Source organism: Canis lupus, chromosome 21 (genome assembly GCF_048164855.1).
Source record: "Canis lupus baileyi chromosome 21, mCanLup2.hap1, whole genome shotgun sequence".
Classification (NCBI taxonomy): Eukaryota; Metazoa; Chordata; class Mammalia; order Carnivora; family Canidae; genus Canis; species Canis lupus.
Window position 1 is genome coordinate 40,462,524 of NC_132858.1, and position 836,754 is coordinate 41,299,277.

Sequence of the window (836,754 nt, forward strand, 5' to 3'; positions counted from 1 at the left end):
TATGTCTCTAGCACATTGACTTTTGGTTTCTGCATATGATGTGTGTTGGTCAATGGAATATGAGATGACATGCTATATTTGAGCAGAAGTTTTAGATACAGTTTTATAATTTCCCTCCGCCTCTTATACTTCTGTCCTTATGCCAACACATCCCAGGTAGGAGAGTGCTCCTTCAACTTGGACCTCAGAATTACAAGACAAGCAGACCTGAAGTTAGGTCCACTGCCTAGAGCAGAACCTTAGCCAACTGGCGACCATCATGCGCTGTAGGGTGGAGGTAAATGTTTGTGGATAGAGGCCGTGAATCTGGGTGCCCTTCTGTGGTTAAAGCTGACTAAAATTGGCATAAAAATGTGCCTCTTCAACAAAAGCACCAAATCATCAAAATTAATATTTCTGTATTGCTATAGCAGTAAAAGAAAGCATGTGGGTGGGTTTCCTTTACATTTAGAGGGGTATCTGGGGTGATAAGACTTAAAATACATGCTTTGTGGATTGGGGATATTCTCAGAAAGGCTGAAACTGAGGTTTGAGAGACTCAAGTGATTGTCAAGGGGGAGAGACAAGGTTTCTGAATAAAGATGTGTCTAGCAGAGAATCCAAGCAGTGGTTTCAAATAAGAGCTCAAAACTGAAAGCACAAGGGTACATGTTCCAAATGAAGGTGTTGATTGTCAATCAAAGTGCACACATTGAATGGAAACTCCATAAAGCAGTTTCAGAATTAACAGCAGATACAATTTTTTTAAAGATCAGGAAGATGAAATGAGTGCGAGATGGAAAGAGAATAGAACACACATACCAAACTGAAAACTTTAATATAATTGCTTCATTACAGACTTAAAAAGTCATACTTCAAATGATGATTACATACCTATAGTCTTTTATTCAATAGAGGTCACTACTTAACCTCAGATAGAATTGTTCAGAAATCATCTTTAAAAGGTTAACGGAGAAATGGTTCTTCCAGCACAGGCTGTAGAGGTGTTCAGCCTATGAGAAAACAACTTCTGTTCTTTGCTGGGATCTGGAAAAGTGGAAAGAACTTATAAAAGGACTGATTCTTACATAGAATACAATTCAAAAGAGAAGAAAAAGGGGGAGGCATTGTGGTGCATAAACAGAGGAAAAGTGAAAGAAGAATGATTGATATTCCTATTTCCCATTTCTTCCCATACGTGGAACTCATATCTCTTTGCAAGTGGTATTTTCTAAGGTGCCATGAAATCAGAGCCTTGTGATCAATGTGATCTTGATTTGCAGGGGGCGTTGAAACACTCAACGCTTCTGATTGCCACTACTGACCTAGTAACTGATGAACTAAGAGGTGTTTCCAGACATCTGAAAAGCCCTAAAAGAGAACTGAGAGGGGGCAGGGACAGAGAGAAATCCCTGGTCAGTGAAAAGAGATTCAATATTAGAATCTATATATTCTGGAGTGGGATCTGATACTGACCTTGGTAATAGCCCTAGAAATTGATGAAATATCAGATTTTAGAAATCATCTCTTTCTCCATTTTCCAAGGTCACAGTAATGAGTTACCCGAAAACACTCAGTACCGATTGCCTGAAAAATGATCACAGTTGGACTTCAGGACGGATTTTCAGTTTCAAATAAAATGTCTGCATCTCGAGTCTGATATCTCTGTTAGGTCTCGCCTCATTTTTCTGCAAGTACTGGGTTTTATCTTTTTATTTATTTATTTATTTATTTTGCAAAGTCAGCCTAGAATGGTCTTTGTAGAACAGAATAGAATTCTACTGAGGAAAGGGACCTTGGAATTCATCTGATATCCTCTTTCCCTCATCATAATTGTAAAGATGAGAAAATGGAGCCCCAAGAGCTTCAGGCTCTCCCAGCTAGGCAGAGATGACAATTGCATCTGGATCCTGTCTTTTGTCATCCAAGGCTTTCACACTTTCCCAAGCCGTCGCAGATTAGTTTGGGATCAAAACATCTCATTCTTTAACTTACCCAGAATCTTTTCAGTTGTGTTACACAATCCAACTATTCTTCTTTTGTTGTTTTCTGTTTTATGGTCCTCTCGTTCATTAACACACAGTTTGGGAAAAGAGTGGGTCTCACTACTGACTCTTTGTGGCAGTAAGGGAAAAGCATTTTTAACAGTCAGGTTTGAGATTTGAATGTTCAGTGTGTCTAATTTGAGGCTGTCAGTGACACTGACTTCTACTAGTTATTTAGCACATATGAATCATATTATAGTTTCAAAATACTCTTCTATCAATAGTAACTTCTTAGCATGAATCAGGCTAATTTTATTATTTCCTCTTCCCCAAAACAGCTTTCCTGGTCACATCATATTTGATAAATGTAATGAGCTGCCCAGGTGCTTAGGTGTCTGAAGTCCTAAAGTCTACATGGTGCCAGACAAAAGCTTTACATTCATTTTAGGGACGGTGCGACCTCTGGGCTTTCTGGTTGCAAAGGGCAAGATTGAGATGGGCAATGGAAGGCTCTGGGAAGATGGGGAAGGATAATCTGCATTCACGGATGGGAACTGAAGAGTTTACAGGAGTTCTGGCTCATTCTTAGTTCCAAGAATCTTGGGAACTCCTGCTCATCCTGGAAATCTGCTGTGGTACAGGGCAGGATAAAGTTCCAGAGAACAGCCATTGGCAGCATTCAGTTCATCCCTGATGGACACCACATCTCAAGGAGCAAGAACTCAAATTCTCAGGGGAATCCATGGACGCACTTAAGTTCATCAATACACCAACACCAGTCTGTTTCTAGTTGCCATTGACCAGAGTAGACACCTTGAGTGTGTCCCCTGGTGTAGTGATTCTGAGCACGAACCTAGAGGCATTTCTGAACCTGGAATAAGAATAAGGCTCTCCTTGGGTATGACTCAAATAGAAAAGCTCTTTGAATCACAACATTTGAATCTGAGTCACTCGCCAGTCTTTTCTCTGTCCTATAAAGGCAATTTAAGCACTGAGGTCTAAACTAGGCTTTCTGATTCTCCGCCTTTCCCCTCTCAGCAACCTTCTATCTCAACTACCCCATGGGAGCAGTAAGATCTCTTTTAGGCATTGATTTTAAAGAAAGACCACTTCATACAAGCAAGTTTGGGGGGATTTGAGGGCTTGGGAGAATCGTTAGAAATTATTGTCAGTTCATGTTGTAAAGCTATGTCTGCCCCTGGGAACCATGGCCTGCCAGATGGCCCCATAAATCTGATTACCCTCACCTTTCGTCTTCTTTCTTCCATGCTAAAACTCTTCTGATTTTCTGATATACCAGCAACTTCAGGGGAGTTAAAACAAATAAAACCTAACAGAAGTTCTGACCCTCCATTGCCACCAATGCACTGATGATGCATCATTGTGAATTATATTTTTAGAGGCTTGCAAGTGTTATATTGGGCTGGCTGATATTTAGGTCATCTTCCCACCTCCTCCAAATCCCTCTGATTTTTTAAAGACCTTCTGAGAATCTACGACCATACTTGCAAAAAAATTCTTAGCCTCCTAAACTTACAAGTCTCACTCATGCTTCTGTTTAATTCTGTCCCCTTAATCTCCAAAGACCTGCCTAAAGGACCTGGAACTGTAATACCTGAACATCATGCTTATAGGACACACCAGATGTAAGATTCCAACACTAATCCTTTTATTTATTTATTTATTTATTATTTATTTATTATTTTATTTTTTTTAACAGTAATCCTTTTAGATTCTTTCCCAGTTCCAACAACTGCCCCTTCATTATTTCTTGCCTCTCATATCCCTATTTCCACTTCCTCTCTCTCCCCATACAATCTCAAATCTTCAGGTTATCAAATGATGGGCATGGTTGGTCTTCATCATTTAGGGTACATCTGAATCCTCTTCCATATGATAGGTGCGTAAGTAGCCCAGTACCTTTTGGAACTTGCCTGCCTGCCTTCTCCCCTTCCTTCCTCCCCAACACCCTCTGCCCCTCATTGAACCGTTTTAGCTTTCTTATCCGTTCCTAGTAGTTTCAAATTCCACCTGGTACTCCCCGTTACTCACTGCTCTTGTAAGGTGGTCAATTTGGGCATAATGGCAAGATGAGGTCCAGGAGCTTTTATATGTTTTTCATCATAGTAAATTGTGGAAGTGAGTGGAGACTTATGGGTCAAATTCTAACAGAATCCTCTCCTTTCTGCTTAGAGAATTCAACGGTCATATGGCCCGAAATGGTTTATTACCAATGGGGTCGCTGCTATTGCGCATTCTGGTTTCATTGCTTTGAGTGCAGGTTGCCTATTTCTTTACATCGGAATCCGAAAGAATCAGAAAAGGAGCCAACTGAAATAAAGGAATGGAGATGGAAAGGCAGGAACTGTTAAAAGAGCAACAGAATGACTGTAAAGGGAAAACATTAAGCTAAGGAAATAGTACGAAGTGCAGGTGTAAAACGGCAATGCTACACGAGAGTGTAAGGAATTACACTGTGGCTGCTTCACGGGGAAATTGCTCTGAAGACAACTCTCGGGGTCGCTGGAACTTTGGGGTGCGAGGGAGGGGAGGGACCCGGACGGTGCAAACGATCACCTGCCTCCTCCTCACTGGAGCCTTGGCACCCCAGCACCGCGCCTCGACACGGAACAGTTGCCAGGGAGTATCTGCTTAAGAAACACAACAGCAGCCCAAGTCCCCGGTGTTTTCAGACAAACTACACATTCCCGTGACACAGTCACTTGCACGCCCCGCAGTCTCCATCTAAGGCAGGATTCCTGGGGGAAATGACCTGACTTCCAGGAGAGCGTAGGGCCTCCGCGGGCTACAGTTCTTTGGGCTGCGTGTTGGGGCTCGGGGCAGGGTGGGGGGTGCAGAGAGGGCATAGCTCGGTGGAGCAGATACGGAGCGCCCTGCAGGTGTGCCTCTGCTCCTCCGCCCGGCGGGCCCCTGCGCACTCCTGCCCCCGCCGCGGGCAGCTCTGCGGGGGTCACCGGGAGGCTCTCGGGGGCCGCACGTCCCCTGTGCCTGGCGCCTCTCGCCTGCACCCGCCGCCCCTGCAAGGATGCCGAGGTCCAGGCACGTTGCCGTGCGGCGCCCAAGTGCTCCCCAACACCAGCCGGGGGCCGGGGATCCCCAAGTCCAGGCCCGCCGGTCGGGCCCCCGCCCGCCGCTGCCGGGGGGAGGTCGGGGTGGGGGGGGAAGGCGGGAAGCGGAGCGGGGGCCCCGGAGCCCCGCTGCCCCGCTGCCCCGCGCGGGATCCGGCGCCCCGGCTGCCGCAGCTGCAGGGTGGAGGGCGGCGCGGCGGGCCGGAGCCGGGGAGGGGGGGGGCGGGGGGAGGGGGCCGCGCCCCGCGAGCCCGGGGGCCCGCGCTCCCCGCCCTCCTTCCGGCGCCGCGGGGCTGGGGCTGAGGCCGAGGCCGGGCAGGGGCGGCGCGCGCGGCTCGGCGAGGGCGTCTCGGGAGCGCCGAGGGGCGGGGGGAGGCGCAGGCCGCGGAGGAGGCGGAGGAGGGGGAGCCGCGGGAGGAGGGGGAGATGCCCGGAGCCGCCGCCGCCGCCGCCGCCGCCGCGATGCTCCCGGCCCAGGAGGCTGCCAAGCTGTACCACAGCAACTATGTGCGGAACTCGCGGGCCATCGGCGTGCTGTGGGCCATCTTCACCATCTGCTTTGCCATCGTCAACGTGGTGTGCTTCATCCAGCCCTACTGGATCGGCGACGGCGTGGACACCCCGCAAGCCGGCTATTTCGGGCTCTTCCACTACTGCATCGGCAACGGCTTCTCCCGGGAGCTGACCTGCAGGGGCAGCTTCACGGACTTCTCCACGCTGCCCTCGGGCGCCTTCAAAGCCGCCTCCTTCTTCATCGGCCTCTCCATGATGCTCATCATCGCCTGCATCGTCTGCTTCACCCTCTTCTTCTTCTGCAACACGGCCACGGTGTACAAGATCTGCGCCTGGATGCAGCTCACCTCCGGTGAGTGCGCGCTGCCCCGGGGGCGGCGGGAGCGGCGGGGGGAGCCCCGGGGTTCCCCAGCCCGGCCCCGGCGCCCTGTCCCGGGCTTCCCACAAGCTCTGGAGCGCGGGGGCCGCGCGGGAGGCGGGGCGCCTGCTGGGCCGGGGGGTGCGACCCCCGGGCGCCCGGGGCGCGAGCGGGAGGCGGGGGGGGGGGCGGCTGGGGGAGCCCGCCGTGGAGCAGGGCCCGGCCGCGCCCCGGGAGCCGCTGGCGCGGGAGGGAAACTGTTTCACTCCGTCCCGGGCAGTTATGCAAAAAAAAAAATAAAAATCAAAAAATAAAATAAATAATAAATAATAATAATAATGCATCCTCCACCTGGAAGGGAGTAAATGCCGATTCTGCTTTGGGTTCCGCTCTTTGAAGAACAGAGCAGCTTAGACCGTCCCTTCGCAGTTCCCCAGGTGTCACGTCCTCCGCTTGCTCCCTTGTCCGCGAAGGTCCTCACCTGAAATCCTCCAACGGAGAGCCCCAGGGGGTCAGGACGTCTCGGGGTCTCATCCCGGGGAAGGGGCTGTAGGGACATGGGTTCACAGGGAAGGTCTCGTTTCTGTAGCGTTTCTGATCACTTTTTTTTTTTTTTTTGCCCGTGCATGCGAGATTGTTGCGAGCTGGAGGATATGAAAGTACTTTTTTTCCCTGAGCATCAAAGTTACTTTTAACCCAGGAAGGATGGGAGGTGCATTTCTCGGTGGCTCTGGAGACGCCCGGGGCCAAACGGACGCCCCTCTCGGCTGCCCATTCTGCCTGGCACCTTGGGTGTCCTGCCCTCTAAGGGCAGCCTCGTCCCTCGGGCACTGGACACCCTCCTGTTCCGACACCGCGGGGGTCTTTTGGTTTTATGGATGGTCTGGTTGTGGAAGACCGTAGGATATCTCAGGCAGTCAGGCTGTCTAATTTGTGTCCTGTTTTATTGCCCCCCCCCCCCCCCTTTAAAAGCTGTTACCTTCAAAGATTTTGTACTTCTGCCTGGAGAGGTTTTTTGGGGGAGAAGGGATCTGATCCCTGAGTTTACCAGTGTTGTAGGATGATCAAGTCCTTTTAGAGGTGCTGGGTGAGAGCATTAAGGTCCCTGATCTTCTATTGCTGGTTGATATAAGAGAAACTTGTGGGAGACTAAGCTTGGGTTATGGAAGTATTTGCTTTGTATGAAGTGTGTCTCAGCTGATTGTGATTTGCCGTGTTCTTTCTGAGAACACGTGCAGGTGAAAGGCAAGAAGTGAGCACCAGCTGAGAAACATGCGTCCCCCCCTTCTCCAGACTGCTATCCTCCCGAAATGCTCCAAGCACTCCATGGACACCCTGTGTTTTTATCTATAATGTTAACTTCTATGGCAATTTCAGGAGCAGACTAACTTTGACATTGGGAATGAATTCATTTATTACAGTTCTTGACATTTGGCTCCGGTTTGACTTTGAAGACAATAAGACATTGAGGATGCAGATGCTTTAGAAAAAGAATTGACCCTGCACAGCTAATTTTAATTTTTCTAAGTTAAATGACCTATTTAGACTGATGATTCAAATTAGATTGTTTTTTGAAGGTTTAAAAGAAATTTGCAGGTGATTTCTGAACAACATGTCCTTATTTTATTTTAATGAGTTTTTGTACTCTAAACCCAAGCTTTTTTTTTGTTTTTAGTTTATTTTCAAAAGGAAAGAAAACAATCTTTGGGAAAGAATGACCAGTTTTGGAGTAATACAACTGTAACTATGATAGAGTTTTTTTTTTTTTCTTTCCTTTTTCTGGAATAGAGCACACAGGAATCATTCTGGGGTAGTTGAAATGCGATGTCATGTTTTCAGAAGTTTCACATAAATATACTATCCTGTTTCCCATATGTCAACATCAAATGTGATGATGGCCTTTGTACTAATGAAGATATTTGGATGTTTGCCTCATTTTTGGAAGAGTCCAGGTCGTTAAGTTCTAGGCATACTTTCTAAAACCTTTATTTGCAACTTATTTTGTATTTATTCCTCAATAAGCCACAGAAGAGCATAATTTTATTTATTAATACAATTTATTAAGGAAGAATGATTATGATGATGGGCAGTTAAGAGTCAAAGTCAGCTATATCCACAGATTTTGAAAGAGTGGGATATAGAGGATATTTTTGAAGGATATCTCATTTACCGTGGTTCTCTTTTTTAAAGTCTCATGGCACTAATGAGAAATCTCGCATGATGGAAGTTATTTTCAGAGTTTTGGTTCTAACCTTTAGACTGTAATGTTAAGCTTTCCTCATAATTTAACTGTACCTAGGCTGATCTCAAGTGTAATTTGCATGCTGTGAAAGATGAGACTTAATGTGCTATTTGCTTATTAGAGACTATTTAACCCTCACTGGAGGTCAAAGGATTAACTTGTGTATTTAGGTATCTAAGCATTTTCATGTAGTAACATTGTAAACCAGAGCCAAGTAGAACATAAAATCCCATATGAAATGATAAGAAGATGATGAAGCAGGAGACTTTTTTGGGGGCATTACAGTACCAAGAGTGATCCTTTTTGTGATTCTGAACAATGAATAGAAAAAGTACTTAATTTATTGGACCTGAAAATGATGTTGCTCTTCTAGCTAGATATGTGAAGCACATATAATTAATGGTGCTATTATGAACACCTTGCCCTGTCCCTCTTGCTCTCCCCTGTAAATCATTATTAACCTCAGTAGAGTGAAGCTGCTGAATTAGGATCTAATATGTTATACTACTTCTGGTTATAATCCTATACTTATGGGCCATGCCTAATATAAAGACTGAAGACAAAAATATATAAAATAAGTAATAACAATCAGAGATGCAAACCTTTCCTAATCTACAGAGAAACAACTTGAGAAGAAAAGAGACTTTTCTTTTTTTCTGTATGATGTCTCTAACGTTAACAGGAAAGAGGTAGATCTGTAATTGGTCAAGTAGGGTAATAAAGTCCAGATTTTTTTTTTTTTTTTTTTTTTTTTTTTTTTTTTTTACTTATAATCAGGATGGAAAGGGAATTTTGTTGCTCTGGGAACTTGGTTCTCTGTTTCCATGTTCTCGTTTAAGTCAGTGAGTTTTGGTCGGTTTGCAAGTCTATTAATAGCCAAGTCTCATAAAGGTGTTGTTTTGTTTATTTGTTTTATTGACTATAAACCATGTCTGGAATTGTTTCTAGATGCCCAAGTGTTAGCCATTATAGACCAAAGAAATCGTTCCTTCCTTCCTTCCTTCCTTCCTTCCTTCCTTCCTTCCTTCTTCTTTCTTCTTCTTCTTCTTCTTCTTCTTCTTCTTCTTCTTCTTCTTCTTCTTCTTCTTCTTCTTCTTCTTCTTCTCCTCCTCCTCCTCCTCCTCCTTCTCCTTCTCCTTCTCCTCCTTCTCCTTCTCCTTCTCTTCCTCCTCCCCCTCCCCCTCCCCCTCCCCCTCCTCCCCCTCCCCCTCCCCCTCCCCCTCCCCCTCCCCCTTCTTCTTCTTCTTCTTCTTCTTCTTCTTCTTCTTCTTCTTCTTCTTCTTCTTCTTCTTCTTCTTCTTCTTCTTCTTCTTCTTCTTTTAATAAGCTAAAGCATTAAGGGGATCCTGGCTGGCTCCATCAGTAGAGCAGGCGACTCTTGATCTTGAGGTTGTAAGTTCAAGTCCCACACTGGGTGTAGAGATTACTTAAAAATAATAAAAAAAAATCTTAAAAAAACTAAATAAGCTAAAGCATTAAGGTACAATATAAGGTTTTCTAGGCATCCACCATGGGCTTCTTGGTCAAAAGCAGCAGATGGGGAGGTAATTTCTTTCACCTGTGAAGAAGGGGCACCAGATCCAGGTTGGATTTCTTTATTCAGGAGGGATAAGGTTAGGAGAAGGGATTGCATTTGCCACATCCCTCCCCTCTTGTCATTTAGAGTATACCAACAAGAAGAGCCACCAAGATGGCAAGGTTCCATGGCAAGGGCTGAATTGCTTCGTCACTTTCCCCGGCTTCCCACCCTTAGTTTTTCCCAGCTCTTTTTAGCCAACTTGATTTCTTAAATTTTATGACTTAGTTGTTTAGGTGAGATGAGGATCATCAGAGGTAATCCCTGCATTTCTTAGCCTGCAAGAAGAGCCTTTATACAGTGTTATATGATACTGTCTCATGGCACCTCCTCTTTTCTTTGATATCTTAATCAACATTTGAGATGATAAACTTGTTTGTGCGTCTGTCATCTCTAGTGCATGGAAAGTTCCACAAAGCCATCTCTGTTTTTCTTCATATCGTATAAAGGTCATGATCGTGGACACTGGAGTAAAAATATGTGGGTTTCAACCCTGGCTCTGACACTCACTGACTGTATGACCCAGGGAATTAATTTCTTTATACTTCAATTGCTCATCTTCAAAGTGGACACGTACTTGGACTTACCTCAGGAGATTGGTGCAAGGGTTAAAGAGCTAATGTGTCTACTGAGTTCGGTACCTGGTACACTTAGTAAGCAAGCACTATATGAGTGTTAGTTGTGGTTACTGTTCTTGTGCTATTACTTCTTGGTCTTGGCACACTGTAGTGTGTGTATGCCATATACTGAATAGCAGATATTCAATAAATTGTTGTTACTGAATAGAAGAAAGAATGATTAATGGAGTGAAGAATGAAAGGAGAGATTTAACATTTCCCACATGTCATGTTGAGAAGTAAATCTTGTATATTCTTTGAAGTCACGACGCTCATCTTTCTCATTGGTTTGTGGCATCGGCAGTAATTGCACTAAAGGATCTCTTCCAACATTCTTTGACAGCAATGATTGTGACTTGACAGCCTAATTTGTGATGAACTTATTTCCAAGTGGAGGTCTCTTCTGATGTGGGCATAACAACCTTTATTGCAACCATAGGACATAATCATAACTCAGGATTCAGCAGGTTTTTCTTTACCATTTGATCTCTCATGAAAAAAATAATTCAAAATGGAGGTTTTATGTAAGAATCAAAAGATCAGGCTTTCATAAGAGCAAGGACCCCATTAGAGATTGACTTTTCTTACATACCTTCAGGAGCAATTCAGATGGAGGAGGATGTATCGTCTAGGCTTTCCTTTTGTCTTTCTGTAAGACAAATGATGTAGCACATCATTGTAGATGTGTTCTTGGACTTGCTAGAGGTCCTGCCAGACTGCTCAGATGGGTGGCCTTTGTGTTCAGAGCTATGATGCTGGTTTCCAAAGAGGGGACCAGGTTGGGATTTACTGGCCCTCAGGACCATCATCAGTTTTTTTTCAAAGATTTTATTTATTCGTTTATTCATGAAAGATACACAGAGAGAGAGAGAGGCAGAGGCACAGGCAGAGGGAGAAGCAGGCTCCATGCTGGGAGCCCGAAGTGGGACTGGATCCTGGGACTCCAGGATCACGCCCTGGGCTGAAGGTGGAGCTAAACCCCTGAGCCACCCAGGGATCCCCACCATCACCAGTTTTTACTGTTAGGCTGGTACTGGGCATCTGAGAGAATGAGGTCTGCCTCAAAGAGCTGCAAATCCATTCTATGTTCAGAGTTGCAGGATGACCTTAAAAGGGGGTTTTCCTCTGTCGAGGCATTCCAAACACTAGCCCAGATGCAGAGGGAAGAGTGTACAACTGCTGAGGGCAGTTTTCATTTTCTAACGACATGTTCTACTTCTAAGAATTTTCTGTTTACCAAGTCAGACTTACAAGAAAGTGAGTTGAAATGAGAATTTAGAAACTGTTTTTTTTTTTTTGCTTTTATGCAGTGTGACAAGGGATGTGACAATTGAAGAGATGTTGAAAAATATATTAATGCGAATGTCAAAACAAATGATTTTTATAACAGATTTTAAGTGAACATCTGTTAAAAATAACAGACCCTGTATAACCCCATGCAGTGTATTATTGGGTGTTTTTTTCCTTTGGTGCAGGGCTGCATATTAAATGGCTTTTTTACCCATTGAAAAATATGAACAAAGGTGCCTCGTCCCTCCCTTCACTTAGAGTATACCAACAAGAAGAGCCACCAAGATGACAAGTTACCCATTGAAATTTTTTTTACCCATTGAAAAAATGTTAACAAGGTGCTCACATACTTCTGTTACGTAATAAATAAATAAATACTTAACCAGAATGTGGAATCAGATGCTTAACATGAAAACAATTATTTAGTGATTACGTTTGGTATGACGTTTAGTCATACGTTTAGTGCTTACGTTTGGTATGACGTTGTATCAGAGAATCCAGATGGCCAGGCCAGTGTATTATGTTCCTACCTTAGAAATCTTTCAAAGTGAGTAAGAAATTTTAAGTGGAGAAAAGAGCAGAGCAGAGCATATAGCTGTGGGTGGCGTGTGTAGGTCTGGGCACTTGTGTGTGTGATGTGAGGCTATGGAGAAAGTAGTAGAGAGAACTTCACATCACACTGGCATGAAGCAAAGAGCAAACGCCCTGAGAGAATTCTAATTTGGGGGCTTAATAGCATGATAACTGGGAGAGTTTTAAAGCATAATTTCCATAATACATTTGAACTTTGGGGGTCAGCACCAGCTTTAATTAATGTGATTTTTGCTTATCATAAGTCAACTGGAATTTTTATTTGATACGAGGGAAGACCAAGGAGTTGACCTTTATTCTTAATAATAACAAGAAGGTATAAATAATGACAGAAAATAAGAGGCTGGTTCATATAGCAAATAGTAGGTAAGTTGTTTGATGGCTTAAACAGAACACTATTATGAAGAGTCACTGGGGCGATTCAAAAAAGAAATAAGCAAAACAACCTCCGCTAGCATTCTTAATGTTCATGTAATTAATTTTACGCAGCTCTCCAATTGTGACTATGATTCTGTGATGCTCCTACTGCTCCGGGTCAGAGCATCTTCCTAGATTAAACCATCCTAACTGTAATCTTAAACACATTTTGCATCTCTTCTGCTGAAATGGAACAGAAAAATGGGTGGTTGCAAGAGAAAGATAAATTTTGGACCACCAGAGACATGAACCCTGTCTAACTACTTTTGGACAGAATGAAAGAAGAAAGTAAACCTTTCTGAAGTGGAGTTGCTGGCCTTTGATGACCGTACTAGGTCTCACGTACCTGGATTCTGACGTCTTTCCCACACTAGTGAAACCAGGTCTGCAGCACCATAGAGGCCGTCTCTATATGCCGAATAGGACCTGAAATTAGGCTAATTGCATGGAATTTTGAGATTATGACTTATCAATAAAAGAGCTAGTAGCAGAGGCATGAAAGGTAGTGAAATTAGTGGTAAATGATGGTCAATTAGAAAAGAGGCCTTAGCTCCAAACAGAGAGATCTTAATGAATCAAGAGAGTTCTCCTCATTCTTTGTCCACTTAGAAAACAATGGCTTACCTTAGTTTTGGTATATAGAATCATCACAGGCCCATTTGCCTAAGTGTCTGGAGATGCCTTGTGGAAATAGTCTGGGGGGCAGGGTGCTCTGCATCTCCCTTTTTTGCTTTAATGAAGATCAGGAGTGAGGTTGCAGAAATCAAAATGAGAAACGTGTATCATCATTGACAGAAGGCTCAGCCTTTGAGAAACGGGCAAATAGATCCAGCTGTGGAGAATGACAGGGAAAGCAAAGAGTGACACCAATAAATGAAATATGAATAGAAAAGACGAGAAGAAATTCAGGGTTGCAAAGCCTGTGGAATTTGACAACACTAAAAGCCTGTTGAGGCTGGTATCATCAATGGCTTAAAAATATATTGGCACAGGACAAGCAGAGAGCTGGAATATGCATTTGTAGGGCAAAGCTGTGTGCAAATCCCAATTCCCAAGAAGGAAAGATTAAGGCTGTGCTGTACACCCCCCTACCTCTCAGGAGTCATAATAGATTCTAATATCAAGCTATTCAAAGAGAGAGATGATCGAACTTCCTGTAGCAGATGAAAATATGGAGGATTAAAATAAGCCAACCAAAGAAAGAAAAGGTCATTGTGAAACTTGATAAATAGAATTCCTATAGTTTCTCTTTGAAAATCTGGTTACAGATTGTGAAGCTAAATGGATTTCTATAATGCCCTTAATGGGGAAAGGGAACTTACAGGCGGTATTTAGGATAAATATATTTACAGAGCATTTTAAGAACATGGAGAGTTGCAAGCTAGACTAATTAAATTTAAGATTCAGGTGATTAAGACCCAGCAATATTATGAATCTCTGTAATGCCAAATATCAGTTAATAGAAGTTCTACACTTTAACCAGTTGGCTGAGCAAGATGTAGCACTGAATAGTTAGCATTTCTTAAAAACCTTTGTAGAGAAAGGAAGGCTGCCCTGCAGCGTTTTGCAAATTATGGTTGGTGACCTTTTGATGGGTCATTATGTTGATATTGAATTAAAACAATAGAAAATATGAACATAATGTAAATAGTAAGGATTTTGTGAAACCTCTATTTCTTACGATATTTACATATGTGTATGTGGACTAGATCACAATATATAATGTATTGCTTACCTGTGGGCTGGATTCAAAATGTTTGAAAGATGCTATTCTAGAGGAAAGACGATTGGATCGGTTTAGAAAAATAATGATCTCTTCTTGGAAAATTGTGGAAGTTTGGCACCAATTCATAGGTAATTTTGTATTTAGAGAGTAGATTAGGTAAAATATACTTAACCTAAGTATATTTGAGATATTTTTCTTTGCTTTTCTTTTTTCTATCAATGACCTTGATTACTGATGTGTCCCAATTAGATTGTGGGTGGATTGAAAAAGAGAATTATTTTTCCAGCTGTGATTGACTGGCCATTCATGCTATGAGAAATGACACAGTCCATCTCTAAGCAAACATTTAAACGAGTGTACTTAACCCAGTGCCAAATGGATATAGACTCAAAAGCTTTTAGGAGTTGGAAGGATATTAATAATTATTTAGCAGCTTCTTCATTTTCTAGATAAAGAAAAAGTTATAGAAAATACTACTGAGCAACTACCATTTGCAAAAACCTTTTGTTTAGTATATTTAGCTTTCACAGTAGTTGTATAAGGTTAGTATTATTATACCCATTTTGCGGATGAAGAAATTGAGGCCTGAAAAATTGTTCAAGGGCTTGTGCCAGTGAGTGGTTTGAGCCAAAATCAGACTTTCCCCCTTTCCTGCAGAATGTTGCCTCTGAATCTGAGAGAGGAGTCTTGCCAAAATTACATTTTGGTAGAATTAAAACTAACACATCTGATTCCCAGTGCAGTTTTATTTCTACTATTTTTCTTTTGTTTCCCAACTTGACATGTATTTGCGTAGTATATGCCTCCAGTATGCATTTTCATCATGCCGTGTCAAGGGAAGAGGCTGGTCTTTATAGGGAAAATAATTGCCAAATGTTTACCAGACTTCTCTTCAAGCCTGCTTAGGAGTGCGGAGGTGTTCCTCATCTCTTCCTTTTCATTTTCCTAACCTAGAGACTGGGTGGTTCTTTGCCCACAGCATCCTCTTGGTTATGCCTCTGGGCTCATTGCTATTATCCTTAGACTGAATTCGTATGGACCAAGGGCTCTGTTACCCATTCCTGCCCTGGCTCAAACACAGAAATGTTCTTAGTAGATTTGCTTACCAATGGTGGTGTCGAAGGTGGTGATGCCCCTGGACAGGATTGCCAAGTCACAGACACAATTCCAGGAAGGTTAATAATAGATGTGGACAGCTTCTAGAGGCATCAGGGTGGGGAAGGGGAACTGGTGTGTGGTCAGAAGATGTCTATCTTGACCTGTCCACTTAGCAAGTCATCTGATTACTCTTGGCTTTTCATTTTCTTCACTCCTTTCATTTTTCTAAGGTGTATATAACTGTGTTACAGATACATAAAAAGAGATTGCAAGTTATGGACATTAAAAATACATCATCTGCTAACTAGTTGTTGCTGTGCATTTACTGACAAAGTAACTGGTAGGGAAACCACCAAAGGTAGGGTGCACTTAAAAGAGAAAGCAAATATAGAACAATCCTAGACGATAGGTATCCAGAATTAGATTTCCTCAATGTAATGAAACTTTAAATAAAATTACCTATCTACGAGGATTCTTAGGATTATTGAATTAATGCATGTGAAATGTATAACTAGACCTGGCACACAGTAAGCACTCTATAAATACTGGCTGAGTCTACTGTTGTTACTGTTACTCTATTACTATTAAAGAGAGCAGGGCTGGAGCAATGGGTAGGATTCAGAAAATTTAGTAGACAGAAGAACTGAACTCCAAATACACAACGTAAAGAAGGACAATTTCATTTCACAACTTGTGTATGTCAGACCTAACTTGTTCTGAGGATCCAGTAAGATAATGGCAGTGAAAGCCTTTTAGAAACAGCACGGTGTTATATATAAATGCCATTGTGCTTCCTGTAATGGCTTTTCTACATCACTAACAAAACACCATCTTCAGCTTAGAGTTTAAGTTTGTGTTAACAGTGTCTAGTTCTTCCATTTTATTTATCTAGAGTGATGGCTCAAAGTAACAAAAATGTATTTTGGAGATAATTTTGAATGCTTAATAACTTAAGCTAAACAAACTTATCACAAGAAGCCATGTTTTGAAGGCAATGTGGACAATCTTTCATGTCAAGACCTAAGTACTTAGGCATTCTTATTAAGTTCCCCCCCAAATGATAGGGAAATATTATCAGATATTACTCAAAATATTTCCTCTTGACAGTTATCAAAAGCAACACTGAATATTCTTGATCTTTAGTAACGTCCTGGAACAGGAACAATTTAGAAGTAGCATTTTTTTCCTGTACGGTTTTAAATGTAGCTGCAATATGTTGAAAATTAGGTTTCTCAATGTTATGTGTGTGTCTTTATTTTTTTCTTCCTAAGCAAAGAAAGAAGTGATTTAAGATGCTCAGATTAATAGTCAAATGGTGATTGTTGTTCTCTTTTTCATTAACATGTTAATTCCTTGAATTTCTTTAGCTTTCCTAAAGAAGGTAAGAAAAACAAACTCAACATTGCTTCTTATTAATATTTTTAGTTCAAGTTTAAAGTCATCAACTTTTATAAAAGGAGAATAGCAGTTTGTTATGGCTACACGTATGACTTGACCCAAACCACTGAATCGAATACTTAACAAATGAACATTCTCTGCTCCACATAGTATCAAGATGCCTTTTGTAGTAAATATCTAGAGTTGAGGTTGACAAGAGAATTTATTAAATGGTGATGCTCCATCAGACTCTGCTTTTAGACCGCTGGTGAAGAGATATTTGGTGAGCACTGCCGGGCAGTATCCCAACTGTGTCCTGGAGGTCATAATGAATAACTCTTTTCTTCCCGACCTCTCAGTCTTCTGGAAAGGGCTCTCCAGCAAGATGAACTCAGATGGGGAAATGGGCCAGGTTCTACGGAGCCCTACTTCACTTTACTGAGACCCCTCCATTGAGTGCAGGATGGGCTCTAGAGGGAGCTCCAGCCCTGTCATCTTGTGTTTCTCAGAACTTTCCCTTTTATAAGGTCAGGTCCAGAGTCATTTTCCCCCTGATACTACTTGCAAGATAACATTTTAGAGGGTAGAGAGTGGAGGATAAAATATGAAGGGTGCAAAAGAATAAGAAAATGGATTCACTCGGAATACATGCAATAGAACAAAAAGTTCCTTTACCTACCAAGAAAAAGCCAACTCCTCCTAGACTTTTCTGTAGTCCTTTGTCTTTATATAAATTTTTTGAAATTATTCTCTGTAATTTCTCTGACCTTTTAAAAAGCTGTTTTGACTTTCCAGTGACCTACTTTTGTAGAGGACTCATTGGGATGGTCTTTCCCCATCAGAACATTTTGGCTAATTTTTCTTAGTCTGGAGATGGACACTTTGGAATAACTTGGACATCACCTGGAGAATAGGCAGGTCCCTGGAGACCTGGTATAGTAGGTTACTGGAAAATTCAAAAGAAATAGAAGAATACAGAACTGCAGAATTTGAAATAGCTGTTTGATCTTGGTGGTCATGAACTATGCATTATGGCTGCCTCTCTGCAGCAGCCTGAGCACATTTTGAAAATGAGAAAAGCAGAATTGCAAATTACATTCCTTGGGAAACTTTAGGGACTGTTCAGAATTTAAAAATAATGTTTACAGTAACTCAGAACACAGACCCCAGCCATAGGCAAATGGGCACCTAATTGCATTACGAGCTCCTACCTATACATCCTAGTTTCCATTTCCTTAAATACAGCAAAATGAAAAGAAGGAGTGAGTGCCTACTATACTCACACATACTGTTCTCCACTGGAAGCACCCAAAGAACACAAATTCCAAATTCCTTTCTTCTTTTCTTTTCTTTCTTTCCTTTTTTTTTTTTTAAGTGGGACCTGAACTCAGTCTGGTTTCTATTTTATCTCTTTAGGAACCCGAAGTGCAGAAAGTTCTTTAGAGGAAAACTCAAAAAGCACACTGCCTGCTCAACATAAAGCCTTTTTTCCATCTCATACTCAAAAAGCATTTTTAAAAAACCTCACCAGAATTCCCCCTACCTAGCCCCGAGGCCCCCACTCTGGCCCTAGTGCCTGACAAAGTGTCTGTTCCTGAACAGGCCAAGCAGAAAATCTGGAATTGTACTGGTCATATGGTTTAATATGGCACACTAGCATCACTGTGGGACCTGTTAGGATTTGGGGCTGCGTTTCATGTGCATCGAACAAAGGGGAAATGTTCTGCAATCAATAGGAGTTCATTTGACAAGAGCTGTTCCCTTCCTCTGTGTACTATTAAAGAATTGATTTTTTTTACAAAAGGTTTCTAAAAAACTAACCTAATGATTGTGAGAAGTAGTCCCTGAACACTAAAGTTTTAATCGTGATAGATGTATTTAGGAAATAGAGTAAGTCTCACATACGGTTCTAATTCTGTAAGTCTCATGGTGACATGAGCAGTTCATTTGGAATTTATTCCTAAATATGTTAAAATATTATTTAAGTTTAGTGTAGAAATATGACTTATACGGAGGCAAGCTTGAACTTGTCCAATGAAAAGAGGAGGTGATTTAAATTTCTACTGTAGGGGCGCCTGGGTGGCTCAGTGGTTGAGCATCTCCCTTTGGCTCAGGTCATGATCCCAGGGTCCTGGGATCGAGTTCAGCATCAGGCTCCCTGTGGGAGCCTCCTTCTCCCTCTGCCTGTGTCTCTGCCTCTCTCTGTGTGTCTGTCATGAATAAATAAATAAAATAAAAAAAATAAATTTTTATTGCAGTTACCACATTATTTAGACTAGCTATCATTCCGGTTTTGCTTAACATTTGCAGAATGAATCGTTTCAGTTTATCTGCGAACGCGTTATGGATAATATACTTTATATTTGTGTGTACATACCTGTGTGTTTTTATGTGTACAGTTTAAAAAATATTAACAAAATGACCACTTGTGTATCCACTAACCACTCTCCTGATGATATCTGCCCAGAGGTAGCTACTTCCCTGAGTTTTGTGTTATTAACCTACATTCCTTATAGTTAGCATTAATACTAAATATACTGAATATATATCCAATATATTCCCAAGTAACAAGTTAATGTTTTACTGTTTCTGTTTTTAAAAGAAATGTTTTCAATATTTCACTGTTCAGTATGACATGTGCAATAGGTGCAAATACTGTTTAATAGGTTATGAAAGTTCACTTAACATTCCTCCATTGATAAGAAGTTTTTAGATTTTGAATGTATGTTGAATTTATTAAATGTACTTTCTTGTACCTACTGAGATGGTCAAATGACTTTTTGGAATTAATACTGATGATAGGGATCCCTGGGTGGCGCAGCGGTTTGGCGCCTGCCTTTGGCCCAGGGCGTGATCCTGGAGACCCAGGATCGAATCCCACGTCGGGCTCCCGGTGCATGGAGCCTGCTTCTCCCTCTGCCTATGTCTCTGCCTCTCTCTCTCTCTCTGTGACTATCATAAATAAATAAAAAAAAAAAAAAAATACTGATGATATGAGTTATAATACTGGGTTTTCTAATGTTAATACATTTTAAAACCAAAGCCAACTTTCACACCCATCATGAGAGTCTCTTGTATTGTATTATTTTTTAAGGTATTTTCATGTGTGAGGTTGTGTGGATGGTAGAGTTTTTTTGTTTATTTTTTTTCAATTTTTAATTTTTTGCATTGTCACATATCTTCATCTAGTTTAAGTATCAGGGTTATGTAAGATCCATAAAAGTAGTTGAGAAGTCTCTTTTTCTGTTCTTTGAAAGAATTTGTGTATTCTTGGAATTATCTGTTCCTTGAGTATTTAATAGAATTCTATTGTAAAAATGTCTGGGCCTGATATTTCTTTATAGGAAGATTTTTAAACTACTTATTACATATATTTAATTGTCTTAGAATCAGGTTTTTAATTTTGTCTTCAGTCAGTTTATAAAGATATATTTTTCTAAGAATTTGTCCATTTCATCTATATTGTCAAATTTAGTGGCATAAAGCTGTTTATACTATACTCTTTTTTTTTAAAATTTTTATTTATTTATGATAGTCGCACAGAGAGAGAGAGAGAGAGGCAGAGACACAGGCAGAGGGAGAAGCAGGCTCCATGCACTGGGAGCCCGACGCGGGATTTGATCCCGGGTCTCCAGGATCGCGCCCTGGGCCAAAGGCAGGTGCCAAACCGCTGCGCCACCCAGGGATCCCTGTTTGTACTATACTCTTATAATTGTGTTTGTCTCCTCTTTTCTTTAGATCAATTTTGCCAAAAGTTTGTCAGGTTTACTAGTTTTTTTAATTTTTAAAGACTTTTTTAATTTATTCATGAGAGACAGAGAGAGAGAGGCAGAGACACAGGCAGAAGGAGAAGGTTCCCTGTGGGGAGGCTGATGCAGGACTCGATCCCGGGTCTCCAGGATCACGACCTGAGCTGAAGGCAGATAGTCACTGAGCCACCCATGCCTCCCTATTAATTTTTTTTTAAGAACCTGCTTTATCTCTGTTATTCTTCTGCATTACATTTCTCTGTTCAATAGCATTAATTTTTGCTTTTATTTTTTACTTTTTTCCCCTTCTATCTTCTCTAGGTTTATTCTCTTGTTCTTTTCCTAACTTCTTAATTGGTTACCAAGCTCATTAATTCTTATCTGTTACAAGCTTATGGAAAAAACTCCTTTATCTCTAGTGAGACTTTTGAAGAGACCATCCTTAAAAATTTTGATCGGGAATTGTATGCAACCATCTCAAGCATTACACAAAATAAAGAATATATGTTCTTCATGAAAGAAAGCTCAAATTACATATTTATATTTAATACTGGATATATATTCAATATATTTTGTATTAATACTTTATATTCTATGTGTCTTCTATGAAGTAAATTTGAATGTTTTTACAAAATCACATATAGATGCTCCCATTTATTCTAGCAATTGCTATTGTAATAATATTTTCTGTGTGCATCATGATATGAAAAATATAAGAAAAACTCAAGATCACTAAAGATCAGTGGATGCCACCAAGGTCAGTATTTGCTATAGAGCTCAGTTGCTTCTCTGGATTTTTGTTTTCTTTTTTTCCTTACCTATAAAGGACTTTTCTTACTTTACTATTGCTGAGCCATGCACATGAAAAAAAAGTTTTGAATTTTTATCCAACATTTTTAGGTATTCTATGTGGGAGTGTTTTTTGGGTCATCTTATCTGCCATGTTTCCCAAAATGTAGATCCCATGGGTAATATTCAGTTGACTTTGTTTAGTTCTATGGCCACATGGACTCTAAACTTCCAAGTGCCAAGTCACCAATTTATGCCATTGCTGAAAGGGGGAACGATCAAAAGAGTGTGTGTGGATTGATGCATATAATTTAATTATACTTTCTGAATCTACTACTCAAAATTCATGAATGTCCCATAGTGAGTTAGTGTCATATTTTTTTTCTTCTTCTTCTTCTTTTTTTTTTTTTTTTTTTTTTGAGGGAGAGAGAAAGAAAGGACAGAGGGGTGGGAGTGGGGGGAAAAGAGAGAATCAAATGCAGACTCCATGCCCATGCCCAGTGCAGAGCCTGATGTGAGGCTTGATCTCACAACCCTAAGATCATGACCTGAGCCAAAACCAAAAATTGGATGTTCAATCAATTGAACTGCCCAGGTGCCCCAGAGTCATATTTTTCTAAGATAAGCCATGTAGTAAAAGCAAAAGAATGAGTCTCTACTTCCAGTGACATATGCATGTAATATAGATTCCTCTCAGCTTTTTTAAAAAATATTTTTTAATTTATTTATGAGAGACACACAGAGAGAAAGAGAGAGAAACAGAGAGAGAGAGACAGAGAGAGAGGCAGAGACACAGGCAGAAGGAGAAGCAGGCTCCATGTAGGGAGCCCGACATGGGACTCGATCCCTGGTCTCCAGGATCACACCCTGGGCCGAAAGCAATGCTAAATTGCTGAGCCACTCGGGATGCCCTCCTCTCAGCTTTAATATAAAAATACCAAATTACCTGACATAAATATTGTCATTGGGTTCTCAGTTCTTTTATTCTTTCATTCATTCATTTATCTTTCCCTATTGCATGCCTAGTATGTGTATTAGAGAAGATATGGGGCCTAAAGCACTTCTAATATTAAATACTAAATATCTCTTCGTGATTGATTTTTCTTCTTAGGATTGGAAAGAGTTCTGAATTCCTAAGAAGAAAAATGTGGAGGCAGCTATCACATACTAGAGAAGTGCATGAGCTCTGAAACCAAAACTAGGTTTGTGTGATGGCTGCGTCATTTACAAGGTCGTTGTATGACCTTGGACCAGTTCTTTAGCATATCTATGCCTTAGTTTCCTCATCTGTAAAGTGAGCATAAATACAGAACCCATCTCAAGTCTGGAACACAGAAGACACTCATAAATATTAGGAATGCATATGACCATCATCAGTGTTGTCATCATCATCATTAGAAATTGGTCCCAGAAGGAACAAAAGAAAGTATAAGGTACTGCTGTTCTATAGAAACCCCATATCACCTCAGATTATTTATTTTATTTTATTTATTTTATTTATTTTAACATTATTTCTCTTTTAATCTAGAAAAGAAATCATGTACATTTTGAAGGTGTAAATTCGTTGCTACCCCATTTTTTATTGGGTGAGGTTAGCCCTTTCCATTCTTGGTCTATGTGGGAATTTTATAACAGAGAATGAAGGAAGCTGTGGAACTTCTGTGAAGTGGGTGCCTTTTCAGTCCTCTTCTTGGGTTGAAGATTGGGGTTCTGTAGAATGATATTACTAGGGCTCAGAGAAGAAGTGTAGCAGTTAAGAGATTGTGATTCCTTGTGCCCTACGTACTGGAAGCTTCCTGAGGGCAGGGATCATGGTGGTTTAATTTACTGTTGTACATTTAATGCTTAGGGTGGTTTTGTTGCAGTTTGCCTCCTCTTTCAATGCCTTAATTTCTCAGCTCTTTTTAGAGAAGGAGTCAACATAGTGATTTTCCCACAGAGTCAGTGCATCCGGAGATCTTCTCATTTTCATATGATTTAAGCTCTACTTAAGAAAACAAGGTCCTATTTTTATTTCAAGTTTCAAAATCATGAACTGTGAACCAAACTTGATTATACTTTAATATCTTATATACATAAATATAGAATGGCACATTCTAAATGGCTCACCTTGACTGGAGAAATTTGGCATTGAAAAGCAGATGTTTTGTTAAAACTGGATACGTGAGTCCCATGGCTTGTAATTTTTTACCTTAACACAAAGAATAAAAATGTTGTAGAACCCAGGAGACACTAAACACATTTGAATATAAACTTTGTTTTTAAACAGATTATTTTCCAAAATGAATTCTTTTAATTCTCTGCCTTTACCGTAACAACCACAAAATCTGAGAGTCAAGCAAGGTGGGAAAGGACAGGAATAAGACAAGACACAGGGGAGTACAGGTCAAGGCGCTAAGCAGAGGGAACTGGCATGCAGGGACAAAGCAGCCGTAATCTTGACATTCAAATTCTCTGAGAAGGGTGACAAATTGAAACGTTTATAAAAGAAAAAAAAAAAAAAAAAAACACCTGTGTAGGTAGGGAGAGAACATTTTATTTGGAGGCTAAAACGAAGACAATACAAAATAATAAAAAATTAATTCAAGTCTCCTTCAAAATACAATAACATCAGTTTGCTGCTTCCCAGAGCAATAAGAAAGTGGTGTCATAAGATACACTCTCTAACCATTTTCTTCTTATAAAATAGTTGTTTTCTTTTTCACTGTTGTGAGTTTTTTTTTAAAGATGTATTTATTTATTTTTAGAGAGAGAGAGTTCATGTACATGAGGGGGGGAGGAGCAGAGGAAGAGAATCTATGAAGCAGACTTCCCGCTGAGCAAGGAGCCCCACACGGGGGCTCAGTCCCATGACCCATGAGATCATGACCAGAACTGAAACCAGGATTTGGATGCTTCACCGACTGAGCTACCTGGGTGCCCCACCGTTTGGACTTTTTAAAAACACATAAATAAATCTTCAGACATGAGCAAAATGTGTCAAATCTTGCATGCAGTAAAATCGATCTGGAAAACTAGGGGCAAGTGCTAGGGAGTGAATTATTCCCTATGATCAACCCCAGGCAGACAGGGGAGCCCTTTCCTTATATTGCTCCATTACATTGTTCACAAGGATTCTTTTAAGAAGATGCTCATTGTCTCTGATTTTGAAATGACTTTGCGATGTCTGGCTGCTATGGTAACTGCTATTTTATTAAAGAGTAACGTTGATCGTCAACTAAAATCGTCAGCTTGTTGGCACGCTATTCCAGATGTCCCTTAACATTTACCAGTTTTCTGACTTAAAACATATTTGATATATTCTTACTTTTTGGAACCGCACCTATTTCCCTATGTCTATTGATATATTAGATTAATATTGTTGCTGTGTCCGAGTAAGGATCCAGTGCTATTGCAAAGCCTGCTGCTTTTGTTTGCAGTGGAGCTACTGGTGAACAGGGAGCTCACTATGTGCCAGGTGCAGTTTTAGCGCTCTGCGTGTTGCCCAATCCAGTCCTCACTAAATCCTTTGGGGTGCTGCTGCTGTGTTGTTATTATGATGATTACTACCACCCTCTCACTGATGGAGATGGAGAATCGGAGGCATAAGGAGATTGGGAAGTGTTGCCCAGGATCACACAGTTAGAACTGTACTTTTGAATACTGTAACTTCTAGCCACGTGCTGCTGGTTAAATGTAAATTTAAGTTGAACTAAAAATTCACTTCCTCGGTTACACTGGGCAAACTTCAAGGGTCCATGTGGGTAGTTGCTACTGTGTTGGATTGTGTAGGATGGAGAAATGGAGACCGTCTATCATTGCAGAAAGTTCCATTGGTTAGTGCTGTTGAAGGAAGCAGTGAAGCCAGGGTAAGGCGAGGTGGTGTGGTTCCAGAGTCCAAACTCATCACTGCGATGCTGCACTTTCTTATTTTCTCCTTCTATTAATAATAGAAGGATTTGTACTGACAGTTGATGAGTTAATGTTAAAATGAAGGATAAAGAGCAAGACTAATGACTAAAGACTGAATGAGGGATTCATTCATTCATTCCACGGATATTTCTAGAGCCCCTGTGGAGTGAGAGACACTGTTCTAGGTCATCCTTGACATAATTGAGTGCCACAGAAGAGGGTGGGCACCCACAGACATTCCTTCTCTTCCTGATTCTCATACAACTCTTCAGCCTTCCTTGCCCTTGGCATGGTGTCACCTTTCTTGCCCAGTTCCTGTACCTCTTCCTTTGTGCCATCGGAGCCCGTTGCATTTCTCTTGCAAATATTATCAGTTTTGGATGTTGCAGACTTTGGAACATAAAAGAAAATCTTAGGCCCCTTGTGTGAGTGACCTTGTCTTCATGGGATCACAGGATCATATTGGATGGAAAAGTCTTTCTGCCTTCCATGGCCCTCTTCCCTTTCTAAACAGAGTCGACCCTCTCGGATCAAAAGCTATTGTATGTAAAGCCAGGACAATAACGTCAGTTTTAGAAGAAAATTAAGATGAAAAGAAACTAACCCGTGGTCTAAAATTTTATTCCTAGACCCAAGAAACAGTCTTATGAATCTAATTTTTCACTGTTAATGGTTTAACATGGAAAATGAATCCCGTCTTTGAGTAAATTTAAATCTTTCCAGATGGCAACTATGTTGGCAACTCGTAAGGATACATTGAACCTTCCGTTTGCCAAGTGTTAGGAAAGCTTTGCTCCATAGGACAATATCTAGGAATTTGCCTGCACTGTCCTCCCTGACTGTAGCACTTCCCCTCCCTGTTTCTACATCCTGTAAGTGGTGCAAGTCCATGTCTCCTTTTCTCTGTTATGATCTAGTACAACTTTCTCATCTTAGCTGTGAGGACAAAATTAATGAAAGACTGTAAAATATTACTTTTATATTTGTATTCTAAGCACTTTACCCACAGAATACTTTTACGTGTAAAATTCTTAGAATAGTACCAAGTACATGGTGAGCACTCCCTAAATGGTAGCTGCTATTACTGTTATTCCCAGTACCCTCCTCTCTTTGTTTATGCCGTCTTGCCTGAGTGCGTCCTACTTTGCTCTGCTCTGCGTGTTGCCCAATCCAATCCTCACTAAATCACCCACCTGTCTCTTCCAGTCCCACCTCTGTATTCCCAGCAGCTCACACAAAGTACGCACCTCCTTTGGTGAGCGCTGATTGCCCTCCTCTTCCTTTGAATCCGTCCTGCAGATGGAAGTTCCTCCACCCTCACAACTTTCAAAAATTCTGTGCTAGGTCCTGTTGAGATTTCATTTATTCACAAGCATTTTATAATCTAAAGGGAAGGCCTCAAGGCAGAAGATAATATAAGCTTGTTTCTTCAGGGACAGAGCTTTCTTCCTCCTTTTCTCTCAATGTAGGGTGGGTCATGTGGGCCCACCACTGAGTCTCCAGCCAAGAATCTGGGTCCAGTGGGTGTGAGCGGGATCCAGGGAGAACCAGTCTGTTGTGCTCCTTACTAATCTTCCAGTGACAGCTGAGGCTCCCACCCTATTTCAATACAACCCAGAAAAGCTTGAAAGTTGGCAGCTGAGCAGGAGTGAGTCTTCAGCTGCACTGGGTAGGTACCTGATTTCAAGGGAGGGGGGAGCCTGTGAGTGTGACACAGAAAGGCTGCTTTCCCTCTGCAGTTCTGGACGCCTCACAGAAATTTGAAATTTCCTGATTTCTGTTTGTAATGTGCTGAGGAGGGAGCACTGAAAGCTCTGACATGTTCACAAAGCCAGGCATTTTGTCTATTTTATATTACCAAAAGAATAGGAGAGAGAGAGAGAGAAAGAGAGAGAGAGAAATATAGCACACTGCGGGCCACTCTGTGAGGAAATGTAAGATATTTAGCAGTAGCCAATGTTGGAGGAATTTACATTTTATTTTTTATAGATTTTATTTATTTATTCATGAAAGACGCAGAGAGAGGGAGAGAAACAGAGACACAGGCAGAGGGAGAAGCAGGCTCCATGCAGGGAGCCCGACATGGGACTCGATCCTTGGTCTCCAGGATCACGACCTGGGCCAAAGGTAGACGCTCAACCGCTGAGCCACCCAGCTGCTCCAGAATTCACATTTTATTTATTTATTTTTATTTTTTATTTTTTAGGAATTCACATTTTAAAATTAGCTGAGCTTATAGGCAACTGCCCCAAGGAGGAGTGAATTCAAGTACCCTATGCCATTGTGGTGTGATGTGCAATGAGAGGAAATAAATGACGGAATGTATGGGAGGGATCACAGTTTTCTTAGAACTTCTTAATATTCTGACATTGAATCATGTTAGTTCTTTTTATTTATGTTTCTGCAGGCCTTAATTTAGGTCTGTGTTCCTGATAGATACAGTGATAAATTATTCATCTGTATATAAATAAAGAGCACACTCTGGATGCAAGAAGTATTTGCAAAGTGGGAGTAATTTCTGTAAGATAAAGGATAATCCTTTATAACTACCTAAACACTGAATGATGGCACCTTATTTCCTCCATCGATGCCTGGTTAGCCAGAGATTAAGTAAGCTGTGAGCATCACTGCCTGATAGAGGAGGAAGGATTTGCTTCAAATGGCGAGCGGAACCTGCATGAACCCCAAGTGATAATGGCTGTTGTCGTTGAAGAAACCCTGGGATAGGCCAGCACTGTGCCGGGGGCTTTACACACCACACATTTGCTTCTCTTCACACTCTTCAGGGGGGATGTTGTTATTTTGCTGATGATGCGACCAAAGCTCAGAGAGGTTATGTGACTTGTCCAGGGCCACCAAGCGGAAAAGCAAGGCTCTGTTCTGTGTCTTTCCCCTTTTGTGTATTTTTTTCTTTTTCTTTGCAAAAAAAAAAAAAAAAAAAAAAAAAAGATTTATTTATTTATTTTAGAGAGAGACACAGAGATTGCTTGAGCAGGAGGAGGGGCAGAGGGAGAGGGAGAGAGAATCCTCCTGGGGACTCCCCGCTGAGGGCGGAGCTGGAAACAGATGTGTGGGCTTGACCCAGGACCCTGAAATCATGACCTGAGCTGAAGTCAAGAGTTGGACACTTAACCAACTGAGCCACCCAGGCACCCCCATGTATTTTTTCTGGTTAATTCCTTTTCTCCTCATTTCCCACTCACATTGCCTTCCCACTGACAAACCATTAGAATGAGTCTGCTGTGTATCCTTTTGTTCGTGTGGATTCTTATAAGAAAAAAAAGCTTTCTCTTTTGTCTTCCTGTATTTTAAGTTTCAGTCAATGGTATTTTGCTATAGATTTCTTTTTCATTTTGTTATCCATTTATTTATTTAAAACATTTGTGTGTGTGTGTGTGTGTGTGTGTGTGTGTAGCACTAGGTTTTAAAGATCCATCTGTGGGGCTTTATGTACTTCAGGCCCACTATTGCCAGCTGCACAGGACTCCAGAGTAGCATCCACCACATTTCATCTGGTGACAGACCTCAGGTTGCCCCTGGGTCTCCACCACACCAAATAACCCCACAGTGAATACTCTGTCCACATCCCTTGATGAATGTGAGGGAGATTGTTTGAGAATTGCTGGGCCAGAGGGAACACATACACTGGCTTTGACCACATGGGATCAGTGTGCTGTCCAGGCTGGCTGCTCCATCCACATGACCACTGGCCACGGAGGAGCACCCCAAATCCTCTCATCCCCACTGACGCTTCCAGCTGTCGAATTTTTCTAATTCTCTACCTCTGCTCAGCCTGTATGTATAAAGTGATATCTTAGTTTTTAGTTTGTATTTCTCTAAAATTTTGAAGTTTTTCAAAAATCATCTCTTCAGAGGTTTGTTAGCCACACTCTTTTCTGTTGCTACATTGTATTCCCGTTGAAGGGAGGAAGATCGTAGTCAGGGCCCTGCCGCTCTCTCCAGACCATTCAAAATATAATACAAACCACCTATATAATTTCAAATTTTCTAGTAGCCACCTTAAAGAAGGTAAAAAGAAATAGGCGAAATTATTTTTTATGACATGTCTTATTTAATGCAATAGATGGAAGTTATTATTTCCATATGTAAGTAATAAATAACAATTATTAATGATATATTTTACATATTTTTTCAAACGAAGTCTGAAACATTGCACATCCCCTGGTTATACCTCACATGACATAGTTCCTTCATTTAATCACTCTGAGTCCTTGGGCTGATTGCATTACAGGTTGTCCATATCTTTCTAAGATGGGGCACCAGAAGCAGCATGTTTCTTCAGATGTAGTCTATACATTGGGTGGTGTTCAGATGAGTTTTAGCTTCCTCTGACCCAGACACTCTGCTACCACCAGTGTAACATGAAACTAAGTTAGCTTTTTGGAGTCACATTTGGACTTGGTCGGCCATTGCATCTTGTCTGGTAATTCATCTGTTGATGTTCTTCAGGTATCCGGTGTATGTTTAATATGCCTCTAAGGGTACAGATCAGATGTGACCTCCTACTTCCAGTAATTTCTAAGCAAAGAGAATCAAGCTTATAAAAATAAAATTTCTTTAAGTAAAATAGTCCTTCTCCACTGTAACTCCTCCCCAAAAGCCCTCAGAGACCCATCTTCAGAAATAACTGTAGCATATCTTAAGTACGGGAGAAATTTTTTATACCTGAAATTGGTGGAAAGCATCTTCTCCCATTAGTACCCATTCAGCCAAGAGTCTAGATCCAGTGGATAGGACAGTCTTTGAATGTCCTGTTAACCTGATATAAGGATTAGCATATTTTACTGCAAAGGGAAAGCCAACACAATCTCATTTTAATAAGAAAAATATGATATGGAAAGATAAATTTTCATCTTGATGCCGATATAGTTCATTACACAGATGAACCAAATTAAGAGATAATGATATGCAATATGGTAGGCATAATAATAAAGATAATGTGAAAGATTGTAGGAAAATGTAGCATCATTAAAATGATCATATTAGGATAGAGCTTTTTTAACAGGAGGAAACATGCTATAACAAAGGAAAGAAAAATGTGGTTGCTTGAAACATACAGTCACATATGCAGACTTGGTCACTGCTCAGTCCAGGGGATGGAAGAGAAAGACAACAATATAGCAGACAAAAGAACCTTCTGTGTTTTCTCTGCTCCTTAGTGTTGACCACTGATTTCCCCTGACCGTATATCCAGAGAAAGGGATAACGGCATTCATCCTTAAATCAGATGAGGACCAGGATGAGAAACACATGGTGGAAAGGAATAATTAAAGAAATGTGAAGATATGTAGGCCTAAAATCATTTTTATGTGAACCTTTTCAATTCCCATTTCCTATCATTTCTAGGAAGAGTTTCATTCAGACCATGGAAGCCATGGAGTTCCTTTAGCTTTGATAAACAGAGGAAGAGGAAAGGTGTTTGGGAGAAAACAATAAAGAAAAACCTAGCTCTGACCCTAAAAGATTCAAGATGGACTCTGGCCCTCATGTCTCCCTACATTCTTAGGACTTAATTCACTTCAGCAAACAGTCTCCTAGCAGACACTGTGCTAGTCTGTATAGGATCTTAAAGATGAATGGTCCATTGCCCCCACAATCTAATGGAGGAGAGATGGCACAAACACATGGACATGAAATCAAGGGCAGAGTGTGCTCAGTGGCCTACGAGAGACACCGAATACTATAGGAGTTCAAAGGGGGAAGCCTTCATATTTAATTTAATTTGGGGACTTGGGGTGAGCTATCAAGTAGATAGTCTTCTAGGTGAACTTTAAAGGATTTCCACAGACAAAATGAGCTGGAAAAAGTATGCTAGGCTCTTCCTTCAGAGGGGGGTCCCAAATGGTATTAGGCAGGCAGTTTCTTGCCCGTTATACTTAAAGGTCTAAGTAGTAAAGGTGTCTGCGGCCATGCTCTACGGCCTCATACATTGTGAAGATTACCCAGAGCTGTGAGACAAGGGCTTCCTTGCTTCTTTGACAAGTCATGTGCAGTATCGGCCAGATACCTGGTCAGCACGTATGAGTCTGAACCTGGATACAAGTGGAATAAGGCCTTTTCCCTGCTCTTAATGGTAATTAATAGGTATTGACTAGGGCATCAGGGGCAAATGACTAAAGTGACCTTTAAAATAGGTCATTAAGATAAGCACTAACTTTTAGGGAGCCAACTTCAGTGGACTAGACAAATTGGAATATTATGTAGTTAAGTCTTTTTCTTTCTGCATCAGTCAGGGTTCAACCAGAGAAACAAAACCAATGGGAGATAAGATATTAAGAGATGTATTCCAGAAAATTAGCTTACACAGTTGTGGGGAACTTGCTGGGCAAGTCTGAGATCTGTAGGTTAGGCTGTCAGGAAGGGCAGGTGGGCACTCTCGGCATGAGTGGAAGCTGCTGTCCATAAATGGAAGTTCTTCGACCTCAGATTCTCTCTTAATGCCTTCTGATTATGGACTTCTTCACATCTACAAAATACCTAAGTGGATTAACCTAGACTCATGTTTGATGAATAACTGGGGCCTCTAGCCTAGACAAATTGACATTGGTAAAATGGATCATCATCCCTCCCACAGACCAACCCTGATGTTAAGGTGAGGGCTCTTAACAACAGGATCAAGCAGGTTACGGCAAAGGCAGAGGGGAATCTATCAAAGGTATAAAATGCCACATATTATGTGAATCTATGCAGAGGACAGTCCAGAATAGACGAATCCAGAGACAGTAGATTATGGCTTAGGCTAAGGGGGAAGTGGGGTGACTGTTTAATAAGTGTGTGATCTCTATTTATTTATTATTTTTAAAGATTTATTTATGTATTTGAGAGAGAGAGGGAGGGAAAAAGTCAGGGAAAAGCAGAGGGAGAGGAAGAGGAGCAGGTTCCCCAATGAGTGCAGAGCCTGAGGTGGGGCTTGATCCCAAAAACCTGAGATCATGACCTGAGCCAAAATCAGAGCTGGATGGGACACTTAATGCACTGAGCCACCAGGCACCCCTCCCCTCCTTGCCCCTTTTAATAGCTTTATTTATTCGAGAGAGAGGAGTGTGGAGTTTCCATTTAGAAATGAAGTAAGAATTCTGGGACTGGACGGTGGTGATGGCTGCATGACATTGTGAATGTACTTAGTACCATTGAATTATACACTTTAAAATAGTGAACTTTGGGCAGCCCGGGTGGCTCAGTGGTTTGAGTATCTGCCTTCGGCCCAGGGCCTGATCCTGGAGCCCCGGGATCGAGTTCCACATCGGGCTCCCGGCATGGAGCCTGCTTCTCCCTCTGCCTGTGTCTCTGCCTCTCTCTCTCTCTCTCTCTCTCTCTCTCTCTGTGTGTCTATCATGAATAACTAAGTACAATCTTTAAAAAATAAAATAATAAAATAAAATAAAATAAAATAGTGAACTTTATGGTTTGTGTATTTTTACCATAATAGAAAAATAACCAAATGTAACTGTCATTAAACAATTTTCTGTACATCCAACTGCACCGGCCCCGAAATTGGAACACATCTCCTACTGAGGGTCACCAGGCTGTGATTTAAAAGTGTCAATTTCGTGTGTTTACCTTTGTTTTAGCAAGGGATTCAGGGGCTTGACAAGTGGCAACCCCAGCTGCCTTAGACACTTGAGGTGGACATCGTTCAAACCTGTTGTTCTGAATCCCCACTTGTAATGTGAGGGCACAGGCAGGCTTTGCTTAGATGACCTGAGAGTGAATCGAGGAATAAAGATAATAGAGGACGGGGTGGCTTTCACAGAGCTGGTGGTGGAGATCTTCAGGTACAGGGAGCTTTTGTTTAGAGTGTGCTGATCGGGAAGATGGTCATGAAGCTCTGGCCTGTCAGAAAGAAAACGGAGATTTAGCTTGACTGGTGTACTTGGGTTCCTGGGAATATTTTACTGCCATGGCTCTTTTCTCGATAAATGCTTTTCAGACTTGCTCTTTATTGGGAGCTGTGACGTGTGGGTCCCCTCCTCTGTGTATAGCATACGCTCTCGCTCAGTGTATGGAGGATGTCAGCATAATGATCCTTTTGCAGTGATGACAGTTCAGAGAAATGTTTTTCAAATTTGTCGCTACTGACAGACACAGATGAATTCCCAACTAGAGTTACGGATCGCCAAGAAAATGGGCTGTGACAGTGCCCTGGAGCCAGGGAGTGAAATGGACCTTCCTTGGAAGAGGCTGCGTTGGGCATATGTTCACGGTGGCACAGAGGGGAGAGAGGGCCAGACTGGCATGTTTATGTTCTGTTTGTGTCCATGCTTCTTCCTTCTCAACTGGAAACAACATGTTGCATGTTTAATGCCCTCAATACAGAGCCCTCTCCTTGGACATATGTTCAGCACTTTTTATTTATTTATTTTTATTTTTATTTTTATTTTTAAAATACATTTATTTTTTATTGGTGTTCAATTTGTCAACATATAGAATAGCACCCAGTGCTCATCCCATCAAGTGCCCACCTCAGTGCCCGCCACCCAGTCACCCCCACCCCCCACCCACCTCCCCTTCCACCACCCCTAGTTCGTTTCCCAGAGTTAGGAGTCTTTCATGTTCAGCACTTTTTAAAGCAACGTTAAGTATCTGAAGTCACTAAGGAAGATTTTATTTAGTGGCATCAGAGGGACTTAAGTCAACTGAAAGGATCGGTGTTGAGCTTTGTCTATGTCATTTTACAAATTAAAAATGAAATTTAAAAGTTACTAGAAACCATCATTTATGTTGATTTCACATGACTGATTTTAGCCTTTATTTATTATTTGTTTTTATTTTTTTTAAAGATTTTATTTATTAATATATTTGAGAGAGAGAGAGAGAGAGAGAGCATAAGCAGGGGTTAGGGGCAGAGGGAGAGGGAGAAGCAGACCCCCAGCTGAGCAGGGAGCCCAACGCAGGGCTCCATCCCAGGACACCGAGATCATGCATGACCAGAGCTGAAGGCAGACGCTTGGCCCACTGAACCACCCAGGCGCCCCTGGTTTCAGCCTTTAAGAAACAGATTTTAGACAAAATTAATATTTTGAGGTGTAAATATTCCCATCCTTAATGACTCAATAAATGTGTGAAAAACTAACAGTTTGATGTGGTTCTTTCCACAAAATAGAATCAGCCAACTTACCTAGCTCAGGCATCCTCTGACTTACTCAGGTCCCTGAGTCCTACACACGAGGGTCTTGGACAGCTTTGTATTTATGGGAGGAACAATTCTACCGAGCTTTGTATACCAAAGGCCTAGTGCAGTGCTCAGATGGCCACTGTCAGAATCCTCACTTCAGGCTGTCCTCTCTCGAGGAGACACCTGTTGGAAGACAGTTATTTAGGAGTGTGACGTAAGTATGTGAGATGTTGAAGATGTGCTGGGCACTCCATACACAGGACGTATCTTTCTGACAGTTCTGTGCAGTATGTGTCATATCATGAAACCGACAGTCAGAAAGGTTAGGAACTTGCTCAGCGCCGCCCCATAGGTATTAAGTGACAAGAGCTGACTTCAGACTTAGGAGAGTCTGATCCTCCACCTGGAAGAGTCACTTCCATTGCACCATGCTAAAGTAACAAGGGTTTCAGAACTTTTAGCCACAGAGCTGATGTCGGGGTCTGTTCTGGCTACTAGAATAAAATACCACAGAGTCAGTCACTTATAACCAACAGAAATTTATTACTCACAGTTCTGGACTCTGAGAGCAGGGTGTCAGCATGGTTGGGTGAGAGCTCTTTGGGGTCATGGACATCTTATATCCTCACATTGTAGAATGGGCCAGCAAGCTCCCTAGGGCCTCTTTTATAAGGACACTAATCCTATCCGTGAGGGTTCCTCATGCGTTAAGTAACTTCCAAAGGCCCCACCTCCTATACTATCACCTTTGGGGATTAGGATTCCAACATATGAATTTTAGGGGCATAAACATTCAAACCGTAGCAGCTAATCGCCAGGAAACAGCACAAAAGGCACCTACAGTTTAAGAGGAGAGAGGCCAATCCAGGGAAGTTTCCTGATTAAGATCTGGGCAATGGCAAGTAATTCACCTGAAGAGCTTCTGGGCTCTGAGAAAATACAACTTAAGCATAATCTCCTCCGCTCAGAGCCCTGTGCTCCCACACATCCTGTTCCACGGTTAACCGTGTCTTCTGTGCTTGCTGTACACCTGCCCATATGTCTCTACTCACAGTTGTCATACTTTATTGTGTCTGGCACAGAACCTGGCATAGAGTGAGACCTTAATGAGTGCTGATTGAATTAATCAGGTTTAAGGCATCCAGGCTCATTTCAGAGTGTGGGAGAGCCAGAAGATGAGCCACTCTTTACTGTGTTTTCCTGAGAATAGGTCACCTGGCACCTGAAATGTAAATATGGTGACAGACATGATGATACAGCCAGGCTTTCTTTTAAAAAAAAGTTTTTATTTATTTATTCATGATACAGAGAGAGGCAGAGACATAGGCAGAGGGAGAAGCAGCCTCCCTGTGGGGAGCCCGATGTGGGACTCGATCCCAGGACCTCAGGATCATGCCCTGAGCCAAAGGCAGATGCTTAACCACTGAGCTACCCCTGAGGTACCCAGGTGTCCCTACAGCTAGGCTTTCTATTCATTGTATTTTCAGCTTTAGGGAGGTTGATTTCTACAGCAGACTTGTTTTCTTAAGTAAGGGCTTTCTCGTGTGTGTGTGTGTGTGTGTGTGTGTGTAGGTGTGTGTGTGTGTGTGCATGTGCACGCTTGCACTCATATTCATCCATTCACATGCCTTCTTGCCCAAGATGAAAACCAAGAAAGAATATGGATAAAGACTTCAGGGAGAGTGAAAATGGGGAGGTCATCTGCTCTGAAGATTCAAAAACCCCCATTTTGGTTTATAAGCTAAAGGATTGGGTAGCTGTAAGCTCTAGACCAAGCCCCGCTAGCTGTCTGGTTTTTATGGTCCTCCAAAAACCAAAGTAAGAACAATTTTTACATATTTTAGTGGTTGAAAAAAGTCAAAAGAGGAATATTTCATGATATGTGAAAATTATGCGAAATCCAAACATCAGTGTTCATAAGTAAAGTTTCATTGGAACCGAGTGACACCTATTCACTTATGTATTATTTATGGCTGCTGTTGTGCTACAACCACAGAGCTAAGTAGTTGCAACAGAGACCACATGGCCCACAAAGCCTAAAATATTTACTGTCAGCTTCTCTGCTGAAAAAGTTTGCCACCTAGCTCTACGCCATAGTAGTGTCACCCCTTTTAAGGCTGGTGGGAAAACAAAATAACGTTTCCATTGTTTCAGGAGCCTTTTAGAGGAGCATATGAATTTTATTTATAGATGCCTATTGATTTTTGGTCTTACTTGAATCTGTGTTGATGTGAAGGGACTGGAGTAATTGCTGTACATTGTGAAGGTACATTCTAATAGCATCTGGAAAATCTCTCATGATTGATTTTGGTAAAGAAGTTTTAATTTATAAATTGCTTTTGAACCATTGCATCTGAGAGTGGGAGCTGAGGGAAAAGGGTGGGATGGGAATAGCAGCCTTTGGCCCTGGGCCACCTCATGGGCTGCCATGAGATAATATATAGGCAGGATTTTGTGCTTCTCGAGGAAAGGTGCTACATAAGACATTATTATTAATAACACACAGAGGGCCTTGAGGGAGTGATCTTCATCTCTGACTCACAAAATAATAGGTTTCTACTAAAACCGTTTAGATTTGATGATTAAGTGTGTGTTTGTGATGGAGCTAAGGTAGCAAGGAAATCTTGGAGCAATGAGCGAGATCATAGTGACTTCAAGATATATAAATCTGTTTTGATTTTTAAAAAGACAATTTGGGGGAGGTGCTGCTGAGAAAGAAAAGTGTGGGAGCAGAGAGAGGATAAGGAAGAGGAACAGACAGTAGAGGGTGTGTTCCTTTGGTGATTAACTTATGGACAACCAAGGCTCTGGCTCCGTCACTGAGGACACTTTGAGCCACTGGGCAGAGTAAGCCTCAATTGTCCTTTTGAAGGAAGTTGGGGTTAGTCAACTCATTATATAAGAAAAATGACCATTGTCAGGTATTGAGGTCTACATTGTGCCAAGAGCTTTGTCTAAGTAGTTTTATTTAAAAAATTTTTTTAAAGATTTTATTTATTTATTTATGAGAGACACATAGAGAGGCAGTGACATAGGCAGAGGGAGAAACAGGGTCCCCACAAGAAGCATGATGTGGGACTCAATCCCAGGAACCTAGGATCATGAACTGAGCCAAAGGCAGATGCTCAACCACTGAGCCACCCAGGTGCCCCTAAGTAGTTTTGTTTAAATCTGAAAAAGATCTGGAAAGGCACCTTTAGTCACATTTTACAATAAGAACCTAGTATAAATTACATAAAGTCATTTAGCTGGCAAGTATTAGGTCTAGGATACATACAGATCCAGGTGTGCCTAACTGCCCTGCTCATGCTCTTTCCTCTATGTTCTATAAGAATGTAACTGCTTCCTACTACAATTTATGTTGTTTCTAATTTGTAATGTTGGGAAGATGGGTGTATATTGGGGAAGTTCTGCTGCAGTTACAGATAACCCCCAAATCTCAGTGATTTAACTACAGCTTTTTTCTCTTAGTACGTGTCCATGTGTGTGGCAAGGGTGGCTTCATGTTAAGAGCATCTTCAGTTGAGGTTTCAGACTGATGGGATAGCCACTGTCTTGGCAGTTCTGGCTTCGGGGTATGGCAAGCGAGGCACCTCTGGCACTCGTTCTCAGGGTCATGCAAGTGGTGACCCTACATTCATATGACCTTGGGAATGAGTGCTTCCTAAAATTTGTACCATAGGTGCCTTGCTTCCTAGTCTAATCCAAGCAGTGGAGGGAAGAGGGCCTGGGGAAGTATGCATAGCCTCTTAAAACTTTCACCCAGGGGGACATGCTGTTTCTGTTCACATTTCATTGAGAAAGCAGGAAGGACATCGGATATTGGTGAGCAGTAATGGAGTCTCCCTGAGTAGGTTTGACTTAAATCATTTTTACAGGCCTCTTCCTTTTCTTGTGAACAGATGAACAAGTTTAAGCTATGAAGCAGATCATTATGACTTGGAATATGTTTAATTTAAATGTTGACTTTCCTTTTGTGGTCTTATGGAAAATTCAGAGTACCAAGTGCTGTAGCTGAAACTTTTTGGATTTGGGTATTTGAGTAACAAGGCAGGTGCTCTGTAAAAGTTCCTACTACCAAATCAGCAGTCAAAAGCTAATCTTGGGATTTAGCCATTTCCTAGATGGCCTGTGGAGGCAGAGGAGACAGACAGGCAATTATTACACAAAGATTTTTGTCTTGAACATGTAATAATAGCCTTTGGCAATAGGCACAGTTTGATATTATAACAGCGTGATAGTGGTGGGGGCTCATTTGTGAGTTGTTGTCCTTTTCAGCATGTGGCTCAGCAACTTCTTTTGTTGTAGTCTACATTTTCTCTGTGAGCTGGACACACAACCAGAGTAAATGTAGAAGGAACATTAGCTGCACGCACACATGCATTTCAAAGAGGTATTGCAAGGAGAAAAATGGCTTTGAACAAATAATAGTAAAGCCGATCACAGATGTTAGGTATTTATGTCTGCTCATCCCTGTTCAGAAGTCCAGATCCTCTACCAAAATTCTACTTTTGTTTTGGGGCCAAGTTCTGGTGGTGAAAAATAGTGTGGTACCGTTAAGATTGGAATTTAAGCACTCATCAGAACCCCAAATAATCCAATTGAAAATGGGCAGAGGACCTGAATTTTTCCAAAGAAGACATACACATGGCCAACAGGCATATGAAAAGATGCTCAGCATCACTAATCATGAGGGAAATGCAGATCAAAATCACAAAGAGCTGCCACCTTGCACCAGTCAGCATGGCTAATAACAAAAAGACATGAAATGCAAGTTTTGATGAGGAATTGGAGAAAAAGGAACTCTTGTGCACTGTTGGTAAGAATGTAAATTGGTACAGCCACTGTGGAAGATAGTATGGAGGCTCCTCAAAAAATTGAAACTGGGAATACCATGTGATCCAGTAATTCCACTGCTGGGTATTTACCCAAAGAAAAGTAAAACACTAATGGGAAAAGATATCTGTACCCCTAGGTTTATAGCAGCTATATTTACAATGGCCAAGATACAGAAGCAACACAAGTATCCATCGATACATGAATGGATAAAGTAAATATATATACTTTGTATATATAATAATATGTAATATATACATATACATGTATATATAATAAAGTGTATATATAATATTCCATTGTATATATATTATATATATAATACATATAATAACCAGTTATAAAAAGAATGAAATCTTGCCATTTGTGACAACATGGATGGACCTAGAGGATATTATGCTAAGTGAAATAGGTCCGACAGAGAGACCATGATTTCACTTATATGTGGGATCCAAAAAAAAAAAAAAAAAAGGAACAAACAAACAGAAACAGAGTCATGAATATAGAGAACAAAGTAGTGGTTGCCAGAGGAAGAAGGGGATGGAAGTGGGCAAAATAAGTGAAGGGGATTAAGAGGCACCAACCTCCAGTTATCAAATAAGTAAGTTGTGGGGATGAAAAATAAAGCACAGGGAATATAGTCAATAATATCGCGGTGACATGATGACAGATGGTGACTGCACCTATCATGGTGAACATAGACTAATGTACAGAATTGTCGAATCACTGTGTTGTACACCTGAAACTAATACAACATGTCAACTAAAAGAATTTAGATGTTGGGGAGATGTTGGGGAATTTAGGTGTTGGGGAGATGTTGGGAATTTAGATGTCGGGGGGAGGTTGGGGAATTTAGATGTTGGGGAGAGGGCAGGGTATTAGGAGGAAGGGAATTGTATCACGGTGAAAAAGTATTGCATCCTCCCATTTTGTCCACTGTAGCACGCACATTTGTGTCACCATTTAACTTTGCTTCCTTCCCTTGTAAGATGAAACTGGAGGAAAGGACTGTAGCTCTGAATTTGGTGATGAAAGTAAAGGAAGAGATTTGTCAGTTCAGAAGGGATAGCAGGACCGAGAAACTTCTTTCTTACGTTAGAAGTTTGTAGAGAGGAAAGGCTGAGTGAAGGAGTTGGTTGAGAGAGTTTCTGAAGGGTTGAGGGAAGGAGAATTTGTGCTGTAGCAAGGTTGCGGAGGAGGTGAAAGAGAATTGCATTAGGAGGCCAGGGTGGAAGATTCAGTCCTGAGGGGCTGGGATGCCCCTCCCTCTATGACAGGCTGGAGTGAGGATGCCACGGGTGGGGGTACAGATGTTGAGAAAGATGAGGGAGCATCCAGGGGATAAAAAGCCTCATGCCAGCTTGATCATCTACCTAGAATGTGTTGGTGGGGTGGACAGAGGGACATGTTAAGGAGTAGAGAAGAAGTGCGGAACACCTGTGTGGAGAGCCATCAAGACAGTTACTCAGAGAGCAGTGGAAACAAGTGGTAACATAGCAAGGACTCAAATGAAGTCGAACGACAGGAATTGTGCTGGAGCCGGTTGCCATGTTTTTCATAATTTAATGCCCCAGGACAAGGGATGAGGGAGTCCAGGTGTAAGACGGGGCCATCTTGGAATGAGGGCCCTTGGCAACTTGGCTTGAGAGGAAAACGGAAGAGTTGAAGGTTTCCTGTGGTTTCTGTGAGGAAACAGAAAAGGTTTAGTAGGCACCGGAGTGTGGGAAAGATGGAGGGACAGAAGCTTTGGACACACAGGGAACGCCGGAGGAAAACCGATAGTTGGCAAGGAGGTACTAAGATCTGTGAGTGATTGAAGTGGGGTGGGAATTAAACTCTTTTTGTGAGAAGGATGAGGAAGGGGGAGGCAGAATGCCAGACCGTGAGCCCAGTGAGGCCGGGGCCAAAGACTCCTTTACCTGGATATCCTAGCCCTTGGCATGTCATCAAGCACGTTGGGGACGCTCAATCTTCGTAGAGTCAATTAAGCTAATGTTATCCAGGAGATGGTGGCAAAAGGTGGAGTCAGGAGGTAAATTCCTCAGTGATGGGGCTGTACACATGGTTGGAGTATGCTGGCTTCATCTCATTCAGAGGAGGTGACCTAATTTCTCTCGTCAGGCAGCCCCTCGAAGGCTTTCCTTAACAACTGTTAAACAGCTGGTTCCACAAATAAGGGGTAGCCTCCTTAACTATGCCAAATTTCCATGAATACGTGAATACGTTTTATGGTCATGACTTTGACGATATTCTTGTTAAAGAGTCACTCGTCGAGGCTTGGTAAATACACTACAGAGAAGATGAAACAAAAAATGAGAAGCCAGCTAATTTGTATTAGAGATGGGTGAGTCCATTTGTGGATTGCTCAATTTTGAAAAATAGCCAAGAAATAGAAAAGAAATAAACAACTAGCCCTGACGAATGTAGGGTTTCTTTTTTTTTTTCTTTTTTTCATTTATTTTGCTAAGTGTGGATGGCTGTTAATTACATATTTATGATAATACTTCATAGCTTAGTTGTGGATATCCTGAAGCATGTTTTCTAAATGTAATAAAGTCTGGACTGCATGGTGCCGTCTTGTTCCACTGTTCTGCTATTAAATTTGACCTAGGAAGTGGTTTAAATTTGCTATGGTCTTTGTGGATTAATTATATTGGGGTGGGTGTAGCTGGGCTATGATGATCAAACTAAAATACCAGACAGACGTTCTTAATTTTTGAGAAGTTCTATAAAGTTTCTAGCTTTACGACACACAAATAATGCATTTAATTATCAGAGAGAACTATTTCGGTGTTGAGTTCTGAGGGCCTTATGGGCTATAAGTGTCCAGACAACCCTTTTATTGCCAGCTTGGGAATGGGATACCCTCTGTTTCACTCATAACCTGAGTGAACATCTTTCTTATTCTCCTCTTTCCAAATTAAAGAACTGGTATGTTGTTATAGTCAAGCTTCTGTGTTGTAAGGTGGGATTCAGTGGTAACCCCTACCTAGTATCGATGTTGTTGGGATACAGACTGTCAGATTATAAGCAGGTAGAAGTGGGAAGACTGCTATCTTATTGACAACCAGAACAAAAAATAATGGATTTGGAAACATCAGCACAATGGATACGTGTTTTCTAATTTAGAAATTCTAAAGCTGCTCACAAAGTATTAGAAAAAAAAAAAAAAGTATGTGATAGCACCTGGGTGGCTCAGTTGATTAAGCGTCAGACTCTTGATTTTGGCTCAGGTCATGATCTCAGTTCATGAGATCAAGCCCTGGGTCAGGCTCTGTGCTCAGCAGTCTCCTTGAGATTCTTTTCCTCTGCCTTTCTCCCCACTTAATAAATCCTTTTTTTTTTTTCTTAAAGAAAAAAACTGTGTGTGTATTTTGATTTATTTGTTTTTAGTTTTGCCACCCAGACAAATAAAATTGAGTTGTCATTACTTGCAGATGAACATAGCTGCTGCTAGGGGATTACTGGGCCTTGAGTTTGGGGGAGTATCTCACAGTAAACATATTTTTTTAAAAAATTTCAATTGACGCAAGAAAAAAAATGCTTCTCTGTAATGGTCCATTTACTTTAAGTAGCTGTATCATCAAGACTTACTTTCCCCTCATACCTCTGAACTTTGAGCTGTTAGCTCAGAAGCACTCAGAAATTTGTCATTGTAATTCTTTGGCTATCATTTCTTGTCTATGAAGCCAGCTTTCCTCTGTTGGGTGTTCGGTGCTCTTGCTGGGTTGTTTATCCGCAGAGAGTGGTACTGAATGGAGCTGTCAGCTCATTAGCAGCAGGGTGTGGGCTTTAGGTGTACTTGGAATTCAGGAGGGCTGAATTTAGGAGGCCTTGCCAGGCAGGCTTTGCTGTGGGTCCTGCACTTCATTTTCCCCAGCAGGATAATCTGGATTTGAATAACGTTTTCCTTGTTGTGAAAACCCCTGTCCAGCATATTTTGAAAGGAGGTGTGAGGGGGAAAAAGGAAGGAAGGAAACGGAATGGTTCAGTTTGGGACTTTTAAGACAAATTTTAGCTTAGCAAGAAGCTTCCAGACCTTGGCCAAGGCAAGATGCTTGTAGACACCCAACTACCTGAATGGGGTGGAGGAGGTGGGGACCGACTTATTTGGCTTATCATCTCTTCCTTTATGCTCACTACCACCTCCTGACTTTCATGTATTTCTTTGTTCCTGCCTCTGTCTCTTTCCTTTTCATTTCTGCCCCTGATTCCCAGCCACAGCATCTTTGCCCTGTTTCCAGACATATGTGTGTGTTGTTTTGCTTTGTTTTTATTTTTCTTTGCATAGCATTTCCATAGACTGACGGTTCTGTTATTTCCAAATGGATACCTCCTTTTGGATACTCTCTGCTGACCTCCTAGGAGGGCATGGACAGCTTATTCTTTGCTGATGCTAATATTTATTAAGCACCTGGTATGTGTCAAGCATTGTGTCAAGTGCTATGTACACATAATATTCAATTTGCAATAGGCAAAGTAATAATGACGCAAGCGTTAACACTTATGTAACCCTATGTGCCAAGCACCACTGTACATACCTTCTGTGTATTGACTTGTTTTCTATTCACAGCAACCCTATGAGAGTTACATCAGGCAGCGTCTATCCAGGAGACAGAACCCACACTGCTTAAAAAATAGTTTTATTGGGTATAATTTGTATAACATAAAATTTGTAATTATACACTTCAATGACTTTTAGTAAATTGGTAGATTGTGAAATCATTACCATAAGCCAGTTTTAGAGCATTTCCGTCATTCCCTAGAATCCCCTGGAGCCTGTTTGCAGTTAATTCTGGCTCCCATTCCCAGCCTCATGCAACCACTCATTTGTTTTATATCTCTATCGGTTTACTTCTCCTGGACATTTCATAGAAATGGACCCTATACCATATGGTATTTTGTGTCTGGGGTCTTTCACTTGCATCATGCTTTGAACATTATACTTGTTGCGTGTATCAAAGTTCATTCCTTTTGATTGCTAAGTAGGACTTCATTGTATGGATGCAATACATTTTGTTTATAAATCCAGTTGATGGACACTTTCATTTTTCCCAGCTTTGACTACTATAAAAAATATGTGGACATATATTTCTTTTCTTTTGGATAGATCCTAGGACTAGAGTTACTTGGTTGTATGAGAAGTTTATGCATAACTTAAGAAACTACCAAACTGTTTTTTTTCCAGAGTGAATGTACCATTTCACATTCTTACAAGCAATATAAGAGTGCTCCAGTTTCTCCGCATCCTTGTCCACACTAGGTATTATTTGTCCTTTTGATGATAGCTATATGAATAGGTGTGCAATGGCATCTCGTGGTGGTTTTAATTTGCACTTCTCAAATGAATAATGGTTCTGAGCACTTTTTTTCATGTGCCTATTAGCCATTCTCATGTCTTACTTGGAAAATTGTCCATTCATGTTTTTTGTTTATTGTTTTCTTATTTTTGACTTATAAGACGTCTTTATATATTTTGGATATATATTCTCTGAGATATATAATTTGCAAATGTTTTCTCCCAACTCATAGCTGGTTTTTTTCTGCACACTAATTATTTTAGTAGAGAAAATTTAATATGAAGGATTATTAACCATGTGGACATACATGTCAACCATATGTGGAAGTCTTGAAAAGGCAAAAAAAAGAACATAAAAGTTTCACGGAGGCAACCACTGCAAGAGGCAGCTAACACCTCTAAGGATGGAGGAACAGAGGGCAGAGGTTGAAAGCACAGGACTTAGAAGCATGAAGAAAGAACTAAAACTTAATCCTTTGAGGAGAGGATGCTGTCCAGTTGGTGCTGGTGGCTCTGAGGACAATGAGGCTGGTTCTTGCAGTGTTGGGAAAACTGCAAACCAGAGTCAAGTGCTGTCCCTGGAACTAACTGCCACTGATGGGAAGAAGGGTGGACCACTGGCTAAAGAACAAGAAGTTCCTCTTTCCTCCTCCAGCCTTCCTGTCTCCATCCAGCACCCCGCCCACCCAAGGGGAACGAGATGGCAAAAGCAGAAATGTGGTAGGCAGAGCCAGCATCAAAGCATAGAGCACAGAGGGAGGGATTGGAGCTGATAGACTGTGGCGTAATGACCAACATGAGTAGGTGCCGCCACTCTTCCCGTTTTACAGGGGAGTATACTGAGGGATAAAGAAGTTATATAACTTTGCTAGGATGTTCAAGCTGATAAGTAACAGCTGGGATCTGAACTCACGTGTCTGGCTCCAGAGCTCCTTTTCTTAACTGCTACTTAGTCTGCCTTTCCCATCCGGCCATATGTTGTAGTAAAACAAATGCAAACAGTGCTCCTTCCTGTTGAATTCTTGGCTCTTCTGTGGTCCTGTGGTCTTGTTAGTTGAGAGAGACCACAGTTTTTTTGAATTCTTGAAAGTGTAGGAGAACAGTAGCGTTCTTGATTCTACTCAGATCCGGTCTTCAACAGAAGCCAATCTACACGATTTATGTTGTTTTCTCCCCCATACCTTTGTCTCCCAGTTTTGATTTTCCACTTCCTACAATATTAAAATGGTTTACTATCAAGGGCACATGGTTTTTCTCCCTATTGTTACCCATGAGGGGTGGAGGTATTTGGCATTAGAGGACAATCATTAGGATACAGTTCTCTCTTATGATAAGATTCTAATTCACCTGATTCCATGCTTTCTAGTTGAGTATACCCTTCTCTCCTAATTTTTAGTTGCTTTTAGTTCTACGAGTTTCAAAACGCGGCTCACTGTTTTAACTTTGGGCTTGAATTTGATGCTTTCGTTGCCTAGCTTGCAAGTACTGGAATAGTTATATTTTTCCCAATTGAGAAATTAAGCACATTTTCTTTCTTTCTTTTTTTTTTTTTTCCAAATGAGTCACAATATGGATGTTACACAGGCACAATCGGTTCAGTAGTCTGTGTGGTACTCCTTTGCTTAGCATTTGAAAGTGACATTTTAGAATTCTTGTATGAGTATAGGCACAGAACTTTGCATAGACAAATAGTGTTGCAACAAAATAAAGTCAGCTGCCTGGGATATGCACATAGCATATGAGTATTTCCCCATTTTATGGATAGACAGGAGATAGATATTTTCCTTCACAGATGTATCCAGACCAAAAGGCTGGCCCACAATATTTAAGCACACATTGAGAACATCAGAGAAGATAACGTTTTTTGGTGGGTGGATTGTTGATTATCAGTTAATTTCAGCAAACATTATGGCATATTTAGGAGTAATCTAGCCCTTGGGGTGCCTGGATGGTTTAGTCAGTTGAGTGTCTGACTCTTGATTTTGGCTCAGGTCTTAATCTCAGGGTTATGAGTTCAAGCCCTGTGTTTGGCTCCACGAGAACCATTGCTCTTTGATGATAATTTGTTACTGTTTCAAACAGCCACTAAAAACAGTGTGAATTCATCCAGAGTGGTCAGGACCTAAACTGGACTTCAGTATTGTAGCTGGAAGGATGCGTGGGTCCACCCACAACACAAAAATCCAGCCTCTGATGGTCCAGGAGATGGTGAGGAAGCTACTTTCTCACATACGTTTGGTCTTCTAGGCTCTTGTTCTTTTCTGATCAGGGAGCTTATAAAATGGAAATTCAAGGTCACAGTTCTATTTTTTTTAATTTTTAAAATTTTTAAAATTTTTAAATTTTAAATTTAAATTTAAATTTTTTTTGAGGTCACAGTTCTAAATGTATGATGTTGATGAGAGAACAACAGGAGCAATAAATCTGATACTTGCATTTAGGTATTAGTATAGTTCTTGATTCATCTGTGACTTCAATGTTCCCAGGATGCTATTTACATCCTATTATTTCTAGCATTAGCTGTTTGTGATTTTATTATACATTATCTAGTGAATGGTCGAATAATGAATGAAAATAAATAAAACACTGTATCTGTCATTGATATGCTTCTGAGTAAAGGAAAATGTCTATGATTTAAACATGTATTTCCCAAAGTTTTCCCGAGAGATGCTTTTTTAAAAAAAGATTCCATAGGCAAATAAGTTTGTGAAATGCTGTATGCCCTAGTCTTCTACTAAAGATTCATAAAGCTTATTAGCATATTAAAGGTTTTGAGAAGCCCCACAATAAATAATGCTGGTGAACTTTGTTAATCCAACATGTTCTACTTATGTGACTGTTAGATCTTCTTCTCATGTAACATCTAATGGAATAGTGTATCCATTTGGTATATTCTGCTTTAAGCAAAATTTTCAAGACAAGGTGCTTGAATTTTACTTGGAAATAACATCAAAGGAAAAAATCTTTCCGTACATATTTGCACAGTAGAAGCCCCATTTCAGGACAAATTATGAAGTGAATGAAATGGACCTTTGATTAGATGAACCTAGGAAGCACTTGGTTTGAAAGTATTATGTAAGTTTTTAATATTTGTGAAGTTATTTTTGGTTTCTATTTATTGATGGTATATTATAACCTGCCATCCCTTCAACTCCCATGCTGGAATAAACATGTCCTGAATATTTGTTGATTTGGAGGATAAATCCCTTATCTATGAATGGATATTAAAGTCTCTTTTCAGACTAGGGTCGGAGAGGCAAAAGACATATATTAAAAATGAACATTAAGACAGCATGAGAAGCACTAGGTGGGGGTTGCTTGAGATATAACAAATACACAGATCCCTGTCTTGATCTAATGGGAAATATTGGTAACAAGCTCCTATGATTGGCCATCACAGGCACTAATGTTATTGCAAATAATTTTGGAGGCCACTAGAAGTGTGGGCTCCTCCGCCAGACTATGAGCTTCTTAGGATGGACTTTGTGTTTTTCCATTCTTAGGTCCTGGGCACATGGTAAACATGATTTTTTTTTTTACTCTTCAGTGCACTGGTAGGATTAGAAGCAGAATGTTTTGACCCCACCTGTCACTCAGGTTCTATTTCTTTGCCTTGCTAATGCTACTTGCTTCAAGCACTAAATACAAACTATGTGTTTACTTTAAATGCAATTCATAATAATTTTATTGAAATGATAATGCAAAATAAGAATGAAGATGTGCATGGTAAAACTTGGTATGTTTGGAAAGCTGGTTTTAAAACCAAATCTGTGTGATAAAGTTGAATCTGTGAAAACTTGACCTGGGAGAAATTAGACTTGATGAAGAGTAATCAAAGTGATATAAAATTAACAAGACTCAGAATCACACATGGTCAAATTTATTATTGGCGAAGAGTTCACATGACAGTATTTAGATGTGCAAGATTTGACCCCAGGAAAATAACTGAATATGGTAGAAACAATGGATGTAAAGGAAATCTCATAGACACTAACCTGAATCCTTCACTTTGGTAATGGGTTTCTGGAGGCAAACCTGCAAAGGCTGGTGTTTCTCTCACTTTGTTTTCTAGAAAATGCAATATTATAGTTCTCTAGCATCATTATAGTTGCTGCTTTCATCTCCTGTATTAAACTGTTTGCCATCCTCTCTTCCCTAGCTCACTGTTTCCCAAAGTGCTTTAGCATCATCTAAAATACTTGCTAATAATCTGGATTCTTGAGTTTCTTCCTAAACTACTAAATCTGAAATTATAGGGTTTGTCTTAAGAATCTGCATCTTTACTGCATATTACATTGTACTGACCCTTACGCAGATTAAAGTTTGGGAACTACTGGTTAATATGTAGGGTTTGTGATATTGGGTATGGCAAAGGACAAAAAATAGTACCAATGGTGGCAGGATGTTAGGACAGCACAAAGTCATCTATTCACTGATTTATCCAATCATTCAGCACACAGTTTGTGGACACTTTTATGTGGTAGTCTCTGCTCCCCATGCTGGAGTTATGTGAGGTATTCAACAAGATCAAGACCCTACCCCTATTAAGTGTACATCTTAATGTGAAAGACTGACTACACAAGTAAAAAGCATGTATTTTCAGATAGTTTTTGCTTTTTAAAGATGTACTTATTTATTTCAGAGAGAAAGTGAGTGAATGGGAGGAGGGGTAGAGGGAGAGAGAGAGAATCCTGAAGCAGTCTCTGCCCTGAGTACTGAGCCCTACTTGGGGCTCTGTCCAAGGATCCCAAGATCATGACCTGAGCCACCCAACCAACTGAGCCACCCAGGCACCCCTTTTCAGATAGTTTTAATTGCAATGAATAAAGAGTAAAGAAATTTTTCATACATAACTTTTCCCTGCATCCTTCAGGGCCAGGAGCCCATAGGAAGGGAGATGGTTGATGAGATCCTTGACATCAGCCAACTCCCCAGCAGGGGCAAGGGTAACACTGGAAATTTTCTCCTTTCCATTCTCCTGATAGGATCTCTGCTACTTTTCTTGGAATGTAGGTTATCATGGTGGTAACTTGGTGCTGAACTGGTAGGGGGTTGTGAAAAGTTGAATCCAGAGAAGGAATCTCTACGCTACTAAAGTTTTTGTTAAAGTATACTTCTTGGTGAACATCAATAAAGTAATAAAGTTGGTGAAACTTCTGCTCTTGGCTGGCAAGGAAGCTGTGGCTAGAGTCCTCCTCCTCATTGCTAGAATATATTGGTAAATTATGTTATTTTAGTCATTTTACCAGTGATATTTCTACATCTACGGTTCATAATATATTGTTTTTTTCCCTTGAAAGTTCTAGGAGTCCTGCAAAACGTTAGCACTGTTGTTGGTAGATAGCATACCTGGGTGATCCCTTTAAAATTTCAATGTGTGTTGCAGTATAAAGTTTAATTTTGGGGACGCCTGGGTGGCTCTGTGGTTGAGTGTCTACCTTTGGCTCAGGTCGTGATCCTGGGGTCCTGGGATAGAGTCCTGCATCAGGCTCCCCTGCAGAGAGCCTGCTTCTCCCTCTGCCTATGTCTCTGCCTCTCTCTCTCTCTGTCTTTTGTGAATAAATAAATATGACCTTTAAAAAAAGTTTAATTTTCATGGTGGTAATTTTGCTTGGTAAGGACAAAAAGGAAACATCACAAATTGGCCACATTTTCCCAAATATCTGGACAGTTGCCAGCTTTCCACTAACTCCATTAGGACTGCAGGAAGGTCAAAAATATCCCAGTTGTGGGTGGCAGGGAACTGGATGCATTGTGACATCTTGTAAAGTTCCATGCCTTGTGTAATCGCGGGATAGGAGGAAGGAATTTGCTGACTCATCTGTCATCCTCCAGGTGCGTGAAAGGTGACCAAGACAGGGATCACGGGGTGCTGTAAAATGCTGAATACCTCTTGCAAAACACTATTTTTATTTCCCTGCTTGTTTGTTACTTGGAGGGAGATATAGTTCCATCGTTTATAGGCAAAGGAGGGAAATCAGGTTTTGATGCCTCACAAAGGCACATGTAATTTGGAAAAGGAAGAATTTTTGGAGAGAGAAGGGGTACTTCAAACTGAATGCCTGGAAAAGCATCTCTTCATCATAATATCCTTTCACTCTTTGGATTCAGTTTTTAAAGAAACAACAGAATCCTCATTGCTTGGAAGACTTAGAACCTTCTATTGGTGTCTCTGAAGAATCAACTTGCACCTGTAAGGAACTGGGTCAATTAACATAAGTTGACTCCCTGCTTTCCGTGACAGTTGGTAAAACAGTGATTGCTCCACATTTCACCTCCATCCCCACCCTAATCATTGCAGCGCCTCCTCAGCATTACATAACCTCTGGGAAGGACAAATCTGCATAGTAAAAAAATTAAGAATGCTTCCCACATTTCCCTGTCTTCTCAATAATAATAGATAAGTTTTTGTTTGCCTTAAACTTGGAGACTTAGAGTTTACGTGCCTGTGGCTTCTTCAAATCTTGAAAAAAATTCCATCATGTGAAAATAAAATGGATGCAGCACTGCACTAGAATTTTAAACTTTTCCCAAATTAAAATTTTTTTCAGTTTAATCTTTTAAATATATCAACTCTTTGGGGAGTATAATTTCCATTTAAAAAATACACTCACTTCATGTGTGCAGTTGAGAGTTTTGACAAACTGTACCCCTAGGTTTTGACAAACTACACCACCCCTCAGGTTTTTCTCCTGCTACTTTGCCATCATTCCTCTCACTCTGGACCCAGGCAACCACTGATCTACTTTTTGTCATTATAGATTAGTTAACATTTTATTTTTAGAGAATTGGAATATGCAATGTGTAGTCTTCTGCTTCTTTTTCAGATTCGTCAGTTCATTACATTTATCAGTAGTTCATTTCTTTTCATCATTGAATGATATTCTGTTGCATGGCTGTACAATATTTGTTCATCTGTTGATAAGGATGTTGTTTCCAGGCTCTAGCTATTACGAATAAAGCTGTCATGACATTCATGTACAAGTCTTTGTCAACACAAAGAAAACATGTTTTCTTGGGCAAATATGTAGGAATGGAATTTCTTGGACATGGGTTAAGTCCATGTTTAACTTCCAAGAAATTGCTGCACTGTTTTCTACACTGGCTGCATCATTTCACATCCTTACCAGCAATGTGTGAGAGTCCCTCTTTCTCTTTGTTCACACTTGGTATTGCCCGTCCTTTGATTATAGCTATTCAAGGGATGTAATGGTGGTATCTCATTGTTTTAATTTGCATTTCTCTGATGACTAGTGATGATGTTAAACATCTTCTCATGTGCTTATTGGCCACTAGTGTATCTTCTTCGGTGAAGTGTCTTTTCAAATCTTCTGTAAGATTTTGTTGTGAGAGTTCTTCATATATCCCTGATACCAGTCCTTTGATATATATGTAGATCTTGAATATCCAACCTCCCCCCACCCCAGTCTGTGAGTCACCTTTTCATTTTTCTTAATGGAGTCTTTCAAAGTATTCAATTTGTCAATGTGTTTCTTTATACTTTAGATCAATTTATCATTTTTAAAATTTTTTCTTTGAAATGAAAAGACACAGCTAGTTGTTTACTAGAGACAGGGCCATACTGTTCAGGCACAGGCTTTGAGCAGACCAGATTGTTAATCTTGTATTGGATTTTGAGAAAGTGGTGAGTTTAGGGATTGGTGAACTTTCAGAGCTCTAAATATGTTGACGTTATCTAGAGGAGTGATAACTTGGGTGAGACTACTGCTGATTGGTTGGCACTCAGAGGCATGGTTATTGAAGTGAGTCTCTTTTTGGTTGGCTGATTTTCAGAATCAAGGGGTTGTCTTAATTGGGCTTGCAAAAGCATGTTCAGCGGGGTGAGTTATCATTGATCCATTGAACTGAAAACTGGCTCTGATTTCTGGCAATTATCATTGGAATGTGGGAACTTCTATTCTTAAGTCTCCCAACACATCATCCATTGTATTGCTCCTAAATTCTGAAACCAGGAACCAATCACATCGGGTGAGAGTGCTGACTTCTGGTTTATAAACTTTGCACAGAACTTTTGAAAGAAATGGTGCCAGGTGGCTTCTCCAGGCCTACGGACCTTGCTGTTTTCTGCCTGGTTTCCTTCAGTCCAACCAGGTCCACGTCTAGGGCAAGCTGGGAAATCTAGGTTGATTGGCAGATTGTTGGTGCTGCTCCAGGACTGAGCCAGGTCTCCAAATTGGTCTCTCAGGGAATTTGAGGTAATCTGGAGGAACAGTCCACACTTTCTGGGTGTTCCTCAGTGTGGATCAGCTTGAACCAGACCAAACTCACTGCTGATATTTGGGAATTTCCCTTTTAAGTTTGTTAGTGTTCCTGTCCATTATTGATGCTTTCTTGAACATGACAATGGAGTTCCTCCCTTATTCCAAGAAGCTAGAAAAAGGAGTTTTTTTTTTTAATATCATGATGCATCTGAGAGAAGTGCTATATCTAAAATAATAAACTGCTTGTTTTTTTTTTTTTTTCAAATCTTGGACAAGTCAACTATTGTCCAAGCTGGCAGTAAGGAAGTGGGGCATCTCAGGAGGAAGTTGGCTGATGGACTTTCCTGTAGGTGCACCAGTTAATGCTCCTAGGACAAGATCTAACAGAGCAAAAGCCACTGAACCTCTTTGGAAGGAAGTCACAAAGTTTCATGTAAATGTGCAGATCCATTTGGAACTTAAGGGGAGGTAGAGATGGGGAGAAAGTGTTTGCCATAGTCTGGGACTCTTGGTCACAGTACCAGCCCAGATTTCACCAAATCTCGTGCTTATCATGATGGGAAATGCCGTATTCCACTATTTATTGGACTGCTTATATGAAAATTCTTTGACTAGAACAGACAATTGAATTCTGTCCATGGCATGGATTTAATGAGAAAAATATACTTTCTAGGGGATCCTGGGGGGGTTCCATTGGTTAAGCGTTTTCCTTCAGCTCAGGTCATGATCTTGGGGTCTTGGAGTAGAGTGCCTAATCAGGCTAACTGCTGAGTGGGGAGTCTGTTTCTCCCTTTCCCCTGTTCCAGGCTCTTTCATGTTCTCTTGCTCTCTCTGAAATAAACAAACAAACAAACAACTAGCTTTCTATTTGTTGGTATATTAAAACTTTATCTGTTTCATTATGATACATATCATATTCTTTTTGGTAAGCCTGGTGGTTAAGGGCATATTAATAACTACTATTTTATTTAAAATTAATATGCTTGTAGAGATATATTTATATCTATATGGAGAGATGAAAATTAAGAGATATTAGATGTGGAGATGGGAAAAAATAATCCAGCACGTGGTAACTGACTTTTCTTTCTTTCTTTCTTTTTTTTTTTTTTTTTGGTAACTGACTTTTCTAACAGAAGGTTCAAGAAGAAATGGAACATAAGCAGAATTTATAGTATAAGTAAAGGAAAGCATTCCAGGGCTTCAGGAAGACTTGAATCTGCAGATTGAGTTTGCCATGTTTCAGGAAAAATTAATGGAAATAGCTGTAATCTAAACACAATCTGTGTGACATTTTTGAATTTCAAGAGTAAGAAGAAATTCTGGCAAGCATTCAGTAAGGGAAAAAGGTTTCATACAATGGCATAAAAAGCCAAGTTAATCTTAGACATCTCCTTAAGATGAAGACCATGTGTCAACAGGATTTTAGGAAAAACATTTGTGACAGAGGAATTCTAAACTATATATGTCTGAAGGAATCAGAAAGACATTCTCAGATTTGGAAGGGCTTAGAAAATATGTCATTTATATACAATCCTGAAAATTTTACTTAAAGGCATTCTCTAGCCAAGAAAGAAATGAATAAAAACAAAGAAAGCAAGAAGCTTGGGGAATTCATGTCATGAAAGGCATCATTGTGAACATTGAAATCGCTGTATAGACTTCATTCTTAATTGTTGAAAATTTGTTTATTGAGTAGAATGTAATCGTAATAAATAATTATGAGAGAAAATAAATGCTAGTTTAGAATGTATAAACTTGGAAAAATCTTAAATTATTTTTTAAAATAGCAAGTGTGAGAAGTGGTAAGGAGAAAAATAGTAAATACATTCATTTTTTAATGTCAAGAGAGGGAGTTAATAAGTATTGTTTGACTCTCCTGCTGCTAATTAGTGTCATAGGCTCAATGAATTGTTTAAGGTATGCGTAAGTAGAATTTGAAGTAGAACTGTATCTTCCAAACAGCATAGAGACTGCCAATAGGCATGTATAATGGGTGAATTTTAAGGCCTATAAATTATACTAAAATAAAGATGCTTTTAAAAAGTATAGAAAAATAAAATATAATCCATGTTGTTAAAAAGACAGACTGCCAAGGAAAGAGCAAGGTACTATACGGAATAAAAAACATGAAGCATGACACGATTAAAACCCAGTGTTTATTGATGACTATATTTAGTTCTGACTGTAAGTTCCAATGGGTGCTGCTAGTCTATGTACTAACCAAGATTCACAGATCAAGTCCAGAATGCTCTATATAAGAGCACATGTGACTCAAAAAGCTCTACTACTATTGAGCTTCTAGCATTTCTGCCATTTATTTATTTATTTATTTATTTATTTATTTATTTATTTATTTATTTATTTAAAAGAGCACGCACGTGCAGGAGTGGGGGAAAGGGCAGATGGAGAGAGGAAAGCAGACTCCCCACTAAACAGGGAGCCCCCCACAGGCCTCAGTCTTTTCCATGTTGCCATGTTATACTTTTCAATAGATAAAGATAATGACTATTATCTCTCTACTGTAGACTATGTCCACTTAATCCCCCTTGCCCACTTATTATTTTTCTGCCTTGCGTGACGTTATGATTTCTTTTTCCCTCTCCCCTTCCTCCCCTCTTAACCTCCTCTCTTCTTCATTTTTTTTGTTCAACATGCAGCTTATTGAATCTTTAGTAGATATCAGGCACTGTACTTATCCTGTATATAAAGTTGTAAGTAAAACAACTGTGTTCTTGCTCTCACAGAACGTAAAACCTAATGACAAATTAAGTTGTGACTCCCGTTTTCATTATTTGCCTGATGAATCTCTGCTCATCCATTTACCATAAAATATTTTTGTAAATGGATAACGGTAAGTCAACTTTGACTTAAAAATCCAATCTCTTTCATTGTAAGCTCAGTGTTGGGTGAAATCTCACTGCTTCCACTGGAACAGACTCAGCGGCATGATGAAAGACATTAATTTGATTAAAACTCCCAAAGATAGGCCCAAAATGCAAACCCTTGTTTATCATTTGAGTGAGCCTTTGTAAGGAAATTGTGAGTTTTGTTCCCCAGTGTGTGTTCCCTGACTCCATTCTGGTATACTTTGCTTTCCCTATCTCTCCATATATTTGCTGTCCTACAATATTCTGGCTCCTGAGACTCATCCAGGTGCCTGGAAGCAGAAGAGATTCTTGATGATCTAGGACGGTGGTTCTTCAAGGATTTTCCTGAACCAGCAATATGAGCATTACCAGGGAATTGTGTTAGAAATGCAAATTCTCAAGCTCTATCCCATCTCTAACTGAATCAGAAACCCTGGGGGTGGGGCCTAGAAGTTTGTATTTAGGGGCACCTGCATGACTCAGTCAGTTAAGCATCTGACTCTTGGTTTTGGTCCAGGTCCTGATCTCAAGGTCATGGTATCAAGCCCCGCATTGGGCTACATGCTCAGTGGGGAGTCTGCTTGAGATTCTCTCTCTTTCCTGCTGCCTCGCCTCCTGCTCACTCTTTTCTGTGTGTCAAATAAATACGTAAATCTTAAAAAAAACAAAAAGAGAAGTTTGTAGTTAACAAGTTCTCCAGGTGGTTATGATCTGGCGGTCTTCAAGATGGCTGCACAGTGGAATCACCTGGGGAGTTTAGCCACTTACTGATTGAGTCTCACCTCCAAGATGCTGAATTTAATTGTTCTTGGATGTGGCCTGAGCATCAGGAATTTTGAATTTGTACAGACAAGGTTGAGTGCCACTGGCCTTGTTCTTTATAGACTGTCATTCTCTTTCTGTCCCATTTCTGATCACAGTTTGCATATTTATATCCCATTTCCACAAAGAAATCTGAAAAACAAAACAGCCAGCTTCATTAAGATCTTACTGTGGTGAGATGGTAGGCAAAGTGCATGCCTGGGCTTCGAGGCAGATGGCCTTGATTGCTGTTGAAGGCTCTGGCACTTTACCTTCTATGACTGTCAGCAGGTTACCTCATTTCCTTATGGTTGAGTCTTCTCATCTGAAAAATACTAATCAAGATACCTGTTCCATACTTACCACGTGCCAGCCACTCTTAAAGGCTGCCTATGTGCCATCAGTAATCTACTGTTCACAGCAGTCTTATGAGATCAGTATATTAGTTGCCCCCTTTCACAGATGAAAAAGACGAGGCCCAGTGAGACACTAGTGCACGACAGAGCCAGACTTTGAGTCAGTGAGTGTAATTCTACAGGCCCTGCTCCTTACCACCATGCCTTGAATGTCTCAGTGTCACAACTGTCAGTTAGACCTCGTGAGATTTTGGTGAGGAGTGTACCTAGTACCGAATGTGGGAAACGCTAGCGGTACTTTAATATCTGTGCTCTTCCTCCCGTTCCTTTCCTCTTGTGAACAGTGCATGATTTAGTTCAGTCCTTACGGAGGCTTCTAACACAGTGACAACCATGTTGAGGCTTCTGGTGCCAAGACAAACTTTAGATGGGGTCTTGGCCGCAGGATGGTCTATGCCTGTCACAAATTCGTGGCTTCCTAATTGGCTCAGACATAGGCTGGCCTTGTCAGTCATCATTAAAGTTAATTTTTTTTAAATGAACATGCTAATTGACCCCTGTGGGTCTACTTCCTTTAACCACATATTCAGATGAACCAACATTTCAAGATCTTCTGTTCAGCAGTTTTTGTGTTCAGATCTTAGCATTTCATTAGCATTTGATGATTGAATACACAGCACCTGGCTTCTCTTTCAAAGTGTTACTCTGAAAGAAATGGTCTTCTAAGGAGCAGCCTTTTAAATTCATTTGATTTCTGGATGGAAAAATGTTGGTCTCTGAAAGCCTGGACCTTGTTGTGAGTTTGCTGCTCTTTTTGACAGTATTTATTAATATTTTTAAAGATTTTATTTATTTATTCCTGAGAGAGAGAGAGAGAGAGAGAGAGAGAGGGAGGCAGAGACACAGGCAGAGGGAGAAGCAGGCGCCCCATGGGGAGCCTGATGTAGGACTCAATCCCAGGACCCTGGGATCACGAACCTGAGTCAAGGGGCAGATGCTCAACCACTGAACCACCCAGGTGCCCCTCTTTTTGACAGTATTTAAAGCCTCAAGGTAAAATTATAGGAATTGCATGTAGTGCTTAGAAAAAAAGCTTTAAATATGCAAGAAAGGAGTGGCACTGTGTTTTGTTTTTTAATTTGTCTCCTAATCAAAGGGCATGGAGGAGGTCTTATGGTCCCTCATTAAAGTTTAGGGTTTTTTTTTTTAAGATTTTATTTATTTATTCATGAGAGACACACAGAGAGAGGCAGAGACACAGGCAGAGGGAGAAGCAGGCTCCATTCGAGGACCCCAAAATGGGACTCGATCCCGGGTCTCCAGGATCAACCCTGGGCTGCAGGCAGCACTAAACTGCTGAGCCACCGAGGCTGCCCTAAAGTTTAGTTTTGAATCTTCAAGATCAAGAGAGCTTGTTTCTTCTGCCTTGTGGAATTACTTTTAAGCACATTCTCCATTGTCTGATCTCTAGTGTTAACCATTCAGTTCTCAAAAAGAGGATCTGGTGAATCCTGGAAGGTTGGTGGACGTATTATTCACCTGCCTTTACTTTTTCCACCTGTAACCAATAAGGGGGGGGCAGAATAGAAATGAGAGAAAGAATAATTAGAGAAGAGTACATGGGAACAGTAAGTTAAACCAGTAATAATGAAAAAGGAGGCTAAATGAAACCAACCATGTGGCATATTGAGGATGGAAGAAGCGGAGGTTCTGAGTAGATAAGCCTGTCAAAAAATGTTTTTAACTCTAGAAATTGAGGGGGATTGAATTGAGGGGGATTGAAGAATATAAGGGGGATAGCCAACAGAGGGTGTAGGGGAGAAGAGAAGGATCAGGGGATTTGGACACAAAATACCACAGTAACCTGTTCAGTGCAGACCCCATAAATACAAAACAATGGTAGTCAAGAGGTGGTGGCAAAACTAAGATGTCTCCCCGAAATTGGGTCAGGGCAGCTGTCTCTAAAGTTGATTGGAGAACCTTGAATAAAGCTAACATAAGCCTAAAGAGTTAACCATATCAAAAGGGGGGTGGGTGTTCAGAAACAGCATCTGTTAAAAGGGAAGTCGGCACAGGGGGTCTGAGGGTACCATCAAGCCTTGCCCATGAGAGGGAAGTCCTTGGCCCCAGAAGGGTAAGGAACAGCTGGGAGATTAAATCTTTGTCGTGTTTTGTGGTGGGGAGTTGTGTGGGGTCCCCAGGCTAGACCAGAGGGTCTCTGGTTTTCAGTAGGCCTTCGTTCTGTGGCTGGAATGGTCCATTTGAGAACCTGGGGCTGCTGAGAAGACAGGCACTGAATGTCTAGCTTTCAAAAGGACAGCTGTAGACTACTGTCCCAAACTCTGTCCTTCTCACCCTTCTCAAGCTCAGGGAAACCGTGTACTCCCTGGTTCAGGCCACTTCCTCATTGTGTTTAAAGATTTAATTAATTAATTAATTAATTAATCTATCTTTCCATTCATTCATTCATTCATTCATGAGAGACACAGAGAGAGGCAGAGACACAGGCAGAGGGAGAAGCAGGCTCTATGTAGGGAGCCCGACATGGGACTCAATCCCAGGACTCTAGGATCATGCCCTGAGCCAATATCAGGCGCTAATCTGCTGAGCCCCCCAGGGATCCCCCTCATCGTGTTTAAACATCTATCTCTCCTTCCCAGTGTGGCTGTTCCGGGCTTGACTCCCTGCTGAGCTCAGCCTACTGCACCAAGGCTGGGAGTGGCCCAAAGGAGCATAAAGAGGGTGCTTTTTCCCCTCTGTCTCTTCTACCTCCCTGCCTGTTATTCCTCTAGATAAGAGGAGCATGAGATATTGCTTGGGAAGATTACCTTTTTATAATTCCCAGTCTCCTAAAACAACAGGAACAAGGCAGAAGTTAAGATTTTAATACATTTTTAGACCTCAATAGCTCAATTATCATTAAACATTTGAATTCTCTAACATTTCTCACTGTCCTTTTCTCAGTGTGCTCATCTGGCAGACTTCTCAAAAGGATTTGTGTTCCCATGTAGGTCTATCTACAGGGGGAAAAGGCACTAGACCTGCTGATATTATGGTCCTCATGGCATTTATAGTTCCTATTGTAAATTAATATGTTGGCATTCCGATCTCTCTGAGCTGGGTTAATGAGAAGCTGTCTGAGAGATGTGGCCCCACTTACAGGCTGACAGACTGGCTTTAGGCTGAGTCTGCAGCTCTGAAGGCCAGACTTGGCACCAGAGTAAAATCACCAAGATAATGATTGTCTCTCTAGAAGGCATTTTGGGAGGCAGCCAACCTGCCTCTCCTGATGACACTTGAAATCCCTAGGAGGATAGATATTCATCATTTATGCGTATGTTCACTCATTCATTCACCCACTCCTGTACCAATTCACTTATTCATTCAAGAAATAGAGTGAGTTTTACTTTAATGCTAGGATGAATTAAGGTAACTACACTTTCCTGCCTACATTTTAATACTGTGACCTACAAGTGCTTCTAAACTGAAGATCAGTGCAAGAAATGTCACATTCTGTTCTTTTGTGGTTTTTTTTTTAGTGTAGAAGTAAGTACTAAAATACTTATTTTTAAAAGTTTGAAAGGAGGAAACACTTCTGGAATGGACTTTCAAAAATTGCACTTCCTTAAAAGCAATGAGAGCACTGGTAAAAGTAATCAAAATCAACTTTTTCAGAGTCCTGGAAATTTACCAGCGGCTTGCCAAAAGCTGAGAAGCATCTATTCAAGAAAAATTGTTGAATCTTAGAACAGTGAGATTTATGGCATTTTTACTTGTCCTATACCCATCTTCTGTTCCCAGCTCTGTGATGGCCTTGTGGAAAATGGCAGCCTACCAGTCTCTGCACTGGGTATCATAAGTTTTGAACTCTTTAAGAAGTCCCATCTCCAGAGCATTGTCATTGTTTGACTTGTCTTACAGTTCCTTAGAAAAACTTTATTCGCAGGGCATTGTTCTTATTTGACCTGATTTGGAGCTCGTCCTGCAGGTAAAAAATAATCACTGACAATTGTTTAGTATCACAGCTTTCTGAAGCTGCAAGTGCCAACTGGAGTAGACAAGAGTATGGTAGAAAATTTACAAGGAAGATGCAAGAAGCAAGATGTCCATAGGACTTTTTTGAAAAGCTCTGCTGTAGTCCAGGGGACCTAGAAGGCCACATATACATGCAAGGTTGTAATCATGTCAAAAAAAGACCAGAGAATCTCCTAATTTCTCATGTTTGGCTGACCTTGAGGCTCTGTACAAGCAGGAAGGGAAGGCACTAAGCAGCTTTGTAAACTTTCAGAGAATTATAAATGTGCCCCAATACACACATAGAGTCCCTCAGCAAAGGCCAGGAGATTGTTGGTTCAAGGCAATTAAAATCCTTGTCCAATCATTGGCTGGCTATTAAGGTCATGAACAAGACAAGAAGGTCCACTCCCACAACTGCTATTCATCATTGTACAGTACTTTCTAGCCAGGGTAATTAGGCAGGAAAAAGAAATAGAAGACACCAGGATTAGAAAAGAAGAGGTAAAACTATCTGTTTGCAGGTGACATAAACTTGTATCATAAACTTGTATTTAGAAAATCCTAAGGAATCCATTAAAAAAAGGATTAGCACTAATAAATGAGTTTATCATGTTTGCAAAATAAAAAAAAACTAATATACAATGATCAAATTGTATTTCTGTACACTATCAATGAACAATATGAAAATTAAATTAAGAAATCAACTCCACTGGGATGCCTGGTGGCTCAGCAGTTGAGCGTCTGCCTTCAGCTCAGGGTGTGATCCTGGGGTCCCAGATTGAGTCCCACATGGGGCTCCTTGTGGGGAGCCTGCTTATCCCTCTGCCTATGTCTCTGCCTCTCTATGTGTGTCTTTCATGAATAAATAAATAAAATCTTAAAAAAAAAAGAAATCAATTCCACTTATATCAAAAAGAAAAAATGCTTAGGAATAAATTAAAAAAAGAAATGTAAGGCTTGTACACTGAAAATTATAAGACAGTGTGAAAAAAATTGAAAAGCTAAATAAGTATAAGGACTTCCTATAATTCATGGACTGGAAGGCATATTATTATTAAGATGGCAATAGTCCTCAAATTAATCTATAGACTCAATGCAACCCCTATCAAAATCTCAGCTTGCTTCTTTGCAGCAATCAGCACATTGCTCCTAAAATGCCTGTGAAAATGTAAGGGATTCAAAATAACCAAAAAATCTTGAAAACAAATAACAGAAGTTATTTGGAGGATTCACATTTCTCAATTTCAAAACTTACTGCAAAGCTACATTATTTAAACCAATGGAAGACTGGTCTAAGAATTGACACCTTGACCAGGAAATAGGACTGAGAATCCAGAAATATACATTTCCTTAATTAACTATCTGCAATTGTTTTGTTAATTATCTTTTATTTTTAAATTTTTAATTCCAGTATAATTCACATACAGTGTTGTATTAATTTTAGGTGTACAATGTAGTGATTCAACAATTCTATACATTACTCAATGCTCATCGTGGCAAATTACTCTTAATTTCTTTCACTTGTTTCACTCATCCCCCCCATCCTCCTCCCCTATGGTAACCATCAGTGTATTCTCTATAGTTAAGAGTCTGTTATTGCTGTTGTTTTTTTTGTCTCTTTTTTTCTTTGTTCATTTGTTTTGTTTCTTAAATTAGTGCAATCATATGATATTTGTCTTTCTCTGACCTATTTCACTTAACATTATAATACCTTCTAGATCCATCCATGTTGTTGCATATGTTGTCAACTGATTTTTTAACAAGGATGCTAAGACCATTCAATGGGGGAAAGAATAGTCTTTTCAACAAGTGGTAATACAACAATTGGATATCTACATGCAAAAGAATGAAATTGGAAAAAAAAAAAAGAATGAAATTGGTCCCTCTCCCTTACACTGTATAAAATAATTAACTCACACAAGATCCCAGACCTAAATGTTAAAACTATAAAGCTCTTAGAAGAAAATATAGCTATAAATCTTCCTGACCTTGGGTAATGATTGCTTTGTAAACACACCAAAAGCACAAACAAGAGAAAAAAATAGATGTTAGATTTCATCAAAGATAAAATTTAAACCTTTTGGGCTTCAAAGGACATCAGTAAGAAGTGAAAACACAACCCACAGAATGAGAGACAATATCATATATTTGTTAAGGATCTATATGTGGCATATATAAAGAACTCTTGTAAGTCAGTGATAAAAAGACAATCCAATTTAAGTAAAGGATCAGAAGAGACACTGCTCTAAGAAAGATATACAAATGGCCAATGAACACATGAAAACATACTCAACATCATTAATCATCAGTGAAATGCAAATCAGATCCACAGTGAGATACCACTTCACATCTAGTAGGATGGCTAGAATCAGAAAGTCAGATAATAACAAGTGCTGTTGAGGATTTAGGAAATCAAAACTCTCATATCCTGCTGATAGGAATGTAAGATGGTGGCACTACTTTGGAAAAATGTCTGGACTTCAAACAATTAAACAGATATTTACCATTATGACCCCGTAATTCCATTCCTAGCTATGTACCAAAGGGAAATGAAAATATATGTCCATACAAAAACATGCACATGAATATCATAATAGCCCAAAAGGTGAAAAGAAAGTTCATCAACTAAAAAAAAAAAAAAAAAAAGAAAGTTCATCAACTGATAAATTGATAAACAAAATGTCATATATCTATACAACGGAATATTATTTAGCTAAAAGAGGAAATGAAGTACTGATATATCTGATGTATGCTGTAACATGATCAATATTGAAAACATTATACTAAGTAAAAGAAGCCAGCCACAAAAGACCACATATTGTATGATTCCATTTATATAAAATTTCCAAAATAGCCAAATCCTTAGAGACAGAAAATAGATTAATGATTGCTGGAGTCTTGGTGGAAAGCAGGAGTGGGGACTAGCTCCTAATGGGTATGGGCTTTTTGGGAGGATGATGACAATGTTATAGAATCTGATAGTAGTGATGGTTACAAAAGGCTATGAATATACTAAAAACTGATTTACTGATACTTTATTTTTTATTTATTTATTTATTAAAAAATTTTGTTTATTAGAGAGAGAGCATGAGTAAGAGGAGGTGGGAAGAGGGAGAGGGAGAAACAGACTCTCCACTGAGCAGGGAGCCTGATGTGGGGCTTGATCCCAGGACCCCAAGATCATGACCTGAGCTGAAGGCAGATGTTTAACCAACTGAGCCACCCAGGTACCCCAATTTGTATACTTTAAATGGGTGAATCCTATGGTATGTGAATTATATCTCAATAAAACTGTTACAAAAAAAGTTCTGGTTCAACATTATAGTAAAGCAAACTAAGAGTCTACCTAGTAAGTAGTTCTCCACTTTAGTGTACATCAAATCACTTGGAGAATCTTATTAAAATTCTGATTCAGTAGGTATGGGCTGGGGTCCGAGATTCAACATTTCAAATGAGTTCCAGGTGACATAGATGCTTCCAGTCCCCAAAGTATTAGACTTGCAAACAGAAAAAAAAATGTCTAGAAAGAACTTTTGAAATATTATTAATGGGTGTGGTATAATTTAGATCATTTTAATTTTTTTATACCTTTCTAAGTTTTCTGATTCTTTGAATGTTCTTTAAAAAAAAAATCAGACGGGCACTTAGCTAGCTATCAGTAGACCATGTGACTTGATCTTGGGGTCATGAATTCAAGCCCCACGTTAGGGATAGAGATTAAAAAGAATCAGAAAGAAGTAAATAACCATTTCTAAAAAAGGAAAAGAAATTATTTGTGAGTATGTTATGTTTGTTTTATGCTAGAGTTATTTTTCTATCCTACATTTCTGCCAGGAGAATTAATTTTGTAAAGCAATTATGGGTGAAAATCTAAATATATACGTTCATATTATTATTGATTTTATATTTCCTTCTTAAACATTCTCGTTAGCTTTAATAAGGCAATTGAGATTAGTTATAATTACTACTGTTATCTGCTAAGGATCAACACTACCATATACTATGACTGGTTCTTGCCCAGAGAACTAGAAAATTAGCTAAAATATATCACAATTACCAACACCTATTATGCTACATTGCTATGAAAGACACCAAAGAAGAAGGGATTCTAAAGATTTGATTTATGAGAAGCTTATAGTTATTTATTAACCCCTGGATACCTTGTTAAATAACAAGCCTTATTTTATTTTTATTTTTTTAAAGATTTTATTTATTTATTTGAGAGAGAGAGCACAAGCAGAGGAAGGGGCAGAGGAAGAAGTAGACCCCCCCTGTTGAGCAGGGAACCCGACTGGGGACTTGATACCAGGACCCTGAGATCATGACCCGAGCGAAGGTAGATGCTGAAGCGATTGGGCCACCCAGCTGCCCCAAGGCTCATTTTAACATGATGGACAAACATGGAGGTTTTCAGATTATATCTGATGTGTCCATAGGCATTTTGCAAGGCTGACCCCTGGTTTGTCACTTCAGAGCAGGTCAGCTGTTGCAGGAGCTGAATCCCCCTGCCTTCACGCGCACACACATCCTTGAGTATGTTCAGTGACGTACCTGTGTGCTCCAGCCAGTCTGCCACTTGTGTCACTTGTATCATTACAGGGAATAATTTTTTCTGAAACTGGAAGCCAATTTTCTTTGCCACCTACTCTCAGACTTTCTCCTCTACTCTTACCCCAGAGACATTCTCCACAGTTTCTATTTACTTAGTTATCAGAAGAGCCCACTGACTGGCAGTGGTGAGGACAGGTGGGAGTAATTGCATAACAAGTGGAAGAAATAAATTGTCAGCTGCGGAGCTACTGACTGTCTTCCATATTTTTATGTCTCAATTTCTCTCAGTCCCAAACATACTTTATGAGAATAAATTTCAATACTTTATGAGAGTAGATTTTCTCAGCCTGGTTTTTTTTTTTTTTCTAGGACACTAGGTTATTTCTCATATTGGATGAAGTCAGAGTGACAATTTCTCTTTATTTCCTAATGTTTATGGTCTTTGGCTAGCTTTAGATTTTCAACATCCTCCAAAATAAAACCTTGATTTTGATGAATGTGTGTTTATTAATAAAGGCTCTTTCTGGCTAAAAGTGAGAGAAATAGGCAACATAAACCTAAGTCCTAAAGGGGAAATCCAGGTTGTCTCACTGGCTTCAAGAACAAGAAGGCTGGTATGTCTGAAGGCAGGAATATTGGAAGACCACCCAAGACTCACTCCTTCATTCTTCTCTCTCTGTAGAGCAACTTTCCCTGCCCTTGAGTCCACGTGATAGAAAACTTCACTACTCCCATCACCTCTGAATTTGTATTCATAAGCCTATAGGTTTAGTCACACTAAGAGGGACCAACTTTCCCTTAGACCTATTTTCGATTCTTAAGGAAGGGAATTGGCCCATTTCTTTTCAGTTGCCCACCTTATGTCAGGTTTGTACAAAATGGCTTCCTCAAACCCACTGCCACATGGGGCTGTTGAAGGAGGTCAAATATAGGAAGATGGAAAGGGCACAAAATGACATGAAATGGCATTGACAGTAGAGATAATGGCCCAGGAATGAAGGACTTCGGAGGAGTGGATATTCTAGGATACCAGAGAAATGTGACAGATCAACAGACTGACCAGAAGCACTTGTGGTGGGTGGCAGTGGTAAAGTTATGGTGCTTTACTCGGAGCTCCTCCAGAGAAGGAATGAGTGATAGGGCTATCGAATGAAAGGTTCGTCACTGCTCAATCTAGGGAAATCAGGAGCATCCTCTTTTCTCCAACCCATATTTTTCATTAGATCTTCTGTTTTTATCCTGAAATATGGATATAAAAGCATGATAATAAAGAATTAAGAAAGGGAAAAGAAGGTAAAAAAATGTGCAGAGGTTTTCTTTCAGTGTTAGCCATAGTGTTTTGCTTGGTTTGGTTGAAAAACATCAGATTAATATATTCGAGGAGTCCCAGTAAAAAGTTGAAATCAGAGAAGATCGAAAATAAGATCAAAGGTGAAAACATATGTTAGAATATAAAGAACATTCTTATAGATTTTGGGGTGCATTTAATTTAAAGTAATTAGTAACAAATGACTTTTCCTGGGACTGCCTGCCTTTGGCTCAGGTTGTGATTCTGGGATCCTGGGATCGAGTCCCACATCGGGCTCCCTGCAGGGAGCCTGCTTCTCCCTCTGCCTATGTCTCTGCCTCTCTCTGTGTGTCTCTCATAAATAAAATATAAAAAAAAGTGAGTTTTTCAATAAAATTATACAAATCATATTAAAGTAAAAATTAGAGGCTATAATTTTACATCATCTAACATTCTAAAAAATACTCTATATAGCTGCAATACCAAGAGTAGAGAATCTTGCTGGTTTTTTGGGTTTCATTACCCAACAGACCATTTCACTAGGTTCCTACTAACTTCCACAGTCATTAAAAAATTTATATAAATTGGGATTAAGTTTATACTTGATTTTTGACCTTCTCACCACACCGCCTAAGGAAACCCAAGAGACATTCCTGGGAATTCCGGGGAGGTGGTGGCCACGTCCTCAGTGGTAGCAGGGAAAGAAAACTGTAACTACTGGTAAAGTCTTCACCTACTTTTTCACATTGCCTTCTAGTTTTTCCCGAGTGACAGCACTTTCCTTTACCCCTTCTCTGGAAGCAGTATGTCCTCCCACTGCACCTGCTCAGATCAGAAGGCATATTTGTTACCCTCCAATAACCCACTTATTTAGCAAACAGTTACTGAGCATCTACTAATTGAAAGGCAGATGGGGTGTGTGTGTGAACAAGCCAAAAAGAAGCAGTGTTCATGGGAATAAACCAGCATGTGTAGTTCAAAAAGGAGATGAAATAGATTTGGGTGTCGAAGGGAGAGTGGGCATATGATAGTGAGCAGAGAATAGGCGTTCCATGTTAAGCTAACAGCACAAGTAAAGGCTTCTGTGGGTAAACAATTTATCTTGAGCTCCATGGAGATAGCAAAAACCCGAAAACACTTCTACATCCAGTTTCTCATAATAGAAAGAATGAATGTTTATTTTAAATTTCTCTCTTCCACGATGAGAAACCAATCCCTTTTAATTTTTAACATGGGTATATTTTTTCTATTCATTGAAAAGTGAGTGGGTTTTGTTTTGTTTCATTTTGGTTTTTGGGTTTTTGGTTTTTGATAAGCCTTTTCAGCTTTTCCTCAATTGTTTTTTAAACATAAGTTTCACAACTATGCAAGATCCTCCTATAAAGGTTTTACTACCAGTCATCATACCAGGGTGAATTGTATGAGTGAATGAGTTGTTGCCAGTTTGTAAAAAGCTCACAGGAGTCTTTTCACTGGATCAGAGTTCAGTCCCTTTCCTTGGGAAGCAACTCTGGATTATCTTCCATGTGAAAAGCATGAGGAAGCAGAGCTTTAGGGATCACTCTCTAATTTTCAAATATTCCCTGAACAGAGGGACAACAAGTGTTGCGCATGCAAAAGGAATTTTGGTCAGCATCAGCAATCTATTGCTGTTCCACCTAGATCATTTTTTCACGCTATTTATGCATCTCCCTTTTCTCATTTTGTGGCAAAATTAGGGCAAAGTGAGGAGGCTGGGGAAGAACTGTCCCAGTGACAGCAGTAACATTTTTAAAAAAATTTTTATTTATTTATTCACGAGACACACACACACACACACACAGAGAGAGAGAGAGAGAGAGAGAGAGAGAGGGAGAAGCAGGCTCCATGCAGGGAGCCTGATGTGGGATTCGATCCCAGGTCTCCAGGATCACGCCCTGTGCTGAAGGCGGCACTAAACCACTGAGCCACCCGGGCTGCCCAAGCAGTAACATTTTTAAAGCTTTTCAGTTTACAGAGCTTTTCCAGTGTATCACCTCATTAATTCTCACATCCATCCTGTGTTTATTATCCCATTTTACAGAAGAAAAAAGTGAGACACGGAGAGATTAGGCAACTTCTCAGTATCCTCCAGCTGTTAGCAAGTTCAAGCCCAGTCTTCCTGCCCTTTGCAGCTTCTTACAGTCTAGTGGACAGCTGCTGTAACCCCATACTTCACTCCTACTCTTCTGTTCTTCGCTGGCGAGCTTCTATTTTCCCTCCTTCAGGAAACTCTCCGACAGAAGAGTGTCCCCCCTGGTGCTGTCGTAGAAGCCCTGCACCCCTGTATCGCAGCCCCTGTCACACAGTCTTACAAGGATTTGTTTGCAGGGTTTTCTCCCATGTTGGTCTCAGCATCTTGAGAACAGGGAGTGAGTCTTACTTGTTTTGTTACCCTCGATGCTTACCATAGGGTCTGATGTACAGTAGGTGCTGAAAACTGGTCCATTCCTTTCTACTGACTGGGGTAATAGTCATGGTTGGAGTAAAGGCACCAGTTTCCAGGAGCTTCTGTGTGCAGCTGCAGGTGGCAAGGAGTGGTGAAGAAGGATGTCGCTTCCAGAGCAGTTTTTTTTTTGTTTTTTTGGGGGGTTTTTTAATAAAGATTTTATTTATTTATTCATGAGAGACACACAGAGAGAGACAGAGACATAGGCTTAGGAAGAAGCAGGCCCCATGCAGGGAGCCCGATGTGGGACTTGATCCCGGGACCCCAGGATCACTCCCTGAGCCAAAGGCAGACACACTTAACTGCTGAGCCACCCAGGCGTCCCCCAGCAGTTTCCTGAGGGATGGTTTCTGTGTGCTGGTCCAGAAGCTGCTACTCCTGATGTCCATTCACTTCCCTGGACATCCTGGGTTCTTGACTGCTGGACTGAGACACCAGATTGTTTGGAGTTACAACAGATGTTGGTATTTTGTGCAGTTTTACTTTTGCTGAGTAACTTAAGATTTTTATTTATCATTTCTTATTGCTCGGATGGTTTTTTTCACACCTATCCCTGGGTGAAATCAGAGTCAACTGTCTGAGAGTTCCATTTCATTCTTCTGTTCGTAAGACGGTTACGTTAGCCTGGAAGAGTATCTTACGTACGTTGTTTTGAGGGCTGTATAAAGACTCCATGAGAAAATCGCCAACTTGTCTTGCCATACATTTATTCAGAATAATATCTTCGAGCAGTCTTCCAGTGTTGAGTTACTTATTGAAGTTCAAAGAAGACATGCATTCTCAGCAGTGATGATGAGACGAGAAGTGTCTGAACCTACAATTAACTTGTTAGAACAGTTTGGCATACATTATATTACAACTATACTATTGTCCGACACTCAACGGGAGAATATTATTAACCCTATCAGGTACATCAATTTTTTTCAGCTACCTAGGGGAATATTCTTAAAATTGCTCGTGATAAGTCATTTGATTGCCATTTTACTAAAGAAAAGAAAATAGATCATATACACAGAACATATGAGGTTGTTCAGTTTATCAGTAGTGTTTGCCCAATAATGTCCATTTTCTGTTACCTGTCATCTGATTTTTGCCAGGTTGCATAAGTGGTAAATTAAAAACTCCAGAGAATTGAACCCAAAGACAATATGCTTTCCACTCAGCCAAACCAACAAACTTAAATACCCTTTAACACTATCTAAATGGCCTACTCTCCTCTACAATTCCTGTGAAAACCACAGGCATTTAAAAACTTTTCTCAATCTTTTCATCTAAAAATTTTCAACCTCCTTCTCCAAACCTTTCTCTCTCTCTTTTTTTAAAAATATTTTATTTATTTATTCATGAGAGACACAGAGAGTGAGAGAGGCAGAGACACAGGCAGAGGGAGAAGCAGGCTCCATGCAGGGAGCCCGACGTGGGACTCGATCCCGGGTCTCCAGGATCACGCCCTGGGCTGAAGGTGGCGCTAAACCGCTGAGCCACCCAGGGATCCTCTCCAAACCTTTCATAAGGAACTGTTTATGAATTTCCCATTATACATCATTTGGAATTATTTTGTAAATACTCCCCATTGGTGAGGAGAGCCACCATCTGTAAAGATGTGCTGACCTCTCAGTGTGCCTTATTACATTGTTCTAATTTAGGGCTATGAATTTTACATTGACATCTACATGGAATCCTACAGAAGGGGCAAAATGTATGTAATTGTCTTGTTTGTTAGATAGAAGAGAAGCCCTAGAACCAGTTCTAGTCTGGGGTAGGCCCTGGTCCTGGGCTTGGCCGTTGGGTCACTTTACCTCTCCCCTGTCAGTGGCAAAGGCTCTCATCCCTACATAGTGATGAGAAGTAGCACAACTATTGAGTTTTGTGTGGAGAAAATCAAGATCCTCAGCTGTCAACTCTAAACATGATAGAACACGGCTATTCTAAGCCCATTCCTAATATTTACCCCAAGTTGGTTTATAAAGATCTTTGAGATTCTTGAGGAAACGAGGACTTTATTTTTGTGAAAATAAGAAAATACTATTTTTATGCATTTTTCAAAGACTGTAGGATGGAATTTTTAAAAATGTGTTTGGCATAACATTTAAGCGAATATTTTCATTAAATAAAAACAGCCAAATCAATTTCAGCAGTGTTCAGAAGACCAGAAAATAATTTGTATTTACCAAACAGAAAAGGACAGAGACCAATGGAGAAGAAAAAAAAATATATGAGTGTAACCTTTTGGGTGACTTAGAATTAAAAAACAAAAACAAAAACAAAAGCAGAAGTCCTAAACGCAAATGAATTTTATTGAAGGAAAAAGAAGATACCTTGTACCAGATATTTTTTCAAAATTCAATTTGGGAAAGAGAATATTTAGAAAATAAAAGTCAAGACAAATTAGATTTATAAAAACAGCCATAATTAAACTAATACATTCTCTGTTTTTATTGTTAATATGAGTGGCTCAATTGTGGACCTTTCATTAAGAGAAAGATTCAGAAAATTGAAAAAAGAATCCAGTGAGGAGAAAATAAATAATACAAATTATTAAGGGAACAATGGAATTAATTTATGAGGAAAGATTAAAGTAGCAAAGGACGTCTAGCTTTGCTTACAAGTGACTCAGGGGAGTGATAATAACAGTCTACAAACATTTAAAAGGTGTAAAACACCGAGAAGAAAGAGGAATTATATAGTATGATGCCACATGGGTAAAATCAAAAATAACAGGATAAACGCAAAAAGGCTATCAAAACGGCTTCCAACCAGTGAATACTTCAGCGACTGAATATTTACTCCCACTAGAAGTGCTGTAGGTTTTAAACATTGGGCTTTTTGATCAAATAAAACATAAAAAGGCCCTCTTTGTTATTACTTATTAGTCTCCTCACTTAGTCCATGAACATCCCAGATCCAAATTCCAGGGAGGTGGATCCCACAACCTACTTAAGGTAAATTTATACAGAAGTTTAAATTAGGAAATTGTGTCAGGCTTACTTAGCCAAGGGCTTTTGCCAGTAATCTTAGCTGATGCTGCTCTAGCTCACCTTTATCTGTCACATTTGATTCTTTCCTTGAGACCCAGTGTAGATATTATACTGGAGAACCCTTTGGCACCAGGTGAGGGCTGGGCCTTTGACTTGGGTCCTCCCGAGATGGAATGAGGATGGCTGTACCCTAGGATGACAGCACAGTGTGGTGGAGTCCTGAGTCTACCTGTCTGTCTCCCCTGCGAGACTCTTTACTCCTTCAGGGCAAGAACTGTGTCTTATTCATCTCTGCATCCCCAGCATGTCTCAGGGCACTGTGCACAAAACAGGCACCCTAAAAGTCTACTACATGAATGAATGAATGAATCAATGAATCAATGAATGAAGAGAAAAAGATATAAGTAATGACAATATTATTCAGTTCTTCTTTTGAATGCATTAGTTTGGTCTCTGGGTAAGTTTTTGATTATTAGATTCTTTGTAGCATTGTTTGCGTTTAAAGATACCTTTGAAGGAAAAAAAAAAAAAAGAAGGAGAGAAAGACTTTAAGGTAACCCTCCAGGATTTTGCTACAATTTGTGGTTTTGGTGGCACTGGGGTTCCAAGCATGTCCTCTTGCGAGCATAGGATCCCCTCTCTCTTTATATGGCAATATGCCTAGGGTAGAGGTGCCATACCTGTGCTGTGGCTAGAACAGGAGTTGGCTAAAGCAGAGCTTTGGCCTGCCACCTTGTTTTATATAGCTTATTATCTAAGAGTTATATTCATATTTTTAAATGGTTGAAGAAAAGCAAAGGAAGAATAATATTTTGTGGATCCGTAAAAATATAAGAAATTCTAATCTCAATGTCCATTGATAAAGTTTTATTGGAACACAGCCATGCTCATTTGTGTACATATTATCTATGGCTGCTTTGGTGCTACAACAGCATAATTTGAGAAGTTGAGAGAGATCTATGGCCCATACACCTACAATGTCTACCTGGCTGTTTAAAGAAAAAGTTTGCTGATCCTTGCTCTAGGGAGATAATAGAGTTCTACAAACTGTTGTGAAGAATGGTATCTTGATTAATAAGCTAAATCTTTAAAGATTTTATTTATTTATTTGAGAGAGAGAGTACAAGCAGGGTGAGGGGCAGAGGGACAAGCAGAGTCTCTGATGCATGAGAGCCCGACCTGGGGCTCTATTCCAGGACCCTGAGATCCTGACCTGAGCTGAAGGCAGATGCTGAACTGACTGAGCCACCCCAGGCATCCCAGTAAGCTCAATCATTAAATAGTTATTTAAATGAGATCACTTAGTTAATTGTTTTTGGATTTTCTTACTTTCTGTGATAGTTATTGGTGAAATAGGCATGGTTTAAATATTTGAAACTAAACATTTTTTCATTTTCAAAATGTAATTACATTTAATGAAGAATCTCTGAAGTTGGACTCTTAGCCAAATGAAGCAAAGATTTGTTCTTTAATGCTTAAATTTTTTTTTAAATGATCAATGATGATTTGATTATACGTTCATTTTTACTCATGTCAAGTTGTTTGGAAAATGCATCATTTTAGAGACAGTGTTTTGAGGCACAAAGTCTGGCTTGAGAATCAAGGTTACTGACTTTTGAGTCTGGTTAGTAGCAATAAATCACAGTAGTCACCTCTCCTGTCATAAAGAAAGAATCTGAATTGAGCCATAAAAGTGCAAGACAAACTACACTAGTTCAAACTAGCAGGTTCTGTCGCCTTGATGTTTTGCCTCTGCCTGTGTCAGAGAGGAGCCTTTTTAAGAGGCAAAGTAGCTGAGCTCCATGATTCTGACCTGAAAAATTCGGGTGAGTAGGTGGTACCTTTCTTGCCAGTAATGGGCCACCTAGGAACCTAGCTAAATATTTATTGAGCCATTTTGTATTTTCATCCTATGCTATCTTATAGGGACCATACATGCCTCGATTTCATAGCTTATTCTCCAGGTCATTTAAACAAAAATAATCAAAGAAACATCTGTGGAATTACCTAGATAAAGGGCAGGAAAGTTATGTTGTTCCCAAATTTGTAGTTTCACCCTGGTGTATTGCTGATAGTTGGCATTGACTGATCAAGTCCATATAACCTACTCAACAAGTAGTTCCATCTACTTTAGTTATTTTTGTTTTTCAGGAGAGATGTGTGAGGGAGTGAGTGTGTGTGTGTGTGTGTGTGTGTGTGTGTGTACATGCATATGTGTGTCCATGTGATTGTTTCTAATAAATTCAGATAGGTAGTTTTCAAGATAGTGTTGATACTATTTGTGAGATACTACTTTTTACTTAAGGTAAAATCAAGATGGGATTTGTCAGTCTGTTTTTCTAATGAGTAGATTTTTGAGCCTACAAAAACAATTTCAGTGGGATGGAATTAGAGAGTGAGGTGAAACTGACATTTGAAATATTATTTTCAAAAAAAAGAGAAATATTATTTTCTCCTAATGAATATTTTATGGTGTAAAAACAGTTATTTCTCCCCCCTGTACTTTTACTTATAAATAATGTAGAATTGACTGAGACTAAAATGTTTTTCATTGCTGACTTCAGCAGTACATTTAATACCTAATTTATCAGATGACCAGCAAAGGAAAATAAAATTCAGATGTTCCCGAGTAATGATAGCTATCATTTACTGGGGAATTCTGTGCCTGGCATTCTCTAATGCGTTCCATTAAAATTTCTCCCTTCATCCTGTCAACAGTCTAATGAAGTAGATACTGTGATTATTCTCATTCTATAAACTGGGGCAAAGAGAGGGTAAGTTGTTTAAAGTAACTGTGGATTTAGGATTCAAATTCAGACTGTTTAAATCAGAAGTCTGTGATTTTAACACTATGCTATGCTGCCTCCTAATCATTATCTTGCTGGCAACTTTTTTTTTTTTTTTTAAAGTAAACTCCACTCCTGGTGCAGGACTCAAACTCACAACCCTGAGATCAAGGGTTGTGTGTTCTACCCACTGAGCCAGGCAGGGTCCCCTTCCTGGCAACTTTTTAATTACAAATTTTGTTTTTAGAATTTTGGAACAAAACATTTAAAGCATGGTTATATTTGAGACCATTTGGATTCAGCCTGCATTAATTGTTTTTAACATGTTAGATAGACCCTAGGCCAGTGATGTTCGCTTCCTGTAATTCCCTTTAATCCTCATAAGAGTGTTGAGATATAAGATTCATTATTCTTGTTTTATAAAATAGGAAACCAAATTTTAAGGACATTAGCGGGTTTCCCTGTGTTAAACAGGTAAAGCAACAGCCGGAATTCTCACACACAGCAACTCTCAATGCATCTGGCTGGGGATCTCTTTTTCCTTTATTGTCTTCTAGATAAGGATTCATTACTTTCAACAAGTATGCTGTCAAGTTGGAGTCGTTCATAATTTAAAGCTTTCCATTTATTATGTAGCCATTCTCCACCTAGATCCTTGCCAGTTGAGAGCTGTTTAGTGAGCTGGGACCTGTATGAACAGAAGCATAATTGTGCTACAGATACATTCCTATTTGTCTGGAGAAGACGGTGAATCTGAAGATTGCAGACTTGGACCAGTGAAGCTTCCTTGCATGCAGGAGATAGGGGGAGCGCTTTACCTGTGGAATCCAGGTGGAGGTAAACTTGTTTACCTTTACAGAATTTCGGACGTGACACTAGCAGCAGTTGTCCAAGAAAGGGTCAAAGTGATAATCGATTATGAATTGCTGCCATAGATTAAATGTCTGTCCCCATCCATGCCCCAGATTCATGTTAAAACATAATCCCCAATGTGATGGTGTTAGGAGGTGGGGCCTTTGGAGGTGATTAGGTCATAAAGGAGACTCCAGAGAGCTCCCTCACCCCTTCAGACATATGAGGACACAGCGAGAAGATGGCTATCTATGAACTGGGAATTGGGCCCTTACCACACACTGAATCTACTGGTGCCTTGACCTTGGACTTCCCAGTCTTCAAAACTGTGGGAACTTCTGTTGTTTATAAGTCACCCTATTAATGGTATTCTGGTATAGCAGCCTGTACAGACTATTGCCTATTTACTATATGCCAGGAAATTCATGTTGAGTCTTCAAAATCATTGTGGGATGTTATAACTATTTCTATTTTAACTGACATATTATCACAGAGTCAGAGGGTGAATAATATGCCCATAGTTATATAGTAGAATTCAAACTATAGTTGCACTATTTGATTCTATGAATTTGATTTTAGATACCTCATATAGGTGAAATTATGTAGTATTTATCTTTCTATGACAGGCTTATTTCACTTATTATAATGTCCTCAGGGTTTATTCATGTTGTCACTGATTACAGGATTTCCTCCTTTTTAAAAGCTTAATAATAAATAATATTCCATTGTGGTATAAACCACATGTTCTTTATCCATTCATCTGTTTTTTATTTTTATTTTTATTTATTTATGATAGTCACACAGAGAGAGAGAGAGAGGCAGAGACACGGGTAGAGGGAGAAGCAGGCTCCATGCACCGGGAGCCCGACGTGGGATTCGATCCCGGGTCTCTAGGATTGCGCCCTGGGCCAAAGGCAGGCGCCAAACCGCTGCGCCACCCAGGGATCCCCATTCATCTATTTTTTTTTTAAAAGATGCTATTTATTTATTTTTGAAAGGGAGAGAGCAGGAGCAGAGGGAGAGGGAGAAGCAGATTCCCCGCTGAGTGGGAGCCCAAGGCAGGAGTCAATTCCAGGACCTCAGGATCATGACCCAAGCCGAAGGCAGACACTCAACTGATTGAGCCACCCAGGCGCCCCTCTATTCATCTGTTGATGGGTGTTTAGGTTGTTTCCACATCTTGGTTATTGTGAATTATGGGAGGAAATATGGGAGGAAAATATGGGAAATATGGGAGTGCTAATATCTTTTTGAGATACTAATTTTAGTTCTTTTTTTTAAGAGTTTTGTTTGTTGATTTGAGAGACAGAGAATGCATGAGCAAGGGAAGGGGTAGAGGGAAAAGGAGACAAGCAGACTCCCCGCTAACATGGGGCTTGATCCCAACACCCTGAGATCATAACCTGAGCCAAAATCAAGAATTGGATGCTGAGCTAGCCACTGACTGAGCCACCTAGGTGCCCCACTAATTTTAGTTCTTTTAATAAATATACAGAAGCAGTAGTTCTATTTTTAATATTTTGAGGAACCTCCATACTGTTTTCCATAATGGTTTGCCATTTTGCATTCCCACTAACAGCACACCAGGGTTCTGATTTCTTTATATCCTTGATAACATTTGCCTTTTGTTTTTTGGTCATAGCCATCCTGGTAGATGTGTGGTGATATCTCATTGTCTTTTAATTTGCATTTCCCTGATGATTCGTGATATTGACCAATCTTTTCTATTTCAATTGGTCATTTGCATGTTTTCTTTGGAGTTACTGTTCAAAGAACAGAAAGTTTCAGTTAAGCAAGATAAATAAGCTCTAGAGATCTGCTGTATCACATTGTATATACAGTCAACAATAATGTATCCTTAAAAATTTGTTAAGAGGGTAGATCTCATGTTATGTTCTTACCATAAAATAAGTTTACAAAAGAAAATTAGGTGATTTAAAAAAAATTATTTACTTATGGGGTGCTTGGGTGGCTCAGTTGGTTGAGTGTCGGACTCTTGGTTTCCGCTCAGGTCATGATCTCAGGGTTGTGGAATTGAGCGCTGTGTGGGGTCCCACACTCAGTGCAGAGTCTGCTTGTCACTCTCTCTACCCCTGCTGGTGGTTTCTCTCTCTAAAATAAATATATACATACAATCTTTTTTTAAAAGATTTTATTTATTTATTCACGGGAGACAGAGGCAGAGACATAGGCAGAGGGAGAAGTAGGCTCCCTGTGGGAAGCCTAATACAGGACTTGATCCCAGGACCACAGGTTCATGCTCTGAGCCAAAGGCAGATCATACCCTTAAAATCTTAAATTTTTTTTTAAAGTTTATTTATTTAAGCAGTCTCTGCCCTTCCAGGTGGGGCTCAAACTCATGACCCCATGATAAAGAGTTGCATGCTCTTCTGACTGAGCCAGCCAGGTGCCCCCCAAAATTCAGTGATTTCAGTAGAAAAACAAGAAAGGAGCAACAGTTTAAAGGGGAAATAGATAAAAAACACAAATGTGGAACATGTAGAAGTCTAAGATGTGATCAGAGAGGAAAAAACAACAACAAAAAAGACGTACTAGGAAAGAGTGATGTTAATAAATTCAAGGATAAAAGGCGGCAAAATGAAGATACAAAGTCAAAAGGTGACCAGCTGGTGTAGTGAGGAAAGAAAGAGCATATAACATTGTTACACCGGGGAAGGGAAAGGAAGTAGTGGGGGGCAAAACAGGAGTTCTGCTTTGTTTTTAGGTAATATAACCAAGCTGTTTTACAATTTTCATCTTTTTTTAAAAGATTTTATTTATTTATTAGTGAGAGAGAGAGAGAGAGAGAGAGAGAGAGAGGCAGAGACATAGGCAGAGGGAGAAGCAGGCTCCATGCAGGGAACTTGATGCGGAACTCGATCCCATGACTCAGGATCACGCCCTAGGCCAAAGACAGATGTTCAACCATTGAGCCACCCAGGCGTCCCCAATTTTCATCCTTTTAAACGGAGGATAATAGGCTCATCATTCAAGAAATTTAATGTATATTTTTCAGATATGCTGAAACATGGATGTATACTAAATTTAAATTTAATTTAAAATTCAGGGCAATTTTTCATTATCCAAGTCTAAACTACTCTTGGCATAAAACTTAGCTTTGACCCAGCTACAGCTTAAAAGAATTACTATTTATTTATTTATTTATTTATTTATTTATTTATTTATTTATTTCTGCAAAATGAAGTAAGGCAGCCCAGACAGCTTACAAAGTAGCTATGAGCTTTTATAAAAAGGTAGATTAACTCACAGAAGGAGCTTACAGTACAGCTTGATTCTTCTCAATCCTTGGCTACATTATGTAATTTGAAATAAATTAAGATTAACTATTTCTCTTTACCTTATTAAAAACAGAATCTTTAATCTCTTTGCTAAATTGTGTCCTCAAAGTGCTGATGTTCAGATTTAATTTCTAAGATTTACATAATTCCTAACAATAAAGAGCATACATTTCTTTTGTCTAAAAAAAAAAAAAAAAAAAAAAAAAGCTGAACACCCAGTAAGTGGAGCAGCCTGCAGTTGGACCCAGATGGTATTATAATTCTAAATCCAGTGATGTTTGTTTCAACATCCTGGTTGTCATCTTATTCACTCTCTGGCTGTGGAACTCCAATCGGTTACTTCTGACTTGTTCTTCTTTTGAGCCCTCTTCTCAAATGGGATGGTCTAGGAAACCCAGAAATTCCTTGCTGCATATGGTTGACCCATCTGCTTGGCTCAGCTAACCCAGAGACTTTTCTTAACCAATGCTGTTTTCCAACAGTATGCAATGACTCAGACCATTATTTTGAGTCTTGAACCCCCCCCCCTTTTTTGGCTGTAATGGCATTTCTAATCTATATAAGAGTAGTGTGTTTAAAATATATTTTTTTCTCATTTGTTATTTTAGATTCCCTTTATTATTCAATTTTAGCCAATGACAAGGGTTAATTTTTGAGCCATCTGGTTCTTGTGGGACAGGTTTTCCCCAGGTTGGATTTAACTTTCACATGTGAATTTGTAGTGTTTATACATACCAGCTAGTAGATTTGCTTGCCAAATCTTAAGATATCTGGAATAAATTTGATGTGGTCTTCTGCATCTCTGAAATATTGATCAATGTTGGACAATGTGATACAACTCTGATGTTCTAACCATCGTGTCATGTGAATTGAACAGATTACCTCCATGAGCCCTATCTTTGGAGATAAGCTCTTGAACCAGACAGTCAACTATCTGGTCAAATTAATTGTATCACAGATTAATAATGCTGATCAATAGAGTCTGTCTCAGAAAGAGCAAATTTGTTACAATACACATGCCAATTCTGAACAATGGGATAGGGGCTATCAGGCTACTTGAGGCAGAAGGCTGAAACATGTCCCCCATTCATTGGAATGAGTGCTGTGACAAACTGACAATATCTACCTTTTTTTTTTTTTTTTTTTTTTTTTGCTGTGAGGGGAGGGAGGAAGAAAGAATGAGTGGCAGCTCTAGTCAGGTAATTGTTTAACCCTGTTGAAAGGGAGGAAAGTAGTTCCCAAACCCTACTCTTTGGTCTTCCTACATCTTGCTTTCATAAAATCTACCAAAAAGTTTAAAACTTATGTGTGTGTGTATGTCTGAAAGTCATTGTCTTACAAATATAAGAGAATTTTGGGTGAGCCCTTGGCATTGCTCTGATTCTTGGAAGATTTGTTTCTGATGAAGCATAGACTTAAAAAATATATTTATTTATTTATTTGAGAGAAAGCGAAACAGCACCCGTGGGGTTATGAGGGGGAGGGCAGAGGAGAGAGAGAAGGAGACTCCCTGCTGAGCAGGGAGCCCAATACAGGACACTATCCCAGGACCCTGGGATCATGACCTGAGTCAAAGGCAGACACTTAGGTGACTGAGCCACCCAGGTGCCCCCAAAATAGACTTTTTAAGAAATGGAAAATGCTGGAAAGTTAAGGGAAATTAAAAATCTTTCATAATTTCACTACCCAGGGATAAGCACTGTTGGCAGATGTTATCCTCTGAGCAGATTGCAAGCATTTTCCTGTTGTTCAGTAGTCTTGAAAATAAAATGAATGCATACTATTTCACTGTATTTAAATAATTGAAATATTTTAAATCTCACCTTCTTTTTGGATGTTTAGGTGCTTTTTTTTTTAAAAAAGAATTTTATTTATTTATTCATTTTATTTATTTATTCACAGAGTGGGGGGGCGCAGAGACACAGGCAGAGGGAGAAGCAGGCTCCACGCAGGGAGCCCGACGTGGTACTTGATCCCGTGTCTCCAGGATCACAACCTGGGCTGAAGGCAGTGGCTAACCCACTGAGCCACCCAGGCTGCCCCCTAGGTGATTTTCAATTAGTTGCTCTTACAAATAATGTGACAAATATCTTTGAACATAAATATTTGCTTGTATGTCTGACAATTTTTCTTGACTCCTAGAAATGGAATTAGTGGGGTGTTATAAATGAGCAGGTTCTTATTACAGACCAACAAATTTCTTTTAGAGAGGTTGTATCGATTTGCTCTCCTGCCAAGTTCCTTAGGACTTACACCTCTCAGAAAGCAATGCACGGCTGGTATGCTTCCTTTCTCTTCCCATTCCTCCCTTCCTGGTTCCTGTGGTTTTCTGCCTGTAAGAATTTCCAAATGAATGTAGCAGGAAGCACCTGAAGAGAAAGGATGGAGCCAGTGCTTGGTGACAGTAGGCACATGCGGCAAGTACATGGCAGAGAGATAGTACAAAGATTTTGGGTTGATTCAGATGCTGGATTATTGAAGCCAGGTGGCAAGGGTAGTGGGGGCAGGAGCTCAGTTGTGGGGACAACATCCCTCTTGTCTTCCCGGAGTCCGTGGTTATCTCAGTGGGAGGTGTGTGGCAAGCTCCATTTCTGGAGCCATTTCATGGCCCTATGAGGTCTCTCTGTCTCTCTATCTCTCCCTTCCTTCTTCTCCCCACTGTGTGTGTGTGTGTGTGTGTGTAGAAATGTAAGAGGGATAAAGAAAGACAATCAGTCAAGGATTGATAACCAGATACTATTTCAAGCAAAATATTGGTGTATGTCTTCCTTCCTTCCTTCCTTCCTTCCTTCCTTCCTTCCTTCCTTCCTTCCTTCCTTCCTTCCTTCCTTCCTTCCTTCTTTCCTTCCTTCCTTCTTCCCTCCTTTTTTATAATGTTGAGGGGAACACTTATTTCCTACCCCAGCTTTTTCCATGTGGAGGGACCTCTTTTTTTTGTTTTGTTTTCCTTTTTTTAAGGATTCTATTTATTTATTCATGAGAGACACAGAGAGGCAGAGACACAGGCAGAAGAAGAAGCAAGCTCCCTGCAGGGAGCCTGATGTGGGACTCCATCCTGGGACCCCGGAATCACACCCTGAGCCAAAGGCAGACACTTAGCCACTGAGCCACCTAGGTGCTCCATCTTTTTTGTTTTCAATACCCATTTTTTAAACAATGTTCATTAAGTTTAACCCCCACCTCTGCACCTGGCTTTTTTGAGATATAATTGACAGATAACATTGTGTAAAGTTAAGGTGTACAACATGATTTGACACATTTAGGTATTATGAACTGAGTACCACAGTAAGGTTAGATAACTCTTTCATTACATTGCATAATCGCCTTTTTTTTTTTTTTTTGGTGGTGACAGCACTTAAGATCCACCCTCTTAGCAAATTACAAGTTTATAATAAAGCTTTGTTAACTATAGTAACCATACTATACGTTAGATCCCCAGAGTTTATTCATCTTGTAACTGGAAATTTGTACCCTTTGGGGAACCTCTTTCCATTTCCCCTACCTCCCAGCCACTGGCAACCACTCTTCTATTCCTTGTTTCTATGAGTTTGGCATCTTTAGATTTCACATGTAAGTGAGATGCAGTATTTGCCTGTATCTGACTTATTTCATTTAGTGTAATGCTTCAAGGTCCATTCATATTTTCCCAAATGGCAGGATTTCCTTTGTTTTTATGGCTGAGTAAGATTCCATTGTGTATATATACTACAACCTCTTTATCCATTTATGTTAGTTGACACTTGGATTGTTATCATGTTTTGACTATTGTGAATAATGCTGCATACTGCATGAATAACGAGGTGCAGATACCTCTTTCAGTTAGTGATTTTATTTCCTTTAGATATATACCCAGAAGTGGGCTTGCTGGATCATATGGTAGTTCTCTTTTTAATTTTTTAAGGGACCTCTGTACTGTTTTCCATATTGGCTGCACTGATTTACATTTCCCCCAACAGTGCACCAGGGTTCCCTTTTCTTTACATCTTGCCAGTACTTGTTATCTCTCATCTTTTTGATAATAGCCATCCTATCAGATGTGAGGTGGTATCTTCTGATTTTTAGGAATAGCATTTGAACCCAAACCAGGAGACTTGGTCCGGATTACTTCACTAACCAGCTACATGACTTGAACAAATTATGTAACGTGTGTCTGTGTTATTCATTGAAAAACCTATCCTACCTCCACAGGGTTGTTATGAGAATCAGCTGGATGACATAAAAGTAATGAATGTGAAAGCAAGTCAAAAGTTAACATAAATATAGGTCTGTTAAGTGACTAAAGAAAGTAGCAATCCACAAGTTGAAATATTTTGCCGTTAAACTGACCCACCAAATCATTCATAGCTATAACACATCGTATTAAAGATTCAAACAAGGTCATGCAAAGGACATGAGTAGTGCATTATTTTGTAGCACCGAGGAAAATATTAATATCGTGTTGATTAATATGGATCATACAAAGATAATCACCAAATGATCTTAATAACTCAACAAGGAAGCAGCTAAGAAGCATTATTAGTAAACATGTAAATTAAAACACTTGAAATACGGATTGGCAAAGCAAAATGTCTAATGCTGATAAAGCTTGAGTGTCTCAATGTGATTCTGAATGATTTTTCAGAAATGTGATTCATCTTTTCAACCATCCGGGCAAAATAGGACCCAACCAGGAATTATTTTAATGGAAAGTACCTCCTCCTGTGATTGAAAGACTGAGGAAGAGAAAAGACATATTGACTATGCCTTCATAAAAGTAGATGCTTTCTAAGTGGATTAATTTCAGTGAGGGTATTTTAATTAAAAGATAATATGAGCTTAGTTGTGTGGAACATGTTATAGCTGTTCTCATGCTTGTCGGTGATCAGTTGGTTTTGAATGTATTTAACTTTTTGATGTATGACTTAGAAGTTCAGTTCTGAGTGCCAGTAGTCTTTTTTTTTAACTGATAAGAGTGCTGATTACTTATCTTTATATGTGAGAGGATTAACAAGATATAGCTACAGTGCCAATGACTGTTTTATGAACCTTGAAGTCATTCCTTGGTATGAGGTTATTTTGCTCTGATGTGTTTATGTTTTTTGCAGTGTAACAACCAGAAGGGTTGATTGGTAGACCTCTAGGTAGACCTAGAGATGGCTGGAGGGGAAACAGTTGGTGTCAGTTTTTGGAATTCGATAGTCTTAATTCTTTGGGACATGCAGGGGAAATGTCTGTCCTTTAAGCAGCCTTCCTACTTTCCTCCTAAAATCATCCATCGTAAATCTAATTGAGGTTGAGAATAATAATTTTGTACTCAGAAAACAAAATTTGCTCTTTCCAACTCCTTTCTTTAATGGTTGTGAGTTTGTTCTAATTTCATTTCAGGCTCTCAGAATATCAGCAGGACAAATAGCACACATGTGAAAAGAAGTTCAGACAAGGGTCGTATTGTAAATAAACCAAAGGATTATTTTCCTTTTAGAAGTGGTACTGCAATACTGCAAGTCAGCTGTTAAAAAGTAAAACAAAAACCAAAAAAAACAACAATTCTTTAAATTGGTGCAGTCTATAGACCTGGATTTGCTAACTCCAAAAAACACACAAAGCAAGAAGCAATATTTTAGATTCTTTTTAAAAAATCTATTTCAGAAAATGTGGCTGTAGTTCTTTGTGCAAATCTCTTTCAGACCGTTCAGATCAGAATAGGAAAACATTGGCAAAAAATTAAGGCAAAAGAAACGAGGTTGTTCTCATTTTATTGTCTTGGTCCCCTCTCTTATCTGCCAGCAAACGGCACTGATCTAATATTTAGTCAGATCTCCCCTTAATTTTAACAGGAGGTGTGATTTAGCCACACCTACTGTGGTTTTTGAGCACTGTATTAAACTTTCAATATACTCCGTTGTTCATTTAATCCTTGCAGCAATTCCAGAGCGGGCATGGTTCTCCCCATTTGATAAATGAGAAAGCTGAAGTGAAGACAGGCTGGATACTCGCCCGTAGCTTTGCAAACACTGAGGGATAGAGTTCACACCCAGAGCCCTGCTCTTTACCAGTCCTCTCCACTCCCCTGCCTTCCTGTGTGAAGATTGTCACAGAGGGGGGGCACTAGAAACTAGAATTCCTCATCAATTATTCAGAATAAGCCTAGATAACACAAAGCATCAGATAGTGAAATCATACTCACACATTTTACATTTTTATTTAAAATGTTTTAATTAAAGATTTTAAGGATTTTATTTATTTATTTGAGAGAGAGCACAAACAGTTGGGAGGGGCAGAGGGAAAGGGAGAAGCAGGCTCCCCACTGAGCAATAAGCCCATGTGGGGCTCCATCCCAGGATCCTGGGATCATGACCTGAGCAGAAGCTAGACACTTAACCACCTGAACGAGCCAGGCGCCCCATTACAAACAATTTTTTAAGGCAATCTTTATGGCCAACTCATGACCCTGAGATTAAGAGTCACATGCTCTATGGCCTGAGCCAGCCAGATGCCCCCATCCATACTCACACATTTTGAAGATGCTAATCCAGTGTTAAGCTTCACTAGTAATTTCAACGATATATAATTGCAGGGCCCAGGCTGAGCTGGGAGTGGTGTTGGACCTCCAGTGTGGCACCCTGGGTCATTTCTTGCTCCACCAAGATATACTCTTAGACAGGGTCAACACAGGAGGTTTATAAGTGATGGGTAGAGTTCACATCACTTGCACAGAAGAAGGATCTCCATTTTTATACTAGAGAGTTCCATAGCTTATGTGACATTTTCTATTTCATGCCCCATAAATCTGCAGATTCCAGGTATGGGAATTCTAGGTAGCTGCTGGTCCCTTTTCAAAATCAGAAATATGCCAGACAAACAGAAGGAGAGAGGGCCTTGTTTGTTGCTACCTGCAGATTCCTTCCCCAACAGACCAGTCAGCGTGGTAGCCAATATCAGCCAGCAGAGTGAGACCCCAGGTGGGACTGTCCTGCTTCTTCCCTTGGATGAATTAGTTATTATTGAACCCATGTTGCCATAAATGTCATGATGTAGGTAACCCCTCCCCCACCATGTTTGTCTCTGCCCAGGTTATGCCTATTCCCCCAGTAGGCCCTTGCCCTTTGGTTCTGCTTCTCTGAATCATCACCATCTACAAATAGTTACAGTGGTTAAAACTTAGAAAGTTATTTATCTGGAACTCTTCCAAGGTCTTTTTATATTAATTCATTTAATCTTCAGAGGAACCCTAGCATACCTGTTTTGTAGTTGAGGAAACTGAGGTACAAGCAGCAAGATAACTTGCTCATGATCACATAGTCTGTCCAGGGTAGAGTGGAAATGGGAACCCAAATGATATGGTGCCAGAGTCCATGTTCTTGACCATTAAAGGAATTCTACTCCACATCCCTGACCTCCAGTGAAACCTTTCTGGGATGCTCCAAATGGTGGTTCTGCGTGGCAAACCTTCTGCGTGTACTCATAGAAATACCATCTCACATTGTTTTTAGTATCCCAAGGTCATCATTGGTGACCCCTCTTCTCTTCCCATCATGGTCAAACAACAGGCAAAGCTTCCAGTACATGGGATCACCTATTTTTTGCCAGGAACCCTATTTTTACTTTCCATTTGACCCACTGTCCAGATGAATTTCTTTTCTGCAGATAAAATGATTTAAAATATAAGAATCTCTCATTCATTAGAAAAGGTAGGCTTTTAAAGGTACGATATTACAGTATAGATGAATACTTAAGTGAATTCTTTTATCTCTTCTAAATGTGGCACTATATTTTTTCATTATTTCAGTGAAAGAGAACTGTATCACACAAAAGTTTTTCTTTAAAACCTGCTCATTGGCATTTAGCATGAATAGTAGATAGGGAATCAAAGTTATGCCAAAAATGATTAACCATCAGTCACAGTGACTTTCATATTTTACCCACGTAAAAAATATGCTCTTAATTAGAATTTCCCTTTTGCTTTTTAAGAAAAATACAGAGCTTCAGGAATAAGAAGAGGAAATTGCCACTGATGAGTTTTTCATGATCCCTAGCAGAGGAATTTCTGTGTTGATTTTTAAAAGAATCCTACAGAAGGAGAACATTGTTAGGCATCTCCTAGAGTTCTGGGGAGCCTCTATAGTCTGAGCAACGTATGATTGTGCCCAGCTCTGAGGACAGGGAACTCTGAAATGAAACACAGCTGTGATATTTTTAAGAAAATTGTGAGGGAGACACTATGTGCAATCAATTAAATTGTTCTTTTCCCCTTTCAGAAGACAGAAACAATTTGTAAATGCAGAGTTGCTGTTAAGACTGTAAATTGGCTAGAGTATCTGTTTATGCTGTTAGATTTATGCACAACCTGTAGATGGCACAAACAAGGTCTTATTGACCTTAGCGGCCAAGCGGTGATCCAAAAACAGGCTCATTGCCTTCAATTTCATGCTGCCAACCAGCGGTCTTAACTTTTTGGTATTGAGGGTTGAATTCTCTTACTAATTTAAAAAGGACTTTGACAAATTCAGAACATGTTGCCATCTAAAAGTTGTATCCACCATTCCAAATGGGTGTATTTCCAATATTTAATAATGGCATTGCTTAGTGTGTTTGGATTTAATGATAGCATTCATTCAGAAAACAAATTGCCCCATGTAGCTAGACTACCAGTAAATGTTAACTCTGATTAGCATATAATTGAGATCATGCCAGAAAACAATAAATTCAGAAATTGATTTAAGAGCATAACTTAAAAAATCATCAATTGGTATCAGTTTGAGCGGAGCCAAGAAATTGGAAATAGAAAAATGGGAGAATAAATTCTTAATCCTACATCAAGTATACTTGCTTATTTGTGCAATTATCAATGATTTAACCATTCAACAACAAATATATGTTGAGCATGGTTCTGTTTGTGTTGTCCATACTAGATGCTAACAACAAAACAGTTAACATATAATCTTTGCCTTGAGAGCTTGGTTGGTTGGCTGTCACTCCTTACTATTCTATGAATGATGCTTCATATTTTATTTCTCAATACTAGAGTGTTGGTATTCCCTATGTCCAAACACTATTATGAAATTCCTGCTAAGAAAATAATAAATTACAGTATCAGATTAAAGGCAGACTTTGGATCATTTATTTTTTCTTTTCTACCTCTTCTGCAGTTTTTGAAAATTAAGAGACTCATATAATGTGAAAGATAGTTGTGAAAAACTAATAAACCACGGCTATTCCCTCACCCCAACCAATACAACACGGTGTTCTCCTAGTGTTACTTCCCTTTTCTTGGCTACCTAAGTACATATTTTCATATGCCTACAACCCTGAAATGCATTCCATTTTATGGTCTCTTTCAGTGAGCCATCAATATATTTTTAGGTAACAGATTTTGGGGGAACAGTTAGTTCTATGTTAACAGAAGAACTGGACGGAAAGTACAGTGAATTCCCCTGTTAACCCCCACCCCCTGACCTGCAGACAGTTTCTTCTCTTAATATCCTGTATCTCGTGGCATGCTTGCTTGTTAGGGTTGATAAGTCAACATTGACGCACTGATAGTAACTAAAGTTTACAATATACCTTGGAGCTCATTCAACAAATGTTGTACATTTGTCCTTTAATAAATGAATGGATATGGGCAGCCCCGGTGGCTCAGTGGTTTAGCGCCGCCTGCAGCCCGGGGTGTGATCCTGGAGACCCGGGATCGAGTCCCACATCGGGCTTCCTTATGGAGCCTGCTTCTCCCTCTGCCTGTGTCTCTGCCCCTCTCTCTCTGTCTCTATGAATAAATAAAATCTTAAAAAAAATGAATGGATAAACTGTGGTACATCTAGAAAAGAGAATATTATTCGATGATAAAAAGAAATGAGCTATCAAGATGAGAAAAGATATAGAGGAACCTTAAATGCATATTGTTAAGTGCAAGAAGTCGGTCTGAGAAGGCTACATACTGTATGATTCCAACTATATGACCTTCTGGAAAGGCAAAACTATGGAGACAAAAAAAGATCGGTGGTTGCCATGGTTAGTGGGGAGGGGAAGATGAATAGGTGGAACAGGGATTTTTAAGGCAGTGAAACTATTCTGTATGGTACTGTAAGAGTCGATATATTAGACATTTGTCAAAACCTATAGATATGTAAGTTGTTTGGGGATTTTTTTTTTTTTAATGGAGAGAGACAGAGGGGAGAGACAAAGGGAGAGGGAGGAGAGAGAGAAGCAGGCTCCATTCCTAGTGCAGAGCCCAGTGCCTAGTCCAGTGACGGGCATGATACAAGGACTCAATCTCATGACCCTGAGATCATAACCTGAGCCAAAATCAAGAGTCAGCTACTTAACCAACTGAGCCAGCCAGGGACCCCGATATATAAATATTTTTATACTTTTGAATAGTTGTAGAACATTCTTTTTTGGAAGCAATAGAAATATAGCCAATTCAAGTAGAAAAAGATTTATTAAGGGACAGTAGGTGGCTTCTAGAATTTCCAGAAGGGCTATAGTTGACCTGAGACTCCAAGGCAATGTTCCGGTCAGGTTACAACCATTAGGAGTAAGGATGCCCTACCACCTGCCACCAAGCGCTAGACATTGCAGCTTGCATTGGAGATATGCTGGCGTGCTTCGAGTAGATACTAGGTATGGTTGCATTGTGTCCCTCCAAAAAGGTAGATTGACATCCTAACCTCTGGTACTTCAGAATGTGACCTCATTTGGAAATAGTTGCAGAGGTAATTAGTTAAATTGAGATTATACTGGGATAGGGCAGGTCCTTAATCCCACATGACCAATAGTATCCTTGTAAGAGGAGAAAGACATGCAAGGAGGAGATGGCCATGTAATGAGAAAGGCAGATCGTGGTGTGATGCAGCTACAAGCCAAAGAATGCCAACGACTGGCAGCACACATCAGAAGCTAAAAGAACAAGGAATGATCCTCCCTTGCATGTTTCAGAAGGACTGTAGCTCTGTTGACACCAATTTTGGACATCTGGCTTTGGGACCATGGGATAATAAATTTCTGTTGTTTTAAGCCATCTGGCTTGTGGTATTTGGTTATAGTAGCCCTAGCAAACTACTAAACCACCTACCACCATATCACCTACTCACTGCCCACCCTCCTCATACCCCTCTTCCCCTGTTAGCTCCAGAAAGAAACTGGGCCTCTTCCCTCTTTTGGGATCATCTGCTCTCCTCGACAGCATGGCAGGAGCATCTGAGCAGTGAATTCTAGGGCATATGCTCAAATGCCAGGCAACCAAAAAGAGTGACAAATGTCCAATATAATTGACTTCATAATTATGAATTGTATTATTTATTTATTTGAGAGCGAATGAGTGTGTGTGCATGTTGGAGGGGAGGGGTAGATGGAGAAGGAGAGTCCTAAGCAGACTGCATTGAGCATGGAGCCCAACATGGGGCGTGATCTCACAACCTTGAGATTATAATCTGAGTTGAAGAGTCACATGCTTAACCAACTGAGCCACCCAAGCGCCCCTATATTTATAATTTTTAAGGGCTGCATAATATTCCATTGTGTTGATACCATTAATAAAAAGTTTTTTCCACTTTAATCGAGAAGTTAGAGTAACTTTCAGATTGCTGGTTTTTACATGGTGACATTTGAGGACCTGTAAGCTTTTGCTACTATTGAGCTTTATCTTGAGTGGAATATTAGAGCCTTCATGACTACCACTGCATATTCATAGATTCTATTTTGAAAGCAGTTTCTCAGTTTACAACTTCATAAATAGTATAAATGTGTGCCTGCTTCTTCATAATTCCAGTATTAAATGATTTTTTAAAAAAATATTTTTTTAACTGGTAAAAATAGGTATAAAGTGGTACCTTCCAGTTGATTTGATTTAATTTGGTTGATCTTTAAAAGAAATAAATATTTTCTACATGTAGTTTACAATTTGCATTTCTGGACAGCAGACCATGTGCTAACTGTGCACTGCACATGCATTATCAGTTTAAATCCCATGAGATAAATACCCTTATTTTTTTTGGTTTTATTGATGAAAAGCTATATCTCAGAGAGGTTATGTAATTTACCCAAGAACACACAGGCACAATTGGCAGAATTTATAGCTTGAATCCTTGTTTTCCTGACTCTAGAGCCCAGGCTCTTTACCATATTTGAGGAAACTGTCTCACACAGTAAAACTAGCAGATCCCATTTGGTTGCAGTTTAGAATGCAAGTTGGAAACTGATGAAAGATAAACCAGAAGAAGAGGTATATTGACGAAAAACTATGGAGTGTTGGATGAAGGATTTTGAGCTCTAGTAGGGACTAGAGTGCTGCTGGTATTCTAAAGCAGGAGAGCGAGAGGTTCGGAGTGTTGCTTTGGAAGGATGATCTGGTGACATTGTATAGGATTTATTGGAAAGAGAAATACCAGAGTTCAGGAGTTCACTTAAAGAAATAATAATCATTGACTAGTAAGGTAACAAGAACTTAGATATAGTCAAGAGATTCATATAGAACAACTGTGAATTTGAAAGACATTTCCAAGATGAGTGAACAGAATTTAGTGACCCATGGAAAAATGGAGAAAAGAAAATGAAAGTCAAATGAAGTCAAAGATGTACCAGTGTCTCAGATCTGGGTCACTGGAGGATTATGATACCATTAAAATCACTTACATAGATGTTAGAAGGAGAGTGGGTTTTAGGGGGAATATTATAATCTTGCCTTTAAACATGTTGATTTTCATGTGGATGTCTTTATCAAAAAGTTTAAGAATTCAGAACTAGACCTTGGGGGAGGAATGAAGCTAATGCCACAGATTTGAGGGTCCTCTGAGTAGAAATATTAGTTGAAGACAGTGGCCATATGCATTGACTGAAGGCAAAGCAGTAGGGGATGAGCTGGAGGCTGGAAGCTGGGAAATATACTGAATGGAAGGGAGGAAGGAAAGGGGGCAGGGAGGGATACAAACAATACCTGAAAATACCCCAGTCATAACCCTTGACAAATTTACTCTCATCTTCAGGCCTCAAAGTGGAAAAAAACAAGTTCAAGAAAGGCAAAGGCAGAGGAGCACTTACTAGTCGAAGACTTTGGCTCCAACCCCAGAAAAAGTCCAGGGGCCTAGACTCGGCCATGTGGAGGATTCCATCTGCCCAGGCTGGATAAGTCTTAGAGGCCAGAGGCAAAGCAGGATGGAAAACACTTTTCTGGGCTTTCTTCCAATTGTTACCACCAGGCCTTCTTACTGCTTTACCACACAGAAGGAAGAAAACCAGAGGGCCACACTAGCAGTGGAGCCCATCCCACATGCACAGCGAGCGGTTAGCAGAGTCCACGGCAGCCTTCCCTCTGCTTGTAGATGAAGGAAGCAGGACATAGAACAGTTAAAGCTACACTCTGCCTTCTGCTTAAGAAAGAGACAAGACATGGGGACAGCTGGGTAACAAAGAAGCTCATCAGAGAGGAAAGAAGAGCTGAGAGACAGAGAAGTGGTAAGTGTCAGCTCCATAGAAGGACGGAGGAAGGCCAGCCCTGAAGACAGGTACACATTTAAGTTTTAGATGGTTACTGGTGGCCTTCCAAAGGGTGGGTTTAGTAGAACAGTAGGTTTGAATCAAATGGCTAGGATCGAAACATAGGGAGGTGGGAGGCATGGAAAAGAATCAATGTCAACCATACTTGGGAGTAATTCTGGATCCAAAGGAATGAGATGGGCTAACGACCCCAGGACCTAGCCAGCCTGAGACTTCAAAGACGTTATTACTGTATGTTGTTTGAAAGGTGGGGAAGGCTGGCCAAGAGAGGAACCTACAAGTAGAGTAAGTTTATGCGAAAGGGAAATGTGTACCTATTAAAGTATGATCCTGAAGGATGTGAGAAAGAATAATGCTTATGGTGCAGATGTGCTGATGGCCTCCTGTTAGCAGGTGATTGTTAGGGAAAAGACCCAAAGAAACACAATGGGGAGGAAGAAATGGGCTGAACAGGCCTGATACAGTGGAGGAGCATTGCATTGGATGGGGGAAAGGCATATAGAAGTCTTCTTGGGGAGAGGCCAAGAAAGGATTTTTTTTCCCCCAGAGCATCTTGGATGAGAGGAAATGAAGTCTTCACCAGGGTTAAGAGGCTTGGCCAGGAAAGTCAAAGAGAAGATGATAGCTGTCAACACTGGAAATAGAGAGTTAAAGTACTGCAAGAGAAAAAAAAGCTCAGCAGAAAAATACAAGGGGGGAAGAATAATGTAAGTCATCAAGACACATTGGAGGGAGAGATGGATTTTGAAATTGTTTAGACGTGGAAAGCAAAATTGCCATAGTCTTCTTAATGATGGTCTCTCTAATTTCCAACTACCCCCAAATAATGAGGTTAGGCTATGTGACTTGTAGAGATTCACTTCACTTCACCTCTCATTTATTGCAAAAATAATTAAGCAAGAATTCTAGAGTTGAACTACTCTGACTTGCCTGGGCCTGAATCCCAGCTCCATGGTGTACTGTTTCTCTGTGACTTGGGTAAGTTATTCTTTCTCTAAGCCTCAGTTTGCTCCCCTGTACAAAGGGGATCATAGTACACTGCCTCCCTCATGATGAAGATTAAATATGGTGTTACACCAAAAAGAAGGGTCACAGAACTGGCAACTAGTACACAGTTGTTAATACTCCCGGTTACCATGATGACGGTGGTGGTGATGGCCAACTACACTGGAAGCTCAGAGATGGATAAAACATAGTCCCTGTTCTCAAGGACTCAGTTACATGAAAATTAACTGATTCTTTGAGCAAATAGTTATTGAGGCCCTCTCGATGTTCCTGGTGCTGGGGATATGTTGGTGAGTGAAAATCCCAAGATTCCTTACCCTCAGGTAGTTTGCATTAGGGGAAGGGGAGAGAAGAATAATAAATAAATGGTAGAGCAAATAATTACAGTCTATTAGGAGGCTATCTGTGTAAATGGTAATGGAAATGAATGATAATGGAAGCTAATGGTAATGATAATTAGGATGAGGAGCAGTGATGGGTTTGCCTGTTAAAATAGAGAAATAGTGATGAAGGTAGGCCTTGTTGAGCAAGATGTGTGGGGGTTGTGATGCACAGTTATAATGAAGTCATCAGATGGGTTAGTGCTTCTGGAAGTACAGACGTAGGCTGTCCAACTTGACCTGGCCATGAGAGAAATTAAAGGGTTCCCAGTCTAGAGGATGTCTGTTCTAGAAAGGGCCAGCAGCCATCATCAGAAAGGCTGAAAGAATGTGCAAAACAGCACCGAGGTTCCTCAAAAAATTAAAAATAGAAGTATCATATGATCCATCAATTCTACTTCTGGCCATAAACAAAAGAAAATGAAGTCACCAACTCAAAGAGATATCTGCACTCTCATGTTCATGGAAGCATTATTTATAGTAGCCAAGACACGGAAAAACCTAAGTGTACATGCATGGCTAAAGAGAATGAGGTATATACAGGCAACAGAATATTATTTAGCCATAAAAAGAAGGAAATCCTGTGTCATTCCCAACATCATGGCTGTACCTTAAAGATATTATGCTAAGTGAAAGAAGTCAGAGAAAGACAAACTCTGTATGATCTCACTTATACAAGGAATCTGAAAAAAGCAAACTCATAGAAACAGCGAACAGATTGGTGGTTGTCGGAGGTGGGGGTGAGTAGGAAAAGACTGGCCAAAGGATATAAATTTCTAGTTCTAAGATGAATAAGTTCTGGAGATCTAGTGTACAGCATGGTGACTGTAGTTAATGATACTGTGCTGTATTTGTGCAAATTGCTAAGAGAATAGATTTTAAAAGTTTTCAACACATGTATACACACACACATATGCACACACACACACTAAATCTGTGAGGTGGTGGATGTGTTAACTAACCTTATTTGATAATCATTTTGTAATAAGATATATAAAATTACGTCGTTGTACACTTGGAACTTAGGTGATGTTGTGTATCCATTGTATCTCAACAAAGCTAGGAGTAAAAAGTGAAAGAAAAGCTGCGTAGAACTGGCCCATGGAGAAGGAGTAGTCTGGGAGGGCTTTAATTTTGTTAATAAAAGAAGCAATACGATACACCCTAATGTGCTCTCCTAAAACAGAACATAGTAAAAAAAAAAAAAATCACTCAACTAGTACTTTAGATATGAAGCGATCCTGTGAATGCTTTTCTCCTGTACGAAAAGGGGGGGGGGGGCTTTAGTTTATAGTGTTTTTCACATTAAGTTTATTCAGACTGTGGCTACCTTACCAAGTGTGTGATTTACTGGTATTATTACAGAGAAATTGGTTTTGTGATTTAGCTATCTCTTGGTAGGCATTTGCTTGCTGTGCAAGAGAGGGCAAGACCCACTTGGCTTGAGGTACTTCTGCTGGGGAGCCTGAGAATTGTCTGTTGTAATTCACAGAAATGCTGCTGAATGAAGATCCCGAAAGAAAGAAGGCCTTCCACTGAGGCACAGAAGAGACTCATGGGGTCTGCACCAGAACTAGCCAGCCTTTGAATTTGTTCAGAATGCTCACAGCTTTCCCTTACAGAGGAGGTTATGTAAAACCAAAGAAAGATACATAATAAAAGGCTAGACTACCTGAATAAATCCATTGTAGCCTCCCAAGCCACACATCCAAATATTGGTTTATCTAAAAGGTCAGTCAGCCAGGTCTGGAGACATTTTTGGTTGGATGTCAGTTACTGACGTCTGGTGCGTAGAGGCTAACCCTAGGGTATATAGATGTCAGGGATGCTGCTGAATTGCCTGCAGTGCACCAGACAGCCCCCATCACAAGGAATTGTCCAGCCCCAGTCATCCTCCTGCCAAGGCTAAGGATGTGAAGCTGGGAAAGGAGTGAGCAAGACATGGAGTACACACGGGGCAGTGAAGAGTGGTGGAGTGACTTGATTGTAGAGTCCAGTAAGGGGGAAAGTGTCCTGGAATTGTGGAAAGCAGATGCGGGGGTGGAGAGTGGGAATGCTTCAAAGGATTTTGTGTGTGTGGGGGAGTGTTCCAGTTATTGATATCGACAAAGAACATTGGTAGATGTGAACTTGAGCATTCATTCCAACGTGTAGTGACTTTGTGATCTTCATCAATTTCTCTGGGCCTGTCTTATCTGCAAAAACTGGATGTTTTCCTCATTTGTCTCCTAGAAATATTGAATGAGATGGTATACGTAAGCTCTTTCCTTTTGTTTAGATGCTGATGATTTATTAGGTGTTGAAAATGACTTTGGCAGAATACAAAGAGAGGAAAAGCATGGCCATCTTTTAGAGATTCTGATGAATTCCGACTTAGAGGTTTCTACTTTTCTTTTTTTTTTTTTTTTTCACTTTAAGAATGCTGGAGCAACAGTGGAGCTCCCAGGCATCATCCACACGTCTTAGGTCTGATTGGATTTATGAGGACAAGAGATCATGGCCATAAATGCATGAAGGAAACAAGCCTTTCAAACTGGCCTGCTTAGCAGTGTATTATTTCTCCCAAGCTCAAATTGTACAAGTTGGGTTTCTTTCATTTTACTACCTGTATTCTTTATGCAGCAGGAGCAGTACAGTGTTTATTGCTTGCAATTAAATTGCTTATTGCAGGAGAAATGACATTCTTTGATAAAGAATACATACATTCTGTGGTACCATACATTAATAGTTCACTGTAGGGTTTTTTTTGTTTGTTTGTTTGTTTTGTTTTTTTGGTAGGGAAGGGAGAGTATGTGTAAGTGGGGGTTTGGAATGGGGTTGGGGGAGCAGAGGAGAGAGAAAGAATCTTAAGCAGGCTCTACATCCAGAGCTAGACTTGGGGCTTGAACTCATAACCCTGAGATTATGACCAGAGCCGAAATCATGAGTTGGATGCTTAACCATTTGAACCACTCAGGCACCCCAGTTCACTGTATTTTTAGACATAGGATTAAATGATCATACTACACTTCTTTTAATTGAAGTATAATTAATATACAATATTCTGTTTCATGTGTACAGCATAGTGGTTCCACATTTGTGTGCATTGCAAATTGATCATCATAATAAGTCCAGTTACCATCTGTCACCATGCAAAGTTAATACAATATTATTGGCTATATTCCCTGTGCTGTACATTACTTATCCATGACTTATTTATTTTATAACTGAAAGTTTGTGCCTCTTGATGCCTTTTATCCATTTCATTTCCCTCAAACCCATTCCCCTCTGGCAATTACCACACTGCTCTGTATCTATGAGTCTGAGTTTTCTTTTGCTGTTTTTTGGATTCTACTTATAAGTGAAATCATGTGGTATTTGTCTTTCTCTGTCTTACTTCACTTAGCATAATACCCTCTAGGTCCATCCATGTTGTTGCAAATGGAAAAAATCATTTTTATGGCTACATAGTATTACATTATATAGAACTAGGTATAGATCTAGATATTTTCACATCTTCTTTATCTGTTCATCCATGGATGGACTCTTAGATTGTTTCCTATCTTGGCTGTTGTAAATAGTGCTGCAGTAAACATAGAGGTACATGTATGTTTTCAAATTAGTGTTTTCATTTTCTTTGGGTAAATATTCAGGAGTGGAATTCCTCGATCATATATGGTTTTTGAGGAAGCTCCATACTGTTTTCTATAGTGGTTGTACCAATATACAGTGTATAGGGGTTCCCTTTTCTGTGCATCCTCTCCAACCCTTGTTAGTTCTTGTCTTTCTGATAATAGCCATTCTGACGGGTGTGAAGTGGTGCAGCATTGTGGTTTTGATTTACTTTCTTCTAATGATTATTGACGTTGAGCATATTTTTATATATCTGTTGTCCATTTCTATGTCTTCTCTGGAAAAATATTTATTTAGGTTATCTGTCTATTTTATAATTGGATTGGGGTTTTTTGTTACTGAGTTGTATGATTTCTTTATATATTTTGGATATAAACCCCTATCAGCTATATGATTTGCAAATGGTTTTTTCCTGTTAATGAGGTTGACTTTCATTTATTGTTGGCTTCCTTGACTGAGCAGAAGCTTTTCAGTTTTGATTAAGGCCCCTCTTGTTTATTTTTGCTTTTGTTGCCCTTGCCTTTGCAGTCAGATGAGCGTTGCTAAGACCTATATCAAGGAGCTTACCGCCTGTTTTCTTCTAGGAGTTTTATGGTTTCACATCTTACATTCAAGTCTGTTAACCATATTGAGTTAATTTTTGTATATGATATAGGAAAGTGGTCCAGTTTCATTCTTTTGAATATAGCTGTCCAATTTTCTCAACATCACTTGTATATTCTTGCCCCCTTTGTCATAAATTAATTGACCATATATGTATAGATTTATTTCTAGGCTCTATTCCATTACATTGGTTTATAGGTGTTTTTTTTTTTTAATGTGTACTAGCATACTGTTTTGAGTACTCTATCTTTGTACTGTAGTTTGAAATCAGGGAACATGATACTTCTGACTTTGTTCTTCCTTCTCAAGATTTCTTTGCCTCTTTGGAGTCTTTTGTGGCTACAAATATATTTTATACTTATTTGTTCTAGATCTGTGAAAAATAAAACTGGAATTTTGATAGAGATTACATTTAATGTGTAGATTTTTGTATAATATGGACATGTTAGCAATATTTATCCTTCTAACCCATGAACATGGAATATCTTTCCATTTTTTTGTGTCATCTCTAATTTCTTTGATCAGTATCATATATTTTTCAGTGTACAGTTCCCTGGTTAAATTTATTCCTAGATATTTTATTTTTTATGATGCAGTTATAAATGAGATTGTTTTCTTGGTTTCTCTTTCTGATAGCTTTTTGTTAGTGTATAGAAATGCAGTGGATTTTTGTATATTAATTTTGTGTCCTGCTACTTTACTGAAGTTATTAGATCCAACAGGTTTTTTTCATGGAATTTTTAGAGTTTTCTATGTAAAGGATCATATCATCTGCAAATAGTGACAGTTTTACTTCTTCCTTTCCAATTTGTATGCCTTTTATTTTTTTCTCTTGTCTAATTTCTCTGGATAGGATTTCCAATACTGTGTTGAGTAAAAGTGGCAAAAGTGATCATCCTTGTCTTATTCCTGTTCCTGTGAATTTGTCATATATCACCTTATTATATTGAGGTACATTGCTCTGTATCCACTTGTTGAAAGCTTTATTATGAGCAAATTTGAATTTTATTATATGCTTTTTCTTCATCTACTGAGATGATCATATGATTTTTATCCTTCATTTTGTTGATGTGGTGTATCACATTGATGGATTTGCAGATGTTAAACTATCCTTGAATCCCTGGAATGAATCTTACTTGATCATGGTGTATGGTCTTTTAAAAATATTATTGAATTTGATTTGCTAATATTTTGTTGAAGATTTTTGCATCTTTATTTATCATAGACCTGTATTTTTCTTTTTTTTCTGGTGTCCTTCTCTAGCTTTGGTATCAGGGTAATGCTAGCCTCATAAAATGAGTTTTTTTTCAATTTTTGGGAAGATTTTGAGAAGGATAGATATTAAATGTTAGAATGTTTGGTAGAATTCACCAGTGAAGCCATTTGGTCCTGGACTTTTGTTTGTTGGGAGGTTTTTGATTACTGACTCAATCTTCATACTAGTATTGGTCTATTCAGATTTTCTATTTCTTCATGAATAGTCTTAGAAAATTGTATGTTTCTAGGAATTTATTTTTTCTAGGTTGTATAATTTGTTGGTATATAATTGTTTATCAGTATCTCTTATGTTCTTTTGTATTTCTGTGTTGTCAGTTGTAATTTCTCTTTCATTTCTAATTTGGTGATTTGGGCCCTCTCCCTTCTTTTTTTCTTTGGTTTTCTAGCTAATGTTTTGTCAATTTTGTTTATCTTTTCAAAGAACCAGTTCTTAATTTCAATGATATTTTCCTCTTTTTTTAAAGTCTTTATTTATGTTCAGGTCTTTATTTAATTTCCTTCCTTCTACTAACTTTGGGTTTCATTTGTTCTTTTTTATTTCCTTTGGGAGCAGAGTTCAATTGTTTTGTTTATATTTTTCTTGTTTATTGAGGTAAGCCTATTTTGCTATGAACTTCCTTCTTATAACTGTGTTTTCTATATCTCATAGATTATGGCACTTCATATTTGTTTTCATTTATCTCTAGGTATTTTTAATTTGTCCTTTGATTTCTCTGTTGATTCTTGGTTGTTTAGTAGCATGTGTTTAATTTCCCTATTAAAAATTTTTAGGTTTTCTTCTTATAATTGATTGCTAGTTTGATCCCCTTGTAGGCAGAAAAGATCCTTGATATGATTTCAGCCTTCTCGAATTTATTCAGGTTGGTTTTGTGGCTTAACATATCATCTGTCCTGGAGAATGTTCCATATATATTTGAAGAGAATATGTATTCTGCAGCCTTTGAGTGAAATGTTCTGTTAGGTATCTTTTAAGTCTTACCGGTCTAAGGTGTTGGTTAAGGCCAATTTCTATAGGTTTTCTGTATGGATGATCTATCTGTTTATGTAAGTGGAGTGTTAAAGTCTTCTACTTGGGGCACTTGGGTGGCTTGGTGGTTGAGTGCCTGCCTTTGGCTCAGGTTGTGATCCCGGGGTCCTGGGATTGAGTCCCACAATGGGTTCCCCATAGGGAGCCTGCTTCTCCCTCTGCCCATCTCTCTGTCTCTCTCTCTCTGTTTCTCATGAATAAATAAATAAAATCTTAAAAAAAATAAAATCCCCTATTTATTAGGGTATTGCTATCAATTTCTCCCTTTAGGTCTGTTATTATTCATTTTTTACATTTTGGTACTCCTATATTGGGTGCATTTATATTTATAATGGTATATCAGCTTTCTAGATTAACCCCTTTATCATAAGGAAATGCCCTTCTTCATCTTTTATTGATTTTTTTAATAGGATTTTGTTTTGGTCTAATATAACACCAGCTTTCTTTTCATGTCTATTTGCATAGAATATTTTTTCCATCCCTTCACCTTCATCCCATCATCAACTTCATTCTGTGAATATCCTTACTTCTGAAATGAGTCTCTTGTAGGCAGCATAAAGATGAGTCTTGCTTTTTTTAATCCATTCAGCAATTCTCTGTGTTTTGATTAGAGAATTTAGTCCATGTACACTTAAAGTAATTATTGATAGGTATGTGGTTATTGCCATTTTTTTAATTGATTTTTTTTTGTCTTTTTTTCATTTCTCTGGTCCTTTTGCTTTCTTTCTCTCTTTCTTTATGGTTTGGTGACTTCCTTTACTATTATATTTAGATTCCTTTCTCATTTTCTTTAGTGTATTCCCTATAAGTTTTTGCTTGTCGTTACTGTGAGGTTCACCTATATTATCTTAAGTTTATTATCCTATGTATACATATCCTATGTATATATAACTGTCTATGCTAAGTTGACAGCAACTTAAATTTGAACATACTCCAAATCCTTACATTTTTATCCAACCCCCAGCACATTTTGTGTTTTTACATCTTTTTATTTTATATATCCATTTACTAATTGTAATTTTTGTTAATTTTGCTACTTTTGTAGTTTTGATCTTCATACTAGCTTTATAAATGATTACTACTTTATTATATCTATTCTATATTTACTTTTTCCAGTGATATTTTTATTTTCATATGTTCTCTGGTTATTAATGAGTACCATTTCTTTTCAGCTTAATGAAGTCCCTTGAAGATTTTTTGTAAGGCCAGTTTAGTGGTGATTAACTCCTTTAGCTTTTGCTTATCTTGAAAACTTTTTATTTCTCTTTTAACTTAAGTGATAACCTCGCTGGGAAGAGTATTCTTGGAAGTTTTTCTTTTCAGTGTTTTGAATACTTCCTACCCTTCTCTTCTGGCCCACAAACTTTTTGCTGAAAAATTTGCTGGTAGCTTTATGGGGTTTCCCTTGTAACATAGCAAGTTGTTTTTCTCTTCCTGCTCTTAAGATTCTCTCTTTAACTATTGACATTTTAATTATGTATCTTGGTATGCATCTCTCTGAGTTCATCTTATTTGGAACTCTCTGCGCTTCTGGGACTGAGAGTCTTTTCACTTCCCAAGATTATGGAAATTTTCAGCCATTATTTATTCAAAAAAACTTGTTTGCTTCTTTCTCTCTTGCTCTTCTTCTGGGACTCCTATAGTGCAGATATCATTTCACTACATGTCCCATAGGCCTCCCAAAGGTATTGCCTCTTTCTAAAATATATTTTCTTGTGGGGCTTTATCTTTCTGAGTTCTATTGCTTTGTCTTCCAGTTTTCTGATCCATTATTTTACTTTATCTAGTTTGCTGTTAAAACCTTCAAGTGTAATTTTTCAGTTCAAATACTATATTTTTCAGTTCTGTGACTTCTGTTTGGTACTTTCTTATACTTTCTATCTCTTTGTTGAAACTCTTAACTAAGCTCATCTGTTCTCCTGAGCTTGTGACTGTTACTTTGAATTGTATATCAGGTTGATTACTTATCTCCATTTTATTAATGCCTTTTTGGAAGTTTTGCCTTGATCTTTTGTTTGAAACATACTTCTTTGTCTCCTCATTTTGCCTCATTCTCTGTGTTTAATTTTATGTATTAGGTAATGTAACTATTTCTCCCAGTTTTAAAGGAGTGGCCTTGTGTAGGAGATGACTTATGAGGCCTAGAAGTACAACACCTCTACCCACCAGGTGCTCAGGTGCTTAGGAGGTCTGTGGGCTACCCTTGCTTATGTGCTAGTTGTGCCTCAGGGAGCATATGGAGCACTCATCCAGCTGGTTATGGTGCAGCTACAGCACAGGGTATGGGATAGGAGGGATGAGGCTAGGTGCTAACCCTGCTCCCTCTGGCACTCTGGCATGGGAATGGAGGAGCTTGCTTGACCCATTTTGGTGTGGCTACAGGATGGATGTGGGTCATGGAGGTTAGAAGGAGATTGCCAAAATGGTGCCCAATCCCACTAGCATTAGCAGAGTAGAGCGAGATCACAGAATGGTGCTTACCAGTGCTTTTGTCCTGGAGAGCATCCCATCAGGTTCCTGCCTCCCCCACAGTCACTTTAAGATTAGTAAGTGTGTCTCATTCACATATGGTGTAGACACTTTTCAAACTGCTGCTTTTGCATTGGACCCCAGGATGGGTAGGTGATTCTGCAAACCAGGCCTCTAAAAGTAGGTTCTCTATTCCCTATAGATCTGTGGTTCTCCTCATTCATTTTCAAAGCCAAACATTTGAAGGAGCTCTTCCCTCCAGTGCAGGACCCAAGCATTGGGGTGCATGATATGGAGGCTAAACCACTTTTCCTCAGAAGGAAAAGTTCTGTACTTTTGAGATCCCTGTAACTGTGGGTTGTCATGCCTATGGTGAGATTTTTGGCAAGAGCACTTCTCTGCCTCTGCCCTTTTATCCTTGTTATGGAGGCACTATACATTTAGCTTTCAGGACTTTTTCAGAGGATATTATTCCATATGTATCTGCGGATTTGTTGTATCTGTAGGAGGGTATAAGTTCAGGATCTTCCTACAAGGCTATCTTGAATTGCTTCCTATATAAGCTCTAAATATAGTGCTGTGTAGTACACATTGGGTACACAATAAATGTTATCATTATTATGTTGATGGTTAGAAAGAAGACAGCTATGGTTATTTGCTATATTGTTACCTGAGGGGGAAAAGAGGGGCAAGAAATGAAAGAAAAAGGAAAAGAGTCTAGGTGAAATGCTTTTCTTGAAGATTTGGCTTCCCTCTTAGTTTTAATGTTACATCTGTAGGTGACTAATTATATTACTAATTTATATTTTTGTGTGATGAAATTATATTTTTATTTTCACAGTTGGGAATGCCTGAGGAATTCTTTTAACTCTGGGAAGAAATGATTTGGTGAAATTTATTTCTTCAAGACTTTTTGGAAGATTTTTATGTAGAAGACCAAATTAAGTATTTCTTTCATCTTCCCATTTTTAACCTTTTACTTAGAAAATAGATAGGCTCTTATCTTTTCCCAGCTCTCCTTTATATTGGGCTAAATACTCTGAAAGTATTATACGTAGAAGATAAATTTCAGGGAAACTTCTCCGTCATTTGAAAATTGTTCCATCAACACTACCTATTACTTCTGTTCACAATGGCAAAATTGTAGTTAAGTACCCATACTGTAGTGTAAAATGCCTTACTATACCTCAGGTGATGCAAGTGGCATTAGGGTAGCCTCTAGTTTATTGTTAAGGCATTTTCAACACTGTCCATTTAAGCAATGTATTCTATTGTATGGTGGGATTTAAATTCTTTTTTATTTTTTGCTTTTTAAGGATTGGGATTTTAGTTTGACTTATATATGATATTTTTATTCCTATGTCCTATACTATGTTTCGAAACATGGTGAAAGTCTCAAAAAAACAAATTCAGTGTTTATAAAATGAACCAAATTAAGAACAGATCAAAGAATTTAAAAATAGGTGTACCAGGGAGTAACTTTGTACTGATGGTTTTCTACCATGTATATATTTTGTGAATAATAATTTTCTTTCCCTAAGACATCCTTTATTCTTTGTACCAACTCATGCTTTCATTTACATTAGTAGGTTAAAATAAACTGCATGATGAATGTCTTAGCATTGAACCTCTACACTGCTTTTTTTTTTTAAATTTAAAAAATTTTTTTAATTTTTATTTATTTATGATAGTCACACAGAGAGAGAGAGAGGCAGAGACACAGGCAGAGGGAGAAGCAGGCTCCACGCACCGGGAGCCTGATGTGGGATTCGATCCCGGGTCTCCAGGATTGCGCCCTGGGCCAAAGACAGGCGCTAAACCGCTGTGCCACCCAGGGATCCCTCTACACTGCTTTATAATTATTTGCTATGGTATTTTTTCTTTACTAGTTGTGATTCCTTGAGAGAGGGGAAATCATGTATTTTTCATTACTCTCACTGTTGTCCCAGCTGACACTAGCCTAATTCATGACATGTAATAAGCATTCAAAAAATGTGTGAATAGAAGTAAATTAATGAATAATTAGTAAATACTTATAGAGTAACTATTGTGTTCTAGGTACTTTGCTAAATTATAGGGATCAAAATATTATATTTTAAGGTGTTCAGAGTCTGTCTAGTCAAATCCAGACTATGGTTCATGGCCAATAGTCAGTGGTGTTTATGGAAGGGTGAGAGGCAAGATGGAAGAAGGAGAAGATGAGAGGGAAACAGCATTCGATGTCCTTGAATCTCTTCAAGAAGACCAGTCTAGTTCTTATTTGAAACCTCTGTGAACTTGGGCACCTGGGTGGCTCAGTGGTTGAGCATCTGCCTTTGACCCAGGTCATGATCCCGGGGTCCTGGGATAGAGTCCCACATTGGGCCCCCTGCGGGGAGCCTGCTTCTCCTGCTGCCTGTGTCTCTACCTCTCTCTGTGTGTCTCTCATGAATAGTAAATAAAATCTTTAAAAACAGAAAAGAAACCTCTGTGAACTTGAAAAGCTAACTTTGTGGATGAGTGAAATATCATTATTCCTAAATCTATCCCAGCCTACACTAAACTATCTAAGTAGAGGTTATGCTAAAAAATAAGAGGTGAATCGATGTAGAGCTTCTGCTCCACTTCCTAAAGGAAGCAAATTATTCTTTTTAATCTGTTAAATTGCTTGTATAAAAACAGATGGTATTGGTGTCAGATCATTCTTTAAAGCAGGTCTGGCAGGGTCTTTACTTGAAAATGTTTTGTCAATATGTAGTTTGAATTACTGTGTAAATTTGAAAGAGGTAAGCCTCATATCTGAAAAAAACATCCTACGTTCATGCTTTGTACTGATGCAGCCTGCCTGATTCGATCCACATTAGGGCTCTTCTTTGCTGTAAGTTGAAATCATTTGTGCTCTCTCCATCTGAAGTTATAAGCAGACCTGTGGTTTATGTGGAATCAGAAGTTCTGAACTCTTATTTTAGATTCAAATCATCTAGTTCTTCAAGTACTTGACATTTTTATACGCAAGGTCATGGACAAAGTAGCTTGGATTGTTCAATTCAAGCAATCACAACTTGAAACACCTCATGAATCAGTTTTTGCTGTGATGAGCATCATGAATGAGAACTATCACCAGCAGTCTAAACTGCTTCTTCAAAATATGAAAGACGAGATTATATAGCACACACTGGGATAGAACTTGTCTAATTAAAATAGATGGAAAGTGCTATCATAATGCACCAGTAGGTAATGGTAACATTTCACCTTGGTCATGTAGTTTTTAAATGGACATTTAATGCGCAGATATTTCTCCAAAAAAGATATCCAGATGGTCAACAGACACATGAAGACCTGCTCATCATCACCTATTATCAAGGAGATGCAAAACAAAACTAAAATGAGATATCATCTCACACCTATCAGAATGGCTAAAATCAACAACATAAGAAATGAGGTATAGATATGAATGTGGAAAAAAAGGAATACTCACTCACTGTTGGTGGGTAAGCAAACTGGTGCAGCCCTGTGGAAACCAGTATGGAGGTTCCTCAAGAAGTTAAAAACAGAACTACCTTATGATCCAGCACTCAAACTACTGAGTATTTACCCAAAGAATATGAGAGCACTAATTCAAAAGGATACATGCATCCCTGTGTTTATAGCAGCATTATTTACAACAGCCCAAGTGTCCATCAATTTGATTGATGAATGGATAAAGAAGATGTGATATATACATAGATGTGAAATGTATTTACACATACATGTACACACACACATACATACACACAGTGGAACATTAGCCATAAAAAAGAATGAATTCTTGCCATTTACAATAGCATGGATGGAGCTAAAGAATATTAATGCTAAGTGAAAAAAAGTCTGAGAAAGACAAATACCATATGATTTCAGTCGTATATGGATTTTAAGAAACAAAACAAAGGCAAAAAAAAAAAAGAGGGAGAGAGATAGAGAGAAAATCAGAAACAGACTCTTAATTAATAGAGAACAAACTGATGGTTACCAGAGGAGAGGTGGTTGGAGAATGGATGAAATAGGTGATGGAATTAAGGCATGCACTTGTCATGATGAGCCCAGCGTGATGTATGGAAGTATTGAATCACTGTATTGAACACCTGAAGCTAGTATGACACAGTATGTTAGCTAACTGGAATTAAAATTTAAAAAAATAAATGGTCATTTAGCGACTTAGACACTGCAGTCACATTATCCTGTCTTTGCCTACTAGCATCCTAAATGATAGTAATTTTACAGATGTCTGTCTACAATTAGTTAAAATCTACATGTATAATGTGGCCTTTTTCCTATAGAAATAGTTTTCAACACCTACTGATGTGCTCCCAGGGGCTTTATTTATTTATTTGAGAGAGAGAATGAGCAGGAGAGAGGCAAAGGAAGAAGCAGACTCCCCACTGAGCTCGATCCCAGGACCCTGAGATCATGACCCGAACTGAAGGCAGACGCTTAGCCGACTGAACCACCCAGCTGCCCCTTTGCTCAGCTTTCTAAAGGAAACAAATTTCCTCTGAATCAGTCAAGGGATGGAAATTTTCCCTACATGCCCTTGCTAGGCACTTGGAAATAGATTTGCACTCCTAGCCAGAAGTTTATATGTTAATCATATCTGATGGTACTTAAAAACAAAAATAAAAACAAAAATAGACAAACAAAATATTGTGGAAAATACCAGAGAAGAGCAATAGACATTTAAAGATTCAGGGAAGGATCAAGAACACACACATGTATGGGTCTTTTTTGTGACATTTAAAAATTATTTCTAATGAAAAGGTTGGATTCTTAGCACCACTACTTGGGCTATAAGCAGTGCAACTTGGGCAAATTCTTTGACTTTATTTTTCCTTATCTATAAAGGTAGGGTAATAATACATAATAGGGTTGTTTTGAAGCTTAAACAAAATTATGTGTGTATATGAATTTGAAACAGGACTGAAGCAAATCAACAAAGAACAATGAAGTAAGTCTACAGATCTAGGAAAGAAAGAAGAGTGACAGAAGTAGACTTGTGGTTTATGAAAAGCGATGTGTCTGTTGATGTTTGAACTGTTCTTTAAAGGCAAGCTTATGGGGATCCCCTGGTGGCTTAGCCCTTTAGCGCCTGCCTTAGGCCCAGGGCGTGATCCTGGGGTCCTGGGATCAAGTCCCACATCGGGCTCCCTGCATGGAGCCTGCTTCTCCCTCTGCCTGTGTCTCTGCCTCTCTCTCCCCCTGTGTTTCTCATGAATGAATAAAAAACAAAACAAAACAAAACAAAAACAAAAACAAACAAACTTTAAAAAAATAAAGGCAAGCTTATTTTACTTGAGATACAGGAGGACAAAATCAGGGAGAAACAGCCTAGTGGCTCTTCAGGCTGCTCTGGCCATTACTCCTGGCAGGGCTTCAATTTCAATGTAATGTGACAGTGACAGTCATTTGGAAAACATGAAGGAATAAATGAGACAATGGAAAGATTAAAAAAAAACTAAATTCAAGACATTCTTTAAAAGATCAGGTTTGCAGAAAACATCCTTTCAATCTTTGTCCTGTCTGCTTTCAAGTGGGAGTAATTGATCCTTTATCCAGGAGACATCTGTTCTCTGTGGAAGCTAATGAGGACATTAGAGTAGAAAAATGATGGACCAAGGTAAGGATTTAGCCAGCTTTCCAGATCCTGTGGCAGCATCTTGTGTGAAGGCAGACCTGTGTTCTAGTTAAAAATCGTGTTTAAGCAGGTTGATTTTTAAGCCGAGGGTTCTCGGCTTTGCGTTGGCTGCTAGGAAGCCCGGCACCCACCTCTGCCCCATTTTTGCAAGTGCATTTTGGGTGTGCATTTTTGTATATCCCTTGGTTCAAGGTTTTTCCATGTTCCTTTCCCCTTTATCCTAACTTGCTCATCTGGTTTGTATGTATCGCAAAACCACCTCACATTTATTTTATGATGATAAATAAAATGAATAAAAATGTTCAATTCCTTCTTGTCTGAGATGCCCTCCCACAACCTGTTATTTCACCTGTCTGTGGTTTCCTCTCTTTTCCTTTAGAGACAATTTTAAAAGATTTTTCTATAACTTCTGTTTGTGTTTATGTCTCACTCCTAAATTCATGACTGTCTGGCTTTAGCCTCCCCCCCCCCACCTTTTTTTTTTTTAAAGATTTTATTTGTTTATTCATGAGAGACACAGAGAGAGAGAGAGAGAGAGAGAGAGAGAGAGGCAGAGACATAGGCAGATGGACAAGGAGGCTCCCCACAAGGAGCCCGATGTGGGACTTGATCCAGCATCCTGGGATCACGCCCTGGGCCAGAGGCAGATGCTCAACCACTAGAGCCACCCAGGTGTTCCCCCCCCCCCCCCCCCCGCCCGCCTTTAAAAAACTGATTAACATGATAGTCAAGAATGACCTCCATCAGTAGATACTTCTTATGGTTTCTCTTGGCCTCTGTCATAATTGTGAGATCACTATTTTCATTGTTATCAAATTATTATTTTTTTTTAAAGTAGGCTCCATACCCAGCATGGAGTCCAACCATGGGGCTTGATCTCTCGATCCTGAGATCAAGACCTGAGCTGAGATCAAGAGTCGGACACTTAAGTGACTGAGCCACCCAGGGTCCCCAAGGATTCTATGTTTTTATAATTTATTTGATTATTCTTGTTTCCTGTTTCTCTTGTCTGATTCTCCTGAATTTATTTCTTGTCTTTTTAAAGCACTTCTTTTAAAGAAAAATTATTTATTTATTTATTTGAGAGAGAAGCAAGCACATGAGTGCGGGAGAGAGGTACAGACGAAGAGATCCACACAGACTCCACTGAGCACAGAGCCCCACTCGGGGACCCAATCTCATGACCCTGAGATCATGACTTGAGCAAAAATCAAGGGCCAGAAGCTTAACCTACTGAGCCACCTAGGCACCCCTTAAGCAGTTCTAAAAATCTTTCCAAAGTAGGCCTTTGTGTGGCAAACGTATAAACCGAGGGTATATTTATTTCACCATCACAAGTATATAATAATTTGTTGGACATAAAATTGTAGGTTTGAAGATTTTTTTCTTCAGCATTTAAAAATATTACCTAATTATATTTTGGCATCCAATTTTTCTATTGAGAGAGATGTTTTCATTCAAATTTTTACCCCTTTGGAGACGATAAGCTGTTTCTGCAAGGTTCTTTGTTTTCTCTTGCCTTACAGTTCACTCTCCCGCCAGTCTTCTTGGCTTCTGGTCTCCTGGTCTGGAAGCTTGCAAGGGAGAAGGGGTGGAGGAGAAAATGTTCCAGGGGTTGGTCAGCTGCGCTGGTATATTCCAGCACCCCCCCCCCACACACACACCCTTGGCTCTTGGGCTGCTGTTACCTTACCACAGGAGAAGGCTACTGCTTGCTGGCTCTGTCATCAGAAAGGTGATGGAGATTAGAGCAGAATTTAAAAACTCCCCCTCAATAAAGGGAAAGGAGAAAAAATGAGTGAAAATATCAGTGAGGGTGACAAAACATGAGAGACTCCTAACTCTGGGAAATGAACAAGGGGTAGTAGAAGGGGAGGTGGTTGGGGGGTGGGGGTGACTGGGTGTCGGACACTGAGGGGGGCACTTGGCGGGATAACACTGGGTATTATGCTATATGTTGGCAAATTGAGCTCCAATAAAAAAAAAAATTAAATAAATAAATAAAAGCTCCCCCTCAGGGATGCCTGGGTGGCTCCGTGGGTTGGGCGTCTGCCTTTAGCTCAGGCCCTGATCTCAGGGTCCTGGGATCGAGCCCAGCATCGGGCTCCCTGCTCAGAGGACAGTCTGCTTCTGTCTCTCCCTCTGCCTGCCACTCCTCCTACTCTCTTTCTCTCAAATAAATAAATAAAATCTAGAAAATAAAATAAACGCTCCCCTTCAGTCTGTTCTCCCACTGCACCAGGCTGTACTTGACCTTGCTGATTCATGGCAGACTTTGGCTAAGCCAGGATCTTCTCAGTTTTTGTGTTGCTGCTTCTTTCTGTCTGTGCATCCGCTTGCTTCTCTAGTTTCTCCAGTGTTGATCCTGGGAAGGAAGGCAGCAACCAGGTTTGGTTCGCCATCTTGACAGGCCCCCGAGACCCCTCTCAGCGGTGCTTGACACGGTTGACTCATGCCTTTTTCCTCAAACACAATTGCCTTACCTTCCTGACAGTGCATTTAGGGGATACTTTCTTCTCCAAGAGTCCTTCTCTTCTGCCCACGTCTCTTTTTGGAATCCTGCTTTCTTGTCACCCTCCCCAGTCCTCAGAGATGATCTCCTTTCCTTTAAAGACCTCAGGTGAGGGGATCCCTGGGTGACTCAGCGTTTAAGCATCTGCCTTTGGCCCAGGCATGATACTGGAGTCCCAGGATCGAGTCCCGCGTCGGGCTCCCTGCATGGAGCCTGCTTCTCCCTCTGCCTGGGTCTCTGCCTCTCTCTCTCTCTCTCTCTCTCTCTCTGTGTCTCTCATGAGTGAATAAATAAAAGCTTAAAAAAAAAAGACCTCAGGTGAGAGCACAAGCAGGACTCAAGGGGCAGAGGGAGAGGGAGAAGCAGACTGAGCAGGGAGCCCGATGTGGGGCTTGATCCCAAGACCAGGAGATCATGACCCAAGCCCAAGGCAGATGCTAACCCCTGAGCCACCCAGGTGCCCCGCCCCCCTTTCTCTACTCTACGTTAATCTTTAAGCCAGGCCACAGTCATCACTTACCCAAAATGGAAATGATCCTCTTAACTGTCCCAGCTTTGCCCTCTGTCTCCCTGTATCCATTCAGTTCTGTTAAAGTGAAACCTTTATTTTTTTAAAATTTGTATTTATTTATTTTTTTAAGTGGGCTCCATGTGCAGTGTGGGGCTTGAACTCACGACTCTGAGATCAAGAGTCAGATGCTCCACCAACTGAGCCAGCCCGGGGCCCCTGAAGCAACACTTAATTCAGTGGTTCTGAAACTTTTTGTCTCAGGCAACCTTGGCATTCTTAAAATTTGCAGAGGGCCCCAAAGAGCTTCACGTATGTGGTCTACATAGATGCGCAGACGTAAACATAGATGCAGCTATAGATCCAGACATTATAGATATAGATAGAGACATTTACTTCATTAGAAATTAAAACAGAAAATTTAACACCAGCATCTATTCTGAGAGCCATCAGACCAGTGGCATCATCACTCCAGGAGTAGCCCCTGGAAAGCTCTACTGTACACTCTTCAGAGCATGAGAGTGAGAAAGGTAAATGGTATCTTACTATTATTCTTTTTAAGATTTTATTTATTTATTTAAGATGGGGGGTGGTGGGGGACAGTGAGCGCACAGCAGGGAGGAGGGCCAGAGGGAGAGGGAAAAGCAGACCCCCCTTAGCAGGGAGCCCGATGAGGGGCTTGACCCCAGGACTCTGAGATCACGACCTGAGTCAAAGGCAGAAGCTTAACCCACTGAGCTACCCAGGTGCCCTGATGTCTTACTATTATTATGAAAATGTCGTTGACCTCGCGGACCTCCTGAAAGTCTTGGGAGTCCCCCAGAGCATTCTGTGGGCCACACTTTGGGAACCACTCTTAATTGTTCCATCTTACCCCTTTGCTTCCTAGTTTAAATCACTTTAAGCCTTGCCACTGTCTCTCTGGATGACGTCTGGAAAATCCAGCCAGACATGCAAGACCCTTCAGTCTCTGCTCATCTCTCCAGACTCCCCTCCTGCGATGCCTGCCCTCTGAACTCTGCTTCCTCTGCCCTGAAAGGCTTTTGAGCCTCAAGCACTGACTTGCCTGTTGGTCTCTCTTCTCCTGGCTGTGGCTCCTGCTTTTCTCTTGGCCTGAGATGCCCGTACCCCTCCTCATTCTTTGGCATTCAGCTTTATCTTCAACATGCTTGAGGCCCTCCCTGAAAACCAGGCCCTTCCTCTGCTTTCTTTGAACTTAGACCCATTTCAGCATTTATCCACTTCTTTTGTAACTTGTTCATTTGCACCTTCCTCTCTGGACTGTAAGATCCTTGGGTCTTCCTCGGGAGTGGCTAGCACAGTGCCAGGCACGTAGTAGATGTATTAATAGCATTATTGAATCAGTGGCTAAAAAGTATATGTATAGTGTAGTAGGGGACATTTATAACTGACTTATGTATTTTTCCTTTAATTTCTTCGCAAGCTAGGGTTATGGCTTTCTATTACATATATATTAAAATTCATTCCTTTTGTTTAAAAAATTCAAATTTGAAAACACTGGTGAGGTGTTAGTTGTGGATGCTACTGGATATATGCTGTGGATCAGCTTATTGGATGGTGCCGGGGGGGGCTAGCTGTCCGCCTTCACCCTAGCCACCAGGAAATCCGTGTGGTGGGGTTAGGACATCAAAAGAGGATGTGTGACTCTTTTAAGTATGTGCGACTGCTTTCTAAGGGCCACTAGACCTATGGACTCTTTGCCTGTGGGGTGTCTTTCTGTGCCAGTGATAGATTAATCTAGGGGCAGAGGACCAGAGGAGACACTATGGAAATTGCATGGAAAACCTTTTGAAGATGTGAATTTTTCTGAGAAGGAGACACACGGCTTTTACCTTTGAAAGCTTTTGGGAATTCAGAGAAGTGTAGGAGTTCCTTCACGATTAATTACTTGTTTTCCGTATGTAATGGGCTATACTATTTTCTATGAAAACTAGTGAGCTTAGGTGCAAGTTCAGTCAGGGTCCCAAGTGCGTTTTACAATGGCATGTTTGTACTTACAACGACTCTCTGAGAATTTTTTATTGAATATGTGGGATTCTGTACTGTATCTAATAGGAACTGAGGGTGTGAATCTTTCTAAATCAGACAGCTGCTGTGCAAATAGACTGTGCACAGCTACTCTGCAAATGGAAAGTGATTAGAGGTAAATTCAGACCCAAAATTTCAGGTTATGTGAATAAATCACATCCAAGATAGCCTCATGCTCCAAAAGCTATTTTGTAAGATCTTATTTCAGTTGCTGACCAATTCAGTAGACAGTTTTAAAAACACCAATATTTTTCATATAGATACTCATTAATAATATGATTCATTTTATCAAGTGTTTAATTGACGGTTCCATTTATTGTTTAATAAGTATTTTGTTTGCATCTGGGATACATCTTTCTTGTTAAAGATGTGACTTCCATATTTAATACCAGTGTTAAAGGAAAAGCAAACATTTAAAAGTGAAAATGAAATGAAAAGTGAGATTAAGTGCTTTTCATAATATTCTAATATTCATTTGTTAAAAGGTGACTTTGATATTTTTTTCTTCCAGATTAGAGTTTTAAAAAAAATTTTTATCACCCCCCCCCTCCTAAAATACACATACTTGTACTCATTATTGTAGGACATACTCTGTATTTTTGTTTAAGATTTTGTTTTTAAGTAACCTCTCTACCAGCTGTGGGGCTTGAACTCATAACCCCGAGATCAAGAGTTGCACACTCCACGACTCAGCCAGCCAGGCGCCCCATATTCTGTATTTTTTAGAGCATAAATGTGTCCCCAGTTAAAGGCCCCTTGCTTGGCTTGTTGAATATCTTTTCTTTTTTTTCCTCTATTTTGAAAGTTCACCTCCAGAAAGTATGTTTCTTGTTGAATTCTTGTTCAACTGTACATTTCTTCCTGCATTCATTTTATGTTTTAGGTAATTATAAAATGACTGAAAAAAAAATGACTGATTATTTATAGACTGGCCTTATAGTCTGTGATTTCATTTAATAAGGTCAAATGCATACCTTATGATTTTTAAACAACAAAAATAAGGTCATTTCCAAGATTCTAGGAGATAAATGGCAAAAATAATACTATTATATTTGATCTAGGAATATAGTTTGATTTGCATTTGAATGTAAGGATATCTGATATTTGGGCAATTTTAGTAGTGGTCATAATAATAAAAATATTTCAAATAATAGCCATTATACATATTTATTATATTCTAGATTTGCACTGGCCAATGTGGTAGCCCCTGGCCACACGTGGCTACTGATCACTTGAAATGTGACCGATGCCACATGTTGAAAGACAGTATTTTGGAGATACAGGGTTAAAAAGAGTACATTATTAAAATTGGTTTCATCTGTTTCTTTTTGTTTTTTTAATGAATCTACTAGAATATTTAATGTTACATATGTGGCTTGTATTATTTATTATATAAAATTGTATTGTTATTGTTATGACTATAATAATATAATGTAATATTATTGCACAATATTATTATATAAAGTTATATAAGTGGCCAGCATGGGTGTAGGCACTTTGTATACATTTTAGTTTCATTTAATCCTTGTGACAATTCTATGAGTCATGTATCTTTAATATTCTCATTTTTCATAGAAACTGATAATCAGACAGATTAAATACTTATCCCAAGTGATTCATGGTAAAGCCAATACTCAAACCTAGTTTATGTTCTTAACCAGTAGTCTCCAGCCTTTCTGGTAGCATGCCTGTCAGTTCTTTTTTGCCACCAGGGACAGCAATGTGATTGAATATCCTTCTTTATTTTTTAAAATCTTGGTTTCTTACTTTGCGATAAAGCAGTTTGAAGGTCTCATTCATTTTTAAATGCATGCATTTAATGGATCCGATGGCTGAAATACATACCCTACAAAGATCTGTGCATCGTAGAAGGAAAAGCATCATTGACTGCATATATTAAATCATGATGCTCAATCTTTTTATCCACTCATTAATTATTCAGAGGTTTTTATTGAAATTCAGCTAGTAGATTTCTATTTCGCCTCATGTCATTAAGTTGTTCTTGCAAACTAATTGCATGATGTTGCATTTTTATATTATCAAATGGGTCCTACTAAAACTCTTTGTTTGAAAGATTTTAAACAGGCTTAAAATGATGTGAGATTTTAGAGGCAATTTTTTTGAAGTGGAAACATTTCCATATGTTTATCTTTAAAATTCCGTATGTTTAAATATTTCCATATGCTTATGTTTTAAATCTTTCTTTCCTTTTTGCAAAAAATGACACCTTTACTTTTAAGGACAAATAAAGTATGATTACATTTTTTCAAAATATCTATGACCATAGCATACTACTGTTAACCACTTGTCATCACAGATAAGTTCAGAAAATTTATAGCACTTGTCCTTTCTCAAAAAAGGTGTGACGTCTTTAAGTTCAACAATTTTATTAAGTTCTGTACTTTGTCACAAGATACCAGAGATAAAACAATTTTTATAATTAGCAACAATCTTATTTGAAAGTATTGTAAAGATTCTATAAGATTTTACTTTATTTTTTATTTATTTTTTATCGGAATTCAGTTTGCCAGCGTATAGCATAACACCCAGTGCTCATCTGATCAAGTGCCCCTACTTTAAAATATGATACAAAATGAACTAAATTGATGATACTCTCTCACATTGTACACTTTTATCTTCCTTTCCACTTGACTGCAGTGAATGACCACATGTGGTGCTTTCTCTGTAACTTTACCTTGGAAGTACTTTTAAAAAATAATCCTTACTTAAAAAGTTACTTAGGGGCGCCTGGGTGGCCAAGTCAGTTAAGCATCTGCCTTTGGCTCGGGTCATGATCTTGGGGTCCTGGAATCAAGCCCCGAGTTGAACTCCCTTTTCATCTGGAAGTCTGCTTATCTTTCTCCCCTTGCCCCTCCCCCCACTACTCATGCTCTGTCTCTCCCAAATAAATAAATAAAACCTTTTTTATAAAAGTTAACTTTACTACATGTTACACTTCACAGATTTTCCGTAAAACATTGTTCTCGTCAAATAATTCATGTACTGTGAGCATATAAATTTTCTGATATATCTTTTATTTAGAGGTTTACAAAAATATTTCTTTATGATTTTGTTATTGAGGTGTATTTTGTGTATGGGATATTAGAAAATATTTTATTTTATTTTTATTTTTATTTTTTTTTTTAGAGAGAGTGTATGCACAAGTGGTGGGAAAGAGAGAGGGAGAGAGAGAATCCTAAGCAGACTCCATGTTCAGTGCAGAGCCCTATGTGGGGCTTGATCCCATGACTATGGTATCATGACTTGAGTGGAAATCAAGAGTCTGACCAACTGAGCTACCCAGGTGCCCCAAAAATATTTTGAACTAAATGACAACAGAATACAATGTATCAAAATTTGGAGATACAATATCTAAGAGAAATTTGTAGCTTCTAATGCTTATATTAGAAAGGAGTAAATGCTTAAAAATCAGTGATTTAAGTTTCCTTGTTAAGGTAGAAAAAGATGAGCAAACTAACCCAAAAGTAAGTAGAAGAAAGAAAAAAGGAGGCAAGAAATAAATGAAATGGAATGCACACAACAAGAAAATTAACATAGCTAAAAGTTGGGTTTTAAACACATTAACAAAATTATTAATCTCTAGTAAAATCGTTCAAGAAAAAAAGAGAAAATATAAATTACCAATATCAAGGAAAAGGTTTATCACTAGAAATTCTATAAACTAAAAATAATAATGAAGAAATAGTATACACACAAGTCTATGCCAATAAACAACTTAGGTGAAATGGACAATCTCCTGAAAAATACAATTTATCAAAATTGACATAAGATGAAGTAGAAAATATGAATAGGCTTATTTCAATAAACAGTCTTAAATTTATTAACAGAGGTCCCTTTACAAAGTGAACTTCAGGTCTGGTAGTTTCACTGTTGAATTATGTCAAAGAAATAAAGAAAAAAAATACTCTTACATGAATTCTTTTAGAAAACAGAGGAAGAAGAAATACTTTGTAATTAATTTTATAAGGCCAGAATAACCCTGGATACCAAAACCAGGTAAAGAGACAACAAATGAATATCCCTCATAAACATAGACATGAAATCCTTTAAAAATTGGAAAGTCAAATCCATCAACACTTATAAAAACATTATACATATGATATATATTTTAAATAAATTCCAGATACATTTATCCCAGGAATTAAAAAATTTAGCATTTAACAATTAAACAATTTAACTTGCCGTATTAACAGACTACAAATTAAATATCATACAATGATCTCAAATGATGCAGAAAAATCATTTGGCAAAACTTGATGTTCATTCATGATTTTTAAAAAAGCGACTATCGTAAATGAGGAATGGAAGTAAACTTCCATAATCTGGTAAAGGGCATTTACAAAAAGCCTACAGCTAAATAGCAATGGTGACAGATTGAATGCTTTCCCCTTTAGATCAAAAACAAAGCAATGATATCTATTCTCATTATTTTTATTCAACAATAGTGGTAGAGATCCTAACCAATGAATAAGGCAAAAAAAAAAAAAAAGAATTAAAAATTGGTGAGAGAGTAAAACTGTCCCTATTTATAAACAACATAATTGCACCCAGGGCACCTGAGTGGCTCAGCTGGTTAAGGGTTGGTTAAGCCTTCAGCTCAGAGCATGATCTCAGGGTCTTGAGGTGGAGCCCTGTGTTGGGTTTCCTGCTCAGTGGAGAGTCTGCTTCTCCCTCTGCCCCTCCCCATGTCCTCTCTTTCTCTCTAATAGATAAATAAAATCTTCCCCCCAAAAATAAATAAATAAATAAACAACACAATTGCATAGAAATTTCTAAAGTAAAAAAAAAAAAAAAAAAAAGAAATTTCTAAAGTAGTCCCAACCTCAACCACCACAACAAAACACACTAGAAATAAAGTGAGTTTCAGAATACAAGGCCAGTATACAATACAAATTTGAATATTTATTTATTCAAATAAATAAGTGAGTTTCAGAATACAAGGTCAGTATACATACAAAATCATAAACTTGTCACCCATAGATTATGGTTTTAAATGAAACAATAAAGTATTTGTTTGGCCATATGAAATTTTGACCCATTTGAACTACAGTTATCTGGAATGGCCTAATGAAACGGGAAAGGAAAATTTGAGTAATTTAAGTTCCTATATAGCTAATAAATACTTATATACATATGCAAATGATTGTCAACCTTCAGTTTAAACATTCTGTCTTTGGACATTCATCATTTGAAGAGAACACTTCATTGGCTTATTTTCTCTTTGCTCCAGTTTATTTCACAGTAGCACTAATTAGCACAGAAACGGTTGGAGAGGGAAAGGGGGAAAGGGAAAAGGAAGAGAAGGTGAGGCTTTTTAGTAGCATGGCATACGATTGCTTGTTGACTGAATTAGAATGCTGGGGGGCAGAGGTCAGGAGGGATCATCACCCCAGACACCTTCTGTTTGGTTTAAGACATACGGACTATGGGACTCTCTTTATAAGGAATTGTGTGATCACCTGGATTAACCATCAATCCTAAGGAAGATGGTATATCTTCTTGTAGGATATCTCCATATATGCCAATGTCTGATTTGTGACCTCAATCATATGAGTGTTTGTTTCAATTATTTTTTTAAAGTTTTTAAAACAGATTTATTGAGTTATAATTGATATACAAAACAACAGCATATACTTAATATACACAATTTGATGAGTTTAGACATTTATATATATATCTGTGAAATCATCACCACAATCAAGGTAAGATGTATTCATCACCTACAAAAGTTACCTTGTGCCTCTTCTTTCCTTCTTTTCCTTCCCTCTCTACCTCCCTCTTTCTCTCTCTCCCTCTTTTTCTTCAGTGCTAACTATAGGTACTATGTTGTATAGCAGACCTGTGCAGGTTATTCATCTTGCATAACTGAAACCTTATACCCATTAAACAACACCCCTCCATTTTCCCTTCACGAAATCCTTGACAACCATCATTCTACTCTTCTATTGTATGAATTTGATTTTAGTTACCTCCTATAAGTGGAATCATGCAATATTTGCCCTTCTTTGACTGGCTTATTTTACTTGACGCAAATTCCAGGTTTAACCATGTTATCATATATGGCGAGATTTCCTTATTTTAAAGGCTAAGTAACATTTCAATGTATGTATATGCCATGTTTTCTTTTTCTTTGTTAAAATTTTTTATTTATTTATTTACTCATGAGAGATACAGAGACATAAGCTCCCCCTGGGAAACCTGACGTGGAACTCAATTCCAGGACCCTGAGATCATGACCTGAGGCAAAGGCAGATGCTCAACATTGAGTCATCCAGGTGCCCCTATACCATGTTTTCTTTATCTATTTATCCTTCAATGAATATTTGGGCTGTTTTCCATATCTTGGCTAATGTGAATAACAATGCAGTGAACATGGGAGTGCTGACATCTCTTTGAGATCCTGGTTTCAGTTCTTTTGGATATACACCCAGAATTAGGATCGCTGGATCATACGGTTGTTGTATTTTTAATTTTTTTTTGTATTTTTAATTTTTGAAGAACCTCCATACTATTTTCCGTAGTAGTGGCACCATTTAGCATTCCCATCAACAGTGTACAAGGGTTTCAGTTTCTCCACATTCTCACCAACACTTCTTTTTTTATAATAGCTTTTCTAAGAGTTGTGAAATAATTTATAATTGTGGTTTTGATTTGCATTTTTCTGATGATTAGTTGAGAACCTTTTCATATACCTGCTGGTCATTTGTGTGTCATCTTTGGAGAAATGTCTATTTCAATGTCCTGAGCCAGTTTTTCAGTTGGATTATTTACACTTTTTGCTATGAAGTTGTAGGAGTTCCTTGTCTGTTTTCAATATTAACCCCTTATCTGCTTCAGTTCTTTTTGGAAAATCCTAGTCTGACTGTAATTCTTCTCCATTTCAGCCTATGCTGATGGACATCAACTTGACGCTTTGATACAGGGATTCTTGCTTTTTATTTTTTTAAGATTTTATTTATTAGAAAGAGAGAGAAAGAATGAGAGGTAGAGAACACAAGTGTGGGTCGGGGGGAAGGCAGAGGCAGAGAGGCAGAAGGAGAAAGAGAAGCAGACTCCCCCACTGAGCAGGGCCCTGAGATCCTGACCTGAGCCAAAGGCAGACGCTTAACTGACTGAGTCACCCAGGTGCTCCGGGGTTCATATATATATATATATATATATAAAATATTTATTTATTTATTATTTTTGTTAAAATTTTTATTTATTTGACAGAGAGAGAGAGAGGTAGCACAAACAGAGGGAGCAGCAGAGGAAGAGGAAGAAGCAAGCTCCTTGCTGAGCAGGGAGCCCAATATTGGGCTTGATCCCAGGACCCCTGAGATCATGACCTGAACTGGAGGCAGATGCTTAACCAACTGAGCCACCCAGGTGCCCCTGGGATTCTTGCTTTTTAAAAGATAAAACGGGGGGATCCCTGGGTGGACCAGCTGTTTAGCACCTGCCTTTGGCCCAGGGTGCGATCCTGGAGTCCCGGGATCGAGTCCCGCATCGGGCTTCCGGCATGGAGCCTGCTTCTCCCTCTGCCTCTCTCTCTCTCTCTCTCTCTCTCTGTCTATCATGAATGAATAAATAAATCTTCAAAAAAAATAAAAGATAAAATGGATAACACATCATATGTTGAATTGAATGAGAAGTTTATGGAGGCTGAGGAAAAAAGTATACAAAATTTAGAAGAAAATATCTAAAAGAATAGGTTGCTAGGCTTTTTTGTATCATCTTTTCATGAAGCAATTTATATCTAGGAGCCTAGATTTGTGGCCTACAGGTAGAATCTGGGTTTTTAGGTTGATAATTCTCTATTTCTTTAGCCAGATGGTTCTGCAGGCTGGGTGCCATCTGACCAGGCAGTGTTTAGTTAGATTATTTAATTGTGTGTTTATTACAGCTTGCTCTTTCTGGCAACAATACTGTACCTTTTTAGTGTCTCCATGGCAAACTGCTGAGTTTGGGGTGGTGATTGTTTTTTTAAGTATATAACTGGGGCTGCCAGAGTTCACTACTTACTCTCCCATGCTCTAGAATGCCAAAGAACAGGGCTTCCTTACCTTTGGACTTCACTGTACTCCTGCAAAGGTTACTTTTGATTTTTAAGTCTTAATTTTTGCAATATGTAGAGCTCCTTTGGAGTGATTGTTGTAGATGATCTAATGATTGGTGATTTGGACCTCAAGTCCCTTCATTGATTCGAGTCATCTTGAGGAGTAGAAATAAGTTTTACCTGGACAGTTAGTAACCATGTCAGAATCCCATTTTCAGAAAGTGTGGTTAGGGTTAACCTAAGAAGACATAGACCAGTGTGGCTGGTAGATGCCTGAGAGACTTGATTTTGTGGTCCTTTGTGGCCATTTAAGGGGATGAAAGACAGGCAAGATGTAGCCCCAAGCCTCTCCCCAAATTGAATAGCACAGTGTCACACAATACTAGCATCCCATCCCCATACTAGGACTATACCCACACTGGATGGCACAGTTTAGGGTGAACAATTTGTCAGGCGAGACAGGAGGAGTGGAGTCCATGACCATTATTTCCAGTGTACGGGCAGTTGACCTGCAGGTCTGTGTTCTCCTGTGAGTTCTAATTATTTTGTGTTAGCACTGGTTGTAAGCACTGTTAGACATCTTGGCACGAACCCCTCTACCCACCAGGTCCATACTCATAGATCAAGCACATGACTCAGAAATGTCGAACATTTAAAGAGATCCTCTATAACAGCCAAGAGAAAATTCAGGAAGATTCAAGACAAAAGAAAAGGAGGTTGACCCCAACTGTTGCTGTTTAACCAATAGGAACATGTAATTATAGAATTCCTTAATCCCAGAGCAGCTCTGACTCCTGGCCCCTGGCAGGTGGCTTAAATGAGGAATCTGGAACTCCATCCTCATGTCAGACTAAGGCTGCCCTAACAGTATTCTGTAGATGCTGGTAGCCTATACAGAAGCAATTATAGAGATGTTCTTCAGTGGCCAGAAAAAAGCAGAATGGGTGTGTTTCTTTTGACAATGGAAAGAGAGTAATAGAGGAACATACAGAAAGCACAAGAGAAATGATAGTGATAAAAGGATGATTTATCAAAGTCTGGCACCTTGATGGACCTATTGAACCAAAATGTAGATTAATGCAATATTCATCCCTCAAAAGTCAGCTCATCATTACTATGTAATTTGCGTTGTTTGCAAATTAACACCACCTTTGGGCATTTCATACAGGGTAGGAAACCTGTCATTCCACAAGCAGTTAAATACTGTGAAACTGAGTCCCCTCTCAGGCCTGGTTCAGTATAGAGAGGCAGATGCCATCAAAGGGGCCACTTGTGACCCCATTTCCCCATCACCATTCATTAAAAGACATCCATGCCTGGTGACTCTGGCTGGGTACACATCCCTGTAGAAAGCAAACAATAAATATCATTGTTTTTTTTTGTGTTGTCAGGACAATAATATGTGTGTCAGCTAAAGGAGTGCTAGTTTGTGATTGCTCTGAAATCCCTTCCCTGAGTGTTACCTACCTTGTGCATGCCTTAGAAGCCACTCCTCAGTATATTTAGAGATCTGTTGCATATGGATTATGTTTAAAGGACTTTTCAAATTCTTCATTGAAGATTCTAGGCACCACTACTGTTAGTACCTTCTGTCAACCTCACATAGATTGTTTGTCCTTTAATTAATTTAACACTAACTGTTGGTCCTTTTCCAAAGATTCTTAACCATGATTTGCAATCACCATATTTATTGAATCATAAACATGGACTGGCAGGATCAAACTGCAAGGAACCTGATAAGGGTAGCTTGGTAATTTTTTTTTTTTAGATTTTATTTATTTATTCATGAAAGACACAGAGAAAGAGAGGCAGAGACACAGGCAGAGGGAGAAGCAGGCTCCATGCAGGGAGCCCGACACGGGACTCGATCCCGGGTCTCCAGGATCATGCTCTGGGCTGAAGGCAGGCGCTAAACTGCTGAGCTACCCAGGGATCCCCTCATTTCTTTTAAAGAGTACCATAGATGTGGCAATCCTTCTGGATCTCTGTTAATTTGAATGTACTCTATAGTTGATCTGAAGTTTTGTGTTGTCTGGGAAGTTTTTCGTTTGTTTATGGTAGCTGTTGTTTTTGTTTTTAGTACAATATTGGTCACCTGGCCAAGACGTGGTAGTCTTGTGTATCTGTTTGTTCTTAGCAAAACTTAAACACCTTATGTTATTAAAACACAGGTTGATGGTTTTTTTTTTTTTTGGAAAAATCAATTTTGCAAGCTTTAGTATATGGGGAAATAGGGTAGCATGATGGATGAGAGCACTAGTTCTGAAGTCAGAGTCCTTGTGGTTAGCTCCTGCTTTGCTTCTTCCTAGGTGTTCTTGTGCAAGCACTTAATCTTTGTAATCTTTGATTTCTTCACTGTTAAATGGATATTGAATACATACCTTATAGGGTTGTTGTGAAGATTGAATGAAGTAATCCACTAAACACAGGACCTAGCACTCAGTAGACATTCACGAAACTTTTATCATCTCATCTGTTAACCTACTCATGGGCTTGAGAAATGGTGCCTGCCCCTGGAGTTAATGCTTCCTTATCTGGGTGCTGCATTTATCTTAAAGAAGTGACACAGAATGGTCAGATATCTAGCCTAGAGCTCCTATTTTATATAGAGATACTTTTTCCCCCATCTATAACAATCAAATTTTTGCCCAGGAAAAGTTGAATATATAAGACTTAGAAACCGTTAATTTCATTATTTTATATGTAGTTTTAAAAATTTATTTATTTATTTATTTATTTATTTATTTATTTATTTATTTACGAGAGACACACAGAGAGAGAAGCAGAGACACAGGCAGAGGGAGAGGCAGGTTCCACACAGGGACCCCGATGTGGGACTTGATCCCGGGACTCTGGGATCACGACCTGAGCTGAAGGCAGATGCTCAACCACTGAGCCACCCAGACATCCCATTTTATATGTAACTTAAAAGGGGATTTTGCACATTGCAATACTCCACCAATTTTTTGGACCCCAGCCCTCTTAATATCTCTCCTGCAGATAGTAGCAAAGCAAGGAGAGAACCAAGACCATTTTTTCTGTCCTTTGATTTAATCTGAGCCACTTGACCCTCATCCGTAAAGCAATACCTTTCATCTTCTGCAGGAGCCACTAATGAAAGTCAAGTGTTATAAGACATTGTTCTCATCACCAGGAAGGCTTATTAGTCAGTACCTTTTCAGAGGGACACAGGGTAATTGGACAAAGCTGGATATTTATTTGATAAAACGCCTCATAGGTCAGTTTCTATGATTTTTCCTCAAGAGGCCTAGGAATTATCCCAAAAACGAATAAAAAAAATCTTTGGACTTGAGACGTAATTTTCAGTAGAAATTGACTTAAGTGAAATCAGTTCTGTTTGTGTTTTCTGCTCTCTGATCATTTGGAATGGCCTTTTAGATTACAGGAGGAAGGGAGCAGTGGAGAAATAATGATAAAAACCATCACTGAAGATGTGGCCAGCAGAAGATCAGTCAGGGCTATGTAATATTTTTTCTTTATCTACGACCTTTTGAGTAGGAAGATTCTTCATCAGAGAAAACAGAAAACAGTTGTATTTGGCACTGTTTTTTTCTTTTAACTATCAGTGACAAAATAATGCTTGCTCTGATTAACTCATGCTAATAGATAAGTGAATTCTTAACTTTAGGAAAACTTCAGTTTTGAAAAACACAGATAGGAAAACTATGTCACTTGAGGGGCAGTATTGAAATCTGTACTTGTTGTTGTGCATTGGGTCCTGACTGCAATTTTCTGATACATTTTGCCTTTTTTTTACAACTCTTGTTCTAGTGTATTATATAGATAGCTGAATATCAAATTGAGCTTGGGTCTGAGACTGCAGAGTATGGGGACTTGCCCATGTTTCTGGGGTAGGGTTCTTTCTTTCTCTGAAAACCTCCAATGGTAACTTTAATCTGCAGTGAACAAAAAGTTACAAATTTCCCTTCCTGGTGGTCTTCGGGACTCACTTTCTAAATCCTGAATTTAAAAAAAATAATACTTTCTCTAATTGGTCAAAGCACTTAATGGATGCAGACGTTGGTACTAGGTGAATGATTGAAAAAACTGCAGGTTTCAAAATTTTAAAGACAAGTATTGTATCCCTGGGGCTGAAATGACAGGAAGGCCGATTTAACTCCTTACTATATAAGGAAGATACGCTTAATATTTGGCTTCACGTAGAAATAGAATGGGATGCCTCCTAAAGTCATGATCTCTGTTAGTGGAAGTAATCAGAGAAAGTCTAGGTTATTTTCTGTCCAATCTGTTGTGAAATAGATGTCTCTAGTGAGAGAAGGGATTACTGGATTATCTTCAAGTTTCAAGTTTAAGATTCTGTGATCTGATTTCTAAGATTCTGTGATCTAATTACATGACTAAAAAGTTCACGATTCTTTTTGTTGAGAACAGAACCTATTGCCAGTTTCTTACTTTCAAGAAGTTTCTCATCTACTTTGCGGTACAAGTCAAAAAGCCAGTCAGGTTCTTTATAAATCAAGGCCACCGATGGTCTCTAAATGTTGAAGTCCAATGACATTTTCTTGAGTACTGTTTTCTTTAGCTCCAGTAGTGTTTAGCATCATCCAGCCCCTCATTCTGGGAACCCTAGGCTGGTACTCTACTTACCCTTTGACTTCTGTGTTCCCTGAAGAGAGATTTTTATCAAGGTTCATGTCTCAGGCATTTCTATTCCCTCTGAAGCGTTCATTTTTATAAAAAAGCTTTTAGAACATTACTTTATACTTTTTACATCTTTCTATCAGTCAGTTTGAATAAATGAAAATAGCCACTTATCTGCGAGTAAATGTTCAGGACACATGTACAATATTAAGTTGGACCATATGAAATTACTATTTTTGTAGGTCAAAAATGGTCACATATTTGTAATTTCCTTTTATATTTTATTTGCTTTCTCTACTACCATGTAGGAAATCCATCTTCTACTTTATAAATTGAGATACGATTTACCTTGAGGCTTTCCAATACGTTTTAATGAAAAAATTCTCATTTTCAACTAAATTGATTTATTTTGATGTTATATTTCCCTCCTCAAGTCATGTGGATAACTTCCACTATCATTAATATGGTATAAATATTGCAAGAGAAAAGGGCATCCTTGAGTTCTTTTCCAGTAAAATAATTTATTGGACTCAGATTTAAACCAGTAGACTTTTTTGTCTTCTCCTGAGTAATACTGAATAGTGAAAAAGACAGGAAAATTCTTTTCCTTCCTTTGTTTTTCTTTACTATGTAGTTTATTCATTCTTGTCTGCAGTGCCAGAGTTAGAAATAATCATAGCCAAATTTCAAGGTCTCACCCTGTAGCAGGTTCATCGTGCTCCTTGGCAGGCACAGACAGTGCTTTATATGATGACTCTATAATTACCCAGTTTTGGTAAACACACATTATTTAGCCAATACAGCAAAATGGCTCCTTCAGAGCCATTACATTGCAGTTCATCAAGTAAATAGTGATTTAGCCATTTTCATGAAAAATGTGTGTTATTTCGTTGATAGCCTGTCAATCCACAGCATTCAGCTAATTCCCTATCACCCCTTATGAATTTTTGGAACCTCTTTGTGAAAACTATCACTGTACTATATGAAGCCCATACAGTGGTCTATTCCAGTGTAAAAATCACTTAGCATGATTGATTTTATAGGTATTTCTGGTATGAACGGTCCCCCTTCGTGTTCTAACACCTGATACCTGGACTGATACCAGTCCTGATACCAGGACTCAGCATTGGGGCTATTAATGTGAATTGCTTTGATAGAAAAGAAAATGGCTTGATTGCTTTTAAGGAATGAAAAGAAATGATTTTATAATGTTTAGGGCCCAGCCAAATTTTTACTTGATCATTTAAATCTAGGGTCATTTAATGACAGAATTATCAAACCCATTTAGGAGGGTATGCTGATGTGTCTGTTGTCACTGTCTCCAAGCCGGTGTGCACTGATGAGGCTGAGTGTTAACGCTTGTAGTCAGTTCCACAGAGATGCCTTTCAGGTTAAAATTAAGATGATGTTGGAGTGCCTGAGTGGCTCAGTGGTTGAGTGTCTGCCTCAGCTCAGGTCGTGATCCCGGGGTCCTGGGATCGAGTCCCGCATCGGGCTCCCTGCAGGGAGCCTGCTTCTCCCTCTGTCTGTGTCTCTTATGAATACATAAAATAGAATCTTAAAAAAAAATTAAGGTGATGTTTTTATGTATCTTTTGAAAGGCTTTAGTTCCTCCACGATAAAATAACAGTGTAGGGTTTTTGGCCTGCCTTCCTGAGGGACAAACACCCAAGAAGTAGAGTTCAGACCTCAAAGACAGAATTCCCATAGAGAGAGATGCTGGTAAGGATCCTATGCTTATTTCTTTTAGTGATGCGTCATGCAAGGCTTTCTAACAAAGCAACGCATTAGGATGTAGACCGAGTTCCTACCCACTGTAATGATTTTTTTTTTCCTGAAAGACAAAAATAGCTTCCTTGCCACACGGTGCTGCCGGGCCCTGATGGAAAATATCATGCTGTTTCTTGCTTCTTTCCCTGATGGCATGATATGTATATTGAGTACAGGTGCAACAATGTAAGTATATTTAGCAAATCTCTGCAGGGTACAGGAGTGGGAAATTAGGATGGAATCACATAAGGACTTCAGATTGGAATCCCACAAACCACATCAAGCTTTGCTGCATTCCATAACTCTATGAGGACAAGGACAGAGAAGAAAATCTTGATTGCTCCTCACCTAGTGGTTCCTAGTTCAGTGTGTCTTTTAGGTCTTAGCTGTACAGTTTGCCTTAATCCACCAACATTCCTGAGAATATTCTTTCAGTCCATCTTGCTAATCCAGGTGTGATTTAATCAGAATCCAGGCAGAAAATGGAGTTTGAGGACAAAGGACATCTCCCCATGGTGCTCTCCTGTCATCCCCTGCGGGTACACCTTCTCTCTCCAGCCAACGACTGTAGGCTGTCTTCCCTAAGCATGGTGAAATATTAGTAGCGATTTCCATCTTGCACAGTCACTTGTTTGATAATCAAAAGATCCTTCCTGGATTCTCTTGGCCTCTGACACATGGGGAGGACAGTTTGTGACACTTCAACCTTTTCCTTCAGTGCATAAAACTTTCTGTTTTTTTTTTTTTTTTCACATTTTAATCCCTTGTTTTAATGGATCTATTCAGGGAAAAGGGCAAAAAAAAAAAAAAAAATCCCTTTATGATGGTTACTATATGGCAATGATCTTTCTGTGCTCCTTCCCCACCAAGCCCCCAGAAAGATCTGTGGTCTAATGAGTTTCCCTGAGAACTCCTTAGGAAGAAGAATCTCCTGAACCTTTCAGAGAGAAATCTAGAAAGTAGGGATAGGCAGAGAAAAAAAAGCTTTGCTATGGTGCTTGGCATCAAAAGTGCCATCCTTGGGACGCCTGGGTGACTCAGTCGGTTATGCATCTGCCTTTGACTCAGATCATGGTCCTGGGACCTGCCTCCGGCTTCCTGCTCAGCAGGGCGTCTGCTTCTCCTTCACCCTCTGCTCCTCCCCATTGCTTGTGTGCTCTCGCGCACGCGCGCTCTCTCTCTCTCTCTCTCATAAATAAATAAATAAATATATATATATATATATTTTTTTTTTTTAAAGTGCTATCCTTAGCATTAAAAGACCCTTCTCTCCTGACTTCTAAATTTCAAGTAGTACCTTTTAAAAAGTAGTGCTAGGAAATGAAATTACCCTTCTAAATAGAGACAAAAGACAAAGAATGGTGGTCTGTGCTCTGCCTCTGCCTCATGGCTTGACCTTTGGATGTCTTATTCCCATTCTGCAGTGAGTCTTCTTACTCTCTCCCTCTGAAAAGCCTTCACTGAAGAGACAGACTGGAAATGGATGAATAAAGCTTCTATAAACCCTGCTTTAAGTCTTCCCTGTTCCATCCAGTGGGGCCCTCGTGAGTGGGAGGCTCATAGGTGGACCAGTGTCCTGAGCAAGGAGCCCAGAGCTCCTCCTAAAAATCTAGTAGGACTAGGACCAGAGAGAAGTGAAACTGCAATTGGAATCATAGACCTAGATTTTGTTTTTCTGGATGTCAAATTAATGTAATGGCTAATTTGATGGTTCATGGAGAATGTCAGAGTGTTAACAGAGGGGACACCACTCATACAGATGACGACCTTTATAATGTCTTCTTGGTGAGAAGATGGCAAGGCTGGAAAGTGAACTTGGCTGCCATGTTTAAAGTTAAGACAACACAGTAACACAGTGGATGGTGGGGGGAAAAGGATTAAGAGGAATCAGGGAAGACCCCAGCCCTGTAAGACTGGGAAATTGGGACTGAGATGGGATAGCCATGGGGCGAGATTGATTGATTGATTGATTGATTTAAAGATTTATTTATTGGGGCACCTGGGTGGCTCAGTGGTTGAGCATCTGTCTTGGTAGATCACCTGAGCATTCAGCTCAGATGGTGATCCCGGGGTCCTGGGATCGAGTTCCGCATCGGGCTCCCCAGAGGGAGACTGCTTCTCCCTCTGCCTATGTCTCTGCCTATGTCTCAAATAAATAAAGAAATAAATAAATAAATAAATAAATAAATAAATAAATAAATAAAATATCTTTAAAAAATAAAGTTAAGACAACAGAAGGAATTGGAATCAGCAAGGCAAGCTAATCAATTACAAATTGATTAAACATGTCTAATATGCAAACTAGTGGGGTATTAGGGAAGGAAGAATGCCTTGATGCTGGTGATGCAGCTTTTTTCTGTTTTCTAATGCAATAGCTTTTCCTGATTTTAAAAGTAATATATATGAAAACAACACAGAAAAATTATGAAAAAAGTAAAAATTGGTAATAACCATCTAGTACACATAGATAATAGCTGTCAACATTTTGGTAAAAATGTCTTTCTATGCCTAAATATATATGATAAAATTGGTTTTAGAGTTTGTTTTCTTTTAATTTTATTTATTTTGAGAGAGAGAGAGAGAGAAGCTGTGTGTGTAAACTAGTGTAGGGGCAGAGCGAGAGGGAGAGAGAGAGAATCTCAAGCAGAATCCATACTGAATGCAGAGCTGGATGTGGGGTTCCATCCCACGCCCCTGAGATCATGACTGAGCCAAAAGCAAAAGTTAGATGCTTAACTGATTCAGCCACCAGGGTCCCCCTAGAATATGTATTTTATGTTTAAAATATTTTACTGTTTTGATAAAAATGACACATGTTCCTTGTTTAACATCTTCAAATAATATGGCCAAGTACCCAAAATAAAGAAAATTTCTCCCAAATTATCACCCAGCAATAGCTACTACTAACATTTTGGTGTTCTTTTCTTAGAAGCATGTCTCTCTGCAAGCATGGGTGTGGATTGATTATGTGACTTTTATGTGAAGGACATCTGCTTATTTATTAGAAATATAATAGCATGGGTACTTTTCAAATCAAACATCAATTTTAATGGCTACATTGTATCTCCTTCTGGGGGTGAGTTTTATTTTACCATTGCTTTATTGATGGGCGTTGAAGTTGTTTATAAGTTTTCACAGTGGTACAGTAACATTTTTGTACCTGGAACTTTTGTTCACTTGTTCAATTTATTTCCTTAGGGCCAATTCCAGAAGTGTAGTTTCCAGGTCAGTGCCTATTTTAAAGACGTTTTATAGCTAATGACAAACTGGTATTTTATAGTTTCAGTTTACATTTCTTTGTTTACTGGATGGACTTAACCTTTTCATATATTAACTATCCACTTGCATGTTTTTCTTTTATTTATATTTTAGTGATGTTTTGCTTATCCTTTTATTTGTATCCTTTTTAATGAATTGCCTATTTTGTACCTTTTGATTTGTAAAAGTTCTTTAAAGAAGTAGATATTAACCCGGTTTTGTTTTTCAATTACTTCTCCAGTTAGCGATCGGTCTTTAAAAACCTACGTAATAATGCCTTTAGAGTCGGCTGGTTCTTGATCTGCAACTTGCTTGTGAACCAGAAAAATTGCACTGGATCGGTTAAACAGGCAAGGAAGACTTTATTTAAGACTATTGTTATAGGCAGAGATTGAATTCACCGAAACAGAAGGTGGTGTTTTAAGTACTTGAATCAAGTAGTACAAAAGTACTGGAGGATCTTTAGACTAGGGGGAGTGCAGTCAATGCAATTGAGGCTATGTGTGTTTATTAATCAGCAGTTATGGAAGCTAGGTTCCTATCTTGCTCACCAGGGGATGGTCATAGCCTTCTCAGAAATAGGGAAGGTGATCAAAGAGAGAGATGGGGGAGAAATGAAGAGGTCTGGTTTTTCCGTGTACCAACGGAAGCACTTCTCAGGCAGGAGCTAGGATTGGAATTCATGTCCTGTATGTACCAAAGTAAAAGGAACATGGTCGGGACATCAGTGGGATCATAGGTAACCCCTTGTTTTATCTCCCTGAAGCCCTCCGTCAAGGTCAAGTTGTGGCAAATTAAGCAGGCAGTCAAATGTTTTAAGATTAGTCTTCATGTGTGAGAAATGGGAATTATTACTGGACACTCAGAACTGGGGTTCTGCAATTTCCTACTGGACTTACTGTATCCTTACTTGCCACAAATTTTGGTGGTAAAGGATATCTAGAGTTGGTACCCATAACATTAAGGAACAGCAAGAGCCTTTAGGCACGCAGGCCTGGGTTCTAATCACAGCTCTATTATTTAGTAGTACCCTGTAGACAGGTAATTTAACCTGTGAGGCTCAGCAGCCTTTCCTCTAAGATGGGGGTAATAACTCTATTCAAGATCATTGATATAGTTCATGAAGATCATGTATGCAAAATGCACGGTCCATGTATCTCCCATAGAATGAACTCAATTTTTGTTTCCTTCCCTACCATATGGCCTTCTCAACCCCATAAGTGGCACTCCTATTTTGATTAAAAGACATGAAGAGCATAATTGCCTGTCTGATTCTTTAATTCCTGTAGTGCCCATCTATAAAGTTACACATTACTTGGAAATCCTATCCTTTGATTTCATGGCCCAGTCTGTAGTGTATATGGATGCTGAATGAACAGAAAACAAGAGTGTTACCTGCTTCTTCCATCCCGTCTTATTAGCTGTGATGAATTAGTTGATGTCCTCGTCTTGCGTCTGTCATTTTGCCTCAGAGCCTCCTCAGTGTTTTTCCTTTATAGTTTCGTTTAATCTTGATGCACGACCTAGGTGTAGATCACAACTTTTCACTTCATCACCAGTATCAACATTGACTTATAAGTAGCCTGATTTGCCAAAAATGGATCTTGTGATTTAAAAATGCACATTAATTAGCATTTTGCATTTAATGAGTTATTGGTGATGAGGCAAATTAATTGAGTCACAAAAAGCTTAGCCCAGGTCTGTAATGTGCAAATTAGTTGATTCACAACTAGTTGAAAAAATTCTGTTCTTAAAATTTGGGCAATGAATAGCAGGCCCTTCAGAAAACAGAATCTAAAACTTGAGCCGTAAAAAAAAAAGAGACTTAAACTTTGAATTCTGTATATTTAATAGTTACTTCTCTTAAGCTGCTTGAGAAAGTATATTCCTTATAAGATTGTACAAATATTTTGTAAGAAAAATATTCAAGAAGTCAGAGCAACCTCTAGTTTCATAAATCATTGCATGTAATTATCCAGTGGTAATTACTTTATATTTTAAGTCAATTTAGTTAGTTGATTATGAAGTTTTTTGTTTTTGTTTCTTTCTGTCATCTAACACAGCATAGAACACCTAAGTGCCAGGAATACTCTTGTCATCTGTACTTATTAATATGATCAAGGAGTCAGTTTTCAGAAAGTTGATTATTATAGTCATGCGTATATAGATGAAAAGTGTCTTTTACAGTTTTATGCACTCCACGAATAAAAAAAGAATAATACATATATATACACCTATGCATACATATTTCATTTATAAAATTGTATTTTATATAGTCTGATGCTTTATGTTTTTGAAGTTCAAAAATGATGATGCAGTAGTTAACTCCAGATGGAGTTATTAAGAAGCTCTCAGGGGCACCTGGGTGGCTCAGTTGGTTAAGCATCACTCTTGATCTCAGCTCGTCTTGATCTCAGGGTCATGAGTTCAAGCCCCATGTTGGGCTCTGTGCTTGGCATGAAGCCTACTTAAAAAATTGTTTAATAAGCAGACAAATGCACCAGAACAAAAACCTCTTAGAAGAGCTTTGATTTACCTGAAAGATTGAAGGGTGGACAGAGGAAATGCACAGAGAACTAATGTACACCTTTCTAAAAAAAGGTTACTTAAGAAATTAAAACAATAAAGAGATATATTATGTAAGTGTATTCAGACTATAATTTAAAAAAAAAACCCAATATATAAAAACAAAGTTAGAAGATGTTGCCAAAGACCTGGTAGGAAATATATAGTGGCTTCACATTGTAGTTTTCAATATTTCAGGATTGTTCTCAGCTTTCATCCCCAACTCATTTTTGAAAGAGTCTTCTATTTTTTTCAAACCCTGTGTGCTCTGTTGCCTCTTTGCTCTCAGCTATCCTGTGCTCTGCTCCATCCCAGAGCTCTCAGACTGTGTTTCTCACACCCTGTTGTCAGTGGCCTTTTCACAGGAGTCTACTAATGAAAGGCATTAGCAGGAGGAGGGAAGATAAGGAGATGGGAGGCATCCTGGTTTGGGAGCATTTCCAGCAGGGCAACAGAGGTAACAGCGCTGTGTGTCCTGGTGATGGGAGTGGGGGTGGGACGGGGGCCTGGGGAGCAGAGCTTTCCCCCAGCAGGTGCACAAAACCAGGCTGTGCCAGATGGCCCTGGCCTCCCAGTATTTCTATTCCTCCACCCAGGGGCACAGTGGTTTCCTACAGTTACTGATCTTTGAATAACTTGACCTTGTTGGCTTTGGCTTCTTAAATGTTTCCAACACCCGTGTAACCAATTCCTCTATTAAATTTCTTCTTTGTGAAATATCTAGAGTGGTTCCTTTTTCCATTCAGTTCCTAATGCATGGCATTCAATCCTACATTTAAGTACCACTTGTTACTTGTTAATGTGTCCAAATCCTAGTATGCTAATGCACCCTGAGTTTTACCTGAAGTAACAGATTTAAATGCAAATGAATTGCAGCCTTGGGCATTAGACTTCACCGTGAGTATTCTTCAAAGAAGTCCGTATAACAGGGTGAGGTGGACAGAAATACTGGTCTGAGGAGATCAAAATTCATGATGCAAACTGCCACCATTGACCACCCAAAGAATACTTTATTGAATGTTTTACTGTGGAGGATGTGGAAGGCAGGAGGTATAGGGACCCAAGTACTTTTATGGCTGGCTCTACCCATCTTGTTTGTAGCTACATCACACCCGCTCCAAGCAATTGCCTTGAAAAGTGGCAAAAGGAGAAGGGTCTCATTGGTGACTGCCACCAGAGAGGAAATAAGTAGTTAGGTGTCTATATGCTTGTCTTTTTGTTCCAGGATTAATAATGAGATCTAACATTTGAGCAGGGTATCCTCCTTTTTGTATATGATTTTCCAGTAGAGTATTAGAGTGTTAACCTTGATTTTAAAAAACCTTTTTTGCTTAAATAGATTTACCAAAAAAAAAAAAAGCGTCAGTAACACCTTTATTCAGCAACAATTTACATATCTAAAAATCTCTAACTTTTGCTATTAATGTGCAAAAACCAAACAAAACCCTGATATTGTTGAAATGTGCAGGTACGTTTCTGATTCCAGTCTTCTAAAAATGTGGTTATTGAAGACCTCCTAGAAGTTAGGGATACATTTGAATTGAAAGGATAACTGAAGGACATACATATATATTTTTTAAAGACAGTATGTAACATCTTTGCCCTTTCCCAGCTGAGCAGAAAATATCAACATTGGAAACGAGAATAAGTAGACTGTGTTACACAGACAACTGTGCGTATATTCTAGTCCATTCAGGCTGTCATAACAACGTACCAGAGACTGCATGACTTACAAACAACGGAAATCACTTCCCACAGTTCTAGCGGCGGGGAAGGCCAGGCGAAGGCACTGGCAGATTTTGAGTTTGGAGACTTTGGCTTCCCGATTCACAGCATCTTCATGTCCTCAGATGGCAGAAAGTTTGAGGGAGCTCTATGGCATCTTTTTTTTGAGAGCCCTGATCCCATTTCATGAGGGTTTAGCCCTCATAATCTAACCACCTCCTAAGGGCCCACCTCCTAATAAATCACATTGGGGGGTTAGTATCCTAACATATGAATTTTGGGGAGACAAAATTATTCTATAGCATTATACTAATGCTACTACTACAAATACCTAATACAAATACCTAGGTCATCTGGGAATAATCTGCTCTTCCACTGTTAAAAAGCGACTTTTTAAATTTTTTTGCTTTTTCTTTCTTTTTTCCCCAAATTCTATACCATCAAGTTAAGTTCCCGTGTTGTTGTCAGTTCTTTGGGTATGGCCCTGCTAATATTTCTATCAGTTCTATCCAGCTGAAGCAAACTGGCTTTTATGTCACCTTTCATTTGTTGGGCTGAGACTTTATGATAAGTGGAGTTAGATGTTTGACCTAGCTATAATCCCTGCCTATGGATTAAAAGGGATTTTGTTTGGAATTCAGATCTTCTGATGAGAGTCCATGATGCCATGTTGCAGGACTCCACATGTCCCGACAGCATATAGCATTTGCCCGGAATCAGCATCTAAGTTTTGGTTACTATTCTCATGGTTTCATTTCTCAAGGACGGTATTTCTGATGCTTCCCTTTAATTTTATCTCCCTCACTTCTGCTAGGAACCTACTCATCATAACGATTCTCCAGTGTTCAACTCCTTCATTTACATCAGTTTCATCTCTGGCTTCATCTTAGTGTCCTTCCTTCCCAGCATTCTCTCTAGAACAAAATGGTTTTCATTTTTGTGTTTGCATCTACAAAGTCAAATAGTGTCTAACATTGGTCATTAGTCAGTGCAAGGGCCATGATTTCAGTTTATTATTCTTGGGTGGGATCATATGATTCATTTAGAAGTGGGAAGGGAGGCGTTGCTTGGCCTCCCTTATCTCGCGTGGCTGGTGTGGCACTCAGACAAGAGTCATAGGAGGCAGCGGGGGGAAGGATGGGGGGTATCAGAAAGGTCCTAGGACTGAGGGAGGGGCAGAAAACTGTAGCTTGACTTACAGCTCTGTAACTCAGTCACATGGGGTCTTCCTGAGTGTCAGTTTCCTACACTGGAGAACAAGAGTGATAATAATTCCTACCCGTCCATTTCAGAAAAGTGTATCGGGAGCAAATGAGATATGATATGTAAATATAGCTCGTACACTGTGAAGTGCAATACAGGGTAGGTTATACAGGCTTATCTCTGTTTAAGAAGAAAGTGGCAAATTGACTATGGGGGATTAATCTGTTTCATTATCCCTGCATTAGATTGTGTTGCATGACAAACAGGCTATCTTCTGTGATTTGGCAAACTGTGTATAGATGCATAACCAATTTAATAACATTTCTTGGGTTGGTTTCTCTTCACCCAATCACGAAATTAGATACGTTTGGATAGGACCATATTTGAGGACAGAAAGATTGAAAGCAGGGATTTGCTCTGAGCAAATTAGCAATTTAGACATTAAGTCATTTGGTTTTTTTCTTTATCCCTCCCGCTCATTCTGCTCTACGTTCTCCTCCTCCTCCTCCTCCTCCTCCTTTTCTCTCGCCTTCCCTCCTTCTCTCTCTCCCTCTCCTCTCCCCAGGTCTCTGTATTGTTTACCATGTCTTTCAACTGTAGGCTGACTCATGGATTTCCTTCCTGTTTAGTGTTTTTCTTTCCTATAACATTAGCAGTATTGGGCAGATCGTTCTCTGATTCTCACCCAGGAAAGATGGATCTGTCAGTTTTCAGTGCATTCAAGATATTATATTTTATTTATTTATTTATTTATTTATTTATTTATTTATTTATATCATTTAAAAATTTTAAATTTATCAATTAACATACAATGTATTATTGGTTTCAGAGTAGAGGTCAGTGATTCATATATAACATGATTCATTCATCATTTTCATTCTTATGGTTTGTCTCCCTTTCTGATTTTGTCTTGTTTTATTTTTTCCTCTCTTCCCCTGTGATCCTGTTTTGTTTAAATTCCACATATGACTGAGATCATGTGATGATTGTCTTTCTCTGATTAACTTATTTCACGTAGCATAGTATCCTCTAGTTCCAAACACATTGTTGCAAATAGCAAGATTTCTTTTTTTTCCCCCATAGCCGAGTAATATTCCATTGTGTATATATATATATATATATATATATATATATATATACATATATATATATATATATATATATATGCACCACATCTTCTTTATCCATTCATCTGTTGATGGACATCTGGGCTCTTTCCACAGTTTGGCTATTGTGGACACTGCTGCTATAAACATTGGGGGGTGCCGGTGGCCCTTCGGATCACTACATTTATACCTTAGGGGTAAATACCCAGTAGTGCAACTGCTGCATCGTAGGTAGCTTTGTTTTCAACTTTTTGAGTTTTCCAGAGTGGCTGCACCAACTTGCATTCCCTCCAACAGTATACAAGGGTCCCCCTTTCTCCACATTTTTGCCAACATCTGTTGTTTTCTGAGTTGTTCATTTTAGCCATTCTGACTGGTGTGAAGTGGTGTCTCATTGTTTTGATTTGTATTTCCCCGATGCCAAGTGCTGTGGAGCATTTTGTCATGTGTCTGTTCACATTTGTATGTCTCCTTTGGAGAAATGTCTCTTCATGTCTTCTGCCCATTTCTTGATTGGATTATTTGTTCTTTGAGTGTTGAGTTTGATAAGTTCTTTATAGATTTTGGATACTAACCCTTTATCTGATATGTCATTTGGAAGTATCTGTCATTTGTCTTTTGGTTTTGCCAACTGTTTCCTTTACTGTGCAAAAGCCTTTTATCTTGATGAAGTCCCAATAGTTCATTTTGCTTTTGTTTTCCTTGCCTTTGGGGACCATTTGAGATATTTTAAACAGAAGGATTTGATAGAGAGAATTAGATATTCACAAAATTATTGAAAGGGCTGGAGGAGCAGAAATCTGGTCTATTGATTTCAAGGTTTAACTACCTTAACTGCAAGCCAGAGGTCAGGAAGCTGCTAGTATCCTCTCTCTGCCCCTACTCCCTCCTCCCTTTGCCTTAATTGGCTTGTACCCTGAAAGTTGGTAACTGGACACCAGAATATGAAATCCAGCTATTGAGGCTGTAAGTACCTATCTTGCCAGCCAGAACTCACATGAGGACATCTCATTGGCAGAACATACACTGCATCCAGAAACCTCATTGCTATAGAATCTAAAAACGCAGTTTTTAAATTCCCATCCTCTACAAGAATGGGGTGAGAATGAAAACTATTGCCAATAGTTTCAGCTTGAGAAGCTGGCTGGCTTACGTTGCCAGGTCATTCTAAAGTTTTCAGAAATGAAAGGGCGAAAATAAGGGCTTTGAGTTATAGAAAACCAATAAAATGGATGCATCACTAGGTACCCTTGTGAGTAAGAGCAAAGACAGGAAGATCTGCCACCAGCGTGAGAGTGCTGTAGGCATGTTTCAGCATGGAATGGTTTCCATGGAGAATGACAAATTCCCTAAGTAGGAAGCACTTGTGAAAACATTTCCTACCTTTAACCATTGAGGTGCTTCCCAGGGAAGGACCCTTTGATTCCCTTGGCTCTTGTGTGATTCATTCTATGGGGACTCCAATTTATCAAGCTCACATCAGACCTTTGCCCTGTGGACATATGGACCGTTTGATCCAGCCTCTAGACACTGGAGTAAATAAAGAGTGCCAACAGCTTCTGAGCTGACGGATTTATTTCTGAAATGGCTGCTGTGGATCATTATAAGTGCTTTCTAGAAACAGAGAAGCATTGTCATGCAGGGGGGCTAAAAGTAGATGGTGCTTCTCCTGGCTCAGCAGCAGTGTTTCATGGCCATGGGCAAAGGTCAGGGACTGTCTAAACCTCTGCCACCCTTTGTGGCAGGACCTATATGATCAGCATATTTGATGATGTAGACTTGAAGCACCTGTGCAATGGTATTCATTTTGTGAATACTTCCTGGTAGGCATTAATTGGGAGTGGTGTCAAACTGGATTTTGTTTGTGCCTGTTTTTTTCTTTCTTGTGTATGCAAAAGTTTCCTCCTCAAATAAATACCCTATTAACCATCCTTAATGTTATTTACCCAGTTTACAGAACTCCTAAGACTTGGTATAAATCTCCGAAGGACGGCAGTATGACAGAGGTAGCTGGTAACTGAAAATTTGCATTTCCCATCAATTTTCTTGCCTACTCTAATTGAATTCAGCTCTTGGAGATTTCCAGGATTCATGATGCCCCCCCCTTCTAAATTACCTTTAATAGTGGTAGAACTCTGTTCCCTAATAGTAAGCATTAAATTTTGTTTCTTGTTTCCTAAAGGTCTATGAAAAATGGTTGTCAGAGAAACTTTAACCGAATTGAATCAAAGTAGCATTTTTTGGTTGGTTAGACAAAGGTGACATTTCTTAACTTCCACAGCATGAATGAAGTACAGTTATCATCCTAAATGTGAGACAAATAGTGTGTTAATATCTACCCCTAGTCTACCATTTCCTCTGAACACAATTGTAGCATAATAACAGAAAAGTGTAGGAAAGTAGGTGGCTGCATTTAAAATGCCACACTTGGGATCCCTGGGTGGCTCAGCGGTTTAGCAACTGCCTTTGGCCCAGGGCCTGATCCTGGAGCCCCGGGATCAAGTCCCGCATCGGGCTCCCTGCAATGGAGCCTGCTTCTCCCTCTGCCTGTCTCTGCCTCTCTCTCTTTCTGTCTCTCACGAATAAATGAATAAAATCTTTAAATAAATAAATAAAATGCCACACTCTGAGGAGCACCTGTGTGGCTCAGTTGGTTGAGCATCTGACTCTTGATCTGGGCTCAGGGCATGATCTCAGGGTCGTGAAGTCGGGCCCTGCATCAGGTTTTGTGCTGGGCATGGACCCTGCTGAAGATTCTTTCTCTCCCTCTCCTTCTGCCTCCCTACCCTTCCTCTCAATCAATCAATCGATCAATAAAATGCCGTACTCTGAGAATGCCCAGACCCTAGGTAAGTGTGTCATGTGGGCGTTCAGATGTTAGATTAGAGCATACATTGCCTTATGTTTCCTTCTGAAAGGAAAGACCAGTACTGAGAGGTTAAAGAATGAACCAGCAGGTTGGTACTCAGAAAAGAAAATGAATATTATTAGGAATTCTTCCCCTCTGTTCTTTGTACCTGGCCCCATATTTTCAAAAGCAAGAAAAGGGAAAATGATCAATTTGGGTGGCTTTGGCCAGAATTGTCTACTTCTCTCTGGTGGGATAATTCTGAATGTGAGAAAATGAACTATTTCACAAACAGGAATTAATCCATATTAAATAACTACTCCTTTGTGACCCTCTGTTTCCCACTCAGGTAATGCAGTGTGTAAGACAGGATTTTAAGGCATCTGTAGTGTCTCAGCTGAAACTAACCTGGCTTAGATAGAGCGGCTCATCTTCATGAGCACCTGCCCAGGAACAGAACCAGGGGGTTATATCTAGCGAGCACTTGTTGTGCTTGCTTTGTGCGACTACAGACAGCTCTACAAATATGACCTCTCCGAACTCTCGTAACAACCCTGTTGTTCCCTGTGGGACAGATGAGGAAGCCAAGGAACAAAGAGGATAAGGAACTGATCGAGGTCATGCATCTAGTGAGTCCTGAAGCAAAATCTGCACCCAGGTCCTCTGGCCCTAGAGTCCATGTTCTGAACCAGGCCGTGTCTGCAACACTACCACATGGACAAATGCTTGTAATTTATCTTCATGGGTGCTTTCTCTTCACAGCAACTCCTCTGGCTTCTCCTCTTCTTCCATTTTACTCCAACTCTCATCCCGTTTCTGGTGGGAGCTTTTCTGTGCAGAGGTAGAGGCAGAGAGAGAGAGAGAGAAGCAGACTCCCTGCTGAGCAGGGAGCCCGATGTGGGGCTCCATCCTAGGACCTTAAGATTATGACCCAAGCTGAAGGCAGACACCCAATGAACTGAGCCCCCAGGTGCCTCTTGTTGGTGCTTTCTTAGTTTCCGAGGAGTCTGACAGATCTCAGCTTTTCCGCAGAGGTATCCCTGACCAATAAAAAGACAGTTTGTCTTTATAAACACATTTCCATGGATTCCCATGGAGAATTCCCATGGTTTTCTCATTCATCATATTCCTGATGTGTGATTATCATGCTGCATACATTAAGACAGTTAAATATTTCTTTCCATCAGGTATGCCCTTTTACTGTTGGTAGTATATTTTCTATGTGTGTTAATGGTCTTGTAGACTCTAGAAATCAGGAACAGTACTGGTAATTCAGCTCAAAGCATCCCATGGAGTGTTCTTAATAAATACCTTTGATGGCTGTGGTAACAGTTACTGACAATGACAAAATTTACCTGCCAGATGGGAACGTGATGTTTTGCTGTTACTGTTGATACAAAGCGAGATGGCTTCATTGCTGTCTTCTTCCTCCCTCTCCTCCATCCTTGTGACTATGTTTTACACTGTACCAGCCACAGTTCTGATACACGTTGCTTCATCTAAGCCTCCTCAACAGTGTACAACAGATGTTTAGATAACTTGCCCTGCTCATAGATGGGAATACCAGGAATCAAAATGAAGACAATGACTTCAGAATCTGTGGTCTTGATAATTACTGTATTTAGCTTACAGAAGCCTTGATGAACCTCAGATAAAAGGTTCTCTACTCTGTGACTTTGGGGAAATTACATAACCACTCTCTGCCCCATTTTTCCTAGATACACTTTGTTTTAATTAATAGAATCAGAAAGCAGCATAATGCAGTTTCACACTCAGTACTTTCCATTTCGATTCATACTTAGAAATTGAATTACATTAACAAATAGATGCTATGAAAAATCTCACACTGAAGTTGGTTCATTAATGCTTTGATCAAGTGTTTTACTCCAGGTAAAATTTTCATTACTCAAGATTACTGAATGTATGCTATTTTAGTCACTATCATTGAGCAAAATAATATAGAACAGCCTCTTGCCACTGATGAATTTTATATGCTTTTATGAAGGAAAGGTAGGAAGTGGAGGGAAGCTGCATTTTTAAGAAGCTAACTTCCCTTTTCATCAAATGGATATGAAGTACTGTCCTCAAAAGTTACTTTCTTCTATTTTCAGTAACGTTTAAATACTACATGTGTTTTGTAGAATATTAGAAAATATAGGCAAGCAAAAATAAAGAATACAAGAAATCATTACATTTCTACTACTCAGAGATCATAACTGTAGCATTCTGTGGATCTTTTCATATACCTTATATGAATATAGGTATGTGAGTATTTGTGACTATTTTTTTAATTAATCAAAATGTTAATACTCCTATGCATACAATCAGGTGATCTGGTTTTTCAACCAAAGATTTCCTTTCCATTTAGGTAAAGTTTCATGTCATCTCAGTCAGGTCCATATTCCTATTTTCCCAAATGACCCAGGATTTTTCTGTACTTTGGTTTTTTTCAAACCTGTATCATTATATTTGGTTATTATCCCTTTAAGTCTCTTTTAATTTAACACAGTCCATTTTTATGACACTGGCTTGTTTAAAAAAAAATGTAGTTTCATTGTGAAATGTCACAATCCAATCCTTGATTGAGGATTTCAAACCTGATCAAAATAAAATTTGAAGTGGCATTACAGAAGCCTCCTTCATTAGAGCCTCTACATGATTGGTAACAAATATTAACGATACTAATAAAAGAAATTCCTAATTTCAAATAGCTGTAAATTTTAATGAAATTATGATTTTATTCTTGGTGGAACTAGAGGCAGTGAAATGGAGAACTATTTTCAAACAAATGGTTCAGAATTATACTCACATATTTATATGTGTGAAATATATGATTATGAAATATAAATCCTACCATCACATTGTCAGCATTCAGAACAACTATTGGAACTCTGTAGGGAATACATGCTTCTTTCAAACTTAAGTTTTACCACCTGTTAAAATGTTTTCCTGTGTATTTTGTGATTAGTCTTTGTAAAATTTTCTCTTAATGAAGATAAAGATTTTCTTTATGTAGAGTCTTCTCAGTAGGACTTCTTCTCAGTGGAACACCTACATACCCTACATTTTTTTTTCACTTGTGTCTACTACACAATGAATAGCAAATGGTGACTAAGTCAACTAACATTATCAGAGCTTTACTGCAATTATGCTTGGTTCTTATAATCTTCCTATCATCAGTTGCTTTCACCATTTGCCAAGAAAACAGATATTTATTGAATTCTAACTTTGTGCCTATCTATCCATTGCACTGTGGTGGAGAACTGGAGCTCTGGAGTCAGAACATCATGTTTTTAAATCCCTTCTCTATAGTGTAACCTTGGGCAAATTACATGACCACTTTGTACCTCATTCTTCTTGATTGTAAAATTAGACTAAAACAGTCTACATCTCATGTGGTTGTTGTGGGAATTCGGTGAGAAACTCATGTCAATCATATAGAGTAGTGGCTAACACCTGGAAAGGACTAAATAAATTTTAGAGTAAGTTTGTTTTAAAAATTGAGTTTGACAAATAGGATCTGAAGGCGCTGCACTGAAACATATTTCTTGATATTTATCCTTCACTATGAGAAGAAAGAAAACTAAAACATTTATTTGCAAAAAAAGTGTTTATAAAACTGCATGACACATATATCCTCCTTATCTTACACACACACACACACACACACACACACACACACACACACAAACGCGCGCACATGGTGTACTTTTTGTCCATAAGCTCACCATTCAACCCTCAAACCTACCTCTATAAGGAAGCAGGAAAACCTCCCAAGCCAGGAAGCACATATGATCTACTCAGCAGAGAAGTTTGGGTAAAATTAATCCAAAGATCTCTTGCTTCTTCCCCAATTCACCACAGTACAATAAAATCATTGTAGCCCAGTTTAGCTTGTTCCTGGCCTTCTGGAAAGCACAGATATAAGTCATCCCTGAACAATTAGAATTTGATCTGCTTCTAAAGACCTTTTTTTGAAGGCCTATTCAGCTCAATTCAGTTGGACAAATATTTGAATATTTCTTATAAAAAAGACACCTCGCTAGGGCTAAGGTGAATGAAAATATTAAGAAATTACCCTTGACCTCCAAGATCCTGCAGCTTTAGAATAAGGATGTAGATAGCAGACATATATGCTGAAAAGACATAAGCAAGGAGTTATATAAATAGAGGTTTTATTTTCTGGAATGGAGAGAGAAGGTAAGTTCATCTTTTTAGCAATTTTATTTATTTGAGAGAGAGAAGAGAGAGAGCACAAGCAGGGGGAGGGGCTGAGGGAGAGGAAGAAGCAGGCTCCCTGCTGAGAAGGGTACCCTAAGTGAGGCTTGATCCCAGGATCCTCAGATCATGACCTGAGCCTCAGTCAGACACTTAGCTGACTGAGCCACTCAGGGGCCCCAAAGATGAGTTCTTCTTTAGTGGAAAGCATGGGGGAAGCACATTCCAAGATAAAATCATAAAAGGGTACAAGGGTTTAAAAATAACATACAGTGTGGTGGGGAATAGCAGTATGTCTGCAGCACTGAGTATTGAAAAAAAAAGAACTGTAAACCAGGACCAAATCACAACGGGCACAGACCCTTGCAAAGAAACTTGAACTTCGTCTTTTAGGCTATGAGAACCACCGTTAAGAAGTCATTATTTGATCAACTGAAACATACAGGCATGCCTCATAGATATTGCAGGTTTGGTTCAAGACCACTTCAATAATGCAAATATTGCAGTAAAGTGAGTCAAATGAATGTTTTGCTTTCCCAGTGCCTATAAAAGTTATAGTTACACTGTACTGTGGTCTATTCAATGTGCAATAGCAATAGCAATTGTCTAAAAACATGTGTGTACCTTAATTTAAAAAATAATACTAAAATACTAAAATAATACTAAAAAGTGCTATCATCTGAGCTTTCAGCTCAGATCATCTTTTTGCTGGTGAAGGGTCTTGCTTCAGTGTTGATGGCTGCTGGCTGATCAGGGTTGTTGAAGGTTGGAGTGGTTGTGACAATTAAAGTAAGACAGCAATGATATTTGCTGTATCAATTGACTTCCTTTCACAAATGATTTCTCTGTAGCATGTGATGCTGTTTGCTAGCATTTTACATATTCTATATATTTTGGATATTATGTTTTAAGATATATATCATGTATTTTGGGTATTAACTTATTATTGGTTATATTCTTTGCAAATATTTGCTCCCATTCAGTACATTGCCTTTTTGGATTTTTTGATGGTTTCCTTCACTGTGCGAAAGCTTTTAGTTTGATGTAAGTTTTTAGTTTGACGTAGTCCCAATTTTTGATTTTTGCTTTTGTTGCTCTTGCCTGAGGACACAGATCCAAAAAATATTGCTAAGTTTTCTTAGCAATATTTAGCCTATGTTTTCTTCCAGGAGTTTTATGGTTTCAGGTTTTACATTTAGGTCTTTAATCCATTTAAAGTTGTTTTTTTTTTTTTTTTTTGTATATGGTGTAAAAAAGTTATTCAATTTCATTCTTTTGTGTATAACTGTTTTCCCAAAACTATTTATTGAAGAGACTCTCTTTGCCCCATTGTATAATCTTGTCTCCTTTGTTATAGATTAATTGGCCATGTAAGCATGGGTTTATTTCTGGGTTCACTATTCTGTTCTGTTGATCTGTATGTCTATTTTTGTGCCAGTATCATACTGTTTGGATGACTATAGCTTTGTAATATAGTTTGAAATCTGGGATTGTAATCCCTTCAGTTTTGTTCTTCTTTCTCAAGATATCTTTGACTATTCAGGGCCTTTTGTGATTCTATACAAATTTTAGGGTTGTTTTAGTTCTGTGCAAAATGCTGTTAGTATTCTGATGGGGATTGCATTCAATCTGTAGATTGCTTAGGATGGTATGAACATTTTCATGATATTAATTCTTCTAATCCATGAGCATGGTATATCTTTCCATTTATTTGTGTCATCTTCAATTTCTTTTATCAGAGTCTTACAAGTTTCATAGTATAGATCTTTTACCTCCTTGGTTAAATTTATTCCTAGGTATTTTATTCTTTTTGATGCAATACAATTGCAAATGACATTATTTTCTTACCTTCTCTTTCTGTTAGTTTGTTATTTTTGTATAGGAACACAACAGATTTCTTTTTTTTAAGCTGTACTTTTTTTCATTAAAGATTTTATTTATTTATTCATGAGAGACAGAGAGAGAGAGAGAGAGAGAGAGAGAAGCAGAGAGACAGGCAGAGGGAGAAGCAGGCTCCATGCAGGGAGCCCGATGTGGGACTTGATCCCGGGACTCCAGGATCAGGCCCTGGTCTGAAGTTGGTGCTAAACTGCTGAGCCACCCAGGCTACCCCAAAGCTGTACTTTTTAAAAGATTTTATTTATTTATTTGATAGATCACAGCAGGGGGTAGAGGCAGAGGGAGAGGGACAAGCAGACTCCCCAATGAGTGGGGTTCCTGATGTGGAGCCCAGTCCCAAGACTCTGAGATCATGACCTGAATTGAAGTCAGATGCTTAACTGACTGAGCTTCCCAGGTGCCCTCAGATTTCCATATATAAATTTTTGTCCTGTAAATTTATTGAATTTATATACTAGTTCTAATATATAAATTTTGTATCCTACAAGTTTACTGAATTTATTTACTAGTTCTAAAGACTCTAAGAGTCTTTAGGGTTTTTCCATATATGGTATCATGTTATGTACAAATAGTGAGTTTTAGTTTTAGTTTAGTTTTGTTTTTACCAGTTTGGATGCCTTTTATTTCTCTATCTTGTCTGATTGCTATGGGCAATATGACTTCCAGTATTATGCTGAATAAAAATGGTGAGCCTGGACATCCTTTTTTGTTCCTGATCTTAGGAGGAAAGTTTTCAGCTTTTCACTATTGAGTATAATATTAACTGAGTTTGTTATATATGGCCTCTATCCTGTTGAAGTATGTTCCCTCTATACTCACTTTGTTGGGAGTTTTTATCGTGAATGGATGGTGAATTTTATCAAATGTTTTTGAACTATACACCTTAAAATATTTAAGATGATACATCTTATGTTATGTGTTTTTAACCCAATTAAACATTTTAAAATTAAAAGTTAAAAAACACCTTACAGAAAGGGCTGTGTGGTCTAATATGCTTTTGAAACATGCATACTTCTGATATCATTCTGGTGACTTAACAGTTCACAAAGACACTGAGAACTCCTGCAATAAAGGAACCCATTTAACTTTGTTTAGAGCTAAATTTCTAAACATAGTAGTATACATTAGTTTTTCTCATGACAGTATTTGGAAATGCTTGTCTAGTCTATATAACTAGAAAATGGTGGATGATTTCTTTTGTATTTCTTGAATGGAATAATATGAAATTCATAAAACAGTGTTTTTTTTGTTTTTTTTTTTTTTTGCTATTGATTCTTAGGCTCTTATTTTTGAGAAAAACTTCAAACAGGTATTCTCACTGACATTAGTCTATTTAAGAAATAATTTTCTTCTTGCCTTAGGGTAGCCTGTCTTGAACCTGTGCATACTGAGCCTAGAGAAATTGGAGTGATAGCATTTGTTTACTTTCAAAAACCCTTATTAGAGGGTCTTCCAAGCATTTTTCACTGACAGATGTCTACTTACTTCTATCTAAAATGGCATGCCCAGGGGTACCTGGGTGGCTCAGTCGGTTAAGCATTTGCCTTTGGCTTAGATGGTGATATCAGGGTCCTAGGATGGAGTCCCACATAAGGCTCCCTGCTCAACCAAGAGTTTGCTTCTCTCTCTCTATCCTTCCCCTCACCCCACTTCTGTTCTCTCTCTCTCTCTCCAATAAATAAGTAAAAGCTTAAAAAAATTAAAATGGACATGCCCAAAGGAGCCTCTTTCTCAATGATTATCATAGAAAAATAAAAAATTAAACAAATGCAAAATCCCATCAAAGATTTTCCAACTTGGAGATCCCACACAAGAGATGTTAACTAACAAGGTAATGTCACAGAACTGTTCCGGTGTAAGGATTGGGAAACTAGATTTCAGATGTCAACTGTTGATACTACTCCTGATTTTTGTCACCCATGGGGTGACAAGACCCAAATGTTGGAGGAAATGGGAATATGACTTCTAAAAGCCTGATATGACTCCTTACCTTCCCTCTTCTTTTATTGCTAAATGAAAAAAAAAAAGAAAAGAAAGGAAATGTTTTGGAAGAATTCTTTTCACTAAAGTCTTATTATTAGATAAGTTAGAGACAAATATACTGCATGGGATCACACATCTGGGCAATTGCTGTTTTAAGGCAGGAAAGGGACCATTTGACGACTTTCTGTTGATCTGTGTTATATAGTTCATTGTGATACTGGTCTCTACAGAATATAATTTCTTTCTTTCTTCATTTATTCACTCATTCAGTAAATATTTATCAAATATCCCTGTGTGCCAGGCACTGTGCTTGGCTATAGGCATAAAGTGGTGAACAAATCCAGCGTGGTTTCTGCTCTCATGCAGCCTACCATTAGGAAGAGAAGATAAATATTAATCAAATAATCACATGGATGGGTGAATGGTTATGAACGTAATGATGTGGCTTTTTATAAAGGAATGCTGTCCTATAAGGGAATTAACAAAAGAACATGATAGGTCGAGGAGGATTTCATTGAGGAAATTCACTTAACTGGGATCTGAAGGATGACCAGAAAGTAACCAGATGTTGAGAGAGAGGAAAAGCTCTAGAAACATATGAAGAGCTTATGAAAAGCAGTAGGGACTGGTCCATGGTGACCCCTTTCCCATGGGGAAATAATACTGAAATCTCTGAAGCTTTCTTTCCATTTTGCATTGAGGAAAGATTGGAAGAATAAGGATAAAAATGTTAAATGTCAGTGCTTTGTGTGTGTGTGTGTGTGTATGTGTGTGTGTGTATTATTGCCTTTCTGTTTTTATTCCCCACTTTATTTTATTTTTTAAAGATTTTATTTATTTATTCATAAGACACACAGAAAGAAAGAGAGACAGAGACACAGGCAGAGGGAGAAGCAGGCTCCATGCAGGGAGCCCGGTGTGGGACTCGATCCCAGGTCTCCAGGATCAGGCCCTGGGCTGAAGGCGATGCTAAACCACTGAGCCACCCAGGCTGCCCTATTCCCCACTTTAACAATGAAGATAAAATATTTTTAAAGTTAAGAGGTTATAAAGGGATCCCTGGGTGGCGCAGTGGTTTAGTGCCTGCCTTTGGCCCAGGGCGCGATCCTGGAGACCCGGGATCAAATCCCATGTCGGGCTCCCGGTGCATGGAGCCTGCTTCTCCCTCTGCCTATGTCTCTGCCTCTCTCTCTCTCTCTCTCTCTCTGTGTGTGACTATCATAAATAAATAAAAATTAAAAAAAAAGAGGTTATAAAAATCCCCTTGAATCAAAAACGACTTTATCAGATTGAAGGTTTTATAGAAACCCTTTTATGAGGCTCCATTATTTTAATAAAACTCATGACTGGTTGAGAAATGAATTCAACTTGCACAAAATTATCTAGCATGGGAAGATGTTTGGTCTGTGGGGTTCTGGAGCTTCAGTCATCAGGGGTTCCTGGAAATCATAGCTCCTAAAGGAGGAAAGAGCCAAGATCATGGCCCTGGGGGGTGGTTCTTGGAACAGTTTTGGTGTTTGCTTTTTGGTCCTTTGTCCTTTTTTCTCCATTGCTCCACTCACTTGGACACAGAAGGTCTTAATGAGGCATGGAGTCCTCCAGTGGGAACATGGCAGCAGGGTGGAGGTGAAGACACTTCTGCTCATCTTGGCCCATCACTGGTCAGTGGTTTACCTTTTTCATTCTTCTTGTATCATGCATGTCCCCGGTGTGAGGCTCCCATGCAACAGGCAATATATGCGTCCTCTAAGTGCTATATACAAGTGGGTTCTGTCCATGAGTTCTGTCCTTGCAGCTTAAATCTCTCTCTTAGGAAGACTTAGATAAATACTAAGGGTACTAATCAAAGAGCCTTCCCAAGTCTCAGGCACTCCTTAGTGTGTTGCTGCAATCGGTTCTTAAGAATTAGTCTCATCTCTAAATCACAAAGAAAGTGCAAGACTATCCTATGGAGATAGTGAACACTGCCTGAGGGCAAGTGGTAACAGGACAACACTGTCCCAGAACCAAATTAGGGGACAGTGATCTAGTTAAAACAGTCTTTTGTGGGGTGCCTGGGTAGCAGAGTCTATTGAGCATCCAGCTCAGTTTCGGGTCAGTTCGTGATCTTAGTTTCTGCTCAGGTCACGATCTTGGGTCATGAAATGGAGCCCCAAGTAGGCTCCGGGCTCAGCATAGAGTCTGCTTAGAGATTCTCTCACCCTCTGCCCCTCCCCCCCAACAAATAAATAAATCTAAAAAAAATTGTTTAAAAATACAATGATCTTTTAAGAGCTGTGCAGAAAAACTGGTGAAGCCACATGCTGGTGCTGTAATGGGAAATTTCCCTTCATCGTCGAGGAGAACCACTCCCAAGCAAACCTGTCTTGACTGGAGTCTGCAGTGAGCTGGAGTTGGTGAAGCTGGGATTGCCAGTTGGCTTCAGCTCACCTGGTAAAGGACTTCATGCCAGAAGAAATCTCCAAGAGCCCACAGGACCCTTATCTGGAAGCAGAGAAAAGAGTGGGCTCTGTTTATCTAAATCTAGTCATTGTGTGTCCTTCATAGTAAGCTCTAACGTATTAGCACTAACAGTCTTCATTAGGGAATTATTATTTTCCTCAGGTGTTTAACTGTCTAATGGCCACTCTAAGGATCCCTTAGGGGTTCTTAGGTTTACTAGCTCTGCAGCACACCAAACTACCAGGAAATGTTGAGAGGACATACAGGGCACTTCTTCCACTGGTACCAACATTAAACAGCCCCAAGAAGGAAATGTGTTCAGTTCCCAGACTCTGTGTCTGCCAAACCTGCATGATTTTTGAAGTCTTTCAGCCCTAGCATCTGTTTTCTACCCTCAAATTTCACAGTTGTACTTATTATATGCCACACATATAATAATACTTTCTGTTTGTGTAGCAGTTGATTATTTTCTAGAACTTTTCTTGTTGATCAAAAGTAAATCTGTTACTCAGAGTTATTCTGTAAGATTAGGTTTTATTATCTTCATAAACAGAACAGAAAATGGAACTTTAGAGTGAAGTTTATTGCTTGAGTTGTATTTACTCGTCACAATTTTATACCACACAAGACTTTGAAGCATTCCATCATGGATACAAGTATGGAAAGAAAAAAGGACTGCGTAGTAGGTAAATCAAGACCTTTGAAGAAAAAAGACTCCAATGTGAATCATGGTGCCATGAGAACTTGATTAATCATTTAACCTCTCTGAGCCTCTCTCCTTCACTATAAAATAGGAAATAAGATTTTACCTCACAGAATTGTGAAGATTAAATGAGATTACATACGCAAGTCATCTAGTTCAGTACTTGATGCATAGCAGGTGCTCGACGAATGTCACCCCCCCACAATTATCCAAAGGCATAAAATGAAATGGTACTCAGATTAACACCTAATTGTGAGTAGACTAATGGTGACACATCCCTGCCCACCTGCAGATGAAAACTGGCAGAGAAAATGCCCTTCCATGAAATGGAAAATATATTTGGAATAGAAAAGAAAATAAATGACTTTCCTTAGACAATTGGAGTGGACTGTTCTCAGAATATTTCAAGGATGTGTGATTTTAAGGCTTGGACATTAGTTATTTATGCCCAGTTGGCAAGTTGAGAGTCGCCTCTTTGTACAACTTTCCATCGTAAGCTGTTTTGAAACACTTCATTAGAAAGTTAAGTGTCTGAAAAAAATAACAAATTGTGGAACATATCCTATTGCTATTGTACACAGAGCATCCCAGAGCTGAAATTTTGGCCCAGACAAGATGTTTGGTATGCAAATAAGCCAACAGTAATGAAATCTTGAATAACCTGTGGGCAAAATCAGGAATTTAGGTAAGTAGGTATTTGTGCTGGCTCTTAAACTAGAATGGCTGAGGGTTGGGTGGTGGGAATTCTGATTTATTTAGAAAAGTGTGAGACTTAAATTCTCATGAAATAAAAGCACCAGATCTGGCCTTTTAAGAAACAACGTGTCAGGAAACACTGGGATGAAGCAAGAAAACCAGATTCGGGTCTCATTTCTGCCACTGGTCAGTCATGTCACTTGTCTTACTGGGCAATATAATTCTCATCTATTAAATGCTGGTTTATTCTCACACAGGCATTCTACATGTCCATGAGTAAGGCCTTGAATAAGGACATGCAAGGCTCTCCATGATCACGCTCTGCTTGTCATTCCTGCCTGATCTCTCACAGTAGGCTCCAGCCATAAACAATATTTGCAGGGCTCCAGCACACCTGGATCCGTAAAAATGGCAATTCGGAATCCAGAAACCCAATGCAGTTAATTTTGGGGAGATCACTGGTACAGACAGGCAACTCCTTGTTCTCTGAGGGAGAAGTTCTAAGCTTGGGTCACTTGTGCTTCCTTTTAGAAAGCATAGATACCATCAGTCTGGAGGAGGAAGGGCAGGACCTGAGAAGTCTTATGGCTACAAAAGGAGATGGGAAAAGAGATATGGTTGGAGACTAGGAATCAGAAAAGAGAATGAGGGCGTGGGAACTTGGTGAGGGATGTAGTGTGTTCATGGAAATATTTTTAAAGAGACTATCGTTATGCGTAATGGGAAGCTGAAATTTTTAAATGTCTCCTAAATACAAGAAATATGGCACCCCACTCCAGGCCTTTTTTTAGCAATATAAGAGCCATAACTTATGAAGATAGATAGCTATTTTAGAAAGGATGTAGACTTGAGCACTAAGTGGTTGATCTTGTAGTCAAGGCTATGCCACCGTGTGGTAGCAGCTATTATGCCCTGCACACACTTGCTAGGGCGCACCCACCTACCCCTCCTGCTCCATGAACGTTGGCTGCTGTGGGCTCACACATGTAGCTGTCACTGCAGAGTTGTCTATATTAAAGGGTCATTGTCCTGCCTGAATGGTTACACACTTCCCTCCTTCCAGAGGGGACCTGCAACTGATGAGTTGTACCAGGGATACAAAAGCCCAGCTCCTTTTTCTCAAGGTGAAAGAACTCTGCTGTGCATCTGTTTGCACTCTAGAGCCCTTCAGGGGATCACACTGAGATTAGATTTCAGTGGACTCCTATCTTTGCTTTATCCTTCCCCTGGCATCTCCTTCTTCCCTCACTTCCTTACAAGTTTGTCTCTTGAGAACACTGCCTCACAAATCACTTGCATAATTACTTGGCAAGGCCTCTGCTTCCAAGAAGAGCCAGTCTAAGCCCCATGGGTGGCCTGGAAGTCCTCTCTGGAGCCAGATCTTTCTGAATAAGGGGTTCCTAAGTGTTGCTGCTGCAAGTCGTGCATTTACCCAGATGGAGCCTCTTTCAAGCCACTCTTCTCGCGCTGAATAAATGTGCCATCGGTGGGGTAGTTAGCAAAACCTTCTTTACATTGGATCTGTCCTTTTAGACTCCCATGTGTTTACACCCTGCTTTGCTGTGTGTAGGAGGCAGACTGAGTCAGTCATTTGGCCACATCTGGGACTAAAAGAAGATATTGCCTTTCTAAGCTTTGCTTTTCATGTTGTTCCTTCTCCCTGCCACCTCCTCACACCCTAAAAGAGCAACTGTTTGCATCCCATGGACATTGAGCAGATCTAGAACCTAGAAGGCAGCTGTCAACGTTCCCCAGTGTGTACACATGTCCCCTGTTTCCATTATAGGTATTTTGCCTCTTGACTGGCCGCTCATAGGCTGGTTAATGGTCCAGTCCGAGGAGAAGACCTGGGAAAATATACTTCACAAAATTTTTTACAAAGCCAAGTCTTCATTTGGGTTAGTTCATTGGACAGTGTTTATTTCCTACCCATATGGAAATGAACATGGGATTATAAGAAGTATGTTGGATGTACTTCGTGCCTTGATGATATGGACATATATGGAACCACATGGATGCTCTCAACCTTGGTATTGTAGAGAGTTTGAAGTGATCACAGCATATAGACTCCAAAATAGATGAAAGTCATTAAATTCTGTAAAAATATACTCCTTGTAATCACAACAAAAGTCTGAGAGCAGTTATTTGTTCTCACTCTTACTCCTGATTTGTTTTTGCAAAATTGATTCCTTTCTCTTAGATGCCCTTCTTGTCCTAAAGTAGGATAGAAACAACCTCCAGCTAGTAGTGTTGCTTAATTAAGTCTTGAAAAACTGGTTTTGGGTACTGAGATTAAACAGGAAAGATATAAATCACTATGACTACCACTGTAATTCACCATCTTATAAATTTCATGTTCAGTTGTAATTTCCTTTCTTTCCTTAACCAAAGGGCAAGGTTTTAAAATTGATGATCCACAGACTTTTAAAACTACACAGTAATTTTTACTGTTGGTCTCAGGGAAAAAAAAGGTATATCATGTAAAGAAGATATGAAAGTAAGATATGTGAGTGAGATACTGTGGGCACATTTGATATATTTGTAGCTCTTCCAAGCAACTTAGTAAAAAATCTTAAACTTGTATTTTAGACATGTAATCATTTTACACAAGATATTGATTTAAGTAGATGAGCAGAGTTGGCTTATGTAACAACTGATATGTCTTTGCAGTATCCTTGAGATTTTCAATTCTTATTACTCAGAATAGGTCTGGAGAGTAGCATTTTTAATATCTTTCCCTTCTTTTTCAATGATTTGGGGCTCCTTAAGCTCTTATGTCCTTTCTCTAATAAGATAACTCACCTGGCTGTGTTCTACTTCTTCCCTCATCAGATTGGAATGGTACCTCTGGCTCTGAAAGGGAAGCTAGACAAGTATACCTCAATGTACAGAGGGCCTCAAAGCACACTCCCCACTGTACTCAGCCTGACATGACGAAGGGTCATCTTCCATCTCCTCCCCTCCTTCACTTTATCTCTCAGAGCATGGACATTTCTGGGCCAAAGTGCTGGGGATGGAGAATCATGGGGCAGGAGGAAAGAGGGGAAGGTAAAAACTCTAAAGCCCACAAGGAGTGATTCCTTTTGATCTCATTGGCTTCTTGATTTTTATTTATTTATTTATTTATTTATTTATTTATTTATTTATTTATTTATTTATTTAGGATTTACCTTCATGAAGTCTCTCTTCTCTCTGGTGAGGTAAAGAATTTAAGGTACCTCACACATAGTAGGAAGTGTTCTCCCCGAGGTGATGAGCTAAGGAATAAAAGCCCGATTAGGAGGGGCAAATGGCAGAAGAGTAGGGTCCCCAAGTCACCTGTCCCCACCAAATTACCTAGAAAACCTTCAAATTATCCTGAAAATCTACGAATTCGGCCTGAGATTTAAAGAGAGACCAGCTGGAATGCTACAGTGAGAAGAGTTTGCGCTTCTATCAAGGTAGGAAGACGGGGAAAAAGAAATAAAGAAACAAAGGCCTCCAAGGGGGAGGGGCCCCGCGAGGAGCCGGGCTGAGGCCGGGGCGAGTGTCCCCAGGACAGGAGAGCCCCGGCCCGGAGACGCAGGAGCTGCACCGACCTTCCCGGGCGGAAAGGGGCTCGCGGGGAGTTGGAGCAGGACCCAGGAGGGGTGGGGATGCCCTCGGGCTCCCCGGGACAGTAACAGACACCTGCGCCCCGGGAGAGCCCCACACCCCGCGGCAGAGCTCCCTAAGGGCTGCAGCGCGCACGGCGGGACCCGGAGCAGCTCGGGGGGGCTCGGGGGCGGCTCCGCGGAGGGGGCTGCGGGGCGGGAGCAGCTCCGGGGGGCTCAGAGGGGGCTGCGGGGCGGGAGCAGCTCGGAGGGCCACATACTGGGTCACAAATCGGGTCTGAACTGATACCAAAAGATTGGGATCGTCCCCTGCATATTCTCAGACCATAATGCCTTGAAATTAGAACTAAATCACAAGAAGTTTGGAAGGACCTCAAACACGTGGAGGTTAAGGACCATCCTGCTAAAAGATGAAAGAGTCAACCAGGAAATTAAGGAAGAATCGAAAAGATTCGTGGAAACTAATGAGAATGAAGATACAACCGTTCAAAATCTTTGGGATGCAGCAAAAGCAGTCCTAAGGGGGAAATACATCGCAATACAAGCATCCATTCAAAACCTGGAAAGAACTCAAATACAAAAGCTAACCTTACACGTAAAGGAGCTAGAGAAAAAACAGCAGATGGACCCTACACCCAGCAGAAGAGAGTTAATTAAAATTCGAGCAAAACTCAACGAAATCGAGACCAGAAGAACTGTGGAACAGATCAACAGAACCAGGAGTTGGTTCTTTGAAAGAATTAATAAGATAGATAAACCATTAGCCAACCTTATTAAAAAGAAGAGAGAGAAGACTCAAATTAATAAAATCATGAATGAGAAAGGAGAGATCACTACCAACACCAAGGAAATACAAACGATTTTAAAAACATATTATGAACAGCTATACGCCAATAAATTAGGCAATCTAGAAGAAATGGACGCATTCCTGGAAAGCCACAAACTACCAAAACTGGAACAGGAAGAAATAGAAAACCTGAACAGGCCAATAACCAGGGAGGAAACTGAAGCAGTCATCAAAAACCTCCCAAGACACAAGAGTCCGGGCCAGATGGCTTCCCAGGGGAATTCTATCAAACGTTTAAAGAAGAAACCATATCTATTCGCCTAAAGCTGTTTGGAAAGATAGAAAGAGATGGAGTACTTCCAAATTCGTTCTATGAGGCCAGCATCACCTTAATTCCAAAACCAGACAAAGACCCCACCAAAAAGGAGAATTACAGACCAATATCCCTGATGAACATGGATGCAAAAATTCTCAACAAGATACTGGCCAATAGGATCCAACAGTACATTAAGAAAATTATTCACCATGACCAAGTACGATTTATCCCTGGGACACAAGGCTGGTTCAACACCCGTAAAACAATCAATGTGATTCATCGTATCAGCAAGAGAAAAACCAAGAACCATATGATCCTCTCATTGGATGCAGAGAAAGCATTTGACAAAATACAGCATCCATTTCTGATCAAAACTCTTCAGAGTGTAGGGATAGAGGGAACATTCCTCAACATCTTAAAAGCCATCTACGAAAAGCCCACAGCAAATATCATTCTCAATGGGGAAGCACTGGGAGCCTTTCCCCTAAGATCAGGAACAAGACAGGGATGTCCACTCTCACCACTGCTATTCAACATAGTACTGGAAGTCCTAGCCTCAGCAATCAGACAACAAAAAGACATTGAAGGCATCCAAATTGGCAAAGAAGAAGTCAAACTCTCCCTCTTCGCTGATGACATGATACTCTACATAGAAAACCCAAAAGCCTCCACCCCAAGATTGCTAGAACTCATACAGCAATTCGGTAGCGTGGCAGGATACAAAATCAATGCCCAGAAGTCAGTGGCATTTCTATACACTAACAATGAGACTGAAGAAAGAGAAATTAAGGAGTCAATCCCATTTACAATTGCACCCAAAAGCATAAGATACCTAGGAATAAACCTAACCAAAGAGGTAAAGGATCTATACCCTAAAAACTATAGAACACTTCTGAAAGAAATTGAGGAAGACACAAAGAGATGGAAAAATATTCCATGCTCATGGATTGGCAGAATTAATATTGTGAAAATGTCAATGTTACCCAGGGCAATTTACACGTTTAATGCAATCCCTATCAAAATCCCATGGACTTTCTTCAGAGAGTTAGAACAAATTATTTTAAGATTTGTGTGGAATCAGAAAAGACCCCGAATAGCCAGGGGAATTTTAAAAAAGAAAACCATATCTGGGAGCATCACAATGCCAGATTTCAGGTTGTACTACAAAGCTGTGGTCATCAAGACAGTGTGGTACTGGCACAAAAACAGACACATAGATCAGTGGAACAGAATAGAGAACCCAGAAGTGGACCCTGAACTTTATGGTCAACTAATATTTGATAAAGGAGGAAAGACTATCCAGTGGAAGAAAGACAGTCTCTTCAATAAATGGTGCTGGGAAAATTGGACATCCACATGCAGAAGAATGAAACTAGACCACTCCCTTTCACCATACACAAAGATAAACTCAAAATGGATGAAAGATCTAAATGTGAGACAAGATTCCATCAAAATCCTAGAGGAGAACACAGGCAACACCCTTTTTGAACTTGGCCACAGTAACTTCTTGCAAGATACATCCAGAAGGCAAAAGAAACAAAAGCAAAAATGAACTATTGGGACTTCATCAAGATAAGAAGCTTTTGCACAGCAAAGGATACAGTCAACAAAACTCAAAGACAACCTACAGAGTGGGAGCAGATATTTGCAAATGACATATCAGATAAAGGGCTAGTTTCCAAGATCTATAAAGAACTTATTAAACTCAACACCAAAGAAACAAACAATCCAATCATGAAATGGGCAAAAGACATGAAGAGAAATCTCACAGAGGAAGACATAGACATGGCCAACATGCACATGAGAAAATGCTCTGCATCACTTGCCATCAGGGAAATACAAATCAAAACCACAATGAGATCCCACCTCACACCAGTGAGAATGGGGCAAATTAACAAGGCAGGAAACCACAAGTGTTGGAGAGGATGCGGAGAAAAGGGAACCCTCTTACACTATTGGTGGGAATGTGAACTGGTGCATCCACTCTGGAAAACTGTGTGGAGGTTCCTCAAAGAGTTAAAAATAGACCTGCCCTACGACCCAGCAATTGCACTGCTGGGGATTTACCCCAAAGATACAGATGCAATGAAACGCCGGGACACCTGCACCCCGATGTTTATAGCAGCAATGGCCACGATAGCCAAACTGTGGAAGGAGCCTCGGTGTCCATCGAAAGATGAATGGATAAAGAAGATGTGGTTTATGTATACAATGGGATATTCCTCAGCCATTAGAAATGACAAATACCCACCATTTGCTTCAACGTGGATGGAACTGGAGGGTATTATGCTGAGTGAAGTAAGTCAATCGGAGAAGAACAAACATTATATGGTCTCATTCATTTGGGGAATATAAATAATAGTGAAAGGGAATATAAGGGAAGGGAGAAGAAATGTGTGGGAAATATCAGAAAGGGAGACAGAACGTAAAGACTGCTAACTCTGGGAAACGAACTAGGGGTGGTAGAAGGGAAGGAGGGCGGGGGGTGGGGGTGAATGGGTGACGGGCACTGGGGGTTATTCTGTATGTTGGTAAATTGAACACCAATAAAAAATAAATTAAAAAAAATAAATTGAAAAAAAAATAAAAGCCCGATTAAAAGGTCTTTCCTATTTAACATATTATTTGTAGTTTTTAATTGGTAATTTATTCATGTGATTTGAACATCATGAGATATATATATAAAAATACACAGTGAAAACGCTTTCTCCTTTTTTTAAAAATTTTTATTTATTTATGATAGTCACACACATAGAGAGAGAGAGAGAGAGAGAGGCAGAGACATGGGCAGAGGGAGTAGCAGGCTCCATGCACCGGGAGCCCGACGTGGGATTCAATCCCCGGTCTCCAGGATCGCGCCCTGGGCCAAAGGCGGGTGCCTAACCGCTGTGCCACCCAGGGATCCCTTTTTTTTTTTTAATTTTTATTTATTTATGATAGTCACACACACACAGAGAGAGAGACAGAGACAGAGACATAGGCAGCACTTTCTCCTTTATGTTATTCTCATTGTATCAGTTCCTAGGCATTATGTTCACTTTTGCACTAAGAATAATATATTTTAGGGATCCCTGGGTGGCGCAGCGGTTTAGCGCCTGCCTTTGGCCCAGGGCGCGATCCTGGAGACCCGGGATCGAATCCCACGTCGGGCTCCCGGTGCATGGAGCCTGCTCCTCCCTCTGCCTGTGTCTCTGCCTCTCTCTCTCTCTCTGTGTGTGTGACTATCATAAATAATAAATTAAAAAAAAATAAATTTCTAAAAAAAAAAAAAAGAAAGAAAAATATATTTTATTATACAGAGGTGATGTCTCTTAATTCTCATTTTATGATGCATTCTTCAAAAAAATTTTTTAATGGTGATCATCTGTTTTTATTTTCTTGAAACTACTGGTGGTGGATTATATTAATATGATTCTAAACACTAGACCATCCTTTGGTCGTTTTCCTTAATGTACTGTTGGATTCCATTTACTAGTATTTTATTTAGGATTTTCTGAATGATATCCATGAGTGATACTGACCTATAGTTTGAGAATGTTTTTCGTGGACTCTTCATCATCTTTTGGTATTAATATTATGATTGCTATATAAAAATATTAAGCGTGTGTTTCTTAATTATTTTTTTCCTCTGGGACAGTTTATATAACAGTATAATTATATTCCTTTTAAAGACTTGGTAAAATTTTCCTTTGGTAGCAACTCTTTTTAGGAGTTGGGGTGGGGATCCCTTGATAGTGTCTTCCTCTATTTCATTTATGGAAATTAGACACTTTAGATTTTCTTTCTTTTTTTTTTTATTTATGTTAGTCACAGAGAGAGAGAGAGAGAGAGAGAGAGGCAGAGACACAGGCAGAGGGAGAAGCAGGCTCCATGCACTGAGAGCTCGACGTGGGATTCGATCCCGGGTCTCCAGGATCACGCCCTGGGCCAAAGGCAGGCGCTAAACCGCTCCGCCACCCAGGGATCCCCACTTTAGATTTTCTATCACTTTTTTTTTTTTTTAACTGAAGGCAGGAAGGGGCAAGGGTAGTTTTGCATGCAGCTGGGATTCAGAAACCTGAGGCTCTCTGCTTTTTGGCTTCCATCAAGACAGGCTGCTTCCTGCAAATATGGCTTGTCTTTGTGATTCGTCATGTAATTCATTCTCCTTTGCTTCTCTGAACCAAATCAGGTCGCCTCACTCTCACTTCCATCCCCACTGTTGCAGGCAAGGTCTCCTTGGAATGGACCTCCTGATATCCAAGAGTCTATTTTTGCCAGTTCTTTGCGAGACCTCCCACAGCTGTGTTCTTGCCATAGTAATCTCTGTTTGGCTTCTCTCCAGTATCCTCCATGAAGCTCCTGAGTGAACTTGATTGCTTTTGGCAACCCTTAACAAGTATTTTAGAGTTTCTTCTAGTTTTGCCAGAAATTGAGTATGTTTTTGGATGATTTTCAAGAGGAGAAAGGGAGAATGCTGAATTATGCAGCTATGTTCAAACCAGAATTCCTTGTTGATCTTTAGGGAGCAATGCTATTCATACCGGCTCATTTTTCCTTGGAGAGTGGTAAGGTCTTTGATATCAAAGGGCCAGGAAAGCAGTCATGTTCCTTTCATCTGATCCACTACAGTTTGGGATCCTGGGACAACTCTTTTCACCATAGGGTTATGATTTCACTATCTGTCATACTTCCAGAGCCGGACTAAGAATTTGGAAGGTCCAGAACTTGCCCTTTCAGCCCCTTAGGGAGGATGTCAGATGATCAGGGGATGAGAGGAAGTCCAGCTGACCATAAGTGGAGGTCCTATTGATTGGGCAACATAGGGCATCTAGACATATGGCAAAAGTTTGAAGGCATAGTTCAGGTAGGAATGTGGTATCCTCAACCCCTGCTGCAGTGACACTGCGTGTTGAGAGTCCACAGCATACAACAGTGTTCTAGGCAGCCAGTAACGTCTCCCAGCACTTAGTAGGGTGCAGACTCCACCACTCAGAGTGAGTGGAAAGTGGTAAAAGGCAGGTTCCAAATTCCTGGGAGTCTGGGGTTTTAGGCAAAGAAAATAAGGTTGTGTAGCCGCGGCTTGCTTCGTGAGCATTTAGCCAGTGCTGCAGTCACAGGATTCCATGCTCAGAAGGGGCTCCCAGGTGATCAACTGGGGGCCCCTTCAACTGCTCTACTGTCACAGTCTTGAAATACTTAATAGTTTTGGAACAAGGAGCCCTGGATTTTCTGCAAATTCTAGTGAGTGTTTTGTGTAAGTCAGGATAGAGCCCTGGGAATTCCTGTTTATTCTTTACATTTCAGTTCAAACACTCTACTATATCCTCTCTTACCTTTGTGGCCTCTGATGTGTCATTGAGTGTACCACTGTAAATATTTAATTAGTGTGATGGTCACCAGAGGGGAGCTTAAGGTTCAAGTAATTGACCTTGGGTTCTTTCAGTTCCCCCTTTGTCAAGAGTAAGATGGAATTCAGAACCTGAGGAGGGAATAGAAGCACGGGTTTCTCAACTCTAGGCATCGTGACGTGTGGGAACAGGGGGCTGGGCTGTTGAAGACCTTGGGTGGGTGATGCAGGGTAGTACCACATGGGTGGTACCATAGTACCTTGGTGAGCCCCTCCTACCCCGAAATCCAGGTAGGTATGACCTTGCAGTTCATTGGAATACTTGGGAGCTGAGGGATTGTTGTTGAGGGTCTGTTCACTCTTACTTGCCTTGTGGCAGAGCGTAAACAGCTCTGCAGTTTGCTGCCTCCTTACTGCTGTCACCTTAGGCTTTTTTGATTTCTCCCACTGCTTCACTCTGTGCCCACTGCAGGGTCACTATGTGCTTATCAGGTGAGTCTTGCTGTATATGCCAGCCACCTGCCAGCCACCTGCCAGCCTAGTGTAGGAGCTTGTACCAAGAGCTGTGTGTTTACCTCATCATCAAGCCCTTATTAGGCCATTTTGTGGCTAATTTTCAGACCTCTTATATAGTTTATCATCAGTCCCACTTTTAACCTTCCTAGTGGTCCACATTTTTTTTTTTTATTTAGAAACTAGACTTTTTAAAAAAGATTTTATTTATCTGTTTGACAGAGAAAGAGGGAGAGAACAAGCAGGGGGAATGGCAGGCAGAGGGAGAGGGAAGAGCAGGCTCCCCACTGAGTAGGGAGCCCAATGCTGGGCTCGATCCCAGGATCCTGGGATCATGGTGTGAGCCGAAGGCAGACGCTTAACCAACTGAGCTACCTAGGAGCCCCTAAAACTAGACTTTTCTTGATCAACCCTCTTTTCCTAATCCCCTTACTAAATAAGATGAAAATAAAAAAAAATAAGATGAAAATAATCCACAAATGAGTGACCAACATTCCTTCATCCTTTTAGGTACTTCCCTCTTATTCCCATGCTAGTAGGTGATTTTTACATGAAATCAGCCACGTCACCCCAGGTAGAGTGATACCTCTTTCTAATTCATAAGAAATGTACACGTAAATAATGCTCCCTCTCCAGACAGACTGGAGGGTGTAGCAAATGTGTGGGGATATTAATTCTTTTTGACCTGCAGCAGAATATCTGACAATCAGCCCGTGGGGACTCAGATCCAAGAAGTATCCCTGGTCACATTAAGCAGCCCTGAAACACACGGGCATCGAGCTCTCCACTCTCCATTGGGTACATAGAAAGCCATGGAAGGGCCTAAAGATCTAAAGCTTCTAATATAAAAACTTCAATCTCTATGTTTAAGACATAATAATAATCAGAAAAATAACCAGGAAAAAATGGATTCAACTGTTTTGCCAAAACTCTTGCTCTAATTCTTTTTCCAGATAGAACAATGTACAATGTAAACACTGATTCTCTTCTATCTAAATACTACTCTCTGAAATTCACTCTTTCCTCCTCCTCTCACATGCTTCTTTTTGGGGTGCCACCTCCTATTTTTAAGGCCTTCTTAGGGGGCTACATTTAAAATAGCCACAGCCACCCATGCTTGGTCCTTTTCCTGCCTTGTTCTAGACCCTGTGGTCCCTGTGGAATTTTCATAAGAGTGCTTTTACATACTAAATTCATTTGAGCCTCAGAGGAGCCTCAATCCTGTAAGGATTGGTAGTTAGATTCCAGAGGCTCAAAAAAAAAAAAAAAAAAAAAAAGATTCCAGGGGCCCAGGATTTACCCTTAGGAGTGCTCAGGTCCAGAAGAGCAGACCCCAGAGAGAAGGAGCCATGGCCTCACTTCAGCTGTGGCTCTAGGAGACAACCTAGGGTTTAGATTAGACCAGAGACTCAGACATGCCATGCTGATGTTTCATTTTTTCCCAACTCCAAAAATTTACCTTTTATATCAGTGATCAGTTCACTAGGAATTCTGCGGAATAGTACTTCCCCACTGAAGAGTTAGAGGAAATGGAATGGAAAACGATCCCTTTTATTCAAGCTTTAGAGGGTTTTTCACGTGTGCCTAGGTATCTCCCCTTGTAGATCAGGATATGTTCCTGCTGAAGTTCCACATTCATATTCCTTTCTGGGTATTTTCATTTAGTATTACAAATGAGAAGATGACCCTGTCAGGCTTGGCAAAGTAATAGTAACTTTTCCATGGAAAAAATTATATAGATGGAGTGAGAGGAGCTAGACATAAAAACAAGCTCTTTAACAGCCCACATCTTGCCTCAGGCTGGGCAGGGAGATATCAGGGCAGGAGAGTAGCTCGAATCACAGTAGACGAAGGCTGATTGACCAGCCGTGCAAGGTTCTCCCACCATTTCTCTCGGCACCAAAAATCCTAAGCAATGTAGGAGGAAGCATGGAGGCATGAAATAAACAAAAGTACAGAATTATAATTCTTTTCTACTTAAAAAGTGATTTCTATTGCAGTGTGTGTTTATATCATCCAAATTAAATGTTATATCCAAAACCATCTAAAGTTTTCCCATCCAAATTAAAATGACCAACACAGAACACAAAATATAAATTTTCTAATCAGAAACTTCTTTATACTTACTAATTTATTGTAAGTATTGTATTTATCTATACCAACTTAATTCCCATCACATTTTTAACAGACATTATTTGTTCAAAAATCACACACACAGATTAGGTCTGTGTTCGAAGGAAACGTGTGTGTGTGTGTACTACTGTTAGAATGTGTGTGTAGAATATGTTAAGTGGGTTTGAATGTTTCTTTCCTGTAGTATGTGCTGATTCACCAGGCGTTAACTTATTTTAAAATTATTAATTTTTTTTCTGTTCTGCCATAAATTCTCAACCAGTAGATTAAAAATTACAGGATTGTTTGAGTAATGATGCTATTAGGAATTGGATTTTATTTTTATTTTTATTTTTGTTTTTTTTTGTTTTTTTTTAAATTTTTTATTTATTTATGATAGTCACACAGAGAGAGAGAGAGAGAGGCAGAGACATAGGCAGAGGGAGAAGCAGGCTCCATGCACCGGGAGCCTGATGTGGGATTCGATCCCGGGTCTCCAGGATTGCGCCCTGGGCCAAAGGCAGGCACCAAACCGCTGTGCCACCCAGGGATCCCAGATTTTATTTTTAAATGTTGGTTTTATGTTTGTTGTTTCATTAAATGATTATTCTCCTTACTTACAAGTAGGCAACAGGAGACAACATCAAAATTTCTACAACTGAAGCAGGATACTAGTGCGCTGAAGCACTGGTCCCTTTAATCTCTGAGGAGGAGATTGACTTGACCCAACTTATTCATTTTAGGAAGAATGTTTCGAACTGGGTATCTCTGAGATGAGTTCATTGAAAACATGCCTGAAACTGGGGGTCAGACCCTAGACTATATTGAATTTACCAAAGAAAGCTACCATGAGAGGAGCATTGGGCAATAGCTCTGTATTCAGGCTTTGGCTAGCACATTCCAACTCTTCCGTTGGCTGTGTTTTCCATTTGGAACCTTCAACAGTTAGCAGAGGAGAGCTTAATAAATATTGTAAATTAATAAATATTCAAGACATGGGTTCCAGATTCTTATGTAAATTCTTATGAAAATCTATTCTGGGGATCCCTGGGTAGTGTAGTGGTTTAGTGCCTGCCTTTGGCCCAGGGCGCGATCCTGGAGACCCGGGATTGAATCCCACGTCGGGCTCCCAGTGCATGGAGTCGGCTTCTCCCTCTGCCTATGTCTCTGCCTCTCTCTCTCTCTCTCTGTGTGTGACTATCATAAATAAATAAAAATTAAAAGAAAAACTTAAAAAAAAAGAAAATCTATTCTGCTCACATTCATTTGTAACTACTGTGCCCACTAATTGAAAAGATATTTGACTTATAAGAGCCTCATTGTTTTCCAATTTAAAGTGTGTTATTTTACTCTACCCCCTGTCCTTTCCTCTCTGACCTAGAGGAGGATGTTCCCTCTGTTTGAATCTTTGATCCTATTCCCTCCAGCCTCCTCGGGAGCCTTCATCCATCCATTATCACTCCCTGCTTTCATCCCTCCTTTTCCACCAGCCCCTTCTCCTGAGTCTATAAACAAGGATGACTCTCACTGATCCTAGAAGACAAAGCATCAAAAACTTCACTTTCTCCTTCAAGCTGTTCTCCCTTATTCCTCACTTATTTATTTTTCAAATGTATTAAAATAGTAATATTTGCACTGTTCCACTTCATTTTGCACACGCTCTTTAACCCCATGTAATTAGTTACTATTCCCAGTATGCCCTGGAATCTGGAAAGTTCACAACAGTGACCTCATTAAAACCCCTCTCAGGTGTAGGTGCTCATCCTCCTCCCCTTCTCTGCAGAATCTGACCCCTTCTCTTCTCAAAGTGTGCTTCACCTTGGATATAAGGCTCTCCCAGTTCTCCTTTGAACTTTTTTGATTGCTCCTTCTCCATCTCTTCTTCCTCTCCCACTCCTCCCTGTTTATGTGTAGGTGGGATTTTTAATCTTTGGCTCCTTTCTCTCTCCACAAAGCTCCCCATCAGAGGAGATGTCACTTCTGGGTTTAAGTGTCTCCTCTGGGTGATGAGCTCCTGATCTACCTTTCAGTGCCCATCCTCTCTCTAGAACCCTCGTATCCCCAGAGCCCGCTGGCCTTTTCAACTTATGTGTCCTTCAGATACATTCAAAACTAAACTTGCCATCCAACTCCCCTCCCAAGCCACTAGTCCTGTTGCATTCCTAGTCCTGCTGACACCCCCACCATCCCAGGCCTGGAGCCCTTAGGATCAACGTTGGCTGCTCCCTAGCCCTTGATCCCATTGTCAAGTTAATTTTCAGGTGCCCATTGGTTTTACTTCTGCAGCAATTCTAGCAGCTATCTTTTGTTTTTGCTGTTGTCTATCCAGATTCAGGCCCTTGTTACTCCCGTGCTGCTTCAGCCATCTCCTGATTATTCTTCTCTCCTGGTCTCTTACTTCTCCACATCATCCTAGAGACCTGTGCCACCTATAAGGAGCCATTGGTCACAAGTGCTACTGAACACTTGAAATGTGGGTCATCCCTAGTGAGATATTCAGTAAGTGTGAAATCCGTACCTGGTATTGAGTACCTAATTCTGAAAGAATCATGTAAAATATCTCATCAATAATTTTGGTATTATTACATGTTGAAATGATAATATGATATATTAAAATTAATTTCATCTTTTTATGGTGGTAATTCAGAAGTTTAAAATTACATAGGTGGCCTTAAATCTATTTCTATTAGGGAGCATCACCGCAGCACACAGTGAAGCTGATGTTTTTCACCAACTTTGTGTCTCCTTACCATGAAATGATATTGGCAGTAGAAGCATACGTTGTGTATGCTTTTATGTAATGCTTCCTTTAGTATTGGATCCAAATCATTTCTTTCAATATTCCATCCCCTGAACCATGTGGTCCCAACCCATGTTTCCCATTCATTCATTTATTCATGCGTTCCTGCAGCAGTAGTGCACCATCCCCCTATTCCTTGTTTGTACCCTCCATAGTCAACACCTTGCCGGCCATGTACTTCCCATCTGTGCCCTTGCATTCCCAATCCCCTGTTTATAATGTTCCCTCTATTTAGAACTCTCTTCTCATTTTCACATATCCATACCTTCGCATCCTTCACTATCCGTAATAGTGAATCTGCCCGGCCTGAAAAAGACTCCTCCATCCACTCTCAACTTCCTTAGCACTCTGCATAGTATGCACAAAGTTGTTCCACGAGCCTCAGGAAAATTGTGCTTGCTTGATCCCCTTCCTCTTTTAAAATCTGTAGTAAGAGGTGGAAGCCAGTATTACAGTTGATTTCCCAATGTGTTACCTTATCTCCCTGCACTGCTAGCCATCCTACAGCATTTCTACAGTTCAAACATCTTCTCAGGGAAGGCTCAACACCTTCCTCTTCTATCCCCCACCAGCCACACAGCCTCTACCCTATTTGGATTTTCACAGCACCTTTATTTGAGCAGTGTTTTATTTCATTTTGTTGTCAGTGCACGCCAGATACTCTGTGTGTTATCTCATTTAATCCTCATTTATTACTTCACTTTGCAACAATAAGTTAATAGCCTGAAATTGCATAGCTACTAAATGGAGGAACCAGGATTTTTAACAAAGTCTTACTGATTCCAAAGTCTGTATTTAGCCATTAATCTGTACTTCCTTCAGCTTAAATGTAACTGAACCCATGCCCTTGACTGTGTATCTCATCATCACTGCTAGATGCTGAGCCCACGGAGGGCAGAAGCAGTGCTCTTTCTCCATGCCTTGCATAGAGCAGTGCAGGTAGGATGTGAATCCAAAACATTCATGGAAAGGGGTGGAGGGGAATGTGGAGAAATTGTAGCATAAGTTCTTATAAACTTTTCAAATCTTAGGAGCTTTTCCAAAACATTTCCCAGATGTCATTTGTACCTTTTATGATATAAAATTCAAGGCCTAAATGAAGAACAAGGTTTCTTTTGCTCAATCTATCATTCCTCCCCTAAACATCTCCCAGTCTCCCTAGAACCAGATGAAATCATCCCTCGGCCTATTTTGTGGTTAGAGACTCTGGTTGTTACAGGTGATTTACGGGGAGGCTGAGGTGCCAGGAGAGAGTGGAAGACTAGATTATCTGATTACCACTATTATGGTCATCAAGTATGATTGACAAAGCAAAAAACAAAAGCATTTTTCCAGGAGCATGTTTTATGCATTTACAGTGTTTATTTATGTGTCGGAACAAAGCATTGCTAATTGACTAGATAAAGAATATTCTTAGGTAAGTAAAATTTCTTTTTGAACATTGTTAATTTAAAAAATAAACACACATCATATGAAGGTATATATATTTTCAAAGCTTTGCTCATTTATCTGATGAATAAGATTCTTCATTTTCAATCTCAAAAAGCAAAATTTCCCTTTGAACATTAACAACAACAACAACAAAAACCCCTACACATGTATAATGTGGAGGCATCTGTACTGAAGGTAGGATGATGATAAAGCCAACTGGAAGCCACATTAGAAGCCTTTGTCTTCAGCTGAGAGACCTGACAGCTCTGCCACTTTTAGTAAACAGCCTATGATATGCATTTTGGGGGTGAAATCTCATTTCTCTTATTCTGTTGTTACTATGGTTACCATCCTACAGGATCCTTGTGCACACCAATAGAAAAGAGAGGAAAAGAGCACAAACATACATTTCAATATTAACATCCTTCCTTAACTATGCAAAACCAGACACGGGATACGCTGGGGTGTGGAAAGAGCTGGCCATAGGTCTCTCCACCGCTGGGAACCTGCCTGGAGCCTGGTTAGAAATCCCTTGGCACGGATTGCCACTGTTGCTCTCTGACCCCATCTCCAGTGCCCCTGTGGAAGGCAGCAGACACCCGAAGGGCTGACGAGGCCAAGCCAGAGCCCTGCATGGCTCATTTTGATAATGGACGCTGGGCCCCTGAGGCCCAGAGTCCTAACCTGTCATAGTCTGGCACAGATGACAAGAGAGAAGCCAGAACCCAAAGGCCTGGGTTTTAAGGAAGTCAAGAGCGCTAGGCATGGATATGGGCCAGGCATAGGTGCCCAAGGCCTGCCTGATTTTTGCCAAGTTTTTTGTTGTTGTTGTTTTGGTTTGGTTTTTGTTTTAAGACAGATTTATCTTTGATGCTCCATTTCCTAATCTCTAACGTGAAGACAAAAAAATAATACCCCACAGAGTTATTGTGAAGATTAGATGGGATAACCATTGTGGATATATTTTGTGGGCTCACAGTGCTGTAAAATACCGTTTTTAATCATTGTGGTTATGGTTATTACTATGACGACACAATCAACCATGACAACCATGAACTGGATAAAAAATCCCTATGTGTCTGTCAAACCATCTGAAGCTTTGACAGAGAAGCCTGAGGTCTCTCCTGTGACCCGCTTCTGCACTTGTTCTGGGTATCTTACCTTTGCACTAGAAGACAATTGGGCCAAGAATTTTTCATCTGAAATGAATTTTAATCTTCATTTGTTGCATTCCCTATGTTTCACTCTCCATACATGGAAAGAATTTTTAATAAAGTTTTCTTTTCCCTTGGCAATAAGAACATTTAGAAATGCCAGCTGTTAGGATGAAAATGGGTCCACAGTCAATTCTAAGCTAAAAATGGAACATTTAAGTAAATTTTTAAATGGAAAGATGTATTCATCTATTTCTCCTTTGAGGACCACTTCCAACAATGGGCAGTGAATTTCCTTCCATGACGACAGTGGGTCTGAGCTTTGGTCCTGGCCATTCCCAGCTATAGTCAGTCACTCATGGAAGCTGAAATGAAGCAAAGCATGACTGAAAATAATTTTTACTCCAAGAGTGATGGCATAGAACATGGTTAAGAGGGCTTTGTATTCCCTTACTTTTGTTCCCAAGGGAAGCAATGTCATCTTAACTACTTTGGGAGGAAAAGAAGAACACAGAGCTAAGAGTCAGGAGACATGGCATCCAGCTTTACTTTGCTATCAACTTGATGGGTGATCTTGGCCAACCCACTTAACCCTCATGTCCTGCAAAATGAATCACACCTCCCCCACTTGTCTTAGCAGAGCTCTTACTATAAAAGGAAGTGATTGATGTCAGTGAGCTTTGAAAAAAGGTGGCGTTTTTTTGTTTTGTTTTTTTGGATTTTTGTTTTTTAGTGCTAGCCCAAACTTGGATTGTTCACATTTTTGTTAGTTATTTGCTCATAAGGGAGGAAACCTGTTAAAGTTACAATGAAGTATGACTCAGGTCTTACCCTTTAAGTAACTACTTTGGTGTCACCTTGTACAGGCCCTATTGGAAATATATACCACCAGCTAGTCTTGGTGGCTCCTAGGCCTTTATGAAAATGAGGGAATTCTTGGTGTTTGTGTTAGCTTTCAGTGCACCAGTGCTGTATCATTAATTACAGAGTGTTTTCCCTCTCCGAAGAGGCCTGGTGACTAGTAATAAGATGAATTGGCTTGATCTGTTACGTTAATTTCTTTTTATTGGGAGGTTTAAATCATTAAACTAATGATCTCATCCATATTTTGAAGCAAGATAATAAAACACATGCAGTTATAATTACATTTAACCCCAAAACTCTACTGAACTTGGTAAATTGCTTTAAAAGATTCCATTATATTTTTAATAATGCTTTCTTAACAGCAGAAGCAAAAACACTGCCAGAAATAAAATAACAAAATGAACCAACAGATTAGAAAGACGTTTTACAACTTTTATTTTTCCAAATGCAGTAAATGTGTTATCCTATTAAAGACTTATTAAACACAATAATATATTTGAAGGGATTATGAATCCTTTTAACAGAGGATTGAATCATAAAGATGAGTATGGTATGTAGCTGGGTAAATGTTTACATTGATTGTGTCATCCTTGATTGGGTGGCCATTTCCAGGAATGACTGAGTCCAAGAAGTGGGAATATGGGTGAATATTGGCACCTCAGAGGTTTCACAGGTGATCCTAAACCTCTAGTTTTAATGGTGATATAGTTGTTTTGAGAGTTGTTCTTTTCAGAGACAGGTGAGGGGGTTAGTCAGCTTCTGGAAAGGTATTCCAGCAGTCTGCTGATTTTATCAACATCTTTGTAACCCTTCTTATCAACTGGAGATAAGTATTAGATATTTTGAAAAACAAAATAGAATTTGCTATAGCTATTACTTACTGAATTTTGCTTTATAAAGCTGGAGATATGCTAATGTTTCACCTGTATGAAGGTAGCAAAAAGATGATTGGTGAAATTTATATGAAAGTGAAATATATATATGAAGTGAAATACATATATCTATAATCTTTACAATTTCATCATTGAGCATTTTGTGCAGTGATGCGGGATTGAGATCTCTGTGGTTTGTGCTGTCTCTTAAATCTACCCACTGTGTCTCTTTCCACATTATTTCTGGGCTCCTCAAGACTCATCCTGTCTCACCAGGACCATTGTAAATGAGCGCCTTTTGGTCCTTCATACTTATATCTTTCCCTCTTCCACACTCTTCCCTCCCCACAGAAGATTGTGAATTTTCTAAGTACAAATCAGATTATTCACCAGCCTGAAATTCCTTAGCAAACCCCTGCCTGTAGAATAAATTGTCTCTTCTGTTCATATGTGTGTGCAGTTCTTTGACTACTCCATGCTCCTTCATGTCTTCTAACCTCCTCTCCCAGGAATAGCCCTACTGACCTTTTAAATGTGTTGTTATCCTTTAAGTGTCTTGTGTCCCCAAGATGCTCTCTTAGACCTAACCCATCTTTCCTATATTTCCAGGCAGCTTCACCCACTAGCTTATCCGGTATATAGTTATCTTGGTATGTACCCTTGTCATTTTGTGCAACTTTGTATTTACCTCTTGCCTCCTCATCTTTCTCATTTGTATATCCCTAAGATTTATCACAGGGTCTGCCAGAAGTACTCAATAAATGTTTATTGATTGAAGGAAGAAGAGAATAAAAAAAAGGAAGGAATAAGCAACTTTTGAATTTCAAATACTATTCTTTGGTTAATCAGAAGTATGTTTTTGCACTCTTTACAATATAATAACCCAATACTATATGTCACTTTAATGCTGCTTTTCTTTCAACAATATTTGTTCTACTAATTTAAAAGCTATTATGCAAGACGAAGCCTTCAAAACCAGTCAACTAAACTGCTCCTGTCAGTTGGGAGCAGTTAGTGCTCTATAAAATTGCTAATATGATTTAAACTGAAGGCAAACATTTTTAGATTTGAAGTAAGAGCAAATACTATGTTAATAAAATTTGGGCTCCATCTAAATAGAATATTTTACATGTGGTTTTATCGTGAATTGTAGAACTCAAGATTATCCCTGTCCCTTAAGTGTCATGGTGAATCATACTGGACAAGCCCTCACTCCTTTTCTGGGGGCTTGGGGATTATTACCCAGGCCCTGTTCTTCTCTGAGGTCGACCATAAAATACCCTGAATTAAAAAAAAATACCCTGAGTTCAGAGGTTCTGGGCTAGTTGACTTGATGATACACCTAAGGCTCAGGTATGTTAAGAGAAATTTCTGAAAGGGAGTTCTAAAAATGATATTTCTGTTTGAAATAGGAGAGAAAGGAAACCTTGTAACTCAAGAAAAATCTCAAAGAAAACCAAATATATTCTGCAGCTAGGTCTAGCTCTGCTATTGAATTAGCTGTAACATAGTTGATTTGATGGTTATTGTCCTTTTTCTTTTCTTTTTCTTTTTCTGGCTATAATAACTGGATTTCTGACAGTAAATTAGATCAATTGTACTGTGCTATGTATCAAACTAACTGAATGGAATTTCAAAATCATCAGATTGTGGTCTATTTATTGTAAATACATGTGATCAAAGGAGTGAAAATTAGATTCCTAGAGATACCTATAAGGAAAATGATTCAGTGCAAATAGACATGAATTATCAAACCTTCACATATTATTATTGAGATTTTATGGATATTGAAACAATTAATTCAGAATGGTTCATGTCCACAAGAACTATAGACCTGGTGTCCTAAATGTATAGCACATTATTTTCTGTGTTACATATAAAATGTAATAGTGCAAAGCACAGTTGTTTTTGGTAATGCTTGAACTAGTTAAAATTTGTTGTCTTTGTTTGGAATTTGAAAATACATTCCACTTTTACCTAAATAGTAGGGAAGAAGTCAATATTTCGGGCTTCAGTTCTTAAAAGATATAATGGTTACCACCAAATAAAAGAAATGATTTTATAACCTTCTTATTTGAAGTCAAAAAGATATGCAGGAAAAGATCACAAAAAGAGTGTTTTGTCTGCTTGTTGACTAAGCCATCTGGCCAGTAAGGTATGTTATGTACAGAGCTCTTGATTCTGACAACATGAATTATTGCTCAACATTAAGATTACAGAAGATTATACCTGTTGTACCTGGTAGATTTAGGAGGCCAGTGTTCCACCTACCCCATTATAGGCATCATCTCCTGAAGAATTTGGGTATGCTCTTGGTAAAGAAGGTGAAATACACTTAGGCAGTGTAACTTGCACAAAGTGCTTTTCTAACCCTTACAACCAAAGAGAACTATTTATTTTTCCAATGTCAGTATTGTTGGGCCATAAATAGTATTTTTTTCCTTTATTCAACTCTCCATACCAACTGGGTTTTAGGGCGGTTCTGGGTAGGTCTAGTTTTAAAAGGTTGCTTTATGTTCATTATGTTTTAAAATGATAATACCCAGTTATATCTGAGTCCTTAGAAAAGGGCATTCTTTCAGACTTCAGTGATAGTGTAAGCCATTTCAAGTTTTCTGGAATATAATGAAAAAAGAGTTAATAACAGTTTTAGAATTCTACAAACCCTTGGTCCAGCAATTGCTTCTAGAAATTTATATTAAAAATGTAATTACATATGTTTGCAAATACTTAATGATATAAACATGTTTGTAAAAATAAAAACTAGAAATACTTTAGATACCCCAGATATGGAATTGGTTAACTAAAGTAGGCTTTATAGGACAGTGGAATACTATGAAGTTATGAAAAGATGATCACATATAATTTTACATGGAAAAATCAGGTTAAAAAATTGAATGAATAAAGTATCTCATTATGGTAAAATAAACATGGATATGCACACACATACATATATGTGAATAAAAGACTGGAATAATTTAGCTCTTTCTGGCTTGTGGGATTATAGATGCTTTGCATATTTATCTCTTTGCTCATCAATTTTTTCCAGATTTTCTATAATGAACATTCATTTTATAAGAAACAATCATTTTTTAAAAGATTTTATTTATTTATTTTAGAGAGAGTGAGAGAGCATACATGCACATGCTTCTGCATGCTCATGAGATGGTGAGGGAGAAGGACAAGCAGACTCCACACTGAGTGCAGAGCAGAGGCAGGGCTACGTCCCACAACCCTAAGATCACCACCAGAGCTGAAGCCAAGACTTGGATACCCAACTGACTGTGCCAACTATGCGCCCCCAACAGTAAAATCACTTTTACATGTTCAAGGCAGTGATTTCCAAGATGCTTTCAAGTATTCTATTTTGTAGTCTGATGGTGTCCCTATTTAGGAAATTTTTTCTTAAGTCTCAACCAACATTTTGCTTCATTAGGCTCTTGTTTTATAGGTCTTGTTTTGTCTTTATTTGATTGATAATGAAAAATAACTCTTCAGCACAGTTGCATGATCCATCCTGTAGTTGAAGATAGTAATCAAGTCACCTGTTACTCATATTTCTCCCCAGGCCTACAAAGACTCCATTCCTTTTATCTTTCTTCATGAACTGATTTTCTATTCCTTTAATCTTTATTTGCTGTTCACCTCTGAACCTTCTCAACTCTTTTTGTGTAGAATTTAAAATGCAGTGAGCAAATTGGAGACAATCATAGAAAAACGTAGCTAAGACTGACTACAGAGGAAGGAGCTGTTCTCAACCATTAGCTATTCAAGAATATGATATGGGTTTTTTCCCATAGTCATAGTTCATTGTGTATTCACTTTACGCTTAGAAGTAGTTAATATTTCCCAGGATTTTCTCTTTTTTTGCTATATTTTTATCTTATTATATTTTATCCCGATTTTTAATCTCTGCTGTTAGATTTTTGTCCAAAATGTCTTCTCACTTATATGCTTACTCTATGTCATTAAGTTGCATTCTTTTGACACTGAACTATCTCAAAAAATGCCAAAGTCATTTTGAATGCTGTCAGTGGCGTTAAGAGCTGTAACAACCCTTCTGATTGAGAATTCTCCACAGATTTGGTAAATGTATTCCTCATTCTGGGTCATAAATGTTGAATATAAATACAGTGGCCTCATGGCTAATTCCAATACACACCACATCACTTTTTCCTCCAGGTTGCATCTTTGATTCAACTATCTACCCATATTACAAAAGGGCAATAAAAACCTAACTTCCTGTCTCATTGATGAGACATGATGTATAATGTTGTTAAAGCCTTTGCCATACATATTTCAAGATAAACTACTGGAGTCACTATCCCTTTGTTTTTACTGTGTGGTAATATCATCAAAACATGCTTTGTTCTTCATAGGATTATTGTGGCAGTTTTTTGTTGGCTGATCATTAGCAATGGAACAGTAAGTTTGATGAAATTTTCCTAGTCTTCAAGGATTACAAAGTCACACTGCTTATATGTGGGAGGTAGTGCATCAGAGGAAATCTCTTCAACATTTGCAGTTGTGTCAGAGTGGCATTGACTCCCAAAATCAATATTCAGCAAGATGAGCATAAAAGAAAATATATGTTACTTTTCTGTCCTATGGGACATAAATCATACAACCAGTGGGATTTTTTTGTCTTCTAACTCCATGATTACATTCAATCATGAATAGGAGAAAACATCTTACCTGGGTTGCATTTATTTTTAAAGCCATCACATTGAAATGAGATATGGAAATGAAAAGCTTTCACATTGCTGATGTTGAAGAGCAAATTAGAAGCAAATGATGATAATCACAAAGCACAACCTTGTGTTCTCCCGGATATGCCTAAAGGTAATGAGAAAGCAGAGGGTACAAAGTTGGAGCTGGTGAAGATGGAGAACGGTGAGCTGTCAGTGAGCTCCAGATGAAAAAGGCATAACATCGATCGTGTTGGGTGTCAAGGGGAAAACTGTCTGAGTATGGATGACTGAGTTATTTTGTTTGAGAAGAAGAAATTTAAACTCTCTGGGAATATGGCAATTGGTTAATTATCATATATATAAAATATATTTATATATACAAAAAAGTAAACACAAGGTAATGAATGTATGACAGTAGTAGAAGAACCCAATCAAATATTCAAATATGAATAAAGGCAATTAATGGAATTAATCACTTAAAACTATCAGAGCATGCCATTGCTAATCCTTCTCAAGTAGATTAATGACAAGTCTTTAAAAAGTTACTTTTCCATTTTCAAAGATCACAGTTAGAGACCAGAAGTTATATAGTGAAAAGACATCTTGTATAGATCTCTTTCTTCAAAGCTGAAAATGGACTTAATTATATATAATATGTACACATTTCTTTGAAATTGAGCTTCACTTTCATTTCGTTGGAATAGCATGAAAACTGAAAAGTTTTTATATGGAAAATACACTTTTTTTCTCACAATACCTCAGAGTTTGCTGAGCACATTGCATCCATTCTCCTGTCCCTAAACTCCTGTTCCTCAGGACTCAGCCTAGATGTACATCCTCTGGGAAGCCTTGCCTGAGCCCTCAAGTCTCCTAAATATTCCCATGACAATTGCTATGCATGTCATGTTCCCTTCTACTTACTCCATGTGTGTTTACTTGTCTCTTATATGTCAAGTCCTTGAAGTTGTATATACTCACATTGTGTATATTCTACCATAGTGTGTGACACTGATTGGTATTCATTAAATACATATAGTATCACTTGGGCCTCAATTTGACCCTAAAAGGTAGAGGTCAGGATTATAATCCCCATTTTATAATGAAGAAAATGAGGCTCTAAGAGCTTCTGTGATTTGCACAAGCACACACAGACAGTGAAAGAGCTGGGATTCAAACATTTGTTCTTAGAAACCAAGGGAGATAGAATTTTAACAGGAGTGGCCGAACAGTTCTAAATACAACAGACATTTGGATTTAATTTAAAGAAAAGGGTGTGGGGTAATGTAATCTTTGAGAATAGTCTAATGGAAACACAAATCCAGGAAATTCAGAGAAAACAAATGGTAATAAAGAGGGAATAATAGAAATAGCTAATTCACAAAGTTGTTCACCGGAGGCCACAAAAATGTGGTAGTCACTAAGAAGGTATATTTAAAAAATTCTTTTTCAGAATGAAAGACCTGGTGCACATTTAGCATGGAGCCAAGTTCCCGCCTCCAGGTGGATAGAGAGGTGTATTTTCTTCTATTCTCCCTGCTAAGCACAACTAAAAACTTTGGATGTTATAGATAAAAGAAACATAAGGAGACTCTGAACAATGCAGAGAAGAAATCAGATGGACTAGGGACCTTTAGGCTTCAAAGAATAATATGGAACTGAGTTCCTAGGGTTTTCCTAGACTTGGAACTGAAGAGACCAGGCACACAGAAATGCCAGTGGGCACTGATGAAACAAACGTCCTAACAAGAGCCTGCTCTTGCTAGCCAGAACACCAGGGAAGAGGCAGCCTAGCAAACAGAAAACTCTTAGATTAGAACCAATCTACTCCAGCCAAACATTACAGATGAAGCTATGGTCCCACCTTCATTCATGCCAACAGCAGCCAAATGGGGACCTTATGTTTGCACATTCTTCCACTCTTCTCTGCACTGTATTGAGTTCCTCCCCTCCACATGCTTTGGTGTCAGAGGAGACCACAGGGGAAGCCTCGATTTCCATTTTTACTTGGCAGTAACCAGGTACTCCGCCCCTCCCCACTGGATTGGTTTAGAGGAGGTCTAATGTTGAGTCAGGGCTTCCCTTATCACCAGCAGCAATGAGTCCACAGACCACGCCACTGCAGTGTCGGTGGAAGCTTCATGGGGAGCACAACTCCCATTCTTCCACCAGGAGTGACAAGAAGCCCACACCCTTGGGTGTCAACAGATCCCAAGTAGGGAATGTAGAGTTCTGCCTCCACCTTGAAGTAGCGGCATGATTAATCTCCCCTTTCCTCTGCCAGATGATGTCAGAGAAAACCAGCAAAGACAGAAAGTTTAAACAAGATTCAAGGGGGTCTGGGTGCCTCAGTTGGTTAAGTGTATGGCTTTGGCTCAGGTCATGGTCCTGGGATCCAGCCCCACATCAGGTTCTCTACTCAGTGGGGAGTCTGCTTCTCCCTCCTCCTTCTGACGTCCTCCTGCTTCTGCTCTCTAGCTCACTCTGTCAAATAAAATCTTTAAAGAAAAAAAAAAAGAAGGTTTAAATAAGATTCAGAGTCTCATAACATACCAAGAAAATATTCAGGTCTTAATAAAAAATCACTTGTCTTACCAAAAACCAGGAAGATCTCAAGCCAACGGGGGAAAAAAAAAACAATCAATAGATGCCAACACCAAGATGACAGGGATGTTAGAATTATCTGACAAAGGTTTGAAAGCAACTATGATAAATGAGTAATGAGTAAGCATGAATACGCTTGAAACAAGTGAAATAAAACAGCCTCAGGAAAGAAGCAGAAAGTCCCAGCAAATAGAGAATATAAAGAAAAACTGCATGGAAATGTAGAACTGAAAAAGATACTAACTGAAATTAAAAGCTCAGTGGATGGGATCAACAGCAGAATGTAGAGGTCAGGGGACTCAGTGAACTGAGAGAGAACAATAGAAATTACTGAGTCTAAGAAATGGAAAAAAGAGACAAAAAAAAAAAAAACAGAGAACCTCAGGAACCTATGGGATTAAAACAAAAGATATAGCATTCATGTCATTACAGTCTCAGTAGAAGAGGAGAAAGAAGACGGGGCTGAAAAGGTACTTGAAGAAACATTGGCTAAAACCTTCCCAATTTTGGGAAGAAACCTATATCCATTGATCCAGGAAGTTGAATAGGATAAACAGGGTAAACCCAATGATACCCACACTGAGACTTTTCATAATTAAACTTATGAAAACAGACCAATAAAATTAAAAATCTCTAAAGCAGTCAGAGTAAAATGGCAACTTACTCATAGGGGAAAAAATTCACATGGTGTTGGATTTCCCATCAGAAGCCATGGAGGAAAAGAAGAACTAGAACCTTATTTTTCAAGTGCTGAAATAAAAGACCATCCACCGCAAATCCTATACCTTGCAAAAAGATTTTTTAGGAATCAGAAAGAAATCATGGTCTCAGGTAATAGGAAACTAAGAAATTTGTCACCAGTAGACTTATCCTGAAAGAGTGGCTGAAGGAAATTCTCAGAACAGAAAGGAAACAGTAAGAAAAGGAACACTGCGGGGCACCTGGATGACTCAGTTGGTTAAGCATCTGCCTTTGGCTCAGGTCATGATCTCAGGGTCCTGGGATCGAGCCCGCACATTGGGTTCCTTGCTCCTTGGGGAGTCTGCTTCTCCCTCCTGCCTCTGCCCCTCCAACCTGCTCATGCTCACTCTCTCAAATAAATAAAATCTGTAAAAAACTTTTTTTAAAGAAAATGAACATTGGAACATTAAGATTGAAGAAAGAATGTGATAAGCAAAAATATAGGTAAATACAACAGGCTTTCTTTCTCCCCTGGAATTTTCTAAATTATATTTGGCAATTGAAACAAAAATGACAACATATAATTAATTCTAAATGAATATAGAGGAAGTATTTATCACAATCTTATAAATAAGGGAGAGAAAAGAGACGTGGATGGTGGTAAAGTCTCTATACTTCAGTCAAACTGCTTAAATTATGACACTGATAGACCATTACAAGTTATGTATAAATAATAGGCTACTTGGAGCGACTATCAAAAAGATCTATACTAAGAGAGACACTAAAAAGCACTACAGATGAATCAAAGTGGAATTATAAAAAAGATATTCAAGTTACTCCAGGATGGCAGGAAAAAGATAACAGAGAAACAAAAACAAGAGAACAAATGAAACAAAAAATAAAATGACAAACTTAAGCCCTAACATATTAATGATTAAGTGTCAATGGTTCTAAACACGGGAAATAAAAGACAGACTGGTAGAGTGGTATTTGCAGAGGGATAGATGCATAGATCAATGGGACAAATTAACCCCAAAATGATCAAAGGTGTAAAAACATTTTAATGATGCAAATATAGCCTTTTGAATAAATGGTGCTAGAGCAATTGGACATCCATAGGCATAAAAATCAATCTTGCCCTAAGTCTCACACCTTTTACAAATATTATTTCAAAACAGTTTATGGATTTAAATGTCAAACTATAGAACCTTTAGGAAAAAAAAATCCTTGGAGAAAATATTTGTGAGCTAAGGCTAAGGACACTTGACATCAAAATGAAATCCATAAAAGGAAAAATTGGCAAATTGGATTTTGTTAAAGTATAAAACTGTTGTTAAGAAAGTGAAAGTGTAAATTGTAGAATGGGCAGGTATATTTTGCAGACCACGTATTAGACTAGCATATAGGGCATCATAAGGAACTCTCAAAGCTCAACAGTAAGATACAAACAATCCAGTCAGAAAACAGACATGAAAAGACATTTTATTATCAAGGACACACAAATGGTAAATAAACATGGGTGAAGATAGTCAACATCATTAGCCACTAATGACATGCAAATTAAAACCACAAGGAAAGGGACGCCTGGATGGCTCAGTGGTTGAGCATCTGCCTTGGACTCAAGTTGTGATCCCAGGGTCCCGGGATCGAGTCCCACATTGGGCTCCCTGCATGGAGCCTGCTTCTCCCTCTGCCTGTGTCTCTGCCTCTCTCTGTGTGTCTCTCATGAATAAATAAATAAAATCTTTTTTAAAAAAATAAGGACAACATGAGGGATCCTCATGGTGATAGAAGTGTTCTGTATCTTGAATGTATCAATGTCAATATCCTGGTTGTAATATCCTACTGTTGTTTTGCAAGATGTTACCTTTGGGGGAAATTCGATGAAAGGTACATGTTTCTTACACAGCATATGAATCTATAATTGATCTCAAAATAAAAGCTTTAAATTTTTTTAAACAACATGCACAGAACCAGTAGAAAGGGAAAGACTGAAGATGAGAAGAGAGAATGTAAAGAAGAAATGGGAACAGGGAGTTTTACTTTTCATTTAGGAGCTGTCCCTGGTGTTCCTGCAGTTTTAATTCCAATCCAGCTGTTTATTAAGAAGTTATAACACAGAGGAGATCTCCATTACATGGTGAGCCCTAATGCATTGAGTGGAGGCAATAATTAAAAATGGAGAGTAGCAAATACAACACAATTTATCTCTCTCCTCCTTTGGTCCTTCCAGATCAAATCCTCAATGGTTCTCCATCTTGGCTTGCTCTCCCTTGAGATCATCAAGGAAGCTTTAAAAAAAAAAAAGTGCTAATGCCTGATTCCCCACCACAACCACCCCAAAGACACTGATTAAGTCCATCTAGGGTATCTCTTGGGCATTAGCATTAAAAAAAAAGATTTTTATATTTTTAAAATATTTTTTGAGAGAGAGAGCACGAGCATGTACACGTGGGAGTAGAGGGAAGGGCAGAGGGAGTGGGAGAGAATCTTCAAGCAGACTTCCTGCTGAGTATGGAGCCATCTGGGGCTCGAGCCCACAACCCATGAGATAGAAACCCGAGCCAAAACTAGGAGGAGTTGGAAGCTTAACTGACTGAGCCACCCAGACACCCCGGGCATCAGCATCTTTACAGGTCTTGAAGTGATGGTAAAGCATAGCTGGGGTTGAGAACCACTGGCCAAGTGGGGATCCACAGCCTGTCTGAATCTTCTCTGTGGGTACACGTCATGCATTTGTTTTAAATCGAATGTGAAGGGACAAGGTTGTGATGTGTATAAATTGTTTCACTGTACCTGTAGAGACAAGGTTAAGTACATCTTTTAAGGTAGAGGTTATATTTATAAATCATATCAACTAACATGGTTGTTCACTCCTCCAAGACTTCCCAGTGTGCCTCACTGGCCTTCCTTCAGCTCCTAGGACATTGCACGTTTTCTTTTGCCACAGAGTTTCTGATACATGGCATTGTCCTACCCAGAGCAAGAAGTCGCTCCCTCCCTCTCATACAACCCCATTCTTCTTTCCCTCCTTTGCCTAATAAATCTCCTTCAGCTCTCATTCACTTTTCACCTCTGAAGAGAAGTCAATCAGTGTCTTATGCTACCATGAACCTCTCCTTCCCAGTACATGTCACAGTTACAATTTTACGGTTATTTTATAATTATTCCATAATGTCTGTCTCTCCCACTAGACTGGGAACTCTTTGATGGCAGATATCTCCCCTGTAAAAAGCTCCCCAGCCATCAGCCTAGTGCCTCATATACTGTAGGTGCTCTGTGAATATTTTTTTTGCCTGAATGAACCAACTAGTCTCTGTTTAGAAGCTTGGGAAGTATTCACCAGAGATAGAGGATGTCACAAAAGTAGTTAGCTAGGCATGGTTCAACTCTAAAACAGTTAACAGGACCTTGGGCAGGTCACTGGTTCTTCCTGTGGCTCACTGTTTGTGTCTGTGAAATGAAAACGGTTCTGGAAGTTGGCTGCACATGTTAAAAACCACTGGGGAAGGACGCCTGGGTAGCTGAGGGATTGAATGTTTGCCTTTAGCTCAGGGCATGATCCCGGGGTCCTGAGATCAAGTCTTGCATTGGGCTCCCTGCGGGGAGCCTGCTTCTCCTTCTGCCTATGTCTCTGTGTCTCTCATGAATAAATAAAATCTTTTTTAAAAAATTCAAAAAAAATAAAAACCCTGGGAAACCTAGAATACCAACACAGATATTTTTAACTGATTTGAGGTAGAACTCGGGTATTGGACATTTTTAAATGCTCTAGAGTGATGGGATACACAGTCAAAGCTGAGAACCGCTAGCTGAACTTAATGATGCCTAAAATCTGGCACAATTATAAAATTTTAATGTCATATAAAGTAACTTACCTCCTTTTGAAATAACCCTCCTTTACCGCTGGGATAGTGCATTGAAGGGAACCCAAGCTCGTGATAATTCAGGGGCAGACACAAAGTGAAAGGTATTTATAACCTACCACATTCATTTTTTTTTCCTGCTTCTTTTGCTTTCAGTCGTGGTGGTGTTTGATGGGGGGCCATCTCTCCACAGACTTGGCCTGCTGGCACCCTATGAAGTGAGATTGTGTTACGGTGCTGTATGTGGTACAAGGAAATTGGGAATTAATTATTGACATAAAACAGAACAAATAAAAATTTGCCCCTTTGATTGTTAACTTTCTGCTCTTTCAGAATAGCAGTTTAAAAACACATCTTTCCATCCACATGCCCAGAGGGATTAATCTGCATTGAAGATTAATTCCCTGAGATGTTTCACTCTTTAACAGTCTCCTGGTTTGGTTTTTAATATTTGGCACTAAAAATAAAGCCTAACGCCACATTTCATTTGTTGTCACTCTTGAGCTGTAATTGACTCTAAGATCTAAAAGAACTCATTGGGTTCCATGACTTTTATCCATAACAGAGCAGTACCCCTGTTCAAAGAACTGGGATCACAAAATGCAAATAGGGAGTTTGTTAGCCAGGCATCGAAGAGGCTGTTCCAGAAGTAAAAAGTCAGGGCTGCATTCTCCCCTTCCCTCCAGGTTGTATTATTTTTTTTTGCTGTCGTTTACTGGCATTGTGACATTAACTCCACTGATGAGTAGAATGCCTGGAATTATAAAGGAATCGTGGTTTGAAGTAGTAGTGTGATTTCATTCTAATTAGAAAAAATCATTGGCATAAGGAAAAAAAGCGGTATGAGGAGGAAGGATTGTTTCCATGTCTTGGCAGCCCTTGAGATGAGATCCGCTTCTATGGTGGTCCATCCAGAGGGTATGTGGGAACCATGTGGGAGAGCACCAGGACCTTGTAGGTCTTTGGGCGGTAATGAGGAAGATTGCCCTCTTCGTCCTCAGGAGTATAGACAAATACATCTCCTCCCCAGCCTGAGTCACTCTGATACTCAGGTGAGTGTCTAAGAAGCCTGTTCACTTCATGAAGACAGAAGGGTGCTATTTGAGCCCGTTCTTCAGTCATTCAGTTACTTATATGGTATCCTCCCGAGTGTACAATGTACCATTAAAAGACAGAGGCCTGAATGTACTCCTGAGTAGGTTAGGCATAGGAAGACCTTTTATTTTGGGAGTAGGAGGAGGCAAACAGAATACTTGACTTTTTATTTTTCTGTATTGGGGAGGGGTGATGAGTAAAAGAAACTTGCCTTTCTTTACTTCCACCCCTCAAACAAAATAACTCTGGCCGTATTGCACTCCTCTTTTAATTTTTTTTTTAATTTTTATTTATTTATGATAGTCACAGAGAGAGAGAGAGAGAGAGAGGCAGAGACATAGGCAGAGGGAGAAGCAGGCTCCATGCACCGGGAGCCTGATGTGGGATTCGATCCCGGGTCTCCAGGATCGCGCCCTGGGCCAAAGGCAGGCGCCAAACCGCTGCGCCGCCTAGGGATCCCTGCACTCCTCTTTTAGAGCGGAGGCAACCTCTGGGATAACTAAGCCTTTTGACCATTCACACTTTAGTCTGAATTATGCAAATTAGAAAATCCGGTCACTTTCCTCCTCAGGAAAGTCAGCCATAAAGAGAGACTGGGAGTCTGGATTGGGAGGGAGATGAGTGAGGTTACTTTCAGAGCTTAAGGAAAGAAGGTTGAGCGGCATTCCAGGGTGGGCAATTTTAAATGGTTAGAATCAGTCCGAGACTTCCTGATGCCCGAGCATAGGAATGAGGTCCAGGAATCAGGAATGTTACAGATAGGACAGACTAGAGGCCATTTAGAATAAGGTTTGTTGACTTTGTATATTTGCCTAAATTTAACCATTGAACAATGTAACAGCAAAAAATATACCTCCTGCCATATTATGTGTGTACATTGCAAATAAAAGATTTGGTTCTCTTAACCTAAAAATTAGGAAGTGTGACTTACTCAGGAAAACTTGCACAGTTGGCCAAAGGGTAGCCAACTGCCCTCATAATCTCTGTGTCTGGATACTCAAACACTGATTGTACCACTGCCTTCCATCCTCCTCTTGGCTCCCAAAGGCCAGAGAACTCCAGAGTGGGCGTCGAGAGCTCCCAGGACTCACAGAGAGTGTCCAGTGTCCATGCAGGAGGCACACACACAGAATATAAGGGGATCCATTTCTAGATCCTCGGTGTGCACATGTGCTCTTTCCTAAAACTGAACTGCCAGAGAGCGGACTTGCAGTGACCATGTTGGGATTCGATTCCTTCCTGCCTCTCCTTCATACTCACCCTTTTCCTGCTTTATTTTTTTCCTGCTTTATAAAAGAAGGTTTCTTTTACCCTTCTGCAGTCTTACTACCATAACTTCCAGAATGTCAAACAAAGGGACAACTGGAGATAATGAAGTTGGAAGCCTCCCTTAAAACACGTAGGCAGGGCATGCATCTTCTCTGTCTTAGGCACAATTCTGTTACAGACCAAGCATGGTCTTAGGTAGCAAATGTGCTGGTCCTGTTGAGATGTTCTAAAGTCCCAGAGTGATGGCAGTTTTTCCTTTAATGACCTCATTTCCCCCATTCCCCAACTATTATCAAAGAATGCGTTGCTCCTAAGGGAGAGGGTTTTTTTTGTTTTTTTTTTTTGAGAGCGAAGTAAACAAATCATAAAAAGAAATACTGAAGATGACAGCGGTTTAGTTTAGTTTTGCAACAAACTCCTTGCAACAAACTCTTGGCAGAGCTTCATACCCTATCCACCTATTTGAGAATTAAAAATCTGAAGTGAGGTAGCTGCCACAAAGATGCATATTAGCACAATTTTTAAACTGAAACATGAGGCTAGACTGTTTCTCATGAAATGTGAGCTTGTCAAGCCAATTGTTTGACAATAAGGACTGCTTTGCCGATTGTATGATATCAAAGAGATCTTCCATAAATTGAATGACTAGATCTTAGGCTCCAAAGTTTTGACCAAAATTTGTTATGCTCTATAAAAGTTTGTATTGGCAAACGAATATTGAAATGAACAATATTTTTATTTCCCCAACTATTTCTTTTTTAAATTTTTACTTATTTATGATAGTCACACAGAGAGAGGCAGAGACATAAGCAGGCTCCATGCACCAGGAGCCCGACGTGGGATTCGATCCTGGGTCTCCAGGATCGCGCCCTGGGCCAAAGGCAGGCGCTAAACCTCTGCGCCATCCAGGGATCCTTCCCCAACTATTTCTGAGTACATGGAGTTAAATAAGACACCTTTAAGTGAAAGAAAAACAGGTGTAATGGATAGTCATTTGAAAAGTCTTTGTAAAATCCTTTTGGTACACTTCCTAGACCTGATAAAGTTAATGATTCTAACGAATAAGCTAATGACTCTATAATGAATAAGTATCACATGTTTTTACTAGACAGGTTTCTGTTTTCCAAAATGAATTAAAAGTTGTCTGAGGCAGAGGTAGGGAAATGGGCAAAATTGGTGAAGGGAGTCAAAAAGTAGGAATTTCTGGTTATATAAAATAAATAAGCCATGAGCATGTAATGTGCAGCATGCAGCTATAGTTAATAGTACTGTATTGCATATTTGAAACTCCCTAAAAGAGTAAATCTTAAAAGTTATTATCACAAGAAAAGAAACTTGTAGTTGTATGGTGACGGATATTAACCAAAATTACTGTGGTGATTATTTTGCAATATATACAACTATGGAATCAGTATGTTGTACACCTGAAACTAATGTTATATGTCAATTATGCCCCAATTTAAAAAAATGAATTAAAACATTAAACTTAATTTTAATAATATACTAAATTTAATTAAATTATCTGACAAAATAAATACAATGAAATGTTATTGATTAAATTATTAAGTAATTTTTATAATAGATCACCCTGCCATTTTTGGCATATAACTCAAAATCTGTTCAAATAATTGGTTGGTGTTATTATTATTAAAAATGAAAAATAGGAATCAAGTTGAAAATGAGCTCTGTTTCATCTTAGTAGTAAATATTAATCTAGGAACATATGAACTAGATTAACCATAATAATAACAAAACATTAAGAGCTGCATTTCTAGTAACATTTTACTTTGATAACTTATCAAAATTTATGATTTGCATGAATTGTTTTGATCACTCATACTACTAATATTTATATGTTAATAATTATAAATTCTTCATTCGGAAGAAAGTGTTTAAACTTTTTGCAACCTATAATAACAGTATATTTTAAAAACTCTAAGTTATATGCTTGTTTCAGATACCTAGGATAGGATAATCAACAAAAGATTTTCAGGAGTGAAAATATGTCATGTTTGAATAATAATTAGTGGGGACAGTGGAAGGCAAATACAAGTTAAAGGAGCAAAGAAATGATATAAAAATACCTGCTTAAAAGATCTTGGGCCTGTCTTCTTTAAATGAATCATAATGGATATCCAATCTCTATGATATTTAAATTCCACTGGATATGTTTAAAAGAGTGATGTAACAGTTTTGTTTTAGAATATTGATATACTTCCTTTATAATTTCTCAATTTTACAATAAAGAGTTTTAGATGTTAACTCGAGAAGTATACAAAGGAGGTGCATAGCTTCAAGTTTGGGGGGGGGGATGCTGGAATATATGAACAGAAATGCTTTGGAGACCCTTGCCTTAGAACTTTTCTTTCTTTGCCATCAAAACTCTCTTCCTCCTTCCCTCAGAACCCTCACTGCTCCCTTACAGCCTGACAGGCTCATTCTCACTCTGGTGTGGGAGACTGCTCATTACTTAGTCTTCTCAAAAGGTGTTTGTGTTGTACCAAGTATTCCTAGAAACAGTAATGTAGCTTCAAAGAATGATGTTTGAATAAGAATTTTCAGCCAGGGACAAAGACATCTGAGGGAAAAGGAATAGTTCCCAGAACTCACATGGGTGTTTTGAGATTTGCTGGGCCTTCTCTGATTTCAGGTTACACTGCCCTGTCAGGAGAGGTGGCATGGACAGACAGCTTCATGGCTCAAAGAGAGTTTTGGTTAAACTTGTGACTAAGAAAATTAAATTCAGTAGATATGTGTTGCTTTTTATATTTTAATTATGATGTTTCTGACATTTCCCACTCCAACACTTTAAGGAAGCTGATGATTTGCATTCTTCGGTTTGTTTGTGGGTCTTTTTTATGTTACACTGACTCTGTTTTCTTCCAGCAGATCACTGTGTCAAGAAAACATTTTTGATTCTTTTTCCTTTGCAAAAACTCCTCTAAGTAGGTCAAGGTCATGGCTTTGATGACTGTGTTGGCTATTAATCTTATGTTGCCTAGGAGCCATAGACAATAATTGATATAGAGAAGACAAGCCAGCTGTGCACAGATGCCTCCTTGTGCTTCTGGGGAAAACAACTGTAGCTGGTCATACTGGGCAATGGTCAGGAGCATCATTTTTACAAATGAACAATTATAAATTATAAACAGGGCTGTACTTGGCACTAGTAGAATTCATCCTGCCTATTTCTTTGGACTTCTGCAATTGTCAAGGTCTTGCTAAATGGGAAGGTATCAACTCACTGAAAAAAAAAAATTAGTGAATGTGAACTGTAAAGATAGACGATAGAGAGATAGATACATATGAGCTTACTTTCTAATGGTTTACTCACAATTTTATATAAAATATGCTTCTCAAATTGATCCTGATTAATAGCACCTTCCTGAGTAATAATAATTAACCACTCATGAACCCCTACCATGTGCTAGACACTGCAATAGACCCTATGAATAACTATGTTATTATTAAATTTAATGATCTCATGTGGCAAATTTGTCTCTGGATTATATAAAACACACAAACACTGGAGAATCTAGAAAGAGTACTTGCACAGCTTGTGTCTGTTGATGGATGGATGGATGGATGGATGGATAAACAAGTTGTTACACATACACAGTGGAATGTTACTCAGACCTAAAAAGAATGAAATGCTACCATTTGTGATAACTTGTATGGAACTTGAAGACATGGTAGATGAAATAAGTCAGACAGAGAAAGACAAATACTCTATGATCTCACTTAGATATGGAATCTAATTTAAAAAAAAAACAAGTCACCAAACTCATAGAAAGAATCAGATTTGTGGTTACTAGAGGCAGGGGATGAGTGGAGGGGGAGCTGGAGGAAGGTGGTTAAACAGTAAAATCTTCTGATTATAAAATAAATAAGTCCTGGGATGGAATGGATAACCTGATGACTGTAGTTAACGCTGTTGTACGGTATACAGGAATGTTGTTAAGAGGGCAGATCCTAAAAGTTCTCATCACAAGGAGAAATTTTTTTCTTTTCTTTTTATTGTGTCTACATGAGAAGATGGATATTAGCAGAACCTCTGGTGGCAACATTTCACAATATAAGTAAGTCAAACGATCATGCTGTATGCCTTAAATTTATACAGTAATGTATGTCAATCCCTTCTCCATAAAACTGAAAAAAAAGTCAATGAATTAAAAGTATTTTCTGACCCTTTTTATAACGAAACAAGACACTTTCTAGGACTAGGGAGAAAAAATTAGTTATGATATCAGTTGGATTTTCCTTTACATGTGTATCATGTGTATTAACAGTGGGAAATGTATGAAGTGAAGCACAGCTTATCTCATGACCAATCCATTCACCAAAGCTTTGGGTGAATCCTGATCAGGAAACATCCAGATGTTGCCTCTCATTCCTTCCCCAGTTGGTCCCCTCATCTGCAGTGTCCAGGCATCTTTTCTATGCTCCCCAAACAGATTCTTTATAATGAATGTTTAATATACATGTAGCCACTTAGATATGCGATGCATGCACATGCTTCATGGTCCCTTCTGACCTGGAAACAGATGACCAGTCTCTAGTGAGTAACTGCAACAACGCAAGGGTCCAAGCCGATCCAGGACTTGGGCTGCCTTCCTTCTGGTTTGGTAATAGAGGAACAGGGCCTCTGAAGTGGTAATCCTCCAACCTGGCTTCACTGCCAGCGAGAGTTTAAAACATTCAGATTCATGGTTCTCATCTTGAATTTGTTAAGGAACAAGCTTCTGGATCCATCTCAGGAACCAAAGGCTTAAATTTTTTTTCCTAATCATTCTGATGCAGTCTGTTGTCCCACAGACTGGTGTTCAGGAACCATTTCTGTCCAGGAATATTACAGAATGCTGACGAATATAACAGGACTCCTTTCTCCTTTGCCTTACACTCTGGCAGTATCATATATGTGTTGAGTTAAGTGACAGTTATATATATATATATATATGTAGTTATCAAATCTGGCCAGATTATAGCACAGAGGCAGAGGATAAAATAAGGAGAGGACAGGGGATCCTTGGGTGGCTCAGTGGTTTAGCGTCTGCCTTTGGCCCAGGGTGCCATCCTGGAGACCCGGGATTGAGTCCCACGTCGGGCTCCCGGCATGTAGCCTGCTTCTCCCTCCTCCTGTGTCTCTGCCTCTCTCTCTTATGAATGAATGAATGAATGAATGAATGAATGAATAAATAAATAAATAAATAAATCTTTAAAAAAAAATGAGAGGAGGAGGATAAGGCAAGTAGGATGGTAAGCCCCCAAACAAGACTTATGGCAACAAAAGAGGCAGGGAGACATACAACACACATAGACCTTCGAGCTGAGGCATGAGGAGTTAAGTTTACAAGAAGATAGCTAAGGGAAGGCCAGGCAACAAAAGACCCAGAATTAGGGAAGTCTTGCTCTCAAGAATCTGAAACTTATCCCCTGTGCTTCATAGGAGGCCAATTTCCTTACTGATTTTATGAGGGGCCAGCAAGTGGCCCTCTGGTCCTAACATCAGTGAAATGATCTGCATATGGCTCCATGCCTTCAACCCTCATGTCCTCAGGCCTAGCCCACTGCTTGTCAGTTTATTGATCTGAATTAAACTGAATCCACAAGTGTTGACAGACTCAGACCCTTAGGATCGATCAAAAGTCTTATAAAATATTATCCACAGGGAAGAAAGTGTGTTTTAATTCTGAACACTAATTACAATGCTACGTTGAATAAAGACCAAGACTGCATTGTTTTGGCCCGTAATCTTTCAGATTTCTTCCAAAATTTTTTAAGTTCTGGGCTTCCCGTAAAGTACTCTTTCAACTCCTACTCATCTCAACCTATTCGTTCTCTTTTAACTCTCAGCAGTTTATTTAAACACACACACACACACACACACACACAGTTTTCATTCATCAATTTCTGGTTTGGCTTCCACAGTGCTTCAACCCCTGACAAATTACGTACACCTAGTTTTTCTGCTGTAATGCTGGCTTCCTAGAGAAGCAGAATGCGCTGTGGCCATGCACATCATAGTGGAAATATGAGAAGTTGGTGCTGATTTAACAGTTCCTTCAGCTTCTGTTGGAGTAACAGTTCCCCTTAAAATAGGAGTGGGTGTGTTTGTTTCCCACTCAAGAGTTGAGCTCCTCGGTGTGCATCACACATCTTAAATCTCAATATGCTGCTCACTGTTTTAGCTCTAAAACTACCAAATTCAAAGCATCCCCAAAGAAGCAACTCCCCTCCTCTTCCATTGGCTCACATCACCACTTCTATATGTACTTACTCCACTCCTAATGGAATATACCCACATCAGGCATTCGAAGTCTGAAGATGAACAGCACTTGTTTAAACATACATGATAAATATTCAAGGAGTCTTCCAGAGCGTGAGTTTCATGGGCATTGTTTTACTCTAGGGTAGGGAGGATTCTTTGGGAAGTGACAGAAATCCAAGTCAGTGAATTTAAGCAAAAGGAGAAAATGTTGGCTCATGCAGCAGAGCTAGTTCACAAGATTGAAAGAAGAGCTTAGGGAATCAGGTCCTGGGGATAAGTCCAGAGTAATTGTCTCCAGATCTCCATCTTTATCTCCTCTTGAACCTGCTTGTCTCTCCTTGGCTTTAGGGTTGGTCTCACATGATTCCTATTCCTACCCCTTTGATCAGGGTTTCTCAACTTTTGAAAATTCAGATTCCCATGTACCACCAGCAGAAATGCCAATTCGGTAGTTAAATAAATAATGGCCAGTGTCAACTTGGAAGGTTGGCACACCCCTTAGTTAGTTAAGCATTTCTTTAAAATGCTAAGTGCTAATGTTCTAAATGTTTGTATTGCCCCCTAAATTCATATGTTGAAATCTTAATGCCTGACTTAATGGTATTAGGGGGTGGTACCTTTGGGAGGTGCTTGGGTCATCATGAATGGGATTAGTGCCTTTATAGAAGAGACACCAAAGAGCTCCCTTGCCCTTTGCCATCACGTGAGGACACAGCAAAAAGGCACAAGCTGTGAACCAGAATGAGAGCCTTCACTTGGCCATGCATGCTAGTACCTTGATCTGGACTTCCTGGCCTCCAGAATTGTAAGAAATAAACTACCAATCTGAGATACTAATCAACAATGCTGTTGACCCGCTTGAGAAGTGTTATGCAGACTTTTGTTGACATTGCAATTAAGATTTTTTTGGTGCACTGACAGCAGAGCCCAGAAAGCAATTTTAAGATTTAGAAATTAGTTCTGCTTCTGTGGACCCGATATTAATAACATGGAATTCTTATCAGTGAAGACAGAGAACCACTAAACCATTCAGTGGTTGTACTGAGTACCTATTGAATGAGAGACATTATTCCAGTGATGAGGAAGATTCAAAATTCCTATCCTCATGGAGCTTACATTCTAGAGGGGAAAGAGTAACTAAATACACCCTATATAATAAAAGGCCAAATAGTGGTGAGTGCAATGAGGAAAAATGAAGCTGAACGTTAAGGGGTCAGGGAGACTATGTTAGCTGAAGGGTCTAGGAAGATGACACCGAAATGAAGTGAGAGTGCCAGCCAGTGTAGATCTGGGGTAAGAGCACAAAGGCAAAGGCCTTGAGGTGAGCACAAGTTTGCTGTGTTTGTACCGGTGTTGCTAGAGCAGCACTTGGGGGGGGGGGGTGTGGATGAGGTTGAAGAGGTGGACAGGGGGCAGATACTATAAGGCCTTGCAATCCACAGCAAAGAGTTGGGGCTATATTCCAAATGTGGTGGGAAGCAGCTGGGGGACTTGGGGTAAGGGGTGGCAGTGGTGATTGATTAAAATCTCCAGCTTTTAAGTTTTGTAAGATCTCCCTTGCTTCTGTGTAGGGCATAGATTGAATGGCCAAAGTAGAAGCTGAATGATTGGGTAGGAGTTCATGAAACACTGTCCCCAGTGGAGGTGGTGTGTGTGACATGGACAGATTTTGGATATATTATGAAGGGTAATACGCCAGATTGGAGAACAAGGGGAAGAGAGTTTCAGTAAGAAGAGGGTAGGGACTAATGTTAAGACTCTCCCGAAATAGGGAGAGTGATGCCTGAGGAGAAGACCCTGGATTGAACAGTAGGTAAGTTATTAGAATTTTTTAAAGATTTTATTTATTTATTTATTTATTTATTTATTTATTTATTTATTTATTTATTTATTTAAGAGAGAGAGAAAGAATGAGCTGTGGGGAGGGGCAGAGGGAGAAGCAGACTCCCCTCTGAGTGCAGAGACTTATGTGGGGTTTGAACCCAGGACCCCAGGATCATGACCTGAGCCGAAGTCAGACACTTAGCTGACTGAGCCACCCAGATGTCCCAGGTCAGTTATTATTTTTAAATAGAAGTATGTGATCTTTGAGAGGTGCAGGGAGAGTGTTGGAGACAAAGCTGGACAGCAGAGGAGTGAGGATGGGGCTGGGTTATGAGAAAGGTCAGGTCACAGACCCACAATGGCCCCTCTGAAAGCCTGGTCTCCCTATGGCCATGCAGCTCACTTCACCTCCGGTGTAGGTCTGAATGTAGAAGGAAAGTCACTTCTCAATTCCTGAACTTTTTCAGAAATACCCATTTACTTCTCCCTCCCCTCTTGACATGTGATAGCCTGGGACTCAAAAAACTATGAAAAAAGGGGCACCTGGGTGGCTCAGTTGGTTAACTGTATGACTCTGGATTTCAGTTCAGGTCATTATCTCAGGGTCGTGGGATCAAGCTCCACATCTGGCTCCTCACTCAGTGCGGAATCTGCCTGTGATTCTCTCTCCTTCTTCCCTTTACCCTGCTCGTGTTTCTCTCCCCCCACCCCCGCCTTCTTTTTCTCTCTAAATAAACAAATAGGACCTTAAACAAATTACTGTGAAAAGGACGGAACCTGTACTTTTAATATTCAAAGTGGGTGACCATATTTATTTGAATGTAAACCACAAATCAAAGTTTATACATGGTTATCTTTGGGGACATTGATCTCGATCCTTCTCCATCTCTTAGAAATGGCTGTTCCAAATTAATTAATCTCTCAAGAGAGCAGGGGATTCGTGTAGAAGGCTGATAATTAAATTAATAGCTCTTTAGACCTTGTGATACATTTTTCACAAAGGAAACCAAAATAAGTTGTTTTTACATCAGGAACTCTGTTGGTTTGATCATTTCAAAAGGATCAGTGTTTTCCTTTGGGGTTTGGCAGCCACCAGGGGATTTATCAACATATTTCAAAGCAATTGGGTGAGTTGCTGTGATTGGTAGAAACACACACAGGAGTAGGAGGACTTTGCAGCTCTGTAAATAGAGTCACTTAGCTTCCTTTTGGAGAATAAGCAATGTTGTGATACAGGGACTGAAGCTAAATTTGGTGAGAAGGGTTCACAGATTCCAGTAGAAGGATTTGCCTTCCGTTTCTCATTCTTTTCACCATAGGCAGATAAGCAATTGAAAAACACCTACCTAACGCTTAGGACCATGTAGTGCAAACAGAATCACAGGCCCTGGTATCAAAAAGGGAAGAGCAAGTGAACAGGTGAGCATGCGAGAAGCAATGATAAACCATCTAAGGTAATATATAACTGAAGGGTTAAACCACGTCCCACAAAATACGTTAAAGAACCTTCTAATCACATGGAATGACTTACTGTTCCTTGAGAACATGGAGCCATTTTCAGGATTGTGAAACATCAACTATGACTCTCCTAGTCATTTAGATAGTCGTAATGACAGAAATTCCATGTCCTCATGCCTTGTCTTTTTATTTTCTATGGAAGGAAGTCCAAACACCTTAGTGTTCCATCCAAGCTGTATGGCTGAAGAATTTTGAGAGGTGTATGGAATTCGAAACCCAAGTCAAACTGGCCTTGGCAGGACAGGAAATTTATCAGTTCACGTAACCCGTCCTGTCGGAGGCAGGGGGCGGGCGTTGGGAGGTGGCTATTTTCATGCATGGCTTGATCTAGGAGCTCATTTCTCCCCAGCTCTCAGGGAAACCTTCTCCTACAGTCTTCTTCAGTCTCAGATTCTACTCGTGAGAGCTCGTGGCAGCTCTCGGCTCACAGTCTCCACAGACAAACAGCATATGCTTTCTTCCCAAGAGGTCCTGCAGGAGGTTCATTGCATCTCTTGAATCTGATTGGATCAAATGTCCATCTCCGAACCAATGACCGTAGTCAGAAGGGTGCGCTACTACTTGGCCAGACCTTCTTAATATGGATCCCCTTGTATATTCTTTTGTTGTCTTTAGAACAGCAAAGCTACATACCTTAAACATGTGATTCCTCAGTGAAGCCTCAAATCCCCAGCTTCGTCTCTTGCTTGCTATTCCTTGTTCATCCCCCAGCATTCCAATGACCAGAAAGTAATTCCTCTTCCCTAAGGACGCGGAGCCCTCTTCAGGATTATAAACTTAGGTCAGTGGCTGTCCTACTGCCTGTGATGGCATTTCCTCTCCTCAGGAAAACTCAGTGTCACCCTTTGAGATCCAGCTCCTGCTTGACCAGTGCAGGGTCCTCCAAGAAGTGTGGTGGAGAAAGACACATCATGTATGTGGTTGGCGGAAGGTCCTATGTCAAATACTGGGTATTACACACTCTTCCATGAAAGTCGTCATCAGGTGGTTCCCACCACCTATCTGTGGCTGACCATCCCTCTTTCCCTATGAAAGGCAGAGCGTGTTGGGAGACTCAGTCCATAGTTTGAAGGCCAGACTCATTGGGAAGATGGCGGAAGACTCAGGCCAGTTCTTCAGTTGGCCTGCAGGGTGGCGTGGGGAGTCCAAAGCAGTTATTTGTGTATAGGACTGAATTCAGGAAAGGCTGAATCCTCACAGAGGCTAGAGGTGCTGGGTGGGAGTCTGGTGTCAAACAAGTGAGGTGGGAGGAGCTAACAAGGGGCAAATCTGAAACAGACTCGGGTAGAATGAGTCAGGCTCTGAAGGGAGTGTAGACCTGACAAGAAGAGCAAGGCTGTGCAGGTACCGAGGCCCAGAGGACACGGAGCCAGGAGGGAGTATTGCTTCAAGTGCTTTCCATCCACGCATGCTCCCGTGCTGTGTTTTTATCCTCTTAGTCTAAATGGTCTGTAGAGCTTCTGCTGAAGTGCTAAGACTAGCGTAGCATCGGAAGGGAGATACATAGAAAGGAAAGATGTTATGATTGAATAATCCTGTTTATGACTGCAACCAGGGTTTGAGACTCGGTCCTTAGGTGTAGGTCTAAGCCATTTTTACATCCCACTGAAATGAAAACAAGCTCATTCCCATAGATTTGCAGAAGATGAGATATTGGTTCTATTTTCCAGCGACTCAAATATAGCCAAAATTTGTTTTCAGTGGAGGCCATGTGGCTCTTTATGACCACAAACAGCAAGCATATGGCCCGGAAAGTGCTTTCCCCCTGGTAGTTACGTTTCCGGTACACCCAGGACCCAGCGCAGCCACCACTGTAATTGGCAGACAGCGAGTACGGCTGGTTGTTTGCTTGTCCTTGTAAAATTGAGTGTGACAAGCCAATGAGGGGTGGAGCTGTGCTTGTTGTAAACACATTGAGAATTCAAGAAAAGCCAAGTGTAGATCTGAGACTTTGATTTGTGAAGCTCATAACTATTCATTCATTTCTTAACCATAGTTCGTTAAATTTAACAGTTGTGTGACTCCGAATCCACAGATGACAACTGCAACATATTTGGAGCAATAAATTACTGGCTGCTTTAAGAAATGGGACTGATTCAACAGCGTATCCTGGAGTAGTAATAGAAGCACTAAAATCTATCTTTCTACCTCCGAGGGGTTTGTTTTAAAGGTTTAAATTGCAACAATAAACATTCTTTTAATCCTACACCATGCAAGCAAGTCCACTTGCAGAGGCAATCATTTACTTGTCTTATAATAAAAAGTAATTTACAATACACAATATCGATTTGCATTTATACTTTCTCATCATGGCAGGGGCATAATGCTCCTGCATTGTTCTAGTGGAAAGCACTTTACAATTATCTAATGTCTGAAACCAAAATACGGTCTGTATTTAAAAAATAAATAAGAGTTCTGAAAGTGAGAACAGGGCCTGGAATGGGTCTGAGTTCCCAAGGTCAAGTCTGTGCTCAAGGATGCTCACCTAATGCTTCTTGCACCAAATCTCTGGTGTATGATTTTTATGACAATAATGCATCACTTTTTATTTATTTCTATTAGTACCGAGTGCTCTTTTCTTTCTCTCTACAACGCTTTCCTCTCCACAGAGATGTCCAGACAAACCCACTCACTTGGTGGGCTACGAACTTCAGGGAGTTGTAAGGACTGGAGTGAAGATATAAAGCAGTCATCCTAAACTAACAATCACAGCATCTGTTAACCACTAGATAAAATAAGAGTTGGCAAGGGCCCTCGGGTCTGAGCTGATTATTTTCCTAGTAGGAGGGTTCAAGTTCTGCTGATTAACACACTCAGAATCCTGATGAACTTTGGGCATGATGTTCACATAATTATGTCATTGGCCTTGAAATGAGAATCGACTTTCAGAGATGCCTCAGTGTCAGTTTTCCTTTTCTCTGCAACCTGAGATCCTCACAAAGACAGCCTGGCCCACCTGTTGTCTGCAAACAACAGCATTTTCCTAAGGATTATCCAGATGTGTAATGATGGAGTCTATATGGGAAATTATTTATGTGGGGGATTGGAGTTAAAAGGCCACAAACTCAAGAGCCTAGGATATATCATATTTCTTTATTTCTCAGTTAACAATTTAATTATGACTTTGCGATACACCGTATCTGGCTAGGCTATAACCTCAGCTCTCTGTGGGGCTCTCCCACCCACCTGTGGTTGTGCTCAGGTTATAGGAGGCAGGTTGGCCCCTCTAGCCTTTAAGCCTCTGTTTCCACATTACGCCAACCTGTGTCATTAGTACATTGATGAATGGCTTTAGTTTGACACTGGGCACACAAGACACTGTGTCAAGGCTGAGTCCTGGGCTTTGGTTCCTCCTGGGTTCAGTCACTTCTTGGAAGTGTCAGGCACCAGCACATGGATTCTAATGCCTGAGGAACCACACACTTCCCTCCTCCTTTTGGTCTAGATAATCTGTTTTTAGCTTTGGAAAAGTTTCCCTCTCTCCCTATTTCCATCAGAAGCACCCACATAGACTAGTCTCTTTCCTCGTCCTTGGACCCCTAGGAATCTATTTTTATCCTGGAAAAACCTTTCTCTCCTATTTCCTTATAAATACCCCGTGTCCTCAATACCCTATTATTCTCAATGGGCTTTTGCTTCTGGAAACAGAAGTCAAGAAAGGATGTTTGGATAGGCAAGTCTTTGTTTCTTTCCCTGAAAGGGAAGAGAAACTACAAAATATAGAGTGAAAATCATAAATTACTACCACAAAAAGCTATCTTAGCATAGAATGTATGCATGCATTCTCAAAGGCAAATGCCTCATTGATTCATTTTTGCCCTGGAAAAAAAAATACCCAACAAACCAAACAAATAAAATGCACACTAGGCAAAAGGGCCTACAAATCGTATGTGTTCAGTAACTTGGGAATTTGTCACTTTTCAAGGTGAAAGAGAAACGGAGTTTAGTTTAACGTGCCAATGAGGAGACAGTGAAGGGAGGGTCAGCTTTCCAGAACACCTGTCTGAATGTTACCTGACACTTCACACTCAACATTTCCCAAGCAAAACGCCTCACCTTCTATCCCACTAACCGTACCCCCTCCATATGATTTCTCTTTATCCACACGGTTGGAATTCCCTCCCTGCTCTTTAATCTCGACCAGCCCATCCAGGCACACAGAATCAGTAGCTGTGCTAGGGATGGCTCCAGCAGCTCCAGCTGGACTCCCGCACTGTTCATCACGGCTCTCATCCTGCTGGCCTTGGGACTTCAGGGGTGACGGCTCTGTGCCTGACCCTGCCGGTTTGGTCCTCTCTAGTCTTGTTTTTGCTTCTTTTTTTTTTTTTTTTTTTAATTTATGATAGTCACACAGAGAGAGAGAGAGAGGCAGAGACACAGGCAGAGGGAGAAGCAGGCTCCATGCACCGGGAGCCCGACGTGGGATTTGATCCCGGATCTCCAGGATCGCGCCCTGGGCCAAAGGCAGGCGCCAAACCACTGTGCCACCCAGGGATCCCTTGTTTTTGCTTCTTGAACTGCACCTTCCCTTTTAACACTTGACCATTCTATCTCTTTATTTTTTATTTTATTTTTTAAATATTTATTTATTTATTTATTTACTTATTTATATGTAGTATGCATTCATGAGAGACACAGAGAGAGAGAGGCAGAGGCATAGGCTGAGGGAGAAACAGCCTATGATGTGGGACTAGATCCTGGGACCCCAGGATCACAACCTGGGCTGAAGGCAGACACTCAACCGCTGAGCCACCCAGATGCTCCCATTCTATCTCTTTAATACTTGACTGTTCTTGTCCAATGCAATCTTGGAAGAAACCTCCCTCCACCAGTGGGGCTAACTTTCTAAGCTTCCAGGCTCTGCTTGATTCCTTGCTTGCCTCCACCTCCTCACATTAAGTTAATCTCTAACCCCTCATTGAACCTGTTCTGGACTCTGCAGACACTGCCTTAATTTAAGCCCTCATCCACTTCTCCCTGGAATGTTCAAACAACTTCCACGTGGTTTCCAGTGTCCCATGTTGTTCCCCACACAGCAGCCAGAATGATGGTTCTAAAATGCAGTGTTGAACATTCCTTTGCTTAAAACTCATCAGCAAATATTTGCAATCCTGGTATCTCATTAGGAAAAAAAAATCATGAAACATTTCAAATCTATTGATTTTGGCTTCAACACCAGGGAGGATAATTCAGGGGATCTGAGATAGAGCTGTGTCATCAGTGTGCTGCAAGACCTCCTTGAGTGACTTTGATCGGCAATCTCTTAGCACGGCCCTGCCAAGTCCACCATGGCCTGCCTCCACCCACATTTCTATCCCACCTCTGGCTCCCGGAGAGCTGGAGGGTATCTCTTACTGTTCCCTATCCTACGGTCTGTTAGAGTCTTGATGTTCTTTGACATTCACTGGACTGCTGCAGGATGACAGCAAGTATTATCAAAGAGCAAGAGCTGTTTTTTGAGGTCATTAAGGACCTGGAGCTACAGTTGAAAGAATTCCTTTGCAGTTGTTCACACTGTATTCCGTGTATTCCTTTTCTAATTTCATGTTCAGTGCTATTTCTGTAGAGTACTAGACAAAATAATTCCTCACCCTACTTGGTATTTACACCTTTAAAGTATTTATAGACTGCTTTTATGTCCTCACTTAGTCATCACTTAACTAAGCCGTATGCATTTTGCTTCCACGCTATTAATTTAGAAATCCATTCTTCCATAAGGCAATAACTTTTCCTGAATTATTCCATTCTTCTTCTATGTAGTTCTTAAATTGTGGTTTTTCTGCTTTGGATAAATAGATTATAAGCCCGTTGAGGATAGCAATTATGACTCACAATTAAGACTCCAGCTTCACTGATATTTCCCATGCTTTACCCAGAATTGGGCATAAAATATGGAGAGGAGACGATAGGGTGGATTTATCAAGATTATTTAGGGACCATAAGTTCTAATTCCCCTTTTGGTCATCTTTTTCATGTTAAGCCATGCTTAAGATGCTCATTACTCCTACCGTTGGGTGTTTTTAGGCATCAGTATTTCTCTGATTGAACTGTGAATAAGCTCGCTCAAGATCCATTATTCTTCAGTAAGAAAGAAAATCTAGGAGAAAATGGAATACTTTGTAATATTTTTATCTCTGGAAAAGGATTGATCACATCTTATAACTTGAGAATTTGCCAAAAATCCAAATGATGCTTCTATCAAGCAGTGCAAATTGTCATTCTGGGTCTGTATTACAAGAGGTTGTTTGGCTACAATCCAATAAAATGTACCAAAATGCAATCTCCAAGGCATTCATTCAGCACTGTACCCTTCCTTTGATTCTGTGCATGCCCATGTAGTAGCTGGAAAATATTCATTAAGTTTCTATTACTGAGTGAAATAATTCAGGACCCACTTCAGTACATTTTTGCTAATTCATAGACATTCACCCCACCGCCAGCCCTCCTCAAGCATCCAGTTCTGTTCTAATCACAGTTGTAAATGGAAAAGGGTCTTTATCAGCAGAGGAGTAACCCTGGAGCCCAGCAACAGTGAAAGCCACAAACACCTAAATATCAGACAGAGAACACTGTGATTAGTTGTTAGCCGTATTATGAGGGACAAGGCCCTGTGCCAGTGGAGGAAGGCCTCAGGACCAGGCTAGCTTTTGAGAGCTAAGGAACAGGGGTGGAACATGGGCATCCAAAGGGGCAGGAAAGAAGGAATGCAGAGAGAAGAGCGTGTTGATGAATGTTAGAAGCAGCAGGGATAACAAGCCGTGGAAATCATAGGCTTGTTACAGATGTTGAGATATAAGCTAATGGAAAGACAGAAAGACATCATTGGAAAGTGGGACGCAAACTAGCATCCGCATTTGCCTTAGCAAACCCCGGAGCCAGCTGTGTGTGCTCATTAGCACGGTTAGTGTAGCTCTGTCACACTAGGGGCCATCCCTGTGTCTACAGGGCCCCCTGAATAAGCTACCTCATCTGCCTGCGGCCCACACCATTTTTGCTTTTGTCTGTAGCCATAGCTGCATGGAGGGCAGAGTAAATGATTCACAGTCATAAAGAGGAACCAAACCCAAATCAAGATAAAATAGCCACTTAGTTTTCTCTGTTTAGAAAGTCACAGATGGGGGCGCCTGGGTGGCTCAGTGGCTGAGCATCTGTCTTTGGCTCTCAGGTCATGATCTCGGGGTCCTGGAATCGAGTCCTGCATCAGGCTCCCCACAGGGAGCCTGCTTCTCCCTCTGCCTGTGTCTCCGCCTCTCTCTGTGTCTCTCATGAATAAATAAATAAAATCTTTTTAAAAAAAAGTCACAGACGTATATAGTACATTTTTAAAGATTTCTAATTTAGAAATACTTTGTATGGACCCTCAAACAAGGAACACAAAATAGAAAAGAACAAAATCTTTTCCAGAGACACCTGCCACCCCAAGCTGCAATAAATGAAGATGGGAGACAGATGAGTGGGAGAGGACTTTGAAGTTAAATTTTGACCAGTTCACGCATCATTTCATGTTTCACACAGCCCACGTGCCTGGGAACACTTGCGATTTCATCTCAAGGCCAATTTGAAAATTTTTCCCCCAAGGATGATTTCCCAAACCATTACACAAAGTCTTCTCCTAGTGTAGGAATAAATAATTGGCTCTTTCTCACTATCAATTAAAGTTGTTGAGGAAGCTATTGATCCAAACTTCTGTGATCTGATCTTGCTCAGGAAACATACCTTTGGACTTCTGGCCTCTCACATGTTTCCCCTTGAGTGCCAGCCTCAAGTTTTCTATTTAATTTAATCCTTCTACACTGATAAGATGCCCCTACCGTTTACTTTCCCTATCCAACCTGTACTGTTTACTTGAGAACGGTAGCAGAGTAAGCTTGCATTTACTGGAGAGCTCTTCTACTGTTGCCTTTCCTGTCGATACACTTAATTATAACAGAATACATCGAAAAGTACCGAAGAATGTCAGTGATGAGCAATAGCATTAATGGCTTAAATGACCATTGATTTCATCCTTTTTCTTCTGTATTCTTTCCTGTAGTCCTTGGTATCAATGTTGTGGACTATTTAATCCCCCAACTCCAGTTAGCCTTTTATTTTTTTTCCTTAGGTTCCAAAAGATGTTTTAGTTACTCAAGATGTAAGGCAAAAAGGAATTTTAACTGTTGAACCCTTGCAGCTTCTTTAATGAGCCTGGCTGATCTTTAACCCAAGAAATTGGTGGTCCATCTGTTCAAGAGGAGCTTGACTACTGTAATTGTTTGGCTCACATCACAGAAGGCATTTCAGCACACAGCCTCCATCTGGTCACTGCTGCTTGCTAATCTAAAAAGAGACTTGGGGATGTGGGGGAGAGTGACATTTCCAGTTAATAGTAATTATATCTAAAAGCTCTCAGCTTCTTTTCATGTTTCCTCCTCCTTCTTGATGCTTCCATCTCCCACAGAGGACTCTTAGAAAATGAGATTATAAGAAGGAAGTTCTGGTGCTACATTTCCTCAGTTAGGCAGCCTTGGCTTTGTTTTTTGGTTCTTTGTTACCTCCTCCTACTCAGTTGTTTATGGGTGCCAGCCCCAGTTGTTTGGTTTTCCAAGGTGCATTGCCCATATCTGAAGCCTGTGTGATAGAACAGGGTGATCTCACTAAGTGTGCACCTGAACCATCACCCAGTGTGTCTAACTGTTCTGTCTTGATGACTGATAAAGGTTGTGCATGTAAATCTGTGATGCATCTGTCAGCTTTGACTAATGTAAATAAAATTGTCGGTTCCCTGCTTCATGAATGTGAATGCTTTGAATTTCAGATAATCATATGTAGATGGATTATCATAAATGACACACCTTTTGCTAACCTTAATCAAGACAGCACTCTCAAAATGTGGTATATATTTGCAATGGAATATGATTGTGCCTTGAAAAAAGACATCCTATTGTTTACAAAAACATGGCTGAACCTGGAGGACATTCTGCTAAGTGAAATAAGCCAAACAGAGAAGACGAATACTTCATGATCTCACATATACACGGAATCTAAAATAGGCTCCTGGAAGCAGAGAGTAGCGTGGTAGTTGCCAGGGGCAGAGGGGTGGGGGAAATGGAGAGGTATTGGGCAAAGAGTATAAAATTTCATTTATGCAAGATGAATGAGTTTTGGAGATCTAATGTACAACATGGTTGATTGTAGCTAACAATACTCTATTATATACTTGAAATTGCTAAGAAGGTAGATCTTAAGTTCTTACCACACACCAAAAAATAACAATAATAATAATAAAATAAGGTAAGAAAATGGTAGCTGTATGATGGGTATATACTGTTAATTAATTTAATTGTGCTGATTATGTTACGTCATATACATATTTCAAAACATCAAGTTGTATGCCTTAAATACATCCAATTTCCATTTGTCAGTTATACCTCAATAAGGCCAAAAAAAAGGAGAGCACATTCTTTCCCTATTGGTCTCTAGAGCAAATGGTTGAGGGAAGTTGAAGAGACTTATCTAGGATAGCTTAACGTACAGTCCTGCCTACAAACAGGTGATTTCTCTAGATTCCTTACCACCAAGGTCTTCCTTGGGTAGATAAAGGCTACTTGGAAGCCAGAGGTAGCTTTAGTCATTGTCAAAGCACCTAACAGATAGTAGGTCACAGTGAGTAGAAATCAAGGCAAGATTTCTTCTGCGAGAAAGTATCTCCTGAGCCCTGCTAAAGAAAATAAGACTGAACTCTGGGTTTCAGTTCAGTGGTAATTAGTGATGAATGCTGCCACAAAGACCTTACTTACCATGCACTATTATATTAATTAAGCCCTGAAGTGCCCAAGCCGTGAATCACCACTGCATAATGAATGCTAAATTTTAAAACAAAAATAGCCCTTTCTACCCCACAAAGGCTTTGCAAATCTGAACAGTGTGACAGCTAAAGGGGAGCTTGAGAGGGATGTGTTCTTAGATCAAAGCTCAGGAAGCCTCACTGTGTAAGGTTCCAAGATGCTAAAAATACAGTGACACCTAGGAATGAGCATCGCCCGACCGCACAGAACCAAGTTACGAAAAGCTGGAGCCCAGTTTAGAAGATTGTCTTTCAGATGTCTTGTGTGGCCAGGAACATTTGTCTTTGAACATAAAACCATACTTACCTAGGAATTGGAGGAAGGCATCAGTGCCTTTTCAAATGTCTCAGAATAAGATATTTTCAAGACCTCATCATCCACTCCACATGGCAGCTGTCCACTGCACAGGGTGGACGTTTTGCCATTTCTTTCTTCATCACAAAGGCATTGGAGGGAGCTTTGTATCCCACATAGACCTGCATTCAGATCTTGACTCTGTCATTTGTTATTTTTGTGATCTTGAGCAAGTCTCCGATCATGAATAAAGAGTAAGGAATGTGGATTGATGAAGAACTGAGTGTGGGTGTAGTAGGCATAATAACGGCATAATCCTCAGGATCTGTGAATGTGTTAGTTGAGATGGTGGAAGTAACTTTGCACTAGTGATTAAATTAAGGACCTCGAGGAGAGATTACCCTGGAGTATCCAAGTGGACTTACTCTAATTGTAGATCTTCAAAATTAGAGAAGCTCTTCTGATTCAGGTCAGAGTCAGAGAGAGATGTGCCTATGGAAGAATGATCAGAGAGATGCAACACTGCTGGCTTTGTAGGGGGTGGGGGGGTGGACTATGAGCCAAGAAATTCGGGTGGCCTGTACAAGCTGGAAACAAGGAGACAAAATCTCCCTTAGAGCCTCCAAAAAGGACAGTAGTAGCCTTGTCAACACATTGACTTGAGCCCAGTGAGATTTGCATCGGATCTGACATACAGAACTCTAAGATTACAAATTTGTATTGCTTTAAACCACGGAGTTTGTGATAATTTGTTATGGCAGCAATAGAAAACTAAGAATAGTTATTCCTGGTTAGAGGGAATGGAATATCCAAACCCAGAGTCAATTTGACCACTTAATGCGGCATGCATTTTCCAGGGGCACACTATTAACTGGCAAGGCCCTTTTCTTCAAAACTGAAGAGGTGCTGTGCTGGTGGTTGTGACCTATATAAAAACAACTCTGGTTAGTAGAATACAGGAAGTGTCCCCAAGACATAAGCTAAGGAATGAAAAAAATCTGCCTGTGGTTTGGGGCACAACTTAATTTTTGAATGCTAACTTTGAAGAAAGAGTAGAAGATTTCCAGACAGGGATGGGTCGGAAGAATGTATTGGGGTGGGAGCATACAGAAAGGCATAGGCCAAGAGGTTCAGGTCAAGAAAGCGGATAAGTCAGATCACGTTGGCCTGGAAATGAGATCAGTGGTTCCTAAATGCTGATGCATGATGAAATCTCTACAGGGTTTTCTCAGAAATGAGGAAAATAAGGACAATGTAGTGAGTTCTTTTATAAAGCTAAATTCATTCCATTTAAATCCCTTTCCTTTATCCTGAGACTATGTTTTCTGTCTTTTTTGGTATTAAAATTTCTATCTTTTGATATTAAAATTTCTTTTAACAAAATGATGGTGGGTGGTTGTTGCTATTACTATTGTTGAAATGCTCTTATCTGGAAAAATTAAAAGTTGGCAAGCCTATGTTGGTTTTCTTCATGAGGTGTGCTGGGGTGGGGAGTGGTCCCTGATTCATGAACTGTAGAAGTCTGGAAGTTGCCATCTTTCATTCTGGCAAAGGATGAATTGAGGGAATAAAAGGAGATAATGAGACTCTGCTGGAGAGTTGGTAGGATTGGATTTAGGTTGACTGCCATGCTGAGTTTAGGCTTTAATCTCTTGATAATAGAGAACTGATGAATATATCATTCCATGACAGTCATTGCTGTGTGCTAGGCATTGTTTAAGGTGTGGGGAAATTACATGGAGTGAGATGGGGATGAGATTGTAACATACCCTTCCTGGCTAGAGTGGTGGTCCATGAGGAAAGCAATCAAGAAGCTGTAGCTTTGAGGATAAGACGTGGGATTGAGATTGTGGTTGGCACTTTCTAGAACAATGGTTCTAAACTATAGCTGATTTTCCTTCCAGGTTACAGGAATGTTTGGCAATGTCCGGAGACACTTTTGATTGTCATCCCTGGGGTCAGGGTACTACCGGCATCTAGTGGGTAGAGGCCATTCCACAATGCATAGGACAGCCGCTGCCCCCCACCCCACAAAGAATTCACAGATCCCAATGTCAGTAGTGCCAGGGCTGAGAAACACTGCTCTACAGGAAGTCAGTTTCAATGTAATAAAATAACAGGGAACTTCTACACATTCTGGGGTAGGGTGTTACAAGATCAATACAAGGTTTGAGGAAGGAAAGAAATGAAAATTTATTGACGACTCTGTGTATATCTTGTTTTACCATCACAGTGATCCTGTGTTAGTTATTGTTCTCTCCCTCTTACAAATGCGAAAACCCGCAGCTAGGGAAGGTAGTGATCGGCCTGCAGTCCGTTTAATGACCAAGATCAGATTTGAACGTGGACCTGTCCAACTTAATCACTCACCAAGGCCAGTCAGTTATTGATTATTCCACTTCTGTCCGTCCACACTGCCGCTATCTTACTTCAAAGCTAGCCTTGTTGCCCGGGTTACCGAATGCAGCAACCTTCAAGGACCCTGCTGAAGTCAGGGGGAGCTTTCTAAACAGTGCTTCTGACCCCATCACTTTGCTTAAAGCCCTGTAGTGAGGAGGCCGTGGCAGTTTCTCTGCCTCACTATGCTTGTGCTTGTTCTCGTAGCCACATCCTCTCCACAGCATGCATGTGCGTGCACACACACACACACACACACACACGCACATACCCCTACCTCTCTGGCTAGCTCCTACTCCACTTCCTTCAGAACTCTCAGAAGGGGAGCTTCCCTGATCCCCAAGGGTGACGTGGGGGCCCTCAGGGTACCTGTGCATATGCCATCATTGCCTCAGCCACCCCGTGTGTCAGTGATGCACCTGTCTCTCTTCTAATGTGTAAGCAACCTGAGAGCGAGCGCGGCACAATTCTGATATACTCCCCTAGCGCTAGGCACATAGTAGGCACCAAATGGTATGTGTTGGGTGAATGACCCCGTCATCACTACACATCACATCGAGTCAGGCTCGGTATTCTCCACCGAGGAAGGCCAGACAAAAGACCGTTTTCTCCCTCTAGACACAAGGCGTTAAGGATATTGAATAAGGTCTGACCGTGCGGAAGGAGAGGGAAGACGGGGCATACACAAAGGAAACAAGTCTCCAAGACTCGTTGACAGATGGACAGTGTGGGAGGATGGGGAGCGAGAACTGCGAAGGAAGGATGCTTGGTGACCAAGTGTGGAGGACTGGGGTGCCAAGGTCGTCAGGTATGATAACAGAGAAGCATGCTGCTCTATTGCAAATTCTCAGTAAATTTCGAGGAAATAAACTTCGCTGTTTTTCTTCAAATTTGAGAAACATCTAAATAGAGCCCAGATGGTATTTAAAACCATAGGAATAAATGGGATCCCTGAGCGGTAACACCTAGAAGGAAGAGAGAGAGCCTACGACAAAACCCAGGGAACTCCAAAAAGTATAGGTCTTTATTTTGTGTGTGTGTGTGTGTGTGTGTGTGTGTTCAGAATGATCTTTTATTTATTTTTTTATATAAATTTATTTTTATTGGTGTTCAATTTCCCAACATATAGAATAGCACCCAGTGCTCATCCCATCAAGTGCCCCCCCTCAGTGCCTGTCACCCAGTCATCCCCACCCCCCGCCCACCTCCCCTTCCACCCCCACCCAGTTCATTTCCCAGGGTATAGGTCTTTAAAGGAGGAGGCTGGGAAGATGAGGAAAAAGCAGATGCCAAAAGGTAGCAGAAAACCAGAAGAGTGAGAGTGTGCTGTGAGAGCCAGGAGAGGAGAGTTTTTGAGGAAAGAAACTGTTGTGTCCGAGCTGTGCTGCCGAGAGAGAGAGGGAGCCACTGGCAGGAAGTGGCCATTTTCCAGAGCTTTCCTCCCTGGCAGTGGAAGTCCAGGAGTGCCAGGAGTGCCTCTTTGCCTGCTGGCTTTCCAGCAGGGGTGTAGAGGCTTTCCAGCGGCCACTGAGAGGAGCACAGATGACTGCTAAAGGGAGAGGCAGCTTGGTTTTCCAGAACCTGGTCATGGAGACCTGGCCTAAAAGTGTTTTCATTCCTTATATGACTTTGTTGTCCTAAACAAGATAAGCCAGCTCAACTAATGAAGATTAAAGCCCTCCACCTGTCTGAGTGTCTTGAGGCGCCGGTGCAGGGCTCATTCAATAACTGTGATGGATGAGCCAGTGATGAGCGGCACAGAAGCAGGTGTGGGCACTGCCATTAAAAAACCTGAGACCGGGATACCTGGGTGGCTCAGTGGTTGAGCGTCTGCCTTGGGCTCAGGTTGTGATCCCGGGGTCCTGGGATCGAGTCCTGCATCAGGCTCCCTCTGCCTGTGTCTCTACCTCTCTCTCTCTCTCTCTCTCTCTCATGAATAAATAAAATCTTTTAAAAAAAAAAAACCCCACAGACCCAGATTGCTCTTTGAGACTTCCCAAATTCATCTTGTGCAGAACGTGCTCTGATACCCAATTCTGTTGCCCCACCTTCCCTAAAATGGAATCTTGGCCAAGACAAGTCAGGGTCTTCAGTAAGGCATTGCCCTTGCCTTCTCTCCAGGCACACCTGTCCCAGGTGGGAGGTGGCTGGGCCCACCCCGTGTGCGGTGGACTCAGGAGAGCATTGATGCTGCCTCCTTTTTCATTGACTTTCCTCAGTGCAAGAGCTCCTGAAGAATACCCACTATTAGGAGATTTCAGTTCATTCAGCCCACAAAAGTGGGGTGAGGAAGAACAGAATCATCTGCTTTTCATTTTTCTATCTAAACTAGATGCCATTCTGAGCAAGTGGGAATAATTAGCGCATTATAATTCCAGTGCTGATGGTCATAAAACATTAATAACTGGAATTGCAGTCCCTTTCCAGTGAACTTTAAGATCCCAGTTTTAGAGAAATGAAAGTGACTCCAGCAGAAAACTCAAATTCACATTTATAGGTTTTGGGGGAAAGTTTTATGACTTCGAGGTTATCTCAGGATACAAGCTAACTATGTACACAAGTCACTTTATGTAGCTAATGGTGATTAGGCAAGCAACCACAAGATTATAATTTGCCTTCGCAAAGACGAAAATTTGGAGCATTATAGGTCAGATGCATTTTGATGGGACATCTGTTGTCCTCTCCCTCAGAAATATAACATTTTCTTTTCCCATTAACCTCAAGCCCCGAAGTCATTTCTCTGTTGGCTCTTTCTAGGACAAGCAGGAGTTTTAGCGGAGAAATGATGGGTGAGGGCAGTTCAGCCTCAATGATGCCGGCTCTTGACAAAGACAAAAACAGCACACCCCACAGGTCATTTCTCCTCCATCCCATCCTCCATACTCTATTTTTCTGCACACATGATTTCTGAAGAAAAGAGGTGTGTTTTCAGGTGCTCAGTGGGAAATCATTTGAGGGGGAAGGGGTATGCAATTGTGAAATTCCTTGAAATGACATGTCCTCTCCGTGCCCCATACCGGAAGTGGAATTGTTGTCACAAAGCAGGCTCTGGAGTAACAGAGAAGTATCTTTTAACCCTTTGAAAAGGTATCTGGCTTAATTGAGGGCAAGTTCATTTAGACCTGAGGTATAAGATTTCTGGATGAGGACCTCACATAAAACCTGAGAGTGTGTCCGTTGAGGTTCATACCAAAATGGATGCTGCCTCATTTCATCTTGCAATCAAGCCTCTGTGTCCTGGTCTCTCCCACCGAGCTCTTACGTCATCATTACCTTTGAAAGCTGTCCAATTTCTTCCTTTTTTTAAGGCCACCTGAGGAAGAAAATCATTCCCACTTACACCATTCCTGTTAAAAATACATGCTTCTCCCCATTTTTATCTTCATCTTTCTGTGGCCTTGTTACTTGTCGCAGAAGATCCACCGTCACATAGAAGTCTCCCCAAATGGTATCTGCCCAGCAAGCTACAAGCTTTTTACCTCTGAAGAGCCTGCTCCCAGCCTCCTCTCCATTTTTCACCCTTGCAAATTCCCATCACACCCTCAATCCTCTTTCTCCTCTAGTACTGGCCTCGGAGGATAATCAAATCTTGTCACCAGTCAATTCATCTGCATCTTTGCCTGCTGGCTTTCCAGCAGGGGTGTAGAGGCTTTCCTTAGGCAGCTTGTGATCTGGTTGGCTTTGGTAGAAAGCTGTGTGAGCCACCACCTGCCCTCCCATCATAGGGATGGCCCCAAGAGAGGCTCCTGCACCAAGGGGACTTTGCCTAGCCATTTGCATCCTTCCACCAGTGGCTCCTTCCTTCACCCTCCAAAGAATTGGAGTTTGGTGCTTTAGCATATTGATTGGAAAAGCCTGAGAGTGAGGCAATGACTGCCAGTCTTCCTGCGTCTGTCTCCTGCCTCCACCAGGCCTGTTTCCCATGGGGCATTGCAGACTGAAACATTCACAGCAGCCAAGCACCTCTCTTCCACATGGAACAGCAGGCGTTTTCCTTTCTTTCTCTACCTGTGTGAAAATCTTCAGACATGAATGTTTAAAGGATTGTTGGCTGCCTGTGAGCCCACTGTGAGCTAAAAATCTTACAAAGCATAGTTGATACACACACAGATACACACATTACAAAGGAGAAAATTTTGGCCTGGTATTACCAAACTAAATTTTTGTTTCAGAGACTAGTTCCGGGCTGTTGAGGCATGTTCCGTTATGACATAAATGTTTTAACTAACTTTTTGAATCAGAATGTACTTAATAGGTCTTTAGTGGGCACCTGCTGTTTGCAGCCTGACTTTGAAAGAAATATCCCAGGGAAAGAACCATGGAATTTGATTTAACACCTCATTTGTGGTTTGCATATGATTGTATATTTCTAATAGAAATACATGAATCCACAACAAAATATTTAATTTAGCTCCTTTGGATCAGTAAACTAATTTATCTTTGAATTTCCCTTGATATGTATCCAAGACTCGTTGCCAACCCACTGTGTATGTGAAGATTCATGAGTCCTAGATAATGTAATGGGGGGAGGGCAAAAGACACAAAAAAAGTTAGATAATGAAACTAGTAATTGACATGAGGACTGCTTTCTTAATGAGTAAGTCCTTCTCTATAATATAAGTGATAATGTAGATTTTTTTCACGGTAGTACTAATTGTTACTATAGCCGATTTCTTAGCACCACATTGACTTAAAGATTCACTGTAGCTTTAGAGGAGCGTACAGAGAGCTCATCACCTACCATAAATTTAGGTCCTCCCAAGGCAGCACAACATGCCTGCTTTGCATTGGGAGGCCTGGCTTCAGGTTCCAGTTCCATGGCCTGCTCTCAGAAATGTAGCGTTGATCATTACTTTGTGTCTTGGTTTTCTCTTCTGTAAAATGAAAGTAATAATCTGTACCACCTTATAGTGTTGTTAAGAGGACTCGAGAAGAAAATGTAAGGTTTGTTACGTATGTTAACAAGAATTCAGCAAATGGTGGCTTTAAATAAGTATAATTTATGCCAGTTAATTTCCCCTGTTTGCAGGTGGAACTAATGTATTCACCTTGTCAGGGTGGATGGTTGCATTGATTACTTCAATCGGCCGTCATTCAGTTCTTTTTCAATAGCATATTCCAGGAGGAGCTGGATGGCTCAGTCGGTTAGGTGTCTGCCTTTGACTCAGGTCATGATCTCAGGGTCTTGGGATGAAGCTGCCAGTCAGGCTTAGCAGGGAGCCTGCTTCTCCCTCTCCCTCTGTCCCTCCTCCACTTGTGCTCCCTCTCAAGTACACACACACACACACACACACACACTCTCTCACTCTCTCAAATCAATAAAATTTTTTAAAAAATTGTGTATTCCAGGGATTAGAATCTGGACTTGGGAGTAGGAGAATTAGAATAGGTGTGACATGTATCTGGGGTTATCCTTCAAGGTTGCCTCTTGAATATAAGAGGAGTTTGTGTACATATATATCCTACATAAATTAGTCATGATTCCTGATGATGGTGAGAGTAGGTGGGGTTCTGTAGCTGTCTGGGGGCCATGTCTGTACATACACTTCCCAGATTTAGGAAACAGCACATTGACCTACCAGTTTGCTGGCCTTTCTTATAGCATAGGACATGAGGAAAAGTAGGATTTATACCCTTCCAAGTTCCAGGAGCCAGAAAAGTGTGCAGAAGGAATATTTGGGCCATTCCTTTTCAGATTTTATTTATATCAAATGCATCTGGTGAAAATTAATATAACAACCAGCTAGAGTTATAGAATTTTAGAAAAAAATATTTTCATTTCCTCTTATGGTGAACATCAGCACGTACAAGTTAAATCCCTGCTATGCCTAGTCTGGAAAAAATAATATAACATGATTTTTAGAAATATAAAATGCATCTAAGCAACTATGATAATATATATAATTAAGTATTTTTAAAAAGATTTTATTTATTTATTTATTTATTTATTTATTTATTTATTTATTTATTTATTTATTCATGAGAGACACACACACACAGAGGCAGAGACACAGGCAGAGGGAGAAGCAGGCTCCATGCAGGGATCCCGACGTGGGACTCGATCCCGGGATCCCAGGATCATGACTTGAGGTGAAGGCAGATGTTCAACCACTGAGCACCCAGGCATCCCTAATTAAGTAATTAAGTATTTATTAAAATTTAAAGCTTACTACATTTTTAGGGTGTTGTTTTATCTGAATAGTATTTTCATCCCATGTTTAAGTTAAATCAGAACAAAAATGTCTGAAACTAATATTCTTTTAACCATAAAATTATTTTTCCAATAACTAATGTTTTCCTCTCAGTCTAGATTTCTTATTTTATTTAAACATTTGTTTTCTGGTTGCATGTGTGTGTAAACACATAAATAAAACATAAATTTCAACAAAATGAAAGAAAGAGAAAAAAGAAGCAAATGGTGAGCTCAAGTAAATATAAACATTTATAATCTACATAGAGACCCAAGCTGCTTAAAAGAAAATAAATAACTGCTGATTTTTTTAAATTAAGCATTCTATTTGTAACTGCTATTGAGAAATTCCTATTTAAGGGCTCCAGAGGAAAGACCTGCCAAGGAGAGACATGGCTTGGCCAAGCTTGGACTGGTTAGCCAGTCCAGGGAAGTGGGAGGAAGAATGAGGTGCCCACACTCCTTTTCTGTGCCTCTCTGTGTGAGAGAGAGACAAAGCAGCCTTTGATTCTCTACCAATTAGCACACAAGTAAGACCAGCTGACTGTGAGCCAGCCCAGGGAGGGCTTGAGACGCAGCCTGCAGCTGTTGTTCTTGCCTTCAAGGACCCTACAGTCTGGCTGCCCACACAAAACAGCTAGACAGTAGCTCAGTACATTTATTTTAAGTGTTTGATAGAGTTGTGCAGTCCGTAAGGGATTCTCAGAGCAGAATTTTAGAGTCAAGAAAATAGAAGAACTGGACTTTACATAACTTTATAGGATCCAATAGTTGGTCTTGTGGAAAAAAGAGACCTCTATAGGCTGAAATGGGAGTTAATAAGATCTATACAGGGAATGATGGGGGAATCTGATGCATCAGTAGAGAAAGGAGTAAGTAACAAAGATGATTTTTAAAGTAATGTGAAAGTTCAGACTTGATGCAGTAATCAAGGTGAGCTGCTGAAGATTAGGAATAGATATATATATTTAAATATATATTTATATAAATACATAGATCATTTAACCCTTGCCACAACCCTATGAAGTGGATGTTGTTAATCTCCACTTAACAGATACTGACATTCAAGCCCTGAGAGGTTAAGTAAACCAACATAGCTTCACAGCCAACCTGGGATGGAGTTAAGATTTGAGCCCAGGCAGTCAGTTCCACACATAACCTTCAACTACTACCCTATAGTGCTCTTGAAGTGAAGTACTAGAGGAACATTACATGTGATTTTCTGTCATTGAGCTCAGCTTAGTGCAAGGGAAGAAGAGAGAAATTGGTCCAGGAGACCTGAAGAGTCTTGATAAATGCAAATGAAGTCTCAGTCTCCTGCCATGTAAAATGGTACGAAAATAATGTGGAATCGTTTTTAACATTCTGTAATGCTAGACACATGGTAACTGTCATTACCTGGCACAGATAGTCAAAATTGATTAAAAGAGGGTTAGTGGGGTCACTCACTAGCTTAGTACATTTTCAAGGTATACTTTTCAGCGCCACACACACACACAAGCATGCACACGTGCACCTACACATACAGTACACATTTCTTATGTGCTACTTCTACCCAAATATGTGCTGGGGTGGTAGGAAATCACAAAGGACATTGCTTTTAAGGTTTTGCTTTTATAATTGGTAGATAATGAGGAGTAAGAGATCAGATTAGAAATAAAAATTATAATCTGAGGATGTCTTCATACAATGGGGAAAACTGGCTTAAATTCCGTATTTCTATATCTATCTAGAGACCTTGATTATTTATAATTCAACTTACCATGTCCCAGGCAGTGTTCTAGGTGAGCACTGTCTTCCTGGAATTTACAGCCAAGGGGTGGACAGAAATATTAACCAATAAATATCATAAACATGCTGTTGCTATATCATAGGCTTGCAAAACGTTCAGTGGAGGCCAAAGGGAAAAGACAATCAAATCACTTTTACCCCGAGGAGAGGAATAGAGGATGGGGCAGGGCTGTCAGGTAGTGTGCTATGGTGAGGAAGAGTCTGCAGATGATGTGGGAAAGGACATTCTGTCCAAAGGCTCGCAGTTACATCATGGGTCATTTGAAGGACAACAGAATGAGTGGGAGGGATATAGTATATGACACAGGTGGAAATGTAGTTACTGGCCAGAAAACCGAAAGCCTTGATTGCAGGGTAAAGGGTTTTTGGACTTTCTCCCATAGGCCGTGAGGAGTCATTGGGGTTAGCAGCACACCATCCTGGTCAGCTGTGTGTCTTAGGAAGGTCACGTTGACCTCAGCTCTCACAAAAGCAGCGAGATTACCAGCTCTATTGAAACCTGTGAAAATGATTTCAGGTTCTTAGAGAAAGATCAGCCGGAGGAGTATAGTGTTATTTTTATGATTTTTTAAACAGTGAAAAATTATTCTAGATTTCTCTTTAAAGCTATTTGTATAGGAAGTTATATTTGTCCTTGATACCTCTTTTTTTCAGTCACACACTTCATAAAGAGAATGAAATCCCTTCAAAAAATGTTCTTATCTGCCAAACAGTATGAAAGCCTCTCAAAATTTTCCAGAGCTCTCTCAGCTCTCTCTCACTAGGTTATATTTAGCTCAGCTATAGACCTTGACCTTTTGAATAGACTACACAACACGATGCACTAATCGGAACGATTCTTAATAGACTTGAATGAGCACTTAGTAGCCCCAACCCCAGCCTCATCCACACACACATACAAACACACACACACACACACACACACACACGCCCAAAGCATACACTCATTCATGTTTTAGAGTATTTGGGAAAACAACTATCAAGTTGGTCCAGGGGATGACAGATGTTGTGTAATTTTGCCACTGATATAGGTTTTTAAATAGGCCTTATTTCTTTGAGCTTAGCGAAGGCATAGAGTTGTATGTCTTCCTTACTTAGGAAATTTTTCTTTCTGTTTGAATAATGTTGGCATGTTTTCAGTTGCTATAAATCTTACCTTGAATAGCTCTCCCTTGGCTTCTATTTTTCAGGTTGGGTTTGGTTTGTAGGAGCTGTGTGCAGAGATGGACCTGCAGGGGTATAGTGTTTTTCCTGGGAACATGAACCCTCCCCTTTTCTCTGTCGCAGTCCTCCCTCAGCCTTACTGGCCCTACTTCTTTGGATTGATTTTGCTCAGGGAGACCTCTGTCACAGTATCAAGGTATTTTACTGCAGAATCACATTTGTTCACAAATGCCTCCACTCTATTATTTATTATTGTATTAATAATAATACTAGTTACAGTGTGGATGACAATGTGGGAAGCCAAGCATACTCTCCTAACCCTTTGGCAGCACACCTACTCAAAAATAACCTGAACTTGGCAATCCTATTTAAAATAAAAGGTATTGGTGATTCTCAGAAATAAAAATAGAGGAAAGCTAAATAATCAGGGGAAATGCTGAGTATTTCTCCCATGGAAGAGTGTGAGGACAGGAAGACTACTTTTGAAGCACATCAGTTTCCAAGAGGAGATTCTTACTTTATAGCAACTTGGCCAGCTGGTCATTTGCTCATTATGTGGTGTGCCATGCTCATCAGCCACCTTCTCTGCTCTAGGACTCTCAGTTTCCTGGCCTGTTGCCTCCTGCCTGCTTCTCTGGAGGTCTACCTCAAGTCTGTTGACCTTTATTCAGGAAAGTGGTTCTATGTGGATATCAAGGGGATGGTCTCTGCCACCAGCTTGGCCCCAGGGCTTAAAGTAGTCTTCAGCAACATGAGAGACGTATCAGACAGCAACCAAATGAACAAGACATGAACCAAGTAATCAAGATATGAGGGCTAAAGACACTGGCAAAACCTTGGCTCAGCAGCCGGGTTCAGACAGAGGTGAGCGCCACTGACAGCTCCACAGAAACCAGGCAGACAGTGGCCTTTCCACTAAGGAATGGTTCACTTTCTGACTTCCTGCTATAGCAGTTTCCTCCTAATTGATTAGTCCTCACTGTATTTTAGAGGTGACCAGAGTGTCACTCTGTCCATGGTTGGGCTATTTGACATCTTCTGACCTGATTGAGATACCACCGAGACTCCTGTGAGGAGACTTTAGGTTTCCTATGGGTGGAGTAGGAAGGCATCTCTTTCTCTCCCCTTAGAAGTCCTCTTTGGGACTTACTGTTGCTTCTGAGCTAAGCAACAGAGGTCCGAATTAGGGTTGGAGCCTTAAAAGGAACAAACTCAGTTTGGGGCCATTTTTAAGAATGTGCCTATGTTACCTGTAATTAATCTAAGCTGTGAAATTTATATATGTGGAGGGTTTACAATGGAAATATCTTTAAGTGTGGCAGATTTTTAAGCTTGCTGATTGTAATCTAATGAATCCAATGAAGTAAATTGCTCTCTCCTAATTTTCTTCTTTTATTAATCTAGATTTTTATCACCTAGAAATATAAAGTAGGAATTAAGCTGATGGGTGCAGATCCTGGTCCTACCTTTTATTATTTGTGTGACCAGCATGCCTCTTAAAACTTTTTTAAAAGATTTTTTATTTATTTATTCATGAGAGACAGAGAGAGAGAGAGGTAGAGACATAGGCAGAGGGAGAAGCAGGCTCCTCACAGGGAGCCTGACGCAGAACTCGATCCCAGACCGTGGGATCATGCCCTGAGCTGAAGGCAGACGCTCAACTGCGAGCCACCCAGGAGTCCCTAAAACTTTTTTTACATCCCAGTTTTCCCTCTTTAAACAAGGATATGAGTGGTACATATTTTCTGTGTTATTTTGATGATCGGATGCGTTAATATCCATAAATACATCCATAACTATCCACTTAGATGGCTGCCTCTTTACATATTAATCTGCATTATGATTATGGCTATTTATATATTAGATTTCTTCATTGTAGGGTATCCTTCCATACCCCCAGCTCAGTGTACAGCTTTCTACCATGTTATTTTGATCCTGGATCTAAAATAAGAATCCAGGTCTTGTTTTATAGATGCTTTGCAATATCCTTGCCCAAAGAAACAACATTTCACATTCTTAGAGTTCACACCTTTTGAATTGGAGCCAGAGTTTGGCCTTCAGATTAATAACTCAGGGCAGAAGGCAGCCCATAGAAACTGTGCTGTGAAACACAAAAATATGCTCTCCTCTGCTGCTTTGCTACCTTTCTGTCTATTTTGATAATAAGTTATAAAGGAACCAGCATCCTCCACTTAGATAGACTTAGGCCCTTTTTTATCCCTAATATGGGGAGCGGGGGAGGAATGACTTGAGACCACTTGCTACTTCCCTCGTCTCTGAGCACTTTACAGAACATTTTTAACCCTAACTGCCCTGATTGGATATGAAAATGCCACTATGCCCAGTACATGCTTAGGAAAATGAATCCAAAATGCAAGTGGTTTTGGGACACCTGGATGGCTCAGTGGTTGAGCATCTGCCTTTGGCTGAGGTCATGATCCCAGGGTCCTGGGATCAAGTCTCGTATCAGGCTCCCCACAGGGAGCCTGCTTCTCCCTCTGCCTATGTCTCTGCCTCTGTCTCTCATGAATAAATAAGATCTTTAAAAAATATTATAAATAAATAAAAATAAATTCAAGTGGTTTAAAGTCACCTTCTTCCCAGTTCTCTTTTCAGCTGAACTTTTCTTTTACTGTGCCTTACTGCTCTACATCACACTCTTCACGAGCCTTAAGGCAATTTACAAATTAAAACCACAAAATATTGAGATCATTTCATACCCTACAAGTTAGCAAGTCCCTTCTGTTGCCATACTAACATCCCAGTTGTTATTGACATTTCATGCTGAGAAGTAAACACTGGAACTTTATTAGTCTAGGCCTGAAGGAATCTTTCATTCCCAGTAAGCAGTGTCTGGCCAAACTAGAGGCTCAGCTGTTGACAGCGTGAATGTGAATTATTATGGATTGTGGATTCATTCTGATTTATTCTGTCTCCCAGTATTTGCTCAAGATGTCTCTGTCCCAAAGTCCTTTCCAAATGATTCTCAAGATTCTTTGTGATGTGACTATTTCTGGCTGATGGCAATTCATCAGTAGGGAATCTCTGATTAAGCAGTCCAAGATGGCAGCATAGGAAGACCCTGAACTTGGTTCCTCATAGGGACACACGAAATCTACAGCTACATATAGAAAAATTCCCTCTGAAGAGACCTGAAAACTGGTTGAACTGCTCCTCCACAACAAAAGATAAAAGATCACATTGAAAAGGTAGGAGAGGCAGGGGCAGTCTCACTAAAAACCCCATGCTAGCATGGTGACCCACAATAGGATGGGATCTCACAAGTCCAGGGTTTTCCCCAAAGGAGCAAGTGGCTTATGCCTATATCAGACCTCCTAACCCCTGGGACCTGCACCAGAGACATGTGCCCCCAGAATATCTGGCTTAGAAAACCAAAAGGCCTTACCTCCAAGGGACCCAGAGGGCTGTAAGGAAATGAGATAATCCTTTTAAAGGACTCCCATGCAGTCTCACTCATTCTGGAACCCAGGACAAAAGCAGGAGTTTGAAAAGTACCTAGACTATATGTGAAGGGGATTTATTTGCTAATCTTAAATCTTCTGCTGGAGAGGCAGGAAATAATTGGAACTTTTTCCAGCTACAGAGACACTGGTGAGCAACATTTTTGCACTCTTCCTGTATTCTACTATTTCCGGCAGGCATGCATAGATGCTGCACTCTCCCACTACCTTACCGGAGCTGATGGGCTTGTGCAGACACAACACATTCCTTCTGCCTCACTGAAGCAGACAGGTGTGTACAACCAAGGCACTTCTTCCACACTCTCCAGCTGTGACACTAAAGCCAGAGGGTACACTCAGTCCACCCAGCGGACTACTCCTTGATCACCTAACCCTGGTGGTCAGGGGTCATATAATTCTGGGCTGCATAGGACTGGAACAACTGGAGACGGTTCTTGGCAGACTTCCATTCCCAGGGCACTGCACAAACAATGGACTGACACACTCCCGGTCTTTCTATGAAAAAGAAAGACTTTATTTATCCTGGAGCTTCAGCCTGAGGATAGGCTTCAGGTTTGCCACACATCTAGATACTATAGAGGAACTCTCAGGAAATGTACACAGGGAGACACTATCCTTGTGCTTTTTCCTACCCTCACTACAGCTTGCTGATATGCCCATCTCTACTGATGGGGCTAACATACCCATCTGGAGTCAAATTTTTGCAGCTGTTGCCCAAGAACATCTTCAGATCTCCTGGTCTGGAGGCCAGCAGGATTTATCATTGAGACTGCACAGGACTGCATATATTTGCATATTTTAAAAACTACTTCCTGAAGGTCTGGCTTCAAATCAGCCAGAAACTAGATGCTGAGATCCTTTACCTTGGAACACTAATGAGTTTTGGCACAACCTCAACAACTAGGACCTGTCAAGAATAAATCAGGCTGCTTATACAATCTCAAAGGTTCAAGAGACAACCAAGAGCTAGGGCAAGGTTGAAGGATAAGGTTCATCACCTCCATAAGGCCACTCCTTCATACCTGGGAGAGGTGGCTGTTTTGCTTAGTGCATAGAAACAGACACAGAGAGTCAAGCAAAATAAGGAAACAGGAATATGTTCCAATGAAAGAACAAGATAAAACCACAGAAAAGACCTCAATGAAATAAAGATAAATAAACTACCTAATACAGAATTCGAAGTAATGGTCATAAGAATGCTTACTGAACCTAGAAAAGGAATGCCTGAAATACAATGAGAACTTCAGTAAAGAAATAAAAGACTTAAAAAATGTAACCAAACAGAAGTTACAGAGCTGAAGAATACAATAAGTGAACTGGAAAATACACTAGAGGGTTCCACAGCAGCCTGTATGAAGCAAAAGAATGGATCAGCAAGCTGGAGAACAAAGCAATGGAACCAATCCAGACAGCAGCACAAATTTAAAAACATTTTAAAAAGTGAAGATACCTTAAGAGACCTATAGGACAACACTAAGCAGAATAGCATCCATATTATAGGATCCCTGAAGGAGAAGAGAAAGAAAGAGGAAGAAAAGTTATCTGAAGAAATAATAATTGAAAACTTCTGTAACCCGAGGGAGGAAATAGATATCCAGGTGCCAGAAACACTGAGAGTTCCAAATAAGATGAACCCAAATAGTTATATACCAAGACATATTATAATTAAAATGTCAAAAATTGTATATAAGAAGAGATCTGAAAAGAAGCAAGAGAAAAACAACTTGTTACATACAGACAACCCTCAATAGAGTCTCAGCAAATTTTCAGCAGAAACTTTGCAGGTCAGAAAAGAGTGATCCTATATATTCAAAGTACTGAGGGGAAAAACTTTCCAACCAAGAACACTCTACCTGACAGGTTATCATTCAGAATAGGAGATATAAAGGATTTTTCACACAAGCAAAAGCAAAAGTTGATCACCATTAAACTTGCCTTGTAAGGAATGTCAGAGACTTCTTTAAGCTGGAAAGAAAAGGCACTATACTAACAAAAAAGCTTATAAAAGTAGAAATCTCAATGGTAAAGGTATATATATATATATATATAGTAAAATAGTGAATTAATTACTTATAAAGCTAGTATGAGGTTAAGCGCCTGCCTTCCACCCAGGGCCTGATCCTGGAGTCCTAGGATGGAGTCCCACATCGGGCTCCCTGCATGGAGCCTGCTTCTCCCTCTGCCTGTGTCTCTGCCTCTGCCTCTGTGTGTGTGTGTGTGTGTGTGTGTGTGTGTGTGTGTCTCATGAATAAATAAATAAAATCTTTTAAAAAAACAAAGAAAATGAAAACAAAAACAAGTGGGAGTGCATCAACCTGAAAAACTTCTGCACAACAAAGGAAACCATTAGCAAAATGAAAAGGCAACTTATTGAATGAGAAAAGGTCTGCAAATCATATACCCGATAAGGGGTTAACATTTAGGATATATAAAGAACTCACACAATTCAGTAGCAAAACCCCCCAAAATCTGATTTAAAAGTAGCCAGAGGAGATGAAGAGGCATGCAGATGGCTAACAGGCACATAAAAAAACACTCAACATCACTGATTATCAGGGAAATACAAGTCAAAATCACAATGAGACATCGCCTGTTGGAATGGCTATTATCAAAAAGAGAAGAAATAACAAGTATTGGTGTGGATGTGGAGAAAAGGAAACCCTCATGCACTCTTGATAGGAATCTAAATTGTTGCATTCACTATGGAAAACAGTGTGGAGGTTCCTTGAAAAATTGAAAATAAAACTAACTCTGTCAATTATACTTCAATCTTAAAAAAATAAAAATAAAACTACCCTATGATCTAGAAAACTCCACTTCTGGGTATTTACTTAAAGAAAACAAAAACACTAATTTGAAAGAACATATGCACCTCTATGTTTATCACAGCATTATTTATATTATCTAAGATATGGGAATAACCTAAGTGTCCATGGATGGATGAACATATAAAGAAGAATTGGTATATATATGTAGTAGAATATTGGAATATTATTCAGCCATAAAAAGGATGAGATCTTGCCCTTTGTGACAATATGGATGGACTTTGAGGGAATCCTGGTAAGTGGAATAAGTCAGACAGGAAGAAATAAAATTACTTCACTTACATGTAGAATCTAAAACAAAATGAACAAAATGAAACAAAACCCATAGATACACAGAAAAGAATGGTGGCTGCCAGAAGGAAGACAGTTTTGGGGTAGGTGAAATAATTGAAGCGAGTTGAGTAGTACAAGCTTCAAGTTATAAAATAAGTCATGTGGATGCAGTATACAGCATAGTGACTACAGTCAACAATACTGTAATACTTAAAAGTTATTAAGGGACTAAATCCTTAAAGTTAACTTTGTATGGGGATGGACGGTGGCCAGATTTATTGTGTTGATCACTTTATAATGCATATAAAAGTTGAATTATTTTTTTAAAGATTTCATTTATTTATTCATGAAAGACAGAGAGAGAGAGAGAGAGAGAGAGAGGCTGAGACATAGGCAGAGGGAGAAGCAGGCTCCATGCAGGGAGCCCGACGTGGGGCTCAATCCTGGGTCTCCAAGATCGCACCCTGGACGAAAGGCAGGCGCCAAACTGCTGTGCCACCCAGGGATCCCTAAAAGTTGAATTATTATGTTGTACACTTGAAATCAATTTATTATCTGTCAATTATACCTCAATAATTTTTTAAAGAAAGAAACAAAAAAGAAGAAGAATCTGACCTTTTGCACCATGCTTTTGTATTGTTCACCAATCTTAAAGCAGTCGTTCTTATTTATTTGGTCGTAATGAACAGCTCAAGATTTTTGTGGCAAATATGGTTTCTGTTTCTGTTTTTAAAGTTTTTTGTTTTGTTTTGTTTTGTTTTGTTTTGTTTTGTTTTAGTAATCTCTACATCCAATGTGGAGCACATCCAATGTGCTCGAACTCACGACCCTGAGATCTAGAGTTGCACATTTCTCCAACTAAGCTAGCCAGGCACCCTTTGTTTTTTTCCTCCAACCAAGCTAGCCAGGCACCCCTTGTTTTTTTGTTTTTTTTTTAACAGATTCCACTCCCAGTGTGGAGCCCAATGTGGGGCTTGAACTCACAACCCTGTGATCAAGACCTGAGCTGAGATCAAGAGTTGGACATTTAACCAACCTTAGAAACCTAAGCCATCCCTTTCGTTTGTTTTTTTACACAGTGTTACCAATCTTAGCTGATTTGATGTTCTTACCTTCACTTAGGAAAAGTATTATAATAATATAGTTATTTATTTTTTTAAAGATTTTATTTATTCATTCATGAGAGACACAGAGAGAGAGGCAAGGGACATGGACAGAGGGAGAAGCAGACTTTTTGTGGGAGCCCTATGTGGGACTCGATCATGGGACACTGGGATCATGCTCTGAGCTGAAGGCAGATGCTCAACCACTGAGCCACGCAAGCGTCCCAATAATATAGTTATTTTCATGAATATTTGTTTTTCCTGTGCATTCTAGATGATTTACAAATCTTGTCATCATGTTCCAAATCTTGCAAGGCAACTAACCAAATTGCAAGTCAACAACCTGATTGGAAAGACCACTGGAATATATTTTATCATATAAAACTCAATAAATATAATTAAGAAATCAACTGGCTAAGCAGAAATATTAAAGTTGGCATTCAGCCAAGGACTTAATGATTGAATATCAGGCTAATGAAGTTGTAATCACTGATCTTCCCACTATAGAAAATTTCTAATAACAATAGTAATAGCTACCATTTAAATCTATAATTTACTATTAATAACCATTGTGTGCTTATTATGTACCCAGCATTATGCTAAACACTTCACATGTAATAATTCACTTGATTCTCGCAACAATCCTATGGTATAGCTATTGTAATTTCATATAAGAGACAATAGAGAGATTAAGCAACCTGACCAAAGTTACACACCAGATAGAATTAGTTTTTTTTTTTTTAATTAGGATTTATACCTAGGTGTGTCTGACTTAGGACTTGTGTCCATGACCCTTATGTTCTAGACTCTTTTGCCTCTACTTTTACTGATTGATGTTCAGAGGCCTCAGGTATAGTCACAGCCTCACTTGTCATATCCAAGACTCAGTAATTCTTGATGTAGTGATACCACTTTTAGAAGTGATACCACTTCCCTGCATTATAAAATATATCACTAAGATGGGTGAAATAGCCAGCCTTAGGAAATTACGACATTCAGTTATGTTTTATCCAATTCAACACATATTGACTGAGGGCCTATGGTTTCTAAGATATAGAACTGGTTGTTGAAAAGATGCAAAGATATTTGAATAATATAATGAACTCATCTAGAGATACCTGGTCATCTAAATAAAAATTATGTTTTTATGTGAGAAAGAAAACAGACAAAATTGGACATAAAGAAATGTGTTCTCGGGTGGTGACTCAGTGGTTTAGCACCACCTTCAGCCCAGGATGTGATCCTGGAGTCCCAGGATCGAGTCCCATGTCAGGCTCCCTGCATGGAGCCTGCTTCTCCCTCTGCCTGTGTCTCTGCCTCTCTCTCTCTGTGTGTCTCTCATGATAAATAAATAAAATCTTTTTAAAAAATAATGTGTTCTGAATGTTTCCTGTAAGCTTTCAATAATGCCTTACCCAGGCAATCAGATGTAGGTCTGTACCCAGTCTAGTTCAGAAGGCATTGGGAAGGGGCTGAGGGTGGGAAGGCTGGCCTTGAAATCACATATTGCTGGGCTTTCTGGTTCTGAAGCCCATGAGGGCCACCCCATGACACCCACCTTGTCTCTGCGTAGAAGAGAAGTGCGTCTAGATTCCCAGGGGGTCTAGAACACTAGGAAAGAAAGCACCATCCTTTCAGTGCTGCTGTAAGGGCTTGGAATCTGGCTGTGTGAACATGAATTACCCATGCTCATTGCTCCCATTATAACAACTCTCCTGTAGTGACAATAAAATATAAGCTGAAGGACATCAGTGATGTAATCTTGTGAACCTGGAAAATTAAATAACAGTGTGTGGCCTGCATTGATCTGGAAAGTCATTTTGCAAATGGCTTAATTTATCATCGATTGAAAATACTAGTAATTAGAGTTAATATTAGAGTTGACCAGTAATTTTTAGAAAAATACTAGTAAGGCTTTGAAATTATTTAAGCATTCGAATGAATGAATCAGATTTACTGAAAAACATTAAGTCCTGTGGAGATAACCTTATTCAGCATTGTGGCTCATAGATATTTTTGAAAGAAACTAAAGCCCTCCAGAAAATCATAAATTTAAGTCTACCTCCTGTTTGGAAAGCTCTGTGGTTCAAATAATATGTTTAAGAAGCTAATGCATAAAATGAAATGCTGCTGTTTCCCCTGAACATTCTTTAAAAGGCTGTATTTAAGATGCAGGACTAAACTGGCCTATTAGATAAATTGATCGAGTTTGTCTGCAGCAGGTTTGTTCAGCAGATGGGTGGAGAAGTTGTGTTGGGGGAAGGAGGGAAAAGAAATGATTGACTAGAAACGGAAGGGGAAAGATGGAAGCTGTCTGCTGTCCCCCAGAATGTTTATATCTGGGGAAATAGTAATTTAAAATACAGATCACTTATTGCTTGGCATGTTACTGAAGGTCATTGAGCAAATGTATGTACTTCATCTGCTTGGATAACAAGTATCCTCCTTACATGAATGGCACCACGCTTTATCTTCCTGACTGTCTATAATTCTAATTATCTCGCCGTATGACCTATCACTCCAAAGGATCAATTTTGGCACAAGTGTAGTCAAGGGAATGTGTCAGGTTGCAGCTTGATTTATCAGAAAGTATGATAATAAGTGGCTTTTATATAAAAACTGTGTGTCTGTGAAGGTATAGATGAGTTTTTGTTCATCTTCCCCTTTTATAAGCCTTCATATTATCAGTGAATAGAACTCTGGACTCCCATTCTGCGGCAACCGCTGATGAGTGATGACTGTGACCATATGTGACACGGCCAGCAAGCACGGGACACCATGAATGCCCGTAGCTGCACCTTCACCAAAGGGAAATGGCATTTCAACTAGAAGAGCCAGAGATAGGAATTACGAGGTCAGCTGTAATCAATGTTGTGGCTCAGAACCCACCTTTTCCCTACACTCACTGGCTACCCTCAGTTTCCCAATCATGGAAATAAAAATACCCATACTTTTCCTGACAAGTCTTTCTATGCACATTTAGAAATTAGGTTGTAAGGGTGTCTGGGTGGCTCAGTCGGGCATCAGCCTCCCAGCTCAGGTCATGATCTTGGGGTCCTGGGATCGTGCTCCCTGTGGGGCTCCCTGCTCAGTAGGGAGTCTGCTTCTTCCCTCTGCCCCTCCCCCTGTTGATGCTCTCTTTCCCTCTCAAATAAATAAAATCTTTTTTTAAAAAAAGAAATTGGGTTGTAAATAATACTTATACAAGGGCTTTCAGTGTTTCTTTTTAATATTATGGAGAAAAAAACAGTGGTTTTTTTGAGTAAGATCCAAAGATTGCTCATATTATTAAAACTGAGAATTGTGGAGAAAGAACAACCACCTTGTTGTAATCTCTTTCCCACTAGTCAATCCATGGCCCTGGAAGCCTTGCCTTTCTCCCTCAAAGATGACACCGGGGCAGTTGGGTACCCTAATTCATTGAGAATAAATTAGCATTTTTTAAGATGAGAACTTCTGAGGAAATACTACATGTGATTGGACCAAGTCTTCTCTGTGCTATTTTTTTCTTTGTTTACCCACACACCAAGGGAAAACACTATTGATTTCCTAAATGCAATTTTTCATTTCATAACTACATGGCAGGAGGTATTTCATAAGGAGAAAATGTTGTAACCTTTCAAATGAAACAAAAAAAAAAATTCTCCTTCTTCTCTCCAAGTAATGTGCTTGTGGCTCATCCCTCACACTCCTTCGAGCCAGAATTCCCCCAATGACTGTTAGAATTATTGGCAAACGTGGCTTTATTTGCATAGCTTTTTCCCCAGACAGCTATATATTTTATATATAAATATATGATATATATAAAATATAGTCAGTTTTATATCAAAATAAGTTTTTAGGTGATACAGGCTTTTTGTGAAAGCAGTTTCCAAAGTGATTTCTAGTGATTGAGATCCATGCATATTTTAGAAGATTATATTTCCTTTGCTAGTGAGTTCAATGACCTCTCGAAACTTGTATCCAAAGAAACACATGTGCAATAGAGCGTGTTTCATCAGAGCAACGTTTCAGGCCCTCTAAATAAATCAGCCTTTCTTAGGAAAGGCCACTGATTTGATGAGTCTTCTTTAGGAAGTGCAGCTGTCATTTGCCTTGGTTAGACCCACACCACTGTCTGGAGATGTGGACATTCCGGATTTTTCTCTTTGAATAGACTCACATCTCCGAAGCTGGTGGGTCAGTCCATCTGTTGCATCAAATGAGGACCTGTATTCCAACAGACAGCTAGGACAAAAGTATTCTTCTAGGCACAAAGGTTGATGTGTTTAATTTTCTTGGTTGGAAGTTTCTAGTATTTATTTAGACACTCTGAGAAGGCTGTTTTTTAAAAAAAAAAAAAATTACATTTTCTTTATTTTTTGAGAGAGAGAGAGAGAGCAGAGGCAGAAAGGCAAAGGGAGAGGAGAGAAAATCCTAAGCAAGCTTCCTGCTCAGCTCAGTGCAGAGCCAGATGTGGGGCTGGATCTCATGACTGTGAGATCATGACCTGAGCCGAAACCAATAGTTAGATGCTTAACCAGCTGAGCCACCCAGGAGCCCCCTGAGAAGGCTGTTTTGTCAAAGACCAGCCCACAGTGAAGAAAGCAAGTGGGGCTGGTGGGTGGGTGAGCAGGTTTCTTTACCTCTGTGTGTGGAGATATAAGCCCCAGGGATCCAGTACCACTTTCCATGTGCCCCTGTGACTCTCCTCGTGCTGTAGCGGGTGTACCTTTGGTACAAATAGACAAGCTCTTCTGTTGAACTAGCAGTCATGCCACCTGCATTGTCCAGTGGACCTTTCCACCTCTTCCAGACGTGAGATACTTTTCCTCCCATGTCTCTGAGCCCTGGACCTGCACTCCTGTCTGCTGCCATCTCAGTCAGGTCTCCAGGTACCAACAGTGGCTTCCCCAGGAGCTGTGCTTTGCTGTTCTATAGGTTCAAAGATGTCAGGACGGAAAGAGCCTGAATCTCATACCCTTACTTACATTTCCCTCCCTAGGGATGCCTGCCTGGGTGGCTCAGTTGGTTGAGTGTTCAACTCTGGGTTTCTATTCAGATCATGATCTCTGGGGTTGCAGGATCAAGCCCTGGGAGAGCCTCTACACTCAATAAGGAGTCTGCTTCTCTCCCTCTCCCTCTGTCCCTTACCCCACTCATGCTCTTGTGCTCTCTCTCTCAAATAAATAAATCTTTTTTTTTAATTACCCTTTTTTTTTCAGCTCTCCTGTCCCCCATTCCATGGACTCTCAAGGAACCCTGGAGACAAACAGATTTTAATTCTAGAAGGATCCTTGAGGTATATATCTGAGATTCACCTGGGGAGAATTTTCAAATTCAGACTCCACTGGTGGCAACTGAGTTGGCAGGTGCAACTCCCAAGGTGGTTCTGCTGTGCAGTCCTGTGGCAATCTTTTTCTTGTGCAAAGGTACTCGGGCTTTACTCTTCTCCTTCACCAAACTACGAGCTCCTTGAAGGCAGGGATCATGTCCTAGTCTTCCCTGAATCTTACCACCTATCTTATGGTAGGTAGTCAGTATTTATAGGAGAGATGGGAAGTTCTTTAGCTCAGAAAGCCAAGGCTTCTGCAGGTTAAATGTCTTAGCCAAGGTCACAGAATGAATTTGTTGCATGGATCATCTCAGTTCATTATTCTTTTTATTATTCCAGTACTGTCATCTGAGCTTTACCCTCTAACTTTATAATATCTGCATATCCTCTTTCTGCTGGGACCTAACCCCAAACTGAAGCTGATATGACATGCTAAAACCGTGCTGCCCATCTGGCAATGTTCTGTTCCCTTCTGGTTGTCTCTGTCTTCTTAACATCCATGATATGGTGTAGATTCTTATCTTCCAAGAAACATAGGTGGTGCACTCCCAGAGGTTAGAGGAACCAGAATTCATCTCCTAAATCATTATAAGTCAATGACTAAACTTTACAGTCAGCTCCTAAGATTCCTGTTAAGTTTCCCATGATGCTGTTTCTTGGGATGCAAAACAACATAATGTTACTAAGAATCTAGTGGACTCTTTTTGAGTTATGTGAATTAAGAAGAAAAGAATCTCTGTATTGACTAAATATTGACACATGTATGGAATATATGCGAAAGGGACAGGCTAAAAAATATCTTTTAACAACAAGATTCCCCTAAGAATCAATAGATTTGGTGATTGGTCTTCATTAGAGGATTTACAGCCTCTATTGCCATATTTTTTTAAATTAGGTTTTCCAACTCATCTTTTATATTGGAGCCCTGGATAGATGGCCCACTATAGACAATATAGTGATTGAAGTACAGAGAATCAGAGGATGAAGTCTTACTGTGTCCTTACTTTCCATCCTCGGGCCATGGTTTCTCTTATAGTGATCTCTAGTGTAGCACCATGACATTGTACAAATGTCAAAGACAAATATTTGTCTTTATGACCATGTCCTCTCCTAGGCTCCAGGCCACATAAGGGCAGAGAAATATCTTGTCCATCTTTGTATAATCAGCACCCAACTGATAATAAACACATTTAAATGAATGGATGATGTTTGACCGACAAATTCCAGATAAATATTCTTACTTTCATGCCAATGTTAGAAAGAATTGCACATGACTTAGTCCCACATTTCATCATTCAGTGTTCTCAATAGCAATAATCATAAATACAGTATGCATAATGATGGCTAACATTTGTTGAGAGTTTATTATTTGCTGAGCACAATGCTTAGTTTTGGATACCATGCCATTTAATTCCAACAGTGAGCCCTATTAGGTAGATTCTACTGTTTCCCCTGTGTGTATCTGATATGAAACAAATTTAGAGAAGTTGTGTTACTTGCCCCAGGTGACGTAGTCTGTAAATAATGAAAGTAAGACTCAAACCCAACTCTGCTTGACACCAGAAACTATCGTCTCAATGGCTACACTATACTACCCTCCCTGCCCTGCTGCCACCCAATTTCCTGATTATCTTCAAGGATAATCTTAAAACAAACTCATGAGAATCGTATAAATATTTGCTGTAGCAAAGTCATGACTCATTATGTTTTGGAGCACCAGAGTCTTATAGGAAAATGTTAATTTCTCCAAAATATGTTTGCTCTTAAATGTTTAAAGTGCTGCTTAAATTAGACTGTTTCTGCGTTACGGAAGCTTTACTTTCCACCAGCCATTGGGAAATTGTGAGATGAATGGAATTTGTCATTACAGAGCAGTTTCAACTGATGGATTGATTGAAGTCTTCCCATTTCTACCTTCTGCCTGCTGTGTTGGCCCTTGCATGCTCAGCAGTCATTAGCACCCCTTATACCCCTAGCGGTGGCACCAGAAAGGTCCGCTAAGAAAGGCTTGTGCATCAGATTTTCCTGGTGACTTACGTGTATGAGAATGCTTTGCCCCAAAGATTGGCTTTTTACAGTGAAATTTCAGCTGGTTATGTCTTCATTGACACCAGTTTACTCAGCCAATGTGTTCAGTAGATCTGGATTCAAATCAGGACTTGGCCTTGATGGTAGGGTTTTGCACTTTTTATTATGTGACAAGCCAAAAATTGGAGCAATTGTCTTAAACTTCCATCTCTCTTGTAAAAGGACAGATGCTCTATCTGAAAATAACTTACTTCCAGTGCCTGTTCCTGTTTATCTTAGGGTGATGCCTAGGAGCTATGCAGTCTCTATCATGTTTCTACCAGTAGAGGTGTTCCTAACAAACTCTATGCTGCTTTCTTTTCAAACTCATATATGTAAATATACATTCTACCTAAATAATTCTGCTTTTCCTTCCAATAATCATCCTGGAATATTGGCTGTGTTTATCTTTAAAAAGATTCAGGCATTTTTAGGTTATTTAGACATCCTGCCTTTAGTGTTCACCTGTAAAAAGAGCTCTTTTGAAGAACCCAGCATATGTAAATAAGAGTAGCATCTGAACTAAAAATGTTAATTTGATTATATTTCACACTTTGCTTAAATTTGTCTTACTTCAGTGTTAAAAACCCTGTATAAACTCCTTCAGCAGCCTCACCCTAAGTGGTTTGTCAGTAATTCATATTTATTATTTTTGCATGATGCCCTGAAGTGACTATTTTAGACTATCTAACAAAAAGGACATGAAAAAGTTAAGAATTCATCATTTTGTCCAGTCAAAGGCTGTAAATGATTCTCCATTAAACCAAACTTCTGTTTTTTTCAGTCTTCAATCAATGGCAAAAGATGAGGTATGGAATGAAGTTCTGTGTTTCAGCATAAATCCAAGAATATTTCAGTTGGAAGGAGATTCAAAGCTCCTCCATTCTCCATCCTTTGCTTTTTTCCAGTGCAGCCATCTCATCTTTAAAGTCCTTGCCAAGTGGTTCCCAAGCCTTTTCTTGAGCACATTTAGTGAAAAGGAGCTCACTCCTTTGAAGGAAGCCAAATCTACCAATTGGTAGCTCGTGTTATAAGAAAAATGCTCTTTGAATAGAAATAAAAATCTACTTCCCTGTTATTTCCACCAATTAACCTGAATCCTGCCTTCAGAAGAAACACTGCATACATTTCATTCTTTTTTTTTTCCCTCCTGGCAACCCTGTAGGTATTTGCAGACAACTATGTTTTCTCCAGGCTAAACATTCTCAGTCTCTTCCTCCCTCAGAAGCATGGTGTTTAGTATATTTACCATCCTGTTGATTCTCTAGTTGCACTCTATCTTGGTAAACATCTTTGTTAAAATTATACTTTTTCTTATTTTAAAAAAAATCTGAAAATATGCAATATGTAAAGTAGATTATAAAGCCTTCTAAAATGGAAACATCTCCCCACCCTCCCCAAGGGGTAACCATTTTGAGCCATGTGTTGTGTATTCCTCTGTCTGCAGTCTGTCTCTAGTACAGATTTTAACTGAGTAATTCTGTTCCCTTCATGAGACGTACCACCCAAGTTTTGAAAAAACAAATTTGTGGAATCAAAAAGCATTGTGGTGTTTTCAAGTATTTTCCTCACAGATTTGAAACTATATTTTGTTATTTTTTTAAGTTTTAAAAAATAACATACAACTGGGGCATCTGGATGGCTCAGTTGGTTGGCCATCTGCCTTTGGCTCAGGTCATGATTCAGGGGCCCTGAGATTGAGCTCCACATCGAGCTCTCTGCTCACTGGGGAGCCTACTTTCTCCCTCTCTCTCTGTCTGCCACACCACCTGCTTGTGCTCTCTCTGTGTCAAATAAATAAACTCCTAAAAAAAATAACATACAACTATAATTTTAGGCTCATCTATGACCCACCTTTTAGAGATGTGGCTTTGGAAGCAAGAGAGAAATGTGGGTTTCCATTTGGGGAATGATTAAGTCTGCAAATCATTCATCCATTAGGGGATTAATATCTAAAACATATAAAGAACACAACTTAAAGTAAAAAATCTGAGAAAAAATTGGCAGAGAATTTGAATAGACATTTTTTCAAAGACATCTAGATGGCCAACAGGCACATGAGAAGTTGCTTTAATATTACTAATCATCAGGGAAATACAAATCAAAATAGCAATGAGCTATCACCTCATACCAGTCAGATTGTCTCTTACCAATAAGATGAAAAAAACCCCACAAGTATTGGGGCACCCTCATATACTGTTGGTGGGAATATAAATTGGTGTAACCACTATGGAAAACAGTATGGAGGTTCCTCAAAAAATTAAAACAAAAATACCATTTGATCAAGCAATTCAATTTCTAGTCTTAATCAAAGAAAACAAAAGAGCAACTTGAAGATATGTATGCATCCTTATTTTTATTGCAGCATTATTTACAATTGCTAATAGCCAGAAGAAACCTAAGTGTCTATCAATAGGTGAATGGATAAAGAAGATGTGGTCTACTATTAACACAATGGAATATTACCCAGTCATAAAAAAGAATGAGATCTTGCTATTTGCAAACCTAGGTGGACCTAGAGGGTATTATGCTGAGTGAAATAAACCAGACAGAGAAAGGCAAGCATCTTGATTTGACAAACATGGGGAATTTAAAAAACAAAACAAAACAGAAACAGACTCACAGATACAAGAAATAAACTATTGATTCCCAGAATGGAGAGAGATTGGGAAGAGGTGGTAGGTTAAACAGATAAAGAAAATTATGAGGTACTAACTTCTAGTTATAAAATGAATAATTCTTGGGGATGTAATGTACAGCATAGAGAATTTAGTCAATAATATTGTAATAACTTTATATGGTAACAGATGGTAACCAGACTTATCCTGGGATCATTTTGTAATGTATAAAAATATCAAATCACTATCATGTACATATGAAACTAAGAGGATAATGTGCATCAATTATACTTCAATTTTAAAAAAGGAGATTCTACTTGAGAAGAGGAATTTTATAGCTTCATGGACTTCAAGACTTTTGCAGAGATTTCCTTTTCTTTGAACACTGGGAACATTCATAATAGTGTTCAACAATTTTTATATAAAATAATGCCACAGAGTTATGTTTTCTCTTTGAAAAATGTGTCTACTCTGTTGTATTCCTCCTTGATAATTTTGCAAAAGAGCAAAAAGTTTCTTAGTAGTTCATGACACCACCTATTTCCTAATAGTGCTCTGCTTCAGTGGGTTGATCTTGTACAGGGATTAAAGTAGATCAGTGTTTTCCTGAGTGTGGAACTTCACTACTGGTATTACAGCAGATGATTTTTAGGCATTCTAGGGACCACCATCGATACATTGATTCATAAGTGAGAAAAGTATTTCTTCTTCAATTTTCATTCAATTCTGTTAATTAAAAGAACAAAATCACATGTTGGTTTCTAACATTAACCAGTTTCCTTTTAAGTAGAAAGAATGACTTTTTTTTCACTGCCTGACCACAAGATTTAGCTAGAATTAGATAGAATTGTTTTATTTTCACTTTATTTACATTAACAATTACCTTATATTTATGGCAATTAACCCTCATTTTCTATTGAAGCTAGAATAGGAATTTTTTTTTCAATCAGTTCATTTAGGGAAGAAAAATGCGTTGATCTGAAGAAAAATACTTAATAAGTAATGCACAGGTGGTATTTGGCTATTAAGCCATATCTGGATGGATTTAGGAAACCCACATGTAAATGATATGCCAGGTAGTATGAGAGCATAATCCTATTTAGGCATCAGCTCCATTTGGAATTTTTTGGTCTCTCCTGGTCTCAGCTACAATCAGCACCAGTCATGAAATGGCCCCTTCGTCTTACCAGTGAGAATCTGGGGCGGGGGCACGGGGGTGGTACCTGTGACTGTTTTGGTTTTTCTTCAACAAGTTCATTTCAGTGGCCCTTCCCCATGGAAAGGTGTCTCCTGGGGGACATATCCCTTCTCTCTCAATACCATCACTGATTCTGGCCACAGTGTTTTGCATTGCACAGCTGTGTGCTGGGTGCTCCTTTCTCCTTTCAGAGTGACCCATCTAAGTTTACTCCTTAGCAAAGACTGTTAAAAAGGAAAAGTATTTGACTTTAACTTTGGTATCAGTGACAATGACATCCATTCACAAAAGAGCATAAATTGGAAGAGACAGAGGAGGGAATCACGGACATTTGCGATAAAAGATGAATGCATCATAGCTTAAAAATACTTACTGCTAATTCAGATCTCTTGATTGTGATCAAAGCAATACAAGTGGTCCTGAAAATAGATACCTATAAAAAACCCCAGCAAAATTAAGAAATTGTAGATGTTCTCAATAATCTAAGTGTCATGAAGATGACTTAATTGTCTTCCCAGTAACCATTGCTTCAGCTGAAAAGAAACATACAACAACAGTTCACCAGCATGCATTCTCATGCATGGAGTTTCATTAAGGGACAGGAACAAGTCTTGGAAGTAAGAATAATATACATAAAAATTCTAGAATATGATTAATGGATTATTAATTTTTAGAGAATTAAAGTAGAGCAAATTACACTTAACATAAAGTTTTGCCGAAAAGGTAACTCTTACCTTTTTATTCAGAAAATCCCTTAAAGAACTTCATGGTTTTTTAAAAAGATTTTTAATTTATTTATGAGAGAGAGGAAGAGAGAGAAAGAGAGAGCAAATGAGCAGGAGGGAGGGGCAGAGAGAGAAGCAGACTCCCTGCAGAGCAGGGAGCCTGATGTGGGACTCTATCCCAGGACCCGGGGATCATGACCTGAGCCTAAGGCAGATTCTTAACCACCTGAGCCACCCAGACACACTGAACTTCACATTTTTAAAGAAAGAGTTTTGGTAAATGCTAAATGTGTGCAAGATTACTCAAAGCAATTAACAGATTAGAGTTCCCAATCCTATTGGAGTCTTTTCATTTTTAAAAGGGGGAGAAGGGAGAGGAATTAGTAAGATGCCCTCTAAACACTAAAATGAAAACAATGCCATAAGAATTTGAGAATGGTAAACATAGATATTGTCAAAAGTCCATCCATTTATAAGTTTCTTTGATAAACAAAAACCTACCTACCTACTCTGAAGGCATAGGTGCTAAAATATCTTTTTTGATTTTGTAAAGCTTACTTTATTTAATAGTTAATTTATTTGTTAATTTAGGATTTTTTCCCCCAGTCTTGCATACTCTTAGGGTTTTGCCACTAGTAATATTCTGTATATGTCACTGTTTTGTAAAAGAGAAGGCAGCTGAGAAAGAGGAGCAGTAGGATGACGGATGGAAAATTTGATCCTCTCTGCATGCAGGTCCTAAGGAAAGGATAAGAAAGGGTGCTCTGTGTGTTTTAACCACAATATAATCTATGAGAAAATGATCACTGCTTTCGATGGATAAATATTAACTCTTTAATCATCATTAATATTTAATGGAAATAACACATTACTTACATATTTGTGAGGGAATGGAAATGCAACACATGTAAGAGAAGACTTTTTAAAAGAGGCTAAGGAGGGACACCTAGATGGCCTTCGGCCCAGGGCATGATTCTGGAGTCCAGGGATCAAGTCCCTATAAGGCTGCCTGCTTCTCCCTCTGCCTATGTCTCTGTATCTCTCTCTCTGTGTTTCTCATAAATAAATAAATAAAATCTTTAAAAAAATAAAAAAAAATAAAAGAGGCTAAGGATATTTTGCATTTTACTAGTTCTTTAAAATTGAGAATTGGAAGTAGTCTTAGAAGGAATCCAATTTCTCTAGTTTGGCAAATCAGAAAACTGAAGCCCAGTGAAATTGTGTCTGACTCAGTTAACCACCAAACCAGAACTACATATCAAGACTCTTGCCTGTCAAACTCTCTCTCTTTGTGCTGCACCATTATTCTTCTCCCTTGCTTTTAAGAATTCTCCTTAAGGGTTTGCATGAAGTCTATGAAATACCCCTAATTACTTTGAAAGGATGAATCTTGAAAAGAAATTTGAAGATTAGTTTATTTAAGGAATGTAATAATAGAAATGGAGTATGACTAGCTGTGCAATTCTGACCATAAAATTCTGGAAGTACTGTGTATATTTTTTGTGTATTATTGGCAAATAAGCCTGCTTTTAAAGTGCAGGAAGTGGGTAAAATAGCAGACAGTACCACCAAGAGCTTTTTTTTTTTTTTTAAAGCTTTTATTTATTTATTCATGAGAGACACAGAGACATAGGCTGAGGGAGAAGCAGGCTCCCTAGGGGGAGCCTGAAGCAGGACTCAATCCCAGAACCCCAGAATCACAACCTAAGCCAAAGCCAGAAGCTCAACCACTGAGCCACCCAGGTATTAATCTCTCTGACATCTCTCATTGGACCCTTGTCCACAATGAATCTTTTCCCAAAGGTTCTCTTCTAACTTCTTTGGGCTCTGGGCTCTAGCTCAATCCTCTGTTTAACTGGTTGTCTTTTGATGACTCTTTCTCTTATGAAGCAATTCAAAATCAACTGAATTCATAGATTTTCTGTGTTCCATGTAAAGGATCCAGAATTTCATTGATTTATTCATTCAGTATACATTTACTAAACATCACGCATGAATCAGAAACTTCAATTCTAAGGATATAAACACTCAGTTTTTGCTCGGAAGAGGGACATATATTGGGGGCCAGACATGTTAAGAAAATAATCAATAATGTGCTTTAGGAGAGGCTATGGGAGTGTGTAGATAAGCACATCCTGACTTGAATCTTAAAAGATGAGTAGGCATGAAAGAATGATTAGAGAGAGAAAGGTATCCAGGCAGACAAATACCATACACAAAGTCCTGGAAATAAGAATCAGAACAGAAGGGGCACCTGGGTGCCTTAGTGATTGAGCATCTGCCTTTAGGTCAGGTCGTGATCAAAAAGGTCCTGGGATCGATTCCTGCATCGGGCTCCTTGTAAGAAGCCTGATTCTCCCTCTGCCTATGTCTCTGCCTCACTTTCTGTGTCTCTCAAGAATAAATAAAATTTTAAAATCTAAAAAAAAAATCAGTACAGAATATAGAGAATTCAAATAGGTTGGCATTTGGGAACATAAAGCATTAGGAAGAAGTGCACGGCTAGGCAGTCACTGGAGAGTTTTAAACATGAGAGTAATGTCAAACTTATAGTCTAGAAAGATCACTCTCACTAAAGACTGAATGAATTGAGATGTCCAAAGCTGGAAGTTGAGATGTAAGTGAAGAGGCCGTGGCTATCATCTAAAGAAAAAAAGGTGTAAGGGCCTGAACTAGACCAGGGGGAAGGCAAATGTGATAGCTAGATAAGAATCAAAATAAGCAAGACTTTGTGATTGATTGGCCTTGGGGTGTATGAGAAAGAAGCAACAGGCTTCTTAGCTTAAGGACCAGGCTCTTAGCTTAAGGGTTGGGTAGATAGTGACAGCACCATCTGTCTTTGGAACAGACAATGAAGGAGGAAAGCTGGTTCAGAGGAGGAATAATGAGTTTGGTTTGGACTGTGTGGGTCTGAGGAGACCATCAGACATTCAAATGTGGAAGTGTAGCACACAATTAGAAATACAGGAACCTTACGTACTGGGCAAAAATATTTAGGTGGATAAGATCATCCAGGGAAATTTTATGGAATGATAAAAAGAGTAAGATATGAATGAGACTCCGGGGAAAATACACACTTCAAGAGCAAGCAGAGGAAGAAAATCCAGGGGAAAAAAAAAAAAAGATTTTAAAAAAGGTTAGAAAGAATTGAGGAGAACTGAGAGCCCATGGTGTCATGAAAGCCAAGCAAGGGGAGTGTTTCAGAAAGGAAAAGATCATCAGTAGTTAAGTTCAACAGGGAGGTTCAGTAGTTTAAAGATGAAAGGATGCCCATTCGATTTTACAAACCAATGCAGAAGAATTTTTAGTAGGATAGTGAGGAAGAAGATGAAGGCCAGATTGCATGAATGGATGGGAAGAAGCAAAGGTATATTTGAGATCATGGATGAAAAGGGAAGAGAAGGGGCACCTGGGGGGCTCAGTCGGTCGAGCCCCACGTGGGGCTCCCTGCTCAGCGGGAAGCCTGCTTTTCCCTATGTCCCTCCTCCTGCTTGTGCTCTCTCCTTTTCTCTCTCTCTCCACCCCCCTCAAATAAATTAATAAAATCTTTAAAAAAAAAAAAGGAAAAGGGAAGAGAGGATGAATCAATAATTACAGGGATACAACCAATGGAAGGAAACCAGCAGAAGAGTGGTAGTGATTGAAGATTCAGGGAAGGGACAAGGTGCTGTCAGATAAACATGGTTCTAGAGTTTACTGGAGAGGTTGTGGTGAAGGGCACAGAGAGAATATTGGACTCACGCAATTCATCCTCTGAAATTTGAGTATGCATATGGAAACGGGAGAATATTAGGGGCACCTGGAACAGGAAGTTGCATGAGATCATACCCAGTGGCCCCTTGTGAGGTAAGACTTCAAAGGAGAGGGAAATGGGAAAGAGCTGACTGAAGACATAAAAGAGATTGATGAGAGAGACACTTCTCTGGGGATTTCTGGCCACTTGGGAGGATGGGCATTGATGCTGGGCCTCATTAGCCAATAAAGGAAGGGCCTGAGTTGTCTTAGTTTCAAACCCCTCCTAGTAGGTGGTGGTAGCAGATAAGCTGTGATGGGGGTAGAAGAGGGTTGTTGCTGGGATGTAAAAAGAAAGAGAGAATCACTCTCCCTTGTCTTTGAAAGTACTAATGCCCCTGGAGAGGATAATTTAGTTGATGCTAACAGTGAGCAAATCAGGCCAGTTTTCACGGTGATGTTTCAGAGACTTGCTTTCCATGGTCAGTGGTGTGTCTGTGCATATATGTCTGTGGTGGGATCTCTTTTAAAGATTTATTTATTTGAGAGAGAGAGGGTGGAGAGGGGCAGAGGGAGAAAATCCTCAAGTAGGCTCTCCCACTGAGTGTGGAGCCCGACGCCAGGGCTCGATCTCCCGACCCATGAGATCATGACCCCAGCCAAAACCAAGAGTCAGACGCTCAACTGACTCAGCCACCCAGGCACCCATCTATGTCGTTGGTATTAATGAAGAGCCAACGGTTGAGTTTAATGTTGTAACCTTCTTGTTCTCCTCTCTTTATTCTGACCTCTTCTCTCCCCTGGATCTAAATTTGTTCTGTGATTCTTAATTCCCAGCAATGGGAAAATGAGAGCTTAAACCTTTTTTGTTCTAGTGCCAGCTGTATTTTAACTGATGTCAAAGAAAAGTATTTGATGTCAGAGAAAGTGTTTGAACTCTGGCAGTTAAAATTCAGGCATCAGACTTCAGATGGCTGCTGACTTGGAGCAGCAGCACAGGATTTTTGGCTCATCTATGAACTGGCCTGTCCTTCACCACAGACTAGCTAGTATGTCAGAGACACTTTTACTTAGTGGGTCAGAGTCCATCACAGAAGGAACATTGAGACCGACTTGCACAGTTCTCCCTTCTGAGAACATTTGAAAAATCTGGAATCATCGATCCTGTTGAGTTTGTAGTTTAAGAATCAGTCATGATCTAGGGTCAAGGATCATTATCATGATAGAGAAGATTTCTCAAGTCACAGTTAAAATGTTTGATCAGCCACCTTTGCTCATATTAAAATTTTCTGGGAATAAGAGAAATGAATAGGAGTTTCATCAAAGTTTTTAGGAGAGTGTTTTCCCTCCAGAACTCATGGACTGGAAATTTTCCACATACTTAGACTGTATTTCTTTTAGTTAATTAGCTAGACTGCTTGAAACATCCTCTTTGAAAACTGTATTGGCTTTATGATTCAACAAATATTTAGAACACCTAAATTGGTGTTGCTAGACACCTAGCATGTGCCAGACTGTGTGCTGGTTGCAAGGGATACAGAAGTGAGCAAGACATGGAGCATGTCTTCAAGGAGTCAAAGATGTGCCCACCTCATTGTCACTGTGAGAAGACAGCTGCGACAGCAAGAGGCTTTGGGAAAGGAAGGTGACAGTGCCATCATTAAGTTTCTGTTTTAGAAAGTTCATTCTTGCTTAGGGATTTAAATAGTCTAGAGCCAAAACTCAAAAGCACTTGGCTGATACGGCTAGCAGTCCAGAAACAGAGTAATGACCAATTAAGGAAAATCAAATGAAATGAAGTAAGGAAAAAGTAAGCAAATGAAAAAATAAGGAAAATTCAAGATCCCAAAACCCCCCAGCACTTTAATGAGAGAAATGCTTACATGAGCTCGATTTTCTCTGATTATCTTACCTGACGGGATACCCAAAAAACTGGAAATTAGAGCTAAGTGTTCATCTCAGCACACTTCTGCTTGAAGCTCTCAGATCAATCATATAACCTCCCTCTGTGCCTCAGTTTCTCTACCATGTAAACAGAAGCAACAGAAGCAACAGTGGGACTAATGTTCTTACATCTCAAAATCCTTTCCTGCCTTTCTCTTCTGCGGCATTGGGTCACACGTGCCCTGCCTACCCGTGATAAACTCCTTTAATCTTGTCTCATAATTCAGTTGGTTTGTGTTAATCACTTGCTGCTGCCATTCTCTGAATTCATGCCAAGATTTTTTTTTTTTTTTACCTCCTTTGACATTGAAAACGCTGTATTCTACTTAGAGTTATCTTGATGCATGTGAAGAAAAGAATCACATCCTTCTCCTCTGTACTTTAACCTTTGTGTTTACAGGATCTTAAAATTTTGAGTCACTGCGTTTCATTGTGAGACCACATACAATTTATTTTCTACCCATGCTCAAATATTTCACCCTTTTCTAAGGTTTTTCTTTCTGTTCAGAGTCTGCAATTTGAGTTATCTAGTCCCTCCTACACTGAACTCCTACTTTCTGAGTGTCATTAAACTCCTATTGGATGATACACTATCAAACATTTAAATTAAGGGGTTTTGTTCCCCTTTGGCTATGTCAGAGAAATTTATTTTTGCATTCCTAAACTACATTGTTTTATTAGTGAAAATCTACTCTCTGTGCTTAATAGATTGTGCGAGTAATAGGCAATTAAGATATTTTCCACGTGAGTGTATCCTTATGAGGTGCTTAAAAGAGTGGAAAAATAGGCTGTCATATCAGAGCAACAACAGATTTCCTTCCTACATACTGCTGGGGGGCCCCATTAGGGAGAGATTTAGTGATCAGAGGTGTCATTATATAACACCATCAATTGAATTATGTTCTGGTTTAAATTCAGTCCTTGTTATTAGCTAAATAGTATTCGCTTACCTAAAATCATTACTGTTGATATTTTGTTTGATAGGTTCATTTTCAAGGAAGCTATGATTATTACCGAAGGCAGAGTATTTAATAAAAGGCTGTTCCATGAATGTTAATGAGAAAAGGTATGTTTGAAGGATATGAAGATCTGTTCTTTCTTTTTTTTTTTTTAAGATTATTCATTTATTCATGAGAGACACACAGACAGGCAGAGACATAGGCAGAGGGAGAAGCAGGCTCCCTGCGGGGAGCTCAATGTGGGACCTGATCCTAGGACCCCGGGATCATTACCTGAGCCAAAGGCAGAGGCTCAGCCACTGAGCCACCCAAGAGTCCCTGAACATCTGTTCTTGGAGTTTCCTTGGAAAGCAAAGGGGTCAGGCTTGCATGGCAATTCAATGAGAGATCTCCTCATGACTTCATCTGTAAGTTTTTAAAAACTCAACACCAGAGGCTGAAAGGGTCAAGGACCTCACTTAGTTAGTTTCCTTCCTTGTCTGGATGAGGGTCCTAAGCTGTAGCTGTCAGCCCAGGTCACAAGGCTGTCTGGCTCCTGGGCTAGAACAGAACCTGGTGCTGAAGTCCATACTGTGTTGACTAGTCTTAAAAAACATCATCCACGTGGCGCTGTGATACTCTATAGTGATACAAGAATCAAGATCATAGAATCATCTGAATGAACAAAGTGAGGTGTTTTGTCCATTTCAACTGTACCAGTTAACATTTCAAAGTTCTGTTTCATGATGACTTTAGAAAGATCTAGTAATTTTGTGTACTTATTCAGCAAATGTTCACTGAAGACCTGCTCTGGGTCAGGTATTGTGTTCAGTGAAATATTTACTATCATTAAATAGTATCAAAACATACTTTAAATTTAATCAGTGGTTTGAATTGGCATATTATTTTTTTTTAAGATTTTATTTATTCATGAGAGACATGGCACAGGGAGTGGAGAGAGAGAGAGAGAGAGAGGGAGGGAGGGAGGGAGGCAGAGACACAGGCAGAGGGAAAAGCAGGCTTCCTCCAAGGAGCCCGATGTGGGACTCGATCCCGAATCCCGGGATCATGCCCTGAGCCAAAGGCAGACGCTCAACTGCTGAGCCACCCAGGCATCCCTGAATTGGCATATTATTTTAAAAAGTAGCCAGTAGAAGTTTGCCTAAAGGCTTTTTTTCTGTACATTTATCATTTAAGTTACTTAGAGATTAATTCCACAAATCTATGTTGAGTGTGTGTCATTTGCAAGGTCTATAATTGTTGTGGGATTTAAAGATACAGATGTCGGAGGAAAAAATTTTTTACTGTGTACATCTCAGACACTTCTCAGACTATGAGTGTGTCCCTGTGTGACCAGGATACGAATGCGTATGCCAGAGGTGTAGGGAGCCTGCCCTTTTTGTCAATAGCTTGCACTCAATCCAAGTGGGAAACTCAGTGCAGTGTGGAGGCTCATTTGCTTATTTATTATAAACATTCCACCTGCTTCCAAACAGGATATGAGGAGCAAACAATACAAGACAGATACCATATTTTATCAATTCTAAAAATATACATTTCTCATTTATATTTCTCTGAAATCAGTATGCTTCATAAAATGAATAGATTGTAGCATTGTTTCATAGGTTAATTGGCAGTGTTTTTCTTTCTGAGTTCTTCATAGAATAATGTTTTATAATCTTAGATTGGATTAAATAAAGTACATTAGAATAATTATAATAAAGATTTTTTAAAGTTACCTAAAATAGTTAAAAGTGAAAAAACTCTAGGATATCTATTATACCTCAATGAAAAAAGGTTTTTTAATTTAAAAAATTAAAAAAAAATTTTTTTTTGTTTAAACGGAGACTAGGGCTAGCTAAAAACATAAGTAGGATACCCGTTAAACATGGCAGTCCCTTCAGAAACCCCAGTACAGTGACAATGCAGGAATTATGTAATACAACTCCCGACTACCCACCACTCCCACCCAAAAAACTAGAAAGACTGTTTCAAATGAAAAAATATATTTTCACAAGACAGAGAAGAGCAGATAGCGGAGTGGTAACTGGACATAGCAGAGCCAAGGTAGCAGTAATCCAAGTGCCCATAAAAGGCATATTCTAATGAGAATGGTATTAAACTGCAATTCTGTGAAGGTATTTCTAGGGGCAACTAAAATTATATAACCTAAGTAGATGGAGTTTTCTTAAGTACTTAGAGGGTCTTTCTAACCCCCCTGGGAAAAATTCTCCAGGCCAGGGGTAGAAGCAGTGGATGAAGTAGGACACAGGCAAAATACCCACATTCCTCCTCTGGGGCAACACTACAGTAGGTTTCAACCTGATGGTTTGCTTCTAGCTTTTAAAACTTGTTTGAGATTTTATTTAAGTTGGGATAGTTTAAGAAACCTAATCAATGATACTTTCTATTTTAAGACATAGAATGTTCTGTGCTTGGGAAGGTGGGCTAAATGGATGGATGATTAAGTTACAGCAGTATATAAATAAATATAGATACAGATATAGGTATAGATATAGATAAATACAAGTATGAGTATATGTAGTTTTTTTTTATTTATACAGTTTTCTTGTTGTTAAATTCATCTTAATGTACAGTTCAGTTTTTTTTCTATTACAAATGCTAAATTAAAAAACCCCCAAAACAAAAAACAAAAACTCCCTCCTGATCAGTTTTTTACTGCTTTATACTGTGTTTTATATGATCTTGTTTCCAGCAACTTTGCTGGTATTGTCTTAGTTTTTTTATAAAATTGCCTTTGATTTTCTACAGAGGAATCATGTCCTTTGTAGATATTGGTGTTTTGTTCTTTCCATTGTTTACTCTTTTTTATTGGTGTTCAGTTTACCAACACACAGAATAACCCCCAGTGCCCGTCACTCATTCACTCCCACCCCCCGCCCTCCTTCCCTTCTACCACCCCTAGTTCGTTTCCCAGAGTTAGCAGTCTTTACGTTCTGTCTCCCTTTCTGATATTTCCCACACATTTCTTCTCCCTTCCCTTATATTCCCTTTCACTATTATTTATATTCCCCACATGAATGAGAACATATAATGTTTGTCCTTCTCCAATTGACTTACTTCACTCAGCATAATACCCTCCAGTTCCATCCACGTTGAAGCAAATGGTGGGTATTTGTCATTTCTAATGGCTGAGTAATATCCCATTGTATACATAAACCACATCTTCTTTATCCATTCATCTTTCGATGGACACCGAGGCTCCTTCCACAGTTTGGCTATAGTGGCCATTGCTGCTATAAACATCGGGGTGCAGGTGTCCCGGCGTTTCATTGCATCTGTATCTTTGGGGTAAATCCCCAACAGTGCAATTGCTGGGTCGTAGGGCAGGTATATTTTCAACTCTTTGAGGAACCTCCAGACAGTTTTCCAGAGTGGCTGCACCAGTTCACATTCCCACCAACAGTGTAAGAGGGTTCCCTTTTCTTCGCATCCTCTCCAACATTTGTGGCTTCCTGCCTTGTTAATTTTCCCCATTCTCACTGGTGTGAGGTGGTATCTCATTGTGGTTTTGACTTGTATTTCCTTGATGGCAAGTGATGCAGAACATTTTCTCATGTGCATGTTGGCCATGTCTATGTCTTCCTCTGTGAGATCTCTCTTCATGTCTTTTGCCCATTTCATGATTGGATTGTTTGTTTCTTTGGTGTTGAGTTTAATAAGTTCTTTATAGATCTTGGAAATTAGCCCTTTATCTGATATGTCATTTGCAAATATATTCTCCAACAACAACAATAGGTTGTCTTTTAGTTTTGTTGACTGTATCCTTTGCTGTGCAAAAGCTTCTTATCTTGATGAAGTCCCAATAGTTCATTTTTGCTTTTGTTTCTTTTGCCTTCGTGGATGTATCTTGCAAGAAGTTACTGTGGCCGAGTTCAAAAAGGGTGTTGCCTGTGTTCTCCTCTAGGATTTTGATGGAGTCTTGTCTCACATTTAGATCTTTCAACCATTTTGAGTTTATCTTTGTGTATGGTGCAAGAGAGTGGTCTAGTTTCATTCTTCTGCATGTGGATGTCCAATTTTCCCAGCACCATTTATTGAAGAGACTGTCTTTCTTCCACTGGATAGTCTTTCCTCCTTTATCGAATATTAGTTGACCATAAAGTTGAGGGTCCACTTCTGGGTTCTCTATTCTGTTCCATTGATCTATGTGTCTGTGTTTGTGCCAGTACCACACTGTCTTGATGACCACAGCTTTGTAGTACAACCTGAAATCTGACATTGTGATGTCCCCAGATATGGTTTTCTTTTTTAAAATTCCCCTGGCTATTCGGGGTATTTTCTGATTCCACACAAATCTTAAAATAATTTGTTCTAACTCTCTGAAGAAAGTCCATGGTATTTTGATAGGGATTGCATTAAACATGTATATTGCCCTGGGTAACATTGACATTTTCACAATATTAATTCTGCCAATCCATGAGCATGGAATATTTTCCATCTCTTTGTGTCTTCCTCAATTTCTTTCAGAAGTGTTCTATAGTTTTGAGGGTATAGATCCTTTACCTCTTTGGTTAGGTTTATTCCTAGGTATCTTATGCTTTTGGGTGCAATTGTAAATGGGATTGACTCCTTAATTTCTCTTTCTTCAGTTCCATTGTTAGTGTATAGAAATGCCACTGACTTCTGGGCATTGATTTTGTATCTTGCCACACTGCCAAATTGCTGTATGAGTTCTAGCAATCTTGGGGTGGAGGCTTTTGGGTTTTCTATGTAGAGTATCATGTCATCGGCGAAGAGGGAGAGTTTGACTTCTTTGCCAATTTGAATGCCTTTAATGTCTTTTTGTTGTCTGATTGCTGAGACTAGGACTTCCAGTACTATGTTGAATAGCAGTGGTGAGAGTGGACATCCCTGTCTTGTTCCTGATCTTAGAGGAAAGGCTCCCAGTGCTAACCCATTGAGAATGATATTTGCTGTGGGCTTTTCGTAGATGGCTTTTAAGATGTCGAGGAATGTTCCCTCTATCCCTACACTCTGAAGAGTTTTGATCAGAAATGGATGCTGTATTTTGTCAAATGCTTTCTCTGCATCTAATGAGAGGATCATATGGTTCTTGGTTTTTCTCTTGCTGATATGATGAATCACATTGATTGTTTTATGGGTGCTGAACCAGCCTTGTTTCCCAGGGACAAATCCTACTTGGTCATGGTGAATAATTTTCTTAATGTACTGTTGGATTCTATTGGCTAGTATCTTGTTGAGAATTTTTGCATCCATGTTCATCAGGGATATTGGTCTGTAATTCTCCTTTTTGGTGGGGTCTTTGTCTGGTTTTGGAATTAAGGTGATGCTGGCCTCATAGAACGAATTTGGAAGTACTCCATCTCTTTTTATCTTTCCAAACAGCTTTAGGAGAATAGGTATGGTTTCTTCTTTAAACGTTTGATAGAATTCCCCAGGGAAGCCATCTGGCCCTGGACTCTTGTGTCTTGGGAGGTTTTTGATGACTGCTTCAGTTTCCTCCCTGGTTATTGGCCTGTTCAGGTTTTCTATTTCTTCCTGTTCCATTTTCGGTAGTTTCTGGCTTTCCAGGAATGCGTCCATTTCTTCTAGATTGCCTAATTTATTGGCGTATAGCTGTTCATAATATGTTTTAAAAATCGTTTGTATTTCCTTGTTGTTGGTAGTGATCTCTCCTTTCTCATTCATGATTTTATTAATTTGAGTCTTCTCACTCTTCTTTTTAATAAGGCTGGCTAATGGTTTATCTATCTTAATTCTTTCAAAGAACCAACTCCTGGTTCTGTTATCTGTTCCACAGTTCTTCTGGTCTCGATTTTGTTGAGTTCTGCTCGAATCCTAATTAACTCTCTTCTTCTCCTGGGTGTAGGATCTATTTGCTGTTTTTTCTCTAGCTCCTTTATGTGTAAGGTTAGCTTTTGTATTTGAGTTCTTTCCAGTTTTTGAATGGATGCTTGTATTGCGATGTATTTCCCCCTTAGGACTGCTTTTGCTGCATCCCAAAGATTTTGAAGGGTTGTATCTTCATTCTCCTTACTTTCCATGAACCTTTTTAATTCTTCCTTAATTTCCTGGTTGACCCTTTCATCTTTTAGCAGGATGGTCCTTAACCTCCACGTGTTTGAGGTCCTTCCAAACTTCTTGTTGTGATTTAGTTCTAATTTCAAGGCATTATGGTCTGAGAATATGCAGGGGACGATCCCAATCTTTTGGTATCGGTTCAGACCTGATTTGTGACCCAGTATGTGGTCTATTCTGGAGAAAGTTCCATGTGCACTTGAGAAGAATGTGTATTCAGTTGAGTTTGGATGTAAAGTTCTGTAGATATCTGTGAAATCCATCTGGTCCAGTGTATCATTTAAAGCTCTCGTTTCTTTGGAGATGTTGTGCTTAGAAGACCTATCGAGTATAGAAAGAGCTAGATTGAAGTCACCAAGTATAAGTGTATTATTATCTAAGTATTTCTTCACTTTGGTTAATAATTGATTTATATATTTGGCAGCTCCCACATTCGGGGCATATATATTGAGGATTGTTAAGTCCTCTTGTTGGATAGATCCTTTAAGTATGAGATAGTGTCCCTCTTCATCTCTCACTACAGTCTTCGGGGTAAATTTTAGTTTATCTGATATAAGGATGGCTACCCCTGCTTTCTTTTGAGGACCATTCGAATGGTAAATGGTTCTCCAACCTTTTATTTTCAGGCTGTAGGTGTCCTTCTGTCTAAAATGAGTCTCTTGTAGACAGCAAATAGATGGGTCCTGCTTTTTTATCCAGTCTGAAACCCTGCACCTTTTGATGGGGTCATTAAGCCCGTTCACGTTCAGAGTTACTATTGAGAGATATGAGTTTAGTGTCACCATGATATCTCTTCAGTCCTTGTTTATGTGGATTGTTCCACTGAACTTCTTCTTAAAGGGGAATTTTAAGAGTCCCCCTTAAAATTTCTTGCAGAGCTGGTTTGGAGGTCACATATTCTTTCAGTTGCTGCCTGTCTTGGAAGCTCTTTATCTCTCCTTCCATTTTGAATGAGAGCCTTGCTGGATAAAGTATTCTTGGTTGCATGTTCTTCTCATTTAGGACCCTGAATATATCCTGCCAGCCCTTTCTGGCCTGCCAGGTCTCTGTGGAGAGGTCTGCTGTTACCCTAATACTCCTCCCCATAAAAGTCAGGGATTTCTTGTCTCTTACTGTTTTAAGGATCTTCTCTTTATCTTTGGAATTTGCAAGCTTCATTATTAAATGTCGAGGTGTTGGACGGTTTTTATTGATTTTAGGGGGGGATGTCTCTATTTCCTGGATCTGAATGCCTGTTTCCCTTCCCAGATTAGGAAAGTTTTCAGCTAGGATTTGTTCAAATACATATTCTGGCCCTTTCGGTGCCCTCAGAAACCCCAATTAAACGTAGGTTTTTCTTCCTCAGGCTGTCGTTTATTTCCCTTAAGCTATCTTCATGGTCTTTTAATTGTCTGTCTCTTTTTAACTCAGTTTCCCTCTTTGCCATCAACTTGTCTTCTATGTCACTCACTCGTTCTTCCACCTCATTAACCCTCGTCGTTAGGACTTCTAGTTTGGATTGCATCTCATTCAATTGACTTTTAATTTCTGCCTGATTAGCTCTAAATTCTGCAGTCATGAAGTCTCTTGAGTCCTTTATGCTTTTTTCTAGAGCCACCAGTAGCTGTATAATAGTGCTTCTGAATTGGCTTTCTGACATTGAATTGTAATCCAGATTTTGTAACTGTGGGAGAGAGGACTGTTTCTGATTCTTCTGAGGTGAGGTTTTCCTTCTGGTCATTTTGCTCAGTGCAGAGTGGCCAAAAGCAAGTTGTATTGGGAAAAGGAGAAAAAGAGAGGAGAGAAAGAAGGAAAGAAAAGAGAAAAAGAAAAAAGCAAAAAGGAAGAAAAAAAGAAAAAGAAGAAGAAAAGAGAAAGAAAAAGAAAGAAAGGAAAAAAAGGGTGGGGGAAGGAAACAAATCAAAAAGCAAACAAAACAAAACAAAAGAAAAACAATAACAACAACAACAACAAACCCACGGGGGAGTATCTTCTGATTCTGTGTACTTTAAGTCCCTTGGCTTCCCCTGGAAGTTGTCCGTCTCGCTGGTCTTCTGGGGGAGGGGCCTGTTGTTTTGATTTTCAGGTGTTAGCACTTGGGGGAGCTGCTCTGCCCCCTGCCTGGTGCAGGGCTCAGTGGGGGTTGTTTACCCCGTGAGGCCCCAGGAGCAACAGCCCCAGTGGCGGGGCCAGCTCTGGAGCCCTGGAGTCAGCCCCCGCAGTAGCTCCGGAGCTCTCCGTCTGCAGGGCCTGGAGGCTCCGGGGCGGGGCCGCTGATCTGCTCAGCTGGGGCAGGAGCGTCCTCGCTGTCCTGGGCCCTCCCGGCCTCTGCCTGTCCCTGGGGGAGGCGGGATCCTGGGCTGTGTCCCGGCGCCCTGTGCTCTGGGGCCTGCGCTGGTGGATTCGCTCCCGCCCCGCAGCCCCCTCCGCGGAGCCGCCCCCGAGCCCCCCGAGCTGCTCCGGGTCCCGCCGTGCGCGCTGCAGCCCTTAGGGAGCTCGGCGCACTCTCCTGGGCGCGCAGTTGCTGTTACTGTCCCGGGGAGCCCGAGGGCATCCCCGCCCTCCTGGGTCCTGCTCCAACTCCCTGTGAGCCCCTTTCTGCCGGGAAGGCTGGTGCAGCTCCTGCTTCTCGGGGACGGGGCTCTCCTGTCCTGGGGACACTCGCCCCGGCCTCAGCCCGGCTCCTCGCGGGGCCCCTCCCCCTTGGAGGCCTTTTGTTTCCTTATTTCTTTTTCCCCCGTCTTCCTACCTTGGTAGAAGCGCGAACTCTTCTCACTGTAGCGTTTCAGCTGTTCTCTCTTTAAATCTCAGGCCGAATTCGTAGATTTTCAGGATGATTTGAAGGTCATCTAGGTAATTTGGTGGGGACAGGTGACTTGGGGACCCTACTCCTCTGCCATCTTGCCCCTCCTCCTCGAGTATATGTAGTTTATATATTTATAAATGTATATATGTCTATGTGTGTGCATGTATGGATTTCCTTTGCGAAATGAATTTTTATTGGTTTACTTTTAAAGCTGTTGAATTTTTTTTAAGAGCTATTTATTTATTTGAAAATAGAGAGCATGAGCTGGGGGAGGGGCAGAGGGAGAAGAAGAGCAAACTCACCACCCAGTGCAGAGCCTGACATGGGCTAATGGGGCTTGATCTCAGGACCCTGTGATCATGACCTGAACCTGATCTGCAAATGCAGTTAAGCATTTGCAGATACTTCACTGGCTGAGCCACCCAGGCTGCCTCAGAAATTTTATCTAAACTTGCAGGTGGTTTCCACTAGGGTCCCCCCCTTGATACTCGGTTTTGCTAGAAGCTCTCTTCTGGTTTCATAAATTGAATGCAAACACCTAAGCAGGAGATAGGGTTTATTCTTCATAACGTGAGGCATATTGCTCTGTGGTTTCTGTGAGTGGTCACTGTCATTATCACCTTGGACTTCCTAGAAAACCACCACTGTGTCCATTCTGCCCCAAGACCCCTAATGCATTCTGACATCTTTAATTAATATTTAAAGCATGCCAGTGTCATACAGATTCTTTTTTCCCCCCCTCAACCATGGGGAAGTGAGAAATATATATCTGAGTCTGTTTCTCTAGGGAGGAACCAAAAAACAAAAATCTGGAAGAAAACTCTGTCGGTTAATCAGTTTTTATTGAGACACATGCAGATGTCTCCTGGTTTTTGAAAGTTTGCTTTTACAAAAGACCTACATTAGTACCTGTTTTCACTCACTGAAGGAAATCCAACTTTTGCTTTGGTGAGAAAAAGGTGAAAAGTGAAAGTTCACTGTATGTTTTGCAGCCAGTCTCTGTAGAGGCTGCAGGTACCCTGAATGGTGAGAATGGCCCCGTCAAGCTCCTTCTGGGGAACCACACTCAGCATCTTGGCATCGAGCCCTGGTAGCTTTGAGCTGTGCCTGTGAGCAGCATCTGTGCTCTATCTCTATTTATTTCATGCATCCATTAGTAAGATGTGTCCTAAGGTATCAAAAGAGCTTAAGAAATATTATTTTTGAGGTCTAGAAATACTCAAAATCTTTTCCATATAAATTAATGGTAATTGCATTTTTGCTTTATACCATTTCAGCTTACAAACATTTTTGTAGGAATGCTCTACGTTCAGATGTCAGGAGAAACCTATATAGGATATAGGGGCGAATGGTACCTGAGATAAAGAAAGGCAGTAGAAGACAATTATTTAAGGCATTTTTCTAAGTCACTTAATATTGGTTGCTTGTGCCCCATGGGTCACGAAACAGTTGTAGCCCGCTTTTCTAGGAAAGTAGTTTTAGAATGAGTCATCGTGATTTGTGTTTTAAGGTTCATGGTATTATAGATTTGTTCTCAAAAGGCCTTCTCCAGGTCGGGGTAGGTCCTAGTGAGTCCCACTGCCAAGAAGGCTCCGTAGAACCATGTGTGATTAACCTGCTTCCGTTACAATCCTTGTCACTTTCCATCCCACTTCAACAGATGTTTGAACACTGGATTCCCTTTCATGGTAGACAGAGTCTGCCTTCGGCTACCCCATCTGCACTCTCCCTCTCCAGCCAGTGGCACCCCCTACCTTTACCTGTGGGTTCTATGCCTCAAGGCAGCCAGACAATAATGTTCGGAGAATCAAATAAAATATCTGAAAATATCTCAAAGCCTTAAAATGTCTGATACTATATTGTATTATATCACATTATATTGTATTGTGTCGTATCCAGGCCTATTACATTATCATCTCCTATTTTGCACCACTAACCTTGCTTCACTGTTTCTCCTGGCCAGTCCCCAGCATATGTTCTTGGGGCCTGCCCACCTGTGCCCAACCCTAGGGCATGTTGGATGCCACTGGACTGTGTCCCCAGGAAAAACCACTCTATACCTTATCTTTCTCACTCTGCATTTAGGTGTGGCTCTGAATAGAGTTAGAATTGGTAGATGGACAGATGAGCAGATGAAGTCAAAGTCAACTGATTAACAACTAAGAGTGGTCAGCCAAAAAACCATGCTTGGCTACTCTTGAGCTTAAAGTAGAATTTTCTTTTCTTTTCTTTTCTTTTCTTTTCTTTTCTTTTCTTTTCTTTTCTTTTCTTTCTTTCTTTCTTTCTTTTCTTTTCTTTTCTTTTCTTTTTTCTTTTCTTTCCTTTTTTTTCTTTTCTTTCTTTTCTTTTCTTTTCTTTTCTTTCTTCTTCTTTCTTTCTTTCTTTCTTTCTTTCTTTCTTTCTTTCTTTCTTTCTTTCTTTCTTTCTCTTTTTAAAGAAGGAGATTGAGAGAGAGAGATTGGAGAGGCAGAGGGAGAGAGAGAATCTTAAGCAGGCCAACTGCCCAGCAGGGAGCCTGATGCAGGGCTCGATCTTACAACCCTGAGATCATAACCTAGCTAAAACCCAGACTCAGATGCTCAACTGACAGAACCCCCCAGGACCTCTAAAGTAGAATTTGAGTTGAAGTCTCCTAATTTAATTGTAGTGCCTTGCCCACCAATTTCCTAGGGGGTCCTCATTCTTTGACTAAGTTTTTGAGGATTTTAAAAATGGATTTTGGAAGCATTCGAGAAGTCTACTGGCCTGGACTACATTGCCTGATCTTAGCTTATGCTGATCTCTCCCCCATTTTCTGAAGGCCCAGATACTAAAGACCAGCCACTGAGCCAACATTGGCCATTGTTATTGTCATTAGTATTGACCACTTACTTTGTATTTTATAGTTATCTAACTTACTCCATTCAGAGGCAAACTACACAAATTGGATTACACCTCTAGTGAGAAAACTGAATCCAATCCATAAAGTTACCCTGCCATTTAACGTAAGAGGTAATTATTGTATTAAATGCATACTATATATTAAATAAACACTGAGCATCTACCATGTGCAGGGAAGTTGTGTCAGCGATGGGGACACAGTAGTAAATTAAGACAGAGTTTCCACCTTCCTGGAAGTCACTATGTGGCTAAGCTAGAGCTAAAGCTTGCTTAGAGGATGTGCTATAGCTCTTGGGGGTTAAAAGTTATGTCTCTTTACTAGCTGACTGCAAGATTTACAACTCAAAACTACACTTTTTGTAATGCAGTATTTAGCTTAAGAATTGATGGTAGAAAAAAAATAAAAAAAAAAAGAATTGATGGTAGATTCAGTGCTATAAGTAAAAGACCTTTCTAATGTTCAATCCTAAGTGGAAAAGGTGAGATGCCCAGCAATGTACTTGCAGAGACTCTCAGGAGATGTATAGAAATTAAAACACTCACTCATCTTTAGTCAGAATAAGTTCTGAGAATGTGATTATGCTTAAACTTCTTTCAGCTGACCAGTCAGGCTCCCTTTGAAATGATATATGCAAATTATTGGTTACTATTTGTGAAGGCCCAGGAGTACAGTGTGTTACAAATGACAATTGCAGTACATGTTATTTTTCCCTTATTCACAAAATTTTATTATGAAAATTTTTAAACGTAGGAAAATTTGAAAGTTGTGCAGTGATCCCCCATCTACCTGCCATGTAGATTCTAGAATTAACAAGTTTGTGCTTTATCATGTATCTTTTCATCCATCCTTCCATTAATCCATCTTTTTATACATTTCAAAGTGAGTTGTGGGCACTAGTGACCTTAACACCTAAGCACTTTAGCATGCATATCATTAACTAGAGTTCAATATTTCGTTATAGTGTAAAGTATGAATCTTAAGCATTCCATTCAGTGAATTTTGGAAAATATATACATCCAAATAGCTCAAATGCCTGTAAAAATTTAGGACATTTCCATCACCCTAGAAAGTTCACTCCCATTCTTCCCAATCAACTCCCAACTCCTACTCTCAAAGGCAACCACTCTTCTGGTTTATTCCATCCAAGATTAGTTTTCCCTGTTCTAAAATTTCATATGTTGAATGAACTCTTATGTCAGGTTTCTTTCACTTGGCATGTTTTTCAGATCCATTAATGATGTTGTATGTATCCTAGTTCTTTTTATCATTGAGTGGTATTCCAATATATGAATGTACCCAGTTTGTTTATCTGCTCTCCTGCTGATAGACATTTGTTATTTTCCGTTAATGATCATTATGAATAAAGCTGCAATGATCATTCTTGAATAAGTCTTTCTGTGGATATGTTTGATTATACCTGGGTAGGAATCTAAAAATGGAATTGCTAGGTCACAGGTAGGTATATGTTTAGTTATATAAGAAACTACCAGAACAAACATTTTCCAAAGTGGTTGAACTATTGCATATTTGCATCAGCAAAGTATAAGAGCTCCAGTTGCTCCACATCTTCACCAACATTTGATATTGTCAATTTTTTCAGTTTTAGCCATTCTGGTGGATGTGTAGTATTGTATTACTCTGGTTTATTTTATAAATCCCCAAAGAGTGATGATGTTGGGCAGTTTTTTGTGTGCTTAATGGCCACTCATATCTCTTCTTCTGTGAAGTGTTTGTTCAAATATTTTGCCCATTTTTATTGATTTGTATGCCATTTATTATTTTGTAGCAGATTTTTTTTAATGTTCTGGATATAAGTTCTTTCAAATGGTTTATAAATATTTTCTCCTATGGTGTAGATGGCCTTTTCATTTTCTCAACAGTATCTTTTGATGAACAGAAGTTTTTAATCTTGGTGAAGACTAGTTTATCATGTTTTCAATTTTGTGCATATTTGCTGTGTCCTCTCCTACTCTCAGTTTGTGAAGGTATTCTCTGTTTCCATCTGAAAGACGTATAGGTTTAGCTTTTACATTTGGGTCTATGATCCATCTCAACTTAATTTCTGTGTGTGAAGTTCACTTTTTCCATATAGTTATTCAGTTGTTCCAGCACTGTTTGTTAAAAAGACTGTTTTTAATCATTGAATTATCTTGGCACATCTATCAAAAAACAAACACAGAAAGTCCCTGACTTTTCATGGTTCAACTTAAATTTTTTTGATTTTATGATGATACAAAAGCAATAGACATTCAGTAAAAACTGTACTTCAAATTTTAAATTTCTATTTTTTTTTCTAGCCTAGTAATATATGGTACAATACTCTCTCATGGTGCTTGGTGAAGTTCCCAGTCAGCCATGCAATCATGAGGATAAAATACTGATATACTTACAACCATTCTGTACCCATATAATCATTCTGTTTTTCATTTTCGGTATAGTATCCAATAAATTACATGAGTTAGTCAATACTTTATTTAAAAATGGGCTTTGTGTTAGATGATTTTGCCAAACTGTAGGTTAATGCATGTCCTGAACATATTATAATGTTCAGTAGGCTAAGTGTATTAAATGCATTTTTGACTTAGCATATTTTCAGTTTATGATGGGTTAATCAGTACAGAAGTCCATCCTAAGTTGAGGAAGATCTGTATCCTTGTAAGTGTGGGTCTATATCTAAGCTCTCCATTCTGTTCCACTGATCTAGTTGTCTCTTCTTATGCCACTACCACCTTATTTTGATTAATGAACTTGATAGTAAGTTTTTAAGTTTTAAAGCTTTTTCAAATTGCTTTGGATATTCTGGATATTTTTCATTTTCATAAAAATCTAAAATTTGTATTTTTACCCAAGAAAGCCTTGATGGGATTATTATCAGAATTCACTGAGTCTATGATCAATATCCAGAAAATTGATAATTATGTTGAGTCTTCCAATCCAAGCTTCAGCTTCTGCCAGCAGTATCTTATAGTTTTCAGTAGAGAGGTTTGTACATCTTTAAATATTTATTCCTCTTTTTAAAATCCCTTTTTAAAATTTATTTTGTGTTTTTAATACTATTATTAATGGAAATGTTATTTAATTTTATCTTTCACTGCTAATACATAGAATGGTTACCAATTTTTGCATATTGACCTGATATCCTACCAATTTACTATAATCTAATTATTAACTTTAATAATTATTTTTTAAATTTTTAAATATTTTCTACTTATGTAATTATGCCACTTGTAAGTAGAAGTAGTTTATTCCCTTTCTTTTCAATTTATGAGCCTTTTATTTATTTTTCTTGCCTTATTCCACTGATTAGGATCTCCAGAACACTATTAAATATAAGTAGTAAGAATGGACTTCCTTGCTTTTTTCCTGATCATAAAAGAAAATACTCAGCATTTCATAATTGGAAATGATGCTAACTGTAGGTTTTCCGTGGATACTCTTTACTGGATTGAGGAAGCCCTTCTATTCCTATTTTGCAAGTATTTAATTAGAATGAATGTTGAATTTTGTCGGATGTGTTTTCTGTGTTTATTGAGGTTATTCTGTAATTCTTTTTTAGTCTGTTAACGTAGTGAATACATTGATTATTTTGCCAAGAATTTTTGAATTTATGTTATTTTTTAATAAAATAAGATATAATATTTAAAATCATTGAGTAGTTGGTCTGGCACCCCTGAAGCCATTTCAGAGAGCATCTGGATAGGTGAGGTCTCACCTTTGGCTGAGCTCTGCGAAAATTGGCTTGTCCAAACCAAAACATTGCAAACATCCATTTCCTCCCCTTTAGTCCAATAACTAAATAGAAAATTGAGATAATTTACTTCATCTTTATTAATAGTTTTGACATGATTTAATTCTGTTCCCTAGCAATTAACTAAAATGTCATCTAAATGTAAAACAATTGTTAAGACATTATCAAGTAGTAGAGTTCAGTTATTATATATCAAATTAGAAGGTTAACCAAGGTAATGAAAGTCTCACTGAGTTCTTAGTAAAGAATCTTGATTATTTGGGAAAAAAATGCATTTCCTTAAGGAAATACACACACTTTACCACTGGAAAGAAATAGACCCAGAAGCCATCAAAATAAGAAAGACTCATTATATAGAAGTCTTTAAGAGAGAGAGAAAAAAAAAACTCACTGGTCTTAGAGGTCCACAGGATAAATAGGAATCAGCACAGTAGTTCAGTGAACCCAACTAACCTAAATCAAGTAAATATTGAGGCTTACCAATATAGGTAGCATCAGTAGGATTTTTTTTTTTGGCTTTATGTTTTCATATGTTTTATGTTTACAACAAAGTCTCATGCATGTACATGAAGGATGGCCATTCTATGAGACTATAGTCCCTCAGTGGCACCCGAGCCTCACAGCTCTCTGCCATGATTGGTGCTTTTTTCACTTTTTTATCCTATCTCCTTCTCCCTGTTCCCAGCACTCTTGTGTAGTATGTTACCTGTCCTCCCTCTCTTCCTCTTACCATCTGCCTTCTGTCTTCCCTGTGCCATGGTTCTATCACAGCTTCTTGTAGTACCTGGTGACTCCCACAGGGGCTACTATGCCTGGGGGATGTCTAAGACTGTTGCCTGAGGGGATGCCTGTGTCTAAAAGGATTCTACCCAAGAAAACTTTATAACCCACTCTTTGTTCCTCCAAAGGAAGATGTTGACATTTGCCAGGAACACGTATTCCTTTTTGTCAGATCTCTAATGGGCTCTTCAGCATTCTCCATCAACTCCCACATCATTTTGATAATAGCCACTTTGTTTGAATATGATGCAGCTAGGGATGTGGAAGTGAAGTATGGCATTGGGAAAACCACACACACACACACACACACACACACACACACACACTAACATGGTCTTGTCCCTGATGAACGTTGAAGAGAACAGAAGCCTTTCCACAGTAAAGGTTTTGGCAGGCTACATTGTTCTACAATTTATCAGCTGATAAGTTTTGCTGCCTCCAAGTCATTGTGTTTTCCCAAGTGAAGAACCTTTGGCTGAGCCCTGGAAATACACACACTCCACAGAAATGAAAAGTTATTAAACCAAGACTGCAGGGGAATGCAGAGGAATGCTCTATTTGTAATTCTGGGGGAAACAATTTGGAGCACACTTTAGAAAGCTTAACAAAATTACTTGAAATCTCACAGGGAAACAAGCAGCCTTGTTTTTATCTGGTCTCCAAGGATTACATTTATCTTTTAGATCTACTTGCTGCAAAATAGTGATAATGCACAAATTCTGTGAGGTGTTAAATCTGCATCTACCCGTGGCTTGCCAAATTAATCAAATTACCTTAAAGTTAATGCAGTCGGTGAGAAGAGTTTAATGATATTCAAAACCTTCATGATAATAATTACAGATGAAGAGGGTCAGTCAGTTGAGAATTAATGTGAAAAGTGAATAGAATGAAAATCCAAATTAGGATATCAGAACGTGCATAAATTGTGGGGAAGGTGAACCATGAAAATAAAATTCATTTATGTTCAATTCAGAAGGAGGAAATGAAAGAAAATGTGTTGGAATTTGAACCTGGAGAAATTTTAAGGATTGAACAGTTCTAATGGAGGAAGAGAAAGAGGAGTTAAGGATGGTTGGGTAAGCCACATTATTTCATTTTATGCCCACTTATTCCATTTTTGAGGTGGGGGGTAGGGAAGAGGGACAGAAGGAGAGGGAGAAAGAGAACTTCAAGCAGGCTCCACGCCCAGTACAGTGGAACCTGACATAGGGCTCAATCCCACAACCCTAAGATCATGACCCAAACTGAAATCAAAAGTTGGATGCTTAACTGACTGGCCACCCAGGGACCCCTGCTTCTCTCACTTTTTTAGATGCTGAAAACAGCTACTATAATTCATGTAGCACTTCCACGTATAAGTCTCTTCTCCCTGATGTCATCTGTACATACATTTTTTATTTCTCCTTTGTGTTTTTTTAAGTCTTTATTTTAATTCCAGCGTAGTTACCCTACAGTGTTATATTAGTTTCAGGTGTACAATATGGTGATTATTTCTCTTCTGTATTTTACAATGAAGAGATAACATGATGTGTATGTAAATTATCCTTCCTGTTCAAAAAATATAATTATACAAAGCATTCCAAAATAAAAAGGTGAGATGACTTAAAGTAAAACACATTTGAATTTAATTTATCTTACCTTATTCAGATCCCCCTTTTTAAATGTTGTTTTAAATCTGTGTCTTTTTAAGGAACTTAAATAATCTTTTAAGATCTCCAATGAGTACAACATCTTACATATTTTAGAATTAGTGTTGTCTACCCACTGCGTTTTTTTTTTTTTTTAAAGATCTTCTATTTATTCATTAGACAGAGAGAGAGAGAATGAGCAGAGGAAGAGAGTCAGAGGAGGAGGGAGAAGCAGACTCCCTGCTGAGCAGGAGCCTAATGTGGGACTCAAGCCCAGGACCCTAACATGACCTGAGCTGAAGGCGGATGCTTAACCACTAAGTCACCCAGGCACCCCTACCCACTGCGTTTTTATAGAAGGCACTCAACAACAGTTAGTGTAGTAACTTTAAAAAGTGATTATAGATGTGTGGCTAGGCTTTTGCGCTCTTTATTAATAGAGTGTCCAGTGAGCTCTAAATCATTATCTTCTGACTTTTCCATCCCCCTAAATGACCATGAGCTCATTGAGAGAATCAGTGACCCTGCCTTGTTCATCTGTTTTATCCCCAGCAGGAGTCCCAAAGTCTGACCCACATCTGAGTGCTGAATAAATGTTTGTTGAACTACAGGCACTCACAAACACTGTCTCTTCTGTTCTTTCCTTCTAAAAGCAGCTGTAATCATTTGCCCTCCAGATAAATTAATGTTGTATCTGTTTTTAAGTCACATAGCTATAGCATGATAAATGGATGTATAAGATTCCATAACAATAATAATTTGCCTAATGGGAGTAACATCCTTTTATTAATTTGTGTATATAGCACATGAAAGCATTTCTCTCCATTGAAAGTTCTTTTTGGGTAGTTGTTCATTCCTCTTGTCTTTTGAATACTACTTCATTCATTTCAGTCATTCTTTTTGTGAATATTCATTAGAGCTGCCTTTAGAGTTAACTACAAAATAAAGTTTCCGTATCCACTCTTTACATTTCAAGCTTCCATGCAACTGAATCATTAAGCACTTTAGTTAAGACTTGCAGATGCATCTTTAAATTGATCCCCCTTGATTAAAGCTAGTTTGCAGGCTCCTGATAATACAGTCATACCAGGAGGAATTAAATGCTTATTATTCTCATTAGATTGTTCAAGTCTACTTTACTTCACTACATAAATAGACAAGTAGAGCCTGTCTCTATTGAGATATGTCGTTTTTTAAAAAATGTGGTTACTTACATTAATTCAGAGGAAAAATAATCTTCAGTAATTAAGTATGAAATAGACTGTATTTTTAAGGACCTAGATTTATCTTTGCCAAAATTCTGACTAGAATTATCTTCTTTCAATCAATATATAAAATTACTTTGTATATTGAGAATACTGGTTTCTGCTAACATTGTGATTGCCCCTTTTGCATGTATATGAATGCTTCTAAGGGACCAGAAAGCTGTGCTTTGCTTTTCTTTCTTGTGTGCTCTCTCTCTCTCTCTTTCTCTCTCAGATTAGACATTGTGCTCTGTAATTTTTCAAATTTTTAAACTATTTATTTAAACTAAAAAAATATCTTAAATTGGTAAATATTCTCCCAACCACATCAACATATTATTTTTACTGATAATAGAAAACTTTACTTTGGCTTCCATCTGAATGGAAGCCAGAAGCCTCAGATAAGGATTTAGGCCTCTTTGTCCTTGGCCTGATATCCTGTATGGTAATGCACCTGGCCTTCCTTGCCATACTTTGATGTTTAACTCTTGGAACTGTAACTCCAGGGCACTCCTGGCATTGACTCATCAGAAATGCTGAGGAGTGAGGGACAGGGAAGATATCTGAAGTCATAGTAGGAGAATGGTTAACATTCATCATAACATTGTTTCACTACTGAATACATACTGGGCTGGCTACTTTTGAGAATTAATCCTTCATTCTTTCCATTCGACATTTACTGAGATACTGAGCTCTCTTCTGTGGAGTATAAGGAATTACCATTAATTCTATATACTTTCCATATCACCAGGCTGATCTATGACTGAAAAGTTATTGTCATGCAGGTTCTAATAGGACCCTTCATGTTCAATTGAGCTGTCACCAGAGCCATTGGAGCTGTCATTTTGATGTTGATGATAGTAATGACAAAAAGCTCGTTTCATAATGCTTTTCACTTTTACAAAACATTTTCCAAACTCCTATCTCATTTTATCCTCAGAGTGAAAAAGTAGATAATGAGATAAAAATCTTCTTTTTACTGATAAAGATTTAGAGGCACCAAAGATTGACTCAGTCACTTAGCTCCTGGTGAAGGCAGGAATAGAGTCTCATGCTTGAACTGCACTCAGTAGTTCATAAGTGGCTGTACTATGTTATCTCATTCATTCCTCACAGTGTCCTGTGAGTTGGAATTACCACCCTTTTACAGATAAGGAAACTGAGGTGATAGAGGTGATGTAGGTACCCAAGATCATACATATTCACGTCCAGCCAACAGGTATTAAGCAGCTTCTTTGGACCAGGCACTGTGCTGAGTACATTCACATATAGTGTTATTTCTAATCTCACAGCAATCTGTAAGATGGGTACCATTATCCATATCTGACGGAAGAGTAAACCAGTTAATAATGCACACCTCCACTAACCAGCAGTGGAGTCCATTTTTAAACTCCTTTCTCATGTTCTTTTCATTAAGCTAGAAGTTCTCAGCTTTTTCCCATCTCCAATCCATTCATAAGCAGAGCCCATGTTCATTGATAATATTTCTTCTTGCACCACAGAGATTTTTGATGAACGGTTTGGTCCCCTAGGAGGTATATCAGAATCTGCTGTGAGGAGGGGCATTCAGGAGAGAGAGTAGCTTAAATCCGCACTCTTCCCCTCCCTGATTAGTGACTATTATATCTCTTCACTCTTACAATAGTCTTTTTTTTTTTTAAGATCCAATTTTATCTCTGTTTTGTCCTCTCAACAAAAATCTATTGAGTACTTCTGTGTGCCAACTGTGTACTAGGGGCTGAAGATATGGTAATGAGCAAAATCTGTGAGGCCCCTACACTTATGAAGCTTATATTCCAGTGAGTGACAAGTTCTTGGAATGAATGAAACAGAATGATGAGGTAGACAGAGGAGAGAGTGGCTGCTGTATAAGATGGTCAGGGATGTCCTCTCTGAGGAGTGACATTGAGGCCAAGACTGCAAGGCAAAAAGCAGTCAGTCTTTCAAAGAGCTGGAGTCAGATCTTGGATATTTTCTCATCCATGGCTGGCACTGGCAGTGCTCTCATCATCCCACAAAAGCAGCAAGCACAAACTCAGCCTTCCTGACTCCCAGCTCTGGCCAGTCGGGGGGAAAGTGCCAGCCAGGCCTTTCTCTCATGGAAGCCTGGAGCTGGCTCTGGTTCCCATGACCCGGAATCACAGACTGCCCCACACATTGTCCCACAGCTCCCCAGATCCGCAGGAGTACCTGTTGTTCTGCAGCATGGGTGGGAACCTATACAGAGAGAGCCCTTGACTCACGTTAGAGCTGACTTCAGAATATCAGTTCTTTCAAAACTGAAAAGCATTTACATTAGCAGTTGATTTTTCTATAAATCAAGTTGTCTTGTTAAGGATTCAGATTCTTTTCTTTCCCTGTCCTCTGAATGGCACTTAACATACACGCTGGAAACAAGGTGATCTGTGGAGCCGGTAGCAACTAGATTCTGGAAAGCAACATGGCTCATGATTCATTGTTTGACATGTCTATATCCCGTGTCCTGTAACTTCTGCAGGTAAGGTGACTAAGTGGTGGTTTCCTAGAATTAAAACTCAAGGACACAGAATCAATGATGTTCTCAGTATCAGTAGAAGTGTTTCATAGCAAAGCAATCACTGAAATAGATCAGGCTAGGGCTTAAAGTGAATGGGAACCAAGTTTATGTTTAAAAGTGAAACATAAACTTCAGACTCTAACCTAAAAGATCAGTGATGGGAGTAAAGGAGGCCAATGGCCCTAGGGAGAGTTTTCAAATTAACATTCCTTTTTCTCTTTGTGAGGGAAGAAAAGAAAAGAACGCATACAATGGAAATATGACAGTCATTATACTCAGTTCTGCTCCTCTTGGTCTGTGTTGGAGCTGAAAGAAAATGCTGGAACCTGCTGGAAGAGTGTTTTTCACAAAGCCAATCTTTAAATAAAGTAGAACCTGTAGAACTTGTCTGTCTGGGCTCAGGGTTTGCACCTGCATTGATGACTCCAAGTTGGAATTCACACACTCCCACCCTCTCACTATGCTTGGTGTGTCTATAATGGCATCTCTGTATTGAGTTGCATTAATCTGTAATTTGTGTTTCTCTTTCCCATCTCAACGTGAACAGACAGACGTCTTTCACCTTCATAACCCCCCAGTGTCTTGTATGTAGATAACGAAGATTTGCTGAATAAAATTTGTTGTCTTCAGACCCTTAGGCATTTCCTAATTTTTTGCATTGATGCATTTGGACAAAATTCTGAATTTCTAAGATGAGCTTCTCAAGTAGTACTATTCTTTCATTAAGTGTCCCTTACCATATATTATGCTGATCAGCTTGCCTCTCGCAGATTTTAAAATACATACTTAAAAATAACATTTAACCATTTTTGAAATCTGTGTAAGTCCTGATGATTTAATTTTGAGGTTTCTATGACTTAAAAGTTCTTAAATATCTCATTTGAATCTACCAAAGTTGACGGAAACTCTGAAATAAGCTCCTCCAAGAGACTAGGATAAACTGTCACTATGATATGATTTTTTTTTTAACTTTTGGGGAAAGCAAATAGCAGGAAAATCCAATTTTTCCAATAATAGATTTTTCCATTCAATTGTTCAGCCGTCGAAGCTGCTGGGCCATGCCAAACTGGTTTCAAGACTGCTCCACTGTCATATGAAGCAATCAGGATTGTCAGTCTCCAGGGAGCCTGAGAATTATTTCAAAATGGTCACAAAGGACTGTCAAAATTAAATGTACTTTATTGGGGGGGGGAAATAGATACTTTCCTGCTGGGATTTACCAATGATTTCCTTCATCTTTCAGGGTTCTGAAAGGTTTTTCAATACACACAATTCCGTCATTTTCAACTATCTATAAAATGTATCGATAACTAAATATTGAAATAACCGAGATTTGGGTAGTAAAAACACAGAAGCTATCTTTTTTTTCCTAATCTGCAAGAGACATTCTACACAATCAAATAAGGTTCTTAAATGTTTAATTGACCGTTCTCAATCGAAATAATGGCTTTCACTTTGTTTCATAAAGGCAATTCTTTTACCTCCCTCTTTTTTCTTTGAGAGGGAGGTAAAAAGAACCCTCATGCACTGTTGGTGGGAATGCAAACTGGTGCAGCCACTGTGGCAAACAGTACGGAGGTTCCTCAAGAAGTTAAAAATAGAGCTACCCTATGATCTAGTAATTGTACCATTGGGTATTTACCCAAGGAATACAAAAATATTAATTCAAAGGAATACATGCATCCCTATGTTTATAGCAGCATTATTTACAATAGCCAGGATATGGGAGCAGCCCAAGTGTCCATCAATTATTGATGAATGGGTAATGAAGATGTGGTGTATATATACAATGGAATATTATTCAACTATAAAAACGAATGAATTCTTGCTATTTGCAACTACATGGATGGAGCTAGAGAGTATAATGCTAAGTGAAAAAAGTCACTCAAAGAAAGACAAATACCATATGATTTCACTTATATGTGGAATTTAAGAAACAAAACAAACAAAGCCGGAAAAACAGAAAAACCAAAGAACAGAGTCTTGACTATAGAGAACACACTGACGATTACCAAAGAGGAGGTGGGTGGGGCACGGGTGATAGAGGTGAAGGGAATTGAGAGTATACTTATCTTGATGAGCACTGAGTAATATATGGTGTTGTTGAATCACAACATTGTACACTTGAAGCAAATATAACACTGACTGTTAGCTACATTGGAATTAAGAATTTATTAATTTTCTAAAAATTCAAATTTCCAAAGAATTACCTTCTTATTCATGGAATTTTTTTTAAAAAAATGAACCATGTTTTCCTATTAAAGCAAGTAAGGAAAATGGTCAATTCCACTGATTTCCAGTAACAGTGATAGGCACGTATATTAATTTTTTAATGGCTACTCTGTCTTCCGTTAAGTTTTTCAAAATCATGCTCATTCATGTTATAACTACTGCAGTTGTACAAATTTATAACTTAAGAATATTAGCTACAGGGGCATCTGGGTGGCTCAGTCCATTAAATGGTCAACTCTTGATTTTGGCTCAGGTCATGATCTCATGATTGTGAATCTCCATCAGGCTCACTACGCATGCAGGGAGTCACTTGAAATTTCTCCCCCTCTCCCTCTGCTCCTCCCTCTGCTCGTGCTAAATAAATAAATAAATAAATAAATAAGCAAGCAGGCTGGCTATAGAGTAATGAGAGAAAAATATTTTATCAGTATATATTTACAAATTGCATACAGAATCTTTCACACACACAAATTCTGAGGTGTACTCTGATTTGATAAAGCCAACTGTAAAATTGTAAACTCACCAACCTAAGTATGTGATACTTCTTATAAAAGCAATCTTCCTTTAAGAGCCTCAAATCACATTTTTTGATGATTTAGTTTACAGATAACTTTCAAGAACATTACTCTTGCATAAAGTAATGTTTACCACAGTTGATACAACCACAGGAAAAAATACCAGACTTGCTGTCATATGGAGACCGCAGAAAATTCAAGTCCTTTTTGAAGCTGGTCGGAATCAAAATAACAGTTTCTAAAAAATAAACGTCTTTAAAAATATTGAAAAGCTACCACAGACTTTGACAAGCTCTCGTTATTATATATGAGGGTGTTGGTTAGAATCAGTCCGAGAAGACCTGTCTGGAAGGCAGAATTTGGGAGCTTCGGGGACCTGAGAACCTGGGATATCAGCCACACCTGTCTCCTCATCAGCCACCTTTATGGATTGGGTCACTTCATGGTGCCTCGGGCTTGGACAGACAGTAGGAAGATTTAGAAATAGAGAAACAGAGCTATTGGAAGGCATTGTTTCTTTTGTCTCTCTCTCTCTTTTTTTTTTCTTTATAAATGGATCATTTGGTCAAGTCCATAGACAACTAGCTTTGTTGTTTTGAGCATAACTGACAGGTGTCCAGCGCTGGACTAGCTTTGACTCTGTGTTTGAAATGCTCCATCTTTTGTGAGCGGGCAAATCACTTATCTTCTTTGAAAACTCAGGTTTCCACGAAAATGTAAAAAGTAGAGATAATGATAATCCACTCCTGCCTGCCTCAAAGGATTGGGAGGAAGGTCAAATGAGATCCTCTATGATAAGGAGCTTTGAAAGCCACAAAGCACTGCACAAATGTATGGTTTCGTTCTGATGGTCTCAGAAGAGCTGTCTGCCTGACACACATCAAGCAATCCTGAAACCCTAACTACGTGCAGAGCCATGTGTTCAGATCGGTCGCTCGCCTGTCTGCCAAAGGCTTTGCAAAACCCCCTGTGTGATATCCCCTCTATAGACCATCACCAGGGCTGGGTCCAATAAGACTGAAGATTCAGGGCTCACGGGAGAGGAGAGTCAATCTCACCTAAGCATGACACCAAAGGCACTACCACGTCCGATATCTAGGAGTACATGACATTTTCTTGACTGAGAAGCAGGGGTAAGAGATATGGACCCTTTTTTATTTTTTAAAGATTTTACTTATTTATTCATGAGAGACACAGAGAGAGGCAGAGACACAGGCAGAGGGAGAAGCAGGCTCCAGGCAGGGAGCCCGATGCGGGACTCGATCCCAGGACCCCAGGATCGCACCCTGAGCCCAAGGCAGACACTCAACTGCTGAGCCACCCAGGCGTCCCTGGACCCTGTTTTAGACACTGTGTCAGTCCCGTAGGAAGAATTAGGACAACTATGGCAGAAATCTAACCTTTTCAGCAAACCCACTCAAATCTAGTTTCGGTGGTTAAGTCAGTCAAGTATAGAATTTAAAAAGTAAATTCTGCTCCACCCACCTAACCAGTGAGTATATTACAGAACCTCTCTGTGCCTGGGTGTTCTCATCTGTAAAATGGAGATAGCCATAATGCCCATGCAAAGGGATTATTAAAAAGATTCAATGAGATAATAAAGGACTTAGAACAATGCCCGCAACATAGTAAGGTCTCAATAAATGTTAGCTACAATTAGTCTTATTTTTAATTATCTTACTCAGGTTTTAAACTCCAATACTCTATTTGTTCATCTATAATATAAATGTAAGCAACTACACGTTTCCTGGAAATAGTTTTTTTTTCCTGTAATTGAGATATGGCTTGAGAGATATAAGTAGATTTTTTTTAAATTTTGAAGTAAATATTGTTCAAGAGTAATACTCCCTTTGGTTTAACAAGTCGTACATAATAAGGGGTCTCAGTTTAAATGAGCAGGAAAGGGCACAGAATCACAGTAATGGAAATGGTGCAGAGAGTGTAAAAACCCAGGAGAACAGTAAAGTACATTTAAAATGACAATATTGGTATTACACAGTGCCCATAAAACAGTTAAACATGCAGTTCCTGCCAAACTTGTTTGCCATCACTTCCAAAATTTGGCTGGTAAGCAAGAAAGACATCTGGAAAAATGGTTAAAACAAAACAGTATCTAATTAGTTTTAAAATATTTTAGTTAAAAAGTACAGTAATTAAATAATGCAATTGTGAAGGGATAACAGGGAGAAACAAAGCTGAGAAGACACAGGATTGTGTTCTCAGACATTGTCCATAGAGACGTTTGGAGCTTGTGAGGGAAGCAGAATTACTTCTTTACTTTTTCATAATGAAACTATTCAAACTAAAAAAAGTACCAAAACTAATATGATACATTTTCTCACCACTGAAATTAAATAGACATCAACATTTTCCCTCAATTCCCTCAGAGGTATTGCTAAAGCCAAAGCTATATCCAATTATTCTGTTATTCTAGTTCTGAGTCTACTTGGCTATATAGCTATTTTGTGGGACTAGAGATCCAATACAATAAATTAAAACATAGGAGTAAATGTTAGATTCTGAGTTGTAAATAAAAAATCCTCCCAGTATCCTGAATCGTCTAAGAGACTCACTAAATATCAGGGTATTTTTGATGGAATTAGTCAGGGTTTTGGGGGGTTTGTTTTCGTTTTTGCTTTTGTTTTTGTTTTTAACTCACTAAAGCAAAATCAACACTCTCCAATAGGTGGTATGATTTAAAACACCTTATATAGGGGTGCCTGTGTGGTTCAGTCTGTTAAGTGTTTGTTTTGGGCTCAGGTTGTGATCCCGGGGTCCTGGGATCTAGCCCCCAAATCAGGCTTCCTGCTCAGCTGGAAGTCTGCTTCTTCCTCTCCTTCACTTGTGTGTGCACTTGTGTGTGCACTTGTGTGTGCACACGCATGCACGTGCTTTCTCTCTCAAGTAAATAAATAAAGTCTTTTAAAAAAATAATAAAGCACCTTATAGATCCTACTTACTCAAAAATATTTTCCCCACCAACTTGCCACTTGCCCTACTAATCAATTGGAATTCTAATCACAACACATTCCTATGGGGTCGATATATGTTTGGGTTCTCCAGAGAGAAAGAACCAGTTGGAGATACAGATATATAGAGAGAGATATAGATATATACAGATGATGTCTGCATATCCTACAAAGCCCCAGTTTTCTCCTACTCTGTTAAATGATCATAGGGAATTCCCCATGAGATCCTAGCCTCATGCTGGGAGAGAGAAGGCAGCGTAGCAGGTGTGGGGACCAAGTGTACTTGGGCCAATTAGTCGTGTAACTCACTTGTGCTATCAGGGCCTTCTCAAACTCCAATCACATACATTCCACTTCCATTTGATGATGGGGGGCTGCTGTGCATGCCCAACTTTACGGCTTGGTATACCAGTTAACACCAAGCTTTTGGTGGGCACCTCATCACATGGTAACTTGGTGGCCCCTGTTTCTAAGGCCTGTTAGCCAGCCAACAGCTGTTGCTCAAAAGGAGAGTAGTCATTTTGCTCTAAATCTCTAAGGGCCTGCACTGCAATTCACCTTTTGGGGCCTGTCAAAAGCTCCAAACAGCATCCTTATCTACCACTGACAAACTTTAAGCACCATTGGATCTGCTACATCATATGACGCAAGCAGCTTGCATAGCAGCTTGGACTTGTTCTCAACCCTACTCAAAACTAGCAGCTTTTTGGGTCACTCAGTAAATGGGCTAGAGTAACAAACCCGACTGAGGAATATATTGCCCTGGTTGTGAGAGACCAGATGCAGCAACATCTCCTTCACTTTAAAAGGTGAAGAAGCATCCCAACATGCCCCTTACCGCTGGCCCCCTAGAAATATCAATAAGTTCGAAGGCCACTGTATTTTTGTCAGATATTTTCCCACCCTCTAACACACAAATGTCTTCATATGTCTAGAATGGTTTCTACTTCTTGTTTACTATGTCCAAGCAGCATAATTTCATGAGTGTAATGGACCAACGTGATATCTAATGGAAGGAAAGAAAAGACAATTTAGATTCCTGCAAACTAAATTCAGACATAGGGCTGGAGACTTGCTATCCACCTGAGGTAGGACAGAGAAGGTACAGTGCTGCCCTTGTCAGCTGAAAGCAAACTGTTTCTGGTGGTTTTTACTAATAGGTATTGAATTTAAAAAAAAGAAAAAAGGAAAAAAAAAGCATTTTCCAGCCCAATAGCTGCATCCCCAGGGGATGTGTTCATTTACTCAGGCCATGAAACCATATCTGGTGCAGCAGCTGTAGTTGAAGGCAGCACCTGGTTAAGCTTATAATCCAGCGTCCTCCAAGATCCATCTTCTGCATGGGCCAGGTAGGTCAGCTGAATGGGAATGTGATGAGAATCACCACGCCTGCATGGTTCAAATCACTGATGGCAGTGCCGATCTCAGCAACTCCTCCAGGAATGCATTACTTTGGTTTATTATTTTCCTAAATGGCTTCCACTTGGCCTTTTCCACCATAATATCCCGCATTCCACAGGTTGGGAAATCGATGTGGGGATTATGCCAGCTGCTGCGTATATCTATTCCAATTATGCCTACTGAACCTAGAGGGAAAAACCAGAATGGGCTTGGGGACCCACTGTGTCCACTGTGAGATAAACCTGAGCTAAAAATTCATTGATCACCTGACCTCCCTAAGCACCCCCTCTGGTGGGCCACAGTGACATTTTGGATCTCTCAGAATTCATGTCAGTTCAGAATCAGTGTCCAGTGGCCCCCTAAAAAAGTCTAATTATTTCCTTTTCTTCAGGGTACATTTACTTTGGTTAAAGACCATTGATCCCTTTGAGGAAGGCTAGAAGAAAGATAAATAGTACAAATTTGGGGCAGTATGTCAGGGTACTTCCTCAAGGCTGCCCTACCTCCCCTTCATTCAGGAACTTCTGGGTCTGTAAACTAGCTGAAATCTGGGAATTGGTTGAGGTGCCATGATTCTGTTTTTGTGATTTAGGTTGGACTTTTGAATACTTGACCTAGAAGGTTTCTGCTTATATAGATCAAGAATTGAGTAGGCTTCCTATCTGTTTTACTTCTATGAACACTTTGAACAACTATCCAACGCCATAGGTTTACAGGAGTCGGATTGTTCTGATAACTGCTTTGACTCTTGACCATTGTGATAACCACACCCACCTTGCCTTTAGCAGATGAATGCTGTCACTTGGCCCCTGCCATCCTGGAATTATTCACAGAACATTTGGTTTACTGAATTCAGTGACTACAGTCCCTACTGTAAGTTCTGGCCTACATAGAAGAGCAATCACAGAGCTTTTCAAGGATGTTGAGTTGGGGGTCCCCTCACAAACTTCTTTCTTATAGTACTGGTGAAAGATATGTCTTCTGGACTCTCCCAGGGTGGGGTGGTGAATAGTATTAAGTGATAAATCCATTCTAACACTATAATCTCCCTGAGCTTTTGAATCCCTTCCTATATCTTAAATTAAAGCCTGTCCAGTATTTCCAATTTGCTTACTATAGGCTACCTCTTGGTTCATGTTTCAGCTAACCAACCAACCAAGACAGCCCATTCTTCTTTCTAGTTTTTTGATTCGAGTATAGGTGACACACAGTGTTATATTAGTTTCAGGTGTACAACATAGTGATTCAACTTTTTTATATGTTGTACTATGGTCACCACAATTGTAGCTACCATCTGTCCCCCCACAACACTATTACAGTATCATTGACTATATTCCCTGTTTTGTGCCTTTTAGTCCTATGATTTATTTATTCCATAACTGGAAGCCTGTGTCTCCCAGTCCCCTTCATGCATTTTGCCCTCCTTCCACCCCTCTTCCCTCTAGCAACTATCAGTTTGTTCTCCGTATTTATCGGTCTAATTCTGTGACAGCCCTTTCTGACTACCCAAGTTGCACTATTTTTTTTTCCAAGTTGCACTATTAAATGCAAAATCTCTGCTTAATAAGCTCATATTAATAAATAAATTTCATTCCTTCCACCATTATCCTATATTCTGTGAATATTCATTCCCACGTACATTCTCTGGACTTCTGCCTATATAAATTAGAAAACTCAAGTAGTTCTTTTGGAATGTAGCACACCTCCACATGGGTAATACTTCACACCCCATCCTTAAGTGCCAGCTGGGACTTGAGTCTAGTTATAGGTCTAGAAGCAAAGAGTGAGATCGGTCTTAAAGAGAATCAGCATTATCTTGTGGTCATTACACTTTGTTCAGACAATTCATAGTTAATTCCCTCAGACAGGGGTGGAAGGACTGCTACCACTGGAGTAGGGGAGGCTGTTCTCTGGTCATAGAGAGACTTCTTCCACTGGCAAAGAAGACATATCAGAATTTAGGGGCACAGTGTCCCCATCTTCATCAGGGTTTTCCCACATATCTCCATTCCAACTTAACAGGATCCCTTTTTTTTTTTCCAATCAATGCCCTCACTTTAACAGTAGACTGGGACTTCAATTTGCATTATATTTTAACCAATTGCAGAATGAGATTCTGCATTTGATGTTCAGCAGCCCCAGCCCTGGGGCTACAGGCGATAAGGGTCTCCTTCAGGGCACACAGAAGCTTTCAGTCATTTCTGTGACACTCGAGCTGAGAATTTGAATTCCTGAGCTCATCCTTTTCTTTCACCACTTTGTCAAGAGACATTAGGAGTAACTAGCCAACACCTTATTCTTTAGAGTTCCAAAAATGTTCATAGGTATCATATATAGAGCCGCTTAGCTTCTTATTTCTCTAAGTGGTTTCATCACAGGTACCCAACAGAGATATTTTGCATACCTCTGTTGTCAGAGCATGCCATGAACTATCAGTACTACTAGAATTAGTTATTAGCATGTTTAAATTTATCAGATTAGAGAGCCAATTCCAGAAACCTAAGAATGAATTCAGAAGACTCATCCTTATAATTCTGTTCCTCTAGAACCACTCTCAATATCAAAATCTGCATTAGCCTGGGTTCTTCAGAGAAACAGCCAATAGTATATGTATATATACATATATGACTTATTATAAGGAATTATCTCACACCATTATAGAGACTGAGAAGTACAAGATCTGTAGTTGACAAGCTGGAGACACAAAGGATCACTGATACAGTTCCTGTCTGAGGCTGAGGACCTGAGAACCAGGGAAGCTAATGATGTAAGTTCCAGTCTGACCGAGTCTGAGTTCTCAAGGCAGGAGAAGGCTGATATCCCACCTTGAAGACAGGCAGCTCGAGAGAATTCTTTCTTACTCAGCCTTTTCTTTTACACAGGCTTTCAATGGACTAGATGCAACTTATTCACATTGGCCAGGAGAATCTGCTTTATGCAGTCTACCAGTTCAAATTATAATCTCATCCAGAAACATCCTTGCAGGCACCCTCAGAAATAATGTTTAACCAAATACCTGGACACCACATGACTCAGTCAAGTCAACATATAAAATTACCCATCACATCGTGAATGTGAAAAAGGGGAGCACCTTCCTTTATTAAAACATACACTCATTTTAAATACCTAGTTTCTGGTTGTCTGGAACAACCTTCTAATTGTCTTTCCAGCTGAACAGCAGCATGAATCACTGGAGTGCTATGAATGAGATACTAGGCTGGTAATTTTAAAATTCAGTGAGACAGGAAGAGTGAGAAAACAAAGCATTCTTGAATTCTTGAGATGTCTGGACCAGGAAAGGTGGACATAAGCTGATAAGGAGTTGGAGTAAACACTACAATGGTGGTGGTAATAGTGGTGGTGGTGGTGGTGATGGGTATAGCAAATAAAATTTATTAAATGATTATAATGAATTAGGCAGGTACTATGATAACCCTAACTTTATTCAATCATATGAGGTATCTACCATTATTATCTCCATTTACAAATAAGAAAATTGAGACTTCTGGAGGTTAGATCTGAAGTCACAGGATATTGGTCATTTACCAGGTTGAAATTCCAGACTACTATGTGATACTCCTGGAAGGACATATCAATACTAAGCAATGCAGGCTGCGTGGGAAGAAATACAGGCAGGAAATACATCATAACACACAGCATGCATTGCACAGTTATGCTCTAACTAATTCGAGGAAGGATGTGCTTGTTAGAACACTTGAAAGTGTATGAATCCAAAGGCAAAACAAGGAAAACTAGTCTCATGTTTAGCTTAACTCAGAGAAGTTGTCAGTAAGGATAGTTGATGTAGCAAATAAAGAAAAGAGAAAGGGTAAAAGGAAAATAGAATCATCTTTACCCAATTTTCCCATCCTCAAGTTTGAAATTAATTATTAAGAAAAGAAAAGAAACATGGGGTCAAAAATAAGATAGTTGATTAAAAGGCAGAAAATATTAGCAGAAAAAAAGATTCAGATGGGTTTCTATTAAAATAGAATCATCTTTGCCCAATTTTCCCATCCTCAAGTTTGAAATTAATTATTAAGAAAAGAAAAGAAACATGGGGTCAAAAATAAGATAGTTGATTAAAAGGCAGAAAATATTAGCAGAAAAAAGATTCAGATGGGTTTCTATGGAGGGATAACAATAATAGAACAAGAGTAGTTACAATTATATGAATTAAATTCCAATTTAGGTCATTTGAAGGAAAGAAGATAATACTGAGGTGTTGTGGTTTGTATAATAGATAATACAATCCTGGGCTGCCTTGGACACTTCATGTTGGCATGTAGGCTATTGAGAGCATGTCATCATTTCTGGCATCTAGCGTCTGACATAGCAATTTGCCTACAATAAGTATACAGTAAAATATTGTCATTCTCCCAAATTGAAATAGATGATTATCTCAACAACTACTTTTCCATTATTAAGCAACAGTCTAATTTTCTTCTTTTGGAGTAACATAAAATATGAAACATTAGGGGGATTAATTATGTATGTTTTGAAATTCAAGACCAAAGATTCAGAGCATAGACTTTGTAGTCAAACCAGCTTTTTAATACCAGCTCCTCCACCTTTAGAATGATTATCTCTCTGAGCCTCATTTCCACATTTGTAGACTACTGCTGATTATAGTTACCTCCCAGGTTGTTGAGAATTGAACAAAATGTGTCAAGAATTATCTTGTTGCCTCCATAGTGATAATGGATGGATTGGATGGAGGAATAGATTGGATGGGTGGATGGATGGATGGATGGATGGATGGATGGATGGATGGATGACCAAGAACCAAAACAAAACAAGTCAGTGAATGCTTCAAAAAAATGAGTGGACTTATGTTGGAATAAAGAGAGGTCCTAAGAATTTTTAGGACCTCGGTATTAGCTACTAGTAATTTTGAAAGTATTTGCATGCCCATATGATTTGCTTGGGCTTCTAAAATTTGACTATGAATTTAAAAGCTTAAAAAGAGCTCTTGAGGAGAGCTCCATAGGCATCTGTGTAGAGATCTAAACTGTCACACCTCTCAACTGATTAATCATTTAATTGTAGGTCAATACAGGGAGGTGGAGTGCTATGAAGGATGTTGACACTGCCTTGCCCAGAGAGACATTTCATTTTCCTAACTGCCTTGCCAAATGATTCTCTTCCTCCTCCTCCATAGACTATCTTTGAAAATCCATATGTTGTGAATTAACCTGTGGCATTAATCATAGCTTCTTTGTTCCAGAATTTTTCATATCAGTGTTTTCCCATGCTACACTCAGCTCTCATGTTTATGATAGAGAGGTGGAATTGGAGTAATTCATTCGGAAACAAATATGCAAAGAAATGTATTTAACAATCACAGTGCTTGTAATGAGAGTTCCTCACTTATATATAGAATCATAAAAAGTCAAATTTGTAACGGGAATAGAATAGAGGTTACCAGGAACTAGGGGAAGGGGAAGAAAGGGGAGATGTTGGTCAAAGGATTCAAGCTTTTAGGTAGAAGATGAATAGGTTCTGGAGACCTAATGTACAGCATGATGACTACAGTTAATAATAATGTATTGTATACTTAAAATTTGCAAGTGTTCTCACCACACATACACATACAAAATAACTAAATGGTGGCTATTAATTAGCTTGATTGTGATAATCATTTCACAGTGTATACGTGTGTCAAAACATCATGCTTTACACCTTAAATATATACCCATTCTTATTTGTCAGTTATAAAGCTGGGGGCAGGGAAAGAAAAACCAGTCAGTACTAAATAGTGCCAGACCCCAGAACTTTTTAAAAGCTCAATGCTCAAGTGAAAACTCCACAGGTCAACTTAGGGCAGATCTAGCTTAAAAGCAACTTGAGCTATTCAAGAAGAATTTTAAGAACATGAACCTTACTGTCTTGAATCCTATAATTTCTTTTCTGTGTAATTGCAAATGACCCTCAATACCTTTTAATTGTTGCTATCAAAGAAAAAAAGATCCAGGCCTTAGAAATTGATCATGCTTTTGAAATTACCTCTTCAGAACCAGTGGGAAGGCTAAAAGTGGCCAATGGTTGATGAAAGGTGTTAATAGAGAATAGTATATCCCTTCTTGCCTTGCACACCCACCCCAGCATCAACCCACTTACCCTCTACTCATACCCAGTCAGTGCTTGCATAGGTAATTCCAACTTTCAGACCTTGGCTTAATCATCACTTCCTCCATGAAGTGTCCTCAATTGCTCTGCCACTCAGTCTAGATTAGGGTTGTCAAAGAAAAATTATATTGAGCAAGGAAGACTTTATTCAAGACTATTCCCATAGGGGAGAGAGATTGAACTCAACTCTGTTGAAAGAAAACGAGGAGGAGTTTTTAAGTCCTGGGGTATGCTGGTGGGAAAGTCCTGGAGGACATTAGAGGCAAGGTTAGTCAATGTGATTAGGCCATCTCTGTTTGCTCATTGGCATTTAAGTTAGACTCCTACACAATTACCACCACTACCACCACCATGACCTCTACTACCAAACTAAAAGATGGAGGTGCTATCTTTCTTGATGATTATATTTCAAAGGGATGGCTTCCAGGTCTTTGAGAAAGATATGTTTGGTTGTAAAACCACCAAGAGGCTAGGAGAAAACTTACATCTCAAAGGGACAGAAAGAACTTACAAATTAGTAAGGAAGCAACCTGTCTAAGGTTTAGTCAAAATGAAGACAATATGAAGGACAACTTGGTTAGAATCTGCCCATTTTATGTTGTCATGGCACTTTTATAATAGTTGCTTTAATTATAATTCTTTATTTTGGCTTCTAAACATTTATTGTGAATTTATAATCTTCAGAAGAGCTCTTGATGAGAGCCCCAAAGGTGCCTGTGCTGACTGTAAGTGATTTGTCTAATATCTGCCCATGTGGGCAGGGACAATGTCTCTATTTGTTTACCACTATATTCTTAGTTCAAAGTACCTGGCACATTGTAGACTCTCACTGAATATTTGTGGGAAAAGGAGAGAGTTCTATAAAATCCCAGATTCTTCAGAGTTCTTTCCTGCTCTTTCTTTGGTATCACAGGGTTAAAGACTCATTTGAATATTGGATAACTAGGGAAGGAATTCATTCATTAATTTATAAATATTTCTTACCATGACTAGAGCACTGTCCTGTCCCAGTAGAATCTATCTTACCTGATTTTCCCTTGGTAAGTCAAATAAAAATGATATATGAAAAGTCTACACACAAGATGCACAAAATATTCTTTCACATATATGAGCTGGCTCAAATAGATAAGCTCTACTAAGTATGAAAAAAATGTTGCTATTGGGAAATGTTTGTGCTAATGTCATTTTTTCTTTTCTTGAAAATACTTCCCTGTGGCAAGTAAAAGCCTTTCCAATCACCCACTGATCATTCTTTTTCAGAAACAGTCACTGTAGTTTTAGAAACATTTTAAATCATCACTCAAGTCTAGCCTTGGCCTAGGAGAGTAAGTTCTAATGGAAGAATTAAAGTATTTACAGAATGTAGAGCACAAGCTTGTCACTAGGGATGGATCCCCTAAATTCAGGGATTCAGCTGCCTTTTAAATAAAATGAAGCTGATTATTGACTAAATGTGAAACCCCACGAAACAGACTTTATTTACAATCAATCTAGAAATTTAAGCACTTTCCCTGGCCACCAGGAATCACTCGTGGCTTTTCATGTGTCATAAGGACCAACAATCATAAATCACAACATGAAATAAAGGCTTTCGTTTCTGCCAGACCCTCCTGTGATTGCACGATAAAGAAAACAAAAGCTGATTTTCTCCTCTGCATTTTTAATCCGTCCCTTCCAAAGTTTCTGAGTCGGAGAGCTTTATAAGAGTGGCATCTTACGTTTCTTTGGTTTTCTCTAGATAGAATTCATGTTGACTTCATAATAAAACATCTGGACACAAAGAGAAAACTCTAATTCAAAGCCTTCTGATTTGTTCTAGATAATATGTAATATCCAAATATTTCCAGATGCCTGAATCACACATACTTGTCCCCTGTTAAAATAAAAACCGAGACCAGCCGTGAAAATTCCCTGAGCAGACAAAACTCGTTTAGTCATACAAACAAAGTTTAAATTAGCTTATTTTGCAAGACTAACTTGACCTGAGTCATTTCTTGCTTGTGCTTTTGGAAATGATAAGTAAAACCTGAATTATACGAAAAGTCTACACACAAGATGCACAAAATATTCTTTCACATATATGAGCTGGCTCAAATAGATAAGCTCTACTAAGTATGAAAAAAATGTGCTATTGGGAAATGTTTCCAAATGTTTCCTTGGGAACTGTTTCCCAAGGTTGATATGAGGTAACCGCTGACCAATTCCCTGTTATTCAAGAAAATTCTAATAAAACCAATCACTGTGAAGGATGGACAATCACTGATTTCCCACTGTACATGTATTTAAGATCCAATTTAATTATACAATCCATATTTAATTATAACAATACACTCCTGAGGCTCATTCCATGTTTTGGTTTGAGTGCTTCTCATATGCAAAGCATTTTTTTGGTGCGTACATGATAAACTTATACAAGCTACTGCTTTGGTGATTCATTGGTTTAACTTTTTTTTTAAGATTTTATTTATTTATTCAAGAGATACAGAGAGAGAGAAGCAGAGACACAGGCAGAGGGAGAAGCAGGCTCCAAGGGGAGCCTGATGTGGGACTGGATGCTAGGACCCTGGGATCACACCCTGAGCCGAAGGCAGACACTCAACCACTGAGCCACCCAGGTGCCCTCATTGATTTTACTTCTGTTATTCCTGAATTTCTTTTTCCTTTTTCTGAACTTTTGACACAGTAAATAATTAGATGAATGATCTGCCTTTCATCCAAGTGTTTGAATGTCACCTAGTCCCAGAGCTCACTGCTCCATGCCTTCAATAATGACTTCAAGCTGAGACTTTAGATTTTTAGGGTTTTCTTTAATATATTCACTACAACAGTAATTCCATAGTTTGTTGAAGACAAAACTGAGCCAGTGTCCGTGTATCTAGAGGAAATTTGCAATCTGTGCACAGCGTATCAATTATAATGCTTGCCACTGCCAAGTAATAGAAAACAAACTCAAAATATCCTAAGCCTTAAGCTTCAACAATAAGGAATTGAATTATTTCACTGAACAAGAGCTCATTGGTGAGGCAGTTCCAGACTAGTTGAACCTGCAAGGTTAACAGTAGGGTTTTCCTTGGCCTCAAGGCCAAAAGTTAACTTCCCCAGCACCAGATAGAGTGTGTTGAGAAGAAGGCACACCTTTTCCTACAGGTGTCTTTTTATCAGTGAAGGAAACTTTCCCAGCAGTCTTTCATACTGCATCATATCACATCGTTCTATCAAATGGACAAGCCTAAGCCAGTCACTTGCAAGAAGAATGCGACCATCGACCATCGTCCAAGACAGAATCATCAGGATTTCCCCTGATAGGATGCCCGGATGGAGCCAGGCTCTCCAGCAAGGAAGGAGGGGATGGCTTTGAGTAGGTAACCCCCAGGGAATTCTGAAACTCCTGGAGTTCAGCCAGCTGCCGCTTTCTCAGTGCCTCCTGGAGACCCTGGAGATGGAGCAGTGAGCAAAACAGCTAAGCCCTGCCCACATTGAGTGCATAGCCTAGAGGCAGGAGATGTTTAAAATTGAAAACAAAAACCTGATAGACTAGGATATAAATGCTGGGGAGGGGTGGGGGGAGGTGACGGGCTAGGGATTTTCTGGTTCTGAGGGCAGTGTGTTGTACTGGTGTAGCTGGGGGCGGGGGATGTTACTATATTATATGCGGCATTTGGGGAAGACCGCACTGGTAAGTGTCACTTGAGCAGAGACTTGGGATATAATTATGAGTGAAAAAAGAAGATATTCATTATATGGTTTCACTCATACAGGGAATATAAAAAAATAGTGAAAGGAATTATAGGGGAAAGGAGAGAAAATGAGTGGGAAAAATCAGAGAGGGTGACGAAGCATGAGAGACTCCTAACTCTGGGAAACAAACAGGGGGTAGTGGAAGGGGAGGTGGGCGGGGGAATGGGGTGACTGGTTGATGGGCACTGAGAGGGGGCACTTGACAGGATGAGCACTGGGTGATATGCTATATGTTGGCAAATCGAACTCCAATAAAAAAAATATACAAAAAAGAAAAAAGATATTGGTGGGTTTGAACAGAAGAGTTAATGTGACCAGACTTCTGTTTCGTTGTTGTTTTTTTTTAAGATTTTATTTATTTATTCATGAGAGACACAGAGAGAGGCAGAGACACAGGCAGAGGGAGAAGCAGGCTCCCTGTGGAGACCCTGATGCAGGACTCGATCCCAGGACCCTGGGATCACGACCTGAGCCAAAGGCAGACGCTCAACCACTGAGCCACCCAGGTGCCCCCAGACTTCTGTTTTTTAGAAAATAGACTCTGGGTGGGCATGGGCTGGCATAGGAACACTCCGAGGAGACCATTGCCACATTGCAGGTGAGAGATGATGAAGGTCTTGACTCAGGGTATCAGTGGAGGGGGTGAGACGCGATGGCACTCCGCATATGTTTTGAAGATAGAGAAAAGAGGGTTTGCTGTTGGAGGATGGGATGTGGTGGTGAGAAAGGAAGTCAAGGGTGACTGCAGAGACCCTGGGCTGGGCGGCCAGCAGAACAGTATCCCATTAACTCAGATGAGGGATGAGGGCCAGGGTCGGCATCAGGAGGGAAGGTCCGGGTGCGGATCACTGGCTTTAGCAACAGGCGAACACTGGGGACCTTGGCAGGGTCTTTTGTGGTTAAATGGAGGAGATGGACGTCTCATTGGAGCACCTGCCTGCCCTTGAGGAATGGGGCTGAGGATGGCAACATCTTTGTTTCAAAAACCAAAGTGGTGAAAGCCAAGCCCCCTAGCAAACACTATGCCCAGAAGTGCGTGTAGATAAAACTCCCATCTGTCCGGCCAGAACACTTGACGTGGGCAGAAGGGAGCAGCACATCCTGAGACGACATTGGCGGGTGGGCCCTGCTGCCCAGCGGTTTGGCAGCAGAGGTAATTACTGTTTTAACAAGGGTTCCGCTTTCCCACACCTTTTCCCCAACATCATGAACAATTCCAAAAGTCATTATTTTCTTACATGTGACCCATTTTATTCACCACTGTATCCAGCAGCCAGAAGAGTGCCTAGCACAGGGTAGGATTTTAATACATATTTGTTTGTGGAGTGCATGCTTATTTCACAACAGTACAACTCCCAGGTAGGACCCGGGGGGGAAAGGATTATGTTTATTCCTTGCCTGTTGAATTTTTTCCCCTATAATTTCTTTCCACACTAGTTCCATAAAACAGCTGTTCCTTTTTTCCTTAATGGCTAGAGACTTTTCAGTTACTGCAATATATGATACCCATTACTATATTTTAGATACGCTATATTTTAGGGAGTATGTTTTAAAACCATGAAAAAAAAGTAAAAATAAAGAAATTCCATAATGAGGAAAACAATATTACCAGGGCTGTAATGAACACATGCTTGATCAACAATATTCGCCACCTTACCCAGTGCTTACCATAGGCTTTCTGACCCCTGCTTGCATAATCCTCACCACAGTCCCCCTGGAGGAGGTGTTACTATTATAACTTCCATTTTACAGATGATAAGACTGAAGCATAAAGAGGCTAAGTGCCTTGGCCCAAGTTTCATGGCTAGTAAGTGCCAGGACCAGGATGCAAACCCAGATAATCGGTCTGTGGTGTCCACATTCTTAAACACCATGCTCATTTTGAAGACCCTACCTTTTCCAAGTCATTGTATGTTGTTTGATCATCTTAACTTTACATGTCTTCCCATTTCCTAATGAAAAACTTACTTGGGCTGTGTCACAGACCTAAATAACCTAAGGAAACATATTAGTTTAAAAACAAAAGAGGGGATCCCTGGGTGGCTCAGTGGTTTAGCACCTGCCTATGGCCCAGGGCATGATCCTGCAGTCTCGGGATCGAGTCCCACATCAGGCTCCCTGCATGGAGCCTGCTTCTCCCTCTGCCTGTGTCTCTGCCTCTTTCTCTCTGTGTCTCTCATGAATAAATAAATAAAATATTTTTAAAAATAGAAATAAAAATAACAAAACAAAATGGTTCTTGTTTTCAGGGAGAAAAGCTATATCCTAGGATTCTGAAAGGGAAGAGTAATATAAAAATTACTAGATTCAGATTATTTGGTCCACATGGGAAACTGTAAGATCCAGAACGGTCACATGACTTAGCCAAAGTCCTATAAACCCCTTAATGGTAGAGCTGGGACTTGTATCCACATATCATGCTAGCTACTTAGCTAAGTTTGGGGATATCTTAATTAAATTCAAAATGACGTGTAACTAACAGGGTAGATCAGTGGAATGCAAGACAGCTGGAAAAAAAAAAAAAACAGGCCCCTTGGTGGATTCTCAGTTCATCCTCCACCTAGTTTTTTCACCTAGTGATCAAATAAGACTATTTGTGGTTGTATCAGGAGCATTGCTCAGGCTTCACACCCTCCCTCTGGACTCCATGAGAAACAAGACAGCATGCCGTGTGTACCGTGGAGAGTGGGAAATTCTCAAGGCTTTTTTAAGACTGTAAAAATCAATTTTTTAGATATAAATGATTTGGTAAGAGTAATACCATTTCACATACTACATCTAGTCCAACTTATAATCTTCTTTATTTGTCTCTAATAATGCTTATTTCTGATGCTGTTTTTAGACCACAGGTATGAAATATGTTATCATTAATTCTGTTGATTTTCTTTAGCCCTTCTCTGTACTTCTATTATTTTTCATATATTCCTTTTACTGTGATTTGCTTTAAAATTTCTAATATTATACCACTGGTATTTTTTTTTTTTAAATTTTTATTTATTTATGATAGTCACAGAGAGAGAGAGAGAGAGGCAGAGACACAGGCAGAGGGAGAAGCAGGCTCCATGCACTGGGAGCCCGATGTGGGATTCGATCCTGGGTCTCCAGAATCGTGCCCTGGGCCAAAGGCAGGCGCCAAACCGCTGCGCCACCCAGGGATCCCTATACCACTGGTATTTTAAGGTTACATATCAGCTTGTGGTGATAGCTTTTTCTTATTTTAGAAATTTTTTTTTGCCAAATGCTCATCATATTTCTTTTATATAATCCAATTAAAATTTATATTAAATCAGAGTGATTTGGATGAGAGATATTCTGGTTAATAGAACCATTGATATTCTAGTTAATAGAATACTGTGTATGTATTAAATCAACACACTAAGGTAACAATTCTCAAATAACTCAAAGTAAGCATATGTAACTACTTAATGTGCATTAATTTATTAAGTCAGAAATCATTTATTACATGGATCAAGCAGTGTTCTAGATACTGGGAAAATAACGGTGTCACAATATTGCTCCTCAAGGAGTTTATGGTCTCCTTGGGGTGTTAGACAAGTATCACATAATAATGCAAGAGTCATATGATGAGGGTAAGAACATAGCACTTAAGGCACCTTTAGACAAGACTGTAACCCATCCTTGGGAAATCAGGGATGCAGGCACATCGCGTTAAATATAATTTCATCTTGAGCGACTCAGAGGACATGTTGGGATCTAATAGTACTATAGATTTGTTATTAGAAGCAGTTATCACTGGGGTGTCTGGTGGCTCAGTCTGTTAAGTGTCTGCCTTCGGCTCAGGTCATGATTCCAGGGTCCTGGATCTAGCCCTATGTTGGGCTTCTGGCTCAGCAGGGAGCCTGCTTCTCCTTTTCCCTCTGCTCACAGTCTATCTCTCGCTATTTCTCTCTCTCTCTATCTCTCTCAAATAAATAAACCTTAAAAAACAAAATAAAAATTCTGAAAAAATAAAAATTTGAAAAATCTAAAAAAAAAAAAAGAAACAGTTATCACTATACTATAGATTTATAAAGGTATTTGTCAAGGATTTTAGATGGGGGGGCACCTGGTTGGCTCAGTCAATTGAGCGGCCAACTCTTGGTTTTGGCTCCGGTCATGATCTCATGTGTCATGGGATTGAGCCCTGCTAGGGCTCCGCACTCTGTGGAGAGTCTGCTTGAAGATTCTCGCCCTCTGCCCTTCCCCCTACTTGCACACCTGCTCACTCTCTCGCTCTCTCTCTAAAATAAGTAAGCAAATAAATCTTTCTTAAAAAGTATTTTAGATGGAACAATGATGCATATACCCTTTTGTCTATATAGATTGTGTTACATATTTTCTGCTTCTACCTCACCTTTTGCTTCATTGTCAAACTGTACAACATTTGCTTCCCATTTGACCATTTATCACTGTATGACAGTCTTTGCTTTCTTCCTTCAAGTCTGTGATTCTTGGAATACTTTCATAAATCAACATCCATTTCATTTCTACTGGTACTCCTTATCAGTTTTAACCCCTTGCCTAAGCCTTCAACTAATTCCTTTGTTATATGCAGCAACTCTGGCCATGTAGAAATACATTTTATCTTTAGTGTAGCACTTTCCCCCCAGTGATTTTCCATTTCTAGGTACATAATGGCCCAGAGCTCTCTAGTTCATCATTGAAGATCTTGAAATGGCAATAATTTCTGTAGGAGCCCCATTTGGGGGTTTATGATTAACGAGAAGCCTTTGTCACAGAGAAAGCCTTTTCCTCAACACTTTCCCTCGTTAGGAAAACCCTCACCCCCAGCTCACAAAGTTGGCCCTGTTCAAGCATCTTTATACATTTCCTCTTACATGGCAATCCGCGGAGCAATATGAGGACTTGGAGTCTTCCATTTCTTTACCTCTCAAACCTGTGGACCCTTTCTTCAACCCCACCCATAATCCCATGATGCCTCTGTCACCCATCCAAAAGGCGACGAATGAGATCTGGAACTGAAAATTAGTTTTGTGGCTCTTGAGGTTTACTGAGAATTGTGTTCTTTCTCTCTGATGGGTAGCGGAAAGCTCTAATATTCAATGAGAGAGGTTGCGCTGAAAGAATTTGCCACTCCAGAAGCAAGCATGCTTATGTTTTTGTTGGCCTTTCCTGCAAGCACCATGCTAACATGTGATTTCCCAGAGTTAACGCTTTTGCAAACTGAACTGCTGCCCACTCCAGCAGACTCAGATTGAAAGAAGCAGCTGCTACTGCAGTGAATGAGAAAGACCATCGGAGAGTGGGCTGAGCAAGGTGGGGGAGCCCAGAACCTCCCAACAGAGGTGCTGTCATTGATACCTTTCCCTCCATGGAGCTGGATGATCACTTAAACTTTCTGCCATCTGTGGAGATGTCATACTAGGGAACTGTTCTCTCACAAGGGAGTTGTAGCTGGCTTGTCAGTTGTAGCTGGTTGGGTCTGTAACTAGGAACAGAGGTGACATGTACACTCCAACGTCAATGCTCTTATTTTATTGTAGAACTGTTAGAAGAAAAGAGGACAAGAACAGAGGACTCCTCCTCTAATAAATAGAGGTTATAAAACTTTGACTTTATAGCAACTTTGAGCTCTAAGTTCCCAAATAACATAACAAAGAAAGAAAGAAAATTGGACTCTCCTGCCCAGTCTTTGAGTAGCATATCAACATAAAAAACATCTTCCACCCATCAAAAAATACTCTCCCCACCCCGGAAGACACAACACATGTGTTTATAATTAACTAATCCCTTTGATTTCCACTTATTGTGGCATAAACAATGAATCCCTCTTAGTGTGGTAGATTGTGTTTCCAAAATGGCTACAACAATATTCCCAATCCTATAAATTGCTTTGTTGAGACATAATTCATATAACCATAAAATTTACCTATTCAATGTGCACAATCCAGCCATTCATAGTATACTCACAGTTGTGCAACCATCAACTACAATTGATTTTAGAACATTTTTATTACACTCCCCCTCCTAGAAAATCTGCATACTCATTAGCAGTCACTCTCCCCTTCCCTGCTACTCCTTCTACCCCACAGCCCTACACAACCACCCCTTTTAGGAAAGCCCTCATCCCCTGTTCACAAAGTTGGCTCTTTTCAAGCATTTTTATATATTTCCTCTTCCATAAGCAATCCATGGGGCAAAATTTCTGTCTCTATAGATTTCCCTATTCTGGACATCTCATATAAATGGAATTCTATAATATGTGTTCTTTAGCCACTTTTTTTCACTTAACATAATGTTTTAAAGGCTCATCCCTATTGTGGCATGCATTAATATCTCACTCCTTTCTATTGCCAAGTAATATTCCACTGTATGAATGTACCACATTTTATTTATCCATTCATCAGTTAATGGACATTTAGGGTTGTTTCCACTGTTTTTGCTATTTGGAATAATGCTACTCTGACATTCATGTAAAAGTTTTTGTGTGGACATGCGTTTTTCTTTTTCTTTGGTGTACACCTAGGAGTGGAATTGTTGGAATATATGGCAACTCTTGTGTTTAACCATTAGAGTAACTACCAGAATGCCTTCCACAGTGGCTGCACGATTTTACATTTCCACCACCAGTGCATGAGGGTTTCAATTTCTCCACAACCTCACTGACACTTGTTATCATCTGTCTTTTTTATTGTAACCATCCTCCTGGGTGTGACGTGTTCCCTCACTGTGGTTTTCCTTTGCATTTCCTTGGTGGCTAATGAGCTTCTTTTCATGTATTTATTGCCCATTAATATAATCTTCTTTGGAGAAATGCCTATTTAAGATCTTTGTCCATTTTTTAATTGGGTTATTTGGGTTTTATTGAATTTTGAGATTTTTTTATGATTGTAGGTACAAATCGTATATGATGAGCAGATTATTTTCTCCTTTTGCATGTTCTTTTACAATGTGATGTGGACATTCCTCTTTCAGTGTGGGCTGACTCTTTGGCCCATTTGACCAAGGAAATGTGACAGAGGTGACACTGAGTAACCTCTGAAACTGTATCTTGCAGGGTCTGCAGAATTTCCCTTTAAAATCTCAAGAACTTCTTGAACCTTGCTGCCATGCTGTGAGGGCTAAGCAGCCACGTGGAGAAACCCACATAGAGGAGGTCCAAGGCTCCTGGCCAACAGCTCTGACTGAGCTCTTAGCCAAAGCCAGCATGACTACCAGTCATGTAAGTGAAGCCATTTGGAGCCTTCTGGGTACTTACTCCAGCACCCCAGTCAATGCAAGTGAAGCAGGGGAATGCAGAGGAGCCCTGCCCAAATTCCTGACTCAGAATGATGAGAAAATAAAATAGTGTTGTTTGTTTCATAAAAATGGGTAACTGAAATATTGAGTAAGTGACTAGTTGCGTCTAGTTCAGAAACAGCAGGTTATATTTATTGAAGAAACTTGTTATAGAAGAAATGGTTTTCTTTGGTGTTATTATAAGGATCCTAGTCTTGAATATTGTCGATGTGAGGTTTTTCAGGCATTTAGGCAGTAGTGACTTCTCAACCACTATATCACTTCAAATTTAAACCAAATATCTTGGGACGCCCTGGTGGCTCAGTATTTGAGCATCTGCCTTCAGCTCAGCACATGATCCTGGGGTCCAGGGATCAAGTCTCATATCAGGCTTCCTGCGGGAGCCTGCTTCTTCCTCTGGCTATGTCTCTACTTCTCTCTATGTGTCTCTTATGAATAAATAAAATGTTTTTTAAAAATAAAATAAACCAAATATCCTGAGACTTTTACATACATCTAAAAGTGAAAAATCCACCTCCAAAAAGAATTCAGGGAGCAGTTTGTGGAGCTGCAGCTATGCTCAGCAACCCAGCTACTACCTTAGTAGTCAAATCAGGAATCAGAGTGTTCTAATCAACTCTTGTGGTCTGTAAATAGTGACTTACCGAAATTCAAGAACTCCCATGGAATTTCAACTATTCTGATAGTCACTCGGGGAATTCTTCTTGGAATTCATCTTCCTCAGTGTCCCACAGTGTGTGTGGAGGTACTTCAGTTACACTCCCAGCAGGAAAGAAGTGAAGAGAAAGGAGGACAAGGCCATGAGTGGGCCTCCCCATTACCACTATCCCTTTAGGCAAAGCAGCTCTACTTATTCCTGATTTAAATTTGTAATAAAGAAGAGTCATTATTTCAAATAATTTTTTTAAAGATGGGGTAGGATGGATGGATTGATAAATGGGTGGACGTATGGGTGGGTGGAAGGAGAAATAATAATATTCTTTGAGAGACCATTTAATGGTGTCCCTTCAACTCAAAAAAATTGAGTGTTACAAAAAGTGGCAGGTTGAGATTTACAAAGGGTGTATTTTTCTCCTTTCTTTCCTAGTGGAAAAAGCTGGATAGATTGGTTTAACATATATGAGAGATATTTATGTCCAGAGAATTCATTAAATAGTAAGTGGAGAATAAATCTGGGTTCAGGTATAAAAAGAATTTTCTGATCATGTAGGATATTAATCATTGAGATGGTTTGTAGATAATAAGCATTGTGTTTTCACCTCCTAAAAGATTATGAAGAATTAAATATTTATCTTCCTACAATGGGTTAGATGACATCTGCCTGAAGGTTATATGTAGAGGGAATCTTCCTGCTTCTAACTTATTAAAACATCTTAGAAAATCATATATAGTCAGATGAACTCTTCTCTTAAGATGGTCCTTGCATTAAGTCTCCACCTGGATAGTGTTAAATATTAGGCAATTATTTAAAAGATACCAACTGCATTTGAATATGTTGTCCTCCTTCACCCAACAAAATATATGAAAAGAAGGCAACCATTCTGAATTAATTATGACATCTATTTGAAAACAATGATTTTAATTACTTTTGGCATTTTGGGGGCTCTCATAAGAAAGAGCCAGTTTAAACAGCAAACTTATAATTTTGCCTTTTTGTTCTGTGAGCAAAATGCTGCCCATCTCAATTCCACGGAACTGGAGACCAGAATCCTCCCATTCACGAACAAAAGCCCAGAAGCAGTAATAAGCGTGGCATTCCAGAAAAGAGAGAAGTCACACTTGGCATTTACTATCTTCAAAGTGTTTACCACACCTCCCTTATTGCTGTTCCTCTATATTTTATGCATAAAGGAAGGAGAAGATCATGTTATCCTTTTTAGCATTGGTCTTTCTGTTGAGAGTGACATCACCAGTTATTTGTGATGTGAACACCAGGCTCCCTTGCTCATTGGCTGTTCTCCACCTCCAAATTACGAACAACTTTCAATCACTAAGTGATCAATGGCTTACCTAAATTTGGAACTTCAAGAGGAAATTTTACCACCATGTGAGCTCTTCCCTGGGCTCTTTCATGCACTGCATGTGACTTTGCCAAACAGATACAATCAAGGTTGTGCACACAAAGATGGCAGTGTTGATGGTTTTTTAATTTTTTTTTTAATTTGAGTATCGTTGACACACAATGTTACATTAGTTTCAGGCATATAACATATGATTCAACTTCTCTCTGTTATGTTTATATGCTCACCACAAGGGTAGCTTGTCATCGTACCATGCTATTATAATATCATTGACTGTGTTTCCTATGCTGCGCCTTTTATTCCCATGACTTATTCATTCTGTAAGTAGAAACCTGTGTCTCCCATAACACTTCACCCATATTGCCCATCACCCTCTCCCAGCAACCATCTGTTTGCTCTCTGTATTCATAGGTCTGATTCTGCTTTTTGTTTGTACGTTGATTTGGGTTTTTTGTTTTGTTTTGTTTTTAGATTCCACATATGTGAAATCATATGATATTTGTCTTTCTCAGTCTCACTTATTTCACTTAGCATAATACCCTCTAGGTCCATCCATGTTATGACAAATGGCAAAAGAACTCATCCTTTTATGGCTGTGTAGTATTCCGTTATGTATATGTTATAAATATATCACATTTTCTTTGTCCATTCATCTATCACTGGACACTTTGGTTGCTTCCATATCTTGGCTACTATAAATAATGTGAAAAATGTAGGGTGCATATATTTTTTGTATTAGTGGTTTCATTTCTTTGGGTAAATAAATACCCACTAGTGAGTATTACTGGATCATATAGTGGTTCCACTTTTGATTTTTTGAGGAAACTTCATACTATTTTCCACAATGGCTGCACCAGCTTGCATTCCCAATAGTGCATAAGTGTTTCTTTTTCTTCGCATTCTTGCCAACACTTGTTATTTCTTGTCTTTTTGAGTCCAGCCATTCTGACAGGTGTGAAGTGATATCTCACTGTGGTTTTGTCTTCATATCTGTGAGGGTTAGTGTTGTTAAGCATCTTCTATTAATTTGTATTTTAATTCCAATATAATTTACATACAGTGTTCTATTAGCTTCAGGCATACAGTGTTGTGATTCAGTAATTCCATACATTACTCAGTGCTCATCATGGTAAGTGTAGTCTTTAATCCGTATCACCTATTTCACTCATGCCCTCACTTCCCTCCCCTCTGGTAACCATCAGTTTGTTCTCTATGTTAAGAGTCTATTTCTTGGTTTGTCTACCTTTTTCCCTTTTGCTTGTTTTGTTTCTTAAATCTACATGTGAGTGAAATCATATGGCATTTGTCTTTCTCGGACTAATTTCACTTAGCATTTTACTTTCTAGCTCCATCCATGTTGTTGCAAAGGGCAAGAATTCATTCTTTTTTATAGCTGAATAATATTATATTATCTATATTTATATATCACGTCTTCTTTATCCATTCATCTATCAGTGGATACTTGGGCTGTTTCCATAATTTGGCTATTGTAAATAATGCTGTAATAAACATAAGATACTTGTATCCATTTGAATTAGTGTTTGGGGGTAAATGCCCAGTAACATGATTACTATTTTTAACTTTCTGAGGAACCCTCATACTGTTTTCCACCGTGGCTGCACCAGTATGCATTCCCACCAGATGTTGATCATGTTTACATGTGTCTGTAGGAAGAGGGTGATGTTTAAAATATTCACATGGGGGGTTTCTGGGTGGCTCAGTCAGTTAAGTATCTGCCTTTAGCTCAGGTCATGATCTCAGGGTCCTGTAATCGAGTCCCACATTGGGCTCCCTTGCTCAGAGGGGAGTCTGCTTCTCCTCTACCCTTCCCTCCTGCTTGTGATCTCTCTCTCTCTCTCTCTCTCTCTCTCAAATAAATAAATAAGGTCTGCTAAAAAATAAATAAAATAAATAAAATGTTCACATGGTATTCTCATCATGAAACTTCTTCAAAGTTTCCAAAATAACACCCCAGCCAGCCAGCTGTCATCTTTCCTCCCATAGCCCTGCCAGAACCAGTTTGCCTGACAGGCCTTAATAAGCTCTGCTCTCATGCTTGGCATATATACTCAGTAAGAATAAACAACACAATGTACTATAGTTATTCCTTTTATATAAATAAGACAGTAATATTATGAGAAAAACATCCTCCAAGCCCATGTAATTTTTTCACTTTAATCAAAATATGTACTAGCTCCAGAGCTGAACATTTTAGACATGAGTGTCTGCTCCTTACAAGATTGCTTTCCAGAGAGGGTGATGTGTGTGACTCATTATCAGCCCCAAAGACACTTCATGGCAGGGCTCTGAGCATCAGACTTCCTGCCTCTAGAGTCCAGCTGTTCACAGTTACAAGTGTGAATATCTGAGGCAGAAAGTTTCAAACTTTCATTCTATTTTTTTCAGTTTCCCAAATAGGAATCTACAATAAGCTGATTGCTCAGGTTTGCATAATATCCTTTCCTTGTTCTCTCATTGTTCATCAAGTACCTTAGAGTACTTACCTCCCCCCTCCATCTTTCACTTTTAAGGCCCTCTGACCTGAAGTCCAATCTAATATACAAATTTATGTACTTCAGGAGTTTTAACATGTGAATGATGGACATTGTGAGGACAAGAGGAGTTTAGACATTATGAAGTGCTGATATGTCCTGGTTGGGAACATCCAAAAACAAAACTATTTAATGATAGAGTACACATCCTGCTGCTTTTATAACCAAATTATGAAGTGTGGCTTTTTATGATGATGGAAGGGACATCTTCAGGAAGAACGAGAAGATATTGCACCACTGGACAGAGTTGAGGTGAGCAGACTTATACACAAAATTAGGTGTCCTACTGGGCTGTTTTTCAAAAGCAAAGACCCTCCTTATTTTTGCTAGGCCCTCATGAAGGTGCCATTTCTTTCATTACTTGCACTCTCGGTGACACACTAGGAGTTTCAGCACCCAGGACAGTTCCTTGCCTGCTGTAGCTGCTCTGTGTTGAGAATTTGAGATTAGAACTCTGAATTTGAGTCCCACCTTATGAAAGTGTCAGAAAACTCAGGAAGAAGAGACAGCCTATGATGTAGCAACATGGGAAGATTTTCAGAGGGTTGTCATATGTAAAAAGCTAAGAGGAAGAAAAATAACTTTACTCTCAGGCTGAGTGGCTGGGGCCATGTGATTTTAAAGACATTAACAGGAAAAGAAGGTTTATTTCACATGCACATGGAGACGTCTCACAGGAATGAAATGAAAACCCCCAAAGAGGTCATCAGATCTGGAGGCTTATATGCCACTTTAACCAAAGACATTCAGTCTAGAGCAAGACCTTACACTGGAAGGAGACTCTTGAAATGTACATAAACAGCTTTTCATTTTCATTTGCAGAGAAGTGTCCAGACAAAGGAAACTGGTGGTATATTCTGGGAAGGTAAATATGTGAGCCAATGAATGTAAGATAAAGGTTATTTCAGTAGGGTCTCCTTATGCAGATGTTACTTGGTGCCATCTTCTCTTTCTCATGGGAGAGGAGATGTGGGACACCCACAAAAGGAGATTCATGCCCTACCTTTTGGTAGATAGGAGGAAGATGGAGAGATTTTTCTGCATTTGCTCTTTTTAAGTTGTTTTGAGCTCAAAATAATACTTATGCCAAACTGGCATGGCATATTCTCCCATAATCTCTGATCCCCTTCATCATACATGAGAAACCATATAAATGTGATTGATATAGGGAAGATTTCCACAGGAGTTAAACGTTGGGATCAGGAAAAAAAAAAAAAACATCAGGATCAGAAGACTCATAGAATTAAACATGAATATAATGAATATGGAGATACTTTCATCCAGACATAAAATATTGTATTACATCAGACAACTGAAACACATGAATAGCCCAGTAAATGTCATGGGTCTTGGAATGCTTTCAGCCAGAAAGCATACCTTTGAGAACATCAGGTAACTCAGAGGGGAGAAAGTATAAAGACAACGTATGTAGGGAAATTTATCAGCCACATGTCAGGGCTAAGAAAAGATAACAGAACTCAGAGAAGGAGCTATAAGCTATTAAGTTAATAAACAAGGATGTTCCTCAAGAAGTTCCTCACTGTTCATAAGAGAACTGATTTAGCCTGTTCAGGTTGCTGTAAGAAAAATATCCAAGACCAGGCGGCATAAATAGCAGGTATTTATTTCTCTTAGTTGTGATAATTGGAAAGTCCAAGATCAAGAGCTATTGTCTGGTGAGGATCCACTTCCTGGTTCATAGATGGCCATCTTCTTGTTTTGTCCTCACATAGAAGAATGGTCAAGGGAGCCCATTGGGACCTCTTTTATAAGAACACTAATGCCATTTATTAAGTTTCTACTCTCCTAACAATCATCTCCTAAAGTCCTCTGCTTCCAAATACCAGCACATTGAGGATTAGGTTTGAACATAGGAATTTTGGAAGAATACCTACATTAAGTCTAGAGCAAGAACTTACACTGGAAGGAGACTCTTGAAATGTACATAAACAGCTTTTCAGCTACTAAGGATACTTTTAGGTCTTATTGGACATCAGGAAATTCTCTGAAAGAAAAAAAATCACTGGAGGTAATGAATATAGGAAACACTGTGTATAAATTCAACCCTCAGTAAACTTCCATTGTGGAGAAACACAGAAAGTAATAATAATGTATAATTTTTTGTTGAAAGATTGAATCTCAGTAAGTAGAGAATGAAAAAAATCTAGGAAGTAATAAATGTATGATAACTACAGCCAAAAACCACCTTCCTCTGGACAACAGAAAATGCATTGAGTGGTAGAGAACTCAGAACTCATAGTATGTCAACCAGATGAAAAATCTTATGAAGGTAATGGATTTGGGAAATTCTAACAGAAGTCAATCTGCAATAAATTCTATGTAGTAGAATGTAGATGTCAGTGTTAAAATAAGTCCCACGAAATACTTCATCCTTTATATTCGGTCTCTTGTCTCTACACTGAAGATGGAAGAGTACCACAACCACATGGAAGAAGCAGGACTCAGGAATTACTTTGTAGAAAAATTACTTCCTCTAAGCAGTCTGACTTTTGTGAGGAAGAAAAAACTTATCCTATATTGAGCTGTTATAGGTTTGTGTCTACCTGTAACTCATATATCCTAGATATCTCAGCTAACACAAGCTATGAATATGATCCTTTGAAAAGTGCCAAGTTGGTATGTGTCAGAAAAACCACATGGGAGGTACTGACAATATCCTGAAAAGCCATTAGCTATTGACCATGACTCTTTTATTTTTAGCCAAGTAAATAATATGATTTGTTTAATGTTTCTTTATGATTATATTTCATACCTTTTGTAGTAATACAAGTGTTGAGGGTATCTTAGTACTTCATATCAGGAATCACATGCTGTTAATCAGTTCCATTAATAGTGATACTAAATTGGATAATATGGTTTTTAAAAAACTCTGAATTTCTAAAATTTGACCATGATCAAACTTCTAGGCTATACTGCCTCCAAGGCAGAACCTAAAGAAAGCACTTTTGCCTCACTATGTGGTATGATAGGCAGAGAGTTATTGAAAAATCAAATATTCTCTTTCTTCAGTTGTCTACTGCTCTTGCAATAAAGGAAATAAGGAAATAACCATAACTATGAATTATCCAAACCAGATGTCCATAATCCATTAGAGGGAGTAAATGTATGATCTTTTTCAACCTGAATCATCAGGGGTCAAGGAAGCTGTGTCCACAGGTAACTCTTAAATGTCTTGAATAGAAATGCCTGAAGTGCAGGCAGAGGGAATGCACAAGGCTGGAGTATATGACAGTGAGAAGTGTTCTCTTGTCCTCTGAAAATCAGATACACATGGCTCACTCCTGTTCTACATCAATGCTGGTAATTATACATGGATATGGAGTCTTATTGCAGGTGATGCTGTATTAGGTACATTACCAAGCAAGCCCTAAATAGAATGGTTCTTTATTGCTGCAGCTACTACTCTAGACAAAACCTTCCGTAAATCACTTCCATATTCAGCTAAGATAAAGCACCAGAAATCAAAATACAGCATTGCCTTGGCATATATAATCCCCAGATACTGGCATTAAATCAAGCTGTAGAATTTGACAAGCCACAAAAATCAAATGCTCAAGGATTATTTTTTATCTGATGATGTACCAAGGATCCTTTTTTATTTACAAAATATTTGTTGGGGAGATCTCTGTGATGATGTAAGTAATATTTACTTTGAACCTGTGTTGTCGGAATACTAAATTTAGTTAATAAATCTTCCCTTGTGGTCCCATCAGGTAAAAATTGTCAAAAATATTACTGCATGTGCAGAATTGCTAAATTATTACAACTAGTAGTAGTGTTTTTTGGTCATTGGAAATAAGTGGCCCTGTGTGATATGTGTTGGGGCTGGAAAGGGAGTGGGAGAGCAGGAGGGAGAGAGAGAAATTTTCATATTACCGAGATGCCCTGGAGTTAAACTTGTTTTTTTCAGGTAAAATTAAATATCATTTTTGTAGGAGTTTTCTGTGTAATTTTAGCCAAATATTAGTTCTTTTTAAAGAAATTAAGAACTGGCCTCCATTCTACTCTCATTGATTATTTTTAAGATGACTTTGGACACTTAGGCCATAATTTGGAGAGGCTACACCATAAAGAGGAATCTTTCTTGATATCAGATATGAAGCAAGCTTCTCAGATCCAGGGATCAATGACTGATCATATCAGTGTTGACTTAAGATATGTGGAAAATATTCTTTGTCTAAGTATCTGGGAATGTTGCAAAATAAAATACCATCTTGCCTTCTGTCAGATAAATTTTGTTTGGGTTTTATTCCTCTTGTGTCACTGTAATAACTAAAAATATAGGTGTTACCAGCTGATGACCAGAAAAATCTGTCTCCCCTTTACAGGGTCAATGTTCTCCCATACTTCTTCTGACATATTAGACCTGTCTCACTCAGTGCTTTTTTGTATTCATAGCAGAATGTTGTTGGATTCACTGACACTCATGTGTTCTGGTGACAAGGGCTGATGAGGGTTCATCAGCTCCCCACTCATTGCATCCATGCACATCTTCTGGAAAGTTAGCTGCTGGCCTGGTCACTGTTCATAGTTCTGCTTCTCTACTCTCCAGAATTTGTGGTCCTGCCATTCAGAATGATTTACTTGGTTTCAGAGGGCCACAAGCCAGGTTGAGTAGCTTGCTGCTTTAGCAATATTTATAGTGTAGGTAGCAGCACCTTATGTCTTCCTCAAGAAGTCTTCGCCTGCCCTTCCCCACATGGAGGCTGGTTAGCAGGCCTTCTGCTCTCTGTCACTTGAACATTTCCAACCCCGCAGAGCTAATGCTACTCCAAGCTTGGCTTCAATACTGATATAGTGGCTGTGTTCCAGCTCACCACTCGTGACTTAGACTTGCCAATTGATGCATAAAAGGTGTTGAGAAAACTATTTAAGAAACCACTTAGAGTAGCCAGAGCCAGTCTGTATCCTAGCCAATACTGGCCAGTAAATGCAGCCCCTGTTCTGTAACTGCTAGCTGACTCTCCATCTTGATAGGGTTGATGCCGTATTGGATGGGATTCACTTCTGACTACTACTCTTAAGTAGGAAGTATATAAAATGGACCATGTGCATTTTTGAACATCACACATGCCTCAAGAGTGTGTGTACTTCTTTGTGCATTTTTCTTCTCCTGCAGCTGTTGTCAACACATCATGTTGTTTTGACATCATTTATCAAAGAACTGAAGGTTCCAGCTGTCCCTAGTCATTCAGTTAGCTCTGACCTCATTGAGCATAGAACCAGGTCCCTCAAGAAGGCATACAAGAGAAATAAAAGAGAAAATCCCTGCTTTGGAGGAATTTGTGATTTATTGTCAGAGTCTCAATGGACTTACAAAGATTTCAAACATTTGAAATGCACTAGCACCAGGGCCCCAGAACTGCCAAGGGCAATTGCAGGATAAATGAGCAAATCAAAAAAAAAAAAAAAAAGAGAGAGCGAATCATATGTGTTTAGGTTCACCTAGAAATATTTCTTTTTAGAGAAACTGAATGGTAAGCCATCTTTGTAAGGTGGCAGAACTGATTCAGAGGAGAAAAAACCGCATCAAGAAGGAGATAATTACATGCAAGAAAGGCATGGATGGTTATGAAATTAGGTCACCTTCTGAGGGGCAGCATTGCAGATTGGGCCGGAATAAAGAATGCTGGCAGGAGATAAAGGAAAACTGAGATTTCTGAGATCGTAGAGCAAAACAGAGACCATCAATGGGACACCTGGAACACCAGGCACAGGAGTTGAATCCAGTGACTCAGCACCAGACAATTCAAGGCAAGAGCACAGCTCCATTGCTGTGTTTTGCATTTGCCAGGTTTTGCAGAGATATTTACTTACCTGATCTTTTCAAGTCGGAGCCAGCTCTTTCTCAAAGCCCTTGTATGACACTCACGGTCCTATTAGGAGAGAAAAAATACACAGTAAATTGAACTGGGAAAATTGAATATAAAGAATTATTATTTACAGGAGGGGATTGGAGCAACAAGAGATTGGCTAGTAAAAAAGTAAAGAGCTCTAGAGAAGATAAGAAAATCAGATTATAAGGAGCAGTCACTCCCCTTAGAGCTTAGACAAACTATCCAAGGAAGAGCTTCCCCTACCTCAGGATGAAATATCCAGACCTCACTGGAGAGGGAAGAACTATGACTCATTAAATGGCAGAGAAGTCACTGTGGTGTGGTGATGATAGAACACGCTGGAATCTGCCCTTGGGTGCCAGGAAAAGCTATTCACGAGGAGGTATCTCATCTCCTGTGGTATCTCTGCAACACCCCTTTCTGACCACACTTAACCTCATACCAGCTGACAAAGGAAAGTATTTACAATGTCCATCTCAATTTTTGCAGGCAATGAAGAATGGATTTGCAGCTGAGGTAATAAATTAATAATTGGAACACTGTAACTTCTCATTTCCTGAAAATTTACTGATATCCTCTTATTTTTCAAAGATAAAGCCATATTGGGTATCCCTTTGAAACTGGTCACCAGTGCCCTGCTTGTCAACCTAACTCCATCTCCTCCAGAGATCTTGAATGGTCCTTGGACGGAGCATGACCCATGACTGAGAATCAGCAGTCTAAATTAACATGCTGATATTTAGTAGGGACATGGAAGGGATGGAGGAAGAATGAGTTTATCAGTTTTGGGGAAAAAGAGCTTAGGGAGAGGGAGCTCGTTTGCTCTAAGTATATTATGGGCCTATAATTTGATATGATCCCTAAAAAAAACAAAAACAACAAAAAACCCACTAATACATTAGGATGCATTAATGGGGTTCAGAGCAAGAGATATATTAGCCTGTTTTTATCTCCAGAGCTTTTCTTATGGCCTGAATATTGCATTCAAATCTAGGCACACCCACTAAAGAAAGCCAGTGAAGAACTCTAGCGCTTCCAAACCAGTATGATGAGGAGCCTGAGAAGAGTGACAGGACCTGAGGACATTAGCCTTAGTAAAAGAAGGCACCAGCAAGACATGGTTGCAACCTTCACAAGCACTTTCACATTGGAGGATAATTTAGGACAGAAGAGGAACCATCAGGAAAAAGTTATGGGAAGGAACGTGAGATGCAATCTTAGAGGGCCTTTCTCAACATTAGTGTTGCTGAGAAAGGTCAGGGATGGCTTTAGGTGCTGACGAGTCACCTATCTTTGGGTAGAGGTGGGGCACATTTCTTTGGGTTTCCTTCTTTCTCTGGTCCTTTATGAGATTCTGTGAGCAGGCCAGGGCAGCTCTATTTACCCCAATATTCCATCAAAGAGACAAGCCTCAAACTTCATAGTTAACTTACCCTATAAGTTATTTGTGCCTGATGAGGTCACATCTCTTTTAGGAAGAAAACAATGAAGAGAACTCTAAAGTCAGTTTTTCATATCCAGACAGCAGTAAAACTTTCAATCATCCTAGTCCTAAAGATCCAAATAATTAAATCCCTGCGCATAATTAAGTTGCATAGGGCCATTGCTAAGACTACTATTTGAATATGCTCTTCAGGATGTAGACATTATTATAATAAAAGGAAAGGATTTGATGGTTCATCTTAAACTGGTATGTGAATTCTTTAGCCTAAAGATTATTATAGTCCTATAATGGGAAGCAATTTCTAAAATATAACTATATAAAATAACCCGATTACATTTATTTTTTTATCAATTTATTTTTTATTGGTGTTCAATTTGTCAACATATAGAATAACACCCAGTGCTCATCCCGTCAAGCGCCCACCTCCCGATTAGATTTAAAAGGTGAATAACTTTCATAAATGTTTCCAAGAAATTTGATTCGGTCTCTCTAGTTTTTGATACGGATAACTCTTTTAAATTAAGTCAAAGTTACATACAATTCAGGTCACAGGTTAGATAACTGGTATCTAGTGATATCTAATGATATCATTAAATGATAAGGGTATAGAAATGGAAACTATGGATTTTATGCAAGTAGCTGGACAGTCTCAATAATGCTTTGAGCACATCAGAGTAGGTGTTTTTGCAGTAAATACAAAGGATGATTTTAATAATGATAAAGATGATAATGATGTCTAAAGACAATTTTAGTGCTAAGAGTGGCTGCTGAAACCTTCCTAACCCTGGCTAAGTTTTCTGTTTGGGATGTCTACAAGTTATTAGATTTCTCAATGTCAGATACTCTCTGGAAAACATCAATCTGAGTCCTAAACACTTGGAAGCACAATTTAGTGATTTGTCTTCCATTCTGAGTTCCTAGATTATATTCAACAAATAGGACTTTCGTTTGATTTTTTTTATAGGACTTTCTAGGGAAAAACATTCATTCATTCCACAACCAATAACTGAGCACCTACCTTGTGATAGGCATTTTGTTTGACTATTTCTGTTCAAGTGGGTGGGAACACCACTGGCAAAACACCTTTCTCTATTCCCCTCTATAGTTCAGTGATTCTAATACAGCACAGGCTGAGTACCATAATTAGCCTAAACTCTTAGAAGAATATATAACAAACATCTCTGTTTCCTCACTGATGTCCTCCTCATTTTCTGTAGTAAATGTAAAGTTCAATCGTTGATAACCATTTTTTTTTCGTAAAATATATGGTCACCATGTGTGTTAGTCAGCACAAGCTGCCAAAACAAATACCATAGATTGGATGGTTTAAGCAACAGAAATGTATTTTCTCAGTTCAGGAGGTTGGAAGTCTGAGGTTGGGGTGCCACACATGGTCAGTTTTGACTCTTGCTGATAGTATTCTGTGTGGTTTATAGATAGCCTCTATCCACTGTGTCCTACATGGTGGAGATAGACAGCTGTGGTGTCTTTTCCTCTGTTTACAGGGACACCAGCTCTATTGGCTTAGGGCCCCACCCTTATGACCTCCTTTAATCTTAATAACCTCTTCACAGATCCTGTCTCCAAATGTAATCACATTGGGGGTTAGGGCTTCAACACAGGATTTTGGGGGGTTGGTGGGACACAGTTCAGTCCATATACTCTGTCTTCAGGATTCCTAAACTATTAGCTGCAGAGTACCAGGAACTATGCTAAAAACTTTACCATATATTCACTTAATCCTTACTATGACTTTGAATTTAGTAATAGTGTAGATAATTTAAGATCTAAGAAGTTAAGAAATAGACTAAGATGAGAAAGCTAGGAAAACTGAGAGCTCAGATTCAAGCTCAGCTCCCTCCAATCCCAGAGTTTGTGTTCTTTCCAGTTATCCCAAATTGCCTTGAAAAATAAATTGTCAAAAAAAAGAAAGAAAAGAAAAATACATTGTCCATACCTTATGAGCAAACAACTTATTAGACTAACATTTTATTCAATGATTTGAATAGCTATTTTGGCCTATGGATACAGGTTATTTGAGGAATTGTGCCCTTGTCTTTTTGATCCTATAACTTATGATCCTTCTCTCAAAACATACACACACACACACACACACACACACACACACACACACACTGACAACAGAGAGAACAAAAGCAGAAGCAAAAACTTTATCTTGAATTAAACAAAGAGGCAGATACCATCCTGAATCACAAAAATATAAAAGAGAAAGCAAATAGAAGAATGGTAGATGAATTACCTAAAAAGAGTAAAGTTGATCTTCTTTACCACACACAAGGGGAAGAAGAAGGATGACAAAAAAACAAAGCTCTCTTCTGTGGGAGTCTTGAAAAGTCTTAGAAATTGGAGACATTTGGGCACCAGTGGTTGAGCATCTGCCTTTGGCTCAGGTCGTGATCCCAGGGTCCTGGGATCGAGTCCCACATCCGGCTCCCTGCAAGGAGCCTGCTTCTCCCTCTATGTTTCTGCCTCTCTGTATGTGTCTCTCATGAATGAATAAATAAAATATTTAAAAAAATAATAATAAAGAAAGAAATTGGAGACATTGTGCACCACAGGAGAAAGAAGGCTTGTGGCTGAAAAAGAGGGGAGGATATTTAAAAGTCTGTATAAGGAGTAAATAGAACCTCTCAGAATTTTACCTCCACCCCATGTAAGAGACAAATCTTCTCCCACCTCTATAGAAAATAAGGTTTTTGCCCTGGAAAAAATGAATCAGATAAGTTCCAGATTAAGGGCATCAAGCACCAAGGAAAAAAGAGTGTTGGACTTAAAGTTGGGGGGGGGGGTTGGATTAAGTCAGCCTCGTAGTGAACAGTGAGACTCTTAGAGTCTTCTTTTCCACTCCAGCTCTAGCATCCAGAATCATATCTCCCAAGCAGAAGATTGTAAGATCCTTCTGTGAAGCAAATGAGCCACACCAACAACTACAGGTACTGAAATGTTGACATTTCCCCCAAGATGCCAGCTGGCCATCCTGTTGCTCTACAGTAAAGCCCCTCAGTATACCAGCCCTTCCTGTACCCGAAGAACTTCCAAGGCACTCTTTTAAGTGCCTCACTCTTAAATATTAATGGACACAAAAGGACCATGTGACATTTGAATCAAGTCTCCAGCATGAAATGCAGAAACAAAAACAAATAAGCAGAAAAAAAGAGCTCAGGGGAAACAGAAACAGTACCAAACAGAACAGAATCAAGTGTCAAAGAAACTATACTTAAAATGCTCAGAAAGCTAAGAGAAGAAAACACAAAACAAGAATAAGGTGCTATATAAAAATAAAGATAATTAAAGACAAAGGAAAAAAAACATTTGTAAATCTTAAATGATGTAGCCAAATAATGTCTTTCAACGGAAGGATCTCTCAGAATGTAGGACAAAAAAAGACAGTATATATAGAGAAAAGGTGGGAAATTAGCCTATTAATCCAGAATGCCCAACATCCAACTAATGTGAGTTTTAGAAAGGGATGACTTAAAAGAGAGTGAGGAAGAAATTTTAAAAGAAATGGCACAGCATTTCCTAAGATATTAATTTCTAGTTTGAGAAGGCTACCAAGTAGCCAATGAATGAACAAAGGTATACTCCAAAGTACACCATAATGAAATTTCAGAACACCAGGCAGAAGGAGAGGATGCCCAGAAGCTTCTGGAGAGAACAAATGGACAAAATTTAAAGGAAAAGGGATGAGATGGTATCTAACCTCCCAACAGACATGTTGGAAGCTCAAAGGCAATAGAGCAATGACTTCAAGATACTGAAAGAAAATGATCTGTAACCAAGAATGCTATATCTAGCCAGACTGTCATGTAAATGGGAAGATAGAAAGGACATTTTCAGGCAGGAAAGCACACAAAAAATCTCTCTCTCTGCACCATTACTCAAGAAGTTACTGAAGAATGTGGTCCACATGGAACTGGAGGGTATTATGCTGAGTGAAATAAGTCAATCGGAGAAGGACAAACATTATATGGTCTCATTCATTTGGGGAATATAAAAAATAGTGACAGGGAATAAAGGGGAAAGGAGAAAAAATGAGTGGGAAATATCAGAAAGGGAGACAGAACATGAAGGACTCCTAACTCTGGGAAATGAACTAGGGGTGGGGGAAGGAGAGGAGGGCAGGGGTTGTGGGTGCCTGGGTGACAGGCACTGAGGGGGGCACTTGATGGGATGAGCACTGGGTGTTATTCTATATGTTGGCAAATTGAACGCCAATAAAAAATACATTTACAAAAAAAAAAAAAGAAAGAAAGAATATGGTCCACATAACCAAAGGGAGTGAACCAAGTATGAGGAAGATGAATGTAGATCCAATATAAGAAGGAGATGAAGGAAACCTCCAGTATGAGAATCAAAGGAAGCCCCAGCATGACAGCTCTGCTCCAGGTCAGAACATAGCCAGTCAAGATGGGAGCAGGAAACCAGAGGACTCTAGGAGGCATATGTCCAGGGGAGAAACAGGCCAAAAAGTTAAATGACAAATTTGACCATGTAGAAAATCATACTGAGAGATATTTTATAGAGCTGTTGGAGGTTGTGGAAAGACAATCAGACATTCCCCTTCCAAATGAGTAAATTTAAAAAGCAGTTATTATCTCTAGGAACAATAAAATATAATTCAAGAGAGGAAATGGAGTCATATTAACTTTCTGGTTCAGCAGCGAACAATTCATACGTAGTCATTATAATGAAAACATTGAATATGTATGGACCTAACGAAAGCTGAAGTCTAATTATATTGGGAATGGAGGAATAATATTCACCTATCATAAGGGAAATTCAGCCTTTTTTCAGTAGTCAGTGTCTAAAGCAGATATGTTAAAAGGTAATAGTACTTGTACTACTTAGAAATATGGAAGTTAATGCCAGAAGAAACAGCTCAAATGTTGAAAGGGGTTACCTCTGAGGGATGAGGAAAAGATGGGATACAGGAGACTGATAGTTTTTATTATAAGAAGTGTAGTACTGTTTGACTTTAGAACTATTTGTATATGTAACATTCTTATTAAAGTAATATTTTGTGGGGGGAAAGTGGATACAAATCCTCACCTCATATTTAGAGCAGTATTTTGGAGCAGGAAGGAACGTTTTAAAAGCAATACAATGGGGCAGCCCGGGTGGCTCAGTGGTTTAGTGCCGCCTTCGGCCCAGGGCCTGATCCTGAAGACCCGGGATCGAGTCCCAGGTCGGGCTCCCTGCATGGAGCCTGCTTCTCCCTCTGCCTGTGTCTCTGCCTCTCTCTCTCCCTCTCTCTCTCTCTGTGTCTCATGAATAAATAAATAAAATCTTTTAAAAAAAATAAAGTAAAAGCAATGCAATAGAAACTATCATTTGGCTCTTGGAAAGAAGCTGAAAGCCACACACATCAGAGATTAATATTTACTTATCTATATGCCAGATTCACGTGGGTTGATAACTTGAATTGATATATGTAAAACCATTGACATCAAATAATTACTCAGCTATACGTTTGGGAATGTACTTGAATTTTCAGAAGTCCTGAATTATTCTGTGATCTTTTTACAGTTTTAAGGTGTTGGGGAAAATATTTTGGATTACAAATAGACTGATGTTTGTAAGTAAGTCTCATTTAGAGTATCCGGTACTAGCATCTGTTATGTAGAGTCTGGTCTCTCTCCTCTCAAGCATAGCTGGAAAACCTGCCATCCATAGATGACACAGGGCTTTCTATAGTTTTTGAGAATTTTGCATTTTTAGGAGCAGTACACCTAATTCCAAAGAAAACTGTGTCCTTCTTCCCCAGATAAGGACACTTTGAGCAATTAGGCACATAATAGTTAACTTTTGATTGATTCTGCTAATGGAGGAAATTGCATAGATAATCTAAACACTGCCTGGAAAATATTTATGTTTGGTTTTGAACCACATTACATGATTTTAGAAGCATATTTACGCCTTACATGATGCTTCCTTAGATTGACTCGCATGAAAGATGGGTATGCTTTTCCCAAGTGAACATATGCTGTGGGTGGGGGAGCAAGAAGTGGGTGAGCTAGGTTGAAAGTAGGACACGAATTAAGTAAGTGTATGTTGACTGTGTTTTGGCATCACATTATTTCCTAGACAGTCTATTTTACTTCCAAGTGGGATCCCACACAACTTGAGAAGAATCAAAAGTAACAAAAGTCTGAATGTCAAAATATCCCCGGCCTTCCTTCTGATCCCCAGCAATGCACAAGATAGAGAGAGCTGGCACTCCCAGGCTTCAGATCATCAGTCTGTGAGATCAGAATCATGAGTAGCTTCCCTTGAATGGGACCATGCTACCCCCTTCCTCACGCACCATGGCGAATAGAATGTGCTCAGTAAATTATGTAGAGGATACATGAGTGCGCAAATTGTGTTATCAAAGAGCATCAGCCCTACTATTTACAGAATGATTATCTCTCAGTAAGTACACAGCCTTCATTTGTTCCATTTTCATTGGAGGTGAACTTGGGAACCAGAATTGGGTTCTTCTGGGGAGAGGATGGTACTTCTCATTATTTTGGCAGTCTCCTTTAAGTAAAATATGACAGGGTTTCTCTGGTGCCTAATCACTCTCTTTTGTTAATGTGCTCTGGCCTGTGGTTTCAGTGACAAATTAAAACTGAATGGGGAAAGCTTTATACAAAAGTAGAAATAAATGAGAGAGATTATAAAATTCCATGCTAAATTATTTACAATTCTACTCATTCACCTCCTTGGAGGATTAGGCTCTTCAGAACTTTTTTTTTAAATATTGCACTTCTGGGATCCCTGGGTGGCGCAGCGGTTTGGCGCCTGCCTTTGGCCCAGGGCGCGATCCTGGAGACCCGGGATCGAATCCTACGTCGGGCTCCCGGTGCATGAAGCCTGCTTCTCCCTCTGCCTGTGTCTCTGCGTCTCTCTCTCTCTGTGACTATCATAAATAAATAAAAATTTATAAATAAATAAATAAATAAAATAAAATATTGCACTTCTGTCTTTATTGAGATATGATTGGCATATAATCCTGTGTACATCATAACTTTCTTTTATAGGGGATCCCTGGGTGGCCCAGCGGTTTAGCACCTGCCTTTGGCCCAGGGCGCAATCCTGGAGTCCCGGGATCGAGTCCCACGTCAGGCTTCCAGCAAGGAGCCTGCTTCTCTCTCCTCCTGTGTCTCTGCCTCTCTCTCTCTATGTCTATCATAAATAAATAAATCTCTAAAAAAAAAAGAACGTTCTTTTATTATATACGTAGAAAAAAGACTGCTTTATGGGTGTGATGGGTATCTGTTGTTTGTACGACAGTATCAGCCATTGTTTTTGAAGTAATATGTAAATAATGAAAAACAACCCAAGTTTTATAGCCAGACATAACAAAATAGACATTAAAAATAATAAGTCTTTGGTTACTGCTCTTAAATTCCTCAGGAACAATAGTTAAAATGCTTCACGCTGAGATTTTCTACTGGCCCGTAACTGGTGAGTTTCACAAATTGGTTTATTTTCTCTTCCTCCCCTGGAGTAATCTGGTTGTTCTAGAATAAATATGGTAGAGAATAAACATAAGTAAGAATGTTACCAGCTGGGACGCCTGGGTGGCTCAGTGTTTGAGCATCTGCCTTTGGCTCAGGTCATGATCCCGGGGTCCTGGGATCAAGTCTCACATCCAGCTCCCCGCAGGGAGCCTGCTTCTCCCTCTGCTTGTGTCTCTGCCTCTCTCTGTGTGTCTCTCATGAATAAATAAATAAAATCTTTAAAAAAAAAAAAAAAAGAATGTTTCCAACTGAAAAATCTCTCTTTACTTCGCTCTCAATTTTCAGGGCTCCTTACCTCTAACATTTCCAGAATGAAGCCTCTCACTTGGGAAGTTTCTCTCCTCTTTCTCCTTGTTAGCCATATAGAGTGGTTTTTTTTTCCCTTCCATATGGAAATAAAGCCACTTTTTACCCACTCTCCCCCACCCCCATTGTTTCCCATAACCTGGGTCCCACTGTGCACGCAGAACACGATAGGAGAGGATTGGAGGACGTCACGCTCCCATCTGCCACCAGAGCTGATTATGAGACATCTGGTGCAAGGCTCAGCTCTGAAAGTTTACCCTTCAGCAGCTGGCGCTCCGAACATTCGAAGATGATCAAACTATAACCCGGCACCTGCCTCTGGAGCTGTTGTTTTTCTTAAAATCTTGTAACATACAGTGATTTTTCTCCTTAATTTTCTCTGGTTTTATGAAATTAAAAGCTGACCTCCCTTTGTAGTCTAACTTCAGGGATATTTAGCCAAGGCTTTTTTTCAAGTTTATTTACTTGTTATCTCTCTTGTCTTCAATCTTTTTCAAATAAGTTTAACGTGGTCTCTATTCTGCAGGAGGGACAGGGGGTGAACACCTACCAGAATCTGAAGTCTAAACTTGGGCTAAAATTGGCTCGTCAGGGAGGCATTTCTCCTTCACATCACTTGTGTTGTTGGGGGAGCCTTGACTTTTTCACCCAGCTGTTTGCAGGAAGGCAGCTCCTCTGGCCTCATTTTCTTCTGACCTCTTCTCTCCCAAGTTCCCAAAGCAGGAAATTGAAAAGGGAGACAGTAACTAAAACTTCCGGAGCCTTCCTCTAAGACTTCTGCAGCCTTCACAAGCCTCAGTGCTCTTATTTTTTAAAAAAATAAGAACCTTTTGGGATCCCTGGGTGGCGCAGCGGTTTGGCGCCTGCCTTTGGCCCAGGACGCAATCCTGGAGACCCGGGATCGAATCCCATGTCGGGCTCCCTGCATGGAGCCTGCTTCTCCCTCTGCCTGTGTCTCTGCCTCTCTCTCTCTCTGTGACTATCATAAATACATAAAAATTAAAAAAAATAAGAACCTTCTGTGTATGTCATATACATCACGATTCCTGCATACGTGATGATTCTTTCGTATGGATTTTCTTGAAAGTTTTCTAGAAATTTTTACATTTATCTTGCACCTTCCAGAGTAAAGCTAGAGCAGTGGGAGAAATCGAGTGTCTTACGGAGAGGTGTAGGTCAGGGGGTCACACACTGAAATCACCTGGAGAGGATCACAGATTCCTGATGGCTAGAAACTTCTCCCCTCCCCACAGAGTTATTAAATCATTCAGTTTGAGATGCAGCTTGGCATTAAAAAAAAACTCCCCAGGCGTTTTCAGCAGGTAACTTGAGGATGAAAACAACCATTTTTGTTTAGATTTAGATTCAAGCCCCCCTGAGCGAAATCTAGCACAGGGCTCTATCTTCAGCATACAGCTTCTAAAAAATGCCAGCGCGTAGCCCATTCACGAAAGAACTCTCCACCTTTTTTGGTAAGAACTGGAGGATGTTCTCGGGTGGCTATTGAACCATGATCCTACCCACGAGAGGCCCTGAGAAATCTATTAGTGAGCTCTTATAAGCTAACATAGTTCAGATCCAAGCATCATTGTATCAACTACTAGTTCTTTGCTGACGTTACCTGTCGTAGGAGACTATAGCCACTGATAAAACATTTCCCATTTTTGAATTGACAGTAGTCAAAATAACTTGTCATTGAATTCACAGATTAGTCAAAATACTAATTATCAAGTTTCTCTTCTATCACCAGACAAATATTACACTGCCACAGTCATAAATCCCAATTGCAGTTTCTGAGTCTTTCCATTAGATTCAAGACCTGTGTCTGTTCGGATCATCAGCCCCATGGCTGCAAGGTGCCAACCTCACACATCCTCCACAGCCTCTCACCCAGGGCTCTTGCTCAAGTAAAACCCAGGCGTGACCTGCCAGCACCGTTAAGAGTTCTTCACTAACTTTCTTTTACCCAATGGTCCCCAGGAAACCTCTTCTTTACATACTGCCTCTAACACAGCCACAAAACAGTATTGGGTGATTATGAGCAAGCTGACACACATAAAAAAAAAAAAAACAGGTTAATTAGCAGCATCCATGCCTGCTCCCGGAAGAAGCAACATCTAGAATTGGTGATAACAAAACTGAGCCAGTAGCAGCATTTTCTTGGTAGAAAGACAACTTGGTATCAGGCAGTGTGTGTGACATCCAGCAGAAGTAATGGCTTTCTCCTCAGCCATTAGAGCCCTGCTCAGAGCCGAGCTGTAAGTGAGGCCCTGGGGCAGACGCCCCTCCCCTGCCTGCACCTGCTACTTCCCCTAGAGACGTCTATCATCGTTCACAGTGGTTTTCTGGCCCCAGCTGAACATAAGAATCACCTGGAGCAACTTCTAAATGATAGGAGGCCCAAGCTTCATGCTAGATCAATTGAAAAAACCTTCTGGGTATTGGTATTCCTTAAAAGCTCCCACATGGTTTTGATATATAGTGAGTGTTTCAAATCACTGACCTGGCTCTCACCCCACTCCAGCCCCTCCCCAGTTCTCAGACCTCATCTCTGCCCCAATCTCCAAAAATGTTTCCCCCATAACAAAGCAGCAATCGCCCAGGCTTTTCCGTTGAATCTGCATTATCTAGGTTCTCCCTATGGCCTCCTCCATGTGGGACCAGCCTATGCTCTGCTTCTTCCACACCTGCAGAGCAACCTCGAATGCTTTTTTACCTGGTGGGCTGGGTCACTCCTAACGAGGCTCCCAGCAGAAACGGGTCTCTATCCTGACGCATTTGTCTGACTCTTGTTTTTTAAAAACTGTGCTCTAACTTGATTTGCAAAGATGAATTGTGCCCAGCGGTCAAGCTCTCAGTTAGCTTGCTGTTCATCCTGTTCATGATTCTTTTCAAAAAGGACAGCAGGGCACAAAAATGAATTAGAAGCAAAACTGGAACAAGGGTGGATGGTGTGCATATGATCCAGGCCTTCGTTAGCATTTGAAACAAGGGTGGCGTCACGGAAACACCCCTCCATCCCTGGGTATTCAGCAGAGGTGAAATGTTCAAGACCTCCGTGGCTAGAAGTCCCAAAGGTACAGCAAAGGCTTCTTTTTCTAAAATCCTTGTTCTTTAAAATTTTCTTTTTAACGTGTCTTGCAAATTAGTTCAATTTTATCTGAAGGTAAATGTTGCTTGCACACCTGAAAAACAGAATGAGACATTTATCTGAATGGAGAATGGACTCCAAAAGGCTCTCCTATTATGAAACAGTGTGCCCGTGGCCTAATTTGTGTTTAAGTAAATTTCAGTAGTTGGAAATCGTTCTTTCCCAGGACTCCATGTCCCTAGATTTATGTCAGTTCCAAATAGGCAGTTCTCTGGGAGAATGTGCTACCTGGTGTCCAGATTCAGAGCACATTTCCAATTTGGTCTTATCCTCTGGTGGCGGAGAGGAGTAGGCAGTCCAAAACCCACTGGGTCTCCTGGATTACATATTAGTTCTTTTTATTTTTTATTTATGATTTCTTCATTCATTTGAGAGAGGGCAGGGGGAGGAGAGACAGAGGGAAAGAATCTTAAGCAGATGCCCTGCTGAGTGCAGAGTGTCCCTACCTTCCCCCTGGGGCTTGATCTCACCACCCTGAGATCATGACCTGAACCGGGATCAAGAGTTGGAGGCCTAGCAGACTAAGCCACCAAGGCGCCCCCGTGTTAGTTGTACTCAGGCCACATCTTTCACCCTCAACTCCTCCATCAGAGAACTGCCCTGGCAAGCACAGCTGTCCAATTGAGGAAAATTTGGGCTGCTTCAAGGATGTGTTGGTTTCAACTTTCCCACCGCTTCTTGTGAAGTAAAGTGTGTTTGAGACAGCGTAGCTCACGGGTGATACCTCTGGCCCTGGTATAAATCTTGACTTTCTCAAAACTAGGAACAGCCAATTTATTGAACATACCTGTGCCCCAGTGTCCACATGGACCAAATAGGATTGGCCTGTTGTGGGGGTTGAATGAGAGAGTATGTGTGGTAAGCATGCAGCTTATGTTTATAATTGCTATTGTTAGGTATTTAGGAGCATTTTTTAATTTGGAAGTTTTTTCCCATATAACCATGGAATGAATATAAAGCATGTTACACAGAAGCATTGACTGGCTGTATTAACATATTTTTGGTTGCAAGAAACAAAAACCCATGCCAGCTTGCTTAAGCAGCCTGAATTATTAGGAGGATACAAAGAGATGTTAATAGAATTCAAGGATCAGAACACAGCCTGGAAAGGACCAGAGCCAGGGACTGCTCTGTGATTCTCCTCTTTGCTCTCATTCTCTGTGCACCTGCTTCCTTCCTCTTTGCTAGACCAGCTTTATCTCCTCCTCAGTCATTTAGCAAAACTTAGCTGCCAACAGGCCCAGTTACCAAAAGAAATCAAGTTGGTCTCTCTCAATCCCAACCCTAAATTTCTTGATACAGGTCTCAGATTTCCAGTCACTGAGGTCAGGGCAAAGCAATGTTTTGGAGGTTTTTATTTGTTTTATTTTTGTTTTGTTGTTTTGTGGGGGTGGGGGGAGGATCAAAGGAGAGGGAGAGAGAATTTTAAGCAGGGTCCACACACAGTGCAGATTCCAAGGCTCTATCTCACATCTGAGATCATTACTTGAGCCAAAATCAAGAGTCAGATATTCAACTGACTAAGCCACCCATGAACTCCAGAGCAGAGCAGTGTTTTATAAATGGCTGCTGGGAGCCTACCACTGTATGTGGGCTCTGGGTAAGTAGAATCCTACAAAGAAAGAGTTGAGGAGGATCTTAAGGTAACTTGGAAGACACAGCTAATCTGCGGTTTAAATGATCATGGTTCATGTGGTGAACCAACTATATTATAATGAATAAATTTTTTTTTGTCTTAAATACAGTCCTTTAGAACTTGAATTGCTCCAAAGTAGGTTTACGTACTTCCAGGGATGATCTAGAAATGTGACTGGTAGAAATCTTCCTGGATTGGAGATGAGGAAGAATTTTATGTGATATTAAAGTAAATGTAATTATTTGTGCAAATGACCAAGTTGTAGATGGGAACACTTGAATGTAATAAGGATATCAACTCTCCCTAGGCTAATCCCTTAGCTCAATCATAATCGATAAAGGTATTAAGAGCCCCCCCTCTCTTTTTGGAAGCAAATAAGGTAATTAGGTTGAAATTGAAAAACAGACAAGCAAGAATGATTAGGGAAAGTTTGAAAATGACCTGTTATTGGGAACTAACCTCAACTAGATTTTATGACTATAAAGCCTTAACAAGTAGTATAGTGTGGTACTGGTGTATAAAGAATCAATTAGACAATGTAATTAAGTAGAAAGTTCAGAAGTGGACTCTAGTAGTGGGATTTTGTGTTTGTGTGTCAACTGTACTTCAATAAAATATTGCATTAGTTTCAGATGTACAACATAGTAATTCTACAACTTTATATATTTTATGCTCACTGCAAGATAACTACCATCTGTCACCATGTAATACCATTGACTATATTCCCTTTGCTGTACCTTTCATCCCCATGACTTACACATGCCGTATGGAACACTGTACCTCCCACTCCTTTTCATCCATTTTGCCCATCCCCCCATTCCCTCCCCTTTAACAACCATCTGTTCTCTGTATTTATGGGCCTGTTTCTGCTTTTTTTGTTTGCTCATTTGTCTTGTTTTTTAGATTCCACATATAAGTGAATCATATGGTATTTGTCTTTCTCTGTTTGACTTATTTCACTTAGCATAATACCCTCTAGACCTAAATATGTTGTTGTAAATGCAAGATCTCCTTCCATTGTGTGTATATACACACACACACACATTTTCTTTACTCATTCATCTGTGGATGGACACTTGGGTTTCTTCCATATCTTGGCTATTGTAAATAATACTATATTAAATATAAGGGTGCATATATTTTTTTGAGTTAGTCTTTTCATTTTCTTCGGGTAAATATCCGGTAGTGGAATTACTGGATTGTATGATATATTTCCATTTTTGATTTTTTGAGGAACCTCCATACTGATTTCCACAGTGGCTGTACCAATTTGCATTCCTACCCACAGTCCTTTAGACTGTGCATTAGGGCTCCTTTTTTCCCCACATTCTCACCAACATTTATTACTTCTTGTCTTTTTTAGCCTAGCCATTCTGACTATGTGAGGTTTTGACTTGCATTTCCCCAAGGATTAGTGATGCTAGGCATCTTTTCATGTGTCTGTTAATCATCTGGATGTCTCTGAAAAAATGTTCAGGTCTTCTGCCTAATTTTTAATCAGAATCTTTGTTTTTTAGGTGTTGAGTTGTAAAGTTCTTTATATAGTTTGGATATTAACTCCTTATTAGAGATATCATTTGTAAGTATCTTCTCCCATTCAGTAGGTTACCTTTTTGTTTTATTGATGGTTTTCTTCAGTGTGGAAAAACTTTTCATTTTGGTGTAGTCCCAATAGTTTATTTTTTGCTTTTGTTTCCATTGCCTAAGGAGACTTACCTATAAAAATGTTACTAAGGCTCATGTCAAAAAGATTACTGCCTATTTTTTTCTTCCAGGAGTTGTATGGTTTCAGGTCTCACATTTAGGTCTTCAATCCATTTTGAGTTTATTTTTGTATTTTGTGTAAGAAAGTGGTCCAGTTTCATTCTTTTGCATCTGGCTGTCCAATTTTCCCAGCACCATTTGTTGAAGAGACTGTCTTTTCTCCCATTGTATGTTCTTGCCTCCTTTAGATTAATTTACTAAATAAGCATGGGTTTATTTGGGGGCTGTCTATTCCGTTCCATTGATCTATGTGTCAGTACCATGCTGTTTTGATTACTACAGCTTAATTAATACAGTTTGAAATCTGGGATATGATACTTCCAGCTTTGTTCTTTTTCAAGATTGCTTTTGCTCTTTAGGGTCTTTTGTGGTTCCATACAAACTTTAGGATCATTTGTTCCAGTTGTGTGAAAATATTGTTGGTCTTTTGGTAGGGATTGCATTGAATCTGTAGATTTCAGTGGATAGTGTGGACATTTTAACAATATTAATTATTTTAATCCTTGGGCATGAAGTATCTTTCCTGTATCACCTTTAATTTCCTTCATCAGTGTTTTATAGTTTTCAGAATATAGGTCTTTAACCACCTTAGTTAAGTTTATTCCTTGTCATTTTACTCTTTTTTGGTGCAATTGTAAATGGGATTGTTTTCTTAATTTCTCTTTCTGCTACTTCATTATTAGTGTATAGAAATGCAATGGATTTCTGTTTATTAATTATGTATCCAGCAACTTTACTGAATGTATTTATTCTAATAGTTTTTTGGTGAACTCTTTAGAGTTTTCTATGTATAGTATCATGTCATCTGCAAAGGGTGCCAATTTTATTTCCTTCTTACTAATTTGGATGCCTTTTATTTCTTTTTCTTGTCTGATTGCTGTGGCTAGGACTTCCAGTACTATGTTGAATAAAAGTGATAAGATCACAAACATGAGAAGGGTATCTATTCTTAGAGGAAAAACAGTTGTTTATCATTAAGTATGATGTTAGAAAAAAAAAAGTATGATGTTAGTTGTGGATTTATCATTTGTAGACTTTATCATGTTGAAATATCTTCCCTCTAAACCCACTTTGTTGAGAGTTTTTTGATTATCAGTTCAATTTTGTTACTAGTAATAAGTCTGTTGTAATTTTTCTCTTTCATCCTGATTCAGTTTTAGAAGATTGTATGTTTTTAGGAGTTTATTCATTTTTTTCTGGGCTGTCCAATTTGTTAACATGTAATTTTTTGTAGTAGTCTCTTACAATCCTTTGTATTTCTGTGGTGATGGTCATTACTTCTCCCCTTTCATTTCGGATTTTAATTATTTGTGTCCTCTTTTTTTCTTGATGAGTCTTGCTAAAGGTTTATCAATTGCATCTTTGAAAGAACCAGCTCTTGGTTTAATTGATCTTATCTAGTTTTTTAAATTTCTATATCATTCATTTCCACTCTCATCTTTATTATTTCCTTTCATCTACTAACTTTGGCCTTTGTTCTTCTGTTTCTAGTTTCTTTAGGTAGAAAGTTTTATTGGGTTGTTGTGGGGGTTTTTTGGTTTTTTGGTTTTTGTTTTTTTGCATTTTTCTTGTTCCTTGAGGTAGGCTTGCATCATTATAAACATCCTTCTTTTGTTGCATCCCAAAGATCTTGGACTGTTGTTTTTGCATTTTCTTTTGTTTCCATGTATTTTTAAATTTCCTATTTGATTTCTTCATTGACCCATTGGTTGCTTAGTAGCATGTTGTTTAGTCTCCATGTATTTGTGTTTTTTCCCTTTTTTTTTCTTGTAATTTATTTCAGTTTCATACCATTTTGGTGGGAAAAGATTCTTGATATGATTTCAATATTCTTAAATTTATTGAGTTTTTTTGTGACCTAATGTGATCTATTCTGGAGACTATTCCATGTGCACTTGAAAAGATATGCATTCTGTTGTTTTTGAATGGAATGCCCTGTAAATATCATAACTCCTAGATGGAATTTTTCTATGACCAAGATGGTATTGCAAGTCAGTGGGGTGGTCTGCTCAATAAATGATGTTAGAACACCTGAGTGCAATTGGAAAATAAAAACAAGATTTGACTCTCATGTCACACCATACATCACAATAAATTAAAAATTAAAGAATGTGGCCATGGAAATTCAATAAAACACTGAAAGAATTTTTATATAATGTCAGAGTAAAAAGAAAGACATTCCAACTATGACTTAAAAATCAAAGAGTAATAAAGTAAAAAATTGATATATTCAAATACATGAAATTCAAAAAACTTCTTAGTGGCTAAAAAGCACATTAAGTAAAATCAAAAACTGAAAAACAAAGTGGGGAAAATATTTGTAACTCCTATCACAAAGAGCTAAATATATTGATTATATAGAAAAGCTCATAGAAATCAATAAAGAAAAAATGAAACAGAAGGAAAACAAAGGATATGAAAAAGGTCACAAAAAAATTAAAAATGGTTTGATTGAACAGATGTTCAGCTTCACTCATAATAAGAGAAATGCAAATTTGAATTGCACTGAGACACCAGTTTTCACCTATCAATTAGCAAACCATCAAAAAATTGATAAGCTATTATGTTTGTGAAATCATGGAGAGATCACCTTTCGTATGTAGCTCATGAAGTGTAAATTGGCTCAATTCCAAAGAATGAGATATGGCCATATCTATAAAATGAAATGCACACATCATTTGACCCAGAAATTGAAGTTCTGAGAATTGATCCCACAGATAGGCTTGGAAATTTACAAAATGTCTGCACAAGGTTTTTCAGTGCAGCAAAAAATTAGAAACTAGAAGTCCATCAAATGAGAGCTAGTTCAATAAACGGTGGCATATATATATATATACGTACACACACACACACACAATGCAAAGCAATGGTGGGGGGAGAAAAGCAGGGTGCAGAATAAAGTGTATCATGTGCCAAATATAATTTTAAGAGGATTAAAGAATACATGTGTGGGCATGCACTTGTATTTACTTCATTATTGTCTAAACATCTCTGAAAGGAAAGACAAGTGACTGAAACTTACTGTGATCTCTTTAGCAGGGGGCTAGCAAGTGGGAAGGTGGGCATAAAGATTTTTTGTTAAGCTTTTTAGACTTTTTCTGTCTGAGCTATATGCATGTGTTATAATGTAGTCAAAACTTGCAATAAGTACAGCTTTACAGAATAAACATATGTTGGCATAAGATAAAAATTTTGCCTCAGTTTAAAAAATAAAACAGGAGACCTTTTCTTTTTTCTTTTTCTCTTTTTTTTTAATTTAGTAGTTGCCTCAACCCTTGTGGGCACTCCAAACCCTTCCCAATCTAGTCCTCAGTGGTATCTTTCAAAATAGATTCATCCTTTACTTCATCATAGAAATAAGAAATTCAACTGAATGATATTTGGTCTTGTCACCTGAAATATAATTGCCAGTGAAAAGAAATTTTTAGAGGGGTGTCAGGGCATGATCTCTGGGTCCTAGGATTGAGCCCCATATCGTGCTCCCTACTCAGCAGGGAATCTGCCTCTCCCCTCTGCTCATGCTCTCTCTCTGTCTCTCAAATGAATAAATAAAATCTTTTTTTTTTAAAGAAATCTTTAGAAATTCCTTGGTGAATACTGTTTTCTCAGAATATCTCACAATAATTGTGTTCCTGACAAAAAGAATGTGAGGTGATTCTGTGAAAGAAATCATTTATAAATACAGAAAAATGTTTCTAAAAAATCATATCTAACTCCTCTTGTGATGTGATGTGAGGCTTTTCTGCTCTGTCGGGGGTAGGTTTTCCATACTGCTGCTCTTCAGGACCAGGATCACCCTCAGAAAGCAGAGCAATGCCTCACGGAGAGACCCCACCACCACTCTCCAGGCGCTGTGGCCTCTGGAAACCTGAGGCTCTTCTCTCAGACAAATCTGGGTTTGACTCCAGGTATTATTACCTCTTCCTAACTAGCTAACCAAAAAGAAGATACTTTATCTTCTGAGGTCATTTTCCCTAGTTACAGAAGAGAGCCATAATAACGCTGTTGGGGAGTACAAATTTTTCTCTGCCCTTTTAGGTCAGTGGGGGCCTGTAAATTTAATGCACACAAGACAAATTAGCAGGAACAAAGGGATATAAACGTATTCATATCCTTACATACATGGGAATTCCCAGAAAAGAAACGAAACCCAAAGAAGTGGTTAGACTCAGGAGCTTATATGCTCTTCTTAACAAAATAAAGAAGGTTTTGGCTTCAAGGGATGATAAATTGTGGAGAAGTGACTAGGACATAGAGGAGAGGTAATTAATGGAAGAATAGGGGTATTTTAGTAAGATCCCTTTATCCAGACTCATGCCAGGGATGGCTCTCCATCCCCTGTGATCTCCTTATCCTAGGACAGGAGAGGGGGGAAATTTATGCCTGGTTTTCAGGCAGATAACTCTTTCTGCAACTGCTGATCTGCTGATCCAGTTGTAAATGATCCTTATGTCAAAGGACGTATGAGAGGACGGCATATCCTGACCTCCATTGATGCTGATGAGACTTAAGTAAATTATGTAGAGCAACAACACCAGCGCCAGGTGTATCTTAAGTGATCAACAAATTGGTTGTTCAGTTTGCAAATGTGGATTTTAAAGAGTTTGTTCACTTCCACTTGGATTGCTAGTTGTTCACCAATTATTTTCTGCAGCACACTCTGTGTGCTATTAACATTTTCCAAATGATCATCAACATCATTGTAAGTGAAGAAAAATAGTGCTATATGTGCGTACAATGAGGAATTATGATTCACAGTTTTATTTCTGTGAAATAGAGTATAAAAATTGGCAAACAGAGAGAAAAAAGATCTGAAAACTTTTTGGCTGCATTATCTGGTTTCCATTGGGAAAAATAGATTCTAAACTCAACAAGAAAATCGTTTTAACTGGGAAGACTCTCCAAATTTACTTCTAATGTGTATTGTACTAAAACAAGTTAAATGGGCAGGCACAAATTATAGTTGTCCTAATCAAACATAAATATAATTATAGGAGATTGTGCTATTGAATGTTTACATAACCTAAATCATTAGTCTCTAAGTTGGTTTTCTGCAAGTTTAATACACTTAGAATATAACAATGAGATTTGAATTATCAGCTCACTGTTAATAGAAGCTATTTCATTTATTCAGTATTCAGCAAGCTTCTACTGAATACCAAGTTCTGTGCTAAGTGCTGGAATACAAAGATGAATAAGCACAGTGCCTGCCCCAAACATCACCCCCGGGAGCCTCTATGGAGCTGTGAGCATGAATATCTCAATTCAGTCTACAGGGCACTATAGCACCACTAGAAACAGGCATTGATTATCTTGAAGTCAAACATCCTATCCTCTGCCCAGCGAAGATCACAGAACAGTCTGGAAGTCTCAGGGAAGTCTTAATTATTTACTTCTGTTCATTTAGCCTAATAAAAGCAGAAGTCTCCCTATTTTTTTTAACTATCTGTAATAGTTTAAATGTATGAGTTGTAAACCTAAGTTTTTCAGGACGAGAAATTCTTCTCTGTGGACCAGGTCTGGAAAGCTTCCTCCTTAGATCTCAAAGGCTCATGTCCCCCCCCCAGCACTGCAAGTAAAAGGGCCTAAACTAAGTCAGGTTGATACATTTCCAACTCAAGGTAGCTCTGGACCTCTAGTAGCTGGATTCAGCTTGAGCTGTGATTCCTGACTAAGAAAGAACTCATTCAGCATCCAAAGAAATATAATGAACTAGGGCTGGAATTATGAATTTGAGTTCTACAAGCATCTAGGAAAGGCCCAGTTTGTCTTCCTATTGTTTCCTTGGTACTTAGCACATGTTTGCAGGGTTTTGCTATATCAAATATTCATTTAAAAAGTGCCATATGATATTTAGAAATGTTTTAGTGCTCAACTAGAGTGACTTAAAGAATAGTTTTCTCATGTACAATTGCTGGAATTAGTTTCAATAATCCTATAAGGCCAGTGCAGAAAACTTGATTCTCTTGTCCTTGTCCTCACAGTCATGGTTGGCTGCTGCAGTTTCTGCCACTGTTTTTATGTTCATCTAGGAAGAAGGAGGTAGAGGGAGGGGCAACATTCATATCAGGAAAGCAAAAGCTTCCCAGGGAGCCTACAGCAGGCTTCTGCTGACAATTTATTAGGCTGGAAAGGGAGTTGGGAAGGGAGTGAGTCAGCCAACCGCCAGAGTCAGCTCTTCACCACTCTCATGGATGCAGTGAATGATATTGGAATAAATGGTTAATTGGCTTCACGTGTCTGCTAATTAAAACAAATTGATTCTTATAGGCAGTGATACCTGGTTTCTGCAGGAGGCTTCCAATGAACTGATTGGAGAGTGAAATATATATTATTGCTATTAGATATTTAGATGTGTGTTCTCCACCTTTTTTACTGGGTAGGCCGGGCCATTTCCATCTGACAAATCAAAGCATCAATATACTTATCCCTGTACCTCTCCTACGTAGGAAACCAGTGGCAGAGGTGGGAGTTCTGAAGAGTGCTAGTCCATTCGTGGGCTGCTTCTATTCATAAAAGTGACAATAACAACTCTGTACTGAGTGCTTGCCCATGGCCCAGCCCTGTGCTCAGAAGTGAGCTTACCCGGGATGGCCTCTCTGGGCCCTCCAATCGCTCTATTTCCTCAATCCAAAGACCAAGCTCTGTAGAGATGTCTACAATGAATAGTTTCTTTCTCCTGACCCCCACCAAAAGGAAAGCTGTCCTTAAATCAATGAAGTATCTTTCCATCAGTGGCATCGAAGAAACCAAGAGCTATAGTATTATTTCCATCTGAGACACAAAAGCTTGTAAAGGTAAGTTTTGATAACTCGCCCAGTGCTCATCTCCAGCTCTAGAGACCAAGCTGGTGTGATCGAGGCCAGCACAATTTTTTTATATTCAGACTGACATGGTACTATGTGATATAGTAACAACTGTGTGCATGTACTCACTTTGTGCCAGGCACTGAGCTACATGCTGGTCATAGAGAAGACTGCTTCATCCACACAGCAGCTGCCCAGTGACTACTGGTCCTAGTCAGCACAAGTCCCATCCAAAAACAGATTCTAAGGATTTTATTTATTTATTTATTTGACAGAGAGAGGGCACAAGCAGGGGAAGAGGGAGAGGAGAGGGAAAAGCAGACTTCCCACTGAGCAGGGAGCCTGATGTGGGGCTTGATCCCAGGACCCTGGGATCATGATCTGAGCCAAAGTCAGATGCTTAACTGACTGAGCCACCTAGGCGTCCTGGGAAAACAGATTCTAAAAGTAAAGTTACTTATATTAAAGTCAACTTACCTGTTCCCAGGTGCCATATCCTTTACCACTGTGTGGTACTAGTTCCTAGAGGGACCCGTGGGAACATTTAATTCTCCTGTATTTGACATGACTTGTCAGTTCCCCATGGGGCCCACACCAGAGGGGCCTCTCTGGACACATCCCAGCCTTCAGTTCTTTTATGTGCCTTCCCTTCCTTTTTTTTTTTTTTTTTTTTTTCTCCTGTATTCCAGTAGAGCAAATAGGTTAACTAGCAGAATTCACTTTATTGCATTAACTTGAAGAGCAGGGAAAGGCTCCGGGATCAATGCTAGGAACAACAAAATACATTGAAGGCCCCTAAAGAAAATGAACAAGGAGTAGTGGAAGGAGGGGTGGGCAAGGGGATGGGGTGACAGGCACTGACTGAGGGGGGCACTTGACAGGATGAGCATGGGTGTTATATGTTGGCAATCGAACTCCAATAAAAAAAAATACCAAAAAAAAAAAAAAGTCCCCTAAAGAATTCAGGATCTGGAAAATGCATTTCAGGGAGAGAGACAAGCAAATGAACAAAGTGATCTGTCCTGAAAGCTGTGGGAGTACATAGTAGAAAATAACTCTGCCGAAAATCCAGGAGTACTTCCCAGAGGAGGTGGCATGGACCTGTTACCGCTCAACAGCAGAGAAGGGGAGAGAGGACAGGTAAAGGGGTGGTGTGCACAAGAGCCCTGAAGAACAAAAGAGCTTGGAGAGTCTGTAGGGTGGAAAAGGCAGGGCCTGGCCTGGAGCAACCTCTCCACATGGTGATTAGGTTGGGGGGGGAGCAGGAGACCAGCCCAGAAAGCTAGAGGTCGAACCGAGCTATTTGCTGGATTTGGTGTTTGACAAACTAAATCTGAGCTCCTGCTGAGAGGGCACGAGGCTGCCAGAGGCGCTGAGGTCCAGGGAGGAGGATGGATTGGTGTGTACACGACAGCACAGAAGTGTGACATGACGGGGAGGCACAGGAGCAAAGAAAGTGACTATGGGGATCCCTGGGGGGCTCAGCAGTTGGGCACCTGCCCTCTGCTCAGGGTGTGATCCTGGGGACCCGGAATCGAGTCCCACGTCAGCCTCCCTGCATGGAGCCTGCTTCTCCCTCTGCCTGTGTCTCTTGTGAATAAATAAATGAATCAGAAAAGAAAAGAAAAGAGAAAAAAAGAAAAGAAAGTGACTCTGACACCCCAAGTGGAACGTGGGCTTGGTGGGAAGGGGGATGTCCTGAGGGTGCCCTAGCAGTGTCCCTGAATGTCTGACTCTGGAGTCGGGTGGGTGGTCCTCCGGCAGGACGTGGGCCTGGGCAGGACGGCGAGCCTGCAGCCCCCGACGGTGTCCACACGTCTGCAGTTCTAATAGGGTGCGCGGGCAAGGCCTGGGCCCGCTCAAGTTTGCGGGCAACAGGAGCTGGAGGAGGGTCCGTCCTGAGCCCCAGGCCCTGGGCAGGGGCTCTCCAGGCTGCGACCACGCCACCCACCTGCCTCCCCAGCAGCCTCCGAAGGTGCTGGAGACCACAGGGCCGCAGCAGCAATCCCTGTCCCTCCGGGGCCAGCAGCCCTGCTCTCGGGAGGCCCCTGGGGAATGTCTTGAATTAGTGACCCGGGAGCATGAGGGGGCACCTGCCCCACGGCCGGCTCCAGGCCCGAGCTGCGCGTAGGCAGTTACTCCGGCCACACTCCTGAACTCCTTGCTCAAAGCATGATTTCCATTACACGCCAGGCCTCCTAGAGTTGGCGACCTTCAAAGACTCTTCTAGAGCCTGCAGAAAGCCAGCCCTTTAATGCCACAAGCTGCTGCTGGCCTTTCCTGCCATCAGCGGAGACCCGGGGTGGGTGCTAGAAACTCCCCAGAGGGCCCCCCAGATGTGGGGAGGAAGAGGGACAGGCGTAAAAGCAGAGTGGGTGTCCCTTAAGGTGACTCAGGCTCCTATGGGGCATCACCCTGGAGCCCCTGAAACGAATGATCCCGGTTACCAAAGACAGTCTGGTTTAAAAAAAAAAAAAAAAAAACTCGCAGGTGACTTGCAGTAAGGGCCTGTCTTCATCTCAAAGGACTTTTAAGAACCTAACTGCCTGTCTTCGTGGGGCAGGGTCACCTCTGAGTAACGCGGGGGTGAGGACGCAGCCACCATCAGAATAAGTCAGACTGCATAGCGCCACGTGGGGTGCGGAACAAGGGTGAGTTTGAACCCAGCCCGTCAGGGAAGCTTGTCAGATCTTCGAACAAATGGAAGAGAGGCTACCCTTTCAATGGGGCCACGTGGAGAAGCGCTTTCCCTGGTGATGCGGTTTCTGTTCCGTGAGTTAAAACTCAAACCTCCCCAAGCTCTAAACTGGTAGCAATTCCCACAAAGACTCGATTGTCTGGGATACTTGTTGGCAGTGTTCTGAAATAGAGATTTTAAAGCGGAGGCTAGGAGGCTGGAAGGCCCTGGGAGGGTGTGAACCCTGGATGCAGGAGGGATTAAGATGCGGGGAGAAACCCAGCTCTGCAGCTCTGACCCCAGGGCCTTGGCACCTGCCCCAAGGTCCCTCTGTGCCTGGCAGTGGATCAGCCGTTCCCTGTGGCCCGTGCCCTCAGCTGTACGGCCTGGCAAGGGAGGGGAGGCCGCCGCCTGTCTTTGTTTTTCATACAGAGCTAGGTTCGATACAAAAGATCCACAATGTGGGGATCCTTGGGTGGCGCAGCGGTTTGGCGCCTGCCTTTGGCCCAGGGCGCGATCCTGGAGACCCGGGATCAAATCCCACGTCAGGCTCCCGGTGCATGGAGCCTGCTTCTCCCTCTGCCTGTGTCTCTGCCTCTCTCTCTCTCTCTCTCTGTGTGACTGTCATAAATAAATAAAAAAAAAAAAAAAAAAAAAAAAAAAAAGATCCACAACGTCTTTCATAAAGGTGTACAAATGAAATACAAATGACTTGAGCCAGGTGTTCGTCCTTCTGTCTCCAAGTCTGTACACAAAGATACATTTCTGATCCCACCTTCTGTGCTTCCAGCCTACACCACCGCTTTGGGCCCGCCCATGAAGCGCATCAAAGCAGGCCTTCTAGAATCACTCTGCCTGTCACTAGCAGTGAGACCTGGGAAAGGCAGTCGCTAACCTCTCTGAGCCTCCATTTCCGGATTTGTAAATGGTGATAAAAATTCTAGTCTCACACGTAGTGGTGAAGGTTAAACGACATCACATACGTGGGGCGTCTTGTGTGGTTTTGTGACCCATAGTAGATGCTCCGTGGTTGGTAGTTACCGCATCTGTGTCTGCCCTATGCGGTAGAGGTTTTGTGATGCGACGTGGAAAGGGAGCAGGAGAGAAGGCTCTGAGTTTCTAAGGTTGGTGAGTAGGTTCCAGGGGCTGCTTTTAACTCAGAAGGAAATGTAGCAGGAGGACTAAGTATGGGGTGAGATGCGTGGTTTGACACATGCTGAGTTTGAGAGGAGGAGAGGTCTAGAGAAACTTGGAAAGATGAACTGGTAGCCTGGACAGTGGGTGGTGTCGGGTGAAAGCATTAACAAGGGCATATAGGAGCTAAGCATCCAACTCTTGACTTCAGCTCCGGTCATGACCTCAGGGTCCTGCATACTGGGCTCCACAGGCCGTACTCGGGAAGTCTGCTTCTCCCTCTCTCTCTGCCCCTCCCCCATTCATGTGCATGCACCCATGGGCGCTCTCTTTAAAATGAATACATAAAATTTTAAAATTGAAAAAAAAAAAAAAAGCAAGGGCATGTAGACTATGAAGAAAAGGCCAAGGAAAGAGCTCCAGGGAGCACCAACATTGAAAGGTGGAGTGGAGAAAAGAGTCAGATAAGTCAGAGAAGTAGGAGCGGAAACAGCTGCTGACAGTTCCCTAGACTCGGGAAGTTTCAGAAACGAGGTCTCCTCCTGGGAGCAGAGGCAGCAAAGGTCTGAGAGGGTGAGGACGAAAGGAGGTCAATGGGGTAGGAGGTGGGTGTGAGGGGTGGTCAGTGAGATCATCAGGGTGCTAATGGCTGGGGACTGATGAGTGGGCGGGAGGTGAGAGCTCAGAGGTGGTGAATGAAGGCCGCTCTAAGGGGGGACCAAAGTTGGGGTTGGTGTCAAAGAGAGAAAGCTGGATACTAACTAAAGGCAGGCACTTTGATTCTACTCTGTGACCGCTGCAGTAGAAAGAGGGTCCAGGGGCATCTGTGGCTCAGTGGTTGAGCGTCTGCCTTCAGCTTGGGTGGTGATCCTGGGGTCCCGGGATCAAGTCCCGCATCGGGCTCCCTGCAGGGAGCCTGCTTCTCCCCCTGCCTGTGTCTCTGCCTCTCTCTGTGTGTCTCTCAGGAATAAATAAAAATAAAATCTTTAGGAAAAAAAAAAAGATTGTCCGGTGTAAACTGTAAACTGAGACATGCCAAGGTGCCTGGAGTTTTGAGGGAGAAGAAGGGAGTGGGCAGGGGGATCGATCAAGGGCTCTAGTGGGGTCTGTCCGGGAAGTAGAGGCTTAGCAAATGTGGGTAAAGGTGTGGGTCAGTGTGATAAGGCCATGTGGCTTTACTCACCGACACTGATGGAAATTAGGCTCCCAGCCTCCCACAGGGACCGGCAGATAGGGGTGTTCTCTTCTAGAGTTTCTTGGAGCAAACAGTAAACTCTCTGGGCAGCCTTGAGTTCTCCGGAGCACGCACAGAAGGAAGGGCTGGGTCGGCCCAAGGACGTGGCCTTAGAAACATGCTAGAGTCTGCTCGGGTCTCCTAGTGGAATGGAGGGTAGACAAAATCTGGGTGAGTGTCTGCGGTTCTGATAGGCTGGGTGTCGGGGGGAGGCCTAGTCAAGAGGAGGGCTCAGGGGAGCCTGAGTTTGGTCAAGGAGAGTCTTTGTCAGAGGAGTCAGGGTCATGAAAACGTAAAGATATTTTTAAACTGAGTGGAAGGATCAGACACAGAAGAAAGAACCAGAAACTGAGAACAGGCTACAAAGCAAATACACAGGGTGGGAGTAGGAGGCCGGCAGGGATGTCTTAAGTCTCACAGTGGTGACGTTCAAACCAGGGGTAAGCGGGACTTTCTCTGTAAAAGGCCAGAGAGTAAATACAAACCGTATACTACGGTCCCTGCAGAACCTTCTTTTTTTTGACCCTTTAAAAACACAAAAGTCATTCAGGCTGTGAGCTGGATTGAACCTGCCATCGCTTGCTGATCCCTTTTCCAAGCTGTGGTTTGATCCCTTGTGTGTGTGTGTGTGTATGTGTGTGTGTGAAGATGACCCTTCGTGCACCCCATCTGTACACTTCCACCTGTCTGTGGGGACTTTCTCAGAATGTTCACCTGCAAAATTCCATCCCCTCCTCCCAGCCAAGAAAAATAAATTACAACCTCATCTACTTGATGCAGAACTAATTTGTTGCTTGGCATCCCCCCAAATCCTCAGGCCGGATTCATTCCATCAAGCGGCATGCCAGCAGTCTCCATTCAGAGCCAGGTGATGCTGTCTCCTTGGAGACAGCACTTTTTGCCCACTACTTAAGCCTGATTGGGAGCAACTTCCTGCATGACAACACTCACATTAAAAATATCTTAGGATGGCACCTAAGGTCTGCCCATTCACCGTGTGCCAAGGAATTCCTGACTTGCTTCCAGAAAGAAACCACCAGTAGGCAGTTCCAGGTCCCCTTGGATTGCAGCTCCACATGTTATTTAATTAATGGGTTTCTTGGTTGCATCATCTAAGAACAGCAACGGGCACGCAGAGGCGGTATCTGTCCGAGGCGTCGTGCTAATACTTCAGCCCTGTGTCGTTGGCAGAGGTGCCAAGGGCTGGCTGACCAAAGGAATCTGCACCTTTCAGCTAACGATGTCTGAGAATGTCATTTGTTTGTTTTAAATATTCTGACCTGTTTCTGGGACCACGGGGTGTAGGTGGGGTGCCATGAAGAAATGATTTCCTGAACCTTGTCCCCTCTGAAGGGCACCTCTCAGAGAACCAGCATGTCATCGCGGGAACGTTCCAATTTAGGATCCAGACTGATCCAATTTAGGATCAGGCTTGGGTGGGAATCCCAGAGTCCGAGATCTCGTCACCTTGAGCAAGTTACCCTACTTGTCTGAATCATGGACTTTCTCCACTGTGAAATGAGAATAATCGCGCGTATCTTGCCTGATTATCATGAGGATTAGACATGATACTTGTAACCTTCCAAATGAGGCATCCAGCGCCCAGAAGACATTCAGTGGTTGTAGTAATAATAGTAGTAGAGTCTCATTTCAGAAAATAGAAAAGAAACTAGGTGTGGTTTATGCCCAACAGTTTGGATATTCATTCACCTGAAGCTGAATGGCTGAGCAGCGTGATTTTATTTTCCAAAGTCTCTTTCCATTCTAGTTCTATAAATTCCGGGTTCCTCATCACGTGCTGCTTTACCCCACCAGCCTCTTCTTTTTTCTTTTCTTGAGTATAGTTGACACATAATTAGTTTCAGGTGTACAGTAGAGTGATTTGACAACTCTATTACAATACCATTGCTTATATTCCTTAGGCTGTGTCTTTCATCCCCATGGCTTATTCATTCCATGACTGGAAGTCTGTATCTCCCTCCTTCCCTTCCCCCTGCACCCATTTGCCCACCCTCCCATCCCACTCCCCTTTGGCAGCCATCAGTTCTCTGTATTTATGGATCTGATCCTGCTTTTTGTTTATTCATTTGTTTTGGTTTTTAGATTCTTCATAGGAGCAAAATCATATGGTATTTGTCTTTCTCTGACTTTACTTAGCATAATACCCTCTAGAGTCTATCCATGTTGTCTTAGATGGCAAAATCTTATCCTTTTTATGACTGAGTAATATTCCTCTGTGTGTGTGTGTGTGTGTGTGTGTGTGTGTATCACCTCTTATTTATCCATTCATCCATGGGAGGACACTTAGGTTGCTTTCATATCTTGGCTACTGTAAATAACACTGCATATGGGGGGGCATATATCTTTTTGAGTTAGTGTTTTCACTTTCTTAGGGTAAATACCCAATAGTGAAGTGACTGGATTGTATAATACTTCCATTTTTAAGTTTTTGAGGAAGCTCCATACTGTTTCCACAGCGGCTGCACCAATTTAAATTCCCAGCAACAGTGCACGAGGGTTCCTTTTTCTCTACACCCTCGCCCATGCTTTTTATTTTTGTCTTTTTTTAGCCTAGCCGTTCTGACTGGTGTGAGGTGATAACTTAGTGTGGTTTTGATTTGCATTTCCCTGATAATTAGCAATGTGGAACATCTTTTCGTACGTCTGTGGGCCATCTGTATGTCTTCTTTGGAAAAAATGTCTGTTCCAGGTCCTCTGCCTATTTTTTAATTGGATTATTTGCTCTCTGGCATTGAGATCAGTTCTTTATATATCTTGGTGGATAACCCCATATGAGATATGTCATTTGCAAATATCTTCTCCCATTTAGTAAGTTGTTGCCTTTTTGTTTTGTTCATGGTGCTTTCCCACCAGACCCTCCTTATCATGTATGCTTACTCCGTATACAAGCTAAGCAAACCTTGTGTGTGCATGCATACAAATACACACACACACACACATTCTCTCTCTCTCTCTCTCCCCCCCTTATACCAAGTACAAATTGTTCTTTCGTACCTATGAGCGTTAACACCTGATGCATTCCCTACCTCAGGAACCTCCTATGGACCCTCCATCTCTACCTCCCCGTGCGCCTCCTCCAGCTAACCCAGGAAGCCAGCCCTGGCTCCCCTTACTCCATCTGACTCCCACACAGGCATACAGTGCTGTGTAGCCAGCTTTGGCAAAGGAGAGTTTTTATGTTTTCTCTGGCTATACTTCCAGTTGGATGTCTTTTATTTTTCCATTCCATATGTTTGTTCCATCTCCATGGTTGTCAATTCCTTGGCCTGGGGTTCTATATCTAATTTCTTCTGTCTTTCCTCTCGGTGCACGGCTGGCATCTTGGCAACGTGTTTGGCGACTGAAAAGCGAGAGAGAGGATTGTGTGAGCAGATATTTGGGTGTGCCTCATGAAGAGGTGCGATTGGCAATGTTATATCCAGGAGTGACAACTTGGCAACCACAGCAGGGACTAAATATCTTGGCAGGAAATAGAACATTGGGACAACAGCGCTTGAGGGCAAAATTGGGGATACCTGAAAGGCCACAGGCAAAATGAAACATTAAATGGGTGTTATTATAAAACACAATGCTGCTATGAGCTGAAGCCAAAAATAGGTATTCCTTATGCAGAATTGTTTGTAGCAGGAAATTTTGATACAGGGAATCAGCAAAATGCAAATAGAGATGTTATTTACAGGATCCTTGGGCATGGCGCATCTTTTCTTGCAGTGGGATTTAACCTATAGTTGTATTATCTTCCTCCTGCCCCTTCTTCTCTTTCTCTGAAAGAGTTCCAGCGACACCCAACCATTCATTGTTAGTTTCCTTGGTTACCAATGACTTTCAGTTTTTCATTTGTGGGTTTCTGGTGTTAAACAAAAATCTCTCTGCTTTTGTGCTGCATTGACAAAGGTTAGAACTAGTGGTTGTGCTTTTGTCTTCAGAAAAGCATTGCATTTTGTTTTTTCAATAAAATTACTACAGTAACAAAAGAATAGAAAATGACTCATAGAGGTTTTCTTTACTGGAGAGGTTCTATTTCTTGTCACCGATTTCAGAATTTTTGACATTTGATTTAAACTCTATATAATCAGTCTGGTTGCACAAAAAATAATTTGAGTTTCTCCGCTTAAATAAAATAAACAAGATTACTGCTGCTATGTTTTTTTAGACCCTCCAACATCCCTGAATTGGCTAAATGTGTTTTATATGATTGCAGGAGGAAGTAGGTGAGATGGGAATTAGGGAGTACATGTGAAATACCCATATTTTTTGCATGATGACTAAGTACTATTATATGCAAGAGTGAGTTCCCATGAGCTTAACCCAGTTGAATCCTTTAGTCTGGTGAGGTCTGGTGTAGATCCTAGAGGAGGTAAAATGAGCTGGAGTGGGTCTTGCTGAGAAATGTCTGTGAGCAAACCTTGGGGTTGCTTTCAGGGATGTGACCCTACTGCCTCCCTGCTCACAGACCTGCTTCTAGATTTCCCTCCTTGCTGCCTGGAACCTAGTGCCCAGATCTCCTGGCAGAGGCTAATATACAATCCTGAGTTGGCAATGACCCGCATGGGCATCGTCCCCATCAATGCTTCCTGAAAGGGGTGGCCCTTTGGACATTGCTCGGCCAGAGAAGAGCCTGCCCAGAGGCAATCCACAACCCATGCACCACAAAGCTACTCTGCTCTCCATCCTAACAGCATTCCTGCCAGACTTTTCTAGAACTCCATGAGCTGAGGGACCATGGACGCATCAGGCCAAATATCTGTTCATTGTAAGACCATTTGCAAATTAAATTTGCAATTTATTTTCCTTTTAAGACATCACAAGGATATTCTAACTCTCTATGTGAACATTCTTCACATTCTACTGTCCTTTTAAAGAAAGGTCATGGGTGCCTGCCACTGCCTTTTGGAACCCACGTTATTTACATTTCCTGAACCTCTGCTTGTCCACAAATCCACCCCTGAGAAAGAAAGAACACACCTGGCTGGAAAACAAAGCCCTGGCCTCCCATTTACCTTTTTTTAAAGGTTATGACTAGGAGCTTGGCTGATTGTGATGATTCAATTTCTCCACATACCCTTTTTCAATTTATCTTTTTTCAATCATGCATAATATAACAGAAGATAATGCATGCTGAGCAGTCTATGTGCATACTAATTTGTGTTATGAATCCCTCTCCAGGTGGTTCTGAGGCATCAAAATATTCCAACACCAACCTGCTTTTCAACCCTGTATTTCTAAAACCAGTAGTTTGTTTGTATAACCTTATCTATGAAGAATTCAGACTAAATGCTGCTAAAGAAACTTTGCTTTCGAAAGGCATGCTCTCGTAAACCTATCAGTAGTTTCACCTGTTCTAAGGCCCATGTCGCTGATGATATTAGAGAAGCGAAGTTTCAGTTTGACTCTTTAGGCAGCAAATCATTGGCTGAAATTCATTATGACGACTAAAAATCTAGGGTTTTTTTAAGTGTCTATAAGATATACCAGTGTCTAGTTTCAAGAGTTATCACTTACTCAGTGTTCAATAGCTACAGAGATTGAACCCACCTAGAAGCCCTGCGACAGAGACAGTAATATCCTCACTTTACTAAAGAAATTGAGGTCTCTACAGCTAGGTACCTTGCCAAATACATGAAGGTGCCTCCATGTGGATACAGGTCTGGTTCTGGTTCCCACATCCTTTCCAGTACAATTAATTGCACGTTCTCTCTCACTCTCTTGTTCTCTCTCTCTCTCTCTCTTGTTCTCTCTCTCTCTCTTTCTTTCTTTATATTTCATTCCCACTCACCCTTCTGGCTTTCCATCTTCCTTCTCTGGAGCTTCCTTCCTGGCTTTGGGAAGACTTCCCCTTCCCCAACTCAGAGGTCATGGCTTTAAACTCTGTGTTCTCCGTTGTCTTGGAAGCTTCCACAATCACATTCTATTTGAACTGCTCTAATGATAGTAAATCCTGAGTCTTGGCAGTTGAATCATGTTCCATTCTATTTGGTTACTAACTTTCCAATAGAAAACAATTACAGTGATAGGTGGGCCCACTTAATTGCATATTTTCCTGCAGATATTAGTGCAGTTGTTTTCTTTTTTTTTTTTTTTTTTTTTTTTTTAGTGCAGTTGTTTTCAATGCTAAGCCTTTGGTAGGAAAAAAAAAAGAGCTATAATATTAATCATAAAGTGTTCATTGGAAGAAAATAATACATGATTTCAAGTAAAATTATGGAGAGCTTTCAAATTTCTTGCTGCCTTGCAGTTAAAATTGCGTGGTATTGGATGCTGACTTGGTCAAATGCTATACATGTAGCATTTTATGTCCCACTAAATATATCCATATATTCTTGCAAGTTCTCAGTTCTGACTTCTTTTAAGTATCAAGTGCATTTCTAGGCGGATCAAGAAGAAAGACTCAGGGGATACTTTTTCCCAAAACGTATAAACATACACTTTTCTGTATTCTCTTTTACTCTAGTCCAACATTGAAAACATGCTAACCTACTCCTTTAACTACACAGCCTGTGAAATCAGTTTAGTTCACCTCTGAATTGCTCAGAATCCCTATAGACAGTATCAGTGGTTCTCTGTCTTTAGTATCTGGAGTACTTACTTAAAAATCACTGGAATCCACACCCCAGATACAAATTCAGGATATTTGGGTTGGGACCCAGGAATCTGAATTTTTGACAAGTTTTTTTTTTTTTTTTTGACAAGATGATTCTGACACAGGTGAGCCCCAAACCCTACCTTAAGAAAAGCCAAAGAGGAGCTAGCATAACAAACATGACCATATTTCATTCTCAAGATGGGCCTATGAGATCAAAATTTACCAGTGGAAAATCTGAGGTTCAGTGAGGTCCCACTACTTACTCCATCTGGTTCCCTAAGCACACCATTCATGTGCCTTTACATGTGATCTTCCCATGTCCTTTTTTTTTTAAGATTTTATTTATTTATTCATAAGAGAAAGACACACAGAGAGAAGCAGAGACATAGAGGGAAAAGCAGGCTCCCTGCAGGGAGCCTGATAAAGGACTCAATCCCAAGATCCCGGGATCATGCCCTGAGCCAAAGGCAGATGCTTAACCTCTGAGACACCCAGGTGCCCCTGGAACCCTCTTTTCTTCTACTCTAATGAAACCCCTCTTGCCCTTCAGGTCCCATCTCTGTTTATGCAGAACTCCTCATCTTCTTCTTGCTTATAGTGCCCTTGGCTTGCTCCGAGGGTTTGATATTGAAGAGGTCTGATTCTATAGCTGTTGGTGCCTCCACAGACTCAGTTCCTCCATGGCAGACTTCATCTCAGATCCCCAGTGCCTTTTCCAGTGTCTGGAAGGTAGGAGGTGCCTCTTAAAAATGGTACCCAGCTGGTAGAGCCAGGATCCAGACCACCAGCTTCTGTCAACCATTCCATGCTCTTTGCTTCTCACCAGGAAATTTCACACTACTCCAGCAGACCATGCACTTTTAGATGCCCTCCACAAGTGTTCCATAATACACAGTATACTCAATGCTTCTCCTGGATACTGCTGGTGACCTAAATCCACAGTGGTAGAGGAATGCTTGGCAAGATTAAGGAAATGATATAAGGCCTTGAAAGAGATAAAAGGGACTACTTTTCAACACAGATATTGAAATCATCAGTCTGGGTACCTTATGAATGTTCTAAATAAGCAACCGAACTGATGGGAGGCTGTCACATTGACTTCTCAAAACTGCAGACTCAAAACATTAGGAAGATGCTAGGCTGATACCATAGAAAACTATCTTGCTTAGCCACAGACCGTATTTCTGGGCCAACCAACACTAATATTAGAGAGAAAGGGTTAGTTAGAGGTGGCCATCTATATGCTCTGCTGGCCCACTGACCCCAGAGAAGGGCCCCATTGTCACCTTTTTTTTTCTAATCATTACGCAGTATTTCAAATTGATTCCTTTCCAGCCCTCTAGTTTCTCATAGCTACCCTTTTTGTTTAGTCAAACTTGATGTACAGCATATGATCAGTGTACAATCATCTTTGTCAGCACAACCAGCCCAGCTCTGCCCAGGCTGAGATCTGATCATGTGTGGCTTAGACAACACGTGGAATTTTTTTTCCCTCGGTCAGTGTGGGGGAGGATGTTAGTCATAGCACGCTGCCTATTTGTACTATGCTGAGTTGTCTGTTTCTGTCAACTAGATGCAAATGTAGCAGAGGGTACATGATTTGCATGTCAGAGTGGGTTAGAAAGTTGCTATGTAAACAACCCAATGTGAACTTCCTGGTCACCTTTTGTTGTATGTGGAGGCATAAAGAAATAGATTACTCCCTATTCAGTGTCAATTAAATCATCCTTGAAGACTTTCATCTTTGCCTTGAAGGTTATATTAATAGTCATGTTTGCATAGCTCTTTCCTTTTTCAAAAACTTCACATTTGGCCTCACAACAGCCCTTTGGGCATCAATATTCATCTCATCTCACAAGTCAAATGGTTTTCCCAAGGTCATAAACTCCATTGTATACCATTGTATCTGGTCTTCTTTTCTTACACTAGAGCACTTCCCCTACACCTAGATGCCACACATCTTCATATTCACCTACAAATGCAAACTCAGATGGGCTTAAATCTTAAAACTGGTACAACTGCCGTTGGCAGTGTGGTCCTGGAGACATCACATTTCCATTAGTAGTACAACTAACTTTTTTTTAAAGATTTTTATTTATTTATTTATTCATGAGAGACACAGAGAGAGAAGCAGAGACACAGGCAGAGGGAGAAGCAGGCTTCCTGCAGGGACCCTGATCTGGGCCTCGATCCCAGGACCCAAGATCATGCCCTGAGCCAAAGGCAAATGCTCAACCACTGAGCCACCCAGGCGCCCGTACAACTAACTTTCTTAAAGAGATAGATGCCTGCATTTTAAGCTCACGTGAGCACTGATACCAGGCAGGATTAGGAATGGTACAGTAAGTCCATGAATTTTCTGGACTCAGAGCATGGTGAGCTTAATTAAGATGATGTTGAAGGAGGGATGCCTGGGTGGCTCAGCAGTTGAGTATCTGCCTTCGGCTCAGGGTATGATCCAGGGGTCCTGGGATGGACTCCCCATCGGGTTCCCCACAGGGAGCCTGCTCCTCCTTCTGCCTATGTCTCTGCCTCTCTCTCTGTGTGTCTGTGTCTCTTATGAATAAATAAAACCTTTAAAAAAAAAAAAAAGGTGGTGTTGAGGGAAATTCAGGGTCCCATGAGGTAGCAGCAGTGGCTGGATAGGTAGATGCAGACTATCATCAGAAGTCCTGGCCTCTGGAGGTGTCTGGGTGGCTCAGTCGGTTGAGCGTCCAACTCTTGATTTCAGCTCGGGTCATGATTTCAGAGTCCTGGGATCAAGCCTCATGTCAGGCTCTGTGCTCAGCAAAGAATCTGCTTGAGACTTCTTTCTCCCTCTCCCTCTGCTCTTCCCCCTGCTTATGTTCTCTGTCTCTCAAATAAATAAATAAATCCTTTAAAAAATGAAAGAAAAATCAATCTATCTATCTTGGCCTCTGGAAGTGTCATTCTGCTGACTGAGGATTGGGAAGGTGGCTGTCCTACCCATTTCATCCTTGTACTCTCTTCCTGGATCCCCCCGCCCCCAGTTAGTTACAACATACATGGACATGTTACTAACTGAGCTGAGCTATTTTCAACCACCATTTGCCAAAACAGGCCATGTGAACTGCCCTTCTGTGAACTATAGGCAAGTAAATCAGGAAATGAAAATACCCATATCCTGACTCTTTTGTCTTGGTTTATTTGGTGAGAGGAGAAAATAATATGTTATGTTGGGATGGAGACACAGAAGTATTTGATAAATCCAAAATGTGTTTTCTGCATAATGTGTAGATACTAATAACTGGTATAATAACAAGGGCACAGCTTGTGATATTTTGTTGTTCAGCTCGGTGATGTGTTTGAACTGAACCATCTTATAGGTAAATATTATAGCAGAATTATATTATTACTTGCTGTTTGTCTTCACTGCTCCAGGAATTTTTCACAAATCATCTCATTTCATCCCCTCAAAGATCCAGTAATGTAGCTACTGTTAATAAGTTCCATTTTGCAGATGAAAACACTGAGCATGATGACCTTTAATGACTTGTCCAAGGTACACAGCTAATAAATGGAAGTACCTATAGTCAAATTCAGGCAGCTTGGCTCTGGAGCTAACTTTCTCTATAACTATGTGCCCCGTGAGATGTGGGAGCAATACTCAGCTCCCAGAGTAATGAAGATGCTTTATAAGCACTTAATTGAACGTTCATTGGATGAATGATACAAACAAATGAGTAAGCAAACAAGTGAATATTCAACCAACGTGCAATGAAAAAAAGAAGTGTTTGGGTACTTCCTATTGATGGCATCTATTTTCCCAAACATTGGAAAAGAATAATTTAATCAAAGCTCTGTAGGATTACCATTAGATCATCAATTTTTCAAATTTTAAATCAAAATGTGTGATTTTCCAGAAACACTATGTAGACATTTTTAACTCATTCTCTCAAAGTTATCTCAAATAAGTCATGCCCAGCTATATTTAAAAATACTTTCCCATGGGTGCCTGGCTGGCTCAGTCAGTGGAGCATGGGACTCTAGATCTCTGGGTCATGAGTTCTAGCCCCACACTGGATGTAGAACCTATTTAAAAATCAAAAATAATAAAAATAAAAATTATGAAAATAATAATATAAATAAAAATACTTTCCCTTCCACAATGATTTAGGTCTCATCTTAATTCCTCATATAACCTTTCTTCTCCAAACTAACCATGCTTGACATTGGAAAACTATTTATTTGAATGACTACTTCTCTTATGTTAACGTTAGTACTTAAAATAACCCTGATCACAAACCCAAGAACTTGAAGGTTTTCTAGTTCAACCTCTTGAGTTTGTAGTCAAACTTGTTTATAGTGCATGTGAATTTCAATCTGAAATGCTATATGGGTTTTTTTAAGATTTTATTTTTTAAGCAATCTCTACACCCAATGTGGGGCTTGAACTCACAACCCCAAAGTCAGGAGTCTCATGCTACATCAACTGAGCCAGCCAGGTGCCCTCCTTTATGGATTTTTAAAACAAATTATTCTAACTACATGCTACAAGACCAACTTATACACTGGGGGGAGAAAACACATCAGAAGTAACAAAAAACCAACCCATAAAGAGAATCCATGTGGCTTTCTCCTTTGTTTCCTCAACACCTTTGGGTGGCCAGTATTAACATTCCCATCCAGAAAGAGTTGAACTTTTATCTGGAGGGGTTTAGCTAAAGAATACCATGCATCAGTTCTGGATGGAACTCCCCGTCTGCAGGAGAAGCCAAGGTTCACTCATCCCTCACTGAGCCTAGAGCAGGCTGCTGGTTACAAAGGAAACATGGCTACACCATCTGGCTGGAGAATTCATATACAACATGTAGAGCTATAGTCATATATCCTGTTGGCAGTCATGGATAAACCAAGGGGAGTTTGAGCATATGCCAAAATTTTCCAGGTGTGGGAGAGTAAATTTAGGAAAATACGTATTTTATGGTGAAAGCGAATAGCCAGAAAACTGAAAGGCCTGGGAATTCAATGGTGTATTATTAAAGATAAGTTTGTATTTATATTTATTATCATAGAATCTCATGAAGGATCCTCATCAAGAACCCAGATTCCTTCTATAATCTGTCTCCAATATCCCCTATAGCAAGAATTGGTAAACTCTGTCTTTAAGGAGCCAGACAGCAAATATTTTAGGCTTTGTAGACCACACAATCATTTGCAATTCCTCAACTCTAGTTATAACACAGAAAGCAGCCACAGGCAGCTAAGTGTGGCTTTATTCCAATAAAACTTTATTTATAAAAACAAATGGCAGTCTAAATTTATCCCACAGCCTATATGCAGCTGGCCCCTGCCCTTAAGTCTCAGAATCTTCTTAGAAAAGGCAGAGAACACATTCTCCTTACTGAGTCGCTTTGCCCTGAAAGTGTCACGCATTACTCCCATTGGTGAGAACTCATCTGGCTGCACCTAGGTGCAAGGGTCCCTGGGAAATGAAGTCCCCGGCTGGAAAGCCATTTCCCTGTAATACCTCTACATCATGGAAGAGAAATATGAATCTTTCCTTCATAGACATTTAGCCATCTCAGCCACAGGCATAGCACACACGTAGAACTTATTCTGCTGGTCCCATAAAAGGAATGCATGTTGAATTTCAGGTTTCTTAAAAGCAGTACTATTCATAGAAAAGAATGTTAGCACATAATCACTAATTTACTGGTTATAAATTTCTTGGCCCAGGCTGCTGTTATAAAACTAGGTTTCAAAAGAAGTAATTCACTCTGTATAGGAAATAATAGATGGTATTTTTATTGAAATATTATCAGCACACATAGCATCTAATGGAAAGTGGCCATTTGTGTATCTATAATTACATGTTGGCTTTTCTGTAGAGGTTTCATCAGAATACTCAGCAGGTGGATCCATCCATGAAGACCTTGCCTTGTTTCCATGGTTGAAGTGTTTTCTTCAGAAGATGAGGAAAATATGGTTCAGAGATTAAAAAGCTAGCAATCCATTCGATTAAAAAATACAGCCATCAAGAGATTTTTTTAATTGTAAGAAAAAATAATCCCAGGAATTTCTAAAACTGTAGTTTCCACGGTAACTTTGACTCTTCAATGTGCATAAACTGCTTTGTGTGGCTACAAAGATACCATATCAAGACCGAGCTGTGTCCAAAGCAGCAAGAGCCATGACTACAGACACCCTAGTTCACATGTGTCCCTTTTTCATGACTTGTCTGAAAGAAAATGTGATGGTTTTTGGCAGAGCTTTACATATATTTTATCTCTGCTCCAAGGTAAGTTATTTCAGATGCATGAGGAGAGAATGATCTATCTCTGATGCACTTGTAGATAAGGAAAGAATCGATCCTGGGCTTTGTTTTCGACTTTTTCCAGTTGCCTAGATTGACAGGTATCTTCATAATCTCCTAACTATCAGAAAAGACTGCCTGTTCCAACAGTGTGAGTCGTGAGTTCTGCTGTTGCTTACCAATTCTGTCTCCCTCTTGGAGTTCTCCCTCTGGGCACAAAGCTTCAAACCAACTCATTCACTGCAGATGCACATTGCATTACCTTTACAAATCCTATGTAAAATGTCCTATTACAGCTTCTAAATAAGTTTTGGTAAAACATTTTTCAACACAAAAATTCCCAATGCAAACATCCCCTCCTACCATCATCTGTGTGTGTGTGTATGTGTGTGTGTGTGAGAGAGAGAGTGTGTAAAAAATCCTTAATTGGCTTGCATAGCATTGGAACAAATGAGCGCATAAAGATATTTTATGTGGCTACGCTCACATTCTTCAATCACAAATCACTTTCACACTCCCTGCCTGTATTAAGCATCTCCAGTTATGGGCCATTGCTGTCACTTTATCGATTTGACTTTTCAAGGCTCACAACCCCGAGGCTGCTTTCATCATCCTCCTGGGTGCTTATGCCTATAATTTAAATTAGCTGCCCCAGCAGGATCAATGTCATGTGGGTGATGAACTTGTGGTCAGCTTAGCCAGTCTTCCTATAAGCCCTGTAATTGAATCAAATATGAGCATAACTAATGTTCGTTATCCCTTTCGGGTACAACGTTGAACTTGTTGATATCACAAAGGGTAAATAGTAACTAAGGTAAACACACAATTATATCTGCAATTCATAGCTTAGAGGAGTAATTTTAAAAATACAGGGAAAAATTGTGAACTTTCCACTGTACAGTCATATAGTGATATTAAGTTTTGGCTTTAACAATAACTAATCATTGTGAACTTGAACCAATTCTTTAACTTCTTTCAGTCCCAGTTTTCTCATCTGGTAAAAAGTCATTAATAGCCCCAGTTTTTTAGGATCCTGTACGTGCTAAGCATTGAAATAGCTCTTCATCTTTAATTTATTCCTAATAACATCCAGCAACATCATACTATATCCATTTTATGATTTGTTGGAAAATTTATGTTTGCGTTTCCTTTTCTCTAATATCAACATCCCTGTTTCTTTTGAAAGAATTATGCCTTTTGTCTACTACTCTTATGGATGATGATGATGACAGGACCAAAGAAGTATTGATACAAGCAAGTGGAAAAGTATTTCTTCTAATATTTTTTCCTTTCTTTATTTCTAAGTACATCCTTTGTTGTTGTAGCTACAGCAATAGTTATCGTGCAGACCTCCTCTGTGGTGAGATACACAGGTCAGACATTCAGCCAGTAGGCACAGAAGGAGCCAAAATGGTGGGCCAATGGGTTAGTTTTCTCTGGCTGCATTCTTTCTGACTCACTGGGCCCACGTTAACAAGTATTTTGAATATCATCCCATGATAATGACCTGGGCTCACAGAACCTCGTCCTCTTAATTGCACGGGCCATCATATATACTAAGTGCATGTTTCTCACCTCTGAACTGAGGACTTCTGGGCACCAGATGCCACATCCACGTTCATCTTTGCGTTCTCAGTTCCAAGCATAGTGGTTGGCACAGTGAATGTGATCAGTAACTGTTTGGATGAATGGATAAATTTCTAGAAACTAAGTGACATGAGGGGCACCTGGGTGGCTCAGTTGGTTAAGCATCAGATTCTTGATTTCAGCTAAGGTCATGATCTCAGGATTGAGCTCCATGCTCAGCAGGGAGCCTGGCATGGGAGTCTCTCTCTCCCTCTGCCCCTCCCCCTTCTCTCTTTCTAAAGTAAAGAAATCTTATGGAAAAAAAGGGGGGGATGAAACAAAGAAAAAAGTAAGTGACATGAAACCAATGCTCAGAGAAATGAAATCTGTAAGGTCCATGACTACAAAGTGGCAGCACCAACCCTGTCTCTTCTCCTCGCCTCTTACACAGGTGAGGAGTTGGCATCCAAAGACCATGGATGTTCCTGGCTCTTACTGGGAACTCCAAATATTTGTTTCTTTCCCTTGTCTCCCAAAGTACTGTTAAGTTGTGGATTCACAAAATAATCTAGTCTTGCTTTTTGTGGTCTCACCTTTTCACTTCATCCTGAACCCTTGAGAATTTCCTTAGCTTTTCCTTCATCTTTCTTACTCTTCCACCATTTTGGTCAATTCCAGGAATGGCTTCATATCCTGCCCTCCTCTTTAGAGTGCATGAGCCCTCAGGATTCCAGCATCTTTTCTCTACCCAGTTAGGAAAAAAAGAAAATATGGTCCTAAATATGGTCATTTCTCTGCATGATTCTCCCAAGACTGTTCTTTATTTCTAAAGTGAATTATTTCTGAGTGAAATAATTCTCCTGTTTTCATTTAACCTTATATGTTTATCCTTTGCAGCTATTGCAGATATTAATTTTCTTTTACATACAAATCCATTATGACATCCAGCAGACCCCCTACAAGTTCACAGCTTGCCCTCTATGTAGGTTGTATATTCTGAAAAGTCTAGGAATTACTTGCAATCTGAACTAAATTAGAATTTAGTTTTTTTAAAACACTCAAGCAGAATATAAAAAGAGTTTATATATAGATGCAAAGTGACTTAGCCACACATAGTATAAAGTTTTGGAGAAACACTAAATCAGTACTTTGTCAGTTTACCTGAAGAAGTAGTAAAATAGAATATTAAGTATGAAATTATTTGCTTTTTATCTATGCTATGTGTTCTCACCCAACATTTTTTGGAGGGTCGCTGATTTTATGTAATCTTATGATTAAAATGGCTGATATACAATCAGAGATCTTTGTAATCAAAAGCGGCACACAGGGAACCTTCTGGCTGGCAGTTACTACCTGTCTTTGCACCTTTGCCACATGCGCTGCATGAAATCTTAGCTCAAATGAAGCCAGATGTAATGCTTTTTGATGTTTTCCAAAAGCAGTGTGCATTACATTGAAACACACACACACATACACACACACACACACACACACACACTTTGTTTCTCTTTGGGGAAATAGAACATGCAGGTACAGAAGAGAGAATCTGATGGGAGGCAAAATTGCCTGCTAGAGACTGTGGAGTGCTGTGTGAGTTAAGAGACACTGCCCATAGTAAGCTGTGGATCTGATGCTCTGAAGCCAGAGCATCCTCATTTAGTGGCAGGAGCTCAGAACTGAATGAGAACAGTAAAGACAGATATTTCTTTCTTTTGAAGCTAGAGCCTCAATTAGACTTGGGAATGGAATGAAAGCATAGCCCCTTTAGCCACTCTGTTAGAACTGTATCTCCGTGATTCTTGTCGCCCATCCATGTATTCCATCAAACAATATCCTGTGCCCATTGAAAAAGGAAGGAACTGGATTGCTGAAGAGGATTTCTGCAGGACTGTTCAGATCCCTGGCGTGACATGCTCAGCTTTCAACAGGACCTTCATGGCTTTTCCAGGATCTGCTCAGAAGGAGAAAATTGCAATAGCCTAGATGGGGGCACCTTCTGATTTGTCCATTATGAGGAAAACTTCCAAATACAAGCTCACTGTAATTTCAAAATGAACCATGTGTTCTAGAAGCTCTGATTTCTTTTTTTAAAGATTTATTTATTTATTCACTAGAGACACAGAGAGAAAGGCAGCCACCTCACTGAGCAGGGAGCCCAATGCAGGACTCAATCCCAAGACCCCAAGATCATGACCTGAGCCAAAGGCAGATAGATGTTCAACCACTGAGCCACCCAGGTGCCCCTAGAAGCTCTGATTTCTTCATCCTGCTCTGGTCAGTTCTCACATACCTCAGTCTTACTATCAGTCATATAGCAAAGGAGATCCTAGGTAGAGTGAAAAGTTCATTTTAAAAGCACTCCACAAGGAAATGTGTATGATTATTTTTTAAGATTTCAAATGGACAAAGGACTTTGGCATAAAAGCAATGGAATAACTATGGGGCAGAAAAATGAACACGTGACAATATAAAATTTAAATATTTTTATGTTTCAGAGGATACACTAAATAAAATTTCAATGAAAATCCAAATTAGGAGACAGTGTCCCCCCAAAATGGTAAATGTAAATCCATCTTTTAAACCAATAAGAGAAACACTAAAAACTTGAAAGAAAAAGGAATCAAAGATCTGAGCCATTCACAAGAGAAGAAATATAAATGTACTCATTAAACACCCACTGTGTAGCAAAGTACTATTCTAGGTGGTTGGGTATGACATTAAGAAAAGACCAAGTTCCTGCCTTTGTGGAAAAAAAACATGGTGATGTGCAAAGACCATCAATAAGCACATTTTAGGAGGAAGTGAAAACATAGTATATCTGATGGTGAAAAGTACTTTAGAGAAAAATAAAGCAGGGCAGAGCAATGAGGGATCCCAAGGGTTGATAGACTGTATATTCTCTGAGGAGGCGATATTTGAGCAGAGGGAAGAGAGAACACTCCTAATTAGATATCTAAGGGGCAGCCCGGGTGGCTCAGCAGTTTAGCGCTGCCTTCAGCCCAGGACCTGGTCCTGGAGACCCGGGATCAAGTCCCACGTCGGGCTCCCTGCATGGAGCCTGCTTCTCCTTCTGCCTGTGTCTCTGCCCCTCTCTCTCTCTCTCTCTCTCTCTCTCTCTCTCATAAATAAAAATAAAATCTTAAAAGAAAAATAGATATCTAAGAGGGGAGCTTTCTTGAAGAGTGGGATAGCATATGCAAATGCCCTGAGGCAGAGAGTAGTTCGTGTCTTCAAAATAAGAGCCACCAGTGTGGCTTAGCACAGTTTGCAAAAAGGAGAACAATGGGCAATGAGGTCAGAAAGGCTGTAGGTAGGAGCAGGCCACACAGGGTTACCCCTGCTACCCCCTGCCTTTGTTCTGAGTGAAATATGAAGCCCCTCGAAAATTGAGCGAAGAGTGACATAAGGTTTCAAGGTATCATTGCTCTGCTTGCTATGTGGGTGAAGTGTGGAGAAGACAAAGAGTAGAGCAGAAAGAGTTAAGAGGAATTGTAACCATCCAGGTAGGACATGAGGGTAGTTTGGACAAGGATGACCATGGGGAGGGCAGGTGGTGAAAAATCACTTTTGGATCTATTTTGGATCTATTTTAAAGGCAGAGTCAGTAGGTATTGCTGAAGGATCCAACGTGGTATGTGAGGAGAAGACTCTCAAGTGACACCTAGGTTTTTTTTACCTGAGCAACCAGAAGTGATTTGCAGCATGTCCCCAGCGTGGGGACACTTGGTTTGAGAGGAATGCTCAGGACTTGCCTTTAGGGCATACCTCGTTTGAGTTGTCCCTCCACAGCTGTTGGGTGCCTGGGTTTACAGTTCAGAGGAAAGGATGGCACTGTGAATAGACACTGGGAGTCATCGGGGTAAGAATGATTTTTAGGGGCACCTGGGTGGCTCAGCAGTTGAGCGCCTGCCTTCAGCTCAGGCTGTGATCCTGAGTCCCGGGATCAAGTCTCACATCCAGCTCCCTGCATGGAGCCTGCTTCTCCCTCTGCCTGTGTCTCCGCCTCTCTCTGTGTGTCTCTCATGAATAAATAAAATCTTTTTATTATATATTAGGTCCCGGGTCAGCCTCCTGGTCAGGCCTCTGGGTCAGGCTCCGGGTCAGGCCTCCGGGTCAGGCCTCCGGGTCAGGCTCCGGGTCACGCCCCGGTCAGCCTCTGGCTTCCAACCAGCGCCCCTGCCCGCGTCTCCCACAGGCGTCTGGCCCAGCGCGGTCAGGCCGCAGCTCACTGATGGCTCCTCGCCCGTGGGGCCGATGGCCGGGCTGGTGCCGCTCGGGTCTGCTTCCCACCTCGGGGGTGCTGGTCTCCCCGTGGGGGGGTGGGTTCAGACCCCACCTCCGAGACACACTGCCGCGTCATTCTTGCCTCATTCAAAGTCTGCAGCTTTTAAGATGAAATCCCAGCCTCCTTTGTAGGCAGCGACCCGGGGTCCTATCCTTCCCCCCATCACCACCCAGCCTGCCCCCCTTAAGCTACATCTTTCTCCTCCACCTGCCTTTTCTTCCTCCCTCCCTCCTTTCTTGTTCTTTTCTCTCTCCCTTCCGATATTTATGCTGAGTATCAGCATTCCTCCACCCTTCTCAGGGTGTCCCTCCCTTCCATTGTGCCGGTTCCTGAGGACGAGGCAGCCAAGACCCAGAAGTATAGAGGAGTAACATTTTTACGTAGCCACGTATGTCGGATTTTTACTTCATGGTTTGCTCTATTCTTTTTATACTCACCTACTCATTTGATGCCTATGAAGTGTTCTCCACTGCTGCGGACACTGCACATTATATCTGGAACCAAACAACAACAACAACAACAACAACAAACTAAAACTAAGAAAACAAGACTGGAGGAGTTTTTTGAACAAAGGGTTAATATCCCTGATCTACAAAAACCTCAAAAATGTCTAAGAGAAACACTAAGTGCAGAAAAGTGTTACATATATGAACAAGTATGAAATCAGGAAATCATAAGCTTTATGTTTATCGGGTTTTTTCTTTAAAAAAAATTCATCTTTAGGGGATCCCTGGGTGGCTCAGCGGTTTCGCGCCTGCCTTTGGCCCAGGGCGCGATCCTGGAGACCCGGGATCAAATCCCGCGTCGGGCTCCCCGCATGGAGTCTGCTTCTCCCTCTGCCTGTGTCTCTGCCTCTCTCTCTCTCTCTCTCTCTCTATCATTAATAAATAAAAATAAATATTTAAAAAATAAAAAATAAAAAAATAAAAAAATTCATCTTTGGCTTCCAAAGGAGTGAAAAACACAATATTTTAAGTACCTAATCTAAATTAAAAGCAAAGTTAGAGGGGCACCTGGGTGGCTCAGTGGTTAAGCCTCTACCTTGGGTTTAGATCATGATCCTGGGGTCCCGGGATCAAGTCCCACATCGGGCTCCCCTCAGGGAGCCTGCTTCTGTCTCTGCCTGTCTGTGTCTCTCGTGAATAAATAAAATCTTAAAAAAAAAAAAAGCAAAGATAGAATAAAGAGTCTCATCAAGAAACTTCCCATATCATGTGTTTATGATGCACATATTCTATTTTGGTAGAAAATATTTTATCAAGCATATCTGGTATTTTTTATTCATTTTATAACTGAAATATAATTAACATACAGTGTTATATTAGTTTTAGATGTATAATAAAATGATTCAAAAATTCTATACATTACTCATTACTCATCACCCACCATAAGTATATTCTTTTTTTTTTAAGATTTTATTTATTTATTCATGAGAAACACAGAGAGAGGCAGAGACACAGGCAGAGGGAGAAGCAGGCTCCATGCAGGGAGCCTGACGTGAGACTGGATCCTGGGACTCCAGGATCACACCCTAGGCTGCAGGCAGTGCTAAACTGCTGCGCCACCGGGGCTGCCCCCATAAGTATATTCTTAATCCCATTCACCTCTTTCACTCATCCCCTCACCCACCACCCCTCTGGTAACCATCAGTTTGTTCTCTATAGTTAAGAGTCTATTTTTTTGTTTGTCTCTTTTTTGTTTTGTTTCTTAAATTCCATATGAGTAAAATCATATGGTATTTGTCTTTCACTCTTATTTCACTTGGCATTATACTCTCTAGTCCCATTTATGTGTCATTGCAAATGGCAAGATTTCATTCTTTTTTGTGGCCGAGTAATATTCCATATGATATATAATACATCTTCTTTATCCGTTCATCTATGAATGAATGCTTAAGCTGTTTCCATATCTTATCTACTGCAAATAATGCTACAGTAGACATAGGGGTACATATCTTTTTTCAAATTAGTGTTGTCATTTTCGTTGAGTAAATACCCAGTAATGGAATTACTGCATCATATGATAATTCTATTTTTAATTTTCTGAGGAACCTCCATACTGTTTTCCATAGTGACTGTATCAATTTTGTATTCCCACCAACAGTGCACAAGGGTTCCTTTTGGTCAACATCCTCATCAGCACTTGTTATTTCTTGTCTTTATTATCCTAGCCATTCCAACTTGTATAAGGTGATCTCTCATTGTGGTTCTGATTTGCACTTCCCTCAAATTAGTGATACTGAGCATCTTTCCATGTGTCAGTTGGCCATCTGTATGTCGTCTTTGGAAAAATGTCTATTCAGGTTCTCTGCTCATTTTTAATTGGATTATTTGTGAGGTTTTTGTTGCTGAGTTGTACAAGTTCTCTAAACATTTTGGATATTAACCCCTTATTACATATATCATTTGCAAATATCTTCTACCATTCAGTGGGTTATCTTTCTGTTCTGTTGATGGTTTCTTTCACTGGGCAAAAGTCTTTTATTTTGATGTAGTCTCCATAGTTTAATTTTGTTGATGTTTCCTTTGCCTAAGGAGACATATCTAGAAAAATATTTCTTTGGCATTAGCCTATGTTTTGTTCTAGGAGTTGTATGGTTTCAGGTCTGACGTTTCGGTCTTTAATCCATTTTGAGTTTATTTTTGTGTATGGTGTAAGAAAATGGTCTTATTTCATTCTTTTGCATGTTACTGTCCAGTTTTCCCAGCACCAGTTATTGAAGAGAGTGTCTTTCCCCATTGTTTATCCATTGTGTATTCAAGCCAATATCTTTTATGTACATAGATGCAGAAATCCTCAACAAAATTATAGCAATTCAAATCCAACAATACATTTAAAAAAAAATCATTCACCATGATCAAGTGGAATTTATTCCAGGGATGCCAGGGTGGTTTAGTATACATGAACCATTTAATGTGATATATCACATCAAGAGAATGGTGAAAACCATATGATCATCTCAATATATGCAGAAGCAGCACTGGACAAAGTACAGCATCCATTCATCAGACTTACAATGAAGTAGGTTTAGAGGAAGCATACCTCAACATAATAAAGGCCATATATGAAAAACCCACAGCTAACATTATAGTCAATGGTATAAAAACAGAGTTTTTCCTCTAAGATCAGGAACAGGACAAGGATGTCCCACTCTTACTACTCTTATTCAACATAGTACTGAAGTCCTAGCAACAGCAATCAGACAAGAAAAAGGAATAAAAGGCATCCAAATTGGTAAGGAAGAAATAAGTCTTTCACTATTTGCAGATGACATTCTATACATAGTACACCCTAAAGACTCCACCAAAAAACTGCCAGAACTTGGAGCACCTGCGTGGCTCAGTCAGTTAAGCATCTGCCTTTGGCCAGGTCCTGATTCCAGGGTCCTGGGATAAAGCCCTAAAATGTTGCCTTTTTAAAAGATTTTTATTTATTTGAGACAGAGAGACTGAGCACAGAGGGAGAGGGAGAAGCATACTCCCCACTGAGCAGAGAGCCCCATGCAGGGCTCAATCCCCAGGATCATGACCTGAGCTGAAGGCAGACACTTAACTGACTGAGCCACCCAGGCACCCCTTCCCCCAAATGTTGCTTTTTGAACAGACTTATTACTACTACCGACTGTGCAACTTTAAGAGTTTCATATGAAGTACTACCCTATAATAACCTCTTAAAAAGAGGACAGAAGACCTTCTCTTTTCTGATATTATTTGCGTATGTGGCTTATGTCTTTTTTTTTTTTTTTTAAATATTTTTTTCTTTATTTATTTATGATAGTCACACAGAGAGAGAGAGAGAGAGAGAGAGGCAGAGACATAGGCAGAGGGAGAAGCAGGCTCCACACCGGGAGCCCGATGTGGGATTCGATCCCGGGTCTCCAGGATCGCACCCTGGGCCAAAGGCAGGCGCCAAACCGCTGCGCCACCCAGGGATCCCTGTGGCTTATGTCTTAAGAGTTATTTTGTTGTAGTTAATGTATTTAAAAGCTTCCCAAAAATCTACAGTCTGTTTTTGACTAGGATAAAAAGTCACAATTCTTAATTCTTTTTAACCAGGATTATTAAATTTTAAAACGCTTGAGGTAATATAATGATTATACTCTGATGGGAGAATAATGTTTTAAAAATAATGAAATTATGGCAGAAGCATTTAGTTATAATTATATACCCACAATAAAAATTTCAATTAGCCTTCCATTACATTGCAATTAACTCTGCATTTAACTTAGTGTGGCCATAGGCTTCACTTGTTTTTGCATTTTAAAAATAACATATGAATATTTTTTGTTTTGTCTTTTCACATTAGTCTGAGAAGTCCCCTGGGAAATTAAATTAAGATCCCAATAAGTTTTCAAAAAAAAATAGCAAAAAGTAGAAGATATACTTCAAATGATAATAATTCATAATGTATATTTATTAGTTATCTATTGCTGTGTGACAGATTTATCCAAGACTTTGCAACTTAAACATATCTTAGTCATATAGTTTCTGAAGGTGTGGAATCTGGGAACAGCTTAGCTGGGTGGTTCTGGATCAGAGTGTCTCATGACATTGTAGTCAAGCTGTCCACCAGGGCTCTGGTGGTCTGAAGCCTTAACTTGAGCCTCCATGTGGAGGATCCACTTCAAATATGACTTGTTGGCAAGAAGCCTCAGTTCCTTACTGGGCGTTGGTAGAAACCGAAGTCTCAGCACATAGATCTTGCCACAAGGCTGCTTGAATATCCTCTTTACATGGCAGTTGACTTCATCCAGAGTTAGTAACCCGAAAGAGGAAGTCTTAAACCTCAATGGCTTTTATGACCCAACCTTGAAGTCACATAGCTGTATTTCTGGCTATCGTGTTCATGAGAAGAGTCACTCCCATATTCAAGAGTTAGGAATGACATTCTACCTCTTGAAGACCATAGGAATGTGTCTACTCACTTTAAATCAAAACATAGGGCAGCCCGGGTGGCTCAGTGGTTTAGTGCCTGCCTTCAGCCCAGGGTGTGATCCTGGAGACCCGAGATCAAGTCCCACATCGGGCTCCCTGCATGGAGCCTACTCCCTCTGCCTGTGTCTCTGCCTCTCTCTCTCTCCCTCCCTCTCTGTGTGTGTGTGTGTGTCTCTCATGAATAAATAAAATCTTTTTTTAAAAATTTTAAATCAAAACATAAATGGAATGCTGGTCAAATAGGAGGAGGCAAAGCCACACTTAGAACTTGAATGGAACTTACTCGCTGTGGTCCACAGCCAAACGTCAGATTTGCATATACTTTTCTTCCCTTGTTTCTTGGAGTTCTGTTAGGCAAGTACTTGTCATTTTGTGTCTGACACATTTTTCCCACTAAGAATGTACCTTGGTGAGATCGAAAGTCAAAAAAATGCACTCTCCACTCTGTTTTTCGAGATTTCTACTAGGCTCGCTATGAAAGAAGAGCTCAAAGAAAACTCAGGTGGTCTCTCAACTCAGAAGAAAGAGGGGCCAAATAGTATAATAGTGAGTGCTCTGGAGCTTTGCTTTCTCAGATGGAAGCTTTCTATTTGAAATAACCCCTTGCCCTCTGCTTCTCCATGCCTGCGTTCTTTCCCTGGGTGATCTCATGCAATTCAACAAGGTTCACATTTTATCCCAGCTCAGACTTCTCCCTGAGCTTTGGACTCGTCTACCCGATGGCTCAACACCTCTGCTGGTCTGATTAATTGGCTTCTCCAACTTACCCTGTCCGAAGCAGGATATTTCCTTGAGAGTCACAGGGAAGAGGAAAAGCAGTGAGATAAGCGTGCAGAGCACTGAGTGTTAGGTGCTCCCCTGGAAAATGGGCCCTATTTCACTGCCTCTGCTGTTGGCTGTGCTGCTCCCTGTGCCAGGGGAATGGGTGGAGTTATATCCCACTCCTTTGGCAGCAGGAGTAATTTCCTAATTGGTCTCCAGGCCAAAAACAGATTTGCCCTATTTGGATGGTATAGCACTTCCTATGTGACAGCTTTTATCGTTTGTCATGGTTGCAGGAATGTTCACCAGCACAGGGGATTGCTCATTAATCATTTCTGCTCAGGATTGTGGGCGACATGAGCACATATTCTGATGTGGTTTAAGGGTTTTTGAAGTCATTTTGCTCCCTGAATACCTCCTTTTATCCCCTCATACTTCCTTTTACCAAGCCCTACTATGTTCTGGTTCTCACATATCATTCATACCTCAGGGGGCTTCAAAGCAACTACCCCTGCAGCGCCTAACACACCTCAAGTGTGTGTTCCTTCTAGGGAAGTTGGTCCCAAAGGCCTATTGTAGGTTTTGTTCTGTAGTTTTACAGGAAAGAGTATTTACATTACAAAATTACACATTACCTGGAACCATTTAATGGGAGATGCTCGCTGTCATCCCTGAGAGGCCATTGCTTGGAAGAACGAGGACCTTAAAAAAAAAAAAAAGAAAGAAAAAGATGATTTGATGGAGGTGAAAAAAGACAAGTGAAGTTTGGAAGTTCCTAGACTGGGTGAGTTCTCCCCAAGAGCCAAAACACAAGAAGGAAAACATCTGAATGAGAAAAAGTTAGTCTGGTTCTAAATGTTTCTTGAATGAATGAGTTACTGGCTGACTACACAGAACTATAGCATCCATCAAACCTCTACCAAACTTAAGTTTTTCAAATATTGTTATTTCATATAGGAAAGTAAACATATATTTGAAAAGATTGCATCATATAAAATACAGCCTCTTTTCTGGTGTATTAATAACAATATTTAATTCATTAAGCAGTCATTAAGTGAAATGAATTGTTCTGAATACTTAACATATCTTACCTGTTTGCTTTTTGGTTTTCTTCTGTTTTATTTTTGTTTTTGTTTCTGTTTCTGTTTCTGTGTGCTAGTAAGCCCTGGTGTTTTCTGTCTTATTTACTGTAGTATCTCTAAACAGCATCTAAAATAGTTCTTGGCACAAAGTATGTATTCCAAAATTATTTATTGAAAAAAGGAAGAATAAGGTCAAAGGGCACAGACTTCCAGTTTAAAATTAATTAGTTCTGGGGAGCAAATGGGCAGCATGGTAACTGTGGTTAACAATACTGTATTATATATTTGAACATTGCCAAGAGAGTTTGTCTTAAATGTTCTCACTACAATTTAAAAAGTGGTAATTATCTGAGGTAAAGGATGTGTTAACTAGTCTTATTGTATAATCATTTCTCAGTATGTACTGTTACATAACAAAAATTTGAGTAAATTTTAAAGATCTAATTGGCTGTATTAATCCATTCATGAATGAGGCAGCATCTCATCTAGAAAGTAGAGGAGAGCTCTAGGGGGCTACAGAAGAGGAAAGGCTTTTAAAGGTAGAGGGGAGCAGATAAAAGGAAATTATTAGAGGGACGCCTGGGTGGCTCAGCAGTTGAGCATCTGCCTTCAACTCAGGGCATGCTCCTGGAGTCCCGGGATCAAGTCCCACGTCAGGCTCCCTGCATGGAGCCTGCTTCTCCCTCTGCCTGTGTCTCCGCCTCTCTCTCTCTCTCTCTCTCTCTCTCTCCCCATCATGAATAAATAAATAAAATCTTTTTTTTTAAAAAAAAAAGGAATTTATTAGAATCCATTCTTTTAGGCAAGGTCGCCATCCTAAGGGGGAAACCCAAGGGGTGCTGACCAGGAAATTCCCACGTGGACTGGTTAAAGGCTACATTCCTAGAGAGTTGACACTACACAGTTAGGTTACAGATTAAGTCTTGGTTTACTGGGACTTGGGGCCTTAATATAAGTGATGCTGTTTTGGGCCTGTGGTTTGCTTTTTAACGATTTGTGCTTCAAATCATTACATTGTAGGGGCACCTGGGTGGCTCAGTCCATTAATCATCTGCCTTTGGCTCAGGTCATGATCCCAGGGTTCTGGGATTGAACCCCACTTCAGGCTCCCTGCTCAGGGAGGACTCTGCTTCTCCCTCTCCCTCTGCTTCTCCCTTCCACTTGTGCTCTAGCTCAAATAAATAAATAAAATCTTTTTAAAAAATCATTACATTGTATACCTTAAACTTACACAATGTTATATGTCCATTATATCTTAATAAAGCTGGAAAAAAAGATGAAGGAAGGAAAAGAGGGAAGAAAGGAGAGAAGAAAGGAAGAAGGAAGGCAGGAAATGTTACCACATTTAATCCCCACAAGGTCTTATTTTTCCCTCTTTTACAAAGAAGGATATTGAGGCTTATCAAGCTTAAACCACATAGCTGGGATCCCTGGGTGGCGCAGCAGTTTGGCGCCTGCCTTTGGCCCAGGGCATGATCCTGGAGACCCGGGATCGAATCCCACGTCGGGCTCCCGGTGCATGGAGCCTGCTTCTCCCTCTGCCTGTGTCTCTGCCTCTCTCTCTCTCTGTGTGTGACTATCATAAATAAATAAAAATTTAAAAAAAAAACCACATAGCTAACAAAAGACTTGATTTCCACATGTATTCACTCAACAAATATCATTCTTCTAACCTTAAAAAAAAAAAAAAAACACTTGGTCACACACAGGGCAGATCCCACACACACGGTCCTGGTTTAGATTCTCATACACTTCTATGTGACTCGTGCATACTACTTAAAATCCAGATTCAAGTTAAATCCTATAATGGATTTGGAGATACTGTATACAATTAACTGGGTCATAGTGTACAGATGATAATAGTTGCTGCTCTTCAAGATAAATTGGTGGATTAGCAAATTAATAGTTGCCAAAAAAAACCCTTGAAAATATATTGAACTACATAATTGCAAAGCATTGTTATTAGCAGCCTCACTAGTTGTGGGAAATAATTCAGTAGGCATCTGGAAAAACTGATGTTTTACGTGTCTTTTTTTCAAACTCATCTTACTTTATTTTAAAATAACCAGAAAAGGCAAAAGGTCTTCCCATGTCCATTTTGTATTAGCTATAGGACTTTGGATCAAGAGCTCTTTTCTATAATTCTTGTTCCCCCAACGTGTCATCTGAGGAGCACAGTGCAGGCTTCGCCAGGGACCTTGTTAGAATGCAGAGTCCAGGCCTCACCTCAGGCCCCCTGAATCAGAATCTGCATTTTCAGATCCCCAGGTGACTTGTAGATATACCAAATTTTGGGAAACACAGCTCAAAGTCTCAGCGACCTCATCTAGTAAAACGTGAGAATTCAAGTGCCTGAAAGAGTACCTGATAGTGCTCAGCAGGATTTTGTTCTTTATGCCTACAGCCCCTACGATAACAGTTACCTTGAAGTCTCTGGGAAGACCAACTATTCTGGTGCCACAGGGTCAAGTGAGGGTCTGGCTTTATAGAGTCCTGGACTAGAACTGTGCCAACAGAAAAAACATTTTTTTTCAATAAATATGCCCCCTCCCTCTGCTCTAGTGTGTGTTTGCAAGTTTATTTTTATCCTCTGAACTGCTGAGCCATTGTTAGGATTTGATTGTGTCATATTCTTTGACATTAATTTCAATATGCAACAATTTGAATTCAAGGTCCTATTCAGATGGAGGGTTTTTCTTCCTTCTCATGGTGCTTATTTGTATCTAGCTATAAAAGCAATACATGCTTATTATAGTCAAATTAGAAAACATGAGCCACTGCTGTGAGCATGTGTACGTTTCTTACTAGTCTTCTTTCAAGCAGAAGTGTGATTATACTGGGGAATTTTGTGACCCGATTTTTCTGCTTGTCCTGAACACTTCCCATATTATATAATTTGAAGATAATTAGATGGAGTTCTATTATTTAATTTTGTGACTGTATCAAAATTTAACCACCTCTAATTGGAAAGATATGTAGTTTCTAACTTTGTTTACAATTCAAATTATGTTATGATGAACATTCTTATTTATAGTTGGTGACTGGTGATTTCTTACTATTGGTTGCAGCCTAAAATTTACTGAATCAAAGAGTATTTGATACCTTTACTTTGATACATGCTATCCATTCATGGTGCCAAAAGCAGTCTAAGAACTAATCTAAACACAAAGCCAACTAAGTTTGGAGTTAGTGCATGTTTTTTTTATTTTAATAATAAATTTATTTTTTATTGATGTTCAATTTACCAACATACAGAATAACACCCAGTGCTCATCCCGTCAAGTGCCCCCCTCAGTGCCCGTCACCCATTCACCCCCACCCCCCGCCCTCCTCCCCTTCCACCACCCCTAGTTCGTTTCCCAGAGTTAGGAGTCTTTATGTTCTGTCTCCTTTTCTGATATTTCCCACACATTTCTTCTCCCTTCCCTTATATTCCCTTTCACTATTATTTATATTCCCCAAATGAATGAGAACATACACTGTTTGTCCTTCTCCTATTGACTTACTTCACTCAGCATAATACCCTCCAGTTCCATCCACGTTGAAGCAAATGGTGGGTATTTGTCATTTCTAATGGCTGAGGAATATTCCATTGTATACATAAACCACATCTTCTTCATCCACTCATCTTTCGATGGACACCGAGGCTCCTTCCACAGTTTGGCTATTGTGGACATTGCTGCTATAAACATCGGGGTGCAGGTGTCCCGGCGTTTCATTGCATCTGTATCTTTGGGGTAAATCCCCAGCAGTGCAATTGCTGGGTCGTAGGGCAGGTCTATTTTTAACTCTTTGAGGAACCTCCACACAGTTTTCCAGAGTGGCTGCACCAGTTCACATTCCCACCAACAGTGCATGAGGGTTCCCCTTTCTCCACATCCGCTCCAACATTTGTGGTTTCCTGCCTTGTTAATTTGCCCCATTCTCACTGGTGTGAGGTGGTATCTCATTGTGGTTTTGATTTGTATTTCCCTGATGGCAAGTGATGCAGAGCATTTTCTCATGTGCTTGTTGGCCATGTCTATGTCTTCCTGTGTGAGATTTCTGTTCATGTCTTTTGCCCATTTCATGATTGGATTGTTTATTTCTTTGCTGTTGAGTTTAATAAGGTCTTTATAGATCTTGGATACTAGCCCTTTATCTGATACATCATTTGCAAATATCTGCTCCCATTCTGTAGGTTGTCTTTTAGTTTTGTTGACTGTTTCTTTTGCTGTGCAGAAGCTTTTTATCTTGATGAAGTCCCAATGGTTCATTTTTGCTTTTGTTTCTCTTGCCTTCATGGATGTATCTTGCAAGAAGTTGCTGTGGCTGAGTTCAAAAAGGGTGTTGCCTGTGTTCTCCTCTAGGATTTTGATGGAATCTTGTCTCACATTTAGATCTTTCATCCATTTTGAGTTTATCTTTGTGTCTGGTGTAAGAGAATGGTCCAGTTTCATTCTTCTGCACGTGGCTGTCCAATTTTCCCAGCACCATTTATTGAAGAGACTGTCTTTTTTCTAGTGGATAGTCTTTCCTGCTTTGTTGGGTATTAGTTGACCATAAATTTGAGGGCCCATTTCTGGATTCTCTATTCTGTTCCATTGATCTATGTGTCTGTGTTTGTGCCAGTACCACACTGTCTTGATGACCACAGCTTTGTAGTACAACCTGAAATCTGGCATTGTGATGCCCCCGGCTCTGGTTTTCTTTTTTAAAATTCCCCTGGCTATTCGGGGTCTTTTCTGATTCCACACAAATCTTAAAATAATTTGTTCTAACTCTCTGAAGAAAGTCCATGGGATTTTGATAGGGATTGCATTAAACGTGTATATTGCCCTGGGTAACATTGACATTTTCACAATATTAATTCTGCCAATCCATGAGCATGGATATTTTTCCATCTCTTTGTGTCTTCCTCAATTTCTTTCAGAAGTGTTCTATAGTTTTGAGGGTATAGATCCTTTACCTCTTTGGTTAGGTTTATTCCTAGGTATCTTATGCTTTTGGGTACAATTGTAAATGGGATTGACTCCTTAATTTCTCTTTCTTCAGTCTCATTGTTAGTGTATAGAAATGCCACTGACTTCTGGGCATTGATTTTGTATCCTGCCACACTGCCGAATTGCTATATGAGTTCTAGCAATCTTGGGGTGGAGGCTTTTGGGTTTTCTATGTAGAGTATCATGTCATCAGCGAAGAGGGAGAGTTTGACTTCTTCTTTGCCAATTTGGATGCCTTTAATGTCTTTTTGTTGTCTGATTGCTGAGGCTAGGACTTCCAGTACTATGTTGAATAGCAGTGGTGAGAGTGGACATCCCTGTCTTGTTCCTGATCTTAGGGGAAAGGCTCCCAGTGCTTCCCCATTGAGAATGATATTTGCTGTGGGCTTTTCGTAGATAGTGCATGTGTTTAAGTTTCTACTAATTGAGGGGCAATATAATGATGGGTAATTATTTTGATTTGCATTCTTTGCTTCTTAGTAAACTTCAATAGTATCACCAAGTTACAAAAAAAAAAAAAAACTATCAAAATTCCACATCTCCTCTGTATGATCAATTAACTTCTGACAAAGGAGACAAGAATACACAAGGGGAAAAGACAGTCCCTTCAATATGTGATGCTGGAGAAATTGGACAGCTACGTGTAAAACAATGAAAGTGGACCACTTTCTAACACAATAACAAAAATAAACTCAAAGTGGATTATAGACCTCAATGTGAAACCTGAAACCAAAAAAATCCTAGACGAGGACACAGGCAATAACTCTCTGGTATCAGCCGTAGCAACATTTTCCTAGATATCTCTCCTAAGGCAAGGGAAACAAAAGCAAAAATAAACTGTTGGAACTACATCAAAATTAAAAGATTTTGTACAGCAAAGGAAATCATCTGCAAAACAGAAGGCAACCTACTGAATGAGAGAAGATAATTGAAAACTATATATTCAGTAAGGGGTTAATATCCAAAATATATAAAGAGTTTATACAACTCAGCACCAAAAAAAATTTTTAAATGGGCAAAGGACCTGAATAGACATTTTTCCAAAGAAGACATCCAGATGGTCAACAGACCTATAAAAAGATACACCACATTGCTCAGCATCAGGGAAATGCAATCAAAACCAGAATGAAATATCACCTCACACCGGTAAATAGCTAAAATCAAAAAGACAGGAAATAACAAGTGTTGGCAAAGATGTGGAGAGAAGGGAACTCTCATGCCTTGTTGGTGAGAATGTAAGTTGCTATAGCCACTGTGGAAAACATAAGTTTCTTCAAAGAGTTAAAAATGGAAATATATGATCCAATTAAGTTTTTACTCAGGGGCATTTGGGTGGCTCGGTCAGTTAAGCATCTACCTCCAGCTCAGGTCATGATCCCAGGGTCTTGGGATCGAGCAACACATAAGGCTCTGGGCTCACTGGGGAGCCTGCTTCTCCTTCTGCTACCCGTCTCTGTTCTCTCTCACTATCTCTGTTACTATTTCCATCTCTCTCAAATAAATAAATTAAATCTTTAAAAAAAAAAGACCAACAATTTACCCAAAGAAAATGAAAACACTAATTGAAAAAGATACATGCACCCCTGTGTTTATTGCAGCATTATTTATAATGGCCAAGATATGGAAGCAACCTAAATGTCCATCATAGACACATGGATAAGGAAAATGTGGAGAGTGTGTGTACATACACACATATATGTATATGATAGAATATTACATACCCATTACAAAGGATGAGATTGTGCCATTTGAGACAACACGGATGGACCTAGATGATATTATGCTAAGTGAAATAAGTAGGACTGAGAATGACAAATATCATATAAGTGGGATCTAAAAAACTGAATAAACAAAAAGCAGAATCAGACCTACAAATGCAGAGAACACACTGGTGGTGCACCACTTCCTCAGCACTTCCATGTGTTCACCAACCTGGAAGCTCTCTGAACCCTGGAGTTTGGGGATTTTTGTGGAGCTTTCATTCCAGAGGCATGATGGATCACAAACCCCATTTCTAGCCCCCTCCTCTCCAGAGAACAGTTGGCGGGGCTGAAGATTCCAAGCATGTGATCATGGTTTGATCTTTCAACCGGTGTTGCAGAGGAAGATGGAAGCCCAAAGTGTGCTTTTTAGCTGGAAGGGATAGCAAGAGGAAGAGAATAGAAGGTGACCCTGTCTTTCTTTAAAATTGGAAGGATACTTTCTGAAATGACTTTCTATTGGATGGGTACCTTCTGAAATTTCTGGTTAAGAAAATAAATTTCTGCTTAAACTCTCTGCACTGTCTACTACTTGGGGCCTTGTCCGTCTTCGGAGAAGAGTGGTAAAGACTAAGTTTCAAACACTCAGCAGTGTGTACAGAAATTTCAGTTCAATGTTTAAGGCCAGGGTCAGAATAAATTTCCCCATGAAACTGGTATGATCAGAATTAACCAGGCAGTACATGCGAGTGGCCATCCTCCTGCTTTTAGCCTCAGGGTTAATACTTTCAGCTCAACTGTTTGATCCACAAAAAGTCTGTTCTTTCCTGGGTTGCCCTCACCAACTGTCTCTAAGAATGACCAAGTACAAATTGGACAGAGTCAGTCCTTCGCCATCATTTTAAACCCCAATCTCAAACTTGGCCTCTGCTTCCAGGGTCTAGACTCTAAGATGAAAGTCCAAACAACACAGCAGACTCTCAGAAAGGAGGAAGGATTCTCAGGTGGCTTATGCATTTGAGATCTAAATGGGCACACCTCACCAGATTCATTGAGGGATAGTTATCTTTGATTCTCCAATGATGGAGCATGCCTTGCCCTACTGAAACAGAACTGTAGTGATAGGAATCTGTTAAGCATGGAAACTGGATCAACAAAAAGGTCAGGAAGTAGTCCCTTATCCAGAAGCGTATGAGAAATAAGTACCCAAGGATGGGTGAGATTTATGTTTTCCTTCGTTGTTTTTTTTTTTTTACTACCCTTCCTCTTTTGATATTTGAGAGAGTCAAATTCTTGACTCTTGGGTTTCAAAAGCCTAATTCCTAGGGTATCTGGTTGGCTCAGTCAGAGGAGCACACAACTCTTGATCTTGGGGTCATGAGTTTGAGCCCCATATTGGGTGGAGAGATTACTTAACAAACAAACAAGCTTTAAAAAAAAAAAAAAAAAAAAAAAAGCCTACTTCCTAACATATGACCAAAGATTTGGAAGCAGTGTGAGTCATGAGAGCAAAGTGCCCCCAGGGTATGAGGAAGATTTAGGAGAGCACAGGTGGTCTCTAATGAGAAGTCCTATCCCCCATCCCACCCGGGGCCACATCTCTAGCAGGGTGTGCTCCAAACCTCAATATGCACAGAGCCAGCAATAAAGAATAGCTGGTATCTAGGCAGACAAGCCCCAAACAGCATCCAGGGGTCCCTACATTACCCTTGAGGGGTATGGGGGAGAAGTAAAACTCACTACAACACCATGGTATGGGAGCAGTTGTGTGACTCCCAGGCGCCAAGAGTGGGACTGCCCAGGACAGACAGCTGGCCAACCTGAAGGGCTTTGCCTTTGGGTACAGGGTGTATATAAGAGTGCCCTACCTGGACCAGCAGCTCAAAGCCTGGGAATCTGAGCAGATACCAGCATTGACAGGGAACTTAGGCCCAGACCTCTGTAAGCCTATCTGGAGTTTAAACAAAACCCAAGAGAAAAGAGAGATAACAACCCGTAAATTGCCTGATAATAAATAATTTTTAAAGATTTTATTGATTTATTTGAGAGAGAATATAAGCAGGGGAAGAGGGAGAAGGAGAAGCAGACTCCCCACTGAGCAAAGAGCCCCACATGGGACTCCATCCCAGGATCCCAGGATCATGACTTGAGCTGAAGGCATATGCTTAGCCAACTGAGCCACCTAGGTGCCCCTGACTTGATAATAACAGGTGCTGATTCTAACATCCAGCAGAAGGGGAGATAGAAATTAAGTCCCGTTATAGAAAAATACAGGAATTTGAGTTTCTTGCATACCTGAATTTGTGATCTGAGATTCTTAATAACCACACACATAATTAGGGATTAGTTTCTGTCCTACATAAACTGGAATGCAGCTAGGTCTGCTGATAGAGTCGTAATGGAGAAGTGTTTGCCTCACTTTCCCTGTTCCAAAATAGCAAGGGCCATAAAAAGTGGTTTAGAATTTTTTAACATCTAACTGAGATGTCATAGAATTTACATTGATCACCTGTGTATACTTTCTCAATGGGGGCTGTATCCATTTATTGGTTTCTGTCCCCTTCCCAAAGGGCTTCAGTACATAAACAGATATTAAAAAAATTTTAGGGAGCCATTTAGGGAAAAAAATGCTCCTTGGAGGAGAATAACAAAAAAAAAAAAAAAAAAAAAAAAAAAACAGAAGTTGAAAAACACTGGTCTATTGTTACCTGGAAAATTTGGGAACCCAGACTGAATAGTCTTAGCCTAAGTATATCCAAAGAACACTCATTAACAGCTTGAATTAACATAATCAATTTACTTATTCAATAAAAACCTTAATCCCCTCCCCCGCCCATTTTTTCTTTTTCTGAAAGTAGAAAAGTGGTGATGATAGAAATCTAAATAAAGGTTTGTGGACATGATGTGTCAAAATGGAATGAAAAATTCAGAGTGCTTCGGAGGTCTAACACCACCACCGCCACCACCACCACCCCTAAGAAAGGAAAAGGAAGTTTGTCAGGTTTTTAATCAAATAAAAACTGGATCAACTTTGCTGATACAGTATAATTGCTGTAGATGAGCCATCCCTATTGAAGCAGAACTGCGAGTATTACAGTAAAAGATGCAAAGCAACAAAGAAGCAAGAAGACAGATGATACCGCTAAAAGGGTAGGACCTGATGCTGGGTCTCCTACCTTTTTGAATCCTCAATATTGTGGTAAGAACAATTAGCTGGTGAGAAATGCCAATGAATAGATGCAAAGTTCCTAATTTGTAAACAGGGCCAAGTGTCTAGGTGTTTCCAGTCTGGAAGATTGACACATTGTTCCTGCTGGGTAAGGTCCATGGGGGTGAAGTAAGGTGACAGGTGGAATGGCAAGTGTCCAGGGGAGATTTACCACCTATCCAAGGGACCTACCAGCAATAAGCAATGCAGTTACTAAACCTAGCATATATTTAGCTTAGAAAGACCAGGACAACAAGCAAATAAGCAGAAGGGCTGGAAGCTGTGCAGAGAGCCATATACAAAGGCAGTTAGGCGATAGAAAGAAAAAGCAGATTTGGGCTCACATCCTTGCTCTCCCACTTTGTAAATGTGCATGCCCTTTGCCAGAGAATTTCAATTCTGAGCTTCAAGCCTCTCGTTTACAAACCAAAATTAATCCCTACTTGCAAGATTGTTTTGAGGATTAAATGAGCATACATTGCAGAGAAGCAGTGTCTAATAAGTACAGTAAATGGGAGTTTAAATAAAGAAGTGGGTGAAAATTTAGAAGAATGAAGTGGAGAAAGATAAAATGTCACTAAACTGAGTGTGTCTGTATGGGCATATGTGTGTTTGTAAAATTCATCAAAGTTTCCCTCATAAAGGGCGTCGAGAGCCTGGGTTTACATAGCAAAGGGGGTGGGGAGGAAACGCCTTGGAAGGGAAGGTGTAAACAAGTGTAAATCCTGCTTCAAAACCACTAGAGAAGAGGACTATGGCAGCAAGAACTGAAAAGCTCAAGGTCATGCCACCAAAAATGAAAGAAATTGATGGCTCTGAGGATTTTTTAGCACTGATAAAATGGGTGTCCCTGCAGAGTTCTAAACCAGGAATTTGTTTGGGGAGTTGGCATTTGAGCTGTTTTATGAAAAATAAATGCATAGCAGGAGACAGACTCATTGCAGAGGGGTTTCATAGCACAGGAATGAACTTACAAAAATAGTACTAATTAGTAAAGGGTGAGTAGGAACCATAAGGAAAAATAAATGTGGCCTAAGCTGTATCCGTTGGTAAAGTGAAATCACCCATCATTTTATCACTTTGTTAGAAACGTTCCCATCAACAGGCCAGAGGCGAGGACAGAAGCAAGTCACTCAGGGTAGGACTTCTTCCTTCCACGTCAAGGAGACCTTGAATGACAAGGAGAACGTTGTCAGGAAAACACCGGCTCCAAAAATAAAGGCAAGCATTACCATTTAATAAGAGAGAAGCTCTGAGCAAAAGACTTAGCAAACAGCTCAAGTGCTTTACACAGTCTGTATGACAACTTACAATTTATTTCAAATTGGCAGATCTAGGAGGACGGTCACGTAATTCATATGTTGCAAGGATCCACAAGCGAGGATTGAGAAAATACACTGCCTGAGAGTATTAATAGCACATAATTTAAGAACAAAATAAAATATAAAGCGATGTTTCCTGCCAAAAGGAGATTTATAGCCTTCTTAGACGCACCAGTAACACAGAAATCAGATTTACTATGTATTAGAAGAATGTAAGTATAATAATTCATTTGTCTTAGGGCTCATGGGTGGCTCAGTCAGTTAATTGTCTGCCTTTGGCTCAGATCATGTTCCTGGGGTCCTGGGATGGAGCCCAACATTGGGCTCCCTGATCAGGGGGGAGTCTGCTTCTCCCTCTCCCTCTGCCCCTTCTGCTCCCTTGCTCATCCTCTCTCTCTTTTTGTCTCTCTCTCTCTCAAATAAAATCCTTTTAAAAAATAATTCATTTGCCTTTTCAAAAATAGTAGTGTACTTTGGAGTTTGGGACACGTTTCTCCATATTGGACTTAAGAAGGACAATAAAACTATAGAGCAAAGCTTTTCTGAGCATTTCATCTAGTCATTATAGTTGAGTTTTACTCTGGTGCTGATGAAATATTTATATCATTAAATATGAAGGTAAATATGCCAGTTTGTCAATTCCTTAACTTGAGCCCACAGAATATCGGCAACAGAGAGAATACCAGTTAATGAATTTGTGTCCCAGGGACCTGGTGGGAAGGCAACAGATGTGACCACAGATTGATTCCTTCTGAAATTCTGTTTTGCCTTTTAAAACTTCCATTGAATTTCCCATCTTTGGGACGCCTGGGTGGCTCAGGGGTTGAGCATCTGCCTTTGGCTCAGGGTGTGATCCTGGAGACCCAGGATCAAGTCCCACATCGGGCTCCCTGCATGGAGCCTGCTTCTTCCTCTGCTTGTGTCTCTGCCTCTCTCTGTGTGTGTCTCTCATGAATAAATAAATAAAGAAAAAAAAACAAAACCACAATATCACTTCATATCCATTAGGAAGGCTACTTCAAAGCCAGAAACTATCAAGTATTGGTGAGGATGTGAGAAAATTGGAATTCTTGTAAATGGCTGATAGGAATATAAATGGTATAATTTTCCACAAAAAAATTAAATATGGGATTACCATATGATCCAGCAGTTCTACCTCTGTGTAAATTTTTAAGATAGGCATACCAAAAAAATGAAGGCAGACTTGAACAGACATTTGTACCCCTGTATTCACAGTAGCTTTATTCATAGTAGTTGAAAGGTGAAAACAACCCAAATGTCATTGACAGGTGAATGGATGAAGAAAATGTATTCCAACATACAATGGAATATTATTCAGCTTTAAAAGGGAAGGAAATATTCCCTCTAGACCTTCTTTGTGGAGGATTTTTATCATGAATGGAAGTTGTACTTTGAGCATACCTCAACATTCTAAAGGCCTTATATGAAAAACCCACCTGGGCACTTGGGTGGCACAGTTGGTTAAGCATCCAACTCTTGGTTTTGGCTTAGGTCATCATCTCAGGGTCATGGGATCGAACCCTGCATTAACACCTATGTTGAGTTCCCTCTCTCCTTGGCTCTCTGCCCCTCTCACTCATGCTCTCTGTCTCTGTCTCTCTCTCTCTCTCAAATAAATAAATTAATCTTTAAAAATAAAGGAAAGGAAAGAAAAAAGAAAAACCAACAGCCAACATCATACTCAATGGTGAAAAATTGAGCTTTTCCTAAGATCAGGAACAAGACAAGAAAAGGATGTCCACTCTCACCACTAATATTCAACATGGTACTGGAAGTCCTAGCCACAGCAGTCAGACAACAAAAAGAAATAGGAGGCATCCAAATTGGTAAAACTTTCACCATTTGCAGATGACACTATATAGAGAAACTCTAAAGACCATCCAAAAACCACTAGAACTGATAAATGAATTCAGTAAAGTCACAGAATACAAAATCGATGTACAGGAATCTGTTGCATTCCTATCCACTAAGAATGAAACCGCAGAAAGTGAAATTAAGAAAACAATCCCCCCTCCAAAAAAAAAAAAAGAAAGAAAAGAGAACAATCCCAGGGGCACCTGGGTGGTTGAGTGGTTGAGTGTCTGCCTTGGCTCAAGTTGTGATCTCAGGGTCCTGGGATCAAGTACTGCATCAGGCTCCCTGCAGAGAGGCTGCTTCTCCCTCTGCCTATGCCTCGGCGTCTCTATGTCTCTCATGACTAAATAAACAACATCTTAAAAGAAAATAAAACAATCCCATTTACAATTATATCAAAAACAATAAAATGCCTAGGGATAAACCTTACCAAAGAGGTGGAAGACCTGGACTCCGAAAACTATAAAACACTGATGAAAGAAACTGATGATGACACAAAGAAATGAAAAGACATTCCATGTTCATGGGTTAAAATGCCCATACTACACAAAGTAATCTACAGATATAATGCATTCTCTATGAAAATATGAATAGCATTTTTCACAGAACTAGAACAAACAATCCTAAAATTTTTATAGAACCAAAAAAGACCTCAAATAGCCAAACCAATCTTGAAAGAGAAAAATAAGGGGCTCCTGGGTGGCTCAGTCAGTTTAGCATCTGACTCTTGATTTCAGTGCAGGTCATGGTCTCCGGATCATGAAATTGAGCCCCAGGGCAAGTTCCATGCCCAGCGTGGACATGGAGCCTGCTTAAGATTCTCTCTCTCTTTTCTTCTGCTGCTCCCCCATCCCCTAAAAACAAAACTACAACAACAATAAAAAAATAAACAGTGAAATTGGAAGCATCACAGTTCCAGAATTCAAGTTATACTGTGAAGCAGTAGTAATAAAAACAGTACAGTTCTGGCATAAAAATAGACACATAGATCAATAGAATAGAACAGAAAACCCATAAATAAGCCCACAATTATATGCCAATCAATCTTTAACAAAGCAGGAGGAATATACAATGGGAAAAAGATAGCCTCTTCAACAAATAGTGTTGGGAAAACTGGACAGCAACATGCAAAAGTTTGAAACTGGACCCATTTCTTACACCATACACAAAAATAAACTCAAAATGGATTAACGACCTAAATGTGAGACCTGAAACCATAAAAACCCTAGGAGAGAGCACAGGCAGTAACTTCTCCGACATCAACCATAGCAACATTTTCTAGATATGTCTCCTGAGGCAAGGAAAACAAAATAAAAAATAAATTACTGGGACTACATCATAGTAAAAAAGCTACAACACAGTGAAGGAAAAAATCAACAAAACTATGGAACCAGGCAACCTAGGAATGAGAGAAGATATTTGCAAATGACGTAGCTGATAAAGAGTTAGTATCCAAAATACATAAAGAACTTGCAAAACTCAACACCTACAAAATGAATAATCCAATTTAAAAATGGGCAAACAACATGAACAAACATTGCTCCTGAAAAGACATCTGTATGGTCAACAGACACATGAAAAGATGCTCAACAGCACTTGTCAGGGAAATGCAAATCAAAACCACAATGAGCTATCACCTCACACCTGTCAGAATGGCTAAAATCAACAACACAAGAGATAAAAGGTATTGGTGAAGATGTGGAGAAAGGTGAACCCTCTTGCACCATTGAGGGGAATGCAAACTGGTGCAGCCACTATGGAAAACAGTATGGAGGTTTCTCAAAAAGTTAAAAATAAGACAACCCTACAATCCAGCAATTGCAATAGTGAGTATTTACCCAAAGAATACAAAAATACTAGTTCAAAGAGATACATGCACCCCAATGTTTATAGCAACATTATCTATAATAGCCAAATTATGGAAACAGCCCAAGTGTCCATTGATTGATGAATGGACACTAGAGGGGAGTTGGTTGGGGGATGGATAAAATAGAGGAGAGGGATTAAAGAGTACATCTATCGTGATGATAAAAATAAATAAAAGGAAGGAAGTTTTGACACATGCTCCAACATGGATGAACCTTGGAGACATTATGCTAAGTGGAATAATCCAGTCACAGAAGAACAAATATCATGTAATTCCCCTAATATGAGATTCCATCAGTAGTCAAATTCACAGAGATAGAAATTAGAATGGTCATTGCCAGGGTCTGGGGAGTTTGGGAATTGAGGAAAATAGTATTTAATGAGTACAGAATTTTGGGAAGATGAGAAAGTTCCAGAGATGATCGGTGGTGATTGTCACACAACACTGTGAATGTACTTAATGCCGTAGAACTGTACATTTGAAATTGTTAAAATAGTAAATTTAGCTATGCGTACTTTACCACAATTTATTTACAAAAAAACAAAAAACAAAACACCTGTAAGGGCAGTTTTCCCCATTTTCCAGACTTCTCTGGCTGTATGCCTCATTCCCAGGACTTAGATATCCTCATAGCCTTGCATGCTGACATTAGTTGGGGTATCTTGACCCAAAGATGCTCTGCTCATACTGCCTCCAGCATTATATCTTTAGTCTGTTCTCCTGGGGAGTTCTCTATCTTCCTCTGGTGAGTAGGCTCTCCCTCAGCCATCAGGCCTCACAAATTCCCTGGAATCAGCTGAACTTTGCATTCATTCCCCAATCTGGGAGTCTACCCACATCTTGAGGCATATTCCACATCCCCCACAAATGAGGGCCATGTAGGATCTACAGGCTGTGGGGAATAGCCAAGAGTTGTCTTGAGTCCCCCCAAAATCAACAAGCCATACCACCACTTCATTTTCTCCCCTCCCTTCCCAATATTGCCTCAAAGATGATCAGCAAAGAAAATACTGTTCCCCTCTACTTTTGGCGTTCGTTTTAGCCTATCTGAAGTTTCCATAATTTCTCTAACACCCAACCTCTTTGACCAAGGCCCGGACTGGTGAGCCCCTGGGTTCATGAGGGACACAGTCAGGGTCTTCACCCTTTACTCATTGCCCATGAATCCCCCCTCTCCTGATTTCACTACTCCTGCCCTGGGATGGAGAGAATGAATGTGACTTCTTACATGACGTATTCTGCGAGCGCTATTACATCACCTGTACTTTATCCATTGGTGACTCTGAAAGTTGAAAATGTCTGAACTGCCTTTATGTTAACATGACTTGCAAATGTGCTTTTGTCTTGGGTCACATGATATGTTTGATTATATTTCCTTCCTCTATGGGTGACTGAAAGGAGAATATATTTAGCATAGAAATTAATGGATTGAGTTTTCTTACATTCCGTCAGTTGTTTAAATCCATGCCATATTTTAATTTACAGAATTTAATTTCTAGTTCTAGGTACCTTTTTGTCTTGCATTATTATTGGATTTATTTTATTTTATTTTATTTTATTTTATTTTATTTTATTTATTTATGATAGGCACACAGTGAGAGAGAGAGAGAGGCAGAGACACAGGCAGAGGGAGAAGCAGGCTCCATGCACCGGGAGCCCGACGTGGGACTCGATCCTGGGTCTCCAGGATCACGTCCTGGGCCAAAGGCAGGCACTAAACTGCTGCGCCACCCAGGGATCCCTTATTATTGGATTTTATTGTGTCCTCCATTTTCTCCCCAAACATCCATTGTATTCTCTATTCTATTAAATTCCTTCTTTTTTCTAGAGCCCTCCATCCCCCTATCCAATCTGTACCAGTTTGTCTCCAGGCCTGCTGCATTCAGTAGCATGAGTCACTCTTTATGGCTCTTCTGGTGTAGATCTACTGTTTCAGCATCCCATGCCTTCCTCTTTCTTTGTTTATACTCTCATTTTGCTAGAGTATGTCCTCAAATAACTCCTAATAATAGGTATGTGAGTGGTAAACTTTGAATCTTTGCATGCCTGGAAAGGACTTTACTCACTTCTCCCATTTGATAAATAATTTCTCTGGGTGTAGAATGGTGGGATGAAAATCTCTTTTTCCTTTTTAAGGAATTGCCATTTTATTTTCAAGCATCCAGGTGTTGCTGATAAGCCTGATGTCCGCCTGCTGCTTTTCTTTTGTGGGTGAACTTTTTTCTCTTTAGAAACTGTTAACATCACTTCCTTATCTTTGGCATTCTACAGTTTTACAAAGACATGTGTCACCGAATTCCACTCATCCTTCTCAATATTTAGTGAGGTTTTTTTTTTTTTTTTTTTTTTTTTTTTAGTGAGGTTTTTTTTTAATCCAAAATTTCACATCTTCTGTAATAAATATGGGGGGGGGGGAGGGTTTACTCAGCTATAAAAAAAAAAATGAGATCTTTCTATTTCCAACAATGTGGAAGGACCTAGAAAATATTATGCTACGTGAAATAAGTCAAATTGAGAAAGACAAATACCAAATGATTTCAGTCATACTTGGAATCTGAAAAAACAAAACAAAACAAAAAAACCAACAAATGAATAATAAATAAACAAAAAAGTTGAATCAGACCCATAAGGACAGAGAACAAAATGATGGTTGCCAGAGGGAAGAGGGTGGTAGGATAGACAAAATGGGTGGAGAGTGGGAGGTACAGGCTTTCACTTATAGAACTAATAAGTCACTGAAATAAAGGGCACAGCATAGGGAATATAGTCAATGATAGATACTCAAATAAAAAAATGTTACTATAAACAAAACAATTGGAAAAAAGAACTATATAGAAATTAGGTAGATTTCGATTTTTTTTTAAAGATTTTATTTATTCATGAGAGACAGAGAGAGAGAGAGAGAGAGAGAGAGAGAGAGGCAGAGACACAGGCAGAGGGATAAGCAGGCTCCATGCAGGGAGCCCAAAGTGGGCCTTGATCCCGAGTCTCCAGGATCAGGCCCTGGGCTGAAGACCGCGCTAAACCACTGAGCCACCCGGGCTGTCCTAGATTTCTAATTTAAAACAATTTTGTTAAATTACCTTGTGGCAGAAAATTATGAAACACACTATATTTAAGAAATATGGATTGTGGGGCACCTGGGTGGCTCAGTCTGTTAAGCATCTGACTCTTGATTTCAGTGCAGATCATGATCTCAGGATCTTGGGATCAATTCCCACCTCGGCTCCATACTCAGCACAGAGTCTGCTTAAGATTCTTTTTCTCTCTCTCTTTCTGCCACTCCCCCCACTCACACTCTAGAAATAAATAAATAAATTTCTTTTTTTGAAAAGGAAATATGGATTTGAACATTTGAATAAAAGATTCTCTCCAGGAAAAAAAAAATTTACATCTTTCAGCTTTGAGAAATTCTGTATTTCTGAGAAATTATTTTTGTTGTGACTCCCATTCTAACTCTTTAGAGGATATTAGCTAGAAATTTCTATGTATGGGGGAACAATAGGATTATGTTCTGTTTTCCTTTCTATTTTCTTTTCCCTACATTATTTTTTATTCCTTCGGTGTCATTTCTTTCTGTTTATTTTTCTTATTCTTGCTTATCTCACAGGCTCTCCTCAAATATCTATTAATCCTTAATTTTCCATTCAAAATCCAGAGTGAGGCAAAAAGAAGCTCTGTAAACCTTGCATATCTGAATAGGGCTTACTAATAACTGGTGGACTTCACTTGAAGATAAGCAGACAATAAATTGGTCTTTGAAATAAAAAACAAAAATACCAAAGCAAGACACTCTTTTCTCTTAAAAGTCAATTCCCATACTCTGGTTGCCTTAGTTCTTCCCAGACTATTGGTTCAATTTTGTTAGAAAAAATTCTCCAATTGTTTTGCCTGGGCCATTACGCACCTGGGAAAGGAATGGGCTGACTGTTCCAGACAGATACCTTCAGTTAACTCCTATTTTCCACTTCGTTTCTCATCCTTGTTCTACCTAATGTTTCTAGTTTCCTGATAGGATCCCTCCTCAGCCCCGGCCCCTTCATCTCACATTTGAAGCTGTGGTTGCTTGCAACTTGTTGAACCACTCACTCTTCCTCCATCTGCTCCATGTATCTTTAGAATTCTGGAAGGTCTCAGCTGCCAATAACAACTCTCCCCTTCATCTACTCTCCTATTTTGGGATTATCTTTTTCTCCCTATTGTCAATTTAATGAGAATCTCAGAACAATGAAATAAACATGTGTCATCAGACTTCTGTCTTGAAAAACTTAGTCCTGTAGGTTTTGTTATAGAGACTTCTTTCCTTTTGTTCAAGATCTTTTTTTTTTTTTTTTTTTTTTTTTTTTAGCTCCTGGTATCTATTTAATTTCCAAGTTGTTTTTTTGGGTCATCTTTTTATTGTTGATTTCTGGTCTTTTCAAATCAAGATGTAGCTTTTAAAATCCCAACTTAGATAAATTTCTTTAGGCTCTTTATCACCAAATTGATGTTTGTAAGTATTCTATGGACTCAGATGATCTATTCTATTCTATTCTGTTTGTAGGGTAAAAATTCTATAAATGTCAATTAATTTGACCTTGTTGATTATGATATTCAAATCCTTTATTTATTTTTAGACTGTTTTATCTGTCAAATTCTGAAAGAGATTTATTAACATCTCCCACTGTAATTTTATCATTTTGTCCTCAAATTTTTAGCAAATTTTTCCTTATCCATTGCTGGCTATGTTTGTACATAACTTGGTTATAGCTTATTTTTCTCGTAGATGTCATCTTTTGTAGTATATAAGCTTCTTTGTCCCATTAAATGCTTTTGACTGAATTCTGTTACTCCTCCTTAACTGTGTTTGCATGAGCTAAGTTTTTCTTTGCCCGTTACCTTATTTTTTACCTTTCTTTGTCACTTTGTTTTAACTGTGATTCTTGTTAACATGTAGTTGGATTTTGTCTGTTACGATTGTGTATTTTGATAGGGAAATTCAGACTTTTCATATTTACTGTAATAACTGATACTCTTTGTGTTATTATTTTAGATTTAATAGTTGACATCCTTTATTTTTCTGTCCACTTACTTTTCTTTACATGTGCCTCTGTTTCCACTCCTGCCCCTTAGGTGGGACAGCATCGCTAGAAGGGAGTGCATTTTCTTTCTCCCAGGTTGATTAGGTTCTGATAAAATCCTAATAGGTTAGGCTCTGGTAAAACAGTTACCCTTGGGATGCCTGGGTGGCTCAGTGGTTGAGCATCTGCCTTTGGCTCAGGTCATGATCACAGGGTCCTGGGATTGAGTCCCGCATGGGGCTCCCCACAGGGAGCCTGCTTCTCCCTCTGCCTCTCTCTGTGTGTGTCTCATTAATAAATAAACAAAAGCTTTAAAAAACAAAACAAAACCATTTCCCTTGAGGGCAGCAGGCCTTGTTAAGAATAACAGAATGCTCTAGCATATTCCAAAATGGTTCCTGTTCCCCTCCCCCTGCTGGAAGCATGAGGGAATTTTGCTCCCATCTTTATTGAGGCCCTGGCAAAGCTCCCGGATGCAGGACTCACAGAAGTGTGGGGGCTGAGCTATGATTGGGTCCCCAGGAGTTTTTAACTCCCAGACTTGTCCACACTGAGCCTCCAGCAATTCATCAATTACAGGTCAGCTCTTCCTGCCCCAGAACTGGTTCCCGAGGAGGTTTCTGCTCCAGTAAGTTGTGATGCTCTGGATCTGCCTGTCTGTCTCTCGGATTTTGGGTTTGCCCTGTGACCTCACTTCCCTGACAGATGTGAGAAGTTGTTGATTTTTTAGTTCATTCTGTTTTTTACTTACACTTAGGACGAAGCGGTGACTTCCAAGCTCCTTACATGATGGACAGGAGTGACAACAATGACAATTACTTTTCTGGCTTGGCCAGTTCTCTCTTCATTGCATTTTTTGCCCTGTCGACTTGGCAGTACTAATGATTGTTTTCAATTCTGCCAAGGCTTACCGTCTCCCCCAAACAGGTGTAGTCATACTTGTATTTCTCTATTAACATATCAGAATTAAAAGTATCCTCCCACCTATTTCCTTGGCCTACTCATCCCACATTCTACAAAGATGGAAGTTTGAGGCTGTTGTAACTTCTTCCTATCTACAGTACCCGCCTCTTGAGTCTACGTGGTGTCCTGAAACCAGTTCCTATCAACTCTTCCCTTCCCAACTCTGTGTTCGGAGACATCACCTTGATAGTTTGAAATTGGCCACAAAAGGAGTATTTATACCATGAACATTGGCAAGCACTACAAAGCAGGGCTTTGGTTCTTGTTTATCATTATTCTATAGAGTGAGTCATTAATCATTTACCAGCACAACGCTGCATTTCTGCTTCCACTGAAGGGTGTGGATTTTGTGCTGGGCTGCCTCAAAATTCTAGTTCAGGGATAGTATCTACGCTTTCAGTATTTTTTTTCCCAAAACTCTGTAACATGCAGTAACTATTGCTTTAACTAATCTATTTTTGCTGTCATTGTTGTTGTCATTTTCTGTGTGAGAACTTAAAAGATTTTTTTTGATCTGAGTAATTTATAAACTTCATCAAGATAAAGTTAGGTATGTAATTTTTTTTTCATTAATCCCACCTGAGTCTTGGGAACTGTTAATCTAAAAACTTACATTTCTCCAGAGAAATTTCCCTCTTTAAAAAAAAAATGTATTTCTAACGACGTTGCTTTTTTCTTTTTTGGAGCTCTTAACACAGTAGCCCCCTATGCGCAGTTGGATTGCCAGTGGTTTCAGCTACCCACGGTCAACCAGGGTCTGTAGGCAGAACAATTCTTCTAACAAATCATCCAAAGGTCAACTATAGCCAAGCACTATGTCACAATCCCTATGCCATTCACCTCACCACATAGACATTTCATTATCTCACATCATCACAAGAAGAGGGGTGAACATAGGACAATAAATTATTTTGAGAGAGACCACATTCACATTACTTTTATTACAGCATATTGTTATAATCATCCTGTATTTATTATTAGCTCTTGTTGTTAATCTTTTACTGTGCCTAATTTAGACATTAAACTTTCTCATATGTATGTAGGTAGAGGAAAACAGTATATGTAAGCCTCAGTACTATCTACAGTCTCAGGCATCTACTGGGGGTCGGGGGATGTATCCCCTGGAGATAAGGGGAGAGAAAGCAAGGATTACTATATTTATATCGTAGGTCTGTAGCCTCCAAATCTCTTGTCTTTTCCGTCCTGTCCTTGGGATTTTGTTCTTTCGTGCCATTTGTTTTACCAGGTCTTCCAAACCCTCTTCCAGTCCTCAAGAACAGCCATCTTTAGTTTTTTTTTCCTTCTTTATAAATTGAGGACGTCTTGTATATTCTAGCTGTATCTCCTCAAGGAGCACCAATGCGTCACCGTGTTCTGTCCCACTTTTTTTTTCACTTCTGTGGCAGTAGAAGTCCTCAGATCCAGTTCAATTTTGCCTTCTTCCTTTGTGTTTCTTTCTTTTTTTTTTTTTTAAGATTTTATTTACTTATTTGAGAGAGAGAAAGAGAGGCAGGGAGAGAGAGAAAAAGAGCATGAGTGAGGTGAGGGGCAGGGAGAGAAGCAGACTTCCTGCTCAGCAGGGAGCCCAATGTAAGGCTCCATCCCAAGATCCCGGGATCATGACCTAAGCCAAGGGCAGATATTTAACCGATTGAGCCACCCAAGTACCCCTTTCTCTGTGTTTCTGACTCCCCCCTCTACCACAAGGAGCAAAGACCTAACTCTCAGGTTGGCACAGGGTTTCCAGGCTCTGCTGGCAGCCTCATCTTGCTCATTGTGTTTTCAAGAAGAGCAATGAGTCAGGGACCTGTTCTCAGGCCTCCATATCCCTATGTTTTTTTGGTGGCAAAGTGGTTAACGATGTCCTAGGCCTGCAGTCTGACCCTATTTCAAGGTGATGGTAGCCATTACCTATGGTCAGACCAAAGCAGTGACAGGCATGCTACTTGTCATTCCTAAAGTTCCAGAATATCCACTGCTGCCAGCTAGTGACACCACTGGTGGATAAACCAGCCAGAGATGTCACTCACAGGGAGGCCTCAACCAGGATACTGCTGTGTAGTATCTAGCCCTGGCCTGTGACTCAGCAGCCCAACAGACCACTGGGTAAGAGAATCACCAGCACCTCTGTACATTGTCGGAGCTGGACAAGTCAGGCCAGATGGGCAATATTCTCACTTTCCTGACCAACAAGTTCTCATGTGCAAAATCATGCATCCTTGATGTAGCTTTTTCTCCAGGTTGAGGCAAAGCTAAAATTTACCAGCACAAGTGATCTTCAGGAAAGATCACTTTCCAGGACTGCATCACTTGAGGATGTATGAACTGACTGTGTTAGGGTAGTAAAATGTAGGCATTAACTATTCACCGGAAGCCAGTTTTCAGGTTGGTGTGGAAAAGCTTACGAAATATCCTATAATGGCCTGCTCTCTTCAAATAGGAGAAAGGTCATCATTGGTCAGTTGTGTGGGTGATGTATGTCTTGGTAATGAAATTTCAGGGGTCAGCATCAATGTTAGTAGCATTCTAGACTGAGGATCCAGCCATTTTTTTTTCTAAGATTTTATTTATTTATTCATGAGAGACACAGAGAGAGAGGCAGAGACATAAGCAGAGGAAGAAGCAGGCCCCCTGCAGGGAGCCCGATGCGGTACACCATCCCAAGGATCACAACCTGAGCCAAAGGCAGATGTTCAACCACTGAGCCACCCAGGAGCTCCCCTTGGCAACATCTTTTAAAAAAATTAAAACTGGTAAAGATGAGTAGTGGCAATTGTCCAAGTGGGTGGGGAATTAGGGGTGGTAGCTACAAGCTCTGATGCACAAGTACACTGATATATCATGCAGACCAGTGTCCTGGTTTCTCAGTGCATGGTGAGGAGAAAACAAAAAGAAGCTTTAGATCTTCATTCTCAATTTGACACCAAGCATTCAGCATCCCGGGTGTGCCAGAGGAATGGTGGCATCATCACTCAAGCACATCCAAAGCACCACCTCCAGTCAAACCCAATATCTCAAAGTGCCTGACAACAGATGGATGGAGCCCTATGTTCATGCTCCATTAGGTTTAATTCACTCTAGACTACACCACTTCCCAGAGTACATAGGGTTCATTCAGGGAAGAGCCAGAAGCATAGGTTTTCTAACCAGCTGTTCAATGAAAAATATATTCTGACAAATTTAGAATTGTATCAGCCAGAGATGAATAAAATAAACATCACCTCCTTGCCAGATGTGGAAACTTCCTGGTCACAATTGATGTGCATAATTGGAACCCCATAGAAACCATGAGGTTGAAAGAGCCATCATCCAGAGGAGAGCAGTCTATGATACTGCTGCAAGTGATGTCCTAGGAAGACCAGGGTGTATGGCCACATGTCAGCTGGAACCTCAAGGAAACTCAGTGGCCTTTAGGAATCTAACTACCCCTGAAGAGGTCCTGCTGGGACCACAAAGAGAACGTTCCTTCTGTCCCTCTTACACATGAAGAGTTTTAGGTACAGAGCTGTGCCTTTTCCATTTTCTCTGTTTAGATATTGTTTAGATATTTCAGTACACCGGCTCCATCCTGGCTTATAAATAAGACATGCTGAGTTCTCCACTGATATCATCTGCATGACTGAAAAAAACTTCCCTCAGAATTTAAGGAACTAGTGTGATTCTCTACCCAATACAGGAAAGGGGATGCATAAAAGAAGAAGTGAGGTGTAGGGGGACATATTTGCCATGACGCTACCAGCCAAGCCAATCCAATCCAAACCAAGCAAGAGTAGTCCAAAAAAATGAAATGGTGCTTAATTCCAGAAAATACTAAGAAAATTCAGAGGGACATCAGAGAGGTCAAAGGCCTAGGATATGTCAGAAATAAAAGGGAAGGAGGAGAGCAGAAGTGTGAATGCCTAGAACTCTCTCCCCCTCACCTTCAACGGCCAGCTTAGAGGGCTAGCAGAAACAACCAAAAACCCATCACTACAGAAAGGCCCAAGAGTGAGGTTCTTGTCAGCTTTTCCAGTCCATAGATCACTTCAGGTTTCTGGGTAGCATTCTGGGATCTGGCACTGGAGAAGATATGAGGTGTCCTCATCCAAAATAGAGGAATGGTAAGTCATTTTCCCTGTTTGTGGGATCTTTCAAGAAACATATCTTCACTCTGGAAACATCTGACATTGATATCTGTTGTTGTCTACACTTCAATAGAAGAGATGAACACCACACACCACACTACTGATGATATAGGGAGCTGGCGTTTGAATCATACTGCAATAAAACAGAGACATTCCCAGACCTCCTTCAGCTTGAGACTAAACTAAGTTCACAGTTCTTTGGCTAAATTTATTATCTTTTTAAAAATCTCTTTTGTCTCCCTGGTAATTGGAAGTTCCACTGCATATTTCTATTTTGATACTAGTTACCTTCCTATTCTTAACAGTTATATTTATACCTATAGTTATATATTTCTATGCTGTAATGAAATCGACACCCCCCCCCCCCCCGACACTGTTTTACTTCCCTCCTCCAAATCTCAGTCCTCTGTGCCCCGTCCTCATCCAAATCTTAGATCTGGTGGAAAGAATAATGGTCTGGAACAAAACAAAATGAAATCTTAAATTTGAGATTCCAAACAAAGCATAGCTTGGAGGCTCAAAATTATATGTTCATTTACACTCAGCAGGCTCTGTCTCCCTTTGTCCTCATTTGGTTGGTTACTCATTACAGCAGCTAAAGTGGGGAACTTTTTTGATCACAAGTCCCTTGACAAAGGGAATTAGATTTGTTTTAATCATTGATATCCCCAGATCTGTGACATAAATAATAATTACCTGAATGAAGAGTCTGTTTGTCAAGGATAAGTAAAATTGCTTTATGTCTGGCTATTCAAAAAATGGCCCCTTTCAAGACTCCCATCAGCCCCTGACAAGAACTCCCTTAGCTGGGAATATATTGCTCTAACGTTCAACAACAACAAAAATCAATGAAGTTCCTATGTTTAGTTTACTGAGATTTTGCTGCCAGTTATTTCTAGGGATGTCATTTTGACAATTCAGAATGCCAATACGTTGAGATAAGTTGGTCCATTTCTTAATGTTCGTGGAAGCTCTAGCATTGTTCCACCACAAGACAATTTCTCAGTAATAGCCTTCTAGCGATGTACTGCAATACAGATATTTGTTGGTGAGTCCAATGTTTGCATGCCTTCCAACCGACTTTGACCTTACATGCTGACTGCACTTAATGAAGTCACAGACCAGTCTTTGCCAGATTATCTACATCAGTCTCACCAGTTCTTGGGTGAATCTACTTCTTTTTTAGCATTCTAATTTTACTGTTGGAGGAAAGCCATGTATTTTCCCAGAATAGTAAAAATTAAACTCTATAACCATATAATGGTTAAGAGATGGAACAGCTGTCAGAGTACCCAAGGTGTCAGTCCTGGCACCTTACTTATGTACTGTGACATTTTTCAAGGTACTTAAGATCTCCCTTCTTGTTTCATCTTTTATAAAATGCGGGGAATAATAGTACCTACTTCATAGGGATGTGATGCAGTTTAAATGGGTTGGTTCATATAAGAGAATGCTTGGCACCAGTATTCAATGATGTTTGCTCTTATTTTACATTACAGAATAGTCCAGGCAAATGAAGGCACTACTGCTTGTTGCTCCAATTCCTCTGACAGATCTTTTTATTTTCTTCAAAATTGTTCAAACTAATAATTTCACTGGGGATTCTGGACTCTCGGAAGCCTAAAGGATGACTCTGGCTTCATATAAAATAATGTCATTAGTGTCCAGAGATCAGCATTCATCACATGGGAGTCATGGGTAAGAATTGAGATATTGAGCTCACTCTATACACTAGACCCATAACTAACTCCCAGCAACTACGTCTGGACCTCCCAGTGTGTTTCATGCCTTCATGAAGATAGGTTCAGAGGTGTCAAGGTTGGGCCACAGGTTGATTACCCCAGTACCTAGAGATGAGGGGACAACTCCTATGTATTCTTACTCAAACTTCCAAGTGTGTCACGTGGCAGAAGTTTCAGGAAACTTTTCTTTAGCCCTGTCACTCTGCAGATGTCACAGTTTTTGTGTGTTGTATCACCCACATTATAAGAAAGAATGGAGACAATATAGCCTCTGGTGATGACCTCTACAGGGCTGGAGCTGTTGAGATGGTCTTGTTTGCTGCAGTCTCGATGGGTTTAGCCAGATGTAACCCCAACAGGAAGCCAGTGCTGAAAGGGAGAATATTGGGACAAGCAAGACTGATTTTACACTGAGCCACTACTGAGAATAGCCAGTGGCACAAAGGATTCCAAAGTCAGGCTTGATCAAGCTGGAGGTAGTATCCAAGCCAGAGAGTGGGCAAGCGGTGGATTAGGTTCTGCAGCAACAAGGCCCACAAGTCAAGGCCTTCCTGAACATCACTTGCTTTGGTCAAGGCAATCCACTTTCTTGGAACATAACTCAAGCTTGCTTTAAGGACTTAAAAATTTTTTTTTTACACAGCCAGAGCCAAGCAGAATATCAGGACTCCAGACAAGCAGACTCAAAATAAGATCAAATGTTGGTCCCAACAAGAAACCAAGACAGAACCATATTACAGGCTGGGAAAACCCAGCAGTGATCATGGAAGGCCAGCCATGGGAGGCACGGGTACTCAGGGTTCATCCCATACAATAAATCTACAGCTGACTTTATGTGCCTCAATCTGGACCCCAGTAACTACAAATCGGAAGACAGGAACAAGATTTTAACAACACACAATATACGTAATATTAGATGCCAAGTAGCATAAAGCTTAACAAAGATGTCCACACACTGGCCCTGGGAACCTGTGACTATATTAGGTTACATGGAAGGGGGAGTTTGTGGACACAGTTAAGTTTGCTGATCAGCAGAACTTGTGATGGGGAGATTATCCAAGTTAGCCTAATCTAATCACATGAATTATATATATATATATATATTTAATGATACATTTTAAAAAAACCATTTTATTTACTTAGAGAACGGGGGAGCAGCCAAGGGAGAGGGAGAAGCAGACTCCTCACTAAGCAAGGAGCCTGACACAGGGCTCAATCCCAGGACCCTGGGATCATAATCACATGAATTCTTAAAACTAGAAGAAGAAGCAAATGAGAGGATTAGAGAGATGGCTCATGAAAAAGACCTGACTTGCTATTGCTGGCCTTGAAGATGGAAAGGCACCATGAAGCAAGGAATGCTGGTAGTGTCTTAAAGCTGGAAAAGAGAAGGAAGTGAATTGTCCCCTGGAGCCTCCAGAATGGAACGCAGCCCTACCACACCTTAATGTTAGCCCACTCAGACCTATATCAGAATTCCAATCTATAGAAATATAAGATAATCCATTTGTGGTGTTTAACTTACCCTCACTAGGTTTGCAGTAGTGACGTGTTCCAGTAACAATAGAAGACAAATACACATTATGAATAAGGGAATGTTTAAATTGCAAGTGACTCTAGAATCAACACCATATTTGTCTTAAATGCTATTTATTTTATATATAAAAATTGACTTCTCCAGGGTACCTGGATGGCTAGTCGGTTAAGCATCTGCCTTCGGCTCAGGTCACAACCCTGGGGTCCTGGGATCAAATCCCGCATCAGGCTCCCTGCTCAGCAGAGTCTGCCTCTCCCTCAACCCACTCATGCACTCTCTCCTCTCTCCTGTCTCTCTCTCTCTCTCTCTCTCTCTCATAAATAAATAAATAAATAAATAAATAAATAAATAAATAAATAAATAAATCTTTAAAAATAAGTTGACTTCTCTTTGAAGAACTACAAACGAGGCCTTGGAGAGGGGCAGCAGGCAGTGTTGCAGGGTGGAGAACGTGTATTCATCTTCTCTTGACTCCCCTGAGCTGGGCACAAGTAAAGATAGGGACCAGACCCAAGACCAAGCCTGGATGATGGCTATTTTAGACTGTTCTCAGTATCCATTCAGAAATGTTAAGCTCTGCGCAGGTCATATATGTGTTCAACAAGAACTAGTATCTCCTACTCTGTCTGGGCAAACAGGTAACTGGTACTGTGTCTAGATTGAGATAGTAGTAAAAATATATAAATAAAAGAAGAACAAGGAAATTCTTTAGTGAAATATATTGGAACAAGTGCACCATCCTATCACTTTATTAAATGTTTCTAACTAGTGGAGTCTATCAGTAATTCACCCCAGAACTTAAAATGCCTTAGATCATCCCAGTACTACAATTCCATCAGCAAACCCTAGCCTCAGATGGGAGAGTAGCAAATGAATCACAACAGATCTTTTGTATTCCCAGAAGGAACCCGGACCCTGTGGATAAGGGGTGAAAGACAGAGCCCTGTGGGGAGGAAATATCCCCAAGGGCAGAGAGCAAAAGCTCAAGCTCCTCCTCAGGCTCTAGAATTTACTCTCAGCCCTGCCGGAGGCCACTGTGTAGCACCTGAGTTCAAAGCAAAACCACCTTGTGCACATTTCACTGGTGGGTTAAGACTGGGTTAAATTTCATTTTAGTCAAGGGAAGTCATTGTTCTGATTCAAGCATTGTTCAAATGTCACACTGGTCAAGGTTTTATCTATAAACTTTTGGCTACTGCTTTCAGAATTTGAAGTTGAAAGATGTGTGAAAATTTTTTGACAGAACATTTAACACACTGACTTCTTTTACCCTTTTTTGACCTGGTTTTTGTCCTACACTTTTTTTGATACCTACTGCCAATTCCAATTCAGTTTCTCTGGGGAGTTTCTTGTTCTAAAGCAGCAGCAATAAATACATAAATTACCAGAAGATCTTGCCATCGATCGGTCAAAGCCTAATATATCTCAAATTATTTATTTTCCAAAGTCTGCATAATTTGTTTTGAAGGGACAGCAAAGAGAATGGAAGCCTAAAAACACACTTTAAGGAAAATCTGATGGGGAAAAAGGAGCAAGAAATAAGAAAAAAAAAGGGGGGGGGTGGGGGATTTAAACAATTTGCCACAGTTGTACTTTTCTTTATATATTTTTTTGTTTTAAATGTCATAAATCAGTTCCTCTGAGTCCATATAACCTTGATCTTAAGCATCCAAGGAATGAGGGGATGGGAGGGAGGAAGTGACGCTGAAGAGAAGCAGAATAGACATAAGGAACAGTCAGCTTGAAGATTGTTACCCAGAGCCCCATCATGCTGCTCTGCCCTTTTCAATGTGGTGGAAAAATAATTCAGTATCTGGTCTTGATCATGTCTGTTCTGAATGATATTATGAGTCCTTTCTGCGAAGAGAATGACAGCGCTCTATAGCCTATACAACTGTTCTTTAACTGTGTAAGGACCAGAACTGGTGCAGAGGGATACGTAGATAAAGATAGATGGGCAGCCAGGCAGACAGACAGATAGATAGCTAGAAAATCAGCTAAACTGTGAAAAAAGCACAGCCTGGGAGTCTGTTAGAAATGTATAAATGTGTCTATCTGATAATCCCTTGAAAGTGAGATCCTTCCTTACAAAGGATGGAGGAGCATTCGCCTTTCTTGAGCTTGGTTCTGCTTCTGACATTTTTAGCATGCAATAGTTAGTTTTTCCAGTTTCCTTTCAACAATCAATTTTTGCCATTTGAAGTTTCTAAAGCATTAAAATGTTACTTCAGGAGAATTAAATCAAAAGTGAGCAAACGAACTCGTAAATACGGAGAACAAATTGGTCGTTGCCAGAATGGAGTTGGTGGTGGGGGAGGATGGGCAAAATAGGGAAAGGGGATTAAGAGGTACAAACTTCCACTTAGAAAATAAGTAAGTCATGGCGATATAAGGTACAGTATAAGGAATATAGTCAATAATATTGTAATATCTACATATAGTGACAGATAGTAGTTACACTCGTCATGGTGAGCATTTTTCTAATGTACATAAAGGGCGAATCACTATGTATCCTTGAAACTAATATAATATTGTCAACTGCACTAAAATTAAAAAAAAACATAAACTGGGCACCAGGGTGCTTAGTCAGTTAAACACCTGCCTTCAGCTCAGGTCGTGATCCCAGGGTCCTGGGATGGAGCCCCATATCGGGCTCCCTGCTCAGCGGGGAGTCTGCTTCTTCCTCTCCCTCCACCTGCTGCTCCCCCTGCTTGTTCTCTCTCTGTATCAAATTAATAAATAAAATCTTTTTTTAAAACGACATAAAAAGGTGAGCAAGCTGTGTCAAAGAAAAGCTCGCCACCATAATACTGTACTGGTGCCAAATTCTCTTTCAGGGAAGTGTGTAGAAATGGGTGCTCTGCTTCCAGGGGGTCCAGCAGACTTCACAGAGCTCATCCTCCCTGGGAAGGCATTTAGTTGCTTCTCAAGTTACCCCTTGTACTGAGAAATGAAATACTGGCAGCCAGATTGGCATGAGATCCCTGACCTTGTCCAATTGCAGCCAACAGTGATTTTCCCAGAGTCCCATGGTGAATCAGGACAGAGAGCGAGTGTGCCACCCTCTGTCCACGTGCTGTGCAGGAAGACACTGGGTCAGTTTGTGAAGCATTTTTACAAGCTCATCCTTTCCCATAATATGGGTACATATGGAGCATCAAATAAGTATGGATTTATTCCTGAATATGATTAACTCAAGGTAAATAGGAGGTAACATTCAATGATCTCCACTGGCCTCCTTGTTTTAGAGATAAAATAGCCATGGCATGACAAGCCACATGGAAAACTGCAGGCTGGGTAATTATTAGTCTGTGGTGCTTTGCTTTCGGTGTTATCCTGGCTCGAGCGGATTTTGCTGAGAGAATGGTGATACGTGCACTACAAAGGGTTCTGTTCATATGGCCATGGAGAAAGATAATCTCTTCTCAGGTCCTGTAGCTGAAATGCAGCGTAGATTTTAGCACATGAAAATGTTGCCTGATTCAAGGACTCTCCTGCAAACAAGCACCCGAAAACAATTATCAGACATGTTTGTGACCTGCCAGCACCTTCAGTTATGTCTATCAAAGGGTTCATTAAAACAACGTGTCTATTAAAATCCAGACAAGTTACCCAAAAACTTATACAGAACCTAATTGATACATATCTTTATTTTTACCCAAAGCAGATATTATCTTACATACAAGTAACCATGTATAAATTAAGGAGGTGCATATATATTCATAGACATAAATATTTACATATATAATCTCAAAAGGAATATATACCATTAAAGAGCATACAAGAATGTTTGGCTGACACATAGGCAACTTAAAATATCAAGCCAAAATATCAAGCCAAAAAATCAGGGTGGATTTTCTTGTGAAATGTGTATAAATCCAAATATATGTGCATTTATGTAGTAAAACCTCATTAATTCCCATTCCACCCATGTAGACATTATAATTACCCTAATGATCTTGGCACTACATGTAAGATGAAATACTGATTAGGTGAATAGTAGTGTAAACAAAGGAAATATTTATACATATAAAAGCACAGTTTCTAAGTATCATTTTAGTAGGAGCTCTTGTAACTCAGAGAATAAATGTCTAATTAGAAACACCATGCTAAGCTCTGCCAAGATTCTGAAAGTGTTCTTAGGACTAAAACCAATATTCTAAAGTGATTTTTCATGCATGATTATTGTTGATAAGGAAAGGGTAATAGCATAGTTGGTGTTAAAAGCATAGATTCCAAAACTAGACTGTCTGATTCAAATCTAGTTGTCCTATTCTTGGGCTTTGTACAATCTTCAGCAAGCTCTGAAAGTTCTGTGCCTCAGCTAACTCAGATGTAAAACAGAAAATAATGTTGGGGCTGACTGAGAAGCAATGAAAGTCCTCTGTCCCCTCTCTGCAATGGACTGGATTTTTATGTCTCCCTGAGATTCATAGGTTGAAATTCTAATCCCAGCGTGATGATGGTATGAGGAGGTGGGGCCTTTAGAAGGTAATTAGGTCGTGTGCATGGGGCCTCCATGAGTGATTAGTGCCTACATAGAAGGGGCAGAGAGCATGCTAGCTTTCTTTCCACCCTGTGAGGATACAACCCAGCCATCTGCCACCTAGAAGAGGTGCTCACCCTTGGGACACCTGAATGGCTCAGCTATTGAGCATCTGCCTTTGGCTCAGGGCGTGATCCCCAAGTCTCAGGATCGAATCCCACATCAGGCTCCCTGCATGGAGCCTGCTTCTCCCTCTGCCTGGGTCTCTGCATATCTCTCTCTCTCTCTCTCTCTCTCTCAAATAAATAAATAAATAAATAAATAAATAAATAAAATATTTTAAAAAAGAAGAAGAAGAAGAAGAAGAGGTGCTTGCCCCAACCCAACCATCCTGGTACTCTAATTAAAGACTTATCTCCCAAACTGGGAAATCCTCCTAAGCTCTGAACCCACAGAGAGAGAGAAGAACTGGCAGCAGGAAACCAAAATATCTCCTTTATTATGAGAAAGATTAGGTTGAAGAAATGGCCCTGGGTCTCTCAGCCAAAAGGACTTCCTAAATTGCTACCTCAAAATTAGGCCTACTTACTTTCCTACTCCTAGACAGCACTGGAAAATCAAGCCTGCCCCACGTTAGATCCCCAGCCCAGAAGAGTGGGACACAGGCCCCGTGTAGGCAAACAGCTCCCAAGGTAAGATCAGGAGAGGGCTGGGCTGGCATGCTCAGATTTCCCTTGGGGAAGGGACACCTGGGTGGCTCAGTGGTTGAGCGTCTGCCTTTGGCTCAGAGTGTGATCCTGGAGTCCTGGGATCGAGTCCCACATTGGGCTCCCTGCATGGAGCCTGCTTCTCCCTCTGCCTGTGTCTCTGCCTCTCTCTCTCTCTCTCTGTGTGTGTGTGTGTGTGTGTGTCTCATGAATAAATAAATAAAATCTTTAAAAAAATTTTTTTCCTTGGGGAAATCACTCCATCTCCATAGAGAGGAGTAAGGTATGGGATGGGGCCAAGGGTATTTTAGGAAAAACCCTGCTTTGTGGAAATTAGAAAAGCCAGGAGCAAGTGCTTGCATGTTTCTCTTGGCTTTGAGAATTAAGTGAACCATGTGTCGTGGAGCCCACTCGTGGCAAGTGTCAATAATTACTAGCTATTATTACAATGTGTGTTATTACTATTAACTATGTCACTATCAAGAGCTTGAGAAATTTGATTGGATCTAAGATACATATCAAAAGCTGTCTAGTGAACATTCTAGAGATCAGGACTGCATTGTGTTTTTCAATCCTAACTTCTGAATTGTGTTCTACTTGGCTATTAAGTCTCAACATTTGGGTAAATTAGCAAGTGATGTTGTACCGTGAACTGTTTTTCCTCTTGTCTGGCATCATATTCTAGAAAGCTTTGTCTCCACTGTGTGGCTCCTAAGTGCATGTGTGGGCAGACTCCTGATGATCTCCTTTCAGCTGTGCCCAGGGCCACGCGGCTGATTCAGCACAAGGTTCAGATAGATGTATGGCCTGCGCTCGGGCAATTAGAGCTGAGCACCCAGGCAGCGTTAGAGGAGCTTTTATCATCATCATACACACCACTGACTCCTCTGTCTTCTGAGAGCCCAGGGTTTATTTACACCGTCTCCCCCCCCCACACACACTTTCTAAGGGATTTTGTACTTTTTGTGCTATGACCTCAAGTTAAATGCTCATAAAATTAGACTGGGTTTAAAACAAAAATTTATCAGGAGCCCCTTTGTTTTCCCCAGCAGACTCTAACTCACAGTAGTTCCTGTCCTGGGTTATCTAGCAGCTCAGTTGTCCAGAGGTAAACTGAGGTATCAGTACCACCCCTTCTCCAGATGGAGAAATCCTGCAGCTCCGGTTGGCCGTGTGCTAGTGAAGAAGCTGTGGGAATGCGGGCGTCCCTTCCCCAGGTGTTCAGAGTGGCAGTCGCGTGAGGATCCCCTCGCAGGGCACAGCGGCTCTGCTGGCATCAGTTCCTTCCATTACCGCACACCTGAATAATTGATAGAGTGAAGTGAATGCAGGTTCGTTTTTTCAGCAGGTTCCCCGTGAGTGCCTCAGCAACACGAGGCAATTTATCATGCTTTTTGTGCAACAGTGCGTAAACTTTTTAAAGAATGAATTTAGGCTTCCTCTTCTGTCTGAAAAATAAGCCATTCTCAGGTCCCCAGGGTTAAAAGGTTAGGAGAGTTGGACCAGCAGGATCCACATGCCCCTGTGACCCAAATCATAGCCTTACCGCCCCCCTCCCCATCCATTGCTTTTCTCATCTTGCTTAATTTTCCTTTGCAGAAAGACCCAATTAAAAACATTTGTGGCTTTTTCTAAGGACGTTTCCTTCACAGAGCTTACATTCAGCTCTTTGGCCAGAAAACTGCCAGAGCAATTAGTGGCTCTAGGGAGCCACTAGTTGTTTGTGTGCTACTTCAGAAGAACCCACTGTGGGCATCAGCGTCCTTTAGACAGAGGGTTCTTTTAGAATGTGAAAGGTTCCTAACCATTTGGGATATGCCTAAAATCGAAATCAACAGTCCTGTCCTCACAAGGACACCTTTATTGTGTGTTCTAACTTAGAAGATGTCATGACAATATACAGTAAGGGCCCGGGTCTCCTTCCATCATCTTTCTCTGCTCCCCTCCAGCTTGTGAGCTCTTTAACATTCAACATGTTCTCTGATATACTTCCAGAAAACCTGCTGATGAAATGAAGGAATACATAGCCCTAAGTCAGTCAGTCATTTCCTAGGTGACATTCTAATAAGAAACCCATCTGGGGAGAATAGTCCAGTCGGAACTAATTCTCCACGTATCCCCCACGGTCAGGAAGTAGCGCATCCAAATTAATCAAATGTTCCAGTGCCTTGTGTACTCTAATGTTTAGTATAGGGATGCTGCTACATCTTCTAGGATGATCGATTTGTAAAGAATTAGAAATAATTATAAAACCAAGAGGAATATTATTTAATTTTTCATTGAGACCTTCGGCTAGGATCTTGCAGGTACTTAGGATTAGGAACAGCTGTTGGTTTGCACCGGCTATACACATTATACAGGTTAGTAAGGTTCTGGTTAATAGGATGCCAGAAAACAGAATTTATTATAGCACTCAAGCATCAACACAGAACATAATAATACCTTTCCAAAGAAACTAACAGGGCCTAAACTATTTTAATGGCTTCAGTTAATCTTAAATACATTATAACTTTTGGGGGACTTCGCATTTCAAAACTAAAAGAGCCAAGTAGGGGAAGTTTGGATGGAGGGAGAAGAAAAATGTATATTTTGATAATACATTATCAGAAACTAAAATTTTTGTTATGTAATGGCCATCTAGAAGCACAGTTTTCAAAAGGATAGGATTTTTTTTTTTTAAAAAGGATTGGATTTATTTATTTAAAAATTGGATTTTAGTTTTTTAAAGATTTATTTCTTTGAGAGATAAAAAGAGAGCATGAGCAAGGGGAGAGGGAGAAGCAGACTGCCCACTGAGCAGGGAGCCCAATACGAGGCTCAATCCCAGGACCCTGGGATCAGGACCTGAGCCAAAGGCAGACAGTTAACTGACTAAGCCACCCAGGTGCCCCTAAAAATTGGATTTTTAAAGGTTTTTTTTTATTATTCATTCACGAGAGACCCAGAGAGAGAGAGAGAGAGAGAGAGAGAGAGAGGCAGAGACACAGGCAGAGGGAGAAGCAGGCTCCATGCTGGGAGCCCAACGTGGGACTCAACCCCGGGTCTCCGGGATCATGGCCTGAGCCAAAGGCAGACACCCAACCGCAGAGCCACCCAGGCGTCCCTAAAAATTGGATTTTAATCACAGATTTCACTTACAAAGTTTTCAAAGTTTTTAAATGCAATTGAGCTTCACTTTTATTATTCTATTATATGGCCTTCAGTTTTCAAAACAGATATGGTGAAATATTTGGTCTTTTTCTAAATTAAGAGAAAGCCAACAAGAAGTGGGTGGGGTATCCAGGACGCATTCCGGTGCCTTACGGCCTACAGGATACCTAGAGTGAAGTACCCTTACTTCAGGGGGTTGGGGGCGGCAACTTAAACATTTTCCCTAGGAAGCGAGAGCCCGACCCCTTTAGCCTAGGTTTTTATCTTAAGATTTCTCTGAATAGGGCAGCCCGGGTGGCTCAGTGGTTTAGCACCACCTTCAGCCTGGGGTGTGATCCTGGGGTCCCTGGATCGAGTCCCACATCGGGCTCCCTGCACAGAGCCTGCTTCTCCCTCTGCCTGTGTCTCTGCCTCATTCTCTGTGTCTCATGAATAAATAAATAAAATCTTAAAAAAAAAAAAAAGATTTCTCTAAATAGCTACTCCCTTAGCTTATCAAAACAAGAATTGCACTTCAAAAATTCTATTTTTGTAATTTGGAGCAAAACAGTCATTACATAAAATGAAGCACAATTGTACCAAGAAAGACCTTGAGAAAAGATGTCTTTGTTGATGTCACCATTTTACAAACCTCCTATTCCAGTGAGGTTGTCGTGCAATGGCCAATAACCTGCCCAAACTGTGTCACTTGGTGATTCCTATTAAGTTTTGCTAGAGCTATAGGTAGTTTCCTTCTCCAAGTTATTCCCATTCATAAAGGGGAAAAATTGGTTTTCTTTTTTCTATATAAGAAAGTAATTTTCTCATAAACATTAATGTATAAAATGGCATTTAGAATATTTTTTAAATCTTCCAAGTAACATAAGGTTTTCAGAGGAGATTTTTCTCAACTATGGTTCGGATTCAAGCATCTTGTGTGTCTTCCCAAATAAAGTTATTTTTTGCTAATGGAAATCACATTTTTAAAAATCACACAGATCATTATTGTTAGAAAGGTCTTGGAGAGGATGTTGCTTTGAGTGCTAGGCAATAAAGGAGTGGGAATTTGAAATATTTTTAAATCATCTACTTTTTTCTAATTATTCTCCCTAGTACTTGTAATCTGTGGTCTGATCATTAAAAAAATGTCTCTGTTGAATGTCACCATTTAAAGATGAATCTTTAGGTTTGTGACCTTGGGTAGTTGTGATATTGACTTCTCTAAGCTGTATTTCAGAGTATACTGTCTAGGTGTTAGAATTCATTTATTCATTCATTTTACTTTCCCTTTCAAAAGTATTCTAATGCCAACTATCTACAAAACATTGTTTTAGGTGCTATGAGTATAGCAACTTACCAAAGCTTCCTTCCTCAGAAAGCTTACAGTTTGTTAATTGAAATACTTATAAATAAATAACAAATGTAAAAAGCTAAAAGGACTTTAAGGTAGATACAGTAAGAAGCTACAGGGGTTCTGAGAAGGGCAATATTGTAGGTCAAGAAGAATTCAAGATGAATTGCTTTGTGGAGGGTGTTACATTTGACTTGATGGTTGAAAGATATTTAAGAGTGGAACATTTAGGACAATGGTGGCAAGTAATCAAGGCAGAAGAAAAAAGAAAATGATCCAAAGACTTGGTGCATAGATGGGGAGTCAGATGCAGCTCAACCCAAGTGAAATGGAGCATCTAAAAGGGAAGGGGGGGGATGACTAAGTGGCTCAGCGATTGAGAGTCTGCCTTCGGCTCAGGGCATGATCCCCGGGTCTGGGGATGGAGTCCCACATCGGGCTGTCAGCAAGGAGCCTGCCTCTCCCTCTGCCTGTGTCTCTGCCTCTCTCTCTGTGTGTCTCTCATGAATAAATAAATAAAATCTTTTAAAAATAAATAAAAGGGAAGGGGACTGGGAAAGATAAGTGGGGGCTGGGTCATGAAGCCTTTGGATACCTAAGATGTCTACATGTTCTTCAGTACCAGCAAGGAGCCACCAAAGGTTTGGAGCATGATGGTCTCTGTGGTCATAGGTGATCTGGATTAGAGATTAGAGTGAGGTGAACTGAAGGCAGAGGGAAGTTAGAGTTCCTTTTGAGACATAATGAGGCATAAAGTAGAGGAGCGTCCATGACACGTCCCTATGCAGAGATATTGCACACGTAGATGAGAAAAGCATGGCTATAGTTGGGCTGTGGGGCAAAGGAAAGAAGAACCATGTATGACCCAAAGTTGTAAAACGCCATTCTGTAAAATAACAAGGGACCCTACATCTAAGTTCTCCCAGGCAGTCTTCCTATGTGTCACCCCTCTTGGTCTCTGTGTCCTCCACGCCTGCCTTGTAGAGTCATGCTCCTGTTAAAAAAGGAAATTAGGGGTCCACTGCTGGCTTGTTCAAGAGGTAGCAGCTTGCCAGCTTCAGGAATTGTTTGGCCCTGACCATCACACAGCTCTAAGTTGGTTGTGCCATCAGAGTCTTCCTAAGTGACATGCCCTGGAAACCATAACCTGCCTGGATGCCTCACGCCTGCTTCCCTTGCAACCTCAACATGACCACGTTCTCAGAGCATCCCATCACTGATCTCCTGGTCAATCCTCAAATACCCCAGGCCTCCTTCCAACCCTGGGGCCTTTGCACATGCTGTTGCCTAGAACATCTTTCCCATCAATTTCACAGGTCTAGGGCCCTGTCCATTTCTGGTCTTAGCTTAAATGTCACCCTCTCAAGAGGCCATACCGTTATTCTTTATCAGAGCCTTTTGTTTCTTTTCCTATGTAGTACTTCAGCCTCCAACTATTTTATTTGTATGTTACTCATTTTTTTTTGCCTCTTTCCCTTCTAAAACATAATATAAACCATGTCTCTTTTCTTGATTGCTGTATCTCTAGCAATGAGAACTGTGTCTGGCACTCCATAGGAGATAATCGATATGTAGCTGTTGAATTAATGAGTGAATGAATTAACAAATTAGTGAATTCATGAAGACACCTGTTCAGAAAGCCCTATATAACTTAAAACTATCCTCCTTTACCCCTAAATAATTAAATAGAGAGTGGGAACAAATAGTCACTTACCACCTTTCATCTGCTAAGTGACGTATTCTATAAATAGTGTTCATAGGATTCCCATAGTGATATTTGGGAGACATAATATAAGCATTCTGCTTCCATTCCTGAATTTCCATTAAAAAAACTCTGGTACCACACCATGTTGCAGTGTTTTTCAGCCTTTTTAGAAATGAAATAGAAAAGAAAATATCAGGGTGCACTGCATTTGCTAAGTATAGTTTCAAGAAACTTTTTAGTGTGTGTGTGTGTGTAGGAGGTTGCAATATGAAATTATTTTTTACTATGACTCAAAGTCAATATATACTGTGGTATTTTCCATGTTATCCTAATCCTTTATCTGGCTGCTGTTGAGCTCTTCAAAGCCAGTGTTGAATTGTCATTCTGCGGTGTTATGATTTCTTATGGCTTATTTGCAATGAAAGCCTTTCTGCAAATGCACACCAAAATTCAATTTTTTTTTAGCATTTTCTTTTAGATCAACATACCTTAACCTCTCTCAGAATGTTCAGGCTTGCAGTAAAAAGTGTTCCCAGAGCTGCAGGACTAGGTTGCTTTTAAGTAACTGGCGGGGGGGGTGGGGGGGGGCGACACACAAATATTTAGGGTAGGACAGTAGTAAGCTTTGCTATTCCTTAAAGCAAGAATTTGAAGCAATGGTTTGACACATAGAACCAATATTTGCTAAAGTAACATTTATGTTAACTACTTCTCTCTCTCTCTCTCTCTCTCTCTCTCTCTCTCTCTCAGCTGCCTGCCTTGTGCTTGGCTGTATGATTTTCCCTGATGGCTGGGATTCAGATGAAGTAAAACGGATGTGTGGAGAAAAGACAGACAAGTACACTCTGGGGGCATGTTCAGTCCGCTGGGCGTACATCCTGGCTATTATTGGGATTTTGGATGCCCTGATCCTCTCGTTTCTGGCATTTGTGCTTGGTAACCGACAAGACAGCTTGATGGCAGAGGAACTGAAGGCAGAAAACAAAGGTAAGGTTGCTTTAGGGAACTCTTATCTGGATGCCTCATGCACATCAAGTACCAGTGCTTCTCTTATGGGGCTAATTTGCTGCATCTTTTAATGCTGTCAAGTTCATAGGCTTTCCCATAGACTCAATGCAAGAAATTTCCCATAGACACAATTGAAATAGAGGATTTTCACATTTCCCTTTATAAGGCTCTCCAAGTCTATTATTATCATTATTTAAATGCATTTTTTCAGTTTCTTTTTCCCTAAGTTAATAGCTATTATACAGCTTTTTTATTTTTTATTTTTTATTTATTTATTTTGTCTATATGGTTAAATAGAGCGTACATCCTCTCCATGTGTTTCTGCTGTTTTCCTGGATTGAAATAAATGCCCGGGGGATCTCATAAAACTATCTAAAAATGTCTTTATTAAACTGTTCCTAATCATTTTCTTTGAATTCAGACTCCTCTCAGAGAGAAGGAACAATATTGACCCTAAGTCATTACAGTTAGGGGTTTCAACAGTTACCTGATGAATTGAATTTTAAATGTGTTATCTGGGTGATTGAAAAGTTCTCATATTTCTTTTCAAAAAGAAAATGTCTGCTGAAACACAAACTAGAATAAAAAAATAGGAAGTTGGCTGGTGAATGATCACATAAATGTTCTATTGTGCCAATAAGAAGTAGCCAGTCTTTATTCAAGATGAATCTCCTTTTTCTTTCTAGACTTTTAAACCACTTGTTGGGGGATAGAATTTTACCATCCCTGTCGCAGATTTAGATTTATTTCACTGTTTTGTCTTTATGTTATTTTTAACATCAATACTTTGGATTTATATCAGCACCTTCAGTCGAGTGGCTGCTGCTTCTAGTGTTTATTTCTAATTCAAACTAAATCCACCCTTGAATTATGAAATTTCACTTACGATTTCAAGTAGTTGCCAACTTCAGAAACTCTTCAGTGGTTCAACAGGCCTCAGATAGAAATATGTATTTGCGTCTACAGGAATGTCACATGTAATGATAGTGTAGCAAGCTTTGTATTTGGACCATCGCTGTTGATGCTGTAAACTGTGAACTATGAAGAGAGAAAATTAAGGTCTGGGAAAGTACAGTGATCCTTGAGCTTTTTATCTTCCTGATTTATGGACAGAACACATACTAGTTTACTTGGCTCCATCAAAATATTCTAAACACAGGGCACCTGGGTGGCTCAGTCATTTAAACATCCAACTCTTGGTTTTGGCCCAGGTCATGGTCTCAGGGTCATGGGATCAACCCCTGTGTCAGGCTCCTCACTCAGCGGGGAGTCTGCTTGTCCCTCTCCCTCCCCCTCTGCTTCTACCCACACTCACACTTTCTCTCTAAAATAAATAAATAGGGGCAGCCTGGGTGGCTCAGCAGTTTAGTGCCCAGGGCGTGATCCTAGAGACCCGGGATCAAGTCCCACATCAGGCCCCCTGCATGGAGCCTGCTTCTGCCTCTGCCTGTGTCTCTGCCTCTGTGTGTGTGTGTGCGTGTCATGAATAAATAAATAAAATCTTTAAATAAATAAAATAATTTTTAAATATTCTAAACACAAAAATCTGTCACGAGGAGACAAAACACAACACAATTATTTCCCTCTCATGGTGTCTTTTCTAGATAAAAAGGATGATATGAAGATGACCATTATAATTTCTGAAGCCTGTTACAGATCGAAAGTGCTTTCACATGCGCTTATTCATTTGGAGCCCTTTTCCACTTTGTGATCTAACTTGGCTTCAAAGTTAATAAGAACAGCTCAATATTAGAACAAGTTACTTTTCACTAAGGAGTAAATTAAAGAAAACTCCGCTTTGTTCTGCAACTGGTTGATTTCCACCACCACCTAATGATGGACTGGAGTGCTATTTATTCACTGTACAATTTAAAGGTATATTGACAGTGTTTAACTTTCCAGACATCCTTTGACCCCAAATAAGGAAATTAAAAAAAAAAAACTTTTTAAATAACAAAAGAAGTTTTTTTTTAAGTTGGCAATTGAGAATTCTAACTTCTCTCCACATATATGAGTGACAACAATTCTGAATTCATGCTTCAGAAAGAAACAACAATATTAGAGGATAACCCTCAACAGTTTTCAAAATGGGTCTTCCACTAGATTCAGTTGGCATGTTGATGTCTGATCCCTTCCATTGAGGTTTTCGTTTTAAAAAGCGTCGTTTTCTACTCCAACGCCCTGGTAAAAGTGTTGATGAGAAAGGAAGTCAAAAGAGGCCAATAAAGGGACGCCTGGGTGGCTCAGTCTGTTAAACGTCCAACTCTTGATTTTAGGTAAAGTATAGTCTTAGCATCATGCAATCAAGCCCCAAGTCAGGCTCCGTGCTCAGCCAGGAGTCTGCTTGCCCCTCTCCCTCTGCTCCTCACCCTCCACCCTCTTTGTCTCTGTCTCCCAAATAAAATTTTTTTTAAAAGAAGCCAGTGTAAGGTTTGAGGACTATCTGGGCATGATTTTTCTGTGTTTCTCGTCTTTGTTTGCTTGTATCACACTTGCATGAGTCCATAGTTTCTTCTATCTGGTTCTGAAGGACCCAAATCTATAGCAGTTCATCTGTATCAAATTGGATCCAGTAAAGAAGCAGAGAGCATCAGGCCATGCTGAGGAACATTTCATTTGTGCTTCATTCTTATTTCACAATCGAAATTCTTTTCGATTATCTGAATTCTGAGAAAGTATCAGCAGCTCTATTGTGTAGACATTTCAGATCCTCATACGATAGGGCCTGTATAAAACCAGACTGGAATTGTCGAAAATGTAATCAAACCTACATGTTTCTGAGAAATGGTACAACACTTGTAGTAGCTATACAAAATTGCTTTTATGGTTTGGTATTATTTAAACACTTGGTTCAGTGTTGAAACTTCCAAAGTTGGATTGTTTGAGAGCGGACCAGTCAGTGGTTTTGTATGTTTGTGTATGAACAATCTCACTAAACAGTAGTTTGCTTTCAAGTACATGCAATAACCAAAACTATATCACTATTACTTTCTATAAATCCTAGGGGAGGAGAGATCTGATAAGTGGAGATGATTTCTAAATATAGAATTGATTATATTTAAATATGTACTTTTACAGTTTGGATACATTAATATAACTTTTCACTTATTAAAACTATTTTTTTCACTATTCTTTGTCTGTCCCTTGGTAGCCAAGGCCTCCTTTGGGTTTCAGAGTAATGCAATGAGACAGAGGCCAATCTAACTCACAGAATTTTAAAAGAATTTGCTAATTCCATAATGCCTTTGGTATCCTAGAGCAGATGATACCATATCTCAAGTCTTAGCTCAAAAGTGTAAAACATTCATATGTTCTGATATACATTATATTACTATACATGCTACAACATACCTTTTACAATCTTCTAGTTTTATGGTCTGCTGATCATCCTAACAACCTACATCCTACAATAAATAGCAGGAACATTATAGAGATAATAAGCCTGCAAGTGGAGCATATGTCCCCAATTCAAAGAAGTTTGTCCTGAGTAGTTTCATGATAAGATCGTATCTTCTTTTTGTGGCTTTTGTAATTAATCTAGCAACACACTTCTCTGTGTATCTGGAAAAGCCCCTCAATGGGTTCAGGCTTGCCCTGTGTCCACTACAGTAAGGATACTGCTGAGATCCATGAGTCGTTTCGTAACAACTTCTCCAATGGATAAAACAAGAATCATGGCTACATAAACTCTAGAATAGATCAGAAAAGGGAAGGGAACTCCATTCTTTTTTATTATTATTATTGGAGTTCAATTTGCCAACATTTAGCATAACACCCAGTGCTCATCCCGCCAAGTACTCCCCTCAATGCCCATCACCCAGTCACCCCAACCCCCCACCCACCTCCCTTTCCACTACCCCTTGTTCATTTCCCAGAGTTAGGAGTCTCTCATGTGCTGTCACCCTCACTGATATTTTCACTCATTTTCTCTCCTTTCCCTTTATTCCCTTTCACTAATTTTTATATTCCCCAAATGAATGAGACCATATAATGTTTGTCCTTTTCCGATTGACTTACTTCACTCAGCATAATACCCTCCAGTTCCATCCATGTCGAAGCTAATGGTGGGTATTTGTCGTTTCTAATGGCTGAGTAATATTCCATTGTATACATAAACCACATCTTCTTTATCCATTCATCTTTTGATGGACACTGAGGCTCCTTCCACAGTTTGGCTATTGTGGCCATTGCTGCTAGAAACATTGGGGGCAGGTGTCCCGGCGTTTCATTGCATCTGTATCTTTGGGGTAAATCCCCAACAGTGCAATTGCTGGGTCATAGGGCAGGTCTATTTTTAACTCTTTGAGGAACCTCCACACAGTTTTCCAGAGTGGCTGCACCAGTTCACATTCCCACCAACAGTGCAGGAGGGTTCCCCTTTCTCCACATCCTCTCCAATATTTGTGGTTTCCTGCCTTGTTAATTTTCCCCATTCTCACTGGTGTGAGGTGGGATCTCATAGTGGTTTTGTTTGTATTTCCCTGATGGCAAGTGATGCAGAGCATTTTCTCATGTGCTTGTTGGCCATGTCTATGTCTTCCTCTGTGAGATTTCTGTTCATGTCTTTTGCCCATTTCATGATTGGATTGTTTATTTCTTTGCTGTTGAGTTTAATAAGGTCTTTATAGATCTTGGAAACTAGCCCTTTATCTGATACGTCATTTGCAAATATCTTCTCCCATTCTGTAGGTTGTCTTTTAGTTTTGTTGACTGTTTCTTTTGCTGTGCAGAAGCTTTTTATCTTGATGAAGTCCCAATGGTTCATTTTTGCTTTTGTTTCTCTTGCCTTCATGGATGTATCTTGCAAGAAGTTGCTGTGGCCGAGTTCAAAAAGGGTGTTGCCTGTGTTCTCCTCTAGGATTTTGATGGAATCTTGTCTCACATTTAGATCTTTCATCCATTTTGAGTTTATCTTTGTGTCTGGTGTAAGAGAATGGTCCAGTTTCATTCTTCTGCACGTGGCTGTCCAATTTTCCCAGCACCATTTATTGAAGAGACCGTCTTTTTTCTAGTGGATAGTCTTTCCTGCTTTGTTGGGTATTAGTTGACCATAAATTTGAGGGCCCATTTCTGGATTCTCTATTCTGTTCCATTGATCTATGTGTCTGTGTTTGTGCCAGTACCACACTGTCTTGATGACCACAGCTTTGTAGTACAACCTGAAATCTGGCATTGTGATGCCCCCGGCTCTGGTTTTCTTTTTTAATATTCCCTTGGCTATTCGGGGTCTTTTCTGATTCCACACAAATCTTAAGATGATTTGGGAACTCCATTCTAATTGTTGAACTGTACTCCACTCATAGATTCCTTAAGGGAATAGAGGATGCTACTGAGCCATAAATTAACCATCAAAAAGGTACTGTTCGAAGGGAAAACAAGGGGAAGGCACACAGATTAGCTCTGTTTCTACCTGAACAGACCATCGCCTGTTAAGATAACTTTCCAGGGAACCTTCCCCAGTCCCATTACAGCATCTCCCTTCAACACTGCCTGCAACATTTCTGAAGCCTTTTCCAGGAGTGCAACAATAATTGAGAGAGGTCTCAGCGGAAATTTGTCACAAATTGTAAAACGGCAAAATTGGAATAAGGGAGTTTCAACAGAGTATCAACCAATAGAAGGCAGCAACTTTGCAGATGCAACAGTTGCCCTAGAAGGAACTTCTGCGAGAGATAAAGTTAATCATCTATGTTGCATCATCAAAGTCCCACAATATGTTCTTATGCAAAAAAAAAAAAAAAAAGGCACTGACAAAAATAGCGAAAAATATTTAAATATCCAACTTATACAGGAGTTGGCACATGTAAGAAAATTCGACTATGATTTTGGGAAGCCAGCCCTGCAGGATGTGTGCCATCCCTGGCTCTGTGGATAAGAGCAGGTAGGCAGGTGTTCATTCTTGTTTGGGAGCTCAGCAGTATAATTTCTCAATGAGCCAACAACAGTAGGCATTTCACCTTGATACGCTGCTTAATTGCATATTTTAACACACTGAACTGTGAAGTCAATTTAATTATGTAAAATTAAAGTTTCATCCAGATAAAAAGGATTTGAAATGAAAGCTTCATTTTCAGTTTCTTTCATTAATTGTGAAAGGATAAATAATTACATTTTCCAGAACTCCTGCACCACAAAAATCTCTTTCCTTGTCAGACGCCGTTCATAAAAAAGTATGTTTCTGCATTTGTGTATATGGTCTTTGGAATTACTTATCAGATAATTGGGTCCTCTCATGAGCAGTTTTAAAGTCACTCTGTCTTCTAGCACTTAAACTGCAAATGAGAAAACATGATTACCCATTAAGAGGTGACTCTAGCTACCATTTATTAAGTGGCTTAAGCTCTTTTTAATGCTCTAATAGGTGGAGTTAAATTCATTTTACTCAAAAAACTAATTGAGAACCCCTTTGGAATTTTGATTTAAGGTGCCACGGCATGCCACGCCACAGCCACACTGTGAGTGGCAGCAAGGGGTAGTGGAAGGAACGTGTGCTACCTGGAGCTAGTGTTGTCTGACATTACCTGAGAGCCCTGCCCCCAGATTTCAGTAGTTCCAGAATTAAGCTTCCTCCTCTAGAAAATGCAAACTTGTCTAAATGGCACCTGAGGTTTCTTCCAACTCTAAGATATTCTAATTCTGGAGACATCTTCACAGGTGTTCATTAACGATGCTCCAAAGGCAGTAAGAGTTCCTGCCCTCAGAGCAGTGACTACACTGATGGCTCTTAGGAACTTGTTAGCGACAAGTTAAGAGTAACTCTTAGTAACTAAGAGATAGGAAAGATGAAGGTCAAGGAGGAGGAGCTCTAGGTCACCCAGGGTGTGTCACACCCCCTTCATTCACACCCCCAAGTGGAGAGAGTCAGATTGAGAAAGTCTGGCCCTCAGCAGAGGCACCTCCTAGCCCCACTAACCCCCATGTTATGCGGTGCCTGTGTGGACAGCTTGACGGTAGACAGAGCCCCAGATCAGAGTTTCAACACTTTGTTTCTGGTCTCACCTCCAGCACACAGGGTCATTATGACTTTGAGCAAGTCCTTCTACCCAGAACCTCAGATTTCCCTTCTGTAAAATGAGAATAATACCCAGGTCTGCCTTCCCCATAGGGTTGGGAGAGTCCAGTGAAAGTATGTCCGTGGAAACATAATCAATAATATCTTTGTAAGTTTTACTCATTACTAATATAATCAATAATATAATCAATAATATCTTTGAAAGCTTTACTCATTACTAATCATTTTTTGTATGACATCTTATTTGATCTTGGCAATAATCCTGTGAGATAGCTATCATCTTCCTAGTTTTACACATCAGAAACTGAGGCTCAGAAAAGTTAAATATTTTGTCTAAACTTCCGCAGCTGGGAAGGAATGAATCCAGGGCTCAAACATGTCATTTTACTCAAACTTTCAACTTTTCCTACCAAACAAGATGATGGAATCATTTCTTAAAATATGCTGATTCTGTTGCTTTCAACTTGACCAATTAGCCCTGTACAAGAAAAGAGCTTAGTCTCATTTTCATTTGGTAGCTTTTAGATAACATCCTTTAATAAAAATTCTACTATACAGACTATTCCTGTAAGTGTTGGTATATGGCATTTCCACTTTCATTTGTCTCGAGGTATTTTTTTCATTTCCCTTTTGGTGTCTTCGGTGACCCATTGATGGTTCTGTAGCATGTTGTTTAGTCGCAAAACTGAGAAACAGCCTTTAAAGCTGATCCTCTTACTTGACTACGTAACTTTATGAAGACCAAGTGAGGAAGAGCAGGAAGACCTGGCAAATAGTATCAAATGCTTGCATTAAAGCTTTAAGAAGGCCATGGTGAGGCCCCTATTTCCCAGTGGGGTTAGTGTCGGACCTCGTGGTCATAATTCTTATATTACCTTTTCAGAATCCACAGCATCTTGAGACTTCTTCATTGACTTCCAGCAGCTGCCCTGGCCCAGATCCCCTTGCTGCAGAGTCTCCTACGGGCTCCCTCCCCACGTCTCCACTCTTGCTCCCTGTGTTCACTCCCTAGGTTATCTCATTGGCACCAAGGCTTTAGGAGACATCACGCCAATGACCCGCAGGTTTAATCCACCTGCACCCCTCCAGTGAAATCTGGTCTCCCCTACCCAACTGCCCACTGATTCGCTTTCTGGATCTCTACCTAACATCTCAAACTGAACATTTCCAAAACTGAGCTCCTGCTGTTCTCTCTTCTTCCACGAAGCCCCATGTCGCCCATTCTTCCCCATCTTGGTTAATGGCTGCTTTATCCTAACAGCTGCGCAGGTCAAAACTTCAATCATTCTGGACTCCTCTCTTTCCCCCATAACTTGCATGTAACCCATCCCAAAGTCATGGCTGCTCTACCTTCAAAATAGAGTGAGAATCCTCCGACTTCTCACCCCTCCCCACCCCCGCCCCTCGCAGCTGCTGTCCCGGCTCAGGGATCCTTGGAAGACCTTCCCACGTGGTTTCCCAGGTCCCACCGCCTGTCCTTTCAGTCGGATCATGACAGAGTAGCCACGTGGTGCAGTTGACAGGTAAGCCGCACTGTGCGGCTCTGCACCCTCTGGTGATCTTACTCTGGGTGAAAGCCAGAGTCCTTCAGTGCATACAGTCTACAAGACCATGCACACCTGCCTCCACCTTGCCACTCTGACCACCTCTCTGTTTGGTTCCCCTTCATTTCCTCTGCTCCGGACACACCAACTTTCTTACTGTTTCTCAAATACACCAGGTTGTCCCCTCTCTGGGCCTTTGTGTTTGCTGTCCTGTCCGCCCGAGATGTTCTCCTTTGAAACCATGTAGCTTGCTCCTTTATCTCCTTCAGGTTTTACCCAAATAGCACCTTCTCAATGAGATGTTCCCTGGCCAGCCTCTCAAAAATTTCATATACGTATGTATTCCATCTAACCCACTGAATAGTTTACCTCCCAAGAGTGGAGATTTTTGTCTCTTGTTCACTATGTCCCTGGTGCCTAGAATAACATCTGGCATATGTGGGCTTCAATAACTATGCACTGCATGAGTGAATTATTGAATGAAAGAATGCATCTATTCCGATCTCTCTTGTATGAGGTCATTCCATTGATGCACAGATCTTAACCTTAGAAACTTTTGGTCTTGGTTGAGCTGAAATACACCTTCTTATAATGTCCATCCATTGCTATTCCCTCTTATACTTTAAGCTATTGACTTACTTAGACATAGTTATCATGTCTGTAATGGCTAAAGTTGCACATTGGCCAAATGGCATAGTTCCCCATGTCTTGGGCATCTGGAGATGTCTGTGTCATCACTGCTGTTCTCTATCTACCCAAGGCACCAGGGAAGAAAGAGAAAAGAGACAGGACATCCAGAAGTGTGGTGGAAGGAAGAGAATTCTACAGGAGTCACTCATGAATGTGTTGTCAGTGATGGTCTCCTTCAGTTTACCCTCCATGCCTAGTGGTAATTTGGAGAACATCTGAGTTGCAAGATTAACTCCAGTCCATTCGACAAATACACACTGAGGTCATAAATGTACCATGGTGTGCTCAAGGAGGGAGCTCTCTCTTTGACCAGTACCCAACCTCAGATGATACCCTCAAAATCAGTGTATTCCTCTCAGCCTTCCCCAATTAGTGGACTTGCAGGCAGAAGTGGTTTATGAATCAGAGGGCAAAAGTAGTGCTGACTTTGAATGCTCCATCCTTATCCATTCCACTCCAAAAGACAAAATTATTTTCACGTTTTAATGATCTTTTCAGTGCCAGAGAAAGGATCACTGGGCAAATGTTACATCAGCTTGAAGAAAGGAAGGAGGAGAGAGAGTATATAAAAAATAAAGAAACCTTATATAACAGAGTCAGGATGTCTGAGATTTAACCCTACTAATAAATTTTCAGTCAACATTCCAGCATAACCTTAAATGAAGCCTTGTAATTAGGTTAAAACCAGCCTTGCCCTCCCATCTCTTGCCTTCTCCCTTTTAACAGTAACATTGTGAGTGTTGAAAACAGGGAGAATCATGACCTTCAGAGACACAGCCCAGGCTTAAGGATTTTTTTTTTCTAAATTATAGCTCTGTGGCCAAATCTTTTTTTATTAAGACTGGGTCTAATTTCAGATCTCTAACACTCTGGATAGCTTCAATAGGTGCCTCAATATTTGGAGTCAATTAGTGATCAGTTATCTCTTTCTACATTTGCTATTTTTATTTTAACATGTAATACAGACTTGCTCATTAAAGTAAACCGCTTTTATTTCAGGGCACATCTGTTGTTTAAAGCCCATTTATCTATGCTTGCGAACCACAGATATACCTCTGGAAATTTTTTCTCCAGCATAAATATACCAAAAGTAGTTTCTTTTCCTGTTCATACAGTTTCCCAACCATGAACCTCTTTACTTCTGTGCATTCTGAAGCCTCTGGTTCTTTCCATATGCCCTATCAGAGACAAACAGGTACCAAAGGAAATGTTAGTATTCTGGGCTTAATTCTTGTTGAATATCCTTGGCCTCAGCTTCCCCCTCAGATTTTATTTATTTTAAGATATGTAAAATTTTGTTGGCAGAGCAGACATTTACACTCTTGCTACCTATTCAGTGATTCTATTCTAAGTTCAAAGAACACAGTGAAGATGTAACCTGTTACTTGGCCCTCACAAAGAAGAAACATAGTTGTTCTTAACATCTGGTGGGGTGGGTAAGAACCCAGTGCCAAGCAAAATTCTGCTGAGATAAATAAATGTTAAGAAACCTGCCTAAGTAAGTATTGCCTCTATAATGCTTCATAAAATATGACTCCCCAGAGGCCCCCGGGTGGCTCAGTTGGTTAAGCGACAGACTCTCGGCTTTGGCTCAGGTCGTGATCTCGGGGGTCCTGAGATCAGGCCCCAAAGTGGGCTCAGCACTCAGCGCAAAGTCTACTTGTCCCTCTTCCTCCCCCTCTTTGTTTATGCATGCTCTCTCTCTCAAATAAGTAAAATTTTTAAAATACGACTTTCCAAACCCTACACATTTCATTTTTTACTCTGTCTTAACAACAAGGGCCATATCTTCTCTTTCTGTTATCTCTGGTGTCACAAATCCCGGGACCTAGTAAATGCTTAAATTTGAGTATTTACTGTTTTTATTGACTCAATTTGATGAAAAAAAATGTGTACATATTTAATGAATGTCCCCACTTGTATACATGAAGCAGTTTGTCCCTTCATGAATTGCAAAGAAAATAAATTTGCCTACACATTACACACAGATGCATATTTAAAAAGATTCTAGTGGGGGCACCTGGGTGGCTCAGCAGTTGAGCATCTGCCTTTGGCTCAGGGCATGATCCCGGGGTCCTGGGATCAAGTCCTGTATCGGGCTCCCTGCATGGAGCCTGCTTCTCTCTCTGCCTGTGTCTCTGCCTCTCTCTGTTCTTCTCATGAATAAATAAATAAAATCTTAAAAAAAAAAAGAATCCTAAAGTAGTACATTAGAATACTAAATATACTGTAACTCTGCCACTTTAGGCCAGTCATAACACCTCTTTCAGCCTTGTTTCAACAGCCACAAAAATGGTGCAGTTACTGTGTGCCAAGCAATGGCCAAAAGTATGACATTCAACTCACCAGACCTTTCTTGCCCGCCTCATGCATGTCCAGCCTAGTGATAGACACTGGACGTTCAAAAATGAGTGTGAGAGGCTTTGCCTTAAGTCTCCTGGGGGAAGACACTTAGTGTTAGGTATGAGGTTATATCTCTCCAGCCCAATCCTATTCTGATATCCGTGGCTTCACTGTGTTGGTAAATGTCCCTCCCCAACAGTGGACTTACTCCTGCACCAGGGAAAGATGATGCCTGTGATAAGCAGAAATGGTTTCCCAAGGACAATCTGACCTACAAGTTCCATCCCCTGAACGGCTTTTAAAAGTCAGCTCTGGAAATACATCCACAGTCTATTAGTATTAAATAAACACAGGAAGACACAATTATGAAGAAACAAAAAAATAGGGATGCCTGGGTGGCTCAGCGGTTGAGCATCTGCCTTTTGGCTCAGGTCATGATCCTGGGGTCCTGGGATCGAGTCTCCTGTTGGGCTCTTCACAGGGAGCCTGCTTCTCCTTCTGCCTGTGTCTGCCTCTCTCTGTGTGTCTCTCATGAATTAATAAATAAAATCTAAAAAAAAAAAAATAGGACTGATGTGAAGCAGGGACAAGAAAGATAGGAAAGATGGGAAGTTTTCCCTTCTTGCTAAAATATTAATTTTAGAGCAGCCTATTTAGAATCTAGCCCTCCAAAGTGACTTTGGGGAACAGTCACCCCTAAGGGCCAGCACGATCCCCCCTGAACCGTGGTCAGCCAGCTGGTACCTGGCAAGGGCTCTATTTGTGCAGCTTCCAATGTCTCCTCCGGCTTTACTGACCACGAGTCTGGGCCTCACATTTCACAGGATGGAGAATCAGTCTGGCCTGAGACATATCCCCTCCCTAACCTAGCTTGACCAGGTCCCCTTTGAGGCCGGGCCTGGAACAATCAGGAGGTGAGGGGTGCATCCCGGGGTGCAGGGGCCCCAGCCGTCGGAGGGGTGAGGGTGCTGCCGGCGATCCGGAGGGCGGGGGTCAACCGGGGAGAAGCAGCGGCGGTGTCCGTGTCACCCGTGACCTGGGCCCGGCAGAGCCACCGGAGCCCAGCACGCGGCAGGTGAGAACGCAGCGCCCCTACCTGGAGCCCCCTAAAGGGCCAGATCCTCCCCAGAAAACCCGAGACAACCCCCCGCTGCCAGAGAAGGAGGCGAGCCCAGAAGGCCCGCGAGCAAGCTCTGCGGCTGCTCTCCCTGCCCCTCCCCAGGCTGGCCTGGCCGTGCCGGTGCCCCCTGCAAAAAGATCCAAGGTTTCTCCGGCTGCTCAGATAGAGGTGCAATTGTTTGGCCTCTGGGAGCTTTAGATCTCGCTCACCCATACACACAAAAAAAGGAAAAAAGCTTTTCCTGACCTTGTAAGGGGCGTGGGGTGCAAAGATCGCGTATGAATCAATGAAGCGGTCTCAAAGTCTGTCTTTTGGGAAAATTTTCTAAAAGCATGAGCAGCTGGGTTTTTTTTTTTTTTTTTTCTTTCTGTTTCTGTCTCCTATATTCTTGTGGGTTTTTTTTTTTTTTTTTTTTTGAGTATAGTTGATGCACAGTGACACACAATTTCAGGTGTACAGCATAGTGACTTGATAAGTCTGTACTCCATGCTGGGCTCACTACAGCGGGCCTAGGCCCCATCCCATCCTACTTGCTATTATTGCGTTACCTTGACTCTATTCCCTATGCTGTATCTTCTATTCCCATGACATTCATTCCGTAACTGGAAGCAGCCAGGTTTTCTGTTTTTGTTTTTTAGTCAGCTTGGTGGTAGACTTAATAACTCGTCAGATGTGGGGTGATAATGACCTATTGGTATCTCTAGTGGAGATCAAGCTAAAGGAACACTGAAATACAATCAGGGGCACCTAGGAGGCTCAGCAGTTAAGTGTCTGTCTTCAGCTCAGGTCGTGATCTCTGGGTCTTGGGATCAAGCCATGCATTGCTTAGCAGGGAGCCTCCTTCTCGCTCTCCCTCTGCTGCTCCCTCTGCTTATGCTCTCCCACTCTCTCTGTCAAATAAATAAATAATCTTAAAGAAATACAATCACAGAGGGAGGACATTTAGAGCCAGAAACCATCAAGAGAGATTTGAAAAGTATTCTCTGGTCCCATCCCAGAGGTTCTAATTCATTTAGCATGAGGTGGACCCAAGTATGAAAACACCCCAGAAAGTTCTAATGTACAGCTTTGGTTGAGGACCAGTGGGTTCACCCAACACCGTCCTTTTACAGATAAAGAAGCAAGGCCCAGAAAGGGAAAATAAAGGGCATCGCATCATTAGTAACCCATGACAGTAGTCCAGTTTCACTCTGTAATAGGCTAAATAATCATTGCTGATATGGCTCCATTGCAGCCTTTTCTGGAGAAGGACCTCTCTGCCAGCGCTGGGAAATTGGTTTGTCCCACCTGCTAGCAATGTGAACATGGGCAAACTTCTCTAAGGCTCAGTGTCCCCACTGTAAGGACATTCATAGAAACTGGCATGTAGAAATAAGACCATGCTTGTAAACTGTCACAGTCTCTGGCAGGTATCAACTATTGTTCTTTTTAGAGCTTTGATTTTATTTGACACATATATAGTGCTTATCATATGCCATGTTCATGTGATGCAGAGCACATGCCCTAACCACCTTCCCCTACCTTTTGTTCCTACGTCTGTGTGTTGTCATAATGAGGGCCTTATTAAGGTCAAGAGATTGCTTTCTCCACATGCTTAAATATAATATTTTTCCTCCAGAAGCTTTATGAATATTTTTAATAAGACTGATGAGGGTTAATTTGTTGGTGGGTTGGGTTGGTTTTGTGTGTAACCTTCCCACCTGAGCCTATATCTTGGGATGAGTTGGGGGGAGCTTATCCATGTACATTCACTGTCCAGATTGCTCACACTCCATAGCTGGCTTTGGAAATGCAGTGACAGTTACCAAGGAGAACCTGTGATCCCCTGATGGAAATGTGACTTGCTCCTTACAATGTTACCTATTTTTAACCTGCCTAAGAGTTATTGTCGCTGTATTACTGGACATATGAAGGACAAACCAACCTGTTACATTTAAAATGCCTCTGAGTGGTATTTTTCAGAAGTGATGGAGAAACGGGGTCCACCCATATTCTCCTACATCTCCTGAATGTAAGAGGATATGATCACTTCAGTTCTTTCACAGGTGATAAAAATGTAGTGCCCCGAGGCTGGCAGGTCCCTGTGTTTGGATCAGAACCCATCTTTATTTCACCCACTATAAACATGGCTAATAAAAACCACATATCAAACAAATGTAAGAAATAATTTTTTTTTGAGATTTTATTTGTTTATTTATTCATGAGAGAGAGAGAGAGGCAGAGACCTAGGCAGAGGGAGAAGCAGGCTCCATGCAGGGAGCCCGACGTGGGACTTGATCCCAGGTCTCCAGCATCACACCTTGGGCCTAAGGCAGGCCCTAAACCACTGAGCCACCCAGGCATCCCAAGTAACGAAATTTTTATTTGAAGTTCAAACAAATTGTGAGACTCTTCCCCCATCATACTAAAATCCATTTCTCGGGACGCCCGGGTGGTTCAGCAGTTAAAGCATCTGCCTTTGGCTCAGGGCGTGATCCTGGAGACCCGGGATCGAGTCCCACATCGGGCTCCCTGCGTGGAGCCTGCTTCTCCCTCTGCCTGTGTCTCTGCCTCTCTCTGTGTTTCTCATGAATAAATAAATAAAATATTTTTTAAAAAATAAAATAAAATCCATGTCTCTCCAGCTGTGTCTCCTGCTGCCCTCTGAAGTGATCCCTTGGCTCATCAGCTCCCTCACACCCACTAGGTAACACCTATAGCAAGCCTTGCCGTGATTATTATTCAAATGATAATAATTCTCATACAGTAACCGTCAAACTTCTAGGAGCACAAAATTTACCTGGGATGCTTATTTAAAGTAAAATGAAATTCTGACATCTGGAATCTTTTATTAATTAACTTTATTTTTAAAAAATAGTTTTAGATTTACTGCAAAATTGAGGGAAAGCACAGAGAGTTCTCACATAGCCCTTCTCCCATACACACAGCCTCCCCTGCCATCAACATCCCACATCAGTGTGGTGCATTTGTTAAAATCAGTGAACCAACATTAACACCGAGGTCCATAGTTTGCAGTAGGGTTCACTCTTTGTGCTGTACATTTTCTGGGTTTTGATAATTGGAATCTTTATTTTAATAAGCACTTTTGTTGTTTTTTTTTAAAGATTTTATTTAATTGACAGACCACATGTGCACACGAGTTGGGAGGGGGACAAAGGGAGAGAGAGAAGCAGGCTCCCTGATGAGCAGGGCTCAACCCCAGGACCCCGAGATCATGACCTGAGCCAAAGGCAGATGCATAACCAACTGAACTACCCAGGCGCCCTAATAAGCACATTTAAATACATGTGATACAGTTGATTCGAGGACCACATCTTAAGCAACACTGCTCTAAGCCACTTGTAATCCTATTAACACTAAAATTAAAATGTAAGGATACAGAGGCCAATGACCATAGCCAGACCAGTATCCTTGCTTTAGAGTTCCTTTTCATAAATATCTTGGCTATCTTCCATGGGGAAATAGGCTCTATTCCAAAAGTTTATTTCTAGATTGGTGTTTTGGATTTTAGATCACATATTTTTTCATAGAAAGAATTGAGGTACACAACAATCAAATTCTTGGACCTGCCCTTTAGAGCTTATTTCATTCATAATGTATAGGACTAAGGTTATTTTAACAATTACATTTTATTTATTTTTGGTTTTTTTACTTAACAATTACAATTTAAAAGGAAGCAAGAGAAATGTAAACCCATAAAGTTAGTAGACAAAAATATTTTTTTTAATCTTTGAGAACTGGAGGTGGGTGGGATTTTTGAACAAAATTTCAAAGGCACAGACCTTAAGCAAAAAAAAAAATTAATTGAATTACATCAAAATAGGATTTCTGTACATGAAGGACAACAAGGACAAAGACTAGGTGACAGATTGGGAGAAGTTGTTTGGAATATATCAAGCCAACAAGTATCTAGACCGAGTAAGGAACTCCTCCAAATTAATAAGAAAAAAACTAAAATCACTTACAAAATGAACAAAGATAATGAATAGACAGTTTGGAAAAGAGGAAGCTCAAGAACTGAACTAGCATATGAAGAAATGTCCCAAATCATTGGTAATTAGAAAAATGTAAATTAAAACAGCAATGAGTTGTTAACTGAGACCTTTTAGGTTCACAGAATTTAGACAAGATAACAGGTCCAGATTTGCTTCTGTGCACTATTAGGGGGAGTGTGGACTGAAGCAGTTGTTCTAGAGAGCAATCTAGTCCAATTGTTAAACATACACTGTGGCATTAACAGTTCTGGTCCTGGATTTATATCCAGGAATTTCTCACTAGGGTCCTAAGGAGGGACTGAGTACAAGGATGCTTACTAAAGTATCACTTGTGGTGGGGAGTTGCAAAAAATCTGGATGTTCCTTATTCAGGGGTGAGTAAACCATTTGGGGTGCATGGAAACTGTACTATTGTGTGGCAGGTCAGAGACAGCAGATTAAATGAACACATAGCAACTGGATGGATCTTAAGAATGCTTAATGAAAAAAAGGAAACAGAATAAAACAGGTAATAAAATATCATTTATGTAGGTTAAAGTTAGCACATACCAAGCAACTATCCACATTGTGCAAAAATGTATTCAAATAAAAATGTATACATTAAAGGTGCCTGGCTGGCTCAGTTGGTAGAGCATGTGACTCTTGATCTCAGGGTCATGAATTCAAGCCCCATGTTGGACGTGGAGCTTACTTTCAGATAGATAGAGATCTAAATATATTGGTTGCCTGCAGATGGGGGAGCAGAATGAGTGGGAAATGGGGACGAGGGAATTCCCGGTAGAAGCAGCAGTGGTGCAGATGTAAAGAGTGGGCTGTGTCATCAGACTGCCAAGGTTGCAACCTCACTCCACCACTCACTAGCTATGGATCTTGGGCAAATCACTTGATGTCCCTCAGGCTTCTTCATGCATTAAATATAGATCATATTATGTATCTTACAGCAGCATAGCAAGGTCTAAAAGATATAATCCAAGTAATGCACTTAACTCAGTGCTTAATATATACAGTGAGTGTTCAATAAATGTTAGCAATAGTTATACTAGACCTTCAGCCTTATCACAAGGACTGGTTGTGGGGACATAAAGAATTAAGGGCTGGGGCTCAGTTGGTTGAGCTTCTGACTCTTGATTTCTGCTCAGGCTGTGATCTCGGGGGCCATGGGATCGAGCCCCCTGCCCGGTTCCGTGTTCAGCACAGTCTGCTTGAGATTCTCTCTCTCCCTCCCCCTACTTGCACTCTCATTCTCTCTCTAAATAAAATAAAGAAATCTTTTTTAACAAGAAAGAATTAAGAGTAGGAAATCGGCTGGGGAGAGAAAGGTGATGGGAGAATTGAGGCAGGAGCAGGATGGTGATGATTAAGTTCTCCAAGTTTCCCGTGAGAATCTCATAGTTGGCCTTACTCTTCTCTCCTTTGTCCAGCTTCCTCCCCTTATGCCCTCCGCTACTTCCCCAGAACCACAGCAGGTCCCACTCCTTGCCCCCAGGTGCTAGGACAGAGCAAGGTTAGTTGGGAAAAGCCCAGGGAATAGAAAAGAGGAGGACCTGGGGTGTGGGGTGAGGAGATGAGAAAGCAGAGAACATGTCGTTTGATTATTGTTGTGTACAAACCATCAGTGCTTAAGACCATCGTGTGTTATCCCTGACATGCCCGTGCATTATCTGATGGTTGGAGCATCTGGATTAGATTTGTCTGGGGTGTTTCTGTTCCACATGTCTCTCATCCTCTTCCTGGAACTAATAGGCTAGGCTATCCTTCCTGCAGTGATAACAGGGGCACAGAGAAACCAAGCTCAGTAACACAGGGACTTCTGAAGCCATGGCTGCATCACATTTGCTAACATTGGTCTAAGTAAGTCATCCTGGGTGGGGAACTATACCCCCCCACACACAGGAGGAAGGCACAACAAAATGAGAAGGCAAAGAACAGGGAAGGGTGAAGAATTGGAGCCACTGATGCAATCCACCCAGAGAGCAGCATACTTATGAGTGACAAGAGAGAGGAAACACAGCCTAGCTGGAGAAACAGGAGGAAAACAGGCCCAAGAAGGCCTCTCTCACACACCAGGAAATACCTATCCACATTATGGCGGAAGCCCTAGCGACTAGTGTAGCATTCATTTTAATACTGTCAGTTGCTAACTAAGGATACACAGGTCTTACTATGGGCCAGGGGGTCGATCAGTCCTTAAAGAAGTGGACAGCTGGATCGATAGTGCTGTGAGGGGAGGTTTTTGAAAAAGGGAAAACTTTCTTGAATCCAGAACAAAGGTGAAGACATTGAAGGACTGAGATTGAATTACAAGTTTCTGTAAAGTTTGTTCCTGACCTTTAAGGAACCGTATATTGCCCTGAACATCTGATAGGCTTACTGTCATGGCCTAATGTTGATGTTCATACTAATATCTATCAACAGCTACAGTCTGATGTATATAAAATCTAAATACAAAACTGTCCATTTCTAATGAAATAGAGGATTATCCACAAGTCTCTTTTAAGAGAAAAATAAATCCTTGGTCCCAAAGAAGGGGTAGACCTGCTTAAACGGCCAAAAATGTCTATCATATTATATTATGAATGCTATAGTTTTACCTTTAAAGAAGCATTCATACCAAAGACAGATGCTGAAAACGTTTTGCTGTGTGTAAAATATCCCTTTCTCTGTGTCAAAATTCAATTTAAATGTGCCTTTTATATTTCAAATATATGATGTACCCAATGGCTGGTACCTGGAATGGTGCCCTGCAAGCAAGAAAAAAAAAAAAAGGCAAAGAGCCCAATACATGAAAATCAACAAAATGATAGTACTGGATATGTAGAGTGGATTATCATTTATTTCTATTTCAGTCTAACTTGCAATGAGGATTGTGTCTCGCTCAGTTCTGCACCCTTAGGGCCTGGCATCAGCAAGTGGTCACTACCTTTTTGGAGTTAAGTAACTAGGAACTTTCTGCACTCCACCCAAAATGAAAAATGTGAAATAAAAGAGTGATCAGATATTCCACATATTACACATGCAGTCTTCCAGGCATAGATTCATTTGTCTCTACCACCTGGCCCGGTCCACATGTCATTGTTTGCTTTTCAAGGGGAAATATCACCCAAACAAGCTATGAAACAGATGCACATAATCCATCCTAGGAACTCACACCAAGGGGCTTCTTCCTATTATTAGAATGCTCTCTCAGTCTCCTGTAAGAGTTAGGTCTTAAAATAAGACTAAATATTTAAAACACAGAGTGCCAAGTTTCCTTAATCCTCCTATCTTTTTTAAAGATTAGAGCAGGCTTATGTCGTCTTGAATAATTTAAGAGGTACAAATACGAAATTGTCATTTGAAACATCTCAACTCAGGTAATTCCACGAGTGTTTCTCTCTGTAAGATGCTTGATTGACAGATGATTTCCCGAGCTGATTTTTAAGTCGAGCCGAGGACAAGTAGACATCTGAGGGAATTGCATTTTGCTGTCTTTTGTTAAGCAAGGGAAGATGGAGTGGGCTGATGCTTAAGAAACCCTCCTTTCCTGAAAATGGACTTGTTAAAAATGTCTGAAGGGTTAGTCAGGTCTCCAAGTTCTGTCTGTGAGAAAGCAAGGTGGGGACTGGGCAAGAGGTGATGCTAGATGGGAGGAGGAGGGCTCAGTGAACTCACCCCGAGAGTGGGCGTACCAAAGCCCAGGGTGGGGAGCCCGGCCCCCATCTGCATTTGCTCCCTACCTCTGCCTTTGCTCCCTACGGCAGCCTCTGCTTTGAGTTCTCATTTCCCCACCGTGGTGGGGGGGTGGGGTGTCTGCAGGGGGGCTCCAAGAGCCTTTGAATGATGACGAGCAGCATCAAGAGTCTCATAATTCAGCAGTGACCTGCTTCACAGGCTATGTCATGAGGAATAATGGATAAAAAGATTATGGAATCCTTTGCAGCTACAAACTGCTGCAAAGATGATGAGGAGGAATAATTCCACAGATATCAGAAGTTTTGTAGCCAAGAAGCTAACAAGCAGCTTTTAGCAAAGGCTCCTCCTCCCTTGTTCCCCGGGTGTGACATGAGGACAGTGCAGTGAATCTGGGGGTGCCTAGACCCACACTGCACAACAGAAATGTCATGTGAGCCACATATTTATATCTTCCTGTGGCCACATTTTTTTACAGTGACAATAACACTGCGTTGTATACCTGAAATTCGCTCAAGTCTTGCCATTCATGGGCCGCGTTTTGATTTAAGATGAAATTCGTTTGATGAATTAATTTTATGACTATATCTGAACTTTCAATTTAACATGTAATCAACATAAGAAATTAGGGGCACCTGGGTGGCTCAGTGGGCTAAGCCTCGGCCTTCGGCTCAGGTCATGATCCCAGGGACTCGGGATGGAACCCTGAGTCATGCTCCCTGCTCAGTGAGGAGTCTGCTTCTCCCTCTCCTTCTGCATCCCCCCTCAGATCATGCTCTCTATCATAAATAAATTAATAAATAGATAAATAAATAAATAAATCTTTTTTAAAATTAAAAGATATATAAGGAATTATAAATTTTATAGTTCGCTTTTTCATACTAAGTCTTAAAACTCTGGTGCGTATTTTATACCTGCAGCTCATCTCAATTCAGATGAGCCTCACTTCAAGGGCTCAGTGGCCACACATGGCCAGTGGCTCCCGTGTAGGACAGCCCGGGCCTCGGCAGCAGGCAGCCCACTTAGTACAAGATGTCTGACCTGGGACACCTGGGGGGGCTCAGCAGTTGAGGGTTTGCCTTCAGCTCAGGGCATGATCCTGGATTCCTGGGATCGAGTCCCACATGGGGCTTCTTGCATGGGGCCTGCTTCTCTTCCCTCTGCCTGTGTCTTTGCCTCTTTTTTCTGTGTCTCTCGTGAATGAATAAATAAAATCTTTAAAAAAAAAAAAAAAGATATCTGACTTGCACTGAGGAATATTCATGTGAAAAATCTCTTAATTTTCCCCAATGTTGATGAATCCTACCTGCTAAATTTCCCAGCAGGAACCCACCTCCAGGCAGGAAGAGGAGAAGCACCATTATTTCCTAAGCTACTATAAAAGCAAGGACTTGGGTCATCTCATTTGCTGTACAACAGATCTGTGAGGAGAGGACATGGTCCTCCTTTCGTAGAAGAGAAAGTCAAGATTCAGAGAGCCCAAGGACTTGCCAAGGTCACACAGCCAGTGCTGGCAAAGGGGAGGCAGGAACTCAGGCTTGGCTCAGAGCCCAGGCACTTCCATTCTATCACATTTCCTCTCTGGCATCACTGAGTAGCAGGTGATTCTCAAACTGATGAGCTTCCAAATCACCTAGAGCTCTTATTGCCCACTGGTTGCTGGGCTCCCTCACCCCCCAGAGTCTTTGATTCAGCAGGTCAGGGTGGAGCCTCCTGAATTCCTAGGAGATGCTGATGCTGCTGGTCCAACAATGACCCTTTTGAGAACCTCTCACATAGAGACTGGATTTGATGCCTTTGAATCAAAGGGGTCTGTTTGCCTGTCTGTCTTAAGCCAATAGTGGTGCTTCCCTGTGATGCCAGAAACCAAACTTTGATTTATAAATGTATCCATTGTTCTCTTAGCTAAAGCTGACTACCACGTAGTTTGGACTGAACCAGGTCGCCTCATTCTGAACCTTTTTATTCATGTATAATTAACCATTGAACATAAGTTCTTCATTGCAGGTAGGGAAGCATGCACCTCTTCTCAATGTGTAATTACAATCAAGGAAGAGGAAATTATACATGTGGATGTCTTGTACCGTGTAAACATTGGGTAGTCTCTTCTAAAGTACAGACACTTCTAAGTCATCACTATTGCCTTTTGAAAAACTCGTACAGTATCTTTCACTGAAGATGCAGTCACATCACCAAGTACTTTCCCAGTGGCATTTTCAAAAGGCAAGTGAGAGTCACTGTATATTTGCCACAGCTCAAAAATATCCTATCTGGGGGGCACTTGGGTGGCTTAGTCAGTTGAGCTGCTGACTCTTGGTTTGGCTCAGGTCATGATCTCATGGGTTGTGGGATATTGCCCCAGGCGGGGCTCTGCACTCAGCAGGGAGTCTGCTTGAAGATTCTGGCTCTTTGCCACTCCCCCTCTCTCAAATAAATAATAAATCTTTCCCCAAAAAAAAAGAAAGAAAGAAAAATCCCATCTGAGTCTGCAATTTAACTATATTCTAACCACTACTACTGTGCTCAAAAAGCAAGAAATTATTTACCTCTCCACCTAACCACAAGCTCCACCACCTCTTGCTATGCGAAGTAGCTTAGGAGCACTTTCGGTCTTCTTAGCCATTGACTTCTGGCCCTTTTCATTCTTGGATGGGAGGATCTTTTCCATTCCTTTCATTTATTTTTAATGACTTTTAAGCCCTCTCTTGTACCCCAGCTCCACACCCTGCCATGTCTGAAGAGAAACAACAGATCACCTTCTGTGTATCATGGGGCCCATCATTTTCACAATATGGCAGCAGTCCCCGGTGTGCCAATGGGCCAGGACCAGGCCAAAATGTCACTGAGAATGGAGGAGTTGCCTTCATTAGATGATAGAGCCAAAATCTGAGTAACATCTGTATGTTCCAAACAGAAAAAGGGCAGCAAGGCCTGCTTTCTCCTTAGTCATCAGATGGTGATGTAAATGAAAGGGTGGTGGTATGGGGCAGTTAGACTAGAAACCTCATGGCTATGCTACTTAACTCAGAGGCTATACCTTTCATAGCAGATGCTTTAAGCCTGTTTCCTTATCTGAATATGGATTGAGTGATTTGGGTGGTTTTTTTTTTTATATTTGTTTAGATATGGAGTAGGGATGGGCTGAAGGAGAGGAAGAGAGAGGATCTGAAACAGACTCCATGCCCAGCATGGCCCCCAATGCAGGGCTCAATCTCATGACCCTGAGATCATGACCTGAGCCAAAATCATAAGTCCAACACTGAACCAAGTGAGCCTCCCCGGCACTCCTGATTTTTGTTTATAAATTTTTTTATAATAAATTTATTTTTATTGGTGTTCAATTTACCAACATACAGAATAACACCCAGTGCTCATCCCGTCAAGTGCCCCCCTCAGTGCCCGTCACCCATTCACCCCCACCCCCCGCCCTCCTCCCCTTCCACCACCCCTAGTTCATTTCCCAGAGTTAGGAGTCTTTATGTTCTGTCTCCCTTTCTGATATTTCCCACACATTTCTTCTCCCTTCCCTTATATTCCCTTTCACTATTATTTATATTCCCCAAATGAATGAGAACATACACTGTTTGTCCTTCTCCGATTGACTTACTTCACTCAGCATAATACCCTCCAGTTCCATCCATGTTGAAGCAAATGGTGGGTATTTGTCATTTCTAATGGCTGAGTAGTATTCCATTGTATACATAGACCACATCTTCTTTATCCATTCATCTTTCGATGGACACCGAGGCTCCTTCCACAGTTTGGCTATTGTGGACATTGCTGCTAGAAACATCGGGGTGCAGGTGTCTCGGCGTTTCATTGCATCTGTATCTTTGGGGTAAATCCCCAACAGTGCAATTGCTGGGTCATAGGGCAGATCTATTTTTGACTCTTTGAGGAACCTCCACACAGTTTTCCAGAGTGGCTGCACCAGTTCACATTCCCACCAACAGTGTAAGAAGGTTCCCTTTTCTCCGCATCCTCTCCAACATTTGTGGCTTCCTGCCTTGTTAATTTTCCCCATTCTCACTGGTGTGAGGTGGTATCTCATTGTGGTTTTGTTTGTATTTCCCTGATGGCCAGTGATGCGGAGCATTTTCTCATGTGCATGTTGGCCATGTCTATGTCTTCCTCTGTGAGATTTCTCTTCATGTCTTTTGCCCATTTCATGATTGGATTGTTTGTTTCTTTGGTGTTGAGTTTAATAAGGTCTTTATAGATCTTGGATACTAGCTCTTTATCTGATACGTCATTTGCAAATATCTTCTCCCATTCTGTAGGTTGTCTTTGAGTTTTGTTGACTGTATCCTTTGCTGTGCAAAAGCTTCTTATCTTGATGAAGTCCCAATAGTTCATTTTTGCTTTTGTTTCTTTTGCCTTCGTGGATGTATCTTGCAAGAAGTTACTGTGGCCGAGTTCAAAAAGGGTGTTGCCTGTGTTCTCCTCTAGGATTTTGATGGAATCTTGTCTCACGTTTAGATCTTTCATCCATTTTGAGTTTATCTTTGTGTATGGTGAAAGAGAGTGGTCTAGTTTCATTCTTCTGCATGTGGATGTCCAATATTCCCAGCACCATTTATTGAAGAGACTGTCTTTCTTCCAATGGATACAACCGTTCAAAATCTTTGGGATGTTTATAAATTTAGAATAGTTCATCCTTCCAGCTCTGAGAGCTTTTAAGAAGAAACAGGGTGAGGTTTTGGTGTATCTGAATAAATGAAAAAGACTAAAAATTATAATACGCCCCATCTCACATAGACATGTTTTGAACAAAAACATTAGAAGGAAAGGCCACCCAGTCAGTCACATCACCAAAAATACCTGCCAGTTCTCTAAGCTTTCCCCCTCAACCCCTGGACCCTGCTCTGTACTTGGGTGCTAGTTCCAGAGGAACTGGTGAAAAGAAGGGAGGTTTAGGGAAGGCTGGAGTGCTGTTCATAAATGCAGAATCCCTTCATTGGATTTGATTCAGAAGCAAGTGGAACTGCCCTCAAGTGAATTTCCTTAGATCCATAGCCTACAAGAATTTCCATTTAACTGCATCTTCATACAAGCATGGACTTCATCCTTCAAACATGAAGGCCATGTCTAGGATGAAGAGACCTGGAATACCAGACTGCAGTCCCTTTGGTAGCAGCACCAGCAGGCTGTATTAGGAAACAGCCTTTCATCTCTAGAACATCACAAAGAAGAAGTTAATAGATTTTGTCAGGCACCACCTAGCCACATTTCCTGGCTATAGCTCAGTGCTTCTCAAACTTTCATGTGCCTCTGAGTCGACTAGGGATCTTGTTAATACACAGATTCTGATTCCAAAAAGCTTCAGATGATGCCAGTGCACCACACTTGGGGTAGCAAGAACCTGGAGGACTGTTTCACATACAGAAACACTGCCTGGCATGGCAAGGTTAAGACCCAGGAGCTGAAAGTAGATCGTTCACTGCAGTGTCGCGTAACATAGTGAAGACCTGCTGTACTAAGCCTATGATTGTGATTATGCCAAAAACAGTCTCTTTTGTTAAGACACACAGGTGGCAAGGAGGGAAAATAAGCACCCAACTACAAGTGACCAGAGAAAGGCAGGTGGAACTTGGCATCCGGAGGGTAACGTGACAAATAGCAGGTGATAGTAGCTAGGCAAGCAGTAGCAGTCTAGGATGTGAGGATCATTGAAAGGGTAATGTATGCAGTGGGGAATCTCAAAAAGATCCGATATCTGCATGAGCAGACAGCTGAGTCATGGATATGTAGCCATAGAACTAAACATGAAAGAGGAGACAAAGAGTTGAGGGAGAAGACAGGAGAGGGTGATAGAGGTCTCAGCGAGATCAAGAAGATGGTGGGGAGCTAAGACACAGACTCAAATCAAGGTCCACAAGACAAGCATTCATTTACTAAAAGTGGAGTTTTGGAAATATGGTTGAGCCCACAGATAGAAAGACTCAGCCCTAGGGCACCTGGATGGCTCAGTCAGTTAAGTCTGCCTTTGACTCAAGTCATGGGTCCTGAGATTGAGTCCCACCTTGCGTTCTGCTCAGCAGGGAATCTGCTTCTCCCTCTCCTTCTGCCCCTCCCCCTGGCTCATGCTCTCTCTCTTTCAACTAAATAAATAAAATCTTTTTAAAAAAAATAAAAATTTAAATTGAACTCCAATTAAAAAATGTAATAAATAAATAAATAATTAATTAAATAAATAAATAAATAAATAAATAAATAAATAAATAAAATAAAAAAAAAAAGACTCAGCCCTAAAGAAGCTGTTCTTTAGTATGCTTGGTCTATGTGCCAGACCCTGCTGCAAAGGGCTTCATACTGTTATATGTCACTCTCATGAATCTGTATCGCAGGCATTAATACCCCATTTTGGACAAGTATCGAGATTCAAAGGGATTCCATACCTTGCCAAAGATCCCTTATAAATAAAGGGCAAAGCAAACAACTCATAGTCTACACTCTTTTCATGACCTCATGCAGGCCGACCGGCACACTGATGAGGTAACTTAATGTCAACCCCGGGCTCCTACAATCTGCCCCTGGATCCAAGAAAGGAGGTGAGCCTTATATGTGGCAAGTGGCCTGAACTGAAGATAGAAGAGGGAGGGGAGGATGAGGTGCCAGGCATTGCATGACATAGTGAAGATCTGCTGTGATTATGCCAAGAGCAATCTCTTTTGTTAGCAGTTCTGCAGTTATCTCATTTCCTCTAGGAAGTACCTTATCTTAAGCTCTGGGCTTGTCAATAATTCACAGAAAGTGTTGAAAGAGGACAGGAGAGACACTGTACGGGTCACAGTGTCCCAACCTTAGCCAGACGGTGTCCTGATTTCTCTATGTTGGTCTCTGAATTGGCTATCTCTGCACAGCTCACTAAAGGAAATCAAATGGCTCCACTGCAGCATATTCAAGATGTCATGTGCATGTGTTGATGACTACTCTTCAGCTGAAATGAATAGAAATTGACTGGACCTAGCGTGAGAGGAAAGAAGGTGAAGTATGGGTACCTGGGTGGCTCTGTCAGTTAAGCACCTGACTCTAGATTTTGGCTCAGGTCTTCATCTCAGGGCCCTGGGATCAAGCCCTGAGATGACTCTGTGCTTGGCATGGAGTCTGCCTGAGTTTCTCTCCCTCTGCTTTTCCCCACCCCTCAAATATATAAATAATTTTTCAAAAAGAAAGCAAAGTAGATATGGTGGAGATATACAGATTCACTCATTGAATCACATTTTATTCCATGCATGATTTGTTGCATGCCACAGGCGGGGCAGTAGAAACTACATTGCTTAGACTCCTTAGAGCATAATTCTGCACATTGCCTAGCTTCCAGCCAGCAGAGTTTACCTCAAAAGCTGGAGCCATGCTCCAAAGTTGGTGAGCAGATGTGTGTGGGATGGAGGCTGAGAGCGGTAACAGATATCTCCGTGGCCAGGTCTTGGCCTCACAAGTGTCAAGAATTCTTCTGGTGTGGATCTGGATAAAACCCATGTGGCCATGGGAGCAGCAGCTTTCCTAGCTTCCTGGAAGGGTAGGGAGTAACTCTCTCCATGGGCCATTTCTGTGGGATTATTTAGGGTTGTTGTCTTGAAAGCTTGACCTAGAGACTGCTCTCTCCCTTCCAGCAACTTTGTAAATACCCAATTCCTACATTAAATCCCTTTCTGCTTAAACTAGCTAGAATGGATTCTCTTATCTGCAACTGAGCCCTGACTGATATCCTGAAGGAGTTTACAATAAGGATATTTGGGGATGTCACCTAGAAATGGAAGTAGTCTTTTGCTCTCTGTGTATGCATGTATCTCTCTCTCTCACTTCCTTCAGCCTTCCTTCTCAGTAAACCTACTTCCTCTACTCATCATCCTTCATACAAGGCACCTTGAGCTCTCCTATGATAGCCTTGTTCAGAAATAATGGACGGTCCTTTATGCCTCATCCCATATTCCCGAGGGAGAAAAACTGAGAAACTGAGTGGCATAGTTTAGATTTCTACCTCTAGTTCAGTCGGCTATTCTAACAATATCAAAATCCTGTGAAGCTTTCTGGTAGTTCATTAATTCACATTTTACAATCTAAGAAACTGAGTCTTAGTTTACATGGCTTGCCCCAGTCACACAACGGGTAAGCAGAAGACTCAAGATTTACACCCATATCTCCTGACCTCAAATTTGAGGCTCATTCCACCATACCATCACTGCTTCTTTAGTATTCATAATTAGATCTCAGGAGCATTTCACAATTTGCAGTGTGTTTTTATATCCCCTAACTCATCTAATCCTTCCAACAGTCTCGTTGTTGTCATTATCCCCATTTTACAAATAAGAAAATTGATGCTACAGACATTGGGTGACTTGCTATCCATTCCTGAACTTGATGATTCTCTTCACTGTTTAAAGATGAGGATGCACTGCAGAGCATTGTTGAGCTCCGTATTTGGTCACAGACCTTGCTATAGTGTCTTCCTGTACTTCAAAGAGATATCTGAATGACCTTCCTAGTCTAATACACCTTGGAAATTATCTCTATTGTCGGGGGACAGGATTAGCATGAAGGACTCATCCTTGCTTTTGTCATCACTCAGAGATGTAGTTAAAGGTTTTTTGTTTTTTTTTTTAACCTAACTTTTGCAAAGAAAGACATTTCTCAAGAGAAATTACTAGGGCATTTTCTGCACCATCCTTTTTTTTTTTAAGACTTTGTTTATTTATTCATGAGAGACACAGAGAGATAGAGAGGCAGAGACACAGGCAGAGGGAGAAGCAGGCTCCACGCAGGGAGCCCGACATGGGACTCGATCCCGGGACCCCAGGATCACACCCTAGGCTGAAGGTACTCCAAACCACTGAGCCACCCAGGGATCCAACTGTCTTTAATAGTTATTGAGCTGCTATCTTATACAAAGTGCAACACAGGGCATGCAAAGGACCAAATACTTCTAGGTTTTTGCAGGCTGCTCCATTATTTCTTCCATGGTGACCTTGTGGCAGCAGGTCAGAGCCCCGGGATAGAAAACTCCGTTATTATAATTCTCTCTCAGTGGAGCTTTCAGCAGGCATTTCCACTCCTACTGTTTATGTGCAGTGCAGATGTTTGATTACTTTCTGGCACGGTGATGGGAGTCCAGGCTCCAGTCTCTGTGCAGAAATCCTTCCCTTTTTCTGGCAAAGTTCTGGCAGCCCCCCCATGGTCAACATCAGGCTCAATGCAACCCACTTCACTTCTGACCACTACTCGAGAACGGTTTTAAAACTCCAGCATATGCTTCCCTACTTTGTAGTCAGCTGTCATAGCTCCATAACCCTGCTCTACGGCTTGGTTCAGTATCTTTTCTGCTACATCATCATTGTATAACAAAATTCTTTGTTATTGAATTGGCACACAAATCCCCAGTGATTATCTGGAATGACCCTAAGGTAATTTCTGTCAATGATAAAGCTGAGCTCACTTGTTCTCTTGGCTTTATAGAGGACAAAAGAAACTCAGGAGAGTGGGAGACAACCTGAAGCCTGAGGAGTGGGATGCCCCAGAGCTAACCTGCACTTTCTTGGGAGTCTGAATGCTACGGGACCAAGGCTTTGGCAGAAGCAGTATGAGGAGCCCTGAGTTTAGAAAGCTCAACTGTGAGGGGCGTGAACCAATAACAAGACGAGGTTCTTTCACTTGGATCACTTGGGACCTATGCTGATTTTCTCTACCTTGCTCATTTTACAATAATTCTAATTTTAAAAACTAAAATACTAAATGGGTTAAATTTCACCTAGAAAACTACAGTTGGCTTTTTCATTAGGATTCCATCTTACTGTCAAGTCCATGAGAGGTCTGGAGAAAAGGGGAAATGGAGCCTTTCCCTCCTTCTTTATCTATGAGGCAGCCCCTGAAAAGAACCTCTGGGGTTCCTTGGCACACGGTTTGAAAATCACTGTCATACTTCTAGCCTTGTGCAAGATCCTCTAATTCTGGGCCTCTGAAATGAGTGACAGAAGTGTGACATCAGAATGATGAGAAAGAGAGCAAACATTTGTTCTTTCATTCCTCAATCTCCCGCTCCCATTTTTTTCTCCTAATTTCCTTCTCAATTTTTCTCCTCTATCACCCCACCAGTCTGTGGCAAAGTTCGAACTGTGGGTTTAGAAAACCATACAAGATGTCCCTGAAAAATCAAACTCACTCACTCAGAATAATATTTTGGGACAGAAAACCCACTTTAGGGGTTTCTAGTCAATATCTCTGATTGGCACCAAATCCAAACTAGCTTAATCTTGGTTTGCATACCAAGTTCATACTTTTAATTTTCATTATTCTTTGCATTTAGCAGAACTTATAACCATGGGAAGCATTGTAATTGCTTGTCTTTATTGTAAGAAACTTGGATTTTTCCTTTGTAAAAGTTAAAAAAATAACTGGATGTCTCCAAATTATAAATGATGAAGTTATAATCCAAACCAATAACAAAAGGCTAAAGATCAAATGGGATAAGCTGGTGCTTTCTGAAAATGATATTTGTCAAGGCAACTACCATGTATAGGCCCTACAGTCTTTTAGTTCAATGTTCTCAGGAGACTCGTAGTGATCCGATGGAAACTGTCAAGCCTAGAACAGCTGTGGGTTAGATGGAGCTGAGAAAGGTGATTTGGCCCTGCAGTTAGGGAATGAGCTCTGGAAGATGGAGTGTGAATGCTGGAGGAGCTATAAACCCAGAGGCGCCTCTGACAGATGGCTTCCATCTTGGAGAGGACCTAGAGAGAAGGCCTGAAAATTAAGGTAATACCCAGAGGGATAAGATTAACAGAATCACCCCATTTCTGATCCTATGAGGCATGTGGAAGCTGATCTGATTCTCTCCAGCTGGTATATATGCAGTCTCTGGGAAAAGTTGCATTTAGGCAACTCAAAAATGGGTTTTAGGTACCATGTATACATTTCTTTTCTAAGTTGTCCTCAGCTTACTTTCTTATGCTACTTTGCATTTCTTCTATTTTTTTAAGATGTATTGTTTTTTAGGAGGAGAGAGAGAGAGTATGAGCAGGGGGGAGAGGGAGAGGGAGACACTCCAGCAGAATCCTCACTGAGTGCAGAGCCTGATGCAGGGCTTGATCTCACAACCCTGAGAACATGACATGCGCTGAAATCAACAGTCAGATGCTTAACCAACTGAGCCACCAGGTGCCCTGCTGCCTTGCATTTCTAAGCACCTTTCATTGAACCTCTCAAAGTACAAAACTTAACTAAACCAACTTTGCAGTTCCACATGAGGCAGGGAGTTATTCTGTTGAAAAACATCATGGAAGTCAAATGAATTGGCCAAAGCATATTATGAATCCACAGGTTGGTTTGCAAATAAAAGCCCAGGGTTCAGTGGCTTTTGACTCCCTCTCCTGATAATCACACCTCAATTTGAGGTTTTTTCCCTCCTTGTAAGATAATTTTTATTTATATTATCTTCATATGACATAACTTTTTTAAAAGATTGATTTATTTGAGAGAGAGAGAGAGTGCATACATGCATGCATGACTGGGGGAAGGACAGAGGGAGAGAAGCAGAGTCCCCCACTGAGCACAGAGACCAACACCAGGCTCTATCCCACCACCCTGAGATTATGGCCTAAGCCAAAATCAAGAGTCAGAAGACCAACTGACAACTGACTGAGCCACCCAGGCACCCCCAAGTGACATAACTTTTAAGGAAATGGTAAAGCAAAGCAGAGATAGAGGAAATGTGGTTTTATCTTTCCCTAAAAGCAAATACTCCCAGATTCTGTTCTCTATCTTCTCATTCCCACCACAAAGCATTCCTAGTTTTCTAATCCCTAAATCTCTGGGATAATGACTTTCAGCAAAGTAAAAGGAAGCTACTGACCTCCACATCAGCCTCCAAGGAAAGTACCTATGAAAGACTGAAGCAGTCTTTACGTTCTGTCTCCCTTTCTGATATTTCCCACACAGAACGTAAAGACTGCTAACTCTGGGAAACGAACTAGGGGTGGTAGAAGGGGAGGAGGGCGGGGGGTGGGAGTGAATGGGTGACGGGCACTGGGTGTTATTCTGTATGTTAGTAAATTGAACACCAATAAAAAATAAATTAAAAAAAAAAAAGAAAGACTGAAGCAGACATCCAAATACTTGTAATTCTCTTCTAAAAAAAACAAAAAACAAAAAACAAAAAAACAAAACAAAAAAAAAACACGAAGTGGGGCGGGAACATTGCCTCTTTCTTCCTTCTTACTGGAAATATCTCAGGTCTCTAGTTTTGATCTTCATGTTCTTTTTTTTTTTTTTTTTTTTTTCCTAGTACAGCACCTGGTGAGTTGGCAGAGAGAATCTAAGAATTTGCTGAGAACACTTTTCTTGGCTCAGTGAGAAAAAGTTGACACCCAAGGGCAACATCTCACTGGCTTTTTGTGAACTGATTTCACACTCCTATCTCTGGGGAGTGAAGATTCCTCTCAGTGCTGCCATTTTTGTTAGTGGTCAGCAGGGCTGGGTGTGAGCATATGCTCCTTTGCCCACAGAGGTAGAGGTATGAGATGGCAATGCAGGGAACTAAGGTCTCTTAGTTTCTCGTTGTCATCTGTAGATGCTCCCCTCCTGAGCAGTAGAGTCTCTGCTAATTAGCCAACTGGTGGCATTGTTTCTATGATTGACCCTTTTCAGACCACGAGAAATAGGCCCAGTGAGCAAAGCCCCTGGCACAGAAAAAGATAAGTTTGACTTTTATTTCCAAAAATAGATCACTACTCCTAGCATCCCCCCTTTTGGAAGAGGGCTTGTTATCACCTTCTATCAAATGAAAGCAGCCTTCTCCAACTAGCCTGTCCTGTTGCTTTATTTAGTTGCTCTGCAGTCCTTCATACAAATGTTAAAATACTCAGGTACTTCTACACCACACCTGCATGCACACCACAGCCATTGGATGCCATGAGTAAAATAAAAAGGGATGATCATATAAAACTTCTATAAACACCAGCTTTGTCTTCCTGGAAGGTTCCATCAGATTAAATACAGATGCTATTCAGTAGCAAATAGAGAAACTAGTTTGCCCTCAGACTTCTGAGAAACAAATATAGGTATGGATGTCATTTCAAACATCCCAGGAGTTTCTCATGAAATGCTTCCTTTTACCATTCAACCAGTGAACACTAAAGGGGACAGGTGCCTTCTGGCTTTATGTCATCTATAAAAACCAAGCTGAAGAGTATTCCAACTCTTCAAGTTTGGAAAGAAAAGCCTTGAGCAGCTTTTCTTACTGTCATTAAGGAGGGAATATAGGAAGAATGGACTTTGAAAGTAGAGAGATGTTTTTTGTTGTTTGGGGTTTTTTTTTAATTGTATTTATTTATTAATGAGAGACATAGAGAGAGAGGCAGAGACATAGGCAAAGGGAGAGGCAGGCTCCATGCAGGGAGCCCTATGTGGGACTTGATCCCAGGACTCCGGGATCAAGACCCAAGCTGAAGGCAAATGCTCAATCACTGATCCACCCAGGTGCCCCTGTTGTTGTTTCAGAGAGAGAGCATGTGCATGCATGTGTGTATGGGGAGGGGATGTGCAGAGAAGAAGAATCTAAAGCAGACTCCATACTGAGCATAGAGCCCAACATCAGGCTTGATATCACCACTGTAAGATGACGACCCAAGCCAAAATCAAGAGTGGAATACTTAACCCACTGGGCCACCCAGACACCCCCAGAGAGACATGTTTTAACAAAATATTAATATTTATTTCTTTTTGCCTTTCTAAGTACTAGGTATTCTCCATAAAACATCTTAAAGCATAGTACTCCATAAAACATCTCAGATCCTCAAGATTAGGATTGTTACAGAAGGTATACAAATAGTAGACTGAGCCATAGGAAATTTCTGGCAGTCAACCTTTGACCTAAGGTATGGCAGTTTCCCACAGTTCAACCAACAGGGGAAAAAAATGAGCAATTTTGATACACAAAATAAATTTTACTCTAAGAAGATAGCTTCAAAGTAATACAATCTCAACAGAGAAAGGATTTTCTAAATTTGACATATCAAAGACCATGTAAGAGTGTTTCCTTCCATCTCCCTTTAAGGCCCAGCCTGAAGGCTAGAGTCATCTTAGTATGAAAGATTCTAGAACCTTAGTACACCATAAGAAATTTGAGGGGGAAATAAGTCAACAAGGAGACTATATGGCTTCCTCGGGAGACTTAAAGGAGAGAAGTAGACCACTCTCTTTCTAAAATGCTATGATGGGGATGAATTAGATACTCCAAAAGTAGCAAATAAGGAACTAAAACTTCTGTGAGTCTAAGAGGTTGAAGATCACTTTGAGTTGGGGCCCAGGGTGCAAAGAAGTGTAACCGCAAACAGGCACACGTTCTATGAAACATAGCTGAGTCACATGACTGCTTGTGGTTTCAGTGTAGAGGAGACGAAAGATGGGGAAAGTAGACCTGTACCATTTCCCTGTTGGTAGAAGAGCTTTCTCTGAGATTATTCAAATAATTTTGCACATACACATAAATGCTGGACTCAATAAACTGACTTATTGAGCTTCGTAACAGTCCCCGGAGAGTGGAAGGACACAGACCATGATGACTCAGGTGTAATCCAGCCACGTGGGACCTCACTGGGAATAGCAGGTCTCTGGCACACAGGCTACAATCCCACACCATTGCAGATATAATTAATTGATTCTGGCCAGACATTTCTACTGGAGCCAGAAGGAAGTCTCAGAGTCCTTCTTGACGTAGATTCCAACAGTCACTACTAAGTAATCCAAAGTAAACCTAGAAAATAAACTTTTCCCTTTCTGTGTTCCCCTTCTTGTCTTTGTTAACACCACCCAAATGGTCTCTCCTCACCCTGACAACCCGCTTTACCTAGCCCCCACCTTCATCCACTAGAATATAAATTCTTGAAGTGCAGGGATCTTCTTTCTGTTTATAAATGCAGAAGGCCCTCAGACAGTGCTTGGAACAGGGATGGAGCCCCACAAATATTGACTGAATGACAGTATGACGGGATGAATGACTCTTTACTTGATCAGCTCACACACCACCTCTGTAAGGAACCAACCCCTCTCCATCTCCTCTTGCTTGACAAAACCACACAGGATGAGTAACCTCTTGACCAAATTTACCACACTTGGCCTGTGGACCCTCAACCAATGATTGTTGACTTGAATTACAATAAGAACAGAGACTTGACTAAGTAATTAAAATAATGGCACTTCTCAGAGATATGGTACTTGCACATTTTCAGATAGGTGTTTCATTTCATTTCATTCCACCCTGTGAGTTGATTAGGTTGGGAATTGTCTCCATTATATAGGTGTGAGAACATGGCACACAGGTGGTTTTCTCATGACTTGCTTGTGCCAGAGGTCGTACCTGTCTGCTTGGTGCTCTTTCCATGAGACCGCTGCCATTTTTCTGTATCATTTGCTTCCGTTGAGACTATATCAAATTCTCCAGGTCTGCAGTCTTGCAAATATATACTAGTTACATAGTTGTAGTTAGAATGCATTTTGAGTATTTCTCTAGATTTTTTTAAAAGAAAACTAGTTTTTTAGCCTAATGAATATTGGTATTTTGACTCTATTATGGTAGTTACTAATACATACTGCTCATAACTCTGAGTGATTTGCTTATTTTATTCCTTTTCCTTATTCTCTGAAGAAGATAAGAGACTTTGGATTTTTCCCCGCCCCAGGCCCAGAATTTACCCTTAGTTTTATTTATTTTAGTTTGTTCTATTCAGATATAATTGACACGTAATATTATGTTAGTTTTAGGTGTCCAATGTAATGATTTGATATTTGTATGTATTGCAAAATGATCACCACAGTGAGTCTAAATATCCATCACCATACGTAGTTACAAAATTTTTTTATGATGACGACTTTTAGGAGCTGTCCTCTTAGCAACTTTCAAGTATGCCATATAGTATTAACTAGAGTCATTATGCTATACATTACATCTCATGACTTACTTATTTTATAACTGGAATTTTGTACTTTTTGGCCCGTTTCACGTGTTATCCCTACCCCATACTCCCCACCTCTGGCAACAACTACCAATCTGTTTTCTGTATCTATGAGCTTGTGTTTTTGTTTTGTTTTGTTTTAGATTCCATATATAAGTGAGATCATACCATATTTGTCTTTCTTTGACTTATCTCACTTAGCATAATGCCTTCAAGGTCCATTTATGTTGTCACAAATGGCAAGATTTCATTCTTTTTATAGCTAAACAAATACATGTATACATATACTGCACCTTCTTTATCCATTTATCCATCAGTATTTACTTATGTTGTTTCCATGACCTGGCTATTGAGCAATGCTGCTCAATATATAACATGGAAGTGCATATATCTTTTTGAATTAGAGTTTTCACTTTCTTTGGATAAACACCCAGAAGTGAAAGTTCCAGAAGTGGAATTATTGGATGATATGGTATTTCTGTTATTAATTTTTTTAGCAATTTCTACACTGTTTTCCACAGTGGTTGCACCAATTTATGTTCCTACCAACAGTGCATGAAGGTTCCTTTTTCTCCATGTCCTTGCCAACATTTATTATTTCTTGCCTTATTGATAATAGTCATGCTAACAGGTGTAAGGTAGTACTTCATTTTGGTTTGGTTTTACAGTTCCCTGCTGACTAGTGATGTTGAGCATGGTTTCCCATGTCTGTCGGCCATCTGTATGTCTTTGGAAACATGTCTATGCATATCCCCTATCCATTTTTTGATCAGATTGGGTTTTTTGCTATTAAGTTGTATGAATTATTTATATATTTTGGATATTAGCCCATATTTGATATATCATTTATAAATATTTTCTCCTATTCAATAGCATTTCTTTTTTTTTTTTTAATTTTTATTTATTTATGATAGTCACAGAGAGAGAGAGACAGGCGCAGAGACACAGGCAGAGGGAGAAGCAGGCTCCATGCACCGGGAGCCTGACGTGGGATTCGATCCCGGGTCTCCAGGTTCGTGCCCTGGGCCAAAGGCAGGCGCCAAACCGCTGCGCCACCCAGGGATCCCCTATTCAATAGCATTTCATTTTGTTGATGGTTTCTTTTGCTATGTAGAAGTTTTTTAGTTTAATGTTGTCCCATTTGTTTATTTTTACTTTTGTTGCCTTTGCTTTGGTGTCAAATACAATAAAAACCATCACAAGATTAATGTTAAGGAGCTTACCACCTATGTTTTCGTCTAAGAGTTTATGGTTTCAGGTCTTATATTCAAGCTTTAATCTATTGTGAGTTAATTTTTGTGTATGGTATCCTGCTTTCCCAGCACCATTTATCAAAGAAACTGTCCTTTCCCCATTTTATATCCTTAGCTAATCTGTCATAAATTAATTGACCATATTTGCTTGGGTTTATTTCTGGACCCTATTTTGTTTCATTGATCTTTGTGTCTGTTTTTATGCCAATACTATACTGCTTTGATTATTGTAGCTTTGTAATATGATTTGAAGTCAGGGAACATGATGCTTCCAGCTTTGTTCTCCTTTCTCAAGATTGCTTTGGCTATCCAGGGTCCTTTGTGGTTCCATAAAAATTTTAGAGTTGTTTGTTCTATTTCTGTGAAAAATGTCATTGGAATTTTGACAAGGATTGCATTGAATCTGTAGATTGCTTTGGATAGTATGGACATTTTAACAATATTCTTCTAATCCATGAGCATGGAATATCTCTCCATTTATTTATGTCTTCTTTAGTTTTGGTTATTAATGTCTTATAGTTTTCAGCATACAAGTTTTTCACCTCCTTGGTTAAATTAACTCCTTAGTATTTTATTCTTTTTGATGTAAATGCAAATAGGATTTTTTAAATTTCTCCTTCTGATAGTTCATTATTAATATGCAGAAATGCAATGGATTTTTACATATTGATTTTGTATCCTACTACTTTATTGAATTCCTTTATTACTTCTAACAGTTTGTTGGTGGAGTCTTTAGGGTTTTCTCTATATAATACCATGTCATCTGAAAATAGTGACAGTTTTACTTCTTCCATTCCATCTTATTTTATGCATTTCATTTCTTTTTTTTGCCCAGTTGCTCTGGCTAGGACTTCCAATACCATGTTGAATAAAAGTGATGAGAGTGGACATCCTTGTCTTGTTCCTGATCTTAGAGGAAAAGCTTTCAGCTTTTCACTATTGAGTATGATGTTAGCTGCAGGCTTGTCATATGTGGCCTCCATTATGTTAAGAAACCTTACCTTTGTACTTTCTCTTTTTTTAAGATTTTTATTTATTTATTCATGAAAGACAGAGAGAGAGAGGCAGAGACACAAGCAGAGGGAGAAGCAGACTCCATGTAGGAAGCCCGATGTGGGACTCGATCCCAAGACCCCGGGATCATGACCCAAGCCAAAGGCAGACGCTCAACCGCTGAGCCACCGAGGTGTCCCCACCTTTGTACTTTCTATGTTGAGAATTTTTATCATAAATGGATGCTGAATTTTGTCAATGCTTTTTCTGCATCTGTTGAGATGACCACATAATCCTATCCTTCATTTTGTTAATATGTGTATCACATTGATTGGTAGATGTTGAAGCATCCTTGCATCCCTGGAATGAATCTGACTTGATCACAGTATGTGATCCTGTTAATGTATTATTGAATTTGATTTGCTAATATTTTGTTGAGGATTTTTGCATGTGTGTTGCCTATAATTTTTTTGTGGCATCCTTGTCTGATTTTGGTATCAGAGTGATGCTGGCCTTGTAAAGTAAGTTTGGAAATATTTCCTCTTCTGTTTTTTGGAAGAGTTTGAGAAGAATTGGTATTAATTCTTTGAACATTTTGTAGAATTCACCAGTGAAGCCATCTAGTCCTGGACTTTTGTTTCTTTAGTTTTATTTTTGATTTTTATCAATTTCTGTTTCATCTTGTTGTTTTAATACCCTAAAATGATGACTTTCCTGTTGACCAATCACTTGAGGCTAATGATAACTACTTAAATTCATACTTCCATGTCTATTATTCTTTTTATTCTCTCCCCTAGAGGGATAGAGTGAATTTTTTACCATCATTTGACAGAAAAGAAAAATGAGGCAGAAAGAAGGGAACTGACTTGCCAAAAATCATTGAATTAGTTAATGACACAGAGACTATTAGAACTCAAGTCTTTTGACCCCACGTCCTGAGCTCTTTCTGCTCAAATGTAATGGCCTTTGTGTGCCGTCTCCAGCCATGCAGTCCCAGGGCATGCTGACAGGAGAGCTCAGACAATGGCTCGGATTGCCTCCTCGCAACAGCCCTACAAGGACACTGGAACCCACCCAGCAGTGCCCTTTCCCATTCTAAGGCCACCTTAGCTCACTCTTCACAAGAAAGGACTGGCTGTGCTAACCGGCACTGCTGCCCAGCAAAGTGAACGGAAACATCATGCAGAGATAAAGTAGAAAGCAGAAACCTCATTCCCTTGCTGCCTTGAAGTAGAGAATAAAGCATCCTTGGAGGTCCTCCTTCTGAGAGTGGGTTCACCTTCAGAATATAAATGGCAGCCTCCTCCCCATGCCACTTCCTACTCTCGAGGCAGGCAAACTGCACATTTGGTGGGTAAGACACATGACTTGGACTTCAATCTTGCAATCAAATATATTTTTAATTCAAGTCCCATGCAATTTGGTTAATATTAACTTTATTGGGTAATTATCTTATTTGGAGTGCTCTTAACAGTACTGCCGACAAGAATGTCAGCTTGCTACAAGAGATGGGCTTGCTGACGGCAACACAAAAAGGAGCTGAGGCAGGTTTTTCTTTTAACCTATTTATTAAAATTTTATGAGTAAGTCATTTTCTCCCTTGTGGGCTTTCCCTTCTAGCTTGTATGGGATCACAGCTGCTTGAATGTAAATGAAGCCACCCAGTCTCCCTGTCATCCACAGCAGCTGTCTCAGAGCCAGAGTGGCCCTCTGGGGGGGTCTCTCCCCCACCCAGGAACTGATGGGGCAATGAGGGGCTGCTGGCTGTACCTCACCCACCGTCTTGGTGAGCTGACCACAGACAGGCAGGGTGCTGCTGTGGGGGAGTCAGGGTGGGCCCTGCCCTGATATGGAGGGGGACCTTCTATACCTGGTCCCGATCAGCCCTGATTGTCCTTACTCATGACGGGGAAGTCACAGCCCCATCAGCACCACCCAAAAGGCCATCACAATTAGCATCAGGCTGTCATGATTCTCCACAGCAGAACCAAAGTGCTCTCCAGTTAGGTAAATTTAAGAAATATTATACAGGGGAGCCTGAGTAGCTCAGTCAGTTAAGTGTCTGCCTTCAGCTCAGGTCATGATCTCAGGGTGCTGGGATCAAGCTCCACATCAGGCTTCCAGAGCTTAAACCCCAGTAAAGCTTCTACGTAAATGCGCATCACTATGTCCCAGTGTTTTTCCAGAACTTGAGCTTTATGGAAAAAGAGTTTTTTGACTACTTATATTCTGGGCATCAAGATACAGTCCATTTTATTCAAGTGCTTTTGTATATTCAATTCTATCTGATTTTGTTCCTTTTATGGAGTTTTGCTCTGAGGATCTCTGTTTGCAGTACCCAGAGCATGCTGGATTAAAGTCCTCAGTCAGGAGGCAAAATATATGACTCTTAGCATCTTTCTACATTAGAGCAGAACCACACTGTAAAATTTCCACTTGCCCTGCCTCTTTGATGCAAGGCAAATGCTGAGCCATCGTTACAGTTAAAACAGTTAAATCGCTAGCTTTTCTGGGACGGGTTTGATTTCAAGAGTCATTGTCAATGCACAGGTCAAAGGTTGAATCACACCAAGGCTCAAAAGTAGGATAACCATAATATGCTATATTCAGGCAGTTAAATACAGCTACTAATTTTTCATAGGTTACCAACCAAATAATACTTCCAGGGAAGCCTCAGCAATCTTAACATTACCTACCCATTCGTGCCTGAATACCAACATTTTTGGTTAAAAAAAAAAAAAATTTTTTTTTTTTCATTTTCCTGCCAGTTACATATAGGGGACCAGGTAGAGAAAAGTTACAGAGATTAAAGAAATAGTTTGCAAGAATTTAAAATGCCCTCTCCTGCCAGACTGAAGAATATGATTTAAAACCTCAAAGGTTTTCACTTGCCCTGAAGCAAGCAGCCACTATAATAATTTAACTGGAACCTTTTATTATATAAGTCATTAACTTTAAAAATGCAAATCTTCTGAATATAGCCAACAACTAACAATTTTTCTTCTTGGCTAAAAGGCTATTCTTCAGGGTTTCTCCTAGATTCTCTGAACTTTCTCTTCCGTATTTTTTTCTTAGCTTCTCAGAACATAAAAAATGCATGCTCACATTTTTCTTAAATCGTGATTTTCCACATGTGCCCTAAAATGCCTCCTATTCGTATCAGAATCTCAGAATGCATTGTTTGGGAAGAAGAGAAGGAGAATGTAATTTCAAAAATAGCCTCTATCCATATTTTCTAGTCTGGGTTTAAGGTATGAGCTAGCTAGTACCAGACCAATGCCAAAGAGGGGATCTAGATCCAGTGGATATAAATCTAAATGCATTCCTAATAACATCAAAGCTTTGTTGTGGTGAACATCATAGACATGAAGGACTAGGAAGTAAATCCCTTCTGTGGGTCCAAAGTCATCTGGGCTACAGCTGAAATTATCTGCCTACACTGACAAATTATTTGGAAATACTACACTTTGCCGTTACTACAATACAATACCAAACAGAGCGAATTTTTTTAAACCACACCTCAAATCCGTGCTACCAAGATACCTATGGGTCCCCCCACCCCTGCTGCCAATATGATCCTCTCTCTCAGGCCTTCCTCCCAAGCTCTCGCAAAGACATCTCGGGTCTGAAACACCCCAAGTCCTAGTCCGGGCACAAGAGCCCCCTGACTGCTCACTCTTTTACTCGTGGTTCCCACATAACCCTGGGCTTCAGAATCATCTCCCAAGGCCTCCTCTGCTGGGCCCCACTCCCAGGGTGTCTGTTACCTGGGGTGGGGGAGGAGGTGCCAAGAGTGAGAATCCTAACATGCTCCCGGGTTATATGAATCTGCTGGTGGTCCCAGGACCACACCTGAAGAATCTCCGCTCTTAAACTGACAAGAAAATGCCACTGCAATGTCCCAGATATTTATCCTGACGTTTGGGTGAGGGGTTCTGTTCATCGCATATTTCCCTTGTGCCTAGTCTCCTACTTTACAGCACGTGGGACTGTGAGGGTCACCGTGGGTGGCCGGGCTGTTAGACTGGGGGGTAACTAATCTCACGAGGTATGAAGCTGTGACAGGCCTTTACAAGGGGAACAAACACAGCTCAAGGCTGGATACCCCTCACTCCTGATTCAACTGTGACAAGCAGCCCCATTGAGAAGTAAAACCGTGCTCAGATTTAGTGATCCCTGGCCATCCTGCTGGGAAGCACCGTTATGCTCCAGCATCTTCCAGAGGGCACAGGGCTATCTGGTCCCGAGCGTCAGGTGGTCTGGGCCACTGTCGCAGGGAGTTCAACTGTAGCCCTGCAGGTGACAGTGCGGCCTGCAGAGAAAGAAGCTGCCTCTCGTCTTCATATTCTGACTTGAAAGGACCATGTTCCATGTATCATTTTTAATGGATCCTTGTATGTTCTTTGATGTGTTTGGAGATGAGCACTCAGGCTTGAGCACTTGGTATCTTCCTCCCCGGTGCTCCTAGAAAACAGGGATCAAGGGGTAAGCAGGGAATGGTACTCAAATGAGCCCTGAAGCCCGTTGGCGGACAGCCCCATCCCTCCCAATTCGGTCACCGTGGGCCCAGGGCCTGTTGGGAGTAAGGAGTCACGAGGCTTTTCCCGAGGATGCTCTCCCCGTTGCTCTGTCTGCAGCTCCTCACTTCCCTTTGCAGCTAATTATTCCCTTGGCCTGATCCAAACTCCCAAAGGCAACCTTCCCAGAAATCCCCAGTGGCTCATCACCAGCACTTCAGAGAAAACTGCTTGTCTTACTTAATTACAGCACAGAAAACTGGGCAGAGCGTATCCGAGTCCTCTCTGGCTGCTGCTAGCTGAGAAAACCTCTTGTCTTCTCTTTCTCCCTATCTGAGTGACTGAGCAGGAGGCAGAGGTGGAGTGGAGACACAGCAGAAATCGTGTTCTTTTGAGAAATTCCCCCACGTGAAAGGAAAGGGGAAGACAGGGACCCCTTGTGATTGAACCAAGGCACTGTGGCAGCCTAATGTCACCAGCTGCTTGTTGGGCTGTGCAGGTTTGATGTCGAGGAGAGACTCGGGGGTGTATTTAATCTGTTCTCCTTCTCCAAACAGTGCTCCCACAAGCTCCTTCCATGAGGACCTGGGCTCAGCTTCCTGGGGCCACAGCCCTGCTTCAGAGGAAAGAGAAGGACCTCTCAGGGTGGTGGAGCCGCAGGTGCCACAGTTGACAGACCCTGAGCACCACTCTCAGAATGTCCTTCCCATGCCATTGGAACCACAAGATTGAGCAAGGGTGGGGGGCTCAGATTTGTCATTGTCAGGAGCTCTCAGTGGTCCCCACCTCCACTCATCTAAAGCCCAACTCTACTGTGAATCAGCTGATTCTCCCCACCCCCATGTGTGGGTGGCGACCACACCACCTCAGGCCCTTGTGCCTCGATGAGCATTTGCATCACCTAGCCATCATTGGTTGACTGTCACTAAGGGGCATGAGGTCTGGTGTAGGGGGAGGGGAGGCAGGGACATGCCAACCACAGACATCACCACTCCACAAATTGACCCAAGAAGTACCCAAGCTCTTCATACTCACCTAGAAGGAATACTTATCCTGATTCCCTCACTCTGTTTCTCCAGCTTTCCAGCCATTATGTGTACCCTACAGGAGCTCCCTGAACCTATAACATCCACTGATTTCCCACACACACCTCCTCCAGCCATGGCCAACACACACTCCCGCTGACCTCAAGGCCTCCTTCCCCTCCCACCGTCCTCCCGGAGCTTCCAGGGTGAGGCACCTACAGGGCAGTGGTTGGGTGCCCTGGCTCTGGCACCAGCCTGCCTCAGTTACAATCCAGGCTCTAACATGTGGTCTGTCACATTCAGCCAGTGCTGAACTACTTTGTGTTTCAGTGTCCTCTTCTCTAGCGTGAGGGTGGTGAGGGGCACCTGGGGGGCTCTCGGTGGAGTATCCACTCTTGGTTTTGGCTCAGGTCATGATCTCAGGGTCATGAATCAGGGCCATAGGATTGAGCCCCACAGAGGTTCCATACTCAGTAGAGAATCTGCTTGAGATTCCCTCTCTCCCTCTCCCCAACCCCTGCAGGTGTGTTCTCTCTCTCTCTCTCTCTCTCTCTCATAAATCTTTTTAAAAAATAAAATGGAGACAGTGATGACTGAGCCCACCATGGAGGGACATCAGGAGAGGTCAATTCAATGGAATGATTTCATGTACATTACTTGCCATAAATCCTGGCCAAATATGTGTGAACTACAATTATTCTTCAAGATCCAGTTGGAATGCTACACGTGTCCTCAGAAACCTGGCCTTCCCTCTTCTGCTCCCCACACGTGAGCCTTCTACAGCTATTTTCCCATCTATGTGATGACAGGCCGCTTCGTGTTGTAGAGCATGAACTCTGCAGCCAGACTTCCTGGGTTCAGAGGCCTGGCTCTGCTACTCAATAGCTATGTGACCTCCATGCCTCAGTTTCTTCTCCTGTAGAATGGGATAACAGTCAAACCTCCCAGGCTTGCACACTTTGTGAACACTCTGGCAGCTGCCCCCTAGTCTTCCTTCACCCTCAAACCCTGCCACCTCCAGAGACCTTGTCAGAGACCATCCACATAGATTTCCTCTCTGTCTTGCCTTCAGTTCCTGTGCACCCCAGCCACCAACTCTAGACCTTGGACTCTGCCATTACCTAGAACCTCTGAAAAAGCAAAATCAGATCCCTATCCTCTCTCCTTCAAGCTGATCAAGACCTTGATCCCTCAAACTTGACTCTTCTCTGTCATCATTGGCTTTCTGATGCGTGCACCCTCACTTCAGTCCTTCCTTTGCCAGCATCCTGAAGTCCTTTACTATGTGTCCTTTTTTTTTTTTTTTTTTTTTTTTTTTTTCTATGTGTCCTTATACAAGTCCTCCAAGATGCCAACCCAACATTCATCCAAACTGTCTGCTTTTCCTTGATTCTAGCCCTGGACCATTAGATGGGACCAAAGGGAAAAGAAGATCACACAAGCATAGAAGTAGGTACCATTTTCATGGATGCAGTCCTGGGTCTCTCTGCTTGGTCCTCTGCTATCCCCACAGTGGCTATCCCAAGTCTTCCCAAACTCCTGAAAGTCTCATCTCCCCAATTCCCCCACCTCTCTAAGCACGCAGCCTTGTCTCCCACCTCAGAGGAGAAAGAGGTGCCATCAGATAAGCGTCACCTTACAGCTGCTACGCATCTTCACATTTCTCTTCCTCTGCACCCTCATTTTCCTATTCTCTCCTGTCACAGTGGAAGAAGGGTCCCTCCTTCCACCCTAAGCAAATCCCTCTGCCTGTATTTGGAACCCAGCTCTCTGTGTTCTGCAGAACCTCACAGTATCATTTGCCCCAGGACCTCTCTTTACCCTCTCCTGGCATTCTTCCCATCAGTATGAGATGTGCTCTCAAGTCTGATAACTTAAAAATAAAAACCTTTTCTCAACCCTACAAACCCCTAGAACTACCCCCTCTCCTTGAAGCTTCTTGACAGAGTTACTTTCACCTTCTGTCTCCTCACTATAAGCTGTCTTCTGGCTTATTAGATTTTCACCAATGTCACCAGTGACCTCTGTGCCACTAAATATAAGGAACACTGTTTGGTCTTTATCCTTTTCTGCTCCTCTGTAGCATTTGTCTCTGCTAACCACTCCTTCCTGCCTAGAGCCCTGTCTTCTTTTGGCTTCCACGACACCATATTCTTCTTGTTTTTCTCTTTCATTGAAATGTATTCTGCTTTGAGGGTCTCTCTTCCCCCCACCCGCCCCTTAGATATTGGTGCTCTGTGTGTGTCAATTACTAAAACTGTTCCGGTGATCTATTATTGCAGAACAAACTACCCCAGAACTTGGCAGCATAAAGCAACAACCATTCTATTACATTCATAATATTGTGGGTCAGAAATTCAGGCAGGGCTCTGCAAGGCAATTCTTCTGCTCTACATGGCATTGCCAGGGGTCACTTGGTGACGTTCAGCCAGCAGCTCGGCTGAGCTGAAAGGTCCATGAGGTCTTCACTCACATACCCAGCACTTGGCAGGGAGAAGCAGAAAACTGGCACCCTCCCTCTCCAGGGGGTCTTAGACCTCTCCACAGAGGTTCTCCAGCAAGGCTGTTGGTCATCTCATGAGGCAGACCAGGGAGCCATGACAAGTGCTCCAAGATGGAGGGATCTTGGAGAAAGCTGCCAATTTCTCAAAACTGGGCCTGGAATCTGATGCAGCATTATTTTTACCTTGTTCTGTTGGCCAACCAATCATAAGCCTACCTAGATTCAAAGGGAGGAGATATAGACCTCATCTCTCAATGGAAAGAGGGATCTAGGACTTTGTGGCTGACTTCAATCCACCACAGCCCTCTCCTTGGCAAAGAGCAGTCTCCACACAGCCACCATCATCTTTCTCCTGAGTCACTGCAAGGCCCTCCTAACTCGTCTCCCTGCTCCTATGTTGCCCTTTCCGTCCTGTTATCCACAGTGAAGCCAGAGAGACCTTTCTATAATGCATATCCCATCACATTACTCTCCTGACCGAACCACTTGGCAGCTTCCCACTGCCATGACTCAACTCCTTAGCATGGAGTCCTTTGTGGGTCCTTTGCAATTTGTCACTCCTGATGCCATCACTTCACCCCTCACAACTTCTTATACTCTCAACTCTACAATACTGATGTCCCCAGGTATGCCATGTTCTCTTTTATCTTCAAGACTTTGTACATTCTTTTCCCTTTGGAATATCCTTCTACCCAGCACTCCCCATGCTCCACCTCCCATGGTTGAGCACAAGTATGGACCACACACACACATACACACACACACATTTTCCATTCTCACCCTCCTTCAGATCTTGGCTTAGACAAATGATTCTTGAAATGTGGTCCCAAAGCAGGCAGCATCAGCATCAACTGGAAACTTGTTAGAAATTCACATTCTCAGGCCCCAGATGTACAGAATCAGAAATTCTAGAGGTGAGGCCCAGAAATGTCTATTTTGACAGTCTTCTGATTCAGTCACCTGGGTCTGGTGCATACTGATGCCTGAGAAACACTGAAACAGTTAGACAACATTTCCCCAGGCAGCTTTCCCTGACCTAATCCTCCACCAAACTACTAGGATAGGGATCTCTCCTGCAGATTTCCTGTCATCCCTCTCTCCCCGCGATCATATCCCTATCATAGGGTACTGTAATTACCTGCTTACTTGTATGCCCCCAGCAGGGCCCCCTTTGAGCTCCCATAGGCAGGGGCTGTATCATAAGTATTACCATATCCTCAGCATCTACATAATGCCTGTCCTATTGGCAGTAGCTCAATATGAAATTGTGAAGCCAAGATTCAAACCCCTGTGTGCATCCCAATCTTCTATCAATGTAGATTATAAACACCCAAAACAAGAGATCTAATGCACTGAGGATGTTGTTAATCAGCAGCTGGGATCAGTCTTCCAGTAAATGCCTTGATTCTTGTATAATAGAAAGGAGACACGGAGTAGATACAGTGCCTACAAAAGATTTTAATAAAACCCCAGAAGGGAAATATGTGCTCTATTGAATCAACCAAAAACCCTGAAAATGGACTATCTGACTCAAGTCCTGAAGTGAGATAAACTAAGCTCATCATCTTCCCATTTCTGCATGGCCAATTCCTCCATTGTTTGCATTTTAATACACTAACTATGTTTAACTGAAGTTTTTAAAATGCCACTGCCTCTTTGGAAATTTGGCAGAAGAGAAGAATCTGGGTCACGCAACTGTGAAATCTAAATAAGGTATAATTAATATGTCCATCAACTTTCACAGAAGTGATGCTAGTTTGCAAACTATTCATTAATTTTGAACAATGACAGCAACCGGTTACAATGCAGACACCGCGCCGAAGAAGAGAGGCTTGTTGTGGTGCCAGCCTGGGTGTCGCTGGCAGTGTGTAGGAACGACCCGCTTCCACGTGCTGCATGGAGAGAGATGATTACTTAAGACTTTGGGGCTAGAATTATGAGAGTGGCAATATGACTCCTGACTCCCAGTTCTTTTAAATGTTACCTTGTAATTCATGAAATACTCTCCAAATGGTGAAAAACATCTCGTAAATCCCTAGGGAATTTGGGAAAACAGGCCCTTGGCACCAGAAATAAAACGTGAGGGCAGCCCGGGTGGCTCAGCGGTTTAGCGCTGCCTTCAGCCCAGGGCCTGATCCTGGGGTCCTGGGATCGAGTCCCACATTGGGCTCCCTGCAGGGAGCCTGCTTCTCCCTCTGCCTGTGTCTCTGCCTCTGTGTGTGTGTGTGTCTCTCATGAATAAATGAATAAAATCTTTTTTAAAAAAAGAAATAAAACATGAAAATGGCTGCATCTGAAAATCAGGAGAGACCTGAATTCAAGTCCCAGGCCCTAACTAGTTCCTTGGCCTATTTAACATTTCTATACTTCATCTGCAAACTGTGCCAATAATACCGCTTCAGAATGTTGTTTTGAGGATTAAAGAAGATGATGCAGATTTCCACTCAACACACAGGCAGCTTTTATGCCAAATATTATGCCAAATAGCTGTCATTTCTATCTTTTGTAGTCAGAATTAAGACAATGATATCAAAAACCAAGTGGATTGCCTTTCTGTGCTACCCAGGGAAGCGTCCATCTGGCACTGTTTGCATTCCTGTTGTAACTGAAAGGGAAACTTTGACAATATCTGGAGACCTTGGTGTCCTGCATATGAAGGATGAGCATGTCCTCAAATTCCTTGCAACAGGGAACCCACTTAGCTGGGACCAACGTTGACTTCCAAATGGAATAGTACATCTACAGAGGGAAAGGCGATGGGATCTACATCACGAATCTCAGGAGAACCTGAGAGAAGCTTATGCTGGCAGCTTATGTCATTGTTGCCACTGAAAACCCAGTTGACGTCATGTCATATCATCCAGGAATATGGCCGGCGAGCTACATGAAGTTTGCTGCTGCTACTGGAACCATTCCCAAGGCTGGCCACTTCACTCCTAGAACCTTCACTAACCAGATCTAGGCAGCCTTCCAGGTGCTGAGACTTCTGGTGGTTACTGATCCCAGCACTGACCACCAGCCTGAGTCTTATGCTGACCTTCCTACCATCACTCTGTGTAACACAGACTCTCCTCTGTGCTGTGTGGCATTGCCATCCCTTGCCACAAATAAGGGAGCTCACTCAGTGGGTCTGATGTGGTGGGTGCTGGCCCGGGAGGTTCTGCAAGTGTGCGACACCATTTCCCATGAGCACCCATGGAAGGTCATGCCTGGGGTCTACTCTTACAGAGATCCTGAAGACATTGAAAAGGAAGAGCAGGCTGCTGCTGAACAGGCTGTGACCAAGGAGGAATTTCAGGGTGAGTGGCTGCTCCAGCTCCTGAGTTCGCTGCTGCTCAACCTGAAGTCACAGACTGGTTGGTCTGAAGGCAGGCAGGTGCCTTCTGTGCCTTTCAACAGTTCCCTACCCAAGACTAGAGCGTCCAGCCTGCCACTGAAGACTGGCCCACGGCTCCCACTCCTCAGGCCACTGAATGGATAGGAGCAACCACTGAGTCATCCTAAACTGCTCTTCCACAAAGGCAAACAAAATGGAAATAAGGTTGATGGAAAATAAACAGTTTGTGGGAGTGAATGGGTGACGGGCACTGGGGGTTATTCTGTATGTTAGTAAATTGAACACCAATAAAAAATAAATTAAAAAAAAAGAAAATACAAAAAAAATAAAAAAATAAACAGTTTGTGGAAAAAACAAACAAGCAAAAAAAAAAAAAAAGGACTGTAGAAAACAGTATGTGTTTCCTCAGGAAATTAAAAACGGAACTATCATAGGAGGCAGTACCCCAACTTCTAGGTGTATATCCAATAGAATTGAAAGCAGAGTCTTAGAGAGGTATGTGCCACCCTATGTCAGGACAGTATTATTCACAATAGCTAAGAGGTGCAAGCAACCCAGGTGGCCACTGATGGATGAATGGATAAACAGAACATGGCATACACTATGGAAAATTATTCTGCCTTAAGAAAGAACGGAATCCTGTCGCATGCTACAGCATGAATGCACCTTGAGAACTTTACACTAAGAAAATAAGCCAATCACAAAAAGATAAATACTGCACAATCCCACTTATGTGATGTATCTAAAGTCGCCAAACCCATAGAAGTCAGAGTGTTGGCTTCCACAAGCTGGGGGGAGGGAGAAATGGGGAGTGTGAATAAAATTGAACCATATACTTAATGGTTAGGATGGTGGAGTTTAGGTTATTTGGGTTTTTTCAACCACATTAAAAAAATTTTTTAATTAGGGGCCCCTGGGTGGCTCAGTGGCTGAGCGTCTGCCTTTGGCTCAGGTTATGATCCTCAGGCCCTGGAATCGAGTCCCACATCAGCCTCCCCTCAGGGAGCCTGCTTCTCCCTCTGCCTATGTCTCTCCTCCTCTGTGTCTCTCATGAATAAATAAAATCTTTTTAAAAAATGTTTTAAATTAAAAAGCTGGACCCTGTTCCCTTTATTCCCTATAATGCTGTGTACTCCTACCCCTCTCACCACTCTGACTCAGTCCCTTTACCTCTCTCCTCCCCCTTCCCCACCCGCATTTTGGGTGCAGATTCCTCAGGGTTCTGGCCTCAGATATCCTTTCTTCCTGCTGTTGCACTGCTGAGGATTTCAGCCACACCCCAGCTCTACTAGCCACGTACATGTTGATGGTTCTACTCTGCTCTATCCCAAGTCTCTAAAATAGGCCTGGAGCTTAGTAGGCACTCAGTAAATACCTGTAGTAAATGAATATCTAGATCTCTAGCCCTACTCAACCTGAGGCTCCATCTGCTGTCTGAACACCTCCAGCTAACTATCCCATGGTTCTTTCAACTTCAACATATCCAAGAGTTAATTTATTTAACCTTTCCTAGGGGAAGCAAAGAATCTCTTGGGGCTTCTGGGGGGCTCAGTTGATTAAGCATCCGACTCTTAATTTCGGCTCAGTTCATGATCTCAGGGTCATGAGGTCGAGCCCCACTTGGGGCTCCGCACTGAGTGCAGAGTCTGCTTGAGATTCTCTCCCTCTCTCTACCTCAGCCCTGCCCACTGCTCATTCACAGGCTCTCTCTCTCTCCCTCTCTCCAAAAAAAAACAACAACAAGAAAAACCACCTCCTTCCTGTAATCTTGCTTAATTTTGTCCTCAAATTTCCCAGCCTGTTTTTATTGATTATCCAAATCCAGTTGACCTTAAGCTGGAAATGTCTGGAGAATCTGGCCACTTCTTTCCTTCTCCAGGGCCTCATCTTTTTTCAAGTGGACTATGGCAGTAAGTCCTTGTCTGCACTTGCTCCCCCAAGAAGTTCATTCTCCACACTAGTGCTAGTTTTTTCTTTCTAAAGGACAAATCTCAGTAGTAGTAATGTTGCTTAAGCTTTAACCTCTTTAGCACATCCACCACCACCACCATCCACTCCCACCTCCTACAGATTTCATTCCATGAGCATTGGCGAGACCAACAATGCCCCTGTGTTCTGACCCCCACCTTTTCCACCAGTCCTCCTCTCCAACCCCAAATCCCCTACATTGCAGACACACTAACCCTCGTGTGCTGGGCCCTTCTATAATTCCATGTCTGTGTCCATGCCAGACCTTCTCTGTGGACAGAGACTCCACTATCCCCAACTTCCCTTCTTGGAAACAACTCATGATCCATGGGTATTAAATGAACACTCAGCAAGGAGCAATACAACTAGATGGAAACAATTTCACTTTGAAAATTTTCCTACCCTAGCTCAATGGTCCATACCTGGCTCAGCTACTGGTTACAGACTGAAATGTTTATATAAAATCCAGCTGTCTACAAAGAAAGATGTAAAGGCAGGGAGTGGAGGCTTTCTTTAACTGGCAATATTTAGAATTAAAATAGTCAGTTTTATCAAAGTAGCATAATTAAGAGCTGAGCTTTAGAATAACCTGTAGCTGGGTTGCTATCTGCTCAGCCTCCTCCTCTGTCAAGTAAGTATAAGAATAACATCTACCTCTTAGAGTTATCCAATTTTGGATGAAATTATATATTAAATGATTGCTTTAATATAATACCTGGTGTAATGTATTGCTTAATAAATAGCAGCTATTATTACTGTCATAGAATCGACTTTCTGAATCTGTTACTTAGGCATGGGTCCTCACTAGCATACCTCTAGTGCCATGTATAATTCCTTTTAGGTGGGGGGAGTAAGGGGGACTGAAATGATAGGTGCCATCCTGAACAACACAAGATGACAGTTCATGGTCTTGTGGGACAGTTCATTGTGGGCTACTCTGAGGGGCAGGAGGATGGGTTCCATATAAAACTGGAGAAAAGATTTATGTACCTAATAATGTTGTTACATATGGTTAGTGCAATCTAATTCTGCTCGTTTGTTCTAATTACACAATTAAGTTTAATTACCCAGATCATATGAATGCATTTGCATTATTAGAACAATAACTTTTAAAGAGACAATGTAATATATTTACTAAAACCCAGCATTGTTCAGAACCAACAAGACAGTTCTAGAAAATTCTCTCATCATGCCCCGGGTGCGACTAGGCCTAGTTACAACCTGTAATTATCATGCTGCATCTTTGCTATCGCAAGCCACTTACCTTCATGCTTTGTTTTGTTGTCTTTTAAATGTTTTCAGCAGTGGGCAATATGGCAGATATTCTTCCCTTCTGAAGTGGGCTCGTGCTCACCGTTGCATTGGGAATCACGCAGAAACCCTCCTAGCATGATCCCTGAGGCCTCCTGTTCTCCTTACTCAGCTCTCTGCCCTTCAGGTATAGGAGAGTCTTACAAGTGCTTTCAGTATAATTCGGGTGACTTCTTGAAACACAGCAGGTATGAAGCCAAAAAGTAATGTGAGCTCATTCCCAGTGTAGTCACATGTCCTAAAACAATAGAAAGCATGAGAACAATAGATTTGAGATGATTGTCTTCCTTACATTCTTTCTCATTGAATTCTTAAACCCCATGCAATACAACCTGTCCCTAGTGATGCTTTTATAAATCATGCATAGTACCATAGACAGAGTAGAAACCATTTCTCTTTGTTCACACATGGAAGAAAACGCAATTCCTCCATGACGAGTATTCTCAGCAGATTTCCTAGCTCTGTTCTCATAATCTCTGACATGTGACTTAGGTCAACTAATGTAGTCAAATAAGCAGTACAGAATCACCTACAGCCTGTTGGAGAGCTCAGCATGTATCAAGGAGTATCAACAGACTATTCACGACCACGCTTTCCAGAAGGCATCAGCATCCTCCATCCCGAATCCTGTCAGCTACAGCTTTTCAGACTGACTCCTCCGTTAACTTAGCTCATTCTCTTCACACACCATTTCACACTTTATCTTTTCAATCTATTGTAGGGCTTCCTCCAATGGGACTATAAAAACCTTTTTCTGTTATGTTTGCTCTCTCGCTGTTGAGAAAGCATGTAGTGCTCTATTTTGTGCTTAAATTATACATGTAAGAAGACAAACTGAATCCACAGTTCAATGTCTAATGCTTCTCACTGACTGAGGCCAGTCAGTACCTTGACTTTCGTGGGGGTTTTTTTGTTTTTAATGAGGGTAGGGCTGTCTTTTCCCTGCCTTCCTCATATGAATGCACTGAAACTTGCTAAAGCCAGAGAGAAAGATGCTACTTGAACAGTTGGAACTTGGGACCACTCATGGGCAAGGACTCAGTGTCCTGAAGTGCTGGTGAAAGAGTCCTCGATGCCATACTTGCTGCTTCTATCATCTTTCTCTTCACCTTCACTCATTCTCTCTCTCATCTTTCAACAAGATTGCATTTACACAGGAGTTGTGGATAAAGTCAGTGTCGGGGCAAAAAGTTATGTAGAGCCAATTGCCCTCGAGAATCCCTTTAGGAAAGCACCACCGTGTCTCTATATCCAACACATCAAACATTTCTTCCCACCAGCATGGGAAGCAATTGTTGCTTCCTGGTTGAGCACCATTCTTGTATTTATGGAAAAATAATTTCTTTAAACTCTAAAATACACACCATGGCAAGATGCTCACACTATGGAAAGCACAGGGGACCTGAGAAGAAGCAAGTATAGATGAATTTATAGCCCCTGACACATGCCCGCTGAGAGCTTGCCTTCCCTAACTAGAATGGAGGCCAGTAGCCAACCTGCACAACTTAAATTCTCTCTCTCTCTCTCTCTCTCTCTCTTTCTCTCTTTCATACTATACCTCATGAGGATATGATGTTCTTGATAAAATATATGGATACAATCTAGCACAGTCCTAGGGACAGAGGTAAGGGAATAGGTCAGTTTTAAGGCTTGTAAACCCCAACAGACTCCTGAGGTTGGGAGAAATGCTAATGGGGACCTCTTTAACTCTACTGGGTTTCTGGCCTTTTTCATGTTCCAACCACCTTCAACTATCTGCACAGGATGCTGCCATGAGAAAAACAAAATTAACAGAGCAACCTAGATTCCAGCTGCATGTCCTACTACCCCACCTACCAGAAGAAACTGGCTCCTATTGTCAGGCACCAGTCGCTGTCTCCCCATCATTTTCTGCGAAATCCATGTGTACCTTAGAAAGGGTTTGGAATAGGGCACCTGGGTGGCTCAGTCAGTTAAGCATCTGCCTTCGGCTCAGGTCATAATCTGGGATCCTGGGATCAAGGCCATCATTGGGCTCCCTGCTGATCAGGGAACCTGCTTCTCCGTTTCCCTCTCCCTCTCCCTCTCCCTCTCCCTCTCCCTCTGCTGTGCGCTCCCTCTCCCTCTCTCACTCTTTATTTCTCTCTGTCAAATAAATAAAATCTTTTTTTAAAAAGGGTTTGGATACCTTAAAGAACTGTAGGAAAACAAAAATTACTCCATTCATAAGCTGTTGCTTTCCGTTATTACAAGCCCTGTGGCTGACTTAGATGTTCTTTGAGAGAATTCCCCTCCGTATACATCTTCGAGGAGGAGTGAAGTCCTATATAAGAGTCTTTGTCAACATTCATATTGATTTCAGGCCCTAACTTTTTCCAGGAGTTTTTCCTCTCTCTACCATGTAACGAAGGCACTAAAGTAACATTACACATTGTGAAATTTGCCAGCCAACCAAATCTGTCACTGGGTTTCTGAATTTCTTGATTTATCCTGCTATCTTTTTGTATTCAAAATTGCCTTGCAGGACAAGAAGAAAGCTGGTGGCAACAGGGCTGAATAGCAGAAGCCAAATGGATCATCTGTGTTTGCCAGGGCTCTGTGCTCTGGCCTGGCTGCCTGGTTGCTTCCAAAAGCAAATCCGAGTCTTGAAGTGTATGCTGAGGCTTTAAATGATTTGAGTCCTCATAGCCTGGTCTATTCACCACCCGTGGCAATTCTCCCCACAAATTCCCAAATCTTCTTATATGTAACTAAAAATCAAGATGTTTCCCAAGTAGCTTTTTTGCTCCCTGGGTCAGATTCAGACACCCCACTGCTCTCCCCACAGGCAGAACCTGCTTCTGTACATTGCTCAGTTCATCTAGATCCTGCTTTCCATCTGAAAACCTTCCCAGCCTGGCCTGGCCATATTTAGGTCTCCTTTCTGGAATTTGCTTACACTTTTTTTTTTGTACCACCCAATCCTGCAGTGTCAGGATGGAGGCCACACTCTACAACCAAATTGTAAACCACCTGTGAACAACATCACATCATTTCTTCCTTTTGAAACCCACGGTGTCTAGAACAGGCTATCATAATCTTGGTTATTACAATTTATGTCATCTGCTATAACTTACCCGCCTGAAATACATTAAAAAGGACATTCTAGTGCACTGAAACTCACACTTGACTGCTTGCTAGACGACCAGATTTCTAGTCATTTGTGACTTTGAACCAGTGACAACCTTTTGGAGCGTCATTTCCTTGTACACAAAATGAATATATTGTATATCTCTCTACTTGCCGGTTCAAATAAGAATCAAACAACACAGGATAAGCAAAGCAGTTCATATCTATAAAAATATTATTCAAATGTGTGGCTTTATCACCAAGTCATTTGGTCTTTCTGTATGTCATTGACATAAATGAAAAGCATGAATAGAGCATCTTGAACTTTCTGGAATATTTTCCATAAGTTCCAGACTTTCTCATTGTTTTTCTATGATTAATATTCTCTTGTTACCTCCACAACTGCCCCCTTTCTCTCCATGCTTCTTGTCGGTGTAATTGGAACTGTCTTTCTGAGCTGATTCTTTTCCAGTAACCAAGCTGTCACTCCTGTGATCTGATCTGAGGAAATGGAGGGGTCATTGGCTTAGACTTCCCTGGCTTCAGGAAACTTTGTTTGTTCACAAAACAAACACAAAAGTACAAAGGAAATTTCAAAAGGCTGGGAACCGAGCATGTGGGCAACATTTTATTGATGGGGCTAGTTCTGGCATAATTTAAAAGAGTTTAATTAAGTCAAAGGTAAAGCATTTTCCCCTCAGTGCTATCTCTGCCCTCCATCCCTCCCTCCATAGACAGGGGCTTGCTGCCTACAACCATCCAAAGGATAGAGCGCCACACAGGTATACACCCCAGGAAGGAGAGTGGATAGAAGTGTGTGCCTCTTAGCCTCCTCATTAGCTAGCATGCTGGCAGCCTAGGGTGTTTGGTTGGTTGGTTGGTTTTTTTTTTTTTTTTTAATCTGAGAGATCTCTGTATGGCCAGCTTCTTTCTTGGAAGCTACAACATATATCTCTCCCATTTTGAATCCAAAAATTGCTAGAATTCTCTGTGAGTCCAAACTATATTACAGATGAATTCATCACCTCCGTCATGGCTACTTATTTCAGTTCACTTTGACATGGTACTATCCATGACTAAATAGCTTTTTCATTTTTGGCTCTTACCCATGCTTCCAGACTCAAATATCAAAAGAATTCTGCTGCCTCTGGGGAAGAAGGCACATAGCTGTATAAAATGCTCTCGGGAGAGGAAACCCAAACACTTTGTTTTCCTGTACCTTGTTTTTACTACTGTAATGTTACCCCTTCATTTACTAGATGAGGAAGATCTATTCTGTTTTTCCCATATTCAGTAACTTACAGAGCAGAAAAATAAGATAATCCACAGACATGCTGAAAGAGTTTGGACAGCTGGTAGACCCAATTTTGCAGCCACTTATATTTCCATCCATAAAGCTTTGATAAGTATCTGTGCAAAGGGATACGTGACCAAAACAGGCAGATCTCACAGATATCCTGTGAGCTGACCATCCGTCTGTATCAGATCCTGCTATTTGCTAGCATTTATAAGATGCAGTCAACTGCACAACTGGGTGGTAAATGAAGCATGTAGATTTATATTACTGCCCAGAGAAAAGGGAGAAAACAGAGGAGAGATAAGAAAACTGAGTATTTCATTTCAGCTGTCACAGAAAACTGACTATTTCAACCAAAATGAAAACAAGCAAACAGAAAGACTAGCATTGCATTACAAAAATGAGATATAGAAAGTTGGTTATTCATTGTGAAGAAATTTACTAAGTACTCATGATATTTCTTTCTCTGGATCCACTAAGATGTTAGTGATGAAAAAGCAATATTATCAAGGATGGTAATATATCAGAAGGAAAATCAATAGCCACAAAAATGGTAATAAATTTTTCTAAAGAATGATTGTAACTCACACTTTATAGAATTATAACTGTCATCAGAGTGGCCAAGAACCAACTAGGTGGCCTTACAGTCACAGCTGACTAGACAGGAGCTGGGTTTGGCCTGTTTTGGTTTTTTAGCACATTGGCTCCAATCAAGTGGCCTTGTCCCTAATTGTGAAAGAGTACAGAGCCGCCAACATGGTTTTAATGGACATATGACCTCCCGGTAGCATTTGACTCTCCTTTAAAACCCCTGAACTGTTTTGTGTTACCCCCTTTAGGAGAATGTGGCATCCAAAGAAGCTGGGGTGATGCAGGGAGTGCTGATTTACAGGATTTTGGATTTATTAATATAAAATCAAAATTAGTCTAAAGTACTAGAAGTCAAGATGGGGTCGGGGGGCATAGTATAGTTGGGAAGGGAGATTCAAGGTACTGATTCTGTTTCTTGAGCTGGGTGCTATCCAGACAGGTGTTCCCACTTTGTCAATTCCCTGAGCTTACACGTATGACACGCATACTTTCCTGTATAATACACATACTTCAGTAAATCGTTCACATAAAGAAGCCTTTGCATTCTCTTGCCAGATCTGCTCTAAATAGCCAACAGATTTGGGGGGAGGTCAATTTGAGCCCTGGTTTCTTCTGCAAAATGAAAAGGTGGACCAGATGATCCCAGCCCCGACGCTCCTCAGTGCTGTCATCATTGGCACAAGATGAATGCATAGCATTGATATTCCTACCATTAGTGACTTGAATAATAATCAGAATGTGGGCAAAGTTGCCACAGGCCTTCCCAGAAAAGGCTATGCACTGAAAGGCTCTGTAAGTTTGCTAGGTGGGGAATGATGTAGAGTAATTGGAATTACAGAGCTGGTGTTGATAGCAAAGAAGTAGAATTAGGATGGCTGTCAGTATGGACCCCTACTTTAAAAGCAGATGTTCATCACACAGCAATGTGTGCAATCACACTAAATTTGAGAGCCAATGTTTCTCTAATGGGTTCTTCTCAAAAGTAGCCCCTGGAAATTATGATTCTGTTAAAATATACTCCAGGAACATCCAAACAATCCTGCAGTTTGGTGTTCCAAGCTATTCTTTTTCATCCTTGTTTAATATAAAGTGAATTTAAAGGTGATCTGTATGGTGGTTGATTGGCAGCTGAAGAGAATCAGAATCTCTATTTATCAGCGAGAAGTTGCCAATCACATCTCACTATGGATGGGAAAGTCCAGAGCCTGGGCTAGAGGGCATTTGCTGGATTGATAGGAGAAATTACTGTGACCTCCATTTGATGAGAAAATAAGCTATACCTAACTCTCTGTGGGCTTTACCTACAACTTAAGTCTCTTGGAAGGCAAAATATGTTCAATAGAACACAGAAGGGGAAAATAAATGATTTTGATAATCCCCTGCACAATCAAACTAGGTAGTCAGCACCTGCATAATAGATCCACAGGGAAATTCTTAAAATCTTATGATCCTTTTCTAAAGTCTTTAAAGTCCTTTGGAAACTGGTCACCTTATTCTACAAAACCACCTGCCTTCATCCCCCTGAAAACCGTTCTGGAAAACCCAGCCAGACAGGCTCTCTGATGGCCATTCCTCTTCTGAATCCCAAGAATAATCCTTTGGTACAAACATAGAAGTGTATTATTTAGTCTTCCAGCAAACATGAAGAGAAACAATGAAATGAAGGAAATGCAAATCATGAGCTGCCACATAAGATCCTAATTACCATAATTTGACCCGGCCTCCTTCCCATTGCCGGAAAGTCAGGCCTTCTGGATGAGAGGGAGCCAAACCAGCGAGATAACAGCCTTCTGTTCTCTCTCCCCATCCCTCGCCTGCTTTCTTTCTTCCTCTCTTCCTTAAATGATGTTCATTAAGACAGCAATTCTTCTAACAGTTTGTAAGCCTCAATTGTATTAGTGAAAGCTTTGCATGACTTGATAAAATGAGCTAAAGAAACGGAATGGGGGGCGGGGGGAAAGCAGACACATGCTGTCTCTTTATTCCCCAAAGCAACTGTCAGTCTCAGAATATTTTCCTAGAACCTGCCAGCAGTCTCTCTGGAATCATTCCTGTTAGATACAAGGGCAGCAAATGTAAAAGGTCCAGGTCTTCCGTGGTATGGCTTTAGAAAGTATTAATAATTAAGAAAAGGGCCAATTCAGACTCCACATGTCTAGTCACATCAGTAACACCATGCCTTCCACCCCCACACAGCTCCCAGAATAGTCCTGTTTCTTAGACTGCTCGCAGCTTTGCCTCATCCCTGATTTTTCCTCAACTATTTGAGGTAAGTTAACTTGGCACAGCTTCTTACATTTAGGATGGTAAATGAGCTGGGCTGGGAGACACAGAAAATGTGTTAACTTCATGCCTATTAGAATTCACCTAAAATGTGCCCATTAAAATCTGAATCTGAAAAGCACACCCCAGCCCAACTGGTGCTGGGCTTTCTGCTCTTTGCTCTGACAAGTGCCACGGAAATGGGCCCTACTGTCACCCTTCAGCTCATGGATGGGATATGATGACATGTTTCAATGGCAGCTTTAAATCAGTTTGCTTAGGCTTCAATAGTGCAACCCTAATTTTGGGCTCAAGCAAGCCAGTCATTAAATCAATTGCAAAGCGCACAGCTCTGTGATACTATGTGCCCCTGACAGAGTGAAGGGACTTTTCCACTGACCTTTTGTATTTTATTGCATTTGACCATGCAGGCCACTTTAGTTTCAACCAGTGTGTAGGCGACATACAAAATACAAAGGACATGCCTTAAAGAAGCAAAAATGTCTTTGAGAAGCTGGTCCCCTTCTTAGCATTGGTGTGGGGGCTGCTACTCCAAACAGGCCAGGAATGGTCCAAGTGGTTGGAGGCAGAGAGTTAAAGATCAGCAGACAACATGTGAAAGGTCATGAAGTCAGTGTCCAAAGGAAGGAATTTGTATGATTCTGGGAGTTTGAGGCAAGTCTATATTCTCTATATCAGTGAATTGTGACAAGAGGGAGAGGCAGCTAGTAGAGTGTGAATGAGGAGCCCAGGTTGGGATCAGGGACTACACATGAGGAGGGAAAACATGATAGAAAACCCAGGTAAGCAGATAAATCAGTTTGGATGCTTTGGGCAAGGATAACTGGAAATCCTAAGGTAGGAGAGGCTTTAGGTTTGGCTGACCTTCCAACCAGTCATTTCATCAGGTACCCAGGTTTTTCTGCCTGTTGGCTCAACAACCATGGTGGCTGGCTCCTCTGGGTCACAGAATGGCTGCGAGTTACATTTGGACTTACATGCTTTCCTCCTCACATCCAGGGAAAACCAGGGAGTTACTCTTAGAAGCTGTCCCAGAAGAATGAGAAGAAACCTTCCCAAAGCTTCTGCAAAGCTCTCATAGCCTCTCATTGGCCTGAATTGTCTTGTCTTCCTTCCTGAACCATTTACAACCAGGTTAAAATATATTTTTTTCAATTGACTAAAGTGCATCAAGGTCTATTCCAGGAACAGGAAAATAGGGTCAGGTTTACCTAATTTCATGGGCAGCATGGGGGAGAGATAGATAACTAATCAAAGTCAGCATCCTCCTAAGAAGGAAAAGGACATGCATTCTGCATGGATGACTATAGCCATCGCTAAGGCTGTTCACCAAGTGTTTCTGGCTTCCCACCTTCCTGGCACATGATGGGGATTGTACTTCCATGAGACCATGAGACCAATTATAGTCAGTAAGTGACAAGCAGAAGTGGCATGTGTCACTGCCAGGCCAGAAAGCTTAATGGCCAATGTGAAGCCTCCAGACCTGTCTTTAATCTGCCTGGGAGACCAGGATTGCTCAAGATGGTCACTGTTGCTCCAGTATATATCCCCAAATGAGGAGATGTGAAGCAGAGCCTCCATAGAGCAGAACCCATGATGGAGATGAACAAGAAATAAACCTCTGCTGTTAAAAACCACTAAGATTTTTCTTTTTTTTTTTTTCTTTTTTTTCCCCCAGTGTATCTTAGTCTATCCTTGATGCTGCTTTCAACAACATACATGGCAGCAGCTGATGTTAGCATGGACGTCTTGTCCTAGGTAGGGAGGCCAGGTTAGGTGGAACCCAGTGTCACATATCAGCTAGGTATGCCCAGGCCAGGGGGAGCAAGTATGCACTAGAGGAAAAAAGCAAAGTTTCCCTGAGACTCCCCTCCTATACACAGAGCTACCACTATGGTTCTTGTCCTCATGAGAAAAGAAAAAGACTATTCCTCATTTGTCCTTTTAAAGCATCTAATGATCTTTTAAAAAAAAAAAGTCTAATAATCTTAAGGACAAAAATATGTGCCTCACATGTAAGAAATAAAAAGGATAAAACAAACAAAAGGAATCTGCTTTCTGGTGTGTTTTTTTTTTAATTAATTACTCAAGAACTTGGAAAAAAAGAATTATCTAGATCAGGGAAATCTGAATTCCTATAAAAAATCATTTAAGGGGATCCCTGGGTGGCTCAGCGGTTTAGCGCCTGCCTGCGGCCCAGGGTGTGATCTTAGAGTCCCAGAATCGAGTCCCGCATCGGGCTCCCTGCATGGAGCCTGCTTCTCCCTCTGCCTGTGTCTCTTCCTCTCTTACTCTCAGTGTCTCTCATTAATAAATAATAAAATCTTTTAAAAACATTATTTAAGATCAGAAAATATATTTCCCATAGATACATTATGGGAAAAAATAGCCTACAAAGTAAAAAACAAAAATTTTTAACACTCACTGAAATAAATTTTAGTTTTTGTTTTTGTTTTGTTTTGTTTTTAAGATTCTATTTATATAATTATATATCTTAGAATTATATAGAATTATCTTAGAACCAGGAAAGAGAAGTAATAGAAAGCCTCTCATTTTATGAGTTTTTATAGCCTAGTTCTCAAATGAAAATAAAACAGAAAAAGTCTCAATTTTTTTAGTGATTAATAGTTAAAATATCTCTTCCATATATCCATCCGTATTTTCTTTCTCAAAAAATATTCAAAAACCAACTCCTGTCCTTGCTACTGCTTTTTGGGGATTGACTCACCTGTGCATATTATAAAATTTTCCTAACCACTTCAGCAAGAAATAAGTTGTACAGAATTCCTTGGTATAATCTGAAAATGATTTGGAGGAGGTTTCTTTTTTTTCCTTGAGAATAATGTTTAAGATTCAGTGGGGTTTTTCTCCTGTAGTTAATTTCTTATTCCTGCATTCAAAAACATCCTGTCTGGTTGCTGAGAGCTTCCAGAGCAGAATACCTGGGTAATTTTGATTAGGTCATAATCTTCAAAACAGGGAACAATTGCCTAGTGACAGGATGCTCATTTCTCAGATTTTTTTTTTTTTTTGCCCTCTTCTGAAATTCAGTCCTAATCCCCTATGTGAGAGCTATTTTTACTATCCTCCTTTCAGAGATGAAAATACAAAAGCATGGGAATTATTCTTAGGGTGTCTGCTGACTTGCAAACGGGCACTGGCCCAGGAACCAGAAGGCCTGGGCTCTGGGCTCTGGGCTATGGGCTCTGGGCCCTTGTCCTGGCTGGCTCATGGTCAAGACAGCAAAGTTTGGATGTGAGCGGAGTCTCAGACACTTGCTGATGGGAAAGGTGTGCAGCACAGTTACATCCAGGCAGTTGCACCAGCCTTACCTGGAGAAGAGACTCCCTTCCTCTGATAATGACCCTCCCAGGTCGGTGGGGTCACTATGGATCCCCGAAGTGCCAGCACTGCCCAGCTGCATGGCAAAGCCCCCAGGCCCTCAGACCCTCCCCCTTCCATGGCACAGCAGGGGGCTCTTCTAGAATGCCCTTGGCATTGAGGATCTGGGCCTCTAGACCCGCCCCGATGCCTGGAGCAGGAAGCAGCCCTCTGCGGACCCAAGAGCCTGCTGTGCCAGGGAGTCATGGTCATCTCCTAATGATCTCCGTGGTGCTCTCCTTCCCACATACTCTGCCCTGAAGCACCTCATTTTCCTTTTGCTCTTCCCTTGATTAATGCCCATGCTAGCCTGCCTTCCCACAACTCACCCTGCAGCCGTACACTCGCTGCCCTGATCTTCAGAGTCGGTCTCCCTCTTTCTTGGCAATGGCATTGGCATCCGTCTTCCTCCTGCCCCAGAGCCCGCGGGGGCCGGAATCTCCCGTTCAGCTCCTCAGGTGACCTTCCTCAGCTCCTCAGGTGACCTTCCTTCTTGCAAGTACAGGACTCTGGGTCCCAATTTTGTCCTTTACTGCTGTTCCCTTTGAAAACCTACCTACCGACAACTGAGCTTCCATTTCAGCTTGCCTAGTGCATGCCTCTTTATTTGAAAGGCAAAATGAACTTTCCGTAATGCCTTTTAAGTGGGTTTCTGTGCACTTTCCAAGAGGCCTCAAGCTCTCCGGAGTCTGTATGTGATGGGCTCAGGCTTCGTGCCTAAGAGACAGCGAGAACCCTCCTCCTGCCTCCCCAACCATTCCTTGCCAGGGTTCTTCTAGCTCCTCATCCTCCAGGGTCTCCTCCCCTCCATCTCTTTCTTGTGCCTTCCTTAACTTGACCCATTCTGTTGTTTTGAACTACCCATAACCTGCAACTCTGGCCACAACTACTCTTTCTTTTTTTTCCTCATTGTGAAATATTTGTTTTTGTTTTTTTTTTTTCTGAGGATAGTATGGTCTATTCTCATCCAAGAAATGCATTTTTCTTCTGTTAAAATGATGTTATTAATTGTAATCACCCTGGCATTCTTGTGCTAACAGAAGAATGTAAGCTCTATGAGGGGAAGGATTTTTGTTATTTATTAACTGCTTTCTCTGGAGTCAAAAACAGGCCCTGACACATACCAGGCATTCAGTTCATGTTTATTGAATGACTGAATGAATAAATAAATAGAATATGTTCTTCTTTCAGGGGCTTCTTTTTGTTACAAAGGAGGCCCCCCATCACCACCATTGGCCACAACCATTCTTGTCTACAAATCTGATTTCTTTCTGCCAAATGCAGAATGCCTTAGAATACCTCAGACACCTCAAATTCACCCTGTCTAAACTGAGCGAATTGTCCCTTTATCCCCACACCCATAACTTTGCCCACTGCCACTATCATCTAGCCTACCTTTGCAAACACATCTTGGAGTACTCCTCAGTGATCTACTTCCTCTCCTTTCTAGCCAAAGTAAGACAGTGTGGGAAGGAGGAGCTAGAACTAGGGGTAGGCATTAAAATGGTAGAGTTTCTAGGCATACCCTCAAATCTGGGGCAAAACCAGGGAGTGGACAGTAGGCAAGAGTACAGTAAGAAGCCCCTGATAGGTTCTGAAGACCCCAGAGCAGATAGGACCTTGGCCTGGTTTTCCTTTGTGAAACTGCCAGCCTCATCCAGAAATCTACGTCATCTGGTACCTGAGCCACAGATTAGAAATAGCCAAGACAGGCGACCAGACAAATGTGCCCAAGAATGTTTCCACTTTCCCAAGGGTTGCTTCAGGCATGTAGGGGCCTCAGAAATTCCTGCCTGTCCCAGAGGGGACCAGAGAAGTTCTGGAAAAACCAGTGGCCAGGCTGAGCCTAGGGAGCTGGTCAAAAAGGCCACAGAGAAACGAACTAGGGGTGGTGGAAGGGGAGGAGGGTGGAAGGTAGAGGAGGAAGGGGGGTGGGAGTGAATGGGTGACAGGCACTGAGGGGGGCACTTGACGAGATGAGCACTGGGTGTTATTCTGTATATTGGCAAATTTAACACCAATAAAAAATAAATTTATTATTAAAAAATAATAATAAATAAAAATTAAAATTTTAAAAAAAGAGGCCACAGAGTGTGAGGACTTGGAAGGGAAGGATATTAGCCGAAATGGTGAATGCAAGCAGCAGGTGACCTGGGCACCAAACATGACTGCAGAGACACCAGTACAAACACCAAGGCCCCAGGACGAGCACAGCCCATGTAGGGCCCTCACACCATGGACCAGCCCAGACCCAGAAAGTCCCCTCCCATCACCATGAGAACAGATGAGCTTTCTTCTACAGATGATCCTCAACTTATGATGGTGTGACTCACAATTTTTTGACTTCATGATGATGTGAAAGTGATATGCATTCAGGAGAAACAGTACTTTGAATTTCAAATTTTGATCTTTTCCCAGGACTAGTGATAGATGGGACAGTCCTCTGTCATGATACTGGGTGAGGACAATGACTTGTAGCTCCCAGTTAGCCATGGGATCATGAGGGTGAACAACCAATACCCTGATGACCCTTCTGTTTTTCACTTTCACTGCAGTATTCAATGAAAATGTGATATTCAACACTTTATTATCAAATAGGCTTTGTGTTAGATGATTGTGTCCAACTGTAGGCTAATGTAAGTGTTCTGGGCACGTGTAAGGCACCCTAAGCTGAGCTATGATGCTTGGTAGGTTAGGTGCATTAAATGCATTTTTGGCTTTTCATATTTTCAACTTACAGTGGATTTCAGTAAACCAAGGATGATCTGTATACTCATGAAAGAAGAGGTTGGAGAGCAAGGTAAAGCAAAAAGACCCTGAAAGTCTGAGTCTAACCAGAAGAAATAGATTTAACCTGAAAGGATCTATGGAAGAGTGGGATTTCTTTAATTGAACTAAGGTGTTTCTTTCATATAGGTTTTTTTCTCCCTCACTATTGGTTAAGAGCTATCAAAAATGAACTAAGTAATAGACAATTTTAAAAAGTTGTGGGGTTTTTTTACACTTTGAGTTGTAGTAGTACATCTTTGACATCTTTGACATTGCTATACCTTTGACATTGCTATTAACCTCTACCCAAGCCCCTCCCTTTACCACCATCCAACAGTAGACTAGAGCATGTAGACTACATGCTGACCCTTGACTAAAGTTGACCCTTGAACAACAGTTTTGAACTGTGCAAGTCCACTTATACATGAATTTTTTTCAATAATATGCTACTATAAATGTATTTTCTCTTCCTCATAATTTTCCTATCATTTTTTAGCTTTATTGTAAAAATACAGTACATAATGCATACAAAATGTAACAAAATATGTTAATCAACTATGTTATCAGTAAGATTTCTTGTCAACAGTAGGCATCTTGTTTAGTTCTACGAGAGTCAAAAGTTATATGCAGATTTTCAACTGTACAGGTTAGTCCTGTATTGTCCAAGGGTCAGCTGTATACCTCTGAACTATCTCACGTGTATGTTACATTCTTTCCATTCCCAGTGCCAATGCCAAGATTCACTTTGGTCATCTCTTACCTGAATGATGTGACCCTATCTCTATATCCCCTCTTTACAACCCATCCTCATTCACTCTGCTCTCCAGGTTTCAAATCTACAATGATGCCCCATGACTAAAAGGTGATGTTCAAACTCCATATCTTGTTCTAGAAGCACCTTTCTATCTAGCTCTGGTCTAGCCTGTCCTACTACCACTCCACCCTCTCTCACACATTGCAAGTTCAAGCCGTAGCAACTATTTACCATTCCTAGAATAGACAAGATGCTTTCACTCCACTTATTTCTGCACTTGCTGTTTCCCCCATTCCAGGTACCCTTTCTTCATTTGTAGATCATATTCCTCAACTATGGTTCCAAGGCCAGGACCATATGTTCCAACACCATCATTAGCCTTTATTGCATCTTCAGTTTGCCTATCTAAACCCTACACTTGAGTTAAACTCCTAAAGATCAGGAAGCATATGTGGATTAATCTTTACAGCCATACCTTTCTACTATGCTCACTCCTTCCACCCAACTCACCTTAACAGAGGGACAGATGGGCTATTCACAGAGCAGAACTCCTACTCACCCCCAAGCCATAGTAGATTCATCTCCACACCAGGGTAAAGGATTGATAAATAGAAGGAAGATTGGTTTCTATATCCAATGGAAATACTCCCTTGGCTAGGTGCCTTTGTTTAGGGGACAAACTACCCATTGGTATGCAACAGTCCTAGATCTAAGCTGTAATAAGAGCAAAATAAATCACTGTTGATAAATGAACTTGTCTAGGAAATAGCCCCTACCTTTGTCCCTTTTATATTATATGAACTGTTTTTCTGCCATTTATATAGTTTTTATATCACACTATATCCAATAATCAAACAATCCTCAGCATGCCATTAATAAACTAATGTCAGACTTACTCAGAGAAACTTATACTATGATGTTTGCAGCATCATTGAAAAATTAATTATTTACCAACATTTTGTTGAGTACTCAGCACAGGTAACCAGTCTATGCTTATTAAATAAAACTGCATTAATATTTGACATTATATTGCAATCCCTTTAATGGTTGCAATATAACCATTATCCCCATTTTATCTCTGAAAATAAATGAACTGTATTCAGGGATTGCATTTTAGGTACCAATTAGCTATATCATAAAAATAACAGCAACCTGAATATTAGTGGCTTATTAAAGTTAGGTCTGTTTGTTTTTCATACTAATGGCCCTAACACCCAACCAGTTGGTGTGTGCACCCACACCTGACACAGCCTATTAACACATTCAGCCTTCGAGCTAACTTAGAGGCCAGGCAAAGCCACCAAAAGACTCTGATGCAAGTTGAAATAAAATGAAATGTCAACACATATTCCTTCATTTCTGGAGTGAAGGTACAGAAAGGGAGTGAGAGAATATTAGAATGTACAAAGCACACAATGCATATCAATAAAGACATTGTGCTGGAAGTTACCTTGATTTTTTTTAAAAAATAAGGTATATTGCCATAAATCTGCTCTAGAAGAAGCTATGAATTCCTATGAAGGATATATAAATATCTTGGAATCCCTATGGTTCTCTAGGCTGCTAAAAATATCACAAAGTCAAAGATGGAAGGAAAGTGATCCCACCCCCCTTATCTCTACTCTTGTATGCCTCACATTAGGACAATTCACAATGGGCTAAATATTTTGGGTAAAATATTTATCAGTATGGGTAAAATAATTTGTCAACTCTAAATAAAACTGTGGAAGTGGAATGCCTGGGTGGCTCAGCGGTTGAGCATCTGTCTTTGACTCAGGGCATGATCCCAGAGTCCCAGGATCGAGTCCCATGTTGGGGTTCCTACATGGGGCCTGCTTCTCCCTCTGCCTATGTCTTTGCCTCTCTCTTTCTGTGTGTTTCTCATGAATAAATAAATAAAATCTTCAAGAAAAAAAACTATGGAGGAGTCAAAAGTTGCCCTCAAATAAGCTATGGGATGTTCATAACCCTAAAATGTGTCAAATAAATATTAGTTTCTTCCTATCTGTCAATTAGGACACTTTCAGCTGCAAATCTCAGAAAACTTGACCCAAACTGGACTGAACACAGTAGGAATAATTCACTTAAGGCACAGTTGGATTCAAGGCTTGTTCAACAATAACATCAAGACTCGGTATCTCTTCTTGGTTCTTCTTCTGCTATGTTACCTTCAGTCTTGGGCTTTATGCCATAGAAAATGGAGTAGCAGCTCCAGACCCTAAGTCCTCTCTGGCTTTAAATCATTCTGAAAAATAAACCATATATTTCCAGGGATCCCAAGAAAGTTTCATTGTTTTTCATTGGCTCTTGTTGGGTCGTGTGTCCAAGTCTAAGCCAGTCACTATCATCAGGCATAGGACATTCCAGTTGACCACACTTGAGTAACGTGTCCATCTCTGAACTTGAGACTGCCAGAATTACTTTAAAAGGAATAATAGAAAGTGCTTTCCCTCAAAGGAAAATCTAGGTATAATTACCAGAAGAAATATGAGATAGAAAGCAGTGGGGAAGAAAGCCAGATATCTGCTATCCCTCTTTATTCCCTGTGGTGGGCAGCCTCTAAGTGGTCCCCCACTGATCCCCAACATTTGGTATTCTGTCCTTTTGTAATGCCCTCTCCTTGAGAGTGGGTGTAACCTGTGACTTGTTTCTAATCAACAGAATATGGCAGTAGTGATGGAATGTCACTACTGCAATTAGGGTGTAAGACTGTGACTTCCATCTTACTCGCAGAGTCTCTATAAACTTCTTGGCTTGGATGCTGGAATGAAGCAGGCAGCCACATTGGAGAGGCCCACATGGCCCTAAACTGAAGATACCTTCTAGATACGAACTGAGCCCCTCAGTCCCAGAGCCCTTAAAGTACTGTAGTCTGCTGACAACCATATATTTGGGAATTGTATCATCCCCCAGTCGAGCTTTCAGATGAGATTTCCATTCTGGCCAACACTTTAATTGCTGTTTTGTGAGAGATACTGGGACAGGGGACATAAAAGTTAGTTAATAAATATGTCCTGTGTTAAGTCACTAAGTTTGTACTCATGTTGTTGTTCAGCAGTAAACAACCAATGCACTTCTTTTTCCCTCCCACATCTCTTTCAGAATCTCTCCCAGCTCTACCATGGTCCCCCCTACCCAGAACACAATACTAATCTTAAACAACCAGAGACTTCTATACCCTGGGAAAGGTCTAGCACTCTCTGCTCCCCATGCACTCCCCTCTTTCAGCTATGCACTGCCCTCAGTTTACTGTTCAAAGAAAGCATCTGACTGAGCCTGTTATCACAGATGCCTCAGGTCTTAAAGGAAAGGATTTTTGGTGACATTTCTCATTGATGGTATCTGGGGCCCTCCTGGCATCCTTTAGGGTCTGTTACACTAGTATGCTCCACGCTGCAGAGCTGAAGGGTAAAGAAGCATTTTCGACCCCAAAATAATTGCTCTGAGACAGAAATGACTCAAGTGAAAAGGTAATTCTTGCTGATGGCAAATCATGACTGCCTGTGATGATGTGGGCAATCATCACCTGTTACTGGTTTTGAAGTCTTCTCCTATCTGGAGTCACCGTGAATGGCCAGAGTTGACCTACGTGGTCCCACCTCAGTCTTCTTTCTGTCTTCAGTTCCTTCCTCTTGTTCTCTTTAATGCTTTTCAGGATGCCCAGCTGCAGCCTTTACAGAGCCCACACTGCAATTGCACTGAAGGAGGATTCATAGTGCTACACAAAAGCTTCCAGCCACCAAAGCACAAAGCCTTTCCTTCAGTCAGGCTCCAGGGTCTCTCAGCTCTTCGGAGAACCATAATCCTACATGGAGAGTCATATTTTCTCTCTCCTATGGGGCTTTTGAGGCTGGCCCCAAGTCCCCTTTCTGCTCACACCCATCTCCTCTCTGCACTGTGTGCAGTTTTCAGACTGGATCCCTTACCCCTCAGGGAATAGGATCGACCAGATTTGCCCTAGCCACATTGCTTCATCTGAAGCCTGAGCTTTATTCTTCTGTGGATTCTGTGATTCTGCAACTCTGTATAGTGTTTGAATCTCATTGCACAGTAAACCCTGGTGCATTTCATGATTTAGCGCTAAGAAGGCGACAGGTGGCACATTTGTGGGTAATTAAAGCCTGCCATAGGCTGTGTTATAATGCATAAGACTGATGATGTAGGACTTCCAGCAATCCTGGGTGAAGAAACAGCTCTGCCTGTCACATAGCTGTTGCTACATGCAGGCTTTCAGACAAAAGAATAGGATGAGGGGGAGGCTCACTACTTTTTTTTCCTAATTGATGTTTAGGTCATTTGGGTAATAACCACTTGAAAATGCTAGGCATTTGTCTCACTGTGGGTTTTTTCCCAGAGTTCTGATGCAATATGCTATGGAGCATAATGATTCACTCATACTTAAGTGTCAATTTGTCCAGGACTGAGTTATTCATAGACTGTTTTGAGATGTGTTACATCTTCTGAATTATTAATTAAAGATAAAACTCATTCTGATGGGGGGAGGGATTTTTCTACAACAGTCTATCCCAAGAATCTGCAAATGGTTCTTGATCTCTGCAGTTTCTTACACCAATAAAGGGATTGCATTGACTCCAAAGTTGTTTTTGACAAAAATATGAGTTCTGGATTCTGGGAACTGAATTATCAAAAAATCTCTTTCTAGTAATGATACATGCTCTCCTGGTGACTGTGAACATTTTCTCTGGAGTGTCTACTAAAACAAAGAGCACTTAGGATCTTTTTCGGATGTTTGTCCCTTATGTTCTTTGATCTGAACATCATCTGAATGTTTTCAACATGGAAAACAAACCAAAATAATTAAATTCTCTGGACACATCTAGAATGAAAATTAATTATGTGTTAATACAAGGAGGTCCTTTTGCCCTCATTCATTTGTGAACAAAAATTTATCAAGCACCTGTAGGGCTGGGCCCTGGAATGAGGGCCTACTGGGGGCCATGCACAGATCAGGAAATCAGGCATCTGCCTTCCCCCTCAGAGCTGCCGCAGCCAATGACCTCATATTATTCATAATGCCTCTCAGGCATTAAACACTACTTTTGGAAATTCTCTTCTCCTTTTCTCAGTCCTCTTTCTACATATTCTTACAATTCCTTTTATTTCCATGACCCTGTTGTGAGGTGAACTGCATCCCCCCCCCCCCCGCCAAAAAAAAAAAACTGTTGGATTCCTAACTGCCAGTACCTTAGAGTGTGACCATATTTGGAAATCCAGCCTTTACAAAGGTAATAAGGTTACAGTGCAGTCACAGATTAGCCCCTAAGCCAGGACCACTCCTGACTGTGTCCTTCCAAAAAGGGAAATTTGGACACACGACAGAAAGCATAGGGAGAAGACCATGTAAAGACGACAGCAGAGATAGGGATAATGCTTTTGCAAGCCTCACAACACCAGAGATGGCCACCACAACACCAGAAGGGAGAAGCCTGTAACAGATTCTTCCTCATGGCCCTCAGGAGGAAGCAACCCTGCCACTACCTTCATCCTAGACGTCTGACCTCCAGAACTTTGAGACAATAAATTTCTGTCATATAAGCCACTCAGTCAATGGGGCTTTGTTATGGCAGCCCTAGAAAATGAATACAGATCTCAACTCCCAAATTGTCATCTCTACCTCAAAACCTTCTTCAAACCTGCCTGATTGACAAGGGATGCACAGCCTTCTCAAACTCACGGAAAGGGCTTCTAGAACCCAATGCTTGTACCCTCACAAGTACTCACTGAAACATAATGGTGCTTCTCACTTCTGCTGCTGCTGAGGATGAGGATGAGGATGATAAATATGGTGCATGGCAGAGGAAGAAGGGGGAGAAGAAGCAAAAGACAAAGCAGGAGAAAAAGAGAATGAATCCACGGACCTGGCTCCTCTCTGTGAAATACAAGAGATATTAATGGTCACAGCAAGATGGGTGTCTTTTCTATCTATGTATTCCCCACCCCCACACATCCACCCACCCAAATTATAGAGCAGATTCATGACTGAACCTTCTGAATGTCCATTCCTACATTGGTGGGCACTGATCATTGACCATTAATGGATGCCCTTGAGAGGAAATCACAGTATATGGTCCCCTTGTTCATTCAACAGAAGTATTTATTTGTGGTCAGGTAGTCTGGAACTCTGCCTCGTTAGCCAGTACTATCCTCCAGCCAAGTAGAAGAGGAGAAAAGTGGTATGATATGTTCACCCAAGGGCTGTGTCTGTGTTTTAAATGCTCTGACTCTCTGACTACTCTGCTCTCCCTTCAGTGACATCCTTTTGGATAGAGATGAGGAGCCATCAAACAGCAAATGATGCCCACATCCCACAGGAACCAGTGTGTCCAGGTTATTTTAAGTGGTGCTGTTTATCAAGCACATGCTAGATATTTAAAACATGGTCAGACACTTAGTGTTCATAATTCCAATGAATCCCACCAACCCCTACTTCCAGCATGGAAGACTTGTTATTATTCCCATCTTTTGAAATACCACCCCCCTCACAAGTGTCTGGATTGCCCAGGACCATCCAGCTAGGGAGTGAAAGAGCTGGGATTTGAACGTGTGCCTCTGTGACTGCCTGCTTAGGACCCAATCCCTGGAATGGTGACTGGTATGTAATAGGTGTTCATAATGAGTATTCTGTGGCCTACATGACTCCCAAAGCCTGTACTCTTTCCACAACATGGTAAAATTCTCTGGAACTGGAGAAGAGCTGGAGCTGACAAACCTAAGGCCAAAGCTCTGGGTGACAGGAGTCTGTGTATTGAGAGATAAGTATTCCATTCTTTTTGTTCTACCAATGGCTGATTTAATCAACTTGTAGTAATTACACACACTGCAAGGCAGTATTTATTAGATACCTTATGCTAGTGAGTCTTCAAAACAGGTGAATAACAACAACAGCAAAGATTATTGTCATAAGGAATGTCTCTTTGATTTTAGGGTAACCCCTTCACAAAACACTGATTCCACTAATTACCATTTGGTCATTTGCTGTCCCCTCACACAAACCCTATTGGTCTTTGATCATCTTGCCAAGAGTTTAAGAATGGATCTAAAAATATAGATCTCGGAAAAAGAAATACTAATGTGGAACTTTGTGTGGAACCTTAAAAAGGTGAACTCATAGACACAGAGTAGGATGACAGTTGCCAGAGGTCTCTGGGGCTAGAGAATTGGGGAGATATTGACCAGAGGGTACGAACTCCCAGGGGCACCTGGGTGGCTCAGTCGGTTAAGCATCTGCCTTCGGCTCAGGTCATTATCTCAGGGTCTTAGGATGGAGCTCCATGTTGAGGTCTCTGCTTCGAGCTCCCTGCTCAGCAAAAAGTCTGCTTCTCCCTCTCCCTCTGCCCTTCCACTACTTCCCCCTGCAACCTCTGCTGAAGCTCTCTCTCAAATAAAAAATAAGATCTTAAGAAATTTTTTTAAAAAGCTAAAAACAATTGTAAGACAAAGAAGTTCTGGGGATACAATGTGCAGCTTGGTGATTGTAGTTAATAATACTGTGTTATACTTGAAACACTTGCATACCTAAGTGTCATCAAGAGAGTTGATCTTAAATGTTCTGACCACAGAAAAGAAATGATAATTACATGATGTGATAGAAATGTTAGCTAACCTGAGGTGGGAATCATTTTGCAATACAGGAGTGTATCAAATCAGCATGTTGTGCACCCCAAACTCACACAACAGTATATGTCAGTTATATCTCAATAAAGCTGTGTAGTGGAGAGGAGGGGCAGATTAAAAAAAAATAAAAAGTAAAGTGCAGGTCTTCCAGCCTGGGGCTCTCCAGAAGTTTGTAAATCGTTTAACATCTTTTTTCCTAAATGTCAGATTCCTGAGACAGGAAGAAGAGGCACATAGGCCTTCTGATTCTTTTTTTAGTACATGTGCTGAAGAGACAGAGCAAAATGTGAAGAGTCCTTTCCAGTTCCCACTTAGGAGAGCAGATTAGTGAATGTTGCCGTAGGTACTAGAGGAACTATCCACATGTGCCTTTGAGGGGCTGAGCTTGGACACAAGAGGTTTTCTATTAGGAAAAATCCCAAGGTCAACAGTGTCCCCCACCCCAGGTCTTGATACATGTCCTTCTTAAAATATCTTGCCAGTACTCTCACAACAGCAACACTTTTAATTTTGAATTATTTGTTGAATAGTATTTCCTTTAAGAACAATCATGTCCGGACGCCTGGATGGCTCAGTGGTTGGGCGTCTGCCTTTGGCTCAGGGTGTGATCCTGGAGTCTCCAGATTGAGTCCCACATCGGGCTCCCTGCATGGAGCCTGCTTCTCCCTCTGCCTGTGTCTCTGCCTCTGTGTGTGTGTGTCTCTCATGAATAAATAAATAAAATATTTTTTTAAAAAATCATGTCAATAATATGAGTCATATCCATATATATATGTTTTATATATGAATATATATATATATACCAAATGAATAGCTTAAGGAACTTGCTATGGAAGGTAAAGAAAAGTCTGACCCAAACAGCACAGAGGAAGTTCATTCTACTGTGGCTCCGACACCCTGGATTTGAATGTTAGTCATTTCATTTATGACTCTTCTGAGCACAACAATGTGCTGTGTGCACTGAGCCAGGTGCTGGGGATGTAATCATGAGCAAGACAAGCAGAGTTCCTAGCCACTCAGAGCTACTCATAGTCTATAAGAAAGCAATTAGAATAAATTGTGGTAAGTGCTCCGCTAGGAAAAATGCAGGCTGTACTTGGTGGGAACACTGAATCTAGTTTAGAAGGGTCAGAGAAGGCTTCTTGAAAGAAGCAACAGCTAAGCTGAAATCTAAAGGAGCAAGCCAGGTGAAGAGAAGTGTGTGCCAGACCAGAGATGTCAATGCAATGACCAGAGAGAACGGGCACAGTGCTTCCTAACACCTGAGGTCCCGAATGCCTGGAAGGCAAAGGATAACATGTGGCCAAAAGAAGCATCCAGAGGTCTAGCCATGATGGGTCCAGTGAACCACAGGACTTCATCTGAAGGCAATGAGAGCCATTGCAAAGATTTACGCAGAGGTGACATGCACCCTTGGATTCAAAGGGAAGAAATCAAGTCATAGAGAAGAGTAGAGGCAGGAGGATCAGTGAGGAAGCTTCATGGAATGGCTCAGGCAAAAGATAATGGCATATGGAGAAGTATAGTGGCAGGGAGATAGAGGAGTGCTCTTTTGGAGGATATTTCACAAGACTTGATGAGAGAGGATCATTCCTCTGGTTCACTTTGGGTCACAGGAAGAATGATTATGATCATAACTGAGAAAAGGAACATCAGTGGGATGTGACAAGTTGGAGACATGAAAGAGATTGGAGAAAGAAGACCATGAATTCCCTTTGGTAGGGCGACCATATCATTTATTGTCCAGACTGACAGAAGGACAATAGGAGGAGGCACCGTTGGTGCTATCCGGACAGCATAAACTGAAACTGTACCTTGCAAACCAGACTTTTGGTCATTCTAGTTCGGGGACATATTGAGGTTGGAGGTACTGATAATATATCCAAGGGCAGATAATAAGTGGGCAGCAGATAATGTGTCTGACCTTGAGGTGAAATTCTTGACCAAAGAGTCTTCCACCAGGGGAACAATTTAGGAAGGTGGGTTTTCCCAATTGCTTTACGATCTTTAATTAAGAGACATATTATGACTGTTGTCACTGTGCATGCCAAAAGAAACTGGCAGCTAGGGACTATTGTTCCATCCTTCGCTTACAGTGTATCTTTTATCAGGTGGGCCCAGGAGAACCATCTCCAGCTTGAAGTCAGAATGAATGTGATCAAGGCAACTTGCCTAAGGTCAGACTTTTAATGGACATCAGTTCAAGCAAAGATGGATGAGCACACATATATCCCCAATCCTGGGGTGAGGGGAAGGGAAGCTCAAAAAAGTTAGTGTACTGACTTTGGATTAGTGGCATCATTTTATATCTGGATGACAGCATGTTGTTGCTGTGGTTGTTATAATCATTAGCAATTATCATTATTATTATGACAGATGCCATGGTGATGCTAAGCATTAGTCTTTGTCAATGCTAGCGTAAATGAATGCATATATTAAAGTTCTTTCCACTTTTAGTTCATTCTCATTTTGAAGGCTCAACCTGAAAATAACATGAAGACATTTATTGCTGTCACCTACTAGCTGATCATATCATTCTAAGAGAAAGCTATTCTAGAGAATGCACACAACAGTGAAAGATTTGGCAGGTAAGCATGCAGAATTAAAGCATCTTACAAACAAGGTTTAGATTATTATTTGATAATTTGTTAACCTGACTGCAATAATTATTTCTCTAATGCTGACAGAACTGCAGTTCATTAAAATTCAAGAGTGGCTGGTATGGAGATTCCGACTTCTCCAGCATCTGAGCCACCATGACCTCTACCATTTGCTGCATAAGCTGTCTTACTTGGAAAGTGGTCAATGACACTTCCTCAGTAACTGATCCTTATGACAATTTGGAAAGTCTCCATTAAAACTTCAGTGATTTTTTTTAGGGGGGCAATGACCACTGCTGACTGAAAGCCAGCAGCTGCTGAGAGAGCAGTGATCTCAAAAAAAGAAAGGGCAACCAACCCAAGTGGCCCTCCCCAGTAGAATGGATGAATAAATTGGCATATTCGTGCTGTGGAATACTATACAGCAGTGGAAATTTCAAAACCACAGCTCCCCACATCAACATAGATAAGCCTGAAAATGTACAATGTTGAGCCAAAGAAGGAAAACACGAAAGAATAAATATAGTATTATTCGAGGATCAAAAACCAGACTCAGAATTATGTTGAGATGTGTTACATACCGATGACCCCATAAAGAAAAGCAAGGAAGAGATCATCAAGTCAGAATAGTGCTACTTCCAGGGGAAGGGGCTGGCATGTGATTGGAGAGAACTACACATGAGTGTTCACTTTATAATTGTTAGACTGTATTTTTTAAATAGGGGAGGACCAAAATCTGTACATTTTAAAGTTCTAGTTATAAGTATTTATCCAAAGGGAAGAGGAATTCTTCTAATTCTACTTTCTCCTCCCTCTGTTCAGAGCTCTTCCCCTATGCCACCCTCTCCGCAATCAGGCCTTTATTTTTTTTTAAGATTTTATTTATTTATTCATGAGAGACACAGAGAGAGGCAGAGACAGAGGCAGAGACAGAGGAAGCAGGTTCCACGCAGGGAGCCCGATATGGGACTCAATCCTGGGACCCCGGGATCACGCCCTGAGCCAAAGGCAGATGCTCAACCACTGAGCCACCCAGGTATCCCAAGACCTTTATTTTCTTTCCGCTCGTGCTGTCCCCTCACCCCTATCCACAGGGTCTCACACCCTGAACCCTCTCTCTCGGTTTCTGACACAACCTCTTGGCACGCTGCAGGTATGGCGATTGGAGGATGTAGGAAAACCGCCTTGCTGCCTCACAGCAGTACCAGGGAGGAGGCTCCTTAGTGAGAATTGGCCTCCCATCAAACTTAACAGTATTGACAGTGTACCCCCCCTCTTTGAAGAATGACAGATTTATGCATGGAACTGCTTTGCTCATTCAGAATGGAGAGGCCAAACCCCTCTTTACAGCTGGCCAGCCTTCTATACAGGCCGGCACCCCCTTTCTGGTGAGGGGAGTTAGCCCCATGATGTCTGCTTCCTATTACCTATTCTGAGACATTCTACAATAGTCTTGCCCCTCGTTGAGTATGAGATGGAGATCCCTGCCGAAAAGAACAACCTGAAGAGCTAAGCCCTCCAGGAGCATCTTTATTCTTAAGTCTTCCTGGGAAAATCTTTTTATTGCAACCACCCTTGCTAGTAGATTCCAAGCTTTTCCCCAGCTAGGCCCACCATGGGTGACAAGAATCAGCAGCATGATTTAAGAATTGTGTCTACAATTCTTGTACCTGTTACAAACCTAGTTTCCTTTCAGCCTAACAGGGTTCCATCCTGCTACCTGGGATTTCAGGGTCTGTATGAAAGTTCAGGGCTGTGTGAATCACTGTGCTGTCTCCTGAGGTTGCTTCATAAAAGGATGCATTTGCCAAAGATAATCAGATAGTCTATACAAAGCATAAATGTGAGCTCTAGCTTGAACCTATTCTATTTCCTTGGATTTGAAATCATCACCTTTGATCTTAATTTTAGTCCTCTATGGTAACCATGGTTTCAGAATCCTTCTTTCAATTACTATGAGGTGTTGCATAAAAGGGATGTTGGGTTTAATCTCTTAAGCCCCCTCTGAAATTTCTGCACTGGTCTGGGTGGCAACTCACTTATAAAATGAACTTCAGAAGCTGCTTTCAAAGGCAGACAGAGGCTGTCAGAGCTGAGCGTTTCATTTTCAGGACACTCAACATGCCAGAAGGCTCAGGCCCAAACCATCTTTGCCCTGGTGGCAACATCCCATCTTGCTCCAGTTACCGCCTCTCCCTAAAGCCTCCCAGGATCAGGCTGTTTTAACACCACTACACACTTTCCATGGCACCTGGGTGGCTCAGTTGGTTAGGTGTCTGACTCTTACATTTGGCTCAGGTCATGATCTCAGGGTTGTGGGATCCAGCCCCGCATAGGGCTCTGTACTCAGTGCAGACTGTGCTTGAGTTTCTCTCCCTCTGCCCTTCCCCTGCTCATTCTTTCTCTTTCTCTCAAATACACAAATAAAATCTTTAAAACTAAAAAAAAAAAAAAAAAGTAAGTAAAGAAAATACACTTTCCAAGCCTGCCTCATTAACTGCTCTGGCCTTCCAGAGTCCTCGGTCTGGTCAAGCACACTTCTGGCAATGACTACTTAAACTTCCAGACAGCTACCTCTCCAGTCATTCTGTGGTTCCCCTCCAACGTCTCCTCCTCCCTCATCCTCTTTTGGCCCAGACTCTGGCCTACCCCCACCACCCCCCAACACACACCCGGACAACCTCAACCCATGGGGGCGTGTCCCTGCTCTGAAGTTAGGACCTCCCCACCTCTGCCTCCCTATCACTTCACATAGTGTTGTTTTGTATTGCCGTTCGTCTCTGTCTATGTAGGGTTGGAGCGCCCGCCTTTCCTCCCATTTCCCTGACGGAAGCTGTCCAGTGATGTGTGTGCACAGCTGGCACTCTGTCATGCTGGGTGTTCAATACTGATGTGCTGCCTGAAGGCTCGGATTGCTTTTAGCCTTACCTTATCACCTTCGCATGCCTCCCCTTTTCCTGCTCACCTGATTCACTATCTCTAACCTTTGTCTTGACGCAGCTCAACCCCAAATGAAGAGCATGTCTTTCTGATTCCCTGGGAACTTTTCTCATTAAATGCCACCTTTATTTTTAACAACCTTGCTTTCCAACACAGTCTCTGAATTCATATTTTTCCAAGTCTCTCTTTTTTTTAAGATTTTATTTATTTATTCATGAGAGACACACGGAGAGAGAGGCAGAGACATAGGTAGATGGAGAAGCAGCTCCCTGTAGGGAGACTGATGTGGGACTCGATCCCAGGACTGCAGGACCACGCCCTGAGCCAAAGGCAGAGGATCAACTGCTGAGCCACCCAGGCATCCCTTCCCAGTCTAGTGAGATACTTATCTGCTCGTGTTTAGATCAATAGTATATTCTTTGCTCTGTAGCTCTCTCTCCATTGACTGGGAACAAAACTGAGGACCAAAGCTATGCCTATGCTTTATTATTACAGCCCCAAGGGCTTCACATCCTACAGGGACTCCGAGGCCTTCCCTGATTGGCTGATTGACAGTTTTAGGTATAGAAACCTCCTCCCCAGACAGCGCCATTTTGCCCATCCTTATCCCATAGGAACCCCCTCAGCCACACCATCACTTCTCCCTGCTCCGAACAGCCCCTCCCTGACATGACATCACCAGCTGTCCTTTGAAATCTTCCCATTGTTGACTTATCATAAAGTCTTTACTTGAAACACTCTTCCAATACCAAGCACTTAGACTCATGCTGGCTATTTAAATTGAAGTTAATCAAAATTAAACACAATTCATTACCTCGGTTGTACTGGCCTACAGTTCAAATGATGAATAGTGGCCATCGTATTAAACAGCACAGGCCTAGGACATTTCCAACATCACAAGAAGTTCTGTTGGACAGTGCTGACATAAAGCAAGTAGAAGTGAAGAGAAAGCAGGAGAAGAGAGGATTTATTTAGCTAGCAAGGGTCACCTGGCTTATTGAGGAGCTCTTAGGGCTGAATGTGCCTACACTCCCTGAGGAACATGGTGGTTCGTTTTCCCATCCTCTTTCATTTTCTGTCAGTTTCGAAGTGAGTCTTTTCACCAGCCCCTGGGCAATTTATCAAACTTGTTGCAATCGACAGGTTCAGGAAGTTCTCCCTAAAGTCTTGCCTTGTTTGTGGAATTCCTTGCCTGCCCAAAGCAGCTGACCTGGGCAGCCCAGTATCATAGCATCTTCAAATATCTGTCTTGATTTTTTTTAATGCTGGGCATTGCAGTTTCCGTTTTATGCTTTACTCTGCTGAGCTGCTTTTGTGCTTGACCCGGGGTGAGCATAGCATTGTGGACTCAAGTTTATAAGTAAAATAATCAATAGCCTTAATTTCAGGTGTTCAAAAGAACACAGAGAGGGAAAACAGGAGCAAGCCAGAAAAACAGAAGACATTTCACTTTTCCTATAACGAGGTTATTTACATGGGTTGGTTTGGGAATTTGTTGTCTTAGTAAATCTTTCCTCCTCTCTCTCTCTCTCTCTCTCTCTCTCTCTTTCTCTTTCTCTCTCCTTCCTTTCTCTCTCTCTCTCTCTCTCTCTCTCTCGCTAAAAAAGAGGGAGGAGGACTTCCTATGCAAACTCAAGATCGTTGAAGATTTCATCTAAGTGCTAATTTTTAGGCTTCTTCCCCTTTTTAAATCTGGTAGTGCCATCACCAACTGTGAGATTCTCTTCTGTCATCGTACGCCTGCTATGTAGAAGAAACTTCTTGTACATTCCATAGCTATGTAGGACTTTATGAGAAAATAGATCATGGTCCCCTGTCAGTATTCACAACATTTATTTTACGTGCCTTCAAGCATTAAGCAAAGCCCAAACCATTCCTAGCATTACTAACTGGGTTTAATATCAGCTTAATTTGATCCCTGTAAATGCAACTGAAAATTTTTCATCTTGATCCTGCTAAGAAAGTAGTAAATCACATGAATGATAGGGAATGTGCTTGCATTTCCAATAATTCTGAAACAGATGGTCCCTATTTACAACCGTCACAATTAACATATCACCACTAGGACTCTACCATGGCTCACCACAGTTCAGTTTTATGCAACCATCTCTGCTGTCCTTTATCTGTCTCCAAAAGAATATATTCCTCTTGTCCATTTGGATCTGGAAAACCAACCAACCAACCAACCAACCTGCTCTCTCAACTACTTACATTCAGCCTGCACAGGAGCCTCCGATGTGATTACATACAAAAAAACTCTGACCCTTGCTTCTGAATGATTTCTCAATATCCCAGCAGGAAAAAAAAAAAATTATAGTAGCAAGCCTGTGCCTTTTTTTCGTCTTCTCTCATGAAAAGTAGCAGTTGTATTACTTCTGTAATATAAAGTGTATGTCCTGAGACACTAATACCCCATGTCACAGCAGCCAGGTTATTCACTTTAAACAATGTTCTCAGGGAAGTCCTTTGCTTGAAAGTAATCATGACCACCCAGGATTCCGGTTCTTTTAGACTGGAGTTTGTTGATATTTGCCTATTGTAACAGAGATGCCACACCATCTTTACTAATCCAGCACTGCAGCCTTCATTTGTCAAGGAATGATGAGTTTCAAAAATTACAAAGAGACAAGTGTGGCTATGGGGACGTTTCACTGACCACAACTGTCCCCACCATCACCAGGCTTCTGATGGAAGAACTAGGATCAGAGCAAGGCACAAAATGAGCTGATTGTGACTTTTTTCAATGAGAGAGAGCTTTGTCTCTGTTCTCCTTCCTTGTGTGTCTAACAGTGTGGGCTCCATATTTATATTATTGCAGAATTCTCTTCAGGCAAATTGGGCTTATTGGGAGGTTTGCACCTTCTCACTCATACACATCTGGACATGTTATATCTGAAAATTGGAAAACGCACGTGCATTCACAGACCATGCAAAAAATGAGAGTGGGAAACACCGAGCCCATTTATCATTCTCCATGAAAAAGAATTGTACAGGCGGCTTCTTCTGCAAGAGAAGCAAATGAATGAAAGGGTGAGCAGAGTGCTAATAACGTACCACGGCTCCAGATTAAAGTGTCAGCGCTGCTGCTCAGCATCTGAGAAGCTGAAATGCTTCTCTGGGTTTTGATTAGGAAAGGGGAGATACTCAAAGAAATGTGAAGTGCTCAGGAACATTTTCATATGCCAACCACACCCTGGCAAGTCGGTAGGCCATATGATGCTGCGGGGGTTCTAGGCCAGGCTGAAGTCCTTGAGTGGGGAGACAGATGAATGGGTGTTTCCAGGGGTCTTCGCCAAGGCTCCCAAGCAGCCCACCTCGTGCCCAGCCTTCTTCAGTTCCTGTGCAGAGCCTACAGCCCCCCTCTGTTATGACGGCTTGCCTCACTCTGGGTCACCTCAATGAGCACCAACTTAGGGAGATACCATAAGCCCACCCCTACCCCCACTGCCCTCCCACCCCCTCTAGGCAAAAGAAACAAGAGACCTCTGTGCTGTGAGATCCTGGCCGCACCCTCTCCAGGGGAAAAGGAAATGATTCCCATTCCCTTGCAATCACTCACTGCCAAGGAAAGCAAACACAGCTTGTCAACAAGTTTGTTCTGACATAGACTTTGAGAATTTTCAGGAATTGATCCAAAAAATAAAAAATAAAAAAATAAAAAATAAATAAAAAAATACAAAAAAAAAAAAAAAAGGAATTGATCCCAAACAGGAGCATAGAGAGACACCCCCAGGGTCTCCTCTGCCTAAACCTGACTGCATTTCTCCCTTTCTCTGGGAACTTCAAACACCACACAGATGCTTGCTTCCCCACATTAGCCTCTGTCGTGCTAAGTCACAAAATGGAACCTTCAAAGCATTGCTGCAGTTAGGGTAATCTTTATCTAAACTTATTCTTTTTTCCCGAGTTTTATTGAGATAGAACTGACATACAACAGTGTACAAGTTTAAGGTGTACAAGTGACAATTTGATACACATGCCTATTGTAAAATGATTACCAAAATAGGGTTGGTTCACACCTCTATCACCGCACGTTATTATCTTTGGGGGGAGGAGGCGTGAGACATTTAAGATCTATTCTCTTAGCAACTGTCAAGTATAGAATACAGTATTGTTAACTATCATTACCATGCTATACATTGGATGTCCAAAATTTATTCATCTTATAACTGGAAGTTTGTACCCTATGACCAATATCTGTCCCTTTCTACTCATCTCTGAAGTCAGCTTTTTGGCTCTTTAAGATTCCATATGTAAATGAGATAATGCAATATTTGTCTTTTCAATTTTTTTTTTAATTTTTTTTTATTTATTTATGATAGTCACAGAGAGAGAGAGAGAGAGGCAGAGACACAGGCAGAGGGAGAAGCAGGCTCCATGCACCGGGAGCCCGACGTGGGATTCGATCCTGGGTCTCCAGGATCACGCCCTGGGCCAAAGGCAGGCGCCAAACCGCTGCGCCACCCAGGGATCCCGCAATATTTGTCTTTTCTATCTTATTTCACTTAGCATAATATTCTCGGGGTGCATCCATACTGTTACAAACATCAGAATGTCCTTCTTTGGGACGCCTGGGTAGCTCAGTCAGTTAAGCATCTGCCTTTGGCTCAGTCATGATCCTGGGATCAAATCCCACATATGACTCCCTGCTCAGCAGAAAGTCTGCTTCTCTCCCTGCCTGCACTGCCTGCTGCTCCCCCTGCTGTGCTCTCTCTCTCTCTCTCTGACAAATAAATAAATAAAATCTGTTTTTAAAAAAAGAATTCCCTTCTTTCTCATGGCTGAATATATATATATGCAAATATATACCACATCTTCTTGATCCATTTAAGGGTCACACATCAACCCTTAGGTTGATTTTACATCTTGGCTATTGTGAACAGTTTTGTAATGAACATGGGGTACAGATATACCTTTGAGATCCTGATTTCATTTCCTTTGAATATATACCCAAAAGTGGGATTGCTGAATCATATGGTAGTTCAATTTTCAGTTTTCTAAGGGACCTCCATACTGTATTTCCATAAAGATTGTACCAAGTTATGTTCCCACCAGAAGTGCACAAGAATTCCCTTTTCTCCCTGTCCTCACCAACACTTAGGATCTCTTGAATTTTGATGACAGCTGTTCAAACAGGTGTGAGGTGATATCTCCTGTGGCTTTGTTTGTATTTCCCTGATAATTAGTATTGCTGAACACCGCTGCATGTACCTATCAGCCATTTTTAGGTCTTTTTTGGAAAAATGTCTGTTCAAGTTTTCTGCCCATTTTTTATCAGATTCATTTGGGGGAGGGTTGTTTTGGTTTTGTTTTGCTATTGAGTTGCATGAGTTCCTTACATATTTTGGATATTAATCTCTTATCAGATGGTGGTTTGCAAATATTTTTCTCCCATTCCATAGGTTGATTTTTCATTCTTTTGATTGCTTCTTTTGCTGTGCAGAAGGATGTACTTATATTTGTTGATTTTTGCTTCTGTTACTTGTTCTTTTGGTGTTCTATCCAAAAAAATCTCTGCCAAGACCAATGTCAAGGATCCTTTTCCCTATGTTTTCTTCAATAATTTAACAGTTTTGAGGCACTTGGGTGTCTCATTTGGTTAAGCTTCCAACTCTTGATTTCAGCTAGGGTCCTGATTGCAGATTTGGGGGATCGAGCCCTGTGTTGGGTTCTGCGCTCAAATAGAGTCTATTTGAAATTCTCTCTCTCGGGACACCTGGGTGGCTCAGTGGTTGAGCATTGACCTTTGGCTCAGGGTGTGATCCCGGGGTTCCAGGATCAAGTCCCTCGAGGGGCTTCCCTGCATGGAACCTGCTTCTCCCCCTGCCTATGTCTCTGCCTCTGTCTCTTTGTGTCTTTAATGAATAAATAAATTTTGATGGAGATTGCATTGAATCTATAGATTGGGGCAGTATGCACATTTTAAAAATATTAATTCTTCCAATCCATGAGCACAGAATATCTTTGCATTTATATGTGTCTTCTTCAATTTCCTTCATCAATGTCATAGATCTTTAACCTCCTTGGATAAAGTTATTCCTAGGAATTTTAATATTTGTGATGCATTTGTAAATGGCATTTCTTAATTTCTTTTTCTGATCATTTAAATTTAAATTTCATTTAAATTCTGATCATTTAATTTCTCTTTCTTTTTAGTGTATAGAAATGCAACTAAGTTCTGTATATTGATTTTGTATTCTGCAACTTTACTGAATTCATTTACTAGCTCTAACAATTTTTTTAGAATCTTTAGGATAGAATCTTTAGGATCTTTAAGATCATATCATTTGCAAATAGACACAATTTTACTTCTTAACAATTTAGATGCCTTTTATTTCTTTTTCTTGCCTCATTGTACATTTAGGACCTCCAGTACTATATTGAATAGCGGTAGTAAAAGTGGGCACCTTTGTCTTGTTCTGATCTTGGAGGAAAAGATTTCAACTTGTCACCATTGAGTATAACGTTAGCTATGGATCTGTCATTCACGGCCCTTCCTATGTTGAAGCACATTCTCTCTCTCTGACATATTTAATTCGTTGAACATGTTATCATGAAAGGATGTTGTATTTTGTCAAGTGCTTTTTCTGCATCTACTGAAATGATCATATGGTTTTAATCTTTTATTGGTGTAGCATTGGTTTGCTTATGTTAAACCATCTTTGCATCCCAGAGACAAACCACCTTGGTCATGATGTACAAGCCCTTTAGTATGTCATTGGGTCAGTTTGCTAACATTTTTTGAGAATTTTTGCATCTCTATTCATCAGGGATACTGACCTATAGTTTTCTTTTCCTATAGTGGTCTTTTTTGGCTTTAGCACAAGAGTAATGCCAGCCTCATAAAAGGAGTTTGGAAATTTTCCCTTTTATTCAATTTTTGGAAGAGTTTGAAAAGGATTGGCATTAGTTTAGTAGAGGGGCACCTGGGTGGTTCAGTCAATTGAGCGTCTGATTCTTGGTTTCAGCTCAGCTCATGACCTCAGGGTGGAGAGAGGAAGCCTTGAGCTGGGCTCCTGCTTACTGTGGCGTCTGCTTGAGATTCTTTCTCTCCCTCTCGCTCTGCCCCTCGCCTTGCTCACACATGCTCATACATGCACAGGCTCTCTCTCATAAATAAATAAATAAATAAATAAATAAATAAATAAATAAATAAATATTTTTTTGAATTAATGTTTGATAGACCTCATCAGGGAAACCACCTAGTAGTGAACTTCTGTTTGTTGGGAAGTTAATTACTAATTCAATCTCCTTACTACTGATCTGTTCAGATTTTCTATTTCTTCATGATTCAGTCTTTGAATATTGTATTTTTCTAGGAATTTATCTATTTCTTCTAGGTTATCCAGTTTGTTGGTATATACTGATTCATAGTATTCTCTTATAATCCTTTGTATTTGCGTGGTATCAGTTATAATGTCTTCTCCTTTCTAATTTTATCTATTTGAATCTTCTCTTTTTTCTTCATCTAGCTAATGTTTTGTCAGCTTTATCTTTAAAAAAAAACAGCTCTTAGTTTCATTGATCTTTTCTATTGTCCTTCTAGTGTCTATTTCATTTATTTCTACTCTATGTTCTTTCTTTTCTTCTACTAGTATTGGCTTAGTTCTTCTTTTTCTAGTTCTTTGAGGTGTAATGTTAGGTTGTTTGTTTGAGATACTTATTTTTCTTGATGTAGGCATTTATCACTATGTATTTCCCTCTGAGAACTGCCTTTGATGTATCTCATTAGTTTCGGTATGTTGTGTTTCCATTTTAATTTATCTCAAGCTACTTTTTATTTCCCTTTTGATTTCTACTTTGACCCATTGGTTGTTCAAGAGTGTATTCTTTAATTTTCATATTTGTGAACTTGCCCATTTTTCTCTGATTTGTAGTTGGAAAAAAATACTTGGTAATATCTCAACCTTAGACTAGCTAACACTTGTTTTGTGACCTAACAAACAATTGATTATGAAGAATGTTCTGTGTGTGCTTGCAAAGAATGTGTATTCTGCTGCTTTTGGATGGAATGTTCTATATATGTCTGTTAGGTCCATTGGTCTAAAATATAGTTCAAGTCCAATGTTTCCTAACTGATTTTCTGTCTGGATGATCTCTTCATTGTTTTAAGGTAGGATATTCAAGTCTCCTACAAGTATTATATTATCTGTTTTTCTCTTGAGATATATTAGTATTTGCATAATATATTTGAATGCTCTGATGTTGGGTGCATCTATATTTACAATCATTATATCCTCTTGATGAATTGGCTCCTTTATCATTATATAATGGCCATTTATTTATTTGTTTGTTTTTTAATTATTTAAATTCCAGTATAACTAACATGCAGTGTTAAATGAGTTTCAGGTGTACAGCATAATAACTCAACAATCCTATACATTACTCAGTGCTCATCACAATAAGTGTGCTTTTAACCTCCTTCACGTCTCCTCTGGTAACCATGAGTTTGTTCTCTAGAGTTAAGAGGTTTTTTGTTTATCTCCCTTTTTCATTTGTTTGTTCCCTAAATTCCACATATAAGTGAAATCATATGGTATTTGTCTTTCTCTGACTGACTTATTTCATTTAGCATTATATCCTCTAGCTCTATCCATGTTGTTGCAAATGGCAAGATTTCATTCTTTTTTATGGCTAAGTAATATTAGTGTGTGTGTGTGTGTGTGTGTGTGTGTGTATCTCCCAATCTTTATCTATAATGGCCTCCTTTATCTCTTGTTACAGCTTTTGAATTGCAATCCATTTTTCCTAATATAAATGTAGCTCTCTCTGCTCTCTTTTGGTTCCACTTGGATGAAATATCTTTTCCTTTCCTTCACTTTCAACCTACATGTGTCCTTGAAGCTGAAGTGTCTCTTGTGGACATCTGGTGGCTGAGTCTGGTTTTTATCCATTCAGTCCCTCTATGCCTTTTGATTGGAGAATTTAATCCATTTACCTTCAGAGTAGCTACAGATAGGTAAGGACTTACTATTGGCATCACACTGATTGTTTTCCGGCTGCTTTGGAGTTCCCATGTTCCTTTCTTCCTCTCCTGATGTTTGCCTTTGTGAAATGATGATTTTCTATAGTGGTAGGCTCTGATTCCCTTCTTATCTTTTCTAAGTTTTGCTTTGAGGTTTCATGAAGTTGGCATAAAGTACCTTATAGATATAACTGTCTGTTTTATACTGATTACAACTTAATATCAATCACATACAAAAACTTTACTGTTATAGTTCCCCCTTTTATATTTTTGATGTCACAATTTACTACTTTTTATATTATGTATTCATTAATGCGTTATTGTAGCTGTAGTTTTTTAAGTATTTTTGTCCTGTAACCTTTATACTAGAGTTGTTAACACACCACCATATTAGAGTATTCTGAATTTGACTATATACTTACTCTTACCAGTGTGTTGTAGATTGTCATATTTTCATGTTATTAATTAGTGTCCTTTCATTTCAGCTTAAAGAACTCCTTTCAGCATTTCTTTTAAAGTATGTCTAGTGGTAATGAACTTTCTCAGCGTTTGTTTCTCTGGGAAGGTCTTTATCTCTCCTTCATTTGTGAAAGACAGCTTTGTCATATAGAGTATTCTTGGTTGGCAGTCTTTAAACCTGAGCACTTTGAGTATAACATCCCACTCTCTCCTGGCCTATAAGGTTTCTGCTGAGAAATCCACTGTTGGCTTCATTGGGGTTTTCTTCTAAGTTACAAGCTTTTTTTCTCTTCCTACCTTGAAGATTCTGTCTTTGACAGTTTTATTACACAGTACCCCCTGCCCTTATCCATGGCTTTGCTTTTCACAGTTTCAGTTATTCACAGTTAACTGTGGTTCAGAAGTAGATGATCCTCCTTCTGACGTACCATCAGAAGGTTAATAGCAGCCTACATGATGTCACAAAGCCTGTGTCTCATCACATTGGCATCTCATCAAAGAGGCATTTTATTCTCTCACATCATCTCAAGAAGAAGAATGAGTACACTAAGATAAAATATTTTGAGTGATAGACCACATCACATAACTTTTATTACAATGTACTGTTCCTTTATTTTATCATTACGTATTAATCTCTGTGCCTAACTTATAAATTAAGCTTTATCATAGGTATGTATGTATAGTAAAAAACATGGTCTGTATAGTTTGGTATTATCCACAGTTTCAAGTCTCCAATGGGGTCTTGGAAAGTGTCCCCTGCAGATTAGGGGGGACTACTATAAGATAAGGAGCCTATACCTCTTTAAGTTGAGTTTGGAGACTGATGAGTTGCATGGAGTTGGATGCCCAAATCTTGCCCCACATTTGGGAAGTTCTCTGCCATTATTTCTTTAAAATACCTTCTACACTCTTCTCTCTCTCTTCCCTTCTGGAACTCCAATAATTCAGATTGCTTGTTGTGATAGTTTCCAGGAGACTCCCTGAAGTGACTAGTAGGATCCACATACCCTTGCTATGTTTTGGCTACCTTACTGGGCAGCTTATCAAGATTCATCAAGAGAGAAATGGGCTGCCTCTTTGGCAGCACCCCACACAACTGAGGAAACTGGCCACTCACTCACTCACACTCTTACTTTCCCCCATGGGAGAAATTGCAGGCCTAGAAGGGTTCTCTGAGCCCTGAGCTGTGCCACCTTGGGGGTAGGGTGATGCAAGTAAAGTCACACTTTACTCTCTCAGTGCATCCGATCTCAAATTTTTTGGTTCTAACCACATGCTCTTTCATCCCTGGGTGATTATCTAAGATGATGTTTTCCCAGGACTGCTGAATAATGGCTGAGAGTGACTGGATCTGGTTCATGGGGCGCTTTGGAGTCCACGGCCTGTATGTCTGAGGCCTGTATGTCTGTGACATGACACACAGGTGGACAAGACTCCACCTAGATCCCTTAGCATATGATGCTGGTGATAGAACTAAAGCTGAACAGGTCTGTAGCCTAGTCCTCAGAGGTATGGAGTTGTTTCTAGGTATATAGTTGGGACCACAGTTGGTAACTCAGCTGCCTGGGTGCAGGCCTGTCTCCTAAAACAGTTCTCCTCCGTCTTGAACTACCCCAGGGTGTCACAGTTTTCCACCCAGACCCCACAACTCCCACAAAGGCACTTTTGGCCTTGAACATATTCCAAACTGTTGTTGAGGAGGGGATACAAGTGACAAATGCTTGACTCAGCCATCTTGCTCATATCACTTCTTCTGAATACCCAGACTAATCTTTAGGGCATGTTTTCTGCCTTAAAAAAAATTATGTGGTGTTGAATTTTTTAATAAGTCTAACAGGTGTGCTTGCCAAGGAAAGTCCATTCTGTGAGTTTTAGCAAGTATCCATAGTGGTGAAGACAGTGGAAACTGAGTCTGGGCAGGCTGCCCCACATCCTTCTCCAAGGCCCTGTGGACCACTCCTAAGCAGCACAGGCTTCTGCTAAGAGCATCCACCCCAGGGCATGGCAGGGCTTCTCTGCAGAAGGAGAAGAGGCAAGGAAGTAAAGAGTTCTGATTCAGAAGCACTTGCAGCTGTGGGCAAGAGACAGTTAATGCAGATTCCCTCTGATGTGAGGGCTGAGGTGGGGAATATTCTGAAATAGGATAGTGATTTACCCCCTAAGAACATTTATCTGTCCCTGTCCCTGTTCCTCAGAACCAAATCTTCAAGTCCCAGAAGATAAAACTGTGTGGCGCCAAAGGTTCTAGAAGACAAAGGCTGGATTTTTTAAAGGTATTTCATGTTATGTGAATGAGGTGGACCACTAAATTTGAGGTATCTGATTTATCCTATGACATGGCCACCTCACGACACTGCTTTATAAAACCTTGTTTGCAAATTTTTAGAGGCCTTAAAGAGGTTGAGCTTTTAGAGTTGCAAAAGCAGTGGTTCCCAAAGAAATGAATAAAATAACCAGTTCTCCCAGCTCCAGGTGAAACCTCATTTAGATACAATAAATTGCACAAATACGAATATAGGTGAAGCACTTTGCAAACACAGATTAAGTACGGTAATCAAAGGCTGGTAAATTTACCAAGAGTTTTAGAGAGCTATTTAGTTCCCCTGAATTGTAGGGTGGAGATGAGAACAGCCTGTATATATTAAAAAGGCATCAACACCAGAGAGAGAAGTTGTGTATTTAGCGAGGCACAAGGGACTGTAACATAGAGCTTGGTGACAGTATCATCCGGAGAAGGAAGTGGGGGGCACTTCAAACCCAATGACCATAAGTGGAGCTTTATACCCTGAGGAGTCTTCCATGAGACTAGGTGACTGGATGGGGCTTCAGTAACCCAGGGCTCAGACTGAATTCCAGAAGCGATCTTTGTCTGAAAGATCTTTATCAAAGGTGGAAAACACAGAGCCTAGGTATGACTCTAGTGTAGTCATGATGTGTCTAAATGCAAATGTCCAGAAGTATTCAGTTGTGGTCCAAGGAGGTAGTCAATGCAGGAAATGCTAAATGCTTAGTATAACACATTTATCAGGTAAAAACAAAGTCCCTAAATCATCTTCGTCTAATTCTGAAAGTTTGTTTTCTGCTGCACGGTTTCTCATTGTCACCACAATTGACATTCTGGACCAACTGGTTCTTTGTGGGGAGGGGAGTTTTCTTGTATATGACAGGGTATGTAGTAGCATGCTTGACCTCTATACCCACTGTAAGCCAGTAGCAATAAAACAAAATATATCCAGTCATTGCCAAGTATCTCCTAGGATCCAAAATTTCCCCTGGCTGAGAACCACCAGCCTAGAGGAAGGAGCTACTTTTTCTAGTTCATACAAAAGCACCCTATGAGCTGGTGGTAGCATGTTAGCAAACCCATCTGTGTCCACCCCTAACACCAAATAAGCCATATCATCTTGGGGGAATTCTAGATGAAACAGAGGTTCAGATGGCTGTGATCTTCAGCAAAAGGCTAACCCAGAGGGACACCTGGGTGGCTCAGTGGTTGGGCGTCTGCCTTTGGCCCAGAGCGTGATCCCTGGATCCGGGATCGAGTCCCACATCAGGCTCCTTGCAGGGAGCCTGCTTCTCCCTCAGTCTGTGTCTCTGCCTCTCTCTCTCATTGTCTTTCATAAATAAAAATCTTAAAAAAAAAAAAAAAAAGGCTAACCCAGAAAGAAGGGACATGGCTGGGAAGGAAAAAGATAGAATTTTAAAGGACAATGAATCCAGAGGTTGCTTCATTTTCATTGTTCATTCTCCCAAGAACTGTTTGTTGAGTGTCCACTGTGTGGCTGGCTTGGGGCTATACACTGTAAGGCCTACAAAACCATACTATCATGGAGTTCCAGGCCTGCAGAACTTTATAGCCTGCATGAGGAGGTGATCAGAGACATGTCCAATGGTAGGATTACACACAGTAGCAGCATGTGATATACAGAAATAGTGATACGTCGGATACAGAGCCAGTCCTGCAGCACCATATGCAGAGAATGGTATTGCAAGCTCCTGTGATTAATAAGTAATTTCAGAGAAGGAAGGTGAGTTCATTCCATTAAATTCTATTGCCCAAATATTTTGTTAGTATCTTTTATCTGAACGAAGAGTTTGGAAGGCCCAGGTTGTAGGCCTAGTCCAGTCCTAACCAGCTACATGACCTCTGACAGCCACTTAACTGCTCTAAGTCTCCATTTCCCCATCTCTAAAATGGCAGGGCTGGGCTGGATCATTCCTCAGGCCCTTCTAGCTACTACATTCCCTGACTCTGAGCCCTTTTGGCTAAGTGTCTCCAGGTGATTGTACTTAATAAGCAGTTTTGGTTTTCTCTATTCTGAGCTTAATTTATCATCCTACGATGTATTTCATCTCAGAATGTGCTATGTAAAAATCTGTATTTCCAAGTCTGCAATATCTTTAGCTTGAAATATATATTATGCCATAAAAATCACTATAGATTTGTGAAGTAAAACTTAGAAACATTAAATTAGCCCATAAGAGCTTTAAAATTAATTTGATCTTGAATGTGCCTGTGAATGAATGGGCTTGACATAAGCCTTTCAATTTTTCGCTCCACTTCAGAGAGCGCACAAAGTACAAACTGTAAATCAACCTCCACATTTGCTGATATGGCCACTAAGCTGGAAAAAAAAAAAAGAGAGATGTCTAATAAACTATTCAAACAAGATTAAGGAGCTTGGAAAGCACAGGGTCCCAGCTTGTGACTTTCCTTCTTTGAATTATGCTCATGTGACTCAGGTGGTGTCTAGACACACAGAGTGGACACTGGAAGAAGGTCTAGTAACTCAGGATGGAATAGGATTTAGCTTTTATCCATTTTGAGCAGGCATGTATGAGAAAGAAAAAGACAGTATGTTCTCAGGTGGCAAAGAGATAGAAAGAACTGGGACTGAGGTCAGTAGGATAAAAATGTTCACTTCACTTCTCCACTCAGATTGGCATGGGCCAAGCATAGCAACAGTCAGCTTGACGGACTGGAGTGTATGCAGACACCAAGAGTCGTCCACATTATGTCCAATATATTGGTACAGAATTCACCATCACACATTAGCTGCTCTGTGAAAGGGGAATCAATATGGAAATATGATGGACTTGGGATCAGACTGACACAGGATAAAATCTTAACTCTACCACTGTCTAGTTGTGTGAACTTGGGCAAGGTATTTAACTTCTGGGGACCTCCATTTCCATATCTGTAAAATGGATGTGATAAGACCTATCATCAGAATTGTTGTGAGGATTAAATGAAATAATGTGTGTTTCAGGATCAAGTCAGCTGCATGTAGCAAAAAAAACAAATTAATAATGTGTTAAACCCAATAGGGGTTGACTTTTCATTATATAATATGAAGCCTAATGGTAGCAGTTTAGGGTAGACAGGAGGACTCTGTAATGTCAAGGATGCTCCAGTTTCCTTCTTGATTGTGCTGTATTCTCTTTAGCATGTGGCTTTTATCTTTGAGATTACCTTGTGATCTTAAGATGGTTGCTGCAGCTCTGGCCATCACATTTGCATTTCAGACAGGAAGAAGGAAGAAGAGGGAAAAACAAAATAACCTGCCTCCCAGCTGAGTTTTTAACCCACAGCTTTTATTTATAATTCACTCAACTATTTCTAATTCATTGGCTATACCTGTCTTCAAGAGAGACTGGAAAAGTTAGGATTTTAGCTATAAACATCAGTACCCCCAACAATATAGGAGATTATGGCAAAGGGGGAGACTAGGTAGTGGACAATTAATTAGCAATCTCTCCTTTTATGTAAAGCACGTAGCAAATGCAAGGCATTCCATGAATAATAGCTATTTTATTTCACTCATTCTTAAAGCTATTTTAGAAATATTTGGCCCAATTCACCCTGCTGACTCCCTCAGAAGATGTCTAGACCCTCGACCACAGCCCTTTGCATATTTGAAAGCAGCTGTCCTATGCTCATCAGGCCATCTCAGTTCCATACTGCTTGCCCCAGGTCCTTCTGGTCAAACAATATTGTCAGAGTCCTGCACATTCTTCTCTAAACTAAATTTCTCTTCAGCTGTGGCTCCCACAGTAGAACTCAATGATCCAGGTATGGGCAACCCAAGAGGAAACAGAAATGGTTCATCAGCTTCCTAGTTTCAGACCCTCTCGCTGCCACTCATTCCTGCCATGCCTGACTTCTAAATCAGCTCTGGGGACCTCATTTAGCAGAGACTCTGATACAGCTCGGGTCAACTTCCCTTGGCTCTGTGTCCTCAGAGCAGAGAAGCTGGAGGACCCCAGGACTCCTGGGTCTCAAAGTTCTCAGGCAGGCAGGAGGGTGTCGCTGCCCACTGAATTAGCAGGGAAAAGGTTAAGAGGAGGGACAGACACCTGGGTGGCTCAGTGGTTGAGCATCTGCTTTTGGCTCAGGGCATGATCCCAGGGTCCTGGGATCAAGTCCCACATTGGGCTCCCTGCCTGGAGCCTGCTTCTCCCTCTGCCTATGTCTCTGTCTCTCTCTGTGTCTCTCATGAATAAATAAATAAAATCTTTTTTTAAAAAAGGTCAAGAGGACAGTCTCTCAGGATGGGAAGGGAAGAGTCCCAACCCCAAGAAACTGAGAGCTCAGTAACTCACATCTAGCCCTCTCCTTTGTCCCCTTGTCTGAAACCAATGGACCTAGATGCTCAGATATTCTTCCAGCAAAAGAGCAGTGTCCCAAGGGTACAGGACATGTGTTCAGGAGCCACTGGCCTGACAGTCCTTCCCAGGGAGTAAGGCCACCAGGGCTCAGGAAAGCACAGCCAGCTGGCCCTCCTGGTATCTAACCATAAGGGTGTTGGGCAGTCTCCCCAGGCCAGAGCAGCTAAAGAGGTCAGACATATGGAATAAATAGGAAGGTAGGAGGAAAAACTTGTCAAACATACCGACTCTCAAAGTCCAAAGCCTCATAAGAGGTCCAGGCTGCAGTCTGGCCCACTGGTCTCAGGACTGAAACACAGCTCTCACTCTCTGGGAAGACAGAGCACCCCCAAGAAGGCCTCCCAGAGGGTTCAACTTTCACTGACCAAGGCGTCCACAGCCTGGCTTGCCCACCATCAAAGGCAAGCAGAAATGGGCAAAAATAAAGGGAAGAGAGTAGAAAAAAAATTAAAAGACTTACTCTTATAATAGAGAGTGTTCAAGGTCACACACAGGTGCCTTTCTAGTCATGGGTTGCTGAGCTGCTCATGGAATATAAAAAAGAAGAAAGAGTGGCTTCCCTTTGCATAGGATGAGGATCCTTCCTGGTTTCCCTAGGAGTCCCAGTTTATGCCTGCTGACCTGATGAAATTACTAATAGGGGGCACCTGGGTGACTCAGCCAGTTTGAGTGTGTCTGACTGTTGGTTTCAGCTCAGGTCATGATCTCAGGATCCTGAGATCAACCTCCTCGAGCTTCCCTCAGTCTCTGCACCCAGCATGGAGTCAGCTTGTCCCTCTCCCTCCCTCTCTGCTCCTCCCCTCACTTGTTTTCTCTCAAGTGAATGGATAAAATCTTTAAAAATAGTAATAATAATAATTACTGATAGCACTCAGTTTCACTCTCAAGAGTGACCTGATTGGACCACAAATGACAGGGTGGCTCCACCTTGGGGAGGGACTAGGAGCAATAAAAATCATTGTTTTGATAACTTTTCCCCTGTAACTCATATTTATACCAAGAAATTGACCATTTTACCATGTGATCATGTTCAGCTTTATAAATTAAAAATTTTAGTCTTGTCCAAGCTATCTTAATCAAAGTACTGTGTCATCAATCTGCCCTCTTATTCTCAACAACAACAAAAAATACTGTCCAGGCATAATGATGATATGAAATTAACTGAGAGTTCTGACAGAAGTGCAGCCTGCACAGTTTAGTTTTTCATCCCCCTGATTGCTAGAAAATTCAATTCAGACAGTTCCAACTTAGGTAAGAGAGCTTTGAAGGAACTACTCGTGCTCTCAGAACTTTTCTGTACTTACAAGTATTTTTTTTCTCTAAGAAATGGTTTGTTTCTTTTGAAGGAAAAACAGAAAATTGTTAAAAAAGAAAAAAAAGACAAGCAAGGAGCAACATTTGGACCCAAGAGCTATATGTCAGCCTCTGTGTAACCATATCCTATATCAGAGAAAAAGTCTAGGGCAGCACAACACCATGATGGGAGAGTAACCTGCAGCTCCCCCCTCCAGCGTGCCCTCACCCCAACCCCCCACATACCATCTCCCCAGGAGCCCTACTTACTTACACCAAACCACCAGGCACCCCAACAGGATTGCCAGTCTCTGAGAGCCGTCATGCAGCACCATGTTCTCATTTGAAGAATAAGAGGCAGTGGGATTTTCCTGCATTGTGAAAAGATTGTGAAGATTAATGAAGTAATGTCTCAGAGAACATCTTCATACGTCAGCAGAGGGTGCTCAGAATGCTGTACAACACAGGAAGATATGAGATACTGTATTCAGAGCAGCCAAACATGAATCTGAACCCTTACCAAACCTGATCTACTGTTTGCTAGTTAGTGCCTGTGGGTAAGAGACTGAAGCCTCACTGTCCTCATCTGTAAAAGGAGGGCTGGAAATACCTTCTAGGATGTCAAGCAAATGGGTAAGACAGTGTGAGGCAATGCCTGTCGTACCAGAGACTCTCTCAGTCTCTCTCCATGATTAGCCCTTCAGTTATTTGAGGACTAATGATGTGTGTGTAATGTAAATTTTTCCAGCCCTCTTGCTTCTCCTATTTTTCTGTCTTTTGCCATTTCGGTGGCATATGGGTGAAAGCCAGGCTGGAATAGCGAGAAAGCTTTGAAGTAAAAAGAACTTGAAACTTCTAGAAATCAGCATTGCCCTTTGTTATTTTCTGCTCCCATAAAAGAGCTTGGCACAGAAGATAGACTTGAATATTTGGCGTGTTAGGGTTGAGATGCATCAGATAATTTTCAGTGGCCCCTTCTGGTGGAAAACCTAAGGTTGGTCATATTGTCCATCACTCTGTCAGCCACTATTAATACCCATAGCATTACATCCTCCAATGAGCATAAAGAACAGAACATAAAGAGTCACTATGAAGGACCAAATTTTGCTCCCAGCTACACGTTCAGGGACTTTAATTCATAGGGCTCGAGTGCATACATCTGAGGAGAGAATTTTCTTCACAACCCATGTTCATTCTGTCCAAATGTGTCACAGAGTAATACTTCTGTAAAGCATATTTAACCTAGCAAATTGAGTCTTAAAGCATATCTTTCGCTCTGTTATTTCTCATTTAGAGTACTCTTTCATCCACCTCAGCAAGCTCTTTGCCTGTCATGGCTCGCTACTTTGTCTTGGGATCTTTCTGTTTAGTATTTCTACTTGATGCAAAGGTCAGACCAGATGGTTAGAATAACTAAATCCTCAGGAGGACTTTCCTGTCTCTGGGTTCCATTAGGACCTAGCCTGAGGCTTCTTCTGAATCATCACCTCTATCTCCCTCTTCTGTATCTCTTAGATGTGCTTGGACAGCACCAGTGCATTTGCCTCCTGACTTTCAATATTCTATAACATCATTTGCCTCCTGAAATCACTTGCTGAGACCTATTAGACATCAATGGGGTCTGGCTGGGCAAGAGGGACCAAGATGGCAAGCCCATATGCCAGATAAGGTGTGACAGTCGCCATTGTCCTATAGAGACAAACACTTGCACAGTGGCAAGTGGACAGAAGGAATATCTAGGGCCAATAGCCAGCTGAAACACTTCCAGTGTTCCACTGACCAGCAAATAAACACGTATATGCATGGTCCACTCAGTGTAGCCTGCTCAGATCCTAGAGGCAGAGAAGGCAGCTTCGGTTTCATGATGATTTGGATGCAACATGCCCAAGGGATTTATTAGATCTCTGTAATGCTGAAAAGTGTGGTCATCTCAGCTGAAATGAACAGTGATGTTCTCAGATCGCTGAAGGCACTGTAGCCTTGGAGATGCAGGTAGGAGACGATTGTCAGCCAGATTTATATTTCTTTTTTTTAAAAAAAATTATTTATTCATTCATGAGAGACACAGAAAGAGAGAGAGGCAGAGACACAGGCAGAGGGAGAAGCAGGCTCCACGCAGGGAGCCCAATGTGGGACTCAATCCCGAGACTCCAGGACCACACCCCGGGCCAAAGGCAGGTGCTAAACCACTAAGCCACCCAGGGATCCCCCAGATTTATATTTCATAAATACATATAAGTTGACATTCTCTAGCATTTTCTTTTTGCCATTCATTCCTTCCTTGCATTCTCTTCCCTTGGATGGGTTCCATTGTGAATTTTCTGTAACACTTCACAGTGTAGCCTCTGGAGTCAAATGCCCTGGCTTCAAATCTTGGCCCTTCAGTTTACCATCCATATGGCCATGGGTGATACATTTAACCCTTAAGACCTCAGTTTACTGATCCTCACTAGTAGAAATGAAAATAGGGCCTACTAGATTGATGTCTTGAGATTAATTGAGTTAATCCTCATAAAGACCCTAGTATCAGACACAGAGTAGGTACACATTAAATATTGTTCAATCAACCAATGTTTGCTGTGTGTTTTATTCCTAAGAGTGATGTTTAGATTTGCTCTCCATGGTGCTGCACACTTTGCATCTAGGTAGGCAATGTCCAGAGCCTGTGAGATTCCCTGCAGGCATGAATAGCACTAGCAAGAAGGTAAGCTTAAATGAGATATGAGCCTGCAGTGGTCATCACTTGTTCTTCCATTCATTTCATTCACCAAATACTTTTTGAGCACCTACTATGTGTTAAGCACAGTTCTAGAAGATAGACCCAGGTAGACAAAACCCCACTCTTCCTGGAGTTTGTTTTCTGATGGGGAGAGATGGGCAATAAAGAAATTTAAAAGGCAAGACAATATCAGAGAGCTCAAAGTGCCATACAGAGAATTTAAACCAGGTAATATGTTAGACAGTGACCAAGCTCCTCCACAGGTTGTTTATTCAGGGAGGGTCTCTGAAGATGTGGCATTTAAGCCAAAACCTGGATATGGATCCAACAATAGCCAGTGATAAGGAATTTCATTCAATAGAAAGAGTAAGTGCAAAGATCCAAAGATGGGAATGAAGAGCCGTTTGGTTGAATGGTAGTAAGAGGGACAATGGTATGAAAGGAAGCAGGAAGGGAGGCTTGGGCCAGATCCCATAGGCTCCATAAGCCAGGGAAAGGAGTTTGGATTTCATTTCAACTGTGATGGGAGCCATTGGATCACTATGAACAGGGAATGATAAAATATAGTTAAATTTTTAAAGGTGCCTCCTGACTGTCTTGCCCTTCTCTTTACTGTCACTGGGTGTGGCTGGCCCTGCATGCTGAGGTATTTATTATCTTTGGAAAATGCTATCCTATACAGCCGCCACATGGAAATAAGTGCTCAGAAGACCAAGAGGCCAACATATTCTACTCTGAAAAGCCCACAGTTCTTTCACACTTTCAGGACATGACAAGATAAAAACAAGGATTAAGCAAGAAGTTTACCACCTGCCCTGGAAATTGAAAACCAAGAAAGATAGTACCAAGGCTGTGGTGAACATAAAATTGGGTCCTACCTTCCAGCACCCTGTTTTTCAGGAGTCCACTGTGCTCTCCTAGTCATTGCCATACTCCAGAAGGAATTGAAGGGTTACCCTGGCTGAGCAGTGAAATCCTAGGTCAACTTTTGGGATGTACCACAGACTAGATCCCAAGAACACTTGGCTCTTATAGATTATGACTCTGCCATTTTAGAGTCCCTTGTAGGAAGTACGTCTCATAGGATATCAATTTATCTCTAGGGACACATGAAAATTGCACCCAGTGTGGTTCTGAAGTCAATGCAGTGTGTTTCAAAATAACCCCACAGCCCAGTGACAGTAACATAAGCATCTTTCCTAATATTTCATCGTGATGAAGGTTTCTGTTCCATTTGGAGGCTATTGATGTATATACAACATGGGGCAAGGAATCGGGAACCCTAGGTTCTGCTGCCACTGACGGGTTCTGTTTAAATTTTGAGAAAGCACTTTGATCCTTAGTCTGTTCATCTCCGAAGGAAGGAACCTGACCTGACTCCATCTTGGATCACGCTTAGCTCTCACATTTGAATGTCCATAAACCACCATCCTGATTTCCTGGTGGTCCACATTTGCAAGACAGCAGAGCTAGAGGCAGGGCCATCTGGTATACCCTACAGCTAATTGGATGCCATGTTGTTAAACCTACAGCTTTGACTTCTTTAGCGCCATTTTATCAGTTGGACCAGCCACCTCTGCAGTTAGGAAGAGTGCAGCTTTTCAGTGAGTTTATCCTCATCACCAAACTATAAATTCTGATAATAATGTAGTCACTAGATTTTACTGAACATTCGCCTTATATCATTCAGTCCTCATAATAACCCCATGAAATAAGCATTATCCCCAATCTAATGCAGGAAACTGAACCTCAGAAAAGTTAATTTGCCTAAGGACTCAGCTGAAGCATACCAGACTTCAACTCCAAAGCACATGCAGGAATTGAGCCTCACTCAATGCCACACTAGAGCATCATACTTACTTATTTTGCTATACTCCACAATAATACATATATTTCCACAATAATACATCAAGGAATTGGGCAGATATTACTCGATGCTCAATAAGTCATCCTTGAATGCATAAATGTTTAATGCTCTGCTAACTTGCCTTCAGCATTTACCCATGCTGCTTTGGAGAGGTAATATAACCAGAGGCATACCCACTCTACTTAGAGTTTGTGCAGAGTTTCCCATGAGACACAGGTTGAGATCCTGTGATCACAACCTAACCCATGTGATGATTAATTTTATGAATCAACTTGAATGGGCTAAGGCATGCCCAGGTAGCTAGGAAGACATTTTTTCTGGGTGTATCTGTGAGCCTATTTCCAGAATAGAATAGACTGAGTAAAAAAGACCATCCACAGCAATGCAAGTGGGTGTTCTACTGAGTGTCTGAATAGACAAAAAGTCAAAGGGTGAATTTGCTCTCTCACTTGAGGCAGGGTGTCCACCTCTTCTTACCCCTCACATGTGCCATCAGCACTCCTATTTCTCGAACTTTCCAACTCAGACTGAGTCTTATACCATCAACTCCCCTTGTTCTCAGACATTTGAACTGGGGCCAAATTATACCACTGGCTTTCCTGGTTCTCCAGGAAAATATATTTCCAATATGTCCTATTGGCTCAGCTTCTCTAGAGAATTCTAACATAAGTTATATAGGACTTAGGTATTTAAAGTACATAAAGGGAGCAGCCCAGGTGGCTCAGCGATTTAGTGCCGCCTTCAGCCCAGGATGTGATCCTGGAGACCCGGGATTGAGTCCCGTGTCAGGCTCCCTGCATGGAACCTGCTTCTCCCTCTGTCAGTGTCTTTGCCTCTCTCTCTCTCTCTCTCTCTCTCTCTCTCTGGTCTCTCATGAATAAATAAATAAAATCTTTAAAAAAAATAAAAATAGGGATCCCTGGGTGGCGCAGCAGTTTAGCGCCTGCCTTTGGCCCAGGGCGCGATCCTGGAGACCCGGGATCGAATCCCACGTCGGGCTCCCGGTGCATGGAGCCTGCTTCTCCCTCTGCCTATGTCTCTGCCTCTCTCTCTCTCTCTCTGTGACTATCATAAATAAATAAAAATTTTAAATAAATAAATAAATAAATAAAAATAAAGTACATAAAGGGTCCTAGCTGGTCTGCACAGTTTAGCCATTTGGGGGAGCAGCAGTTCCCAACTAGAGGGCTGGGGTGGAGAAAACTCCACTTGAGCTTTTTCAAATTAAAAGTTCCACCTGTAGCACCTTCCACCGCCAAAAAAAAAATCCTAGTCTTACCTGGATAGGGGAGAAAATGTCTAGTATGACACAGGTTTCCAGATGCTTCTGATAGGTCTATCCATGCATGTCCACCACCCCAACCTCACACACACACACACACACACACACACACACACACACAAACTCCATTTAGTAAAAGTCAGTTCTGTCTTTTCATTTAAATAAAGGCTGATCTTCTTAGAATCTAAATTAAATGATGAGGCTTTGTGTGACTTGAACATAAAGACACCCAGACTTCCAACTGTATTGTTTATTAAATAACTCTCAACATTTTACAGACGGGTTTTGACTGAAGTTGTCTTACATATTTATGTTTCATTGTATCTTTTTCAGAATCTGACTTCTAGAGCCTCGTACGCATCTTGCATTCAAATTTTATTAATGCATAATAAATGTTTTTAGCGCACCACTGTGCCAAAGAACAATGATGAAAATATTCTGTGTCAGCTCTATCCAGTAAGTACCCCAGACACACGTGGCTTTTGAGCCCTTAAAATGTGGCTGAAGAGACTGAGGAACTAGATTTTTAATTGAATTTCATTTTAATTAAATTTCAATAGTCACGTGTGTCTAGTGGCTACCGTATTGGAATGTGTGAGTATGAAGAAACAGCCTTTCTTTTTTTTTTAACCACAATTATGCAGAACTGAGACCCATCCTATTTTTTTTAAGTTGCTTTCCATAAAATCCAAGATAAAAACAATAACAACTGTAAGAGCCAGGAAGAAATTCTAGCATGCTTACATTCACCGCTGGGAAATGAATTCTTAATGAAGTGAATTCTGACCCAGGAGTAGATGAAAGCAGGTAGGCCTGAAGAGACATTCCCAAGGGGAGGTCCCTGGCAAATTCTTAGTCGTCTGTGAGACATGGAGCAGAGAGAGCCTGTCAAGGAGAGAGTAAGTCCCCCTCAGAGGAAAATCTAAATGTGTTTTTAGCCACCTGTCACCCCAGAGGGAGGACAGGATGGCAATGTTAAATTGGCAAGATTGTAAAACACAGAACTTAACTACCATACACGGCCAGCTGAGGTGTTTAAAGTGCATTTTAACTGGTGGAACTTCATTCCTGAAATCCAGACAGTGGCTGATGGCCAGTGGACGTCAGACTGCAGACCTCTAGCTCCTTCTTTCTACAAAACTAGCATTTCCAGTAAAAAAAAAATACTGTTCTGCCAAGGCAGGATTGGGCTGGATTTTCATCTAAAGCAAAGATTAAGAAAATCCCAGACAGGACGCCTGGGTGGCTCAGCAGTTGAGTGCTTGCCTTTGGCCCAGGGTGTGATCCTGGGGTCACGGGATAGAGTCCTACATCAGGCTCCCTGCAGGGAGCCTGCTTCTCCCTCTGCCTGTGCCTCTGCCTCTCTCTCTCTCTCTATGTCTCTCATAAATAAATAAATAAAATCTTAAAAAAGAAAAGAAAGAAAGAAAGAAAGAAAGAAAGAAAGAAAGAAAGAAGGAAAGAAAGAAAGAAAGAAAAGAAAGAAAATCACAGAGGACCCAGGATTCCAGAGAGAGATCAGGTGACAAGGTAATAGGACACACAGGCCCCATTGCAAAATTGTGAACTAAATAAATAAATATCGTTTTAATCCATTCTGTACAAAAGGTAGCTATCCCAGGAGCAAAGGTGGATAGGAACAAACTGGAAAGGAGTTCGTTAATGGGTCCAGAGAAGAGAACAAGAGATGAGTTCTGAGCTAGAACAGTGTTTCTCAAGTTGAATTTCAGGGACATATTCTTGCGAGGAGGTGGGGGTCACAGGGGTTAGGAAGGATGTTTAAGTTTGATGCTTTCATTTTACCAAATGTCCTTTATCAGTGACAGTTCTCAGTTGAAACTCATGTTCAAAGAATGAGATTTTAGCTTTCTTAAGAAAATGTTTCTCAGGGTGCCTGGGTGACTCGGTTGATTAGGTGTCTGCCTTTGATTCAGGTCGTGGTCCCGGGGTTCTGGGATTGAGCCCCATCATGGGCTCCCTGCTTGACGGAGGGAGCTTCTCCCTCTCTCCCCCTGGTCGTGCTCTCTCTCTCTCTTGCTCGCTATCTTTCTCTCTCAAATAAATGAATAAATATTTTTTAAAAATTATTCTCCAGTGCTGGCTAAGGAAGTATACCATAGGTCTTTGAGGATTATTTTCCTTTAAAGGGGTCCATAGTTTATTCAGCTTTGGGGATCAGTGACCTAAAGGCAGACCATATACACCATTTGATTATCTTATTGGGAGAATTAAAGTAGCTTCCTAACTAACTTTGCCCTTAGCTTGTGAAGAGATTAAACCTTTCTAAACTCAGCAGGGCAGGCTGCACATAATGCTCATATTTTACTCCTAATGGATGTCATTGCTTAGAAAATCATGTTCTTCTCTTGCAACTGGGGAGCAGCACGGTGCAGTAGTCTTGGATCATGAGTCAGGGGGTCCACCAATAACCCTGACTCTCCAGCAGGCTGGGACACTTGTCCTCTCGGGGCCTCATATCCTTATCTATAAAACAAAGCAGCAGACGGGGTCATTAATTACCAAGGTCATATCCAGCCTAGATTTCTGATTCCAACAATAAATTACAGTGCCATCTTGCATTTCTCCTCTGAAAGGCCTCTCAACTAAAAATCATTTTCACTAGGACTCTGTTTCATATCTGTTCTTTTCATTGCTACCCTCTGCCACTGAACACTAAAGGCCCAGGAGGCGATGCATTTGAAGGAAAATCAGTCAACACTCAGCGTTCCACCTATTATCTGCTACCACCTGGGAAGTGGGAAATTAAACTATCGAACCCGGACTCCCAGGGCTTAGTGCAAATCACCCAGATATAAAAGAAATACTCACTCAGAGGGACATTTGGGGTTTTTATAAAGTTTCTAATGAACGAGACAGCTGTTCACTCAAGTGTGAGTAAATCAAGGGGAAGCATAAAGGCTATGTCGCTTCTGTGTTTTGAGTATTATAGAAAAAATTATTTAATGAGTAGACTCTCAGGCTGTTAGTTGATCTACTGCTGTAAGAGTGACTGATGTATTTGGTGAGCCTTCTAAACAGTCAGCAGTGTCCAGTAGGAGCAGGGATGGTACAAGACGTGTCTGTAGCAGAGAAGAGCTGTTGCACACACATGTCCATGACCCACTTTTCAGGAGGGGTAATGCGATTCCTTTTCTTTGCGAAGTCCTCTCCCTGTCGATGGAAGTGTGTCCCATGGCTTAGGCCTTGATTGGAACATGATACCTGTGGTCCAGGGGATAACTCTCAGGGGTCAGAGGGACCCAGAAGAAGTTTGCCTTGAGACCTGAGTGTGTAGCTAAAGCAGAGCTTAGAACATCTGAATGCTCCAAAAATGACGCTGGCATCAGCCGTTCAGTCAGTGATAGAACCCATTCTTTTGGCCTTCTTCCTATGTGGGCTACCCACTAAAGCTTAGCCTGATGCCTGGGTCTGTCTGCTCTTCCTTGGTGAGGATGGGACCTTGCAGCCCAGAGTAGTGCTTAGAAGCTACTGCCATTGGACCGTACTAAAAAGCTCACACTACAGGACGCTGGTGCCACAGCCAGCTTCACTCCATCCAGGGCTCCAGCCTTCCAGATATGGCCCTGTGGCCTGATGGGCTCCCTGATCCTCCTGAAAACATGACATTGCTTGTCCCATCAACCAGAAAACATAACTGCCTCTATCTCTTCTGCTAAAATAATGACCTTCCAGACAGCATAGAATGAAAGCCTTCCAGTGCAAAAGAATGACTTGTTTGAAATGATTCCCTTTGAGATCATCTTGTGTTTCCCATCCCAGTTATAATTTGGCTAATTGCTTAATAATTCTGTTTAAATGTCTCCATTTCTGCAAACATCAATTCATTAGGTCTACTTTTCCTGGTTGGAAACCTCTTTGCTTCTCTAAATATCCTCTGCCCCTTTCTCCCATTTGCACTTTTGCCCAAGCAACATTCTGATGACATAAATTGCATCCCTTCAAAAAGATATTGGACAAATCAAGGTGTCTCTCTGTGTTCTAGAGCCCAGGACCTGTAATCTGTGTCCCTGAAACCAGTACCTGTGATTGGGAAAGATCTCAGACTGTGTCTTTAAAAAGCCAGCTTCCCTCCCAAATGAAGATGAAGCTGCAATCCCTGGCAGCCCTAACCCACTCCTGCCATGGGGGGCATGCTGTGCTTGACAGGGTGAGAGGCTGCCTGACACAGGACAGCCCAGACCCAGCCCTTACAAGCCTGCAGCCCAACTGGCAGTTGGACAGTTCAACTCCGGGGTACCTTTGCACGTAAGAATATTATCCAGGTTGGGGCACCTGGGCGGCTCAGTTGGTTGAGGGTCTGTCTTTGGCTCAGGTCATGATCCCAGGGTCCTGGGATCCAGCCCCATGTCAAGCTCTCTGTTTGGCGGGGAGCCTGCTTCTCCCTCTCCTTCTGCTCCTGCTTGTGCTCTCTCTCTGCATCAAGTGAATAAATAAAATCTTTAAATATATATATATATATTACCCAGGTTAAAACTCTGCTTAAAGCAGGGGCCTTCTCAGAACACACCCATCCATGGTTGGGCGCCACCAATATACATGTGTGCGCGCGCACACACGCACACACACACACACACACCCTGCACGTAGCTGGAAGCTGAACACCATGGTGGCATCTGTGCTTTAGGGAGTAAGTGTCCTCCTTCAGGGGCAGCCTGTGACTCCTACTTTCTGGCAAAGGTCGATTAGGGGAAACAGATGCTGGCCTGTTCCTTGCCATTTGTTCCTTCTGTACTCTACCAGCTGAAGACTTCCAACGTTACTTTTAATGTTTCCTTGGAAAGATTTAGCATCCACTCACCCAACTGTAGGAACCAAGTTGCTTCATCTAGATACTCACGTTCCAAAGAGAGCCAACACAGTCCCCCCGCGTCTTTGCAAGAGTGGGAAAACTTAGAGTAACAAAGGAGAAACCTGAAGCCTCCATCTGGGAAACTTTCTCAGGCCAGTGATGAATAAGAAGTGCCATAGGTAGCAACCAAAAGAAGGAAGCAGGAAGAGCACCAGAGTCCCATTCTTGCCCCCATGACCACAGTATCCTGCCAAGGGAGCTGGGAGCCGATGGAATGGCTCTAGGAAGGAACAGAGGAATGAGGTCTGTCCTCCTACATGACTTGGTGTAAACCACTTGGTACTCATGACCCTCCCGCCCCTGTGCTGGTGCCTTTAAGCAATTCACTGGATGGAGGCCAGTTAGAAAACACAAGACACCATCAGGGCAAAGGTAATCCCTGATGATGTAAACATAGCCTTGAATTGTCCAAAATGAACCAGGCCTCGGGGTTCTAATTGATCTGTGTGAATGTGATTGATTTTTATTTATCTTTCTTTAAAAGCTACTCTGAATTGCTTTGGAATTTGAAATTATGTCCTCAAAGAATTATTGCAACACATGAAATTATTGCCCAACCTGTACACTTCTCACTTTGTCTATTTCTCCTGAATGCTTGCTTTGATTTGTTTCTATTGTTTTTTCTTACTGAGCATCTCAAAATCTCTGAGTCCTTGGCCTTCCATAAACGTTTGACTGGCTAATCTGGGTGGTATTGCCTGAGGAAGCCAAGGGTAAAACTAGTGGTAACAGTGACATCTGAGACTTAGATGATGCTTAGTGGTGGGTAGGACTGGTCCAGGTATTTCACGTGTATTAATTCATGCCATCCTCACCACCGCCTTACGAGGTAAGTGCCCCTCTGTTAGACCCATTTTACAGATGAGGAGGCTGAGGTGTGGAAAGATAAGATACTTGCCAGGGTCACACAACCAGCGAGCGGCAGAAGCGAGGTATGAAACCACAGTCTGGCTCCCAGACCTGTGCCTTTCATCACGGCGGATCACCACGCGTGTCTTTGTGCACACCGTGACTGGGATGGCCAGGAATGACACTGCTGTTTTTGACCTTTAACAAACAAGTGCAAACTCTTAATGTAATTTACCTTTAACCATTCTGTTTTTCCCTCCCAAACTCTCAGACGATGGAAATGCTTAAAGCAAACCAAGGTAGTGTGAGAGCACGCCATGTAAGTGTGAGCATGGCTCCTTGTGGGTCCGGCTGTGTTTTGTGCGCTTCTGCCTACCGTTCCCGCATGTTCTCTCCGCTGCTCGCCTCTGACTCCCGCTTTCGCCGCTTGGCGCTTGGGCCGCATGCACGGTCGCTTTTAAGCCCTAGATCGCGTGTCTTGTTCCTGGTTTTACATTCGTGCTTCTCTCTCCCACAATCGCCGGCCCCAGTTAGAGCCAGAGCCCTTGCAGCTGTGAGCCTGGCACCTGCCCAGGAAGGAGCTGGGGGCTCCTGGGGAATGCGCTTGGTTACTGTTCTCTGACAATGAGCCCTGACTGTTGGCTCTCAGGATGGAGGCATGTGGCCTCATTCTCGCAGGGACGCACTCCTTCCCAGTGTGGAAACGGGTCTGTGGGCTTCTCCACACTGGTCGTGGCCACCAATAGCACACCTGTGCTGTGCCGTGTTCTTCTGGGGCCACCCCCCTTAAACAGCTCGTTGTCCTGTGAGCCTCTTTAGGAGTCAAAGCTATGAAAATAAATGCCACTGTGCCATGTGGCTGAAATGAGCCATGGAGAGAAGTGGTAATCTTCTCGTTTACTTAGGATTCCTCTCTGTACATACGTATACAGTGGAGACACATACTTCTATGAAATGTGTAATCCTGAAGGAGAAAGGATATGGTTTTTAAGTCAAATAATGGGCCCTTCATCGTTCACATACACACACAGTCACTTTTGGTGTTCCTTGACTCCACATAAACTGTATTTCCACTTTGAGTGATTCTAATATGTGATCAACCAGACTTCCAGAATTAATAAATTGGGGAGGAGGAATTTATAATATGAACCTGTCTGGGGCACCTGGGTGGCTCCGTGGTTAAGTGTCTGCCTTCGGCTCAGGGCATGATCCTGGAGACCTGGGATCGAGTCCCACATCAGGCTTCCTGCAGGGAGCCTGCTTCTCCCTCGGCCTGTGTCTCTGCCTCTCTCTGTGTGTGTCTCTCATGAATAAATACATAAAATCTTTATTTAAAAAAATGACCCTGGCTTACTGTACAGCCTTCTCCACCTGCCGACAACTTCAGGGTTGAATCAGTCTTTGTCCTCAGTCTCACTGAAATCTCAAGTGTGTGTTCAGGGGGGATTAGAAGGACATTTTCCAAGTTGGCTGTCAGAGGTGATAAGAACTTGAAATTGAAGGGGCTCTCATGAGATGTGTGTGCTCAGTGTTGAGACCCCAACCTACCATTTCGAGCTGACGGGTCCTTGGGTCCTTCACTCCAAACCCCTTAACTCACAGAAGATGACTGGGAGGGAAAGTAACTTACCCAGGACGGGACAGAGGCCCGACTGAAACTCGACCCTCCTGTTGGCATCGTAGATCTTCTCAGTGTGTATTATCCCAGCTTGTTTCTCTCTGGGAGAGGCCCCCCCACACACAGCCAGGAGAGCTTTTGTATTTAGAAGTGAAGGAGAGTGAAGGAACCAACATCCCAAGAAAACACTGGGGTCCCAGTCCTGGCTGTGCCATAAACATCTGGGTGAGCTTGGCAGAGCTACTGGGCCTCTCTGGACCTCGGGCTCCTCGCCTGTAACACGAGTATAAGAGGAGCTGATTACAGCAAGTATGTGACGCTAACTTTGCTCGTGAACCTCCAGTTGCTTTCACGCGGGGTCCTCCCCGCCGTATTCATTTCGCACTGCAGAATTATGGAAAAACTTCTAGTCGGGCTGTACAAACTGGACCAAGAGCCCCGGGAGTCTGTTAGGAACTGAAGGTGGACACGGGCAGGAGGGAGAAGGTGTAGGTGAGAAGCAAGTAGCCTTCCCTCCTCACGCGGGCCCCTGAAACCGAGGTGGGCACGGCGAACTCCACACTTGCTCATGTCCGATTTCTGCACTTTGGGGCTCTGTGGCTCATGTCTTCTTTTCTCCGTCACAAGACACCAGGCTCAGTATGTGAACAAGGTTACATTTTCTCTTTTCAGTATATTGCTTCCTGGGTTGACAGGGCCGGGGAAGTCTCTGAGGCAATCCAAGAATAATTTAAAACCCAACAGGGAGGGATCCCTGGGTGGCACAGTGGTTTGGCGCCTGCCTTTGGCCCAGGGCATGATCCTGGAGACCCGGGATCGAATCCCACGTCGGGCTCCCGGTGCATGGAGCCTGCTTCTCCCTCTGCCTGTGTCTCTGCCTCTCTCTCCCTCTCTCTGTGTGACTATCATAAATAAATAAATAATTTATTTAAAAAAATTTTTTAAATTTTAAAAAAATAAAAAAAATAAAACCCAACAGGGACACCCGGGTGGCTCAGTGGTTCAGCATCTGCCTTTGGCTCAGGATGTGATCCCAGGGTCCTGGGATCGAGTCCCACATCAGGCTCCCCACAGGGAACCTGCTTCTCCCTCTGCCTATGTCTCTGCCTCTCTCTCTGTGCCTCTCATGAATGAATGGTTTCTAAGGTGCTATTAATTTTCTACTTTTTAAACACAATTATTTGTTATTATTTTTTGTACCTTATATGTGTTATTTTTTAAAAAGCCATAAGCAGAAGGCACCTGGGTGGCTCAGTGGTTGAGTGTCTGCCTTTGGCTCAGGTCGTGATCCTGGGGTCCTGGGATGGAGTCCTGCATCGGGCTCCCGCCAGGGAGCCTGCTTCTCCCTCTGCCGATGTCTCTGCCTCTCTCTGGGTGTCTCTCATGAATAAATAAATAAAATCTTAAAAAAAAAAAAAAACACAAGCAGAAAATTTACCCACTCTTTAAACCAACTATAACAATTTCATGAGCCAGGGGACAAATCAGTACCCTTATCTACAGATGGGGATACTCAGCTCTGTTACAGAGAAGTTCATCATTTTGCCTAAGATCCTGGAGCTAGTAAGGGGCAGACAGGATTGGAATCCAAATCTGTCTGATGTCATCATGGACACTTACCCACCATCACATCTTGGACACTCGATATTAAAGACCAGAGCTAGTCAAGAAAAAAATAAAACTAAATAATGTTTTTAAATTACAGAAATGCAGATATTAAACTCGCAATGTCATTTTCACAGGGCTTTCCTTTTCCATGGTAAATCTGTGACACTTTTATGATGAATCTTATTTTTGGAGCAGAGAATCGTTACTCGATTTAACAATCTGGCCCACACTGGTTTCCGTATATCAAGTTTAGCTCAATGTGCATCTTTTTTCAAAGTAGCCCGTCTGGTCTGCAGCCATTTCCTTGGAGCTTCCCCTGATTCAGAGTTGAGTGGAAAGAGCAGGCCAGGATATAGCAGGGAGGGAAACATCACGGAGGGGGATACTTGCCTCCTACTTCCTACCTTCTAATGCCTCCGGACAAAACATAGCCCTGCAAAAAAGCTGTGACCTCAGAAAGTATCACTGGGATAGAATTTCAGCTCCGAGATTTTGGTGGAGCTGGGACTTTAGAGGGCAAATCTGGCTGGAAAGGTTGTGCCAGAGGACTCTGTTTTTCCCCCCTAAAGATTTTATTTATTCATGAGACACACAGAGAGAGGCAGAGACACAGGCAGAGGGAGAAGCAGGCTTTCTGAGGGGAGCCCCAAGCGGGACTCGAACCCAGGACCCTGGGATGAGGCCCTGAGCCGAGGCCAGGCTCAAGCACTGAGCCACCCAGGCACCCCTGTGCCAGAGGACTCTGGCATTTGCGCGGTACCACGAAGTAGATTGAAAAATGTCGATCCACCAGGTCCATTGCGGGGAGCAGCTGTTGGAAATTATGCTGAGGGCCTGCAGACCCCTTCCTGGCAAGCACATCCTCGCCCAGCAGTCCCATCCCTTCTCCAGTGACAACCATCAGCGCAGTTTGAAGAGGAAAATGGCCTTGTTGCGCAGCCCCGCGAGGCCCGTGGTCACACTGAGGCTGCGGGACAGGCAGGCAAGGGCGTGAGCCCCACCCCCCCCACCCCCCACCCCGTTACTCTCCCCTTTGCGGGGCGCACGGGGCCCGGGAGGCGCCGTCGGGGCTTCGGAAGATAATCGTGGTCCTGCTGGGCCCTCTGGTGGCCGTGTCGGTAACTGCAGGTGCCGGCGGGGCGCGGCGGCGGCGGCCTGAGACCCTGCATAGATGCGGACTAGGGGCAGCGTCTGTGACCCCTGAAGCGGCAGCCTGGAGGGCTGGTGGCCTGTCGTGTGCGCAGTCCGGCTGGCAGCCAATGTGATGAGATCCCAGCTCTCCTCTGTGCTGCGGATATTCCAGTTCAGTTCTGGGACCTTCTGGAAGTGCCGGACGATCCTTCACATCTTGCCCTAGGACGACCCGTAACCCCCTTTTTACCTAAACCGGCCTGAATCCCTGAGTCTGAGGAGCCAGCCACCAGAAGCCTGAGCCACGCACTCGCCCCCCCCGCCCCCCGTGTGCTCCCCGAGGGCCTTTCTGCGTGGACCAGCTTGGCTTGGGGGCCAGCAGGCCCGCGGCCCCCAGCGGACAGACAGGCCCTCCAGCCCCTCCGCCTCCCGCGCGCCATCCTCAGGGCCTCCTGAGAACAGCAAGTGGGTTACCTCTGACGACACAAAGCGAAATTGTTTCCATCGTCCTAACCCCGCGGCGTTCTCCAGGTGGGGCCCCCCCGACCAGCAGCCGTCGCCATCACCCAGGGACTCAGAAGAAAGGCAGGCTCTGGGTCCCCCCCCCAGGCCCGCTGCACCCAAAATTCTGGCGATGGGGCCCGCCCGTCTCCAGGTGATCCTGAGGCCCCCTCAGCCTTGAGAGCCGCCTCAGGCACGGACGCAGGCCAACACGCCCCGGACCGCGCCCCTCGGCTTATTGAAAACGTACATTCCGACCCCTCCCCACAGACCTGCAGTGGCCCCGGAGCGGGGTGCAGAAACCGGATTTTAAACCGTGGTTCCACGCAATTCCGATGTGGACGATCCACAGGCCGCCGTTTTTGAGAAATTCTGCTCCAGGACGAGCAGGGTCATCTGCCTGGCCCAGGGCCGCTTCCTCCTTTCAATTAGAGACAAGGATCGTTCTGGCGTCTTGCTGGTGGTGAGAGGCCTCAGGACGGTGCGGAGAACGCCGGGGCGTCCGGGCTGTTGCCCTGAGGACTTCGTTTTCCCTGCGACCGTGAGGAGAATCTCCGTGGAATCTGGATCCTAATCCAAAAGTGAAGTCTTTTCTCTGGAAAGTGATGTTAATTACTGAGAAAATGGGAAGAAGAGGAAGCCTGCGGCTTCTTTTTCTTTCTTTCTTTCTTTTTTTTTTTTTTAAGATTTTATTTATTTGAGAGACAGAGAGAGCGAGCACGGGCCAAGGGCAGAGGGAGAGGCAGAAGCAGACTCCACGCCGAGCAGGGAGCCTGATTCGGGGCCGGCCCCACCCTGGGGTCATGACCTGGGCCCAAGGCAGACACTTACCCCACTGAGCCCCCAGGGCCCCAGGCCGCTCCGGGTGCGGGGAGGGCCGGCTCGGAGGGGAGCTGCCACCCCCGCGGGCCTGCCCAATAGCCGGCGCCCTTCTCCCTGCCTGAGCAGCCGGAGCCCTGGGGGCGCTTTCCCAGCAGGGCGCAGGAGGCGGTTTCATTATACTCGGTCGGGAAGAAAGGGGCGAGGAGCGCCCTTGGCTCACGTGACCTCCGCACCGGTCACCCCGGAAACGCAGGGGCGCTGGCCTGAAGCGCCCTGCGAGCGAAGTGTCCGGCTCGCGGCCTCAGCCCAGCTCCGCCGGCGGGCCCTGGGGCCTTCCGCAGCCTTCCCCTTCCGTTAGCTCCCCGCGGCCTCCCTCAGCCCCGGGAAGGGCGCCCACCCCTCAGGGGCCCGAGGGCCTCCCCACTAAGCGCCGCGCCCCGCGCGTCCTTCCCCTGCTGTCAAGCGCGGTTAACGGCAGATCTCCCCGCGCCCCTGACAGGGAGAAGCTGCAAGGGCAGGGCTGCGAGGAAGGCCCGAGAGGAGCCCACAGGCGGGCTTGTGTGTCCAGAGGAGGGCAGCCCGCGGCGGGGGGCGGGGGGGGGGACCGCGGGCAGTCCTAGGAGAAGAGAAGGCTTTGCCCAAGGAACACACCCTCTCTTGACGGGGAGCTGGGCGGGTGACGAGCCACCCTGCTGGGCGGGGGCTGGCCTGGCTCACGGGGCGCTGCCGTTCCTCGGCCTCCCTTGCTCTTCGCCCCTGCACCCGGGCCTGCGCCGGGAGGGCCGACCAGTGTGGCCCCGCAGGGCCCGAGCTTGGGCTTCCCCCCGGGCCTGGAGCTGTGCTTTCTGTGGAGCCCCGGGGGGCAGCGGGAGCTCGGGGCATGTGAGGGGGCGGCGGGAGCCCCGGAGTCTGAGGGGCAGCGGGAGCCCCTGGGGTCTGAGGGGGCAGCGGGAGCCCCTGGGGTCTGAGGGGCAGCGGGAGCCCCGGGGTCTGAGGGGGCAGCGGGAGCCCTGGGGTCCGAGGGGGCAGCGGGAGCCCTGGGGTCTGAGGGGGCAGCGGGAGCCCTGGGGTCCGAGGGGGCAGCGGGAGCCCTGGGGTCTGAGGGGGCAGCGGGAGCCCTGGGGTCCGAGGGGGCAGCGGGAGCCCTGGGGTCTGAGGGGGCAGCGGGAGCCCTGGGGTCTGAGGGGGCAGCGGGAGCCCCGGAGTCTGAGGGGCAGCGGGAGCCCCCGGGGTCTGAGGGGCAGCGGGAGCCCTGGGGTCTAAGGGGGCAGCGGGAGCCCTGGGGTCTGAGGGGGCAGTGGGAGCCCCTGGAGCCTGAGGGGCAGCGGGAGCCCTGGGGCATGTGAGGGGGCAGCGGGAGCCCTGGGGCCCGAGGGGCAGCGGGAGTTCAGGGCATGCGGGGCTGTGGGGAGGCTCGGAAATTGCTCGGCGTCCTGCTCCTCCTCCCCACGCCTGTCCCCTGTCCCTGGTGGGAGGGGGAGGGCCTTTCTTCCACCTGTCCCCTGGCACCTGGGCCTGCCCAGTGACCCCCTGGCACCTTCTGCCCCAGGAAGGGCCTGGCACAAGTGGGGACGAAGCGGGCTGGGTGCACCTGTTCCGCAGCGTCTTAGGGCGGAGCGCGGTGCTGGTGGCCCCGGGCCGGGGTGGCAGTGCTGCCTCTGTGTGGTGGACGTCGGGCAGGAGGCTACAACTCCGTAAGGGATGAACCTACGGCCCACTCCCGATCCCGTTACCGAGTACTGAGATTGCAGTACCCTGGGGTGTAGGCAGCACCCTTGGTTGGGGATACCACCAGTGAGAAGGAGAGGTTCCCCAGGACCCGCTTCAGGCCAGCTGTGTGGGTCCATCAACCGATGGGAGGGGGAATGCCAGCAGCCATCAGGCCCGCGTGGGGACACAGCGAGGGGCTCCCAGCCAGCCCCCTGGAGCCCGCTCTACACCCGGGGAACCCTCTCTTCCTTCCCAGTCTTCCTGAATCTGTGTTGGTATTTTCCAGCCAGTTCAAGGCATCCTCCAGAGACTAAATACAAATTGTGTGATCTCAGTGATTACACAAATGAGCTAAATGCTCTGACATTTACATTAAAACTAGCACGGCACAATGTAAAAACGAATAAAATTCATGCTAATAATTACAAGTTTTAACTTTATGTACCCAGAAGGACATTAAATAGCAAATAAAATACACCGTGACTAGTGGTGGTTGCACAACAGTGTGAACATATTTAATACCACTAACCTGTCCATTTAAAAATGTGCAAAATGTGCATGTAATGTACAAATCTAAAAAAGGTTAAGAGGGCAAATTTTATGTTCTATGTATTTTCCAATAAGAAAAAGAAAAGGTTGAGGCACCTGAGTGGCTCAGTCGGTTAAGCATCTGCCTCTGGCTCAGGTCAAGATCCCAAGGTCCTGGGATCGAGCCCTGCATGGGGCTCTCTGTTCAGTGAGGAGCCTGCTTCTCCCTCTCCCTCTGCTCCCTTCTCCCCCTGCTCATGCTCGTGCTCTTTCTCTGTTCCAAGTATATGAATAAAATCTTTTGAAAAAAGAATAAATGCAAACAAATGCCATGACAAGGCAAGAGAGAGCCCACAAAAAAAAAAAGGGAAAAAATTATGCAGCTGATTGCCTGTACCTCACAGTCTCGCCTGACTAGGAGATGATCGTATTAATTCTTACACAGTGTTAGAGGTGAAATTCTTTATTTCTTTTTTGGAAGATTTTATTTGAGAGAGTGAGCACAAGCAGGGAGGAGGGGCAGAGGCAGAAGAGAGAAGCAAGCCCCCCCACTGAGCAAGGAGTCCAATGTGGGGCTTGATCCCAGGACCCTGGGATCATGACCTGAGCCAAAGGCTGACCTTTAACCAACTGAGCCACCCAGGCACCCTGAGGTGAAATTCTAATCCTGTGGGGAGAAAAAGTCGCCAGTCTATGACGACTAAAGGTAATTTCCATCTTAGCATCCGTTCATCTACCAGGAGAATAAAGGAGGAAATGTAAAAGTAAGAAAACAAAGAGATTCTTGCATTTGGATGAGCACCTGTCACCTTTTGAGGTGACCTTGTGCATGCCCTGGGCAGCGTGAGGTTCCATGGTGAGATCGATTCATTATGAGAGCCCCTCTTCAAGAATGTAGTTGCCTCACACTCAACACAACAGTCTGCGTTTCCAGCATATTGCAAATGACTTAGGTCATTTTTCACCCTCCTTTCTGAAATCTGGCGCCTCCTAGGGTGATTAATAAGCTCATAGCTTCTCATATCCACGAGAGAGAGGATAGCAACCCTTCCTTCCAGGGTAAGAAAACTTTATGTAAACTGGGGTTGCCATAGCTTATAAATTCCTCATAATTACTTTCCATCCACTGGTAATGTATCCACCCAAACACACCTTTCTTTGCACTCTTGTGAACTTCGGTTAGCTCTTCAGGCAGGCGTGGGAAGCTTAATGTATTTCCTGTGAAATCATACCATTCTCCTTGATCGGCTTATCCCAGCTTTGCAAATTGAAAAAAAAAATTTCATTCCTGGCATCAACAGCCTGTTAAATTGGTTCTGATTAATAATTGAATCTTAAGATCCGTTCAAGGCAACATTTCACAACAACAGATTAGTAGGGAGGGGAGAGTGGTGCCAGGTAGCACGTGTGTATCATGATCGCCCGGACTGATGACCTCAAATGGAGGTTAAATGTGGAGTCTAGATTCTGGGAGACTTTAATTCCTTAGAAAAGTCGTAGAAATACACAGAAACTTCTACCCTACTGAATGATGGACCTAGCATTTATTTCCTAGTAATAGACTTTGAATGCTGATCTAGAGGCATTCCCCTTGGACTTGGAACTCTGCTCTGGGTCAGATTCTTGTGGTTCATATCAACCTCTCTTAGATTTTAAATTATTTTTCAAAAATTTTTTTAAAATTCATTTATTCATGAGAGACACACAGAGAGAGTCAGAGACACAGGCAGAGGGAGAAGCAGGCTCAACGCAGGGAGCCCAATGTGGGACTTGATCCCGGGTCTCCAGGATCATGCCCTGGGCTGAAGGCAGCCGCTGAGTCACCCAGGTATCCCAGAATTTGGATTATTTACAACAGCACCGCGGAATATTTCTTCCTTAATCCTGAAGGAGAAAATACAGTCCCCCTGAAATGTCAGACTGAGAATCAGATAAATAGGCTCCTAGCTTAACAAACCAAAAGCAAGACCCTTGTGGATGATTTCCAGGCATATAGTGTGTCCAAATGACCCTAGATCTTTATGCCAAATCCTTTAAGCGTGTCCAGACTTACCCGACATCCAATTCTCCCAGCCCAGTCTGTGACTGAAGATAATTTCGATCCTGTTCTTCCTTCACCTATTGGAGAAAAAAGGACACCTAAAAGTAAAAGAACAGATTCTTGCTTTTAGATGAGCAGCCATCACGTTTTTAAGTAACTTCTAGTGTTTCTCAATAGAGACCTTTAGGCTGCCTGAAGGTGTTGCATCAACTACCTGGGGGATTGGTTTAAAACATTGGTGACAGGGCTCCTGGGTGGCTCTGTGAGTTAAGAGTCGGCCTCCGGCTCAGCTCCTGATCTCAGGGTCCTGGGATCAAGCCCCATGTCTCTTGCTTGGTGGGGAGTCTGCTTCTCCCTCTCCCTCTGTCCCTCCCCCTGCTTGTGTGCTGTCTCTCTCTCAAATAAATAAAATCTTTTTAAAAAAATATATAAAATAAAATGCTGAAGAAGACCTTCTTCCCAGATCTTCTGAGTCTGACTCTTTGGGAATTTTTTAGTTAATCCAGAAACTCTTAGGTGGTCAAACTTGAGAACCACTGACCTAAAGATACTTTCATAAATTTCAGTGAATTGTTGTATTCTCAACACCTAAGTGTCCAACAGTTCTATTGCACACATGGAAATCTTTAAATCACTTGCTCAGTAAGACTAATTTGCACATTTTGTAATTCCCAGAAATTGAGAGCAAATGTCTTTCAACCTTCATTCTTTGAGTAAGCAGGTTTTTAGGATGTTTTATGACCTGGGCACTGCACAAGGTTCTGTAGATTAAGTGACCTTCACAGCTCTACGAGCAGTAACATTCTGCATGTTTGGCGTTGTTGGGAAGACCCCAGGCTGCAGAACAAGGATGAGAAGTGAATACTGGGGGACACCTGGGTGGCTCAGCGGTTGAGCATCTGCCTTCGGCCCAGGGCCTAATCCTAGGATGCGGGATCGAGTCCCACATTGGGCTCCTTGTGGGGAGCCTGCTTCTCCCTCAGTCTGTATCTCTGCCTCTCTCTCTCTCCCTCTCTCTCTCATAAATAAATTTTAAAAATCTTTATTTAAAAAAAAAAGTGAATCCTAGGATTAGGGAAAAAAGGGAATCCTGGCGACAAAGAGACTCCCAGCTCCTGTGCATTATTGTGATTTTGTTGTGTGCCAGGGGCTCTGTCTATATTGCCTCTTTTCGTCCTCACAAATATATCGTCCCCATTTTGCATATAATGACACTATAGCTCCGTGAGGCTATTCAACTAGAAAGCAGTGAAGCAGGGATTCCCTCCCAGCAGCCTGCTTCTAGAATGCAGGCTCTGATTCAACACCATTCCAGCTGTCAGAGTGGTGCTCCTTTCCCTAATAAGGCAGAAACCAGGAGGTGATACTATGAGATGTGAATATTTTATACCACCATGTGGCCACCTCATTTCAATTCCACTGGTGATTCCTTCTATATTAAATCTATGAAGCGTGTGCACAGGCCAGGCTCTGGGGAAACAAGACAAATAGTTGTATGCTTCGAGAGGCTCCCCATTACCAAGTCACTCGGTCACACAGAAAATCTAGAATTAGAACTGAGAACCCCCCAAAGTCCTTGAGCAGTGTTGAGGCCGTCAGCTGCCTGGCCTGCCTTTCTAAAACTCTCCTAGGGAAGGTAGCTCCACCTCCCTGGCATTCTTAGGATGTCAGAATAACTCTGCCAGTTGGGCTTTTCTCACTCAAGCAAAACCACTCCTGGGGGCAGTAGATTTGGAACTGAGTCCTCTTTGTCGTGCCATCTGGAGAATTATAATGTTTTAACCCCTTTCAGCGTGTTAAAGTCAGTCTTTTTCTTCTTCCTTCTTTCTGGAGGCTGGAAAAAAATGCCCTGGGCTCCCAATACTGGCCCCCTCCACGTAATCCCTAATCACAAAGCTCTGTTAGGACAGCAGAGGTTTCTAGCTGAAGGTTCTGCAGGAGACAAACAGGGTTTGCAGACATTACTACGCAGCAGCTTCCGTGATAGTTAAAAGTCTAGTTGAAATCAGTTGGTAAATTCTAGCTGCGTCCCAGGCTGCCTCCTGCTCCGAAGGCTGAACACAATCCAGGATATCTCACTGTTGCCACGAAAATTTGTGTCCAACTGTATTGAAGATCCCACAGACTTGCCCTGAAAGCGAGCGTGGCCGACGTTCTTCACCCAAACAAATCAATCTGTACATATTTTCCTCAGCCCCTTTTACATTCAGACGATACAGGGGTGCTCCAGTGGGGCAGGGGACCTCCTAGGGACTCCGCCACAGGCTCAAAGACCCGCAGCAAACACAACTCACAGGCCTCCCTGTCCCCCCAAAGCAAGGCTATCTCCAGAGACCCCCTCCCAAATATAAATGGAGACAGAGAGAGTGTCCCCACTCAGATGTTGTCAGCACCCCAAGCTGCTTCCCCCACCTTGAGAACCCTCAGTTCAGGATTGCCACCAACACTCTTGTCTGCTTTCTGCACCTGCCTTCCTGGGTGGCTGCACATAGCTGGGGAAAGACCCCGAGGGCAGTGCTGCGTCTACCGCACCTGCACCTCCGTACAGCTAACCTCTTCTGAGCATCCCCTGCCGCTGGGCACATCCTTCCTGGCCCCTCACACCTGCCTTCCACAAGGAGCCCCAAACCTCCTGCTCTGGGCTCAAGCCTGCAACAACAACTCCACCCAGGGTGGACCCCTCTAGCCCCTCTGCCAAGATGAAGCTCGTCCAGTGACAACTTCAAATTTCCTCTTGTCCACCTCAAATCTTTTCTTTATCATCACCCTTTTTTTATTATCCCTTCATCTCTGTCTCTCTCCTTTTTCTGCCCCAGAGACTCCTCCCCATCCCTCTAGCCAGCCCCTGGGACCACCATTCTGTTTTCTGTCTCTATGATTGTTTTTAAAAGATTTTATTTATTTATTCATGAGAGACACAGGCAGAGGGAGAAGCAGGCTCCCTGCAGGGAACCTGATGTGGGATTTGATCCCGGGTCTCCAGAATCACGCCCTGGCCGAAGGCGGCGCTAAACCGCTGAGCCACCCAGGGATCCCCTGATTTTTTTTTTTTTAATTCATGAAAGACAGAGAGAGAGGGAGGCAGAGGCAGAGGGAGAAGCAGGCTCCCCACTGAGCAGGGAGCCCAGGGTGGGACTTGATCCTAGGACGCTGGGATCACAACCCGAGCCAAAGGCAGACGCTCAACCACTGAGCCACCTGGGTGCCCCCTATGATTTTTTTTTAACCAGTTTATTTTACTTTGGATTTTTTTCATCATGATAAGTGAACTCTTCAGTCCTCATGCTCTATTTCCCCCGGCCCCCCACCCCTCCCAACTCTGATGACCATCAGTTTGTTCTCTATAGTTTGTTTCTTGATTTGTCTCTCTCTTCTTTTCCTTTGTTTATGTGGTTTGATTCTGAAATTCCACACAAGGGAGATCAAATGGTATTTGTCCTTCTCTGACTTATTTCACTCAGCATTATGCCCTTTACCCTCTAGCTCTACTCATGATTATATATATATATATAATATATATATATAATATATATAGAGAGAGAGAGGTGATATATATATTATATATAATATATATATATAATATATAATATATATATATAATATATATAGAGAGAGAGAGGTGATATATATATTATATATAATATATATATATAATATATATATGTATAATCTCACCTCTTCTTTATCCATTCACCTTCCCATGGACATTTGAACTACCACCATAGTTTAGCTATTATAAATAATGCTACAATCAACACAGGGGTGCATGTATCCCTTTGAATTAGTGTTTTGTAATTTTAGGGTAAATGTGTTTCCTGGATAATAGGTAGTACTTTTTTTAACTTTTTGAGGAAACTCCATACTGTTTTCCACAGTGGCTGCACCAGTCTGCACTCCCACCAACAGTGCACAAGGATTCTTTTGTCTCTACATCCTTGCCAGCCACTCGTTGTTTCTTGTGTTTTTGGTTTTGGGTAATCTGACAGGTGTGAGGTGATATCTCACTGTGATCTTGATTTGCATTTCCCTGATGGTGAGTCATGTTGAACATCTTTTCATGTATCTATTGGTCATCTCTATGCCTTCTTTGGAGAAAAGTCTTCATGTCTTCTAACCATTTTTAATTGGATTATTTGTTTTTTGGGTATTGAGTTGTATCAGTTCTTTATATATTTTGGATACTAACCCTTGACTGGATTTGTCATTTGCAAATATCTTCTCCCATTTAGTAGGTTGTCTTTTAATTGTGTTGGTTGTTTCCTTTGCTGTGCAGAAACATTTTATTTTGTTGTAGTCCCAATACTTTATCTTTGGTTTTATTTCCCCTGCCTCAGAAGACATATCTAGAAAAATGTTGCAATGGCCAACGTCAGAGAGACTACTGCCTGTAACTCTCTTCAAGGATTTTTATCATTTCAGATCTCACATTTAGATCATTAATCAATTTTTTTAAGATTTTATTCATCCATTCATGAAAGACACAGAGAGAGAGAGAGAGAGAGAGAGGCAGAGACACAGGTAGAGGGAGAAGCAGGCTCCATGCAGGGAGCCTGACATGGGACTCGATCCTAGGTCTCCATGATCATGCCCCAGGCTAAAGGCAGGCGCTAAACCGCTGAGCCACCCCGGCTGCCCTCATTAATCAATTTTGGTGTGTTTTTGTATATAGTGAAAGAAAAGGGTCTCACTCTTTTGCCTGAAGCTGTCCAACACCATTTGTTGAACAGACGGTCTTTTCCCTTGTATGTTGTATATTCATTCCTCCTTTGTCAAAGATTAATTGATCATGTAATTGTGGGTTTACATCTGGGTTTTCTGTTCTATTCCATTGATCTATGTGTCTATTTTCATGCCAGTACCATACTGTTTTAATTATTACTGCCCTATAATATAACTTGAAATCTGGAACTATGATACGTTCAGTTTTGTTGTTCTTTTCCAAGATTGCTTTGGCTATTCTGGGTCCCTTGTGGTTCCATACAAATTTTAGGATTGTTTGTTCTAGTTCTGTAGAAAATGCTATTGATATTTTGATAGAGACTGCATTAAATCTGTAGATTGCTTTGAGTGATATGGACATTTTAACAATATTTGTTCTTCCTGGGACGGCTGGGTGGCTCAGTGGTTGACCTTCTGCCTTTGGCTCAGGACGTAATCCTGGATCCTGGGATCAAGGCCCACATCAGGTTCCCCATGGGGAGCCTGCTTCTCCCTCTGCCTATGTCTTTGCCTCTCTCTGTGTGTCTCTTATGAATAAGGAAATTTTAAAAATCCTTTAAAAAATATATTTGTTCTTCTAATCCATGAGCATGGAATGTCTTTCCATTTCTTTGTGTCATCTTGAATTTCTTTTATCAGTGTCATAGTTTTCAGGGTATAGATCTTCTACCTCTTTGATTAAGTTTATTCATAGATATTTTATCATTTTTGGTACAATTGTAAATGAGATTGTGTTCTTAATTTCACTTTCTGCTGCTTCCTTATTAGTGTATAGGAATGAACAGATTTCTGCACATTAATTTTGTATCCTGTGACTTCACTGAATTTTATCAGTTCTAGTGAATTTTTGGTAGAGTCTTTAAGGTTTCCTATATAGAATATTATGTCATCTGCAAATAGAGTTTTACTTCTTCCTTACAAGTTTCGGTGCCTCTTACTTCTTTATGTTGTCTAACCATTATGGTGTGGACTTCCAGTATTATGTCAAATAAATGCAGAGTATTGTATAGCTGGATGAAGAGTATGCATCCAAAAGATTTTAACAGGTTGACTCTAACAGAATGAAATTTAACAAAGGTCAATATAAAGACTTGACCATGGTTTGAAATACCCAGCCACACAAAGAGGTCATAATCAGGAGCTATAGAGAGGAAAGGCAGAAAGGATTTAGTTAAACGGCAAGGTCGTTGGGTACCAATACTATGAAAAGCAAATGGGATCTGGATGCCTGGGTTGCTCAGCGGTTGAGCATCTGCCTCCCGCCCAGGACGTGATCCTGGGGTCCCACGATCGAGTCCCACATCGGGCTTCCTGTGTGGAACCAGCTTCTCCCTCTGCCTGTGTCTCTGCCTCTCTCTCTCTTTGTATCTCTTATGAATAAATAAATAATATCTTAGAAAAAAAAAGCAAATGGGATCTTGGGCTATGAAATATAAAGTACCTACTGCAAGGAAAGGATTGTTCTCTTCAATTGAACAGTATTCAACTCAAGTCTGCCCATAGTGCTGATTTCAGCTCTGGACACCATACTCAAAGCAAGGCTTGGTGGACATTCAGAAAGGAACAACTGGGACCATGATAGTACTCAAAACAGATCCTATGGCCATGCCCTAAAGGGCTATCCAGAAGAAGAGAGATTAGATAGGCTTTATGTAACTCCATATTATATAGCACCAGGAGGAGACACTACAGGATACTGTAGTGTCAGCATAGACTAGTGAAAAACTTGTCAAGTCTCTAAGATGCAGAGCATAGAAGGGACTTTTTGGAGAGTTAGTGGGTAACCAGGGGAGGTTTCCAAGTTCAGTGGATATGAACATGACAATTCCAGCCTTCTCTCTTCAAATCTCTGCTGCCACTGAAATCCTTGATTGTGTGTACCTGCCTGGACCTGAACTCTCCAGCTTCTTAAAGTTGAAAAACCATTGCTCATTCTTAAAGCCATAGGAAAAAGGATTTGGTGATTTAAGACATTTTTTTTTTATTTGAAAACTTGAAATACAAGAGAACTTCCTTGACCCTTGATAAGATATCCAGTAGAAAATCACAGCAAACATCATTATTAATCATGAAATATTAGACATCCTTCCTTTAAAGTCAGGAACAAAAGAAGATGCCTCCACCACCGCTACCATTAAAACATTATGCTGGAGGCCCTAGCTAGAGCGATAAGGCAAGAAAATAAATAAGAGATATAAGGATTGCGCTAGAAGTAACAAAATTTCATCACTCACAGAAGATATAATTGTCTTTATATAAAATTTAAGAAAATCTGGCAAACTACTAGAATCAATAAGATGGTTCAGCAGTATTTCTTAAACATATAATCAGTATGCAAAAATTTAGTGTGCCTGTCTAACAACAACAATCAATCAAAATATAAATGTTTTATATGTCCTGTTCACAGTAGCAAAGAAGACTACAAAGTAGCTCATGTGCTCTAGATTTTTAAGAAAATATTATAAAACTTTACTAAAGGGTATAAAAAGAAGTGTAAGTAAATGTTCATGAATGGGAAGATTGAGAATCTTAAGTATGTCAATTCTCCTTAAATTGTGAGTTTATAAATACAATTTTATTCCAGTAAAAATCCCTATAGAATTTTCTCAAAACTTGGCAAGTTAATCCTATATTGATAAAAAAAAAAGAATGAAGGACTAAGAATGGTTAAAACATTTTTTTGCACCTGGATAAACAAAGCAAAACAAAACAAAAACCTGATAGACGGAACCCAGAACAGACATATTTAGATGAACATACATGATATATGATATAAGTGACATTACAAATCCATGAAAAAGGGGTAAACTTTTTAACTATTATTAGTGAACAATGACCCTCCAAATGGAGAAAGAAAAGTTAAATCATATGCCTACTTCATACACAAAACAGTAAATTTTATGTGAATTAAATACCTATCGAAAGAGCAAAACTTTAAACCTTCTAGAGGAATATTTAGACTACTGTTATATCCACAACATAAATATATATATAGTCCATATGTATTTATGTATATATTTTTTTCTTAAACATACAAGCACAAATCATAAAGGAAATGCATGATAGATTTAACTACATTAAAAGTTTAAGTTTCTGGAGCCACCTGGTTGGCTCAGTTGGTAGAACATGCAACTCTCGATCTTGGGGTTCTGAGTTCAAGCCCCAGGTTGGGCATAGTGCTTACAAAAAAAAAGCTTAAATTTCTACATAAGTAAAAAATGATTAGGAAATTCACAGAGGAGGAAATGTCATGGCTAATATAGATACTCAACTAGGTTTTTAGGTCACCTAAGATTTTTGCCTAATGCAAGGAGGGTTGATTATTAAAAAATCCACTGCTGAATAATAGACTCTGTGTGGTGTGGTTACTCACAGCATCATATTTGTTGTAGCTCTGAGTGCCCACTAATCATTTGCTGTATCTTTGTCCAAGGCAGATCAAGCATTGTACCACTATTAAAGGAAGCTCATCACATCCTGGGGGGGGGGGGGGGACACTATATGTTATGTGCACAAGGCTATAAAGATGTCTAGGTTCCTGGGGCCAGTCTTCTGGAGGCAACCCTGGGAATGGACTTACTTAATGGGTCTGCCCCCCTCCAGTCCTCCCACACCAACTCCATCTTTTTGCAGTCTCTTAGCAAAAGCATCTAGGTTTTCCTACTACACACTCCAAGACGAAAAAATAAGAGCCCACTCTACCATAAGTGGCAGCTATATGTAATGGATTAAAAATATTAGGCTGGGTGTGCCTGGGTGGCTCAGTGGCTTATGCATCTGCGTTTGGCCCAAGTCACGATCTCAGGGTCCTGTGATTAAGCCCCACATTGGGCTTCCTGCTCAGCAGGGAGCCTGCTTCTCCCTCTCCTTCTGCTGCTCCTTCTGTCTGTGTTCTCTCTCTGGCTCACTCTCCTCTCTCAAATAAATAAATAAAACCTTATAAAATAAAAATAACAAAATAATAAAAGTACCAGGATGTATATTTTATCCCATAGGATGTAAATTACATAAGCATCCAAGCTCTTGCAGTGAATGCTTCTCTCTCCTAGCACCTCTCTTTGCTCGTGCTAACAATGAGAAAAATCAAATCAAATATCTGGATAGACTGATGTCTCCTGTCTCCAGATTTTGTAGGACACTGAAAGAATACTAAGAACCCAGCCTGAAGGAGACAGAAAAATCTAATCTTCTTTATTTTTATTTCCTTTTCTGAAATGTTTTTATCAGTACAATTACCAGAGGCAGTGCCTGACTTCCCTTGACAATCTTATGCTTTCACCGTCACATACAATTAGGTGCTATTTATCATTAAAAGAAAAGTAAAACAAGATGATAGGATACAGCAGGTGAAGTCTCCATCTCAGCGTTGATAAAGGCTTTATCTCAATATAATATAACCCAGATATTTTTAAATGTATACGATTTGTATTAGGTTGTGTTTTAGTGTGGAAGGAGGAAAAAAGAGGAGGTAAACAAATACAGCATCAAAAACACTTTACCCACCGAAGAGAACAGGTAGAAAGGGCATAAGACAGATCTGAGTTTGATACCTATAGCTTAGAACTTATATGACTCCGGAAAGAACTTATATTTAACCCTGTCTTTTTTTCTCCTCTATAAAACAAGCATATCTACCTTAAGGAGGTTTTGTGAGGCTCGAGCCTTTGGGCGGGGGAGGTTGGGGACACAACCAGACCCCAGCAGGAAACACATGTGCTGAGCCTCCCTGTTGGCCTCCGAGGGAGCCATCACCTCCCGGAGTGGTGACCAGAAGCCAGAGAGAAGTGTAGCTTCAGCTCTCTCTGCACCTGGCTGCAGGAGGGGGCCCCACAGGCACCATGGGCAACGCGGCCCCCATCTTGTGGCCCCAAGCAGCGAAGGCATCCCACCGCTGCTGCTTCCATCCCTCGGCCTCTTTGCCAGCTGTTCCTATGGCTGAAGCCTGAGGGCAAAAGAGCCCAGCTGCTGCAGTCTAGACGGTGTGCCTCCTAGAACACAGAGCTCAGGAGAGGCGGGTGGAGGATGGAGCTGGGGGGCCAGTCAGAGCTGGGTGGAGGGGGGAGAAGAGTTGGAGGCCCCATCAGAGCTGGGTGGAGGAGTGGAGAATGCAGCTGGGGGGTGGGGGGAGGAATCAGAAAATATCAAGTAGAGCACTCCACAGGTTTAAGTTGGCTTCCTCACTCCCCGCCAGGCGCATTTTGCTCATCAAGCAATGCTGGTCTGTAAATTGGAAATTGTTTGGCCACTCATACCTTTTCAAAAAGGCTCCACTCAAAGGGCATTCATTATTTTTTTTATTTGATCCCCATAGCATTTTATTAGGTAAATGGGGCAAGTGGGATTATACTGAAGCTTGAGATTAATGGCTCTTCAAAGACCATAGAAGGTCCAAGGCTATAACCCAGATTCATGAGATTTGTGGGAGTCTGCAGAGACATAGATGCTGACAAAGGTTATTTGTGATGAATGCTTTGATCATTCATCCTAAATGAATCCTAAACATTACCATCAGCCAGCCAGCTACTTCCACGGCAGGGGCAGGTGGGTTGGGGGTGGACGGACTGCACCTCCAAACAAGGATTTGACTCCACGTATAATAAAGTATCAAAGTGTGTATGTACCATATACGCATTTATCTCTATATATGTTACTTATAAGGAAGGATATATATACAACAAAACATATACTGGTTTTCTTTTAAGATTTTTTTTTTTGTTTTTAAATTTTATTTATTTAGTCATGAGAGTGCTCGCTTCGGCAGCACATATATTTAGTCATGAGAGACACACAGAGAGGCAGAGACATAGGCAGAGGGAGAACCAGGCTCCCTTCGTGGAGCCAGATGTGGGACTCGATCTCAGGACCCTGGGATCACGACCTGAGCCAAAGGCAGATGCTCAACTACTGAGCCAGACAGGTGTCCCTAAGATTTTATTTTTATGTAAGCTCTGTGCCCAGTGGGGATGGAACTCAACCCTGAGATCAAAAGTTGCATACTCCACCGACTGAGACAGCCAGGCACCCCGATAGATGTATTGTTAATAAAAAAGAAAGAGAAAATCAGAAACAAGAAATGGAGCAAAGTTCAATATGCTAATCATAAAAGTTATTCTGGGGGAGGCTGGATGGCTCCTTGGGTTGGGCGTCTGACTCTTGGTTTGGGGTCAGGTCATGATCTCAGGTTTGTGAGACTGAGCACCACACCCGGCTCCAGGCTCAGCATGGAGTCTGCTTGAGTTTCTCTCCCTCTGCTTCTCCCCCCTCAAATAAACAAATAAATATTTAAAAAATAAATACTGTGGTTGCTGTGTCTGAGCATCAGATTCAATTCTGAGTTTCTTGGGATCAGTAAATTAAACAATTCTCATTCTCAGAAAAGAAGCGACATACTATTTTCTCAGGAGAAGAAAGTGGGGGGTGGGGGTGGTTCCCAGAAAAAAACTATAATAAATTTCTTATGGAGGAAACTTCCTTTCATATAAGACACCGAGTGACATAATGGACAGTAGCCTTGACAGCAGGTTTATAATTAATAAAAACTAGTGTTTTCCATGGCATTTCTTAAAATCAGAGCATAATATTTTAAAGTAATCTCTACACCAACATGAGGCTCAAACCCACAACCCTGAGATCAAGTGTTGCATGCTGTACTGACTGAGCCAGCCAGGCGCCCCCAGAGCATAACACTTAAAGTACATGCCAGGGGGGGCTCTGGGGGGCTCATTCATTTCAGCGTCTGACTCTTGATTTCAGCCTGGGCCATGATCTCAGAGTCCTGGACTTGAGCCCCACATGGGGCTCCGTGCCCCTGTAGAGTCTGTGGAGTCTGCTTGTCCTTCTCTCCCTCCCTCTGCTTGTTCTGTCTCTCTGTCTCTCTCTCTCAAATAAATAAAATCTTTTAAAAATTCTTTTTTTAATTTAATTTTATTTATTCATGACAGACACAGAGAGAGAAGCAGAGACACAGGCAGAGGGAGAAGCAGGCTCCATGCAGGGAGCCCAATGCGGGACTCGATCCCAGGACCCCGGGATTAGGCCCTGGGCCGAAGGCAGGTGCTAAACCACTGAGCCACCCAGGCATCCCTTTTAAAAATCCTTAAAAGTCAAGTACATGCCAGTGAAGATGATTCTGGGAGAAGTCAAGGTGATGTCCAAGCATCAGTCTCCCTGGTTCCAATGGGGTCAATGGTGACCTCGGAGAGCCTAAGGGAGGAAGAGAGGTCATCAATCCCTTTGAGACAACCTTCCCTGCGTAGCACTTCTGTCAGGCAGGCTTTTGACCCGCACAGATGTCCAGAGGTGGTTCTCTCCTGCCAGATGGGCACTGAGTGCCGGGGCTCCAGCACTGCTGACCTAGGGCAGTCCTGGGCCTTGAGGAGCAGGGCAGGTGGGGGGCTGCTGAAGGTGTCCAGGGACAGGCGGATGGCTCGTGCCTTCCCACTCGGGGACAACAGGGCCTGCGGGAAGCAGGTTAGAGCTCGCTCAGCCCATAATGTGCACTGCCTCCCTCCCCCGTCTTCCAGAACTTTGTTTTCAACTATCAAGGGGGGAAAGGAGACAAAGTGATTCGAGGATAGGAAATACTCTTCATAGTCACCTCCTTCAAATAGAAACCTCAAGTCTAACTGCCCAGAAATGCCACGTAGTATGCCAGCTAGGAGAATCAACGTCTCCCTCTCACTGGGAGTCACAGACCAGGGCTACTGAGAGCCCCCTAACATCTGAGCTGTAATGCAGATGAAAGGAGATGAGGATGAACTTCAGGGGTGAACTTGAACTAATGTAGGAACTGTCACATATGACCATTTCCAGGCCCCGAGTACTTTAACACATTATCCCAATCTTCCTACTTACCTTTCAGGTAGATGGTATTACATCCATGTTAGTTTTCAGATAAGAAAATGATGTTCCGAGATGAGAGACAATCACCCAGGGTCAGAAACTAAGAGAGCCCCGCTTTCTCTGACTTGAGGCGGGGGCTTGCACTGCCCTCCCCTCCAGGCGGCAGACGGCTTGGTACTTGGCCTCTGTGATTTGGAGAAGGGCAGGTCTGGGCTCCCTGGCCACCTGTCTGGTCTTGCCTGAGTCCCAGGCCCGGACTGGGTACCGGGCCCAGTTGCCCCTCACCCCTGCAAAGCTCAAAGCCAGACACAGATCTGGACCTGCCACACCCAGGCCAGGTTTTCCAGGAGATGTATCCACCCCTCCCATGGGCCCTTACAATAACCCAGAAGTAGGTAGAGCCAGATAAACAGCACTCATTACAGGAGAGTCAAAGAGAGCAGTCTCTCTCTCTCTCTCTCTCTCTCTCTCACACACACACACACACACACACACACACACACACACACAGCCCCGCCCATGTCAGAGCTGGACTGCCCAGCCCCAGGACAGTATGTTGTACAGCTGAGAAACTTCTAAGCACCCTTACGCTATTTCAGATGCGGACAGCAGAGCCCAATTACACTGAGCTGGAGTCATGCTCTGCTAACTGCCCTTCATATCTGGCATACTGGGTTTTCCTAATTAGAGCCCTGACCTGCCCAAAAAAGAAATTAAGAATAGAAATGGCTTTGTGTTAGTGATTCCAGATCATATTTTTTTGTTTTCCTTGACTTCTGTTTGACTTATCTCTTTTTATCCCAAAATCCTATAAAGTGAACAATGCAAAAATGATGGGGAGGCGGCTTGATCTTCTGGTTGGAGGCATTTCAATGTATTCCTATGGGTTTATAGAATTGCATTCTGGTCAAACAAAATTGACTCTCTTGCCTCCATTTTTAATGACCATCTGCTAACACCTTGTGGTCACTGGCCAGTTACAAGGAAAGCTGCACAGTTAAAACCTCTGTATTTCTGTGACACTGAAGGCATACTAAAATGTGAGTGCTGTGTTTTTAGGGTCTCTTATACTGGCTCCTCTTAGGCTGGGCTCTGAGAGGCAGAAGTCTTGGGTTGCATCGGGGCGGCTTATGGTCAGGATGGCCAGGTGCAGCCAAAAAGGCAGCTGACATTTCCTGGATCCCTACTACATGCCAGGCACTTTCTTTTAATTATCTATCACCTTTAGTTCTACATACCTCCCCCCCCCCGCCGCCCAGGTCGGAGTTAATGTCCTCATCATACAGGTGACAGCACAGACTCAGAGACGTCAGGTAACTGGCTCAGGCTCACAGTAAGTCAGTCACTGGCTGGGTCAGGATTTGAACCCAGTTCTCTCTGATTACAAAGCCCATTTCCTCTTCCTTCTGCCATGCTCCTCACTCCATTTCACCCCTGGAAGAATCAGGCACTCAACTCCACAAAACTGGAATCGGTCATTCACTTTAGGCAAGCAGGCCTAGGGAAGTATCTCGTATTGGGCTGGGCAGGTCCCATCCTGATGCAGATGGATATATTTCTCTGGGAGGAAAAAAAGTCTCCATTTTTAACTTCATGCTATTCTAATCTTGTCCCTACTATTCTTTTTCCCACAATCCCATCTTCATCTGGCCTCCCAGCCTTTTTTCATTCTCTTTCTCATTTCCAAATCAACTCCCCCTTTTCCCCTCTTAGCTGATTTTTTTACCCTGTCAAGAAATGGGTGGATGGAGTTGCATTTAGCTTGTTACTTCATTAACATGGATTTATTCACCTACTCCCTGCCAAGGAGAGGTCATCAAGATAGCCAACCATGAAGCACTGGTCACTCTCAGAACAGAGAGAAGTTGCTAAGCAGGCCTACAGGGGTCAGGAGACTTTCCAAGAGTAGTTTCCTCATCCAAGATAACCCACCTTCTATACCAGCAGAATCCTGTACAAATAAACAAAACAAAAATCTAACCTCCACTCTTCAGATGTGCTTGCATTTACTCAAGAGAGGTGGTATGTGGACTGCCTGAGTGGCTTAGTCATAGGGTCCAACTCTTGATCTCAGCTCAAGTCTTGATCTCAGGGTTGTGAGTTCAAGCCCTGCATTGAATTCCATACCCAGTGTGGAGCCCACTGAAGAAAAAAAGAGAAAGAGAGAGGTGGTATGCATTGTGTTCAGGATCAGAGACTCTGGAGCAACCAGACTACCTACAGTAAGACCCCAGATCCACCACCTGCTAGCTACAGGATCTTGGACAAGGTACATAACCTCTCCGCACATCCTCTTTTGGAATCGTTGGGATGTATATGTTCATGAAGTACCTGGATGACTGCCTGGCACAAAGTTAGCTCATCAACAAACGTGTAGAGCCCCCTCTGTGTAAAAGTTCTGTGCAGGAGACAGTACTGAGTACCAAGAAGCACCATATACGAATCGCCAACAGCATGGCACAAATGCTGTGCAAATCCCAGCTCTGCCACTTAACCAACCCCATCATAGTGCCCAAGACCACCGCAAGCTACTTATCCTCTCTAAGCCCACCTGTGTTTCTGAGAAATGGGAATAGTCATTGTATCTGTCTCACAGGGCAGGGGTTACAGGTGAAAATGCATGAAGGCTTTGCATGGTACCTGCCTCACACGTGGCAAGGGCAAAATATATGTCAACCGCCAGTGTCTTTGTGGGCATTGACTCAGGTCCAAGAAAGTGACTTCATGGACCTTTCAACCAGGTGGGAGAACCAAAGTGGAAAACTCTACTGCCCCTAAAGTGCAGTGTCCTGTGACAGCAGGAACTTCACTCAAGATGGAAGGCCCAGTTTATGTATGGAAGAAAGAAGCCCTGGACAGTTTTTCCATGGACTCTGACTTCCTCTGGGATGCTCACTGAGGCAAATCCACACTCTGGAATGTAGGGCCTAGGTGTCTGGAGGCTTTGACCAACCCCAAATCTACCATGGTGAAAGATGTACAGCAGCCCCAAAAATGATCCTAAAGGAAGGGCAGGATTCCAACTCTGCCCTTTTTTCCTCACCAAAGTGAGAGCAGGGCAGGTGCTGTATAGACAATGTAGATGGACCAGAGCCCAGAGGCCCTGGTTGCCTAGTTCAGGATGGGACTGAAGCCAAAACAGCAACTGGCTGAGGGGCGACCCCTTCAGCCTCGCTTTCCCTGGCCACCCAAATACTGGACCAGGGTGCCTTCATCCTTTTATTTTCTTTTAAAGATTTTATTTATTTATTTATGAGAGACAGAGAGAGACGCAGAGACACAGACAGAGGGAGAAGCAGGCTCCGTGCAGGGAGCCTGATGCAGGACTTGATCCCAGGTCTCCAGGATCACACTTTGGGCCAAAGGCAGGTGCTCAACCGCTGAGCCACCCAGGCATCCTGCTTTCATCCTTTTAATAGCCAGTGCAGGTCGAAGCACTGGGCTGCTTAACACTGTCACAAGAAGACAAAGCAGGTGTGTGTGTGTTTATATGAATATTTCTGTCTAGTTTATTTGGTCTTCAACTCATCTTTGTGAAAGGAGTATGTGTCAGGTAAATATATTGTTAGTAAGATTATTTTTAAAAGAAAAATGGTGAGGGATGCCTGAGTGGCTCAGTGCTTGAGCACCTGCCTTTGGCTCAAGTCATGATCCCGGGGTACTGGGATCGAGTTCCATATCATGCTCCCCACAGGGAGCTGCTTCTCCCTCTGCCTGTGTCTCTGCTTCTCTCTGTGTCTCTCATGAATAAATAAATAAAATCTATTTAAAAAAAAAAAAAAAAAGAGGGATCCCTGGGTGGCGCAGCGGTTTGGCGCTTGCCTTTGGCCCAGGGCGCGATCCTGGAGATTCAGGATCGAATCCCACGTCGGGCTCCCGGTGCATGGAGCCTGCTTCTCCCTCTGCCTGTGTCTCTGCCTCTCTCTCACTGTGTGCCTATCATAAGCAAATAAAAATTAAAAAAAAACAAGAAAAACAGTGGCAGATGATCCTATTAAGAAACAAAGAAAATGAAGAACACCTAAAACTAGTAAATTAATTTTTCAAATTCTGCTTTGTAACAATATATGAATGTGGAACACCTGCGTGGCTCAGTGGGCTGGGCATCGTGCTGTTATTTCGGCTCAGGTCATGATCTCAGGCCATGAGATCAAGCCCCGCACCCCACTCCACCCTCAATGGGGAGTCTGCTAGAGATTCTCTCTCTCTCTCTGCCCCTCCCCAACTGGGTTCATGCATCGGGCACACTCTCAAAAAAGCAAATAATCTTAAAAAAAAAAACAAAAAAAACCCAACAATATATGAATGTGCTCATACAGTCTCCCACACACATTTTATTTCTCTTCCTGCATTTCCAAAGGGATTTCAGGTAGTAAATGCTCTCTGTCTTCACACACTGGCTTCACAGAGCAGGAGATGAGAGTGGGAGCAAGGCGTCTGCAGGCTTACAGTTGCACCCAGTTACCTAGTGGGTCTCTGCAGCCCTCAGAAGGTTGCGGGAAGGGCATGACAGTGCTTCTGTGGAGAAATGGGGCAGCGGGGAGAGGAGAGTAGGTGAGCAAGCATTTGGAGATCCCTAATGAAAACTGGCCCGTGGAGCCCCCCCTCCCTGACATTAAGCATTGATGGTGTGACCACAAGGTGAGCCTGGAGATGTGATAGGACTCCCAAGAAATGTCATCTGCATATATCTGGCAGCTGCTCTAATCTGATTCCTCTAATTTTCTTTATTACTAAAATGTTCAAAATATTAACCTCATTCTGGATATTAAATTAATTTGGACAAATCACAATTGCTGCCAATTAACTGTACTGAAGAGCATTTCCTCTTCATACTACAATTCACAATTGCACATAATTGCAATCTAATTTATTTGCTTTAATTAATATTTGATTTATATATAAAGAGATGGGAGAGATTTTTCAAGAGTGTCTTTCTGCTGACAGTGTTTTGGTGCCTAAAAGGGAGCCTTTAAATGCTAAGGTCATTCCTTCTTCTGTTCCAGTGATTTGGGTTTCAGGAGGCTCTAGGCGTCACAGTACGTGCAATGTTAATTCAGAGTCATCCATTGCCCTTAATCCCATGACATTAAAACTCTGTAGTTTGGGGCACCCGGGTGGCTCAGTGGTTGAGCGTCTACCTTTGGCTCAAGTCGTGATCCTGGGGTCCTGGGATCGAGTTCCGCATCGGACTCCCCACAGGGAACCTGCTTCTCCCTCTGCCTCTCTCTCTCTCTGTCTCTCACGAATAAATAAATAAAATCTTAATAAATATATAAAACTCCGTAGTTTGATGGTTCTTGCAGAGAGCAATTTTACATGAATTTGTCCTCTCTGTTCATAGGTGGAATACTCATTCCCCATAAACAAGGCAGGTCCTGGCACAATTATGCAAACAGAATTTAGTGTTCTCTTTATGTTCCTTTCTTTGACCCCCTTATCTGTACCTCCCTGCACCCGCCCCCAAGTCCTCACCCCTCCTGCCACCCTCCCTCCAGCCTACAAGATGTAAGCCTGCTTCACACTCTGGGGAACATTTACTGGTCCTGAGTTCTGACAGGTCATTAGAGCCCATATGGGTGAATTAATTCAAAGGAAAATGTTACCTGATAATAGCTCCCAGATAATATAGCTCTATTTTAACCAAGATCTTCAAAGCTTTAGGCATGTTTAAAGGTGATGGAAATGTTACTTGCTAGTAGCAGAGAGAGGAGATTTTTCAGACCTTAACAAGCCTTTTAAAATGCTTTAAATTACATGACAAACAAAAATATTGCAACTTCACACACACAATAAAGAGAGGCGGGAAGATTTCCAATTTAGAAAGCTACTGATTCAATTCTTATTTCAAATATTTATTGATCACCACTGTGTGTCCCACATTGCACCAAAGGCTAGAGATAAATGAAGATGCACCCTATATTAATGAAACTTTTGCCTCCCTAGTCTCCCTAAAATCATTTGTTTGCCTGCTTCTCTCTTCTGCACCAGACTGTGAGCTCCTCCCTGGCAGCTCCTCTTCATCCTGGGAGCCCCATGCCTGGCAAACAGTTTAAAACTTAACACTGGGGGATCCCTGGGTGGCGCAGCGGTTTGGCGCCTGCCTTTGGCCCAGGGAGCGATCCTGGAGACCCGGGATCGAATCCCACGTTGGACTCCCGGTGCATGGAGCCTGCTTCTCCCTCTGCCTATGTCTCTGCCTCTCTCTCTCTCTCTGTGTGACTATCATAAATAAATACAAAAATTAAAAAAATTTATAAAACTCAACACTGTATGGGTGTTCAAAATGAAGAACATCACAATCTAATAACACTTGGGAAACACTAGGTTAAAAGCAGGTTTCTTAGACAACCCACAGACTGGGAAAATCATTTGCAAATTACATACCTGGTAGGGACTTTTGTCCAAAACATATAAAGAATTCTTAAAAGTCAACAACAAAAGGGCAAGTAACCCAATTAAAAACTCCAAATGATATGCACAAGATATACAAATGGCAAAGAAGGACATGAAAAGATACGCAACATCATCAGTCTTTAGAGTAATACAGATCAAAACTACAAAGAAGAACCGCTTCCCACCCACATGATGGCAAGTGGAGATAGAAGAAGATAGACAAGTGGAGAAACTGACAAGTGGAGATAACAAGTGGAGAAGTTGAAACCCTCCTATATTGTTGATGGGGATATAAAATGGTGCAAACATTTGGGAAAATAGTTTAGAAATTCCTCAAAAAGTTAAACAGTGGCAGTAAAACCCAGCTAGTTTACTCCTAGGTATATACCCAAGAGAAGTGAAAACATCCATCCACCCTCATCCTGATCCCCCTTCCTTTTGAAAGTAGAAAGTGGAGATCTTGCAATGGAATTCATAAACAGACTCTGGAGTGTCCATTTAGACTACACTAACTAGACTTCAAAAGATTTTGTGTGGTTTGGTGCAAGTCAGAATAAATTCTGACTAACTGAATCCACAAGTTCTACACAGGCTTCCCTTTTTTTTTTATTTCTAAACGATACATTTCATTTAATAAACATGTTTATGCCTGTCAAAAAAAAAAAAAAACTCCCACAAGAATGTGTACAGCAGTTAGTAGAGCATTATCCATCAGAGTCAAGAGATGGAAACAACCCAAATAACTACCAGCTGAAGAATTAATAAACAACATGGGCTATATTCATACAATGGAATACTATTTGGCAATAAAGAAAAAAAGAATGAAGCACTGGTTCATGTTACAGCATAGGCAAACCTTGAAAACATCATGCTAACTAAAAAAAAAATAGTCCTAAAGGAACATCTATTGCATGACCTCATTTGTATGAAATGTCCACAATAGGCAAATCCATGGAGTCAGAAAGTAGATGGGTGTTTCTAGCACCTGGAGGGAGGGGAGATTGGGAAAGCATAGGGTGTCTGCAGTGATGAAAATATTCTACAATTAGTTGGTAGTGCTGATTACATAACTCCATGAAAATACTAAAAATCAATGAATTATATATTTGAAAACATCATTTATGGTATGTGAATTGCATCTCAGTAAAACTTAGAAAAGCTTCTCTTATATCAAAAAAACCATTCGGTGCTTATCTGAAATTTAACTACTGAATTCTGTATTTTTAGTTGCTAAATCTGGCAACTCTGGTTTTACAAGATGATCCAATTCACCTAGATCAGGTTGAAACAGAGATCAAGAATTAAAATGGATTAAAATCAAGGAGGGACCAAAGAAGTTTGAAGTCAGGGAAGAGAGGCCCCAAGGCATTGTATAACCTTGGCCAGTACGATGGCAAAATAGTTTTGTGGGAACTTCTTCAAATCTGATAGGATTTCTCTCATTTCCAAGATCTATGGCAAAAGGTTCATATCAAAGACTCCTAAAAAAACAATAAATAGTTGCATGAAATAATGTGTTTCTCAAAGGTATTTCATCTTGGATGAAGCTTAAATTAAGCTTCCTCCTGGCAGCTGAGTACATGATGAATTGTATTATAAGTAAGCCTATTTTTAGCCTACTAGGGCTTTGGCAGACTGTTAAAAATAGAAGCAGGCCTAGTAGAGTAGACAAGCTGGGGAGCTTTTCCTTACTGATTAATGAAAATGAAGCCAGTTCTCTGACTCTAATGGTTGGAGGGAAGGTGGATGCAGCTGTGATCAGGTTAAAAGGCTGTGGCTTATAATTTGGAAATTAGTGTGTCATGGGTCCCTGAGGCAGAAGATGGGAACATAGCTGTAACTCAAGCTCCCTGGAAATGCTCAGATACTGGGAGTAGAGGGTTTGCGTATTTGATCGGGTGAGAGGCCAGTATTTTAATAATCACTTATGTTAAAAAAAAAATCACTTATGCTTCTGTCCTGGAGACCTCCTGTTTCCCTCTATCATGACTTGGTTCATTGTTCCGCTGCTTCATGGGTCATCGTGGAATTGCTCAGCACACTAGGTTAGTGGCCACCAGGGGGCACCGAAGCAGCCCATCCGGGGGAAAGAGTGCAAGTCCCTGGGCCTTTGCCGCTCACTTCTGAGCACCCCGTGACCCCGTGACCCGACAGCCTTCCCCTTGAGCTTCCCTGCCTACACTGTGCATTTCAAAGGTGCAGCACAGTGCAGGGATTCCAGACAGAGCTGGATCTCCCACTTAAAACCTTTATGGCTTCTTTTTTTTTTTTTTAATTTATTTATGATAGTCACAGAGAGAGAGAGAGAGAGAGAGGCAGAGACACAGGCAGAGGGAGAAGCAGGCTCCATGCACCGGGAGCCCGATGTGGGATTCGATCCCGGGTCTCCAGGATAGCACCCTGGGCCAAAGGCAGGCGCCAAACCGCTGAGCCACCCAGGGATCCCCCATTATGGCTTCTTTAATCCACGCACAGGGATTATAAAGTACCTCCCTCAAAGGAAGGTGGTAAGAATTAAATGAGATCGTGCCTGGGAAGTTGGGGGGGGAGGGGGGCTTTTGTTTTATTTATTTAAGTAATCTCAACACCCATTGTGGGGCTCAAACTCATGACCCCAAGATCAAGAGTCACATGCTCTCTCAACTGAGCCAGCCAGGCACCCCAGTACCTGGAAAGTTCTTAAAATCCAATCCTGAGGGCACCAGGGTGTCTAAATCGGTTAGGCATCTGCTTTGGGCTCAGGTCCTGGGATGGACACCCCCCCACCCATCATGCACTTGCTGTCTGTCAGAAAGGAAGAAAGAAAGATCTTTATTTTTTTTTAAAGATTTTTTTAATTTATTTATGCATGAGAGGCACACACACACACAGAGACAGAGAGAGAGAGGCAGAGACACAGGCAGAGGGAGAAGCAGGCTCCCTGCAGTGAGCCCGACAAGGGACTCGATCCTGGGTCCCCAGGATCAGGCCCTGGGCTAAAGGCAGTGCTAAACCGTTGAGCCACCCGGGCTGTCCCAAGAAAGATCTTTTAAAAAAAAAAAATTTATTTATTTACTCATGAGATACAAAGAGAGAGAGAGAGAGAGAGGCAGAGAAAGAAGCAGGCTCCACACAAGGAGCCTGAGGTGGGACTCAATCCCGAGTCTCCAGGATCACGCCCTGGGCTGAAGGCGGCGCTAAACCGCTGAGCCACCCGGGCTGCCCAAGAAAGATCCTCACCCGGGCTGCCCAAGAAAGATCTTTAAAACAACAAACACCAATCCTATGCCGGTGTGTGATAAATATTCAGTTCCCAGGTACACCCTGCAAGTCATAGAGTGGGGTCAGGTGCTAATGACCATATCAGAGAGAAGATATTAGCTTCCTTCCATTCCCTTCTGTATTGGGATCTCTCTCTCTCTTCTCTTTTTTTTTTTTTTTTTTAAGATTTTATTTATTTATTCATGAGAGATACAGAGAGAGGCAGAGACACAGGCAGAGGGAGGAACAGGCTCCATGCAGGGAGCCTGATGTGGGACTCGATCCTGGGACCCCAGGATCATGCCCTGGGCCAACGGCAGGCACTAAACCACTGAGCCACCCAGGCGTCCCTCTCTCTTCTCTTTTTTAAAGATTTTATTTATTTATTCATGAGAGACACAGAGAGAGAGGCAGAGATACTGGCAGAGGGAGAAGCATGTATTGGGATCCCTTCCCCCTTCCTCGGTCCTTCCCCAGGAACACCCTGAGATCTACTCCATACTGTCAGTTCAAAGATCTGCATTCTGTCCATTTGCTAGAAATACCCTATGCCCCTCAAAGTTTATTCACTCTTCTGTATGTACCCTTGTGTTGCCCAGTGTGGTTCACGAGCCACTGCACCAGGATCGTCTGGACCTACAAAGTTGGGAATTTCTGGGGATGGAACCTAGGATTCTGCATTTTAATGTTTCCTAACTGAATCTTATGTACCATATTCTTAGTGAGATTTTTTTTAATAGAGATATAGTGCAGATTGATCCCAACCAGCTGTTAGGAGGGAAATTAGCTGATTATCTGATTAAAGTAATTCACACTGAACTGTGAAGAACAAATAAACTCCCCTTCCAGTAGAATTTGCATTCTGACATTTCCAAACCTGAACGAATTTCTAATTAGTGAACCGCCTGGGATGGATGTTTACAGAAAAGCGACCTCACCTATGACCCACTCCCTCAGGGGAAGGCTTGATCTGCGGTGAAAGGAAGGGCATGTGGTGTAGGAGCACACTCATCCCCCTTCCTCCAACCACCGGAAATTCAATGCCAGGCTTGCCGGCTGGTGGAGAGAAGGGAAAAGAGGAGGAAGAGAAATGGAAGGCAAAGGAGGAAAAATGGGAAATTGAGGAAGGTTTGAGGGAAGAGTGCGGAAGGGGAGAGACTGGAAGAATCCTCTCAAAGATCCCCACTTGCACAGCTTTGGAATGGAGTGACAGGGACAGCAGCTGGGTCCTTTCTCCATCACTCCATTCTGTCTTCAGTAGGTTCAGAAGGCCCAGAGACAATCACGACTGACACTTCTATTGTATTGGCTATTCAGTTTAATCGTTTAATACAAAGCTGCAAGGGGGCAGTCGTTCCCTTGTTCTCCTTTCCTGTTTCCAGACTACTTCTCTTCCCTCTAAAGGCAAGCCTGGCATAGACCCCAGTCCTTGACGCCACCCCACCCCCTTCCCTTTTACAGGTCTCATGACCTGTAAAGTGAATTCTGGTCTCATGGTTTTAAAGACCATCTGAACAACTGAAAACTCCCAACTATGAATCTCCAGTCCCTACCTCTGCCTTGCATTCCAGATCCTTCTAACTGTACTCATCTCTACTTAGATGTCTAATGGCAGCTCATACTTTTGACAGGTACAAAACCACACTCCTGGTTTTTCTCCCAAATAACCTATTTCTCCCCCAGTGTTCCCCAACCCAGTGAATAGCATCTCACTCATACAATGGATCAAAAACTTTGGAGTCATCCATCAACTGATCAATCTCTCTCTCTCTCTCCCTCTCCCTCTCTCTCTCTCTCTCTCTCTCTCTCTCTCTCTCTCTCTATATATATATATATATATATATATATATATATATATATATCTGTCTCTCTGTCTCTCTCTGTGTGTCTTGGTCTCTGTCTGTCTCTCTCTCTCTCACACACATACACACACACACACACACACACACACACACTGCATTCAACCTATCCCAAATCCTGCTGCTCTATCTTAAGAATGCATCTTGAATCTGGGCCCCTTCTCATCACCTCCACCACTACCAGCCTGTCCAAGCCAGCATCGCCTCTCACCCATAACACTTCATTGCCTCCTGTCCTCTCTAGTCTGGTTGCCACCCACAGCCACAACTGAGACTTTAAAAAAAAAAAAAAAAAAAGATTTTATTTATTTATTCATGAGAGACAGAGAGAGAGAGAGGCAGAGACACAGGCAGAGGGAGATGCAGGCTCCACGCAGGGAGCCTGACGTGGGACTCCATCCCGGGTCTCCAGGATCAGGCCCCGGGCTGAAGGCAGCACTAAACCGCTGAGCCACCTGGGCTGCCCCCACAGTTGAACCTTATACATAATTCTCATCACCTCCTTCCCCCTTTAGTCCTCAGAATCAAAACAGCTGACTGTGGTCCTAGGCTCCTTCTGGACTTGCCCCATCCATGTTGCTGCCCCATCTCCTATCTCCAGCTACCCTGGCTACTCTACTCTTCCTCCTGCCCTTGCCTTTGCTGAGGCCTCCACCTGGAAGGTGAAGATCCCCCAAATATCTTGTTCCCTCACTTCATGCAGAGAACCCTTCCCTGATCACCTGCCCCCTAAATAGCAATTCTCTTCCTATCCCGATTTCTATTTCTTCATAGCACTCAAAACTATCTGATATATAACAGTATATATGTATTTGCTTGTTGTTTATCTCCCCATTTGAATGTAAGCTTGATGCGAATAGGACTTATGCCCTTTTTTGCCCACCACCCTAGTGCCTGGAACAGTGCCTGATATATCATATGTGCACAATTAATATTTGTTGAATGAATGAAGCAAAACTACAAACGTGAATAAAGATGGCTACTGAGAGGTGGTTTCCAGGTTACATTGAAGGTCCTATTTATTAGGAGAGTTGGAGGAAAGAATGGGATAACTCGCCCCTCTCTCCACCCTACCCACCCCTTGTGTTATTTTATGGTGGCTACGCAAAGATAAGGCATGTCCCAATTTCATTCCCTTTTTCAATAAGTGGTCATTTCTGGAGTTCTGGACCTCCTCTTCGCAAGCAAGAACATCTCTTCTTTATTCCACCAAGCACTCAAAAATTATGTATTCACAATTACCGAGTCACAAACTCAGCTTTTACCCACTTACTGTACATAAAACAGAGTTAATGAGATTAGGCAATAGGAAGCCTTTCTACTGCAAAATATATTAATGGGATTCTCCCAGGAGCTAAGCTGCTCCCTCTCTGAAAGTTAAGCACATTCCAGAAATCACATTAAAACTCTTTCAGGCCCCCCTGGGGCTCAGGGGTCAAGGGAAGGGAAGCCTGATGTAGCTTTACAAAGCAGCTTACTACACTCAACATTTAACTATGGGTGGGAGAATCTGCTTTGTGACTTTCTTTCTGTGTCTTAAAGAAATTTATAGTATTTTCTCCTTTCATGCCAAAGCTTGTTATGCTGGCAGCCATTTCCCATAAATGGTACCCACAAAGATGGTCATAACCTCCACTGGAAACAACATCAGTAGCTACTCTGTAGAGTGAAGCAAAAAGCAAAAATTATCTCTTTTGTAGGAATAGCTGGAGTGAACGAAGGTGATCATCTTACTTGGTCTATAAGAATATCATCTTAGGCATCCCTGGGTGGCTCAGCGGTTTAGCACCACCTTCCGCCCAGGGCATGATACTGGAGTCCCGGGATCAAGTCCCACATTCAGCTCCCTGCATGGAGCCTGCTTCTCCCTCTACCTGTGTCTCTGCCTCTCTCTCTCTCTCTCTCTCTTTCTGTGTGTGTGTGTGTGTGTGTTTCTCATGAATAAATAATTTTTTTAATTAAAAAAAAAGAATATCATCTTAGCTTGAGTTCCCCCATAGGCAGACCCTGAAACAAGAAATCAAGGATAAGTGGTGGTGAGAAAGAGATCCCAGAAAACACTGATAGGGGGTGAGAAAGTGAGGCAGTAAAGGGAGGGCAGCCAATGTGTTCTCAAGCAAGTCACTATTTGGGTAAGTGAAGCTCAATCTCGCCAGAGAGCTCTAGGAGTCCAGGGATAAAGAGGCGATATTTATACATCAATTCTCATCAGCCATTGACTAAGGACTGCTGGGGGTAAGAGAGAGTCTTCCCTGGCATTTCCAGTCTGCCACATGGATACACAGAGAAAGCTCTAGTATTCAGAGATATTCCTCTGGCAAAAAGAAGCCAGGGCTGGCAGTTGGACATTGGTCCAGTGGGCATTGAAGTGGTCAAGCCCAAGGGGAAAGTAGTAGAGAACGAACAGCCTCTTCCATGAGTATTGGCTTTTCCAAAAAACACTGCCTAAAAATGGGTGTTCCCCAATAAAGTCCTCTTGTGTGTTAACAAAGCTTAACAGGAATCTGTGGCAAGTTTTCAGTGAGAACTGAAATCTTGGGGAAGTGTTTGGAAAGCAGGTCACCTTGGCTCAGGGTAAGTGGACTGGATCTAGTGGTGGGGCTTTCTGAGTTGGGTTTGACTTTTGTTTGTGACAAATTTCAACAGCCTGAGAGTCAGAACAAACAAAAGTGGATCTGGTGTACACACTCAGAGAAAGCAACCCTGGCTCTCATTCTAGAAGCTATCACTTCCCCGGGGGTGGCCCTCAGAAGGGCAGCCACCTGCTTGGGTTGACCCTCCTTTTCAGACCCATTCTGACCACTTTTTCCAAGACCAAGAACCTCAGACACATGTACGCATATATTCCTGCTCACTCAGGGGACCATGAGTGTAGAAACACAACATCAATTATTTTTTTCCTATTTAGACATGTTTTTTAGGTACTTCATCCCTTTAAACAGTAAATGGTCTAATTCTATAAAAATATGTAACAGAAAAGTACATATATTCCACAGCAGACAAATACTGAAGGCCTAACATGCACCAGGTATCCCACTAGGTCACAAGAATATGATGTGCCCAGTTCTTGTCATTAAGGCTCACACAGGACCAGTAAAAGGTACCCTTGTCACAGATGCACAGTACTCCAGTACTGTCATTGCTACACATGTGAACTCTGCATGAGCAATCCTCTGTAGGCATGTAGATATCAGAGGCATTAAACTACCCTTGATCATGTTTAGAAAGCATTCTCCAAAGGTATTTGCGTATTTGGGATGAGACTAGGTTTTCCAGGAGAAGGAAGAGGGGAGGTTCCTCTCTAAATTGTTTTCATTGATTAATCTGCTGAAAATCCCCAAATTGACTTGTGAAAAGTCAAGTTCATGTCAGAAGGTCAAAGCTGAAAAGGTAGAAGGGAAAGGAACAGTCATAAGTGTTAAAAATGAGATTTAAATAATTAAATTTTAAAGATCTCCCTGGCTTGATTCAATGATTCATGAATCAGGCAACATCTCATCTTGCAGACAGAAAGGAGCGCTGAAGAGCTATACAATATGAAAGACTTTTATAAGGAGAATGGGGTAGATTAACGAGGTTCCTAGCAACAAGTAGATTGTGGCAAAGTCACCTTCCTTTGGGTGCCCGAAGGGGTCTGTCAGGCAGATGACCTCACCAGTACTGACCAGTTAATTCCAGACTGGCAGGTTTAAGATTCCACTCCTAGAAAAGGTTAAAACTGAAATTAAGTTAGATATTAAGTCTTTGTTTGATGACATGGGCTTAGCATAAGTGACTCAATTTTGGATCTGTCTCTTTTTTTAATATATGATAGCTTTACCTCAAATAGAAATGACTTGAATCTGACTAAAGTCAGAAAGAGAACAAGACAGGGGCACCTGGGTGGCTCAGTGGTTGAGCCTTTGGCTTAAGTCATGATCCCAGGGTCCTGGGATCGAGTTCTGCATTGGGCTCCCACAGGGAGCCTGCTTCTCCCTCTGTCTATATCTCTGCCTGTCTCTGTGTCTTTCATGAATAAAATAAAATAAAATCTTGAAAGAAAGAAAGAAGAAAGAAAGAAAGAAAGAAAGAAAGAAAGAAAGAAAGAAAGAAAGAAAGAGAAAGAAAGAAAGAAAGAAAGAGAGAAAGAAAGAAAGAAAGAACAAACGAACATGCAGGCAACCAACTAAAAATCAAGAGAGAAAGGTGAGGGGAAATGGAGGTAAATTCTCACTTTTCTAGAAGAGACTCAGCAGATATTATCTAAATATGATAAATTAATAAATAGGGAAATATTAGCATACTATTTCAACTATCAAAGGAGCTACCATAATAAAGCTGGAAGCTATGATAAGAGAACATCTCCTGGGAGTAAGAATCAGTATGAGAAGGGATGAGGTGAGGAGGCTCTTCTCATCACACGACCATCCTCATGCTTTGATTTTTTTTTTTAACAATATACACATAGTGCCTTGGAAAAATAGAAATTTGAAAATTCAAGCTGCTATACTCCACCTGGTATGTTGTGCCCATCTCAAAGCTATGTAAGTTTAATCAGTTTTCCTTATAAGGGAACAACCTTAACTCTGTTTTCTAGAGGTTGTCTTTCCTTCTCTCTTCTTTCCTCATCCAGTCCTTGGGCTCTGGAAACATCTAAAAGGAATATTTCACAGCTTAGCAGAATAGTGGGGAAGGCATCCCACTGCCCTACCCCTGCAGAGCCAAAGGGGGACCCCAAGGCAGGCTGTAAGTTGTCACAGGCCATTAGACCTACTTACCTCCTTAATCTGTGTGCCATCCCCTTCCTTCCCTGCATTACAACCCACCCTAGAGAGCTCAGGGGGAAATGTTCAATCGCTGCCTCCAGCAGGAGCCTCACCCACAGCTCTTAGCTTGATGATTGCACAAAGGGGCTGACACTATGCCCGTAAACTGGCTGTGTTGGTCCCTTTAGAAATGAGTCAGTCTTTCCCCCTCACTGGGTTCTGAACACTTGCCTGGTGAAAACTTCACTGCCCAGAGCTGAGATAAATTGGTAGCAGAAAGGAACAGATTTCAAGCCAGAGGCCACAGAGGGAGCAGCAGGGAAGCTTCCTCAGCCCAAAGCGCCTCAGCAGCCAGGCAGGCTCAGCAGGACAGGGAGGACTGCCTTTGTTTACCTGAAACGGAGATGGAATGTGGCTCCCAGGATGGCCCATGGGGGGCGCTGCATGTGCTCCCCTGCGTCTGGCTGATTAAGAACAGGATGTGAGGCCTGGAACTGACCAGCCACCCCCTGTGTGCCTTACACTCCGCCACGGGCCAGAGTTGATGGCCTTTGAATGTTCATTTAATTTTAATGCCCCATGGTAGATGATTTCTGTTTCTACCATGTTGCTGGGCAAATCTGTTGAGCCTTTCTGCTGATCTGGTGCCATGTCTGTGTGCGCCCCAACTTTCCTCTCTCATCAGAGACCTCCAATTGCCAAAGTAATAGTCTCGAGCAGGGTTTTTTTGTTTGTTTGTTTTGTTGTTTGTTTTTAAGAGTCAGTTTTGAATGATCCCCCGGATTGGCGTTCTATTGTATTGGCCAAGCACCATTCTCCTGAATCACAAATAAAATCATCAAAGTCTGGTTGGAGGTTGGGAAGCCGAAGACCAGAATTCTGTTCCCTATCTATGGAAGAATAATGTCCTATTACAGTGAACAAGCAATGGACAAAGGAGAAATGGGGTGTGCTGTGGGGAGCATTATTCAGCCCTCCTATCTGTGACAGCCACCAAAGGCAACAATAATGAAGAAGACCGATACTGTGTAGACAGGTTGATGGGAAACATGTCAGGGCCAGCTCTTGCAGTGACTTAAACAGATCCTGGCCTGCTCTGCATGGATTCTGGGACCTATCTGCTGGACTTGTTGAATCACTTTCAACACAAGCTAATCCTGTTAGCAGGAATCTTAGAAAAAGAAAGCGAGAGTGATTCTTTCTTTCCCATCATTACGACTTCTTCCAGTCCTTATAAGTGTTCTTCTTTTGCAATACTTTGCATATGGATCACAGATTTTCTTCTCAGGGCTTATTCATTCAACAAGAATGTATTGAGTGATATATTGAGTATGCATTGCGTATATGGGAGGTGCTAAAAGGGATGCTTACAAATACACGCATGGCTCTCTCCCTTTGGTGTGCTCACTTTTCAGATCATCTCCTAATCACCCTTTTAGAAAAACAAGCACAAATCCATGAAGACATTGCAGATGGCACAATGTTTAATTTCCTTTTCTTTCCAAGACATTTAATTTTCAAAAAGATAATAGAGCATTTTTTCTAATTTTTTTTAAAGATTTTATTTATTTATTCATGAGAGACACACACAGAGAGAGAGAGAGGCAGAGACACAGACAGAGAGAGAAGCAAGCTCCATGCAGGGAGCCTAACGTGGGACTCAATCCCAGGACTCCAGGATCCCGCCCTGGGCCAAAGCCAGGCGCTAAACCGCTGAGCCACCCAGGGATCCCCTAGAGGATTTTTTCTAATTATAAAAATAATGCATGCTCAGCTCACTATAAAAAAAAAAAAAAAAAAAGAAAGAAAAGAAAAGAAAAAAGAAAAATCAGACAATACAGAGAGGGAAAAGCATCCTAAGTCTATTGTTCAGAACTGAATTAGTAGAGGATAGATCCTTCCATGTTTTTTTTCTATGTACATATAAACATATTTTATTTTCAAAAAAGGATCACACATTCTATTTAATAACCTGCAGTTTTCATTTAATATGTTATAGATTTCACTCACTTAATTTGGCTCTACATTCATTTTTTTTTTAAGATTTGTTTTAGAGAGAGAGAGCACATGAGCATGTACATACACGCACACACACACACACACACGAGTGTGGGGAGGGGCAGAGGGAGAGAATCTTCAAGCAGACTCCCCACTGAGCTCATGAGCCCATGAGATCATGACCTGTGCCAAAACCAAGAGTCAGTCTCTCAAGTGACAGAGCCACCCAGGAACCCCTAGATCTACATTCCTTTTAAATGGCTATATGAAAATGCTACTATTTATTTATCCAACCTCATATTTGTGGCATTAAGGTTACTTTCAACTTTTTGTATGATACACAATCTTCTGTGTACAACTTTATTGTTATCATTGTATATTCGGAGCATTTTTTACAAATGCTCACTAAATCCCATTTATTGAACTTCAAGCTCACAACCTGATATTATTTGAAACCCTTGTCTCATCTGTATAAAGCAGAGGAAGGAAGAGAGTGACAGGCAAGGCTATCTCAAGACTCAGAATTATCTAGGCGAGCAATATCAAAGTGGAATGCTCAAGAAAACAGCAGAGCAGGATCCTGTTTGCCTTTGGTCTTTGTTATCCTTACAGTACTATTCAGGGTCATAATCACTGAATTAGTTTTCTTATTGGTAAAATGGAATTAATGATATTACCTGCCACTTTATGCACATACATTGACCATCATAATGTGCATAAAGGACTTAGCACAATGCCTGGCCTGCAGTCTGCTCTATAAAGGTAGCTGTTATCATCATAGAGAAACCTTAAAATTTCAGCTAGTAGTCTTACAGGAAACAAGGATCACAGCTGATTTCTAGGCTTTTTGGGGAGATGTCCTTACTGGGGACATGATTGACTCAGGGTATGACCACATCCATAAAACAGTGAACCATCCTCTCCTGGGGTTAAGTCTATGGCTCTTTCCTCCTTCCCTCCTCCCCCAAGCCAAAGGCTTTCCCCTAAAGGGAATTGTATTTCCAACACTTGAATGTCATCCTTGGTGCCCATAAAATCCTCAAGAGTTATTTCTAAGTGCTTAATTCCAGAAAAGCCCTTAGAGGCTATATGGATTTGTGTGTGTGTGTGTCAAAATAGTAAAAAATTCACAGGGAGGTCTTTCTCACTTCTACTCTATTTCATCTCCTCTCAGTCTTTCCCGAGGGAGAATGAGTGTTCAACACTGACCTTGATTCCTCAAACAACCCTATAAAATAGGTATTATGTTCATTTTACAGATGAGAATGCCAAAGCTATGGCAAGTAAAATTACTCGTACACATCTAGGAGGTGGCCAATCTAAAATTCAGACTTTTCTCTGAGTCCGAAACCCAGGTGCTAACAACCTTAAACTTCAGTGCAAATGAGAATCACCTGGGGATTAAGCCAAGCCAAGATCCTGGAACCTACATATTCACAAATACCCAAGTGAGTGAGATCCAAGAAGATCCAGAGGCCACATCTGGAGAAGCAAGGCCCTTGGCCATACAGCATTTACAAAGCCCAGGTCTGAGGCAGGGCTCTCTAAGGCCATAGGATTTTTTTCTCCTGGTCATCACCAAAGCAGCTTTACTGAAACCTCAGTACACCTTGCAATGAAGGAAGCCACGAGTATATTTTATATATTTGCAGACTTAGGAAATGGATCCCAGACTGTGGTTGAGACACACCCAATTTCTGGACGATTCTATATTATCCATTGCAGTCATCTTTATCATCTCCCCAGGATAGAGTCAAATCAATTGCAGTGGCCTTTCCTTCCCTGGAATCCTATCCTCCACCTTCTGTGCCGTGGTACCTTGTCCCCTGCTGACTCAGTTGGCAGCGTGGGATATAGCAATAGTTCAAACTCAATACTATGAATCCTTAGAGAGCCGCCAAGATACAATGCAGAGAGGCAGGAAGAGGGGAGAGCCTGGGAAGGGGGGTTTCAGAACCCGAGACCAAGGCAACTGCCCTCAATTCTGTTTGATGTGTAGAACTGGAATCCCTAAGAGATTCTCTTGAAGAAAGTTTTTCTCTGGGGAAAAAAGAAAAGCTGGTGGAGAAAAAAATACTAGTCTAGCCCAGAATTCTAATCCAAGTCTTCAGCTAAGTAGCTGAATGTTTTGGGGAAATTTTATCTCCCTGAGAACTTACCTATCAACAAAGAAAAACAAAACCTTGGCTTTGTTGATACCTGCCTTTGTCTGCTCCGGCTGCAATGAGAAAGTAGCACAGACTGGGTGGCTTACACAATAGAAATAGATTTTCTCACTAGCTCTGGAGGCTGTAAGTCCAAGATCAAAGATATGGGCAGGTCTGATTTCTCCGGAAGCCTCATTCTTTGGCTCGCAGATGGCCATCTTCTTGCTGTGTCTTCACATGGCCTTTGTCCTATGCCTGAATGCCCCTGTTGTCACTTTCTTTTCTTGACACCATTCCTATTGGATCAGGGCCTCACCCTTACGACCCCAATTTAACCCTAATTACCTGCAGACCCTATCTCCAAATATAGTCACGTTTGGACGTTAAGGTTTCAATTTCATAGAAACTATGGGGGACATGATTCAGTCCATAACTATGCCTAGGGGAGCTCCTTTCAAAAAGCACCAGAGGCTTACTGAGCATCTACTATCTGCTGAGCACTGCTCTGGGTGTTTGGGACACAGAGGCTTATCAGCAGAGGCTTTTGCACTCAGAGGGCTTGCTGTATAGAAGGACGAGGCAGCTCTGATAGCAGATGATTGGGGCAAATGCAGGCCTTCTGGAGAAGTGACTTGAGATGATGTGTGAAACAGGAGAGGGTGCTCAACAGCTGGAAAATGGATAGAGGGTGTTTCCAGCAGAAGGGAGGAAGGCCTGGAGGATCTATTCTGAGGCCTGCAGGTCACATTCGGTGAGGGGAACACAGTCTGGGTGAAGAACCCCTGAGGGAAGGCTGGAGTGACTAGGAAAGGCCAAGGAAGGCCTGGTGGGTGGCACTGAGCTACAGGGTTGATTCCATAGCAGAGTCTCCCCGAAAAAGTTTTAAGCAAACCACAGTCTATTCACTTCTGCATTATAGAGAGCCCTAAAATTCTCCAATTCAGGTGATCTCTGGCTCTTCCTTACCACTATGTCATTTGTGGCAAACCAGTGTCAGCCAATCAGTGATGGATCACACATTTACTAGATGCATGGATTCTTAGCTACTTCCCCAATAGGGGCGGTAGTGTGTGTGTGTGTTTGATTAGACCTTGATTATACACCGCTTCCTGGACTCTGCAGTCCACTTCCCTTTGGCCTAGAGGGGAAGCATACATCATGCTTGAATGTTTATTTCATTACAACAAACACCCATATGGATAATTAGCATGAGGGCTATTAAATTTGTGGTAATAATGGCCATGTAAAGCCTCATGATCCTGAACTCCCTGCTAATGACTCTCACTCAAACCCATAGATCCTTATCCTGAGGATCAAAAGCTTCCCTGTTCCCTGGAAGAGAGAATGAGTTTAGGTGTTGAAGAGCTGTACCTTTGCATAATTTCACAGAAGCCTGTAGACTAGTTTGAAAGAAGCCCGGGAAGCATCAGCTGGGTTTTACTAGTAATTACTAGCAAATCCGTTTTTAATAACACTGATTTTAAAAATGTTTTTTAATAAGTCCCTTCCCTCTTGTAAATTCTGTGCTAAAAGAGGACAGGTGTTAAATAAAGCAATCTGACACACAAATGCAGATATATCAACATATATCATTCAGGTGATACAATTAAAAACAAAATCTTTCCCCCATTAAATCTCTCCATAACACTAGTAGAAAACAAAAAATTCAATGCTTCATTATTGAATAAGCATTAAAGCAGAATGTGATGCACAGCACAGGCAACCTGCTTAGAGATGTCCAAGACAGGATGCAATTTCACCTTTTGATAAAGCCAAGCAGATACAACCCATTACATGCATGTTTTCAGGATAAACAGTAACCAGTCCTCAAGACCATTTATTATAAACAGTTCACCCTAGATTGAGCTGGTTATTTGAGGGTGACCACCTGTGTTAATTGGTTTTATGCACAGGAAAAATAAGCTTCCCTTATCTTTATGACAGAAGTAGTTTTGCGACTTGGAGCAGGTGTCACCGAAGGTCAGCTCCTACCCTCCCACGGAAACCCCACAACGGGGAGCTGTCTCCCTTGACGTTTATGTTTCAAAGAGCTGCCTCCCGTCCTTGAGAAAGACATTCCTGAGTCATAAACCTGTCAAGAGCCTTATATAGTTTCTAAAAGGATTTACACACATTTCAGACATAGAGAAAATTTACAACTGCAAGATTTCCATAAATGCTCTAAGAAAAGTGGAGTGAGGGGCCAGGTGGGAACCTGGCAAAACTCCACCTCTCGGCAAGAACAATCATCATGTGGGAACTTATGCAATGCCCATAACAGCTGTATACGCAGGGCTAGGCCACCCCGTCTTATACGTGAGGCAACAGGCCAGGTCACGTGCCCAAGGTCACAGAGCCAGTGGGGAGTAAAATTGTAGTTCACAACCAGTCTCTCTGTCCATTGTCACCAGTTGGAACCACTGGGCCCTCCTGTGTCAGGGAAAAGTAAATGTTTACATGATTTACTGTTGCTTAATATAAATGCGTGGTATTTCTGGAATGACATAGTACTACTTAACACTATTGTGCATTCAGAACAAAACAAAACAAAAAAACCTGCCAACATTTATGGAGCTCTTCCTATTTGCCAGGTTTGCCTGCTGAGTCATGAACACCTTATAAGCATCATCTCGATCCATCATCTCGATCCAGGATGGGGGAGTACCCCAAGAACGGGGTACTCCCATCTTTCAGATGAAGTACAAAAATATTAAGGAATTTTTTTAGAGTTACCCAACCCATAAATGGTGGAATTAGAATTCAAAGCCAGAGAAAATGGCTCTAGAACACATATATTTGACAGTAAACTGTATGCCTCCAAGAAAATCAGGAAATTCATATTATCAAGGAAGGCCAGGTGACTCTTAAGATAGTGTCTGGAGAAGAGAGAGCCTGTGAGTTTGTGCTTGAGAGAGAAAGAGAGGGAGGGAGAGAGGTGTGCATGAGCACAGGGAAATGATGCAAATTATCAGTCTTTCCCTGAACAGGAAGGGGAAGAAGCTTTGAGAGCAGATGTGTGAGGCTGAATATTCAGTGTCAACAGAGACATATTTATTATTTTGAGAAGCCAACACACATTTGGGTTGCATGATTTGCAATTTCGTGTGTGGCAATACCCAATTTGGTTTTGCTTTTATTTATATTTGTAGAGGATTGTCATGACCACACACTGACGTGTTAGTCATAAGCTAGTTCATAAAATGGAAAAGCAAGACAATCATGAAAAATTTCAGAAGAGCACATAGACGTTGCTAAACTAGGGCTGGCACATTAAGATTGACACGGGATTTATTAGTTCCTGTGCAATGCACTAAGAATTGAGGGTGCCACCCTCCTACCCTGCCATGCATGTTTTGGGGGGGCTTCATTAATAAAAACCTTTCAACTGGTATGCAATATGGAATGGCTTCATGTTACAGCTGGACATATTATTAGGATTAATAAACCAGCACCAACATTCTATTGTTGACACATCTACCAAGGAAGTGCACCTGTTTTTTCTTGCTTATAATAGATTCTGCAGTATTTCTCAATGGGGACAAGAAGAGGAAAAAAAGAGATGTTCGTGAATTAACGATCAAAATTCCTTCTCATTAATTACTTACTTCCTAGAAAAGGTCACATGAGAAAGTGTTGTGCCTCATGTCAAAGTCCAATCTTCTGCTGCATACAGGACTAGTACCCGATTATCAGCACCTGATTCTTAGGCCACTTTCTGCCCCTTCCCGGCCAAGAAGATCAGTGACCAGAAGAAAGGCCAGAAGAACAGTGAGGCAAATATCCTCCAACTCTGTGTTAAAATCAGTATGTCAGATTGAAAGGAAGGTAGGAGATGGAAAAAGATCATGGGAAAGGCAGAGAATATAAAGATGGGGGGGGGGGGGTTAAGTTTACTTTTTTAGTGATCTCTACACCCAGTGTGGGGCTCCAACTCACAACCCCAAGATCAAGAGCCACACGTTCTTCCACCTGAGCCAGCCAGGCACCCCCAGTGTTTTGTTTTGTTTTGTTTTGTTTTTTAAAGAAAAAAGAAGAACTTAGGGGAAGAAAGGAAGAAAATGTGGTAGGACTGTCTCAGATGGTGCATTTTTAACTCCCGGATACCTCTTGACATATTTATACTACTATATATTTGGTTAAAGCCAAGTGTTAAAATCCCTAACTGTGGGCTAAGGTGAGAGAGCCCTTCACCGGCCTTTCCTCCTACATGGTGGTGGAAGGAATGGAACCTCTCTAGAAGTCCTCACTGAGTTTGCACTGAATACCTCTCCTAGTCGCTCAAGATTTGTTTGGCCAGGTTTTTCATAGATGCTTGTGCCTGGTCTGGTTTCATTATTTTATTCAACAAACACCTTTTAAGCACCTGTGACAGACCAAGCACTTCCTTAAGCTGGGGATACAAAGGTGAAGAGGACGCAATGACCCAGGGAGTGCAGTCCAATGCCTTAGCATCACCTGGGACATAGACATGTAAATTCTCAGGCTTTACCTCAGACCTACTGAATCCAAATCTGCATTTTTAACAGGATAACCAGGTGATTCTTAGATGTATTGAAGCACTGACCCGGTGGATTATTGACAAGGGCAGGGAGGTTCTCTTCTATTTCTTAACTCCTCTGTTGTGTCGACTCAGAAAGAATTCCCTGAAAATTAAAGCAACAGGAAAAAAAAAAAGGCAACAGGCATTTATTTGGGCAGTTAGAATTGCAATTCCAGAGACACAGACTCAGGTAGAAACCTGGCTCTTGTTCTGAGGAAGACACCGGAAGGGGCAGACTTGTAAAGGCTTAGGGTCACAAGTACAGTTCACATTTAGGTCCTTTATACAAACAAGGATTGAAAGTAGGTTAACTAGGATTCGTTGGGTTAATATGCAAATGAGGGAGGGAAACTTGTGGAATCATTGATTCCTTTCAGAAAGATGCTAATAATTCAGGTGTCTTGGTGAGGCAAGAATTAAGTCCCAGCTAAAGGCTTGCACCTGGCAAATTGTTCATGGTTCCTGAGGTGAAGACATGCATAAATTCCTCCTCCCTTATGGCCTCCCAACCCCATTTTTTATATTTTATTTATTTATTTATTTATGTATTTATTTATTTATTTATTTGAGAGAGGGAGCTTCAGCATGAGCAGGGGAGGGGCAGAGGGAGAAACAGACTCCCCACTGAGCAGGAAGCCCACAGGGGGTTCAATCCCAGGACCCTGAGATCATGACCTGAGCAGAAGGTAGATGCTTAACCAATGAGCCACCCAGGAGCCCCCTGACCCCGTTTTAAAAAGAGACTCTCTTAGGCTTGCTTGCTTGTGAGCATTTTGAAATATCCATTTATAATCGGTTCAGCAAGTATTTACTGACCTCCTGTCACAGATAAGGCTTGAGCTACGAGCTGGGGGTATACTCGTGAGCAAGACAGAGGAGCCCCTGGAGCTGATGGGAGAGGGAGAAAGAAAATGCGTCAATAGTTACAGATTGTAAGTAGTCCTATGAAGCAAATAAACTATAAATACTATAGAGAGAAACCAGAATGAACTATGACAGCACAGTAGAAGTCTTCAGGAGTAAGTTATTTGCATTTTGTATCTTGCTTTCTCTTCTAAAAATGTGAACAGTCACTGTTTTTCAGGTCCTACCTGAAAAAAAAGCCAGATCTACAGAGCTTAAGTCATGTTCCAAGATCCCCAATGGATGCCTGAAACCACAAATAATACTGAACCCTTTCTCTATATTTTTTTCCTCATCATAAATAGCTCTGATAAAGTTAAATTTATAAATTAGGCACAGTAAGAGAGTAACAAGAGTAACTAATAAAAAAATGGAACAATCATAACAATACACTACGATAAAAGTTAGGTGAATGTGGCCTCTCTCTCAAAATATCTTGGTGTCCTGTACTCCTCCTTCTTGCGAGGAGGTGAGCTGATACCTATCGTGAGTGCCTACATGATACGATGAAGAGACGTGAATGACACAGCCCTTGTGACACAGTGTTAGGCAATGATTGACCTCCTGACCAGATGTCAGAGGGCAACCATGTGCTTCCAGAGCAACTGACACCACAGAGAGCAAAACCATGGAGAAGGGGGAACTACTATATTTTTTGCCTTCTTTCCTTTCTCCCAACACTCCATCCCTCTGCCTCAGCAGCGATTACTGACACTGTAGATGCCACTGAGCAAGCAGTCACACACACCAGCTCATTCCCAAATAAAAATTTGGATGCAAAGTAAACTATAGCACCCGGAAAGAAGTACTGCTATTGCCTTTCTGCTTAGGGTAAGAGGGCATTAGAGAATTGAGATGGGCCGGTGACTGGGAGGGAGCTTCCTACCCTCCTGTATTCCTACAGCACCATACTCGGAGCTGGGGAGTTGTGCTGATGGGGGTAGTGAGTGGGAGGGTGGCATGCAAGGAAAGATTTAGCAAGGAAAGATGGAGTGTATATACCCTGACTTTCATCAACCCATTGGCCAATTACACAACAGACAACTACAACAAATACAGACTCTATAAATCACCTATAAAGCTAGTGGTGATCATACTGCAACCAAAATCAGTACTGGACTTTTTTTCTTTTTTTTTAAAGACTTTATTCATGGGGATCCCTAGGTGGCTCAGCAGTTTAGCTCCTGCCTTTGGCCCACGGTGTGATCCTGGGGACCCTGGATCAAGTCCCACATCGGGCTCCCTGCATGGAGCCTGCTTCTCCTACCACCTGTGTCTCTGCCTCTCTCTCTCTCTCTCTCTCTCTCTGTGTGTGTGTGTCTCATGAATAAAATCTTTTAAAAAATAAAGACTTTATTCATTTATTCATGAAAGACATAGAGGCAGAGACATAGGCGGAGGGAGAAGCAGGCTTCCCACAGGGAGCCCGATGCAGGGCTTGATCCCAGGACCCCAGGATCATGACCTGAGCCAAAGGCAGACACTCAACCACTGAGCCACTCAGGTGACCATGGATTTTCTTCTTAATTCAGCACCAGAGTATATAATGAGCATGCATTTATTTTCAGCACAGATCCAAATCCCCTGCAGTTAGACCACTTGAGGGACAAATGATTGCCCAGGGAGAGACTATGGATGGAATAGTAAAGTGGATGTTGGGGTTTCAAGTATTGCTTCTCTAGAAATTGTGCCAGGAAGAAAACAGCAAGTCAGAGCTGGCAGTGCTCTCTCTGACCTGTGAGCACCATGCCAGCTGTCCAGCCACACATGTCATTTACAGTATGCTTAATGCAGCAATTCTAAACCACAACCGGAGAAAGGGCATTTGCCCACTGTTCCAGTTCATCTATTGCCATGTTAACAAACTATCCCAAAACTTTGTGGCTTAAAACTGTGTCAAAGTTTTTTTTTTTCAAAGATTTTATTTATTTATTCATGAGAGGCACACAGAGAGGCACTTGATCCCGGGACTCCAGGATCACGCCCTGGGCCAAAGGCAGGCACTAAACCGCTGAGCCACCCAGGGATCCCAAAACTGTGTCAAAGTTTTGTTGGAAAAACTCACACCTGTTAGGGTTGCTACTAACAACCACTTTTATTATATCTCATAATTGTGTGGATCAAGAATTCAGGAAGGATCCAGCTGGGCAATTTGTCTGCTCCACGTAGCATCAACCAGGATCATTTGGTGGCATTCAGCAGGTGGCAGGATGGCATGGAGGGTCCAAGATGACTTCTCTCACACGTGGGCCCCTTGGAAGAGATGACTGGAAAGCTGGGCTCAGCTGCACCTCTCTCCCTCTCCACATACTTACTACCGAGGCCTCACCATATGGTCACTCCAGCAGAGGAATCAGGAGCTGCCAGTACTCGAAAGATGTTCAACATCGCTAATAATCAAAGAAGTGCAAATCAAAACCACAGTGAGATGTCACCTTGCATCCATTAGGATGGCTACTATTATGTTACAAAAGTTCAACCGAGTACATTTTAAAGATCTAATGGGCTTTATCAATCAGTTCATGATTTGGGCAGCATCTCATCTAGAAAGTAGAGGGGAGCTCCAAAGGTTTCTTTTCTATAGAAAAGGCCATGTTTTTAAAGGTAAAGAGGGAGCAGAAAAAAAGGACATTACTAGCAAATAACCCATTGTTTTACGCACAGTCACCCTCCTAAGGGGAATGGAAAGGGTCTATCAGTCAGCTTCCTTCTACTGAGCAGCCAATTCCCATGGTGACTGATTAAAGATTAAAATTGAGGGGCGTCTGGGTGGCTCAGCAGTTGAGCATCTGCCTTCAGCTCAGGGCGTGATCCCACGGTTCTGGGATCAAGCTCTGCATCGGGCTCCCTGCGTGGAGCCTGCTTCACCTTCTGCCTCTGTCTCTGCTTTCACTCTGTGTTATTCATGAATAAATAAATAAAATCCTTTTTTTTAAATATTAAAATTTTTTTAAAATTAAAATTACAGTTAGGTCAGGACTCCTGACTGCCTCAATTGGAGGAATATACAACTTTTGATCTTGGGGTGTGGGATCAACCCCCATGTTGGGTGCAAAGATTATTTAAAAATAAAATCTTTAATTAAAAAAAATTGCAGTTAGGTTAAGGATTAAGTCTTGGTTAACTGTTTAGGGCCTTAACCTAACTGACACCATTTGGGGCCTATGGTTTTGTTTTTAACACTATGATCCCCACCACCACCAAACAAACAGAAAATAAGTGTCGGAGAGACGTGAAGAAATTGAAACCTTTGTGCAGTGTTGGTAGGATTGTAAAATGGTGCAACGGTATGGAAGCTTCTCAAAGAATTAAAGATAGAACTACCATATGATCCAGGAATCCCAGTTCTGGGTATACATCCAAAAGAATTGAAAGCAGGATCTTGAAGAGGAATTTGCACTCCCATGTTTATAGCACTATAACCGGAAACTGGGTTTGCCTCTTGGTGGGTGTTGAGCCAAAAGATACAACCAAGCCAAAGAATAGAAAAGGAAGGATTTCCCTTGCAACAAGTAAGAACACCAGGAATATTTCCCAAAGCAGTGTCTCCCTGAACAATAAAATTGGAGAAGTTTTAAGCTAAGGGTCCATGCATAGTTCATGGAAGGGCTTGGCAAAGGAGCATCCCATATGGAATTGGGGCAAAAGTCATCCTACGTGAACAAAGTCCAGGTGCTAGATGATTGAAGTCACAAGGCCAGCAAGGGTCAGCATCATTAATTCTCTGGCTCCAATTAGTCCAGTGTTCGAATGCTCAAAGGGGTTCATATCCTGCAAAAACAACTCAAGAGTGTATGTTCAATTTTTCCTTTCAAAACAGCACTGAGAGTTTTACCACTTTTCTTTTACCTAATCATACAGTCAGATTATCTCCTGGCCTGGTAGTGGCTGTTTGTTCTTGCATTCTTTTGTTCACTGAAAATCATCAACTACCAACGTCTTTTTTTTCCTACAGTTTAAATATATCCCAGGAAGTTCTGCAAAAGATGTGCTTGGGCAAGTAGTGCTGATCAAGGATAGATCACAGAATAGTTGGGGCCTAACATGACTTCTCTTAGATCAAGAAAGCATCAGGGAATAGGAATTCCTGTCCCTTCAAAACGTCCTTCTAGCTGGATTAAAAATCAAAGTGACATGGGACAGATTAACAGGAGAATAGCTATATATGCTCGGGGAATCCACAGAGATATGGAAATCCCAAAGACAGGCAAAAGAGAGTATAGATGGGGGCATCTGGGTGGCTCAGTGGTTGAGCTTTGGCTCAGGTCTTGATCCTGGGGTCCTGGGATCAAGTCCCACATCGGGTTCCCCACAGGGAGCCTGCTTCTCCCTCTGCCTGCATCTCTGCCTCTCTCTGTGTGTCTCTCGTGAATAAATAAATAAAATCTTTAAATTAAAAAAAAAGAGGGTGTAAATGTCATTCAGTGGGTAGGGGCCTGGAACATCAGAGGAAGGCCTACAGGGCAATAGGAAGAGCAGATGTTTGGTAATTAGATGTTTGTCCTTCCATACAGATGACTCACTCAGATAAAACTGATCTATGCTAATAACTCTTATTCTGGGAAAGACCCCCAATTTAGATTGTCCTGTGTGCTTGAGGAACAAAAGTTTCTCTTGAGCGTGAAGAGTCTCCAGTGCCTTCAGCTCAAAATACTCCATGCGCCAAAGTAGCACATTCAGAGGGGGGTGGCTGTCTTGAACCCCTTCAAAAGCTATGCCTCATCTTTCTTTTAACGGGGCACCCTAAATCTTCCCACTTATAGCAGCACTATTCACGATAGCCAGAAGGTGGAAGGAAGCAAACCAAATGTCTATCAACAGATGAGTGGATAAATAAAAGGTGGCATATGCTTACAATGAAGTATTCCTCAGCCTTTAAAATAGAGGGAAATCAAAAATAAATAAATAATAAAATAAAATAATAAAAAAGAGGGAAATCCTGCCACGGGCCCCCACACGGATGAACCCTGAGGACCTTGTGCTAGTGAAATCTGCCAGTCACGAGAAGGCAGAGACTCTCTGATTCCGCTCACAGGAGGTGACTAAAGTTGTCCAACCCCTAGAAACAGGAGGAGTGGCAGTTGCTGAGGGATGGGCGAAGGGAGAAAAGAGTGCTGTTGAATGGATATGGAGTTTCAGATTTGCAGGATAGAAACCCTCCTGAACTGCAATACCTTGAAGTGGTTAGGATGGTGAATTAATTTGATTGTATGTGGGGTTTTTTGCCACAACAACAACAAAACTGCCAGTACTCTTTCTTTTTCCGAAATATTTATTTATTTATTTATTTATTTATTTATTTATTTATTTATTTTGGAGACAGTGCTCTAGGAGATTGGGGGGGTGGGGTAGGGAGGGGTAGGAGCAGAGGGAGGGAATCTCAGACAGGAGTCCCGCCGAGCCGGGTGTTGGGGACGTGGCTCCGTCTCGCGACCCGGGAAATCACGACCTTAACCAAAAATCACCAGTTGGAGGCTTAACGACTGAGGCACCCAGACACCCCTGCCAGTACTCTTAAAGCCCAGATTCAGGGGCGACCCAGGTGGCGCAGCTGGTAAAACAGCTGCCTTCCGCCCAGGTCATGATCCTGCGGTCCTGGGGTAGATAGAGCCCCACGTCGGGCCCCTGCCCCGGGGCGCACCTGCTTCTCCCTCTGCCTCTGCCGCTGCCCCTGCTTGTGTGCTCGCTCACTCTCTCCTCAAATAAATACGTAAAATCTTAAAAAAAAAAAAAAAAAAAAAAGGAAAGAAAAAAGAAAAAAAGAGAAAAAAAGAAAAAGAAAAAGAAAAAGAAAAAGAAAAAGAAAAAAAGGGATGCCTAGGTGCTCAGTGGTTAAGCACCTGCCTTTGGCTCAGGGCGTGATCCCAGGTCCCGGGATCGAGTCCCGCATCGGGCTCCCTGCATGGAGCCTGCTTCTCCCTCTGCCTGTGTCTCTGCTCTGTGTGTGTGTGTCTCTCATGAATAAAGAAATAAAATCTTAGAAAACAACAAAAAAGAAAAAAGCCCAGATTCAAAGGGAGGGGGGCGCAGACCCCACCTGTCAATGAGAAGGCCCAAGAACCCGCAGCGTCTCTAACGTGCCACGCCCACCACGGGGCGCGGGGCGCAGCACCTGCGAGGCCCTTTCCGGGACCTGCTCCAACTTGCTGCACCTCCGGGACCGCAGGGCGCCCCGAGGCCCGGGGAGAGGTGGGCGGGGCTGGCCCCCCAGCTTGCCCATCGTCACCCCGAGGCCCCGCGGGCGGGTCGCTAAGGTCTGACCGCTCCCGCTGGGCGCTTTCTCAGGGGGGGGTGGGGGCCTAACTGAGTAGGTTGGGGGGAGCCACAGCAGACGCGGCCCCGGAGACCTTTCCAAGCCCGCTAACACGTGGGAAATGCGGTCTGCGCCACGGGGCGGTTAGGACGCGGCTCGCAGGAGCAGCCCCTGGAATGACAGCTTCGGAAAGCGTCTGCAGAGAGCCCTTTAGAAACGGAGCCGGGCAGCCCCAGCCCCAGCCCCAGGACCCGGCCGCCCCGGGATCCAGAGCGGCGCTGACTGGCGCGGCCCTGCGCCCTACTAACCGGGGGGCCTGACCTCCCTTAAATTGCCTCCCCTGAGCTGCGCGACAGCCACGGTGCAACAGACCCGAGAAGAAACCGGGTTTTACAAAGCAAAGATCCCCGGGTAACCACGCCAGCGCTTCCACGGAATTCTGCAGACTGCCTGGTAGCTCAGTCGTTGGCCCACAGACCCGAGGGCCCCATCCGGAGAGGAAAACCCGGCCTTTCATCCTCCTCCACCTACGGGCTTCCCAAATCTGTGCGCAGGGCCAGCCCCTCCCAAGCCTGCAGGCGGGAGGGTCTTCTCGGGGCCTGCTACTTGAGTCATCCTAGTGGCGGTCCAATTTTGCCGCCCCCAGCCAGGTGTCCTCCTGATATGGTGTGGAGAGTGTTTGTGTTCCAGTCACCACCAGAACCAACATGCTGGTTATTTTTAGCCTTGCAGTCTGCAGAATTCTCCAGTACCCTGGGATTCCTGTTGTATGGTGGTGTCATGCACTAGGAAAAAAAAAAAAAAATCCCCAGGGTTAGTAATGTCTAAGTAGCTCAGATTCCAGGCCCAGATTCTCAGGAGGCCTCATGAGGAGCACTGCACTAGGATGAAGCAAACCCTCACCGTGTGTGCAAAATGTCGGGAGGCCTTCGCTGGAGAGCCCAGAGGGAGCACCTCCTGAAGTCCTCACCGCCGGCCCCAGTCCAGCCTGGCTCCCTGGCTTCTCTCATTGCGCATCTGCTAGGCAGCTCCCTGCCCAGCAGTGACCCTGCTGGTGGGGTGGGCACTTCCAAAGGCTAGCAAAGTCAACAAAGGGCTTTCAGGGGGAAGGGTTGAAAAATCAATGGTGAGGTTAGTGAGGGACCCAGTGAGGGATCCGGTCACATGGAGGATATGGGTGACTGGATGGCAGCAGATGGGAGAAGGATTGGTGACGAATGACCTACTTTGGGCAGCCCCTAACTGGGTGAGACCCCAGATGGTTGGGGTATAAACAGGAACCTTGTGAGGTTGGCTTCAATCATTCCCTTCCTACGAGGAGGCTCAGGATCTTCCCAGGGAGACGTGTACTCCTCCTCAGGCTTGGGTGTCAGGGCTGGGGCCGGGCAGGGTAGGAGGGGGCGGGCACTGACCTAAGGCCTTCTGGTGGGGAAGAGCTTGATTCTTGTCTCAAGTATGAATCTCTTGGACAAAGGATAATGAGTAAAGCAAAAGAAGTTTATTAAGCAAAGATACAGAGAAAGCTCTCAGGAGTGAGAGGGGTCCCGACAGGGGTGTCCCTGAAGGCTCGTAGTGGCAGTCTTATTGAGAACTCACTGGGAATCTTGTGGCCTCGAGATTCTTGTGCTGTCTTGGTTTGAGTTAGGACTGGTGACATCTTTAATGGGTTACTTCTTTGGAGTCTATTATTGGCTATTCTTTGTTGGTCACAGAGGACTGTGATAAAAAAAAAACACACACACACACACCTAGGGCAGCGTGGTCTGGCTTGCTCCCTTATCTCTAGTTTCCTTACACTTCAGCATCTTTGGGATTCCTGTGAGCCTGATGCGTAGCCCCGCCTAGCCCTGTTTGTCCCTAATTCACGTCCACTCCTGTCTACTCTCTTCCCAGCCCGCTGTGATGTCATCAAAGCCAAATCAGGCAGCCTAGAGCCAGGGAAAGAGAAAGTGAGAGTCTCTGGTTCTTGGATGCCAACAAAGGGTTCGCACCAAAGCTGGCTTTTCTATCATGAAATCAGGAATGTATTTATTTATAAGCGTCAAGAAAATGAAGGCTCCCCTCTCGTCTCCCTCTTCCCCTGCATCACACACACATGGCCCTGGCACTTCCATATGCTCCCTTCTCTTCCACATGCATAGCCATTTTTCAAAACCCCTTTCCCTATTCTCCGTCACGGATTTATCACCTGCACCAGCTCCTCCCTCTCCCTCACCCCAGCTAACACCTTTCATGGATCTTACTGGAAAACCCTGACACTTAGTTCTGTGAATTTTAAATAGAAAAATATTCGGAGTGGAGAATGCTAGAGCAGTGGAATCATGGACTCACAAACCGACTTTGGATTCCATCTGGCAAGACCACCTCCAGGGCAGCAGAGCAGAGACTACTCAAGGCTCCAAAGCACCTATAGCTTGTGTAAAACCCATCAGTTGCTTATGTTGCTTTTAATAATATCTGAAGAGAGCATTCCCTTCCATAGGGCTTCTACCAGCGTGTTGCAATCTCAGAGAATCGTTACAGATTAATCATCATTACGACATGATCATATTTCAATTATCCCCTGTGTAGTCTGGGTACATTAAAGCAACTCAGTTCTCTCGCTGAGAGAAGTTCATTAAAGCCATAATGTGCATAAGATATTTCAAAGTGTTTTAAAGTGCATTGGAAAACAACAAGGGGATAAATGCTAGAAACAACAGAGTCTTCCAGAGGTTTCTCTAGCACTCATTCAGAAACCATAATCTTATCTTGTGATGTGGAACGAGGACTATAACTGGATAATGGACCAATTGTTTTATTATCATTTGTGTTTCTAAGTACTCTGTGATGAAGACCCAACAGGCTGTTTCCTTTCAGCCCAATTCTGGCCAGCTAGATGCATTTACCCATCTTCACAATATATAAGGGACCCTCCACCCTGCTGAGCAGTGCCAGAGTGCATGGAAATCATCCAAAGAAAGGAGTCAATTGTATTATTTGTAGTCTACTTGTGTCAATACAGGAATAGTCCCTAATACAGTGCTTCAGAAAAAGGAAAAGCACCTTATCCTCTGAGAATTTGTCCTAAGAATGAAGTTAAAGGAACAAATAGAGGTTTATATGCAAAGATATTTATTCTTGATAACAAAAAAAGGGTGGGGGGGACCCTACCTACAATCTGACAATGGTCAAGCAGTTGAGAATGGGATATTGAGCATATAGTAAAAGGAATGAGAATGGAATGGGATATTCTGTAGCTATTAGAGATTGGTGCTGATGGATAGGGTTCCTTGCTGGCTCAGTAGGTAGAGCATGCGGCTCTTGATCTCGAGGTCATGAGTTTGAGCCCCATGTTGGGTATAGAGATTACTTTAAAGTTTAAAACTCTTTAATAGGAAGAAAAAGAAATAGATGCTGATGACATAGAGTGGAAATGTAGAAAATTGTTTTTAATATTTTTAAAATGTCATCTATGCTGTGCTTCCAACTGTATAAAATAAGTGCACTTTTAGATAAGGAATGGAAAGACATGTGGGAAGAAAACAATATCTCTTTTGCGGCTATTATAGTGTTGATTGTATAATAAATAAATAATACTTGGAAAGAAAAGGAAAACGCTCAAGTGAGACACTTTCTGTGCCAGGCAGAAAAATCTCTGATGCTTGGGATCGTGTCGCTTTCTTCCATGCTCTTGCGTAGCAGCCTGTAGTCTTCACCTAGATGTGGAGAATCCACACGTCTGGGTTACAAGGGCCCCTTGCTGGAAGACTGTGCTGTTTGTTTATGGAACCGGAGCCTCAAACTTTTCAGTTTTCTTTGATAACAAATCTAAAGTGCATTTGAACCATTTGCTGGTGTGGTTTCTCTGTGACAAGTTTGCACAAAAATCTTGCTGACAGAAAATGATGCGTTTTTTTTTTTCTTTCTCTTTCTCTTTCTCCTCCCACCGCCCCACCCCACCCCATCCCATCCCTTTCTGCAGTTCTGCTAAGCCAATATTCTCTAGAATGAGCACAAAACAAATCAAATAACAGCTAAACAAATCGAATAAGAGCTTTTGTACATCAACATCAAGAAGGAAGACTCTTGGGAGAAATCAGAGTACAGAAACAGATCTGGACAAGAGTGGAAACATCTGCTTGTCAAAGCACCTTCTAAATCTGAATCGGCAGAGATGGGAGTGATTTTCTGGAAGGAGCTGTGATAATGGATTAAACACCAGCTCATGGGAGACTATCATCGAATAAGATCAGACCACATTCATGAGAAATCACATTCAGGAAATACTTTAAGAATGAGGAATAGAAATGTGCTAGCATTAACATGTAAAATATGTATGTACTGAGGTTTGTAAACTGTCCTTTTTTAATCAAAACAAAAAGCTTTAATCTTTCAACCTTATTTTAAAAAAGGCAGTCGACCCTAAATTATTCCTATCTCAATAGCCAAGAGGCTGATCGATCATCATTTACAGAGGAAGCAGCTTAGGAAATGCCTCTGAGTGTTTTCACAGGAGCCTGATCTTTGATTCCCCATCTCTGCCGTGCGTTTATTTCACTGTGTAATTAGTTACAACCACTCAGTTAAGAGATGTAACACTTCAAACTTTTTACAGAGTCTGTGTTCAGTTTAATCTGTCTGTACAAGTTATTACTGAGAAAGTGTTTTTGACATATACTATAACTCCATCAAGCTGTATATTACAGGAAGTACATCTTTACATCATAGGTTCCCAAGCAACATAGAAATCCCTATCAGGAAAACAGCACCAAGGAACTCTGAAAAATTTAGAAAGCTCATTCTCACCTTGGATGCTCACATGTAATATATAGGCTGCTGTCAAATGAACACCTTTTTCTAATTATCCCTAGTAAATGCATAGGAATTTAATATCCTTTATAAATAGGCATCGAAAAGCGCTCTTTTTTTTTTCTATTTCTTTGCCATACATGTCATCAGAAATCCATATCCATTCTTTCCCTTACTAACAGGTACTCATTTTTGTTTTAAAAAAAAAAAAACCATTCCGTTAAACTTATTTCTAAATGATAGTAAGTGGTACTAACAAAATAAATACTAATTTAATAGCCTTAGAAATAAATGAATATATACTTATACAGGTCAAGAAACTTGGTAGGAGTAAGTTGCCTTTTTGTTTATTAATGTTGGTTTCAAGAATACACAGATTTCCTTGAGCTTTTGGAAGTAGTTACAACTGGTCAGTTGTCTTCAGCAATCTTTTGCTCCCAGGCTTCCCCTACCATCACCCTCATCACATATCTCACCAATATGCAACAGCAGAAAAATACCTAATACTGAAGTAGCCAACTTCTTGAGAATGGACACAAGTGAAAATGTACATGCAGGGGGTAGTCAGTGTGAGCCAAACCATGTTCTATACCAGAGCAGAAAACACGGACATGTAGAATGCCTTCATTTTTAGACTCAAAATTAAGATCAAATTAGCATATATTAGCATACTGGAACACCAGATGGAGGGTAAGACAAGAAGTGATACAGATCGGAGTTGATTTCTTGTTCCCTGTCTCTATTAAGACAACACTCTCATTTTTGCCAGATGTTTCTGGTACTAAAGCTATCTTTTCACCATAAACAAGATTATGTTTTAAATGGCTAGGAGTATGATAGGTATGCTCAAATGAGTGAACCCCAAATCACAAACATATGGGTTTTCTAAAGAACCAAATTAAGGAAATACTTATTATCTCTAAAGCATTAGCCATTCTGGGAGTTACCTGTTGCATTAAATATTAGCTCTCCCACTGCATTCTAAACACCCCCTAACTAAATTTAATTACACACAACTTTTCAACAATTCATCTTTTATTTAAAGGGAGGTACCTCTCTATCTACAATAAAATTAGAAGGTGTTGGTTTTCTCTAATCCATGTAAATTACAGATTCCATTGGAAGTCCTACATCACTGATAGTGGTGTTTGCAAAAATGAAAAAGTGCTTCCTATCCACACGCAAATGTTTTGTAAAATTTCTTTCCATAAAACCTAAGTGTAATTTAGCGTACCACAGTGCTCTGAGGATGGATCATTGATGATGTGCCATTTGTACATAGGTAATACACATGTAAATCACTAAGTGTTAAGAAGTATGTTTTTATCTTTTTAAAAAAAAAAAAAAAAGAAGTGACTCCCTTTCTCATTCTGTTCTGTTGTATTGCGTCCAAAAAGTTGTGTGTAATTTTTTTAAGGTCCAGGAAATGTAAAGAAATTTGTTGGAATATCTGAATTTCTGTAAAAAATAAAAATAAAAATAAGATTTTGTTACTTAAAAAGATGGCTTGATGATGTGTGGCTCACATTCGGTGCTTTCAGTGTCTTCGTCCAGTGAGCCAGTGACAGTGACCAAAATGGCTATCTTCAGAAAAATCTCCTTTCTAGGGGTGGGGGGCTCAGTCAGTTAAATGTCTGACTCTTGATTTTGGCTCAGGTTGTGATCTCGGGGATCAAGAGATTCAGCCCTGCATTGGGCTCCTATCAGAGTGTAGAAGCTGCTTAAGATTCTCTCTCTCTGCCCCCTCCTGTCACCCCCACTTGTGTGCATGCTCTCTTTCTCTCTGACAACAAAAAAAAATTAAAAAGAAGAAAAATCTCCTTCTTTTTAAGATTTTATTTATTTATTCATGAGAGACACAGAGAGAGAGGCAGAGATGCAGGCAGAGGGAGAAGCAAGCTCCATGCAGGGAGCCTAATGTGGGACTTGATCCCAGGACCCCAGGATCACTGGGCCAAAGGCAGACACTCAACCCAAAAGATGGCATTTAAAGTGAAATCTGGGGGTGTCTGAGTGGCACAGTCAGTTGAGTGTCCAACTCCTGATTTGGGCTCAGGTCACCATCTCAGGGTCATGGAATGGAACCCCATGCCAGGCTCCTCACTGGATGTGGGTCCGCTTGGGATTCTCTCCCTCTTCCTCTGCCCCTCCCCCAGCTCTCTGAATAAATAAATAAATAAATACATAAATACATAAATAAAATCTTTTTAAAACATAAAAAAAAAGTGAGCTCTGAATAAGAAGGAGCCAACTCTGTGAAGAAAGGGGGAACATCACCTGCCCCGGGGGAGGCGCAAGTGTCAAGGCTCAAGGCAAGAAGGCCCCTGCACTGGCTTGAGGAGGGCAAGCCACAGAAGCCAGTGGCCTGATTGGGGCTGGGAATGAGGTGGGCCAGGAGGTACCATTTGTGAGACAAAGCCATGGGGGGGAGGGTCTTAACGGGGACTGATGCCAGCTCTTTTATAATTTTAAAGATGAATCTTGGCTTCTGGGTCTAGCAGAATAAACTAGATACTTTAAAAAGCCTTCCTTACAGACTGCTCCCAGATCTTGGATAAATTACAATGAGCTTATTTTTAATACACAACTTAGCTTGCAAGAAAGTAAGAGAAATCCCAAGGGCCTTTAAAAAGAAGAGGAAACTGAAAACTAAGCAAGAAGTGTAAGCAAATGCAGAAACTGGGATTGCCCAAAGGCAAATGCATACATCAGAGCAGGGAGCAGGAGGCTGAGCCTGGGGCCACTGCGAGGGGCTGAGCTAGATTTGAAAGCCCCACCCAAGAATAGGCCCCTTGAAAAAGGCCACAACTTCCAGACAAATATAGCACAGGAAAAATGTTCAAGGTAGCAAACAAAAGAAGCCTTGTCAAGAATTGTCTCCACATTAGCTCTAGATAGAATTGGTGGCAGAAGGAAGGGAGAAAGGAAATCCATGGATATGCCCTCCTTCCCCTCAAATCTTGGGATTCAATCTTACACTCTCCATACAGTCAAAGATACTTCAAACCAAGAAATTAAAGTTTGCCAGAGCCCTGGCAGCTGGCAGATCCAAATATACATCTTTTCTGAAAGAAACCGTCTTTATAACACAGATCTCACCAATTCAGTCAACAAGGTATATTTTCGCAATTTTTAAATTACTAAACATACAAATAAGGCACAAGAGAGAATCAGCGAAATCATGAACGACAAATTTATTGCCCCATTGAGTTTAGATTTGCAATTACCTGGCACAGGATGTAAAATAATCATGTTCTATATGTAAAGAAATAAAGATGGTGGGCAGCCCCGGTGGCTCAGCGGTTTAGCGCCTGCCTTAGGCCCAGGGTGTGATCCTGGAGACCGGGGATTGAGTCCTGCGTCGGGCTCCTTGCATGGAGCCCGCTTCTCCCTCTGCCTGTGTCTCTGCCTCTCTCTCTCTCTCTCTCTTATTCATGAATGAATAAATAAAATCTTTAAAAAAAAAAAGAAAGAAAGATGGTATCTAAAATATGAACAATATAAAGAAGCCAGTAGATATAACTGGTTGGACTTGAAGAAAAAACAAAACAATTTAAGAGTTGAAAAGTATAATCATGGAAATTTAAAATATGATGTGTCAAATATAAATTAGGTATAACTAAAGAGAGAAGTTGTCAACTAGAAGACAGAGCTAAAGAAATTACCCAGAGTGAAATACAGAAAGCCAAGAGATTGGAATATGGAAATCAGTTCAGCAACAGAAAAGATATATATGTCTAATCAGAGTTCCAGTAGGAGAAACAGAATAAGGGAAAGACAATATTTGAATAGAAATTGGCTGGGGACACCTGGGTGGCTGAGTGGCTGAGCATCTGCCTTCAGCCCAGGGAGTGATCCTGGGGTCCCAGGATCCAGTCCCGCATCGGGCTCCCTGCATGGAGCCTGCTCCTCCCTCTGCTTGTGTCTCTGCCTCTCTCTGTGTGTGTCTCTCATGAATAAATAAATAACATCTTAAAAAAAAAAAAAAACTAAATTCAAGGGGCACCTGGGTAGCTCAGTGGTTGAGCATCTACTTTGGCTCAGGTCGTGATTCCGGGGTCCTGGGGTCAAGTTCCACATTAGGCTCCCTGCATGGAGCCTGCTTCTCCCTCTGCCTGTCTCTGCCTCTCTCTGTGTCTCTCATGAATAAATAAATAAAATATTTTTTAAAAAGTAAATTCAAACATGACAGTAAAGTGTAGACAGAAGAAAGGAAGTACCATGAAAGTAACCAAAGAGAGGAATATCTGGGTGGCTCAGTGGTTGAGCATCTATCTACCTTTGGCTCAGGGTGTGATCCTGGGGTCAAGTCCCACATCGGGCTCCCTGCAAGGAGCCTGCCTCTCCCTCTGTCTGTGTCTCTGCGTCTCTCTCTGTATCCCTCATGAATAAATAAATAAAATCTTTAAAAAAAAAAAAAAAAAGTAACCAAAGAGAAATGGCATATTGCCTACAAAGGAATATCTAAACTGATAATAAATACCAGAGACATTAGCATATATATCCAAAATGCCAAAGTAAAATAACTCTCAGTCTAAAATTGAGTTTCAGCAAAAAATTTTTTCCACAACTAAAAGTGAAATACAGGGGGATCCCTGGGTGGCGCAGCGGTTTAGCGCCTGCCTTTGGCCCAGGGCGCGATCCTGGAGACCCAGGGTCGAATCCCACATCGGGCTCCCGGTGCATGGAGCCTGCTTCTCCCTCTGCCTGTGTCTCTGCCTCTCTCTCTCTCTGTGTGCCTATCATAAATAAATAATAAAAAAAAAAAAAAAAAAAAAAATAAAAGTGAAATACAATCATTTCGAGGGGAACAAAGTTAAGGGGATTACCAGCAATAAAGCTACACAGAAGGAATTTCTGAAAACGAACCAAGTAAGATTCAAGATGCAAAAAAGAATTTGGTACATATGTGGGCATATCTAAACAAACATTGTACAAAATAATAATAAAACATCTAATTTACAGAACTGAAAAAAAAATAAAAAGACAGCTAACATACTGGATAACAATACCATGTCAATTGAAATGAGATCAGAGCTTAAGGAATTTATGATAATTGGAAAGAGGGTTAAGATATAGATTAATAATAATAACTAACCATTGATTATTTATAGTGTGCGGGGGATATGTAACAATTCATTTACTCCTCATAACAACCCTGTAAGTTAGATACTATTGTTATCCTCAGTTCACAGATGAAGAGACTGTGGTACAGAGGGATTAAATAATTTACCCCAGGTGACACAGCTAGTAAGCAAAGAGCTGGGTTTGAACCCAGATAACATGATTCTAAAATCAGTTTATTACCCTCTATGCTACTTTAAAATGTTAAATATAAAGGATAAATTTTAAAGTGAACAATGGAAGATACAGATTCAAAACAATGAGGGGAAGTGGAATAAGAAAACCTAAAGGAGGTGATGGCCACATTGTTGTCTGGTAGAGGAAGGGACTTGGTGGCTGCAGTTTATCCACCCATCCCTTGGGACTGGATGAAACGCATTTCTGGTGGAGGCTGCGGAGCTGAGCCACAGCCATGACCAACACAGTGGTAGCAGCTGGACTGACCATTGCTGCTGCAGGATTTGCAGGCCATTATGTTTAAGCAAACTATGAAACATATGGAGCTGGAAGTAAAACAAGTTCTTCAAAGTCTACCAAAATCTGCCAAAATCTGCCATCAGTGGTAGCTACTATATAGGTGGGTTTGAATCCAAAATGACAAAACAAGAAGCAACATTAATACTAGGCATAAGCCCTACCAACAATAAAGAAAAAATAAGGGATGCTCATCGATGAGTTATGCTTTGAAATCACCCAGACAGGAGAGGATCTCCTTATATAGCAGCCAAAATCAATAAAGCTAAAGAGTTTCTAGAAGGTCAAGCTAAAAAATGAAGTAACTGCGATGAATTTTAAGTTCTTATTAGTTCATGCATACAAGTGCCAGCTTTTTATAATAAAATGCCTCAAAGCTACAAAAAGAAAAGTGTAGGAAGAGGAGAAGGAATAAAAAGCACAATGTAAAATAGAAGAAAGAAAACCAAAGCAGACAACAAAATAAATATAAGTAAATTAAATTTGTCAGTTAAAAGAGATTGTGAGAGGCTCCCAGGTGGCTCAGTGGTTGAGCATCTGCCTTTGGCTCAGGTCGTGATCCTGGGGTCCTGGGATCGAGTCCCACATTGGGCCCCCAGCATGGAGCCTGCTTTTCCCTCTGCCTGTGTCTCTGCCTCTCTCATTGTGTCTCTCATGAATAAATAAATAAAATCTTAAAAAAAAAAAAAGAGAGAGATTGTGAGATTGGACTTTTGAAAACCCATCAGTATGCTGCTTATACATATAGGGGCACCTGGGTGGCTCAGCTGATTAAGCAGCTCTTGATTTTGGCTCAGGTCAAGATCTCAGGGTCCTGGGATCCAGCCCAGAGTCAGGCTCTGTGCTCAGTGGGGAGTCTGCTGGGGATCCTCTCTCTCTCCCTCTTCCTCTGCCCCTCCCCACCAACACACACACTCTCAATATATAATGAATAAACAAATATTTTTTTATATAATTTTTTAAAGATTTATTTATTTATTCATTCAGAGAGAGAGAGAGAGGCAGGCAGAGACACAGGCAGAGGGAGAAGCAGGCCCCATGCAGGGAGCCCGATGCGGGACTCGATCCTGGGTCTCCAGAATCACGCCCTGGGCTGCAGGCAGCGCTAAACCGCTGCGCCACTGGGGCTGCCCAACAAATATTTTTTTTAAATGAGAGATACAAAACATGGACACTGAAAAACTGAAAAGAATAGAAAAATATATAATAGGCAAATACTAACCAAAAGAAAGCTATTTTAATAGCAGACCAAAAAGCAAAGAATTTTCAACAATCAAAACACAATAATGAAAATTCCAACTCACGCACAGAATATTAAAATTCTAAACTTGTATGCATTTAATAAGATGGCTTCAAAATATGCATAGCAAAAGTGGAAGAATTACAAGGAGAAATAGATAAATCCACTATCATAATGGAAGACTTTAACAAATTTTTCACAAACTATTAATAGATTAAAAAGACAGGGACTCCTGGGTGGCTCAGCGGTAGGGCATCTGCCTTCAGCTCAGGGTGTGATCCTGGGATCCTCCATCGGGCTCCCTGCATGGAGCCTGCTTCTCCCTCTGCCTATGTCTCTGCCTCTCTATCTGTGTCTCTCATGTATAAATAAATAATCATTTTTTAAAAAGAGACAAAAATATTTAGTAAGCATAGGAAAGATTTGAATAATTCAATTATAAGCCTAATTTAATGGCATGTAAAAGGCCATACTGGTACCCGAAAAATAATAAAACTGCTACATATCAAATCTTGTTTTAATATTGCTCCTATTCTAGTAAAGTCTACGTACCTTATGTGTTATACCTTAATTTTTTTTTTAAGATTTTATTCATTTATTCATGAGAGACAGAGAGAGAGAGAGAAAGAGAATCAGAGACACAGGCAGAGGGAGAAGCAGGCTCCCTGTGGGGATCCCAATGTGGGGCTTGATCCCGGGACCCTGGGGTCACCACCTGAGCCGGAGGCAGACGCTTAACCGCTGAGCCAGTCAGGCGCCCCTACACTTCAATTTTTTTTTTCACTTCAATTTTTTTTAAATGTTAGTCACCCACAAAGACAACAACTATCAAATTTTCAGTGAACTGATTATTTAAATCTAGCACATAATTATCCAGAGAGTAGAAAGAAACAATGCTCCCACAACACAGTTTAAAAAGGGAAAACTGGGATGCCAGGGCGGCTCAGTGGTTGAGCGTCTGCCTTTGGCTCAGGTGGATCCTGGAGTCCTGGGATCAAGTTCCATATCGGGCTCCCCACATGGAGGCTGCTTCTCTCTCTGCCTGTGTCCCTGCCTTTATCTGTGTGTCTCTCATGAATAAATAAAATCTTTTAAAAAAAGAAAAAGGAAAACTATAGGCCAACCTGTGTCCTAATACAAACATCACATTAAGAGGCTAACAGGTAAAAGCCATATGATTACCTGACAAATGCAAAAAAAATCATTTGATAAAACTTAATATCATCTATAATAGTAAGAATTTTTACAAAACTAGAAATAAAGACAATTTCCTAAGAAACAATTTCTACCAAACAATACTTTTACCTATAATTGTGACATGTTAAAAGTAGTCCTTTGGGGTGACTGGGTGACAGGAAATGAGGAGGGCATTTGATAGGATGAGCACTGGGTGTTATACTATATGTTGGCAAATTGAATTTAAATTTTAAAAATGTAAAAATAAATAAATAAATAATAAATAGTAGTCCCGTTAAAATAAAGGACAAGACAAATAAGCCCACCATCAGCATGTTCATTAACATTATATTAATAAAGCCAACACATAAAATAAGAAAAAGAAATAAGAGGTATAAGAATTTGAAGAAAAAAACAAAGCTGTTACCATTTTATGATCGTAATTGCCCTCATATTAAACCAATAAGAACAGATACTACTCTTGATCTTAGTCAAAGGCCAAAAAGTGATATATAGTTGCCCTCATAAAAACCAAACAAACCAAAAATACAGGTGGAAATTTTTAGAATCTATAAGAAATTAACAAGATGTTTAGATTTAAGATCAATGTATTAAAGTTGCATTTGTCTATCACGGCAACAAGCAGCTAGAAACAATTTCTTTTTTTTAACACAATTTCAAAAAATATTTTTAATGATAGCAACAAAAATCATGATACTCAGGAATACATCCAGCAAAATATGTATGGCACCTTAATGGAGAACATTAGAAAACCTCATTGAAATACTTTAAAGATCTTTAAAACTGTAGAAATATACTATATTCCCTAATAGAAAAATTTAATATCATTAAGATCTGATTCTCCTCAAATTGTACAATCAATGAAATGCCCACCAAAATTTCATTAGAGCTTTCTGAGGAACTTGACTAGCTAATTCTAAACTTTTGTGGAAACACAGGGTACCTGGCTAGCTCAGTCAGTAGAGCATGAGACTTTGATCTCAGGTTAGTGGGTTCAAGCCCCACACTGAGCATGGAGCCTACTTAAAAGATAATAATGGGATCCCTGGGTGGTGCAGCGGTTTGGCGCCTACCTTTGGCCCAGGGCGCGATCCTGGAGACCCGGGATCGAATCCCACGTTGGGCTCCCGCAGCATGGAGCCTGCTTCTCCCTCTGCCTATGTCTCTCTCTCTCTCTCTCTCTCTCTCTCTCTCTCTGTGACTATCATAAATAAATAAAAAATTTAAAAAATTTTTAAAAAGATAATAATAATGAAAAATATAGATCTATAAAATTTTTGTGGAGGCACAGATGCGAAGAATAGCCATGATGCTCCTAAAAAAGAGCAAAATGGGAAGACTTACTCAATCAGATATTGATTTATTATAAGACTATAAGGGGATCCCTGGGTGGCTCAGTGGTTTAGCCCCTGCCTTGGGCCCAGGGCACGATCCTGGAGACCCAGGATCAAGCCCCATATCAGGCCTCCCTGCATGGAGCCTGCTTCTTCCTCTGCCTGTGTCTCTGCCTCTCTCTCTGTGTTTCTCATGAATAAATAAATAAGATATTTAATAAATAAATAAATAAATAAATATAATAATTGAGGGGTGGCTGGGTGGGTCAGTCACCTTTGGCTTGGGTCATGATCCTGGGGTCGTGGGATGGAGTCCAGAGCTGGGCTCCCTGCTCAGTGGGGAGCCTGCTTCTCCCTCTCCCTCTGCCCCTCACCCCTCTCACACGTTCTCTCTCTCCCCCAAATAAATAAATAAATAAATAAATAAATAATCTTTTTAAATAGACTATAATAATTGATATAAACAAACCAGTGAGGCAAAATAGAAAGCCTAGAAGTATATAAGTGTATTTTTTTTTGAAAACTGAAATAAGAAGAAATGGCATGATAGATCAGTACGAAAAAGTCAGTAAATGGTGCTGGAACATTTGCTTGTTGTTGGGAGATAATTCTAATGAGACTGGTGTTTCTGCATATCTTGTGAGCAGAAACACTAACTGCCTTTATTCCAGGCTGTCTTTTCAAGACTCTGTATAGCAAACAGTTTGGGAAGATAGAGACAGGATCTCCCTCTAGAGCAAAGAGTAGATTTCTGTATTGTTCAGTAATAAAGGTAACATCTCCCTCTAGGCTAGTCTGGCTCATTGCCCATTATAAAAGATTCAGGTTCCCTAAGGCTCAGGGTTCCTCTTCTGTAACACAACCCATTACAAGTATCACCCGGTCCTCTTCTCATGGCCCTTGTCTCATGTGTTCCGTCTGCATCCACAGATTGTGGCAGGCCAGCTTCTTAGTTTGCCAGTAGGGTTAAGATCACAGTGCTGGGACCCCTGAGTGGCTCAGCCGTTGAGCATCTGCCTTCAGCTCAGGGTGTGATCCCAAGTCCGGGATCAAGTCCTCATCAGGCTCCCTCTGTCTGTGTCTCTGCATCTCTGTGTGTGTGTCTCTCATGAATAAATAAATAAAATCTAAAAAAAAAAAAAGATAGCAAAAGCAAGGAGACAGGAGGAAGACTCTTTCTGTTGTTGGGATGAGGAAAGGTGCTGGCTGAAACCAGAACAGAGTTGGTGTTGCAGGCTGGATTTCCTGGGAAGCCAACTGGGGAAGATCAGGGTGAAAGTTTATTACACAGGCTCTCAGGCTCAGACTTGGGCAGAGAAGCAGCCGGGTAGGCAGGAGAAGGTGGGCTGGGATGATGGAAGCCTCCCCACGCAGGCCTCCCCTGACCCACAGGGAGCATAGATCTTGGATGGCATTTCAGGGTTGTCCTGCATCACATGACAGGGATGGGCTCCCATCATCAGTCCCTTTATGTGGGTTGCTTGCCCCCAGGAAGGGGGTCTGAGCATGGGTGTGGTGACTCTCTTCCACTGAGGACAGCTTCCAGAGAGGGCAGAGAGGCCTGTGAGGGGGCAGCTCAGCCAGTCACTGTGGGAATAAAGCCTGGGTCTCAAGAGGGCCCTGGGGGGGCACCTTGGGGCCTCTACCACAGACAGGTGTTTTAGACACTTGTTGGTAGTTTGGATGTGGAAGATGAAGAAAGGGAGCTACTGATTTCTTACTCTGAAAGTGATGTTGGTTCCTAAGATAGGAGGAAGAGGCGGAGGAGGAAGAGGTTAGAGAGATGGCAATCCAAAATTATTATGAGAAGAGTGTTGAGGGGGGTAGAGGTGACAATGAGGCTGACATAACAGCAATGATAGCCAACATCTGGACAACACCACGTAGCCTATAGGTACTTTCATGTCCATTCACGTCATTTGCCCCCACAACACCCTGGAAGGTATTTTCATGTTCATCTAACAAATGAGTGCTCTGAGGCTCAGAGAGGCCAGATAATGTGCCCCTAAGATCACAGAGGACTAGGGCACCTGGCTGGCTCAGTCAGAGGAGCATAAGACTTGACCTTGGGGTCATGAGTTCAAGCCCCACTTTGGGTGCAGAGATTGCTTTAAATAATTAAAAAAAAAAAAAAAAAAAAGATCACCGAGGATGGGCTTGACCACAGATGTCCTCACTCCTTATTTTGATAAAGGCTTTCAAAAAAAAAAAAAAAAAAAAAAGGCTTTCAGATACGCTTTGGCTTTTACTGGTCTGTGGGCAGGAGTCAGCCTGCGGTTTGTCTTTCAAAAGTTATGTCCTGAAACTTGAGTTTCTTGGAGGGATTGGTTGGATTTCATTTCTTCCATGCTGGTTCTCTGTGACCCTTCTAGAGGGTAACTTGCATACGATCGCTACAAAGAAATAACGCATTGCTGAGTCAGTTTTTCATTTTTGAGAGCATTTCGCATCCAGGCACAAATGTACTGCCGTCTCTGAAATAAAACATTCATTCTCTCTCCAGGGTAGGAGACCAGTTAGATCATTAAACTCCGCCCTGAGAGGTGCCTGGGTGGCTCACTCTGTTAAGTGTCCACTCTTGGTTTCAGCTCATCATGATCTCAAGGTCCTGAGATTGAGCTTTAAGTCGGCTCTGGGCTCAGCGCTGGCCTTTTCCTCTGGCAAGAACTAAAAGGAACTTACCCTCAGGGACAAATTGGCAACTATATTTGCAATTATGGACTAACGGCTGATCCTTGCCAAGCCAACATGGTGAACTGAAGGGATCCTGGAAAAATGTGGTTGTGATGTTCTCTTGCTGATGGTTTCTCAAGTCAAAACATTTACTTAAATTTTTTGCTTCCTCCAAAGCAGGAATTTCTAAAATTTTCGAAACAGCTTATTTATCAAAGCTTTCATTTTTTTTTTTTTATATCAAAGCTTCTATACTTTTCAGGATCTTTTTATTTTAAAGAACTTGTGATTCTTTACTAGATAATTAAAACCCATCTGGAATTAAATACAGTTGCCTTGGGGCGCCTGGGTGGCTCAGTCGGTGAAGGGACTCCCTTCCACTAGGGTCGTGATCCCCAGGTCCTGGGACCCAGCCCCACCTCGGGCTCCCCGCTCAGCAGGGCTCCTGCTTCTCCTTCTCCCTCTGCCTGCTGCTCCCTCTGCTTGTTTTCTCTCTCCATCAAGTGAATGAATGAATGAATGAATGAACGAATGAGTAAATAAATAAATACAGTTGACCTCATCATGTCAAAAATGATGAAGTTGCTTTCCTAGAGCTTAGTTACTGTAGATGTAGAAAGCAGTTGGATTTTTTAAGTTGATTTGTACTGCCACCTAGTGTTATATTTCATTGCAAATTTCAACACCCTGTAGAGCATTTCTGTGGGTCCACTGGGTTACCCCTAAAAACATTGTAGACTCAAGGGTTGATGCTTGCAAATATAGAGAGAACTAGCTCCTCTGTGAAACAGACCAGTCCCACCGTATACTTGATAGGCTAAGAAAAAAATCTTAACATAAATATGAAAGGGAGCTCCCAATAGAGATCCTCTTAAACCACAGAGGCTCCTAACATTAGGTTTTTTTTTTTTTTCACTTTTACCTTTAAATTTTACCACAATTATCCCACATAAGCCATTTCATTTCTCCTAGATAAATAAATCCAATCCTGGCTGATTAATTTAATGGTCACTCCATTTAGAAAGCCAGGATTGTGTAAAGGCCAAACACATGACAACTAACACAATGTTGTCTGGGTTCAAATCCTAGCTCAGAGGGGCACCTGGATGGCTCAGTGGTTGAACTCAAGGCTTGATCCCATGGTCCGAAGATCAAGTCCCACTTTGGGCTCCCTGCATGGAGCCTGCTTCTCCCTCTGCCTGTGTCTCTGCCTCTCTCTCTCTCTCTCTCTCTCTCATGAATAAATAAATAAAATAAAAAATAAATAAATAAAATCATTTTTTAAAATGCTAGCTCAGAACCTGCAATGCCCTTGGACAAGTTATAAGACCTCCATGACTCAGTTTCATAATCTGTAAAACTTACCAAATCTGCCTCAGAGAGTAGTATAAAAGACTACGTTCACCCCAGAAACTAACACAAGGTAAGCTCTCAACGGAAACACAAGGTACCATTACATCCATAGATCACTGGGAGTCTAATTTGCAAAGCCCTCCAGGATGCTGGGATAGCAGAGGATCCCCTGTTGTATCCCATTTGCAAATAGATCTTTAGACACACAGGACCCATGGTCAGGTCTCTAAATACTAGAATTACCATGTGACTCAGCAATTCTAGGTAACTACCTAAAAGAATTGAAAACAGAGATTCAAACAGGTATTTTTTTAAAGATTCTATTTATTTATTCATGAGAGACACAGAGAGAGAGAAAGTGAGGCAGAGACACAGGCAGAGGGAGAAGCAGGCTCCATGGAGGGAGCCCGATGCGGGACTCGATCCCAGGACCCCAGGATCACACCCCGAGCCGAAGGCAGATGCCCGACCGCTGAGCCACCCAGGCGTCCCTGGTTCAGTGCCCAAATCTTGGTTTGGCTCAGGTCACGATCTCAGGGCTGTGAGATCAAGTCCACGTCGGGCTCAGTGCAGAGGCAACTTGAGATTCTCCTTCTGCCCCTCCCGCTCATGCTTGCTCTCTCAAATAAGTAAATAAATCTTAAAGAAAAGAAAGAAATACTGTATCAGGCTGAACAGTACAAAGTACCCATTTAGCCCAAAGGACACATTAAGGGCTTCATGTGCCCCTGAAGAATAAGCCCAAGAGTCCCCACAAAACAGCCAGTGCACTTGGCGCAGGAAGTTGCCACCACTAGGACCTCATCCACCTGGCCCCCCACATCAGCCCGCTTACTTCTGGAAGCCAACCTCCAAGATGACCGCGGTGAAGCCTGCCCCCCTGGCACTCACAGCCCTGCATAACCTCCTCCCACAGTCCACCAGGGATGGTCTCAGTGACCAACAGCGTACAGCAGAAGAGGTGATAGGCCAACTTCCAAACTTGATTATAAAATACTATGACTTCTGCCTTGCACTGTCTCTCTTATCACTCACAGAGGCCTCAGCTGTCATGTTTTGAGGACATTCAGGAAGGCTATGGAAAGCCTACATGCTAAGGAACGGAGATCTCTAGCCAACAGCCAGCAAGGAACTGCAGCCCACCGGCACATGTGAGTGGTCTCAGAAGCCGCTTCTCCAGCCCCAGTCGAGCCTCTCAGGGACTGTGCCCTGCTGATCAGCTTGGCTGCAATCCCAGCTGTGGGCTCCTGGGCTCTGGATCCTCAGAAACCACAGAAGATAACAAATGCTTATTGCTTTAAAGTGCTACCAGAAGGGGTCATTTGGCACACAGTAATGATATCTGTGCTACTAGCAGAAGAGCTGGAGTTTTGGAGATAAGCAGTTTCTTAAATACTGGTTCTGCCACTCCCTGGGCAAATGGCACCACTTCCCTGAGCCTCGGGTTGCTCACGAGCGACTGGGGACATAACACTCGAAAAGCTGCATAAGGATCAAAGGAAAGGAGTTAGAACAGAGAATAGTCCTCTTTGCAACATTTTAAAGCTAGAGCGAAGAATTTCCTCAGGCTGGGGCGTCTGGGTGGCTCATTTGGGTAAGTATCTGACTCTTAATTTCGGCCAAAGGCAGCCGCTCAACTGCTGAGCCACCCAGGCGTCCCAGAGCATGCCATTCTTGATCTCTGGGTCCTGAGTTTGAGCTCTGCATTGAATGTAAATACTTAAAATATAAATGGGGGGCACCTGGGTGGCTCAGTCAGCTGTGCGTCCAACTCTCGGTTTCAGCTCAGGTCATGATCTCATGGGTTGTAGGAACAAGCCCCTGTTGGGCTCTGTGCTCACTGGGAAGTCTGTTTAAAGATTGTCTCCCTCTGCCCTTCCCACAACTTGCACACTCTAGCACACACTCTCTTGCTCACTCTCTCTCTAAAATAAATAAATAAATAAACCTTTAAAATAAAATGAAAATAAATTTTGTTTTATAGAAATACTTTATTTTTAAAGGATTTTATTTATTTATTTGACAGAGAGAGAGTGAGAGCAACCAGGGGGAGCAGCAGAGGGAAAGGTAGAAGCAGGCTCCCCACTGAGCAGGGAGCCCGAAATGGGGCTCCATCCTAGGACCCTGGGACCATGACCTGAGTGGAAGGCAGACGTTAACCAACTGAACCACATGGGCAGCCCTAGAAATACTTTTTAAAACCCTATCTGTGTATAGTATAAGAAAGTAGTTAAATTTTTTAAAAAATCACACGATGTGTTTCAGCTGCTTCCCATGTATATAAATCATTCCGTAACCCGTGTGTGTGTGTGTGTATTTTTTTTAATAGCTCCACACCCCACTGGGGGCTTGAACTCTGAACCCAAGAGTCACATATTCTATCAACTGAGCCGGCGAGGTGCCCTATTCAATAGCCCATAAACAAGTGTTTATGAGGTACCCATTATACCCAAGACATTGTACTGCAAGGTATGAAACACGAATTTTCTTTATCTTCAAGGAATTTACAGACTTCTTTAGGTAAAATAACATGAAAACCTAAATACCATAAGATAATGCTATAAGTGAAGTTGCGAGAAAGTAAATGACTGAATAACACAGCAAACCAGATTGGCTTTGAAGCTATTTGGACCTTAATCTCAGATTTGCAGTCTTCTAGCTTTGTGGATTTAGGATTTAAGCAAAATTACTTACTCATCTGCCCTGATATCCTCATCTGTAAAATTGGGCTAATAAGGTATATGTTAATGAGATGCCTCAACAATTAGTTGTTATAAGGACCAAATATATATATACACATATGTATATTCATATATATTTATGCTCTATATTATATATAATTATTACATATATGATATATATATAGTGCCTGATAGAGGAGGAATGCTCCATTTCTAATATATAGGTTACAGGCTATTAAGAAGAAAGAAATAAACCAGGCTGGAATATGGAATATGCTAGGAGATAGAGAAAGTGGTTCTTGATTTGGCTTTAAGACCAAGCCAGCTTTATTTTTTGTTTTAAAGATTTTATTTATTTACTCATGAGAGACACAGAGAGAAGCAGAGACACAGGCAGAGGGAGAAGCAGGATCCATGTGGGGACCCCAAAATGGGACTCAATCCCACGACTCTGGGATCATGCCCTGAGCCGAAGGCAGATGCCCAACCACTGAGACACCCGGGTGCCCCCCGAAGCCAGTTTTAAATGATCTGGAATGAAATGTACCTGGCTGGCTCAGCTGGAGAACTGAGCAGTTCTTGATCTTGGGGCTGTGAGTTCAAACCCCACACTGGGTACAGAGATTACTCAAATAAACAAACAAACTTTAAAAAATAAAAAAATAAATAGATGACCTGAGAGGAGAAAGAAGGGGTAAGGTAGGAGGACCCAGCATGTTCTGAGCATACATGGGAATTGGAAGAATGGCCTTGACATCTCCCTGCCACAAAGACACTGCCACCAATAACGATTCCATTCTCTTTAATAAGGAATAACAATACTGGCTGACGACTTGGTGTGGGTTAACCCACTGAGTCCTCGCAACAATGCTATAAGGTAGTAAGGTAGACAAAGAAACTGAAGCTCAGAGTTTAAATAATGTGCCCAAGATCTTGTGGTTACTGAGCAACAAAGCTGGGCCTGAACCTGCCCAGCCTCACTCCAGACCTGGGGCTCTTAGCCACTGTGTTCAGCTTTCACTGGTTAATCAGTGATGCATTTTTCACTCTACTTAACATTTTCCCACCACCTAGCCAAATTCTGAGGCAACTGAACAGAAATCTCTCAGGAAAGGTAGACTAATTTTAAATTAGCTCAAGTTCATATTAAACCAAGAAAACATTATCTAAATTTGTCCCAAAGTAATGACTCTTAACCTCTGAAAGTCTTCCAACAATTAAGGCCCTTCTTCCTAGAAGGATCCACCTTCCTAGAAGGATCCACCTATATACACAGATATAAAGTGTATATAGAATTTCAGGGATTTCCCGGAGCCCAGGGAAGAACCCCACTTTAACACCTCTCGACCTCAAAATCTCCAGAGAGGTAAAGGGCCCCCTCCTCTGGGTACAAAGGGTCTGGGTAGGGGGATTTCGCATCCAGGTCCCAATAACCTCATTAGTAGAGATAATCAAGGTGGGGGGGGGCAGGAAGCCATGCGGCCTGCATACATATTCAAATCACAAACTTTCTCTTCAACCACATACATTTTATTGAATAAGGATTTGAGTTCTTGGCAAGTGTGCTGGTGGGGGACTGCAGATGCTTTTGTTCTGCGGGTGGAAGGGGAGCCGGCTGGGGGTCGGGCCTTCTGGAGGAAGGCCGTGACCAGATGGCGTGGCTGCTGCCCTACATGCTGTCAGGTGCCACTGGCAGCTGGGGTGGGGAGAAGCCACGTGCAGCCAAGGGACCAAGAAAAAGCCGGAATCGACCCATCCCCAGTCCCATTCTCGAGGAGTCCGGCCCCATGGGTACTGGGCCAGGTCAAAAAATAAAAAATAGTTTCTCTCCTCTAACTCTGAGTTTAGGAGTAGTGTCTTTCTCCTCTTCGATCTCCTGTGAAGGAGTAAAACACACACAATATGGTATAACATTAAAGAACGAGTTTAGGGGACAGATCTAGGTTCAAATCTTAGCTTTACCACTTACTCAGGCTAGCTACTTAGCATCTCTGAACCTCTGGTTTCTAGCCTAGAAAATGTGGGGCAGCCCGGGGCGGGGGGGGGGGGGGGGGGGTGCTCAATGGTCTAGCGCCGCCTTCAGCTCAAGGTGTGATCCTAGAGACCCAGGATAGAGTACCACATCAGGCTCCCTGCATGGAACCTGCTTCTCCCTCTGCCGGTCTCTCTGTCTCTGTCTCTCTTTCTGTCTCTCTCTCTCTGTGTCTCTCATGAATAAAATAAATAAAATCTTTTTTAAAAAAAAGCAGCTGCTAAAATCGGACCTCTGGTGTTTCTGGCTATTGAATTTCCACTGAGATTAGTAGCTCCCTTAGATGGGTGTGCTGAAGTCCTTGAAAATCAAGACCTATTGTAATCTCCGGGAAATATAAATGATCCATAAATCCTAAACCCTTTGGGTCAGAAGCCATAACTGCTCCCTTCGATTCCTCACCATTCCCAGCACAGAGCTTGGTGGACAATTAAATGTTGGCAAGTACACGTGGGCCTGAAGTCACTCCAGAGAGCCAGGATTGCCTTAGGCAATTACCAGGGGGAGCCAACTTCCTGCTCACCATCAGAAGACAGATGGGTGTTACATCAGGACGGTGCTGAGGAGCTCTCTGCACCAGGGAGAGGCTTGGTCTTCTCAAGTTTTCTTCAATCCTTTGGTTCCCTGAAAGCAGTTGGCTGCAAAGCACCTTTGCACTAGCTTTTCATCTCTTAACTTGGAGGTAAAGGGAAGGCCTTGGGGAAATCAGCTGGATTTATTTATATCCTGTATCTTTAAAGCAAGCAAACAAACAAATGAAGAATTTGAGGGGCACCTGGCTGGCTCAGTTGGAAAGCAGGAGACTCTTGATCTCAGGGTCATAAGTTCCAGCCCCACACTGGGGGTAGAGATTACTAAAAATATGTAAACAAATAAACTTTCCAAAAAAGAATTTGAGGAGGATTTATAGGGAAAGATACAACTTAACAAAATAGAACCCAGGATTAAAGAAAAAAGGAGAAGCAGATGTGATGCCCCTAAAATGTACCACAGTTATAAATTTGACTCTACACTTTTTCTTTCTTTCTTTCTTTTTTTTTTTTTTTTTTTTAAGATTTATTCAGGAGAGACACAAAGAGAGAGGCAGAGACACAGACAGAGGGAGAAGCAGGCTCCATGCAGGGAGCCCGACATGGGACTCGATCCAGGAACTCGATCCTGGGACTCCGGGATCACGACCTGAGCCAAGGCAGACACTCAACCACTGAGGCACCCGGGTGCCCCTCTACACTTCTTGAATAAAAAGACAGACAGTAAGTTTCCTGGCTCTCATTGGAAAATAATAAAATGCCAGGGCACCTGGCTGACTTAGTCAGAAGGGCATGCAGCTCTTGCTCCCAGGGTCATGAGTTCAAGCCCCATTATGAGTGTAGAAAGTACTTAAATAAACTTAAAAAAATTTTTTTAAAGGGACGCCTGGGTGGCTCAGTGGTTGAGTGTCTGCCTTTGGCTCGGGGCATGGTCCTGGCGTCCTAGGATCAAGTCCCACATCGGGCTCCCTGCATGGAGCCTGTGTCTCCCTCTGCCTATGTCTCTCATGAATAAATAAAAAATCTTTTAAAAGAAACTTCTTCTTTTTTTTTTTTTTTTAAGAAAAGAAAATGCTCATTTGTAGGGAGAGACACAACTCTTTCCTGACACTAAATCCTGGTGAAATTTTCTCATATGGAACATACATAAGGAACTGCAGTTACACCAGGTCCCGTCCTCGACAACTTTTTAACAATATAAATAAGTGGTTTTTGTGTGGTTACCTATCATAATAACCTGAAATAAAATGCCACCTCAGGGGAGATGACCAGAATCAGGAATTGGAACGTTCTAATTCTAAGCTTCATGTCTTCAAGAAGTCTATACTATGAAAATAAAAGGTGGAGGAATGCATTCAAAATTAAGAGATACAAGCTACTGAAGAGACATAACCATTTCAACGTGTGTGTCTTGGTTGGTAAAGATATTTGAATATGGGCTTTTAGGAGATATAGGGAATTATTGCTAGGTATGATAATGTCATTTGTGGTTATGTTAAAAGACTTACTTTTGGAAATGTATCCTGAAGTATTTAGAGGTAGCTTTTTTTTTTTTTTAAGATTTTATTTACTAATTCATGAGAGACACAGAGAGAGGGGGTTGGCGCACAGACACAGGCAGAGGGAGAAGCAGGCTCCATGCAGGGAACCCGATGTGGGACTTGATCTTGGGACTCCAGGGTCACACCCTGGGCCGAAGGCAGGCGCTCAACCACTGAGCCACCCAGGGATCCCGAGAGGTAGCTTTGAAATGGTTCCAGAAATAGACAGATACATATAAATTGAATATATCTGACATATATTGAATATATCTGAATATCACACCTGCTGATAAATATCATTACCCTTCTCATCACCCTGGCCCCTCTCTGGAAATTCCCCACGATCCAGCAGCTAATGAGTCAATGCCTGGCACCCAAAGGTCCTCCAGAAGCTGCTACAACGGTCTTGCCCTCTATTCTAGTAAGAAGGACGCTGTCTCTGCCCTTGCTAGTTGTGACATGCTTTTTAAGTCCATCTCTGCTTACTATGCTCCCAGCACCATCCTCTAAATTCTTGAAGATGCATTATTTCACAACCACACCAAAGCATGTACTGTTCATATTTCCTTTTACATGTGAAGAATCTAAGCTCAGAGAAATTAAGTAATTAGCCCAAGAGGCAGAGCTCGAAACCACTGCTGCATATTTTCTGATTGTACCATGTAGGATCAGGAGGTCAGAATTATTTTATCCTTAGAAGAGGAAAAAAAAGTGGGGCACCTGGGTGGCTAAGTGGATTAAGCATCTGCCTTCAGCTGAGGTCATGATCTCAGGGTCCCAGGATCCAGTTCTACATTGGGCTCCCTGCTCCACAGGGAGCCTGCTTCTCCCTTTCCCTGCTCTTGGGCTCTCACTTGCTCGTTCTCTCTCTCTCTCTCTCTCTCTCTGTAGTAAATAAATAAAAGCAAAGAAGAAGAAAAGAAGAAGAAGAAGGAGGGAGGAGGAGGAGGAGGAGGGTAAGAAGAAGAAGAAAACCGAGCAGCCATAAAGAGCCCAGAGGTCCCCGGGACCTGGGGAGTCTGGGTGTCCCCAGGGCTCCCCTTCTCCCAGGTAAGATCTCGCCCTATGAAAGTGCTGGTGGAGGTGCTGACTCACAGTAACAACTCACAAAGAACAAGCAGTCCTGCAACCCAGCAGCTTTCTAGAGCTACACCACGGAAACTACTGGAACTCCAGGGGACCCCCGCACCTGCGGTTGTGGTACCCTTGCAGGGGAAGGCAGGAGGAGCACGTAAGGATGACCCATTTAACCTTTCAAAGCAGTAGCAAAAGTCTGCAGAGCTACTTTTGCAGCTGAGGATGGGTGCCTGGCTCACGGCCCTGAGGCCTCGAGGGGGCCCCTGCGCTGTCCCCCTAACCTGAGCTGGTCAAGCCAGGCTCCTCCCCGGCCCTCACCTCCCACCTTTGCCCCTGTTCGGGATTTCCTGGTGACCTTCTAACTTTACTTTCGCCTTTCTCATGGTGCTTAACCCCTCGTGACCCTAGAAGCCAGTCCTGCTCACCAGCTGGCGTGGGTACAATAGCTCTTGGAGAGCAAAACCATGGGACTGAAACCAGAAGAAAACGTATTCATAAGAAGAGCAGCTGGCAGCTGGGAGACAGAAGGAGAGAGAAAGGAAGGCCAATTGGTACCTCCTACGGGACCCAATTAACTGGGGATTTCGGAGCAAGAGTCACTAGGCCCTCGCAGCAGGCCTCAGAGGACAAATCCCGGGGAAGCTTGAGACCCCAAGCGTGGGGTTGAAGGGCAGTCAAGGGATGCGCTTCGTCTAGTTCTGTTCTCCACGTGAGCACCGACGGAATATTCCTGAGGGTCCGTGTTATTGTGAAATAATTGTATTTATTTCAAAATTTCAAAAGTGGTATTCTTTCATTGGAGAAAAGAAATTTTAAAGAAAAATAATTTTTTAAAAGATTTTATGTATTTGACAGAGAAAGAGCACAAGCAGGGGGAGCAGCAGGCAGAGAGGGAGAAGCAGACTCCCCGCTGAGCAGGGAGCCCAATGTGGGGCTCTATCCCAGGACCCCGGGATCTTGACCTCAGCTGAAGGCAGATGCTCAAACGACGGAACCACCCAGACGCCCAAAAAGAAAAATAATTTTTATTTTTAAAATTTTTTAAAAGATTTATTTATTTATTCATGACAGACAGAGGTAGAGAGGCAGAGACACAGGCAGAGGGAGAAGCAGGCTCCATGCAGGGAGCGGGATGCGGGACTCGATCCCGGGACCCCAGGATCATTGCCCTGGGCCAAAGGCAGATGCTCAACCCCTGAGCCACCCAGTAGTCCCAAGAAGAATAACTTTTAAAAATTTTACAAAAAAAGAGAGAAAAGTTGCTCATAATACAACCAGGACATAACTACTTCCAACATTTAATATTCATACGCTCTTCACACAAAAAAACCAGGTGCCACTCTATGCATCCTCAGGAGCAGATGGTGCACATTTTCCAGGCCAGGACGCTGCTCTGCTACCTCCCGTCTAGTGGCCACTGTGTTTCTTTCTTTCTTTTAAGATTTTATTTTTAAGTAATCTCTATACCCCAAAGTGGGGCTCGAACTCACAAACCTGAGATCAAGAGTCATGTGCTCCACCAACTGAGCTTCTTTATATGGATAAAAGATAAAGGCTTAAGCCAATGCCCTACTGTTGTGCATTCGAATGCCTGCTGGCTGGAATTTAAATTCCTTTATGAAGTAGCAGACACAGACTAGCGGAGGTGACATCCTGGCCTCCTCAAGTTCCCAAACCCATCATGCCATCTGCGTCACTCACTGGCCCATTCCAGCCTAAGTACTCTGCACTTTGTGCGTCATGTTCCCTTGCCATCCACTCAGATCCCATCCAGTAGAGCCACGTCCAGGAACACGCGTCGTCGGGGCTATAGCATCATCTTACTTCCCTTCCCTTCTTAACCTTCGGACATAATAGATCACAAAAACAGGCAGTTTTAGCTGGATGTTGTTTCCAGCGTTCTGTATTTTTTATTAGTGGACAGCGACTTCCAGATGACACTGCTGGCATCTCTCTGCCCAAATGAGAGTTTCTGACTGACCAGACAAACGGCTAGCAAGGGGTTTACACACTCCTGCAGGGAGACAGGGCTGGGACGGGGTGGGGGGAGGAGATGCCAAGTAGAGAGCACACTCACACGCCCACGTGCACACAGGCATGCACAGGGGGCACACACACATAGAGGCACAGAGGAACACAGAGAGGCACACGTGCTGGTACACACACAGGCATGCACACAAGGCACATACAGAGGGACACACATATGCACACACACAGAGATGCTCCAGACCCTTCACAACAGAAGATAAGAAGCTTTCATAAGGATGGGACATCCTGGCTCAGTGGTTGAGCACCTGCCTTTGGCTCAGGTCAGGATCCCAGGGTCGTGGGATCAAGTCCCACGTTGGGCTTCCTGCGTGGAGCCTGCTTCTCCCTCTTTTTTTTTTTTTTAATTTTTATTTATTTATGATAGTCACAGAGAGAGAGAGAGAAAGAGAGGCAGAGACATAGGCAGAGGGAGAAGCAGGCTCCATGCACCGGGAGCCCGACGTGGGATTCGATCCCGGGTCTCCAGGATCGCGCCCTGGGCCAAAGGCAGGCGCCAAACCGCTGCACCACCCAGGGATCCCTGCTTCTCCCCCTGCCTGTGTCTCTGACTCTCTGTGTGTGTCTCTCATGAATAAATAAATAAAACCTTAAAAAAATAAGAAAAAAATTTTTAAAGCTTTCATAAGGAGACAAAGTTGTGTCCTACGCATTTCAGAGGGAGAAAAGCCAGGACCAAGGGACTGAATGCAAGTGTCTATTTTGCCCCCGAGGGGGAAGCCTGTGTGGGAGGCATCCTGTGGCCTTGGAGGCAGCTTAGGGCTGAGGTTCTGTTGTCAACTACACATTCCACACCACTGCAGGCTCTTCAATTTTTTTTTTAAGACACCGCAGAAAGGTCTCTCCCTTTCTCATTTCCTCTTTGTGACGTTAAGAACGCCCTGGAGACAGCCGTGTGCCTTTAAATGACTAAGATTCCGCCTCTGAGGTAGAGAGCTGGGGTAGGAGGGGGAGGCCACTCCGGCCGGTGGGCAGGGAGGGCCCAAGGCTGCGCAACAGCCACACCCGTGGCTTCCCTGTTTCCTTCCCTTCGTGGCAGCCACCCTCTTCGAATGGCCCAACTTGAAAAGCCGAAGCCACTGTTGTCTGCTCTTCCTTGTCCTCCTACGCCTCAGCTTCCCCTTTCTTCCCACTCCCCCATTGCCATTTCTTCCTTTGCGTTTCCATCGCCCCAGCTCAGGCCTTTCCCTCCCTTTGGAAGGACTACCAGGCCTCCTGTGTGTCCTCACCCTTCCCACTCCACCTTTTTTAAGAAGATTTTATTTATTTATCCATGAGACACACAGAGAGAGGCAGAGACACAAGCAGAGGGAGAAACAGCCTCCATGCAGGGAGCCCGATGTAGGACTCGATCCCAGGACCCCGGGGTCACGCCCTGAGCCAAGGGCAGGTGCTCAACCACTGAGCCACCCAGGCGTCTCCCCACTCCACCTCTTAACGCCTCCCAGCCCATTCTCACGACCAGACTAACAGCCCCAGTGTATGATGTATGATGTGCATGATGTTGTCCTCCTGCTGGAAAACTCTCAGTGGGTCCCACGGCCTGGCGGGAGGAGCCCACCACAGCTAGGCTTGTCCTGCCCTCCCACCCTATTTGCGCCTGGCTGCTTGCATCTCCCGAACATGCCAAGCCACCCAGTCTTCCCTGGGATCCCCATCTTTCCCTGGAATTCCTCCCCTTTGTCATCTTTACCTTCTGTGTCAAAATGACCGTTCTTTTTTTTTATTTTTAAAGATAGATTTATTTATTTATTTATTTATTTATTTATTTATTTATTTATTTATTTATTTATGATAGACAGAGAGAGAGAAAGGCAGAGACACAGGAGGAAGGAGAAGCAGGCTCCATGCCGGGAGCCCGACGTGGGACTCGATCCCGGGACTCCAGGATCCCGGTCTGGGCCAAAGGCAAGCGCTTAAACCACTGAGCCACCCAGGGATCCCAAAATGACCATTCTAAGCAAATCTCCCCGACCCTGGCTTATCTCTCAACCACCAGAAAGCACTCCCTCTTCTATGGCTTTATTCTTTGTACCTTTCACTGCCCTGGATTTTATTATCCAGTTAATGTCTTATCTCTCCTATTGGACTACATTTCCTGAAGGGTGGAGGCTGAGTTCTGTTGGTCATTGTAGGGCCTGCAGCCCCAGGAAATTCCGAGTTTCTGGGAGCTGGCTCGGTAATTACCGCCGATGGCCCTGGCAGCCCTGTCGGATACACTACACCCTTGAGGATGTGGCCACTGGCCCTGGAAGGCTCGAAAGCTCACCCACCTCCTGAATTCCCGGGCAGGAGAGCAGATGCCTGTACTCGCAAAAGGAGCTTAGGCTGGTGTTAGGGATTGAATCGTGCCCCTCCCCCAATCCATATGTTGAAGTCCTCATCCTCAAAGTGGCCTTATTTGGAGATAGAGTCTTTAAAATTAGGTCAGTAGGGTGGAGCCTAATCCAGTTTGACTGGGATCCTTATAAGGAGACACGTGGACCCAGAGACTCGTGTGCATGGAGCAAAAGTGAATGTGAGGATCCAAGAAGGCTATCAGCTATAAGCCAGGAACCCCTGGAGGGTCTCGGAAGCTGGGGGGCAGGGGGTAGCCTGAGACAGATCTTAGAAGGAACCCACCCTACCGACACCTCGATACCCAACCTCTAGCTCCCAGACTGTAGGATTACCCATGTCTGCTGTTCTAAACCGACCAGTGTGTGGTGCTGTTAGAGACTGAGTCCTGAGACACATGAGGGGACAAAGCCAAGGCCCCAGGAGCCTCGGAGCAGAGAGAGAGAGAGAGAAAGAGAGAGAGAGAGAAGGACGTCTTAAACTCCGCTGAGGCGCTTGGCTCTGTCCTGGAAACTCCTCCCTAATTACCACCTTCCACTGTGCTCCCCGTGCTCCCTCCTCCTCAGCAGGGGGGGCTCTGGGATGTGGAAATGCCTTTCCTCCAGGCTTTAAGGGGCATTTCCTGAACCCTCCTCATCCCACATACGCCCTCCCACCCCTCGGGAGCCCCGACAGACTTGCTAATTGTGCCAAGATTGACTCCATGTAATTAGCAGGGTGTAAGGGCTCCCCACTAGCAAACAGGGAGATGGAGGCTCGGCGGCCTCCCGTGAAGGCTCTCCGCTGGCAGGACACCGAAGCCGCCCGCAGGGAAGGCCGAGGGCACAGGCTGAGGGTGTGAGCCAGCGGGGTGCGCTGGGGAGGCCGGGCCCCAGAACCTCGACCAGTGGGGCCGCCAGCACGGGCACTGGGCCTTGCTGGAATGCTCCGAATTGGTCCTCCAGCCTCTGGCCACGTGGGGTTACCAGACACTTAAACCTGAGATACGTAGTAAAGGTAAAATGCACACTGGATGTCAAGACTTCATTTGGAAAAAGGAATATAGGGGCACCTGGGGGGCTCAGTCGGTGAAGCATCTGCCTTTGACTCAGGTCATGATCTCAGGGTGGGATGGAGCCCGGCAGCAGGCTCCCTGCTTCTCCCTCCCCCCACTCGTGCTCTCTCTCACTCTCTCTCAGATAAATAAAATCTTTTTAAAAATGTCTAATATTTTAAAAATATTGTTTACATGCTAAATGGATACTATTTTATATGTTGTGTTAAATCGATTACACTACTACAATTAATTCTTTTTATCCTTTTTAATATAGCAACTAGAAAAGTTCAAATGACACATCAGTCTCACATTTGTATTTGTCTTGAAAGGCGCTGCTCTAGGGCCTGCCCTCAGCACAGGATCATGCCAAATCCTTAGCCAGAGCCAGCCAGAGCCAGCCCAGTGGTGCTGTTCTCATTTCCATTTTGCAGAGAACACTCAGCACAGAGAGGTTAAGAAACTTGCCCAAGAACACACAGCCGGTAAGGAGAGAAGAGAATGCAAGGGAGAGCAGGAGTGGCAGCTGAGAGACCTGTGAGGTGAGCCCTGAGGGTTGCTGGGCACTAGGATGGCAGCAGGGAGACAGAAAAATGGGCAGACGAGATAGACTCTCAGAGAGAAGTACTCGGTGTGAGTTGTGTGTAGGGAGCAGTGAGGAGGAGGGAGAAAAGATGATCCCGGGCATCTGAGGCACAGGAGCATTTGGGGGTCCCAGGGCTAAGCGACACAGGAAGGCGGCACAGAGGTAATAATGTTCAGGTCCTAACTTTTCCATTTACTGACTGTGTCATCCGGAAGTTAGATCACCTCTTGGGACTCAATTTCCTCAGCTAGAAAATGGAAAAAACAGAACCTCTCCTAACAGAGAGGTCTTGAAAAAGAAATAGGATGATATATATTAAAGTGTGGCATCAATGTTTGTTTGTTAATTGTTTATAAAGGGGAAAAAAGGGAGCACCTGGGTGGTTCAGTGGTTGAGCGTCTGCTTTTGGCTCAGGTCATGAACCGGAGTCCTGGGATCGAGTCCTGCGTCAGGCTCCCCCCAAGGAGCCTGCTTCTCCCTCTGCCTGTGTCTCTGTTTCTCTCTGTGTCTCTCATAAATAAATAGATAAGATCTTTTATCTAAATCTTTAAAAAAAGAGAGAGAGAGAGAAAATTAGAGAGAGGTGTCAGGATCCAGAAACATTCCAGGCGTCCCCTCTCTTGTCATTTCCCAGGGCTGCCACATCCGTGATTAGCCCCCGGGCCCCTTCCTGGGAGGCACAGGGAAGCTAGCACACGAGGAAGGCGCATCTCTCCCAGGGAGGCGGACTCGCTGGGGTCACAGACCCTTTCTCACCGCAGGACCTGGGCAGGGGCCACAGAGCCGGGCAGAGATCCTGAGGTGGGGTCCCTCTGGGCTCCGCTCCCCCTACCCCAAGGGACAGGAGTCCTCGTGCAAGACCCCCGGATGCACGGTCACACTCTGCCAGGGAGAAGTTCACCCTGTCTCAGAGACTGTCTTTCCTGGGCGGGAGCGGAACCCTCCGTACCTGCCCGATGCCAGAATTGGATTCTGAGAATGACGCCCTCTGATGTTGTGCGGGGAGAGCTCTGAACCACAGCTAATTGCTGGATACGTCCTCGGGCCCTAAGTAGGCCGGGCAGCTCAGAGCAGCAGGAGGGTTCTCGACATCCCTTTCTGCACACTCCTGTTTTTGTAATCCCCAGCAGAGCTCGCCCTCAGGTGCAGCCCCAGCTAGGAGATCTGATGGCGGGCCCGTCCCCCACCCTGCCCCGGACTCAGGCCTGCCCTTAGCACGCCAAGCTGACACTTCCGACTGTCGTTAGACTGGGCAGGGTAGCTCCGACTCTAGTCTGGTGTGTGGTACTCAGTAAATGTTTGTTGGACGACTGACTGACTGAATGAATGAGTTCATCTCTGCTAAGATCTCGGCAGATAACGGTTTCCTACAAAGATGGTTGCATTTTAACGGAAGGTTCTTTAAAACTAAGACAACTGGGGATCCCTGGGTGGCTCAGCGGTTTAACACCTGCCTTTGGCCCAGGGTGTGATCCTGGAGTCCTGGGATTGAGTCCCGCGTCGGGCTCCTGGCAAGGAGCCTGCTTCTCCCTCCTACTGTGTCTCTGCCTCTCTCTCTCTCTCTCTCTCTCTCATAAATAAATAAATAAATAAATAAATAAATAAATAAATAAATAAATAACAACACAACTTCCGGGTATCTGAGTGGCTCAGTCAGTTAAGCATCGACTTTTATTTTGGCTCAGGTCGTGATCTCAAGGGGGTGAGGTCAAGCCCTGTGTCTGGCTCTGCGCTGAGCGTGGAGTCTGCTTGTGATTCTCTCTCCACCTCGCCCTGCTCCTTCTCTCTCTCTCTCTCTCTCTATTAAATAAATAAAATCTTAAATGAATAAAAACCCAAAACACGACAATTCAAGAGTCAAGGAATTGACCACTCTTCTGACAGCATACTTGCTGTGACCCTTAAGCAAAGGGAGACTTCCCAATTCTCCCAGACAATACGTAGGCAACCGCCCCCTGCCCCCTGCTAACAACTGCCCCAGCCTCCCTGCGGAAGTCTGCAGGTGAGCCGGACTGGGGCTCTTGGGGGCCGCTTGCCAGGGGCATTCCCTGGCCGAGTGGTTAGGTGTCTGGAGCCTGTGACCAGGCTGACTGTTCTCTCATCTCCGCCCATATTTGATATTTAGGTCTGGGTTCCATGGGCCACACTTTCCACACCTTCTGGAAGGATCTTCACCTCCTGATGAATCATCGTGGGGCTTCTCCCTGTCTGCTATTTCTGAGTGTTTGTGAACAACACCATTTCTCAACAGGGCCGAGACCGGGGTGAGGAGAGCGGGCTCCTCCCCCGCGCCCCCCCCCCCCCCCGTGCCAAATTTAAGTGTGGGGTGGGGGAAGCCAAACTCAGTTATCGAGATAAATAATATTTGGATGTAATCATTTCAAAAAACGAAATTATGGGGGCACCTGGGTGACTCAGCAGTTGAGCGGCTGCCTTTGGCTCAGGTCATGACCCCTGGGTCCTGGGATCGAGTCCCACATTGGGCTCCCTGCAGGGGGCCTGCTTCTCCCTCTGCCTGTGTCTCTGCCTCTCTCCCTGTGTCTCTCATGAATAAATAAAATCTTTTAAAAAAATCAAAATTAATGCAAAGTAACCCACAATGAGGAAAATGTCAAAAAAATTTAAAGATTCGATTAAAATATTATTTATTTTGATGACTGAGGTTTTTCTGGCACCCCCTTAAATTCTGTTTAGTGAGTACCTTGCTCACCTCCTTCTAAGTCTGTGTCCCAAGGGTCAAGTTGGGGTCTCTAACTGGTGTCGGCCTGGCACTGACTTTAATTGCTGAGAGCCACTGCAAGGAGGTTGGTCAGGTGGTAACTGGTCTGGGGGCCCATTTACCTCTTTCAGAAAGTCATGCAAAGAGATAGGCAGGGGGCCAAGCCTATTGTTCCAAAGCTTCCACAGACCTTGACCAGCCCTTGGGCTCTATGGTCTGCTGATCAGAGGTGCAAAGGTTTTTGAACAATCCAAGGCCTTTGATATGGTTGCCAACACCCACATTTTCCATTCTGGGAACAATGCCACGGAGGGCTGCAGCCACCCGCCCCCACCCAAGTGAGGAAGTGTCTGCAGGTTACCAGTGGGGACAGGCCCTGTGAGGGCAAGGGTCAGAAGAAGTGTGCTTGTCTTCTTTCTTTTGTCCTCTCTGGCCAAAGCAATTTTTTTTTTTCAGAGAATGAAAAAAAAGGGGGCACCCGCGTGGCTCAGTGGTTGAGCATCGGCCTTTGGCTCAGGTCGAGACCCTGGGGTCCCCGAGGGAGCCCCACAGCCGGCTCTCCGCGGGGAGCCCGCTGCTCCCTCAGCCTGTCTCGGCCTGTCTCTGCGTGTTTCTCATTAATAAGTGAATAAAATCTTTAAAACATGCAAAAAAGAGTGAGCCACCCCGTTATAGGGGCAGGGAGACACGGGCCCCAAGTTGCCCTGATGGCCTCTGGAGCTCTCTCCTGAAACCCGGGGCATCAAAGTCCCCGACTAGCCCTTCGGGGATCCGCCGTCTGGGGACACCCCAGCAGGTTAGCTCCGGGCCGAGCTGACCGCTGTCTTGGAGGAATGCGGGGAACACGAGGTGGTTTCCAGCAGGCAAAGTGTTTTTTCCACTTCCTGTTCTTTGCGAACTCGTCCAGTTCCGGCGAGAAGCCGCAGTGTCGGAATCAGGTGCGGCCCCGGCCCCGGAGCCGGGGGTGGGGGAGGGGCGGGGGTGGGGGAGGGGCGGGGGCTGCTCGGGGCTCCCCCCGCGCTCACCCACCGACAGGCCGGGTGTCGCTTCCGCCGGGACGAGCCGCGCCGATGGCCAGCGGGGGTGCTCCCCGGGCCGCCCCGCCCCGCAGCTCGCGCCCCTCCCCCTCCCCCCTCCCTCCCCCTCCCCTCCCCCCTCCTCCCCTCCCCCCGCCCCCAGCAAGCTCTCGGAAACGGAAGCGTGGGCGCCTGTTTTGTTGCCGTGGCAACCAAGGCCTCGGAGCGCCACCTGGAAGGCCCAGCCCTCCAGCGCGCGGAGCTTCAAGCCCCTCGTGCCCCAGGACTGGGTGTCGCTCAGTCAGGGGAGCAGTGGGCCTCGGACAGACCTCGGGGACGCCGAGGAAGCGGGGAGACAGCGGCCGCTCAGCACTGACCCACAGCCACAGAGCTCAGAGCAGGAGGGAGCTGCCCGCCTCCCCCCGCCCCCCCCCCCCCGGACTTCACTGGTAAAGGAACCGAGTCGGAAAGGCCTGGGCTGGAGGGGCCCCCGCAGGGAGCAGCGCGCAGATGCCCGGGCCGGAGGCTGTGGGGTCTGCATCCTCCTCACGAGCTCGCTCCCCCCAACCCTGAGCGCCCCCAAGGACTCTTGGTTCTCCAAGCGAGAGGCCCCGTCAGCGCTGCGAGGTTCCTCGTCGGAGGGAACAGTAGTCTTCTAATGACTTCTTGTTAGGATTAAATGAGGTAGTAGTTTGGGGACCCAAGAGGATAGGATAAAGGGCACCCCTATCCCTTACAGAGTTCTGAGTAGGGGCGCCTGGGTGCTGAGTCGGTTAAGCATCTGCATTCGGCTCAGGTCATGATCCCGGGGGTCCTAGGATGGAGCCCCAGGCCCAGGTCATGGTACCGGGGTCCTAGGATGGAGCCCCAGGTTCAGGTCATGGTACCGGGGTCCTAGGATGGAGCCCCAGGCTCAGGTCATGGTACCGGGGTCCTAGGATGGAGCCCCAGGCTCAGGTCATGATCCAAAAGGGTCCTAGGATGGAGCCCCAGGCCCAGGTCATGGTCCCGGGATTCCTAGGATGGAGCCCCAGGCTCAGGTCATGGTCCCAGGGTTCCTAGGATGGAGCCCCAGGCTCAGGTCATGGTCCCGGGATTCCTAGGATGGAGCCCCAGGCCCTGGTCATGGTCCCAGGGTTCCTAGGATGGAGCCCCAGGCTCAGGTCATGGTCCCGGGGTCCTAGGATGGAGCCCCAGGCCCAGGTCATGGTACCGGGGTCCTAGGATGGAGCCCCAGGCTCAGGTCATGGTACCGGGGTCCTAGGATGGAGCCCCAGGCTCAGGTCATGATCCAAAAGGGTCCTAGGATGGAGCCCCAGGCCCAGGTCATGGTCCCGGGATTCCTAGGATGGAGCCCCAGGCTCAGGTCATGGTCCCAGGGTTCCTAGGATGGAGCCCCAGGCTCAGGTCATGGTCCCGGGATTCCTAGGATGGAGCCCCAGGCCCTGGTCATGGTCCCAGGGTTCCTAGGATGGAGCCCCAGGCTCAGGTCATGGTCCCGGGGTCCTAGGATGGAGCCCCAGGCCCAGGTCATGGTACCGGGGTCCTAGGATGGAGGCCCAGGCTCAGGTCATGGTACCGGGGTCCTAGGATGGAGCCCCAGGCTCAGGTCATGGTCCCGGGGTCCTAGGATGGAGCCCCAGGCTCAGGTCATGGTACCGGGGTCCTAGGATGGAGCCCCAGGCCCAGGTCATGGTACCGGGGTCCTAGGATGGAGCCCCAGGCTCAGGTCATGGTACCGGGGTCCTAGGATGGAGCCCCAGGCCCAGGTCATGGTACCGGGGTCCTAGGATGGAGGCCCAGGCTCAGGTCATGGTCCCGGGGTCCTAGGATGGAGCCCCAGGCTCAGGTCATGGTCCCGGGGTCCTAGGATGGAGCCCCAGGCTCAGGTCATGGTCCCGGGGTCCTAGGATGGAGCCTCAGCCCCACGTGGGCTCCCTGCTCAGCGGGGAGTCAGCTTCTCCCTCGGCCTCTGCCTGAGGCTCCCCTTGCTTGTGCTCTGTCAGTCAAATAAAATCTTCAAAAAAAAAAAAAAAGTTTTGAGTAAGATAGGCAAGAAGAAATCAAACATATGAGATCAGAAATAGTAACTTTATCACTAATAAATTTTATATTGGAGTCAGCGGTGGCTTCTGTTTGTAAGTAAGTGACCGGGTCGGGTCGGGCCGGGCCCCACAGGCTGGGGCAGCCTCGGCAAACCGCCCTGTAAACCCTGAGCGGCCGCGCAGGCCAGGAGCCAGCTGCCAAGGGGAGGAGAGCGTCTGAGCTCTGGTCTGGGATTCCTTCCTCCATTTCCTCCCTGAGAAGTTGCTGCTCCCTCCGCAACTAGGAGGATTGGGGGGGGGGGGGGTAGAGAGAGGGAGGTCAGAAATCTTGGGCTGGAAGAGAACATCAGGGCAGAGGAAGAAATTTTTTCGACCCTGTTCTAAGCACCAGCACCAGCACTGGGTACAACGGGAAGTGCCCAGTAAATGGTAGCCGTTTCTATTATTAGTCTGGCCTTTCCGTCCTACCAGAGAGGCCGCTTTACCTGCACCAGTGTGACTGCTCTGCGTCTGCCCCTACTAGACGTGTGACCTCAGCCCGTTATTAACCTCCAGAAGCCCACGTCCTCCTGTGTAATAATACTTGGAAGACGACATGACCTAAGCGTAAGGGACCTGGCACAACACCTGCAACATGGTAGGTATTCAATGTATGGTGACGGCTGCTGTTAGAAAAAGAAGTGGGAGTCCAAAGCAAAATAAATGCAAAATTAAGATGGAGACATGATTGATTTCGAAGAGATACGTGAAAGAAAGGCTGGCTGCCACCCGTTAGAGCGATTGCTCCCATGGGATCCACATCCAGACACTTGATGGTGAAGCCCTGGGTGTACTTTGGGCCTTTTCCTGTCACTTTCCCTAAAATGAGGAAAAAGTCCAGTGTTCACCCGGGTCTTGAGATGATGACAGTCCGGATGCTGTGAGCTCCTTGGGAAAAGAAAATGAATGCTGTTTTATGTGGGGACCAGGATGGCTTGAGCAAGTCTCAGAATCTAAGAGTCCCTGTCTGAGTTCCAGAAGGACTGACACTGAGGCTGTTTTACTCACTGTTGTTAGCACCTATCGTGGTGGGTGGCCCACAGCCCACATTTATTAAATATTTGCTGAATAAGACAGAGAATGGATCAGGTTGCTCTGCACACCAACCATGTGGAGATGGTGCCTAAGAGGAGGTGGTCCAGGGTAGCCCAGGGGACTCAGCACTTTAGCCCTGCCTTCAGCCCAGGGCGTGATCCTGGAGACCCGGGATCGAGTCCCACGTCGGGCTCCCTGCATGGAGCCTGCTTTTCCCTCTGCCTGTGTCTCTGCCTCTGTGTGTGTGTGTGTGTGTGTGTGTGTGTGCGCGTGTGTCTCTCATGAATAAATGAATAAAATCTTCAAAAAAAAAAAAAAAAAGGAGGTGGTCTGACTTTTTTCTACATCTAAGGCATGCTGAACCAGGAGCATCTGTATAATCCCTAATTTTGGTCTTGCTTAAAGGAGGAGGAAGAGAGGAGAAAGTTATCCAGAGAACTATAGATTCCTGATTTTTTTTTCCTTTGAAGGCCCAGTGCATATTATTTTGAATGTGAGAGCTTCAGTTACCCATGCTAAAGATTTCCTATGTAATGTGAGATAAGAAAAAGTGGAAATGTACTATCTTAGCAAGGAGGGTAAACTGTAGAAATAGCCTACTTTGAGGGGTGGGATGGATGTAGAACTCTGGCAAATTTAATTAAATTTCCTTCTAAAGTCTTGGACACCCAAAGAAGCGAACACACACTGTATACAATAGTAGAAGATGACATAACACAAATGTCCATCCACAGGGCACCCATGTAATGGTGCATCGTGCAGTTGTGAAAAGTAAGAGTAGTAGCTCTGTATATTAATATGATTTCTATAATGTGTTGTGAAAAAAGCAGAGTACAGAACAGTGTGCGGAGTATGCTATTATTATCCAAGAAGGGGACATACAACTACTAACATGTATTTGCTTCTTTTCTTTAATGAAAAGATAAACCAAACACTAGTAAAAAATAGTTATCCGTAAGGAGGTGGGGGGATAAAGTAAAGCGGTGAGATATAGAAGCTAGACTTGACTTCTCTCAAAATTTTTTTAAAGATTTTATTTATTTTAAAGAGAGAAACAGCATGAGCGAGAGAGGGAGAGAAAGAGAGAATCTCAAGCGGACTCCATGCTGAGTGTGGGGCCCCATGTGGAGATGGATCCCAGGACCTGAGATCATGACCTGAGCTCAAACCAAGAATCGGACTGTTAACCAATTGCACCACCCAGGTGCCCTTCTGGAACCATGTACATATTTTAAATAATTATAAAACAAAATTTAATAGAGATGGTTAAAAGAAATTCCTGGGTGGCTCAGTCAGGAGAGCACACAGCTCTTGATTTCAGGGTCATGAGGTCGAGCATCATGTTGGGTGTAGAGTTTGCTTAAATAAATAATCTTTAAAAAAAAAACTATTAAAAAATTCCTAAAAATTGAAAGTAAATGAAATTAATGAATCTAATTGTGTATTGAATTAATGACAACTCTACAGAGGAACTATTTCTTTTTTTTTTTTTTTTTTTTCAAAGATTTTATTTTTGGGCATGTTTGGCTCAGTGGTTCAGGGTGTGATCCCGGGGTCCTGGGACCGAGTCCCACATCAGGCCTCCCTGCAGGGAGCCTGCTTCTCCCTCTGCCTGTGTCTCTGCCTCTCTCTGTCTCTCGTGAATAAATAAATAAAAGATTTTTTTTAAAAAGATTTTATTTTTTAAGTAACCTCCATACCCAATATAGGGCCTGACTCAAAACCCCAAGATCAGGGGTTGCACACTCCACCAACTGAGCCAGCCAGGCACCCTGAGAGGAATTGTTTCTAATAATTTTATTTTTATTATTTTTTAAAAGACTTTATTTATTTATTCATGAAACAGAGAGAGAGAGAGAAACAGAGAGAGGATCACACCCTGGGCCAAAGGCAGGTGCTAAACCACTGAGCCACCTGGGCTGCCCATAATGATTTTAAAATATAGTAAACTGACTATATCCCTACTGTGATACATCCTAAAGATAAAAAGGAACTGAGTGTCAGTCTGCTAGGGCTGCTATAACAAAGTGCCACAGCGTGGGTGGCTTACACAATAGAAATTTATTGTCTCGCAGTCGTGGAAGCTAGAAGTCTGAGATCGAGGAGCCGGCAGGGTTGGTTTCTTCTGAGGCCCCTCTCCCTGTTATGTAGACGGCTGTCTTCTCCCCACGTCTTCACATGGTCTCCCTCTGTGCCTGGCTTCGTCTTTATCTCCTCTTCTTAAGCACACCAGTACACAGGATTAGGGCCCACACTAATGATCTCATTTAACTTTAATTTCCTCGAAATACAGTCACATTCTGAAGTACTTCAACATATTAATTTGGGGGGGACACAGTTCAGCCCATAACAAACTGTAAAGAAACTTTATATTCTGTGTTGTAGTAGTAATATTGGTATTAGGAGTGTGTGTGTGTGTGTGTGTGTGTGTGTGTGTGTGTGTGTTTGGGGGGTTAAGTTTTACCCCTAGCTAAGGCCCTAGACACTGTGAGGCTGAGATAAGCCATACCTGTTTCCCTTCCCAAATTCCTGACCTGTAAGATCAAGAGCAAAATTTAAAATTTGGGTGTTTTTTGTTGTTGTTGTTTTTTTTTTTTTTAAAGATTTATATATCGGGCAGCCCAGGTGGCAGAGACACAGGCAGAGGGAGAAGCAGACTCCTTGCAGGGAGCCCGACATGGGACTCGATCCCAGGACTTCAGGATCATGGCCTGGGCCGAAGGCGGCGCTAAACCGCTGAGCCACCCAGAAATCTCTAAAATTTGTTTAAGCTGCTGAATCTGGGGATAATTTATGATGCAACCATACTAACCAGAACAGAAGCATTTTGTAGCCCTCATCCCCAGTAGAAGGGGGGCCTGGATCTTACCAAGCCTCGAGGTGTAATTCCACTGACCAGTTTGCAGGATTAAGGGACACATAGAGGGGGCACCTGGATGGTTCAATTGGTTAGGCATCTGACTCTTGGTTTCAGCTCAGGTCACGAGCTCAGGGTTATGAGATCGAGCCCCATGGCAGGCTCCTCGCTTAGTGGGGAGTCCACTTGGAGATTCTCTCTCCCTCTCCCTCTGCCCCTCCCTTTGCTTGTGCTCCCATGCTCTCTCCCTCTCTCAAATAAATAAATCTTTTTTTTTCAAATCATTAAAAAAAAAAAAAAAAAAAAAAAGGAACATCACACCACAGAAATACAACCAGAAAAGTCCAGAATGTGGAAATCTCTGTGTGGGACAAATGATCTGGCTTTTTCATCAAAAAGAGTTGCAAAAAGAGAGAAAGAGAAGGGGAATTCAAAAGTTAAAAGACTTGAGAAACAGATCGGTTATGCAAATTTGACACATGGACTTTGTTTGGATCCTGATGCAGACAGATCCAAACAAAAATATTATTCATGATACAACTGGGAAAACGTGGACACTAACTGAACATTTGATGGTATGGAAATTATGGTCAATCTTTTTTAAGTTTGATGTTGCTGTGGTTATGTTTTGTTTTGCTTTAAAGGTCTTTATCTCAAGGAGATAGATGCTGAAGGAAATGGAAATGATGTAATATGCGAGTTTTTTGCCAAAATAATCATGAGTGTTGGAGCGGGGTGGTAGGAAGTAGGGGGGTCTAGATGAAACATGATTGGTCCCAGGCTGGGCGATGAGTCCCCAGACCTTATTTTACTATTTTCTTTAATTTTGTATGTTTGAAAGTGTCCATAATAAAAAGGGTGGAGTTTTTTTCTAAGATTTTATTTATTTATTTGAGAGAGAGACCACAAGCAGGGGGTAGGGAGAGGGAGAGGCAGGCTCCCCGCTGAGCAGGGAGTCCAACTGCAGGGCTCAATCCCAGGACCCCGGGATCATGACCTGAGCCAAAGGCAGATGCTTAACCGAATGAGCCACCCAGGTGCCCCTTAATGAGGGTTTTTTTTTTTAAATATTTTATTTGTAATCTCAACACTCAACATGGGGCTAAACTCGCAACCCCAAGATCAAGAGTCCGATGCCCTACTGACTAGGCCAGCCAGGTGCCCCAAGGACGTATTTTGTTTTGCTTCGTTGAGCAGCAAATTTTATCCTTCAAAATATTCACTTAATATGCATTCCATTCAACATTTCTCGAACTCTTACTCTGGGTCAGGCACTAAGGTAAATTCTGAGGCTACAGACATGGGTCAGTCATGACGGCCCCCTGGGAGCTCATAGTCTTCTCGAGTGGCAAAGAAAGCACGTACACAAATGAAATAGGAGAGAAAATGCCGAGTGCCCCAGCAAGTAACAGGCTGTCTGTCTAGGACAGTTTCAGGGAAGAGCGTATCTTGGTGGAAGCCCCCCGGATCCCACATGGGCGAGAGCTTTCCTCGGCATCTACGCCCCAGTCTCCCAGAACCTGGCATAACATGGGTTTGAACTTGTGTGGAAAATACAGCCTCAAACTATTTGGAAGAGCCTCTGCGTCCTGGTGGCTGCGTCCTGGTGGCTGCACCCCTGGCATTACCGAGGGGTGGTCAGCTCTGCGGATCTGCTTCACACTTGTCCTCGTCAGCTCACGCCGCCGTGTTGACATCCCCCTGCCTGGGTGGTTTAAACAGCAGACATTAATGTCTCCTCGCTCTGGAGGCTGAGAAGTCCAAGATCAAGGCATTCGCTGTTTCAGCTCCTGACGACACCCCTCTTGCCTGTTGGCAGGCAGCAGCCTTCAGCTGTGTCCTCACCTGGGTACAGACAGTGCCTCAGTGTCTGTTCTCTAATCCCAACGCGAAGGCCCTTTCCTCAGGGTCTGGGCTCAACCTGTTTCCTAAAGGCACTATCTCCAAGTAGTATCACACTGGGGGGTAGGACTTCCACGTAAAAATTTGAATACGGGGGCATCTGTGTGGCTCAGGTGGTTAAACACCCGATCTTGGTTTTGGCTCAGGTCATGATCTCGGGCCCGTGGGATGGAGGCCCATGTCGGGGTCTGCTTGCCCCTCTCCCTCTGCCCCTCCCCTCACACTCTTTCTCAGTTTCTAAAATAAAAAACAAAAATACTCAATATCAGAAACTTTGCCCCAGATTCAAGAGGGCCAAGCTGGACCCTGGCATCTATTTTATTGTTTTTTTTATTTTATTGTTTTTTAAAAATATATTTATTTGAGAGAGAGAGAGAGAGAGAGCTGGGGAGGGGAAGGGCAGAGGGAGAGGGAATCTCAAGCAGACCCCTCACTGAGCATGGACCCAAAATCTCATGACCCTGAGATCATGACCTGAGCCAAAATCAGGAGTCAGATGCTGAACCAGCTGAGCCACGCAGGTGCCCCGACATCTGACTATTTTAATAGTTTCCTGATCCCTTTTTGGAGCCTCCTTGTTGAACCCACTGACTGAGAAATGACCAGGCCAGGAGGGGCACCCACACCTGGGGAAGGAGCAACTTAAACAGTAAATTTCATAAGGTCAGTATTTCCATGCCCGCTTCCATTTCTTTTTTTTTAATTAAAACTTTTTTCTTGGGATCCCTGGGTGGCGCAGCGGTTTGGCGCCTGCCTTTGGCCCAGGGCACGATCCTGGACACCCGGGATCGAATCCCACGTCGGGCTCCCTGCGTGGAGCCTGCTTCTCCCTCTGCCTGTGTCTCTGCCTCTCTCTCTCTCTGTGACTATCATGAATAAATAAATAAAATCTTTAAAAAAAAAAAAAAACTTTTTTCTTATGTTTTTTATTTTAATTCTAGTAGAGTTAACATATGGTGTTTCATTAGTGTCAGGCGTACAACATAGTGAGTTAGGCATTTTATACATTTGTCAGTGCTCATCATTAGTGTGCTCTTCATCCCCTTTACCTGTTCCACCCAACCACTCCCAGCTTCATGCCCCCAGTTTCTACTTTCTTGTTTTGATTTTGGATTTTTTTTAAAAAGATTTTATTTGTTTGAGAGAGAGAGTGAGAGAGCACAAGCGGGAGGAGGGGCAGAGGCAGAAGGAGAAGCAGACTTCCCGCTGAGCAGGGAGCCGGATGTGGGGCTCAATCCCAGGACCCTCAGATCATGACCTGAGCCGAAGGCAGACACTCAACTGACTGAGCCCCCCAGGCGCCCCTTATCTTGCATTTCTTTTGCTTCCGGAGTTGAAGGACATAGGGCCAACAGACTTCCTGACTCTGAGTCCTAGCACCCAGCCCCCTTTCCTGGGCAGATATTAAGTCTCCCGCACATCATAATCACCCACATCTAGACATATTCACTATTTTGTACTCATCTGAGTTAATCCAACTTATACTTGCATTATTTTCTTTGGCTGAAGACTTTGGAAAGCAGCATGAAGTTTGGGGATTTTTCTTTTCTTCCCAGAATGAGAAAACTCTTCTTCAGTGCAAGGCTTTTAGTATTTTCATTCCCAGTCTTTACCTTCTTTTTTTTTTTAAAGATTTTATTTATTCATGAGAGACGGAGAGAGAGGCAGAGACCCAGGCAGAGGGAGAAGCAGGATCCACACAGGGAGCCCGATGCGGGACTCGATCCTGGGACTCCAGGATCAGGCCTGGGCTGAAGGCAGAGCTCATGACCCAGGCTGCCCTCCTTCATCTTCTTTTATCACCTTTGCACCCACTTAAGAAAATTTTCTACACTGTTTCAAGGAATTATACACATGGTTTATTAGAACATAAATTCCTCTCTAGAACTGTGACTTTGAGGGTGCCTGGGTGGCTCAGTTGGTTAAGCGGCTGGCTCTTGATTTTCAGCTCAGGTAATAATCTCAGGGCCCTAGGATGGAGCCCGTTATCAGGCTCTGCACTCAGTGGGGTTGGCTTGAGGATTCTCTCTCTCTTTCTCTCTCCCTCTCCCCCACACATGCTCGCTCACTCTCGCTAGAGTAAATTTAAAAATATATATATTTTATTTATTCATGAGAGACACAGAGAGAGAAGCAGAGACACAGGCAGAGGGATAAGCAGGCTCCTTGCAGGGAGCCCTATACGGGACTCGATCCCAGGACTCCGGGATCACACCCTGGGCCGAAGGCAGCCACTCAATCACTGAGCCACTAAGATTTATTTAGGTGCCCTAAAATAAATCTTAAAAAAAAAAAAAAAAGAACAAAAACAAATACAACTGACTTTGCTTTAGTTCACTAAAATGTGCAATCCATTTCACAGGATTAATTTCCAAGTCTTGGAATGGATTTCAAGGTGTTACAGTGAACTATCGACAGTTGCAAGCTGATTATTTAAATTTGTTGGAATTTTGGCCTCCCCGGGTCTTGCCCTAGCTGCCTGCGCATTGGGGGGGGGGGTGTCCCTGCTTCCAGCCCCCAGCCTACAGGATGGCCCGCCTCATCCTGTGTGGCCAGACACACTGAGTGACAGATAAAAGGCAGATACACGTCCCCCACCTTGAGGATGCACATGCAGATGGGGAGAGAAGGCAACAGCAAGAGATTATAGAGACCCAGGCAGAGGGAGAAGCAGGCTCCATGCAGGGAGCCCGACGACGCGGGACTCGATCCCGGGACTCCAGGATCACGCCCTGGGCCGAAGGCGGCGCTAACCCGCTGGGCCCCCCGGGCTGCCCTGTCTGCCAGTTGAATTGCCTCGCTGGACGGGCTGGTTCCCTGCAGCCCTCTCTGACCAAGGGTGAGCTTTCAGAGAAAGCAATCTGGCACTTTCTCCGGGGTCTGTGAGACAACCTGCACTTTGTATGAATCTTCAGGAAACAGAAGGGAGCCACCATGGTCTTCTGTCCCCTAAACTTCTGTACAAAGTTGGGGCATCCCTGGCATATGTTACCGAGAGAGTGTTTGGAGAAAGCCAGTGCCGGGGCCATGTCCGCCGTCCTCCCCTTCGCTCTCACCGCAGGCACGGCTGCTCGGGAAGCTCGCGCACCCTTTCCCCAGGGACCAGGGAGTTCTTTCCCCAGGGACCTTCTGTGACCTCGACGCTGTAAAGCCTGCAGTGAGCTTTGTCACTAACGCAGGTCCTTGATTCACCTTGTGTATTGGCTAAAGCACACTTAAGCTCTCATGTACACTTCTTTTTTTAAAGTTTTTTTAAAAAGATTTTATTTATTCATGAGAGACAGAGAGAAAGAGAGAGAGAGAGAGAGGCAGAGGGAGAAGCAGGCTCCTTGAGGGGAGCCCAATGTGAGACTCGATCCCAGGACCCGGGATCATGACCTGAGCCAAAGGCAGATGCTCAACCACTGAGCCACCCAGGGGCCCCATGTACATTTAAAAATATATTTTTTATTTATTATTTGACAGAGAGAGAAGGCGCACAAGCAGGGGGAGCAGCAGGCAGTGGGAGAGGGAAAAGCAGACTCCCTGCTGCGGGGGTATCTGGATGTGGGGCTCCATGCCAGGACCCGGGGATCATGACCTGAGCTGAAGGCAGACGCTTAACCGACTGAGCCACCTAGGCGATCCCCCATTAAAATTCTTTAATGTTTAAGAATTCTCAAACTCTGGGACACCTGGGTGGCTCAGCGGTTGAACGTCTGCCTTTGGCCCAGGGCGTGATCCTGGGGTTCCAGGATCGGGCTCCCTGCAGGGAGCCTGCTTCTCCCTCTGCCTGGGTCTCTGCCTCTCTCTCTGTGTCTCTCATGAATGAAAAAAAAAAAAGAATTCTCAAACTCTTGAGGAAGCAAATCCACAGGCCAAGGCCCAGAGAGAGTCTGAGAGCCAGCTAATTCGATTTTTTTGTTTCAAGCAGCCAGCTTGTCACATCGATTCAAAGCCCTGACTTTCATTCTTGGTGTTTTCTGTCTCATAACCTGTCAAACGCACAACATTGCAAGACAGCAAGCTCTGATCCTTGGTCCTGGGGTTAGGCTCTGATGCTGCGATCCCCTCAAAGTGCACGTGTGATGTTATACCCTCTGTGCCTGACTCTTATTCAATCAAAATATAGAAATAAAATAAAACGCCTGTTTGATGCTTACTGAATTCTCCCTGGGAAGAGAACCGCAAGGGGTAAGGGAGTTAATGTCCCATGAGACGCATGTTGAACTGCAGCTAGACTCCAGGAAATGTGCCACCTGGCCTTCCAGACAGAACCGTTCAATGGGCTTTTGTGCCTCGTCCACCAAAAGCCTCCTGGGATCTCTTTGAATTATAAATCAAATTTACTCAGATTCCAGGATCTCTACATGCTTAGTGTTGCTAGAAATCTGGGATTTCTGTCTTTCTTACTGCATAGATGCTTTTTTGCCTATTCCCCTAAGCTGAGCAGTGTGACCCGCATCCCCGGGAAGTGAATGCTTGTTCTGGTTATCTTGTTGTCATGACAACATCCAAGCTTATTTTACCTTTGTAAAAATGAGTCAGAACCACATGTTTTATGACGCTATTTATATGAAATATGCAGAATAGGCAAATCTGGACAGAAGACAAAAAGTAGAGACAAAGTAAATTAGTGATTGCCTAGGATCTGGGGAATTTGGGGGTGAGAGGGGAATCAGAATGGCTTTTTAGGGGTATAGTGTTTCTCTTGGGAGTGATGAAATACTCTAAAATTGTGGTGAAGTTTGCACAACTCAATGAATATACTAAAAACCATTGAGTCACCCATTTTAAATGAGGGAGTTGTATAGAATGTGGATTATATCTCAGTAAAGTTGCTAATTTTTGAAAGGATGTTATTTATTTATTTACTTATTTGAGAGAGAGAACACGCGTGAGGGGTGAGGAGCAGAGGGAGAGGGACAAGTAGACTCTGTGCCGAGCATGGAGCCCGACATGGGTTCCTATCTTACGACCTGAGCCAAAATCAAGAGCCAGACACTTAACCAAGTGAGCCACCCAGGTGTTCCAGGAAAGCTGCTATTTTTTTTTTTTTTTTTTTAAAGGCTGTTTAGGTGACTCAAGTCGGTTAAGCGTCTGCCTTCAGCTCAGGTCATGATCCAGGGATCCTGGGATCCGGCCCCCTGTGGGGCTCCCTGTTTGGCTGAGAGCCTGCTTTTCCCTCTCCCTCTGCCCTTCTCCTCCACTTGTGCTCTCAATCTCTCTTTAGTAAATAACTAAAATCTTAAAAAAAAAAAAAAGAAAAAAGAAAACAAAAACCACACAGGCAACACTGAGTTGGGTATGTACTCAAACTTATTCCAGTGAAGGAGACAAACCACTTTGTCACTAAAGAAGTCTAGTCTCTTATCCCGTCCACCCGTACTGTAAACACAGTTTCTATTTGGGGCCTTTTTATAGTTGTGTCATAGCCGGTGAGCAACATTTAGGTCAAAACCCACAAAGGCCTTGGTTACAGATGACCTTTGTGTTTGGTCAACAATAGCATGATTGATGTCACCATGGCTCAGCTCAATCACACAGATGGACCCAGGAAGTTCCGGAAGTGTGCTGGGGCTCGTGGGACCGACCAGCTGCAGATTCGGCTCTGCAGAGGGACAGTGGTCGGCTAGACCTCAGCTCCGGGGCGAGATGTTGGTGAAGGACATAAAACTGCCTTCCCTTGACCTGGAGGTGGAAAGTTGCTATGGAAGGAGTCCTGAGGGAAAGAGTGTGCTCTGGCTTGACCTGGATATACAGACTGGGAATTTGTGAGAAAAGCTCATTTTGAGCCCAACATTTCTTTCTTTCTTTTTTTTCTTTTTTAAGATTTTATTTATTTATCTGAGAGAGTGGAGAGCACAAGCAGGGGAAGGGGCAGAGGGAGAGGGAGAGGCAGGCTCCCCACTGAGCAGGGAGCCTGATGTGGGACTGGAACCCAGACCCCAGGATCATGACCTGAGCCAAAGGCAGAAGCTCAACTGACTGAACCACGCAGGTGCCCCAAGCCCAGCATTTCTGACTAACTGGCAGCCCAGCACCGCCCTTCGGCTTCACTTCCCCCATCCCTGACCCCCAAGGGAAACCATATTAGGTCAGGAGGCCAGGGGGGTGGAGGTCGCCTATAGTGAACTGACTGACCTGGAAGTGGGTGAAGTCAGAGCACAAGGATGTGGGACAATTCCCCCATCACTTAGTAAGAAGGCCCTGTGATGGCACACCTGGGTGGCTCAGTGGTTGAGCACCTGCCTTCAGCCCAGGGCCTGACCCTGGAGACCTGGGATCGAGTCCTGTGTCGGGCTCCCTGCATGGAGCCTGCTTCTCCCTCTGCCTGTGTCTCTGTCTCTCTTTCCCTGTGTCTCTTATGAATAAATAAAATCTTTAACCAAAAAAAGAAAGAAAGAAGGCCCTATGATGTTGAACTTTATGTGTCAACGTGGATTGGCCACAGTGCCTGGGAGAGTTGGTTAGCTTTTTTCTGGTTGTTTCTGTAAGGACGTTTTGGATGAGATTTCCATGAAACCAGTGGGCTTGGAATAAAGCAGGTTGCCTTCCATAATGTGGGTGGGCCTCGTCCAAGCAGTTGAAGGCCTGATCAGCACAAAAGGCTGACCCTCCTCTGGGCAAGAGGAAATTCTGTTGGCAGCCTGCCTTCAGACTTCATCTGCAATACTGGCCCTTGCCGGCTTGCGGGCCGAGCCTTTATACTTGAACTGCAACCGTTTCCTGAGTCTCCAGCCGGCCGGCCCCCCCACTTCAGATTTTGGGCCTGCCAAGCCTGGCCAACGGCATGAGCACACTCCTGAAAAGAAATCCCTTTGTATATATACATCCTATTAGTTCTGTTTTCCTGGTGAACCCTAATACAGGCCTACATTTCTGTCTTTGGGAGGGACACTCGGAGCAGAAGGGAAATAATGCTCTGACCTCACCATAAGGAGACTAAGAGCCAGGGACAGAAGCTTCCTGAGCAGGAGTCGGGGCGTCCATGTGGCAGCTTAGTGAGGCCGCCCCGGGAGAAACAGGTGAGACTCTAACTCACGCGGGGACCGGGAGGCCCGTGCCTCTAAGTCGTACCCATGGCTTCTGCTGCTTAAGGAAGCGTGTGCTCACTCAAATCCCAAAGCAAGTCCTGCCTGCCAAGTGTCCATCTAGAAAGTGCTTCTTCTGGGGAGGGTCACCCCACATTGGCTCTCCGGCCTTGGGAGGAGCTGTTTCAAACTGCTGCTCCTTGTACACATAGCTAATCAACCATCGTCGGGCAAGGACAACAGACATCGGCCTTATGGGCCACCTCGGATGCTGGAAGCTGGCTCCTGAAGCTTCCCGAACAAGGAACAGCAATTCTCGAGAGTCCACACACACACACACACACACGATCATGCTCAGCTGTCAACAGGGCCTCACATTTTGAAATAACCTCCACCCGGGATCCCTGGGTGGCGCAGCGGTTTGGTGCCTGCCTTTGGCCCAGGGCGCGATCCTGGAGACCCGGGATCGAATCCCACGTCAGGCTCCCGGTGCATGGAGCCTGCTTCTCCCTCTGCCTGTGTCTCTGCCTCTCTCTCTCTCTGTAACTATCATAAATAAATAAAAATTAAAAAAAAAATAAAAATATGAAATAACCTCCACCCGTCACTCCTCCTACAAACTATAAACTTCTTTGGAATATACAGATACTTGCATTCTCTGAAACAGGAGCCCCAAAGCCCAGCCAAAGATGGGGTGGCGGGTGCTCTCACCTCCCAGCCTCTGAGACATGCACTGTCCACGCTGCTCCTTTGGCACATGGCATGGTTTTCTGACATCAGCGGCATTTCTGTTCGACTGTCCTAACTCTGCAGTTAAATGTAAAGGTTCTTGCTCTCTTTTTTTAAAGGTTTTATTTATTTATTCATGAGGGACACAGGGAGAGAGGCAGAGACACAGGAGGAGGGAGAAGCAGGCTCCATGCAAGGGAGCCCGACGCGGGACTCGATCCCAGGACCCCAGGATCAGGGCCTGGGCCGAAGGTGGTGCTAAACCACTGAGCCACCCGGGCTGCCCATAAATAAAATCTTAAAAAAAAAAAAAAGCCTCACGACAATCCTGATTGTATTTTAGCACTCATTTCATGGATGAGGAAATGGAGCTTCAGAGAGGTCACAGCGCTAGATGCTGGGGGTCTGGGATCGGAGCCCCTCTTTGTGTGCGGGCTGCACGATCAGCTGGCATTTTGCATCCCTGGCCCTTGGGACAGAGGCCGTCAGCGGGTGACCTGCCATCTGCGTGTGCACGGGGAGGGGGCTCCACGGGCGCTGGTGTCCAGGCCAAAGCTCAGGGGACGTGCCACTCACGATAGGGCCGCAGGGCCCCTGTTCCCATCCAGGAGCCTTGTTCCCTGTCTGCGGGATCAGCTCTGGGACGTTCTTTTTGAAAATGAATTTGGTGGGAACTTAGGTTTTGGTCCAAAAAACATTCCACAAAATTCCCGGCAAACCCCAAATTGTGTAGTTTGGAGGGAGGAGGCATGTTATTTTTTTGGTAGAAATAATCTGGCAGTAAACTTCTAAAAACATAATAAAAGTGTTTTTTAACATCCTGTTGTTCCTCCTTTTGTTGATTTTTGAGTATCTCTTCCCAAGCAAGGCGTTATGCAACAAGATCTGAAACTTGCCAAACTTCTATTTTGTTGGTAGTTTTATTTGGTTCCTTCTCTGTGTTCCTGGGCACCTTATCTGCTCTGAACTTTAACCTGGGAACTGAGGTGACTTTATAGCCCTTGGAGAGTGGCCCAGAAACCACAGGGGTTAGATAGCAGTTCCTCACCATTTAAAATGAAAAGCAAAGTGAAAAGCTCCCTAAAGCTGACTGTAGGCTATCAAGGTTGTGCATGGTCTCCCCTGGGTGGGTGACTGAACCTACGAATATGGAGCTCTGGGGGCACCTGGGGGGCTCAGTGGTTTAGCGTTTGCCTTTGGCTCAAATCGTGATCCTGGAGACCTGGGATCGAGTCCCGCGTCGGGCTCCCTGCAGGGAGCCTGCTTCTCCCTCGGCCTGTGTCTCTGCCTCGCTCATGAATAAATAAATAAAATCTTAACAATAAAAATAATATAGATGTCTGTGATAACTGGTTCTGTCTCTTCTCCCTGAAGAAAAAATCCAAATCCCTAGGTCTTTCTGGGTGTCTTCAAAAACTCCCATACCCCACATCCCATGAAAGCCAGTCTGGCGCAGGGGTTAGGCGTGCAGACACTAGAAGCAGATACTTTCTCCGGACCTTAGTTCTGCCTCTCCCGAGCTATGCGACCTTGGGGAAGCTACTTGACCTCTCTGTGGCTCAGCTTCCTTATCTGTAAAATGCAGATGATGAGGTAGGTTAGAGTTGACAGGGTGTAGGTTAGAGTTGACAGGGTCGGCAGGGTGCACTGAATAAATTAGTGCACAGAAAGCGCTTCCTTAGAGCAGTCTCTGGTGTGGAGCGAATGCTCAAAGTTTTGTTCTCATTGTAAGATGGCTTTGGTCTTTTTATTTTTTTTTTAAGATTTTATTTAGTTATTCATGATAGACACAGAGAAAGAGAGAGAGAGAGAAAGAAAGAGAGAGAGAGAGAGAGAGACAGGTAGAGGGAGAAGCAGGCTCCATGCAGGGAGCCCGACGTGGGACTCGATCCCGGGGCTCCAGGATCACGCCCTGGGCTGAAGGCAGGGGTTAAACCGCTGAGCCACCGAGGGATCCCTGGCTGCCCCATTTTTAAAAAAAGATTTTATTTATTTATTCATGAGAGACACACAGATAGAGGCAGAGACACAGGCAGGGGGAGAAGCAGGCTCCATGCAGGGAGCCCCATGCAGGACTCGATCCCAGGACCCCGGGATCACACTCTGGCCCGAAGGCAGGTGCTCAACCGCTGAGCCCCCCAGACGCCCCCCAGACGGCTTTGGCCTTGTGGTGTAGGTTAGATCACACTATGCGAATACCGCGCTGGCCTCCACAGCGGTTAACAGACTCCCAAAGTGCGGGCCCTTGCCAAAGGCGTGTGGTAGCAGGAACTCCTCCAGGACAGTTGGCTCCTTGTAAGCACCATGTGTCACCCTTTTACCTAGGCCTGCTTTGCCGCTCCGTGTCAGAGATTAAGGTACAGAGATGAGGGCACCTGGGGGGCCCAGTGGTTGAGCGTCTGCCTTCGGCCCAGGGGTGACCCCGGGGTCCCGGGATCGAGTCCCACATCGGGCTCCCTGCAGGGAGGCTGCTTCTCCCTCTGCCTGTGTCTCTGCCTCTTTCGTGTCTCTGATGAATAAATAAAAAAAATAAAAATAAAAAACAGATATAGAAGCGAAAGCCACAGGTTCAGCAGCCCACCCTCAGAAGCCCTGGCAAGAAAAGCGACTCCTGTCTCCAGCTTGCGTGGCCGGCGGCCCGGAAACCCCGGTCCTGGCCTTGCCGTTAACCAGCTCTTTGACACAGGACAAGGGGCTTCTCTGAGTCTGGCTGTAAATAGGAAGACTGAAGGCTTGGGCCTGAACCCCAAGCTGGGGCTTCCCGGATCCCAGGGACCCACGCACAGGCCTCCCAGCTGGTGGACGGCACCCCCAGGCGGGAGGCTTGGTCCTCACCGACCGGCCCGTCGGGGCCAGAGAAGCCCCCCCGGACCAGAGGCCGCGGCCACGGGCCACGCACAGCCCTGCCCTCCCGTCGGTGCGGGGGCCGCGTGCCTGAGATCCCGCAAGCCCGGGAGAGGCCCCGCAAACATACGGCGCCTGGGGGCGGCGTGGAGACCAAGGGCATACTGGGACCTCTCGGCTCATGCTTTTTTTTTTTTTTTTTTTTTTTAAGATTTTTATTTATTTGGCAGAGTTTGAGAGAGCACAGGGGCGGGGGAGGAGGAGAGGGGAGGGAAGCACTCCCTGCTGGGCAGGGACCCAGGACCCTTCCACCTTAATGGGCTCAGCCACCCAGGGAGCCCCGACTGGCCCAGGTTCAAGAGCTTATACCTGGAGTGACACTGCGAGTCACACTAAGAAATACCTATTTGGCCTTTGACTCTAGTCCTGGCACAGGGCTCCGTCCGAAACCCCTTGGCGTTTCGTAGGCAGTAAGATCCATAAAGGTGTCTTGTTATGGTAACAAGGTGACTTTTGACTGGGTGTTATGTAAGGCTGATGAATCACTGAACTCTACGTCTGAAACTAATAATACACTTTATGTTAATTAATTGAATTTCAATAAACTTTTCAAAAGGTCCAGGAAAAAAAAAAAAAAAAACAACCCAAGGTGGCTTTTAGATCCCTACCTTAGGATGGGGGTTGGTTGCCAGAACAATCAGGTGATTAAAGGGGTTGGAATATTTCAGACCCATGGCCTTGTCCTGAGGGTGGGGAGAGGGGCTGGAGGGTGGGGGCCATCACCGGCGACCAATGATGTAATCAATCATGCTTCAGTAATGAAGCCTCCATAAAACCCCAAAAGGAGTTCAGAGAGCTTCCAGTTAAGCAGGTGGAGTTGTGAGGGGGTGACGCGCCCAGAGAGGACATGGGAACTCTGCTTCCTTTCTCCGTGTCTCGCTCTATGCATCTGTTCCATCCAGCTGTTCCTGAGTTACACAGTAAGTCACCCATCTGCTAGGTAAACTGAGCTGTGTGAGCTGCTCTAGCAAATTAACGGAACACAGGGAGGGAGGGGGTAGTTAGAACCTCCAATCTATAGTCACTTGGTCAGAAGTACAAGTGACAACCTGTACTTGCTTGCAGTTGTCCCCTGAAGGGTGGTGGTGGGGTGGGCAGGGAGAGCACTGCCGTAGGACAGCCCTTCACCTGTGCGACAGGATGCTCTTTCCAGGTAGATCGTCTCAGAATTGAGTTGGATTGTGGGACACCCCGTTGGCATCTGACAACCGCCTGGTGTGGAGAAGAAGCCTACACATTAGGATTGGGAACAGAAATGCACCTGGCACCAGAAGGCTCGAGGTTTGGGGCGCCTGGGTGGCTCAGCGGTTGAGCACCTGCCTTCGGCCCAGGGCGTGATTCCAGGGTCCTGAGATCGAGGCCCACGTCGGGCTCCCTGCGTGGAGCCTCTCCTCCCTCTGCCTGTGTCTCTGCCTGTGTCTCTGTGTGTCTACCATGAATAAATAAATAAAATATTTTTTAAAAAAGGCTCGGGGCTCAAATTCCAGCTGTGCTGCTGTATGGGTGACCTTGCATGAATTGCTAACCTCTCCCAGCGCCCGGTTTTCCAAGGGGTGTAGTCATCATTAAATAAGTGTAAGTACCGGGAGTCTGGGTGGCTCAGCGGTTAAGCATCTGTCTTCAGCCCAGGGCGTGATCCTGGAGACCAGGGATCGAGTCCCACGTCGGGCTCCCTGCATGGAGCCTGCTTGTCCCTCTGCCTGTGTTTCTGCCCCACCCCACCCCCTGTGTGTCTCTCATTAATAAATAAATAAAATCTTAAAAAAAAAAGAGGGATCCCTGGGTGGCGCAGCGGTTTGGCGCCTGCCTTTGGCCCAGGGCGCGATCCTGGAGACCCGGGATCGAATCCCACGTCGGGCTCCCGGTGCATGGAGCCTGCTTCTCCCTCTGCCTGTGTCTCTGCCTCTCTCTCTCTCTCTCTGTGAGACTATCATAAAAAAAAAAAAAAAAAAAAAAAATTAAAAAAAAAAAAAAAGAGAGAGAGGCGTTAAGCAAAAATCTTAGCAAGTTAAAAACAATAAAAATAAACCTCAGAAATTTAGGAAAACCGCCACCTGTGCCAGATATTATTCCCTCCTCCTCCTCCTTGTGGGCAGCGCGTGCATACGAACAAATGAAGAGGGGAAAAAATGACAGAAAATTCGTAGTATAAACTTGCAGACTCCTGGTAACACAGTCTACAGCAGGACTCCGGGATTGCTTCTAAGCGAAGAGAAACAAGTCCCAGTTTGAGCTGAAACCGTTACCAAGGCTCGAGCCTGGGTAAATGATTTGGGGAAATTCCACGAAATCTGCAGGCCAAGTAATTTCACTTATTCTTAACACTCGAACTTTTCCATTTCGTTTTGTTTCAGCAGTTGTTAAAAAACCGTAGACCGCTGGGGTAGAGCCAGGAGCTCTCTTTTCCAAGAACAAACCAGGTTTGATAAGAAAGACCACATGTGTTTCTCAAGATAGTTAGGACAAGTCTTTCTCTGCCAAGCCCTAGCCGCGTCACTGCTGGGGAATGTTCCGGCTCCCACGGCCCGCCGAGGAGCGCACCCCCGGGGCTGGGCGGGCAGGGGGAGGCAGTGGCACTACCTCGTGAGGCTGGTACTGGAGGGACGAGCAGGTGGGCTCAGCGGGGGGCGGGGGGTGCAAGCTAGGATGCGGTTCAGGCGGTTCCCAGCGTCTTGGGGTACCGGCGCCGGGCCTGGGCACCTGCGCCGCGCGCGGAGCCCCAGCTGGTGGAAGGCAGGGGAGAGGCCTGCAGTCGGCAGGGAGACAAACCCGGGCTAGGGGGCGGGTCTGCGGGCCGAAGGAGGGAAACTGAGGCACAAGACAGCCGCGGGGCAGTGGAAGGGAAGGGAGAAAACGCTGCGACGCGGGAGCCCGGGGCGGGGGGGTGCTCAGGGGGCGGTTAGTGGTGGGGAGCCGCGGCCCCGGGGGCCCAGCACCAGCCCAGACAGATGCTTAACCGCTGAGCCACCTAGACTCTATCCCAGGACCCCAGGATCACCACCTGAGCCAAAGGCAGATGCTCAACTACTCAGCCACCTCGGTGCCCCAACATCTCTTTAGGATAATTCACACTATCTATTGATCGTGTACAAATCCTGTGTGATTTTGGGCCTCAGCCTTGAGCTTACTGAGTGTCCTTGTTGATGCTACCTTTGAGATAGGTGTCCATAATATAATGCTTCCTTAATTTCAGTCACGGGTCCCAGGATTTCAACCACGCTTCCATCCTAAAACAAGGTCCCTAAAAAGATTCACTCTTATCTCCTTACTGAAGAAATCATGAACAGCAGCAGCAACCCATTTCTATTTATTTTTTTCTAAGAGGAGAAACGCTTCAAAGAAGTCTGAGGTTTGCAAAATGGGAGAAAGTAGCTCATAGGTTTATAAATGAAAATATTAAAATATTTACAGATTAATCCTTTCAGTGCAGATTGTAGACCTAGCTTTTTTTTTTTTAAGATTTTTATTTATTAATTCATGAAAGACACATAGAGAGGCAGAGACATAGGCAGAGGGAGAAGCAGGCCCCCTGCAAGGAGCCCGATGTGGGACTCGATCCCAGGACTCTAGGATCACGCCCTGAGCCAAAGGCAGATGCTCAACTGCTGAGCCACCCAGGTGTCCCTAGACCTAGCTTTTTAAAATTGAATTCATGGCCCTCTAATGATTAAAAGGTAATGATAATAATAATCCATCGGGGCACCTGGGTAGCTCAGTCGGTTAGGCATCTGATTCTTGATTTTGGCTCAGGTCACGGTCTCAGGGTCCTGGGATCCAGCCTTGAGTTGGGCTCTGTACTCAGTGCAGTCTGCTTGGGATCTTCTCTCCTTCTGCCCCTCCCACCCTCCACCCCTATCTGTACGTGTGTGAGTGTACTCTCTCTCTCTGAAATGTATCTTAAAATAATTTATCATACTTCTTATAGCTACATCTGAAATATCATCCAATTCCTTTCTGGCACAAGAATTTCAATGTAGGTACAAAATCTGAAAAGATGGTTTGGAGACAAATGGGTAAAGACTATAACTTTGTAAATTCCATCAAAGCCTATTTTTAAAATTTTGTGCGGGGGCGCCTGGGTGGTTCAGACTGTTAAGTGTCAGACTTGCTTTCGGCTCAGGTCATGATCTCAGAGTTGTCGGATCGAGCCCCACATCTGGGTCCATTTTCAGCACAGAGTCCACTTGATATCCTCTACCCCTCCCCAAAATAAATATCAATCTTAAAAAAAAAAAAAGTGCTATTGTGGCACTTGGCTGGCTCAGTCGGTGGAGCATGTGACTCGATCTCAAGGTTGCAGGTTTGAGCCCCATGTTGGGTGTAGAGATTACCTAAAAATCTTGAAAAAAGAAAATAAAAATATTGTGCTATTGTTTTTGGAGTGATAGTTATGTGGGCCTAGTTTTATGTAAATAATTAAAATTTTCAATCAGCAGTTGCATAGAATTCATTTTATTACCTATGAATAGAATACAGAATGTTCTTGGTTCAAGCTGGCTTTCTATCTTCATGATCTTTATTAGAGTTAACTTGCCTAAAACCAGCTAGAAAAGACTCTGTTATAGCCTAATTCATTGGTTTGTTTTTTTATTTAAAGATTTTATTTATTATGAGAGACAGAGAGAGGCAGAGACACAGGCAGAGGGAGAAGCAGGCTCCATGCAGGGAGCCCGACGTGGGACTTGATCCCGGGTTCTCCAGGATCTTGCCCTGAGCCAGAAGGCAGACGCTCAAACGCTGAGCCACCCAGGCGTCCCTAATTCATTGGTTTTATATTCACTGAATCAGCAGCCTTTTATAAAGGCCTATTTTGTGGATAAATGATACTGTGGCCTCAACACTTTTAAGAGTAAATTTTTAAAGATTTTATTTATTTATATATGAGAGGCAGAGAGAGAAAGAGAGAGGCAGAGACACAGGCAGAGGGAGAAGCAGGCTCCATGCAGGGAGCCCGACGCGGGACTCGTCCCCTGGGACTCCAGGATCAGGTCCTGGGCCGAAGGCAGATGCTAAAGCCACCCAGGGATTCCCCCTAAACCTTTCATTATAAAGAGATTCCCTTTCAGTTCTGTTAGAAATAATTTTGGTTAGAAAGTAAATTTTAGTTGATTTATTCTTATTGAGTAAAAAGTGAATGAGCAAGAAGCGTGTGTTTAATGGACTAAATATAAACTGTTTTCTTGGGTTATCAGAAAAACCCATTTAGAGTAGCCTTTCCAGGGCAATGAAGAGAGTTGTTGCAAACCAAGGAGGATTACTGAATTCATTCCGTGCTCCCGAGGTCTCTTGCAAATAGCAGATACACATAATGTAAGAGAGAGAACCCTACGTTGTGTGTGTACAGTGTGTGTATTTGCATGTATGCACAGCAGTCAGGAAGCAATATTTAACTTCTCAAATCTGAGGAACTTAAAATGTGGAATTCTAGTAGGGGTGCCAAAGAGGGAAAAAAAATGAACAGAGAAAACCTGGCAGTATTATTTCTTTCTGTTCTGTGCTGTTGGTAGAATGGTAACCAGAGGTTTTTATTACACACAACTGAAAGGACCAATTAAAATGTGGAAAGTGTTCCTTTGCACAGTCCAATGCTAGGCAGGGAAATACAATGTCACCAGAAATTGCTAGAGCAGAGTTTCAGTAAAGGATTGTAGAACAATAAGGCCTTGTTAATCCTGTACTGGTTTATTCAAATAGTGTGTAATTCAAAGCAATTGCTGCTCCCCAGGCAGGAATTTATAATTGCTACATTTGAAGGGAGGCTAATGTGTCATTGCAAGGGGAAATCAGGTCTGCAAAGGGCCTCGTGGTTGGAGAACCTCCTAAGTCCCCAAACAGCTCCGCAGCAGGCCAAGTAAAACAAAAGGGCGGAGAACCACCCCATGAAATCAGTGGGCCGCGGGGCTGAGCTGCGTTCCCCTTGCTTCTCGCCTGCCTTTCTGGTGGATTTGCAAACATCCCCAAAGCGAGGAGCAAGGGGCGCAGGGCAGAGGAGCTAAGTGTTATTTCCTAACTTCTAGCCCCCTGGCCAGGGCATGCAAGTTCATTCATGAGAAATCCACGTGTGCATGAGCTGTATGTATATATAATTGCTGGTGAATACAGAGCATCCTCCCTTGGCATAAAAACACGGGACAAGAGTCAGACATGAGTCAACGGCAAGAGGAGGCCTGAATCATAATATATTCTGAACAATTTGGTCAACAGTCTTTGAGAGAACAATCCTCCAGTCTGATGTTGGCATTTTTATGGAATTGAATGTGAACGGCTTAAAATTCCATGACTAAAAAATTCAGCTTTGATTCCAACGACTGACCTCTGCTTCCAGGGACACCAAGCAATGTCCGTATCCCAACAACACTGTGAGGCTGGAGACTTAAGTACATAAAAAACAGGAATAGGGGTACCTGAGTGGCTCAGTTGGTTAAGTGTCTGCCTTTGGGATCATGATTTCAGAGTCCTGGGATCAAGTCCCGAGTTGGGCTCCATGCTCAGAGGGGAGTCTGCTTCTCCTTCTCCCTATAAATAAGATCTTAAACAAACAAACAAAAAAAACAAACAAACAAAAAAAGACTTCCTATTAAAAAAAAAAAAATGGTCAGAGGTGGGGGTTGAGGTAAAGCCCTTATGTAGAACCCAGCTTAAATGGAGCGGGCTACTTTTGACCTGAGAACTGCCGGTTACTCAGGAAATGATCAAGAAAGACCTTTAGATGAGACATCTCAGCAGACGTGGATTCAAATGATCTTTTCGTGGTCTGGGATTCTGAGCTGCCAATGCACGTCGTAGCATGCACTTAGCTTTACAGGGCTGCTAGGGCAGAGGCATTTACTGCTCGGCAAGACTTACGGCTCTCCTCCCATCCACCCCAGCCCCTCTGTACTTTGTTCTTGTCCAACTCCTGAGACAGAAGGGACACCACAGAAGAGCATGTGAGAGTTCTTTGTGCCTTTTCTTCCCTGGCCAGGATGGTGGAGACCAAAGACTCCGGTGATACAACTCCAAATGTCAGAGCCTCTACCAACCAGGGTCCTGGAGCAGGATTTCTGTGTCTCTACCTCCCACTCCACCACCAACCAGCATCCACTACGTAATGAAGGCAGTGATCCCGATCCCTGTTAGTGTGTTAAACGAAGGTTCTGGACTTCGTTACTGCGGTAGAGGAGAGGCTAGTGAGGCAGCTCTTCGAGATCTTTGTGCAGAAAAGGAAACTCCATCTGGAGAGAGGATGAGCAATCGGAGTTATGCAGTTCTTGAGCAAGCCCCTGAGGCTTGTGCCAGATTGCCTTTGCGTCACATCCCTCCCAAAGTTACTCCATGCCATTGTTGGCTACCGTTCTTCAGGGAGTGGTGAAGGAGGAAGTGAGGAGGAGCCCTCCTCAGTGGGGGTTGACATCTGACAGTTCCCTTCTGAGTTTCTCTTCTTATTCACAACCTTCTCTTGGGATTTTGGGTTTGCTTAACATACGGTACAAATCAGTGAAATTATTCATTGTGGTTTTCATCTGAGTGAGCTGGTTTCCGCTCCTAAGAAGGGTCTTAACAAAACAGGAAGTTTTTCTTGGATCTAGAAATGGAACTCTGCCTCCTGACATGAGTTTTTACCAACTTCTGCAAACCTCTGATTTTCCTACTTCCCTGTCAGAAGGTGGAAGACAGAGACAACTAGATGTAACTAGAAAATGCTGATGAGTATCACAGTAGACTTAGGGCTGATTTGCGTTTGGTAAAATGGCAGCCTGCCCAGGCCAGACCACATCCTCCCTTCTGACTGCTTTATCTCCGACCTCTTCCTCCACTTTGGCCTTGGCAAAGAGTGTGAAGGGCCACGGAACACTATGATGATTGGTAGACACTCCTTGATAGTAATCCTTGACATATGTTTCCCAGCTGGTACTCCTCAAGAGATGCTGATGTGCATCACACATTAGATTCTACTCCGGGGGGATAGTGAATAAGTGTGTCTTATTCTCAATACCTGTCACATAGAGGGCACCTAAGAGAGTATTTAAAGGAATCCAAGAAGGAAGACTTGATTCTTGTAACTGACTTGTAATGGGGATTGAGAAAATAAAGGTATATTTTATGGATGGGGAAATGGAAACACTAGGAGTCTGCTACTAGCTCAGGGTCATGAAAGGGGCAATGAAGAGGTAGAGCTAAAATCCAAGTTTCTCTGTTTTCTTCCAGTTGCAGGACAGGCTAAAGTTCTCACCCCACCCTACCTGCCCCGCCCAGTGATATAGGTCATTTATCGCCACCATCATGCAGTGTAAATTCCCACCCTGAGATTCAACATCTATGTTTGTATCACACAAGTCTATCAGGACAGACCTCAGAATCCTGACATCCTTATTATAGGGGGATGGAGCCTAAGGGTACTTTAAAAAAAGTTTTTATGTAAATTCGTTAATATACAGTGTAATATTGGGTTTCAGGTGTACAACAGATTCATAAGGATGCTAATTCTTAAATTCTGATTTGTATTTTCTATTTTCCCCAAGAATAACCATGTATTATCCATGCTATCTAAAAACAGTAAGAGTAAAACTGCTTCTTGTTTTCAGTATCTGCACACAGGGAATTCAGGGGGCTTCTAGCTCAGCATTTTGAATTATTCATCAAGTAGGTTTGGAACAGAAAACCACCGGAAGGGAACTGCAGCAGAAACTACTAGTTGTCCTCTAGTCTGTAATTCTTTTCTTATATAATAGAACTTTTAGCCAGATACACGGTCACCCAGCTTCCCAGCCTCCCTTGCAGCTAGATGGGGGCAGAAGTTGGTGTATAACTCCAGATTGTCACGCTTAGAAAATGTCTTCATTGTCTCCTTTTCTGCTGGGATATTGATGCGAGCGTTGGAGCTGGAGCAGCTATTTTGGAAAATGAAACAGGAGGCATATAACAGGAGTGGTGGCACAGTGAGAGAAAAAACCTGGGCCCCTGACATTTTTTTGTTAGTTGTTGAACTTGTATCCTAAGTAATATAGAGCTAAACATTTACTAGAACCATGTTCCCACTTTCTGGCCAGAAAACAAATGTGCTGTTTGGAAAGAACATACAATTGAGTTAGTCATGCTTTCTGTGTTTATGGGCACAAGGGTCCAGTTTTACCTCTGCAATCAAAAGTGAGCCCTTAATCCAGACAGGGCATGTTACATAATAAGGATGGTGAAGAAGCTGTGGAAATTCCTCTGGCATTTTCAGCAGACCATGTATACTTAGGTTCTCCCCCTACACAATTCAGAATTTGTGCAAGTGGTGCCAAGGTTTTGTGTAGGAGGGCTGCCTGAACAAGCCATCTTGCTATGTAGCCTCTCCAGCAATATGGTAAATTCCAGGCTACATCTGCTAGTTAGCATGAATTCAAATGAGTTAGTGAGAATTAAAATTATTCATATATTAACACGCAGGATGACTAAAGACATGGAGCAGCAACTTCTTAATAGAAATTCTGCTTTTTGGAGGTCTCTCAGGAACACAAAATAGGCTGACCTGAGCTGAGTTGCTCGGTGGCTAGATTCCAGCCACGGTCTCAAGTCTATGGCCTTCACCGGTCATGCTGAATTGAACCCCTTAATAATCTATAACCGGTAGGTCATCATTTAAAGAGAGGTGGGTGAATCTCTCCTCACCCAAGTTAATTAGCAGCTCTGGTCTATTTGTGGAAGTATGTAACCTTCCAGGCTCCTTCCAGATTAAAATAATGCCTGCTCGAAGGCTTGTCGTGTCTGAGAATTCCCTCACAACTTCCAAGGTTATTCTCTGATACCATGGTCAGGGCAACTGGTATTTCAAAAAGAGTCTATTTTTCAAAAAAAAAAAAAAAAAAAAGAGTCTAAAAAGGCACACCACAGCAGCAGTGGGATTTACACCTTCCTATGAGGGGACAGCCCATCTTTGTTTCCAGCCCTCGGGAAGCAGAGTTGGTCGAGAGGCTGGAAAAGTCATTTGACAGCATTCTAGCCCTGTCAGCATCTTCACTGAGTAGCTTTGCTATTTGCTGTAAACAGCTGTAAATTCCCCAGACCGCAGACACACCCAACTGAAAATGTTAATTACCACAATGCCTCATAAAACCAGATGTAAATGAAGATGGAATTAAGGTCCCACTGGAGTTCCATCTTGGGATCCTGTCCCCTAGCACAGATCATTGAGAATGGACGAGGTTTAATTCTTCTGGAATTACATTTAGTCACAACTTTCAAATCTGATCCGTTCCATCATTTTACGAAACTTCTTGGTTCTGGAGAACATGAAGGCTGAGGTGCTAGGCTTCAGCTGCTTTTCAAACCTGAAACTTAGTTTACTGTGGGAGAAACTGAGACTTGTTTAAATATAAGACCTTCCTTAAGACAACCTAGTTTTGTTGAAACTCTTGCAGAGAACACACGTATGGACAACTGTTAGTACTTCTGCTTTTTCCTAAGTTCCAGAAACCATGGCTTCTGGTGAAGTGCCCTGCAGGAATAGCAGGCTTTAGAAAACAACAAAAACCCCACCGGGATGAAAGAGGTCATATGTCCTCACGCTGTGGCCCTTCTATCTTCTGGGTGGCCTCCCCCCTCCCCCCATGGCAGTGTCTGTGGCTTTTAGAATCTTCCACCCACACAAGCCTTGGCATTCACTGGGATCCTACAAAGAGGTTAAGGTGTAATCCTGGAGAAAGCATTTAAGGCTTTAAATGCTGTGGGGGGAGGGTTAAGGAGAAGAAAGGAAATTAGGAGACCACATGCTTGGGTCTAAGTGAATGAGCCCAAGTGCTGGAAGGCCTGCCTGATTGAGGGCCTGCCGAGTGTGGTTTCGGCGTTCAAAACTGTGCTTTTGCCTCCGCCTCAGTCTCTTCCCCTCAGTCTCTTCCGGGGGAAGAGCTCCTTGCCTAACGTGCTGTGACCAGGATGGCCAGTGTGTGCACACCCCTCCCTCTTTGTCAAGATTTGTTTTATATGCTTGCAAAGCCAGATCTCAGTGTTCCCAGCTGTAAGGCTGGGGATTTGCAGTATATCCCCTGCGGGGTAAATAACCACAGCTGTCATCTTCTGCCAGAAAAGAACTTGCTGCCCCAGCTTTGGGGTTTAGTGCATGATGAATGCAAAAAGTTTTCTGGAAGAGAACAGGAGATACCCCATGGGTCAACTTTGAAAAACTGCAAGGTGCCAACCCTATGTGAGCCATCCCAGGTTCTAATAATCATCATGGCAGGGCGAGATAGGTGGGTATGCTTGAAAAGGAGAAAGCCTCAGAACTGATGTCTTACTGCCTGAAAGGAGTTGTGAGATTCTCCTTGCACTTCTGAGGACTGCATTAACTCACCGTTCTCCCTTTGGGGAGTGTTTCTGATGTCATGTTGAGGCTGTGGGCTCTAGAAGCTGACTCAGGTTGGAGGTCTGGCTCTAACACTTACTATCTGGGGGACCTAATATGATTTTCTCTTCTGGAAAACAGGGAGAATGTTCCCTACTTTACTGGATTGAGGTTGTGGGAACTAATGTATGTCTAGTACTCAGCATAATGTCCAAGCTTATAATAGAGGCTCAATAATGGTTAGCTGGTTCATGAGGAAATTAATCTAGTTTAGCATTCAAACAGTGGAAGGGGAGGGGGAACAATTTTGACTTGTCTAATATAAGACACCGGAAAACTTGCATGGCAACATTTGTTGGGGGACCAGCCAAAGACCCCAGAGGGGCTCCCGTGTCAGAAGCACCCAATGCTTTCTTTAGGTAATTCGGTTCTTAGGGGTAAGCCAGGATGTAGTGATGTTAAGCTTCAGAATCCATGTCTGCCCATGCAGGAAAAAAATTTGTAAATCTTAATTCACATGGCTTCCAGCTTAAAGTCTGATTCCAAATCTTCAAATTTTTCAGGCTTTTCTCTCCTTCTATCATTCTGGGTCTTTTATCTTCTAAGATTTACCACCATAGAACCATTTACCTTAGACATTAAAACAACAAATACTTTTAAGGGTGTGTAATTACAGGCACTGTGAAGGATGCAAAGAAATATGTTTCCAGACTGGAGAATTGGCATGAACCGACTCAGTAAGATGGGACCAGAGATTAGAGTCATGCCTAGGCTTTTCTTTATTTTTAAGCTGCTCTTTAACATTCTTCACATTCCCAAACTAGCAGATTTAACACTTAAGTCAAGACTGAATACCCTCTCCAAGCATGTTTAGAATTGGCTGGATCTTATTATATGTATTTTTAAAGGCTAGCAATTATTGAGCTCCAACTATGTACAGGGCACCCATATTACATGTTATGGCTCACTTAGCCCACAGAGGAACCCTATACAGTTCTTGTGATTATCATCCTTTTAAAAAAAGATTTTATTTACTTATTCATGAGACACACACAGAGAGAGACAGAGACATAGGCAGAGGGGAGGCAGGCTCCATGCAGGGAGCCTGATGTGGGACTCGATCTCAGGACCTCAGGATCACACCTAGAGCCAAAGGCAGGCAGATGCTCAACCACTGAGCCACCCAGGCGCCTCTGTGATTAACATCCTTATTTTACAGACAAGGAAATTGAAGTCTGGAGATTAAGCAACTGATGCAAGGTCACAGGCTAGCTGGAATGTCACGGAAATAACGTGTAGGTACAAGTAGGGGTAAATCTCTTTGGATGTCGCGAAAAGCAAGATCAATCACACTGGGAAGGTAGGATGAAATTTATTTTATTTTAAAAATAATCTCTGTGCCCAACGTGGGGCTCAAAGTCATGACCCTGAGATCAAGAATCACATGCTCTACTGACTAAGCCAGCCAGGTCCCCCCCAGGGTGGACTGAAAGGCACATTTTATCTTCTGGCTAGCAGCTTACTTACCAAGGGTAACCTGTCTTTTGTCATTTAAAATACTACACTAGAGGGCGCCAAATACAAAAGCTCTGACTTTGAAATTGTTTTCATGCAGTTCCCACAGTGCTACAAGATATATAATCAGTTAATGGATTGAAGCCAAAAGACCATTCCAAAAAGAGTATGATGCAGTTCACGATAATTAGGAAGCTGTGTTTTCATTCCCTCAATTAAAAAAACAACAAAAAAAAACAACTCATGCTTTACATTAAGCAATTCATAATGTGTTTCTACTTGATCCTGTTATTCAAAGTACCTTTTAGCTAGTTGTTTAATTTGTTTGCTCTAACTGCCTAGTGGTCAAGGGAAAGCGTAAACTTGGAAAAAATATGTTAACCTAGATGAAAATAGGCACTAAAATATACCTCAGTGCCATTGTTAATCTTTTATTTATTTAAAAAAATCTATTTATTTATTCATGAGACACAGAGAGAGGCAGAGGCTCAGGCCCAGGAAGAAGCAGGCTCCTTCTGGGAAGCCCGATGCGGGACTCGATCCTAGGACATCGGGATCTCAACCTGAGCCAAAGTCAGGCGCTCAACCAGTGAGCCACGCTGGCATCTCTCTAATCTGTTAGATTTAGTAAAGTATGCATATATATTAAAAAGGGGGAAAAAATCCATATCCAAGAGCTTACAATAAAAAGGAACAAGACCCCATCTTTAACCTCAGTCTGAAGATGTAACATCTTTTAGCAGTAACTCGAGATTTCTCAATGTTTCTATTTCTTGACTTATCAAGCTGACATTATTTTCTTTGAAAATGGGAGTTAGCTAAAAGAATTATCCATCTCTATTTATAAAGACCTACATCTCTTATAATGCATCTTCATAAAGACAGTTTACAAAATAACTTTTTCCATTTTCATTCCATTATTCCAAGAACACATCATCATGGAACATTTAAAAAACACCTATAGGAAGGACGACTGGGTGGCTCAGTGGTTGAGCATCTTTCAGCTCAGGGCGTGATCCCAGGGTCTGGGATTGAGTCCCACATCTGGCTCCTTGCAGGGAGCCTGCTTCTGCCTCTCTCTTTGTGTCTCTCATGAATAAATGAATTAAAATCTTAAAAAAAAAAAAAAAAAAAAGACCTAGAGGAAACTAATCTTCTGATCCTATCCATACACATAGCCTTGCAAAAATGAGATTGTTGTACGTGTTAATTTCATTAAACTATATATTGCTTACGTTTTCGTATCATTAAAACATTCCATTCTGGTTTTCGTGAACACAAGTTAAACCTTCTAGAGTAAGGAACTTCCAATTCTTCAACCGACGCTGGGATCAGAGGATTTCACTCCACAGAGGGAGCTGTGGTGTCTGAGGTATTATTCACTCTGAGTTACCGGATGCTTCCTGTTTGATGGGACAAAGACTTAAGCGTCCTGCAGGGACAGAAGAAAAACTAGACACTGAAGTTAGCAACTCAGCCTGGAAGGAAGAGTTTTAATCGTTCCTCGACAACGCAAGGCTCAGTGAATCACCAATGAGTCCGCCACAAATTGGCGGAGTTGGTCCATTTGTTTGGAAAGATAATCTTTTATGTTTCATTTTTTAATTGTCACAAATCATCTAGCTTCTCTGATTCTTTCTCAGGGCCTGCCCGTTCCCCTCCAATCTACCCCTGGACCGAGTGCAGAGCGCAGGGGGCCGATGGCCGCCGCCGCCGGGACGGACCTGAAGCGCCGCAGGTCGGGGCGCACCGCCCCCCACACCCGGAGGGCGGAGCCCGGGGAGAGCAGACCCTCCCTCGGCACCTGCGGCCGCGAGCAAGCGCACCTTCCACACCTAACAGGGCACGAGGAATCCTCCTAGGTTCTCACCTTTCCTGGACTTTTACGCCAGGTTCTGTTCTAAAGGCTTCGCGCGCATTCCTGCCTTCGATTCACCAGCACGTCCCTGTCGGCGCCCGGCTACCCGGAGTCCTGAACGCGGGACGAGCAGGTGGAGCTGGGGCCCGGCCCTCCGGCGGCCGCGCCCGCCCGCCTCCCGGCCCCCAGGACAATGGCCGCCCGGCCCTACCAGCCCTACCAGCCCTTCCGCTTCCGGAAGATGGCGGCGGCGGCGGGCCTCGGGAAGCCGAAGGGGCCCTAGACTCCCGGGAGAGGCGACGAGCAGCGGGGCTGAAAGGAGGGAGGCCCTCCCCGAGGCCCCAAAGCCGCGGAAGCGGAGGCCCCGGCGCTCCTCCGGCGGCCCGACCTTCCCCCTCGGCCGCAGCGCTGCCCGGGGCCGCGGCCGGACGGGAGCGCCCAGCGGACGTGGCCGCCGCCCCTCCCCCGCGGGGTGACGCGGACAGCGGCCCGGCTACGCCCTTGGCGGCCGCGAGGGCCGCCGGGGCGAGGGCCGCGGGCGGCCGTGTGGACGGGGCTCCGAGGGCGCTGGGCCCGAGGCCGGCTAGAGTACGCGGGGCGAGGCGCGCTTCCCACGAAGGCTCAGAACTGGGTCACGGAGCCCCTTCCTCCCGGCGGCTCGGCATGCTGGAAGCGCGCTCAACTTGTCTGGCGTTGATCAAAGTGAAAGTCGTCCCTGGCTTCTCGCATCCGCTACCTTCTCGGCTGAGGAAGGGTCACCGCAGCCAGAAGCCAGCACGCGGCGGCCGACCTGAGCAGGGAGCTCAGATGCCACTAGATCCCCGCCCCCACGGCCCGGCCTCGGCCTCCTCGCTAGGGCTGCAGCCTGTGTGCGCGGCATGGGGGGTGCACATGCAACACCCCAGAAGGGCCTCCCGGCTTCCAGGGGCTGTCAGAGGCCCGCGGCATACAGCCAAGAACCTGTGTAGCTGGGGGCAAGGGAAACCCCTCTGGAACTCGTGTAAAGGTCACAGGTTTTTCTGGGAGCTTCAAACAAATGCTTCTAGTATTGGCCAGGAATTGTTTTGGGAAAAGGTACTTCAAAGGACCACTCCAGAAACCAGGGTGGTCACCTTGCCTTTCCCTAGTTTCCTTCCTCTACTGGCAAACAGTGGTTCTTCAGTGCAAATAATTTAGTTCCACAAAACCACCAGAAAAAGGATTCTAATCACTGTCTTCAGCCATACTTTGGGGGTGTTTTAAACTTCACTCTTTAGGGTACAAAGAACCTGACTTTTGTGGATTACTCTTGACTATTTCTCAGTTAGGGTTGAGTTCACAAGATAACTGATGTAACTTGTTGAAAACATTTTTTTAAGCCTATCAACAAATGGTTATTTGGATTGCAGTATCCGTTTATGTTAAACCTAGGATGCACACAGGGAATTTCCTTTTACAGAAACATTGCCTTGATGGTTGTTAATCCCTTATTTTAACTCATTTAGCCAAGTCAATCCCCTCTGACAACTAATATTTGAGGGGCATTTTATTCTTCTTTCATCTCTTACAGATTAAGCATCTTATATCAAGTTGCCTTTAATGACTAGTTTTCTTGTTCAACAGTTAGAGGAAGAAAGCGACTATCAAATCTTGAGTATGATGCAATTCTTCTGTGTGCAGCTCAATATAGCATTTTCTCTTCCTCTTTTCCCTGTAGGATTGCACTGTAAATTAAAAGCTCTCCCCTAAAATCCATGACTGTTCAAATATACTCTTTGCAATTGTTTATGCAATACCCTGTTTTTGCATTTTTTTTTAAGATTTTATTTATTTATTCATGAGAGACAGAGAAAGAGAGAGAGTCAGAGACACAGGCAGAGGGAGAAGCAGGCTCCATGCAGGGAGCCCAATGTGGGACTCGTGGGACTCCATCCTGGGTCTAAACAACTGAGCCACCCAGGCTGCCCTGTTTTTGCATTCCTAAAGACTTCTTAAAATACTGATTTTTCAGGCAGCCCGGGTGGCTCAGTGGTTTGCCGCCGCCTTCGGCCCAGGCTGTGATCCTGAAGACCCGGGATCGAGTCCCATGTTGAGCTCCCTGCATGGAGCCTGCTTCTCCCTCTGCCTGTGTCTCTAACTCTGTTGTCTCTCATCAATAAATAAATAAAAAACTTAAAAAAAATTTTTAAAAATACGGACTTTTCATAAAACATCCCATTTACATTATGGTATTGTTTCTCATTAATAAAACTTTATTTTTCCCCTCATTAATAAGCTTTAAAAAGGGGACACATAGTCTCTTCACTGACTGCAGTTTCAAGATCTCAAAAAAGCATTTCTTTCTTTTCATTATAATTGCCTTTTCAAAATCTAGACATGATCTGATTTTGACTTGGTAGGTTTGTCAGGAACCTGAACTCTAGACAAGCACCAGGTAATTCTGATGCAAGTTGACCCAGGATTCTCATTTTAAAAACCACTGGCTTGGAGGCAAATACATCACGTTTGCTTGGAATTATTTCTATGGTTGGTCCCAAGGTTATCCTGGCCAATTTGTAGATTTTGTAGAACCAGATGGAAAAATACCTGCAGAGGTAGAAAACTGAATAATCTGTGCACAAAAATGCAAATCTGTCTTGAAATTCTTTAAGTTCTACTATATTAAAGGAACACTGCCCAAATGAAATGTGCTAGATGGAAATTGGGTTTTCTATAGAAAAACCTGTTTCACAAAGGCTGTGTGCCATTTATTCAAGATGTTCAGGCTCAGATATAATGTATTCCAAGTTTACTAAACCAGTCTAAATTCTCCTCCACCTACTTACGATTAAAATTTGCAATTCTTTATTACCTTTGCTAATGCTTATGACCCAGGTTGAGAGAATGTGCTGCTGTTAGCAAACTCACCCTTTGCAGGCCCTGGACTTATATATTAAAAAAACGGAGCCTACCAGTACTATGGTCAGACCTTGCCAAACACCTGGCAAAATTCACTGGCTTAATCCAGTGAGATATTCCCCAAAGATGTCAGACACTGTGTCTTCTCTGTAATGATGTCCCTCTGTGACCTGCAACTATAGTGTTGAGTGAGACCTTGTAAGGACCAGTGCTACACAGAACATAAAATCTGATTGTATTTTGCAATTTAAACTCCCTACTCAACCTATCTTGTGAAATCATGAATAAAATAAACATTACTTATTTATGCCTCACAAAGTAAATTCTTTTGGGGGAAGTTTACACAGCCCTGTTATAATAAATTTTGGCATGAGTCAAAAAGGCTGCCCAAGGAGGGCAGCTACACTTAGGATGTACATGCGTGGATGACCAATTCTTAAATTCAATACAGCTTTGGTAATTGCTTTATAAAAAGCTTACATTTCACTAAAGAGTCCATCATCTTAAAAGAAAATCTTGACAATGTTTATTATGTCTGATTAACTTAAATAGTCTGTTGAGTAATCAAAAAGCATTTATAGTAATTTTGTGATTCTACTGAAGTAAAACTTTAACTTAATAGTGCCATCTTTTGAAGGTTGTTTTCCAATGAGGAGGCAAATCTCCTTACTTTTAATGTTACTTATCCCATTATTCTTTTTGAATACTAAGCATGATACATGTCTTGGCTCACAATTTACTTAACCCCGTAGTTTAATTACATTTTCTTCTTGTATGTCTCCAGTAGGGTATCAAACCCTAATAGTTTAAATATACCAAAACAATTTTTACATGTTATTATAAATTCATTTTAATGATGGCATATTACTCTACTGGCTGTGACATGACACATATAATTATTCGCCTATTCATTAGCCAGTTCTTACAGTATTTGTATTCTGACCTCCTGGCTAAGTTGGCTTCCCTCTTTTCTATGTAGTGACTGATCGATCATCCCTTGATGAACAGACTAATCTCTGATGAACAGAGAGCAGGCTCTCTGGTAAACTAGTTGCCATTTCAGCATTATTTGTTTTTTAAAGTCTTATGTTCAAAGTATTCCCTTTAATCTCTCTAAAAGCCACCTTTTTTTTTTTTGGTAAAAGGCCACCCAGGAAATAAATATTCACAGTATCAGTCACATGCGGACCCTTTCAACAACTTTTAAAACTCCCAGGCTGTAAAAACACAGGCTGTGCTCCCTTTAGTTTGCCCATTTCTTTCCTGGTCCTTATTGGGGGGAGAAAGGCAAATCTCAATTGCATGCACGTATGATTACATTAAAAATTCTGGCTGGGGGCAGCCCTGGTGGTGCAGTGGTATAGCGCCGCCTGCAGCCCAGGGCGTGATCCTGGAGAACCTGGATCGAATCCCACATCAGGCTCTCTGCATGGAGCCCGCTTCTCTCTCTGCCTGTGTCTCTGCCTCTCTCTCTCTGTGTGTCTCTATGAATAAATAAATATTAAAAAAAAAATTCTGGCTGGATATTTAATTCAATTTAGTCTTCATAATATTTTTTGGCATCTCACATTATCACTGAGTGCTCCTGTTTCGCCAATTAATACAGCAAGTATTGAAATATATACATGCCCTACCCTAAGGGAAGAGAAACTCACTGATTAAAAAAAATCACTGAAAGATTTATCGCAACAATGCTACAATCATATACTTGTGTAATTTCAGTGTTACACGTTCACACCTTACCTCTTAAATAGCTAAAATTTGCCACTGTAATTTTAGTAGCTAACATAATGAAAACTAGAGTTATTTTCAAATCTATAAGAATATTTTGGTAAAGTAACACTAGTCAAAAACAAAAAACACCCCAATAAGGTTAAGTTTCTCAAAATGCATCTTGTTGACTTGCTTCACTTATGGAGTGAGCTACACGTGTCCTAATAACTTATGCTGTTTGCCATTTACCTACCCGATTCCTCATTTTACTCATGTTTTTGTGGGACAGAATTTAGAATATTGTATTCAGCTCCTTAGGCCCAGAAGAAAAAACTTTCCAAAGATGCAATGAACTGCCCCAGTATCACTGTGGCTGTTTGAAAAGAAGTCAGTAACATCTTAGGCAAACTACTGCTTGTATAAAGAGGGAGGGGAATTAGCCAACGCTGATACTGTATTTTTATTTATTCTTAAGTATTTATTTATTCATTCGTGAGAAACACACACACACAGAAAGGCAGACACACAGGCAGAGGGAGAAGCAGGCTCCATGCAGGGAACCCGACGTGGGACTCGATCCCGGATCTCCAGGATCACACCTTGGGCTGAAGGCGGCGCTAAACCGCTGAGCCACCCAGGCTGCCCCAATACCTTAGAGGATTTTTAGGTTAATCCTAAATTCTAGGGACACCTGGGTGGCTCAGCGATTGAGCGTCTGCTTTTGGCTCAGGCCGTGATCCCAGTTTGGGGATCAAGTCCCACATCAGGCTCCCTGTGAGGAGCCTGCTTCTCCCTCTGTCCATGTCTGCCTCTCTCTCATGAATAAATAAAATCTTAAAAAAAAAAAACAAACCCTAAATTCTATCAGTCTACACTAATGTTTGTTAAGCTTATGCTGGATGGAGCAAGAGTAACCAGTGTGACAGCCCGGATATACCTGCTCTTTTAAGATGCAGTGTTTGAGGGGTACCTGGCTGGCTCAGTCAGTGGAGCATGCAACTCTTGATCTGGAGTTGTGAGTTCAAGCCCTACATTGGGAGTAGAGATTACTTAAAAATAAAGTCTTAAAAAAATAGTGTTTGAGAAGAATTTTATTTAATGGGGGTGTTCTCTTGTTCATCATGTATTTGGCACTTGTGTAAACTCTGGTTTTAGGAATAGTGATACCTTAAGATGACCGACTCTCTCAGGGCAACAGAAACCATCAAACGAACAAGTACGATGTCCAAGTTCTTCTCTTTGACAACCAGAGCTCCATTCTTAGCTCTGCCCTTGGGTGCTTATATAGCGCATTATTTATAACGCCAGCCACTCAAATTACTCCTCCCTCTTTGAACAGGAAAAATGATTAACACAATGGAATGTTGGAAGAACTAAATTCCACACCTGATTTATCCTTTCAGCCATGAATTTATTAGGCAAGGTGAGTTAAAATATAGTCCTTTAAAAATTTCTTTCCTTCTTGCACAATTTATTTTACTTTTAAATGCAGTTGTATTGTCTTTTGCCTTTTCTGTTAAAAAAGATCCCACAACCAATGATATGGACTACTCTGGTTTCCAATCTGGAGAATCCCAATCCTTTAACTTGAAAAAAATACCCAAGTCCTCCAAATCAGTCCTCCTGCCCAGTGCTCTGAATGTCAAAGAAAAGAAATTCAGTGAAATGAGGGTATCAGAGAGTAACCATTATTCTCAGGGTAGCGAAATAACTTCATCATCTAAATAGTGATGACTATGAATGGATGAACAAGATTCCCACTGTTCTTACCTAGCAACCAGTGAAGCGCAGCCAGGGAACTAGGCTGCCAGAATCAGCAGGCAAAGACCTGGTTGAGCTTAACTTTGATCTAAGGGAAATTAAATCATATTTTTTGCTCCTAGTTTATCTGCTGAATAATATAATGACGATAGTGGAAGTTACTTTAGACTAAAATGTGTGTCCTGAAAAGACCTTCTCAGAAACAATCTGTCACACACACACACACACACACACACACACACACACACAGAGTTTGAGGAAAAAACTTTTTTAGATTTCCTGTATTTTTTCATATGTATCTCTCTCTAGCTTCGGCTGCATTACTGACTTGCTCAAGTAATTTGTAGTTCCTCATATTCAGCTTTTATAAATGATGTACAATTCAAAACCATGCTTATTTATCAATCTAAGGTGGGGACCACAAACATACAAGATCAAGACACCAGACTTAATAAGCAAATTGATGTCTCTCAGGGTGAAGGTATAGCAATCAAGAGACAGGTAAGTTAAAAAAAAAGTGATTTATTAGTTTGTGAAGAAAAGAAACTTAAACCTCTTTGGCCAGTATATTACCTCCATTACTACGCAGAAAGTCTAATTATACTCAAAGCTGGCCAGTGAAAAGGATACCAAAATATCAAATTATCCAATGGGAATATTTACTGGCATTAGGACTGAATTTTTTGTATTGAAGTAGATCTTTAAAGTCCTAGCTCATGACTTCTTCACTTCTTAAGATCTACAACTCTTTAGTAATACTAAACGAAATGCTGCTTCTTTCTACTGAGTTACACTTCTAGAATTTAACGTTACTGGTTGAGCTTTAAGAGAAAACATTAATTTTTTTTTTTTTTTCTTTTTCTTTTTTTTTTTTTTTTTTAATTTTTATTTATTTATGATAGTCACACAGAGAGAGAGAGAGGCAGAGACACAGGCAGAGGGAGAAGCAGGCTCCATGCACCGGGAGCCTGATGTGGGATTCGATCCCGGGTCTCCAGGATCGCGCCCTGGGCCAAAGGCAGGCGCCAAACCGCTGCGCCACCCAGGGATCCCAAAACATTAATTTTTTTAAAAAAAGATTTTTATTTATTCATGAGACACAGAGGTAGAGACATAGGCAGAGGGAGAAGCAGGCTCCCTGCAGGGAGCCTGATGTGGGACTTGATCCCAGGACTCTAGGATCATGCCCAGAGTTAAAGGCAGACTCTCAACCACTGAGCCACCCAGGCACCCCAACATTAACCTGAATTAAAAAAAGGTCACACTGCCTAAAACGTCTCAGAATTGATTCCTTGTAAAACTAGGATGAAATGTTACTATATTGAAATAATAGTTGATAGTTCCTCTCTGCTCCCTTTTCAGGTTTTTTAAAAAAATATTTTATTTATTTATTCATGAGAGACACAGAGAGAGGGGCAGAGACATAGGCAGAGGAAGAAGCAGGCTCCATGTTAGGAGCCCGATGCGGAACTTGATCCCAGGACCCCAGGATCATGACCTAAGCTGAAGGCAGACGCTCAACCACTGAGCCTCCCAGGTGTCCTGCCCTTTGTAGATTTTTAAAAGTAAGCTCTATACTCCATGTGAGGCTCGAACTCACAACCCAGAGACCAAGAGTTGCATCTTCTACTGATGGAGCCAGCCAGGTACCCCTCTTCTCCCCTCTAAAAAAATTAAATTTTTATAAAGATTTTATTTATTTGACAGGGAGAAAGCAAGCACAAGTACGGGAGTGGCAGAGAGAGAGGGAGAAGCAGACTCCCATGGAGCAGGGAGCCCAACATGGGGCTCCATCCCAGGACCCTAGGATCATGACCTGAGCCAAAGGCTGTACTTAACTGACTGCCACCCTGGTGCCTGCCCCCTAAATTTTTAAGATTTAAAATTTAAGTAATCTCTACACTCAACGTGGAGCTTAAACCTTTACCTCCAAGATCAAGAGTTCCATGCTTTAGCAACTGAACCAGCCAGGCACCCCAAAAGCTCCTCCTCCTTTTAAGATGCTCATATATTAATTAAAGGTGAGGAATTTAGAAACAAGGTTCCCCTTTCACAACAAACCTTAGCACACTTAAGAAACAAAAACAACCTAAAAGCACAGAAACTGGTTTACAGGCTAACAATACTTGGCTTTTTATCTACTAGAGGAAAAAAAGTTCATCAGAATATTCTAAATGTCTTTGAAAACAATGTTGCTGTTCTGAAGTCTCAAGAAGAAACCTGAGAAAAGGTTCGCGACAATAGTCTTCCTGAGCTTCTTAGGTTGGGGAAGCCAATATTACAGCAATACTACCCAAAAAAGAACTGAAAGTAATTCTTTGTTCTGTAAGTTTGTATAGACATTTTAATGGAACACTTCATTTCACATCTCTTTATTAAATAGATAACTGCATGAAAAGTACCTGAGGTTTGTAAAACAGGCGGATTCCTGGGTCACATTAAATAGTTCAGCATATAGTTCTTCAGGAATTGCTACATCCTAAGAAAATTATGAATGATGACACCTAACATCTTGTTTTGTGGAAGTTTGGGTGTGGAACCCAGGAATGTATATTTTAATAAGCTTCCCAGATAATTATGGTGATCAAACTGGCTTGGGAACCACTGGCTTACAGCATTTTAACATTCCCACAGTAGGGAAACTAATTTTAAAAAGTGGATTAAAAAAAAAAAAAAAAAAGGTTTTGTAGTCATGACCTATAACCCTGGGAGTAAAAATTTGCCTTTAACAAAAAATTATTAGAAACAGAGGACCAGGGCAGCCCAGGTGGCTCAGCGGTTTAGCGCTGCCTTCAGCCCATGGAGTGACCCCGGAGACCTGGGATCGACTCCCACATCGGGCTCCCTGCATAGAGCCTGCTTCTCCCTCTCTGCCTGTGTCCCTGCCTGCCACCCCCCCATTATTCATTATTTAATGAATAAATAAATTAAAAAAAAAAGATAACCAATTAAAAGTTTTGCCTCGAGAACTGAACGCATTACGGTATTGCTACCAGTTCTTTGGGTATAGTACCTGGAACAACATTTTGGAAAAGAAATTTGATGGTATGTATGTAACAGAATATATCAACTTATATATAATGTTGCAAATCTTAAAAATTATTTTTATTTATTATTTTTAAAGATTCTATTTATTTATTCACGAGAGACACAGGAAAAAAAAAGAGACAGAGAGAGAGAGAGGCAGAGACACAGGCAGAGGGAGAAGCAGGCTCCATGCAGGAGCCCAATGTGGGACCCGATCCTGGGACCCAGGATCATGCCCCCTGGGCCGAAGGCAGGTGCTAAACCACTGAGCCACCCAGGAATCCCCAAAAAATTATTTTTAAATTAGTGCCAAACCTTCCCAAAGAATATATAATTGCTTGCGTTGTGGGAGAGATAGGTTAGCACATTAATGATTCAAGTTTATAAAAATGGGAATTAACAACAGTGTTGACTGTAAACCATTCAGAACTGAGGCTAACTTTTTGCACAGAGATAAATGTATTGTTTTTATCACTGCCACTTGAGGATGTACACTTGCTTAGTCCCTAAGATTGTTATTGCTGCATACTGGTAAGCATTTATGAATCTCCATCCATAGTACTGGGCCCAAAGCTATTCTTTTGAGGTAAGATACCAGAATCTAGCCCTGAACTTTCATTCTATTTAACAGAAGGCTGTTGAACTGTTAAGAAAAATTAGATATGGGGGCACCTGGTTGGCTCAGTGGTTGAGAGTTTGCCTTTGGCTTGGGTCGTGATTCCAGCATGCTGGGATCCAGTCTCACATCAAGCTCCCTACAAGGAGCCTGCTTGTCCCTCTATGTCTCTGCCTCTCTCTCTGTCTCTCATGAATAAATGAATAAAATCTTTTAAAAAAAGTAAGCTATGGGAAAGTTCTCTTCTCTAAAGTACATTTATAGGGACGCCTGGGTGGCTCAGCAGTTGAGCGTCTGCCTCTGGCTCGGGGTGTGATCCCGCAGCCCCGGGATCAGGTCCCACATCAGGCTCTCTGCATGGAGCCTGCTTCTCCCTCTGCCTATGTCTCTGCCTGTCTCTGTGTCTCTCATGAATAAATAAAATCTTAAAAAAAAAAAAGTACATTTATAGTTATCTTTTTTTATACATTGGAAAGGTAAGTTAAGTGTGAAAAATAAAAACTTATAACCAAACCTCAGAGGATGGACAGGAATTTTCATTTTGCCCAACACAACACTGTTTTGAGAGGCTTTTATCTGCCTGCAATGGATGGAAGTACCAGATGTTTGATCTGGGATTGTTAATCTTTCAAGATAGCTGCACCTAATTATTGTACTGAAGAGGGATGGATGTCCAATTTTTTTTAAGAATCTCTTAAGAATAAGGATGATTTTGCCCTTGGGCACAAATCATTAGCAATTTTGGATTTGAAAATTTAAGAAAAACATTTAATTATGAAAATTCATCTGTAATCTTTCCTTCTCTTCACAATCTAAGTTTAGGAGCTATTTATAGATTTATACCAAAGAGGGAAGTGACCTAATTAGGCCAAACATTTACTAAAGTGAGCACTATGTCCCAGGTATTTTTTTGTTTTAAAGATTTATTTATTCATGAGACACACAGAGAGATAGAGGCAGAGACCTAGGCAGAGGGAGAAGCAAGCAGGGTCCTTGCAGGGAACCCAATGCGGGACTGGATCCCGGAATTACGACCTGAGCTGAGGGCAGGCGGCGAACCGCTGAGCCACCTAGGCATCCCTGTCCCAAGTATTAATGCAAGCACTATGGATTTATCTCAGGGAGACAAAGTGAAACGCTGCTCTCCAGGGGCTCACAATCTAAAGGGGTGATTCTCTAAAGAGAATCTCCTCTCTAAAGGAGATTCTAACCAACTACAGTAAGTGCTATAATGGGGCTGGATAAAAGGTACATGGAATTTTAAAGAACAATGGACTGCTTGGAAAAACACCAGAAAAAGCTTCATAGAGGAAAAACACTTGAACTGAAGGATGCATTCACAAGGGGGAGAGAGAGTAGTAGTACACCATGAAGAGATGATTATACAAAAGAAGGTCTGAGAGAACAAAGGTTTGGGGAACTGAAAGCAGTAGTAATATGGCTGGAAGCAAAAGAAGTGCCAACTGAATCTTTGGAAAAAGGGCAGAGCCAGATCATAGGGCCTTGTTCGCCATCCTACAGAACATTACAGCATTTCTAGTAAGATCAGATTTACATTTTAGTAAAATTACTTTGAAGGATGAGAGACAAATTTGAAGGGGTAAGATTATAGCCAGGGTAAGCAAGGAGGCTGCTACACGGTTAGATATATAATAATTCATTTATTTGGCATATATTCAGGGCAACTGATTACTCTATGCCAGGCCTGAAGTAGTCGTGATGAAGACAAGGGCAAGCAGACCAAGAAATTAAAAAAAATTAAAATGGACATTACTAAGGACATAATGGACACGTGGTAGTAAAGGATTGAGGATAGATCTTCAGTTTCTGACAAGCGGAGACCATAGCGGTTTTAGTTTGTATCCCATATAGTTAATACAAGTTAATGTTCAACATTTCCAGTATCATTACAGACTAGAATAGCTTCAGGGGAAAAAAAAAAAAACTCAAATGCTTTCTGGTAATACATTCCTGTTGCGGAAAACTCATCTGTAAGTCTACAATCCAGAAAGACCCAGTTAAATCATTCTACTTAATTTTCTAATATGTTTTTTTCTACTTTTTTTTTTTTTAAAGCTTATTTATTTGGAGGTAGGGCGAGGGAAGGGCAGAGGTAGAATCTTAAGCAGGCTCCACTTGACCCTGAGATTATGACCTGAGCCAAAATCAAGACCTGGAGGCTTGGGCAGCCCCCGGTGGCTCAGCAGTTTAGTGCCGCTTTCAGCCCAGGGTGGGATCTTGGAGACCGGGGATCGAGTCCCATGTTGGGCTCCCTGCATGGAGCCTGCTTCTCCCTCTGCCTGTGTGTCTCTGCCTCTCTATGTCTCTCATGCATAAATATATAAAATCTTAAAAAAAAAAAAAAAAAAAAAAGACCTGGAGGCTTAATCAACCGAACCACCCAGGCATCCCTCTTTACCCATTTCTGTAACACTTATACAAAAGTCCCACAAAATTGTAACCCTATTTCTGTTATTATTTCTTTGTATTAGGTAATACTTTGAAATGATTATTTGAAAAATAATTATGGTCGTAATTCATGGATTTACCCTAATCAGATTGTTGGAAATATAAGCCATTTTGTTTACTTCAAAATGACTTGTAATGAATTACAATGACTAAAAGACTGACTTGTCACAAAAAAAGAGTTGAGACACATGAATGATTCTCAAATAGCCCCAAATGAATCCTGCACTATTTTTCATTATTCCACAGCAAAATGACAACAATGCGGCAAGTTTTTCAAAAAGACAATTTTAAAATCATATGTCCTGGGGTGCGTGGGTGGCTCAGTTAGTTAAGCATCTGACTTCAGCTCAGGTAGTAAGCTTGGGGCTCAATCCCAGAACCGTGCATAGTAGAGAATCTACTTGTCCCTCTGCCCCCCACCTCATGCTCACGCACGCTTTCTCCCTCAAAATAAATACTTAGAAAACCTTTCCAACTCTTTAGTTTGTCTCTCATATATAAATAATTTGATAGATTCAACCAAAACCAAAACCAAAACTAAAAAAAAAACCACACAGGAGTTTCCTAATTGCTTTGTTGATTCGTATCCTAAAGATCTAGATGAATACACTGCTTGATTTGTCCTAAACCCCTGAAGTTACCCTGTTCTCAAGCGGCTCTGTATCGTTTGAATAGGATATAGAATGTGAACCTTTCCCATGTTAACCTATCAAGGCTCCTATGAGACCTAAGACCTAGACTCTCAAGTCCATGATTTAGAAGGAACAAATCTAACCTGCTTATTATCTAGTCACTGCCAGATACTAATACAAAGGGAGTTACCCAGGCACCTTGACAAAGACTGTTTATTGTGATTAATAATTACCCTGTTCTTATAAGCACCTTTTCCTCAAGTAACTCAAAGCCTTCTGGCATACAATGTCTCCTTGATGGGCAGTAACAACAGAATGAGCAAGAAAATAAGGTCTGCCAGTGAGACAAAGAGGCTACAAAGAACACGAATAATCAAACTCTAAAAATACTGAAATACTTTCAAAATCATAGTTTTTTCAAAATTTTTAAGTTCATATATAATGAACACATAGGTTATATTAATCTCAGGTAAACAAAAATTCGTGGCTTTAAGTCCAAATGGCCTGTGATGGCAAAACTCTTCCTATTCTTCTCTCAGAGCCAATATCCCTACACTTACCTTCATATGAACATTATAATAGAACCCTAAGTTAAAAAAAAAATCACTAATCTGGCTGTAATAATTAAGCTCCAAAATACCAAACTTTATGACAGTTACAAAGACCTTCTTTTCACGGAGAATTCTTTTCCAGGGTATTAAATTAAAACTTCCATGCATGATGCTTAACTGTCTTCTTCCCGTCTCCCCAAAGCACTGCCCCATGACCTATTTTTGAAATCTGGTTCCTTCATTTTACTTTGCTAATTCATATTAAGAATATTTTAGTTTTCACACAAATTTCAGTTATTTCATAAAAAGTGCATGGCATGGAGAAACTGTTCCAGTTTACCAAAGTAAAATAAATTTCAGGGAACATATAACTTGACTGTTTTATTTTTTTATTTTTTGACTTGACTGTTTTAGAAATGGAAAACATAACGCAAGTATTGTTTAATTTTGGGGGGAATGCATGATAGCAAGGGTTGGGGGGGCAGTTTATGCAAAGAAAACCAAGCAGCTACTTCTCTTCCACAAATAACTGATTTTACCAAACATCTATATGGACAACTTAACCAAGAGTCTAAAGAGTTGAATCTTTAAAAACTGCCCACTTTGATGTAGGCGTCCAATTAAACTACTCTCAGAATTTATCCTTGAACATAATTTTCCTATTTAGCAGACAGAAAAAAGGCAGAAATATACAGAAACAATTTTATGTCCCAGCTATTAATGTCTTATTATCACTTAGATTTTTATGGCATAAAACTCATTCTACTACTTAGTGTTTTTAGTTTCTGAGAAAGCTATTTGGACCTAAAACTATGAATTAGGAAGTAATCTACTACCTAAATGCAATTTAAGAGGTCAGTTTATTTTGTAGCTTAATACAAGGAAAGTTTTGAGTCTTGGTTTTCCTCTCAATTTAACTATGCTAACTCCTGGTCATCTTTACAGAGGCCGAGCACTTCTAGAATACCAAACTTTAATGTCACTGATAAATAAAACTCATTCTTGCCTCCAGAGGCAAGGATAACACATTTTAAAAATTTTATTTATTTATTTATTTAACAATTAAAAAAAAAAAGTTTAAGTAAACACTACCCAATGTGAGGCTTGAATTTATCAACCTCAAGGTCAAGGGCCACAGTTCCACTGACTGAACCAGCCAGGCACTCCCAAGTATCATGTTAATACTCTGATACACATGTATTTACAAGAGTATACCTGTTACATTAATTACAGAAACTGTATAGTTGATGATTAAGAGGAAAATCTGTAAAGTACAGGAGTTAAAAAAATGGGAGGGGGCAATAAAAATAGGAAGCAAAAATTAGCTACCTACTCTGTTAATGATCACCCAGGAGAGATCAAGGCACAGGATATAAAAAGTATTGGAAATAAAAATAAGTTAGGGGCACCTGAGTGGCTCAGTCGATTTAAGTTTCTGCCTTCAGCTCAGGTCATGATCCCAGGGTCCTGGGATTGAGCCCTACATCCCTGCTCAGTGAAAAGTCTACCCATCCCTCTTTCTCTCCCTCCTCCTGCTGTCTCACTCTCTTCAAAATAAATTAAATACAATCTTTAAAAATAAGTAAAAATGATTTGGGGCACCTAGGTGGCTCAGTTGGTTAAGTGTGTGACTTCAGCCCCGAGATCAAGCCTGGTGTTAGGCTCCACACAGAGCAGGGAGTTGGCTTGTCCCTCTGCCCCGCCCCCCCCATACACTCTCCTCAATTTCTTCATTTGTTAAGAGGGCTATTTCAAAAATCCATCTCTTCTATCACTGAACCCACCTGCTGGGGCGCCTGGGTGTCAGACTCTTAATTTTGGCTCAGGTCATGATCTCAGGGCCCTGAGATAGAGCCCTGGAGTCAGGCTCCTAACTGAGCATGGAGCCTGCTTAAGATTCTTGCTCTCCTGCCCTTGCCCTCCCTCCCCCACCCCTTGCTCTCAAAACAAAAACTACAACTGCTGTGGTATACTATAAAAGCAAAGATAATCCAAGTTCAGCTGACATACATTGGGTATAAATGGTATTTATTTTTAGCTGGTTCTGATCTTATATATCAATGTTTAAAAAATAGGAATAGGTTATCTAATACAGCTGGGCACACAATATAAATACACAAATCAGTTGATATACGAGCACCTAAGTCAAACTGTTTTTCAAAATGTTTAACTGTTAGAGCCAAGAACCTTCAGAAAAAAAAGGTATTAGCTAGAAGAATATTTAGCTCACCCAGGAAACTATATTTGGTGACATATTACATGATGAAACAAGGGCTTAGGTATATCGCTATTTTGAAAAAAAGTTAGAATCACACTGAAACTTGTTTTAGTTTCACACAGGTGTTGTGTTTGGGACAGATTTCTTTTGTAAAGTAGAAAAACTATCCTGTTAAGTAAGGTTAATTAAACCATGCGTGAAGATGGACATTTCTAAACTTTAATAAAAGCATTAAATCAAACATTTACTACAGCTCATGGTTGGGTCAAAAAGTGTAATATGGAGGCAGTGCGTGGGTGGCTTAGTCTGTTGAGCACCTCGGTCTTGGTTTCAGCTGGGTTCCTGAGATGTGTCCAGGTCCCAGTGTCGGGCTCTGTGCTTAGTGGGGAGGTGCTTGCCTCTCTCCCTGCCCCTCCCCCAGCCCCAACGTGTGCATTCTAAAACCTAAAAAAAAAAAAAAAAAGTTCTTTCTCCCTCTGCCCCATCTCCCTCCTTAGGAAAAAAAAAAAAAAAAAGTGTAATATGGCAATTTGCCTAGGCAGGAAATATTCTAAAAATAACATCATGTGCAGAATTAACAGGTTATGCATTTACGCAGTTATAGAAAAACGCTAACAATGACACAGGGTTTTTTCCTCTTAAATGCCGTAACTTAACCAGATATTACAAGTTTCTGCTTTCTAAAGGAGATAGTTCCCAGACCTATATATGGACAAATTCTTCTGAAATAATACACTGGAAAGTGGTGAGAACATGAAAGTCACCTGGAATTTATCAAAACTGTTTATGACTATTTTGAAGTCACAGTCACAACTTTCTTACACCGGTAGTTTTATACGGTCAGATAACGTCCTGTAATACAAGGGTAGCATTTATATATTATAACAATTATTGTTAGGATTTCTGCTGATTGCCAAATGTTTGTATGTTGTCCTAAAGCCATAAAAAAATACAACAGGCATGGACATAATTTAGGATGTACAAACATGAACAAAAACACCTGAAATTTGAAGCCTCTTAATAAATTCTTTTGGGTCTAGAATTTTAATAAGGAAAGCAGATGTCAAGATTTATTTCCTGATGCAGGAGCAAAATTACCAGTTCTGGCTTTTGTTACACAAGTAGACTTGGGTTGTCTGTGTTCCGTGGATTCTCAGCATAAAATTTAAAATGCCAGAAGTCTCTTAAATCTGTGTTGATTAATTAGTAGCTATCAATTATCATCTAATGCTGTCAGGCACTAAGCTACACATTTGCAGATAATTAAACAATTTACAGATGAGGAAGCAAGTCAATCAAGGACATGTAGGCTGTAGAGGCGCCTGGCTGGCTCAGTCGGTAGAGCATGTGACTTGATCTTTGAGTTGTAAGTTTTAGGCCCATGTTGGCTGTGGAGACTACTTAAAAATAAAATTAAAAAAAAATTTTTTTTATTTGAAAGAGCGAGACTGAGAGCACGCATGAGCAGGGAGCCTGATGTGGGGCTCAATCCCAGGACCCTGGGATCACAACCGAAGCTGGAGGCAGAGGCTTAACAAATTTAGCCACCCAGGTGTCCCTTAAAAATAAAATCTAAACAACAAAAACCACATAGGTTCTAACAGGTGAGCATAAACAGGAAAGGAAAAGTCATCAGACTTGCTCATACTTGCTCTGATTCCCTCTCTATGTCCAACTAGAAAGAAAGAAATCAAATCAAATCTAAGAAATCAACTACTTTTTCTAACCCTAATCACACTTTAGAGTCAGATTAAGGAAGATTAAGAATGAGATTAGAAACCTAGTGTAGGACAGACTTTGACTAGTGATCTAGTTTTCAATTTGGAATTAGTTAGCAGTATCTGAATTCCAGGCCTACTCTGAGACTTTATGCCAGCCATTACCCTCTTTGAGAGGACTTCCTCAAAAGAGAAATGGGGGAAAAAAATTATAAGGCTTGATTGAGCTTCACTGGCAAATGACTCTAAATAAAAAAAAAAAAAATCTGGTCACAATCCACCCTCTTTTCCAATCTTATCTATGTGCTGCATGCAAGCCTAGTCAAACTGGTTTCTTATGTTGCGCTTCAATGACCCTGTCACTATTGAAATCCACAAACATTTTACCAAAACTTGATTTTCTCTGTGAGACACATTACCTGTGAGCAGGGGTTCTGCCTGAATGCTTACAGTACATATCCACCTGGCTTGACTCTAAATTAGAATAAGTTTAAGGGGGATCCCTGGGTGGCGCAGTGGTTTAGCGCCTGCCTTTGGCCCAGGGCGCGATCCTGGAGACCCGGGATCGAATCCCACGTCAGGCTCCCGGTGCATGGAGCCTGCTTCTCCCTCTGCCTGTGTCTCTGCCTCTCTCTCTCTCTCTCTCTCTGTGACTATCATAAATAAATAAAAATTAAAAAAAAAAAAAAAGGATTAAGTTTAAGGGCCTAGTCCTAGCTTGCACAAGGACAAGTACAAACATTTCAGCAAATAGAGGAACACGACAGAAACCAGATTCGAGAAGAAAACTGGCAAAATAAGTGTCCAAAAAGTAGGGAGAAAAAAACACCTCAAAGTTTTTAACATGATGGTATAAAGAATAAATCGGAGCATGTTGCATTCAGTTACATAGTTCACTGACTTGCTATTATTCCCATAAACATAAGGCATGGCAAAATTTTCAGGCACTTCTCATCAAAGCTATCTGCTTTTTGTGCAACAAAACCGGGTGCCTATTATATGCCAGAACTTTGCACTTTAGCTACAAAGATAAGTGAGATCCTGCCTACCAACATCTCGTAGGTGAACAGAAGAGAGAAATATATGGGGTGCCTGGGTGGCTCAGTTAAGTGCCCGACTCTGAGATGAGAGTCCCGGGTTCAAGCTGTGCATTGGGCTCCACACTGGGCATGGAGCCTACTTTAAAAAAAAAAAAAAAAAGGAACATAAAAGGTACAGAAAAAAAAGGGAATCTCTCATTTTTCTGGAGATAAAAATAACTGTTGACAACAAATCAAAAATTGCTCCTGGAGGTTTACTTCTCATTTAATCCCTAATACCAGTAAGATAAAATAGTTACTCTTTTACCTACTCTACAGATTATGAAACTAAAGAGAACCAATCACCTAAAGTTTCACTCTAAGTGGAAGAGCAAATATTAACATCTTTTTGAGGGGGATGCCTGGGTGGCTCAGCGGTTGGGTGCTTGCATTCGGCTCAGGGCTTAATCCCAGAATCCGGAATCGAGTCCCACATCGGGCTTCCTGCAAGGTGCCTGCTTCTCCCTCTGCCTCTCTCTCCGTCTGTCTCATGAATAAATAAATCTCTCAAAAAAAACAAAAACAAAAACAAAAAACAAAAACAAACAAAAAAAACATAACTTTTTGAGAAAGACCGAGAGAGCAGGGGGAAGGGCAGAGGGAGAAGAAGATTCCCTGCCGAGTGGGGAGCCAGAGTGAGGCTGGATACCAGGACCCTCAAATCACCACCCGAGCTGAAGTCAGATGCTTGACTGAGCCACTCTGGTGCCCCTGGAAGAGCAAATATTGAAACGGGTAATTTAAGAGATTTTTAATCATTTTAGACAGAGTGAGAGACAGCATGAGGAGGGGCAGAGGGAGAAGCAGAGCAGAGCCACTCAGATGCTCTGAAATTAGGGTCATTTTAATTTTAGTGGTGTTCATGATCTTCAACCTCTGGCAAATTATTTGGAAGGTTTTAAGCAAAAAGATTTGTTTTGGAAAGCTGTTGGATATATGAATTAAGCTAGAAGAGAATAATTGACACCCCCCCCCCCAAAAAAGAAATTCAAGGAAAAGTTGAGAGAGAAAAAAATCAGTTTTGAATCGGTTTAGTTTTAATTCAGGAGTCCTCAGTAAACAAAGATGTGGAAATTAACACAACTGGTAAAAAGGTGGCTGGGGACACAGCACTGGGAAACACCAACAGTTAAGAGGAAGAAATCAACTAATGAAAACAGGAAAGACAGAAGTAGCAACTAGCAAAGGGTATTTAGCATATAAACCAAAGAGTTTCAACAAGGTGTGCGTACATATATACATACATATATATACGTACACACATATGTATTTTTAAAATTATATTTATTTGAGGAAGGGGGGGCAGAGGGAGGGAGCACAGAAGAGGGACAAGCAGATTCTGCAATGAATGCACAGCAGACATGGGGCTCCATCCTAGGACCCTGAGATCACAACTTAGGACAAAATCAAGAGACGCTTGAAGAACTGAGCCACCCAGGTGCCTCTCAATAAGGTATACATTTTAAACAATTTAACACTACATGATTAGAAGACCACCTGCATCTGGAACACATAATACAGAACTTTCACAAAATGTAGACAACTGCATATAGTTTTTCCATATTCTCTAAGAATATGAATCCTGACTTCTGAAGTTATTAGAATAGCTCCTCTCTCGGTCATTTAATTCTTAAAGGATTTTTCAAACATCCATTTGACGTAGCCTCTTATCCTTTTAACTCCCATTTGCCCTTTAACTTGCAATAAAGTCAGAATATGGGAATACAGAGTAGCCAGATTGTTGTCCTGCAAAAGATGTGGTCAGACAAGTTGTTTTTAAGACAGAGGAGAGGTGGCTACACTACATACTATTGTTATCATATGAACTTGAGAATAAGGATTATTTTTGCTGGTTTTGACTACAGAAGAAGAAAAAAATGCCATTTCTTGCATATCTAATTTTTGGAGCACTTGCTGGCTCAGTCGGGAAGCATGTGACTCTTGATCTTGGGGTTTTAAATTTGAGCCTTGCATTGGGTGTAGAAATTACTTAATAAAACTTAGAAAAAATAGTTATCTTCAGGAAGGAGTAGCCTTCCTTCATGAAAAATTTCAATCTTAGGGGTAAGACTAAACTGGAGAAATAGGTTCCCTCTTTATCTCAAAAACACTGAAGTGACAATAGGAACCAGGCACTGGGCATAATGTGTATGTGATGGAAAGGTGCAAATTGCTCAGAATGAGTTCAGTTTTACATGTAAAAAGAAGAGGTTTATAAATTCCTACAAAGTTAGTTAACGTTTGGCTTACTTTACTCCTTAGGAATCAAGTCACTGGTGGTTGAAGCAACCTGGTTTGAAAGAGTTAACTAAGCAGTGTACATTTTTCAGAGTTATCAGAACGGATTTATGCTGTTTTATTGTCTAAAGGAGGAGGAAACCTAAAGTAGGTGATGAATAACTGAAAACCTCAGGTTTAAAAACAAACTAAAATCGTAACCTAAAACAACTTGGCTTAAAAAAATTTCCACTCATGAGGTGCCTGGGCAGTGTTAAGCCTTTGCCTTTAGCTCGGCCCTGATCCCAGAATCCTGGGATCAAGCCCCTCCATCCCAATCCTTGCTCAGCGGGGAGTCTGCCTCTACCTCTGCCCCTTGTGCCCCATCTCTCTCTCTCTCTCTCTCTCTCTCAAAAAACAAAAAAAAAACCAAAACAACAACAAAAAAAAACTTTAAAATAAATTCCACTCTAATTAGAGAGCCATTTAGATTTTCTAAAAGGGTACTTTAAAATGCTATAATTTCTGTGAATTACAAAATAACCTAACACTGTATCCTTAGGATAGTTTTGGACAAAATATTCTTACTATGACTAATAAGACTCTGGCAACTAAATATACTGGCATATAATTTGTATTTACTTAATTTATTTGTTTCTAATTTTATTTTTTAAAAACGAGTGTAGTTGACTTCTTAGTTTCAGTATATAACAGGAATTTGACAAGTTTACTATACATTATAGTAGCTTACTCCTACTATCTGTTACCATACAAACGATCACAATTATCACTGTTTCTTATGCTGTGCATTCTTTTCCTGTGACTTTATGCCATATAATTTAGCCATCTAAAGATGACAAATAGAATGTGTTCCTTCTCATATCTAAATATGAATATGTCCACTTTCTTCGTCTCCTATTAGGACTGAATACACTCAGCTTTGACACTCATCTTTGAAAACTTAATAAATTTAAAACAATTATTTTTCTAAAGTCAGTTCTTTTTTTCACTCCAGATCCAGGCAACCAGCATGGATGTTTAAGTCTTATATACCACCTCCTTATTTTACTCCTATTCTTTTTTTAAAAAATATTTTACTTATTTATGATAGTCACAGAGAGAGAGAGAGAGAGAGAGAGAGAGAGGCAGAGACATAGGTAGAGGGAGAAGCAGGCTCCATGCACCGGGAGCCCGATGTGGGATTCGATCCCGGGTCTCCAGGATCACCCAGGATCGCGCCCTGGGCCAAAGGCAGGCACCAAACCGCTGCGCCACCCAGGGATCCCTACTCCTACTCTCATTCAGGCTCTTCCTCCATTTACATTATTAAAGGCTTTTAAGTATCAGTCCCTTCCCCTAAGGTTAAAGGTAGGTAAGATTTAAAACAAGTCCTAATACATCTCACTGTCCTGTGTCTCAGCTTAAAACTAAGTGTTCATTCAGACAGTGTTAACTAGGACAAGGAATATAAACTTTGGTGAGGTCAGAGAGAATGGTGTCAAAGTTACTGCTCTGGGAACCTCAGGTGAGATAAGCACCTAACCGAGATAAAGCATATACAATAGTATCAAATAGATTTCTGGGCGCTCAGCATTCCTTTTTGGAGGCGAGGGGATTCACTAGCAATTAAAGATTTTGAGTGCTTAAAGACTTCCCAACAACTCCACTCCACTCTCACTAAACTAGGATCAAAATCCTTAATTCCATTTGTTATATCCTCACTTATTAACCAATAATCTTTCTGTGATGTTAACGGTTAGCATCAAACCGATCTTTACAAAAAAATATGGTATTAAAACTTGAGCTAAATTTAAAAAGGTAAAATAAAGGTTGGGGGGGAGCTCCGGCGGCTTAGTGGTTTAGTGCCGCCTTTAGCCCGGGGCGTTGATCCTGGAGACCCAGGATCAAGTCTCACCTCAGGTTCCCTGCATTGAGCCTGCTTCTCCCTCTGCCTATGTGTCTCTGCCTTCTCCTGTCTCTCATGAATAAATAAAATCTTAAAAAAAAAAAAAAAAACTAGAGGTTGGGAGAAACTAACAAGTAAACATTTATATATAAATGCTTCAAAAGTTCTAATTACCAAGTAGTTTATATTGCCGAACTAACTGAAAACCTAAGGGCTGGGAATTATGTCTTTTTTTTTCTTTTTTCTTTTTAAGATTTATTTATTTATTCATGAGAGACAGAGAAGCAGGCTCCATATCCGATGCGGGACTCAGTCCCCGGACTCCGGGATCATGACTTGAGCCAAAGGCAGATGATCAACCGCTGAGCCACCCAGGCGTCCCATGTCTTGTGTGTCTTAAATATGGTAGAAATGCCAATTACTTTATTCAAATTAGAGCTGGAGTTCCAAACTGTCTCAAGAACAAAGCAATCAGAGCCAGAAAACCAGATTACAATTTTATATTTGAGACACAAATATCAATACATTTTGGGAGGGGCACTTTTAAAAATACCTTTGAGAATAAGGAATATTAAAGTGACATAATCTCTCAGAGTAAGTTTCTATATAATTTAACTCAATTTTTTTCAGTTGCATGAAATATCATTTACTGTAGGTTGATAACCAATTTATCAGGACCAGTACTATTTAAGAGATAGTTGTTCAGTGAAGGTACATACTGTCCCTCAAAAAGACAAGGCTGTTTTGTGGTCTGGTTATAACAGGAACAAACAAAAACCCCCAAATCCAATTTTTATAAGAAATACAAGATAAGGGATGCCTGGGTGGCTCTGTGGCTGAGCATCTGCCTTTGGCTCAGGTACTGATCCTGGGGTCCTGGGAGAGATTCCTGTATCAGGCTCCCTGCATGGAGCCTGCTTCTCCCTCAGCCTATGTCTCAGCCTTTCTCTCTCATGAATAAATAAAATCTTAAAAAAAAAAAGAAAAAAAAAAAAAAGAAATACAAGATAAATTCTACATTCTTCAATGCCTGTGGCAAACAGAAACAATGAAGGGAAAACGGCGTAAGATATTTTTCTTTAAGAAAGCAAACACAAGGGATCCCTGGGTGGCGCAGCGGTTTAGCGCCTTTGACCCAGGATCGAATCCCACATCGGGCTCCCGGTGCATGGAGCCTACTTCTCCCTCTGCCTGTGTCTCTGCCTCTCTCTCTCTCTCTCTCTGTGATGACTATCACAAATAAATAAAAATTAAAAAAAGAAAAAAAAAAGAAAAAAAAAAAGAAAGCCAACACAAGGGCAGCCCTGGTGGCCCCCCAGCGGTTTAGTGCCGCTTTCTGCCTGGGGGTGTGATCCTGGAGACCAGGGATAGAGTCCCACATCAGGCTCCCTACACGGAGCCTGCTTCTCCCTGTCTGTGTCTCTGCCTCTCTCTCTCTCTCTCTGTGTCTGTCGTAAATAAATAATCTCTAAAAAAAAAAAAAAAAAAAAAAAAAGGATAGCAAACACAATCACAAGCTCTCCATAGAATAAGCAGAGTTGGGAAACTAGGTACACTCAGAAATTTTATTCTGTAAATTACCACTCATTCTAAGCAAAGAAAGGACATCCAACAGGTTTCTCAGTATTTTCTTCACTGGCTCCATTCTTACATTTGATACTAAAGTTTACAGTTCACACTGAATATTAAAGAGCCCATTTTCTGCATCTACTGTTAAATCATTCCAGAGAACAGAACAGTGGGCTCTGCAGGCTTTTGCTAGCTTCCTATTTGCCTCATTCAGATGGAAGGAGAATACTATTAGTTTCTCTATTTTCCAAATAAAACTCCATACTTAAAAGAGGTTTCAAACATCAACAATTAGGGCAGCCCCGGTGGCTCAGCGGTTTAGCGCTGCCTTCAGCCCAGGGCCTGATCCTGGGGACCTGGGATCGAGTCCCACGTCGGGCTCCTTGCATGGAGCCTGCTTCTCCCTCTGCCTCTGTCTCTCTCTCACTCTCTGTGTCTTTCATGAATAAATAAATAAAATCTTAAAAAAACAAACATGAACAATTATCAGGGAGAGTATAGCTTTTTTTTTTTTTCTTTAAAAAACTGAGAGACCTCAGGTGAAGGCAGACACTTAACTGAAACACCCAGGTGCCTTCGATCTTTTTTTAAAGATGTATTTTATTTGAGAAAGAGTATGCAAGCTCTCACACAAGGGGAGGGGCAGAGGAAGAGGAAGAATCTCAAGTAGACTCCCCATTGAGTGTGGACCCTGATGAGGACAGGGCTCCATCCTACTACCCCGAGATCATAACCCAAGCTGAACCCAAGAGCTGGAATCCATCAACAACACTCTACTGACCGAGCCACCCAGGCACCCCAAGGCCTGATCTTTCTGAATAGCAGAAAGCAGTTAAATTTAAAAATGTTTTTTGAACACTCAAGAATAAACCTCTCTTTCTTAAGAAAACCAATCAAATTGACTCAAGGTATCCACAACCTTGGCAAGTTTGAGTACTATTTGCAAAAACGAATTTCAAATTTAGTGTTAACAACGGAATTAACACCTTGCCAAGCAAGAAAAAGATAACACTAAATTCACTTTTCAGGAATAACTAATCAGGTGGTGTCTCTTTAACCATAACATTTTAAGGTATATTAAGTTCAATTTTCAACATCTTTTTGTTCTACACTTAGATCATTAAAGTGGGGGTGAGGCAGAAGAAAAACCATATAAAAATAAAATCCAGTGAAAGTCCCATGTAGGTTCAAGTATTTTCTTTAGAACTTGAGCTATGAAAGATAATCACTATTCAAAAATACCCTAAAAAGCTTTTCACAGTAAGACAAAAAGACAAAAAAAAAAAAAATCACCAATGTTTGTTTTAAAGCTCAAATCTGACTCTTCGAATTCTTATTGAGGAACTTCATTTTACATGCAATTTTAATAAGCCCTATTACAGGAGTGCCAACTTCATGATATATAAAACATACGTAGCTACCAGAGGCTGGCACACGGACACTTATAAAGGACAGTTAAAAAAAAAAAAAGATAAAAACCAAACTGAAGGGCACAGCAAATTGGGTCCTCTAGTACGAGCAAGCAATAGTAAATATACCTTGAGAAGCCCCAAACTCATCAAGGAATTAGGAACCCAAATAATCGCTGGTGTTTATACAGGTTTGCAGGTAAATGTTCTTTAGATTTGAGAAGTATGGATTTTGAAAAATGAGGCCAGTGTTTTCCTTCCTACCTTTCTGGAGGCAGAAATATCCCCATCCCCTCTCTTATAAATCAAAGGGGAAGAAACCTTGCCTGTGAGCCTCCCTAATCCTTCATTTCCTCTTCAAACCCTGGTGGTCAAAAGTGTGAAAGCTAGGTTTTACCAGTTTGCACTGCACAGTTTATTAGTAGAGTTTTATCCACCTCAAAGAAACCAAAAAACTTCGTACACCTGGATGCTAACCAAGGGTCAGGCACTGGGCTGTCATTAACATAAAGAATGGCTCATATGACTTGGGAGTAAGGATTTGAAGAGTTTCAGGAGGCAAAGTCTCAAGTTATCCAGGAGTAGAAGTACTTCAGGTGGTGTGGACAAAGATGCACAAGTATGAAACAGCACTCAGTATGCATTCTATTAGGGGAATGCACCTAAATGCACCTAAAGCCAGTTGTAAAACTTCCAACTGTACAAGAGATGATGATTTGAACAAAAAAAGAAAAAGAAAAAGAAAAAGGCTCGGGTATGGTTTATTCAAATAATGAAACATGAGAAGCAGAAGAAACCTGAAGGAATGGGTGAACAAAATTCTTTGGAATCTAGTACCAAGCTCAGAATTTTATGGCAGTACGGGAAGCCTGTGGGCCCCCCTGTGTACCTTAACACTGGATGTGTTAAGGATGAAAATTTAGAGTTTATTGGGCAGTAAGAAGTACAAATGAAATTGCCCAGAGAGAACATACAACACAAGAAGATAGTAAAGAAATAATTGCAAGTAGCATTTAAAATACAACAGGAGCGTGGCCAAAGAAAAACTAGAGTTCAAGATTTGGGAATTAGGCATAATGAGGGCATGCTGATGAAAAAGACAAAAAATAAGGCTATTAGCTTGAAAAATGGCTTCTCTTTCTTATTAAGGCAAAGTGAAGCTAAGGTAACTGAAAATTACCTTAAAACTCTGACTTTAGGGACTCCCTGGTCGCTCAGTGGTTGAGCATCTGCCTTCAGCTCAGGGAGTGATTCCAAAGTCCAGGACTGAGTCCCATATCTGGCTCCCTGTGAGAAGCCTGCTTCTCCCTTTTCCTATGTCTCTGCCTCTCTCCGTGTGTCTCTCTCATGAATAAAAAATAAAATCTTAAAAAAAAAGTTGCTATGAGAGTACAGGAGACACAACTTCTACATCCTTGGAGTTATTCAAGAGTTCTTATAGACAAAATGCCCAGTTTATATTCACATTGGACAAACACAAACTTTGAACTCTAAAATCTATTTCACATTTACAGTTTAATTACAGCCTTTTCAGTTCATTCATATTACTGCACTAAAAAAGACACAAAAACTAGCAGGGGTTTAAATATAAACAAGTGAATTAAAAAATTGTGTTTTCAAACTCTCAAGTCTACAACTGACACTAAAGGAAATAACATAACCCTGACCCAAGTTCAACCCATCTTTTAGATCCAGCAAACATTTCCTCCTAGTACAAGATGTGTTCTGTCAAAAAGCAAACCAGGTTTCGGTGCAAATGTCTTTGTTGTGTGTAACTCCCTGCTCTCAACACCACCCAAGGGGAGAAGCCTATTAAATTTTCATCAGAATGGCTACTATGCTTGTTTGGTCAACTGGGAATAACCAAAAACAAAACCAGTACTTTCTTAATAAATCTACGGATATAGTCTACTTAAAAACTTCTGAACTAAAGACCTGCAACTAGCAATATTTCAAAAATTAAAACTCCAGTTCATACCTCTACATAAGTGATTTAAAGAGGTAGGCTTCGTAACGGTGCAGGAATCTTAAGGAATAACATTTACCGAGCGTGAGCATTTCGTCTTTTATTTTTAAAAACCATAGTTAAGAGGGCGACAGAGAAACATAAATATTGAAAACATCCTTAGAACTTCAAACAGATTACAACACTAACAGCTTTTATTCTGTTATTACTAACCACGCCTAAATAAAAAAGAAAAGCATATCCACTAAGATTACACATTTCTTGTAGAATATACAGATGGGAGGATATGAGAAGTACAGACGGAAGAACAGAAAGCCTGAAAAGGAAAAGGGTCCTCAAAATTCCGAAGGCATATTCCTTGGTTTCTTCTAACTCTCAGGAAATTTTAAATGTTCCTGGGTGTTATTTACACCTTTTACACTTGCTTCCAAATTTAGTTAAGTATTTGTCTACTGGTACCCGAGCAACTTTACGTTTTCCCGGAAAATAACTGATACTTCTTGACGTTGTGGCCCAGCTAGCCTCGCTCTTTCGCTCAGGCCAGCGGCCCTCAGGGGCTCACAGTTGATGGCGACTCCCACATTAGGAACCTGCCACCTTACGTAAGTACTTCGCAAGGAGAAAGGTAGATAAGAAAATAGGGCACCGGACCTTCTCCTCCACCAACAGCTGTCACACCCCGTCAGGAGCCTCCCTCCAGGGGCTTTCCCCCGGGAGCCGCAGCTGCGAGCTGTATGGGGGAGGGGAAGCGCTCGCCAACAGTCATCTCTTCCTCTTCAGGCCGCCAACGCCGACCGCACCACAGTCTCCTCCGCCCAAGCCCTTTCCCCTCCCCCGCCCCAGCCTGGGTCGGAGCCAAACCCCACAGGAATGCAGCCCGGTCACATGCGCTGCGGCGGCGGTGGACGTGCCTCTCCCCCCGCGCCCCAAGGAGACCCAGCGCCATCTTGCCCTGACGCAGTTACAAAAGTCATGGGGAGGAATTGTCTCTCCTCGTCCGCGCCAGCGCCCCAAAGTTTCGCAGAGGCCGAGCCGGGGCCCTCACCTCGCGCAGGGACAGGAGGAAATACTCAGGGAAGAGCCTTGAGATTCTCTTCGCCACTGCTTGGGTTCCATATCGGCCGCGGCAGCAACGATCGCCATCGTCACTTCTCCCTCACTGCCTTTGCAACAGCCTCCCCCGACGGCTCTGGCCCCACCCGCTGCTGCAGCATGAGGTCATCGCCAGCCAATCACGACGCGCCCGTCGGAACACCTCAGGCACCGATTGGCTGCGAGGACCGCCTCTGCCTCTCCCCACTCCGCTTACCAAGCGCCCCGGGTCCCTGCGGAGCGAGAAGACGGAAACCGCCATTTCGGGTGAAAAGACCCCGAAAACAAGAACCGGAATCACCGTGTCATTTTAGTGGGGGGAAACCCTTGTTTTATTCTTTGGCCTTCCCCCTTCCTTCTTCGAGATCACCTTCTCTCTGTCCCTCCCTCGTTTAATCCCCGCCACATAAAGGAACTCCCGCTCCCCACCCCGCACATGTCCCGCCGGCGGGGAAGTCCTTCCCCGGGGCCAAAAGAAGTAGGAGGCGGCGACGGCAACTGCACCGACGGCAACGGCAGCTTTTTACCCCGATACACGGTGGCAGGAAAGCGGCGCTGACGGTGGCTGTACTTTTCCTGCTGCTTCTCCCCCCGACCTCTTCCGTTTCTCGCTCCTCCATCGAGACGGCGCTGGACGCTCCAGCTCCGCTTTTATCCGGTGCCCGGAGTCTGCGCACTGGAGCCTCCTCAGCCCCTAGTGGGCGTCGAGTGACACCCAACCGAGTTCACCCAGCGCCGGAGGCCAGACTGGGGAGGGGGAGGGGGGCTGAGGCTGAGGTGGCTTGGGGAGTGGGAGAGGGTGCATCGCTTTAGGAGGGGGATGGCGGGGGGGGGGGGCTCGTTCCCGGGGCCCCCAGTCCTTCCTTATCCTTCCGCCCAGGGGTGGCGTGCCCGAGCTCGCCGATACCTAGACTGGAGGGCCGCTCAGGGAAAGGGGGTCAAGAACCAACCCCACCAAACACCGCAACTTCCCCAAACCTTCGGTGACTTGTCGAATGCATCTGTTGTGAAAAAGACGGAGCTTCTGCCCGCTCTCCGCCTCCAGTTGGCCATCTTCGAGCCTCTGTGGAAGAGGCCACGGCGGGCGGCAGCCCACAAGCAAAATGGCGGCGGGCAGCTTCGTCCCCTCCCCCTCTGCCCCTGCGGAGCGGGGCGGGCGGGCCCCGTGCACTTGCCGCCGCCGCGGCCGCCGCCGCCGCCGCCGCCGCGGCCGCCGCCGCCGTCGCCGCCATTTTCCCAGAGCGAGAGGCAGTGACACTGAGCGGGCGCAGGGGGCCGAGTCGGAGACCGTGCCTGAGTTCGGGAGCGGCGACAGAGAGGGTACAGACACTCTGAGCAGCCTTGCCGTCGCCTCTGCGCTCCTGCTGACTGTCTGGGGGCCCCCTCCCCGACTCCTGGGTTGCTGGTGAAGAGGCTGCGCGCTGCTGTTTGGGGAGGGGGTGTGTGGAGCCGGGTCCTGTGTCCGCAGTGGCTGCTGTCGGGGGGTCGTCTGCTCGCGGAGGTGTGGAGAGACTACTTGAGGGTCGAGCAGATAACGGGGTTCGGGTGTCTGGTGTGTGAACATCACAGGTCAGTGCCTGTCGCCTCCTTGGGGGAGTTCTTGGGGTTTGCGGGGTGGAGGGACGCGTGGTCCAGAGGGGAGGGGGCTTTCCCATTTTTATCCTTTTTTGGGGGGGGCGGGGGTGGGGGAGTCGACGTTGACTCTCAGGTGTCTGGGTTGGGGCAAGACGTCGCTTGTTTGGATCGCATTTGTCCTTTCCTCTCCCCTGTCCCTAGAAAGGGAGCATTATGGCGGGTTTTGGGGTTGGGGAAAGGGGAAACTGGCAGTTAAACCCCCTTGAGAGTGGGAGTTAGGGAGGGGGCGCACTCCTCATTGGCAGCGGGTTAGGGCCGCCTGGGTGAGGAGGGAGGCTTGTGACTGTTAGCGGGGTTTGTGTCGGAGCGGTCCCAGGAGCTGCCAGCCCTCCCTTTCCTCGACCGCATCTCGTTCAGGTGCTGGGAAGCCGTGCAGGCCCCATTTTCTTCTTCTTCCCTTAATGGACCGGCAGTCTTCGGTGTAACATTCTGGTAAATACGAAGGGGGTTAAAAGGACGCCCTGGGTCTCTATCTCCCTTTGTGGGAGAACGAGACAGCTCCTCATCCTCCCCGGGAGAGGGTAAACCCGCCCCTGAGGTGGTCACCCCAGTACCCAGCCTTCTCAGTCTCCTCCCCCACTCCTCTGGCATTATCGCCGTCCTTTACCGTACCGGAGGCTTAGAATCCACAATATGGCACATTTCAGAAAAGCTTATTTTGACCAAGGGATTGGCACAAACACTGTGGCAGCAGATACAGGAGAGAAACAAACGGTTCACTGTGCTAAACGGGGGAGGGGGGGAGAGAGAAAAAACAATCCGGAGTGCTCTCTTCCACTGGCCTCAGTTCCGTGCAGATCCGTTCTGGCTAGAGTCTGTCTTAAGAATGATACAATTTAAAGTCAAAGAGAAATCGCTAGAGTTCGCTTTGGAGTAAACCCCGGGATTTTTTTTTTTTTTTCCTCCTATTTCCCCTCCTTTAGAGATGTGAATAACGTAAGGTGTTGGAGTTCTGGAGACCTTGGAGAGAATTAAGTGAGGTGCATTCAACTCTAGGCTGGAGACATCAATACCTGATTGGGAAATAGCCCCATTTTTCCCCTTTATTTTCCTAGATGGGAAGTAAAAAGTGAAATTTCCCTCTTTTGTCCTTTACAGATTCTAAAAATGGCGGCCCCAGGCTGATGTTGTGGTAATCTAATCAGCTCGGGTCCTCCACACCCCATGCAGTGCGTTTGTCTGCAGCATATTACAGGCTTATTATGTTTACATGAAAAGACTGTGCTGTTTTTCTTCCCCAAATAGTTTACAAAAATGTGTTGATTTTACTGCAAATTACAATGCTTGTGTTGATTAATTTTGTTGATTTTTTTTTTCCCCTGAGAGGCAAAGAAAATGACACTACTTTCAAAAATAAAAAATAAAAATAAAAACACTCAGGTAGTCTTAGAAATTTCAGTGGTGAGGGTAGGTGCTCTTAAACATAAAAGAAAATATTAAGGGTAAGAAATAGTTTTTACTTGGTTTAGTCCCAGGTGCTTTTTATTCACTGTGCTAAAGTAAGTTAAAAAGGTTTAGTAAGTATATAAGTGTAACATTTTGTGTGACTAGATGTTTTAGTTTAGAGTGAAATGTTTCCCGTCTACCTCTTGACCAATTTTGTGAGTTCTGGTTTTTGTACTCTTTCAGATTAATTTTTAGGGAGCTGTACAAACAAGCCTAAACCTGTTACTTCACTGGGTGTGGAGATGCTTGTTCTTTTCACTATTATATTTTGCATCCATTTTTCTCATGTATTTGAGCATTCCTTAAGAATTTTCTAAGTTTGTATATTTCATGAAGTGCAGCTCCACACTTTGCTGCCTTTTAAAAATTGTTTTATACCATGCTGTCATAATTATGTAAGTAGAAAAGTAAGGCTTTAGTTCTTGAGCACCCCCCACCCCATGCCCATTTACCTATTTTGGGATGTGGAACTTAGCTGTTTTAATAACTTTAAACACCATACCATAGTACACGGTCTTGAAGCTATTTTATGCTAATCTCAGAATCTAATAGATTGAGGCAGAAAATTAAATGGTGTCATTTAACAATATTTTTGAAAAGTGGGAATGATTAGAATTCATCTCTCTGGTGGGAGGTTGATCTTTTTGGCCTGAACTGAGCAGTGGGCCATTAATGACGTTTAATGATCATTCTGATGTGGAATAACTGAAAGATGAGTGCCTTTCAATCCAGGAGTTGTTTAAAAAGGTTCAAGAGTATACACCCTTTCATGATTCTTTTATTCCACTGAAAAATCTGCTCTAATATTTACAATGGAATAAGAGAATCAAGAAGATCATATATGAGCTAGTTAAGTTTCTGTTACACAAAATAATTGGAGGAATAACTAGAGAGTTTCATCATGGAAGACTGAGCATACAACCTTAGAATCTTTGAAATATTTTATTATAAAATGAAATGTTCGTGGGTAGTAGGTGTTTGTGTAGGGATTTCTGGTCAATACTCATTTGTAGTATGCTCTGAGTGATCATATAAGTCTAGATCCATAACTGCTGTATAAAGATTGTGTGTTTTATAGACTATGTGGTTAAGATCTGTGGTTCGGAAGGTTGGTACTTAGTTAACTGAGTATCTAATGTAGGAAATCAGTATGTTCTTAGGAAAATTTGGTTTATGCAGCCATGGGAGGGAACACTGTCTACACCCATTGTTTTTTTCCTTGATAGTGACCTTGGGCAGGTCTAGACACACAAAGCATTTGAATTTATTTGGCTTCAAATAAGCAAAACCAAGTTAGAAATTATAAGAAAAGCCGCCTTCATACTAGTAGTTTTCTTCATATTGGTCTGCTTCCTTGCTTTGTTGGATTTTGTTTGCTTGTTTTAAGTATATTGTATTTTATTTTAAATGGTTACTTATAAATAACAACTACTGCCAGTGTTTGGTTTTTGTTAATTTATACTCCATTGACTATCTGTGTTTAGAATTGTAGAGGAAAATTTATTAAAAACTTAGGCATGATTTTTTATTCTCTGAGTTTTGAAGCAGTAGGTCTCTTGGGGGGAAACTAGTCAAGTCAAATGGCCTTTGTTCTTAGGGTAGCTGAGTTTTGAGAGATTAGGTGTTTATCTGTTTAAGTGGATTTGTAGGAAATCATAATGTAATTGGAGAGCAGATTTTATTTTTAGAGACTATATTTTGATCATACTTCCCTTTTGTTGTCAGTGTACGTTATAGGGTCCCTTTGATCTCAATTTAAGTTTAGAACCTTTGCAGAGCTCCTCCATTTCCCTTCAACTCTTTAGATCTCTAAAAACTCTTTCACAATTTTGGCTTGTCTGTCTTACAGCCTTGAGTCAGAGAATTTTTACCATGTATACCACAGTAAGCTCTAGGACTTCTTGGATATAAAATGAGGAAGTGAGGAAAACCGTTTAAAAAGTCGGGACATACCTTAGTGGTCTTAGTGAAAGTCTAACTTCTTAAATTGGTTTCTTATGTCTAAGAATAATGTACCCATTTTCATGCATCAAACCCTTACACCTATGGTTTTATTTTTATTTTTATTTTTTATTTTTTTAAAGATTTTATTTTTTTATTCATGAGAGACACAGAGAGAGAGAGAGAGAGAGAGGCAGAGACACAGAGGGAGAAGCAGGCTCCATGCAGGGAGCCTGACGTGGGACTCGATCCTGGGACTCCAGGATCATGCCCTGGGCCGAAGGCAGCGCCAAACCGCTGAGCCACCCAGGGATCCCCTATGGTTTTATTTTTAAAAGTGTGTTACGTAAATCCCAACAGTTATGCTTTTCTGGAAGTTAATACTGGGGCTTACATGTGTGCTATCATTGAATGTTTAAAGTGGAGAAAACCAAAAGGACTTAGAAGAGCTATCAAAACCAGCTAAAGAAATATTAGTATGGAATTTTTGTTAAAGATACTGTGTTTATTTTTTTAAGAAATATTTTCATAGTGTGTAATTAGCTTTCATCTCCAAAAGATTTATTCACAGAAGAGAGTAGGAGCTCAATTATTTGAATTTAAAGCTTTCATTTAAGCAAACATATCTCAAATATTCAGGGTGATTAGGGACTGTTCCTTGTCATACGTTAGAATAAATGTTTAATACTTGTATTCAGGGAGAAATTTTTTTAAAAAAGATTTTGTTTATTTATTCATGAGAATACACAGAGGAGAGAGAGAGAGAGAGAGAGAGGCAGAGACACAGGCAGAAGAAGAAGCAGGCTCCACTCCATGCAGGGAGCCTGACATGGGACTCATCCAGGGTCTCCAGGATCAGGCCCTGGGCTGAAGGCGGCGCTAAACCGCTGAGCCACCCGGGCTGCCCTAAGGAAGAATTTTTAATGTGGACTATGGAATTATTTTTACTTTATGGTAAAATTACTCTTTTGTGTTGCCTGGCAAAATAGCAAGGATACTATTTCAGATGTTGCTGTATAAATGTTAGCTCTTAGGCTGAGTTTAAAATTGGAGTGGCATACTGTCTTTTTTACTGTCTTTTTTGTAATCTACAGATGTTGGGAAGAGCCTTATTTTTTTTATTTTTATTTTTTTTATTTTTAAAGATTTTATTTATTTATTCATGATAGTCACACAAAGAGAGAGAGAGGCAGAGACACAGGCAGAGGGAGAAGCAGGCTCCATGCAGGGAGCCCGACGTGGGATTCGATCCCGGGTCTCCAGGATCACGCCCTGGGCCAAAGGCAGGCGCCAAACCGCTGCGCCACCCAGGGATCCCTCTTATTTTTTTTTTTTTAACATTAGAAGGATAATATGTATTACTTAAAAACTTAATGTGGAAGAGCAATATTTTTTAGCGCACCAAATTTGAAGTAAGAGTAATTAACTAAAAATCTTGCTATTGCAATTAAACAGTATTTTATAGAGAGGTAGGAATTAACCAAAGGAATTTTTTTGTTATTGTAAGCACTCATGCTAAGTGCTGCATTAAAAATCAAATGGTGGTGACTAAGGGTAAGTTAATTAGGTGTTATTTGTATCTTTAAGAATATGGGATGTTTTGATTAACCATTAGCAACTAGTGTTTTTTACGTAAGTCAGAGTCAAGAAAATAGTTGGGTCTTATATTTCACTTGATAAATATTTTCACTTAATATGAAATCAGTTCCTTTTTCTTCATAGCTCATACATCAAATTTTATTTTTAGATAGTTTTAGGAAAGCCATTTTTGTATTGTTAGATGAACTTTCCAGCTTTATTGGAAAATCTGATTTGATTATTTACAAGGACTATTTAAGCTGTTTGGGATCTTGGACTTTTCAGTGCAACAGGTCAATCAGAATTCTTTTTTGATGTGTTGAATTAAGATGCCATCAAAACATACTACGGCTTTTGATGCATAAATAACCTATAATATAGTAATTCATTGAAAAATCAACTACTTGGCCATTATTTGTAGTTAAAATATTTATTTTTGCATTTTTGCATTTAAAGTCTTAAATGTGAAATCTGGGTTTAAGACCGGACCTAAGGAACAAAATTTGTGCAGCTTTATTTTAGTTGTACATTTGGAAGAGAGAGATAATTTTCTAGCAACTCTTAGATGTTTGCTTAATTTAGAGTTAATCCAAAGGAATAAACATCTTGGTCTTCAAGCTTATAATTGAGAAAGAACATTGAGTAATCACATCTATGTTATAGCTAACGTGGTTGCAGCGTCTAAGGTCTGAGCCTGTGGCATAAAGTTAAGTAATGGAACAGTAGGATTGAGATAGTTTTGGTTTGTGGTGTTCATAAGATAATTTTAAAGTTCAAGTTCACAGAATTATGTTGTCTAACATTCTATCTGAGACCAGAAAAAATTTTAATGTTTAAATCTATTTTGACTTTCGTTTTCAAAAAGATATTTAAAACATAATTTTTACTTAAAGACTTGAACTGAATTTACTATAATTTATTTTAATTTACTATAATTTATTTCAGTTAAGTAAGTTTAAAGATTAAATATATTTTCCCATTTTTCTCACTGGTTTAAGAATAAGGTAAAGTCTAGTGTCCATTGTTTTTAGCAGAGAGTAAGGAATGTGGTGAAAAGAATTAAGTATTAGGATATTATCAGGGAAACAGTTTTGTTTTTTCAAAAGTTTACATATCAGAAGACTATATGAGAGAGATTACTCTCCTAATATTTTTTCTTATTTGACAGACTAATAATGAAATATAATAGTTTCTATTTTCCATTTTTACAGAGAGATTTCTTAAATTCCTCTTTTTTTTGTTTTTGTTTTTGTATGTTGTTTTAAAGAAAGACAAGTTTCAGGAATCTGAAATCCCATTTTCTCTTCAATAATGTGGCAAGAGATGGGAAGATCCTTGATGTGACTGACTCAAAGGTTGAGACTCTGCTTCATTAGCTATAAATTGATGGGGTTCTGAGCTTAATCTGGTACATAGTAGCTCTTCTTGAGAAAAATAAGATTGCTCCTTTTCAAGTATTTGCTTTTCTGCTGCTTCTCTTTAAATGAAGCTGCATAATTGGCTGAATTGACACAGCTTTATTACATCTTACCATTAAGCTCCCAGGAAAACCATATTTTTCAAGCACAGGCAAAAGATTAATTTAAGTAGCTACTGTTTCCCTTGCACTGTTTATTTCTACTTCTCAAAAGCCTGCTGTTTCAGGGTTTGTTTGGATGCAAGGTACAGAAATCAGCTCCAACTAGCTTAAGTAAAATATTTGTTATAAGACTGTAGGGAAATCTTGGAGAACTTTTTTGAAGAAAGTACAGTTAGACCTCACAGGAATTGGCAAGGTGTCAGTAAGCCACTGTTCTCCATCTTGATCCCTTTAATTAGCTGTGACTGGTTAAGGAGATGGTGGTAGAGTGGGTATTTATGGTGTGGGGGTGGTTTGCTTGGATAGAGAGCAAAGGAAGGATACTTAATTCATCGTAAAACAATTGCCTTTTTTTCAGGGATGTTCAGATGTACTTGAGAGGGCCTCTGAAACTAAATAATTAGTATCAAACTGATGATTCCACTTTTTAATTTTAAAAATACAAATATTATATGTAAACATGCATATATGTTGAGGAATAACTGCCAAATAACTAAGGTTTTTTTGTTTTAATTTTTTATTTTAAAATAGTTTCATTTACAGAAGTTACATGAACAGTGTAACACTTCCATTAAACCCTTTAATCAGATCCCCTGATTTTTTACATTGTCACATTTGCTTTATTATTTTCTCTGTACATGTAAAAAGTTAACTATTTGAGAATACATTGCATATAGGATGCCGTCTTCTATTAAGTATGCATTTCCTGAGATCAAGTGTCTTAACTAAACAGTGGTTAAATTCAGGAAATTTAGCAGTGAGGTAATACTTTTTATCTAGTCTATTGTCCATATTCCATTTTCATCAGCTGTCCCAATTATGCCCCTTATTAGCACTTTCTTTCTGGTGCAATCGCCAAATTCAGGATCAGAGATTGCATTTAGTGCTCAGATCTCTTTGTCTTTCATGGCATTGGCATGCTAGCATTAAACAGTGCCCCTCTGTTGGGTTTATCTAAGGTTTCTTCATGATTAGATTCAGATTTTGCCTTTTTTTCTGGAATACTAATTAAGCAATATGTGTTTTGTTTTGTTTTTAATCATCTGGAGGCACTTAATGTTTGTTTGCCTTTTACCAGTATGTTCATTTTGATTACTTGGTTAAGATGTGGAGTAGCTTCTCCATTGTATAGTTACTGTTTCTCTTTTTGCCATTAAGTAATTTGTGGGAAGGTATTTTTGAGATTGTGTAAATATTCTGTTCCCTGTCAGACTTGCCTAGAGTTAGTGTCTATTGATGATTCTTGCCTGAATAAATTTTTACTATGTGTCTGCACATGCACCAAACTTTTTAGCAATGATTTGTGTCTGGGTAATTGGAATTGTGGGAATTTTTTTTCTCTTCTGGTTTTCCTGTGAGACATATGGATCGCGTTTGTAATCACAACAGCTAAAAAAAAAAAAAAAAAAAAAAGGAAGGAAAGTGTAGATAATTTGGATAGTATCAGATAGTGTCAGTTTTCTGCACAAAGGGGATTTAAAATAGCTTCCTGAATGCTGGTCTAATTTGAAATTCAGAATACAGAAAATAAATAGGTTGTTAAATTATTATTTTTTTAAATTATAATTAAATAATAATTATTTTTTTAAATTATGGTGTTCCAATTCCTCATTTCATTTTTAGAATTATTGCTAAATGAGTCTTGAGTTACAGTTTGTTTAGGTTTATGATTTGCTGCTAATGCTACCATTTTGATTTCTAAGACAAGACTGAAAATATGTATTTTAATTATGATGTTATTCCCCTTTTCCATTAAAAAATCCTTAAAGAATTATTTTGAAGAAAACTATTTTTTCCTGAAATTATTGAGATCAGTTTTTTTTAAGCATAAATAGAAGTTTGCTCTTTTAAAAAGAGTTGGTCAGATGGTTCATTTTTTTTTTAATTTTTTTTTTTTTTTAATTTTTATTTATTTATGATAGTCACAGAGAGAGAGAGAGAGAGAGGCAGAGACATAGGCAGAGGGAGAAGCAGGCTCCATGCACCGGGAGCCTGATGTGGGATTCGATTCTGGGTCTCCAGGATCGCGCCCTGGGCCAAAGGCAGGCGCCAAACTGCTGCGCCACCCAGGGATCCCCAGATGGTTCATTTAATACAGCAGAGCATCAAACATTTCTAACTCTTAGAACAAAGTGGTCTGTGATTTTTGGAACAAATACAATACTTGTAGAAAAGTTCAGGAGGACAAGAAATGGAAAATACTTATTCAGACTTTAGTTACATTATAATGATACTTTTATCAGTCTGGCATGTTTCCTTTTAGTGACAGCAAAATGTTGGTAGTGAATTTGGATGATAATTTGAATATTTTACTGATTTAAACCCTCGGTAACATGTGGAATGAAAATTACTAATTTCTTTGGAAATTTTTTTTTTTAAATTTTTATTTATTTATGATAGTCACAGAGAGAGAGAGAGAGTGAGAGAGGCAGAGACACACACAGGCAGAGGGAGAAGCAGGCTCCATGCACCAGGAGCCCGACGTGGGATTCAATCCCGGGTCTCCAGGATCGCACCCTGGGCCAAAGGCGGGTGCTAAACCGCTGCACCACCCAGGGATCCCGGAAATTTTCAAAGAAAATTGGGAGAAGAAAATTCTGAGACTTTGTGAATACTTGCAGAGTGGAGGTTATATTCTCTAAAACTTAAACTTTCCTTCTGAGAAATTTAAGGTCATATTTCAAAATAGGATTAATAAGATGATACACCTGCATCTTAGCATCTTGTAGGTGCTTAATTGTGATTTAAAATTCATTTCAGGGCAGCCCCGGTGGCTCAGCAGTTTAGCGCCGCCTTTGGCCCAGGGTGTGATCCTGGAGACCCGGGATTGAGGGATTGAGTCCCACCTCGGGCTCCCTGCATGGAGCCTGCTTCTCCCTCTGCGCGTGTCTCTGCCTGTGTGTGTATCTTTCTGTGTCTCTTGTGAATAAATAAATAAAATCTTAAAAAAAAATACATTTCAATCAACTGTATTTGTTTCTTAATAGAATGAAAGTTCAGTTTGTAGCACTACTAAAAAATATTCTATTGTCTTCAAAAAGTACAGAGTGAGAGGTGCTAAAACAAATACCATGATGAATTTAAGTACTTTCTTTTTAGGCCACAGCCTGTGTCCTGGATATGTAAAGTAGCATCCTATTGACTGAAGTTAAGAAACTACAGTTAGAATGGACTTGTGAGATGTTTTAGTTAAATATTTTTCATTTTGGCCCAGGGACCACATGTATTATTTACATGGAGTGCTTACTAAAACAAACATTCTTGGGCCCCATTCTAGACCTACTTAATCACATCTAGTGGAGCCTTGAATTTGCATTTTAGTTACTAGTCTCTGCTGATTTTTACACTGTTCTACCTCTTCCCTTTTATTTTACAAATAGACCAAATTCCAGGGAGATTAAATAATTTTCCCTAGGTCATATAGTTAAATAGTGGTTGATCGAGGATTAAAATTTAGGTCATAATTCTTGATACTTTAAACTTTTCCAAGAAACCATGATGACTGTCCTCTTGAGAAGTCAGGCCACTATTTTTAGATTCTCTGAATGAAGGAATACTAGTTTTTGTGCAGTGTCATGTGACAAACTCTCTAGGTTTTGTGTTTTTGTACATCCAAATTTGGGACGATCTATTGGTTTCCAGAATCCACGTGTTATTTGCATAAAAGTCTTGGATTGGAATTTAGCAGTACAAATTGTGATCAAGTTGTGGTGAGCCTTGAATGCCAGGATAAAAGATAATGGACTTTATGGGAGAGCTACTAAAAAATCTGCTTTGGGGAATGACAGACTGGTACATGATTATTTATTATCCGCCCCAATTCTTAAGATTATAAAAGTGGTGATATATGGTTGTTAAAAGAGCTCAAAACAATAGAGGCAATATTGCACAGGCTTAATAGTAGAAACTAGAATCATAAACCAGATTGTGTTGCCTCATGATCTTGGGCAAGTTGCTTATCTTTTGGTGCTTTAGTTTCTTGATCTGCAAAACTGAGATAATAATAGAGCCTATTTTACAGAGTTGTTTTGAGAATTCAGTGAGTTGATACAAGTATAATTCTTAGTAAGCTCTTCAGCTGTTTGTGTTGTAGCTGTTTCTGGAAAAAAGTGAGTTTCTGACTCCATTGCTATTGTCTCTCATGTGCTGTGGTGATCACTATTTATGGCTTATTTATATATTCATATATAGTATTTTTCCTGAAGCATTTTATGTAGATACTGTAGAAGATTCTTTAACCTTCATTTAAAAAATATTACTGCCAGGGGTGCCTGGGTGGCATAGTCGGTTAGGTGTCTGACTCTTGGTTTCAGTTCAGGTCATGATCTCAGGGTACTGAGATGGAGCCCTGCCTTGGGCTCCACTCAGCATGGAGTCTACTTGAGTTTCTCTCCCTCTCCCTGTCCCCCTCCTGCTCATGCTCTCTCTCTGTAAAACAAATAAATCTTGGGGCGCCTGGGTGGCTCAGTTGGTTGAGCGTCTGCCTTTGGCTCAGGTTGTGATCCTGGGGTCCTGGGATTGAGTCCTGCATCAGGCTCCTCGCAGGGAGCCTGCTTTTCCCTCCTCCTATGTCTCTGCCTCTTTCTGTGTTTCTCCTGAATAAATAAATAAAATCTTTTAAAATGATAAATACATCTTAAAAAAATAATTTATACCAATTGCATGTTGAATGATGTACTACTCTGTGCTGCTTCCACTAATTGCTCATAAGAGTCATGTTTGTTCCCAAATTCACTAATCCCATTGTACTTGTGTTTATATTATTAAATATAACATAAACCAATGATAAATGAGGGTGAAGAGAGAATTAATTAAATGAAAACTAAATTAACTACTTTGGAAAACTTGTTAAAAACACAGTAATTGCTAAAGAAAGTTGTTAGGTGTGGGTAAGGTAACTAAAAGAAAATGGGAGAAAATAATACAAATACAACTCTAGAAGGAAGTCTGCATTCACATTGCTCCACAGATATCTAAGTAATTTCTTGCTTTGAAATAATCTAAAACCAAAAACTGTAGGCAATGCAACAACAGATGTGGTTTATACAAGAATGAGAACCCAAAATTCCAAGTAGGGGAGCCATGTTCAAAGAGAACATTTTGGCCTGATGCTAAAATATTGCTGAATGGTACTTTAAATTAAAAATACAATGTTTAAGATGTATATAATTTTTAAATATTTTTTAAAAAGATTTTATTTATTTATTCACGAGAGACATTGAGGGAGAGGGAGAGGTGGGGGAAGGGGGGAGGAACAGACTGAGGCAGAGGGAGAAGCAGGCTCCATGCAGGGAGCCTGACCTGGGACTCAATCCCAGGTCTCCAGGATCACACCTTGGGCCGAAGGCGGCGCTAAACCGCTGAGCCACCTGAGCTGCCCATAAGATATATATAATTTTTAAGTGATTCTCCACGTTATCTGATTTTGATGAACTCACAAATTTCGAGTTTTGTTTTTATATATATATATATATATATATATATAAATGCAGATTTTTTTTTCAATCCAAAAAGTGATGAATCCTATATTTAGTAGTTGTTTTTTGTTTTGTTTAGTTTTTTTTGTTTGTTTGTTTTGTTTTGTATCTTGGAAATCTTAAAATGCTCTTTTATGCTGACATCTTGATTTCAGACTTCGGTCTCTAGAATTGTTGTTTGGTGGTCATGTGTTGCAGCATCCTTAGGAAACTAATACATTCCTCAATTCCAGTTACCCTCGATGAAGCCCAGTGCTAGACAGCACACATGCACTGCACACACATACACCAAATAAAAATAATTAAAATGCTATTTCAGAATCTGTGATTTATCCACTGGGTTTTATAGGGTTCTATCTAGATGGAATGACAGATTTCAAATATTTGTGGAATTAAATACATGCATTGATCTATCAAGATCCAATAACCTTTATTATCTTGTGAGATTTGAATTCTACTTTTCTTTGGACTCTTCTAACAATTAATGTTGTAAACTAGATTCATTTAGTGTAACTAAATTCATTTAGTGAAATGTTGAACGCCCTCTGTGTGAAAGCATTATGGTAGCTACTAATTTTGGCTTGCTGATCTTGCACATATTTCCTAAGGGAAGTAGCTGATAATTGTGTTGGCTAATAACCCTGGGATCAGTTTGTGTGGTTTTCAAATTTTAGCCTGTAATTGTTTGATATATTGGAACATGGTTGCTATATGTTAGTAATAACCTATTAATTATACACTAATGTAGTAGCTTTTTGATTTTTGAATTCCAAGTAAAAACTGGCAAATCTTATGGACTTGGTATTGTGCCAAAGGACAAAAGTTCTTTTATTGTGTAATTACTTTGAGAATATCTTATTTATCATTTAAATTTAATCCAGAATGATTTAAAAGGAGATTTAAAAGGAGTCTGCTGGTATAGCCTAAACTCTCACAGGGAGTTTAAATTTGATGCTTCTTATATCCTGAAGTAAATGGTTCATTAAGGATTTTGAGAGCAGTACTTCTAGTTTAGCCCCTAACTTTACACAGCAATTTTTTCGTGTACCAATGAGTTTTATAAGGGTGGCCAGTCAGCTTAGTACATGTTGAATTTTTTTTTTTTTTTAAGATTTCATTTATTTATTCATGAGAGACACAGAGAGAGGCAGAGACACAGGCAGAGGGAGAAGCAGGCTCCATGCAGGGACCCCGATGTGGTACTCGATCCTGGGACTCCAGGGTCATGCCCTGGACCGAAGGCAGATGCTCAACCACTGAGCCACCCAGGTGTCCCCATGTTGATTGTTTTTTATTTATGTATGTACATAATGTTTTCTCTCTGGAAAGACAGGTCTTTAAAATTAAGTTGGAAAGTGAAAGTAGATGTAGCCTATCTCATAGCAAAAATACTAGTCAATAATAGCACTTGTATCTAACCAACTTCATAGGTGATTTCAATTTTTTCCTTTATTGTATGGTTTCTCAGTGATTATATGCCTGCTCAAGACAGGCTACTCTAAAAGCTTGAATGAGACATGTAATAAGTTAGTAAAGTCTGCATATCTGAGTAATTTTCTTAATGGAGGCTTAGATCTACTAATTGCATAATTCGTTTTTGGGAGTGAGATGCATGGACATTTTTTTTTCCCCTAAGCTTCAGCTCTGTAGTTGTTATGCACTGGTCCTTTTCTTCCCAGGTTTTTGATTTTGTTTCTCTATTTATATTAACAAATGAAGAGGAACAAGTTGATCATTGACTACTGTAAGTCTTGGGATTAAAAGGATTGGGGAAATGTAGAAATAAATGGTTTAAACACAGCAAGTATTTTTTCTTACTCATTCTGCTTGTCTCTTGTTGATTTTGTGGTTTGTTGAATACTTAGAAATTACTCTTTTTTTGGACTTAAGATTTTCATAGTAAGTATTTTAAATGTGAAATTTTAAGATCTTTTCAGATACTGACAATAATAGAGCTGCTTGTTTTTTCACTAAGTGGCTTCGGTGGTCAACAGTTTTGTGACTGGGATTGAGTAAATTATCATTGGATTGAATAATAGGAACTTAATGCCTTTAATTCTAAAAGAGAAGGCACTAACGTTGATAACTAACTCTGCAAGGTAGATATTTTACTTTTTTTTTTTTTTTTTTTGTAAAGATTTTATTTATTTAGTCATAGACACAGAGAGAGAGAGGCAGAGACACAGGCAGAGGGAGAAGCAGGCTCCACACAGGGAGCCCGATGTGGGACTCCATCCCGGGTCTCCAGGATCACACCCCAGGCTGCAGGCGGCGCCAAACCGCTGCGCCACCGGGGCTGCCCTCTTTTTTTTTTTTTTTTTTTTTAAGATTTTATTTATTCATGAGAGGCACAGAGAGACAGGCAGAGGGAGAAGCAGGCTCCATGCAAGGAGCCCAACATGGGACTCGATCACGCCCTGGGCTGAAGGTGGTGCTAAACCACTGAGCCAGCCAAGCTGCCCATATTACTCATTTTTCATAAGAGGCCTGGGGAGACTCAGGATCACATAGTTAAAGAGTGACTGATCAAGGGGCGCCTGGCTGGTTCAGTTAGTTAAGCATCAGACTCTTGATTTCAGCTCTGGTCATGATCTCAGGGTTGTGAGATAGAGCCCTGAATCAGGCTCTGCGCTGTGTAGAACCTGCTTAAGATTCCTCCCCACCCCCACTGCCATTTGTTCATTTGTTCTCTTAAAAAAAGAGAGAGAGAGTGATCTAGAATTTGAATTCAGGTCATTTGAAAAAATCATAGCTCTCTATTGATCCTTATAAAGTACTAATTTTTGGCTAAGTAATGAGAATATACAAATCATTATCAAAGGCAATTACTTAAAGCTAATCTGAGATACCTTTGATTTATGTTAGATTGCCCTAGCTCATTAAACGGGCCTTAAGGGCAACTTAATTTTGTTTACTGCTCATTCTCTAGCACATATAGCAGTATCCAGAACATAGTATATGCTCAGTAAATACATTAAATAGATAAATATGAGTTTTTGTTTTTTTACATTTTTGATTACTAGAATAGTTGCCCTATAAGCTGGGGAAGAAGTGCTGAAAAACATGCAAGATTTTGTCCATTGTTTGGACGAATGGTGACAAACTGGAAGTGTTAATGATTATTGGAAATTATTTAGATGACGAAGATGTTGGGGCGGGGCTTGGAAACTTAGAAGGAATCTGAAACACTGGGGAGGCACAAAAGGCTAGGTGAGCAAATGTAATAGAGGACTGGAAAACAAGGATTAAAAAGAGAACTGGGAGGGTGGGGTACTAACAAATGGAATGGAAAGTATATGGAAGAGTTTCAGTTTGAACATTTGATTTTTGCAGGGATGGGAGATACTTGAGTAGATAAATGTCCTGTAGATGGCTAGGAATTGGAAATCAAACTGGAATGAATGGTGAAATCCAAGGTTGTTGGAGACTAATAATGGAGAGGATTGAGCCTTGAGAGACACATTTTATAAGTAGTAAGAGACGGGATGCCTGGGTGGCTCAGCGGTTGAGTGCCTGCCTTCGGCCTGGGACGTGATCCCACAGTCCCAGGATCAAGTCCCATATCGGGCTCCCTGCATGGAGCCTGCTTCTCCCTCTGCCTGAGTCTCTGTCTCTCTCTGTGTGTCTTTCATGACTAAATAAATAAAATCTTTAAAAAATGTGATAAGTGGGATCCCTGGGTGGCGCAGCGGTTTAGGCGCCCGCCTTTGGCCCAGGGCGCGATCCTGGAGGCCCGGGATCGAATCCCACATCGGGCTCCCGGTGCATGGAGTCTGCCTCTCCCTCTGCCTGTGTCTCTCCCTCTCTCTCTTTCTCTCTCTGTGTGGCTATCATAAATAAATAAAAATTAAAAAAAAAAAATGTGATAAAAAAAAAATGTGATAAGTGAAAGAAAAAATTATAAAGAACCAAAAAAGTTCCAAAAGGAAATCAGTTTTCCTTCAGTGGCAGGTATTTTAAGATTTATTTCTGTTCATCTAAAAGGGGAGGTGGGCATTGAATGTGTTAGGCTAAGGAAAAATGTGATTTAATCAAGACTAATTTAGGTAGTATCTAAGCCTAAACCATTCTAGGCATTGATAGATAAAACATAAATATCTCAGTTCTTGGTATAGGGTAAAGTAGACGATCCAGTTTTGGAAGCTAAGCATCTATTTTTTTTTTTTTTAAGATTTTATTTATATATTCATGAGAGACACAGAGAGGCACAGACACAGGCAGAGGGAGAAGCAGGCTCCATGCAGGGAACCCGACATGGGACTCGATCCCAGGTCTCCAGGTCCACATCCTGGGCTGAAGGTGGCGCTAAACTGCTGAGCCACCCGAGCTGCCCGGAAGCTAAGCATCTAATAGCTAATTCAAAATAATGGGTCAAAATGTAAGCTAGTCGCTTAAAAATATGTAATACATTCTTTGGGAAGTTAAGAAATTAATGTGAAACAGGCTTTATAGCTGGGATAGTTTTTTTAGGTAACCTGGCCAAAGTTTTGTTTATAGTTGAGAGAACTGCCCTCAGGAGGTTGATCTGCTTAAAGACCTCAAAGCTAGTTATATAGAAAAAAAGTTTACATTGAGAAGTTGAGAAGGCTTCCAAGAAAGCATAGTACTTTAATGATCCTTGAAGGTTTAATAAGATTTTTGTTGGGTGGGATGGATATATGTAAAGGAATATTACTTTAGAAAATTTGAAGGAGGGGCACCTGAGTGGCTCAGTTGGTTGTCTGCCTTTCCCTAAGCTCATGATCCCAGGGTCCTGGGATGGAGCCCCGTATCAGGCTTCTTGCTCAGCGGAGAGCCTGCTCTTCCTCTCCCTCTGCTGCTTTCCCCTATGTGTGTTCTCTCTCTCTCTCTTTCTCCCCAAAATAAATAAATAAAATCTTAAAAAAGAAAATGTGAAGGAGAATGAGCAGAGATATGCCAACAATAGCAAAAAGACTGGCATAATCAGAGGATTTAGCATGGAACAGGGTAACTTGTTAATGTCAAGATTAGGAACGTAACTGTAATTGCTCTAAGCTACTGTGCTTTTTTGAAGAGGGCAAAATTAGGATACTAGTGGACTTTGAAGTATACCTGTTCACTGTCTAAGCAACTGTTATAAAATAAAGGCTAGAGAAAATGCTTTTTATAAAGATTTTTTAAAAATTTTATTTATTTATGATAGTCACATAGAGAGAGAGAGGCAGAGACACAGGCAGAGGGAGAAGCAGGCTCCATGCACCAGGAGCCCGACGTGGGATTCGATCCCGGGTCTCCAGGATCGCGCCCTGGGCCAAAGGCAGGCGCCAAACCGCTGCACCACCCAGGGATCCCGAGAAAATGCTTTTTAAAGAAATACGACATCCAGGGCACATCCTAGACCTACTAAATCAGAATCTCTGGGATTGAAGCCTAGCAATCCATCATTTTCAACTCTCAGCCCCAGGTATATGAAAAGTAGCAGTTTGTGGATTTATGTTTGAGGATCACTGGTTTAAAGGTCAAGTTAGAATAGGGAAAGAGACCACTTAGAAAATTACTCAGCCCAGGTCTGAGATAATAAAATATAGACAGTAGAATCTGAAAGATTTATTTAAATCCTGTTAATTAGATTTGATACACATTGTTTTTAGATAGGGAAATAAGACACAAGATCTCCAATCTGAAAGAAATGAAAATAGTGGTTGAAGGAATACTTAGTTAATCCTGGAGAGGATATTATTTTATTTTATTTTATTTTATTTTATTTTATTTTATTTATTTTATTTTATTTTATTTTATTTTATTTTATTATTTTATTTTTTTAAATTTATTTATGATAGTCACACAGAGAGGGGGGCGCAGAGACATAGGCAGAGGGAGAAGCAGGCTCCATGCACTGGGAGCCTGACGTGGGATTCGATCCCGGGTCTCCAGGATCGCGCCCTGGGCCAAAGGCAGGCGCTAAACCGCTGCACCACCCAGGGATCCCAGGATATTATTTTATGTGAGACTAGAATGAACAATGAGAGAATAAAATTATTACCAATTTTAATTGTTTCTGTCAAAAATTATGCCCTTACTTGGTGGAATACTTATTTAAAGGCTGAAAAAGCCAGAATGAACCAGTCTAATAGATTGACTAAAAGAAGAATGCAGGTTTTTTGTTGTTTTTGTTTGATTTTTAATTATAGTAGACTCTAACACTACTTTTTGGAAGCTTATTTTTTTCTTTTCTGCTTTGGTCGGGTAGAGTTTACCAGTGAAATAAGTTTTTAATGTCACATGTTGAGTCAGTAAGTATTTTCCTCTAGCAAGTGATTTTGGAACTATTCTCCAGGAAGCTCTAGGCTTTTCATGGAACCTAACTGGTAGGTGGGATGATGTACAGGCAGGAACATTCCCCTGCCATCCTCTTTAACCACAGACATAGCAAATATGAGGTACGAATGCCTACCGTACCTGTTAGCAGACATTACTGATTGCTTGAGGCCTTCTCCCATTGTATTTGGCTGTGGCCTCCTTAACATAGTACTTCAAGGTGACATTAGCTATCTTTGGGAAAAGCATAGGGGATTCAGGCTATTTTTCATCCTGGAATCAAAATACATGCTTAGATTTCAGTGTTAGAGTTCATTCATAAGAAGTTTTGTATCCTACTCAAAGGTTTGAAGGCCTCAATTTTATTTTATTTTATTTATTTTAAGGCCTCAATTTTAATGTCATCTTTTAAAATTAAATTTTAATGTAGATTTACATGCATTTGTAAGAAATAATACAGAGAAAATGTTTTTCCTTTCCCAGTTTCCCTCAATGGTAACGTTTTGCAAAACTGTAGTACAATGTCACAACCAGAATATTGATACTAAAATCTGCCCTCTTTTTTCAGATTTCTCCAAGTTTAGTTCTCTGCATTTTTATCACTTAGGTAGATTCCTGTATCCACTAACACAGTTAAGATACAGAACAGTTCCATCTCCACAAGAATCCCTAGTGTTGCTCTCTTAGAACCACACTAATCTGTTCTCTGTTTCTATAATACGTCATTCAAGACTCTTATGTAAATGGAATTATATGGTATATGATCTTTTGGGGATTGGCTCTTCTATTTTCACTCAACATAATTTCCTTGATATTTATCCAAGTTGTTGCATGTATCAATAGTTCCTTTATTTTGCTAAGCAGTGTTCCATTTAATGTCATTTTCCCATTTGGAAGCTACCACATATGACATGCAGTTTCAGACTTTTCCTTTTAAATCTGCAGAACATGGTGTCTCTGATTTTCTTTTGTTAATGTCCCTGATCCTGTTTTCTCCTAATATCTTGGTCCCCAACTCCATGAGGACTACTGGGAGCACAGTTTAAAAATTACTGATGTAGGGAGCACAGTTTAATTACTAATATAGATAACATGTTTTTTTTTTTAAACAGAAGAGAGTTGTAGAACCCATGAAGTATGTGGTATTAAGTTTGAAGAATCTTTTTCTTCTGCACTTGTATATTAAGCAGTAAATTCTAAGATACGTAGTCATGGCAAGTAGAAAGTGGCAATAGGTAACTGCTTTAGAAGGAAATAGCTTTTGTTATTCTCAGGTATGAGTAAAGACTAAACTCATCCTAAGACCAGTTTTGTATGTATAGGAAACAAATTGTACATCTGTACCCAGAGACTAACCTATCAACTCTGTTGATCACTGAATTGCTATTTTATTTTTTTTAAGATTTTATTTTTATTTATTCATGAGAGACAGAGAGAGAGAGAGAGAGGCAGAGACATAGGCAGAGGGAGAAGCAGGCTCCATGCAGGGAGCCCGACGCGGGACTCGATCTCGTGTCTCTAGGATCAGGCCCTGGGCCAAAGGTGGCGCTAAACTGCTGAGCCACCCAGGCTGCCCCTCAATTGCTATTTTAAAAAGCCACGTTTTACTAGATTTTACACTGTTGTTTAGTGATCTCAAACACTTTGGGGGGATGACAAATACTATTAAAAAGTAATAGCATGGTGCATTAAAAAACTGATAATATTGGGGCACCTGAGTGGCTCAGTTGGTTAAGCATCTGCCTTTGGCTCAGGTCATTCATGGTCGTGGGATCCATCCTCCATCGGACTCCCTGCTCAGTGGGGAGTCTGCTTCTGCCTCTCCCCTGCTTGTGTGCATGCTCTTTCGCTCTCTCTCAAATAAATAAAATCTTTAAAAAAAAACCTGATGGTATTGAAATTATTTTAACTTTTAGGTGCTTTGGGATGGGAAAGGAGGAATGTACGAGTACTTTAGCTGGTTGCTGAACTGGTGTTTAGAAGTTTTCCCAAAACCCTGGTAGAAAAAATGGTACCTCATTATATAATGCCAGACAAATAGTTTACTATATAGTGTTTATACATGTATACATGTATTTTTTTTTTAATTAATGGATTTCATCTTTTAGAACAAGTTTAGGTTCACTTCAGAACTGAGAGGAAAGTGTAGATTTCCCACCTGCCTCCTCCCCACACAAGCACAGCCTTCTTCATCATCAGTGTTCCTCATTATTATGGTACATATGTTACATTCGATGAACCAGCATTGAAACATCATTATCAACCAAAGTGCTTATAGTTTACATTATGGCTCACTCTTTGTCTTCAAAGGTTTCTTTATCTTTATTTTTTTAAAATATTTTATTTATTTATTCATGAGAGAGAGAGAGAGAGGCAGAGACACAGGCAGAGGGAGAAGCAGGCTCCATGCAGGGAGCCCAATGCGGGACTCGATCCTGGGACTCCAGGATCATGCTTTGGGCTGAAGGCAGGCACTAAACCGCTGAGCCACCCAGGGATCCCGGTTTCTTTATCTTTAAAAGTTATTCTTCTTGATACTTTAATACCTTTTTTAAAAAAGTTTATTTATTTTGTTAGTAATCTCTATACCCAGCATGGGGCTCAAATCCACGATCCTGAGATCGAGTGTCACACATTCTTCTGACTGAGCCAGCCAGGCGCCCTGGTCAGAAATTCTTAATAGTTTACATGACTTTTACAAGTGTAATAATTGAGAATTATTCTCTAGTACTAATCTTTTTTTATTTTTTTATTTTTATGTTTTTAGATTTTATATATTTACTCATGAGAGAGACAGAGAGAGGCAGAGACATAGGCAGAGGGAGAAGTAGGCTCCCTGTGGGAGCCCAGTGTGGGGCTCAATTCCGGGACCCCAGAATCTTGACCTGAGCCAAAGGCAGACTCTTAACTGCTGAGCCATCCAGGTGCCCTCTAGTACTCATTTTTTTTTTTTAAGATTTTATTTATTTATTCATGAGAGATACAGACAGGCAGAGACATAGGAATTGAGAGGAGAAGCAGGCTCCATGTAGAGAGCCCGATGCTGGACTCGATCCCATCCCTGGACTCTGGGGTCACGCCCTGAACCAAAGGCAGACGACAACAGCTGAGCTACCCAGGCATCTCTCTAGTGCTCATCTTTTAAGGACTTTTACTAAATATTTAATTCCCAGAAATTTTATCTGATCAGCATAGCTAACACTGAGTGCCACACACAGTTTTTGAAACAATTCGGAAATATGTTCTGTGATTATTCCTCTTGACAGATAAGGAGCTAGGGCTTAAAGTAACCATTATTAAGTGGCAGGCTGTGAAAGCTGAGGCATTGCTACTTTGATATTGAGTTTAGTAGTAATGATTGGAATTGTACTATGAAACAGTGAAACTGAAACTGTTAAGAACCGGAAAATACACTTTTTGAATATTGAATTTTATTCTTTTTAAATATTTTTATTATTTATTTACTTATGAGTGAGAGACAGAGACATAGGCAGAGGGAGAAGTAGGCTATGCCGGAGCCTGATGTGGGACTCGATTCCAGGACCACAGGATCACAACCTGAGCCAAAGGCAGATTCTCAACTACTGAGCCACCCAGATATCCTGAACGTTTTCATTTTTCAAGTAGGTCCACCAACATTAACCCTGACTATAAACAATGATTTTCCTAAATAGAGATTTTATTTGCTATAAAAATATTGTAGGTTGGTAAAATTCTTTGTTTCTAGGAACAGAGTAGTTATTAAAGGGAGACTCAAGTTAAAATTTAACTGGTTAGATAGGTGGTCTTTGCTTAAGTAGTTTTGTATGAGAAATTGAGTTACACTTCTGCAGACTAGTAATCTCAAATTTGGAATATGGTTCCTTTCACTTCACTATACTAGTGAAGCATATGTTTGTTCCAGAAAATAGTAAGAGAATTTGAATATCTTCTGATTATGTGCTTTGCACCATCCCCAAAATATTTTAAATCCAAAGTTTAGACTTTGAGCCTGTGGGTCTCCACTTGTGTGGTGTTTTAATACATTGTTGTGGAATGGATGTAAATTCACTAAGTAGATCAGGTTTGAGGGAGGAGCATGGTGGGTTTCATTATTGTTCTTTCAGTGTGCTAGAATAAATACAGTCCAAATGTCCTGGAGTGAAACACTTAGGTGTTTGTTTAATCTCTCTTCTTTTTGAGAGAGGCAATTGTTAACTTTTTTCCTCCTTTCTGTAAATTCTAGGTCATTTATTTTACCAATAATGTAGCAAATTTAATTTCAGGCAAACTAATATGTAGGTTCTGGAATCAGACTGCTAGGGTTCCAGTCTTGATTCTGCTAGTTATTAGCTATTAGTTGAAACAAATTTAATCTCTACATTGTCTGTAAAATGGGGATAATAAATGTACTTAAACCATAAATTCATTGTGAGGATTAAGTATTTTAAGCGCTCAGTATTTGTTACTGCTACTCTGTTTGGGGAGATTTGAGTATCAGGTAAGTGCTTATAGAGCACTGTCTGATACTAATATTAACCTAGTTGAAGAAATAATTCATTCTGTTGTCAAAGTTATTTTATGTTGCTTTTTGCAATTTGATATTTATTCTGTTTTTTCAAGAATAATCTGTTAATATACTTTTGATTATAAGGTTTAAACTGTTAAGATCGTCAAGCTAACCTACCTCCATTTATTGTGGAAGCCCAGAGTAGTGAAATGTCTTGTCCAAAGTTTCATAGGTAATAACTTGGTAATAGATCTTGATCAGCCTGTATTTTTTTTTTTTATTGTATCTTACTCAACTGCTACAGAGTAAAGAAATCTTAAATTCATGGTTAGGGCATTTTAATTTCTAATTTATAAGGAAATCTTAGGTATGTGATCCCTCACAATTTCTTTCAAGTTTCTTTATTTCATTTCCATTAGTAGTTTAGCCAAAAATTCACCAGCTTATCAGTGATACATATCCAAAACATAAACATTGATTTAATTTTAGTATTAAGAGCTCTGTATAAGGTACTTATAAAGGGCAGAAAGATAATAAATGACTCTTCAAAGAGATTATATTAGATTGAGAACTTTTTTTTTGTAATTTTAGAAAAAAATTTCCTTGTACTTCCTTCTGCTTTTTGGGTGTACAATATTTATCTTTTCAGGAGTAGTTTTTGTTTTCTGGACAAGGTCTTAAAAGCAGCCTCAGCCTTCCAGTTTTTCTGATAGACTGGTAATTGCTTTTCCTAGCTTTTTATTTTTATTTTAAGATTTTATGTATTTATTCATGGGAGACACAGAGAGAGAGGCAGAGACATCGGCAGAGGGAGAAGCAGGCTCCCCAAAGGGAGCACGATGCGGATTTGATTCTGGAACTCTGGGATCACAGCCTGAGCCAAAGGCAGACGCTCAACCACTAAGCCACCCAGGCATCCTGCTTTTCCTAGCCTTTTTTTTTTTTTTTTTAAAGAAAACTTTCTTTTAAATATTTTATTTATTTATTCACGAGAGACATAGAGAGAGAGAGAGGCAGAGAACACAGGCAGAGGGAGAAGCAGGCTCCATGCAAGGAGCCCAACGTGGGATTCGATCCTGGGTCTCCAGGATCAAGTCCTGGACTGAAGGCGGCGCTAAACCGCTGAGCCAACTGGGCTGCCCTTTTTCCTAGCTTTTATCTTATTTTTTTTCCTACTTTAGGGTTTTGTTTTTGTTTTGGTATTTTTGCCTTTGCTTTGCTAAATCTGTTTTTAATACTGTATTTTCCCAGTTTCTTTTCTGTTTGATTTGGTATTTAGCTTTAATTGTTGTCTTTACTGTGATTACAATCATTTGTATAAAGAGGTGAATAATTTTTTTTTTTTTTTTTTTTTAAGAATTAGCTGCACTCTTTATGTGAGTCCCTTTAGTTTTAGGTGCCGTGTTAGATAGAGCAACCTATAATTTTATGACATTTAAAAACAGCTCAATACTCCTATGTTCACTTGGTTTCTAGGTCTATTCTGGATAGCAGGTTTTGTGAAGACATTTATTCTTTCTTGGACCTCAGATTTACCAGACATCTCATGGTATTTCCTTTTATATTATTTCTTTAATGGCTGCCATTTATTCTCAATGTATTTTGTATATATTTACCTGCCAGTTGGATAACCAGTTTCTTGAATCACATATAAGATGTGAAAGCTTTGTGGTAATGGTTTGGATTGTGTTGAATTATTTTTCCTCTAATTCTGCCTGTATTACAAGCTCATACCTTTTCTGCTTATTACTACGTTGGCTTCCCCCCCCCCCCTTGTTTTTTTTTAAGGCACAATGATTTGACCCTAATGAATTTATGGTTTTAGTAAGTATTAACTACATTTTTGAACAGTATGAGTTTTCTGGCTATAGAGTTTTTGGTTTTAATGAATAAGGTGAAATATTTGCCATTTTATAGTCTGAATAGATAGGACCTCTTGCCTTCTGACCTTTTTAAAAAAAAAAAAAAAAGATTTATTTATTCATGAGAGACACAGACTGAGAGAGAGAGAGGCAGAGACAAAGGCAGAGGGAGAAGCAGCCTCCTCACAGGGAGCCTGATGTGAGACTCAATCCTGGATCCTGGGTTCATGACCTGAGCCGAAGGCAGGCGCCCAACTGCTGAGCCACCCAGGCATCCCTCTTCTGACCTTTTGTGAATAAATTACTGAGATCTTCTTCCATGTTGAATCAGATTCAGTCTGTGGTTCTGTATCATATGCGATGATGTGTGTCTATCCTGGGGATGAGCTTCTGTGGTTTTTAGAGCGATGCATTTGTGGAGAAGGTGTCATGTAGTTGCTGTTACAGCACTTAATTGTAAAGGTTGACAACTCATTTGGCTAATGAGGCTAGGGCTGCAGTTTCATCTTAGATGCTCAAATTCATTCACTAATCCCTTATAGAGTGCCTGTTATGCTGCAGGCACTGTGCAGGGTTTGAGAGACAGGCAGTAATCACACAGACACCTGACATTGTCTGAAATAGGCTGATGGCAAGCTCTTCACTGCTATTTTAAAAGTTTAAATGTGGTGTTTATTGAGGATTGTATATTTATATAAAAAGGCAGCACACTGTTAAATACATACTCAAGCAGACTCTTTTAGGTTGGAAATACTCAGTTACCTAAAAGAATACATAATGATTTAATTTCTGCTTTCTAGTTCCTGCCTCTGGTTAAAACAAAACAAAGAAAAAATATGCACTACTAAATGTTTAACAACATACACCTAAGATAGAAGACAACTTATGAGTCTAATGTAAAGGCAAACTGAGCTGAAGAAAACTTCTACCAATTAGATTCTCCCAACAAAGAAGATAATTTTTTTTTTAAGTTGTAACTGTTATCTGTTGTTAGGTCCATGTCTTCAGCATTTTAAAGAAATACACAATAATGTACACTTGAAAAGAACAAACTTAGTTTTGTATTGCTTGCATCTTGTCAATTAGCAATTTTATAGCTTTATGTGGGTTAATAAAGATGGCTTTTATGAAGTAATTCTAATATCAGGGGTGCAGGAAAAGAAGGTAGGGTAGCTTTTCCTTTTGCTCACTCTGCTTTAATTATTTTTAGATGATTTTAATTTGATGGAACTGTAAAAACATAACTGTAATTATTTTCCAAAACTATTATAGAAGATTAATTTTATTTTATTTTTAAAGATTATTTATTTATTTATTCATGAGAGAAACAGAGGGAAAGGCAGAGACACAGGCAGAGGGAGACGTAAGCTCCATGCAGGGAGCCCAACATGGGACTATATCCCGGTTCTCCAGGATCACACCCCGGGCTGAAGGCGGCGCTAAACCGCTGAGCCACCCGGGCTGCCCAGAAGGTTAATTTTAAATGAAGAGGGCTTTTCTTATGTGACTGCTATATACTGATTGCTAAATATGTGCGATGCTGTGTACAAAAATGCTTTACATTTATTATTTCATTTTCTTCACAGAAAACTTGATAAATTCCCACTTTTTAAATAAGGAACCTGAGGCTTAGGTTAAATAACTTGCCTAGTTCACACATCTGGCGAAGAATAGAAAAAGGTGCCAACGCTTATGTTTTCAATTTTTAGGTGCAAAAGCCTGTTGCCATACATTTTTATTATAATATCGTATAATTTAGTAGGTCTCCACCAGTTATACATGATTTAAAAGTAGAGGCTAGTTTTCTTGAAGAATTCAAACCACTTTTACCACTTTATTTCTCTATTTTGGTATGTGCTCTGATCAGGTATGAGCTCACAATCTGCAATATGTGAAATAGGAATTAACCTGAGTTAGGTATTCTCAAGGTTATTTGTAAAAATTAAAGATAAATACAAGAATGGCTATTTGAAGAAACCCTGCTCTTCAGTATTTCAGGTATAACATGGCGGTAACAATTTTGACTGTTGCTCTTTTCTTGTTTATAGGATTATCTCCCTGTTTTGTTCCTAAGTTATACCATATTATTACTGAAAAGATTTTGAGTAGATAGTTCACAAAGAGTATCATGTGCAAGTGTTATACAGTGAATTAGAAGCATTGATATTGAAGCTTGAATATATTTTGTTACTTGGTAAATTTGTTTAAAAAACAGTTCAAGTGTATTAGTTTAGCTAATTAGTTAATACAAACTGAAGAAATTGAGAACTCCCTCAGTAGACATGTATTTTTATATAGTATGGAAAATGACAACCACTTTAAAACAGATTTTATTATAAATAAAATAGCCTTCCATATATATGGGGTGTGTGTGTGTGTGTGTGTGTGTGTGTATAATCAGTAGAGTAGAATTGGTTCAAATCGTGGTTTTAATTTTTGAACTGAGCTACCGTGGTTAATTCTGTAACCTTTCTTGCTTTTTTGATCCTCAATGATAAAAGATTCCTATCAGAGTTGTAAGGATAATAGAGCATCCATATAAAAGCTAATATGATGCTCAGTCCATAGTAAGTACTCAGTATTTGTTAGTTTTGATCACTTTCTAGAAGATTTATTTTGGATACTAGTGCTGTACGAAATTCCATTTAATCTTTCAGAATGAGTAATATTCATTGGTTCTTCACTAAGTAATATACCTTAGTTAATCTTTCTTTTGGTATTTTAAATTCATTCCCAAAGGGAGATTTTGATTCAGAAACTTTTCATCAGAATCCCATAACTTAATTCAAGAAAAAATTAAATGAAATAGAGATTCCCTGAGCAAATTTCATTTTATATTGATACTTTAATGAAGAATGCTTCATTCATATATGTCACTTACTGTTGTTATAGTGTGACTGTGTTAGGAATATGAAGATAATTTTTAACTTTTCCCTTTTCTTTTAAACAGGGTTTGTGGATGCACTTAGATGTTTGCAATGAGCACTGTGGCTGGCATGCCCCAGTGTTTTGGATACCAATGCATAGGACTCCATAGTAATCGAATTTACCAGAGGCGAACGTCATGAGCATAGTGATCCCTTTGGGGGTTGATACAGCAGAAACATCATACTTGGAAATGGCTGCAGGCTCAGAGTAAGTATTTAAATTAAAAGTATTTTGGTTAGGAAAGGCAAAATATTTTATACAGTTATTGTAACACAACCAAGAACTGCTTGGTTCTTGGTTATGTTATAGTTTTTCTCATTTTAGATTCTTGTTGAAACAAAGTATCAGAAGGTTAAAGGCAAAAACTTCGCTTAACTGAGTTATTTTTTAAAACACCTCTTGAGCCAAAATGCCATATCTTTTTCTAACTCTTTTGTCTTTACCATCTGCTAATTGTCAACCTTAAGAATCATGGGGGTGCCTGGGTGGCTCAGTTGGTTTGACACCCAACTCTTGATCTCAGTTCGGGTCTCGATTTTGGGAGTGTAGGTTTGGGCCCTGTGTTGGGCTCCTCGATGCTGGGTGTGAGCCTACAAAAAAAAAAAAAAGAAAAAAAAGAAAAAAAAAATCAAGATAACAGATTACTGGGTTGTTTTTTTGAATTGTAAAATTTGTCATGTTTATATTAGAAAAGTAATTTGTTTTACATTTGAATATTTACAAATATTGTAAGATCTATTTAAACATGGAATTTGATCGCTTCTCGGCCTTTTGGCTAAGATCATGTGTAAACATGGAATTTGTTTTTTTAAGTTGAGTTGAAAAAATTCAAGCCATTTTAAATAAGAGAAAGATACTATTTTCTGCTGGCTGATTATTTTGATAACTTGTGCTTTTATGAGAGCCATTTCTGATGGATTCAATGAAAGGTTCTTACTTTGCCCCTAGATTATTTGGTTTAGGCATTTATACAGATAGATTTCACTATATTTTGTTTTTGAATGACCAACCACCTTAACATTAGGTTATTGGCTATGAAGATTGATTGATCTTGGGAATTGCAAGGGATTCCAGCAGGAGTGTTGTAAGCTGTAGGATGGAAAGATGTATATGTTTGTTCTCTGATTCAATAAATAGATATATTGTGTCTAATGGGACTTTAATTGACCAGAAAGCTGATCTTTTTAGAATATACGTTTGAAAAAGGAAATTTATTTATTTTAAGGCCTTAAACTGAAATATGGAGAGGATAAAAATGCTATTTATTCTTCTTTTGCTGGCATTTTAACTGGTTAGAAGTGTTTCACCCATTCTGTGTGTACCATTGGGAAAAACCTAGAGATGCTCTTTAATCATTCAGTAATATATTATAGTTTATTTAACTATGATTATTGTAATACAGTTTTTATTTTTTTATTTTAATTTTTTTTGTAATACAGTTTTTAAAAGCCATTGCTTTTTGCATGCTGTATTTTTTTTTTTTTTTGTAGAATGATAGATTCCTAACAAGGCACTCTATATTAACAGGTGCTTGCCACTTATTCTGCCCAAATAGTAGGGATACCATCAGGAGGAAAGATCTTGGAAGTAGTGCTTGGGAGACAAAGTGTTACGAGTCTCAAGTACTGGTTTTTCTTAGTGTAAAGCATCTGGGAGATACAAATCCATGTCTCATAATAGTTATAGGCATGTATTGGTAAAGATTCTTTGCTTCCTAAATATAATCACCTTCTGCAGTTCTTTTTAAATAAAAAATTAGTGTTTTTTTGTTTTTTTGTTTTTTTAAGATTCTATTTATTCATGAGAGACAGAGAGAGAGAGAAAAGCAGAGACACAGGCAGAGGGAGAAGCAAGCTCCATGCAGGGAGCCCGATGTGGGACTCGATCCCGGCTCTCTAGAATCACGCCCTGGGCTGAAGGTGGCATTAAACCGCTTAGCCACCCAGGCTGCCCCCAGAATTAGTGTTTTAAGCAATTAGTACAAGATGCAATTTCTTTCTTTCTTTCTTTTTAAAATATTTTATTTATTTATTCATGAAAGACACAGAGAGAGAGAGAGGCAGAGACACAGGCAGAGGGAGAAGCAAGCTCCATGCAGGGAGTCTGACATAGGACTCCATCCAAGGTCTGCAGGATCACCAGGATCACGCCCTGGGCTGAAGGCGGCACTAAACTGCTGAGCCACCCGGGCTGCCCCAAGATGCAATTTCTGAAATTTATATACTGAATAGGAGTTTGTCTAGTATGTGGTTTGAGATACATCTGTGCTTTGTTGGCATGTCTAGTATTTGTACTCAAAAACAATTCACAGAATGGAAGACATTATTATACAGTTAAAAGAGAATGAATAATATGGTGAAAGAGGACAATGTCAGGGATAGCTAGCTTTTTTTTTTTTTAATTACATTTTGTTAGAGTACTTATTTTATAAGTATGATTTATATTATGGATTCAAATCTTTTTTGGGTACAAATATGGCCATTTTTATTATGGGAAAATGATCGGTTCATGGGTAATTAAAGAATGACTCTTTCTGTTTTAGGAAATTTTTTTTTTTTCTATTCCACATACAGGTATATGTCGCGTGGGCATAGCTTCCCCCACTCAGTGGACAGAAAGTGTAGCTTGTGCCAATATTTATTATAGGACAACCATCAGAATTTTTGTGGTTTAATTTTCGAACTTTTGAATTCCCTTTTTTAATCTAAATTCTGGAAGCTTAAAAAGATCCTTAAATAACATTTTTTTTTGCTTCCCACAGAAAGTTTTTAGAGTTGTTTTTATAGGAAATTTTGATGTGACTATTACAGTGCTTTTTATTTCAAATACATAATCAAAAGTTGTATAAAATGTAGGATGCTGGGAGAAGGATGTATGGGACTTCCCTCCCTATTTCTTTATTTCCTGTGAAGCTACATAATTATTTCAAACTGAAATGTTTTTAAGAGAATTACATTTTATTGTATTCATGTGGCTATATAATGTTAATTATATGTTAGTTTTTTAAAGAAAGATTGTACAGCTAAAATACAATCTATCACTAATTAAACTATTTTAAAATTTAGGAGATACTCAGTAATTGTTTATTGAGTGTGTTAGTGTACTGGACCAAATTTATACTAATTTCTGAGGCTATAAAAGAGAATTTATTGGATTACTTGTTCATCTAGTCTATCTGTAGCATTTTATAAACAGGAAACTGAAGTTGAATGTCTAGTTCAGGATCTGTGAAGAATGGGTTTGCTAAACTCTAGTCCATTATTTCCATACTTGGTAACATTTGCTGTTGAATTATTGTGTCTCTAAAATAAAACTCATTATTCTCACCAAGTCCAGCTTCTTTATTACATATTTGTGTTCTTCTCATCACTAAGTTTTGAAAACCTTAGGCTTTGCCTTTCCTTCAAGGTTAGGGATCTTGTATTTTACTTCTTTCTATTCCCTTCAGGAGTTGGCTCTCTACCTAAATGTTTGAACTGAAAAGAATAATTTTAAAATATGAATAACTGACTAGTGAAGATTGATAGACTATTGTTCAAGTGTTTCTTTTTTAATAAGAATAAAATTGTTTCATTAGCTTAAGTATTTTTTTAAAGGAGTTATAAATATTCCACAGATTTAACTGAAGATATTATATTTAAAAATCACTTTTTACTATACATAGCATTGATAAAAACCAATATCTACTTGGTGAATAGAATTGGAGTTGAAGCCAAATGCTACAGGGAAGAGTCTTAAGACACCTTAAAAATTGTTGACTACTTAGATCTTTGCAGTAAGTTTTTACCTGCATTATGTTTGTCCTTAGATTTGAAAACTACCCATCATAATGTGCAGGTTAACATAAGACTAATTTTCTCACTAGTGCCTGATGTGATCCTGAGTACAATAAAAAAAAGGAATGGTAATAATTTATTTAAAGGGGAAAATGAGCTAAGTGTAAATACAGTTTTTAAAAACTTGATTTGCAAACTGACCATAACTGGAATAATCAGGAGACTGCTTTTCTTACCTGGAAATTGCATCCGTAAAATTTTTTTATTAACTACATGTCTATAAATATAGGCTAATACTAGAAGTAGATTTTTTGCTTTCAACATAATTTCATAGGATAAAACTAGTAATCCAAAAGAGAGCACATTTTGGATCACTTAAAAGCATCAACTGTGTGGAGAGTGTTTTACTAGAGGCTCAGGTTACAAAGGTATAGTATAAATTTTACCCCTACTCTTAAGGGGTATAATCAGGAAGTCAGAACTCTAGATCAGAGCTGTCCAGTAAGAAAAAGTACACAGTCATGTGTACTTGTAAATTTTCTAGTGTCCATATTAAAAAGGTTTGAAAAAAGGTGAAATTAATTTAGTTATGTATTTTATTTAACTGAGTATATCCAGAGTATTATCATTTTAATATGTAATTAATATAAAAATATGAATGTGGTATTTTATGTCTTTTTCTCCACACTAAAAATATTTGAAATCTGATATGTATTTTATATTTTTAGAATCTCTTAATTCAAACTAGTCACATTTGAAGCACTCAGTATATGTCCAGTGGCAACTGTATTCAATAAAGAAGCTCTAGACTACATAACAAAGTGATGGGGCCTCAGAGAAGAAGAATACAGTGAAGCCTAAGCTATAAAGTAGTTATGAAAGTTGCAAAAGTGAAATCTAAGAATCTTTCTGAATAAGAAAGAGAAAGATACAGTTATGAGGTAGATATTACTATTCTTAATTTATAGGCAAGGAAACTGAAGTCACAGAGCAGAAAAGTGGCAGAGGCCGAACTTAATAATGTGTTCATTTTAGGCCTTTTCTGTACTATATATAACTCCTTTACTAATGTTACAAAGAATGATTTATATAGCATAATTCTTTTGACGTGGTTCACGTATATAGTAGCTTCAGTTCTATCAGTAGTAAATTCAATACAATAAATGACTGCATATAACAAAGGTTTTCTCAGATCTTTGCTCCAGGATAAGGGATGTAAAAGAAAACCTAGACTCCATTATCATTAGACAGGAAGGTTGAGCCAGAATAGCTCTTTATTAGAATTGTATGTTTTTTTATCCTAATAGAACTTACCTCTTCTATTTCTTTTTACCTCTTCTACCTCTGACATTCCTACAATTTGAATTCCTAAATTGGTTAAATAAACAAATAAACAAAAAGTTTGGAAACCCTTTTGGAGCTGGAAAGTGGGAAGATGTATAAATGGGGAATGTTAAATTTAATCTTTCCTAGCCTTTTTGAAAAAGAAAAGCCAAACTACTTTTCTCTATTAGAGACTGGGAATAAGATTGCTAATATTGCATATTCCTTTTAATAATTACTATTACTGCATTGGTACTGTTAGAAATCACTAAAATGAGCTTTTATAGAATTATGAGTACTTTTGGTTGCAGTGGACAAACTACTAAAAGTGATGTAAGTTAGAGGTGAATTATTTTGGAGGAGGGCTCCTCATATGATACCTGGCAACATAATAAATGTTCATTTGTTGCCTGGTAATACTAAAAAGAGAGAACTGTTTTCAGTTTTGTTCTGCCACTAACATACTAGCGAGCCCTTAAATGTAACACCTAATCATTATAGACTTTGGTTATCTTAATTTGAAAAAGAAAGGTTGGATTGGGATATTGTGACTCATTTGACTTAAAATTTCTGAGATTCAGTACATTTTTACCTGTATTTTGCTCTAGTATTTGATATTAGGTTATTTCAGTGTCACTAGAGCCACCTGCTGACAGAGTTCATTACTTGTTGAAGTATTGGGGTGCTTTTAGTCTGAATTTGTATAACTGAAGATGCTAAAATGTTTTGTGTATACTGAAATATTTTCAGTAGCATTTTACTTGTTTATTTTCACTGATGCTTAACTTTTTCGCTTATGATTTCTTTACACATAATACATTACCAATAAACTAATAGTTTCTGTTGCTCTTAAAGTGTTTGATTTCCTTATCCTAATTTGGAAGTGCTTTCACTTAAATGTGGTTTTGTTTTAATATTTAAAAGCCTATTTTATAGTACTGTGCTAGCATTGTTTAGAACTGTTCTTAAAATGATGTTGAGTTTCTCATTTGTTTCATACTTAATCATAAACAATTTTTTCTTTTAATTTTTTTCACTTGTGATACTGAATACAAAGCTCAATACCTCCGCATAACTGTCTGTAATATAGTATATTGTAATATAGTGTATTATAATATCTCCTAATCATTCCAGCAAAAAGGCAAGTATTATTTCTGTTTTGCAAAGGAAATTAAACTTCCCTTAAGGCCACATAATCAATAAAAAGTAGAATTAGGTTTCAACCCAGGGTTGCATGGCCACTTGATTTTATTAATGGATGAGTTAAATGAAATGTAAAATTCCACATGAAATAAACTGAGGACAGTTGTCATGCCAAACCTGCTCTCCATTTTATTTTTTATTTTATTTTATTTTTTTATGTATATTTCTTTAATCAGACTTCGATTTGCCAACATAGAGTATAACACCCAGTGCTCATCCCATCAAGCGCCCCCCTCAGTGCCTGTCACCCAGTCACCCCATCCCTCCACCCATCTCCCCTTCCATCACCCCTTGTTCATTTCCCAGAGTTAGGAGTCTCTCATGTGCTGTCACCCTCTCTGATATTTCCCATTCCTCTTCTCTCCTTTCCCTTATAATCCCTTTTTCACTATTTATTATATTCCCCGTATGAGTGAAACCATATAACGATTGTCCTCCCACTCAGCCTAATACCCTCCAGTTCCATCCACGTCGAAGCAAATTGCGGGTATTCATCGTTTCTAATGGCTGAGTAATATTCCATTGTGTGTGTGTATGTATGTATATATATAAATATATATATATACATACATATACACCACTTAATTTGTTTTAATTATTTTATTTTATTTTTTAAAGATTTTATTTATCTATTTATTTATTTATTTATTTATTTATTTATTTATAAGAGACAGAGGTAGAGGGAGAAGCAGGCCCCATGCAGGGAGCCCGATGTGGGACTTGATCCCGGAACCCTGGGATCATGCCCCTAGCCAAAGGGGCTACTACTGAGCCATGCAGGTGTCCCCCTGCTCTCCATTTTAAAAAGTTTCTTGATATGCTATTGTAATGTGTATAATTTTCATATGCTGTCTTTAAAAAATAATAGATTATAATAAGGATAAAAGAAAATTGACAAGATTTGATCACAAATCTGAAGGAGCATATTGAGAACTCAGATTTTTTATACCTATTGCTATAGCAATTAGGGATTCACTCTATCCATGTGCCATTATTGATACCCAAGTGTGCATTAGTGAATATTTTAGCATTAAAAGGAAAATTAGAGGTTTTAACTAAAACACTTATACGAAGAACTCATTAAAATCAAACTGTAAAAAAAAAAAAAAAATCAAACTGTAGAGGTGCCTGGGTGGCTCAGTTGATAAAGTGTCTACCTTTGGCTCATGTCATGATCTCAGAGTCCTGGGATCGAGTCCCATATCAGGCTTGTTGCAGGGAGCCTGCTTCTCCCTCTGCCTATGTCTGCCCCTCCGTCTCTCTCTCTCTCTCTCTCTCTCTCTCTGCCTTTCATGAATAAAATATTTAAAAAAAATAATTTTAAAAAATCAAACTATATTTTAAAGGATAATACAGAGAAGAAATTAAATTTTTGTTGAGGAAAAAGGAAATCATAAAAGTCCCCAGTTTCTGAGGGTCACAGCTTATTTATTCAGTCGTTTATTTGAGAGAGAGCATGACGGGGGGTGGGGGGGTGGGGAGTAGGGTGCGGGAGCAGAGGGAAGGGGAGAAGCAGACTTCTGCTGAGCAGGAAGCTGGATGTGGAGCTCAGTGTGGAACTCCATCCCAAGACCCTGAGATCATGACCTGATCTAAAGGCAGACGCTTAACTGACTGAGCCACCCAACCCTATTAAGGGCTTATAATATACCAGCCACTGTTTTAGGTGCTAGGGACACAACTTCACATCTAAAATCTATTTATATTCAAATTAACTTTTCTTGTAAAATAGAAAAATGTCATTGTTGGTAGTCTTTTTCTTCCACTTCCACTTTTTTTCTGGAGAGATCTGCCTGGATCTCATCCCTCATCTTTTTTTTTTTTTTTTTTTTTTTTTTTTTAAAGATTTGACTTATTTATTTGACAGGGAGACAGAGCACAAGAAGGATAAGCAGCAGAGGGAGAGGGAGATGCATGCTCCTCACTGAGCAGGGAGCCTAATATGCAGGGCTCCATCCCAGGACCCCAGGATCATGACCTGAGCTGTAGCAGACGCTTAACTGGCTGAGCCACCCAGGCGCCCCCCTCCTTATCTTTTTGAGGATGTTTATACTTCACTCTCACCTACAGCTATCCAATATTTCCTGCATCTTCAATTTTTTTCTAATAAGATCATTACCATCTTCTATAACTATCTTAAAATTGCTACCCTTTTTTCTTTTTCTTTTTTTTGCCTGTCACAATAAAGTTTATTATGAAAACAGGCTGGTGTGGGGACAGGGGGTGACCCCCCTTTTTTCTTATTCCATTTTTCTGTTCCTCTTTATAGCAAACTCCTTGAAAGAGTTTACATTCAGCATCAGGCCACACATCACCACAATAAATACCCATGTTGTCAAACTAATTGGTAGTCTTCTATAATTTATATAGCTTTATCAGCATTTGATATAAATAACCAGTTCCTCCTACTAGAAAGATTTAACTCTCTTGGCTTTCTGGATACCACACTTAACTGACCACTCTTTCTCATTTATTGCTTGATTTTCTTCCCTCAAATCTGTTTCCCTTCTGCTCTACGCTCATCTTTTTCTTTAAATAACTCCATCTACCCAGTTGCTTAAGCCAAAACCCTAAGGTGAGTTCTTCTGGGTTATTCCTTTTCCCTTACCATGTCTGATTGATTGGTTAATCCTGTGTCTTCCTACAAAATGCACTTAGGATCATTATGCTTCTGTTTCTCCTGTTGTCCTATTTTAAGCCATTTTCATCTCTTGCTTAGACACTACAGTAATCTCCATGTTTTTCTTTTGCTTTCTGCAATTCATTCTGTCTATAGAAGGCAATATGATTCTTCTGAAGCATAAATCAAATCTTAAATTTTTCCCACTTGAAAACCTTCCAGTGATTTTTTTGTTGACTTAAAATCTAACTTCTTTTGGCACTGTGGGCCCCACTTTTCTAACCTCTATTCAATATTCTCCTTTTAGCCTACTGTTATTCCCATATTGATATTATTTTCCTTGTTCTTTTGAACATTTTGAACTTGTTTCTGCTTGGGACCTTTGTACTTCCTGTTCCATCTTGCCTGGAACATTCTTTTTTTGCCCTTAGCATAGTCTTAGCTGAGCTCAAATATAACTTTTCCATGAAGCCTTTCCTCTGAAAAACTTCTCTGAAGCAGTCTTGTTTTCTTTTCTTATTTTTTCCTGTTTACTAAAATACAAGCTTCATTGTATACAAAGATGTGTTTTATTATATCACTGGATGTGCAGCACATACCACAGGGCCTGGTATGTAGTTAGTATTGAGTCATGAATCATAGTGGTCTCTTGGGATCCCTGAAGCTTATTATATAGGAATAATGATTGTTGAATGTTCATATCTTAGCTAATTTTATTTCAGTTGTTTAGGAGAGACAGAACTAAAACTTAAAAAAAATTTATAGCCTCTCCATTGTAGGAAAATGTAAGGAGGTTTAGAATTGAAGAAATTGTGTCTTCTGTATAAAAAATCTTATACAATTGGTGTGATTTCAGTAAGTTGAATGCTGTAGTTCTTTAAAGTAGCTGTTTTGGTTAGTACCTATTTCAGGAAGCTGGGAAATAATAAAAGGCTTTAGGAACCTAGCAACATTAAAATAGCAACTAGAGAGAGACTAAAATTTACTATATACGTTACCTGAGTGATTGTACTGACTGTGATAGAATACATTAGGACAGAAAAAAAAAGAATACCTTAGGACAGAATGTAGAAGTAGGAGGGATATAAAATTCTCCAGTATTAGAATTTTAATAAGTGATGGGGTTTTTTTGGTAAGTGATAGTATTTTGACTAGGACATTTTAAATCACGTTTTCTTTAACTGATGAAGGATTAAGTGATGGAATTTCCCAGACTAGTTAGAAGTAGGAGTTTAAAATATAATTTTATTTTCTTAACTCTCTGTTTAAAGATTCCTGTTTGGAAGCTTGGTAGTAATGTGCTATAGATAAAAAATGGGCACTTGAAACTGATTTAATCTTTGTGTGGCTAAACAGCCAAATAAAAGATTCTCTTATAAATAAAACAGCTGGGGTGCCAGGGTGGCTCAGTAATATAGTGTCTGCCTTTGGCTCCAGTCATGGTCCTGAGGTCCTGGGATCAAGTCCAGTCAGGCTCCCTGCTCAGCAGGGAGTCTGCCTCTCTTTCTCTCTCCCCTCTCCTTTGTCCCCCACCCCCAACTTATGAGTTCACGTGTGCGAGTGTGCTCTCTCTCTCAAATAAACCTTTAAAATAAATATCAAATTAAAGGGTTCTCTCAGAATGCAGAACATTCTGTTAAGGGGAAAGGTAGACGCAAAGAAGTTTGGCACGTCATGTAATAATTAGAAATTAAGTGGAAGAAAAGAGAATTTAAAGCATATTTGGTAAATGACACCAAGTTTGATAAGGTTTTATTTTTTATTTTATTTTATTTTTTTGGTAAGGTTTTAAAAACGTAAGGCTGCTGGAGAGTTAATTGGAACTTCCTATTGTTAGTGTAATTGACAGATTAAGAGATTATTAAGAATTGTCTTTTAGTCATAAAATATTTGAAAGTCTTTTATTCCCACATCATCATTGAAAGTAACTAAATATTGGGGCAGCCCAGGTGGCTCAGGGGTTTAGGGCTGCCTTCGGCCCAGGGTGAGTTCCTGGAGACTCAGGATCGAGTCCCATGTCAGGCTCCCTGCATGGAATGGAGCCTGCTTCTCCCTCTGCTTGTGTCTCTGCCCCCCTCTCTCTCTCTCTCTCTCTCTCTCTGTGCCACTATCATAATTAAAAAAAAAATTGTAAAAAAAAAAAATCCAGTATTCATCTCAAGTGTACAATATAATGATGCAGTAGTTTTATACATTACTCAGTGCTCATCACAATAAGTGTATTTGGGGTTTTTTTCCATTTGCTTTTATTGAAATTTGATTTGCTAACAACATATAGTATAACACCTAGTGCTCATCCCATCAAGTACCCTTCTCAGTGCCTCTCACCCAGTTACCCCAAACTCCCGCCCACCCTACAATAAGTGTATCTCCTTTATCTATTTCACCCATCCACCTCCCTGCTAGCAACCACAAGTTTGTTCTTTGTATTTGAGTTTGTTTTTTTTCATTTGTGCATTTGTTTCTTAAATTTCACGAGTGAAATCATATGGTATTTGTCTTTCTCTGACTTATTTCACTTTTTCATACCCTCTGTGTCCATCAGTGTTACAAATGGCATCATTCTTTTTTATGACTGAGTAACATTTCTATGTGTGTATGTGTATATACAGCTTCTTCATTCATCTGCTGACAGACACTTGGGTTGGCTCGCTCCATGTGTTGGCTATTTTAAATAATGCTGCAGTAAACATAGGAGTGGATACATCTTTTTGAACTAGTGTTTTCATTTTCTTTGGGTATCTAGTTGTGGGATCACTGGATCATATGGTAATTCTGTTTTTTAATTTTTTGAGGATCCACCATACTATTATCCATAGTGGCTGCCCCAGTTTACATGCCCACCAACAGTGCATGAGTGTTCCTTTTTCTCTACATCCTTGCTAATGCTTGTTATTTCTTGTTTTTTTTTTTATTCTAGCCATTCTGACAGGTGTAAGGTGATACCTCGTTGTTGTTTTTTAAAGATTTTATTTGTTCATGAGAGACAGAGAGAAGCAAAGACACACAAAGAGAAGTAGGCTCCATGCAAGGAGCCTGTGTGGGACTCGATCCTGAGACTTGGGGATCATACCATGAGCCAAATGCAGATGCTCAACCACTGAGCCACCCAGGCATCCCCTCATTGTTGTTTTGATTTGCATTTCCCTCATGATTAGTGATGTAGAGCATCTTTCCACGTGTCTGTTGGCCATCTGTATGTCTTTGGAAAAATGTCTGTCCTCCACCCATTTTTAATTTGGATTATTTGGGTTTTTGGTATTGAGGTACATGGGCAATTCTTTTTAATTTGTGCTCCTAAACTTCAGTGAACATAAGGTGCTTATTGTAGATTTCTGAGCCTGATCTTTAAAAAATTTCATTCCTTCAGTTAAGTAGAATTGTAAAAAAATTATAACCTGCATTACAGGTGATGTGATGTCATGATTGTGTTAGTCATGCTTAGAAAAACATGCTTAAACATGTCTTGGTGCTTGTATCTCTGACTGCATATGTACTTTGTGTGGAATACCTTCTTCATCTCTTCCACCTCTTCTTGGGCTTGTTAACTTTTCATTCTTTAAAATTTGGTAAATATGATTACTATTATGAAGAGCCCCTGTACATATCTCTGATGATACTACTGTAATCATTGTTATACTTGTCTTCCCATACATAAATTTCTTAAGGACTGCTTCTTCACTTCTTTATTTCTTAATTTCCAGCATCTCAGTGTCTTTTTTTTTTCTTCTTTTTCTTTTTTCTCTCGTGTCTTCTGCTTACAATGTGGGCTAAAATGTTTATTGAGTGAATTAAAACTATGTAAGTTCCTTAAAGAGAGGGACTGTGTTTTATCTTTCATAGTCCTTGGCAAGCACCAGCCCCCAATATTTGTTTAATCTTTACTAGTCAAACTGAGGGCTATGGATGGAGTGCCTAGAGGCTCTGTGAACCCTATGAAGTTTTTTATTTTTTGCTGTTTTAATTTTGAGCTAGGAAAAACATTTAAATCTGTTAAGAGTGATCTTGGTTGACCTCCACTTTATACTGAATACCATCATGAGATTTCAGCTCAAGTGCTTATTTGTGATTGATGATCTTGATGTACAGATCACTTAGTCTAACATGTTTCTCTAAATACAAATCTACAAAGAAAAATCTCCCTCCCTCTATTGCAGGATTTTGTATGTTACTTAATTTTGACAAATAGCTAACTAAACAAACATCATTCTAACTGACCTCTTCATATTCCTTGAAAACTCCCCATGCCATTTTTCCTCTTTTTGCATACATATGGGATATTGTCTTTCTCTATCATTACTGGTTTTGAAAAAAATTCTTTTTTTCAGTAGAAGATATATTCTTGGTATAAATTCCAATGTTTGAAGTCCTGTCTTTCAGAAGTATTCTCACTTTATAATGAAACCTCATGATGTTATTCCTTATCCTCCCTGTTACTCAGGATAGATACGGTCTTCTCTTGAATCCCCTTCATTCTAGAACCTTGAACTTTGAACTTTTGCAGATTCCCCAAGGAGATCTTACTAGGTTCAACTAAACATTCAGACTAGTAAGACTATCATAGGCCACGGTTGGCACTAGTCTACATGGTATACAAGACAGGAGTCACAGTTTATCAGAGGTTAGCATCAGTTGTTCGTTGTCTATATGAGACTATGTAGGAGTTAGCCATCCAGAAACTATTTTCTTTGGCTTCTGAGGTGACTGGTCAGGTACGAAGAGACAAGGTCCACATTGAGTGGTATGAGTCTCCTGATTTAGAGCCCTTATACGCTTCAGAGCCAGTATTTCTTGTAACAATCATAGGCAGAGTTTCCAGGTTCCCTTCAAGGAGGAGCATGCCAGTTAGAAGAGTCACTATATCTTTGGGAAGTTCAAATCTGTGACATCCTCCTCAAATCTTTATAGTTTTCTCCATCTAGACACAACTTACTAACCAATCAGGGCCATTTTAATTTGCTGAGTAATATAGCAAATTACCTTATCAGGTTTTAGGGTAACAGAGGGGGGTAGAAAGTTAACTAAATAGCAAAATCTCGGGGATCTCTGGGTGGCTCAGTATTTTAGCCCCTTCCTTCAGCTCAGAGCGTGATCCTGGAGTCCCGGGATCAAGTCCCACGTCAGGCTTCCCTGCATCTAGCCTGCTTCTCCCTCTGCCTGTGTCTCTGCCTCTGTGTGTGTGTGTGTGTGTGTGTGTGTGTTTCATGAATAAATAAATAAAATCTTAAAAAAAAAAAAAGCAAAATCTCACACAGGAGAAATGAGTTTTGTTAAGTATCTGCCCATACTTTTCTTATGACATTATCCTGTTTGTGCCTTGCATAGTAGGTTTTATGTACCTGTCTCTTTTTGCTAACCCTGCCGTTCCTCCCAGGATCAGAAACTGAGTGATAGGAGTATGCTTTATATATCTGTTTATTCTGTCTAGGATCTAACAAGTTACCTTAACCACATAGTGAACACCATCATAGAAATTTTGTTGAATTAGAGTTTGTATGCTCCTTTGACCATAAGGTAAATCCACTAAAAAGAACTTAGAAAAAATGTTATGACTGCGATTTGTCATAGTTGGAAACAAAGTGTAGGATTAAACTTTCTGGATGAAGGGCTATAAACAGTTGTGTCCTCCAGCATTACTAGGGTTGCTCTTATTTTAATGTCTATATGACTTCTTTGGAATAGGGACTACGGAATGATGTCTCCAGATTCATCCTTTGATGTACTGAAAGCATATGTTAGTGGTGATAAAATACAAATTTGAGAATACAGTGAGTCAGCAGAAAATGGCTAATGTTTCTCTATAGGCAAGGATAGAAATATTAAAATAAGGTGATTTTTTTTTTTACTTTAGTATAATAAGCTATATCAAAAGAATCTTGAAAGTGATCATCATGAGATCATCATCCCTTTCTACAGAGTGTATTATACTCATGACTGGAGTACCCAACCTGTCTATTACATCTTATTGAAGAAATAAATGGATCTGAAGAAAGATAAATGATCACCAGGGCTTAAGGGGCTATGTTAAAAAGATGGTTAATAAGGAGTGCCTGGCTGGTTTGGTTGGTAGAACATGAGACTCATCATTACTCAGGGTCATGAGTTTGAGCCCTACTTTGGGTGTAGAGATTAACTTAAAATTTTTTTTTCTTTTTTCTTTTTTAAATTTTTTTCTTGAAAGTTAATAAGTTAATAGGTGGCTCAGTGGTTGAGCACCTGCCTTTGGCTCAGGTTGTGATCCTGGGGCCCTGGGATTGAGTTGAGCATCAAGCTCCCTTCAGGGAACCTACTTCTTCCTCTGCCTGTGTCTCTGCCTCTCTCTGTGTCTCTCTCTCATGAATAAATAAATAAAATCTTTAAAAAAAACCAAAAACTTTCCAACCAGAAACCTTAAAGTTGTTACTTTAAAAACAGTATAGAGGCACTTGGGTGACTCAGGTAAGTGTCTGACTCTTGATCTCAGCTTAGGTTTTGATCTGTTCAAGCCCTGTGTTGGGTTCACACTGGGAGTGGAGCCTACTTAAAACAGAAGTGATTTAGGGGTACCTGATGGCTCAGTTGGTTAAGCATCTGCCTTCTGCTCAGGTCATGATCTTGGGGTCCTGGGATCAAGTGCTGCATCCAGCTTCCTGCTCAGCGGGAAGCCTGCTTCTCCCTATGCTTGTACACATTCATTCTCTCTCTCTCTCTCTCTCTCTCTCTCTCTGTCAAATAAATAAATAAAATCTTGAAAAAAAAAAAAAAGAACAGAAATAATTTAAACATTTAAGGGGCACCTGGCTGGCTCAGTCAGTGGAGCATGCAACTCTTGATCTCAGAGTTGTGAGTTTGAGCCCCTCAGTGGGATGTAGAGATTACTTAAAAATAAATCTTTAAAAAAAAACCCATGATTATCTAAAATCTTAAATGTGCAGAGGTGCCTGGGTGTCTCAGTCATTTAAGTGTCTGACTTTGGCTGGGGTCATGATCTCAGGGTCCTGGGATAAAGCCCTGTATCAGGTTCTGTGCTCTGCAGGATGTTTGTTTCTTCCTCTGCTCTTAAAATAATTGAAAAGCAATTTTAGACTGAATACTTAGTTACACTTTAGAGACATTTCTGAAAAAATAAGTAGTATACATCTGTATAATGCATTATAGTTGAGAAAATGCATTTTCAGAAAAATGCATTTTCATATTCTTTCATTTGAGTATCATCCATATTGCTGGGGAGAAGGTGAAAGGGGTATATTTATCCCCACATTACAGATAATAAGTTCAAATTTAGAAAGGTGACTACTCAGCTGTACCCATTGAATGGCCATCCATAGACACTTATGTCCTAATTTCATGCATTTCTAAAAGTTTTAATTAATTAAAGTAATCTCTACATCCCACATGGGGCTTGAACTTACAACCCTGTGAGATCAAGAGCCAAAAGTTCTGACTGAGTCAGCCAGCCATCCCCATGGTTTGGTTTTGTTTTTTTAAGAGAGAAGACTTGTTAATTTTTATGGAGTTTGGAAGAAAAAAATAAATATATGGGATAAGACTGATAGCATACAAAAATACTACATGAAAAGTAATAAATTAACAATATAATAAATAAGTGCTATAGGAATCCATAGGATTTATAAACATTTTGATGAGTTGAAGCATTTAGGAAAGTACTCCTTGAGTATATGAAGTAAAGTTATGAGAAATGTGTTGAAATCAAGAAGTAAGGGTTGAGGCTTAGAAATAGAAATGCCTAGGATATTTTCCTGAGTTGGGTGGAAAGGAAATAGTATACCATTTTTACAGGTACCTATTGAATAAAAGATAGGGATCCCTGGGTGGTGCAGCGGTTTGGCGCCTGCCTTTGGCCCAGGGCGCGATCCTGGAGACCCGGGATCGAATCCCACGTCAGGCTCCCAGTGCATGGAGCCTGCTTCTCCCTCTGCCTATGTCTCTGCCTCTCTCTCTCTCTGTGTGAATATCATAAATAAATAAAAATTTAAAAAAAAAAAAAAAAGAAATGCCTAGGATATTTTCCTGAGTTGGGTGGAAAGGAAATAGTATACCATTTTTACAGGTACCTATTGAATAAAAGATATGAAACATAAGATAAATACAAAGATTTGCCAGTCTTGTTTATCTTACAGTTTTATTTAATATTTAAAGCAAATCCCCACATCATTTTACCTATGTTTTCTTCACTGTACATCACTTAAAGATAAGGATTTTTTAAAACCACAATACTGTTATTTCATATGACAAAATTAACTTTCTTAATATACCCAGTTCATCTTCAGATTTCCCTTACTTGTCTGAAAACTCTTTGTAACTGGTGTGTTCTATTGACATCCAGACAAGATCCACACTTGTGTTTGATTGAAATATCTTTGAATCTCTTTTTATCTGCAGCAACCTTTTACATTTGTTTTCCCTCATACCATACACTGTTGAAAAACTGAGTCTTTTGGTCTCTAGAAGTTTTAACATTCTGGATTTGGCCTGTTGCTTCCTTTTACTGTCATGGATAAATCTACTTATCCCCATATTTCTGTAAACTGGTATTTAGATGTAGAGATGTGATTAGCTTCAGATTCTTTTATTCCCTCTCTCATTTTCCTCCCTTTTTCTTTTCAGCATAATATTTTGTATGTGGGACTTTGTAATTTCTGTTGTATAGTATTAGAGAGGTACATAAAACTTGGTTGTGTAACTTTCAATGATGATAAAAAGAATGAACAGATTCAGGGGCGCCTGGGTGGATCAGTGGTTGAGCATCTGTCTTCGGCTCAAGTTGTGATCCTGGGGTCCTGGGATTGAGTCCCACATCAGGTTCCCCGCAGGGAGCCTGCTTCTCTTTATGCCCCCCCTCTCCCGTGTCTCTCATGCAAAAAAAAAAAAAAAAAAGAAAGATTCAGGTGTTGTTAGCCTTATGTGGCCATTAGCTTTCAACCTTTCAAGGTTTTAGCATCCATTGGCTATCTGTTGCTTAAATCCATCATCTCTAGAGGGTTGAAAATTCATGATTTTTCTACTTTGATCGTTCCTTCTGCATTTATTAGCTATTAGGGAACTTCCAAAAGAAGCAGTTAGTATTTGAGTTTTGGCTTAGTCAACAAGAGAACATAATTCTTTTTTAAGAGAGCATATTTTTAAGTTTCATTTTAGAGCCAAGTTACATATTAGAAAGCTCTATGCATTTCATGTCCTCAGTTTGTGGGAAACAGAATTCAGAGGTTTGGAAAAAGAGAGTTCATCTACAAATGCTGTTTTGACCATTTGGCCATACCTTACTGCATATATGTATGTATGTATGTATCTGTTTTTTTCTTTAAAGACTCATTAATTTATTTTAGAGAGGGTGTCGACAGTGGGAGGGGCAGGGTGAGAGGGAAAGAAGCAGACTCCCTACTGAGCACAGAGTCAAACATGGAGGCTTTATGTCATGACCCTAAAATCATGACCTGAGCCAAAACCAAGAGTTGGACACCAAACCGACTGAGCCACCCAGGCACCCGCCCTTATTGCTCATATATTACAAATACTTTAATTATGTGCTGTTTTTTAACACTTTGAATTGTCAGACTAGAGAGTGGTTATCTTTTGGGAAGTTTCCCTTGAACAGAGATTATCTTTTTGACAGTGATCATTGTTTCAGTGATTTAAGAACACATACAAAGCCATATATAAATGAGTACAAATAACTATCCTGCTATTTGAAAAGTGACATCAAAATTATGTAAGTGAAATCTCATCTGTCTGTAGGGTGAACAAAGCACTACGACTTATGTTTTGATATGCAGTTATTTATAGAAATATGCTAATATAGTTTCTGTTATAAATGTTATGCCTGTATATTGGTATTTATGTGTGTGTGTAGGTATATTATTTATGTCTGTATGTATTGGCTAAACATGGTACTGTAGCAGCTGTTTACACAGGAATTTGTTATTGTATATTATCCCTTTAGCCCTGACATTAGAAATTTATTAAATGGGCCAGAAGATTTTGAGGGAAACTCCTATGACCTCAGTATAGTGATTTTTGTTATGAGTTCCTGCCAAGATATTATCCATATATAAATAGGGTAGGTTTACCTAGATTATTTCTAAAGATACATGTTGTTGTGTTACTTTTCTTTAAATACTGTTTTATCATTCGGGAAAAATCCTTAAAATATGTCAACCAAATTTATGGTTGACATTAAAGTAACACTTTAAAAAAGTGTTACCTTTTAAAAATTACTTTTAGTATAAGCAGCAGCATTAGAGATGAGGATCTTGATAAAGAATTTCTACTTTCTTTCATTACCAAAGTGTCAGTGGTGCAGCTTCAATTTGAATCATGAAGTTATGTGTGACTGATTTACATGCTTTAATTTAACTGCTTTTGTGCTGAAAGGGTTTGTTTTTGGAAAGTTTTTTAATGCTTAACCATTAACTACTTCAAAATAAAGTTTTTGCCATACTCTTTAGTAGTATATTCAGAGTTTGATCTAAATCTTTAAGTGTAAGTCTGGGCAACCCTGGTGGCTCAGCGGTTTAGCGCCGCCTTCGGCCCAGGGTCTGATCCTGGAGTCCCGGGATCGAGTCCCATGTCGGGCTCCCTGCATGGAGCCTGCTTCTCCCTCTGCCTGTGTCTCTGCCTCTCTCTCTCTTTCTCTCTCATGAATAAATAAATAAAATCTTTAAAAAAAAAAATAAGTGTAAGTCTTAGTATTTTGACCAAAATATCTCATGTTGCCTTAAAAATAGTATTATAGATCAGGAATTGCCAAAATTCCTTTTTTTTTTTTTAAAGATTTTATTTATTCATTCATAGAGGCACAGAGAGAGAGAGAGGCAGAGACATAGACAGAGGGAGAAGCAGACTCCATGCAGGGAGCCCGATGTGGGACTCTATCCTGGGTCTCCAGGATCATACCCTGGGCTGCAGGTGGCGCTAAACCGCTGCGCCACCGGGGCTGCCCTAGGAATTGCCAAAATTCTACTTCTTCCTTCTACATAATTTTTCTAAGATTTATTTATTTGAGAGAGAGCACGCTTGCACATGTGTGCACATAGTCAAGCACAAGTTGTGGGAAAGGCAGAGAGAGAAAAATCACTCCTCAAGTAGACTGCCAACTTGGAGCTTTGATCCCACGACCCTGAGATCATGACTAGAGCTGAAATCAAGAGTCAGATGCTTAGCTGTCTGAGTCACCCATGTGCCCTGACTTCTTCCTTCTATATAATTTTTGAATAATTTTTAAAGCAATCGATACTGTAAATCAGCAAAGGCAACTTACTAATATCTATTTTATATGCATTTGCCCTTCTGTTGAGCATTTCCTCAGGGATCCATATTGTAGAAATATTCTCGTGTATTTAAAGAAGATCTGTTGAAGGGTCTATAAATGCAATGATACCTTTAACAGTGAAAAATATAAAGAAATATCCACCAATAGGGAAATTGCTTTCTTTCCTTTTTTTTATAATTTTATTTATTTATTTATTTAGAGAAAGAGTGTGTGTGCAAGCTGGGGAAAGGGCAGAGTGAGAACGAGAGCCATTAAGGCAGACTCCGTGCTAAGTGTAGAGCCTGATGCCAGGCTGGATCACACAATGCTAAAATCATGACCTGAGCTGAAATCAAGAGTCTGACACTTAACTGACTGAGCCACCCAGATGCCCCCACCAGTAGGGAGATTATTAAGTAAACTATGTACATTTACATAATGAAGTCAGCAATTATTACCAAAAATAAGGTAGATAAGTATTGACACTGAAAGATGGAACAAATTGAAAAGGCAAATATAGTATACTGTCATTTTTAAAAATAAACAGCTCTTATGTATATTTATGGATAGAATTTAGAGGGAATTACATTGTATCTTAACATGAGTGTGAGTTTTGGATGAAGACATGGTCTTTCACTTTCTTAGGTATTTAAGTTTTGAGCAATGAGAATGTATTGATTTTAAATTTTAAAAATATTTCTTTTTTAAAAGAAGGAGTGAACAAATAATTTTTAAAATAACAGCATAAAAAAATAAAATAGCAGCATAGGCATTAGGTGAGTATTGATTTTTAAAGTATTCAAAACATTTTGTAGGCTTTCTGTAATTTCCTCCAGAACCATGTAACAACCTCAGTTTGTGCCTCCGTTCTTTCCTGGTTGTGGAATATTAGATCTCATGACAGCAGTCACTTAGAGCTAAAATGAGACTTTGTATAGGGGAGTGAGACAGGAGCAGTATATGAAGAAGCAGTTAACTATAGAAGTGGGACAACTAGAATGTAACTGCATTAAGAAGTCTTAAACCATGAAGAGTACAAATAGTACTAAATTCTAAGGGCAAATTTTGAATGAGAGGTAGGATAAGGAGTATCATAAAATCTCAGTTGGTGGCTATGGCAAGAATAAGGGCACAGAAACAAATCATGTTTTGTGTGTGCAAGGCAGAAAGCAATTTCATTGTGAATTGTTCTCTGAAGTAGGTTCACTACCACATTGATCAATAGGAATTACCAGGACAAGGTTCAGGAGGATTGATATGAGTAAGGAAATTGGGAGAGTGGTATATAGAAAATGCTAGGCCAGAGAGCTTATGTGGCAGTCACAGAGGGTGAGTGTGTTAGTCCCAGTTGTATCAATTGATGGTCACGTCATCACTACTTAACCATTTCATTAATTGCTCATCTTACTATGGGCTGCTGCTTGTATTTTTTCATAAGCAAACCTTGGTTCATTATGAAGTTTCTTATTTCTTAACTTTAAATGATATTTTCTATGGCTTTATTACTTCTTGGCACACTAACACATACCTACAGTTTTGAACATTAAAATGTATACTTCATTCACATTGACACTGGGGCCCATGTAGATTCAGTATGTTCTTCATCCTGTTTAAATTGTTTCTGCCACTTTTGTCCTCCCCTGTGCATAATGCCCCCAGTGCCACTGAGTATATTAAATAATGTTCTTTCTTCAATTGTATTTGAACTTGCAGGAGAGACATTGATTTTACTTAAAAGTTTTGTTATGACCCAGAATCTAGATAGGATATATCTTGTCCACAGGGTGTCTGCCTAGTACAAAAAGATATTTGTATAGACAATAAAGTAAATGCTTAATTTTAAATTGATGAGCAGAACAAAAATGAATGGAATTTTCTTTGATGCAATTTTTTTCCCCTCCAGACCAGAATCCGTAGAAGCTAGCCCTGTGGTAGTTGAGAAATCCAACAGTTATCCCCACCAGTTATATACCAGCAGCTCACATCATTCACACAGTTACATCGGTTTGCCCTATGCGGTAAGTGTCAAATATTTTTCTGGAGCGGTATTTTTTCTATCTAGAAGTTGAAAGTAGATGTTTGAGGTATTGTGCATAAAACTGAATATTTAAAAGACAATACTGTCTTATATTATCTAAACAATTAGGTATTAAATTTGCAGTTTAATTTTTTATTGCTCTATATTTATTCACGGGATTAAAATTCTAGAAGAGGCATTCTCTAGAAGTTTTAAAATTATTATTATACTGTTAATAGTTTAGTGTTAGAGTTCTTTATATTCTCTATAAAAAATTCATGGAATTGTATTCTGTATTTTACATTGTAATTTATATAGTAAATTACATAATTACCATTTATTGAGCACTTCTGTGTCATACTTGTTCTAAACATTTTTACATGTATTATCTCATTTAATCTTCAAAACCAACCTCATGAATGGGTATAATTTTATAAAATTTTATAAAATTTTAAAAATTATAAAATTTCATAGCTGAAAAATGTTTCATAACCTTCAAAACCAACCTCATGAAAAATGTTTCATAATCTTCAAAACCAACCTCATGAATGGGTATAATTTTATAAAATTTTATAAAATTTTAAAAATTATAAAATTTCATAGCTGAAAAATGTTTCATAGCTGAAAAAATGAAAGCTTATCTAAATTAACTTATTCAGTGTTTCATAGCTAATAAGAGGCAGAGGTTAGATTGAAAGTTGGAGAACTGGACACATTTGTGATACTGTCCAGGTACAATTATTATTATTATTTTTAATATTTTATTTACTTATTCATGAGAGAGAGAGAGAGAGAGATAGGCAGAGGGAGAAGCAGGCTCCACGCAGGGAACCTGACGTGGGACTCAATCCCGGGTCTCCAGGATCATGCCCTGGGCTGAAGGCAGCACTAAGCCACTGGGGCTGCCTAAAAAAACAAATTTTAAAAAATCTTCTGTTACATACTTTATAGTGATAATATGTCTTTATTAGTCATTTTTGTTTTTGTTTTTTGTTTTTTTTTGGTAGTTTTATGGTTTTATTAGTCATTTTGTTTTGTTTTGTTTTGTTTTTTTTTAGTTTCCACATTCCTGAAGTGTTTTTCTTTTCTTTTTTTTTTTTAAACCTCTGGTACCTGCTTCTATCTTGAAGGTGGAGCTCTTTGACCATAGGAGTTTTTTTGTGTGTTTTAAAGATTTTATTCATTTATTCCTGAGAGACAGAGAGAGAGGCAGAGACAGAAAGAGAGAGAGAGAGAAGCAGGCTCCCTATAAGGAGCCCGATGTGGGACTTGATCCCGCATCCCGGGATCATTCCCTGAGCTGAAGGCAGATGCTCAACTGCTGAGCCACCCAGGCATCCCTGACCATATGACTTGTAAGGATGTCTTTTGATTGGAGAGATGAGGGCAAGAGTTTGAGAGAAGTCACTGTGTAGGTGACTGAGGTTTTAGGTAGACATTTTCACTTCCTAGTATGGTTTAATATCGAGCTTTACCATGTCATTATTTTAAAGGTATTAAGGAAGAAATGGACCAATTTCATATTTCTTGAGAACGTAAATTAAGGATCAAATTTTATTTGTGTTCATATTGTTGAAATTATATTGTGCTGTATTTGTGTTCAATTATCCAGGACCATAATTATGGTGCTCGTCCTCCTCCAACACCTCCGGCTTCCCCTCCTCCATCAGTTCTTATTAGCAAAAATGAAGTAGGCATATTTACCACTCCTAATTTTGATGAAACTTCCAGTGCTACTACAATCAGCACATCTGAGGATGGAAGTTATGGTACTGATGTAACCAGGTGCATATGTGGTTTTACACATGATGATGGATACATGATCTGTTGTGACAAATGCAGGTAAAATATTTTACACCATTAGTTTACCTTTTTGAATTTTGCTAACCTTTGATATTTAATCTTGGAGAAGATAGGGTCACTTTTAAAGGAATTGATGAATGCATTTTTTGATGCATTGCTGCTATCAATGCGCAGTGTGTTTTGCTAGAAAAAGTCCCTATGGCAAAGAAGCTCTCTTAGAGTTTATTAGAAATCTTCATTGTTGACTGAGTAATAGGCAATCAGTTCTGAACTTTATTCATACAGGATCCCATCTCTCTTTTTGCTCATTCAGTAATAATACAACTACATGTAGTGGTAGACAAGATAGAAAAATGAGCCCTCTGAATTTCCTTTGGAATTATTTGTGCTGTATAGTCAACTGTGATTTTCCAGTTTGGGGGAATTATACATTTTGATTGATGTTTGTTTGACCTGACTCTCTCACCTCCTTTTGACTTGAACCTTGCAGCACTCTGGAGTCTCCTTGAACCAGAACCACAGTCTCCCCTCCCCCAACCCTGGTTCAACCACCAAGAAAGGCCTCCTCCCCTAGAGAAGGTGTGATTGGGACAGAAAGTGGGGTTTTGTTTTCATTTTTTTTTTAAGGGGGGAGGGAGTTGGGGAGGATGGAGAGGGAACAACAGTAGGATTTCAGCCTGAAAGTTACTGAGTCCATCCCCTGCACAGAGTGGGAAGCAGAGAGGATTTAAGCAGTGTAGTGTAGGAGGTAAGAAATTTTGGTGGCTTTACACAATTTCCTGGGTCAGATCTTTGTGGCATAGCTTCATTATTTGATTTGAAATAGTATAACATATACCATATTTGAATATGAGGATAAAAATACATCTTAAAAAAAAATACATCTTAGAGCCAAATAGAAATTACTTTTTGTTATTTGTAATTTTGTTCCCATCTATTATGTGGTTAGGAGTTGGATGTTATTGATATAAAACATGCATGTAGTTGGATGTTATTGATATAAAAACATTATATTTCAAAATGTTGATTTGCTTTTGCCAAAAAGGGGGGAAATTACTCTTAATTGGAGAGTAAAATTTGATATTTTTATGTAATGTGATATTTTGAGTTAATTTTAATGAAAATATATTGTAACTTTTCAAATTTAAAAATTACTGTGACACATATCATTACTATGAACAATCACCTTAGTTAATTTATTCAGGAGGTAATTTAAAAATTAAAATAATAACTTCAATGATAACTTGTTTTCTTCATTATTTTTTAAATAATTAGAAATTCTCAATTCATACTTTGATCATTAATATAGTTTTAGTTGATATTGTCTAATGTAATAAATTATATACCATTTGTCAGTGTTTTCATTTTAATGCATGTTTTCTTTTGATTTCATTACAATGATCCAGATATAATATAGAAATAGCTTAATTAGAAAATAGTGAAATAGTCCTTAGGATTTATACCTATCTACAGATCCTTGAAGGACCATTTCAGTTTTTGGATTGTTCAAGGTACTTGCTTCTCAGCAGCTGCTCTCTGTTATCAATCTATTTTTAGTTGTTTTATTTTTCTACTGCTTAATCTGTAGTAGACTAGCAAGGCTTTATCTTTTATCCTCTCTTCTAGTTCTGTATTGCCACTGTGTATTTCCATGTGCCTATACTCCTGTTTCAAGTTTGACACCTAGAGCTCAGATAATTTATTCATTTACTAGTTTTGTTCTGTTGTCTTCATGACATTATTACTGACCCCCAAAGTTAATTTAGTTTGTTATTCTAACCCTCCTTGTCAGGTGCTCTGCTTTTCTTTCTCACTTTTTTCTCCCCACATCTTATATTCCATTACCTTCCACCTCCTACCAGTTCTTTTCCCAACATTCTCAGTTCAGAAGTGAAGAACATACTGTAGCAGTTAATTCAGTAGAGGTATATTAGAAGTGGCTAATTATTATGTAAAGAGTAATTAAGACTATTTTTAGGAACTATTTTTGGGCCAATTAAAGTCTTGGCAACAAAATACAATAATGACAAATTGAGAAGTTGCCTCAAGCTGATCTATGTATTCCATAAAAATAATTTGAGGAAAGGGTAGGTTTAATCCCTATCCTCACTGAATGTATCTTAGATTCTTTATCTCTTCTGCCACATTCTAGTTCTGTCTTTAACTCAGGTTTGAAATGTTGGAAAATCCTCTTAGTTCGTTTTTCTTTATTTTTTTAACTTCTTTGAATTAACTGTGTACCATCAAAGTACCTCTAGTTTTGCCTGTTCCCAGGTAGAGGAAATCTATACACATCCTGATATTCCTGTATAATCTGAATGAAAATCCCCCTTTATATAGATTAATTACATTCTGGCTGTTGCTTCTCATATCTATGTACTTGAGAAAATGTGGCTGTAATGGCGTCTTTTCTTTCTAATCTCCCAAATGAGGTTTTATTCAAGTCCATTATTCTCTAGGGTGCTTTTCCTATAAACTTGAAGTAATGTGGACATCCTCACTTTGTGACTTTTGATAATATTTGTAATGTATACCTTTCACATTTTTAAGTGATACTTGCTTTAGAAATATATATATACACACACACACACACATATATATATAATATCCTATACTTGTCCTTTTGTCTTTGCATCTCAAAGTTTTATTCCCCTAAGAACATATTTCTATGAATTCGTCACAGCACTTTTAAATACTAAACTCAAAGTGGGCGCTTACTAAGTGATAGTTAAATAGAATATCAAATCTTAAGTTAGGATGATTCTATTAATATTTTATATGTTCTGCTTTTTTCTTTAAGTGTTTGGCAACATATTGACTGCATGGGGATTGACAGGCAGCATATTCCTGATACATATTTATGTGAACGTTGCCAGCCTAGGTAAGTTGTACATGCTTATAAGATTGCCAGTAAATTTGCTGAAGTAATCTTCAGTGAATAGAGGTTTATATGTGAATTCTGGATTAAACAATTAGTGGATTGCTGTGTTTCATCAATTCTAAGATACAATTTTCATTTTTCTATTTATTTATTTTTTGGGGGGACTCTGATAGCTCTAAAATCAGGAAGAATCTTTCCATTGATAATCTGTTATGGTTTACTTTGTAAGGTATTTTTACTTTATTAATAATGCATAAATTAATAGTGCATCCTCTAAGTGATGGCATATTTTTTCACTGGAGCGTACTATGTTAAAGAGTTACTAGAAGGACATTTCCTTAGTTAAAGAATTTTGTAGGTCTATAGTATCATTCCACCACCCTACGTCAACAATTTTCAACAATCTTTTTTCATTTATACTGTCATATATTTCTTCTCCCTTTCACATATTTTAATGGAAATCCCAGATATATTATTTCATTCGTATGTATCCCTATGTATTTCAGTATATATGTGTCTATATGTATTTCATTATATATCTGTAAAATAATTTTTTAAAAACCAACCCCAAAGCCATTATTGTACATGCAACGAAATGTATTATCACCCAGCCACTGTTAAAATATTGATTGGTTGATACATCGGTCTCTTAAAACTCTAGTTACAGAGTCTTACTCTTCCATTACGCCACCAACTCTGGTCTACTTTGCAGTGTGTTTAAGGAACTGAATTGTTTGATTTGTTTGCTAATTGCATTATTATGATACAACTGGTTTCTATATCCTTTGTATTTCTGTAAATAAGTATGTGATCAGATTATAGGTTTGATTTTTTTGGGGGGGTAGTTAAGAATATTTCATAGACTGCCCTATCGGGTGACACTTAATATCTGGTTGTCCCTATGATAGAACACACTGATAGTCCTTATTTAGATACATTAATTTATTAGGGGTTGCAAGTTAGTGCCATGTTTAACTTATTGCTTATAACTTATTACCTGGAATATTTCTATAGAAACAAAATATTAACTGTTCTTTTTTTTTTAAGATTTTATTTATTTATTCATGAGAGAGAGAGAGAGACACACACACACACACACACACACACACACACACAGGCAGACACATAGACAGACAGAAAAGCAGAGAGAGAAGCAGGCTTCACACAGGGAGCCCGATGTGGGACTTGATCCCAGGACCCCAGGATCACACTCTGGGCCAAAGGCAGGCGCTCAACCACTGAGCCACCCAGGCATCCCAACCATTTAGTTCTTGTAAAAAATACAGTTGACACTTGAACAATATGATTAAGATCTGTGCGAGTCTACTTAAATGTGGATTTTTTTTTTAAACGTGGATTTTTTTTTTCAATATAGTACTGTGAATGTATTTTGATGACTTTCTTAATTACATTTTCTTTTCTCTGGGTCACTTTACTGTAAGAATAGAGAATATACTACATATATTAAATATGTGTTAATCAACTGTTATCAGTAGGCTTACAGTCAATAGTAGGCTGTTAGTAATTTAAGTTTTTTGGAGAGTTAAAAGTTATATGTAGGCTTTTGACTGCATAGGGGGTTGGTGCCCCTAACTCTTCATGTTGTTCAAGGGTCAACTGTATTTCATTGAGGAAAGGCAGGATAAATGCTTGTTGATTCTTACCCTTTATTTACTAGTGTTCAGAATACTGAAAAGAAATTTAGGTATTATGAACTCAGGGATTTAAACATCTTGGATATCAGTCTTTTGCAGTAATTATCTTTATTGATACTCAGTTTTGGTCAGTGGAAACCTCATCAAGTTGGCTCTTGAGCCCTTTTGACAGTATCCTAGTGGTACTAGCTAGGTTTTGTGATTCCTGGTATAACAAAGTATCTCGAGCTTAATTTATACTTCTGTGCCTTTAATTGAGAATTGGTTTTCAGAACTAGAATCTGAGAGCTAGTCATGCTCTTTCCTACTGGATTGGTCAGTGTTCCTAGGTCTTTGTCTTTCTAGACAAAACTAGGAAATATGTTCTATGTGTTTATTTTAAACATGTGAGTTTATACAGATAATTGCAATTTAAATTTAGAAATCTAAGGTTTTCATTTAACCATTTTTTAAAAAGATTTATTTATTTTTTCATGAGAGACACAGAGGGAGAAGAATGTGGGACTCAATCCCATGGACTCCGGGATCACACCCTGGTTGCAAGGCAGATGCTCAACTGCTGAGCCACCCTGGGGTCCCTCATTTAACCATTTCTATATACCATTTATATCAACTAATTGCCAACAACACAGACAATAATGTAATTAGAATATCACCAACTACTCTGCTTCCTTTCATAGGAAAATATAACAAGTCTCAGAGTAACAATACTAACACTAGCACCAACAATATGATTATGTAAAACAGTATGTATGTATGTATGTATTTAAAAAGTAAACTTTGCACCCAACTTGGGGCTTAAGTTCACAACCCTGAGATCAAGAGTTGCATGCTCCACCATTTGAGCCAGCCATATGCTACTTTGTAAAAGAATTTAGAATTTTTTTTTTAACCCTTAAGATATGTTCCACAAGGAATATATGGTTGTGTCCCTTAAAAAAAAAAATTAAAGTCCCTTAAAAGGGGACACCTGGATTGCTCAGTGGTTAAGCATCTGCCCTTGGCTCAGGTCATGATTCCTGGGTCCTGGGATTGAGTCCCACATCAGGTTCCCTGCAGGGGAGGGAGTCTGCTTCTCCCTTCGCCTATGTCTCTGCCTCTCTCTGTCTCTCATGAATAATTAAATAAAATATTTAAGACAAATAAATAAGTCCCTTCAAGGGATTTCACTGTGTGATTATAACAGCAGCTGGATACATACTATGTTGATGAGGTTATATTATTTTTTATAATAAAACATTTTGAGTTAATTATAGGTTCACATACAGTTAGGAAATAATACAGAGATTCTGTATATCCTTTACTCAGTTCCCCCCAGTGGTAACATGTTCCAAGACTATTTATACAATATCACAACTAGGATATTGACATTGATATAGTCAAGATACAAAATATTTCCATTGCAAGGATACCTAATGTTACTTTTTACAGCCACACCACCTCTCACCCCTCGCAACTCTCCCATCCTTACCTTTGGCAATTCCATTGCTGTAATCTGTAGCCCATGGCTATAGTTTTATCATTTCAAGAATGTTATTATATAAATGGAATCATACAGTATGTGACCTTTGGGATTGGCTTTTTTTTTCCCCTCTGGAGAGCCAGCCAATTTGTATATACCAGTATTTCGTTCTTTCCAGTTGCTGAGTTGTGTTCTGTGATATATATATTCCGTAATTTGTTTAACCATTCACTCATTGAAGGACATTTGGGTCTTTTCCACTTTTTGGCTATTGCAGAAAAAGTTGCTATGAACATTTGTGTACAGGTTTTGGTGTGAATGTAAGTTTATTTCTTCTGGGATAAATGCCTGAGGGTGCAATTGCTCAGTCTCATGGTGATGGCATGTTTAGTTTTATAAGAAATTGTCCAACTATTTTGCAGACCAGTTGCCCATTTTATATTCCTACCAGAAATATGAGTAACTAGTTATTTTTTATTTTTAGGATTTTTTATACTTTATTTTCATAATTATATACTTAAATGATTATATCCTTCCACCCCTGAAATAAAATTAAAAAGGGATTATTCTTTCCATTGTTTATTTCCTTATTAGAAACAAATACGTACATACGTATTTGTATACCTTTCCTTACTTAGGTGATAGTATATTACAGTTTTTGCCACATATCCTTTTTTCTCTTAAAAATATATGCTGGAGAGACACCTGGGTGGCTCAGCAGTTGAGCGTCTGCCTTGCACTTAGGGTGTGATCCCAGAGTTTGAGGGATTGAGTCCCTGCATAGGGCCTGCTTCTCCTTCTGCCTATGTCTCTGCCTCTCTGTGTGTGTGTCTCTCATGAATAAATAAATAAGTCTTAAAAATATATATATTTGTGTATGTGTGTGTGTATATATATATATATATGCTGAAGATCACTTTATAAGTAGTATATAGAGACTGACTCATTTCTATCTCTTCAATATGCTCCATCTTTTTCATGTAATAGTTTATTCAGCCAGTGCCCTTTCATGGACATTGAGTTGTTTCAGTCTTTTTAAATTGAAGATTGAAGTGGGATTGTTCAGTAAAAGGGTAAATATTAATGTATAGGTAAAATTTTGTCAGGTATTGCCAGATTCCCCTGAAATAGGAGCTGTACACTTTTGAATTCTTACCAATAGTGGATAAGCATGCCTATTTTCCCAAGGCTTATAAGAGTGTATGATAGACTTGTAATTTTGCCAGTTTATTGCAAAATTATAATCTCAGTATTATACTTTTCATTTCTTTATTATGAGTGAGGTTTTACTATGTGATCTTGTTTCACCTTATAACAGTTAACTAACCTTTTGCCCAGATATTTTTTTTTAAGAATTTTTAAATTTTATTTTATTTATTTATTCATGAGAGAGAGAGAGAGAGGCAGAGGGAGAAGAAGGCTCATAACAGGGAGCCTGATGTGTCTCGATCCCGGGACTCCAGGATCACACCCTGGGCCAAAGGCAGGCACTAAACCGCTGAGCCACTAGGCGTCTCTTGCCTAGATAGTTTTTGATGGTGTAAATGTCTGTTAATGAATTCAGTAAGAGCTGTTTTAAAACTGATCGTTAGGGAAGGTAGTTTGTTGAGTGATACCTCCTTATTATTTTGTGATAAATAGGATGGTTATCAGTAATGCTAGGATATTTATATATCCTAGTAGACATTAAGGCATGCCTATTACTGAATTGTAGACCTTTCAATCTAGAAATCTAGAGCTCTATTCTCTCATCTAAGAATAATAGCTAATCTTATTTGACCTCTAGACTGATAAGTTTTGATAGTGAAAATGTTGACAGGAAAAATAAAACAATTACTATGGATGATGTAGTTCACAAGTGGACAGTTCATGAAATATTTTACTTTTTTTTTTTTTTAAGATTTTATTTATTTATTCAGGAGAGACACAGAGAGCGAGGCAGAGACACAGGCAGAGGGAGAAGCAGGCCCCATGCAGGGAGCCCGATGTGGGACTCAATCCTGGGTCCCCAGGATCACATCCTGGACCAAAGGTGGCGCTAAACCGCTGAGCCACCTGGGCTGCCCAAATATTTTACTTTTTAAAAAAGTTTTTATTTAGGACGCCTGGGTGGCTCAGGGGTTGAGAGTCTGCCTTCAGCTCAGGGTGTGATCCTGGAGTTCTGGGATCAAGTCCCACATCAAGCTCCCCATAAGGGAGCCTCCTTCTCCCTCTGCCTGTGTCTCTGCCTCTCTCTTTCTGTGTCTCTCATGAATAAATAAATACAATCTTTTAAAAAAAAGTTTTTATTTAAATTCCACTTAAGATACAGTGTTATACTGCTTTCAGATGTATAATATAGTGATTTAACACTTCCATACATCATCACCCAGTGCTCATCACAAGTATGCTCCTCATCCTTATTCCCTATTTAATCTGTCCCCTCTGTTTGAAATATTTTACTTATTTGTTAAAGGGTATATATTGATTATTTCAAAAGTGGAAATAATTTTAGGTTAACTGTAAATTTAATACAAATAGATTCTAAATCAGTGGTGTACATTAATTTTAAGAAATTTATTTTGGTTTTATGTTAATAGCAAATTCCCCAAAATAAATCCCTCTAAGAAATATTTGTATGGTAGTTTATTTATATTTCATTGATTCTGAGATTTGATACTATGGTTATAATTTCTGGCTCAAGTACATTTCACATCAGTTATAAAGATCTATAAAGGGATCCCTGGGTGGCGCAGCCGTTTGGCACCTGCCTTTGGCCCAGGGCGCGATCCTGGAGACCCGGGATCGAATCCCACATAGGGCTCCCGGTGCATGGAGCCTGCTTCTCCCTCTGCCTATGTCTCTGCCTCTCTCTCTCTCTCTCTCTGTGACTATCATAAATAAATAAAAATTAAAAAAAATAAATTAAAAAAAATAAAGATCTATAAAATACTTTGGTATTGAGTTGTTTAGTTACATGCCTTAATTTGTGTTTCTATATATGTAAATAAAATACATCTAGATAGTGATTATCATATTAGTATCAATAAATAGATTTTGAAGAATATATGAATGCATCTATAAGCTTCTAAATGTTTCAAGTTTATGTATTTAAGATGTTTGGGGTATAACATAAATGCTATTTATATAAATGTTGACATAAGTAATGACCTAACAAAACCGTGGATTTGGACCCAATTTGAAAAGTGCCCTCTACTTCAAAAGAAGCTAATAAAAGAGATCTGACATTTCAGTGATCTAAAATGAAATCTTAGGCTGTAAAATACCTTTACTGGTTTAAAATAAGAATAAAATATATCTATATTATAAAATATTAAAAACTGCTTTAAAATAAAAATCTGAAGTTTGAAAATCTAAAAAAAAATAAAGAAAAAGTTATTTTGGTTTTAGTTAACATTGTTAGCATTCTTTTTTCAAGACTTTTTGCTTTAAATATTTAATTTGAAAAAAAAAAAAAAAGTCAGGCAGCCCAGGTGGCTCAGTGAAGGAAATCTTACATAGAGTCACTTAACTGGCATCTACTGTTAATTGTGCTAGATAAGATCTGAGGCAATGGAGAGTACATATGTTTTATACTGTTTGTTTTTCGATAAGAACATTAGAGAAATTGGGACACCTGGGTGGCTCTGTGATTCAGTGTCTGCCTTCTGCTCAGGGTGTGATCCTGGAGTCCTGGGATTGAGTCCCACATCGGGCTCCCTGCATGGAGCCTGCTTATCCTTCTACCTGTATCTCTGCCTTTTTCTCTGTGTCTCTCATGAATAAATAAATAAAATCTTTAAAAAAAAAAAAGAACATTAGAGAAATGGTAAAGTTTATTACATTTAAAGCTGATCAGTTTTATATCTAAATATATGAAAATTTAATAAATAATCATGTTAATATTTTACTGTAGGAGTTTGGATAAAGAGAGGGCAGTGCTACTACAACGCCGGAAAAGGGAAAATATGTCAGGTAGGTGAAAAGGATTTATACTGAATTAAGAATAGTGTGATTGAGAGAATGAGTGGCCTGCGTATTTTAGTTGGATATAAACACCTTACCAGTGAATGTTGATTGTACACATTATTTACAATTTCAGGTAGAGGTTTTAATTAGTCTTTTTTACAGATTATAGAATAAGAATGTACTTATTTCAGAAAATGTGGAAAGTAGAGGAAAATAAAAATTATAAATCATCTATATTTTTCTACAAAGATAACAAATTGGTTTAAAGAAGTATTAAAATATGTTTGCTTTTCCGGAAGATGGTGATCCATTAGTTCATTATATGGAAATAGTATTTCATTTTTAGGAATAGATTTTAGAAGTACAACTGTGAGACAACTTTCACTTTGGCTTAAAGGAGTACCAGTACAAATGGTTTTGAATAATTGTAGTTTATTGAACTCTTCCTGTTTGATGGACATTTAGATCGTTTTCAATATTTTTTGTTTGTTATTATTACAAATGGTACCTTCAGTGAAACCCTCATGGATAATTTTTTATTGGATTTTTGTTCATCTTTGGATATATACCTGGAAATAGGATTACTGGGTGAAAAGGTAAGTGTAGAACTTTGCTAGATATGGCTAAATTTCCATTCATAGGGAATTTTGAATTTCCACTGGTAATTTATGCAAGTGCCTGTTTCCCACAGTCACATCACCTCAGTGTATTGTCAAGATTTTTGTATCTTTTCTAGTTTAATGTATAAGAAATGGTACTTGTAGTTTACATTTAAATGTATCTTACTTAAAAAAAATAAATGCATCTTTGCGTGAGGTGAGGAAAAGTTTATTCTTCAAACAGAAATACAGTAGTTTGTCGTGTAGAATGCTGTCTTGTTTTTTGTTTTGTTCAAAATAGTATTACAAGTACAGTAATTTTTATTTTGCCTTGGAAGATGGTGATACCAGTGCAACTGAGAGTGGTGACGAGGTTCCTGTGGAATTATATACTGCATTTCAGCACACCCCAACATCGATTACTTTAACTGCTTCAAGAGTTTCCAAGGTTAATGATAAAAGAAGGAAAAAAAGTGGGGAAAAAGAACAAAACATTTCAAAATGTAAAAAAGTAAGTTTTTCCTTTTTTAAGATGAGTTAGATGGGAAGTGTTGGGACCTGAGTTTTATAGGAAAGGCAGGTGAGTAATGGATGATAGCTAGAAAAGGCCAAATCTAAGCTTTTTAAAACTAATTTTAACATTTTAGTATATTTTAGAGATTGAAGTATCATAGAGAAGAATGTTTGCATAATGATTTGAAATCATCACTAATAAAATTAGTCATAGAAAAACAAAAACTAAAAAAAAAAGAAAATTGCTGTTTTAGAAAACAAATAACAGTCCTAAATTTTTAAAAATTTTATGTGATAAATTATCCCAAGGATATAATGGCACAAAACCTTTTCTAAGGCAGTTTTTCATTAAATTTGTTATAATTGCTACTGAAGATTTTTGTCTCCCAAGGTAAAAAAGTACTTTTCATGATGACTATATTGTTATTATAGAGTGAAACTATCTCTAGATATATAATCAAGGTTTTTTTCAAAGAAAGCATTTTTCTTTGAGTAATTGTTCATGATATTCTTTCATTGCTTATTTTTAGGATTTTATTTATTTATTTATTTGACAGAGTGAGCACAAGCAGGGGAAGGGGCAGAGATGGAGAAGCAGACTCCCCACTGAACAGGGAGCTCAACTCAGGGCTTGATCACAGGACCCTGATATCATGACCTAAGCTGATGACAGACAAAACCAATGAGCCACCCAGGCACTCTGTCTGCATTCTATTTTTAATTAATAGAATAATATTCTAGTAGATGACTTTAGTGAACTGATTGATTCTTAAATATTACATCCAGTTTAAAAAAAAAAACTCAGAATTCCATGTTCTTTCAGGCCTTTCGTGAAGGATCTAGGAAGTCATCAAGAGTTAAGGTAAATACATTAAATTTAAGTCCTTAAAAAAAATAAAAATAAATTTAAGTCCTTAGTACTGTCAGTTTCAGTTTTTTAGGAGCTTACTAAGTGCGTGCTTGTCCATAATCTTTGTTTTCATCATTGTGTATCATTTCATTATTATCTTTATCAGAAGTGGCACCATTGAGAATCTTAATTTGATTAATTTGCTATCTTAAGAGTTTAAATTAACTCTGTTAAAAAAGCAAAAGGAAGTGGTATATCAGTAACACTGAGAATTTGAAAATTTGTGTGTTTTTTTTTTTTTTTTTTTTTTTTTTTTGCACAGTTGGGATTCTAGTGATTTAGTCAAGTCAGTTATAGAGTACTATAAAATCACCGTAGAGGTACAAAGTAATCATTTGTACCTTGAATTAATTAGAATATATCCTCAATTTTGTAGATGCCCAGGTTGCTGAGAGAGGCAAGGCTCGTCAGCTCTGCCTCCCCCTAAAAGATAGGTGTTGGATCACAGAGGTCAGCTATATAGTGTTTTTGTAGCTTCCTAGGTTATGTGGTTAAAGGATAATGGGTTTCTCAAGTTGTCAGATAGTAAAATTGGATGTGAAGAGCCTGTTACAGTATATCTGTTATGCCAGTAGTGTAAAGCATGATCATTTATTCATTATTCCATATTTCCTGAAAAACAAATCATTAAACAGCTATCCAGTGATGATGATTACATGTTTTTGTAGTTCTTTCTCAAGAAAGTTAATACATGGTGTCACTGCAAACCCAAAGTTTCATAAAATGTTCCTTATGTGTTAAAATTGGGGATTTTATATTAAAGTTGTGTTTATTAAAGTTGTGTTTATGGGATATTCTCTGACATACTGTACGGTCTGCAAAAGTTTTTGGATTCAGCTAGTGGAAACTTAATAATTCACTAGTTTCCCTTCCTTTCTAATATATCCAGTCATCCCAATAGCAGGTTTATTGAAGAAGGGGCATCTTTTACTTAAGTGAAATATTTTCATTTATTATATAAAGAAATGACTAAGGAAATAGAATTTTAAAAATGCTTTGTATGTCTTTGAAGATATTTTTCCTTAACTCAAAGATACCTCTTTAAGATCATAACAATTCTGGTTAGTAATTCTGTAGTATTTATAGGTTCAAGAGATATAGAAGAATTTACTGTATCAAATGTATACCAGGTCAGTAGAAGGCTTGGGTGAGGGGAGGGTAAAACAGAAAGAAAAAAATTAAATTTATATATTTCTTTAATAAAGCTGAGGAAAGCCTTAATATGTAATATTTCATATTTGTATAAAAATCTATTATAGGGTGGTTACTATAACATGGCATATTTAAGTATATAAAGTATCAATTGGTAAAAATAAAGCTACTCCTATCAAGTAGTTGTTCAACTTACTATAGTTTGTTTCATTGTAGAAAAGTGATACCTTGTATAATAAAAGTTCGTTATTTATGGAATGTGGACAAATGATAAATTTTAGTGTTACTGTACATGTCTAACAGAATATATAAGGATCTTTACAAATTCTACATGATTTTTAAATTTTAGTTAGGTTGTACATATTATAGAAATCTGTTTTATCATCAAGGTGTTCACTGTTATAGAAGGAAACTGACGAATAGTGTTTATAAGAAAGTGAAATGTCATGTGTTAAAACCAATTATAAATTTGAATTATGCTAATGAAACATATATGTTTTTGTTATCTGCATTGGTTGATTTTCATCCTGAGATTGCAGTTAAGAATTGTCGTGGAAGGGGACGCCTGGGTGGCTCAGTGGTTGAACGTCTGCCTTAGGCTCAGGGCGTGATCCTGGAGTCCCGGGATCCAGTCCCACATCAGGCTCCCTGCATGGAGTCTGCTTCTCCCTCTGCCTGTCTCTTCCTCTCTCTGTGTGTCTCTCATGAATAAATAAATAAAATCTTAAAAAAAATAAAAAAAGGAATTGTCGTGGAAGTCCACATTTTAATACGTTTTTAAAATGTATAGTAATTGTGCCTATTTATAAACTGCATTCCAGCAAGAAAATTGTTCCTTTTTGTTTTTTTCTTTTGAACATTTTTTCAAGATTTTATTTTTAATATTTTGTTTTTTAAAGATCTTATTTATTTATTCATGAGAGACACGTAGAGAGAGAGAGAGAGAGAGAGGCAAAGACATAGGCAGAGGGAGAAGCAGGCTCCATGCAGGGAGCCCAATGTGGGACTCGATCCCGGGACTCCAGGATCACACCCTGGGCCGAAGTCAGACGCTCAACCACTGAGCCACCCAGGCGTCCCAAGATTTTTAAAGTAATCTCTACACCTAGTGTGGGGCTCACACTCACCACCCCAAGATCAAGAGTCACATGCTCTTCCAACTGAACCAGACAGGTGCCCCCTTCTTTTTGCTGTGTAACAGACTTTTTTTTTTTTTTTTTAAGATTTTTATTTATTTATTCATGAGAGACACAGAGAGAGAGAGAGGCAGAGACACACAGGCAGAGGGAGAAGCAGGCTCCATGCAGGGAGCCCGATGTGGGATTCCATCCCCAGACTCCAGGATCACGCCCTGGGTCAAAGGTGGAGCTTAACTGCTGAGCCACCCAGGCATCCCACTCTGTAACAGATTAAAAGAGGCTATAACTGCTTGTACTTGGCACTTAGCATTTTTGTTTTTATATATAATATATATAACTGCTGAGCAGGGAGCCTGATGTAGAACTTGATCCCAGGACCTTGGGATCATGACCGGAGCTGAAGGCAGCTGCTTAAAGATTTGAGCCACCCAGGTGCCCCTTCACTGTCTTTTTTTTAATCATTTGCTAGCTGGCAATGATTCCAAAATTTTGAGTATTTGCAGTTTTATTAATGGCCTCCATTTGGCTAACGTGGCGTCAGTGAAGCCTGAATTTTTGCTAGTCCAACATAACTTGGCCTCCTTTAGTTTTCTAAGTCCTTATTTGCCTGGCATGCAGTATAAAGATGTAGTAAGCTGATATTTTTTCCCTAGGACCAACTTAGAAAGCCTACCATTATCTCTTCTTTATATTATGTTCTTTTATATAGATTACCATTTATTTGTGTATCTGTGTGTGTGTAAATATAAATACTTAGAAGTCCAGGTATTAATACTTATTTGCTATGATTTTAGGGTTCAGCTCCAGAGATTGATCCTTCATCTGATGGTTCAAATTTTGGATGGGAGACAAAAATCAAAGCATGGATGGATCGATATGAAGAGGCAAATAGTAACCAATATAGTGAGGGTGTTCAGAGGGAGGCACAAAGAATAGCTCTGAGATTAGGCAATGGAAATGACAAAAAAGAGATCAATAAATCAGATTTGAATACCAACAATTTGCTCTTCAAGCCTCCTGTGGAGGTAAATATATCATTTGCCAAAAACTTTTTTTTTTTTTGCCAAAAACTTTAACAAAAGCTATCTTATAATATATATATTGAGTAATAAGACTGAAAGCAATCAGATTTAATTACTCTCAACATTTCTCTGGTTTTAGAGCCATATACAAAAAAATAAGAAAATTCTGAAATCTGCAAAAGATTTGCCTCCTGATGCACTTATCATTGAGTACAGAGGGAAGTTTATGCTAAGAGAACAGTTTGAAGCAAATGGATATTTCTTTAAGAGGTATACTCATTTATTTTACCACTTATCTATAGTTAAGAATTGATTTTTTGGCTATTTCGTCAAGATGCTGTATTCGTTTATATTTTGCTTTCCTAAGTGATTATTCTAATACATTTAAAATTGTAGTGTGATCTAACAGTGACTAATGCCAACTTTTGAACTATAATAAAATATAACAAAAAAGCATATGTATTCCTCAATCTCACTCATATCTCGCTGACACTCCTATAAACAGTCTACTTCAAAAATAAACTGCAGCAGTATAAATGGATGTTAATTAAAAACTTACTCCCTAAGATTATAAGGAACCCTTTTGCATCCAAGACCTTTCTTAAGTCCTTATAACATAATTGCTAGAACCTAAAAAGATCATTGGCGATCACAGGCAAAACACCTTCTTTATTAGAGGATGTTTGATTTAGTCTTACATTATCGCCACCACTTTGAACTCTCACTTTCTTTCTTGGTACTGAAATGGCTCTGGAGCCCTCTTCTGTGCTATGTGATTTTGGGAGGGGATTTGATGTTGTGACCCATTGCTTTCGTGAAATCTAGAAGAATGTTAGTATCTCTAGGGAGATAGTATTCTCAGTCTATATGATAATTAAACTATTTGTTGTTTATAACTTGAGTTTTTAAGATTTGAAAGATATACAAGAATAATTCTCTTGGATATAACAAATTTTATCTGAAACAGTGCTATAAATCAAACATTTAAGTCACTGTGAGATAAAGATTTTCAAGGTGTCCAGTTATGAATCCTTCTGTAAAGGCAGTAGTCACTCCCTTTTTATTTTTCCTTTTAAATTTGAATTTCTACCTTCAGCTAACTGCCTTTGATTTGGGTAAGATTATTGGAGCAGGTAAAAATCTAATTAGCATGATCAAATGGGTTCTGGTATCAGATTGCCTATATTCAGATCTTGGCTTTATTATTTATTTACTTTGAATCTTTTAGAAGTTCATTAATATGTTAATAATTTGTAATGCATTTCTTTCTTTGTAGACCATATCCTTTTGTTTTATTTTATTCTAAATTTCATGGGCTAGAAATGTGTGTTGATGCAAGGACTTTTGGGAATGAGGCTCGGTTCATCAGGCGTTCTTGTACACCCAACGCAGAGGTAAGCTTGTAGAAATCGTTTTGGAAGGCAGGGGTTTAGGGGATATGAAGAACCGAGCATTAAACACAATCTGGTAGCTTAAAACACTTTTTAAGTATTGCAGCATTTTATATTGTCCACTGTGTTTCCATTGTGAAGAGTTAGGTAATATTGGGCTATGAGGGCTTAAAAGTGACTTTGCACATTGAATAAATGTTCTTTGTAAGAAGAAATATTGGACTTCTGTTTATTTCAGAAGCTCTATTTATGGGTCAAATATAGGATCTGATTAGATCAAGATAGAGGACAAAACTGAAAGCTAAAGTAGATTTTATATGTGCTAGTCTAAAATTTTTTAATAAAACTGTGTTTTAATTTGGAGCCCTAAGTAGTATTTCTGGCTTTGTTTTTTTACATGCCAAACTATACATTTTTAATTTATAGCTATGTTACAGTTAAGAGCATAGGTTTTGAAACAGACTTATTAGATTCATGTCTTCTCTTTGACTTACTAGCTTTGTAAACTTGTCTATGCTTGTTTTATGTGTAAAAAGTTGTTAAGAGGACTAAAGGAGTTAATACATTTGAAGTACCTAGAATAATGTCTGTCATAAAAAAGTATGGTGTTAACTGTATCATCACTCATTACTGCATGTCATCAGATTGAAGATACCATTATTTATAAAACTCCCAATGTCGGGATACTCAGAAGTGAAAAAATATGCATTGTAGAGTCAATGAAGTATAGTATGTGCTTTTTTTTTTTATTTTAAGATTTTATTTATTCATTCATGAGAGACACAGAGAGAGGGGCAGAGACATAGGCAGAGGGAGAAGCAGGCTCCACATAGGGAGCCTGATGTGGGACTCAATCCCAGGACTCCCAGGATCATGCCCTGAGCTAAAGGCAGATGCCTAACTACTGAGCCACCCAGACATCCCGTAGTATGTGGTTTTTAATGCTACATGGTAGTCTGTAGAGTTTGCATCTCTGTATTTATGTTTTCAGTTTATAACCAGCAATTAATTAATTTTAAAAAGATTTTATTTATTCATGAGAGACAGAGAGAGGCAGAGACCTAGGCAGAGGGAGAAGCAGGCTCCTGGCAGGGGGCCTGATGTGGGACTTGATCCCAGGATCATGACCCAAGCCAAAGGCAGATGCTCAACTGCTGAGCCACTCAGGCATCCCAATAACAATCAATTTCTAGATAGTCTTGTGATTACAGATTTTCCACAGTGTACTCATGAATTCCTTTAAAAAGTTTTCAAAATTGCAGGATGAGGAGCTACTAAAGATAGAAATTTTATAAAAATATAAAATTTTCTTTTGACTAACAGGTGAGGCATGAAATTGAGGATGGAACTATACATCTTTACATTTATTCTATACAGAGTATTCCAAAGGGAACTGAAATAACTATTGCCTTTGATTTTGACTATGGGAATTGGTAAGTTCAAGTCTCTAACTATGTTTATTATCTGTTTTGAAATAGTTCTTTTTTTATTTTTAAAGATTTTATTTATTTATTCATGAGAGACACAGAGAGAGCAAGAGAGGTAGAGACACAGGGAGAGGGAGAAGCAGGCTCCATGCAGGGAACCTGACGTGGGACTCGATCCTGGGACTCCAGGATCATGCCCTAGGCCAAAGGCAGGCGCTAAACCCACTGAGCCACTCAGGGATCCCTTGAAATAGTTCTTAATGTCCTCCTAAAACTCTAGGTATTTTCATAGCTTTTTAATTTGTATTTATTATAAGGCAACTAAATGTACTTGAAAACAAGCATTTTGGTGTCAGCTTTCTACTAAGCATGATTATTAGTTCTTTTCCAAACTTTTTAAGATTTTATTTATTCATGAGAGAACGGGGGGAGAGAGAGAGAGAGAGAGAGAGGCAGAGACACAGGCAGAGGGAGAAGCAGGCTCCATGCAGGGAGCCCCATGTGAGACTGGATCCAGGGTCTCCAGGATCACGCCCTGGAGGCACTAGGCGGCCTAAACCGCTGAGCCACCCGGGCTGCCCTCTTTTCCAAACTTTAATTATAAGTGTGATAAATGCTCATAGTAATTAAAATCAATAGTCCTAATTCCACCATACAACACTGATCTTGTTTACGTGAGGGTTTTTTCTTCTATTTTAGGGGGTACAGTTTTAGTCCTATATTTAATTTGGCTGATCAATGTGAATGGGTAATTTCACTATTGCCCCTCAAAACAAAAGAAATTGTGCAAATTTTCTTTGCAGAGAAATCAAAAAAGTTTGTTGGAGTCCTGTATGGAAATTCTGAGAACTGTTGTTCTGAAACACTAGGGAAATAAAGTCAATTCTGAGTATAAAAACTTCAACTTAAATTCTATGTAAATTATATTCTGTAGTATTTTGCCTTCATCTTTTCTCGTTCATTACTTTTGAGATTCAGTTCTGTTGTTCTGTCTAGCTCTTGTTCATTTATTTTCACTGGTGATAGCATTTATCCATTCTTCTGTTGGTGATCCTTTAGATTTACCAAAAGTGTTCCTATGATTTTTTGAACATATCTTTGTGGGCACATGTTCTCTCCATGGGAGGGAATCTAGGTGGTGTACTTGCTCAATTGTAGAGCTTACGCAGCCTCAGTGTTTACCAGACATGGGTTAATGACCAGTTTCTCGTCTCACACTTTTCTTCCTTGCCTCACTTCCTTATGGCTTTTAAAAATTGATGATAATCCTTGTGAAACTATCTTTTTATATTTTTGCCATTTTTCTTGATTTTTTAAAAGATTTTGATTTTATTTATTTATTAATGAGAGACAGAGACAGACACAGAGAGAGAGAGAGAGAGGCAGAGACACAGGCAGAGGGAGAAGCAGGCTCCACGCAGGGAGCCCGACGTGGGACTTGATCCCAGGTCTCCAGGATCAGGCCCTGGGCTGAAGGCGGCGCTAAACCGCTGAGCCACCCAGGCTGCCCCATGGAAGTCATTTCTTAAAGTATAAGACAAAACTGGTTAAGTTTTGGGACCACGGAATGAAGTAAATACTGGTTTTGTCTTAATGTAAACCAGAGTATCATTTTACTTTTAAAAATTCCATTTTAATGTTTTTTTCCTTTTCTAAGTCGTAACTGGTTATCCTTTGATTGAAGGCCCAGTCTCTGGTCAGGATCAACTTTTAATGATTGTTTTTTATTTTAATTTTTAAATTTTTTCTAAGGATTTTATTCATGAGAGACACAGAGAGAGAGGTAGGGACATAGGGAGAGGGAGAAGCAACCTTCCTGCAGGGAACCCGATGTGGGACTTGATCCTGGAACCCTGGGATCACCAGAGCCAGAGGCAGAGAGTTCCAACCATTGAGTCACCCAGGCATCCCTGATTATGTTTTTTAAATGAGGGAAAAAAATTTCTTTCGCAGTAGTTACCATGGGTTTGCAAATAGTGAAAAGTAAGGACTGCTTATAAGTAGTAGTAATAGCATACAGTTTTACAAAATTAAAATGCAGCTTAAAATGGATTAGAAAATTTTACAGTGTGTGTCTTGAATAAATATTTAACTGGTTATCTTTCTAGTAAGTACAAGGTGGACTGTGCATGCCTCAAAGAAAATCCAGAGTGCCCTGTTCTAAAACGTAGTTCTGAATCCACGGAAAACATCAATAGTGGTTATGAGACCAGAAGGAAAAAAGGAAAAAAAGAAAAGGATATTTCAAAAGAAAAAGATACACAGAATCAGAATATTACTTTGGATTGTGAAGGAACAACCAACAAAATGAAGAGCCCAGAAACTAAACAGAGAAAGCTTTCTCCACTGAGACTATCCGTATCAAATAATCAGGTACTGAACTATGCTCTTTTTCTTTTCTTTTTTTTTTTTTTTTAATTTTTATTTATTTATGATAGTCACACAGAGAGAGAGAGAGGCAGAGACATAGGCAGAGGGAGAAGCAGGCTCCATGCACCGGGAGCCCGACGTGGGATTCGATCCTGGGTCTCCAGGATTGCGCCCTGGGCCAAAGGCAGGCACCAAACCGCTGCGCCACCCAGGGATCCCCTCTTTTGCTTTTCAACAGAAATCAACAAAAGAAAATAATTTGTCATATTTTAATCTCTTTATGTAAAATGGTTTAAATTTTTTCAGTTGAATCTGTTATTTAATGAAGTACTTAGAAACATAAAACACAGGTTCTGCTAGGATTTGGGCAGTGTTAAACTTGTTAAACAATTCAGCCAGCAAATGTTTTTTTGTTTTTTTGTTTTTTTTTTTTCAGCCAGCAAATGTTTGCAGAATTCAATGCAAGATTTTTCTATAACTGGGTACTTTAAAAACTTCTTCCAGATGGTATCGTCCTTATGTTAATAATAAAGTCTTGATTTCCTTTTTTTTAAACATGTGGGGCATAATTCTATAAAGATGAGAGAGATGATTTTTAAGAGAAAATTCTCTTAGCACGTAATTTTGGGGAATGAGTTTGGCTCATTTGTCTGCCCTGCTAGAGCATGGTTTCTTATATGCCCTCTACACAAATGGAAATTAGGCAGGGCCATTTAAAATGAAAATAAAGTTTTACTCTCTCCAGTACCCCCATCTACCATAATTTAATAGTTTAATTAATTTAATGATAATTTCCCATAAGCTTTAAATTGAACAAACATTTTTTGAGCACTTGGTATCTGTAGGCTCTAGGTTTTATGAAGTGGTTTTATATGTTTACTTTGCTACCATATTTGACCCGCTGGGTTCTATTGATAACATTATTGACTAGAACTTTATGTAAAAAGCAGAATTATTTAATTTTGAAAATTTTTTTTTTGAAAATTTTCTTGAATTAAAACCAGTTTTAAAGTTCTGAAGCTGATTTAAGTAGGCTCATAATTTGTCTATGGTGAATGCATTAAATGTTATACTGTAGTGTCCCTGATTTGTAGACAGAATAGTAGTTTCTATACAGCAATCATTTCTATCTTCCAGGAACCAGATTTTATTGATGATATAGAAGAAAAGACTCCCATTAGCAACGAAGTAGAAATGGAATCAGAGGAGCAGATTGCAGAAAGGAAAAGGAAGATGGTAAGTTGGGAAGCTTCATGCTGTCTCTTGGGCTTATGACAGCTGCTCTTCCCATAGTAATTGTTGCTGCCTTTAGGAGGGTTTTTGCACTGTTCTTTGTTTCAAATTAGCAAACATGATGTGCCACTGAACATTTGTTTGGCTTTGTTATTATCATTCAGGTAACTTGCACTAGTCTTTTCTGTTTTTATTGTGTGTTCATTAGACATTTTAGAATGTTATGACAGTTAACATTTTTGAGGCTGAGAACTATTAATAAATTTTAATGCCAGAATTACTGTTCAAAATGTCTTTCATTAGCTAAATTGTACCTTTTCTCTTCATAATTAAATGTAAAGCAAAAATGGAATTTTAAAGCTTATAACAGCACCAAATAAATGGCTTATGTAAAAAAAAACCCACTGGTAGCTACTATTCTGTATCTTATATTGGTATCAAAAAATAAGGTTTTCATTAAAATACATTTGGTATTTATGTTCTTTGTTCTACTTTTTATACAGATAAGATACTGCAAATAAATTATACAAGATATTTTCTTAGAAATCTGTGTTAATTTAGCAGTGGATATAATTCTTAGGCCAGTTAGGTATTATGATAGATTTTGCCAAAGGTTTGAAAAGGACTTTACACACCAAAATAATGATTTTAGCATGGATTTTCCCTACTCCGTTTTATTTTATATGATTCCTTGTTTCCTATGTGTGATTTTCATGTTGTATTCCAAGGAATCTCAGGGTCATATACTTAGGGTAGGGAGGGGTAGGATCTTTGGATCATTGTGTGTTTTATTGCCTGGATGGTCATTCCTCCAACATTATTTCATTGTTGATGTTCACAACTCTGAGAGCAATGCGGAACTGTTTCACAGTGTCTGGATTTCAGAGGCACAGTTCTGAGGGGACCGGGTGATATCAGAGAGACAAAAAACTATATAGGAAAAAGTACTCAAGGAGGTTGGTTATAAAAGAGGGGAGTTTTTTTCCTATGCTTAAAGGAATTACCTTGAACCCTTTTCAAGATCTGGTTACATCTAAATTATGAACCTACCCAAATTATCGGTGGCCTTCTCTTGACTAGATTTTCAGTATTGGTCCATTTGTTCCACAATTGCCAGAGCAGTGTATTTGTACTAGACTGCAAAACCATTGTAGAGTATCACTGGGTTTTGGATGAGGCATGTGCTGGTAGGAAGAACCTCTTTCACAAGTGACTTTAAGGGCTATAATGACTACTCTAAAAAAATCATGAAATTAAAAAAGTTTAATGCCCTTACAATAATATTACTCCAATTACATTTTTAAAAAAGTTTTTATGACTGTGGGGCTACTTTTAATGCTGAGAAAATCTGTGAACTTAGAACATCCTCATTTTCAGATCCCAGAAGAAAATAGAAATACCCTTTTGCTGATGAACTTTGGATAGATAAAAAGGGAATCCATTTGTATGCATTTTAGCATATTCATTTTAATATCTGCCTCTAAGGTAGTGGCTGTGCAGCTGGGTATTTTTCATACAAAAAAATGTAAACTTGAAAATTATCAGAGTTTAGAATTTGTCTGTTATTTTGAAGAGATATGAAATACTTAGCCAATTGGCATGGTCTCCCCAACCCTGCCGACATACTAGTATTTGTGAGGAACAAAATATGTTGTTTTTTTTAAAAAAAATATTTATTTATTCATTTATTCACACACACAGAGAGAGAGGCAGAGGGAGAAGCAGGCTCCACAAAAGGAGCCCGACGTGGGACTCAATCCCGGGTCTCCAGGATCACATCCTGGACTGAAGGCGGTGCTAAACCGCTGAGCCACCGGGGCTGCCCAGAACAAAATATTTGGTTTTGAAAAAGTTAATCCCCCTTTAGTGTCTGCCTTTTGTGTTGGTTAACATTAGTAGTTGGAAAGAAAGATTAAGGACAACTCCTGAGAAACTTACGTTAAACAGACTGAAATTTCCTTCTGTGAGAGGACAGACTTTAAATCATTGTGGGTGTAATAGGAGATACTACTTCTCTTGTATATTTGAGATAGAGATATAGTCGTATCTTCCTTCCAGATGAATACTATGTAATGTCCAAATTCAAATATACCTCAGCCCATCCTTTTGTAGTATAGCTTAAACCATATGAAATTGTCGATTCAACAGTATTTACCTACGTACATGGCAGTTTCATACACAATCTAGTGTTTAGCATTTTACTCAGTCTCCAAAAATTGCACTAGTAGATGTATTATTTTGGTTGGTTGTTGTCTTTGGTGAGAGTGGAAGAAGACAATGTCTCTGCCCTCAGGAGCATTTGCAGAAAAAATTACAGTGCACAGTCTTTTATTAACATTTTTCTTCTTCATTTTTCTCCCCTTAAAAAGTTGTTACCTACTTACAAAAGCAAACTTGTATATAATTAAATAGTTCCTGACATTTGCTTTTTAACTAGTAAATACTTATTGGCAGTGGGCTGGAATTGACTTTGGAGAATTTTAAAATGAGTCTTCGTAAGCTATGGCAGTTGAAATACAGTGGGCTGTTTTTACTTACCTAATTCTAAAACCCAGTATACTACTGAGTAGATGCCCCCAGGTATACAGTAGGGGGTGAGGTGACCACAACCTCATCAGAGGTAGACACTGTGCAGCAGGGAGTTAGACACTGGAAGCTCACTGTATTTTGTTGAATTAACAGCTGATCTATTAAAATATGAAGCTTTTATAAGATATAAATAAAAAAGGAGGCTTGTCCCTCCCAATTTATAGTAGCATAAAAAGAACCACCTAAAGTATCTTGATACTATGTTTTTAAAAGAATTTTCCATGGCATTATGCAAAGATTATATGTTGGGGATATAGTCTTGGTAATATTTGATGATACACTGTAGTCAGATTGCTTAAATTGGAATCCAGGAAGATGGTTCAGAAGGCCTTCACACTTAAAAGGGGATAGAAATTTAAGAAACGGGTGCCTAGGTGGCTCAGTTGGTTGAGCATCTTCCTTCACGATCTCAGGGTCCTGGGATTGAGCCCCACATCCAGCTCCTTGCCCAGTGGGGTGTCTGCTTCTCTCTCTGCCAGCCCCCCTATTCATGCTCGCTCTCTCAAATAAGTGAAAAATAAAATCTTAAAAAATATTTAAGAAACAACAGAAAGGATATGAAAGGATGGTCACCTAGGTTATATGACATGCTTCAACTTGTCAAGCAGCTAGGAAAATCTGGTATTGTGTATATCAACTACACAGGGTGAGAATTTGTCATTTTGTTAATTGTTATAGCCCCAGCACCTGAGGAAAAAATGCCTGGCTTTTATAAAGTATGTGGTCAGTAAAAGCCTACTAAATGTTCGTGGCAGTCCTTTAAGTAGAGATCTAGGTAGGCCTCTAAGTGTGAACTAATTGAAGATTCCTTATAGGCCAGGTAGTGTCCCAGAGGCCTTCCAGGATGCAGGTTTCTCCATAACATCCATCACATCAGAAATTAGTCCACAAGATTCTGATATGTTCTGTGCAAATAGGAGCTCTGTAGCCAGTTGAGTTAGTAAACAGTGCTTCAGGGCCCAGTGTTGTTTCTCAGTATACACATAGTATGTTTAAAAATTTGAGAATTTCTGTTTTATGGAACCATTTCATAAACTTAGACACCGTTGCAACTTGTTTATGGTGATACCTTTGACATCCTAGATTTTTATTTGATGGAACACTCTGTGGGAAAATTCTTTAAAGAATCCCTGCTATTCTTAATGTCTTTAGGAAGTCACCTGACTTAGAAGACTGCTTTAGAAGATGCAAAAGAAATTTTACTAGTAAGATATCATTAAATTTCTTGCCAGGAAAGTCATCTGATAACAAGTGAAATATATCACTGATCACTTTTCTCTCCTTGTAACATGATTAAGTTGATGGTCGGTTACTAATTTTAATTTTCTTAGGTCCCATTTTCTCACATCACAGAGCTTAGTGTTTCTAAAGATGAGTGATGAATGACATTATGGTATTGAATAGCAAAAGGGAACCCATTTATTTTTATTGGTACTCTGTTCAAAGTGAGGATACTCTGCTTTAGCTGCCTTGTAATAAATTCCAGATTTCCAAAATCTTGTTAAAATACTTCGTTCATGCCTTCATACAATAGTGACACGTACACAATTCTTACTCATTTTGCAAATCCGTGAATATTTGCTATATGCTGAGGACAGTTGAAGGTATTGGGTGAAAAAGGCGGCAAGGTTCTGCAGAAGCTGTCATGGAGAATGGCATGCATGGAATAAGAAATACCAAAGAGAAAGCAGTACTGTGAGATACACTGAACCATCATGTGGTAGAGAAGAAAGGGGGTACCCCACAAGCCATACTTATTATTTTGGAATTATTTTATTAATCAGTAATCTTAAGCATTTTTTATTTTTTATTTTTTTAATCTAAAGCATTTTTAAAAGATTAATAAATCTCTAACTATCGTTCAAGAGGATACGCAGAGTTATTTGAGGAGTCTCTTACTTTCTCTACTTCATGCCTGTGGGTAGGGTAAATTGGGCAAGCTGACCCTGCTCTGGTTCCCTTTCTTTTAAATAAAAGCAAGTGTTTTAGGAACCACTTTCTACCCATTAACAAGGTTAATAATAATAATAAATAAATCACACGTCCCTAGAGGTCTTCATTTTGTTTTCTTCTCATTTCTTTCATTCTGCTGCTAAGCACATCTCTTTAAAGCTGCTGTGGTACACCTACAGTGGCATCGACTTATTCTTCACTCAGTGAAAAATTACCAGTTATCTCTAATTGGGATGAATTACAACAATTTACCCAGTGGAGTTTAGTTTTTCAGTTGCAATATTATATAAAACTTTAATCTGTGTTCCTTATTATGTACCCCTTGAACCATATTGGACCTTACCTTTTCTCCATTTATCGAAAGGAAGCTCAGACAAGATCTTCATAGTCTCTTGCAAGTATATCAAGTTTTATCATTTCAAGTCAGATTCGTGCTCCAATGTGTTTATATATGGAAGCACAGAACTGGAATACAAATTTTAAAAATACCTATTCAGGTGATAAAACCCTCGAAAGGGATAGTAAGCAGACTTTCTTCTGCTTGCAGGAACGACAGTACTCTGTATTTGCTCTATGAGATCATAAATAAGATATATGTCATAAAAGCAATCTGTTGATTGATTTCATCAGGGATCCTTCATAGTTGAGTTTAACACCCAGTACTCCAGCATTAACAGTAGGTCAAAAGCCACTGTAATATTCCTGAAAGGAAAATCTAATTCTGTATCAGGATCTATGATTGCCCAGCTAACAGATAATACAGTTCTGAGGTCTGCTTATGGGCTTGGAATGAGTCATGGTTCCAGAACATGCAGGTCTTAGCAGTAGCCATATGTGACAATCAGACACAGGTGTTAGGGTCTGCTGGGGTTAATTAGGACTCCTAATTTCTCTAATCCCCTCCGTAAACTGTAATTACCCCAAGCTATATATAAAACTGATTATTTTTCAGTTAGGTCTATAAAACTGGCAAGTTTTCAATCACTGAATAGATAAACTGGGTGTGGTTATGTGTCAAAGAATGTGTTAGATGCAATGGTGAAAACAAATAACTGAATGACATATGAACCTTGCGGAATTTAAAATAAAAGCAGACTGGAGTATTAATGATTTTTTTAATGTAGAAAATCACGGGCATGCTTACATTTCCAACATTTGTGTGTTTTAAAGATGAGAGTGTATTAAAGGTGCTTTGAGTTGACAGTTGTAGTAAATGTGGGAAGATTATACTTTATTTTGCTTTATGCAATGTCAGTGATGGTTAATTGGAATAAGGAAATTGGGAGCCAGGAAACTTGGATAATAATTATGGCTCTGTCTTTGAATGAGTCATCTAATACACATGGGCTTTGGTTCCTTCAGCAGCACAGGACTAGATTTTTTTAAAGATCCTGACTAGCTCAAAAAGATTGAGTCATCTCTAAAGTATTTTCCTTTAACTGTCAATTAGTGGTATTGTTTACAAGGGAGTTCAGTATTTATGTTCATTTTATATATATATATATATTTTAATATTTTTATTTCTTGAGAGAACATGCACTTGTGAGCAAGCTGGGGGTGGGGTGTGGAGAGGGATAGAGAATCAGTCTTAAGTAGGTTCCATGCTAAGCATGTGACCAACTAGAGGCCTAGCAGTACTATCAGAGGAGTTCTGTTGACAGGCTATTTTTGTCCCCTTAGTGGAAAAAATGGAGAGAGGGGGGCACCTGGGTGGCTCAGCTAAGTGGCTCGCTGTTGATTTCCACTCAGGTCATGATCTCAGGGTCCTCGGATGCAGCCCCCATGTCAGGCTTCTTGCCCAGCCGAGGAGTCCGCTTGTGGATTTGCTCTCCTCTCTCTGCCCCGCCCCGCCCCCCACTTCATGCACATGCTCTAAAATAATCTTTTTAAAAGTGAAAAAAATACAGTAAGCTGTGGTTTCCAGAGTGTAGGTGTCTTAATGCTTGAATCCCTGCTGATAATTACGGAGACTAAAAAGCTTCAGTGTGGAGAAGCCCATGCAGCCCAAGCTTCAGTTTCACTAACAGAAGGTGAGGAGAGCCAAATGGATCGGAGACTCAGGACCTGGTTCTTTTCGTCTAGAGAACTGGACAGCGAATGGAAGTGCTTCCTGTTTCTGGTTAAAAGATGAAGCACTTGCCAGGCCCACAGGCCAAGGCTCTGGGTCTTGCTTTTAATATTCTCTCTCCAGAGAGAACTGAGGGACAAAGGCACTCTGGCTGACCCTCAGCCCCTGCCTTCAACTGTTGGTGGAAGACAGGAAGGTCAGAGGGTAGAAGAATGCCTTGTAATAACTGTAACGGAGGGGCACCTGGGTGCCTCAGTGGTTGAGTGCCTGCCTTTGGCTCAGGTTGTTATCCCGGGGCCCTGAGATAGAGTCCCGCATCAGGCTCCCTGCATGGAGCCTGCTTCTCCCTCTGCCTGTGTTTCTGCCTCTGTGTCTCTCATGAATAAATATAATCTTAAAAAAAAAAATTGTAACAGAGAACAAGAAAGCTGAAGTACAAATAATAACTGACACTTATGGAACGCCTACTCTTTTCCAAGTGCTGTTGGCAAGCTGCACAGATATTTTCTATGTGAATTTAATAACGATTCAGGGAAGTGTAATTATGATTATCCACATTTTGTAAGAGGCTCAAAAAGGTTAACTAGGGTTGCCTAGGGTCACAAAGAGTAAATGACTAGTAGAGTCATAATTTGAACCCAGGACTTAACCCTGTAATATCCTGTCACATGTTGTCAATAATTAATATTTACTCCCTAAGTTTCTGAGTGTGTAATCTTTTCAACATTCATTACCTTAGGAACTTTGAATCTTATTTTAAGAAGGGCTAACTAAGCTTCTCTATTATCAAGAAAGATTTTCAGTTTGGTAAAGCAAAGTAGTTTTTTATGCCTCTTTGTTTGATTTTGGTTTTGCTTTATTCTTATTGTTGACAATCATCCAAGTAGTCCTTTCATGAAACATATTTGTAATGACAGGGTTTCCTGAAATGTTTCAGACTCTGAAGGATCTGGCATGAATATATGCCCCCCAGACTGTCATCAATAGAAATGTTTTGCTAACATCATCGTAGAAGTTTTTTTTCCATTTCCCGTGAACATTTGGGACTTTTGAATTTTACTGCAGCGCAATGACATTTATTATGCCACTTGAAATTTAACTTTTGTAGACAAGAGAAGAAAGGAAAATGGAAGCAATTCTGCAAGCTTTTGCCAGACTTGAAAAAAGAGAGAAAAGGAGGGAACAAGCATTGGAAAGGATCAGCACAGCCAAAACTGAAGTGAAAACTGAATGTAAAGATGCACAGATTGTCAGCGATGCTGAAGTTCTTCAGGTATGTTACTCAGGTTTAGTTTTGTTTTCATGCTTAAGCACTTTCTAACAAAAATGGCACACCTGATTTAGTCATATCTGTAAAGAATTTTTAATGTCTAATGCTGTTCAGGTGCATTTTTTCAAATCCCATGAGAATTTGTTTTAGAGTAAGAAAAAATTATGTGAACTTAGTGTATATCAGAATTCATAAACTTGAGGAAATTAGCTTCTGAAGTAGACTAATGTGTTTAGATTTTAGCTTCTCACTTCTGTAAACATAGAATCAAAAGATCCACTCTACTGTATTTTGAATTAGGAACAAGCAAAGGAAGAAACTGCTAGCAAGCCAACCCCTGCCAAAGTGAATAGGACTAAACAGAGAAAAAGTTTTTCTCGGAGTCGGACTCACATTGGCCAGCAGCGTCGGAGACACAGGACTGTTAGCATGTGTTCGGATATCCAGCCATCTTCTCCTGATCTAGAAGTCACTTCACAACAGAATGATATTGAAAATACTGTACTTGCAATAGAACCAGAAACTGAAACTGCATTAGCAGAACTGATTCCAGAAACTGAAGTCCCAGCACTTACTAAGTGTCCTGCGAAGTACCCTAAAACAAAGAAGGTAGGGCTCTTCCGGAGCTTGGGGACTCTCTCCTAATGACAGTGTGTTAAGATGTTAAACATATTTGTGTTTTTAAGATTCAGTCTCTGTAACATCTCGTTAAGGAACAAAACAGGAGGCCTAGTTTTTACACTTAGCAAAGTTACTAAACTAAGAATGAGAATCACAAAACTGTAAGATCAGTCCATAAAAATGTTTGTACTGTTGTTACAAAGAGTTATAATATTCGGTATATATCAAGACTTCCTTTTAGTATTGCTAATCACCATGTAATGATTTTAAGAATTTATCAAAAAAAATTTTTAAACCTACCATATGTACTAAATTGACACTTTGTAGAAACAACTAGTTTTACATGTCATCTTTTATTCTTTGTATTTCCTCTAATTTTCACAGTATAGACAGATGAGAAGAATTAAATATGAAGAAACTGTTGATTGCCATAAGGAAGGGTAGTTTTAAAGGAGCTTATTCATCTTTGAAAACCTACTCTCAGACCTAATGATGGGAAAGCAATTATGGGAAACTATTCACTGAGATAAACCAACCTGAGCTTTATAGCTCAGAAATAACAGAACATCCTTATGAAGTGCCCCCAACCCCTGGTGGAGTATAGTAGACTGGAGCAGAGGTATCAAGTGGTAATTCCTTAGGCTCTTTGGGGAGGTGTTAGATCATAACTGGATTCTTCTCGTACACTTATATAACAAAATGTTTTGAAATTTATCTTGTCTTTGTTCTTACCGGATCCAGTACAGTTTGGTACTATGAGACCAGAAGTATATTCCGCAAACATCTAGGATGAACCTGGGAGTATACTTTAATGGCGAGTCAGAGGGTTAGAGAGATCTGAGCACAGTTCTGACTGGAAGTCAGTACTCTTCCTTACCGCCCCTTGGATCTTGAACAAGCAAGCCAACACTTGCCTTCACCATGAGCAGTTAAATGTATGTTAATTATGCTGGAATTAAAAAAACCAATCAATGAGCAGTTATTTTTGCCCACTTTGGAAGGACAAAAAATAATTGCAACTTTTCTTTGTAATTTAGATTAGTGAAAAGAAAAATTCATATTTAAAAGAGAAGCTACTTTCTTGACTACAAATGATATAAAACCTGCCTTTTAATTTTTATATGCCTCAGTTATTGTGGCATCACTAGTTTACTTAAATTCCTGGTCTGAGATGTAGACTCTTATTCGATTTTAAACAACATACTGTTTGAATACCAAATTATGTTTTCTCTAATGTAAAGGCTCCATGTAGTGTAAATAGGGGATAGCACTTACTCTGTGCCAGATACTATACCATTTGGAGAGCTTTTATATATGTTATATATGTTATTTAGCTTAACCTTATGTGTAGAGCTAGTTTGTTATGACCCTCCTTTTACAGATAAGGATTGAGATGTAGAAAAGTTATGTAACTTGAAGTCATGGTGTACGTGGCAAAGCCAGGACTCATACTCAGCAGTCTAGCCGCAGACTCTCTGTGCTTCCTGTTGTTTGTCCAGGATACACAGCTGTACGTACATTGGGGGAGAAAGAGAAAATAGATACTAGAACGTTTATGATGATTCTCACTGGAAGACATTATTTTTTAATGTGTGTCTGTGTGTGTGAGAACGCATATACTGCTTTTAGATTTTTATAGAGTAAAAATAAAAATATTTGATAACCAGATAGAAAACATATACCTACACAGCAAACAAAATGTGCTTGTGCTGACAGATGTAATCCTTATTTCCATACCCATTATAATTGAACTTGAAATAATTATATATTAGACAACAAAAAAAGTGAATAGTCATTATACTTTAGGATCAGGTGTATTCAATAGAGCTAATAAAGATAATTATATATACACTGTAGGTTAAAAAAAATCAACAGAATTAATTTAAAAGGGACTGTGTAAATTTTCAAATAGTGATGGTCAATTCTCACACTTTTTTTTCTTCTTAATGTATATTCATCTGGATATTTTGAGAGGCAGCCAGGGTAGAAAAACACTGCATAATATCAGATTATTCTTACAGACTGATAATAGAAGCCGTAATAAACCTAAATTTAGTGTTTGTGTTTATAAAATATACTGAAGTCTCTTAGACCTTACTGTATTTCAAAAGGTACCATGTGTTTTCTTCCTGACAAAGTACTATTGTTTAAAAAATTGTAGGAGCAGAAGTTAACCAAAGAAATGTAGAATGACGTTTTGATTTTTTGGACATCATCTATGAATAATTTACATTACCCAGGATATCATTTTGGATAATATATCAATTTCAAATTTGTTATCAGAATGTTCTATAGAAGAATCTGTGTAATTATATATCAATTGATGCAAATTTTTCTTTTCTCTAGCACTTGGTCAATGAATGGTTAAGTGAGAAGAATGAGAAGACAGGAAAACCTTCAGACAGCCTTTCAGAAAGGCCTCTGCGCATAACTACAGATCCTGAAGTGTTAGCTACCCAGCTCAATTCTTTACCAGGTCTCACTTACAGTCCCCACGTGTACTCTACTCCTAAGCACTATATTAGATTTACGTCACCATTCCTTTCAGAAAAAAGGAGAAGAAAAGAACCTACTGAAAACATTTCTGGCTCATGCAAGAAGGTAAACTTTTCTTTGGATATAAAAACCTAGGATGAGCCAAAGGCCAGTCTCCTTCCTTACTACCATTCCTGGTAGTGAAATGCTTTTAGCCTCAGCTCTACATTTAGAAGCTATATAAACAGCTACAAATTGATTTCTGTTCATTTGTCATGTATTCCAGCGATGGTTGAAGCAAGCCTTAGAAGAGGAAAACTCCGCAATTTTACATAGATTTAACTCACCCTGTCAAGAAAGATCCAGAAGTCCTACAGTCAATGGTGAAAGTAAAAGTCCACTGCTCCTAAATGATAGCTGTTCCCTTCCAGGTAGAATTTCTTTTGAGTGTTTAGTGTGAAGAATGTGGCAGGATATATACAGCTTATACAACAGAGACATTCTAGTTGTTATACACTTTATAAAAGAAACATTTTTTCTGTCCTCTAGCCTTTTGGATGAAGATAAACATGAAAACCTTAATTTGCAGTACCATGTATATTTGGGCTTATGGATCAGTGTTTGGGCTGTTTCTCAGATCTTAACAAAGTCTTAGAAATCAATTTAACATCTGTAGTTGTAAGACTTCTCAGACTCTAGGCCCATAGGCCATCTGGCAAGATGCTTCGTGCTGTAATAGTAAAATTAATTCATGTGCGGGTGGGGAGAGAGTGTTTCATATTAGTAGAATCTTTAGAAACCCTGAAATTGAGTTGGTGAAAGTCATCAACAATTACTGTTGTTGATGTTTTGGTCTTTCCCAGAATATATTACAGATTATAGCAAATGCCAGCAATATAATGTCTATTATTATTGCACCAACAGATTTAACTACACCACTGAAAAAACGAAGGCTTTATCAGTTGCTAGATTCTGCTTACTCTGAAACCTCCACACCTACTCCCTCACCGTATGCTACGCCAACTCACACAGATATCACTCCCACGGACCCATCGTTCGCCACTCCGCCACGGGGAAAATCAGATGACGAAGCTTGCAGAAATGGTTATAAGCCTATATATTCACCAGTTACCCCAGTAACTCCTGGCACACCAGGAAATACCATGCACTTTGAGGTGAGACATTTAAATGGGAAAAGAAAACCTGTGGGGATGGTATATTTAACAGCCCTCCCCCCCTTAACAACTATTGTGCTTTGAGTAAGAAAAGACAGTTTTTAAGAAACCAAAAGGGCAAATTTGGAACATGCATTTATATGAACTTAAACTTTTATATTTACATTTTTATTAAAAGTTTTATCACATAAAACTTTCATGTTGTTGATACTTAGTATCAGACTAAATGGCTATGTGTATCAACTGGACCTTAAACCAAAGTCTGTATAAGTTTTCATTTCTATAAATATCATGGATTTACAGATTTTAACTTTCAATTCTAATTCTTTTATATAGAATATTTCTTCCCCAGAAAGTTCTCCAGAAATTAAGAGACGCACTTATAATCAAGAGGTAAGGAGTTATTCAAAAAGATTAAATAGGTGACCTCTTTCTCTTATCATTATTTTGCTTAAATATTGGGAGATTTTAAAATAAGTAGTCTCAAGATGTTTTTATTTGTGTCATTGTTTTGTTTTGGTTCTACAAACAGGGATATGACCGATCTTCAACCATGTTAACATTGGGGCCTTTTAGAAATTCCAATTTAACGGACCTGGGTCTGCAAGAAATCAAGACTATTGGTTATACCAGCCCTAGGAGTAGGACTGAAGTCAACAGGCAGTGCCCTGGAGAAAAGGAATCTGTGTCAGACCTTCAACTGGGACTCGATGCAATTGAGCAAACTGCCTTACATAAAACCATGGAACCACCTACACACGACAGGACTGATTCTAACAGCCAACTGGAATCTACTCACTCTGGACGGGGCACAATGTATTCTTCCTGGGTAAAGAGTCCTGACAGAACAGGAGTTAACTTCTCAGTAAACTCTAACTTGAGGGACCTGACACCCTCCCATCAGTTGGAGGTTGGAGGAGGCTTCCGAATAAGTGAGTCAAAGTGCCTGATGCAGGATGATACTAGAGGCATATTTATGGAAACACCTGTGTTTTGTACTTCAGAAGATGGGCTTGTTTCTGGTTTCGGACGGACTGTTAATGACAATTTGATCGACGGGAGTTGCACACCCCAGAATCCACCACAAAAGAAAAAGGTTACAAATTTAACGATTTTAGTCCTTTTAATAGTGTCTTTTTCATACTCCTTCTGAGGGTTATTAGCAGTTATACTATGTGTTATGTAAGGCATTCGTACTCCAGTTAAATTTTTTATATGTACATTTTTAAACCTTTTGTAAACGCTCAATTAGAAAATGTTTACAGAGAAGTAGAACGTTCTAGTGTTAAGGAAAATGCTTCTAAGCATGGTTTCAGAGATCGAAACCTCAAGGTGATCTATTTCACTGAAAGAGTAACTTCAAAATAACCACTTCCCGGCCAAATAAACAGAGTTGAATAATATCTGTGTTCTTCTTATCCTTACTTGCCATAGAACAGCCAGCCTTGCATTGGAGAAATGCTTCTTTCTTCATCCATAATACCTATATAGTCTTTAGGCCATGGATAGGAGTATTTTGAGAATGTTCTATAAACAATAATGTAAGTTCCCTGACATTCCACCATCATTTGGTTGGGCAGACATACTGAGAAAATTAGAATGCCTTATTTCATAGGAATGGGATAAACGACGACATTTATTTTATTTGTTAATAGGCTTATTGCTTTGCAAGTCAAAGAATTTTAGTGATGTGTGCTTTTAATTTTTGTAACAGAGTCCAGTTGGCAACTTTGTGGGAAGCAATGTAGTATAGTGGAAAGAGCACGGGCTTTCAAGTAAGACCTAGGTTCGAATCCCGGCTCCAACACTCACCAGCTGTGTGACCGTGAGTGAGTGAGTTACTCAATTTCCTCATCTGTAAAATGGGGATGATAATATACCTATTTCATAGGGTTGTTGTGAGGATTAAATGAGATAATGTATGTAAATCATCTAAATGCAATGCCTGGCATATAATAGGCATTGATAATTGTTAATTATTATTATTATTATTTGTTCAAAAATCAAATTATTTTACATAATTTTCCTAATGTAAATATAGTAATTCTCTTTAGAAAAAAAAATAGATTGACTCTGACCTGTAAAACAAAAATAAAAGATTTGCTTTTCCTTATCTTTCTTGCTCCAAGGTTTCTCTATTAGAATACCGTAAGAGACAGCGTGAAGCCAGGAAAAGTGGCTCTAAGGCAGAGCACTTTCCCCTGGTTAGTGTGTCACCTCACGCAAGTGGCAACTCAAGCAACAGTGGTGACGGGTGTGCCAGCAGGAGCGAGAGTGGGGAGCAGCTAGAAGGCACAGCTAGCCTGCCTTTACCAGCACCAGCTACAGCTTATAGTGCTACTTCGGAAGAAACCAGCAATAACTGTCCTGTTAAGGAAGCTCCTGCCAGTGAGAAGAATGAACCAGAAGTTCAGTGGTAAGCCTGGGTAGTGTAACTTAGAATGAAAGTTGTCTTTGTTCTTTGTCATCCAGGCGGGAGCTTTTACATAGCTGATTTTAAAAGCGGCTAGATCTGGAAAGCACACGCTTTCATTAGTGAACTCTCTCCCCGTCTGCTGCCGTCGCCCTGGGCCAAGGGGCTAGACGGTGCGGTCATAACATGGAGAGATCCTCTCTGTCGAGAGGGTTTCAGGCAGCCCTGTGTTTGCCTGTGTGAAGGCTCCGCTGTGCTTCCTTTTTGACAGTTCTCACATTTTCCCCACAAATATCCTGTCCAGAGAACTGTCCTCTTAGTCTGCAGCCTGTGGTTTCCCTGTATCCCAAACCGGTTACAGAAAGGAAGAACGAGTTATTTTTTTCAGTAGGACCAGCAGAGGCTGGATGTGGGAAGGGTCTTGGCAAAGGGCAGAAGGGCCCATTCACTTGGCCTCTGGGTCCCCTCACCCCCAAGAGCTTCCCGCTGGCCTTACAATCCAGACACAAGGTCAGATCTGGCACCTGCCGTGGTGTCTGGAATGCTGATATACCACCCTTCAGCCCCCACTCCCCGTCACCAAGAAATCGCTTGCGACAAAGGAATGGAGGCTGTGTTCAAAGCTTTACACCTGAGTATTTTCCCAGCAGCGCAACAGCCTTGGTCTGAGAGGACATGTTGGCCATCAAGGACAAAGAATAATCTAGCTGGCAGTAGCTTCCTTGAACTGATGGTATGATTGATTTTATGTTCAAGGACCGCTTCAACCTCAGTGGAGCAAGTGAGAGAAAGGAGTTACCAGCGAGCGCTACTTCTCAGCGATCATCGAAAAGATAAAGACAGTGGTAAGTGAGCTTGTTCCTTTGCTGAGAAGTGGAGCCAGCGGACCCCTCTGCACCCTCGTTCTTGGCAACGCTAACATTCTCTTCGGGTCTGCTTCGTCTCTAGGGGGAGAGTCACCATGTGTCCCATGTTCACCGAGTCATGTTCCGTCTTCACCTTCATCTCATTCAAATCACATTCCCCAGTTGCAACCCAAGGGCCCAGTCCCTCCTTTCAGTGAACTTATGGAAGGTCAGTAAGCAGATGACCTATCGTGGTTATTGTTTTAAAAACCTTTTTAAATCAGGAAGGAGAGCACCTTTCTAAGAAGTGGGTTGGAAGAGAATTTATGCCGCTCTGTAGTGTTAGTACTGGGTGGTGTTGGTCGCGCAATTTTACATTTACTCCAGGTTTCTTCTACTTTACAGATCCCGACACTGAAAATCCAGAACCCATGACTACAAGTGAATGTCCATCCCCAGACACCTCTCAAAATACTTGTAAAAGCCCTTCAAAAATGAGCAAGGTAATACAATTGACCTTTGAATGTGGCCGTTCAGAGAAGTGGACGCTAATGTGCACACGGAGATTTTCCTGCTGTACCAAGGATCAGCTTGCGATTCTTGCGCTGCTTTGGGACCGGCTGGTCTCCTGTGCGCACGGCACCTCGGTATTCCTCCTAGAGGTCCACCCGTCAGCCCCGGAGATTCAGGCTTTTCCTGAACAGTCCGTTTTCTAACACCAAAGGTCAGACGACCAGTTCATTGGAAAGAAATGCTACTGCCATCCCGATTCAAGAAGACGTGGTGGTCTCACGTTGGTGCCAGGATCTGTGGAAACTAAAGATGAGGGATCGAAGATGGATTTTCTTTTTTCCTCAAATGTATCATTATATACATTTCAGTGGTCTTGTACTTGGATTATTCATATTTGAACAAAAGACATTTGAGGTTATAGCAGTTTGGGCGAGCACGTTTAATTTACCCAAACTGGTTGATCGTTAGGTTGGGTGCAGGATACGGAATTGAAACTTGCCAAGTGCTGGAGGTTACCAGAATTCTTTCAGGATAAGGCTCAGAAGCAGGTTTGATCACTTAGGGGAAAAAGGCACACTGAGTGTAAAGACCATTATTTCCGTAACTTGTCTTCAATAAAAATTAATCAAGGGCATTCTGGTTATGCTCAGCACCAGAACTCACTCAGCTACTGAAAAGGCTGCCTGTCTTTGTCTTGAGTGTGTCTCCCCCCTCCCCACCCCCACAGCCCGGTGTCGGGCTTCTCCAACCTGTCTCATCCTCCACCCCTTTCTAAAGGGGATCCTGAAATAACCTTAAATACCACCGGTAACCATCCTCCATGTACAGAACACGTGTCTTATGGGATCCGTTTTCTTTCCACAGCCTGCTTCCCCGGGCCCCGTGCTTCCTGTTCAGCCACAAGGGAAAATACCCACCAAGTCCGATTCGCACTGGGAGGCGAGTGCACCCGCGTCAGAAGCCGAGAGCGGGGTTCACCTGAAAGCAGAAGTCCACCCGAAGCAGCTGCTAAGTAACACCCAAGCGCTGGCCAAGAATCCTCCTCCTCAGCCACTCGTCCGAAGCGCATCCGAGCAACTTTCACAGAAGCTGCCGTCCGCGCCAGTGAAGTTGCACTGTCCTCCGTCCCCTCATGTAGAAAACCCTCCCAAGTCCTCGACACCCCACCCACCTGTGCAGCACGGTTATCTCTCACCAAAGCCCCCCTCCCAGCAGCTGGGATCGCCCTACAGGCCTCATCATTCACAGTCACCTCAAGTGGGAACACCTCAGCGAGAGCCTCAGAGAAATTTCTACCCAGCGGCACAGAACCTTCAAGCCAGTACTCAGCAGGCCCCGTCTGGAGCCCTATTTACACAGACCCCCTCAGGACAATCCTCAGCGACATATAGTCAGTTTACCCCCCCAGGTCTGAGCAGCACGGCACCGCCCCCTCCACCCCCTCCGCCCCCCTCCTCCTCGTCTTACTATCAAAACCAGCAGCCCTCTGCGAACTTTCAGAATTATAATCCGCTTAAAGGTAGTCTTTCCCAACAGACTGTGTTTGCATCGGGACCAAATCAAGCCCTTCCCGGCACCAGCGGCCAGCAGCCCGCCCCAGGCCACCACGTCACTCCAGGGCATTTCTTGGCTTCGCCCAACCCTCCTCTCCACCATCAAAGCGCTGCGGCTGTGGTTCCTCCCCCGCCGCCCCCACCCCCCGCCCCTGGGCCGCACCTTGTGCAGCAGCCGAGCTCCCATCAGCAACACTCTGTAGCTCACGTAGTTGGGCCTGTTCACGCCGTCACCCCTGGGTCTCACATTCATTCTCAAACTGCTGGCCACCATCTGCCCCCGCCCCCACCACCCCCTGGTCCCGCCCCGCATCACCACCCGCCACCTCCCCATCCTTCCACAGGACTCCAGGGTCTACCAGCACAGCACCAGCATGTTGTAAATTCGGCACCCCCCCCACCTCCTCCGCCACCACCCTCCAGTGTTTTGGCTTCTGGGCATCACACCGCCTCTGCTCAAGCCTTACACCATCCACCTCATCAAGGACCTCCACTTTTTCCTTCAAGTGCTCATCCAGCTGTACCACCGTATCCCTCCCAAGCCACACATCACACCACTCTGGGACCGGGACCCCAACACCAGCCTTCTGCAACAGGGCCACATTGTCCATTACCAGTCGCAGGTCCTCATCTCCAACCCCAAGGACCAAACAGTATTCCAACACCTACTGCTTCAGGGTTCTGTCCTCATCCTGGCTCTGTGGCCCTGCCGCATGGGGTTCAAGGACCTCAGCAGGCATCTCCAGTGCCCGGACAGATTCCAATTCACAGAGCACAGGTGCCACCAACATTTCAGAACAATTACCATGGTTCAGGGTGGCATTAAAATGGACTCCAAAAACATTTTTTAAAATGTTCTGTAAGATAAACTGTATATTTCATATGTACCTGTTAAGGTACTTTTTAAAGCTTGTACATGAAACTTTGTATAAAAAAAAAAAAAAAAACACCAGTGCTCTTTCATTGTATTTTTCCCATTTTTGCTTTTTAAAATTCCTTAAAAAATGTGCTGTTAAGCCAGTATTAGGTATCTTTATTTTGTAAGTGAACATTCCAGCTGTTTTTCTGGCAGTAGATTTGATGCTACATGATCTTTAAATTTTATTGTTGCAGTTAAAATTCATTTAGTGAATGTTTTCTATATTATTTTATACATATGCATTTAAGTACACAGCTAAGTAATGGCACTATGCGGATTTTCATTTTTTTTTCCTGTCAGCAGTTCTGTGAGTGCATCTTAGGTATAAAAAAAATATGCAATACAGATTTTTATAGTTTGGTGTGGACATGGCTCATTTTGTTTTATCGGTTATTTGCAAGCAAAATGTAATTTAATGTATAGATGATTTTTAATGTCTCCTGACAAACTGTAAATACTGCATTTCTTTTGCGTATATAATTGCTTACAGCTTTTCTTATTTGATATATAGCTTTGTACATACGGCAAGTCTTTGCAAAACTGTGTGATCTTTGTGGAAGTAGTACAGTATATGGCCTTTAATTTCTTTTTTATTTTAAATATACTGTCACATTGAAGCACTGGTTGGGCATTTTAATTCATGTTAATAAATCACAATTATGTCAGTTTTACCAAATTGTCCTGTACAACTTCTGAGATTGGAGTCTGTTTAAACAAGAGTTTTTAACACAAGTTCCATCTTTTCAGATCTAGTTTGTAAGGAGCCTTCCAGTGTCTTGAGCTCCACCTACCTCAGCTGGACATAGCAGACATCAGGAGGAGTAAGGGGCTGTTCCTACCGGTCATGCTCCTACTGGTCATTTGTGCGGGAGCGAGAAGCCACAGGAGGCCCCCTTGCTGGGGGGGGGCCGCGTACACTTACTTCCAACTGGCCTCACGCGAAACGAACCCCTACTGTTCCAGCCCTGCCTGTGGCTGAGTTCCAGCCCAGAACTCAAGGGTTCGGAAGTCTGGCGTAGTCAGCCTGGCAACCCAAACCCCTCATTTTGTACCCTGTAGCGCACGCAGGACTACAGGGTCTTGCCGATCAATCAAAATTACTTGAAAACCCTAAATTAACGTTTACTATCTAGCTATACTATTAAAAAGAAAGTAGTAGATCTTCGGAGTTCGTTTCGGGCATACAAGACTAAAAGGAACAAAGCAGCATGCTTTGAGTTCTCAAGTGAAATGAAAGTAGCCTCTCAAATGGACACTTCGCTGAAATACCCAATGCTAGCTTTTGTTTTGGGAAAATAAAATCTTTTGTCTTCTACCTTTAGGAGAATTAAGTATAACCGGAAGTAATGACACAAACACATTTTTCCAGTTTTCACCTAGTTGACATAGTTTGGCACAGCATGTACCCTCTGTGCACTGGAGAAAACCGTAAGCAGACTAAGAATGACTGGATAAAATCTGGCAGTAATGAAAAGTCAGGTTTTACAGTAACCTTTAATTTCCATTTCCTTTTGAAAACCAGCTCATGACAGTACACGAAGACCGCTGCGTCCAGGACTCAATTCTAATCAGCTTCAAGTTTTAAGAGAACTTAGGTCAACTTTGCCCTTCTTGACTTTAGCGAACAACGTTCTACTCACAGGTGTTCATTAAGGACACGCTTGTCTAAGAAAACATGGCTTTATCTCGCCCGGCCCCGCGGTTTCACAGAACAGAGGTGGTTAACCATCAGCACAGCGAGCAGCATTGGTCACCTCTTTAAAAAGACTGTCCTTCTAAGGACTTTAAGTTCCTCAGTTATAAATTTGCCTACTATACAAATAACTGATAGAGAAGCTTCTCCATGACCTGCAGGACCTCGCGGGATTCCCGGACTCCTTGATGAAGGGCGCACACACTCTCAAATACGGTCTCTGCCAAAACTTGATTAAAGTTTTAAAAACATTACTGGAAGAAAAAGGGGAATTTAGGAATAATCTCAATTGTGAATACAAATTGGAGTTCTCTACCCAAGGAGAAACTAGTTTATCGTGTTAGTATGATCCGGGTACAGGAAGAAGCAAGTTAGTAAATCAGTTTTCACCTGAAAAATTCATGCTTTCCTGAAGCGTCTAAATTTGCTTTTTTCGGCCTTTGGGCAGTTCTACTCTCCAGGCAGCCAGCTTCTCCTCTGCTGAAATCACGTGTGTGATCCGCTGCTTGTCCTTTGCCGTGAAGACTTGACCCGGACTAATGGGAGGAGAAGCCAGGACGCTCCCTCGGACCAGCGAGCTGGCTGCGGCACTCAGCTCACACGTGTTCTTTATCATCAAGCCACCAAGATTCTGCTAAAAACCACACTATTTCTAATACAAATGTATACTCCTTTCTAATACAAATGTATACTCCTTCTAGAACAATTTTCTTAAGAGCCAGCGAGGCTCTTAAATTTAGAAGGGACAGATCTTTACAAATTCCGAACAATCTAGTTTATTTTCTAACATGAGCCGGAACTGCATTGGATAAATTTCATTCACGTGTGCTATAAACCCTGTATTGATGCTTCAGAGTTAGGGAAGACAAAGACGTACTTGGTGGCTCTTGTAAGGACGGTCCCTGCGGACATGGTGTCTGTCGTAGAACCTACTCCGTAACCTACAGCCTCGTCAGAAACCCTTAGCATGCACGATGCATAGGAAGTGCTTATGTTCTGTCTCACAGCCACATGTGACATCATGCTAACTCCTGAAAGGACTGTGTCTCGTTCCCTCAAGATGAATACTGTTAAGAAGATTTAAAAAAATGTGCAATGCCCAAACACAATGTAACTCCTTTGTTTTTTGATAGAAGGTGAATGAAAAAGAATCACTGCAATTCTAGGTAGTGAATCTGTACGACACAGCAATTCTTCTAAACCCACATTCTGTTCTTAGAAAACAATGAATGATTTCCTTATAATAAGTCTTAATGCATGTTCTACAACTAGTTTCCTGCGACAGGAATGCTGATGCTTTCTTTAGTTTGGGCTACACTACACTAAAAGGAGAGCAAATGTTTGTTGATTCTATCGCTTCAAATACAGGCCAATGACCAAGGCAATGTCTGGAAAAAAAAACCAAAACACTTTAATTTTTAAGACAACTGCAAGCACCTCAAACAATGGATTATTATTACAACACTTGTTATCTTTTCACAATCTAGTTATTGCAAAGGCATATGGATAAATGTTAATGGACAAAGTCAAGAAAAACGAGGCACCTTAATGAATGTGAAAGTTTAAAAAAAACCTGACATTCAATCCACTGACTTCTAAAAGAGGCTAGAGAGACCTCCGTATATTACATTCTAAAATGGTATTGCCTACTATGGTTTGTGTCCTGGATTCTACAAGTTTAAGGAAATGCATAAACAAAAGTGTGTGCAACCTGCAAAGGGAAAATCATTTTCTCAACTTCAATGCATGGGAAGACAACGAAAAAGCTAGTAAAACTATCGTAGCCACACAGAAACGTGATCCCTGCTACCTCGCAGATGTTAGGATCGTGCCTGCTGCTCTAACTTACATACCATACCTGGGTTTTGGACAAACACAAGCAAACTTTTCCAAAAAATATAGATATATATTTTTTTTTCTCATTCCACACACTGCACATGGTTTTGTTGTCCGATTTAATCTATGTAGAGTTTAACTTACAGTGTTTGGAGGAGGCAACACCACATGGTACCGGGCTATCACATTTTTAAAGGGAAATTGCTTTTTCCTTTAAAGTACTTTTAAAAATATGCAAAAATATGAATGGGAGTGCCAAAACTATAATACGTATTTCAGAATGAAAGCGTGTCTTTTCTTGCTTTAAAGTGCCATATAGGGAATGACATAACTCAGAGCCACTTTGTTTAAAATCCAATGTAAAAAGGACTGTTAGGGAATGAAAGGTCTGCACGGCTCCTGGGAGCAGTTCAAGTCCGCTACATGCAACTCAGGCTACAAAGCACTCAAGACTTGGTAGCTTTTCTGAAATTTGAGTCCCCATCCCATATTTAATGGAAATTAACATTTACAGGGTGCATTTACATACACTATAATACAGGAATGATGTCCCTTTGCCAGAAGATAAAATTGTACATTTCCTTGCTATTTCTTGGTTCCAACTTGATAATTTCTTAAGATTGTAAATTATATAGTACTCAGCTAAAATATTTCTTCATAAATAGTTACAAAACCTGCCAAAACACAAGAGGGAAAGTATTTTTCGTTCAAAAAAATTGACATTTGAATGTCACACAACACAAGAAACAATGCTTAGAGACATGTTATTGTTTCCAGAAGAAAGTGGGTCAGTAAACTACTAAGCTGAAGACAAAAGACTACCCTTCCCCAGGATCACAGTGCACAAAAAGCAAAATGTCAAACAACAGTACCTCAAAGCAAAATAAAGGTCTGAGGATGAAGCCAGCTCACTTGTAATCCTGTTAAAGAATGAGAGTCACCGTTTAGGTCCAATGTACTGGAAAACATTTGCTAGCTCAGAATGCTCGATTTGTAGAATCTGCTAAGAATTCAACCAAGGATGCCGAAGGCATTCGCCAGCTGAGGCTCGTTTTTCTGGAACCATTTCTAACATTGGGATCAGGAAATCTGTAAACTGTGCAGCATCTTCATGGGGCCAACCATACTTTTCCACAAGGACATCAAACAGGCTCCAGGGCTTCAGCTTGGTGATATGCCGCAGTTCTCCTACAGGGAAGAAACAGGCACCGTCAGGAGAGCTCGGGTGTGCGCTTCCCGCCGGTGGTGCAGCCAGGTGTTCAAGGAGGCGGACACCTACCTGCCCGACACTAAGCAACGCCAGGAAAGGCTGGCCTTCTCCTCAAGCAGCAACCGCTAGGTCTCTAGGCTGTGTCGCATTTCATGGAAGCTTGGCAAGTGCCAGTAAGGGGGTTCAGATCAAGAGTCCCGGGCTCCTCCAGGTGTCCCCACCCCACGTCTTTTACTTGTAAAGAATGACAAAGGCACGCTCTCTCCACTGTGGGGTCTTCTACAATTTGTAAACATGCTTAGGAGAAGCTCAAGCTGCGTACAGAGCCCTGGCCCGTCCCCTCTGCTGTTACCCACACAGAGAAAGGAGTCTTGCCCTCTGGACAGTGCTGTTTCGGAGAATCTCTCTGATGCTACAGACAGACTTTATCTCACTGTTCGACACGTAGCTGCCCCCTAGACGTGACTACCGAGCCCGACGTGCGGTGCTCAGCGCGAGGGAGGAACGCGAGGGTCCGTCTGTCTGTCTGTCTGTAACGGGCCACAAGCAACCAGCGGCTCCCGCACGGGGCGGCGCAGCTCAGCGCCAACCTGAATCAAACAGCGCTCATTTCTACACGCTCGGGGACAGGTCTAAGAGGTCAGGACGTCAGAGCTTGAGGTTGAACTCTGAAAGCGTGTTGGCTGCAACGTAAAAAGAGTAGGTTACAACCAACCCTGGCTGACCTGATGGTGACGCACAGCGATGTAGATGGTCCGAGGACAAGGCAGCCTTTGTCATAATAGGGGAAAAAGTTGCTTCAGGTCAAACTACTAAAAGGTCAGGTTACCCTTTAGGAGTAAATCCCTTCCTCTTCCACTCAGAAATTTTCCCAGGCCTGTCCGTGCAGAGGCCTGTGGGCACTCGCGGCCTCACGCATGCTCCCCGCGCACCGGCCCAGAGCGCCAGGCCTGCACCCGCCGCACACCCCCCGTACGTCCCATCTCCTCACCCCTTCCCCTTGCTCCGCTAAGCCACGAGTGAAGGTTTTCACGGTATGCACTAAGAGGCGAGCCGTGCTGTGCGTCCAGGGTCGTCTCAGGATGCCTGGGCCGGCTCACCCATTGAGGCATCTCCATTTAGACCACCGACCACCCCCTCTTCCATTAATCACAAAGAGAATCAAAGAACATTACAGGAGACTAAAAACGAGAAAAAATGACCCATAATTTCATGCACAAGGATTTTTTTTTTTTTTTTTTGGGGGGCTCACATGCTCTTTTAATTCTGTTCTTATGAGCTGGTATCTCTATAGTGCTGTACTTATCAAGTACACAGAATTTGGAATTAATAAAACTCTAGGGAATGTTTCTTGTCAGACAGTGTGTAAAATCATCTGAGGACGGAGGCTAGAGCTCAGGGTGGTTACAGAACTGTAGGTCAGGTCTACTTCTATGAGGGAAGTGGACTTGACATCTTAGGGGAGAAAGTGTTCCCCCCTGTGGAAGGAAGATCGTGTCACTGGGAATGAAGTCTGAGCAATCGCTGGAAGTTCATCCCCTTTAATATGGAAATTCCAGCTCTAGGAATCCAGCCTAAGAGAATAAACCCTAGCACCCACCACCCCACACCCCAAACACACACACTGCAAAATCAGAGGTGCTTGTGAAATGCTTGGTGATAGGCAAATGGTGGCTAAACAACCAACCAACCATCGGACACCTACTTGATGAACACTATTTAATATTACCTAATAACATGGAGTGAAATTATATGGCACAATGTCTGGTACCAGAAGAATCGGATCGCAAGAGTAGTTTTCAAAACGCCCTTAAAGATGCAAAGCAGGTGCCCCCAAACACCAGCTTCGTTACTGGTTTTCTAGGGACTGTGGCTCTCAACGGAGCAAGGATAAAGGACACTAGGGAAGTTCACATCACACATCACACGCTAAAACCAAGTTCTCTGGAAAGGGAGACCCCTCCACCACTGACCTTCATCTGTTCTGGCCCAGAGCAAACATGCCGTGGGTTTAAATGGACGCACCTGCCGAGCTGCAGTGTCTGCGGAGACTGAGGAGGAAGCTCTGTCAGGGGGTGCCACTTTTAAACTAAAATTCATCAACAGGCATCAAATTAAGTACAATCTTTTATGAAAAGAGAGCAGCTTTACTGTGCTGGATGCCTTAAAACCTGAATAATAGTGACGAAAACAATACACAGCCGAAAGGCCAAAAAAATCTATTTATTCATACCTCACTAGCTAGAAACCAACACATTTATTTCCAACGTACAGACTAAAATACCTAACTTCCGTTGGCTAGGTAGTCCCACACAACCATGTGCAAAGACGCTGTAACAGGAAAACATGCAACATGCAACACAGTCCTGAGCACCAACTGGTACTGAACACACAATAACACCGCAGGAACAACACCGAATTGCCTCTGAACACAACAGACATGTGGGTCATGTAGATAGCTGGAAGAACTAATGCCAAGAAAAAAGCCAGGAAGTAAACTGGCCCAGGCCCTACGATCACATGTACAAGTTACTGTGTTCAATTCAATACGAAACACAGTCTTCTTTTTTTTTTTTTTTTTTTTTAAATTTTTATTTATTTATGATAGTCACAGAGAGAGAGAGAGAGAGAGGCAGAGACACAGGCAGAGGGAGAAGCAGGCTCCATGCACTGGGAGCCCGATGTGGGATTCGATCCCGGGTCTCCAGGATCGCGCCCTAGGCCGAAGGCAGGCGCCAAACCGCTGCGCCACCTAGGGATCCCGAAACACAGTCTTCTAAACAGTTGATCAGGTAGGAGCTCACTCATACATGGAATTTAAGAAAACAAACAGATAAACAGCAGTAGGGAAGAAAAGGAAAAAGAGAGAAGGAAACAAACCATGGGACACTCTTAGTGACAGAGAACACGCTGAGGGTGGTGGAGAGAAGGCGGATGGGCTGGATGGGGGATAAGCTGACACCTGTCAACTGATGAGTGGGGAAACCAAACACGGTCACCCACACACACACCTGGCACAGCACAGGGTACTGTACACGCCACCACACGCGAGAGGAACTGGGAGAAACCATCTCCAAGTCCACGTACTGCACGATCCCGTTTATAGGACCCGTCCAAACAGGGAAACTGCAGGAGGCAGAGAGCGGATCCACAGGCGCGAGGGGAGGTGGCGAGAGCAGGGTGAGTGCCACAGGCACCCGGTTTCTGGTCGAGAAAGAAGACACTGAAACCAGCTAGTGCTGACGGCCGCGTCAACTCTGGAATACACTAAAAACTACTGAACTGTATACTTTATTTTTTTTTTTTAAGATTTTATTTATTTAAAGAGAGATACAGAGAGAGGGAGGCAGAGACACAGGCAGAGGGAGAAGCAGGCTCCATGCAGGGAACCTGATGTGGGACTCGATCCAGGTCTCCAGGATCAGGCCCTGGGCTGAAGGCGGTGCTAAACCGCTGGGCCACCCGGGCTGCCCTGAACTGTATACTTTAAAAGGGTGAAGGGTCTAGATTACATCTCAATAAAGCTGTTATTAGAAACAGTACAAACCGTGGGACGCCTGGGTGGCTCAGTGGCTGCGCATCTGCCTTTGGCTCAGGAAGTAATCCAGAGTCCAGGGATCGAGTCCCATATCGGGCTCCCCTTGGGAGGCCCGCTTCTCCCTCTGCCTATGCCTCTGCCTCTCTCATGAATAAATAAAATCTTTAAAAAAAAAAAAAAAAGTATAAACCTTACAACAAAATAATGACTTTAAAAGAATTCCAACACCGTTAATGCATGCAGTAAAAACAAACACTCCACTAATTAGCAGCTCATAATAAATGATACGAATAAATGGGATGAACTATAATAGAACGTAATTGAACCTGTTATAGCAGCAATTTCACTACTTTCTTGGCATGATACGCTCAACTTCAAAATGAAATGATTAAAAACACTGATTCGGGCCTATGACCAGCTGTGGCCCATGGGCTGCTCTTTTCCAAAACGTCTGCTGTGTTCAGTGTCACCACTGTTTGCCTCCACGGCGCGGTCTCATCACTACAGCACCCTCCTGTCTTGCACCCTGACCCTAGCTGGGGGGGGCCTCGATCGTGCAGCCTGCAAACAGGGTGCAGGGCTGCCGCAGGGGTGCCACATGGGCCCTCCCAGGCGGGCTGGGACACAGCACCACTGCTTCTGGCTCATAAAGGCTTCCCTCCAAAACCAAGACCGAACACGGATTCATGTTTTTAAATTTATTAATAAGCACTTATTGTGTCCACTCTGCACCAGGCTGTGGGGATCCCGCAGCAAATGAGACACAGCGAGCCCCTGATCTCATAGAGAATCCTCACAACTCAGAAATGAAAAAAGTGAAACTAATTAAAGTAGTTCACATCTTGAGAGTTTCAGACTCCCTAGCATGAGGAACCTCTTCTAGTTATCTGCACCGAGTCCAGCTCCCTCGGAGATGCGCCCTGTGCCGGCGCCTGGCGCCTGCTGGCACCTGGCTGGCAGGTGGCAAACGGCAGAGCCTGACAAGTACCGCCACCCGAGGCCGAGCCAATCACACTCGGGCTCACCGCCCACAAAGGGCTTCACACTTCACGGAAACGTGACCATCTGCTGATCTGGGGTGATTCTAGAGAGAAGTTAAAATCCTTCTAACAATTTTCATCTCAAACACTAGAGGTTAAGAATGCAGCACACGGCGCCTCTTTTAGAGAGTCCCCTTCAGTTCTGAGGCTCTCTGGAGCCTCACCCATCGGGGGCCCATCACAGGGGACCTGCAGGCACTGCGCTGCCCATGCTCTGAAATTTCCAAATGCAATTTGAGGTCTTTGGTCCAGCACAAAATATCACTCCCAAATGTTCTAACACACTGGACTGCCTTACCCAGCATCAAACCAGTTTTTAAAGTCATGGGGTCCTGGGATCGAGTCCCACATCGGGCTCCCCGCAGGGAGCCTGCTTCTCCCTCTGCCTGGGTCTCTGTGTCTCTCACGAATAAATAAAAATTAAAAAAAAAAATAGTAAACCCCTCTGATATTTCCATTCTCAGCAAAGTCTTACTAAAGTGATGGCCGCCAATGGGTCAACACCACGTTGGTCAGTGGCGCAGGCCAGCGTGCCCCTGACAGCGCTGTCTGTGCCACCACCACCTGAGGCCTGGGACACTTCTGGAAGAATAATCCCTCTTCTGGGGACGCGTCTTATTAGCTTGCTTTCACTGCCATCACAAAATACAACCGAGTGCCTTAGAAATAAAAATGAACAATGTATTCCCCGCAGTTCTGGAGGCTGGTCGTCTGATATCAGGCTGCGGCGGGGCTGGGCTCTGGTGGGCCTCTCCCGGGGCGCAGACTCCTCGCGTCCTCCTCACAAGGCACACGCAGCCCGGGAGCCGTCTCGGGTCCTGTCCACAAGGGCACTAACCTGTCCATGAGGGCCCCACCCTCATGACCTTATGTACTTACCAAAGGCCCCACCTCTTAAGATCACCTTTGGGGGCAGGTAGGATTCCACCTAGGAATTTGGGGGGGACACAACTTCAGACCATAATAGGACAGAACAAGGACAAAATTCAAGAGATGCTTATTTCTACTGGGGCACATCTCCACACACTGACCAAGACGGCTTTTATGGATGATCTCTGGTGGCTAATGTCTGCATCCCAAGGAATGACCTGCTGGTTATTAAACCTTAACAGGGTGAGAACAGCAATTATTTCCTCTGCCAAAAAATCCAGCTCCATTTAAAAATTCTGGGCCAAGAAATGAATAAAACTAGTAACACTTTTAAGTAAGAAGATGTGAAAATGAACACAGAGCCGACGTTGTCCCCGGCTCCAGGTGGGGATGAGCCCTGCCTCCCGCCCAGGAGGACAAGGAGCGCTGTTCACTCCCTCTCAATTGCTGGCTGTTTTCCAAGATCATGGAAGCAATTTCCTAACTTTTTGATTTTTCTTTTATCAATTCTGGCACAAAGATATTAAAATAATTTTTTTCAATGGATACATTTAAAGTTTCATTACTTCCAAAATGGATATTCACACAAGTCACTTGGGGAGGCAGGACAAAACCCATCTTTAATGTAACAACACATCATTCCCCTCATCTTGGGGGATGTGGTGAAATCTATTTTTATGAGAGGCCCTTATTCATCATAATCCTGCTTCTGTGATTTCTGTAAAAACCCTAAATCCCCTCTCATCTCTACTTATTATAAACAAACAATGATCAGGACCTAAGTCCCAATTCCCAGTCATTTTAGAGGATTTCCTGCCTCGTCACAAACTCTCCTTTATATTCAATTGAAGGAAAAAAGTAACACCACGTCACAATATTTTCAGTCTATCTTTACCAAGGATGCCAAATGCATTTAATGCTCCAGGTCCAACAAGCTCCTCAAAAAAAAAAAAAAAAAAAAAAAAAAAAAAAAGTCCCCATGCACGCAGGCCTAAAGCCCACGCACACTAACAACCTGATGACCCAGCAACACGGGAGCCAGGCAAGCACCCGGTACTCCCACCAGGGGGTGGGCAGTGGTCGGGCACAGACCACGAGCAGTCCCAGGAGCAGCGGACGGAAAGGCCGCACGACCACTGCCCTCCAGCATGAAGGGCTACAGGGCGGAGGGCTCCAAGCTCAGAGCCGCCACCACCCAGTATCAGCTCACCTCAGCAAGGGTTCCAGGCCCCGGGCCGGGTCTGAGCTGCTCCCCAGTAGGTGCGGTCCCCAGTGGCCTGGGGCGCAGGCAAAGCCCAATGGGCACAAGTGGCTCGGGGCAGCTGCCTCCAGGAACAAACCAGAGCACAGGACTTCATTTTGTTACCATTGGGGTCCGTTCCGTTTGTCCCCCCCACCCCAGCCCCACATGCACAGTATGTGGCTCCTGCCCCACGGACAGTGGACCGAGAGAATCGCAGAGCCTTGCTGCTCCTTGCTGCAGAGGACAGGCGGCGGCAGCTGGGTGAAAGCAAGTACCCCCGTGTGCCGTCAGGGCTGTTGGTCCCACTGTGCGTGAGGCTGGAACCTGTGCATCCGCCTATGCAGACCGTCCGCTTGGCTAAAGGAGCAGGTGCTACGGTCCCGGGCCCTGAGGGCTGCCCCTGCCCTACAGCAGCAGGTCAGTGATATCCCCTCTTTCACAGCAGCGGCCGGCAGCTCCTGGCCCACCCTCCCCTCCAAGCCCGTATCACACAACGGCGACAGCGGGGGCTGGACGCTCGCCGCACCGAGTCATGTGCAGCCACGTCATCTGGGGCCAGGCCATCTCTCACGGGCTCTGGAGACATCCTCAAGTATGAAGAAGGGGTCTGCCTTGATTAGAACAGAGTTCCTCAGGCCACAATGAATCCCGAGCCATAATCATCCTGAGCTTTCCCCTGCCCCAAGTATTTTCAGGTAACATTTTCTAGAAATTTCCTATGGAAGCTTAGTCTGCTCTCTCAGTAATACTGTCTAGAAGTTCATCCTGTTTAGAGTGTTCTCGTTTATAACTCTGCCTTAGCAAACATGACATGACCTACTATGGTGCCATGCACTGCACAGACAACTCTTACACTTTTTTAGAACAACCACACGCCCTGAAATTGCCCCACCCCGATGGGGAAAATGGAGGTTCAGAGGGGACATGAAGTGGAGACACAGCCAGCCTCAAAGCATGCGCAAACCCCAGCTCTGTCCCTAAACATGATTCAGCGGCAAAGCCATCCTACCGCCCCTCAGGCCTACTGGGGCCCACATGTGAGGGGAAGCATGGACCTGGCCGTGTGACCCAGCCTCGAAGATCAGGTAGGCTCTTGGAACTCAAATTAATACAGGCTATCTACAGGACAGTTCTCCCTAACAATCTTTTCTCCGGTAGTAAGTCTTTAAAAGGTAATAAGAAAATAACTGCATCTGGTTACATATTTTCGAGATTGCCCACTGGGTGATCCCAGGACAGCTGCGGGTTGTGGTCACTGTCCCCTGAGGAAGTGGAACAGGAAACTACCAGCTTCGGCACAGTTAGTTCTCAAACTTTGTGTGTTTAACAGGGATACGTAGAGGATGAAACAAGAACCGATCAGCTCAACATCACCAAAAGGTATAATAAAGGATTATTCCTCTAAAATAATACCTTACCTCACAGGAAGATAAAAAGTCAAAACCAGTTCTCTAAATCTGGCTAACGCAGAGAGGAACAGAATACCAAGGACCCTCAGAAATTTCTAGAAACTCTATATCCTGCTCACAACCAACTTCAAATGTTTATTATTAAAGTGTGTTGCAGCCCTTTCCCCTCCAAAAAATCTGAGCTGGAAAAACATGATTCAAGAGGCCCAACATGTTCACACAAAAGAATAGGGCAGTGGGAAAGGGTCCTTTTAACACTAAATTCCTGGGGCTTCTGGGTATTTTTAAAATACTGATTACAAACTAGAGACTAAACATGGCAAAGGAATGATTGTTTAGGGTCACATCAAGGGAAGATCGACAGACCTTACTTGATATTCAAGTAAATCAGCCACAATGCAGTGTGAGTAATGCAAGAGAAAAAAGCCAGACTTCTATGCATGTGGGGCGTAGAGTTTCACGGGCCCACACCCCACTCTGGAAGTAGCTCACACAGACCCAAGGTGACACGGAGGCCTGTTCGTCAAGTCCAGTCCTTAGGCTGCCTCTGCTCCATGGCAGAAACCCTGCAGTTCCACGAACAACAGCGTGGAAGACGCAAAGTCAAGTGTAGCTGGTCCCTAAAAATCACATCCACTCCTTTTTACAAATCCACAAATCCACAGTTTGGGCTCAGAATAGGAGAGGGAGGTGGGGAGGAGACCAAGGGTTTCAGGAAGGTTGTGCTCTTACAAAATCCACACTCCACAGACACGGGATGGTTCAAGCTTAGGTCTTGACAGCTTTCTTCAGCAGATTTTCCCACCTGCAAGGGTCCAGGTCTTTCTCCACTGCCCAAATGTGAATGCACAATTTCTCCTTTGGGGGGAGGATTATGCTGAAAATTAGTGTTGCATAAATACCGTTACCTTTTCTGGTGAAAAACTCCTTGGAATATTTCCCCAACATAGCGTATTTTCGAGGGACTTTCCCCAGCAGTTCAATGATCAATGCTATGTGATCTGCATTGGGAAACATTGCCAGCAAAACAGAAACACACGACAGTTGAATCAGTACACTGCATGCAGACACTGCTACCGCCCGCGCAGACAGAAACAGAGCGCGACCTGCGTGATCCAAGCACGGGCTTTGCCGGTGTGGCCGGATGCACGGGGTGACCACAGCACAGGGCAAGTGTGGCCTTCCCTCTCAATTTTTAAATCAGCGTGGGAATTTTGTTAGGTTGCCTTTGAATTTAGGAGACAGCTCTGTCTCCATTAATGCTACAGGCAGCTGCTATCCCGTTTCTGTCTGCATCGTGGCGCTTTTCAAAAAGAAGAGGTACTACCTCTGCGATTGAAGAATTCCCGAGAATATTTTCCAGACAGAGCAAAGTGCCTTGGGATACTGCCTAGCAGCTCTATGATGTGGGCTATGTGGTCTATGGAGGAGAGAAAAAAAGGATACGGGAATGGGAGGGGCACAGGGAAGGATGGGATAAAAGAAGAGGGGAAAAAATTGAAATTAGTAAAAAATCAGAAATAGATTCAAATCAACAATGTCTGCAGCACATTCATGCAGAGGCTTCTGGGGCTGGCAGGCCTCAGGCACCATCTGGAGCATTAACGGTGACTGTGCCAGCTCACCCCAGGCCACCCCAGCATTGCAAGCAAATAAGCATGGAGATGGTCAGGTTTACAGATGGAATTCAAGCCAGAATTCCCAGGTTTTCAACTCAGCTCCCCAACAGGACAGAGAAATGGGCAGTGGATCAGTGGACAAAAGGACCACAGAAAGGCTTTGCAATTCCTACAGCCTGTCGTCTCCTGGCCGCTGGGCGCCAGGCCCGAGCAAGTTCAGGCCAAGGGCTCTCCACAAAGCTGCCCATCTATCAGGCCTGAGGGGGCTCCAAGCCCAAGGAAGAGCATCTGAACTGGGCGTTTGAAAACCAAAACACAGCTCTGTTTCAGTGCAGGAATACATTCCTCTCCAGAAGCTCAGGCCTCTCCGGAGACCCAGCCTGAGATATTCAGCAGCGAGTGATACTCACCTTCGTCTCTGGAATAGTCTTCCCCAGAATGCGGTTCAAACAAATAATCTCCCGTTGCCAGCTCAAATGCCTAGGACACAACAGATGACACGCTAAGATAACACGCTAAGATAACAGATGACATTCCCACTCTGGGAAGTGGCCCCCGAGGCAGCAACTGTTTCTCCTTGTACAAGAGACGTTTATGAGGATCTGATCAACCCAAGGAGCCTTCTAAAAGAACTCAACACCAACCTTTTTCTTCCTTCCAAAAAGTTCAAAGAAGTCTGAGAAAAATTCTTACATCTCCTCCACCGGAGGATGTAAAGGCTGCGTACACCCCTCATCTTGCAGGAAGCACGCTGGCAAGCAGCCGTGTGCAGGCCTAGCGGGGGACCGCACCCCAACTCTGAATGGCGGGACCCAGACTTGATCTAGGACCAGGTCCGACTCAGGCCTTCTCTCAACCTACAAGCTCATCTGGCCCCGAGAGCAAGTGAAGCGAAGACTCTCATGTCTCAGTAACCAAGAACCGTGTTCTGTGTCTCATTTCTTTCATTTCTGAGCTAACCAAAGGGAAATCGAAAGCCACAAAGAAGGCTCTGTGGCTCCTGCTTGGTGCCCTGGGGTGGAAAGAGCCAGGTAAGGAAGGCAGGGAGAGCTGGCCTGCCTCCTGGGCTGCCACTGCCTGCTCCAGCAGCCAGCCTGGAGGGGAAGGCGCAGAGGCCCCGTTTCCATTTCTATCAGGCAGTCTTCTCCCCTTGTTCTCAAAAAAACCCCTCAGGGCCATGAGTTTAATTTGCTAACATATATAAAGATGGTAACTGCTGTTGCTCTGAGGATCCAATACCATGTTTTTAAAATCTTTTTTTAAATAAAGGAAAGGCTAAATCCTATTTTTGGTTTTCCCATACTTCAATTCTGTATTGGAGCTTGCTGTTCTGAAAGGCACCCGGGGACTTGCCCTCCCCGCATCCCCCCATTTCCACCCCCTGTCCCTGAGCACATGTGGAGGAGGGGCTCTCCACCACTGCCTTCAAAGAACCAAGGGTGGCTGTGCTGGGGCATGACCACAGCGCCTCACTTTTTTTTTTAAGAATGAAAAAAAGGAGGGAGGTGGGGTAACCAGATGGTTGTCAGCTACCCTGTGAGAGCACCAGCTCAAGAACTCGGGATCCTGCAGGGCCTAGACACGTCCAGTCTCAGAGAAAGCTGGTCAGGGAAGGTCCTCACCTGGGGCCTCTCCCCTCCACACAATGAACAAGATACACCGATCTTGGGTCAGGGCACAAAACCTCACTCGTGGCCACAAATCCGAAGGGAACAATCAGATTTCATGGTGAATGTCCAGAGAGTCTTCTTGGCTTGGGACGAGCCATGAGGAAAAGGAGAGACCCCCGTGGAGAAGCCGGGGGAAGCCGCTGCGGAGGCTCCAAGGACAGTGCCACAGAGGCTCCTTAACCCTGCTCTGGAGCCCTTGCTCATTCAAACATTTCCGTCAGGCTGAATATATTTCTTAGAACCAAACACTAAGACACGTCAACTGAGTGTTCTCTGAAAGATGGCCGTTCTGATTAGCACCCGTGTATTTTCAATGAAACACTCAAATCTAAGAAGCCCACAAAGAAATGATCTAAAAGAAAAAAGGAAGAGGAGAGGTAAGATGGAGGAGGCCCTCCGGTCCTCATCTGGTCCTAGTTCTCTGAAGAGTGACAAGATTTTCTTAACAAAAGGACAAGATCAACAGCAGGTGCAGGCATTACAATGAAATGTCGGCTGCTTTCAGGTGGGCAGCTAAGAAACTATGAAAGATTATGGCCTTGAACTCAGTAAGTTACTCCCGACAGAACCTTACTATTATTACTACTTTAATACTGGGACTTGTAACGCTTGGGAACTTGGCATTCCTTCCGCTGTGCTTGACCAAATTCCCTACAAGGACTCTCCCCTGGGCCAAATTCTCTCTTCAGGTTCTGAGACCAGGCACCTGTTACTTGCACACCAAGGTTCCCCCACCCCAAGGAACCGAATTCTGAAGCAGTGAGGTCACCTGTTCTGTCTGCAGGCGTGTGAGCGGTGCTGAGGAAGCTGGGTGAAATGGGTCAGACTGGCTTTCCTGGTTTCTATGGCACTCACTGGGGCTCACCAGGGAGCCCGCAGAAGTTACCTGTTCTGGGGCCCCGACACACAAGTGCAAGCAAGCAGTGCCTCAGCCCTCACTCCACATCTGGAGGAGCCCCAAAACTCAAGAAGAGGAAAAGAGGTTCAACAAGTGACACATTTCACCTACTCCACCTCGTTTTGTGGCCCTCCTTCCTGACAACAGAAAGGGCGCCCAACAGTGAGCACGGCCACCACCTGCCACACGGGAGCTCTCAACCCCGCAGCCTCTGCAAGACTTACTGCCATTTATGTCATCAAAGGCCTCCACGCCTCATCACCAAGAACAATCTGGAGCTTTAGTACAGCTTAGCATTATGAATTTAATATACTGTTGTATTTCTAAACTTAAACACAGGGATGGGATGGGGAAACACTGTGTTTACCAGGTTCTCCAGGAAAAACAAGAGGGACCTCTCAGCCTTGCCTTCAGGGATGGAAGGCAGGGGTGGGGAACAAGGCTTGCCCCCTTGGAGGGGGGGGGAATCATCACATGACAACAATCAGCTGATTTTAAAAGTGTTTTAAAACTCCCCAAGTAACCCTTGAAGCCCTGAGGGAATTTATGCTTAATTTGGGAGGAAGGGGAGGAAGGGGAGGAAGGAGGAAGGAGACAGTCTGCTACTTCTGTATCACTGTTCACAGGAGGAGAAGCGGCCAGGATGGGGACACCATGTGGGGGGACAAGTCCTTACCTAATGGAAGGCAAGACACACAACCTGACACAAAAGCGTACCGACGGCTCCACATTATTCTCCTACCTCTGTGATCTTGTCCTAGTTTTCCGGTTATATCATCAAAATTTAACACCCCAAATTAGAAGCACAGGTTTCAGAGTTGAAAGAGCCCTCAGAGTCTAATTCAGGGCAGCCTGGCAGGGCCCCTCCTGTGTCGCTAGGGACACCTAAGGCTTGACCTCACCACATTCCGAAAACGGAACATTTCTCCCCACTTCCCATTGGCCTAGCCTCGGTTCCTGCCACTTCCGGGGCCCCCACCCACCCCCCGGTCCTGTCCCTCCCCACACCACAGTCTCCACGGTCAGAGCAGCCATCACACGTCCACCAATTCTTCTCACCATTCTTTTCCATACATCGCACAGCAAAGACCTAAGTTTTTGATACTCACCAAAAAACTTTATTTTAAAAATTATTATCTGGTATGATTTGTCAGAGCAAAGTAGGAAAACAAAGGCACACTGTTTCTGATCTATTTGGCCACATCTTGCCTCAGATCTTGATAACTTTACACAAACATCTACTTTTCTTCATATTATCTAGCACCACACTTTTTACTGTGGCATCGGAGGACACGCAGCACAGCGCACTCCGAAGAGTTGTTAATCTCTGAATAACAGACGAGTACGTTTATTACCCACTGCTCCTTCTAGTGAGAAGACGAGTGCGAGGCTTTATACACAAAGCCTCTTACTGTAAGTATAACAGAGAATTTGGGAGGGGTGGAATTAAGAAAGAAAAACATGAAACAGTACCCCAAACACACACACACACACACGCACACACGCCCCGGCTAGGGAACAGGACCAAGAAAGAGAAACTGAAATTGGCGTAGAGACGAGAGGCCACTCATGCTCATCAATTCACAGGTCAGCAGTGAGAGAAGAAGATGCCCTGGTGAGGGCTTGGGGCAAGGTTTAGTCACAAAATTGTGATGCAGCCAAAGGGAAGAGGTGGGTGAAAGAAGAGGCGCCCTGAGGACCTGATGAGAAACACCTTCGTGTTTTCCATGCGAACAGACTCGGTCAAAGGGAACACACGCAGCTGCTGGGTCCTGGAAGTCAGAGGACAGCCCGACAGCAATAAGCCAGAATATTCCCTAGATTTTATAGGAGGAGAGATAGGAGGAGAGATGGCACTTAGGGAACTCCATCTCCTTAAGGAGATAAGGTCTGTCAAAGGTCACCAAGAAGGGTTACCTCAGACAACCCTCCAGAGACACCACTGCTTCATCATCCCCCCCAGCTTGAGCAGAGGGTAAACCTGCGTATGACCTGCAAGCTTCAGAAACCAGGAGGAATTACTTGGGAGTGATCTTTGTCATCAGAGCAGAAGGTGTGACGCTCGGGGCGTTGGCTGAAGAGGGCCTTGAGAAGACACCGTCTATCACAAGATGAAATGCGACCAAGCCGAACCCAAGGACATGCCTGAGGGTCCTTCCAATTCACAACACGCTCAAGACAGCAGCCTTGCCCTCACCCATCCCACAGAGGACAGACTTCACGGTCAGGAAAACTCAGACCACATGCACCAGTGGGACGGCCGCATCGTGAGCATTAAGGGGGTGAGCCAAGAGAAGAAAATGGCCAAGGCCGTTCTTACCATACACGCGGTACTCCAAATGTCAGCAGGTGTACTGTAACCTGCTCCTATTAAAACCTCTATGGATCTATACTGACGTGTCTGGATGTCTTCTGTGAAGTGTTTATGCTGGAAGGGAACAGACTGTATTACTATGGAGGGAAACAGACATTAAAAAGAAAAAATAAAGTGTCTTCTAATATGTGATCATGATCAAAATGTTTTAGAAAGAAGACTCTACTTACCACCCAGCAAGCATTTCCCAGGTCGGCAATTTTAACTCTAATTTTATCTGCATTCCGTGGATCCAGGGGATTCACCAACAAGTCGGCCGCCCGGGTTTTTGCTGGCATGAGCAAACAGCAGGACAGTTAGTGCCTGGGATAAGTGGTTTGCATGTGTGCACACAATGTTTGCCGGGCACAGTCTCCTTTTCTAGGAAAGTGATGGGATGATCACTTAGGCCTGGAACCCTGTACATTGCACTCAACAGAATTTTAAATTCTTGGTCTCCATCCCTAGAAGATATTTCAGGAGAGAACACACTGGGCTGCCCAGACACCTCCCTGACCTGGCCTTGTTCTTTCTCCTTATAGCCCTGATTCCTTCATCCCTAGGTCAACCCTTCGCTCCTCCCCTTGGCATCTTTCTAGCCACTCCTCACTGCCTCAGAGCCCACAATGAACCACATCTAGCTCACTGGTGCATCACTACGTGAAACACGAAGGTAGAGAGAACACGTTCCTGGGTGGCCAATCCCTTTGTAAGTGATGCTCAATTCACCTGGTAACTGCGTCACCTACCTCTCCTGCTTGGGCTGAGCACAGAGATCTCAAGGGGTAGTTGATGACTGATTAATACATACAGGTTAAAGGCCAGAACTAATCAATTTGGGTTTAGCTTTGAACAAGGAATGCTCCAGAACACAGGTCTCCTGAGGCAGCCAACAGGGCAAATCTTGATGTTCCTCTCAGACCTCAAATACTCAGACCACTCTTAACCCCAGAGGGACTCTGAGAGGAGCTCATCAGCCAACACAGGGTTATTAAGCTTCTCTGGGCTCTTGGGGCCCGAAAAGCTTCTCAAATTAAGCCCAGACCCTGCCCATATCAAGCACAGTTAACCAGGGGACAAATGCCAAAGGAAAATAACTTGGAGGAGCCCAGACAGAAAATCCTGAAGTAAGCAAGCATCTTCATCAATCCCTACACTGACCAAAAGCTTGGACTTTTGGGAGGGATGAGATGTAACCAAGGCTCTTATCACTGCAGAAGTAATTCTTAAATGGTATTTACAGACTAAACAGAAAAGTCCACTCAACACAGAACATTAAATACCCTCTGTTCACCCCAAACTGGGCACTGCTGAAGCCAACCAAACCGCCTTCTGGGTATACCCACACCGTGGAGCCACTCAAGGGGGCTCTGAGTCCCTGGCATCCCCACACAAGCAGCAAGGCCAGCCTGTGCTCACCTGTTAGCAGGGCAGCAAGTAAGCAAGGCACCCAGGAGCTGGGACACCCACAGAGCTCCCCAAGAGGGGCCAAAGAAGTCTGGCCAACATCTTAACCCTCAAGCCCCCTCCTGCAGCTTGTGGATCGACATGGGCGGGCCAGGTTCATGTGTTCCCTTTTTGCCATCTGCCCTACGACCACTTTCCTCTTTATAAAGATGCTGGTCCACTGTGGACTTCACCAAAGGCAGTCTGAGCCAGCAGAACACACACAGGAACTCAGGAATGACGGGAAGGCAGGCAGCAAAGACCCACACGAGGAAGCAAAACGTAGAGTAACTAGGGGATAGGCAGAGAACAGAGCTCCAGAACTGTACGAACGCTGACCCAGTGGATAGAGGGCAGCACTAGAAATGGCCAGAGGAGTCCTGCATGTCTCTCAATCAAGGAGAGTCAGCATGCAAGAAAGTGGAATTTGAAGTTTGCAGAACTGGATTCAAATCTGAGTTTTAACACCAACGACTCGTAAGACTGGCAAATGACCTAAATTCTGTGAGGCTCAGTGTTCAAGAAAGAAGAGGAAGGGGGATCCCTGGGTGGCGCAGCGGTTTGGCGCCTGCCTTTGGCCCAGGGTGCGATCCTGGAGACCCGGGATCGAATCCCACGTCGGGCTCCCGGTGCATGGAGCCTGCTTCTCCCTCTGCCTGTGTCTCTGCCTTCCTCTCTCTCTCTCTCTCTCTCTCTGTGACTATCATAAATAAATAAAAATTTAAAAATAAAAAAAATAAAAAATAAAATAAAAAAAAGAAGAGGAAGTGGTCATGCCACCCCCACCCAAACCAACCAACCAACACCAATCAGCACCGGAGAGCCAAGTAGCCCCCACTCTACCCCCACCACAGGCTGAGCTTCCACCGGCCAGAACCAAAGGCCCACCGGCTCTCTGCAGAGAAGAGGGGAAGCCAAATTCAGATCAAAGGTCTAAGGAAGGAGGGCGAAGCTCTAGTTCTGACTCAGAGTAAGCTGGCGCCTGACGGCAGGCCTGTGGAAGAAGGGGTGTGTCCACCGCCGGTTCCCAGGTGCTTTAAATACACTTCCCAGAAGCTGCAGAATTCAACTAGGTTAGAGGAAATGCACTTGAAGAGACACACCATCACACAGGTTCAATCCAGGTTCTCTGCATTTAACACCCCTCATTTATGATTACCAGACAAAGCCTCTTTGGTGACAGGCTGTTATCTTCCTGTTTCAGGTCTGTAAACAGTGACCCTGCTCACAATGCATTCCAAGTAACAGGGGATTCATTTCAGAACTTTTAACTGTTTAAGAACACAAAAGAGGCTTTTAAAGGAGGACCTACTTGTATTTCTGACTTCCTTTGCTCAGTGTGATAATTACCTGGGTTAGGGTACCTGACTGCAACCCTCAGAAAAGCCCATTTAAACACAGGGACAGAAAATAATAAAAAAATAAACACAGGGACAGGGAATCCCTGGGTGGCTCAGCGGCTTAGCACCTGCCTTCTGCCCAGAGCGTGATCCTGGAGTCCCCGGATGGAGTCCCATGTCGGGCTCCCTGCATGGAGCCTGCTTCTCCCTCTGCCTGTGTCTCTGCCTCTCTCTGTCTCTCATGAATAAATAATAAAATCTTTAGAAAATAAATAAATAAATAAACAAACAAATAAATAAACAAACAAACACAGGGGCACGCGTGCTTGCTGTGCATTCATACCAACTTTGCATTGTCCTGGAACTGGATCACCTCCTCTAAGCAATGTGGTGACCTCTCGCAGCCCTTCCTTGTTCTCTGCCTCTACCAAGGAGGGAATGAAAGGTGGGAAGAGGCCACTTCAGAAAGGACTGGAGCCTGTAAATTACCTCCAATGACCTGGCATCCAAGTGACACTTCATTCCATGTGAGGCAATCTTAGAAAATAGTAAGATGGCAGTGGTGGTGCCTCCAAGTGACAAGACAGCCGTCATCGCTTATTTGCAAGGCACCGTGCTGGGCTCACACGGACTCTTTATGTACCTTAAAACACCCTTACGATAAAGGCACGAGTACCTTCTCTACATGCAGAGGTTCAAGTGCCAGGGCCGTGAAGGAGCAGCACCGGGAGATGTAATGCCTGAGCCTGGCCCATTCATTCACCAAGTACTTATTGAGTCCCTTCTATGGGCGATCTTGGCACTGGGAACAGCATAAGCCAGACGTGTAAGGCTCCCCCACCCACACCCCAAATTAGGAAACTCACCAATCAGTAGGAGTGTGGGCAGTAAAGTAAATAAAAATGACTGAGTCACATGCCATGTCAGAAAAGAAAAAAGAAAAACAAAGGAAGGAGATGAACAAGGAGGAGGGTGGGCAGGGGAAGTGTTTCCAGAGAGGGTGACATGTGAGAAGGCACCTAAACAACGGCAGACATGAACGGCAAGAGGCTCTTGGCAGAAGGCACAGCAAATACAAAGAGGCAGAAACAAGTTAGTACTTTAGGGAAACTTGAGGAAGGAGCCACTGCAGAAGGGGCAGAGTGAGCAGGGGTGAGGGGCGGGCTGTGCCAGAGAGCAAGCTGCCAGCGAATGGGCTACAGAGAGCTCTGCAGAGAGCTCATAAACTTTATAGAGTGAGGCCTCGGGGTGTTATTGTGAGTGGAAACAGGCTGGAGGTCCATCCCCTGGGAGGGAGAGGTAGGGAAGATGACAGGATGTGCATTGGAAAGCTCTCTCTGGACAGCCCTCAGAGGACAGGCCAGGCAGTGAGGAGCCACAACTGGCAGCCACCTGGTACCCTGTCGGGTGAGGAGGACTACTTGGCAGGGAAAGCCAGCAGGACCAGATGGGACAGGCCAAGATGCATGCTGTGACTCCAGCAACCAATAATCCAAAAGGAATCCTGCCTCCTCTTCTCAGTCTTCAGCAGCTACCCAGTCACTCCAGGGAAAAGTCTACATCCTTCCACCTGCACCGAAGTTCTTCCCTCCATCCTCTCTGTCTGGCCTTCAGCTACTCCCTAATGTGTGTGCACTCTGCTGTAACACAAGGATCTCCAGCAACTCTGAACACAGCCTGTTTCTCTTGTCTGGTGTCCACGCAGTAGTCAGAGGCCAACCACCCACCTCTGGGGCAGGAAACAAAACGGAGCGCCTCAGACAAGTGATTAGATAGGGCGATCCTGTCTCCGGTGTGTACCTAGAATTTAGCAATATTGGAAAGATCTGCTTGGGAAGAGATTTGGATCAACGTGAAAAACAGACCCCCTATTTCTCCCTGATGTGACATTTGTGCACCAGAAAGGGTGCTGGGGATGGAGCGTGTGCTAGACAGAATAAAATTCTGATGGTGAAAGGGGAAAGGCGGGACAAAGAGGAGAAGAATATAATCAGATATCACTGATTTGTTTGTTTATTATTCAATAAAGGTTTATCACAGCACTGAGTTAGATGCTGAAGATACAAAGATAAAAACGCACAGTGCTCTGAGATTTTACATCCCACTGCAGAAAAAGATAGTGGAAATAATGACCATTCAGTTAAGAAAAGCATGAGCAGTAGGTAAAGAGGGGAGAGGGAACAGACCTGCTGGGGAACCCACGTAGGGCTTGTGTTTGAGTGGTGGTCGGCACAAGAATAAGTTTGCTGAGAGGACAATGGATATACGGAGGAGAAAACATTCCAAGCAGAAGGAAAGACATCAGAAAGGCACAGAAGTGCATTTGCACAGTCTTTATTAGAGCTTGAAAATAAACTGAGGAGAAGCTATGCCATAGTCATGATTGCAGAACTTTTCACTGTTTGCTCCATCGATAAAAAATGTTTGCATATTTGTAAATTTAACATGCTACTGTTCCTATAATTATGAACACTATAAAAGGTTAAAAAAAATCTCAAAAATGGAGATTTTTGAGAAAGTGACTCCAGCCTGGGGCAGAGAAACTGTGAATTGAGGATGTGGTTCTAGAAAGCGAGGAAGGACACAAAGAAAAATGGGGTTATGTCAACAGGACAAAAGAGACAACTGGAAAAGGCTCACGTGGACCAAATTTGGGACAATTCTGGCATCAGGAAACAAGAAGCTGTAAATGATTATAAGACATAATCCAAGGTGTTAATTAGAAGAACAAAGAATCCGTGTGTGCATGATATGAAGGGATATGTGAGAGACTGCAGGGCAAGCGGCAGGCCTGGAAAGAGCACAAAAGCCTCACCTTCTGCATCTCCTCCATCTGGCTGCTCCTGCTCCTGAGTTATATCCTTTCATAATACACTAGTGACCTAGCAAGTGAACTCTTTTCCTGATTCTGTGAGCTGCTATAACAAATTAACTGAACCTGAACAGGGGTCCATGGGAACCTCTGATTCACAGCTGATAGGTCAGAAGCACGGGTGCCAACATGGACTTGCCACTGGTGTATGACGATGTCTTGTGGGAACTGAGCCTTTAACCTGTGGAATCTGATGCTGTCTCCAGACAGCGTCAAAATCACGTTAAATTGTAGGACACCTAGGCAGCCCCAATGGCCCAGCAGTTTAGCGCTGCCTGCAACCCGGGGTGTGATCCTGGAGACCCAGGATCGAGTCCCATGTCAGGGCTCCCTGAATGGAGCCTGCTTCTCCTTCTGCCTGTGTCTCTGACTCTCTTTCTATGTCTGTCATGAATAAATAAATAAAATCTTAAAAACAAAACAAAACAAAAAAAAGAAAGAATAAATTAAAAAAAATAAATTTTAGGAGACCCAGCTGGTGTTGGAAAAGCTTCTGGTGTACGGAAAACCCCCAACACACACATTTGATGACCAAAGGTGTCAGAAGTAGTGTGTGAGAGTGAAGGAGACACACAGAGGTGAGTCTTTCCCTAGGTAAACCTACCTTCTGTGTGAAAACATTTTATAAGCACCTTCAAAGATCCTTGGTTAAAGTAAAAAGGAACAGGATAGGATATGTCTACTCAAGTAAAAACAAAAAAGATATCACACACACACAAAAAAAACCCCAAAACAACAAACAAACCAACCCACATCTTTAGAATAATTAGCTACAGCCAGTAAGTAACAAAGACAGCTCTGCAGGTCTCCCCTGCTGGACTCCAGGGGCTGCAGGATTCCCTGTGCTATCTGCAGGGCTGGGTCAACTGACTCATCATGTGTTAAACACTCTTGTCAGCAGAGGGAGCAGAGGAGGTTTCCGAGCTATTCCTCTGTGGGCTAGAATGGAAACCATCTGCGATTGCTTACTGGAGCCCCTTTGCATGACACAGGTAGGGACAGGTCATGTGGCATTCACTCTCAAGGGTTTGACAGAAGTCATAATCACATTAAAAACACATGCCACTTCCTTTAAAATAGCTTTAACGTTTCAGTTGCAGAGTTCTACAATCAGGAACAACCATCAAAATGAAATGAGACTTCTTCCTCAATACAAAGAGCCGGTATATTTCCCTGAATACAAACAAAACAAAAACCAAAAATTAAATATAACACTATCAGATGGAAGTACAAATTATAAACTACATATTCTATAAAAGCTATCGTACATGTAAGCTGCTGGACCTGGAAGGTTTTTGCAATTGCAGATGTCACTAACTATAGAAGGAATAAGAAAAGCTCAGAAATGGGATCTGATATTCAGAATGCAAGAGAAAGCCTAAGTGGTACAGAATACATTTTAAATTACATTACTTATTCAGAATTACAAAAGTAATACAGCGAAAATGGTTAATGCATACATACACGAATGACTTGGCCACCTCCAGGCCAATTCCCTTCACAGCATTTGTCAAGGTTATGATACTCGGACCACGGAAAGCAGACACCTGGCGGGGAAGGACACTTACTTTTTGGCAAATCTCCAGTGCTGGAGGCTGAAACCGTACGGCTTCTGTCATGGGATGGACTGCTTTCCTCAGGCTCGGTAAGTGGGGATCCCTCGGAAAGTGCAGAGCCACAAGCCACAGGTTCTAAGGGCCCAGAAAACAATGATGTGGAAAACTCTGGAAACTGTGACTCAGGAATTTTATGCCGTCCATTTGGCAATTCACCATTGAATTGTTCATAGGAGCTGCTATATGTGTAATCACTTTCTGCATTTGGCTCATCGAGGTTATATTCCTCAGGATTTGGGCAATCTTCTTCTTCATCGTCTTCATCATCCAGCTGCTGTTCCAGTAAGAACGGGCCATTCTCAATATGGCCATTGGTTTTGGGTGATTCTATCCAGGCAGGGTCTGCATTGGTCAATTCCTGTTCAACATCATCTTCATCCTTCTCAGTGTTTTCTTTCTCGGTGTCTTCTTTCTCTTCCTGGTCCTCAGCCTCGCCTTAAAAAGTTGATGGGTTAAGAATCAGAATGCGTTACTCTCCTTAACACAGTGGCACTAGGTACATATTTCCTCCAACAAGGGACAATTTTGAGTGGGCTTAATTTAGGGTTATTTTTCTCCCTCAAATAAGCTCAACCCCCAATGTGGGGTTCAACCTCACAACCCCAAGAGAGTCACATGCTCCACTGACCGAGCCAGCTGGGCACCCCCGAATATGCTTGATTTATGTACTACAAAGCAAAGCACCTCTTGGTTCTCAGGGTAAGATCATAGGTTTTCTAGATCTCATTTTTTCATTCAGTAAATAATTGGCTAACTCTTATTAGAAAAAGTTAGATTTGGAGGAAAATGACTCTTTATAGAGTTGCCTTTCTACTTCTACCCTCTCTTCTACAATCTTCAGAAAATGTCTGTGAATACACTACTATTAGGTTAAAGGTTAATTAAAAAATAAAGAATAATCATTAGTATGATTGAGACATGGTGTTAGACATTTTCCATTTTTTAAAAAACTGTTTTAAAATACTAACATATTTCTGGCATTCGTTTTACAAATGAAGTGGCAGACGGTTTCCCATATTCCCCAACCACAGCCTATGTGGTGACCCAGCAGGTGCTCACTCAGGAAGCTCCAGGACCCCATGCAGACTGACCGTTGTCATTCACAGGCTCGCTCTCAGCCGCATCCTCTAAGCCGGCAGCTTTCAGTTTGCCCTCTGGGCGGTATTCATCGTCTTGTTCATTGGAAGGTACTGCTGATGTGATGTTTTCTTCTATTATTTTCCTTTCGGCTTCTCGCTCCAATTCTTCTATCTCCTGCAGGCGCTTTTCCAATAACTCAGCCTGCCTTTTCTGCTTCTTTTTCAGTTTTTTCTTTTTGTTCTTAGATATTTTTCCTATCTACAACATGGGAAGAAAATACCACAGGTCAGTCTGCTTCTTTTTAAAGCACTCCACAAGACTACCTGTGCTAGCAACATGGCAAATAACAACAAATCATGTTTCCTCAGGTCTTATTCATTAAGACCAAGTCCCCATGGATCCCTGGGTGGCGCAGCGGTTTGGCGCCTGCCTTTGGCTCAGGGCGCGATCCTGGAGACCCAGGATCGAATCCCACGTCGGGCTCCCGGTGCATGGAGCCTGCTTCTCCCTCTGCCTATGTCTCTGCGCCTCTCTCTCTCTCTCTCTCTCTCTGTGTAACTATCATAAATAAATAAAAATTAAAAAAAAAAAAAAAAAAAAGACTAAGTCCCCAGACAGGAGACCCACCTTGTGGTTAGGGTTACAATAAAACCAGAAAAAAAAAAAGAAACCAGTGCTGCCTTACATCAAGTAGGGGGCGACTAGCAGTCCCTGTCCTTAGAGGGACACAGCTCCAATTCAAGAAGTCCACTTCAATTCAACTCTAAGAATGGAAAATGCTCAGATACCCCGGCCTTTAAACAAGAAGCACCCCTTGCAAGTTTTATTGCTGCCTATCTACAAACCAACAGTATCACCTCTCCTTAATGTCTTACCCAACTACCTGCCATAAAAGAAAGGCCTGCCAGCACAGGTGTACTGCCTTCATGGTTGGTCAACAGTAATGCTGGTGTTTGAGTCTCACACAACGAGCTGGGGTCAACAGCTGGGACTGCAGAAACTGTCAGCAATGAACATATGAAGTAAAGGAAAAAAAGAAAAAGCCACAGTTTCAGTCAGCCTCCTATCAGGGCCACATGACTGGGAAAGTGCTGGCAATGACAGCCTACAGTCTTTCCATAGAATCAATAATCAAAACAAGCTGCTCAAACCACAGCAGGACTGTAGGCAATGATTCGGCTCCTCAGTAAGCCAGGTGGCATAATTATTACAACTCCCTCTTGTACTGGGACTTTCATTCCAAAGTGAGGGCTGCTGGCAGCACTCTGAATTTCTCGACATTTCCTTTCAAATGCTTCTGGTTCATAAAGCTCTTTCAAAACTTGTAGGTGACTCATCAACTCAAGATATATATATATATATACATATATATATATTCATTCTATCCTCTACTGGAACTAAACAGGTTTAGGGACATCAGGGTAAGTTTTAATTCCAAGCAACTTGTTTCATATGACTGGACCACAAAACAGACAATACTCTTTTCCATATTTAACTAGTGGCTGGAAAACAAATTAGAGTACAAGCTTCAGAAAAATGGGTATCTTGGAGGCAAATCAGAAATAATGTTAAGTGTTTTGTAAAAATCACACTTCGAACTCTATCTTGATCATGTCACATTTCACCAGAGTCAGCTAACAGCACCCTAGAAAGTGAACAGGGAAAATGAAGATCCAGCTTGGAAAAGCTCTAACTATTCCAACTCTAAAAATCACTTCAACTTATGAAAACAGTAAGCCTCATATATTCAAGGATACATAACATTTATCAACATGCCCATCTTTTACATCAAGATGGATTAAACATCTAAATTGAGGGATCCCTGGGTGGCGCAGCGGTTTGGCGCCTGCCTTTGGCCCAGGGCGCGATCCTGGAGACCCGGGATCGAATCCCACGTCGGGCTCCCGGTGCATGGAGCCTGCTTCTCCCTCTGCCTGTGTCTCTGCCTCTCTCTCTCTCTCTCTCTGTGGGACTATCATAAATAAATAAAAATTAAAAAAAAAAAAATAAAAAAAAAATAAACATCTAAATTGAGAACATAACAAAAAAAAAAAAAAAACAAAAACAAAATCCATTTGCCCAAACAATCTTAAATGAAAAACTGTGACAGAGAGAAACAGAGACTAACGTTACAACTTGAAAAGCTCAATAAGGAACAGTTGCTTTTGACGTGAAGGTGAATATAAGTGTATGTGTAAATACTTACAGGTTTTTGTTGTGGAGCCGTACTCACTAAAACAAAATGAAACAAAATGAATGTTTAGAGGAAAATAGATCTGTATCTTTATTAGGTAATCTCAATTGTAAAATGAAGGTAATCATTGCCTTTTAATGGCTATCCAACTTCAAAACTGTTAAAACTACAGAGCTTCTTAATCACAGAGATCTGAAGAAAGTTTATCCATCTCAAACAAATGACTGGCTCTTCATTTTTTTTTTTTTTTTTTTTTTTATGACTGGCTCTTCAAAGGCACAGAAGTAGTTGTTCATTGGGCCACTTCCCTTATTTATCTAGAATTAAATACCCATTCATTTCAAAGAGAGTCAATACCAAAGCATTGACTGATAACTTAAGAAAATGGGTAAGAGTTCACAAATATCACATAGTCATCTAACCAAATTTATTTTATAGACAATAAAATGATGAATGTAAATTAGGAGATGCACATCTATGTTTGAAAACTCTTTGGCAAGTCTATACAGCAGAAATAAATACTCTAGAAGTCACATGACCAGTCTTTGCCAGCTTGATTGACCATAGGTCTATGATCTAAAAAAACACCCTAAAGGTAAAAAACAAGACTAGGAGGTAGTGCGCAGCTCCCAAGAGTCCTGTCAGTCACAGGACTTCAGACCCTAAGTCTGCACACTTGCCGGACAATGCACTAGGGTGTGGATAACATGAAGAGATGAGGAAAGTGGTCAACATGTTACTGTAGCCGTTACACTCCATGGAAGCCAGATAGAAAACTCTATATATAGAAAACTCTATAAACTCAAGGTATCTGGCCTTCTCCCACCCTTGGGTCTTTTGTAACTAATTCCAAATTCACCAGTTAGACTCAGATTGATGTAGACTAACTGGAGACAAGGAAGCATTCTAACAAACCTAAAACCGGAAGAAAATTCTGATGACTATAGGTCAGCTACAAGCAAGCTGTTACCATGTACACCTTCACAGAGAAGTGTGCAGGCGATGAAACAGCTCGTAGGATTTCAAATGACTGTTTAAGGGAGGACAAAGTAACTCAAATATTAAAGCATAATTTAATTGGGGCATCTTTTTAAGACCTTTTTAAGAGAAAGGTCTTATTATTTCTAGCTGTCAGACTCTTTCAAAAGTTCTTAACAAGTATTTGACTCAACTGCTTTCAGTGTGCAACTCTGCTGGCTCTCAATGCCCCCAAACAAATTGAAACAAAGCTGGCTTAGCTCCTCACCTGCAGACCCGGAAGGAGGAGGAGCACCTGCTTTCTGCCACTCGGTGGCCTCGGCTGCCATCCTTCTCACATATGCATCATCCACACACATCAAGATGTTCTCCGGCTTTATGTCAGTATGAATGATCTTGCACTTACTGTGTAGATAATCTAACCCCTGGAGGACCTGGTCATTGTAAAATCAAGAGAAGAGAGGAGTTATTAATACCTTCACTGTTCAACATTTGTAAAAATAAGTAACATAATCACAAGGCACAAAATAAAATTGACACAAATTTCTAGTAAAAATCTCCCTCCTGCCCCCACCCTCACAGGAGCCCAGCATCTTCCCATAAACAACCAATGTGCATCATTCTGGAGATTCTTTATGTTCATGGAAGCAAATGCATCTATACACATACTTATGTTTATAACAACTTTATTGAGATGTAATTTACATACAATTCATCCTTTTAGGTGTACAATTCGATGGTTTTTAGATATCCACCATCACCACTACATAAATTAGGACATTTTCATCACCCAGAAAAGACAAAACCTACCCAATGGGAGTTACTCTCCATCTCCTCCAGCTCCCCCAGCCTGTGCAACCGCTAATCTACTTTCTGTCTCCACACATTTGCTGGTTCAGAATATTTTATATGAATGGAATCATACAGTCTCCTAGAACAGGCATGATGTTTTAAAGGTCCACCCAAGTGTAGCATGTACTTCTGTTCTTTGAACTGTCAAATAATGTTCCACCGGATATACTCTATTTTGTTTAGCCTTTCATCTGATGGATATTTGGATTGTTTCCCCTTTATGGTTCCTACAAACAATGCTGCTATGACCATTAATGCAGGACTTTCTGTGTAGACATACGTTTTTACTTTTCTGGAGTGTATACCTGGGAATACAATTATTAGGTCATATGGTAACTCTTGTTTTATACAGTGGCTGCATCATGTCACATTCCCAGGAGCAAATGCAAGGGGGTTCTAGCCTCCTTGTCATGGCCTACACCGTTCTCTGTCTTTTTTTTAGTCACCCTAGTGGGTATGAAGTGTAACCTGCGTCTCCATGAGGTCTAATGATGTGTATACATTTTTAATACTGCAGGAAAGGAGGAGTAAACAGCTATGGAATCCAGATCACAAAACCTCATTAACTCAAAGAAACTGCTGAACCAAAATATCCATGAAAACAAAACCCACAAAATTTACAGAGTGCAGTGACCACAGTATATCTGAAATTATTTCCACTGGAGAGGAATTCTTTCAATTCTTCCCATGAACAAAAATATGTTTTTAAAATATTCCCAAGTTCCTGTACATCAGAAATTCTATATGCTCAATAAACATTAGCATTTAATAAATCTCATCATACACTGTAAATCATTTAGGGGTCTTGTCCACAACAGACAAGGAAGTGGGAAAAAGACAAGCAGTAGGATATATAATATGTATTTCCCACTCTAGAAAGTTCTCAGCAAGAGCACAACGCTTCTGTCTCTTGTATCTGGCTAAACAACTGTAACAGATGACAGCATTAGGAAATGAGGGGACAGAGAGGTTCCACAAGGAAAATGAGAAAAGGAAGACCCATCCCCTTAAACAGGATGAAAATCCCTATATTCACCTGAAATAACTTTCCCTAGGAAGCATTTTTACATGACTTCGACTGACCCAGCATCAGTCAAACTCCTTAACAGGTCATGCACCCAATTCCAGGTGTCTGACATATAGTAATAAACACAGCTCACTGTCTCCCAGGGCTCATGGCCCCAGTGTCCTCAGAGAACTTACTGTCTTATGCCAAGGGAAGGAAAGGGACTGGCCAAAAAGAAACCAAGATGAACCACAGGCGTAACAAATGTAATTTAATGAACTGCTGACAAGTTCCTAGGAAGCACCAAAACAGAGGAACAGATAAGACTAGAATAAGAGGGGAAAAAAAAGCCACTTGTTTTTTTCACTTAAAATATTTAATGTTTGCAATAATATTGCAATTAAAACTACTAAATTATGTTTAAACCATCAAAGGACCCTGAAGAAAGATTCATTATACATTTCCATAAAGAATTAGGTTATAATCCTGATGGGAACACAATCCAGTGGGCCTATATGTTATTCACTGACATTCATGAATCTTTCTTTATTCAAACTGCAATAATATGGGGGGAATTTTTATACCTGAATAACAGAGATTCTGAGAAGTACAAGAAGTTAATGGACAAGAACAGTAATGATGTCTAACCTATGGAGGCAAAGGAACAAGATTTTTGAGAAAATTTACACAGTTTAAAATTCTTCCAACTGAAACTGCATTTCAAATATCAAATATAAGCTCAAAGTAAAAATGTCAGTATCTTTTCACCACCATTTCATGCCCAAGTCATGCCTATCTTTCCACCTTAGCTCTTTCGTGGTAGTCAGGTTATTTTACTTGTGGGAGCCCACACAAGTAAGAGTTAATGTGATCCAGTATCCAAATGTGTTCATGAGTTCCCAATGACAAGGAGGCACTTGAGACGAACAAAGTGTTCTCAGCAAGAATTTAAGGTCCCAGACTTAAAATATTTGCAACTGCACTCAACTAGGGTTACCTTTCCATAAGAAACACAGCTTACGATGTCCGACAACGAACACCGTAAAAGAACTGACTGCTGAGACAAGTAAGTTAATTAAGATAATGCAAATCTGAAAGGAAATAGTTGAGAGGCGCAGCACAGTGTGGTGTTAAAACACGGCCAGGGGACTCACACCACTCGCAGACTGCTCACTCCCTGAGCAAAGTACTTAACGCTGTCTGAGCTTCCATTTTCAAATATTTAAAAAAGGGGGGAATATACCTATTAAATAGAAATATGGTAAGAATTAGAAATGATCTATGAAAAAAAATTTTTTTAATTAAAAAAAATGACCTATGGAATATCCACAAAAAACAAGGTTTACAGGAAGCTCAAAGTAAGTGGGAGAACTAATCTAAGTCAGAACATATGCACTAACATTGACTAACTCTGTGCTATGTATTAAACTTCTCTGGGTCTCATTCCTCCCACCTAATGAGTGGGCTATACACGATAAATTCTGTGTACATCCCACCAATGAAATTCTGATGCCATAATTTCTTTTAATTCTAAATTACAATTTTTAAAAAAGTCTTTAGCTGTAGACAAAAAAAAAAAAAAACGGTTATTTTGAAAAATAGCATTTCTGTTCTCAGCCCGTGAATTTTAAAGCAATAAAGCATCTGAGAATCCAGAATAAACAGTAATGATGGGCAATCACATAATCATTTATGTAAAGTAACTATGATGATGAACAAAAGAGAAAAAGCAGTGAATCAAGCTCCATGCTGAAGGACAGATCTCCTCTTGCGAAATCTGAAAAACAGAATTAAAAGGAGCCTCTACTAATTTTCTGTGTTTCCTTTACTTGCTAAGCCCAGTATATTTGTCTTTCTTGCCTAAAAACACATACTTGGCCTCATCAGCAGGAGGCAGCAGAGGCTGCAGAGAGATCCCCCGACTGCCAACTGCTTGAATCTACAGTTGCCATGAGAGCTGAGATGAATCCAAGCACAGATGGGCCAAGGATGGGGCTGCAGCTCATTCAGAGCCAGATCACAACCTCAAAAGAAGGGGCCAGTTTTCTCCTCGTGAAGTCAGACCTGCAGGCTAGCAGCAGTTTATCAGCAAAGGCAGAGCCTAGGAGCCCCCAGTTCTGATTCAGACACTAACTAGCTAGTAGTTCCCTTCCCTGGCCTCAAATTCATGTGTAAATTAAGAGACTTGGTTCAAGACAGTCTCTCAGGTTTCCTTCTGTCCACCTATGAAGATAGCAGAGAGCATCTATTACTGGCATCAACAACATAATCCTACTCCCCTCCACCACGGCTTTACAATAGGTCCCGTGATCCTGGAGGAGGAGTGACTTGAGAAATAATGTGGGAACTTCTCTCAAAGATGTCTCCCTGGCCCTGCTCACCACCCAGAAAAAGAAGCTTCCTCCAAAAGACTAAACTGCAAAGAGAAAACAGAATGACAGCAACTTTCCAGATTATTTTCCAACTCTGGTCACCACATGGGGACTTTCTTCTTCCCACACCTGAACACAGGACATCATGAGTGAGGAAACTTGGCCTGCCTCTATTTCTGTGAGCAAGGCCTTGCTCCTGCAGCACCAAGGGAAGCCCAACTGGCATGGGAGGGCCAGCCCACACAGGAGCCATTCGCCAAGATACTCATTCCTCAGGGTGTGGACAAAAACCCCACAAGCCGAGAAACTTTCCTACTGAGAAACCTAAGGTTCCCACGGATTTCTCTTCTTCAGAAAACAGACACGAGGTGACAACCTGCTTCTGACAATTGTGGCATTAAACTGAATGGAGAAGTGTGGGAATCCCAGCTCAACGGAAGGAGGCAAGAACTGGATGCACATGCACACAGAAGACTCAGTGGACACTCTCCTTGTCTGCTTTGGCCTGAAAGAGCCTTCTGCTCCATGTCCTCACTGGACTACTGAGAATTCATGAGAAGACCCTGGAGCTGTTCTTGCGAATGTGGTCAGGAGAAAGAGAAAGCTTCCATGCCCTGCACATAGATGGCGCCACAGAGCAATGAGCTGGCTAAGAGGCTTCCTGCCTGTGAAGGGGAGCGACTTCACCACGTTTCCCAGTTGAGGACCCAACATTCTGAGGAGAAGGATTCCAAGTCAGGACAGAAACATGTACTGGGCAGCCCAGGTGGCTCAGGGGTTTAGCACCTGCCTTTAGCCCAGGGTGTGACTCTGGAGACCCGGGATCATGTCCCGCGTCGGGCTCCCCGCATGGAGCCTGCTTCTCCCTCTGCCTGTGTCTCTGCCTCTCTCTCTCTCTCATGAATAAATACATAAAATATTTTTAAAAAAAAACATATGTACTACCACAATGAATATACAAATGTTTACCAACTTAAAATTAATCTCCTATTCTATAACTGACTCCTGGCTCAGTGGTAATGAATTCACTGGTAACTAGGAGCAGCAAGATAAATGTAATGGTAAGTTGATACTAAGTGTAGACAAGAGCATTCAGTGCTAACAGGCCAGGCCTTCATATGCCCCCAGAACCCGCTGCCTCACAGAAGCGGGGTATGGAAAAGCACTTCTATTTGTAATTTATTTTATTTTTTTATTTATTTGAGAGAGAGCAGGAGTGTGAGGGAGAAGCAAACTCCTCACCGAGCAGGAAGTCTAACGTGGGGCTTGTTCCCAGAACCTCCGAGATCATGACCTAGGTCGAAGGCAGATGCTCAATCAACTGAGCCACCCAAGCAGCCTGGAAAAACACTGCATTTTACAAGTCCCCTTAGCTTACATAGTACAGTGCATGTTACCAATTATAAATCACTTAGTAGGGATCCCTGGGTGGCGCAGCGGTTTGGCGCCTGCCTTTGGCCCAGGGCACGATCCTGGAGACCCGGGATCGAATCCCATGTCGGGCTCCCTGCATGGAGCCTGCTTCTCCCTCTGCCTGTGTCTCTGCCTGTCTCTCTCTCTGTGTGGCTATCATAAATAAATTAAAAACTTAAAAAAAAATAAATCACTTAGTAAATAACATCTAATGGCTATTCTTTTAAACAATCTAATTGCCAGCTCTACTATGAAGGAAAAGAAAACCATTTACCACAAACAGACCCACGAATGTACACTTTGATAAACACATGCTGTAACTTAAATGCTCCCAGATCTTTCTATGTAGACATAGGGCCTTGCACTTGAGAGCACGGGTTCCAAAATTATACCACCTGAAAAAACGTGGGAGTCTAAAGAGCATTGTAACTGCCATTGACATTCATAGTTACAGAAAAGATTAATAATAATTTAAAAATCCAGAGCTACAAGCTATAACTGCTAGTTTTCCTAGTATTTTAGCAAAGTCACCAAACCAGGGCCTTGCCCTTACAAAGAAGCCATTTCCTTACAGGGTTCCTATAAAGGGCAGTGAATTACACCATAAGATTTTAAAAAGTAAAATGTCAGTGACCCTTTCAATATATGAGCAAGTCAAAGTCACGTTTAAGGAACAGCAACACTGTCTGAAGAAGCCAGCACCTGCAGCATACCTTTCAAGCGCTACAAATAAACACAGCCAACACTAGCATCCTGTTTCTTCCGGATTTAGAAATAAAAGAAAAACATGAAACAGACCTCAATAAAGCTGATTTAAGAAGAAGTAAGACATGAAAGCCAGAGGGTGAAGAGACTAACACAAGATTCCACACACCTGAGCTAAGAAGGCAGCCTGGGAGAGGCAGGGGCTGCACACAGCATCCCAGACGCCACCAGCAAGTCACCATGGCTACAGGAGGACAGCTAAGAACTGACCAAAGGACTGAGAACAGTGCATGGGAAGCCCTGAAAAGGCAGATGATTAAATCATGTCATTGCTTTTAAAATATAAACAAGTGGTAATGTTTGTCTACCAGCACATCCAATCACAGAAAGCGAGCCATTTTGTAGAACAAAAAGAGAAACGTAGACCCTTTCTTTCATTTAAGGAAAGACAACCTACGAAAAACATTCCTTCACCACCTATGGCATGAAGGAAGTTACAAAGAGACACAGAACCCCCGTAGAATTCATAACTCCAAGAGCTCACAACACAGGTGGAGACACACACTGGCTACTTCACGCTGGTCATCACGCTGGATGCTCTATCAATAGCCCCTCCTGTTAATCACAAATCATCTAATATTATCCCAATTTCACAAATGAGGAAACAGACTCACAGAAGCTGCATCATTTGATCAGGGTCACAAAACAGTAAGTGCCAAAGTTATAATTTGAAGTTAAGCCTACTGGCAAAGGTGCACACTGGTTTTCAGTGGTTTTCCACAAGAGGGAATTCTACATCCTCAGGGACATCTGACAACTTTTAGAGACCTTTATAAGTGTCACACCCGGCGTGGGGGTGGCTGATACAGGCATCTAGTTGGTTGAGGCTAGGAATGCTGATGAACACCTAGCAATGCATGAGACAGGTCCCCACAACAGGAATTTTCCAGTACAGAATGTCAACAGTGCCAGGGCTGTGAAACCGTGGCTCATAGGGCAAGATACTATGATCATCAGGAAAGGCCCAAATGGAGGGCGCAGGCATACGGACAAGGGAAGAAAGAGCACTCTTAACTGGAGTAGAGTGGGAAGGAAGCCTCTGTCATGGAAGCAGAATTTTGGTAAAGTCCTTAAAAATATGGGTAGAAAAGACAAGTTGGTGTTTTCAGCAGCCTAAGACAAAAAAAAATGACCAAAGATGTGCAGCTAATAAACAGCCAGGTGAGTACTTTCCCTAAAATACCTACAAAATGAAAGTAGTAAAAATTTATGAATAAAAACTCTGACAAATCTGCATGTATTTATAGATGCTTGGGCATCTTTGAACATTCATAGGAGACTGGTAACTTGGTTGACTCTAGGAGAGAAACTGGGTACCTGAAGGACATACATTTTAGAACATTTACATGTATTATCTATTATCAATTTATGGGAAAAAATTCACTTGCCAGGAAATAAAAGCTGAATCAGGATTTGTGAAGGGAAATATGGGCTGACAGCAGATGGCAGAAAAACCTTAAACAGATTCACAAGAAGAACAGTGATTTAATTTTTACTGGACATTAGGCCAAGTACAATTCTAAAGTTATTTTATGCTGCTTGGCAAGATGCTAAAAGCCAAAGTGCCAGAGCCAGACTATCTGCGTATAAATGCCTGTTCTACAGCTTACTACTTTTTAAGTTACTTCATCACTGGGACAAGTTACTTAACCTCTCCACACCTCCCTTCCTCTTCCATAAAATCAGAAGGGTAAAAATACTTATTTCATAGGGTTACTGTAAAGAGTCAATGGATTAAAATTTGTAAAGTACTTATAACTATGCCTGGCACATACTAAGCACTGAATAAAAATTTGTAATAATCAATAGTAGCATCCCTTTACATTTAAAAAATAATCTAGCAAGGAAGGTACCTTTATTAGTCTCATTTTATTCATGAGGAAATTGTGGCTTAAGGAAGTTAAGGAACTTAGCCTAAGTTCCTGGCTAGAGAAGGGTACATCTGACACCAAACCCCAAGCTCTTTATCATCCCACATGTCATTTCTTGAAAGTAAATGTTAAGCTTTAGACAATAGGCACTGGAAAGCCACTAAAGGTTTCTAAATGAGGAATATGAATTACTGAAGCAACGTTTTGTTTAGGAATGGAAAGGAGAAAAAATTGGCATAGGGAAATAGAGCAGGATGGGCAGGCCTCTGGGAGAGTAGAGAGCCTATGAAAAGGTACTGGCTGGGGGTGATAAGGGTCTGAACTAAGGAAGGTGGTGCCGGAAACACAAAGATCAGGAGTAAAACACACACCATGGCAAGGATCGATGGCTAGGTGACTAGTGAAACATGGCAGGTGAGTGAAACCAGAAGTCAGCCACACCTGATTTCAAAGGCAAGGGAGGCCACAGAGTGGGAAGAGTATTAGAAAGCTGCTCCATCTTGCCTGTTTTAGGAAGCACTGTAACTGTAAGGTCTATACTCAGAAATACTGAATCCATAGGCTGAGTGAAAGGGAATGAAGGAAAATTCAGGTTATAAGGATTATTAACCGGGATAGACAGCAATTTACTACTTTGAAAGTCACGGGAGGGACGCCTGGATGGCTCAGTGGTTGAGCGGCTGCCTTCCACTTAGGGCGTGATCCCAGGTCCGGGATCAAGTCCCCCATCAGGCTCCCTGTCAGGAGCCTGCTTCTCCCTCTACGTGTGTCTCTGTCTCTCTCAAGGATAAATAAACAAAAAACAAAAAAACAAAAAACAAAAAACAAAACTTACAGGAAAGAAAGTTTAGGGGAAAAATCCAGAGTCCATATTTTAATAATAAAATAAAAGGTGGGGTCACACTAAAATCAAAACTTCTAACATTGCCTACGATGACTAAGTACAGGTGAAAATTTCACCTCGAAATCTTTCTAGACCAATAAAACACTCTAAGAGTTCTCAGTCTCCAAAGCACGGTGTGTGTGTGAATTACACGGGGAATGACGCACTCATTAAAATCATTTGTTCATTCAGCAAGGACCCATGAAAATTCCATTAAATCCCATGAATTTCATCTTTAGATTTGCAGACATTTTTACTTGCTGAGAAAGGCAATAAAGTTCCCCGTTCTGGAACACAAAATAAATATCAATGGCTCAACTGAGAGTCACCTTCTTTCATGAGCCAGCCTGAGACATGGCCAGTCCCCTATGGAACCATGGACATCTTTCCAAGTACAGGGTTCCAGGGGATGACAGATCTATGTGAAATACATGCGAGCTGGAGCTTCTCAAATTATTTGCTTATTGTAGAATATGTAAATCTTAATATTTTCAGGATTAACCAGAGATAATTAAGAAATTTTTTCATTTTTTTTAAAGATTTTATTTATTCTTGACAGACCGAGAGAAAGACAGAGGGAAGAAGCAGGCTCCACACAAAGAGCCCAATGTGGGACTCGATCCCAGGATGCCAGGATCACGTCCTGAGCCAAAGGCTGATGCTCAACCACTGAGCCACCCAGGCTTCCCAATTTTTTCAGTTTTAACAAAATGATTTTTTAGAGTTCAGTTACCACTAATAGTCATAAATATGGAAGTGTCATTCAGGGATCAAACATTTCCAGTTAAAGGTTAATTGCCACCGCCCCCCCCCCCCCTTAAAGGAAAAATTTTTTTTGATTTGATATATTAACCATGTTAAAATAATAAATTAAAATGCTACTATCTAAAATCTAAAAGAGAACAGGTATTAGTATTAAGCCAAAGCTGACCACAAGTTCACAACAGGCATGTATATGTACCAACTACGTCCAGGAACAGTACTTCATTGTCTAAGCCAAGGCAAAGAGCACTCCTCTTTCCAATTTCTCTTTTTGTGTAACATCTATAATGTTAGAAGACAAGCTGCCAATTTGCAGTGTAAAGAGACAAAGATAAATGATGAACGATGCGACCTATACACAACTTCAAAAGCAAAATCTAGGATAGGATGCTTTCACAAACCAATTTAAGCTTCGAAATCTTTATTAAATGAAAACCTATTCATATGCACATAAGCAAATACTATCTATACTACAGTTGTTAGGAAGGTTCTTCTGTAGGCACCCATCTCTTGAATTCATACTTTAACCGTGACTCATTCCATCATTTGTTTCCTATGTAAGAAATTTGGACCCAGGCCTGTGTTTCAGGTCTGGAGACCCTGAACAAGTCTAGCTCCAGCTCTGGGCCTTGATGGCAAGGGATGGGCACCAAATCACATAAGCCTTTCCTCAAGCAAACCAAGCGACTCCCTGATATATTACTTACTCTGCAGAATTATCCAAGGCAATTGTCCATGACAGCAGAACAAGTAATAAATTGTATCTGTAACTTTCCTAGGTAGGCTATAAGGGCAATGAGGAATAAGATTGATATATTCCATGCAGAAAACCGAATCTGGTAGATATTTCTAATTAGGAGATCTTCCATATGTGTATACTTTCATCCTATAAATATTTGCTAGAACATCATACTTGAATCAGACCCCAGCTAAAGGTTTTCTTTTGTCAAGGCAATTGAATAAAGTACAAATCTAACATGATACTCCCGATATAACTTAAACATTCTTTACATTATCTTTCATTTAGCCTCCATCCAAAGATACATAGAAATAGTAAACAAACACAAATTATCTATTTCTTCTCTATTTTATAAGGAACTAAATGGGTCATTTCATAGTAATGATATTAGATAAAACAATTCCTCAGTATGTCGTATCACTTACCTTAACAAAAGATCAATACACCAAAAGAAATGCATGCCTGACATTTACCTACTGCCCTCTTCACAAGACAGAATGACATGTGATTAGATAATTATAAAACTGATGTAACAAGTTCAAATGTACACTGTAATGTACATGTATAAATTTATAAGAGATTATATTTATACCTGTGACAGCATGCACATGTGTGTGTATTTAAGAACAGCAATTTGCACTGAAAGGCTAGCCAGTTAGGCACTGGAGGGCAGGGCTGCCCTGGCTTCCTCACCTGTCGAATGATACTCTTCACACAACGTACGGGGAGGCCTTGGTAATTGGACTTGATGATCCACTTGAGGAGATGATGGCCAAGCACTTCGAAGACCATGCAGACATCTGGGATATGGTTAAGGATCACGTGTGGACACATTTCCTGGAGTGAGGCAATTACTCAAAGCGGTATCATTGTAGCACTTGGCAATTTTATCTTTATAAAATGCTGTATCATGGGGCACGTGGGTGGCGCAGTCAGGTAAGCGTCCAACTCTTGGTATTGGGTCAGATCATGATCTCAGGGTAGTGAGAAGGAGCCCCGCGTTGGGCTCCACGCTCACCATGGAGACTGCTTGGGATTCTCCATGGTGCCCCATCCCCAATCATGCACACCTACATGCGTGCACTAAGAAACAACAAAAAACATTTAAAAATGCAACATCAAAATAAAATAAATAAAATAAAATAAAATAAATAATAAAATAAAATAAAATAAAATAAAATAAATAAAATAAAATAAAATAAAATAAAATAAAATAAAATAAAATAAAATAAAATAAAATAAAATAAAATAAAATAAAAATGCATCATCACTACCATCAATAATACCAAAGTGGTCACAGGCTGTTTCTCACCAAAATAGGTAGATCTAACATTTACCAAGTACTTATATCCTACATGTTACTCAGTGTAGGCTTGTCAAACAATATGCTTACCCCTACACAGAAGCAACCACAGTGAACCCAGGAGCCGAAAAGATCCCCAGTGTCACACAGTCCAAAAGTTGCTGGGTCATGAGGCAACCTTGCACCTCCCTGCACTCTTGCTCATTTCAACATCCCCCTCCCTGATAATCAGCAGTAATGAAAGTAAGCAAGGCTAAAACCTCATAAAAACTGATGGGAGGGCAGCCCGGGTGGCTCAGCAGTTTAGCGCCGCCTTCGGCCTAGGGCCTGATCCTGGAGACCCAGGATCAAGTCCCATGTCAGGTTCCCTGCATGGAGCCTGCTTGTGTCTCTGCGCCCCTCCCTCCCTCTCTCACGAATAAATAAATAAAATCTTAAAAAAAAAAAAAAAAAAAAAACTGATGGGGGAGAGGGGGCAACAAAAAACCCTTTCTTAAAAGTGTCCTGCCTGCCTATATTCCTAACACATAAAACATTTTATAAAATAGAAATTTACAAAACACAGTGAAGATATTTAACCTTTTCCTTCAATAGTATATATATTTTTTAAAGATTTATTTATTTGAGAGAGTGCGCTCGTGCATGAGCAAGAGAAGGGCAGAGGGAGAGGAAGAAGCAGACTTCCTGCTGAGCAGGGACCCCCCCCCACCCCATGCGGGGCTTGATCCCAGGATCCTGAGATCATGACCTGAGCTGGAGGCAGACACTTAGCTGACTGACCACCCAGGCACCCCCCAAGAGTATCTTTCTTTGCAGAACCAGATCAAGTTTAATACTACAGGAGGCTCTCAATGATGTAAGATCACAATATAGAACATAGCATTTAATAATGAAATCTCAGGAATTTGGGTATTCTAGTCAACCAGGGACTCTGCAGAAGTAGACCCACTAAAGTCCATCATACAAATATATTCATGTTATTCATATAGAAAGATTTATAATGTCTCTGAAACCTTTTTAGAATATATTGTTCATCTCTGGAAGCCTAAAGACAGGCTATTAAAAGCAGGTTAATTGATTTAATATTTTGTACTACAATATCTAGATCTACCAATCAAATTATCACAGTTGCTTTAAATATTTTTATTTTATTTTATTTTTTGCTTTAAATATTTTTAGTGAAAAATTTAAAAAGCATTTCTACACTGTAGGAGAACATTATAGATTTATGCACAGATAATATAAAGCCAGAAGTTTCTTACTATTTCCCAAATCATTATAAAAAATGGCAAAATGATTACAGTTGGTAAAAGACGCAGAGCCAAAGGCCAAGATTTCTAAATTATGACCTAAATCTTCTCAAAGCACTGACAACCTGGACTATAATGGTTTCCCTGGCGCTTTATAAAATAGTAATAACAGCCACTGGAATGTATATATACCCAAAACACTCCATTTACCTATAAATCAGGTAGTTTCTCCAAAGAAATTCTCTCAGCTATCCCAGCAAACTGCCTTACAAAACTAAGAAGAGGAGCTGCCCTGCCTGCCCATAAACAAACAAGCTCACCTGGAGACAGGGCAAAGGACCAGCTCTGTCTATAGGGTGGTGGAAAGAACACCAGAACCTGAATGACTTGGATGAGCGTCTGACTCTTGATTTTGGCTCAGTATGTGATCTCAGGGTCATGAGATTGAGCCCTGCATCGGGCTCCATGCTCAGTGGGGAGTCTGCTTGAGATTCTTTCTCTCCTTTTCTCTCTGCCCCTCCTCCTCTTCAAATCTCTCCCTCAAAAATCAATCTTTAAAAAAAAAAAAAAAAAAAAAAAAAAAACGAGGGGAAAATGCACTGAGCAACAACCAGAAATAATCTTGAGGAAAAGACAAAGTGACATCAGCAGGCACTGGTACTTACTAGTACCCTCTAATCCAATCTCTGAAGGAAATACAGAACCTCCTTCAGACATACAGGGTATGAAGGAAGTGCCTGCTCAGGGATTAAAGCTTAGGAGATACAGAAACAGGGTACCAGTCTGGGCTGTAAGCTGGGAGAAGGCTTTGTCCTCGGGCTTCTGGAGCTGGAGGAGGTCAAATACCAAAATGATGGATCTGTTCCAAACATGTTATGATGGAAGGAGCAAAAGATTGGCAAGGAGAAGACCCTGACTCTTGACACAACCGATCTTTTGCTCCTTTTCATCTGTAATGATGACTGTGACTAATCTTTCTCTGCTCTCTACTTACACATATGTATGGTTCTTCCCCAGCTTGATATTGAAGGTAGAGGGATTGTCTGTAAAGAGCACGGTGCCTGGACAAGAAGAATGTTTAAGATGCTGTACAACCCCAGAGAGATTACCCAAGACACTGAAATGGACTGGCAGGAATTGGGGAATTTTCGGCATACCATGTTATAGCATTCTATGATGACAGTAGAGGCTTTATATAGACATTGATACAGCACAGCAAACAGGAGTTTAAACAAGCTTGAAATATTTCCATATTTTAAAAGTAAAAAGCCACTAGGAAATAAAAGAATTATCAGTAAGGATACGTATTCCATTCATGCCTGAAATCTTGAAGTCATCAATTAACTGTACTACCATGTCTTTATTCGGGTCAGTGGGATCACTTTCTCGAACCTACAGGAAAAAAAATGAATTCAAGGACAGAAATATTTAAGACTGAAAGTCATTTCCATTATAATCAACTAAAAACATTTTAGTAAAATGGATGTTTTTAAAGATAAAAGATTCATCATTCAAACTTAAAAATTCCTCTGTAAAATTTTGTCATTAATTTTTCTTGCATTATTCACATTTTGGGGATACTTACACATTTGAGCAGTTTTATTTCATCCAAGGCTGTCTCTGTATAATGCTGGGCACTTTTTACAACTTTCATTGCAACAAATCTTTTCCCCCTTTAAAAAAAAATGCATATTTTTAATATTAACAGAAGTAATCATTATAATAACATCTATTCAATAAATAGAAACTTCCTTTTTTTAAAGATTTTATTTATTCATGACAGACACACAGAGAGAGGGGCAGGGACATAGGCAGAGGGAGAAGCAGGTTCCCTGCGGGGAGCCTGATATAAGACTTGATCCCAGGACCCCAGGATCAGGACCTGAGCCAAAGGCAGATGCTCAACCACTGAGCCACCCAAGCATCCCAATAAATAAGAACATCTAAAAATCTTTCCTTTAAAACAGTACTTTTTCGGGGATCCCTGGGTGGCTCAGCAGTTTAGCGCCTGCTTTCAGCCCAGGGTGTGATCCCGGAGTCCCGGGATTGAGTCCCACATCGGGCTCCCTGCATGGAGCCTTCTCCCTCTGCCTGTGTCTCTGTCTCTCTGTGTCTCTCATGAATAAATGAATAAAATCTTGAAAAAAAAAAAAAAAACAAGACAGTACTTTTCAAATTGTGCAACAGCAATTAAGCAATAGGTTAATGGATCAAAACAATCTCTTCTTTGCATCATGTTGTCTTTACCTAATTAAAAAAAAAAGGTAGACTGGAAAAATATCAGAGTTCATCCATACATTAAAGGTAATTCTTATTTTATAACACTTCTGTTTTAGTACATACACATACACACCATATATGTATGTGTGTAAGGGGTAGCATTGTAGTTTCATACTATGGAGCCGTAAAAAAAAAAAAAAAAAAGTTAGAAACCACTGACTTTTAAGGTCGACACATCATTATTTTACATGTGAATGTTTCTCTGATATGGGTGAATTATTAGAAGAATATGTGATACAATGCAATTTCAATGAATAAGCTTCAGACATAAAAGCAGAAGAAAGTTAATAATATTAAGATAACAGACAAGAGAACTTCTGACTGGGGTGGGTGGGTGTCTAGGTGAGTGGGGCAGGCTTATGCCAAGTAGTATACATGCCACAACAGAAGTAGGCATGCTCCTCAGCCATATTGTATTATAAAGGTTGAACTAGTCCAGAAACTAAATGCACAAATGACAAAGAACACTTACTGCATATCCCAGCACAGCCAGACAGTTGAGAAGTGTCCCCATCCTAGCTTCCTAATAACATGGTAGCGGCCATTGAAGAGGTCTCCAATTTTCACCGGATGGTAGCCACCTGTTATAAAAAATTTTTTTTTTTAATTTCAGAGAAATAGTAATAAAATCTCTTCCTTTGTGTCAGTTCTTTTTTTTTTAAGATTGTATTTATTTTTCAATTAATCTCTATACTCAATGTGGAGCTTGAACTCAAGACCCCAAGATCAAGAATTACATGCTCTACTGACTGAGCCCGCCAGGTGCACCCTTTAGTCAGTTCTTGAGTCCATTTAAGAAAGCTCTAAGTACTAAAATCAGATCAAAATATGTTTAATAATACAACATTTTTCTTGAAAGTATCTTTCATCGAGAGAAAAATGTCCTTTGCCTAAAAAGCCCTTCTGTTCATTCTGATTTAACTCAGACAAGCCATCAAGCACTCTGTAACAGTAATTTGTGTACATAATATGCACACACCAGTTCTTGACTTTTCCATACAATGTCATCTTCTTTTCTAAGCAATAAATTCAATGCAAATCTTCTTGGGTTAGTATAATAACTCAGCAAAATAAAAAATGTGTACTCTGAGTAAATCTGCATACACCAATAGTTAGTGTATAACCAACAAGGAATCATATAATGTACAACAGTTCACCCTCCAACACAGCTCACTCCTCTCTCCCCTGACTTCTCCAACCTCAAACCACTGCTGAGAAATAGGATGGAGAGTGAGAGAGCATACCCTGTGGAGGCAGATACTTGGGAAAGGTAAAAGAGTGCTTTCATAAATATCTGGCATAAAAAGACCTTTACTCTGTATTTGTAAGTAAAATAAACAGGCTGCAAAGTAGCATGAAGAATGTGATACCATTTTTGTGAAATACACCAGGAAAAATCTAGGGGGATAAGATGTTTGCAACAAACATCTCTGGGTATAAAATTACTTTTATTCTTTTTATCTACCTTAATTTTTTACTAAAATACACATAATGCTTTCTGACTTTTTATTCTTATAACATCCGCTTCTTTATTGCAACATTATCTCTCATTTTTCAAGTCTGCAAGTCAATTCTTACAAGTCACTCAAGGAAGGATAGGTCCGTGGATAGGTCCTTCCCAGCTAGTGTTCAGAGGCTCAGAGCAGGTGCAGGAAGTATTCAAGCCACATCTTTTAATGTATCTAAGTTTCTTTCAGAAGGCTAGGAGTAAACTTCAAGAAATACTATGAATATTTTTTGGGTTTATTTAGATTGTTTCCTAACTGAATTAGTGAAGCAGTAATTTGACAAGATACTGAGTTTTAAAGATTCTTATTCTCCTGCCATTACACCTGGATTTCTCAGATTTTATTTTATTTTATTTTTTTTTATTTTTTATTTTTTTAATTTATGATAGTCACAGAGAGAGAGAGGCAGAGACATAGGCAGAGGGAGAAGCAGGCCCCATGCACCGGGAGCCCGATGTGGGATTCGATCCTGGGTCTCCAGGATCGTGCCCTGGGCCAAAGGCAGGCGCCAAACCGCTGCACCACCCAGGTATCCCGATTTCTCAGATTTTAATATCAAAGTCTTTAACAGGGGGATCCCTGGGTGGCTCAGTGGTTTAGCATCTGCTATTGGCCTAGGGTATGATCCTGGAGTCCCGGGATTGAGTCGTACATTGGGCTCCTGCATGGAGCCTGCTTCTCCCTCTGCCTGTGTCTCTGCCTCTGTGTGTGTGTGTGTGTGTGTGTGTGTGTGTGTCTCATGAATAAATAAATAAAATCTTAAAAACACACACACACACACACACAAAGCCTTTAACAGTATTCTGGGTAAAAGATATGAACTAAAAGATAATAAATTAAGAATATAGCAGATAAGATAGGTGGTGACTAAACTCATTGTAGTGATTTCACAATAAACACATAGGTCAAGTCATGATGCTATATACCTGAAGCTCATACAGTGCTATATTATGAAATACATCTCAATAAAATGAGAAGAAAAAAATGGCTTATTACTTACTTAAAAGGTTAAACTAAAATTGAAGTGAATTGAATTTACAATACAATTTTGAACCATTAAAATTAACACTGAAAAGGAGAGAAAAACTATAATTTTCCAAGTACAAATTAGGGGCATTGTGCTAGGCACTTTATTTTCAAAACCATGTTCCATGAAAGGAAGTAAATTCCACAATATGTTGCTGGTGTTCCATGGTAGAAGTGGGGAGAAGGGAGAGTCTAGGAAATAAGAAATTCAACAAAGCAAAGCAGATGTTTTGACCACAGCGTTCTAAGAGCCCAATGTCTTAACACACAGTGGGGATTTCAAAGAGAAGAGAGCATGCTGCAAATTCCAGACATATTTGTTCATGAAATGATCCTTTAAAAAAAAAAAGTCACATTTCACAACACAAAAGTATTTAGGGAACACCAATGTCTATGTAATTTCTTACAACCACCCCACAAAGCAGGTTGAGGTCTGGAAACCGAATTTGACTCCAAAGTCCATGCCTTGTCCACCAGAAAGAAATGGATTTCGTTTTTAACAACTGCAGGACTATTTCCCGGTCGAAGTATATAGGGAACACTTGAAAGCTTAATTAGAAGCTATTTACTACTTAATTGCATATTATTCCCAATATTAAAGTCTCTAAATTTAAAAATAATTTAATTATGCATAAAGAGAAGAAATTTTTATCATTATGGTATGTTTCAGACTTGGATTCTCCAACAACCAAAGTGTGTACATGTGAGCAAGAACAGAAGAGCACTATTTAGCATAGCCATTCCTTTTCTCAATAGGGCTTTGAAAGTTGAACAAAAATTAATTTAGTCCAGTTATCTCAGAAGCCCACAGATGAACTAAGAGTAATGTACTTAGCAGAGGATTAAAAAAAAAAAAAAAAAAGAATATACCTAAAGGCAGACCAACTAAAACAAGAGGGGGCAGAGAGACAATTGTTGAATACAAATGTAAAACAAAAGTACTAAACACTTATGCTTTGATTTTGAAAACATGACATACAATAATTTCAAAACTATATTCCATATATTCTTCTACCCTAACTCCCAGATCTCCACAGAAAACAAGTCTCTTCCCACAAAAGGGTAAATAATACTCATGCTGCCAGAAAGGTAGAGCATGATTCCACACAGCAGACCACACCAACCTGCCCAACACCCATGGAGTTAGAGGAAATGGCCACTCCTGTAACTCTGCCAATAAATTCTCCAATTCCCTGAGATCAGCAAACAGTGTGCACCATAATGACTACTAGCAATGAACACTCCATGGCTTACAATACTGTCTAGCACACAAGGAATCTTGAGAACAGTCACAAACTAGATAAGGACATCTCCTTATCTCCAATGCAGGAATTTATCAGCAGTGCTACGCCTAAGATCCTGGTCATGACATCAGGGAGAGTACCAGAAAGGCTCACGCACTTGTGAACTATATGACTTGAGTTTGGTTGACACATTTGTACTTCAGATTGATTGACTGATTGATTTTTAAAGAATTTATTTATTTATTCATCAGAGAGAGACACACACACACAAAGAGGCAGAGACACAGGCAGAGGGAGAAGCAGGTTCCATGCAGGGAGCCCGATGTGGGACTCGATCCCGGGTCTCCAGGATCACGCCCTAGACCAAAGGTGGCGCTAAACTGCTGAGCCACCCGGGCTGCCCATTAGTATTTGTATTACTTAATATAAAAACCATGCACTTGTCACTTAGAAATTTACCTTTAATTATTTAAAAAAATAAATATTAGATCGGATGACAAATCCAAGGGAATAAAAATGGACTGTTAAGTAATTAAGTTCACTTGCTGATTTCTTGTCCAACCCCTATCCCTCTAGCACACTGAAGAAAACTGTCACTCAAGCTCTACTCAAACCATCAAGGCTCCAAAGAAGACAATTCTAAAACTATCCTTCCTAGCTGTTCTGAATTGTTGGCCAAAGATAAAGACGTCTCCCTTTTCCTTGCTGAGCCAAAAATAAGGTCAATTTGAGTGAATCAAAAGTTCAGAACTCTATCATACACAATAGTCTGGAAGTATTTTCAGCTGTCTTTATTTTCTAATCAAGGTGCTATTAAGTACTCATTTTTTTGGTGTGAACACTAGTTTCTCAGTCCTCTGATGGGGAGGTTTCTCTCCACAATCACTGAAGGCTTTGTAAAGGTCTGAAGAAAAACCTGAGAATCACCTTCAAGAGTCTTAAAAAAGGAAGAGATGGTAAAAAGAAGTTTGTTCACAAAACAATTATAGAGACTAACCTGGGATCACTAGAGATACCTATACTCTTTCCTCAAAAGTTAATAGAACAAAGAGATAGAAAAGCAACAAGGATATAAAAGATTTGAATACACCACCAACCACCTTGATAAAATCGACATTTATAGAATATTCTAATCAATAGCAAATATTTTTTTCAAGTACAAGGAACATGTAACAACATAAACCATATGCTGGGCAAAAAACAAGTTTAAGGGACGCCTGCGTGGCTCAGTGGTTGAGCATCTGCCTTCAGCTCAGGTCATGATCTCAAAGACCGAGGATCGAGTCCCACATCAGGTCCTTGCATGGAGCCTGCTTCTCCCTCTGCCTGTGTCTCTGCCACTCTGTGTCTTTCATGAATAAATAAATAAAATCTTAAAAAAAAAAAAAGTTTAAACAGAAAAGATTCAAGTCATGGCATGTTCTCAGACCACAACAAAATTCAATAAAAATGGGGTAAAAATATCACAAAATTGGGAAAATAATACACTTTAAAATAACCCATGAGATAAAGAAGAAATCATAAGAAAATTATTAAGTATTTTACACTAAATGAAAATCTAACATCAGCATCTGTGAAATATTGCAAAGACATTAAAATTTAAGAGGAAAATTTAGAGCACCAAATGCCCATATCAGAAAAAAGATCTCAAATCAATAAGTTCTTTCCAGCTAAAACAAAAACAAAACAAAACACCCCCCCCCCCAAAAAAAAAGTGTAAGTCAAAGTAAGTAAAGAGGGATGCCTGGGGGGCTCAATGGTGAAGCATCTGTCTGCCTGGGCTCAGGGCATGATCCCGGGATCCTTGAGGGGGACCCTGCTTCTCCCTCTGCCTATGTCTCTGCCTTTCTCTCTGTGTCTCTCATGAATAAATAAATAAAATCTTAAGGAAAAAAAAAAACAAAATAAGCAGAAGAAAGAAAAGAATAAACATATAAGCTGTAATTAGTGAAAGCAGCAGCAGAAAAATAGAAATCTGCGAAACCAAAAGCTGGTTCTTTAAGAAAATGAAAATAATAAACTAGCTAAGTTGACCAGGGAAAAAAGAAAGAAAACACAAATTACCAACACAAGAGAGGTGACATCACTACATATTTTATAGCTATTACAAGATAATAAAAGAATATTACAAACAATTTTATACGTATAAATATGAAAACACAGATGAAATGGACAAATACCATGAAAAACACAACACACCCAAGCTCCAATCAAGAATTACATACCTAGGGGTGGTGGAAGGGGAGGAGGGCGGGGGATGGGGGTGAATGGGTGACGGGCACTGAGGGGGGCACTTGACGGGATGAGCACTGGGTGTTATTCTGTATTTTGGTAAATTGAACACCAATAAAAAATAAATTTATTATAAAAAAAAGAATTACCTAAATAACTATCAGTTTGGGGATTTATTTATTTATTTATTTAAGATTTTATTTATTTATTCGTGAGAGACAGAGACAGAGAGAGAGAGAGAGGCAGAGACACAGGCAGAGGGAGAATCAGGCTCCACGCAAGGAGCCTGACGTGGGACTTGATCCCGGGTCCCCAGGATCACACCCTGGGCTGTAGGCGGCGCTAAACCGCTGCATCACGGGGCTGCCCAGTTTGGGTTTTGTTTTTTTTTTTTAATCTTTTTTTATTTATTTATGATAGTCACACACAGAGAGAGAGAGAGAGAGAGAGAGAGAGAGAGAGAGAGAGGCAGAGACATAGGCAGAGGGAGAAGCAGGCTCCATGCAGGGAGCCTGATGTGGGATTCGATCCCAGGTCTCCAGGATCCTACCCTGGGCCAGAGGCAGGCGCCAAACCGCTGCGCCACCCAGGGATCCCGGTTTTTTTTTTTTTTTTTTTTAAGATTTTATTCATTTTAGAGACACAGAGAGAGAGAGAGTGTGCGTGCGCGCATGCGCGCGCGCGCACACACACACACACACACACACACACACACACACACACACGAGTGCCCACAAGCAGAGGGGAGGGACAGAGGGAGAGGGAGAAACAGACTGCCTGCTGAGCAGGGACTGCATCCTGGAACTCTGGAGATCATGACCTAAGCTGGAAGGCAAACACTTAACCATCTGAGCCACCCAGGCGCTCCTCTGTATCAGTTTTTTTTTTTTTTTTAAATCAATTTGTAGTTAGAAATCTTCCCATAAAAAACAAATTGGTGAATAATATCAAACATTTACAGGAAAAATACTAACAATTCTACATACTTCCTAAAAACTGAAAAGGAGGAAACACTCCCAATCTCAATCTATGAAGCCAGCATTACTTTGATTCCAAAGACAAAGACATTATAAGAAAGCTACAGACCAATTTTCCCCATGATGTAAATATAAAAATTCTCAACAAAATTTCATCAAATCTAATTAAACATATAAAAAGGATAATACTCCATGACCAGGCGGGTTTTATCCCAGAAATAAAAACTTAGAAACCATATGATTAGTTCAATAAACAGGAAAAACAAACAAATAAACCACATTTCCTGATATCTAACATGCATTCCAGATCAAAATTCTGGACAAAGTAGCAACAAGAGCATTTGTGAAAAACCTATAGACAGCCTTGGACCTAAAGTTGCCAAAGAACTAAAAGAAGAGGGCGTTCATTCATAGAGGATGAAAAAAAAAAAGTTAATGTAATGGCTAAACCAATTAGGACACAGATTATAAAAATAAAAAAAAAACTGGTATAAAAGGTAAGATATGGATTTTAGATAATATTATGGAATTATTTTCTTAGTTGTAACAATGACATTATGGCTATATAATGAGAGTGCTTTTTCTTAGATAATCTGCCAATGATTTTTTGGAGTAAAAACTCATGATTTTTAGAACTTCCTTTTCAATAACTCGGTAAAAGAAAAAATGTTCCAAGGGGCACCTGGGGGCACAGTTGGTTAAGCGTCTGCCTTCGGCTCAGGTCACGATCTCAGGGTTTTGGGATCAACCCCCACATCGAGGTCCCAGGATGGAGCCCCCCATCTGGCTCCCTGCTCAGCGGGGAGTCGGCTTCTACCTCTCCTTCTCCCAGTATCCCTGCTTATGCTCTGTGTGTCAAAAGAATAAATAAAATCTTTTAAAAAAAAAGAAAAAAGAAAAATGCATATATGTATATAACAAAGCAAGTAAGAGAAAATTTCAGCTCAGGTCATGATCGTGAGATGGAGCCCTGAGTCAGGCTCTTGCTCAGTGCAGAGTCAGCTAAGGAGTCTTTCCCTCCTCCTTCACCCCTAGCTGCTGTTTCTCTCCCTGATCAAGCCCACCCCCTAGGCGATCTCGGTCTCTCTCTCTCTCTCTAATAAAAAAATTAAATCTAAAAAAAACCCCTTTTAATTATAAATTAACTTGTGTTATCACCAAATATTCTCTGTAACACTAATGAATGGGAGAGAGCTCTATAGGGAAACCCAGAGCAAAGGAAAATGCCCCAAAAGAGGATTCCTATTTATCTGTGACCTAAAGAAGTAACAAGTTACTTGAACATAAAATATGATAAAACACAGAAACAATTTTTGCAGTGGAGCCACAGAGATTTAAGTAGAATCCATAGATTGAGAGACCTTCAATATACAAAATGTTAACAGGAAGTCCAACAAATAATTTTAAGCTCTCGCCTGCCAACTACTTATTTATTAGATTTGTGTTTTTAAAAGGATGCTGATTTCAATCAGCACTGGCACTCGCCAGCTATGTAGTAACACTGAGCAAATTACTGTTTCTCTGCATACCTGCCCCTACAGTCACCTGCTCAGAACCATACCTGGGCCCATATTCAGTGCCACTTAAGTGTTCACTGCTGCTCTGCCATTATCCAAATCCACTGTGACTAATGACAGATTAATGAGTCAGCAGACCAGGCTTCAGGGTACGGTCAACATCTAGTTAAGATGGTAAAACTGGCCCAATGGGTAATCTAACTTATTAACATAGTCCAATTAGTAAAAGGCTTGTGATACTCCAGATATGATGATGATTTATAGCTATCAAATGTCAAAAAGATACTTTTTTCTTTCTTTTTTTTTTAAGATTTTATTTATTTATTCATGAGAGATACACACAGAGAGAGCCAGAGACACTGGCAGAGGGAGAAGCAGGCTCCATGCAGGAAGCCCAATGTGGGACTCGATCCCGGGTCCCCAGGATCACAACCCAAACCAAAGGTAGGCGCTAAACTGCTGAGCCACCCAGGGATCCCCAACTTTTCTTTCTCTAAAGGTTTTTAATTCCAGGAGAGTTAACATACAGTGTTAGATTAGTTTCACGTGTACAGTATAGCAATTCAACAATTCCATAAACTCAGTGCACATCATGATAAGTGTACCTCTTTAATCCTCATCACCTTTTTATTAACCCCCCCCCCTTCATTGGTAACCATCAGTTTGTTCTCTATAGTTAAGAGTGACGGCATCTTGGTTTCCATCGTGTTCTCAGGATCATGGGATCCCCCCTCTCTCTCCTTCTGCCCCTCTCCACACTCACTCTAAAAAATAAAATCTTTTTTAAAAACTGTTTCTTGGTTTGTCTCTTTTTCCTCTGCCTATTTGTGTCTTAATTCCACATGAGTGAAATCATATGGTATGTCTTTCTCTGCCTTATTTTGCTTTGCATTATACTCTCCAGCTCTATCCATGTTGTTGCAAATGACAAGATTACATTTTTTGTGGCCGCTTAATATTCCTGTGTGTGTGTGTGTGTTTCTTTGTAAATTCATCTATTGATGGACATTTGGGCTACTTCCATAGTTTGTCTATGGTAAATAAAACTGGAATGGACATAGGCAGTGCATGTATCCATTTGAATTAGTATTTTTTGGGTAAATACTCAATAGTCCAAATACTAGATTGTAAGGTAGTACTATTTTAAACTTTTTGAGGAAACTACATGCTGTTTTCCACAGTGGCTACACCAGCTTACATTCCCACCAACACTGTAAGAAGGTTCCTTTATTCTCAACATCCTCAACACATGTTATTTGTTGTTTTTTATTTTAGCCATTCTGACAGGTGTGATATCTCATTGTGGTTTTGATTTGAATTGCCCTGATGATGAGTGATGTTGAGCATCTTTTTATGTGTCTGTTGGCCATCTGGATGTCTTTTTTGGGGGGAAATGCCTGTTCATGTCTTCTGTACACTTTTAAATTAGATTATTTGGTTTTGGGGTGTTGAGTTGTATCGGTTCTTTAAATATTTTGGATACTAACCCTTCATCAGATATGTCATTTGAAAATATCTTCTCTCGTTCAGTAAGCTGCCTTTTAGTTTTGTTTCCTTCACTGTGCAGAAGTTTTTTATTTCAATGTATTCCCAATAGTTTATTTTTGCTTTTCTTTCCCTTGCCTCAGGAGGCATATCTAGAAAAACGCTGCTATGGCCAATGTCAGAAAAATTATTACATATGCTCTCTTCTAGGATTTTTATGGTTTCAGTTTTCACATTTAGGTCTCTAATCCATTTTCAATTTATTTTTGTGTATGGTAGAAGAAAGTGGTCCAGTTCCATTCTTTTGCATGAAGCTGCCCAGTTTTCCCAACACCATTTGTTAGAGACTTTTTTCCATTGCATATTCTTTCCTTCTTTGTTGAAAATTGACCATGTTATTGTGGGTTTATTCCTGGGTTTTCAAATTCTTTTCCCTTGATCTTGTGTCTGTTTTTGTGCCAGTAACATACTATTTTGATTCCTACAGCTTTGTAATTTAACTTGGAAGTCTGGAATTGTGATACCTCCAGTTTTGTCTCTCTTTCAAGATGGCTTTGGCTATTCGGGATATGTTGTGGCTTTGTTTTGTTTTGTTTTGTTTTGTTTTGTTTTAAAGACATCTTACTTATTTATTCAACAGAGACAGAGAGAGAGGCAGACACATAAGCAGAGGGAGAAGCAGGTTTCGTCTGGGTAACCCGATGCAGGACTCGATTCTAGGACCCCAGGATAACAATTTGAGCCAAAGGTAGATGCTCAACCACTGAGCTACCCAAGTGCCCTGTTCTTTTGTGGTTCCATACAAATTTTAGGACTGCCTATTCTAGTTCTGTGAAAAATGCTATTGGTATTTTTATAGGGATTGCATTAAATCTGTAGATTGTTTTGGGCAGTATGGACATTTTAACAATAAATTTCTTCCAATCCATGAGTATAGAATGTCATTTCATTTCTTTGTGTCGTATTCAATTTCTTTTATTAATATTTTGTAGTTTTCAGAGTCCAAGTCATTTTCACCTGTTTGATTAAGTTTACTCCTAGCTATTTTATAATTTTTGATGCAATTGTAATTGGGATTGTTTTCTTAGTTTCTCTTTCTGCTGCTTCATTATGGGTATATAGAAATGCAACAGATTTCTGTATGCTGATTTTATATCATGCAACTTTACTGAACTCATTTACCAATTCTAGCAGTTTTTTAATGGAATCTTTTGGGTTTTCTATATATCATAACATGTCATCTGCAAATATGAAAGTTTTACTTCTTCCTTACTGATTTGGATGCCTTTCCTTTTTTTCTTTTTTGTTATCTGACTGCTGTGGCTAGGACTTCCAATACGAATAAAAGTGGTAAGAGTGGGGTTACCTGAGTGGCTCAGTGGGTTGAACATCAGATTCTTGTCTTTGGCTCAGATCGTGATCTCGGGGTTGTGAGGTTGATCCCCATGTCAGGTTCTATGTTCAGCGAGAAGTCGGCTTCAAATTCTTTTCCTGTCCCTCTACCCCTCTCCCCTGCTGACTTCATGTGCACATGCTCTGTCTCAAATAAATAAAAAAAAATCTTCAAAGAAAAAAAAAGTGGTAAGAATAGACTTCTGTGTCTTGTTCCTGACCTTAAGGGAAAAGCTCTCAGTTTTTCTCCATTGAGTATGAAGTTCACTGTTTTTCATATTATTTTATTATGAATGTTGAGGTATGTTTCCCGTAAACCTACTTTTTTGAGAGTATTTATCATGAATGAGTTTTGTATTTTGTCAAATGCTTTTTCTGCATCTACTGAAATGACCATATGCTTTTTATCTTCTTTTATTGATATAATTAATGTATCACATTGATTGAAGAAATTCATCTTTTTGTCTATCAATGGTTAAACATTAAAATATACTTATCAAACAATCAAGATTTTCAAAATTCAAGTTTTTGTCATTTCCCAAGAAATTAGAGTGTTGGCTTATCATAGTTTTATAGAAACTGTGGCTTCTATCTTATTTATTTTTTATAAGATTTTGTTTATTTATTCATAAAAGACACACAGAGACAGACAGAGGCACAGTCAGAGGGAGAAGCAGGTCCCATGCAGGGAGCCTGGTGTGGGACTCAATCCCGGGACTCCAGGATCACAACCTGAGCCAAAGGCAGATGCTCAACTGCTGAGCCACCCAGGTGTCCCTGTGGCTTCTATCTTGAGTGCTTCCTCTCCACCTCGTTGCCTTGTTGTGAGCAGCCCTGTAGAGAGTCGCATGTGTTAAGTACTTGAAACCTCTAGCCAACAGCAGTAAGGAACTGAGACCTGCCAACAACCTCCAAAATGATCAGGGAAGCAGATCCTGTAGGCCAGTCAAGCCTACAAATTACTGCAGCCCCAGCTTGACTGTAATGTCATGAGAGAACCTGGTCCCAAACCAACCAGATTTCTGCACATCTTTTGAATATAGACATTGATCGTCCTTGTTCCATACTATCTTTCAAAGGTTTCCAAAGTGAATAACCTTGGAAAACAGACATACTAACTCCCACTGGAGAAGAGGATACAGTGATTTGCTGTCCAGTATGATAAATATCTCCCCTCGGGAACAAAGGTTAGGCAGGTTTGGCTGCATACCCATAAAAGATTAGAGTTTCCTAAGCTTGAAGTTCCTTAACTTTGATACAAAGCACAGCATGCAGAGAATCCACCTGGCCCTGCCTGCCTCCACAGGGCCCTTGTGGGATTTAGGGTCAGGGATAACCAGAATGGACATGAACACATGCTGTTTGTGGCTCTGTGAGTCATCAAACCCTCCGTTTCTGACTCAGGAGTCTCAGGTCTTCTGCAAGCATCTATGAAACTGGCTGGCTAACTTACCAGCTTGTAGGAAGAATAAAATCTCAGAAATATCTTGGTTCATGATAGATTTATCTTTAGCACCACGAAAAAGCACTCTTGTTTAGAGTGACTAGTTTGTTTTCATCTTATGAAAACTGTCAGTCTCATAACCATTACACTTCCTTCCTCGCTTTGATGACTAAGAAACCCAGGGAAAAATTTACACACTCATAAACTGTACAGATATATATTAATAAATCTTTATGTATTTACCTTAATGTGACTAATTATTCTTTTTTTTTAAGATTTTATTTATTTATTCATAGAGATGCAGAGAGAGAGAGAGAGAGGCAGAGACACAGGCAGAGGGAGAAGCAGGCTCCATGCAGAGAGCCTGATGCGGGACTCGATCCAGGGTCTCCAGGATCACGCCCTGGGCTGCAGGCGGCGCTAAACCGCCAAACCACCCGGGCTGCCCTAATTATTCTTTTCTATAATTTCCTCATCTATTTGTCTATTATATTCCATGAATTCTATGTGTAAAATATGTCTCAATTATGTAAAATGTTAGGATATGATTAACACCTACTTATCTTACAGGTTAAGCTCAAACAAGGCCCTCCTGCTTGGAAGCATTTCCTGATTTTCCAGGCTGAGGAGAAGCTCCTGTCTTATACTTCTCTTATGTACCTCTCTAATGTCTCAGTATGTTCTGTTTCAAAGTACAATATTTTAATTATTCATTTTCTCATTTGTCATTCCCAGGAGATTTTACTTTAAAGATTTTATTTTTTTTTAGGTAATCTTTACACCCAACGTGGGGCTCAAATTCAAAACCCCAAGATCCAGAGCCGCACGTTCCACAGACTGAGCCAGCCAGGTGCCCCTATTCCAGGAGATTTTAAACACTATGAGGAGAAAGACAGTATTCCTAGCACACAGTAACTAGATAGATCACAACAGGCAAATCAATAAAAACATGAGGGAAAAAGCAGAGAACACAGGAGACACAGATTCGAGCGAGGCCAGTTCTCTGTTCCTTGGTATGGTGTCAGAGAGAAACTCAGAAGGCTTTACCAGATTAAGATGTGGGTTTACATTAAATTCTGAGTTAATATTACCCTATAACAGAAAAACAGAGGAAGGCCCAGAAGGAAAAAGAGATAGCAAAAGGTAAATTACAACAGCAGGAAGGCATGTTTAAAATAAGATTTGAGGCTAAGAAGAAAACAAGAGAAGCATGTTGGGATCAGATTGTGAAGAGCCTTGAGAGTTGGTCATGTTTAGACTTTCATTATTAATGAAACAATGAGGTTAAGGCTGTATTGGGATCTTATGATTTTTACAGCTTTTATACCTTATTTCTCCTTACTTGCTTTGTGGGCAAAGGAAGAGTAAATAGAAATTATTTGAAATTCTTAAAGGACATTCTCTCCTCTCCCCTCTTAGCATGGGCTTTACTTTTTTAAGTAGAGATTACTTAAAAATAAAATCTTAAAAAAAGGTTTTAAAAAGGAATGACAGTGGGCATCCCTGGGTGGCTCATTTGGCACCTGCCTTCAGCCCAGGGTCCTGGGATCAAGTCCCTGCAGGGAGCCTACTTCTCCCTCTGCCTGTGTCTCTGCCTCTCCCTCTGTGTCTCTCATGAATAAATAAATAAAATCTTAAGGAAAAAAAAAAAAAAAGGAATGACAGCCCACAGTGGACATGCAATCCGCACGTGTGGCAAGGCAGACTCTAAAAGTCTAATCCCTACATTCTATAGTCTAGAACATCCCTGAATCACTTCTTAATCCAGCAAGAATGGTTTAGAACACAGTATTCTATCAATGTACCTTGGAGGTAGGTAGTCTTTAAAATGCAGCGGAATTATCATCAGATAATAAATGGTCAACGGCTGTCTTGATCAAGAGCCTAAGTACAGAGATTCACTTGATTCTGTAATTTAGGTCACAAGGTTTTTTTTTTTCTCATAACTACACATAGAGCTAAGTGTGCGATTTCACTGAAAATATATTGTATATACTAATTACCTACAAATCTCAGAATTCTCAGCTCAAGAGAGCTCACAGACACATTTTCTATCTGTTTCCTATCGCTTCTTAAATACACAGTGTCAGGCACAACTACTTATCTCTTCAAGTACCTTTGACAGGAGAATCTAAATCCTTGCTCTAGTGAATACGTTGTTAAAAAAATTTATCCTTAAATTGAAAAATACAGTCAACAGAAACTAAACATCGATACTTTAAAGTCCATTTGAGTATCTAGTTGATACACCTACTTAATAGTATGCTGTAAGATAAACACTCCAGAGGACTGGAAGAGGTGTAATTTTTCAAGTATAATTTTGTCATTTCATGAAATCAATCTTTATGTCTATCCCTCTGCATTAATTTTGGTTGTTTGTGTTGTTTTTTTTTAACAGATTTCTCAAAGAACAATATTCCCTTGAGACTTGCATGTGCCTAACAATTTACATGGGACCTTTATAACTGAAGGTCACTTTGACTCGATAACAAAATATTTGGCTCAGAATTTCTTTCCTTGGGATCCCTGGGTGGCGCAGCAGTTTGGCGCCTGCCTTTGGCCCAAGGCGCGATCCTGGAGACCCAGGATCGAATCCCACGTCGGGCTCCCAGTGCATGGAGCCTGCTTCTCCCTCTGCCTGTGTCTCTGCCTCTCTCTCTCTCTCTCTCTCTCTCTCTCTCTCTCTGTGTGACTATCATAAATAAATAAAAATTAAAAAAAAAAAAGAATTTCTTTCCTTGAGTATGTCAAATGCATTACTCTATTGTCTTCTGGCCTACAATGCTGATGTACAAAACTCTGATACCAATCTGATTTTCCCCCAAGACATATGGTCTTTCTGCCTAAACATTTTATCACTATATCAAGCAGGTTAAGGCTGCAGTGTTCATTGGGATTTTCTGATTTTTATAGCTTTTATATTTTATTTTGTGTTCTTAGCCTTCCCCTTACTTGCTTTGTGGGCAAAGAAAGAATAAAAAGGTATTATTTTAAATTCTGAAAGGGTGTTCTCTTGCCTTTTAGTAAACATGGGCTTTAGTGCAAGAACTTGGACATTATTCACATGTACTCAAAGATTCATGGCCTCATTTTTTGGTTCTCAATTATGTTCTGGATAAGATCAAATACAATATATTAAAATATAAACTGGGGAAACAATTGATCTGGGAATAGGAAAGTCTAAGTTGGGTAAAAGCAGAATTCAAAAATCAAAAGACAAGCAAAAAATAGATTTTTCTTTTTTTAGTAAATAAGAAACTTTTAAAGTAAGAGAATCCTGAAAGCAGTTCTCTATTTAAAACCAAAGGCCATTATTATATACACTCAGATACCAATACATAACTGAAAGATTACATTTCTTCAGGAAGTCAAGGCCCATTGTTATTTCTGGCTCCTACTAACCATAAGAGAGCAAGTATATACTGAAGTGCACAGCAATGTCTGACTCAACCACACAACTGCAGGTGTCTTCCCAAGCAGATGTTACATCTCTTATAAAAAATGAAGAAGAATACATTGTGAATAATCCCAATTCTCAACTATTCTCAAAAAATTTTTAGGATGGTGGGGGGGCGGGTAGAGGGTGGAATCTCTGGGTGGCTCAGTGGTTGCATCTGCCTTCAGCCCAGGGTGTGATCTTGGGAGTCCTGGGATTGAGTCCTGCATCAGGCTCCCTGCAAAGAGCCTGCTTCTCCCTCTGCCTGTGTCTCTGCCTCTCTCTCTGTCTGTCTCTCATAAATAAATAAATAAAATCTTTTTAAAAAAAAAGAAATTTTAAAAATGGGGAAAAGAACATAGGTCATGGATTCAAAGGGCTACAAACATAGGAAGTAAAAAGTCTTCAACACATGGGATCCCTGGGTGGCGCAGCGGTTTGGCGCCTGCCTTTGGCCCAGGGCGCAATCCTGGAGATCCGGGATCAAATCCCACGTCAGGCTCCCGGTGCATGGAGCCTGCTTCTCCCTCTGCCTGTGTCTCTGCCTCTCTCTCTCTCACTGTGTGCCTATCATGAATAAATAAAAATTAAAAAAAAAAAAAAAAGTCTTCAACACATATATTGAAAATAGAACTTACTTTTGAGCCTCAATCTAAAGCCTCATCTAGTTTTATAATCCAAAAGCAATTAATGATTTATAGTTTAATCATCATAAGAAAGCCTAACTCATCCACCAACTTGTGCATACTCCTACATGAAGCAACCAACACAGCAATTTAGATATAGTTAGTGGACTTTAGGCTTAGGACTTATAATCTATGCCAAACAAAAAAAGCATTAAATGAATTTATGCTCTAGGAAAAGCAGTTAAATGATTACACCAAAAAGTAAATCTAGCTAAACATACAGGGAGTCTGCAATGTCCCTTCATTAAGTTCTTGTGACAAATCATATTCTCTAAAACATGACGCAACAGTATCTTCCAAAGCACTTGCTCTTCTAGAACCCTGATGTTCTATCATCAAGAAATGGACTCTACTTCCCTATAGATCTGACTAGCTCCTGAAAGACTTCTAGCCAAAAAGAATGTAGCACAAGTGACTGCGTGATTTCTGAAGCTAGGCTGAAAGGCAATGCAGCTCTCACTTTGAAAGGTGGAGGTCTGCTTCTGGAACTCTGAGTCACTAGGTAAGAAGTCTGACTACTCTGAGGTTGCCATGCTATGAGGAAACCAAGCCACATGGAGGTGTTCCAGTTGGCAGTTCCAGTCTTCCAATTCTCCTGTCCCGGGGCCAGATATGTGACTAAATAAGCTTCCGGATGATTCCAGGCCTCAGCCTATCAAGACACTGCAAGCCTTTGAGATGTCTCAACTGAAGCCACAGACATCATGAGGCAGAGGCAAACCATCCTAGCTTTGACCTTTCTAAATTCTGGATCCATAAAATCATAAGCAAAATTAAAAGTTGGCCTAAGGCTGCTAAGTTCTGGAATAATTTTTATCCAACAATAATAACCAGACAGTCTTTGTTCTGCTCCCCACAACAACTATGTAAAACCTCCTCTATTCTGCAAGAAAGATGTGACCTCTATCTTTCCGAGACTACTACTATCTCCAAAAATCACTCATTTGATTCTTTCTTTGCCAGCCCTCTTACCTCTCTCCAGATTTCTTCTCTTCTGCCTAGAAATATGCTCAGGGTATCCTGTCTTAAAGTCAACTTTCCCTTGTTCATATCTAACTGAACCTCACCCCCAACAAGCTAAAATGTTCTCTTCATTAACTGCTAAATTTTACAAACAATCTGCTATGAGTGCTCCAGTATACCTGTTCACCTCCAAGACCTATCACTGGCCCCAATTGATGGGGTCTCTAGGGCCACTCCCTGCAGGTAGTTCACTGGCCTTGTCCTAGCCTTCATCTCCCTAAGTCTCTGGCTTACCTGAATACTGCTATTTTTTTTTTAAGAATTTATTTATTTATTCATGAGAAGGACAGAGACAGAGAGAGGCAGAGACACAAGCAGAGGGAGAAGCAGGCTCTACGCAGGAAGCCTGATGCAGAACTCGATGCCGGGTCTCCAGGAGCACCGCCATGGGCTGAAGGCAGGGGCTAAACCGCTGAGCCACCCAGCGATCCCCTGAATACTGCTATAATTAAATCCTTCCTTCTTGAAAACTCTTCCTTTTATGCCTTAGACGTACCAGTCACGGAGAGAACTTTTCCATCTCACTATATTACTAATAGAGGAAAAAATTACTATTCCTCCAGAAGTCTGATGAGAGATTCAAGTTTAAAGGCTCACAAAAAAAAAAAAAAAAAAAAGGCTCAGTGAATATAAGTGGTGCAGTGAAAAGAGCTTAGTAGCCTGAAAGGATCAATGAAAGTTGCAGAAGTAGGTAGAATGATTTTAATTAGCATATAAAGGGACAAAAGAGTAAAGCATAATCAAAATATGATAAAATTATAGTCAACCGAAACTTCTTTAAAAAAATAAACACTTTAAAACGAAAAGAAAAACAGTCTAGCAATTCCTCATGATATTTAAATATGGAGTTACAATAGGACCTAAAAACAATTCCACTCCTAGGTATATCCAAGAAAATGAAAACATGCCCACTCAAAAACTTATACACACACACACACACACACACACACACACAAAGTATACACATAAACGCACGCCCATGCACACACTAGCATATTCCTAATAGCCAAAACAGAAACAACGAAAGGTACATCAACTCATAAATGGACAAAATGTAATATAGCTGGAATACAGATTATAGTATAAAAAGGTATAAAATAATAATATATGCTGCAAAACGGATTAAAGTTAAAAAGATATCAAGTACACCAACCACAAAAGGCTACATGCTGTAGGATTCTGAAAGTAGATTTAGTGGTTGCCAAGGACTGGGAGAATGGAGACAAGGAGTGACTGCTAATGAACATATTTCTTTTTTGGGGTGATGAAAACATTCTGGAAGTAGACAGTGCTAATAGTTGCCCCATTTGTAAATATACTGAAAACCAATGAACAGTAGCCTCTAAAGTGGTAAATTTTACATTAAGTATTATCCACCCCCTTTCCAGCAGTTTCAATGAGCCACAGCCAACTGCAGTGTGGAAGCAGGGGATCAGATCCTCTTTCTGACATATCAAGAGAAGATCGTCAGTGGAAACAATGGAAACAATGCCTACATCATTCCCCTCACTTCATCTCTTCGAGCAGGCATTTTTATCATCTCATTTCACCCCAAGAACAAAACAAGAAAATATTTTGAGAGAGAGAGAGAGAGAGAGAGAATGTAACTTTTATTACGGTATATGGTAATTGTTCTATTACTGTTGTTAATCCCTTTACCTGATTTATTTATAACAAAGTTTATTACAAGCACATATATATAGGAAAAAACATGTATATATAGGGTTTGGTAACTACGTGCAGCTTCAGGCATTCTTGGGGGTCTGGCAACTCAAAAACCCTAGTGGAGGGCAGCCCAGGTGGCTCAGAGGTTTAGCGCCGCCTTCAGCCCAGGGTGTGATCCTAGAGACCCGGGATGGAGTTCCGTGTTGGGCTCCCTGCATGGAGCCTGCTTCTCCCTCTCTGTCTCTCTCTGTTTCTCATGAATAAATAAATAAAATCTTAAAAAAAAAAAAAAAAACCTAGTGGATGGGGGGGGGGAGGTGTGAATATTGTATTCAGTACAGATAATTGTTGAGAAAAAGAAACCCATCAAGTTTTCAAGTACTAATAGTCAGTACAAAGGAGAAAAAAGGAGAAAAAAATCTAAAACTCCTTTACTTCATTTCAATCTTTTCAATTCTAGGTTGAAACAGGATCTAGTACAGATAAATACGAAAATCATTCTACCCAATCCATTCTACCAATCCAGAATATCAGTGCTAAGAAGGAGAGGGATCAGACAGAATAAGGAATTCTTAAGAATACAGTTCTTTTTTATACTAGCCTCAAGAGGGAAATCAAAAATATAGGCAACTCTATTATAAACTTCAAAGTTGCTAATAAGAGACTAGACTGTAATCGTTCCCGCTACAAAAAGGAAATAATAATTATGTGACATGATAGAAGCGGTATCTAACACTAATGTGGTAATCATAGTGCAATATATAAATGTATCAAATCAACACCCAAACTTACACAATGTACATCGTACAACGTACAACGTATAATGTTATAGGTCAATTGTATCTTAGTAAAAATATATTTTTAAAAAGAGAGAAAATATATTATTCCAAAACTTGTCTTAACACTAGGTTACTAGGTTCTATTTGTAAATGTTTTAAATATTTTAATTTAGATCCCAAATAAGAATCAAACATGCCTGGGGCCCACCAAGATAAATAGTAGACAGCCCTGAAAAGCCAGAGTACAAGAAATGATGCATAAGAGTTTCAGTTTTTGGCCAAAGAAGGAAAGTAAAGGAAATTATGTTCCAGGAAGTTGGTAAGGGGACTGGGAGAGGATGAGACAGAGAAGTGGGCCATCACACTGTGGACTCTTTCTAAAAACAGACTCCTGGGCCCAGTGGTGTAGGCTGGCAGAGAGGGCTATGGGATGGCTTCAGGAACCATTCCCAGAAAGAGCACGGGGAGGTGTGGCGATACAGCAGAACAGGCTGACCCCTGCTGAACGAAGTGGACACAGGAGGCATTTGGGCAGGGCCCTGTCACTGCAGCTATCCCACCCAGTCCTGGTCTGGCACTGAGCACAGCGGGGCAGCCCCAGCAGCTTGGCCAACAGCAACCTGACTGAGCAGGGAGGAGGTCCTTGACAGACATCACATGGTGGCTCTGGCCCAGATGTCATGTCACACGCCTCTGGGGACGGGAAGACGCAAAAGGGCCAATTATGAAGGGGGCTAACAGGTTGGGACAGAACCACTGACATTTAGAATTCAATTAAGACTCCTCTATACCCCCAAATTGGAAATTTCCAGTTACACAACTGAATATGTGCAGGACCTTTTCATGGAGACAAAGAGAACTGCTGAGTGCTCAGTTCCTTGATCTGTCAAGTGGAATCCCAATCTCTGGCTGTTCTCCTACCCCCTTGACCGCTCTGTTTCTTTCAACTTGTTCTTTCTCCTCCTGTATTCCACTGGATCTCCCAAAGGTCTGTCAGTGAATAGCACCTTTGTATCTTTTTTATTCACTTAACATATCTTAACATGACTTGTTTTCCTATCAAATCTGTAGTACTTGTGTAAGGTTTGGGAATAGTCTATAAGAGCACCTCCACTTCTCCTAGAACTGCAGAGCTGAGCAGTCGCGCTGATACCAACTGTAAATCTGCAGGTTCCCAACACCAAGCTTAGCTGCAACAGTTAATAATCTGTAGGAAGAACTCACAGAACTCCCCGGTGGCTATTGATACTCATGATTACATTTCATCACAAACATAAGGGCCACAGATTAAAATCAATCAAGGGAAAAGACATATGAGGCAGGACCTAGGAGGGTCCCAAATGCAGAGCATCCAGGTGTCCTCTTCCAGTGGAGTTAAATCAAGAGTCAGATGTTTAATCAACTGAGCCACTAATGTGCCCTGGGCAGTGTTAAATTCTTTACTACACCATTTGCTAGCCACTCTTCTGAGCCCCAGATTCCTATTTCTAGCTGTCTTCTTGATATCTACACTAGTTTCTTTAAGCTAAAATGAATAAAGTCAAACTCCTCAAAATTTCCCCACCCATGATTTCATTGTTGCTGTTAATAGTGCCAAATCCACTTCTTTCCAGTAAGGAATTGAGGCAGTTTATAAAACCATAATACAAGATACAAAATTAGAAGGAAATTGGGGCAAAGAAAAAAATAGTCCAGAAACAAAATAAAATAGAATAATGCTGCAGTGAAGTTAGGACACAGAATGCAATGCTGGAAATTCTCGCTCACGTGTTACAGGAGGGTTGCACATTTGGCTCTGAGTTTTTTAGTAGCCAAATAACGTCCTAAACAAAGAAAAAATGGCAAGCAGATTCAAAATTGAGTCTTTAAAAAAAAAAAAAGGATGCCCAAAATGCACTGCTCTTCTTCTAGTCGCCCCACAGTTCAAGAGTTGGAAGATTCTCATCACTGTCATCTACATTCAGTCATTTGTCAAATGATTAAGACGCTTCCTCCATGGTGCTGCTAGCTTTTCTGACTTCTCCTTTATATATATGTATCTTCTCTCTCTGACCATTCAAGATTCACAAATTATTCTGTCTTAAATAAAGCCACTCCTTGCTCAAAATCTATAATGGTTCCTCATAGCTAAGTTTTCCTTTTTTAAACATTTCTCTTTTTTTTCTATTTACAAAGAAATATATGCTTAGTACAGAAAACCAAGAAAAATAAGACCAAGAGGTAAAACACACACACACACACACACACACACAGAATCCTATAATCCATACATAAGTAGGCATGGCAACTATTTTAAAAAATTGAAGTAAAATTTACATAAGATGGAAGTAAAAAATCTTATGTACACAATTCCCTGATACTTGACAAATGGATACACCCTAGTCAATATGAAGAATATTACTCTAAAACCTCACTAAACTTCCCATGTTCCCTCTCCTAATTATGTTTTTTGTAAGCTATATATGTAAATCAATATTTTCTCCTAGTCTGAGCCTGGTCATTCCACTTTTAAAAGTGCCTTTTAATCTGCAAATACTTTATTTTGATGAAATCAAATTATTTTTTATTTTGTAGTTAATATGTCTTGCATGTTCTCTGAGACATCTTCCCTCACTGCAAGGTTGTGAAGATATCCTCCTACTTTTTTTCTTTTTATAAAGCTTTATACTTTTAGCTCTACATTTAAATCTATGATCCATCACAACCTGTAAAGATAGCTAAAAAAATATCTACACATTTGGGCACCTGGGTGGCTCAGTTGGTTAAGCAACTGCGCCTTTGGCTCAGGTCATGACCTTGGGATCCTGGGACCAAGCCCCAAGTTTTTGGTTTCCCCGCACAATGAGGAGTCTGATTCTCCCTCTGCCCCTTCCCCCTGCTCATGCGTATGCACTTTCTCTCTCTCTTTCTCTCTCAAATAAATATTTTAAAAATATCTACACACTTATTTGATGATCAGAAACAATCAAAGACGTCTACTCTTACCACTTCTACTCAACTTTATGCACAGAGCAAGCAAGCAAGAAAAATAAAATGCATAAAGAATGTGAAGAAAACAAGTATCTGCCATGAAATGATAAATGACCTGTGCGCAGAGTATCTTAAGAAATCTACATACACACACATGAACTATTCTGTGTTTCTTCAAGGTTTTTTTTCCCCAACATATGTTAGGAGCTGGCATTTTAAATTACTTCATGAAAAAATAAATAAATAAATAAATAAATAAATAAATAAATAAATAAATAAATAAATAAAAATAAAAAAAATAAATTACTTCATGTACAAATTTCTTATCTTCATCTTTATCCTCTACGTGATGCTCCCAAACTCCTCTTCAACCTAATCTATGCATCAGCTTTTAGCATGCCATGGGCTTGGAAAAGCAGGGCACTTAGCGCTTCCCAGAAATGCCAGTCCCAGCCTCCAGGACTGGGTCAAAGAAGAATCCTGCACCATCAATAAAGTCTTCCTCCCCACCCACCCCCGCCTTATAGTTAATTAACCACACAATAAAGGTGAAAAAGGCTATTTAAGTAGTTTTTTGATCTGGTCTCTTCAGTCACTACTCAGCCAGATTATTCTATTAAGTGCCATGGACAGGTTGGGAAGGCAAGACCAGTGAAGGCTCTGGCACTAACTAGCTTATATTTATTCTAGTGGCAAAGTTCTGAGCCTACAAACTCCTAGAGAATGGGGGCTGATTTCTCACTCACCTGTGTAATCTCTGTAGTAAAACACAATACTTTATACATAGTAAACCTCAGAGAATTGAACTGTCATGCTAACTAAAGTTTAGTGATCATACCCTCGTCAGCAGCATTTCATAGTACCAGTGGGCCTATCAGGTGTCAGAATCTCCTCAGTCCCCATGAAAGAAATGCAATGAGGCTGCCTGCAATTAATTCAGAAGTATCTATTACTTTGTTCATAGAGATAAGCAATTTCTTATTAAGGCTTCAGGTAAGCCAAATTGAGCCAACAAATTTTAAAAATACATTCAACCAGGGTAAGATTAAGTATGTACACAAAATTAGTGGTTTTAAGGAAAATAACTGTGAATGAATAAAGATGATCTTTTTTATGTTAAAGAAAGGATGGGCAGCCCGGGTGGCTCGGCGGTTTAGCGCTGCCTTCAGCCCAGGGCCTGATCCTGGAGACCCGGGACCCACGTCTGGCTCCCTGCATGGAGCCTGCTTCTCCCTCTGCCTGTGTCTCTGCCTCTCTTTCTCTCTCTCTCTCTCTCTCTGTCTCTCATGAATAAATAAATTTTTTAAAAAATCTTTGAAAAAAAGGAAAAAAACAAATTAAAGACTACACTTCGATAAAATACAAGCTGTAAGACATTGGTTTCTAAGGCAGTCCCTATGTAAGGTATAGTGCTTTCTTATTTTAAGAAAAGCTGAAGCTATAAATGTTCTGTTCTAAGTCCTAGATTGTAGGGAGGGACAAGGCCAATGAAAACATATAACCACTAATCACCGACTTTACATTCTGAGCATTATTCATAGATGGAAAGGCAATTTGTGTGTAAGAAAGTCATTGGACGTTTTTCTAGTGTGTGAATATTTATACTGTTTATCCTATGTTTTGAAGAAGATATTGCTAAGTTTCATAAGAAAAAAATGGATGCCACTCAAATGGATAACAAATAAGACCTTCAGAGCATGATGGATAATTTTAAGAAGATCCAGGAAGAAATGAAAGATCTAGATTCTGACTTGTGTCCACCTCCTCACTCTGGACATGCCTTCCAAGACACAGAGCAAACATCAGTGCCATACGGCCCTTAGTTGTAGAGCTTAACACTAGAGGCAATTCCTTTATCCAACAAAAAAAAATATTTGTTGCACTGTAGAGAGTACAAATGCAGTGGGGTTCAAAAATAGATAGCCCCTGAGTACAGGGAATCTCCCAGACTGAGGAGAAGCAGATCACAAATGAACACAAAAATAAATGTATAATTACACACCATGGTGACTACTGGGGGATGGGGGAGCTTTGGTAGAGACTACTGGGAGGTACAGAGCTTGGAAGGGCCTAATGAAGATGTGATTAATGGTTCAAAGAAGGCCTTTCTGAGGAAATGACACATGCTTACCAAGTCAGACCACAAAAGTGTTGAAATCGATATTTCCAGAAATAATACACACGATAAAATTGCACAAGGCGCCACCTTATTGAAGTGTGATTTAAGGGAGCCCAAAAAAAAAGCAACTCCAAGGAGACAGTCAATGCAGGCAGGATGGTACAACAAAACAATGTTCCTACCGTCACCACTAACCTAGTCCTTGTAGCAAATATGTGCTGATGGACAGAAAAATGTTTACCCATAAGGTAGTTCAAAGCAGCTAATTCCCCTTCCACAGTGCTTCTTCAGCCACCCAGTATGCAGTGAATGGAGCCACTTCTCAGGGCTAGCTTTGGAGCTTCAGATGCAAGGCACATACCTTAGCCGAGCCTGATGAGGTTCTGAAATACTTGGGTGAGTCCGGGTCGTACTGGCTGGCGTCCCAACTCAAGATTTACAGTCCAGCTCAGGAACGTCCACCATGCGCCCCTGGCCATTCTGAGGCAGGTGGTAGAGTCACGCTCTGAAAACCCTCCCTGCACCACAATCTCCCCACAGGAGGAGGTTCTACTCTAGCGAAGTGGCTTTATGCTCAAACTCACAAAGCGTGCACGTATTGCACAAGGGCCTCCCGGAAGTGTCTGTTCATTGGCTCACCCTGTGCCCGACCCTTGTTATCTCCTGGGCTTGGAAGTAGGAATCTGAACAAACTGCCCAGCCTGCTGCTACAGGCCTAACCCGAGACAACTGATCAGAGGTGACCCTGAAACGAGACAGGAAGAGAGAGAGGCCATGCTGACGCAGCTCTCTCCCCAGAGGCCAGGGAAACAAGCCCAACACAGTTAGGCAGCAAAGACCCCTCGGGGACCAGCATGAAGGGGGTGGCAGGAAAACACACATGGGAACAAACTTCAGAGGAGACCAAAGAACAAGAACAGGACACATGAAAATAAAATTCACATTTCTTCAGCACTTTCTATGTACAGGCAGCATGGCACATACTTCACACATCTGTCACATTTTCATCCTAATAAAATCTTAGGTGGTAATCTGTTATATTACACAGAGAGATGATATTATATCGTAGACAAAGGAAAGGAGCCTGTCTGAGGACACAGAACTGGGAAGCCAGATCTTGAACCCACGACTCTCAGGCACCAAAGACCATAATCCTCCTGGGTTTGGTGGAAGAGCAAAAAATAAGATGAGTGGGAACAAGCCAGCTGTGAAGAAAGAGAATGCACAGCCAAAGAGAAAGGAGCACTGAGGATGCTTTAGCAATATTAGAACTTTAAACAGCACCCTCCGTGCTCAAGTGGCTGAATGGGGAAAGACTTGTAAAGAGATAAAAAGGTTGGTTGGTCACGATTGATCCAGAAGGGCAGAGATCCAGATGCTTACCACAGCTATTGTGGGGTGCTCAGATTCCAGGTGACTTTGCTCACTCCACCCCGATGTACCTACTTCCTAAGGAGAACAAATATTTCTTTTGTGAAGAAATAAAACAGGTAGTGTGTTTTGTTAGTGGTGTTTTATTTTACTTTGTGAGTACTAAAGAGTAGCTGGTAGGGCAGAGATTCTCTAGGAATGAAGTTGAAGAAAACAGAAGTGACGGAGGACAAGACACCTCCTCAGACAACAGGAATCCCACCCCTAAACTGTAAGAGCCATCCCTCCCTTGCCCCCTGCCCGAAAAATTCAGTCCCAATCACTAGACAGGGCGGGGTAAAAAGGATATCTGAGCACAGTGTGACTGGTGATTCATCATGTACAAGGAAATTAATCAAATAATTAAACGTAATGAAGATAATGACAGTCTAGCCTCTTACTGTCAAAGAAAGAAACCCAAAAATACAGAAAGGGAAAAAACTGGGCTGAATCCCCTGGTATTAGGCTAGAATTAGAGATATCTGATTAAATTCACATATTTTAATATATACATAAGCAAAAGTAGAATTAAATATAAATACAGAAATACATATAAGAGGCCCCTGGGTGCTCAATTGGTTAAACATTTGCCTTTGGCTCAGGTCATGACCCCAGTGTCCTGGGTTCCAGCCCCACATCAGGGCCCCTGCTCAGTGGGGAGCCTGCTTCACCTTCTCCCTCTACTGCTCCCCCTGCTTGTGCTCACGCTCCTTCTCTTTCTCTCTCTCTCTCTCCCCGTCAAATAAATATATAAAATCTTAGAAAAAAAAAAGAAAGAAATCTATATAAACATAAAGGGCTGTGCTAAGAAACCTAGAAGCACTGACACCCCAACAATGATAATCATACCTAATGCCCAGATCCTGTTTTCTAAATACTGTCCCCCACTAAAAGGAACCAGGTATCCTTGTAGAAAGAGCAGATTCCAGGGCTGGAGCAGGGAAAATACAAGATGAGTCAGGAACAGTTTACTGTACTTGCAAGTAAGAAAGTGTTCAAATGACAAGACATCTCAAAAGAACACAGAACCAATTTGAAGGAACTCCTAAAGGCCAAATTTGAGATAAGCCAAGCATCAAAACAATTAAGGGGAGTAACTGATTAGAAATCACTGAATAAAAAGGAAATCCATGAATGAGTCCATCTGAAATAGCCAGAAAGACAGGGAGATAGATGGGAGGGAGTGGTGGGAGACTGGAAGAGAAAGAAAGGAAAGGGGGAAGCAAACAAATTAGTTGGCAAGGGGATACTTATTTACAGTCTCAAAGAAGGAACTCTCAACAAAATACTTATTATGGGTGTGGGTGTGTGTGTGTGTGTGTGTGTGTAACTTCGCAAAACAGTGCCCTACCTGATAAAATAATGTGCAAAGAGAATACTTCTCACAGAGCAACACTTTTGTGATATTCCAAATCAAGAAACATGGGGGCACCTGCTGGGTTAGTCAGTAGAACATGCCACTCTTATTCCCGGGGTTATAAATGGGAGACCCATCTTGGGTACAGAGATTACTTTAAATAAAACAAAACCTAGAAAATAAAACAGTTTACCAAACTAAGAAACAGTATACAAAATAACTGGCCTACAATCTTCAAAAATGTGGAAGTCACGGGGATCCCCGGATAGGTCAGTGGTTTGGCGCCTGCCTTCGGCCCAGGGCATGATCCTGAAGACCCGGGATCTAGTCCTACATCGGGCTCCCAGCATGGAGCCTGCTTCTCCCTCTGCCTGTGTCTGTGCCCCTCCCCGCCTCAGATGAATAAATAAATGAAATCTTAATAATAATAATAATAATAATAATAATAATAAATGTCAAAGTCAAAAAAGCAAGAAAAGACTAAAGAACTATTCCAGGTTAAAGAAACAAGTGTTAACAAAGAAAAAAACAAGCCCAAACAAGTTATTGCCCCCCCCAAGATAGCAAACCAAGACTTAATTATAGTTTCAACCTACCCTAGGAATGTGACCTTTTAACAATCAACCAGAAGTTTCCTGATAAGCACAAGTGAGGTAATCTGCATGATAAAAATTCTGCCCCTCCCTCCCCCTCAAAGGAAGATATCCTGGCATGAAATAATCCCCTTCCCCAGCCCCTAGTAACTCCAAGCTCTCAGTTTTTACAACTCCCAGCAGCATCTCCACCTGCTAGATGCAGATGTTGTAGCATTTGTGAACTGCTTCATAAAGTCAATTAGATCTTCAAATCTACTAGGTTGAATTTTGTTTTTTAACACAAGAAAACAAAATGGAACATGATTCTGGGAAGGACTGGTCTCATATAAAGGACAATACTGGCAACTGGCAAAAACTGAATGGATGGTGAGGAATGAATGGCAGAATTGGAACAATGTTAACTTCTTGATCTTGATGGTTGTTCAGTGGTTACAAAGAAGAATGTATTTGATTGCAGGCAAAATATACTAAATAACTCAGGAGTGAATAAGCATCATGTTGGAAAGTTAAAGTCTATTCTTGGCTGGAGGGTGGGGGTGGGGCACAGTTCTTGTCCCACACATTCCCAATCAGTTCCACAGACTCCTTGAATGCATTTATGTCAGCTACCTTAGACAAACGGTTTTGATCTATATACAAAAGTCACGGAGTAAGGCATCTGTTACATGGACCAGAAGCCAGGAATGAGAGAATGAGAGAGAGAGAGAGAGAGAGAGAGAGAGAGAGAGAGAGAGAGGACAAACCTGACATTCTCTCACATGCTATATAGTCAGGCTGACTTTAATACTCTTAGATGTTTAAGTTCAATAAATGTTACCTAAAATCAGCCCTGACTGTGAAATTCTTCCTTCATAGCCTTTATTTCGGTCTGGGGTATCCACTGTGCTGTTCTACAGAAATGGTAAAGGGATAAATAAGAGGACTGGTTATATCTCCTGACCCACATGCTGAAGAACCAGATGTGAGGCAAAGAATCCTCATTCTGTCATGGTGGTACCCATGTGAAGAGAGAACAGAGGGCTAGCTGAGAGCAAAGCACGAGCAGATACCCCACAAATGACACTACCGCCCCCCCCCCACGTGGGATATGTGTGACATTCCTCGGGCACTCCTGGCTGCCCTAAAGCTAAGGGAAAGGAAAAACTATAGTTAATTCATAGATTATAGTCCTTCAGTTTATAAAATGTCTTAGTGATTCACAAGAAAACATTCTTATCAATAACCTAACTTCCAGAAAGAAACTCCCAATTATCTTAATGTTAATGCTTTACTAGAGGGAAAAACAACCTTAACAACCTTAACTTGACAATGGCAAGGCCTCCAGTATGTGCTAGGTCCTCTTTAGAATGCAAAAAATCTTTTGAAAACCTCCCTCTCCCTATTGCCCCCAACTCCCAAGTATATAATCAGCCACCCTTAACCACCCTGGGACAGCAGCTCTTCCTGCTCCTGGGCCCTATCTCTGTTCTTTAATAAAACCACCATTTTGCACCAAAGACATCTAAAGAATTCTTTCTTGGTCATTGGTCCCGTTCTCACCCCACCAAACCTCACCTATATTCCAAAACTACATCACATGTGCTAGAAAGAACTGTTCCTACAGACCAACCTAATGCTTTGGCCTAAGCAGTAAAATAGAAAGACAACTGTCTGCATCTCCTGTTCATACAACGTCATTTCTGAACCAAGAAGTGCCGAGTAAGAGGGAGGCTGTAAAACCTCTTCTCTTCACCTTTCCACAGACTCTGTTATGTTCCATATTAAATGGCAAGGAGCTTTAGAGTCATAATCACTCCTCATACAAAAGATCTACAGTTCTTTTTCTAAAGAAAACATGGATTCCATGCACAGAAACCCACATCTATGGAACAATCTGGTTAGAGTGGAAGTTCTTTCTTAAATTTTTTACAGCAGAACATAAATTTTCTCTTCCACCTAATAGGTAACTAAAAAGTACAATGTTCCATAACCAGTACACGAATGGCTTGCAATCACTGGATAAGTTCATACAAGACACTAAAGAGCCAGACACTCACTAATGCTCTACGGCCTGAACCGTATCCATCTTCTACCATCGGTTATTATTCTGTATAGAATCTGATTTACCTTTAACTTCATCTGTAGCAAATCAGTGTTTCATCAATTGTTCAGAAGCTCAGACTACTGGACTATGATTATTTTCTCTTAGAATGAAACTCCAAATGAGTAAGTTAAGTAAAAAGAGGAGTCAAATGGACCCAGCAACTTCCCTTCCTCCTACATTCATCTGGTCTACACACAGAGTCTGGATCACTCTGTTTTCAATATTCATTATACAACGTGGTGCCTTGTAGGAGTGTAACTCTATGTTCTTGAGCTTTAGGAAGCATCAATACAGGAACACTTCACTTCAGTGGATTTCTGTGTCTTCTGAGAAATCACAGCTAAAAACATAATCCACTGTGTCACACAATGGCATAACCCACAGAATGTCTTTTTCATTGAGCACAATGCCAGGAAAAAGCCTGTCTCTGTAAACAAATGAGCAGGCTTTCTTTCCACGGACAATAAATACTATGAAACTCTACGCTATACAGAGAAAGGACTGGTTCCTTGTTAGTCTTAGCAGCCTGAAAACTTAAAGTCAAATGTCTTACACAACAGCTACATTGGCTCACATCAGGAGCCTGGGACCTTCAAGTCTATGCTCTTCGTAGATGGCTTATTATGTTTTTATCTTTAATTGTTCTGTTGTTTTTTTTTTTTTTTAAAGATTTTTATTTATTTATTCATGAAAGACACATAGAGACAGACAGAGAGAGAGAGGCAGAGACACAGGCAGAGGGAGAAGCAGGCTCCATGCAGGGAGCCTGACAGGGGACTCCAGGATCAGGCCCTGGGCTGAAGGCAAGTGCTTAACCTCTGAGCTACCCAGAGATCCCCATGTTCTGTTTTATATTATCTTTAATTCCATTAGACTTAAATCCCCTGTAAAGTACCCAGAGTATGTACATACATATTTTCTATCTCTTACAGTTTTCCTTCTGAAATCTCTTACATTTTTGGGTATCATTCTATATTTAATGGCCTAGAAATTAAAAATGATACTGACGCCAAGAGGTTAACTGAATAAAGACCAAACAATCTGCATGGTTAACTTCCCAGACACCAGTAAATGGGCTCCGGCCCCATGGCTCCGGCCCAGCGGTGCTCGCACATCACCTTTGCAGTAGTCGGCAGGGTCCTCCTGCTCCTCATCGTCAGATCCCAGGATCTCCTCCTCTGGCTCTGGGGGTGTGGGGTCCGGCAGAGGCGGTGGCGGTGGCGGAGGTGGTGGTGGAGGAACTAAGGGAGCTTTCTGCTGAGGCTCCGGCCTGAAACAGTGGAAGGAAAATTCCTATTTACTTAGAAGCCAATCTTGCATCATGGACACACACGAGCGTTTTTTGATACAAGAGAAAAATAAAGCTGGTCACACACTAAAGAAGGAATGCTGATTAATGTCACTTTGTCATTTTAGCTGAATTCAAGTGATGTTTCAACATACAGGTCAGGAGGAAAAAGTTAGGGGATCCCTGGGTGGCGCAGCGGTTTGGCGCCTGCCTTTGGCCCAGGGCGCGATCCTGGAGACCCGGGATCGAATCCCACATCAGGCTCCCGGTGCATGGAGCCTGCTTCTCCCTCTGCCTATGTCTCTGCCTCTCTCTCTCTCTGTCTCTCTGTGACTATCATAAATAAATAAAAATTAAAAAAAAAAAAAAAAAAAAAAAAAAAGGAGGAAAAAGTTATACTTTGTAGACGCGTTTTCACTCAGAGATTCAGTATTTCTTAAGTCCTGACAATATTATGAAATATAAGTGAAATATGAAGAGTACTCACCCTGCCCCCCATGATACGCAGCCTTATTAACTAGTTAGAACACATCCCACAGAGATTATAAAAAGACAGATGGAAGCAGCCCTGAACTTAAAACAGGACTTATTTTGGACTTGTTTTTATTATTTTAAAATTAAATTCTATAGAGATAGTAAGAATGTGGCTAGGTTTCCTGGATGACTCCTAAAAGATGACTAATATATGCTGTAGCTGACACACAGTTATTTTCAGTAAAGAACTCAGTTATCTATCAACCTCGCTCATCAAGAACACTACCCCCAAACTAGAAATGAAAAAGAAAGCAGCCGCTATCGCATATGGTATAGTCTGTATACATTAATGCAAGGTTTGCAAGGGTGCAAAATGGTCATTTCTAATTGTCACACAAAGGCTACATGATGTTTAAGTATGCTCTTTTACAAAAGATGAGAAAACCTGTAATACAAAAAAAAAATTTTTTTTTTTTAAGCTTGAGAGATTACAGATGTAAACCTTTCAGGTACCTAGAAACTCAGGGGCATACTGAATACATGTACTTATTAAATAAGTAAAGCATTCATAAAGCACCTCTATAAAATCAAGCTTTCACTTATTCTAAAAAATCTAACTGCTATTTCTGACTGTGTCCTTCTGGGGAAACTTGAAGCCTTGGTTACAACTCAGGCACAAAAAGCACATCTCTCCTTTAAACAATAAGCTGCCCTTAGTAGCAATGGGACCAGCACTGCTGTCCAGAGCTGTGTGGGTAGGAAATGGGAAGGGTCCAGACACCCCACAGAATATAGAGGTGTTCCCTGGACAGACTTTCAAGAGGGTGAGCGGGACTCTCTAGTCTGGGGAGCAAGGGGAATCCCACAAGGACGAAAGGGATAGCCAACTGCTCTTGGTTTTGGCCTGTCCAGTACCCATGATTCTCCTTTAAAAGCACCTCTGAGACACTGCTACTCTCGCACAATGGAAAGCTGGTTCCAGGTCCGCTCTGCTCACTGTAGTACAGCCTAGGGCACACAGAGCCAAAGCTCACCCAAGAGCCCCGGTACCTCCAGGTCAGCGGTCACAGAGAGAAAATTGATCTGCAGCTGCCAGTGAGAGGCAGGGCCAGCAGAGCCACCCTGACCGCTGCCCCCGTCCCTGACTAGAAGCCAGACCTCTAGATTCCTGCCAAATCGAAGATCCTCCAAATAGCATTTACTATATTGCCTCTAGCCTAAGTTAGCTAGAGTTCACATACGTGGTTTGCCACCAAAACTCAAACTGCCACAGGTCACAAAAGGGGGCAGGGATGGAAGGCAGCAGAAACACCAGCATCGTGGGGAAGGAGCAGGGGTCACAGCCCACGGGTGACCTTAAAGGCGAGCACCGGCAGGTATGAAAATCATTGGCAGAACAACTGAAGAACACTTAAATACTGAAATGACTTGGGTTGACTTCTACTTGCTAGAATTTAGTTAGAGGCAAAGTCACAGCCCCTTGGGTGATGACATTGGAGCATGGTAGTGATGGCATTCCGAGCTAAGCACTGCTCCTGGTGGAGCACTGGAAGGGAATACTCACCACCCAACACCCACATCACTGTCAGAATACATCCAAAAATACATCCAACAGACCTTATGGAAGTTTAATAATCTTTCTGGCAGCCTTGCAAATGCTCCTTCTCTTTTTCACACACACGCCTTTACTACAAGTAGAATGCTGCTGGACAAAAGCGAGGCCTGAAGAAGGGGAGGCAGCAGGACGGCACAGCGGGAAAGGAAGGCCAGCAAGACACGGTCTTATGCGCCCCACTCATTCTTCAGGGCAGCGTGCGACACCTCCCTAGTGGACAAATCTCGGTCAGAAAGGCTTTGAAAGTTGGCTCTTTCTTCCTTAGACATTTTATATGAAAAAATGGGGAGATTCTCCGCATCTAAAAGAAAACCCATCCTATTCCCTACAGAAACTAGTAACAACTAATGAACCGAGGCGGCGAGGATCTTGTTCTTCCAGTGCCACGCTCTACTGTGCCCTGCACCACCGCCGTCTGGGCCGGGTAATTCGCCGTAGCAGGGGCTGTTTTCTATTCCGTAGGATGTTACCAGCAGCCCTGGCCTCAAGCCACTAACATCAGTAAGTCTCCTCCTCCACCCCCAGTTGTGGCCATCAAAACTATGTTCAGACATCAACAACTCCCCTGGGGACAAAGTCATGCCCGTTTGAGAACCACTGCTCTCATGGTATTTTCTGTATTTAGCTTTATCTCTATAGAGTAGATTGTAACAAGGGAAAAGAAATTCTAATTTTCATGACCCCATTTTCTCTCTTTTGAGAGGCTCAAATACCTTCATCATAATGTCTTTCTTTTAATGACTCTTAACTAATTTGGTGAGCTGCCCTTATCACTTGACAAAATTCTCAGACCCTCTGGTCTCAATGAGCAGGTCCTGCTCACCTTTCCAATGAGGGCACAATGAACAGGCAGGCCGAAAACCCCCCCAAAGCCAGTTAGGTCTCATGTGTAAGGGAGGAGTCGGGAGTACCTTGAAGTATAAAGGAGGTTGAGTAATGCTGACATAATATTTCACCTGGCTATCCTATCAAAACATCTAGGACTATGATGTCTAATCAGTAGCCACCGGCCACATGCGGGTACCTGAAATGTAACTAATCCAAATCAAGATAAGTGTAAAACACATAGTAGATTTCCAAGATTTCATACAAAAAATGTAAAGTATCTTAATAATTTTACATTTATTACATATTAAAACAATAATGCTTGGGATAAAATGAGATAAATTACTAAACTCACCCGATTATTTTACTTTTTTAAATGTGCCTACCAGAACACTTCAAATTACAAATGAGGCTCACATGATATTTCTCCCGGACAGCACTACTCTAGACCCTTCAGATCACCAATACCAGAGGACATTCCTGGTCACCCAATAACTATGGTTTTTCTCCTGCCTCACATCAATTATCGCCAATACATCATAATAAGGCTCAGAACAATGCTATAGTGCCAATCATGATTTTTTTTCATCCCATCCATCCTTGTTACTGCTTACTACACAGTAGAAACACAGATAAATTTGCCTTAAGGCAACTGTATGGACGAGGCCACACCATCTTTAAGGTGGCTTCCTCAAAGTGGTTTCTCATGGCTTCTAACAAGTATTACAAAGCCTGATGAAATCTCAACTATTTAACAGATCCAGAGGTGGCAGTTTGTATCAACAAATACATACTCATGAAATATATCAACAGATTTTTAAAAACATCTTTTCATCAACCCTAACGAAAACCATCAACAAGTTATTTCATATAAGAATTACTAGAAAAGCACTTAAGAACCCATGCAGGGAACTCATAAATATTTTCAACAAGGGTGTCAACACAATTAAAAGAACAATATTTCCAAAAAATGGTACTGGGACAAATGGTTATCTAGTATGCAACAAAATAAAGCTGTAACTCTACACATACACAAACATTAATTCAAAATGGATCAAAGACTTAAATGAAGAAACTAGAACTATAAAACTAGGAGGAAAAAAATGTAAGTAAATCTTCATTACTCTAGGCTAGGCAATGTTTCTTAGATATAACACTAAAAGCATATGCAATAAAAGAAAAAGTGAACTTGGGCAGCCCCGGTGGCTCAGCAGTTTAGCGCCACCTTCGGCCCAGGGCGTGATCCTGGAGACCTGGTATGGAGTCCCAAGGTCTGGCTCCCTGCACAGAGCCTGCTTCTCCCTCTGCCTGTGTCTCTGACTCTCAAATAAACAAACAAACAAACCAACAAACAGATAATAACAAGTAATGTGGAGAATGAAGAAATTAGAACCTGAATTTGTAGCAGGAATGTTACGTTGTCCAGCAGCTTTGCAGTCTGGCAGTTCCCAAAAAGGTTGAATTTAGAATCACTATGGAACCCAACAATTCCACTTCCAGGTACATACCCAAAAGAAATGAAAACATATATCTCCCCAAAATCTTGTGCAACAATATTCAAAGCATTATTCATGATAGACAAAAAATGTGCATCAACTGATAAATGAATAAAATAAAACGTGTATAAATAAAATGTAATATTAAGGAATAAAAAGAAACAAAGTAAAAGAAAAAAAGTACTAACACATGCTACAACATGGGTGACCCTTGAAAACATTATGCTAAATGAAAAATACCAGGCACAAAAGACCATGTTATAGGATTCCATTTTACATAAAAATGTCCAGACTGGGGCGCCTGGGTAGCTCAGTGGTTGAGCATCTGCCTTTGGCTGAGGGCGTGATCCCAGAGTCCTGAGATGGAGTCCCACATCAGGCTCCCTGCAGGGAGTCTGCTTCTCCCTCTGCCCATGTCTCTGCCTTTCTCTCTCTCTGTCTCTCACGAATAAATAAGATCTATAAATAAATAAATAAATAAATAAATAAATAAATAAATAAATAAATAAACAAACAGACAGACCGACCAGGCAAATGTATAGAGAACAGAGTAAATTAGTGGTTGCTGAGGGCTTGCAGTAGAGGAAAGACAAAAGGAGGGGAATGGGGATTAACTGTTAACAGGTATGGAGCAGCTTCAAAAAGCTACTTTTTAAAAAGCAAAAGCTTACAAAAGTATATCTTTTTTTTTTTTTAATTTTTATTTATTTATGATAGTCACACACAGAGAGAGAGAGAGAGGCAGAGACACAGGCAGAGGGAGAAGCAGGCTCCATGCACCGGGAGCCCGACGTGGGATTCGATCCCGGGTCTCCAGGATCGCGCCCTGGGCCAAAGGCAGGCGCCAAACCGCTGCGCCACCCAGGGATCCCAAGTATATCTTTTTAATATCAACTTTCTTTTTAGTATCAACTTTAGAAAGTATGTGCCTCTAGGAAAAGTAAGAAATAACCTATATTTAGATTTAGAAAATCTGCACACATGTTCTCCTTCACAACTGCCCCAGCCACCTTTACAGTAGAAAGTAATAGGTAGTTCTGTAAACTAATTTAAAGAACATGTTCTCATGTGAGATAAACAAGGCACCACCTCAACAACTAGAGTAAAATTTTAGAAACAAAATCCCAACTAGTCATTTATATTTTTCACAAAGAATTATAATCATTTTGCCCTACAAAGGACACAACTAAATATTCACAGTACTCCAAATAGGACAATTGTAAAAATGCAGCTTAAAAAACAAAATATTTTCTTTAAATATAATACTAAGATGATTTTACCATGCTTATCTACTGCATATTGTATTTTTCATGTACATTTACTCTATCACAAAAGGGAAGAAAACTGAACCCTAGCAAGATGCATGCATCATCTGCTCTACTGTCATGGCAACCAGATGGGAGTTCCGACTTCCTTCCAGCTGCTATTTCTTTTGAGCAGAGAAAAGGACAAGTAAACTTCACATTTGGCAGGAAAAGAAGTCCTTTCCTTTATTATCAACCTAAATGGCAACTGACACTAATTTTAAGAAATTAATTCATTCAATTCATCTGGAACTAAAATATAGAGAAAAAGAAGTTCCAAATGAATTTCTCCTAGGAACATTCAATAAAGTCAAATTTTGTTTTCTTTCTTCTCTATGTCCACCACCTGATCTAAAACTCACTCTCTTCTTCCCTCCCTATCTCCCTCCCTCCTCCTTATTCTTTTTTTTTAAGATTTTATTTATTCATGAGAGACACAGAGAGGGGGGTGGGGCGGCAGAGACATAGGCAGAAGGAGAAGCGACTCCCGCAGACTCCCTGCGTGAGTCGGACGTGGGACTCAACCCCAGGACTCCAGGATCACAGCCTGGGCCCGAGGCAGGTGCTAAACCACTGGGCCACCCAGGCGTCCCCTTACTCTCCCATTCTTGATGGTAAATTATTAGCCAGAGAAATATGCAGTCTGCCACTTCTGCTTAAGGACAGAATTAATCAATACATACTTTCTCTCAAAATAGCCTACCCAAAAAGCATTCCTATAAGACTGGTAAAGCCGCACGGCTAAAGGGACAAAACCCATAATGATTTCATGTATTCCTCCCTAATGAAAAAACTTCCAAACTTTGGGTAAATCAAACCTGAATGTTAAGTGTCTGCTGTGGTAGGCCAACTTCTAAAACTGAGTCCCAGTGAGCCTCAGCCTTCTGTAATTCCCTATTCCTCTGAATATGGGTAGATCCCATGAACAAGATACCACTTTCAACATTATATTTATTATGTTACAAGGCAACTAGGCAGCTATGCTGGGTGGGCTTGACCTAATTACATGAGCTTTTTAAAACTCTACTTTTTAAAAGAGTTTTCTCTGGCTGGTTACAGAAGTCAAAGAGACATGCTCCAGCTGGTCGAGAAGTAAGCACACAACCATGTTGTGAACTGGCCATCAGGTCCACATACCAAGGAATTTCAAGTGACCTCTGGGAGTGAGCTCAGTGCCCAGCCAGCAGCTAGAAGGACTAACGAGGAGTTCAATGCAAGTGAGTTCTGCCAATGACCAGTGATCTTGGAAGAGTGCTCTGAGCCCCAACAGAGAACCGTAGTCTTGGCCAACAGCTTGATTTCAGTCCAGTGAGAATCCAGCCATGCTGTGCAGCCCTAATTTCTGACCTACAGAACTATGAGCTAATAAATGCGTATTGTTTTAGGCTACTAAGTGTGTGGTAATTTGTAACACAGCAATAGAAAATGAATAATGAAGGGATCCCTGGGTGGCGCAGCGGTTTGGCGCCTGCCTTTGGCCCAGGGCGCGATCCTGGAGACCCGGGATCGAATCCCACATCGGGCTCCCGGTACATGGAGCCTGCTTCTCCCTCTGCCTGTGTCTCTGCCTCTCTCTCTCTCTCTCTCTGTGACTATCATAAACAAATAAAAATTAAAAAAAAAAAACTTGAAAAAAAAGAAAATGAATAATGAATACAGCTGCCAAGTAAGTTCTCAGTAAGAGAGCAGTCCACGTGAATTTATCAGATTTTGGCCACAACAGTGAGGCCTGGGTTTTTTTAAATAATTAAAATGGCCAGTGGAATTAAGCTGAGTATTCAAGAATGGAAATCAATTCTTTTTTGGGCATAGACAGGTAAAACAAAAAACAAAATGTATGCCCCAAATTCAAACAGAAACAGTCATAATTCCAAGCCAGAACGTTTAGACCTTATTTTCTAAGACTACATTGTTTCTAGAATATGGGGCACAATCAACTAAAAGTTGATGATGATATAAGTAAATAGACCTGCTTCCCAAATTATCAACATTTTAGATAAGAAAGGAGTTAACTGTTTAATCACCTCACAACATATATATGACAGAGCTACATACTTCTTATGCCACTGGTACCGTGAATATTTTATAATACATTTGTGAGACCTGGGGGAAATCTGAAGTGGAAAAAGAAAGACTTTTCTTTTTTTCTTAAACTTGGAAATGTTTAAGCCAGAGTTCAGAGGCATCTAAAGAGACATCTACTGATTCCACAAACAGAACAGCATCTAGAAAGTTTCCAGGGAGCCCAGCATTGAGGGATACACAGTCTTGCAAAAAGGGGAAAAATGCAGGTCAACATGAATACATGAGCACTAGCAACAGCTCTACAGGTATTGTTACGGAAGAGGAGATGGCAGAGAGCTGGGCCAGAAACTTCTGCATACTGGGAGTGATCTTAAGAGACTAACACGATGAGGAATGGATGGTGGGAGTAGCAGATAGGGAGGAAGCCCAAGGCCCAGGCAACAAGGTGACTGGAAGCACAAAGGCATAAAAGAGTCTTGGCTGTGGTGTGGCTGGAGACAGGAAAGAGGTTCTGCTGCAATCAGCTCACAAAGGAAGGCCCCACAGCACTGCTCCAAGGAGTCTGGGCTCTATCCTTACAGCAAGTAGGAGACGCTGAAATGTAAGAGATTTGCTTTATGCAAAGAACTGGCATGTGGAATGGGTAGAAAAGATAAAAGCAGGAAGCAAGTAGTGA

General features: G+C 41.1%; 3 protein-coding genes, 7 long non-coding RNA genes and 3 pseudogenes across 40 annotated transcripts in view; 6 read left to right on the top strand and 7 right to left on the bottom strand.

Annotated features, from left to right (window-relative positions):
* The first annotated feature begins 5,436 nt into the window (after positions 1-5,436).
* Positions 5,437-564,890, top strand: LHFPL3 (LHFPL tetraspan subfamily member 3). Of its 3 annotated transcripts, none has more exons than XM_072791489.1 (4): positions 5,437-5,918; positions 394,203-394,439; positions 504,269-504,316; positions 562,563-564,890. In XM_072791489.1, the coding sequence occupies exons 1-3, from the start codon at positions 5,480-5,482 to the stop codon at positions 504,283-504,285; spliced, it is 693 nt and encodes a 230-aa protein (XP_072647590.1). In that variant the 5' UTR covers positions 5,437-5,479; the 3' UTR covers positions 504,286-504,316; positions 562,563-564,890. The 3 variants fall into 3 exon arrangements, with proteins under 3 accessions (XP_072647590.1, XP_072647591.1, XP_072647589.1); XM_072791490.1 differs by having other exon boundaries at positions 504,269-504,296; XM_072791488.1 differs by lacking the exon at positions 504,269-504,316 and having other exon boundaries at positions 5,439-5,918.
* On the top strand, positions 73,815-95,587 carry LOC140613056 (uncharacterized). 3 transcript variants are annotated; one of them, XR_012014169.1, is made up of 5 exons: positions 73,815-73,931; positions 75,528-75,728; positions 92,002-92,470; positions 93,060-93,219; positions 95,390-95,587. It is a non-coding gene; the product is annotated as an uncharacterized lncRNA (long non-coding RNA). The 3 variants fall into 3 exon arrangements; XR_012014167.1 differs by lacking the exons at positions 73,815-73,931; positions 75,528-75,728 and adding an exon at positions 75,942-76,071; XR_012014168.1 differs by lacking the exons at positions 73,815-73,931; positions 75,528-75,728 and adding an exon at positions 75,959-76,109.
* Positions 75,499-75,893, bottom strand: LOC140613055 (uncharacterized). Its single transcript, XR_012014165.1, has 2 exons — positions 75,710-75,893; positions 75,499-75,579 (listed from the first exon to the last, which is right to left on the bottom strand). It is a non-coding gene; the product is annotated as an uncharacterized lncRNA (long non-coding RNA).
* On the bottom strand, positions 309,237-328,617 carry LOC140613518 (uncharacterized). Its single transcript, XR_012014515.1, has 3 exons — positions 328,134-328,617; positions 312,499-312,967; positions 309,237-309,476 (listed from the first exon to the last, which is right to left on the bottom strand). It is a non-coding gene; the product is annotated as an uncharacterized lncRNA (long non-coding RNA).
* LOC140613571 (small ribosomal subunit protein uS2 pseudogene) lies at positions 443,595-445,211 on the top strand (annotated as a pseudogene).
* Positions 530,871-542,851, bottom strand: LOC140613519 (uncharacterized). Its single transcript, XR_012014516.1, has 3 exons — positions 542,770-542,851; positions 542,507-542,644; positions 530,871-531,035 (listed from the first exon to the last, which is right to left on the bottom strand). It is a non-coding gene; the product is annotated as an uncharacterized lncRNA (long non-coding RNA).
* A 4,035-nt stretch (positions 564,891-568,925) lies between the features above and the next one.
* LOC140613520 (mitochondrial import inner membrane translocase subunit TIM14 pseudogene) lies at positions 568,926-569,287 on the top strand (annotated as a pseudogene).
* A 2,503-nt stretch (positions 569,288-571,790) lies between these two features.
* LOC140613664 (U2 spliceosomal RNA) lies at positions 571,791-571,913 on the bottom strand (annotated as a pseudogene).
* Positions 571,914-625,569: 53,656 nt separating this feature from the next.
* LOC140613057 (uncharacterized) lies at positions 625,570-628,013 on the bottom strand. Its single transcript, XR_012014170.1, has 2 exons — positions 627,594-628,013; positions 625,570-627,155 (listed from the first exon to the last, which is right to left on the bottom strand). It is a non-coding gene; the product is annotated as an uncharacterized lncRNA (long non-coding RNA).
* A 27,381-nt stretch (positions 628,014-655,394) lies between these two features.
* LOC140613065 (uncharacterized) lies at positions 655,395-657,597 on the bottom strand. The gene is made up of 2 exons (XR_012014176.1): positions 657,380-657,597; positions 655,395-657,095 (listed from the first exon to the last, which is right to left on the bottom strand). It is a non-coding gene; the product is annotated as an uncharacterized lncRNA (long non-coding RNA).
* On the top strand, positions 657,594-750,377 carry KMT2E (lysine methyltransferase 2E (inactive)). 5 transcript variants are annotated; one of them, XM_072791494.1, is made up of 28 exons: positions 657,595-657,970; positions 679,809-679,959; positions 682,302-682,374; positions 685,638-685,822; positions 707,689-707,803; positions 709,415-709,644; positions 712,406-712,486; positions 719,499-719,557; positions 720,489-720,661; positions 721,487-721,525; positions 724,659-724,889; positions 725,026-725,156; positions 726,163-726,280; positions 727,601-727,710; positions 729,813-730,077; positions 731,212-731,310; positions 739,026-739,190; positions 739,488-739,796; positions 742,155-742,409; positions 742,570-742,714; positions 743,208-743,458; positions 743,795-743,851; positions 743,991-744,554; positions 745,588-745,874; positions 746,628-746,716; positions 746,820-746,945; positions 747,122-747,219; positions 748,094-750,377. In XM_072791494.1, the coding sequence occupies exons 4-28, from the start codon at positions 685,752-685,754 to the stop codon at positions 749,606-749,608; spliced, it is 5,583 nt and encodes a 1,860-aa protein (XP_072647595.1). In that variant the 5' UTR covers positions 657,595-657,970; positions 679,809-679,959; positions 682,302-682,374; positions 685,638-685,751; the 3' UTR covers positions 749,609-750,377. The 5 variants fall into 5 exon arrangements, with proteins under 5 accessions (XP_072647596.1, XP_072647595.1, XP_072647593.1 ...); XM_072791492.1 differs by lacking the exon at positions 679,809-679,959; XM_072791495.1 differs by lacking the exons at positions 679,809-679,959; positions 746,820-746,945 and having other exon boundaries at positions 657,594-657,970.
* Positions 739,638-836,754, bottom strand: part of SRPK2 (SRSF protein kinase 2) — a 255,065-nt gene continuing 157,948 nt past the window's right edge. For 14 of the 23 annotated variants that reach the window (XM_072791512.1, XM_072791501.1, XM_072791515.1 and 11 more), the window contains 15 exons: positions 828,170-828,321; positions 796,575-796,683; positions 795,408-795,495; positions 795,127-795,214; positions 791,963-792,069; positions 780,875-781,040; positions 779,641-779,666; positions 777,446-777,692; positions 776,307-776,789; positions 769,272-769,372; positions 769,048-769,155; positions 764,570-764,639; positions 763,868-763,960; positions 763,449-763,541; positions 751,177-754,418 (listed from right to left, as the gene is read on the bottom strand). In XM_072791512.1, the coding sequence (XP_072647613.1) occupies positions 754,234-754,418; positions 763,449-763,541; positions 763,868-763,960; positions 764,570-764,639; positions 769,048-769,155; positions 769,272-769,372; positions 776,307-776,789; positions 777,446-777,692; positions 779,641-779,666; positions 780,875-781,040; positions 791,963-792,069; positions 795,127-795,214; positions 795,408-795,495; positions 796,575-796,683; positions 828,170-828,321 (2,116 nt within the window). In that variant the 3' untranslated portion in view covers positions 751,177-754,233. Of the gene's footprint in view, positions 747,533-751,176; positions 754,419-763,272; positions 763,418-763,448; positions 763,542-763,867; positions 763,961-764,569; positions 764,640-769,047; positions 769,156-769,271; positions 769,373-776,306; positions 776,790-777,445; positions 777,693-779,640; positions 779,667-780,874; positions 781,041-791,962; positions 792,070-795,126; positions 795,215-795,407; positions 795,496-796,574; positions 796,684-821,966; positions 822,332-828,169; positions 828,322-836,754 lie in introns of those variants that run through there. The other 9 variants (XM_072791499.1, XM_072791514.1, XR_012014172.1 and 6 more) reach the window with 8 other exon arrangements.
* Positions 767,481-769,119, top strand: LOC140613064 (uncharacterized). The gene is made up of 2 exons (XR_012014175.1): positions 767,481-768,140; positions 768,315-769,119. It is a non-coding gene; the product is annotated as an uncharacterized lncRNA (long non-coding RNA).

Bases quoted from the DNA above. Each gene is read 5' to 3' on its own strand.
- LHFPL3 (XM_072791488.1), top strand. From the start codon at position 5,480: ATGCCCGGAGCCGCCGCCGCCGCCGCCGCCGCCGCGATGCTCCCGGCC. The intron at 5,919-394,202 runs GTGAGTGCGCGC...TCTCTCTCTCAG, and splicing joins CTGGATGCAGCTCACCTCCG to CTGCCTGCCTTGTGCTTGGC. The intron at 394,440-562,562 runs GTAAGGTTGCTT...CCCTTTCTGCAG, and splicing joins ACTGAAGGCAGAAAACAAAG to TTCTGCTAAGCCAATATTCT.
- KMT2E (XM_072791494.1), top strand. From the start codon at position 685,752: ATGAGCATAGTGATCCCTTTGGGGGTTGATACAGCAGAAACATCATAC. The intron at 721,526-724,658 runs GTAAATACATTA...CTATGATTTTAG, and splicing joins GGAAGTCATCAAGAGTTAAG to GGTTCAGCTCCAGAGATTGA. The intron at 747,220-748,093 runs GTAATACAATTG...TTCTTTCCACAG, and splicing joins GCCCTTCAAAAATGAGCAAG to CCTGCTTCCCCGGGCCCCGT.